Source organism: Oryctolagus cuniculus, chromosome 3 (genome assembly GCF_964237555.1).
Source record: "Oryctolagus cuniculus chromosome 3, mOryCun1.1, whole genome shotgun sequence".
Taxonomy (NCBI): Eukaryota; Metazoa; Chordata; class Mammalia; order Lagomorpha; family Leporidae; genus Oryctolagus; species Oryctolagus cuniculus.
The window spans coordinates 3405215-4528482 of record NC_091434.1 but is presented as its reverse complement, the minus strand read 5'-3'; the positions used below and the strand labels follow the sequence as shown (position 1 = coordinate 4528482).

The 1123268-nt window shown below is 57.7% G+C and overlaps 5 protein-coding genes and 7 long non-coding RNA genes across 31 annotated transcripts; 7 read left to right on the top strand and 5 right to left on the bottom strand.

The window, feature by feature from the left end:
• Positions 1 to 166993: 166993 nt before the first annotated feature.
• Positions 166994 to 694123, top strand: AGAP1 (ArfGAP with GTPase domain, ankyrin repeat and PH domain 1). Of its 17 annotated transcripts, none has more exons than XM_070071487.1 (20): positions 167143 to 167783; positions 340072 to 340130; positions 348165 to 348252; positions 348952 to 348963; positions 369752 to 369837; positions 373753 to 373894; positions 377140 to 377274; positions 428424 to 428551; positions 430606 to 430761; positions 439656 to 439748; positions 496698 to 496802; positions 517316 to 517484; positions 539088 to 539246; positions 568171 to 568332; positions 605682 to 605756; positions 623985 to 624139; positions 627139 to 627229; positions 633907 to 634129; positions 689542 to 689797; positions 692910 to 694123. In XM_070071487.1, the coding sequence occupies exons 1-20, from the start codon at positions 167621 to 167623 to the stop codon at positions 693111 to 693113; spliced, it is 2661 nt and encodes an 886-aa protein (XP_069927588.1). In that variant the 5' UTR covers positions 167143 to 167620; the 3' UTR covers positions 693114 to 694123. The 17 variants fall into 17 exon arrangements, with proteins under 17 accessions (XP_069927591.1, XP_069927588.1, XP_069927589.1 ...); XM_070071489.1 differs by lacking the exon at positions 167143 to 167783 and adding an exon at positions 280250 to 280361; XM_070071478.1 differs by lacking the exon at positions 167143 to 167783 and adding an exon at positions 314732 to 316154.
• Positions 302029 to 315424, bottom strand: LOC138849145 (uncharacterized). Its single transcript, XR_011387548.1, has 3 exons — positions 315287 to 315424; positions 303213 to 303627; positions 302029 to 302481 (listed from the first exon to the last, which is right to left on the bottom strand). It is a non-coding gene; the product is annotated as an uncharacterized lncRNA (long non-coding RNA).
• LOC138849144 (uncharacterized) lies at positions 569841 to 601020 on the top strand. The gene is made up of 2 exons (XR_011387547.1): positions 569841 to 599040; positions 599082 to 601020. It is a non-coding gene; the product is annotated as an uncharacterized lncRNA (long non-coding RNA).
• A 27623-nt stretch (positions 694124 to 721746) lies between the features above and the next one.
• Positions 721747 to 724948, bottom strand: GBX2 (gastrulation brain homeobox 2). The gene is made up of 2 exons (XM_002723237.5): positions 723855 to 724948; positions 721747 to 722979 (listed from the first exon to the last, which is right to left on the bottom strand). Exons 1-2 carry the CDS (start codon positions 724363 to 724365, stop codon positions 722456 to 722458), a joined length of 1035 nt encoding a protein of 344 aa, XP_002723283.1. The 5' UTR covers positions 724366 to 724948; the 3' UTR covers positions 721747 to 722455.
• Positions 723963 to 726560, top strand: LOC138848906 (uncharacterized). Its single transcript, XR_011387047.1, has 3 exons — positions 723963 to 724075; positions 725552 to 725703; positions 725835 to 726560. It is a non-coding gene; the product is annotated as an uncharacterized lncRNA (long non-coding RNA).
• Positions 726561 to 739620: 13060 nt separating this feature from the next.
• On the bottom strand, positions 739621 to 796828 carry ASB18 (ankyrin repeat and SOCS box containing 18). Of its 2 annotated transcripts, XM_070070004.1 has the most exons (6): positions 796517 to 796828; positions 781264 to 781386; positions 777567 to 777834; positions 758649 to 759153; positions 741693 to 741806; positions 739621 to 740335 (listed from the first exon to the last, which is right to left on the bottom strand). In XM_070070004.1, exons 1-6 carry the CDS (start codon positions 796719 to 796721, stop codon positions 740150 to 740152), a joined length of 1401 nt encoding a protein of 466 aa, XP_069926105.1. In that variant the 5' UTR covers positions 796722 to 796828; the 3' UTR covers positions 739621 to 740149. The 2 variants fall into 2 exon arrangements, with proteins under 2 accessions (XP_069926105.1, XP_069926103.1); XM_070070002.1 differs by lacking the exon at positions 781264 to 781386 and having other exon boundaries at positions 796517 to 796825.
• On the top strand, positions 754465 to 758717 carry LOC138848905 (uncharacterized). Its single transcript, XR_011387046.1, has 3 exons — positions 754465 to 754515; positions 755130 to 755499; positions 758104 to 758717. It is a non-coding gene; the product is annotated as an uncharacterized lncRNA (long non-coding RNA).
• Positions 796829 to 832576: 35748 nt separating the features above from the next.
• IQCA1 (IQ motif containing with AAA domain 1) lies at positions 832577 to 982789 on the bottom strand. Its single transcript, XM_070070001.1, has 19 exons — positions 982541 to 982789; positions 972139 to 972463; positions 971504 to 971623; positions 969153 to 969344; positions 968252 to 968323; positions 954097 to 954302; positions 932916 to 933000; positions 916843 to 916983; positions 904967 to 905042; positions 897264 to 897370; positions 896992 to 897090; positions 885442 to 885509; positions 881854 to 881936; positions 871528 to 871635; positions 867622 to 867821; positions 852874 to 852960; positions 846372 to 846549; positions 839079 to 839317; positions 832577 to 833182 (listed from the first exon to the last, which is right to left on the bottom strand). The coding sequence occupies exons 1-19, from the start codon at positions 982549 to 982551 to the stop codon at positions 833060 to 833062; spliced, it is 2520 nt and encodes an 839-aa protein (XP_069926102.1). The 5' UTR covers positions 982552 to 982789; the 3' UTR covers positions 832577 to 833059.
• Positions 939271 to 948905, bottom strand: LOC138848904 (uncharacterized). Its single transcript, XR_011387045.1, has 3 exons — positions 948025 to 948905; positions 942233 to 946951; positions 939271 to 941493 (listed from the first exon to the last, which is right to left on the bottom strand). It is a non-coding gene; the product is annotated as an uncharacterized lncRNA (long non-coding RNA).
• A 104-nt stretch (positions 982790 to 982893) lies between the features above and the next one.
• On the top strand, positions 982894 to 999356 carry LOC138848903 (uncharacterized). Of its 2 annotated transcripts, none has more exons than XR_011387044.1 (3): positions 982894 to 983055; positions 987110 to 987263; positions 996053 to 999356. It is a non-coding gene; the product is annotated as an uncharacterized lncRNA (long non-coding RNA). The 2 variants fall into 2 exon arrangements; XR_011387043.1 differs by lacking the exon at positions 996053 to 999356 and adding an exon at positions 987957 to 989773 and having other exon boundaries at positions 982895 to 983055.
• A 27462-nt stretch (positions 999357 to 1026818) lies between these two features.
• On the top strand, positions 1026819 to 1037971 carry ACKR3 (atypical chemokine receptor 3). Its single transcript, XM_002723240.5, has 2 exons — positions 1026819 to 1027705; positions 1035941 to 1037971. Exon 2 carries the CDS (start codon positions 1035967 to 1035969, stop codon positions 1037056 to 1037058), a length of 1092 nt encoding a protein of 363 aa, XP_002723286.1. The 5' UTR covers positions 1026819 to 1027705; positions 1035941 to 1035966; the 3' UTR covers positions 1037059 to 1037971.
• Positions 1037972 to 1055038: 17067 nt separating this feature from the next.
• LOC138849143 (uncharacterized) lies at positions 1055039 to 1061527 on the top strand. Of its 2 annotated transcripts, none has more exons than XR_011387546.1 (3): positions 1055039 to 1060256; positions 1060810 to 1060989; positions 1061302 to 1061527. It is a non-coding gene; the product is annotated as an uncharacterized lncRNA (long non-coding RNA). The 2 variants fall into 2 exon arrangements; XR_011387545.1 differs by lacking the exon at positions 1061302 to 1061527 and adding an exon at positions 1061083 to 1061252 and having other exon boundaries at positions 1055043 to 1060256.
• The last annotated feature ends 61741 nt before the right edge of the window (positions 1061528 to 1123268 follow it).

Sequence of the window (1123268 nt, the reverse complement as noted above, 5' to 3'; positions counted from 1 at the left end):
GGCAGGTGCCCCCCACCTCAGTGTGACACAGGGAGTCGGGCAGGCGCCCCCCACCTCAGTGTGAACAGGGAGTCAGGCAGGTGTCCCCACACCTCAGTGTGAACAGGGAGTCGGGCAGGTGCCCCCCACCTCAGTGTGAACAGAGGGAGTTGGGCAGGTGCCCCCCACCTCAGTGTGAACAGGGAGTCGGGCAGGTGCCCCCCACCTCAGTGTGAACAGGGAGTTGGGCAGGTGCCCCCCACCTCAGTGTGAACAGGGAGTCGGGCAGGTGCCCCCCACCTCAGTGTGAACAAGGAGTCGGGCAGGTGCCCCCCACCTCAGTGTGAACAGGGAGTCGGGCAGGTGTCCCCACACCTCAGTGTGAACAGGGAGTTGGGCAGGTGCCCCCCACCTCAGTGTGAACAGGGAGTTGGGCAGGTGCCCCCGCTACACCTCAGTGTGGCACAGGGAGTCGGGCAGGTGCCCCCCACCCCACACCATATCAGGACCAGGGCCATATGAGAAAGGAGAACTTCCCCTTGTTTTTTGAACCAGAGGCCCTGGATTCTTTCATCTGGAATCGAGTCCTGAGTGTTAGGTAGCTAGCCCTGGCCGTAAGCAGCAGAACGTTTGCATCACCGCCTCCCTCCAGTGCAGAGGCAGCCACGTGGGACAGATCTGGCCAACACAGCCTGCCCGCTCCTCGAGGGCTGTCTGATTCATTGCTAATTTCCAGTTTAGAACAAAGAGCAGGTACTCAGTAAAATTGGCTAGAAGTGACCGAGTCATGCCCATGATGTGCTTGTGTGCTTGTCAGCTGTGTTATTCAGATGTTGCCTGGTTTCTCTGATTGATCGTCTGGTCATGAGGATGAGGACTCCCGTGCTGTGGCAACCTCCCGTCAGGTAATCCCCGTAATTCTCATTATACTTTCCATATTAGGCAGCTATGTTCAGCACACAACAACTGATATGCAAAATGCTTTGATTGTATCTTTCGTGAACATCAAAACTCCCTTCTCATCCTTTAATGACTTTTGCTTTAAATTCTACTTCGATGTTAATATGGACCAATATTAGCACTAAGGTAGAATTTAAGGCAAAAATCCTCAAGTTGAAAGTAAAATATATCAAAGATTATATAAATATATATATGTATGTATATAAAATCTACCTTTGCCCATTCTTTATTTGCAACTTCTTTGTGCTTTTGATGGGTTCCTTATCAAGAGAGAGACAGAGACATAGAGAGATCTTCCATCTGCTGGTTCACTTTCCCCGAATGTCTACACCAGCTGGAGCTGGGCCAGGTTAGGCCAGGAGCTCAGAGCTCAACCTGGGTTCCCCAAGTGGGTGGCAGGGGCCCATGTACTTGCGCCATCCTCTGCCACCTCTCAGGGTACACCGTACGGCGAGCTGGGATTGGAACCAGGTCCAGGACTCAGACTCGGGCGTGCAGGACGTGGGTGCTGGGGCCCCAGTTGGCACCTGAGCTGCTGCACAAGCACCTCCCCCGTGCCTCCTTTTTGAGTTGAGAAATAACCTCTGTGCACATCTCTAAAATGTGATGCTGAACTGTGTACACATGATGTCTCTCAGGCTAACTGATACACCCATCACCTCAACAACTTATTCTTTTAGGGTGAGTTTACTAAGAATAGCAATTTTGGAATAGATAATGCATTATTATTTTTTAAAGATTTATTTGTTTTATCTTAAAGGCAGAGTTATATATAGAGAGAGATCTTATATCTGTTGGTTCACTCCTCAGATGGGCACATTGACCGGGGCTGAGCCCATCTGAAGCCAGGAGCCAAGAGCTTCTTCCAGGTCTCCCACACAGGTGCAGGGCACAAGCACTTGGCCATCATCTTCCACTGCTTTTCCAGGCCATAAGCAGAGAGCTGGATCAGAAGAGGAGCAGCCAGGGCTTGAACTGGCTCCCACTTGGGATGTCGGCACTACAGGCGATGGCTTTACCTGCTACACCACAGCACAGGCCCCTATAATGCATTAGTATTAACTGTGGCCAGTATGTAAACCAAGAGACCCTTAAGCCTTATTCCTCCCACCTCACTGGGACTTCGTACCCTTTGGCCGTCGTCTCTCCTCTCCCCACACCCCATTCTCCCCCACAATTCCTGCAACCATGGCTCTACTCTCTGCTTCTGTGAGTTCACTTTTTCCAGCTCCCCACAGAAGTGAGGTCATGCAGTATGTGTCTCTCTGGGCCTGGCTTATTTCACTTAGTGCTACAAGACAACTTTCTCTATTAAGACTATTTCCCTAAAAATTGCATTAAATATCATCCCTACATTATCAAAAATTACTTAGATATTTGCCAGTTAGATTCATTTCCTTGTGCGCACTGTTTCTTTTATGTTCCATCTCCCTTCTTGTGATATTTTTAGCCTGATTCAATCCTCATTCTGCTTACTGCTTCCTGCAATATTCCTTTCATAATGAGGACAACTGTGGCATATTGTCTGGGCCCTTAAATATTTGAAAATAGCTGGGCCTTCCATGTGGGCAATAATTAGATTGGGAATAAAACCCCAGGGCCGCTTCTGAACCCTACAGAAATCGCTGTCTTTCCATACTGGGTTGCAAGCGAGATGCTGCACAAGAATTAGAACGCTTTCATTTTAAGCAACCTCTTTTTCCCAACCGAGATCAAGTAGAATCACCTCTCTTTTTTAAGATTTATTTATTTATTTGAAAAGTCAGAGTTATACAGAGAGAGAAGGAGAGGCAGAGAGAGAGAGAGAGAGGTCTTCCATCTGCTGGTTCACTCCCCAACTGGCCACAACGGCCGGAGCTGCACCCATCCAAAGTCAGGAGCCAGGAGCCTCTTCTGGGTCCCCCATGCAGGTGTAGGGGCCCAAGGACTTGGGCCATCTTCTACTGTTTTCCCAGGCCATAGCAGAGAGCTGGATGGGAAGTGGAGCAGCCGGACTAGAACCTATATGGGATGCAGGCACTGCAGGCAGAGGCTTTACCTGCTCACCACAGCGCCGGCCGCTAGAATCCCCTCTTGTGGAAGTGCAGACGCATCACCAGGCACGTCCAGGGAGGCGGTTTCTTTGAGTATAACCCCTGGAGACTTCATGCCCGCAATGCCTCTCCTGTGTTGCTCCCCTATGGCCTTTTCTTGGACCATTTTTTGTCTTTTATCTTTCGTATTTTATATTTTAAGACAGACTCTCCTGTTACCCCTCTAATTCACTGATTTGGGTTTGAACAGAGGTCCTGTTGCCCTGGTCCTCTCCACTGGACTCCATCTGCTGGCAGCGAGTCATGTCCCCCGGAGAAGCGTGGAGAGGACCAGAGCGCTGGGACCACCAGCCACCGCTGTCTTCTGCGTCTTCGGGAGACCCTGCTGAGCCCTCCAGTCACCAATGCTTATCCTGTGGGTCAACACAACGAGGCAGGTGGCCGCAGGCTGCACACCTGGAACAGTGGAGGGTATGGTGAGTTGGAAGAGACGGGCCAGGAGAAAGCTTGACTTGCATTTAGTGAGTCTGAACACGCAGCTATGCAATCGTGAGACGGGTGCATGTCCATGGGCAGTTGAGTGATAGAGTCCCAGCTCACCTGGTTTGTACCTGAGCTCAGTTAAGAAAGTGTGGGGTGAATGTTCCCATCCAAGCTTTTCTGTGTGCCTTCCTCCTCTTGTTGGCCAACTACAACCATCCCAGTTGTTCCTCCAGCTCCCACTGCCTGGCACCACTAGCACTGCAGTGACAGTGATCTCCCCTTATCCACCATTTCAGAGTCCATGGTTTCAGTCACCCACAATCCACCATGCTTCAACCGCCCTAAAAGGAACACTGCAGAACTCAACAATTTGTAAGGCTTATCCATGTGCCATTCTGAGTGACATGCTGAGATCTCTCTGCCCTACTCTGTCTCTCCGAGACACGCACCTTCCCTTTGTCCCGTGCTTCTATGCCGTGTACACCCCACTTCCGTAAGTCATCTGCTGCTCTCTTGGTTATTGAATCAACTGTCGAGGATTGCATTGCCTGTGTTCAAGTAGCATTTACGTAGTGGCCTATAGTACCTCATGCCACCTGTGTCATCCACCTCACTGCACCCACCTGAGTGTGGCTGTGGAAAAGTGTGTTTGCTTGGTCTTGCTGCAGTAGCAGGTTGCCATGAACTTGGCAGCTTATGACATCAATGTCTTAGTAGCCCACAGTTCAGCTCTCAGTTCCCACGCGGCCCTCATTGGGTTACAATCCAAGAATTAGCAATGCTGCGGTTCTCTCTGGATGTGCTGGGGCGTTTCCCGGCTTATCCTGGCATTGGCAGAGTCCAGTTCCACGCTATAGTGAGACTGTGTTCTCCATGTCCGCGCTGGCTGTCAGCTGGGGGCTGCTGGAGCCATCAGTGCCCTCGAAAGTGCTTGTACTTAATTCCCCCCACCCCAGCCTCGGGCTTCGGGCCTTTCTCATGCTGCTGTCCCTCTGGCCTGTTTGCTTGCCACCTCTCCCACTCTTAAAGACTCGGGGGAGGGGCCGGCGCTGTGGTGTAGTGGGCTAAGCGTCTGCCTGCAGTGCCGGCATCCCATATGGGCGCAGGTTCAAGTCCCGGCTGCTCCACTTCTGATCCAGCTCTCTGCTATGGCCTGGGAAAGCAGTGGAAGATGGCCCAAGTCCTTGAGCCCCTGCACCCATATGGGAGACTCAGAAGAAGCCTCTGGCTCCTGGTGTTGGATCAGCACAGCTCCAGCCATTGTGGCCATTTAGGGAGTGAACCAGCAGACGGAAGACCTGTCTCTCTGCCTCTCCCTCTCTCTATCTGTAACTCTGCCACCCAAGTGAACAAATAAATCTTAAAAAAAAAAAAAAAGAAAAAAGATTCAGGTGATGCATTTGGGCCACAAGGATAAAGCAGGATAATTTCCCCACCTCAAGGTCTTCACCCTCGCTCACATATGCAAGGTGCCTTTGCCACATCAGGTGATCCAGCCACGCGCTGTGGCAGACGAGCGTGTGGCCATCTCTGGGGCCATTACTCTGCCTAACACACCCCAACCCAAATCCTTTGCAAACTTCACTCCGGGAGCTTCCTGTAGATCGAATGACACGAGCACTTGAAAACAATCGAGTGGGCACACATGGACGGGTGTGACCAACTCATTGGCGCCCTCCACTCAGCGTGCACTTCCACACATCCGTTCCTCCTGGAGTGAACCGGAGGAAGATTGGCACCACCAGGAAAGGAGATAGTTACTAGGCGGCCCCTGTGGCCGCGGTGGGTCTCTCTGGGCTGCCTCTCGGCTTCCCTAACGGCCGCCTCCCCGCCGTGAGCTTCTGGTTCTCACGGCGCCCGCTCCACTGACACTGCTCCACTGGGAGCCACTTGGGAATCCTGAGACCAGAGCTACCGGCCGTCACAATAGCCCATCAGCTCCAACATTTAATACGCACAACAATTATAAACAAAACAGCTGTTTGAGTGACTCTGTGTTTTTTTAATCTTTTAACTGGTCGTTTTGTCCACTGACAACCTAGACAGAGCCTGTGCAAATAAAAGATGCTAGGGGAATAATGGAAGTTTTGTGCTGGGAATGACTTCATGGGTACGGGTGATTGACATCTCCATGGCTCTTGGATAGGCAAGGATGTAATTAAGAAGCCACCGATGCGGGCTGACAAATCCCCCTCTCACTCTGGAAGCTGATGTGTGGAATTAATTGTGTTCTTGGCGTTCAACCCAGCTCCCGAATTAACCGTTTCCTTCCCTTCCGCACTCTGTCCACGTGGTGCCCTCCTGGTGAGTTTGCACATTATTGCCAGCAACACTAGTCTCAGGCCTCAAGGGATGAGCTATTCGGGGATCATTTGTGGCTACAGAAGTGCATGTCTGTGACTGACTTGTTGTGTGGCACAATGGAACCTGGGCATTGGTTTAAACAAACCAGAAGGTTCTGGAAGTAATGGTGGCAGCAGATTCCTGCTCCACGCTGTCTTCTCAGCCGGTGCTCCAAGGCTGCACTGTTCGGCTTTGGGTCCTTTTCCTTTCTCCCAAGCATTATGCCTCGTGTCTGAACACTGTGCATAAGGAGCAGGTGTTTGTCCTAGTAGTCAAGACCCTGCATTCCCACCTTGGAAGCCTGGGTTCAGTTCCCGGCTCCAGCTCCTCACTCCAGCTCCCTGCTAATGCAGACCCCAGGGGGCAGCAGTGGTGGCTCCAGTGATGGTGTTCCTGCCACCCACAGGGGAGACCGGATGAGTTCCTGGCTCCCGGCTGCAGCAGGGTCTAGCTCCCCCCTGCTGCGGGCATTTAGGGAGTGAACCAGAGAATGACGGCACTTGCTCAGTCATTTGCTTGCTCCATCTCCTTCTCAAATAAATTCAAAACTTAAATACTGTGGTTTACCACCTGGCTCTTATTTATCAACTCACTTGGGGCTTTCTGTTAGAATATGCTGCATGGGGCCAGCACTGTGGCGCAGCGGGTTAAAGCCCTGGCCTGAGGTGCCGGCATCCCATATGGGTGCCGGTTCCAGACCCAGCTGCTCCACTTCCTATCCAGTTCTCTGCTGTGGCCTGGGAAAGCAGCAGAAGATGGTCCAAGTCCTTGGGCCCCTGCACCCACGTGGGAGACCCGGAAGAAGCTCCTGGCTCCTGGCTTTGGATCGTCACAGCTCCAGCCATTGTGGCCATCTGGGAAATGAACCAGCGGATGGAAGACCTCTCTCTCTGTCTCTACCTCTCTCTATAACTCTGACTTTCAAATAAATAAAATAAATCATTAAAAAAAAAGAATGTGCCTCATTACATCATCACCACTCACTCCCCTGCACCCAAGGAAGTGGGGCACTACCTTCGGTCACCTCCACAAGTGTAACCCCAAAACCCTCTTCCATGCCCAACCCTAGCTCCTGGTTCTCTCACAATCTCTGCTCCCCAGGGACCCAAGGCAGTGAACGATCCTTGGATAGGATCCGTCAGCATCACAGAGGTCTCAGTGCTCCTCCCTAGTTCATCTGTCAATTCCAACAAAAACATCAAGAAGCCCTTTACGAAGCTAGGAAAGTTGACACTGAAATTTAAATGGAAAATTAAGTATATAAAAATAGCTAGGAAAACCAGAGAAAGTGGAGGAAAAAATGCGTGATGGTGTCTTACCCTGGGAATATCCCAGTTGGCCTCGCCAACGTAGTGGTTCTGTGGCTTCAAGAGACGGCCGGGTGGTGTAATGGAATCAAGTCTGGAAAAAGACCGAAGTGCATATGTGTGGACATTCGGTGGTGGATAAAGACAGGACTCAAAGCTCCAGAGCAAAGAGTTTTGCATGGTGCCAGGGCAACTAGGTAGCCGTGTGGGAAGAGACAGGGTGAGCGCCACCGCTCTCACCCCAACCAAAGAATAAACCCCGATGCAGCAGGGACCGGGTGTGAAACTGGACTCCTGGTGCCCACGACGCGTGGACGTGGCTGATTCCCCCTGCCCTCGGCACACACAGGGACAGGCCTCCTCACTGGGCCGCAGAAGCCGTAAAAGGACCCACAAATTCAGCTTCATAAACAAAACAACACCGCACACAGAAAAATCATGAGGTCGAAGGTAAATGACACTCAGGGGACAGTCACACGGAGACCCAGGGCGCAGGGAAGTAGCCCGGAATAAGCGGTTCCTTAGCACTGACGGGAAGATGACCAAAACCCTGAGAGAAAACTGGGCAGAAGACGTGAACAATGCAAAACAATGACCCAAAATATGAGAAGGTTTTCACTTCCACTTATATAAGAGAAATGCAAATTAAAACCGCATTGAGATTATGTCACAGGTGTAGGTACATGTCCTAACGCATCAATATATGTACATTAAATATGGGCAAGTTTGTGTATTAATCGTTCTCCAATAAAGTTTCCGTTCAAGGCAAAATTTACCCAAAATAAAAGATAAGATTCTTTAATTAGAGATAAATCGTGATCCCACATTAGAAGCTCAACAAGTTCAGTCTTACAATGCTGGAACTATAAAGATATTTAGACAAATATAAAGTGACAGATACATGATGCCAAGGACTCCGGGTTCTCTGTGGTTATATGTTTACTCTCCCTGGCTGATCTGCAGGTTTGAGATGGCGTCCGGGAACCCTCGCGATGATTTCTCTGCTAAGCACAGAGTTTCTTCAAAGCTATCTCACAGGGTAGAAAAGGGAGAATTCGGGTATTTTGGTGACAGCAATGTTCACACAGTGTGACCTAAGGTTGAGCTGGAAGGAGGGAGGTGACCAGTCTTGGAAGTGGTGTCCCCCAGCCCTAAATACACAACTGGAGTGACCACGTGGGGACAGGCACACTGGTCATCCCCAGGATTGCCCAGAGGGCTGAGGGGAAGGCCGGGTGGGACTCTCCCAGAGAAGTGCCCACGTCTAACGAAGCGCTTGCTGTGAGAATGAAAGGTGTGGACAAATGGGGGTGGACAGTCCTCAAATTTCTTCTTAAGAAACCTGCTCTGAGACGTCATTCTTGCCACATCAGGTGGACAAAAAGCCACAAGTGCGCGAACACAGCCCACCGTGGAAGCTGCAGGGACACAGGCCCCCTCCCAAGGCGCCGTGGGGCCTCCTGATGGGCACAGCCCACGTCGGGGAGGGGTTTGGCAGTGTTTGCCCTCTGAGCTGAGTGTGAGGACAGCCCTGCCGTGACACCCTCCTATTACAGCACAGACTCCGCCTGCTAAGGCTGTGGGGAATGAACCGCGGCAGAACTCGGAGGGGCGTACTGTGCAGCTGCACAAAACCACAGACAACTCCGTGGCGTGACAGGGAGATTTCCAGGAGAAAATTATTAAGGTAAAAACAGCAAAAGGCAAAGTGCTAAAGGGGACAAAAGAGGGAGGAGGCAATAAGAGGATACATGCCTATCCGCTCCTTTGTGCAGAAAGAACCCAGAGAAGACCAGCAGGAAGTCACGGGCTCCGCCCGCCTGCAGGGGGAGAAGGGAAGAACACCTCCCTGAGTGGAGCCCTATTCACGCTGCACACACCACAGCTCGGGAAGAATGAGAGCCAGTGCTGTGGCACAGCTGGTTAAGCCGTGGCCTGCAGTGCCAGCATCCCATATGGGCGCCAGTTCAAGTCCCAGCTGCTCCACTTCCGACCCAGCTCTCTGCTGTGGCCTGGGAAAGCAGCAGAGGATGGCCCAGGTGCTTGGGCCCCTGCACCCGCGTGGGAGACCTGGAAGAGGCTCCTGGCTCCTGATTTCAACACTGGCTCAGTCCTGGCTGTTACAGCCATTTGGAGAGAGAACCAGCAGACAGAAGATCTCTGTCTCTCCCTCTCTCTCTCTCTAACTCTCCCTTTCAAATAAATAAATAAATGTTAAAGAAAAAACAATGAGAACAATTGAACCAACAATGAAATACAAACAAAAACAGGCTTCACTGTTTGTGCTTCAAATGAGTAGCAGAACCTGTCGCTCCCCCTCTTCATGGAGGAACGACACTAAACCCTGCCTAGGCTTCATATCCGAGTCACGGCACCATTATGTCGCTCCGCCTCTTTGCGGAGGAACGACACAGGACCCTGCACTGTTCTTTTGTCTGCTCGGCCCTCCCCGGGTTTGCTGCTGGTTCTTCCCGGGTTGGCTACCGTCCCTTCCACCTCTGTGGAAGGGCGGTTCCCCCTGCCACTTTCCCCACTTCCGCGGGGGAGTGGCACACCGCCGGCCGGCTCTCTCGGGGGCTGCACAGGTGTTCCTCTTAGATAGATGTTCCCGGTGCATGTTGTCTCTCTCCTCCTTTATAGTCCTCTTCCACCAATCCCAACTCTGCTACCCACACGCCGAGTACGCTGCTCTCCTCCAATCAGGAGCAGGTCCTGCAGTTTATTGGTTGAACTGGAGGCAGCTGTGTAGAAGCTGTTTGCTCCTCTCCCAGCGCCATATTGTGGGAGAGCAGATGCATAGAATAAGTCTTAATTCCAGTAACAGTCTAGTCCGAGTTGCTCCCCACAGATCCCCCTTTCTTTTTATTTTTTGGCGTTGATACGCGCCTGTCTTCGGTGCCCCGTGGCACACACTCTGCTCTGCTTGCTAGAGTTGCCCACAGGTGCTTACAAGCCCTACCAATCAGGCAAACCAAGTCCGGGTCCTCTCTTCGCCATGTTGTGAGGAGGTTTTTAGGCGCTGATGCGTGCCTGTGTTCGGTGCCCTGCAGCGCATGCTCTGCTCTGCTAGAACTGCCTGCAGGTGCTTACAAGCCCTACCAACCAGGCAAACCGAATCCGAGCCTTCTCATTGCCGTATTGTGGGGAGACTTATTGGTGTTGATAACGTGCCTGTCTTCGGTGACCTGCAGCGCATAAGCTGCTAGCTGCCCGCAGGTGCTCACCACCTCCCTAATCAGGCAGACCGAATCCAAGCTCTCTCATTGCCATGTTGTGGGGAGGCCTTATTTTTCTCTATTTCTCTATCTCTGGGCATTCCTATTTCTCCTATTTTACTTCTATCTGCCAGCATTCCTATTTCTCTCATTTTACTTCTAAACTTCTGTTTCTCTTATCCCCGCGGCTTCCTGGCGCCCGCCCTGAGGCTGCTTCTCAGCGCCTCTCCCCGCGGCAGCTTCCCGGCTCTGCGCGGCTTCCCGGCTTTGCGCACTCCGCGGTCTCCGCGCCCTTCGCGCCCGCACCATGGCCTTCGCACTAGCCCCGAGTTCCCTATCTACTTGCGCCCCGCGCGCTCTCTGCACGCAGCGGCTTCCGCGAATCACACAGCCTAGCTCACGTTTCCGCCACCGGCTTTCAGTCTAAGTTCCCCAGGCTAACCTGGCGAATTCAACCTATAGCTTACGTCTCCGCTCCCGGTTTGGCTTCCCGTCTTTTGCTCCCCAGGCTAATCTGACGGATTCCAACCTGGCTTATGTCTCCGCCTCTGGTTTTAGATTTTCGCCTTTTGTTCCCTGGGCTGACTTGACGAATCCCAACATAGCTTATGTCTCCGCCTCAGCCTGCCCCCGCGGCTTCATTTTCCCTAACATATTTTTCTCTACCCGGTATGTTTCCCTAAGTTTTCTTCCAACAATATTCCCCTCTCATTTCTCCTGGCTTCTCCCCACAGTCCGCATCCGAGTCTATGTTTCCTCCAGCTTTCACTTTCGCTTTCAATCCTAACTTCTTCCGGCACTTTTTCCGCCCGGCTTTTCCCTAGGCTCTTTGCTAGTCTCTCTCTCCGGTATTTTCCCACTTTTTCCCGTTTCTTCCCTCCTAGGTTTCCTATCCAAGTCACGGCACCATTATGTCGCTCCCCCTCTTCATGGAGGAACGACACTAAACCCTGCCTAGGCTTCATATCCGAGTCACGGCACCATTATGTCGCTCCCCCTCTTCGCGGAGGAACGACACAGGACCCTGCGCTGTTCTTTCGTCTGCTCGGCCCTCCCCGGGTTTGCTGCTGGTTCTTCCCGGGTTGGCTACCGTCCCTTCCACCTCTGTGGAAGGGTGGTTCCCCCTGCCACTTTCCCCACTTCCGCGGGGGAGTGGCACACCGCCGGCCGGCTCTCTCGGGGGCTGCACAGGTGTTCCTCTTAGATAGATGTTCCCGGTGCATGTTGTCTCTCTCCTCCTTTATAGTCCTCTTCCGCCAATCCCAACTCTGCTACCCACACGCCGAGTACGCTGCTCTCCTCCAATCAGGAGCAGGTCCTGCAGTTTATTGGTTGAACTGGAGGCAGCTGTGTAGAAGCTGTTTGCTCCTCTCCCAGCGCCATATTGTGGGAGAGCAGATGCATAGAATAAGTCTTAATTCCAGTAACAGTCCAGTCCGAGTTGCTCCCCACAGAACCCACCAAAGGGGAGGAGACAGAACAAACCAAACAGCAGGAGACAGCATCTGGGCCACCCAGCCTGCGGAGAACAGCAAGCAGCTACCGACCTCTGGGAAGAACCTCTGTTCCCCTCAGTGGTGTGGGTTGGCACTTCTGACTGCTCTCTCGGGGCTGGCTTCCCCGTTCTCTAAGAAGTAAATTATAAACCCAAAGAGAGGAAAGTTACAGAGAACCCTGAAGTGATACATATGAGGGATCAAGTAACATTGGTTTTTTTAAAAAAATATTTATTTATTTATTTGAAAGGCAGAGTTACACAGTCAGAGAGAGAGAGAGTGAGAGAGAGATCTTCCATCCTCTGGTTCACTCCCCAAGTGGCTGTCATGGCCAGAGCAGGACCAAGCAGAATCCAGGAGCCTGGAGCTTCTGCAAGCCCAGGGGTTGTGGTGCAGAAGCAGCCGGCAGGCGAATCCCTGCCTTGGAAACAATGTTTCAGGATTCATTTGCATCAGCAACCTCGCCCCTGCTGAATCCTGCCATCATCACCCTCAGAGCTCAGGCTGTGAGCCCCTGCGCGCAGAGCATCCCCCGTCACTCGCCACGTCTCTCTGATGGCACACGTCGCTGTATACACGAGGCAGATGCAGCCGGTTCTGCAGTGGGCACAGCATGGCTGGCCTCCCGGTGCCTGGCAGCCCTTCTGAGAGCCTCGGAGGAATAATGACGCTCTCCCAGGCCCGGCTAAATCATTTTAATCGCATCAACCGTAAGTGCCCTGCTGCTAATCCATCTCTGGGCTTCCCGGTTCCTGGAGTCAGCCTGGTGGGGAATTCAATTAATGACCCACCCTGGTGGAATCATTGGCTCGGTCGTTACAGCTGGGAAAACAGATTTGCAGCGGAGAGAAATGGAAATCGCAGGCTTCCCCCGATCCTTTGTGTCTCATAAGCAGCAGTGCCGGCTCTTTCGGAAAGAACGGGGTGGGGGTGGGGGTTTGCTTTGGTTCATTTGTCAAATCAAAATTCCCACTTTCTCCTCTACTCGCTGGTGGCCATCTGCTTAGCTAAACGACTATTAGAGTCTAATTCCATGGTTAGCTTTTTGGAATGTTTATGTGTCTATTCAAAGAGCTTTCCTGCACCTGTCTTAGCAGACCCAGAACACCACCTCCAACGTGTGTGGCAACACAGCCCTCTTCCAGAACCGAGGAAGGCAAAGCATTCCTACAGTCAGATGCTTGCTTTAATTTAACAGGAGTGTAGTTTAGAGGTAGTGTCCAAATAGATTTTTTTTTATTTAATGATCTGAAGTCCTTTCTTTCAACATTTCTTTAAACAGTTTCATAAGTTTTATTTTTTTCCCCCCAAATATGCTGTATTTCTCTCTCTCTCTTTTTAGAGTGAATGTATGGCCTTCTTGGAAGAGTTCCTTACAACACTGGGGAGGTGAGTCCTGCTCAGAGCCCAGCATTTTCCTCTTGGATGCTGTGTTGCATTAAACATCTCTGTAATTCTTTGCAGCTCTGCTGGTTGTCTTGATCCCTGTGGCCACCTGGCTTCCCGTGGTGACGTGCTGGCCCCTGGACTCCACTGCCTCAGGGTCCCTATTACTCTCAGTGAGCCAAGTTCCAGACAGCACTTCTAGCACCTTGTCACAGCGTACGTCCAATGAGCTCTAAGCATCTCACGTGGAACAAAACAGAAAGGCACTAATTCTCACGACCCAAGGGGAGCAGGGGACTGATGGGCATGCCGGAGGGCAGCCAGGGAGCAGCGGCCCCCTGGGCTACTCTTGCCCCTCCCACCAGCAGCTCACCGCCTGGTGGCCGTGGTGAGCCCCAGGTGCTCAGACCTTCTCATGGGACTCTGTAATGAGTCTGCCATACAGCAGGGGGCTCTGAAGAGAAGCTGGCCCACTAGGAGTCCTCTACAGGGCGTAAGTGGGCAGTGCCTGGAACCTGCGCCGTGCTCAAGCATTGGCTGAAGGCTGCCTCTTCTCCAGCGCTGACCCGGGTCCTGACGGCACCAACTGCACTTCGACGGCAAGTTCTTGCTTGGAGGAAAATGACAGCAGCGCAACTCCAGGGTCGCTCTCCTGGGAAGGTGGCTAGTACAGCCCGAGTGTGGGCCGGTCTGTCTCTCTGCTTCCTGGCTCACCTTGTGTGCTCTGCCCTTGTCATCCACCGCTCCCATCAGAAGCCTTAGGAAGCTGCCCCGTCTTAGACTTGAACCTCCAAAACTCTGAGCTCAGTAACCTCTTCTCTGTCAAGCCGGTGGGTTGGTCACCCTGGGTATCTGTCTGCCCTTCCTGCCCTCCCCAGAGAAGACTTCAGCCGTCACTACTCTCGCTCTGCAAGCCACGATGGAAGCACCAGGCCATTCCCGTAAGCACGTGTGTTAGATAAACTCGCAGGTTTCTCCTCCCGCAGCACAGACACGGTGCTAATCAGGCTGGGGTACCTGACTGGAACATGCAGGCCGGGTTTCCCCTTTGCTTTTGTAGCCAGGAATCTTGACGCCAAACGCAGCACCCAGCTGTAGTAAAAGATTTCTCCACATCCTTTCCCCCCATGAAAGACAGTTCCTGACTTACGTCTCGGCGTTCTGCTTTGTTTTGAGAGCTTTAACGCCTAAGATGTAGTAACCCTAACGGAAGGACTGTGACTCCCATGTGGAATGAACACGGGGATTCACGGGGTAATATTCACACAGAACTAGGCTGGCGCCGCAGCTCACTAGGCTAATCCTCCGCCTTGCGGCGCCGGCACACCGGGTTCCAGTCCCGGTAGGGACGCCAGATTCTGTCCCGGTTGCTCCTCTTCCAGTCTAGCTCTCTGCTGTGGCCCGGGAGTGCAGTGGAGGATGGCCCAAGTGCTTGGGCCCTGCACCCTATGGGAGACCAGGAGAAGCACCTGGCTCCTGCCTTTGGATCAGCGCGGTGTGCCGGCCGTAGCATGCCAGCAACGGCGGCCATTGGAGGGTGGACCAACGGCAAAGGAAGACCTTTCTCTCTGTCTCTCTCTCTCACTGTCCACTCTGCCTGTCAAAAAAAAATATATAGTCACACAGAACTTTGAGAAGGTTGGTGGGCAGTGTTTTTTGAACACAAAGCCCCCTCCATTCTGCATGGTAGAGACCTGCTATTGACACATGAATGCCTACTTAGCAGAAACATGGTTCATGGCCGTCACATTTCCCTACAGCAAATTAAGTTTCCTTGGGACTCTTCCAGAGAGTTCTTCAAAGCACACGCTAATGAGGAGGGGGCTGGTTTCCGTCCTCACCCCGGCTTTGCCGTCACCACCACCACCCCATTCCCCACAGAGCCTTCCCCAAGCTGTCCTCTCCCTGGTCCTCAGTCTCTCCAGGCCTAACGAGCAAGCTGGAGAGCCAATTCCAGCCACTTTAAGGTCTCAGGTCCTGGGACGGCCTGATCCAAGAAAAAATGAGATAGACAACGGACGGCTTCAGAGTTTATGGAACAAGAAAAACCCACCCAGAATCTTTGCTAAAGAACCAGGGAGCCCCTAAGTCTGTCCCGGTTCCAAACGTCTGTAACTCCAAGCACAGGTGCCTCTGTGCAGGGGAGCAAACGTGCAGATGCCCGTGGCAGCCGGCCACTCTGGAGCCCAGCCTGCCCTTCTCATACCTCGCCTGGGCACAACCAGGTGAAGCGTCACGGTGAGAGAAAGCACGCGAGGCCAGTGGAGGCAAGGCTGGGGCACGGCCATATGTGGGCACACGCTGCACACTTCCCGAAGATCCCACCAAACCCACCACGTATGACGTTGTCACTCCCTTTCCCTGATGTGAGCATCAGTGTCCCCCGAAGATCACGCCCGACTCCATTACATCCACCTGCATCTCTCAGCAAAGATCTTGCGTTGACATCATCCCGGGTCAGCCATGGCAAGGGCACTGCTCAGAGACAGGTGTGAGCCCTGCCACTGGGCCCCCAGTGCCTACTCGAGCAGTGCCAGTCCACACCTGCAGGCCACACAGGGACACCTGGGGCCACAGAGCAAACCAGACGCCCATGAGCCCAAATGGAAACACTGGCGTCTGAGGGCTGTGTTCTCTCCATCAGTTGTCTCCTGAGACCCATTCCCCTAACCTCCTTCCTAGGCGAGATGGCCAGCCCTGGCCTGGCTGGCGGCACCTCCGATGTTCTCATCCCCTCCTCAATGATTCCAAGACTCCGGAGACCCTCTCCACAGTTAAACGGAGAGAGACAGAGTATGTGTGTGAGAGAGAGATCTTCCATCCACTGGTTCACTCCTCAAATATCTGCAATGGCTCGGGCTGGGCCAGGCTGAAGCCAAGAGCCAGGAGCCTCTTCCAGGTCTCCCACGTGGGTGCAGGGGCCCAAGCACTTCGGTCATCCTCCACTGCTTTCCCAGGCCATGAGCAGGAAGCTGGATCGGAAGTGGAGCAGCTGGGACCTGAACCGGCGCCCAGATGGGGTGCCGCATTGCAGGCGATGGCCTCACTTGCTATGCCACAGTGCCGGTGCCTTCACGATTCTTTCTGAAGCCATTCCTGAGTGCCTGCACTCTGCAGGCCCCACAGCATGCCCTGTGGGTAGGGTGCTGCCCAGCGGCCACCCTGAGAAGCACGCTGTAAAGGAGGGAGAGCTTTGACAGAAGCCAGAGGCTGAGGAGGGGGTGGCAGAGAGCAGCTCTCTCCATAAGCCCCCACCCCACCCCGACCAAAGGGCAAGGAAGTTGAGATCCGAAGGCGGGGAGAGAGGCAGCCTGGAAAGACAGCGTGAAGGAAGTGGCAGAGGCAGTGGTACGTCTGGGCGGCAGCGAGAGCTGAGCAAAGGAAGTGCCGTGGTCGGCGTCAGGCAGGGCTCTGTCCCGGCTGCGGGAAAGCTCCCGAGGGCAGCAGCTGGGAGGGCGCCCGAGCCTCTGGTCCCTCCGGCTGCTGGTTGCAGGAGAGGCCGCAGGAAGGCCAGTGCAGCCTGACACGAATCCTGGAGCTTCTCAGGACGCAACTGGAGCTGGCGTTGTGGCTTAGTGGGTTAAGCTGCCGTCTGCAATGCCGGCACCAGTTCAAGTCCTGGCTGCTCCTCTTCGGATCCAGCTCCCTGCTCATGGCCTGGGAAAGCAGTGGAGGACGGCCCAAGTGCTTGGGCCCCTGCCCCCACGTGGGAGCCAGGGCAGCACCCTCTCCCAGCCTCCTGTGCCCTCGCCCTCCTCTACAGCATCCGCACCTGTCTCCCAGCCCGCTCTGCACTCCGGGAGGAAGGAGACGACTTTAGGACGAGCAGAAGCAGGCTTCAGAGAAGTGAATTCACGGCTCCGGGTGTCCCCGTGCCCACGGCTGGCAACCTTGCACTGCTTCCGTGGCCAAGGTCCTGGTCCCCAGCCGTCACCCCCACAGGCGTGTTTCCTTCCCAAACCTCCGGCGCTGCCAGTCTCCCCCACATTCTCTGCCTCTCTCACTCGTCTCTCGCAGTCCATGCGTCTGACAGCGAAGTGGAGGGCTTTCAACGGGAGATTGTCATCGTTTTTAATCCTCTAATTCAAGTTTCATTTGTTAGCAGGGCTTCAGCAGTTGTCAGGCAGAATACCTACACAAGTGGCTCCGTGTTTTCCAAAGACGTGTTAGGCGTTTAAAATCAATTTTTAAATAGTTCAATTTGAGTGAGGTCCCCCAGGCTACCTTCCTCTGTGTGGCTCTTGGTGTCAACGGGATTATTGTCGTCTGCAGGAATTTTGCGAGACAAGTGCAGAAAACGCCTTTGTTTTCCTCCTGTGCAGCGTTTTGGTGCAGTCTGTAAGCACTGGGATATTGTCGCGCAGATGAAAAATGAACAGAGCCACTTTGCTCGTTCCTACTGCGGGAAGCGGCTAATAAGCTGGCGCTCTCTCCGCTCTGTGGTGGAAAAGCAACAGGAGAACTTGGCTGCACTGGCTGAGGTCCCTTTCCGCAGCCAGGAGCCGTGAAGCTTAAAAGATTTCCCATCCGGTGGGAGGACTCTTTGAACATTCAAAAGAAACACGTTGTACTCTGATCTGTCATTGTGACGCGATGGACTAATATTGTCTCATAGTGCAAATATATTTATGCACAAAAAATGTGATGTTCAAAGAAGAGCCATGCTCAGAAATTATGCAACGTTTCTAGTGGCTCTCCCACGGCAGTTTCTTAAATTACCCCGAATTTCCCTGTTTTTTTTTTTTTTATTTCCTCACACAATTTTCCTCCTCAATCTACATTTTCTTGGAGTTCTCATGAAACACTAATGTAGAAAAATAGTTACCTAATCTCAGTACAGTCGCTCAACTCAATGGGTAGAACATTCTAGAGTTAGAATTTCTTGTTGTCGTGGGCACAAAGGCCACCATCCCTTGCAAGTGTGCATTCCTCGTTAGCTACACCAGACTCTGATATGCAAAAATGAAGTTGGCTCCTAGTGAAGGAAGGGTGAAGAGAGACTGTAGGGTCACGCCAGCTCAGGGGGGCCTGGGGTCCTCCAGTGATGTGGGGTAACTCAGCCAGCCTGGGGCTCCCCACCCCCATCAGTATATGCTGAGGACCCCATAAGCTGCCGTTAGCCTCCTGCCGGGGCGTTTGCCCCCGGGGACCCCTGCATTCTCGCCTTTGCTGGTCGGTAACTGAGCCTGTTGGGTCCGCGGCTGCCTCTGCATTTACCTGATATTTGGGCTGAAGGTTTCTCTGCAGCAGCACACTGTGGCCTAACTCCATCATCGTGTACAGTCTGTGACCTAAACAGCCATAACCTACTCTTGTAACATGTAGACGAGTCTCACCCAATCACAGGCAGCCAAGTGTTCAAACTGTGTCCAATCAGACAGCCCGGAGCGCTAACCAATCAGGCTGCCCCTGTCCCTCACATCTCTCTGTCACTTCCTTTCCAACCGCTGCCCATGTGGTGGAGTAGATGGCTCTGAGCCACTTTGCAGCCCGATTCTGGCATCGCACACAGAGCCAATTAAGAGCCACAAAACCACATTTGCACTAATTTTGTCTTTTAACACTGACATCGTCCACACTGCCCTGGTCTGTGGCACTGCCAGGCTCTGGGTACAGTCTGGGGAAGGCACTGTGAGGTTCTGGCCTTCATGGAAGAAGCAGTGGGCCACACTGCTGCCCTGAGGCGCACGGGGCTGCTCCTGTCCGTGCCGTCACAGCTGCTGGCAGGATTCGCAGGCGCTGGGCTCTGCACCACAGGGTCCAGGGGACTGGGCGCTGGAGCCAGCCTGTGACCGCTTACGAGTGCCCATGAGTGCATCTTCGGAAATTCTGCAACCCGGTGGTTCAGCTTGAAGACGGCTGACACGGGAACAGGCACTCCATGCAAATCAACACGTGCTAACAAATCAGGCAGGAGTCCTTTTATTCTTTTGATGTACAAGTCATTGTGAAACACTCACCAGCACACTGCGGGGGGGGGGGGGGGGGGGGGGGTTGGCTCCCGGCTGAGTTCTCTGCTGAGTCACCGGCTGCTTTCTCAGGATCTAAAGGCAGCCCAGGAAGTCAGCTTTCCCAGGAGGCAGTGCGGCTGAGGCTGGAGCGCCATCGGAGCCGCGGGCCACTCAGCGCCTGGAAATGGGATGCTGCCTGCCGCTTTGCAGAGTCGAGTTGTGCAGCAGGGCCCGGGGCACCTGGAAAGCTGCACCGTGGTTTTCCTTCGTTTCCAGTATTGGTTTTCTTTCCAGCATTATTGGTGCTCCCTGGGGTTATCTTGCAAGGAAATTCCTGGGGCTGGAGTCCTTGCACACCCAGAGCCTGCATCCAAGGAAGAAGGACTAAGAGTGTCCTCTCGTTCACGGGTCAGTGCCTGGTCACTTGTGTATCCGGTCGGTCTCATGGTCTCATAAGGAACCAACCTGCTCTGAGACGCAGCGATGCATCTTCCGGCCAGTGACATCCGTTCTGCTTGGGAATCTGGAGCCGACCGCTGCTTGCATCAGTAACGTGCAGTCCTGTCTAGCGAGGCTTCATCCACGCCCAGAGCCCTTTCCTACTGTCGCTCCAGGTCTGGGAATGAAGCGGACAGTTTGTGCCCACTGGACCTTCTGTCAAGCTCTTTTACGGACAATTTCAAAACCACACAACAGTAGAGCAAATAGCATCACGAACTCTCCTTCTCGTCACCGGTCTCAGCAAACATTGACGTACAGCAAATCTATATCCTCAATTTCCGTCTTGACGGGCTGTTCAGAAGCAAATCCAACACCATATGATTTCCCCTGTAAATATTTTAATAAGGTCCCTGAAAAATAACAACGTGAGAACATCCATGAAATCGTATTACTGCTAACATCACACCTCACGGTGCAAGACTTTCTGAAAAATGTCCCCTTAGATTAGGAATAGAACAACGACGCTGTCCTTGCACCCCCTGCTCAACATCATCCTGGAGTCCCCGGCCCAGCAATTGGGCAAGGAAAAGAAACCAAGAGTTTTGAAAGATGACATGAAATTGTATTTATTTGTAGATGGAATAACCACACACATAGAAAAACCCTAAGAATTTATCCAGAAAAGAAAAATGAAGCAACTACTGGAATTATTAAATAATTCAACAAGGTTTCAAGATACAATATCAATATTAAAAGATTGATTTTATTTCTCTACATTAACAATGAGCAATCTCATTGTATGAAAAACAGTCATAAAAATAATATCAGGAATAAATTCAACAAAAGAAGTGTAAAAGCTGAACACTTAAAACTTTAAAATATCACTGGAAGAAGTTAAAGAAGACGGAGCACATGGAAAAGTATCCTATGTTCATGGATGGCAGAATTAACATTGTCTAAATGGCAGCACTTTCAACGTAATCTACAGAGTCAAGGCAACTCTCACCCAAACTCCACTTTCCTTCTTTGTAGAAACAGGAAAGCTAATCCTAACAGTCATCTGGAAATGTAAGAACCTGTAGTAGCTAAATTAACCTTCAAAATTAAGAGCAAAGTTGAAGGAGTTACCCTTCTATGTTCAAGTCCTACTACAAAGGGACAGCAATCAGCATGATGTGTGTTTCCGGTGTCAAGGGGCCTGTGTGACACTGGCCTCCTATATGGGCACTGGTCAGTGTCCTGGCTGCTCCACTTCTGATCCAGCTCCCAGCTATGGCCTGGGAAAGCAGCAGAAGATGCCTCAAGTGCTTGGGCCCCCGGGGACACCCAGAGAAGGCTCCTGGCTCCTGGCTTTGGCCTGGCCCAGCCCTGGCTGTTGCAGCCATCTAGGGATTGGCTCAGCAGATGGAAGATCTCTCTCCCTTCCCTCCTCTTTAACTCTGACTTTCAAACAAATAAATAAATCTTTTCTTAACAAAAAAAAAAAAAGGATTGACATAAAGGTCAATGGAACAGAACTGGGAATCCAGCAGTAACCCGCTGGTCCATTGGTTCTTGACAAGGATGTCCAGAGATTCAATGGGGGGAGCAGTTGTCTTTTCAACAAGTGGTGCTGGGACAACCTGAGATCCACAAAAGTAGGAAGTTAGGCCCCAATATCACACCACACGTGAAAAGTTAACCCAGTAAAGACCACAGAACTAAATGTAAGCCCTAAAATGACAAAATCCTTAGAAGAGGGACTTTCTCTCTCCTTCAGTCAGGTAAGAGCCTCTTAAGACATCAAAAACACAAGCAACCAAAAACACATAAGACAGACTTCTTTGAAACAAAAAAACTCTGCCTCCAAAGACACTACTAAGAAAGGAAAAAAGAGGGCTGGTGCTGTGGCATAGTGGGTAAAGCCGCCATCTGTCACACCAGCATCCCCCTGGGCAGTTCGAGTCCCAGCTGCTCCACTTCCCATCCAACTCTCTGCTATGGCCTGGGGAAGCAGTGGAAGATGGCCAAGTATTTGGGCCCCTGCACCCATGTGGGAGACCTAGAAGAAGCTCCTGGCCAAGCCCTGGCCATTATGGCCATTTGGAGAGTGAAGCAGAAGTTGGAATATTCTCTCTCCCCTTCTCTCTCTGTAACTCTGCCTTTCAAATAAAGTACATAAAGCTTTTAAAGAAATCTGATAAGGGCTTGATATTCAGAATATATAAGTGATTCTTTTAGCTCAAGAATATAAAAAAGAAATTATAAATGAGCAAAAAATTTGAATAGATAATTCTCCAAAAATGTTATTCAAATGGCCAATAAGCACATTGAAAAAAAGTTCAGTGTCATCAGCCATTAAGAAAATGCATACAAAAAGAAAAGAAGAAGAAAATATACAAAGAGGCCAGCATTGTGGCGCAGTGGGTAAAGCCACCACCTGTGACACCAGCATCCTACATGGGCCCTGGTTAGAGGCCCGGCTGCTCCACTTCCAATCCAGATCCCTACTAATGTGCCTGAGAAAGTAGTGGAAGATGGCACTTGGGCCCCTGCTTCCACCTGGGAGACCTGGAAGAAGCCTGTGGCTCCTGGCTTCAGTCTGGCCCAGCCCTGGCTGCTGTGGCCATTTGGAGAGTGACCCAGCAGAAAGATCTGTTTCTCCCTCTCTGTAACTCTGCCTTTCAAATAAATAAATCTTTAAAAACAAAAATAATCCAGGAGTGGCAGCCATTTAAAAAATAAAGAAAACATTTACCAAAAAATGAGATACTACTTTGCCCATGGACTGGCCATAACCAAAAAGACGGGTAACAGCAGCTATTTGTGAAGAGGTAGAGAATACGGAGCCCTTGTACGTTGTTGAAGTGGCGCAGCTGCCGTGGAAAACAGAGCACCACTCCCGGGTGTGCCTGAGAGCAGTGCAAACACAGGCCCACAGGAAGCCTGTACGACAGACATTCACAGAGCACAACCTGCAGTACCCAAGAAACGGAAACAACCCAAGTGGCATCGACTAATGAGACAGTGAACAGACCGCGGCACAGCCACCCAACGGAGTAGTGTTGGGCAATGAAAAGTGATGTGGGATGTGCACCACGACGTGGAGGGACCTGGAAAAGTTATGCAAGGGAAAGAGGCAAATCACAGAGCATCATGTCTTGTAGAATTCTATCTACATGGAACATTCCAGAAGAGACAGAACGTGTATTAGCAGCTGTCTAGCATTGAAGACTGGAGGGAAATGGAGGGTGACTGACAGTGGGGTCATAAGAATGCCCCAAAATTAGATGGTAAATATCGTGTGACTCTACTAAGACATGTCCAGCTGTGCACTCTACGCGGATGCACCGCATGGCATACAGACTTTATATCCAGAAAGCGGTTTTTAACATGGAAGGACCGGACTCTTCTTGGGAAGAGAGATTCAAAGCTCGAGAGGACTTGCTGCAAGGAGGGGGCTGCTCCAGGGGCAGAGGGCAGGCAGCCAGGAGGCGGGGACCTCCGTCCCACAGCCGGTGACAGTCAGCAGGCCCAGAAGCAGATTCCTCTGCAGAACCTTCTGGAGAACACGCCCAGGTGACACCCTGCCTCCAGCCGACAGCAGGCCCCGCCCACCCTCTCTCCTGCAGGGCTGAGCTGACGGTGCTGGTGCTGTCTTCAGCTGCCACGTTTGCAATAAATGGTTACATAGCAGCAACGGAAAATGAAAGTGATCTTTGGGCTTAAGGCGTGGGCTGTCTCTCTTTCTTCAACTTAAGTCTGCAAGCCTGTAGACAAAGGGCTTTTACAGGGATGAATCAGATCAACCAAAAAAAATGCAATTTCAAGGGATTTTCTATTACAATTACCACTTTGAAAAAGGGAAATAAAAATAATTTGAACAAATAAAACTTTAAAAAGATAGTAAGTTGTATAAGTCGGTGGTAAAGGGTAATAAAGTAGAATTTAAACATTTTACTGGCCAACATAAAAATAATAAATTCCAAGAGAATTTTTTTTCTTTTTTTTAAAGGTCTTCCTTCTGCTGGCTCACCCTCCAATGGCCGCTACGGCTGGCTGATCCGATGGCAGGAGCCAGGTGCTTCTCCTGGTCTCCCATGGGGTGCAGGGCCCAAGCACTTGGGCCATCCTCCACTGCACTCCCTGGCCACAGCAGAGAGCTGGCCTGGAAGAGGGGCAACCGGGACAGAATCCGGCGCCCCGACTGGGACTAGAACCCGGTGTGCCGGCGCCGCAGGTGGAGGATTAGCCTATTGAGCCACAGCGCCAGCCAAGAGAATGTTTTCAACTTAAAAGATACAAAGAGTGACATTAAAAAATGACAGGACAGAATATGAATGAAGTGACTAAGAGGAGGAACAGGAACTCTCAAACTTCTTAACCCAAAAATCATCAGCTGAGTGAATGAGCACCACGGGTTAGTGAAACAGGGAGGGCGGGCGGAGCTCCGAGACAGGCGAGGACCCCCAGCCAGCCCAGCCCCGGCCCCCAGGTGAGGGCAGGAGGCCGCTGCCCCTCCCCTGCCGGCCAGTCGCGGCCTGCTCTGCAGAAGCTAAGCCCTCAGCCGCACAGCGTCTGTCTCGGCCCCTGCCAGGTCCTCCAGGGCCCCGCGCCAGCCTCACCCACATTCCGCAGCAGGGAGCCGCGGTGCCCACAGAGCCGGGGCAGGCAGAGTGTCAGCCGCCAGCCCGAGGGGCCGTTCCCCTGCAGTGGACCCTGCCCTGCTGGCGGCCGTTGGGCCCGATCTTTCCTCCCCGCTGCCCTGCCCGGCCTCAAAATTCTCCCATGGGGCCCGGGTCTCCCTCAGAGACAGAAGTCCCCTGAATGACCGCTCCTAACTGTGACCCAGGGAAGACAGGGGTGGAGGAGGGGGCCTGGGGGCCTAACTCAGCTCTCATGGCTGGTGGAAGGACAAGGAAGTTTGGGGTCACTCTAGGGGATCCAAAATGACCAAGGCTCCCGTGACAACGAGCCCAGGTGCTCAGCCCACCCCATCCAAAGCACCACTCAGCGTCCGCTTGGCTCACTTGGTGCCCCCTACCACCAGGCCGGCAAAGACCCCTCCCCTCGCACTTGCGCAGTCCCCCTGGGGCTTCCTCTTGCAGTGTCAACGGAGGGGTGGCCCCTCCCGAGGAGGGGGAGGGGCCAGTGTACAGGTCTCCAAGGTCACCCTCTGAGTCTGGCAGCGGTGCCTGGCTCCTGGCCCAGAGTTCATTAACACAAGCACAGGCCTCTCACAAGGCAGGCATCGCCCAGCTTGGCAGGCGAGTCCCAGGGACGTGAATGTGGAACAAAAGAGCTGCTCTTCTCTTTAAAAAAAAATTATTTATTTATGTGAGAGACAGAGTTACAGAGAGAGAGGGAGAGACAAAGAGAAAGGTCCTCCATCAGTTGGTTCACTCCCCAAGTGGCTGCAACAGCCGATCCGATGCCAGGAGCCAGGAGCTTCTTCAGGGTCTCCCACGCGGGTGCAGGGGCCCAAGCTCTTGGGCATCTTCCATTGCTTTCCCAGGCCACAGCAGAGAGCTGGACTTGAAGAGGAGCAGCCGGGATATGAACTGGTGCCCCTGTGGGATGCCAGTACTGCAGGCAAAGGCTTAGCCCGTTACACCACAGCACCAGCCCCAAGCTGCCCTGCTCTTAGCATCAGCCTACCAACAGACACTAGAGAGGGAAACCCCAGGGCTCCCAGGGAAGTGAGACGTACCAAGTCCAGGCCTTAGAAAAGCGGGCACGATTCTCAAGGAAAGGGGAGAAACCGCCATGAGAAGAGCCGAGAGAAAGAACGTGCACGTGGCAGGTGCCTGCATGGAGAGAAATGAAGCCGCCCAGGCCAGCCTCAGGCTGCCAGCGCCCCCCCCCCCCCGAGTCACAGCATCTCTGCCTTCAGTTCTGTCTCCGTGGCTCTCCCCACAGCAGGAGCCTGGGGTCAAGGCCCCCCGTGGCAATGAAGGGACACACGGGCGTCCTTGTTGGGTGATGGCCTGCGGGGGCCTCCTGCAGCCGAGACACAGGACAAGATGAAAAGCAGCCCGGCGCTTTGATGGGGTCACCCTGACCTGCCGTCCGTGCAACCATAGTGACGGTATCCGTCAGAACGCTGGCAGGACACAGAGTCCAGCTCAGATGCTTGAAGAGCAAAACTGATGGAGTTCCTGTCTTCAGAGCCGCGGGCAGAGCAGACACACGCGTCGGAGAGCTGGGAGGCAGCCCGGACCCAGCAGGAGTGGGAGGAGCTGTGAGCACACACCTGGGAGGAGACTGTCCAGCTGTGGCCGTGGCTCAGCGAGAGCCCAGCAGGAGTGGAAGCCTGGAGGACGGGCTGTCCCATAGGAGATGCAGACATGCAGGCCTAAAACAAGGCAGCCCTGAGCAGGAAGGGGGGACACGCCAGACCTCTCCCCACTCATTGGCGACTGTGCCCCCACCCGATGTCAGTGCCAAACAGAGCCAGCTGGCGGGCCAGGTAAAGTGATGTGGATGGGAGGAGCAAGCCTCGTGGACTGCAGAGCGAGGGAGGGTGCAGACAGACAGCAGGAGGGCAGGCAGAGGACCTGCACACGGGGCAGCTCACGGACAGCCAGCAGGAGGGCAGGCAGAGGACCTGCACACGGGGCAGCTCACGGACAGATCACAGGACACGGACAGATCGCAGGAACCCGCACACGGAGCAGCTCACGCTTACTGAAGGCAGGACCCTGCCTGGACTGCAGTGCCTCTCCAACAAGCTCTCAGCCTCTGGGACCAGGGTGCACTGTGGGAGGGAGGCATCCTGTGGGCCTGAGATCAGTAGCAGCCCTGCCCTGCCCCCACCCTGCAGTCATGGCACTAAAACCATGTCTAGACACGGTCACTTGTCCCCTGGGAGGCAGAATCGTGCCCAGCTGAGACCAACTGCTGGAGATCAGCATGAGGCTAAAACCAGAGAAGGTCAAGGCTTCGGCCCAGACGCCCACAGCAAGCGGGAGACTCGGTTACGCCCCACCTTTTGGAGATCCCCGCCCAGGCAGGGTGATGGCAGGGAGGAAGCTGAAGAGCTCTTGTTTCTTGCAAGGTGGCTTTCAACACGTGCGGAGGCCCTCCCACCAGAAATGCAGGAGGAACAGCACAAAACAACATGGCCTCCCAAAGCCCAGGCGGCAGCAGCAGGGGCGTGGGCAGCGCCTGCACAGCCCCGGATTGCCCTGGGGCACAGATAGCAGCCCTGGGACAGGGGACAAGCTTCCGGGAGTGTGTGCAGGAGGTAAGATCCGAGCTGACATCCACGCAGGAAATCAGGGCTTTGCTGTAGGGCTGGGAATAAAACCGACAAGGGTCAGCAGATTCGAGCGCTCACCGAACAATCGGCCTCCAGCGGAGGAGCCCAGAGCAAAGCTTTGCTTGCCCGTGACTCGGGAGGGGCTGGGGCAGCAGCTTGCCGGGCTGTTAGAGCAAGGGGTAGGGCGCAGCAGCTCACGCCTGCGTGCGACAGGTGTTCCAGGACTCGCTGGCTGCGCGCAGCTTTCCTTGGCTGCCCTGGGGCCTGGCCTCCAAGTGCAATGCGGGCAGGACGGGCCTTCCAGGAACACTCTCTGAGAAGCAAGCCCAGGGGAGCAGACGGTTTCCCATCCTCTGCGCCTGCTCCCACGGCCGCTGTTGTCTGAATCCACGCTCTGGAATGCCCGAGCTGCCCCACCAAGGACCAGAAGCATGTGGCCTGAGAGAATCCGAGTGGAGGGACACGTCTCCCTCCCCAGAGGAAAACCTTTGGGGCCGGTGCTGTGGCATAGCAAGTAAAGCTGCCTGCACCATATGGGTGATAGTTCATGTCCGGGCTGCTCCACTTCCGATCCAGCTCTCTGCTGTGGCCTGGGAAAGCAGTAGAAGATGGCCCAAGTCCTTGGGTCCCTGCACCTGCATGGGAGACCCAGAAGAAGCTCCTGGCTTCTGGCTTTGGGTCGGCGCAGCTCTGGCCATTGTGGCCAACTGGGGAGTGAACCAGCAGATGGAAGAGCTTTCTCTCTCTCTCTGCCTCTCCCTCTCTCTGTAACTCTGACTTTTAAATAAAGAAATAAATCTTAAAAAAAAAAAACAAAACAGCACCCTTGCCGCCCACGGGTCTAGAATCAGGCTCTGAGAGTCAGGAGACTCCAAGCCACAGGGCTCACGATCAGAGAGATCAAATACAAACACAAAAATTGGCACGGGGCCAGGGACGAGCCGGCGGCACAGGTGGAATTAAACAGAGAACACGGATTTCAGTCATCCATGAGTGAGTTGAGGGCTAGGAGAGGCATGGTGACTGTATGATAACGTACTGAACACTCGATGTGCTGGGAGAGTCAGGACTGAATATTCTTTTTTCTTTTCTTTTCTTTTTTTTTTTTTTTTTTTTTTTTTTTGACAGGCAGAGTGGACAGTGAGAGAGAGACAGAGAGAAAGGTCTTCCTTTTGCTGTTGGTTCACCCTCCAATGGCCGCCGCGGCCGGCGCACGGCGCTGATCCGAAGCCAGGAGCCAGGTACTTCTCCTGGTCTCCAATGCAGGTGCAAGGCCCAAGCACTTGGACCATCCTCCACTGCACTCCCTGGCCACAGCAGAGAGCTGGCCTGGAAGAGGGGCAACTGGGACAGAATCCGGCGCCCCGACCGGGACTAGAACCCGGTGTGCCGGCGCCGCTAGGAGGATTAGCCTAGTGAGCGGCGGTGCCGGACTGAAATTGAATATTCTTAACACACACACACACACGCACACCCCTAAAAGGTGTCTGGGAGCCGTGTGTGCAGTCACTAAGTGGACGGTGGCAATCCCCTCACGGTGCGTACATCCTCCGAGTCATCGCACTGTGCCTCTCCATTTATACAAGTTTGTCAGCTGCACCTCTACCAAGCTGCAGGGGGAAAAATAAGAAAAAACTCGTGGATTTGACAGGGGGAAAAAAAAAAACACTGAAAATGAGTTTGGAATCCAAAATAAATACAGCAGTCTACCACGACGGAAGCTCGGGAGATGAGCGTTTCAATCTCCCACATCAAACCCAGAGCAATAAAACAGCCGAGGAGTCCAAGTCCCGGGGAAAGAGCAAGACTCTGACATACAGAGCACAGCTTTGAGGAAACCGACTGGATGGAATAATATTGTGACTGACAATCAACACTTGACAGAGGAGTTAAGAAGCAGAGTTGACCCAGCAGGAGTTTCATTTCGGAGCCAACAGTAGCAAGCGCAAGTTCAGTGGAAACAGAGTTTATCCTGAAATGTTATTACCCTGGGGGGAGGGGCCGCCACAACTGCTTGTCTGAAATCAACCTAGGCACCTCCGATGAGCTCCCCCTCCCACCCCGCCCCATGCGCAGTGAGAGCCTGGCCCTGGGGGACAAGGGATCAGATCATTGACACAACAGGCACCGGTTGTGTGCAGAGGCGTTTGACGGGCTGAAGAGGATTCCTCTGCAGGACTGGTTCCCCGCACTCCTGTCCCACTTCTGTCTGGAGCGAGCCACACCTCCGTAAGGGCCACACCGGGGTCCACTTGAATTCACAGGTCACGTGATGGATTCTGAGAAACGCCACCCACTCCTTCACTCCACTCATTTATCAGACACCATTACATCATGCATTCCTCTGGGCCCTTGGGATTAACCCGTGGGCGGAAACATCCGGGCTTAAGGAGCTCCCTTTTCTGATAAGCCTTCCAGAAAGGACAAACCCACCTTGCTCTGTGTGTTGTATAAGGTACAGCACGCCCCTCAGCCAGCTCTGTTTGCAGCGAGAGGGGCGAGCACCTGTCTTTGCCACACCTCTCCCCAGGACGAGCACACCTCTCTCTACTGCTTTCCTCCGTGGGCTTCCTAACCCGGAAGATGCAGACAACCCCCGGAGGCCACAGCCATCTTTCCAACCTCATTGATCAAACACCCAGAGACGCCGCCGGCTCTCCCAGGTGAAAAATGGAGAACACGGCTCTCTGGCCTGTTGGCCTGGCCAGGGGAACCTGCTGCTCCTGCTTCCCAGAGTAACCCATTGATCCACAGTCCCAGGCCCTGTCTGAAAAGTGACACATGGCCCAGCTGTGGCTCCACGGTTTTGCAAGCTTCAGCACCATGGGGAGTGGCCCAGGGGTGACAACAGCGGGGGAGGAGCGCCCCTCGTCGCCCCCTACCCCAGGAAAAGCCTGATTGTGGGCACGGGAGGGAGAAGAGGTGAGAATGAACCCCAGTGTGCAGCAACATCAGGGTGACAATGGACACCCTGGGCACTCACAGGCCCTGAGCTGAGAGGCAGGTGACTCCCCACAGCCTGGAAGGTCAAGGACGCAGCCCCCACTCTGCAGCCCCCAGGAGGAGGAAAGCAGCGCTGTGGGGAGACCTGCTCGCCTCCAGCACTGCGAATGACAACCTGTGATGTCGGAGTGAATTTGCTGTCACTTGCGACCACGCACGGGGTCCCCTGCACTCGCATCCACTCTGCAAATGTTTAGGTGCAGGACGTGTCTGTGACACACAAACCCCCGCTCTGCTCTTACTGACCTTCAACCTTTCAGGGGCACCATCACGAAGCAAGATGATCTCAGCTTATTCCTTGCCTTTAACCTTCTTCCTTATTTAACCTTATTCCTTACTCCTTTAAACCTCTCGGGCCCTGTTCCGGTGGGCAGTCAAGGATGGCTTCCCAGAGGAGGCATTGTTTGAGCTGACTGTGTTAGGAAGAGAAGCAGCCAGGCGTGGACTGACCCGAGGAACAGGGTTCCAGGCAGAGGAGAGAGCCGATGCGTGGCTGGGAGGGAATGGCTGGGAGATCTCAAGGGACAGCCAAGCCTCTGCAGCTGGGAGGCGAGGCAGGGGCGAGCCCTTGGGTTAGCAGAGCCGGGGCTCACGGGTTGTGGCCTGGACGTGGAGCAGACTGGTGCGAACTCAAACCCACGGACCAGTGGGGCATGGCGGCCACTGGGGGGAACCTGCTCCTATAGTGGGGTATTGAATTCGCGGCTCCCTCTAGGAATACAAAGGGTGTTCAGTACAAAGCGAGTGTAGATCCCAGCACAGGCTTCATGGATTCATCAGTGCCTGCAGGGCAGGGCCAAGTGGCAAAGGGGCCGCTCAGAATTGGTAGGACCAACAACCGTGAGATTGCTGCCCCTGGCTTTGCAGAGGCCTTCAGAGGCCTGGGGCTCTCAGCGCAGCTCGTGGCATCCCCAACAAGGCCAGGAGCTGTCCGCTGGTGCAGACAGTCCCAGCTGCCTTGGGGTTGCGTCACAATGAACTCAGTAAGTGGACCCTGCTACGTGGGGGCCGTGGCGAGCGGCGTCTGCATCTTTCTCCCTTCAGGTTTGAGACAGCGGAACAGAAACACCAAGTCCCTCCCCTAGGTCAGCCGGCTGGACATCCTGACGGCGGGAGCTCAACTCCGCGGCTCCTTCTCTTCCGTCTGTGCGGGGCAGTGGCTCACGGAAGACTCTGTCGTGCCATGGGACGATGTCCAAACCGTGTGCTTTTGTGAGAAAAGTGGGGGTAACAGCATGGGCTGCTCTGTAGAGCACGGGTTGAGTGGGAAAGCCACCCACATCTGCTCTGTCGAGCCAAACCTGCAGCGAGAGTCATGATTCGGGCCTTATTGGATTCGACTCCCCAGTCCCGTACCATCGCCCCAAACCCACGCCCCAGCAGGTGTGGTCGCTGTTGCCTGGACCACGGGACGCGCTGTGCGCTCCTCTGCCCTCTCCCCTTCCTCGTTCCAACGCTACCCCTCTCCACGGCTCCCTGAGGCCTTTCCCAGCTCTGCAGTCTCCTCTCGGCCCTCCCACAGCACCCACGGAGCATGCTGAGTCATGTCCCCTTGAAAGCCATGTCCGCAGGCAGCCTCGGGATAGGACGGTTGGAAATAGAGTCTCTGCACTGTCATTGGTTAAGATGAGGTCCTACTGGATCAGGGTGGGACCAAAGCCAGTGGCCGGCTTCCTTAGAAGTCGACAAGACTCACACACTCAGGGAGGAGGCCATGTAAGGATGGAGGCAGAGGCTGGAAGGATGCACAGGGTGGCCGGCAGCCCCGTGCAGCTGGAACAGCCATGGAGTGAATTCCCCTGAGAGCCCCTAGGAAGATACAAGCCTATCAGGGCCGCGATGGTGCACCCATGGCCTGTGACGCTAGGGGAGCGTACGCTTCTGCTATGTGAAGGGCCCCCGGGGTACTGCGCTTGGTTACCACCACCCAGAAAACACACAGCGCCAATGGCCTCGCCTGTCTACCAGCTGCCCTCTGAGCCTGACCAGAGAGGGCAGGGGACAGCAGCCGTGTGCATCTGTAAAAAGATGGGGAGAGATACTGCAGAGCGCAGCGTGTGCCAGGGCCCTCAGCCGTCAGTGGAGGCAGGTGGCAGGTCTGTCCTCTGCTCTGGGTTCTGCAGCTCGCCAGCCCTCAACGACGCCTGTGCTGGCCCTGGGCAATGAGAAGCAGGAAACGCAATCGAGAGAGGCATGAGTTACCAGAAGGGCTCCAGGGTCTCGCTCCAATGATGGCAGAACATGGGTCAAGGTCACAGAGCGGCTGCCCTGTCTCTCCTCTGCTGTGGCCTGGCGGGGAAGCTGTGACCCCAGGAAGCCCCTGAGGGCTCATCCCAGAAAGCTGTAGGTCATGGAGAGGTTTCTACAGCCTCGGAACAGGAGGTGAGAAAGCAGGAGGAATTCATTAGCAATTTCCCAAGTGTGTCCCACACACAAAAAATCGACCAGACCTAAAGCTCTTGCTTTTCTATTTCACCTGCACTTTCAGAACGTTCTGAGAGTCGTGGGTGCCAGCACCCGTGACTCAGGGGCCCGGTGGACGCCGGCATCCGTGTGACACGGACTGCAGCCCTCTGAGGAGCTGCCATCCCGGACGCAGGTGCTTCACACCCTAGGGCAGTGCCTCGCTCAGATTCCAGAGGGGCGGCGCTAGAAGAAGGTGCTTAGTGTGGGAGGTGAGAGAGGAGGAAGCCAGCGGCTCCCAGTGGGACCTCAGGTCCCTTCCGTCGTGAACCCTGCAATCTGCTGTGGTTTAACTGAACCACGGTGGCTTCCTCCCAGTGTGCGAGTTACATCTTTTTGTTTTGTTTTGTTTTGCTTTTGTTTTGTTTTGGTTTTTGTTTTGTTTTGTTTTGTTTTGTTTTTGTTTTTTTTTTGTTGTTTGTTTGTTTGTTTTGGTTTTTTGACAGGCAGAGTGGACAGTGAGAGAGAGAGACAGAGAGAAAGGTCTTCCTTTGCCGTTGGTTCACCCTCCAATGGCTGCCGCGGCTGGCACGCTGTGGCTGGCGTACCGCGCTGATCCGAAGCCAGGAGCCAGGTGCTTCTCCTGGTCTCCCATGGGGTGCAGGGCCCAAGCACTTGGGCCATCATCCACTGCACTCCTGGGCCACAGCAGAGCTGGCCTGGAAGAGGGGCAACCAGGCAGAATCCGGCGCCCCGACTGGGACTAGAACCCGGTGTGCCAGCACCGCAGGTGGAGGATTAGCCTAGTGAGCCGCGGCGCCGGCCCGCGAGTTGCATCTTGTCCAACCCACATCCTGCGAAGCTTCTAGGTCAGCACTCTTCTCTCTGCTTCCCCGGCAAAGGTGCACCGCAGATGCCATGAATCACACCTGCCAGGCGCTGTCACATGCGGAGATTAGGCACAAAGTCCCCGTTGCTAGGACGTCTGTGTGGACTGAAGATGGCCACAGACTCTTCTCCTACTGAAAAGGGCACCAGGGAGGGGATCTGTGTCCCTCCCTTGAGTCTAGGTGAACTCCAGGATGGCGTGGCCAGTAGACTGACCCGGAAGTGATGCTGTCTCATCTCCAGGGTTACCAGACTGCCGTCTCCACTTCCTTTCTCTTACAGTGCTTACTAGCGGATTCCAGACACCTGGGTGTTGGGAGCCCAGGCCACGCATAGTGGATGCTCTGGTTGACAGCCCTGGCTGAGCTGCCCACTGGAGGCATGGCCATGAAACTGTGCCACCTTGGACGTCCAGTGCAATAGACTGGGCTGTACAAACTGCCACTGCCTGGGAGATTCCAAATGAAAACCGCCCGGCTGAGCCCAGTCAACCTGCAGAACCACAGGAGACAGCAGCAAGGTTGTGTTGTTAGCCACCAAACATTAGGGTGGTTTCTTACTCAGTACCAAATAAGCAGAGCCCAGGCCAGCTCCCAAGCCCTCCATCCTGGAATCCCAGTACTCTAAGAAGTCTCAGGAGCCATCTCTCCATCTGATGAGCAGCCCTGAGCACTTACCATGGGCCAAGACTCAAGACTCAGCAGTAAGCAGAGACGACAAGGTGGGGAGAAAGCATCAGTAGCAACAGCTGTATTGAGAATTAAGATAGTAAGTCACATAACCTCACATTATACGTTTTGTCTGACATCGGTACTGATGTTTTCCAGCTATAAACTTCCAGTTTTCTTTCTCTCAATGTTTATCTGCTACAGGTGGAGTGTCCCTTGTCCAAAAACCTGGGACCAGAAGGCTTTCAAATTTTAGAGTTTTTTGGACTTGGACTTGGGGATATTTGCTGAGACTTCACTGGTTGAGCCTCCCTACCTGAAAATCTGAAATCTGAAAACTGCAAAAATCTGTAACTTGTAAAGAGTCAACATCATGATCAAAAAGTTTCAAATCCTGGGGGCCAGTGCTGTGGTGTAGTGGACTAAGCCTCCACCTGCGGCACCAGCATCTCATATGGGCATCAGTTTGTGTCCCGGATGCTCCACTTCTGATCCAGTTCTCTGCTACGGTCTTGGAAAGCAATGGAAGATGGCCTGAGTGCTTGGGCTCCTGCATCACGTGGGAGACCTGGAGGAAGCTCCTGGTCCTGACTTCCGAACGGCCCAGATCCAGCTGTTGCAACCATTTGGGGAGTGAACCAGTGGATAGAAGACCTCTCTCTCTCACTCTATGTAACTCTACCTCTCAAATAAATAAGTAAAATCTTTTTAAAAAGTTTAAAAGCCTGGAGCATTTCAGATTTTCAGATTACGGATGCTCAGTTCTGTGTGTGTTTTTCTGGCTCTTCACTTTTGACCCCTCTCAGTGTCATCTTGTGTTTTACTCTGGTCAAAAACACCTGCTTGGACTTCACACCTCTCCACAGGTGGTACCTTCACCCACTCGTGCCTGCCGTCATTGTGGCCGTGTCTTCTGTTTCAGGCTCTCTGTCAGTGTACTTCTTCAATTATTCTCCATAATTGCATCACCTCTGTGACTCGCCGAGCCTCCTTTCTCCTTGAACATCCCCAGCGTGTGGGAACCAAGCTCTGCTGTGTCTGTGGTGAACAGTCGACTGCCCTCCACTTCCACCCAGCGGTCTCCGTATTGCAGCCTCGTGTGTCACCCCCCTGACAGCGCGGTGAGGACGTCACACGTCCAGCGTGCCCGTCCTCTCCCGGGTGCGGTTTCAGCAGCCTTTGCTTCCTCTCCCATCATCCCTTTAAAGCGTGGTGCCCACGTCTGAAGGACAAGCCCAAGAGGAATCTGCTCTGCCCCAAGAAAAGTGGAACCATTTCCGCCCTCACCATGACCAAACCTCATGGTTGCAGCGGCTAAGCTTGCCCTGGGCCCTGGGGAGTCCGACACAGGTGACTCAGCGAAATCACTGTCAGCCAAGCCCCGAGGTCGTCTCCCTGCCGCATCCCCTTGCCCTGCGTCTCAGAGCTGCGCTGTCTCAGTGTGAATGCTACACAGTCCGGTTACCTGCCTCGGACTTCCTCTTGCTACGGTCGGTCCACCGTTCACGTGGTCAGGATATTTTTGGGTTTCTCCCAACATCGCATCACCCATAGAAATAGACACCTTCTCCATTCAGATTCTTCTCTCTGTGATCTCCAAGGCCCTCGTCCAATCGCTCTTTAAAGTCTTGAACTTATCCACAAGAAATGGAGCCGTATCTGGGGCAGTTTGTCTAGAGGGTCGAGACAGGGACGGGAAGGCATCCCCAAAGCACTTGCCTGTGGCTCTCTCTCTGAGCTCAGACTCCCAGCAGGTGTGATCTGTCTCGCGTGCAGCCAGCCAGAGGTCGCTAATGGGTGACAGAGAGTCTGGGAAGCCGGGACAACCTGAGAGAACCTTCTAGAAGGCAGCTTCGTGATTGGCTGGGAAAGACAAAGCTCCTTGTTTGCATTGCAGTGTGTTTGTGTGCACCTGCTGTCTACAGTGGGTCAACAGGGCCAGAAGGAAAAACAAAACCGGGGGCTTAGAGCAAAGGCTGTTGGAGTAAAGGTGGCTGGCATCCCAGAGCTCACCGTGGGAGGGGTGGGAGGGGCTGGATGGTGGCCCCTCGAGTTCATGTGCTAAAGCCCAAGCCCCAGGACCTTACAGTGTGACCACATTTACGCACTTTTTTTTTTTTTTTTAAGGCAGAGACACAGAGAGAGGGAAAGACAGAGAGAAAGTCTTCCATTCACTGGCTTACACTCCAAGTGGCTGCAAGGGCCGGAGCTGGGCCAATCCAAAGACTCAGAAGCCAGGAGCTTCTTCCAGGTCTCCCATGTGGGTGCAGGGGCCCAAGCACTTGGACCATCTTCCAGTGCTTTCTCAGGCGCATTAGCAGAGAACTGGATCAGAAGTGGAGCAGCCAGGAATGGAGTCGGGCCCCTATGGGACGCCGGCACTGCAGGCAGCAGCTCTACCTGCTACGCCACAGCGCCGGCTCTGACACGGGGTCTGAAATGAAATAGCTGAGGTTAAATGAACCCATTAGGGTGAACTCCAGGCCGTGGGCCAGACACCATCCTTGCTTCCAGTCTTCCAACTCCCACGCAAAACACGCATGTTCTGGGACTCCTCACTGGTAGTCCAGGGGCAGCTTAGTCTCAGGACCTTTGGGTGGCAAAACCCTTTAGCTGTCATCCTTCTTGGGCTCTCCCGCCTGTTTCCGTCTGCACCTTCAGCAGCTGGGGCTGAGGCCTGAGGACCCCTCCCTCCCTGGGCCCCCTCCCTGGTCCGGCACCGTCGGGCCCCTCGGGGACCTCCTGAGTCACTTGGGTGAGGTTCCCACTGCAGCATCTGTCCCCTCCCAGAGGAAGCCCTGGAACATGAAGGGTGTCGTGAAGAGGGCTCCGACCTCAGGAGGAGGGCTGCTCGCTCTCAGCGACACTGCTAACCACAGGCAGTACCTGAGCCCGTCAGAACAGCCTGTTTTTCCGCTTTGCTCTGCAGGCATCCACCTGCGCGGAGGCTCTGCACAGCAGCAGTGATGTAAAACTGTGAAACCTGCTGTACCCGTCTTCAGCTTTCCTTTGTGCTTCCTCCCGCTGGGTCTCTGGCATTTCCCTGCACAAAACCTCCCCTTCCTCCCGTCTGTAAACTTCAAGCATCATTGCCAAGCCTCGGCTCCAGTGGTTATCCCTGCAGTTAATTAACCATAAATTGATTGCCACCCTAATAGTTTTGGAAGCGACTCCAATGGCCATTAAATCTAGACTTCAGCGAGGCTCCTGGGAGGCTTGTACCTCCACGGGGTGGGGGGGGGAGGATTTGAGCCTGCTGTGAGCACGCGACAGCGGCCGGGCGATGAACCCTCCAGTGCTCCCTGCTTGAGGTTACCATGAAGTAATCTGCACTCTCACAACAGAGAAAGCATCACACAGAGAAGATTGCAAGGAGAAGCAATTTTCTCTTAAAGAACACAAGCCACAGTTTTGGGATTCCAGAGAAGCTAGGTCAACGTGGCCTCACCAGACTGCGATTCCTGGGTAGTCAGTTTTGGTCTTGGTTCTCCAGAGTATCCATGGTTCCAGAGGACACAGTCAGAGAATAGAGGGGCTCTGTTTGCTGTGGGGGACAGCATGAAAGACAACAATGTCACCCAGACCTTATCACAATGAGGCCATAAGGTGGGTAAGGCCAATAAATACGTGTTTTTTTTAAAGTCTTAAGATTGTCCTAACGCCCTTTATGACAAAGGTCAACGTGCTACAGATTTAAAAGTATTAAACACAGTCACGGGGCCTCCTTCTTCCACACAGAGACTCAGAGGATCTGCATAACTGGAGCTGCCCCATCTATGCACCAGCCCCAGCCTTGCAGCCAGAAATGACTGTCCCGGGATGAAAATCAAATTTGAGGGAAAAAAATCAAGATTATTTTTACAGGTTTATTTAAAGGAAAATCTCAGGGAACCACCAATCAAGCCCAATCACCCCCATTACCAAGCACCAAGAAGCATGGGAGTCTACACTGGGAAAGGCGCGGGCACATGGGGAGAGAACCCACAGTGACAGAAACACACAGAGAAGGGTGGAACAGGACTGAGAACTGAGAAAAACCCTCCAGCACCCCAGATCCACCCGCAAGGAAGTAATGCTGGATCACTGAACACAACCATGGCAACAGAGAACCCCAAATGCAGCTAAACCCCTGTCCTGAGTGACCAGCACCATGGCCACAGCACAGGGGAGAATGTTTGTCCACTTCTGGCATCATACCATGTGTCCCAGTCTCTGCTGCTCTGTGCATGATGTCCAGCATGAACACAAAAATCCCGGGACACAGAAGATGAAGCAACGTTCTTCCAGGAGACCAAGAAATCCCTAAAGCCACACTCAGAGATGGTGCAGACAGTGTTGCTATCGGGTAGGAATCTTCCAACATGCATGACTATTAAATCAAGGCTCTAGTGTATGAAAATTGGGGAAAATTAATAGAAAGATGAAAACTGTAAGGGCCAAAAGAAACACTTGAAATTCTAAAACTGAACTGAAGAAGGCCTTGGCCAGGGTCCTCAGTAGGCCTGATACACCTAAGGAGAGAATCAGTGGGTTGGAAGAAAGTACTCAAGTGAGGCACAAAGATGAAAAAAGTAAGAAAAAAAGAACGAGACATTGAAGGATCATGGGAAAATACCAACAGGCTTAGCATACAAACTGCAATCCTGGAAGAGTAAAGGAGAGATTAAAAAGCAGAAGAAACGTTTGAAGAAAAGATGGCTGACTCTCTTCTGAAAGCAATGGAAGGCCATGAACCAGAGCACCAGGAATCTCAGAGAACTCCCCACAGCCTTGCTCCCTGGGCCGTGCACTGCCTGGTCATGCAGTCTTGTTCCTTGGGCCCATGGACTGCCTGCTCATGTAGTCTCGCTCCCCGGGCCCGTGGACTGCCTGGTCACACAGCCTCGCTCCCCGGGCCATGGACTGCCTGCTCATGTAGTCTCGCTCCCCAGGCCATGGACTGCCTGGTCACACAGTCTCAGTCCCCAGGCCTGTGGACTGCCTGCTCATGTAGTCTCACTCCCAGGGCCCGTGGACTGCCTGGGCACACAGCCTCGCTCCCTGGGCCATGGACTGCCTGGGCACACAGCCTCGCTCCCCGGGCCATGGACTGCCTGGGCACAGCTGCACAAAGCACTCGCAGCTCTTCCTACTGCTCAGCGTGGGGGCTGTGACCAGACTTCACAGCCTGTGGCAGGAGGGGCCACAAGACCACTAGAAACACCTGATGGCCCCCAGCACAAGGGGAAATCCAAGTGTGAACGACCAGTTTCAACCCCCTACGGGCTGGGTCAGGAGCCTGGAAAAAGGTCTTAATTGCACAAGGTGCTCACTCACTCAGCGTGTGTTTGATATTGTTCCTGCGTCAGATTGGGTAAGTGGACATTTCAATAACACTGCCGTGTCATCTAAATCTGTCCAACTTATTAACACAAATTCACAAAGATACGGTGTCCTGATAGCATATATCCATTAAATGTTACAATCTGTTATAATTTCGTTTTTCCTTCTAATCCTGATCGTCGAGTTTTCTATCATTACGCTCAGCCTTGCTGCGAGCGGATCCGTGTACGAATCTCACTGAGAGATCCAACTGCAGTTTCTCTGTTTTTTATCTCCTAGTTTCTACCTTTACCCTTATTTATTATTTCCATCATTCCTTCTCTTTCATTTCTGTCTTACTTCTCTATTTTCTGTCTTGGTTATATATATTTATATATATATATATATATATATGTATGTGTGTGTGTGTGTGTATATATATATTTCTCTCTTGCTTGGATCTCTTCTTGAGGTGAACGGTGTCTAAGTTTTCTTGTTTGTTTTTCTTAAAATCTGCACATTTCCTTCTCTGCTGCCCTCCCCCACCCCCACCTCCCTCTGCTTGCCAGCCCATCCCCCGGCTTCTGCACCTCCGTGCCCTCTGTAGTCCAATGGGCGGGAGAATGAGCCTGCATGTGGGGCTCCCCGATTCCTCTCCATACGGCCGCCCCGCGTGGACGTGCAGTGCCTCTGCTCTCAGCGTCCCGGATTCCCCGTCTGCTCTCCCCCAGACTAGCAGAGAGGAGCGCGGCGGCGGCTCCCAGGGCTCCCAGGAACGATTTGCCTTTGTCTAGAATTCTACTGCTTTGGATTTCTTTGCAGCTCGTAGATGGTTTATTAAAATATTCTTACGTTCTCTTCTTTTCTAGTTCCTATGGTATAGGTGGTGGTCTGCGAAGATCGTCTGCATCCTGGTGTGGAGAGGAAACTCCTGGTCCACAAACACAGGTGGCCAATGGTCACGTCCGAGACCCTGTCCACGCCCACTGCTCGGGATGCGGTGGTGAGGAAGAGACACGCTCCAGACGCCAGCCCAGAGCATCAGTGAGAATCTGCAGGTTCCAGAGCCGACAGCAACGGCAGAGAGAGATGCTGCTGCCCGGGATGGATTTTGGTGATTCTATTGAACCTGATTTTTAGATTTTTTTTAAATTCTTATTTATTCATTTGAAAGACAAAGAAGGAGAGAGAGAGAGAGAGAGAGAGAGAGCCCACCCACTTGCTCACTTCTCAAATGTCTGCTGCAGCAAGGCTGGGCTGGAGCTGAAGCTATAGTCTCCCACGTGGGCGGCAGGAATCCAATTACTGAGCCACCCTTGCTGCCTTCCAGGTCTGCAATAGCAGGAAGCTGGAGTCGGAAGCCGGAAGCTGATGTGGAACACAGGCGCTCTAAATGTGGGATGCAGTTGTCACTATTAGGGCCCTGACCCCTGGCCAGACACCTGCCTCCAATGCCATGTGTGTTGTTTCTTTCCCGATGAACGAAGTTTTCACAACCCTTATCATGCCACCTCTGACGTGTGCAAAACTGAATGACTTCTTTTTAAAAATATTTATTTACTTATTTATTTATTCTTTGAAAGGCAGAATTACAGAGAGGCAGAGGCAGAAAGAGAGAGAGAGAGAGAGAGAGAGAGAGAGAGAGAGAGAGGTCTTCCATCCACTGGTTCACTCCCCAATGGCTGCAAAGGCCAGAGCTATGCCAATCCGAAGCCAGGAGCCTGGAGCTTCTTCCAGGTCTCCCACGCGGGTGCAGGGGCCCAAAGGCTTGGGCCATCTTCTGCTGCTTTCCCAGGCCACAGCAGAGAGCTGGATCGGAAGCGGAACAGCTGGGAGTTGAACAGGTACCCATATGGGATGCTGGCACTGCAGGCAGCGTCTTCACCCGCTATGCCACAGTGCCGACACCAAAACTGGATGACTTTATTTTCTCTGTACTCTGCTTGCTCTTAGAAACTACAATCAAAGTCATGCTTGCTGTTAGAAATAAGAATTAAATATTTTACATTTTATAAATATTTTTAAATATTAACAGTAAGCGCTATCTCTAGGCAATTCTGCCCCTCTAGCCTAACCTTCATTTGCTTTGCATCCCTTCGCTTGTTAAGAAAACAGCTCAGCAGACAACTGACGCTTCGCTCACCACCACGAAAGGCTCTGTAGGACCGTGGGGATGCCAGGGACTGCGTGAGCTAAGACCCACCAAGGCCGCCTGCAGGTGCCAGGAAGCCAGCTGCAGACTGAAGCCCGTGCACACGCCTCGATCCTGGAGCTTCCGTGGAATGTTCCATCGTGATCCGTTACCCAGGCCCTCCCCTCAGGGCAGCAGCACCCGTGCCGCCTTCCCGGCTCCCACGGAGGAGTCAGGAACAGAGAGTGGGTTTGGAGCCACAGAGCTCACCCAGGTCTGCATGCGCCCCAGGCAACACGTCCAGCAGCTGGGCCCCAAACACTGGGCATTCTGAGTTCTGGGGATGTGCGCACTCCCGTGGCCGCGTAGTAAAACAGAAGACGCCTGTGGGTCTGGGCTTCATGGAGCTTGCAGAGGCCCAGACCCCTGCTGTCCTGGCCTTGAGACCGTGGGGCCCATGAGGGAGGTGACTCCGTCCCGGGGACCCCACCCCCAGAGGAGGCCGATGACATCTTGGGGCAGGTTAGCCATCACGGGTCTGGATGGGTGACCGTGACCGCAGGTTGCTTAGAACGAGTTCAGCTCCCTCACCTTGCCTCTTGCAAGCTCTGCAGCCCATGGGGCCACTATGTGATGCCATCACCAAGCCGTGATGCCCCACAGGGCCCTCGCCGTGTGACTCTCCGGCCCCCGGAATCATGAAGCTAACAGCTTCTTTTCTTTATACATGGCCAAGATGCAGGCTATCTGTCACAGCGCACAACACGGCTAAGACATCTGGGGCCTGCCCCAGTGTCCACCTTGGAGCTTCTTTTTCCTGCCTTCCCATCACAGCCTCTCTCAGACCTCTAGTGCCAAGTTCAAGTCCGGATAACAATTTAAACTCCGGCCAACCTCCACCTTGGAGGAGAAAGCTCTGCTGAGAAAGTAGGGAGGTGCCAGCTCCCAGCGCAGGCAGAAACCCTGCACCAAGTTCAAGGCATTCGTAGAACTGGATGAGGAAGTGCACATGGAGTCCACGGTCCCCGCACTTGACATTAGTGAGGACTCAAAACCACGTCCAACCGTGTTCTTGCTGCGCCTCCTTAGGAAATGACCAGGCCTTCAATGGACCAGGAAAAAGACCTCTGAGGATGCCCACTTCCTTCTAGAACAAGTTCCCTCTCCCCCTGAGGTGCACGGACGGGGACGCAGCGCTCCCCTCGCCCCCCGTTCCACTTCTCTCAGTTTCTGACACCGTGGCCAGCTGAGGTCCAAGAGTATTAACTAAAACACAATCCACACTCTTTTTAACTGTGCGTCCTACTGAGACTCCATGCCTTGGAAACAAAGATTAAATATTTTATATTTTATATTAAATCATTATTTCCAAGTCACAGAAACCTGTGCCTTCCTGCTCTGTCCTGCCTGGCACTGAGCCCAGCACATCCACACTGCATACGCTGCCCACACGTCAGCAACTGGGCAGCTGTCACGGTGACCTAACGCTACACCACTGCATCCGTGTCACTCGCCCCGCATCCCAGCATCACAAGAGGAAGGCCGAGTACCGCACAGTAAGAAATCTTGAGAGAGAGAGACAGAGCGAGAGACAGAGCGAGAGCACAGTCACATCGTTTTGTTACACTGTCCGGTGAGGGCTGCTCTGCCCTGTGGCGACTGTAGTCACTCTCTTACCCGCCGTGTCCTGTCTACAAGACAGACCGTCTCACAGGTAGGCTTGCCGAGGAAAAGGCGTCGTGTGCTCAGAGCTGGGTGCTCTCTGCCATCTCGGGCACCCACTGGGGGCCTTGGAATAAAATCCCTGTGAACTAGGGAGGATCGAGGCGTCCCCCTGCCCACCGCGACTCAGCCTGGCCACGAGCTTGTCTTCATCGATTGAATGGCAGTGGACAGGATGCACACCGGCGCTTTAAAAAGGACTTCACCCTTTGTCCTCTGAAGGCCTCGGATCTCTGCCAGCAGTGCAGGGCCCGGTAGCTGCGGCCCACTCAGCTGGCAGGGAGGGGAGCGGGAAGAGAGCAGACCCAAGACCGGCGGAGCAAAGCCTGCCACGTCAAGGCTGAACTCCAGCCCGGCAGAGCGGATGCAGCCAACCACGTACGCAGGGGGAACGGTCGTCCTCTCGGGCGGCTGTGATCTGGGAGAGCCTGGTTCACAGCATAGCTGTGGCCATTGCTGTCTGAGATACGCAAAGCCTGCAGGTAAGGAAGCCTTTTGGGGTCAGTCATGTCTCCTGTCCTCATCCTGTGTCCACGCCTCTACTTCCCCTGGGCCTGGGACCCCCACCCCCAGAGTCCCTCTCTGCCAGGCCCTTAGGAATGTGACCCGAACGATCACAGTGGAGCCCCCAAACCTGCACATCCACAGACTCAGCCGACCTTGGAAGGAAGCATTCAGCAAATATTGTGTCCTCTCTGTCTCTCCCGCTATCTGTAATTCTGCCTTGCAAGTGAATAAAAAAATTTTTAAAAAGAGAGAGGGTGTGGCATTGTGGTGTAGCGTGTGACATCAGCAGTGTGTCTGGGCACCACTTCAAGTCCTGGCTGCTCCACTTCCGGTCCAGCTCCCTGCTAATGGCATGGGAAAGCAGCAGAGGATGGTCCAGGTACCTGGGCCCCTGAACCCACATGGGAGACCCGGATAAAGCTCCTGGCTCCCACCTGGCCAGGTAGTGAATCAGTGGATGGAAGATCTATGCCTCTCCCTCTCTCTCTGTAACTCTGCCTTCCAAATGAATAAAATAAAAATCTTAAAACAAATCGTGTCTTCTTTTTTAAAAAAGGGGGTATGTATTTATTAATTTATTTGAAAGGCAGAATTACAGAGAGGCAAAGGCAGAAAAAGAGAGAGAGAGAGAGAGAGGTCTTCCTTCTGCTGGCTCACTCTCCAGATGGCTGCAATGGCCAGAGCTGGGCCAGGCTAAAGCCAGGAGCCAGGAGCCAGGAGCTTCTTCCAGGTCTCCCATGTGGGTGCAGGGGCCCAGTGATTTGGGCCGTCTTCTCCTGCTTTCCCAGAGCATAGCAGAGAGCTGGACCGGAAGTGGAGCAGCCGGGAGTGAACCAGTGCCCATATGGGATGCCGACATTGCAGGAAGCAGCTTTACCAACTATGCCACAGCAATGCTGACCCACTTGGGAGCAGAGAGAAGGGACACATGGCGCAGCTATGAGGTCAGAGAAGGTGGGGGGGGTGTACACGCTGAGGCCTTGAGCCCGAGCAGGAACAGGGAGGGGAAGAGCAGAAGGGAGCTCCCCGTGCCGGAGCTGGGGCTGCGAGCAGGGCAGAGGCCGGCGGGGGAGCTCCCCTCGCCCGCACATCCTGCCCCACTGCTCCCCTGTCCCCCCTGGGAAGCCGGGCTGAACCACAGACAAACCGCAAGACTGATTCACCGTCGTCTCCCTGTTCCGCGGCGGCTGCTTGGAAACACCCACGCCGGGACCACTTCTGGAGACCCTGACTTTGCACTTCTGGAGGACGGAGGCTCTGAGTCTAAATACACTTGCATGGGTGCTCACGCTCACCCGCTCACCCGCGCCAGGAATCCCACCCGTCCTTGGCCGAGGGCACTCCTATGAGCCAGGGTGCTGGGAAGGGCCGGTCACCCAACCCACTGGGCCAGCCATCCCCAGGGGAAGAAGGAACCAGCAGGAGGGGCGGGGACGTGGGCTTCCCTCTGTGGGGACCACCCTGGAGGAAGCCTGGCTCTTTCCAGGGAAAGCTCCCACTAGGGCCGACCGGGAGGCTGTACCACGTGCCGAGATGCCCACCTGGGGGACACCTCCAGCCGGTGCCCCGTGGCCCTCCCACCCAGAGCCCCCAGAAGCCGAGTCTGCACAGGAAGCTCTTGGCTTTGGGCTCTGGAAATCTGATGTCATGCCACCTCTGGGCTTTCACACCCGATTTCCAGGGGACCATGGCCTGAAGCGTTTACTCAGACACACTCTGGAAACCAGAGCGTGGCCAAATTCATGATGCTGGCTCGGCTCGGCTCAGCTCGGCTCGGCTCCCACAGGGGCGATTTCTGCCTCGCCCCACCTCTTCCTCAGCCCACACACTCACGGAGCACACGCATGCATGTGTGCACACATACACACGCACACGCACATGCACACACACCTGCAGAGCCCTGAGGAAGAAGAGGAAGGCACAGCCCTGCCTGGCTCGTGCACCCTCAGCCCCGATCCGGGCTCCTTGGCCGTCTGCGAGGGGAGGGCTGGGGTTGGCGGGCTGGGGCCAGCCTGCACCGCTCCCTCTGGGGGAGAAAACCGCGGGGCTCTACAGCTGTACAGGACGCCCAAACCCTGGGGCATCTGGCTCCCGGGGGGGCAGGGAGGGCCTGGGAGGTGGTTGTGTATGGTGTAGTGTGTGTGCCTGTAGGAGGGAATGGGTCACGCGTAGTTGTGCGTGCCTGATACACATGACATGTGATGTATCCAGGTGTATGATGTGGGTAGTGTGGTGCTTTGTGCATGTGTGTGTGTTCACATGCACACACACATGTACATGATTGTGTGCTTGTGTGTGATTCTGTGTGGGCACATGGTTGTAAATGTGTGCTTCGCATTGTGGTGTGTGTGTGTGTGGTTGTATGAGTGTGCACGTGGTTGTGTATGTTTGTGTGCACTATGTCATGTGTGGCTGTGTGTGTATGTGGGTGTGTGCATGATTGTGTATATAAGTAATTCTGTGTTTGCACATGCTGTATATGTGTGCTGTGTACCATTGTGTGCATGACTGCATGTATGGATATATGTGATTGAGTATATAGTTGTGGATACGATTCTGTGTGGTTTTATGTGTAATTACATGTGAGGTTGTGTGTATAGTTGTGGGTATGGTTGTATGTGGTTGTGTGTATGATGCTATATGGCTGTATTCATGATTGTGTGTGCATGCTTGTGAGTATGATGGTTATGTTAATGCTGTATGTGTATGGTTGTGTGTATGGTTATATGTGGTTGTATGTCTATGTGATATGGTGTATGGTTATATCTATGATTGTATGGTTGTGGGTATGGTTGTGTGTGGTTGTGTGTGTGATGGTGTATGGTTATATTTATGATTGTGTTGTATGTATGGTTATGTGTGGTTGTGAGTTTGGCTTGTGTCTGGCTGTGCTGTGTGATGGTGTATAGTTGTATTTATGGTTGTGGGTATGATTGTGTGTAGTTGTGTGTGATTGTGTAAGGTTGTGTTTATGGTTGTGCATGTATAGATGTGAGTATGACTGTGTGTGATGGTGTATGGTAGTGTTTATGACTGTAAGTGTATGGATGGATAGATGGTTATATGTGGTTGTATGTGTGATAGTATATGGTTGCATTTATGGTTGTGTGTGTGATTGTGCATATGATTGTGTGTGTTGTGTGTGTGATGGTGTATGGCTTTGGGTAGGATTGTGTGTGGGTGTGGGGTGATGGTGTATGGTTGTATTTATGATGGTGTGTATGGTTGTGGGTAGGGTTGTGTGTTAGTGTGTGGGTGTGGTGGTGTACAGTTGTGGGTAGAGTTGTGTGTGGTTATGTGTGTGATGGTGTATATGGTTGTGGGTAGAGTTGTGTGTGTGTGTGGTGGTGTATGGTTGTATTTATGGTTGTGGGTAGGGTTGTGTGTGTGTATGGTTGTATTTATGGTTGTGGATAGGGTTGTGTGTGGGTGTGGTTGTATTTATGGTTGTGGATAGGGTTGTGTGTGGGTGTGTGTGTGGTGGTGTATGGTTGTATTTATGGTTGTGGGTAGGGTTGTGTGTCAGTGTGTGTGTGGTGGTGTATGGTTGTATTTATGGTTGTGGGTAGGGTTGTGTGTCAGTGTGTGTGTGGTGGTGTATGGTTGCATTTATGGTTGTGGGTAGGGTTGTGTGTCAGTGTTTGTGTGGTGGTGTATGGTTGTATTTATGGTTTTGGGTAGAGTTGTGTGTGAGTATGTGTGTGGTGGTGTATGGTTGTATTTATGGTTGTGGGTAGGGTTGTGTGTCAGTGTGTGTGTGGTGGTGTATGGTTGTATTTATGGTTGTGTTTGTGTGTGAAGAGATGGCATCCATAGTAGTGCCACAGAAATTCTGAGGGAATTTTTCTCCCCAAACCCTGTTTATGTTTTCTCATTCTGTCAAATTTTCTATCATTTTCCTAGCCTGGCCCTAACTCCAAGGTGAATTTCTTTTCTGGAAGTAGAAATTATCCAATCAATACATTCTGAGCAACATCAGCAGATGCAGTTTAAGGGCAGAATAAAGTTTAACGTCCGCCCCAATCCCTGTGTGCACATCAGATTGTCAAATGTTAGAACAACTGTGCTGGGCCGGGGGGGAGGGCGGCAGGCCGCGGGCATCGGGAGGGGGCCCTTCCTACACCCCTGCTGGCCAGACGGTGCCAACACTCTCGGTTTCCAGTGGGTGTCGCTCTGGGGACCCCACACTCTGACCCCTGGGCAAAGGGAAGTGAAAGGTGGACAAGGAGACCATGGTGGATGGGGCACAGCAGTGTGAGGGTGGCATGGCCGCCACCCCTCGCTACCTCTGTCACTCACAACAGCTCCACCGCACAGAGCGGGGGGGGGGGGAGGCAGGAGGACCCCCCCACAGAGAGAAAGGACAGAAAGCAGGGCTATGGGCAGGCGAGACTTCCCAGGGGGACAATGAGGGGGCTGATGATGGACGCCCCCAAACAGCCCAGCAGGTACTCCACACCCTCCACTCTGCTCCACACCCTGCACCCCTGATGCGCCTTGAGTTGCTGTTGTCTGCCCCAGGACCACGTCCACAGCAGCTGTTTCCTTCTGGACTCCAGTGGGGTCAGCCCATGGCATGCCCAGGCCAGGGGGGTGCGAGGGAAGAGGGCATGGTTGGATGCCGCCCTGCCGGTGGCCCCATCATCCACTGATGAAAGATCTCAGCTCATGCCCCAGCTCAGCGTCTCTGCTCAGGCTGCTGAGACCACACACGCTAGACAACAGGAACCTCTTCCTCCCATTTCACGTCCAGCTGCTCCACTGCTGATCCAGCTCCCTGCTAACGCACCTGAGGAGGCAGCAGAAGAGGGTCCAAGTGCTCGGGCCCCTGCACCCACGTGGGAGACCTGGATGGAGTTCCTGGCTCCTGGCTTCAGCCTGGCCCAGCCCCAGCCCCAGCCATTGCAGTCATTGGAGAGGGAGCCAGTGGATGGGCGATTCTCTCTCTCTCTCTCTCTCTCTCTCTCTCTCTGAAACTCTGCTTTTCAAATAAATAAATACATCTTTTAAAAGAAGAATTTGGGGGCACAAACATCCCACCACCACAGATGAGAGCACCCCAGCTGGCACTGGCCCCGAGTGGGGTGCGTGTCCCCGGGGCCCTCCCCACGTCAGTCTCACACTCGCGCCTGTGCCAGCACCCCCTCATCAAGCCCCCCGGAGCAACCCAACCCGAGTGCAGCACCCGCGTCTGGTCAGGCTCCCCATGATGCCTCGCCTTGCCCGAACACCTCTCTCCCAGTGCTCCCTCTCTCACACCTCCCATTTCGCCCGAGTCCAGAGAAACAGCCACGGCGCCAGCTCCTGCCACACAGCTGTGCCCACGGCCCCGCCTTCTGCAGGCGGCTGGCTGCACCCCAGCTCCCACGCCAGCTGCGCCTCCCCACCAGCCAGTGTCCCCGCGAGAGCCCACCTTGTGCCCCATCCTGGCTGCCCACCCCCTCCTCCTTCAGGACTTCCCTGCCTGGTTCCATCCAAAGCACACAGCCCAGCGTCCCCGGGCAGAGTGCTCCCAGGAACTCTGGCTGCGATGACCCTGGTTCCCAGCCAAGGACTTGGAACTTCCCCAGGACGATGTCTCAGCCCCCAGAGGCCGCGGGCTCCCCGAGGGGCTGGAGCGTGGGCGCTGCTGGTCTCTGCTGCGGCTTCCCAGCCCCTGCGCTTCTGCCTGTTCCCACGGGTAACCCCGACCCAAGAACAACATCTACACATCACCACCATGAGGACACCCCCTGGTCCCCCGGCTGGCCCTCCACGCTTCCATGTGTCCGACAAACTCTTGGTTTTCTGTTTCTTTTCTAGAAAACTTGCTCACATGTTCTTGGGGTCTTGCCACCCCTCAGACACCAGACTCTGACTCACAACCTAGCCCGGGGGCCCTAAAACGACCCCATTGTGCGCCTAAGGGGTCAGCTCGGGCACTGTCTCATCAGCGGAAGGCGGACAGTACCGCAAGGCCTGCTCGTAAGAGGAAATGAAACACCCATTAGAGTTGGAGATTGCTCATTCTGGCCGATGCATCTCCCCCCGCTAGACAGCCCCTGGGGTTTGATTTAGAGCCTGTGCCCTTCCTCCTACGAGGAACGGCGCCGCATTTGAGAATATCTAAAAATAAGATGAAAGAGCCAGTGCTTCCGGCTTTGTTCCCGTGGCCGCAGCCTGCGATGATTTATTGGAAGCGTATTGATAAAATCATGCTTGGCCTAGGAGAGCCATTTTCTCCTCTTGCACAGGAGAGACACACCTGGGAAGAGAAGATGACACTGGAGATGAAGAAAGGCGACCGAGAGGGTCCAGAGCTGGCCTCGGCTCCCGGCGGTTCGGAGCGTGAGCAGCGAGAGGCCGCCCTGCAGCTGGGGAGCCCGTGGGGGGCGGTCCGTCGCCCCAGCCTGCCAGGCTCTCTCAGGGATCAGGATGGGGAATGGGCCACCGTGCTCCCCCATGCAGCATCCTTGTCTATGCCCAGCCTGTGTCCCGTCTGCACTGCTCAACCCCAGGAACTCCACGTTCAAGGCTTGGGCAGGCTGGGCCCTCGGGAAGGGCCTGGGCACCCTGGGGAGCCGCGCAGTGAGGCTGAGAGCTGTGCAACCAGGAACGGGGATACGGGGTGGGGACACCCCAAGTTCAGGGGTCAGGCTGCCAGCTGGATGAGAGTCGGAGCGACGGTGACAGGCTGAGCTCCGAGGGCAGGAGGCCAAAGCTTCTGCAGGAGACTGCCGAGCCAACAGCACGAATCTCGCTTGGTTAGAAAGAGTCCGGAGCCAGGCTGCGGTCTGGGGAAACCCAATGGTGCCAACGTCCCATCCGGGAGCCAGCGTGCGGCCGGGTTCCGGGAGAAGAGACTGCCAGGGGTCGGAACCACCGCCACGGCCAGGGACAGAAAGGGAGGGAAAGAGCCCGTGCACCATCAGAAAGGACGGGGAGCACACAGGACCGGGGCTGCTGCCAAGCACCCAGCAGGGGCAGGACAGCCCCACCACGGAGCCCACGGCGCCAACGGTGCCACGTGGAGGAACCGTGGTCCCTGGGGCACACTCAGCCAGTGCCACGCTTGCCAGTGCACTCATTCGAGCAGTGAGCTGGAAGCCTGCTCTGCCTCCACGCACAGCAGTGTCGCTGGGACCGAGCTGGGGCTCAGCTGGCTGGGGAAGCAGAGGTGAGAGGGAGGGGGAAGACAGGGGCGGCCAACGGCGGGCAGGATTCCCCTGAACTAGCTGCAGGGCCGTGCTCGATCGTCACGGGGAATTTCTGCCTCGTCGGCTTCCGTGTGGAGCAGACACAACTGCCCCCAGAGCGCTGGGACCGGGTGGGCGGAGTTGAAAAGGAAACAGGAGCTGCGAGCCCCCCAGGGAAGCTCATCAAAGCATTCGTAAAAGCCACAGAGTGAGGGGTGCCCAGCTGCCTGGACGTTTTAATCAGATGTCAAGGTTGATTTTTTGAGTGTCATGACTTCTGTGACAGATGGAATTCTAAATTAAAACAGATACACCGAGGTGACGGTCACTCCAGGTGGTGGCAGCTCCCCGAGCCCAGTGCATCACTGACCAAGATGATCTCATAGTCCGAAATGTGTCCACGGTGAAGGCGGGGGTCCTGCTTGGAGAGAAGCTGTAATGAGGTCCCACAAGGAGTCCCCTTCACCTCCATCCACGTGTGAGTCACACGACGTGTCACAGCACACACGGGACAGGTGGACAGGCATGCGTGTGTCACAGCACACATGGGACAGGTGGACAGGCATGCATGTGTCATACTACACACGGTACAGGTGGACAGGCGTGTGTCACACCACACACAGTACAGGTGGACAGGTGTGTGTCACACCACACACGGTACAGGTGGACAGGTGTGTGTCACGGCACACACGGGATAGGTGGACAGGTGTGTGTCAGCACACACAGGACAGGTGGACAGGTGTGTGTCACAGCACACACGGGATAGGTGGACAGGCATGTGTCACACCACACACGGTACAGGTGGACAGACATGTGTGTGTCACAGCACACACGGGACAGGTGGACAGGTGTGTGTCACAGCACACATGGGACAGGTGGACAGGTGTGTGTCACAGCACACACAGGACAGGTGGACAGGCATGTGTGTGTCACAGCACACACGGGACAGGTGGACAGGTGTGTGTCACAGCACACACGGGACAGGTGGACAGGCATGTGTGTGTCACAGCACACACGGGACAGGTGGACAGGCATGTATGTGTCATACTACACATGGTACAGGTGGACAGGCATGCATGTGTTACACCACACACAGTACAGGTGGACAGACATGTGTCACAGCACACATGGTACAGGTGGACAGACGTGTGTCACAGCACACATGGTACAGGTGGACAGGCATGTGTGTGTCACAGCACAAATGGGACAGGTGGATAGGCGTGTGTCATACCACACATGGTACAAGTGGACAAGCATGTGTGTCACAACACACGTGGGACAGGTAGACAGGCATGTGTGTGTCACACCACACATAGTAAAGGTGGACAGGCGTGTGTCATACTATAGACAGTACAGGTAGACAGGTGTGTGTCACACCACACACAGTAAGGTGCACAGGTGTAACATACCAGGCACGGTTCTGAGTGGACACACATGTATCACGCCTTCAGATGCCCAGAGTGGAGGAGGCTGTGCTGGAGGGAGTCCCGTGGGGACAGCGCAGCTCCCTGAGCCCTGCACGTCGGCATTCAGGTGTGCGTCTCTGGTCCCTGCCTCCCAGACAGCGTCCCTGCCCCCTAAGCGGGCAGCTCTGCACAGGGCACCAGGAGCATGGGAAAGCTGAAGGTGCCTCCCTCGACGGCCGCGGGCAGCACAGGTGGACGCTCACAGATGAGAACTTTGCTGGTGAGAGTCTCAATTTCCAAACCCACAGACAAATGTATTTTAATTCTGCATTTTCCTGTGGCATTGCCTGCGGCTAAGAATGCATTGGTGAGGGAGGAGAAAAGGGAGACCACAGAGACCTGACTGTCCAGGTTCCTGGTCTGGAAGCATGAGATCCAGGGTCAGCAGCGCTGGGAGTCCCTGGGAGCCCCCCAGCCCAGCCCCACATCACGTGGCTTCCCCGCAAGGTGTCTCCCCCACACCTCTGTACCCACATCTCCCCTTCTCATAAGGACCCCCAACCAGGGGCCCACCCTCCTCAAGTGTGACCTCATCTTAATCTGACCACATCTTGCCAAGACTCTGCTTCCGAAGGTCGCACGCTCAGGTGCCGGGAGAGGTCTCCTGCAGATCCAGGACACAAGTGTTCATCGTAGGAGTAAAGCGAGTCTCTGCTTGCCTGTCCCAACCCTAAGGGAACCGTCATCCAGGTGGTTACCAAGCCAGAGCCCTGGGGGTCAACACACCCCTCCCGCCTCCCTGCGTTCACCTGCTTCTGTCTCTGTTCCTGAAGTGCCCACAGCCCATATGCAGCAGGGCACCCATCCAACAGGAGGCTCTCTGAGGGCATGCCAGCCATGGAGGGCAGCCACCTCCAAACTTCCCAGAGACACCTTGTGCCTTCCTGACTATTTGAGGAAGAGACTCGAGGCCCCCCCGGAGCCCTCAGACACAGCGGGGCAGATCTACCCCGACGCCCCTGCCCCCGGGAGATGGCTGACCCATTCTTCAACACAGGCCTGGCCACCCATCCAGCCTTGAAGCATCAAGGAGCTCAGGACTGGGACGCAAGCAGTAGAGGTGTGGTCACAAGGAAGGAGCCATCGGCCACGCCTGCCACAGCACAGGGGCCAGCAGAAGCAGCCCCAGCCAGTGCGTCTCACCATCCACCTCCCAGTAGAAGCCGTCACTTGGCCGGCGAGAAAGCAAGACAAAGGTTCGCATGGGGAGGAGCTCCCAGATGCGCGGGGAAGGCACTGACTGCTGGCCACTGCCCAGTGAGCAGAGCACGGGGGCACCCGCCTGTGTGGAGGAGAATTACTCATGTCTGGGAGGTACAAGAGCGTGGCGCTGGCGTCAGCTCAGTTCTAGCGAGCACCCTCTCCCCCAGCTGCCCCCCAGCTCCGTGAGCTGCAAAGGCCCCAGACAGCCACAGAGAGAGATGGGGCCAGGCTTGCTCCCCCTACGATAACCCTCCCCTGAGAGTCACAGAGGTCCCAGGAAGGCCACGCTCCAAGGCCACGCCCCCATCGCCTGGGACCTCCCCCAGGCAGCGCCCCTGGGCACCTCTCAGGAGAAAGGCAGAGGCCACAGCATCAAGAAAGCAATGGCGACCCACGCTTCCTGCAGAGTGGGAGACTTCCGATGGCTTCCTTGTGCCCAGGAGCCCCAGAGCAGAGCCTGGACAGCTCCTACAGATTTAGGACACTACCCAGGCCGGCGGCTTTAACGTCCCACGTTTCCATGTCCTCGGTCATCAAGGATTAAGATCCCGCCTGGAAAGCCGCCCCAGGATGTACCAGCTCACATGGGGGCAGTTGAGCTGGCTGGGCTGCGGTGTGCCCAGGCGCGGGGTCGACACTATCCCGAGCGTGTCTGTGAGCCTGTTCACACATCGATGAGTGGACTTTGAGTACAGTCGCTCTCCCACCCTAATGGGGGTGGGCTTCTGCTAATGCTCTGAAGGCCTGAGCAGACCCGAGGACTGGCCACCAGAGCAAGGACCACTCCCGCGGCACGAGCTCGCTGCAGGTCCTCTGCCCCGACAGCCCGCCCTGCAGATTTTGGAACCAGTTCCTTGAAACGCACCTCCTTCCATACAGACACCACCTGTGAGTTGTGTGTCCCTGGAGAACCCTGACAGATGCCCGCGGCTGGAGAGGATGCACAGGGGTCCCCTTGCCACTGAGGACGTCCGTGTCCCTCCACCAGGCTGGCGAGGGACGCAAGCTTCACCCCCACTGGCCGCTCTTTGAAAGCACCGGGTCGCCTGCCAGAAGTGTGAATTCTAAATAGGCAGCACTGGAGAGCAAGGCGAGCTGGCCCTGCCCCTCCCCACCCCTGCCAGCACCTCCCCGGGGACACAGAACAGGAAGTCTGTACTTCCTCCTCCCAACCTTGACTCCCGCTTCAGGTCTGCGCATCAGGAGAGACAGAAGGGCCACCTTGGTCATCTCAGCAGGGTCCGTCCATTCCCTGTCCTAAGTCAGGCCAACAGCAGCTTCCGCCCTGGGCCATGCGCTCGCTCCTCACTCGGGTCTCCCATAAATGCAAACACAAAAAACGAGAAACCCACAAGGAAGCAAAAGCTTTGAAGCTTCTGAATGCACAGCTTCCTCCCGTTCTTAGCACCTTGACCCTGCTCTGCTGCTCACTGGGGCCCTGGAGCAGGGAGGTGTGGTGGTGACACCCCCCAGTCAGGGCAGCAGCCCAGTCAGCTGACACAGGGGCAGCTGGGCAGCTCGGCTCTGCCGTCCCCTGGCACGAGTTCTGCAGACACATCCCCCAAACACCGCAAGTCCCTGTCCCGGGAAATACGCCCAACCCTTCTTCCCCCTGCCCCCTGGGAGGGAAGCTGTTCCAAGACCCTGTGCACAAACTGCTGGGGGCGGACACAGTCAACTGAGAGGAAGGATCCGACGCCCAGGTAGCCGTCGGGGGCAGGAGCCAAGAGCTGTGTTCTGGAGAGAGTGGCCCAGTTTGCACAGCAGCAGTGGACATGTGCACCTGTGCCGAGCGAGATGCGGATTGTGGAGGACACGGAGCGCCTGCCACGTGCGTCAGCAGCGAGCGAGATTCCTTCCCTGCCTCTCCCCGCTCCGCTAAGCGCTGCAAACAGCCTTCCCCCCCATTCTCCTCTTTTTAGCTCAGTGTCGGGGGTGCAGCATCGTGGCTTTGATGTTAGTCTGATTAGGCTCATTCTATTTAGTTCTGCAAGAGCATAGCAAAAACAAATGTGAATGGATAGTAAATGAGAAACTCGGGCTCCAACTTACACCCAGCAGGTCCTCGAGGGTGGCTGATGCCCCTCGCTCTCCAGCCTGCAGCAGGTGCCTGTCCACTGCTCTGACCTCTGAAGCCCTACAGGCCCCAAGTTTAAGGACAGCACCTCCCACGCACCGGCCTGCACTCAGCTTACCTAGGGTGACCACTTTGGGGGTTTTAAATATGCCAGCAGCTGTGTCAAGACACGGTTAAAAGAAGCAGGTGGGGCCAGTGCTGTGGCACCGCGAGTTAAAGCCTGGCCTGTGGCAACAATATCCCACGTGGGCGCTGGTTCAAGTCCCGGCTGCTCCACTTCTGATCCAGGTCCCTGCTGATGCACCTGGGAAAGCAGCAGAGGACGGCCCTGCACCCACATAGAGACTTGGAAGAAGCTCCTGGCTCTGGATCGGCTCAGCTCCGGCCATTGCGGCCATTTGGGGAATGAACCACAGGATCGAGGATTCTCTCTCTCTCTCCCTCTCCCTCCCTCGCTCCCTCTATCTGTCTCCACGTCTATCTGTGGCTCTGTCTTTCAAATAAATAAACTCTTAAAAAAAAGGTGACTTTTAATACCATTTTTTAGTTAACCCAGTATAGCCAAGATATTATTTCAACAGGTAATCACCATGAACTTTTTTTTTTAAGATTTATTTTATTTATTTGAAAGACAGAGTTACAGGGAGAGGTAGACAGTGAGAGTTCTTCCATCTGCTGGTTCACTCCCCAGTTGGCCGCAACAGCCGGAGCTGCGCCGATCCGAAGCCAGGAGCCAGGAGCTTCTTCACGGTCTCCTACGTGGGTGCAGGGGCCCAAGGACTTGGGCATCTTCCACTGCTTTCCCAGGCCACAGCAGAGAGCTGGATGGGAAGAGGAGAGGCCAGGACTAGAACGGGAGCCCATATGGGATGCTGGCCCTGCGGGCCAGAGCTTTAACCCGCTGCGCCACAGCGCCGGCCCCTCACTGTGAACATTTTAGTGCAGTGTCCCGCGCACATTCTTGGTGCTAGATTGCAACACTGAGCTGAGTCTCACCAGCCACACCTGAAGTGCTGAGCAGTCACAGTGACGGACAGCTGCCACACAGGATGGCGCAGGCCCAGGTGACGGGGCCCCCTGCCCCCGCACTGCAGTGCCCAGGCCGAGCGCAGGGGGGCGGGGCCTGAGAACCCGTGTTTCTAACAAGCCCCACGTGATGCTGACGCACCAGGAAGGTTCTGGGAGCTGCAGCTTTGGGCGAACATCAAAGGCAGCACCAGCAGAAAAGCCGTGCCGGGGTCCCGCCCTGAGGTTTTCAGCCGCCCCAAGAACACGAAACAGAACATTCCAGAAATAAGCAAGGGCAGCTTTTACCTGCTAACCACTCGGGCAGCGTGACGCGGTTCCGTGCCGCACCGCGGTGCTTGTGCTGGGCAGCCGCAGCGCACGCACTGCCCACGCAGTTGGGAGGTGCGTGGGGTGTGAAATTCCAGACGTGGCTCGCCCTGGAGCTTCTGGTCTGCTGCTGGGGGAGAGGATGGCCCAGACGCCTTCTCCCCTGCACGCAGCACCACCTCTGCCCCAGGAGTGTCTCTGAGGGGTGTAGGGCCGTCACGCAGCGGCTGAGGATGGGGGACCCACAGGTGAGGCTGGCAGGGACCCCGAGTTTCCCATCCTGCCCCAGCGGGAGGCCCCTCCCTGCCCTGCGGGTACAGGACCGTCATGAAAAGATACCGTTCTTCATAACCTGCCATGGAGACGGCCACGGGAAGGAAGAGGGGGAGATTCCCGACTTCTGGGGTGCGTAGTGAGTCTGTGAAAGCAAAGCAGGCTTGACTCACAGAGAGAGGGGGGAGGAGAGGGAGGGAGAGAGAGAGGGAGAGAGAGAGAGAGGGAGAGGGAGAGGGAGAGGGAGAGGGAGAGGGAGAGGGAGAGGGAGAGGGAGAGGGAAAGGGAAAGGGAGAGAGATGTTATTTGAAAGGTAGAGAGACACAGAAGGAGAGAGATCTTCCATCCCCAAATGGCCACAAGAGCTGGGGCTGGCCCAGGCTGAAGCCACCTCCCTCTCTAGCAGTAGAACAGGGTGGGGAGGGGGGCCTCAGCAAAGAGCCCAGGACCCCCCAGGCAGCAGCAGGCAGACATCTCTGCCCACTTGTAATACAAGAACCCTCAAGTCCATCTTCAAGGCAGGTGGGACAACAATTATCCCCCATGGACCATGCGCCCAGGCAAACAATAACTCATGGAAGGGGGTGGGGGCAGGTGCACCTGCTCCCCAGGTCCCGCTCCCTTGCTACCCAGCAGCCCTGCCTCATCCCTCCCAAGCAGGAAGCTGCCGGCAGCACCTCGCTCCTGCCCGCAGCCCTCAGCCCAAGCTGCAGAGAAAGGACAGCGGTGACCTGGGGATCGGGCAAGCTGGCCAGGCTGCCCAGACCAAGGACAGCCCTGCACGCTTCTGACCGCGTCTGCCTGGCCTGGGGCTGGCCATGCTGTGCCCCTCCCGACCAACACCGGGGAAGCCACTGCGTTGCTCCCTTCAGAGCACCTTGTAACAGAACAAGATGGGACAGTTCTCAGAAGCAGCACCCGTGCTGACCCTTTGGTCTAATTTGAAAGTGATTCTCGCTGGGAACCAGAAAGGACCGGGGCGGGGAGAGAGGGGGAGCTGGACACAGCACGGCAGGCTCACGGCCCCGGCTCCCTGCTGGCACCACTGCCGGCCACCCCACTCGGCGCTCCCACAGAGGAGCCTCCCCGATGCTTCATGACCCAGTCCTGCCACTCTGCTCCCAGAGTACGGAAGCTCCTTCCTGCGCCCCCAGCAGCAAGAGCCTCCTGACCACCCAGCGGCCCTGCTGCGCCCTGAGGCCTGTCAGCGAGTGGGGAGCTGCGGCGGCCTGAGGCACCCTTGGCACGCCCAGGGGTCTCTGCACTCCCTCCCCCAGTGGCTCGCCCCACGCAGGGAGGAGTCGCACAAATCAAACCATTAAGGGGCAAGAATGAGCTAATTAGCGGGCAAAGCGCTGGCAAGGGTTCCACGCCGTTGTTATTCTTAGCTGGGGGGTTCTGAACCGTGACGCAAGGCGTCCTGCAGTTAGGATGTGTCAGCTTTAATGAGGTGCCTCGTTCAAGTCCAACCGTGCCAATGGACACCTGTCGCAGGCCACACTGTCACAGGCAGGCACCACCATGGGCCACTTCCAGCCTGGTGACCTCCCACCCACCCTCCGCCCCGCCCCCCATTGCCCTCACAGCAGAGCTCCTGAAAAGAGCCGTCCACGCGTGTGCCTGCCCTCCTTCCCTGCCACTCACCCGTCACCATCTGCCACTGATGCCTTCTCCCCTTCGCTTCCAACTCCAGCCTGGCCCACGCCACCCAGGCCTCCGTGTTGCCAAATCTAACCGTGAACTGACTCCTGCCCCGCTCTCGCACGGCTTCCTTGCAGATAGATCGGTGGCGTCCCCTGGGCGTCTCAAACGGAGCCTGCCCCAAACAGAACCACCCTAGTCGCTCTCGCCGCCTCTGCACTGGAACAGCTCGTCCCTTGACCGGGTCAGGCCAACACCGGCGTGCCATCAGGCCAACACAGCGGCTTGCCTTCACGTCCCTCTGCTCTCTCACTCCTCCCATCCCCTCCACGACAGACCGCGTAGACGCTGCCTCCAAAATGTATCCAGAAGCTGTGGCTTCTCAGCCCTGCCACCACCAAGTGGTCCAAGACACCCTCACCCGTCCCCACCAGCAACACCTGCCTGGCCTCTCTCCTCCGCTCTGGCCTCTCTGCTGTCCATTTTCACCTGAAACTAAATCGCGACTCATTACGGCTCTGCCCAGAATCGACAGGTGTCCGTTTCCTCGCCTGAAGAAGGCTTGGTCTCTGTCAGCTCCCAGAATGCATGGGGCTAACGCTGCACACCGGAGGTCTGTGCCCCACACAGCCCCAGGGCTGCACACCCGAGGTCTTCCCCTCCCACACAGCCCCAGAACAGCACACCTGATGTCTACACCTCCCGCACAGCCCCAGTGCTGCACACCTGAGGTCTACACCCCGCACAGCCCCAGCGCTGCACACCTGAGGTCTACACCCCGCACAGCCTCAGCGCTGCACACCTGAGGTCTACACCCCGCACAGCCCCAGTGCTGCACACCTGAGGTCTACACCTACCACACAGCCCCAGCGCTGCACACCTGAGGTCTTCCCCTCCCACACAGCCCCAGAACAGCACACCTGATGTCTACACCTCCCGCACAGCCCCAGCGCTGCACACCTGAGGTCTACACCCTGGCACAGCCCCAGTGCTGCACACCTGAGGTCTACACCTCCCGCACAGCCCCAGTGCTGCACACCTGAGGTCTACACCTCCCGCACAGCCCCAGCGCTGCACACCTGAGGTCTACACCCTGGCACAGCCCCAGCGCTGCACACCTGAGGTCTACACCTCCCGCACAGATGTGCTTGGGCCCGAGGAAAGGAGCTGACTCAGAAAAACGTGACTTTCTGCCTGTGGGAGAAGACAACGGGAGACATAACCAGGACAAGGGAAGCCGTCTGTCCATTTCCACTCAGACGGTGCCGTTGCAATAGATGCCCCCCAACTTCGTCCTCGGGTGTAAGCTGTAGTTTTCTCAAAGAAAATGGGCAGCAAAGCACATCTGTGAGAATCTGCACAGAGAGAAAACAGCTTTGACTGGGGCAGGTCCTTGCTCATTTCACAAACGAGGAACAGGGCAGCAGCTCCAGCCCCACGGCGTAAACACGATCTCTCTCTCTCTCTCTCTCTCTCTCTCTCTCTCATGCACACACACACACACACACACACACACAATTAGTTAACTAAAATTGAAAGTTGAGACGTTTTTCCACATATCCCGGTAGAGCCCAGCCATATCCAAGCCTGCCTGCCCTGCCCACATCACCACGGCGGTCCCTCCTCCCCTCGGGCCTTGGGCAGCATCTACAGAGCCCCTGCCCTCCCAGGCAGTGTGCGCCGGCCCTGAAGAGGAGAGAGGTGGGGGCTCCACAGGCAGCACCCAGGCAGGTCCAGGATGAAGGCAGGGATGAGCCCGCGGGGGGGAGGGGGATGAAGACAGGGATGAGCCCGCCGGGGGGGGGATGAATACAGGGATGAGCCCGCCGGGGGGGGGATGAAGGCAGGGATGAGCCCGCGGGGGGGGGGGATGAAGGCAGGGATGAGCCCGCGGGGGGGGGGGGATGAAGGCAGGGATGAGCCCGCGGGGGGGGGGATGAAGGCAGGGATGAGCCCGCGGGGGGGGGGGATGAATACAGGGATGAGCCCGCGGGGGGGGGGATGAAGGCAGGGATGAGCCCGCGGGGGGGGGGGGATGAATACAGGGATGAGCCCGCGGGGGGGGGGATGAAGGCAGGGATGAGCCCGCGGGGGGGGGGGATGAATACAGGGATGAGCCCGCGGGGGGGGGGATGAAGGCAGGGATGAGCCCGCGGGGGGGGGGGATGAAGACAGGGATGAGCCCGCGGGGGGAGGGGATGAAGGCAGGGATGAGTCTGCGGGGGGGGGGGATGAAGGCAGGGATGAGTCTGCGGGGGGGGGGGATGAAGGCAGGGATGAGCCCGCGGGGGGGGGGGGATGAATACAGGGATGAGCCCGCGGGGGGAGGGGATGAAGGCAGGGATGAGTCTGCGGGGGGGGGGGGATGAAGGCAGGGATGAGCCCGCGGGGGGGGGGGGATGAATACAGGGATGAGCCCGCGGGGGGAGGGGATGAAGGCAGGGATGAGCCCGCGGGGGGAGGGGATGAAGGCAGGGATGAGCCCGCGGGGGGGGGGGGATGAATACAGGGATGAGCCCGCGGGGGGGGGGGATGAAGGCAGGGATGAGCCCGCGGGGGGAGGGGATGAAGGCAGGGATGAGTCTGCGGGGGGGGGGGATGAAGGCAGGGATGAGCCCGCGGGGGGAGGGGGATGAAGACAGGGATGAGCCCGCGGGGGGGGGGGGATGAATACAGGGATGAGCCCGCGGGGGGGGGGGGATGAATACAGGGATGAGCCCGCGGGGGGGGGGGATGAAGGCAGGGATGAGCCCGCGGGGGGAGGGGATGAAGACAGGGATGAGCCTGCCGGGGGGAGGGGGATGAAGACAGGGATGAGCCCGCGGGGGGGGGGGATGAAGGCAGGGATGAGCCCGCCGGGGGGGGGAGGGGGATGAAGGCAGGGATGAGCCCGCCGGGGGGGGGAGGGGGATGAAGGCAGGGATGAGTCTGCGGGGGGGGGGGGGATGAAGGCAGGGATGAGCCCGCGGGGGGGGGGATGAAGGCAGGGATAAGCCCGCGGGGGGGGGGGGGATGAAGGCAGGGATGAGTCTGCGGGGGGGGGGGGATGAAGGCAGGGATGAGCCCGCGGGGGGGGGGATGAAGGCAGGGATAAGCCCGCGGGGGGGGGGGGATGAAGACAGGGATGAGCCCGCGGGGGGAGGGGGATGAAGGCAGGGATGAGCCCGCGGGGGGGGGGATGAAGGCAGGGATGAGCCCGCGGGGGGAGGGGGATGAAGACAGGGATGAGCCCGCGGGGGGAGGGGGATGAAGACAGGGATGAGCCCGCGGGGGGGGGGGATGAAGACAGGGATGAGCCCGCGGGGGGAGGGGGATGAAGACAGGGATGAGCCCGCGGGGGGAGGGGGATGAAGACAGGGATGAGCCCGCGGGGGGGGGGGATGAAGACAGGGATGAGCCCGCGGGGGGAGGGGGATGAAGGCAGGGATGAGCCCGCGGGGGGAGGGGGATGAAGACAGGGATGAGCCCGCGGGGGGGGGGGGGATGAAGACAGGGATGAGCCCGCGGGGGGAGGGGATGAAGACAGGGATGAGCCCGCGGGGGGGGGGGGGATGAAGACAGGGATGAGCCCGCGGGGGGGGGGGATGAAGACAGGGATGAGCCCGCGGGGGGAGGGGATGAAGACAGGGATGAGCCCGCGGGGGGGGGGGGGATGAAGACAGGGATGAGCCCGCGGGGGGGGGGGATGAAGACAGGGATAAGCCCGCGGGGGGAGGGGATGAAGGCAGGGATGAGCCCGCGGGGGGGGGGGGATGAAGGCAGGGATGAGCCCGCGGGGGGAGGGGATGAAGGCAGGGATGAGCCCGCGGGGGGGGGGGATGAAGGCAGGGATGAGCCCGCGGGGGGGGGGGGATGAAGGCAGGGATGAGCCCGCGGGGGGGGGGGATGAAGGCAGGGATGAGCCCGCGGGGGGAGGGGATGAAGGCAGGGATGAGCCCGCGGGGGGGGGGGGATGAAGGCAGGGATGAGCCCGCGGGGGGAGGGGATGAAGGCAGGGATGAGCCCGCGGGGGGGGGGGATGAAGGCAGGGATGAGCCCGCGGGGGGGGGGGGATGAAGGCAGGGATGAGCCCGCGGGGGGAGGGGATGAAGGCAGGGATGAGCCCGCGGGGGGGGGGGATGAAGGCAGGGATGAGCCCGCGGGGGGGGGGATGAAGGCAGGGATGAGCCCGCGGGGGGGGGGATGAATACAGGGATGAGCCCGCGGGGGGGGGGGGATGAAGGCAGGGATGAGCCCGCGGGGGGGGGGGATGAAGGCAGGGATGAGCCCGCGGGGGGGGGGGATGAATACAGGGATGAGCCCGCGGGGGGGGGGGATGAAGGCAGGGATGAGCCCGCGGGGGGGGGGGATGAAGGCAGGGATGAGCCCGCGGGGGGGGGGGATGAAGGCAGGGATGAGCCCGCCAGGGGGGAGGGGGACAGGAGCAGGCAGACGTGATGGGGTGGGAGGAGGAGGGTGTCCCTGAGTTACAGGGGTGCAGGGAGATGACGAAGGAGACGGCGCTGGGCCTGGGCCTTGGATGTCCCTGCAGGAGCTGGGCTCCCGGGGAGAGGCCGCACTCGCAAAGACCAGGAGTGGAAAAGCATCTTGGGGATGAGCGTTGTCTTGCCGGGCCACTGGGTGATGCAAGGAGGCGAGCAAGAGAGGAGGGAGGAGGAGGGCTGGGAGGGGCGGGACTGAGCGAGGCGTGGTGCAGGATGCTGTAGAACTTGAACTCATCGATGCCAAGGCCCTCCTCTGGGAGGCTGCGCCTGAGCATCACGGAGCTCCTGTCCCGGGGAAGAGGCTCGTGTGGCATCGCCCTACACCTGGGCTCGCCCTGACCCCAGACCACGGGACTGCTCCCTTGGCAGGACCCAAGTGGCAGAAATCAGCCTCGCTCCTCCAAAGACGGTCAGTGCATCAGATGTCGAGAGTTCCCTCAAGTCAGGCTGTAATGACAGCCACGGACCCTCAGCGTCCCCAGCTGGTTCCCACCCACAGGGGAGTGTGGCCCTCCAGCCCCAGGCAGCCCTCACCTCTGCTGACTTCCCGGGATCGGGCGCTGCCAGGCCCTGGAGTGGGAACAGAGCCGCAGTGACCTCCACAATGGCGGACGGTCAGGTGCACCTGCGCTGACCTGAGACAGGGGCCAGAGTAACCAAGAGAGGTAACAGAACCATTCAAAGGAGTTGTCGCGATGGCGTAAGTACTGTCACTGTCCCTTCCGGGGAGCCCAAGGGCCGGAAGCGGTCGGCGGGTGTGCCTCAGGTCCTGGCGGTCCCCCGGAAGGCAGAGGCATCACTAGGTGCCACCAGACAGATGCTCTTCCGCCTGCTCGCCCCCTCTGGTGCCCACACTCTGGGCCCTGTCGCTTCCTCTCTTACGCACGCTTCTTCACCAGGACGGATGGGTCGGCCACAGCATCAAGCGGCCCCAGCGCAGACTTTGCCAGCGCCTGACCACTGCTCTTACACAGACCTGTCTCAGCCGCCCGTGCACCTGCCTGCATCCCCACGGCTGCTTCCTGGTGCCCTTGGCCAGCTCAGCCAGCTCAGCCAGCCCCTGCACGGCCCCAGGCTTCCCGGCAGCAACTCTTGAACCTGAACTCGTTCTCACCTGTGGAAGGAGCTTGAAGCACACGTTCCAGACCCAGCAGCGGTGTGAGTTGGGGCCTGGGGGTCCTTTCTCTGGAAAGCGCCCCGGCTGATTCTGACCTGGGTGGGGAGGCGGTTCCTGGGTGCTGCCCGGCCCGCGCGCTCTGCCCCGGAGGCTCTGTGCCCTCTGGCGTTTGCCACGGTGCTGCAGTTCCACCGCCATCCTCACTTCCTCGACACTCGCAGAAGAGGCGGGGGCGGGGGAGAACTTTCTGAGACTCAGTGAGACAGGATCCCTGCATGAAGACGGTCATCGGTGACACCAAGTCAGAGAAACAGGCCAAATCCTCGTGGCCGTGAGTGTAATCACCAACGTCCCGTTAGAGCCCGGCCGGGGGAGGCTGATCTGCCTGGGGGGCCAGGAGAGTGCCCAGAGCCGCTGAACCAGCAGGTGCAGGACCGCCTCTCACTTCCTCTCGAGGCCAGGGCCATGGGGGAGCTGTTTTTTCCCCAAGAAAATCAATTCGCTATTAATGTACATTTAAATTGGCTCTTATTTTTTTCCTATGCTGAACCTATTCTAATTTTCCAAAATTAAAAAATAATATTTCCTTCTGTAAAATTCAACACACCAGCCGGTGCCGTGGCTCAATAGGCTAATCCTCCACCTTGCAGCGCCGGCACACCGGGTTCTAGTCCTGGTCGGGGCGCCGGATTCTGTCCCGGTTGCCCCTCTTCCAGGCCAGCTCTCTTTGTGGCCCAGGAGTGCAGTGGAAGATGGCCCAAGTCCTTGGGCCCTGCACCCCATGGGAGACCAGGGGAAGCACCTGGCTCCTGGCTTCAGATCAGCGCGATGCGCCGGCCACAGCACACTGGCCACGGCGGCCATTGGCGGGTGAACCAGAGGCAAAGGTAAGACCTTTCTCTCTGTCTCTCTCTCTCACTGTCCACTCTGCCTGTCAAAAAAAAAAATTTTTTCAACACACCACTTCCATGTCAGAACACTAGTTTTAACATGTATTTCATTTTTAAAAGATTTTTATTTATTTATTTGAAAAGCAAAGTGACAGAGATGGGGAGATGCACAGAAAAAGAGAGCCTCTATCCACTGGTTCACTCCCCAAAGGGCCCCAACAGCCAGGGCTGGGCCAGGCTGAGGCCAGGAGCCAGGAGCTTCCTCTGGGTCTCCCACGTGGATGGCAGGGGCCCAAATACTGGGGCCGTCGTCTGCTGACTTCCAGGCACATTAGCAGGGAGCTGGCTCAGAAGCAGAGCAGCCAGGACCCAAACTGGCATTCCAGGATGGGATGCGGCTCCCCGACCAGCAGCTTAACCCCTGCACCACAACACCAGCCCCTGACCAGCAGCTTAACCCCTGCACCACAACGCCAGCCCCTGACCAGCAGCTTAACCCCTGCACCACAACGCCAGCCCCTGACCAGCAGCTTAACCCCTGCACCACAACGCCAGCCCCCGGCATTTACTTTTTTTTAAATCTCTGTCAATTGGAGACATGAAAATTTAAATATTACTTCAATTTCTATTCCCAAAATAAATAAAATGCAATTTTAGAAATATTTATTGACAATTTTTATTTCACCATTAGAAAAAGTTTCTAGTTGAGGTTTGTCTTCTTACTAACCTCAACATTTTTAAAATTTTATGAAGTTATTTACTATTGAATCTATGTGACATACACTTTTTTAAAAGATTTGTTTTATTTATTAGAAAGAGTTACAGAGATAGGGAGGGAAAGAGAGGGGCAGAGCGAGCTTCCGTCTGCTGGTTCACTCACCAATTGGCCACAACGGCCAGAGCTGCGCTGATCCAAAGCCAGGAGCCAAGAGTTTCCTCCGGGTCTCCCACATGGGAGCAGGGGCCCAAGGACTTGGCCATCCTCCACTGCTTTCTCAAGTCAGAGAGCTGGATGGGAAGTGGAGCAGTCAGGATTCAAACCAGCGCCCATGTGGGATGCCAACACTGCAGGCTGGGACTTTAACCTGCTGTGCCACAGCACCAGCCCTGTGACATGCACTTTTTAAATATTTTAAATGTGTTATTTAACTGCTGTTTTTGTATGCGGTATGTTTTAGTAGGCTAACCTTTTAGTGTGTGTGGTAAAACCTGCCAAATTCTGCTTTATGCTTTCCGCTTTGGTTGGCAGTACCTCATTGCTAAATTACATTCTTAAACTGCTTGTATTTAACAGTTTCTGCTATGCTGTCCTATATTTTATGTCCCATCAGTATATGTTATAATTAAATATTGATTGAATCCATTCTAAGGCAGCCATTTTAATGCATAAAATATTTTTATTTTTCATTTTATTTGGGAAGTAGAGAGACAGAGAAAGAGGGAGAGATTTCCACCTGCTGGTTCAGTCCCCAAATGCCTGCAGCAGCCGGGACTGGGCCAGGCTGAAGCCAGGAGCCAGCGTGACAGGAGCCCAAGTACACAGCCAGCACCCGCTGCCTCCCAGGTGCACATTAGCAGGAAGCTGGAATCGGGGCAGAGGCAGGACTTACCCCGAGCACTCCGATATGACGTGTGGACATCCCTAGTGGCGTCGCAAACACTGCACCAAACAACCACCTTGAACTTTTTGTCACAGGACATATTTTGTTGCTAGTTGCTCCATGGAACTACAGATATTGTTCTACAGATATTTAAAATTGCTTGCTATTTTCCTTAAGATGTATGTATTTGAAAGGTAGAGTTACAGAGAAAGGAGGGGAGGCAGAAGAAAGAGATCCTCCATCTGCTGGTTCACTGCCCAAATGGCCAGGACAGCCGGGTCCGAGCCAGGCCCAACCAAGGAGTCAGGAGCTCCATCTGGGCCTCCCCTGTGAGTGGCAGGGGTCCAAGCACGTGGGCCGTCTGCTGCTTTCCCAGGGGAGCACATTAGCAGGGAGCTGGATTGGAAGAGGAGCAGCCGGACAGGAACCAGCGCTCATATGTGATGTCGGCGTCGCCCATGGGCCCCGAACTGGCTCCTATCTTAAAGGTGGCCTTAAGTCAAATATCATTCCTAATAGCTGTAATTGTCATTAAGAACATATGCGGGCCGGCGCCACGGCTCACTAGGCTAATCCTCTGCGTGCCCTGGGGTACCCGCCTCCTTTGGGGTGCCCGCCTCCTTTGGGGTGCTCCTGCACACCCTTGTCTTCCACGGCGCTGCCCCTCCTCCACTCTCTTCCCTCCTCTCCAGCGTCTTTGGGCCTCTTCCTCACTGCCCACCCCTGGACATCGGCCTTGTGTGCCGGGTTCTCCTAGGGCCTCGGCTCGTGCGAAATGGTTTTTCTGGGAAACCCGGGAGAGCCCGGGCTCCCTCCTGGTGAGTCCACCCCTCTGTGGGCTCAGTTCCTCGGGACTCGGCAGGAGTGATCCAATGCCCGGCCACACATCCCCACTGGGCCTCTCAAACCACGGGTGCTTAAGGAAATCACCTCTAAGGTGAAAACCATCAGCTTCTGGGTTTTCCAGCCCATTCGCTCACAGGTTCTTCCCAGTGAACTTCATATTCCAGTAACGTAACTCCGGGGAGTGGGGGAGAGGCGTCCGTGAGCATTTGCACAGGGATTGCGTTAAATGCGTAAAGTAGCAGGCGACATATTCATCTGTAAGGGGCGCAGTTTTTCTTGCCAAGCACCCGTGCACTGTTCCGCTGTGCGGGCTGACTTCCGGCTTTTGTAGGAGCGCTTTATGGCTCTTCCCCGCAGGCTTGAGGCACGTGTTCAGTGGAAGCCGAGCTGTTTCTCTCTTACTTGCTGTCCTAGACTCAGTGTTCTCTCCCATTCTCTCTCCGTCTCGTTTTGTTGTCTGCACAAGAGAACTGGTGGTCCTCTTACTCTCCTAACTGGCTACTGCATCCACTTTGAGTTTTCCGGCTGCACCCCTAGAAGCTGTTTGCAATGGAGGTCGTTTGGCTTTGCCTTCAATTACTAATGTGCTTGATTGCTTTCCCCTGTTAAAACGGGTGGTTACTAACTCGGACAGCTATTAAGTGGTAGTTAGAGAGATGGGTGCGCTTGTCTTGCCGCCTATTTTAATGGGAAAGTGTGCAATCTTTTCTAATTAAGTAAAGCGCTGGCTTTGGGGCTGAGGTGTAGCTATAATAGCAGATGCCGTATGCATAATCATATTAAGAAAGTAGTCATCAAGCCTGTTTCTCTGTCTGCCGCATTCTTTGTTTTAGGTTTCGGGTTTTGCACCTTTGGAGATAATTCTGTGCTTTTCTTCTTTATCTCGCTGGTATGATGTGTGATAGTCATAGATTTTTTTCCCAATGTTGATTCAACTTTGCATTATTAGGTATCTGTTGTTATGTAACAAATCAGCCCAAAATGTACCGGTTTAAAATAGCAATTCTCACTTATTCACTCAGTTTCAGGAGTCTGGGAACAGTTGTTTGGGAACTGGATGTCAACAGCTGTTAGCATCACCCACAAAAGACATCCATGCACTGTTGGCCTCCTGATGGCAGAACAAAACACCATCTGCACAGGGGCCCGGTTACAAAACTGGACTCAGATCCGGGCAAGGCTGGACAGCTACCGAGCTATGGGACATGGAGGATAGAGACCTGGAGCAGATAGTGGGCGCCATTGTGCACAGCAGAGCCCAGGAGACACCGCGTGGCGGACAATTAACCCCCCAGCGTGTAAAGTAAAGGAGAGAGTTGTAGGAGAAAGCTCTAAATAAAAACAGACTTGAGACAAGTACTAAGTCCATCCCAGTGAACACATCCTATTTGGGTTCTGACCCAAAGAAACCCTGAGAAAAACAAGAGGCCTTTGACGCTGGCCAGTGACCGAGCGTCGGCCCCTAGGAAGGGATTTCTCGTAGTTATCTTCAGCTGTAGTAGCAGCGTTTTGAGGGTGTTTTTTTTTTTTAATTCTTGACCTTTTAGAGACACATTCTGTACTATTCATGGCTGGCAGATATGATGGATGTGGAGTCTGGGGTTTAATTTATGGTAACCCAAGAGTGGAGGTGTGTGGGGCGTGGACAAAGCAACACTGGCCAGGCCTGGTCACTGAGCAGTGCCCCCTACAGTGGGTACTTCGGCGTGTGTGTGTGTGTGTGTGTGTGTTTAAAGATTTGTTTCTTTATTTGAAAGGCAGAGTTACAGAGAGGCAGAGAGGTCTTCCATCCGCTGGTTCTCTCCCCAGATGGCTGCAATGGCCGGAGCTGGGCCCATCTGAAGCCAGGAGCACAGATTCCTTCCAGGTCTCCCACGCGGGTGCAGGGGCCCAAGCACTCGGGCCATCTTCTACTGCTTTCCCAGGCCACAGCAGAGCTGCATCGGAAGTAAAGCAGCCGGGACTCGAACTGGCGCCCATATGGGATGCTGGCACTACAGGTGGCAGCTTCACCCGCCACACCACAGCACCGGCCCCTTGGCTTGTGTTTGACATTTTGCCATCTACACAGCAATTTAAAGTTCTGAGCACGAGATTTCCTCCTCCTGGGAGGTTCTGCTCTTCCTGAAGTCTGCCTTCCATCCATGGCTCCTTTCCCACCCAGGTGCCTGAACCAGATGCTTGGAGAGCCCACCCCTCCCCACGGCACAGAGCCCACCCCTCCCCACTGCATGGAGCGCACCCCTCCCAATGCACAGAGCCCACCCCTCCCCACTGCATGGAGCGCACCCCTCCCAATGCACAGAGCCCACCCCTCCCAATGCATGGAGCCCACCCCTCCCTGCTGCACAGAGCCCACCCCTCCCCCATGCAAGAGCCCACCCCTCCTCCATGCAGAGCCCACCCCTCCCAATGCACAGAGCCCACCCCCTCCATGCACAGAGCCCACCCCTCCCAATGCACGGAGCCCAGCCCTCCCCACTGCACAGAGCCCACCCCTCCCCACTGCAGGGAGCCCACCCCTCTCAATGCACAGAGCCCACCCCTCCTCCATGCATAGAGCCCACCCCTCCCCAATGCATGGAGCCCACCCCTCCCCACTGCACAGAGCCCACCCCTCCCCCATGCAAGAGCCCACCCCTCCTCCATGCAGAGCCCACCCCTCCCAATGCACAGAGCCCACCCCCTCCATGCACAGAGCCCACCCCTCCCCACTGCACAGAGCCCACCCCTCCTCCATGCACAGAGCCCACCCCTCCCCACTGCACGGAGCCCACCCCTCCCCACTGCACAGAGCCCACCCCTCCTCCATGCACAGAGCCCACCCCTCCTCCATGCACAGAGCCCACCCCTCCCCACTGCACGGAGCCCACCCCTCCCCACTGCACAGAGCCCACCCCTCCTCCATGCACAGAGCCCACCCCTCCTCCATGCACAGAGCCCACCCCTCCCCAATGCACGGAGCCCACCCCTCCCAATGCACGGAGCCCATCCCTCCCCCAGGCACAGAGCCCACCCCTCCCCCAGGCACAGAGCCCACCCAATCCTGCAGCCTGGGGTCGGCATCGCCCAGGGTTCCTGACTGAGATGAAGGAGACACGGGCGCTGCACTGGGGTTTGCTGTCTTCACAGTGACATCTGAACTTTGCATCGCACAGAAAGCTCAGGTAACCCAGTCCCCACTGCCCACTCTGCCCACCCCGGCCAGTCCGAACCTGCTGTCTAGCACCATGGGTTTGCAGCCCGGGGTCTTTCGTAACTGGCTTCGTCCACTCAGAGTTCTCAGGGTCATCCCAGTCACGGCAGGTGTCGCCCTCTCTCCCGACTCTTTCAATATTCCCTCCCATGCTGCCCGGCACCACGCTCTCTCCCCCAGGCCCTCCCTCCCTGCATGGCCACTACAGGAGCCTCCCAGGCGGCTCCCTGCCTCCAGTCTCCACCCTCCTCCACCGACAGAGGTGACTCCACCCCTGCACCCTCCTCCCCCCATCAGTCAGCCAAGCTCCCGGCGAGCTCCACCCCCACGCCTGCTCCCATTACACCACTCTCCTGCACTGCTCTTCCTTATTTCCTGGGTCACACTCATTCTGCCAGCGCTGACATCACTCCTTGCAGCCTCGGACGCTGGGAACCACCTAAGCGCCCATCCGCAGGGGCAGGGCTGGAGTAATCACATTACAGCCTCGGGATGGAATGCGACGACCGTGCAGTTGTTCAAGGGCACGAAGCTGAGAGACGCAGCCATGAGGAGGCTCCCGGGGTGACCGCTGAGAAGGCAGCGTCCCTGCGCCCCCCCCCCCAGGCAGGGCTCCATGGGACAATGGTGGGGGACCCAGACATCCCACAAAACAACAGGCCAGGACGCCTTAAAGGACATCAGTGTCATGAAACACGCAGAGAGGAGGCCCACTGGCCCAGATGGGGAGTCTGGAGAGACACAGCAGCCAGCACCGTGGGCAGCCCTGGGCAGGGTCCCGGGTCAGAAAAGCAAGCTGCAGGAAGGACATTTTGGGGACGGCGGGCGGGCAGTGGGCGTGGACAGGGGTGTGGCAGGGATGTCAGCTTGCCTGGAGCCCACCTGCACCCTGCCTGTGTCAGAAGGCATCCCGCTCTGGAGGTACGCTGGAAATATTCTGTCCCGAAGACGACAACGTCCCCAGCCGACTCCCACGTGCTCCTGTGATAACAGCTGTCAGTGTGTGTGCGTGTGTGTGTGTGTGGAGACAGAGAGAGAACTCTCAAATACGGCAATGCTGACAATTGGTAAAAACGAGGTAAGTGCTATATAGAAAATGATGGCATCGTTATTTTTTGTAACAGTAAATCCTCCATGCTGACGTGGAGGGTGCCCCGCCCACAGCTCTGAGCTTCAGAACCCACCTGTGACTCAGCTCGGGGATGTGAGGGCGGCGCCCGAGCCACACGCTGTCGCGCGACTCCTGCCCGGCCAGGCCTGCAGCCGCCACTGTGCTGAGACGCGGTGTTCCCCCTCCTGAGCAGACCCGAGCCGGGAGAAAGCCCATGGTCGCCGAGCGGCAGGAACTGGTTAAGGCGAACGGAGGATTTCATTTGTGCTTCATGCAAATCTGTAGAGTATTAATTTTTGACAGAGAATAGTCTTTTATGATGAAATAATCTCTTTTCTTATATTTGAGAGGCAGAAAGAGAGTGTCCCATCCGCTGATTCGCTCTAAATTCGCCTAACAGCTAGGGCTGGGCTGGGCTGGGGCTGAAGCCAGGCGCCAGGAGCCCAATCTGCTTCTCCCACGTGGGTGACGGGGGCCTGACTACTGACGTCATCGCCGCTGTCTCCCAGGGCCTCCGTTAGCAGGAAGCTGGAGTCAGGGCCCAACCCCAGTTCCTGGGATGTGGGATGTGGCACCTTCGCGGGGGGCTAAAGGTTTGCCCCTGAAGTCGTCTTTTTAGAGTCGAATCTGGGCAGGCATGTGACACAGCAGGTTCAGCTACCAAATGGAAAGCCCACAGTCCACATCAGAGTAGCTGGCCCCAGTCCTGCTACTCCACACTTCCAATCTAGCTTCAAACCAAAGCACCTGGGAGGCAGCAGGCGCTTGGGCCCCTGCCATCCACGTGTGAGTCCTGGGAGGACTTCCTGGCTCCTGGCTTTGATCTGGCCCAGCCCTGGCTGTTGAAGCTATTTGGGGAGTGAACCAGCAGATAGAAGACCTCTCTCTCTCTCTCTAATTTCTGTCTCTTTCCTTCTTTCTACAATTCTGTCTTTTAAATAAAAACATCTTTAAAGAGAGAGAGAGAAAAAATACTTCTCAAAGTTATTGTCACGATTAATTTTACTTGGCAATATGACCTGGCCACGAGGGGCCCACACATTTGGTCCAACATGAGCCTGGGTGTGCCTGAGGCTAAGATTAACGCTGGCATCAGCAGGCTGAGTGCAGCAGATGGCCCTGTCCCATGTGGGTGGGCCTCAACCCATCAGCTGAACGCCTGAATAGAACAGGAGCCCGGCTCCCCTCAGGGGAGGGAGAGCCCCCCTGTCCGCCAGCCTTCGAGCTGGGACATGAATTTTTCTGTCCCTGCTGCAACCTCAAGTCTTCCCGAGCTGAGCGGATGAGAGCCACACTCTGGGCTCTCCGGCTTCCCGGGCCTCTGCATTCAGACCGGAGCCATGGCCGCTGCCTTCCCGGGTCTGCAGCTTATCAAGGGCAGGTCTGTAGCACATTAACCAATTCCCTAAAATAAAGCTCTGTGGGCCAGCGCCGTGGCTCACTAGGCTAATCCTCCGCCTTGCGGCACCAGCACACGGGGTTCTAGTCCCGGTCGGGGCACCAGATTCTGTCCCGGTTGTCCCTCTTCCAGGCCAGCTCTCTGCTGTGGCCCAGGAGTGCAGTGGAGGATGGCCCAAGTGCTTGGGCCCTGCACCTCATAGACCAGGATAAGCACCTGGCTCCTGCCATCGGATCAGCACAGCACGCCGGCCGCGGCAGCCATTGGAGGGTGAACCAACAGCAAAACGGAAGACCTTTCTCTCTGTCTCTCTCTCTCACTGTCCACTCTGCCTGTCAAATAAATAAATAAATAAATAAAGCTTTGTGAATACATACATGCATGTGAGTTCATTTTGGTGCCAAAAAAAAAACCCTTGAAGTCTATACATAGTCAAAAATATTCACAAAAGCAACTGCTTCTGTTCTGAACATATATAGAGATTTTTCGAGTCCTTGTTCCCTAAACATTGCAATAGAACAATATGTCCACAGCCCTGGCACTGTCTTAGGATTAGAAGCAGCCTAGAGATTATTTGAAGTGCTTGGGGAGTTGTGCAGAGGCTATGGGGAGATACTGCACCACTCTGTAGAAGCAACTTCAACACCCATGAACTTGGATACCCACAGGGCGCGGGGGTCCTGGAACCAGCACCTGCCAGGGCCGAGGGTGCTGCTTGTTTGAGGACCCCGGGGCACACAGGCAGCAACAGGACACACACCCGCCTTTCACAGAAGAGAGCCCTGGGGCCGATGAAATCCAGGGACCGGGACAAAGCTCGCGAGAAGTGCATCAGCGCAGGGACCCAGGCACAGAGCCCCCTGTCCGTGCTGCCCACCAGGCCGTGCTGCTCTCCTGGCTGCCAGGGCTGATGGCTGAGGCCAGGCGGCCCCTGAAAACAGCAGCCAACGGCCACAGCAGACCCGTGACAGGCAGAGAGCACCCCACTCCCGCAGACACCCTGCGCGCTTCAGGGCTGGGCAGCTCCTCACCCCTGGCAGGGCCCTCACGCTGGGGCTGGCGGCCTCGGGGGAGGGGTCAGCCACTTGCTCAGCCCCAGCTGTGCAGCTCTGGGCTTCTAGGAGCCTGTGCTGGGTGATCTCCTGGCTCGTGGAGTCTCCGGCCTCGCGTTCTCCTCTGTTGATTGCGTGTCTGGCGGCTGTCAATCCCTCACTGTAGCAGCTGGGCTATTTAATCGGAAAAGGGCCCAAAGTCTCGGTGAAAAGAGCTGGAGTTTCTTCTTTTAATTTTTATTTTAATTTAAAGATTTATTTATTTATTTGAGAAGCAGAGTTACAGAGAGAGGGAGAGAGAGAGAGAGGTCTTCTATCTGCTGGTTCACTCCCCAAATGGCCACAACAGCCAGAGCTGGGCCGATCCGAAGCCAGGAGCCAGGAGCTCCTTCCAGGTCTCCCACGTGGGTGCAGGGGCCCAAGCACTTGAGTCATCTTCTACTGCTTTCCCAGGCCACAGCAGAGAGCTGGATCGGAAGTGGAGCAGCCAGGACTTGAACCGGCGCCCATATGAGAAGCTGGTGCTTCTATGCCACAGCCCAGCCCTGGGGTTTCTTTCTTTTTTTTTTTTTAAGATTTACATATTTATTTGAAAGGGAGAGAGAGAGGTCATGTACGCACTGATTCACTTTGCAAGTGCTAGAAACAGCCAGGACCGGGCCAGGCAGAAGGAGCCAAGCACTCCATCCTGGTCTCCCACGCGAGGGGCAGGGGCCGAAGCACTCGGGTCATCTTCTGCTTTCTCAAGTGCTCTAGCAAGAAGCTGGACCGGAAGCCGAGCAGCCAGGGCTGGAACGGTTCTTCAGTATGGGACGCGGGCGTCATAACGTCACCTCTAGCTGCTGTGCCCTGGGCTGGGGTCTCCTTTAGCCACGGATCTGCTCCAGAGGAGTCACAACCACACCCCAGGGAAGACCGCGGTCCAGGGTCGCGGCGCTGAGGGTCTCGACCTGCGGTGTTGAGAGTCACTGAGCATCAGCTCTCGGGGTCCCCGGGCAGGGACGGTGCGCGAGTCTGTGCCCTGAATGCACGGGGACTGGTCGGGTGCCGCGGCTGGCGTTGGGCGCCCACCGGCCGTGCCGCGGGCTGGGCACTGCCGGGTGTGCGGCAAAGGAGGCGTAGATGGTCCCAGATCAGGACATGGGAAGAGTGACGGACGATCGGAGAGAGGAGCCACGGCTGGGAGGAGCTCCCCACCGTCTGCACCGGGACAGCGAGGCAGAGAGCAGCGGGCCGGGTCCAAGACCCCCGATCCGGAAAGGAGCCCCTGCTGTTGGGGCAGAACCTCGGTCAAGTTCCCCAGAAAGGAGAACGGGGACGTGGAACAGAGAAGCCGCATTGTTGACAAAAGGGAAGAGACACTGAGCGCGGGCCCACCGAGGCGGGCTGTGGCGAGCACACGGCCTCTTCACCTGTGAGGTGGGCTAATGACACCCACCCCCTCCTGGGTGGGAGTCAGGGTGAAAATCCAGTTTGTAAACAAGGATTCGATGGCACGCATTGATAGTGAGGGCTAATCGCCTGCCCCGCGGCAGTTTGGGGGCGATGCTTGTTGAAGGGTTGCCGACTTCCCTGGCAGCAAAGATGACCGTGCGTGGGATGTTAGCCGTACCCGGGGGACGTGAGACCCTCTGTTCCCGTCTCTGAGCACTCGTCAGGGGGGCAGCCGGCGTCCGCTGGGCTCAGCCTGTGCTCACCGGGTCCCTCCCTCCCTCCTGGGCTTTGCCTTAGCCACTGCTGGCTGTTTCAACCTCTTCCTCTGGGAGGTTAGAGAGGATGCCGGCGCCTGCCCAGCTGATGCCCGCACACAGAGGGTGTTTTGTGGACGCCCCACGCTGGACATGACCAGCGTGGCAAGCAGGGCCGCGCTCGCCCACCCCCTGCCGGCTCTCAGCCAGGGCCTGCTGCCTCCTCTGTGTCCCCACCCTGGTGCAGTCCCACGGTCAGGCACGCACAGTGAAGTCACCCTCTGGGAAGAAAGGGCCTCTGTCTGCCCAGGCGAGGCGGCTGGATTCCCGGATGCACGCGGCACAGCCCGGGTCCTCACAAAGCCCCAGCTGTACGGGGCTTGTCTTCTGGCCTGGCAAGGCCGTGCGCTCCCTCCTGCCCTCTCAGTGGCTCTGGGGCTGCATGGCCACACCATGACCCGGATGCCTACCACCAGGACGGGCGGGGGAGGCACCCCCCAGAGAGTAAAGCCCGGATCTGGACTCCTGACCCCTCCTCCCCTGTGGCTACGCAGGCCACATCCTGGCAGAGTGACCCCTCAGGCAGAGGGGCTCCTGGCGGCTGTCTGGACCCACAACAGCTGTCACCCGGGCCAGGATGGCACACACTTGCCTGCAGTGAGACCACAGCCGTTGTCCTGTCCTGGTTCCTGAGCTGAGCCCACAGAAGCTGTGAACACTAAGTTGAGGTGAAGGCCAGGGAGATAAATGGTCAGGGCAGCTGTGTTCTGCATGTGGCCCCCAAAGTCCATGCCTTGCAAGCATTTGATTGATTGAACAAGCTTCTGCAGGTTCACTCCCCAAATGTCTGCAATGGCAGGAGCCAGGTCAGGCCAAAGCCCAGAACTCAATCCGTGTCTCCCGTGTCAGTGACAGGAGCCCAAGAACCTGAGCTTTGGGACTAGCGCTGTGGTGTACGTAGTAGTAGTAGCCGGCATCCCATATGGGCGCCGGTTCTGGTCCCAGCAGCTCCACTTCCGATCCAGCTCTCTGCTATGGCCTGGGAAAGCAGTGCAAGATGGCCCTGGTCCTTGGGCCCCTGCACCCACGTGGGAGACCCAGAGGAGGCTCCTGGCTCCTGGCTTCGGATTGGCACAGTTCCAGCCTTTGTGGCCAATTGGGGAGTAAACCAGCAGATGGAAGACTTCTCTCTCTCTCTCTTTCTTCCTCTGCCTCTCGGTAACTCTGCCTTTCAAATAAATAAATAAATCTAGGAAGGAAGGAAGGAAGGAAGGAAGGAAGGAAGGAAGGAGGGAGGGAGGGAGGGAGGGAGGGAGGGAAGGAAGGAAGGAAGGAAGGAAGGAAGGAAGGAAGGAAGGAAGGAAGGAAGGAAGGAAACCTGAGCCTCCCGGGATGCACATTAGCAGGAAGCCGGCTCAGAAGCCAAGACTAAAACCCAGGGGCCCCAGTGTAGAGCTGCAGGCATCCCAAGTAGTGACTAAACGGCTCCATCAACACCCACACCTGTGTGCTGGGACCCTAACCCCCAGTGCACTAGTGCTGAGGTAAGAGACGGCTGGGTCACAAGGACTCTGCTCTCCTAAATGGATGAAGGCTGTTGTCTCAGGAATGAACTCGCCGTTGTGGGCGCCTGATGAGGGCCAGTCCGGCCCCGCTTGGCCCTCTCCTGTGTGCAAGCCTTCTCCCTTCCACCATGGGATGGCGCTGCACACGCCAGCCCCATGCACTTGGACTAGAAGCCTCCAGAACCGTGAGCCGAATAAACACCCAGCCTCAGGTGCTCTGTGACAGCAACCGAGGGTGGGCCAAGACAGCGGCCTGTGCCACGTCCACGAGCGGAGCCCGCGCAGGCACCGACCAGCTCTCAGGTCAGCGTGGAGCGGGCAGCGGTCCCCAGCAGTTCAAGACCATGAATGCGCAGACCAAGCCAGGCGAAACCAGCAGCAGTGAGCAAGGGAGGAACTGAACTCCGTCTTGAGCAGGTTCTCAGCGAGACGAGGACCAACGTTTCAGAACCACGAAGCGAGGCAGGTAAAGCACAGAATCCCTAAATCAACTTTCTTTAAAAAAAGAAGAAGAAGAAGAAGAAGAGGCCTCAAAGCTCTGGCCAGGAACCAGCGTTGCAGACAGAGCCCTACGTGGGCTCCTTGCGCTGGCTGATGTGAGCTTGGAGCCCAAGTAAGAAGGTGGAGTTAAGCTCACAGGTTGCTTTTCCTGTACAGCCAGGCTGGGGGGACCCCAAACCTCACAATACACCAACTACAAGCGTGCAAGCATGCCACTCAATTGTACGATCCAATGGCTTTCAGTAACAATTCCGGCATTCCCAAAGAAGCCACACACGCACTAACCGTCACTGCCCGTTACCCTCGCCCCACTAAACGCCCGTCGCGCACAATGGCTCGTCCGCTTTCCCATCCCATTTCCCATCAGTGCAGTCACACGCTATGTGGCCCTCTGCGATCGGCCTCTCTCTCTTAGCGTGGTAGCTTCTAGGGCCCTCTGTGTTGTGCGTTCGTCTAGACTTCATTCTGGATTGCCAAAAATATTCCATCCCACATTCTGTTCACCTGTTTGTTAGCAGACAGACATTTGGATTGCTGCTGTCCCTGGCTGATGTGTGAGTGAGGCTGCTAGGAACACGCGTGTGCACTGATTATTGTAGGGACACTAGGAACACATGTGTGTGCTCATGATTGTAGACATGCTAGGAACACGTGTGTGCGCTCATTATTGTAGACATGCTAGGAACACGTGTGTGCTCATTATTATAGACATGCTAGGAACACATGTGTGTGCTCATTATTGTAGACATGCTAGGAACACGTGTGTGCACTCATTATTGTAGACATGCTAGGAACATGTGTGTACGCTCATTATTGTAGGGACTCTAGGAACACATGTGTGTGCTCATGATTGTAGACATGCTAGGAACACGTGTGTGTGCTCATTATTGTAGACATGCTAGGAACACGCATGTGCACTCATTATTGTAGACATACTAGGAACACGTGTGTGCACTCATTATTGTAGACATACTAGGAACACGTGTGTGTGCTCATGATGGTAGACATGCTAGGAACATGCGCATGCGCTCATTATTGTAGACATGCTAGGAACACGTGTGTGTGCTCATTATTGTAGGGATGCTAGGAACACGCGTGTGCGCTCATTATTGTAGGGACACGTATTTTTATCTCTCTTGTACACCTGAGAGAGTAACGCTATGTTTAGTTTCCAGGAACGCCAGGCTGTCTCCACAGGGGCTGCCCATTTACAATCCCACCGTGACGCACAGGGTTCAGATGTCTCCACTTCCCCACCGTGTTTCTTACACCTGTCTTTTTTATTGCAGCCATCCTGGCGGACACGCACACGGGGGTATTGCTGATAGACTCTCCCTCGTGGCTACTGATGCTCAGAGCCTTTCCATGTGCTCGTCAGCCACTTGTGATCTTCGGAGAAATATCCGTTCAAATCCTTTCAGCATCTTTTAATTTGGTCAGGTGTTTTCTTTTTATCGTTAGTTTTAGAGTTGGGTGTACTTTTTGAAATGCACAAGGTAAGATCCAAAGTTTGATGCAACCTTGTCGCTTCTTGTTATGGTCTGGCTTTGCCTTATAGGGAGTGATGTTGAAATCCTGTGTAAGAAGACTGCCCCAGGGACCGGCGCTGTGGCGTAGCAGGTAAAGCCACCACCTGCAGCGCCGACATCCCGTATGGGCGCCAGTTCGAGTCCCGGCTGCTCCATTTCCAATCCAGCTCTCTGCTATGGCCTGGGAAAGCAGTAGAAGATGGCCTGAGTGCTTGAGCCCTGCACCAGCGTGAGAGACCCGGAAGCAGCTCCTGGCTTCGGATCAGCGCAGCTCCAGCTGTTGCAGCCAAGTGGGGGGTGAACCAGTGGAAAAACAGACCTCTCTCTCTCCTCTCTCTCTGCACCTCTCCTCTCTCTGTGTAACTCTGCCTTTCAAGTAAATAAATAAATCTTAAAAAAAAAAAAAAGCAGCAGCAGCCAGTCCCCTCCCGAGGTCACAGCACAAGCACACACACGGTCAATCTGAGAGTTCACCGCTGGGATGCAGGCCCACCTCGGTGTGTGCTGGGCGGCAGTGGTTGGCCAGGTTCCCAACAGGGCAATGCACTGTCTCCCCGTGATTCCTGGCTCACACACTCGGTTCCCACGTACACCTGCACCTGCCTTGGCGCTTGCCTTTTGTTTCTTTGGTTCCTTTTGTTCTTGCACCAATTCTACACTTTGTTAACCAATCAGGACTCTTAAAGGAAAAAAAAAAGAGATTTATTATATTTATTTGAAAGAGCGGGGAGAGAGAGAGAGAAATCCATCTGTTCTGGGCCAGGCTGAAGCCAGGAGCCGGGAACGCTCTCGGGGTCCCCCACGGGGGGGTCTGGGGCACACGCACCTGGGCCATCACCTCCTGCTCCCTGAGGTGCATTAGCGGGGAGCTGGTTCAGAAGTGGAGCAGCCAGGACTCAAACCAGTGCTTCCGTATTTGCCACCAGCACTGCAGGCAGCGGCTGAACCACTGCACAGCCCCGGCCTCCAGGGCTCTGTAGAAGGCCCATGGACGCCTCTCTGGGCCTGGAAGGCGCAGCCCCTGGCCCCTGGAAAGACGTCTTCTCTCCTCCTCGCTGTTTGCTCCCCTGGGGCCCTGCAGCGTCTCTGCTCGGCCAAGGAGAGACCGCGGGGTTCCTGTTCCTGAGCTCCTGGTAGAGCCCCTTTGACCGGGCTTGTGGTTTGAGTAAGCCGGATCTGCCCGCCCATTTCCTGTCGCTTTTAGGGCTTCCCAGAAAGCGTGACCTCAGTGAGCCGCGCCTGAGAGACAGCTCAGGGGCTTCGTCATCCCCAGCGCCATGCGGAGGCAGGGGCAGCGCCAAGAACGTGGAAGCTGCGTGGAGCAGACGCTGGACAGCCATCGGGCACCGCTTGTCGTTCTGGGGCTGAGGTGTGTGCGCCCTGGGTGGTGCTGAGTGGCCAGGCGGCCCCACACCCACGCCTGCGAAAGGCCTCGCTCCAGGACCCCTGCTCCATTCTGGAAACGTGTCCGCTTGTGGTGGCATTCAACGCGGTCCCTTCCCGGGAGGCCGTCACGGACCCGTGTCGCCTGCCCGAGCTGAAGGTGCAGTAACTGAGGCTCAGGGTGCGTGCATCTCCCCTGAGCGATGGGCGACCTTGGGGGGCCCCGGCAATCCTGGCCACACCGTGTGACTCCTAACCTGGGCCCGCCCAGTCACAGAAGCCCCCAGGTTGGGCCCCTTGTACACCTGGAATGTGCGTCTCCGAGTCCTGGGGGCAGAGCGTTCAGGTAAGGGCAGCGGGGTGGGCTCCCGCGTGGCTTCCTCTGGCTGCAGGCAGCTGCTGGGTCCTCTCGTCCCAGGCCCCTCCCTCCCAGCGCACACGGGGAGGGTGGCTCTGGTGCCTCTCACAGGAACTATGGGATCAGCTCGTCTTTTTTAAATCATTTTTTTTACTTACATAAAGGGAACAGATTTAATGTATTTCATGTATACAGTCTTTTTTTTTTTTTTTTTTTTTTGACAGGCAGAGTGGCTAATGAGAGAGAGAGATAGAGAGAAAGGTCTTCCTATTTGCCATTGGTTCACCCTCCAATGGCCGCCATGGCTGGCGCACTGTGGCCAGCGCACTGCGCTGATCCGATGGCAGGAGCCAGGAGCTTCTCCTGGTCTCCCATGGGGTGCAGGGCCCAAGGACTTGGGCCATCCTCCACTGCACTCCCGGGCCACAGCAGAGAGCTGGCCTGGAAGAGGGGCAACCGGGACTGAATCCGGTGCCCCGACTGGGACTAGAACCCAGTGTGCCGGCGCCGCTAGGTGGAGGATTCGCCTATCGAGCTGCGGCACCGGCCCTATACAGTCTTTTTTTTAAAAAAAATATTTATGTATTTGAAAGTCAGAGTTAAACAGAGAGAAGAGGCAGAGAGAGAGGTCCTCCATCTGCTGGTTCACTCTCCAAATGATCACAACGGCAGGAGCTACGCGAATCTTAAGCCAGGAGCCAGGAGCTTCTTCCAGGTCTTCCCACGTGGGTGCAGGGCCCAAGGACTTGGCCATCTTCCACTGCTTTCCCAGGCCATAGCAGAGAGCTGGATCAGAAGTGGAGCAGCCGGGACTCAAATCAGCGCCCCTACAGGCGGCGGCTTTACCAGTTACATCACAGTGCCACCCCATGTATACAGTCTTACAAACATGATGATATTGCCCACTCTACCCTCCCTCGCTCAAACCCTCCCTCTTTCTTCTTTTCTTGTTTTTATTTCAATTTTTTGCAATGACACACGTTCGATTTACCTTGAAGTCACAAGCTTCACCCTCCACTAAGTAAAGAGTTTAACAAGTAGTGACACAAGCCATTGTTCCTGAAGAGCTTAGACAAGGGCTGTAAGCAATCATCAAATGTCATCATGTTCGTTTCAGTCCTATGCATTGCATTTTTTGTGCTCTGTCTCTTAGTTACTGCAGAACAGAGAAAACACAGGGTATCTGTCTTTGGGGGCTGCTTTTTGTCCCTAAGCACAGTGGTGATGTCCAGTTGCATCCATTCTGTTGCAAAAGACAGCAGTGCCAGACCACGGTCCCTCCCTTTCATGGCTGAGTGGTAGTCCATCGTGTTTATAGACCACAATTTCTTTACCCAGTCATTGACTGATGGACAGGATCAGCTAATCTTAATTACCTAATGAAGACCACGTCTCTAAAAGCTGTCACACTGGGGACAAGAACTTCAATATGTGAACTTGGCCGTGGGGACAACACAGAAGTGCACAGCACTGTGGTGACAAACAGCACGGACTCACTGTCCCCCAGGCTCTGTCTCAGGTCTCAGCAGCACCAGGCTCCTCCTGGAAGCTCCGGGTGGAACCCACTTGTGTGCCTTTTCCAGCCCCTGGAGACGGCTGCCTTCCTCAGCTCCAGGCCCCTCCCGGCATTCCTGAAAACTCCCGCTTCATCACCACACTTCTTCCTATGCACTCAGCCCCCTGCCCCTCCATGGAGACCCTCATGACCGAAGTGGGCCACCACATAACCCCGGGCAGCCTCCTGGTGTCGAAATCCTTAATCCCTGGGCTGCGCTGTGTCACAGTGGGCTAAACCTCCTCCTGGAGCATCCCACATGGGCGCCGGTTCATGTCCCAGCTGCTCCTCTTCCCCAGCTCTCTGCTGTGGCCTGGGAAAGCAGTAGAAGATGGCCCACGTCCTTGGGTCCCTGCACCCACGTGGGAGACCCGGAGGAAGCTCCTGGCTCCTGGCTTCGGATCGGCGCAGCTCCAGCCATTATGGCCACCTCGAGAGTGAACCAGAGAATGGAAGAGCTCTCTCTGTCTCTCCCTCTCTCTGTCTGTAACTCTACCTCTCAAATGAAATAAAATCTTTTTTTTTTTTTAAGAATCCTGAATCCCATCTGCAGACTGTGTTCACAGGGGCCGGGATCGGTGTGGCCTCTGGGGCCACAGCGCATCCTCCCACAGGCTCCTCACCCCCGAAATGCACTTCTGTCTTCCGTCATATGGGGAAGTGGGATGAGAGGGCGCCGCGGCCCTCGCAGACTCCCCCGCTGTGGCTTGTGGTCAGCCACACTCCCAGGGGTCATTTCCGATTGGCTTCGTGTGACTGGCTTCGCATGCGTGTGCCACCTGCTGGCTGGGCTCCACTGGCTTGGAGCACAGATGAGGTTATGGCTCATCTGTGTCTAAAAAAGAAACAAAGTGTCTAAAAAAGAAACAAAGGTTGACTGATTATTTGAAAGGCACAGCCAACAGAGAGAGGGGGGAGAGAAAGAGAAAGATCTTCCATCCAGTGTTTCACTACCCAGATGGTTGCACCTGGGCTGAGCCAGGAGCCACCACTGGGGTCTCCCACTTGAGCGCCAGGATCCCAAGCACTTGGGCCATCTCCCGCTGCTTTCCCAGGCTCACTAGCAGGAAGCTGGATTGGAAGCAGAGCAGCCAGGATTCAAACTGGCACTCCCATAAGGGACACCAGTGTCGCACACAGTGGCTTCACCTGCGGCACCAGAACGCCAGCCCCTGAGCAGGTATAGTCTCGGACACTCGTGGGAACCTCCCAATCAAGACATTTGCTCATCTTGGCCCCCAGCCGGCCCTGCTGTCTTGGGTGAGCCCCTTGCTCTCCTAGGATTTTTCCTTTCCTCGCCTGAAAATGAGGCACAGCACTGACATCACGAGTTAAAGAATGGCTGCCACCGTCTATTGCAGCTCTAATAATCTGTGGTTTCAGATGTAGACGCAGAAATAGACATAGAGGCAGAGAGTGATGTAAAACATGTTCCACACGTGACCCAAGCCATATGCTAGTTTTCCGTAAACATACGAAATACCGTGAAGACACAGCTTTCCAGGCACGCTCTCCGATAAATATGTTTTCTGAGTTTCCTCCATACGCATGAGTCAAAGCTGACTTCCGCAGAGCGAAAGAACATCACGAAAGGGCCGTGTGTTCTAGCATTTGGTCGGTGGGATTGCTTTGAGGGCACAGGGTTGCAACATTCAAACCTCCTGGGGATTTTAGTCTTTACAGGCACAGCTGTCGTAAAACACGTGACAAAGCTACCGAGGCAAACGGCTCCCTAACGCTGCAGTCCCCTCTCCTGACAGTGACAAATCCCCAGGGGCCAGGGGACAGCCTGTCACGAAGATCCATGCGTGCACAGCTTTGCCGGTGCCGGGGGGGGGGGCAGTGTGAGGCTGAACAGCCTGGATTCCGGATGTGGCTGTCACTAGCACGGTGTCATTTCCATTTGTGACCGTCTAGCGCTACCTTTGGTCGGAAAGACACAGCCACGGGCACAAATAAAAATGCCAGGATGCACTGGAGAGTGCAATACGGCCAGCATTCCACGGCTTGACGACCGGCTCGGTTGTTAACCCGGTGGCCCTGCCCGAGTCGTCTTTGAACTTGAGCCGCCTGGACATCCCCTTCCTGGCGCTGCCCCTCCCCCGGCCTGGCACTGGCTGTTCCAGACCGGAAGGTGTGCTCCAGGTGACGCACCGAGTATGTGTCTAAGCAAACGGAGCCGTCTGCAGCTGCGCGTCCAGGTCCCCCTCAGAACAGGGGTGCAGACGGGCAGAGGGGCCCACAGATGGAGGGCGTGGATTCTAAACCATTGCAAAAGCAGCGTTGTGGCTGAGCAGTCGGCAGCAGCGTCCACAGTGACCATGCAGTCACAGAAATCGACAGGGTCAGAGACAAAAGCAACCGCAAAGGGGAAGAAAGGGCATTGTCCAGAGGCCGCTGCCCAAGGCTGCCTCTGCCAGGAGCAGGTCCCCAGACATTACCAGAGGCAAATAGCAGCACCCAATTAAAAGTGCTCACTCAAGCTTGGGTTGTTAGCTCAAAAATAAATCAGCGGGTGGAAATTTCTGCAAGAATTCACAGGTGGCAGGATGTCCCTTGAGAAGGGGCCGGGGAAGCAGGATCCCGGGGGAGGGAGATAGGGGTCTTGGGGGGGGAGTCTCTCTTCACCCTCTACCTCTCAGTTCTGTCCAGATTTCTGACATACGAATGTATCACATTTTCGGTTGAAAAACGCTCCTCCCGGGGCCGGCACTGTGGCACAGCGGGTTAACACCCTGGCCTTCAGTGCCAACATCCCATATGAGCAACGGTTCGAGACCTGGCTGCTCCACTTCCTGTCCAGCTCTCTGCTGTGGCCTGGGAAAGCAGTAGAAGATGGGCCAAGCACTTGGGCCCCTGCACCCGCGTGGGAGACCCGGAGGAAGCTCCTGGCTCCTGGCTTCAGATTGGCACAGCTCCAGCCATTGCGGCCATCTGGGAAGTGAATCAACGGATGGAAGATCTCTCTCTCTCTCTCTCTCTCTCTCTCTCTCTCTGTCTCTCCTCTCTCTGTGTGACTCTGACTTTCAAGTAAAATAAAATAAATCTTTAAAAAAGAAAAGACAAGAAAAACGCCCCTCTGAGACCTTCGGGGCCCCCAGGCTGTGCCAGCGCAGAACGGCTCTCTGTGGCACGTGTGCACACATGCGGCAGCCCTGGTGGAGGCGCTGATGAGTGAGCCCACCTAGGATTTTTGGAATGGAGTAAAATCGAAAGCCATAAAACGTCAACAGCCAGGCCCCTCCACAGGTGCCGACATCCCTACAGCAGAGCAGGGGGCAGCCAGTTAGCTGCTTCTCCTGCCCAACAGGACACGCGCGAGGGCGGCACGGCCCTGCCCGCTCTGCTGTGTGTAAGAACCCTCTGCGGGCAGAAGCCTGCAGCCCGGAACCCTCCCATCAGCACCCACTTCCCGGCAGAGTGTGGAAGAGAGCAGAGGCCGCCCGCTCTGGGAGCTGGGTTCTGGCCGTGAATTTAGCAGCATTTGCTACACTCCCTGGGAGGGCAGAATGCAAGGCTTCCAAAAGCCCAAACACTGACCAAAACCAGAAGCTGCAAACCCATCTGTGGGGGACGTGAAAATCAGCAACACTCAAAACACCGCAGCCTCCCGCTACTGACGAAACTGTTGTCCCAACCTAAGCGCGCGTTTCCTGCAAAACCACGTCCAGGCTGACTGCTTCCAGCTCTCTCACTGGCTGCCCTGTCCCTCAGCCAGATCGTCACATGACTTTGTCAGACCCTGCTGTCACCCAGAGCACCCCCCTCCGCCCCACCCCGACTCTCCACCTGTGCAGGCGTGAGCCAGGCCTGGGGGAAACCCACTCCCTTCAGGAGAATCTAAGTCAGAGACATCTGCAAACTCCTGGTCCATGAACCCTTTGGCTGGAGGACGGGCTGTGTGAGAACCTGGGACCCCTCCCACTTAAATGTGCCCTGTGCCCCTCTCTCTGCCCCTCACTAAAACTCCTCAAAGCCCCCACACCCATCATCCCCGCTCCTACCACCCCTGTGGTCACAGAATCACCACTGGGGACAGCCCTGAAGGTCATCACCACCCAGCAGAGTTTTCTTCCTCTGGGTCTGTAATTTTTATTTAAATTTAAATGAATTGAAAGCTAAAGGATGAAATTCCCAGAGAAACAGGCAAAAGGAAACAGAAAACTAGATCACTGGCCTATCTTTGTCACAGAATTTCAGACACAAGGCTGTGCTGTGCGCAGCAGTGGGTTAGCCGCCACCTGCAGCACTGGCATCCCACGTGGGCACAGGTTCAAGTCCCAGCTGCTCCACCTCCCGACTCACGCACCTGGGAAAGCAGTGGGAGATGGCCCAAGTGGTTGGGGCCCTGCACCCAAGTGGGAGACGTGGCTCCTGGCTTCGGCCTGGCCCAGCCCCAGCCGTTTAAGCCATTTGGAAAGTGAACCAGTGGACGGGAGACCTCTCTCTCTCTCTCTCTCTCTCTCTCTCTCTCTCTCTCTAACTCTTTCAAATAAATAAATAGACCTTTTTCAGAAAGAACTTCAGACACACAATGACCGGAGCGTCAGTGCCCAGCCAGCTGCTGAAGGCCCGCTGGTCTTGCCACCAGTCCAGTGGAAGGCCTGTCCAGCAGGAGCCCGTGTCCGCCTCGCCGCCACTTGTGCTTTGATTCTTCCTGTCTTCTTTGCTCCACACTCAGAACGTCTCAATTCCCTGAGACAGTTTTTCCTCCTCCCTCGAACAGACCCCTGCTTTTGTGAACTGTGGTCTGTTCTCACCTTTATGTCACCTAGGGGACTTGCAGAAGATGGTCTCGCTGGTAGCCATAAAAACTGCTAGCTTGGACAGAGGGAGGGTTTACGGTTTACGTAACTAAAGGACATGTTGCAGAACACAAGCGCGCATACGGAACCCGCCAGAGCCAGGGCCCACGTGGGCCTGTCTTTGCCACCCTCATCCCCCCTTAGTCGGGGGTGGCTTCCCCTGGGGGCTCGAGTAGGGTGACCAGCACCTGCCAAGCCTCCCGTCTCAGGGCAGAGAGGCGAGTCCTCGGGAGACATGCACAGCGGGCTGGCTCATGTCAGGTTCTCCGACCAGACCCAGGGACCTTGGCCCGGCTCCTGGCTCTGACCTCTCGAACCCCTGGGACTCCAGCGCAGCCACACCCTGGAAGGGGAGTGTTAGTGCCAGGAAAGAGCTGGACAGACAAGCAATGCATCTTCCCTGTGTAAGAGCACACTGTGTGTGACAATTAGAATAGCTGTGACCACAGCAGGGCACATCGGCTGCCTACAGGGGGCCAGATTCCCAGGGACACAGCAGTGCCTCCTGCCCACGCTGTGTGCAATCAGAATGGTGGGCTCCCCGGCCAGGGGCACATCCTAGTACTCAGAATGGATGACAGAGCACACGGCGTGGCATGTGGCGGAGGGAAGGAAGGCCGCTCCCCAACTGATCTGAAAACAAAGATTGTTCGGGGTCATCAGAGTGATCTGTGACTCTAACGTCATCACCAGGGTCACTAAATACGAGAGAGCAAGAAGCTCAGCGTCACAGGGATGTGACAGAAAAAGACACAACCGGATATTGCTGGCTTTGAACATGGAAGAAGACCACAGGCAGGGAGCACAGGAGGGAGAGGACCACGGGGAGAACAGGAGAGAGAGGACCACAGGGAGAACAGGAGAGAGAGGACCACGGGGAGAACAGGAGGGAGAGGACCATAGGGAACACAGGAGGAGAGGACCACAGAGAGAACAGGAGGTAGAGGACCACAGGGAACACAGGAGGAGAGGATCACAGAGAACATAGGAGGAGAGGACCATGGGGAGAACAGGAGGGAGAGGACCACAGGGAACACAGGAGGAGAGGACCACGGGGAACACAGGAGGAAAGGACATGGGGAGAACAGGAGGGAGAGGACCACGGGGAGAACAGGAGGAGAGGACCATGGGGAGAACAGGAGGGAGAGGACCACAGGGAGAACAGGAGGAGAGGACCACGGGGAGAACAGGATGCCAGTGCTGCAGGCAGCAGCTTTGCCCACTACGCCACAGCGCTGGCCCTATGAATGCCCTTTTATATTTCTTTATTTAAAAACTAGAAGTCAGGATTTTAGATGTTTTTATGCACAAAAGAAAAGTTAAATGCTTGACAGGGTAAACATATTTACCCTGATGGGACATTACACAGTGTATGCATGGAGAAACCACGTTGTGCCCCATGAATATAAATACAAAAACAAAATTCGATTTTGTCTATTAAAATACCTTCAATTCAAAATGTCTTTAAAAATGAAACTGTGCAGTACGTGCACTTCAAGCCACCGAGTTTACCATGATTTGTTGTAGTAGCGAGAGGAAGCCAACAGACGCCATTCCACAACGCACGCAAATCTCAATAGCTCATATTGTGCGTGATACACGTACGTCATTTTTTCCACTAAAAACATAGACAAATAAAGGGGAAGTGAATGCACTTGGGAGAATGCGACTTGGGGGAGCGTCCTCTAGCACACAAACAAGGGGCGGGGTGGCCGACCCGGCTGCGGTTCCAGTCCCTGGAGCTGGGGCCGGCCGAGGGCTGGCAGCTGCCGGCCCTGGTGTGACAGAGGCCTCTGAGCCTCCGCCAATGCGGCTCTGCGGCCCTCCCCCACCTCTGTGGGGACCCAGTTCTATTCTTAGCACACAAAGAGCCAACAGCTCGGGGAATATCTGGAGGCTGCACCCTCTGACCACCACGGAAACCATCAGCCAAGAAGGCTGAGAAATCTGGGGAGGGAGAGAGAGGGAGTGGGGTGGAGAGAGGGAGAGAGAGAGAGAGAGGGAGTGGGGTGGAGAGGGGGAGAGAGAGAGAGAGGGAGAGAGAGAGAGGGAGTGGGGTGGAGAGAGGGAGAGAGGGAGAGAGAGAGAGGGAGAGAGAGAGGGAGGGAGTGGGGTGGAGAGAGGGAGAGAGAGAGGGAGGGAGTGGGGTGGAGAGAGAGAGAGGGAGAGAGGGGGGGGTGGGGTGGAGAGAGAGAGGGAGAGGGAGAGGGAGTGGGGTGGAGAGAGAGGGGGGGGAGAGAGAGAGAGAGTGGGGTGGAGGGAGAGAGAGGGAGAGAGAGAGAGGGAGAGAGAGAGGGGGAGAGAGAGAGAGAGGGAGAGAGAGAGGGGGAGAGAGAGAGGCAGTGGGGTGGAGAGAGAGAGGGAGAGGGAGAGGGAGTGGGGTGGAGAGAGAGAGAGGGAGAGAGAGAGAGAGAGAGAGAGAGAGGGAGGTTCCTGTGGCCCGGGACTGTGGCCTAAGAGCCCTGAGACCATTCTCCTCCGTGTTTTCCGTTAAACCTGCTCAGCTCAGCAGGTCACAGCCAGCAGCCCAGGTGGAAATCTCCCAGTGTGGACTGGCACCCACTGGGTCTTCTTTGCTGATTTGGCCCTGACCTTGGGCACAGCCGCTGTGCTCTGGTGTCCGCGCATGGAGTTCAGGACGTGGCCGCTCCCCCGTCCCAGCCTGACTTTCCCTGGCGTAGACCCCCTGAGGCACTCCCTTCTCCAGTACCCTTGGTTGAGGCCCCATCGGGCAAGCCCTGCCCTCCCGCCCAGAGGGGCTTTGGAGCTGAGGCTTCGGCTCAGACACGGGTCACTAACTCAATTCCTGAACCCCCTGGAAGCAACGAGGGAAAATCTCCCAAACCTGAAACAACCCACGATGTTCTCCTTCTCCAACAATGACTGAAATCCTTCAAACGCCAAATGTTCATTTTCATGTTAACTCCCATGAGGCTGTTCCGATCCTCTCATGCAAAGACACAGACTAAAACACGTCTCCAGAACTCACAGCCACTCACGCTCTCTGGAATCCGGGGCTCCAAGGCAACACACGGCTTCACCATGTCAGAACCCACTCGCGGCAAGAAGGCACTGTGCTTCAGCGCAGGCCGGCAGCAACCCCCCTCGCTGTGTCGCTACGGCAGGCCCCCAGCGACCTGGCCTGTCTCTTTCACAGGGGGACGGGCACAGAGAGAAGACCACAATCTTTAGGTCAGATGGACTCCAGTTTGAGTCCCGGCCTGCAAGTAGCCACAGGGTGTTGATGTCGTCCTGCTCGTCAATAATTTTAAATATTAATAATCCTGTGGGTTCTGGCCATGTATTCAGAGAAGAATTAATGCTGGCTCAAAAAGACCAGACGGCACGGAAAGCTTTTAAGGATTTTATCAGGGAGAGAACTTAGCCTAGGATTAGCGCAGGAACGTGAGGGCTTTAATTAGGGGAGAAAGAGGTCGAGAAGCTAAGTTGGGTCCACACCAGGAGCCACGTGGGGCAAGCGTGCAGGCAGGAAAGCAGAGAGCCGGGTGGAGGCCACGGGCCATGGGCCACGGCCACGAAGGCACCAGCAACCAAGGAGGGCCCACTGTGCTCCAGGCCCTTTATTTACACCCAAAGGGGGAGTGGTTACGTAGTCTGATTGGCAGGTGGCCGTACAGGTGGGATCAGGTAGAGGCATGAGATCACACAGGGGCATGGTGAAGGCGTGGTCTCCAGCTCACTGATCTAACCAATTTTATCCTATCTGCCTGCCTATAGCAGTTTGGCTAGATAAATGACTACTTCTTAAAAAAAAAAGATTTATTTTATTTATTGAAAGAGTTACAGAGAGAGACGGAGAGATGGAAAGAAAGATCTTCCATCTGTCTGCTGGGGACTCCCCAAGATGGTCACAACAGCCAGCCCGGGGCCAGGCCAAAGCCAGGAGCCAGGAGATTCATCCAGGTCTTCCATATGGGTGCAGGGGCCCAAACACCTGGGCCATCCTCCCCTGTATTCCCAGATGCATTAGCAGGGAGCTGGATCAGAAGTGGAGCAGCCAGGACACGAACCAGCACCCATATGGGATGCATGGGTCACAGGCGGCGGCTTTACCACTACACCACAACACAGGTCCTACTTCTTAAAAAAAAAAAAAAAAGAAAAAATAGATTTATTTTTATTTGAAAGAGTGACAGTGAGAGAAGGAGAGAGAGAGAGAGAGAGAGAGAGAGAGAACCATCTATCCGTCCACTGGTTCACTCCCCAGATGGCTGCAACAGCCAAGGCCAAGAACCTGGAGCTGCACCTGGGTCCCCGCATGGGTGGCAGGGTCCAGGCACTTCCTCGGACCAACTTCCGCTGCTTTGCCAGCTGCACTAGCAGGGAGCTGGACTGGAAGCAGCTCTGCTGGGACAGTCTGCTTCTGAGCTCCCTGCTCTGTCTACGGGATGTGACTGTCACCGTCCAGCACAGATTGAGTGTGCACAGAGCTCCGGGTTTAGTTCCCCTCCCTTAGCCTCGGTCCTTTCGTTGGCTTTCCAGAGGGCAGAGCAGACCCCTGCCACTGCAATGCCAGCCCGAGGGAGGAGGCACCCTGTGCAATGGGGGAGCACAGCCTTCCTCCGCCATCGACCCCCGCACGCAGACGCCAGGAGAAGCTCCATCTCCCAGCAACCCCTGGCAACAGACGCACCTGAAATTTTACAAACCTTTCCAGAAATTGTTTTCAGAATGAATTTTTACTCCTTCCTAGCACTTTATCCTCAAGGAATAATTTCTCTTTATTGCTTTTCTTGATTGTAAAAGTAATTCCAACTTGCTTTAGAAAATTCAAGCAAGAAGCAGACATTTTTGCAGAAAATAAAAATTCCTGGCTGATACGTCTCTCCCCAGCCCACTCCCGGGAAAAAATCACCCAGCAAATACCGTTCAACAAGGCTGCGAGGGAGGGGGCTTCATTTAGTTTTGGTTTAGTTTTTTTTTAAGATTTATTTTATTTATTTGAAAGACAGAGTTACAGAGAGGTTGAGACAGAGAGAGGACTTCCATCCATTGGTTCACTCCCCAGATGGCCACAACAGCCGGAGCTGCTCCAATCCAAAGACAGGAGCTTCCTCCAGGTCTTCCACGCGGGTGCAGGGGCCCAAGGACTTGGGCCATCTTCTACTGCTTTCCCAGGCCACAGCAGCGAGCTGGGTTGGAAGAGGAGCAGCCAGGACTTGAACCGGGTCCATATGGGATGCTGGCACTACAGGCAGAGGATTAACCTACTGTGCCACAGCGCCGGCCCCACAAAACTTTTTTATAACACAGGTTTTTCATGAGTTTTTGAAGGTCCCTTATACACACAGATTTAAAATGTTTTGCACCAAAATCAGCAATTTTTTTTGACAGGCAGAGTGGACAGTGAGAGAGAGACAGAGAGAAAGGTCTTCCTTTTCCATTGGTTCACCTCCCAAATGGCTGCTGTGGCCGACGCGCTGTGGCCAGCATACCGCACTGATCCAAAGCCAGGAGCCAGGTGCTTCTCCTGGTCTCCCATGCAGGTGCAGGGCCCAAGCACTTGGGCCATCCTCCACTGCCCTCCTGGGCCACAGCAGAGAGCTGGACTGGAAGAGGAGAAACCGGGACAGAATCCGGCGCCCCAACCAGGACTAGAACCCAGGGTGCCAGTGCCGCAGGTGGAGGATTAGCCTAGCGAGCCGCAGCACTGGCCCCAAATCAGCATTTTTATATTCCATTTATCACGTACTTTTTGAAGTGCCTTTGTGTATTCTAAAATGTTCCCTTTCTATTTCTCTTTTATTATGCTTCTCTCTTATTTTTTATAAATTTCTTTCCACTTGAGCTAGTGAAGAAATGTGTAGAATACATTGAGGTCCAACCTCTGATTTAGCATCTTAATGTATAGATACTCAGTTCTTTGTGTCAAAAACAAACCAGTGCTAAAGGTTCTTTATCCTGTGTGGACGCTGAACCCCTGATTAAATGGCCACAGACATCACAAAGAAAGGGAAACAGCCGCGTTCTTACACCTGTTAACTCCCTCCACAGATGCTATTCAGGATCTGACTTTGCTGGGTCTTGAAGATTCCCAGATTAACAAGATGAGACCCATAGACCACGCTATCACAAAACACTGTCACTTATAGTAATTGCAAGGCTGTCAGGACACCCACGGGGAGCACAGACGCCCACCAATGCCAGCGCCGCCTTCTCCCCGGGAGATCTGCTTAGCAACCTCCCATGCGAAGGCGGAGGGGTTGGTTTGTGTTACTTGCCCAGGGCTGCTGCTTAACAAATTCCCCTCAACTGTGTGTCCTGAACCAGCAGCCGTTTGTTCTCTCGTAATTGAAGGATCAAAACCCAAAAACCCAGGGGTTAGCAGGGCCAGGCTCTCTCGCAGGCTTCCGGCCAGAGCCCTCCCTTGCCCCTTCTCATGTCCAGGTTGGTGGCCGTCCGTGGCTGTCCGTGGCCGTCCGTGGCCATCCGTGGCCTTCCCTGGCTGGCGGCTGCATCTCCGCAGTCTCTACCCCCATCTTGGCATGGCTTCCTCTCGGATTCGTCTGTCTCTGTGTACAAGTTTCGTCTTCCACGTCAGACAGCGATCGTGTAGGGTTTAGGGCCCACCCTAACGCGGACGAGGTCATAGCCTGGTTATACCTGCAAAGACCCTGCTCCTAAATAGGCCACAGTCGTAGGCTCCAGTGCGGGCACAGCTAACCTAGCACAGGACGCAACCGTCTAGAAGGGAAGCTGAATTTCATGGTCAAGTCACCTTGAAACCGATCTCCTTGGCTGGATCTTTACCCTGGGGCAGTTCCCACCCACACACCAACACTTCCAGAGGGAAGAGTAACCGCCGTCCACCTCAGTGATCCTCAGACAGAACCTACACGCTGGAAACAGGGTCCCGAAGAGAGGCGACCTCTCGACCTGAGCCATGGTCCTGTCCCAGCTGCTGGACGCTTTCTGGTTTGACTGCAGAAAAATCCCACGTCCCAAGAGCCCCTCAGGACCAGGCAAACTGGAGCCCACCAAGCCCACCTGAAGGCAGCACACGTCTGAGAAAATCGAGACCCTAAACAGCCACACCGAGAGAGCGGTGTGAGATCCCAGCCCTGCACATCAGTCCCTAGAGAGGGCTTCCACCCAGCCGAGGGCGGGGAAGGTGGCTGGGGGCCTTGGTGGGAGCACCAGCGTGTGTGACAGGTCTTCCGAAGGTTATGGAAGGTGTGCGTTAGGAAACGTGCATGGCTTCCAAAGTTGTGTCCCCAGACAAACTTACCTTCTAACTGCATTTTCTGAGAACTTTCTGAAGATTCCCCCCCCCCCCAATGAAAAAGCATGGGCGGGAGGAGTGGACCCCTGTAGCAGCATCGTGGACTGCGTGATCCTCCAGGAAACCGAAGCTCTTGGGGGCCTGCCCCTGAGCTGACCCCGCCCTGTCTCACAGGTGCAGGGTCGTCTTCGCTGCCTTCCCGAGAGCCACTGGTTTCCGTTTCTGTTTTGTTCTCTTGGATGTGAAAGGCGACTGAACTTTGGATCTGTCCCGAGTGTCAGCGCCCTGGGGAGAGGAAGCCCTGGGGTTGTGAACCAGCCTTAGCCAGGTGCCAGGGCCCAGTCCTGCGAAGGGACATGAACACAGCAGAGGGACGGGGGCGAGGGACACCACGGTTTTAGACACAGTCCGGCTGGAAAGAGTCCAGTCTGCACAAGATGTGAAAACAGTCCCGCTCTTATTAGAGCAGGTGGCGGAATTTGTGGCTCTCTGATACGGAAGCGGATTTAAATGGAGGTTTTATCTCATACCCCGGCTCTGGCACTCTCGTCTTGGGGCCAGGGACTCAGGTTTCTCAACTGGAAAATGAGGGAAATCATCCAAGCCCCCCAAACTCGTGGGGTCGGCATGGTGTTTGTGAAGTGCTTTGGATCTCGCAAGCACAATTCAAGTGCAGGGTGGCGTTTTGAGAGAGGAGCCCGGGAAGCTGTATTCAACTCTGCAGCACTGTCAGTTGCAAGCAGTCCTCCTAGCCCTGCACCAGGAGTAGGGCCTCGCTCACCAGGCTTCAGAGTAAAGAAAGACACACCTTTACACTTAGTGTGAAATCCTGAGAGCAGGGGCCGGCGCTGTGGTGTAATAGGCTAAGCCTCCGCCTGCAACCCTGGCATCCCACATGGGCGCTGGTTCGAGTCCCGGCTGTTCCACTTCCGATCCAGCTCTCTGCTATGGCCTGGGAAAGCAGCAGAAGATGGCTCAAGTCCTTGGGCCCCTGCACCCGTGTGGGAGACCCAGAGGAAGCCCCTGGCTCCTGGCTTCAGATCCGTGCAGCTCCGACCATTGCAGCCAACTGGGGAGTGAACCAGTGGATGGAAGACCTCTCTCTATCTCTCCCTCTCTCTGTGACTTTACCTCTCAAATAAATAAATACTTTTTTCAATGTGAGAGCAGAGTAGGTAAACATTGACCAAAGAGAGAAATATTTCCCACTTTTCACCCCTTAGCCACCCTAGATTCTGCTAGGACTTTCGGTAGCTGGACGTGGAGTGCAAGCTGCTTCCCCGAGGGCGGCTGGGGGCTGCTGCAGGGTCCTTCGCCCAGGTTCGAGGGGCTGTGGGGTTGCGATGGGAAGCCGCTCACACCCCCTCTGCCTCGTCTTGCACGTCACAATGGCGTGAGCCGTGCGGATGCGAGGATGTGAACGAGGAACCACCGCACTGGCTGAGGACAGAGCCCGGCGCAGCCAGCACCCTCTGCGGCCCCGGAATGCATGGACATGTCTGCGCTTGCTGAAAGAGTGTGGAGCCCGATGTGCGACCTAACGACCCGCACAGCTTCTCTCCCTGGCCAGGGGCCTCCTCTCGCAGCCTGCACGGACCCTCCAGTCCACGCTCCAGGAGGAAAATTCCAGAACCGCCACAGTCATGATCCTGAGCCCCTCTCCGGGTTGCAGCTGCGAATACCGACCAAGAGCAGTGACTGTCAGAGATGCCGCGTGCTGTCTCCCTCCCTCCCGCCCTCCCTCCCTTCCTTTCTTCCTCCCCTCCTTCCTCTCTTACTTTTATTTTTTTAAAGTTTTTATTTAATGAATGCAAATTGCATAGGTACAACTTCAGGAATTCAGTGGTTCTTCCCCCCCATACCCACCCTTCCACCCCGACTCCCGTCCCACCTCCTACTCCCTCTCCCATCCCATTCTTCATTAAGGTTCCTTTTTTAATTAGCTTTATATACAGAAGATCAGCTCTATACTAAGTAAAGATTTCAATAGTTTGCACACACACACACAACATATAAAGTACTGTTTGAGAACAAGTTTTACAGTTAATTCTCATAGTACAACTCATTAAGGACAGAGGTCCTGCATGGGGAGCAAGTGCACAGTGACTCGTGTTGTTGATTTAATAACTGACACTCTTACGTATGACATCAGTGATCACCCAAGGCTCTTGCCATGAGCTACCAAGGCTATGGAAGCCTTTTGTGACCACAGACTCCGTCAGTATTTGGACAAGGCCATAAGCAAAGTGGAAGATCTCTCTTCCCTTCAGAGAAAGGTACCTCCTTCTCTTATGGCCACTTCTTCCCACTATCTCCCTTACTTTCAAACCAATGGGCACTTCCTTTAAGTAAAATATTCAAAAAAAAAATTCCATTGGAGCTCCTCTCCCGTCTTTCCTTCCCAATCCGCCTTTCACATCTATGCCTACTTCACCCCAATGCTGTGCGGAGAGGTGCCGAGTGCTACGAAGAAGAAGGATGGCGTGTCGTCGAAATGCTTTGGTCTCTAGAACTTGAAGAAACTTCACGATTCTCCCAGGGACCCACAGCACCTGAAGGACCAAACATTTCTGCACCAAGGGCAGAGGAGAAGCCAAAGGGAAAGGTGCCGTGACGAGGAGACACCAAGACCTGGAGGCCGTCGGAGCTTCATGGGAGCTGGTGCCGGGCTTGGAGAGTCCTGATCCCCAGGGAGAAGCCATGTTTCCACACTTCCGTCCATGTGCGGTGGTCAGCTGGCAGTCGGATCTGGTCATGGGTTGAAGGTACGTGCCTGTCCGGGTAGTGCCATCATCAAAGAGTGACAGTGACACTGACAAGCAGAGCTGTTTTGGTTGGCACTGCTGGACAAGGACTTCCGGATCTCAAATGGCTGCATAGTCCCCCCTCCCCAGGAGCCAGGGAACAGTGAGAGCTAGGGCTCCACTTGCCCTTGCGGGGACCAAAGTCCTCCGGGAAGCTGCTCTCCAGGACTTGAAGGAAGGAGACAGAACAAAAGACCAGCTGGCTTCGGGGAAAAACCCAGGAGGCTCTAAGTCAGAAAAGCACCTTGTCACATGTCCCTTCCCCAAACGCACAGGAGGCAGCAGCCTGGCCCCCGCCAGCCCCCAGCCAGGACAGAGACATGGCAGGGCTTGGAGGATAACTCGCCCTTGTGGTGCGAGGTCAACACAGACAACAGGTGCGTGGGCGTGGAACTCCTTGAACTCTGAGTGGGAGAAATGGTTCTTCTGCAGTGGGAGAATGTGGCCCAGGGCCAGGAGTCAAGACAATCATTTCAGAATAAAAAGCCCCAGCGACACCTGCCAGAATCTGCCCTACTCACTTCTACAAATGTTGACCTTAAAAGGAGAAGAAAAAAAAACAAAACAAAACAGAAAAGAACCCAAAGACAAATGGGCCAGGGACTTGAATAGACATTGCCCAGAGAAGACACAAAAACAAACAAGCCCATGACAAGACAGGCTCACTCATCAGTAGGGAAACGCAGATCAAAACCTCAGTGACGTTACCTCTTATACCCATTAGGATGGCGGCCATCCAAAGAGAGAAAATAAACGTTGGCAAGAATATGGGGAAATTGGAACTCTTGTGCCTTTTGCTGGGAACATAAAACTGTGCAGCCACCAAGGAAAACCGCATGCAGCTTGCTCAAAAAACCAAATATAGGATTACCGTACAAACCAGAAATTCCACTTCCAGGTACATACTGCAAAGAACAGGAGGCAGGGCCTCCCAGAGGTGTTTGCCCTCGCACATTCAACGAGGCATCGACCGCAGCAGCAGGAGGATCAACCCGGAGACCGCCAATGGAGGAACAGATAAGCAGACCGCGACGCACGCACACGAGGGGTTATCACGCAGTCTGACAAAGGAAGGAGGCTCGAACCCCTGCTGCAGCCCGCGGGAGCCCTGAGGACGTCGCCGAGTGGAATAAGGCCGCAGGACACGGGTGCAGTGTGCTCCGCTCACGTGGGTGCCCGCAGCCGTCACAGAGACAATGAGCAGGCAGTGGCCGTCCAGGCCTGCAGGAAGCCGGAGGGAGGGTCACTGTTTGACGTTTACAGAGTCCCAGCCCTTGAACGCCAAGAGTCCTCAAGGTTGGCGGCACAACAGCGTGGACGCAAACACTACTGAACCGTGCTGCAAGTGGTCAGGATGGGTCAGTCTTACATCATGTGCATTTTACCACAATTGGACTGTTTTAAAATAATCGTTGGAACAAAGTCATAGGAAGTCCACACACAAAGATTTGCAAAGGTAGGAGACATGGACACGTATTGCAGGATTATTTGTAATTTACAAATTCTGAAAACAATATAGATGTGCAAATACATGACAGTATACACACAGGATGGAATACTACGCAGTCATCTTTCTTCTTAAATTTTTTCTTTCTTTATTTATTTGAAAGGCGGAGAGACAAAAAGATGGAGAGACAGATAGGGGAGACAGACAGGGAGAGAGACAGAGAAAGAGAGAGAGAGAAAGAGAGAGAGAGAACCTTCCACCCACTAGTTCACTTCCCAGCTGCCCACAACAATCAGGGCTGGGCCAGGCCAAAACCAGGAGTCTGAAATTCCATCCAGGCTCCCACATGGGTGGGAGGGACCCAGTTACTGAAGCCTCCATCTGCTGCCTCCCAGGGCGCACGTCAGCAGGAAGCTGGATCAGCAAAGGATCTGAGATTCAAACCAAACACTGCCGTGGGGGATGTAGGTGTCCCAGGCACCAAACTTAACCACTGCACCAAACTCCCTGCTTCCACGCAGTCATTTGTTAAAACATTTGTTTATTTATTTGAAAGGCAAAGTTACAGAGAGGCAGAGGCAGAGAGAGGAAGGGGAGGAGTATCTTCCGTCTGCTGATTCACTCCCCAAATGCTTGGAGCTGTGCTGATCTGAAGCCAGGAGCCAGGAGCTTCCTCCGGGTCTCCCGCGTGGGTGCAGGGGCCCAAGGACTGGGCCACCTTCTGCCTCCTTCTCGGGCACATTAACAGGGATCTGGATCGGAAGTGGAGCGGTTGGGACTTGAACAGGCGCCCGTATGGGATGTCGGCACGGTCCCCATGTGGTCATTTTAAAAATAGATCTTCACGGAAAGATGTTAAAGATCTGTCTTCAACGTTAAAAGCCAATTACAGCCGGCGCTGTGGCTCACTAGGCTAATCCTCCGCCTGTGGCGCCGGCACACCGGGTTCTAGTCCCGGTCGGGGCGCCGGATTCTGTCCCGGTTGCCCCTCTTCCAGGCCAGCTCTCTGCTGTGGCCTGGGAGTGCAGTGGAGGATGGCCCAAGTGCTTGGGCCCTGCACCCCATGGGAGACCAGGAGAAGTACCTGGCTCCTGGCTTCGGATCAGCACGGTGCGCTGGCCACAGTGTGCCATTGGAGGGTGAACCAACGGTCTCTCTCTCTCACTGTCCACTCTGCCCGTCATAAAAACAAAAGGCAGTTGCTGCAGAGCTCTTTAGAGCGTCCCAACCGTATTTTTAAGGGCTTGTGATTGAAGAGAAGCTCTCAAAGGCGGCCACCTGCGGGGAAGAACACTTTCTTTCTCTGCAGGTTTTACCGTCTGCATCTTTACCAGAGGCACGCCTTTCGCTGAGAATAGAAACACGGGTAGGAAACAGTTCTCCAGGCTCCAACAGTAACTCGCAGACAGTCTCAGCCTCCACCGAGAGTTGGCCAGCGTGCGTGCGATGCTCCGGGCTGGCGCCACGGCTCTCGTGCTGCCCGAGTGTTTGCTGTCACCGCTCCTGTCTCAGCCCTGCTTGAGTCGGGACAGACTCACGCTTCTGCAGTGACAAGCCCGCTACAACGCTTCATTTCCCTCAGCACGGACTGGGCAACCCTCCGGCTTCTCGCGTCGCAGAGGAAGGAGAGGGTGGGAGGGTCACGGTGCTCTTCAAGTCGGGCCTGGAGGTGGCTGCCCACTCCCCAGGGGCCGGCATCCACTCCCAACCCCACTTAGACGGAGACCATCTTCTCGGCCTCGCTAAGAAGCCGGAGGGCAGGGCGTGAGCGCCGACAGGCGTGCACCGCGCGACTGGCAGGCTGACGTGCGTCTCTCGGGTCGAGACGACGTCTCTGCCCGTCTTGCAGGTGAGGGTGCTCTGCGTGGCTCTTTCCTTGAGATCAAGAACTGGCAAGGGGCGAGCGCCCAGGGGAGCCCATTCCAAGCGTCCAGCCCGCCCTTCCCGGTCCCCTTGAACTACAGCCTCAGCTCCCCCTGATCCCAGTAGGGAAGAACGCTGTTGGCACCCCCAAGGGACGGCACTGGGGTTGCTGTCGCTGTCCCACGATACCCCTCCCCCTGCCCTCTGCACCCTTTAAGAAGCAACAGCTGACCTCAGCTTCCTCACTCACACTCAGGCCCCCTGCCCGGTCCTGAGCCCGTCTCTGAGTCTCTGCAGCTCAGGACCTAGGAGCCCGTGGACATCTGCCAGCCACGGCCTCTCCACCTCCTCCCTCCCAGCAGTCACCTTGGGCCAGGCTGATGGCCAGGCCGATGGCCAGGCCCCTTGACTCCCTAGCCCGGCAGTCCCCCACTTTCCAGCTCTGGGTCCCAAAGTCCTCCTCCCTCCCCCAGGCTCAGGCTGCAGAGTAGCAGGGGTTGTGGTCACTCACGGGTGTGAATGCATCTCCTAACCACCCAAGCCCAGGCACCCGTGAGCCAGCCCCAGAGCACTGTAGGAACAGCTAAATGGACGGCTCCTGCCCCTCCCTTCTGGAGAGCCCGACTCCCACTTCCCACCCCAGTCCACCTGGGCAGTGCCGGTCAACTCTGGACAGCGTCTGAGATGTGGACCCCACCCTCGTCCCCGGGACCCTGCACCCCGACAGCGTCTCCATGGAAGCTCCACTTCGCCCCTAGTTGACGACGGAACAGCCCAAGTGCAGCATGGGAATGTGTGCATTGCTAGGGACCAAGTGCCCTCCTGAAAGAAACAGAAGAGAATGAAATATGGGGCCGCCTGGCCAGAACGGAACCGACTATGTGCCGTTAACGAGCCGTGCGGAGCGCGCTGAGGGAAATCCCAGTGCGGTCGTGGCAAGGCGGTGTCGGAGTTGTTCAGGAGGAACCGTGGTGAGGACTGAACTGCTTTGTCTTCCGGGCAGCCCCTCCTCCTGCTGGGGTTACCCCTCCCCTCTGGGGCGTCCTGGGAACGTCCGGGTCCATGACAATGGCCTGGACGCCTGATGGACGTCGGGCCAAGGAGGGAGACTCTGAGCACCCTTGAGTGTCCTGAGGAGGCTGGGTCTCTTCTGAAACTGATCAGCCAGAGCCCATGTGTGTGTGTGTGCACGCGTGTGCACATGTGTGTAACCCGGAGGTGAGCCTGTCTCCGTGTGAGGCTGACCCTTGTCTTGGATGGCGGGCGGGAGCGGTTGGGGGCGCCATGTAGAACGCAGTGACCGCGACAAGGAAGAGGCTGGCGCAGGAACCGCGAGAGCAGAAGCCAAGGTCCCCAGCACTGGCCCCCCCTGGGTCCCCCGGAGCCCATGGTCTGGTTCCACTCCACCCTGAGGCTCAGCAGTCCCAGGCCGTGGGTTCACAGAGGCCCCTCTGCTTTCAAAATGAATTTCCCTTCCTGTGTAGGCAGCTCACGGGGTTTTCTGTGTTTACAACCGGAATTCCTAATTGAAGGAGTTAAGAAAGGCCAGGACGGATCAGCTGGCCATCAGGACTTCCCCTCCGCACTCCCGAGACGCTACAGCAAGCATCTGCCTGGCACGCAGGCAGCAAACATTCGTCTTCACTGTTCTGACCAGCTTTCTCGCGACTGGCGAATCGTGAACCTCACTTCACGTGGAGTACGCGCATCCACGTTGAGTGGCACCAAACCTCGCTATTTGAATTTTGGCACCTGAATTCCCAGCAGAACCTGCCCGTCTTTCTCAGATCTGGTTAGTAGAATCTCAAGTTTCCTGATTTCAAGCCCTGGGGTTTTTCCCTCTAAACTGCAAGGTGATTGTCCTAAGTGGGTGCACAAAGTCCCCACAGCTCGACACAGCACCCAACGGCCACAAGTCCACAGAAACAGGCTCACCACCCAACTGCGTGCGCGCCTGGTCACGTGTCCAGAATCTAACAGGAAGCAGGAAACGGGCCACAAAGAAAGGGGCACTGACTTCTGCCTCGGCTCCCCCGGGGAAGGTGTCTGGGTGGGCCCTCACATTGACCCCACCCCTCTGTCAGCCAGGCCTGTGCCAGCCACGGGGCACTCAGAACCAAGGGCTGCAGTGTGCCGGTCCTCCTGGGCCTTCAGAGTCAGCCGGAAGCCGGGCACGCGGCCCGGAACCTCAGTGCCTGTGGGCACAGACAAGAGATCAAGGCCGCCGGCCAGGCCGGTCCACGGACACCGTGGGGAGCAGTGGGAGCAGGGAGACTGGGCCCTGATGGTGGAGGAGGAGGGCTGCCAGGCGGAGTGGGAAGAGCGTGGGGTGAGGGCGGTGGACAGGGCTGAACAGAAGCCTGGCGTGGCAGGTGCCTGGGGCCTGAGACACTGCGGCCGACCAGTCAACTGCAGGAACAAGTCCCATAGGGCCAGGGAGAGCAATGCCTTTCTCTTGCCCTCTTTTGCTTTTTTCCTTTTTTTTCAGTTTACTATCAGATTTATTGAGACACAGTTCACGCACCACAAAGTCTCCCCATTTCCACGTGCAAACCAAAGCTCTCGGTGCATTCGCCATATTACACACTAATCACCTGTGTCTAATTTTAAATGATTCCAGCTCCCCAAAAAGGAAAGCCACTCTCACCTCCCATGCCCTGGGAGCCCCTCATCCACTCTCCGTCTCTAAAGGTGCCTCTATTTGGGACATCCCGTGCAAATGGGATTCTGCTATCCGCACTCCTCTGTCACAGGCTGCCTTCACTTAACGAGAGGTTTTCCTGTCGCTCTGTGTTGTAGCAGGCGCAGGGCTCCACTCCTACTGTCAGGTGACAAAGTGACCGTAGGACGACGCTGCATTTCCTCCCCTTTGTCGGTGGACTTAGGCTTTGCTTCCACCCGGGCTCTTCCGAGTGACAGCGCGGTGAGCACCCGGGTGCGAGCTTTTGTGTGGTGTCCGGTTTCTCTCTCTCAGGTGCACCCTGGGAGTGGACAAGGTGCATCCCACAACTCACACTTCGTGTCTTGAGAGCCGCCGCCGCCTCTCGTCCTAGGAGCACACACGCTTCACGTTCCCACCAGCTTCTCGCGAATCTCCCGGCACTTCCTGTCTCCTGTCAGCAGGTTTGCTACAGCCCTCCTGGGGGTGTGGCTGACGCTTCATCTGCATTTCCCTGGTGACCAATCACATTGGACCCCTCTTTGTGTGCTTTTTAAATATTTTATTAACAATAATTGTACGTTTTTGTGAGCTCTAGTGTAACATTTCAATCCCTGTATGCAAGGTGCATACAGATGAAGTCAGGACAATCAACGGTCTCCCCTCTCTGAGATGCCCTTACGATGGGAGTCTTGGAGATTTTGACTTTTATTTACTCATACAATACATGACAGGTTATTATGAACTGTGGTCACTGCGCTGTGCTGTGTAACACTCGGAACGCGTTCCTTTGCACTAACTCTGACCTGGTACCTGGGAACCCAACTCCCTCCTCCTTGCCCCAGACTTTAGTAATCCACTTACATACAGCCATCTGCTTTTTTACTTTTTTTAAAGATTTATTTATTTGAAAGTTAGAGTTAGAGAGAGAGAGAGATACCATGAGATCTTTCAGCTGGTGGCTTGTTCCCTATGGCTGCAACGGCTGGGGCTGGGCCGATCTGAAACCAGGAACCAGGAGCTTCTTCCAGGTCTCCCATGTGGGTGCAGAAGCCCAAGCACTTGGGCCATCTTCTGCATATTTGCCTAGGCCATAGCAGAGAGCTGGATCAGAAGTGGAGCAGCTGGGACTCAAACTGGTGCCCACATGGGATGCTGGCAGCACAGGTGGAGACTTAACCTGCTGTGCCACAATGCCAGCCCACTAAAGTCCCTGCTTAATGTCCAGTAAGTCCCTGACTTCTTGGCGTGAGGCTTGAGGGAGCTGAGGGACACCACTTTGGACTGGATGGAGAGAAGCTTCCTGCCCCAGAAATCACAGCAGGGGGCTCACGGGGCCAAGCTGCACACAGGCGGCGCTCTGCGAATCCATGGATGTATTCAGTTCACGTCATACGAAGGATATCTTTCCTCTGAAATTCACCATGTTTAAATGCATGTGTAGACGTCTAATGTGCTGGAAGCGTCTTTCATACAGCAACACCACTACTGGGTGTGTAACCAAAAGACACGAGCTCACTGCTCAGATAGACACCTGCTCCACCACAACGGCCCAAAGCCGGATCATCCAAGGCGTCCGTCATCAGAATGGATGAAGGCAGTGCGGTCTGTGCAGGCCAGGGAACGCTATTCAGACGTAAAAGAGGTTGAAATCCTGTCGTCTGCCACAAAACGGACGGAGCTACAGGACACCGTATAAAGAACAAACACTTCGGCCGGCGCTGCGGCTCACTAGGCTAATCCTCCACCTGCGGCGCCAGCACACCGGGTTCTAGCCTCAGTTGGAGCGCCGGATTCTGTCCCGGTTGCCCCTCTTCCAGGCCAGCTCTCTGCTGTGGCCCGGGAGTGCAGTGGAGGATGGCCCAGGTGCTTGGGCCCTGCACCCCAAGGGAGACCAGGAGGAAGCACCTGGCTCCTGGCTTTGGATCAGCGCAGCGCGCCAGCTGTAGCGGCCGACCGTTTTGGGGGTGAACCAACGGAAAAGGAAGACCTTTCTCTCTCTCTCACTGTCTAACTCTGCCTGTAAAAAAAACAAAAACAAAAACAAAAACAAAAACCTTCATGTTCTCACTTATATGTAGAGCTAAAAAAAAAAAAAAGAAAAAGGAAAAAGCACCATCCTCAATCTGAACACCGACCAAAGGCTCCAGGGGGTGGGAGGGATACAGGAAATTTGGATTTGAGAAAATGGGAGGGGGTAGCTGACGTAGTGGCACAGGGGTAAAACCACCATCTCAACGCCAGCATCCCATATGGCCGCTGGTTCGAGTCCTGGCTACTCAACTTCCGATCCAGCTCCCTGCCAATGGCCTGGGTAAAGCAGTGGAAGATAGCCCAAATGTCTGAGCCCCTGCACCCACGTGGGCGGCCTGGATGCAGCCCCTGGCTCCTGGCTTTGGTCTGGCCCAGCCGTGGCTGTCGGAGCCACCCGAGAAGTGAGTCAGAGGATGGAAGATTTCTCTCCCCGCCGCCTTTTTGTAACTCTGACTTTCAAATAAATCTTTTTTAAAGAAATCCTTTTTAAAAAACAGGGAAATCTGGGTGTGATTGTGACAATATATATCACTGTTACGAGATGTCAACAACAGGGGAGGCTGGTGTGAAATCCATGACAACTCCGTACTACGTCACAATCCTGGTTTTGTAAGTTAAAAACTACTCTGAAATTAAAAGCTAAAGACAAAGTCAACCTCCAATTTTTAATTTGTTAGTTGTGTGGCTTTGGGCAAGGTACACGATCCCCCTAAGACAGCTTCCACATCTGCAAATCGGGTGACACATACTGAGCTCCTAGCCTTGCTGTGAAAGTTGTATAGTGTGTTGGAAGAACCCGCCAGGTGCCGGCCCCCATAACTGTGGCTCCTCTCCTGTCTCCTACCTGACAGGGGACGGTTCTGCTTTGGGGCCCTGTCCTGCATGTCATGTCTGTGACTCACCTCCTAACAACAAGCAAACGCCCCGTTGGCCCAGGGAAGGAATGTCCATCACTCAGCTTAGCTGAGATCCAGCCCGATCCAATCAGCAAACACTCCTGCACCTGCCCAGCGGGGCAAGTTCAAGGAGGGGTCATTTGCCCCTTCTGCTAACCTCGGGCCTCCCCATCTCAGCGGCAGTGGCACAAGGACGGGGGACAGCTCATGGAGAGCGTGTGCTGTGAGCTCCGGGCTCAGACCTTCTGGGAAGGTCATGCAGGAGGTGGTTCCTGGGGCAGAAAGGGAAGGTGCCGGGGAGGGGGGGTGGCACTTCCCCCAGGGGGGGCCTGCTGTGTAGACACAGACGAGCCAGGGCTGGGAGAGTCCCGGGGAGCCTGTGGTTGAGCAACAACTACGTGGAACAGAGCGGGAGACCCAGCGGCAAGGCGAGGCCTCCAGGAATCCCTGCTGGCCCCACACCTGGCTTCCCTGGGTGCAACCTGAGGCCAGGGGTCTCCCGCGTGGCTGTGTGTGCGATTGCTCTGGGGACAGTCAGCTTCCAGGCAGAGAGGCGGACTGCCGTCTGACCCGCACCTCCCCTAGGTGTGCAGGGCTGGCCTGGGGTCAAGGCAGAGGCCCCACAAAGCGGGACCTGCTGCCAGTGCCTGCCAACACCCATGGCCAAACCCAGGGAGGCTCTGAGTCCCCAGGCTCCACCCACCTCTTCCCAGGCGCTGGCTGGGGCTTCCTGGTTTTGCTGCCCAGTGGTTTCCAAGGTGGCTCAGTAGGTGCACGGGAGACGTCAGCTGCTCACATGAAATCATGTGGAACGTGTACCGTCAGCCCTCTGTGCCTGTGTAGGCTGCGTCCAAAACTCAACCGACCGCAGGTCACAAATCATTTTGAAAACTTACGTCTTACTGAATCCAAGCAGCCTCTTTTTCCCCATCCTTATTCCCTGAACAGTAGAGCATGATCTGTTTGCACAGCACCCACGTCGTTTTAGGTGTCACAGAGATGCAGAGAGGGTGTGGCAGGTTACAGGCAAAGGCCACACCCCGCCTTCGTGCAGCCTGAGGTCTGCAGGGGGTCCCGGAGCCATCTCTGAGGACACTGCGGGATGGCTGGCACAAAATGCACGCTGCGCACTGAACATCTGGCTGCCCTGGGGCGCACCTGCTGCAGGTCTCGGGTCTCTGCACACAGGCAGGGTGATGGGGACGGATCAGGGCCACAGGAGATCACCAGGGCGGGGCCTTTGTGACGCCATTAGAATCCCTCTAAGAAGAGACGCCAAAGAGCGAGCACACTCTCTCCCTCTCCCTCTCCTCTCTCTCTCTCTCTTCCCCAACTTCTGTAACTCTTTAAAATACATAAATAAATATTTTTTAAAGTTTTTTTAAATGACGTAAGTGCCTGTTGTTAAGCCACCATCTATGGTATTCTGTTATTTACTCCTGGGCAAAATCCCAAACTAAAAAACTGTGCTTTCTGTTTATAGTTGATCAACTTTTATTTATTTTTTTAAAAAATGCATTTATTTATTTGAAAGTCGGAGTTACAGAGAGAGACGGAGAGACAGAGAGAGAGAGGAATCTTCCATCTGCTGACTGAGTCCCGAGATGGCCACACAGCCAGGGCCAGGAGCCAGGAGCCTGGGGCTCCCTCCAGGTCTCCCACGTGAGTGCAGGGGCCCAAGCACTTGGGCCACCTTCTGCTGCTTTCCCAGGCCGTTAGCAGGGAGCTGGGTCGGAAGTGGAGCAGCCGGAGCTTGAACGGGCACCCATATGAGATGCCAGTGTCGCAGGTGGCAGCTTTTCCTGCTACGTCACGACACTGGTCCTGGTTTATCAGCTTTTAAAGCGAAAGCTGATTTGAGTTACTTTCCAAGAAACACCTCTCCCACGTGTGACTGGCCTCTCGGAGACGGAGCCCTGAAGGAGCGCATTCCATCCGTGTTCCTGTCCTGGAGGACAGCGCTGGGCTCGCGCTCATGTCTATAAGAATCCTCCCACAGGGGCAGCCCTGGGACTCCGGCCTCCCGGCGAAGTTCCATTCCCAGTCTCAGCTGCTCCACTTCCTGCTCCAGCCTCCTGTTAACACACCCTGGGAGGCAGCAGTTGATGGCACGAGTACTCAAGTTCCTGCCACCCACCTGGGAGACCTGCGCGGAGCTCCTGGCTCCCAACTAGGCCTGGCCCAGCCCCCGCTACTGCTAGCATGTGGCAAGTAAACCAGCAGATGGACCATACATCCCTCACTCTCCCCGCTTTCTCTTTCTCTCTCTCTCAGCATTTGAAGGGGATAAAAGCAAATTTTAAAAAACAATATTTCAACACTTGATATTTTTCATTTAGCTATTTTTCAACTTCAGTCTAACTCCCATGCAATCTTAATTTTATAATTTGGGACATGCATTTTTCCAAATAACATAAAATTTCCAGCCCTTCTTGAAAATTGAAAAAAGTGTTTGCAGCTGAGGCTGTTGGTGTCCGGCAGGTCTGGAGGCCTGCTCAGCTCACTCCGCGTGGAGAAAACAGGGACAGAGAGCGATGGAACCAAGGGTCCTCCCGGAGCTGTGGAAGATGCCGCGTCCCCAGAGCCTGCATGCGTGACCCCAGTGTGCGTGGTTGTTTGCAACGTCTGTCGCTAGTCACCCCCACTGATAACAAGCCACGTTTTCAGACCACGGACCACTTACGTGTTACCTTCGCAAAGCATAGTTGCCTTTTGTAAAAGACTTATTCGTTTGGAAGGCAGACCGACAGAACGGGAAAGAGACAGAACAGGAGAGAGAGATCTGCCATCCACCAGTTCACTCCTCAAATGGCCATAACAGCCTGGCCTGGGCCTGGAACTCCATCCGGGTCTCCCACATGGATGGCCGGGTTCCAAGCACGCGGGTCATGTTCCGCTGCCTTCCCAGGCACATCCGCAGGGAGCTGAACTGGCACTCTGATAAAGCCAGCATCTCAGGCGGCAGCTTAACCCGATGTGCCACAGCGCCCGTCCCCAGGATGATGAGAGACGCGCTTGTATGTGACAAACCTCAGTGCAGAAGACAAGGGGATTGTCACCAGGTCCTCAATGGCCGTGTCACTGAAAAACTAGACAAACTGGAGAATCCCACACCCTGCAGCTTGAGAACTTCAGGGCGTCCAGGGCCCAGCTGGCCCTCTGTGTGAGCACCTGCCCGACTGCGCTGCCCCGGCTGGCCCTCTGTGTGAGCACCTGCCCGACTGCACTGCCCCGGCTGGCCCTTGTGTGCTCCCAGGCTGTGGCAGGACGGTCTCAGCAGCATCTGCCCGACTGAGCTGCCCGAGGGGCGGCCTCGGCCCTCCCCGTTCTTTCCCCTCAGCCGTGCAATGTGAGAACACACAGAAAACCCCAGACTCAAAGTGTCTGCAGTGAGAGGACCTCTGGGGTCTCCCGTCCAGTGCTTTGATGGACAAGGACGTGTGAAGACACTGCAGATGTGTGCCGCCCCTGTCACGGTCATTCGGCCAGCTGGGGCTGAGCCAGGGCCGTGTTCTGCCGGCCTGACTTCAGGCTTCTGTCTTCTCTCCCACCTGAGTGACTTCAAGTGCACCAGCCCTGCCCAACCCCCCACCACTGGGGTTCCTATACCCCAGCCCTTGTCATCTTCCATTGCCGCCAGCTCCGGCAGGGACCTCCTCTCCCTGAAGTTGCATTTAGCCAACAGCTGTGTTACTCACTTAATTAAATGGGCGGACGCAGCTGCCACCCTTGTCCTTTAATTCCCTCAGTGCATCCTGTTTCCATGGTGCCTAAACACGCCCGCCCGCCCCCTGCCCTGCCCACCACCCACAGGCCCCTCCCATGGCATACACGGCCTCCCTGGTGCTGTCTTCCCCACGTGGCGAGCGCCAGAACAGGAGGTGCAGCTACTACAGAAGCGCACCTGCCACCTCGGAAGAGCCAGAGCCCACCCAGATGCAGGATCCATGGAGACGCTCACACGTAGCCGTTGAAGGAGATTAAAAGCAGAAGGAACCGTCCATCGTCAGAAGTGAGAAGACTCCCTTGGCTCTCCAGCCCAACTCAGCAACTATGCAATTAGCCTCCACGGTGCCCAGGTCCCCGGCTGTGTTGGAAAAATAGAAGAGGAAGCGACGTCCTCTCTGGTTTCAAAAGAACATAAACGTTCGCACATGAATATCCGCGTATTTGAGACAGAGAATGCCCATCTCCAGCTCACTCCCCAAACGCCAGCTGCAGCCGGGAGCGGACTAGGAGTGAAGCCGGCAGCCAGGAACTCAATCCACGTCTCCCGCGTGTGTGGCAGGGACCCAACCACTTGAACCAGCACTGCTGCCTCCCAGGGTGGGCAGTGGCAGGCTGGAGCCACGAGCGGGAGCCAGAAATCCAACACAAGCGCTCCAACCAGGGACGCAGATGTCTCAACCCCTGGGCTGAACACCTGCTGCAGGCCGTGTCGGGCTGGACAGGAAGAAAGCCTGCATCCTCGCACAGCGTGTCGTCACCCTGCTGGGTGCCCACGGAAGTCAGGAGCATCCTCACAGGCAGGGCAGAGGCCCTCCCTGTCCACAGAGCCTCAAGGAGCGGACAAGCCCCTGACCCTCGCCGACGGCCCCATCCCCACCTTGTGCTAAAGAAGATGCGGCACGAACGTGTCCACAGCCAGCCCCAGCTAGGGACCCCCACCTGCTTGCTTGCCTGTTTCTCACTACTGATCATATGCGGGAGGTACGGGTGTTGCTGGGGACTGTCCTATGGGAGTCAGATTCAGGAAAGCTGGGGTGTCCTGGAACCCCATTTGTAGGAAGCCAAGATTCCCCAAAGCAGACCTGCAGAAGGACTAGCAGCTGGGGTGGATCGGCTGTGTGGTTCAGACAGTCCAGTTTGACAACCCCCAGGAGGAGAGGCAACGTCAGGGAACAGAGCTGCTGATGGGTAGGGGCCCAGGCGGGGCCTGGTGGCGTCAGCTGGGCCACAGGGCTCTCTCCAGCCAGCCAGCCTGACATCCCGTGTCCACATGGGCCTCTGGTGCCTTCTCCCATTCGGAGCCTATCCGTACGCTCCTGAGCTGATCTGCATGGCACAACTACCTTGACCCAAGGCCTCCCAAGGTCAACCTTGTGTTCTCTTCCCCATCCGTGCCTTCCCCCTCCTCCCTCCCTCTGACTCCTGGCGCCTCCCTCAGCCACCAGGACTCCACTTTTGCAGAGCTGCACTACCAGGGCCACCTCCTTGGCTGCCACGCCACCTGGTACAGGTCCCAGGCCCTACAGTGCAGGCCTCACTTCCCCGTTTTAAGCCAGTAGAACCAGCCAACAGTGGCCAGCTGGAGTGGGACGAGGGTCCAGCCAGGGGTACAGACTGCCATCACGGAACAGCCCAAGTGGCTGCGTCACTTGGGGGAGGGTGGGGGGTCCAGCTGTGCCAATGACGCCCATGGGTGGCCAGGGTCTAGGCCACAGCTGGCGCAGCAGTAATGCAAGGGTTGGACCCAGCCAGAAAAGGGCAGGTGGCAGCCAGCCCATGCCTGTCCTGAGAAGGAGGGAGGAAGAGTCCGGACATCCACGGGGGGACCCTGTGACAGGCAGGTGGCTTTCCTGGGACTGCGGGAGACACATCCTCCCTCTGTGCAGAGGGGGAGGAGGGGCCCCTGGAGCCCCTCCTGACCAGCGTTTCTCAAGCATTGCTTGTGACCAAGACCCACAACAAACAGCACATTTTACATAGTGGCCCATTGTGCACACACACACACACACACACAACACAAAACACTGCGTACAGAGTACAACGTGCTCTGAAATTTTTCTATTTCCTTTTTAAAATGCAGACAGCAAAATGGTCCCATGCCTCTATCAGGGATGGGGAACCTTTTTTTTGCTGACATTTATATATGTATGACATCGTTTGCAGGCCGTACAAAATTACCAACGTAAAAATCAGGCTGCTACAGAAGCATTAAATTTCGAGTCCCACCTGCAGCTGGCTTGGCAGGGCAGGAACAAACGACCTCACGGGCCCCATTCAGCCCGTGGTCAGCCTGCAGAATCGTAACAACCTCCCGTGTAGGTATGTGTCACACATCGGTGAACAGCTGCAGGGTGTTAGCACATCTGGCCCAGTGAAAGGGAAAGGGGTCGCTCACACTTAGCACGAGGAGCGCGTATTATCACTTATTGGAAAACGCGCAGGCTGGGAAGACCGCCCGAGGAGATACGGTGACACTCCAGAGAGAGGAGCCGGACAGCCCACAGCTCCCTAACTGGATAAGGGTGTGCTCGCGTCAGAGCAGGAAGAGACACAGTTGCGGGGGGGAGATGACTCCTGGCAAGCCCAGCACGAATGCGTGTCACAGGTGCTCGGCTGAGCCAAAGCAAGTGCGCGGAATCTGCCCTAGTTCTGTCCCTCTCCCGGAAATCCAGAGCAGCCAAACCCAGCCCGCGGCGACAGAACGCAGCTCCGCGGTGCCTGGAGGGAGGGGCTGTTGGTGGAGGCTGAGTACAAAGCACACCGCAGAGCCTTCTGGAATGACGGAAAGGCGCTAGATTTGGTTGGCACCACTGTTACATAAGTGGCGTACTTACCAAAGCTCACTGGGCTTACGTAAAAATGGGGCAGAGTTGTGGCACAGAGTTAAGTCAGCTGCCTCTTGTCACGGGCATCCCAGTTCAAGTTCAGGGTGCTCTGCTTCCCAGCCAGCTCCCTGCTAATGCATCTGAGAAAGCAGCAGAAAACTGCAGGGTCCTCGGGCCCCTGCCCCCCACGTGGAGACCCACATGAAGCTCCTGCCCGGGTTCAACCTGGCCCAGCCCTGGCTGCTGCCAGCACCTGGGGAGTGAACCAGCAGATGAAAGATCTCTCTCTCTCTCTCTCTCTCTCTCTCTCTCTATCTCTCTCTATCTCTCTATCTCTCCCCCTCTCTCTGTAACTCTGCCTTTCAAATGAATAAATAAACCTTTTTCAAATGGATACATTTCATTGTATGTAAATTAGACTTCTCTAAAGTTGATTTTTAAAAAATTAACTACAATTAATAACCATGCTCAATTGAAGACCTCACAGACAGTGTACTTGTAAGAAAAAAAGAGGGGCTGGTGCTGTGACATAGGGGGTTAAGCCGCTGTCGGCAGCTCTGGCATCCATATGGGTGCCTGTTCGGCGCAGTTCAGCTGCTCCTCTTCCGATCCAGCTCCCTGCTAATGCTCCTGGGAAAGCAGCAGAGGATGGCCCATGTGCTTGGGTCCCTGCACCCACTTGGGGGACTCAGGAGAGGCTCCTGGCTCCTGGCTTCAGATCAGCCCAGTTCCAGCTGTTGTGGCCATTTGGGGAGGGAACCAGCAGATGGACGATCTCACTCACTCTCTCTAATCTCTAATGTCTCTCCCTCTCTCTGTACTCCTGTCTTAGGAAGGGAGGGAGGGATGGAGGGAGGGAGGACCTGCCCCCAAACAAGACTCCCAGGAACCCTGGTCCGGGGCTGCACGGAGATTTCCAGCCCTCTGTGCTCCTGGACACGGGACGTGAACCCAGCGCGCGTCAGGAGCACACCAGTGTCATTCCAGAACTCTCATCTGGGCTGCTCATCAGCAAGTGCGTCGGTCACACGTGAAATGCAAGTCCCTGGACTTGTGCAGCTGAGCCCGCAGACACGAAACGTGGCCTGAGGCCCGCCCAGACCCCCCCCCCACTTGTCTGCTTCCACACACACCTTGAGAATTGGCAGGGTCCCCACACCAGGGACATAAAAATGTCGCCATATCGGTTCAGTCCCATGATGCAAAGCACCCGTGCTCGCCGCCTCTCCGTGACGCCGCAGAGCGGCCGACATTCGATAGCATCCATCTTCGTGCGTCTCCAGCCACTGCCCAGCTGCGATCCTCGGACACCCGTTTCCCAGGCTGTGGCCTGCCTTGCGCTGACTCTCCGTGTCCGGCTGTGTGGCTTCCAGTCGGCGCCTGCTCCCCCTTACCCCGCTGGCTGGGGTGCCCACACCCATCGGACGATCTCGAGACATGATAACCCCCGGGTCACAGTGAAGATGGCAGTGAATGGTCCTTTGACCAGAATCAGACTGACAGGGACGGAGCAGGGAGGGGAACACCCAGGCTCCTCCTGCCCCAGTCCCACCCCCGCCACATCCCTCTCCCCACGGGGGGGTGCACAGGTCAGAACGGAGGACCACAGACCTCAGATGTGAACCTCACACATCAGGCACGGAGCTGCACCTGCAGGCTAGAACCGCTTCCCCAGAAGCTTTAGCTGGATCAAACTCACACCCGGAATCTGAGCACGCCCAAGTCACGAGGCGCATCAGCTCAGGATTCTGGGGGGACACACAGAGTGGGGACTGGCTCTGTTAAGCTCCACCGGGACCCCAGACACAGGGTGCCTCCCCCACATTCCCTGGACTTCTTATCCACCCCAAACGATTCCTGAGCGAGCAGCCTGCCTGGGTTCCCACCGTAGGTGAGGCGGGGTGGGGCAGAGTGGGAGTGAAAGCGCACGGCTCGTGGTATCCCAGACGCAGGCGCAGAGTGGACAGAGGCGAAGAGCTCTGCGCAAAATCCGAGAGGGAGTCCACACAGGGCCCCTGACTCACGCGGCAGCCAGGTTCACTTTCACCCGCGTGCTCCCAAGGACAGGGAAACCTCACGAGGATGCAAACAAAGCCTGCCTATAAGGATTCGGGGAATTGCGTTGGGGAAATGGGCTCCAACTGTGGCTCCAAGTATGGGTGTGATTAAGCTCAATTTTTTGTCTTCATTTAATACATAAAATTGTACATACTTCTGGGGGAGACTGTGATATCTCAACACAAGTATACGACGTGAGATGATGAAATCGGGACAGTTAGCACAGCCCTCATCTCCAGCATTTATCACTTCTTTGCAATGGCAGCATTCAAATCCTTCCCTCCAGCTACTATGAGGTGGCTGATAAGAAATTAACAGTCACCCCACCATCCTGCAGACTAGAACTGCTTCCCCCACCTAGCTGTAGGTTTTACACTGTATGAGCTGAAGGCCTCTCCACGCCTACCCCTCCCCGCCTGCGCCAGTCAACCCTGTCCCTGCACTTCCGTGAGATCAGCTTACTTAGCTTCTACACGACACTGAGAACAGGCAGTATTTGCCTTTCTGGGTCAGACGTGTGTCGCTCAGCACAACGTTGCTGCAAATGGCAGGATTTCTGGATTTTATGGGTGGGCCATACTCCAGGGTTGGGGTTGGTGAAGGTGGTCATTAATGCAGCCATTATAGAAAACAGCATGAAAATGCCCCGGAACCCTAAGGCTGTAACCACCATATGCTCCACCAGCCTCACTGCTGCAAAGGGAGGAACATCACTCCCGTGTTTATCGCATCATTTTCTACGATAGCCAAGATGTGGAATCAACCTGAGTGTCCTCGAAGTGATGAACGCATAAAGAAAGAGTGGAACTAGCTCTCCGGAAAAGGAAGAAAAACCTAACTCTGGGCCGGCGGGCACCGCAGCTCACTAGGCTAATCCTCCGCCTTGCGGTGCTGGCACACAAGGTTCTAGTCCCGGTCGGGGCGCCAGATTCTGTCCCGGTTGCCCCTCTTCCAGGCCAGCTCTCTGCTGTGGCCAGGGAGTGCAGTGGAGGATGGCCCAAGTGCTTGGGCCCTGCACCCCACGGGAGACCAGGAGAAGCACCTGGCTCCTGCCATCGGATCAGCGTGGTGCGCCGGCCACACACACACACAACAACAACAAAAACAAAAACCTAACTCCGGAAGAAATTCTGATTTGGGCACAATTGACAGCTACGTGTTGTAAAACAATGGAAGCTGTCAGGGAGGGGAGAGCAGTTGATTGCTCAGGCGTTGCTCACTGACGCAAGGACCCCATCTGTCCCTGGTAAGAACAGAGATCCTGGGCAAACAGGAGAGGCTGCACTGGGCAAGCGTCCAGCTGGCCCTTGTTGGCCTGGCTACCTCACGGCCAAAGAGGAAGCAAGCTGGTGGGTGGTTGGCAGCAGACGGAAAGATGATGTGTGTGCAGGGAAAATGCTGTTCTAAGAGACCTAAAGGAAATGCAGCCAGAGGCCCCCAGGGTGGGCACGTGGCACCTGGCATTACAGGGCCATCACGGGAGAAAAGTGCTGTGGTCTCAGGCCTGCATCACCAACACCGGTGCTGCCTGGTCTCGCCGTGCTCTGTGATCCAGCGGGCTGGGGTAGAAGGAGACGCACGCGCGATTCTAGAATCTAGAAGCACCCATGTTCCAGGTTGAAAGGGGGTGTGGACCACAGCCCACGTCACCAGGAAGGGGCAGAAGATGGACGTTCAGAGCAGCTCCCGCTTCAAAAGCGACAGCAGGGGTGGGCGCTGGGCACTGTGGTTAAGACGCCGCCTGGAACACCCACACGCCCCATACCCAAGCGCCTGAGCTCCGGTCCTGGCTCTGCTTCCGATTCCAGCGCCCTGCTAGTGTGCGCCCTGGGAGGCAGCAGGGAGGGTCAAGTGCTTGGATCCCTGACACCCACGGGAGACCTACACGGAGTGCGCCTCCCAGCTTCAGCCCAGCCGGGCTCAGCGTTCGCATACGAGGAGAGCACTAGCAGGTGGAAGCTCGCTCTCCCCCCTTCCCTCTGCCTCTCTCCTCCTCCTCCTCCTCCTCTTCATCTCTCTTCCTTTCAAACACACACAAAGTAGAATCTATGGGAGGAAAAGGAATGAGACTTGAATAAATGTGACAAAGAAAATAATATGAGTTTCAAAAGTGCATTAATGCAGATAGGATGTCCTGAGTTGGAGATAATGTCCGATCCAGTCCTGTAAACCTGGAACAGAAAACCAAGAGTTATGAATGTGCATGGCTATTGTTACAGAATACCTGTGAAAGATTGGAAGTTGCTCGGTCATCCAAGGTTTAAGGTATCAATCAAATAAGCTATGGTACATCTATCTGATGAAATAAAACACAGCCAATAAACAATTACACTGCAGACATAAATTATTCATAATGTATGAAGTAAGCAAGCAGGCTATCAATAGGATGTATGATTGATTCATACATGGCAGAACATTCTGGAAGCAGTTACAGCAAACCCGTAAAAGTCATCTCTGGGATCCCAAGCGCTTTTCTTGCTTTTACTCCTGGCTTATCTGCACCTCCCATATTTTCACAATCAACATCGCTGACTTGTATAATGAAAGCAGGTTTCCCAAAAGTGCTGCTATTTGCTGAGACGCCGTGGGGTGGGTGCCAACTCTCAGGCATAGCTGTCTTAGCGGCTGCGAGCGTCCTCGTCCTAGCATGTCGCCTTCCAGACGTGTTGACTCCCGGGGAACAGAGCTCTGCACCGTGTGGCATCACTGACCTGCAGTGTTTCCCTGGCTGAAGGAAGTGCCTAAACATGGAGACCGCAGCCGGGAGGACGCGCTCACGCCACGCAGGGGTGTGAACAGAAGCAGGTGCTCCTTCCCCGGCATTTTTCAAGAACGCTGCGCGGAGAGTGGAGATGGGTACTTTTCCACTCTGTGCCCGGTGCGTCAGCCCTGTTTCTGGGTCCCTCGGCACCCACGTGCCCACGCCATCCTGTTGGAAGGGGCCCAAGGACACAGACCACAGTGGATAAGGGCACAAGAGCCAACCGGTGCCAAGGTCAACACGGCTGCTGCTCTGGCTTTGCAGGATGGGACTCGCGCCAAGGCGGCGTTCTCCGCGCCTCAGAGAACAGCCGAGAAACGCAACTTCCCTGGGAACCCACAGAGCCCTCCTGGGACTTACAGACCTGATGTCCCCAAGTCCAAACGCGTGCCCGACCCTCAACCGAACGCCCCATCTCAGCCCAGGACCTGGTCTCCGCTGTGACCTTGAAATGCGCCCTTGTGCACACGTGACCTTTACTGCAGTTTGAATGTTTACAGGAGAAATAAAAGAATTGTGCAACTGCCAAGAGAGAGTTTTTTCAGTTCAGTAGTATAATCCTGCCCTAAGTATTCCACCACCTTGGAACTAAGGACCCTCGGCCACCCCAAGGAGAGCTGTTCTGAGCTTGCGCTGAACCTGTTGGCTAAGTTAGGCGGAACGTGGAGCTGCAGGAAGAGAACCACCTGGGGAGGGAGAAGGCTGATTCTGGGCAGGAGAACGCTTTGGGTAGCCGCCCTGCGGTGGGGGGGCAGTGGGGCAGGTGCGGCCTCTCAGGAAAGGGGTATAACTCTGTCCCACTCTTCCCCACCCCACACCACATCCTCAGTCCTCCTCCACCCTCCATCTAAAGCAGAGCGTGGTATGAAATTCGCCAGATGTCTCCTTCGCCCAAGGGCAGAGCCTCTGAAAACTTCTCAGCTCCTTTGAATACCAAGTTCACTGTCAAGAAGGTAGCCGAGGCTGTGAGAAGAACTGACAGTGCTGATACAGGCTGAGCCCCGCGGGAGAGCTGGTGAGTGACGTGGGAGACACGTCGCCGAGGCAGGCGTCACGGCCAAGAAGGGAAGCTGTGGAGAGCCGGGTCCACAGCTGAGCCAAGCTCAGGGGCTCTGGCTGGGACAGAGGTCCCCAAGCTAGTGAGTAAGGAAGGGGGCTTCCGATGTCTCACGTGTCGGCCCAGGCACGAGGAAGCAGGAAATGACCCTCTCTGTAGGCCCTGGTCGGATAATCAGTGTTCCCAGGGTACAGGTTTTCAGCTCCAGGCATGAGTCCTTGGACTATGACCCAGGACACCTTGTGGGCCCTCCATCCCAGTCCCAGTGATGCAAGGAAGGCTTTAGGAATCTTCTAGGGGTATCCATGGGATTCTGTACTCCAGCCCTCCGGATCCCCAGTCTCCCTGTCGGCAAAGGCTGATCGGATGCACGCGGCGACCGGTTGGAAGTGAACATGCCTGGTTCCCAGGGACTGCATCACAGCAACCCTTTAAAAAAGATTTATTTTATTTATTTGAAAGGCAGACTTAGCCAGCGCCGTGGCTCAATAGGCTAATCCTTCGCCTTTCGGCGCCGGCACACAAGGTTCTAGTCCCGGTCGGGGCGCCGGATTCTGTCCCAGTTGCCCCCTTCCAGGCCAGCTCTCTGCTGTGGCCAGGGAGTACAGTGGAGGATGGCCCAAGTGCTTGGGCCTTGCACCCCATGGGAGACCAGGAGAAGCACCTGGCTCCTGTCTTCAGATCAGCGCGGTGCGCCGGCCGCAGCACGCCGGCCTCGGCGGCCATTGGAGGGTGAACCAACAGCAAAAGGAAGACCTTTCTCTCTGTCTCTCTCTCTCACTGTGCACTCTGCCTGTCAAAAAAAAAGGCAGAGTTACAGAGGGAAAGACAGACAGATCTTCCATCTGGTGGTTCACTCCCCAAATGGCCCCAACGGCCAGGACTGGGTCAGACTGAAGCCAGAGTTCCTTCCGGGTCTCCCACATGGGTGCAGGGACCCAAGCCCTTGGGCCATCGTCACTGCTTTCCCAGGCGCATTAGCAGGGAGCTGGATTGGTGGTGGAGCAGCTGGGACTCAGACATCCATAAGGGATGCTGGCTGCACAGGCAGTGGCTTAACCCGCCCCGCCACAGCGCCGGCCCCACAAGCAGCTCTTCACTGATGAGACCCTGCATTTTCCAGAAAACATACTGCAGGTTCTGCAGCCGCAGGTCCCTCCGCTCTGGGAATCAAGTGTTCCACTTTGTGCCTTCCTTCACCCTCAGGAACGGCCCTCGCTGGCACTGCTGCCGCCCAGGTTTGCTGGAACATTCCGCCTTGGCCAGGTGTTTCACCTCTCTGTAACGAAGTCACCTCACTCTGTCTGCCCGCTGAACACCAACCACATGCCCTGTGCTGAGCTGGAATCCGAACGTGCAGGGTGTGTAAGGCAGGCACTCCCGCTCTCAACACACTTGTGCAGCAGGTCAGTGCCCCACGGACCTGGAGACCTGGCCTCTGGTGGCCGAGTCCTGTGATGGACAGACTCTAAGACAGCCCCCATGAGCTCAGCCTGCCGGTGGAGGCCGCTGTATGAGTGTGGGCCAGACCTGTGGCTCACTTCCAAGCCACAGAACGTGACAAGGGTGACAGGTGTCACTCTGATTATGCGAAATTCTGTGAGACCCCACCTGAGCAGACTGGAGCTGGGGGGTCTCACTGAGTGTGGATGGAGTGGCCACCCCGAGAGAGGCCACGAGACCAGGACCTTTGGGCAGCCCCCGGGCTCTGCTGCTGGCCCCTGGGAGCCGAGCCCAGCCTCTAGCTGACGGCCGCCGTAAAGCCCGGGCTCTCAGCTCTACAACCTCAAGGAAGGATTCTTTTTTTAAGATTTTTATTTATTTAATTGACAGAGGAGGGGGGAGAGAGAGAGAGAGAGAGATCTTCCATCCTCTGGTTCACTCCTCAAATGGCCACGACACTCAGGTCTGGGGCAGGCCAAAGCCAAGAGCCAGGAGCTCCACTGGGGTCCCCCACGTGGCTGGCTCTGCTCTGGGATGCTGGCATTGCAAGCAGAGGCTGACCCTGTGGCCCTGACGCGCTACCCCCGGGAGGAGGATTGTGTGGGAAAGTGAATGAGCGGAGAGCAGGTTTGTCACCGCTGACTCCCGACTCAAGGGAGCCGCAGCAGGGGAAGAGGCTGGGCCCTGCGGCACTCCCCAGCCACAGAACCCGAGGCCGTAAATGGGGTCCTGTAGGCTGCTGCGTGTCTGCCATTCGTTATGCAGTGACGGACACCTGGTACACACCCCTGGCCAGCACGGGGCGCAGCACGCATCTGATGCAGTTACCACCCTCGTGCTGATCCTTCCGTTGGGAAATTGGGAACAGAAAAACCCTGACAAAAGGCTACCTTGGTCTACACACACAGACACATGCACACACACTCACATACATGCACACACAGGCACACACATGTGGACGCATGCACACACACCCCACACACATACCTGTGCACACCCCCACAGGCACACATACATGGATACAGGCACACACACTTGCATGTATACACAGACACGCACATGTGGACACATGCACACACATACCCGTGCACACCCCCCACAGGCACACATACATGGACTCAGGCACACACCCTTGCATGTACACACAGACACACACATGTGGACACATGCACACACACCCCACACACATACCCCTGCACACCCCCACAGGCACACATACATGGACACAGACACACACACATACACACATGCCCAGAGACACACGGGCACATGCGCACACACATGCATGTACACACACACCCACTACAAAGCGTTCTCCTTCCCAGCGGGAGGTTGGGGACAGCATCTAAGCTGTAGGTCCAGGGCGATGGCCTTTTCCCCAGACTCCCTGGAACCGGGACAGAGATGCACGGCCCCAGGTGGAGGAGACTGGCTCCTTGCTGCACAGGAGCCAGCGGACCTGCAGGTTTCACTTTCTCTCTCCTGGATCCTTGTGTTTCACCATTTGGCGTAGCTTACTGGAATCATTTGGATCCCTAGTCTTTCAACCCGCATATCCTTGAAAGGTCTAAGTCGTCAGCAGCGTCCACTCATCTACGTGAGCACAGGGTGGTGGAGAGCACTCTTAGAGGCTCTCAATGGAGTCGGCCACAAGTGCAGGGACAGAGCTGCCCTGGGCCCCGATCTCATGACTGGGGTGCGGCATTCATTTCAAGGCAGGCAACAGTGCCTGGTGTGGTCAGACCACATCCGGTCCACTGGGCCGGGGCTAGGGAACGCGTGTGAACGGAGACACTGAAGGACACAAGGAGTGTGTGTTGGGGAAGGCTGACCCCTGACAGGGGAAGGCTCAGGGGAAAGACAGAATTCGGATGAATGGAAAGACAGAATTCGGATGAATGGAAGCAGGTGCAGTGTGCCCCACCCGGCAGCTCCTGCTTCTTCCCTTTGCCTGAAATGCTCTTCCCCCAGCGGGGGAACCAGTCCCCCACGCACCTCTTCCCCAGGCCGGGAACCAGTCCCCCACGCACCTCTTCCCCAGGCCGGGAACCAGTCCCCCACGCACCTCTTCCCCAGGCGGGGGAACCAGTCCCCCACGCACCTCTTCCCCAGGCCGGGAACAAGTCCCCCACGCACCTCTTCCCCAGGCGGGGGAACCAGTCCCCCACGCACCTCTTCCCCAGGCCGGGAACAAGTCCCCCACGCACCTCTTCCCCAGGCCGGGAACAAGTCCCCCACGCACCTCTTCCCCAGGCGGGGGAACCAGTCCCCCACGCACCTCTTCCCCAGGCCGGGAACAAGTCCCCACGCACCTCTTCCCCAGGCGGGGGAACAAGTCCCCCACGCACCTCTTCCCCAGGCCGGGAACAAGTCCCCACGCACCTCTTCCCCAGGCGGGGGGACTAGTCCCCCACGCACCTCTGACCATTGGCACCCCTCAGCCGCGCTGACCAGCCCAGCCTCACACCCGCCTGACCCTACTCCAGCGCTCACCCCAGCCGGCCCTCCTCTGCCCCGTGGACTTCCTTGTCTCTTGTCCACTTCTGGAGTGCTGGTTCTGTGAGGCCGGCCAAGCCCTGAGTCAGAAAGCCAAAGGAAGCCTTGCGAGAGGCCCTTTCCCTCCCATCCATCCGTGAGAAACAACCGGAAAGCCTTCGTGTCTCCGGGAGCCTCTTCCGCCGCTCTGAGGAGCACCTGTTTGTCGCCTTCCCTCTGGCGCATGTTCCGGCACAGGCGCTGCCGCTCGGCATTGCAGAGCTGCCCGGAATACCCGAGTCTGCCACCCTGATGCTGGCGGGGGATGGAGGCGTGGCTGCGGGTTTCTGTCAGCGGCTTTAATCAAAACAGCACATGCAGGGGCCAGCGTTGTGGCGTAGAGGGTCAAACTGCTGCCCGCAATACCAGCATACCCTATGTGCTCTGGTTCGAGTCCCGGCTGCTCCACTTCCAATCCAGCTCCCTGCTAATGGCCTGGGAAAAGCAGGGAAAGATGATCCAAGAGCTTGGGTCCCTGTCAATCACATGGGAGACCTGGAAGAAGCTCCTGGCTCCTGGCTTCAGCCTGGCACGGGCCAGTTGCATCCATTTGAGGAGAGAACCGGTGGATGAAGACCGCTCCTTCCCCATCTCTGCCTCCCTCTATCACTCTGCAAATAATTTTTTAAAAAGATCCTTTTTTAAAAAGCAGCACATTCATGTTAGAGGAACATGTACATAAAGGGGTTTTAGGGAAGTGCAGACCAGGTGCTGCTAGGGGGTGAGGGGGGACACTGAGGGGAGGGGCCCAGGCAGTGGTCTCCTCTGACTGGCAGGAAAGGCAGCTGGATTCAGATCACAAGGAGTAGTTAGGCTAGCAAGGTCCGTGCTGTTACTTTTCTGTCTCCTTAGCGCACCAGACTTTGAACAACATGTGTAGGTGGCCGGTGTCTTCAGGGAGAAAAAGAAATCACTGTTCTTTTATTCAAATCTGGAGGCACAAACATCGCTCTCTATAAGAATAAAATAATGTTTGAAAAATAATATGTTCAGCTAAATTATGTACACCCATTAATTATGTACTCAGCTATGGGAAATTTGACCTAGTTATGGAAATCAAAAGGAATGCAGCGCTGTGATGTAGTGGGTAAACCACCGTCTGCACAGCTGGCATCCCATATGGGTGCCGGATCAAGACCCGCCTGCTCTGCCTACGACCAAGCTCTCTGTGGTGGCCTGAGAAAGCAGTGGAGGATGGCCCAAGTCCTTGGGCCCCTGCACCCGCGTGGGAGACCCAGAGGAAGCTCCTGGCTCCTGGCTTTGGATTGGCTCAACTCCAGCCATTGCGGCCATTTGGGGAGTGAACCAGCGGATGGGAGACCTCTCTCTCTCTCTCTCTCTCTCACCCTCTCTCTCTGTCTCTCCTTCTCTCTGTGTGTAACTCTGAGCTTCAAATAAATAAATCTTTTTAAAAATGTGATTATTACAACATGCTATGTATCCTTGATCCAAAATGCTTGCTACCAGAAGTGCTATGGATTTCGGATTTTTTTTTTTTCAGGTTTTGGGATGTTTGCATCTACGTTAACACAACATCTCGGGGAGGGGCCCAAGTGTAAACATGAAATTCATCTCTGTTTCATATACATGCTATACACGTAGCCTGGGGGCAACTGTATACACTGTTTTCAATAATCTTGTGCACAGACACCATCTCTTCCCATCCAAGTACTAACCAGGCCCAACCCTGCTTAGCTCCTGAGATCAGACGAGCCTGGGCGCGTTCAGGGAGGTGTGGCCGTAGACAAGACAGACACCATTTCCTAGTGTGGGATTTCCTGCTGTGGCATCATGTTCGCGCTCAAAAAGTTTTTGGATTGTGGAACATTCCAGATTTGGGATTTTCAGGAGAGGGGTGCTAAACCTGCCGTGCAGGCTTCTCTTACGCAGAGAGTTGTTGGTGTTGGCCTCTGGGCTCACTTGTGAAGATTAAAGCCCATTGTTGGGGCCAGTGTTGTGCTGTAAAGCCTGCAGTGCCAGCATCCCATATCGGCACCGGTTCGAGACCCAACTGCTCCACTTCCGCTCCAGCTCTCTGCTGTGGCCTGGGAAAGCAGCAGAAGATGGCCCAAGTCCTTGGGTCCCTGCACCCGCGTGGGAGACCTGGAAGAAGCTCCTGGTACCTGATTTCAGATTGGCGCAGCTCCAGCCATTGCAGCCATCTGGAGAGTGAACCAGCGGATGAAAGACCTCTCTCTCTCTCTCGCTCTCGATCTCACTCTTGCTCTGCCTCTGTCTCTTTGTAACTGCCTTTCAAATAAACAAATAACAGGGCCCGACGCCATGGCTCACTTGGTTAATCCTCTCCGCCTGTGGAGCCGGCATCCCATATGGACACCGGGTTCTAGTCCCGGTTGCTCCTCTTCCAGTCCAGCTCTCTGGACTATGGACAAGTGCTTGAGCCCCTGTACCTGCATGGGAGACCAGGAGGAAGCTCCTGGCTCCTGGCTTCGGATGGGCACAGCTCCGGCCGATGCAGCCATTTAGAGAGTGAACCAACAGAAGGAAGACCTCTCTCTGTCTCTCTCTCACTGTCTGTAACTCTACCTGTCAAATAAATGAATAAAAAAAATCTAAAAATAAATAAATAAATAAATAAAAATAAACAAATAACAAATGTTTAGAAAGAAAAGTTCATTGTCACATCAGTTGTGTTTTCAATGGCGTAGAAGAGACGTAAAGCACAAGCAGGCTTGTGAGTGGACCCTGGCCAGGGACAGAACGTGCAACTCTGAGCAAGCAGAGTGACACCACCCTGGGCTCGAGTCATGCACCCAGAGGGCAGCGGGCAGGGAGGAGGAGCCCCAGGACAGCCTCACGGGGACTGGACCCAGGACAGCCTCTCGGGGACTGGACCCAGGTCAGCCTCACGGGGACTGGACCCAGGACAGCCTCACGGGGACTGGAGGAAAGACAGCCTCACAGGGACTGGACCCAGGACAGCCTCACAGGGACTGGAGGAAAGACAGCCTCACGGGGACTGGACCCAGGACAGCCTCACAGGGACTGGAGGAAAGACAGCGAGATGTCACTCACTCTCCACCCGGACACCTGCTAATAAAGCAAACTTGCTGCTGCTGCCCTGCCCCGGCTGGACGGGAGGGCAGTGGGGGCAGCCCCACCAGCAGCCGACCCCCACCCACTGCCTGTGCTGGCTGGCTGGCATGCCTGGGTTTCCTGAGATTCTTGGTCCTGTCCAAGAGGGCTGCTCACCTGGAGAGGGGTCCCTGGCAGCGAGAGGCTGGGGATGTAGACCAGGGGCGGAATCTGAGTTGAACGAAGGCAGACAGGAGCCATGAGTGGCCTAAGCCAAACAACGCCCAAACCTCAATCCACGCCCAGCCCGCGATGGCACCAGCACCCCTTGCTCCGGCCCCCGCCAGATTCGAAAGCCCCAGAAGACAAGAGACACCCAGAAGAGGGGGCGAGGTGGGGGTGCTGGGGGTAGGCGGGGCAGACGAGGCTAAGTGTGAGATTGAAAGCCACAGCATCTTCCCAGGAGGCTGTCAGAGAGGGAGAAAGCCTGAATGGATACAGGGGAACAGAGGCTGAAAATCGGACCTGTTTACCCTTTGCAGGTACTCCCTTCCTGCGCAGCCGGAACTGGTGGCGGTGACCTGTCCCCCTCGCCCACGCCCAGAGCTATCACCACCACTCCTTCACTTCTCTGTGCAGACTTGCTCGGCTGCATTTTTACTGCTTTTTTAGCCATTTACCTTTTAGAGTGATCAAAAGTAAGAAAACAAGGAAGTTTGTCTTTCATTTTTGCCACTTCAACGCTCTCCCTGGGTACAGATCCGGTGTTCCGTCTGCTTTTCTAATCCCTATGCCCGAAGACTCGCCTTTGGCTTTTCTTCTGGTGCACAGCTCTGTCTAACACGCTCTCTCAGCCTTGCTTTCCTGCAAAAACAAAAACAAAAACACACTTTCCTGTCGCTTCCACTTTCCAAAGCTATTTTCCTGGGTGCAGAGCTCTGGGTTGACAGATCCGGGTTGGCTGCTTGATTTTTTTCTGTAAAGACGTCACTTTCATATTTGCACTTCCGTATTTCGGCAGTACAACGACGCCGAGTGCAGGTGTGGTTTTCTGGTTTACTTATCGTTTCTCCCGCCTGGTTTTCCCTGGGTTCTCGGGGGTTCACATCAGAGTCTGACGGTCGGGGGAACTTCTCAGCTGTCCACTCGTGAACTCTCTCTTCAGCCTCTTCTCCTCTCCGTGGTTTCCGGGATCCCAGTTGCGCACATGTGACGCTACGTGATGCTGTTCCGTGTTCCGCGGGGCGTCTCCCCTGTGTGACATTTTGTTCTCTGGATTTCAGTTGGTGCTACTTTTTGGTCGCCTGACTCCAGGCCCGCTCCATCTTTTTCTCAGCTATGTCAAGCTGGCTGACGTACATTTTTCATGCGCGCTACCACGGCTGTTCTCTCCCTAACATTCCCGTCCGATTCTCTCTTCCAGGTAGACCTCTGGCCACAGGGGCAGAGCGCTGGCCCCACGTGCCTGCCCCCAGCCAGAAGCGGTCCTCGGCTGGGCCTGGACAGGACAGGGTCTGCCTCTGCTCTGCCCACGGCGTCTGGCTCTGGATTCCTGTGTGAGAGGACCCCAGGGGTCGCTGCCCCACTGGGAGGCTTTCTCCCTTCTCTGTCCTGCGTGCAGTCAGTGAGATCTGTGGGGAGGAAACACAAACTCCCCTGGCGTCCGCGGCTCCCGGGGAGGGGACTGCGCTCCCAGAAACCCTCGCTCAGCCTCGGCGGTCACTGGGCCGCTTTGGCTGGGATTCAGTTGCTGTGTGCGGCCCCCCGTAGGCGGCCCCTTCTGCCTCCCATGCTCAGATTCGGCTCAGCGGAGCTCACGGTCCTCTCTCCTGAGAACCGTGGGTCTCGTCTTAGGTCGCAGCTGAGTCGCTTGCCTCCTGACCTCAGTGTTCTGGTGGCTTTCGGAGGAGCAGCAGTTGGGTAGGTTTTCTTCCGCATGGCACGAGAGCCCCACTCTTTCCTCTTTTCTAGAACCTAGCAGAACCCGGAAGTCCCCAGCCTTTTGTGAAAAGAATAATTTACCTTAAAGGGTTCAGTCCATCTGTTCCTGTGAGCACTCGCTGAGTTTGCTCTGTTCTGATTGGCTCTGGATGACCGCGGCTGCGTTTGGGGATGAGTGGTTTGTTTTGTGGAACGCCTTGCCAGATCCTGGACTGGGGGCGCGTTCCACACACAGAAGGCCCGGCTTTGCATACACGATGCACCTGCCATCCACACAGCCTGGCTCGCTTCCTCCTCGGGCACACACCTGTGGGTGGCAGAACTGCGATGCCCACACAGCTCCCCGAGGCCAAACCTTGGGACGCTTTTCCCTGTAATGCACAGTTCTTGTAGCAGTCCTGGGAGTCACACGAGCCAGACGCCATTTTCCTTTTGTGATTTGATTTAAGAGAGACTTGGACTTCAGGCAGGGGGGCCCTTGCTCATGGCACAGGACGGAGACTTCCCGTCGGATGCTGGCTCGGGAAGCTCCATCCCCAGCGAGGCACCGAGTGTCCTATGCTGAGCACCGCATTAGGCACAGAGGGACCCATGTGAGGCCCAGCTTTCAGTGTCAACCCTCAAGTTCAAGGCTCAAAGCAGCACTACCACACAGACACCATTACCTCCATTAAAGCCTGGTTGTTTTCATTTTTAATTCCTAAAGTAATACATACTCACGGTATTTTTTTAAACTAAACTCTATAGCCATGTATACAGTGAAACATAAGGCTCTCCTCTGTCACCCTAATTCTTTCTCTTTAAACTGTGCTTATTTATTGATTTTATTGGAAAGGCAGAGAGAGAGAGAGAGAGAGAGAGAGAGAGAGAGAGATCTCCCATCATCTGGTTCATTTCCCAAAGGTCCACGACAGTCAGTCCTGGGCCAGGCCAAAGGAGGGAGCCAGAAACTCACTCTGGGCCTTGCAGGTGGGTGGCAGGGACCCAGGTACTTGGGCCATCACCTGCTGCTCCCCAGAGTGCATGTTGGAATCACAAACAAAGTTGGGGAGATGCCTGAGATGCCAGAAGCCCATATGGGTGCTGGTTCAAGACCTGGCTGCTCCACTTCTGATCCAGCTCCCTGCTGTGGCCCAGGAAAGCAGCAGAGGATGGCCCAGGTCCTTGGGCCCCTGCCACTCACATGGGAGACCTGGAAGAAGCTCCCGGCTCCTGGCCTCGACCTGGCCTTGTCCTGCCATTGCAACCTTTTGGGGTTAAAGCAGCAGATGTTCCTCCCTCTAACTCTGCTTTTCAAATAAATACATAAATACATACATTTTTAAAAAAGGAACAAATCTGGGACTCAAACTCTCACACCCCAGGATGGGATGCAGGTGACACAAGTGCTGTCTTAACTGCCCGCCCCTCCTTCCAATAGGCAAGGGTCAGTGGTGTCCATCCTATATGGGCCTCTTGTGTATTCTTCCAGATAATGTCCATACGTGCAGAAGCAGGCCCAAACATGGAGCCATTTGTAACATTTAAGATGCTATTTTTTATTATTTATTTGACAGATAGAGTTACACAGTGAGAGAGAAAGAGACAGAGAGAATGGTCTTCCTTCCGTTGGTTCACCCCACAATGGCTGCTGCACCAATCCGAAGGCAGGAGCCAGGTGCTTCCTCCTGGTCTCCCATGCGTGTGCAGGGCCCAAGCACTAGGGCCATCCTCCACTGCCCTCCCGGGCCACAGCAGAGAGCTGGACTGGAAGAGGGGCAGCCGGGACTAGAACCCAGCACCCATATGGGATGCCGGCGCCGCAGGCGGAGGATTAACCAAGTGAGCCGCGGTGCCGGTCCCCTAAGATGCTATTTTGTAACTCATCTTTATCTTGAATATCTTTCCTTATTAGCAGATAAGCCTCGGTCTTACTCTCCCAAGCATCTGTCTAGTGTTCTATTGAGCCAGATGTCTAGTTGACAGCTATATGAATTATTTCCAGATGCTGCCACTCCATACATGCTGTACTACGTGAGCACCGTAACTTATGGACAAGATGCTAGTCCCTGTCTGTCTCAGTAATCCCATCTGTACAGTGGGAGGACACGCAGCTCCCCCACAGGTTGTCATGACAATGAGATAAGACTGCATTGTACTGTGGAACAGCACCTGTCACGGTGGATGCTCAGTGGTTGTCGATGTCACAGTCGTAAATGTTTGTGTTCTTTCGTGAGCAGCACAGTCCGCAAGCTGCATTCACCTGTCAAGGAACACAGACGCTGCGGTGGTGATCAACACACAGCGCCTTGCTAAGCAGTGCCCTGAAGAGAATCAACCTCACAAGTGCGAATCAAAACCCTGGTGCAACCCACTGCCCTCCGGCTTGACCCACGAAGGTTAAACAGCTGGAAGATGGCGGTACTGGCGAGGATTTGGAGGAAGTTCTTCTACCAAGCGTTGCTGTGTTTGAGACACTCCCTGGCTCATCCGGTCAGGCTCTTCTTGGCGTGTCTGCGCTGTTTGTTCTAAAAACAATTATGTGACGTCGAGCCTTCAATGAGCCAACAGCTGGGGAGCCGTGGGCGGTTCCCTCCGCTGAGAAAGCCGCTCCGAAGTGCTCTGAGCTCATTCCTGGACGCCGCTACCCCAGCAAGCAGCTCTCCCGTAATTTCTGCTCCTTTAAGGCGTGGCTTTACCGTCACAGCCACAGGAGAGGGCAGAGTACGTGGCGGAGGAAGGAGCCCCATGGTTCCAGGACTGGGCGTTGACCCCTGCCTCCACCTGCTCTATCAAGGGGTTGAGCAAGTCACTTTCCCTCGGTCCACCTTCTTACAATTAGCAGCTCCTCTCTCCACGGCTGGCGTTTTGCTACTGGCACAGGGAGGGCCATGAAATGGTTAACTGTCTCTGCACCGGGGGCACCATCTCTTTGCCCCCCCCCCCCGGGCCCCCGCCCTGACTTCATGCTGGCTCATCAGCCGGCTTCCAGTGCTCTGCTCTGTCTCCAAGGCCAGGGCATTTTTGATAGATCAGTGCCTAGGCCCTACCAAGGTTGACGACTTTGAATGTCACCTTTGCCTGTCTCACAGAGGCGTTGGGAATATTTGATGGATAATGCACCTGATGCAGGTTAACCGCCGGTAACACATTACGGTGACACCAGAGCTTCAGCAAAGACAACCCAAGCCAGGGCAGGAGCCTGCTCCGTCTGGCCCTCCGCAGTTCCAAAGCAGTCATTCTGGGTTGCTGTGTCTCGAAGACAAAACCCAAAGAAGCCAGAGTGTCAACAGGGCTCCCAGGACTAGGAAAGAGGGAACAGGCTCCCGGCCAAACGGCAGGAGGGGCCCGTTTGCAGATCGGGCGTTGAGTGTGGGACAGAACTGTCGTTTCAAGAAACGTCTGTCTTCACTCGAGGGGGACAAGTGGGGGCTGGGGGCGTGAGGCTATGACTTCCAGGCTTCGGGGCTGCTGGCTTTCGGGGTTCCCTCCTCCAGGACCCAGTGAGGGGCGAAGCTTCATGTTTTCACAGTCATATGTGCTTTTGAAAATTTGCCATAAGGCGGCTTCGTCTAGAACAGGAAGTCGACGCTTCTCTGGTGCTGTTGAACCTGCTCCTGCATTCCACTGATGCCCCCGCCAGCCTCCTGAGGCGCCGCGTTGCCCGAGTCCATTCTCTTCGGTCTCCTCCAGCCTCCGTGTTCCCAACCTTCCCTGCCTCTGCTGACCTTGACGCCTTCGGAGAAAACTCATCAATTACTCCCCAGGATGCACCGCGGTTCTGCTTTGAATAATGTTTTCTCTCTTTTGTTTTTATAAATATTTATTTTATTTATTTGAAACACAGAATTACAGAGAGGTAAAGACAGAGAAAGAGAGAGTCTTCCATCCACTGGCTCACTCCCCAGATGGCTGCAATGGCCAGCGCTGGGCCAGACTGAAGCTGGAAGCCAGGAGCTTCCTCCAGGTCTCCCATGCAGGTGCAGGGACACAAGGACTTGGGCCATCTTCCACTGCTTTCCCAGGGCAAAGCAGAGAGCTGGATCAGAAGAGGAGCAGCCAGGACATGAACCAGCGCCCACACGGGATGCCGGCGCTCAGGCTGGGGCATTAACCTGCTGTGCCACGGGGCCAGCCCCCAGTGTTTCGTCTGGATGGGAGCGAGAGAGCAGAGTGTAGGGCACCCTCTTGGTGCATCTCGAGGCGCCGTGGCCAGCACGTGTCCTGGACAGGCTGTCGCCTTGGCACGGTCAAGCTGGTGTCGGCTCTAATCACAAAGTTACTGTCTCTCTTGGCGGTTGGTTAGGCTCTTGGGGGAAACCTCGAAACTGCAAACCCTGCCTGTCCTCAAGCTTTCTAATGTTGGTTTAAAACGACTTCATTTTTAGTTAAACTACTTAGCTTCTCAGTTTTTAAGTTGAGTTTAGTAGTTTCTAAAACAATTAATTTAATTTAAGCGTTGGTTGCTCTTATCTGCAACCATTATCACTGGCGGGGGGGGGCGGGGAGTTGTTTATTGGTTATCCTCTATTTCCCTCTTTTTCTGTTTATTTACTAAACAGAATTCTATTTCTGTCATATTTATGTCCTTACCTATCTATTCAATCATTTATCTCTACAAGTATGAACCCATTTGGTTTCTTTTTTTTTCCAATTCCCAAAAATGAATGTGAGTGCCATGTATTTTGTTGTGCGAACGTCTCAGCTCTGCCTGGTCCGGGTTCCTGCAGGGCGGCTCCTGCGTTCTGTCTACAAGCTCTGGCTCGTCCTGAGGACCTCCTCACCCACCGCCTGACAGCACGAGGTGTTCTAGTATTGTCCTTGTCCTCTGGTATTGTCCTTGTCCCAGCACCACTCCCACTGCTCCCCTTTAATGGAGAGTGGTGCTCAGAGACCAGAACACGGGCTCCAGGTGTGTCCTTGTCACTGGGATGTCACTGCTTCTAGGCTCTCGGCACACAGAGCCAGAAGACAGATGTGCGCATACGGACCCATGCTCACGCGTCTGTCTCTCTGTGGTCTCTCACCTCCCTGACACTCACACGTCTGCCTCTCTGCCGTCTCTCACCTCCCTGACACTCACACGTCTGTCTCTCTGCCGTTCTCACCTCCCTGACGCCCACACATCTGTCTTTCACCTCTCTGACGCCCACATACCTGTCTCTCACCTCTCTGACGCCCACACGTCTGTCTCTCTGCTGTCACCTCTCTTTATTTATTTATTTATTTATTTTTGACAGGCAGAGTGGACAGTGAGAGAGACAGACAGAGAGAAAGGTCTTCCTTTGCCGTTGGTTCACCCTCCAGTGGCCGCCGCGGCCGGCGCACCAAGCTGATCCGATGGCAGGAGCCAGGTGCTTCTCCTGGTCTCCCATGGGGTGCAGGGCCCAAGCACTTGGGCCATCCTCCACTGCACTCCCTGGCCACAGCAGAGAGCTGGCCTGGAAGAGGGGCAACCGGGACAGAATCTGGTGCCCCGACTGGGACTAGAACCCTGTGTGCCGCCACCACAAGGCGGAGGATTAGCCTATTGAGCCGCGGCGCCGGCCTGCTGTCACCTCTCTGACGCCCACTCATCTGTCTCTCTGCCATCTCTCACCTCTCTGACGCCCACGCGTCTGCCTCTCACCTCTCTGACACCCATGTGTGTCTCTCTGCTGTCTCTCACCTCTCTGACGCCCACACACGTCCATATCTCTGTTACCTACCTACCACCTGTATAAAATCATGAGTTTATGATGACCCCTCTGGACCCAATCCACCTCACAGGGCTCGTTTCAGCTTCCCTAGGTTAGTACAGGAGGGGGCTCCCGGCGTCTTGGAAACGACAGCCAAGCCAAACCTCCAGAAACCCCCAGTCCAGGAGGGGGCACCTTGCTGCGCTCTTCCCTGGGGGCTCAGCAACAGGAGAAACGAATAAGCCGCCTTCGCCTTCTGTTTCCATCACAGAGCACAGGACCAGAAGTAAAACTTGAACGATGCCATTGCCATGGCCCCTGGTGCAACGCAGCTGCAGTATGGTGCTGGCCTCACACTGATCTGTTCCTGAAGTCACAGTTCCTGTGGGTAGGGGGCGTCTGCCAAGCCCCAGCAGCCGAATGCAGTGCGCGTGAAAGAGCTGCACAAGCCTGGGGTTCCCGCCACAGAAGGCACAAGCGGGACCCCAAGGCTGGGGGCTTGTGCGACGCCTGCCCCTTGTAAGCCCACACAGCACTCGTCCCTGATGACTCCATCGAGCGCTGAAACTCTGCAGGGCAGTCGGCATCTCCCTAGCAGCGAGGCCAAGAGCCCTTAGCAGCTCCGTGGTTTCCGTGAGATTTTATCTACACACTCCAGTCCCTTATCCTATTCCCTACTTTTCCAAAAGGACCTGGGGTCAGTGACCTGCCTGGGAGACGGGGGCGGCCAGGGTGCTCGCAGCTCTGCCCCCCCCCCCCGCTCCCCCCGCAGGGCGCAGGCAATCAGACGGCACCTCCCGGCACCGGGCCTTCCGGGCGGCTGCGCTTTCTCCTTGCCTGTGCCTGAGTGAATAGGTCGCGTTCTAAGCCTGACGTGGTCCAGGAGTCGTTGGGGTTTGCACAAGGTCTGCTGAGGCTTTGATGAGGACGCGGCTTGCAGATGTGGAACGGGGATGGTTTCCGGTGACTGCTGCAGCCCGCACGGGCAGACTGAAGACAGCACAAGCGAGATCCGATCCTGGTGGGTCACGGCAACTGTGTGTGGTTTTGTTTCTAAACAGGGGCAGCAGCAGACCCTGACCTTGACCGTGCAGGCTACGCTCACCTTAGCCAACGCTCCCAGGCTGTGATAACCTGGGCCACCTCTGGTGGGTGGTACCAGCCTCAGGGAAGCTGCACAGACCCTGGGTCTTAGCCAAGCGTCTGCCACAGGGACCAGGCAGGTGCAGGAGCCAAGCACGAGCTGTGTGGGCGGGCCTGGTGTGCTTGCTGCTGCGACTTGACCTTGAGCTGTGCCGTGCACACACACTGGAACACACACGCTGGGCCTCGCAGGTGGGATTAAGGCCAGGAGAGCTCCTCCCTGACCTGGTGGACAGAACGCTTTCTGTACTCGACCGTGCCAGTGTCCTGGCTGTGAACTTCTCTCCTCCACAGCTGAGAGGCTCTGTATGGCAGCTCCCGCTGGGAGCTCCAGAGGCCAGGTGTCTGCTATGTGCGCCCTCTGCAATGGAGGAACGCCCAGCTGTGCACAGAGCCCAGGTCCACCGCACAGCCCAGCAGGAAGGACTCGAAATCAGCCAGAGACAAACCAGGAGCTGTGGTGCTTGATGTGTGTGGTCTTTCGTTTCTTTGACTTCTAAATCTCGAGGGCAAAACCATCTTTACTCCATCTTTGGCTCCCTGTTCCCTTCTTTGAACTTTAACTTGCAAGGGGACTCAGTCTTCTGCCTTAATTTTGCTCCTGGGAATCTGTTAGTGAAGAGAGGCCCCAGATTTTGGGGCATCACTGGATCAGTGACATCAGACACACGGCCAGATAGAATCTGAGATGGGAAATGGGAGACGGAGTGAGTGTTGGGCGGTGGGGGAAAAGTGACCTTGAGTTGATTTAACCCCTGTCATGTCTGATGTCAGAGCTCTTTGGGGAGAGCATCTATGCTGCTCTCTAAGTTCAGAGACTCCTTAAAAGTCCCGTGGCTGGGGCCGGCGCTGTGGTGTATTGGGTAAAGCCACTGCCTGCGAAGCCGGCATCCCATGTGGGCACCAGTTCATGTGTCACTCCAGCTCCCTGTTAATGGCCTGGGGAAAGCAGTGGAAGATGACCCAAGTGTATGGGCCCCTGAACCCCCGTGGGAGACCTGGAAGAATCTCTTGGCTCCTGGCTTTGGCTTGGTCCAGCCCTGGCTTTGTAGCCATCTGGGGAGTGAGCCAGCAGATGGAAGATCTCTCTCTCTATATATATATATATATATATATGTTTCTGTCTCTCTCCTTCTCTCTGTAACTCTGATTTTCAAGCTGGGGATGATCTGTGGTGGGCAACTGGCTTGACAGAGAAATGGAACAACAAGTGCTTGTAAGTGTACGTCACATGCAGGAAATACATGTGTACACAGAGGAGGTGCAAAAAGCTTGTGGCAAATGCATATCAAACACACGGGTTTAAAATACCAAAATAAACTCCTCCTAGCTTAGCATACATCTCTGAACAGAATCTAGTTTGAGGCACCGAGAAGGACTGGTAGGGCATTGGTTAGAAAAGAGCACCTACCAGAAACCGTGGCTAACTTGGTTAATCCTCCGCCTGCGGCGCCGGTATCCCATGTGGGTGCCAGATTCTGTCCCGGCTGCTCCTCTTCCAGGCCAGCTCTCTGCTGTGGCCTGGGAAGGCAGTGGAGGATGGCCCAGGTGCTTGGGCCCTGCACCTGCGTGGGAGACCAGGAGGAAGCACCTGGCTCCTGGCTTCAGATCGGCGCAGCGCTGGCCGTAGCGGCCATTTGGGGGGTGAACCAACAGAAGGAAAACCTTTCTCTCTGTCTCTCTCTCTTACTGTCTAACTCTGCCTGTCAAAAATAATAATAATAAAAATTCTCAGGGAATGTGGACCCCATACAACACCCGCACCACACGTGCTGAGGCACACGCACTTGGGGGCTGGGACGCATCCGGGCATCCAGCAGGGGCCACGTGGTCAGGCGACTCTGGCTACAGATTATGTTACTGATACTCAAAGCTGAGACTAAAGGCCTCAGCCTGACTTTCAAATTCCAATATTGGCACAGAAGAAAATAATCCTTTGTGTTTCTCTGTGCAGAAAATGTCACTGTTCACAAGCAATGGGCAAATGTGCGTAGAGAACTGGCTGACACCTGCCCATTTCGGATGCCTGAGGCCCGAGTTTCTACTGCGCTTGTTTTCCATCGTGGACAATTGACCCACTGTGGCCCTGCCGTCCCTAAGTAGCCACGGGGCTGTGAAATTGCAGACGCTACTCCCTGAGGACTCACACTGGCTCCTCTTTAAATCCTTACCGATTAGACACCTCTTGTCTGGACAAGCATGATTTCTGATTGGTCCCGGGAGTAGACCCCAAGCCGTGCTGAGCAGAACGCGGCCGTTCCCCGGGCTGGTTCTGCCCAGCTGCGGCTGCAGCCAGGTGGGATTCCTGCTATCCGGCGCTGGCCGCTCACGGAAAGCTGGAAAGGAGGATGTGACCTGCTTCTGCCACAGTGCGGAGACACCTTCCCTCCAGCACCCAAATGGGGAGAAAGAGGGTTTTTAAAAGATTTACTTTTTTATTTGTTTATTTATTTGAAAGTCAGAGTTACAGAAAGAGAGGGGGAGAGAGAGAGATCCTCCATAAACTGGTTAACTCCCCAGATGGCCATAATGGTGGGGGATGGGTTGGCCAAAGCCAGGAACCAGGAGCTTCTTCCAGGTCTCCCATGGTGGTGGCAGGGGCCCGAGCACTTGGGCCATCCTCTGCTGCTTTCCCCAGGCCATTAGCAGGGAGCTGGATCGGAAGTGGAGCAGCCAGGACTGGAACCAGCGCCCATGTGGGATACTAGCATTGCAGGCAGTGGCTTTACCCATGGTGCCACAACACCAGCCCCAAAAGGATTTCAAATTGTATCTGTGCACTTGCAACTTCGTTGTAATCTCTCTTGCTCTTCCACTAATGGTTGGCCTAGGGTTTGTTCTAAACGAAACCAGGATGTGCTAAAAGGATGAGGCAGAGAAGGGAAAAGAAATCATGGACGATTGAAGAGCAGGCTCATTCTTTGAGCGGTAGGAGGCACCCCTGCTGTGTTTGTGATGGTTTTCTCTGCAGTCTAAGAATGTCCAGGGAGGTCCATTCCAGAGGACGATGGGAAATCAACAGCGCCAGGTTCTACAACAGAGCTTCAGGGCCCAGCCCCAGGGACCTGACCCTGCGCTGACCCAGGAGGCTCTGCTGTCTTCCTACTCAACCCCGCAAGTGGTGTGGCAAAGACCAGAGCGGCTCAGAGCCATCGGGAGGACTAGAGCAGTCCCACTGTGGGGGAGGAGGGTGCTCTGTCTTCCCACCTCAAACCCCAAATCTCCCAGGGAACCTTCCTTAGAGACCCTCAGTGGCTGCCTTCCACCTGTGCATGGTTTATTGAAACCTAGGCCTGTCCTGATGCGCCAGGATGGAGCTGTGGTGGAGGGCTTGGGAGAACTGGAGGCTGCTCCCCACGGGAGGGCTCTGAGGCTGGGGAGTGCCTGCGATGGCTAGGGAGAGGGCAGCTGCACATTGCACAGACCCCGTAAATGCTGGGTATGGTACAAATGCATGGGGTTTTAGGGGACCCAGTGTATACTGAACAGATAAGCCGACTGTAGAGCCCACCCAGGAGGCAGCTGTGGGAACATGGGGTCCTCAGATACAGGAGGCTATTGGGGGGCGGTGGGGATGCAACTCTGTGGCATAGCAGGTTAAGCTACCGCCTGCAGCTCTGGCATCCCATATGGATGCTGGTTCTAGTCCCACCTTCTCCACTTCTGATCCAGCTCCCTGCTAACGCACCTGGGAAAGCAGTGGAAGACGAGCCAAGCGCTTGGGCCCCTGCACCCACAAGGGAGACCCAGAAGAAGCTCCTGGCTCCTGGTCCTGGCTCCTAGCTCCTAGCTCCTAGCTCCTGGCTCCTAGCTCCTGGCTCCTGGTCCTGGCTCCTGGCTTCAGCCTGGCCCAGCCCTGGCTGTTGCAGCATTTGGGGAATGAAACAGCAGAGAGAAGACTTTCTCTCTCCCCCCCCCCCTTTCTCTCTAATTCTGCCTTTCAAATAAATAAACAAACAAATAAATCTTTAAAACAAAGAGGCCCTGGGTGGAGTCCAGCCATCAGTCTGCAGAGCCAAGGTCCTGCTAAGAGCCTGGAGCACCATGAGAGCTCACATTGGACACCTGCTGTGGCCAAGAGCTTGGAGAGCCACGAGAGAACGAGAAAGAGCACCTGCAGTAGAGATGGGGTTTGCTTCCTTCTACCGCTTCCTGCTGCCCCCGCCCTGACCCGGGAGGGCTCCGGCGGGAGAGGACAGGCAGCGAGCACGGGGCAGACGCAGCCTCACCGGCACCGGCTCCACTGCAGGGGCCAGGCAAACCCTGCCAGAGGTAGAGGAGGTGGCGGTGGCCTGGCCTGGGTCCTTTACCCCGAGACGGGGTCGGGGTCACCTACCTGAGGCTGACGCGGCCCAGAGGACTGGAAGGCGGGGCAGTGTCCAGAGGGGTCCTGAGGCCCAGGAGCAGGGCTGGAGGGGTAAGTGGAGACATCTCTGACAGCTGCCTTGCCGTTCACCCGTTCAGCGGACCCAAGAGGTCAAGCTTGGCGGGGGCAGGGGGCTCCGCTCCCTCGGCTGTTGAGAGACGGGAATTCCTCAACAGTGGTCTGTGTCAGGCCCGGGAGCTGCCCTGTTTGCCATCGCAGCTCCTGGGAAGGACCCTCGGCTTGCTTGTGAGGAGGAGCTGATGCTGTCCTTTTCTTTCTTTCTTTCTTTCTTTCTTTCTTTCTTTCTTTCTTTCTTTCTTTCTTTCTTTCTTTTTTTTCTTTTTCTTTTTTTTTTTAAGATTTATTTATTTGAAAGTCAGAGTTACAGAGAGAGAGAGGTCTTCCATCTGCTGGCTCACTCCCCAACTGGCTGCAATGGCTGGAGCTGCATCGATCCGAAGCCAGGAGCCAGGAGCTTCTTCCAGGTCTCCCATGTGGGTGCAGGGGCCCAAGGACTTGGGCCATCCTCCACTGCTTTCCCAGGCCACAGCAGAGAGCTGGATTGGAAGTGGAGCAGCCGGGTCTCGAAGCAGTGCCCATATGGGATGCCGGCACTCCAGGCCAGGGCGTTAATCCCCTATGCCACGGCGCCGGCCCCGATGTTGTCCTTTCATAAGAGTGAGGTGCAGGGTGCGTGAAGCCCAGGAACGAGCAGCGGAAGGGGTGCCCCAAAGTCTGGAGCTGCGTCTCCATGGGACCTTCAGAAAATTGTGTGTGTGTGTGTATATGTGGTGTGTATATGTGTAGTATGGAGGAGCATGGGGTGGGAATAGTATATGTAGTGTGTGTATGTGTGTGGGGTGGGGGGATATGTGTACTATGTGGTACATGTGTGTTGTGTGTGGTGTGTATATGTGTGGGGTGTATGTGTGCATGTGGTGTATATGTGGTATGTATGTGCTGTGTGTGTGCTATGTGGTGAGTGTGTTGTATGCGGTATGTGTGTTGTGTGAGGTGTGCACATGTGTGGGGTGTGTGTGTGCATGTGGTGTATATGTGGTGTGTGTGTGTATGTGTGTGTTATGTGTGGTGTGTTTTGTGTCTGTGGTTCTTAAAGCCAAACATTTCAACCCTTCTATTGTTTTTCCACGTTCTCTGCCATTGTTGTTAGTTTAGATTAAACATCAAGGTCAAAGGCAGAGAGAGAAGACCGGGAACAAGTCGCCGCCGTCTGTGCTCAGGTGAACGGGCGGCTGCTCTGTGAGTGAGCCCTGTAACCGTAACCGGAGGAGCTCGCTGCTCTTTGCAGGTAAAAGGTTCCCTTTAATCAGCGGAGCCGAGTGTCCAAAAATAGACTGCGACACATGGGAATGGCGCATATGCTAATGGTGACATTTCCAAGCCAGAGGAAGGACAGATCCAGTGGCCGATACTGGCACGGGTGGACGGGCACGCCGGGGAGGCAGGAGGTGACCCTAGCTACCATCTGACTCCTTGCAGCAGCGCAGCCATTCCTCACGTGCAGCCGCTTACCTCTAAGCAGAGTGAAGCCACGTTGACACGCCTGCCGCTCGAGAGCCAGGCGTGCCTGGGGCCCTCTTGCCCATCACAGGAGGCTCCGCGGGACGGAGCTGCTCTCCACGGTCCAGACGGCCAAATGCAAAAACTGACCTCAAGAAAGCACTGCTGGAAAAGCCATCACCAACTCCCAAATCCCAGAATGGAAAAGAGTGCAGACCCCAGGTACAGGCGTCGCGCTGCAGCAGGTTAATGCCCCCGGGGACGCCCACGCCCGCGTGCGAGAGCCTGGTCCCAGGGCTCAGGGCTCCTCCCCGAGCTCCCTGAGAGGTGAAGGCCCGGGACGTGGGTGCCTGCCACCCACAGGGTGGAGATCCTGGCCTGGACCTGGCTTAGCCCTGGCTGTCGTGGGCGTTTGAGGAGTGAATAAGCGGATAGAAGAGCTCTGTTTCTCACTTGCTCTCTCTCTCTTTCTCTCTCTCTCTCTCTCTCTCTCTCTCACTCTGGCTTTCAAAAAGAGGAAAAATTAATAAATAAATATTTTTAAAAACTCAAGAACTAGACAGCATAGAAAACTTGCTTAAATAAGTACAAATGTTAGGTATTCTCTGTAAGACAAATAATTTAATAAGGTTTCAAATAGCAAAAAAAAAAAAAAAATCAGAGGAAGATTTTACAACCTAAGACAGATAAACAGCTGATTAACTTAATAAAATAGTAAGAGACAAAAACGCAACAGAAAAAAAATGTGTGAAATGATAAACATTTCAGAGAACCAAATACATAGCCAACAGATATATCAAAAGATGTTCAAGTACAAATATGCAAATTAAATGATAGTACCATTACTGAACAATGGAAAAGGCCACTTTTCAAAGATTGATTTATTTACTCTAAAGTCAGAGCTACACAGAGAGAGAAGGAGAGGCAGAGAGAAAGAGAGAGAGGTCTTCCATCTGCTGGTTCACTCCCCACATGGCCACAACAGCTGGAGCTGTGCTGATCCGAAGCCAGGAGCCAGGAGCTTCTTCTGGGTCTCCCACACAGGTGCAGGGGCCCAAGGACTTGGGCCATCTCCCACTGCTTTCCTAGACCATAGCAGAGAGCTGGATCAGAAGTGGAGCAGCCAGGACCCAAACCGGAGCCCATATGTGATGCCGGCTCTGCAGGCGGTGGCCCTACCCGCTACGCCACAACCCCGGCCCCGAAAAGGCCGCTTTTCAACTATCTCTTGCAAAATCAAAAGTTTGCATTATTAGCTGGCATGTGGGAGATCTATGAGGTTGGTGCGCGCTGGGCAGAGGAGTAAATTGAAACAACTTGAGGCAGTTTGTCAGCAGAAATCAAAATTTAAAATGCATGTGACCTTTAGCCCAGTGTTTCTGTTGTCAAGAATTTACAAATATATATATATATATATATATATATTTACAAATATACTCACAAATGTGCACACAGTTGTATGGACACATGGTCACTTGTAACAATCGGTCACGGCCGGCGCCGTGGCTCAATAGGCTAATCCTCCACCTAGCGGTGCCGGCACACCGGGTTCTAGTCCCGGTCAGGGCACCAGATTCTGTCCCAGTTGCCCCTCTTCCAGGCCAGCTCTCTGCTGTGGCCCGGGAGTGCAGTGGAGGATGGCCCAAGTGCTTGGGCCCTGCACCCCATGGGAGACCAGGAGAAGCACCTGGCTCCTGCCATCGGATCAGCGCGGTGCGCTGGCCCAGCGTGCTGGCCGTGGCGGCCATTGGGGGGTGAACCAATGGTAAAGGAAGACCTTTCTCTCTGTCTCTCTCTCTCTCTCTCTCTCTCACTATCCACTCTGCCTGTCCAAAAAAAAAAAAAAAAAATCGGTCACAGCGAAACGAAGACAGAACAACACCTGAGCTGTCCATGCAAGTGTGTATCTAAGTGATTCGTGCTACAGTCAGTTACATGCCGTGCACCCACTGGGAAGGTGGGGGCATACTCTGAATGTTCATGGAAAATAAAACAAAAGATGAGTTTATTTTGGTAGAAAAATACTGAAATCTATGCATAGATTTTTTCATAAAAAGCATTTTTCATGAACTTTTTGAAGACACCTCATTGTATGTATTCCAAAAACATTTTGCACCAAAATAAACTTGTCTTTTTAAGATTTATTTATTGAAAGGCAGAGGTACAGAGAGGAGAGAGAGAGAGAGAGATTGTCCATCCGCTGGTTCACTTCCCAAATGACCCCAACTGTCGGGGTTGGGGTTGCGCCAGACCTAACCCAGGGGCCAGGAGCTTCTTCTGGGTCTCCCACATGGGTGCAGGGACTCTGGAAATTCTCCACTGTTTTCCCAGGTGCATTAGCAGAGAGCTGGATCAGAAGTGGAGCAGCTCGGACTTGAACTGGTGTCCACATGGGATGCCAACACTGCAGGTGGAGGCTCAACTTCTAGGCTATAGCGCTGGCCCCTAAACCTGTCTTTTAGTTCCATTTTCCATGAGCTTTTTGAGGTACCTTCATATGTGTGGATAAGTAACATCCCCAAGATACAGAAATAAAGAGCATCAGGCTGAAACAGTGCATCGCATGATCCTAATTTGGTCTCTTTTATTTTATTTTTTTATTATTTGACAGAGTTATAGACAGTGAGAGAGAGAGACAGAGAGAAAGGTCTTCCTTTGCCGTTGGTTCACACCCCTAATGGCCGCTACGTCCGGAGCTACACCGATCCGAAGCCAGGAGCCAGGTGCTTCTCCTGGTCTCCCATGTGGGTGCAGGGCCTAAACACTTGGGCCATCCTCCACTGCCCTCCCAGGCCACAGCAGAGAGCTGGACTGGAAGAGGGGCAACCGGGACCAGAACCCGGTGCCCATGTGGGATGCTGGTGCCTCAGGCGGAGGATTAACCAAGTGAGCCACGGCGCTGGCCCTTGTTTTATTTTTAAGACATACAGAGGGGCTGGCGCTGTGGCATAGCATTAAAGCTGCTATCCGCAGTGCCCACATCCCATATGGGCGCCGATTCGATTCCAGGCTGCTCCACTTCTGATCCAGCTCCCTGCCATGGCCTGGGAAAGCAGTAGAAGTTGGCCCAAGTCCTTGGGCCCCTGCACTCACGTGGGAGACCCAGAAGAAGCTCCTGGCTCCTGGCTTCGGATCAGCACAGCTCCTGCTGTTGTGGCCAATTGGGGAGTGAACCAGCAGATGGAAGACCGAACTCTCTTTTTCTCTCTCTCTTTCTCTCTCTCTATGCCTCTCCTTCTCTCTCTGTGTAACTCTGACTTTCAAGTAAATAAATAAATCTTTAAGAAAAAAGACATACAGAATAGTATGTATGTAAGTAAGACATACAGAAGACACACACTCTTCATGGATGCAAAAGTGCTCGACAGAAGGCTACTAATGATTACTCCCAGTGAGTAGCACAGGTGGTTGGGGCATAGCTTTGCTTTTCCCTTTAGATCTTTCTGTTTGTTTGCTTTACGATGTGCATTCATTTGTTTACATTATAGAGGAAGGTTTCAGACATGAAGAAGAGTGCAGTCTAGATGGAAAGTAGTTGCCACTTCCCACATAGATTCAGATCCCAAAGGCCGGTGTGCACCTGAGCAATTGGTTGAAGAGGCTGGCGCTGCGAGTCGGGGGCTGGGAGGTGGAACCTGTTCCTGTACTCACACAGCAGGGGTGCTGCTGCCAGTCACCCCGCAGCCGCAGCTACGCTCTTCTCCGTGTGCAGGGATCACCCCGCCTGCAGCCGCCACCTCCACAAGGCGGTTCAGCTCTGACTCAGAGGAAGATCTGCTTCCAGGGAATCTTGTCCTAGAGAGAAGTCACGTGACCCCCAGGGAGGAGCATGGCGGACCGTTCTAACTCCGTGGAAAATTGAGCTCGGTCTTGGCTGCAGGCTTCACGGAGGTTTTTCTGTTAACCAGAGGTGAGCTCAGGTGCTAGGTTAACGGAAGGCTGCGGAGGAGGCTGTGGGGCACTGCGTGGCAGCTCCCACGGTGGCAGAGCACCGTGCCTGGGACAGGTGGCCGTTCCCTCCTGTTAGAAAATAGGCCCCCGGGGCCGGCGCCGCGGCTCACTAGGCTAATCCTCCGCCTAGCGGCGCCGGCACACCAGGTTCTAGTCCCGGTCGGGGCGCCGGATTCTGTCCCGGCTGCCCCTCTTCCAGGCCAGCTCTCTGCTGTGGCCAGGGAGTGCAATGGAGGATGGCCCAGGTGCTTGGGCCCTGCACCCCATGGGAGACCAGGAAAAGCACCTGGCTCCTGGCTCCTGCCATCGGATCAGCGCGGTGCGCCGGCCGCAGCGCGCCGGCCGCGGCGGCCATTGGAGGGTGAACCAACGGCAAAGGAAGACCTTTCTCTCTGTCTCTCTCTCTCACTGTCCACTCTGCCTGTCAAAAAATAAAAAATAAAAAAATAAAAATAAATAAATAAAAAAGAAAAAAAAAAAAAAAGAAAATAGGCCCCCGGGACCACAGCATCTAAGGCCTCGCTGGGTCACAAATGGCCTGGAAGAGACGAGCAGCGAGGAACAAGCTGACAGTTCTGTGTGCAAGCAGGGGCGCCCCAGGGACATCCACCACCCTGAGTAGCTCGGGTCATTTTGACATTGTCATCTTCCTGCCTGCCTTGCTATGAGGATACAACGCTCACATTTCTCACGAAAATATTCACAAAAGGTGGCACCTTGTCTTTTTAGCTCTTGAAATCCATTTTCCACCTCTCTACGTACCCCTTCTACTGTGGCTTCACCGTTCCACTTGTCCCCAGCTGGATACATGGTTCCCTGTTGTTGGATAGCTGCACACTTTTGGACAAGTCTGATCTGATAACCAGAAAGTTACCCCTCCAATGTATACAGTTTTACCCCCAAAATGGGTAAATTTACCCCCACAGCCGGTATGGCTGCGCCGATCCGAAGCCAGGAGCCAGGTGCTTCCTCCTGGTCTCCCATGGGATGCAGGGCCCAAGCACTTGGGCCATCCTCCACTGCACTCCCGGGCCACAGCAGAGAACTGGCCTGGAAGAGGGGCAACCGGGACAGAATCTGGAGCCCCGACCAGGACTAGAACCTGGTGTGCCGCCGCCACAAGGCGGAGGATTAGCCTAGTGAGCCGCAGCGCTGGCCCGTCTGTGGATTCTTAAAAAGACTCAGGACTGGAATTCCAAGGCCCAGGGCATAAGCAGTTTTTGCAACAGGTGGGCAGGCACGTCTTGGCAGGTTGCTTTCCAGCCGGGGTATAACCGTGCTGGGAAGAATGGCGCCACAGGAGGCAGCCAGCAGGACAGGGAGGCAGGGGCTGTCTGAGTAGCTGGGGACGCTCTAACAGAGGACTGCAGAAGCTGAAGTCTCTCTCACAGCTCTGCAGGCTGGAAGCCGGAGTCGGGTGCCGGCATGGCCGGGCTCTGGTGGGGGCTGCTTCCCTGGCCTGCAGGCAGCTTCCTTCCTGTTCTGTGGGGGTGCTAAGAGTGGGCTCTCCTGTGAAGTCACCCATCTGATGGGCTTGGACCCCTCCCTTAGGTCTCATTTCACCTTACATTTCTGAAAGGAGATACCCCGTACAGACACAGCAGGAGTTAGGGCTTTGACGTGAATTGGACGGGGGCACGACTCAGTCACAGTGGGACCCTGTGGGCCCATCTGAGCCCAGCTCTATCTGAGCCCTGGATACAGCGGCAACCCAGCCCCTCTGCGGGAAAGTCAGTGTGAGGTGTGACGAGAGCCTGGGGGAAAGTCAACAAATTAGACGGTGGGTAGGGCTGGATGGCCACACCTGGACCGGGACACTGACCCCAGCCTGGCTTGTTTGGGGTCACCGACCCCTGCGTGTGGACACTGGGGATCCATACCAGGATCCCCCGGTCTGTTGGGATCGTAGGCTTGGCCTGATGCCCGCACCTGCTCTCTGAGATTCTGGTGCAATGAAGTCAGGTTGTTTGTGCTAGAGGGAGCCCGTAAGAGCTGGGCTGGCCCTGGTGTCGCTGCGTCTTGGACACAGGTGATGCAAGAGCTGAGGCTGAGTGCAGCGCTCCACCAGGGAGGTTCACGGTGCCTCACCTGTCTCAGACTGCCCCGAGGGAGGCCCCATCCCCTTCCAGCCCCACGCCCAGCGAGCAGCTCTTTGCTCCCAGGCCAGGGGGAGAAGCGTGCCTCTCGCACCCCTGCCTAGTCCTCTGGGGCACCGAACAGCCCTTTGGTTCAACACCTCGGCCACAGGGAGTCTTCTGGAGGCCGCAGGTGGCACCGCTGAGACCGGAGCCGGTGCCTGCGGCTGCTCAGTGGAGGCGGCAAGGCTGCCGGGTGCGGCTCTGAGTTCTCGTGCGTCCACGCCTGCTGCTCCCCCGTCCCAGCACTCCGTCCCAGTACGAAACCCACAACCAGATCCAATACACGTGAAAGCAAGCAGGTTCTCCTGATTGTCGGTGGAAAGAAGAGTGGCATACAGCCACAAAGAGCAGGTTCCTTAGGACGTGACTCCCAACCGGCGTCCATGTGGGATGCCAGTGCAGCAGGCGGCGACTTTACCCGCTGAGCCACAACACAGGCCCCTCTGCCTAAGCTTTAGGTCTGACTCCCCACTACTGGGCCTCTCGCCATTTGTCCTTCTCGTCCCATCAAGCCTGAAATCCACATTTTGTCATCCAAAGTTGTTTTTTTTTTTTTAAACAAAACGCTATTCTTCTGCAGACATTCATTCCCTTTCTTCAAAACAAGCAAACAAAACCCCCTGTCATTGGCCAGAATGTGACCGGCTAAGGCCCTGGACGCCTGTCCCTGGAGCTCCAGCTCATGACGGCCAAGGTCAAAGGGAAGTTTGGGCCCATGGAGAAGTAAACCCCAGAACGTGGACAAGGGAAAACGGGAACCTGGCTCAGACGCTTGGCTGCAAAGGCAGAAGCCAGCCTAAAGTGTGCGTTACTGAGCACCCACTGCGGTGCTAAGGAAGCATCAACTTGGGCCAGCACGGCAGCGTAGCAGGTGAAGCCGCCGGCGTCCTATATGGGTTCCAGTTGGTGTCCCAGCTGCTCTGCTTCCAAGTCCATTCCCTGCGAATGGCCTGGGAAAAGCAAAGGAAGATGGCCCCAGTGGTTGGGCCCCTGCACCTGATGGGAGACCCGGATGAAGCTCCTGGCTCCTGGCTTCAGCCCGGCCCAGCGCTGGCCATTGCAGCCATCTGGGGAGTGAACCAGCAAATGGAAGATGCTCTCTCTCTCTCTCTCTCTCTCTCTGTAACTCTTTCAAATAAATAAATATTTTTCAATAAAAGAAATAAAGATATTTTATTTTTTTGACAGGCAGAGTGGACAGTGAGAGAGACAGACAGAGAGAAAGGTCTTCCTTTGCCGTTGGTTCACCCTCCAATGGCCGCCACGGCCGGCACGCTGCAGCTGGCGCACCGTGCCTATCCGAAGGCAGGAGCCAGGTGCTTCTCCTGGTCTCCCATGGGGTTCAGGGCCCAAGCACCTGGGCCATCCTCCACTGCACTCCCTGGCCACAGCAGAGAGCTGGCCTGGAAGAGGGGCAACCGGGACAGAATCCGGCGCCCCGACCGGGACTAGAACCCGGTGTGCCGGCGCCGCTAGGCGGAGGGTTAGCCTAGTGAGCCGCGGCGCAGGCCAAAGATATTTTAAAAGAGAAAGTATTAACTCGTCCTCCACCCAGTCACATGGCTCTGAGCAGGAAGTGAGCCCTCCCATTCCTTCTACCGTGGTCTCTGAATCTCCAGCACAGTGTGTGCTCGGTCGACATCTGCTCACTGGTTGGTTCCCAGTGCTAACCCTAACCCAGCCTGTGAATCTATAGGTCTTGAAAAATAAAGCAAGACTGCAGAGGGGATATGTGCCCCAGGTGCACACTGAGTGAGGACAAGCAAGAGAGGACGCCCTGCCCTGCGACTGCGCGTGTGCGAATTAAAGCTACCTCTGTGACCAGAAGGCAAGTGTGGGATCCGTGCCTGCAAACATAACCACAGGCACGGGGTAGGGGCTCTGGCAGCTCCAGCTTAGATGAGGGACCGAGGCCAGAAGAGGAGCATCGTTCACCGCAAGCCACACAGCTCGCCGCGGCCGAGGCAGGCCAGGAACCAGGTGCGCCGGCTAGCGTGCAGCGTGCTCACAGCTCGTCCTGCTCCTTCCTCCATCGTGACCACTGGGCGACTTGAGACCAGCGCTCAGCCTCTGCTCCCTCAGCTGTGAGTAAGAGCCTGCCAGAGGAGCCGCTGCACGTGGGCTGGTTGTGTGGACGTCACATGCCCAGCACCGCCTGGGCGCAGCATGGAGCAGTGTGGCCGAGTCAGCCCCTGCTGTGGCCCTGGCTGGCGGTGAGGCAGAAGGCAGTGGCTGATTGTCCGGGGCCAGAAGCCAGAGGCCATGGGGTTCCCCTCCAGGTGTGGGGGAAAACCTGGCGAGAGCACCCATTGCTCCCGGTGAGGACAGGACACCCTCCACACCTGGTGCTGACTTAACCAGGCCGGCAGCGGAGGGCAGCGGCCCCCGCCCGTGTCCTTTTATGGGAGAGTCTCAGGACTGGTCTCATTTCTAAGAAGCTTATAGCAACTGCTTTGGTTTCCACACATACGGGGACTTCCTAAACAGGGTGAAGACCTAAACATTTCCGAGAAATTCATCAGCCAGGACTAGGACAGAAAAGCCTTTTCCACTGACCGCTGTGAGCTCCAAGACGCCATCACCCTGCCTGCTCAGCAGAGATGCCGGGGGCTGGCCCCTCACACAGGGCAGCCGAGCAGCCACTGTTAGACTCTGTGCATCAGAACCTGCGTTGGTACCAAGACAGCATGTGGGGCGGGCACTTGGCACAGAGGTTAAGCTGCCATCGGGATGGCTGCATCCACACCGGAGCGCCTGGTTTGAGTCCGTGCCCTGTTCACCATCCCAGCTTCCTGCTAGCGTGCACCTGGGAGGAGCAGGAGGTGGCTCAGTGGGCGTCTGCCGCTGACATGCAGGCCTGGACTGGGTAATGGGCTCCTGGCTTTGGCCTGGCCTCCCGCACTGTTGCAGGCATTTGAGCAGTAAGTCACTGAATGGGAGCTCTCTGTCTGTCTGTCCATCTTTCAAATCATAAAAAGGCTTGTGGCGATTCGTTAAAGTCTGCAAAGCACGGCCAACAGGTCCCTGGTCCAGCTGACACTTTGGGGGGCTGTGCCGGACGAGCCCCAGGCCCCTGCTCCCTGCTCCACAGTTGTGAGACCCCTCCTCTTTCCTGTGCCAGGAGACTGGGCCGCCGGGCGGCCTTGGGCACAGCAGCCTCGGGGCTCAAGGACACCAGAAGACGGCGGAAGGAGGGGCCAGCCTGGCCCTGAGGGGGAGGGAAAGGGAGGTCCAGGACGGGGGAGGTGTCAGGGCTCCCAGGGGGAGCTTCTCCACGCATCCCCTCTGCCTGTGTCATCCCTTGGCTCCATTCCCTCACGGAGCCGGGGCAGCACACGCGTCCCCAGTGCGGTTGGCTCCTCATATCTGGGGTCCAAAAGGCAAAACTTCAGTTTACTGCACTCCGGGTACTTCACTGGATCCAATGAACAAAGTGATGTGTGGGCCCCCAGGCCCCAGGCAGCTCCTCCCTCCCCCAGGCAGCTCCCTCCCCCTTCCCCAGGCAGCTCCCTCCCCCTTCCCCAGGCAGCTCCCTCCCTCTTCTTCAGGTAGCTCTTCCTCCTCCTTCCCCAGGTAGTCTCACTCCCCCTCCCCCAGGTACCCTCCCTCTCCATCCCCAGGCAGCTCCCTCCCTCCCCCAGGTAGCTCCCTCCCCCTTCCCCAGGTAGCCTCACTCCTCCTCCCCCAGGTACCCTCCCTCTCCATCCCCAGGCAGCTCCCTCCCTCCCCCAGGTAGCTCCCTCCCCCTTCCCCAGGTAGCCTCACTCCTCCTCCCCCAGGGGACTTCCTCCCTCACTCCAGGTGGCCTCACTTCCCTCCCCCGGGGAGCTCCCTCCCCCTGCCCCAGGTAGCCTCCTTCCCCCTCCCCCTGCCCCAGGTGGCCCCCTTCTCCCTCCCCCTGCCCCAGGTAGCCTCCTTCCCCCTCCCCCTGCCCCAGGTGGCCCCCTTCTCCCTCCCCCTGCCCCAGGTAGCCTCCTTCCCCCTCCCCCTACCCCAGGTGGCCCCCTTCTCCCTCCCCCTGCCCCAGGTAGCCCCCTCCCCCCTCCCCCTGCCCCAGGTGGTCCCCTTCTCCCTCCCCCTGCCCCAGGTAGCCCCCTTCCCCCTCCCCCTACCCCAGGTGGCTCCCTTCTCCCTCCCCCTGCCCCAGGTGGCCCCCTTCCCCCTCCCCCTGCCCCAGGTAGCCCCCTTCTCCCTCCCCCTGCCCCAGGTAGCCCCCTTCTCCCTCCCCCTGCCCCAGGTGGCCCCCTTCTCCCTCCCCTGCCCCAGGTAGCCCCCTTCTCCCTCCCCCTGCCCCAGGTGGCCCCCTTCTCCCTCCCCTGCCCCAGGTAGCCCCCTTCTCCCTCCCCCTGCCCCAGGTGGCCCCCTTCTCCCTCCCCCTGCCCCAGGTGGCCCCCTTCCCCCTCCCCCTGCCCCAGGTAGCCCCCTTCTCCCTCCCCCTGCCCCAGGTAGCCCCCTTCTCCCTCCCCCTGCCCCAGGTGGCCCCCTTTCCCTCCCCTGCCCCAGGTAGCCCCCTTCTCCCTCCCCCTGCCCCAGGTAGCCCCCTTCTCCCTCCCCCTGCCCCAGGTGGCTCCCTTCCCCCTCCCCCTGCCCAGGTAGCCCCCTTCCCCCTCCCCCTGCCCCAGGTAGCCTCCTTCCCCCTCCCCCTGCCCCAGGTAGCCCCCTTCTCCCTCCCCCTGCCCCAGGTAGCCTCCTTCCCCCTCCCCCTGCCCCAGGTGGCCTCCTTCCCCCTCCCCCTGCCCCAGGTAGCTCCTTCTCCCTCCCCCTGCCCCAGGTAGCCCCCTTCTCCCTCCCCCTGCCTCAGGTGGCCCCCTTCCCCCTCCCCCTGCCCCAGGCAGGGTCCAGCTGTCTCACACATCTGATACCTGTGGCTGGAGCGTTGCTTGCTCCTGTCCTGTTTGTGCTGACTGAGCCTGTGGTGGTCGCGTCCTTAGTGATCGTGCACAGACTTTTCTTGTCAGTATTCCCTAACTGCTGCAGCGTGACGGCTCTGTACATAGCAGTTGCACTGTATCAGGTATCACAATGAATCCAGAGATGACGGAAGTCCAGGAGGATGTGCCGTGTGGTGTGAGCGTCGCGCACTCTGGGTAGAGGTGACTGTCTAAGAAGCATGTGGACACCCAATCCTCCTAATTCTTAGCTCCCCCTCCAAAGGAACCTGAAGGGGGACCTTGCAGGTTAGTAGAAGTGGAGCTTTGTGTCAGGACTGGGTGGTTTGGCCCCATGTCTGGAGACTTTGCCCCCTGCCCGAGCAGTCCCTGGGAACAGGGACCCCATGGAACCAGCCTGACTGCCTTTGAGAAAAGAGAGGGACCATTTGCAAACGACCGGCTGCCATTTCTTCCTCAAAGGCACACTTGGGTTCCTGGAGTAGATGTAGAGTGACAGCCAGTGGCCAGCAGGATGACCAGTGTGGTGTGGAGCCCTGGGGCTCCTGCTAGTGGCTCCTCCGCGGTGCCCACTCACAGGGGGAGCAGAGGGACTGTGGCTGGTGGCATCGAGCCGGCTGCGTCAGACTCAGCCTGAATCACGGGCTCGTGCGAAGACGAGTGAGCCCGGCCAGGGGAGCAGGAGTGCACTGCAGGAAGCCCGCGGGGTACACGTGCCATCTGTGACGGCTCCCTCTGCACGTGGAGTGCACGCACAGTGGAGTATGATGTGGCCACAAAAAAGCATGAAATCCCATCATCGGCAGCAAAACGGATGAACTGGAGGACACCGTGTTAAGTGAGAGAAGCCAGACACAGAAAAACAAACGCTGCACGTTCTCTGATCTAAAGTTAGAATGGGAGGTACAAACACTAAGTATTCGTAAGAAATCTAGGAGCTGGTGCTGTGGTGTAGCCGGTAAGGCAGATGCTGGTTCGAGTCCTGGCTGCTCCACTTCCGATCCAGCTCTCTGCTATGGCCTGGGAAAGCAGTGGAAAATGGCCCAAGTCTTTGGGACCCTGCACCCGTGTGGGAGACCTGGAGGAAGTTCCTTGCTCCCGGCTTCGGATCGGCACAGCTCCGGCCGTTGCGACCATCCTGGGGAGTGAACCAGCGGATGGAAGACCTTTCTCTCCCTCTCTCTCTCTCTCTCTCTCTCTCTCTCTTCTCTGTCTCTGCCTCTCTGTAACTCTGCCTTTCAAATTAATAAATAAATACAAATTTTTTAAAAATCCAAACAATGTTTAAGGAGATAGAAAAAGTGCCTCTGTGGCCCCGCTGATGCCGTGTAGTCGCTGTGTTGCTAGAAGCGAGCTTGGCTGGAGGCACAGGGACTCACAGGCAGGGAACCCAGCTGTGGATTCTGAACATCACCTCCCGCCTTCAGCGAGTCACTGCCCCCCCCCTTGGGGGAGGGGATGTATGTGGGGACACAATCAGCTCCTGGCAAGGTCACAGAAGGTCACCTGAGATAACGCTGAGAGGTGTCCAGTGGCAGTTCCGTAAATATTTACGCTGAGTCTGTATTTGGAAACAAGAGAACACTACAGGAGCAGCCCTCCGTGCTGTCTCTGCTGGGCGCGTGCGCCGGCCAGGGGGGAGCGTCCAAAGGCACCGTCTACCCAGCGTGTCCAACCCTATCGTTCCATAGGAGCCCCATAAAGCAAAGCAAAGCTGAAGTCCAGAGATGGTCCCGAAAGCATCCGACAGAGAAAAGCCAAGTTGGCAAACGTTACAGAAGCTCCGTGGAGCTGCCTCCACACAGCCGTTCTGAAGCCGTTTCTCAGTTTGCAGGATCCGGCGGGCGATTATCCAATTTCTAAAGCGTCTGTAAACGACTCATTTGCCTCTGATTTCTCAGTGTCGGCTTTATTAGCCGGAGCGATGTGTGTGAGAGCAGCTTTTAATCAGTTCGCAGAGTGTGTGTCAGCAAATTAATCTCCCTTTTAGGAGAGAAGAACTCAGACGCCGAGAACGATCCGGGGCTTCGCACTTGATACACAGAAGGAGAGTGCAGAGCGGTGAGAGCGTGTGTCGCTCTAAATACCCGCCTCAGAGGCTGCTCGGCCCGGGGAGGACGTGCGAACGCCAGACCCGGGCCCCACAGCTGACACCAGCAGGCACCAGCGTTCTCTCTCGACAGCAGAAGGTGGCTTGCAGGCCGTGTTGAAAGGCTGAGTCTTTGCCCACCGCTTGCATTTGAATCCAGGGAGACTGTGGGGGGCGGGGAGCAGCTGTGCTCCATCAGACAAGGGGCACAGCCCCTCCCTTCCTCTTCCTGAGTCCTGGGGCCAGCCCCGCCCCCTGCTCCTGCCTATGCTACCCCACAAGCCTTTGGGGTCAGTGGCCCTCTGACTTCCACTGCTGTCAGATTCAGCTTTGGGTAGCTTCACAGGCTGGGCTCAGCTCTGCTCTGGCGTCAGCTTCCAAGGGGACAGTGCCCGGCTGGACGTGTCGTGTCACCTGTGTGGCCTGTTTCCTCCTCGGGGTGTGGAGGGGAAGGTGAGGTCCCTTTCAGAGTGCATGTTCCATGATGTTCTTTTTTTTTTTTTTTAAGATTTATTTTATTTATTTGAAAGACAGAGTTACAGAGAGAGGTAGAGACAGAGAGGTCTTCCATCCGCTGGTTCACTCCCCAGTTGGCCGCAACTGCTGGAGCTGTGCTGGTCCGAAGCCAGGAGCCAGGAGATTCTTCTGGGTCTCCCACGTGGGTGCAGGGGTCCAAGCATTTGGGCCATCTTCCACTGCTATCCCAAGCCATAGCAGAGAGCTGGATTGGAAGAGGAGCAGCCAGGACTAGAACCAGTGCCCATATGGGATGCCGGCACTTCAGGCCAGGGTGTTAACCTACTATGCCACAGCGCCAGCCCCTCTCCCTCTTTCTTTGTAACTCTGCCTTTTAAGTAAATCAATAAATCTTTTTTTGAAGACATGTCTGTGAAGACCCAAACCCTTTTCCTGGGCCAGGCACTGCCTTGGGGCTGAGTTCTGGAACCAGGTAGTCCATGAACTTGACTGGCAAAGCACTCAGACTTCTCATTTCACTCAGACTAATTGAAATGTTGCATCTCCTGGCCGGCGCCGCGGCTCACTAGGCTAATCCTCCGCCTTGCGGCGCCGGCACACCAGGTTCTAGTTCCGGTCAGGGCGCCGGAGTCTGTCCCGGTTGCCCCTCTTCCAGGCCAGCTCTCTGCTGTGGCCCAGGAGTGCAGTGGAGGATGGCCCAAGTGCTTGGGCCCTGCACCCCATGGGAGACCAGGAGAAGCACCTGGCTCCTGTCTTTAGATCAGCGCAGTGCGCCAGCCACGGCAGCCAATGGAGGGTGAACCAACAGCAAAGGAAGACCTTTTTCTCTGTCTCTCTCTCTCACTGTCCACTCTGCCTGTCAAAAAAAAAAAAAAAAAAGAAGAAGAAAAGAAAAGAAATGTTGCGTCTCCTTCAGGAAGGTGGAGGACAAATCCCAGGACTCGCAGCATCTGGGACTGCTACCACATTTGGATATCGCAAATATCTCACAACATTGTTCAAAATTACAGTAATGAGTAGACTATCTGTTACCTCTTGTTAATTAATCTGTTAATAAAGAAGCACATATATTCTTGTATTGCACCGTTAAGTATCTTGAAAATTGCATTTTAATGTAACTGGTTTCCTTCCTAATCCCATGTATTTCATTGACTAGATTCTAAAACATTAAATTAAATCCCTGCTTTAAATTAAAATGAGGAAGCCCATGGTGCTCGAATTTTCCACAGACAGGCTGGTTTCTGGTTAGTCTGTCACTAAGAATTTGTAGGTGTGGGTATATCCAAAGGACGCCCTGTGATGCATTTCGTTGAAATATGCAAAATGCGTGCCCATCTCTATTGCACGCTCAGCGTGCCATCGGCAGAACAAAGGCCCCCCAAAGATGTCCACGTGCTAACTCCTAGCACCTGTGAAAATTGACCATGGGACTACGCAGATCTGATTATACTAGGATCTCGAGATGGGGGATTTGCCCAGATTACCCCAGGGGCTCGGGGGCATTGCTGGTGAAAGAGGGAGGCTGGAGGCACAGAGAGAGATTGCAAGATGCTTGGAGCAGGCAGCAGGGCCTTGAGACCAGGAACACAGGTGGCCCCTAAAAGCTGTGCAGCTCCAGGGAGCCCTTTGTCCCCTCAAGCCCCCAGAGAGGAGCCCTGGCTCTCCGGCATCTTCATTGTATCTCTGTCAGGACTCCCTGCCTTGCAGATCTGTAAGAGAATAAAGATGTGTTCTTTAAGTCGCTAGGCTTGTGATGCTGTGTTACCCCGAGGGAGGCTGCTGCACTGTGGGGACTCCAGGACACGGCGGGAGGCAGGAGGGAGTTCTGCTCCACCCTTGTCCTCGGAGAAGCTGTGCACCCTCCCCGCTTCACCCATAGACAGGCTTCCTGGAGCCATGGTTACCCCTGGACAGTGCCGGCTCCTCCACCTGTGATGCCCCGATATCCTGTCCAGCCCATTCTACCCACTGGTAGGGATGATCTCCCAACCTGTGTGGGAGTCATCACCCGTACAGCTCAGCTCTGGGGAACGCTCCTTCAGGTAGGAAAAATGTGGCAGTTGACTGATTTTTCCTACCCTGCACCCTTATCCAAAGTGGAAAGCTGCGTATCATAGAGTGTCATGTTTGGGGTGAATTCCTCCCTGAAATTCAAGAGGGTAGACGCTGTGGAACAGGGGACACCTGCCCTCAGGAGTGAGGAGGGTAAGGGAAGGGGTAGGGAGCTGGGGCCCATGGGAAAAGACCAGATGTGGGATGAGCACAACCAATCAGAGACCAGGTGTGAGACAGCCATGACCAGAAATCAAGTATAACATGGCCATGACCAGAGACCAGGCATGAGATGGCCACAACCAGAGACCAGGCGTGAGACAGCCATGACCAGTGAGCAAGTGTGAGACGGCCATGACCAGAGACCAGGCATAACACAGCCATGACCAGTGAGCAGGTATGAGAATGCCATGACCAGAGACCAGGTGTGAGATGGCCATGACCAGAGACCAGGCATGAGACAGCCATGACCAGAGACCAGGCATAACACAGCCATGACCAGAGACCAGGCGTGAGACAACTGTGACCAGCCAGAGACCAGGCATAACATGACCATGACCTGTGAATTTTCAGTAAAAATGGTGTCCGGTGTTCAGTTTTCCTTTACCCCATCCCATGAGCTCTAATTCACACCTTCCCACCTTTTGTCGACCCTAAAGCCTTCTGAATGACCTCAGGACCTGCACCCCACTGTAGAGACATTTGGAAGATTAGAATTTGCATGTGGGGCGCCCATATTTCACACGAGTGCCTGCGTCTTCCCAGCTCCACTTTGATTCCAGCTTCCTGCTAATGCAGACCCCGGGAGGCAACGTGTAGGTGATGGCTCAAGTGGTTGGCTCCCTGCCACCCACGTGGAAGCCTGGATCGGGTTCCTGGCTTTGACCTGGCCAAGCCCCAGCTGTGACATTTGAGGAATGAGCCAGCAGCTGGGAGCTCTCTGTCTTTCCTGTCTCTTTCTCCAATTACCCTCTGCCTCTCAAATGGAACTTTTATTTTTTTAAAAGATTTATTTATTTATTTGAATGACAGAGTCACACAGAGATCGGAGAGGCACAGAGAGAGAAAGAGGTCTTCTGTCTGCTGGCTCACTCTCCAATCAGCTGCAACAGCTGGAGCCACACTGATCCGAAACCAGGAACCAGGAGCTTCTTCTGGGTCTCCCACATGGGTGCAGGGGCCAAGGACTTGGGCCATCTTCCACTCCTTTCCCAGGCCATAGCAGAGAGCTGGATAGGAAGCAGAGCAGCCGGGACTCAAACCAGCACCCATATGGGATGCCGGCACTGGAGGTGGCGGCTTTACCTGCTGTGCCACAGAGCCAGCCCCCTCAAATGGAACTTTTAAAAACTCAGACTTCAATCAGGAATTATTTGCATTTGTAGTGAGATTTCAATAATCTTAATAAAAGCCATATATAGTCTATTACATCAATTTTAGTGATATCCAATAAATGTGAGATTCCTTTATAAACTAACTTTAAGCCAAATAGTACAATTGCTCATTTAGCTTACATACCAGGAAGATGCTCTTTTTATTTAAAAAAAAAAAAAAAGATTTATTTATATATCTGAAAGTCAGACTTACAGAGAGAGAGAGGGAGAGACAGAGAGAGGTCTTTCACTCCCAGATGGCCGTAACAGCCAGGGCAGGGCTAGGCCGAAGTCAGGAGCCCTGAACTCCATCTGGGTCTCCCATGTGGGTGCAGGCGCCCAAGGACTTGGGCCACCTTCCACTGCTTTCCCAGGCCATCAGCAGGGAGCTGGATTGGAAGTGGAGCAGCCGGGTCTCGATTGGACACCCATATATGGGATGCTGGTGTTGCCGGCAGTGGCTTTACCCATTATAGCACAGTGCCGGCCTGGGGAAGAGGTCATTTTTATTTTTTTATTTTTAATTTATTTTATTTTTATTTCATTTTAAGATGTATTTATTATTTGAAAGTCAGAGTTACACAGAGAGAGAAGGAGAGACAGAGAGAGAGAGAGAGAGAGAGAGATAGGCCTTCCTCCATCTACTGTTTTACTACTCAGTTGGCTGCAACGGCTGGAGCTGTGCTGATCTGAAGCCAGGAGCCAGGAGCTTCTTCTGGGTCTCCCACACAGGTGCAGGGGCCCAAGGACGTGGGCCATCTTGTACTGCTTTCCTAGGCCATAGCAGAGAGTTGGATTGGAAATGGAGCAGCCGGGTCTCAAATGGGTGCCCATATGGGATGCTGGCACTGCAGGCGGCGGCTTTACCCGCTACACCACAACACCGGCCCCAAGATATTCTTTTTAATCCTACAAATAAGCCCTGACCTAAAAATGTCAATGCAAAGAAATGAAAGCAGAAAACCTTTTTTTTAATGATTTATTTATTTATTGAAAGGCAGAGCTACAGAGAAGCAGAGGCAGAGAGAGAGCGAGAGGTCTTCCATCTGCTGGTTCAATTCCCAGATGGCTGCAATGGCCGGAGCTGCGCTAATTCACAGCCAGGAGCCAGGAGCTTCTTTCAGGTCTCCCACATGGGTGCAGGGGCCCAAGCACTTGGGCCATCTTCTACTGCTTTCCCAGGCCATAGCAGAGAGCTGGATCGGAAGTGGAGCAGCCAGGATGCAAATGGTGCCCATATGGGATGCCAGTGCTGCAGGAGGCGGCTTTACCCACTGTGCCACAGCACCGGCCCCAGCAGGAAACCTTTACAACTGTGTTCATCTGTGTTTCTGTTTCCCATGACAGTGGAGCGTGTGCGTGGGGTCCTGTGCCGGGACTCGGACCCTGTTGGTGGCCCATCAGGTTACACGGAGCTTGTGAGTTCCCAGGGGGTGTGAACGGGTTGGAGGCTGGTTCTGGCCATCTAATGTCTCCTTTGACTTTTTCTCCAGTTAAGTGCAGACGTGGGTTTAAAGGCAGCTGTGATGGCACTGGATAAACTCAGACAGTAGAGGCTTAAGGGATAGTGGCGATGGATCTTACATGTGTCACAGGCACAACAGCGCCCTCCCCACCAAAGACGTGCACGTCCTCGCCCCTGGAACCCTGGGATATGGTACCTTACGTGGCAGGGGGAGGAAGGTTGCAGGTGCACTTGAGGACGCCATTCAGATGACCTTGAAGCAGTAGCTTGCTCTGGACTATCCGGGAGGCTCCACAGAAAGCATGCAGCCCTGCAAACAACTCGGGGTTAGCCTGCGGAGCCCTGAGCCAGACTTCCGACCTTCACAACCTGAGGATGTACCTTTGTGTTTAAGCCACTCACCTCATTGGGATCAATGGAAAACTAAGCCACTGAGGTGCTTGCAATGCCGGCACCCTGTATCAGGCATCACTTTGAGTTCATCCTGCCCTGCTTCTGACCAGCCCCCTGCTGCTGAGAAAACAGCAGGAGAGGACCCAGGCCCTGGGTGCCTGAGACCCACACAGGAGAGCAGGATGGAGTTTCCAGCTCCTGGCTTTGGCCTGGACCAATCCTGGCCATTGCAGCCATTTTGGGGAGTGAAGCAGTGGATGGAAGATCTCTCTCTCTCTCTCTTCCTTTTCTCTCTGTCACTCTGCCTTTTAAATAAATAGATAAAAATTTTATTTTAAAAAAGAAAACTAAAACACTGTGCATCCCTGCCCACAGGTAGAAAACAGGACCTGCCTCTCTGTCGCTTCCCATGAAGAAGTGCAGCAAAACACTTAGAGCCTGGGAAGGTTGACCCTAGCTCTTGAGGCAGGAATGACTGCTGACTGCATGCGTCAGGTGGTGGAATCTGTCCCTTGCAGGTAGAAAACCCCCCAGCTTTCCACCGCCTGACTAGCCTGTGGTTGACAAGGCACAGGCACACCTGTCTCGTCCGATACGCACCACCACCTTGGAAGACGTCACTGAACTCTGCAGTGGGCCAATCAACTGAGTGAGGAGTGTGATTGCAACCTACGGCTCGCTTGCGTGGCCCAAGATGGTGCGGCAGACGGGACTAGGAGCCTGCTCTGCACTGCCCCCCAGGGTCTGGAGAATCCACCCACACTTTGCCCTGCACCACTACGGAGCCCTCCTGCTGTGTGTAGGGTGCACTTCCCTTCCCCAGGCTCTGGGCTCAGTCTTGTGCCTGGCTTTGACCAAGGAGACATCAGTAAACATGTGGGTGACACGTGGAATGCACTAGCTCCCCCGGGCTGTTCTCTCACACGTCCGCCATCATTAAGAGATGGACAGGCCCGGTCTAGTCCAGCAGTGGGTGGAGGAGAACGTGAACTCCACGGACTGAATGTCTCAGCAGAGCCCAGCCTCCATCTGCTGCTTTCTGCTGATCCAGAACCGTGAGCCTAATAAAGGCTTGACGTCATGTGCTGCTGAGAGTCAGTGTCCGTTTTGTGGCATTTTTGTGGGCAAAGCTAACTGATGCAGGTGGCTTTGATAACTATCAATCCTTGAAGGCTCAAACTATGAAGGCGCAAACACACTTGGGGGGCTCTGGTCTTCCCTGTGTCCCAGGAGAGGAGACAAACAGGGGAGAGGGGTATTTTATCCTTGGCACTTCCTGAATTCTTCTGTCTCCTCTCCTGCCCCCCACGACCCTAACCCGCCTTTGCCAGGCATCCAAAGCCTTTGAGACCCTAGAGCCCACCTTCCCCACCCACTGCTGGGAGAATGGAGACCTGCGGATGGCGGCAAGGTCTGCCTGTTACAGTCCTTGCGATGTCAACTACACATCTCTGGGGCTCATGGTGAAGGGAGAGAGCGCACAGGAATCAGCTCCAGCCCAGGCAAATGTGTGACGCACACAGAAGTCCAGAGATACACGAGGCTTTCTGTGGGGAGCAACTCGGACTAGACTAAGTTACTGGAATTAAGACTTATTCTATGCATCTGCTCTCCCACAATATGGCGCTGGGAGAGGAGTAAAAACAACTTTTACACAGCTGCCTCCAGTTCAACCAGTAACCTGCAGGAGCTGATCCCGCTCCTGATTGGAGGAGAGCAGCGTACTCGGCGTGTGGGTAGCAGAGTTGGGATTGGTGGAAGAGGACTATAAAGGAGGAGAGAGACAACATGCACCAGGAACATCTATCTGAAGGAACACCTGAGCAGCCCCCGAGAGAGCCGGCCGGCGGTGTGCCGCTCCCCCGCGGAAGTGGGGAAAGTGGCAGGGGGAACCGCCCTTCCACGGAGGTGGAAGGGTCGGTAGCCAACCCGGGAAGAACCAGCAGCAAACCCGGGGAAGGCCAAGCAGACAAAAGAACAGCGCAGGGTCTTGTGTCGTTCCTCCACGAAGAGGGGGAGCGACAGCTTTCTCCAGTTTCTAAACCACCCCTTAGAGGGCTGCACTGGGGAGCGGTGGGTTACCCCACTGCTTGGACACCTGAATCCCATATCAGAGTGCCCGCTGCTCCAGTCCAGCTTCTTGCTAATGCACCTGGGAGGCAGTGGGTGATGAGCCTAGTACTTGGGTTCCAGCCTCCAACGTGGGTGACCAGGTCGTGATTCCTGGCTCCTGGCTGCAGCCTGGCCCAGCCCTTGCTGTTGCGGACATTTGGGGAGTGGACCAGCAGATGGAAGATCTCTCTCTTTCTCTGTGTCTCCCTGCTTCTCTCTCTCACTTTGCCTTTGTGATAAATAAATTCATCTTTAAAAATTAAATAAAAGGTTTCTTAGAGACACTGAGGTGGATTGGCTGTGGGCTGTGGGGGGGCAGTGCTGCAGCTTTGGGGGGTGGGGGCATTTTGTTGTTTGGCGTGGTGGCTGTGAAATTACTCCTGGGGAGGACAGGACACACACCGCTGTCCTTTAGGAGACCATACATAACTGTGGCTGGACACTAGCAGAATAGCCCTTAATTCACATCTTAAAAATTACTCACTGTAATTATTTGAAAGGAAGAGAAAGAGAGAGAGGGAGAGGGAAGAGGGGGAGGGAGGGAGGGAGGGAGGGAGAGAGAGAGAGAGAGAGAGAGAGAGGCATTCCCATCCTCTGTTCAGTCTTCAAAGGCCTGCAACAGCTGGGGCTGGGCAGGATAAAACTGTGAACCGGGAACTCAGTCCAGCTCTCCCACACGAGTGGCAGGAACCCTGCTGCCTCCCAGGGTGCACTTCTTCAGGAAGCTGGAGTCGGGAATGGAGTTGGAACTTGATTGAACCCAGCACGCCAGCGTGGGTATCCCAAGAGGCATCTAAGCTGCTGCATCAAATATCCACCCCATATCACACTTTTTTTTTTTTTTGACAGGCAGAGTGGACAGTGAGAGAGAGAGACAGAGAGAAAGGGCTTCCTTTTTCCGTTGGTTCACCCCTCAATGGCCGTTGCGGCCGGCGTACTGCACTGATCCAAAGCCAGGAGCCAGGTGCTTCTCCTGGTCTCCCATGGGGTGCAGAGCCCAAGCACTTGGGCCATCCTCCACTGCACTCCTGGGCCACAGCAGAGAGCTGGCCTGGAAGAGGAGCAACCGGGACAGAATCCGGCGCCTCAACCGGGACTAGAACCCGGTGTGCTGGTGCTGCAGGCGGAGGATTAGCCTAGTGAGCCACAGCGCCAGCCCCAGATCACACTTCTAATCAGTACCAGAACAGTTTGTGTAGCTCACACGTTGAAGGCCATGCACGTGAGCTCCATGGAGGGTTGCAGACTCATCCTAGGCAGGCAATCCTGGAACACAGCACCTGGTGTGGGTCAGCAATAAAGGGGCTCATAGAAACTTGCAGAATGTCCAGGCAAGTGGTGGGACGAATGGATGTATGGAGGAGTGGTGTGAGCACGCAGACGTTCAGCCTTCCACACCGCTAGTGACAGGACAGGTTCTCCACTTTGGGCATCAGCTTTCTCCAGCAGCAGGGCTTCCACACAACTTGCAGTGCCCTAAAGGATGGCCACAGAAAACGTGGCCAGAGTCTTGGCCAGGCTCACAGGACATGAATCTGCAGCCATCTCTTCGTGAGGACCACTGCATCCCCTGTGGCTGCAGAGGCTTCTGTTGGGCCCAGTAGCCCTTACTGAGTGTTTAATAATGCCAGGAAGGCGAGAGAGAAGCCCTCCCTGTAGGTGCCATCCTTCTCGTTCTTAATCACTGAGTGCTTGGTGCATTGCGATGCACCTGCAAAAGAGGTAGGTAGGGCCGCTGCCTTCCTGGCACTTACAAGGCAATGGGGGCAGCCGTTCTGGTGACGCTTATTGGGCACTTCCTGTGTACCAGGTGCTGTTACAGACAAAAATCCTGATCCTCATCGAGTTTTGCACGTTTTTGTGGGGAACACGGGCCATAACCAAGATAAGCACAGTGAGTTCATGGGGGGGGGGGCAGTGCTACGCAAAAACAAAGCAAGTGTTAGTTTCCTGCTAGTGCTATGACAAATTAGCACACGCTTGTGGCTGCGCCGTGGCTCACTAGGCTAATCCTCCGCCTGCGGCGCCGGCACACCGGGTTCTAGTCCCAGTGGGGGCGCTGGATTCTGTCCCGGTTGCCCCTCTTCCAGGCCAGCTCTCTGCTGTGGCCAGGGAGTGCAGTGGAGGATGGTCCAAGCGCTTGGGCCCTGCACCCCATGGGAGACCAGGAGAAGCACCTGGCTCCTGCCATCGGATCAGCGCAGTGCGCCAGCCACAGCGTGCCTGCCGCAGCAGCCATTGAGGGGTGAACCAATGGCAAAGGAAGACCTTTCTCTCTGTCTCTCTCTCTCTCACTGTCCACTCTGCTTGTCAAAAAAAAAAAAAAAAAAAAAGACACCAGCTCAGGGACTGCAGGTCGGGAGGTCAGAGTCCCAGGTGGGCTGATGGGCTGTGCTGCTTCAGGAGGTTCCAGGAGAGAATGCATTTCTGTGCCTTTTCCAGCTTCTGCAGGCTGCCTGCACGCCTTGGCTGATGCGCTCTCTCTCTCTCTCTCTCTCTCTCTCTCTCTCCCCCTCCCTCTCTCTCCCTGCACCCCTGCATCTGTCCTCACGCGTGCTTCTCTGACTCTGCCCAAGTTCCCACTGGGAACTCACGAGCTCTGTGTAACCTGATGGTTTACTCCGGTGGACCCGCCCAGATCACCTGGGACAATCTTTCCATCTTTACGTCCTTAACTCACTCCCATCTGCAGGGGCCAGCTGGTGGGGCCGGTTAAGCCACCTCCTGTGATGCTGGTGTCCCATGTGGGTGCTGGTTGGAGTCCTGGCCAGCCCAGCCCACTTCCAATCCAGCTCCCTGCTAATGAGCCTGGGAAAGCAGCAGAAGACGGCCCACGTACTTGGGACCCTGCACCCATGTGGGAGACCTGGATGGAGCTCCTGGCTCCTGGCTTTGGTCTGGCCATTTGGGGGAATTTACCAGGGGATGGAAGATTTCTCTCTCTCTTCCTCTGTGTGTGTGTGTGTGTGTGTACGCGCGTGTCCCTGAAACTCTGCCTTTCAAATCAATCGATCAATCTTGTCATGTGAGGAGACACGTTTAGTAGCTTCAGGGAGTAGGATGTGGGCATTTTCCACCACAGCAAGGAAGGAGACAGGATGAGGCCTCCCTTAGCTAAGGTGTCGGGGCCGGGGCTGGGGGGAGGACTCACTGAGAGGGTAGCGCAGGAGTGGACACATGGAGGAAGGGACCAAGCTGGCAGAGGTGCTGCGGGAACAGTCTTCCTGATGAGGGGACAGCAGTCACTAAACCTCAGGGGCAGCAGGGCTGGGTATCCAAGGAAGAGCCGGGAGGCCCGGCTGGTGCAGCCATGGGCTGAATCGCGTCCACCCAAACTCTACACTGACGTCCAGATCCCCAGTTTCTCAGAATGGGAATGCAGCTGGATGCAGGCCTTTAAAGAGGTGATTATGGTGGAACGAGGCCCCACACAGCTGGGGGCCTACATCTCTAAGAAGAGACTGAGATGCAGACACAGAGGAGAGACGGCACGGACAAGCCCAGCAGATGGGCGTCAGGAGGAGCCAACCCGTTCAGCGCCGCGACCCTGAACTTCCAGCCTCCAGAACCGTGAGCGGATGGTCGCCTGCTGGCCAAGTCACACGGCTGGGGGAGCAAGCCTGCGAGGGCCTGTCCACTGTGCGCACCTGGGAGCTGCCTAGTCTGGCCTGTCTCTCGTGGGCATGTGCAGGGCAGGCAGCCCGGGGCTCAGATGTGTCTCCTTGGGGAGCGGGGGGCAGGCAGCAGACTGGGGCTCTTGGTGCCCAGGCTGCATCTCCTAGGTTGCAGAGAGGTCAGGGTTTCACTGGGCCTCATGCTGGCCCGTGGGCCCTGGAGCTCCATGAACTGGCCAACAGCAAAGCAGACACTCCGGCTGCGGCTCCTCTATGCTCCGGACCCCGGGAGTCTCGCGGCTTCTGCCAGCACCCACAGCACCTGGGCAGGCTCACCTGCGAGGGGAAAAGCGGAGTGCTCCGCTCCCGATGGGCGCTCCTGGCTGATGCCCGTCAAGCTCTGGGAGCCGGGCCTCCTCCTCTGAGGAGTCACCAGGGGCCAGGTGAGGGACGTGCTAGCCCCCGGTGGGCAGCTGTGGGGCTCTGGACCCCCTGAAGATGGAGCCACACTATCTGGGAGAGAAGGGGCGAGATGGGGAAAGGACTCCAGGTTTTCAGCCTGAGCTGGAATGGGGTGGGAGGAGCTGGGAGAGGGGCAGCAGTGCTCAGCCTGAGCCAGGAGGGGCTGAAACCAGGATCCCCATTCAAGAGCGGAGGCAGATGTGGGCTTGTTAAGCCGGGGGCGGGGGAGGGGGGGGGTCTGGACTCAAGTTAAAAAGCGGAGGTTCATCGACCACAGTCATCAGGGAGCAGAGCAAACAAGCGAGAAGCAGCCTGCGGATGCGCCCCGGGAGCCCCCAGCTTTAGGGCTAGGGGAGCCAAAAGGAGCCGGAAAAGGCACCCAGAAACCAGAGAGCCCCGGGGAGAACGGGTGGAGGAGGAGGCGTGGCCGCGCAGCTTCGGTCCCGCGCTGGCGCTGAGCCCGCGGCGTTTCCCGGTGGTAGCCGCGAACTCTGCCCGGAGCCGGCGGCAAGACGGCTGCGCACGAAGGCCCGCGGGTGCCTGGGGTCGGGGCACCGCGAGGGCCTCCGTCAGGCCCCCTGGAAACCTGGGGGCGCCCCGCGGACCTAGCTGTGTGGCCAAAGGCCCCGAGCCCCGCGGGGCCGCGCGCTAGTGGGCCCCGGCCGCGAGTGGAGCCCTCGGCTGGCTGGGGCCGCCGCTGCAGTGCGGTCCGTGCGCGGGGTCCCAAGCTCGCCGTGCACAGCGCGTCCCCAAATTGTTTTCGATGGACAAGGACGCGCGAGCGGCCTCCGAGGGGGCTCCGCGGCGCCTCGCATCCCTGCCCAAACCCGCACGCACTCGCCCGCGGGAAGAAATCTCATTCCCGACAAGCGAGCAGCGCAGCCGCGTCCACAGTGTCCCCGCGGGGCAGGCAGGCAGCTGGGGAGCGGCGGGGGCTCCGCACCAGCTCCGGGGACCCTGGCGCGCCGCCTCCCCGCCAGCGCGGGGCTGACACGAGCGGGGCGCGCGCGGGTGCGCCCGCGGGAGAGCTCGGCGCCCCGCACCGCAGGCTCCGCGCGCGCCCCCTCTCCGCGGCCCGGCTCGGGCGCAGCCGCGGCGCGGACTACAAGTCCCAGGAAGCCCCGAGGCGGCGCGGGGCGGGGTCTGGCGCAATTCCCCGGGATCCGGCGCGCTGGGAAGCGCCGAGGAGGACGCAGCGGCGGCGGCGGCGGCGGCGGCAGCGGCCGGAGGGCGGCGAGCGCGCGGGCGGGGGCGGGGCGGACGTGGGCCGGGGCCCTGCGTGCCGGGGAGGGGGCCGGCCGGGCAGGCGGGCGGCTGGCGGCGCGCAGAGCGGTCTCCGCGGCTCGCACGGCGCCTGGCGCGCAGCGGACTCGGCGCTCTGGGGGCCCCCGGCGCGCCGGGGGGCGCAGCACACCGCGCGCGGACCCACGCCGCGGCCGGGCGCTCGGGGCGGCGCGGCCACTGCCCGGGGGCGGCCCTGGGCCCCGGCGCTCGCGGTGCGGCGCCCGCCCGGGCTTTCATGGCTGCTCGGCCGGGCAGCAGCGCCTAGGGCTGGAAGGCGCCCGAGCGAGCCTCCTCCCGGGCCGGCCGCGCCCGCCGCGGCGCGCTCCATGGGGCCGCGCTCTCCCCGGGCGGCCCGCTGACCCGGGGCGCCGGGGCCCGCTCATCGCCGGCCGCGCGTCCCGGCCATGAACTGAGCCCGCGGGCCGGCCCCGCGCCTGCTCCGCCTGCGCCTTTCTTCTCGCGCCTGCTCCGCCCGCCGCCGGCGGGCCCGGCTCCCCGGGGGCTGCGGCGGCCAGGGCTCGGCGGCCCGCGGGCCCCGGGGCGCGGGGCGGCGGCGGCGGCGGGGGGCGCGCGACTCCGGGCGCGGCGCCTGCACCATGAACTACCAGCAGCAGCTGGCCAACTCGGCTGCCATCCGGGCCGAGATCCAGCGCTTCGAGTCCGTGCACCCCAACATCTACTCCATCTACGAGCTGCTGGAACGCGTGGAGGAGCCGGTGCTGCAGAACCAGATCCGGGAGCACGTGATCGCCATCGAAGGTGAGGGCCGGGACGGCGCGGTGGGGAGCGCGCGGGGGCCGCTCGCCGGTGCCCCTGCCCCCCGGGCCGCGCGCCGGGCCGGGGCAGGCGGGTTGGTCAGCGTCCTCTTGATTATGGCCGGTGCAGTCTCTCGGGTGAGAAGGTGTCTGGGTGCCTGAGTGCGGCTGGAGGGGGTCGGCGCCGCCCCACCCGTGACGGGTGACCAGGCCGGGGCCCGAGCGCCTTGCTGGACGTTAGGACGCGTGCAGAGAAACGCTGCTGCTGGAGGTGAGTCCGGCCAGCGTGTTGGGGCGGAGCGGAGCTGTCCCCCGGGGCCTGACTGCCTGCCGGGGCAGGTGGGAGCTGTGGAACTTAGCTGGTGTGGAGAGGCAGCATCGTGTCCAGGGCCGGTCACACGCTGGCCTCCGCGGTGTGTTTTGTACCCAGAGTCCTGGGTCATGGGAGCAGCAGCCGGCCTGGAGGGCAGGGGATCCCCCGGCTGAGGGGTCTCGCTCTGCCATGCCTGTGTGAGGTGTCGTGGGTTGGTAGCTTTCCTCCGGGCCACGGCAGCACGTCCAGCAGCTGTGGCCCTGCAGGGGATGCTCAGCGGCCTTTCCTCTCTCTCTCTCTCTCTCTCTCTCTCTCTGCCTCGCCGGTGCCTCTCCTGAGCTTCACGTATTTTCCCTGCTTTGTCCCTTTGGTCCTACCAGGACCCACCTGGGGAGCAGGTGGCGCGTCGGAGGCCGGTGTGCAGTCCCCCAGTGGTGTGTGGGCCTCCGTGGCTGCTGGCCAGTGCTGAGAGCCAGCCGGCAGGGTGGCTGGCTGGTACGGCGGTCTGTCCCGCCTCTTCTGACAGCCGCCGAGGCTGATCCGGGGCCGGCAGGGGTGGGTGGTGAGGCTGGCTCTGGGCAAGGTGCCACTCCCCTCCTCGTGTGAGTGGGGGCACTGGCTCCCCCCGAAAGGCTTTGCTTTGGCACCTCGCTGCAGTCTGAACTACTCACCCGGAGTGTTTTGGTTTGGAACATGGCCAGAAGGTGGAGAAGGTGAATGTTGGTGTTTGGTAGCCCCGTGGGCTTGAACCGTGTCTCCGGCAGGCTGGCCGTGGCCGACTGTGTCCACGGGAGAGCGAGTGGTGGGGGACATCGCGGCAAGCTGACGACGGCCTGGCTCTCAGTGCTCCCCGCGGCCCCATACGCATCTGGCTGTCCCATTGGCAGCTGGAAGATGCTTCCGGATTCCTCAAGGAGCTGGGGCCTGTGTGCCTGGGGCAAGGCTTGGGGTGGGAGGCCAAGGCTCCTGATCCGCGTCCCAGGCTCGGTGGCTGTGTGAGCGGCGAGAGGTGCACTGGGTTGTTTGTGCCGGCTCTCACCAGCTCTCTGGCTGCACGCGCAGCAGTCTGATGAAACACCTTGAAGGCTGGTGCCAGGTACCAGGCACACCTGGCGAGAGCGCCTGGTTGCCGTGCAGACCTCTCGCGGAGTGATTCAGGCCGCCTCGTCATCGTCTCCTCGATCGGGGCCCGCAGCCCTCCCCGCAGAGCCGGTCGACTTTCTAGCAAGGGGATGTGGTTGCATTTCTCTTTCTTCCTTCTTTAAAAAAGAAATTGTGTGGTTCTTCAGTGATGGTTTTTTTTTTTTTTTTGATAGCTTGATTTGTGCGTTTACGGTATGAGATGTGAGGCCCTCAGTTGGGCTGGAATCCTTGTCGTTTTTGATGAGGCTCAGAATCGATGGGCAAATCCGTTTGGAGGTTTGAGGATGCTGTTACTCCTTGTTTTCCTGTTAGGAATGGGAATGTCTACTGTGTACGGCTGCAGTTACTGGAGAGGCTTAGGAAGCGCACAGGATTCTTCTGGTCTTTGCACCATTATCGACAGTGACACTTACCTTTCGAATGTGCAGGACCGGACCACAGATGAGCCTGGGCTCATGTCTCGTTACATAGCTGTAGCCATGTGGCGAGAAGGGGGCTGGCTTCTATTCTTCAGTTTGTGGTGGAGGCCGTAGGGGCTCGGAGAGGTCAGTGACCCTGAACGTCTGACTGAGGTCGCTCTGGGCCTGGGTTGAGCCACGGGGTCATTTGAACGGAGCCCAGGCCTCCGACCTCCCAGAGCAGTGCTGCTTCAGGCCCTCATGCCTCCGCCTTCTGACCAAGTTGAAGTCTGTTAAAATGAAGCCACCGCTGCCCGTGCCGGGTGTAAGATGTGGTTGTGACTTTGCCTACTCTGTTGACGTTTTGGAAACAGAGGGGGTTGCCCAGTCATGGCAAGCGGGCGTTTTTGGATGGGAAGAGAACCGAGCAGGAGGGATTTGTGCACCTGTGTGCTCGCCGACCCCGGGTCAGGAGCCGTCACCGAGCAGGTGCTCGGAACATCACCGAGGTGGGTGGAGGCCTGCAGGGCACATCAGCGAAACGTCCGTGTTTCTGGGCTTTGAAATATAACCGTTTCCGATGAGCTAAGTGTGAGTGCCTGGCAGCAAGTCCTTTAGGAGTCACTCTCCGTGGTAGAGCCCCTCTGGCCCCTGGCATCTGTGCGGACAGGTACAGAGCTGGGTCCCTCCCGCTGAGCGGCGAGTCCCGCTCAGTGTTTGTCTTGTTGGCCCAATATCCCAGCCTTGGGCCGTGCCACGGGTTGTTCCGGCTTGCTGTGTCTTTGGGGGATTCTGCTTTGGGGCGCGGCACAGCCTTGTCAGAGGGAAGGGTGTTGGGGCCAGTGCTCAACTCAGAGTGAGTCAGAGCGGGACCGGGTTGGGGGATCTCGGAAACAGTGCGCTGAACTGAACACATTTGCCCCAGGATTCCCCAGGGAGAACAAGCCGGCGATCCTGTTTGTCGGCCTGAAAGACGTGACGTCGGTTCCTCAGAAAAGGAGCCTGTGCTCGGGGAGGTGAATTTTCCCTCCGGATCTCTGGCTGCCTTGCTGGTCCTGGTCAGGTTTCTGGGGTGTCCCCGAGGGGCGCGGCGTGCTGTGAGATGCAGCCTGCATCGTCTCCACTGCTGCCCTGCCCAGAAATGAAGAACCTGGGGCTCGCCCTGCTTCCCGCCGGAGCGGCTTGGCTGGCTTTGCCCCCACTGGGGTCCCTTAAAAAAGTCTGTCTGGATGGAGTCGAGGTGAGTGGATCAGGCTGCCTTTCTTGTTCAGTAAAGCTTGCTCTTGTACCGCTGCAGCCCCTGGTAGCAAGTGCACACCGCAGTTCAGCATGAGGGTAGCCCGGCCAGCTCATGCAGGCAGGCAGGGACAGTCCTAGTTCCCGGGCAGCACCAGTGTGGCCTCTACCTGAGCAGGAGCCCTGAGCAGCCAGCCCAGGTGGCTGGCTGGAGGAAGCCCAGGCTGTGCCCTGGTCTGGCCCGACCCACGGTGGGGGCGCTGTGCCTTTTACTCCATGGGCACATTTGCACGGGGTGATCTGGGCTGTTGGAGATGTCAGCCCTGGCATGTGTAGGACCTGGGAGAACAGGGCTGGAAGCCCACTTAGCCCCGTGGTGCAGCTGCTCCGTGGAGTTTGTGCTGTTTAACCTGCAGATCTCCCCCAGTGTCCACTCAGTAAGGGAGATGGCAGCCCTGGGGCAGAAAGTATAGGCAGGCTGTCCTGTGGCAGTGAGCAGGGTCTGGAGCGCCTTGCGGATGGACGTGGAGCCCCGCCATTCACAGTGGCACAGTGGCGTGTGCAGACCTTCCCAGGCTGCTCAGGATGACGGGGCTTTGAGATGCCCTGAGTAACTGAGACTATCATGGTCCCGGAAAAGCTGCTTCCTGTGCCTAAACTTCTGTAGGTTTATTTTCATATAGAAATTTTGTGGGGCCGGCACTGTGGTGTAGTGGGTAAAGTCGCCACCTACAGTGCTGGCATCCTATATGGGCACCGGTTCGAGTCCCGGCTGCTCCACTTCCGATCCAGCTCTCTGCTATGGCCTGGGAAAGCAGTGGAAGATGGCCCAGGTCCTTGGGCCCCTGCACCCACGTGGGAGACCTTCTTGGAAGAAGCTCCAGGCTCCTGGCCTCAGATTGGCCCAGCTCCGGCCAATACTCCAATTAGGGAGTGAACCAGCAGATGGAAGACCTCTCTCTCTTTCTCTCTTTGTCTCTCTCTCTCTTCCTCTCCTTCTCTCTCTCTGTAACTCTGACTTTCAAATAAATAAATAAATCTTTAAAAAAAGAAATTTCTTTAGTCTGGTTGTTGCAAGTGTGTGAGTGTGGGGAAATAGGTCTCTCTTTCCTGCCGGGGATAAATGTCGTTTTCTGTCGCTGTCTGCTGTGTTGGTGCTGTTTCATGCTGTAATCAAGGGTCTCCTCCTTAAAAACAACATCGGCTGGCCCTGGGCCGCTCAGGGTGAATGCTCCTACCCTGCTGGCTCCCTCCGAGGGAGGCCCCCAAGCCGGTGTGCACTGCGTGTCCAGCTGCGTGCCTCTTGCTTGAGACAGGTGCACCTGCTCTCTGAGGTGCCCGGCCTGTGGCAGGGTCACCCACGCCAGGCCTTGACTGCATCCGCTGCTCCACTTGACTCACTTCCTTAGAGGGCAGGCGTCAGCTCTTGCTCATTTCGGATCCGTCTGAGGCCCAGCAGTTGTTTGCTGGCCGTTGGCCTTGCCCGGGCCCTCCTGCCCCTCACCGGGCATGTGAACAGTTTATCCTCAGGCAGACGGGAAGGTGTTTGGAAACTTGTCCCGTGTGCACACAGGTGAAGGGCTGGCACCTTTCGGATCTGGTGGGTTACCTGGAGGAGAACTAGTAACACGTGCTGCTTGGGCCGAGAGATTTCTCTAGGGGAAGGAAAAGATCTGTGTAAGTCTTGGTGACGTTTTCAAGTTTATCTGCAAAAGCCGTGTTGGATGCAAGTTAGTGTGAGATACGGAATCAATCTGAGAGGGACCAGTGAGTGACAGACAGGCTGTGACACTGAGAGCAGTGGTTCTCAAAGCCGAGTGCCAGCACAGAACATTGAGGGGTCCCCGCCAGCCCTCCCCGAGTAGCTGGTTGTGCAGGTCTGGAATGGGGCCCCGGGCGTGTGCATTTGTAGCAGGTGTTGGGGGACCCTGATGCTGTGGTCTGGGGACCACCCTTGGAGAAGGAAGCACACCTGTAGGGGAGGGCGTTCTCTGGCCTTGCTGAGACTTTTTTTTTTTTTTTTAAAGATTTATTTATTTATTTGCAAGAGAGAGAGAGTTATCTTCCCTGTGCTGGTTCACTCCCTGCAATGGCCAGGGCTGGGCCAGGCTGAAGCCAGGAGCCGGGAGCTTCCTCCAGGCCTCCCACGTGGGTGCAGGGCCCACTTTGGGCCATCTTCTGATGCCTTCCCAGGTGTAGCAGCAGGGAGCTGGGTCAGAGGTAGAGCAGCCAGGACACGAAACGGCGCCTGTATGGGATGCCGGCGTCGCAGATGGCAGTCTGGCCCCTGAGGCTCATTCGTGCGTACCGCGCCCACAGTCAGTGGACAGAAGGCCCTGTGGTTTTGGTGGGGTTGCTGTGAGGACACCCTGGGATCTGGCTGCTTCCTGGCACACAGTCTGCGTGTCTGGGAGTTCACGTTGTCTCCGTGCGACTGTGGAGGAGGAGCCCAGGGGCGCGGAGGGGCTGAGTTGCAGGGCAGTGGTGAACAGGGGGTGGACCTGGCCAGGATGGCCCAGCAGGAGGTGGAACCTGCTGCTGTCCCCGTCCTTCGAACCTCGGGCCGTGGTCCTGTGGATTTTCCTTGTGTCTGTTGGAGAGTGTTGGTTGTGTATTTAGCTGGGGGGTCCTCCGTCTTCACTCGCGGTGATCTGCCAGATGCATTGTGTTCTGAAGGGGTTTCTGTCAAAGAGGGGAGCTGTGTGTCCCTCGTGGCTTCAAAGAGCTATTGGAGGAGCCTGCAGGAAGTGACTCAGAAGGGACACAGGGCCAGCTGCAGGAGCCTTCAAAACAAAACCTGTAGCCCTGGGACGGCCACCTCTGCTTTTTTTTCTGTCCAAACCAGACTTTTTATTTTGTTATGCTGAAATCCCATCATTGCATCCTTTTTTACCTCCGTATACCCCGCAGGTGTTTATAGTGTCTCACTCTGGCTTGTTTTAACTACTCATTTGGCTTTGTCTCATGTTTCTAAACACTCGAGCAAGCCTCTGTCCCCCTCCCTGCCCCCTTCCCAATACTCCAGAACCTTCCCGTACCCTCGCTTAAGCGTGGAGTCTGGCAAAGCCGGATGAGGCTTAGTTATTTTTAAAATCCAGGGTTTGGGGTTCTGATCTGGTGCTTAGCTACATAATTCCTTCCCTTTGTTAAGTACCTTTCTCTGAGGAACAAAACGCACGGCACAGATGTTAATCTCTAATCTCTGCAGCATCTGTTGTTTTTGCTTGGGGGGGGGGGCTGTGAGTAAAAGGCTTTGTGTGCATGGCCTGTGCCCCCTCGCTCAGGGGGAATTCTGGTTCCTGCGTGGTAGTGTGGGAAGCCTGCACTTGGCCGTGCCTTTCCCAAGGTGCGGTGATGGCCCGTCCAGGGGCAGGGCTGCCGTTGTCCTTCGGGTCCCCTCCCTCCATGGAGGGGGTGCTGGAGTTCTCCACTCGCAGCTGACCGAGGCCGGGGAGGGGTGTGTGGGTATCTGGGTTGTGTCTGGGGACTGCAGGGCGGGGAGAGCAGATGCCACCGCAGGCAGGAGAGGCTCTGGGGTCCTGTGAATGCCCAGCCACATGGCCTGTTTGTGTGCATGGTTGGGACGTTTCCCACAAAGAGCGGACTAAATATAGGCTTGAGGGTGGGGACCAGGGCCCAGAGGGGGCCGTGGTGGCTCCAGTATTGTTTCTTCCACTGGCAATCGGTCCTCCCCCGGGCCGGAACAGGTGGCCACCCCCAAGCTCTCTGGGAACAGACTGGTGTTTTGTTTAACCAGGGGCTCATTTGCAAATTTCACACTTCTCCCGCTGTTTGGTGGGGATTGTCTTTTTTTGGGCTGCAATGTTGGAGTATTTGCACAGTGTTTCTACACAAGCAACTGTCTAAGCCCAAAACTGCTCCTGCCGCCTGGTTGTCATTAGCATCATGGTAGAAGTGCTTTTTCTTTCTTTCTTTTTTTTTAAAGGGTGGGAAACAGTTTTCCTGGACCAGAAGAATTGCAAATAATTACTGGCCCTGTTTGCAAACGACTCATGTTTGGTCTTAGAAATGTCAACATCCACCAGGCTCTGGCTGATAGAACCGTGTGGATTTCCAGCCTTGGGCTACCAGCTCCTGGTCTTAACATAACAATCCCTTTGGGAAGTGAGCTTGGGTTTTGGTGACTGGGTATGGACCATACCTGCCTGGAAGAGGCTGCAGACATTCTCCGTGAGTGCCTGTGCCAGTTCGCAAGACCGGTGGCAGTGAGTGGAAGAGTTTCTGCGTCTTACTCGGGGGCCTGGAAGCGCTCCGGGGGACTGGGCGTCATCCTCGCTGCTTGAGAGCTTTTGCGTTGACAAAGAAACTGCGGTGGAGCGAGCCGGGCGCCCTGCGCGTCCACACCGCTGCTGTGGACTTTCCAGGGAGGGCACTTCCGGGAGGCCTCCTGCCGCCAGCCCTGTGTTGTTTTCCAAGGCTGGCTGCCACTGTGAGCCGTGATCCTATCTGCTCCTGTTCTGTCCCTGCTCCTGTCACATGTCAGACGTTCCAGCTTGCGGGGTGGGGGTGGGGGTGGGGGAGGGTTGTGTTAATTTTGGTGACAACAGGCACGCAGGAGTCTGAGTGTCCATGCATTATTTGGAGTTTGGGTTTGGGGTTGAAACTGCTTTGAAGACCTTCATTTTTGGAAACTCTTTTCTGACATGTAACATCAAGAAAGAAAGGAGGTTTTTTTTTTTTTTTAATAATTATTTTATTTATTTGAAAGGCAGAGAGATCAATCTTCCATCTGCTGCTTTACTCCCCAAATGGTCTGATTGGCCGGGGCTGGGCCAGGTTGAAGCCAGGAGCTAGAAGATTCATCTGGGTCTCCCACGTGGGTGCTGGGACCCAAGGACTTGGACCAAATTCTGCTGCCTTCCCAGGCCATCAGCAGGGAGCTGCTGGGAAGTGGAGCAGCCGGGACTTGAACAGGTGGCCACGTGGGATGCCAGTGCTGCAGTAGCGATTTAACTCCCTGTGCTGCAGCGCAGGTCTCCAAGTTCTGCAGACTGACTGTGCACATCAGCAGCGTGGAGATCAGGACGGAGGGGTTAGGGTGGGTGTTGGATCTGGGACCCCCACATCCCACACTGGAGTCCTGGGTTCGAGTCCCAGCCCCAGCTTCCTGTGAATGGACACTCTGGAACCAGCAGTTCTTGGCAGTAGTTGGGCCCCTGCGCCCACGTGGGAGACCTGGGTTGCTCCTGGCTCCTGGCTTCAGCCTGGCCCAGCTCTGGCCCTGTGGGTGTTGGAGGAGTGGCGCAGCAGCTGGGAGATCTCTCTGTCTCTGTCTCTTTGCCTTTCAAGTAAATAAATGGATTTAGAGAAAGAAGAAACAAAACATGGGCGGCCCTGTGATTGCGTGTGGATGTCGCTGCTGTTTATCGGCTCTGCCGTGGACGGGTGTTTGTGTGGCTGCCTGGGTCCGGTGGTTGTAGCCGTGCTGGGCGCGTTCTGGTCTGAGCCCTTTGGCGTCTGCATGCCCCGTTGCTGTCAGGTTTGCGCTGCTGGCCTCTGAGGTCCCGCCCGTGTGTGGCTTTCTCTTGCTGGGTTGGACGTGACCTTGTGAAACCCGTCCAGCCCTCGGAGACCTCTCAGGGCCTCGGAGGGTGGTGCTTTCAGGGCTGGCTCCTGGGATTTTTATTCTTCCAGTTTGTTCGTAAACCAAGATGCGGATAGAGGGTTAATCCATTTGACGGCCAGTCCGTCCACTGCCCTGTGTGGGACGGGGCTGTGCACAGTCTTGGCTCCTTCTTAGTCGAATGACTGGGGCTCTGGGCACGGAGCTGCGTGCACAGTCCCCCTACAGGAAGTCCTTTTCCTCTTAAACAAGGACGGTCCTGTCGCCTGAGGCTGAGCCAGGGCCCCTCAGTCTCAGCTGGGCTGCACTCTGGCTGAGCCGGGCCACCCCAGATCCGCCTCACCGCTCTGCACTGGGTTCTGGGGCCCTCTGTGCTGTGGCCTGAACCCTTTTGGGGTCTGAATAGGTACAGATCAGCCCTCTTGATTTCTGTTGTTTGTAGCTGCAAGGCCCAAGACACAAAAGAAGAAAAGCAAAGCAAGTGTTGCCAGCTGTCTCTGCCTCTCCTGGGGTCATCGCCTTTGTTCCCGGGAGCGCCCATCCCCCTCGGAGGCCCGCGCCCAGCGGGGACAGGCCCGGGAAGGACGTGGCCCGCCGTGGACCTGCCATGGACCGCGGGCTGTGTGTGCGTGTGGGAACTTCCCCCGTGGCTTTGCAAAGACAAATATTTATCTTCAGGGATGGTGGAGGGAGGGCCGTGTTCATACACACTTTGTTTATGGTGGGAAGTGCTCACGTGAGAATCAATAGGCGAGATATTATCCAGCGTCTGCGGCAGGCAGAGATCAGGATGGGAAGCGGGGGGAACGGCACAGGGTGGGGGTGTCCGCCGGTACGGGGCGGTGGAGGGGTTGGGGTTCAGCGGGTGTTAGTGTGATAGGGTTGAGGGTGGCTTGGAGGCTGGGTAGGGTCAGGCCTGGGAGGGCTCTCAAGCCAGTGGGTGAGAGTAGTGGAGCGCCTGGAATGGACTGACTTTTTAATTTAATTTATTTGCAAGAGTAACAGAGAGAGAGAGGTCTTCCATCTACTGGTTCATTCCCCAGACGACCACAACGGCCAGAGCTGAGCCTATCAGAAGCCAGGAGCCAGGAGCTTCTTTCGGGTCTCCCATGCAGGTGTAGGGGCCCATACACTTGGGCCATCTTCCACTGCTTTCCCAGGCCATAGCAGAGAGCTGGATCGGAAGTGGAGCAGCCGGGTCTCAAACAGCGCCCGTATGGGATGCCGGCACTGCAGGCGGCAGCTTTATCTGCTATGCTGCAGTGCCAGCCCCCAGACTGACTGACTAAATTTTTTTTTTTTTTAGATTTCTTTATTTACTTGAGGTAGAGTTACAGACTACAGACAGACAGGGAGAGGCAGAGAGAGAGGTCTTCCATCTGCTGGTTCTCTCCCCAAATGGCTGCAATGGCTGGAGCTCGGCCAATCTGAAGCCAGGAGCCAGGAGCTTCTTCTGGGTCTCCCATGCAGATGCAGGGCCCAAGGACTTGGGCATCTTCTGCTGCTTTCCCAGGCCACAGCAGAGAGCTGGATCAGAAGTGGGGCAAACGGGACTAAAACCAGGGCCCTGGGATGCTGGCTGCAGGCGGACACTTAGCTCACTGTGCCACAGCGTCCGCCTCCCCCCACCTCCCTTTTTTTCTTTTTAGGCACAGACTTTCTTTGCCAGGGGAGAACTGGGGACAGGAGGCCGCAGTGATGGGGCCAGACCAGAGGGCAGGCTGGGAGCACCTGCACCTGGGCAGCGGGGACCGCGTGGGTGCTCGGCTGTGGCCGCGGGAACAGCGTCAGGTCAGTGCAGAGTAGGAAGGCAGAGATGGCCCCGGAGGTCACTGGGGGTTGGGCCGAGGCTGCTGTGAGTCTCAGGATGGAGGGCGGTGCGGAGGGGCTACGGCTTTACCCTGGGAACAAGGGACGGGGGCTGTGTTGTGCGGGAGATTCCGCCTTGATACGCCCTGAGATTGGAGGAAGGGAGGGCGTGGAAGTGGTTCTTTGGGAGGTGGGCCCTGGTCTGATGGGAGGGGCTTAGTCGTGTGGAGCAGGCCAAGAGGCAGGAGCGTCCTGGCCAGTGTTCAGGCTGCCGCCTCCGCTGCACCCGGGAGGGAGGCGTCAGTGTGTTGTGGGCGTGGCGAGGGTGGCTCCATCTCCAGGGGGTGAATCCGGTGATGGAGACTGTGCCACACACACCCTGGCCTTGATGGTCCTGAGGTCCTGCCTGTGTGGCCAGGCCGGCTCCCTGCCCAGTGTCCCCTTGCTGATCAGGGCATTCTCTGAGTATCTGTGTGTCTTTGTGGAACCAGGTCTTGGGACTGCAGGGTGCACGGGCCATTTGCTGTTTGAGTGGGCAGGTGCATGCCCGAGGGGCTGGCAGAGCCGAGGGGACAGTTGGGGGAGCCTTGTTTGTTTGTGCCCAGCACGCGGGACGCTGTGGCTCCGCAGTCCGGGGAGGCACCTCGCCACCTTGCTCAACAGGACTCTGAGATTCAGCTCTGCCCACTGTCTTCAGTCAATGTTTAAAAAAAAAAAAAAACATTTATTTATGTATTTGAAAGGCAGAGCTACAGAGGGTGAGGGACAGAGGAGGAGAGAGGAAGAGATCTTCCTCCCTCTGGCTCACTCTCCAGATGGCTGCAACGCAGAGCTGGGCTGGTCTGCAGCCAGGAGCCAGGAGCATCTTCCAGGTTCCCCACGCAGATGCAGGGGCCCAAGCACGTGGGTCATCTCCCGCTGCTTTCCCAGGCCATAAGCAGGGAGCTGGATTGGAAGTGGAGCAGCTGGGACTGGAACTGGCACCCATGTGGGATGCCGGCACCGCAGGCAGCAGACACCACAGTGCTGGCCTCTCCCCCAGGTTCCTCAGTCAGCGTTTACCTTTCTGAGTAAATGCTGGGAAATTAAAAATTATTATCTCTTTCTGCTGCTCATCTACTCTGCAAAGCTCCCTAAGCCCCAGGCTCTCTCCCCAAGCTCCTAGCTCCCTGGGAAGATCCCAGGGTGTGGCAGACTGGAGGGCAGGCGGCCCTGGCTTCTGTCAGCGCATCTTTGATGCCCCCGAGGCACCTGGGTGGGAGCTTGGCTTGGACCACCCCACTGTGCTGGCTCCTGACTGGCACAACAGAGTCCTTGTGTCTCCTGGGATGTGGGGCAGGCCATGGTGATGCCCGCGGGTGCTTCAGGTTGCATGATCCTACCTGGGTGGAGATCCGAGGAGGGGTCGTCGTATTCCTCCACGCACTGTGGCAGACCTGGGTGCATCGCTCTGGGGGGCTTGTGGGCAGGGCGCCTTCCAGCTGCCCAGGGAAGGCTGCAGGCCACTCGGGCTGTGGATCACAAGTGTTTTGCTGATGAACGAGGAAGGGGATCCTGTCTCCTCAGAGTTTGCTAGGAAGAAGTTCCGACCCACAGAGGAGTTGACAGAAAGCACAGAGTGGCCCTGGGTGTCCTGGAGTCAGCTTGTCCCGTGTGCCACGCCCTGCCCATCCGTTCTCTGTGGAGCGTGAGGTTTCCTTGGGCGGGTCTGATTTTGGCTTGGAGCGCCATAGGTGTGCAGCCACGGTGCAGGTCAGGGTGTGTGTGGGACTCCAGGTGCAGCGTGGGCACGGCAGGAACAAGGTGCTCGTTACTGTGGGTTCAGGGCCAGGGCATCTCCTTCTGCAGGGGGCGTGGGTTCAGCTCACTCTTGGCCAGGCAGCCTTGATGCGGCTCAGCCGTGAAGCCAGAGGCAAACGTCCAGCCGGCTGCTGGGGCTCTACCTGGGTGTATTTGAGGGGCAGCCCCTTGGCGGGGCCTTGGGTGGTTTTGGGGTCCCTGGACTTTGCTTTTAGGATTAAGCTGATGGGCTGCCAGGGAGCTCAGAAATCTTTTTGTCTCCCCATAACTGAGGAGCAGAGGGTGTCGGGGTGGGGGGGGGGGTCGCAGCCTGGGTAACTCTGTGTGCCCTGTAGGCATCCTTGGTTGTGTACTTGGCCTCTGGGCCAGTTTCAGCCTCCCAGGAGTCCTCGTGACTGCAGAGTGATGCCGCTGCCCCCTTCCATGCGGCAGGACCAGGCTGCCGTGGCCGGGCTGGGGTGAACAGCGGATGTAGTGGGCGAGCTGCTGATGGCATTGCCGTTGCACCTGTGGCTCTCCCCCAAGGAAAGTGATGTGGCAGTGACCTTAGCACTCAGCAGGGTAGCACTCGGCGGGGAAGGGAGCGGTTGTGTGCCTGTACTTTGTGTAGCATGTGGCCGATCGGGTGCCTGCGTGCTTAGTGTGGGCACACACCTGAAAGCCTTGCTGTAGCCCCTGTGTGTGGATGAGCTCAGCTGGGGGAAACGTCTCTGTGACAATCACCAGCTTCTCACCGGACCCCGGTCACCCACTTAACCAGAGATGTAGGAAACAGGCGTGAAACCTCCCGACTTAACCAGAGATGTAGGAAGCAGGCATGAAACCTCGGAGACCCAGTGAGGGTGTGTGTGACTGTGATGAGCACAGGGTGTACTGCAGAGATAACAGTGGGTGTGTGTTGTGTGTGTGTAACTGCTGAGGGTGTGTGTGTGTGACTGTGATGAGCACAGGGTGTACTGCAGAGATAACTGGGTGTGTGTTGTGTGTGTGTGACTGCTGAGGGTGTATGTGTGACTGTGATGAGCACAGGGTGTACTGCAGAGATAACAGTGGGTGTGTGTGACTGCTGAGGCTGTGTGTGTGACTGATGAGCACAGGGTGTACTGCAGAGATAACAGTGGGTGTGTGTTGGGTGTGTGTGTGACAGCTGAGGGTGTGTGTGTGTGACTGATGAGTACAGGGTGTACTGCAGAGATAACAGTAGGTGTATGTTGTGTGTGTGTGATGGCTGAGGGTGTGTGTGTGACTGTGATGAGCACAGGGTGTACTGCAGAGATAACAGTGGGTGTGTGTTTGTGTGTGTGTGACGGCTGAAGGTGTGTGTGTGTTGTATGTGTGATGGCTGAGGGTGTGTGTGTGTGACTGTGATGAGCACAGGGTGTACTGCAGAGATAACAGTGGGTGTGTGTTGTGTGTGTGTAACTGCTGAGGGTGTGTGTGTGACTGATGAGCACAGGGTGTACTGCAGAGATAACAGTGGGAGTGTGTTGTGTGTGTGTAACTGCTGAGGGTGTGTGTGTGACTGATGAGCACAGGGTGTACTGCAGAGATAACAGTGGGTGTGTGTTGTGTGTGTGTAACTGTTGAGGGTATGTGTGTGACTGTGATGAGCACAGGGTGTACTGCAGAGATAACAGTGGGTGTGAATGTGTGTGTGTGTGTTGTGTGTGTGTGTGTGACTGCTGAGGGTGTGTGTGTGTGTCTGTGATGAGCACAGGGCATGTCCTGCAGAGATAACAGTGGGTGTGTGTTGTATGTGTGTGATGGCTTGAGGGTGTGTGTGTGTGACTGTGATGAACACAGGGTGTATTGCAGAGATAACAGTGGGTGTGTGGTGTGTCTGTGTGGTGTGTGTGTGACTGTGATGAGCACAGGGCATGTCCTGCAGAGATAATTAGTATTTGGGTTGTGTATGTGTGTGGCCTGTGTAGGGCCCCTCTGAATCCACTCTCTGGTTCATGAATTTTAGGGGATCAGCCTTTAGAGTGGCTGAACCTCGTGCCTGTGTCATGCTAATTAAGTGTTGACTGCAAAATCTGTGTTCCAAATTCCGGTTCTCCTCACCCAGCTGGGCACCTGTGGCCGTGTCTGTGTTGTCCTCGTACCCTTGACCATCACACAGGCTCACAGGCCCCAGCCATCCCCTCTCCTGACCCCAGGATCTCTGTCTGGCCCAGAGCTGGCCACGGAGCCAGGAGCCTCTGCAGGTGTGCAGCTGGCAGTGTTGTCTTTGGGACGGCCCGCTGCTGTGTGCCACTGCGTGCCGCTGTAGGACCTCAGCCATCGCCAGTCGGGCCCACTTTCCGGCTGCACACCGTGTTGGCTCCTGCCCGGTCTCAGCTCCTGCAGCAGGTTTCCCTGTGGATGAGCTTCTGGGTTGGAATCTGCAGCCAGAAGTGGGGTTTTTAGCTTGCACTCTGTGATCACGTCGGCAGCGTCTGTCCTAGCAGGCTTTTAGTGGGCGGGGGAGGGGGGTTCTCTGTGAGCAGTGCTTTTCCCGGGTCACTTCCTCAGCTGCAGTCGGGGGTCCTGTTTATACAGCAGGTCCCCAAGTGCCCTTACGCCCGTCGCCACCCTCAGTTGTCACCTCCCAGTGTGCAGGAAGCTCCACTTCTGAACGCGTGTCCTGCCCTTGGCACACGGCTTCCTCCATTTTCACAGGTGGGTTAGAGAAGGATGCACCTGCCCGGCCCCGGGGTCATCGCGGTGTGGGGGGTCCTTGGGTGATTCCCACAGTGGACAACCACGATTCTCCCTGTGGCTTGGCGCTTCCCCTGTCTCAAAGGCCTCTGCTTCCCCAGGGAAGCGCCCAGACCTTCCCACCCCCATAGAAGCCTAGCGTGTTGGTAGTTACCGGAGAGCGAGGCTGTGTGTGTGTGTGTGCAGGAGAATTTCTCGAGTCCCTGCATGGTGCCCGGCGCGGCAGCCATGCACACGCTTGTTCCTGGGTGTGGGGAGAAGAGATGCCTGGAGCATCCTGGCTGGGTCTGTGCCTTGCAGGGTTGGAGGCCGGGCTCCCCACGCTGCCGCAGCCACGTGTGGACTCTTGCCGGAGTCTCTGCTGGTGTACAGAAGGGCGAAGGCCCCCATGAGAAGCTGAGTGCTTTGGCTTCTTCGGGAAGTTGCTTAGGAAGACCGTTTTCCATGTTCACGGTCACCTGGCTCCTGTTCAGTAACTCCTGTTGGAGCCGCATACTTGACTTTGAAGCTTGGGCTCGAATATATTGAGAGATGGAATTTCAGACAGAGAGAGGGAGAGGGAAAGATCTTCCACCTGCTGGTTCACTCCCCAGGTGGCCGCATCAGCTGGAGCTGGGCTGATCTGAAGCCAGGAGCCAGGAGCTTCTTCCAGGTCTCCCACGTGGGTTCAGGGGCCCAAGGACTTGGGCCATCTTCTACTGCTTTCCTAGGCCATGGCAGAGAGCTGGATCAGAAGAGAAGCAGCCAGGACTTGAACCGGTACCCATATGGAATTCAGTTGCCCCAAGCAGAGCCTGAACCTACTATGCTACAGTGCTGGCCCTGTAATAATTTTTTTAAAAAATGACTTAAATCATCTCAACTATGGTATCTTCTGGGGGCTTTCTGGTTTACAAAAAAACAAAAAACAAAAAAACCTGGGGCTGGCGCTGTGGCGTAGCAGGTAAAGCCGCTGTCTGCAGTGCCGGCATCCCATATGGGTGCCGGTTCGAGTCCTGGCTGCCCCTCTTCCAATCCAGCTCTCTGCTGTGGCCTGGGAAGGCAGTAGAAGATGGCCCAAGTCTTTGGGCCCCTGCACCTGCTTGGGAGACCCGGAAGAAGCTCCTACTCCTGGCTTCTGATCAGCCCAGCTTCGATCATAGCAATCATTTGGAGGGTGAACCAGCGGATGGAGGACTATCCCTCCCTCCCTCCCCTGCCTCTGGCTCTCTCTAACTCTGCCTTTCAAATAAATAAATAAATCCTTAAAAAACAAACAAACAAACAAACCAGGAGTGTTCAATCGGGCGACAGCTGCCACGTTCCTGGTTAGGGCTGTGGAGGCGAGAGGAGGCAGGGCTCCGGGGGCCCACTGAGGAGGGAGTGGTGGACAGAGCGTGCTGTGTGGAGCCCTCGGCCCCTGTGGCCCGGGTGTGGCCGTGTTGTCCTTGCTGTCTCCGTCCCCCTTGCAGTAGGGTCCCTGGTCTGACACCCTGAACTTGGGAGCTCCAGGGCCTGGCTCTCTCCTGGGGCTGCCGGTGCTGGCACTGGGATCTGGTTTGCAGTCACCAGAGGGCCTTCCGCACGGGAGCTGCCGTGCCCTGACTCGGCTCCGAGCCGAGCAGCTGCTCCCAGCCTGTCTTGTCCACAGAGGGGCTGTTAGCGAGTGCTCTGTACTGTGCACCTGGTGCTCTGTGCCGCTTGGCTGACCCTGCCAAGGAGGAGGGTGAGTGACAGCCAGAGGGCAGAGGGCGGGGAACGCGGGCCAGGGAGCCTGGGACCTGCGTGTGTGTGTGGGGGGGGGGGGGCACAGATCTGCTGCACCCCCAGGAGTAGTTCTGCTTGTAAATGACACCATGGCCTCCAGGCGTCTCTGACAGCTGCAGCAGCTCCAGATTCCAGAAATTTCTATCAAGGTCTTCCTGACACACCCTCTAAGCTTTGTCCCTTCTTCTCAGTTAATAAAACCCATGGTAGCACCTACTGTGTGTTGGGCGTTTGCTGTCTGGGAGCCTACGGGGGGAGGGGGAGGGGATGGGCCGTACCCGGGTCCTGCTGTCACCTTGGTTACAAGATGCAGTAGCAGAAGGCCCCATTTGGCAGGTCGGGGCCTCAGGCCTTGCCCACCTACAGTGCTGACGCATCAGTAAAGCAGCACTCAGCTTGGACTGACTCCGCCCAGGGGCTGCATCAGCAGCTCCTGCAGACCCGGGGTTGTGATTTGAAACCCAGGCCCACGTGGGCTTTTACTCACCAAGGCCATAAAGAAAATCGCAGCCGTGGGGTTTCCTTTCATGCTGCTGCTGGAGTCTGGTGGCCGTGGGGAGGCCGAGTGACGGTTTCGATGGCAGGAGGTGGCGGCACGAGGGCGAGCTGGCCGCCGGTGATTACAGGCTGCGTGGTGGGGGACGGGTTTCACCTGGGTGTAGACAGTCGGCAGTGCCTTTCCTCCGAGCCGGCTGCAGCCCAGCTCTTAGCGGAAAGCCACACAGGTGCAGGATGCTGGCAGGCAGTTAATTTTTTTCCAGCTATGAATGGAAGTTGGCTCTCCCTCCCCGAGCTATGAGCTGTAATTAGCACGGAGGGCAGAAGTTGGAACCTGGAGAACCAAGGCGATTTGCCTGAGGTCCCACAGCGGAGGTGGCAGAGCTGGGAGCCGGATCCAGTGTGTGGTTCACCCGAGGACTGCCGCTGCCGCGGGCAGTGGGGGCGGTGGCCCTCAGCGAGGGTGCAGGCCTCCCTGGGACTCCCCACCTGGAGCAGCCCCCACCTGGAAGGGTTCACGTGGAGTGAGTGATTACCGCAGGTCTCATCAGCATTGCTGGTGACCTTTAGAGCTGTACTTGGCGATTTTTTTTACAGCTTTTTTTTTTCTTTTAAGATTTATTTGAAAATGAGAATTACACACACACACACACACACACACACACACACAGAGGGATCTTCCACGTGCTGGTTCTCTTCCTAGACGGCTGCAATGGCTGGAGCTGGGCCAGGCCAAAGCCAGGATCTTCATCCAGGTCTCCTCTGTGGGTGGCAGGGGCCCAAGTAGCTGGGCCGTCTTCACTGCTTTCCCCACTGCATTAGCAGGGAGCAGGATTGGACGTGGAGCAGCTGGGACTTGAACCCGTGCCCCTATGGGATGCCGGTGTTACGGACTGCGGCTTGACCCGCTGTGCCGCGGTGCCGGCCCTCTCTACAGCTTTATAGAGGCTGGATTTGTATAAGGTAGATTGCAGCTGCTGAAGGCTCGGGGTTTGCTGTGTTCTGACAGGTCCGCGGTGTGGCGTGCATCCGTCCCCCGGTCCTCAGGCCAGTGCTTCCTCCTGCCCAGGCTGCTGGCCGGGATCTGCCTTCTGTCACTGGGTTGGTGTGCACTTTCCAGAATCAAGCAGAAATGAGAACATGCAGCGAAGCACTCCTTCCACGGCTGGCTCCACTCCGTCTGCGTCATGGTTTTGATGGATCCAACGCGGCGAGCGTCTCGGCTGCTTGCTCTTTTACTGCTGACTAATAGCCCATCGTGTGCCTTTACTCCACTTACCCCGTGGGTGGCTGTCCTGTTAATGGGCATCGACTGCGTTGTTCCCTGCTTTCGGCTTTTACACATAAGGCTGGTGGGTGTGAGTCTCGGAGCCGACACCTGCTTTCGTGTCTCCTGGTGAATTCCTGGGCGCAGAGTGGCCGGGCGATGTGGCGGGTGTGTATCTGGTCGCTCCAAATCTGCGCCAGCAGTGCGAGCCGTCCGCTGAGCAGACTCCTGGCGGTGTTTGTGGACTCGCTGTTGGGTCTCAGGAGCTGTGCTGGACGCTTGGGTGGGGACGTGAGGGCTCTAGGGGTGACACCACGGAGGGGAAGAGTGGAAGCTGCCTTAGAGGTCGCGAGACCCCGGAGAGAGGCGCCGTCACTGCAGGTGTCGGGGGGCGCTGGTGGTGCGTGCGGGGTCTGGAGCCGGTTTTGCTTTGGCACTGCTTTCCCAGGGTGGAGGCCAGGGACGCTGCTCAGGGCCCTACAGGACTCTCAGCCATGCCCTGCCCTTCTTCTTGCTCCGTGGGTGTGGCCCGGGCCCTGGGGAGGGGAGGGGGGGTGCTGCCTGAGGCTCCTGCTGTCAGTGGAGATGGAACTTTACCCCCCCCCCCCCAAGGCAAATTGCACCTGCTCTGTGTGACTAAGCAGCTGGCAGCTGAGCCCAGGCCCAGCTTAACAAACTTCTTTGATTATTAACCTCGCTTGGCTCGGGGCAGTCTTCACCTGCTCTCTGGCGGAGTTTCCTCCTGGAAGCTTTCTCCTGTAGATTTTCCTTTTCTTTCTTTCTTTCTTTCTTTCTTTCTTTCTTTCTTTCTTTCTTTCTTTCTTTCTTTCTTTCTTTCTTTCTTTCTCTCTCTCTCTTTCTTTCTTTCCTTCGTTCTTTCTTTCTTTCTCTCTCTCTCTCTCTCTCTCTTTCTCTCTTTCTTTCTTTCTCTTTGTCCCTCCCTCCCTCCCTCTTTCTTTTTTAGATTTATTTATTTATTTGAAAGTCAAGAATTACACAGAGAGAAGGAGAGGTGGCGGGGGGCGGGGGGTCTTCCATCCACTGGTTCACTCCCCAGATGGCCGCAACAGCCAGAGCAGCGCCGTTCTGAAGCCAGGAGCTTCTTCCAGGTCTGCCATGTGGGTGCAGGGGCCCAAGCACTTGGGCCGTCTTCTGCTGCTCTCCCAGGCCAGGCCAGAGAGTTGGATCCGAAGTGGAGCAGCCGGGACTCGAACCCGTGCCCATATGGGATGCGGGTGCTGCAGGTGGTGGCTTTACTTGCTACGCCACAGTGCCGGCCCACACCTGTAGATCTTGACCGCTCGCATTCAGCAGCGCCCCCTGCAGGTCTTTTCCTGGTGGAGTGAAAGCTGGGTGCTGTCCCCAGACGGTGGACTCTGGTTTGTAAAGCCCTTTGTAGCAGTGCTGGTGGTGGGGCCCAGCGTGTGTGTGTGTGTGGGTGGGGGGGACGGGTGGCGGTCAGCGTCCACCCCCACGTCTGTGGTCACTCTTGACCTTGTCCTGTATCACTAGGGAGCCAGCCGGTGGGCTGTCGTGTCCTCGGGAGTTCAGGTGTCTGTTGATTGGCTTCCAGGAGGAGACGACCAGAGCTGGGCAGAGCTGGCGTTGCACAGGCCAGGAAGACAGCAGTGCACCTCCTCCCCCGCCCCTGCCTTGCTCTCCCTGGCAGTTGCGGCCCCGCTGCTCCCAGCTGGAAGTCGGTCTTGGCCCGTGGGTCCTCGTGCGCCCCCACAGGCCGAGTGACTTGTCAGTGTAGGACCCTCCCTTGGGCCTCCTCCCAGGAGCTGGATAAGATCCGTGGGTGCACGCATCCCTTTAAGTGCCTGGGGCATTACAGAAACCGCGCTGTTCTGTTAATGCTGGCTTGGGGCTGCTGGGACCCCCTTGCCTATGGCTGTGGTGAGAGTCCCTCCGGTTCGGCACCCCTGGCTGTGGTCAGGGTTAGTCCTCAGTTCATTTCACGTCAGTTCTGGCCACTTTTCAAGCAATCTCGTTGGTAGCTTTAAAGTAAAAAAAAAATAAAAAATAAAATAAAATAAAATAAAAGGCAAAGAGAGTGAGCATGAGAGAGAGAGTGCTGGTTCATTCCCCAAGTGCCCACCCACCTGGGCCTTCGACAGACCCAAGGCAGGAGTCAGGAACTCACTCCAGGTCTCCCACGTGGGTGACAAGGACCCAGCTATTTGAACCATCACCTGCTGCCTCCCAGGGTGTGCGTTAGCAGGAAGCTGGAGTTGGAAGCAGAGCTGAGACTCGAACCCAAGACTCCAACATGGGGGGCAGGCTTCCAAGGCAGATTCTCAACTCCTGCGCCAGCTGCTGCCCAGTGTGCAGTTTCGTTGGACTTTCTGTGCGTTTCATTCCAATGTGCTTGGTCCCGAAGGATCCGGAAGGTTTGAGGTTGGGACTTTTGAGAAGAGGTCGTGCGGCGCTCTCTTCCCTCTTCACCACAGCAGGGCTGGTGCTGGTGCCATGTGCTGTGCTGCCGTGTCCCGGTATTACCGTGTGCTGCATTGCTGTGGGCTAGCGTTGCTGCTGGCTGGCGTGCCATGGGCTGCATTGCTGTGTGCTGGCGCTGCCGTGTCTTGTGTTGCCATGTGCTGATGATGCCGTGTGCTGGCATTGCCGTGTGGGTCCAGCCTGCCTCCCCTTGCTAACGTGTTCACCTGCGGGTGCCATCAGCCGTCTGTACCCCCAGGTTCTGCAGCCACAGTTGAAGGTATTTGGGAGAGAAGTCGCAGCCGTATTGGGCAGGCACAGCCTTTTCTCCCCTGTTCTCTGAGCAGTACGGGTACAGAGTGGCAGCATGACCATGCAGGGCTCGGTTGTTGTCACCCCGGGATGACCACGTGGACAGGAGGATGTGCAGGGCTACACCGTCCGGTGGCAGAGCTGATTGGTGCCCGTGGGGTCCTGTGTGCTTCCACTCCCCAGCATCTGCCTTTCAGTCAGGAGGCCCGGCGGGGGCCTGAGAACTCTGCTTTCTGGCAGGATCCTGGGAGATGCTGCGGCTGGTTTGGGTACCACCCTCTGGACCACGCGTCGTGGTGTGACGAGCCGTGAGTGAACTGAATCCTGGCGTGTGGACAATGCCTGTGGCCACGTTCCTGGTTGGTGTGCAGAGGGCCACCCTGCCCCGTGGCCAGCAGGGTCAGGAGACCTCGGCCCTGTGTGTGGCTGTGTGGGGCCTGGGAGCCTGTGTCTTCCTTCAGCCCATTCTTGGTTAGGACCCGAAGGGCCACACACAGACCCGGGACCCTGCTGGGCCCGGGTGTGGTAGGCCCCGCCCCTTGGTCTGTGCTGTGTGTGCCTCCTGCACAGGGGCTGGCTCATGCTCCTCCCACCTGGGTGGGCGTCACTGCTGCCCTCCCCTCCCGGAACACGCCTCCAGTGTGGCAGTTTGTGTCGGGCAGATCCCGGAGCACACAGCTGGCCACAAAGGGCTCACTGTGCCTTTCGGAATGGAGTTGGCCTTCTCGGCCTTACCCCAGGCCTTTGGGGAACGGGTTGGGGGTGGGGAGGACAGAGAAATGAGGGCAGAGTTGTCCGGCTCACACCCAGGGCCCTGTGTGCCCGGTCCAGCCCCGTCTCGCCTGCTGCATGGGGGCACCATCATTGCAGACCGCACGAGGCCCACCCCGCTTCTGCCTGCCCCAGCTGCCCTGGGCCTTGGGCTTTGGTCATCGGAATGCCGCCTCTCGGTGGACTGTTTTTGGACCCCACAGACTCCTTCACTTCATCACCCGGGTTAGGTGGCCGCTTCCCGCGCAGGTGGTGTCTGACGGCAGTGCCAGGGCTGGGCCTGCTGCCCGCAGTGCCCTGTGCTCCGGCTGTGGACTCACCTCTGTCTCCCCAGCCTGGGCTCAGTGCTCAGGGAAGCCGTGTGGCACCCACGGCTGGGTGTGTGGGAGTGCTCCCTGGAGCCTGCCTGTGTGTCCCTTGTGTGTGTGCATGTGTGTGTGTATGTATGTGTGTGTGGTAACAAGGCCCATGCTGAGTGTGTGGGAGTGCTCCCTGGAGCCTGCCTGTGTGTCCCTTGTGTATGTGTGTGTGTGTGTGTGTGTGTGTGGCAGCAAGGCCCATGCCGAGTGTGTGGGAGTGCTCCCTGGAGCCTGCCTGTGTGTCCCTTGTGTGTGTGTGTGTATCCCTTGTGTGTGTGTGTGTGTGTGGCAGCAAGGCCCATGCCGAGTGTGTGGGAGTGCTCCCTGGAGCCTGCCTGTGTGTCCCTTGTGTGTGTGTGTGTGTCCCTTGTGTGTGTGTGTGTGTGTGGCAGCAAGGCCCATGCGGAGTGTGTGGGAGTGCTCCCTGGAGCCTGCCTGTGTGTCCCTTGTGTGTGTGTGTGTGTCCCTTGTGTGTGTGTGTGTGTGTGGCAGCAAGGCCCATGCGGAGTGTGTGGGAGTGCTCCCTGGAGCCTGCCTGTGTGTCCCTTGTGTGTGTGTGTGTGTCCCTTGTGTGTGTGTGTGTGTGTGGCAGCAAGGCCCATGCTGAGTGTGTGGGAGTGCTCCCTGGAGCCTGCCTGTGTGTCCCTTGTGTGTGTGTGTGTGTCCCTTGTGTGTGTGTGTGTGTGTGGCAGCAAGGCCCATGCCGAGTGTGTGGGAGTGCTCCCTGGAGCCTGCCTGTGTGTCCCGTGTGTGTGTGTGTGTGTGTGCCTGTGTGTGCATGTGTGTGTGTGTGTCCCGTGTGTGTGTGTGTGTGTGTGGCAGCAAGGCCCATGCTGAGTGTGTGGGAGTGCTCCCTGGAGCCTGCCTGTGTGTCCCGTGTGTGTGTGTGTGTGTGCCTGTGTGTGCATGTGTGTGTGTGTGTCCCGTGTGTGTGTGTGTGTGTGTGTGTGTGGCAGCAAGGCCCATGCCGAGTGTGTGGTGCCAATGAGCAGGGTTCCTGAGGAAGAGGCCGTTGTAGCTGGTGACTGCAGCCCAGTGATGTAGGCTCCGTGGTGTTCCGTGGCTGCAGCCCAGTGATGCAGACTCCGTGGTGTTCCGTGGCTGCAGCCCAGTGATGCAGACTCCGTGGTGTTCCGTGGCTGCAGCCCAGTGATGCAGACTCCGTGGTGTTCCGTGGCTGCAGCCCAGTGATGCAGACTCCGTGGTGTTCCGTGGCTGCAGCCCAGTGATGCAGACTCCGTGGTGTTCCGTGGCTGCAGCCCAGTGATGCAGACTCCGTGGTGTTCCGTGGCTGCAGCCCAGTGATGCAGACTCCGTGGTGTTCCGTGGCTGCAGCCCAGTGATGCAGACTCCGTGGTGTTCCGTGGCTGCAGCCCAGTGATGCAGACTCCGTGGTGTTCCGTGGCTGCCACTCGGGAAGTCTTTCCGTTGGAAATTAACATGGCAGTTTAGAGCACTAAATACAAGTCCTTGGGTGGAGGTGGTCTTCGCCGTGAGCCGAGCAGGGCATCTTTGTCTGAGCCGTGTGGTAAACGGGCTCCTCGGGTGCTGGCCGAGCCAACTCAGGCCGATGTGGAATTCACTCGAGGCTGGGGGGCGGCGTCGAGCGTGAGAGGCATCAGGGTCAGCTGAGCCAGGGCACAGGTGCAAGTCCCTGGGCCTTCCTGGTCCCTGGACAGTGGCTGATCAGCTCAGATCCTGGCCACTTTGATTGACAGCTGTAGCAGGATGGCAGCCGAGAGAGGAGAGTGGAGAAGGTTCTTCAAAAGGCAGGGGTGTGAGTGGTCAGGAGGCAGGAGCAGGGCCCTCCAAGGGGGTGAAGGGGGAGTCACGCGCTGCCCGGCCAGCAGTGGGCGCTCCCAGGAGCAGTGGGTGTCTGCCCGGCCAGCAGTGGGCGTCTGCCCGGCCAGCAGTGGGCGCTCCCAGGAGCAGTGGGCGTCTGCCCGGCCAGCAGTGGGTGCTCCCAGGAGCAGTGGGCGTCTGCCCGGCCAGCAGTGGGCGCTCCCGCGAGCAGTGGGCGTCTGCCCGGCCAGCAGTGGGTGCTCCCGCGAGCAGTGGGCGTCTGCCCAGCCAGCAGGGGGCGCTCCTGGCAGCAGTGGGTGTCGTTTGGTGCATTGAGTCCCGTGTTGGCTCGTAGTCCTGTGTGAGGCGTCGCGTGCTTGCTTTGGATGCACACGTGCTGCAGTGTGCAGAGGAGGCCGTGTCATGTGCATGGGTGAGTGTTGGCCGTGTTGTGCATGGGTGAGTGTTGGCCGTGTTGTGCATGGGTGAGTGTTGCCCGTGTCGTGTGCATGGTGAGTGTCGGCCGTGTCGTGTGCATGGGTGAGTGTTGGCCGTGTCGTGTGTATGGGTGAGTGTTGGCCGTGTCGTGTGCATGGGTGAGTGTCGGCCGTGTCGTGTGCATGGGTGAGTGTCGGCCGTGTCGTGTGCATGGGTGAGAGTTGGCCGTGTTGTGCATGGGTGAGTGTTGCCCGTGTCGTGTGCACGGGTGAGTGTTGGCCGTGTCGTGCGCATGGGTGAGTGTTGGCCGTGTCGTGTGCATGGGTGAGAGTTGGCCGTGTTGTGCATGGATGAGTGTTGGCCGTGTCGTGCGCATGGTGAGTGTTGGCCGTGTCGTGTGCATGGGTGAGTGTTGGCCGTGTTGTGCATGGGTGAGTGTTGGCCGTGTCGTGCGCATGGGTGAGTGTCGGCCGTGTTGTGCATGGGTGAGTGTTGGCCGTGTCGTGCGCATGGGTGAGTGTCGGCCGTGTTGTGCATGGGTGAGTGTTGGCCGTGTCGTGCGCATGGGTGAGTGTTGGCCGTGTCGTGCGCATGGGTGAGTGTTGGCCGTGTCGTGTGCATGGGTTTGTGTTGCCCGTGTCGTGTGCATGGGTGAGTGTTGGCCGTGTCGTGTGCTGCATGGGTGAGTGTTGGCCGTGTCGTGTGCATGGGTGAGTGTTGGCCGTGTCGTGTGCTGCATGGGTGAGTGTTGCCCGTGTCGTGTGCATGGGTGAGTGTTGGCCGTGTCGTGTGCATGGGTGAGTGTTGCCCGCGGCTGCTCTCTGAGATGCGCGTGTTCACACCCCCTGTTGCTCTGTGCAAATGCAAAGGGTGGAGATCAGCCACGCAGAGAGCTGCAGGGAGGGGTTGCCGTCCAAGTCTTCACGGAAATGGGATGTTTTTTTAGAGCCGGGCTGGGTCAGCAACAGAGAGCGACTTAGGGGCCTGCTGGGGCAGGGTGTGTGTGGTCCCCCTGCTCTGTGCATCCTGGGATGGTGAGTGGGCACTGGCTGCCCCTGCTCAGCCGTGGGTTCTCACCCCTGAGCGCCACGTGGGCTTTGCTGCGTGGGTGCCCCTTGCCCGCGAGTCTTTGCTCTCCCAGACGTCACTGCCGTCGGCTGCTGTGCACCCCTCCCTCTGCACACAGCGCCCGCTCCGCGCTGTTTCCCTCTGCATGCCGAGGGGCATCTGATGTGGGCCTGTCTCGTGGCCACATTGGGCAGCTGCTTGTTGGGGGCGGGCACCTGTGAGTCGTGTTTTGGAGGAGTTTGAGGGTGAAGCCTGGAGCCTGGGAGAGTCCTGCTAAGGCTGGGCCTCTGCGTCCTCCTCCCCCGCTCCAGAGGAGGTGAGGGTGAGGGGGTCCCTGGGCCCTAGTCCCGGCCGGCCTCGCCTGTCCGTGTTGCCTGTTGTCTGTGCACCTGCAGGTGGGGAGCAGGTGTTTGTGAGTGGATGTGGGCTGACTCGGCTCTCATGGGGTGTCCCACGCTCCCCGAAGTCAGTGGTGTAGCTGCCCAGCCCGAGGGGCCGCAGCGTGGGGTGCTCCTCTGTCACCGAGTGGCCGCTGTGGGACCCGGACTTCTTCTTTTTTTTTTTTTTTTTTTGACAGGCAGAGTGGACAGTGAGAGAGAGAGACAGAGAGAAAGGTCTTCCTTTGCTGTTGGTTCACCCTCCAATGGCCGCCGCGGCTGGCGCACCGCGCTGATCCGATGGCAGGAGCCAGGAGCCAGGTGCTTTTCCTGGTCTCCCATGGGGTGCAGGGCCCAAGCACCTGGGCCGTCCTCCACTGCACTCCCGGGCCACAGCAGAGAGCTGGCCTGGAAGAGGGGCAGCGGTGCAAATGCTGGCACCGGACGGCCGCCGGTGGACACGCTCTTGGCCCTGCGGGGGGAGATCTGCCGACAGAGCTGGCTCGGGGGTGCTGTGGTGCTGGCAGGTCCTGGCGTCTGTTTAGCTTGTGCCACGGGCTGGGGCTGCAACAGCAGGAAGCAGGCTTCTCACCCCGGACGCTGCAGTGGACGGAGCTGGTGGCGGTGTGCTGGTTCCCTCTGAGACTGACTCCTCGGCTGGCAGACGCTGCCTTCTACCACTTCCTCGCCTGGCCCATCCCCATGGGTGCTTACCCGGCCTCTCTCTCCCTTCTGAAAAATGTTTCTTTATTTATTTGAAAGGCAGAGTTAGAGAGAGAGGTCTACCATCTGCTGGTTCATTCCCCAAATGGCTGCAGTGGCCAGGGCTGCACCAGGCCAAAGCCAGGAGCCAGGAGCTTCATTCAGGTCCCCCACGGGGGTGCAGGGACTTAAGCACTTGGGCCATCTTCCACTGCTTTCCCAGGAGCATTAGCAGGGAGCCGGGTTGGAAGTAGAGCAGCCGGGACTAGAACCTGCACCCATATGGGGTGCTGGTGCTGTAGGCAGTGGCTTAACCCACTGAGCCACCACGCCGGTCCCTCTCCCTTCTTCTGGGACGGCAGTCCTAAGGGTCAGGGCCCACCCTGATGACCAGATTGGTCCTTGATTACTCCCTTAAAGGCTCTTTCTCCAAATACTGGCTCTTTGGGGGGTGTTAGGGCTAACATGACATTTTGGGGGGACACTATTGAGTGCATGATAAGAGTGCCCCTCCCCCTGGCCTCCCCTCAGCACCCGTGACCTGTGGCCTTGGCAGGGTCACAGGTGTTTCATTGTTTGCTTTGAGAGGTGGCTGTGTGCAGTGCTGCCTGTGGGGCTGGGAGCTCTGTTGACCTCCAGCGAGGAAGGAGCCGGCGTGCAGGGACTCCTGACCCTGGACTGCACCCGTCATTTTCTGTCCTCTTATTTATGTTTTACAATGCTACATTTGAGTGTCCTCGTAATTATATATTTTAAAGATTTATTTATTTATTTGAAAGGCAAAGTTACAGAGAGGCGGAGGCAAGGGAGAGAGAGCGAGCGAGCAGTCTTCCGTCTGCTGGTTCACTCTCCAGATGGCCTCAATGGATGGAGCTGGGCCAGTCTAAAGCAGGAGCCAGGTGCTTCTTCCAGGTCTCCCACGTGGGTGCAGGGGCCCAAGGACCTGGGTCATCTTCTACTGCTTTCCCAGGCCACAGCAGAGAGCTGGATTGGAAGTGGAGCAGCCAGGATCTGAACTGGCGCCCATATGGGATGCCAGCACTGCAGGCGGCGGCTTTACCCGCTACGCCACAGCGCCAGCCCCTGTAATTCTGTTTTGATTGAGGTTGCAAAGACTGGAGGAAAAATAAAGAGGGTAATTACAGTGATATGAAAAAAAATTTAAAAGTGCATGTTTAGTGCAAGGCAAATTCCTGTTAAGGCTTCTCCCATTTGTTTCTCCTGTTGGGGTCTGTGGCCCCCACTGGCAGAGTATGAAATGGCGGCTTGGCCAGGTCATGGCGGTCACGTCAGGCGCGGCATGGGGACCCTACGCTGAGGGCTGGCCTGGAGATGCCGGCCTGGAAGAAGAAGGAGGTGACCTTCTGCCCCGTGCCGCCTCACGATGCCTGCCCAGGCTTCCCTGCATCTGTGGCGTTTAATTCAGGTAAACACAGTGCACCTGTTGTTGCTGGAGGGCGCCCACAGGGTCTTGAAAGCCAGCCTCGGGCAACCTGTGTCCCCACTGACCGTGACCTCTGCTCCTGTCCAGAGTGGAACAAGTGACAGAGTTGGTGGCATCAGTCCAGTCCCCCTCCCCCACACCCCCAGCCCAGGGCTTCGTAGACTCCCCTCTGCTCCTTCTCTGGCACCGGAGCCAGGGTGGCCCTTGGGCGGCCCGTGCAGGTCGCTCGTGTCAGCTGCGACCGCCTTGGCCAAGCTGGGCGTGGCCGTGTGCCGTGAGGACCTCGCATCAGCTGCTGTGTTCTGCTCTAGGGCCAAGAACGGGGAGAGCAGCCCCTGCAGCATTACAGAAGCAGCCTTCTCCTGCCCACAGCTCAAGAGAAGAGGCTAACAATTCGTTATCCCTTTGCAAAAACGCTTATTTATTTCAAAGGCAGAGGAGAGGGAGAGAGATCTTCCATCTGCTGCTGTGCCAGGGTGGGGCTGGGGCCACAGTGTGGAGCCTGGAACCCAGCCCAGGTCTCCCTTGTGTGTGGCCAGGGCCTAGGTGCTGCCTCCCCCGGTCAGCACTGGCAGGAAGCTGGAACCAGGAGCCGCTGGCCGCCTGGAAGCCGACACAGGCGCGCTGCTGGGGGTCGGTAGTGTCCTGACTGTGTCTGAGCTGCCGGGCCAGAGGCCCACCCTCAATCACTTTACTTCCTCCTGTTAATGCTCTTGCACTCCACAGATGGCACGGCAGTGGGAGCCGTCCGTCACCACAGGGCACCTCCAGGCGGGGGCGTTTTTAGGGCAGCCCCGTGGTGCTGACCAGCCCTCCTGCAAAGACTGCCCTGTCCTCAGGCCCTGTGACAACAGCAGACCAAGGCCGCTTGCCCCGTGGTGTCCGGAACAGCAGAATTGTCCGAGCAGCGCTTGGCAGGCGGGAGCTGCTGTTAATGACAGCAATTTGCAGGTTGTGTGGCAAGAATCATGTTAATTAGTTTATTAGCTGGTTTAATCCCCGCAGCAATTCAGAGGTGGAATTCTTACTTCATCGGCCTCGGAATTTGAGACTGGGAGTTTGATTGATGAGCAGGTCATTCCTCACCCTTCTAGAAGGAGGTTTCACGATAGCATAGAGATCCAGGATGTCACAGGTGTAGGGGTGTGTGTGTGTGTGTGTGTGTGTGCGCATGCAAGGGGCTTCACAAAGTTCATGGCAGAGTTGCATTATCTTTTGTTTTTGTTTTGAAAGATTTGTGTATTTGGAAAGTCAGAGGAGAGAAGTCTTCCATCCACTTGTTCCCTCCCCAGATGGCTGCAACGGCCAGCACTGGGCCAGCCCCAAGCCTGGAGCTTCTTCAGGCTTTCCCACATGGGTGCAGGGGCCCAAGCACTTGGACCATCCTCCACTCCTTTTCCCAGGCGCATTAGCAGGGAACTGGGTCAGAAGTGGAGCAGCCGGGACTTGAACTGGCGCCCTTGTGGGATGCCGGCACTGCAGGTGGCAGCTTTACCCACTGCGCCACAGCACCAGCCCCTTCCCCCAATATTATTTTGAAGTGACTCCCAGACACCCTGTTGCTTCATCCATAAACACTTCAGTCTCTGAAAGACAGGACCCCTGAAAGCACGCACGGCCAGCATCACCCCAAGAAAAAGGAGCAGCCCCCACTTTGTGTCCCGAGTCCAGTTGTCTGGTGACATCATCGTCGTTTTTCTTCGGCTTGTCCGGGTCGGGGTCCGGGGAATGTCTCCGGGGGACAGTTGGTCGGTTCCTCTCCGGAGCCTCTGAACGTGGGTTCTACTGTTGCCTCGCTCTCTCCCCGCGTCTCGTGCGGGTGGGTCGGCTGTGTTGTGGCATCTCCGAGGCCTGGCGTTCCTCTGACCGCGTCCCATTCCCGAGAGTCCCAAGAGCGGTGTTGAGCTGGGGCTTGCCCACGGTTCCGGGTTGTGTCTTTCTGGGTGGGCGGCTTCTGTGGTGCCCCATTCGTGGGCACGGTGTTGGCACCGTGACGGCTAGCGTCGGCAGTGAGCGTGCTACAGGTCGCACAGTGGGGGTTGTGTGTTGTGTGTTGTGTTTTGCTCCTGTTTGGTTACAGTGAGTAACTTCTGTAAAGAGTACCTTCTGGGTGTCGTAGGAACGTGGCCGTCCCTGCCTTTATCTGCTGACTTTGCTGGACTCCCCGCGCGCTGACCGGGCGGTTCCGGGTCCCCGTGAGCTCACGGGGTTGAGGGACCTGACGTTTCACTCGAAGTCGCTATCCTTACTCAGTGCAGGTCTTTCCAGGAATGTTCTGGAGTTCTCCGTGGCGTCGATAGCTTCCTGCTTTCTGGTGTTCCAGGAAACGTCCCAGGATGTCCCAGGCTCCTTTGTTCGGGACATCGGCCCTTTCTCTCCAGAGGTCGGGGTTGTCAAGGTCGCTGGCGGGGTCCCTCTCTTGCTTTGGCCTTGCCCACGACAGCCTCAGGAGGACACCCATACGTGGCAGCAAGAAAGAAGGGAGGATTTTTTTTTCTGCCCCCCTCATTTCTTTTTAGGGTGAACTTTTGGACTATAAACTCCAAGTATTAAGGATGACTGTAAAAATAGTCCTAGAGTTAGGTAACGTTATGTGGTATCAGTGTCAGATTGTGGAAGCAAATGATAAGAATCCTGGCTTTGGATCTTCAATTCCCAGAATCCAGTTTTGCTTTTCCCCACCCTGTTTTCCTCGGAGCTTTTGCGTGGCGGGGGGGAGGACTGGAAAACATTCGTGGGAAAGGGAATTAAAAGATAAGTTTATTTTGGTGCAAAAAAAAAAATGTTTTGAAGTTTGCACCCAGTTTTCTTCCTGTATCCGTTTCTCAGGACTTCCGAAGACCCCTTATGTGCGTGGATTTCAATTTTTTTTTTGGCACCAAAGAAAATTCACCTTTTAATTGCGTTTTCTATGAACTTTTGGGAGTCTGCTTCTACAACGAATCATTTTTTAAAAGCATAAATTGCTACACCTGTCTATTAAAAATGTAAATGGCCGTGTGTGTGGGCATCCGTGCACCTGATCTCCTTCCTGGATTTGCCGGTTGTTTCGTTTTCCTGTTGAAGTCCTGGGAATCCCTTATCTCTGCCTCAGGATAAGGCCCAGTGCTTCTTGAGTGGACACTGCGATGGATCCAGTTAGTTTAGTTTCTTATTTAAAATCCATGGTGTATAGTGCACATGTGTTGTTATTGTTCTTATTAAAGGTCTATTTATTTTGAAAGTTGGCATTGCAGAGAGAGAGAGGTAGATATCTTTCATCTATTGCTTCATTCCCCAAATGGCTGTAATAACTAGGGCTGGGCCAAAGCCGGGAGCTTCTTCCGGGTCTCCCACGTGAGTGGCAGGGGCCCATGGACTTGGGCCGTCTTCCACTGCTTTATCAGGTCTTTAGCAGGGAGCTGGATCAGAAGTGGAGCAGCTGGGACATGAATTGGCACCCATGGGGAGGTTGGCTTTGCAGGTCGTGGCTTTACCCGCTCTGCCACAGTGCTGGCCTCTCTTTTTTCTCCTTACTGGTCAGTGGATTTTGGGGACGGCTGAGTCAGACGGGCAGGGGCACGTGGTTGTGCCAGAGATTTCTGTATTCTGGTCACCACGGGGGCGTCGGCAGTGCCCGCCCGCTTGGGTATTGTCCAGCCCGAGAAGTTGCAGCGTGGTCTTGCCGTGTGCTGGATGTGTCAGGATAAGCAATGTTTTCAGCTTCGCGGAGAGGCTGGGCTCCTGGCACCCACGCCGTGTCCTTGAGAAGCTTCCAGAAGTGTGCATACCCTGTGTCTTCCGGGGTTGGTTCCAGCCCCTGCTCCCCGTGTATTCTGGGGTTAGTTCCAGGCCCTCCCCACCCCGCCTCCACCCCGTGCAGTCGCCCAAGTCCCGCCACTAACCGGTCTGGGATTTGCATATAACTGATGCGTGTTCTCGTGAACTTCAGCGTGGGTTGCTCAGCACGCCAGCGCAGCGTGAGAGGTCTGTGTGTGCAGCAGACGCCGTTCAGATAAGGTGTTTTGGATCCTCTGTTGGTTGCGTGCACAGTTGGGGGGCGTTCTGAGAGCTCCTTCGGCGTCTGCAGAGGGTGTAGCTTGTAGGCCTGCCCCCTCTTCCCGCTGGAGGTGAGCACCCCGGGTCAGACGGGGTTTGAAGAGGCCCCTGGCTGGGGCAGGATGGCGGTCACTCGTAAGCTGTGTCTCTGGGGTCCTGTGTTCTGGCGGCTGCCGGAGAAGCGTGTGTCTCCGTGATTTTGGTTGTGGTTGGCCACTGGCGGGGCGGATGAGGTGTGTGGGGTCGCATCTCACTGTGGGACGCCGGAACTCACGTGCCTGGTGTGCAGACGGCCGTGTCCTAGCTGTGTCCTCCCACCGAGGGGAGAGAGGGAGCCGGGGGCCTTCTTCCCCTCTGTAGGGCACACATCCCACCCTGGGGTCCCCACCCTCGTGGCCTCGCCTAATCTCCGGACTCCATCACATGGCAGTGTGTGGCTGGGGGGGGGGGCACAGACGTCCTGGTCGTGATGGGTGCGGGCTGGTGTCCCAGTCCGTGGCCTGTGGTTGGGTGGGCCCCGGGGCCTGTGGGAAGGCAGCACGCAGGGCTGGTCTCCGTGCCCTCGGGAGGGGGAGCAGTTTCCTGGTATTGGCTTTTCCAGGGCCTGACTCAAGGGCCAGACTTGGGGGACGGTGCCTCACCGGTCAGCGTGCTGGCCCGGGTCCCTTGGTTCCCTCCACTAGGGAGGACACAGCACGTGTGTGTCTCGTCACACCACAGGTGGCACTGGATGTCTGCAGGGTGGGCAGTGCCGTGGGTGTGGATGGGGAGGCAGACGTGGCCTTGGCTGCACTGCCCGCGGGCCGCCCTGTGCCCTGCGGGGCTGAGGATCACTCTGCTTCCCGCCGGTTCCCAGGCTGGGAAGGGTGAGTCCGCTGGGGGTGTCCCCTCCCAACACAGGGCGTCCGGCTGTGCTGAGCGTGGCAGGCTCTGAACCCAGCGACACCTGGAGGACTTTGGCTCTGACCGGAAGTGCTGCCCAGAACCGAGGAGAGGCCAGGGACGGCTCGGGCCTGGAGTGGCCCTGTCTCGCCTCAGCCAGGCCTTTGGCAGGAAGGGTGCAGGGTCACTGGGGAGCTGCAGTGCTGTGGGAATTCAGGCCTGTGCTGTGGCTGGCGCGGCGGCACCAGCCTGGTGCTGGGGGCAGGCCTGGTGCTGTGAGGCAGCCTGGCAGCTGCTCGCTGTGGCACACGGGGCCACCGGGCTCGAAAGTCCCGTTACGCCCTCTTCCCCCGGACCCCTCCCCAAGGGGAATTGGGCTGCACGCACCTTGCGAGCCCTCGTTGCTGTGTTGTCGCCGTGTGCATGCTTGCCTGCATCTCCCGTGCTCAGTCTGATGGCAGGCGAGGGTCACCCCCTTCCTCCTAGGGCCCTCACCTTGCTCAGGGCGACCCACACATAACCAACAGGGAGCAAGGGAGCAGGTGCTGTCCTGGGTTGATTCTCGGCTGTTGCTGGCCATCCAGTTATACATTCTAGAGAAGCTGAATCTGTTATGCAAAGTCTCAAGTGTCCATGGAAACATGGGATTTTCCACTTAGAAAAAGCTGTACAATGTTGTGTGTTCCTCCTTGGTCTGCAGAATGTGATTGTCACCGTCACTCGTCAAGGACAGATTGCTTCTCACAGTTAGCAGCTGAGACAGGCGTGAAATTTAGCAGAGCACACGGAGACTGGCTGCTTCCATGGACTCCCTCTTCTGGGGCGGTAACTGCTGCATGTTAGCTTGTGTTTGATGCCGGCTCCGCCTCCAGAAGCCGGGATGCTGATGTGAGAGACGCGAGGGCGGCTTAGCTGAGGGGCGAGGGCGGCTCTCTCAGTGGGTGCCACTCTGCCAAGTGACTCCAGGGGCTGCACGGGGACCAGCGTGTGCTTTGTCCTGTGACTACCGGGAGGAGCTGGGGGAGGGGCTCCGTGCACCCCGGAAATCCTGGCCGGTGTCCCCACGGGATGTCTGGGGTGTGGCTGTGGCCTTTGCTCCTAACTCATCCTGGTTTACTTGGATACTGGGAATTAGGGTTTCATTTTTGCAGCAGGAAAACCATTTGAAAGTGCAGAATATGCCCTTGCAATCCTGCTACTTACAACAAGAATCTTGTGCATATTAGAGTGACAAGGAATGACGAATGGGGAAGGAAAAAAAGTTGGAACCTTACAAGATGAGGGTGCATCAGTCTATGTCAAGGGAGGTGCAGACGAGGACTGGCGTGTGTCGCAGCCCGGGGCCGTTCTGAGGCTGGCAGTTTGGGGCACTTGCGGCCCCTTTAGGTTAAGAGCAGCTAGGATTTGCAGTAAACCTAACAGTTCCTCTCTCAGTCAGCTGTGTGTGTGGGTGAATTGTGTGGGCAGAATCCGCTGCGGGAGCAGAGTCGAGGCACAGGTGCGGCTGTGTCGCCTCCGGATGCGTCTCCCTCTGCACACGCCGGTCTTGCTTTTCTTCCGGAATGGAACAGACTTGGAGTTTTCCGTGAAACTCTGTCCAGCAGGAGAGAAGCGGGAGACGTGTTTGTGTTCTGTTTCTGACACCCATGATCAGGAGCAGGAGATGGGGAGGGGTCTTGGAAAGTCCCCCAGAGGTAGATGAGGGGGGATGTGTGACCGGAGAAGGGGGTGTGGCGGTCAGCAAGCCGGTGGCCGGGCAGCCTCGGTGTGGGCTCTGGCTGCCTGGACCTTTGACCTGACCTGAACCCGGGAGTGACTAGTGCGGGGGAGGGGCCTGGCCCCCGCCCTCGGCTGCTGTGGCCTCTGAGGGCCGGTGCGGCGGTGTTGAGCAGACTGTCCCTGGAGCACTTGAGTTCGTGTTCACTGAGGGCCACTCGAAGCAGAGGCAGGAGAACCGGAAGCCAGCAGTGTTTGCTTTCCTACCGTGCTGGCTCCTTCGCTCCTCTGCATTCACGTCTTAGAGGACCCTGTAGTGCAGGAGCCTCACGCTAGGGCCCTCACCCCCGGGGGTGTGTTCACTGGCTCCCCCACCCGACCCTGCTGGGTGTCCTCAGAGAGATTGGAGTTTCCTAGTGAGCCACTCTTTGCTGCATATTGTGTTTTAAAAGATTTATTTATGTATTTGAAAGAGACACGGAGGGAGAGACAAAGAGTGCTCCCATCTTCACTCCCCAGATGGCTGGTCCAGGCCAAAGTCAGGAGCCTGGGGCTTCAGCTGGGTCTCCCACATGGGTGCTGGGGTCCCAGCACTAGGGCCATCTCTGCTGCTTTCACCGGCACATCCATACAGAGCTGGTTGGGAAGTGGAGTGGCCGGGGCTCGAACTGGAGCTCCTAATGGGATGCTAGCATTGCCGGCGGCAACCCCACCTGCCTTGCCACAACGCTGGCCCCTTGCTGGGTATTTAGGCTTCCTGGTTTCCACTCCTCCAGACAGCCAGGCAGGGACGTCTTCCCGGCAGCCTCTGTGGTGGTGTCCTAGTGGGTCACGAACGGCCTGGCAGCGGTTTTCCCGAAAAGCAGAGACCCTTGTTCATCAGCTCCAGGAAGTCAGCCCAGGTGGTTACGTCTAAGGAGGGCGGAGCCCTCCCTCGGGTGCTTGGAGACTGTGCATTTTAGAGGGCGCTAGAGGACCACAGAGGGTGGCGTCTCCAGCTGCCAGGCTGGCAGAGGGCAGGTGGAGTGCCGCGGCCTTCCCAGCTGCCGTCGTTCTGGGCCCCAGTGAGCCCGGTTCAGCTGCCATCTGCACACTCAGCCTCCCCTCTTCTTCCAGCCATTTATAAGTGTTTGCTGTGGAGTTCATAAGGGCGCTGATTCCGGGGGCTGGCATTGTGGCATAGCTGTGACATCAGCGTCCCGTGTGGGTGCCGGTTCGAGGCCCAGCTGCCCCATTTCCAGTCCAGTTTCCTGCTAAATCGCCTGGGAAGGCACCGAAAGATGACCCACGTGGGAGACCTGGATGAAGCTAATCTTCAAACAAACAGAAAGAATATTGACTCTGGACTCAGTGAACTAGCAAGTGAGATGGAAGGTGGGGTACCACGTGTGGCACTGCACATGGACCGAGTGTGAGACGTGGGCGTCTTCATTTACTCTGTGATAGGTGGGCGGCTCAGCAAGTCATCTCCGGATAGGGACTGAGGAGCTGCACAGCATGTGAGTGTGTCACGTGTCTGTGGGATGGACTCAGAGGCTGCAGCCAGCACCCACATCACGAAATCCGAGACCTGGGAGGGGCCGGTGAGCGTCCGTGGCTGCTTTCACCACTGCCAGGTGGTCCCTCCCGTGGGATGCACACGTGGTTCCTCCCCGCTGAGTCCTCTTTCGTGCAGTTAAGGCCCTTGGCTGCCCCTGGAGTTCGGGCACGCGAGATGGAAGGGAAGCTGGGAGGGTGGAGTCTGCTTGGGCCTGCCCCTGTGGGTGGTGGGAGGAGGGCTGGAGCTGGGGTTGTGCACTGAGCCCCCCGGCTGGCTCCTGGGGCTGGCGTTTGCTGCGGTGATGGGAAGGTTAAGAGGCTCGCTGGTAGCTTTTCAGCATCGACCCTCGGTGTGGTGTTGGGGTCCGTGTAGAGTGGGGGAGGCAGGGATAAGCCCCCAGGCCCTGAGTTGAGAAGGCCCTGGGCAGCCTGCCCTCAGCCACTGCCCCGAGACTGAGTCCGAGACGCCCGCCCCAGGGGATGGTGTGGGCCCCTGAGTTGCTGCAGCTGACCTGAAAGGCAGGTCAGTGCCTGGGGGCGCGTTGGCCTGAGGGAGCAGCGGTGGGGCTCAGCGCTGGACGTCTCCGCGCTCTGCTGACCTGCGCCCCTGTGGCTGCGATGCCATGGCGCGGATCAGAGCTGCAGGTTCCTTAGTGATCCATTGAGGATTGTTTTTTTAGTTAATTAATTTATTTGAAAGGCAGAGAGTGAGAAGGGGTGGGGGGAGAGAAAAGAGAGAGAGAGAGAGAGGGAGAGAGATTGATTCTCCATCTGTTGGTTCACTCCCCAAATGACTGTAATGCTGGGGCTGGGCCGATCCGAAGCCAGGAGCCAGGAGCTTCCTCCGTGTCTCCCTCGCGGGTGCAGGGCCCCAAGGACCTGGGCCATCTTCTACTGCTTTTCCAGGCCGTAGCAGAGAGCTGGATGGAAAGTGGAGCAGCTGGGACTTGAACCGGTGCCCATACGGGATGTGAAGGCGTAACCTGCACCACAGCGCCAGCCTCTGTGGATCAGTTTTCCACTGCTCTGTAACAGCGTTCGCCACATTCAGCCTTGCCGGGACAGTCCCTCCGCAGTCACAGCCACAGAGCCCCTTTGCCACCGGGGAAGTGGGGGGAGCCCCGGGTTCTGGGTTGGGCCGTGTCTCCTGGGCACCCCAGTGCCGCCCACCACGGTCCCTTTGCCTGTGTTTCTCACAGGTGCCTCTGCCCTCCTGTGCCCCTGCTGTCGTGTGTGGTCCCTGCAGGGCACGGTGGACCAGGGGCCCTGACGGCCCCCACAGGTTTCCAGTGCAGTTGAGGAGGTGCAGTTCACAGGCGGATATCTCTGGGCGGCGACTTGGGGCCCTTGGCACAGCTGTGCTGATGCGAGGGGCCCCCAGCACGTAGGGGCAGGTTTGCGAGCGCAGCCTCTCTCGCGGGCCAGCGCCGTCCCCAGAGCTCTGTCGTTCGTCGACAGAAGCCCCTGTGTTCCTGGAGAGGCCAGGCTTCCTCTTGTCACTCTGGGGCCGCTGCCCACCTTGGCACCAGGCCTCACCCCACTGCCCACTGCTCTGAGAGCCCTGGCGCTCCTGTGCAGCTTCTCGGCCAGCTGGCCCTCCAGCCCCAGCCTGTGGGGAGCTGCCCTGCCCGGGCAGCCCTGTCCCCGCCTCCCCCACAGTCTTGGCAGGTGACGCAGCCCAGCGCTGGCCCTCTCGTGTGTCACCCGCCCTCACACGTCCTGGTTCGTGCTGCAGCCGCGTGGTGGGGGATGTGGCTCCCGGGTCCTCTGCTGGCTTCTCCTTGAAGCTGCAAGCGGAGTGACCACCCCGAGGAGTGACCACCCCGAGGAGTGACCGCCCCGAGGAGTGACCGCCCCGAGGAGTCCCCACCCCGAGGAGTCCCCGCCCCGAGGAGTGACCGCCCCGAGGAGTCCCCGCCCCGAGGAGTGACCACACTGAAGAGTCCCCACCCCAAGGAGTGACCGCGCCGAGGAGTGACCACCCCTGCTAGGCAGGAGGCCTGGTGGGGGTGTGTCGGCTTCAGGATTCTGAAAAGGAAGACAGGAGGGGAGGTAGCACTGACCGCAGGAAGCCGCATTCGCGAGGGCTGAACCCAGCACTGTGTTGCTGTGTGGTGTGTGCCTGTCTGCGGGGCAGGGGGCAGGGGCAGGAGGCTGTCTGTGGTGCCTGTCTGTGGGGCAGGAGGCAGGAGGCTGTCTGTGGTGCCTGTCTGCGGGGCAGGGCAGGGGCAGGAGGCTGTCTGTGGTGCCTGTCTGTGGAGTAGGGGCAGGAGGCTGTCTGTGGTGCCTGTCTGTGGAGTAGGGGCAGGGGCAGGAGGCTGTCTGTGGTGCCTGTCTGCGGGGCAGAGGCAGGGGCAGGGGCAGGAGGCTGTCTGTGGTGCCTGTCTGCGGGGCAGGGGCAGGGGCAGGGGGCAGGAGGCTGTCTGTGGTGCCTGTCTGCAGGGGCAGGAGGCTGTCTGTGGTGCCTGTCTGCAGGGGCAGGAGGCTGTCTGTGGTGCCTGTCTGCGGGGCAGGGGCAGGGGTAGGAGGCTGTCTGTGGTGCCTGTCTGCAGGGGCAGGGGCAGGGGTAGGAGGCTGTCTGTGGTGCCTGTCTGCAGGGGCAGGGGCAGGGGTAGGAGGCTGTCTGTGGTGCCTGTCTGCGGGGCAGGAGCAGGGGCAGGAGGCTGTCTGTGGTGCCTGTCTGCAGGGCAGAGGCAGGGGCAGGAGGCTGTCTGTGGTGCCTGTCTGCGGGGCAGGGGCAGGGGGCAGGGGGTGGTCCTGTCATTGTCCCACCCCGAGGCCGCTCTTCCTGGAGCGCTGTGTTTTCCACTGAAGGTCTGGGGACGTCCCATACACTACGGGCGTCCTGACTCCTCTAGGTTAGCCTTTGTTACCTGGTGCTTTTCTGCCTTGCCTCCCTAGGTGGACGGCCTCAGGGTTAACTACCAATGCTGGGCTCCCTCACACCCAGCTGATGGCACAAAAAAATTCGTGTTTGAGGGCAGAGAGACAAAAAAGAGAAAGAGAGCGATCGGTCCCAGCCTCTGCTGGTTCACTCCGCAAACACCCACAGTGGCTGGGCCGAGTTGAGCCGGGACGAGGGAACTGACGCCCCAGTCTCCCGCAAGGGTGGCAGGAACCCCACCACGTGAGCCATCCCCCCCGTATCCCGGGGTCTGTGGAATCCGGAGCTGGGACTGAGCCCAGGCGCATCCGTGTGGGGTGTGGCGTCCTGGGAGGCCAGACCCCACGCCCACATGCCGGTTTTCGAGTTTGGCAGACGCTGGTTTTGCTTTTCTTGGTTTGCTGCTGCTGGTGATGCTTCAGGCTGGCCCTGGTGTTGTTTGAAGGAAAGAAAGTAGAAGGCAGTGGGCTGTTATGGATCTGTAGGGGGCCGGCCTCCTCCCCTGGGGCCCCGTGCGTGGTGCTGGGTGCGGGCACTGAGCTGCCGTGGAATAGACCAGCGAGCCCGTGCGAGGTTAGCAGCGCCGAGGATGTGTAGTTACGGCCCCCACGGTGCACGTTTTTAGGAAGTTTTTTCCTCCATGTGAAATAGTCCATTAAACCCAGAAATAGTCATGTCCACTACACACCCACAGTCAGCCACTCTGATGAGAGAGGTTTTGACTTTCCCCTTTCAGAACTAATGGAGATCCAAATGTTTGTGGCAGGCAGGAAATCAAGCGGATTTGAACGGGAAGTTATGTAAGACGGCTTAATGACCGATTTCTCTGGATCACACAAGTGGAGAGCCGTCTCGGGGAGATGTGCACATGCATTCCTTGTTAGCTTACAGCATGATAATTGCCGTTGTCTGGAAGCATGGCCGATCACTGGGACCCGCGTGGCACTCTGCACCGTGGACCAGAACGCGAAGGCTCTGCTCGGAAGACGCATCGGCTGAGGTGAAATGCGTGGCGGGCTGCCCACATCATCAGCTGGGCGTTATTATATGTCTTAGTCCTTTTGTCTTCTGCGCTAACGACGAGGCATGCTTCGGAAATGACTCAGGCTAGGAATCAGCTCCGGATTTTCTCCTGGCCAAGGGGCCGTTCCTGCCCCCATCCCTGTGGGCCACTTCTCAGCCCTGCTCCTGGTGCTGGGCCTCCCTGCACCTGCCCCTCTGTGCTGGGGTTAGTGGAGAGGGCTGGTTGATCGGGGGCTGTGCGTCGGGCAGGTGCTAGCTGCTTCCATTCTGTTGACTGTAGCTCCCAGCCTTTGGAAACAAGCCAGTGTTTCACGCACCACGCTTCTCTGGGAGCAAGTAGGACCCTGGGGGGCAGCGGAGGGCGCCCCAACCAGTGTTTCTGTAGCTCTCGGTCCCTGGAGCCTGAGGTTCCTCTGCTGTCACCGTGGTGGTGCCGTGGGCTGTGGGACAGGCGTGTGGCTTCCCTCTTCCCCGTGAGCAGCAGCGTGTCGTGTTCAGGGTCCAGCTCTCGTGTGGATGCTTCAGTGGCCCCGGGTGGAGCGTTGAACACGTGCTCAGGGCTCCTTGCAGAATGCGTCAGATCCGTGCAAACGTGCGGATGTGGAGATGATGGGGATCAGAGCACCTGCCGCCACATTGCTGGCGCATAGTAGGTGCTTACCTGGAGGTGGCTGCTTGGATGTGAACAGGGTCAGAAAGACACGTTCACCATTTCACTTGTATCTGTTTTAAAGATTATTTATTGAAAGACAGAATGACTGGGTGGGATGGGGGACACAGATCTTCCATCTGCTGGGTCAGCCCCAGATGGCTCTAGTGGCTGGGACTGGGCCAGGGCAAAGCCAGGAGCTCCATCTGGGTCTCTCACGTGAGTGGCAGGGGTCCAAGCACCTGAGCCGTCTTCTGCTCTCCCAGGCGCGTGAACGGGGAGGTAGATCAGATGCGAAACTGCTGGGACTTGAACCAGCGCCCAGATGGGATGCCAGCATTGCAGGTAACAGCTTAACCTGCTGCGCCACAGCGCCACTGCGCCACTGCCATAGAACAGTGTTCACCACCAATCAGTTCACTGAACCTCAGGGATGCACTGTGCCTCAGTTTCCTCGTTCAGCAACACAGGTGTGATAGCAGCAGCAGTACTTCCTCCAGGCGGCGCTGGGGAGTGCAGACGCGGGAGTCCCCTGCCCGGGGGTGGGTGAGTGGGCACGGGAGGGCTGCAGGCCTCCCTCTCACTGGCAGCGCTTCTGTCTGAGGTCGTCCTGCCCTCCTCGGGCTTCCTCCGGTGTGTGACCGGGTGTGGCACTGGCATTTCCCCAGGAGAGTGGGTGACGGTGGCATGCACAGGCCGGCCCCTGGGGAGCTACCCAGGGTTGCCTTTGTCAGTTTTGAGGCAGGTGTGTCTGCCACCCCGGGGAACTGGTTTCCACTCAGCCAGGACCTTCCCAGGGACGTGCTGTAGCCGTGGAGGTCGGCCCCTGCTACCCGCAGGCCTGCACAGGCCACTTCCCGCCCTTGGCAGGAGAGAAGGCACTGGAGTGCCTCCGGGGTGTCCTGGCCACGGCCGCCTCCTTTCATCGGCACCGGAGCTTCAGGGAGAACTGAGTTTGGTGGGGGAGGTGGTGTGGGAGGAGCAGCTTCATTGGGGAGGGTGCGGAGGTCTCCGTGCGTGACCCTCGTTACGTTGGCGGCCCCGTGGAGGCCTTGATCTCACGGAGCCTTGCGGATGTCAGAGCGCACTCTGCACGGTGGTGGCGGGGGCGGCGTGGTGGTGAGAGGTTTCCTCAAAGACCAGGGGCTGCGCTGAGCCCGGCCCTTCCCGGCTCGCTCGGGCAGCCACTTTGATCTAGAGAAAAGCCTTCCTGCCGCCTTGAACAAAACTTGGGTTTTCACGCCTAATCGGCGAGGCGCGTGGCGTGCCCTGGGCTCAGAGAGCCTCTGCCCGGCCGTGGTGGCAGCCCACCCTGTGAGCCAGAAACTTCCGGCAGCGAGAGGTGCCCGAGTGTTTGGGGCCCGAGCCCCGGGCTCACCTGGCCTTGGAAGCTCTGCAGGGTTGGGCCACAGCAGCCACGGCCGAGGGATGTGGGCATTCCCAGTGGCGTCTTAACCTCTGTGCCACGAGCCCACCCTGCCTGCCCGGTGGGGCTGCAGTTCTAGGTGTGTTTCATTTCCCCTTCATTTCTCCGCTTCCATTAGCGGCAGCCCCAGTCATCTCTCAAGGACAGATCCGATGTTGAGTTTTCCACGGACACTGGCTCCTCTGACTCCCGTGAGAGGGGCTGGGGTCTGCCTTCCCTGTGGCTCTTTCTCCTGGCTTGGCAGCGCAGCCCCTCTTGTGTGCGTGTGTGCAGGTGCCGGTGTGCAGCCCCCACGCTGTGCCTGCCCTGAGACAGGAGTGCTTGCTGGAGTTTGCTCATGAGTGTTTTTAAAAGTCCGTGCTGGTTTGCACTGCTGGGCGCCTTCCTTTCTTAGCTCCCAGTTACTGTTTTCCTGTCTGTCCTGCTTCTGCTCTCTCTCGGCTCCGCCCTCTGGTTTGATAGCCTGGTAACCCTGATTCTCGGATCACGGGCAGGTTCCTTCCTCACTCCGCAGGCTGTCGCTGAGTGGCTCCCCTGTGCTGGCCTGGAGGAGACAGGGCTGCGAGCGATGGAGGTGTTGTGAGAGGGAGCTCGAGGGAGGTGGAGGCAGAGGGAGAGGGCTGCCGTCAGCTCCCAGAAGCTGTGTGTGCGCTGGGGAGTAGCGGAGCGTCGGACTCTGTTGCTTGCGTGATGGGGAGAGGATGGCCCTGTGGCGACCCCACCCTTGAACCTTGTGTCTTTGGCTTCCCGCTGCTGGCCATGTGGGAAAGGGAGAAATTTGGAGCAGGCATTCGGCCCAGCACTGAGGATGCCACTTGAGATGCTCACATCCCGTATCGGGGGGCTGGGTCAGGTCCCGGCTCCTCTGCTTCTAATCCAGCTTTCTGCTCATGTTCACCCTGGGAGCCCAAGAACAAGGGTCCCTCTCACCCTCACGGGAGACCCAGATTGACCTGGCCCAGCCCTGGCTGCTGTGGGCATTTGTACAGTGAACCAGCAGGTAGAGGATCGATCTCTGTCTCTCTGTGTCTCTGTCTCTCTCAAATGGAAAGTGCATTTTAAAAATTCAAGAAATATGCGTTACTTGCAACTTTCCGTGTGAAAATTATGAACCTGATATTTCTCTTACTGCTGAGGTTACTGCTGCAGAACCTGCAGGTGCAGCTGCTGAGCCCTGAATCTACGCAGTAATGATTTCGGCCACGGAGACGCTGCTGGCTGCTTGTCATGATGTCTCTGGGCTAAAGTAGCTGATCCGGGGACTTGCTGCTAGCAGCCACTTGCATTGTTTTGTTTTGTTTTCTTCCTTTCTCTTCATTTTTCTGCGTAGTGTTAAGTCAGACGGCCGCATGTTAGATTTTGTGCATCGCTCATCAGAAAATGCAACGTGATTTCCCTAACCGCAGACGCGAAGTCTCTTTCCAGTGTTCTGTGCCAGCCACACTAAGTAGCTGCTAACTCGTGTTCTCTGCGGCTGCTCTGTGCCCCGTTCAGTCGTAATGGGTGCATGTTCCAGATAACAGCTGCATCTCAACGTGGGCCCTGTTCACCAAGGATACATTCGGAGAGTCGCTGTGAAGTCTGATCCATAGTGTGGTGCCGTTGAGAAGAAAGGAGGGCTGCAGGCTGATGCGGCTCCTTTGTGTGTTCATGGTTGAACAGACTGGGTGACTTGCAGTGTAGACTGGGAGTTCGCAGGTTAGAAGCAAAATTAACTTTTGCCTGCGGTGTGACTTGTCTGTGGGGCTGTTGAAAGAAAAGTAGCATCTTATTTTTATGCGATTAGCATTCTCTGATCATGGAATCCATTGGCTTAAACTCAGACTGTCTGAAGATGTACGTGCCTCTCTTCCAGGCTGGGCAGACAAGGCCGCTGTCATTGGCTGTGTGTGTGTACACACGTGCATGCGTGCATGACCGTGTAGCAGGAGTACAGAGAGCTGCACCTTAGCCAGGGTCCCCCCACCTCGCTGCCCCCTGTTCAGGGGGGAGCACGTCCTCCCCGTGCAGGAGCCCATCCTCACTCACCCCGGGGGGGCTTCCTGTCCTCGCTCCTCGTCACGTGGAGTCGGCTCCTCGGTGGGTTTTCCTTGTGGAGGGCGTTTGTGCCGTGTGTTCAGTACTCCAGAGCAGGGCTTGGATCTCAGTGTGGCCGAGTCAGGTTACCAAGAGAGAAAAACACGAGGAGAGAGGTTGTTTCAACTTAACGATTACTTTATTATAGCACTTTAAAGGCATTTTTTAAAGTAAGTGGAAAAATGTTTTCTGAACCTGCTATTACTCTATTATAGTGTTTTAAAAGCAATTTCCCGCCCTGGCGAGAAGCAGGAAAAAAAACCCAGTCATGTCTCATTTACCACTTTTTAAAGTGAAAGTTTGGCGGTCCACCTGGTTCTCAGCCAGGCGCAGCTGCATTGCTCCACACAGACCTTCGAGGAGCCGGCACCTGCCCTTCCTCTACACCTGGGGTGAGCTGTGTGGCTGTGGCACCCTGGGCGGCCGCGGTTGGCCTCCCCCATCACATCCTGTGACCCTGCTCACCGGCCTCTGCCAGGAGGCTGTGTGCTGGGAACGCTTCCGCCCGTGGGTGGACCTCGGGGACGCCCAAGATCTTCACTGCCCAGGAGACGCCACTGTGGGCACAGCGGGGCGACAGCGCGGTGGATCCTTGGCTGTGCCTGGGGCTGCTCCCTAAGGCGTTTCCTTCTTCTCATGTAAACATTTATTTATTTGGAAGGCAGAGAAAGAGGAGAGGGAGAGAGGAGAGGGAGAGAGAGCGAGAAAGAACTCTTTCATCAACTGGTTCACTCTCCAGATGCAACAGCTGGGGTTCCAACAAAGGCTGGTAGACTCCATCCGTGTCTCCCGCGCAGGTGGCAGCAGCCCAGGCACTTGGGCCATCGTCGGCGGCTTTCTCGGGTGCGTTAGTGGGGAGCTGGATCGGGAGCGGAGCAACTGGGACTCAAACCGGAGTTTCAGGATGGGGTGCTGGCTTTGTAAGCGGTGGCTTAACCCGCTGGGTGCCACACTGCAGTCCCTCTAGGGCCTGTCCTGACTTGCACCCGTGCCACCACTGGAGGCCTGGGGATGGCTGTTAGGTCTTGGCCTTGCCCACGTCCTCCTGTGCGGGGCTCCTGGCCCGGTGAGTCTGTCCTCGTTTTAGGATGCTTGCTACCCCTTCTTGCTCAGTGCTGTTATCCATGTTCTGTCTGCTTTGGCAGATGTGTCTCTCCTCCCTGCTGCCCCGAGTATTTCCTCTAAGGTGGGAACTCAGGTGTGTGTTGGCAAAGTCTCCACAGTGTCCCCCAGAGGTCCCGAGCTGTGGGCAGGGCTGCCAGAAACACAGGCCACCCTCCGCTCTCCCTGTGGTTGTGTTGCCCTGAGGAGGGAGGCACACGAGAAAGATGCTTCCAGGGCCTTCTGTGCAGTGAGGACACTTCCTGTGTAGAGAGGACACTTCCTGTGTAGAGAGGACACTTCCTGTGTAGAGGACACTTCCTGTGTAGTGAGGACACTTCCTGTGTAGAGAGGACACTTCCTGTGTAGTGAGGACACTTCCTGTGTAGAGGACACTTCCTGTGCAGTGAGGACACTTCCTGTGTAGAGAGGACACTTCCTGTGTAGTGAGGACACTTCCTTTGTAGAGAGGACACTTCCTGTGCAGTGAGGACACTTCCTGTGTAGAGGACACTTCCTGTGTAGAGGACACTTCCTGTGCAGTGAGGACACTTCCTGTGTATAGAGGACACTTCCTGTGTAGAGGACACTTCCTGTGTAGTGAGGACACTTCCTTTGTAGAGAGGACACTTCCTGTATAGTGAGGACACTTCCTGTGTAGTGAGCACACTTCCTGTGTAGTGAGGACACTTCCTGTGTAGAGGACACTTCCTGTGTAGTGAGGACACTTCCTGTGTAGAGAGGACACTTCCTGTGTAGTGAGGACACTTCCTGTGTAGTGAGGACACTTCCTGTGTAGAGGACACTTCCTGTGTAGTGAGGACACTTCCTGTGTAGAGAGGACACTTCCTGTGTAGTGAGGACACTTCCTGTGTAGAGGACACTTCCTGTGTAGAGGACAATTCCTGTGTAGTGAGGACACTTCCTGTGCAGTGAGCACACTTCCTGTGTAGAGAGGACACTTCCTGTGTAGAGAGGACACTTCCTGTGTAGTGAGCACACTTCCTGTGTAGTGAGGACACTTCCTGTGTAGAGAGGACACTTCCTGTGTAGAGAGGACACTTCCTGTGTAGTGAGCACACTTCCTGTGTAGTGAGGACACTTCCTGTGTAGAGAGGACACTTCCTGTGTAGTGAGGACACTTCCTCTGCAGTGAGGACACTTCCTGTGTAGAGAGGACACTTCCTGTGTAGTGAGCACACTTCCTGTGTAGTGAGGACACTTCCTGTGTGGAGAGGACACTTCCTGTGTAGAGAGGACACTTCCTGTGTAGAGAGGACACTTCCTGTGTAGAGAGGACACTTCCTGTGTAGAGGACACTTCCTGTGTAGTGAGGACACTTCCTGTGTAGAGAGGACACTTCCTGTGTAGTGAGGACACTTCCTGTGCAGTGAGGACACTTCCTGTGTAGAGAGGACACTTCCTGTGTAGTGAGGACACTTCCTTTGTAGAGAGGACACTTCCTGTGCAGTGAGGACACTTCCTGTGTAGAGGACACTTCCTGTGTAGAGGACACTTCCTGTGCAGTGAGGACACTTCCTGTGTATAGAGGACACTTCCTGTGTAGAGGACACTTCCTGTGTAGTGAGGACACTTCCTGTGTATAGAGGACACTTCCTGTGTAGTGAGGACACTTCCTGTGTAGTGAGCACACTTCCTGTGTAGTGAGGACACTTCCTGTGTAGAGGACACTTCCTGTGTAGTGAGGACACTTCCTGTGTAGAGAGGACACTTCCTGTGTAGTGAGGACACTTCCTGTGTAGTGAGGACACTTCCTGTGTAGAGGACACTTCCTGTGTAGTGAGGACACTTCCTGTGTAGTGAGGACACTTCCTGTGTAGAGAGGACACTTCCTGTGTAGTGAGGACACTTCCTGTGTAGTGAGGACACTTCCTGTGTAGAGGACACTTCCTGTGTAGTGAGGACACTTCCTCTGCAGTGAGGACACTTCCTGTGTAGAGGACATTTCCTGTGTAGTGAGGACACTTCCTGTGCAGTGAGCACACTTCCTGTGTAGAGAGGACACTTCCTGTGTAGAGAGGACACTTCCTGTGTAGTGAGCACACTTCCTGTGTAGTGAGGACACTTCCTGTGTAGAGAGGACACTTCCTGTGTAGAGAGGACACTTCCTGTGTAGTGAGCACACTTCCTGTGTAGTGAGGACACTTCCTGTGTAGAGAGGACACTTCCTGTGTAGTGAGGACACTTCCTCTGCAGTGAGGACACTTCCTGTGTAGAGAGGACACTTCCTGTGTAGTGAGCACACTTCCTGTGTAGTGAGGACACTTCCTGTGTAGAGAGGACACTTCCTGTGTAGTGAGGACACTTCCTCTGCAGTGAGGACACTTCCTGTGTAGAGAGGACACTTCCTGTGTAGTGAGGACACTTCCTGTGTAGTGAGCACACTTCCTGTGTAGAGAGGACACTTCCTGTGTAGAGAGGACACTTCCTGTGTAGTGAGCACACTTCCTGTGTAGTGAGGACACTTCCTGTGTAGAGAGGACACTTCCTGTGTAGTGAGGACACTTCCTCTGCAGTGAGGACACTTCCTGTGTAGAGAGGACACTTCCTGTGTAGTGAGCACACTTCCTGTGTAGTGAGGACACTTCCTGTATAGAGAGGACACTTCCTGTGTAGTGAGGACACTTCCTCTGCAGTGAGGACACTTCCTGTGTAGAGAGGACACTTCCTGTGTAGTGAGGACACTTCCTGTGTAGAGGACACTTCCTGTGTAGAGAGGACACTTCCTGTGCAGTGAGGACACTTCCTGTGTATAGAGGACACTTCCTGTGTAGTGAGGACACTTCCTGTGTAGAGGACACTTCCTGTGTAGAGAGGACACTTCCTGTGGAGAGGACACTTCCTGTGTAGAGAGGACACTTCCTGTGTAGAGAGGACACTTCCTGTGTAGTGAGGACACTTCCTGTGTAGAGAGGACACTTCCTGTGTAGTGAGGACACTTCCTGTGTAGTGAGGACACTTCCTGTGTAGAGAGGACACTTCCTGTGTAGTGAGGACACTTCCTGTGTAGAGAGGACACTTCCTGTGTAGTGAGGACACTTCCTCTGCAGTGAGGACACTTCCTGTGTAGAGAGGACACTTCCTGTGTAGTGAGGACACTTCCTGTGTAGAGGACACTTCCTGTGTAGTGAGGACACTTCCTGTGCAGTGAGGACACTTCCTGTGTAGTGAGGACACTTCCTGTGTAGTGAGGACACTTCCTCTGCAGTGAGGACACTTCCTGTGTAGAGAGGACACTTCCTGTGTAGTGAGGACACTTCCTGTGTAGTGAGGACACTTCCTGTGTAGAGGACACTTCCTGTGTAGAGAGGACACTTCCTGTGTAGTGAGGACACTTCCTGTGCAGTGAGGACACTTCCTGTGCAGTGAGGACACTTCCTCTGCAGTGAGGACACTTCCTGTGTAGAGAGGACACTTCCTGTGTAGTGAGGACACTTCCTGTGTAGAGGACACTTCCTGTGTAGAGAGGACACTTCCTGTGTAGTGAGGACACTTCCTGTGCAGTGAGGACACTTCCTGTGTAGAGAGGACACTTCCTGTGTAGAGGACACTTCCTGTGTAGTGAGGACACTTCCTGTGTAGAGGACACTTCCTGTGTAGTGAGGACACTTCCTGTGTAGAGGACACTTCCTGTGTAGAGAGGACAATTCCTGTGTAGTGAGGACACTTCCTGTGTAGAGGACACTTCCTGTGTAGTGAGGACACATCCTGTGTAGAGAGGACACTTCCTGTGTAGAGAGGACACTTCCTTTGTAGAGAGGACACTTCCTTTGTAGTGAGGACACTTCCTTTGTAGTGAGGACACTTCCTGTGTAGAGAGGACACTTCCTGTGTAGTGAGGACACTTCCTGTGTAGTGAGGACACTTCCTGTGTACAGGACACTTCCTGTGTACAGGACACTTCCTGTGTAGTGAGGACACTTCCTGTGTAGAGAGGACACTTCCTGTGTAGAGGACACTTCCTGTGTGTATAGAGGACACTTCCTGTGTGTATAGAGGACACTTCCTGTGTAGTGAGCACACTTCCTGTGTAGAGAGGACACTTCCTGTGTAGAGAGGACACTTCCTTTGTAGAGAGGACACTTCCTTTGTAGTGAGGACACTTCCTGTGTAGTGAGGACACTTCCTGTGTAGAGGACACTTCCTGTGCAGAGGACACTTCCTGTGCAGAGGACACTTCCTGTGTAGAGAGGACACTTCCTGTGTAGTGAGGACACTTCCTGTGTAGAGGACACTTCCTGTGCAGAGGACACTTCCTGTGTAGAGGACACTTCCTGTGTAGAGAGGACACTTCCTGTGTAGAGAGGACACTTCCTGTGTAGTGAGGACACTTCCTGTGTAGTGAGGACACTTCCTGTGTAGAGGACACTTCCTGTGTACAGGACACTTCCTGTGTAGTGAGGACACTTCCTGTGTAGAGAGGACACTTCCTGTGTAGAGGACACTTCCTGTGTAGTGAGGACACTTCCTGTGTAGAGAGGACACTTCCTGTGTAGAGGACACTTCCTGTGTAGAGAGGACACTTCCTGTGTACAGGACACTTCCTGTGTAGAGAGGACACTTCCTGTGTAGAGGACACTTCCTGTGTAGAGAGGACACTTCCTGTGTAGAGAGGACTCTTCCTGTGTAGAGAGGACACTTCCTGTGTAGAGAGGACACTTCCTGTGTAGAGAGGACACTTCCTGTGTAGTGAGGACACTTCCTGTGTAGAGAGGACACTTCCTGTGTAGTGAGGACACTTCCTGTGTAGAGAGGACACTTCCTGTGTAGAGAGGAAACTTCCTGTGTAGTGAGGACACTTCCTGTGTAGTGAGGACACTTCCTGTGTAGAGGACACTTCCTGTGTACAGGACACTTCCTGTGTAGTGAGGACACTTCCTGTGTAGAGAGGACACTTCCTGTGTAGAGGACACTTCCTGTGTAGTGAGGACACTTCCTGTGTAGTGAGGACACTTCCTGTGTAGAGGACACTTCCTGTGTAGAGAGGACACTTCCTGTGTACAGGACACTTCCTGTGTAGAGAGGACACTTCCTGTGTAGAGGACACTTCCTGTGTGTATAGAGGACTCTTCCTGTGTAGAGAGGACACTTCCTGTGCAGTGAGGACACTTCCTTTGTAGTGAGGACACTTCCTGTGCAGTGAGGACACTTCCTGTGTAGAGAGGACAATTCCTGTGTAGAGAGGACACTTCCTGTGTAGAGGACACTTCCTGTGTAGAGGACAATTCCTGTGTAGTGAGGACACTTCCTGTGTAGAGAGGACACTTCCTGTGTAGAGGACACTTCCTGTGTAGAGAGGACAATTCCTGTGTAGAGAGGACACTTCCTGTGTAGAGAGGACACTTCCTGTGTAGAGGACACTTCCTGTGCAGTGAGGACACTTCCTTTGTAGTGAGGACACTTCCTGTGTAGTGAGGACACTTCCTGTGTAGAGGACACTTCCTGTGCAGAGGACACTTCCTGTGCAGAGGACACTTCCTGTGTAGAGAGGACACTTCCTGTGTAGTGAGGACACTTCCTGTGTAGAGGACACTTCCTGTGCAGAGGACACTTCCTGTGTAGAGGACACTTCCTGTGTAGAGAGGACACTTCCTGTGTAGAGAGGACACTTCCTGTGTAGTGAGGACACTTCCTGTGTAGTGAGGACACTTCCTGTGTAGAGGACACTTCCTGTGTACAGGACACTTCCTGTGTAGTGAGGACACTTCCTGTGTAGAGAGGACACTTCCTGTGTAGAGGACACTTCCTGTGTAGTGAGGACACTTCCTGTGTAGAGAGGACACTTCCTGTGTAGAGGACACTTCCTGTGTAGAGAGGACACTTCCTGTGTACAGGACACTTCCTGTGTAGAGAGGACACTTCCTGTGTAGAGGACACTTCCTGTGTAGAGAGGACACTTCCTGTGTAGAGAGGACTCTTCCTGTGTAGAGAGGACACTTCCTGTGTAGAGAGGACACTTCCTGTGTAGAGAGGACACTTCCTGTGTAGTGAGGACACTTCCTGTGTAGAGAGGACACTTCCTGTGTAGTGAGGACACTTCCTGTGTAGAGAGGACACTTCCTGTGTAGAGAGGAAACTTCCTGTGTAGTGAGGACACTTCCTGTGTAGTGAGGACACTTCCTGTGTAGAGGACACTTCCTGTGTACAGGACACTTCCTGTGTAGTGAGGACACTTCCTGTGTAGAGAGGACACTTCCTGTGTAGAGGACACTTCCTGTGTAGTGAGGACACTTCCTGTGTAGTGAGGACACTTCCTGTGTAGAGGACACTTCCTGTGTAGAGAGGACACTTCCTGTGTACAGGACACTTCCTGTGTAGAGAGGACACTTCCTGTGTAGAGGACACTTCCTGTGTGTATAGAGGACTCTTCCTGTGTAGAGAGGACACTTCCTGTGCAGTGAGGACACTTCCTTTGTAGTGAGGACACTTCCTGTGCAGTGAGGACACTTCCTGTGTAGAGAGGACAATTCCTGTGTAGAGAGGACACTTCCTGTGTAGAGGACACTTCCTGTGTAGAGGACAATTCCTGTGTAGTGAGGACACTTCCTGTGTAGAGAGGACACTTCCTGTGTAGAGGACACTTCCTGTGTAGAGAGGACAATTCCTGTGTAGAGAGGACACTTCCTGTGTAGAGAGGACACTTCCTGTGTAGAGGACACTTCCTGTGCAGTGAGGACACTTCCTGTGTAGTGAGGACACTTCCTGTGTAGAGAGGACACTTCCTGTGTAGAGGACACTTCCTGTGTAGTGAGGACACTTCCTGTGTAGTGAGGACACTTCCTGTGTAGAGGACACTTCCTGTGTAGAGAGGACACTTCCTGTGTACAGGACACTTCCTGTGTAGAGAGGACACTTCCTGTGTAGAGGACACTTCCTGTGCAGTGAGGACACTTCCTGTGTAGTGAGGACACTTCCTGTGTAGAGAGGACACTTCCTGTGTAGTGAGGACACTTCCTGTGTAGAGGACACTTCCTGTGTAGAGAGGACACTTCCTGTGTAGTGAGGACACTTCCTGTGCAGTGAGGACACTTCCTGTGTAGAGAGGACACTTCCTGTGTAGAGGACACTTCCTGTGTAGTGAGGACACTTCCTGTGTAGAGAGGACACTTCCTGTGTACAGGACACTTCCTGTGTAGAGAGGACACTTCCTGTGTAGAGGACACTTCCTGTGTGTATAGAGGACTCTTCCTGTGTAGAGAGGACACTTCCTGTGCAGTGAGGACACTTCCTTTGTAGTGAGGACACTTCCTGTGTAGAGGACACTTCCTGTGTAGTGAGGACACTTCCTGTGTAGTGAGGACACTTCCTGTGTAGAGGACACTTCCTGTGTAGAGAGGACACTTCCTGTGTAGAGAGGACACTTCCTGTGTAGAGGACACTTCCTGTGTAGTGAGGACACTTCCTGTGTAGTGAGGACACTTCCTGTGTAGAGGACACTTCCTGTGTAGAGAGGACACTTCCTGTGTACAGGACACTTCCTGTGTAGAGAGGACACTTCCTGTGTAGAGGACACTTCCTGTGTGTATAGAGGACTCTTCCTGTGTAGAGAGGACACTTCCTGTGCAGTGAGGACACTTCCTTTGTAGTGAGGACACTTCCTGTGTAGAGAGGACACTTCCTGTGTAGTGAGGACACTTCCTCTGCAGTGAGGACACTTCCTGTGTAGAGAGGACACTTCCTGTGTAGAGGACACTTCCTGTGTAGTGAGGACACTTCCTGTGTAGAGAGGACACTTCCTGTGTAGAGAGGACACTTCCTGTGTAGAGAGGACACTTCCTGTGTAGAGAGGACACTTCCTGTGCAGTGAGGACACTTCCTGTGTAGAGGACACTTCCTGTGTAGTGAGGACACTTCCTGTGTAGAGAGGACACTTCCTGTGTACAGGACACTTCCTGTGTAGTGAGGACACTTCCTGTGTAGAGAGGACACTTCCTGTGTAGAGAGGACACTTCCTGTGTAGAGAGGACACTTCCTGTGCAGTGAGGACACTTCCTGTGTAGAGGACAATTCCTGTGTAGAGAGGACACTTCCTGTGTAGAGGACACTTCCTGTGTAGAGAGGACACTTCCTGTGTAGAGGACACTTCCTGTGCAGTGAGGACACTTCCTGTGTAGAGAGGACACTTCCTGTGTAGAGGACACTTCCTGTGTAGAGAGGACACTTCCTGTGTAGAGAGGACACTTCCTGTGTAGAGGACACTTCCTGTGCAGTGAGGACACTTCCTGTGTAGAGAGGACACTTCCTGTGTAGTGAGGACGCTTCCTGTGTAGTGAGGACGCTTCCTGTGTAGAGGACACTTCCTGTGTAGAGAGGACACTTCCTGTGTAGTGAGCACACTTCCTGTGTAGTGAGGACACTTCCTGTGTAGTGAGGACACTTCCTGTGTAGAGAGGACACTTCCTGTGTAGAGGACGCTTCCTGTGTAGTGAGGACACTTCCTGTGTAGAGAGGACACTTCCTGTGCAGTGAGGACACTTCCTGTGTAGTGAGGACACTTCCTGTGTAGTGAGGACACTTCCTGTGTAGAGAGGACACTTCCTGTGTAGAGGACACTTCCTGTGTGTATAGAGGACACTTCCTGTGTAGAGAGGACACTTCCTGTGTAGTGAGGACACTTCCTGTGTAGTGAGGACACTTCCTGTGTAGAGAGGACACTTCCTGTGCATTCAGGGAAGGCATCTCGGGTGTCCTGGGACTGGCTGTGGGGGAAGGAGCTCCTGTGGCCCCGGGTTGGCAGGGGTGGGGGGTGGATGAGCTCCTGTGGCCGGGCTGGCGGGGGGGGAGGGGGGTAAAGGAGCTCATGGGGCCCGGGGCTGTCGGGGGGGTGGAGGAGGGGATTGTTAGTGCCGGGGCCCACCCTGGTGATAGGAGAAGCTGTGGTCTGAATGAAAATCCAGGGCGGCCGTGGAAGGTTCCACTGGGGTCTGGGGTCTGCACCTCGGACATAAGCCCTGCGTCAGTGGAAGCAGGGAAGCCCCAGCGCTGGCGTCTGGGGGTCCACTCGGGCCTCCCTGATCCCCGCCCAGACTGGAGAGCTGTGGCGCCCCGGGAGCCCCAGTGTGCCCTGCCTCCTGCCCTGGGGTCCCCAGGAGTGAGGTCCGAGCAGGGGGCCGATGACAGAAGGTGGGGACACTTCCATTCTCGCTGTCCACCTGCTCCGTCCGTTCTGTGTCCTCCTGTGGGGACAGGATGTGCGATGGAATCAAACAGAGAAACAGCCTGGCTACTGGGGAAAGTGCAGAAATTAAAGAATCAAAACGCTTTCCCAGGCTCTGGAGAGCTCTGCTCCCTGCCTGGGTCGGCGGATGGAGGGATTGTGGCGATGCTGACTTGGTGAGCGGATCCTTGCTGAGTTAAATGGTTTGAAGATGGCGTTGTGCAGGGAGGAGGGGGCCAGAGCAGTTCCTCTCTCATGCCGCTCACAGCCCGTGAAGCTGGGAGAGAGCAGTGAGGGCCGGCACGCAGGCTTCACGCTGGAGGCGTGAGTGCCCTGTGGCCTTCACGGTGCCCTGGATGAGACAGCGGCAGCTCCGCAGGGGCTTTGGCCACTGGTTTTGCCCAGCGTCCTGTGCGTGTGCTCCGTCGGCAGACGCGGACTCGGGGAGCGTCGACTCTTCTGCATAAAAGATGGTCTTGCTCACGGTGGAGAGGGAGGTGGAGACCATCTGTGGAACAGTCTAGATTTCTGCTCCTGCGTGGGCCTGTCTCCTGTGAAAGCAATCGCAGTGGCTCTAGGGAAGAGTGGCTGCTGCCCCAGAGACCTCCCCAGACAGGAGCGGACGTGGGTCTGTCCAGCCAGCGCCTGCAGCCCCCCCGGCCAGGGGAGGGGCCTCCTGGGAGGACCTCGAGGTGTCCCCCACCCTGGCACCTGCTGCCTCCCTGCCCCCACCCTGCCTCCACCGTGCTGAATCTTCCCCTCCGTGTTGTCTTGGTTTCTGCCACGCAGCGTGTGTGTCCCCGAAACACGTGTGGCCCGGTGTTGCCTGCGTTTGTAAGCGTCACATACGTGGAGCGTAGCTGTGTGTGGTTCTGCCGTGGATCGCGTGTTCCCCTGGCGGTGGCTGTCCTCTCCATGGACTCGGCGTGTGCTGGCCGTGTGGTCCTGTGCTACGTACTCTTTCTCATGCCGCCTTAGCGTCACGGGCGTGTGGCTCGGTCAGCGCTGGCGTTCTGCACAGATGAGGCCTCTGTTGCTGCCTGGAGTGGGGTTGGCGTCCTGAGTGGGGGCAGGGTGGCCGCTGTCCAGGCAGCACTGGGCGCGTACGTCGTGTCTGCCTTTCTTTCAGGCACCCGGGAACCGGGGGCTGGGTGTTTGAAGCTGCGAGCAGAGAGCCTGGCCCGGCCCAGGGATCACGCTGGTCTTGGCCTCTGCCTGCCCAGAGCCCGTCCCTGTGTGGCCGTGTGAGTGGAGCCCTCCCGTGAAAAGGGAGCAGCCGGTGGGACGCCTCCCCTGCAGGTTCAGGCAGCCGTCAAGCAGCTCCTCGGCTCCTGCCTCTGCCACCAGAAAGCAACTTCTGGTTTTCTCTCCGCTAATCCCCATTCACCGTTCAAAACCCCAGACAATACAGGAAATCCCAAACCCGCACATCTTCTTCTGCCTGATGCTAACAGATGGGTTTGATACTAGAACACTCATGTTTTTAAAAGTTCATAAAACTGGGTATATTTTACATTTAGAATCATTCCAGAAATGTACTGATCTGAAAAGTCTCAGGGTGATCTTAAAAAGAAAATCGTTTTTGTTGGAGTCCAGCTCTCTGCTGTGGCCAGGAGTGCAGTGGAGGGTGGCCCTGGTCCTTGGGCCCTGCACCCGCATGGGGGACCAGGAGGAAGCGCCTGGCTCCTGGCTTTGGATCAGCGCAACGCCGGCTGTAGCAGCCATTTGGGGGGTGAACCAACGGAAGGAAGACCTTTCTCTCTCTCTCTCTCTGTCTCTCACTGTCTAACTTTGCCTGTCCAAAAAAAATTTGTTTTTGTTTGAGACTTGAGTAAAACATGCGTAGTATTTACTTTGTGGCTCTGTGTGAGTGTAAGTGTGTGCATACATGTACGCATGTATATCTTCATGTGCTCTGGTCCATACCGCCAGTATCTGTAATGGTTGGGGCCGGGCAGGGGCTCCATCAGGATCTGCTTGTCTGTGTGGGTGGAGGTGGGGACCCAGGTACTCCTGGGAGGGATGCCGGATGCTGACTGCCAGGAGAAACGCCGGCCCTGGGGTGTGCGTGCACCCTTTCCTGAGGCGTCCTGAGCCCTGGCCTCCAGTGCCGCCCAGGGCCTTTCCCTGGCCCCAGCCCAGTGGCCCTCTGTGCACCGGGGTCAGATTGCAGCCGGGATTCTACCTTTCACTTTCTGGGATGCTCCAGGGAGTCTCTGCGGCTGGGGATGACTTCCTGTTTGCTGGGACCTGCTGGGCCACGTGGGCCACAGTCTTTCCTGGGCTTGGAGCATTGAGGAGCCCCTGGCCGTGGCTGCTGCAAGGGGGCCGCTGGGCTGCAGGACAGGAGCAGGAGCTCAGTGCCACCTGCAGATCCTGGTGGGGACTTGGCTGAGTGGGTGGGGACTTGGCTGAGGCACTGGTGGGAGAAGCCCCTGCTGGAAACGTGGCCGTTGTGGGGGGTGGAAGTCGCCTGCTTCGTTGCTGTGAGGTTCCAGACCGTGTGGGCTTGTCCACAGCGGTCTGCAGTGGGTCCCCGCCACCATCTATCTGGGGAGGAATTCCTGCCGTGGGCTCTCAGCCTGGACACCGAGGTTGTCAGGGCACTGGTGGGCAGTTGGGGCTCGGCGGGGACGCTCTGAAGGAAGGGTGGGACAGCTGTGGCCGCCTGGGCTGCTTTCCGGGCCTCCTCCTGGCTGGGGCTGCTCACAGCCTTGTAACGGGGGCCCTGAGCCTCTTCTGGGGTCTTCCTGTCTCCCAGAGCTCTGCCCTCTGGGCTGGCGGTGTTGGCAGGATTTGTCCAAGCAGCCCGGGAGCCCCACGGTGCCATGGCGAGTGGAGGCCGGGCCCACACTGTTCCTGGCAGGTGCACTTCGGGGTGTCTGTAGGGGGCAGCTGTCCTCTGGACGTGTAGGGTCTTGAGGGATCCCAGGGTGATGGGATGTGATGTCTGGCCAGTGCTGGCGGTAGTGAGAGGATTCCTGTGTGTGCCGTCCATGCCCGTGGCACCGTGGTGGCCTGCAGTGGGCTGGTCCTGAAGCATGCATGGGGGCACAGGTGACACGTTTCTCTGAGATGGCCTTTCATTTGTGGGTGGCCACCCCCCTCCTGAGCAATGACCATGACTCAGAAGTCTCTGTCTCTGGTTTTCAGGAGGTGGCTCCTCCCTGCCAGGGGCCGGGACTGGGGCTGGCAGAAGCGTGGCCACGTGCCACCCAGAACCACCACCTGGGATTGCCCAGGGCCGCCGAGTCCCCCAGGGTGGCCCCTCTCCCTCGAGTGCGTCCATGTCTGTCTGCTCTTGTGTGAATTTCAGAAGGCAAGGATCCCCCGTGGGGCTGCAGCCGCCCCTGGGCTGAGCACGTGACCCCTCCCCACAGGAGGCTGCAGGAGCCTGTGGTTTGCTGAGGTCATTTCTGCAGCACGGCTGGCCCGGAGGACCACGTGGGCCCCTCCTCTGCAGCCCAGGCGTGGCCAGTGTGTCCAGGGCTGGGAGGAGAAGGGTCGGCCTGCTGGGCGCCCTCCTGGGTTGGGGGTGCCCTGCGTGGTGCAGCAGACCCTGGCCGGGGCCCCGCCCGTGCACCGGCTGTCAGACTCGTTTCCAGCTTGGTGTTGGGTTGCAGAGCTGTTGCATGGAGGTGCCAGCGCCTCCCAGGGGGTCCTGTGTCCCTGGGTGGGAGGTTTCGCCGGTTCAGTCTCCAGCGTTGGCGTTAGAGCGCCGTTGTTTCTGGACACCGTGAACCACAGGGCTTCCTGCTTCTCACCTGGCTGCTGCTTCCTGTTCAGATCAGAGCCTGGAAGGGGAGGAGGAGTCCGTGCCGTCCAGAGCTGTTCCCGAGGGCAGGCCTGTGCGTGGTCGAGCTGTGGGTGACCGGCGGCGTCAGTGTTCTCTGTGCCATCTGTGAAAGCTCATCTCACAGCAGCCCTGCGACCTGGGCCTGGGCACTCTGCCCTCCCTCGCAGCTCACCAGGGCCAGCTCTGATGGGGCCCCAGGGCCCCAGGCACCTGTTCTCACCACAGTCCTGCAGGCCCGGAGCTGGAACCCGGCTGAGGCTCTTGGAGCTGCAGGGGCGGGGCGACGTGCAGTCAGACTTGGTCACTCTTTTCCAGGTATCTGCAGCCTCGTGGCCATCTCTGGGTGTCGTCCCTGCCGGGGGGGGGGGGTCTCTCCAGGGCCCTGTCGGTCGATCCCATGTCTGTCGGTCGGGACGTATTGGTGGGCAGAGGCCGTCTTTCCCCCCTCCGCAGTGCTGCCCTGTCCTGGGCCTGTCCGATGTTGTACCTGGTGGACGAGCGGCTGGTCTCAGCTCTTCTGTTCTGGCTGGCTGTGCCGGCAGCGCGGGACGCACTGTGGCATCTGCTGAGACACGGGCATCGGTTGGCTGGGTGCTTGTTGAGTGACTGACTGCCAGTCGTGAGACAGGTGGGGTCCTGGAAGACGGTGGGTGCTGTGAGCGGAGTGGGTCCCCCGCGTGACTTTTGATGCTGGTCATCGGGCCCTTCACGACTTCCTTCTCGGGTGGGTGGGGCGGTGTGAGTGATCCTAGGCTGCGGGATTGTTTGTGGCGTCTGAAGGACCGCGGGACGTCGGCAGGTACCCCGTGTATCTGTTAGCGTGTCACAGGGACAGCACAGAGCTGGCAGAGGCTCCTTGGGGCAGGGGGGACAAGAACCGGGTTGAGAGCCTTCCTTTGATACCAGGTGAGCCTCTTCCCGTGCACCCCGCGCGTGGGGTCCCCTCTGTCTGCACATCACGCCCACCCCTGCCCTCAGCCTGGGCCTGGACCGACGTTAGCATTCTGCAGCGAGCATGTGAGGCCCAGCCTGTGCCTGCCCTGCACACCGGCCTGCAGCTGTCCATGGGTTGGGGTCAGAGGGTAGGAATTCAGGGGTGTGGGGACAGCTGTCAGCAAAGTGGCCAGACCAGCCGAGCTGCTGCCTGCAACTCAGTGGGTCCTCTCCTGTCGTTGGCCGTCAATCCCCTGGGCCGAGAGTGGGGCTGTAGGACCCCATGCCCGGTGCCCAGCAGGCCCTGCGGCGCCACCCACCATGGGGCCCTGCCTGGGGGGGAGCCAGGGTTCCGGCTCCTTGGCAGCAGTGGTGTTGCTGGGGCTGTGAGTGTGGGGGTCCTTGGGAGTGAGGGTGGGGCTTCCCCTTTCACTGTGTGACCCAGTGGTGGTTGGGAGCCAGGAGCCCTTGTCCAAGACCCCTCGATGTACTAGCTCGTTTGCTTGCTTGCTTTTGATTTATTTGCTTATCTTCGGAAGTCAGAGTTACGGAAAGAGAGCGACACACAGAGATTTGTCAACTGTTGGTTCACTCCCACGATGGCCGCAAATGGCCAGTGCTGGGCTGGGCTGAAGCCAGGAGCTTCCTTCTGGTCTCCCACTTGGGCCATCTTCCACTGCTTTTCCCAGGCCATTAGCAGGGAGCTGGATGGGAAGTGGAGCAGCCGGGGCGAGGATTGGCGCCCACTGGGGATGCTGGCATCCCAGGCGGCAGCTTTACCCGCCACGCCACGCCACGCCACGCCACGCCACGCCACGCCACGCCGCCGGCCCCTCAGCGGGCTCTGTCGTGACCAGCAGGTCACTTCACCTCTGTGGCCCCCCTTCTCTCAGACAAGTCGGAAGGGTCTTGTCTGGACGCCAGGGATGTCGCCTGCCCAGGAGGCGGCTGGGCCCTGTGCACCTGCGCCCAGAACTGCACGCTGTTCTCAGTGAGTCTCAAAGCCTTTCAGAAGCGTTTCTGTGAGTCTTTGCCTCTTTATTTAATGTTTTATTTTCTCCCAATGTCAGTGGAATTCCAGGTGGTTTTACCATGTTCCTATGCATTCACTGCTTTTGAACAATTTTCCAGACTCCTGGGGGGGGGGTCCCCCGGGCTCTCTGAGCCCCCTGGCCCTGGTTATCTGAACACTGCACTGCTCGGAGCAGCCTAGCAAATCACCTTCCCCGGCGTCGTCCTCCAGCCGCCCTCGCTCAGTGAGCCCACGACGGGGCAGGTGTCGCAAGCCTCTCCGAGCCAGAAGTCACCCCTGTCTCCCGCAGGTGTGGTGTCACCTGTGCCAGAGGCAGGGTAGGGCACTGCCCTAGCACAGCTCTCCAGGCTGGGGAGGCCAGGTGAGGGCCCCTCCTCCTGCACCCCCTGGAGTAGGTATATGGTCTCCTGTTGGCACACCTGGGCTTGTGCAGGGAGCTTTGGAAACCCCAGTGTGATGTGTGTGTGTCCGTGGGGAGTGTCGGCCAACATTCACCTGCGCCGAGGCAGCCACAGGTGGGACCTGAGGTGGAGTAAATCTGTAGCAGATGAGTTTTCAAGCTGAGAGCCTGTGAATGATGTCGTAAATACTCAGATGGCTTTGGGAGAAGGAGTTCCCACCCCTGGTGCCCTGGTGTAAAGGGTCCAGGCAATGAACCCGCCCCCGCACCTGCTGGTCAGCGGACCTCTACTTCCTGTTAACAGATCGCCGTTGGTGCCATAGGCTGTGTGCATGGACGGCGACAGCGTTCGCGGCCCCCACCTGCTTCATTAGAGGATGGGGCAGACAGTGGCTGGAGTGGGCGGGGAGACTGGCCCTGCTCAGTGAGAGGTGTGGGATTTCTCGGATGACCACGGGGGTGAGGTGGGCCGCGGTGAGGGGGGAATGGCGAGGGCGTTGGCTACCTCAGGTGACCTGCAGCTGTGCTCAGTGGCCAACGCACTGGTGTTTGTCCTTACAAGGATGAGGATTTTAGGGAGGACGGTAGCAGTCTGGCAGTGTACCCGTGTCCAGGGCAGACCCCGGTCACACACATTCCTGCACATCTGCAGCCTGGGCCTGTGGCCAGCCTTGCAAGTGGATTATTACTACCGAGCCACCGCTGTGCTATGGGCAGCCCTGGTCAGAAGGTCGGGAAGGCGTGTCCCCCCAGCATGCCCGCGGTTCTAGGCCCCCTGCCTTATTCGCGGTGCTCTGTCGTCTTTGAAACCCACTGTGAACTTGTGAGCCTTTGCCAACGTGGCTCTCGGCAGCTGTGCAGTGTGCAAGGTCGGTCGGGAGTGCACACGCACGGTGCAGCTCTGTCCTCCCTACCTGTGGTGCTCACGGCAGTGGCGGCCTCCCCAGAGCTTGGTAGGAATGCCAGTTCCCAGGCCCCGGCCCCGACCTGCAGCGTCTGAGCTGAGGAAGCCGCGCGGGCTCACGCGGAGCCACAGGCAGGTGTGCTGGCCGTGGTGGTGCCCCAGGCTCAGCAGGCCCTCGGATCAGCACCGTCATCCACCCGACAGCCGGGCAGGCAGGTGATCCCGGCGCAGCGTGGAGTGTGGTGGTGAACGCTGAGGCTTCCCCCGGGCGGCCGTCGAGCTCCGATAAAATGGTTCCTTACAAGTGAGTCACTTCAGAGGGAAAAGCTCCCGGCTCTGCAGGACAGCCGATGCTCTGTTGTGGGACAGGAGAGTCGGCCGAGGTGTGGTCAACCCTCACGTCTCCTGGGCTCATCCCGAGGGTGAAGAGAGGACCTGGGCAGCGGCCAGGACCCTTTGTGAGATGAGCTAAGCCGCCGTTTTTCCGTGGCACCTGGCGTGCGCTTGCTCTCCCTCCCGGGAGGGCCTGGCCGGGCCTTGCTGAGTGTGCACCTGTAAGGGAGGCCGCGTGAGCCTCGGGTGTCTCTGGATGCGTTCTGGTTCCTGTAGAAAGAGCTCACCTGCACCCCTCCCCGGACCCGCAGGTGTGCAGCCGCAGTGAGCGGCGTCAGGTGATGCCGGGGGCTGCTGCTGTCCTGCGAGGGAGGGCACCCTCAGCGTTCTCCTGGGCTGTTTGCCCCTGGAAAAGGCACGGGAAGTTTGCAGTTTCCTGCAGGAGCCCCTGCCGTGGTTCTGGAAGGGATGGTTTTCCTCCGGCCTCTGCCGCCCACTGTCCTGGGACCGTGGAGGGTGGGAAGGGGCTGAGCTGGGTGTTGCCTGCCTGCCTGTTCCCTGCACCCCAGCTCTGCCCCCGTTCCTCTGGACAGGCCTCCCGAGATCCGCTCCCACAGTTGTGGGTGTTGCTGGACTTCACAGACAGGTACTGCCCAGGCCAGAGAGAAGGCGGGGCCAGACCTCCTGTCAGGGGACATCTTGCAGCCAGAAGTGGCCTAGGAAACGGGGTTTGGGCAGTGTCCCCGGCGTACTCTGCACTCAGGTGGATTTGTCAGAGCAGGCAGGATGACCCGGTCACGCGGTGCTGGGGGCTGTGCAGGCACCGTCGGCGAGCAGGGTCGGATCCCTCCTGCCCAGCCCTTCCTGTGTCACTGCCCTCACTCCCACCTGCTCACCACGACGCCACAGTGCTGCGGGTGGTGGCAGGTGCACCCCTGGCTGCTGGACTCAGTCCTGCGAATAGGAGAAGACCAGCAGCAGTCAGAAAGGGGGAGGGACCCAGCTGCCCTGCCCCTCCCCTGAGCGGGGACCTCATGGGCTCAGCTTAGGCCATGCGGAGAGGCAGGCCCACCCTGGTCCCTGCCACATGCACGTGTCTGATTGTGTGGGTGCCCCAGCCTGCGTCCGGGGCTCAGTTGCCATCGCCAGAGCCTCTGGTTTATTTTACCTTCCTGTCTGCGGAGCTGTTGGGGTGAGTTCAGAACTGACCGAAGGCCGTCAGCCTGGGGGCAGCGGGGAGGCACCATGCTGGTGTCCTTGGCGGAGTCCTCGGTCCTCGGTGTTTCCGTGCCTCCCGCTGCCGGGTTGGCTGACAGTTGGGGGGCAGTGGGATCTCTGTGGGGGACGGGGCCTGGCCCCTGGTGACATCGGTTGGCAGTTAGCATCTAGAGTCACAGCAGGACCAGGGCTTGGATTTGGAGGGAGCCTAGGGCAAGGCCTGCAGCAGGTGTGGGTGGGGCTGCAGAGGGAGGAGGGGTTCTGGACACCTGGGAGCCAGGTGACCGCAGGGGTGGGGCTCTGCAGAGCGGGAGAAGCAGAGTTTCCTCTTGACCATGGCATTGTCACTTCAGGGGTGAAAGGAGCTTAGGGATCTGAGGCCACTGCCTCGGCCACCTGCCCCCGCTGCTGGGCCGGTCAGGGTCAGCCTCCGGGCTCCCTGCTGGGTGGACAGAAGCTCTTCTGCGGAGAGTCCCCTGGGCAGGCGTCTGGGAGGCCTGTTTGTGACTGAGCGGAGTTGCTGCCGAGGACCTGCGGGGGGCTCCAGGGACAGTGACGGGCAGGAATAGAAGGCCCGTGGAAGGAGGGCCTTCTGGGAGAAGCGGGAAGGCGCCTGTCAGCTCATTAATTTGCCAGGTGGTTGGGAGCCCCGATCCGGAGCTCTCGTGTTAATTAGCAGGTGCAGCCCACCTCGCAGTGTTCAGGCTGACGCAGAGTGTGGCCAGCCTCGCTTTCCCCTCACCCTGTTTACTGGGGCTTCTTACGTGGGAGGTTTGCGAGGCCACAGTGCACGTGGCATTCACGTCAGAAGCCCAGAGCTGACGTCCGATTGTGGGGCTGGGCACCGTCCCCTGGGCCTCCCGGGAAGGACCGAGAGCTGCACGCCTGCGCACAAGCTGCGCTTCAGCCAGAGGCCCGTCCGCCCCTGCACCTGCCGCACCTGCTGCACCTGCTGCACCTGCCGCACCTGCTGCCTCTCCCGAGGCCCCCAGCAGGCTGCGGCTGTCCGATGGGAGTGCGAGCGGCCGTGCCCATGCCTGTGGTCAGAGGCTCCGAGGGTCTCCTACAGCCTCGGTGCCGATTGGAGCTCTGTTCTGGGCCTTTTCCGAACAACGTCTTCTCTCTGGCTGATGGAAACTGTGGATGGTCCTGGCGGGCGGTTCCCCCGTGGGAGCAGCAGAGGGAGCCACAGCGAGGTCTCGTGGGGTGGAGTGACCCTGGGTGCCCTTAGCATAGCTCCAGGAAGGTCTCCATTCTCTTCTCCAGATTCTCTCGAATCTGAACTGCTGAGAAAAGTCACTCTTAGAGGGGCCAGCAGCTTGCCTGCCCTGCAGTGCCACCTCTCCTGCTGTCCCCGTGTCCCCTCTGTGATGCAGCCTGCTGCCCAGCCCTCTCCCTGTACAGGCCAGCCTCTGCCTCTTGTGTCTAAAGGTGGTTCCCAGCCCTCTCTCGGCAGCCAGTGGCACGTGTGGTTCCAAAGCAGGTGGGTGGGCGATTCCCAGGGCACATGGATGCAGCCACAAGTTCGCATAAGGCCGGACCCCGGATGGAAGGCTCCCTGGCTGTGAGCTAGGGGTCTATGACCTGTGCCCACCCAGCTCCGTCCAAGTGTGTGCACAGGCGGAGATGGTTGTATCCTGTCTGGGCTGTGTATGAGCTGTTAAGTCCTTGTGTGTTTTTATCAGAGTTGCAGAGAGAGTGAGGGACAGAGAGAGCTTCCATCTGCTGGTTCACTCCCCAAATGGCCACAACGACCAGGGCTGGGCCAGGCCAAAGCCAGGGTTCCAGTTTTATCCAGGTCTCCCATGTGGGTGTGCCCCAAACTTGTGCCCAGACATCTTGTGCTGCTTTCCCAGGCGCATTAGCAGGGAGCTGGATCAGAAGTGGAGCAGCCTGGACTTGAACCAGTGCCCACGTGGGATGCCGGCATTGCAGGTGACGACTTAGCCCGTTGAGCCACGACACTGACTCCTCGCTGCATCTCTGACTTGGGCTGCTGTAATGGGCCTGTGGGGGTGTGAGCGCCCCTTAGAGCCTCTGTATTTACCCTGTGAGAATGCACCCTGGGAACTGTGTTGGCGAGGCCCCTGGCACAGCCTGGTGTGGTCTTCTGTGCCTGTTCTCGGGGGATGTGGACGCCGAGTGTGAGCGGAGGGCTGTGTTGGGGTGGATCTGGCCTTGATCGTTTTCTGATGCCGTGTGCCTCCTGGGCACGAGGGCCTGTGCACAGTGGGGATGGAGGCAGGAAGGGCGAGTCCGCTTCCTCTCTGCTGTCAGGGTGAGTGGAGCCCACGTGCTCCTGACCGCCGAGCCGAGGCCTGCGAGGCTGGGGGGCCGCGCTAGCTCCCTGTGGTTCACGGACCTCTTATAGCTGTTGCTCACTCCGCGCTGGTTTTACTCAGGATGGCAAGGCACCGCGTGTTGACCACAGTGGGCAGAGCAGCAGTGGAACTGTGGGAGCTAGGACCGGACCCTGAAGACAGTGACGAGGGCCGGGGTTGAGTTGGTTGAAGGCGTGGAGTCTGAATCCATCCCGAAGACCCTGGCCTTAGAACAAGAGACTGATGGGGTGCACCTTGTGTGCCCTGCTGCCTGGGACACCCTCATCCCTGGTTGGAGATGAGGGGTTGAGTCTGACACCTCTGCCTCTGGGAGCAGCAGGTGATGGGGGGCGACCAGATTGAGTTCTGGACCCTTGGCTTCAGCCTGCTGCAGGTATCTGGGGAGTGAACCAGCCGGTGGAAGACCTGTCCGCCGGTCATTCTGTCTCTGCCACTCTGCCTTTTATAGAAACAGAACCTACAGATAAGTCAGGTTGGCCTTTTTGCTGTGCGAGAACTTTGCTTAACCTGCACCCCTGTACCCCAGTGCTACTTCCCCTGCTGTCTGGATGGGGAAACTGAGGCACGAGCGTTCATGGGCTGTTCACGGTCCCCAGTGAAGTAGGATCCACTCGGGCAGGGCCCAGGGTCCGCTCAGACCGTCCGACCACGGGTCAGGTGCTTTGGGCTCCACCCACCGCCTGTGCACTTGCGGTGTCTCGGGGCTGAGCTGCAGGGACAGGAGTCAGGTGTTCTGTCTGTCAAGGGTTGACGGCTGCGTGACCTTTGGGGCACCTGCTGGTGCATCCTGGAGCCTGTCCTCATGGTTTTTGTGTGAGGTTTCATGGTCCTGGACAGGCAGGCCCATGTGTGCAGGCTGCCTGTGTGTATAGTGACATGCGTGGGAACAGACGTTCCTGCAAGGACCTGCCTGGGACCCTGCATTCCACATCAGGGAGCCTGGGTTACAGTCCATCCTTGTTCAGATCCCAGCTTCCTGCTAATGGCCCAAGTGCTTGGGTCCCTGCGGGAGACCCGGATTGAGCTTCCAGCTCCTGGCTTGGGCCTGGCCCAGCCCTGGATCTTTAGTTTTTTTTTTTTTTTTTTTTTTAAAGATTTATTTGAAAGACAGACTTACAGAGAGAGGTAGAGGCGGGGTGGGGGGGGGGGTCTCCATCTGCTGGTTCACTCCCCAGATGGCCGCAACAGCCAGAGCTGCGCCAGTCTGAAGCCAGGAGCCAGGAGTTCTTCTGGGTCTCCTGTGTAGGTGCAGGGGCCCAAGGACTTGGACCATCTTCTACTGCTTTCCCAGGCCACAGCAGAGAGCTGGATCGGAAGAGGAGCAGCCAGGACTTGAACTGGCGCCCATGTGGGCTGCCGGCACTGCAGGTGGCGGCTTTAACCCGTGGCCACAGCACTGGCCCCCAGCCCTGGATCTTGAGGGCACTTGGGCCATTGAAGATGGGAAGTTTCTCTTTGTCTCTCTGCCTTTTAAATAAATAAATAAAAAGTAATTGATGGGTTTGGACCAGCGGTGGAGTCGAGCGGCAGATGTCCTTGGAGCAGGGTCCCAGCCTCACCTCGCGTGTGACCTAGAGCTGGGCGTTCAGCTCGCTGGCCGCAGGTCAGTGGGTGGGAGGGGTGCGCCTGAGCTGCCCCACGACTGCCTGATGTCTAGGCAGGAGGCCTGGCTGTTCCCAGCCCACAGAAATCATGCAGTACACGCACGGTTTGTGGGGGTTGTCGAGTTCCCCGGAGGCCGTGGGGCCGCGTGTGGGCGGGGTGATGGCCTCTCTTTGCTGTTTCTCCGGGGAGGCGCTGAGCCGTGTGGCACCCAGGCCCTCAGGCTGCCGCGCTCCCGTCGTGTCTTGTTTCACCCACGTGGCCTTCCTTGCATGTTTGCATCGGACACTGGCCTGTTCTCCCCCATCAATGTGCTCCCAGCCCAGTCCTGCCGCCTGCTTGTGGTCACCCGTGAAAATGCGTCCGCTCTGCCCCGCCTGCAGATCGCCGTTCCTGTGTGCGCTGTGTGTGTGCCTCGTGGGCTGGTCTCTCTCTCCTGGTACCTCTCATGCATACGCGTGAATCTAAGAATAGAGTGTGACCCAGAAAACCATATGTTTTGAAATCTGACCTCTCAAGCCCTCGAGTGTACCCAGAGCCTTTCCAGGACGCTCTCCCGTCTCCATGCACTGCCTCTCCCTCTCCACTTTACCCAGCGACCCTCCAGTCTTCGCCTTCTGCAGAAATGCAGGGACCCCGGCCCACTCCCCCTGCCGAGCTCGCTCCAGGAGGCAGGCCTGGCTTCCCACGGGAGCCGCATTCCTCCCCGAGGACCGGGCCCCCTGCTTGGTTGGAAATCTGCAGCCGCTGGTGTGATTGCCAAGGCTGCGGCATTGCGCTCAGCTGTCGTGCGGAGCCGGGTCCCGCGGGCAGCATCCTGGCCGTGACGTTGTCACCACCGTAGACTCAAACGGGTCAGTTTTTAATACGGAAAAAAAAGTCTGGCACATCTCGTTGGAGGTATTTTTTTTCTTCTTTTAATTTGCCAGCTCCAACTTGACAAATGTATGACGGTGGCGTGGGGGGTGGGTGGCCAGGACCATTGGGGAGGGGCTGGGGACGCCGTCCCTGGTGCTCTGGGCCCTGCCGGGCTCTCTGTGCAAGCCTTGGGGCTGTGGGCTGAGTGCACCTTCAGAGGGCCGGGGGCCGTTGCTGTCTTGTGCAGGGGATTGGTTATGAAGATGTACTGGGTCTCCTCCCTGGGCCCGAGTCTGCGATGAGGGTCGGCTGCTCTCTGGGGAAACAGCCAGCACAGAGAATGGGCCTCTCATGACCCCTCATCCCCAGGAGCAACCATTGTTAGGCCACGTGATATGCTAGATCCTTCCAGAAATGTCTGTGCCCGGGGCCAGTGCCGTGGCTCACTTGGTTAATCCTCTGCCTGCGGCGCCGGCTTCCCATATGGGTGCCGGGTTCTACTTCCGGTTGCCCCTCTTCCAGGCCAGCTCTCTGCTGTGGCCCGGGAGTGCAGTGGAGGATGGCCCAAGTGCTTGGGCCCTGCACCCGCATGGGAGACCAGGAGAAGCACCTGGCTCCTGGCTTCAGATCGGCGTAGCTCCAGCCGTAGTGGCCATTTGGAGGGGTAAACCAACAGAAGGAAGACCTTTCTCTCTCTCTCTCTCACTGTCTTCTGTCAAATAAATAATATGTATATATATAAAGAAAAATAAAAATAAATAAATATATATAATAATATAAATAAATAAAAATATAAATAAATAAAAATATAAATAAATAACACACACACACACACACATATATATATATATATATATATATATATATATATATAAAAAGAAATGTCTGTGCCGGGAGATGCAGCGTGTGCTGTATTTTGCAAGGCCAGCCGTGTTGGAGTAAGTAGTGTTGGCACACAGTGGTGTCTAGTGTCAGGCGTTCTTGTCCCAACAACAAGAGCCCTGTGCCCTGAGAGGCATTCCCGTGTCCCTCCCCTCCCACCTCTCACGTCATTCCCCTCGTGGATTCGCTTCTTCTGGCTGTTGCGTGGGTGTGGAATCTTGTGGTCCTTTGTGACTGGTGCGCCAGGGCCTGTCCATCCTGTAGCTCCTGTCAGGGTCTCCCTCCTCCTCGAGACCCCGGAGTTGGCTCGCGTCCACCCGTGCCTCGCCTCTCGGCTGCCCGTTCACCTGTAGGCCCAGGCTGGCCTGCTGGGCTGCGTTCTGTCCAGCAGAGGACGAGGGTTCCGCCTCTGGCCCCTGAGCCCTCTTGGCTGCAGCATCTTTGCGCTGTGGTTTCTCCTGGTTTTGATTTGCATTCCCTGGCGGCTCTAAGGATCTTCCTGTGCCTGCGCCCATTTTTAAATCAGCTCACTTACCTTTGTGTTGTGTTGTAAACCGTCTTTATCTCTTATCAGATGTATGATTTGCAAATAGATGCTTTCATTCTGTGTTTTGTCTTTCCCTGTTCTTGGAAGTACTGAAGCTTTTGATCTCAATGAAATCCAGTTTACCTCCTTTTGTTTGTTTGTTTGTTTGCTTGGGCTTTTGGTCTCAGAGTTAAGGAATCCCAGCCTGATCCAAGGTCATGCAGATACAGGCTCACGGTGTCTCTTAAGAGTTTCATAGCTTTTCTCTGACACTTAGGTCTTTGATCTGCTCGGGCATGGTGTGAGACAGGGTAGTTCTTGGCTGTGTGAGCCTCCAGGTGCCCCTGTGCAGTGTGGTTCTTCCCTGCCTCCGTCATCAGTGTGCCCGGCTGTCTGTCTGTCCCACGTCAGTGTGCCCGGCTGTCTGTCCCACATTGGCATGCCCGGATGTCTGTCTTACTGAAGTGCGGCTACCGTTTGCTCTGCCAGAGCCCTGGTTAGTGCTGCCTGGCCCCAGGCCCCTCCCTGAGCCTGCATTGAGCAGTGTTGTGAATGTCAGGTTGAGCCCCCTTCCTCCCCTGCTCGTCCCCCAACGTGGGCAGAGTAACGGCCCCCAAAGATGTCCGCGCCCCGATCCTCCGGGCCTGTGGTTTTGTCACCGTTCATGGCAGAAGGGACCGCAGATGTGATGCAGGTGGAGAGCGTGGACGTGGCTGACCTCGTGGCCCACTGGAGCCGCTGGGGCGCTCACATGTGGACGCGGCAGGGAGGAGGAGACAGAGGAGGAGATGCGACAGTGGACGCGGTGTCGCTGGCTCTGATGGTGGAGAAGCGGCCACGTACCACGGCTCATGGGCGGCCCCTGAGAGCGTTTAGGGAAGACCAGGAAACCGATTTGTCCCTGGGACCTTCAGAGAGGAGCTCAGCCCCCTTGTGGCCTCCAGGGCGGAAGGCAGTGGCTCCCTGTGTCCAGCGGCAGGGGTGGGGTGGGGAGGAGGAGGTGTGTTCAGCTCCTGCACTGGGCCACGTGGTGCTCCCAGGAGAAGCCATCAAAAATAGCGACCGAGCCGGCGCCGTGGCTCAATAGGCTAATCCTCCACCTTGCGGCGCCGGCATACCGGGTTCTAGTCCCGGTCGGGGCGCCGGATTCTGTCCCGGTTGCCCCTCTTCCAGGCCAGCTCTCTGCTGTGGCCAGGGAGTGCAGTGGAGGATGGCCCAGGTGCTTGGGCCCTGCACCCCATGGGAGACCAGGAAAAGCACCTGGCTCCTGGCTCCTGCCATCGGATCAGCGCGGTGCGCCGGCTGCAGCGGCGGCCATTGGAGGGTGAACCAACGGCAAAGGAAGACCTTTCTCTCTCTGTCTCTCTCTCTCACTGTCCACTCTGCCTATCAAAAATTTAAAAAAAAAAAAAAATAGCGACCGGACTCGAGGCACAGACCAAAGCCATGCGAGTTTTTCCCCACGTGTGCCGCTGCCCGGGGGCTCGGGCCACCTGGGGAACTCCCGAAGGAAGGGGTGGGAGCGCGGGACCGCCGTCGCCCCACCTGGCGCTCGCGCTGTGGCTCTCACGCGGGGTGAACACGGCAGGCACTTCCTGCTCCGTGGGGCAGGAGGGAGGAGGCCTCCGCGAGCGGCTGGAGACCCGGCCGCTGCTTCCAGCGCTGTTTCCTTGGGCAAGGTGCCTGAAGCAGATGACCAGGGGCTGCCCGGGTGTGTGAGGGAGTAGCAGGAGGCCTGAGAAGCCCCTCTGCTGATCTGGGGGCTGTGCGGGGTCTCCTGGCCTGACGGAGTCTCGTGGCTCCCGGTTGACTCAGGGGTGTCATTAGGGATTCTCTGCCTCTGCTGCCCGGAGGGAGGAGGGAGGGGGAGGGGGAGGGGGAGGAGGGCTGGGCTCAGGGGGTGTGTGCCATCCTAGAAGGTCTCCCGCCCCACCCCAGGCAAAGGTTCCTGAGGCTCCTGGCTGTCTTCCTGCCTGGATTCAGCAGCTAACCCAGCATTCAGAAACAGGATCCGGGACTCCAGTCAGCGCCCATTAAATACCCTTTTTGGATTAGAACTGTAATTGACTTAGAGTTTAAGGTGGAAACTGAGGCCTTTGATATAACAGCCGTTGACAGATTTGAGGCTGAATGGCTTCTGTTTGCAGGGAAAAGCCGTGGGCTCCCGGTCAAGTTAGAACACGGCTTCCTCCGCACCCTGCTGAGGCGGAAATTGTCACATTTTACAAAGTCCCGGCTGCTGGTGTTGACTTAGGCTCCCAGCTTTTCCACGGGGGCTTCTCCCCAGAGCAGGCTGGCGTGTGCCTTGATGTCAGAAATGAGCAAAAGCAGAAATCTCAGCAAATGGTGAGAGTATGCTTGGGCTGAGTGAGTGGGGTGTGTGGTCCGTTAGGTCTTTTTTAAACTTAATTTAGTTGAGAGAATTATAGAGGGACAGGCAGAGAAAGTGCTCCATCCTTGGGTTCACTGCCTAAAAGGCCACAATGGCCAGGGCTGAGCAAAGCAGCAGCCAGGGGCCAGGAGCTTCTTCCAGGTCTCCCATGTGGGTGCAGGGGCCCAAGCACTTGGGCCGTCCTTGATGCTTTCCCAGGCCATTCACGGAGCCGCGTCAGACGTGGAGCAGCCGGGACTCGAATTGGCGCCCATACGGGATGCTGGTGCTGCTTCACCCGCCACGCCACAGGTTTCAAGGAAGAGACTGCGGAAGCGGCTCCTTCAGGGAAGCTGGTGTGGAGGGCATGGAGGGTGTGGGGGGCGTGGAGTGGAGGGTGTGGGCAGTGTGGAGGGCGTGGGGGGCGTGGAGTGGAGGGTGTGGGCAGTGTGGAGGGTGTGGGGGGCATGGAGGGCGTGGAGTGGAGGGCCTGGAGTGGGGGGTGTGGAGGCCGTGGAGTGGAGGGTGTGGAGTGGGGGGTGTGGAGGGTGTGGAGGGTGTGGAGTGGGGAGTGTGGAGGGGGGGTGTGGAGGGTGTGGAGTGGGGGGTGTGGAGGGGGGGTGTGGAGGGTGTGGAGTGGGGGGTGTGGAGGGTGTGGAGTGGAGGGCATGGAGTGGAGGGCATGGAGTGGAGGGTTTGGAGTGGAGGGCGTGGAGTGGAGGGTGTGGAGTGGAGGGCATGGAGTGGGGGGTGTAGAGGGCGTGGAGTGGAGGGTGTGGAGTGGAGGGCATGGAGTGGGGGGTGTGGAGGGCGTGGAGTGGAGGGTGTGGAGTGGGGGGTGTGGAGTGGAGGGTGTGGAGGGCGTGGAGTGGAGGGTGTGGAGGGTGTGGAGTGGGGGGTGTGGTGTGGAGGGTGTGGAGGGCGTGGTGTGGAGGGTGTGGAGGGCGTGGAGTGGAGGGTGTGGAGGCCATGGAGGGCCGCTCACTGGGGGGACGGGGATTCCTTCATTCCTGTTTCTCGTGCCACAGGAAGCAAGTGGTATGGTCGAATCACAGCACACTGCAATGTTGTCAGTGAATGCCGGGTGCCGCCGTGGGGCTGGGGGGCGGAAGGGACAGTGGGTGTGCCGCCGCCCTGCTCAGCTCCAGCCCTGGGAGGGACCCAGCCCTCTCTGTCCATCGGTCTCTCTCTCTGGGCTGTGGAGGAGGTGCGTGATTGGCTGGTGTGGGTTGCTTGTGCCCTGTGTGTGGCGATCCAGGGACAGCCCTTCCTCCTCTTCCAGCCCCTGCCGCCCTCTTAGGTCCACTCCCCATCCCTGCTGTCCCTGCCCTGGGCCTCCAGTTGCCACCCTGAGGCACTGTCTCGTCCTTGCCAAACCTGCCTGCCCCGTGCCTCCTGCGTGGGAGTCCTCGGGAGCCGGCCCGACTGCCCTGTTTTCAGCCCTGGCCGTGCTCTGTGCCTCTGTTCCCGGCTCTGTAGCATGGGGGCAGCGAGGAGTCTGCACACAGAACCTGGCCCGTGTCCCCTGCGTGGAGGTTTCTCTGTGCTGGCGTCTCCTGCCAGCTCTCAGAGCCTGGCCTGGGCCAAGCTGCCCAGCCCAGACCCACAGAAGGTCCCCAGCACCCCACTTCTGTCTGGCTCTGGCCCTTCCGTGACCTCCGCCCTCTGGAACCTCCCCCGGGCCCTTCCTTGTTCGTGGGTGGTTTAAGCTCCCCGTTGCTTGACAGCATGCCCGGAGGGCTGCAGCACCCCGAGAGCTTCCTGAACCCCACTAATCAGCCCGGTGCCTTCCGGGCAGGCAGAAACAGATGCTGTAGCTCCCTGCGAGGCGGAAATGAGGGCATTAGTTGGAATCAGGGTCTTCGTCAAACACTGCTCTATTTTTATAACTGGACAGGAAGTTGTAGTTTTCTAACATTCTCTGTAAATTACAGCAAAGCTCAGGGGACTTGGATTGTTAATAAAGTGATTGTCTTGTTTCGATTTCTGGGTAAATTCTAGGAGTCTGGGATACTCTCTCGATTGTAATCGACTGTGCTAAGGCCTGGGAAGGGCTCTAGAACGGAGAGAGCGATGGAGAAGGAAGGACAGAAGCCAGCTTTCAGGGAGCGTCTGGTATGTGTTAGGCTCAGTGCCAGCTGCCTAATTGGGTTATTTTATCTAATCCCTGCCGCAGCCCCTGGGAAGCAGGTAATGCCGTCCTCACAGATACGGGAGCTGGGGCTCCAGGTCCCGGGGCAGTGACTGGGAAATGGGGCGGGGGGATGGGGCCCTGCTGGCGCCTTCCTGGGAGAGCCCGGTTGCCGCCAGCCCACGGGTCTCTGCTTAGAGGGGCTGCTCTGCGAGGAGTCCGCGCGTCTTCCTCTTTGCCACGGCCTTGTCTCGTGCGCGTGGTTCTCCGGCCCACAGACCTTGTAGGATCTATTTATGATCATGACCCTGGCCCATATCCGTCAGCTCTTAAAGTGGGCCAGCCGCTAATGACGGAGATGTGACATCGTGGGATGCTTGCCTGGCCTGAGAAACTGGACTTCAGTGACCGCCACGAGCCTCGTTCACGAGCAGGAGCCTCCCCGGGGATGCTGTGACCATTACCGAGTGTTCTTCTCCACGGAAATTGATGTGGCCTGACAGACGCAGGCAGAGGAGACCTCAGGGCGTCCGGGAGGTAAATGTGGGGTGGGGTGGGGGTGGGTTAGTCCGGGGGCTAGGCTGTGGCCTCCAGCTTTTAAGACTGTGGCTGTGGCTGTGGCTCGTGGGCTTCCAGGAAGAGCTCCTCCTCAAGGCAGGGTTCTGCACCTTCATCCACTGAACACACTTGAGAGCTTGCCTGCCTTGAACCAGTACAGGGCCCGCAGTGACCCCAGGACACTCACGCCTTCCAGGTGTGACCATGGGTCCCCACCAGAGCCAGGGGTGACCGTGTGTCCCCACCAGGGCCAGGTGTGACTGTGCATCCTTACCCAGGGCCAGGGGTGACTGTGGACTCTACCCAGAGCCAGGGGTGACTGTGGGTCCCCACCAGGGCCAGGGGTGACTGTGGACTCCACCCAGAGCCAGGGGTGACTGTGGGTCCCACCAGGGCCAGGGGTGACTGTGGACTCCACCCAGAGCCAGGGGTGACTGTGGACTCCACCCAGAGCCAGGGGTGACTGTGGGTCCCACCAGGGCCAGGGGTGACTGTGGACTCCACCCAGAGCCAGGGGTGGCCGTGCGTTCCCACCAGGGCCAGGTGTGACTGTGGTTCCCTCCAGGGCCGAGTGTGACTGTGGTTCCCTCCAGGGCCGGGTGTGACCGCGGGTCCCCACCAGGGCCGGGTGTCACCGTGCGTCCCCATCAGGGCCGGGTGTGAGCCTGTGCTACCACCCAGATTTATTTTTACATTATTTTATAACGAAACATTTCAAAAGCCAGAGAGCAGGAACTTAACGCCTGTACACCAGCTGCCTCGATTGTACCAAGGACATGGAGCTGTGCTTGCTCCGTTGCTGCTAGTCCACCTCCCTCTTTGGCCTCTGGGTGCACTTCAGCCTCAGGTGTGGACGCCCAGGCCAGACTCTCACTGCGGCTCCCTTCTTCAGGGACCCGGGATCCACTGGACCCTCCTGGCCAGCCCAGGCCCCCTGGCCAGCCCAGGCCCTCTCCATGTCTGCGGAACCAGGATTTCCTCATACCTTAAGTCCCGACTGCCATATAAGTCCTCGGGTGTGAGGGCGGGGACGTGGGCATCTGGGGGGGTCTCCCTGTTACTGTGAGAAGGGACGTTAGGGGAGGCCCGTGGCCACACGTGGGCGGCCCTCCCTGGCCCAGCCTCTCTTCACGCGTGTTCTCCTTTAACCCTCAGAGCAGCTTTCCGGGGAGGCGTGGTTACTGAAGGTGGGGGAGCTGAGGCGTTCCTGGAGGACTTGACGGCAAACAAGGGCAGGGTGGAAATAGAGCTAGCGACGACGCGTCCCAGGCCTCCAGGCGCAGACTCCCGCATGCCCGCCCCTCCTGGAGAGTCTGTGGAACCCGGCCCAGCAGCAGGTGTGAGCCGTGAGCTGTGAGCCGTGCTGCGGGCTGCGTCCCACCGCAGCCAAGCCCTCCTGGGGTCCACAGGTCTAAGGAGCCACAGCTGAGTCACGGGCAGATTTTAGTTCTCAGGCTCTGCTGGGGCCGGAATCCTCAGTGCCAGTCAGTGGCTGCAGATATGTCGACAGTCTCTTCACTTCCTCAGTCCAGAAAAGCCCACACCCAAAGGTTTTTTTTTTTTTTTTTAAAGATTTATTTATTTATTTGAAAGGCAAAGTTACCGAGAGGCAGAGGCAGAGAGAGAGAGAGAGAGAGAGAGAGAGAGAGAGAGAGAGGGAGGTCTTCCATCTGCTGGTTCACTCCCCAGATGGTCGCAGTGACCATTGCTGGACCGGGCTAAAGCCAGGAGCCTCTTCCAGGTCTCCCAGGAAGGTTCAGGGTCCCCAACTCCTGGGCCGTCTTCACTGCTTTCCCAGGCCACCAGCAGGAAGCTGGGCTGGAAGTGGAGCAGCTGGGACACAAACTGGTGCCCGTGTGGGATGCCAGCATTGCAGGTGGTGGGTTTACCTGCTGTACCATGACACTGGCAGCGCCCCCCCCCCCCCCAATGTTTAATGTGGTCTTGTCCAACTTTTTATTTTAATGTCACTTGTCTTCCTGGAGTCTTCTCAAAACATTCTATTTGATTTTCATAGAAAATCTGTTACTGAAATTGTTTAACCGGTGTGTGTAATGTTTAACCAAATGGTGCGTTTATCGTTGTACTCATTAAGACTGTAATTGATGAGTGTGGTGTTTGATTAAGTGAGGCAGTCACCGTTAGGAGGAGCAGATACAGGAGGGTCTGGCAACAGCACTGCCGGCCTTGAGGACCGAGTTCTGTGTGGTCGGGGTGGAAGGCGGTGGGTGAGGCCGGTTTGTTTGGGAGGGAAGGAGAATGCCAGTTAACCCGGAGGACAGGCCCAGGGTGCCCGGGCAGGCGGCTCTCACCGTGCAGACCGTGCATTCTTTTGTATTTATTTATTTATATTTGAAAGGTGGAGAGAGAAGACCTATCCAGTGGTTCACTTGGAGCTGTGCCAGGCCAAAGTGAGGAGCCTGGGACTCAACCCAGGTCTCCCATGTGGTGGCAGACACCCAAGCCATCCCTGCTGCCGCCCAGGGCTTGCACTAGCAGAAAGCCGGGATGAGAAACCGAGCCGGGACTTCGATACGGGAGTGGGCGTCCCGAGCCCTGTCTTGACCTCCAGAGTTCACGCGGCTGAAGCCGGCTCAGGGCAGGATCTCCCAGCTGGCTGGCACTCTGTTCCGCTTTCCCCGAAGGCTGGCACTGCCCGCTGGCCAGGAGCCCTCTGGCTCCACCAGGCCCTGACCGTTGGCTTCTCATGAAAGCTGGGCCAGGGCACCTTGGGGATTTGGTTCATGGGGCCAGGCCTGGCTGTCAGAGGGCAGAGGCACGGACGCCATCTGTTGAGCAGGACTCTCCGTCCGAGGCCTTTGGGTCTCCCAGGCCTGACACCTGGAGTGCTCTGGGCTGGCAGGGCTCGCTCAGGGGCTTCATAAATACCCCAGGAACTCACCCTCAAGAGCGTCATTCCCAAGGCACCTGGGAAATTCACTCCCACTCCTGCCACCAGCATCAAGTCTTCTGAACAGAAGGTGTGGCGACACTCCTGCAAGTGCGTAAGTGGGTACAGTTGCTCTGTGTGCGTCAGGCGCTTGGCTAGGCAGGCAGGCTGTGCAGCAGGGTGTTCTTAGCGAAGGCGCGCTCTGTGGTACTGAAGCCCCTGACGGCGGGGGGAGCTCACCTTCACCTCTGTTCTCCGCAGCCTGTGGTCCCACTTCTAATGTTTGGAGATTCAGCCAGCGTCCTTTCACTTTCAGGCCCACTTTTTTTTTTTTTTTTTTTAAGATTTATTTATTTATTTGAAAGTCAGAGTTAAACAGAGAATGGAGAGGCAGAGAGAGAGGTCTTCCATCCGCTGGTCCACTCCCCAGATGGCTGCAATGGCCGGAGCTGCACTGATCCGAAGCCAGGAGCCAGGAGCTTCTTCCGGGTCTCCCATGCGGGTGCAGGGGCCCAAGGACTTGGGCCATCTTCCACTGCTTTCCCAGGCCATAGCAGAGAGCTGGATCGGAAGTGGAGCAGCCAGGATTTGAACCAGCACCCATATGAGATGCCTGCGCTTCAGTCCAGGGCGTTAACCCGCTTGAACCACAGCACCAGCCCCTCAGGTCCACTTTGATTCTGGGTGACAGAGCGAAAAGGGGACCTCAAAGAGTTCATAGAAAATGGAATTGGCTGGTGCCACGGCTCACTAGGCTAATCCTGTGCCCCGCGGCGCCGGCATACCGGGTTCTAGTCCCGGTCGGGGCGCCGGATTCTGTCCCGGTTGCCCCTCTTCCAGGCCAGCTCTCTGCTGTGGCCAGGGAGTGCAGTGGAGGATGGCCCAAGTGCTTGGGCCCTGCACCCCATGGGAGACCAGGAGAAGCACCTGGCTCCTGCCTTCGGATCAGCGCGGTGCGTTGGCCACAGCGCGTCTCCGCGGCGGCCATTGGAGGGTGAACCAACGGCAAAGGAAGACCTTTCTCTCTGTCTCTCTCTCTCACTGTCCATTCTGCCTGTCAAAAAATTAAAAAAAAAAAAAGATAATGGAATCAAAAGATAAACTTACTGGCTGGTGCTGTGGCACAGCGGATTAAGCTGCTGTCTGCAGCACCAGCATCCCACGTGGGAGCTGGTTCAAGTCCCAGCTGCTCCTCTTCCAATCCAGCTTCCTTCTAATGTGCCTGGGAAAGCAGCAGAAGATGGCCCAAGTCCTTGGGCCCCTGCACCCACGTGGGAGGCCCGGAAGAAGCTCCTGGCTTTTGGCTTCAGCCTGGCCAAGCCCTGGCCATTGTGGCCATTTTGGGGAGTGAACCAGTGGATACAAGATTTCTCTGTCTCTCCCTCTCTCTCTGTAACTCTGACTTTCAAATAAGTAAATAAATACATCTTTCAAAAAAAGATAAATTTATCTTGGTGCAAAATGGTTTTAAAATCCAGGCATACAGTCAAGAGTCTTCAAAAAGTTCATGGAAAATGTGTACTGTGGAAATCTATGGGTGGATTTCAGGTTTTATTTTTTTTTTATTTTTTATTTTTTTCCACCAGAATAAACTTATCTGTTCGTTCCATTTTCCCATGGAGCTTTGGAAGGGCCCCTGCTGCTGAGTGCCTCGTGCTTAGCCAGGAGGCCTCTTGGCTTTTTGGGGGGGGTGGGGGGAGGAGTGGTGTCAGAAGGACCAGCAGGAATATTTCCTGAGTTCTTTGTGTGGAATGAAAGCTGGGGAGGAGCTGGAGACAGGTAGCTTGGAGAAAGGTTGGGTAGCTGGGTTTGTTGTCCCTGGACGTCACCGGCTCCTGCACTGGTGTCACTGACTGTTTGTCAGTTGTTTGTATTTTAGTGAGCAGCAGCAGGACACTGTGCATCTGTGAGTGCTACTGCTTAGGTCTGAAGCTCAGGATTTAAAAGCACTTGGACTTGGTTGAACGAGATTGGGTGCCAGTGCAGGTGGGTGTTCGGACGTGGTGGGAACCATCAAGGGGATGTGTGAATGGTGTCCACCGGGGTCACCTGTTTCTAAGCTGCCGTGGAAAGTGTCCGCCCGCCTCGCGTTGCTTCCCTGGTCTGGGGAGCAGTGTTTGACGCTGGCTGCCTGAGCTCAGTGGCCTGGGAGGAAGGGCCGCCTCCTGGGGAGGGACCCTGGAGATTTGTGCCTTTAAGATGACAGCAGGGGCTCTGGCCGTTTCTTTTCTAATGCAGAGTCGCCCAGCATTGCTTGTGTTCTGGTGTCAGCTTTCTTCCTGTGAAGGGACCAAGCTGGTCTCCAGTGAGGCACCTGCTCCAGCAGATACAGCGTCTGCCTCTCTGGGTTCACAAGAGAGGACGATGTGGACAGGATACGGCTCCCGGGGGGACTCCAGCCCTGGGCGGGCACTGCCCAGCCTGGGAAAGCCGCTGTCGTGGGCCACGCGTGTGACCCTGGGCCCCCTTCCCCACTGGCACAGGTGGGGTCCCCCCCACCCCCCCACCGCCGACCCCATGCTGTGCGTTGTCTTCCCAGGGTGGTCAGCTGGGGCGGTGCAGGTGTGTGCATGCAGCATTTAGCAGGGGGCTCCGAGTGCCCCGTGACCCGTGCTGTGGTTCAAGAAGTGTGGCAAGCTCAGAACTTTCTGGGTATGGAGAGAGCCCGTGCTTGGAGGATGTATGCTTGCTGCTTGACTTGGATGCGTTCACTTCCTGTCTGGTTTTAAGACCTGTGGTGGTTGTACCATTGAGAGCACTGTTCCTCTGCGGTCATACTGGGCACCAAAGGCCCAGGGCCTTGGAGGCCGTCGTGGGCGGGCTCCAGGACAGCTTCTGACAGGTGGGAATCCAGAGGGCCCTTGTGAGGGGCTCTTGGCTCCAGCTCCCGGCCTTCCGGGCCCTCCCCAGGGACGGACCCTGCCTGGGTGTGAAGGGCGTGGAGGTGGAGCTGTCTGGACCATCCTGGGACAACTCTGATGGTCGCCTGGGCTCCTGGGTGCCCCGTGGGATGGGCCGGGCTGCACTGCAGTGCAGCCTCCCTCTGGGGAGCCCTGTTCCTTCCCTTCCCTGCCCACATCCGGAATGCCAGGCTCGGCCTCTGCATCAGCCCTGGGGGAAGGGTTGATGTCCTCCGGTCCCCTGGTGCCTCTGTCCCTGGCAGTCAGATGCAGGCCCCGTGGGCCATGTGCTGTGCAAAGGGTGGAAAGAGGCAGATTTGAATTCAGTTCTTTAGTGGCCATGTGCCTGTCCCTCTGGGCACCGAGTCTCTGGATTCCTGTGTGTGGAGGTCACTTGCAGTGGGTCCCAGGGAGGACCTGCCCTGGCTCAGTAGCCCCCTTGTGGCTGGTGGCCAGTGCACTGGACACACAGGCTTGGAATTAGGATTCACACCTAACCTCTGCCCAGGGCTGTGCCAGATGACCCACTGCCCCTCACCCGGCACCTGCTTGGTGTGAGCCCGGGGTGGGTTCGGAGGTCCTTTGGCTGCTTTCTGGGCTCGGTGGTGGCCGAGAGCCTGTGCTGGCCTGGCCGATGGGCGGGCAGGTCATCTGCTGCCCCCCTCCCTGGCCGTCTTCGCCTGGCCAGTCACTGGGAGCATTGTGACCTGGCACCCAGCACAGAGCGGCTGTCGTCACCCCCTCGGCCGCTCGCTAACGGAGCCAGAAAACAAAAAGTGCATTCAGCCCGGCCGGCCAGGGCCCCCGGCCCCTCCAGGAGCGAGAGTAGGTTTGCTATTCCTGAAATTTAATCCCTCTTTCAGTGCCACACAAAAGGCCCATGTCTGCGGCAGGGACCTGATAGATTGCCTTTGTGCCCGTGGGGAAAACAGCAGGGAGGCTGCCGGAGGCTCCTGGCACAGAGGGAGGAGGGAGCGGTGTTTGCTTGGAGGCCTGGTCTGCACCTGACGCCTCCCAGGCACCTGCTTGTCCTGGGCGCTGCAGCCGGACTGGCCCTCCCGAGAAGCAGGTGACTGTCGTCTGGATGGCGTGATGAGAGCCTCAGTCCAGGCGCTCACTCGCGTGCCGTTGCTTGGTACAAACGTCAAGGTCACAGCCGGCTGCGACTGTGTTTTTCCCTTAATTTTTATTCGTTTGAGAGGCAGAAAGACACATGCACACGCACACGCACACCCAGTGCTCCTGTCCACTGGCTTTTCCCCCAGATGCCTGCAACGCTGGGAGCTGGCCAGGCTGAAGCAGCAGCCGGAAGCTCAATCCCGGTCTCTCGTGTCGCTGGCACGACGACTCCGGTTACTTGAGCCAGCATCGCTACCTCCCAGCGTCTGTGTTAGCAGGAAGCTGAATCAGCAGCTGGAGCCAGAAACTGGCCTTGGGCGCTGTGATGAGGGCCGCGGCGTCTCAACCAGCGTCCTCCCTGTGAGGCCAAGCGTCAGCCCCAGCCAAGATTTTGGTGCGCCGGCGTGGGAGCCGGGGCTCATGGCCACATACCTGCCACTGCCAGAGGTGGAACGGGTCACACGGTGTCGGTCTTCTGGCTCCCGCATGGCAGACACGAGGAACGGGCCCCTGCTGTCCGTCCTGCGGTCCAGAACGGTACCACCTGCTCTCCTTCCTACCCCAGGGGTTAGGGAGCAGTCAGTGGGTTCGGTTAAGACCTCTGAAGGCTACGGTGAGCGCACAGTGGGAGTGTACATAATGTGAACTTCAAGATGGCGAGGGCGGCACGGTTTATGTTGTCTGCTGTGCCACAGCTGAGTCAGAGTCAGCTACTTGTCTGCTGTGCTGCCGGCCAGGAAGCCCCCGGGCTGCCGTTGGGCCACTCCCTGAAGAGGCCGGGTCAGCACCCGCAGGTGCAGCAGGCCCCGCCTTTGCCCGGAAGCTTCCTCAGTGTTTAGGGTGAGAATTACACCTGTGACCCGTCTTCTGCACCTGCCGATCGTCTTACAAGTAAGCATAGAAATACAGTTGACGCGCTGCCGTTTCTTTGCCTCTGATAGGCTGAGGCTTGTTGCCTGGAACCCTGTCCCCATCCGAGGAGCACTGGTGTGCGCGGCTCCCACAGGACGGGGAGCCCCGGGGAGCCCTGGGGCGCTCGGGCCACCAGCCTGAAGCCGCCCGCCATCCCCTGCAGGCCAGGCCCTCCCAGCGAGCTGGCCGCCCTGTGCTGGCTCTGCCCGGCTGCCAGCTACAGCCGTTTTCCTTGTGGCTTGGTGGGTCTTCGCTGGCCCTGCTGTCGTAGGTTGGGATCCCAGGGGGTGAGGTCACCGTTCTGTGGTTGATTTTTTTTTTTTTTTTTTTTGGACAGGCAGAGTGGACAGTGAGAGAGAGAGACAGAGAGAAAGGTCTTCCTTTTGCCATTGGTTCACTCTCCAATGGCCGCCGCGGCCTGCGCGCTGCGGCCGGCGCACTGCGCTGATCCGATGGCAGGAGCCAGGTGCTTCTCCTGGTCTCCCATGGGGTGCAGGGCCCAAGCACTTGGGCCATCCTCCACTGCACTCCCTGGCCACAGCAGAGAGCTGGCCTGGAAGAGGGGCAACCGGGACAGAATCCGGCGCCCCGACCGGGACTAGAACCCAGTGTGCCGGCGCCGCAAGGCAGAGGATTAGCCTAGTGAGCCGCGGCGCTGGCCTGTTGTTGATATTTAAAAAAAAAAAAAAAAAAAAAAAGCTTAGAGGAGAGGTCACGTGACGTGAGATGGGTGGTTTTCACACTCCACTGGTACTTGGTGCGTCCATTTCCTGAACCACAGGCTTGGCCTGACGGGCAGCGCCCTCCCCGCCACCCATCACTTCCCCAGCCCCCAGCCCTGGCAGCCAGCGCTTCCCGCTCTGTCCCCGAGGACTCGCCGCCTCGGGGCGTGCTGTGCATGGGGGCTTGTGATCCTAAGTGGCCGCCTGTGTCTGGTTCTGTCGCTTAGCGTGGTGTTGGAGATCCACGCACAGTGTGGCTGTGAAAGTGCGTCACTCCGTGTTACCGCTGGTCACCCACGGCACAGATCCTCCACAGTTTAGTGGTTGGTTGGTGGACATTTGGATTGTTTCAATATATTTTTTATTAGATTGCAATTTTTGAGAAAAAGCAGTTATTTGAAAGGCAGAGCACGAGAGAGCGAGCAGTCTCTCGTCTGCTGGTTCACTCCCCAGAGACCTGCGACAGCTGTGGCTGGGCCAGGTGAGCCAGGAGCCTGGTCCTGGACTCAGGCTGGTTCTCCCATGAAGGTGGCAGGGCCTCAGCTGCTTGCCTGAGCCTCCCAGGGTGTGTGTCCGCAGGAAGCTGGGGTTGTGGGCGGAGCTTAGGGGGTGTGGGCGTCCCAGGTGGCGTCTTAACGGACGCTGCAGACGCCTGCCCCATGCCCATGCTGTGACCCCTGGGCACTGAGCACAGGCACTCGCGGGCCCCAGGGCGCGGTGCTGTCCTGAGCGTGTTTTCCCTTTTAGTTTTGAGTGTGTCGGCGCTCAGCTGGGTCGCGTGGCAGCTCCGTGTCTGACTTTCGCTGTGCAGGCCGCACGGGGTGTGTCCTTAGCCGCCACAGCGGCTCCTCGCCCTGGCAGAGCCCTCTGAGCTCAGGTCACGGGGTTGGTCACGTGCCTGGTTCTGTGGTCAGGTTTCAGTTGGCAGCTTTGAGACGGAAGGGACGCAGATTTCAGAGTTCTCAGGAGAGTGGAATCCTTTGGGGAGGACCCACGGGTAGCGTCGGGAGGAGGGCTGAGCCGCTGGAGCACTGGGCCGAGGGGCTCCCGTCCCGGGCAGCAGGACCCGGCTGCGTCAGCCGCTCCACTTCCTGGCCTGGTGGTTGCCCCCTCTGGTCTGACCCTGTCACCAGCACCCAGTGACCATGGCAGCTCTGGCATGAGTGAGGCCGCGTGTTTGGTGGCCTGTGCTTCTGGGATGGGGAGGAGCCGTGTAAAGTGGATTTCCATTCTGCCTGAGTTGGGCGATCCCGTGGGTTGCAGCTGAAACGGTTCCCTTGTTAACTGGCCGTCACAGGCCCACCTGTGCGCTGTCCAGATGGCCTGCATTTGTCCTCGATCCATGCTGGTGAAAGGCCACACCCAAGACCCCAGCATGAAACCGAGCGGACTGAGGTCCAGTGGCCACTCCGGCTGGGATCCCAGCTGTCTGTCCCGAGGCTGGCCCACAGGTGCGGTGCCCCGGCCCTCTCTGTCTTGCCCGAGGTGGTTTCAGGCTGGTGTTCGTCTGACAGCTGTGCCGGGCAGGGTCTGACTCTGCTGTGTGGAAGGATGGACGTGGCATCAGCTGCCCCACACGCTTGGCTGAGCCCCTCTGCGCCTCTTTGTCGGTCTCGGTGGTCTGGTGTTCACCATCCAGTTTTCCGCCTGGCTCTGTCCAGATCGAGAGCCTGGTCACGGAGGAGAAAGCACAAGGCTTCTGTGCCGCCACTGAGTCAGGCCACCCCCGCCTCTGGACAAGCCGCTCGGTGTGACGGTCCCTGAAGAAATGGGGTTGTCCAGGCCTGTGCTCAGAACCAGGGGTCAGCGGAGCGAGTGAGCTGTGACCTCAGCCTGCGTTCAGGGATTCTCTGATCCTGGACGAGCAGCGTGGACACTGCTGCGGGGTGGATTGGTTCCCCCCGCAAAAGAAAGCCTGCAGCTTTTTTTTTTTTTTTAAGATTTATTAATTTATTTGAAAGTTAGAGCTATACACAGAGAAAAGGAGAGGCAGAGAGAGAGAGAGAGAGAGAGAGGGAGGGAGGGAGGGAGGTCTTCCATTCAATGGTTCACTCCCCAATTGGCTGCAACGGCTGGAGCTGAGCCAATCCAAAGCCAGGAGCCTGTAGCTTCTTCCTGGTCTCCCACGTGGGTGCAGGGGCCCAAGGACTTGGGCCATCTTCCGCTGCTTTCCCAGGCCATAGCAGAGAGCTGGATTGGAAGTGGAGTGGCCGGGACTCAAACCAGTGCCCATATGGGATGCCGGCCCTGCAGGTGGCAGCTTTCACCCACTACAGCACAGCGCCCGCCCCAAGGCTGCGGCTCTCGTGCCGGAACCCGTGGCTGTGACCGTCTGCAGACGAGGCCTTTGAGCTAGTTAAGACGAGGTTGTATGGGTTAGGGTGAGCCTACCCACAGACGGCTGGGCTTCTAAGAAGGGGGTGTGTGGACAGGGACACACAGGGAAGGGCCACGTGACCCTGGGGCACAGCTTGGAGCCAGGAGTGCCAGCCAGGAAGAGACGAGGCAGGGAGCTCCGGGCCCACGGACACCTGGAGCGTGCACTTCGGAGCTCCAGGGCGCGAGAGCCCAGACCCCATCTTCCAGCCCCCTGGGTCGTGGTGCTTTGTTAAGCCCTCAGAGCCCCCAGCGTCCCCGACAGCACCCCCACCCCGCTGCCCTTTGGTCTCTGCCTTTCTCTGTGGACACCCTGAGGCCCGTGTCACTCTGGTGGTTACCAGCCGCATTGTGCCCAAGCCGTGACCTCTTTTATTGGACTCCTTCTAGGCCACGCCCACCCCCAAGTCCAGGGCTTCTTCCCTGAGGGTCTTTTATAAATTTCATGGGGAATGGAATTGAAAAGTATATTTTGACGCAAAAAAAAAAAAATCCTAGGCACACACAGTTTTTTTATTGTGTGCGTTTTCTGGAAGACCACTCCCATGCATGGGTTGCTTATCTATTTTTGGCTTATTTCTTTTGTACCAAGATAAACTTACCTTTCAATGTTATTTTTCCATGTGTGCTCCCTCTGCGTTCATGAAGCCACCTTTCTGGTCGTGTGGCAGCATGGATTTCTTGTGCCTCTTTTTATTTTTAAATTTCTGAGTTTCTCTCTCTCTCCCTTGGTTTCCTAATTCTGCCATAACCAGTCACCACAGACCGAGCAGCTTAAAACCGTGCAAATTTATTATCTTAGCATTCTGGAGGTTGGAAGTTCAGGGTGGATCTCAGGGGCCAAGGGCAGAGCTGTTGCGGCTCCTGGAGGCTCTGGAGCAGGGTCCGTCCCTTGCCTGCTGTCCAGGAGTGGCCTGTGTCCCCTGGCTCACGGCTCTGTGTCACTCTGATCCTTCCTCAGTGATCCTGGCCCTCCCAACTCCCTCTTACAAGGAGGAACCCTTGTGACAACACTGAACCCACCTGTGTAATCCAGAATTATCCCAGCCTCCCATCTCCTGATCTGCAGCTTAGTCGCGTGTGCAGAACACCTTCACCACATGAAGTCACGTGTCCACAGGTTCCGGGAGTCGGACAGGGATGTCATTGAGGGGCTGTTGCGTCTACCGCAAGGTGCATGCATTCCTTGTGGCGTGGGAGTTTTTTTTACTTTTGTTTTTTAAGACTTATTTTATTTATTTGAAAGGCAGGGTTCCAGAGAGAGAGAGAGAGAGAGAGAGAGCGAGCGAGAGCGAGCTTCCATCTCCTGGTTCACTCCCCCAAATGGTCACGGCTAGATTGGGCTGAAGCCAGGAACCAGGAACTCCATCCAGGTCTCCCACGTTGGTGCAGGGGCCCAAGAACTTGGGCCATCTGCTGCTGCTTTCCCAGGTGCCTTAGCAGGGAGCTGGATTGGAAGTGGAGCAGCTGAGACTTGAACTGGTGCTCACAGGGGATGTTGGTGTCATAGGCGGCGGCCTAATACACTGCACCATGCCGGCTTCTCTTTTACTTCTGCATCCACTTAAAAAAAATTTATGTATTTATTTGAAAGACTGAGTTATGGAGAGAGGGGGAGAGACAGAGTGGTCTTCCATCTGCTGTTTTCACTTCCCGATGGCTGCATCAGCCAGGGCTGGGCCAGGCGGAAGTCAGGAGCCAAGAGCTTCTTCCAGGTCTGCCTCGTGGGTCGCAGGGGCCCAAGACTGGGCCGTCCTCTGGTGCTTTCTCGGGCCATTAGCGGGGAGCTGGATGGGAAGTGGGGAAGCCAGGACATGAACCAGCACCCATATGGGATGCTGGCATCACAGGTGGCGGCTTTACCTGCTGTGCCACAGCACCGCCCCCTCGACATTCATTCTGACTGTTAGATCCTCAGCTGGATTTAAGAGGGAAGTGATTTTCCATCCGGGGGTTGGAGGGAAAACAGAAGGATGGCACAGAAATTTGAGTCCAGCTTTACTTAAATCACCCCAGACACGTGGCGGTGGACAGCGACAGGTGCCTTGCAGGTGTCGCTACCAGCCGGGAACAGCCGCCGGTGCTGCCGCTGCTGAGCTGGCCCGTGCTTCTGTGCGGAAATGAAGCCGATCTCGTCACCTTGGTGAGGTCATGGAGACCTGCTGCAGACGGTTGCTGCATGGATTGGCGCACACCACCCTGTACGGCGGCAGCCGGTGGGATTGTAGCCGCTCCCGGGGCGCCTTGGAAGAGGGTCAGACCTCACACGGGCCTGGGGCCTGAGCGGAGGGCTGTTTGGAGTCTTGTTGGTCAGCTGGGCAAATGGGGTTGGGGAAGAGGTGGCTGAGGAAGTACCTCCTGGTAAATGCAGCCCGTTCAAGGGTTTTTGGCAGCTTTTGGCTAATGGTGAATCAAGCTACCAGCTGTGCACGCGTGTGTGTATACATGGACACACACACATACATACATGGAGTTGAGTGAGTCCCCAGATGCCTTCAGGGCACACAAGCTGGAAGAGAGGGAGAGAAGCCCCTGTCCTTACTCTGCATGCCTGTCCAGGAAGGGGCAGGAGGTGGCCGTGAACGGCTGGGTCAGCTGACAGGACCCCTCCGGTGTGGAATCGGACAGGGCGGGAGGCGGGATATTGGGGCTGGTGGAGAGGTCATGACCCATCAATCCCCCGAGTCTCGTGCAGGAGACTGGCGGATGAGAGAGTCCGTGTGAGGGCCAGGCCGTGAAGCTGGCTGTGGTCATCTGTGTGTCCCTGCCAAGTCTGTGACCGAGGAAGCCCAGCAGGCCCTTCTAGGTGGGGGCTTCTTGGTGATGACCCCCTGCTGCCTGCCCGCTGGCCGTGCAGCCCTTGGGGTCGGTGCTGTCGGCACGAGGCTGTGCAGGACTCCGGGTGCCGATGACGGCTTTGTCACTTGCATCAGAGCACTGGGAGTGTGGCCGACTCGCCCCATCACAGACCAGGTGACTCAGACTCCCGTCCCTGGCAGGGGACAGGGACAGGGAGGAGGGATGTGTCTGGTGGTCATGTGTCGGGTGCGGCCCTCCGTGGCACATGTGGCCTGTTAGTGGAGTGCGTGTGGCGCGTGCCAGACCACGGTGCAGAGTGACCAGGGTGCGGCTTCCAGAGCTGTGGAGGCCGAGACGCTGACCCTGCCCAGCTGCCCCTCGGGGTGGCGCTGCTCGTTCGGCCCTCGCTGGAGCGGCTGAGCTGGTGGGCTGAATCGGAGCAGTTTCTGACCCGTCTGTAGGGGATTGTGTCCTCCACGTCTAAACCTGATGCTGATAGAGTCGCTTAAAAGTGTTTTAGGAAACTTACTTGACAGACAGCGAGAGTGAGAGCGTACTGCCATCCGCTGGTCACTCCCCAAATGCCCGCAGTGACCGGGGCTCGCCAGGTTGGCCGGTCCAGGATCTGAGTCCAGGTCTCCCCTGTGGGTGGCAGGGACCAGGGACTTGAGCTGCCAGTGTGTTCTTCCAGGGTGCGCGTTAATAGGGAGCTGGAATCGGGAGCCAGAGCTGGGGGTCGCATCCACGCAGTCCACCTTGGGTCGTGGGCGTCCCCACTGTTGGCTGGACGCCCGGCCTGGAATCAGGGGTCAGCTGAGCAGACACCTGCCGTCTCCTGATTAGGCGCAGAGCATTCTGGGTGGGGGAGCAGGACAGGGTTCCCGACGGGCGACGAGGGTGGAGCTGATGGCCGCAGCGTGCAAGCCGTCGGTGAGGACAGCCTGCTCAGAGTTGTGCCTCTGCCGCGTCGCGTGGGAGCTGGCTTGGCATCGGGTGGCCCGGGGTCTCCGGGGTCTCGCCGTGTGCTTGGTGCTCTCTGCAGGACCACACACACGGCTTCCTTTATGGCACAGACACCCTGTTTGACTAAAGCGGGCGCTCAAGGCTTGGGTGGGGGTGTTTGTGGACTGAACGTGCCGAGGCCTCCGGCAGGTGGCTCAGCTCAGAGCCCCCAGGGCCGGCTGCTCCCCGGCCCCCACCTCCTGCCTCCACAGCTTCCTGGGGGCTGCGGGGAAGTCATTCCCTGGTAGGTGTTGGACGGCTCATTCGCATCAAAGGATTCGTCCCCCATTGTTCAGCGGAAGTTGTTATGGGGAAGGCAGTTCTCAGAATTCATTGTGGCGGACATCACAGAGCAGAGGGAGACCGGGCTCCCTTCTCGCTCGCCACTGTGAACCTGCACCCCCTGGCTTCCCCACTGCCCCACCCCTCCCCCACACCTCCCAGCCCTTGCTGCCGAGAGCCGGGGACACGCTCGGTCATGTCTGGCCTCTGATGCTTAACCTCTCTGCAGAGTAAAAGCTGGACCAAACATGGTCGGCTTGGGCCCAGCGGCAGCGGGCTCTTAGGAAGGGGCGCCGCATCCCCTGGGACTCTGATCCCTGTGGGGGCGATGGCCGAGTTTCCGTAGGTTCGTGGGGTGACACCAGCGGTGATTTTCTGGCTGGGGTGGGGAGGGACATGGTGTGAACGCTGTGACCCAGTGACACCGCTTGGCTCTACGTGCCTGGCTGTGCCTCCTGCTGGCCGTCCCCTAGACCCTGAGAGGCTCTGCCCCGTGGAGGAGGGGCCCCGGGGCCTTGTTTCCTTGCTGTTCTGGAATCTTACCTGGCCCCACACTCAGCAGCCCTTGGGGTTTCTGCTGTGTGTTTCCCTGATGCGACAGACTCGGGTTCACTGACCTGGGCTGGCTTCACTGACCTGGGCTGCGTCCCTGCGGGGGTTCCGCCTGCTCCTTCCCAGCCTCCCCTGTGGTTCTGGGACCTGGGGCCCCTGCAGGGCTGCCTGGGGCCAGGCCTCGTCCCTGGGTTCTCGGTCCTGCAGAACCGCGGTCCTTGTGGAGAACAGGAGCACGCGCCATGCCTGCAGGAATGTCTTCCCGTCATTCCAGGGGGCAGGTGAGGGGAGGAGGTGGCCGTCACTTTAACATCTCTACTGTGGCAGTAGGGGGAAGGCGGGCTCAGGCAGGGCAGCCCCGGGCCCCGTGCGGGCGTCTGGAGAGAGAGGTCAGGAAGTGTCTCTTCTCTTCTCTCCCGGCACCGTGGTCCCCGGTGTTTACTCAGCGGTGACTTTTTTAAAAATCTGAATCTTTTAAACTGGTGTTTGTGTTTTTCTTATAAACAGCAATCAGGCAGAGTCCCTCCCCCAGGGCAGCTCTCAGTGGCCTTTAGGGGACCTCTGTCTTTGTTCCGAGACTGGTGGGTTGACGGGGAGCGTGGTCTCCCTGAGGCTGGGTGTTGAAGCCAGTGACGCACACTCATGGGCCAGGAGGCCCAGGAGGCGCAAAACGCTGGTGCCGGACACGCCGGGGTGTCAGGGAGGCTGAGCCTGGCCCGGAAGCTACACATGGCTTATTTATGTACGTATTTGAGAGGTGGAGATACAGAGAGAGCGAGTGAGCGAGTGTGCTTCCATCTGCTGGTTCACTCTAAACAGCCACAGTGACCAGACCGAAGCCAGGAGCCAGGGCCGCCTTGGTCTCTCCCATGCGTGGTTGGGGCCTGTGCACCTGGGCCCTGTTCCACTGCCCTACTAGGCTCCTTAGCAAGGAGCTGGGTGAAGCAGAGCAGAGGGGACGCGCATCAGCACCCCTGTGGGATGCACCACGCCGGTGGCCCCGACAGCTGATTTTGCTACAGGGACTCTGTGGTTTGGGGACGAGCCCCTGCGTGGGGCAGTGTTGAGGCGCAGTGGCTTCTGAGAACATCGGGGTCTGGGAGACGCATTTTGTCTAAGGGCTCTGTTACCGATGGTCACGTGAGCAGGCCTTGGGACTGGCAGGCAGGGAGGCCTTGCGGGACGGTGAGCTTCGAGAGCATCAGGTGGCCCCGTCCTGCCGGAGGCCCTATTTACCGGCCGGGTCTGCGACGGCTGGGAGATGCTGGGCTGTGGATCCTGGCTCAGCCAGCCCCAGCCTGCCGTGGCAGGATGACTTGCGGCTCCCCAGCTGGCACCAGAACGGCTCCTGGTCTCTCCGGAACGTTCTGCCGTGCGGAGGGCTGGGGAGGACCGTGTGGGTGAAGCCGAGCTCTCTCGGTGCAGGGGCGGGTGGGGCCACAGGAAGCAGAAAGGGAGCCGGCCAGGCAGAGGTGCGGTTTTAGAAGCACCGGGTCAAGGCTTACTTTATAGTGGCAGTGATACTGCTAATTCCTTGTGATTAAGTCCCACGCTTTTCCCTGCCCGATTTGCGTGTTAAATGTTTCTGACGAGCTTTATTTTTAAAGACGCCTTTACGGTTTTTGCTTCGTTGGGACAGATGATGATGTCAGCTCCAGGTGTCACGTTAGAGTGTGTTTTCCTGTGTGTTTCGCTTTAGACTTACGTTCACACAGTGTGTGTTGTGGTTTCGAAATTCGGGTGGTTATGAGTACACGCGAGATGAACAGACGTTTGTATTTTGCCAAACCGTAGGCGCACATGCAGTAAACAGACATTCTTCGCAGGACCTAAGGGGGTGGAGCCGGGCCGGTCAGGTGGGAGTCTGGTTTATTCTGGGCGCTGCTTGCAGTGCACGCTGAAGGTCCTGCCTGGCGCGGGAGATGCTGCCCCCTGCTGGCGACTGGAAAGATTCTGACGCAGCCCTGTCTGCCCCTAGAACCAGGTGGGCGTCCTGGTTTGTTTCAGATTAATATTTTCGTTATGAAGCCTGAACAAGCAGACGCGAGTCGGAGGTCACGGTTCTTCCTCCGTATCTTTCCCCAAGCAGAGGAACAAGGGTCTGGTCGGGGGGGTGCGGCCGTTCCTCTGCTCAAGAGAGAATGTTTTCCTGTCTTGTTGTTTCTTCCCCTGCAGCCGATGTCTGGAGCCAGGCACCGTGATGGGCATTTTATGAGCACCAACAGATTTGCTGTTGTAAAAAAGAATTGGAAATAATGAGGGGACAGGGCCAGTGCTGCGGCCTGCGACCCTGGTGTCCCACATGGGCGCTGGTCTCACTCCCAGCTATTCCACTTCTGATCCGGCTCCCTGCTAATGCACCAGGGAAAGCAGTAGAAGACGGCCAAGTGCTTGGGCCCCTGCACCACGTGGGAGACCTGCAGAAGCTCCTGGCTCCTGGCTTCAGCCTGGCCCAGCCCTGACTGTTGTGGCCATTTGGGGAGTGAACCAGCAGGTGGAAGATTTTCCCCTCTCTTTCTGTCGCTCTGCCTTTCAAATAAATAAATGAATCTGAGAGAGAGAGAGAGAGAGAGAGAGAGAACACGAACTATGGGTTTCAAGACTTTCATGTGCCAGAATTCATCTTTTTTTTTTTTTTTTTTTTTTTTGACATGCAGAGTGGACAGTGAGAGAGAGAGACAGACAGAGAGAAAGGTCTTCCTTTGCCGTTGGTTCACCCTCCAATGGCCGCCGCGGTCGGCGCGCTGCGGCCGGCGCACCGCGCTGATCTGATGGCAGGAGCCAGGAGCCAGGAGCCAGGAGCCAGGTGCTTTTCCTGGTCTCCCATGGGGTGCAGGGCCCAAGCACCTGGGCCATCCTCCACTGCACTCCCTGGCCACAGCAGAGAGCTGGCCTGGAAGAGGGGCAACCGGGACAGAATCCGGCGCCCCGACCGGGACAAGAACCCGGTGTGCCGGCGCCGCAAGGCGGAGGATTAGCCTAGTGAGCCGCGGCGCCGGCCCAGAATTCATCTTTTAATTCCATTTTCCATAGCTTTCTGCAGTCTTGCCATGTGACATGTAGTTTTCCAAGCTGAAGGTTTTTTTTTTTTTTTTAAACATTTATTTATTTATTTTAGAGAGAGCGACACCCCACCAGCTGATTCCCTTCCCAGATGGCCACAAAAGGCTGCGGCTGAGCCAGGCAGAAACCAGGGGCCACGAGCTTCATCCGGGTCTCCCACATGGGTGCAGGGGCCCCAGCACTTAGGCCATCCTCCACTGCTATCCCAGGCCATAGCTTGGAACTGATGGGAAATGGAGCAGCTGGGACAGGCACCAGCGCCCATGTGGGATGTGGGCATCGAAGGTTGTGGCTTTCCCACTACACCAGGACCCTGGCCCTGGGCTGCGCTTGCTCAAATGATAGAATGCAGGTGTGAGAGCCAGATGTTTCTGAAAGAGAATGTAGCCTCATTCCGGCTGGAGGAGGCAGCTGGACTCGCCCTGGGCCCACAGACAGGACGAGAGGGCTGGCTCGGGGCTGTGGGTTCCGCGGGCGGGGGCCAGGGAAGACGGGCATGGAGCCTGAGCAGCCCAGGGTAGCTCAGGGACTTCCTGACTGTCACGGCTCGGGAACTCGCTTTGATTTCTGCAGAAACAGGGTCGGAAGGCACCGGGAGGTGGAGGGTGTGTTGGGGCGGCCAGTGCGGCGCTGCCCAGTGGAAACCCCCGCTCCACTGCAGGCAGCTCAGAGCGGAGCTCAGGGCGGCAAGGCTCTTGGGAGCAAGACTGCCGCGGGGCCAGAAATGGCAGCGTTACCTACCCCACAGCGTTACCTGTGCCTGCTCAGGCGTCTCCCCTAGCGTGCGAGTCTGGCGTGAAATCCTGCGGTGTATAACCGACCGACGCACCGCTGTGTCCCTTACGCTGCGTCAGGCAGTGCCGTGTCGATTTGTTGGTGCCAGTGCCGGCCACCGGCCATTGAAGCCTGGGTTTCCTGGGGCGGCATCTGCGGAAGTCGCCAGTAGGTGGAGGGAGTGAGCCGCGCAGCTGCCCTGACCTCCTCTGGTTGGCAGCCCTGCAGGTCCAGCGCCGAGGCTGGCTCCTTACCTAGTCCTTAGAGGAAGCCACGAAGCCAGCTGTCCACAGCACGTGGAGCGAGGGCTTTTCCTGAACATTCATACCTAAGAGACCGAGTTACAGTCAGCCGGGGGCAGGGAGCAACGGTGCTGCGAGGGCGGCTGACTCTAGGAGACAGTGTAACGTATTCTGTGTGTGTTTCACAAAGCCGCACTGCACACCACCGTGTGCACACCCACCCCACGTGTACACCACCCTGAGCACACCCACCCTGCGTGTACACCCCCGTGTGCACACCCACCCCACGTGTACACCACCGTGTGCACACCCACCCTGCGTGTACACCCCCACCCCACGTGTGCACCCACCCCATGTGTACACCCCCGTGCACACACCCACCCCACGTGTACACTCCTGCGGTCACACCCACCCCACGTGTACACCACCCTGAGCACACCCACCCCACATGTACACCCCCATGTGCACACCCACCCCACGTGTACACTCCCGTGATCACACCCACCCCACGTGTACACCACCCTGAGCCCCCCCACCCCACGTGCACACTCCTGTGGTCACACCCACCCCACATGTACACCCCCGTGTGCACACCCACCCACGTGTACACTCCTGTGGTCACACCCACCCCACGTGTACACCACCCTGAGCCCACCCACCCCATGTGCACACTCCTGTGGTCACACCCACCCTGCGTGTACACCCCCATGCGCACACCCACCCCACGTGAACACACCCACCCTACGTGTACATCCCTGTGGTCACACCCACCCCATGTGTACACCCCCGTGCGCACACCCACCCCATGTGTACACCACCCTGAGCACACCCACCCCACGTGCACACCCCCGTGCGCACACCCACCCCACGTGTACACCACCCTGAGCACACCCACCCCACGTGTACATCCCCGTGCGCACACCCACCCCACGTGAACACACCCACCCCACATGCACAACCCTGTGGTCACACCCACCCCACGTGCATACTCCTGTGAACACCCCCACCCCACGTGCACACCACCGTGAGCACACCAGAGCTGGGTCTGTGAACCGAGACTGGCGTGTCCCGTTGATTTTGGCTCCTGGCCTGCGATACCTGGCCTGTTTGCTCGGTGGCCTCCGGCAGGAAGTCTGTGAGCCCCTGCCTGGCCCCTCCCGTTCCCTGCTGCCTGCCCAGCTCAGCCGCATCAAATCCCCGCTGTTCCCCCAGGCTGTCAGCCTCCGGGCCTTTGTGCTGGCTGGGGTGCCCGTCCCACTTTGCATTCACCGTCCCCATCTTGCCAGCAGTGCCGGCATGGTCAAGGCAGCACCATGGCCTCCCCTCCCCCCGGCCCCTCGTGCCTTTCCCCCCAGTTTCCGTAGGGCTGCCGACAGCCCCTCGCCCGTGCGCTGCTGCAGTGCCGTCAGCTCCCCGAGGGCACCGCTGTGGCCTCCCGGTGCTCACGCGAGTTTGCCGAGTGACTCAGCGCAGAACAAACAGCTTTGCCGTTCAGGTGCTCGGGGAAGTCATAAACGCCCCGGCGTGTGGACGCTTACGAACCGTGCGTGCCCGTAATGTCTGTACATTGAGATTTAATGCTATAACTAGCACTCAAACGGTATTTTTCACTTTGTGTTTCTGTGTGGGTGCAAACTATTGAAATCTTTAGTGTATACTAAACTGATCTTCTGTATATAAGAGAAATGAAAATGGATCTCGATGTGAATGGAAGGGGAGAGAGCGGGGGTGGGAGGGAAGTTATGGGGGAGGGAGCCATTGTAATCTATAAGCTGTACTTTGGAAATTATAGTCATTAAATAAAAGTTACCTTCTCTTGTTTCCGAAAACCATGTGGAATCCCGTAAGGCGGGAACACTTTGCCTTTTTTTTTTTTTTTTTTTTTTTTTTTGAGAAGTGTCCTTCTACCGGCCCCCCTTCGCGCTGAGAGCCCCTCCGTATGTGTGAAGTATTTTCTTCTCTTACGTCTCGGGCTCTGTGTGTCGGTCGTGAAACGCGTCCTGCGAGTCTGTGTGCTGTGGCCCCAGGCGGCTCATCAGGTCTGTCTTAGCCTCCCGTGTCAGAAGGGGCCGTGGAGCCTGTGTCCCCCAGCACGTGTGTCCCCCAGCACGCGTGTCCGTCAGTGTCACGCAGAGACAGCCCTCCAGCTTCCTCTGAGGTCCGTGGGGTCAGCGCCGCCTCTGTGTGAGTTTTTCTGTTGCTTGCGGAAAGCCTGCTATTAATAGAGCCCTAATCTTAAGAATTTAGACGAAAAGCAAAAAACTTGCTCCGTAGCAGGTGGATCTTGTTAGACGCTCTGGGCCACTCAGCTATGTTGTTTGTTTGCCTTGTGGTTTTTTTTGTGGGATACATGGCGTCCCCGCCCCCGCCACTGGGGCGTTTCCGGAACTTGACTCAGGGACATCACTAGGTTCTGCTTTCAGCTCGCATGCATTGGTCGTCCCGCGCAGTTGGGTGCACAAGGAAGCCTCAGCGAGTGTGTGAAGAGGCAGAACTGGACAGTGTGTGTTGCAAACGCGAGAGAGCTCCTCGCCGTAGGCGTTGGCTGCAGACTCTGCTTAGCGCCCGGCACTACCCCCGGCCGGTTCTCGTGTGTCAGGACGCAGGTCCGTGTTTGCTCCAGCCCGTGACGATGCTGATGGTGATAAGCAGGGCTGCCGAGAGCTTCCCAGGTGCCAGGCGCGATGCCGTGCATCTCAGCCCCGCCGGCTTCACCAGTCCCGTTGTTGCTGTCCCTGTTGGCCGTCTGCGGAGTCGGGCTTGGGCGCTTGTGGCTTTCCCAGGGCTGCGCAGCTCCTGCCTGGTGCAGCTGCATTTTGCTGCCTGTGGTCTGCGCCAGGAGCCTGCTCTGAGCCTGATCCACTGTCCGCCCCGCCACTGGCTCGGCACTCGCCACCTCGCTGTTTGCATCGCTTGTCTGCTTGCCTGGCTGCCCAGTGACGTGGGTTCCAAACAGGCGGAAACGGTCAGTCTTCAGGGCTCGCCCCGGGAGAACGCCAGTCGTGCAGAGACATCAGCTCAGGCACAGAGCTGTCGGTGTTGTGGCGGCCTCCACCAGGACAGCGCTGCCCTTCCACGCACGGTTGTGGGCCTGTGCGTCGTCTCAGCCCGCGGCTGGTGACTGGCTGTGGAGACCCAGCTGCAGATCTGGGGAGCAGGGAGGACACCCGCAGCCCCTGTGTCGCCGGGGTAACCAGGCAGGCAGGGCGCCTGCCTCTCGCACCCCCATTTCCGTGGTTGTGTAGGTTCGGTTGTCGACGCCCCATCTGCAGACATGAAGATGTGTTGGCCTGGCGGGACCACGCGTTATTCTTTGCAGCTTTTGGGGATTTTTCTAGGCTTCAGTAAGTGCGTATTTTATCATGGAAACAATAAAACAGAAAGCACGTTTATCTACAGAGAATTCTTGGGAACGCTGTAAAGGTTCGCCGATCCCTGGGGTTGGCCACTGCACTTGTCCTTGATCCCACAGATGTTCCTGTCCAGTGAGAAGTGCGGCTTCTGCTCTGGCCGGGTGCCCACTGGCTCTTGGTCACTCAGACGTTCCTGTCCCGAGCTGCCAGCTGTCCCCTCCCTTCCTCTAACGCCCTGGTGAGTCTAAGGTGGCAGGCAGGGACAGCGCCTGCCAGGCATCTGGGAACTGTCAATGTCAGTTTTATTTTGTTTTATTCTTTTAAGGCTTATTTATTTGCAGGCCGGTGCTGTGGCATAGCGGGTAGAGCTTCCGCCTGCAGTGCCGGCATCCCATATGGGCACTGGTTTGTGTCCCGGCTGCTCCACTTCCAACCCAGCTCTCTGCTGTGGCCTAGGAAAGCACTGAAGGATGGCCCAAGTCCTCGGGCCCCTGCACCCTTGTAGGGGACCCTGAGGAAGCTCCAGGCTCCTGGCTTCGGATCGGCGCAGCTCCAGCCGTTGCGGCCAATTGGGGAGAGAAACAGCGGGTGGAAGACCTCTCTCTGTCTCTCTGTCTCTCTGTCTCTCTCTCTGCCTGTCCTTCTCTCTTTGTGTAACTCTTTCAAATAAAAAAAAATCATTTAAAAAAAGACTTATGTATTTATTTGAAGGAGTTGCAGAGGGAGAGAGGGAGAGGTAGAGATCAATCGATCAATCTCCAACCCCTCCTTCCCCCAGCAGATGGCCACAGTGGCCGGGGCTGAGCCACCAGGCAGGGTGCTCGTTAGCAGGAAGCCGGAGTCAGGAGAGAGCCAGGGTGGAACCCAGCCCCCCTGGGCGGGCAGTGAGCCTTGTACTCGCTGATAGGCCTGTGCCCCGTGTGTTGGGTTTGGAGGACAGCAGAGGTTGTTTGCCCAAGATGAGTGTAATTCTCTGCCCGCTGTGCCTGCTGGGCCTGGGGGCGGGGCAGTGACAGGGACCCAGCCACCAGGAATGGCTTCCGCCAGGCCGCCTGCTGGGATTCGCCCCAGTGTCACCGTCAGAATCAGTCTCTTCTCCAAACATGATCGGCCGCCAGGGTGAATCCTGCACTTCTGCAGATGTTTACTTACTTACTTACAGAGAGGAGAAGGCGAGGCAGAGAGAGAGAGAGAGAGAGAGAGAGAGGTGTCTTCCATCTGCCGGTTCACTCCCCAAATGGCTGCGTTGGCTGGAGCTGGGCTGATCTGAAGCCAGGAGCTTCCTTTGTGTGTCCCACATGGGTGCAGGGACCCAAGCACTTGGGCCGCCTTCTGCTGCTTCCCCAGGCAGGGCCCTGGATTGGAAGTGGAGCAGCAGGGACTTGAACCAGTGCCCGTAGGGATGCTGGTGCTGCAGACGGAGGCCACAGTGCTGGCCCCTGCAGCTGATTCTGAGCCCAGCCCTGCAAGGTAGAAGGGGCCAAAGGACTTCAAGGGCAGAGGCAGCAGTTCTCTCCCGTGCCCCACCTGTTTGTAGGCCGGCTTCACACGCGTGCTCTCACCTGGCCTCTGAGACCGGCAGGGAGAACAGGGCTGACTGCTCCCCTCCTTCCCGTGAGTGCAGCAGCAGGTGCAGATCCGTGAGGACTTGGGCAGGCTCCCGAGTGGCAGCGTTGGGGCCAGCTGGGTCTGTGCCTGCAGGTCCAGAGCCTTCCATCCTGGGCCTGGCGTGGGGCACCCCCCAGACCATGCTGCGGGCACTCCTGGCGGGAAACGGGGATGTTACAGAGGACCGGCGTGTGAGGAGCTGGGCAGTGTTAGTGTCCAGTGCCCCACTGTAGTTGGGAGGCAGTGTGGTGGGGCAGCCTGTGCCCAGGGCGTGCTGTACTGTCAGGTGGGGCTGTGTATGTCACCCTTGGCACTCCTCCCAGGAGTCATGAGACACACGGAGCCCAGGACGGAGGGATGGGTGTTCTGGTGTCGGGTGAATCCCTGGGAGCCTGGCCGTTTGCTTGCAGGGGGACGGGAGCCCACTTCAGGGGTCAGGCTGTGTTCTGGTGTCGGGTGAATTCCTGGGAGCCTGGCCGTTTGCTTGCAGGGGGACGGGAGCCCACTTGCAGGGGTCGGGCTGTGTTGTGGTGTCGGGTGAATCCCTGGGAGCCTGGCCGTTTGCTTGCAGGGGGACGGGAGCCCACTTGCAGGGGTCGGGCTGTGTTCTGGTGTCGGGTGAATTCCTGGGAGCCTGGCCGTTTGCTTGCAGGGGGACGGGAGCCCACTTGCAGGGGTCGGGCTGTGTATTTGTCAGCTTTCTGTTACTGCAGTGCAATGCCCAAGGCAACCCCAGCTTTACAGAGAAGAGAGGCTGGTGTAGCTCCCAGTTTGGGAAGTTCAAGTGCAAGTTTGGGCAGTGCTGTTGGCTTGGCCTCTGATGACTGACCATGGCAGAGGGTGGCAGTGCAGTGTGGACAGAGACGTGATCCCCTGGCAATCCAGGACATAGTGAGAGGCTGGGCCCTGACTCAGCAAGCGCATTCTGAGTGCCTCCCCCGCGGCCCCATAACTAAACACCGTGCTCCGAGTGAGCTCCCGCCCCCTCGGCACCGCGGACGGACGGAGGACTTTGGGGTTTAACGTCCTGCATGAGTTCAGGAGCCAGATGGCATCCAGACCACGGCAGACCCCCAGCCTTGCGAGGCCCCCTTCAGTGGCACCTCACCCAGGGCTATGTGCACCCCACTTTGGATGTAGGCTCCCCAGCAGCTTTCTGGGGTTGGGGGACGGGGTGAGGGGGAGTGGGCTGCTGTGCGGTGCAGGGTGTGCGTTCCCAGGCTGCGGCACGCTGTGATGGGAACATTCTTTGAGGTTTTATTAGTATTCTAGGATGTCTTAGGCATAGATAAGATCTAGATGTTGTGTTCCACCAAAACAAACACTGCTCCTCTGAAACTGTTGGACCAAGTATGCACCCTGGTCTGTTCACGCTGACTCGGGAACGCACTGCCCGTGGCCTCCTGGAGCTGACCCCAGGGCCTCGTGGGGGGCGCTGTTTTAGACGCGGATTGGCGTTTTAGGACTCTGGTCTCCTGCACACAGACCGTGAGGTGTGCGGCTCTGTGACTCCCCCAGATGTCCCCTTGCTGTGCCTTGGGCTTCCTCCTGTCTCTGGTGCACAGCTTTACCCCCGAGTCTCACAGGGAGACCGCCAGTGCCGAGCAGGCTGGCTTTACGGCTGTCTGTAAAATTCCACTGTGTCTCCTCCCCTCGCCCGTACTGCAGATCCTGAGCCCAGTCACCGGCTCCGTGGGCGTGGCAGGGGTTCTGCGTGCCAGGGGCCAGCAGCACTGTGTCTCCCAGAGGTGTAAGGAGGCTGTGGGGGGCTGAACCTGCCCAGAGGCGTTGCCTGGCTCTGCGACCCTTCCCCAGCCTGGACCCAGAGAACAGCGGAGCCGGGAGAGGACGAGGGCTCCTGGCTCCTGGCGCCTGGCTGCCGCTTGGCCTGCGACCAGAGGATTGTTGCTGTCGTCATTCTGTGTGTGTCTCACTGGGGGACAGGAGCAGTTTTCTGTGATGTGTGGCTGCTGGGGGCTTGAGTGTGGTCTGCAGGAGGCCTGGGGGAGACAGGTGTCACGAAGGCACTCTGACCTCTGCCCTTCCCTTCTCCTACACCCCAGCGCCTGACTGTGCATCATCCGTGGTGTAGCAGGGGTGAGAGCGGTGGTGGTGATGTCACAGCAGGGGTGAGAGCGGCTGAGCTCCCCGCACGAGCGCTGCCACTTTGCCGCACGCTTACTGCAGGGGGCTTGGCGGTTTTCTTTCTTTTTTGACTTATTTTAGATAGTTGTCTTTTTCAAAAAGAGACTTTTTAAATTTAATTAAAAGGCAGAGGGACGGAGAGACAGAATGCTTCGCTGGTTCCTTCCCCAAATGGCTGCCATGGTTGGGGCTGGGCCCGGCCGAAGCCAGGAGCCGGGAACAACGTCCAGGTTTCTCCCGTGTGCATGGCAGGGCCCAAGCGCTTGGGCCGTCTTTGCTGCTTTCCCAGGTGTGTGAGCGGGAAGCTGCCTCAGAAGTGCAGCAGCCAGGACTTGGAGAACCGGCCCTCGATACGGGATGCTGGCGTGGCCGGCCGTGGCCTCACCCGCTGCACCACAGCACCTGCCGCCGGTGGTCGTGGTCCTGGTGAGGCCGCTCCCAGAGCTCTCTTCCTGGGTCGTCAGTCACGGTTGTTGGCTGTGGGGGGCAGGAGAGCTCAGGAGGTTGCAGTGAGTGGAAGACCCAGGCAGGGTCAGCTTCATCCTCAGGGCAGCCTCGAGGTCGCCTAAGGAGTGACCCCCTGCAGTTGTGCACCTGGGGGCAGGGGTGCCGCCCGGGTTCCTGTGCCTGCCTGCCTGGCTCTGGGCTGGCCTGCAGCTCGGGGCTGTGCGTGTGCTCTGTGGACAGGGAGTCCAGAGGTGCTCAGGTGTCCCCTGTGGAAGGCAGCAGGTGGCGTGAACAGCTCCATGCGTGCCACGGAGTGACAGCAGGGGACAGCCTTGAGTGTCCGCTACAGTCGGGGTCTGCTGTCAGTGTTGCCTTTCTTTAAAGGGCATTCAACAGCTATAAATGCGATTCAATTTCATAGCAGAGGGAGAGAACCTTTCTCCTTTGTTCTGGTTTAAAATTTGTGTAAGATTTTCATTTTATTTGAAAGGCACAGAGAGAGAGATCCATCTTCCATCTGCTGGTGCACCTCCCAGATGTCTGTAGTGGTTACGGCTGGGCCAGGCCAAGGCCAGGAGCCTGGTCCTCAGTTTGGGTCTCCCACAAGGGGGCAGGGACCCAGGTACTTGAGCCATTACCTGCTGCCTCCCATGAACTGCATTAGCAGGGAGCTGGGTCAGAAGTGGAGCCGGCGCCCCCATGTGGGATGCCGCTGTCTCAAGCAGCCACCTGCCCTCTGTCCCAGCTTTGGATCCCTGGGGCACTGTTCTGTGACTTGGAGGGGGGTGGTGGTGGTGGTGGTGGTGCAGCAGCCCCCTCCTGTCTCAGGAGGCAGTCCTGAACCAGGCGTGTGGGCCTCCTGCCTGGAGAATTACTCCATCTGCTACAGTCTCTGGGAGAACAATCAGACTGGCTTTATTTCCCCATTGTAATTTTAATCTGAGCACGATTTCACAACTTTGTCTTCCAAATTGCTTATTTTTCTTGGGTTTCTCTCCTGGGAAGCCCCGTGTGCTTTCTTTGGTGTTGGGGGGTTCCTTGTGCTGGCAGGGACGCAGTAGGGACTCAAGGCCAGGGTTTGTGTCTTCTTGTCCCTGCAGGTGCCTGTTAATTGATGGCACCTCTGATCTGATAGGATGGAGCCTGGTTGAAGTGGGGCCCAGGTGCCCGCGGCTTGCATAGAATGCGTTTGCATAATGGGAGGGCCAGCAGTAACTCATGTCCATGGTAATGCGCTCTCTGGGGCAGGGTCCTGAGTGCCGACCCTTCCAGTGATCTGTGGCGTGGTCTCTGCCTTTGCACGTGTTCAAACTGCCACCCCATGGTGGGTGACTTGCACCCAGCTGCCCAGGCTCCTGGGCTATGTGTGAGTTTCCCTGTGACCCTTCAGAACCGACAAACGCTGGTCCACTGGTGTGTCCATGCCGCAGAGCTTGAGTGGACTGCCAGGGGCAGTAAGCCCCCCCCCCCCCCCCCCGTGAGCACGCTCTCCCAGCGTACACCACGCGGGTGTCAGGAGCCCGTGCACCAGCCCCTCGGCTTCCTCCACCCAGAAGCACCGCGCCTGCTTCAGTACGCACTGTGATCCAGGACCACACATTGTCCTCTTCTTAATCCCGAGCCAGATACCACGGCATCTCCCGTCTGCGTCCCCCCTTTCTCTCCCTGAAAGTGATGGGAGTCAGATGGAAACGGAAGGGGAAGATGTGCTTCGTGGCCCACGGTTTCAGGTGATCTGTGCAGGAGTAAAGCAAACTGGTAATTACTTTAAACTATTCCTTTGTGAGTGCACCTAATTGGTGCGGGGCTGGTGCTGCTGCCGCCCTCGGAGCAGGGGCTGTAATTAGCAGGGAGCGGTGCTGCGGCCTCCGCGGGCGGCCTCGTCCATCTGCCGCGCAGGCGGCTCGGCGGACGCCTGGCCTGCTGGAGCCCTTTGTCAGCCGGGCATGTTGTGGATGGGTCAGCGCGTTCGCCGTGATTTTTCTCACGCGTGTGTGTGCGTGTGTGTGTGTGTGTGTGTGTGCCGGCCACATAGTCACGGAGGCATCTCCCCCAACCTCCTGTTTCCTCTGCTGATGTCTGTTCGTTTATTCATTCTTCACACATTTATTGGCCATCTGCGAGCGCACTGGGCACCCTGCGGAGCAGCTGATGTGGGAGGCTGCCTGCGGGCTCTAGCCTCGGGGTACTTGGCTTTCAGAAGGGGGAGGCAGCAGTGGGCAGAGTCACCTGGGAGGGGTGCGCTCAGGAAGTGGCTGGTGCTGGCCTCAGGAAGGAGCAGGAGGGGCTGTTGGTGACCCAGGAGCCACTGCACCTCCTCCAGGTCTCAGTGGGGATAGAGACGTGTGTCACCCCGCAGGCAGCGGCGTGTGCCAAGGTCCTGTGCGGGGAGGCTTGTCTCTGGGGAGGTGGAAGGGGGCCGTGGCAGCTCAGGGGGAGAACGAGCGAGAGCGGAGGGGCCCGGCTCTCAGCCTCAGAGCCGTGGGCCGGCGTTGCAGGGTTTTCGGGGTGACAGAGCTCAGCGGTTCAGCGGCTCCAGTTGCGCCTGGAGTGTGCAGGGTCCCTGCAGGAATGTGCATCAGCTCCTGTCCCCTCCCAGGGCCGGGGGGCTCCGGAATGCACTGTGCCGGGGTCAGGAGCAGACGCCCTCGTGTTCATGGGCTCGGGGAAGAGGTGACACTGGGTGACTCACCCACCATCCACCGTGGGTCCCTCTGTGTGAGAGAGAACCAGACGCTGGGGGCCGAGGGCGGCTGGGGGTTTCCTCTTAGGGAGCTGCGTTTGCTTCCGGGGCTGCTAATTGTTTAACTCGCAGGTTTGTCCACTCGGAGCATGACTCTGTATCTGGTCCCTGTGGCCTCCGTCCCAGTCCGCTCATGCCTGTGCTGGGGGAGCTCAGATCCAGCGTGCTCCCCGAGGCTTTTCTGCTTTTGTTTCTTCCATCATCACTTCAAATAAAATGCCGGTGGCCACAGCCGCCCCGACTGTGAAGGGATACAGGTGCCCGGTCCGGCGGTCACGCCCTGCGGGGGACGTGCAGCCATGGCTTGTGCTTGCTCGTCACAGCAGACCCACACAGGTGCGCGTGACCCCTCCCCCTCCCAGGGATGTGCACAGGTTTCGGCGCAGCCGACCTCAGAGCCATCTCTCCGCCGTGTCCGCCCTGCGGCCCCCCTGCCTGGCATGGTCTCGCCGGGCCGCGCTGAGCAGTGGCCGGCCTTGCTAATGCAGGGTGATTTCAGATGACCGCCCGTTGGAATGGGCTCGTGCTGTACTCACACAGCCGAGATGTTTTCCCAGAGCCCTGCCCCGCGGGTGCTTCCAGCAGAGGATTTATTACATTCTGTCTAAATTTATCTGTGAACGTGGATCCAGGCGCGTGCTTGGCATTGTTCTTATCTCCGCGCCTTGGCAGCCTGTGTCTTCGTGTCCAGAGAAAGTATTTTAAGGTAACGGGGCCAGCTCTCGCCTGCCTCCCTGACCTCACAGGATAGCTATGCGTCCTGTCCCTTGGCGAGCTGACTTATTGTGAAACTAGGTCAAATGATTGTTTTTCTTTTTTTCTTTCCTTTTTTTCTGCCTATAGCCGTTCCAAAGATAGGATCCCTTCCTCAAAAATAAATCTTCTTAAATGTTTGTGTTTGCTCTGAAGGGACGCTGAGATGAAAATATAAACTGGTTTGTGTGGATCTTGTCTGAACGGCCAAACAGCCTCTGCACGGCACAGACACAGGAAACAGAATCGAAAGGCTAGGGAGAGTGTTTGCAGTGCAGGAGAAGTGAGCGTCTTTCCTATGTAAAGAGTTGTGAGGGAGCAATAAGAAAAACTCCCCAGCCAAAGGCAGAATTCATAAGGGAAGAAACGAAGGGCAATTCAGGCCACAGCTGTTCTGGCTTCATTGATGAAACGGCTGTTCCGGTGAGAACATGCGTGTTTAAGCCTGCTGAGGTCCATCGCTAACACCACAGACGCTGTGTGCACAGTGGCTGGGGAAGGGGAGGAGTGGGAAATGTTCGTGACCCCTGACCTAGCGATGCTGTTTCCACCTGCTCGCCCTTGACCGTAGCTTCATGAGACCCCTTAGATGAAACACGCAGGTGGGGGCCCACGCTGTGGCGGGGTGGACTAAAGCCTCCACCTGTGGTGCCAGCATCCCATATGGGCGCTGGTTCGAGTCCCAGCTGCTCCTCTTCTGATCCAGGTCTCCACTATGGCCTGGGAAAGCAGTAGAAGATGGCCCAAGTCCTTAGGCCCCTGCACCCGGGTGGGAAACCCGGAAGAAACTGCTGGCTTTGGATCGCCCAGCTCCACTTGTGGCTGTTTGGGGAGTGAACCAGAGGATGGAAGATCTTTCTCTCTGTCTGTCTCTCTCTCTGTAAGTCTACCTCTCAAATAAATAAATAAAAATTAAAAACAAAACCAAAAACACAGCACATGCTGGCTGGAGGGAGGCGTCCCGGGCTCCTCCTGCCAGTGCTGGCTGGGGTCTCCCCCTGTCCGGGAGCCTTCTTTCCGTGCCCAGCACAGAGCAGCCCCGGGGGTCAGTGTTTTTGCTCTGCATGGATTTCGGAAGATTAAAGAGTAGGAGTGAATCCTAGGTGTGTGCTTTTCAAAATCACTTGTAGCTTAGGAGAAGCCTGGGAGAGAAGTGAGTTGTGTTGTGTGGCTAAGTGCATGGATGGACGTATTGCATAACTGTTACCGTCCCTGGAGATGCTCGTAAAACGAACACATGAGCGCCCCCCCCCCCTTTTTTTAAGACTTAGAATAAATTGAGAATTGAATGTCATACCAGCTCTCCAGGGCTTGGGCGGGGCTCATAGTTTGAGAATCTGCAGGAACTGGGGAAACATTTGCTTTCATTTTTGGCTCAAGTGGTCTTCCCAGGGGAATGTAATTTTAAGGATTAATTGTAATGTTGGGGTAAAAGAATCTTAAAATACAGAACAGATACGCATGAATTAGATGAGCCACAGCCGTTAAAATAATTTTTAAAAACTAGGTTAAAATGTCCGGAGTATTGGATTTGTCCTGTCCGGAGCACGGAGTGTTACGCTTTCTACAACAGTTTTGAGAAAGGTTAGGGTAGTGGCTGAAATTGTTAACCCCAAGTCGGCATGGTGCTTGCTGCTTTTACTTTTCCGTACAGTCATGTGCTTTTGGGTAACAGCCTCTACTTGTGTGAGCTGCCTACCAGTTTGAGTAGAACTGTGTGCTTGCCTTCAGTGGGTATTTCTTTTCCTAAGCACTCAAGTCAGATTTTTTATTAAGTGGCTGCCGTGGTACTGGGGTGTGTAGATGGTCCCTTTCACACCTGAATGTTAAGGTGTTGATTCGGGAGCTGAGTCTGCCCCGTGGTGGTGAGGGTTGGGAGGGGCAGAGGGGGTAGATGGAATGAGCCGAATGACTGACATTGCACATGTCAGCCAGGAGTGTGTAACATGCCTAATCCTGAGAAGAATGCACGTCAGACAGGTTCAGGTCCGTGCAGTCACACGTCTCGGAGGCGTGTACAAATTGAGTCTTTGATGCACACAGGTTTTGCTCCTGCGATTTGTAATCCATCATGTCCATGAGTTCCTGTGATGTTTTTCTGACTGTGTTCTGGCTGGGATTCAGAGTTCCAAACACAGCCGTCCCCGGGTGCCCCATGCTCCAGTCCCTCACGTGCAGGGTGGATGCAGGGCGTGCACGTAGCCAGCGCACGTCCACCGCCTCCGGTACGCTTCCCGTTGTCTCTGGATTGCTTGTGCGTGATCAGGGGTGTGTGTGTGTGTGTGTGTGTGAGAATCCCCGCTCCACTGGCAGCATTCAGGGAACCATGACACAGACCGAAGTCTGTGGGTGTTCAGTACAGACACAGTGTTGCTTTCCAAATGTTTCCCGCTCACGATTGGTTGAATCCACAGATACAGAGCCCATGGAGACGGAATGCCCTCTCCCCACCCTGGGTCCTCACTGCTGGTTCCTGTGTGTCTCCCTGCACTGCAGGTGCGGAAGGATTAGAACAGGCTGCACACCTGCTCCGCTGAGTGCCCGGGAGCCGTGCGCCCTGGGGTCGCAGTCTGTTGTGTCCAGTTCCGCTGGCTGCTGCCCGCCTTTTCCCAGCCTTTGCTTCCTCACACACGTTTCACATGCAGAGTTCAGACACAGAGCACAGTTAAGGATATGCAAGTGTATTTTATCTTTGTTACCATTAGCTTACATGAGAGCGTAAATGCTAAGACTGTGTAAGTTACTGTAACTTTATAAGTTAGTATAACTGCGGCTTAGCAGATAAAGCTGCCATCTGCCGTGCCGGCTTCCCATGTGGCCTCTGGTTCGAGTCCTGACTGCTCCATTTCCGATCCAGCTCCCTGCTAATGGCCTGGGAAAACACTGGAAGAGGGCCCGAGTGCTTGGGCCCCTGTACCCACATGGGAGACCTGGAAGAAGCTCCAGGCTTCGGATCAGCACAGCTCTGGCCGTTATGGCCATCTGGGGAGTGAGCCTGCAGATGGAAGACCTCTCTCTCTCTCTCTTTCTCTCTCTCTCTCTCTCTTTCTCTGCTTCTGCCTCTCTGTAACTCTGCCTTTCAAATAAATAATCTTTAAAAAAAAAAAAAAAAAAATCAGTGACTCTCCCTGTGCCTGTGCTTCTTGGACTGGACCCCAGGAGCCGACTTGCTGCTGTTGGTGGACTAACCATGCCCTTGACCCCTTGGCCAATGTCAGCCTTGAAAGCCTGTAAGACTGGGGGCCTGGGCCAGGCCAGAGGCAGCGGCTCTCCGCGCGTGCACACAGGCCTTGGGGGTCATTTGTTCGGCTGTGCCAGCTGTCCCCAGCACTGCCCACTTCACCCCAGACTCCGCTCTGCAGCGAGGATTCAGGAAGCACAGCCGGCCGGGCAGCCCAGTAAGGAGCAGGTTGTGCGATTCCTCGTGTCTGCGAGAGGTCAGCACTGCTTCACGGCTTCGGACCAGGAAAGGCCTGATGTCTCAGTGGCCTGAGGCCGCTGCTTCCTGCACGGTGGAGGGAACCAGGCAGTCCGGAGCAATGGCACGGCTGGACTTGGGGGTGTTCTGGAGTTGGGTTGATGGCAGAGCTGAGAGGCCACCGGGACAGACCGTCTCCCCGCTGGTTGGTGCTGTCCGGCTGCTGCCGCTCTGGTGGTTTTAAACAAATGGCGGCGGCACCGCCTCCGAGCGGAGGGTCTGCAGGCTGACACCCCCCCCCCCCCCCCCCGTGGGGCCCCGCCCAGGGGCCTGTGGGCGTCGGCCTCCGGTCGAGATTCGCTGTAGGGACGGGAATGAGTCAATCTGGAAATGGCAGGTTAGTGGAGGTCACCTGCTCTGCTCGGGTGGCTCAGGTTGGCTGGTCTGTGGTTTGGGGACGACATGAGCCCAGCCCCTCCTGGGTTCCTGTCCCCGTGCTGCTGGGCCCCCACGGGGTGGTGCCCACAGGCCTTGGGTGACTGGTGGGGTGGGGGTGCCATGCTGGAGGCCCGTGACGAAACTGCAGGCCGCTTCTGGACTTGGGAAGCTTCACTCCTCCTCTCGTCCTAGACGCGTGCTCAGAACGGGCGACACATCTCTGCCCTCTGCCGCCGCAGTCATGGGTGTCCAACTCGAGTTCTCGGAGTCGCGTCGTGTTCTCCGTATTTATGGCTCACTTGGTGCTCTTAATGCAGCGAAGGTCGTAGTTAATAAGGTAGAGTGCCCAGAAGGGGTATTTTCTGTTTCCGTTTTACAGGCTTTCCCACGGATACCTTAGATCACACCGCGCGTGCCTGGAAGCTGCACTGGGGGATCTGGCACCGACGGCGGCCGGCCCAGCGTCAGTGCTGCAGCCCCCATCCCGCGGGGGGCTCGGCCGAAAGGAGACTTCTCCGCACGGAGCGAATGCTTTGCCTTGGCTGTTTTTGCAGCCTTGTTCTGCGCCGGCCACACTTGCTCTGCTCTCTCTGGTGTGTGTGTGTCTGTGGAGCTGGGGAAGAAAACCTGGCCGGTGGCTGCCCTCTGCTCTGGGGAAGGCGGCTGGAGCTCTTCCCCGTGTGTCTTTAGGCTCTGTGTGTGAGGGGTGTGGGCCTCAGCGACAGCAGGCTCCAGGAGCCCTTCTGCGGTTTGCAGGACAGCCGAGCAATCCTGTCTCGCCACCTGCCGCTCTCCTTCCGCTTTCCTCTCTAGAATATTCCAGGTAGAACTTCATTTCTGCTCGTGCAGGTTTGGGCTGTATAGTGTGTGCACACGTATGAACGAGGCGGGGGGTGTATTGTTTGTGTGTATGGATTGAGGGAGGAAGGAGGAGGTTCAGATCCTGCCGAGGTCATGGAGGGGGGCTCTCTGGTCTGCTGCGGGTGCTTCCCTGAGACTCTGAACTCGATGCCCTTTGTGTCCGCGACCGGAGGTCTCTACCTGCCACCAGGTGTGGATGCCTCAGGCTAAGGACAGGGCGCCGCAGGGCTCCAGCTCTGGGGCTGTGAGAGGCAGACAGCTGCGCACCCTGGGCGGTGGAAAGCCTGGGTGGCCGGGGCTGGGGCTGGGGCTGGGGCTGGCGGCTGGGAGAAAGGTGCGTTTCTTGTGAAGCCGGGCGCTGCTGTGGTCTGCCTGGGAAGACTGCTGTGCGGGTGCGGTCTTTCCACCTGCGTAGGTGGACAGGTTTTACTTTTTAGAAGCTTTAACCTGACAGGCAGCTGGGAGGTGACATCAGGGCTGGCATTTGGCCTGGTGGTCAGGACAGCAGGAGGTTCGTTTGCGGAGTCCCTGGGTCTGAGTCTGGGCTCCGGTTGCTTACGGCAGCTTCCTACTTACGGGCCCCTGGGAGGATGGCAGAGGTGGCTCCGGTAGTTGGCTCCGTGCCACCCGCGTGGGAGACCAGGACTGAGTCCTGGTTCCTGGCTTCAGCCTGGTCTGATTTCGGCTGTCGGAGGCATTTGGAGAGTGAACATACGGATGGGTCTCTGTGTCTGTCGCTGCCTCTCAAGTAAACAAAAACAAACAAAAAATCTAAAAAGCGACGGCAACCTAACTGGGGGCAGATGAGTTGGGGCCTGACACGGCGTGGGGTCGGCTGTGACATGGTCTGCTGGGCACGGCAGGGCTTCCTGAGGTGCCAACTGGGATAAAGGAGCTGAGGAGGCCGTGCGCCGTGCTGGTGGGAGCGTGCGTGCCCCAGGCCGTCAGGAGGGCGCTGTGACGGCGCGTGACCAGAGCGTGAAGACCGTTGTCGCATCCAGCCTGGAAATACGGCCCACGGAAGGGCGGTCGGAGAGTGGGATACAGAGGAGGATTTGTTGCTTTAGAATTGGGAGAAATACGTAAACCTCATGTCTGTGTCCATGGTGTGCGGTGGACTGAAATAGCCGAGTGAGGCTGGCACACTGACCCCTGCACGTTGGCTTGCTTGACTAATATGGGGGCCCAGCGAAGGCCCTCAGAGCAGTGCCTGGCTCACAGCTTCAGACGTGTGTGTGTGTGTGTGTGTGTGTGTATGTACTTAGAAATCTGGAAGAACATACGAATGTGATGGTAACATGGTACGTTTTAGCTGTGTTTGTTGTTGCTGTTTTGAAAGGGAGGTGCACCCCCCTCCCCACACACACACACACACACACACACACACAAAACTTCCACCTGCTGGTTCACTACTCCGATGTCCGCAGTGGCCAGGGCTGGGCCAGGCTGAACAGGGGTTAGGAGCTGCGTCCGGGTCCCACACAGGTGTCAGGGACTCCCCTGAGCCATGGCGAGCTGCCTGCCCGGGATCACGGTAGCAGGGAGCTGGTTGGAGGTGGGGGATATGGGATGTGAGTGTCTCAGGGGTTGGCCACCACAGCTAATTTTTCCTGTTAACAGCTATTTCCCTTTCCTTCGGTGAACACATACTGCTCATATAATAAAGTCATTTAGAAAGAGTGACTTGAATGAGGTGAAGCGCATCCTTTTGGGAGGGAAAGGTACTGTCTAGGTCACAGGGGCAGTGCAGAGCTGAGCACGGGAGGGCCCTGTGGAGGGTGCAGCCTCTGTGGCGGGGGCCCATGGTTCAGTAAAACTTTACTTACAACAGCGGGCCGTGGGCTGGATTCGGCCCTGGAGCTGTGGGTCTTGGCCTGGTCTAGGAGGTCCCGTTGTGGGCGTTACTACGTGAAATCCAGCAGAGCTTGGGCAAGCCAGGTGGCGCATGGGGTTTATCTCCATTGTTCACTTAAAGTTTCAAACCGAGCTGTCTTCAGTTGGGAAGCCACACCCTGGGCCGTTGTCACTGCTGGCGCCGCGGGTTCCGATTCAGCCTGTCTCCCGAGGGGGAGACGTTCTCTGGATTTTGCCCCTGGCCCCAGCCAGGGCGTCCTCAGTCTGGGTGAGCCCATGTCCCATCTCGGTGCCGAGTCTGCCCCTGCTGGGTCTTGCTGGTGATGGGGTGGGGGTGGGGCAGCATGCAGTGATGCTGTGTCCTGTGCACCCTAGGGCGCTCCCGTAACCTGCTGTGCCCCAGCGAGTCCCTGTCCCCACACCGAGGCTTCTGTCTCCTCGTTCGCGATGGCTCAGTGCTTGGACTCATGTTCTTCCTGGAGACTTTTCCCAGGGGTTTGTGTGTTGTGATTGAGCTCTGGCCAAAGGGAGATGCGGACAAGGTCAGAACTAAAAAAATGTGCCCTGGAATCTTCTTGACTGGGAGCAGGAAGAGGTTTGCCCTTCTAGGAGCACAAACTTAGGAGGGGAAGTGGTGTCCTAGGCGTATGGAAGGGAACGGACGGGCAGGGGGCTGGGTTCCAGCCCCGTCCTGTGCCCTGGTGACCTGCATGTGCGTCTGGTGGGAGCAGAGGGGCGTTCAAGGTAAGTCGGATGCTCATCGCCGACACCAGGGCTGTTCAGGGGTGGGTGGGACGGGAGCAGCCCCCAGGCCACACACATGAGGCCCCATACTGGGTGCCACTTAGCACCAACAGCCCCTTCCCAGACAAGGACTGGACGAGAGCCCAGCACTTGTTTGTGGTAGAGGTGCTGGTGCCTGTGACGACCAGGTGCCGGGACACTGGGTGGGGACCCAGGTCGCACCGGGACCCCGGGTGGGAGCTAGAGAAGAGGAGGTCCTTGCGACCATGTTTGGGAATGGGCTTGACAGAAGGGAAGCCTGGAAACCAGGCCCCATGCAGAAGAGGCGGCAGGTGGGAGTGCCCTGGGAACCCAGGAGCATGGTGCTGCCTTGTGGGGTGAGGGCGGGCCCCTCAGGTCTGGTATGAGGTGAGCAGGCCTGCGGGAGGGCCCGGAGGAAGGTGGGCACAGCACAGGCGTGCAGGTACCCAGCGTGGGGGCCACCTGAGGGTTCTTAAAAGGCTAGTTTAAACATCCAATCCTATTTTCAGTGGAGACCTGGCTCAGCTATCTGCGTCGTGGGCCCACCGTGAGGTGCCAGCGCATCCAGTGTGTAGTGAGCGGATCGGGGCACTCAGTGTGCCCGTCACCCAGAAGTTAGGGTTTCTGTGGGAACACCCGAAATCGTGAGAACTTGGATGAGGCGGAAACCACTGTCGGGAACGGGACGCGAGTGGGCTTCACGGAGGCAGGAAGCAGCCGTTCCTCGCATGCTTTATTGAAAGCGAAAGAGCGGGTATCAGCTGCCTCCTTCCTTCGTAGGAAAACCTCACTGCATTCGGTCTTTACTCCTGCAGGTTAAAAATGCACAAATAGGAGACCTCAAAATAGAGGACTGTGGAAAGATTTTTGTGCCAGATAAAACACACATTGAAAAAAAAATTTTTTTTTTTTTTTGGCTTGGAAACCCAGAGTCTTATCTCGCTTCACTGCTAGCGTTTTGGTGGAATTCTTCTCAACATTTTCCTGTGGCTGTTTTTCAAAGATGTTCAAGATAGGGTTTGCAGTGTTTATTTTTCCGCATCATGTTACAATGTAGCAAATCCACCACAGTGGGAACCTGTGTTTGATAAAGGCGCAGTGGCTGCTTCAAGGGAGCTGTGGCGAGTGATGCTTCCGTTTAACTCACGGAGGGACTGTGCTCATTCACCGGCATGGGTGCGGCATGCTGGTCCTCGGTGGAACGTGACCATGGGTTGCCGTGCCGCCATGGCAACACCGGCCTCGCTTCCCCATCCTGCGCCCTCATTATTTGCAGCGAGGCCTGCGTGCTGGCCCAGCCCCTTTGCAGGGAGGGTAGAATGCATGAGCCCGCGTGGCAGCAGCCACAGCCCATCAAAACAAAGAGCCGCCCCTGCGTCCTGGGAACACGCTCTCTGCCAACTGTGCCTTGTCAGGAAATATTTTGACAGGCCCCTCAGCCTTGTTCCTTCATATGCAAATGCAGCCGCAGTGCCCCAATGCCAGGACCACACGGCTGATGACATCAGGGCTCATTACCGCAAATCAACACGTCGGAAATGCGCCAAGAGCTCTCCTTCCAGTGTGCACTTAGCAAACCTGATGATCCCAGTGCTGGCAGGTCCGGCGCCCCTAAAGGGTGTCAGCCAGGACCCGGGGCTGTTGCCTCGAGAGAGTCCAGCAGAGCTCCGTGCAGGAAGGGAGGACTGGACGGCTGCCTCACTGGCTGCTCACCGAGGGTCGCTCTGCCACGGCCCCTCTTTGTGAGGGGCCCCCCAGAGCATCCCTCCTAGATCTGTCACCTCCTAGCACTCTTCCCCGCCCTACTTCTGCCCAGGAGGGGCCCCTGGGCTGGCTTGTGTGACCCTGGGCAGGCCACTTACACTCTTGGTGCCTTGGTGCCCTCAGCTGGCGGGGGCAGGAGACAGCAGCCGCTCCTTCACGCTTCTGCAATGGGAATCCAGTGTGGTGTGTGCGTGACCCCAGCAAGGCCTGTGGCAGGTGCACAGCTAATTAGGTGAGGGTGGTGGTTCCTTGTGGGCCCTCAGCCAGCTGCCCTTGCTGCCAGGTGTGGCCACTCCTGAGAGGGGGCCTGGAGCTGTCGTGTGACAGCTTCTGGGAGACCTCGTTGCGTCAGGGTCCCTTCGCCTCTTCCTCCCTGCGGGCGTATGTGACTGCTGGCTCCCTGCTCAGACCCATGTGAGGGCCGCATTGCGATGGGAGGGCCTGGGCTTCTGGAGGCTCCGGCCTCCTGGGATGGCCCACCTGGGGTTGTCACTCTCTCTGTCTCTGAGTGGCGGCACTGATGTTTGGGTTTTGGGGCCCCCGTGGCCAGACGATCCTGGTCAGCACACAGGGTGAGGCTGTGCTGCTGCGAGAACCAGAGAACGCCGCTGCCTGGCAGTAGTGTGTCTTACGCAGAAGGAATGAACTCACTTTCTGACTGCTGGGCAGCCTTCCCAGGGCTTGCCTGGCCAGCCACTCCCAGCGGCTGAGGACAGTTTCTGGATCAAGGGCGGCCAAGGCCATGTCCCAGGCACCCTGCAGTTCATCTGGGCAGCCTCCCTGGGGGGCTGGGGGCCTTCGCTCTGCCTGTGCTCTCCTGTCCTGTCCCCACGGCAGATCTGAAACACACCTGGGGTCCTCCTGGGACCCTCTACTGGGGCCAGGTGTGCCAGGGTTTGCTCTCTGAGCTGGTTGGGCGGGGGTGTGCGGCTGGTGGCTGCAGTCCGGGAACACGGCGGCCTCTGCCTTCCTGGGGGATGTGGCTGTGCCGTCTCTGCCGAGGTGGTCGTGTCAGCCTGCAGAACGGTGCCTGCTGATTTAATCCGGAGATGCGGTAGCCGGGCGGCAGCTTCAGTTTTCCTTTGGTGGCGCCGAGCGCCACGTTGGTGTGTGCTTCCTGGAATGTGCCGGTCACCGTGATTTTCCTGTGCAGATTCGCATGATTGTTTTGGAGGAAGATCCGGGAGCTTCGCTGTGGGATACCAGAGGCAGCCGCTGTGCCGTGCCGGGTCGGCCCAGACTCTGCAGGAGGAGGTGTCAGGTTCCCTGGGAGCCGCCTCGCCCCAGCCCCTCTGGGCGCATGTGGACGGCTTTTGAGTCCTGCTTTGCTGGACCCCATTCCCCCAGGCTGCGGTCGGCTGCCCTGACTTCAGCAGTCGGGTGGGTGTACCCGTATTGTGGCCTGGGAAGTGGTGGGTTCCTCGTAGTCGTCCCTGTCTGTCCCCTGAATTTCTTTTGTGCACCCCCTAGAGCTCGAGGTCGAGTTCACACCGTGCGTTGCCAGTGAAAGCTCTGCCCGAGAGCGCCGTGGGTAAACCAGTGCCGTGTGTCTCCAGCGCTCTGCCCGTCCTGGGAGCCGCACACTCCAGTACCAGCAGTGCCAGCGCCGCCATTCTGCTTCCCGTGTGGGGGGTGGGTCACTGTAACGGGGCCATGGGAGCCCCCCCCCCCAGGTTATCTCTGAGATGCAGCCCCCTCCCAGCCCACCTCCTCCTGGGAGGCTGCGCTTCCAAACTGCCAGAGAGCGGCTTTGTGTGTCCACGGTGGTTATGCAGTTAGGCCTGTCTAATCGGTCAGCCACCCTCCATTGCTGACCACCTGTGTCCCTTGGATACTGTGACTCGGCAGAGAAACGCCACACCGCCTGGCGCCCGCGGGCACGTCGGCGAGTTCTTCTCCAGCGTGGCATTTCAGGGGGAGCCTTTCACGTTTTTGTGGCCCCCCCCCCGCCACCCCCTCCCCCCCAAGATTTCTCTGTGTTCCTACTTTAGTCGTCCAGGTCAGGACTGAGAAAGCTGAGCCTTATTTTGGTGCAAATAAAATCATCTTTCAGAGTATGGAGAAAAATTTAGTGTTTGCAGGAGCTGAGTTTGCCTACCACGAAGGAACCTGCTTTGCTTTGTTCAGAACGCATCCGTTTGTGGTGTGAGTGCGTGGAAGCCGTAGGTGGTGGCCACTCTGTTGTCTGTGCGGGTTTCCCGTGACGCTCGCTCGGTTCCAGGCGTGGTTCCCTGTCTGAAGCATGAACGGGTGGGAGTCCTGTGTGCTCTTCGCCGCAGGAGGAGCAGGCCTAGGAGCACCTGTCGTCTAAGCAGAACCCACGCTGGGCGTGCAGACAGGCGTCCTGGCGTGAACGCTGAGCTCACGTGTGCCCTGCTGTGTGGCCAGGACTGGGTCCTCACCTGCCCCGGCCTCTGCTGCCCCGTCTGCAAGCAGGGCTGAGTACTCCTGACCGTGCTGGCGTGGGAGAGGGAGTGATGCACGCCCGTGGTCCGGCAGTGCAGACTGAGACCCTGGGCACGTGGGCCACCCGTGGGTTCAGCTCTGCTCTTGCGTGGGCCACCTGGGGAGACGGTTGCTCTGAAGGCTTCCATCAGCTGCAGGTGCGTGAGGTGGATTCTTCTGTGTTCCATGATCTGAGGGCTCCTTCCGTGTTCCGTGATCTGAGGGCTCCTTCCGTGTTCCGTGACCTGAGGGCCCCTTCCACGTTCCGTGACCTGAGGGCTCCTTCCAGGTTCCGTGACCTGAGGGCTCCTTCCAGGTTCCGTGACCTGAGGGCTCCTTCCAGGTTCCGTGACCTGAGGGCTCCTTCCGTGTTCCGTGACCTGAGGGCTCCTTCCAGGTTCCGTGACCTGAGGGCTCCTTCCGTGTTCCGTGATCTGAGGGCTCCTTCCGTGTTCCGTGACCTGAGGGCTCCTTCCGTGTTCTGTGACCTGAGGGCTCCTTCTGTGTTCCGTGACCTGAGGGCTCCTTCCACATTCCGTGACCTGAGGGCTCCTTCCACATTCTGTGACCTGAAAGCCTCCGTGAGGCAGAGGAGAGGGGGCGCTTTGGTTGTGTTTTGGAAAGGAGCTCTTCTAGGGGGGCGTCCAGCTCTCTGTCGCTGATGCTGAGAGGTCCGGAGCCCTGAGGGGCACGACTTGGGAGGGGGTGGCTTGGATGAAGCTTGGACGCTTCACCAGCAGGATCTGAGCAGGTCCCTGCTGGCCTCTCCTTGCTTTCAAACGTCTCTGCTTCACGGGCGGAGGATCCCAGAGAAGGCTGCCCTGACGTCGTCTTCAGCTCAGTTCTGTGTCTCCTCTCCAGCAGGTGCGCGGGGTCTTTCCTTCCTCTTATCATCTTGCCAGGGCTTTGTTGGGCCGAGACACTGGGGAGTTGGGCGTCCCATGGTGAGCTCCTGGACACGTGCTGTGGGTGACGGAGGACTCTTCCCAAGGGAGGTCAGAGGCCGTTGCCCATAAGAGGCCCCCAGCACCCACTCCTGGATGTCCGCCCCACCGACCCTCTACGACTGGTTTGGGCCAGACGCTCGCTTTCCCAGGACTGTGCTGCTGGGGGGTGAACCAGCCTGGCCAGATCTGTATGTTGCTGCTCGGGGGTTCAGCCGTGTCCCTCTCAAGTGCACTTGAAAGTCCTAACCTTGGCCGGCGCCGCGGCTCACTAGGCTAATCCTCCGCCTTGTGGCGCCAGCACACCAGGTTCTAGTCCCGGTCGGGGCACCGGATTCTGTCCCGGTTGCCCCTCTTCCAGTCCAGCTCTCTGCTGTGGCCCAGGAAGGCAGTGGAGGATGGCCCAAGTGCTTGGGCCCTGCACACACATGGGAGACCAGGGGAAGCACCTGGCTCCTGGCTTCAGATCAGCGCGGTGCACCAGCCGCGGTGGCCATTGGAGGGTGAACCAACGGCAAAAGGAAGACCTTTCTCTCTGTCTCTCTCTCTCACTGTCCACTCTGCCTGTCAAAAAAAAAAAAAAAAAAAAGTCCTACCCTTGAGTCCCTCAGAGCGTGATCTTGGAAAGGGGCTAGGTCTGCTGCACAGGTGATGGTTAAGGTGAGGGGACCTAGAGTAGGCTGGGCCCATCATCCAGCAGGGTTGGTATCCTTCTCGGGGGCAGGGGGCTGGGCACGGAGACACACACAGGGAGCAGGCCCCGGCAGTGCAGGCAGAGGTTGCTTCTGTAAGCCCCGGCATCCCGAGTATTGCCAGCAAATGCCCGGACGCTGGGAGCAGGCAAGGAACACTGCCCCCACGGCAGCCCTGCCGACACCTGCAGTGCAGAGTCCCAGCCTCTAGGATTCGGAGGGGATGTCTTCTGTGCTTCTGTTCTCTCTCTTTTTAAAAAGATTTATTTCATTTATTTGAAAGGCAGAGTTAGGAGGAGGAGGGGCAGAACAAGAAAGAGGTCTTCCGTCCACTGGTTCACTCCCCAAATGGCTGCAGTGGCTGGGGCTTGGCCAGGCCGGAGCCAAGAGCTTCTTCCGAGTCTCACACATGGGTGCAGGGGCTCAAGCACTTGGGCCATCTTCCACTGCTTTCCCAGGCCGTGGCAGAGAGCTGGATCAGAAGAGGAGCAGCTGGGACTCGAACTGGTGCCAATGTGGGATGCCGTCACTGCAGGCAGTTTAACCTACAATGCCACAGCACTGCCCCCTGTTTCTGTTCTTGAAGCCACTTAGCTCCCGGGGCTTGGCTCAGCAGCCTGGGGACTGAGGGGCGTCCGACTCCCTGTGGTGTGGCACACCGTGTATGGCGGTCACCCCGGATCTCATTGCGTTACCTGTAGGGTGGGGGTGAGCCCTGCCTTGTGTGCGCCCAGGGCCCCCCGAGAGCTCCCGGAGCAGCTGTTATCTCCAGGAGGGAAGTGGGGGTGGAAGGCTCCGGGCCCGAGTGCCGTCTGCCGCAGGCCGCCCCCTGTGTTAGAGGGGAAAGCGTGGCGTGTCAGGGTTCTGCAGAGAGGCAGGGCCAGCGGGATGCTGGTGGCGCCCCGAGAGGAGACACTTGATAGGAACTGGTGTGCGGGACTGCAAGGCCAGGAGTTCTCAGGGTCCACTCTCTGCTGACCCAAGAGCCAGGAAAGCCCTGGGCGGTCAGAGTTCAGAGGCCCGAGAACCAGGGCAGTGACGTGTAAGGGCAGAGAAGGCGGGCGTCCAGCCTCCTCACCTGTGTGTCCGCTCCGGCCTTGCTGGGCAGGTGCCTCCCGGGAGAGGCCGTGTCTTTGCCTGCTTTGCTGGCTGCAGCCTGGCTCTCACACAGGACGCTCAGACAGGTAGGAAAATGCTTGGCCGGCTGTCTGGGCCGCCCTTAGCCCAGGCCAGTGGACACCGGAAGTTAGCCGTCTCGGGAGGTGGAGGTGCTGGTTGGTTCTGTCACACACCAGCTCCAGGCCCCGGGCACAGTCTCCCTGTCCTCCTGGACTGCAGCACCCTTGGCTGTGAGACAGGAAGTTAGATCTGCTGGCCGCCGCACAGGGTCCAGTCTGGTGCCCTGCGCGGGGACAGTGTCCCATGAGCATCAGCGGGAAGAGGCGAGCTGGAGGGTGCGCCGAGAGACGGGCACGATGCAGAAGGGTGGCTCACTTCCTTCCCTGCAGAGAGGTCGAACATGGTCTCTGCTGTGTGGAAATACAAGAGAAAGCAAACAGCTACACTTACACCCAGAAAGAGGACAGGAGAGAGGGGCTTTCCCTGGACGGGCGGAGGCCAGGCTGGGGGTGGTGAGCGCCGGCCTGGGGAGGGGCCAGGAGAGCTCAGCGACTCTATTGGTCGTGGGTTCCTGTGCGAGATCCAGGGTGTGGCCTGGAAGGCCGTTGGGTGGATGGGTTCCTTTGAAGATTATCTAGAGAGGGGCAGTGGGCCGTGGGGGTGGATGATGACTGTTGGCCGTGGGAAGTTGGCCTGGGATAGGGGCCCGGGGAATCCCGTGTTTCCAGGGTGGGCAGAGGAAGAGGAGGCGCGAAGCGAGTTTGTTTCTCGGGGCAGAGCTGTTGCTCAGTGACTGTTGGCCGCGGAGCGGGAGGCTCAGGAGCAGATGTGGAAACACGGGGCTGAGGTCACGCCGGGTGGGGCTCGTCCCCGCCGTCCACTCAGCACGCCCTGCCTTGAGCCCTTGGCGGTGCAGGAGGTGCCTTCTGTGTGACGCAGAATCCTGGGGGCTGTCCCGCTCCCAGCGCCTGGCAGGGCCGGGCTGGCTGTATGGTTCCGCCCAGATCGGCTGTTCTGCACCCCCGCTTCTGCTGCTCGGGGCTGAGAGCAACAGAAAAACTTTCGGGGCAAGATTTATTTATCTGAATGATAGAGAGCGAGAGATCTTCCACCTGCTGATTCACTCCCCAAGTGGCCACAATGACCAGGGCCGGGCCAGGCCAAAGTCAGGGGCCCACAACTCCATGTGGGTCTCCCACTTGGGCCATCTTCCTCCGCTTTCCCAGACACATTAGCAGGGAGCTGGATCGGAAGCGGAGAGCTGGGACGCGTCCTGGCACTTCACTATGGGATGTGGTGTCCCGGGTGGCAGCTCCCCTGCAGTGCCCCAGCGCCGGCCCCACCCGCGTCTGTTTGTGGTTGTGATTGGTCTGTTGGTCTTTGCGGCCCACGGTGCCTCTGGAGCAGCTCCCGTTTCCCTGGCCAGGGGACTCCCCTGGTTTTGGTTCCTCTCTAGTAGGTGGTTATCAGCCTCCAGGGCAACCTCACTGTGTGTCTCTGTTTATGGGCACTTAACCTCTTCCCACCCATCACTCCCACTACCGGGCTCCTGTCTGGGGGATCCTGGGCCATTTCAGGGCTGGGGCATCCTCGGGGGCTCTCGCTGCTGTTTTTGACCGGATTCCCAGATAGTTGAGGACATCGTGTTATGCAAGCCTCAGATGCAGTTACACATCCTGCCCTCTGTGACTCTGACTGGCTCCTTGCCCTGGAGTCTGGCTGCTCTACCCTGCAGTTAAAAAGAAAAATGGTTGCTAATGGCCCTGGTGGCCCCGGGCCAGGAGGGAAGGTGCTGTTCCTTCCTTGGAGAGTTCAAGGGTCAGGGGAGTCTGTTCCAGCTCAGGGCAGGAGTGCCGTCCAGAGAAGGAATCACTGTGCTACCCCCCGAGACCCCAGTCCTGTCTCCCAAGTCAGGAGTGAGGAAGTCAGTACCGGCAAGCTCGGCCTAATTAGAGACCCGGAAGGGTTGCATTTCCTGGTTGTTTACTCACTGCTGGCGTCCCGAGCAGCCCAGTCTGTAATTAAGCCGTCTAATTGGGAATGGCTGCAGTGGAAACCGTGAATGGGGCAGGCCGGCCCCTTCTCTTCCCCGTGCCCTCCCTGTCATCCATGAAGAAGGGGTGTGGGGCAGATTCTAAAGCATGCTGGCAGGCAGACCCTTGAACTTCCCTCTGGCACAAAGGGAGCTGTGCCAGAAGTTCGGTGGGTTGGGAAGACGGGAGAGACGCCCAGAGCCCCTGGCCACGAGGCCCCCTTCCGGGCTGCCTGTGTTTTGCTGCCTGGAGCCCCTGGCCCTGGCCCGCCCCATTTGCAGCGCCCATCCTCATGCCCTTAGGCACCATAGTTCTTCCTCCTGGGAGTGCGGTTCGGGGTGTGTTGCAGGTATTTCCCATAAGTCGTCCACAGCACCTGTTCTGCCTTGCAGCCAGTGGCAGGAATGCGGCGGGGCACGCCCACCGGTCCCGGAGGGTCTGTGCCTGGGAGTGCCACACTGGAAACGGCTCTCGGATCTTGCAGAAACTGCGCGGGCAGACAGAACTATGCACAGGTGTGCAGGACCCCCGGGAACGGAACTCTAACCTTCCTTGGTGTGTCCTGGTTGAGCTTTCACACACGTGGGATTCGCAGAGTCAGGCCCCCCCGTTGGGTAGCATGCCTGCCCTGCATTCCTAGGCACTAATTCAAGCAGCATTTTGGTAAATGTCACAAAGTTGGAGACACGGAGTTGTTTGAGTCACCGCCTGTCTGAGCCTGTGGGCCCCTTTCTGCCCGCGAGGCCACTCCGAAACCTGCTCCTCCCATCTTTGTCCAAAGCCTTTATTTCTCTCCCTGAGTTTTCGGGTGACAGGGGCCCTTCAGCTGACGACGTGTGTGTTGTGTTTGTTCACAAGCACTTATCCCTGACGGTCCTTTACTGTCGGAAGCTGGGGTCATGGCGGCCTCTGCCTGTGGCGCCCGCATCCCGTATGGCTGTCCGGCTGCTCCGCTTCTGATCCACCTGCCTGCTGCTAATGGCCTGGGACGGCGGCAGAAGTTGGCCTGAGGGAGAGGGGTGCAGAAACAGAGGAGACAGGGTTCGAACTTGCAGCCAGACCTAATTTATTCAGAGAAAATGTATCCGCAGAGGTGAGCGACCAACCACCAGCGTGCGCACAGGTTGAACACGCGGCACAGGCTCCAGACCCCAGAGGCTGGGCTCTTTTGTATCTCCGGTGGGCTCGGGGTGGGGGCAGTAGGTGGAGGTGAACTCCTGAGTTCCTGCCATCGCATGGGAGACCAAGATGGAGTTCTGCCTCAGCCCTGGCTCTTAGGGCCGTTTCTGGGCTGAACCAGTGGATGAAAGGTCTCTCTCCCCCTCCCCCTCCCCCGCCTCACTCCCTGTTTCTCTCTTTCTCTTTCTATCTCCTTAAATTAATAAACATTCCTGCGGGGCCTGAATTGTGGCATAGCGGGTAAAGCCACCACCTACAATGCCAGCATCCCATATGGACACAGGTGTGAGTCCCGGCTGCTCCACTTCCGATGCAGCTCCCTCCTCATGGCCTGGGAAAGCAGCAGAAGGTGGCCCAAGTGCTTGGGCCCCTGCCACCCGCATGGGAGACCTACAAGGAGCTCCCGGCTCCTGGCTTTGATCTAACCCCAGCCTGGCCAGTGTGACCAGTTAGGGAGTAAGCCAGTGGATGGAATAGCTCTCTGTCTCTCCTCCTCTTTCTCTCTAACTCTGCTTTTTAAATAAATAAAATAAGCATTTTTGTAAAAACAGGATTCCCCCTAATGTAACTTTGCCAGTCTGATGGATTGTTAGCTTTCTAGCAGTATTTTCCTCTGTGCTTCTGAGAGATTCTCTGAGCCGTTACTTAGCCTCCCGGTGGCCATTCTGATAGTGATGTGGCGTCTCGGGCCGCGTTTTGTCTTCCTTCCTTTGGTGAGCACGCGCGGAGGTTGTCCAGTGCTGACTGTCCATGTCCAGTGCTGACTGTCCATGTCCACTGCTGACTGTCCATGTCCAGCGCTGACTGTCCACTCCTCTGGTAGCTCCTTAAGTCCTGCTTTTTCACTTAGCATCAAGCCGCATGGCAGACTGCTGGGTCCAGGCAGTGGGTACTCCTCCCCTGAGCCCGTCCACGGTGCGTCTCGCACCTGCTCCTCGTGGCCTGCCTAGCACTGGGGATTCACCTAGGACGTCTCGCTGGCTGGCTGAGCGCACGCTAGGGGCCTACACGTCCGCGTGCCCGTCTTCCATCGCTGACGGGGGCGGCGTTCAGTGAGTGGTGTTCACAGAGAAACGCAAGGCCCAGAGCATTCTGCACACACCATTCTGGGGCCCTCAAACCGTGACCCCCGGCACTGATGGGAAGGGATTTTTTTTTTTTCAAGATTTGTTTATTTATTTGAGAGGCAGAGTAGCAGAGTAAGAGATAGAGATAAAGGTCTTCCATCCTCTGGTTCACTCCCCCAGTGGCCACAATGGCTGGAGCTGAGCTTATCTGAAGCCAGGAGCCAGGAGCTTCTTCCAGGTCTCCCATATGAATGCAGGGGCCCAAGCATTTGGACCATCTTCTACTGCTTTCCCAGGCATATTAGCAGGGAACTGAATCAGAAGTGGAGCAGCCAGGACTTGAACCGGCACCCATATGGGATGCCAGCGCCAAGGGGAGGCTTAACAGCCTGGAGAGGGTTCTGTGGCTGAGGTGGGCCTGGCCTCCGGAGCCTGAGGCCCGTGCCTGTCTGGAGGCAGCACCCCTGGCAGGCGGCTGCATGAGCACTTGGGTCTTGGTTTTGCTGAGACCCCCAGTGCTGGTCATGCCTGGATGTATCCTTCCTACTTCCACCGCTCCTAACAGTTGCAAGGCGTTCCCTGGGGCCAGCTGTCCGAAGGCAGACCCACCCTCGAAGGCAGGCCAGCGTCAGCAGGTGCTGTGACCGCCACCTCCCAGAGTCCTTTTGTTTCCAGAACTTTCCCACTGTAGTTGGGGACTCTGTTTCTGGGACAAGTGCAGACACAAGTCTTGCTTTTAGGAAGGGGAGACCTACTCAGGAGACCTTTAGCGAGGTGGTTACCTCACTGTCTCGGAGCAAAATCACTTTGCTTTGTGAGGGTCAGACGAGGCCCAGGTTGCTGAGGGTGTCTCTTGGGCCGCGGGGGCTTGGAGCTGCTCATCTGTCCAGGACAGCTGTGATGGGCATGGCCACAGGGACCCCGTGGGCACGCGACCCAGGCTCCGTCTCCGCGGTGCAGGGCTTCCCCCAGGAGGACCTGCAGAGGCCCAGAGGCCCAGACCTCAGCAGCCTCGGGAACTGAGTGGCCGTGGCCCTGTGGGGTCTGGAGAACGCGGGGGACTTCAGACGTTCTCCTCACCCCTGCTCAGGGAGTGGTCGCCGTGGCTGCGAGGGGGCCCTGGAAGAGGTTGGAAAACATCTCCACTGGGGAGGTCCTCAGGACAGGGGCCCCAGAGGTACAGTCCTGTCCAGCTTCCATCTGAGCACGGCCCTGTTTCCCTTTCTTCGAATAGGAAACCTAACCTGAGCCACACATTGCTACAGTGTAGCTCAGAAATGCACGTTGTAGAGTCTGGGCTGTGGCACAGTACGCAAAGCCACAGCCTGCAGCGCCAGCATCCCATATGGGTGCCGGTTCTAGTCCTGGCTGCTCCATTTCCAGTCCAGCTCCCTTGTGATGTAGCTGGGGAGGCAGGGCCCCTGCACCTGCATGGGAGACCCAGAAGAAGCTCCTGGCTCCCTGCTTTAGCCTGGCCCAGCCCTGGTCGTTGATGGCCATCTGGGGAATGAATCATCGGATGGAAGATCTCTCTCTCCTTCTCTCTCTCTGTAACTGTCTTTCAAATAATAAATAAACACACTTTTTTTTTTTTTTTTTTTTTTTGTAGCAGACCACTTATCTCTGTCATCATGCTGACTCTTAGTAGGGTCCCTGGTATCCGGGCGGCACTCACACTCAGTTCTTCCGTGTGCTCTGATCTTCCTCTGAGAGAGAACTGATTATCTAATCAAAGGAAGCAGATGACAGAGCCGTGACCGGCGCTGCCTGTGTTCGGCGCTGTGTGGTGAGGAGGTCGGGGAGGAGCAGAGGATGGCTCCCCTCCCTGGCCGTGCGTGGCAGAGCAGCCTGGACACTGGAAGCGGGGAGAGTTCTGAGCCGCGGCCGTCAGCCTTGCAGGCCCAGCTGTGCCGGATGAGTGGAGCTGCTTCCGCTGCAGGTGGCTGAGGAGCGCCGAGGGACTCCTGGGAGGCACGAGCAGAGGCTGGGAGAAGGTCGGATTTCTTCACGATTACGTAACACGGAGGAAGACCGGGAAGCGGGAACGGAGCACGTGGCCAGCACCGTGTCCCTTCCGCTGCAGCCTCCCACGGCGCCCACGCGTGTGTTCCTGGGGGGCTTCTCCGAGAGTCTGTAGTGGATGCTCCTCCTCAGACCTGCTGGTGCTTAGCACATGCGCTCCCAAGGGGCTCGCGCCCTGAAGCGTCAGTCAGCGCGGTGCACCTGTTCGTCCAGGGGAGCTCACTGTTCTGTGCTGGGTCACACAGCTCCTCTGGGTCCCTGGGGTTGGAGGGCAGCCGCGGTCTCTCCCCTTGGAGGGGGCCCCTCAAACTGGGCCAGGTTGACTGCAGGGGCTGAGGCACTTGCGACTTCACCCCTGTGGCCTGTGGTTCCGCCCGGCGGTGTCACATCCCTCGGCGCACGGGCGTCTGTCTCCGAGGTGCCGACCCGTACTCGCACAGAAGTGTTCCTGAGTGAGCATTGCAGGGACGGCTTGTCCGGAAGACGTCTGAGTGTCACGAGGCCGTGCTGATAAGTGTGGGCCGCCTCCTCGTAGACCTGTGTCCTTCCACAAGGCCGGCAGAGCGGAAGTTGAAGACTGATGAGCTGTGTCTAAGGCAGGAGTCAGAGATTCAAACCACCATTTGAGAGTTGCTCAACAAGGCAGAGTTGGCTGGTGTGCGGGAGGCGAGGTGAGGGAAGCCAGAAGTCTCTGGGTGCTGCTGTGAGGCAGTGGATAAAGCCCTGTGTCTCGGTGACGTCACAAATAGGTGTCTGGTGCCCTTCTCAGTTCCTCAGAGATGGGGCTGGCGTTGTGGCACAGCAGGTAAAGCGGCAGCCGGCAATGTCGGCATCTGTGTGGGTGCCCGTGCGTGTTCAGCTACTCCACTTCGATCCAGCTCCCTGCTGTGGCCTGGGAAAGCAGTGGAGGACGGCCCAAGTGCCTGGGCCCCTGCACCCGCATGGGAGACCTGGGTGAAATTTCTGTCCCTGGCTTTGAGCTGGCCCAGCCCTGTCTGTGGCAGCCACTTGGGGAGTGAGCCAGCAGATGGAAGACCGCTCTCTGTCTCTCCCCCTCTCTCTGTAACTCTCGACTTTCAAGTAAACAAATAAATAATCTTTATAAAAAGAAAAAGTTTGAGATGCTTCTGTGTCGCGGGGGTGCTTCCTGTGGTGGCCCCAACCCTCTGAGGTCGCCGTGAAAAGGGAGGGCGCTCTGGGGTGGCGCACACGTGGGTTTAGTGAGCCAGGCCTGGAGGGGTGCACAGCACAGCCACCTGCTCTCTCGTGTCGCACGGCCACCGCTGCCTGCCGAGGGAAATGCCGTCTCCCTGAGAACCGGCGGGTAGAGGAACCGGGTGCGGGGATGGCTGGCCGGTTTCTGCTGCGGGTTCCTTTGTTTCATAGGCTGGCGTTGAGAGCTTTAATGATTTTTCAGGGAGGTTCTCCCTGAGAACTGGGGGGCAGGGTAAGGGGGGCAGCTCTGTGGCTGGGCTCTGCTGCGCCGAGTGCGTCACAGGATGTGCCCGCGTCTCACCCCCAGCTTCCCACCCTCTCCCTGACTTCTCCATCCTTCACGCCCCCGAATGGACACAAGAAACCTGCCCGGGGCAGTGCTGAGACTCGGCAGACAGCCCCCCGTCTCCCTGCAGACCTCGGGAGCCGCAGGTCCAGGCTGCCACACAAACCCAAGGCCGATCTGGGAGGCCAGGTGGCCCGGTGGCCGTGACAAGAGCGAGTCCATCCTCGTCCTCATGGGAGGTCAGTTTGCAGGTCGGGTTCTGGCAGCGGCACAGGGGACTGTGTGAGTGTTTGCTCATGTGCACACGCAGATGGAACGGACAGGCCCTCGGTCTCGCCTGCCACTGACCTGGGGGTGATCTGCACCGACGCCCGAGGATGCCCGAGTGTCTCCGGTCTGAAGAGCCCTTGCACTTGCTTCGTAGGGTTTGTAGCCAAAGAATCACCTGCAGCAGGCCAACAGACATCCTAGCATCAGCTTGTAGACGTTTAGGTCTGGAATGAACTTCCACAGTGTTTTATTGTCCAGAGTCATGGCTGAGCAGTGGGGGGGGGACCCAGGGGAGAGGTCCCCTCCTTGTCCTTGGCGTGGACACAGCCCCCCACGTCCCCGCAGTCTGGGTTAGCACAGATTGCTGGCACTCAGAAAAATCAAAACCTGGAGATAATTCACTTCCTGGCAAATGCAACCAGAAATGGAGTTCAGGAGGACCGGGTGACCCTGTCCATGTCGCTGACCTTGACCCTGACCCTGTCCATCCCCAGAAAGCCTCCCACGGGCCAGTCAGCCGTGGGCTGGTGTTGAAGAGCCTCGGGCTTTCACAGCTACTGTAGGGGAGAAAGGTGGCGGGGGGTTGGTCGTGTTGCACAGTGCACAGCAGCCTCTCTCTTCCTCTCTCCTGGGCAGCTTCCAGGACCCGCAGCGCCGTCACCTTGTCACCTTCTCTGCTCCCTCCCTTCCCCGGGCGGGAGTCTTCTCTTTCCTTTCGCCTCAGTATGTTCAGGGTCTCAGAACCTTGACCCTGCCTCTCATGCGCCCGCCCCAGCCCCAGTCTCTCATTGCCTCCCTCACCAGTGTCAGCAGGGCCTGTGAAGGGTCTGCAGGTGCTAACTCGGGTGTCCTGAGCCCAGTTCCCGGAGGCGGGGCTGAGAGTCCCCGTCCCTGTCTGGTCCTGCCGTAGGAGGAGGGTTTTCTGCTCACTCCCGCTGCACATCTGGCCTCAGAGGGAAAGGGCCTTTCTGTTCAGGGCGCCTCTCCTGGAACCATGACCTCCGTTCCCGGGGCGTGAGAGCCAGGGCACCCGCGCCTGCACTCCCTGCTCCTCCTGCGTGGAGGTTGGAGGCACAGAGCCGAGCCTACCTGAGGCTGTGACTTGGGCAGCTCCCAGGTGAGCTTGGTTGGCATTAAAGAAGGCTGTTGACACGTTTGAGAGTGACCTGGGTTGGACTTCACTGTGTCACTCTGGAGGGACCAGGCGGTGGCTCCTGGGGAGGGGGAACACTGCCGCCAAGCAGAGCCTCCAGGCCGCGTTCAGTTTCCTGAGCTGGGGCCGAGTCAGAGGAAAGTCTGGTTTCTCTTTCACAGGAGTGCCGGTGACGTTCGTTCTAGGTGCAGTCTTGCCTCCACTTCCGGGGGATTTGCATTTTCCCGTTAGTCCCTCACTCTTCTTGCACCTGGGTCCTCTCTGCAGCTTGCTGCTGTAGCAGTCCCTTGAATGGTGCAGGATTTTCCCACCTCTGGGAGACGGGGATGTGCGGGTGGGAGGGAAGAGGGTGTGAGATGTGTGTACGGCATCTGAAGGGTTGGAAAATGTATGCGCACTGGGCGCACGTGTGCAGCGATGCCTAAGGATCTCCTGGGGCCGTCAGCACAGATCCCTGGGGCCTCAGATTCTGCATCTCGGGCACCTCCCAGCCCTGCCGAGGCTTCTGGTCCAGGGACCACACCTTGAGAAGCGCTGTGGGTTCTGTATTCGTTAGGGTGCTCTGTAGGGCTCAGTGCACAGGAATCACTGATTTATTATTTAATCTGGGGTGTCGGTAGGTATCTGGGGTCGACAATGAAGTCAGTGGAAGTACTTCAGCTCCTCCATGCAAGCATGAGCTGGCTTCCCGAATTTGATTGTAGAATGCCATTTCCATCAGAGTACTGGCTCTTTAATGTGTAGGTTGGTTAATTGATAGGATTTCCAAGGCAATAGAAGTCAGGAAATCAAGTTGGATGACGATGCTGAGTGATCAGAAAATTGGAAGGTGAATTTTGGATGGAAAAGATTACAGTGAGAAGTAAGGGGACTGAAGAGATCACGAGGTGGCCCCTTGTTGTTTTGGGAGTTGAGTTTGTTCAGTCACTTGTGTATCTGTCCATCCGCACATCCACTTGTCCATCCAACCATCTACTCATCCATCTGTCCATCTGACCACCATGACCATCCGTCCATCCATCGATCCACACTCGACAATCCTTGTGTCCATCTACTCAGCCACCCACCCGCTGCTCCTCCCTCCCTCCCCCTCCTTCCCTCCGCCCACCCTGTATTACTTCTTAGTCGATTGAGCAAAACCTCTGCTTTGCGTTCCAAGCGCTGGGGGCACAGCGAGCCGCAGGACACAGTGTTGATTCTCTCTTGCTGGAGCTGCTGGGCCTTCCGGGTGCCTGTGGGTTCCTGAAGATGACCTTGACTTCCCTCCTGCTCCTTTGAGGAGCAAATAAGGGCACAGAAAGCACAATGTGAACTCTCTCAGAGTAGGAAAAAGTACAGTTTTTGCAAATCACAACTCTGAAAGCGCCTTGTTCTGAGTGAAAAGTCTAGAAAGACTTACACAGGTGTCTTGTGAAGGTGCCTGCGTGTGCTCTGTCAGAGCAGGCCTGGGAGGTGGGAGCCCAGCCTCTGTGATGTGCTGGAGTGACTCGCAGACAGCAGAGGAAAAGCTAGCTCTGGGGGCAGTGGCCATGGGCTGGGGAATCCGGTGACAGGATGGGGAGTGGCTCGGTGGGCGACACCAAATGAGATCTGGTACCACTGAGACAAGCAAGCCCCACACAGCTTCTCCAGCAGTGTGTTTTTTGTTTGTTTTTGTTTTGTTTGTTTGTTTGTTTGTTTTTGATTGGCTGGCCCTGCGCTGATCCAAAGCCAGGAGCCGGGTGCTTCTCCTGGTCTCCCATGGGGGTGCAGGGCCCAAGCACTTGGGCCATCCTCCACTGCACTCCCTGGCCACAGCAGAGAGCTGGCCTGGAAGAGGGGCAACCGAGACAGAATCCGGCGCCCCAACCGGGACTAGAACCCGGTGTGCCGGTGCCGCAGGTGGAGGATTAGCCTAGTGAGCCGCGGCGCCGGCCAAGAGCGGTGTTCCAGCCTTAGTTCCTGCCGTTCTCTGACCCGCACTGTGACAGTTCCCAGGGAAACACACTTGCAGCTGTTCCTGCTGCCTACAGAGCTCACACAAACATGACAAAAACAAGGAGACTCCCATAGCAAAAAGGCACAAAGCAAGCAAGTCGGCCGAGGCTAGAGACAGTGTGGGGACGGAGGCGGGGAGCTGTCCAGCGAGTGGCCACACGGCAGGGCTCGGGTGCGGAGGGCAGGGCGGGCCCGGGCACCCTGGGCCCCCAAAACCATGACGCTGGTGTCTGTGCAGCGCAGTGTGGAAATGTGAATCGGGGTTGCCGCGTCTGACCCGGGAGGTGTGCTCCTGGAGAGTTCAGAGCTTCCCACAGGAACGGAAGCACTCAGTCCTTTTCTTTCTTTTTTAAAGATTTATTTATTTGAGAAGCAGAGTTGCAGAGAGAGGGAGAGACAGAGAGAGGTCTTCCATCTGCTGGTTCACTTTCTAATTGGTTGCAACGGCTGGAGCTGTGCTGATCCAAAGCCAGGAGCTTCTTCTGGGTCTCCCACTTGGGTGTAGGGGCCCGAGCACTTGGTCTGTCCTCCACTGCTCTCCCAGGCGCATTACCCGGGGGCTGGAACAGAAATGGAGCAGCTGGGACTTGAACTGTCGCCCATGTGGGTGGGATGCTGGCACCACAGGCAAAGGCTTAGCCTTCCACGCCACAGCACCGGCCCCGGCCCCCCGAGTCCAGTTAATACCCCGTCTGCTTCAGAAAGCTTGAAAAGACATGGACGTGGCCTTGGGCGACACCCAGTGTCTTTTATATGAAATTCTTAGGGTTTGGGTATCCTTTTTATTTTTGGAACTGTTAATTACTTAATGGTTATTTTTTTTCTTTTTAGATTTACTTATATATTTGAAAGGCAGAGTTACAGACAGGCAGAGAGAGACAGAGAGGTCTTCGGTTCCTGGTTCACTCCCCAGATGGAGTTCAGGCTCCTGCTTCAGACTGGGTCAGCTCCAGCCATGGGTCCATTTGGAAAGTGGATGAAAGACATTTCTCTTTATGTTGCTTTGCCTTTCAAATAAATAAATCTTGTTTTTTGTTTGTTATTTTTTTTTAAAAGAATCCCTGTAATTAGAGTTTTTTGTCCCTATAATGAAATTCCCCGGGCGACTAAGTTCATTGGAGAAGAGGTTTACGTAGTGTTTTGCAGGATCAGTGCAGCCCCTGGCGAGGCTCCCCCCACCCCACCCCCGGCCCGCTGTGCCGCCTCCTTCGGGGTCAGCAGTGGTGGGAGTTCCTGGAGGGAGATGAGCACGTGGCTACTTGCCTTTGCCAGGAAGAGAGAGAGAGTGGAGCGGGCCAGGCCTGCTCCTCTTCTAACAGCTCTCAGGAAGCATGGCGGCGGGGGGGGGGGGGGGGTCGCGGGAGAGCTGCCTTGGAGAGCAGCACCCTTAGTGCCCAAGGAGCTCCCTCCAGGACCCACCCCGCCCTGAGGACTGAGCCTTTGGGCCCTGTTTCCAGGCCGGGGCGGGGCGGGGCGGGGGGAGGGAGGGTCCTTCAGCAGCTACCCGCTGGTGCAGTGCTGGTCTGGGCCTGCTTCCCCTCCCCTAGGAGGTCCTGCCCGGTGCAGGGAGCAGGTGCGTGGCTGCTTCAGGAACAGCAGTGCAGGCTCAGTGGACCTCACCTGCTCGTCCCCAATCTGCTTGTTACTCTCGGATGGATTAATCAGCGGAGGGGAGACTTCCCGGGATGCATTTAGAAATGGCCGCCCCGAGCCGACCGGAGGGAGGTGTGGAGATGTGCTTTAAAATTTCATTTGTATTTTGCTCAGAGTGAAAACAGAATTGTTGAGAAGCCAGCTGACATCCGCGTTTAAAAGTCACCCTTAGCCTTTCAGGTCGAAAGCAGTGCACGCTAACCTCGGCAAATCCAGGGGCAGAGCCGGGGGTTCCCCGGAAGGCGCTCGTGTCCTCTGGGTTCCCCAGCTCGTTTCAGTCTGGGTGGTGATAAGGGGATGGAGGCGGTGCAGGGAATTTGTCCAGAACTGCGCACTGAGGGTAACCGCGGGTGTGTGCCTCCCCCCGGCCTCTGTGTGGCATGGGGAGTCCTTGACGGGTGCCCCGATTGATTGTTCTGTGACCAATAATGTCCTCATCGCCATGGTATTTCCTGGACAGCTGGGTTGCTAACATGGGGAACTATAAGAGCAAGACGAAGGGAACAGATTTTTGAGTTGAATATTTTAGTGCGCAGCAGATTGAAAAGGGGACGTGCCCCGCTGGTGGACTGGCGGAGAAGAACCGGAGGAGCAGCATCCGTGTGCCGGCTCAGACCGACAGCGAAAGCAGCGGTTCAGGTTGAAGGTCGACCCAAGTGTCCCTGCGTGGGGTCGCTGGAGTTGAAATTGAAAGTGACATGAACCACGTACTAGGAGTTATTAGTAGCCCCTTGTCCCCCGGCCACTGCTGCGGCTCACGTGCGCCTCCTCGTGCCCACAGGGGTGGCCGGGGAATCTTCCCTTTCTCTCCCTAAATGATAGCTTGACGATGATTTCATCGGAAGGGTCTACCATCTTGGATGGCTGCCTCGTTTTCATGTAGGCAGACGGTCTCAAACTAGCATACGAATATCCGAACCGTCCCATCAGCAGATCTGCATTGTTCCTGCGGTTGTGTCGGCACTGACGTTAATCAGCTACAAGGAGTAAGCAGCGCGTTTCGCGTTTCCGGTCCCTTTGCTGCCGTTGTCACTGCGATTTGCATTCATACGGGAAACCCAGCAAACCTGGACAGAAGCTGGCTTTCTGATTGAATCGCGTCGTTTCAAACAAAGCTCTTCCACGGAGAAAGAATATTAATTACTCTAGCCACGTTCTTTTCTTCCGAGTTGTGTGTTAACAGAAACATTTGTGCTTTTCGGTACAAGGTCAGGCTAGATTTAAAAGCAGACATACGCTTTGAAAATTGAATCATGCTGGATTCGAGAACATGGAATTAATTAAGTGTACAGAAGCTGGGAGACAGAAGAGTCGTTGCCTCCGTGTTTGTTCTTGAAGGTGCTTTGTTCCCCTGGCAGATCACCGCTCGGCGCCTGGCGTCTGCGCTCTTCCTGGTGTGCGTTAATAAATGCAGTAGTGGGAAGTGTAATGGAGGTGAGGCTGGAAGGTGATGTGTCCTGAATTAGCTTCCAGGTGATTCTAGGATTGCCGGTGCCCAGGGGCGTCTGTCAGAGTTGCAGAACCACACCTGGGTGACTCGGTGGCCCACTCCTTAACTGCATTGTGTGTCCCTGGTCTCCTTTCCTGTATTTCACCAGCATACCCTTCCCGTCCCTCACGTCCAGAGTGAGCTCCGAGGGGGCTCTCAGAGCAGCCCGAGTGCTTTTATCTGATCAATTAGGAGCAATTAAAAACGCCTCTCTGGCGTGGCTGCCGGTGAGCAGCTTTCTGGCGCGGAGCAGAGCGCCGGAGGGAGCAGGTGCTTTGTGGGCCTCTGCCGGTGGCCGCGGGGCTGAGTCCTTGCGTATGTGCGTCTCTAATACGTTTCCAGGAGAGTGCTTTGCTCCTGCTCAGATTTATCCTGCGGACGTTTCCATGGTCTTTGGTTTATTTGTTGGTTTTATTTGAGGCGCTGTCCTGGGTGCTGTGGGGGACTCTTTACTGAAACAGGATCCTGGGTTTTGATCTGGGGACTCACAGAAAAGGGGGTGGTCCTGTGCGGGGCTGGGTGCGGCAGTCACTGGAGGTGGGGGGTTCCAGCGAGTAACTTGCGGGGCTGCAGACTCCAGCAGGAAACCCAGCAGTGCCGCGTCCAGGCTGCGCCCCTGCATCCCCGCAAGGACGTGCGATTGTCCAGCGGCCGGCCACGGGGGTCGCTGCTGGTGATGGCCGCGGATGAGGACGAGCGGTGGAGAACCAGGCTCTCCTGTACCCCGGGGCTCCGTGCCGTGCTGGAGACCGCGCTCAGGGCAGGCATCCTGTGCTCGCTTCTAGGGTTGCCTTGCAGACAAACAGAACAAGAAACCATTGCATTTAACAAAGCCTGTGACCCCCATGGACCTGAAGCGAATGGGGCAGGGCTTTGGCACATGGGCCCTAGAGGAAGTGGGGAGCAGTCCCACCACCGGGGGTACACTAGGGGTCTTTCGCGGAGTTGCTGTCTGCAGACACGCAGGAGGTGACACAGCATCCAAGCTGCACACACGTGGCTTCGCGCACCCTTGGGAGGTGGGAGGCAGAGCCCAGAACAGCTGACCCCAGCCCTGTCGTAGACAGCGGATTTCCCAGCTTCCCTACGGAGTACGGTGCCTGGGGGGCCCTGGTCCGCTCGGCTGGAGAGGAGGCTGGGAGATCCCCTCCCCCTCCGACCGCGAACACCTGCTCTGGTCTTTGGCGGCTGCTTAGCCCGGGCTAAGCCGGCCTCGCAGTTGCCGTGTCTTTGGGTGTTTGCTGAGGAGGGGGATTTTATGAATCCTGGGCTCTCATTGTTGTTATTTTTCGGTGAGTGCTGTGGCCCCAGGATCGTTGTCACGGTGTGACTAAATGTGGACGTAAGGACCCTAGGGCAGTGGGGGGCACAGCCCCAGCCGGTGACCTTGGAGGAGCAGGAGGAGGTCAGCACACAGATACGTGCAGGGGGCGTGGCCACGAGGGGCGCAGGGCGAGGGAGCCTCTGCAGAAGCCAGCCTGCCGCCGTGGTGGCCTGGCCTCGCACCGCTGAGAACGCAGACCTGTGTGTGGCGCTTGTGCCGGCAGCCGTAGCCGGCTCAGCCACAGTCGAGGTCATTAACGTGGAGGTGCTCAAGACCACCAGAGCCTTGGTGGGCCCCGCGTGCGTGCTCCCTCTCGTCTGTGTGCCTTTTCCGCTAGACCGCGCGGTGTCTCCACGAGGGCGGGATCCTGCGTCAGAGCTGTCCTTGCAGCAGGCCCGGGGGGGGGGGGTGGCGTGTGTCCTTGCTGTGGCCGGGCTGGGTGTCTGCTGAGAAGCGCGGAAGGTTCTGGATGCCCGTCGCCTTGTTGATCTAATTGTTTCCGGATGCTTCTGCTGCCTTCCAGGGTGGAGGCCAGGAGCCTGGGAGGAGGTGTGGTGGAGACGTGGGTGAGAGGGTGCGGGGGCACACACAGGAGGAGGCCAGTCTGTCGGAGCTGTGGGAGAACAAGGGGCAGGATGCGTCTCCCGGGAGCAACCACGGGGCCGGTCCCCTGTCCTGAGACCCCCCGAAACGTGAGCCTCCCAGCACCCACCTCTGCAGTACCAGTGAGGCGCCTTCTGTTCTTGACATTGTCCCAGTAACCCAGTGCTGTGCGCGGGCTCCCCCCTGGTTTTACTCCCCTCCGCCTCTTTGTTTTTTATTCCAAAGATTTATTTTTATTTATTTGAAAGAGTTAAAGAGAAGCAGAGTCAGAGAGAGAGAGAGAGAGAGAGGCCTTCCATCCGCTGGTTCACTCCCTTTCAAATGGCAGCAAAGGCTGGAGCTTGGCCGATCTGAAGCCAGGAGCCAGGAGCTTTTTCTGGGTCTCCCACGTGGGTGCAGGGGCCCAAGCACTTGGGCCATCCTCCACTGCTTTCCCAGGCCACAGCAGAGAGGATCGGATGTGGAGCATCCAGGATTCGAACCAGTGCCCATATGGGATGCCGGCACTGAAGGCTTTACCAGCTACACCACAGTGCCAGCCCCCGCCCCCGCCCCCGCCCCCGCCCCTTTGACCTTCCTCCCTTCCCCTCCCCTCCTCTCCCCTCCCCCCTTCTCTTCTCCTCCTCCCCCTCTTCCTTTCTTCCTCTTTTCCTCCCCTCTTCCTCTTTCCCTGCGCTCACTCCCAGCTAGCCAGATAATCCAGAGATCACACTCTGCCTTCCTCATCCTCAGATCCCACACCCCCAAATTCAGCCGACAGTGGATCAAAAAACATTCGCAAAAAAAGCACCCAGGCTTTGTCCTTGCTGCTGCAGCCTAACCGTACAGTGTCACCGGTGTTGCCACGGCTCTGAGATGGTGTCACCGGTGTTTCCACAGCTCTGAGAGCATGTCGGTTGTCCTAAGTCATGTAGAAGTGGCTGAGTGCACAGGGGGCGTGCAGAGGCCACAGGCGAAGGCCCCATCATTTTATGTGCAGGGTTTTGGGGTGGGGGCGGCTGTCCTGGGACAACTGTGCTCTTCTGCCTTGTCCTCCCCACCCCCCCCCCCCCGCCTCCGGTTGTGCAGCCACAGAGTGGGCTCCTCCTCCCTGGGGAAGGCCATGGGGGCACTGTGTCACCCTCCCCCCACCCCAGGGCAGAACCCAGGCTTCCCCCTGCCTCTGGGGTGGGGGCAGTCCAGCTCCACCCTACACTGTGAGATCTGGGGTGCCTGCGTTTCTGTATGTGTAGCATCTGTCTAATAATAGCATCTGGCCCACCGGGTCCTTGGAGCAGCCGACAGGCGCGGCGTCAGCACCCGTGCAGCGTCTCACGTGGCGCCTGCTTCACGAGGTGGCCTCCTTCAGCCCTGGCCTTGGTCGCCTTAGGAAGGGAGCTGAGCTCCTGTGAGAGGCGCCTGGGCTGCACAGCGCACAGGGACAGGGTCCTGGGATGGGGGCGGGGGCTGAAATGCCAGGACGGGGCCTCCTGTCCCCTTGCCGGTGGCTCAGGGTTCGAGCGTCTCTTAGGGGGAGCCCCATGTTTGCACGCACAGATGTTTGGCTCTAAGGCCGCGGCTTGGTGTTGACCCTGGAGTCTTCATTCCGGTTAGAACGCTGGAATCCTGTTTGCCAAGGGCTGGGGGCTGGAAGCGCAGGTGTTTCCGTCTCTGGCAAGTCCTGGCCAGGCAGGCCTTTGTGGCTCGTGAGCGGGCAGTGCCCACGGTTTACCTGCTTGGGCTGGTGTCAGATGACAGACTCGGAGTACCAGAATTGCAGAGGGGGGACTGTTGGGAGCCTGCTTGGTGGGTGAAGTGTGCTCCGTTCCCGTTACACAGGGAGGCTGTACCAAGTATTGCACTAGAGCAGTCCGTCAGAGGAAGGGTCCCTGACTGTCACCTGGCGTCCCCTTTGTCATACCCCAAGTTTCCCGTGACAGCTGCTGGCGTCCCGGGCGCGGTGGTGGGTGATGTGCACAGAGCGCTCCTTGTGGGTGCTCTGCAGACTGGCGCCCAGCATGGGTGCCCCCGGCAGCTCGCAGAGGCTTCCTAGAGCAGGGCCTTGGAGAACGCTTGTCCGTTGCCCTGGGAACTTCCGCCGTGGCAGGTGCCCAGGGCTGTCAGCTCCTTCCTCGGCCCTGGGCGTGGGTCCAGCATCACGCTTCTCCCAGACCTGCTCTGCCTGCTCCTTGAAGCCCCTGCCTCCAGGGTTTGTGTGTGTTTATTTCCCAACCACGGCCCAGCCCTCTGCAGGTGATGTCATGTCATGGTCAGATCACAGCCAAGCAGCCGGACACCTCCGACCTCAGGAATCCCGAGGGCTCTCGGGTGAATCAGCCGCCACCCCCTTTTTTGCGATGGGTCTGGAGGAGTGGGCAGGGGAGGAGAGACCCCCGCCCCGGGGGGTCCCTCCATCACAGGCTCTGGACCCCCTGCCCTGCCGGGGCCAGCTTTGCCCTGCAGCCTCACTCTGGGTAGCCGCCCCCACCCCACCCCCGGGCACATGGTAAGCGTGTGTACATGTTTTCCAGTGCGGGAGGAGGGGCAGGCCAGGCTTCCTCAGAGGGCGGCCACCCAAGATCAGCTGCAGCTGAGGATTTTTGTGGTCGGAGGAAGCAATGAGTCACCCTCTTCTCTGTGCCGTTCCCTGACCTCCGGAGACTGCTCGGATAAACTTGCGGGTGTGTATGGGGGGAGGGGCATCGTGGGGCAGCAGCATTCGCAGACATCCTCCTCGGGGTTTGGTGCAAGTCAGCTGACCTTGTGGTCTGGGCACCGACAGAGGCACACACCTGGGGCCTTCCACAGTCGGTCCTGAATCAACTACCTGGGCGACGTCCACCACCAAGCAGATTTAGGGAACAGGACACTGGCGAAGGCTGGGGTCGGTGCTAAAGCTGCCGTCTGCCAGGGGAGGTGGCTGAGCCGTGGGAGGTGTCAGGGCGGGGTGGGAGGTGCTGAGGAGGTGCGCCCAGGGGTGAGGCTGGAGGGGCAGGGCCAAGGCCAGCGGGGAAACGTTGGGCCAGGAGCTCCCGTGCCCAGGCCCCAGTGATGTGCAGGCTGCAGCTGCATCCCGCTGGTCCCAGCAGGAGACAGTGGTGAAGATGGGTTTGGCGTGGGACGGTTGCTGCACTTGAATGAGGCATCTGGGGGTGTGGCATGCAGCACACGGCTGTTTTAAGCACCAAGCAAATGCTTCCCATATGGCACCCCGTTTGATCACCACGGCCAGGCTGTTACTACCGTCTCCTTGTTGCCGGTGTGGAAACCGGACGCAGAGATTCAAGGTCACCTTCCTGAGGTCACACGGGGTCTGCTTCATTCTGACCCGGGAGCCCAGCCTCTTAGCTGCCCTGTGGCTGGGGGTGCCAGGGGCCTTGAATGCCGCTTTGGGGGAGGCCCAGAGGGGCCTCTGGCTGCAGGGGTGAGGGTGGTTTCCTGACAGTGGGCTGAGCCGGGGCGTGGTGCAGCCTGGCCAGTGGCTGGGGAGTGCAGGCCGGGAGAGGACAGGGAGCCGGCCCTTCCAGAAGCTCCTGCCACAGTGGGAGGAGATGGGGAGGAAGGGCACGCAGGCGAGGCAGGTTCTGTGTCGGGGTTTTATGGAGTGGGGGCGTCATGGGGCATTTTCACGCACTGACCCCGGGACAGGATGTGATTGTGACGGACATCACAGCTGTGAGCAGGAGGGTCCGTGAGCTCTGGTATCTTCCACTGGGGGTGGGGGGCCCAGTGACAGCTTCAGGGAAGACATCGTGGGGTGGTTGGGACGGGAAAGGGGTGGCCAGGGCTGCAGCGAGGGCCTGGGGCACCAGAAGCAGCCCCTGTTGCCTGAGTGCCCGCAGTGGACATGGTGACATGCCCCTGGAGGTGAGGGACATCTGAGGGTGGGGCCGGGTTGCTGGTCCAGGGGCTGGACCACCAGCCTTTGCCTTGTTGAGGAGCAGGGGCAGGCGCTGCCTTTGCTGGACGGGGGAGGAGGCACGGGAGGTGCATCTGAGGAACAGCGGAATCGAGCCTCCTGAGGGCTGCTGGGGCATTCTGGACACAGGACGACGGCTGTCTGAGGCCGAGACTGTAGGGCGGCGTCAGTCCTGGCGCGGAGTGTAGCCATGGGTGAGGCACCTGGGGCCCGTCTGTGGTGAGGAGCGGCAGCGAGGGAGTGTCAGACGATGGCACCTGAATCCCAGCTGTGCGTGTCCGCCCGTTGCAGAGCCCAGTGGTCACGTCTTAGGCCATGATGGGGATTTCTAGTTGAGGGGGTCTTTTCGGCTGCAGTGCCCAGAGCTGGGGGAATTAGGGGTTGTGAACTTGCTTTCGACGTAACCGACCAGGTTGCCGTGGTCAACAGCAGTGCCAGGCGTGGTTGGAGTGTGGTCCTGTACTGTGCCAGCACCCTTTAGTTTCTCATTCCCCGACTTGGTCTGCCTTCCCTCCTGGGCGATTCTGGAACCGGTGATGGTTCTGAAGAGGCAGAGAGCGCGCAGACCCCAACTCCGCGAAGCAGCCCAGCTGCTGCGGGCGTCATCCGGCTTCAGGCTGAGCGGGTGTCCCTCGGCCCAGCCCTGCCCCTGCACACTGGCTGCCATGACCTGTGCGTGGCAAGCTGATGCCGAGATAATCCTATCCAACCCTTCCGTGTTACCGGGTCGGACGTGGTCCTGGGAACCCTGTCCTCTTTTTCCCGAGAGCTCCTGTGCAGACTGTAGTAGCCCAGGAGGGAGGGTGTGTCTGTCCCCTGAGCCTGGGGTATGCAAGCAGGTGTCCCACTGGCTGGTGGAGGCAGGGGTGTGGTCACAGGGCTCCCTCTGCCGAGCCCCCCGGGAGGGCAGTAGGCTTTGACCAGGTGTCTAAGACATTTTCTTTTCAATATTTAGAGAAGAAAATATCAAATCTTCTAATCCCCTGGGCACGGATAAGATTTTCAGATACATGTGCATCCGAATCCCAGCTGGGATGCAGACTTAAGTAATGACCATGTCAGAATATCATGGCTGCTGTAATGGGCTGATAAAGGTTCCCGGGGCACTGTTCGTGACTTTGATTTTTCACGAAAGTCCTGCGTTTTTAAATCTTTGGGATCAGTAGAAGCTGAAGAAAGCTTACAGCACCTCCGGATGTCCTTGGGTCTGTTGAAGCTCTTCTCTCACAGCTGGTGGTGTTTGTTTCTCCTCCAGGAGATAATTAGGGGACCTGACCGACCGGGGCTCTCTTCCCGCAGTTCCAGAGGAGCATGTGTGGGGTTGTGCTGGTGCAGCAGGGGCGACTCCCTGCCGTGGGTCCCACAGAGGGAGATGTTGCTGGACAGGCCTGGTCCCCTGTGCTCTCAGGGAACAAGATCAGAGAATTCATAGGCAGTGTCTTATTTTATCTTCCACACACAAACTCCAGAGCGACCTTGCAGCTGGCTGAGGGACAGATGGAACGTTGTGTGTCACCGTGGTGAATCCTTGGAGTTCCTGGGATGAGAGCTGGGTGGCGGAGGGGCATCCATGGGGACACGCCGGCCGTGGCCTGCGTCTGGCACCTAGCGTGTGACCGTGAATGGGAGCCACGGTGATGATGGAACCAGGAGTGGTTTGTGTCTGTGTCTGAGACGTGCCAGTTCACGGGTCTGATAGCGTACGTCAGCTTTGCCTGAAACTTGGCGGGAGACACCACCGAGTCGTCTCCAGCATTTTCCCTTGTTGAGGCGTGAGAATCCGCTCACAGCCGATCCTTATTGGCATCGTTAAAGCCAAGACTTGCTTCTCACCGGCCAGCTTGGGTGGCCAGGGCTTTGCTTCTGCTTCAGTGTCCTCGGCTGGTGGAAGACGGAAGACCGGGTCTGAGTCTGCCCTGTCCCCGTGCCTGGGGCGGACCAAGCTCTCCCATTCACAGTGAAGCCGCGGGTGCAGGCAGGAGCGGGGGGAGGGACGACCCGTGGTGGTGCCGCCTGGCTGGGGCCCCCTGGCGAGCCGGTAACTCAGCCGAGGGCCTGCTTGGAGTCCTGGGCTTTGTACACCTGGTCCACGATGGCCGCCAGTGGCCCTGCCACTGGACTTGTGAGCAGCAGCCTCCCCCAAGGTCAGCTGGGATATTTCCTCCTGGAAACCAGGCAGTGTTGCTTTAGATGGAGGCTTTTTTTTTTTTTTTTTTTAATTAGACAGGCAGAGTTAGAGAGATAGACAGAGAGAAAGGTCTTCCTTCCGTTGGTTCACACCCCAAATGGGGGCTATGGCTGGTGCTGCGCTGATCCAAAGCCAGGAGCCAGGTGCTTCCTCCTGGTCTCCCATGGGGTGCAGGGCCCAAGCACTTGGGCCATCCTCCACTGCCCTCCCAGGCCACAGCAGAGAGCTGGCCTGGAAGAGGAGCAACCGGGACAGAAACCGGCGCCCATATGGGATGCCGGCACCGCACGGGACAGTTTTACCTGATAAGCCACAGCGCCGGCTCCCTAGGATCATTTTTGAGGTTGTGGCTGGCAGGTGGTGCGGGCCCCGACTATGTGCAGAACTTCCCAGAACAGAGAATTGATGAGGCACCCTGCTCTAGACTAAGGTGAAACACCACCTCCCTTTCTGAAGGCTCCTCCGAGAGTTTTAGCCAGAAATGAGCGCTTTCTGCCTTCTCTGACCTGCCTCTGCCTTACCACACGTCACCCCCTCTCCTGGGTGTTGGTCGCTTTGACACTTGCCGGTCCCTGAGTGCTGTCCCTGCACAGACTGATCTGGGTGTGGCTGATGCTGCACACCTGCCCGGAACACTGAAGCCCCCCAGCCACGAGGGTTGACGTTCCGGCCCCACCTGGCAGGTGCAGCTGTCTGCAGGTGAGGTGCCCCCTGCTGGTGTCCCTGAGTGTGTCTCAGAGGATTCCTTGGGAAGCCCACTGTTGGCAGGTTACTGAGCTGGACTCAGGCACCCCAGGGCAGGGTGGGCTGGGAGGTGGGTCACCACTCCCGTTCCTCCAGGGCCTTCCGCTGACCACACCACCTAGGTCCACAAACGCCTCTGAAAGGAAGTGGACTCGCTCGCTCGCACTCTCTTTTTTAAAGATTCATTTCTTCATTTTGAAAGGCAGAATTACAGAGAGGCAGAAGCAGAGGCAGGGTTGGGGGAGAGGTCTGCCATCCGCTGCTTCACTTTCCAGATGGCCGCAACAGCCAGAGCTGGGCTGATCCAAAGCCAGGAGCCAGGAGCTTCCTCTGGGTCTCCCACGCGGGTGCAGGGGCCCAAGGACTTGGGCCATCTTCCACTGCTTTCCCAGACCATAGCAGAGAGCTGGATCGGAAGTGTAGAAGCCGGGACTCAAACCGGCGCCCGTGTGGGATGCCAGCACTGCAGGTGGCGGCTTTATCTGCTATTCTGCAGTGCCGGCCCCAGAACTCTTCCTCTTAAGGTGGGGCCACGTTCAGTTCTGACGAGTAGCTGCCCCCCGACCTGTCCTCACGGGTCTGTGGCCACACATGGGGTTGTCCATGGAAAAGACGCTGTGGAGCCTGTAGGGAAAGTGGGGAGCAGATGCCGCCAGCTCCCCCCGCCCGGTGCCAGGTGGTGGCTCTTGTCTTTGTCCCTTGCCCTGGGACAGACCTCCTGTGGGCTGCTTCCTGCTGGGTCAGAGCCTCCCTCCCTAGGGGCGGGGCAGTCGAGGGTCAGGTTCAAGGGGAAGAACGGGGCTGCTCACGCATTCCCCTGGAATGTCCAAAGCAGGGGAGGAGGCATGGCGTCTGCCCCTGGAAGCGGAGCCTCACGATGCTTCGCATTTGGGAGTCCACGCCAAGCAAGGCAGCGAAACGTGCGGCTCTGCTGCTCCCACGCAGCTTTGAGGCAGGTGGCTGCCAGGAAGGGGCTTCGAATGACCCCTCGGGGTTTTTTTTTTCTTGGCTGCCAGGGTGGGTGTGCAGAGGCCAGGGCAGCATTGCCAGCCTCCTGCGGTCTGCTAAGACGTGTGAGCGTGGTTCTTGGCTGTCAGGCTGTGCCGTGTGGGAAGCCAGTGGCGTAGCAGATGGCGCTGCTGCCGACCATAGCCAGAGGTTTCCTTCAAGAGGCTCTGGGCGCTGGTGCTGTTGGCGAGAGTGACCTCCTGGGGAAGGCTGATCTGCAGGTGGCTAGGGCTGCCCTGGGAGGGGCGGGCGGGGCTGGTGGGCCCTCGGCCCTGCCGGCCTGCGTCTTAGGCAGCAGGAGTCCTCTCCTCCCCGGACTTGGGCACTGCCTGGCTGCTGGGGGTTTGGATACAGACACCGATTCCGCTCTTTTTTTTTTTTTTTAAGCCAAAATGGTGATAGATTCTATGGTGTGGGAATACTCAAGAAACGATGGTCGCCGTGGGATTTGTTTAAAAAGCCTCAGCCGATGGAAGTGCCGTGGCCACGTGGACACGGAGCAGCGTCAGGGTTCTGCTGTTTGGGAGCAGGGCAGGTCTGGCTTTGTGGAGGGGATTTAGGTCGGGAGTGACAGGAGCTTGCCAGTCTCCTTGACATCGGGCGAGCCCACATCCGGGGCGCCGGGGAGCCGCGCTGGCAGGCGGCCATGCTCTGAGATGGTCAGGCCCGATGTGGGGTCATTATGATGGGTGTGCAAAGTCAGGCTTCCTCCTGGGGCAGGGCAGCCGGAACAGTGACCACAGGCTGGCCGGCCGGGCTGAGAGATTCCCTGGAAGACTCCCTGTCATCTGTGGATCAAATGGATTCTTCTACTCCAGCAGCCTGCATCCAGGCAGGGCGCGGTGTAAAACGTGGGCTGGATTCTAGACAAAGGTGGGGTGGCCGGGAGACCGGGAGGGTGCCGTGCGGAGCTCTGCAGGGCCGCCCCTCCCCGCTGCCTCCACGCTGCCTGTGTCTCAGACGCACGGCTGTGGACCAGGCGCCCCCGTCCTGAAGTGCAGCGCAGTGTTAAAGCTGCGTGGCTTCTTGCACACAGTGGGATGGTGGGTTCCGGTGCCACCTCTGCCTCCTGCAGAGCTGTCTGGCCACACTGCTGAGTGTCCGCTTCTCACCTTGCGTGTCCAGACGACCTTTGAGCGCTGTGCAGCTGCGGCTGTGACATGTTCGACTCCTGCCAGGTCCTCGTGGTACTCTTGGGTGAGACGGAACGCCGGGCACCGCGGCCCTCTTTGGGGTGGCTTGCCCCCTTTCAGTCGTTACGGTAACAGCACCCAGCCTTGGAGGACTGGCACCCCGCCTTGTCGCTGTGCAGCCTGAGTGTATATTGAACGAATAAACGAACCGGTGGGAGAATGAAGAAATGAGTGAGCGCCGGCTCGGGGCGCCGTGTCCAGGTGGCGTGGCCCACTGACGGGTGTCACTTCAGGAGGGCTCACCCGTCTGCTCGCTGTAACATCCAGAAAGCAGGGTGCTTCCCACGGCAAGAGACACAGCATCGGAAGGCAGGTGTGGGCCTGGACAGTGTGAACTGCATGCCCCAGGGAGGGGCCACCCTCTGAGACTGAGCATCCCCTGACAGGGTGGCCCCTAGAAATGTTCCCAGGGCCTGTGCTGTGGCGTAGCAGGGCACGCCTCTGCCTGCAGTGCCAGCATCCCGTATGGGCACAGGTTCGAGTCCTGGCCACTCCACTTCTGATCCAGCTCCCTGCTGACGGCCTGGGAAAGTAGCACAGGATGGCCCAAGTGCTTGGGCCCCTGCACCCACGTGGGACACCCTGAGGAAGCTCCTGGCTTCGGATCCCCTCAGCTCTGGCCACTGCTGCCACTTGGGGAGTGAACCAGCAGGTAGAAGATCTCTCTTTCTCTGCCCCTGCCTCTCTCTAATTCTGCCTTTCAAATAAATAAATAAATCTTAAGAAAGTAAATAAATAAATAAATAATAAGTAAAAAAAATAAAAATAAATAAATCGCCCCATCTCAATTAAAAAAAAAAAAAAACAAGCAAACCACCCAGCAGTCTTTCTGGTTTATTTCATTGTCTGAACATGTAATTTCACCTGGGTAATGTTCCAGATTTGCTAGACTCTGACTTCTTTCAGCAGAGAGCCTACCTGCTTATCTTTCTGTTGCTTTCAGCGTCAGGAACAGAGTGGAGCCCCCGAGTGGTTGCTAACACAGTAGAGTGGGGTCACCGGCACCTGGTTTTTGCCTGCACATCACTAGCCCGTGCCGAGGCACTGCTTCGGCAGTCCCGGGCCTGGAGAAGCATCTGGTTTGATTGGCAGACTTTGTATTTGTCATGCTTCTCGTCTGAAACGCACATGCATGTCAGGACAGCATGGGGAACGCCGTGTTGACCAGGCACGTGTGACAGGCGTCCTCCCTGCATCCGATGTTCCCTGGGCCCAGTGTCTCGTGGGCGGATCTGATGGACGAGAAGCTCAACTTTTTAAGTAATCAAGGCTGGGCTGGGGCTGGGGCTGGGGCTGGGGCTGGGGCTGGGCCGGGGGCTGGGGCTGGGGCTGGGGGGCACAGCACGCTCAGCCTCTGCTTGTGAAGCCAGCGTCCCATGACGGAGTGTCAGTTCCCGTCCCGCCTGCTCCACTTCCACCCAGCTCTCTGCTATGGCCTGGGACAGCAACAGAAGATGGCCCAACTGCTTGGGCCCCTGCCACCCGCGTGGAAGACCTGGATGGAGTTCCCGGCTCCTGGTTGTTGCGGCAAATGGAGGATCTGTCTCTGTCTGAGACGGATGATATAGATCGATGCCCAGCGCAGAGTGTTACAAACCACACAGCCCTCCCTGCGGTGGTCAGAGTTCAGCAGCTCTTGTCTGCCTCCCCACTTTACAGGTGGACATCCTAGGTGGCCCCACCTGGCCTGGACAGGCAGGCCCTTCCTCCTGCCCCTCCCCACACACTGGGTCTCCTCCTCCTCCCTGGTTCTTGTCTTCCCGGGAGCCGGTACGAAAGAGAACCTTTGTGCTCCAACAAGTCCTAGCGTGGTCTGGTCTGCAGAGCTGCGTGCTGAGAGCGCCGCCCTGAGCCCACAGCAGGAGAGCGGCCCCTCCTTTGTCCTGTGCCCAGCCCTGGGTCGCGCGTCCCCTTAGGACAGGGCCAGCGCCGGCGCCGCGAAGCTCCGGTCCGCGCACTCGCGATCCAGCCCGGCGCTTGGGCACGCCGCGCTCGCCGCCGCCGCCGCCGCGCTCCCGAGCTCTGCCGGCTGCGCTGGGCGCGCGCGGCCCGCGGCCCCGCACGTCGGCCCCCGCCCCGCCCCGGCGCGCATTTCCATTTTAAACCGCCGCCCGCCCGCCCCTCGACCGCGGCCGGCGCAGCTGCCCGCGCGGCCCGGGCCCCGGGAGTGGCGGAGGCTGCCGAGTCGCCGAACGGAGCAGAAAAGGCCCGGAGATGCCCCGGAGATGCGAGCGGGCCCCGCGCCATAGACAATGAAGCCGCGGGCGCCGCCGCCCGCCCCAGGCCCTGCGCGTCTCGGCCGCACCTGCCGGCGAGGCCGTAGCCGCGCCTGACCGCCCGCCCGCCCGCCCGCCCGCCACCGCGCCCCGCCGGCCCATGGCTCAGCGCCCCGGGCCCGGACCCCCGCACTCGGGTCGCGCTGCGCACGGGCCGGCGGGCGCCAGGGGCGCCGTACCCGCAGCCTGAGCGCGGCCGCCTCTGCGCGGGGGGGCGTGGGCCCCGCTCCTGGCCCTCCCGCCGGCCCCCAGCACCTCTCCCGGGGACCCTCCTACCGACCGCCCATCGCTGCCCGCGAGCGCTCTGGCTGCCGCAGGGCCCCGGCGGGCGGCGCGACGGCCGCGGCCGGGGCACCATGTACCTGCTGGACAGCAGCGGCGAGCCCGCGTCGCCGCCCGCGGACGCGATGCCTCGCGGGACGCCCCCCAGGAAGACGGTCTACCGCATCTCCGTGACCATGGTCAGGAAGGAGCAGCTGGCCGCGTCCGGCCCCGACCCGCGCCCTGCTCGGCGGCCCCGGCCCCCGCGCTCCCCGGACGCGCCTGGGCGGCTCGTGGAGGAGGCCGAGGAGGCGGCGGGCGCTGAGGACTCCGAGGACCGCGAGCCGCGCGCCTGGGACTTGCGCACTTTCCGGACCCGCAGCACCGGGCAGCTGGAGCTGGGGCGGCTCCGGCCGTGCGCTCGCGGCCCGGACCCGGTGGACCTGGCCGGCGGCGGCCCTCCGGCTGCGGAGGAGGGTCCCAGCAGCCCCGACCTGGAGGGGGCCCGGGCCGCGCCCCTGCGGCGGAGCCTCAGTTTCAGGCACTGGAGCGGCCCGGAGGAGAGCCCGCCCCTGGGCGTCGGGAGGCGCCACGGCAGCTCCGGGAGCCTGACCTGGGATGCGGGCGACGGGGCCGCCGCGCAGCCGGCGTCGGAGAAGCGCAACACCCTGGACGTGGGCGAGGTGCTCAACAAGGGCGACGCGCGCTCGGACGCGGAGCGCTGGGAGTGCAGCAAGAGCAAGAACCGCACGCTGGACAACAGCGACCTGCAGCGGCTGGAGCGCGCGCGGGCCGCCGCCGCCGGCCCCGGCGCGGCCTCGGAGCGCCGGCTGCTGCGCTTCTTCAGCGGCATCTTCGCGCGCAGGGACGGCGCCGCGCGCCAGCGGGGTTATTTCAGCAGCCTGCGGCGGGCCCCCGCCGACGTGCACTCGTCCAGCGCCGAGAGCATCGGCGGGTCCCCGCGCAGAGGTGGGCAGCTGGGCCCTGGGCGCGCGAGGCGGGGGGGAGTGGCGGGAACGGACCTGGTCCCGCTCCGGCGCGGAGCAGCCGTGGGCCCTGCCTTGCCGGGTCAGGAGCCCCACGTAGACTGACACACTGCGGTTTTTCCCTAGCAGTCTTGCAGCATTCTGGAAGTTAATGAGTGCCGCCGCGGCTGTGTGTGTGTGTGTGTGTGTGGTCTTTGGGGGTCTGACCTGGACAGGGATCCCCTTGTCCAGCTCAGCCTTCTCCCTAAGCAGGCAGGGAGCTGGCTACCTGCAGCACGTCTGGTACCTGTGGCCTCCAGGGAGCCGTGCTTGGCTTGCGCAGCCTGGGGCGCAGGTGCAGCTGCCTGGCAGGAGAAATCAGCATTGGTCTTGGTTTATCCTGTGCCCCCCACCCCCACCCCCAGCCTGCAGTCTGGGCTCCCTGTCAGTGCTACCATCTGTGAGTGTTGTGCCGTGGGCTCAGCTGATTGGGCGGTTCTCACCTGCTGAGAGTTCCCGGCAGGGGTAGGGCAGGAGTGGAGGGTGGGGGTCCTTCTTGCTGCCAGCAGGTGTCTTGATGGGGAGAGGGCTTCGCCCTCCCCATCCTCCTGGGCAGGGTCCTGTTTCCCAGTAGGGCGCTCTGGCAAGCATCTCAGGTCTCTGATGGGACTTCTGGGGAGTGCCTCTTGCAGGAGTCAGTTAATTGCTAGCATTTGGGGGCCAGAAGCCTCCAGAGACTGCAAAACACAGATCCCGTCTGTGGTACTCGGAAGGGGTGTGGCTGGATGGTTGCACCCTGCTCACGTGGGCTGGGCATATGCCTTGACATCCCCTTATCATTAATCATATCCCTCATCCTAATGACCGGAGCCCACTGCTGGCAGAGAAAAGGTAGCTGGCAGGCTGCAGCGTGGCTTTTTTAAAAAATTATTCACGCTTGTATCCACTGGGCCACTCCCCAAATACCCACAACCCCTGGGCCTGGGCCAGACAAGCCAGGCCAAAGCCTGGAACTCAGGCCAGGTTTCCCACGTGAGTGGCAGGGGCCCAGCAACCTCAGCCTTCACCTCCGCCTCCCGGGGACTGGCAGGAAGCTGAAGTCGGGAGCCAGAGCGGGGCATGGAACCCAGGCACTCTGAGATAGGATGCGGGAATCCTGCCTGGACCTCAGCCCGTGGGCTGGGTGCCCACCGGTGGAGCGTGGCCTTTGCAGTAGTAGCTGTCAGCTTGGTGCCTCCTGGAGAAGTGGCTGTCGCAGGTTAGCTGCCCGCCCTAGGGAGTCGGCACAGAGGGGTCCCCGCGGTCGCTCGGGTACCCTGTAGGCAGAAGGGCCCTGTTCCCTTAGCTTCTGGTGACCCTCAGGGGCAAGAGGATGCCGGAGGTGTGGCAGGTGCGGTCTCCACGGGGGGAGTGTGGCCTGCCATCCCTGCCTGATTTGAACCTGCCTGGGGGCACTTCCTGTCTGACAGCAGCTGCTAGCCCACCCCTGCCTGGTCCTCTTACATATTAGGAAAGGGTGGGGGTTCTGGTTGGTGCTCCCCTGCCACGCACGGCCTTGGTTGGGTTCCGAAGTCTCACCTCTGAAAGGCTCGGCCCTCCCTCTAATAGCAGGCCTGCCGCTTTGTTCTTGTGGACTTCAGAACACATGGTAATTAGCTGCCTGGGTTCCAGACAGTCTCCCTCGGGGCGGGGTGGGGGTGGGGGTGCACAGACACGGCTTAGAACCGCACGGTGCCTATTGATACAAGCCAAAAGCCTTTGAGGTCTGAGTATTTCCCCTCTGTCAAATGGGCTGGTAGATTGAGAACAGTCGAGGTGTGAAGCCTGTTGGGATGTTTCCCTGTAGGGCAGCGGTAGTAATAATTACAGTAAGCCTGCGATGGTGATGGCTTGTCCCTGGTGGCCTGGTGGCCGGTCCTTCTGGGGTGGAATTACTTTGGCCTGAGATGTAATGACACTGCTAGGGTTGTGGGTTGCATCGAAAACCCGATTTTAATGAACTCGTTAAACACACAGGTGAGAACTCGGGGCCGTGCTTTGTTCTGAAGATCTAAGTGCCTGGTTTTTTCCCTCTTTTTAAAGTTGTACTTTTCATCTGGATGATTTTTTTTTTTTTTGCGTTTGGCTAAAAGGTGTGAATTACCATTGTTTGCGAGACTTGGGCAAGGCCAGTATCTGCTCCGGATAAACGGACCAAGCCCCCTCAGCTTTCAGGGCCTCTTGTGTTTTATTAGCCTTCTTGATTTTTATTAGAGTTCCCAGCTTTTATGTATTTCCCACGACATAAATTACTCAGAGGTTTGGGGCTCTTTAAGTGGGGTTCGCATTTAGGTGATGTCTCCACTTTAGGGTGACACTGAGGACAGCGGGGCCCAAGCTGCACCTCCCTGTGAATGTCCGTGAGCAGTGGGTTTCTGGAAGGCAGGGTGGAGGGTGTTAGCGAAGGCACCTGGAGGTCAGCCTGAGCCAGTGTTTGCCGGCGAGGTCCGCGACACCCAGGCTCAGCAGGTACCAGCGCAGGTCCGGTTTTGCCAGACGTTTATGCGTGGAAGATCCATGCTCAGGCCTCCCTGGGCTGCACAGGTGGAGACCGCAGCCCCCTCACCTGGCCCACATCACGGGCACATCGCTGGCTTTCTTTACATCCTGAAACTGGGGAGCTGGGAGGGGACACCGGGCAGGGCCGGGGTGTGGGGTTCCTCTGTGAGAACCTCCCTCTCTCTCCAGCGGCAGCTGGCAACATTTTGTGTTGGCTGGAGGACCAAGTACCTGCAAAGCCTCAAGTAGGTGCTGAACATGCTCCTGGTTCCCTAGGAAGTGCTTAGCTGGGGGCGGGGCCGGTCTTGTCTGGAAGTCCACCGCTCCCACATAGGTGGGACCACATGTGTGGTCAGGCCATGTCCTTCGGGCATTTGGGATGCCAGGATGACAGGGCTCCTCTGCGTTCGCTCTTGCCCTGTTTGTCTTCCTGGTGTGGGCCAGTCGGTGGGGTGGGGTGGGGGTGGGGGGGGCGGATGCAGGGCCTGCGCACGGCTCTCGGCGGGGCAGAAAGACCCCTCAGGGCCAGGGCGGTGTTTCCTGGCACACAGGCACACAGCACGAGGGCAGAGGCTGTTGACACAAGGATAACTTAATACAAGCGAAGATCAGATTACCAGTGATTGATGACATGTAGGCTGTCCCGTCCAGGTGCTGGCGCCCCGCGTGCCCGTGGACGCGGGAGAGGCCGGCCTGCTCTCCCTCCCCGGAGCCAGCCCCCAGCCCCCAGCCCGCAGCCCCTCACGCGAGTCCTCAGGGTGCTCTCTTGCTGTCTGGGAGGATTGATTACAGCAATAAAGTGATTCATTGATAGCTCTGACCGAGGTGAGCTTTTCAAATGAGTAATTTGCAGCCGCTTTGTGCCAGCGCACGTTATGAGTGGCTTTGTGCCTTAATTTTGGATTTCCTCGATGCGTAGCGCTCGGTTAGCGGAGGGTGAGAGACGCAACCAATAAAAAAAGCAAGCTCTCGGCCCAGAAAGCAGGCAGCAGCAAGGAAGCGGAATCCACTGACTTAAACGGCTTCACACATTCTTATTTTTAGACTTGGCTGGCTGAGCGCGGCGGGCCCTGAGTGTGTCGGGAAGCTGCGGAACTCAGAACTCACTGGAGGCATCTTGAACAGATTCCCCGCCCAGCCTTGCGTTGCTAACATTGAATATTCCTGGACAGGGTGCCCTTGTTTCTTTACCACGAAAGCCGCACTCCCGGGGACCAGGCAGCCGCACTGGGGGTGCGTGGAGGAGCTGCCTGGAGGGCCAGCCAGGAACTGTCTTCAACAGCCGCCGGACGCTGGCCTGGGTCTCGCTGTGGAGCCTGGGTCTGAGAACAGGACGCCCGTTAGCGTCTCCCTCTGTGACCGCCCGGGCTGGGAGGTCTTGTGCTTTGGAAAGATCATGGAGAGATGGACTTAAGAGAGACGTTTATCCTGGCACAGGAAAGAAACGGGAGCAAAGTCCGTGTGCGGGTTGTTCGGGCGGATGTGTCCCCTGCACACCTGGGGAGCGCCCGTCTTGTCCCGAAGGTACGGGCGGCCCGGCCTGCTGCTGTCCGCAGAGACTTGCGCAGGTCGCGAGTGTCTTGTGTTTGGAAACCGGAACCCCAGCCCGGTAGCTCTGGCAGTGCCGTTTCTTTCTAAGTCCTCACTCACTGAGTCTCATCTGCACTTGCCGGCAGCAGAGCGCTCCAGCCAGGCCAGGCAGGGTTTCTGTCGTCCCAGGTCGTCAGCCTGCTGGGGGAGATGGAGTGGCTCCAGGAGCCCCGCGAGCTGGGGGTTCACACCTCTGCTGTCCGCCTGTGACCGCGCAGGCGTCTCCGTGGAGCGCTCGTCCGTGTGCAGTCCTGTGACCTCTGATAGCGAGCTGGTCCAGGCAGGAAGTGTGTGTTTTCCCCTTCTGTTCTGTAGAGCTGAGGCCGCTGGGTGTGGCACACGGGCTCCTGGTACATGCGGGAGGAATCCTGGGAGAATTGGGGAACTGGAAGAGGAAGCAAGGGAAGGGCGCTGTGAGCTGGGTGCTGCGGGGTGGGTAGGAGTTCACCGATGGCGCAGGTTAGTTGGGATCGCTGTGGTGAATGCCAGAGAGTTCACTGCTTTTCCGCAGACCCGTGTGGCCAGCGCCAGCACCGAGCACAGACGAGGCTGTACTCGTTCCGACAGTGGGCGTTGTTTCTGCTGGGATCCCCTCGAGGCAGGTAGCTGTTTTCCCCTGTGAGCTGAGACAGTTGTGCGAGCCAGGAGAAAGGGGAGCCGTCTCGGGATGGAGCCGAGCGCACACAGCTGCGGCGCTGTCTCCCGGTGATTAAGAGCAGAATTGGTATTGGGGTCAACAGATTAGCAAAAAGAGGGGAGATTACTGTCTCCTCATTATTTTGAAGGAAGGGCCATCTGCCCCCTGGTCTTCCTGTGCGGCTTTGTTCCCGTCTTCCCTCGTTTGTGGGTGGCGGCCTCGGGCTTCTGCCTCTCTGGACGTGGCCTCACGGTGCCTGCGCCCCCCGCCTCCTGCGAGCTGTGGGCACGCGCGTGGAGAGCCCGCACGCACGCGGGGGCTGGAGGTGGTTCGGGGGGGTCTCGGGTCTTTGTTTTCCCCCAGCCTCTCCTGATTTCTGTCTTTGCGGTTGGGTTCCGGTGCTGGCATCCCTGGCCCATCTCCAGCCTCAGGAGATGGGGAGACCGCAGGACCCCTCGTGCGGCGCCAGGGCGCGCCAGGCAGGGGCTGGGAAGGGATCCTCTGGGCTTCTCCCTGCCGGACAAATGAGGATGGTTTGACAAGGCCTGCACTGGCAGGCAGGAGGCAGGGAAACCGACACTGTAGTTTGTTGGTGGCAGTCACGGCGCTGAGTCTGAGGGCGCCTTTGCCGGTTCGTTGGCTCGGCCGGCAGGTCGGCTCCCTGCATCCCGCGTGCTGCCCGCGGGGACCAGTGGGACGCAGGTTCGGCGGAGTGTACGCTCCTTTGTTGGGGACCCTCGTCAAAGCGAGTGTTGTGTTCCCTTTTGTCCTCGTGCCTGTGGTTGCAAAGGCCCCTTTGAGCCAGTCTGCTGACCGTCAGACCGAGTCACCCGTAGACAATGCCTCCAGCCTCCTGCCCTCTCCTTCCACGCGAGCCCAGTGACTCAGACTCCACGTCTGTGGCTGGGGGTGGAGGAGGGGTTGCTTTGCTGCTTTTGTGTCCCAGTTAGCTCTTCAAAGAAAAGATTTTGCTTTGACGCTTTCCTTGCGACTTAAGTCCTGCTTCCTTAGAGGTGGGCCCAGCCGCCCGGGGGCCAGCGGCCCTGCCGCGGACGGTGCTGGGGCTTGGGTGGCCGCCTCCTGGCTGCGGGAGCCCGATCCCTCCTGGGCTTATGAGCAGATTGCCTGTTTTGCTTTTCCTGGTCCATCTCTTGTCTCATGGAAGAGCCTGGAGGCCGAGTTGGTTGATTCCTGGGAGACGGGGATTAGGGAGTCTGCCCTCCCGGGGTTGGAGAGGCAGCAGGAAGAGGGCGCGGTCCTCACACTGATGAGCGAAGCCGGCGGGAAAGGAGTTCTGACTGAGGAAGCTGTCCCACTTTTGGGGGGTCCCACTTTGGGGCACGCGGCCTCTGAGGCCGGGGAGTGCTGGGGGAGGGCACGGTGTGCTTCGTCTGGGACCGAGTTGTGAGAAGCGAGGCTCTGACGGCCCCATCTGTCTCGGTTTGCGAGGTCTGGAGTCCTCGGGGATCTTGGATTTTGACGATTTTTGTACCTGGCTTTCTCGGGAAGAAGAAGTGTTGGGTTGATGGCCCTAGTTCCGGCACCTGCTCCTTCCCTCCGCCTCCTGCCCCCAGGTGGCTCTTCCTGCTGGGCTCTTCCTGGAGGCTCCCCCAGCCTCCAGGGGGTGCTGAAGCCCTTGGAGCTTTTGGTGTCCTGGTGGTGGGTGAGGGCTGGACCTGTGCCTGCTCCTCTTCCTCCCTCGCGTGCCTCGTTGCTGGTTTCAGGTGTGTGAGTTACCCAGCGATGGGGGCGAGAGAGGAAGAATGTCCTGTCAATTTCTGTGGAGGAAGGCCGGTGTCTGGGCTCGGTGCTGTGAGTCTTGTCCAGCTGCAGCACCCCAGGGGTCCGGTGACCGTCCTGAGCCCTGTCACGTCTTTGTTCAATGGCTGCTGCACCACTCACCTGGGCTGCTGGCTGAGACGGCAAGCTGGGCACCGCGCAGCCCAGCGTCTGGTCCCTGCCGGCTTTTGTTTGCCTGGACAGCGGGTACCTGCCGGGACTCTGAGAAGCAGCTTTGCCGAGGTGTGTTCCTACGCCCCGAAGCTGCACGGGCAGGGGTTTGGATTCCACTGCTTCCTCCTGGACTTCCCCCGACCCCAGTCGCACTGCTGAAGTCCCTGACAGTTCTGACAGTTCCTCCTCTTGTCCCCCCCGCCCCCTTCTCTGTGTGGCATTGCTCTGCCGTGTATGCATCCGGGTTCCTCCCGCGCCCAGCCAGGCCGGTGTCGATGTCAGAGAGCTGGGCTGCCTGCTGCACCCTCACTGCTCCCTGCTGGCATTCGGTCCCGGAGGGAGGGCGGCCGGGAGAGGGAAGCCCTGGTCGGATTTCATGCAGTGGGTGATGGACACTCCTTGCTGGGCATGACCCGGCAGTCTCCAGAGAGCGCCAAGCGCCAGTGCAACACATCTGCGGCTAGCTCAGCCACGCTGCCCGAGGTGAGGGTCCTCTTTGGACCTTGGGGTTTCCTGCCGCGCTGGGGCAGGCAGCGGCCTCGGGCTGGGGCTGTCGGCTGCGGCCCACAGCTCTGCAGCTGAGCCACGGAGGGTGAGGATGTGAGCGGTTGTCCGTCCTCAGTGCCAGTCAGGAGCCCCGGCGAGGGACGTCACCGCAAGGGACCAGATACCGGGCGTCCTGGTGGTGGTGGGGTGTGCTACTGCAGATGAGGGGTCATTGGACGCAGAGGAGATGGGCAGGATAGGTGTTGGCCCTGGAAAGGGACTCAGGAAGAAACCGTGTGCCCGTGGGCTTTGGACAGTGTTGGACCTGAGTCCAGAGTGGGGTGCTGGGCAGGCTCTGGGCAGGACTGAGGGCCAAGGGCCCAGGGCCGCCTCTGCGAGCTGTGTTCTGTGTAGGACTGAGGGCCCAGGGCCACCTCTGCGGGCTGTGTTCTGGGCAGGACTGAGGGCCCAGGGCCCAGGGCCACCTCTGCGGGCTGTGTTCTGGGCAGGAATGAGGGCCCAGGGCCCAGGGCCGCCTCTGCGAGCTGTGTTCTGGGCAGGACTGAGGGCCCAGGGCCGCCTCTGCGAGCTGTATCCGGAAGGGCCCTCCAGCCTGTCTGTTGGTACGTGACTTGGGTATTTGCTGTGTGACCCACCCTTGCACCCCCAGCCTCTGTTCCCTCGCTCGCCGTGAGCCCACGGGAGGGGATCCCAGCAGCCTCTGGAAAGCCGTGTGGGCGGCATTGTGGGCGGGGGCTGGCGTCTCCCCACCCCTTCACCTTTGGGGAGGAGCAAGCACCACCTTGTGGCGGATGCCGCCGTGCACGGTGGGCCCCGGTGGGTGTTTGGGGCTGGGCTCACTGGCCAACAGCTCTGGGCAGCGCCTGGTCTTCAGGCCTCCCGGGCACAGTGTGTGGCCTTTGGGAGGGGCGTGGCTCCCAGAGCTCAGCTCAGAACCCACCCCCACCCCGCCCCTGGGCACCCCCTGTCTGTACAGGCATCCCCCTCCATCCATGTAGGCGGCGGGCGCTGGGGCTGAGCCCGGGGAGGTGACCTGTCCTGTATGCGGCCAGCTGTGGCTCTCTCGTAACCCTGGCTGCGCCTTCCAGGTAGAGGGCGCTACTGCAAGCCTGGTGCTTGTGGCCCGCGCTCGTTTTTACTGCACACCCGTTGTGTACCTTTGCTCCCTTCTCTGCACACAGCAGGTGCCTGGTCACCTGCAGAGCCACCTAGGACAGAGCTTGTGTTTCCAAGGACTTTGTTAAAATTTGAAGACGTTGCCAGCCCGTTCTTCAATGGCCTCCAGCTCCCCAGGCAACAAGAGCGTGCAGTCCGCTAAGAGCCCGAGGGTGTAACATACTCACAAACTTCTCACGTCTGCCATTGGCACTGACCCGGGCTTCTGCATTAGCACGCCCTTACACGTCGGGTGCTCATTCCCTGGTAAGAGTCGGTCGCCATCAAGCTGGGCGAGAATTGTGGCACTGCTGAAATGTATCGCGTGTGCTTGGAGCCGTGTCCTGCCGAAGGGCTGCATTGGTTTGCGTGTTCCACGCTCGATGCTGGTGCAGCTGTTCTCTGTTGCAGCTCCTTCCCGCGAGCTGTTGCGCTCTGTTCCCGTTCTGGAGGCCTTGTAGCGCCTGTTGGCTGAGGACAAGGTCCCCCTGGGAGGTGTGTGGCCTCGAGCAGGTTGTTTCCCGTTGTGTGCCTCAGTTTCCCTACCTGGCTGTTAATAGCACCTGGCCTCCGTGGGCAGGTGGTGCGGGGACTCTGTGTGTTGAGGGGGTGGGGGTATGCACGAGACTTAGGGTGGGAACCAGCTGCTCTGTGCGCCCCCGGCCACCCCGGTTTCCCGATTCCACTTGTGAGTCCTCCCATCGCCCAGCAAGAGGCGGTGCCTGGCCCGGGAGGACACTGCTGCCCTGGCCAGCTTGGAAAGCCAGCGTCTGTGTGCAGGGGAAACCAGGCTCTCCTAGACAGGAAAATAGCTTTTTTTAAGCAGAATGGGTAAAAGAATGATCCCTTGGAAAAAAAGTAACTATTTTGGTGACCTTTTTTCCCCCAAGAAATGTCATAAAACTTTCTGATTATAAACTCTGCTTAGAATTTTTTGCAGTACTTTGTCCAATGTACGTTTCTGAGATGTGTCGCTAACTTGGGGTGCGGGTGTGGAAGCCGCTCAGCGAGAGGCATTTGCCGGAGGCTCCGGGCCGCCTGGCTGTGCGGGGAGCACATGGCGTTCCCTTAAGGCCGCCGCGAGCCCACGTCCAGCCTGGCCTGGGGCAGAGGAGTCCTGGGGTTTGCCCTCTGTGGAGTGAGCAGACTCATCACCCAGGACGGCCTCCCTCGTGCGTTAGTCACGGGAGCTGTGCTCCTCCACGGCGTCCGGGTGCGAGGCTGGCCGCTGTCCCCGGCCGCCCAGGCGCGGTCCCTCCTGCAGCCCCGTCTGCTGTGTCCATCTGTCCGGCTCTGAGCCGCGTCCTCCTGTGAGACTTTGCTGAGTCTGTTCGCACGTTTGTTTCTCCCGAGGCCCAGGTGGGGAGCTGTTGGAGGGAGAGTCGCACACAGCCTCTGTGTTGTAGCCCAGGCTCTGTTCCCTTTGGTTTCTGTGTCGGGGAGACGGAGGACTGGTCCTTGTCATTCATTCCTTCATGCCGGGGGAGGAGGGGTGGGGTGCCTGTGACTGTGACATCGCCACCTGTCAGGTCTGTGCCGGCCGTTCAGATCCTGTTCTGATCTGTTGGGGGCGACTGTTTGAGGATTATTTTATTTATTTATTTTTTTAAGATTTGTTTTACTTAGTTGAAAGGCAGAGTTAGAAGGAGAGATAGAGGGAGATCTTCTATGTGGTAGTTTGCTCCCCAGATGGCCTCAATGGCCAGGATCGGGCAAGGTTGAAGCCAAGAGCGTCATCCTGGTCTCCCACATGGGTATGGGGACCTGACACGTGGACTGTCCTCAGGGCTTTCCCAGGCTCGTTAGCAGGGAGCTGGACCAGCACAGCGGCGGGGGCTCGAGCAGGAGCCCGAGTGGGAGGCCTGCACTTAACCTGCTGCTCCACAGTGCTGGCCCCAGTCCTCTTTTAAAAAAGATGTGTGTATTTGTAAACGAAGTTACAGAGCTGGACACATACACAGAGCTGTCTTTCATCCACTGGTTCACTCCCCAAAAGGCCACAATGGCCGGATCTGGGCCAGGCCAGGAACCTGGAACTCCGTCCAGGTCTCCCGTGTGGGTGCAGGGGCCCGAGCACCTGGGCCATCTTCCGCTGCTGTCCTAGGTACATTAGCAGGGAGCGGGATCAGACATGGAGCAGCCGGGACTCGAACCGGTACCCAGGTGGCAGCTTACCCCCCTGCGCCGCAGCCCCGGCTCCAGGTGTGACCGCTGTGACCATAATGAAGGTCTGCTCTGGGGTCCCCGTGGCCCAGGTGTGGCTGGCTTTTCAAGTGGTCAGGACCTCCAGAGACCTCTGGGGTGTGAGCACTGGGGCTGGCCGGTCCTCCCTGTGGTGGCGGGACCGGGCCTGTCTGGCCTTGGAATGTTGGCCCTGCTCCCCCGGGACCCCTCCCTTGTGGCGGCTCCTGGATGCCCGCAGTGCGCGCGCGCTGTTTCTTGGGGGAGCACTCGTGCTCCTGCTTGTCTCTGCGCCCGCTCCAGCTTCCTCCTGCGTCCCAGCGGCCCCCGGAGGGGTTGCAGCGTTCTCTAACTTCCAGGGAGGGGACACTCCGGCAACGGGGCGCTGGAGGCTTTAGTGTTTGATCCTGAAACAGCGACCTGTGGTGGCGCCGTGCCCGAGGTGCACAGGCGGTGGTGGGTGCCGCGGAAGGTGGCCGTGGAGGCATTACTCGGGAGACGGGAGTTGGCCCGGGGTCTGGGGCAGCGTCACTCATTCTGTATTGCAAGTTCTTTGCTTCCCAGAGTTCACGTTCTAACGCCACCTGTCTTACATCCTGGGGATTAAAGCTGCACACCTGCTCAGGGGCCGGACTCAGACGCCACCCCTGACGGATTCCAGTTCCACCTCCACGTTCTGGTGGGGAAGGAGGAGCCCAGGGCGACCCTCTCCTGACTCGCTTTCTGCTCTTCCCTGGTCCCTCCCAAACCTGGAGAGGAGCACAGTTTCACTAGGCCCGTCTGAGGCCCCAGCCCAGAGAGCGTTACTCCCGGTGGAAGCGCCTCAGGGATTCTCTGGGGTGACTGTCCTGGTGCTTGGGAGTCACGGCAGCAGGGATGGAGAGGGGGCTCCGTGTCCACGTGGCCCTGGCGCGAGCTTGCCACCCTCCTATGCTCCAGCACGGTCCCAGGCAGACGTTTGCCAGTGGGCTGGTCGTGTTTCTGCAGGGCTACAGGACCTAACATTTGGGATGGCAAAGAGAGAGGCTTGGCCAAGCAGGCTGTGTGGGTAAGTGGCCGGGTGTTCAGAAGCCAGAGCGGGAGGCAGGCAGCCAGGAGGCTGGGGTCTTGTCCCGTCCAGGTCCTGGTCTGGCCCTCTGCGCCCTGCCCCGTTCGTTGTCGTAATTTCTGATGCATCTCAAATGCGGAGGCCGCCCCGGGGTCCCTGCCCCCGCAGCAGCCCCAAGCCCGAGCTGTGGGGAATCCACCATGCTGCCGCTCCGTTGAGGTTTTGGCCGCTGTCCTGGGGCTGCAGTGCCGGGGAACTGTCCGGCCGCAGAGTCTCAGCCGTAGGCAGGGGCTGCTTCCGTGGGAGCAGAGGGGCGGGGAGCGGGCCAGCGTTTTGCATCCCCTTCCTCGGAGTTTCTGCGCTATGCTGAGCACTTGGCATTTACAGCATTAAAAACAAATGCTTCTCCTGTTTGTTTTCCCTGGGTGGATTTTTTTTCTGATGTTAATGTATCTAATTGTTGGATATGCTTCATGTAAATGATGTTACAGGACGTGCAGGGGTGCCTGGAAGCCTGGCGCCCCGAGTCTCTGTCCTCATGGGGCTTTGCGTGGTACAGGACATGCGACGGATGTGTCCCGAGGGTCCCTGCTGTGTCTTCCTTGAGCTGGGAGGGCTGTTCTGACCTGTGCTTGGGCCAACCAGGGGCTTCACTCTTCCTTCTCAGAGGACTTCAGTCTACACTTCTCAAGCAGCCACACCGCCAGGGATGACAAGAAGGGGCCTGGACCAGCCCCCCTCCGCCTTGATTCTTTCAGAGGGGGAAGCAGCCAGGTGGGAAGCCGCCTCGGGCTGGGCCAGCGTGGGCTGCTGGGGCGGGCGAGGTTGCTGTGGTGCAGGTGGAGGTGGACGGAGGTGGTGCGGGCAGGTGGAGGTGGACAGAGGTGGACAGAGGCAGGCATGGTGCAGGCGGATATGGGCAGGTGGAGGTGGACAGAGGTGGACAGAGGTAGGCATGGTGCAGGCGGATATGGGCAGGTGGAGGTGGACGGAGGTGGTGTGGGCAGGTGTGGGCAGGTGCAGAGGGTACCTGATCCAGGACCCTGTCAGCCCGCAGCCTGGCTCTTCTGTTAAAATCTGGTGTGGAGAGCCCGAATCGAAACACTGAGATACAGCTTTTGGTCCAGAGTACACGTGACAAGCCAGAGGGACAGCGCGCTTCGTTCCTGGCTTCCCGCTGGGGAAGAACCTGCGCTCCAGCAGCCACGGGGGGCACAGATTATTCAGTGCGGGGCGGCTGCTAGCCGGGTGGGGTCCGTCCAGGGGCTGTGACAGCCAGGCGCCCTGGACACATGCTGTGTTTGGCCGAGCCCCCGGCAGGTGGTCAGACCTGCCGGCTTCTGGCAGGCTCCTGTCTGGCTGGGGTGGGCGCCCCGGTCTTGAGTTTGCGGGGTGCTCTCAGCGTCTGTGTGTGAAGTCACTGTGTCTCTGTTTTGTGACTTATTTTTTTTCTCTCCAGTCTGGTCGTAGTATTGGTTTGGAGAAGTGGAAATCAATGGTTTTATTTTCGGAGTTCTAAATGCAGCCGTGTAGACACGTGGGGGCCGGCCCGCGGGCTTGGCGCGGGCTCCAGGCTGCTATTTTAGATGCACCAGAGCCTTCCTGGAAGTCGCTCAACCACAGGATTCTCTGCCGTGCAGGCTGGGAGGTGGGGTCCCAGACAGCTCCCATGGGAGCGCCAGACGCACCGAGGGGGAGGGGCTCCTCAGGGAGCCTCCGGGGCTCACGTGCATGCCTCGTCCCCTCTCTCCGGTAGGAGAGGGCCTTCCGCACCACCAGCGAGCGTGACCCCTGTCACCTCCGTGCCACCGCCAAAACCACCGGTGACTTCCACTGCCATTGAGGTGGCACACAAGCCGCATGCCCCGGCCTGGGCCCGGCGCCAGACCACACTTCCTCCTGCTCCTCCCTTGCCCTCCTCTGGTGCCCCCCTGGCCACTCCCGTCCTCCTCGGCCCCTTGACGCTGGCCCCTCTGCCTGCCTCTTCCAGGGCTGGCCGTGTCCTCAGCAAGCTCTTCAGTGCCCACGTGCCCCTGTGTCCTCGCCGTCCCAGGTGGTGATGCCTCTCTGCGGGTGCTGGACGGCTGTGGTGGCCGGTGCCGAGTGGGCTCTCGGTGCCTTTCATCCCCGCACCTAGGGTGAGCGGCCCCAGGGCCCACGGCCCCCGCCCTGCCCTGGTTCCAGTTCCTCTGTCCACTGCCAGCTTCGTGGTCTGCTGTCTTGGGCAGCATTCAGGCGCAGTAGGGAACGAGGTAATTCTCGCTGCTCTGTCCTGTGAACACCTTCCGACTGCTGGGCTCCCGCTGTCAAGCCGCCCCTGTTACCTAGCAACACTCACTGCCCCACAGATTGAATGGGACTGCATTTACGGTTCTGCAGGGGAAGGAGAACGGGCGGGCCCACTGTGTGCAGCACGGGACTGACGCGTTGCACCCTGTGGTCAGTGCCTTCCCTGGTCTCCCCGCTGCCCACTGCGGCCTGGGAAGATGTCCCCTGTGTCTCAGCGTCCTCCCACGCCCCCTGGCACGGCTCCACCCCAGCCTGGCCCCGCCGAGCGAGCGGCTGACGCTCCTGCGTCTCCCTGAGCAGATTTGTTTTCCCTTGCAGCTGCTGGCTCACAGCTTTCCCTCGCATCCTTGTTTCCACATTTTCACGTTCAAAAATTCTGCGGTTTTGCTTTAGGTGATAAAATGTTTAAAAGCATCCGTCAAGCGTGCTTCAAAGTCGAAGCCTTGTAAAATTCAGGGTTCTGGCTGCGCGGTGCCAGACGGCCACGTCCCGCGGCTTCCTGGAAGGCACAGGAAGGCCCTGGTGGGAGGAGGCTGCGTCCCCTGTAAAGGGGGCCTGGGGTGTCCTGAGTCCTCTCCCCACGGCCTTGTCGCTCTAGCACACTGCCCATTCCTTGTCGTTGAGCACACCTGTCGGGGTTTGAAAATTCCGGAGATTGTCCCGACTGTAGAGAGCTTGGGGGACGCAGGTTGAAGGTTTACTCTGTGTGAAGGCATCTTAGCGGGCAGCTCTCTGGGGCACAGAGACCCTAGACAGCAGGGGGAGGCCCGTGCCCACCACTGCTCTCTGGGCCTGTGGTCAGTGGCCGAGACGGAGCCCTGGCTCCCTCGGGAGGGCCGGGGACACTGGGAAGAGGAGAGCTCCGGGTAGGCGGCAGACCCCAGATGTCCCAACCTGGAGGGCTGCCCACCCGGCCCCTTCTGTTTTCCTCATCCGGGGGTGGTGGTGGTGGCCAGGGGTGACTGCCCCAGTGGGAGCAAGGGCAAGCCGGGTGACACCCCGGGGCTGCAGGGAGGCGCCCTGTGGACTCGGGCAGTGCCTTCCGTCCAGGGTTGCCCTGGTGCTGATAAATTCACATGAAGGCTTTGGGTGGCGGTGGTCAGGCGGTCGCTGGGTTTCACAGGGTCCTACTTTTTCTAATGCCGTAGCTCCCCACCCTAATACGTGTGAGAGTGCTGGAAAAGTAGGGTTATTTTTGTTTGGAAAAAAAATCCGAATCCACGCATGGTTTTTGCATAATACAGGCATTTGTGAAGGTCCCCTGTCTGTGTTGATTTCAGACAAGGCCCCGGGAAGGCCGCCTGTGCAGCATCTCGCCGTGGCGCTGTCTGCAGGCTCTCGGAGCCACTGGGGTGTGGAGAGTGCGCCGGGAGGTGGGAGCCCCAGGCGTGCAGTGGCAGAGGGAGATGTCCCTGTTGGCACTTGGGAGGAGCTGTACGCTTGGAAGCCTGTGTGTTGTCTCTTAGTCAACGGTGGGGGCCGTGGGGACCGCGCCTGTCCCAGGAGGACACTTGCACAACCTGTTACCACCTGGGCTCAGGATGGACGTCACATGGAATTAGGGTGCAGATTTCAGGGCATAGGTCATCATTCCTGAGCAGGCACCTCGTCTTGTTCCTGCAAAACGTGCGGGACAGAACCCCACCGAGGGGCGCGGGGGAGTCCAGTGCAGGCTGCTCTGGTGGGCTCTGGTCTCACAGTTTGGGGGTGCGAGGGTAGGAGAACTCTCAGATCTTCACACCTCCTTCTCCTTTGCTTGTCCTCCCTCGTGCATCCTTGAAACCGTTCTGCACACAGTGTTGAGGACGAGCGAAGGGGGTTTTGAAGGACTTGGGGAGAAAGCAGTAGCTGAGAAGGGAAAAGCCCGCAGGTGGCCCGGAGCCCTCCTGGCCTGGCAGCGTTCGGCCTTGGGATCTCCCGAGGGGAGAAGAGAGGATCCTGCCGAGCGCGGCCAGGGTGGAGGGGGATCCTGAGCCCCCCAGGAGGAAGGGAGGAGCCAGGGGGTGCAGGCCTTGGCGTGGTGGCATCTTGGTGGCCTGCCCTTTGTCATCCTCCCTGCCCTGACAGCCCTGGGCCTGAGGGAAGGGGGGAGAGCAGGGAGTGTGGGGGTGCAGGTCTCTGAGGCCACTGAGGAGCAAACTAAACTATGGGGTGCACAGCTACCCCGCTGACCCCGAGGTTATGTTGTGGTTGTTCATGTTGCAGCTTCAAGCATCTTCAACTAAGTTAAACGCCGCCTTCCCCCGCCAGCGAGCGCCCGTGGAGTCGCGTGCCTGGACGCCGTCCGCGCGTGGTGCGCTGGCCGCGGTGCCCTGGCCGTCTTCTTCCCTTTCCTTCTTAGCACAGCATCCAGGCAGCCCTGGGCCCAGCGTCTGCTCCGGCTCTCCTGGCCCCTGAGCAAACCTGCTTGCTTTATCCCATTGTCGTTCTCTTTCCTATTTGGGGACTTCACGAAGGCTTTCAACTAAAAATAAGTGCCCCTTCACTTTTGTGTTGCAAAAAAAGTATAGTCTTTAAATATTCTCGTGAAATTGAAGGTTTTTTGGAAAAGGGGCCCTGGTCCCTGAGGTAGTGTGTTGCACCTGTCATTTCGTATTTGTTTCTTAACCCTTGGGTATAACTTCGCGAGTTTGGTCTGGAACCAGCGTTTGTGGTCACAGGGGTAGCCATGAACTGGTCCACCAAGGACTGTGATGTGGTTCTGACCGCTGCCCCACACTGTGCTAGGAAGAGAGGGCCCCACAGCCCTGTGGGGACTGAGCCCAGGGGCCATCGGTTAAATGTGGTCAGCGTGAGGTTTGTGCTCCCTTGTCCAGAGGAGAGGTGCCGGTGAGCCATCGGCTGAAGGCTCTGAGGTCCCCCGACACCGCGCCAGGATTTGGAGCCCCGATGAGCAGCAGAGCTGGGCTTCTCTGGGCCTTTGGTAGCCAGGTCCTTAGAGGCAGGGACTCTGGGACTGGGCAGGGGGCTTTGCCAGTCTAGGTCAAGTCCTTGGAAAATCTCTGCCTTCATCATAGCTTCCTTGCCCTGTTCTTCGGTCTCTCCTGTTTTTGCATAGGTGGAGTTGCTGAAGTGGGCTCCTGGCGGCATTCTGGATTCACAGAATTGTCTAGAATCTGGTGCGTGTTACTGATCACTGCGCATGCATGACTGCTCCCCCCGCCCCGCTGTAGGTGGGATCCTTTGAAGTACCGTTACTCGAGCACTCCTGACCCACCGTGCAGCTGTTTGACGCCACCTGACGTGGCACAGATTGGCCCAGGGTGACAGCCACCTGCGGCAGTACCTCTCTGTGGGTTTTTCCCCTCTTTGGAGTCAGAGGCCACAGTGAGTGAGTTCAGGGGACAGGAGCCCGCGTTCCCCAGGTGCTGTGGTGCCCAGGAGATGCTGCCTCAGAAGCCGCGGTCTCAGGCCTTCCACTGCGGAGGGGTGGCCCCTCTGTGGGAGAGACACCTCCATGGTGTGACGAAGACGTGGTGTTAGAGGGACCAGGGACATCACCCGAGGTCACAGTCAACCCCGGGACGCAGGCTCTCAGGCCTTCCACTGCGAGAGGTGGCCCCTCTGTGGGAGAGACACCTCCGTGGTGTGACGAAGACGTGGCGTTAGAGGGACCAGGGACATCACCCGAGGTCACAGTCAACCCCGGGACGCAGGCTCTCAGGCCTTCCACTGCGAGAGGTGGCCCCTCTGTGGGAGAGACACCTCCATGGTGTGATGAAGACGTGGCATTAGAGGGACCAGGGACATCACCCGAGGTCACAGTCAACCCCGGGACGCAGGCTCTCAGGCCTTCCACTGCGAGAGGTGGCCCCTCTGTGGGAGAGACACCTCCGTGGTGTGACGAAGACGTGGCGTTAGAGGGACCAGGGACATCACCCGAGGTCACAGTCAACCCCGGGACGCAGGCTCTCAGGCCTTCCACTGCGAGAGGTGGCCCCTCTGTGGGAGAGACACCTCCATGGTGTGATGAAGACGTGGCATTAGAGGGACCAGGGACATCACCCGAGGTCACAGTCAACCCCGGGACGCAGGCTCTCAGGCCTTCCACTGTGGAGGGGTGGCCCCTCTGTGGGAGACACCTCCATGGTGTGACGAAGACGTGGCGCTAGAGGGACCGGGGACATCACCCGAGGTCACAGTCAACCCCGGGACGCAGGCTCTCAGGCCTTCCACTGCGAGAGGTGGCCCCTCTGTGGGAGAGACACCTCCGTGGTGTGATGAAGACGTGGCATTAGAGGGACCAGGGACATCACCCGAGGTCACAGTCAACCCCGGGACGCAGGCTCTCAGGCCTTCCACTGCGAGAGGTGGCCCCTCTGTGGGAGAGACACCTCCGTGGTGTGACGAAGACGTGGCGTTAGAGGGACCAGGGACATCACCCGAGGTCACAGTCAACCCCGGGACGCAGGCTCTCAGGCCTTCCACTGCGAGAGGTGGCCCCTCTGTGGGAGAGACACCTCCATGGTGTGATGAAGACGTGGCATTAGAGGGACCAGGGACATCACCCGAGGTCACAGTCAACCCCGGGACGCAGGCTCTCAGGCCTTCCACTGCGAGAGGTGGCCCCTCTGTGGGAGAGACACCTCCGTGGTGTGACGAAGACGTGGCGTTAGAGGGACCAGGGACATCACCCGAGGTCACAGTCAACCCCGGGACGCAGGCTCTCAGGCCTTCCACTGCGAGAGGTGGCCCCTCTGTGGGAGAGACACCTCCATGGTGTGATGAAGACGTGGCATTAGAGGGACCAGGGACATCACCCGAGGTCACAGTCAACCCCGGGACGCAGGCTCTCAGGCCTTCCACTGTGGAGGGGTGGCCCCTCTGTGGGAGACACCTCCATGGTGTGACGAAGACGTGGCGCTAGAGGGACCGGGGACATCACCCGAGGTCACAGTCAACCCCGGCACCCAGGCTCTCAGGCCTGACGCTGATACCCTCTGCCTCCTCCTGGCCGCCCACGGACACCCGGATGCAGGGCCAGGGCTGGGCCTTTGGCCTCAGGAAGTGAGTGCAGCACCATCTGCGCCTGACAACCAACGCTGCCTTCTCCCTGCTCACGGCCCCTGAGCAGCTGCCGCTGGCAGAATTTCACACTTGGAGTGTCTGCTTAGCAAGTTGTTGCAAACAGCAGAGCTGTAGAGTCCTGGTGTGGGCTGGAGGGAGGGGTGTGGGTAAGGTAGAGTCCTGGTGTGGGCTGGAGGGAGGGTGCGGGTAAGGTGCAGATTCCAGCGTCCAGGCCCCACGGCTGCCCTGCGTGACCAGCGCCCCGTGAGCAGGGACCTGGGGATCCGCACTGGGGGTGGTGACCTGTCCCTGCCCAGCTGCACCGTCTGGTGTGAGCGCGGGGACCTGGCCCCCAGGACCGGCGTGGGGTTGGTGGGCCGCACAGGGAAGTCCTGTTCCTCCCTGTCCTTGTTCAGTGCTCACAGAAGCTACCAGGGCCGTGGGCCGTGGGCCGTGGGCCGTGGGCCGTGGGCTGTGGGCCGTGGGCTGTGGGCCGTGGGCCGTGGGCAGCTGTGTTTAGGTGCTGACTGAAATCACAGACCAGATGCATTGTGATGCAAAAATGGCACCGCCTGCCTGCCTGCACCGCAGAGTCGGGACCGCACTGTGTCGGGACCTGGGCTTGTGCTCGCTGTGGCTCCTGCGCTCCTAAAAAGCCTTTGCTGGGAGGCCCCGTGCGGGCAGGAGGAGCGGAGGGAGGAGTGGGCGCCGGAGCTGGCAGTCGGGACGCCCGCCTCGCACAGCGGAGTCCCGGGTTCCAGTCCTGCCTCTGCTCCAGAGTCGGCCTCCTGCTGCTGCACACCCTGGGAAGCAGTGTTGATGGCTCCAGGAATTGGATCCCGGCCACCCCCATGGGGGACCCAGCTGGGGTCATGGGTTCCCAGCGTCAACCTGGGCCAGCCCTAGCGGATGGGCGCGCGCTCTCTGCCTCTTAAATAAATAAATAACTGGAAGTTTAAAAGGAAATCACCTCTCCTTTTATTGTTATTTCAGCCCCTGCAATAAATTGCCCGTATTATGTGTGTAGATTGGGATTTATTATCCCAGTGGGTCCCTGTCTACCTGATATTCGTGTTCGGCCCGGAGTGGGCGAGGAGGGGGTTGGCTCTCAGTTCTGATGTTTTCCTGAACGTGGCGCTGGGACTGCTAGCTCCAGGCCCCCAGGAAGACGGGGCGTCACGAAAGGCGATTTCGCTGTAGGTCCCCACCCCGGCGTGCTCGGAGCCTCAAGGTCAGCGTGCTCCTTAGCTGTGTTCTTGCAGCCTGGAGGATGTGAAGGACCGGAAGTAATTGTTCACCGACTTTGCGAGAACCCTATCGGTTCCAAGACTGGAGTTCTTGGCCTTTGAGAGCTGGTCAGTGCGGGGAGTGGGAATCAGGGCCGTAAGGGCAGAGTGACCCCGGTGTGGGGGGACGCGAACGCGGGCTTTCTGTGCGATGTAGCAACTGCCATGCGTCCCCGCGCTGGCCTGGTTCCCCTGCGTGCCTAGAGCTTAGGAATCAGGCGATCTGCACTCTGGGCAGGCAGCAGGCGGCAATTAAACCTCAGGGAGGGAGGGCGTGTCCCGCCCAGCCTGCCACCCAGGGCGCTTTGGTCCACGGAGTGATTTTTGAGAAGTGAGCCTTTCTCGCGTTCAAATCCGAGCACGTCTTTGGTGCAGGGCTTAATGACGGCCTTGACTCTGCTGGGAAGATTTGTGGTTGTTGAAGGCAGAGCTGGGTTGTCTGGCGGGATCTCGGGCAGCTGCCGGTAGAATCCGCAGTCCCGTGTATGCAAGCAAAGAGCAAAGGGGATTTGTACTCAGGGTGAACGTCGACAAAGTCCAGGCAGGGACGCAGAACCGCTTCCCAAGGAGTAAAAATGAACCGCTGGCGAGTTTCCGTCCCCTGCAGCTCTCTGCTCCCAGTTGCGCCTCGGTCCCCTCTCTCATCTGTCAGTGGCAGTGCACACTGGACTCGGGGCTGGAGGTGGCCCCGGGAGGGGAGGTGCCGCAAGCCCTGGCTGCCTGCCCTGCTCTGGGGTCTGCTTTGCCTGGAGCGGGGGGTGGGGCTGGGCTCTGAGCAGAGCCCGAGTCTTGGCAGCTGTGTCTCTAAAGGCAGGGGACGAAGATGCTGTCCTGAGACTCTTCCGAGATTCCGGGAGGGTTCAGTCCTCTCTCCTGCAAGTGTGCTGGGGCCCGGCTGCTGAGGCCTGCCGCTGGTGCTCCTGGGAGGCCGTCTTCTCCTCCACGCTCGGCCCGTTGGCCAGGCCCAGGTTCGGGCAGTCCCTGCCCCTCTGTCAGAGGGCCGCTCAGGGGTGCCTGTGGCCTCCACACAGGTTTCTTCGGCTGTACAAGAAGCAGGGTGGGGTCCAGCAGTAAACAGGGTCGGGGGGCCATCTTGCCTCGGTCTGTGCCTGGTGGTGGTTCAGAACGTGTGGCCTCACTGAGGACCTTCTGGGAAGCCGGCGCCGCAGGTGCACACTAGTTAGCAGGTGCCCAGGGTCACCAGCTCGCACCCGAGCCACGGCCCCTGTCCTCTCCCTCCCTAGTGGACACTCGTTCTGCGTCCGTCCTGGAGCTGGGGTTGGGGCAGTGCTGCCCCTGGCTGTGTATCCGTGTGCCTATTACCCAGGCACCCCCTCAGTCAAGAGGGGAAGGAACGGGGCACCTGTTAGGAGCACACCCGTGTTCCCAGATCCAGCCCCAAGCCCCAGAGGCCAGGTCACCGCAGGGTGAGGTCAAGGTGCAGCACCTCTTGCTGTGTGTTTAAAACAACTGTTAACTAATGAGAGGTCCTCGTGAAAAGCAAACAAGAGAAAACAGCAAAACAAGGACGAGCCCGCGGCAGGTGACCACAACCCCGCTTTCCCTGCTGTCGCTCAGAGCTGGGGGGGCCCTCGGCTGCCTGGCTTAGGGTTCCCTGCACGGCCGCCTTCCTGTGTGCTGGGATGATAAGGGCAGAGTGCACTCTGTGCTTCCGGTCCAGTCCACAGGGGGCTCCGTGCGTTGCCCTTCGACCTCAGGTGTTTTGGCCGCCACAAGCGCACAGCCAGGCCTGAGTGTTTCTGGTACCTGGACGTCGCCGCACTGTTCAGTCACTGGTTTTCAGTCCCAGACGATACCCCCCACCCCCTGCTGTGTCCTCACGTCCCTGTCCCTGTGAGCTCCGTCTTCACCGCCACCCATAGAGCCACCTGCTCTCTGCCCGCTGTCTGATTTCTCTGCCGTCCTGATTTCTCTTCCGGAGGAGCAGAGACCTTGGTGTGTTACTGTTGCTTCATGAAGTTCTCAGATTTCAACCTCCTGATTTAAATTTGAATGGTGAAATGCAGCTGGAGCCCTGCCCTGTTAGTGGTAGGGGCAGCACTCCGTTCCTCAGCAATGGCGACCATGAAAACTTTTTAAATCAATGTTTCTTTTTCTAATGGGAGATACGAATTTATTCTTGCCAGTTAAGTCAGGCATTTATTTTATTAACTAATTGCCACAGGCACAAACTTACGCTGTTGGAGTGAGAAATTGTTTGCAAGTCAAAAAAAGCCACAGTGTTTATAGGGTTGTGATCCTTGCCTAATGTGCCCCTGCTTAATTTACAGTGAATATTTAGTGTTTGTTGTGATAAAACGAGGCAGTTTGAGCTTAGCCATCCAGTGGTGCTTTATGGAATATTTTTAATTCTCACTTTAGCCCCCCCCCCCTTTATTTAGTATGGAGGTTCCTTTAAAAACTGTATTATTTAGTCTTTTACGTGGTGGATGGTGTTCATTTAAAAGGGATGGAAAGGTGGTGGTGAAAAGGAAGTCGGTGGTTTTGCGTGTCCCGGAGCCACCCAGCTTTCCCTCACCGTTCGTCGGCAGCTGTGAGGGGTTCATCCAGCCTGGGCCGTGCACACCTGTTAGAGTCCCACGCCTCTCTGGTGCACCTGCAGCCTTCACCTAACGTGGCTAGGGGGTGCTGGGCACAGCCCCACCTCAGTGCATTGGTGCCCCGTGGTTTTTCTGTTCTGCTTAGCGTTCTGTTGTATGGGGCGTCTTCCTGAACCATTGGGATCTCCCCGCACACCCTGTACGGCCGTTGATGACCGAAAGAAAGTGGTTTGCAAGTTCTTAGTTGGAGGGCTGGGCCGTTGGGTTGTGAAGTGATGGTTTTTCTTGGCCTCTCAGCATCTGTGAATCCCCTAACTTCTCGTGGAAGAGAACATCGGGCGAGCCAGTTCCAGCTCCTGGGGAGGGTGTTGGGGTGTGTGAGTGAGGAGGGGGACCCCGCTGCTGGGTTGTGGAGGAGCAGCCTCCCTCTCCGGCTGCCCCGGTCTGTGTGACACAGTCGCTGCCTTGGCTGCTGCTCGGGGCAGGGAAAGTGAGCTCGCGAGCGGAGCCTGCTCTGTTGCTCAACTGCATTGGGGTGCTCGGGGAGGCTGTCTGAGGGTGCTGCCCAGGGCGGGCACGAGCCCTGCTGAGAAGAGCGCCCCGGGGCCCAGGCCCCCTCGTCTTTCTGACGTGGCCTAACCTGTCCTGGCTCCACCCTACATGTTTATTAATATCTCTGAGGATCAAGGCTTCCTCCCGAAGCCCGAGGTGTCGCTAGCCTGCGGCTGCGTGGGCTCCCACAGTCCCGTCCTCTTCCCCACTGTTTCGGTGCTGTTTGAGGGGCGTCCTGGAGGACCTCCCGTGGGACAGCCGGCTGTGCGGCTCTGGGCAGCCCGGGCCCCTCCTGGGACGTCTCCACGCTTGCCATCAACACCGGCCGGCGGGGGTGTCCTAAGGTAGGTTCCAGGCGGCGGGCGGCCTGTGGCTTGTGCAGGAGAAAGTTGGAAAGTCCCAGAGCGTGCTGTAGACCACAGACTCGCAGTCTGTGACGCGGGCTGGCCTCGGGGGCAGGTTCTGAGCTCTCCCTGCGGAGGGAGGGACGCAGAGTGACCGTTGGCGCGTCCTCACTGGCCTTCCCGGCTGCAGGGAAAGGTGTTGGGGGCATCTGACCGGGTGCGGCCGTGGTCGTGGCCGTGGCGACTCACCTCACCCCTGCTCTCTTTTCACAGATGCCTTCGTGAACAGCCAGGAGTGGACGCTAAGCCGATCGGTGCCGGAGCTGAAAGTGGTGAGTGTGACCCCTTCTGGCCTTGGTGGCTTTCGTCCCCTTCCCAAGGGGCCCAGAGCTGGAGCAGGACCGCGGTAACTGTGGGTGGCCCTGGGCAGGGCCAGACGTGGTCTCGTGTACCTGTGATGGCCGCAGCAGCCACCCAGCCAGAGTGGGGCGGGGCCTGTCCTCCCCTGCCCTGTTCCGTGCAGCCGCCTTTGCTGTAAGCAGTGTCGCTGCTGACACACTTACACAATGCTGGCATAAAGTTAAGACTTTGGCTCTTCATTATAAACTTTACCCATTCATTGAGATTCTGTAGAGCTTCAAATTGGCCCCTGTGCTAAGTGGCCTGCTGCAGCGACCCCTAGGAGTCCGCCAACGCCCCGTCCCCATCACAACTGGGAGAAGAGACAAATCCGACTTCTCCATGCTGGCCCCTGCTGCTGCCTTGCTCCCGTGTGCGTGAGTGTAGACTGCTCCTTCCCAGGGTGCTTACAGGATGGGAAAGGGGGCCGTTGGGCTTCCCAGGTCTGAGAGGAGAACGGCTAGGAACTAGGAACTTTGGGTCATTGAAGAGAGAGCCTGTGTGACTGTTGTACCAGGAAGAACACCTGGTACTCAGCCTAAGTACCTAAGGATCCTGTGTGGGAGGTGCCTGACCTGGGGGGCTGTACTGCCTGGGCCCTCTTGTCCCCTGCTGCTGTGAGCCGTGGTCACCTGTGTCCCTCCCTTCCCCTGTCCCTGCTGCTGTGAGCCGTGGTCACCTGCATCCCTCCCTTCCCCTGTCCCTGCTGCTGTGAGCTGTGGTCACCTGTGTCCCCTCCTTCCCCTGTCCCTGCTGCTGTGAGCCGTGGTCACCTGCGTCCCTCTCTTCCCCTGTCCCTGCTGTGAGTCGTGGTCACCTGTGTCCCTCCCTTCCCCTGTCCCTGCTATGAGCTGTGGTCCCCTGTGTCCCCTCCCTTCCCCTGTCCCTGCTGCTGTGAGCCGTGGTCCGCTGTGTCCCCTCCTTCCCCTGTCCCTGCTGCTGTGAGCTGTGGTTCCCTGTGTCCCTCCCTTCCCCTGTCCCTCTGTGAGCTGCGGTCCCCTATGTCCCCTCCTTCCCTGTCCCTGCTATGAGCTGTGGTCACCTGTGTCCCTCCATTCCCCTGTCCCTGCTGCTGTGAGCCATGGTCACCTGTGTCCCTCCCTTCCCCTGTCCCTGCTGCTGTGAGCCGTGGTCCGCTGTGTCCCCTCCTTCCCCTGTCCCTGCTGCTGTGAGCTGCTGTGGTTCCCTGTGTCCCTCCCTTCCCCTGTCCCTCTGTGAGCTGCGGTCCCCTATGTCCCCTCCTTCCCTGTCCCTGCTATGAGCTGTGGTCACCTGTGTCCCTCCATTCCCCTGTCCCTGCTGCTGTGAGCCATGGTCACCTGTGTCCCTCCCTTCCCCTGTCCCTGCTGCTGTGAGCCGTGGTCACCTGTGTCCCTCCCTTCCCCTGTCCCTGCTGCTGTGAGCCGTGGTCCGCTGTGTCCCCTCCTTCCCCTGTCCCTGCTATGAGCTGTGGTCCCCTGTGTCCCCTCCCTTCCCCTGTCCCTGCTGCTGTGAGCTGTGGTCAGCTGGGTCCCTCCCTTCCCCGTCCCTATTGCTGTGAGCCGTGGTCCGCTGTGTCCCCTCCTTCCCCTGTCCCTGTTGTGAGCTATGGTCCCCTGTGTCCCCCCTTCCTGTCTCTGCTGCTGTGAGCTGTGGTCAGCTGTGTCCCCTCCTTCCCCTGTCCCTGCTGTGAGCCGTGGTCCCCTATGTCCCCTCCTTTCCCTGTCCCTGCTGTGAGCTGTGGTCCCCTGTGTCCCCTCCTTCCTCTGTCTCTGCTGCTGTGAGCCGTGGTCAGCTGTGTCCCCTCCTTCCCCTATCCCTGCTGTGAGCTGTGGTCAGCTGTGTCCCCTCCTTCCCCTGTCCCTATTGCTGTGAGCTGTGGTCACCTGTGTCCCCTCCTTCCTCTGTCTCTGCTGCTGTGGGCTGTGGTCACCTGTGTCCCTCCCTTCCCCTGTCCCTATTGCTGTGAGCTGTGGTCACCTGTGTCCCTCCCTTCCCCTGTCCCTATTGCTGTGAGCTGTGGTCAGCTGTGTCCCCTCCTTCCCCTGTCCCTATTGCTGTGAGCTGTGGTCACCTGTGTCCCCTCCTTCCTCTGTCTCTGCTGCTGTGGGCTGTGGTCACCTGTGTCCCTCCCTTCCCCTGTCCCTATTGCTGTGAGCTGTGGTCACCTGTGTCCCTCCCTTCCCCTGTCCCTATTGCTGTGAGCTGTGGTCAGCTGTGTCCCCTCCTTCCCCTGTCCCTATTGCTGTGAGCTGTGGTCACCTGTGTCCCCTCCTTCCTCTGTCTCTGCTGCTGTGGGCTGTGGTCACCTGTGTCCCTCCCTTCCCCTGTCCCTATTGCTGTGAGCTGTGGTCACCTGTGTCCCCTCCTTCCTTTGTCTCTGCTGCTGTGAGCCGTGGTCACCTGTGTCCCCCTTTCCCTGTGCCCTGTCCATCTCCCCACAGCATTGACCTTTCTGTGCAGCACCTGCTAGCGGGCTTCCTCCCTGGTGGGAGACAGAGCGTCCCCTTACCCTGGTGCCTTGGTGGGAGACAGAGCACCCTCTTACCCCAGTGCCCTGTTGGGAAGCCCAGGTTCCACAGGCCGGGCAGCTATGTGCATTCTGTGGCCAGCATGCCGGGCGCAGGAGAGAGCTGTGGAGTGCACGGTGCAGACTGGGCAGGGCTGTTACCAGCATGCTTCAAGGAGACTTGCCAGGTTCAGGTACACCTGCTGAGGCAGCCCAGGTGCCACGAGGTGCTGCCGTGAGCCTGAGGCCTCGGGCACAGTGCTTCCTGACAGCACCCACTTTGACCAAGCGTGCCTCAGTGCTTCACCACCGTGGGAGTGAGGAACCGGGGCCCACAGATGTGCAGAACTGGCGGTGGAGCCGCCGTCAGCCCGTGGACAGCTGGGCTTGACCTGAGGTCCACACTTCCACCCCACACAGTGGAGACCCGGCTCTCGGTGCTGCCCTGCGTGGCAGCCGCCGGCCCTGCCTGGCCGTGCAGTGCTGGGCTTGGTTTCGGCTGTTAAGTTCTGTTCGGTTGACACAGTTGCTGGGGCCGAGGTCGCCCTGCGTGTGGCCGCCACGTGTGAAGCCTGCCTGGGCGGCTCCGGGTGTTGCAGGTTCCCGGCCTGACGCTGAGGGTGCTTCCGCTGTGGCTTGTGTTCTTCGGGTGTTAGAGAACTGCTGTTTCTAGGATGAGTGTCGGAGGAGCAGGCCTGCTCGCTCTCCCCTGCCGGATCTGAGGGCTTGTGTGCGTTCACCGGCAGGGCTGGGTCTGGCTCACGGTCAGGCACTTGTTCTGCCGTTCTTCGGGGGTGGGGTCTTCGCCCTGCCCTGTGTGTGGATGGGTAGGACCCCACGGGACGTGAGCTGTGCAGCCGCCCAGGCCCCTCTCCCGTGGCATCCGCAGGCAGCTCGTGCTCTTGGCCACCCTCCACGGAGCTCGGGGTCTGCATAGAGCAGAAAGTGCCCCTTTGTGCTGGAAGGCGGCCTCCCAGTGCCCATAGGGCCGCGATTGTTTCCCACCCCGAGACAGGTGGCCCTTGAGGTCAGCGTCCTCGGCCCCCTGCCCCTGCTTCCCGTGGAGTGATGTCACAGCACAGCTCCAATGGACTCTTTATGGGGCATTTTGCAGGCCACCTTCTGGGAGCCTCGAGAGAAAGAGACTCAGTGTCTGTTCCTTGATGCCAGTGGTGGTGCCATGCCTTGGGCTTCTGAAGTGGTGTTGTCGCGCCATCAGTGACCCGTTGCTTTGGGTACCGCTGGGGGTCCAGAGGCTGGCCCTGCAGGTGTGCACGGGTGGTGGCAGCTCACGCCTGCGCCTGGCTGGACGAGCAAATGCCCCTGCAGAGGGTCTCGTCGCCCCCTGTTGGTGTGATGGCTTCTGGCTCCCAACTGGGATTTTCACAGATGAGGTCAGTTTTCTTCTCCGCAAGGCCCACATGGAGCAGGTACGCAGTGAAGTGTGGGGTGCTGGGAAAGCAGGCTAGAAGGACCGCACGCCCTTCGTCCTCTCCTGATGCAGAAGTGCCCAGCTCAGGGCCCGAGAGTCCACGGCCCCGCACAGACAGCACGCGGTGGCAGTGCCGGCCATGGCCAGTAGCGTGTGGGGGTCCCTGGCCATCAGCATGCCTCGCTCTCCCCCATGCTGGGTGGATCCCTCCTCTGCCTGGCTCTCCCCACGCTGGGTGGATGCCTGCTCCTCCTGGCTCTCCGCCACGCTAGGTGGATCCCTGCTCCGCCTCACTCTCCCCACACTGAATGGATCCCTCCTCCTCCTGGCTCTCCGCCATGCTGTGTGGATCCCTCCTTGGCCTGGCTCTCACCCATGCTTGGTGGATCCCTCCTCCATCTCGCTCTCCCCATGCTGAGTGGATCCCCGCTCTGCTTCATTCTCCTCCGCCTGGCTCTCCCCAGTGCTGGGTGGATCCCTCCTCCGCTCGCTCTCCCCACGCTGGGTGGATCCCTCCTCCCAGCTTCCTGAGTCTTTCCCTGCTTCTGTCCTCCCCTGCCGTCGGCTGTTAGTTTCCACCCGAGCTTCCAACAAAAATGACACCTGTCGTGGTGCAGGACTGGGGAACCCGTCTCCTGCCCAGGACCATTTGGCCATTTCTGCAGTCATTGGCTGACCATAGAAAATTCTCAACCTGAAAATAGGCCCGCCCTGGCTGTATTGAGTTCTGAGTCCAGTCAGGCCAAATGATTCTGTGGGCCTTATACAGCCCAAGGGTCGGATGGCACCCACCCCTGGTCGACTGCTGATGCCGAATAAAGCACCCTCCCAGCCCCCCCAGCCCTTGCACCCTCCCAGCCGACCCCCCCAGCCCTTGCACCCTCCCAGCCCCCCCCCAGCCCTTGCACCCTCCCAGCCCCCCCAGCCCTCCTTGCACCCTCTTCCCCCCCCCGCCCCGCCTTCCTTGCGGGAGCGCAGTCCCACCTTCATCACTCAGGAAGGGAGACAGGCGCAGGTGCAGGCTGGACACGGTTTGATCTCACAGCGTTTTTGTCCCAGGAAGGAGAAACTCAAATCTTAATTAAAAATTTAATTCCACGGCATATTTTTCTGGATTCTTCTCAGCGTGAAGCTGGCAAACAGTAGGTACCCTGGAGCAAGAGAATAATTAACAGGTATCGTCCTCAGACTAAAGGGCCCGAGGCGAGAAGCCGATGTCATCGTCTAAGATGGTGGGGAAGCAGCTTTATTTAGGGTCTGGCTCTGGCTGCAGTGGTGGAGCCTCCCGCGTCTCCTCCTCGGCCTGAGTCTGTCATTCTCCAGGCAGAGCACCGAGTGTCTGCCTCGGGCTGGGTGCTGTGTCGGGGTGCGGCGTCCCCGCCCTGGAGGAGTCGGGAGCACTGGAGAGAGGCTGGCGCCCTGCAGGTGGACAAGGGCGCCCAGTAGAGCGTCCTGCTGAGCAGGGCTGGCAGGGCCTGACGGGCCGCCGATGGAGGCCTTAGGAAGGGGTGGGTCGTCCTTAGGGCCGCCGTAGGGAAGACTGGCAGCGGGCGGATGGATGGCAGATGCTCGGTGGAGCCCACGGAGGCCGGGACGGCCCTGGTGAGGGCCACTCTGCTGCTTGGAAGACGAGTGTCTCCAGAGCCTCCGTCCCCGCCCTCCTCCACAGGGCGCTGACGGCGTGGGAGGCGTCCTCAGACCTGATGGCCTGCAGGGGCCCCACCTCCTGATGCCAGCACCTCGGGGGGACACACACTCAGACCACCCGGAAGGCTTCTGAGAGGCGTGGGCGGGGGCCAGGACGGGCCGTGGATTTCCGAAAGGTCGCCTGGCTGAGGAGTGGAGGCTCCGGGCCACCGGGAAGGGGAACCTGTGGACAGAGAACTTATTTACCACATCCTGTGCCAAACCTGCCTCTCCTTGTTTGTGCTTCCAGTGACTGGCGCCAGCCAGGCTTCCCCTCCCCTCTACTTCTCATCTTTACTCCCACCCCCCCATCCACCCCATCCCACCCCACTCCCATCCACCCCACCCCATCCACCCCACCCCACTCCACCCTACTCCCATCCACCCCATCCCACCCCATCCACCCCACCCCACCCACCCCACTCCCATCCACCCCACCCCACCCCATCCATCCCACCCCACCCCACCCCATCCATCCCATCCCACCCCACCCCACCCCATCCACCCCACCCACCCCACCCACCCCACCCCACCCACTGATCCATGCATCCGTTCACCTATCCTTCCGTCCCCCATCCATCCATTGCTCCATCCACTCACACAGTCACCCATCCAATCCATGTTCATCAGGACCTCATGGGCCACTGTCAGGACTGTGTAAGTGCAGGAATCATAGTTGGCGCCCTCGGCAGTATATGAAGACACAGATTTTGACTTTCAGGGACCACAGTGTAGTGCAGTGACAGCCAGAGCGTCTCCCGTCCCAGGTTCCAGTGCAAGGCCTCCTGAGCGTGCAGGGGAAGGGTGGGGAAACCTCCCAAGGAGAAAGCAAAACCGACCCGGCGACGGGGCCCCAGGTGAGCGGAGGAGTGCCAGGTCCCAGACCTCCCTCCCGGCCTGTTTCCCCGTAGCAGGACTGCGTGTGGCAGTTCAGAGGGAGACAGATTGTTCCAAAGCCATGGGCACTTTGGCCTGCAGCGGCCTCCCCAGGCCGTGAACCGAGGGGGTGGCGTTTTCCTCGTGGATTTCAGAGGTGATCCCCGTCGTCCGTGCGGGCGACGACTCCCGAGATCCTCGGGGGGAAAGGACTCTGCCATGACGTGGTGGCGTCTGCTCAGGGGGCTTCCGGCACTTCCCAGCCGGGGATGGGGCGGCTCGGGGCGGCCAGCGGCCAGGCAGGGATGTGGTGGTGGAGGACGATGAGCAGCCGGGGGGAGAGCAAGGTGAGGTGTGGCCGCGTTGAGGTTCGAGTGCCGGGTAGATGGCGCACAGGGCCTGTAGCTCCCGCGGGAGAGGCTGTCGCGCGTGGCTTGGTGACGGGGGCCGTGCTGGACCAGAGTGGGTGCGTTAGTGCTGGGATCAGCTGCAGGGCTGGGGCAGGGGCCCTGCACAGCACGCGTGGGACACAGGCCAGAGGGTTTAGGAAAGAAAGTCGTGAGTGACCTCGTGGGTCGCTCCTTGGAGTCTTGCAGTTGGGTGGAGGTGGGAGGGACGTCAGGAAGTGGGAGGAAGACGGGGCAGGCCTGGCTCTGGTGGGAGGGGCAGCGGGGGCTGGGGTGCCCCGGGTCTGTGGTTGGGTCCCTGGTTGATGTTTGCAGAAATAACTGATTTGACTGCTCTCCACCTGCCGCGTCCGTTCCTGGTTCTGTTCTCCTGCAGGTGGAGGAGGAGGAGGAAGAGGAGGAAGGCTTTGATGAGCAGCTCCCCCAGAAGGCAGTGGGGGTTGAGGTTCCCCGGGCCCACCTGAGCCCAGGTGCCCGTGGTGTTACCCCGGCAGCTCCTTGTGTAGCCTCTGTGCGCTCAGCCTTGTCTGCCTGGCTGCTGTTAGTCCTGGGCCCTCCTGTCTCCTGCCCCTCGGGGTTGATTTCCACTCAGCACAAGCCTGCAGGCCCCCCTGCTGCCACCCCCACAGCCCAGCCCTGCCTTGCTGTCCTCATGCTGGGGGCTCTGCTCCCCCCACCCCTGCCCTCCTCTCTCCTCTAGCCCACCCTCAGGACCTACCCCACGTCATCGGGGTGGGGGGGCTGTGCATCCCACCCCACCGTGTCACCCAGAGCCCTCCTCAGTCTGCGGAGGGCGTGAGGGCCTTGTGGGCAGCTGATGCGGCGTACACATCCCCCACGTAAACCACACGCGTGTTAGCCACCGAGTGCCAGACCAGGCCCAGGGTTTGTCCCGGCAGCACGACGTGTGGACAGCTGACGCGGGCCTCGGGCCCCTGGGCTCCAGGCGAGTTTCCTGACTCGGAGCCGTCCAGCTGCCCGTGTTGGTCAGGGCTCTGTTCAGGGCACCATGTATTTCAAGGTCTGAGAGAGCGCGTGGCTCACTGGTCCCTAACGCTTGTCCTTTTCTTTGTTTCAGGGAATTGTGGGTAACTTGGCCAGCGGCAAGTCCGCCCTGGTGCACCGGTACCTGACGGGCACGTATGTGCAGGAGGAGTCCCCCGAAGGTATGCTGTGTGGCAGGCAGTTGGGTGCCAGCCTCAGAGAGCGTAGGGGCAAATGTGTCCTTAGCGTGTTCTAAATCGGTGCCCTGGTGGGTCACGTATGACGACAGCCATGAAGCTCACCGAGCAGTAAGGCCCGGGGGATACTGGTTTCTCTGGAAGATCGCTAGCGAGCCTGTGGCATTCGGAGCAGCAGCGTAGAACCAAGACGTTCTGCTGCATTTACGTCTCCCCTGATGATCCTGTCCTCTCAAACTGGCAGTCCCAGATTACTGCTTTAAGTAGTGGGTGGACATTTCTCCGATGCGGGAATCGAGTTTACTCGTGGTTCGTACGCAGGGTTCCTCAGCCGTAGGTCAGGGTAAGGCTTCCCGACAGCACCGCCATTGTTTGAGTACGTGTCCCCCCTCCCCCCCTTATGCTGTATTCTAAACATGTAATAATCATTTTGCATGCAAATAAGATGTTTATTTTTGCCATTAGGCATTTGCCTCTTTAGTTAACACATCCACATTTTATTTTTTGCTCTAAGTAAAATTTACGCAAAGGACAGGCGGCCACGCTGTGGCTCCCGCGTGCCCTAACCGAGGGGTAGCTCTGGGGAAGGATGTTTTGCTCTCCGTGTAACTCTTGTAAATGCGACTCTGAGACGCTGAATCTCTGGTTCCTTCCTTCTCTCACTGGCTGTTCCCTTCTTTGCAGACTTGGACGCAGGTAACTATGCCTCCCCTCACGGCAGCGCGTGTCTTGTTCCCAGAGAGAGCAGGGGCGCCCCCTGTGCTGTAGCGTCCCCTCCCTCCTCGTTACGTGTGCCATCCTGTTTCCTTTTCATTGACCCTTCTTTATTTAATTAATTAATTTGCTTTTCGGTTCAGTTCGACATTTCACCCTGTTTTGTCCCTTAGATGTCTCCGTAGCAGTAGTCAGTCCTGAGCAGCCTGCCACATCCCCTGTAACACCCGATCTGTTCTCACCTCTCGTCCTGGAAACCGTGGGGCCGGTCCAGCTCCGCAGGGGGCTCGGGCACGGCTGGGCAGAACGGGGCCGGGGTGGGTGGTCGTGTCCGCAGCCCGCCTGCTTTTCCCGTTTATTCCCTTTGAAGTGACCACTTGGGAAGTGATGATTTAGGGAGCTGAGAGGCGGGGGCGGGGCCTGTGGGGGGGGTGCGGGCAGAGGCAGGGCCGTCTGAGGTCGGAGCCTGGGGTGAGGTTGTGGGGTGTGGCCCTGGGCCTTGCCGTTGGTTCGTGGTTCTGTCCGGGGGTGTGTGTCAGCCTCTGGTGCTGAGACGGTCCCTGGAGCGTGTGGAGCTGCGTCCTGGAGCTCCCCCTCACGTGGAGGCGCCTGCTCTTGTGCAGGTTGAGGGCAGCCGGTGCCGGTGAGGGTGTGCGGCTGCCTCGGCTGCAGCAGTGTGGGGGCCGCCTTTGCCGGGTCCCGGCCTTCACCCCTGCACTCTCGGGGGCCCCTGGCTTTGTAGCTGCTCTGTCTTCCCCAGCTCTCACAGCGCGTGGCCGGTGCGGGAGCCCAGGCCCCGTGTCGCGCTCTGGTCACTGCGTGGCTTCCGCCCTGTTTCCTTTCACTGTCCGCAGTTTGTTTCCGTCGCATTTGCACCTGGCTGTGATTTTTTTTTTTGCAAGCTATAATGGGCCCATGGATTAAAAATGCATTTAGTATATTGTGAAAGGCAGAGAGGGAGACACTCAGAGGCCTCCCATGTATTGATTCACTCCCCAAATGCCCACGGCAGTTACGGCTGGGCCAGGCTGAAGCCAGGAGCCCAAGGACTCCAGCCAGGTCTCCCACAAGGGCGGCAGGAACCCAAGTACTTGAGCCATCACCTGCTGTCTTCCAGGGCGCACCCCAGCAGGAGGCTGGAATCGGCCTCAGAGCCAGAACTAACCCAGGCACTCCGAACGCAAGGTCCACGTTAACCAGCGGGCCAGACGCCACCCCGAGGGGCCTGGACCTTGACGACCACAGCAGCGTTTCCCGAGACTGTCCCTGCGTCAGAACTAGACACTGTGCCGTGGGGTGACCTCAGGTGTGACCACCAGCAGCCTAGCTGCGTTGGTTTATCAAGTAATGCGTTATGTTCCGTTGAAACAGCGTGGCGCTCTGAGTGGTTTATGAACACCTGGTCCTACAGGGCAGGAGCGCACGTGAGTGTGTGGAAGAACCTCCTCCCCTTGGCTCTGCAGAGCAGCTGTGGCTACTCGGCCCCCCGGGCCTCTTCTCCCTCCCTCGCTCTGGGAGCTCGCCTCCCCCCCCCCCCCCCCAGCAAGTGGGGTATCCGCAGGGCAAGGGAGGCGTAGAGCAGTGCCACGTCCAGGCTCACCCCAGTGGGGATGTGTTAGGGCCCTACAGGAGCCAGGAGAACTGTGCAAACAGTGCGCGCTGCCTTGTGCCGGGAGCCCCTCCGCCCTGGTGAACTGGTGTGCCCTGTGCTCACAGTCTGGAGCTGAGGAGGCAGCCTCTGTCCGTCTCTGAAGTGTTTACCTGCTTGTTTATTTGAGAGGTACACACACGCGCACGCACACACACTCACACACACACCCAGTTCACTCTCCAGATGCCTGCAGTAGTCGGGCTGGACCTCAGTCCCGGTCTCCCACACGGGGGCGGGGACCCAAGCACTCGCATTCCTGCGTCAGCAGGAAGCTGAAATCCGAGCGGAGCCAGGACTGGACCCCAGGCAGGCACGCGGGCTCCACAGCTGGCATCCTGACCGCCCCTGCCCCCTGTCACAAGACCGGGCGCTGAGTGCTGCTTCCCGTCCCGTGACCTCTGACCCCGGGAATTGGCAGGAGGAAGAGCTGCCGGGTTGATGGGGAGAGAATGAGCGAGCAGAGCCGTGGTTCCCTCACACTGGGGTCTTCTCACCCTGAAACTCCCACGTGCAGAACGTCCTGGAGTCGGGATGCGGTTTTCCGTGTCGCCACCCAGGTGTGGCAGGATCCCTTGGCGCGGCTGCAGGGTCCGCCTGTCCACAAGGGTGTGCCCCGCTCTTCTGTCTGCACACCGCGTTCTGCTTCCACCAGTGCCTGCATGGGCTTCGTCTCCGTACCCATCCTGACCCATGGATGGGTGTCTAGGTTGCGGGGGAGGGACTTCCTGTTCCCAGACGGGTCCCTGTTGCTGAAGCACTTCGGGTACAGAGGCACCCCCAGGCGCCAGCCTGTGTGTCCAGCCGCGGCCGGAGGGTGATGGCTACTGTCTTCCTCGTGTGATGCGTCGTGGCTGACGCTTTTTCCCTGTGGAGGTGGGAGCTGGCTCGCAGGATTTTAGATCATCTTACAGGTTGAGTTCAGGCAAGGGGGTGATGTGAATCGACATTTTTCAAGGACTGAATTAGCGGTGCGAAAGTGGGTAACGCAGTAGGGAGCCTGTGAGTCTGTGGAAGCAGTTGTGGAGTGGAGTGCAGATGGCCTCTTTATTGTGTGCGTGCACACGCGTGTACACACCTGGGCACATACATGTGCCTTAGACTCCAATTGCGGCTCTAACACGGTACGACACTGAGAAGCTTAAAACGGAAGTTTTTCTCTCGGTCTGGAGGCCGGAAGTCCTCGCTCCAGGGCCGGCAGGGTTGGTTCCTTCGCAGGAGTCCGGGGGCGGGTCTGCCTGGGGTTGTCAGCAGCCCTGGGCTCGTCGACCCGCCACTGCGGCCTTTGCTGCTGCCATCATGGGCGTTTTCCTGTGTCCCTGTGCCCCTCTTCTTATAGGGACGTCCGTCCCTGGATTAGGGGCCGCCCTGTTCCAACACGACCTCATCTGAACACAATCCCGTGCACAGAGACCCTGCCTCTAAAATCTCCTCGCGGGTACCCAGGGCTGGGGCTTGGGCACGTCCTCTGGGGCGCACCTGCAGGATTTGGACGGGAGCTGCATGCAGAGCCGTGCAGCTGGGCCCCGTCACTGCGGCCATCGCCGTTCCCCCATGATGTATAGCGGCCCTGCCGGACACCGCAAGACCTCACGAGGACCCGACCAGCTTGCGTGGATCTGCACGGCTCCGAGGAAGGTTCGCAGCTGAGAGAGCAGTTGGCGGTCACTCCTGTGCCGCCGGGCCCGTTAACGGCTGCTGGTTAGAGTTGTGTGTGGCTCTTGGGGCGTGGATTTCGTTTCGCTCCTCGGTGCTTCCACGCCTCATACCCGCCGTGTGTGCTGCCTCACGTGAAGTGCTCGGAGGTCAGCTCTCCCGTCCCCGAGGAGGGAACCAGGTTGGGCAGGCGTCCCATGGGAGGGTGGACAGCGTGGTGTCCTCCGGAGATGGCACAAGTTCAGGGCTGAGTCCCTGCCCCGAGACCTTGTTCCGGGGGACACCTCTCCCTGTCTTAGTCCTGGCCCCCGGCACTGGGGGTCGCGAGCCCCACGGAGCTGGGCAGAGCGGCTCCTGTGGAGGGAGCCAGGAGATTGGAGTGGGCGGTAGATTAAACAAGATTTTAAGGCTGGGAAAGAGAAACCAAAGAATGCTTCTGAGACCCTGCTTCCTAGCATCGTATGATTAAACTGCTCTAAACTAATTTTCACTGAATTCTGAGCTGTTAAATACACCGGGAGCACAGGGTGGGGTTGGGCTGGCAGTTAGCTCTCGTTCATCCCAGACCTGGACTAAACCCACGTCCAGATGCAGAAGAGTTAGAGGGGGCAGGGCTGCGGCCACCGCGGCGGGGCACTGGAAGCAGCTGACCCTGCCGTTTCTGGGTCGTCACGAGCTCACTTCCTCGGGGGCCTGTTCCTTCACTGGTGGCGTCTTTGGTTTCTCCTTGGCTCTTAAACCAACCCAGATTTGGGGGCAGAAAGCTCCGGGGGCATGGCAGCCCCGAGTCTGTCCCAGCTGACAGCCAGCGGGTTCCTGGCTGGGGACAAGCTCCTGGGAGGCTAGGCCTGCCCCTCTTCTCCCCTCCAGGAGGGTGACGCGTGAGCCTGTCTCCCTGCTGGCTGGATCTGGTCTGTGCAGTGACCAGACAGGTGCCGGGGAACCTGGAGCTCTCCCCCGGCATTGGAGAACATCGGTGCTAGGAGTTTGGCCCAGAGAAGACGCAGGCAACTGGCAAGAGCAGGCCTTGGGTGGTAGATGGACCTCCCTCCATGGGGGTTGTCCCGTGTCCAGAGAGGAGGGACTGAGGGAGCCTCAGTCAGGCTAGCAGGAAGAGCTTAGATGCTTGGAGTAACAGCCTGCTGGATACGGACAGGTCTCGTGCAGGGGACGATGCGTAAGGCGAGAGGGACCCCTTGGCGCAGCTCGAGACAGGCATGTGTCTGCTTTGTATGTCAGTTACAGGGAATTCTGAAATGTGGTTCCGTTCCGTGCTGGGGCAGCAGCAAAGTGCTCCAGGCACGTGTCAGCTCTCCTGGGCCTCCCAGAGAAGCTAGGGCCGTCCTTGGGTTCAGCTGTGTATGTCCACGTTTGATAAAGGCTTGGAGGTTCCACAGCAGGGGAACTGACCACTTCCTGGACTGTGCTGGTTGGGTCTTGAACGACTGGGTAACATGCTCTTTAAAGATTGTGAGCGGAGGGGCGGGTAAGTCACCACCTGTGACACTGGCCTCCCATGTGGGTACCAGTTTGTGTTCCGGCTGCTCCACTTCCTATCCAGCTCTCTGCTAATGTGCCTGAGAAAGCAGTAGAAGATGGCCCAAGTGCCTGGGCCCCTGCACCCACGTGGGAGACCTGGAAGAAGCTCCCAGTTCCTGGCTTTGGCCTGGTCCAGCACTGGCCATTGTGGCCATTTGGGTAGTGAATCAGTGGATGGAAAATATCTATGTCTGTCCTTCTCTGTAACTCTGCCTTTCAAATAAGTAAGTAAGATCTTAAAAAAAAAATAATAATAAAAAATAAAAGGCTGGGGGAGCCCTGGCTCTGTGGAAGGGCTGCGTGGTTTCAGGAACGGTCTGGGGCGGGGACGAGAGGGAAGCCAGCCGAGAGGTCCCGGAACCCAGGGATGCACAGCTAGGTGCTCCCTCACTCCACTGCGACCGAGCCTTCCTCCTGCCTGGACCTGAGGGTGCAAAGCTGGGGCTCCCAGCCCATCTCAGCGACCTACTGGTCAGTGGGTGACCCACCCCCGTGAATTCCCCGCGTCTGCCTCACAGCCGCAGGACCCCGCAAAGTGAACAGGAGCAGCGCCGCGAGGCAGCGCTCGGTGGCCCCCACCCACCGGCTTCCCGTCTGCTCTGTTCCCGGTCAGCCCCAGCGTCCAGCCCCTCTCACAGTGTGGCTGCAGGCCCTGGTGATGGTCCCTGATGGTCTCCAGCGTGGGTTCCAGGGCCCCGATGGCAGAATCGTCCAGGGTAAAGCTCTGAGCTGGAGAGACTGGCACCTCGTATGCTCTGGAAACTGGAGAAAACACTGGACATGAGGGCTGACCCTCCCTGCTAGGTTTTCCTGGAGTCACCAGGGTCTTGATCCTCTCATTCCAGCATCTCTGAGGTCAGCCCGTGCTCTGCCGAGGTGGGGGCCCTGGGGTTCTCCAGTGCGATTTTGAGTCCGGCTGTTTGTCCCTAGCTGCGGCTGGAGAGTCCTGCTGGTCACTTGTTCCGGCCCGAGCACCTGCAAGCTGCGGGATGCCTGCAAGCCGCCGTCCCTGTCACCCCGCCAGCCTCACAGGACCCTGCCTGGAGCTGCTTCCGAACAGATGCGCTGGTCTCAGATATTTGGTTAATGAATGTTTACTTTGTTTCTTAGAAACAACCCGCGCGGTAAACACGCAGCCCGGTTTCTGGGACACAGAAATGTGTTTAAGCTGTCAGCTCCAAAAGCCCTTTCCAAGTCCAATAAACTCTGCAGAAGTTTTGTCAGCTTCCACTGCTGCACAGATGTGAGGCCTTGTCTCTGCAGCTCTTCTTGGGTCCTGTTTAGTGTTCCAGTGGTGAGGGCCAGGGGAGCAGGCTCTGCAGAACTCCAGTAAAATTTGTGCTGGTTTGAAAGGTGGCCACTTAGATTTTTCAGCGTAAATTTTATGTTATTTATAGCCAGGTGATGATATGATAAGCATGGGGTAATTCTTTTTTAACAAGGATTTTTTTTTCTTTTTTTGGTGACCCTTGAGAGTATGATCCTGCTGGTAGGTGGGTTTTCTAGCTAAATCAGTAGTCGGTTCAGCCGCTTTCACTGATGACTTCCGGTGCCAACCCGATCTCTTAACCATGCAGACATCTTTCTCCTTTCTCATGGTCTTTACGAAACGGTTCAGGGACTCCACCCTGTAACGCGTGAGCCGCTTGAGGGTCCGGGGAGGCTGTCCTAAGACAGGTGGAGGGGGCCGCATGGTTCCTGGAGCTTCACAGGGGTCGCGACCAAGACGCAGGTTCTGTTTCACTCGGGGCAAGAACAAGAAGCCGTGAACTGCGTGAAGAGGCCGCCGCGGTTTTGGCTGTGGCAGAATTGGCAGAACAAAATGTGTTTCTGACTTGGTCGTTTGGAACTCAGAACACATCGTCCCATATTTTTATCATTAATGCAACAAGAAATCCAGGGCTTACTGCGCTGGGCACTGGGCCTGCGGCTGGGCTGCATTCCAGAGAGAAGTTTCTGGACAAAGCTCTGATTCCAGGTGGCGATGTACACCTGTCTCCACGAGGGCCTGTGACTTCTCGGAAGAGGGCAGTGCCGGGCAGGAGTCTCAGCTCCTGGGCGACACAGTCGTCCCCTCCGACTCACAGGGCCCAGGAGTAGGACAGCGCACGCTGTGGACAGAACTGGTGCTTTCCCAAGAAGCTCATGGCACCGCAAACTCTTCTCAGTAGGCAGGAGGAGACTGGGGGCCCGTCAGTGTCACCCCGAGGTGTTGGCGCTGGGGGTGCGCCACCCTCTCGTCCCAGAGGAACAGTCACTGGACCCATCAGAACCAAGCCTTCGGGGCCTGCCTGCGCCTTCTTGGTGCTGGCCAGCTCCTGTTGCGGGCCGTTGACTGGCAGCCGACCGGCCTGCCGCTTGCCTGGGCAGCTGCCCGCTCTGAGCTGGAGGGTTTGTTCAGCTAGGCCACGCTGCCTTGGTTGCGAGGAGCGAGCAGTTGACCAATTTCCACTGCCTTAAACACAAAGGAGGGCTTTATTCATCTGTGTACCTGGAGCGGCCCGTGGGATGGGTTCAGCTTTAGGAAGACCCTCATGCCTCGCCCCCGTGAGGTCACCAGGGACCTCTGCCTGCCGTCTCTGGCCTGTGTTAGGCTTGGTGCTCAGCGGGGCCTCCCCACTTGGAGGCAGACCGTTCGCACCTTGGTGCCTTGGTGGCCCTGGGTTCCAGGAAGAGAGGAAGCCTTGGGTGTGCTTTGTTCTCAGTGACTCCGGCAGAAGACTCAGGGGTGGTTCTGATTGGCTCTGATTGCATCACATGCTTTTCTCCAAGCCAGTCAAGATTGTCCAGGGTCTAAGGGAATGTTCTGATTGGCCAGTCCCTTGGAGTGGGGCAGTGATGTCAGCCTAGTTGAGCTATTGGCTTGAGCAGGGAGCACTGGTGTTCATAGAATGAGATTAGGGAGATGGTAGGCCCCGGAAAAAGGGTGGGAGACAGATCAGGCCCTGTGTGCGACGGTCATTGCCTTTCAGGGTCTAGCCAGGGAGAGACTGTGTTGTGCTGCACGTCTTCTCCCTAATTCATGGCCGTGTTCTCAGTTTCCACTGTGGGACTCGGGTGCTGTAGAGGTGCCCGGGGCACGGATTGAACTCCACCAAAGCTGTCTCCGGCAAAGGGCGCTCCGTGACTTCACCATCTCGGGCTGCGGCCTCTGACTCTTTCAAGTGGTTTCCTTCTTGGTCGTTGTCTTTTAAGGTTATTTATTTAAGAGGCAGAGTTACAGAGAGAGGGGGAGAGAAAGATCTTCCGTCTGCTCGTTTGCTTCCCAAATGGCTGGAACGGTTGGAGCTGGGCCAGCCTGAAGCCAGGAGCTTCCCCCAGGTCTCCCACATGGGTGCAGGGCCCGTGCACTTGGACCATCTTCTGCTGCTTTCCCAGGCCAATAGCAGTGGGGCAACTGAGGCTTGAAACTGATGCCTACATGGAATGCTGGCGCCACAGGCAGAGGCTTGTCCTCCACCGTAGCGCTGGCCCTCCCTTCAAGGGGACACTTAGTTTTGTGGCTGTTACACAGCCTTTGAATCTCACAGGTCAGCACACTGGGTTATTTGTCTGCATCGCCCAGGACAGGGGAGAGACTTTTGTTCAGTGGGCACTGGTCCAGCCCTTGGGGTTGAGAGATTTCTGTGGAAGGCCCTGCAGAAAGAAGAGAGGGTGGTCTGAGGCCAGCCTCAGGTGTATCAGAAGAGGAATGAAGTGTCGGCTTCCGGGATGGGCGGTGCCAGGCAGGATTCTGAGGCGGGATCTAGCTAGCAGCAGGCACTGCTGACGCCTGCCCTGGGGCTCCAGATGGCGTCTCTGTTCTGGGGCCCTGAGGGCAGCGTGCGTGGCCAGCATTTGTTTCTGAGCCCATTTGTTACTGTTTTTGCTTTTTGTTTGTTTGAGTTTTTTTTTTTTTTTTTTTTAACTTAAAGTTTATGCTACCACAAACAAAATAAGAAGAAAAACCCCCTCTACCTCTGGTCTTTGAGAACGAACAGTGCAGGGGCCGTGTGGGTGGTGTGCCTGGAGGGCCCGTGGTGACAGGGACCGACCGCCGGGCGCCTGGGTTTCTGCTGGTGAAGAAGGGAGGTTCGGAGCGACCGGAAGAGCCGTCAGCCCCAGATGTGGTGCACCTGCAGCATCTGGAGGTGGAGCAGCTGGCTGGAGCGAGGTCCCGCGCACCACCAGGGAGAGGGAGGAGAGGGCCCCGGCCCGGGTAGAGGGCTTAGGAAGGGGGTCAGGGATCTCCCCCACCCTTGCCCGGCAGGCTCCTGACAGGTGGTTAGCAGGTGCACTGGCTTTGGAGAGGAACTTAAGGGGACCAAGTAGAGGATTCCCCAGCCATCTCCGGACCCTGCAACGGATGCGCACCATGGTGGAGAAGAGCTGCCCAAGCGGTTTGCCACAGAACCCTCTGTGCCTGGCTCTTGTGCCCTTCGGGAGTTTACTAGAGCTGAGAAAACCTGGCCTGGGGCGCGTTCGGGCCCTCCAAGGCCGTGTGCCGGCACCACATGAGCGCGGACCTCATCTGGGAAGCCCTGGCGAGCCCGCTGGTGCAGGAGGTGCCCTCGAAGGAGCTGCTGCCTTGCAGAGTGGGCTCAGCCCAGTGCCCACACCCCTCACCCTGAGAGGAAGGTCCGGGGGTGATGTCCCTGCCAGCTCCGGATGGGGGAGTGGCTCGGGTTCGTGGTGCTCAGCAGCTCCGGGTGCTGGTTGCTCTCTGTCCTTTCACAGAGGGAGTTCACCGAGTCCTGCTCTCTGATACAGAAGCAGCTGGCAAAGCTCTCGCGTCGGCCCATGTAGCCGCTGCCACTCTTTTTAGTCTCTCTATCTCTTTCTTTATTCTCTCTCCCTCTTTTTGTTTTAAAGATTTATTTATCCCCAAATAACCACAGTGCCCAGAGCCAGGCCAGTCTGGAGCCAGGAGCTTCTTCTGGGTCTCCCACTTGGGTGCAGGGACCCAAGCACTTGGGCCATCTTCTACTGCTTTCCCAGGCCACAGCAGAGAGCTGGATCGGAAGTGGAGCAGCCAGGACTGGACCCAGTGCCCATAGGGGATGCCGGCACTGCAGGCGGCGGCTTTACCTGCTAGCCACAGCGCTGGTCACCCCACAAGTCAGCTTTTCATATGTTCTTTGCACGGGGAAGCAGCAGCTGGAACTGCACGCTCCAGGGGCTGGGAGCCTGTTCGCCTTTTGTTGGCAGCTGAGTCCCTTGCCAGAGGTGGCTAATGGCACTGCGCACACTCCCGCACCCGCCCTGCCTCTGTCCTCTCCGTGGGTTCTAGGGTCGTGCCCGAGGACACGCGTCCCGGGCCGTGGTGCTGTCAGCCTCTCAAGGCAGCCTTGTGTGTGACCACATGAGGTGGGGAGTTAGGCTCTCACCCCTGAATCTGCCCTGCTGTTTGGTTTACCTTTTTATGATGTTGGTAAAGCTAAAAATAAATGTACACTGTATTAAAAATAAGGCACCTAGCCTTAAGCGCATTTTCTAAATGTGCCTGGGTAAATCTATTTGGTTTACCAAGCTGGCTGTTACAGAGAGCTCGGGTGCTCAGATGGTCTTGTATGGCCCCAGCAGTGGGTGCTGGGGGCCTTCGTACCAACGCTTCACTTACTTACTTATTTTTAAAGATTTTGTTGTTGTTTATTTGAAAAGCAGAGTTACAGAGGAAGAGAGAGATCTTCATCCACTTGTTCACTCCCCAAGTGGCCACAACAGCCAGTGCTGGACAAATCTGGGTCTCCATCCCCGTGTCCTGCTTGGGGGCAGGGGCCCAAGCACTTGCTGCTCTCCCAGGCGCATTAGCAGGGAGCTGGATCGCACGTGGAGCAGCCGGGACTTGAACCTGTGCCCATATGGGAAGCCAGCATCGCAGCACTATTTTTGTCTTTATTTGGTCGAGTTGCTTCTGGGGGAGGCCCTCGTTTTGTGCCTGTTTCCTTCTTCAGCGTGGTGGTTGCCTGCTGCCCCTCGCCAGCCTGGCTGTCCTGGCCTTGAGTGCGGCCACGTCTGTGCCTGCCACAGTGCCCGGCCGTGAGCTGCAGCAGCACGGCCTCTGTCTTCTGTCGCTTCCCAGCCCCAGCTGAGGCCTGGCACTGGCTGTTTGTTCCCTGGTGTTTTGGATGCCTGTGGTGCTGTCAGCCCAGCGTAGGCTGGAAACACGGGGGACCAGCCAGGGCTCCTGAGGGGGCAGCTGAAGCCGGCGCTCACGGTGGCGTGCTCGTGGGAGCCAGGCCGTGGTGCTGGCTGAGTGCGAAGCAGGCACAGTCCCCATTGCTGCCTCCTTACTGCCGTACCTGGCAGCTCGGGTCTGAGGTTGGGCGCGTGCCACAGGCTTGGATGAATCCTGGAAACTTGCGGGACCTTCTCGGTGGAGCTCTTGTCCCAGACCCGTTATCTCAAAAGCAGAAGGACCCCAGGTCTTCCAGAAAGCGTGGGTGGAGGGTGACGTTTCGGGAGAGGGCCTGGGTTTCCCACGGGAATGTCACCGTCTGCAGCATCTCCCATCGTCTGCAGGATTGTCGCCGGCTTGGTTCTTCTTCCTGAGTTTCCCTTTTGGAACTCTCCTCCCCTTGTGTGAGCTCCCCCTGGGGAGAGACCACGTCATCATTGCGGCCCCACGATCCCTCGCTGATTAGTGCGTCAGCTTCAGAAGCTAAGGGCCAGCTGCCGTGCATCGGCCGCACCCGCCTCGCCATTGCCCGGTAAGGCGGATGTGGTTGGTACCTGAGCCGCCCCCTGACGGAACGAGGCACCAGAGGCTGCAGGAGTTGTTCATGGTTGCCCAGGCCAGAGTTGTCGGCTGAACTTGACCCGTGGAAGCGGCTCCGAGGTAGTCCCCCACTCTGCTGCCCCAAGGGGTCACCACACACATTAGGGACCCGTGAACTGGCGGGGGCTCACCTTGTGGACTGTAGGACACGAGCCCCCAAAACGGTGGCTGAGTTACTGGGAGAGGTGGGAGCCCTGTGCAGGGAGAGCGCGTGAGCTCCTGACAAGTCCCGGGCCTCCCGCCAGCCCTGGGTTTGCAGGAAGGGCTGAGTGCCTAGGCCTGTGCAGCCTGAGTGGCTGCGGTGTCTCCAACGTGCTGGAGGCTGGGGAGGCAGGCCCTGCGCCACGGCTGGGCCGCCAGCCCATGGAGGGGAGCCATCGCTCCCGTGCAGGCTTCTTCCCGTGGTACTGCCTGGGTTCAGCTCAAAGAGGAGCCCTAGCAGTGTGAGCAGTGTGCCACTGGGAAAAGCAGCCCAGGCCTCGTGCGTTGCTGGCACCATGGGGCGTGTTGCACTCTGCGTATCTGAGATTCTCTGGTTGCTGCTAGTGACCGCTGTGCTGGGATAATGATGCTGTCGTGCAGCCATCTAGGTGGTGATGTCAGGGATGCCGGCGCTGGCCCTCGCCCCTGCAGACCAACCCGGCCCTCCTGGCCAAAGCATTTGCTTTTATTTTAGTTTCCAAGAGGCCTGATCTGCAGGAGAGAGAGCTTTTACTGGTTTGGCCTGTTAAGCTGCCCGTGTGCGTTTTCCTCAAAGCCCTTGGAAGTTACGACGTCAGGAAGTTGAATTGAACTGTTGGGCAAGAACCCATTTCCACAGCACTGGTTTTCCAGCAGTATCCTGTTTTTCAGAAACATTTTAAGTAGCTTGGCAGAACCTACCGGCATTTCATGAGTGACACCGTACAGGTTTCTCTGATCTGTTTCTGACATCAGGGACTCCGAGCTTTGGTTTTGTGTCTGCTCTTCGTCCCATCTCTGTTCTGTTCCTTTCTCATCCAGGGTGCCTGAGCCGTTCCAGTACCCATCCCCCTCTTCCCTTAAACCTGTCATCCCCTTGAACGTCAGGACAGCCTTCAACGAAACAGATCAGAAAGTGAAGTAATGGGAACAGCGCGGCTTCTGAAACCCAAGTTGAAGCCGCTGTTCTCAGCCTGCACAGCTGTGCAGCCTCTGGGGTCACGGTGAGCCTCGGATGCTCTCTGACGCCGCACCCCCCCCCCCCAGGAGTCAGCGACCTGGCTGTCCTTCCTGCCCTCCCGACTCTGGGCACCAGAACAGCTGGCCTGTCCCTCGCAGGGAGGAGCGGGGGGATGCCTCCTATCACGCAGGACAGTGGGAAGTGGCAGCTTTCCCAGCACTCCAGGGCCAGCAGCGGCAGGTGGGCTGTGCTCACCCGGCGTGTCCCAGGTTCCCCATTGAGGGCACCGCACAGCAGACTTGTAGGCGTGGCTTGGGTTTAACTGCGATTCATTTTGATTCAGTTTCAGAAACGGTTGCTGGGGCTGGCACTGTGGCATAGTGGGTAAAGCCTCCACCTGCAGCGCTGGCATCCCATATAGGCGCCAGTTCTAGTCCCGGCTGCTCCACTTCCTATCTAGCTCTCTGCTACGGCCTGGGGAAGCAGTAGAAGATGGCCCAAGTCCTTGGGGCCCTGTACCCATGTGGGAGACCCAGAAGAAGCTGCTGGCTTTGGATTGGCGCAGCTCTGGCTGTTTTGGTCAGTTGGGGAGAGGACCATATCTCTCTCTTTCTGCCTCCTTCTTTGTGTAACTCTGACTTTCGAATAAATAAATAAATAAATAAATAAATAAATAAATCTTTCAAAAAAAAGAAAAAGAAAGAATGAGACGGTTGCTGGGGCCAGCCGTGTGTCATATTAGGTTAAGCCTCCTCTTGTGGCACTGGCATCCATATGGGCACTGGTTGAGTCCCTCTGATCGAGCTCCCTGCTGATGGCCTGGGAAAGCAGTGGGAGATGGCCCAAATGCTTGGACCCCTGCACCTGCATGGGAGACCCGGACGAAGCTCCTGGCTTCTAGGTTTGGATCAGCCCAGCTCTGGCCATTGTGGCCGTTTGGGGAGTGAACCACCCGATGGAAGCACTCTCTGTGCCACTCCTACTCTGTGTAACTCTGCCTCTCAACTAAATAAATAAATCTTAGAAACAAAAAAGAGAGAGAGAAGGAAATGGCTGCCTGTATCTAAACTTACCGAAAGCGGTCGTTTCCAGACTCCCTGACACCGTGCTGGAAAGCACCTAGGAGCACCCTGGGCAACGCAGTGGCCCCACAGCCACCAGAGGGTGCTTCCCTACCCTGGAGGCCCTGTGTGTTTTCAGAATGAGGTATCTTGGGGATGGGACCTCAGTGTGAACCCCATTTTTGAAGATTTTCTTTATTTGAGAGGCAGAGTTAAAAGACGAGAGAGAGAGAGAGGGAGGGAGAGAGAGAGAGGTCTTCCATCAGCTGGTTCACTCCCCAATTGGCCACAACAGCCAGAGCTGTGCCGATCGGAAGCCAGGAGCCAGGAGCTTCTCCCACGCAGGTGCAGGGGCCCATGGACTTGAGCCATCTTTCACTGCTATCCCAGGCCATAGCAGAGAGCTGTATCGGAAGAGGAGCAGCCAGGACTCGAACCGGCGTCCATATGGGATGCTGGCGGTGCAGGCCCAGGCTTTAACCTGCTGCACCACAGACTGTGACCGGTCCCATCTTGTGGGCACTCAGCGAGTTCCAGGGTTCAGGGTATTTTAGGTCAGGGATGCTCAGCCTCCGTCGTGTCCTGTGTCCATCTTTCCTCGGAGGGAATGATCTCCAGAGTTGGCCTGCGTTGTTAGGGCCAGAGCTCTGCTCTCGCTAGGACTTTACCAGGGTCGCTGTGCCTGTCCTTGGCGGGGGTGTCACCCCCTGGGGTCACTCCCTGACTCCTGGGGGATGCAGCCCCGCACCGCCCCGTCTTGGCCTCCAGAGCCCGCGCCAGCTGTGTCCTTGCTTCGTGCCTCACCCCTCGGTCAGGCAGAGCACAGAAGGCCGCGGCGGCTCCCCTTTCTGCCTCCACGGGGGGTGAAGCGGTCATGGGTGCCGTGGGCCCGGGGTGGGCCTGCAGCTGGGAGCCAGGCTGGTGCCCGCTGCGCTCAAATCCTCTCCCTCCTGCCTTCACTCCGCCGTCACCAGGCGCGGAGCAGAGGAAGCTGAACGGCAGGGGGATCGGAGCATGGGCTTGGGCGCCTTCTCCGTCTCCGTCTCCCTCCTGCGTGTGAGAGATGAGGGTGTTCCCCGTCCTGTCTCCTCATTAACCCCCGGAGCGGGTCACCCGCGGAAGTCTGCCGTGGTCACCGTGCGTGAGAGGCTTCCTCGTGGCAGTGCGCCGGACGGTGCTTGCTTTTCATTTCCCCGCAAGTCTCGGGCAGGGGAGCTGGCTGAGGACATGACAGCTGGTTCGGTTCAGTTTGGTAAACTAGGGTTACCGGTGACATCCCGCCCGGCGTGCAAACGTGGCCTGTGGTCCAGAATGCCTTGTAAAACCTCCAGACTCTGATGCCAGCAAGTTACTGCCTCCAGTGTTTCTGTCCAAGTTAAAAAGGCCAACTTAGGCCGGCGCCGCAGCTCACTAGGCTAATCCTCCGCCTTGCGGCACCAGCACACCGGGTTCTAGTCCCGGTCAGGGTGCCGGATTCTGTCCCGGTTGCCCCCCTTCCAGGCCAGCTCTCTGCTGTGGCCCAGGAGTGCAGTGGAGGATGGCCCAAGTGCTTGGGCCCTGCACCCCGCGGGAGACCAGGATAAGTACCTGGCTCCTGCCATCGGATCAGCGTGGTGCACCAGCCGCAGTGCGCCGGCCGTGGTGGCCATTGGAGGGTGAACCAACAGCAAAGGAAGCCCTTTCTCTCTGTCTCTCTCTCTCTCACTGTCCACTCTGCCTGTCAAAAAAAAAAAAAAAAAAAAAAAAAACAAAAGAGGCCAAGTTAATTTCTTAAAAATTTCTGGCCCATGTGCAGTTACTATTACTGTTTTTATAACCGGGATCGGGCGAAACGGAGGCCTGGGGTCCTCTTTAGTGTCTCCGTCCTTTCCACTCGGCTGGGTGATTCAGGAAGCGGGAGCCACCCCCGCTGCTCTTCCTCATTTGTCAGGGTGCGCCGGCCGGGGCGGCCATTGGAGGGTGAACCAACGGCAAAAGGAAGACCTTTCTCTCTCTCTCTCTCTCTCTCTCTCTCTCTCTCTCTTTCTTCTCTCTTCTCTCTTCTATCTTCTCTCTTCTCTCTTCTCTCTCTCTCATTGTCCACTCTGCCCGTCAAACAAAACAAAACAAAAAAAACACCTCAGGCAGAACTTTAACCCTTTCCTTACAGAGGTCAGCAGGAACACACGGACATCTGGCCAAGCATCTTTCCAATGCCTAAACACAGTGATGCGCTTTGGGGACTGAAGCCAGGGGCACTCCGGCAGAGCTGTGAGCGGAGTGAGGAGAAGGCAGATTCCCCCACGCTTTCCGCGCCGGCCCCCGGGGTGCCGGGATGTCCCGTGGGGGTGCAGGGGCCCCTCTGCGGGTCTGTAGGGACCCATCACAGCGGACGCTCTCCTGGAAGAGGGGAGGAGAGGGACTCAGCATCTGCGACTGTGTCTTCCTCCTGCTGGGTTCCAGCTCCGGGCCTGGGCCCGTATCCCAGCTCTTCCTCCGGAGCAGATCCGGATGCTGACGTTGCCGCCTGCTGCGTCGCGGGACGCGGTGAGGCACCGTAGGGATGACACGGGCAGGAGAGTGCTGTCGCTCAAGTGCGCCGGGGCTCGCTGTGGCTTGGGGAATGGTTCATGGTACGTTAACAGCTTTGAGTCCAATTAGCGAGAAAGACAGAAACAGAAATGTCGGACATCTGTCGCAGTGTTGGCTCCCCACTGAGCTCTTGTTTCGGACGAGGAGAATTCAGCCTGCTTTTCCCCCTCTACGGAGGACTGACAGCATGCCCGAGAACAGGTTCACCTCTCTCGGCGCGGCCTGTGCCGTGTCCCTGCCGGGCCTGGGCTTCCGTCATGGGAGGTCCATGGCTGTGGTCCCTGCTCCAGCGTCCTTACCGCCAGGCTGGGAATCAGCAGTGGCTGGGTTAGACTAGAGGCTGACGTGCCCGTTAAGACCCCTGGGATCCACCCGTGGCCTCAGCCTGACGCCAGCTTCCTGCCTGCTGATGCGCACGCTGGGAGGCAGTGGTGAGGCTAAGTGTTTGGGGCCCTGCCACCCACCTGGGGGCCTTGACCGTTACCAGCATTTGTGGGGAGTGAACCGTGGATGGGAGTGTGCACACTCTCTCTCCCTGCCTCTCTCTCTCTCTCTCTCTCTCTCTCTATCTATGCTGTCTCTGGCTCTCAAGTAAATAAATAACTCTGAGGAGTACAGCTGCATCCCTCTCTCCCCGGGAGCTGGTCATTTGCAGTGGACACACACAGGTCCAGCTCTCACGCACGTCTCTGCAGGGAGCTTGAGGGAGGAGGTGATGCGGCCGCGTTGCGAGTGCCCTCTCAGGGGAAGGCTAAGCCGCCGGCGCAGTTTTCCGGGAACCGTGACGACTTGCCGCGGGAGTGAGCCGGAAGCTTCCGGCTGTGGCCCAAGGCCGATCGCAGATAGGAAGAGCTGTGCCTGCCGTGTGGGAGTCGTGCCCAGGAGGCGAGACGTTCAGTTCTGCTGCGGGTGAAACTTCCAGAAAATCAAGCGCGGAAGTGTGGGCCCTGGCTCCCAGCCTCCTGCCCTGTGTGCAGGGAGGGGCTCTGTGCGCGGCTGTTACCTCCCCCGGCCTCACCAGACCTGGGCAGGAATCCCATTTGAGGGAGGGGGTTTCCACGGCTGCAGAGAGTCCTGGTGCCACCTCAGAGTCTCCGTGGGCAGATGCGGTCGGCTGGACGTTCCAGCCCCCACCCTGGGGCCCGGCGGCGGCGGTGGGGGTGCCCTGGGCTCCTGGGATGGCTGATCCAGCCTGCTGCACTCAGGTGTGCCGACGGCGTCGGATTCAGAGGCCAGCCTTGGGGATACCGACCTGTTCTTAAAATTATCCCAGCCGGCGCCGTGGCTCACTAGGCTAATCCTCCGCCTGTGGCGCTGGCACACCGGGTTCTAGTCCCGGTCGGGGCGCTGGATTCTGTCCCGGTTGCCCCTCTTCCAGGCCAACTCTCTGCTGTGGCCAGGGAGTGCAGTGGAGGATGGCCCAAGTGCTTGGGCCCTGCACCCCATGGGAGACCAGGAGAAGCACCTGGCTCCTGCCTTCGGATCGGTGTGGTGTGCCGGCCGCGGTGGCCATTGGAGGTTGAACTAACAGCAAAGGAAGACCTTTCTCTCTGTCTCTGTCTCTGTCTCTGTCTCTCTCTCTCACTGTCCACTCTTCCTGTAAAAAAAAAAATAAATAAATAAATAAAACTATCCCAATGTAAATAAAAACAAAAACAAAAAACAACTATTTGAGAGGGAGCGAGAAGAAGCGATCAGGAGGGTGGGAGCAGGCCCTCCCGTCCACTGGTTCACTTCCCGCGTGGGACCATCCGGCGCCGGCGCCAGGAACTCAGTCCAGAGCTCCCACAGGGTGGCAGGAACCCAGCTGAGCACTAGAGCACTCACCACTGCCTCCCGGGGCTGCTTCGGGGGACGCCGGCGGCAGCCGTGAAGCTGGGTTGCTAGGGGATGCAGGGATGCAGGAGCCTTATTGGGTGTCTCGCCCGCTGGACCCAGCTGCATGGCCTCTACGGTGTGCGGCAACAGCCGCGTCAGAGGAGGCGGGGCCCAGCTGCCTGGCCTCTACAGTGTGCGGCAACAGCCGCCGTCAGAGGAGGCGGGGCCGGTTGCTGGTGCAAGCCACGGGCGAGGCCGTGGAGGGATGTGCAGCAAAACAATTAGGAACAGATGAGATCGGATGTGGGCTTCGGCGCTGTCCTCTCTGGGGCCTTTGGAAGAGCAGAACTGTGTTGACCAGGATAAGACACACGCGAGAGACTGGCCGTGGCAGAGGTGATGGTGAACACGGCATGAAGTCAGTGTTGTTGTTTGGAGCGCACGTGTGGACGGCCAGGGCTTTCCACGTGCCTCCTGCAGGGGCCTCGGAAGCTCAAACCTCACCTCCTGCCCCGGTGTGTGTGGGGGGAGGGGGTGCTTGCCTCAGTTTCTCCTAACCGTGGGCCAGAGGCTGCCGCTGAAGGCCCGCTGGCAGAGTGCTACTGGCCAGCCCCGCCCCGGAGGGACCCGGGACCCCAGCTCATGTCTTGGAAGCGTGGGAGCTGCCTTGAACTCGCTCAGAGAGCTCCGGACACAGGTGTTCTCGTGCGATTGGAGGGTTTTAGAAGCCAGCGTGAAAGCCAGCCTCCATAGGCTTGATGTGAAGCGGTCGGTGCCCCGTGGCTGTCTCCCTGGCTCTGCCCCCCCCCCCCGCCCCCCCCGGCTCCCGCAGGGGCTCCCAGCGCCTTCCCCGCAAGCCCCAGGAAGCACACCGGTGGGAATTCGCTGGGAAGAGAGTCGACAGATTGCCTTTTCCTAGGTTTTTTTTGTTTTTCTTAAGAGGGTTGAAATCAGTTAATCTCCCCAAGAAATAGCTAGCTCCCAGCATCCTTTGTTTAAAAAGTCATTAAAAGAAAAAGGAAGTGCTGTTGGTTAGCACCAGGCCCTCTGCACGTGTTTCTGTGGAGAGCAGAGCTGTTAGACACTCGCTGCGTCTTCCGAAAAGGCAGGCGTTGTGCGTAACATCCGGCCCACCCCGTGCTGCCCCCCGAGGCGGGCACTGTGCCCGGTCCTTTGTGCTCACTTGGCACTCCTTGCCCGCTGGGAAGCTGTCAAACCCGTCTGATGGCCGGCGACGCGGAGGCGCAGAGGTGAGCAGCTGGCAGAGGACGGCCCAGGGTTCAGGCCCGTGCTGGTCTCTGCGCAGCTGACCTCAGTGGTCCCCAGCCAGTGTCCCGCGAGCCCTCCCACCTTCGGGGGCCCCACCTGGCCGATTCCCAGGGGCTCTGCCCTCTCCTCCCTGTGACTAGGGGAGGGGAGCAGCCAACTTTGTTTGAAAGCTGGAAGGTTGTTCTTCGTTTTTGTCACTGAACACACTGAAGAAGTGTGGCTTCCGGCCCATCAGTGTAGGCGTCAGTGTGAGTGCACACGTGTGTTCCTGTGCGTGTGCAGCTCGCACGGGAAATCCGTTCCCCCAGTGGCCTTCTCTGGTTGCTGTCACTTCTTGGGGTACGGTGGGGCGAGGTGGTCCCGAGGGACCAGACTCAGGCAGGGATGGGGGGTCCCGGTCACAGGGGCAGGAGCGGGTGTGACCCTGGGTAGCCAAGGGCAGATGTACCGCCCCGGGGCTGCTGGCGGTGCTCCCGTGGTGTTCCCAGTGTGTTGTGATTTGGAGTTCAGGTGGGGTTTCTGGACGCCACCTGCACAGAGGAGCCGAAAGGCAGAGCCAGGGTCTGGCGCGTTCCCGTCTGAAAAGCGAAAATCGTGAATCCTGCGAGGTAGCAACTAGAACAGACGCAGGGCCCAGGCTCCCGAGCGGCCGACTTTGTCTTTGGGGCTGGCGCAGGACCCAGCCTGGGGTCCCGTTCGGGTGCTGTGGACGTGAGGGGCCAGCCTGTGGGGGTTCCTGTGTCTGCACCCCGTGCCCGTGGTCGGTCCCTGGTGGTTTCCCGCCGCTAACCCGGCGTGCTGCCGCGCTGCTGTGTGTCGGCCTGTGCGTGTGCGTGCCGGCGCCCCTCGTAGTTGCTGTCTAACACGTGTGTAGTAGTCCAGCCCCCCCCCCCCTTACTCGTGAACTGTGATTCTGGAAACACCATCGTCATGCTGTTCTGTGTTTTCCTGCCAGAACTGGGTTTCCCTTGAGGAGAACACAGGTCCTCAGCCCTGTTGTCTGTCGCAACGCCACAGCCCAGGCAGCTGTCGGGCACGGCAGGTTTGCCTCCCGTGCCTGCGAAGCCACAAAGAGAATGACAGCCGCTGTGTCCTGTGCTTCCTGCAGGACAGTGCCCCGCCCAGAAACCCACAGGGCTGCTGAGCCATTCAGATCTGGTTCCTTAAAGCCTCTGCTAGAGAGAGACGCAGGCAGTCACGTCCAGGGCTGTGGCTGGGGGCATGTGTTCCCACAAGGGAAGCCCACGTCTCTGCCCTGCCCCGTGCCCAGTGTCCCCTCTGTAACGAGCTGTTTTGTGTGTGTGTGGCAGGTGGCAGGTTCAAGAAAGAGATTGTGGTGGACGGCCAGAGCTATCTGCTGCTGATTCGTGATGAAGGGGGCCCCCCGGAGGCGCAGGTGAGTACTGCACGTGCTGCCTCTGCCTGTTAGGGTCCTGTTGGAACCAGCAGATCCGGGTTTTGTCGTGCGCGCTCCGAGGAGGGGACACAGAAACCCTGGAACACGGGCTGTGGGCCCGAGTCTTTCACCTTCTGGTTTTGAATAGGGAGGAAAGGCACCATCTGCCCTTATTTGTCAACTCCGTTAAAATAGCATCTGGGACTTGCTGCTGTTTTTTTGTTGTTGTTGGCTTTGTTTTTGCTTTTTGCTCCTTTCCCATCCAGCAGCCTGACGTGTGGAAAGCTGCTGTTTGGACGTGGAGTCTCCTGTTCCATCCGTCAGAGCCGGCTACTGTCGATGCGGAGGTAGCCAGGCACCAGGCGGAGCCGGCCAGCCCATCCATGAGGAGGTAGTCAGGCACCAGGCGGAGCCGGCCAGCCCATTGATGAGGAGGTAGCCAGGCACCAGGCGGAGCCGGCCAGCCCATCCATGAGAAGGTAGTCAGGCACCAGGCGGAGCCGGCCAGCCCATTGATGAGGAGGTAGCCAGGCACCAGGCGGAGCCGGCCAGCCCATCCATGAGAAGGTAGCCAGGCACCAGGCGGACCCGGCCAGCCCATTGATGAGGAGGTAGTCAGGCACCAGGCGGAGCCGGCCAGCCCATCGATGCAGACTCAGTGCTGCACATTGCCGTGGGGTCACTTCTGGGACTTCCCCTGTTGTGAAAGTGATGCCTAGGACCAGAGGGTGACCCCAATGAAAGGTGTTGAATGTGGGGCCAGCACCGTGGTGCAGCGGGTTCAGCTACTGCCTGTGACGCCGGCATCCTGTGTGGGTGCCGGTTCCAGTCCCAGCTGCTCCACTTCCTACCTAGCTCCCTAACATGCCGGGAAAGCAGTGGAAGACGGGCCAGCCCAGGCCATTACAGCCATTTACAAAGAGAGAAAAGGTATTGGATGTTGGGTGGTTGAAGGCGTGGTGCGCACACGTGGGACTGCCACGCGGCTACTTAGGATGCGTTAGGGGTTTCCCGTGGCCCGCTGATCTGAAACACCACTGGTTGTAAGACGCACCAGGACGTGAGAGGAAAACACCACCGGTCAGACTGTGACGCCATCGGTAACGAGGTGTGTTCTGACGTCGGGGGGCTCAGGTGTGAAAAGTCCCCTCTCGACACTGACTTGAGTCGTGGTAGGGAAAGGTCCTGTAGTTGACACAGCAGAAGCGAGGAGTGCTGGTGGCTCAGTGAGCTGAGCGTCAGTGAGGCAGGGTGAGTGTGGCGCAGGCCGAGTGTGGCACGGGGTGAGTGTGTGCAGGGCGAGTGTGCACAGGGTGAGTGTGCGCAGGCCGAGTGTGCATAGGCCGAGTGTGTGCAGGGCGAGTATGCACAGGGTGAGTGTGGTGCAGGCCGAGTGTGCGCAGATGAGTGTGGCACAGGGCAAATGTGGCGCCCAGCTGCTGCTGTCCTAGGCCCACAGTGGAGGTGGAGCTGAGCTCCTGTCTCAGTCGGGCTCAGCCCCGTGTGTTCTGCCACAGCGAGGGCTCTTCCGCCCAGGTTCCCATGCGGCCAGCGGGCAGCAGGACACTGCAGGAGGCAAGGTGTGGGAGTCCCCGGGTCCCCTGTCCCAGCGTTCCCAGCCCATAAGCACTGTGGAGTGAGCAGGCACGGGCTTCCTGCTCACCCTGGCAAAGAGCAGTCATTGGCAGTGTAGACGGACCCCAGGGACGGGTCGAAGCCTGCAGGAGCCGTCTTAGTGGCTCCCAAAGAGCTGTGCTCCCTCCCACGCAGAGACGGCGGGGCCTGTGGCTCACCCTGATTGACACAGGAGCTGCAGTGAGGGCCCGGGTCAGAGTTGCATTGTGATGAGAATGGCCTCTAAGACTGAGTAACTACCCGGCCTGGGAAGCAAGGCCCAGGGAGGAGGTCGTCTTCCCCTCCTTGAGGTGGCTGTGGGGCAGGAGAGGTTTGACTGCTGGCCGTGGGGTCAGGGCCGCCCGTGTTACTGCACAGATCCCTACTAGAAAGTCCACCATGGGCAGACGAAACCCAGCACTGCCTCCCGGGGGCCGTGTCCTCTGAGAGGAGCTCTTCCCTAAAACCCGTGGAAAATTCTGCATGGCCTAACTGCTTGGACTGTGCCCCGGCTTCCGCTAGCGTGATCCGTCCCTTCCCTGCAGCCGCTGTAATTCATTAATGAAGCCATCACTTTATGACCAGCAGCTGTTTGTTATTTGTGTCTCTGATGCTGATGTCACAGCTGCACGGGGTGACGCCGTTGTCTCCTGTCATCCCCGGGCCCGCCCCAGGGGAGGTCATTCCTGGTGTTAGGATGAGGAGCTGGTGCCCTGAGAGCTTCGGCCACAGCTTGCTGAAGGGGTTAAGGCCAGGTGCACCTGCTGTCCCGCCCCCGTGGAGCTCCCGATGCCTCTGCCCTGAGAGAGCATTTGCTGAGCTGCGGGTCGGCCCCTGTTCTAGCAAACGCCTCTCCACGGAGGACCTAACCCCGGTGGAAGTCAGCGTTCCTGGTACGGCAGATATCCTGACAGCCTGGAAAATCAGGGCTGGATGAGACTGCAGGTCTCCCTGTGGCCACCGGGGGCCGCTCAGGGCAGCTGGCAGGTGGTGGGCACCCCGATAGAGCTAGAGCAGCGGTCTTACCCAGCGCCCCAGCACACCAGGTGCCCAGGCAGTCGGCGCACCCTGGGGAGGATGGAGGCGGGTGTGTGTTTGCTGCACGTGGTTCTGCCCACTCCCAGCCTCCGTTCCCACGGCTGAGGTCTGGCCCTGGGAAGAAGCCCTCTTCCCGTGTCCGCTTCTCCAGAGAAACAAGAAACACCATGGAAGGCGGAGGAATCGAAGAGGAAGCGCTGCTGTAGCCGGGCCCTTGCACCTGTGTCTTCCCAGGCTCACCCCGAGGCTTTGTTTCCCAGTGCTCGCCCTCGCTTAGTCTCAGGAGCGTCACCAGGACGCGTGGTGTTCCGCGGTGTGGTTCTGTGTGCGTCTCACTTTGCAGCCTAACCCACCGTGAGGGGGTTGCTCAGCACGCAAGACCACCTGAGAACAGCGTCTTTTCTAGAAAGAGGGCAGGGTTTGGGAGCTGGTTTTCCATTTTCACGTGGACAGAGAAGGGTGTCCGGTGTCAGACAGACTGGAACATGGGTCTTCCGTGTCGGGCAGGGAGTGGGCGGGGAGCCTGGGAGCTGCGTGGGCCTTGGCACCCCCGCGCCAGCCTCGCCGGGTGGTGGTAGCAACGAGGGAGGACACGGGCCCCCACAGAGGACTCGGCGGAGGTCAGGCAGAGCGCGGTGAGCGGGCAGGGTGGAGCCATTGTCGCGGCATCCTCCCGTTTTCGTGAATTTCCCTAAAAATAAACCACAGTTTCCTCTGAGGGCGTCTGCGAGGGCCCAGCGGCAGCTTAGCCTTTACCACACGAAGGGCTGCCCGCACAGGGGAGCGGCCAGCAGCTGGGTGGGCGCGTTTCCGAAGCAGGTTGTGGTGCCCCGAAAAGCACCCCCACCCCCAGCCTGGGGGACCAAGAGACTGAGAGTGACACATACTCACTCTCACACACACTCCCTGGTTTACCTTAGTGGCCGCCAGTAGCCTTGAGAGGCTCTGGGGGAGGCAGGGTCACTTCCTGTCCTCAAGGCAGGGGCTGGCTGGGTGGGGCGGAGGACAGGGGCATCAAGGCCAGAGATGACTGAGTGGTCTGCGTTCTGAGTGGCCCGGGTGGGGACAGGGCAGGGAACATGGAGGCTCGGAGTGCTCGGAGGACTCTGGGATGCAACAGTAGCCCACCCCAAGGGAGGCAGAGGGTCAGGTGTCAGAGCCACGGGGTCCCCAGGCCCCGCCATCCCAGCTGGCGCCAGGATTCCATGCTCCCCCCCTCCCCCAAGCCTCTCCCTCAACTCCCGCCTCTTCTCTCTCTTGCAGTTTGCCATGTGGGTGGACGCGGTCATATTTGTCTTCAGCTTGGAGGACGAGATCAGTTTCCAGACGGTTTACCACTACTACAGCCGGATGGCCAACTATCGCAGCACGGGCGAGGTCCCTCTGGTGCTGGTGGGCACCCAGGGTGAGTGACGACCGGCCCACGCTGAACATGCACTGGGCCCCAGGGGCTGGTGGGCACCCTGGGTGAGTGACGACCGGCCTGAGCTATGAGCGTGCACCTGGCCCTGGGGCCACTAGTGCTGGTGGACACCCAGTGTGACATCGTTTCAGAGTGTGCGCGTGTACCAGGCCCTAGGAGCTGCATCTGGGTACGAAGGAATTCGGAAATGGTTTAAAGAAGGAATAATTCCCTACGGAAGGCTTACTTTTTACAGTGAGGATTTGTGACACAGAAATGAACTGTCCTTTCCTGATCCGATTCTGTGGAGAAGCCACTCGGACTACAACATCGAAACCTCACACACACAGCCCAGGTGCTCTGAGAAAGGTCTCTTTTCTCTCGGGTTCGGTGCTGTCATCTGTTAATGTTCTCTTCTGTGAACCAGCTATGAAGAATCTAAAAACTTAAGCCTCTTCCATGCTCACTTCTGACGTAGAAGTTTGTTTTATTCTGTCCTTATCAGTGTCTTATTTTCAACACAGCGGAACTTCAGGAGTCTAGAACCACACTGGGTGCATTTCCTGCTTTATCCAGGTCCCTTAGAACGGTCTCCTGCCTAAGTGACCATCACGTGGCCGCGTCAGACACAGGGTCCTTGTTCTTGACGTCACGTAGAATGTTTTAAGAACCTGATGAAGGTCATCATGAAAAGTCTCATCCGACATCCACCTTATAAAATGATCATGGCAAGAGAAACTGTTAGCTTTTTATTTTTTGAGGGGGGGCTCATTTCTTTACGATTAGTGCGTGTGGTTTGCCCTCCTGTGTCCCATGTGAGAAGTCGGCCATGTAGAGCAAACAGGAAAGTTCACCACATGCATCGCACTAAGGTGGAGTGTAGTGAGACAGCCTGGCTAGGACTCAGCAGAGCCCCCTCTCAGGTCTGCATGAGAAACAGTGTGGAACGCAGCAGCAGCTTCTCGGAGGTCTTGGGTTTTCCTGGGGAGACACCCTCCGCGTGTGTGTTTTAGCACACGTGTGTGTGCTGACCCATGGTCACGCTCACGGCTAACATCTGCTCAAAGGCTGTAGAGGTTCTTTGTGCCTTGGGCGCCCCCTGGTGGCCTCTGGGAGACAAGGACGCAGGGCTCAGAATCAGAAGTTACCAGTCCTTGGTATGCTTAAGCAGACTTGGTGTGTTTAATGGAGCGTCTTGAACATTCTTTTAATGCCATAAAGTGGGGACTTTCCTCAGGCAGGTTCTGCCTGAAGGTGCCTTGAGCTTGCAGAGATCACTCCCAAGTAGGCGCCTCTTCCTGTGTGCAGAAGAATCGATCGGGGTATTTGCTGAGCAGAACCCACAGGGGGCCTTGGAGCCGCTCGGGTCCCAGTTTGTGTGTTGGACTCATGGCCTTTGTTGCTACGGAGTCACCGTGGCCGACAGGTTCCCCGTCTGGCCCGAAAAGATCAGATTGGGTCCGTTTGTTTTCTCCACCCAGCCCAGCGTTTCTGTCCTGGGTCTGAGCGAGACCCCGGGTGCTGGGGCTGCACGCGCCTGGGCGGGCAGGCTGGGCTGTGGCTGGGTGACCCTGACCTCTGCCTCTCGGGGCTCCCGTGTGAACTCCCTCAGGGGACCTCACGGGATTCTTGGGTGGCCCTGTGGTCTGTTGTCTGCCGTTTCGGGGTGTAGCCCTTTGCACTGAGCTCCTGCGCTCACGACAGAGGCAGCCAGCTGGCTGGCCCCGTGCATGGCGAGCGGTGTGGCCCTCTGAGTCTCCCGCCCATGCCTCGTGCCAGGGCTGCCCCTGTGGCTGCGGATCGAGTGTGCCGGTGGGAGCCTGGCCACTCACCAGGCAGCGGGAAAGGAACCTTCCAGCTCAGGCAGCCTCAGCCAGACCTGAAGGATGAGGAGTGGGGGCTCCATGTCCAGTCTGTGGGGAAAGCAGGACCTGTCAGGACTGTGGGGTGCGGTGGACAGGTGAGCTCCTGTGAGGTCAAGTGCTGGGCGCGGACTCCTTCAGCTGGCGACATGGACACAGAGTGGGCTTTCCACCCACCGTGGGGGGCCCAGGTCAGGGTGCTGTTGAAGCCAAAGGGGTGCTCTCTGGCCTGGTCCCCACTTTGCGCAGACGCAGACACACTTCCCCCACTGCCTTCTGAAGCCTTTTGGTCGCTCAGATGCGCTGGCCTGTAAGACAGGTGGCAGCGCAGGAGTTCTGTGTCTGTGCCCCTCTCCCAGGCCTTGCCCTCCTGGGGTGCACCAGAGACCCCTGAGTCCCGGCCAGCGAGGAACTGCCTCTTCGGGCCTCCTGCTTAGGGGCGAAAGAGAAGACAGGGAAAAGGAAAGAAACAGTGAGAATACCCGTCCTGACGATGGCCGGTTTTTATGCTGTAAGAAGGGGAGTGCCCCTGCCGATCCCTCAGAGTCGGGGACGCAGCTGCTGCCGCAGGGCGCTGTCTCTGCGCGCATGCGCAGGCGGGCTGCCGGCCCTCCGCAGGGAACTGGACGGGGCAGGGGCCGGTACGGCCTGACTTCTGTTCCGGGAGCGCAGTGGCTGGAGCTGGCGCCTCTGGCCCTGGAATGCCTCCATCTCCCCGAGATGGCGCTGGGCGGGCGGCCGGGGCAGAGGGGGAGGCGGGGGCAGGCCCGCCCATCCAAGTGCCCTGCGGCCCCCAGCGGCTCCGCTGCAGCCTTGGGTGGCCCTCGAGGCCCTCCAGGGAGTCCTCAGCACAGGGCCTGTGGGGCAGAGCCTGTGGGACCACCAGGTGTCGGCCCCCCGGCCCTGCTCCTCTCCCCACCCTGCCCCTGCCCCCCAGGCTGCCCCTGGGCCCCGCTCCTGTGGTCACGGCTTCCTGGTCGCCCCTCTGCCTCCCTCCTCCCCTGCACACGGAGCCCACGGTCACCCACCGCGCCTCCCTCACCCCCCCGCGCCCCCTCACCCGCCTTGCCCCACCTCACCCCCGGCCGCCCCACCCCCTCACCCCCCCCCGGCGCCCCGTCACCCCCCCCGCGCCCCCTCACCGCCCCGGCGCCCCCTCACACTCCCCCGCGCTCCCTCATCCTCCCCCCGGCGCCCCCTCACACCCCCCCCCGGCGCCCCCTCACACCCCCCCCGGCGCCCCCTCACACCCCCCCTGGCGCCCCCTCACACCCCCGGCACCCCTCCACCCCCCCCCCCGGCGCCCCCTCACACCCCCCCCCCCGGCGCCCCCTCACACCCCCCCCCCGGCGCCCCCTCACCCCCGCCCCCCGTGCTGTCTTGCAGACGCCATCAGCTCCAGCAACCCGCGGGTGATCGACGACGCGCGTGCGCGGAAGCTGTCCAACGACCTGAAGCGCTGCACGTACTACGAGACGTGCGCCACGTACGGGCTCAACGTGGAGAGGGTCTTTCAGGACGGTAAATAGGGGCGGGGGGCGCCTGGGACGGGCGGGAACCCCGGAGCCGCCGGCCGCCTGTCCCGCTTGTGCCCGGAGAGGGCCCTTCCCCAGGGGCCCGCCGGTGCAGGGCTGGGGGCGTCGCACCCCGAGGCTGGGGCCAGGGGGCGGGGTGGGGGTCACACCCCGAGGCTGGGGCGCACTGGTGCAGGGCTGGGGGTCACACCCCGAGGCTGGGGCCCGCTGGTGCAGGGCTGGGGGCGTCACACCCCGAGGCTGGGGCCGGTGGGTGGGCTAGGAGCGTCACACCCTGAGGCTGGGGCCGGGGGGCGGGCTGGGGGCGTCACACCCAGAGGCTGGGGCCGGTGGAAGAGGCGGGGTGAGGGTCACACCCCTGGGGCGTCGCACCCGAGGCTGGGGCAGGCGGGGGGGGGGGGGGGCGTCACACCCCTGGCACCTGCTGGTGGCGGCTGCCAGCCGGAGGGCACACGGCCCCGCGGTGGGGGTCGGGGGAGGACGGCCGCGCTGTCCAGGGGCCTGGGGGAAGTCAGAGCTGGACGCCTGGGAGCGGGACTCTGACCAGAGGGCCCGGAGCGCACCTCCGGACGCTGCCTCCCCTCTGGCGGACACGCAGGGGTCTTAGGTCCGCTCCGTGGTGCGGGCCCTGGTGCCCCGGGGGCCGTGGGGCAGGCCTGGCCACCCAGCCTGGGGATGGGGCCCTGAGCCTCCTGCCACTCTCACACCCCTTCACCCCTGTGGTGCGTTGTGGTTTTTATACCCTGGATTCGCCTCGCGGCCTCGCAGGTCCTCGCCTGGTTTTCCCCCACCACTTAGTCCCTGTGCCCCGCGTCACCTCTCCCCTTTGCCACAGCGCTGGCCTGGGATGCAGCCCCGAGTCCCGTGGCTCCCCGGTCCCTTCTGTCCGTCTTCATCCTGGGCCTGCTGGCACAGCCCTCTGGGGAGGTGGACCGATCGGCGGGTGGAACCAGGGTTGTTGACAGGGTAGTGAAACTGTGCACACGCGGCAGCCGTCATCGGGGTGGGGCAGGGCTACCACTGGCCGTGCTGAACGCACCCCGCCGTGCAAGTGCCGTAGATGGCCCCAAACTGGGGCCTGTCGCTCAGTCTGGCCAGCTGGTGGTCTTGGCACGTAGAACTTTCTGGAAGCCGCACCACACCCATGTGTTGCTGGGCTGCATTGATTTCCTGCCTGTTCCGGAGATTAAGGCGCTGACCTTAGCGCCGCAGGTGAGTGTGTCCTCCGTGGCTGTCGGGTTTACCGTGGCTCTCCACAGCGGAAGGAACTTAGAAATTACCTAGTACCCGAGGACAGCAAAGTCGCAGCGCTCTGCGGCCCAGCGCCCTGATCCGCCTGATGATACACCAGCAGTGGCTGGAAAGACAGCTGGAAGGCCGCGGTGAGCTGCCCGCCCACCGGCCTGGTGTCTGGGAGGTGCCCACCGGCCTGGTGTGCGGGGAGCTGCCCGCCCGCCTGGTGTCCGGGAGGTGTCCACCGGCCTGGTGTGCGGGGAGCTGCCCGCCCGCCTGGTGTCCGGGAGGTGTCCACCGGCCTGGTGTGCGGGGAGCTGCCCGCCCACCTGGTGTCTGGGAGGTGCCCACCGGCCTGGTGTGCGGGGAGCTGCCCGCCCACCTGGTGTCTGGGAGGTGCCCACCGGCCTGGTGTGCGGTGAGCTGTCCGCCGGCCTGGTGTCTGGGAGGTGCCCACCGGCCTGGTGTCCGGTGAGGGCCTCTGGCTGCCGAGTTCCGACACGGTGGAGAGCAGAGAGGGAGGAGGCGGACTCCCTCCTGTTGCTCGCTGTGTGGGCACTGGGCCTGCTGTGAGGGCCCCACCCTCCAGGACCCGATCACCTCAGAGGTCGGGATTTCACCAGCTAGGACGTCCTGGGTGTGGGGCAGGTGGGCACCCTGTGTTGGGAGCATTTCTTTGATGCCGGCCGGTTGGGGTGGTGGCGGGAAGACGGGCGTCCCGCTCCAGGGTGGTGATCTTAGAACACTTGTGGCAGTGCTGTGTGCCCCCCGCGCCCACGCACTGTGCACGCTCACTCCACGTTTTCACAGGCCTGGGGGATTTCCACTTCATGATTCTCTCATTTAAGAAACAGTAGATGACTACGGAATATTTGGATTTTACAGAATCTGACAAGGATGAATGTCCACTTTGTTATGGTTATGTGACTGTTCTGAAGTTTTTTTACTCTTTAAAATATTTTTATTTATAGATAAAGTTCTTGAAGTTATCCTGCTTACGCAGTAATTATACAGTATGTACTTTTTTTTAAAGAAAAGATTTATTTATTTATTTGAAAGGCAGAGTTACAGAGAGGCAGAGAGGGAGGGAGGGAAGGAGGGAGGGAGGGAGAGAGGTCTTCCATCCGCTGGTTCACTCGCCAGATGGCCGCAGTGGCCAGAGCTGCACTGATTCGAAGCCAGGAGCCAGGAGCTTCTTCCGGGTCTCCCACGCGGGTGCAGGGGCCCAAGGACTTGGGCTGTCCTCTGCTGTTTTCCCAGGCCATAGCAGAGAGCTCAATGAGAAGTGGAGCAGCCAAGATTTGGACCAGTGCCCATATGGGATGCCGGCACCACAGGCTACGCCACAGCGCTGGCCGCATACTTTCTTATTGTTTACTTAGGTCACAAGCACTTTCACTGTTAACCTTTGCTGGCCAAACAGAGCCGGCCCTCAGTGCTTGGCCGTCCTCAGCAGGGGCACCACAGCTGAACCCCCAGGGAAGGAAGACACGGAAGGTCCACAGACCAAGCACTCGAGGCTCAGGAGTGAAGGAATAGCTCGGGACCCAGGAACCTCCAGACTCCCCTCGTTGCACCAGGCGAGGGGAAGGCGGGTGGGAGGCGCAGCCCGCCAGCAGGATCACCACCCGCCAGCCCCTTTTACTTTGATGCTCTTGACTTTGGGCTCTGGGCTCACTCTTCCTTGCATACTCTTTATGCCTTCGCATTGCAGGGAGAGACATTTAGCAAGAGCCTGTAGCTCCTGCCTGGTGTGTCCATTGTGTGTAGAAGGGAGCGGACGAGCGTGGTGCTCCAGGTCTACTCTGCCCGCCCTTGGGGAGTGCAGGGTCCACACCGACTGCCTGCCCGGCTTTGTCTTTCCAGAGACCAGGGCACCCCGTTCTTCACAGCTCTGACTTCTCAGTGTGCCGACGCAGAGGGTGAACTCAGATCAGTAAGGTCAGGGGAGGAACGGCGTCTGTGGGCTTTTCCTCCCCTAGTTCTCCCGTGGCTCCCAGCAAGTGGCTTCGGGTGACTTGGCAGGGAGATTGTGTTAGCACAGCCCGTGGTGTCCTGCAGGAGGCCGGCTTGTCCACTCACTCACCCATCTGGTTGGGAGGCAGAGGCAGAAGGGAGGCACGGGGAGGGTCCCATCCTGTATGAAGTTGGGGTCCGTCAGTGGGAGGAACTCTGAGCCATCACAGGGAGAGGTAAGCCGTGTCTTAACCCTAGATGGAGAAGTGTGCCCCGCCAGCTTTCTCTCCGTACCCCCTTCCTGGAGTGTGGGGCCGTCCTTGCTCTTGCTTGCTGGCAAGCTTGTGGGGCTTGGGGTGCAGGGTGGTCTTGCCTCCTCGGGTGGGGTGGGGTGGGGGGTGTCCTTAAGTGAGGTGGAGCTTTAGAGAATTAATGTCTCTCTCTGCCTCCCTGATCCGGGCAGCTGAATCTGACTTGGCTACCTGTCCATTGTCTGGACCCCCACCAGAGCTCTGGGTGTGCGGGGACTGAGGTGGGCTGGATGCATGGCTGCAGGCTGCAGGCCCATCCCTGACAGCCGTCCGTGGCCCTGGCTCTGTGGCCTGGGCTAGGCTGGATGCGTGGCTGCAGGTCCATGCACCATGGCCGTGCAGCGCCCTTCTCCCTGCACTCACCGTGGCCCGCGTCTCCGTCCGTCAGGTCTGTGCAGTTCCGTCTGCTGCTCGCGGTGTGTGGCCGATTTCCTGGGTGCCGGCTTTGGCATTTTTAACACGGAAGTGGTGGTTTCTGCGTTCAGCATTCGCGTTCCCGGTCCTTTCCTCTTTGGGCTCTGAAGAGGGAGGTGGAGGGTTACTGAAAAGCGGAACCCGTTCTCTGCAGACGCTGCTGCTCCGCGCCGGTGATTCCGTCTCTGAGGGAGGCCTCTGCCACGTTCTGGAAGGAAGCAGCCTTCCAGGCGCCGGAGCTCTTGCTGGGCAGGCGCCTGCGCGGGAGTCAGCGCTTAGTGGGGTGAAAAGCGTGGAGCTGGTGGTGCTGGGCTCCAACCTCGATGGTCAGCGATGGCCTGAAACACTTAGAACTGGGCCAGACACGGGTTCTCTCCACTGGAAGGCCAAGCAGTGCTGGCGGTGGGAAAGGCCACCTGCAGGAGGCCTGCAGCGTCAGGCACCGTCTTGGCTGGGGAGAGGGGGCTCCGCCCTATGGTCCCCCCCGCGTGGCGCTTTCAGGTGGTTCGTTCCCTGCACTTGGATGTTGGTGACTGTGGATTTTCGTGTCTTTCTAAAGACGTTTGATTGTCCCCTTGGATCAGGGGCAGGTGCGGGACAGTGTGGTGGACACGTGGGGAGTGCTGACTTGTGTGTGAATGGAGGATCAGTGTCTCCTCCAACCCTAGGCTGAGAAGCCGTCAGTCCTGTGTATTTTGGTATTGTGCAGGAGAAAGCCAGGGGCCCTACGTTTTATTAGGCACATTTTATCATTTTTAAGAAAGATTGATTTATTTGAAAGGTAGAGTGACAAGGTGAGACAGAGAGCTTCGTCTACTGGTTCATTCCCCGCATGCCCACAACAGCTAGGGCCGGACCAGGCCAGCCTGGAGCCAGGAACTCCATCTCTGCATTAGCAGGAAGCTGAATCGGAAGTGGAGCAGCCGTGACTTGAATCAGTCACTCCCATATGGGGTGTGGACGAGCCAGTCTGTGCTTTCCCACTGGGCCATGACGCCCATTCCCCTGGTGGTTTTTTTTTTTTTTTTTTTTTTTTTTTTTACAGGTAGAGTTATAGACAGAGAGAGAGAGAGAGAGAGAAAGGTCTTCCTTCCGTTGGTTCACTCCCCCAGTGGCCACCACGGCCGGCGCTGCACCTGTCCGAAGCCAGAAGCCAGGTGCTTCTTCTAGGTTTCCCATGTGGGTGCAGGGCCCAAGCACCTGGGCCATCCTCCACTGCCTTCCCAGGCCACAGCAGAGAGCTGGACTGGAAGAGGAGCAACCGGGAATAGAACTGGCGCCCATATGGGATACTGGTGCCACAGGCAGAGGATTAACCAAGTGAGCCACGGCGCTGGCCCCCCATCCCCTGATTTTTTTTTTTTTTTTTTTTTTTTTGACAGGCAGAGTGGACAGTGAGAGAGACAGAGAGAAAGGTCTTCCTTTTCCATTGGTTCATCCCCCAATGGCCACTGTGGCTGGTGCGCTGCGGCCGGCGCACCGTGCTGATCCGAAGCCAGGAGCCAGGTGCTTCCCCTGGTTTTCCATGCGGGTGCAGGGCCCAAGCACTTGGGCCATCCTCCACTGCACTCCCTGGCCACAGCAGAGAGCTGGACAGGAAGAGGAACGACCGGGATAGAATCTGGCACCCCAACCGGGACTAGAACCCAGTGTGCCAGCGCCGCAGGCGGAGGATTAGCCTAGTGAGCTGCGGCGCTGGCCTCCCCTGATTTTTAAGTTGTGGTGACTGAATTGGATGTAGAATTTTTGTTTTTTTTTTGTTTTTTTTTTGTTTTTTTTTTTTTAATTAGAACAAACAGTCCCATTTTCCTGTCCACTCCCCAGATGCCCATGGTTTACAGTCCCTGTGGCTTGAAGATGAGTGGTTGCCCACACGTGAACAAGGCGTGGACCGTGTGGGAAGAGTTGCTGCCGTCTCCCTGTATCTGAGCGGCTCTGTGCTCTGCTCTCCTGCTGTATTGTGGTGAAGGGAGCCCGGGTGCCCGCTGTGTGGGTGTGGAATCAGCACCTTTCCGTGTGGGTCCTGGCGGCCTTTCGTCGGCCGAGTTCCCTTTGAAAGCATCGTATTCTGTAGATCACGCTAAGGGGCGTTGGCCTCACAAGCATCACTTTTTAAAAAAAATATCTATTTTGTGTATTTGAAAGTCAGAGTTAGAGAGAGGGAGACACAGAATCTTCCATTTGAGGTTCACTCCCCATATGGCCGCAGTGGCCAGGGCTGGGCCAGGCCGGAGCCAGGAGCCCCAGCAGGGTCTCCCATGTTGGGGCAGGGGCCCAAACACTTGGACCATCTTCTGCTGCTTTTCACAGGCCCTCAGCAAGGAGCTGGATTGGGAGTGAAGGAGCCGGGACAGAAACCGGCACCCGTATGGGATGCCAGTGTTGCAGGCAGAGGTTTACCTGCTGTATCACGACACCAGCCCCACTTCTTGCCGTCTTAAACGTGGACTCTTTTTCTTTTCTTTCTTTTTTTTTTTTTTTTTTTTTTTTTAGAAGGAAAGGCACTTTATTTTGGGTGGGAATTTCAAATTACATCAGGTTTCACATGGATCGGTATATTACTTGATCATAAAAGCCCATTGTATTCCAATAACAGAAGCACTAACATCATCTTTTTTTTCCAATTTGGTCCTGCTTAACTGTAAGGAAGAAAATATAGAGAATTACCAAAAATTGATGCTAAATGTAAAGAAAAAACCATGATAATTATTCGGAATTCATAGTTCACGCACATAGTTCAATTACACATAAGATCAGTATGAGTACATTTAATTGTTTTATTTGAAAGGCAGAGAGGTGGAGAGACAGAGATCTCCCACACGCTGGTTCACTCTCCAGATGTGTGACAGCTGCCAGGACTGGGCCAGGCCGGAACCCAGAACCACGAACTCGGTCCAGGTCTCCACCGCGTAGTTACTCGCGTGAGCTGCCCGCTGCGGCCTCGGGTGGTGTGCGTCGCAGGAAGCGGGACTGGGAGCAGGTCCGGGACTCAGACCCGGGCGCTGGCGGGGTGCGGGTGCCCCGAGTCCGCCTTACCCGCTGTGCTGAGCCCCATCCCCGGGCACGTTGCGCGGCTGCGTTTGTTTGTTTGTTGGGGGAACTTGATCCTGTTAAATTTTGTTCATGTATTTCATATAGAGATTGAAGGACGTGGTGATTTTCCTACCCCCCCTCCCCTCCCACCCTTCTTCCTCCTCCCTCTCTGATTCCCACTCTTAATTTTTACTAAGATCTATTTCCAGTTTACTTTATACTCGAAAGATGAACACTGCAGTAAGTAAAGAGCAAACAGTATGAAGGAAACAGTGTTCCTCGGCAGGAGAGACCAGGCTGCAAACAGTCGTCGGATCTGAGTGCCAGTATCACTCCTGTACATGGTGTCTCAGGGACTCTGTTAGTTACCACAGCTAGAGAAAACATACGGGGTTTGCCCTTTTGGGACTGGCTTGGTTTACTGTGTGTAATGGTTTTCAGTTGCATCCATTTTGTTGCAAACGATGCGATTCCATTTTTTTTTTTTACCAGTGAGTAGTACTCCATAGTGTGTCTATACCATAATTTCTTTATCCGTCATCAGCTGATGGAAATCTAGATTGATCCCATATCTTAGCTATGAGCTACAATGAACATGGGGGTACAGGTAACTCTTTCCTGTGCTGAGTAGGGAAACCCACACGTGAAAATCTGCTCTGATGGTAGCTGTTGGACCAGGCCACACTGCGTGTTCAGAAAAGTAAGCTGCATGCCATCTTCTGCCTGCCTGCCAGGCTCCAAGCCCAGGTCAGTGGTCTCACACAGGAGACCTTCCAACCTAGAGGTTCCAGGTCCATGAGGGGGGAGAGTGGACAGCAGCCCGAGCAGGCGTCTCTGTGCCCGTTGCCAGCCCTGCTGCAGCCGTGGCACCCATCAGGGCCCCCTCTGATCGCATGCGTGTGCACAGCTTTAGGCCTCAAATCCCACACGTGTGCACCCTCCTGGCACACAGCATTTATCTGGCAGAGCGGTCCCTGTTCTAGGAGATTCTGTGTCCTTCAGTGCCCTCCCCTCGGCTCGTCACCTCCGCCCAGTGCACCTGGGCAGCCGTGGTCTGAGCCAAGTGTCTGAGCTGGTGGAAGCCCTGTCACTCCCCCCCACTGTGTGGTACGGTCCGGGAGCCTCGGTTTGGTTTCATCCACCCTCTGCATCATCCCGCGGGTTGCATTCCCGGTGCCCAGAGCGCATCCCTGCAGCTGCGTGGTCCTGACCACAGGAGGCCCAGCGCCAGGGCTGCTGTGCTGGTCAGAGCGCCTGTGCCACCGGTTACAGCGCGAGAGTGTCGAGGTGTTGTCCTGAGGCTGCCTCGCTGTGTGCGTCCGTGTGTTGTGTGTGCTGTTGCAGGGCACCTCAGCTGGCCTCTGCTTGCTTCCTGCACCCAGCTGCATTTGTCTCGTGGGGTGCTTCCTGCACCCAGCTGCATTTGTCTCGTGGGGTGCTTCCTGCACCCAGCTGCATTTGTCTCGTGGGGTGCTTCCTGCACCCAGCTGCATTTGTCTCGTGGGGTGGCAGATTTCATCATTCCCTTCTGTTCTGCTGTTTCTCTCCTTCCCTTATTTTGTTAGAAACTAGATTGGAGCTGACATATACACATGTACCTGTGTGTGTGGCAAAGGAATACTTTGGAAAATGAGATTTTTCACATTTCAAAGCAAGCCATAAATGTGAGTTTATTGAACAGGTGAACTAATGGGTTATGAAGTGTTTGTTAATTTTTGAAGACTAAATAGCGTTTCCATGAAAATGAGTAGTATTTAGCAGATTGGGGCTTACCACATGGCAGAGTGATCTTGGGAGTCCCGGTTTAAAGCTGGGAAACACGTTGTCTGAGACGCTGGCTTCCCAGCGCGACGTGACCCAGCCCAGGGTCGGGGAGCCAGCGTCCCTAGTGCGCAGGCTTCTACAGCAGGAAATGCTGTGGAGCGGAGGATCTGCAGGCTGCCCCAGGAGAGCCACGCCTGCGGTTGGAAAGGTCGCTTTGTGGCGTGGGCACTGGACGGGCTTAGCTCAGCCTGTTGGTCAGGCATACGCGCGAAGGAGGGTTTGAGGTTTGTGTGGGCCTTGCCTTTTTTTTTTTTTTTTAAGATTTTTATTTGAGAGGTAGGATTACAGGCAGACAGAGAGAAAGGTATGCCATCGGCTAGATCACTCCCCAGATGCCCACAATGGCCAGAATTGAGCCGATCTGAAGCTAGGAGCCAGGAGCTTCTTCCGGGTCGTCCATGTGGATGCAGGGGCCCAAGCACTTGGGTCATCCTCCACTGCTTTTCCAGGCCACAGCAGAGAGCTGGATCAGAAGAGGAGCAGCCAGGACTTGAACTGGTGCCCATATGGGACGTTGGTGCCATAGGTGGACGCTTAGGACACTGCACCGCAGCACTGGCCCTGTGTGGGCCTTTTAAGATTTTACTTACTTATCTGAGAGGCAGAGAGACCAAGAGAGATCCCCATGTGCTGGTTCACTCCCCCAATGCCCACAACAGCTGGGGCTGGGCCAGGTTAAAGTGAGGAGTCCACAACTGAATCCAGGTTTCCCACATGGGTGGCAGGGACCCGAGCTTGAGCTGTCACTGCTGCTTCCCAGGGTGCAGAAATCTGGGATCAATAGTGGAGCCAGGACTCTCTGCCCCAGGCACACTGATACGGGATCCAGGCACCCCAGGCGGTGTCATAGCTGCCACGTCGGACGCCTCCTCCCTGCTGTGGGCCGTCCCCTCTGTGCTGTAGCCGTGGATGTCCGGATGGGGAAGTGTGTGATGTGTTGTAGTGATGATGTTCGAGACTCGACGTCGCCAGACACCCTTTTTTGTACACATGGTCAGACTCAGCTCATTTCTTAAGCAGGGTGGTGCTGTCAGGCAGAGGGGTTCACACACACACACACACACACACACACGCAGTCTGAAATGAAGAATTAATTCCAAAACCGAGGTACAAGCTTCTTTGTGATAACTCACGTACAAGGCAACAGCAGAAATGGAAATGTTTTGGGTGCGTGTTTTCAGATGACAGATCCAGCAGTCATGAGCAGGCGTCGGCACGCGAGCTGAGCTTGCTCGGAGAAGCGGGCAGCGTTGCGACGATGCCATCGGGAAGCTGGTCCGGGACTGTGTTGGGGTGATTGTCCTTGAACGAGCCGAGAGTTTCTGAACATGATCGCTTCCGCCGACAGACACGGATGCAGCTTGATGCCTGTTGGCCGTTGCCTTCCCAAGAGTTGATGTCTGGTCCATTGAAGCGTTCAGCAGACCCAGAGGCCAGGCTGTGCCCCAGGGCTTTCCCCTTAATGTCACCGTTGACCCTGTTTAAAATCCCCCATCCCAGAGGAAAACCTGTGGCGGGCAGGAAAATCTTGACGTCGTGGTTCCCGTTTGGCAGACCAGAGCTGCGGCCCGAGTCGTGCGGAGTCTGCGATGAGGCTTGTGAATTCTTCCCTCGTTTCTCATACAGATTTTAGAAGGAACTCTGACGGAACTGATCATCCCAAAAATAACAGGAAGAAGTCATCTTTTTTTAAGAAAAGTATTTAATTTATTTGAAAGAACTACAGAGAGAGAGAGAGAGAAGCAGAGAGAGAGGCCTTCCATCCGATGGTCCACTCCCCAGATGGCCGCAACGGCCGGAGCTGCGCCAATCCAAAGCCAGGAGCCGGGAGCTTCCTCTGGGTCTCCCATGAGAGTGCAGGGGCCCAAGGACTTGGGCCATCTTCTGCTGTTTTCCCAGGCCACAGCAGAGAGCTGGATCGGAAGAGGAGCAGCTGGGACTAGAACCAGCACCCATATAGGATGCTGACGCTTCAGGCCAGAGCATTAACCCACTGTGCCACAGCCCCGGGGCCAGGGAGAAGTCATCTCTAAGTCTTCAGTGGGATGGACGTTTGCTGCAGTAAGTACGACGCTGCCTAGGGTGCCTGCGTCTCACACACAGCACCGGGCCCCAGTCCCAGCTCTGCCTCCCATGTCTCCTTCCTGTGGGAGCAGACCCTGGAAGACAGCAGGGGAGGGCTCGAGCAGTCGAGACCTGGATTGAGTTCCTGGCTTCTGACATCCACCCAGCCCGGCTCTGGCCATTGCAGGCACTTGGGGAGTGAACCAGCAGATGGGAGATTGGTCTCTCCCTCTTAAAAAACCAACTTCATGAAGGTTGATGTTCCTGTAACAGCCAGAGACGGTTAGCTTTTATTTTGCCGTGTTGGGGAAATTTTAGGGTGTAAACAGCAGCTTGGATCTTCTCCAGAGTCTGGAATTTCTCGCGCTGCACTTGTTGGAAACGTGCGGTGTGTCCAGAAATCAGAATAATGTGCACGGCAAAAGCCGAGTTAACTCTCACGCCGCCAAAGCCAGCTCATTAAACACACTCTTGGTAAATGTTCTGTTTTGATTTCCATGTGAAGACTCATCTCCAGCGTGTAGAATTAATTTTATCAATGACATAGAAAATGGTTATTTTAATACTTTTCTGCGCTGCGGCATCAGGGCTGTGTTTTGCCCCAGGATTCCTCTGTAATGGCTTTAGCCAGCTTGAATTAGCGTGATGTATCATTAATGCATACAAATGGCTTTTATTTTTGTTCATGATCTGCTCATAATGCCACGGCATTCTGCTCTCTCTAATGTTTTTAAGATGATTAAGTGCTGATGTACTTTTTGACCTATTTAGGCCTCCTCAGAGGTCTCCGATCAGAAGAGTAACCTCGGAGAGGCGGAGGTAGCTGCGCCCCCCAGCTGACGCTTCCTGGTGATCTGAGAGGCCTCCAGGTTACAGCATTGTTTTCCCTTCATAGAACACGCGCAGAGCCGTGCCTCGAGAATCTGTCATTCACTGAGCCTACTGCTAGGTTAGCGGCAGGTGCAGGTCACGGAATTGAAGCAGCGCCATCCTCAGAGCCGCGCTGTCGGTGCTGAGGTCCTGTGACTCCGAGGAGCTGCTGCACCCATGGGCCCCATCTCTCTCACATCGCAGGCGCCTGTGCACCCCGGTCTCTCACCCGGCACTCACCGTGTACCCCCGCCTCTCACCTGGCACTCACCGTGTACCCTGTGTCTCTCACCTGGCACTCACCATGTCCCCTGTGTCCCTCACCCGGCACTCACCGTGTCCCCTGTGTCTCTCACCCGGCACTCACCGTGTGCCCTGTGTCTCACCCGGCACCCACCGTGTCCCCTGTGTCCCTCACCCGGCACTCACCGTGTACCCTGTCTCTCACCCGGCACTCACCGTGTACCCTGTGTCCCTCACCCGGCACTCACCGTGTCCCCTGTGTCCCTCACCCGGCACTTACCGTGTACCCTGTCTCTCACCCGGCACCCACCGTGTACCCTGTGTCTCTCACCCGACACTCACTGTGTACCCCGGTCTCTCACCCGACACTCACTGTGTACCCCGGTCTCTCACCCGGCACTCACTGTATACCCCGGTCTCTCACCCGGCACTCACCGTGTACCCTGTGTCTCACCCAGCACTCACCGTGTCCCCTGTGTCTCTCACCTGGCACTCACTGTGTACCCTGTGTCTCACCCGGCACTCACCGTGTACCCTGTGTCTCTCACCCGACACTCACTGTGTACCCCCGTCTCTCACCCGGCACTCACTGTATACCCCGGTCTCTCACCCGGCACTCACCGTGTACCCTGTGTCTCTCACCCGACACTCACTGTGTACCCCGGTCTCTCACCCGGCACTCACTGTGTACCCTGTGTCTCACCCGACACTCACTGTGTACCCCGGTCTCTCACCCGGCACTCACTGTGTACCCCCGCCTCTGACCTGGCACTCACTGTGTTCCCCGGTCTCTCCCGGCACTCACTGTGTACCCCGGTCTCTCACCTGACACTCACCGTGTACCCTGTGTCTCACCCGGCACTCACCGTGTACCCTGTGTCTCTCACCCGACACTCACTGTGTACCCTGGTCTCTCACCTAGCACTCACTGTGTACCCCGGTCTCTCACCCGGCACTCACCGTGTACCCTGTGTCTCTCACCCGACACTCACTGTGTACCCTGGTCTCTCACCTAGCACTCACTGTGTACCCCCGCCTCTCACCTGGCACTCACTGTGTACCCTGTCTCACCCGGCACTCACTGTGTACCCCCGCCTCTCACCTGGCACTCACCGTGTACCCTGTGTCTCTCACCTAGCACTCACCGTGTACCCCGGTCTCTCACCTGGCACTCACCGTGTACCCTGTGTCTCACCCGGCACTCACTGTGTACCCCCGCCTCTCACCTGGCACTCACCGTGTACCCTGTGTCTCACCCGGCACTCACCGTGTCCCCTGTGTCTCTCACCTGGCACTCACCGTGTACCCTGTGTCTCACCCGGCACTCACCGTGTACCCTGTGTCTCTCACCTGGCACTCACCGTGTACCCTGTGTCTCACCCGGCACTCACCGTGTACCCTGTGTCTCTCACCTGGCACTCACCGTGTACCCCGGTCTCTCACCTAGCACTCACTGTGTACCCCCGCCTCTCACCCGGCACTCACCGTGTACCCTGTGTCTCTCACCTGGCACTCACCGTGTACCCCGGTCTCTCACCTGGCACTCACCATGTACCCCGGTCTCTCACCTGGCACTCACTGTGTACCCCCGCCTCTCACCTGCACTCACGGGATGAGCCGGCCAGGCCTAGCACCAGGAGGCACCGTCTTGGAGCAGACCGGGGCTTTGGCGTCTGGCTTGGTTTCTGCTCGGTACCACGTGCAGACTCCGAGTTGTGCCGAGGAGAGCACTGCCCTGACAGCGCCATCACTCGCCCAGGTGCGGGCAGAGGAACCTGGGAGAGAGGACTGCAGGTTTGTTTATCCAGGAGGAACTATGTTGTGGAAACTGACGAGTAGGTCAGATTTTGGAGGAAGTTTGCAAAAAGAGGGGGTTGACCTTTAAAGGAGGGAGAACATGGGGGGACACCCATTAAAGTGCCATCCGGCAGCGGTGGCCTGGGGGTGTGTGTGTGCGAGAAAAATGGATTTCCCAGTATTGTGATGTTTCCCGACCTACTCCTTCCTGTCCGTGTTTACTGGTATCGGCCTTGCGTCCCACTGAGTGGACAGAACAGCGCCGGGGCCCAGCTGCGTGTCGGACACTGGGGATTGCCCGGTTTACTTCTCTTTCAGGATCAGGCTTCAGCGCGGCCCTCTTCGCCGGAGGCTCGCTTGCTGCCCTCGGTCGGTTCCTTGGGCTGCACCTGCAGGATCGAGGCCGCAGGCGGTGGCTCGCAAAGCCAAGGGCGTCCAGTGGGTGGTGTGCAGCAGCTTTTCCGGGGTTCAGGTCTCAATCCAGGTCTCTGCCAGCCTCTCCGAGGTCCAGATCTGATCTGGGTCTCTGCCAGCAGCCTCGCCGGGGTTCAGGTCTGACCCAGGTCTCTTCTGGCTGCCTCTCCAGGGCTCAGGTCTGATCCGGGTCTGTGCCGGCAGCCTCTCCGGGGCTCAGGTCTGATCCTGGTTTGTGCCGGCAGCCTTGCTGGGGTTCAGGTCTCTGACCTGGGTCTCCTCCAGCAGCCTCTCCGGGGTTCAGGTCCCACCCGGGTCTCTTCTGGCAGCCTTGCCGGGGTTCAGGTCCTATCCAGTCTCTGCCAGCAGCCTTCTTTCTGCCACACCAGACCACGCTGGGAACTTCGTTGTAAAAGCCTTGAGTCTACAGATGTTCTCAGTAGGTGTTCCCTTCAGATGGCAGTGAGTTCCCCCACTGCCGGCATCCGTTTTGCTCTGAGGCAGTGCCCGTGTGCGGCTTCGGCTCCCCGAGGGCCAACGGCACGGAGCTCTGGTCCCGGGGTCTGGCTGAGGCCAGGAGCTCAGATGTCAGAAGTGACGTGCGTTGAATTCTTCCCATTGGCTGGAAGGCGGCTCTGTGTCCCCTTAGAGACGAATACCTGGCGCAGAACCATCTGAGGGGAGCATCGTGTTTGTCCCCTGGAGGGCTTAAGAAGCCCCCACCTCCATCTTCCTCACCACGCACAAATCCAAGCCCCAGAGGAGGGCCCCGGGTGTGCGCCCGCTGCTCCGTGTCGTCCTGAACAGGGCCCAGGATGTCACCCAGGCCGGGGTTTAGCCCTGTGGGTGAAGGTGAAAACCTAGCCTGCTATTCTGCGCTGGGAACGCCAGCCTCTGCGAAGTCTGTAGGTGACAAGTCGTGGCTGAACCCCTAGTTTCTGCAGCGTCCTGCGTGCGTGGCTCGTGTGGGCCCTCCCCACCAGTGGCATGTGCGTGTCTGGGAGCTCTGTGGTGGCTGCGTTGTGTGTTGACTTCTCCGTCGCAGTCGTGCCCCTCCCGTGCCCCCATGCTGGGGGAACCCGGACCTGCCCCTGCAGCCCCCAGGAGAAGCCCTTGTCTGCAATGTCTGCGACGGAAGTGTTTGGGACTGCAGTTTTTGTCAGATTTTGGGGTCTGTGCGCATAGCTAATGAGCAGTCTTGAGGATAGGCCCCACATCCAACGTGAATTCCTGTGTGTCTCCTCGTTCCCGCGGCCTGCAGCTGCTTCCTGTGGTGTATCTGGTAGCTGCACCAGCCAGGCTCGAGGTCACTGAACCGGCGAGAACAGGGCCCGTCTGCGTGCTGCCCAGAGGCTCTGGCTTTCCTGGACTACCACACCAGCGCGTGGCTGTGACAGCTGCGACCTCCCGCTGGTGCAGAGAAGGGTGTGGCCTGGCCCTTCCACTCGGGGCGTTGTGTGGGGACTCAGAACGCTTCAGGCTTTGCTTTCTGGGTTAGGGATGCTCAGGCCGTGACAAGGTTAGGGATGCACAGGCCGTGACAAGGTTAGGGATGCACAGGCCAAGACAAGGTTAGGGATGCTCGGGCCGCGACAAGGTTAGGGGTGCTCGGGCCGAGACAAGGTTAGGGATGCTCGGGCCGCGACAAGGTTAGGGGTGCTCGGGCCAAGACAAGGTTAGGGATGCTCGGGCCGTGACAAGGTTAGGGATGCACAGGCCGCGACAAGGGTAGGGGTGCTCGGGCCGCGACAAGGTTAGGGGTGCTCGGGCCGAGACAAGGTTAGGGATGCTCGGGCCGCGACAAGGTTAGGGATGCTCGGGCCGTGACAAGGTCAGGGATGCTCAGGCTGAGACAAGGTTAGGGATGCTCAGGCTGAGACAAGGTTAGGGGTGCTCGGGCCGCGACAAGGTTAGGGATGCTCGGGCCCTGACAAGGTCAGGGGTGCTCGGGCCGAGACAAGGTTAGGGATGCACAGGCCGCGACAAGGTTAGGGATGCTTGGGCCCTGACAAGGTTAGGGATGCTTGGGCCGAGACAAGGTTAGGGATGCTCGGGCCCTGACAAGGTTAGGGATTCTCGGGCCGAGACAAGGTTAGGGATGCTCGGGCCGAGACAAGGTTAGGGATGCTCAGGCCCTGACAAGGTCAGGGATTCTCGGGCCGAGACAAGGTTAGGGATGCACAGGCCGCGACAAGGTTAGGGATGCTCGGGCCCTGACAAGGTCAGGGGTGCTCGGGCCGAGACAAGGTTAGGGATGCTCGGGCCGCGACAAGGTTAGGGATGCTCAGGCCCTGACAAGGTTAGGGATGCACAGGCCGAGACAAGCAACCGTCCCCTCTAGAAGAAAACAACCCCAGCAGAGCGCACTCCGGGGTGGCCGGCTTCCTGTCGTGTTGTCCTCGTGCTGGGCCCCCGGCTGCACCCCTGGCCCTGCACCGGGGCTCCGCAGCTTTCACCGCCGTGTCCGCTCCCCTGGAGGGGCTGGGAAGTGTCCGCGGCCAGCTGTGCTCCACGTGCAGCCGAGATGCAAGGTGAACTTTAGTTCCAGCACACTCCTTGTGTTTCATGTTGCAGCTGGACTGTAAGAACTCACTTCAGTGCAGACAGCTGGCTGGTAGGAAATGCTCCCATCCCTGCTCCAGATGTCATTCTTCAGTGAAAAGCCCAGGCCGAGCCTGCACGGATGGCAGGCTTTCGGGGATGGAAGGCCCCGAGGCCCCGTGTAACAGGAGCAGCGGGCAGGTGGGCAGGTGGGCAGGCGGGTTCTCTGCCCGCGGTGTGTTTACCACCCACGCAGGCCCTGGAAGTTGGATCTGCATCTTGGGGCTGCACACTACCATGGCTGTTTTATAAATCTTGTCCTGAAAGCCGCCAATTACATTTTATATATATTTAAAAGATTTATTTATTTACTTGAAAGCCAGTTACCAAGGCAGTGGGGCGGGGAGAGGGGTAGACAGAGAGAGGTCCTGCCTTCGCTGGTTCACTCCCCCAGTGGCCACAACAGCCAGGGCTGGGCCAGGCTGAAGCCAGGAGCCAGGAGCTTCATCTGGGTCTCCCATGTGGGTGGCAGGGGCCCAAGCACGTGGGCCGTCTTCTGCTGCTTTCCCAGGTGCATTAGCGGGGAGCTGGGTAGGGAGCAGAGCAGCCAGGACTTGAACTGGCAGGACTGTCCTTTCAACCCAGGAACACCAGGACAGCCCCTGGGCCGTCCTCCCGACTGGTTACATTTTAAAAGCTGGTAGTGAACTAAAACTTAGCTCCTTGGAGTTAACAGTTATTTCTGATAAAATGTAAACCATTTCTTTTTACAGGCAGAGTTAGACAGTGAGAGAGACAGGGAGAAAGGTCTTCCTTTCATTGGTTCACCCCCAAATGGCCGCTACGGCCGGCGTGCTGTGCTGATCTGAAGCCAGGAGCCAGGTGCTTCCTCCTGGTCTCCCATGGGGTGCAGGGCCCAAGCACTTGGGCCATCCTCCACTGCCTTCCCGGGCCACAGCAGAGAGCTGGCCCGGAAGAGGAGCAGCCAGGACAGAATCCGGCACCCCAGCCGGGACTAGAACCTGGGGTACTGGCGCCGCAGGTGGAGGATTAGCCAAGTGAGCCGCGGTGCCAGCCGAAATGTAAACCATTTTTAACGCAGAAGGTTCTTGGGTTAAATGCAATGCCGACATCGATATATAGATTGTTTCTGAGAAGTTCCCTCATGAGCGCTCCTGCACACAGGTGGACGCGGGCTCTGTGGCCAGATCAGGTACAGGCAGCAATGCTCAGGAAATTCAGCAAGCTGCCGCTAGGGGGCACTCAAAGCACGCATGAGGATTGTTCCTATTTGCCTTTTTTTTTTTTGCTGTCCCCATGGAGAATACAGACATAATGAAACTAACACCCTGGTTTAAGAGACCATTTAGACGGGCAGTAATAAGATACAGTCCATGAAGTGTGAGAAGTACTGGATCAGCACCAAGAGAATGCAGCAGTAACAAAGCTTCGTTCGCCAGGATGAGGAGGGAAACAGAATTCCAAACGGGAACTCTCGCGTTCTGTGGGCGGAGGAGTCCAGATCCCGTCTTCATTTGTACCCCCGCATTGTAACTTTGCATAAGACTCAGCAAATTTGGCAAAGGCTGTTTCCTGAAGGAGTGTGAGGAACGGGCCTCTCACTCGGTCCACTGTTCCCATGCTGGACCCCATCAGGAGGGCTGCCGGCTGGAGCAGCCGCCCAGGCATCTGGCTCTTACGTCTGCATCCTTGAATCCTGGGCGCCAGGGATCAGCCAGGCAGGGCGGGAGGCTGTGCAGGTGGGTGAGCTTGGGGGCCCCGTCCTGCCTGGACCCTGCCCTGCGTGTTCACTGGGGCTGTGCACTTCCCTCTGCAGTGTGGAGAGAGAGAGACAGGTGACAGAGTCAGGCAGCTGCTCCCGAGGGAGCACTGTTTTGGGGGGACGTGGCTGGTCCTTCTCTCAGGCCCAGCACCGTCAGCAGGCGTGGTGGCCTTGCAGAGAATTCAGCAGTGGGTAGAGAGAGGCATGGCGGGGGATCAGATCCAACCTGGGTAGAGTCCTCCGGTGTCCTGAAGTCCCCCCCCGCCTTTGTTTTTCCCTGTAAGACAGAGGGGTTCTCCCTGCCACTGTCCTTTTTATTTATTGTTTTACCTTTCCCACGTATGCTCATTAGAATTGCAGAAACTCTAGCGTCTCAGATCAGAAACTGCTTGTAAAATGAGACTGATGACACTCTGGTGCCTCGAAGGGGGAACACAAGCGAGTGTCCTTCAGAGCCAGGTTGGCTTGGTTTGGTTGGAGTACTTCGGAATCAAGTGTCCGGAAGTTAGAAAGAAGCGAATGTGTTTTAGAGTCCCGAAGCTTTCGGTCCTTGGGTTCGGGAAAACGTGGCAGATTCCATGGGAGGGAAGTTGGGCCGGAGCTGGTGGTTTCCCCCCCCAGGAGAGCGCCTCTGTGGTGGTCAGCTGGTGCCCGAAAAGAGTGCTGTGCTGCCCCCAAAAGTCGCGCCTGCAAGGGGGCCCAGGCTCGAGTTCAGTGGGTCCTGGCCATGTTCACCTGCACGCGGGGCCTGAGCTGAGTCCGCAGAAGGTGAGGCTGGGCTGAACACACGCCCCAGGAACCTGGACGGGGGGCAGCGTCGTGCAGAGCCCGCGGGTCCCAGCTGGGGGAGGGGTCCCCCCCCGGGCCATCCCCTTTCAGACGGAGCAGACAGAGCGGCTGGCTCCAACTCCCTTTTCTGTTGGAGTTCTGTGATCTGTTTCTCATGGAGGAAGAAAAGCCTGGTGCAGGGGAGAGTTTGACGAGCATCGCCCGTATCCGTGTGCCCTGCTGGGGACCTCAGCACCTGTCCTGGGGACGCGGGGGAATGTGAGCAGCAGTCGGGCAGAAGCTGGGAGTGCTAGGTCCTCACCTGCACGTCCTGCTTTCCTGGTTCCTTCTCTGGGCTCCAGTGTACCGTTGTGTCACCGTTGTGTCATCGCAGGCCCAGGACCCAGGCACCGGTGACGGTGTGCCCGTGCCTAGCACAGCCCTGTCAGGAACGGTGCTCTGGGCTTTTGGGGTGGGTGGGGTGGGTGGAGCAGCCCTGTCGCCTGCATGCATGGAGCTGGGACGGTTCTTTGAACCCAGGAGAAGCAGAGCAGCCCCTGGGCTGCATGCATGGCCCGCCCACCTCTCTGGCCCTCACCACAGCTTCACACCGTCCCCCACCAGAAAGCTGCTTGCACTGAGCACTTGGGGACGTCAGAGCTGGGCAAGAGGGCAGAGCCCACGCCTGGGCCTCCTGCCCTTCCCTCCCAGGTGGGTATTAAAGAAGTGCAGCCAGCTCGGGGCTCCAGGTCTTGCTGTGCTGTGAGGTGAGAACAGGCCGGAGGAAGCCCATTGTGCAGATGTGTAATCACCTCTGAATGCCATGGTCACCGCATGCGGCCGTGCGCGCCTGGGAGGCCCATCAGGAGTGAAGACTGCGCCAGGTGCCGCCTCTCGCCAGCTCAGCCAGTCACCGGAAGGCACAGGCAGGAGCTTGGGGTGGCGCGTTTTGCCTGTAGCCCTGTCACTCTGGAGTGAGTGGCATGGAGGCAGCTTGGTTTGTACTTGAATGTGTTCCACACTGGAGACAGCCGCGATTACCCTTGACAGCTAAAATATCATCCCTTCCTTTCCAAGATTAAAAAAAAAAAAAAAAAAGAAGGGTTTATCTGAAAGGCAGAGTGGCACAGAGAGAGGTGTGGAGACAGCCAGAGAGCTCTTGCACGTGCCGGATGACCCCCCAAATGGCCACAGAAGCCAGGGCACTGCCAGGCCGGATCTCGGGGCCCGGAGCTCCAGCCAGGTCTCCCGTGTGGGTGCAGAGACCCAAGCCCTGGGGCCGTCCTCCACCGCTTCCCCAGGTGCCTCAGCAGGGAGCTGGATCAGAAGTGGAGCAGCCGGAAGCAGCAGCTGCCCGCCTCCGACGCGGGTGTCGATGCCACGACACCGGCCCTTTCTTAGGTGCTTGTTTCTCAAAGCTGTGGTTCATGTGTGTGCTTTTCAAAGGCAGTTACGCGTCTCATACGTTATTTACATGCATTTAAACATACTTGTGTGTTTCTCTGATTAACCTGTTTATAGAAGTAAGACGCCAAAATCACATATGTTCTTACTTGCTAGTAATAGCTAACATTTTCTTTTTAAATTTATTTGACAGGTAGAGTTATAGACAGTGTGAGAGAGAGAGAAAGGTCTTCCTTCCGTTGGTTCACCCCCCAAATGGCTGCTATGGCAGGAGCTACACCGATCTGAAGCCAGGAGCCAGGTGCTTCTTCCTGGTCTCCCACACGGGTGCAGGGGCCCAAGCATCTAGGCCATCCTCCACTGCTTTCCCAGGCCATAGCAGAGAGCTGAACTGGAAGAGGAGCAACCCCGACTAGAATCCGGTGCCCATATGGGTGCCGGTGCCATAGGCAGAGGATTAACCAAGTGAGCCATGGCGCCGGCCCCAGTAGTTAACATTGTATTTCAGATGTCCATCAGGCAGTTTTCGGTACTCTAAGAGTAAAATTGTGATTCCATCCTATATTCATTTTAATGACTTATTTTCAAAGCCTGAGAATATTTTCTGTTTCTGAGGTTTCTCTGAAACCTACATTCTTATGATTCGGTGACTTCCTTTCTCAGCTGACATCTGCCAGCCAAGCCCAGAGACAGCAGGCTGCGCTTTCTTGGAAAAAAAAAAAAGATTAATTTTTATTTGTTGGAAATGCAGCATGACAGTGAGGGAGAGACAGGGAGAGAGATCTTGGTGTCTACTGATTTACTCCCTAAGTTGCTGTAATGGCCAGGGCTGGGCCAGGCCCAAGTCAGGGGCCAGGAGCTCCATCCCGGTCTCCCACGTGGGTGGCAAGGACCCAAGCACTCGGGCCGTCACCTGCTGCCTTCCCAGGAGCATTGGCAGGTGGTTGCAACGGAAGCAGAGCAGCCAGGGTTCAGCCAGCGCTCCGATACGGAATGCAGATGTCGCAGGGTGTACTGACGCCCCTGTCCCTGAACCCCAGCGCAGCTGCTCCCTCTCCTGCATGCGTTTCTCCTTGCTCAGCCCCATGATGGAGTTTCCTGAGACCCAGGGATCTCAAACAGAACCCACATGCTTTTCATCTGTGCAAGAGCTGTATTTACGAGCAAGAAACTGCTTCTGCCGCGTAGCCGTGAGAGATGGTGCCAGCCCCTTGGCCTGCACTGCAGGCCTCCACGTGTTTGCTCCGTGTTGTGTGTGTCCGTCGGCAGCCCTCCCCGGGGTTCTGAACTTCAGTCTGTGGCCCCCAGTAGCAATCGGAGTATTTAAGGTCAGGCCCTCCTGGTGCTGCCCGGTGAGGATGGGCACCGGCAGCCTCCCAGCCCAGTGTCTGCCTCCAGCCACTACTTTCCAATGCTGCAGAACCAACGCTGGAGTCCAGGGAGTCCAGGACGGTGTCCCGTCGGCCGTTAGACCATGCTTGGCCATAAGTCGGGGCGAGGCCATTTTCCCAGTCTGGCCTTGTACGTTCCACTTTACCACCAGCCCTTCCACTTGGTCTCACAGTAATTGCTGTGGAAGTCAAACAGGCTCAAGTGTTTTCAGAAACAAACAAAAACTCAAGTGAATTTTTGTTTTATTTGACCGAGTTATAGACAGTAAGAGAGAGACAGAGAGAAAGGTCTTCCTTCTGTTGGTTCACTCCCCTAATGGCCATTGCGTCCGGTTCACTGCACTGATCCAAAGGCAGGAGTCAGGTACTTATCCTGGTCTCCCATGGGGTGCAGGGCCCAAGCACTTGGGCCATCCTCCACTGCACTCCCGGGCCACAGCAGAGAGCTGGCCTGGAAGAGGAGCAACCGGGACAGAATCTGGTGCCCCAACCGGGACTAGAACCCGGTGCCCATATGGGATGGTGGCACCACAGGTGGCGGATTAGCCAAGTGAGCCCCTCAAGTGGAATTCTTTAACGACTGGATTTGCAGAAGAGTTGAAGTGGACGGAAGGTCCCCAGGCCCAGACGTTCCTTCTAACGCTGCCGACGACAGCCTATGCCGGGAAGCCCCACTTTTCTCTCCGTGAGCTTTCTCACTGCGTAGACAGCTGCTCCCCGACGGGCTCCGGAGTCGAGTAGCCATCGAGTCCCCGTCTGATGGCACTCATTAGCACTGCCGCAACGTGGCCCGGGGCTGGACCAGAGAGGCCTCGGGCTGGATGCCTCAGCAGCTCCCTTGTCAGTTCACCCGGCTGAGCGGTGGAGAGCCGGCCCTCTGTTACCTCCTCCTGTTAATGTCTGTAATAGCAGAGGACCATCTACCACCTGCTCCTATTCCAGGAGCCGTGGGAGGCCCAGGGAGGCAGCCGGGACACAGCAAGGGCAGAGAGTTTGTGATCCCAAGCCTCACCTGGTCAGTGCAGGTGCGCCTGGGATTGGCCTGGAGATGGGGCCAGGTGCCTCCCAGAGCGGGGAGCTGGTGCCCTCTGCCCTTGGGGAGGTCATGGAGCCCTTCTGGGCCTTTCCAGCAAAGCTGCCGAGATGAGCATCCAGGTCCATCGGGACGTAGGACACAGCAGGAAGTTCCTTGTAGCTGAGCTTTTCCTTCTGTGTTTCGCAAGCAGCTTAGCTCACTGTAAATTCTGATCCCTCTAAATGATGCCACTGCCTCACCCATTAAAATGCTGGTGTGGGGCTGGTGTAGTGATGTAACGGGTAAAGCCGCCACCTGCCATTCCTGCATCCCATTGGTGCCTGTCACATCCTGGCTGCTCCACTTCTGATCAGCTCCCTGCTATGGACTGGGAAATTGACAGAGGATGGCCCAAGTGCTTGGGCCCCTGCTACTCGTGGGAGACCTGGAAGAAGCTCCTGGCTTCAGCCTGGCCCACTCTGGCCTCCGCAGCCATCCGGGGAGTGAACCAGGGGATGGAGGATCGCTGTCTCCCTCTCTATCCCTCTGTAACTCCTTCAAAATAATAATAATAAAAAAACTTCTAAAAAAATGTATTGGCACACCCCCCCCATTCTCTAAAATGTTTGGTTTAGAGAGAGGGAAGAGGGGGAGATGTTGCTGGAGCTGTTGGGAGGAGTGAGGGGTTCGCCCCCCCAGCCCTGGTCCTGGCCCTGGCCCTGGCCCTGCCCCTGGCCCTGCTCCTGCCCCGAGTGAGCTTCCTGGAGCCGCCTGGGCTTGTTCTCCTGGGACACGCACTTCACTTTCTGATGCATGGCCTGCTCCTTGTTTTCCTTCTTGCAGCTAAAAGATACCAAGTGTCTCCTGAAGACCTCACAGACAGTCACGCACGAGGTGGCTTTTTCCCCTCCCAGAGAGGGCTGTTCCCGTCCGAGCCGTCTGTGCCGCTTGTCTTGTCTTCTCCAATCAGAATCTTCCGCAGAAACCAACTGGGCAGGCAGACAGCAGTTGTCGGTTCCTTATGTCAGACTGCTGCGTGCCAAAGCTGGATTCAGTCAGCTCATTCACACTGACGGGCTGGGGACTGTCCAGATCCAAGGACGTTGCAGGGTCTCCAGTCCGCCGGCCACCTGTGGGGCTGGAGGAAGAGGCAGGGCCTGGGTGGGAGGAGCCAGAGCCCACAGGTCCACCACCGCGGGTGGGAGGCAGCTGGTGATGCGCCGTGAAGCCGCGTGAATCCTGGTGGTTAAGATGCCTGTGCCCCACCCGTATCCCAGTGCCCAGGTTCAAGTCCAGGCTCCAGCTCCTGACTCCAGCTTCCTGCTAATGGACGTGCTATGGGGCAGTGGTGATGGCTTCTGGCTCCTGATTTTAGCCTGGCCCAGTCAACTCTGGTGGACAAATTTGGGGAGTGAACTAGTGAATGGGAGCTTGCTCGCTTGCTCTCTCATAAATAAATAAAGGATTTTTTTTTTTTTTTTGACAAGCAGAGTTAGACAGAGGGAAAGGCCTTTCTTCCATTGGTTTACCCCGCAAATGGCCACGATGGCCAGCGTGCTGCGCCAATCTGAAGCCAGGAGCCAGGTGCTTCTCCTGGTCTCCCATGGGGTGCAGGGCCCAAGCACTTGGGCCATCCTCCACTGCACTCCCGGGCCACAGCAGAGAGCTGGACTGGAAGAGGAGCAACCAGGACAGAATTTGGGTCCCCGACCAGGACTAGAACCCGGAGTGTTGGTGCCACAGGCGGAGGATTAGGCTAATGAGCCACAGCGCTGGCCTGATTTTATTTTTTTGTAAAAAGAAACTGTATCTGTCGCAGGCTGCACTGCACACTGGTCAGCCCCGGGCCCTTGCAGGGTAGGCCAGCCTCCGTGAGAGATTTGTGCTGACTCGGGCTGTGTCGGGTGCCGCCATGACTGACGCTTTTCAGGCTGGCAAAGGTAGGATTTCGTAGGGGTAGACCGAGAGCTGTGCCCCCAAGTTGTGGGTGTGACGGCCTCCCTTCCGTTGAAACAAGCTGAGCAGTGACACCGTCGCGGCCTCATCGCCGAGCAGGGAGTGTTGCCGTGGAAACTGTCTAGAACTGGCCTCTACCATCTGCAGCCCCGGCCTTCTGTGGGCCAGCAGGTGGGTGCTCGGCTGCGCCACCCTGTGCCATGCCGACTGTGGTGCTAACTGTGATGCATTGGCTTTGGTTATACTCCAGAGTTAGTGGTGATAGGCCTCTGGAGCCCGGTGGGTGAAAGAACCTTTATTTTGCCTAAAATCCTGGGTACGTGGAATTAGTGCGCGCGTGAGAGTCGGTACCGTGCTGGAGAGAGAGGAAATACCGGAAAGCCCTTTCTAGGAGTTTGTGGCAGCTTTCCCCGGAGGCCGTGGGTCGGGTGTTGGCGGTGAGAAGGTGACGTGACGATTGTGCACAGTTCCTGTTAGCGTTTGGGGTCCCCGTGCCTGCGTTTGCCTGTGTGCAGCCACCACTCTCACTGAAGGCTTCCTGTAACGCTTTCCCGATTTCATGCCGAGTGTAGACACGGGACATCATACAGCCGGGTGTAGACATGGGACATCATTCAGCTGGGTGTAGACTCGGGACATCATACAGCCAGGTATAGACACACGACATCATTCAGCCTGGGAGACTGTGTTGTGTTTTGTTCTGAATGCCTGGAACCCTCCTGCTAAGACCCAACAGGGCTGGAAGTGGAGCCGTTTCGAGGTTTGGGTCACAGCATCTGGCGTGTGGTGGGGTCTCTACCCGTGGTTTGATGATGAAGAGGATAGGGAGGAGGGGGCTGGAGGCCGTCAGATGGTGAGGGGAGGAGAAAGTGTGCCGGCGTCCTGTGCCCGAGGTCCTGCCCTGCCCGTCGGCCCCTCTCCCGCTCCCCGCTGGCTGCTCGCAAGTCTGGGCCGGGTGTTTCTCACACGGGTGGCGTGGCTCTCAGTCTCCCGCTCGGGCTTCCCGCCTGCCTGTGACTTGCTCAGATTGGTCCCTGGTGCTCAGAAGCTTCGTCCCTCCTAGCTTGTTCTTGGCTGTGAAGTGACCCCTCTCGTCCAAGGCTTCCTCAGCTGAGGGCGGATGGAGTGCAGATTCATGACCTCTGAACTCGGCATTTGCCACCCTGACGGGAGTCCGGGACTCACTGGCAGCTGTGGAGGGAGAGCGGGAGCTGAGAGCCCCCACGTGGGCGCCGTGCCGGCCGGGAGCTGAGAGCCCCTTCCCTCGAGGGCGCCCGCCTCCCTCCTGGCCCTGCCTCTTTTCTTCCTGGACCTGGAGCTCTGGTCACACGTCACCTCCGCGCTTGCCCTCGGTGTGGGAGGCACACTCTGCTGAGTGACGTCCCGTGCGTCCACCTGGTGCTGGCATCAGCTCAGAGCCCCCTTTGCAGGCCGTCCCCCCCTCCAAGCCCTTTCTCAGCCTAGGCCTCTCCCTGCCCTCTGCTGACCCGGAAGCCGCTTCTGAGCAGGAGGTAGGGCCGTGCACGGGTACAGACCTGCGGGGGCCCAGCTCCGCCCACCGTGCCGGTGGAGGGGGTGCAGAACGGCAGTCGCCTGGCTCTGCCACCTCTGCTGCGAGTCCAGGGCGGCGGCCTTGCTGCTCCATGCTCCTCCCTCTCTCCCAGACTCCTGCTCCCCTGGACGTCCCAGCCCCAGCACCTGGCAGGGGGTCTCTCCTCCCCTGCCCCGTTACTCCTTGCCTCTCAGCCTGACTGCCGTGCCACTCCAGGACCTGAGCTGGAGTGGGTGTTGGCAGTGCACCTGCCGAGGCCCGTGTGACGCCGGTGCGGGGACCACGCCTGCACTCCAGAGACAGTGACCCCTGCATTAGTGCCGCATCATCATCCCCGTCTTTGTCCCCGCCAGGCCCGGGGCAGGTGGCGGTCTCTGCATGAGGCTGGCACGTCCTCTGTGCTGCGTGCTGATCAGCTGGCCGACCTAGTCCTCCATAGGGAAACTGAGTCACAGGAGAGCAGGTCACTTGCCCAAGACGCCACAGGTCATAAATTGGCAGAGCCTGAGCTGGGAAAGGAGACACTCTGGCTGCGGCCTCCACGCCCATCCCAAGGGTGACTGGAAATAACTGGCAGAAGTCCAGATACGGGGCAGCACCTTGGCAACCTGAGAGGGGGGAGAGGGGGGGGGGAGGGGAGAAGGAGGGAGGGGGAGAGAGGGGGGAGAGAGTGAGGGAGGCAGGGGGGAGAGAGAGGGAGGGAGGGGGAAGAGAGTGAGGGAGGCAGGGGGGAGAGAGAGGGAGGGGAGGGAGAAGGGAGGGGGAGGGAGAGGGGGAGGAGAGGGGAAGAGGGAGGGAGAGGGGGAGAGGGGAGGAGGAGGGAGAGGGGGAGAGAGAGAACCTGGAGGGCTTGCACAGCAGAGTCCCCGCAGGTACTTTGGTAGATTTTGTTTGAATGACATTTTCGCTGAGATGTAATTCACGTGCCACCAGACTTAACTGTTTACTTTTGTTCTTTTTATTTTTTTTTAATTATTTATTGGAGCCAGTGCTGTGACATGGCGGGTTAATCCTCTGCCTGCAGTGCTGACATCCCATATGGTCGCTGGTTTAAGTCCCTGCTGCTCTACTTCCGATCCAGCTCTCTGCTGTGGCCTGGGAAAGCAGTGGAGGATGGCCCAAGTCCTTGGGCCCTGCACCTGCGTGGGAGACCAGGAAGAGCACCTGGCTCCTGGCTTCGGATTGGCACAGCTCTGGCCATTGCAGCCAATTGGGCAGTGAACCAGCAGATGGAAGACCTCTCTCTCTCTACCTCTCCTCTCTCTCTCTGTGTAACTCTGACTTTGAAATAAATAAATCTGTAAAAAAAATTATTGATTGATTTGAAAGGTGGAGAGACAGGGAGGCAGAGACCGAGATCTTCCATCCACGGGTTCACTCCCCACATGACGACGGCCAGGGCTGGGCCAAGCCAAAGCCAGGAGCCGGGAACTCCCTCCGGGTTGCCCACATGGGTGGCAGGGGCCCAAACACTTGGGCCATCTTGCGCTGCCTTCCCAGCCGCATTGTAGTAGGGAGCTGGGTGGGAAGTGGAGCCGCCAGGACATCTGGGATGTTGGCACTCCCGGCCCCTGTTTCCTTTGTTTGTCAACGCCTTGGCCTTGTTCTTTGCCTCTGCCTCTCGGGGTCGTTCTCTGAAAGCCATTTGTGCTTTGCGTCCTTTCCCGTTCCCACTGTATGCAGTAGGCATTTCTCCTGACAGCCTGTTCCCTGGAGCCTGGGGAGCACCCACAGCTGCCCTGGAACACAAATGCTCTGGGCCCAAGCCCGGGCTGCTCCCAAGAAGAGCCGCGCAGGTCCAGCAAGGCCGCTAGGTGGCAGCGCCGCCCCGGCCAGAGCCGCCTGGGTCCAGCCCTGGAGTCCGGCCGCGGCTGCCTTCAGGTGGGCTGATGAGTAATCTGTATGCTTTGTGGACAGGAGGTGGCAGCAAGTTAACGTGCCACATCCGCTTTAATTGGAAAGATACAATTCATTAAATCAGGCGTAAAGCGGAGGTGATAGAAGCTGGAAGCCGACAGCTGCAGCCTGGTCTGCCGGGCGCTGCCTGCTCGCGGGGCCTCGAAAGCCACGCTGTCAACTCGGTGCTCGGAGAAAAGGCGTTAGCAGCCCGGTCTCCTCGGAGGGAGCTCCATAAAGCAGTTCCTGGGAAGCGCGGGGTGATAAACGGCACCAGGGCGTTCGTCTAAGAGATGATTAGGAATAGCAGGTAACATCCCCAGAGGGGGCCGCCCCCCCCCCACCGGCTTCTGCCATCCCTTGATACGGTTGTGTCCAATTTTATTCCAAGAAGAAAACAGTTTGTTTGCCTTTTTTTTTTTTTAAGAAAGCTCTTAGAAATATGTTGAGGAATTTCAGGGTTTTTTTTATTTTTTTTTTTAAAGTAATAGCTACAGGTAACTGCAGAAGATATTATTGGCAGATGCAGCAAAAAATTTATTTCTGCAGAAAATTGGATTTTGCACATAAAACTTAGTAGCACTAATAAAGACAGGTCATTACCAGTTTTAAGTCAAATAAGGCAGCTCAAAGAGATCGCTGTCGGTGGGATTCTGGTGGGGGGTGGTTTTCTCCAGCCGCATAAATCAGCCTCCGTGCAGCAGGCGCTCCTCGGGGTGCTCCCGTCTTCCCTGCCCCTTCTGACGCGGCTGGAGTTGCTGGGCTGAGTAATTTACAGTCCTGCGCAAGGTGTGTTTATATTTAAGCTGTGGCTAATGAGAAAGAGGAGAAATTTACAGCTTCCAGTGATTGATAGGATTACTGTCCGGGCATTAATTGAAATTTGAGAGATCACAGCCGTGGGCTTAAGTTAGGTGGGAAAAAAAGGCCTCGGAGCCGGAAGTTTTAGGGCAGCGTCTTCCCATAGGCAGCCAGGTCCTCCCACTGACTGTGGCCTTGGGGCAGGAGCAGTCCCCCCGCCCGGGGCGCCGGGGATTGTGCGGAGATAATTGAGGAGTTTGCGTTGTAACTTCCCCGTGGTGGGTGGTTTATAAGTGTGGGGAAAAAATTAAATACTGTGGGGTTTCTAAATGGTTTTAAAATTTTACACATGTAGTAATAAAACTCGCTCCACGGCTGCTCTCTACTAAATATTCTCTGGACTATTATTTAAGACGTTAGAAGGGGAAACGCAAACTAGTAACGGCGCAGGCAAGCCCGAGACCCCAGCCATCGCCTGCGTGTCCCTGCCGACGGCGTCCGACCCAGCTCCCTCTAAACTCCCACGCCTTTCCCCACCTGTCTTTTTTTTCCTTTTTTTTGTATATGCACCATTCTTGGTGAAGCCCAGGCTTGTGAAAATGTCTGAATTTTCCCATTAAGTGCTTAAAAAGTAATAAAACTAAAGTCATTAGACTTCACTCATCAGCGCTCCATCAGGAGGAATATTCTTTGGTGCAATAAATCTGGCCCAGGGTGCGACGTTCATATCCCTTGGATTCATTCCCTGGAAATGGCCGTGGGAAGGTAAATTGCTTAAGTAGGGCAGTTTCAATTTTTAATACAATCTTATTGTAACCGTTAGCAAATGATTAAAGTGCAAAGGGGCCTTCCATGTTTGGTGAGATTTATCATAGACGCTGTCTGATGCCCTCGCTGTGGCGACTTACAGCGCTTAGACGGCGGAGCGCTGGTGACGGCCGCAGAGGCACCGGGCAGAGCTGCACCTTTGCTGAGCCCTCGGCCGGCGTCCCGGCTGCAGATGCTTTTCACCGGGCACCTGCCCGTCCTGTGTGTGTGTCTCGGGCACCTCAGAGCTTTATGAAGCTATGTAAGAGGGGCCCTCAGGAAGTCCATGGAAAATGGAATTAAAGCTAAAGCTTAGGGGCCCATGTTGCGGCACAGCTGGTTGAACCACTGACTGGGGCACCGGCATCCCGTATGAACACCGGATCAAGTCCCAGCTGCTCTGCTTCCAACCCAGCTCCCTGCTGAGGTGCCTGGGACACTAACAGGAAGTTACCTGAGCGCTGGGCCCCAGCCACCTGTGTGGAAGACCGTCCTGGTTGCAGCCTGGCCCAGCCCTGGCCGTTACGACCCTTTGGGGATAGAACTGGCAGATGAAAGATGGCGCTCTCTTTCTCTCTCTCATTCTTTCTCTCTCTCGTTCTCTCTCTCTCTCTCTCTCTCTGTTGCTGTCTTTCAGATAAATAAGTATTTAAAAGCTAAGCATACTTTGGTGTGCAGAACTTGGAAATCCATGCATCGTGTTTCCCATGGACTTCTTGAACACCTGTGTGTGCGTGGGCTTAAAAATTGCACCAAAACAAACTCAGTTCTGCTCTTTGAAGCTCCCTCCTCTTGTCCAGCGCCGCCTGCTTTGACCCAGTGGACGCTGAAAGGGGGTGGCCTGAGCGGTACCCGAGTGGCCCGCTCTCCTTGCTCTGTTGGGAGGCTAGCGGGCTTCCCCCGGCTGTCCCTCCCGCAGGACAGGCCCAGACCAGGCCTTCCCACCCCACCTGATGTGTGTGCAAGGAGCCCCCTCACTGCTTCAGCTTCTCCGATTGTGGCCGTGCCAGCCAGGGCCCCTGTTCCCTTCTAGTCCTGGAGACACGGGGCTGTAGGCCGACGGCAGGCTCGGCTGGGCGCCGTAAGAGCGGGCTGCAGCCCAGGAGGGCCCCGGTGGGGCTGGGCGGGCCCGTGCACAGAGCGAGAGAGCATCGCCTTCTGCCTCTTGTGCCCTTGACCCAAAGCCGTGGTTGAGTGGATGTTCTGTGGTCACCTGATCGCACAGCGGAACATCAGAAGTTTGTCCTCCTCTCCACGACTAGGGCCTGTGGAAAGCCTCATCCCCTGCACCACCACCCCCCCCCCCAGCCTCTGCTGACCCCGTTGGCTCTGAGCTCCCACGAGGTCGCCTTTCTCAGTCCCTGTTACGAGTCAGGTCCTGTGTGGTCCACTGTCTGTGTCTGGCTTCTTTGGTGCAAGGGTGACCTCCGAACCTGTCCGTACAGCGGATGTGGAGACCTCATCTTTGCTGTGTCTGCATAGTCTTCCATCGTGCGTTCCTGAGGTTGAGCTTTAAAATCCTTGAAGGAGAACAGTAGCTACGGCGCAGTGTTTGCAAGAGATCTTTAAAACATTTATGCTAATGCACATTATGGAAAAACTGCGTGTGGTTTCAAAAATATGCCTCCAAGCCTTTTTTAAAAATATATATATATATTTATTTATTTGGAAGGCAGAGTTGAGAGAGAGAGACACCCCTTCCATCCTCTGATTCACTCCCCAAATGGCCCCAACAGCTGGAGCAGGGCTGGCCTGAAGCCAGGAGCCAGGAGCGGGCCATCTCCTGCTGCTTTCCCAGGCGCACCAGCGGGGACTGGCACCGGCGCCCATATGGGCTGCCACTGTCGCAGGAGCAGCTTTACCTGCTACACCACGACGCCGGCCCCCCAAATTGGTCCCGAAGTTTTAATTCCTTTTCTTCTGTGTACTTTTTGAAGCTGCCGCATATGTTCTTGCCAAGATTATTTTCCCATCCAAGGAGAGATCTGTTGTAGAAAGCAAAAGCAATGTGTTCATCATCTTCTCTCGTTGGCACGGTTTTTCGGAGGAAGGAAGCCAGTGCCGGGTTTTCTAGAACTCCTTTGCCGTGCCGCACCTGCCCGGCGAGGTTTGCCTCGGCCTCGTGCTTCCGGTCCACAGGCACAGCCCGAGTGTCTGCAGGAAGTGGGGGCTTCCTCTTAGGTCCCGAGCCAGGAGCTCATGATTGGTTCTTGACTGATGTGACTTTGAGCTCTTGTCCACGCACATTGGGCTTTCTTCCCCGGAAATGAACTCCCCGGAGCTTCTCCGGGAAGCTTGTGCAGTGCAGATGCTGTTGGAAGGGCCCCTGTGAGGGTAGCAGTGTCCCCTGCCGGAACCTGATGCAAGTCACGGTCTGCTAGTGCTTCCCTCCCTCCCTGCCTCCCTGCCTCCCTCCCTCTCTCCCTCCCTCCCTCCCTGCCTCCCTCCTTCCTACCCTCCCTCTCTCCCTCCTTCCCTCCCTCCCTCCCTCCTTCCCTCCTTCCCTCCCTCCCTGCTTCCCTCCTTCCTTCCTACCCTCCCTCTCTCCCTCCCTCCCTCCCTCCTTCCCTCCCTCCTTCCTTTCCTCCCTCTCTCCCTCCTCCTTCCCTCCCTCCCTCCCTCCCTCCCTCTCTCCCTCCTACCCTCCCTCCCTCTCTCCCTCCCCCCTTCCTTCCCTCCCTCCCCCCTTCCTTCCCTCCCTCCTTCCTTCCCTCTCTCCCTCCCTCCCTCTCTCCCTCCTTCCCTCCCTCCCTCCCTCCCTGTCACCCTGTGGTGGTGTTAGAGGAACAACACTGCAGGCTGCATGTTCAGTGTGCGACATTCGGGTGACCCTGATGATGTTCTGCAGTCGGGTGTCGCCTGTCTCTCGGAGTGTTCCTGAGAGGTGGGTGTGTGGCACAGCGGGGAAGCTGCAGCTGGAGGCGCTGCATCCCCCATCAGCACACTTGGGTTCAAGTCCTGGCCCCACCCCTGCCGGTGTGCACGCTGGGAAGCAGTTGGTCGTGGCGCGAGTGCTACCCACAGGGGGAGACCTGGATTGAATTCCGTCTCCTGGCTCTGGGGGGCCTCACCCTGGCGCTGTTAGAGCCATTTGGAGAGTGAACCAGTACATGGAAAGTCTTTGTCTCTTTCCCTCTTTCTCTGTGCCTTTCAGATAAATAAAACAGATTTGAGAAGGGTCTTTATGATAATAGCCGTGCAGCCCCAGCAATGAGATGGTGCCCACGAGAGAGCCGTCTTCGCTGTAAGAGCAGTAGATCATGTGATTTATTTACTTTAGATTTTAATGTCTCAAACTATTAAGATGCAGATGAAATCTTGCGACCTGGGGCATGTGTGTGCATATCTGTGTGCGTGCGTGTGGGTGTGCACACGTGTGCGTCACGGTGTGAGGATCTAGTCTGAGTGCAGAGAAGGTTTTCAAGCTGTTCATCATGGATTTTTTAAACAACATTAATGTCTGCAAGGACAATAGTCCGTAGCTTTTTGTTAGTTAGGGCCATTTTTTAAAAATTTACATATTTATTTATTTATTTGAAAGAGATGGAGAGAGAGAGGTCTTCCATCCACAGGTTCACTCCCCAGATGGCTACAATGGCCAGGGCTGGGCCAGGCCAAAGCCAGGAGCCAGGAGCTTCCTCCGTTTCCCCACAGGGACTGGAACACTTGGGCCATCTGCTGCTTTCCCCAGGCTGTTAGCAGGGAGCTGGCTTGGAAGTGGAGCAGCGGGGACACGCCGGTGCCATGACGCTGGCCCCAGTGAGGGCTATTTTTTTTTTTTAAGGTTTATTTATTCATTTGAAAGGCAGAGTTACAGAGAAGCAGAGAAGGAGAGAGAGAGAAAGGTCTTGCATCTGTTGGTTCACTCCCCAGAGAGCCACGATGACTGGAACTGCGCCAATCTGAAGCCAGGAGCTTCTTCCGGGTCTCCCACGTGGGTGCAGAGGCCCAAGGACCTGGGCCATCTTTCACTGCTTTCCCAGGCCATATCAGAGAGCTGGATCAGAAGTGGAGCAGCTGAGACTTGAACCGGCACCCATATGGGATGCCAGTGCTGCAGGCGACGGTTTTACCCGCTACCCCACAGCGCCAGCCCCTCAGCTGTTTTCTTCGGTAGATTCAGACAGGACGTTTGGGTGAAGAAGAAAGGGTCTCAGGCCCCTGCTCGGAAACACTGCTCTAATCTGTCATCCGCAGCTAGCACTTGGCTACTGCAGGGCAAACACGTCTAGAAGTAGGCGTGGGGTGTCAAGTACCTGAGCACCATCTTCCCTTCCTTGTCTTTGGAGGACCGGAGAGGTTACAGTAATTAGGCCGTCACCGGCCTGTGGTGGTGAGCACTGCCTGCCCAGGAGTCCCCTTGGGGAGCAGGTGAGGGACGGCTGAGTTGGCCGAGAGGAGGAGGAGCCCTGTGCTCGCGACCTGTGTCGCCAGCCAGTGCGGGTGGTCACCACGGTGTCTGCAGAGCGTCGTGCCGTACTGGAGGAGACCCACGCACCGGACAGTTCCCTCCACCCGAGGCTCCTCCACGGGCAAAGAACTCCTGCAGAGTTGCTGGGACGCGGGCCGGGGATCGGCTGGGTGGGTGTCCACGGGTTGTGTCTCCGCAGCGCTGATGGAGCGGTGCATCGAGGCTTCTGAGCCCGCAGTATGTACGTTGAATCTCCAAAGAGAGGACGCTAAGCAGCTAATGAGCTGCAGTTAATCATGCGTGCTGCCGCGTGAGGGGCTGCCACGTGCTTGAAGTGCCCCAGAGAGTGACACGGATAGATGGGCGGCGTAGAGGCAGCGTCCTGTTGGAATCCGAGCCCTGGGTGAAGTGGCAGCAGGCGCGCCCGGTCTGCGGGTGTGCTTGTTGTTAAGAAGGGACATCGCCGGATTGTAGAGGAAAGTCGCAGGAGCGGCGTTGGGAACTCCGCTGTGTGCCGACTCGGGGTGGGGCGAGGTGAAGCTCACTGAACACGCAGAAGCGCGTCGCGTTGTTTTAGAAAATGAAACTCTGCGGAGTTCACAGGCGACCAGAAGTCCTTGGGGGTTTCCAGGTATCCACAGGAACGGCAGAGGTGGGGACCCTGGGACCTGCCGCCGCAGACCGCGGTCAGAATCGTGTTCTCTGCTGATCTCTAATTAACACTTGAGCCTTATTAGTCACAAACGGGAGATCCTGATCGGAGACGACCTCAGGTATTCTAAATGTAAATAAAATTAGATTCAGACCCCTTTTAATTACCTGTGCTGCTCTGAGTAATTACAATGGCAATTGATAAACTTAATTTTGTATTAGAAGTGGGGGGAGGTTTTCCTCCGGTCCACAGTTAACACTTCAGTAACCGTGGTCATTGCAAAAGAATTATCAGGAATTCTGTGATGATCATGTACAGTTGTACATCACTTCTCCCTTTGATTTGGGCCCTTGAATTCAACATGCAGTGCATCCCTTAAGTGGCCGATGCTGCTATAATATGGGAAGAGGTGGAGCGTCCCCCAGAGGAGCTGGCTTACAGGGAAGGCAGAGTCCAGGGGCCGGTGCAGTTAGCTAATAATAACGGACGGGGGGCGGGGGTGGGGGGGCTCCCCGCGGCTTCCTGCGCGGAGCCCCGCTGAAGGCCAGGTGGAAATCTGTTTTGTCATCTCATCCTTTTTCCTAATCGCATCACAATACGTTGGGTAATTCAGCCTGTGTGTCACTGTCGCTGCTTCCGAGGCCTGCGCGAGGGGCCACTGCTGCCGGCGCGTTGTCAGCGGAGCCAGGGGGACGGGAATAATTTCCGCACTTTGGGGGAGAGAATGTCTTTTTTATGGAGATTGTTGTAAAAGATAATTATCTCTGGAACTAGGAAAACAGCTTCCGTCGCGATAGCCAAGTCCATTTTTCTTGAGAGAGCGGCGATACCTGAAGCAGGATGCGCTCGGGGCAGACGGGGCGAGGCAGGAAGCTCCCAGGCTGCCCCTCTCCCTGGTGGCACCTGCTCCTTAAACCAGGAAGCCAGTGAGACCTCATCCGTGTGCCTGCGCCCATATTCATCAAACTCTATTTATATTTTAGAAAGAAAACCGATTGTTGGGCTCAACTGTGTCTACCTCAGGGTTCCTGGCTTCAAAGTCTACTTGCGGCCTTTCCAGCCTGTGCGTCCTCCTGTCTAGGGCATTTGCTGTGCCCTGTTCCTCATTTGTCCTCTCCTCGTCCATTTTTCTTGGAAATGTTGTGTGTTTCTTTAGCTTAGATATTCAGGCATCGCCAGTTGTGATCTGCCGTTTCTGCCTCCCCCATATCTTAGGTGTGTTCCCTTGTTCCGTTAGCACCGCATTTGCCTGCATCCATCTTAGGTCTGTCTGTCATTTCCCTGGTCCGCCGTGCTGGTGTATTTTTGAGCCTTTTAGCAAACAGTGGATGGCAAATACCAGTCCCGTGGCCCTCGCCGGCATGGGGAGAGTGAGGAGCTGTGCGGCGCAGACGCAGGCAGTGCCGGCCCAGCCGTCCCCTTCAGGGGTGTCAGATGCATGTCTGCGCCGCAGCCATCAACTCTCCCTGCCAGACAGCTTGATGAGTTGAGGAGAAGTGACAGGTTCATTTTTCCCCTCTTTGTTTAAGCCATTTATCTTTGAGATCCTTGCCTGCCATCTAAATTGTATTGCCAATTTATTGGGATATTCACTTGCCTCATCTCGGTAGGCACTGATTTGCATCCAATTTGAGAATAAGTGAGAGAGAAAGTTAATCATCCCCTGGCCTTCTGGACAGATTGGCACTGGGTTTAATTGCAGCGTTTGGGTGTTCCTTGCTTTCCGCTCAGAGTTTACTGCGTTCGGCTGCGTGCTAACCTGTGTCAAAGTGTGGGCAGACGATTGTCCTAGTCCATAAAGCTTTTGTACTCTTTGGAAGAACCTTTAACGTATTATTTTTGCGTATCATTCTGCACTTCAGGTTAACCTAAGCTATGTTAGCTGCTTTTGAACTCTGCCTGCTGATTTTAATGATTATTTATGCCATGAAGCAGAGTAGTTAATCATGAATGCTAGCTGGACATTGAGAGAAGTGACACTCAGCCTTCTGATCTCACCGTGTCCTGGTAGCCTCACTGTACCCCTATACGTCAGACTCAGGAGGGGAGCACTTGAAGGAGAAGCTCCTCCGTGCCTAAGATCCAGCCCACAGTGGGAGCGCGCGTCCCCGTGGAGTCCCTGCCCACAGCTAGAGTGTGCGTCCCATGGGGTACCTGTCCACAGCTAGAGCACGCATCCCCGTGGGGTCCCTGCCATGGCTAGAGTGCGCGTCCCCGTGGGGTCCCTGCCCACCGCTAGAGTGTGCTTCCCCGTGGGGTCCCAGCCTACAGCGGGAGCATGCCTCTCTGTGGGGTTCCTGCCCACAGCCAGAGTGTGTGTCCCCATGGGGTCCCAGCCCACAGTGGGAGCACGTGTCTCCGTGGGGTCCCTGCCCACAGCTAGAGTGCGCGTCCCATGGGGTCCCAGCCTGTAGCAGGAGCATGTGTCCCTGTGGGGTCCCAGCCCACAGCCAGAGTGTGTGTCCCCATGGGGTCCCAGCCCACAGTGGGAGCACGTGTCTCCATGGGGTCTCAGACCACAGTGGGCGCGCGAGTCCCCGTGGGGTCCCTGCCCACAGCTAGAGTGCGCGTCCCATGAGGTCCCAGCCTGCAGCGGGATCATGCCTCTCTGTGGGGTCCCTGCCCACAGCCAGTGTGTGTGTCCCCATGGGGTCTCAGCCCACAGCAGGAGCCTGCCTCTCCATGGGGTCCCTGCCCACAGCAGGAGCCTGTGTCCCCGTGGGCTTGCAGCCCACAGTTGGAGCCTGCCTCTCCGTGGAGTCCAGCCCACAGTGGGAGCGCGTGTCTCCGTGGGGTCCCAGCCCACAGTGGGAGCCTGCCTCTCCGTGGAGTCCCAGCCCACAGTGGGAGCCTGTGTCCCATGGGGGCCCAGCTGCAGTGGGAGCGCAGGTCTCCGTGAATGCTGGGCCTTGGTCCTTCTGGGCATCAACACCAAGCTTCCCTCCTTGTTCTACTTGTGTTCTCTTTCTCACCTTTTCCTGCAAAATGCTGGTTTTGTCTCTATCAAATATCTTTTCGGGGCGCTGTCGCCACCTCTGCTCCCAGCCGCCAGGGTCTTGGCACCTGTCAGTGGCTCCCATTACTCGGTACGTGTTTTGGTGATGCTTGGGCTGTGGCCCCCAGAACTTTGGGAGTCCTCAGACTCCTGTCTCCTGGTTTACCTGGGACTCCCAAGGACGGTCCTAGCCCTGTGCTGCTGCTGCTGCAGCCACACACACTGTTTTCTCACGTCACCGAAACGGCTCTTCACCATGCACGTTATTGTCTGCTTCATGGGCACAGCGCCGAGACCCACGTGTCTCATCCATCCACGTGGGTGTTTCCTGCTTGGAGCGCTCGCTCTGTCTGCAGTATTCCTAAATTCTCAGTATTTTGCTACTGCAGATTCTTGTTTCATGATTTCTGATTGAAATATGCACCTTGCTTTATGGCGCTTTCCGTACACCCACTCCGTGGGTGGGGAAGGAGGTGTGGACTCTATGATGAGGGGAAGAGGACTGAGACGTGGGGTTTCTGGTCCGGGAATGAAGACTACCGCTTCTCGAAACCTTAGTAAAACATCGTGGAGGGCGGGCTTTGTGGTGCAGTGGGTTCAGTTGCCGCTTGCAGTTCTCCCAGTGTCCCACATCACGGTGCTAGTGCGAGTCCCTGCCGCTCTGCTTCTGGTCCGGCTCCCTTCATGTGCCTGGGAAGGCAGCAGAAAGTAGCCCAGATGCTTGGGCCCCACCACCCTTCCAGGAACCTGGGCGGAGCTCCTGGCTCCTGGCTTCAGCCTGGCCCAGCCCTGGCCACTGTGGCTATTTGGAAGTGAATCAGTGGATGGCAGGTCGCTCTGTTACTCTGCCTTTCAAATGGATGAATGAATGAATAAAACGCTTAAAAAGTGACAGGGACTGGGTAGCTCAGTGGGTTAAGCTGCTGCTTGCAATGCCAGCATCCCATATTGGAGTATAGGTCAAGTCCTGGCTGCTCCACTGCTGACCCAGGCCCCGGCTAATGCACCTGGGAAGACGGCAGAGGACAGCCCGAGTACTTGGGCTCCTGCACCCATGTGGAGAGCAAGATGGAGTTTCTGGCTCCTGGCTATGGTCTGGCCCAGACATGGCTGTTACAGCCATTTAAGGAGTGAGCCAGCACATAGATCTCTCTCTCTCTCTTTCCCTGTTACTCTTTCACATAAATCTTTAAAATAATTTAGAAAATAAAATGAAATAAGTTGTGGAGCTTCAGGTAAAATGTTCCTCATCCGGGGTATGTGGGCAGGGAGGGGGTGAGGTGCACTCTGGTCAAGGCTGACATTCTCTCCGTGGCTACGCACTGGTGTGGTGGACGAATCAGGGAGGGAGGCAGGCATGCTGGGAAGCCTCTCTGGCTACGCTGCAGAGAAAGCGGCCGCCTCCGCACAGTAAACCCAGAAAAGACAGCAGCTTGCTTGGTCCCCTGGGGTCTTGTGTAACTCTGTTCTGGTCACTGACCAACTGCATGCTGGGACCTAGAACAAGATTTTAGAGCATGACCAGGTGCATTCTGGGAACCAGAGCAGTACTCAGAGCATTTTGGCACCACGAACATGAACAAGTTCATTCTTGGACCAGGAGCAGGCCCAAGGGCATTCTGGGACCAGGAGCAGGACCAAGAGCATTCTGGGGCCAAGAGCAGGCCCAAGGGCATCCTGGGACCAAGAGCAGGCCCAAGGGCATTCTGGGACCAGGAGCAGGCCCAGGGGCATTCTGGGACCAGGAGCAGGCCCAGGGGCATTCTGGGACCAGGGGCATCCTGGGACCAGGAGCAGGCCCAAGGGCATTCTGGGACCAGGAGCAGGCCCAAGGGCATTCTGGGACTAAGAGCAGGCCCAAGGGCATTCTGGGACCAAGAGCAGGCCCAGGAGCATTCTGGGACCAGGAGCATTCTGGGACAAGGGATCTCCTGTGTCATCGGCCTCCATGCCGCGGCCTCCAAGGAATCAACCTGACCTAACCTGTGCCTGGGTCAGGACCCCAGCAGGATGGGAGTTTCGGAGGACACCTCGTGCCTACCACTAGGCCCAGTAAATGCCCAGAAAAGCAGAGCCCCGCTCTGAGACCTGCTGGACAGCAAGCAGAATCACCTGGTTTCAGGTGTGGGCCGTCCTGCAGGTTGAGGGCGACCCTAAGAGTGGTGGAGCCCACGGAGTTGGAAGAGTTTCAGCTGGGAGTGAGCTGAGAGGAAGCCAGCTGGGGGCTGCACAGGGACAGCTTGGTGAGGGTCTCAGACGAGGGTGGAGGTGGAATTTCAAGATGGGAGAAGGTGTGGAGGTGAGCGTGAGGCTGGGGCCAGGGGAGGCGAGGGGAGTTGTTGAAGGACCCATCAGCATCTTCAGGGCACATCGGGATGTCTGGGACTGAGCATCGGACGGTGGGCATCCTTTTGCCACATGGGCAGACTGGAGGGGCTTCAGACAGTGGCCCTTGGAGCACCCTCCCTCTTAGACCCCCCAGAATTCTGGGCAGAAGTTTTGATTCCAGGAGAACCAAGCCCACAGAAGCCCCGTGTTCAGATGAGCAGGCAGTGGTGCGCGGGGGTGCAGAAAGCTGTTAGCAGCACATGTTTGCAGACCTCTGGGTATGGACCTGAGGTCCTGGCTCCTTTGGGGCCTGAGACCCAAGCAGGCGGTCGGTGTCACGGTTTCTGCTGCCTGGTAGCCCAGGGTCTGGGCAGCTGTGGGAGTCAGGCTTCCTGACCTGCAGCACCCTGGCTCTGGAGTCAAAGGTTGAGGAGCTGTGAACAGGTGCAGAGGAGGGTGGGACGTGCACTTCCTGCAGCGGGATCGGGCGTCCCCTTGCCACAAGTAGTAACTTTACACCAGGATTGGATATACATATAAAAATGTCGGGTATACATATTTGTTTCAGGATGAGTGGTTTTAAAAAATATGTTTTATGCTCTTTTACCTTTTCTCTGAAAGGCAAAGGGAAGTCCAGCCACCCTGGACATGGTGGAAATTTCCCCTCGTCCTGAAATTCCTAAATTAATGTCAGCCGCCTTGACTTTGCTCCGTCCTGAAGGTAACTGTTTATTACAGTCGGCATTTAAATCCCCCGATTAATAGGAGCAATTAAACAATAGCTTCATTTCCAGCAAATTAACAACCCTAATAGGTAATTGCGACATAAATGAAGATAAATTTGTTTTAATACAACGAGATAAAAAGAACACAGACAAGAACTGAATCTCAGATGAAGAATTCAGACTTCATTACTCGAGGAAAAACTTTAAACATTAAAGGAGGTCTGGCTTCCGCACTGTCCTGTGGTGGATTAGTGGGTTGTGTAGAGGAAAAGCACAGAGGAGACACTGTCACCCTGCGTCCTGCGATAGGATTGCTCCCCAGCCAGGCCTTTCCCCGGCCTGCCACAGCGCTGGCCCCAAGCCTTTGTCCTAATGACTTGCTTGGGGCGCAGGGGCCCGGGGAGCTGACTCTTGTCCCAAGCCTCTCGTTGGATTTCCACCGACAGGGAACCGTAGAGCAGGCGTGTGGCAGAGGTGTCCTTCCGCACATCCGTCCGTCAGTTTCGTGACATGTTGAGTTGCGGGATGCCCTGCCTTCCGTAGTGTTTGCTAATAGTTGGAAAATGACTCGGATGGTTTCTGGTTGGTGCTGTTGAAGTGTGGGTGGGATCAGGCCAGACCTGTTTGCAGAACATGGAGGCAGTGTCCGTGAGAAGGGTGGTTTGGACCAGGAGGAGGCGAGGCTCAGGGAGAAGAGCCAAGCGTAGGGGTGAGTGAGCCTGTTCCAGAGAGTGGCCCGTGCAGCTTCACTTCTGGGGTCACAGTGCCCATGGGGAAGGCTAATGTGCGACTGGTGGGGTGTAGCTGGAACTCTTCTCACGACCTCGTGTCACCTTATGAGGACTCCTTTGGGTAGGTTTGATTCATCATGTGATAGAATCCGCCGGGAGTTCTACAACCTGCCATGAGATTAATCAGACACTACTAAGGTTAGGGTAGCAGCAGTTTTAGATATGGGGGGTCTCAGACTCCCCGGGAGCCCGGCTCCGTAGTGCAGACCCTGACAGCTCCGCCACAGCCTCTTCCCCAGCTCGCGCGTGGCCAGGTGGAAGTGCTTGGTGTCTTCCAGACCACACTAGGCGTCTTTGCGAAGCTTGGGTCCTCTCATCTGTCTTTGGACAGCTTTGATGGCCCCCTGCAGCCTTAACGAATATCTACGTTTTTCACATTTAATCTGGTATTTTGCATACCTGGTCTTTTTTTTTTTTTTCTTTGTAAAGATTTATTTATTTACTTGAAAGAGTTATACAGAGAGTGGAGAGGCAGAGAGAGAGAGAGAGGTCTTCCATCCACTGGTTCACTCCTCAGAATACTGCAACAGCAAGAGCTGTGCTGATCTGAAGCAGGAGCCAGGACCGTCTTCCGGGTCTCCCACACAGTTGCAGGGGCCCAAGGACCTGGGCCATCTTCTGCTTCCCCAGGCCATAAGAGAGAGCTGGATTGGAAGTGGAGCAGCCAGGACCCAAACCGGTGCCCACATGGAATGCCAGCATTGCAGGCAGCGGCTCTACCCGCTACGCCACAGCGCAGCCTCCCAGGTCCTTAAAAGGATGTCTCCAGGTATCCCTTTTAACTGCTTCTCCCTCCGCCATCTCTAACCCGCCTACCCCTTCTCCCTTGCCGATTGGTTGTTCTTACCCCCCAGCCCTTTGCTGATCTGTCCGTCATTCGTTGCCTCTGCTGAGGTCTGCCTTTTGGCCCCAAATAAGTCATGGCATTTAGCATTTCCTGAATAGCTCAGAGGTCTATGAAACTGTTCCCCTGTCTTGGAGAAGCATAAGCCTGCTGCATTTTCCAGTTAACAGCATGGCTTTGCAGGGTCTCCACGGGTGTAGGTGTTCAGGTGTCAGCTGTGCTGTGGGTCCCGGGGTTCCTGGTTGTGATTAAGCTGCTTGTTGCAGTCACGCAACCCAGCAGACCTCCCAGGGTGCCTGTGCCTTCTCCACCAGCACCTACACCCCTCTCTCCGTCTCTCTCTCTCTCCCCTCCTCTCCCCCTCTCCCCCCTTCCCCCTCCCCCTCTGTCCCTATCTCTTCCTCTCCCCCTCTCTCCTCCTCTCTCCCTCTCTTTTCCTGTCTCCCTGTCTCTTCCTGTCTCCCCCCTCTCTCCCTCCTCTCCCTCCTCTCCCTCCTCTCCCCCTCTCTTCCTCTCTCTTCCTGTTTCCCCCTCTCTCCCCTCCCCCCTCTCCCCCCTCTCCCCTCCCCCCTCCACCTCTATCCCCCTCTCTCCCCTCTCCCTCTCTCCCTCTCTCCCTCTCTTCCTCTCTTCCTCTCTCTTCCTGTCTACCCCTCTTTCCCTCTCTTCCCCTCTCTCCCTCTGTCCTCTCTCTCCCCCTCTCCCCTCTCCCCCTTCTCCCCCCTCTCCCCCCTCTACCTCCTCTACCCCCCTCCCCCTCTACCCCCTCTCTCCCTCTACCCCCTCTCTCCCTCTGTCCTCTCTCTCCCTCTCTCTCCTCTCCCCCCTCTCCCCCTCCCTCTCTCTCCCCTCTCCCCTTCTCTCCCCCCTTCCCCCTCTCTCTCCTCCTCTTTCCCCCTCTCTCCCCCGCTCTCCACTTTTACTTAGTTAGCAGGGTAGCTTCCCCTGTGCTCACAACATAGAGAGCGTGTAAGGCACTGGGGAGATGGGTGTGGGTGGCCGATGGTGCCCTGGACACTGTTGACTCTGAGCTGTGCGTGGTGAGGAGGCCCACTTCAGACTCCTTTCCATGCCTGAGTTCCACATTCAGAAAGATCATCGGTAATTGGTAATTAATTTTCCTTAATTAATAAGCTAATTTAATGACCAGTCCACTGTGATTTAAACCCGAGTTGAGACATTCGGGGCTCTTTTATTTGTTGCTGGGAGATTTACAGTCCGTGGTGGTCTCCATTATGTGTGGGCATTCTGCAGGTGAGCCCCACGATGGTTCTGGCAGGGAGGCTTCCGGTGCCAGGTGACAGCGCCCAAGGTAAAGGCAGAAGAGGCCGTGGCTCAGCTGATGTTGCTAAGTGTGACTGCTAGGCACGGGTTCAGTCTGATTAAATCTTTTCCTGGAGACTTTTCCTCACGTGGCTTCCTTAGAATTTTCTCCCCGGCCCTGCACACTTGTTGGCCTCAGCCACTGCCGCCTCTTCCCAGCGACAGAGGAGCCAGCTGCCTCAGATCGGCCGTGGCTTCTACCAGGTCACCGCTTGGCACTGGTGACGGTGGCCCCGGGATGTCTGCCAAATTTGGACACGGCATCGTGTCATCCTTAGCTTGCTGCCCCTCCCCAGTGCCACCCAGACGCCGGCAAGCGTGGGGCACACGGGCTTCCCTCGGGGTCTGCTTACTCAGGGAGACACCGTGGCGCCCACAGCTGTGCTGAGGCTGGGAGCTAGCAGGAGGCAGGGAAGCCGCCCTCGGCACATGGGAGGGAGCCCGGTTTTCACCAGGAAATCGGCTTTAAGGGCTGCGTGGCCGCCGTGCTGGGATCTGCCAGGCAGCTCCCTGCGAGGTGTTTGGGTAGCTGGCCTCGGAGCATGGCGGTGGCGGTGAAGACGAGCCCCCGGTAGTGAGTCCTGTGTTAACATCCCCTCCGCCCATGCCTGGGAAGGTGATGTGGGGGTGTTGTAGGAAATAGGGGAGATGCCGCTGGTTTGAGGGGAGCATGGGGCCGGTGCGGGGCTGGCGACTGACGCACAGTCCCGAGTGCAGGCGGGATGCAAAGCGGAGCTGTCTGTGGCGGTGCCGGAGCTGTCAGCAACAAGGGGACCTGGAGGTCAGGCTGAGGGGGGATGCCCCCACCTTTCAGGAACCAGCAGGCGAGGAGCCCAGGGAGGGCACGGGCAGCAGTGCCCAGTGCTGCCCAGAGGTCACGTAAGGTACGGCCTGACCTCCAGGCCACCACCAGTGACCCCTGTGACGCTGCAAGGGGGCAGGGACCGTGCACAGGCGAGGTCAGATCCCAAAGGGCGCCGGTGGGCTGTGTCGCCAGCACAGCCCCTCCCGTCACGTTCCACGTACAGCCCCGGAGCTGAGGAGGAAGTGGGGGCTCAGTGTGAGCGCCCACGGTAACCGTCCAGCTGGGGACGCTGGCGAGCAGACGGAGGTGCCACTGCCCACCGTGTCTTTCCCATCCGTAAAGCAGCGGGACCGTGGGGCGGAGACAGCCGGGGCGGCCCGGGGCAGCGCAGCAGAGCATCTGAACGGGGGCGGGGCAGGAGGCTGCTGTGGGGGCACTGGGGTGGGGTGGGGGTGGCGAGGCCCCCACACTCTTCCTCGTGTGACCGGTGTTGCTCTTGTCCTTGCTTAGTGCGAGTGATTTGGAAACAGCGTGGTCTAGACACGAGTCATCATGTCATCCTTGAGTGACGTCCTAGCTGAGGGCTCTCTCAGAGTCTTGCTGTAATCACTTATTTAACAAGGAGCCGTTCATCTTCTGTCCAGTAGGACGGGCAAGAATTCTAGAGGACAGACGTAGCGCCTATTATCATGCTTTTGCTCAAGTTCTTTTTTTTTTTTTTTTTTTTGACAGAGTTAGAGACAGAGAGAAAGGTCTTCCATTGGTTCACCCCTCAAATGGCCACTATGGCCGGTGCGCTGCGCCGATCCGAAGCCAGGAGCCAGGTGCTTCTCCTGGTCTCCCATGGGGTGCAGGGCCCAAGCACCTGGGCCATCCTCCACTGCACTCCCGGCCACAGCAGAGAGCTGGCCTGGAATAGGGGCAACCGGCACTAGAACCTGGCGCCCATACGGGATGCCGGCACTGCAGGTGGAGGATTAACCAAGTGAGCCACGGCGCCGGCCCTTTGCTCAAGCTCTTACGTGTTTTGTAATTGAGGAACGGAAAAACAAGTGTGGACGTGGATGTAAAAATGAGGATGTCCCCCCAGCACCAGTCCACCCCCCTGCCTGGAAGATGGCACGCTCCCACTTCCGGCCCTTCCCATGGCTTGCTGTGACCGGACTTGATACGCTGGAGTTCCCTAGATAGGAGCAAAAGGGGTAATTAAAGGGTATCATTGATCTTCCAGGGTACTTCAGAAGGTTTTGGGAAAGTAGAATTAAAAGGTAAGCTTGGCTGGTATTGTGGGACAGCAGGTAGGCTGCCGCCTGTGAAGCCAGCAACCTCTTCCGATCCGCCTTCCTGCTGGTGCACCTGGGAGAGCAGCTGAAGACAGCTCAGTGCTTGGGCCCTGCCGTTCATGTGGGAGGCCTGGAAGAAGCTCCTGGCTCCTGGCTTTGGCCTGGTCCAGCCCTGGCTGTTGCAGCCATCTGGAGAGTGAACCAGAGGATGGACGATCTCTCAGTCTCTCTCTTGGCTGCTCTCTCTCTCTTTCTCTAGCTCTTTAAAAAAAAAAAAAAAAAAAAAAAAGATTATTTATTTGAAAGGCAGAGTTACAGAGAGGCAGAGAGGCAAAAAGAGAGAGAGAGAGAGAGGCCTTCCATCTGCTAGTTCACTCCCTAAATGGCTGCAAAAGCCAGAGCTGGGCTGAGCCAAAGCCAGGAGCCAGGAGCTTTTTCTGGGTCTCCCACGTGGGTGCAGGGGCCCAAGGACTTGGGCCATCTTCCACTGCTTTCCCAGGCCATAGCAGAGAGCTGGATTGGAAGTGGAGCAGCCGGGTCTCAAACCGGTGCCCATATGGGATGCCAGCACCGCAGACAGTGGCTTTACCTGCTACGGCACAGCACCGGCCCTTCCTCTATCTCTTATCTCTCTCTAATGCTCTCTGCGATTCAGTTAAATAAATCTCTAAAAAACCACATGTTTATTTTGGTGCAAAATTGTTTTGAAAGCTGTGTTACTCATTTTACGTGAAATTTTGGAAGACACTTTGTATTCATGGGTCCTGAAACTTTTTGACACCAAAATATTGCTTCTCTGTAATTCCATTTCCCGCGAGCTCTTGGAAGTTCCCTCATCTTGTGCAAGTAACCGTTTTAAGCTATAGGAGTGACTTTGGAAGCGGTGCCAAGTGTCACTGCCGAAGGATCAGGAGCTGATTCCACTGGCAGTGCCTGGGGGAAGTTGTCACTGGTGCCTCCGGTGACTCCATTTGAGGTGTGGGCACAGCTCGCATAGCGATCGAGGAAGTACGTCACCGTGTTTGAGAAAATACCGCACCCCTTAGCGATTCCCAGGTCTTTCAGGTAGGTTCAGGCAGTTGTGTTCCCGACACCCACACGCGCACATTCATATTAGGCGTGTATTTATATGTATGTTCATATCCGTGTTTATGTGTTTATGTCAACAAACTTTATTTTGTTGACAATGACTCAGAGGTTTTGAAAATTGCCGAGCCAGCGTCATCTGGGGTCGTGTGCGTAATTTAAACCTGGCAACACGGAGGCAGAGTGGTGAAGACACAGTTGGGGAGTGCCGGGGTTTGAGCCCTGCTCCGATTCTAGTTCCAGCTTCCTGGTAGTGCCCACCCCCAGAGGCAGCACGTGATGACTCCAGTCGTTGGGTCGCAGCCACCTGCTGGGGAGACTCAGGTTGAGCCCGGGTGGTTGTAGGCATTCGGGGAGTGCAGCAGTGGATGGCAGCCCTCTGCTCGTCTCCCGCTTTCTCTGTATCTTGCCTTTCAGATAAGTAGGTAATTCTAAAAATGGAAAGATAAGCTTACTCTGACATACAAATATTCTAAATATTAGGGATTAAGGATTCGGGGTCGTGTTTACAGAGTTCCGTCTGCTGTGCTGACGGATGTCGTCTAGTGAGGCGAGCAGATGCCACGTGCTCCGGGCTGTAAAGCAAGTGGCCGGGACCAGCACCAGCAGCGGTGCACACGCGTGGCTGTTGGTGAGCAGGGACCCAGCAGTGCACACGCGTGGCTGTTGGAGAGCAGGGGCCTGAGGTAGCAGCCGGGACCAGCCCCAGCAGCAGTGCACACACGTGGCTGTTGGTGAGCAGGGACCCCAGCACCAGCAGCAGTGCACACACGTGGCTGTTGGTGAGCAGGGACCCCAGCACCAGCAGCAGTGCACACACGTGGCTGTTGGTGAGCAGGGACCCCAGCACCAGCAGCAGTGCACACGCGTGGCTGTTGGTGGGCAGGGACCTGAGGTAGCAGCCGGGACCAGCCCCAGCAGCAGTGCCCACGCGTGGCTGTTGGAGAGCAGGCCGGAGGGTGGATCCCGCCTCTCGCGACGGCCTGGCATCCCCACCCCTTCCTGCTCAGACACCTCTTCTCCCTGTTGAGTCAGATACTTTATTCTCCACTAAACAAGGTTTCCCCTGTGTTTGTGGATCGTCCTGCAGTTCTGAAGCAGCGACTATATTTATGGGACAAAATATTTGTCGGTTGTTTCCTTGTGTTTCTGTTTGGGAGTAAGAAGGACAAAAGTAACAGGAAGTTGGCGCAGGACAGACAGAACAAGAAGCAAAGTAGCAAAAGACGGTGTTTTCCGTGTTGCTGTGTGTTGTGGATTCATTTTTGTGTAATTTCTTTATTATAATTATTTTTTTTTTACTTATTTGACAGGTAGAGTTAGAGAGAAAGAAAGGTCTTCCTTCCGTTGGTTCACCCCCCAAATGGCTACTACGGCTGGTGTGCTGCACCGATCCGAAGCCAGGAGCCAGGTATTTATCCTGGTCTCCCATGGGGTGCAGGGCCCAAGCACTTGGGCCATCCTCCACTGCACTCCCGGGCCACAGCAGAGAGCTGGCCTGGAAGAGGGGCAACTGGGACTAGAACCTGGCGCCCATACGGGATGCCGACGCCACAGGCGGAGGATTAGCCAAGTGAGCCACGGTGTCGGCCCCTGTGTAATTTCTTTTAAAGACTTACTTCTTTGAACGTAAAAGTTAGAGAGAGAGGGAAAGACAGAGAGGTCTTCCATCCGCTGGTTCACTTCCCAAGTGGCTGCAATGGCCACGGCTGACTCAGGCCAAAGCCTGGAGCCAGGAGCCGAGCACTGGGCCACCTTTGCCTGCTTTTCCTAGGCCGTTAGCTGGGAGCTGGATCGGAAGTGGAGCAGCCAGGACTCGGCCGGCACCCGTGTGGGATGCCAGTGTCACACGTGGTGGCCTAACCCACTACACAACAGTGCCCGTATTTCTGTGTGATGAATGTGGCCGTGCCCCGCACCTGCTGGCTGTGACGGTAGGCGTGTTCTCGTTCCTCCTAAGCTCAGAGAGCGTAGGCAGGTCACATGCAGGAGGAACCTCACAGAATGAGGATCGGTACCACGCCTGCCTGCTCTTAGAAAGTTTCTCAGCATTGCCAGGGAGTGTGCCCAGTGCCCACAGCATGGCCCGCGGTCCCGATTCGTTCTGATGCTCCTGCATTTCCTGAGAGGTTAAAGGTCAGAGTCTGTGTGGCCCTCCAGCCGCTGGTCACTCCCAGCCTGCCTGTGAAGCCGCCGTGCCGCGGAGCTGATGCTCAAAAACCCCTTCCTGCTACTTCACACGTGCGTACATAAATGGGCACTCCCCAGGGCAGGCCTATTTTTAGGTGGATTCACTTCTGGTCTTTGGAATTTCAGCGCATGGGAAAGACTGGTGTGTCACAGCTGTTGGAATCTGAACTTAGATTTTTCCCTTTGAGTCCACATCGTGGTTTTTAAAATATCCTAATGTATGTCTTCAAAGGCCCCAGGTCGATAGGCCAGTGGTTTTGAGATGACAGAGTGCTGTGATATTCCCGGGTAATTTCAACATGATTAGCTGATGAAGGTTATGATCAATACACTAGGGGAAGATGAATTAATTGATCCCGTCCTTGCGGGATGCTGAGAGGCCTGTTGGGGTGGGATGCGGCTAATGAAGCTGCTGCCACATCCCCGGGAGCCATTTTTTATGCACTGCGTCCTCACTTCATCACATCCGCACCACCGTTCATTTACATGAAAGCCACCAGCTGTGGACAAAGCAGTTCCTTATTAAAATTGCGTGTGTGTGGAGAAGGAATTATCTGGGAGTCCAGTGTGCGTCCCTTGTGTGTCCCACGCCATTGCCAGGGCGTGGTGGGGTGCTCCCTGGCTCGGGCCACGGGAGCAGCCGTGGGCAAAGATGTGGATGGAGTGTGGCTGAGCTTCCTGGGAGCCGGTCCCCAGACACACGTCCCTTTGTTTGAAGGGATGTTCTCCTGCTGCGACACCTGTTGGTGGAGAAAGAGCGTTCTCGTCGCGACTTCCTTTCCAATTAAATTCAGTACACTTTATCAGCGAAGCCATTTGCCAAGAGAAGTTATGGCTGGTTGAATTTGAATTTGTATTGATTAAGATAAACTTCTATTGCGTGTCCTAATGTATTTAATGGTTAGTAATAGAAAAAGGTCTTTGATGCAATACGTGCCCTTGAATATAATTCTGTAATGTGTAGCTTTATGCAGTTCACAGTAATTCTTTAGGTCACACAAAAAAGATTTTTGGCTTTCAGAGGGATTTAGTGAAATTACCTTGTCTTGGGATTATTCTTGCTCTAAAAGCTGGGGGGGGGAAATCACTTTTAGATGAGAATAACTTAAAGAGACAAGTCTGTGTTTTTGTTTCATGTTCAAGTCCTCCGTGATCATCTGAGTAGGGCTGCTGACGCCTTCTGTGGGGTCGGAGGGCTGGCTCCTCCCGTCTCCTGCTTTACCAAGGGTGGCTTCTGGTCTAACGGTGCCTGCTGCCTGAGAGGGCTGCCGGGGCTGTGGCCAACACCTGTGCGTTTCAGGCAGCGGGCAGGTGCAACGAGGGGGTAAAGGGGCAAAGGGCGGCCCTCGCTCCGGGGATACGTCCGCATACCGCCTTGTGGTCCTTCTGCGCGCACCCCATGGGCCGGAGCTTTCGTGCGTGGCCACGCATGGGAGCGAGGGTGGGAGGATGCCCTGAGCAGTCTGGCAGCTGTGTCTCCCCCACTACCCCCCGCTGCCCCCGGCAACCAGGAAAGTATTACTGGGGAGGGAGGACCGCAAGGGCTTCGGCGCTCACCAGCATCACCCCTGCGGCAACTGTGCCTGCAGACCGGCTTCACGTTTTTTTCTTTTGTTCTGTGTCCGCTAGTCGCCCAGAAGATTGTAGCCACGAGGAAGAAGCAGCAGCTGTCCATAGGCCCCTGCAAGTCTCTCCCCAACTCCCCCAGCCACTCCTCTGTGTGCTCCGCCCAGGTGTCGGCCGTGCACACAAGCCAGGTATGTCGGGCAGCCCCGGGGCGGCGGGTTCAAAGGGGGCTCCCACAAGTCGCTGGAAAATGGAATTAAAACCGAAAGTTTATTGTGCCGCAGAATTTGTTTGAAATCTACGGATGTTAGAGGAGTTTTCAAAAAGTCCCTTAAAGATGTGTGTTACCACAAAACTCCGCCCAGGCTTCAAAAACTTCAAGATAACTCACCTCCTAATCCCATTTGTCCGCCAGGGTCTCCAAGTGCCCTCACAGCTTTCACGGCCCGCAGTGCTGCTGCTGGGTTGAGTTTTGTTTTTTTTTTTTTTAATTTCAACTTTATAAGTAGCAGCGTGTTGCTGATTGCTTTAACATTCCCTTCAGAAACTGCTGTGGCCGTGTGGTTTTTATGGGACGCGTTCTTTGATGTTCTTGCCTGTGTTAGGAGGCATGCTGGCACGGGGGCCGGGCAGGGTGATTTAAAGCACCCAGCTCTAGGCCGGCGCCGCGGCTCACTAGGCTAATCCTCCGCCTAGCGGCGCCGGCACACCGGGTTCTAGTCCCGGTCGGGGCGCCGGATTCTGTCCCGGTTGCCCCTCTTCCAGGCCAGCTCTCTGCTGTGGCCAGGGAGTGCAGTGGAGGATGGCCCAGGTGCTTGGGCCCTGCACCCCATGGGAGACCAGGAGAAGCACCTGGCTCCTGGCTCCTGCCATCGGATCAGCGCGGTGCGCCGGCCGCAGCGCGCCGGCCGCGGCGGCCATTGGAGGGTGAACCAACGGCAAAGGAAGACCTTTCTCTCTGTCTCTCTCTCTCACTGTCCACTCTGCCTGTCAAAAAATAAAAAAAAAAAAAAAAAAAAAAAAAAAAAAAAAAATAAAGCACCCAGCTCTGGGCCTGGTCTGGTCCGCTTGTGGGCTGAACAGTTGCGAGTAAATCTCAATGGCCGATTCCACTCTCCGCTCAGATCTGGTGCTGCTGGCGTTCGACTGTAATGAGCATCTCCCTTAGGCCCCGTAGAAACTGCTGTCTTCCCGTAACAGTGTCTTGCTAAATTATTTACTTGGAAGCAAACGCGGTAATTGTCACCCGGAAGAGCCTAACCCGAGGCCCACGCAGGAGGCTGTCGGCCTGGCGTTGCCTGGGCTTGTGTTTTGGGTCAGTGTCTGTTGGCACTGGTTTTACTAACAGGTGCAGCTGCAAGGTTTTCGGCATCAGACTTTGGTTTGGGCTTGGGCAGTCAGTAAGTTACTGGGTCAAGTGTTGGGCCACCAAAAGGCACAGTCCCAGATGTCACCGTCTTCACCGTCGCTGGCGTTCGTTTTCTGTCATTCTTGACAAAATACACGAATGCACTGAGATTTTCCAGGGTCAGTCGTGCCCTCCTGAGTGAGCCAGTCCTCTGTCTGCCTCTCGTCTCGAGCAGTGAGGGAACCCTAGAACTTGTTCAGCCCAACCAACCCCTCATTTTTCTGGGGAAAAGGAAAATTAAGGCGTCGTAACTCGGAAAGCATCGGACAGATGCTGCTTTTTCTTTTTCTTTTTCTTTCTTTCTTTTTTCTTTTTTTTTTTTTTTTTTTGACAGAGTTAGACAGTGAGAGAGAGAGACAGAGAAAGGTCTTCCTTTTTTTCCATTGGTTCACCCCCCAAGTGGCCGCTAATGTCCAGCGTGTTGCGGCTGGCCTGCTGCGCTGATCTGAAGCCAGGAGCTAGGTGCTTCTCCTGGTCTCCCATGGGGTGCAGGGCCCAAGCACCTGGGCCATCCTCCACAGCACTCCCGGGCCACAGCAGAGAGCTGGACTGGAAGAGGGGCAACCGGGACAGAATCCGGCACCCCAACCGGGACTAGAACCCGGTGTGCCGGCACGGCAGGCGGAGGATTAGCCAAGTGAGCCACGGCGCCGGCCCAGAGGCTTATTTTTTGATATGATTGGTACATTCTAGAATGAGACAGTGTGTGTGTGAGCCTGGTAGGACCAGAGTCAGAGAACCGTCTCCTGGGCCTCTGCAGTGAGGTTTGCCAGCTCGGGCGGCCGACTCAGTTCTAGCGTGCAGCGTTCCTAAAACCCCGGTCTTTCGTCGTTCCAGACCAGTAACGGCGGTGGGAGTTTAAGCGACTACTCCTCCTCAGTTCCGTCGACGCCAAGCACCAGCCAGAAGGAGCTTCGGATCGACGTCCCCCCCACGGCCAACACGCCCACGCCCGTCCGGAAGCAGTCCAAGCGCCGCTCCAACCTGTTCACCGTGAGTGTCCACCTGGGCAGGTGACGCTTGAGCGTGGTCCCCGGGAGTTCTCTCGCGGTGAGCTCGGCTGCCAGACCGTTCAGCAGTAGCCGTAGAACCCGGAGCACATTCCCGAAAGCGATGGTTTGGATGCTCAGTGGGGTGGGCGGTCCTTGGCGTGGGAACGGCAGAGCGAGGCTTTGGGTGAAGGTCTTTCCCGCCCTGTGACTTGCGTGGCCTCTCGCTAAAAACGTGTCGCATTAGGTGTGAGAGGATGACAGCTGTGCCCCAAATCCCGCTGTGTGTGTGTGTGTGTGTGTGTGTGTGTATCCGAGCTGATGAGCTGGCTAAGGCAGTGCAATCCCCAGTCCACCTTGCCCTGCTCAGGGCCGGAGTGGGGGCAGGGCTTGGAGGTGGGCAGGGCTCTTGACACCAGGAGGCTTTTGAGGTTCTGCATCAGTCATCTGTGGAGCCTCTCAAACCTGGGGGTCAGACGTCTGGTCAGAATCTGTGGTGGGCCCGGGCGTGTGCCGTTATTCCGAGTCCCTGTGGCGACTAAGATGTGCCGAGGAGGCAGAAGTGCCGTGGCCCTGTCCGTGCCCATGGGTGCGGCAGGAGTCGCCGATCAACCCTGCGAGGCTGCGCAGTGGGGCCCTGAGTGCCAGGCAGAGCTGCGGTGCTGCCTTGCGCTGGTTCTGTGCGGTACACGCACCTGCTTGTGAGCGCCGGTTCTCAGCCCCGGGCGGCTTGACTTCCCGCCGACGTGGGGCAGTTTGTGGCGGCGTCTCGGGTGTCACCAGCGGGGCCATGGGATTTGAAGCGCTGAAGCTCTAGCCTTGGGGAGCACCCACGGGTGCTGCTGCCCGTCTCGCAGTGCCCAGGTCAGCCCCAGCACAGAGCGCGGCCCAGCCCCTTGGCTGTCAGTGGGGCCCTGTTTTCAACCTTCTGACTTCTTCTTGGGGTTGATTCCTGCTGACTTAGACGTAAAGAGGTTGAACATGTCCTGCCCTGAGCTAAAGGAGGGCACCAGAGCTCTGGCCGGGGGTGGGGCGGGCTTGTCTGTTACCTGACCCGCTGCCCTTCCCTGATGAGGGTACCTGCCACCACGTGCCTGCAGGTGGAATCCCTCCCTTTGCCCCCACACAGGTGGCAGTCTCCCACGGGACAGTCATTCCCGCCAGGGTCTATGGCCAACAGCCCCCGCCCTTCCCACCCTCCCCTCTCCTTTGCTGACTGCCCTGAGCCACTGCTGGCAGGTGAGAACAGACCAGGCTCGGACCCTGGCCTCCTCTGCTGGTGGCTGTTCGATCTCAGGCGAGTTGCTTGACCTCTCTGAGCCAAGAACAGTGGAACTGCTGCAGGGGTCTGTTGGGAGACTTCCTGACAGGGGCGGAGGAGCCCTTGTGGCCCCATTTTTTCTCGCTGCTGCTGCTGCAGCCCCGAGTTTTCCGTCGATGGAAGGCGGAATTGGCTTAGGGCCTGTGACTGGGGGTGGTGTTCATGTCTGTGGAACACAGGTGCACATCTGATAGGCTTCCTACACACACAGCAATGGGAACCTCAGCGGCTCTGCATGGAGGCTGCGACACCTGTGTCCCTTTTCTGCTCGCACGTCTGGGACAGGCCATGACAGGCCGTGCAGTCCGCGTTCCTGGCGGGGGGGGAGGGCTCAGGAGCCACTGCCTGCACGGGAAGATGGGGAAGCCTCCTGTGATTGTCCCAACCCCGGGGGGGGGGGGGGGGGGAGGGGAGCACGGCCGGGCCGTCCCCACCTCCAGGGACCACACCTGTGTGCTCTGTTCTAAGGAAAGGAAGGGCAACGAGGAAGCACCTTTAAAACTCGTCTGTGCATAAGCAGACGGCGGCACGCCCTCCTGCCGCCTATCCCGGGCAGCTCTGCAGTCAGAGTGTGCCAGGAGGCGGCAGCCCGGGCCCCCGGGGAGAGCACTGTGTGCCGAGCAGGAGGCATCCAAACCCTCCCGAGCCAGTGCCGTGCGAGGTCTGGTGTGCCTGTGGCTCTGGGGACGGCGCTTGTTGCCGGAGTCGACCACGTTCAGGAGGGCGTGGCTGAGAGAGGAGGAGGGAGGGCTGTGCGCTGGGGGAGTCGACCACGTTCAGGAGGGCGTGACTTAGAGAGGAGGGGGAGGGAGGGCTGTGCGCTGGGGGAGTCGACCACGTTCAGGAGGGCGTGGCTGAGAGAGGAGGAGGGAGGGCTGTGCACTGGGGGAGTCGACCACGTTCAGGAGGGCGTGGCTTAGAGAGGAGGGGGAGGGCTGTGCGCTGGGGGAGTCGACCACGTTCAGGAGGGCGTGGCTTAGAGAGGAGGGGGAGGGAGGGCTGTGCGCTGGGGGAGTCGACCACGTTCAGGAGGGCGTGGCTTAGAGAGGAGGGGGAGGGCTGTGCGCTGGGGGAGTCGACCACGTTCAGGAGAGCGTGGCTTAGAGAGGAGGGGGAGGGCTGTGCGCTGGGGGAGTCGACCACGTTCAGGAGAGCGTGGCTTAGAGAGGAGGGGGAGGGAGGGCTGTGCGCTGGGGGAGTCGACCACGTTCAGGAGAGCGTGGCTTAGAGAGGAGGGGGAGGGCTGAGCTCTGGGGGAGTCGACCACGTTCAGGAGGGCGTGGCTTAGAGAGGAGGGGGAGGGCTGTGCGCTGGGGGAGTCGACCACGTTCAGGAGGGCGTGGCTTAGAGAGGAGGGGGAGGGAGGGCTGTGCGCTGGGGGAGTCGACCACGTTCAGGAGAGCGTGGCTTAGAGAGGAGGGGGAGGGCTGTGCGCTGGGGGAGTCGACCACGTTCAGGAGGGCGTGGCTTAGGAGGAGGGAGGGAGGGCTGTGCGCTGAGGGCAGACGAGAGAACCGAGAGGGTCTGCGGCCAGCAGGGTCCAGCCACGCAGACAAGTGTGCGCACACGCATGCACCCGTTGATGTTCACAGACATGCAGAGGCACTCACACGCTACTCATGTTCACACCCACCTTTGCATGTGCATGCACACTGTTCATGTTCACACACACCTGTCACGTGCACACACACTGCTCACATTCACACACACCTGTGCACGTGCACGCACACTGCTCACGTTCACACACACCTGTGCATGTGCACGCACACCGTTCATGTTCACAGACATGCAGAGGCACGCACACGCTACTCATATTCACACCCGCCTGTCACGTGCACACACACTGCTCACGTTCACACACACCTGTGCACGTACACGCACACCGTTCATGTTCACAGACATGCAGAGGCACTCACACGCTACTCATGTTCACACCCACCTTTGCATGTGCATGCACACTGTTCACGTTCACACCCACCTGTCACGTGCACAAACACTGCTCACGTTCACACACACCTGTGCATGTGCACGCACACGCTATGTTCACAGACATGCAGAGGCACGCACACGCTACTCATGTTCACACCCACCTGTCACATGCATGCACACTGCTCACGTTCACACACACCTATACACGTGCACACACACTGCTCATGTTCACACACACCTGTGCACGCGCATGCACACCATTCATGTTCACAGACATGCAGAGGCATGCACATGCTACTCATGTTCACACCCACCTGTCACGTGCACTCATGTGTCACACACTCACCTGTCACTCACTCACGTGCAGTTATAGCCTGCTCATGTTCACACACACCTATGCATGGGCATGCACACACTACTCACATTCACACACACCTGTGCACAAACACTGCTCACGTTCACAGACATGCATGGGCACGCACACACTACTCACGTTCACACACACCTGTGCACGTACATGCACACTGTTCATGTTCACACACACACCTATGCATGGGCACGCACACACTACTCACGTTCACACACACCTGTGCATGCACACTGCTCACGTTCACACCCACCTGTGCACCTGCACGCACACTGCTCATGTTCACAGACACGCCCGCACAGGCACACACACTCCTGCAGAGGCACACACATGCTGCTCACATTCACACGTGCCTGTGCATGTACACCTGTCTACACAGGCACACACGGCTGCTCACATTCACACGTACCTGCACAGGTACATATGCACCTTCACACACATGTACAGGCATCCAAGGTAAGGCCAGGAATCTGAGGCTGTCTAGGCCAGCGAAGCAGGTGTAGGAGCTGATAAAACTCACTGTAGGGACGGGCATCGCTGCTTGGATGCCCACACCCCTCTAGCAGAGTGCCCGGTTCAAGTCCTGCCACTCTGATTCCGATCCAGCTTCCTGCTAGTGCACCCTGGAAGGCAGTGGTGATGGCTCAAGGGCTTGGGTCCCTAAAAGCCTCAGAGGGAGCTCCAGGCTTCTGGCTTCAGTCTGCCCAGCCCTGCGGGGTGCAGGCATTCGGGGGAGTGAAACAGCAGACGGGGGCTCCTCTTCCCTCTCTGCCTTTCAAGTAAAGTGAGAATAAATAAATTAAAAGATTGTAAAGCCTCATCGTTGTAGTGACTGAAAATCACCCTTGAGTGTATCATAATCAATATATCTCGTAATAGCTGTCTGTGAGTCTGCGCCTTATCGGTGTGTGCGTCCTTTGTCGTCATGGTCGAGAGGAGCCGTTTTGGGGCCAGAGAGAAGCGGACGTGACAGAGGGCTTGTGCGGTGGCCTTTGCACAGGGGGCCGCTGCAGTCCCAGGGCGGGTTTGACGTTGAACAAGATAATGGGGAAGTGAAGGTGCCGCTGGAGGTGTGGTTTCTCATGGGAAATCCTGGAAATAGTAGCTCCACTAGAGGTCAGTGTCATCCAAGGAACGGAAAGAAGGCAAATTAATTTTGAAATGATAGCAATTAAGAAATTAAATTCGTATTGTTACAGTTTGTTCCTCTTCTTAAATACGTAACCTCTCAGAGACTCTCCATCCCTGGTAATTGTGGGTAATTATTGACTGAAGTTGTCAAAATGTGTATTTATACAGAGGCGAAGGAGCGAGCCTGGGGACGGGGCTGTACCCGCCACCTGGGGGGCACCGTCCACCTGCGAGCCAGACCGGTGGCACACAGCCGTGCTGCACAGCCACCAGCAGGCCTGCAGTGTCCCTCTGAACCTTCGCTCCCAGACACTGCCAGCTGCGTACGCACACGTGTGTGAATAAGTCACCTGCACGTTTTACAGAACGGCACAGGCGCGCCACCTCTCACGGCAGCGGAGCGCGGCTTACCTTGGCTGCGTGGAATCTGCCTCACTAAAGAAGGCTCAGTCGTCTCCCGTCTCGCCGGTTCCTTTCAAACATTGTTTTGTGGAAACAGACGTTAAAAGACAATGTCCACTCAGCCCCGGTTCATAGCGTGAGTTCTTGGAGCAGCTGATTTAGCTCAGTAACCGGAACTCACTTGGGATTAGGATGCTTTCCTGGAGGACATTTTCAGACATGCAGAAAAGGAATGCTCGCTCACCGCGCAGCCCATCAGGGCCGGCAGGTTCTGTGGCCACTGCGCTGTCACAAAGTGAGCAAATTGTTGGCAAACGCCACAGCCCTCGCAGGACAGCCCCCACGGGCTCCCGCGTCTTGTCGCCTGGGCCCATCACACACCTGCATTTGCGTATGTTGTCTGTTCACGTGTCCTTCCACTCCACGCCGCGTTGCCCCGCTGTTTTCAAGCTTTGTAGCGATGGCAGCACCTACACGAGGTGTTTTAAAGCATTGCTGTAAAATGCCGACATCATCGAACGGCCAGGTAGGCCTGGTACCCCGAGGTGGACGTGGCCCGGTCCTCACAGCTCCCGGTGCCCAAAGGGGGACGCGGCCCGGTCCTCACAGCTCCCAGTTCCCAAAGGTGGATGCGGCCCGGTCCTCACAGCTCCCAGTGCCCAGAGGGGCATGGGGCCTGGTCCTCACAGCTCCCAGTACTCAGAGGGGGACGCGGCCCGGTCCTCACAGCTCCCGGTGCCCAGAGGGGCATGCGGCCCGGTCTTCACAGCTCCCGGTTCCCAGAGGTGGACGCGGCCTGGTCCTCACAGCTCCCAGTACTCAGAGGGGGACGCGGCCCGGTCCTCACAGCTCCCGGTGCTGTGAGGCGGCAGCAGAGTGTGGTCTGGACGGAGCTGCTGGTGTGGAGCGTGGAGGCCGGGCCCCGGGTGTGGCGTGTTCCTGCAGCCTTCCGGGAGCTGGTGGGAAGGGGAGGTGGGTTTCCGATTGCGGCCAGGCCCCCGTGCGCAGGTGGTTGAGAGCTGTCCCTGGCTGGCTGCTCATCAGGCGAGGCCGAGTTGGACCTGTCTGCAGAGATGAGGTCATCGTGCGTTTGTCTCCTTCCTCGTCAGTGTCAGTGGGAGCGAAGCGGCCCCTGCTGTGGCTTTCGGTCCCAGACCTTCTGTGAAAGGTGTGGTCATCTCCTGCGCTGTCCCTAGCAGCAGGCGGCCCGCCTGGAGGCAGCTGCTGGCCGCCCTTGATGCACGCAGTGGCCGCTGAGGGCGCCTGTGTCTGACGACTTCTCAGAGCCATTTCCGCAGACAGGGAGATGCACCGTTAGCAGTGCCGTCGCCAAGGTTGGCAGGAGAAGACCTTCCTGCGGGTTGTGCGTCGCAGTGTTGTATGCCCGGCGCGTTTGCTTTAGCGGAATTGCTGCATTCCGATTTCACTGGTCCGGCCTGCTGTTGGAGACCGGGTAATGGGAGGCTGGCGTGCCGCAGGCTGCGGGCGTGGCGGGTTGCCCTGCTTCTGCCCCGAGAGTCCAGTCTGCGACTCCTGCTCTGCCCGAGGGTCGGAGCTGCCGGGAGTTCTTGGTGCCGTTCTTGCGATGCGGTCTGACCTCGGATGCCGTCCTGTTGTCTCGGATGCCGTCTCGTTGTCTCGGATGCCGTCCGGTTGTCTCGGATGCCGTCTCGTTGTCTCGGATGCCGAGCCGTCTTGAGCTCAGTCCCATGTGGCCCCTGCTCCGAGGTGTTCGCAGCAGTGCGATGGGCCGTCTGCTCCTGTCCTGCTGGAAGCTGGGACCCTGCTCTGAGAGGGACAGATGTGCTGCCTTGAGGAAGATGTTAATTTTTTTTAAGAATGTTTGTTTTGTTAATTATTCTGGTTAATAGAGAATAATGAAGATGGATTTCCAAGTTTGGAATGTTAGTATTCATAAAATTCCCAAACTGCCGTTCATATCTTTGTCAACTTAAACTGTTTTTAAAATATCCTCACAGTGAGCTTTGAAATTTATTTTGCAACTGGAAGCCGCCCACGCCAGCTTTCCCTTGAACTGAAATGTGGGGGAGGAGAACCCAAGGCCCGCCGCGGGTGGCTGTTGGTCTGCGTTGCTAATGTGAGAACTGCCTGATTAAAGAGGAGCGAGCCCCCAGCGAATTCCCAGACGAATCCCCGAATCACCTGTGCTTCCCCCGGCCCAGAGGGACGAGCCTGCCTTCTGGTTGAGCTTCTCCTGCACCTGTTGGTTTGCTGTTGGCTTCACTTCTAGTGCCGGCTTTCTAGACTCTGCACTTGTGTAGAGAAGCAGCACACGGTGCCTGGCACCATGCAGGTGTTCAGGAAACATCGGCTCCTGCAGCCAGGGGCGTTTCTAGGGGGCACTGTGCCCCCTTCGGAGCCCCAGGAGTGCAGCTCCTCCCTGGGAGCTTTCTTCCTCCTGCTGCTGCCGCTGCTGCGTCTCGGCCACCCCCTCCCCGGCCCCAGAATCCTACACAAGCACCAGCAGGCCTTGTTTCCATTAGGTCCTGTGACGCTGCCCCTTCTGATAGTTAACATGCACGCACACACACGCACACCCACATGCACGCATGCACACATGCACACACACACACGCACGCACACACACACGCACGCACGCGGCTGCTCCGTCTCATGTCCCCGCGAAGCTGGCTCCCATTAGCTTTCCACGGCAGCAGTGGACAGTACCAGGTCTGTCCGTTTCATACATCATCTCAGATTTGAAAAGCACATGAAAATGTTTCTCCATTTTCAATATTGCGTGAGTAATGTTCCCATTGAAAAGTAATGGAGTGAAGTTGTCACTTGTCAGCACAGTTATTAAGGAGGACGAGTCTCAGATCTTTCTCTCATAATAAAATAAATCTGTCAGAAAATCACTGTGCTCACGTCCTCATGCCATCAGGAGACGGAGGCTCCGGCGGCGGAGCCCCTTCAGTTTCCCCAGTCCAGGTGCGCCTCGGCTCGGGCCGCCCTGGGCGAGACGGCGCCACCCTGCCTGCTGACCGCCGGCTCCTGGCTCATTGGTGTGACTTCGGCAGTGCAGCCGGGATAATTGGTTCAGGAGCGTGGCAAGCAAAGCCGCTCATTATTCCCCCAACACTGACCTTTGTCAGAGGGCTGTTTCCAGTGTTTCTCCCTCTATTATTTTTTTGTGGTGCTGCACACTGGTTTAACTTTGAATTGGCTGCATCCTAAGTATCCCGAAGCAATAGAAGCAGGCATGAGCTGCACCGCGGCACTAATCAGGGGTGTACCGTTCAGCTGCACAGCTGACTAGCTGATGGGATTTTTAAAATTGTTGCGACATTAATTAAATACGTACACTTAGGTAGTGGGTCTCCCACAAAGGCAGCCAGAGCCCTCCGCTCTTGGGCTGCATTTGCCGCAGCCTTGGAATGGGCTTTCCTGTCGGGCGTTACTTTCCTATACGGTCCACTGGTTTCTAGTAATTGAATTTTCAACTTTTTCAAGAAAAGAATTAAAAGATACTTTGGCAGTGGAAAAGTTGGGGGGGAGAGTTTTGAACATTCTCCTTGAAGTGATGAGTCAGTGGAGGTAAGTCCTTTCCCAGTCTGCTTGTAGCAGGTGTGTGACTGTGTGTGTGTGCACGCGCACGCAGGCAGGCATGAGGATGTGTGTGCCTGCACACACGCGTGTCCTCAGACATGGTTTCTAAATATGCGCGGGGCCCCCATCTGTGAGCCGCAGCCCTCACCCAGATGCGAACTTTCTCTTTGCTTTGCAGTCTCGGAAAGGGAGCGACCCAGACAAAGAGAAGAAGGGGCTGGAGAGCCGTGCGGACAGCATCGGGAGCGGGCGAGCCATCCCAATTAAACAGGTACGCCGCGCCCTCCTCCCGGCCCCAGGCTGGAGACACACCTCGGTCCGCCCGCGTCGACGCTGGCTCGGCCGCCGGGGTTTGTTTGATGTGCCGTGTTGATGAATGTAGAAGTCACTCACTTGACATCAATTAGGAGAGGTTCCTGTGTGTATTCAAATGGGATCATTAGAATAAGAAGAGGGAAATGTGACAACAGATCTAATGAAGTGCAGTGTGCCCGCCTGCATATGGAGTGCGTTTCCAGGCTGAACTGACTTCAAAGGCCGCCTTTGTAGCGCGTCTTTGATTGGGCCGCTGGCCGCCAGGCGACAGGGGTAAATCAGATCGCCGTACAAGAGCCCCTTGTGATCACAGGAACAGCCCGACGTGGCCCTAATTTGCTCTCGCAGACGGACATCTGAACACTGTTTCGGGCTGGCCTGTGACAACGAGGCAATTAGCTGTGATAATCACGGCCGGTGTGTCAGCTGTGTGCTCTTGTTTGTAATTTGCTAATGAAGGAATTGTAACTTTGATTAGGTTCAGTTTCATTTAGACCTTATTATATAAAGGAACATTTACAGCTGTAATGCAGGGGCCTTAATTAAACTTCCTCATTACACAACACGACTTGAATTCAAGCATTTGTTTTGGCCTGTGCGGCTAGCCTGGAATAGGTTTTCATTAGCCGGGAACCGGATACTAAATTACTTCACGTCTCAAGCAAAAGGCCCTGCAGTGCGCTTGTGACGTCTTTGGCTGTTATCCTCTCCAAACGGAGGAGAAAGGAGTTGGGCCGCGCGCGGTGGCTGCTGGGAGCTGGGACCGGCGGCTGGTGCAGCGGTGCATCCTGCTAGAGGGCGAAAAATACCTGTGGGTGGCGTCGGAGCCGGCGCACGCTCCGTCCCCCGGCTCTGTCCCCCTGGCTCGTCTCACCCGGCACACCCCTCTCCTGCGGGGGCCTCCACCGCTTTTACTGGTCTTTCAGGAACCAGGGTCGGCCCCGGGTCCCAGTCTTTCGGCGGGAGAGGCTGGAGCACCTCTGTGATGTAGGGGTCCCTGCCTGCAACATGTGGGGGTGCAGCTGCAGGGAGAGGCCTGGTGATCTGAGTGGGAAGGTGAGGGAGGGGAATGCGTCGCATGGGGTCTCGGAGCCACAGGGTCCCCGAGAAGCCCAGGGCTGCTGAGAAAACCCCACCTCCCCCGCAGCTGACCGAGGCTGCGGGAGCTGCTTTCCGGTCCCTGCCCACAGCCCTGCGGGGGCCTTTGTGGGCAGAGGCAGGAGAGGCCCCAGGACTATACATCAGATACTGGGTCAGAGACGCGGCGACCAGTGTGTTTCTTGGCACGGGGCACCATGAAGAGAGTCTCTCCCCGCCACATATGCGGGGTCTTCAAAATGTTATAGAAAAATAGAGTTAAAAGATAAGTTTATTTTGGCTCCACAAAAAAAGGAAACCCATGCTTTTTTTTTATTAGCTTTTATAAGGTCCTTTGTGTGCGTGCATTTCAAAAGTTTCTGCAGTCAAATAAGCTAATCTTTGAATTCGATTTTCCAGAAAGTTTTTGAAGCCAGCTCTAAGACAGCAGAACGGCCTTCCCCGGTGCCTGTGGGTGGCGTTCCTCTTTACCCGAGAGAAAGCCGCGCGCGGGGCTGGCTGGCACGTGCGCGTTTGCTGGAAACCCAGCCCTCTGCAGTTGTAGCGCAGAGTGTTCATGCCACCGATGTTAGCTAGAATCGTGAAAATCTCGGAAGTGATTGTTTTCCCGCTGGAAAACCTGGTGCTGGGACATTGGCTGCTGACGGATACGAATGCTTAACTAGAGTTGTTTGTCCACGTCCACTCCTGGTTGGGTGGCGGCGCTTACGAGTGGACCCGGACGCTCCTGCACACGAGCCGGGCGGCCGTGGTGTGACTGGGGCCTTCATTCAGCCTGCGCCCTGCTCGCCTGCGGAGGGCTGGATTTTCAATATGTGTGTAGGTTTCGGGATTGAGCACCCAGTGGAAAGTGGGTATGAGCCAGGTCTTGCGCGCCTTCTTCCATCGTGAGTGCTTGGGGTAATCCTGTTGAAATCTAAATCCTGGTCTGAATTCACAGTGACTCCTGGCAGAGGGAGCCGCTCTCCCTCTGAGTGCCCCACCCCCGTGCACACAGGGCAGCTCCTTCCCGGGGTCCACCCCTGGCCCAGCGAAGCGTCCCCCGGGCCCTGCTCTCCTGGGCCGTGGCGTCCCCGTCTGTAGCTGGGTTCCAGGGGGGTGTCTGGCTGCCCGCAGACACTGAGAGGTGGCGGTTCCACTGAGAAGCCCTCAGCTCCTGCAGAAGCGGACGTGTGAATGAGTCGTGTCTGGGACACCCTGGCCACAGCCTTTGTGTGCGTCCCACAGATGGATGTAGGCCTGGAGGCGCCGGATCGATTTCCTCCGTGCCTCTGTGCGCCTGTGTTTCTAAAGGAACGTAGATGGTTCCCGATAGCCTGGATTCCTGACCCTCCCGCGTGACAGCTGTGACATGGAAGTGACACGAGAGGACTCTGGTGGGGGTCGTGGCATGTTCTAGAAACTCCACAGCCTTGTTTCCCGAACACAGGAGCGGTTCAGTGAGTGTTTGTGTTCAGGTGCTTTTCGGACTGCATCCCATTGAATCCTCAGCGTTACTACAGTGGAGGCAGACGGGCCACCCTCTTTGAAATGAGGGTGAACCTGCTACACCAGGAGGCTGATTCAGACCAAGCGCCTGTGTGCGGCCTCAGCGTCCATCGCACTGCCTGTTGACAGCAAGTCTTCCAGAAGCGCAGGAAGCAGCTGCCCTGTGTTTTAAGTAAGGTGTGGGAGCGGTGACCTCAGACAACCATGTCTCAGGCCCACGTGGGAGCAGCTTCTGAGGCTGTGCCTGTCCCAGCTTGTTTCTGCCCTCCGTTCTCACACAGCAGGGGTCATCCCTGTCCCCCTGACCCTCTGGGCCACATGCGTGGTCCTGCCCTCCCAAGTGGCAGATGCCTTGTGTTAACCTCACCCGTTAAAGACCTGCCTGGCCTGCGTGATTAGAGACCCCAGAACCTGCGGCCGGGCCCTGGCAGAGGAGCCACGGCAGGAACTCCAGGCAGCCTGGTCCTGTGTTTCCGACCGGCTCCTGCTTTGGTCACTGCACACAGACCTTTTGACCCCCGTCCCCCAGGAATCTTCTAAGGGGTGGCTGAGGCCTAGGGCAGGACAGCCTGGCTCGGGTTTCTGCCGGGTGTAGGAGCCCCAGTGGAGGGTTTCAGCAGCGTCTCACGTGTCCTGTGCAGCTCGCTCGCCGTGAGAGCCAATGACTTCAGCCCTTTCTCTCTCCGCCCAATTAAACCTCTCTCCTGGAATGTGACCCCTCTCCTGGGCGTGACCCCACCTCTGTGGACCTGGGCTCACCTCACCTTTTCCTGTCTGCTCTGGGGTCTCCGAGGGGATTGGTCAGAGAGTTCTGTCTCCTTGCTGGTAGGATGAGGTCTATTCAAACACAAGTGTGGAAGCAAAGCGGGGGAAATAACAGCCAGCGGCCCGGCTCCGCGGCGAGTGGGCCTGTCCCGTATGAATTTTTCATTGCTGCGGAGTTGTGCGTGCATAACCGCTTGATTGCAGTGGGAGTCAGGGAGCTCCTGTGGTGTCATTTGCATAAATCTTGTTAAGTCAATGGCAGTTAATGAAGTACAAATGAGCCCCGAGAAGGTGACATGCAAATCGGGGGTGGCAGATGGGAGGTCTGTTTGGGGATGGCAGCTGTGTGCTCTCCTTTCTTTCTTCCTCTTTAGCATTTTTTAATCTCTATATTTGAGTTCAGATGCGCAGCCTTGAGCCCCGACCTCCTGTCCCTCTGTGTTGCTAGCCAGAGCCAGGCCATGTCCTCCACTCCTGACACTCAGGTTGGAAAGCAGAGACCACAGGACCTCCCCTCGGCCTTACTGGACTCTAGAATCCATTTGTGTTGTGGCAAATCTTGATCGGTTTGTGGTGTCATAGTTACACAACTGAAAAGATACACACACACACACATATGTATATATACATATATATGTTTTTAAATTTGGCAGGGACAAACACAAACAGAACCTCTTCATTAAATCTTTGGAGGCAGTAGGTGGTCTTGGGAGGTTTCAAAGATAAAGTGGTACTTGTGCCGTGATACCTTCCGTTTGGGAGTGTCTTCACTCTGCAGACCAGCTGTGGTTAGCGGTGCTCCCCATCAGGGGCTCCGTGTCAGACCACAAGGGGACCGGCTCTCCTGGGGTTAGGAAGGTGGGACACAGGGTGGGAATCGGGGTGCAGTGCAGCCCCTCGGGAGGGGCGCTTGGCCTCTGTGAGCTTTGACTGCCCTGCCCGTGACGCCGGCCATGTCCATGAGGATTTGCCCAGGGTTACTCACATCAGGCTCGTGGAGGGTCGTGGACAGAACCTGCACCCACTCATTAGCACTTTGGAAGTTTTGAATTTGTGTCTTTCATCGTGTCGTTGATATTTTTGCGAGAAACAAGTCTGGTTGCGTTGAAGAAAAGTAGGCGAAGAGAAGCAGGAGAAGTCACTCCAAAGCAGCTCACGGAGGGCGGGCGTGTGGTGCAGTGGTTAAAGCGCCGCTTGGGAAGTGTGTGGCTTTGAGTTCCGGCTCCACTTCCAGTCCCAGCTTCCTGCCTAGGCGCAGCCTGGGGGCAGCTCTGATGGCTGAAGTCCCGGCTCCACTTCCAGTCCCAGCTTCCTGCTAAGGCACAGCCTGGGGGCAGCTCTGATGGCTGAAGTACTAGAGTCCCTGCCATCCTTGCGGGAGGTCTGGATTTGAGTTCCTGGCCCCAGGCTTCAGGCCCGGCCTGGTCTCAGCTGTTGCCAGCGTTAGGGCGTTAAGCCGGTGGGTGGGAGGACTCTGTCCCTCTGTGCATGTGTGTGTCTGCCTTTCAAATAAATAAATTGTTATAAGTCCATGGGAAATGTATATTACATGAATTTCATTTTTGCAGCAAAATGAACTTATCTTTTATTTCCATTTTTTCCCCCGTTTTCTTAAAGTCTTGTGTTTTAAAAAGGATTTTATTTATCTGAAAGGCAGACAGGGAGACTTCAAACGCTGGTTCACTCTTCGGGTGGCTGCACCAGCCGGGGCTAATCAGGGCCGGAGCCAGGAGCTGCATCTGGGTCTCCCACGTGGGTGCAGTCCAGCCTCTGCTGCCTTCTCAGGCTCACCAGCAGGGACCTGGATCAGAAAGCGGAGAAGCTGGGACCTGAACCGGCACCTGCATGGGATACTGGTATTGCGGGCAGTGGTTTAACCAGTTATACTACGGTGCCAGGGCTTAAAGTCTTGATTTGGACCTTGAACCCAGATGTGGCTGCATCCAGAGTCGAGGGTCAGCTGGCAGATGCAGCCCCTGAAGCCTCCACGTAGTCTTTGCAAGCATCTGGGGGAAGAGGCGGCCAGGCTGGGGCATTCCGCCGCCCCCACTGTGAGGCCGTAACCCATTTGCCAGCCACCTGTGGTTTTGACAGTTGAGTAGAAAGAAGCGATTGTCAAGTAGGTGAAGGAGCCTGGGGAGCGGGCCCTCACCCAGGCCACCGACCTGTGCCGAGTGGTACCAGGGGGCCATGTGAGCGGCCATGGCGTGTGGCGCGGGCAGAAGAAACAGCCTGAGGGCGCTCACCCTAGTGGCCTGGGCGTCAGACTCCGTGCACAGTGAGCCGGCCAGCCGCTGTCACAGAGAGCAAACTGGAAATTGGAAGAGAGAAGGACGGCGGCCAGCAGCCTTGTTTCCGGAACCGTGGGAGGGGGGAGTTCTGCCGAGGTGCCGTGATGATGGCTCCTGCTGCTCAGCCTGGCCACGGGGAGCCAAGGGGAGCAGGCAGCCCACGGGCACCCACATGGCAAGGCGGTGCTGCCCGGCATCAGGGACCTGGTGCCCTGAGTGCTCGCTGGCCTCACTTGGGTGAACAGCACCCAGGACTATTGCCTGGGGCCAGGAATGCAGCAGACGCAGCCCAGCCACGATGCAGAACTGAATGGGTTGGGAGTGTGTCACGTGGTTCTGCTCCCTACTGCCCCCCAGATGTCAGAGTGACACTGGAAAAACAGCCCAAAATACCTGGTTGCCCATGTGTGACTTCACAGTTGCTCGTCTTTGAATAAACGGTACCTCCCTCCCTCTGTCAGCGTGGGTGGGGGCAGTGAGGTCTCACGCGAACGCCTGGGGCGTGTAACGAGGCTGTTTAGCAGTTTGTGGGGGATCTGTGGCGCAGGCTGCGGTAACGTGGGGGGTGACGTGAGATGGTGACGTGCCAAGGCACTGCGCACCCTGCCAGCCGCAGCGCCAGCGTCCTGAGGTTTCCAAGACTGAAAGTTGTTTTAAGACTCGGTGTATCCTGTGTGTACCCATAATCCAGAAGCTAGAATTGTATCTGAGGGATTTGTTTGAGACCATTCTTGTTTTTTTGCCTCTAGAAGTTCAACAGTGATGGTGAAATCTGGCTCCCCGGGAGCTCAGGAATGTGCACTCATGTGCTTCCCCACGACTGCCCAGGGCCTGGTCTCTCGGCTCCCCCGGGGAGGAGGATGCCCCTGGACGGTGTCCCGAGCTGATCTTTCTCACCATAGGTTCGTGTCACCTCTTCTCCCCCCGTCCTCGTCACGTCCTGGTGATGGGTGGCGGTAATTTGTCGCATGGTGGTGGTCACCCAGGCTTACTGACCACTTACTCCACCGAGCGCCAGAACCCGCGGGGGAGTTTAATGCCACCCCTCTACCTGGGCAACACAGCAGTCTGCATTTCGCCGATGGGAACAGCAAGGCTCAGGAAGACATTGTCCCCCGGCCAGCAGTGTCACACAGTTTGCTCGGCCTGCCATGATACAATCCGCAGACAGGGCAGCTTAAACTGCAGACTAACTTCCCACAGTCCTGGGGGCTAGAGATTCAAGATCAAGGCACCCGTAGAGTTGGCGTCCGGGGGGCCTCACTCCCCGGCGCCTCCTCGCTGTGTCCTTATGTGGCTCTTCATCGGCTGTGCACCCCTGCCATCTCTGCCTCTTCTTGTAAGGACGCCTGGCCTGTTGGGTCAGGGCCTTGACCCTGACGACCTCTAACCACTGGGTGCCTCCTGAAGGACCCCCTCTCCAAGTCCAGTCGCACCACGGGGAGGGCTGGGAATGCGACTCACCTGTGATAGGTGCATGTGGGCAGCCGGTGCTAGCAGGTGTAGGCAGGGAGCACAGGTGTGGCCCCAAGGCCATCTCTAATTTTCTTTTAAAGATTTATTTATTTCAGTGTCAGAGTTACACACAGAGAGAAGGAGAGGCAAAGAGAGAGAGAGAGAGAGAGAGAGAGAGAGAGAGAGGTCTTCCATCCGCTGGTTCACTTTCTAATTGGTTGCAATGGCTGGAGCTGTGCTGACCTGAAGCCAGGAGCCAGGAGCTTTTCCAGGTCTCCCAGGCAGGTGTAGGGGCCCAAGGACTTCAGCCATCTTCTACTGCTTTCCCAGGCCATAGCTGAGAGCTGGATCAGAAGTGGAGCAGCCGGGACTCGAACCGGCACCCATATGGGATGCCAGCCCTGCAGGCAGCGGCTTTACCCACTGTGCCACAGTGCTGGCCCCTGTAATGGTTTTTTCTTGGGCCTTCCTAGTGTTAGAAGTGAGGCCAGCTGATGCCTGTCCAACCCAGTTGGAATCGAATGACCCTATTTTAAGAGACTCTGCATAATGGAAAGGAAAGAAGACTCCAGGTGTTCTGACCAGAGGGGCTTCAGTTGGCCACTCCTAAGCTGCAGTGTGCTACAGTCACGCACTGTAGTGAGGGTTTATCCATGAGTGGACTGCACGTCCCGTGGTGCTCCCAGATCACGTGGCCCGGGAGGTCGTAGCCGTCTTAGTTTTGTCTGCCTGCTCCATGACATTTGCACAGCAGTGACATCGCCTGGCGACACGTCGCAGAGTGGATCCCCGTCGTTGGGGACACGTGACTGTCCCTGTTGGAAATGGAACGAATCTGCCCGTGCGGCGAGGAGCTCCCACTCCTCACGAGGAGTTTAACTGTAACTGTGATGTCCTTTCCGTCCTGTTTAATGGACGCCTCCTAAAGTTGGTTTTGAAAAAAAAAAAAAAACAAAAAAACGGAAGCTCTTCTCCGTGCAGAGATGGTGCCTTCGGGTGTGCGGCAGCTGTGCGGTCTGCAGCAGGGCCGTGCGGGAAGGGTGCGTGTTCCGCAGATGCGCACGGTTCCAGGTTCATCTCAGACGCAGCTTCCGTCTGGCCTCCCCAGCACAGGTTACTGCGGTGAAGGCCCTAGCACTGTGGTTTCCTTCATTTCTCCCACGTCTAAGAGCCGACGCCCACATAAATGCACGACCTCTCACCGAGGGAAAGGTAGGCCCCGCCCAGTGTGCGGCTGTCGCCCTGAATGTGACAACCCTAGCGGGTGTTGGGCGGCTCGTCAGCCCTCGCCGTGGATCGCGCACAGTCGCGGTCGCCCTGCATGGATGCCTGTGAGAGTCGTCTCACTGGAGCCTGCTTTTACTCCTGCGTTATTCACAGCCCGGATGGAGCTCAGTTCTCACCCATGAGCAGAGTGTCACATGAAAACGTGCCGAGGATCACTAGTGTCAGGGAACTGCCGACCAAAACCACAGCGGGGCTCCACCTCACCCCTGTCAGAATGGCTCACATACAGAAATCAACAAACAACAGATGCCAGCGAGGATGTGGGGAAAAAGGGACACTAACCCACTGTTGGTGGGAATGCAGACTGGTAAAGCCACTATGGAAGTCAGTCTGGAGATTCCTCAGAAACCTGAATACAACCCTACCATTCAACCCAGCCATCCCACTCCTCAGAATTTACCCAAGGAAAATTAAATTGACAAATAAAAGAGCTATCTGCACCTCCATGTTTATTGCAGCTCAATTCACAATAGCTAAGACATGGAATCAAGCTAAATGCCCATCCACCAAAGACTGGATAAAGAAATTATGGGATAGGTATTCTCTGGAATACTACACAGCAGTAAAAAAAATAATGAAATCTGGTAATTTGCAACAAAATGGAGGAATCTGGAAAATATCATGCTGAGTGAAATAAGCCGGTCCCAAAGGGACAAATATCATAAGTTCTCCCTGATCTGTGACAACTGAGCACCTAAAAGGACACCTGTAGAAGTGAAACTGACGCTATGAGAAGCAATGACTTGATCAGCCCTTGCCCTGGCTGTCAAGGAACAGCTTACTACTTTATTCTTTGTAGTATTTTCTTTTTCTACTTAATACCATCGGTTGAACTCTTTACTTAACACAGAATTATTCTTCGGTGTTTGAATCCAATTGAAAATTGATCCCTGTGAAAAATAAATGAGAGGGGGGAGATGTACAGTTTGGCGTGCGTTCTCATGAGCAGAATCATTTTTGAATGACCAGTGACCAGGAGACTAGATAGCAAGTTCCCTTTACCAAAAGCTGGCAACCCTAAGACAGTCTGTAGAGATCTGGAGATAGATACCAGTTGTATTTGTCCGCTGCTGAGAAGGGAAATGTCCAAAATACAATTAACCTCCCAGGGCCGTCTGAACCTGTTCTTCCCGGTGGAGTCAGGCCTGCACCTGCCATCCTTCACTCCCCACACCTCCCTCTGCTGGAGGTCACCCACACCCGCCCGATCGTGGTGAGAGCGCTGGCAGTGTGCACTGGCACCCGCCCGATCGTGGTGAGAGCGCTGGCGGTGTGCGCCGGCACCCGCCCGATCGTGGTGAGAGCGCTGGTGGTGTGCACCGGGCACTCACTGTGCGACAGCTGAGATGCTTTCGTGTAGCCGGGGGACCTGCCTTGATTTCCCAGCAACCCGCGACACACCGCACTGCCCTCTCCCAGACGGGGCTCGCGCCTCTCTCGTCCCTGTTGTGCAGACACGCGTGGCCTTCATGTGTCTCTTGCCACAGGCTTCACGTGGGACCCGTCGGCATGTGTGGAGCAGGGAGGGTGGTCGGAGGTGTGGTGGTGGGATGTTGGAATGTTACTGGTTGATGGTGTGACATTTATTTCCCTCCTTCAAGCAAACTTTAGTCTTCAAAGAATGTTATTTTGGAGAAATTGCATTCTACGTTAAGTTACATTTTAAAAACTTTTAAATTCCTTGTTCTTTCACTTTAACTCCGTTTCATGTACAGACCATACCCAGGTACCACATTTAGGTTACCCGAATGTGGCAACTTTTTTTTTTTTTTTAATCTTCAAAGAATAGAGCCTTTGCCAATGACCCACCCCCATTTCAGGAAATCGGTTTCTTCCAAAACTTGTCTGCTTTTCAATATTCCTGTGGAAGGGAGTTCATCTTCGTGTCTTCATTGGAAAGATTGTATTGATAAGGGATTTTAAGGGCCGAACTCACAAATTCTGGAAGCACTGGACTGTGTTTGCGGCTGCCTGTTACTCTGTCTATACCAGCCACGGTTTTCATGATGGTAACTGGTGTTGAGACCAAAACGACCATTATTACTGACGGTACTCTGCAGAAGAGCCCTTCATAGCGGAATTAACACGCGTAAAAGTTAGGTAGATACACACACATAGACCAGCCAGGTACCAGCAGTATCGGCAGAGAGATGGGATGGCTTGGAAATGGAGAAACACAGGAGCGTTTGTCTGTCCCTTGCGCGCCTCTGCTGTATAGAAATAGTAAACTAGGACGATGAGGAGTCATTTGATACGAGGGTTTGTCATGAACAAGAATGGCCGTACCCTACGCTAAGGAAAACTCAGACGCTGGGTTTCAGAACCGCCACGCTGCTGCACTGAAGGTAGTGCAGTCCGCGGAGCCGTAATTCATACAGGACCCAAAACCGTGAGCCCCTCTGTCCCGGGAGTCTCCGTGCTGGAGGTGTGTCCCGGGGACCCGAGTCCGCCAGGAGAAGGTGCAGAAGCAGTTCACGCAGCGCTGTGTACAATAATGACAGCAGTAACGTACGAGTAATTCCGAGAGCACCAGATGTCCGTGTGGTGGGGGCCAGGCAGCGGCTGGGATCTGGGCAGGACGGGGCGAGCGGCCACCAAGCGGGCAGTTGCCGGGCTCTTCGGAGAAGCATGAAGTCTTTGTGAAGTGGGTGTGAAGGCAGAAAGTACAGCTGTGTGCTTGGAAAAATTAGAACACCAAGATCCATGTGTGCCGGGCTTAGAACTGCGGGAGTGGAACACGAGCCGGTGACCGAGGGTGGGGCTGGAGGAGAGGGAACTGGAGAATTTTTAATTTTTCTTGAGAACTGATTTTTAGACTTACAGAGAGGTTGCCAAAAATGGCCCAGCGAGCTCTGTGTCCCTCACCCAGCTTCCTCTCTCGGGAATACTTCTGCATAACCGTGGTTCAGCCCTCAGGACCAGTAAATGAGACCTGGTGCGTGCGTAGCCACTAACCTGCAGGCCCTGTGGGGACGTCTCCCCAGTCCTCTGATCCGGCCCGGGATCCCTCCTCTCGGCGTCGTCACCTCCACCCCGGGCCCCGTCCTCGGCGCGTCTCACCTTCCTGAGCTCGACACCACGTAGGAACGTGGGCCAGTTACTCTGTGGAAGGCCTTTTCGTGAGGATTGCCTGATGTTAGGAAGTGTGTTTCTGGCAGAAATACCTGCGTCGGGAAGGCAATGGCGGGCCCTTCCCAGCACCCCCAGCTGCAGGCACAGCACAGCCATCTGTCTTACTGCTGGCTGTAGCCGTGATCACCAGGGTCAACGGAGGCTTGCTGGACTTCACCACTGGAAACTGTTCCTGGAGCCGGCCTTGGGCCTGGGAGTTACGATGCCTGTTTTCCCGGATGAGACTGCCTGGGTTTCATGCCTGGCTCTGCTCCGGATTCCAGCTTCCTGCCCGTGTAGACCCTGGGAGGCAGAGTGATAGCACAGATGACTGGATTCTTGCCACCCGTGTGGGAGACCTGGATTGAGTTTCTGTCTCCCAGTTTTAGCTTGCACCTGGCTGTTGTCTGTTGTGTGCAGATGAGGCAGAACCAGGAGATGGAAGCTGTCTCCCTGCCTCTCAAATTAAAAAAAATAAATTTTAAAGGGAGTTATTGTTTTTCTCTTTAATGAAAACAATGATTAAGATCTTGGGCAAGATACTTTGAGGCTGTGCTGATACTCTGTTAATTACTTTAAAAATCGTTTTCAATAATAAGTTTTTTAAAAAAGATTTTTTTCTTCTGATATGTGTATATAATTTTAAGTAAAAGACCCAGGGCACCCTGTGTGTGCATTTTTTTAAAGATTTATTTTATTTATTATTTTAAAGAGTTGCAGAGTGAAGTAGAGCCAGAGAGAGAGAGAGAGAGAGGGAGAGGGAGAGGGAGAGGGAGAGGTCTTCCATCTGCTGGTTCACTCCCCAAATGACCGCAATGACCAAAGCTGACCTGATCCAAAGCCAGGAGCCAGGAGCTTCTTCCGGGTCTCCCACAAGGGTGCAGGAGCCCGAAGACTTGGGCCATCTTCTTCTGCTTTCCCAGGCCATAGCAGAGAGCTGGATGGGAAGTGGAGCAGCTGGGACTTGAACCGGCGCCCATGTGGGGTGCCAGCCCTGCAGGCTGCAGCTTTAACCCACTGCGCCACAGCGCCGGCCCCAGCGTGAGTTTTAATAGAGCAGCCGCTTTCCGGCTCTGTGCCGGGTGAACCTGAAGCCTGACTACCCTGAAAGGCCCCTCCTGATGGAATCGTTGTTAAACGTGGACTAATATTCTACAGTATTGATCGGGTAGTAAAAGCCCTTTAGCCTCGTGGAATACACACGTGGGGAGTATTTCACAGCCTGCTTGTTCCAGTGTCATTTTTCCTGTTTTCTTTGCTGCTGCGTTGATTTGCTGTCAGGGAACATTGAACTGACTGCTTGTTTGGCTCCTGTGTGCGGGAGGGAACAGGAGAGTGAGGACACTGCCCCTCTAGGAGGAGCTGGGGCCACTGAGCCAGGGAGAGGCCCTGGACGGCAAGCAGGTGCAGATGCCCGGCCCATCCCGGGGACAGGCCAACAGCTGTCTGTGCCTGGTTTGAATGCTGCTGGGTAGGGAAGGAGAAACGGCTTCTTAAAGATACGGCCACCAATTGCGTACCACTCTCTGTCTCATGAAATTTTTCGTATGAAAATTGAAAAGTCTGCTACCTGGATTTACGTATTTTTCTTAAGTAATTCTTCTCAGAAAATAAAGAATATATCAGTAAATTAGAGCTTTTCAAAAAGTTCATGGAAAATAGAATTAAAAGATAAATTTACTTTGGTGCAAAGAAAAAATTGAAATCCATGCATGTGAGTCTCTAAGAAGTTCATGGAAAATGCATGTTATGATACGATGATGTGTAGATCTCAAAGTTTTTTGTTTATTTTCATTTCATTTGAAAGTCAGAGAGAGATCTTCCGAGCTGCTGGTTCACACCCCAAATGCCTGGCTGGGACAGGCTGAAGCCAGGAGACTAGAACTGGAATCTGTAACTCCCACGTGGGTGGCAGGAACCCAGGCCACCGCCTGCTGCCTCTCAGGGTGTGATTAGCAGGAAGCTGGATCAAAGCAGAGGAGCTGGACTCTAACTGAGGACTCTGGTGTGGGATGCTGGTGACCCAACTGCGTCCCTACCTGCCCCAAAATAAACTTAGTCTCTTTATTGAAGATTTATTTACCTGTTATTATTATTTGAAAGGCAGAGTTACAGAGAGGGAGAGAAGTCTTCCATCTGTTGGTTCACTCCCCAAATGGCTGCAACAGCTGGAGCTGTGCTGATCCAACGCCAGAAGCCAGGAGCTTCTTCCAGGCCTCCCACACAGGTGCAGGGGCCCAAGGACTTGGACATCTTCCACTGCTTTCCCAGGCCATATCAGAGGGCTGGATCAGAAGTGCAGCAGCCAGGGTTCAACCTGGTGCCCATCTGGGATGCTGGTACCGCAGGTGACGGCTTTGCCTGCTATGTCACAGCACCGGCCCCAGTAAACTTACTCTTTACTCCATCTTCCACAAATGTGGAAATGTGGTATGTATATGTAGGTTTATATGCACATATATTTCTGTAATATAGTAATACCCACAATACATATATTTCTATAATATAATGATGACAGATTCTGTGGATGAACCATTTTTGTGTGTGTGTGCAAACATCCCATTTTTGCCCAGATGTCTCAGTTCTTTCCTCTTACATCCCCACCAGAAACGCGGTGTCCTCTTGTTAAAGCTGGGGGAGGGGCCGGCGCTGTGGCTCACTAGGCTAATCCTCCGCCTTGCGGCGCCGGCACACCAGGTTCTAGTCCCGGTTGGGGCGCCGGATTCTGTCCCGGTTGCCCCTCTTCCAGGCCAGCTCTCTGCTGTGGCCAGGGAGTGCAGTGGAGGATGGCCCAGGTGCTTGGGCCCTGCACCCCATGGGAGACCAGGAAAAGTACCTGGCTCCTGGCTCCTGCCATCGGATCAGCGCGGTGCGCCGGCCGCAGCGGCCATTGGAGGGTGAACCAATAGCAAAGGAAGACCTTTCTCTCTCTCTCTCTCACTGTCCACTCTGCCTGTCAAAAAAAAAAAAAAAAAAAAAAAAAAAGCTGGGGGAGGTTTCACTTCCTAGAGGGGGAAGCCAAGTCCCAGGAGGATGCGATGGTTTGAGCCCGGTCCCTCCTTCAGGGACTTGCCGCACTTGCCTGTCCGTCACGGACGCCCACATCTCCAGTATTTTCTCCTTCCTCAGGCACTGTTTAAAAGTAACAAACAGCGTGTGTTCACTGTTTCACCGGTGTGTCTGCCAGTCCTGTGAGAGGCCAGGTTTTCCTACGCTGAGCCCTTCTGTGCTCCCTCCTCGTAGGTCTCACTGTTCATGAAAGAAGTAATAGGCGTTTTCCCACACTGGGCTGCCTGGGTTTGAGTCCCCGCTCGGCTCCTGACTCTCGCTGCCTGGTGCTGTGCACCCTGGGAGGCAGTAAGTGGCTTCCTCCAGCTGTGGGGGAGACCCGGATTGGGTTCCCAGTCCCAGCTGGCCCTTGCCCAGTCCTGGTGATGGTAGGCAGTTTGGGAGTGAACCTGTAGATGGGAGCTTCCTCCTGGCTTTCCTGCCTCCCAGATTATAAAGCACCTGCTCACCAAGGTGAGCACAGCCCTCTGGTGTGTACTGCTCTCCCCGGCGGGCCCTGCGGGCAAGGCGGCATCGTTGCTTTCATTTTCAAGATGGGAGAGCTGAGCTCACCTGGCGTGACCTCAGAAAGCCAGGTCTGCACCTTCCGCAAACACGCCATCTTCCTGTCAAACAGCCGCTTCCGTCCGCGGGCGTCCCACGTCGCTTACTCAGTTGTGTTAAAAGCCCAGGCAGGCCGGGGCCGCCTCGGGGGGACTTTCTGAAGCGCCAGTGCTCAGGGCCTTCAGCGGGTGGCATCCTGGTTCCGTGGCGGAGCCAGGCCTGCAGGCTCTCCTTCCCCTTCGTGCAGAAATGCGCTAAGTGTGTGCGCCAGCAGTTGTGTGTAATTGGAGTATCTGGAATTCACTGTGGTTTTAATTAGTTGATTACTAGTTCTTTAAAATGTACTGTACTCACGGTGGGTCTTGCAAATTGGTAACTGGTAGCTACCAGTATAATTAAATATTTCAGAACACTTGGCTGCAGCAGCACTGAACTGTGAAGAAATAATGTTGTATAGCCAATCAAAAAGAGATACTTGTAAACTCATTTACAGCGTCAGGGTGTGTTAGGACCATCACAGAGATGCTTAGTGCAGGAGAAATTAAAGATACAATTTTGTGCTAAGAGGCAGTGTAGAAATTAGTTCTTGAATTACTTGTTAATTGATTTGCTAATTCCCTCGGGTCTGCATGCTCTTTTTCTGCTCTCTTTGTTGTTGCATTCAGTTAACAGTGACTATTCCCAGAGCAATAAAAATATTTTTCACACTTAGGTTAGAGACGCCCTTACCTCACGCTGCCCACGCTCGTGTTTGCAGCACCGAGGAAGGCCTGCTGTAAGCGCCTCTGTGCGCTCCCCAGGCACGGCGTTGTCTGAGTCGCCCTGGCTCGGTGACCAGCGCCTCCCTGGTGGTGCATCGTTTCAGCAAAGGAAAGCACGGCTCTGGGGCCTGTGTCCTTGGGGCGCCTCCCTGGTAGCCGTGGTGGTGGCGGCAGTGGTCGATGATGGACACTCGCCTTCCCATCAGCCATGTAGCAGATCCAGAAGGCTTGATTGATGGAAGTCTTGTCTTATTGTTTGCAATTCAGCAAGAATAACCACTCAAAAGACCATTTGTAGAAAAGTGCAAATTGCTACTGGAAATGATATTGGAAGAAAATGAGACCTGTTTCCCATTGTGGAAATTGAGCCTGGATGAACACAGGCTGGGCTGGGGCGGCTGCCGAGGCCTGGCTCCCTGCGTCCTGGGCTGGGGTGGCCGCTGGGGCCTGGCTCCCTGCGTCCTGGGCAGGGGGCAGCCGCTGGGGCCTGGCTCCCTGAGTCCTGGGCAGGGGCAGCCGCTGGGGCCTGGCTCCCTGCATCCTGGGTAGGGGCAGCCGCTGGGGCCTGGCTCCCTGTGTCCTGGGCCGGGCTGGCCACTGGGACCTGACTCCCTGTGTCCTGGGCAGGAGCAGCCATTGGGGCCTGGCTCCCTGTGTCCTGGGCAGGGGCAGCCGCTGGGGCCTGGCTCCCTGGTGTCCTGGGCAGGGGCAGCCGCTGGGGCCTGGATCCCTGTGTCCTGGGCAGGGGCAGCCGCTGGGGCCTGGCTCCCTGTGTCCTGGGCAGGGCCGGATCGGTCGCTGGGGCCTGGCTCCCTGTGTCCTGGACGGCCCCTCCTTGTCCCCTTCCTACCTGGTGATAGGGCTGGAGGGAGGGGGAAGGGGTCGGCTGCTAATGGAGGCAGAGACTGATTTCCACGTGATCCGTAAGGAAGGAACCAGCGACCCTCGGACAGCTGCCCCCACGGTGGTCTTGGCCTCATTGTTGGGAAGACATTTTCAGTACTCTGTTGGCTGTGCCCACAGCCTGAAAAGCAGCAGAAAAGAATGTTTGAAAAATGTCGCTACATTAATTTGAAGCCAGCCTTTTTATTTTTTTTTTCCATTGCCCTCCACACAGTCTCTTCTGTGTATATCATTATGATTTTTGCTTAATTGGGGCAATTAATGTGCTTTATTTCAATGTCTTCTTTTAAAAATATATGCTCATATTTTATTTGCAGTTAGAAAGAGCAGAAAATGTTTGTGTTGAGCAGTGTCTCTATTAAGAAGGATAAGATTACGACTAGAACTAACTCAGCATAAATTTGGCCTGTAATATGAAGGTATTTTTAAAAAATCACAGAAAATCGAATTAAAACTATGAGTTTATTTTGGTGTAATTTTAAAAATCATGTGTGGAAAATACACAGTGTGGGAAAACTATGCGTGGATTTCAAAACTGTACCAAAGCCGACTCCTCCCTTGAACTCTACTTTTCCACTGGCTTCTTGAAGTTCCCTCTTGAATAAATTTGCAGCCTGGTCAGTATATGCAATAAGAAGTAATGTTGGATCCGAAGTCTAAAAGCCGCCCCAATTCTAGCAGGGTGCAGGGAGGGAGGGGGCTCAGCTAGGCTCCCACGCGCACAGGCCCTGTCCCTAGGAGCCACCAGGCTGGCTGACACCTCCAGCGGGAGGAGGGAGGCAGCCCTTGCTCTCCAGTGTCGCAGCTGACTGCAGATGGGCGCCTCCCAGCTGCCCCCAGGCAGGGTTGCAGGCCTGCTCCTCGGGTCTAGCCTCTGCCCACCCCAGGATGCTGCACGGGCAGATAGAAGGAGGCCTCTGCTGCCCGCATCTTTTTAAATGCTTACAGCCAGCTTCTGGTTCCATCCCACCGTTGCCATGGCAGCACACATCTCCACACTGTTGAGCCAAGCCAGCCCAGAGCAATGGCTTCATGCCCCTTCCTTGCCCGTGCCCTGAATAGGTTTATCCAGCAGCCTTAAGCTTGCAGGGTGTGTGGATGTTGGTTCCCCTGTTGGAAAATCCCACACCAGTGCAGCCCCGGCTGGCTCTGCGTCTCTCCCCACATTGCAGACGAGAGGAGACGTCTCCCCTTCAGGATTACGACCCAGCTGTAAGCTTTTTATTTTAAAAAATATACTGGTGTTGTAGCGCAGCAGGTTAAGCTGCTGCCTGTGACACTGACATCCCATATGAATGCCAGTTGAAGTCTCAGCTCCTCCACTTCCAATCCAGCTCCCTGCTAATGCGCCTGGGAAGGCAGAAGATGGATCAAGTGCTTGGGCCCCTGCACCTGCGTAGAAGACCAGGATCTAGCTCCTGGCTCCTAGCTTTGGCTTGGCCCAGAGAAGGCAGGTGTGGACAATTGCAGGGTAAACCAGCTGATAGAAGATCTCTGTCCCTACCTCTGGGGCCAGTGCTGTGTGTAGTGGGTTAAGCCTCCACCTGCAGTGCTGGCATTCCGTATGACCACCAGTTCTAGTCCTGGCTGCTCCAGCTCTCTGCTAATGGCCTGGGAAAGCAGTAGAAGATGGCCCAAGTGCTTGGGCCCCTGCACCCACATGGGAGATCCGGAGGAAGCTCCTGGCTCCTGGTTTCAGATAGATCCAGCTTCAGCTGTTGCTGCCATCTGGGGAGTGAACCAGCGGATAGAAGACCTCTCTCTGAGTCTCTCCCTCTCTCTGTCTGTAACTCTGCCTCCCAAATAAATAAACAATATATATATAATTTTATATAATTACATATATATATATATAATTGTGTGTGTGTGTGTGTGTGTGTACACATGCTTGGAAAATGGGGTTGGACGTTGAGTTGGGAAGCCAGGCAGAGTATTCCGGCCCCGCGCCTGCGCCTCCCGCTCCGTTCACATGTCCGTGTTTGGTCCTCCTGTTGGTCTCAGCTGAAGCGCCCATGGTTTTCTCCAGCTGGCCGCTGACATCGGTTCTCGGCCAGCACGCCCCTGACTGGGTTCTGGGCTCTGACGTGAGGGTCAGCGCAGAGTGCTCACGTCCTCCTGCCTGGACAGGGCTCAGAGCCGGGTGGGAAGCCCCGGTGAAGCTCCAAGGTGACGGGCATTTCTGCTCGGTGCTCCTGGTGGTATTTCCTTCCTGTAATGACTCTCTCTACTAATACTTGTACTAATAATTTTTAACGATTCGCATGGAGTAAGTGACATTTTGATACTTTAATGAGCCTTATCAATGACTTTTAAAAGTTCTTCTGTGCGCCAGGATACTTTGCTGTGACCCCACCACCATGCCACCAAGGTAGGGGAATGGCTGTGACTCTGCCCCCATCTCCGAGCAGGAAGTCGTGGGCGTCAGTCACCCCAAGGACAACCCCCATCGCCAGATCCTGCCAGAGGCCTCGGGTCCCACTTTGAGCAGGATTTCCCTGAAAATGGTTTAAAATGGTTTGCCTGTCCTGGAGGGCTGCTGGAGATGAGGAAGACAAGCCTGATAGCGGGAAGGGTGTTTTCCAGCGGTGGCCGGATCGGCGCTGCCAGGGCCCGGGAGAGGCCGTGGGGTGTGCGGGGAGGTCACCTGGTGGCCAGAAGTGCTGAGCCCAAGAGCAGGCAGGCCCAGCAGGGGTCTTGTGGGCAGCAAGGGGGACCCTTGGGGACCGAGGCTGGCCCGGGCCACCGTGGGTCATGTCAAAGGGACAGGTGGATGGAACTGTGATCGCTCTCCCAGAGTGTGGGTTTCCTGGGGACGGACGTTTTCCGGTTTGTTCTCAGGTTTCTGGACCGTAGGGGGCATGAGTGAGGCCATCTTTCTTGGACGCTGGACTTGGTGGGAGAGGAAGCGTTCTGAGAGCAGCGCGTGGCGGCTCATGTCTGCTGCGACTGTGCGTGCCAGCCCACCGGAATGTAAGCGCCACGCGGTCCAGGTGGTGTCTGGTTTTCTGGATCATCTGGGCCTCTAGCATGTCCCAGGCCCCTGGAGCAGCTCTCCGTGAATGTTTATTGAGTGAAAAATCTCGATTCTCACAACTGCCTTAAGCTGCAGCTCAGCACCACGTGGACTTGCCCAGAGCCAGGTTTGTTCTGGAAGCACCGCCTACAATACCGAGTGCTGGGTGTGGGGCTCGGGGAGGAGCTGCCCATCAAGTCAGTGCTGACCCTGTGGGGGTGGAGCCAGAGGCTGGGCCAGGGAGGGTTCAGCACAAGCATACTTTGAGAACCTGTTGTCTGTCCTAAGAGGGGAAGGTCAGGGAGAGGATTCCGGAAGTTTCCACCCCCCTCGCATTTCTCAAAGCAGATGCCAGGACTGTGGGGTCCCCGTGTTACTGTGACATGCTGGTCCTAGATTACCTAGATTACCTCTGCTGCTCTGACGGAAGACAGCACACAGCTCTCTGATGCCCAGTGCGGGATTCAGGCACCGCTGTCTTCAGCTGAGGCTCCGGGACCCCCATAGCCAGGGCGCCTGTCTCTTTGCTGTGTTCTCTACGTCTGGGCTCTGGCAGGGTAGGGAGGCTGGCACCAGGGCTCTCTCTGCCACCCAAGGCTCCTTGGCCTCCGGCTACCAGGCTTGGCGCAGAGGCTGGGCCGCTCTTGACTGTCAGCGTCCATGGGAGCTGCAGAGGCCCTCCCTCTGTCGACGCCGTGCCTCACGGCAGGTGGAAGAGGAGGGTGCAGGGCTTCGCCGTGCGCTCCTTGCCCCGCATACATGGCCTCCGCTATCATCGGCATCCCCCGGTGGTGCCGGGCTGCAGCCTGTGAGCCAGCCTTGGCCCAGCGCCCACTGTGGATGTCAGGGCTCGCTCTCGGTGCTGAACGTTTGGTGGGTTTGGCCAAGTGTATGGTGACCGGTACCCCCTGCCCTGAAGGTGCTCTATGCCCTGCCTGTTCATCCCTCCCTCCCTGCACCCCAGCTCCTGGAAGCCAGGGCTGCTTTCACTGTCCCGGAGCTCTGCCTTTCCCAGAATGTCGCAGAGTTGAGGTCACTCGGCGTGTAACCTTGTTAGACTGGCTGCTTTTACTTGCTGACCTGCGTTGAAGGTTCCCCACGTCTTCATGGGCTGGCAGCTCATCTGTCTGTTTTTTAGCACGAATACGCCATCATGTGGACGTGCGGCAGGTTTGTTTCCTTTGTTCGTCTGCTGAAGGACGTGTTGGTGCTTCAGGTTTGGGCCATTACAGTTACTCTGTGTGCTTGCCAGACGGCACTGCGAGAATGCAGGGAGTGCCCAGCTGTCTTCCAGGGGCTGCGCACTCTGTATTCCCAGCAGACTGAGTGACAGTTCCTGTGGCTCCACCTCCCTGCCAGCAGTCGGTGGTGTCCGTGTTAGATTTGGGCCATCCCGATGGGCGGGTGGTGGCAGTTTCTTGTTTGTGTCTCCCTGATGGCACACAATGCTGACCGTCTCTCCCGTGTATCTGTGTGCCGGCTTCGGTGAGAGTTGGGTTCAGATCTCTCCTTTTTTTTTTTTTAAGATTTTTTATTATTATTATTTATTTGGCAGAGTTATAGACAGTGAGAGAGAGAGACAGAGAGAAAGGTTTTCCTTCCATTGGTTCACTCTCCAAATGGCCGCAATGGCCGGCGCTGCACCAATCCAAAGACAGGAGCCAGGAGCTTCTTCCTGATCTCCCATGTGGGTGCAGGGGCCCAAGGACTTGGGCCATCCTCCACTGCCTTCCCGGGCCACAGCAGAGAGCTGGACTGGAAGAGGAGCAACCGGGACTAGAACCCGGAGCCAATACGGGATGCCGACACCACAGGCGGAGGATTAACCAAGTGTGCAACTGCGCCGGCCCCAGATCTCTCCTGTCTGAATTGGGTTGTTCATTTTCTTATGGTTGACCTCATGGCTCCCGCTTGGTGTTGAACACTGGTGGGCTTTGGATAATACTCCTTCATCAGAGTGTGTTCGCGAGTGTGTTCGCCCAGCCTAGCCTGCCTTGTCATGTCCCGCTATTGATCAGCCTTCTTTATACTGATGATAATTTCTCTCTTCAGCATTCTCCACCCTACTGATTGATGTGCCATTTCATTCTAATCTTGGATTTGTTTGATTTTGTCTGTAATATTTCATTAGCATTTTCTTTACAGTTCAGTAGAATTAATTTCTGCATTCTTTAAAAATCCAAGTGAATACATTCTGGAAATCATTAACCCATTTGATGAAATAATTACCCAGGTACATGCACAGCTCTTCAAAGGCACTTTTGTGTCTTGTGTTACATTTAGAATGGGTGCCACATTGTTAAGGTACGCGTTGTAGAGATTCTAAACTTCACTATTAAGGCTTAATTAATCAGCCTTCAGGAACGTGTGGAGTTCTTAGGAATAATGGTTCTGATGTCTGATGTCGGTGCCGTCGTTGGTAATTAACAGCCCAGCTCCTGTGTCTGGTTATTGGCTGCAGCGACCAGGTGCACACCAAGCCCTGCTGAGCCTTCGGTGTGGCCGGGAAGGCAGGTGAGCCGCCAGCACCCAGCACCCAGCACCCAGCACCCAGCACCAGATCAGTGCTGTGAGGGGTGGGGGGAGGCTGGCTCTCCCCTGTGTCCAGGCTATGAGAGGAGCTGCCCACCCCAGGCAGTGAGCTCCTTGTGCCAGTGCTGATCAGGCAGGTCCAGGAGCTTGATGGACTGAGCCCCGGGGCCCCAGCTTCATCACAGGCAGGTGAGGTGCTGAGCGGCCGGGGCACAAGGCAGCCCGAGAGCAGGGTGTCTAGAGGGAGGGTGCAGGGGTTCCCTGTGAGAGCCCCTCGGCCTCCAGCCAGGGGGAGGGGGAGGAGGAAGAGGAGGGTGGGGAGGACCAACAGTGCCCTCCCCAGCGTGAGTGGGAGGGAAGGAAGGGGCTGGAGGCTGAGTGGAACTACCTTCTAAACTCAGGCGAAGAAATACCCACCCATCATTGCACAGTTAGGAGACCTACGTGGACAAAAGGTCCCCCATGTTGGAGCCCCCCCACTCCTGAGGGCCCCCTTGCTCCTACCTCCTGTGCCCATATCGGCTCTCCCCAGCCATCCTGTGCCACTCGGAGCGTTTCCTGATGTCTCCCTGCTCTGGGTTCCGTGAGGGAAGAAACCTGGACCCCTTGATGTAGTTAAAGGTGCCAAAGTTCCATGAGCGAATGAGGGATGGGCAGTGGCGCGTCTGTATTTCTGTGCATCTGTGAAATGGGGTCACGCCGTGCCAGGTGGGTGCATACGTGTGTGCACGTGTGCAATTGCTACGGGAGGCCCCGTGCAGCCACGCTCAGTGCACCACACCGGCTCCCGTCCCACCCTTCCTGTGTACCTCACGGCCCTCGCTGGTGAGCTGACCTGACACTTTGTGTGAGTTCTTTCAGGCAGGGCAGTGACCTGCAGGACTCCGGGTCCCTGGCACGCAGCGCTGCCCTGGGCACCCTGAGACGGCCTCGCGCCTCCCCTGCGGTAACGCGGCATCCGTGTGGTGTCCTTGTCCGCGTGTGTGGCCGGTTACGGTACAGCAGGACGACTGCCTCCCCGTGAGGCTGCAGAGGCCCAGGCTGTCCCCACGATTATTAACGCATCGCACAGACATTTTGGGGACTCCGCCATATTTTGTATGGTTGCCAACAAAACGCTGACAGTTGTATTGTGGTTAATAAATCCATTTAGATTTATAAGCATTGTTTACAGAACCTGTTCGCCTGCCGAAACTCCAGCAGCATCTGTTCCTTCTTACTAATTAACTGCTAATTACGAATGAGCTTTGTGTGTTTGTCAGTATAACTGGCTCATGCATTTTGTAAGGAACATTAACAAATTGATTTACATAGCGACAAAGCAATCACAAGAGTCAACGGAACAGCGAGAGTCTGAAACCCCGTAGCCGGGTCTGGAGGAGGCATCCAGGTTCGGATGCCGGGAAAACCGCTGGATCCCCGTCCCCGTCATTCTGCAGGGAAGGTGCAGCCGTGAGAGGCCGTGTTGAGTCGCCGCAGGCGGTGGCTGAGACGGCCGGCGAGGGGGACCCGCGGGGTCCGTGAGGGCATTGGCCGCTGACGGCCACCAGAGACGTGGTCCCAGGGAAACACGCTTTCTCTTGGGGGAATACCTCCATCTTTTTTTTTGGGGGGGGGGGGAATGATAGAAGTTGGTGCTGTGGTGTAGCCGGTAAGGCTGCCGCCTGTGGCTCTAGCATCCCACAAGGGTATAGGTTTGGGTCCCAGCTGCTCCGCTTCCCATCCAGCTCCCTGCTAATGACCTGGGAGAGCAGTGGAAGATGCTCCAAGTGCTTGGGCCCCGCACTTGTGTGGGGGACCCGGATGAAGCTCCAGGCTCCTGGCTTCAGAAAGGCTCAGCTTCGGCTGTCGGTGGCCATTTGGGGAGTGAACCAGCGGATGGAAGACCTCTCTCTCTGTCTCTCCTTCTCTCTCTCTGTGACTCTGCCTTTCAAGTAAATAAATAAATAAATAGCAATCATGACACTCCTGGTTGCGATTGCTTCAGAAACGCATTGCCTACATACCGGATCCCTGGCTAGGCAGCCGGCCACAGGTGCTTGCCCAGAAATGTGGAGCCCCAGAGGACTTCCCGCTCGTTTGTCCCCACGGACTTTGAGATTTCCAGCTCTGTCGATCGGCATCTCGTCTTTAAGGGCAGGCATTCAGAATGGACCCATCTACAAGGTGATTCCAGAAACGGGGGCCTGTGCATCCTCCCTGCTCTAGACTTTGCGGGGGGGGGGGGGGGACGCTGAGGGCAGCCCCTGCCTAGCTGCTGAGACACGGGCCTGTTTGCACCCTAACAGTCCCCGAGAAGCACGTCCCGAGGGGTGGTTTGTAGAGCTGCCTCCGTGCTTAGAGCTGAGGGAGAGAGAAATGGGGTAACCAAGGCCAGGAAGGGGCGGCACGAGGGGGGGAGCAGTGAGCTGCCCTTCTCTTCGTGGTGGAGTTTGCTCTGTGTGGAGTTGAGAGTGCTGCTGCAACGCTGGCCATCGTTACAGGCCGGCGTGTGGCAGGTGGCTCAGGCTCTAAGATCGGCTCAGGTTAAATAGGTCAGCGGCAGTTGGTGCCGCTGCGTGTTACGTACACTGTAAAGAGTCAAATATGCAGTGTCAGCGTGAACTTGGACGCCGATGTGCCAGGACCCAGCTGTTTAGATGCCAGGGAGGCTGTCGGGTGCACAGACCTGAGCTTTGAGGTGAGGTGGTGCTGCCTTCCCAGACCCCGGCCCGCTACCGTGCGCCTGTGCAATAGGGCAAGACTCTTCTCTGGGGTTGCGGGACGTCGCTGAGCAGAGCAGGCTGCGTGCAGCCGCAGTTCCGAGAAGAGCAGTCACCACCGTCCTCGTCTCCGTGTTGTCCGAAGTGACTCTGCGAACGCCAAGTGCTCACCTTACTGGGTTGTGGCACTTATGTTGAGAGGACGGTCTCCTTTCTCGTCAGATCAACACAAAAAACTTACGCGGCCCTAAAAGCGGTGCAGGGAGTGCAGGCATAACCAGAGCGCCGGGAGGGAACGGCACAGTTATTTGACGAAACCGTCGCGTTTGGCTAACACGTTTGATTGGCAGCTGGCTGTCTGATGCGTGTCATCGCGTGATGCTGTGGATGACGAACAGGCTGGCGCTGCAGAACGTTTGCCTTCCCAAGTAATTTCGTCCAGAGGAAGAGGAAGAGCGTTTGCCGCCGCAGCTCACGTAGCCGGGAAGGATGAAGGCTGCGCTGCTTGGAGCATTCGTTCTTCGGTGGAATTTTTCCCAGGAGTGGGTGTCCAGAAGATGTAGTGGATTCAGACCAGCTTGCTCCAGATTCCACGGGATGATGACATCAGCTGCGAGTCACTCCAGCCAGCCTCCGCCGGCCGCGCAGGAGCCAGCCACTGCCGCCAGTTACCAGGAGGAAGCCGGCGGGGACGCGGTGCGGGCCGCGCTCCAGAAACTGCCGGCCTCGCTGCCCAGGCAGTCTGCTTCTGTCCCTGCGGCCCACGCCAGGCTGCGTGAGCACCTGACCGGTGCCTGCCACCCCGACGGCAGCACCTGCTCCACTTCTGCACGTCGTGGCCTCCGTCCACAGCTTTCCAGCGTTCTCCCTAGGTCAGGTTTACCACACAGAAAGCCTTTCTCTTGGGACCTCATTGATTAAAGACTCTAAGAGAAGACAATAAAAGCAACATAGATTAGAACCGAGCACATTTGCTGGAATAATGGCCATTCCGTTTCCAAGACTTCCTGGTTGTGTTTTGCCACTCAGGAATTTAGGTTCGAAGTATAAAGCCTCTCTTTAAGCTAGCTCAGACAAACCTGGGATTTGTGTGGTGGACAAACTGTTCATGTCTCGCTTTTTTTTTTTTTTTAAAGATTTACTTACTTATTTGAAAGGTGGAGAGACAGACATAAACATCTTCTGTTCACTGGTTCACTTTCCAAATGTCTGCGACGGTCAGGACTGGGCCAGGCTGACACCAGGAGCCAGGAGCTTCCTCCAGATCTCCCACTGGGGTACAGGGAGCCAGAGACTTGGGCCATCTTGTGCTGCTTTCCCAGGCACATCAGCAGGGAGCTGGATTGGAAGTGGAACAGCCAGGACTCGAACTGACACCCATATGGGATGCTTGCACTGCAGGCCAACCACAGCTTAAACCACTGTGCCACAGCGCTGGCCCCTGATGTCTCGCTCTTTAGCAAATGAACCACGTGGGTATTAAACGTGACAGAGGCCCGGATGTCAGAGATGTGCCCTGGCCTTTCTCTCTCCAGGACCCCCGCCTACACTTACTATGGAAAAGTTTGGAAACAAAGCATCTGAGGACACAGGCCCCGAGGGGTGCCACGATGACTGCTTGTGTACACGGGTGATGGCGTGCACTCTGCCTGCCCGGTGTGGGATTGGGCACCTGCTCTCTGGGTCTTTCTCGGCCAAAAGTGTTCAGCAAACACACCTGGAGAGCTAAAAGCAGCAAAACACGAAGGTGGAGGAGCAGACCCAGGCTGGGCGAGCGGCCTCCTGGGGAGGGGCAGCCGTGCAGAGCGACTGCCCAGGTCCTGCAGAGAAGCGGGCAGCTGGGCGGGGCCGGCCGTGGCCTCCCTGTGGGAGGCGCCGGCGAGGGAGGAGCACCTGCCTCTTCACACGTGAAATGCTTCCTTATTTGCAGGTTATTATCACTGAAAGACGTTTTTGTAGCTTGATTTCCACTCAGAAATAGATGTCACCGACACAGGATGAGAGAAACTTAGAAAGAATTATGAAGTTCTTTTAAAATGAGAAAGTCAATGAAGGGAGGCAGCATAACCAGAAAAGGGGAAAATTAAAATCTGAAATAATTTATGAGCAAAATAATTTCGCAGCTAAGGGTATATTAGCTGTGTACTCAGAGCATTTGAGAGCAGCGTTTGTAATCAGGTCGTGGCGCGATGCTGGCGACCCTGTCTCCCCGCGGCATGCACCCCCCCCCCGGCTCCCTCTTGAACTTAGGGCAGCAGCGGGCAGGTGCACAGAGATGACGCACCTGTTGGCAGCCAGACTTGACTGGCAGCAAGCCGCTGTCCAGGGGCACCCGTTCTGATTGATGTGATCTCTGCAGTGACCGTTTAAGAAGAGACACGTCCCAGAGGCGTGGCGTGGTGACACTGACGAAGGGACGGAGAAGGTGTCCGGGTCTCTGTCCAGGAGGAGATGGAAACGTCCACAGTCTCCCCGGAAACGTCCACAGTCTCCCCCAGCCCCGTTCTCGGCCTCCTCCTCTCTCTCCCTCCCCCCTTTAGAAGTCTGCAGCTGGATGGGCCAATCCACAGTCTCTTGGGCGGGAGTCAGACAGGAGGTCCTTCAGAGTTCCCCTTGGTGGCAGAATGGAGGCTGGGTCCGAGGGCTGGAGCCCAGTTAGGAGGCAGTGTTTACCTGCCAGGCTCAGTAGGTGGGTATGGGCAGGAAGCTGAGAGGCGGGACCAGAGAGGCAAGAGGGAAACTTGAACCTGCTGTCCCTGGAGGCAGAACAAAAACAAAGAAGTCGCCTTTTATTTACTTTTGTTTTGTTTGAAAGGCAGAGAGAGCGTGTGCTTCCATCTGCTGGTTCACTCCCCAAATGCCCATGATAGCTGGGACTGGGCCAGAGCCAAAGCCAGGAGCCCAGAACGTCTCCCACGTTGGTGGCAGGGACCCACGTACTTGATCATCGTTGGCTGCCTCCCAGGGAACTGGATTGGAAGTTGAACGCAGAGACCCCCACCTGGGATATGGGTTTCCCAAGTGCAGTGTTAGCCACTGCGACAAAGGCCCATCCCTGGACATGCATTTATTTTTAAATTAGCCGCTTAGCATTTACCAGTCTGTGATTAGCATTAGTATTTATGCTGCATTAGGCCCTGTAATTTGGCTTTTTGTGCAGAATTGCAAGTTTCGTTTTGGCCAAGGGCCCTGCCTTCCAGACACCAGAAGAGTCCGTGATTTCAGGCACACCTCCCTCCCTGTACATGCGTGCCCCTCGTTCCCGCCTGCTCTCGCACACTTCCATAGCCCCGGAAAGTCTTCACCACGCAGCCGTTAAAGAGGTGAGGAGTCTGGAGCTGCAGCCCCAGCCTCCTTGCCTGGCCACGCCCACTCCGTGGAGGTGCCCTCTGCCTGCTGGCCTCATGCGCCGCCTCCCCCCGCTTCTCCCTGAGGAATCTCATGTCCTCACCTCTCAGCCCTCCCTTTCCTGGAAGGCCTCTGTGTGGGGGTCCAGGACCCCTGTGCGCAGGCCAGTCTTTCCCCCTGAGCCCAGCGGCTGGGGATCTGGGCTGCCTGTGGCCACCCCTGGGAATCCCTGCTCTGCTCCTGTGACCACACTGGCCTGTGAGTCCTTTCTGGGACGCCTTCTGTGGGGGACGCCCCTGGTGGTGTGGGTTTGGTAGGGCCAGGCTGCTTTCCAGCCTGACCAGGGGTGTGTGTGTCGTGAGCGTCCCCCGGGCCTTCGCCCTTGAGACAGCCGTTCCCCCACCGCCCCTCCCGAGTGGGAGCCTCCCTTCCCTGGGTTGGCCCCAGATGGCCACCCAGCCTCGGCCTCGGCCCCTCCAGCTCTCCTCTCCACAGCTGCGGTGGGGAGGGGGCCCTTTCCTGCTGAAGACCCTTCTGTGACCGTCCAGTGCCTGTGCCTCAGTCCTGGCTCACACACGCCCCCTTCTCCACCCCCGCCAGCTCCACACCAGCCTGGACGGAGGCTGTAATTTTACCACCACCACCTCCTCCCCCAGTTCGTCTTGTGTTCTGAAGAATGAATAAAGCCGTTTAATTTTAACGTAGGAGTTCCAAACACAGATAGCTCTAGGGGCCCAGCAGGGCCTTTAGAGGGGGGTGGAGGGTAGGCTGCGTCCTCCCGCCATGGCCCTCCGCCCACGGCCTCCACACTCAGGAAAGTCAGTGGGCTGCAGGTAGAATCTTAATCTCTTCATTTTCTATAGTTACTAGTTATTTGAAAGAAAATAAACTGCCAGTTGGCTCTCCAATGCCTACAGCAGCTTGGGCCAGACCAGCTGAAACCAGGAGCCCACAAGTCAATCCCGGTCTTCCCCGTGAGTGGCGGGGACCTAAGCACTGCCTGTGCCATCACCTGCTGCCTCCCAGGGTGTGCATTAACAGGAAGCCAGACATGCGAGCAGAGCCGGGAACCGAACCCGAGTACTCCAGTACGGGGGGTGGCGTCCCGAGCAGTGTCTTATCCGTGGCACCAACCACCAACCCCGTTGTTGGCAACTGATTCCAGAAACTGCCAAGAACTGACGGGCTGATGAGAACGCCCCTGCAGGCTGGAAATGACCACCTCAACCCCTCCCCCTGTTCCAGCTCTGTCCCGGCCACTCAGCCTCTGTGTCCCCAGGCATCTGTGTGTCCTCACCTGGTGCCTTTACACACAGGACTTCAGTGCTGCCTCCCCGCGGAAGCCCTCCTGGCTTCCCTCTCCCGGTCCTAGGGAGGTGCCTCTTTCCTGCGCCCCACGCCATCACCCCTGAAGCGGCCCCCTTGGCAAATGAGCATTGTAGCCCTCGCCACCCCACGTGATGGTTGATTGCCTTCACCTTTCCACCTGCCCCGCTAGGCGGTGACTCGTGTGTGAGTGGCAGCAGTGCGTCCCCAGGTCCGGCACTCAGTGGGGCTGGGCTGTGTCACAGGACTGAATCACAGCTTCCCAGCCAGGAGCCCTGCTCACCCAGGCAGGAAATCAGGGAGTGTCGGGAGACTTGGAGCAGCAGCTCCACTGTCCCGGGACCTCAGAAACCAGCAGCCCACTTGAGTCAGGAGGCTGCTGCTTCAATAATGCAGCTCGCACCACGTTGGTGATGTGCTCCGGGGGCACCCAGAGCTCAGCACCCACGGCTGCTCCTGGGTGCAGTGTTCACAACAACAGAAAACCACGCTGTGCCCTCCTGCACATCGGGGCACGGGGCCGGATGCGAGGGCAGCTGGGTAGCCCTCCAGCCCAACCCGTCAGCCGCGGGCCCTTATTTCTTGTTGCTCCTTTCCTGACGCTCCCAGATCTGCTTGTGGCTGCATCTTCCCCCGACATCAGGAGCCCAGCACAGTCTCTGACTGAGTAAAAGTGACTAGTGAGTGGGCGGTGTAGACAGTGTAGATGCGCTGGGTAAAAGTGACTAGTGAGTGGGCGGTGTAGACAGTGTAGATGCACTGGGTAAAAGTGACTAGTGAGTAGGCGGTGTAGACAGTGTAGATGCGCTGGGTAAAAGTGACTAGTGGGTGGGCAGTGTAGACAGTGTAGATGCGCTGGGTAAAAGTGACCAGTGGGTGGGTGGTGTAGACAGTAGATGCGCTGGGTAAAAGTGACCAGTGGATGAGCGGTGTAGACAGTGTAGATGTGCTGGGTAAAAGTGACTAGTGGGTGGGCGGTATAGACAGTGTAGATGCGCTGGGCAAAGCTGACTAGTGGATGGGCAGTGTAGACACATTGGACAAAAGTGACTGACAGACAGGTAGTGTCCACAGTGTAGACTGAACGGAAGTCACTGGTGGACAGACACATTGGACAAAGGGGAAACGTGTATCCTGGGTGAGCCTCAGAGGAATGGCCTGAGATTTGACCACTCAGAACGGCACGCAGCTCAAAACCTACGAAGTGTTTGTTTATGGGAATTTGCACTTCGTGGTTTTGGACCGGATTGAGACCGTGGAAGTGAAGCCATGGCTAACGTGGGATTCTGAGCAGCTCTCTCTCCGTAAGCTGGTGGACTTGAAAGAGGCGTCCTGGGCTGTCAGAAATTCGGACCAGAGCCTCAGGAGGTGCAGAAGACGTGGCGGTGAGCCCTCCGGAGACTCCCTGGGCAGCCGGCTGGGATGCGAGGGTTTGGACGCGCATCTTCTCAGCAGAGGTTCCACAGCTCCGGCAGGGGTGTGTGGCACCCCCTCCCCTGCCCGCCCACGGAGGTTAAGCACAATTGCTTGCCACGTCCCAGGTGGGTTCTGTCCGGTCGACCAGCACTCCAGGACGCAGCAGCTGTCACACGGGGGTTGAAGGAGCAGCTCGTGAGACTCTGGCCACGAGGTGGGTGCCTGTGAGCGTGGTGGTGGAGAGAACACGGAGGAGGAAAAGCCAGTTTGGCTCAGGAAAGCGCTCCTCGCTTTGGAGAGTTAGCCGGAACTGCGGACACTCCGCTGTCTGTTTTCTCTCTGCAGTGGGGTCTTTCTGGCTCCCACACTATTCCGGAACACAGAACGCCGTTACCATTCACCCTGACTCCTACTTTCCGTTTTTGTCCAAAAAGAAAAATGATTCGCAATGAAAATGATGTTGTTGCACCCTGTACATACTCTGTATTAAATTCATAAGTAATGCGAACCACTTCATACATTATTTAGCGTGAAGTTCATTTTGTATAGAAAATTGCGTCTGTGAAAAGATATGACAGGGTTAAAATGAGTCAAGTTTATTGTAGAACTGTTCTCGCCGTGGTAATTTAATCTGTGTCATTTTATCAAACAAGAAAAATTCTCAATATTTTGAGTGCTCATCGCTCAGCACAGCTGGTGCTTGTACGGGGACCGCCACCTCCGTCCCCCTGGCATCCCGGGCGTGTTTGCCGTGGCAGTGGCTCCCCTGTGTCCACCTGCCCTGTTGGACAGGGGCTTCCTGAGCTGGGTTCCCCGGAGCGCCCGGGATGCCCTCCCCACCGAGATGCTCCAGTGCTGGCCTTTGGGCTGCAGGGTGGCCCTCTCGCTGTAGCGTCCCTTCCCGCTCCAGGACCGTGGGCCTTATTCTTCACAACCTGGTCAATACAGGAGGGAAATGGCCGGCCAGGCCCGTGTGGGACTGCTTCCAGGTGCCCTTGACCGATGGAGTCTGCGTGTCTCGCCTCCTGTCCCCGCGGATCGTCCCGAGGTCTGTGTCCACGAGCCCTGACTCCCGTCAGCAGTGCCTGAGCCGGCCTTGGCCTTGCTGTCGCCGAGCTGTGCGTGTCTGCTCACCCACCCGAGTTGTCCGCCAGCACCGAGCCCCTTCAGGGAGTGATCCGGCCATCACGTCCCCACCCCAGCCCCACCCAGCACCTGGGACGGCCGCTGTGCGTGGAAAATTAGTAATAAATGAAGTCCCACTCAGGCAAGTGGCTCCTTTCCAATTCTGGGAGCTATCAGATTGCCTGTGCCATGTCGGAAAATGGTTAGGAAAGAGAGGGAAATCATGATTGCCCTGACAGCGACTTGCATGTAACAAAAAGCGGAAGTAGTTCACAGCGAAACTAACAACCTGTCGGTGGTGATGTGCCCCGTGGGGTCATTGCTCTCAGGACTGACGCCGATGGTCTTGTGGCATGCACCTGTCGGGCACCGTCTTCAGCGTGTGCGTGTGTATTGTGTGTATCTTGCAAGTCCTGCTCTGGCATTTGGAAGAAGGAAACCCCCCCCCCCCAGCATGCAAGCAGCCTCTTCCCATCCTCGGAACAGGAGGAGTGCGTGAGATGCGAGAGCCCCCCACCCCACGCTGTGTGCTGTCCTTCGTGTCCTCCCTCGTCCCCCAGCCATGAGTGTCTGAGGCTTCTCGCACTTGGGCTCTGGGTGCTTTTCTGATACTGGGGAAGGTTTTAGGGGCTGTATCCACAGGGGGCTGCGTGCCCCTTGCCCCTCCTCCTTTCCCGGTGCGTGGGGTCTCTGTTAGCCGTGCGCTGGCTTCCTCCGCCATCCGCGTGCGTTACAGGTATGCCGGTCGTGCTGTTCCTCAAAGCTCTGAGTAAAAATGACTTTGTTCCACGGTGCTGTGTTAAATTGGCTGCTTAATTCTGGTGTTATTTACCCTGTAATTCATTAGTTTCACCCCACCATTGGCAGCTGACAGCCTGTAATTTCACGCCTTGCAATAAAAGATGTCTCATAATCTGCTTCATTTAGCAGCAAGAGAATTTAATGAAATTAACTGCAGTCCTAATTATGCCAGTGAATACTAAAGACTGCTATCAAGTTTTCTCGGAAAAGGACGAGGTCCACCTCGTGAAGGATTCAGAGTATAATTTCCTGGGAAAAGTTGCAAATGTCTTCCTTCTATTGGCCAACAAGGGCCAATTATGACTACACATACGACTATAATTAACTGTTTTTTTTTTTTTCCTGGATGCCTCTCCAAGTATTCATTGTTTCACATCGATTTAAACACGACTCTTCTGAGTGGTGGTGATGATATGAACAAGCGGATACCACGTCTGCAGTCGGTGGCAACGGGTGGCATGGGTTTGTGTAACTGTGGTTTGGGATGAGGCTTCCCTCAAGTGACCCTGGGATGTTCCTGCACTCACAGCTCAGCGTGTGTGCCGTGACTTCTCGCTGCTCTGCAGCCCTGTGGTGCTAGCTGGAACCGTCAGGTGCGGGGCTCCCCTCTGTCGGCCCAAGCCCACCTTCTCTGGGACAGATCGAGTCCCTGAGTTTCACCTGCTGTTCTCCCCAGTAGGGGAGAAGCTGGACAGGGTGCTGGCACCTGATGCACCCGTCTTCAGCTCCCGGAAGTGTCACACAGGCCCTTTCGTGCCTTGAGATGCTTCTCTCCCTCCCTCTGGGTTCACCCCTTGCCTGCCCCTGCCTTGGTCCCCTGTGGTTCCTGTCAGGGGAGGGAAACCGAGGTGAGAAGTACTGCTGCCTCCTCAGAAGGACCTGGCTCAGTTCCTGCCCAGGCAGCTCACACACACACACACAAACACACACACACATACACACACCCCTCTCACATATGCACCTGCTCTCTCACACACACACACACCTGCTCACATATGCACCTGCTCACACACACACACACCTGCTCATATATGCACCTGCTCACTCACACACACACACACACACACATGCTCACATATGCACCTGCTCACACACACACCTGCTCATATATGCACCTGCTCACTCACACACACACACACACCTGCTCATAAATGCACCTGCTCACTCACACACACACACACACACACATGCTCACATATGCACCTGCTCACTCACACACACACACACCTGCTCACATATACACGTGTTCATTCACACACTTGCCGTCTCTGGCTCGCTCACTCTCATACACAAGCACGCGTGTGCCTGCTCACATATACACGTGTTCACTCACATACTTGCTGTCTCTGGCTCGCTCTCTCTGTCACACACACACACACACACACACATAGATACCTCTGTCTCCTCTCCTGCTCTCCCTCCCTCCCTCCCTCCTTCCTTCTCTCTTTCCCTCCCTCTGGGACCCTGAGCCTGACCTGCTGCCATTCACAGCACCTGTTCACACACAAACCACAGGTTAACAGCCATGCAGGAAAACACAGGTTGTAGCACGTGAGCCATAGGCGTGGAGATTCTGGAAGGAAGAAGCAGGTATCCCAGAAAGGCCTGCAGAAAAACCCTCCAAACCCATCAGTGAGAGATGGCCTCCCTCGTACTTAAATGCAGTAGAAATCTCGGTGGCCACAAGAGACTGGCCACCACGTCTTCCCGATCATGTTCTACAAACTCCGCAGGAGGTGCCCACCCCAGCGCCGGTGTCTGACCTGGCTTCCTTGGGCCCCCAGCACCCGTGTGTCCAGGCTGCAGACGGAGCACCAGCTGATGGCTCTGCCTGTGTTGGCAAAAGCTCCGGTGTAGAGGCCTTGTTCGGAACATGGGGGTCTGGCGTTTCTGGTTGGTGGCCACGGGTGGGTGGAGCGATGTGACGGAGCGCGTGGGGCGATGTGGACTCGCTGCCGTGGATCTCAGGAACCACGCACTGCACCTGGAAGTCTGCCTCACGGCCATCCCATAGGATCCATGGTCTCGGGTCCAAGTCCGCCTGGGAGCCATGGCCTGCTGCGGGCAGGGGATTAGCAAAACAAGGGTCATTGCCAGTGTCCTCCCACTGTCCCTCCCGGTCGGGCTCACAGCCAGGCTGTTCCAGGGTTGGCATCCGCCAGAGCTGACTGGGAGGGGTGCTGGGCGGGAGGGAGCCAGCAGGCCAGGTTCCTGGGCACCATTCATGGTCCTCCGAGCTGCTTAGCCCTGGGTGTGCCAGCCAGTGTCACTAGACCTTCTGTGATCGAAGCCCGGCTCAGGGTGCCTGGAGCCAGTGGTCCCCAGAGCCACAGGCTGAGTGATCTGTGCTGTGGGCAGGGTAGCGACCCCTGCTGCCCTCAGAGCCAGGAGAGCGAAGCTGCTCCCTGTGGCTGCAGGTTTAGAGACCCTGGAGAGAGGAGACCTTGGGCAAGGCCAGGTCCTGGGAATAGTAAGAGGAGCCTGATCCCACTTGCAGGCCCCTGAGGGCTCATCATCACCCGCCCCCCACCCCCATCCTTGAACTTCACTGCCCTACCAGTGCTGCAGGTGCCACAGCATGGAGGTAGGGGTGGCCCTGGGGTCACAGGTCCCTGGAGGCAGGCTGTCTGGTGCATCCTTGTAGTTGCTTTCCACCAGTGTCCCTCAGTCCTCCCTGTCCGAGCCAGGGCCACCGTACCCAGAGCTGGGCACTCTGGGCTCATCAGCCCCAGCACCCAGAACGAGGCCGGGAGACAACCCCCACCCCACCCCCCACACACACACAGGAAAGGCTACAGCGAGGGTCCCACACTCTGAAAGAAGGGGCGGGCCGGCACGTCCTGAGCGCTGGCCACGAAGATAATGGGGCGGATGTTAAATGTGGGGGTCCCGGCAGCCCCTGGTGGGGAAGGAATCAAAGCCTGGTGTTTTGATGCACAGCTAGCGCCTCTGCGCCGCCGGCCGCCAAGGTAATACTGGCGAGGAGCAGCAAGGAAACCTGAAGTGTTTCTCTCCCAGACCCTCCCAGCTTATTAAAAGAACTTATAGACATGAAAATACATTAAAGTGGGCAAAGCGGAGAGAAGGTGAAAGAGATTAACAACCTCCCTGGAGCAGAGCCTACTGATGAAGCGGGCGCCGCGACGCAGGGACCAGGCGCCCCCACCAGGGTATGGGGAGGAGGGGCATCCACGTGGGAAAATAGCAGGTGCCCGCGTGCCCACCGCTCCCCTGTTCCCGCCTGGGAAGAGGAAAGCAGGGCCTTGCGGCTGATGACCTGCCGTCAGCACCAGCTAAGGCGATTCACGGGAGATGCACCACGCGGGCCCGCTTGCAGCCGTGGGTGGGGCGTGTCCCAGTGCTGGCCAGACTGGCTGTGCAGGGCCAGGGCACGGTGAGGCCCAGCGTGCGGGGCCAGGGAGCACCCCGAAACAGGCTGTCCCTGTCAAGCTCTGGGTGCCTTTAGGGGTATTCTTAGAGGAGGGGCGTTGGTGGGTAGCAGTGGAAGGCAGCCTCCTGCTGCTGCTGCCGCTGCTGTGTGTGTGTGTGTGTGTGTGTGTGTGTGTGCGCGTGCGTGCATGCATGTGCACGTGTGTGTGTGTGTGTGTGTGTGTGGGAGAGAGAGAAAGTTAGCCGTCAGTCAAGTTTTATCTCTTAATGAATAGAGACTGCTGAAGTAAGGGTTAGGTAATTGAGTTTATAATTAATTAGCCATAACCCTCATCAGATAAAGCAGTTGTGGGGAATTTTTTTTTTTATCTCCTTCCTCTCCCCAGGGCCTGCCCTTCTTTGTCCTTGCACTGACAGCCAGCACTTATCTCGGGCCACCGGAGCCCATGCCGTCAGCCCTCCCCCTGGCCAGGGCCGAGGGCTGGTCAGCGGGGCCCGCATTGTGCCGGGCAGCCAGCAATCAGCCCAGCTGTCCAGGCCATGATGAATTAGCGGTGGGAGTGAACGGCGCGCGGGGAGAGCTTGCGGGCTGCCGAGTCTGTCCCGACTGATGGACCTTTGACACCTTCCAACAAAGAGGTTAAGGCAGGGAGCGCCCAGGAGTGGGGAGCGCCTGTGCAGAACCGGGCGGCGTACAAAAGGGGCCTGGATTTCTATAGCGGGCAGTTCACTCGACAAAGGAGGCATCAGTGGGGTTTATGCTGTCTTTGAGGAACCTTTTTCTTAAAGAAAAAAAAATCCCATTGATTGGCATTCAGCATGTTTGGGGTGCAAGCAGTGGTCAGCTGCAAGGCCCTCGAAGCTAAGCGTGAGGACGCCTGTGCGCACTCACCTGCTTCCCCCACTGCTCTGGGTGAAGGTGTACCACCGACCCGACCCGGGCGGGGAAGTGTGTCATTTCCCCGGGAGCAAGGTGGAGACCTCCCTGCCTCCTAGGGTATGGAATAGAAAGGTGCTGGACTTGCCAGCTTCCTGGGGATTTTCCTCGGCAGGCAGGCAGAGAGAAGCCCCTCAGGGGCCCGGGGAGGCGGCCCCTGGGAGGGTACACGTCTTTCTTCCCGCCTCCCGAGGTGGCCATGGGTGTTCCAGGTGGATGGAACGGCCGTCCGGGCCGTCACTTGTCAGCAAGACTGGGTACCGCGATTCCAGACGCTGCGGTTGTTAACATGGGGCTTCAGAAGCCAGAAAGTTGTGTCAGACTGAACAAGGACTCTGAAAGCCAGTGAAATTCAATCAGACGGATTTACTCTTCAGCCTCATTCAGGGCGTGAAGGGTGCTGAAATACATGGAACAAACCAGTTCACTTTTGCCAGTTGCTGGGTTGTGATGGGGGAAGGGTGATTGTCAGTTTGTTTTGGTTTGGGTTGGAAGTCAGCGTTGACCGTGCCCACTTTGGGTAGTGTGGTGGCGAGCGCCGCCGCCGAGTTAAATAGGCTCTCTTCGTCCGCTCCTGGTCTGGAAGTAGTGGCTGGGCAGGTGAGCCGCACCCAGTGGCTGTGAGTCTGCAGGCAAGCGGAGATGGCAGATGCGCCCTTCCTGGGCTTCGCTGGCATGGAAGGGAGGGAACCGGATGCATCCGCTCCTGGAGCCACTGAGGCCGGGCTGGGTTCCTGCAGCCTCCGGGAAGGTGGGACTGCCACGTGCAGGCAGGTGCACCGCCTCCTCGACCTTCCCTTCCGGGGTGCAGGGGTCACCTCCAAGACCAACTTGAACACCAGTGGTCAGCTCGTACTTGGTCACATGATCACCATCTCAGGACACTTCAGGCATGCTGTATCTGTCACTTCTGCGTGTGTCCCTTGAGTAGCCGACGTGGAAAGCCAGGTCTGGTCCATGCCGCAGGGATCGAGGATCACCCTAGAAGATGGAGTTAGTAGTGTGACAGGCATTTGACAATCAGTCCTTAGCAGATTTATTCCAATTATGTGCCATCTAAAATTCTGAATTCTTTTTGCTTTGTGCATTGATACAATTTACTGAGTCAATTACAGAGTTATCTTCTTTATAACCAGGTGCTAAATTTATTTTACTTTGGGTGTATTTTAAAGTCGTGGAAGCGGAGTCCTGCTACATTGAAAATCTGTAATTCTTGGTTGGACCGTGAGAAGACTGTTGGCCTTGCCTTTGCATTCGTGGCTCTGGACTCTGGGGACTTTTGTGCTGTGAATGCGAGTCCACTGGGGTCTCATCCCCATAACTCACAGGGAGTCCGAGTGCCTCCGCTGACGTCACGGGGAGCAGGTGTGTTTGCATTAGAGCCCGGGCATTGGGCAGTGTGTGATGTGACGCCTGTGTAGGGAGGAGACCCCCTGCCCCTCTCCTGCCTTAGAAGAAATGTCTGGGGGCCCTTTCTGGATGCGTAGGAGCTGCCTTGTCTCAAAGACGAGGGACGTGTTTAAATTTTCCTCTTCCTTGAGCTGCTCTGGGGCTGTGGCTCCTCTTTCTGACTCAGTGGTTCACACAGAATGGTTCGGAAGCCAAGGGGCGGCCCCAAAGAGCAGATCAGGCATCTCTTAATGTGGCTACAGCCACTGTTGGACGAACGCATGAGGCCCCTGTTCCCAGGGATGGATCAGGCCCATTGCCTTGACGGAGTCTACGCGTACCCTAGGGGTCCCAGGCAAGATGGCAAAGGGTTGACTTCCAGTGCAAAATCAGAGACGTGTGGCTGTGGTCACAGGCGTCAGAGGCAGGGCAGTGTCCCCTTTCCAGAGTTAGTCACAGTTCCGTTTGGAAACTGCAGTTGGTGCTGCTTGTATGGCGCACACCCCACAGGCTTCCTGCCGTTGTTGGGCCCGTGCTGACGGTCACTGTGAACTCAGATGCCTGAGAACACGTGTGGTTCCTATAGCGTGGTCTGGGCCGTTGCCGTCGGCACGAGAGCAGTGCCTGAGAGTGCGAGACTGGAGGGAGGACAGCCAGACTCCGTACCACAGTGAATGGCCCAGCTTTGCTTTGCTGGGAGCCAGATATGCCGTGCGGAGTATCCCGTGTCCTGGGAACTCAGCAGACCCTGACCTGGCCGACAGCGTCCTGGGAGACCTCAGGTGAGAGGGGGTGTGTCTCCAGGATGCTGCCCTTGGAGCCGCTGGCTGTGAGGTGTCCACCTTTCCTGTCCCTGACCCTCAAACAACGTGCGTCCCTAAGGAGCATCCGGGCTCGTAGCTGCCCCTTGTGAAACAGAAGCTGCACGCAGACACGGACACATCTTTCCCACAGCGGCATCCTCTGTCTCCACGTGCACACTGCGGGGAGGTGACAGAGACCTGCGCCTCCTGGGCCAGCTTTTGGATGGCAGCAGACAAGGGAGGAGTGGAAGGAGATCCTGGGCAGCATTCTCCACGCAGCCCCGGGACTGACTCCGAGAGTGTCGCGCAGTGGTCGTTTGGGCAATGATTGGGTGTCTGGAGAACAGTTTGCCCGTTCTGAGCCCTCGGAGATGCCCGAGTCGATGAGACATGCCTTTCGCTGTGTGCCGTGTTTTTTCTGGACTATTTGGATGCATTGGGTGCTGCCTGGGCGACCTCGGGGTGTTCTCATTGTTCTGGCTTAGACTGGATACTTTCCAAGACGCCACAACTGTCCAGCATTTAATTCAGTATTGCCACTTTGGGAAAATGTGTGTCTTAATTGCTGAAACCTCACATTCTGTGCAAATTCAAATTGAGAACATAATCCAGGCTCTACAGCAATCTAGCAAATTCCATCATCAACAGAAAGAGAAGTTAAGTTGGGCATATAAAATTGTTGCTCATTAAATTTTCCTTTAGTTGTTAAGCAAATTACTGCTCATTGTTACGATGTGGGATCCAGGCTTTTGGTAGCATTAGTTAAGAAGATGTAAAGATTTTGCTGTAGAACACGGACATGAACATGACATTCTTAGAGAAACTGGTTGATCAAACTTTTAATTCCAAGTTCTGAAGGGCTTTTTACTGAATGCAAGCATTTTCCTTATAAAAGGCAAGATTCTCATTTTTTATTTCTTTTTTTAAATATTTTTCATTTTTAGAACAAGACATTGAGCTTTCTTGTTGGCAAATTGATAGGCAGAGCATAGACACACACACACAACTCACATGCGCACCCATTCTGTATGTGTGCATATCCCTGCTTGAATTTGTTTAAGACATAGCAGTTTATTGGGAAATTATTTTGCTACTGTATAAAATTCAGGAGACAACCCTGTTAAGGACGGCTTGTGGCTGTTACCCAGAGATGAGGAAAGGCTGGGAATCTGAATCAGCTCCCTGGGCTTCTGCTTTGTGTGTGGCTTGTCTGTGATGATCACTCCCCCTTTGTCAGTTACAATGTATCCATCTACCAGGGCGGTGGGTTCCCTCCATGCCTATGAAATTGATGAGCTGATGAGCAGGGAGAGACTTACTCATATTTTAATGCCAGCCGTAACAGTGGTTCTCACACCCAGACAACAGGGGCATCAAAGTTGGTGGTAGCAAGGAGTATTTGCCGCTGTAATTGACAAATAATACCCCTCATAAATACTGCCAGTCTCTTCAATTAGTTTTCATCTAAAATTCGGTCTACAAAATGATGGCCTGTCAACTGACAATGAATGGCAAAAATTAATAAATTGTCTTCTAAATAGAATGGACACTTAAGAAAAATTGGGCAGCCAATTTAGCACAGCGTGAAGCGAGGGAACCTTTTGTACTGGTGCCGGGCACTAATGTTGTCTCGATCTTTATTAATGGTGCTCCACGGCTGCTGACAGTTTTGTTGCTACTGGCAACTTTCTTCATTAAAATTAAAGCCAGCATCAGATTCCATTAGCCGTTCGCTGGGCACCTTGCATTTTTTTTTTTAATACATATTGTTTCTTATGTTAACTCCCTCTCCTCCCACAAGAAGTTTTAAAAGAAGTTGAGCGGGAAGAATTCTCTGCCAAGGGGCATGCTCCGTTGCCGGGGGCAGCATGGCCGGACGCGGGCTGCGGCTGCGGCCCGCACGCCTCTCCCGTGCCCTCCCCTTCCAGCGTGTTGGGGTCAGGCTTCAGAGGGGAGCAGGGGATTGGCGCCAGGCTTCTCAGTTTGTTCTCCCTGAGAACTTCCGCCGTGTGTGCGCCTGGGCCCGCTGCACGGCACCACGGTAGCAGCTGCACGCATCCTCCAGCCAGGCCTCGGCGTTAACCTGTATCTGCAGAACAGATTGCCACCTTTGAAGGGAAAAAGCAAGCTTTGCCGAGTAAGCCGAGAGCTGTTTGCAAAGCTGCTGCCTGCCCCTGGCAGCACCACGAGCGTTTCAAAGACAGGCATCGCGGCCACAGAACGCTCGGGCCTCAGCCTGCGCCGGGGGCCGGCCGCCAGCGAGGGCTGTGTGGCTGCCGAGGGTGCCGGCCGGGGGAGCCAACACTCCGCTCCCTGCCCAGCTCTGCCTGCTTCTGGGAGCCCTCGGCAATGCCATCTCGAGGCCAAGCCTTCATCACAGAGCGGGAGAAATCCTGACACGCATTAGAACGTGAACAGCTGGACGTCAGGCCCAGCGAAGGGCTTTACCCCAGCAAGTGCACAGGCGGGCAGCTCCCATGTGGCTTATCTCAGAGCGTCCTGGCGCTCCCGGCAAAAAGAAAAGCTCCGTGTGGATCCAAGCTCTGGCTCTCTTCTAATGCCTCAGGGGGCGGCTGACGATTCCGCATGTGAGAATTGCCTCATCCTCACCGTGCAGGTCTCTTGTCACCACAGCCCCCTTGCGCCTTCTGAGTGGCAAATCGCAGATCAGTAATGTTGCTAGCAGCATCCAGGTGGCATCACATAAAACGGAATCCAACAAGTGGAATATCCTCCTCATCTGTCTTATTCTCGGTTTTGGAATTTTTTTGGATCCTGAAACAAGTGCCTGAGATCGCAAAGAGTTTTCTTTAAGATTTGCTTATTTTTATTTGAAAGAGTTGCAGAGAGAAAGAGAGGGGAAGAGACAAAGAGAGATCATCCATCCACTGGTTCACTCCCCAGATGGCTTCAACAGCCAGGGCTGGGCCAAACCAAAGCCAGGAGCCTGGAGCTCCACCTGGGTCTCCCACATGGGGGCCCAAGCATCTGGGCCATCTTCTGCTGCTTTCCCAGGCACTTTAGCAGGGAGCTGGAGCAGAAGTGGAGCAAGCCAGACCCCAGCCGGTGCCACTGTGGCATGCCTCTATTGCAGGCTGCGGCTAACCCGCTGCGCCACAGTGCCAGCCCCGATTACAGCTGTACATTGCTTTGCTTTGGAGAGCTGAGGCGGTGGCTAAGGCTCTGTTTTCAGGCATTTTAGAAGTGAAGTGAGTCAGTTAAATAATCACAGGAATCCTCTGCTACCGTCTTTTTGAGTGATCTTAAGTAATTAAATGAAGAAAAATGCGCCAAATGATGCATCAATTAGTTGTGTATACACAAGAAGTGTTTACTAAAGACTGCACTGTTTGCTAAAATGTAGATGTGCCATTATCTCGCCTTGCTGACAAGCCCATAAAACGGACAGCCCCGAACTCTCCCAAGGCGCGTGCGGCCGTTGAACCTCCGTGGGCCCTTCTCCCACTGCGCGGCCCCCACCCCCTGCAGTATCTGAACCAGGCGAAGAGACAGTTGTTACTTGATGGCTGAAGCCGCTAATATGCCGCAGTAAATGAGGCGTGAAATGCAATACTTTGTATATAGTATACATGGTGCCATTCCTACGTGGAAACAGCAAGGCCGTTTGTAACTTGCTGACACGATATTTGAGGGTGTTTTCATCATTAAATTGTCCTGATTAACAATCAGCTTCTCCAGAGAGAGCCCATTCGAGTAATTTTTTAAATGTGATGAATCAGGATTTGTGAAGCTCCGCCTTCACCTCCCGTCACCCACGGCCGTTGGCATCTGAGACCTTTGGAGGGAAATAAAGACAGCCTCTTTTCCTGGTCACTTCCAGGTGCGCGCCTTGGCCCACGCCTGGTGTCTCCGTCCACATTTGCTCACGTCAGTGAAATACCCTGTCGTCAGTGGCAGCGACGTTCATCTCTCTGACAGCCAGCAGGGTGGACCAGAGCAGGCTTCCGTAGAGGAAGCCAGCTGGAAGTGGAGCCCATCTGACTGCCCACGTGAACAGTCGCCTCCGTTACCCACTTGCACTGAGTTCCATAGCCCACCAGGGACCCGAAGGGCGCTCGTGCCGAAGGCTCCCCCGTCCCAGTCCCAGGTCGGCTCTGACAGAGGGGCTGACGAGCTGACTGCTCGTTGGGGTCCCTGGTGAGTGGCTAGGACCTCAGTTCCTCCTGCTTGTCCAGGGCGTGATTCTGGGGATGACCCTAAAGCACTGTGTCCCTCTGATCGGTTTCCCTAGCCTCGCACTGCCCTCCTCAGCCCCTCCACCCCCTGCCACGAAGACATCAGAATCTGTAGAAAGGGTCTCGCTGCCGGGTCGATGCAGCACGATTTTAAAAAGCACCATTCAGAGGCAGGAGAGCTGTGGAGGACCCTGCCCCACGGCCCCGGAGCATCCGGACACCTCTGCCGCAGGTCCTTTTCCATGACGGACTGAGAGTAGGAGTCCCTCCTTCACCCCGGGCCACTGGACCCTCAGCCTGGCGGGAGGCCCGGGGAGGAGAGGAATGCAGTGGAGTGCGAGACCCCCGTGGGACCCCGCTGTCCTGGAGCAGGCAGGGACTAGATCTGCTTTGTTTTCCGCAAGCCCAGCCTCAGTGTGTTTCTCGCTTTGATCAGTTCATGGAAGCCTTCAGGTCTCTAAGAAACTCAAACAGGGGCAGGAGCCATGGCCATGACAATCGTGACATCACGACTTTGTATTGCACAGGAAGTTTCTAGAGACCGAGGGGCAAGGCGCTGTCAGGGCCAGCTGCAGGGGCTGGCTCCTTCTCTGCCCGTCCTAGCACACGGCCTGGGGTGCCGTGTTGAAAAGGCTTCTGGGAGCCGAGCGCCCCGTGTACCTGTTGTCCATCCCTGGTTTAGGTCTGAGTCTAAAATGGACACATGGCTGTTGGTCTGCACAGACCTCATCTCTTGATCAGGAGGAAAGCGAGTACTCCCTTTCCTGTGATTTCTCTAGTAGAACCTCTAGCCCATGATTTGAATTGCCACAGTGTATCTGTGTCTTTTTTTAAAAAAAAAAAAATTATGTATTTGAGAGGCAGAGTGCTAGAAAGAGGAAAAGAGAGACAGAGACCTTCCATCTGCTGGTTCACCTCCCAGATGCTCAGAACACAAAGGACTGGGCCAGGCTGAAGTCCAGAGCCAGAAGCTGTTTCCAGATCTCCGTGTGGGTGGTTGGCAGGGACCGAGTACCTGAGCCACCGTCTGCTGCCTCCCGGGCTTGTTAGCAGGAAGCGGGATTGGAAGTGGAGCAGCAGGGACTCAAACTGGCACTGCAGTGTGTGATGTGCGTGTCCAGTGGCAGCTTATCCTGCTGCACCACGACCCCCGCCCTGTGTCTTAGCTTCTGCGACAGGTAGGAATCCTGAGGGGCAGGCCCTGGTGACGCCCTCGTGAAGGCAGTGACGTCGTCCGTCCACTGCACCCACACTCGGAGCTGACTGGTCTTGGTTCCTCTGTGTGCCGTGTCTAACCACCTCTCCCGTAGAGGGCAAGGCCTAGCTTGTGGTTGCCGCCCGGGTCCGGGAGCCTGTTCCACTTCAGCTGATACTACCTGGCGCAGTGACGTCACTGCCATAGGACTTTGACCATACACGGGACGGCCGCACTCGTCCAGTCATCCATTGGTCAAATGCCTCCTGAACCTTTGCTGTTGGCCAGGTTTTGGGGGAGTTGGGGGAGGGTCCTATCTTCCTGAAGGTAGTGACCTAGAACTCAGGGAACCGGGAGCACAGGAGCCCGTGTGGGCCTGGGACAGCTCTGTCTGTGGAAACCTGAGGCCGGCGTTGTGGCAGAGCGGGCAAAGCTGATGCCTGCGATGTGGGCGACCTGTAAGGGCACCGGTTCAAGTCCCTGCTGCTGCACTTCCAATCCAGCTCCCTGCTAATAAGCCTGGGAAAAGCAGCGGAAGACGGCCAAGTCCTTAGGCCCCTGCCACCCACATGGGAGACCTGGATGAAGCTCCAGGCTCCTGGCTTTGGCCTGACCCAGCCCCAGCCCTGCAGCATCTACAGAGCGAACCAGCGGATGGAACATTCTCTCTCTCTCTCTGTCTCTTCTCTCCCTGTAACTGTGACTTTCACATAGAAACTAAATCTTAAAAACAACAACAAAAGAAACGTGATACAGACCACATGAGGGATTTCTGTCAAATGTGCGGGCCACATTACGAAAAGAAGGAAGTGAAATTAATTTTTAAGACTGTGTTCTATCTAACTGCATATATGTAGTATGTATTCACCATTTCAGCATGCATTCAATCTAAAAAGCTATGGTTTTTCTTAACTAAGCTTTTGAAATCCGGTGTGTGGTGTACATCTATGGCACGTCTCAGGACTGGTCACACAGCAACGCCATGGTTGTCACAAGTGGCTCGTCATGGCCCTCCTGTCCAGGGCAGGTCCAGGGACAGCCTCTTCTACAGGGAACCCAAGATAGAAGATACGGAGGGCCCTAGGGTGTGACTGCTGGGATTTGCCACAGCTACCAGGTGCCACCTGCACTGCTGGCGGAATCCCTGGTCCTGGACAGGGTAAGGGGCTCCCTGTGGTACCCCAGGCCTGAATGTCTATAGCCCAGGGTAAGGTCTGGGAAGAAGACTGGGACTTGGGCCCAAGCTCGGGGCAGGGGCAGAGAGTAGAGTGGAGGAGAAATCGCCCAGAAAGGGACAGAGGAGGTCAAGGGGAGCAATGGTAGAGTGAAGCCCAGAGCGTTCTCCAGTGCTAGAGCGTAAGGGTGTGTTCTGGCACACCTGGGCTGCCGGAGTGTGAGCAGAACACCTGGGGGACAGAGTGTTCAGACTGTCCTAGGACACCTTTACAGGCGTGTTTGGGGAGAAAACACCGCTCCTAGCAGACGTCTGAGGGCTCCGCACACAGGGGACAGGTGGCTTACCCAGTGAGTCAGCTCTGACTCTGCACAAGTGTGCACCCCCCCCCCCCCCCCCCCGTGACTCAGCCAGCCCTCCCTGCAGCCTCTGTGAGACCTGTGCTGAGGCTTCTGGCTTGAATAAAGACACAGGGACAGGCTTGTGTTGTTGCCACACTCGCAGACCACCAAGTAAGCCCTGAACCATTTGCATTTTCACCAAGGGCCACCATCCCACGAAGGACCACTCTGGCCAGCATGGGTGCCAGGATCTGCCTCCCAGGCAAGCCGTTGCATTCACTTTAATCTCCTTTAGCTACAGGAGAAATTGCTGTGAGAGCCTCAGGCTTTGTTTGTGGTTCTGTCCCCAGGGGCGGTCTGGGTGGGAGGAGAGGTCAGCCTGCAGGAAGGTGATGAACGGTTCAGCTGGCCCCAGCCAGTGTGCAGAGTCTTGTCCCTGGTGCTGAACATCTTGTGACGGGAGAGACAGGGGGACCAGGAAGAAAAATGAGGCGACCATGAGATAATCTTAACTGGAACTATCTAGACGGGATCTGCCAGGCCTGATGGGGAAAAATGTTTGTTTTATGTGAGTTTTATTTTCCTCTGGATAGGGGAGGTGTGCTGAAGGCCTCTGCTTGGTGCTGCCTGCACACTGTGTGGTAGTTCCGTCACTCCCTCTGCCCGTTTTTTAATTCTTTTGGTTAGCGCTTGGCTGTCAGCCAGACGTCACAGAGCCGTCCAGACCTACCTGACGTGGCCGTCTCTCCGGCCTCCCCCACTGCCAACGAGGTTGTAAAATGTGGGGTTCACGGGGAGTGGGTGCACAACAAACTTTGTTTCTCTTCCCTGTCATTGTTATCAGTCTTGTGACTCGGCTGACACTGCATTAAATTGGATTCGTGTCCATCATTATTAAAATGTGAAGTGTGCCGGTCACAAGGCATACATTTCGGGGCAGTTAGCTGAATAATTCTTTTCTTTATCATCCCAAATTACTGCTGAGCTCTGGAGAGGGGAGCAGTTTAGCCAATTATTGCCATTTGAGCTGGATTTGTGGGTGATTAGCTCCTGGCCGAATCCAGTGCCGGCCGGCACTTTGAAGCCGGGGCTGTGTGATTTTCTCAGCGGTGAGGTAGGAATAGACGCGGCTAATGACAGCAAGGTCGCGCGGGTGAGCTGACCTGTGTGTGGTGCAGGTTTGGGTTTCGCAAATAGGGCGTCCACAATAACAAGTGTGTCACTAACCCCGCCGTGCATAATCGCGGCTTTATAGGATTGTTGGAGATGCTGACAGCTCAATTAAAGTGTAACCCTGCAACCTGGCAGAATGACAGAAATATTACGAACCGGTGGCGGAGGGGTCACCGGGGAGCTGGCTAAAGAGCCCGAATCCTCTCCTCCGCCTTCGCCCCTCCCCCGAGGCAAGCTGGTGGAGAAGCCTCGGGTTGTGAGATGGTGGGTGTGGGGCGGCAGACAGCCCCGTGTTCACAAAGAGCTCAGCGAGGGGTCCCTGCTGCGTCCACGGAGCCACCTCAGCCCGGACAGGAAGACTGAACGGCAGAGGCCAGACTGCCCAGGCGTCTCCTTGCGCCGGAACTTCCGTCGGGTTGTGTTTCCTGTGGGAGGATGCTCCAGGGAAGCCGGTCCTTGGCGTTTCTCCGTGCCCGCGGCGAATGATTGCTGTTACTGACTCGCTTCTTCCACTGAAGAGCGTTTTCTCCGCCGTGAATGATGAGCCGTCTTGATCCACGACGGATCTTTTTTGTTTTAAACCCTAATTCTGTAACGTGCACGTCACGCATCCAGATGTCGCCGGTGCCACCGTAATCGGTCACCCTCCCTCGTCTGCTTGAGCCTGCAGGTTTGCTGGGAGTAGTATACTTTGCTGGGACTTTGTTTGAGGGTGTCCCCTGTGCCGGCCGCGGATGCGGGACACTGGGGGCCAGATCTGGCTCAGCCAGCCCCAGCCCCGCAGACTCCCTCGGGGGGAGAGACCTTTGCTGTGTGTGTTGGGGGCAGGCACAGGGCTCGGTGCCCGAGAGGCCCTCGGGGAAGGGAAAGGAGGCTGAGGACAAGTGTGACGTGGGGCCCTGCAGGGCACAGCTGGGAGAGTCAGCGGATCTCCTGCACTGGAGCAGCCCCAGCCCGTCCGCAGGGCTGCGTGTCACCTCTTGGGCTACTCTAACCACGCACCGCAGACCAGGGAGTTCCAACAACAGACGTGTATTTTATCGCAGCGCAACGTGCGTAGGCTGGTTCCCTCCGAGGCCTCCATCCTCGGATCTCTTCCCTGTGTGTCTGTGTCCTGATGTCCTCTTAGGAGGCCAGTGCTGCTGGACTGAGGCCCACCCTGGCTGCCTCGGTCTACAGTGGTTGGCTTGGGGTGGGCACTTACGCAGGTCCAGATGCCACCTAGGCCACTTGAGTGCCACGTCAGAGTGCCTGGACTCCATGCCCAGCTGCGGGTCCTGACTCCCGCTCCCTGCTAATCAGACCCTGGAAGGCAGCAGCTTCTGCCACTTACATGCGAGAAATGAATTGAGTTCCTGGCCCCCAGCTTCAGCTCCTGGGGGGAAATTGAGGGCACTTGGGGAGTGAACCAGTAGATGGGCCGGCTCGCTCGCTCACTCCCTCTGTCTCTCTCTAATAAGTAACAGAAGTTTTTGAAATAATAATTAACTCGATGAAGGCCCCACCTCCAAACGCTGATATCTGAGTGGGGTGGGGCTCAGTCGGCCCAGTCCAGCAGTCGTGAGGGGAGGGGGTGTCACCAGGGAGGCTGGAAGTAGGGGGAGGACTCGGTCGCCGATGGCTTCTGTGTGGTTCACACCCTGTTAAAGGGCTCGGGGATCTCTTTCTGCAGAGCCTGGGGAGAATTGGGGGCCTCCTGGTTCACCTGGACTCCCTGCCGCCGCCAGTGCTGTGTCCGGTAACAACCTCCTCTGCAAAAAGAGGCTGAAGGCGAGGTTGGCCCACAGGGGACAGTGTGCGTCCGGGGTCCTGGAGGGTCCCCAGCGCCAGCAGCCTGTGTTGCAGCGGCTGGCGGAGCAAGGGCCTCTTGAGACAGGAGTGAGTTCGGTGCTTGGGACCGTAGCCTGACACGGGTCCCTTGTGGAGCCGATGGGCACTGCTGTGAGCAAGGCCGCTCTCACCGACCCCCACGGCAACACTGGCTGCTGCGGGTCCAGCGTGTGTGCTTGTGACCTGCAAGGGACAGCTGTGTGCCACGAGGCAGGAAGGCAGGAGAGACCCTGCCGAGGACACTGTGGAGCAGGACGCCAGCCTCGCTTTCCAGTGTCTGTGGATGAAATCCCACCCAGAGGCATTTTCTGGGTCTCTGGAAGCTAATCTGATGTGAATCGGCCGCGACTCTAATGCAGACTACAGGGAAAATCTTAATTAGGGTAAACGTATTAAAGGCATGCAGGTCGGCTGACTGGGGTCCAGCCTCTTGGCTCCATATTTCAGCATTTTTCTGAGCCATTTGAGAAATTTGCAGAAACCTTTAACTTCTGTAAGGAGAATGTGTCCCAAAGGGTTGTGAACACTGGTCACGGAGCACAGGATGAGCGGCTGACCCGGGGAAGCACCAAGTACTCACACATCACCTTCAACGGTTTTTCTTCTATTTGTGAGGCAGAGACGCGGGCAGTGGGTTCCCACTGACCTGCTCATGCCCCAGGTCCTGCAGCAGGTGGGGCTGGGCCCTGGGTGGATCCAGGAGCTGGGAACTCAGCCCAGGTCTCCCACAAGGGTGGCAGGAGCCATCACCACTGCCCCCAAGGGTGTGCTTCTGGAAGGAGCAGGCCTTGGGCATGAGGATTTGAGCCAGGCACTCGGATGGGGTGTGGAGTCTTACTCTCCAGGTCGGGTGCCCCTTCCTCCAACGTCGCTTTTTTTCTTGGTGGGGGAATAGCAACATTGGCACTTCTGAACTTACGTGGGTGGCTTTTCTTTTTAGAATTTTTTACAAGGTTTTTTAATTTATTTTGGGAGGATGGAGAGAGAGAGACTTGGGCCATTCTCTGCTGCTTTCCCAGGTCATTAGAAGTGGAGCAGCCGGGCACCCATGTAATATGCCAGTGTTGCAGGCGGCAGCCTTACCCACTACACCCCGCCCCAGCCCCAGCCCTGGCCCCGGCCCCAGCCCCAGCCCCAGCCACAGCCACAGCCACAGCCCAGCCCCAGCCACCCAGCCCCAGCCCCGGCCCCAGCCCAGCCCCAGCCCAGCCCCAGCCCAGCCCAGCCAGGGTGTTTTTAAGCCCTGGCAAGGCAGTTGTTTTTTCAACTTGGCAATGAGGAGACTGCTCTCGCCCCCTCGGGGGCAGGCCGACTGCATTCACACCACTGCTAAGGCACACGGGCCCTCTCCTCCACTCTCAGTCGGAGGTACACGCGGCCTCCAGGGGCTGCTGAGGCACCTGGGAAATGCTGCCTTGAGAGAGCCTGTGGGGGACCTGAACGCTACGCGGAGCCGCCCTTGTCACGGCTGCTGCTGCACCGGCCCTGTGGTGCCTCTGTGTCACCGCGGTCCCTGTGTAGGCAGAGGCCAGCCCGTTCAGCCCCTCAGACTCCAGAGAAAGACTGATTTGCCGGGTAAGACCCCCAGTCTCTAACGCAGTCAATAAATCTTTGTTGGTAAATAATTGCTATTGAGCAGAGTTTTAATATAAATTTATGAGTGGTGTTTTATCACAGCTCGGGGCTGTGGCGAGCCCTGAGTGATGGATTCCAGACAGCACTCACATCCGTTACATTAACTTTGTAAGTTATTTAAAGCTTGTGCACTTAACATTGCTTTTGGCTTTCAGTGACCTCCTGGGACCAGAGACCACACATGGCGAATAAAGAGACGGCAGCCACGAGACACGGTGGCAGCCACGAGACACCCGGCTCCCTGCTCCTCTGTAACGAGGGTTCTTCCAGCAAGAAGTGAACGGCTCTGCTGGGAATCCTGGTGTTTGGGTTGTAGATCATCAAAATCCCAGCCTCTCTGAAGCGTCAGTAAATTTAGTAGGTGGTGGCAGCGAGGTCGCATTTGCCACGTGAGGTGTCACAAAGCCCTTGACTGCTCACTCTGCAAACTGGTGCGAGGCATGAGGGCTGTGCTGTGGGTGCGGTGGGCAGCATGACTCACAGGGAGGCCGTGCAGACTTGGAGCCACGAGCTCAAACCCGTGTCCCCCGTTCTGCCGCCAGCTGCCCCGTGGATTATCCATCTTTGGGCAGAGAACCCGAAACGTGGTGGCTTACAACAGTACCAGGTTCCCATCTGTCTGTCGTGACTCTGTTGTGACTCTGTGGGCAGGACATCTGGCCAGGTCTCTGAGGATAGCTTGTCACTGCCCAGCAGGTGCTTTGGAAGACCCGAGTGTCCAGAGCTCCTCTCCCGTACGTGTCTGGTACCCGGCGGAAGTAGCTCAGACAGCCGCGGGTGGTGGCACTCGTGTGTCTGAGACCCCGGTGATCTCAGACCCTCCCCAGGAGCACAGTCAGACTTCCTCCAAGGCAGCTCGGGGTTCCCAGGGGTGTGAAGGCAGGATCTGCCGGGCAGCCCTGCGAGGGACTGGTAACCCTGGGCAGCCGTCATGCAGAAGTACTTTCGTAGCAGATTTGGCAACTTGTGGGACCTCCTTGGACTCTGCGATTCTGTGGTTCTCACTTGGGACATAAATTCTTTAAAAATCAGTGTTCCTAATTAATGTAAGCAAATGAAGAAGAAAACACGTGTTTATTCCCTCACCGCCCCGTTTATAGTTCAGCTGAACCTCTGATCTCAGAGCCACGGCTACACAGGCTGGGAAAGCCCGAGCCACCGGCCTCAGCCCCCCGAGCCCCTGCAGCCACTGCTGTCCCCAGTGGCCAAACCAGTGAACCCTGCAGGGCCACCCAGTTCCGGACCTGAACGTCCCAGACCGTGAGGCTTCGTGGACCTGTTCTCTTTGGAAAGTTGGTGCCCTCGGGTATTTTGCTGTAGTAATGAAAAAGCTAAGTAATGCAGTGACCTTGACGCAGTTCTCTCTGCAAACCGAGTGGAACCCTGTCTGAGAATCCCTGGTACTCACCCCAGTGGGGTGGGGGTGGCTGGTACGTTCCCTGTGTGGGGTGAACAGCCGCTTTGTGTGCCCAGCCCACATCCGAGTGCCTGCTTCGATGCACAGCTCCGATCCCGACGCCAGCTCCCTCCTTCCGCAGACTTCGGAGGCAGCTGTGATGGCTCAAATGACGGGATTCCTGCCACCCCTGTGGGAGACCTGGAGCGAGTGCCCCACACAGGGGCTGTGGCTGGCATTTGGAGAATGAGGCGGCAGAAGATCTCTCTCTCTCTCTCTCTCTCTCTCTCTCTCTAAAATATATAGTTTAAAGAAAGAAAAAGCCAGTGAGAAGTGGCTCTTCCGAGGGAGAGGCAGGACTTCCCAGCAGAGGCTGTGCTGTGTGTGGGGATTCCTGTGGTGTGGTGGCCGTGGTCCCAGCATAGCCCCTGTGGGTCGGCCTTGCAGCCCGAGTGGGCTTGCTCCCCTGAGCCTCCTGCGAGCGCGTGGTCACCTGTCTCCTCCAAGAAACCACGGCTGGAGCCACCAGTGTGCTTCTGTGTTCCAGGCAGTGATTTCTGGGGTGGCTTCTAAAGACCAGAACGTGAAAGTGACAACAGCAGTTCAGGTGGGAGATGATACTGCTCTCCTGGACCAAATCGCGGTCCAAGCGTGCGGGCGGCACTGCCGGCTCCGGTTTCAGTTCGCCCGTGACTCACACGGGTGACCCAGACCCTCTCTCTGCGCTCACGGTAGGACGTTGCCTTGTGTGTGGCATGCGGAGCGGCAGTCTGCCGGGTTGTCAGAGAGAAGCTGTTTACACCCTGCGTGTCCCCGTGTGCGTCCCTGGTCAGCACCGCTGCCGATCTGTGCAGTCGTGAGCGCCAGCGCGGGGGCTGTTCTCAAAATGCTTTTCGTGAAATGAAAACGTGAAGGGTCTTTTTGAGAAGTCGGGAGAAACGCCCGGCTCCCAGTGCTGCTCCGTCTCGAGCCCGTGCTCGGATCGCCTGGAGGTGTCGATCCCTCTCCTCTGGGTTGGGCCTGACGTGCGTTTCCTGTGACTTCTCAGGGACAGCCCTAGCGGCCCCTGCCAGGAACGAGCGCGCTTGCCGCGGGCCTGGGTCTTGCAGCTGAGATCTCTTCTTGCCAGAGCCGCGGAGAAATCCTTCTCAACCTGGATCACCACCCCTGCACCCTCTCCCAGTCTCCTCTCCACGTCTCCCGGGGCAGGGCCAGCCAGGAAGTGGGCGTGCAGGAGGGAAGAGAGCCGTGTTAGCAAGCCTGGCCGGTGTGCCTCCTGGCCCCCAGCTCCTAGCCACCTCCCTGTGTGGCCAGGCACTGCTGCTGCCGTCACCGTCACCATCGCCGTCACCATCGCCATCACCGTCCTGTCCAGACTCATTGGCACAGTGGAGCTGCCCCTACTAGCCCCTGTGACACTTGGCCAGAGTGTATGCTGTCTGATTTGCAAGACCCTTCTGCAACAGCCCTCGGACACGTGTGGTTTGACGTGTGTTATATGTAAACATGTATGACCTGTGGGCAGTATTTAAATATAAGGCGCTATCATGGTATTTGAATTCAGTTTTTCTCCTGTGGGATAATCCATAAGTCTGACAGCCCGAGGAGCCCTTCCCGCAGGGTCACAGGGCCGCCCGGCTCATGGCGCTATGTGGCTCCATCGTGTTCTGGCTGAGGGACTCCACCCCCTGAGTCACTCGGCCCTGCCCGGTTCCCAGCAGCCCGGGTCACCCCTTTCCTGGACTCTCTCGGTCGGGGTGAGAGTGGCTTCCAGAAATGCCCCTCGTGTTCTCCTGTTCCCCTGGCACTCGGGGCCTTCCTAGGCTGCCCCGGGACGTAGCACACAGGAAGTTGTTCTCCTGGGGCCATGCACAGTACAGCACAAGGAGTGAATCTGTTTGGTGTTTTTCTTTAGCATCTCAGAGTGGCGCTCATCTTTCCTCCCACTCCCAGTCTGTCGTAGCTGAGTGGAGGTTTGGAAGGGAGAGACATGGGCTCACCAGGCCCTCCTGGAATAGAACCCCCCTCCATCCCCGCTCCTTGACTGCACCTGCATTTCTGGGGAGCTGGGCACATCCTCTGTGCTGCGTGGGTGTGCAGCCTGGGCCCCCAGCCCTCGCTGGGCTGTGCATGCCCACTGCCCTGTGTGGCGGGGTCTCGGGCTGCAGAGGTGCAGCCTCCCCCGGAGTTGCTGGCCCCAGACTGAAGGTGTTGGGCCCGGCGATGCTGACGCGTTCGGAGGGCCCCTTGAGGCATGGACCACCAGCAGGAACCACAGTAGCATGGCGGGAAGGAGGCGGGCCCTGCCATATGCCGTCGGCTGCCAAGTTCCTCTGCACCTGTGGCCCTGGGCCTTCTCTGTCTTGAGGGAGCCCTGCCTGCTGGGACTTTGCTGCCCCTGGCATACTGCTTATGAGGAGCGCGGTCGAAAGTGGACATGGCCGTGCCCGTGTGGCGGGGGTGGTCCGTGCTGAGACCACCTAAAGAAACCCACAGCAGTCTCTGGGGTGTCAGATTATACACCTGGTGGGGTTGAGGCTGGGGAGTGGGGACGGGGCTCTGCAGGCCCCCCAGCTCGCGCAGCATTTGACGAGCACGTCAGCTCAGCCCCAGAGTTCACTGAAGATCGTCTGCATTGGGATTCTTCCCTTACCAGGACCCCGAGTTTTCCTAGCATCAAAATGCATCAGCCTAATTGAGTTCCTCGGGAAGCTATGAAGTCATCTCTCCCCATGCCTCCTAATTGGGCTGTTTCCCTTTCTTCTCTCCTTGCGGCCTTGGTCGGCAGAAGGATCCTTACGAGGCTAGGATTTGCTCATAAAAGTAGCCTCCTGCCGGCCAGAGTTGTCTGAGTCCATCTGCACGGAGCCCCGGGGGTGTTGTCTGAGCCCCTGGCATTGGTCAGCGCGGGGAGGGACAAAGCCTTCTGAAGCTCAGAGCGGCTCCTGCACCAGGAGCACCGCGGGTGATCCCTGGGCCCTGGTATTGTTGGAATTCCATCTGAAATGGATGATGCAGAAGTGTGAGGCCACAGGAGGACTCGTGTGAGGTTTTGTTATGCTAAGTATAAAAACTGTAGGAATCCCAGGGCGGGGGTGGGGAGGGGGTGGTAATGATTTGAAGCGATTGCTTGTGGATTATTGCATCAGCAGTCGTGGCTGTCTCTCTCCCGCTGACTTTCTTACCAAGCAGGGAAGCTGCCGTTGCTTGCGTCTGCAGCATCGTAACGCTGTTCACTGGGTTGGTCTCTGTGCCAGGGTTGGTTTCCTGTGGCTTAGATTCCAAACACCAAGGCATGATGCGCTTTGCCACGCGTTTTCTTTAAATAGTAAGGGCTTGCGGAGAAACTGACCTTCCAAAGGTTGGCAGTTGCCGGGGGGCCGTTGCCAACCTTCATTACGTCTCCCAGTCACCATGTGTCATGGCGGTCAGAGTCCCAAGCCGGCTCAAGATCACCTCTGTGTTGGTGACACTCGGTTATGATTTGAGAAAATTAAAAAGGCGCATTATTACAGTATTGGTAGTTGAATTTGAACTTCGTCACATCACACAAAAGCGCCTACCAAATTTTTTTCTCCCACCATGGCACCCAAGGGAGAGCAAAATTAGGAGGCTGACGGAAGTGTGTCAGAATTCCCGGTCCCAGTGAATCGGTGGTAGCCGTGTGCTTTCTTGGTCTGACCACTAGGTCAGCTTACAAACGGACCATTGCCGTAGTAAGAAGGGTCTCCCGTTCTCCTTGCATTACGTTACGTTGATGGGGTTAGGAGGGGACAGGAAAGCAGGGAGACAGAGAATCATGATGGAACAGCTGGGTCCAGGAGTCCTGAGCAAGAAGCCCCTCCCTGGGACCGAGGGCTGGAGGTCCAGGCGTTGGGCTGGCCAGCGCCCTGTGGGCCCTCGGTCTCCCTAGCCCAGCAGAGCCTGCGACCAGGTGGGAGCGTCGCTGGGACCCGGCAGTTAAAATGAGAGGGAACACGCCTGGGCTCCACGTGGCTTCCACTCCCACCGCGTTCTCACGAAGCCCAAATGTGAGCTCATTAAGAACGGATTAGAGAGGATTACACACAGTTCATTAACACGGTTAACTGAAGTTGGCACACGGAATTTCAGTTTTAACAAATTAAAAATCTGAAATGAAGGAACCTGCGGGGTCCTACCTTACAGCCACGGGGCGAGAGCACGGTTACTGCGCCGTTTTCAGAAAGGGAGTGTGGGTCTCCCTCGTGGCAGCCCGGCCTTGTGGGAGGACAGGTGTGCGTGGCTGTCCGACAGAAAGTGTGTGAATACGTGCGTTGTATGTCACGGGGGGTGGGGGAACCCACACTCCCTTTGAAGATGGCAGAGCCGCGAGGGGGTCGGGACCCTGCCCGCGCACTCGGGACCTGACGCTCGGCTCCTTCTCCCTGCAGGGCATGCTCCTGAAGCGGAGTGGGAAGTCTCTGAACAAGGAGTGGAAGAAGAAGTACGTGACGCTGTGTGACAACGGCGTGCTGACCTACCACCCGAGCCTGCATGTGAGTACGGCCCCAGGCGCTCGCCTCGGCGGCACACGCAGGGAGCCCTGGCGCCACGCCAGCCTCCCGTCTGCAGTTCGCTTAGCTCCGGGGCTCCTGCTCCGTGAGGAGAGATGGTACCGACCCCCACCCTCCATTAAAATGAGTATCATTCCCCTTCCTGCGCTCCCTAACAGTCACTCTGCGGTTCTTTCATTCTACAGAGGAAGTACTAGAAAAGACACAGCCCAGGTAAACGTTTAAAGGAGCGTAGACAGAAGACAGGAGGAGCAAGTAGTGAAAGGAGCAGATGGCGCAGTGGGCTGAGCTGCCGCTTGGGCTGCCTGCGTCCTTATTGGAGGGCCTGGGTCGAGGCCTGCCTGCTCCCTGCTTTCCGTCCAGCTTCCTGCTCGTGCCCCCAGGAGGCAGCAGGTGATGACCTGCGTGCTCGAGTTCCTGCCACCCACTTGGGAGACCTTCTGGCTCCTGGTCCCAGCCTGTCCTGTCATCCACCCGTCAGCTGGTGTGGGCACCTGGGGAGGAACCAGTGGATGGAAGGCCTCTCTGTCTTTCCCTCTGTTTTGCTCCATCTTTCAAATTAATAAAGAAATCTTAGAGAGAGAAGGAACGCGTGCATCTGTCTGAAAATCTAGAGTGAAGCAGGCTGGCGCCGCGGCTCACTAGGCTAATCCTCCGCCTTGCCGCGCCGGCACACCGGGTTCTAGTCCCGGTCGGGGCGCCGGATTCTGTCCCGGTTGCCCCTCTTCCAGGCCAGCTCTCTGCTGTGGCCCGGGAGTGCAGTGGAGGATGGCCCAAGTGCTTGGGCCCTGCACCCCATGGGAGACCAGGAGAAGCACCTGGCTCCTGCCATCGGATCAGCGTGGTGTGCCGGCCGTAGCGTGCCAGCCGCGGTGGCCATTGGAGGGTGAACCAACGACAAAGGAAGACCTTTCTCTCTGTCTCTCTCTCTCACTGTCCACTCTGCCTGTCAAAAAAAAAAAAAAAAAAATCTAGAGGGAAGCAAACGATTGCATCTGAGCCCAGATGCAGCTCTGAGCAGCGGGGAGCAGAGGGGGAGGAGGAGGAGTGGCGTGCAGCTCCGGACTCCATTTCTGCCGTCAGCGCGGGCACCTGCCAGTTCTCGGGTGGTCAAATGCTGTACTCGCGAGTGCTCCAGCGAGCCCACCCCTACCTGTTTTTAGGGGGAGAAGTCCTTTCCATTATTAGCAATAACAAGTGGTTCCCTTGCTGTTCCATCTGCTTCTGGTGTAACGTACCCTCTCCCCTTTGTCCGACAGCAGTGGCCGCACCGCCAGTTACCGTGGCCAGAAGGAAGCCAGTCACCGTGTGGGTGTCTCTGACGGGTCTCTGGTTCTCAGCGGGATGCCGCCCGTGCTTTGCTTTGGGGGTATATGCAGGTGATCCCGACGTAACAGTGGCTCAGCCTCGCCATGGTGCGAAAGCAAACTTGCACAGCTGTTCTGTCCTTCCCTCTCAGCTGGGTATCTCATAGGTCCAGGAGATGTCGGGCGCCTAGACTTGTGTTACGTTACCTTGCCCAGTTCTAGGCCAGGGGGCGTGTTCCGAGCACGCGTAAGGTAGGTTAGGCTAAGCGGCGGTGTTTGGTTTTCAGTAGGTGAAGGTGCATGCAACGCGTTTTGAACCTCGGATGAGTTTGTCAGGAAACAGCCCCATCACGTGTCAGGCGCGTGCTTTGTGGATGCACGTAAGAGACAGCTACCACCTCTCCGTTTCCCTGTGACGTGTGCAGGGACCACAGGTGTACTCCGTCATATACAGATAGTCTCCATCGCAGTACCCAGCGCCCGCCCGGGACACCGGGACACCGGGGCAACACCGGTTCTGGCTCCGGAGCTGCCGGGCCCCCGGGGCAGGCGCCCTGTAGGTGGCACACTTTCTCATGATGCCCCGGAGGAGGGCGCAGGCCTGTTGACCCAGCGGCTCTCTGTAACTCAGAGAGCAGAGTCAGAGTGGCCTTCTTGGCCGTGCCCGGCGGCCAGTACAGAGTGAGATCAGATCGAGGGCACGTTCCAGGTCACCAGCTACACACCTGCCCCGCCCAGGCTCAGTGAGCAACGTTGGCTTCTCGCCGAGGGGGGAGCCGGGCCCTGCTCTGTCCAGCAGGTTCCTCCAGGAGGGTCCGTCCCTGCTTCCGTGTCACTCCAGCCCTTGGCTGCTCACTGTCAGAGCCCCAGACACGTCCTCTCACAGACGTGGGCGTGCCGTGGCCTCCCGTTTGCCTGTCCTGTCAATTCTCTTTATCCTCCTTGGGTGCGTGACTGGTCCAGGAGCGCAGAGGGGGACACCTTGGGGCCTCTCAGGAGATGATGTCATTTCCAAGTGCAGACCAGTTAAAGCCAGTCTCCTGGGAGCTCCCTGGCTGATGCCAGGAAGGGACTGAGTCGCCAGAGCAGGGGAGGTGGCCTGGCCTTGCCCGTCGCTGCCGTGCCATCCCTGTGGGATCTCCAAGCCAAGCTCCTGCAGCAGGTGGCAGGTGTCTCACAGGGGCCTGGAGCGCATCGCTTCTTTGTGAGCTGCGGGGGGACTGCACATCCCTGATGGCCGAGTCAGTGCCTAAGAGACACAGGTGTGCCCAGGGGGCCCCGTCAGCAGAATCTAGGCAGCCCCACCCCCCATCGCCCCATGGGAGACTTGGGAGCTCAGGAAGGTGTTGCTAGTTCAAGTCCCAGCATCCTGCCCCTTGGAGAAAGGCCCAGGTGTTTCAGTCCGGAAAGTTCCCAAAGCTGCTAGATCCAGGTGGTGTCAGTTAGACACGGGTCCACCCATGGCACCCGCTGTCCGCTTAGCTCCAAGCTGCACGTTGGCAGGAGGCCCACTGAGGCGACAGCTCGGGCGATGGTGGCATTTGTGGTTCGGTATTGGGGAGCTCGGGGATTCAGAGCCGTCATGCTCGGCCACAGCCCTGTCACTGGCCACACGGTCGGGGTGCTCCCGTCTGACCCTGAGGACCCCGCCGTGTGGGATGCGGGCCTGTGTCCAGCCCTCTAGACTGACATGAAGTCATTACAGGTGGTCAGTGGCCCAGAATAGCTCCCTCCTCCCTGCCACAGGGAAACGTGCTCCGTGCTGCGTCCAACACTCTTTCCTGGGGGACGGAGCCCCCGGGAGCCCCGGAGCAGGGCTGTGCCCTGAGCACAGGGTGTAAGCCTCAAGCCCATTGCTTTCCATCGAGCTGCAGGAAGGGACCAGGCTAAACAATTTGTGGAAATCCAGCAAGAGTGGGGCGACCACACCAGCCTGTCCCACTTCACAGTGTCGTCCACTGCCGTTTAACAAGTGTAGGTAATTAACTTACAAAGGGAAAACAAATAAACGAAACTAGCAAGCTGCTTAAGGAACGGGATTCATTCCAACAGGCAGTCCAGCTTTCCCACGCTGTCCACAGGAGATGGGCTCCAAGACCCCCTGGTGGCAGCATCGTGGGTGCCAAGTCCCAGTGTAAATGACACTGTGTTTGCATAGCATCTAGGCACAGCCCCCTTACAGCAGCTGACACAGAGAAAACGCTGGGCGAGCTGGTCGACCGCACAGTGGCGGGAGGAGTGAGAGGTGGGGCACTGTGCATGGCCAGCACAGACGCAGGAGTTTTTGGAGTGTTTTCAGCCCTCTGTTGGTTGGGTCTGCAGATCCGGGAGCCGACTGGTTCTACTGTGGGGTCAGGGTGGGGCGAGGAGAGCACCCGGCTGCTCCTGACACGTAGGATTCAGATTGGAGGCTAGGAGATGCCGGGCAGCAGCCCTGGCAGCACCGTTGTGTGTGCGTGCACTGCTGTGTGGCTGTCTCTGTGCCAGCACACACATTTGTCCCCTGCCCATGTGGGTGCTGCTCCCGGTCTCTGGTGGGCTGAACCCTGAATCCTCAGGCCACCCTGCACTTGGCTCTCAGGCCAACTTGGGGGGATGGAGAGGGAAGACTGGAGCGAGAACAAGCGGCGGAATCCAGCTGATAGGCAAAGAGGGTCCCTCGCGTGACGCCGCTTCACGGAGTTCCTAGCAAATGGAATTGAAAGGTGTGTTTACTTCAGCACAGGAAGCCTTTGGAACCGTGCTTAGTTTTGTTCATAATCCGCATTGTCCGTGAACTTGGTGGAGACCCCGCCTATGCGTGCGTTTCAGAATGTCTTTGCATCAGAAGGAGTGTAACCTTTTGATTGCGGCTGTGCACAAACAGCGTTTTGAAGCTCCCTCGTGGCGCTGCTGCCCTTTGCCCCGCCACCCCCACCGTCGGTTTAGAGGGCTCAGGAGTACTTGTTCTTGAGGATCAAAACCCAGGACGTGGAGCCCCTGCCCAAGGCCAACACTGCCCGGGCTGGGCGACCCATCCTGGAGGCCTCGTCTCCTCTGGGAGGGCAGGGGCACTCCTCCTGGGGGCTGCTCCAGACGGCACCTGCTTTGGTGAGCCAAGTTCAATTCCCCGGTGGGCTGAGAGTTCAGTTCGCTGTGGGACGGAGCTGCCACCTCAGCCACCTCCCAGTGGCGTGCTCAGCGCCCGTGGCTGCCAGCGAGGCCCCTGCTCGAGCATGCGCTTGGAGAGGGTCCCTAGCAGCAGTGGCTCTGGCTTTGCCGACCCCCGGCAGGCAGTGTGGAGGCCAGGGACAGACGGGCTGTGTTGTGGGTGAGGGTGTGAGGATGTCTCCACTGGATGCCCTTACAGGTGTCTCCCGGAAGGGTTCATTTGGGTGCCTCAGGCAGCATTGCCCAGGGGTCTGTGGAACAGATCATCCTTGGGACATGAGCCCCAGGTTTCCATCCCAGACGGGTGCTTTCCATGCTCTGTGTGCTAGAATAGAAACCCGGCCCTTCGATGAAGCCAGCAGCGCTGTGTGGCCCCAGCTGCACCGCGGACTCCTTGAAACCCTGACCGGAGCTTGGACATGCAGCACTGCTGCCCCTCTACCACTGACCTGAGGCTCGGTGGCTCTCATGTGCTTAGGACGGGACGGTGCATTGTCCCCATGGCCGCCCGCAGGTTTCCTCAAGGCAGGGGCTTTGAGCAGGGGCCCTGGGGTGGGCCTTGGCCCCAGGGTGTCATTTGGCACTCGCTCTTGTTTCAGTCTGCCTGCTTCTGTGGCGTCCTCCTCTAGATGTGTCCTTGTGCATTTTCACCTGAGCCCAGCCCCTGTTCCTACCAAGATGGTTTAGGAGACCTTGGTCCTGGGCCGCCTCTCCTCTGTCCCGACCAGGCTGCACCTGTACCTACCCTCCCCCGGGAAGGAAAGCCCTCTCACCCCAGGCCTGCTTCCCGCCGTCGACACCTTAGCAGTGTTCCTCTGTCAGTGTGGCGCGGAGCTCCCTGTGAGAGCCCACGTCCCAGGGAGTGATGGCTTCTCAGGAAGCCAGGGGCATGCTGGGAACGCTGCTGAGCCAGTCCGGTGAGACAAGTTCCCTGGAATTCCCTCTGAGCAGTGCCGCCCACCTCCGGTACCAAGAAATCTTAGTTCCACCCTGCACCCAGTGCCACAAGCCCCAGCCTGCTTCAGGGTGGCCCCAAAGGCTAAGGACGCCGTAGCAGGGGGTGCTGTCCCAGATGACGCCGCCCCCTGCCTCCTCGCTTCTTTGTAGTTACAGAGGAGCAGGTGTGGGCACAGGAGGAAAACGTGGTGGTCAGTGTCAACCACCCAGGGGCTCTCAAACTGGGTGTCCAGCCCAGCCACGGGGTCGGTGCTGGGGCAGGACGGCAGGGACAGTGGCCAGCGTGGACACATTGTTTCCACAACAGTGTGTCCAGCAGCTGGTTCCCCGTGGCACCTGTGTGCACAGCCTGCAGGCCCTGGACAGATGCCTACTGCCTGAGTCGGGCCCCTTCAGGTCCATGCGGTGCACCTGAGAACCTGTGGGCGGCATCTCTCCTGGAAGCGTGGAGAATGTGTACGCTGGGTGAGGAGTCTGGTGCTGCTATCTCCCGGCCACTTCAGACGCAAGCGCGTGTGACTGAAGCTGCAGCCCAGGACTGAAATTTATCCCAGCGCTGAAGCCGCTGGGTGCGATCAGCCCAGCCCAGCCTGGTTCGGGTCATCCATCTTTCTTTCTCTGGGGCCTATGAAGAATCAAAACAGTGCATACAGCCCAGCTCAGAGTGCAGAACACTGCGCGGCTGCCGACGCTCCGGGGAGGTGTCCTGCTGCCCTGCTTTGCCCCAGGCCCGAGGGCATCTCAGGATTTGCCTTGCTAAGACCACAGGAGCCCAGGCCATGTGGGACAGGCGGGTCCCCTTGTCCCAGGACCGAGCAGCACGGCTGGTCTTGATCTCCACTCAACGTTTTGCAAAGCGTCAGCAAGGAGCAAGCAGGGCGACGTCCGCGGCTGCTCCTCCGTAGTCCACGGGTTTGCCACCCTGAATGATGGTCCGACTCCGAGACCCTTTGCAAAGCCGCAGCGGCCTGGCTTGCCTGGGAGAGATAATGAATGGGTACTGCGTGGGTTCAGGACACGTGGCTAGAGCAGAGTTGGGGTGGACGGGGGCGGCCTGTCCTTGGGTCCGTGGCTGCCTGCTGGAGACACAGACACAAGCCTTAGGGAACACCTTGATAGAAAAATGGAGGGGATAATGAGAAAGAGCCCGGACCTCGGGGCTTCGCAGCTCCGCGTGGCCACCTATCCATCTTGCGTGTCGACAGAGCAGCCGTCGAGGGCAGGGCAGAACTGGCCGTGATGAGGATGTGTGCGCTGGGACTCCTAAGTGGACCTGTAAGGAGGCGCTCAGAGGCCACACGGGCGGGCCAAGGACACTCTGGGCCCCTGTCCAGGAAGCTGGCCCTGCCCTCTGGCATCGTCCTGAGGCCTTGGGCGGCTGTGAGCAGCCCTCCCCTGTGGCCACCCCCGCTGTCCTGTGGGAGTTGCTCAGGCTTTGAAAGCTCTCACTCCTACGTTTGTTCCCGTCCTGCCTGTCGCCGGAGCCCGAGACAGCTGTGGCTGCGTCCGCTTCTCCCTGATGTGCAGCCCCGGAGCCTGCTCTGCAGAGGACCTTGGCTCCCTGGAAGCAGGCCCACTGTGGACAGGGCCGCCTCTGCCGCCCCACGCGGAGCCCGTGAGTGTGTGTGGTCAGCGCCGTCCCACTGATGCTGCCTGGCCTCCAAATGCAGAGTTTGGCGTCTCAGGTCTCCGAGTCAGCAACTCCATCTCCTGCTGTTGTGATTCCCACCAAGGGTCTTCCCTTCCCTAAAGAAGTCGTTCCCAAAGAAGACTCCAAAGTCGTGAGCAGCACGGTCCCTCCCGTGACGAGCGCGTGGGCGCCCTCCCGAGTGCCCACCGTCCTCCCGTGGCCAGGACGCTGTGCTGCAGGGCACGGCCAGGATCCGCGCTTACTCCCTCTCCCAGCTCCGCAGGTCCACCCGAGGGCCTCCAGTTACCCTCAGAGAAGCTCTCCACATGAAGTCAGCACGGCCACTGTCAAGGTGACCAGACAGACACGTTCAAATCCCAAATCCACAGACGTGAAGGCATTTGAAGGATGGAACTGGCAGAAACCCTGGGACGACGAGTGCCCGCCTTGCTGAGCACAGTCGGAGGTGTCATGTGTCTGTGTGTGTGTGTGCGCGTGTGTATGTGTGTGCGTGTGCACATGTGTGTGTGCACATGTGTGTGTGCGTGTGACATGTTGCTGCAGTCAGCGTGATTCCCCTTTATGACCGACAGTTCTTATCTCGCTGCCCCTCTAGGAAGCCACAGTGCTGGAAGCTCCCTTCCAGCCGAGCCCCTGGCGTGTTCAGCCACTGTCCTTTGGGCAGCTGTGCCTCTGTGGCCTTCGGTCCCCAGCTCGCCCACCCGTGTGAGCACAGAGCCTGCTCAGGGGCTGGCAAGTGCGCGGCACGCACGTGTGCCCAGCACTTAGGTCTCTTCGGCTTCAGCGAGGCCACACTGGGGCCCTGGGCCACAGGACCCCGTTAGGGTCTTTGCTTCTAGACTGCTCGGGCTCCAGGCCTCACTACTGACAACCCCAGCCTCTGCTTTTAAAAAGTCCCAATGTAGTTGGAACCCACAATGCCCAGGGTGACTGCCCTGCCTGTAGATCAGCGTGGTGGGGGTGGGGAGCGAACACGCACACGCAGCATTGCGGAAGAGCCTTGGCAACCAGAGCCTCTGCTGCAGTCCAGAACACCCTGTTCAGGGTGGATTCGGGGGTCACGCAGACACGGGAGCTCTGGCGTCTGAGTTCTGCTCTGAGCTGTGTCAGGCAGGCGGGAGTGGGTTCATGTGTGATAGGCCGCAGGTGGTCTTCCTGGGAGTGGTCAAAGAGGCAGCATCATTGCAGGCAGGCAGAGAGAACCGCAGGTGTGCCGGCTGCCGCTGGGCCTCGAGATGACACCCATCCCCCCTGTACCGCCCCGCAGTAACATGGCTTTGTCCTGGTCGGACACAAGCTTGCGTCCTCACATCTGCAGGTGTTGCCTGCTTCCCCCCGGGACACCATAGCTAGGTGTCCCCGTGAGTCACTTCCCAGCCAGGGGTGTGAGCCCCACCTTGAGAACCTGCCCTTGTCTGAGAAAGGGTTTGAGACAGGTTCTGAGAGATGGCGACGAGAAAATACACGTGAATACGACCCAGGGCCCTGCAGTCGCACACACTTGGGAGCTGCAGCCATGGCTTCCTTGTGGGTGATGAGAGGAAGCTGGGGTCACTCTCTGTGGCTCCCAGCCCTTCATCCCTGCCTTCCCTCCTCGGTGGACGAGGTGTGACGTCAGCTCCTCCCAGGTCCATTCCTCTGGCAGGCAGGTTGGGGCAGCCCTGGGCTGGGAGTCCACGGGCTGTCTCAGACCCTCCTCGCTGGCCTCCCAACCAGCGATGTGGGTCCCAGGGCCACAGGGGCCATAGTGTGGCTCTCATGTGGCCCCTCACGTGGTCATCCACGCCAAATCAGTGGTGCAAAGAGAGCAGTCCTTATGTGTGGAAGCCCTTCTGGCCTTGGAATTCTCGTCCTGGTTCTATTTATTCTGGAAACATCTCCGTGACCGCGGGGTTGCCACTCCCCCTAGGATGAAGCCCTGGCCCTCCTGGGGGTGTTCTTTCCTGCCCGCCTCCTTGCCAGACCATCTCCTGAGTGTCGCCCAGTCCGGGCTTCAATGTCCCCGCCTCCTGGGGTGGCCCCCATGAGGTGTACTCTGGGATCATGTTTTAACTGTTTTTTTTTTTAATTTTCTTAAAGTTCAAAAATATATTTTTTAATTTGAGAGGCAGAGAGTGACAAGTGGACAGATCTCCCTCCCACTGGTTCATTGCCCCAGATGCCTGCAGTGTGCAGGGCTGGGTCACACAGGAACCAGGAGTCAGGAGCTCAATCCAGGATCTCCTGTATAGGTCCAGGAACTCAGCTACTGGGGCCTTCACCACTGCCTCCCAGGGCCTGCATTGGGAGGAAGCTACAGTTAGGAGCTGGGGCCGGGAATGGAACCAGATCCTCTGCTATGGCCACAGGCGTGTTAGCACGCACACGCACGCACACACGCATGCACACTTTTTAAACAAGCAGTTCCATAGTGCTGAGTGCATTCCTATGGTCGCGTAGCTCATCCCCCAAATTCTCTGGCCTTTCAGAACTGAGACTGTTCCCATGAAACGCTGACTTCCCACCCCTGCCCCTCAGCTCCGTTCCACTTTATCTCTGGGTTTGTTTCCTCCAGGGACCTCGTATGAGGCTACTTTAAGAGGTTTGGTGGAGGGGGCGGGTGCTGTGGGTGGCAGGTTCAGCCCCTGCATGCTCTGCTGGCATCCCGTGTGGGCTCCAGTTCAAGACCCGGCTGCTTCACTTCCAAACCAGCTCCCTGTAAATGCGCCTTGGGAAGCAGTGGATGGTGGCCTAAGTCCTTGGTCCCCTGCACTCACGTGGAGACCTGGAAGAAGCTCCGAGCTCCGGCCAGCCCCAGCCCAGCACCAGCCATTGGGGCCACTTGGGGAGTGAACCAGTGGATGCAGAATCTCTTGCTCTCTAATCCTCTCTCTCTAACTCTTCCTTTCAATGAATAAAAAAATCTTAAAAGGGTGTGTGGAAACTAGAACTGAGGGCTCAGTGTATCTTAGCATAAAATATTAGAAATCTGTACCTAAGAGGAACTTGCAGAAAGATAGGGGATGGTGCGTCATAGGGAAAAACCTACATAGCTTCCTACGTTTTCTCGCACCAAAATGAACGCATCTTTTAAGTACATCTCCCGTGAGCTGCATGAAAGCACCCTCACCTCGTGGAATCCTGCACGCTTGTCTTTTTTGCCACTGGCCTGTGGGGCTTGGCCTGATGTCCTGAGTTCGTCCAGGCTGTGGCCCGGGTCAGAGCTGCTCGCTTTCCCAGTTCCCTTCCCTCTTCTGTCTGCACCGCAATTTTTTTATCCTCTTGTCCACAGAGGACGCTTGGTCTGCTCCCGCCTCTTGGCTGTGGTCATGCTGCCGTGACCACGGATGTACAAACACCTCTTCAGAGCCTGTGGGTTTAGCTAACATGGGCGACCTCTTGGGGACAGCTGGATCTCAAAGCCATCCGCCCAGCCTCCCCAGGCCAGACTGAGACGACCCTTGGGACGTTTGCTGGGCCCCGTCCTCAGGATAGTGAGTTGCAGGGCATCAGTAACTCAAATGTTGGTCCAAGCCTCGGTGGCCCAAAGGCGGCCGCCCAGCAGCCGTGCGGGCACGGGTGTGCCCCCTGCATCTGCAGAGTACCCTTGCAGGGTGAGAAGCACCCCCGGCCTGTGCTTTAGGTGCCCCGGGAGTTATCCTTGTCACCCAGTCATTCATCCAGCCTACTGTAGAGAATATCATAAATCGTAACTCCCAGACGTCAACACTGCGGAACCCCTGGCGGCGGTCCTGCCTCGGTGGTCGAAGCATCCGCAGCTCCACCTGGGCAAAGCGGCCGCTGGGGAGCTCACCCCGGGCACACTGACACGGGTTAGATCCCTGCGTGTCGTTCGGCGCCTCCACGGTTTGGGAAGTGTTTAGGATCTAAACAGCAAGTGTCCGGAATTCATCTGCACTGGGTCTCAGCTTGGCTTGGTATTGATGTCATCACAGTGTCTATAGCTCAGCAGGGCAGTCTTCATCTCCCTGTCAAAATTCAACCAAGTGGGCTGCACCCTCCCCACCCGTTTCCTACACTGGAAAATTCTGCCTCCTGGTCTTTTTTTATTTTTAATAAAATGAAAATATAGAGCATATGTGTGTACAAGGGCACTTCAAAAAGTCTGTGGAAAATGGAATTAAATTAGTTTATTTTTGATTAAAAAAAAAAAGGCTTTTGAAATCCATGCATGTGGGGGAGCGGTCTTCAGGGAGTTTATGGAAGATGCATAATGTCAAAAAACCAGGAATTTCAAAATTTTGTGCATCAGGATAAGCCTATCTCTTAATGCCCTTTTCCATGGAGCTTCCGAAGCCCCTTGGTGTGTGCGTTTCTGGAAAGATCCAGATTTGGCGGCGCAGCCCGTGGGCCTGAGTGTTGAAGCTTCGCGGAGCCCCTGAAACACCGACCTATCCGTGCACGGCGCGAGGTCTCGGATAGCACCAGCCATCCTTTGTGCCCAATTTGCCTCATTTTGTTTTCCATTTGAGGCCTTTTAGTGTTACAAATCGTGGCCAGAGATTCTGGAGCGAGAGGTAAATAAATCACGGCGCTCCCTCCCCCCCCCCCCCCCCCCCGTGACGCTGACTCATGGCGGAGGACTCTGTGGGAGAGGGTGGCCGTGGGGGGTAGCGGGGAAATGTTCTTTCGCCTCTGCTAAGGAATTGAATTTCATTATTGTATTTTATAAATATTTTCTTCTCTGGCTCATAACCTGATTGCCGGCTTGTTGCCAGGGTCTCGCGAGGCAGGGCGAGGCGGAGCCGCAGACTCCTGCCTCTTCTCAGGTGTGCCCGTGGCCCCAAATGGAAACCAATCAAGGTGCGATTTATGTTCATTAAGGGCTTGTCAAAACTGAAAAATTTTCTAATCAACAGCAGCCTCGCCGCGGCCCCCTCGATGGCTGGGGGGGCCGCCCCGGCTGCAGCCGCCGCTTGCCCGTTCAACTCTAGGCGAAAACTCCGCTGATGATTACATTAGGCTAAGCTGCGAAGTAAATGAACCATGTCTTATTTAGGTGCCACTAGCTTCAGCGTAGCCCTGCCCCGCAGGGCACTTGATAGCATTTTATGGCTTTAAAATTAGTGTGGCTTCCCGTTTGCTGCAGGGTGCTGCCTGCTATGCCTTTGAACTCCATAAGCAAAGGGAAGGGGGCCTTTTGTTTTCCCCCCTTAGTTTTTTTTTTTTTTCCCTCCCCCTTGCATTTTAGCAATTTTGTTTTGCATCTTTTCCAGACGGCGTTTTGCAATAAAAACGTCTGACTTATATATCCGTGCCTCCCCCACCAAAAAAGGAAAGAATTAAAAGGAGAAAAAAAAAAAAAAAACGTAGGCGACGTCACGCATTTTCAGAGGACAATTTTTCCCCCGTGCTACAACGTGACAAATAGCTTTGCGGTTCACGCCTAATGACTTGTCGTGTCAGAACCGGCACCTCCAGTGGCGGCCGTAGCTTCAGCTCAGGAAGCAGCCACATGGAGTCCGGGCAGCGGCGACGTGCTTCGGTCTCTTTGCTGGACAGGGAGTCGCAGACACTCACGTCTGCTGAGAGCTTCAGCACTGGTTAGGCACTTCATGTGTTATCTCGGTCAATGCTTGCATCAACCCCACGAGGCAGGGACCTGGAGTGATGGCGGAACTCGCCCACCCAAGACGGAAGTAGAGACTGGATCCCTGGCCCTCCGGCCGGTGGCCTTTGTCTCGGAACTAGTAAACTGGCTGATACCCAGTGCCGCCGAGTGTGGCGGAGGGAACGGCTCCCACACAAACAAGGCGTGGAAAGCTAGAGACACGTCTGTGTGTGGGAGGCTTCTCCACGGTCCGACCCCGAAGTTTAGAAATGAGAAAAGCGCTTAAAAGCTGTGACAGACAACCGCTGCCGTGAGAGTCTCTCCCTGCTGCTCGAGGGCAGGCGTCCTGGGAGAGCAGGTGCACGTGCCGTGCCATCTGAAAAGCGTGGTGCCTGTCCAGCAAACGCGTCCCCGGAAATCTGGTTTAATGGGACCCAGACAGATCTCACGTCACTATGGGGCACTCTTCTCTGGAATCCAGGAGGCCCAAGCCCTGCCTGCTGGTTCCCTTGTTGCAGGCCAGGTGTGAGTGAGTGTTGTCACGACTACGAGGACAGCCACGGCGTGGTGCCAGCTCCACCACGTGGGCTGCTGTGGTGGCTTTTCACTAGGGCCAGCCTGTGGAAGTGGCCTGCAGTGACTGAAGGGGACGAGACCGCCGGCCACTTCCTGTGCTGGGCGTCCACTCACATTCTGCAGGCTCGGCTTGAGCAGGCGCGGCTTACAGCAGGCAAAATTCAGTTTAACCTGAGTTGGGGAAAATCTTGCAGTGGAAAGCTCAGCATAGTAGGTCAATCAAGACAGAGACACTCAAGAAGCGAAAGGTAGATCCATAATCCAATTTGCAGTTCTCGCTGTTTTGATTTATATATATATATATATATATATATCACATATATATATCACATATATATATCACAGATACTGGATGCCAGCCACTGCTGCCCACGGGACGGGAGCGCTGCTGTGTGGGGTGGGAACCTCGCTGGGACGCCACCCTGCTCCTTTGCCATGCGTCACATAATTCCCGGGGCCCAGGACAGCCTCCTTCCAGGCCCGGCCTCAGGGGGTCTTCACGGGGGCAGCTCGCAAAGTGACGCGGGAATTCGTTGGCTGTCTTGGGAAGCAGAACTGCCCCCTAAGGAGACTTTTTGCCCTTGCTCTCTGCACCCACCTTGCTGTGGTGACTGGGGTCCTTTAGAGAGAAGGAGACGTGCCCAGCTCTGAGGCTGTGGTCCGGAACGATGCCACCAGATGTCTCACGGCTTCTCCGTGTCTCCGCGGTGTTTGCAGGGGCGCAGCTTCCTCTGCGCCTGCGCCTGTGGCTGTAGTTGTTGACTGTTCATGAGTGTCGGACTTGACCCTTGCCTGACGTCTGACTGGACTGTGCTACGTGTGTGTGTAGATTCGTGTCCTCTAAAAGTAGCATTAACCGGAGTTGGAGAAATAGCCGTCCAGCCAACAATGGCTTCTTTTACATACTTTCTTTGGGAGGATTGGGGAAATCTCAGAATTGCTTTCTGGACCTGCACACTGAGGACCAGTGGAGAAAGGGGATAATGGGTTGGTCTTTGCATCAGAAAGGAAGACAGCAAACCAGGGTAGCATTTACTTACGGTGTCCGCAGAGTGCTCTCCCGCCAGTTACGTGCACGGAATTGCACAAGGAACCAGTCGATGAGCTAGGTTAGCCATTCTCAAACCTTTGGGGTTCAGGGCCCCCCAGAAGCTTGGATCAGTTTCAACTATTGATACTTAGCAGCTTAGAAATTCAAACGGAGAAAAAATGTTTAAATATTTATGTACTTCATTTAACATAGTAAACCACCCATTATGTTTTAATGTAAATAATATTCTTAGGAAAAGTATGGTTTAGGAACAGAAGGAAATCGTGATGAGATCAGCATCGTTTCACATTATCACAGGTCTCTGTTAGTGCCCGGGTTAATGTAAGAGCCGGATTCTCACACCTGCTTCCGTCTGTTACGATAGGTTGTTTTGGTTGAATTATGACAAGAAGATCTCGACATCCAAAAACAGAGTGGAAGAGGGAGGAAAGTTCTAACAGTCACGTTAGGTGATTGGATGTTCCTCTTCTGTTCTACACTGGAGCTCGACGTTTGATCGCGTCTTAAATCTCAGTGACAGAGTGGAATGTTAACCGTGTCACGTGTTGTCTTCTCTGCCGCGTTGCACCCACCTGGCTGACTTTGAGCGCTCTGTCGTGCGTGTTTTATCCGTGCATGGCCACCCACATGTGCCCATCCATGTGACATGTCGTGCGTGTTTTATCCGTGCATGCATGCCCGCCCACATGCGTCCATCCACGTGACATCATCCGTCACGCCAAGAATGCTGGCTTTGCCCTGAAGTATGCCGACTTCCAGGTGGGACACTTCCCATCATATGGTGTCCTGAAGCTACATTTGTTGATGTCACCAGCAGTCTTGTCAGATGAGCTGCTGGGGACTGGGGGTGTGCCCAGCTCCTGGGAGACGTGGGAGGTCTTAAGTTTCCCACTCTCGCTAGGAAGCTCGGAGTTTACCACTGGGCAGCGGTGCTGTCAGGTGGTTTTCTTAAAGTGTTCATTTTGTTTATTTCAAGGAGATGCCTGGCATAGCCGTGCCTGGGCGGCCATGGTGTACACCCCAGTCTCCTTTCAAGCAGAGCGGGCCTTCACGGAAGTGGCTAGTTGAGCTTGCAACTCAGAGTACCCAGACATCCCGCAGCCGGTCCCCAGGCCGGATGCACACTTGCCAGTCAGCACTCGCACACTTGAGACTTGAGCCTTAGGGGTTGAGGTTGCTATAAATAAATAAGTTAGCAGCTTGTCTTTTTTTTTTTTTTTTTTTTTGGTTTATGAAGAGCATTTGTCTGTTTCTGCTTAGAGGTTGTGCTGGCTCATATGGCGAGCGCCAGCAGCACGGTTTGGAGCCATGACCTTGACTCACACTGAGGTGCCGGCATTTTCGCCCACCATGGCTTTTGCGCCATCAGAACAAACCCCATCACGGCGATTAAAAGACAGATAAGGTGTTAGAACTGCTTTGTCCCGACAAGGAGCACGCTTTGAAGATGGCGGAACTAGATTACGGAAAGAGGAGATGGTCTGGCCAGCTCGGGAGAACCGTAGCAGATTTCAGTGTGCACGAAGAGTCATCTCACTCAAAGTATTAGTTGTTGTTTAGTATGAAATATTAGGTTTGTGGGCACGAATGTCCTGTCAGAGGCCAGAACTCACTGGGGAAAAACCCAATCGGAGCAAAGAATTGTGTTGTTTCTGCCATCCTTTAATCGTGGAGGTCAAGGCCCGTGAGACTTGGAAAGGTGAACGTAGAACAGGAGACCGCTGGCCACGGCCTGGGACGGGCGGCCGGGGGAGTGCCAGTGCCTGGGCCTTTATCCTTTCCTTGTGATCTGACTCTGAGGTGCCAGTCACAGTTTCTGCATAACTCTTTAGCTGCAAGATCTTGTTAACCGCTTTTGGTATCCCTGTGAACGCATCAGCAAGCCGCCTTCCACCAAAACAGCCAAAGGTAGCCTCCGGATGCGGGCGGGGGGATCGATACAGTGCGAGTGTTTTTAGGGACTGTTGATGGATGGCCGCATTTGGAGCTGGGCTCCGAGTGCCAGATGCCCCTGAGCTGACTGAGATGAACTCAACATTTGCTGAGTGCCCGTAAAGGCCGTCGTGCACGTGGAGGCCCCGGATGGCGGGGGTGGCTTTGTGGTTGGGGGGAGGGGGCATTCCTGAGCGCAGCCTGATGCCGTCGGCCGATGGGGACTCGGTACCACCGTCCTCGCTGCCCGGCTGCTCACCTCCCGGTCCTGGGAACACAGTAGCTGTGAAATTGTAGGACATCGCTGTAGAACAGCGAATCAATTAATTCCCCGTATCAGGAGCGATCTGCAGCGAGGCGCTAATGGCTCGGCCCAGTCCTCCTCCTAAGGCAGCCCCACAGAAGGGGGAGCCAGTTAAGCTGTGCTTCTGTCAGCAAGCTGCAAGCGCTGGGTCTCTGACACGGCGCTCAATTGCTAGCAGGTTTCTCTCATTGCACCTCATTTGCATCTGGGACATCAATTAGCATGTTTGTTGAGGCTAATTGAATGAAACTCAATCATAGCTCTTAATTGCTTGACTATGTGAAAAGAAATCACATTAATGCAGCTAATTAAGTGTACGGCAATAGATGCAACATAATTAGGAGCGAAATGTAAAAAACAAGGAATGGCAAAGGTGCGGGAGCAGGGTTGCAGGGGGACAGCGCGGCTCGGTTACGGAGCTGCCGGGGCGCTCGGCGGCGGGTCCCTTTGCTCCTGCGCCTGCCTGGAAAAAATAATCCACATGACGAGCATGGACAGCTTGAGAAGAAAAATGCAAATAGGTTTGCAATTACTACTTTTTCAAGCTGTTGAGGGGCAGGCACTGGGCACCTCCAGGGGGCTTGGCTCTTGAGTAGGCCCCAGGGACTTGTTAAGTGCTGTTTAAAAGCGCTTGGCTTTGAATTACCCTCATGCCTTGGTAAAGGGTTTTTTCCTCTTTTATCTGTGATCAGCATTTTCTAGGACTAACACGGAGAAGGGGTAGTATCTGGAACATTTGCATATCAAAATCCGGCTTGCTGTCTTCCTTTTAAGGCTCGGCACAGCCCACTTCTAAGGAGAGGATTGTGTTCAGTGGTCAGAGCTCTAAGTTCGCAGCCAGCCAGAGACGCGCAGGAAAAGTTCTTCCGAAACCCGCAGACCCGGCGCCGGTCTCCTCCCTTGGTGGACGCCGCAAGCCGCAGACCCGTGCAGCTCTCCCTTCCGCCTGTTTGTGAAGCCCCAGGGCCGGCCAGAGGACTGTCCCGAGAAGGAAATGCGTTTTGTAGGGTCCTAGGAATTCTTAGTGGCTCAAATCCGGCAAGTGCCCATTTGTATTCTATTTTCTCTGAAGTTTCGGCGCCCAACAGGCAAGAAGACAGAGCCCCCGGCCCATGCTGAGCTGAGATAAATGGGTTCCCTCCGCGTTCACTCCCAAAGAGCAGGCGCGTGGTGCATTCCTGTCATAATTCTAGATAGAATATCCTGGTTATTGTATGTTAAAACGCGCCTATTGCAAGAGCCCATGCTGAGCCTGCTCACTATCTGATTAGCCTCATTTTAGAGCCCATAAGCAATAAATGCTCAATTACACTCCTGTTATTGTATTTTAATTTGTTGAGAATTGGCATTAAAGAAGAAAGTTATAGCAAGTTGATATTTTTAAAGGAGTAACTGTGCAAGAAGAAATTCGTTATTTGCGAGCGTTCACTTTGCTTCTGGAACTTGGGTGCGCCCTCCCGGCGGGTGCTGACGGCAGGTGGCGGTGGGTTAGAGGCGCGTGGGGACAGGCTGGCTGTCTGTGACCCGCCCCCGCCCAGGATCGTGTCCGTCTCTAACGTGCATTCCTTTCACCATGCCCAACCCTGAGCTTTGCCGGGAGAGGGCCCGTCCCCCAGTCCCCCAGTCTTTCCATCTGCTTTCATAATAAACGCCTTCTCTCCATCTTTGGTCCACGCCTTCCAGAACCACCGCTTTGTATCTTAGCTGCTGATACTCTGGGGTGGCCGCCATCTTTAAAATCGAGCCTCCCATCACGGGTAGGTGGAGTCAGATCTGCTGTCCCCGGCCGGGATGCAGCCTTCCCCTTCCTCAAATCTGCAGTGACTCTCCTCTCAAGTGGCCATGGCTGACCACAGCCAGCCTGCACTGTGGACGTGAGGGCGTCCCTCCCTGAGACACCTAGGGTACGAAAGGGCCAGGGGGCCAACCCGGGGAGGCTGGGCACCTGCACTGCGGGCCTCCTGGGTGACAGCAGGTGCATTCGTGCCGGCTGAAGGATACCTGGCCTTGCCCCTCCCCCCTGCCATGTAGCTCTCTAGCCTTTCTCCACATGTCTTCCACCATTGCTCTTCCTCCTGGCTCTGACCTTGACTTTCTGAGCTTTCGTTCCCTACCAGGAAGTGGTCGCCTGAGGTCTACCTTCAGAAAGTCACTAGAGACCCTGACACATCTTTTGCCGCTAGCGGGGTGGCACTGGGAAGCCCCTGGGGCCCTGTGGATCCCATCTGCACGTCCCTGCCCCCTGCCATGCTGAGTCCCTCTGCAGAGACTTCCTGCACCCTCTGTCTGATTTGGCTCCCAGGTGGCCGCCCTGTTGGTTCCAGGGGCTGTGGTGTGAGGCCTGTGACACCCCAGGTTCGTGCTGACCGCCAGAGAGCGGCCCCTTCCATCAGGGGGATCTGGCCCCACGCTGGAGTCTGATGGGGGCTCCTGGCGCGTCATCATTCGCCCTGCCATCAGACATCCTGCCTGCAGATAAGGCAGAGGCTCCTTGTCAGTGCCCGTCCCTGCAGTCCTTCTCTTGGCCCCCTGGCTACTCTGTGTGTCCCCTGCTGGCCCACTTGGGCCAGCTGACCTCCTACAGACGGGAGCATCAGCCCCTCTCATTGATGCTAACTGCCCGTGGGCAGTTCCGGGCAAACTGCTCGCTTTTCCAGCCGGCCTGGGGCCCTTGCAGTTGGTCCTTCCAAAAGGACATTGACCTAAACTCAGCAGCTTAAAACAAATGTGAATTTACTGATCTTAGAATCTAAAGGGAAGAAACCAAGATTCTGTCAAAGAAAGATTTATTCCCACTTCCTTTTTAGTCTTAAAACACTCAAAATATATCATCCGAGGGCAATTTAGAGTATGTCAAGTGCAACACTAACTAAGATGTGTCCAGAGGGCTTAAAATACGGATTCCACAGACAAGGAGGCGCAGGCCCAAAACAACAGCAACGTGTAACGAGTCGGTAACTCGTGACTGGTCAGCAGCGCCCTCCGCCGGGCTCGGGGTTGCCTTTCACCCCTCCTGCCCCCATCATCTGCCAGGTAGCCATGTCCTGCGGGGAGCTGTCGGGACCCACACTGTCCTCCCTGTGGCTCCTGCATGACTGTGCTCTTGACCTCTGAGGCTGCAGGAGGTGCTTCTTCTGAGTACCGGGAACCACTTAGAGAAAGCATAACGCTTACGGGAATGCGCCTTCTTTGTAACATCCAGACTATACGTCCATGTGCACCATAGATTTTCTTTTTAGAAGATTTATTTACTTACTTAAAAGGCAGAGTTTGAGAGACAGAGAGAGAGGTCTTCCATCCACTGGTTCATTCCCCAAATGGCCGCAATGGCTGGAGCTGGGCTGATCCGAAGCCAGGAGCTTCTTCCGGGTCTCTCACATGGGCACAGGGGCCCAAAGACTTGGGCCATCCTCTGCTGCTTTCCCAGGCCATAGCAGAGAGCTGGATCGGAAATAGAGCAGCTGGGTCTCAAACCAGTGCCCAAATGGGATGCCGGCACTGCAGGCGGTGGCTTTCCCCGCTGTGCCACAGTGCCAGCCCCACACCATGTTTTCAGTACCATCCTTTGCTGACCTCAGACAACTTCCTGGGCCCTGATAGAAGAGCCAGCCTCCGCTGGCCGAATGCCCAGATGGCAGCGTCGGCCGTGCGTGCACGTCTCACGGCAGCCCCTGCTGAGACAGGTCGGGAGGAGGCGGTCACCTGTTCTGGGGGCTGCCACCTAGGATCTGCCGGCTCAGCCCGGGTTCCCAGTGTGCCATCTCGGAAGCCAGTTCAGAGAGCACGGTGTTCTGTGCGTGCTTTGCACAATATCCCCCACCCAGGAGCGTCTCCCATGGCTCCTCTGTTTGCAGCCCCTGAGTCAGCCCAAGACGCAGAAGCAGAACCCCAGTCTAAATGCAGCAGTGATGGCGCCAGGGCCTCGTGGGGCAGGGGCGTGGGTGGCCCCTCCTGGTGGCCCGGGCTGTCCAGGGTCCCCTGTCTGATCTCTCTTGGGTGTTTGGCATTTTGAACAGGATTACATGCAGAATGTCCATGGCAAGGAGATCGACCTTCTGAGAACCACTGTGAAAGTCCCCGGCAAGAGGCCGCCCCGTGCCACGTCAGCCTGCGCGCCCATCTCCAGCCCCAAAACCAACGGCCTGTCCAAGGACATGAGCAGTTTACACATCTCACCCAATTCAGGTAAGCTCACGGCACACTCGCTGGAGGAGCCCAGCACCGGGGCGGCAGGAGACGGCAGTGGCTCCAGCGCAACGCCGAGCCCTTTAGGTCTGGTGGAGATGGTGGAGATGGTAGCGGTCGCCTCTCACGCAGAGGTGTAGAGACCTCACCCCTCGGCCCCCTCCCGGCCCGTGGGTGCCCGCACGCACACGGTGGCGTTCGGATTCTCAGCTCCAAAGTGAGCTTTTGCTGGGCTCTGTGGTTGACGTTGGATTCTGCCTGTAAACTTGGAGTAACTGAGACTCTTCGAGAAAATACAAATTCGTGGTTAAAATATCACAGATTAGCTAATGTCTGGTTTCCTTGTGAGTGGAAGTGGAAAAACCATTCAGAGCAGGGTTAAAGGAAGCCGCCTGGCCTGGCTGAAGATGCAGCTGTCTGTGCTTTAACCGCCGTCTGCCGCTCTTCAGTGCAAATTTGGGTTGCTTGACTGTCGTTTAAAAGGTTTTTTTTTTTTTTTTAATTATTTAATTCAAGATTAGAAAACGTTAGCATTTTCTCAACATCCCACGTGTCTGGAGACTTCTCTCCTTGTACATTGTGAGCCGTTCGCGGTCGTTGTTCGGGTTTGTTTAAGGCTCCTTGCACGACTTGTGCTGTGGCCTGTGCCTTCCCGGGATTGCTCATCAGAGAACAGCGCTTCAGATCCACCTCGTCCTCCAGCCGCCCTGAGACCCTGCAACACGGGGTCCCTTCAACAACTGCTCTGGCTTTCCCCGCACAAACACCCTTCCTGCTCACTCAGCCACATCCTGTCGTCACAAAACAGGCTCCTGGCCCCCTCGCTGCTTCCCACGGGTGCTCCCGAGGAGGGCAGATGCTGGCTTCACAGTTCTTGGCATAGATGGCGCTGGTTGGCAAAAGCAGGACGATAGTAATGAATCCGAGTCTGGGGTCCAGCAGCCTGGGCCCCACATGGGTGGCAGGTGGTGCGAGGCAGGCCGGGCCCACCTGGCCTGTCTTCCCAGCAGAGGTGTGACACCAGGTAGGATGACACAGGGGAGAGAGCAGGGACACGGACCAAGTGCCACACGCGAGCTGTTGTGACCCAGCCAGGAGAGGGATCGGCTTTCGGCTAACGCGGGCGTCAGTTCCTGCCGAAATGAGGAGGTGGGCTTGCCTGCCCTCCTGTGACCCGCTGGCTGGCCTTGCTTCCACACACCTGTGGACTTCCTTCCCAGGGACGGGCAGCACCCCGCATGGGAAGAGACGAGAAACTGTCTGCAATCCGTGGAGAGCCAGGTCTTCACTGCTGTTTTACATGACATTATTCACTCACTTACCAAAAACAAGGCATTACACACCTGTCTGTGCCACAGGTGTGTGCACTGTGGCCCCCAGGGTTCCTGCACCAGCCTCACCCCTTCTCACCCATCGCATCACATCCATCCGCTCACTAAAGCCAACATTGGTTGAGCCTTTTAAAAAATTTATTTCTTCATTGACAAATAAAAATCGTGTGCATTTGTCACGTCCAACATGATTCTTTGAACTATGCATGGGAGTGGGATGCCTGAGTCAAGCCACCTGCTGTGGTTCTGCTGTGTTCCCACTGCTGTCCTAAGTCCCAGGACGGGGCTAAATTATAGGACCCAGACCCCAGAATCACAGCCTCCTGTGGGGAGAGAAATGGATGTGTTTAACGGCCACACACACACACACACACACACAGTAGCCACAGAAATGGGTGGGGGCAGTGCTCACGTGGCCGGCCGTAGGTTCAGGCTGCAAGGTATGGGGGTGTGGTATGAGCAGGGGTGAGGAGGCAGGGATGCAGCATGAGGAGACGTGAGGAGGCAGGGGTGTGGTCTCAGCAGTGGTGAGGAGACGGGTGTAACGTGAGCGGAGGTCTGACATGGGCAGGGGTGTGGAGGCAGGAGTCTGGCGTGGGCTGGGGTGAGGAGGCAGAGGTATGATGTGAGCAGGGGTCTGACATAGGAAGAGGTGAGGAGGCAGGGGTGTGTTCTCAGCAGACGTGGAGGCAGGGGTGTGTTCTCAGCAGAGGTGTGGAGGCAGGGGTGTGGTGTGGCATGAACATGGGTATATAGGCAGTGGTGGTGTGGGCAGGGGTGTGGCGTGTATGACATTGGCAGGGGCGTGAACCAGGCCGGCGTACCTTCGGGAGGCAGCCGTTTCGTTAAAATACTGGGGAGTTTTCGTTTTCGCTCACCGCCGCTACACCGCGCATTAGTTCCTGCAGTGTGATACCCGCCTTCTGGCTCGAGAGTAGAGTGTTGCGGATCTGAGTCCTGTGGTCTGAATCACTCCTTGACTGCCGAGTGTCCCGTGTGTGAAGTCGCTGTTCGTGAAGTACTTTCTCATTCCAGCGTGGCAGATTAACCTGAGAGAAATCGCTGCTGTTCTGCGTGATGGGCTTTCCGCCAGAAGTAGGCATCGGTTATTGCAGAGCTGTTTACCCAGACTTCTCCTAAGCTGCTTCTCCCTATTTTTCCTGCTCAGCTCGTGCGGATTCTGCGTGCGGATTCCAGGCTAACGCATGCGCTCCGCTCGGTGTAAGCAGTGTTCTGTGCCTTCCCGTGGGCCTGTGACACGCGTGTAAATCTGCGTGTGGAATGCTTGCTGAATGTCCAGTAAGTATGCCGACTCGGTCATCGTGTGTGGCCGTTTGCAAGGTTCTTGAGACATCCTCGTGTTTCCAAGTCAACCTCTCAGGAGGTCCTGTGTGAAACAGCCTTTCAGTGCGCAGGACGGTGCCCGTCTCATGGCACGCACAGGTTGGCGCGGAAGCGTGGTTTTCACCGTCTGTGCTAGGGTGACGAGCAGAAGAAATCCGCGTGCTTTGTGTGTGCGCTGCCGTGAGCAGTGAGGCTGAGCGCCCGCCTGCCGGCCCCACGGGCTTCTCCCACCCAGACTGTAAAGACAGACACAGCTTTGCCTGTTTTCACCAGGTGCTGGTCAGTGTGGATTTAGGATTTGGACAGTTTATTGTGTGTGGGAACAGATGCCTCCTCAGTCTGTGATTTGCTCTTCTTTTTTTATTGTGTGTTCTTATTTACAAATAGAGATTCCCTCCTTTTTATACATAATCAAATCCTCAGTCTCTTATTTCCATGGTTTCTACTCTAAGCCATCTGATATAATTTTGAAGGCAAATCACAATCCATGAATATAGTATACTTCCTTTTTTTTTTAAGATTTATGTATTTATTTGAAAGGCAAAGTTATAGAGAAAGAGAAGGAGAGAGAGAGATCCTCCATCCGCTGGTTCACTCCCCAAATGACCACAGTAGCCAGGGCTGGGCTAGGCTGAAGCCAGGAGCCAGGAGCCTCCTCTGGATCCCTGACGCGGGTGCAGGGGCCTAAGCTCTTGCACCTTCCTCTGCTGCTTTCCCAGGCCACCTGCAGGGAGCTGGACCAGAAGCACAGCAGTGGAGACCCCACCCAGCACCCACGGGGGAGGCCGGCACCGCAGGCCACGTTACCCCGCAGTGCCACAGCGCTGGCCCCGAATGTGTATTCCTTATAGTTTTATCAGTTTCTTTTACTTTTTGGCTTTGATTGTTACATATGTAAATGTGTATGTATAATCCTTAGTCCACCTTCATCTGAGTCTGCTCTGCATGACAAGAAATCTAATTAAATTTTTCTTCAAAGAAATGACTAGTTCCCTCTTTCTTTGCTCAGTCTTCTTTCTCTGTTAGTTCTGTACAGCTCCTTTTTTGTACAACTCTATCATTTAGTCACACTGGTTCTGGGCCCGTGGTCCTGGTTCAAGGCTTCCCAGATCTGCACTGGGCACCCTGCGGACACCCTCGCTGTCTGAGATGGAAGACTCAGTTTGCATCCAGTCCTGCAACTCTGGGTGCTCTGTGTCTCTGCTTCTCTTCTGCTCTCTGATTTTCCTTGGCTAATGCTGCTTATGTTTTCCAAATGAACTTCAAAATACCTTAAACCAGCCCCCCCCCCCCCCGCACATAATTCTACTGTGGCCTTAATTGGCACAATACTACTAAGCAATCTGTTACTAGTGGAGGAACTGACCTCTTTCCTATCACAGAGCCTGATCGCTGGCCAGTGTGTGCCAGGTCGTGTTTTACCACTCAGTGGCGCTTAGCGTTTTTCTGCATTTAGATCCTGGATGTGTTTTCTCCACCTGTTCTGTCGGCTGATAATTTTCGGTGCCTTGTGATGCTGATCTTACCTGGGTGGGTGGTGAGTCCAACTGGTGCGGAATCCGAAATCCCCAGGGTTTGCATTGTGTATACCCAGCCCTCTTACTGAACCCTTGGAAGTTTCTCTTGCCTTCTGTAGTGCACAGTCACAATGCACACCATGTGTCAACTATATAATGCCTACCTGTGTGTCAGTGTCCACTTTTAATATCTACCAACCAGTTTCACAGTTAGATGCCTTATTGCTTTGCCTCTCATGTCCTTCAGTTTCCATGTCTATGGAGTGTGCTGTGTGGCCAGCCATGACGAATGCTTTGGAGACTGGGTGTGGGGAGTGGTAGAAGACCTAGCTACCTGGGAGGAGGAGTCAGAAGATGAACACACACTCAAGATCGCTGCTGTGGGGACACAGGGAAATCGGGGAGAAAATCCCTGGTGGGCGGGTCTGTTTGGCTGCTGCTGGTACTGGGGATAGTTTGCCAGCACTGAAATACCGGCTGCATCTCACACGTGGAAGTGGTGGGGATCGTGGTGATCCCAACGCCAGCCTTGACCAGGGACTTGGGAAACAGGAGGAAAGACAAAGCAGCTACTTTACCTGCCCCTGTACCGCGTGCAGGACTGGGCTGTGGCATGGCAGGCATTGGTCTCCCTGCCGCCAGCTCTCCCGCCTCCCCACCCCAGCATGCACAGCTGAGAGAGAGAGTGGGCACTGTGCTGGGAGCGCAGGAAGCAGACGGGAACCGGAGCCCACACAGTCCTGGAGACAAAGGGAGAGGCGAGGCAGCATGACCACCCGTGCAGAGTGCTCCAGCCGGCCCACAGCCCCACCCCCACCCACCCCACCCCGCCGCTGTCAGACAGAATGGAAAGTCCCCGTCAGCCGTGCCACACACCTGCTCAGAGCCAGCCTTCTGCTGAGGCCACGGGAGAGCCCCGGCACCTGCCTCAGCAGCCCTCACGCCGCCAGACATGGGGGCGCGTGGACGACCAAGGTGAGCACAAAGACAGCTGATCCTGCAGGAAGGGAGCTGCGGTCTGGGGAGCGAGAATTTAAAAGGAAATGACGATCCCCTGGCATCAGAAACCCTAGGAGGCTAGTTGTGGGATCCATAAAATGAAGCAGAGAGAGATGATCAGATGGAGAGTTCTTGGGAATTAAAGGGAAAAGTTTGCACAAATTAAAAGAATGTAATGGGCAGGTTCAGGACTGTGAAGACGTGGATAAAGACAGTGCTGACAGTAGAGATAAAACAGAAGAAACTGCAGGAGGTGAACACGGACATGGGAGCATCAAGCTTGAATGCAGGGGTGGGGCGGTGCTGTGGCGCAGCGGGTAAAGCCACCGCCTGTGACACCAGCATCCCAAATGGGCACCAGTTCAAGTCCCAGTTCCTCCACTTCCTATCCAGCTCCTGCTAATGGCCTAGGAAAGCAGCAGAGGATGGCCCAAGTGTTTGGGCCCCTGCACCCATGTGGGAGACCTGGAAGAAGCTCCTGGCTCCTGGCATCAGCCTGGCCCCGCCCTGGCTCCTGCAGCCTTTTGGGGAGTGAACCAGCGGATGGAAGACCTCTCGATATCTCTGTCTCCCCCTCCTTCCCTCCCTCCCTCCTTCCCTTTTTCTTTGTATAACTCTTTCAAATAAATAAATAAATCTTTAAAAAAATAATGAAGTGAGATGTAAAGATGAAAGAAGGGCCTAGAACATCCGAAATGGAGCAGGATCACCTGCACCAGAAGAGAAATGTGGCAGACTGCAGCCGTGCTGAGCAAGGACAGTGCACTGTGTGAAGACACATGTCAGTGTTCCCTTCTGAGGACAAGTCGTTCTGAGCCTGGACGCCTGTGTAAGACCTGGGCGTCCCCGGTCAGGCAGAAGGGGGCGTCTGTGGACAGCTTCTAGGCATGTAGGCCGTTTCCCTCTGAGAGAGGTTTTGAGAAAGTTACTCGAGGGTCTGCTCCAGAAGGAGAACCATGGAAGACTGCACGAAGGCATTCATGTGTTCAGGGCTGAGGAAGTCCCCCTTTCCCGCAAAGTCTTCTCCTCCCGCAGGATCACACTCAGGCTCGGGATGCCCGTGCAGTACCTGCCTCCTGGCTTAAGTTGTGCGATGAACGGGGATGCACCAGGAGCCACAGTTTAGAGAATTCTTCTAGGGGAGGGAGGGGTAAAGCGTTCACAAGCATTTTCTGATGTGAGTTTTTGACCGGACAGGCTTGGTCACGCTGTATGCACCTAGGACAGAGGTCGAGTTGCATTAACTGTCGACAGTTTTTGGGACACTTAAGGAGAGAGCCAGGAAGCATAACCGCCCAGAGTCTGGGCTTGGGAATCTGCCCCACTTCTCCCATCTCGGGACGTGGTGCAGGTGTTTCGCCAAACCCCAGTCTCCTTGTCTTTAAAGTGGGAAGGTGATGACTCCCTCTGTTCTTGAAAAGATAATACGCCGTGTGCCGTTCAGAAGCGTGGCCCGGGAAGACTTTTTTCAGCATGTTATCATTAGTTCATCAAATAGGAGGGAAGAGGGGAGAAAAAGTACCTGTTTGTGTTAAATTTTCTAGTGCCGTGAAGTGTTTAGATAGCTTCTGCGTAGTCCTGGTGGGCGTGTGGGTGAGACTGAGTAAGCCCTTGGTCCTCAACAGACAGCACTCTGGCGGCGGAGAGGGGCAGGTGGGAGGAACGCGGGGATCTCTGGAGCTCCATCCTCTCGCTGCCCCCAGCTCTGGGTCTAACATTCCTGTTCTGTTCCAGGGTGACAGATACCCTCTTGCCTCTAAAGCGTGCCTTTGTGGGGTCCTCCTCCCGGGCAGGTTAGCGCCCCGCCCCGCCCCTCCCTCTCCCCCTCCTCGGGCTCCCAGCGGCTGGGAAATAGGAAAGCCGCCAGGGGGGTCGGCGCTGACTTCCCCCCGGGTGGGGGTGGGGTGGGGGTGGGCTGGCAAATGTTGCCTGCGTATTGAACTGCGGTTGACATCTACAGTCTCAACCATGCTGTTTTCTCCACACTTCAGCAATCAGGACATCCAGCAAACCCATAAAAAACCAAACTAATAGCATGAATATTCAGTGACCTAGAATACTAATTATTGTCATGAATATTAATGCGATCGGACTTGCTTTTTCCTCTCCTCTTCCTCTCCCGTCCTCTTTCTCGCTCTCTCCCTCTCTCTCTTTTTCCACTCAGCCGGCTCTAAAGATGGGTCATAATGAGAGCATTTAAGAGGGAGCGCTCTCCGCCGTGACAGGGGCCCGGGTAATAAGGAGAGCTTGATTAACGCGGGGCACTTGGGGGAGAGACGAGAGGCTTCACGTGGCCTGTCGGGGGAGGCAATGAGGCACCGGCGGCTCTGTTGCTGCTCCCGGAGATTAATGAGGCCTAAGAGTGCATTAGGAACAGTGACAAAGGTTTGATCTAATGGGCTCAGTCATTTTTCCTTTGAGTGACAGACGCACAGAAGTAATTGGCTGTGCAGAATGGCAGCTCATTGGCGGTACTTAAGGATACATTATCCCCGTTGTGTGGCCCGCCGAGGCTGTTTATCAAAACTGCTCGCACTGCAGACGCCGAGTGGCTAAGCTGCTGTTACAGTGGTAATAGCTATTAAAAAAAAAAAAGAAAAAACAGCCCGGCATCAGATGAGATGAGATGCGCTGTTGTCTCATGGAAACAAAGTTTTTCTTTGTTTAGTTTCCAGTGGTCTAGGAAGCATTTTAATAACTCCGGAGCCCGCCCTGTGGGGTCTGCAGCCTGTGGCGACATCACAGCCCCCCCGCGGTACCCCGTCCACACATCCCATGGCCTCCGTGCACGGCATCCAGTACTCTGAGGCAGACATGGGGTGGGTCTGCCCAGGGCCCGCGTGCCGCCGTGGTGGGTGCCTGGCCGAGGGGAGCCCCTCCGGCTGCGCGTTACTTCTCAGAGAGAGCCCAGCCACCGAATCGGGTGGGCATCTGGCCGTTCTTCATTTTTAGAGCAGGACTGATGCTTTCCCAGTGTTCTCTTTGACCCAAATTTCAGGAAGTGAACTAAACCTGAAACGCAAAGACACTAAAAAGTCACGAGGAACAGGGTCCTATCAGAAAGTTCGTGGAAAACGAGTTGTTACGGAAAAGCAAGCGTGGATCTCAGAAAGTGGTTTTCACCAAAATAAACTCAGCATTGAATTCCTTCTCCTGGAGACTTTCCCACCCAATTCTTCGCAATTTTCCCGGCTTCTCTAAGGAATGTTAGTTGCTCCTGGTTTCTCCCGCTGCGGTTTCTGCAGATTTGCATCACTCAGTCGTATGTGCTCCAAAGCTCAGACAGTTAGTTCTCTCTCTCTCTCTCTATCTCTTATCCTCTTTGGGTCTCGTGGCCCAGGAAGCTACTTTTTCCTTAAGCAAAATGCTACTGAGTGTTTGCCTTCGGGGAAGCACGAGCGTCGCCGGGTTTCTTTGCGGTCACGTTTGCCCTGTGATCGGTCGCTGGGGTTCGGCTCAGAAATAAATGAGATCTCAGTTCCGGTTTAAGGAAGCCTCTGCCATCATTTCAGCTTTAAACGGCCTGCTCTTTCCTTTAAGAACCGACAAAAGCAACTTGGTTCTTGATTTCGGTTAAAGACATGAGAGGGATGGCAGAGACACTGGGCCGTGTGTCTCCATGGCAACAGATGTGCCTAGAAGTAAATAAAAGTTGTGTTAGAAACTTACATTATTTCCCCCTCTCAGACACCCATGCGTGGTGAATAGGGCTTCTGTTCAAATGATGCTCTGAGCCAGGGGCGTGGCCAGCAGGGGAGGAGCTGCGGGAACGGGGGCGGGGCAGGAGGGGGGAGGCTGGGAAGGGTCCCAGCAGCCTTGCAGAAGGGAGCTGGTGGGCAGCCCACGGCCTCTGGTGGAACCTAAGCCTTGGGAAGGAGCTCTCTGCCTTTAGGTCCAGGCATGCGCCCTTCAGCCCTCTCTCCCCGCATCTCCAGGCCCCCAGCGGTGCCTGCCCTGGCCCTGTAAACACCGGGCCTTCCTGAATGTGCGCCCTTCAGCCCTCTCTCCCCGCATCTCCAGGGCCCCAGCGGTGCCTGCCCTGGCCCTGTAAACACCGGGCCTTCCTGGATGAGCCGCTGCACAGCCCTCTCTCCCCGCATCTCCAGGGCCCCAGCGGTGCCTGCCCTGGCCCTGTAAACACCGGGCCTTCCTGGATGAGCCGCTGCACAGCCCTCTCTCCCCGCATCTCCAGGGCCCCAGCGGTGCCTGCCCTGGCCCTGTAAACACCGGGCCTTCCTGGATGAGCCGCTGCACAGCCCTCTCTCCCCGCATCTCCAGGGCCCCAGCGGTGCCTGCTCTGGGCCTGTAAACACCGGGCCTTCCTGGATGAGCCCCTGCATTCCTCGGGTCAGGTTTAATTTTGGGGCCCAACAGGCGGTTCACAACAGGTGATCATACAATAGAGCAGTTGTAACGACTTCCTGTGGAAACACCGCTTACCTGGATCTGAGGAACTGCTTGTTTCTGGAACGCCCCCCCCCCCAATATCTTCGGACGACGATTGACCCCAGAAAACCGAAGAAGCTGCGGAAAGGAAGCCGCGCTGTGGGCGCTGTCAGCAGGGTGCCCCGGACGCCTGTGCGCTGGGGAGCCACCCCTCGTACACACAGCAGTGTCCCCCGGGGAGACGGTAAAGCCCACAGCATCCTGACTGCCACACGGCAGCCTCACCCACGTCGTCAGCAGGCTGAGCGTGGGCGTCCCCCCGCGCCCCTTGACCCTGCGCTGCTGGAGTGAAAGGATTGTGTGAGAACTCGAAGGGCAGCAAAGAAGGAAGCGCCTCCGGGAGGCGGGGAGCCCGCGACTCCCCCACAGCAGAGCGGTCGGGTCAGCCTGAGTTTTGTGCAGAGAAGGCCCACGGCACGTACCGCGTGGAAGAGAACGTGCTGTTCACGTGGAACCGCTGCGCGGGAAATGAAGAGCCTGAACACCGCACTCAGTTACTGCGAGTGCGGCCGGGGAGACCACGGACGAGGGCCTGGCGCCGCGCGCTCTGTGTCGTGAGACACACCGCCTGAGTGCTGTCTGCGAGTGCGGCCGGGGAGACCACGGACGAGGGCCTGGCGCCGCGCGCTCTGTGTCCTGCAAGACGCACCTCCTGAGTGCTCCCTGCGAGTGCGGCCGGGGAGACCACGGACGAGGGCCTGGCGCCGCGCGCTCTGTGTCCTGCGAGACGCACCGCCTGAGTGCTCCCTGCGAGTGCGGCCGGGGAGACCACGGACGAGGGCCTGGCGCCGCGCGCTCTGCGTCCTGCGAGACGCACCTCCTGAGTGCTCCCTGCGAGTGCGGCCGGGGAGACCACGGACGAGGGCCTGGCGCCGCGCGCTCTGTGTCCTGCGAGACGCACCTCCTGAGTGCTGTCTGCGAGTGCGGCCGGGGAGACCACGGACCGGACGAGGGCCTGGCGCCGCGCGCTCTGTGTCCTGCGAGACGCACCTCCTGAGTGCTCCCTGCGAGTGTGGCCGGGGAGACCACGGACGAGGGCCTGGCGCCGCGCGCTCTGTGTCCTGCGAGACGCACCTCCTGAGTGCTCCCTGCGAGTGCGGCCGGGGAGACCACGGACGAGGGCCTGGCGCCGCGCGCTCTGTGTCCTGCGAGACGCACCTCCTGAGTGCTCCCTGCGAGTGCGGCCGGGGAGACCACGGACGAGGGCCTGGCGCCGCGCGCTCTGTGTCCTGCGAGACGCACCTCCTGAGTGCTCCCTGCGAGTGCGGCCGGGGAGACCACGGACGAGGGCCTGGCGCCGCGCGCTCTGTGTCCTGCGAGACGCACCTCCTGAGTGCTCCCTGCGAGTGCGGCCGGGGAGACCACGGACGAGGGCCTGGCGCCGCGCGCTCTGTGTCCTGCGAGACGCACCTCCTGAGTGCTCCCTGCGAGTGCGGCCGGGGAGACCACGGACGAGGGCCTGGCGCCGCGCGCTCTGTGTCCTGCGAGGCGCACCACCTGAGTGCTGTCTGCGAGTGCAGCCAGGGAGACCGAGTGCGGCCAGGGAGACCACGGACGAGGGCCTGGCGCCGCGCGCTCTGTGTCGTGAGACACACCGCCTGAGTGCTGTCTGCGAGTGCGGCCGGGGAGACCACGGACCGGACGAGGGCCTGGCGCCGCGCGCTCTGTGTCTTGCGAGACGCACCGCCTGAGTGCTCTCGGGGTTTCGCTGCTGGAACAGACAGCCTCCTCGCGCTTACCACCATGTCGCCTAGGCCTTGTCCACGCAGCTCGCCCCAAGAAGTGGGTCGTGGCCAGGGAGGCACAGCAGTGGCCGCCCTGCCAGCACCCGCAGGACCTGTGGAGCGAGAGGAAAAGGCAGGCGTCACGTCCGCAGCCTTGGGTGGGAGCCGCGTCCCGGGGAAAAGTGGACTTTGTCTTGAGAGCGCGTATTTAAGCCCACCGTCTGACGGACTGAAGGTTCGGTCACATCACACCCGCCCCCTGGGTAGAGCAGTGACTGTGGTAGGACGTAAGCCCACCGTCTGACGGACTGAAGGTTCAGTCACATCACACCCACCCCCCGGGTAGAGCAGTGACCACGGTAGGACGTAAGCCCACCGTCTGACGGACTGAAGGTTCAGTAACACCACACCCATCCCCCGGGTAGAGCAGTGACCACGGTAGGACGTAAGCCCACCGTCTGACGGACTGAAGGTTCGGTCACACCATACCCGCCCCCGGGTAGCGCAGTGACCACGGTAGGACGTAAGCCCACCGTCTGACGGACTGAAGGTTCGGTCACACCACACCCGCCCCCGGGTAGAGCAGTGACCACGGTGGGATGCACACAGTGCCTGCCTGTCGCACCGGGCCTGTCGTCGGGGAATGTCCGTCGTCCACCACCGGCACCGTGTCCCAAGCGCGTGGTTTCTTTTCTGTCTCTCCTTTTGTAAACTGTGGCTCTGATGATACTGGCACTGCTCGGGCCTTTGGAGTTTTGGAAGCCGGGGAGGGGAGGGGGTGTCTCTGACCTGGCCTCCGTGCAGGGCACCACACTGGTTGGCAGCAGGTGTTGAGCAAATGTGAAGTGATGCCGGCCCCAACGCCACAGAAACTCAAGACGGTGACAGGCACTTTGCAGGCGGAGAGGCTCCACTGCGAGAGAGGCGTAAGGAGAACACTCGGACTTTTTAGATTGTAAAGGCAAACAGAATCAGGAATATCACATTTTAAGCTTTTGCTAAAAAACTGTGGAGAGGAAACCCACTGCTGCTGAGATTAACAGCAGCTGAGATGTGCAGAGGCTGTGCCGCTCCCAGAGTGCTTTACATAATTTGATCATCATGTTAACCACATGAGGCACTTTATCATCATCATTATCAACATTTCCTTATTATTATTATTATTATTATTATTATTATTATATCCCTTTTACAAATTATGGGCTGGATTGTTTCAAAGCTACTCAGGTTCCACTTCTTTGAGCCACTACTTGTGAAGAAAACACATTAGCCCCATATATCAGGAGCCTGGAAGGCGTGAGAGCCGTCTCAGTAATGACCCTCCTGAGAACTTGTCCTAGGGACACCTGAAAGCAGAAGATGTCCATCGCAGTGTTGTTTACAGTGAGGAATCGCGGAGAACCGGAACTGTCCGGAAGCAGGGGCCCAGCAGCATAAATTGTCCACAGAAAATCAGTAAGATGTTAACACGGCTAAAATTACTCTGATTGTGTGGCAACACAAGAAAACGCTACGAAGCCACATTGAAGAAGGAAAACATAAAATAACATCTTTTCTGTTACAACTTAGAAAAATATATGCGTATGTGCAATAGAAACGTGGTTTGTTGAGATGGGATCTCAGTGGACTTGGTTTCAAGAAATCTGTAGAACAAAATAGGCTCTTATTTTTTCCTGAGCAGCATAAATGGAATAGAGGAAAAATCAGAATCAGATGAGCTGTTTTCACATTTTATGAAATAACCATAAACCATCCAATTCCAGGATTTTTTTAGAAAGATTTACTTATTTTATTTATTTGAAAGGCAGAGCGACAGAGATTAGTTCCTGGTTCACTCCCCAGGTGGCCACAACAGCTGGGGCAGGGCCAGGCCAACGCCTGGAGTCAGAAGCTCCATCTTGGTATTGCCCATGGTGATAGGGTCCCAGGCTCGTGGGCCATCTCCCTCTTCCTTCCCTGGCCCTTATCAGGGAACTGGACTGGAAGCAGAGCAGCCGGGACTCGAACCAACGCCCCACTGGGGGATGCCAGCATCCCAGGCGGTGACTTAACCTGCTGCACGCCCACCCCTGATTCCAGGATTTTGCTTCTAGAGCCTTGCCAGGAAGCTGTGCTCAGTAGTAACTACACTTGTCATTGCAGCTGGGTCTGAACTGTGTATCTTGTTTCTTTCTCATAATGTGAAAAACGAAGTAATTCCTTTAAAAAAAAAAAAAAAAAAGAAGTGTAGTAAGCTGAGCGCCGTGAGATTGATTTCTCAGGAGCGGGTGTGGGGATTTGCACCCCCACCCCCCAAAACAGGGCCCTGGCTGCTGCGTCTTTAAGAAAGGATCCTCGGTGTGTGTCCTTGAAAACATCCACGGCCTGAAATTCCGGTTGCCAGGGGGAGGGCAGATTTCCAATGCAAATACTGGAGCGAACGGCCTGCTCCCAGGCACTTTAATCATGTGCACCTCACTTTTTATGGTGGTGCTGTGCATTCCATTCTTTTTGGGTTCGTAATTAGAGGACGAACAGATGGCGAAGGCCTGGTGTCTTGGAAGAGATGTGACCACTCGAACGGCCCCCAGCACGCAGCTGTGAGTCCAGGGAGCCCGGCTGTCCCACCCGTGCCCGGGGCAGCCGGGGGCTGGTGGCAAGGCGAGATTTTTGCACCACAGCACCGTGGTGCGAGTGGGCCTGGACCTGAAGATGCAGTCCTGAGATGTTCCTAAGGGGGAGGCCCCCAGAGCGGGAGGAGTAGTTCCTGTGAGTCAGGCTCTCCTTTGCCCCTGGTTTGTTACACAGTTGCAAAATGCGAGTGTCTGTGGTTGGGTGCTCAGAGTCCCCCTCCCAGAGGTGTGGAGCAGTCCAGGGTCCTCCCTCTCTCTGGTCATCGCCTCCCTCGCTCCACGTCTCCTGCAGTCCTGCTCTCTTACTTAACTCATCCTGGACCGGGTGCCGTTTTCCTAGCTAAGGCCTCTGATGGAAGTAAGTCGTCTTGGTACCAACAGACCCACACTGGCAGGTGCCGAGAACAAGAATTCTGTGTTTTAAAGGACTGATTGTTGACGAATCTTTATTTGAACGCTATGAAAAGCCATCATTTCAGAGAGCAATTTTTAAAAACCAGAGCCGTCTATTTTTAATGTAATAATCCTGTAGCTTAAAAGCGGGGATTCTGCCTTTGATGTCACTTGCTGGATGCGAGCGTTCTTGTTCAATAGAAAGCCATCATCTATTCACGGTCATCTGAGATCAGTTCAGGCAACATACTGACACTCATTCAGACAGAAACCCGTTTTCATTTTGAAATGCAAATTGCGTAAAGCAAAATAGCACATGGCGGAGGTAAGTACCTTTTTCAGATCAACTCGCACACTTCAGGGAGGGAAGTGGGGCTGCGATGACTCTCTGCAAGGGATCCGGTGCTTTCGACAAACGGCAGCGAGGGCTCCGCAAGGTGACCCAGTGGGCGCGTGCACGTGCACGTCGAGGAGTTAACAGGCAGCACAGATTGGCATGGTGGTGCCCCCCGCCCCGCGTCCATCCGGACGCCCGCTGATCCGGGCCGGGGTCTCCCAGGAAGCGCTCCCTGAGTTCAGGAAGGGCCAGGTACTCAAACCCTGACATTAGTTCTGCTATTGGAGGGAAGACCCCAAGGCAGGCGCCCGGTGCGTCCTTGTGTGGCCGCCCCACTGAGCGGGGAAGGCCACTCTCCACACTTCCACCGGTCACTCTGTTTCTTTGCCCAGCCCAATTCTGTCTTTGACGCTTCCTAAGCCGGATGTCAACCCATTCAAAGGACATCATGTTGTCAGCTCTTCGGAGGAAATTTTCATCGAGGGGGCAAACAAGGGGACTTTGAAAAGTTCCATGGAAAATGGAGTTAAAAAATATAAGTTTATTTTGGTGCCAGAAAAGCCAGAGACGCATCTCTCCATAGGAAGGGTCAAAGTGTATGGGAATGTGTTGCACGGATTTCAAACGTGCAAACCAAAATAAACTCATTTTTCAAAATTTCATTTTGCACAAATGTTTTGAAGGCCTCTGGTGCACGTGCCGATGGCAGAGTCCTGAGTCCTAGTGAGGTCACAGGTGACCAGCACTGCCATCGAGAGGCAGCAGGAGCCAGACCCCCGGGGCCCTGCCGCTGCCCCCTCTCCCCAAGCGGGAGTGGCCAGCATCTGATTTCCCATTCTCGAGTGAGTCTCCCCGCTGTTCCTGCCTGCGGAACGGGCGCCTGACAGCTGGGTCCCTTGCACTTAACTTCCTTTGCGCCACCTTCTGTGTGGCATGGACGTCCCGCGGTGCACCGGGGGTCATCTCCAGGACGAGGCCGTTGGTTGTAGTGCTGTGCGTTCATGCACACCTGTGATTTCAGCCTGGCGGGACGTGAGATGAGAAGAGGAGCCTGGAGGGAGAAGAGTGCGTTGGGGTTTGAAATGTTCTATGAAAGCTTTCCGTCTGATGAGTTCCTGAGCGGCTGAGGTTGTCCTGGGACAGCGTAAGGTGGTGTCTGTCCCCTCTCCCCTCCCTTCTGGAACAAGCTGGGTCTGAAGCCAGAGTTGAAACGGATCCGCGGCGTCGTGGGTCTTTCCCATGCCTTCCCCAAGGTGCTCTGCCTGCCCGTCCTGCTTCCTTTCGGCTCTTGTGTTGCTCTGCCTTGCATTTGGGCCACCCGTGCGCCTGTCGGCTGTCTCCCTGGGCTGCACTGCAGGTTCCCTAAGGACAGAACAGCTGGGGCTCCATGCAGTGATCCAAGGAGCTGGCAGGCACGGGGCAGGGCCTGGTTGTGCCACTTTTGAGCGAGCAAGCCAGCCTGCCCCACTGGCTTGTGTGGCAAGACTCCTGGGTCGGGATGGGACCTGATGACTGTGGCTGCCAGGACATTAGCACTGTCCGTCGTGTGCCGTTAGAGTGGGGTCCCCAGCACACACCTCGGCTTACGTTACAGGAGGAGAGCCCTGGGCTGCAGGACCCCAGCCTTTCACAACGGGGTGCAAGCAAGCATGGGCGACCTTGGGCACTAGCTTTGACAGGCCCACCCCTTCACTGTCCCTGCCACCCAAGTCTGTTCACTGTGTACGTGTCCCTGCAGAGACAAGGCAGGATAGGGGGTGTCCTTGCCCATGCGCACTGGACACATGGAAACCGCTGCCCGTCAGGCCTGCCCGCCCGCAGTGGGCACAGGGATGTGCCAGTAGGCCGCAGAGAGGGAGGGAGCGGGAAAGGCACAAGATGGGAAGTACCTGCCCTCCCAAGGCCACGGGCGGTGCTCATCCCTGAGGGAGGCAGGTGTCCCCTTGGCGCCTGTGAACAGGGACTCCTTTGTACGGATTGATTGATTTATGTGAAAGGCAGAGCAACAGAGGAAATAACAAGCACGAGACTTCGCATCTGCTGGTTCACTCTCCAGACGACCCCAGAAGCCAGGAGCCTGGACCTCCATGCAGGCTTCTCACCTGGGTGGCAGGGATCCAAGCACTTGGACCGTCTCCCACTGCTTTCCCAGGCGCATTAGCAGGGAGCTGGATCAGAAGTGGTGGAGCTAGGCCGGCGCCGCGGCTCACTAGGCTAATCCTCCGCCTTGCGGCGCCGGCACACCGGGTTCTAGTCATAGTCGGGGTGACGGATTCTGTCCCGGTTGCCCCTCTTCCAGGCCAGCTCTCTGCTGTGGCCCGGGAGGGCAGTGGAGGATGGCCCAAGTGCTTGGGCCCTGCACCCCATGGGGGACCAGGATAAGTACCTGGCTCCTGCCATCAGATCAGCACGGTGCGCCGGCTGCAACGCGCCGGCCGTGGCGGCCATTGGAGGGTGAACCAACGGCAAAGGAAGACCTTTCTCTGTTTCTCTCTCTCACTATCCACTCTGCCTGTCAAAAAAAAAATAATAATAATAAAAGAAATGGTGGAGCTGAGCCTTGAACCGGGCTCTGATGCGGGATGCCAGTGTTGCAAGTGCTCGCTTACCCCCGGGCCACAATGCTGCGTGCCATGAGCCATCTCGTTCTTCGGATGGCTGGGTGGCAAGAGGTCAGGTGTGGTCTTGCAGCCACCAGCTTTAGGCCTAAGAACTTGATACAGCAGCACCAGCGCTAGGTGTCCTCGTGGACTGTTGAGGCTGTAGGTGTCGGCTCCCCAGCTCTTGGGCCTGAAGGACGGGCAAGGAGGGCTCTGCCCGCCCAGGCAGGCTGCTTGGAGCAGCGCGAGGCCCCTCAGGCTGGCCGAGCCGGTGTTTGGCTCCGTGGTTGGGTCCGTGGTTAGGCACGCTCACACCTCCCGTGGTCTGGATGTCGAGCTCCTCGTGTCTCGGAAAGTCGGATAAAGTCGCCCACTTGTTTCATGAGTGCGAACTTCAGATCGTGAGCCCTAATTAACAGCTCATCCACATGGAATGAATTACCGTTCAGTGAAAGATGCCGCCCTCTCAGTGCTTTGCGAGAGAGCGCCAAGTGATTTCAGACGCAGCATCAAGGTGTTTTCAAGTGTTGAGACCTCCCGAGGGGCACCACAGAGCAGACACCGCTGGATGCCTGCTCACAAAAACTGCAAGCAAGGTCGCGGTCCAAGGCCGCTCGGTGACACTCGGGCGGCAGCAGAAGCAGGACTGCACGTGAGTTTTGGTTGATGTGTGTGGGTAAAGCAGCGGAAACTGGCGCTGTGCGCGCTTCCTGAAGGCGTTCACTCAACATCTGGCGGCCGCTGCTGCCTCTGGCTGATAGACTCAGAGTAGAAAGTGTGGCCTCTGGCCGGGTCCACTCTCACTTGGGCCGAGACGCCTCACGGGCCCGCGAAGCCACAGTGGCCGCCCCACGGGGCCCTGATTGTGGACCGCAGGTCTGCCTCCGAGTTAAAATGTGTGTCTTGTTGCCTTCACAAATGAAGGCAAACACCTGTTTTGGGATCCAGGCATTGCAAATTTGGGGCAGAAGGAATATTTCTTGCCCTTCACAATTTTTTTTCTTAGTTTTTGGTCCTTACAGAAAGTAGTTAGCAGATGAAAAACAGAGTGGTAGGAGTATACAAGGAGCCTTCAGAAAGGTCATGGAAAGGTCACGGAAAATACGGTGGTTTTGTTCTTTATTTGAGAGGCAGAAGATAGAACTCGCCCAGATTCCCACAGTGACGGAGGCTGGGCAGGGCCAAAGCCAGGAGCCGGGAACTCAGGCCAGGTCTTCCACGTGGGCGGCAGGGACTCAAGTATTAGAGCCCTCACCTGCTGCCTGCCAGAGCGCCCATCAGCAGGAAGCTGGAGTCGGGAGCGGAACCAGGACTCGAACCCAGCCCTCCTGGCCCCAGAGCCTGCCTGCGTTATCTCTTACCTGCATTTTCCATGGACATTTTGAAGTATCCTCGGATATTAAAAAAGCGATATACTCACAAGAAAGTCAGAACTGTTTTTGTTTCTGCAATGGGGAATCCTCTTGTGGATATTTTGAGAAAGGTCTGTACCTGGGCCACCAGTATCCCAGTGCACTGGGCTTGAAGTTTTACTTGACAAACAGCTAGAAACCGGAAGACCGTTGGGCCAGCAGCGCCGTCCCGCCACCTGCCCATAGCGTGTCCCCTTGTGGGCATCTCCCCAGTCCATTTGCAGCAACGCCACCTTTGGTCTCCGCCTGGACGTCCTGTGTGCGTGCCGTCTGGACCGCAGGCCGATGGGGGTCTTTCCGGCATGTGGACGCTTACTGCTGGAGTTGTGCTATGAAAGGCTGTGACAGAGGCACTGAGATAACCTAAGGAAGTAGTTCCAGGAGGCCTCTAGACTGGTTGTCCTCGGAGCACCACTCTGGAGAGAATGCGCACGGGAGGTGGCACTGCGAGTGAGGGGTCGGACGGACGGGCACAGGGCAGGGCATCTCAGTTTTGCAGGTGTTTGGACCCTGTGGGCCTTGGCATCTGAGCACAGGACAGTCCCCCCGCAGGCAGGACGGGCCCGGGTGCCTGGTGTGGGGGTGTGTGGGGGTGGGCTCCCCGCGGTGACTTGTCTCGCCCTGCCCACATGGAGTTCTCACTGTCCCCCCTTTCCTTTTTCCATAAACTCATCAGCCGTGGCCCGAGCCTCTGTCAGCCAGGAAGTCTTGGGCCAGGACGGGGTCAGGCCAGGAAGCCCAGGAGCTGCCTGGGGAGGCGCCTCTCCCTGAATTCAGCTCTGAAAGGGGGTTGTGTGGGCCCCAGTGGGGAGAAGCCCAGGGCACATCGCAGACCCCGGGACTGGCAGGAGCGGTGCTAGGACCACCTGCGGGCCCAGGGCACATCGCAGACCCCCGGACTGGCAGGAGCGGTGCTAGGACCACCTGCAGGCCCAGAGGGCTGAGGAGCCAGAGTGAGGCCAGAGCAAGCCCCCAGCAGAGAGGTGCAGCCAGCCCCAGGTGACGCCCACGGAGGGCCCAGGAGTAAGCGCGTGAGCTCCCTCTCCCACCGCCTTCCTACCCCTGCTCTGCTCGCCATTGGTTGAGCCCAGGAGAAGCCAGAAGGTGCTGGACACAGGTGCCTGCCCAGAGGGGAGTGGGCAGAAAAGGGATGCACAGGAACCCAGCGGACACAGGCTGCAGGCGGAGCCCCAGCTACAGGGCAGCGGGGGGGGGGGCCCCACTCCCCAGGGGACACCGCAGCCATGGGTCCGAGTACCCTGGTGCCAGAGTTCAGCACCGGAGTGGCCCCGGGGGTGGCGTGGGGGGAATCCCAGGAGGAGCTCGTGTGTTCCCCTCGCTGACCCCGAGGAGGGACTGTCATTTGGGGCTCAGGGTGGTTCCCTGCCTTCCCAAGGTCTGGGGCACACCCAGGTCCTAAAGCTGAGCTCCCAGATATGAGGTGGGGGGGTCCTAGAGGAGAAGACAGAGGGTGCAGCCCTGGGACTCCGGCCGCAGCCCGGGGCCCTCCCGCCAGGCGCCTCTGACAGCCGTGGGCGGCTGCTCAGGCGCTTTGGTTCCGGTTACGTCTCGCGTGCCGGTTTTTCCGCACAAATTGCCTGGGGATCTTACAGGCACGTGCTGGGTGGGCCTGGGACTCTGCATTTCTGCCTCACTCCCTGGCAGTGCTGCGGCTGTGGGTCCGAGGGAGGTCCCTGGCCAGTTTTCTTCCCTTCCTTGGGTGTGTTCCTGGCTCTTGTCTGCGGGCAGGCAGGCTGCTTAGGACCGGACTCCTCCTGGCATCCGAAGCGTCCCAGTTAAAGGAGCGCGTCCGTGTTCAGAGCACACGCCCCTCACCTGCTGCATCTGGTCCTCGCTGGGTGCTCGCCCGCTGCCCCTCTCTGACTGAATTTGCGCCTGCCTTGTGCCGCACGGGATCGCGCCACGCTCGCCCTGGTTCCTCCCCCAGCCGCGGCCTTGGTCAGCCGAGTGCTTTCCCAGCCCCCACGCATCACAGTCTTTCTGTATTTCGAAGTTTCTGGTTTTTTAAAAGCTCCTTAGGAAATTTGGTCATCGGGCAGGCTTGGCAACCACTGATGTAGGCTGTGTGTTTAAGATCTTGTACCATTAGAGCCTCGTGTGAGAAACAGCTGAGAGCGTAGTTGGTCTGGAACGGCAACTGTCAGAGGAAAGTTTAAAACAACCCTGAACCTCTGGGGATCCGCCCCCGGAGCCAGCAGACTCGGTCCACGGCAGCGAGGTGGGCCTGGCGGAGCCGCCGAGAAAGGCACTTCGTTATGTTTTTGAGTCTGCAATTGGCGTGGCCAGGTAATAATTCACCGTGATGTTGAGCAACTGACTCAAATCATTAAGTACACAACGGAATCGTTTTTCATCGCCGCGAGAAAGCTGCTCAGGTTGTTCCTCTGCTGGGTCCGTTCAAGGTTAAAGGCAGACTTACCTGGTGCGCGGCCTGCGTTTCTGTGTTGATGTGTGTAGATCGTAAAGTGTGGCTGCACCGTGAGGTGTCACCCGCCGGCCCCACACCATCGACTTCCCAGGTGGCAAGCGTTTTCGGTTGCCCCGGACGTGTGGGCTCCCCAGCGCCCACCAGAGGGGCCTGCCTGATGCTAGCTGACCCGTCATTTTGTCTTCACCTCCGCGCGACCCACAGGTTGCAGCTGGCCACGCGTCTCTGCAGGATCGCCTGCGCACAGTCGGAAGGGCCAGCTTCCTTGCCGTTGCTTTGCCGTGCGCCAGCCGCTGTGCCCTCCCAGGTCCTGGCCCTGGGCCGCGTAGGCAGGTGCTCAGGGACGTTGCGGGCCGGCGTGCAGCTCTCAGGACTGCGTGGAGCCGGCTTCTGCAGCCTGCAGTCCGCCGTGGTGTTCACCCAACTTGTTTATTCCTAGGGAATGTCTCTAGTGCGCCGGGGTCTCAGCTGGCGAGCGGCATCAGCCTGGTCTCCTTCAACAGCCGGCCCGACGGCATGCACCAGCGCTCCTACTCCGTCTCCAGTGCCGACCAGTGGAGCGAGGCTACGGTCATTGCCAACTCGGCCATCAGCAGTGGTAAGAGGGGCACAGCCCCACGGACCGCGGCCATTCCAGGGCCCTCTTGCGAGCTGGCGGCAGGATGTGCTGTCCGAGCTGTCCACGCCCCACGTGAGTGCGGCGCCCAGGCCGGTCCCCGCGGCAGGGCACGTGCACGTCGCGCCCATCCCTTGCGGAGCGTGCTGTCCTTGCCAGGCCGTCCCACCGTGTCACCTCATCTGTTCCTCTTGGGTGCAAGGAGTACATGTTCACACCACCACCAGCCCCAGCCCCATTTGACAGATTTGGAAACTGAGGCCACAGACAGGGCAAGTGGCTTTACCCAGGGCCAGTTGAAAGGAAAGGGAGGTGGCAGAGCTGAGAAAAAAAGTCAGGTTTGAAGCCCTGCACAGCGTGGCCTCCCCTACTCTGTTCTCAGCCTTTAGGGTCGGCTCACCTCGTTGGGAGGCTGGATGGGATTGGATTGTAGGGCGGGGGTCCCTCTGTAATCCCCAGTCCTCGACTCCCTTGAGGAACGCCCCCTTCTCGGGGGCCAGCTGTGCCCCCAGAACCTCTCCTGGCTCCGTGTGGGAGGCTGCAGTGTGCTTTGCCTGTGGCACGGTAGCCACGTTCGCCCACTCTTGCACGTAATCTGTGAGACAGGGTTTCAGAGTGATTTTAGCGTAATTTGTTCTAATTAAAAGATCCCACGTCAGGCCTTCCCCGAAGACCCCACAGCAGCTGCAGCAGGGACGTGAGCTTGGGGAAACCCCCTCCCTATTTCTGATTACACGGCACCCCCGGCACGCGGGTCCACGTGGACCCTGTCTGCATGGGCATGGCGGGGAGGGGTGGGGTCAGAGGGTGCCTTGGCCCTGGAGCGTGGACACACGCAGCCTTGCTGTACCCAGGCCCAGCCACGCCCACTTCCCGCCCCAGCTCCCTCCTTCATTTGGGCTCTGCAAGGACCTCAGGGCCTTCTGCCTCTCCTCGGGCACCTGCAGGAGGAGGTTCAGGGCGTGAGCACAGCCTCTCCCCCTGCTCCACGAGCCCCTGGGCGCCCCCACGCTGGCATAGTCGTCAGGCGCCGCACAGGGGACCCCTGGGCACCCCCCACGCTGGCATAGTCGTCAGGCGCCGCACAGGGGACCCCTGGGTGCCCCCACGCTGGCACAGTCGTCAGGTACCACACAGGGGACCCCTGGGCACCCCCCACGCTGGCATAGTCGTCAGGTACCGCACAGGAGACCCCTGGGCGCCCCCACGCTGGCACAGTCGTCAGGTACCACACAGGGGACCCCTGGGCACCCCCCACGCTGGCATAGTCGTCAGGTACCGCACAGGAGACCCCTGGGAGCCCCCACGCTGGCATAGTCGTCAGGTACCACACAGGGGACCCCTGGGCGCCCCCACACTGGCATAGTCGTCAGGCGCCGCACAGGAGACCCCTGGGCACCTCCACGCTGGCATAGTCGTCAGGTACCACACAGGGGACCCCTGGGCACCCCCCACGCTGGCATAGTCGTCAGGCACCACACAGGGGACCCCTGGGCGCCCCCACACTGGCATAGTCGTCAGGCGCCACACAGGGGACCCCTGGGCACCCCCCACGCTGGCATAGTCGTCAGGCACCACACAGGGGACCCCTGGGCACCCCCCACGCTGGCATAGTCATCAGGCACCACACAGGGGACCCCTGGGCACCCCACGCTGGCATAGTCGTCAGGCACCACACAGGGGACCCCTGGGCGCCCCCACGCTGGCATAGTCGTCAGGCACCACACAGGGGACCCCTGGGCGCCCCCACACTGGCATAGTCGTCAGGCGCCACACAGGGGACCCCTGGGCGCCCCCATGCTGGCATAGTCGTCAGGTCTTGCACAGGGGACCCCTGGGCGCCCCCACGCTGGCATAGTCATCAGGCACCACACAGGGGACCCCTGGGTGCCCCCACGCTGGCATAGTCGTCAGGCGCCGCACAGGGGACACGCGTCTTACATCACCGAGTGTCTGCATCTCCACCCTGGTGGCTCTCGTTAGGTGGAGCAGGTAGCTCACGTACTTGATTCCGTCATTCAAGGCCCCGTCTGTCCGCGATGCCTTCTGTTCTGCCGCCTCCCCATGGGGGCGACCTCCCATAGCCGCCACGCTGCAGCGGTGTGGGGCTGCAAGCAGGCCCCCCAGGGCCTGTTGTGTAGACGCAGCCAGGGCCCTGCCTTGCCGAGCAGCTCCTCCTCGGGTGACATCAGGGCTCTGAGCAGAGGGACAGCGTTTGGCTGCTGCTCCTTGTCTGCTGCAGGAGTGGCATCTGGGGATTAAAGAGCAAGTGCCTGAGAGAGGCCATCACTTAGATCTCAGCCTCCCCTCAGGATGTGTGTGTGAGGGTGTGTTTCAGTTGCACACACACACACACAATCAGATATAGTTAGGTATCTGAGAAGCAGAGATGAGAGAAAGAAGCCAGTGGAGATCCCCCATTCCTCGGTTCACCCTCCGAATGCCGGCACCACCCGTGCCTCGGGGGCCTTGGCCCAGAGCTGGGAACTCGGGCCGGGCTCCCACGGCAGTGGAGGGAACCCGGTACTTGCGCCATCACTGCTGCGACCCTGGGTCTACATCCGCAGGAAGCTGGGAGCAGGAGCCAGGAATCCACGCACGCACTCCTGTGTGGGCTGCAGGCGTCCTAGCGCATCCTCGCCGCTAGAGGCCAGATGCCTGCCCGCGTAGGAAAGGCGTTGCAGGAGCACAGAAATCGAGATGCATTCTGTACGTGGCTTCCTTTTTACACGGTTCTCTCTCTCTCTCTCTCTCTCTCTCTCTCTGATAAAAGATTTTCTACATGACTTTCCCTCCCCCTAACAGCTCTCTCTGCTTGGTTACACGCGTGTGCGGTAGACACTTCCATGCACCCAGATCATGAGACTTCGTTCTTTGCAGCCCCTCGGTCTGGTTGGGAGTCTCCACCCATGCGTGGGCCTGGACGTGCCTATGTGCACAGGACCCAGGTCACCAGCGCATGAATGCTGTTTCCAGTTGGCAAAGCAATTTCTTAGACGTTAACGCACTTGGGTGTCTGCTAAGGACCGGTCTGCTCCCTGATCACAAGGCTTGAGCTTTGACACAGGAGACGAGAAACACGGGGGTGTGTGCGCCTGGGTGTCGGCTGCTGCGGCACGGGGCCGGGCGGCGCTGGGAACCCCGGGGCTGGGCTGTGCAGGTCGTTGGAGGACTGATAAAGAGTTAATCAGGGAAATCTTCCCAAGGAGAACCAAACTTGAGCAGTGCTCGAAGAACGAGATGGAGTGTGTGTGTGTGTGTGTGTGTGTGAGCGCGCGCGCGAAACAGCAGGAGGAAGTTATTATAAGCATTGGGGCAATTTGGACAAAGGCTGGGAGAGGAGGAGAAGGGAAGGCAGAGCAGCCGAGGAGCCACCGCGAAGCGAAAGGTCTTGGTCGGGTGCAGCACAATGAGGAGCCACGAGGGAAGAGAGGAGCCCGGAGAGGCCCCGGCCGCCGGCTAATGAGCTGCCGGTTCTGAGGCTGGGAGCTCACGTTGAAAGGCAGCGATTCGGGAAGGCGGCAGGACGGTGCGGGACGATTCCCACACTTGGCGGGATCTTCCTTGATGCCTTGCTTTCTGGATCCGAGAGCTGATCTTTGCGGAGGGCGCCGTGTGCGTGCCCCGCTTTGACACTCCGGGAGCTGCTACTGGCGCCGTTGTCAGATGGGGAGGCTGCGTCCCAAGTCAGCGTCCTCACAAGGGCCAGGATCCAAACCCAGAGTCTGATTCCGGGTCCCAGCCTTGCGTCACTGCCTCTGGGACCCGCAGCCGCAGCAGCCGTGTGGGGCGGCTGCTTGGAAATGCAAGCTCTCGGGCCCCACTCTGGACTTAGCGAATCCGGAACTCAGGCACCAGCAGCCTGGGCGCGAACAAGCCGTCCCCGGGAGGCTGTTGCTTGCTGAAGCCTGAGGACCCACGGCCCTGCTTCCCCGTGGCGGCCGACTGCCTCTGGGAACCCGTAACGTGCAGCACCCCAGGCTCCACCCACACCTGCCGGACACGCCCCCTGCCTGCGTGGGTGATCCGTGGAGTGGCCAGGCCCCGGCGATTTTTAGTGAACACCAGGGTATGTACGGAGTCTCACGGGTGGCTTCAAGAATGGATTTCGTGACCCTGCCTTTGGCCTCGGCATTCCCTGGACTGAGGACTGCCTGTCACCCTGCTTCTTTTTATGTTGCAGTTGATATAAGCCCCGCCCCTTTGGAAGGTCCTGTTTTCTCTGCCCCCCAGTCTCTGGTTTGGGCTTTGGACCCAGGAGAGCTTAATTTGGGCCAGAGGCAGGGCATGGGGGGAACTCTGCAGCCTTTGAGCCCAGAGACCCCTGCGCCGGCAAACAGGCCTGCCCCCTTGGAGAACGTGACACCAACAGCAACACTGGGATTTAATCTTTGTCTGCCCCCGCCCCGTCTCACCCACCCCTACGGGAGACTCTGGCTGCAGAGAACTTGGCCCAAGTCTTCCCCTCTTGGCACCCCAGGTTTCTGCTCCTGAGCTGCAGGGGGCAGAATACAAAACAGCAGCTGCGGGTTCAATGCTGGGCAGAAGCAAAGAATCGGACCCGCGAAATGGATCTCTCCACCCCCGCCAGCCTCCGCTTCGTGGCTGTGACCGTGGTGAGGTTTTACATCAAGGACCCGAGGTTTAAAATTAAATGTCTAATATAATTTGGCATTGCTAACATGAGACCCCGCGTTTGCCCTTAGAGGAAATGCAGACAGCTCCGTCCAGGCTTTGAAATTGCCGTCTGCCGGCTCGCGAGCCGCTCGGAGGACTGGATCCCCCCCGGACCAACGACCACATGCTGCTCCGTGTAATTTTTTAAACGCAGGGACATATTCATCTTGAGCGTCTGCACTGAGAAAGGCTGTTCCAGTAGTACATGAAAAATTAATTTTTTTTACATCTTTTCTCACCCTCCTAAGTGTTTGACAGAAGTAATTTTTGCAGCTAGAGAGAATAAAAACTGGCGGCTGTAAATCCCCATCCTGGAGCCTCTTGTGTGGATTCTTTATGGAGCCGGAATTGATCTCCGTGTCAGATCCTGTTGTGGCTTAAACTGTTTGTCACCGTAACGGCAGCCCTGAGCCCGTGAGCCCCGACCTGTAATCCTGGGAGAAAGCAATCGGTGTCTGCAGTCAATGGAGGGGCAGCTTTGCCGTATTGACAGATTCAGAACAATTATCTCTGCAACAACTATTGGCCGAGGGTTTTCTCGAATCTTATCGGAAGCCTATAAATTCCTTTGATTATTAATCATTTTCTCTGCAGGTAATCTTTCCTCGAGGAGTTAGCCATGAGTTAGCGGTAGCCTGGGCTGCAGGGACCCCGTGTGCGAGTGGGGGAAGAGGCGCTGGCGGGCGGGGCGGGGCCGACTGGGTTGTCATGTCTCACCCCTGGGAAAGATGCATCTGCGCTGCGAGCCAAGGCCGTCGCCGGGGACCCTGCGCGTTTGCCCGCCTCGCCTGAGCAACTGGGCGAGCCTGGCCGTCCCCTCGCGCCCCCGCCCCGCTGTCTGCCCCCGTCCCAGCCTTGGCTCAGGGCCCTGGCTGCCTCTGGAGCAGCACACACAGGCCCGCCCCCTGGCTGTCAGGGTGTTATGATGGCTCCACCCCTTCCCCCGATTGCTTCGGTCCCGCAGTTTGTCTTCTGCCACGCGGCCTGGCCGCGGTGGTTAATGCTGCGTTTCTTCCCGCGACCCTGGAGTGTCGCCCGGGCTCAGCCTCCCCGGGCAGGTGGGCCTCACATCTGTGTGTGCGCGCCTGTGCTCTCGCGGTGTCTGTGGTTTTTGTCCCTGTTCCCTTCTAACCATTGAATCACACGTGTCTTCCTACGGGGTCCGTGGCTACCAGGCAGCCAGCGCTGAATTGGAAGTGCTGGAGTTTTTGTCTAACCTTGACATTCTCGTTGCCACCGCAGAGATTCTTTGCAAGGCTGCTTTGGTGGCGGTGGTTAGAGATGTAAGTTGCAGGTTTGGTCCGTGCTGCGCCTCCTTGCTTTTCTTCCCAGGGACATCAGGCCAGAACTTGAGTGTCCTCCTTCACTCTGCGGACGTTATACCGACAATTTCTGCACGTGACCAGCAGGTGGTGATAGTGGGCCCCCACCAGTCTGACCCCCCCGGGGGCTGAAGGGAGGTTTTAGTTCCCCGGGAGAAGGAGAAGGCAGGGTCCACTGCCTCTGCTGCCCCGGGCTTCAGTTCAGTGCCCGTTCCCGGACAATGGTTCTCCCCACCGCTAACTGAGGTTCCCAGGGGCCGCGAGACTGCCACCACGCTCCGGACAATCGGCAGAAGCTTCGAGCCGGCTCGTTCTGATTCTAGAGCTGTCTGTCTCCCGCCACCCCTGCCCCTTGCTGTTTCTTCAAAGGAACGAGGGACGCTCAGCATCAAACATCGTGTCATAAAGATTATTTGTCTTTTTACGGCGCTTGCTTTTTTAGGGGAGCACACTAGATAATACAGACTCAGGGACCCCGAGTTGCCTTTACCAATTCTTCCCCGCCGGGGCCCCAGGCTCTCATCTCTCAAAGCTGGCCACTCCCCGCCCCAGCCGCCGGGGGTCTCTCTGCTCCCCAGGCTGGCCGGCCTAATTAAAAGGACGACCCCGGCTCCCTTCTCTGCTCGGAGCCTGCTTCCCTCTCTCTGCATGTGGCCGAGAGAAAGCAGAAGCTTCCCGGGGTAGCCGGCCACAGGGGGGGAAAGGTGCGGTTTTTTTTTTCCTCGGGATCAGAACGCTGTAACTTTGTACTTTGTCTCCTTGGCTGCTTGCAGGCAGCTATTTCCAGCAGTGGCTGCTGACCCGGGCCAGGCAGAGGATGGGCAGAGGCGGCTCTTGTGATCAGAGCGGGAAGCAGTGGGTTTCCTGCCTGCGGCCACTGATCCTCCCTTCGCCGCCAGGCAAAAATCTAGAGACGGTTTGAAACCCGTGGTAGCAAAGGGTGCTGCTGCCGAGACTCGCAGCCCCACTGGGCCCCAGCGTGCTCGTCCCAAGCAGTGGTTCTCAACCAGGGGCAACTTTGTCATCTCCTGCCCCAGCCTCCCCCCCCCCCAACCCCTGGCCATTTGGCTGTCAGCCTGGAGAGGGAGGGGCCGTGCCAGGGCCCAGCAGGCTGCCAAGTGCCCCCTACAGCATGGCCCGAGCATCAGCAGTGACCTAGACGTGCAGACCCTGGTCCTGGGCCCCCTCCCCAGGCAGAAGAGCGGCCTCATTGGAGAGAGTCACCGCGGTCAGTCCAGGCACTGGCTGGTGGTCCACAGCGCGCTCGCAGCAGGCTCCCCCACCACCACCGAGGCACAGGACGTGGAGCGTGGCCAGTTCATCAGTGTCCCTCGGTGGCATTCACTGGACACTCGCCACTTGCCGGGCTCAGGGGCAGGGGATAGTAGGACTGCCCAGCCCCCGTTTCAGACGAGGAAGCGGCGGCCGAGGGCGACCTCGCCAGTACCGCTCCACGTGTCTGGCTGCCCTGTGTGCGAGGCCGTGGTGTGAGGATGTCAGAGAGCACTGGGGCCTGAGGTCTGATTCCTAAGGCCTAGGACAGGACCCAGCACTGGAATGTGCCCCGTGGATTTAAACACCCTTGGAGAGGGCCGTGGTCGTGAGCGTGAAGGCTGCTCACGAGCTGAGAGGTCTGCCCCCCGCTGGGAAAATCCTCACAGCGGGGACCCAGAGCTAGAGGTTGGAGGAAGGATAGTTTGGACAGAGTAGCGTAAGGGAACACGGTGTGAAGTGTGTTGCAAAGTGACCGTTGGCTGCTGCCTTCTCTGCCGTCTACTGCCTTCCATGGCTTCAGGGAGAAGTAGGGTAAGCGGCTCGCTTGTCCTCACGTCCGGAGCTGCCGAGCCTGGCCCACTGCACCTGTCCAGGGACAGCGCTCCCTGCCCTTGCGATCCATCCCTCCCCCTCCCCCGATGCCGCGCTCTGGACCACCCCCTCAGCACGGCTGCCTGCTCGGACATCTCCCGCCTTGGCTGCGGGCCTCTGCAGCTTCCGACCCCTCCGCAGGCTTTCCCGATGCTCATCGCCACTTGCTCTGCGGCCTGTTCCTGGCGCCCCCATCCCAGCCCCCCAGGGGCATGGCTCTGCACCCCGCCACCGGCACACCCCGTGGTACCTGCTGCTTCCCTTGGCTGTCTCTTCTCAGCAGAGGGAGCCACACGGCCCGCCCCGCTTGCTTGAAGCCACTCCTCTCTGGGGTCTCCTGGCTGTCCCCTGCCAGGCCTCTGTCCCCTGGTCCTTAGGGCAGGCCCGACAGGTGGCAGTCTGGCTGATCTGCTCAGAGCAGCGCTCCAGATGGTATCCTGGGCGTCTCTGCTGCCATCTCACTCCTGGCTGTAAACACGGTCGCCCGCAGCTGCCGCTCACAGAGTCAGCCCCCGGGATGGGCTCGCTGCTCGGGACTCCCAAGAAGAGGAGCCAGGCGTGCGTCCACCCTGCTCCGCCTGCCCGGTCCTGCGTCCTGGAGACCACTGCCGCGTCTCCTCCCGCTGTTCTTGCTTCCCCAGCATCTCCTCCCAGCTGCCAAACCCATCTGGAAAACCAGCCTGCGCTGGCGCTCGGGACTTCCCACCACGCACAGACATCTTCCCGATGCTGTTTCCAGCCGACAGGGCCCCAGCTGGCCCGGCCCCACTTCTCTATCCACCTCCGGCCTCTCTGCCGAGCCCTGGCCCGAGTCGCCGCATCAGTCAGGGCTCTGCGCCCTCCCTGCACCCCTCCCCCGGGCTCCCTTCTCAGCTCCCTGTGTGCACACCGTGCCCTGCTGCGCCGCCCTGTGGGGCTGCCATCCTGGCACTCCTCACCTGTTCTTGGATCTTCTCCTACAAGAGTGCAACCGCGGCCGGACCAGAGCTTCAAGGCCTGGTTCTTCTCCCGTGTTCTTTAGGCGCCAGAGCTGCGGCTCAGTGCCTGCTGAGGTGGTGTTGAGCACCCACGCGTAGGCACTAGAGTGTCCCCAAATAAGAACGGGCCATGTGGTGACGCGGGGGAGACTGTTGTTCCAAGGCCTCTTCCGGTTTCCTGTGAGTTCTTAGATTTTTAGCATGGAGCGTCTTAGCGTCAACACTGTGTGTCTGGCTTTGAAAACTGTTCCTTAACAGAGCGCGTGCCCCTTGTGCAGAGCCAGCACGGTGACCACAGCATGGACCACACCAGCAGGAAGCCAGCAGGAAGCAGTGGCCATCCTAGGCCAGGAGTAGTCAGAGTAAAACCGAGTTTCCCAGCTCAGACCACCGCAGCCCCCGAGTAAGTCGTGAGCAAACCCAGTGCGGGGTTAAGCAGGGATCGGCTCCACAGCAGAGACTGAGACCCCCACGCCCCACGTCCCCCAGTGTTTGTTGACCACTGATCGCGTGCTGCCCACTGGCCTGGGAGGGGCAGGGATCCCAGTGAATTCCCAGGGCCTCACGGGCCAGGAGGAGACGAGACAGCCAGTCAGTAAGTGAGCAAGTTGAGATGCAGCGTGTCAAGTGGGGAGAGCGTGGGTTTCGGGCAGCCGAGGCTTTGCAGGCATGTTGTCGCCCGTGCGTCCACACGTGGGTCGCGGGGACACACAGCAAGCACTTCATCATGAGCTGCCACCAGGCAGGTGGAGAAGACGGACACATCGAGCAGAGTAGGCCGAGGGGAAGGCTGCGTGCAGTGGCTGAGCCGTACGTGGGGTCCGCAGAGCTTCATGGTTGGGCAGCAGGGCCAAGTGGGGCGCACGTGCAGGGGAGAGGGTTGGATCCTGCTACGCTGCATTGAGCCTAGGGCAACAGAGGGGTCTGGGAGGGCTGATGTACAGCCAGCCAGCAGAGGGCGCTGGGAGGGGGCGAAGTGGCCAGTGCGGGCACCTGACCCCACACCCCAGAGCTTCGGGGCCCCACAGAGCCTCCCTTGAGTGCCTCGTTCCCCTCCTCGGCCGTTCGGCCCCGGTGTTTAGGCACTTCCTGATGTCAGTGCAACAGTCTGGTGTTAATTTAGAAGTTCAACGCAGGCTCGAGCTCACGACGTTGTATAGGATTTTATCATTGTGGAGTTCCTCCGTGTTCAGCTGCAGAACTCCCTTTCTGGGGTGCTGATTTTTTTTAAGACAGAACGCGTGCTCGGCTACACCCACGTCAGATTTCGGGTGGGCGTGCAGTGGGAAGGGGCTGGTCAGTGTGTGTGAGGCTTCTCTAACTGGAAGGGACACTGCCAGTGAGGATCTGTGTTTGCAACCGCAGAACCTTGGATCTCCTGGAGTTTGTCAACACTGCAGGCCTGTTTGTCATGGTTCATGCCACTTTGCGGCCAGGAAAGTAGTCCTGTGCGGTTCCTCAACCTGGTAGTCCTGTAGCTTAAGAAACTTTGATCGGGGGCAGCAGTATAGCGTAGCAGGTAAAACAGCATCCCATATGGGCGCCGATTCAAGTCCTGGCTGCTCCACTTCCCATCCAGCTCCCTGCTAATGGCCCGGGAAGGGTAGCGGAAAATGGCCCAAGTGCTTAGGCCCCTGTCATCCAAGTGGGAGATGTGGAAGAAGTTCCTGGCTTCGGCCTGGCCTCGTTCCCTGGCTGTTGCAGCCATCTGGGGAGTGAACCAGTGGATAAAAGATTGATCTCTCTCTCTCTGACTTTCAAATAAATAAATAGATCTTTGTTAAAATACGAAAGAAACTTTGATCATACTCTCTCCCTGCAGACTTTGCCAACTGTTAGATGGACCAGATCTTTTTCAGTCCACCCTTGCTTCCCGATATAGAATCTGAGGATACACACAAAGCTGGAGAGTTAAGAACTTTTACAGAGCGAAAGCGTATCAAGAACAAAAGCCAGTGTGCAAGTGAGCGCTGGGGACGAGCTGTGTGATCTGAGGTGGTTAGGGGACAGACGGACAGACGGACATGACGGTTAACAGCTGTCCGTGATGGGCCGGGGTCATCCTGTGTGCTGCCGCCATCCCTGTTTGTAGGGAACTTGGGGTTTGCATTGGTGAACTTCTCTCAGCGAACGTATTTTACTGTACGTCTTTGCTTTATTATCTGACAGATTTAACAGAAAGTGATATTAATATTAATTACACAATGATACTAAAAATTTTATATCACGCAGAAGCAGATGGTTATTCTAAATGGCTTAAAATTTTACTCTTTTATGTGAAGAAGCATTTTAAACATATTTAGTTATAAATGCGGTTTTAATTGCTACATTATTTCTGCTGTGGGATCTTAAAACTCTTAGTACACTTGCAGGGCAGTGTGTCTGTACATCTCAGAATCTCTAAGATCGCGCGCTTACGTACTGGAAAGCGACGGCGATCACGCTTAAGTCCAGGACGGGAGGGGCTCAGGGTCACGGCTAAGTCCGTCCCTCGGCTCACCCCTGGTCATCCCTCACCCTCACCCCTGGTCCTCGTTCAGGAGCCCTGCTCCGCCCTGGGCCCCGCTCTGTCCCAGGAGCACCCGCGGCCATTACTTCCCGGGCGGGCACTGTGCCTGTGGTCTGTGGCGGAGAGAAACGTGCGGCCTCCACGGCATGTCCCGCAGAGAACAGGAACACGGAACTACTGTGTGTCCTCCCCAGCTCGGTGTCCGCGTCCCAGCCCTGCAGACCCGGCTCCTAAGCTGCGCTCCCCTTCCTCCGGTTCACGTCAAGCACTGCGTTCGTGTGGAAGGAGGGAAACGGCGTCTTTGTCCCCAAACAGCCCCTCCCGCCTCACGCATCCGGCTGTCGCTCTCCTTTACCCTGAGAAGGTCCAGGGCGCTGTGCCCACAAGCACCGCGTGGTGTCCACTGTCAGGCTGCCTTCCCTGGGGGCTGCGGGAATCCCAGGCTGGGGGCACATCAGGCCCCCATCACTCAGAGGACAGCGCGGGGGCGCAGTGAGCCCTGGGTGGGGGGTGAGGCCGTGGTGCCGTCATGCCAGCCACATGTTCTGGAACACCTGTCACAGCTGCTGCCACCTGAAGCAGCCCACGTGTGGCTCCTTGCCGGGCCAACACCAGGCTTTCTGCAAGCTGTAGGGGATGCTGGCAGCCTGGCAAACCCCAGTGCTGGCCACCACATCCTGCCCATGCAAATGCTTGGGCCAGGAACTTTTTTTTTTTAATCATTTATTATGTTATCTTCCCTAGAATTGTGTTAGTTGTGACTGTTCCTCGCCACCGCCGGAGAATTAGGCAGGCTGCCCGCAGCTTGCCTTGACCGAGGAGGGCAAGTGCACCACCCGCCACTCAGCCTTCCCCAAACCCGGGGACAGTCAGGCGTGGTGTGAAGCCCAGTGGGAGCAGGGTTTCACTGTATTGTAAAAGGGAGGTGTATATATAGCTGAGGTACAGAGCAGATGAGCGATGCGGGCAAGGGGTGGGGTGTTGTGATGCAAAAGGCTCTTAGCCACTCCTACTGTACCACCTTGATGATCCTTAGGCAGACGCGCCCTGGGGCTGGGGTGTTTGCCACCAGGGATTTGAAACTTAAAGTCAGGTTTTCAAATTCGAGGCAGGCTCAGGAAGTTTCCTCTAGGCCTCTCCCCATTCAGCTTCCCCCACAGTCAGTGATGCTTAATTTCTCATTGTGAAGACGTTTCTGTTCTTAGAGGCCTAGCTCGTGCACGTACCGGTGCAGAAGTCCTGGCAGCAAACCAGACGGCGTCGGTGCCGGGTACAGGCCTTACGCCTGCCGTCGGAAGGCCGCCGGCTCGCTCTCAGCAAGGGGAGGAAGCACCGCTTCATTCGGCCATTTTTTTAAATACCATTTTTTGATTTCCCCCTAATAACAAAACATTATATTTTATAGAAATGAAAAGTGCAGGTACGCTTTAAGCTTTTTAAAAAACTTAGTCCTACCCCAAACTGGTTTTTAGAGATTGATTGATTGATTGATTGATTGATTTGAGAGGCAGAGACCGCTGGCTCACAGCAGTCAGGACGCCTGGGTCCCTGTACCCAGGTGGGGGTCGTGGTGAGGTCGTGGTAAAGCAGACCATGTTCTGGGCAGGGGTGCCGTGTCCCCAGCGGGTCGAATCTCGACTTGGGGGTTGATTAGGTTGGGTGGCGTGAGTGCATTTCGTTTGACCATCCACACGGAGTCGGTGGGGGTGGTGCTGTGGGCCCCCTTCTCCCTTGGTCAGGGGAGCTAGGGCTGAGCAAACAGGCTTGTGTTTGCCATGTGCCAGAGGCGCCACGGCCATTGTGGGTGGGTCTGTGGTGTCACATGGGAGTTCTGCCGGAAACATGGATCAAGGTTGAGTCTGTCAGGAGGGCACCCACAGCCCTTCCCGGCCACGTCCCTGTGTGCTCTCATCGTGCCGCGCTCCACCTACCACCTGCACTGGCCCCTGCCTGCATCCTGTTGTCCTCCCCCAGCTGAGCACCTCTGAGGAAGGCCCCTGGGGAGCCACTCGGCACGTGCCTAGTGTGGCCGAGTTTTACGCCCATCTTGCTTGTTAAGCTGTGAGCCCTGCGCTCTTATCACTCGCTCTTCCTTTTTCCGTGTTCTGCTGGGTCTCGCAAATTAGCAGTAGAATCCCAGTTGCCCCTTCTGCAGAGACAGCCTGATGTCCCCCACCCCCGATTCTGTGGGGACCCTGAGCTGGGAGACCCCCAGGTGGGCAGCAGCAGGAACAGCCAGCCCTGGCCTGGGCCATGTGGAGACTTCAGCGAGCCGCACGTGTGCCCGAGGGAGCTGCAGGTGGTAGGAGGCCCACAGAACTGGAGGAGAGGAAAAGCGAGGTCTTGCCTTGGGGCGGGGGCTGAGCGGGTCCCCTCCTCCGGGCTGGGGGCTGCAACCAGTCCCCCAAGCGATGGAAGGCAGCTGTGGGGAAGAGGAACCAGGGCCCGCTCAGGCCTGGCTCCAGCGAGCCCCCTGCCCTGCTGCGCCCTTGGCCCTTCCGTCCGGGCTCTGCTCCAGGGAAAGCAGCAGAATGTGAGTTCCTGTGCTTGGAGTGTGGTCTTAGCTTTCATTTGACTTTAAAGCCGCCCCCCCCCCCCCAGCAGCTGCAGTATCTGAGCTAGGTTGACAAAATCTTCAGCGTAGTAAAAAGGAAAACGCTGTATGCACTCAGCAGCTCCAACGTGGGACGTCCAAACAACTCAATTTCCTTTTTAATTAATAAAGAGCTTTTTTGCCCAAACTCAGGACAGTGCCAGGAGTAAGTACGGTAAACTTCGGCGGCACAGATGGAGTCGGCTCTGAGACCAGTGCTGAATTATTCATCGCCCTTCGCCAGAAGTAACTTTAGCCCTGGATTTTAAACATCGTCATTACTTCCAGAGCTTGTTCACACGCCAAGTGATTTCTCATTTTTGCGGGAAAGACAAAATAAGGAAGACACATTTGGCCAATATCCCTGAATTATTTTTAAAGGCTGTACCTTAAATGGAGCGCTGGGGAAATGAGATGCTCTTTGATCTCTGCTTCTGAATGGAGATATCACTCATGGCGTCTCCTTCCTGCAGAGGCCCTGGTGGGGCAGCTCCCCCAGCACGGCGCCTGTCAACTTCCCGGGCGAGTGGGAGCCATCCGTCCTGGGGCAGACTTTGCCCAAGCGCGCTTGCTGACCGCGACGTGGTCGGCCTGGGCTTCGGTACCACAGCGCACCAAGGAATGGGGCAGGTTTTCAAAGGGGCTTCTCCTTGCCCGGAGTTTGAGCAGTCGCCGTTGTGAGCATCCCTTTGCATCTTGGTCTTCTTGTCATTTTGGAAAGTGGTTTCAGGGTGGGATTGAGGTTGCAGGGAGTACTTGTGAATCAGTAGGCCAGGAGGCAGCACAAGTGGGACGGACTGCCTCTTGCGTGGAAGCTCGCCTGCGTGCCCTTCAACAGTCTCTGGAGGCCCCATCCTCGGCACCCACGATGCTTGCACCAGTTACAAAACAGGCCATTTCCTGTCTCTGACGCCGTGGGATTCCAGGGCTTCAGATGCGTCCCCATCACTCCAGCTTCCCAACTCTTCCCGCCCTGGGCAGTGTCTGTACCTGCAGGGTTTAGAGCTGGACAAATGCAGGCCTCTGCCATCCCCTTTGCAAGAAGTCGTCGTAGCTGCGAGTTTCGATGAAAGCAAGGGGCCCATCCTCATCGCCCCCTTGGCCGTCTGGCTCGGGGAGCCCTCTGTCCTGTCTGCCACACTTTGGTGATCATGTCAGATACACTTGTTTAGTCATGTAGTCAAAATGGACGGCTGCTAGCCTCGGTTTCTTGTTCATACCCCACCAGTGGACCCCAGGATCCAGCACACAGGGGCTCTGAGTGGTTCCCCTTCTTTATCCAAAGAAAGGGGCTGTCACAGCACTCAGCTGCACCGATCAGAGACCAGAGTTGGCTGATGCGCAGAGGAAGTTAGAGACCCTCCAATCAGAGACCAGAGTGGGCTGATGGACAGAGGAAGTTAAAGACCCTCCAGTCAGAGACCAGAGTGGGCTGGAAGTTAGAGACCCTCCAATCAGAGACCAGAGTGGGCTGATGGGCAGAGGAAGTTAGAGACCCTCCAGTCGGAGACCAGAGTGGGCTGATGGGCAGAGGAAGTTAGAGACCCTCCAGCCTCGGGACCGCGTAGAAAGTGCATTGCAGTGAGTGGTCTTTAGCAACAAGTTAGCAAAATTCTAGAACATCCAGAGACAGAAGTATTCTCTTTTACAGTGGCTGTTGTAGAAGCCATCTCTTGTTTGTTTGGTTTTTTTTTTTAAGATTTATTTATTTATTTGAAAAACATAGTTAGAGAGAAAGATCTTCCTCTTACTGGTTTACTACACTAAGAGCTGGGCCAGACTAAAGCCAAGAGGTTGGAATTCCATTCTGGTCCCCCGTGTAGGTGGCAGGTGCCCAAGGACTTGGGCCACCTTCCACTGGTTTCCCAAGTACATTTGCAGGGAGCTGGCTCAGAAGTGGAGCAGCCGGGACTTGAACTGATGCTCTTGGGGCTGCCAGTGTGGCCGGTGGTGGCTTAACCTGCTGTGTCACAATGCTGCCAGCCCCTCACGCTTCTTTTGCTTTCAATTTCATGAGACATCTTCTCACTGACATTTGGGGGCTGTTTTCCTGATGTTCATCAAAAGTGTTTATGTGGTCAGAAGGCTATGCAGGTATGAAACAAGTACCCAAGGCAGCTGCTGGCGCAGATTTAGGCAGATGCCTGGGAGCGCTGTGTCCACACGTCAGCCTGTAGCGCTGTAGGGCGGGGTTGGATTTGTCCATCAGATTTTCACGGTGTGCACGTTGTTGTCTAAACACGTGTTTTGCTCTGCCGGGGGTTGCCGCCTGAAACAGTGCCTCCTGCTGCGTAGCCTCTGCGTTTGGAGCCGCGCACCAGGTCACCGCGTGGTGTCACAGGCTCTGCCCGTGTGTGTTGTCAAGGTCGTGATTGTGCGAACGCCCAGCTCCGCCTTCCTGGTGTCCTGCGTGGCTGCCACCTGCCCTCCAGTCCCTTCTGGGGGCTTCTGCCCGGGCTTCCAGGGGTGCATGACCCATGGGGACTGCAGGGCCTCCGTGTGACCTGGGGGCTTGGGGAGCGAAGCAGTCCCACTCAGGCACCTGCATCCCCTTGGGTGCAGTGGCAGTGAGAGCCCAGCCGTGGTGGAAGGACGGGGGCCTCTCTCTGCAGAGGTTTGGGTCTGAGGCACGCAGCACTGTGGCGCAGCCACGGGCCTCGCTGGCTGTGGCCACCACCATCAGCAACAGCTCGGGACCACAGGGGTCCATTTTCACACTCCTGTCCCACGGTAAGGGGGGAATCTGCAGCCACCGCAGCAGAGTTTGCAAACAAGCATCAGGTTTCGTCCCAGGAAAACACCCTGATGTTTTCCACAGTTGGCTGCAGACAAAAACAGAAGGTCATGTGTGATGCCCCATGGAAAAGAAGGTTTAATGATGTTTTCCACCCAGCATCAGAAGACTCAACTCCAAGTCAGACGTTTCCTTTATATCATGATGGTCTTGTTTGGGCACATTCCTTTTTTGACAAACTTTTTTTTTTTAAGGTTTCTAATTTATTTGAAAGGCAGTGTTACAGAAAAAGAGAGAGGTCTTCCATCCGCTGGCTTACTCCCTAAATGGCTGCCACAGCCAGGGCTGGGCCAGGCTGAAGCCAGGAGCCAGGAGCTTCTTCTGGGTCTCCCACTTGAGTGCAGGGGCCCAAGCACATGGGCCACCTTCCACTACTTTCCCAGGCAAGTTAGCGAGGAGCTAGATGGGAAGTGGAGCAGCTGGGACTTGAACTGGTGCCAACATGGAACGGCGGCACTGCAGGCAGCGGCTTTCCCTGCTGTGACCCCTCTGACAGACTCTCGCTACTGAGCACTTAGGCTGTGCTGGGCGATGACCATACACGAGACGTACATAAAAAATAAGTCAGAGGGCCCCTGCGATGCGCGGAGCCAGACCACAGCACACAAAAGGCGCAGAGGGGTGCCGTGTCTGGAAGGAGGCTCGGGCGGGGCTGAGAAGGGTTCCACACGCAGGCTCAGGGCCCTGGCTGTCGCCACTCTGTGCAGTGCCCAGCGTCAGCTGTGGCGCATCTGATCTTCTGTGACAGTGGCCAGACGTTCCCCCTTGAACGTCTCTCGTCTTTTGGCCTCTGTGGGGTGTGTGTGTGTGTGTCACAGTTCTGTATGGAAAGTGTGTGGTTCCTTAACCATGGTGCGTGGATATTGTTTGCAGAATCTGGCTCACCCCCGGGCAGGTGACCACAGTATGCAATGACCCCCTGACCCCGCCTAGACTCCTTGCTACTGTGCTTGCCTGTACTGCGCACAGTGGTCTTGGTCAGCCCTCGAGAGGGCGTCCCCCTCACTGTGACAAGGGCTCAGTGTGACAAGTGCTGTCCACTGCTGGCATCACAGTGAGTCGTCCACCCAGCCACTTCCCTGGCCATCTGTGTTGTACCACTCTGAGCATACAGTGTGGAGCGTGCAGTGTCCTCTCGGATGGGCGCGGAGGGTGCAGCTGCCATCAGCCCAGGTGGGGAAGAGAGCAGTGTTCTTGGAGCCACGTTCCCTGTCTCACCCGTGCAGGAGTTGAGGTTAAGTGAGAGGTGGAGCCCAGGGCCACACGGCTGGGGCCAGGCCGGGAATGTGAACTCTGTGCTCAGTGGCCTGGCCCCAGCCACGGGGCTCTGTGTGTGCAGAGCCCTTGTCCTGCCTGGTTTTCTGCTTCCTCCCTGTGCCTCTGCTGTGTGCTCCTGGAGCTTCTTCATCAGGAGAAGGTGGGGGAGACGCTGGCATGCAGAATGGCGGGCGGTTTGTGGGTCCCCAGGCCATGGTGGGCCCAGGCTCTGGCATGCCACTGGGGCGGGGGGAGCCCAGGCCGTCCCTGTGCAGTGCAGCCACACGTTTCCATGTGCCCTATATGCCCTCTTTCTTTCTGTCTGTCTTTCTTTCTCTCTCTCTCTCTTTCTTTCTTTCATGATTATTTATTTATTTAAGAGGCAGAGAAGAAAGAGAGGGGTCTTCCATCTGCTGGTTCACTCCCCAGATGGCCGCAATGGCCGGAGCTGTGCCAGTCTGAAGCAGGAGCCAGGAGCTTCTTCCAGGTCTCCCACGTGGGTGCAGGGGCTCAAGGACTTGGGTCATCTTCTACTGCTTTCCCAGGCCACAGCAGAGAGCTGATCAGATCAGAAGTGGAGAAGCCGGGACTCAAACCGGTGCCCGTAAGGGATGCCAGCACCGCAGGCGGTGGCCTTACCCGCTGTGCCACAGCGCTGGCCCCAATGCCCGTTTTCTTGAGCCTGCATCGTGAACACTGCCCTACAGAAGTCGTTCCCACTATTGCAGACACACAGAGGTGTTGATTTTCCTGGTCAAGAATTTGAAAAACATCCTAGCGAAAGGGAGACAGTTAAGCAAACCAGGCCGTGGGCTGCTCTTTATGATTTAAAAAGAAGAGGAAGAAGAAGCTTTTGAGCATGTTTGCCCTGGGATTTGGGGCGATGCTCAGGACCGAACTCTCACTTTGGAGGCCTCTGAGTGCCAGACACCTCCCTCTCACGCCAGGCCGGCTGCAGCCCAGACGCGGCACATTCAGGACCCTGGACAGAGGCCTTTGGGCCGGCTCCCTGCACCCCACAGGGGTGGGACGTTTCCCAGAGGTGAGCAGTGTGCGTTCTCATTAACCTGCTGGGTTCACTGCTGGCTGAGGCGCTGGGCGCTCAGCCCCTCGCCGGCTGCCCAGCCCGCGCGGCCCTCCCTGGGAATGGGGTCCCCGGGTGATTTAGCAGCTGTAAGCACCAAACTTGAGAAATGGTTGTGGCTGATTATGTGAGAAGAGATGAGGCTGGAGAGCAACGGGAATCTCTTGAAATGATTTCATTTCCACCTCGCGGGCTGCGCCGCACGCCAGCGCGCTGCTCAGAGCACACCGGATTAATTTAAACTTGGTGCAGCTTGCATTCAGCTGGAAATCAACTAGAGAACAATTTGATTTCTGACTCTCAAGGATCAGGCCCTGCCTTGCATTCCCAAGCGCGTCCCTTCTCCTCGGCGCGTCCCGCCCCGGCCTCCTCCGGCCACCGCCCCACGTGGCCATGTTCCTCCTGGCCGCCACGAGGCTCAGGGAGAACCGGTGGGCACGGAAACACTGAAGGCCCTGAGGTCGACAGCAAGGGGGACAGAGACATCCGTGGGCACAGAGAAACCACAACCACGATGGCTTGGTGGAAACAGGGCTGCTTCCCCGGGGGCCTGGCCTCGGCTCCACCAGAGAGGCTGAGAGCTTCCCAGTGTGGGGCTCCCGGAGCAGCCGGGCTGCAGGGCCACCACTGGTCTGCCACACAGAGCCTGGTCCTGGCAGGCGGCTGGAGACCGGGCCCCCAGTCAGCGCCCCTACCCCAACTCAGCCTCATGGACTTTAGCTGCTGTTTTCTTTTTTAAATCATTATTAATTAAAAAAAATTTTTTTAACTATTTGAAAAGCAGAATGATACCAGATGGAGAGATCTTCCATGTACTGGTTCACTCCCCAGATGCCTATAAAACCAGGGCAGGGCCAGGCAGAAAACCAAACCAAGTCTCCCACCCGGTGCAGGGACCCAAGTACATGGGCCGTCACCTGCTACCTCCAGGATAGGGAGTAGCAGGGAGCTGGCACTGAAGCAGAGCCAGGACTCAAACCCAGGCCCTGTGATACGGGATCCAAGCCTCCCACGCAGCACGGAGCCCTGGCTTCCGGTTCTGAGTGCACCTGGTGCCCCCTCCCAGCACCCAGCTCTGAACAGACAAGAATGTCCTGGCAAGCATTTTTTTTCCTAATCTTCCTCAACTAATTACTTTGTAGCATTTAACAGGATGCCCTCTCTTTTTGTTTTTTTTTTTTTTGAAAGCAGCTTTAGTAAGATAAAATTCACACAACATACACCTTGCCCACATAAAATATGTAATTCAGTAGTTTTTAGCATCCATCACCAGTGAATTTTAGAACATTTTCATTGCCTGAAAAGAGAAGCCCCATAATTCATGGTCAGAATTTGCACCTTTTTTTTTTTTTTTTTGAGGCTTTCTAAACATATTGCAATAACACAGAGCTTCATCTCACCTCACGATCAAAGTTCCCAAATTCCAGCTCCCTTCGGCTCAATGTACGGAGCTCTCTGATTAAAAATGGCCGAGGGGGGACTCTCTTGGCCCCTTATTTTCTGCGGCCGGGGCTCTCCTATTGTATCCCTTTCCTCCCCGTGTCTAACTCCGTCCAGCACTGTGTTGTCTTTTCCTTTCCCCCTGCACCTGTCATCTTCCCCGGCCCCCCGTGGTGTCCCCGCTGCCCCTGTGACATTGTGTACCTCTGTGCGTGCGGCAAAGAGAAGCGGACAATAATGCCCGTCTCTGAAACGTCTTCAGAGATGAGGATTCAAGTAAACCTCCTCCCGCTGAACGCAGCCGTCAAAAGGACTGTGCGAAGGGGCGAGGTTTTGAACTTCACTTCACACTCACCTTTCAACAGAGACCCGGGATGTTATGATTTCCTTGGGTGGCAGAGGTGGCCTGTTCTTTATTTACCAGCCTACACATCTCCCCAAGCCTCAGAAAGAACAGAGCCTCATTAAAGACCCAAATGAGCTTTATTTTGTTGGCCTTGGATCAAAGGAAGCGTGCCTTCGCGTCCAGTTCCTGCCATGACTTCCTCTGGGTCTTCTAGAAGCTCTTGGACTTCAGCTGATTTTTCCCCCCCGGCACCAACAAATGGGCCTGTCTTTGATAATTTTGAATTGCTTTAATACAAAAAAAAATTTCTTTTTTTAGTCACGCATTGTAGCTAACACGGCCAGAGAGGTCCGTTAAGGGGTGTGCGTGAGCAAAGGAGACTTAGTCCTTTTGTCTTTGTTTTCTTGCTTTCGTGCCGACGCACGATGCTTCTTAGGAACACGAGTTGCAGGGCATGTCCTGTCTCGAATACACACAGAAGATTCACAGCCAGCCAGCCCGTGGGGGGCCTTGAGTGGCTTCCCCACAGGGGGAGCTCCTAATAGCAAGCCCTCAATGTCACCCTCCAAACCCGGCCCCTGAGGACAAGGGTCTGGGGTGTCCCTTTAGTGCAGGGACCACCACTCCCTGAGACACCGACCCCAGGGTTAGGGAGGGGCCTGGCCTTGCTGGGATGGGACGTGCTCGCTGGGAGGCGTCGGGGGCAGTAGGCAGCAGGAGCTGCAGCAGCAGTGACGTCTGTGGAGTTCAAGGGCTCCTGCCCAAGCAAGGACCCCCCGGGACGGCAAGGACACGGGGGCCACAAGCCCAAGTGTGTGTCTCAGAATCAGCCCAGATATCAAAAACCCATCACACACCTGCCGCCCACGCTCCCCCCAGCCCGGCTCCCCACGACAGTTCATCAGAAGCGGCCCGGCTAATGATCATCTGGGCAGATCATCGGACGAGAGTTAATTGTGAGGTTCGATGTGGCATCTTGTCAGCAGAGATAAGTTGTCACGTTTTCCACTTGAGCTGAAACTAAATGATTGTAAAATAAGTTATGAGTGTCCTTGGGCCCGTCTGCCGGAATGATGGCTACGAATGCGTTCCTGGCCATCCGTCTCAGGCAGGCTGCTTGATATTTATGCGGACGGAATGTTATTTTATTCCCCCTGTAGTCATGCCTGTCAGCTCGCGGAGTGAAAAGTGGAGCAGCCCCTGTGACTCGCACGTCATGTACCGCCGCTCGGAGGGAGCGGCTGCAGATTGTGGTCGTTAGCACCCACATTATGTATTTTGGGGGGCGGGGGAGTGTGGAACATTGACGCCCGATTGGGAAGAACTAATGGCTGACGCCAAACACTCGGGCCGGCGGCCAGCCAGCCCCCTCCCGGCTCGGCACCACACGCCCGGGACCCCGGTCCCTCCGCCGGAGCTGGTCTGGGTGTTCAGTAATGAGGCGTTGGCTTTTTCAGTCTGACATGCGTATTTCATCTTTGCCTCTCCCCTCCCGTGTCTAAGAGTCAGGAGTCATCTTCTGTCCCCGTGCCCATAATTGATACAAAATAGAACAGATTCTGCGGACGCAGTCCGGGGGCAGGCTGCGTTCTGGGGTGGACAGCGTCTCAGGCGGGGCTCTCAGGGGCCTCCTGAGTTTGAGGGATTTGTTGTCAGGCTAGAGAAGTGGCAGGGAACGGAAAGGCACGGCACGGGTGCCGGGTGCAGCCTGATTGCTCGTATTTTAAACCAGGCACGTGTTAACTCCTGTGCGAGAGGTAGTAGCCAGGGGCATCAGTCCAGCAGCCCTGGGCTCAGTGACCAGTTAACCAGAATCCAGCAGCTCTCTCCTAAGGCCACCCAGACTACTCCTGTCCGTGGCCACAGCCTCCCTTGACCCAGATCCTGGCGTGCCTTGGCCACGGTTGCCTTCCTGGACCATGGCCACTGCTCCCTGGTATGTGCAGTTTTTGCTCCTGGTGACACAGCCCTGCCCCGTGCCCACATCCGCTCCCTGTGCCCCCCTCCCCGGAAGAAATGCTTCCTCACTGGCAGCTCCCCCACGGGGCTGTGCACTCCTGGCCTGAGCCTGCCCCCAGCCGACCCCAGCCTGGACACTGGCTTTCTCTAATACTGTGTCCTCACCCCCCGAGCCCACTGTAGGTGTCCAGCCTGTGTGTGGTCACAGGGCCGCTCCTGTCCCCGCTCCGGCATGACAGCGGGAATTCAGCTGACGGGCATGGGCCATGTTGTGTTGGAGCTCTCACTGGGACAGAGGCAGGATAGGGAGTGATGGAGCCCAGCCTCACCTGCAGCGTGAGCTGCAGCCCCTTCCTGCCCCAACCTGTGCCCTCTAAACTGGGCTGAGAACGGGGCCCCCAGGCCCACCGGGAGCAGGGCCTCCTCAGCCACATGGGCCGCAGAGCCGAGGCTGGGCGGTGGAGCCCCTGGGTCCCACGGTGCTGTGTGCACGGTTTCTCAGACCCTGCACCTCCTCTTCTGGGAGCCACATGAGGCCCAGCTGCTGGTCCAGCTTCCTCCTCTGTCTTTGCGATTCCGCTTGTTTTCTCAGCACAAGACGGCGCCGTGCCAGCCTCCACCGCTGCCTCCACGCAGGGCCCAGGATGAGCTCACATTTGTCTGTTCTCTGCCTGCCAAGCCCTGCTCCTGCACCGCCTTCTGGCACGGTGGCGCTGTCATCCCTTTTGGACCCGAAGGCCCAGCCAGGAGATGCAGAGGCCCGGGAAGCTGTGGGTTGGCCTGGTGGACGAGCCCATGGTCCCTCTCCCTCTCCCTCCATCTTCGGCTCCGTGCAGTCAGCACACTTGCCGTGGTAGGACTCCTCTCTTCTCTCTCTGAGCCAGTGGCAGGGTCCAGGAGAGCTTGTCTTGTATTAACGGAAGGGGAAGAGATGAGAAAGGTGTTCTCTGCAGTCCCTGGAAATCCGTCTCCAGTGATGGGGCGGGGCAGGAAGACAGGCTGGCCTGTTGAGCGTACCTGGCAAGTGTGGGGTGATGGGTGGGAGGTTGTGGTCAGGGTCTGTGGACTTCCCTCGTGGTCTCAGCTGTTCACCCCTGAATGGGTTGCAGACAGCTGGAAACTTATGGGATGGTGGTCTGACCCCGAGTGTGCTTGTGTGCTGGTGGTCAGTTTTAAAACTAGGTCACAGGGGCCGGCACCGTGGCACAGTAGGTTAATCCTCCGCCTGCGGCACCAGCATCCCATATGGGCACCGGTTCTCGCCCTGGCTGCTCCTCTTCCAATCCAGCTCTCTAATGTGGCCTGGGAGGGCGGTCAAGGATGGCCCAAGTGCTTGGGCCCCTGCACCCACGTGGGAGACCAGGAAAAAGCTCCTGGCTCCTGGCTTCAGATCGGCGCAACTCCAGTGGTTGCGGCCATTTGGGGAATGAACCAATGGAAGGAAGACTTTTCTGTCTCTCCCTCTCGCTGTCTGTAACTCTACCTTTCAAATAAGTAAATAAAATCTTGTAAAAAAATTTAAAAATAAAGCTAGGTCACAGAATTGATGGGATGTCTCTGCTGCATACCCCACAGCGGCTCCCCCGACCCATGTGAGCCCTCAGACACTGGTCAGCCCTCCAGCACCAATGCGTGACGGCCATGACCCCAGCCGCCCTTCTGGGTCCTGGGGAAGAACATGGCCCAGGCCCCACATGCCTGGAGTTCCAGTCACCAGAGAGACAGGCACATGGGGGACACAGGGGCTGGGATGGTGGTCACATGGGGGACACAGGGAGGGGCTGGGACGATAGCCGCATGGGGGACACAGGGAGGGGCTGGGATGGTGGTCACATGGGGGACACAGGGAGGGGCTGGGATGATGGCCGCATGGGGGACACAGGGAGGGCCTGGGACGATGGCCACATGGGGGACACAGGGAGGGGCTCGACGATGGCCGCATGGGGGACACAGGGAGGGGCTGGGATGGTGGTCACATGGGGGACACAGGGGCTGGGATGGTGGTCACATGGGGGACACAGGGAGGGGCTGGGACGATAGCCGCATGGGGGACACAGGGAGGGGCTGGGATGGTGGTCACATGGGGGACACAGGGAGGGGCTGGGATGATGGCCGCATGGGGGACACAGGGAGGGCCTGGGACGATGGCCACATGGGGGACACAGGGAGGGGCTCGACGATGGCCGCATGGGGGACACAGGGAGGGGCTCGACGATGGCCGCATGGGGGACACAGGGAGGGGCTGGGACGATGGCCGCATGGGGGACACAGGGAGGGGCTGGGACGATGGCCGCATGGGGGACACAGGGAGGGGCTGGGACGATGGCCGCATGGGGGACACAGGGAGGGGCTGGGACGATGGCCGCATGGGGGACACAGGGAGGGCCTGGGATGATGGCCGCATGGGGGACACAGGGAGGGGCTCGACGATGGCCGCATGGGGGACACAGGGAGGGGCTGGGACGATGGCCGCATGGGGGACACAGGGAGGGGCTGGGACGATGGCCGCATGGGGGACACAGGGAGGGGCTGGGACGATGGCCGCATGGGGGACACAGGGAGGGGCTGGGACGATGGCCGCATGGGGGACACAGGGAGGGCCTGGGAAGATGGCTGCATGGGGGACACAGGGAGGGGCTGGGATGATGGCCGCATGGGGGACACAGGGAGGGGCTGGGATGATGGCCACATGGGGGACACAGGGAGGGCCTGGGACGATGGCCACATGGGGGACACAGGGAGGGGCTCGACAATGGTCGCATGGGGGACACAGGGAGGGGCTGGGACGATGGCCGCATGGGGGACACAGGGAGGGCCTAGGACGATGGCCGCATGGGGGACACAGGGAGGGGCTGGGATGGTGGTCACATGGGGGACACAGGGAGTGGGACAATGGCTACATGGGGGCAGGCCTCTCCTGGGCTCCCTCCTTTGGCTTCTAGGACCTAAAACCTTTGGCTTCTGTTCTGCTGGCCTAGAGAGACCCACTCACAGCTCCCCATCCGGGACAGCTACTGAGGCTGCGGGGGCCCTGAAACCCCCCAGCCTAGGGAGGCACAGATGGAGGCCCCAGCAAGGTCATGTGAGCAGCCCGTGCACTGTGGCAAGCCAGACTGGAGGGAGCATGGACAGCAGTGGGGAGCCGAGCAGAAGTCAGAATGGAAGTGGGACAGGGACGTGGTCAGCGCATCAAGGCACAGTGCTGTTATAGGCAGGAGGTAATCTGGCATGTGTGGTGCAGGCTGGAGACGGCGTGAAGTGCTGATCCAAGGTCACTGCATACCAAGAGTTCCCCGCGGGTGGGATCCCAGAGCCGGTGGGCACTGGGTGCAGGTCGGGGGGGCTGCCCTCTTTTGAACAAGAGGGTTTTCTTGAGTTTTGGTTTTCAGTGAAGTGAAGAGTGAGGTCATCGTTGGGGTGCTTGGGGAGTAAGGAGAGGCTGTTGGGAAGGGGTCCCCAGGTTGCTGGAGAAGTGGTCAGACCGGAAGGCAGGCCGGGTCCCTGGGAGTGCCCCTCTCAAACCCCAAGGCTGCGGCTCAGCGCTGTGCAGGCCTCCAGCCCCAGCATGGTCCCGGGTGCAGCTGGCACAGCACTGGACAGAGTTGGGGCTTCCCCGTGAGGGAAGGTGGGGGGAGAAGGGAGCAGATGGGACTCAAGGCGGGGCGGGGGTGTGAGTCTCCAGTGGCACAGGATGCACGGCTGCTGCACCTGTGAGGAGAGAAGGGGGCCGTGCACAGATGCTGGACGGTGCGGACGGAGGGGAGCGTCCGTCCTCCTGGGAGTGGGGGACAGGGCTTCCTGCTCTTGGCACCTGAGGGGGACTCTGAGTGAGGCTGGCTGAGCGGCAGGATGCGGGTGAGGTCCCTGTAGGGGTTAAGGCTGCTGCTGGAGTTGTCAGGAGACAGCGGGGCTGAGCTGGGGTCAGCGGGCAGTGGGCTGCAGAGGCCATGCACGGAAGCTTCTGGAAGCTGGTGCTGGCGGGGACAAGCTGGGTCTGCATGGGTGATCAGGGCAAGGAGGATGCCAAGCTACACAGTGTGTTCGGTTGGGAGGTCCCTAGCACTGGTGCTTGGGAAGTGCGTCCCCAAGGGAGAGCCAGGTCTCAGCTAGCACAAGGTGACATGGGCTCAGCAAGAGCAGGCCACCATTGCCAGGGAGTTTGTGCCGACCGACCGTAAGTCCAGCAGCTGAGGGTGAGAGGGGCGATGTGAAGTTGAGATTCTGCAGGGTGTCTCACTGTTTGAGTGCTAGGCCAGTCAGGTCTTCATTGTGAGGCCACAGCATGCATTGTCAAACTCAGTGTCTCCAGCTTCTACCCTGGAAACCTGCAGTGGCTACACTCTGCCCAGTGCTGACTGCCCTACCAGGGCTGCCTATCTCAGAACCTGTAGATGTTGACTGTCCCTGCTGGGCCACCTGTCTTAGAACCTGTAGACACTGGCCGTCTCTGCTGGGGCCACCTGTCTCAGATCCTGTAGATGTTGGCTGTCCCTGCTGGGCCACCTGTCTCAGAACCTGTAGATGCTGGCTGTCCCTGCTGGGGCTGCCTGTCTCGGAACCTATAGATGCTGGCTGTCCCTGTTTTGTCCACCTGTCTCGGAACCTGTAGATGCTGGCTGTCCCTGCTGGGCTGCCTGTCTCGGAACCTGTAGATGCTGGCCGTCTCTGCTGGGCCGCCTGTCTCGGAACCTGTAGATGCTGGCTGTCTCTGCTGGGGCCGCCTGTCTCAGAACCTGTAGATGCTGGCTGTCCCTGCTGGATCCACCTGTCTCAGATCCTGTAGATCCTGACTGTCCCTGCTGGGCTGCCTGTCTCAGATCCTGTAGATCCTGACTGTCCCTGCTGGGGTTACCTGTCTCAGAACCTGTAGATGCTGGCTGTCCCTGCTGGGGTTACCTGTCTCAGAATCTATAAATGCTGGCTGTCCCTGCTGGGCCGCCTGTCTCAGAACCTGTAGATGCTGGCTGTCCCTGCTGGGGCTGCCTGTCTTGGGCTGATGTCTGGATGCCCTCACCGTGTAGCCAGCACTACACGGCTCCCTGGAGGGAAGACGGGCCCCTGCAGGCTGTGGTGAGAGGACAGAAGCCCCAGCTGAGGGGTCAGCAGGAGTTCAGTGATGAGAGATGCCAGTTTGGGAGACAGCCTTGTAGGCCTGGAGTGGCAGGACAGACACACGGGTGGGAGTGGACGTGTCCTGTTGAGCTGAGAACATGCCCGAGAGACAGAAAGAACGAAACAGCAGAGAGCGGAGGTACCTGCACATGGGGGAAGGGGCTTTGGAAAGCAGCCTGAACCGGGGGTTCCCGCCCCATGCAGGCAGGCGCTGTTCCACACTGAAACTTGTACACCTCCTCCGCCCCCACAGCTACACTGCAAGCAGGAGCGTGCTCGGGGTGTTTCCTGCATCTGGGGAGACTGGCCAGATGTGTGGCCTGGAGAGCGGGGGCCAGGCAGAAGGGGAAGAGTGTTGGTGTCAGGGCGGGCACGGGGGGTGGCAGCAGAGAGAGCTGCACTTGAGTGGAGCGGTGAGAGTGAGCCAGGTCCCCTTGCAGCCTGCTTCAAGGGAGGAGAGGTGTGGGGCGGGCAGCTTGGTCAGCACAGGACCAGGAAGAGCCAAAGCTGGGCCCTCCCTGTGTCGTGTGCCCCGGAAACTCCCCTCCAGACACAGGAGAAGAAAGCGGGCACGGTGAGGTTGCAGGGATCGGGAGGTAAGGACAGGGACGTATCGAAGCCGCCCTCTGGGTGGAAACCCCGACAGGAGACGTGGGTCACGGTCTTCACCTTGCCCTGGAGCCAGACTCCAGCCCTGTGGCTTTGTGAGCGATGTAACTCTGTGCCTCAGTTTCCCTTTCTGTGACGTGGGAGTGGTAATGATAGCACCTCCACCCTCCTTGGAGCCCGTGACCGCCTCCTCCACCTCGTGCCTGAAACGCCGCCCTCCCGCTAGGACCTGCCCCAGCCACCCTGGAGCCTTCCCAGGCGGGGCCCCGCGTGATGGGGGAGCGTGCGGCGTGCGTGTCTCCGCGGCCCCCTTTCTGAGCGCTTACCTGTGCGTTCTTTTGCCTTTCCGGTCCGGTGGCAGACACGGGGCTGGGAGACTCCGTGTGCTCCAGCCCAAGTATCTCCAGCACCGCCAGCCCCAAGCTCGACCCGCCCCCCTCCCCCCACGCCAACAGAAAGAAGCACCGGAGGAAGAAAAGCACCGGCAACTTCAAGGCCGACGGCCTGTCCGGCACTGCGGAAGGTAAGGTCCCCGGGGGCTCCCAGAGCAGGAGTCTGCGTCTGAAAACCCATTCCTGCCCTGCAGGGCTGCGGGCCGCGCCCCCTCAGGCCCAGCAGCCACCGGGCCGTGCGCGTCTGCAGCAGGGCCACCACCGGCCCCTCGTGCTGCCCCACAGCGTGGCTGGTCGGCCACAGTGCCGGTCCCCCCGTCGTCAGCCGGGCGAGTGCCGTAGTCTCGCCCCACCTGGGCAGCCTGGGGCCCCCAGCTGAGGCAGGCCATGCTGTGTCACCCTGATAAGGACCGTCCGCTCCTGATTTAGGGATCTCCTCTGCCCTGAATGCCACCGAGACAGCCGCCCCGGTGTGGCTTTCCGCGGCACGTCGCGGGCCGTGCTGCCACGCGTGGCCCTCGTTCCCCTTGGCCCGGCTGAGTTTCTGTGCTCGGGTACGGCTGCCGGGATCTCCCTGAGTGGCTCCCTCCAGCGGGTTTGTGTTTCATAGTCCACAGATGATAGTGCAGAGAGACACACGCACACACCCCCCGCACCATTGTCGTAAACGCACTGCGGAAGTCCCTGGAAGGAATGGTGCACTGCAGAGCGTGGCTGTGGTCGCACGCGTCACTGTGGAGTCGCCGGGGGTGGCACAGCCTGACTTCAGCAAGGGGCCCATGGAGCTGCCTTTTTCCCCGCCCACCATCTTCCCTCTCCGTTTCCACCACGGCCTTCCTGAACATTCTAACTGAGTGTTCAGGATTGCGAGTTGCAAAACGGGGGCCAGGGTGGGCAAAAGTGGCGTCTCCCCTCCCGACGGCCCGGGTTAGCGAGCGGGGCAGGGCCGAGCGTGGGGCGGGCTGCGGTGTTCCCCACCATTCTGTGAGCCGTGAGCCAGCAGGTGCACTGCTCACTGGGAGCAGACTGAGCTGGGGCCTCAGAGCTCGCCGGCTGCCCGGAACGGCCCACGGACCCTCTCCTCTCCACACTCCTCCCCAGCTTGTCTCCGGCCAGCTCCCTGCTAACAGGTCAGGCTGATAAAACCAGTGTTCTCGTGTTGGATGCACGAGACGATCGCGTCGTAGCAGCAGTGGTGAAGAGTGACATCTGTCCTGCTGGGAAAGGCTTTGGCCACAGAGTGTTGATGGGGCCCTTCAGGGGGACATCTGGCCAGAAGCACCTGCTGTGTGGGGCCACACCCCACCCTGACTGGTGCAGTCAATGTGGCCTCCGTGCCTGCAGGCTGCTCACCCCGGGGCTGGGGGTCAAGGCCGCGTCGCGTGTCTGGGTTCACCATGTCATAGTCGGTGTCCTGTCTTCTCAGCTGACGTTTGTGACTCTTGCTTTGTGCAAAGGCAAGCACAACCAGGTGCAGCCTGCACAGCCTGCCTGTAGCCCCTCCCCACGTTTCAGTCACCCCGCCCGCCTGTGGGCTGCTCCGGGGCCTCGCAGTGCCCCGGGAGCGGGTTCAGACCAGCGTCCCCTTCACATTGGACATCTGAGGCAGCTTCCTGCAGTGGCGGGGCTGTGTAGGCAGAGGAGCTGTGCCAGCACATCGGGGCCCCTGCGAGGTCTCCCCGTGGGCGCAGCAGTCACACAGAGACGAGGGGACCAGGGACACGTGTTCAGGTTCAGGGCTGCGCACTGGCTGTCACCCTCATTTAAGGAGTCACAAAGTGACTGTGTGAAAGCCACACAGACCGTGAGCGCTCCCTGTCTGATGACATCGAATCAGCTGGCGCGGATGTGCCATAGAAAGGTGGGCGTGTGCCCGGCCGTGCCCATGCCCGACACCCGAGGCTGCCGACTTTAGGCGCTGAAGCCTGCCACCACGCCAGCAGACGCGGGGCTCCCCGCCCACCTGGCAGGCGCCTCCCAGGCGTAGACCTGCCCTGACCTTCTGTGCGGCCTGCGTAGGGTCCAGAGTTTCCCACGCAGGCACCGCAGCTCTTTCTGTGACGTCGTGCAGGCTGCAATGTTTCCATCCCGGAAGACTGGACGAGAAGTGAGTGTCCCATCAGCAGTTTGGCCACCAGAATCCCAGGAAAAAGTGAGGGCTCACCGTCTGACTCGCTGAGGGATTTTCCCTCTGCTTGCCCTTTCAGACTCAGTTAGGAGATTTTTTTTAATTCTGTGGGTTGAGAATGTCAGAGGTAGGCACGTGGCCGCTCGGTTAGCCAGGATGGAAAGAGCCCCCTAGGAAGCTGGGTGCGCTGATCCTGCCACACAGAATTCCACTCTTACATCCTCTACTCATACTCCTGTTTAACCGACCACTGGGAGCCTTAAAATATTGGAGGCATTCTTGATTCTTACTTGGATTTGACTTGGGCAGAGGCACCAGATATTCTTAATAAAACACCTGTGTCGGAGCCAGCACCGTGGCTTACTTGGTTAATCCTCTGCCTGTGGCACCGGCATCCCATATGGGCGCTGGGTTCTAGTTCCAGCTGCTCCTCTTCCAGTCCGGCTCTCTGCTGTGGCCCGGGAGTGCAGTGGAGGATGGCCCAAGTGCTTGGGCCCTGCACCTGCATGGGAGACCAGCAGAAGCTCCTGGCTCCTGGCTTCGGATCGGTGTGGTTCCAGCCGTGGTAGCCATTTGCGGGTGAACCAACGGAAGGAAGACCTTTCTCTCTGTCTGTCTCTCTCACTGTCTAACTCTGTCAAAAAAAAAATAGGTAATTCTTTAAAAAAAAAAAAAATGAAACACCTGTGTTGTTCACATCTGGGTGCAGACCAACAAACAGAAATTCAGATGCGACTGTGAAGAATGGTGGTGGGAGCCAGGAGCGTCGCAGGAGAACAGCTGTGACAGCGGACAGGCCCAAGCATGTCATGTGATCTGCTGGTGGACGGACCCCGGGGGCAGGGCGGCTTGCGGCTCTCGGCGGTCTTCGGCAAGGTCATTTCCGCAGGACTGATGGGCGGAAGCTTCAAGGAAGTGGATCTTGGTTCTGGTGTTACACAGAGAACTCTGAAAACACTGCCTGCTGTGAGAGGCGGGGGTCCTTGACCCTGCAATGGGGAGCAGCGTGGTTGGGCTGTTACAGAGGGGGTGGGCTCTGGCAGTGTGGCACCGCCGTGGCCCTGGGGTTCCTGGCCTGACCAGGTGTAGGCTGTGTGCCAGGGAGAGCTCCTGGGCTCTGAGGATTTCCAGGCCTGTGAAAACATGGCATCTCTCGGCACTGGCGCTGCATGGTGGCATTTGCTGGCTGTCAGCGTCCTCTCCAGTCCTGTAGCAAAGCTGGCACGGCTGATAAGAAGCCACCGGCCCTGCAGGCCCGTTCTGTGGCCCCGAGTCTGGTGGTCCTCGTTAGCCAGAGAACATTCATGCAAGTTTGCATCCAGTGCTAATTTCCCCGTTCCCCCAGTGAAAGGGCTGACGTAGAGAGAGGTTAAGTGGCGTTCTTGTCCGGGGTCAGGTTGCTGGTAGGTGACAGAACTGTCTCTTCATTCTCTGCCTCCAGCCCTTTCCACCAGCAGAACGCAAGTCTTTGAGGTGTGTGGAGCGGCTTTTGAATCTAGGAGTGGGGCCGGCTGAATAGCTTCCTTGATATTTCTCAGATTCCATGTGAGGACACTGGCTTTTAAATGGTTCCCAATATCTAGAAGTTGTGTAGCAAAGATCTTCCTTTAAAAACGCATGGCCAGCGTGGCTGTGCCCGGTGTTACCATACAGCAGGTGTGGTGAGATCCCGCACCCCCCAACCCCTCCCTGGGACCCGCGGGGATTGTCCCGAAGGTCTCGGAGGGATTTATTTCATCCTTCTGCCCTGGCTCCCGGGGCTCGGCTGAGCCGTCGCTCAGTACTGGAGGACGGTCTTGTAGAGGGTGGCTGTGTCGTAGCAGAGAATGCGTTGTCCCTCACAGCTGCGTTGGCCGGACAGTCAGAGGCGAGGCCCTGGACGTCGAGCGATTTCATCCACTCCAGAGCTGCAGAGGTCACCTGGGACTTAGTTTCCCTTCAGTGCTTCAGAGGGGAACCTGGAATCTGGGCTCACTGGAGTCTTTCCCGACACACAGAGGGCCCCCCAGGGGCAGTGCCACTGCGAGGTTAAGCCCAGGTCCACAGGCTCTGCCCAAGAGGATTAGAGCCGTGGCGTGGGGGTCAGAAGCTACACCCAGGGTGTCAGGCAGGTGTGTCCCAAACACAGACTTAGCTGCAGCAGTTAGGGAATGTGAAACCCTCATGCAGCTCTGTTCTGTCTGCCGAAGACGTAGTGCAAAGCACGTATGTCATTTAATAAGACTCTGCAGATGCAGAGAGCACCAATCTTTCATTAAACGCTGCCTGGTTATGGCTCAGAACCCCAGTATTGGTGACGGAATTGGCCACAAAATGCGGTGGTGGTTTCCCATGGCCTGTGGACCACAGGTGTCACTCATCCTAGCCAGCTGCCGCCTACCTCGGGAGGATTCGTTGTTGATTAGTTGGTGTTCTGGAAGGCAGTCTGGAGAGGGAATAAAGACTGGTACGTGGCACTCTACCAGAAAGGTCGGGTCGCTGGGTGGAAGCCCCCGGTTAGTCTGTGAGCCTGTAGCTGTGCCAGCTTCCAGCAGTCTGGACAGTCTTTGGGCCATGTGGGGACTCTGCACATTACGACTGGGAGAACAGTGAGCTTCTTCACTGTGTCCGACTCTAAGCTGTCGGCGTCTTGGTACCACGTTGTCATCTTCTGTTACCCCCGGGGCACAGTCAGCACGGCGCGGTGGCGTACACGGGTCTGGCGAGGAGTCAGGGCCCAGGAACTGTCACGGTCAGGGCAGCTTTCTCATCTGTGTTACTGGGAGTTTGCTGTAGGGGAGGGTGTAGGAAGACTCCCGAGAGCTGATTGGACAAGTGTTACTGTCACTTGTCGCTCCTGGATTTCCTTCTCAGAGCGTTCCACCGATGCGCCCAGTGCCAGTTCTTTGTTTAAATCTGGCAGCTACCTGGGAAAGGAAGGGGAATGAGAACTCCCCGTAGTCAGCTCGGTGAAAACTTCGCAACCAACACTCATTCTGATACTGCAGGGACTTCTTAATTAACTCCCTTATTACGGAGCAGTTGGCTGGTGCATCTGAATAGCTGAGCCCTTAATTATGGTGCAAGTAAACACACACACACACACACACAGGAATGAAAACCTCTGCTCGGGAAACAGGCCCAAAATGCAGTCGTTTGGACTCGGTTAGGGGACCCGTGGGTCTCGCGGCCCCTGCGCCGTGGGCCGTGGGAGACGCACGCGTCCTGGCGGAGTTGCCTACTGCCCACAAACAGACCCGCTTTCCGAAGAGAGTTCCCAGGCTGTACCTCCAGCTGCCACTGAGTAGATCTGGGCTTACAGTAGACATTGAGAGCGTAGATTGGGCACAGCTGACTCAAAAGCCGCCCTGCCGGGTACAGTCCGGCCGCCACAAACACACGCAAGCTGTCAGCGCTCTCTGATCCTTTGTAGGAGTCCCGCAGGTTGGAAATAAACAAAGATGAGTCGGTCACAGTGGGGGCGGCCAGAGCAGAGGATTTCCCATCATGTGCAACCGGCGGACGAGATAAGGATTTGGGGCACTTTTTTTTTTTTGAAAAGTCCACGCAAGCAGAAAGGGTTAGCGTTCGTATCTCTGAGAGTACGTGGAGCCCGGGACTCGCGGCCGCGTGGCCCTCAGGATGCACACAGCCCGCGGGGTGAGCAGATCGGGGGGAGGAGGGGGGACAAGCTGGTGCAGGGAGCCCCGTGCGCGCGCGCTGCCCAGGGCCCCTCTCGGGAGGCTCCACAGAGGGGCGAGGTGTTCACATCCCGGTACATAAAGAAGGAACTTCTCCAAGAAAGGGGGCTCCGGGCCTGAAAGTGAATGTAAGGTAAGTTTTCCTCTGAGGCATCCTGAGCTCCCGGGATGTCCAAGGAGACGCCCGGTACCAGGGGACAAAGCCTTCGGGCTCCCGGGTCTCTGCTCACGGCACAGCACGCTTGGCTCTGACAGCCGCAGCCGCTCCCAGTGCCCCTGCCTCAAGTGTGTGTGTGTGGCGGAGCTCGGCGCCGTCTCTTGCCTGGCCCTGGAGGGGCTGGGTCAGCGCGACAGAGGACCGGGGAGCAGCCCTGGGGCTGGAGTCCAGCTGGCCTGGAAAGCCTGGTCGGCAGACTTTCAGAAGGGCTTCACTTCCGCCCTGCAGTCCCCGTCTTGAAGGGTTCCAGGTGTCTGTGCCCTCAGCAGTGAAACGGTGACCCTCTTAGACCAGTGTCCCTGAGCTGGGTCTGGAACCAGAACTGCCTGGCTTTTGTCTTCCTCGCTATTCTAACTCCTCGTCTGCTTTTTCTAAAAATTCACTTTCATGTCAGTGGAAAGGCAGAGAGACAGGGCTCTTCCATCTGCTGGTTCACTCCCCAAACGCCCACTACAGCCAGGGCTGGGCCAGGCCAAGGACGGGAGCCTGGGTCTCCATCCAGGTCTCCCACGTGGGTGTCAGGGTCATCACCTGCTGCCTTCCAGGAGGCACGTGATCAGGAAGCTGGATCGGAGCAGAGCATCTTGGACGGGAATCAGGCACTCTGATGGAGGACAGGGCGTTCCGAGCGGCAACTTAACCATGGCGCCAAATGCCTGCCCCTCTCACCTACTATTTACTTATTTATTTTTAGATTTATTTATTTGAAAGGCAGAGTTACGGAGAAAGAGACAGAGAGGGCTTCTGTTCGCTGGTTCACTCCCCAGATGGTCGCAATGACCAGGGCTGGGCCAGGCCAAAGCCAGGAGGCTGGAACTTCCTCTGGGTCTCCCACGTGGGTGGCAAGGGCTCAAGTACTTGGTCATGTTCTGCTTTCACAGATGTATTAGCAGGGAGCTGGATCGGAAATGGAGCAGCTGGGACTTGAACCGGCGCCCATATGGGATGCCGGCACCGCCAGCAGTGGCCCCAACCTGCTGTGCCACAAGGCACCTGCTTTTCAGACTGTAGCCTGCACATGTGTTCTGTCACAGACTCCGTGGATGCACACTGCAAGCTCGCTGTGTGACGTTGGGGCCACATGCAGCCCCCCATGTTTGCACCGGCTTCCTGCTGTAGTCAGGGGTTCTGGTCGAGGGCACCTCCCTTCCTCCCGACACCCAGAGTAGTGAAACTCGGCCATGTCCACGGCACGGAGGCTTCGCTCCTCTGCCTGACGCTGTGAGACCAAAGGCCGCGTTGACAGCTCAGAACCTGGCCTGTGTAAAAGCAGCCGCCCCGGAGAATGAGGCCACCTGGCTGCCCTTCTGTTTGAGCTCTGGAGACGTCTCTTCTACCACACCTGGCGGCTGGGAGGACCAAGTCCAGGGCAGCCCGCGCCTTCGTCCTGAGGCCTCTCCTGGGGTATAGTCGGCCCCTCCCTCGCTATTCCCCAGCGTGTGTGGGGGTGGGAAAGGGGACAAACCCAAGCTCCCCCCGTTCTTCATCACCTCCCATAGGCGCCCGATCCAAACACCATCACGTGGGGCCTAGGGCCTCAGCGTATGATGGGGAGGGGGAAGAAGGTCCCTAAAACCAGGAGCTCTTCTGTTCCCGTCTAGGGGCAGGGTTAGTGTCCGGGCCCCTACACTCAGTGCCGTTTAAGGCAGGCAATTGCTGGGCTCGGTCTTGCAGGTCAGAAACCGCGTGTGGATCTCGCCTGTTGGGTGCCTCGGCTCCCAGAGTGTCAGCCGCTGTTGCAGCGATCCACCCACCACCCTGGCTCACCGTGTCCTGCAGGCATTGAGGTGGGGCTGGTGTTTCTGTCTCCCCGAACGGGGAAGCTGGTTGAAGGGAGCTGAGGGATTTGCCCAAGGCCAGCAGCGGGAGGGTGCATTGGAGACCCGTCTCTGGACCCGGAAGTCTGCGTTTTGCTCTGCTCCAACTGCAGACAGCTCCAGGGTGTGGAGTGTGGAGCAGAGCCTCCTGCAGGCCGGTGGCTGTCGGCCCCACAGCCCCCAGAGGCGCCTCCCCCTCAGCAGCGCCCTGCAGGGGGCTGTGCCCACCACGCCCCACCGTCTTCCTCAAGAACTGGGAACAGCGGTTCCTAGCCATCTTTTCTCGGGAGCCACTGTTCAGGATCGTCAGATGGCTTCCTTGCCAGCAAACTTGCCGTCTTGTGTGCGTGTGAGCACACACTGTGATTCCTCCAAACAAAACACCCAGACGTTTAGAACACACGGAGCTGGAGGAGACCAGGCTGCCCCGAGGGGGCGGCCCTCTGCACGTGGTTTTGGACGCTGAGGTGCCTTGAGCCTGCTTTCCGCGTTCAGACTAAGGATGGCCAAATGTCTCCTTTATCTTTGGGATGAGAAGGGTGAGCGTTTTTAAGGTCTGTTTGCAGTTGGTGGGAGGAGACAGTGACGGAGCCCCCCCCCCCCCGGCCCCGCCTCCTGTCATTCCTCTGCATTACTGAATTGCGGATTTGAGCATTCCTCAGATTCTGCCTCCCCGACCGCTCCATCCCATCCCATCGGCTTCCCTGGCTGAGTCTCATTTAGTGAGATGTGTTATTAGTGCCCGGGAGAAGGCGTGGTTTGGATAGGCTGTGTGTTTGTTTAGTGATCCTCCCTAGTCCCCTCCTGCGTCTCACGTCCGCCCCTTTCTCATCCCGGATGCGTAACAGACCCTTGGTGCTAAGCCCAGGGTGTACCGCCAGTGACAGAAGCAGGTGCAGTGCGGACTTCAGCCAAGCTCACACGCACGACTCATCCTGGGCTTCCTTTGTACATGGGACATGGAGAAAATTGGCCATTTGTCTGTGGGGTAATGGGCTTTGCCGCAATATGAAAATCCATCCAGTGGTTACCTTCAATGACATTGTATCAGAGTTCATGAAAAGCCCCCACTGCACGCCGTTTAATTCTATTTAATTTTTTAAGGGGGCAAAAAAAAAAAAGCAAAGGGAAAAATGTGTGTTAGTTTCTCTTGAGCTGATTTCTCTCTGCTGCTTCTTAAAAGTGCCTTTCTAGTGGCCACACAGCGATGTGATCGTTATCCGCCGCCTCGCCGCCCCGCCGCCCCTGCGTGCAGTAAAACACAGGGAAAAGAGCGCGCGCGCACGAGGCCAGGGGGGCCTGTGAAGTATGACTCCCCAGCCCGAGACTCATTGCCTGCGATTCGTAGCGCTTGACAGTAATGATCTTATTACAGTACTGTGGACCTTGAAGAGATTTCATGAGGAGAGTAGAAGGACGAACCTCCGTGTAATCAAGTGGCGCTGCATATTCCACGCGTTTTTGATCTCACGCTGATTGGGCACAGTTTTAGCCCATCTTCTAGTCAATTATGCATGGCCCCTGTGCTCCTCGGATAGGCAGCAACATTGATGGCTGGTGCCTGGGCCCTGGCAGGCTGCCAGGGGTTTGAAGTGCCTTGCACACCGTCCTCGCGGGGTAAGTGCCTTTTAGTTGGAATTGATTATCTTTCTTTGGGCTTTGCTTAATAGCCAAACCGCATTTGGAGAGGGCTTCAGGTGAAAAAATGGACACATTAGCCATTTAGAGCATCCGAACTCCTAGTCGATTTTTAGGCTTCCCTCGTCCCCATCTAATTTCTGCTTAATGATACGATGTTTGATAATATTTAAGACCCCTCGCCTGCACCGGCCGCTGCGCACACACGTCGGGCGCCGAGGACTGGCTCAGTTCCGGGGCCGCCGCGTGCAGGTTCCTGATTAATCCGCAGGAGGCTGTGGGCTTTGAAGGGATCTGTCCGTTAGTGTCTGACTCGGCGGAAAAGCATTAATTATCTAACGAGATTTCCATTGCAGGAAAACAGGAGATGAATTCTTCGTGCAGCCGACCGGCGAGCCCTCAACAGCAGCGGGGCCGAGGGCAGCGTTGCTGGGTTTGGGGGCACACAGCTGTGCCCTGCACCCCAAAGGGTCAGATCAGCGCTGTCTTTGGGACGTTTCAGCCCCCGGGGTCATCGGAAGGGGTGCATTTTGTGTTGGTTTTTTTCCCACCACAACGCTCTTGATACTGCCCACCACGAAGGTTACGCAATTCAGCAAGTGATTGTTTCAGCAAAACCTGCTGTAAACCAGGCTCGTGCCCCTCGTGCTGCGCCTCTCAGACTCGGCCTACAGGTCGTCGCAGGTTCACTAAATAGGAAATTTCACAAGTTCTTTCTCCATGTGTGTGTGTTCGCATGCGCCTGTCTGCAAGGGTGAGGAATGGCTGCCCCCAGAGTAGATGTGGGAGGGTTCTGGACATCGGTCTTTTTTTTTTTTTTTTTTTTCCTTTTTGACAGGCAGAGTGGACAGTGAGAGAGAGAGACAGAGAGAAAGGTCTTCCTTTGCCGTTGGTTCACCCCCCCTCCCCCAGTGGCCGCCACAGCCTGCGCGTTGCGGCCGGCGCGCTGCGCTGATCCGAAGCCAGGAGCCAGGTGCTTCCTCCTGGTCTCCCATGCAGGTGCAGGGCCCAAGCACCTGGGCCATCCTCCACTGCACTCCCGGGCCACAGCAGAGAGCTGGACTGGAAGAGGAGCCACCAGGACAGAATCCGGTGCCCCGACCGGGACTCGAACCCGGGGTGCCAGCGCCACAGGTGGAGGATTAGCCTAGAGAGCCGCGACGCCGGCCCAGATGTGGGTCTTAGTTCACCACGAGCAAGGGTCTGAGCCTGGCAGTGAGGAGTGAGACGCCCAGCCCATATCCAGCGGCGTCTCACCAGCTCGTGTGAGGCTCCCTAATCAAACAGGTAGCTTTGTCCCAGTCCTTCACTTTCATTTGGGTCAGTCAAGTTTTCTGCAGGTGGGAATCATTTTTCCCTTCAGCCATGTCTGTGCAGGAGCTCTGATCCATGTCGTAGGCGTGGCTACCGCGCAGCCCCAGAAGTCGCCAGAATCGCTGACTTGATGTGCCAAACAAGTGTGCCTGTGTGGGCACGCACACACACAGAGGCAAGGGTGAGTGTGGCCACCTCCTGACCCTTAGCCGTGTGTCAGAGACCGTGACTGCACGCCTCTCGTGTGTCTGCCCGTAATTCTCAACAGGTGCCATCACCCGCGGATTCGCAGCTGGGGAAGTCCAGAGTGGTGAAGTCTGGACTCCCTTGCTCAAGGCCACAGCACGGAAGCTGGCAGGCCCAGCCTCCAAGGCCAGCCGTGGGCCCGATGCTCACAGCCGCCATTGAGCTCCCCCCCACCCCGCCCCGTCTGCCTTCCCCCTGGTCTCCCCTTCACGCCACATCTCGCCTGATCTAGGACTTTTTCTGCGGATTACATTCACGTAACAAAAAAAAGGGTTTGACGACAGGCTATGAAGAGGGTAGTGTTGGGATCGGTACGTGGGTCTTGGAGCCACGGAGCTCTCGCTGCGTACCCACGACTGCGCTCTGACCTGACAGTGCTTGGAAAGTGATCAGATCCTTCATTGGCAAGCGACCCGAGTTTGAAAGGCTGGCATTGTAGGAAGCTGCGCCCGTTACGCGGATCTGTTTTCAGCCTGGAAGTCCTACGCTGAGCAGGAATCCAACCCCCATCAGAGCGTGAACTTGAGGAGACGGCGTCACCGCGGAGCGCAGGGTAGCTCTTGGGATTAACCTATAGTTGCCCTGAGCAGGCCAGTTAGTTAATTAAACAGCTGAGTTTTTGTGATGTTCCCCCTCCCCCACCCCGGGAGCCTCAGCGGGAGGTGAGCAGGACCCTCTGGCTGCAGGAGTCCTGCTGGGGCTCTCAGGCTGTCAGGGCCCTGCGGTGCTCCAGTTTGGGGCAGGTTTTCTTGAGCAGGGGCCGCCTACATGATTGTTAGCTCAGGGCGGGGCAGGGGTGGAGCTGACGACCTCCCAGGCTCAGGGAAGGGACCCAGCACCCCCAGTCCACTCGTGGGAGGGAGGAAACAGCCACCCCTGTTGTGGCCTTTCTAGACCAGGCCACCTCACCATCAGTGGTGCCAGGCTGTCCGTGGTGGCGGCCGGCTCCTTTGCTTCTGGACACCGGAGGTTAGTGTGTGCCTTCCTGTGTCTGGTCGCCCGCTGACGCGCCTGCCGGCCCTGGAGGGCTAGGTTCTAATCCCTTCCCTTGACGATTGCATTGGCAGCCAACACCCAGTTCCTGCTTCCAGTTTCTCCCCACCCCAGCCCACCCCACCGCCGGGACCAACAAGTGCATGGTGTGACCGGGAGGGAACATGGCAGAAGCCCTGACTCTGTGTGGAGGTGCCCAAGGCTGCAGGGCCACTTGCTGAGAGGGGGAACTCGGGGTCTCCCTGGACACTGCGGGGATGGGCAGGGGTGGGGGTGGGCTCCCAAGAGCAGCCTGGGCCTTTCCTATACTCCAGCATTGGCGTCCAGCTCCACCCCACCCCACCCAGCCTCTCATTCTACTCCTCCTCGGCCCTTGGTTGTCCCTGTCTCCTCGTGTTTTCTCTCTCCCTCCTTTCCCACCTGTATTTTAACCTGCCATTTTTCCTCCCTTACTGTCTCGTTCTCTTCCCTTCTCCTCTCCCCTCAACCTTTGAGCTTTTTTTTTTTTTTTAATTATGACAAAATGCTCAGGGCGGCTTTCGGTGTGCAGCTGAGTGGCACTGACTCCACTCCACCCCCACGGCCGCCACAGCACAGACGGAAGCGGAGCCCACGCCGCCCGCCGCCCGGCGCCCGCCGCCTGTCCCGTGAGCCTGCCTCCCCCAGCCTTGTCTGGTCAGGAGCGCGACACTCCTTGCCCCTCGGGTGCGGCTTGGCTCCCTTGGCGCTGTAAGCTCTGGCGGAGCACTGCCTGCTCGCGCCCATCCTTCTGAGCGCCGAGCGGCACTCGGTGCTGCGTGGCCGCCCCGTGGTCAGTCCATTCGACCATCAATGGACACGTGAACGCTTCCCACCGTCCGGCTATCGTGAGCAGTGCTGTGTGGGCCTCTGGCATACCAGGGTCTGACTGAGTCTTGTGGTAGGGCCACTCACACTCACACGTATCTCAGCTGGGTGGGGGTGTAGCCTCACATGTACCCGGCACTCACACGTACCCGGGCAAGGTGGGGGTGTAGCCTCACATGTACCCGGCACTCACATGTACCCGGGCGGGGTGGGAGTGTAGCCTCACACGTACCCGGGCAAGGTAGGGGTGTAGCCTCACATGTACCCGGCACTCACACTCACACGCACCCGGGCAGGGTGGGGGTGTAGCCTCACACATACCCAGTACGCACACTCACACGTACCCGGGGGGGGGGGGTGTAGCCTCCAGTGTCCTCCTCAGTGGTACGGCCCCTCACGCCTTCCCAGTGGGGAATGCCTCTCCGTCTCCCTGTGCCTGTGCCCCAACCCTCTTGTGCAGGTACTCAGCCTCCCCGCCAAGATGGAGTCAACCTTTTAGGCTCCTTAACAGCCGCAATAACTTAAATTTTTTAAAAATATATATAAGCATCACCTCTTTCTTGAAAAAATAAAACTAGGGTAACAAACACTCCCTACCATGAGACGTGGGTTGGGCCTGGTTCCCCGTGCCTGCTCCACCTCGCTCCAGCATGGGGCGGGGCTTCGAGGCCGCAGGGCCAACGCACCCTGGAGACGGCGCTCTGCTCCCCGAGCAGCCCGCCCTTGCCCGTCCAGTGTGGGCGTCCACCATGGCAGCCGTCTGGGAGGTCAGCTCCCCATCACCTCTGCACCATTCACATTTTCCCTGTAACTTTCTGCTAATACATGGCCGAGCGCGTAAATGGGATCGTAAAGACACGAAACGATTTCTTTTCTCTCCTGCCGACTCTGCTCCGGCCGAGAGGAGCTCTCCGATTTCACCCCAGAAGCCGTGGCCCGGTGTTCATCCCCCTTCTTCCTGCCCATCTCGCCATGGTCAGTGCGTATTTCCCAGGTCAGTGTCTCTGTCGTGACCTTGATCTTCGTGGGACTCAGGTGCCTCTCTGATGGATGGTTCTCCCTGACCCCAGGTGCCCCAAGGCGTGGTGACCCCCCACGCGGCTTTGCCTTCGGCTTGCTGCAGTAGTTGTAGCCCGGGGTTTCTGGGAGCACAGGTCCTGGCTGCGGACTCGGTGCTGTCATGTCTCCCTGGTTCCACGCAGCACAGTCTTCTAGGTGCCCGGTTGGCCAGGGCTGCCGTCCAGGAGGATACGTCTCCTGTGTCCTGCAGAGGGCCCCCTGGGACCTCGTTTGCGCGAAGCCCGGGCCCGGAGACTGGGACAAGACCTGATGGGCACGACTTGTTGCCTCCGCTGTCCTCTCTTCTTCCATGGACTTTAAGATGTTTTTTTATTTGAAAGAGTTACAGAGAGAGGAGAGACAGAGAGATAGAGACAGATCTTCTATCCACTTATTCACTTCCCAAATGGCTGCAATGGCGGGGACTGGGCCAGGCTGAAGCCAGGAGCCAGAAGCTTCTTCAGGTCTCCCACGCGGGTGCAGGACCCAAGCTGCTTTCCCAGGCCGTAGCAGAGAGCTGGATCAGAGTAACGCATCTGGGACTCAAACCGGCACCCATATGGGACGCCAGTGCCACAGGCGGCGGCTTCACCCGCTGCACCGCAGCACCAGCCCCTAAGTACTTTCCTTTCATGCTGTCCCCAAGTATTGGTGCTCAGGCGCCCCGTCAGGAAGGCAGGAATGTGCCCTGTGTGGCTTCACCGCAGTCCCCCAGTCTGTCCGGGGACTGTGGGCTGAACGAAATCCCAGCCCCCGAAACCACACCCCAGCTAGTGCCGGGGTGGAAGAGACAGGCCAACGGTGACCTCAGGAGGGACAGACTCGCTCCAGGGAGCAGGCCCCAGGCAGGCAGGGCCCGGGAAGAGCAACGTGGCCACAGCACTGGCCTTGGAAGCAAGGCCATCGGCAGATGTGAGGGGTGTGTGAGCAGGACCAGGTGTCTGCCGGTGGGAGGAAGGGCAGCGAGTGGACACCAGGAGGGTGGGACAGTGCTGGAGGAGCACCAGCGGGAGGAGGGCTGGAGACGCTGGCAACCAGACCGGCCCCACGGGAGCAGTGTGGACGCTGGGAGGTCCTGTGGCCTGGAGCAGGTCGGGGAGCAGGAGCGGGGCGGGGCAGAGCGAGCCGGCGGCTCCCAGGGCATGTTTTCAAACAGTGCTGCAAAACTGAGACTTGGCCTCTTCCGCCTGTGGGGGCCCCCATGCTGGGCATTTGAAAGGTAGCCAGGCCGAGAACCAGGGTTGGCGTGAAGTCAGCCAGGGCTGTGAGACGGAGCGGTGACACACGGGGTCCGGTGCAGCCTAATGTGCACCCCACCCCAGCACCTGCTGCCCCCCGCAGCCGCCCCCACAAATGCCGGGCACATACAAGCTCAGATACCGCTTTCCATGGTGTTGACCAGTGTGTCACATCTTTGAGTAGCGGCTGTTGTGTTCACCAGCCAGCCTTCCCAAGGAGCACTCGTCCCCCTCTGTGACAAGAGCCGCTGTGTCCAGCCTCACAGAGCACGTGTGGCAGCCTCTGGAGCAGAGAACACCCCCACCCCCCATAAGCCTCCCACAGCCTGCACGGGGCAGGAATCAGGGTGGCGCCAATGGGAAGGCTAGTGTCTGGCCCGTGGTGTCTGGGCCTCACCTGGCAGACTCAGGAGCTGGGAGTTGGTGGCATGCTGAGTCTTGGTCCTCAGCAGGTCTGGCTGTCCGTGTGGCCTCTTGGGCAGGCAGGGCCTCAGGGCTGTCAGCAGGACACCTGCATGGGACCTCTCTGTGTGGCCCAAACCTTCCTCCCAAACACGTGGGCTGGGCCTCTGGGGAGAGACAGTGGTAAGCGCTGTTTCTCTCTGTGACCTAGTGTGAGAGGGCACCCAGCGCCACTCCACCACGTCTGCCTGTGGCCAGCACAATCCCAGAGTCCCCTAGGGGAGCAGAAACAGCTGTGATAACAGCTGGCAGGGCTGTGGAAGAGCGTGGGGACCAGGGCTGGCACTGTGGCGTAACGGGTAAAGCTGCCGCCTGCAGTGCCGACATCCCATACGGAGGCCCGTTTGAACCCCATCTGCTCCACTTCCAATCCAGCTCCCTGCTGATGGCCTGGGAAAGCAGTGGAAGATGGCCCAAGTCCTTGGGCCCCTGCCATGCGCGTGGAAGACCCAGATGAAGTTCCTGGCTCCTGGCGTCAGCCTGGCCCAGCCCTGGGTAGTGCAGGCATTTAGGGAGTGAACCAGCAGAAGAAGGTCTTTCTCGGCCTCTGTCTCTCCCGTTCTGTAATTCTGCCTTTAAACAAAAGAATCAATCTTTCCTTTGGAAAAGGGGGGGGGGGGGATGCTGCTTTGGCACGTATCTCTTTAGTGGTTTAAAATACAGAAGGGGAGACACACATGGCTTTGGTTTTTCTGCGTAGGAGAATTTTCTGGGTTGGTGGGGGCGTTGGAGTTTTCTGACAATTGGAAAACCATGTGAGCGTTCGGAGCTGAATTCTCTCCTGTCCAGTGCTCTGAAAATGAAGGCAATCACATACGGTTATCTTCTTCATGGGTAATTAAGGCATTTCATTCTGCAATTCCTTATTCTAATGAAGAAGAAGAAATTTCTCTTTTGCTGGAATATTTCTTATAAGGGTTTTATTTCTCCTCATTGCTCCAACTTTGGGAAAATGTTCTTTTGCCTCTGATTGTCTCCAGTGATGTCTTCTTGAATTGAGTCAGGAGGGAAAAAAGTAAAGGTTTTCCACAGATTGAAACTTTTTAAAAATATTTGTTTGAAAGGGTGGGGCGAGGGGGAGGGAAGAGACACAGAGAGAGGTCTTCCATCTGCTGGTTCACTCCCCAAGTGGCTGCAACAGCCGGAGCTGGGTGGTCTGAAGCCAGGAGCTCCCTCCGAGTCTCCCAGGTGGGTGCAGGGGCCCAGGCACCGGGGCCGTCCTCCGCTGCCCTCCCAGCAGGGAGCTGGGCTGGAAGTGAAGCAGCCAGGACGCAAGCCGGTGTCCACATGCAGTTCCCGGGGTCACAGGCATGCTTTACCCACTGTGCCACAATGCCGGCCTCTCCCCAGACTGAAACTTTATAAAATGCCAGACTCTGTCCACGACAGAGACGCAGCCAGCCCCGGAGATGTCCAGACTTCTGTAGCATCTCTCAGGTGCCTGTGAGGCTCTGCTCACGTGGTATGGGCACCTGGCACATGGACGTGGCCAGTCCAGACTGACAGGCATCTGTGCGTGGACCGGGCTGTGATGGCAGCAGTGGTGTCGCCTGGCAGCCCCCGGGTGTTAAGAGCTGCTGGGGTTGGAAGTGCAGCTCCAGTCTTTCTGGAAGGTGCATTCACGGGACCGGGCCGGTGCTCAGCAGCTGGGCCCTCCGTGGCACAGGGCAGGCCACTGATGCCTCTCGGGACTCCGTTTGTACACACAGAAAGTGAAGTTTGGAGACTGTTGCACAGTCTGCCTCCCCCTGGGAGTTCTGGATAAGCAGTGCCAAGTCCAAGGCTCTGAGGCGCCCTCCGTTCACAGGACAAAAACAGGGACTCCCTGACCGTAACCCCGAGGGTGTCTTTCCTTCACCCCCACTTTGCTTCTGGCCCTGTGCGCACTGCCCTGTGCCTGGGAGAGCTGCCGTGTCCCGGAGCGGGCCTGGGCGCAGTGCTTGCTGTCGTTGCGCCCAACAGCATCCGCAGGGCTGGGCCGCCCCTCACCTCCACCTTGGGAAGAAGCCGGCGCACAGGGACGGCTCCACAATAAATCCCAGGCCCTTCCGAGGGGCCCTTAAGGCCTGGGTGCTTGTCAGCCCTGCAAAATGCCAGCGGCCCTGACAGCTGCCCCGTGGGACTGTTGTGGTCCCGGCAGCTGCCCCCCACCCCACCCCGGACTTGAGTGTGTGTCGCCCACCGTCGCACAGCGCGCCTTCCACATGTGTCCTAAACCCGGAAGCATGTGATTTCACATTCTCGTTCAGTACCTTGTGACCCAAGGGGTCTCCGTGCGTTGCTGTGTGAAGTCCGTGGCCCTGCGCCCATGCTCCGCGGCGTCCCTGAAAGCTGGCCACCCAGGGGCGCGCAGCCTCGTGCCGTCTCCCGGCTGATGAAGATGCTGTGGTCCGTAGGCTCCTCTTCACCCGCCGAACCTCCGTGCACGCGCTCACGTACCTCCCGGCTTTGCCTGGTTATAAGGGGCCGCGTGGTCATCTCCGCAGGCTGCGGCGTGGCTCACTGTCGCTGTTGTCCCACAGCGAATACTTGGTGGCAGGCTGTGTGTTTGCCACGTGCCAGGCACTGTCGCATCTTACTGTGGGACACAGGGACCTGGCACTGGCGGAGAGCCCAGAACACCAAGTTGCTTTGGTTTCCACGATCCATGAGCTGACCAGGGAAGGCACCTGACAAGTTTATTGATTTCTTTTTTTTTTTTTTTTTAACCAAAACTAGAATGAGAGGTGGCACACGATACCATAGAAGTAAATGTGTTATTTGGAATTTTTCTTGGGAATCAGTCTGTGGTTTGCCTTCATGACTCTCCAGCCTCCCATAGTCAACATAAGAGAAAGGCAGCTTTCCTGTTACTATATGTACACACAATATTTTTATATTATTTTCACATATTAGAATATGTTAGATGTATAACATACATAAATATATGTATAACTATTCATAATTTATAAAATAAGGGAAAAGCCACTTCCACCTGCTGGTGCCTGGCAGCCCTGCCCTGTGGGGGACAAGCAACCATCACAGGTCACTGTGGTGCCGCGGGTGTATCAGCGCCCATGGATGAGCTGTGCAGAGCCAGGAAGAACTCCTGCAGGCTTTGAACTGTCGGCACCTCTGTGTCCCGGGACCGTGCTCTCGATGTCACTGGCATCTCTTCTCTCCCTCACCCATCGCCAAAAGCATCCATTGTGCAAACTGATGCAGAGATGAGCGCTGATGGAGTGCCGGTCTTCGGCCCTCGCCATGGCGCACGGTGTCATTAGCGGCTGCTGCTGATGCGGCTGTGTGTGCGGCCGCCGCGGCTGCAGCAGGCTCAGAGGTGTGTGGAGATGAGCTGGGGCTCTGGGACCGTTTGTCACACAGATAGCAGTGCCGGTAAACTGAGACGCAATCCATCATTTTTCTCAAGATTGAAGCCTTTTATCAGTTGTGTCAGTTTCATTATTCAATAAGCGATTAGTAGCAGCTATTGTCATTTAGTCATCCGTAGTTAACGGCGTGCAGCTCCGGCCGGCAGAGCGGCCACTCGGCGTGCACCCCTGGTACAGAGCCCACCCGCGCCCACCCCTGTGGCAGTGGTCAGGCTGGGCCTGCCACCCACTGCCACATAGTCAGTCCTCTGCTAACATCATCTCGTCCGGCTGTGGGGCACAAGTTCCTTTCTTTTTTCAAAGGTTTATTTGTTTATTTGGAAGACAGAGTTACAGAGTGTGGTGCCGGGGGAGGGAGACGCAGAGAGCAATCGCTTTACCTTCCATCTGCTGGTTCACTCCCCAAACGGCTGCCATATCCTGGGTTGGGCCAGGCTGCAGCCAGGAGTCCGGAACTCCGTCCCATGGGGGTGGCAAGTTCCCAAGCACTCGGGCCATCTCCTGCTGCCTTCCCAGGCACGTTAGCAGGGAGCTGAATCGGAAGTGGAGCAGCCAGGAATTGAACTGGTGCTCCTGTGGGATGCAGGCGGCAGCTTCACCCGCTGTGCCGCAGCACCGGCCCCATTGGTGCAGTGCCTGTCCACTACAGTTGAGCCCTCTGCTCACCCCGCAGCCAGTGTCCCTGGGCAAGGAAAAGAGGCCTCGGCGGTCCTGCAGGGTTCAGTCCTCTGGAGGTGCTGGGGCCTTGAGCCCAGGGGCCTGTCTGTGCAGACACAGGAAGGTGTCGCAGGGTCCTGGCCATCAAAAGGCCGTTGCGTATTTTTGAAAAAGGAAACGCTGGTCAGTCTTTCCCCATTTTTACTTAGTTCCCTCAATTTGAGTTTGTCAGAAACAAATAATTCTACCACTAATTTAGAAGAGAAGAAAACTCACTGATTTATGTGTCCCTGAGAGCTTACTGGGTTACTGTAGCAAAGCTCTGACTTGGCCAGTAGTGGAGCGGGCTGGTTGTGTGTGTGTGTGTGTGCATGTGTGTGTACCTATATGTATAGTGGTCCCCCACTTCCCCAAGGTTTCACTTCTTAGTTTTAGTTGCCTGTGTTCAGATGTACTCTGCAAACAGCAAGTGGAAAATTCCAGAAATAAGCAATTTATGAATTTTAAATTGTGTGCTGTTCTGAGCAGCGTGGTGACTCTCACACCGACCCCCTGCATCACAGGGGTGGCTGTTGCTCACTGAGGCCTCTCTGGGTTGTCACCCTGGTCACCTCGATCTCGGTGCTTGTGTGCAAGTGACCCTTACTGTGCCTTAATCACCACCTTCAAGCAGGAGCGGTGGTGGTGGCAGGTTTACTGCAGAATTTTATGGTAATCGTTCTGTCTTAGTATTTGCTGTTGCTCTCTTACTGTGCCTCATTGATGAATTAGAGTGTATCAGGTGTACACAGAGCTTGGTAATACCCAAAATTTCAGGCCTCCACTGGGGGTCTTAGAACATCTCCCCGTGCATAAGGCTGATTACTGTACATCCCACTTCCTTTGGTGAAGACCTTTTAAAATCCCATAATTTTAGAAAGCATTCTGGATTATATTTCTCATACGAGAAACACACGTCGGGGTGAATGTGTGGCCTGGCAGGTGAGGCCCCTGTGCCTGAGCTCAGCCCTGGCCCCGCCTCCCGAGTGAGCTCAGCCCTGGCCCCGCCTCCCGAGTGAGCTCAGCCCTGGCCCCGCCTCCCGAGTGAGCTCAGCCCTGGCCCCGCCTCCCGAGTGAGCTCAGCCCTGGTCCCGCCTCCCGAGTGAGCTCAGCCCTGGTCCCGCCTCCCGAGTGAGCTCAGCCCTGGCCCCGCCTCCTGAGAGAGCTCAGCCCTGGCCCCGCCTCCCGAGTGAGCTCAGCCCTGGCTCCAGCTCCCGAGTGAGCTCAGCCCTGGCTCCAGCTCCCTGCTGATGCAGACCCTGGGAGGCAGCAGAGATGACTCAAGCGTCTGGCTCCTGCCACTCTGTGGGAGACCTGCACTGGGCTCCTCGCTGCTGCCTGGCTGTTGCGGGCGTTTGGGGCATGAACCAGTGGATGGGAGTTCTTGGTGTGTCTGTTTCTGTCTGCCTCACAAATAAATAAAGACATAAGTCAGTACATAAACACACACACGCGCGCACACTGAAGGTTACTCCTGTGTATTTTTTCAGCTTGGCAGTACATTTTCGGGGGGGCTGTTACCACGCCTGTCCCTTGTGTCCTGCACCATGCGTGCCGAGCGCGTGGGAGCTGTGCACAGTGTATGGAAACCGCGTGGTCTCCTGCTGACTCCCATCTGAGGGCCCCCAGGTCCCTCCAGCTCTGCAGTGCAGCCGGGCTGCAGGATGATGGATACAAACCTGCCTGCTTGCCGAGGGGAAGATGCAGGTCCGTCCAGATGGAAGGTCCTGATCTGCGGGTTTGCAGGGGCTCAGTCCCTTCTGTAGGGGTTGCTTTTAAGGGAACTCAGGTACGCTGGCATGGGGCCGCTGGTTTCGGTCAGGGACTGAGGTCAGCCCTGTACCTGATGAGCCAGCTCCGTGGATGTGATTAGCTCATCAGCACCTGCTATGTGCTCTAAGAGTAGACCCCAGTCATTAATTTCTAATTTCGAGGATTAACAAGGTAGATCATGTTAATAAAGTGGGGGCTACTGTGAGGTCCACCCCTCTTAGTTTTGCCAAGCAAAGAGTGTTTAAGGAGTGTCTAAAACAGGAACTCCATCCGCCACCACTGTCTTTTCATAAAAGAAACCCGCACAAAGAGCAGAGGAGAGAAAAGAAAGGCTGGCGAAGTGCAGCGAGCAGACGCGTCCGTGCCTGGGTGTGCGGGAACAGCGCCCCTACAGGTCTGCGTCGTGCCTGGGTGTGCGGGAACAGCGCCCCTACAGGTCTGCGTCGTGTCTGGGTGTGCGGGAACAGCGCCCCTCCGGGTCTGCGTCCCTGTCTGGGTGTGTGGGAACAGCGCCCCTACAGGTCTGCGTCGTGTCTGGGTGTGCGGGAACAGCGCCCCTACAGGTCTGCGTCCGTGCCTGGGTGTGCGGGAACAGCGCCCCTCCGGGTCTGCGTCCGTGTCTGGGTGTGCGGGAACAGCGCCCGTCCGGGTCTGCGTCCGTGTCTGGGTGTGTGAGAAGCTCTGCTCTGTGAGCTCCTCCTGGAGAAGCCGAGGGGGGCACTGAAGGTGACCTGAGACTTGAGCAGGTGTTTCCTAGACTCCAGGGACAGGAGTGGGAGGCAGGTGTGTAGGAGGGGAGCCAGCAGGACCTGGGGTCCCTCTGTCTGAGCGCCCACCCCACCCTCACACCAGGGAGCTCATCTCTAACATGGAGATACACCATGCTTCCCTAGCGGGGGTCGGAGGAGGGCTGTGACAGTCGGACGAGGTAAAGCTGAGGTCAGTTCTCAGCCTGGGGCCTGACTCGGCAGAAGTTAGGGAGGTGGGAGATGGAGATGGTGAGGGGTGAGGATGGTGTTGGCACCAGGTGATGGTGGTGAAGGTGATGATGATGGGCAGAGGTGGTGGTGGTGATAATGGTGCTAGGAGTTAGTTGGTGAGGGGATGATGGTGATGGGAGTTTATGATGGTGATGGTGATGATGGGAGACGTGGTGGTGATAACACTGCTGGGAGTTTATGAAGGTGATGATGGTGGTGATGACAACGGTGCTAGGAGTTGATGAGAGGGGTAATGGTGATGATGATGGTGATCAGAGTTTGTGATGGTGATGGAGAGGTGGTGGTGGTGGTGGTAACGGGTGCTAGGAGTTGATGAGAGGGGTAATGGTGATGATGATGGTGATCAGAGTTTGTGATGGTGATGGAGAGGTGGTGGTGGTGGTGGTAACGGGTGCTAGGAGTTGATGAAGGGGATGATGGTGATAAGAGTTTATGATGGTGAAGGGCCAGCGCCATGGCACAGTGAGTTAATCCTCTGCCTGCCTGTGGCGCCAGCATCCCATATGGGCACCAGTTCTAGTCCCAGCTGCTCCGCTTCTAGTCCAGCTCTCTGCTGTGGCCTGGGAAAGCAGTAGAAGATGGCCCAAGTCCTTGGACCCCTGCACCCATGTGGGAGACCAGGAAAAAGCACTTGGCTCCTGGCTTCGGATCGGCACAGCTCCGGCCATTGTGGCCATTTGGGGAGTGAACCAGAGGATGGAAGACCTTTCTCTCTGTCTCTCTCACTGTCTGTAACTCTAATTCTCAAATAAAATAAATAAAATTTTTAAAAAAGAGTTTATGATGGTGATGGAGAGGTGGTGATGGTGGTGGTGGTGATAATGGTGCTAAGAGTTGATGACGGGGATGGTGATGGTGATGGTGGGGAGAGGCGGAGGTCATGGTGATGGTACCGGTGGTGACTGGTGGTGACGGCAGTGACAGTGGCAATGGATGGTGCTCCTGATAGAGGGTGGTGTGGTGACGGCGCTGATCTTTCTGGTAGCTGGTGCCGCAGGGGATTCTGAGGTGGGGGGTGGGGCGTGGCGGCAGGGGGCAGTGCAACCCCACACCACTGTAATCCCCTGAGTGTTACAGTCACGTCTGAGCTGTGTCAAGTAGGAGAGTGCTGTTCATTTATTCAGATTTGTATGTAATGATTTTGAAACCATTTTGGGGTAGTGCATACCCAATGTAAACCTCGTACACCCGGAGTGGTCTTTTAGACGACTGGACCTGCTTCTGATTGCTGTCAGAAATAACACATCAGCCGACATCCTCCGGAAGTTTGTTCATTGTCGTGAAGTTTGTGGGGCCTGTCAGGAGGATGTACAACCCTCCAGGCCAGTTTTTGTCTCTGGATCATTGGAGAGCTACATATTCTGTTCCTATTTTTACCTTTCCAGTTACAAAACCAATACAGCCTACTCGTGACAGCTCAAACAACAAAGAGTTGTAGGAGCAAACAGTCCCGGTGCCTCCCTCCCCCGTTCCAAGCCGTCCGCTCTGCACACAGATGGCCTGCTGTAGTCCCCTGAGCTTCCTCGGGGAGCCCTGGAGGCCTGCTCTGTCTTGAGCAGCACAGGCGAAGTCCAGGCTCTCGGCGCTTACGCCCCCGGGGGAGATCTAGCGTGAGCACAAAAACCAGAGATGGGTGCAGAGAGTGAGGGCCCCAGGAACCCGAACCAGGCGGTGTGGTGGCGCGGAAGGGGGTGCACAGAGGGCCACGAGAGAGGTCACGTCTGTGTTGCAGCCTGAATGACAAGCAGGAGCCCAGCTGTGCAGGTCTGGGGGAGGGGGCTCTTCCAGCTCTGATGGCAACTTTCTGGCCTGCAGGAGTTGGGGCCAAGTGAGGGAGGGGGACTTACGGGGGTTTGCTTTCAAGCTGGAGTCCACTTTGACTTGTAGCATGTCAGGGCCTCTGAGGTCAGCCTTGGGATGAGCAGGAGGAGGAGGGTCCGTGTGAGGAAGGACAGCAGCTGTGTGTGATTTGGGTCGAACTGTGGCTCCTCCACCACCCCAGGTACTCTGAAGTCCGAACCCCTGGTACTGCAAGTCGGGGTCTTACTTGGAAGTGGGGTCCTGGCAGATAGAAGGCCTCCTTCTGTGGTGGGGGTGCCCCACGATGCTGCAGTGAACAATCTGGCTTATGTGTCCTCAGCCCCCATCAGAGAGGACGACATCTGTGCAGCAAGGCTTTGCCTGGTCCAGAGGCACAGTCGCATGTGTCAGTCATGCTTCCATGGCTGCCCCTGGACTGGGAGTGAGGTCTCCATGAGAAACCTCCAGTCCAGGGCCCCTGCACGGAGGGGAGATGCCAAGTTTCTCTCTGGCCACTTGCCAGGGAGAGTCAGCGCCCGCCGCACAAGCAGTGGCCATTCGCTCACACATCACACGTGGACAAGGTGTGTGCCGTGGGCTGTTGCTGGGTTCTGAGACCACCAGGCCCAGCCTGAGAACAGCAGGTGGGTGGCCCTGACCTGGGACACCCGCTACAGCCACTGAGCTGCGCCCGAGTTCAAAGTCATGAACAGCAGGCAAATCTGCGTGACCTCCTCCTCTCCCCACAACCCTGTGCCACCCTTACCTGGTCCTCATGCATGTGCACACGTGTGTGGGTGGGAGAGAAGGACTGGACGCGTTCGGAAGGGACGTGAAAAGAATACACTCATGTGTGGTGTCATGCCCTCTCCCAGGCATCGCTGGCTGTCGTCAGGGAGTTTCTAGGTGAGAAGTCTGTGTACTTCTCCTCGTCAGCAGGCCTTGCCTTGGCCCCTGTGCTTGCTCTCGACCTCCTCCGTGAAAACAAGGCTCCTGAACACTGCCATGGCCGTGGCCAGTGCTAGAGGCAGCCCCAAAAGCTCACGTTCATGAAACTGTTGAACTTGACCAAGAGTTACAGAAACCTGACTCACACCATCCTTTAATTCTGTTTGTGTCCTTTCTTGCCTGGAATTCAGTATTTCCTCAAACTAAGTGCGTTGTGAGAAGTGCCCGTGCTCCCCAGGAACCAGAGCTGCAGGTGCACACGGAGGAGGGGCTGGCGTGGCTGGGCTGGGGGCAGGGCCCGAGGCACCTGCTGTACCTCCAAGTGTTACTTCTCCTCACCGAAGGCAAGGAGCCTGGGGGTGCCCAGGACGGACAAAAGCCTGAATCAGAAAATGACTCACGTAGCAGCCGCGGTGCCTTGTGGTTTCCCAGGTGCTCGCTTTATTCTAGCAAAGCCCAGATCCTGCGCTGTCAAGGCGGGGTGCAGGCCGTGTGCTGGCTGGTTGAGTCCTCGAGGCAGCAGGGACAGAGGCTGGGTGACACGGTGCCTTGAGTCACCCCAGCCACCCGGCGGCCCTGTCAGGGCAGCCGCATCGGATCCTGAGCACCGGCTCCTCCCGCCCAGCACTCGCCTTTGCGTTTTCAGTTTTTTCTTGCTTGTTCTTTTTCTCACCTGGCACCTGGCCCCGCAGGGAGCAGGGCTTTGCAGCCACCCACTGCACAGATCAGGTTCCGTCATTAGCCGGGCTGAAATCCAACACGATGACACCCAGCTCCCGGGGGGTGGGGCCCGCTGCCGCCCTGCTCCTGGCTTCTTGGTGATGTGTGTGTCTGGCATTCTCTGCAAAGCAAAGTTGTTGTTTTTGTTTTTGTTTTTAAATCGGAAAGCCCCCAGTAATGCAGATGTGGTGCAGATACGTGCGTCAGCACTGTCAGAGCACGGACTCAGGGCTTGTGTGGAACCTGGCCGCTTAGCGTTGCTGCTGCTAGCAGCTCCCGGGGGTGTGTGCAGAGCAGACGGCCTTCCGGGAAGCTGCTCACTAGGTACCTGGTCTCTTACGCCCGCGTGGAGCACTCCTGTGTTGGGCCGCGTTTTCTGGACGTCTAATGACCACAGACCGCGTGCACTTGCTGCCTAAGTCTATCGCGGGTCCTCTGTGAGTAAGGGAAGCTGCTCATTTTGCCCCCTGACTGTGCCCCGTGGAGTCCAGGGGCCTTTCCAAGCTCAGACCTTCCCGGCCAGGCTCAACTGCACAGGTGCCGTGTCAGCAAGTTCACAAGGCCAGCGCCACGTTTGTTGTCAAACCTTGTCACTGTCCTTGTACAGATGATGCTGTGGCGCTGACTGGCGGCTGGCCTGTCCACTCAGCAGAAGCAAAATCTGCATCCCCAGTGGGCCAAAGCTCATTCCCGATCACTAAAGCTCATTCCCGGTCACTAAGAACCGGTGCCGAGAGAGAGCTGGAACACTGCTCAGACCTGGAGCTGGTGGCCCAAGGACCAGACATGATTACAAGCACTTGCAGGTGAAATCCGGGAGACAGCACAGCGTGCAGAAGGCCCAGCGCTGGTCAACGATGGGTCCCAAAGACGGTTGATTAGCAAGCGCCTGTCGGCACGCGCCTAAGTCAAGAGCGCTTCTGCCAGTCCCCAGGGCCAGGTGAGGTAGGCGTTCCAGCTGTGCCCCAGGTAGCACATGGGACCTGCTCTGTGTCCACAGCCCTTCAGTTACTGTGACAGGATAGCCGTTCCCTCTGTGTGTATCCCAGGCCGGGAGTACTCCTGGCGTCCCGTTCTGTGGCAGCCACGTAAATGAGTGGGTTGGGGGCGGTGTGCTGTGTTTTCCCAGGATGCTCACTGTAGTAGATCTTATTTTCTGGGGAAGCTTTAGAAGGATCGAGAAGAATGTACAGATAACACACCCCCCCCACACACACACACACCAAGCACCCGGTTTCCCCCGTTGTTGATGTCTGTTGTTACGGTGCTACCCCCTTAGAAAGCGTGAACCACCATCCGCACCTCGTGGTGAAGGCCCCTGCTTTCCTCCCCTGGCCTCAGCTTTCAGCTGCCGCCCTCGCTGTGGTCCAGGATCCGCCTGGCTGAGCATTTCCTGAGCGCTGGCAGTCTGCAAGGTGCTGGTCGGGGTACTGGTTTACAGGTGTGCTGGTCGGGGTACTGGTTTGAAGGGTGCTGGTCGGGGTACTGGTTTGCAGGGTGCTGGTGAGGGTACTGGTTTGCAGGGGTGCTGGTCGGGGTACTGGTTTGAAGGGTGCTGGTCGGGGTACTGGTTTGAAGGGTGCTGGTCGGGGTACTGGTTTGCAGGCATGCTGGTCGGGGTACTGGTTTGCAGGGTGCTGGTCAGGGTTCTAGTCAGCTGTGTTGTTGGATTCCCTCTCTTGGAGTCTTTCTGCTGTTCTCAGGATCGGGCTTGAGCTCCGAGTTTGGGGCAGGGGCGCCATTCCCATCACGTCGAGCCTGCTGCCCGGGGTGCCGACACCAGGACTCCCCGCGGAGAAGTGACTCTGCCCTGTCCACTCCGCACAGGGCTCTTTGGAATGAAGTCACCGCGCACGGCCCACGCCTTTCCACACTGGCCCTGGAGTTCTGCCCAGGGGACCTGTCTCTTCCGCCTGGTTGTGGGTTCAGCCTGTCACTCATCCACGTCCGTGTGGATGTCAGTGGGCTGGACCGGCACTGCACTCCGGAGATCTGCCCCTGTTGCCCCAGCTCAGCCGTCTCGGGTGCCCCTCGGAGCCTCCTTCAGCCTGCCCGTCCTCCCTCTCTCCCTGATGCTCCGGGCTCCCTTGCATTTTTCCTGCCCCAGTCCTGGGTTCATCTTTCCTGCCCCAGTCCTGGGTTCAGCCGTTTCTTCCAGGGAGCCCTGATCCTCTCGCTTGGCAAATGGTCTGCAGGGGGGTGCGCATTACCACTGGCTGTCATCGCTCCTTGGCTGTGCCAGCAGACAACAAAGAAACGTATGTGTGTGTCCTGGCCTTGCTGTACACACGTATCTGTAAATATTTTGATACATAACCATCTGTGTCTACCACACGATATCCGACTGTAGCAGATTTGCTAGCTCTGATATTCCACCTCCACGGTGCAGCCTTTGAAAGGGACAGTTTGGGACACGGTTGCAACATAGTTTGCTCCATCACGCATTCCTCTTGGCGTAAACCGGTATGAGATGCACTTTGTTCCTGCCATCACGTGAAGGCATTGTTCCAGCATGTTCTTGCGTAAAGCTGAACCACGGTGTTGTGTCTGATTCTGAAGGAGGACACGAAACAAACGAGACGTGACTTGGCGTCAGCGCTGCGGCGCTTTGCAGGGCTCCCGGGGTAACCGCGGCCTCCCTCTGTTAATCGTTGCCAGTCACCCAGGACAGGCTGAGAAGTTGTGAAGTTACAGTTGCAGCAATTTTATAGCAAGAAATCTGTTAGTGTTTAAAGGGATGTGTTCCCCAGTGGCGAGCAGAGTGAGGCGCTGGGAATCCTTCTGCCTCCCCCCTCGGATCTCTACACCTGGTTAACTCTCGGTTAAGGACCCCGATCTCCTGGTTAACTAAGTCTCTCGGATGAGGACCCCGTTGGGAGTCTCCGGGGGAGGCCCTGAGTGGCAGAGGCACAGAGGCCTGCCTTCTCGGGTCCCCCTGGCCGCCTCTGAGGGGAGCGGGACCAGCTGGGTGACCCCAAGCGGGTGGCTCCGCCGCCGCCCACTGTTGAGGCTGGTGGTCCAGTGATCACAGCCCCTCAATTACGGCCCCGTGCGAGCCCCAGCAGCAGTCATGAGATAATTACGGCTTTGATGAGTCGCTCCAGCCAGTCGCCGCCTTTGAAACAGGATAGCACAATTTGGAGTTTTATTAAGAAACAATTTTTTTTTCTGGAACTGTTGGAAGATAGTTTGTATTTGGGGGAAAAAAGAGAAATCCGAGAAAGGGCTGCAGTGTGCCTGTGGAGGAGGCCGAGGAGAACAAGGACAGAGACTGCTTCCCATTACCTCACCCTCCTGTCTCGGGAGGGTGCAGGTGGCCCCAGCGGGCCGGCCCCTGCCCAACGACGCCCACCTCCCAGAGCCGGGAGCCAGTGCTGGACAAGATTGGCAAGAGATGGGGGTGGGGGGCAGAAAGAGAGAGCGAGAGAAGGGGTACAGGATTGGCGGCCACTCCTGCCCACTGCCCCGGCCAGCTGTGTGACCACCAGAGCTGCGTTCCCTCCACACCCTCGTCCATCCGTCCGTCCTGCTTGGAAAGACCGATCTGAACCTCACTCATCTCTTTGTGGAGAATTTGGTTTGCTCTGCGTGTGCGTTTTCGGTTTTGAATGACAAGCGTTGGGTCTCGTGATACGAAACGGTCAGAACGCACAGTGTGCTGGACCCCGGCGGGCCAGGTGCTCTTGGTGATGCCGAGGACCCAGCCAGACCCTTGTCACACACCCTGAAGGAGCAGTGCCAGGGGCCCGGGCACCCCAGGGTGAGTGTCCCGGGGCGCCATGTGCAGCCTCCCCGTGAGAAGGTGGAGACACGTATCCCCCACTCACTGCTTCTGAGAACCTGCCAGACCGGAAACCCACAGCGCAAACACGCTGGCAAGTGCTCTACTTCCTCTCACGACGCATTTTCACTCCTGTGAAAAGTGAACACTCAGGGTGTTGCACAGAAGTGACCCCATTAACCTCGGGTACTCCGAGCCCTGGATCTGCAGCCCAGCCTGCTTCGGCCCCACGGAGCGCCGGCTCTTCCCCTAATCTGGACGGCCGCGTCCATGCACATCCCAGAGTCTTTGCTTGGTTGTCTCTGCCGTTTTCCAGGTTTAATGGCATTTCCTGTGTGCATCTGCGTGGGCCTGACTCTCACAGAAGCCTTGGCCATGTTCAGATCTTAAGAGCTGTAACCAAGCCGCCAGTGCAGAAATTGCACTCACTATAAAGAAAGCCATTAGGAGTTACCAGGAATCAAGTTAAAAATTTCTAACGAAGGGCTGATTACACATCTCATGCGTTTTACTTAGTGTTTTCTGTGTTCTGACTTCAAATAATGGAGAGACGAGGAGTCTTCCAGAAACTGGTGGTGACAAAACCCAGCGGCTGCCTTGACTCGGGTCCGCGTATTTGCTTGGCCTCAGCTTCTGCTGACTGCCAAGGCCCCTTCCCAGACGTGCCCACCTCTCCTCTCCTCCAGCTGTGTCCAGGACACAGCCACACCTCAGCCCCTTCGCAGCTGCTGGAGAAAATTCATGTCAAGTCAGAACCTTCCAGGCTGTTTCTTGGGGCCAGGGTGGGGGACCTTATAGAAGAACCACATTTCCTCTGACTTGTTGAGCAAATGAATATCAAGTGTCCAGCACAAAAGAAATCCCAGTCTCTGCCCTCACGGACAAAAGCTCATGGGATTCTGGGCATGGAAGCGACACTGAACTGCAGCAGAATCCGTTCACACCCGCAGAGCTTCCGAGGTCGGGAGGTGATTTTTATGGATGGAGTCCTGGTGCCAGGATCAGCCTGAAGCACCCATAGGAGTCAGGTGCTCCCCCTGCACATGTGGTATCAGTCCCACAGGAGTCAGGTGCCCCCCTGCACACGTGGCATCAGTCCCACAGGAGTCAGGTGCTCCCCTGCACGTGTGGCATCAGTCCCACAGGAGTCAGGTGCTCCCCCTGCACACGTGGCATCAGTCCCACAGGTGCTCCCCCTGCACACGTGGCATCAGTCCCACAGGTGTTCCCCCTGCACGCGTGGCATCAGTCCCACAGGAGTCAGGTGCTCCCCTGCACACGTGGCATCAGTCCCACAGGAGTCAGGTGCTCCCCTGCACGTGTGGCATCAGTCCAACAGGTGCTCCCCCTGCACACGTGGCATCAGTCCCACAGGTGCTCCCCCTGCACACGTGGCATCGGCCCCCTCAGGGCCGTGCTCCCTGCCACGGTCGTCACTCTGTTGTCCTCAGAGGTGCGAGTCTACATTCCCGTGTCTCCAGAAGCCGGTGGCACACCTCTGCACCCAGCCCTTCCTCGGTGCAGGTGGAAGGACCCTATTAGTCCTCATAATTGATTCTGAGCGCTGCAGCGTGCCTCATTTAGCCAGCCCCATTCCCTGCACGCCCGGGATGTAATTCATGCACACTTGAACATCCAACATGGCTGACGAGGCTTGGACGTAACCTCACGGCGGCATCATTTTTTAATCAGCTATCTGAGGAATATTTATCTAATCAACAAAGAACGCTGTCAGGAGGAGAGCAGAGGTGGCATTAATAAGGCTGTGGCTTCGCCGTACAGTGATGGAGGGAGAGTTGGGATGAACCCTGCTCGTGTGAGCGTGGTGGCAGACCCGGGCAGATTTTTGTTCGATTGTACAGAGCTCGTCAAAGGATGCCCTGGTTGGACGCTGCTGTCCGGGATCACTTTCCCGGCAGTCTCTGTAGTCAAATTTAAATTTTTTTAGTTGTCTAGAGAACCAAATGAGCCGAAATATCCCTTCAATTTTTTTATTTGCTTTTATTTTATTGGAAAGGCAGATACCCAAGGCAGTCGGAGCTGGGCCAGGCCAGAATGGGCAAGCAGGGCCCAAGTACTTAAGCCAGCACCCTGCGGAAGCAGAGGCGAGACTCCCACCAGTCACTCCAGTGTGGGAGCAGCCAACCCAAGTGAGGGCTTACGCCCGCTGCACCACAGCATCCGTCCCCTGAAATCTTCCTTTGAAATAAAAGTTAAGGTTGGAGGGGCTGGCGCTGTGCCACAGTGGGTTAAAGCCCCAGCCATATGGATGCCAGTTCAAGTCCTGGCTGCTCCTCTTCCCATCCAGCTCTCTGCTGTGGCCTGGGAGAGCAGTAGAAGATGGGCCAAGTGCTTGGGCCCCTGCACCCGTGTGGGAGGCCCGGAAGAAGCTCCTGGCTCCTGGCTTCAGATCAGCTCAGCTTTGGTCATTACAGTCATTTGGGGAAGTGAACCAGTAGAATGGAAGATATCTCTCTCTCTCTCTCTCTCTCTCTGGCTCAACCTCTCACTGTAACTCTTTCAAATAAATAAGAATATCTTGAAAAAGAAAAAAAAATAAGGTTGGCGTGTCTCGCACCATGGCTTTTCCAGTGGCTGCTGCTGGAAGGTGGGGAGGCCTCGGAGAGTGACTGTGGCTTATGCCCTCCGTGGGACTATTTCTCAGCTCTGTGGGAAGGAACAACAAAACATGAAGGATGTAATAATAAATTATTTACTGTGAGAAAAGAATGAGTGGGGTTAGTGTCATGGCATAGCCAGCGAAGGCGCTGCCTGCGATGCCTGCATCCCATCTGGGTGCCGGTTCGAATCCCGGCTGCTCCACTTCCAATCCAGCTCTCCGCTAATGCACCTGAGAAGGCAGCGGAAGATGGCCCAAGTCCTTGGGCCCCTGCACCTGCGTGGGAGACCTGGCAGAAGCACCTGGCTCCTGGCTTCAGCCTGGCCCAGCCCCAGCTCTTGCAGCCATCTGGGGAGAGAACTAGCAGACGGAAGTTGTTTTTCCCTCTCTCTCTCTCTCCCTCCCTCCTTTTCTCCCTCCCTCTGTGATTCTGCCTTTCAAATAAATAAATAAATCTTCTAAAAATAAAAAGAACCAAATAACAGCAGAAGTGCTTCTGAGGGCATGAACCCACCGCATAGCTGAGGCTCCCACAGATGCGGGGCTGTGCCGTCGCTGGCCGTCCTCACCTCTGAGTGATTCCAGCTACTCTGACCCAGCAGAAAGCTGTAGTCCATACATGTTCCCTTTCCGTCTCTCTCTGCGAGGTGCACGACTGTGAGTGGTCACAGGAGCCGAGTGTATTATGCCACACCTCATTCGGTCATCTGGATACCAGACCCGTGGTTTATAATTCTCGGACTCCCTAAAGCAATGATCTGTGAGTTAGAGTCGGGACCAGCCTTCAGATGCGTGGCTCGGGGTGTGCAGCAGCTCAGAGGCGCGTCAGCAGGTGGCCCACCCGCTGCTGCAGATGAGGCCAGGGCAGGATTTTGGCGTTGCAGTGGAGTTAACTGTTTGGTTGGGACACCCACACCCCACATCAGGGTGCCTGGGTCCAAGTCCCTAGGTTAGCACCCCAGCTCTTCTCCTGACTCCAGGTTCCTCCTGATGAACACCCAGGAGTCAGCGGGCAGTGACGGCGCAAGCACTTGGGTCCCTGCCACCCACGTAGGAGACATTGATTGAGTTCTGGGCTGCTGGCTTCAGCCGGGCCCAGCCTCAGCGGTCGCACTCATCTGGGGAGTGGAGCAGCTGTTAGAAGTTCCCTCTGTGTGTGCGTCGCTCTCTGTGCCTCTGCCTCTTGCATGGAGGAAAGGAAGAGAAGAGACAGCTGGGGGGGACGTCCACACACTTGTCCACGTTAGCATGTTGGTACCAGGTGGCGCCACACGGGCCTCTTTGTAAGTCAGGGATTGTACTGGAACGAACCTAAGCAGGAAGGCTCCTCGTTCACTTCAAGGGAAGTCTGCACCGGCACGGTCCCCTTACACGGCGTTCAGGCTTGTGTCGGGGGAGTGCGGGCATCTCCGCGCACTGTCTGACCCGAGCTGTTGAGAGCTGTAGTGCTTAGCATCCCGCACAGCGGCCAGAGTGGTGCAGGGCTTCCCCTCTCTGTCTGTGCTTCCCCTGCACCGCCTCTCGCTGTCAGGCCCACGTGGCAGCCTTGTGTTCGATCCAAGCTCCCCACTCAGGCTTTGGGGCCATTATGGGGACAGCGCTGTCCCGCTAACAGCTTCCTTTCCCCAGGCTCGCTGACTTGTCTGCCAGTCCAGAGCGGAGCTCGGAAGGTTCTACTTAACTTGCAGAACAAAGGGAGAAGAGAGCAGTGGCCATCCGCACCCAGGCTGACAGGTAGTCGGCACCTTGTGGGGCTCAGCATCTGATCGTGCGCACCGTGCAGGCGGTGCAGACGCCGTGCCACGCACGCAGCCCTGTGCAGTGCGGGCAAGCCTGCAGCGGGACAGCTGAGCTCAAGTCGCTGACGGGGGCTCGTACCCCCTGCCCTGTGGTCTGATCTCAGGTGATATTCCCATGTCAGAGTAATATAGTTCTGGGGAAAACGGCGTCCACGAGAAAAATCAAACTATCATCCTTGTTGTCAAAAGGAAGAAAATCTTTGCCTGAAAGTAGACTCGTCCGGTGTTTTTAGCTGAAATAAAGGGTGCCCACAAAATGTAGTCTGGTTGGCTTGTCTCCGCGAGGCCCTAGCGACCTCCCGAGGCCTGCAGGCAGGGGGCGCCGCCCGTGCAGGGTCTGGCAGGTGTCACACAGCGAGCTCCAGTTCCATCTGACACTGTCCCCGTTCCCCTGGCAGGGGATCAGGCAGCTGCATCAAACACAGCCCGAGATGTTATCGATGATAACGTGATTGTATTTTCTCGTCCAGAGGCTTCTAAACAAGGGGACTTGAGCAATCAATGCCCCAGGAGACAAATGCACGTATCAGGACCTTGGCTTCAGCCAGGAAAGAGCCATTTGTTCAGACGTGGGGAAAGGCATGACATTCCACACATTAACATTGATTATTTCATCAATAGGTTAATAGAAAACCAGGCCGCAAGTTCACTTCCTGCTTATCCATCCCCACGGTAATGGGGCCCAGAGAGTGCACAGTGCAGGGGAAAGAGGCTGCCTGCACTTGAGCCTGCCTCCTTCCCAGGGGCGCGGATTTGGATGTAAATGCTCTGGGAGGAGGTGAGTGCAGCTCCAGGCGGTGCAGCCCCTTCCTGGCTCCTTCGTCCTGAAACAGGTGGACAGGGCCGCAGACGCTGGGTCTCCTCTGCGGACAAAGGAAGTGCGTTCTCCTGACTCGGCATGGTCCAGTCTGCGGAACCTGCCGATGGTCGTTCTGCGTCTCTTTGGGTTTTTTTTTTTAAAGATGTGTTTATTTATTTGAAAGTCAGAGTTGCAGAGAGAGGGAAAAACAGAGAGACGGAGATCTTCCATCCACTGGTTCATTCCACGGATGGCCGCAACAGCCAGGACTGCGCCAGGCCAAAACCAAGAGCCAGGAGCCGGGAGCTCCTGTGGGGTCTCTCACGGGAGCGGCAGGGGCCCAAGTGCTGGGACCATCTTCCGCGTGGTCAGAAGTGAAGTAGTGGGGACTTGAACCTGCGCTCATACAGACTGCGGGCATCCAGCGGTGCAGCAACACCTTCAGCATGTCTCTTTCTTTCTTTGAAAGGCAGTCACACAGAGAAAGAAAGGCAGAGCGAGAGAGGGAGAGGTCTTCCGTCTACTGGTTCACTCCCCAAATGTCTGCAGTGGCCTGAGCTGGGCCGATCCGAAGCCAGGAGCTTCATCTGGGTCTCCCACATGGGTGCAGAGGCCCAGGCACTTGGGCCATCCTCTACTGCCTTCCCAGGCCCCTTAGCAGGGAGCTGGATTGGAAGTGGGGCAGCTGGGACTCGAACCAGTGCCCATATGGGATGCCGGCACCGCAGTCAGTTTCTCAACCCGATATGCCACAGTGCCGGCCCCATGATCAGCATCTCTAAAGCCATGCTGATCCTCCTTCCAGGTGTGGCCTTACCTGGGACAGGTGCTCAGGCCAGCCCTCATGGGAAACCCCAGAGAGACCCATGGACTATAGAAGGGCTCGGCTGCCAGGCCTGCGGGTGACGTTTCTTACTAAATTGTTGATTTTCAGACCACGGAGTAGTTCACAGGTGTTCAGTTAGGAGTCTTCCTCTGTTGAAATCAAGAGACAACTAAACCGCAGCTGGTCTCTCCCTCCGCCCTTCATGGCGAATGCAAAATTTGCATCCATATCGGAAAGTTCACAGCAGACTTTATCGCGACACAAAAAAAGGTTGGAACCCACCCGTAATTTCTCCACGCCGGGCACCCTCTGGCGTTTCGAAGACTCCCTGGGGAGGCTGTGCTTCAGAACCACATTCACCTCCTTAAAAGTCCAGGATTCCATCGGAGCACTACGAGCCCAGAACAGATTTGCTCAGTAGCGACACCCCGCACAGGGGCCGCGTGGTGACGCGGGGTCACTGGCCACCGAGGCCTGGTACCCACACAGCCTACAACCCACGTGCAGAAGGCGCTGCCCGGGGCTGAGTCTTCCGCTGTCACGCCGCAGGCAGGCCCGAGCAGCTGACCCGTCCTACGGTCCTGCGTCATTCGCACCTTGGGGTCAGCATCGGGGTTGCTGCTCGGCCGCCAGGGCGGCCTGGCCCAGGTGAGGCCTCACCTGTGCTGAACACACGGTGACCCAAGCGGAGCCGTGGGTGCTCTGACGCTCTCTCACCTGCTGTGTGGTGGCAGCACGTGTGACGGTGACATTGCCGGGCCGGGCGTGTGTGTGTGCCTGCGTGGCAGGCCCACCGTCCGGCCCCTGCGTCGGAGGCTCTGTCCAGCTGTGTCTGCGTGAAGACTGCTCCGCAGGAGCCACTGGGTCTAACTCTCCCGTTGTTACACGATGTCCCCTGGGAGGCCAGGAGGTCAGCCTCCTCCATGCGGGGTCGTGGGCAGCCCTGAGCTGACTGCCGGGAGGGTGAGGAGGTGTCCGTGAGGCAGTCTGGAGGCCGGGGGTCCCGTTTACCCACTTGGTCACGACACACAGGGGTCGCCTGTGCCCATGTCCGGTTGGTTCTGCGATCACCCTGACCCCAGCCCCGCTCTGTGGATGGCCGGCTGTCTGTGCTTTTTGGCTGAGGGCTTAATCCCCACTCGGAGCCTGCACCGTCCCTCAACGATACCAGGGCCTGCTGCCGTGAGGGACTGTCCAGACCAAAATCTGCCTGGATAAAACCGCCCCGTTCTGTGAAAGCTCAGGGCCTCAAGCACCTGCCCTCTGGTAACCCCCCGGGGTCTCGTGGGATTCGGCCTACTCCCAGAGCTCTGCCAGTCAGAGGCCTTGCGGCTGCTGGGGTCCAGCTCCTTGCAAAGGTGCCGTCAGCCGCCGAGGAGAGGGGCCAGTTGGTTGCCGTTTGGAGTGGCCACGGGCTTGCAGAGGTGGCGCATGGACCGCTTTGCCTGGGCACGTCTTTGTTTTCGCACAAACCCAGTGGCGCTGACGCCCGCCTGCCCGCCCGCCCTTGCTGAGTTCTCGTGCTAAAGGCCAGGGGAGTGGAGGTCCCTGGCCCGCGGTGCCCCTGGCTTCCCCGGGAACTGACGTCACCTGCTGCTGAGTCACCTGCTGCTTTGACATCTCTTTTCTCCCCTTTTCATTGGTTTTTTCTTTTCCTTTTTGTTCTCTCTCTTTCTCCCCCTCTCCCCTCTCTGCTCTCGGGATGCAGCCAAACGCAGAGCATGGAAACTAAACCGTGTTGGTAGCCTGCGAAATATATACAGCAGCAGCGCCAACACCGAAGGTAACGCCTCCTCCGCCCCCCCTCCCCGTGCCGACGCGGAAGCGCCACGGCCCCGCGGTGCATGTGCCCGGCTCGTGTGTGCACACTCAGTCCCGCCGTGCCTCCATCTCGCTCTGTGTGTGTGTTTTATTTTCCCATTCATGTCCCTCTCAGCTCACTTAAATTTTGACCTTTCCCTCCAGTCGCAGAGTTGTGATGTTTAAATTACTTTGGAAACCTATTTTCTCCTCTTTTTTTTTTCTCCTTTTCGTTTATACATGTGGGCACCCAATGTAATATTTCCCAAGTTATTACAGTTTTTAAAAGTGTTGGTATGAGGGGTAATGATCTGTAGCCAAATACAATGGTGTGCCGTGACATTTAAGTAACAGTCTTAATTTGTTTTGTGGAAGCACTCTCCATAATGCTCGCCGCGGCTCCACCGCGAGGCCGCCGGCCCGGGCCATTTGCATGGGCTGCTGTAGCTTGTAGATTCAGTGTATTGTTGTGTTTCTAAAGGTCGTGTGGTGCCAAAGTTCACAAATTGACTCGCCTTGCTGTTTTCACAGAAGACAGCCGTCATTGCTTTTGTATAATAGCAGATTGGATCCCCCCCCCACCTTCATTTGAACAACACAATTATAAATTGCCTTTTTTTTTATGATTACAAATGTCAGGGGTCAGAATTATTTTGATGCCAGGCGAGGGAAAACCACCCCTCCTCGGCCCCAGCCCGCGGAAGGGAGGCCGGCGTGTAATACATGCGATGCAAAACAGGTCACAATCCAGCGATCTCGGGATAATAGGGGGAGATTTTTTTCACTTAAATGCAAGGCAAATGGGTCAAGTAATGGCAAGCTTGTGCCCTAACACTAATTGACTTATTTGGGGATGATTATAACTGTAATATTTTTCTTAATGTCACTGTTTTCTGGGCTGTTGATTTTAGCGATTGCCAAGCAGTGGCATTAAATCTGTGGTAAATTTCAAATTGCACGCCATTTCTGTAAATAAGCCCCTCTCTCCCCATCCCGGTCATTAACCTTTGCTGATTTATATCACCGTCCTCTCTCCTTCCCTCCCGCAATTGCTCCCGTCTCACCGCTGAGAGCCTTGCTCCCCGCCAGAAAAAGAATGAACCCGCGAAACAAAAACCTCACCTTCCCAACAGCCTGCTAAAGAGCCATTTTTTAATCATAATTTCCTCTTCGCTCCTCAAGGGGAAATTGTTGTCTGTTAAGGTACCACGGAGCCTGGCGCGTTTGGTGTCTGCTCCAGGAGCAGAATGGAGGGTGGGGACAGGAGTGGGGTCTGAGGGACATTGAGTGGAGTCTGAGGGACAGGAGTGGGGTCCTAGGGACAGGAGTGGAGTCTGAGGGACATTGAGTGGAGTCCAAGGGACATTGAGTGGGGTCCGAGGGACATTGAGTGGGGTCCGAGGAACAGGAGTGGGGTCCTAGGGACATTGAGTGGGGTCCGAGGGACATTGAGTGGAGTCCGAGGGACAGGAGTGGGGTCCGAGGGACAGGAGTGGGGTCCGAGGGACATTGAGTGGGGTCCAAGGGACATTGAGTGGGGTCCGAGGGACAGGAGTGGGGTCCGAGGGACAGGAGTGGGAGTCCGAGGGACAGGAGTGGGGTCCGAGGGACAGGAGTGGGGTCCGAGGGACAGTCCCGTCAGCGTCAGTGCCTGCGCGTTGCAGAGGGCAGCCGTGCACCCCAGTGCTGTCGGGGTCCTGTCTGACGTCTGCAGGACGTGTGTCATTTCTCTTCCCGGTGCCACTATGGAAGACGCTTTCCTTTTGTTTAGATGTGGGTTTGTCACAGCAGATGTGTTGACCGACAACGTGTGTTGTCAAATGTGGTTGTGTACAGACTCAGGGGCTGGGGGGACCAGGGAGGGGCTCGCGTTTGGCGTCTCCCTCTCGAGGGCCCGCGAGTCCCCCGCAGCGTCGTGCCGGCCTGCCTGCCTTGCCAAAGACTCAGGATTCCAGGCGGCAGAGGTACAGGCTCCTCTGCCCTGGCCGCCAGGTAGTAACGCACGCACGGCGCTCTCGGGCTCCCGTCCGAAGTCTACAGATGCTGAAGAGCAGTGCAGATCTGGGGTCCCTGGGTCGGTGGTGGAAGCTGCGAAGGCGGTCCTGGAGTGAATGATGGCGGCACACCAGACCCCTCCCCCGCCCCGCCCCCCATCCTCCCATCCTCCCATCGTCCGGGACCTGCTCATTCACAGTGAGATTCCATTCGGTGCTGAATGAGATATGTGAATTTCCGATTAAGCAGCACGACCATTCTTCACTTACTTGGGGTTTCCTCTAAGATTAATATCTGAACGCACGCAATCTCATCTCATACGGCCTTTAATAGTGGATCGGAGAAGTCATTTAATGACGTGAACTAAACCGTCAAAAGGCCTTTCTGATTTCCAGCCGCTGAGCTGAATGATGCTGCCGCAGCCTCCCTGTTTGTGGAACGGCCCTGTGCGGGAACTTGGTTCCTGGATTCGCAACCTGAGGCCTTCCAGGGCTCAGGGGACTGAATTGGACAAGCTGTGCCCGCAGCCAAAGGGAGCAAGTGTTCCCCTGAGTCACGTGCTCGGAGGTACTCAAAACAGCACCAAACGGAACCGGCACCAGCATTCCCTGGGCAGAGTCACAGCCTGGGTCTCAGGAGGGCGGGGGCTCCTACCCTGGAGGAACCTGGGTGCAGCTCTCCTGGGAGCCAGGTCGTGAGAGCCAGGCAGGGCCAAGATCTGTGAGCCGTGGATCTCTCTCTGCCCGCTCCCTGCCCCTTGGCTGCTTCCCCACGTCCAGTCTTCAAAGCACCCCTGCCCGGTAGGTTACACACAGGGAGTGGGGCTTCTGTAAGCCGAGTGTGTCTGCAGTGTGAACTCGAATGCATTAACAGCGACATCTGTGGGGCCGGCGCCGTGGCACAGTGGGTTAAAGCCCCGGGGGCGCCCGTTTGAGTCCCGGCCACTCCACTTCCGATCCAGCTCCCTGCTGATGCACCTGGGAAGGCAGCAGAGTTTGGCGCAAGTCCTTGGGCCCCTGCACCCACGTGGGAGATGTGGAGGAAGCTCCCAGCTCCTGACTTTGGATCGGCTCAGCTCTGACTGTTGCAGCCATCTGGGGACTGAACCAGTGGATGGAAAATTCTCTCTCTCTCTCTCTCTACCACTCTCTACCACTCTGTAACTCTATCTTTCAAATAAATAAAGTAAATCTTAAAGAGCAAGATCTGTGCCCAGGCCCCTGTTTGCTCATGAGTCCACGTGGGAGACATGGGCAGGTGGCTGTCAGGCATGGACTAAACCAGGTGAAACACACCTACAACCCGAGACAACGAGCAAAAACTCTGCTCTCGTCGTCACTGGCCTGTCCGTCTGCCTCATTATGTCTGAAACCCAGAGAGAACCTGGCTTGGTATGTAGGATGTTGCAGTAATTTTTGAAGCCTTGTCGCCTGTCAGTGAACTCTTTAAGACTGGCAAAATTAAATGTCTTCCAACAAGAATGCGACTTGTGCGGTTGGATCTTGGAAACCTGTGAGGTGGGTTAGCGGTAGGCTTAGGCTTCACCAGCTAGCAGCTGCCTCCCAACTCCAGGGGCAGAAAGAGCCAAAAGTGTGCCGACTCGGGCTAGCCGTGGGAGTGTTCAACTCCCCGGTAACTTGGTTTCTGAGGAGGACCCACAGCACCGGTGGTAGTGGCAGAGTGGACACTGCAGAGAGGAAAACAGGGCAGGAGGTCTCGGGGCGTGGCCAGCAGCTTCTCCCCGGGCAGAACCACACAGCGCCTGGAGCGTGGCTGCATGCAGAAGCAGGTGCAGCTGTCGGCCGCTGCGCGTGCGTCCCCAGATGCACTGTTCCAAGGGAGTCTGAGCGCTCTCTCTTTGGACATCAGAAAGGTGTTTCCAGTACCTGTGGGAAAGGAGGGAGGTGTTGGGGAACAGAGGGCCATTTCTGGGGGTGCTAGGCACATGCACATTGTGTGGGCCGCACTGCCTGCTCCCAGACAGGAAATGGAAACTCAGAGCAGGCCACTGGCACCGCAGGTGATGCGTGCACCGAGTGTTGGCCACGGTCAGTACTGGCCTGAGGTCCCAATTGGACCTCATCATCCGGCTGTGTTTATGAAGGTCCCGAGACAGGACTATGAGACCCCTGCTTTGGTCCGTGGATGGAGCTGGGTCTCTCAGACACCATCGGTCCCAGCAGGCCCTGGCTGGGGAGCAGCAGGTCTGGAGAACGTGAGGCCGCAGGCATAGCTACGGGCCCCGGACCCAGGCCAGAGCTCTGCACTGTCTCCTGCACGGAGCAGCCCAGACCCGTGCTATTCCTGGGGCAGCTGGGAACAGGCCCAGTCGCTGGAGCCTGCGCCGGCCAGCATCATGCTTGGCCGGTCCTGGGCCTTCCAGTCGTTCTGAGGCAAGTGGAGCAAATATCAGGCACACGTTCCAGGGCACGCCTCCGAAGACGGAGCTTGCCGAGGGCGCGGGGACAGACAGCACGCCTTCTCCGCAGCTCTCACCCCTGCCCGGGTGCCCCCTTCCCTGTGCAGGTCAGAGGAGGAAGGAACGACATGCACCTGCCGCCCTCGGGGAGCTGTGCCAAAGATCCGGTCACAGGTTGGGGGAAGCCAAGTTCCACTTTGGGGGGACGAAGCAGTGTCTGACTTGGAGCTCAGGAAGGCGGCAGCGTCTGCAGAAGCTACAGCCGATGGCGGCACCTGGCGTCCCATCAGGAACCTGCCCAGCAGCCTTTAAGGAGGGAGGGCTGTGTGCCTCCACATTTCTGTCTTCAGAGATTTATTTTATTGAAAGAGAGACAGAAAGAGAGGTCTTCCATCCACTGGTTCACTCTCCAAATGGCCACAATGGCCAGGGCTGGGCCAGGCCTAAGCCAGGAGCCAGGAGCTTCTTCCAGGTCTCCCACATGGGTGACAGGGGCTCGAGCACTTGGGCCATCTTCCGCTGCTTTCGCAGGCCATTAGCAGGGAGCTGGATCGGAAGTGGAGCAGCCGGGACTCTAGCTGGCACCGGTATGGGATGTCAGCATCGCGGGCAGCAGCTTTACCTGCTGTGCCACAGCGCCAGCCCAAGCCTCCACGTTTTATAAAAGAAGAACCCAAGCCTGATGAATGGCCGTCATTGGCCCTGGGGACTCACGTCAGTGCGGAGACAGTGCCGGCATTCCCGGTCAGTGCCGCGTGGAGCTGTGCACGGTAAACGGCAGGCAGCTGCTTGGGGCTGAAGGAGGAGGTGGCAGATGCCTGTCTGGGGCCGGGGACTGGACCAGACCCCTCTGCAAGAGAGCTGTCATCCCAGCAGAGGAAGGCTGCCCTGCCTTACATGTGTGCAGGGCTGGGCCTGCCCAGCGCGGTGAGGCGCCCATAGCCGGCACCCCTGGGAGGTGACTGTGTCGGCGTGTCTTTCCTGAGGGACTCCGTGCAGTGTCAGAAGCAAGTCCCCACCACGTGCCCTAGCAGTCTCCCAGGACCCGCACAGCTGTCAGGCCCCATAGAGGAGGGCCCCACCATCGGAGCTGCCTCCTGGAACCTGTGTCTCAGCCCTGACTGTTCTAGGTCCAGACAAGTGATTTCAGAAGCCTTGGGTCAGATTTGATGGGGAGTTTTGCAGACCCTGGGTGGTGTCGGGTGGGCTCTCGCATCACCGCCTCGACCGGAACCTTGAGTGAGAAGGTTGGCGTGCCCTCTGCACCTGTTTCCTCCCTGGTGCCCCTGCATGGCTGTGGAGAGAGCCGGCGAGGGAACACACCTGAGACACACAGGCCCACAGGCCCCGCTTGCCCCTGCTGGACTTGCCCAGTGTCAGGAGTACCGACACTCAGGTACCCACAGTTTCTCCCCATCATACAGAGAACAGCACATGCTGGGCCTTTTTTCAGAACGAGAGCACTGATTGGACCAGAAAGTGTAAGAGGGGATTCCAGATTCCAGCGCTTTCCCCCAGACTTGAAACCTGCCAGTCCCAGGTCCGTCTACCTCCAGAGAATTCCTGGTTGTAGGAATTTAGGTCAACACCAGACGTTGGAGCCTGCCGCGCCTGGCTGTGTGGGCCTGGGTGAGTCCTGGGTCTGTCCTTGCCTCTTGCTTTTCTTTCTCCAACACGGAGACAGGAAAACCCATCCTAAAGGTCAATGGATGAAGACAGGAAGTGAACCCTGGGACACCCCCCCACACCTAGGTACCTGGTGCGTGCTGATCTGATTGCTGATAAATCACAACACAGATGGATTTGCTGGGGTAACAACTCGAACCCCATGGACCCGCCTGGCCGTCGTGCTCAGCGAGTCAGCACAGGGCTGGGTCGCGGTGCAGCGAGGGCCTCGCGGAGTGAGTGGCTAATGGGAAATACTTGGCTGCTGCTTAGCAACCTGACAGGTTTCTCTTTCCAAGCCGATAGCCTGGGCCTGGAGCTCGCACGGGGTCCCTGCGACGTGAGCGAATGCGGGAGGCGTGGACGCGTTCCCTGGTTTGTGTTTCTGGAGCTTCGCCGTAGACTCTTTGCTGATTTGGGGAGGTGCTGGCCCTGCCCTGGCTCTGGCGGCCACAGCCTCTGTGCGTCTCTGTACCTGGCCCTGTATAAGGCGTCTGGGAAATGAAACCTTCCCTGTGTTTCCTGAGGACCCTCCTGCCCCGAGCGTCCCTCTGGGAACCGACTCTTCCCAGGGTTGGTGCTCTGTCCTGAACTGAGCCGCTGAACACCAGCTCTGTTGGGCTCTACGGCTAAACCAAGATATTTACCAAATTCTGAGTTTCCTTGTGTTTCTGCGGACTGCTCTTTCTACTACTAATGGTTTCTCCATTAGTGTGTTTGGGGAGGGGTTGTAGGCCTTCCTCCTGCCCCGCCCCGGGACTTGGTTCTTCCCAACTCTGGACCGCATCCTGCAGGCTTGTTTTCCTTCCACACTGATCGACCCCCCTCCCCCAGTTGGAGGAACATTGAGATCAGAGTCGACTGTATCGTTACAGTGTGTTTGGGCTGACCTGTTATCCTGTGTGGATTAACACAAGATTCACCCTTGAGTAGAATTCTAAACCACTCAGCTCTTACGTGCTGGCTAAGACCAAGCACTGAAGTATCGATGAAACGGGTGCCTTGGGGAAGATGAGCAGAGAGCCTGGGACGGCATGTGGTGTCGCCCCCCATAACCTCAGACGGAGCCGGTGGTAGGGCCGGCGAGACCACCCAGCAGCTGACACCCCCTTCTCAGCTTGCGGTCCTGATCCAGTCTCGCCCAGCCCTTCAGAACTCAGGGAGGGGCAGATGGGCTGGGCCCCGTGATGCTTGCCACACCCACCCTTGGTGACAGCGCTGTCTGGTGTCCTAGTTGGGGACCAGGAGCTGGGTTCGCTTCCCTGCATCCCTGCAGAGCCCTGTCTCTCCTCCCCTCCCCCAGCCCCGTTGGGGTCTCCTGATGAAAACAGCTTCCAAATGTGAGACTCCCCCCCCCCCCCCAACATTCGGCTGCTTTTAGCCCTTTTAACCCTTTGTCTGCTAGGATTCTACCAAAAGTAATTGATGACTGATTGGCCCATTAACCTTTAAGGGAGGAAAAAAGTTTGACAGTCCGGCCTTGCGTAATGAGGAGGGATTCCTTGCGAAATCGTCTGATGGCCAAGTTGCTGGCCCCCGAGGAGGCAAAATGAGTCCCACGGGGCCTCGTCTGCATGGAAACTGGACGCAATTAGTGTAATATCCGGTGTTATTAATGTCATTTGGGATAATTGGGCAGGTTGATTTCGACAGGTTCATGGCGCTAAAATACTATTATAGTGAACCTTTCCACAGCTAACCGTTAAACACGGAAACCCGTTTAAATCCCCGTGAGCCCAATCACCAAACTTTATTAAACGGCTCAGCCCTGGGACGCGGCACGGTGGGACAACAGTGTCCCTCGCTTCAGCCTTAGAGGCGTGGCCACGTCTTCATCTCTCAGGGTCGGGGTGGGGGGTCTCACACCCAGCGCGTACCTCTGTCTGCACCTGCTGTCAGAAGGAACGGGTCTGAACCGTGCGCTTGTCACGGCAGGGGGTCCGTGTCGGTGGTGTGACACTGCTCACGGGGTGACACAGGCACCGCGCGTCCTCGCCGCCCCAGCGCTCGTCCTGACGGAGATGAGCATCGCTCAGGCCTGGCCTCCTGACGGACGACCTCACACTGCCCGCCATGGCTTCGTCATTTGTCACTCGTTGCCGGTAACTGAAACATCACCGCAGTGTCACTCCGGGAGCTGGAGCCTGGGTGGGTCTGAGGAAGGCCGCGGCGTTGGCGGGAACTCAGAGGAGCGCATACTTGCTGGGTCCACCCGGAGGAAGGGGAAAATAATTGGGTGCAAAAGTCTGTCCCCCGTCTCCTGGCGAGTGTAAGTGTCACTGCAGCGCTACCCAGCTTTCAGCGGGGGTAAAACAGCGAGGTTTCCTGGGTGTGGGCCCCAGAAGCTGAGCAAGGCAGCACCCAGGGGCGCCTCCAGGATGGGCTTGTCGCCACTGGCTCAGGCAGTGGACAGAAACCCGGTTGAGAGGGGGCTGGGGGACAAGGAGGGATGAGTTACCTTGGGTACGCACCCGTGGGACCGGCAGGTAGAGCCGGCTCTGCTCGCTAATGAGCAGCTCACTTGCCTGTCCCCAGGGAGGGCCCTGACGGCACACAGTTCCCTCCCCAAGACGGGGCTAAAGCAGAGGTCCTGACAGACCCCGGGCAGGAGGAGACCAGGCTGTGTGGTCCCGACTCAGGTGGGAAAACCTGGAGGAGGACTCTTGGGTTGTGCGCCCCCTACCAGAACTGATGGAGGCCGGCAAGAGCCGGTGCACCCTGGCCCAGCGCCAATGGACCAGCCCACTCACAGGCTGACCAGTCAGAGGCCTGGAGTCTGATGCCCCCTCCCCAGAAAGAGAGCAGTAGAAAAGCCCCTGTTGCCCCTCCCTCCTCCCCATCTGCACCGAAACACCCAGAACCCACCTCCTTCCTCCCCAACTCCTGCAGGCAGCCAAGCTCCTGCATCACAGTTCAGCCCTCGGCCCCATCAGGGTAGCCCTCCTGGGAAAGGCGGCGTCAGGGACAGCAGCGCCACTGCCTCTCCACTGGGAGCGATGGCCAGGACCGAAGGGGTCGTCTTCTCTTGCCTCTCCCAGACCAGCCCCAGTGTTTTCAATTAAGACAGGCAAAGACCCCCAGAGAACAGTGGGTCCGTGTTTCGCTGTGTAGAGCCGCTGCTCAGGCCGAAAGACCTGGCCTTTCTCTGCATCACGCAGACCACACGCGATGGCCTCGTGATTACAACGCCGCCTGTTGCCCTTGGCGTGTCGCAGCGCTGTGGGTGCCGTGGACTGATTCCCATCCGCGTCTGGTTCTTCGTCATGGCTGTGATTTTGTGCCTTTCCAAATGGATGCACAGTCGTCACTCGAGACTCAGGGGCGGGGAACATCTGGCCCCTGGGCTTGCAAGGCCCACGGGATCATTTTGGTGTGGCCCTGCCGAGGCAGCCACCAGCGGGACTCGGCCCTCGATACGTCTCCAGCAGGCAGATCAGTAAGTTGACAGTTCTGTATGGCCCGCAAATGACATTACAAATATGCAAGCCAGCCCTTGACAGAGAAAGGGTTCCCCACCCTGCGCTAAGAGAAAGTGGTCTTGGCGCTCGCAGTTTACGCCATCAGGATTTGACGCCTTCCAGGGTCGTTCCGGCCTTTGCAGCCTGTACGTTGCTTCCGAAGCTGCTGACCTCCGCCTGGGTCGCGGGGCGTCCAGCCTCTGTCTGCTCTTTCTCCTCCCGGGCCTTACTGGTGTCTCGTCGTACAGCTTTGGCCATCCTGCCTGAAGTGCGTGGGACCAGAGGGGTTTCGGATTTCGGAATATTCTCGTAAACTCTACTGGTTGAGCATCCCTGTGAAATCTGAAATCCAAAACCTCTTGAGCACTGTGGGAGGTTTTAGAGCATCCTGGATGGGCCAGTGGAGCCGGGGTCTCGGCTCCTGAACCCTGCCCAGGCCACTCTCGGAGTCTGTCATCCATTGCCTGAGGACTGCAGGTGCCGAGGGATCCCCGCTGTTGTTATTTTTAGGGAGTCAGTTAGGAATTCATGGACTTTGGAGCCCTCCCTCCCTCCCAGATGGAGGAAAACAAGTATCATTTCAAAATTTTGCCACCAAAAGCAGCTTATCTGTCTTCGTAGGAAGCCCCAGATAACCTGTGCATAAGTCAGTGGAAACGGGAACAGCAGAGGAGGGGTTGGCGTAATCACTGACTTGCTGCTTGAACACCTGCAATCCCAAGAGCCTGGTTCAAGTCCCGGCTGCTCTGCCTCCGACCCAGCTTCCTGCCAGTGCTCACCCTGGTGGGCCGTAGACGTGGCTTCTTGGGAGACCTGATGGTGTTGTGGGCTCCTGGCTTCAGCTTGGCCCAACCCCAGCTCTTGCAGGCACTTGGGGGATGAAGCAGTAGATAGATTTCACTCTATATATATATATATATATATATATCTGCCTTTCAGATAACATGAAAATAAGTAAAGAAATATGACTTTAACAGAAATAATTATAGCAGTTAGTAAACAGACAAGGTGTAAGGTGAATGTAGAAATTTAATTGCATGCTTTATCCTGACTATTAAGGGTACTTCATAAGGTCCTGGAAAATGGAATAAAAGCTGGCTTTATTTTGGTGCAAAAAAAAATGTTGAAACCCATGCGCAGTTCTTTCGTAACACATGTTTCTATGAATTTTTCGAAGCCCCAATATGTGCATGGATTTCAGTCTTTTCTACACCAAAATAAACTCACCTTTTAATTGCATCTTCCGGGAACCTCTGACGCACCCTGGTGTCGCCCGTGAGGAGCGGTTTCACGGGATTTTCTTCCGCTCCGGTCCTTAGATCTTTCGTGCCTTTGCTTTGTGTCCCTGCGCCGGCCGGCATGGTTGAGTGAGAGCCGTTACAATGAGCGTCCTTGTCCCCAGCGTCCTGTCGCCGGGTGCTCAGAGGACCGCCTCTGCTCACTCTGCCCTGGCGTGGGGATCGCTTCACTGCGCCCAGAGTCGGGGCGTTCCCTGCAGAAGGTGGGCCAGGAAGGTGGAGTCGCCCTTCTTTCCCTCTCTCCTCTGCGGGTTGGGGAACTGCACACTCTGCTGCTTGTCTGGTTTCCCACACAGACCTGCTGCGCCAGAGTGTGGGGTCAGTTCTCACCTCGCAAGGCCCCTGTGTGCGCACCCCTCCCCCCGCCCCCGCTCTCTAGCACCTGTGCCTGCGCACTGAGTCGTCAGGGGGCCGTCTCCACCCCCGTGTGCGCACCCCCCCCCCCGCCCCGCTCTGTAGCACCTGTGCCTGCGCACTGCGTCGTCAGGGGGCCGTCTGCACTCCCGTGTGTGCACCCCCGCCCCACTCTCCAGCACCTCTGCCTGCCGCACTACGTCGTCAGTAGTGTTTGGCGTCAGTCTTAAGGAGACCCTCCGCGTATCTGTCACTTCATTTCTCGCCCCCACCTTCCTTCCAGAATCTTCCCGAGGTGCGCCTCAGTAACCGCCGTAGCAAACCTCAACTGGTACTGTGCTTTTCTGGGTTTTTTTTTGTTTTGTCCTACTCTTTTTCTCGAAAGGAGTTTTCCTGGGTCTCAGTTCTTGACTGACATTATTTTCTCTTGAGGCTATTTTTCCCCCTTGCCTTGTGGATTTGAACATCATTCATTCATGCATTCATTCAAGGAGCAGAGAGACACCAACACAAAGAGAAGTTCCATCGCCTGCTTCACTCCCCAGATGCCCTTAGCAGCCACGGCTGGGCCAGGCGGAAGTCAGGAGCCCAGAACGCCATCCAGGTCCCCACGCGGGTGGAGGACCCCAGTTACTTGAGCTGTTGCTGCTGCCTCCCAGGGTCCACACACGTGAGAAGCCGGAGTCAGGAGGCAAAGCGAGGGCTCAGGCACTCACTCCAGTGTGGGACACAGGCATCTTACCCAGCATCTGTAGGCTCAGCGCCTGCCCCTGGCTGGTGCCCTGAAGAAGTCTGTCAGCTGACGCTGTGACACAGGGGGTTAAGCTACTGCCTGCAATGCTGGCATCCCATATGGGTGCTGGTTCGAGTCCCAGCTGCTCCACTTCCAATTTAGCTTCCTGCTAATGCAAATGGAAAAGAATTGGAAGAGGTTCCAAGTCCGTGGGCCCTCTGCCACCCATGGGAGAGACCCAGAAGAAGCTCCTGGCTCCTGGCTTCAGCCAGACCCAGCCCCAGCCATTGTGGCCATTTAGGGAGTGAACCAGCAGATGGAATATCTCTCTCTCCCTCTCTCCCTCTCTTCCTCTCTCCCTCCCTGTAACTCTGCCTTTCAAATAAATAAATAATTTTCTTTAATAAAGAAGTCATCGTCACTGTTGTCATCTCTTGGGGCACAACAGGTTAAGCTGCCACTCGGCAATCCCCCCGTCCCATGTCAGACTGCCAGTTCAAGTCTCCTTGAGCTGTTTTCTGGTGTCTCTGGTTTCCTCTGGGTCTCACTCTCTGTCCTCTTTGTGTCTGTGTCTGGTTTGGAAATCATGCATGTTTGATCGTTGTCCGTGGGAAGATCTAGGAGCCAACGGCACTGCAGACCCGGACAGCACCACCCACCCCTTTCCTTGGAGGACTGCTGGGCACACAGCTCTTAGAGTTGTCTTTCCCTTCTGATCCTGACTTAGCTGTCGGGTTCCCAAAGGTGTTTGGCCTAGAGGAGCCCCCACGCTCGCAGGTGTTTCGTACATGCAGTTCGCAGGTTGATCTTGGGAACAGTAGGGGCACACTTGCGGACTGCGCCGTTTTGTGGGCTGCCGTATTGCATGACAACTGGGCTGGAAGGGAGAGCTAAGCCCCAGAGGCAGAGGAGGAGTGCTGGAGGGGCTGATAGCGGACGTGTGCCCCGCAGGAGGCTCTGGGAAGGGTTGGGGCTGGGCCAGAGAGGGAAATCCAGGGTTAAGTGTGGATCCGGGGGCTGTTGCCAAGCAGAGCCGTGACCCATTAGGTGGCAGTGGGGAAGCAGCAGGCTGGATCCCAGCAGGTTTGAGAAGGCAAAAGCAGGAATAGGGTTGACCCGTGAACAGAAACAGAGAGGCCACAGAGGAGCACGTGAAAGTGAAAGGAAACCTCTTCCGTGCATATGAAATGTGGTGTGCAGATGGAACACTTGGCAATGTCCGTAGACAGTTAAAAATGCATGAATTGTTGGATTTTGAGACTGGAGATAAAGACTGAAGAATTGTCCACTTCTGTTGTCTAAACCTTGGAGGAGGGAGTGAGTCCCTAGAAAGGGTGAGGGAGTGGGCAGGTGCAGGAACTAGGAGCGAGTCTTCACTCAAGGCCACGTGAAGCGGAGCCACGGAGGAGAAGGAGGAGCCCTGACTGGCAGGGAGATGGCAGGCACGCCCCATGCACCCCGCCGTGCCCTCAGGCAGACATTGCTAATTGATGGCAGCATCCGTCTTTCAGAGCCCGGAGCCAGCCTTGGGACCCTCACCGTGGGATTTCCTGAGGCTGCTCCGAGCTGCCTGGGCGGATGAAGGAGTTGAGGACTGTCTTGCTCGCTCTCATAGCTCTCAGAGTGGAAGGGGCCCTGCCGACCATCCTGGAGATGCTGAGTTCCCTCCCACCAGGGATTGAAACCCCAGAGGAGCCGAGCCCAGCAGTGCCAGCAGCAGATGATTGAAGGGCTAGGATTGCCTGCCTCTCAGGTCTCCACCGCTTTTCCTGTCCTTGGGTTGACTCCCCAGGGCCCCCGGCACAGGTGTCACCCTCTCCTCCATCAGACAGAACTCAGGAGGCCCCAGGAGTGCCGCTTGGCATTGCACTCCCCTGGGGCTGCTTGGTGACCTCCACCAAGAGTAGGGAAGCACCGCAGAAGGGACCTTGCAGGAAGAGGAGGGCGGCGCACTCGCAGCTGCGCTGTCACCGACAGCCTCGTGCGCTGCGTTGGTTCACTTTGGGCCTGCCGTTCACTGCAGCCACTCAGCCTTTTCGTATTTGCAGCTGGTAAAGCAAACGTTCCCCCAGACCTGACTTCCCAGTCATATGTGACCTGTTTCTGTCACTGGGTTTGTCCATCCTGCTCTGAAGTCCTCCCTCTGGAGCAGCCAGGGACCGAGCGCTGCATCCGTGTCCAGCAGGAGCCAGCAACCGAGCTCTGCGTCCGTGTCCAGCAGGAGCAGCCCTTTGTCTGTAGTTGTCATGAACGCAGCGTGTTGTGTTGGGAATAGCACTCAAGCAAGATGCTTATTTAAAAAAAAAAATTATTTGTTTATTTGAAAGTGAGAGTTACAGCAAGAGAAGAAGAGACAGAGAGATCTTCCATCTGCTGACTCACTCCCCAGATGGCTGCAATAGCTGGGGCTGGGCTAGGCCCAAGCCAGGAGCCAGGAGCTTCTTCCAGGTCTCCCACATGAGCAGCAGGGGCTCAGGCACTTGGGCCATCTTCCACTGCTTTCCCAGCCCATTGGTGGGGAGCTGGATTGGAAATGGAGCAGCCAGGACTTGAGCCGGCGCCCATATGGGATGCCAGGGTTGCAGGTGGCAGCTTCACGCACTGTGCCATAATGCCAGCCCCCGTGTAAGATGTGTAGGCGCTGTTGTCTTCATGATCAATGGCGTCTGAGAGGTGGGAGGTCTTCAGATCCCTGGCGCTTGGCCTCAGAGAGGATTGATCGCTTGAGTTCAAGTTCTACAGCTCTCTCTCTCTGCCTCCTGGCTTTCCACGGGCTCCCTCCTCCCTCCCCACCGTGGCAAGCGTCCACCAGGCTCTGGGGCCACCCACTCCTCAGCCGTCACCTGCAGACTGCAAGCTGAAATAAGCTTTTCTTCCCCAAGAAGCTCCCCGCAGGTGTGGGTGAGTAGGGCTTGTGCATGACTCTGGAGAAGGTGGAACAGGAGAGCAGGCTGGTTTGTGCAGAAATTTAACTGGAAAGCTGACGGTTGTGAATTTTAGAAGACCCAGCAGATCCTGGTCGGAGGGAACTGTTCTGTGTGTATTCGAAGTGCACAGATTTAAAAGATGGGGGAGCTCGCTCAGGGAATCTCCCAGCGACTGAGCGCCGGTCCCGTCCAGGAATCCCCTAGACTCCCCCGTGGTCTCCTTGTGAATGGCACGCTTCTTTCCCGCCTGACCACCAGGTCACTGGGACAGCTGTTGCACTGCCTTGCAAGAATCCTCAGTGGAAGGGGTTGTGATTCCTGGAATTAAGACTTGAAAGCCCAGGGATCAAGGAGCCAGACCTTAAAAATCTGCAGGTGCAGTGGCCCGGCCCCTGATTGCCAGGTGTAATTGCAAGTCAGTCATGGGGAAACCTATTTAAAAGTCACGGGGATTGTGTTTTTCGATGAAAGGGCCCAACAAGCCCCGAGTGTCCAGGTCTTCCTGTGGGCACCCCTGGCCTCCCTCCCCCGTCTCCTGTCCCAGGCAGGCAGAGCGCGCTGCCTGTGCACACACACAGGGATTGTCTGTTCTCTGCGCTGAGGAGCTCTGTACACGGGAGGGAGACTCCTTGACGAATCTCTGGCTTTCTGGACTCTGGTTTGCAGCCCTTCAGCAGTCAGCAACTAACCGGGTTCAGAGAGGGGAGCGTTCTCGCTGCATTCGCCAGCTCTCCGTCACTGTAATGAAATACCCAAGGCAGACCCACTTTCTAGAGCAAAGGGGTCTGTCTTGGCTCCTGGTCCAAGTCTGGGGCCTCAGCTGGCAAAGGTCTCCTTGCTGGCCGAGTCCCATAGGGGTGCAGGGCGTGAGGCAGGGAACGTGTGTGTCTCTGTCTTTGCCTCTCTCTCTCTCTCTCTTCTCCTGTAGAGCCACAGGGTTTAAATCGTGGAGTCTGCATCAGCACAGATGCCCTTGGAGGGCTCATGGGCCAGAGCCGGGGGCTGCAGGGCCTAGCCCTGGCCCTCAGCACAGCCGCTGGTCACAGTCAGGGAGTCACAGGCCCCAGGGAGGCTGCTAGAGGCCACAGGCCCTCTGGGCAGGTGCCCCGAGGCGGAGTGCTCTCAGGAGAAGCCCTGGGCTTGCGGTGCCTTCCTGCCCGCCCCACCCTAGGTGCTGCTCGGAGCAAGCCCCGCAGGTTGAGGGGTGATTCAGCCTGAAGCAGCTGATTGTGCGCCCACGGGAGCCAGCCCGTTGTTGCAAGACGTGGAAAGACTTCACAGGAAGCGGCACTGCCTGGCCGCTGCGGGGACCAGTGGTGCTCATTTACGGGAGCAGCGAGCATACCGTTCCCGGGTGCTGTCCCTTGGCGTCAGCAGGAAGGGGTCTCGGCCACCAGAGGGGGGCTGCGTGCCTCCTGAGACTGAGGGGAGGAGGAAAGCGTGGCTGGAGGCAGGCGGCCCGAGTGGCCAGCTCTCTCCTGCTTCGGGCAGCTGGTGAGGCAGGGCCTTGGGGAGCCGGCCCAGGCCCAGGCTCACCCAGAGCTGCAGCAGAGGAGCTCAGAGCGTGAGGGTCAGAGGATCGCACGTGAGGTGTGAGCCCGCCGAACCCAGCGTGTGGATGGCTGAGACAGCAAACGGGTGAAATGCTGGGCAGGCAGGTAGACCATCACCATTATCGTTAAAGATTGATTGATTGATTGATGTGACAGGCACAGTGACAGAGACAGGGAGGGAGAGAGAGATCTTCCACCTGCTGGTCACCGCCTAAATGCCCAGGGCCAGACGGAAGCCAAGAGCCAGGATCTCGATGCAGGTCTCCCACGTGGGTGGCAGGGACCCAAGCACTTGGGCCATCTTCGCTGCCTCCCCAGGCCGTCAGCAGGGAGCTGAGTCTGAATAAGGCAGCCAGGACTCAAGCCCACACTTGGGTCTGGGCTGCCCGCACCCCAGTGGCGGCCTATCCCAGGGGGCCACAGCACTAAACCCAGCTGCCTTTGTTAGGACTGCTCACCAGGTGATTGCAAGTCCGCGGGCCCCCGGGCCAGCGTGGAGAAGCCGCCCATCACACAAGATCTTCGTCTAAAGCCCCAGCGTGGGGGTGCTGTGTGTACCTAGTTCTGCTCTGTGTGAGCGGGAGCATCCCTCCCCCTGGCTGAGGCTAGGAATAAGGGCCAAGGCTGGCATGTTCGTGGAGCCCTCGTGGACACGGCCCTGCGTCTGTTGGCATTGCCACAAGGGGACTTCAAGAAGTGCTTGGGAAAAAAACACAGAATTAAAAGATGTTTGTTTGCATGCACAAAAATACATTTATTTTTGGAATGCACATATAGTTTCTTCACAACATGCATTTATTTCCATGACCTTGCGGAAGCCCCGGCACGCACTTGCTCGCTGGGCAGAGAAGGTGCTGGCCGAGTGCAGGGACTTAGGCTGAGTCACGTGTCCCGTGGTGTGGACGCTACCGCGTCCCTCACTTCCCGATCCAGACAGCCGCCCCGCCACAGCGTGCAAGGCACGGACGGCCCTTCCAGGGCCCCCGCGGTCCACGCGTGCATCACCCTGAACACGTGGCAGTGAAATCTTTTCCCGCTTGCTCTTAGAAGAACAGAACATCACACATTCCCTGGACATGGCGCGTGTGCGGCTGCGCGCACAGATGCGCATGCAGAACACAAGCTGCAGCCCCAGACCAGCAGTGCTAACTTGACTGTCACCCCCACAGACCTGAGGCCAGCAGCAAGTGACAGCACCATTTCCCTGAGTCTCTCTCTCTCTCTCTCTCTCTCTCTCAATATACCTATTTATTTATTTGAAAGGTAGAGTTACAGAGAGAGAGAGGGAGACACAGAGACAGAGAGAGCTTCCACCCACTGGCTCATTCCCCAAATGGGCGCAATGATCGGGGCTGGTGCAACCCAAAGGCAGAAGCCAGGAAGGAGCTCTGTCCAGGTCTTCTACGTGGGTGACAAAGGCCCAGCTACTTGGGCCATTTCCCAGGTGAATAAGCAGGGAGCCGGGTCAGAGGCAGAGCCGCCAAGACTCGAACTGGCACTCCCATATGGGGTCCGGTGCCTCGGTGGCCTTTAACCCGCTTCTCCACAATGCCAGCCCCTTCCCTGAGTCTCTTGATCTGTGCCCAGCACAGAGACACCAGCATCACATCTGGCTGCCATGTCCCCGTGTCCCTGCCACGGCCAGCTGCAGCCACAGAGCACGGAGTGTGCACAGGTGTGTGGATTCAGATGGCCGCGGCCCCGCTGTCCTGGGCTGCGTGTGCTGAAAAGCACTGCGGTGACGGGGGACGTGCAGGGGGGTGGCTGCCTCACGCGAGCTGAACTCTGGTCCCCCACCCTGTGTTTCAGAGCAAGAGGAGAACTTCGAGTTCATCATCGTGTCGCTCACGGGGCAGACGTGGCACTTTGAGGCCACCACGTACGAAGAGCGGGACGCGTGGGTCCAAGCCATCGAGAGCCAGATCCTAGCCAGCCTCCAGTCCTGCGAGAGCAGCAGGAATAAGGTAAGGCCCCAGTGGGACGCAGGGCCAGGCCCCTGGAGGGCAGAGTGTCGGCAGAGTCTGTGGAAGGCTGAAGACCCTCTGTGGCCAAGCACCAGTCTCCAGGCCCGGCCGGTCTGTGTGGCACGGTGGCCGAACTGCATCCTTACCCTCCCAGTGAGTTGCAGAGGGACGGAACTGGCCTTGTGTCACAGGGGATGGACTCGTGGGGCTCCTGCATGCACCTGTATTTCGGTTTCGGGTGGAATGTACCCAGATAAAGAGATGCAGACCGGAAGAGCGACGTTCCGCCCCCACGCATGCCCCAGATGCAAATCCACCTCAAGCTGGGAGCTGCCTCTTGTTGGAGATGGGAAGGAAGAGAAAGATGGATTTCTGTTTTCTGAGCTGCTGGTAAAGGCCAGTGTGTGTTTGCTTCAATAATTACAGACAACCCTTCTGCAGTTGTTTAGCCACGGGGGAAAAAAAAAAAAAAAAGATTTTAAACTGCATTTGCTAGGCTGCTGCCCAGCAGTATCCTTTATTCAAAATTCATTTTTCCCATCAAGGGTTCCTTGAGTTTCTTGATTCTAATGATGGGATTTTTTAAAGCCCTTTGCTGGGACATTTTTGACTCTAAGAGAGCATTTCGATTTTTCAGACTATGATCAGCTGGAAACAGAGAGAAAGGACCTTGCCTGCCAGCCTGCAGCCGCGTTTGTAACCATTTAAAGAAATGCCTGCCCATGATTTATGTTCAGCTTTGTCATTAAGAAGGGAGTCTGTCTCTCAGAAAGACAGAGTGTCTTATTTTATTACCCTTTTTAACCAGGGTAAACCAGACCACACTCATTATTATTATAATGTAATTTGCTTCCCTTTTTTAAGGATGTTTTATACCCAAGGTAGAGAGAGCCAGCCACTGCCTTCGTTCTGAGCGCTGGAGCTCACTGGGTCACGTCCACGTGCAGCCAGACGTGGCTCCTGAGATGCTGCCCTCCAGGGAGCCCTGGGTCCCCTTGTCCTTGGGCCTCAAGGCCGTGTGCCGTCCCCAAACCTGCAGATTTCCTTTCGGAACAGGAGGCCGGAGCCAGTGTCACTGGGCACACAAAGGCGACCCTCAGTTCTACAGGGAAAAGGGTGTCCTCTCTCCTGGTGGATCTGGGTCTGTGACAATCACGGCCTCCTGTCTCCCACATTGGCCAGCCCGTCCCAGCAGTTCCCCTGTGAGAGTGGGTGGCGTACACCTGGGGCAGGTGCAAATTCCGGCCTTCCACTGTGCTCCCGGTGTGTTCTCCAGGAGGGCGCCCTGGGAGAAGGCAGACTCTTAGCCCTGCCTACTGTGCGCACCTGCTGACAGGCGTGAGAGTCTAAAGGCTCAGTTGAGAGTGATCTGTGCAGTGTCTCAGCTGCCGGAGGTAGTTTGGAGTGGACGTGGACACATGAACCGACCAGTCAGCTGGCCAGCAAACCACAGAAATTACCCTGGTGCACTGGGGCAGAGACCAGCATGTCCCTCTGTGTGCACACGTATGCTCTCTGGATACCTGTATACAAAGTTAAACATGTTTTGAATAGGTGGACAAAAATCCAAACGGATTAAAATCTCAGGAATGCCATGATGCTAATTAGGAAACCGTAATTAATAAGTTATAATCCATTATTATATAATTAAGTAATAAATTGTTGCACATCAGATAACTTGACATAAGATAGTTCAGCTTACAAAGAACTCTTACACAGAAATGAAGCTTATTATAACTGTCCTCTGATATCTGTTTTCACTTAGACCTTAATATTAGATGTCTATTTAATAAACAAAAGCCTGAAAACGATTCACACCCTTTTACGTAGCACGTCTGCGTCCAGGAGCTCATCCTTGGTAAATGACCATGAATACGTGTGTGGGTTTAGCACTGAGCACACTCTATAGCCCTGTCTGTGAAACAGAAACGTCTGTCAGAGAACCTGGTAGAGGAGTCGTCCGTGGGTGGGGTACTCTGCCCCCATTTAAAACACTGACATCCGAGAGGTCCCAACGCCGTGTCACATCAGCCTGTGGGAAGTGCCTGTGTGCCCACAGGAGAGAGGGCTGAGTGTCACTCACGCTGCACCATGATGGTCAGTCGATGGTCAGTCCATAGGTCATACGTCCCTAGGTTCACTTCACTCTCCGTGTTTCTAAAGCGGCTGCAATAAGTGTGCATGTCTTCTTTTTTTCTTTTTTTAAGATTTATTTGTTTATTTGAAAGTCGGAGTTACAGAGAGAGAGAAAGAGGTCTTCCATCTACTGGTTCACTCCCCAGTTGGCCTCAAGGGCCAGAGCTGAGCCAGTCCAAAGCCAGGAGCCAGGAGCTTCTTCTGGGTCTCCCGTGTGGGTGCAGGGGCCCAAGGACCTGGGCCATCTTCTGCTGCTTTCCTAGACCATAGCAGAGAGCTGGGTGGGAAATGGAGCAGCCAGGTCTCGAACCAGCACCCATATGGGATGCCGGCGCTGCTGACAGCGACTTTACCCGCTACGCCACCATGCCGGCCCCAGCGTAGTTTCTTGAATCTCTTCTAAAGAGGGTGTAATTTAAGAGTGACAGCCCCCAGCTCTCCTCCCCCTCCCCCGGCCCCTGCTCTGGCGCTGACTTTGTTGCTGAACCAGCCGAGGTCTGTTCAGATGTGAAATGGCGCTCCTGGCGCGGCGCGTCACCAGATCGCTTCCTCCCTGCTCTTCAGTCCTCGTCCCGGGCAGGGGTGTGGCGGTGACAGCGCCGTGACCAGAGCCCTCAGGTGCCTGCTGGTCTCCCGTGCACCCACAGAGGACCCAGAGCTCCCCTCTGTGCCCGCTTCTGCCCGAGTCCCCTCAGCCGACAAGCCCGGGCGTGCACAGCGGGTCCTCGCTCAGTGAGGCTGCTTGCTGAAGACCTCAGTCGGAAAACGCCGTCACCCCGCGTGCGCGCGCCGCACCGTAGCCCTCTCTGTCTGTTGATCCGGCCTCATCTCTTGCGTCTGTCTCTCTCTCTCCCTGTACCCAGTCCCGACTCACCAGCCAGAGTGAAGCCATGGCCCTGCAGTCGATCCGGAACATCCGCGGGAACTCCCACTGTGTGGACTGCGACACCCAGAGTAAGTGCGGCCTGGGGACCGGCCGCCGGTTGGGCCACGGCGACGGGGGCAGACACAGCTTCGTGGCTCTGAAGGACTGAACCGTTTTGGATTTTTGTCTGCCACAGCGCTCATCCCACCGAGGCCTCGCTGACGGCGCTGGTGCCCTGAGTCCCACGGGGGCAGCAGCCGTCCCAGGGGGGCACCCCGCGCACCCCGCACACCCCGCGCCCCGTGCCTTATGTGGGCGTGACCTTTTGCTTAATCAACTTCCGGTTGTTTGTTTGCCTTTTCCATAAAATAGGGTGTAATTGATTCATTCCTGCCCAGTGACTTCTGGGTTTTGTTTTGTTTTGTTTTTTAATTTCAAAACCGTGCGTGTGGGTTTTGCCTTCAACTGACATCTTTCTCCTTTCTGTTAGTCTTCAGTTTGTGACACAGTGTAAAGCATTTGGGCTGACAGAATTAATTCATAGTGACTGCTCCCTGCCTTGGAGTAACACGGCTTTGTCTCCTGCTTTCTGTTGCGATAATATCTTCTTGAGAAAATTTCTTACTCATATCCTCGAGGGTAGGGACTTCTCTGCATCTCTAACTCCAAGCCTGGAAAAGTTTGCCTTCAGTAGATCACTCCCCATCGGTTCTTCTTTGGTTTTATTTATTCTCATTGTACTTGCAAGGCAGGGAGAGAGAGACGGACAGCGATCAGCCATTTGCTGGGTCACTCCCCAGATACGTGCAACAGCTGGGACTGGGCCACTCCAAAGCCAAGAAGCCTGGAACTCGCTCCAGGGCGCCCAGGCGGTGGCAGAGCCCCCAGGGACTCGAGCCATTCTGTTGCCTCCCAGAATGTGCATTAATGGGAAGTGGGAATGGGAAGCTGAGAGGGGACTTGAACCCGGGCTCTGACACAGATGCAGGCATTGCAGGCAGTATCCTAGCTGCTGAGCTGAGCTGACCACCCACCCCCAGTCACGTGTTGTTAAGGCAGTGTTTGGAAGAGAAGGAAATCCAGTTCCAACAAGAGGCAAGGCACAGGTACCAGCCTGGGTGCTGCCTACGAGTCAGATGCGTGCCACGTGGTCGGTCACGGCCATCCTAGGGCCTGAAGCCCGGTGGCCGAGACACAAGCCCAGCGCCCGCACATCTGGGCACAGCGCAGGGGTGGGGGACCACGCCAAGCAGACTTCCTGTGGGAGCTGTAGCACTGGTGGCTCAGCCAGCCCTGGGGAAGGAGACTCGTGGACGCCTGGGGGACACGAGCAGGTGTTGGGCTGACTGAGGCTCCTCCGGTCCCCGCTCAGAGGCAGAGGGAGACTGTTAGCGGTCCCCGGCAGGGGAGACGTCGGTGCTGTCCTGGAAGTGCCGATTGGGCTGTTCCATTTCTGACAGATTGGAAGAGAGAGTGAGAAGGAGCTGGCCCGGTGGGTGTGAGGCCTCTCTCCAAGTGGGAAATGAGGCACCAGCCAGGGCTGTTCCAGATGGGAGGGAGGGGAGGGGCTGTCTCTGAGACAGAGCCAGGAAGGCTGTCCTCCGGGTGGGGCAGTGTTTATCCTTAAGTGTCCTCAGGTACCTTTTTTTTTTTTTTTTTAAGATTTATTTCTTTATTTGAAATGCAAAATGAGAGAGAGAGATTGATCCATCTTCCATCTGCTAGTACACTCCCCACATGGCCACAACGGCCAGGGCTGAGCTGGGCTGAGCCAGGAGCCAGGAGCTTCCTCCAGGTCTCCCACACGGGTGCAGGGCCCAAGGACTTGGGCCATCTTCTACTGCTTTCCCGGGCCTCAGCAGGGAGCTGGATGGGAAGCAGAGCAGCCGGGACCCACGCAAGCCGTGCTTAAGATGCTGTACCGCAGCGGCGGCCCCTAAAGACACGTCTTTAAAGGGCCTTCTTTTGTTTGACTTTTCAAATTTAGCTTTCAGAAATGCATGCTGAAATGCAGCTGGAGGGCGCGGCAGCCGTGTAAAGTGTGTTTTCCTCCAAAACGCGCTCAAGGAAGGCCCTTCCTAAAAGCAAACTCTGAGACACGGTAGCGCACGCACCAGGGGATCAGCCACAGCCCTTCGCCGTTCTGCAGACGGCTGCGGGAGGCCCGTGGCTCCCGGGGGCCATGGCGTGCGCAGGGGAGGCCCGTGGCTCCCGGGGGCCATGGCGTGCGCAGGGGAGGCCCGTGGCTCCCGGGGGCCATGGCGTGCGCAGGGGAGGCCCGTGGCTCCCGGGGGCCATGGCGTGCGCAGGGGAGGCCCGTGGCTCCCGGGGGCCATGGCGTGCGCAGGGGAGGCCCGTGGCTCCCGGGGGCCATGGCGTGCGCAGGGGAGGCCTCGGGTCTGCAAGTGCTGAGCAGGGAGAGGAGGGCGGGACCACCTGAGCAGTCTCACCGGCAAGGGGATTGAGGGGAGGCAGCATCTGACGGCCCGGGAGAAAGGGGACAGGCAGGCATCCATCTGTGAGGGGCATGGTCTCCCAAGGCCTCCTGGGTTGTCTTCCTGAAGTCCTGTGACTCTGGGAGCGGGTGCCGCGGCCCCCCCCCCCCCCCCCCGTGGACAGGGGTGCAGATGCAGCAGCGCCAAGCCTCCAGGCGAGACTCAGACGTGATCTCTGACAGCTGCCGCGTGGCTCGCACGCCAGAGGCCCTGGGGAGCCGCAGGGTCTGAGGCCAAGGACACCTGCACAACCATTTGGGTTTTTTTTTTTTTTTTCTATTTGAGGGACAGATCTTCTAGACACTGGTTCACTCCCCAAATGCCCACAAGGGCTGAGGCCAAGGCAAGGCCCAAGCCAGGAGGCAGGAACTCCATGTGGGTCTCCCACAATGGTGGCAGGGATCCAAGAACTTGAACCCTCACCTCTTGCCTCCCAAGGTCTGCATCGGCAGGAAACTGGAATCAGGAATGGAGCCTGGACTCAAACCCAGGCACGCAGATACGTGGTCCCAGGTGGTGTCTCCCACACTGCTAAGTGCCCACTCCGCCCGCAGGGATGTTTTAAGTTCAAATGCCCAGTTTTGATGAAACTGCTGGAACAAGCATGGTCCCCACGCTGACGGAGAAGTGGAAACCCCTCTCCAGGGCAGCTGGCAGTGTATACAGAGGCCTTTTAAAGAGCGGCCCCAGCTGTATACTCTGGGAGCTAAACCAACAGGGATGAGTCGGGCAGGCCCAGGGACCTCGCCTGAACGGTGTTCAAAGCGCTGCTGGTTATGGGCTGAAAACCCAGAAGCGTCCCCAATGCAGAATCTGAGGACAGTGAAGGGTGATGTCTGGGGCTGGTGCAGGAGCCGCTCAGACTCTGGGTGAGAGCCCCGCCCCTCAGCAGCCGTCGCCGCCCACCAACACCGTCCATGGTTACCCCCACGTTGCCCCTTCACGGCGAGGCTCGGGGATGTTCTTGCGGCCTGGGGTTCAGATCTGCGGACACAGCCGCCCCACATGGTGCTCGCCAGGAGCCGCCTGCCTGCACAGCTGGCTGGTGCCGCCTCGCTGAAGTGCAGCCTTGGCACATGGAGGCTTCTGGGAGCCTGGTCACACAGGCGCCCGTTGCCCAGGGGCCCACCCAGCGTGTGGCAGACCCCGCTGCCTGCAGAGGTCTTTGTTTCGAGTGCCTGCGGCCACCCCTCAGCCAGCATCATGCCAAGGAAAGTCCACCCTTGGGGCCCGTGAGGACGCACGGGAGATGGGCAGTGGTGTAGGGAGCAAAGGGAGCCTGCAGGGAGAGGGAAGCAATGGGACGTTCACCACTGAACTTGGGGAAGCAGGAAGAGCCAGGCGCCCCTGGGGGTGCACTTGCTAGTGCTTCTCGTGCAACGCACGGGGCCTGCCCATACCCCAGCTCACACCACAGAGCCTCACCCTCTTTGAGGTCAGGTTCCCAGATTGGCACGTGGGGTCAGCTGATTTCACCGTAATGGCTGCTGCAGTCCCCCGGTCAGACTGAGGCCCTCGGTGGCTTCCCAGCCAGCCCTGGCCTGGCCTGGCCACCCTCGCTCCCACCAGCCCCTCCGGCGTGTCCTCTGCGTGAGGCCAGTCTTCACCCGCCTGAGAAGTACACATCGAGGTGGGCCAAGGAGATGGAGGAGGTGGCACGCACTAAAGACGCTGTCCCTGCTCCTGACCCCACGACAGGCACCAGGGTCTCTGCGGGCCAAGCCCCAGCTCCTGCACCTGAGGCAGCGGTGGCAGAAGAAGTCTTTCCTAGGACGAGAGATTGCAGCTGAGGCCCTAGGATAAGTAGCAGGTGCACCAGGCAGGGGGCGGGGCCGGAACGTGCAGGTGCTCAGGTGAGACGGGTGAGACAGGGACGCTGCATTCTCATCCTGGTGGGAGGGATTAGACTTGATCCAAACGGCGAGCGGCACCCCTGGAGGGGATCTAAATGTTGACACAACGCGATCAGTTCTGCCATGGTTGACAGGACGCTGGTCCCAGCGGACACAGGTCTCCAGGGAGGTAGAAGCTGAGGCCACAGACAGAAGCCTCTGGCCCCTGGCTTGCGATGGTGGTGAGGATGAGGGAGGGAGCGGTGTGTTCAGGAGAAAGGACTGGGGCTGGTGTTAGAGCACAGTGGGTGAAGCTGCCAGCATCCCATGTGGATGCCAGTTCATATCCCAGCCGCTCCACTTCAGATCCAGCTCCCTGCTACTGTGCCTGGGAAAGTAGCAGAGGATGGCCCAGGTGCTTGGTCCCCTGCACCCACATGGGAGACCCAGATGTAGCTCCTGGCTTCCGCCTGGCCCAGCCCTGGCCATTGTGACCATTTGGGGAGTGAACCAGCAAACTGACAGTCTTTCTCTCTGTCTCTTGACTCTGTCCCTCTCCCTGTCTCCCTCCCTCTCCCTGTCTCCCTCCAAACTCTGCCTTTCAAGTAGATAAATCATTAAAGAAAAAAAAACTAAATAAATAAAAAGGAAAGGATGGGATCTGAGAGTGAGTGAGAACTTGGTGATCAGCTGCGGGGGTGAGGGAGGAGCCAAACCTGATTGTGAGGATCCTGGGTTGAGGGACTGGGGGTGCTGGCACCAGGCAGTGAGGGAGGTAGCTTGCAGAGGTGGTAGGCGAGTATCTGCAGGGTGTCCAGATGGAAGCGCCCCTCAGGAATGAGGAAGAGGCGGAGCTGAAGATGGGTGTCAGCACTTGGATTGTCACTGAGGCCAGGGCATGAACGGAATCGGAAGAGGAGACGCCTGCAGGCTAGGGGCAATCCAGGCAATCAAGACGGAGCAGCTAGGGAAGCAAGAGAAAAGTCGAGGGTGGAGCCAAGACGGGGTCAGAGGTCAACGCTGGGAGGAGAAAGGCAGGCGGTGTGCTGCCAGCAAGAGGGAAAGCAGAGAGGGCTCCTGCGGGTTCGGCCCGTGGAGGCAGCCTCGGCTGCCCTGTCGCAGCGGGCAGGGCGGTGCAGGCTGGGGCGCTGAGCAGCAGGTGCTGCCGGAGTTGCTCTGTGGAGGGAAATGTAGACACGGGGTGAGGGCTGCAGGGGAGCAGAGTGGAGAGGCAGGATGCTCACCGCCCCCCCACGCCTCCTCCCCAAACACCCCGAGGCCGGGCAGGCCCTCCCGCTCGCCGTCCCCTCCTGTTCTGACTGTCCCCTTCAGCATGGAGCGTGTCCATGCTGTGATGATGGTGGGGGTGGGGGGTGATGCTGTAGGGGCTTAGGGGACCCTCTCGGAGGCCACAGCCCCTGCGGGATGTACCAGGGTACTCTGCAGAGTTCATGGAAAACTGGGCTTCAAATATAAATTTATTTGTCTGCAAAAAGTTTTGAAATCTATAGATTTTTTTTTTCATCATACACCTTTTCCATGAACTTTAAATAGATGGCCGGCTGGTTTCTGAGCAGTTAGCCCGAGGCCATCCCTGGTCATTTGCCATTCACAGAAGGAAGGGCAACTCCTCGGTGGTTAACTGGGACGCCTGGTTTCTCCTCCATTCAGTGTACCGGGGGTCAGTGTGGAGTGTGCCTGGGTGAGTTCAGGCCTCCTCTGCTCCGGCATGCTGAGAGCCACTGACAGCAACGGCAGCCCGCCTGGGCCTCCTGAGTGATGCCGTTGCGGGCTGAACTGGCTCACCGTCCTTGGTACAGAATCACAGCCCAGAGAGGTGCATCCCTCCCGCAGCCCTGGTCCACGGAGCGAGGTGGTGTCAGAACCACGGGACCGAAGGGTGAGACCCCGGAGTGTGACCCGCGCGGAAGACCACTGAGCGCCGCGTGTGCCCCTCCCCCGCCCAGACATTCCCAGGCTGGCGCATCATGCGCTAAGGAAGGTTCCTGGGGACGCTGGTGGCGCAGCCCCGGCTGTGAGGGCATCTGCTCGTGCCCTCTGCACCCCCCTCGTTCCGTCATCCCCAGCTGCCCCCCATGGATGCCAGGCCACCTGCAGGTTCTTCTCTGTGCTGCGAAAGTCGTGCAGAGTTCGCCTTTCTCTCCAGATCAGTCGCGTTGCCTGTTGGGTGGGAAATGCCAAGGCTTTGACTGAAGCGAAAGTTTTCAGTAGCTGAGCACACACAGAGCTGTCTGAGATCCTGACAGCAGCTGGACTGGGCCAGGGAGCAGGCTGCCTGCTGCAGGCACGTGGCTGGTGGGGGCGGGGCTGCTGGGGGTGACGTCTCGCTGGCTGGCTGGTCGTTTTGTTGTAAGACTCTGGGGCGCGGGAAGCAGCGATGATGTTCTCACCGCCTGTGGCCCCCTGCCTCTTCCCTAGATCCCAACTGGGCCAGTTTGAACTTGGGAGCCCTCATGTGCATCGAGTGCTCGGGGATCCACCGGAATCTCGGCACCCACCTTTCTCGAGTCCGCTCCCTGGACCTGGACGACTGGCCGGTGGAGCTGATCAAGGTGATGTCGGCCATCGGCAACGAGCTGGCCAACAGCGTCTGGGAGGAGAGCTGCCAGGGGCGGGCAAAACCCTCGCTGGACTCCACCAGGTAGGAGCGTGGCGGGGGTCGGGGTGGCTGCCGCTGCGTTTGCCGGCAATGACCCCCACTGGAAATGACCTCAGCGAGGGCCACAGCTGGAATGCCACGGCAGCCAGCGTGGAAGTGTTGGCGTGGCTAACTCCAGCTCCATAATTCTTTACGTGTGTTTTCAGGTCTTGGGGGACTTCTCTCCCCCTCTCAGAAGTATGAGTATTTGACTTGAATCCGTACATTTCTTACGTGCATAACTGTGCTGTGAACGCTCATTAGGAGTCTGGGTTCTTTAATTTCATTATTGTATCATTGATAAGCACCTGCTCTGTTGGCCCCGCCCCCCCACACTAGTGGTTTTGTGGTGACAGAATATATCTTCTAAAACACGCATCCAGCACGTTTAATCAGCCGAGTCCGGCATGGCGTGTGGTGTCCCCTTGTTGCGTGCGCACGACTTGGAGCCTGCGTATTTTCTCGTGTTTCACTGATGGCTGTTACAAGCTGCTCCTGTGTACACATGCGTGTTTCATGCTCTCATGAAGTGAGAGGACGGTGTGCCCGCCGGGTGTGCCCGCCGGGTGTGCCAGGCCGACCCTGGGCTGGCTCGAGCGGGTGGCTTACGGGCTTGCTCAGAAGTTCCGCACACGTGTCGTCTCCCACTTCGGAGGTCGGGGTTCCAGGCTGGCCGTCCGCGTTGGCCTCGCAGCTGTGCCTCCCGACCTTGGCGCTGGGGCAACTTCTCTGGTGATCCTGCCTGAGCCCACGCGTGATCAGCTTCTGCGATGGAGTGAGAGTAGCGTGAGGCGCCTGGGAGCCCCGACTCCGTTAACCCAGGGGAGAACTTGGGGTGCCACCCTTGGCGCGTGGCAGAGAACGGAGCCCGTGTGTTAGCCCTGCTCTGAGTTAGCTGTCTGGGGAGGGGGTGAGGAGGCAAGAAAGGTGTTCAGGTGACTTTGATCAGATTGCGTCGGTTTGGTACCCAGGCTCTCTCCCTGTGCAACACCACCACGTGAGTGCGGGTGACTGAAGAGGGGGCACACTCTGAGAAACCACCCTGGTCTATTCGCCACGAACCAGCCAGGCCATCCCCACGAGGATTCCTGAAAGATTAAGTCATGTTCCAAGGTCTACATTTTAATAGGTGCACTGTCTCTGTGCAATGTGTGAAATCTGTTGTCTGTATTAGTAGGTTAAAAAGTAACAAAATAGAGTGGCATAGGAGGATACGCTCTGGCCTGAAAATGAATATATTTTGGGAAAGGCTGTTTAATGTAGAAATACAGGAAGCACTGAAACAAGTAGGAGAAAATTAACTTTGCACATCTCACTGTGCGTAAAGTGGCCCTTACGCTGCTTCAATGTGTTAGGGAAGTTTGTCTTGCCACCCGTTAAAGTTAGACACCGTTTACAATGCCAGGAAGCACGGCTCTGTGCTGCTTGTTGAGCTAACACCACCTTATGTCGACCGCATCTTGGTGCAGAGACCTGAGCTGGTGATTCCCGTTGCACTCAAGCTCTCCCATAACCTGTTCTTGTGTGGAGCGGTTCCAGGAGCCACGCCCAGCTCGGGGCCACGCCCACCTCGGGGCCACGCCCACCTCGGGGCCACGCCCAGCTCGGACCACCTTCCTCACACAGGGAGGGGCTGCAGCCACGCCCACCTCGGAGGCCTCCTTCCTCACAGGGCGGGGCTGCGGCCACGCCCCCCTCCCGTTGGTCACTTGGCTCTGGTGAGAGCCCAGCAGTGTTGCGATTCCTGCGAAGGTAACTGTGGATGTCTACATTCTGCTTCCTTCCGACAACACGTGTGTGAGGTTGGCCGTGTCTGTGCCTGTAGTGTGCTCCCTTAGTATCCACAGAGCCCTTGTTAGAGCAGAAAGGATAACGACGTGCGGGTGCCTGCGGTGATGGGCGACTGGTCTGAGGGCCGGCTCAGATCCCCAGCTGGGAACGGGGCTGAGCTGGGTGCTGACCCGAGGCGGGGTGTCCAGGGCTGTGGAGTGGCCTGGGGTGGGAATGCGGGGGCAGTGAGCGGTTGGACTGGGCCCTCCGGGGCTGAGGGGTGGGGATGGCTGCCTGGGAGGGCCCCTGACGGCTGAGGGGTGAGGATGGCCAGAGGCCAGGTGCGTGCCGTGCCTGGTGCCACACTCGCGAAGCTGGCGGCTCGGCCTGATTGGACAGTCGCACCTCACAGGCCCTCTGCGCTGTCCAACGGAACACAGAATGTCAGCGTGACGGGAAAGTGGGCATCGGTCAGGACTCCCCTCCTCAGGGTGGCCCAAGGTCATACCAGACAGGCCCACTTCAGTAAGCAGATCTGTGTGCAGGGACGAGCCAGGGGCAGCGCTTCAGTCTGTGCTTTGCAAAGGACCCTGATGTGTTCCCGAGGCGCTCTGGTCCGTTCCGTCCAGCTCAGAAGATCCGTCCTGACGGTGAGATAGCATCAGACGTGTGCTGCCCCCACCTCACATGCACCTGCTCAGACACACACGCACACGGGTGCACACACTAGTACAACGCGGATTCAGGACCACGGGAGCAACACAGGAGGTCGCTCTCCAAGGACACTACCCGTTCCCTGGGGACAGCCGCACGCTGGGGTCCCCAGAGCAGTGGGCGGCCTGGGAGCGCTGGCGCCTTTGAGCTGCAGGCCGGCTTTCCGCCTGCTGTCCGCGCACCTCTGATTAGGGCCACGCGGACGGCTGGTAATTGGTTCCAGGGGTTCTCAGCCGCCCCGAGAACTGCCCGTCAGACTGGAGCGGCATTGTGATCAATCGAAGCTGACGGCGGCTGAAGCGGTATTGACTTCCCACTCCTAAACAGGGGAATCATTAGTCAAGAAAAGCATCTTTTAATTACTCTCAGGAAGAGCAAAAAAAATCTTTTTGGATGGATCCTGCAACAATTGACATTTTTTTCCCCAGTACATTCAATATTAAATTTATTGTCACGCGAGGGAGAGGGCGCCCTTGGTCCCCCTCTGTAATGGGGGTTTAATTTGGAGAAGGAATCACGTTAGAGGAGCGATCGATGCCATGACAATTAACTACATCTCGGGTGGAATCGCGGTCCCCGCTCTAATTGCTATCGATACCGTTTCAGCACACACTTAAAACACTGGCTGCAGGCGGGGCTCGGCGGTGGCGTTGGGCGGGCAGAATGCACCAGACTTGGGGGTCTCGGGAGGGAGCCACTTGCCATGTGTGGGGCCAGGACCTGCCAGCCCTGTGCTCGTGGGCCTGAGTGAGCGGGCTCTGGGCCCCAGCATCAGGACCTGTGGTGTCACCGTAGGCAAAGGCGTTAGGACAGTCAGGTGGATGAGGCAGCTGCTTGCTCGGCACCTGTCCCACCAGGGGCCCGGGCTTCCTTGTGTGTTCAGACCTGAACTCGGGGCTGCATCCTGGCGTGCTCAGTGCCCCCGGCAGGGTGTCGGGGCTGCTCTGCGCTGCTGGGGCCATCTTGTTCCTCCTTGTTGCTATGCGCGGTTGACTTAGAAACTCCTTGGCTGGACTGCAGGGAAAATAATTTCCTGCGAGGATGGAGCAGAGTCCCCTGGCGCCTCATTCCCCTCGCCTCCCAGCTCCGCATCCGGGAGGTGGGCAGGACCGAGCGCTATTTGCCCGTTTACCTGGCGGTTTGGGAGCCTGCTGGTTTCAGCGAGGGAACCGGGAGGGGAAATGTGTTTGCAGTTCTGGGCAGGCGCTCTTGAGAGCAGCTCTCCGCACCACGAAATCGCCCGTTACCTCTCTGGTGCACTTGGGAGGGGGCACCGCGCTGGCTGGTTTCCATCTGCACCCCCCCCCCTTTTCTGGCTTCCTTTTTTTTCCCCTCTCTTCTCCCCCCCCCCCCAACCATTATTTGTAAGTTCACTTTCCTGCCTCAACTCCCTTCTTGTCTTTAACCTACGAAAAGATGTCGCCTTGGCTAGGAGGACGTGGGGGTGGACATCAGAAATCCGCGTGGGAGAGACTGGCCGGGCACTTCCAGATGGAGCGAGTCTGCCCCGAGATGTGAGTTCCGCTTCCTTTTGATCCATCTTATTTATGCACATGGAGGTATTGATACGGGAGAAATGTATCCAAACTGAAAATAATTGGATCCCTACAGCTGACTCTGGGATATTAAAAGCAGCGCCACTTGGCCGCGTCTTTGTCTTGTTAGGTTTGATCATGAGATCACAATACAGTAATCTCGGGCTCAAATTTCGGGCATAAAGATGCCGTGTTCCAAATGTGGCCTCAGGGAACGCGCCGGCCCACGCAGCCCTGGGACTGTCTCATCTTATTATTTTTCAACAGTTCTTGGCCTGCTGAGGTCAGTGTTTTGTCTCTTTTTGAGTGTTCCTCTATGCTTGACACCTTTTCCTATTTTCTTTCTTTAAAAAAAAAAAATGGGGAGGGGTGGGGAAGGACTTCGCTGTGATGACCGGAGTCCATCTGCAGTTGGGTGGCATCTGCTCCCCACATGTCACTTCCCTCATTAACAAGCAATTGAATTAATTAAATGCTACTCAGAACACGCATAACAAGCTACCGGCAGTGTCCAAATTAGCAGTGATAATCAAGGCTGATTTCCTTTATTATCCCGCTAAGTGGTATGCACACTCTGGTCTCCCTGTCTGCCCTCATCTATTTACATACCCCCAGCGCCTGCCTCTGGAAGCCGAGGTTTTCTTACCTAGTTAATTTGCCACGATCACCGAGCATGGCGGATTGATGCCCTGCCCCCGCTGCCCCCGCCGCGCTCGGCCCCCTCCCCGCCTGCCCTCCCCACCCCCCTACCCCCCCTGGCCCCAGCCCCAGCCTTTGTATCTCAAGCTCCCTGATAAATTAAAGGCCACCCCTGTGGTCTCTCAAGTGAGTAATAGAGGCAGAAATTTCATTTTGCAACTGGCTGATTTAATGATCCAAAGGGTAATTAATGGCCTGATTATCTTAATGTTAAATATGTCCGGCAGCAATTACGGTGACCTCGCGCTTGTCAAGGTCCGGGCTGTGCTCTCCTTTCAATTAAGTTCTCTGGGGCTTAATGGTATGAATAAACTCCTCTGATTCTATCATCCCGGACGCAGAGGGCTCAGGGAGCCGGGGGCTGGCTGCGAGCTTTAATCAGCCTGCCTTCCACTGCCGCCACCGCGACCCAGAGGGAGCTGTTACAGCAAGGACAGGTTAACTTTTTCCTCCCCTCCCCCGCCACCCGCGCGTGGGGCAGGCGCGCACCCTTCTGGGTGGCTCCCTTTCGTTTATTTACTTGCCTGTGTTGGTAGCGGGAGAATCCTGCGTGCGGAGGGAGCTGTGCTGGTGAGGCCAGTCTCTTCCGATATAAATTATCTTGTGAACGCTGTGGTTTTCTGTGTGACGGGCTTAATTAATTGGCAGGAGCCCCCGAAAATGACAGTGCCACACTAATTGCAACTCACAGTGAATTTCTGTCACCGTGGCGTGCCTCTCGGCGGCCGTGCCCCAGCCCCGGCTGCAGAGCCAGTCCACCCTCCCGGTGCCCCCCGTCCAGGCGGGCACTGTGTCCCATGGAGCCGGCCGCCTGCCCGCAGGAGTGACATTGCCGCCAGGAAACTTTGTAGGTCTTCGGCTCTGCCAACCCAGCCACCGCCCGGGGACCTCGGCTCCTGCTTGAGGTGCTTGAGCAACTTCTCCCAGCGAGCTGGGGTAGAATCAGACCCAAAGAGCCATCTGTGACTTGCTTTGTGACTGGGTAGTCCTGATTAGCACAGCGCATGCCAGCACTCTGAGCCCAGATCAGAACCGTTCTCCGATAAATATTAAGCCGGTTAGGAAGACGTGCCGAAGGGAAGTACATTAACACTGCCCTAAGAACAATACCTGGCCGGCGCCACGGCTCACTAGGCTAATCCTCCGCCTTGCGGCGCCAGCACACCGGGTTCTAGCCCCGGTCGGGGCGCCGGATTCTGTCCCAGTTGCCCCTCTTCCAGGCCAGCTCTCTGCTGTGGCCAGGGAGTGCAGTGGAGGATGGCCCAAGTGCTTGGGCCCTGCATCCCATGGGAGACCAGGAGAAGCTCCTGGCTTCGGATCAGCTCAGTGCGCTGGGCGCAGCGCACTGGCCGCAGCGGCCATTGGAGGGTGAACCAACAGCAAAAGGAAGACCTTTCTCTCTGTCTCTCTCTCTCACTGTTGACTCTGCCTGTCAAAAATAAAAAAAAATAAAATAAAAATAAACTAGGTGTATAAAAAAAAAAAAAAAAAAAAAAAAAAAAAACAAGACCTGGAGAGAACAGTGGCAGCAGGCGCTGCCATGCATCCAGCATCCAGCCGGGGAGCTCGGTGGAGGTCTGTGCGTCCCGTGAAGCTGCTGGCTACACACACACTGTGGCAGGAAGGCTGTCGGTCAGGCTGAGGATGACCGACTCCAGTTTTCAAGGACAGCGGAACCTTTGCGTTTCCCTTTGAACCGGGTGGACAGAAGGGCGCCGCCATTCGTTCTAACCGCCTGCTGTGCGTACACCCGGGTACTGATTTAGTCCTGCAGGAGTGCGGAGCACTCTGGAGGCCAGCCTTGCCTCCGGAGAGCTGCCTTTGGGTGAAAATCCGTGTCGTTTGCTCCCTAAAACGCGCTCACAGAGATGCAGAGGAGCGTCTGCTCCCCTGGGTGTTTAGCATCCCCGGTGGAGGAGGCGCCGCAAGCAGCAGCCGTCTTCTCTCGATGCCTGGACCACGCAGAGCCTGCGTCCAGCTGGGAGAGCACCTGCAGGAAGCCGGCGGGACCTCTGTGCCTGCAGCCCCTCCCTGAAACGCCTGCCTCTGCCCGGCTGTGCACAGCAGTGGAGCAGTCCCACGCACTGCTGCTTCCGGTGACGCTGACCCTGCAGCAGGGACCCCGTCTCCTGAGGAACCGCTCCTCTTCACCTTCACAACAGAGGGGCAGGAGGAGCCCGGGCAGCGTGCCAGGACGGGGCCCGGGTTTGATGTCCAGGTGAGCGAGGCACATGTGGAGGCTGCAGAAGCTCTGGTGTCCACCAAACAGTAAGTCGACATCTGCAGCCTTGACTGTGAGCTCGTGTCTCGGCCCCGGGTCCTAGATGTCCTCTCTCGCCTCTCGAGGCCCAAGTCATCTGTTTTCACCCCTCCTGCCAGTGCCCAGCCTGGCCTGGGGCACGCAGCATGGCGTCCCAGCAGGTGGTACAGCCAGAGAGCATCTGCGTTCGTAGACCCAGCACAGGAAAGAGGGTGACACGTGACGCTCAAGTGACCTTTTCCCCAGGAATGCAAGGTTGGCTCAACACACAAAAGCCATCCAGTGCATCGTATCCCATGAATAGAGGAAAGAAAAACCCACCTGATCGCATTTAGAGATGCAGACAGTACAGAAATCCAGCCACCATGCACAGTGCAAAGACTTCACAAACTACAAGTGAAAGGACAGTGCCTAAGCCTGATGAATGACATCTAGCAAAAAAAAAAAAAAAAAAAACACAGCTAATGTCATACTTTATAGTAAAATATTGCATGTTGCATGCTTTCCCTCTGACATCAGTAATGAGACAAGAATGCTACCACTTCTATTTAACATTTTACTGGCAGGTTAAGCCAGAGAATTAGGCAAAGAAAGAAAAAAAAAAAAAAACAAAGGCAGTCCAGAATAGAAAAATCGTGAAGCGATCTCTGTTTGCAGTGACGTAATTTTATATGTAGAAAATCTTAAGGAAACCACAAGAAACAGCTAGAGCTAAAAATAAATTAGAAATTCATGTGTACTTTTTCATAGTATGGTTCTTCCATGAACTTTCGGAAGATCGTTGGTATGCCTGGATTTCAAAATTACTTTACACCAAAACAAATTTATCTTTTCGTTCCTTTTCCCACGAAGTTTTTGATAAATCCTTGTTCTCAGGAGTAAATTTAAACTCTACACTGAAAACTGCGAAGCATCGTTGAAGGAACTTTTAAAAGGCCCAAGTGAGTGAGGAGACATCGTATTGCCGGTGGAGCATTCAGGGCTGTCAAGATGGCTAATACTCCCCTAACTGAGTGTGGATCCAACACGGTCCCTTCAGAATTGCGGCGCCCGTTTTGGGTTTGTTTGTTTCTGTTTCTACAGAAATGGACGAGGTGTACTAAAATTCACATGGAAATGTGAGATACCACCGAACAGACGAAACAGTTTTAAAAAGAGTAAACTTTGGCCGGTGCCGTAGCTCACTAGGCTAATCCTCTGCCCTGCGGCACCGGCACACTGGGTTCTAGTCCCGGTCGGGGCGCCGGATTCTGTCCCGGTTGCCCCTCTTCCAGGCCAGCTCTCTGCTGTGGCCAGGGAGTGCAGTGGAGGATGGCCCAAGTGCTTGGGCCCTGCACCCCATGGGAGACCAGGAGAAGCACCTGGCTCCTGCCATCGGATCAGCGCGGTGCGGCGGCCATTGGAGGGTGAACCAACGGCAAAGGAAGACCTTTCTCTCTGTCTCTCTCTCTCACTGTCCACTCTGCCTGTCAAAAAATAAAAATAATTAAAAAAAGAGTAAACTTCCTGGTTTCAAAGCTTAACTACCAGACAGTAAACCCAAGGACAGTCACCTAAATGACCTTGGGATAAGAATACAAGAAGTCTTCAAAGAGCTCATGGAAAACGAGCATTGTGAAAACCCATGCGTGGGCTTCACGTTTTCTTGCAGCGACACAGCTTATGCTTTGCTTCTGCCCTTCCGTGAACTTTCTGAAGGACCTTCTTGCAGTGACACATGGATTAATGGGACGGAATCGAGAGCTCAGAAATACGCCCGACTCATCAACGGGTTCCCAGTTAGGGTGCCGAGACAGTTCATAGAGAGAGGAGGCGGACGCAGTGTCCTGGGACAAGTGGGTATCCAGGGCCAGCTGAAAGAATGAAGCCACACACACACCTACACACACACACACACCTCCCCACACACACACACGCCCCCACACACACACGCCCACACACACACGCCCACACACACACCTCCCACACACACACACACCTACACACACACACCCCTACACACACACACACCTCCCCCCCACATACACACACACGCCCACACACACCCACACACACACGCGCCCGTGCCGTACACAGATATTACCTCCAAATGAACCGAAGACCCCGCTGTGGGAACTCTCGGAAGAAAGCCTAAGGAGGAGTCTGTGTGACTTGGGCTTCACAACGGTGTCTTAGCTCCGATACCTAAAGCACGAGCCACCAAGGTGAAAGTAGATAAATTTGACTTCAAATTTAAAATCTTAGTGACTCAAAGGACAGATTTAAGAACGAAATAGGGCCCCAGTAGGGGCCGGCACTGTGGCTCACTTGGTTAATCCTCCGCCTGCAGCGCCAGCATCCCATTTGGGCACTGGGTTCTAGTCCCAGTTGTTCCTCTTCCAGTCCAGCTCTCTGCTGTGGCCTGGGAGTGCAGTGAAGGATGGCCCAAGTGCTTGGGCCCTGCACCCGCGTGGGAGACCAGGAGGAAGCACCTGGCTCCTGGCTTCGGATCGGCGCAGCGCACCAGCCATAGCGGCCATTTGGGGGGTGAACCAACAGAAGGAAGACCTTTCTCTCTGTCTCTCTCTCTGTCTCACTGTTTATAACTCTACCTATCATATAATTTAAAAAATTGTTTTAAAAAAGAAAGACAATAGACAGAATGCACAAAAATGTGTGAGGATTACTTATTTGTTAAGGACTCGACAGTGACCGCTTAGTGGGGACAGTGAAATGAAAGTGATTGGAATCTGCGTCATGGTAATGACTGCAAAGACCAGCAAATGCACTAAAAGCCAGTGAATCGCATACTTTTAAAATGTGAATTTCCTGATATGAGTCACACCTATACATGTGATTCCTGTGAGCAGGAATTCTGAAGGAGAGCAGATGAGGCAGAGAAGTCCCCCCACCAACAGCAGGCGGCCTGGGCAGAGGCAAAGTGCACCTGCCGTGTTGGCTGGTCAGGAGCTGACCACCTGGGACAGCGCACTGCCCCTCAGCATGGGCAGGCCATGCACAGAGAGGGGCAAGCCCGGGAAACACAGGAGCAGGGAGCGGGTGGCGCCCGTGTCCAGGTGAGCCAGCCAGCGGGTCTGCAGCACTGATCATCACCCCCCCCACCCCGGATGGGGAAGGCCTCCAGGGACCCTCTGGGAAGCCAGGCTGTGCCTCATGGAGTCCAAAGAGCAGCTGCTGTTGTCCTCGTGAACCCCCCAGGACAGTGGCCAGAGCCACTGCCTGCAAGCACAGGTCTGCCCCAGGTCTGTCTGCTGCAGAGCCCTCCCCAGGAAGCCACGGCAGAGGGGCAGCCATGGCCTAGTGGGGGTGCTGGGGTGAACTTGGGACTCTTCACCTAAGTGAACGTGGGGCACGGGAAAAAGACTGCTCCATGCTGACGCTGAATTTTCTTTCCTGGGCCATTGGGCAGATCGCAAGGCCTCTAAGTGGCAAACGGAACCAAGGGCAGGGAATTCCAGTCCGCAAACTCTGCAAGTGTGTCCTTCACGCTCATGAAGGCAGATGTAGCAACGGCGGTGCCCGTGACCTTGGCGCTGGCCGTGTGTGTAGGCACCACCCCACACAGCACAGGCCCAGCTGGGTTGATCCAGTCCTGGCTTGAGAAGGCAGACCATCTGCAGCCCACGGGACCAAGCAAGCCAGCCTCAGCTGCAGAGCCCTGACTGCTTTGAGAAACTGCTTGAGGCCCCCCGAGAGCGGGAACAGCAGGGTGGCGCCGTGACAGCTCTGAGCAGCTAGGTGTCCTCCTCCCAGGGTGCACATCCGCCGTCTCTGGGGTCCACTGGCATAAGAAGCATCTCTGATGGGCTCGATCTGGCACAAATGACCAGAGGACACAGACGAAATCATGACGACTCACGGAGGTTTCTTCCCAAGAACCTCCGGGGCTGCCGTGACGTTCCCACAGGTCCGTCCTTGCCCTCTGGCCGAAGTAAGGAGCTGTCAGTTCAGAATCAGAGAAGACGACACCCAGGCGGGGAGATCGGTTTGCTCACAGTGGAGCCCAGAGCCTGCACCAGGCTGAGGTTAGCTGGGCCTGCCGCCCACTGCTAGCCGTGTCACGTCTCTAGGGCATTCCAGCCAGGGGTGCCAGCAGCCAAGAGGGTTCTACACAGTGCAGTTTGGCTTTGTCCAGAACGCCAGTAGCACCCGTGCTGAGGGCCGTGGGAAGCCAGCAAGCCCACAGCAGTGCACAGTGACCCGTGGTCGGCCGGCTCCGGTGCACGGTTGGCCTTCCTGGAAGCCGAAGAGAAGGGATGAGCTGGGAATGGTGAATATGTTTTATTCCACATTCCCCAGCTACGCTTCCTCAACGTACCCCGTGAAAACGGGAGTAATCACATCCCAGGGTCCGCCACAAAGCTCGTGGCCAAATGGAGTCCAGAAGGTGTTTATTTTGGTGCAAAAGTATTCCCGAGATCCTTGCACTTGAGTTTGTCTCCGAAGCATTCGTGGGAGATGCATGCTCTAAGAAGAGTACGCGCAGTTACGTTCTGTCACATCCCGGAGGATCCGTAGTAGACGCTCCACAGATATTTGAGAAGTTAAGTTCCTTTTTAATTTTTTTTCCTTTTTCCAGAACTAAAGTTAGGGGTCAGGATACACAGTTGACAGAAAGCAGGCGGAAGCAGATGGGCAGCCAAAAGGTCCCTGGGATATCGGCACAGCCGGAAAGTAAGCAAACGGACTGGAGGCGCACGCTTCCCCCGCCGGTAAAAGCCAGAGCGCCGTTACGAGGTCCTGAGACAGTCCAGGGTCTGTGAGGCACGGGGGAGCCTGCGGGATTCATGGTCCAACGGGGGACTGTGTCCCAGGGGGCCGAGCGAGCCCCGCACGCTAGAATCACCCGAGACTGGCGAGGATGTCACGATGGCAGAAACGCAGGCGAAGTGCTCACGTGGCGTAGTTCTTGGTAAAAAGCAGGCTGCACCAGGAAAATACAAGCGGGACGTCGTGTGACGTTCTGTCCAGGCAGCCGTGTAATTGTGCGGCAGAAATCAGTGTCCACGCTTTCAGTCGTGGTCCCTGCCCTCACGATCACGTCTACGGCGCGTTCTGCTTCGTCTTACCGTTTCACGATCATTCCTCCTCTTGGCAGTGTCTGTGTGCGATTTTTCTGATGCCCCAGAATCAGCTCTCTCTTCCAAGGCGGGGGGGTGGGGGTGGGGGGATAAAAAAGCAGTGTCTGTGCCGGGCAGTGAAACGAGCCGGGGCTTTTCTCACGGAGCGCTGGTTGAGACCGCGGTCGCACGTGTGTCCTCCGAGGCTGTGAGCTGTCAGGCGGAGCCAGAGGAGGTCTGGGTGTCGCGAGAGGCCACGGAGGGGAGGGGTTGCCGTCCTGCTTGTGGTTAGGAGACCTGGGAGAGGGCGGACACCGTGGGCGGGATGTGCGTGGACAGGGAGAACCGGGGTGCTGGTGAAGTCATGGCTGTCGTGCCGGTGGGAGAATGAATGCTGCAGAGAGGCCCTGGCGGCCACCGCTCCTGCCCTGGCACCAGGCTTACACCCGGCAGGGCCCTCGTCCGTGTCGGCGGGCTGGGGACGAGCTCATCCTCGGTGGCGGCGGCGGCGGCAGCTGTCCACTGCGCACAGCGCGGGGCAGGCTGGGTGTCCAAGATCCGGGTGGCTGCTTCCTTCCCAGTGAAGGCCTCTTCCTGGCCTCTCTGTGGCCTCGCGTGGCTGAGAGAGGGCTCCGGGGTCTCCCTTTCTCCTAAGGACACCAGCCCAGTTGGATCTGCCATCCCCCCACCCCGCCCTATGACCTCATTTGACCTTTATCCCTCCTTCTTTATTCCTGCCTCCAGGTGCAGCCACGCTGCCGTTTGGATTTGGAGTGGGGGGGGGGCTTAAGTAACGAGTTCACAGCACCCCTCCACCTTGACCTCTTTCACACCTCATCCCAAAGAGCGAGCAAAAACCTGGGCCTCGAGGTTATAAGCACTGCGTGGTGCCCAGGCCTGAGGCTGGGGTGCACTTGCTGGGGTCCCCAGCCAGCACCAGGGCGCTGACTCTGTCCCACCCACAGTCAGAGCAGCAGGGTCCCAGAGCCTGCGGGGCACAGCTAGACCACCTGGCACTTTGCATGGACCCTGTCGTCCCAGTCTCACGGGACCCCTCTGGAGAAGTGGTTACTGTTCCCGTGTCATAGCTGAGTGCACGGAGGTCATGGGCAGACAGGCGGTGCCACCAAGTTTGTCCCCAGGAGATCTGAGCTGCGCTGTGAGCATCGCTGCTTTGCTGCTGAGCTACTGAGGGGTCAGCGACGGGCGGACCACTGTGTGTGACACTGGATGACGGGGAGGCACTACGGAGGCTGTGGAGGTGGCCGGACCCAGGACAGCCACCGACCGGTCTCCAGGCCTGACCCCAGCCTCCTCCACACCCATCCGCAGCCTGGTGGCTTCTAGTAGTCCTGTCCTCCCTCCCCCCACATCCCTTACTGCAGGTCTGGCTTCTGCAGTTTTCATTGTCTGCAGTCAATCATGGCCCAAAAATATGACATGGAAAATCCCAGAAACCAACAGTTCCTACGTTGTAGACTACGCACTGTTCTGAGGAGCCTGGCAAACCCGCGTGCTACTACGCCCTGCGCTGCACAGGGAAGGGATCATGGCTCTGTCCAGTGTGTCCACGCCGCATTAGTCGCCAAGTGGCCGTCTGGTTGTCAGATCAGCTGCCACAGTGCCATGGTGCTCCGTGTTATGTGCCAGCAAGAGTCGGGGTGTAATTCAGACTTCGCAGCACGAAGCCGAAGGGTGCTTCCCTCAAGGGAGAAGGTGGGAAAAATGAGGCTACTTCATCAAGTTCATGGGAAATGGAATGAAAAGACGTTTATTTGGGCACAAAACATTTTTCCATTCATGAATACGAGGAGCGCTTCAAAAATGTCTGTACACAATGTGGACTATGAGACAGCTGTGTGCGCGTGTGTGTTTTTTTTTTTAATCTATAAATTCCATGAACATCGTGGTGTCCTCCAGTAGACTGTTTTGAGAGCCCACATTCCGTAGTGTGACAGCCACTTGTTACCTTTACTGTGCCTGGTCCATAAATTAACCTCGACCAAAGGTGTGTGGGACGGGAAAGATGTGAACCTGTGCTGTCTGGCCGTGCTCTCCGGCGTCCGCTGGGGCCTGGGACAGACCCCTCGCGCGGCACTTATGGAGGATGGCGCCGTTGTCTTTCAGGTGCACAGTGGCAGTCACGCCACCAGGGCACCGTGGGGAACCGATGGCCACAGACACGTTAGCGGAAGTCTCTGGTTCTGAGCTCACCACTCACACAGGGCGCTCTGCCAGCCTCTGGCGGGCTCCTGCTGATCACACCCTCCAAGGACGGCCTTAGGAGGCTCAGGCTGAGCGTGGTGCCGGGGCCTTCACGCCCGTGCTGCACGGTCCTCGGCTGGAGAGCTGACTTCACCCCGACCTGCTGTTCCCTGAGCTCCGTGCGTGATTCTCTTCCCGACAGAGCTGTCCTGATGAGGCCGGTCTCCTGGCAGGCGGGTCTAGTGCCTGGCCAGGTGAGGAGGTGAGCAGAGGGCAAGGGCGGCCTGGGCCCCAGATGCTGCCGGAACTGTCATTGCAATGACACCATTTTGTCACCAGGTCAGCTTGCGAGATTGGGAAAGGTGTTTCCTGAAGGCCGGCGCCGCGGCTCACTAGGCTAATCCTCCGCCTAGCGGCGCCGGCACACCGGGTTCTAGTCCCAGTTGGGGTGCTGGATTCTGTCCCGGTTGCCCCTCTTCCAGGCCAGCTCTCTGCTGTGGCCCGGGAGTGCAGTGGAGGATGGCCCAAGTGCTTGGGCCCTGCACCCCATGGGAGACCAGGAGAAGCACCTGGCTCCTGGCTTCGGATCAGGCTGTAGTGGCCATTTTGGGGGTGAACCAATGGAAAAGGAAGACCTTTCTCTCTGTCTCTCCCTCTCACTGTCCACTCTGCCTGTCCAAAAGAAAAAAGGTGTTTCCCGGAGCACGACCTCTTCCCACTCAGTTTGAGAACTCAGGAGCGGACAGAACTGGTAGCTCTGGAAGTCGGCAAAGCAGTCAGGAGCCCGCCCTCTGCTTAGATGACCCTGCCCAGCCTCGGTCTTGTCACCTGTGAAATGGGAACAGTGCCACCCACTTCCCACAGTGCCAGTGAGATGCTGACTTGTCTTTGGTCTTAGAGCAGCCCGGAGACACCAGGCTGTCTGGCCAGACGGTCCAGGGATTCTCTGCAGGGGGCAGCTCTGGCCATGTCTGTAGACACCTTGGTTGTCACCCGGCAGGGAGATAGGCTTCTGGGGTCCTGTGGGCAGAGGCCAGCGCTGCTGCTGGACATCCAGGCAGCCCCGCGACGTCAGCGGGGCCGAGGTGGAAAGTCAGGCGGGCCTTGAACGACTTTCTGCAAAAAGCGGGCGGTTCGCCTATCCTCGGCATCCCCGGGTGCATCTTCCCGGGAGGATGCAGGTGAGCAGCCGCCCACCACGCCCGCCTTGGGGCACTGGAGCTGTGACGGGGCCGCCAGGGCCTCAGCGTCCCTTCCCCGCCTGCCCACCCGCCGAGTCTCTGCCCTGGGGCCCGGGCTCTCCCAGGGTGGAGGTGACTTTCTGCTTCATCCCCCCGCCCTGAGTGGGCTCCTCGGAATGCTTGAAGCTTACAGTCTGTGGGTGGGGTCTTGGGGGTGGCGGGCCCCTCCCTTCTTGCCACCCCGCAGGGTCGGAGGGGGCCACACAGGGGCCATGCGCAGGCTCCGGGCATTTGCTGCCCTCCTTCCAGAGCCCTGTTGGAGTTGCAGCTGCTGTGACATGGAGCCCGAGGTGCCTGTGTTCTCTGGCGCCCGAGAGGCAGCCCGCCCTGCACCAGCAGCTGGCCCTGCCAGAGACACAGGGCCCAGGCACAACGGGCACCTTCTGCTCAGGTGCTGGCGGGGCCTCCGCCCGCCCTCACTCCCAAGGCCATGGGGAGTGGCTCCTGGGGTGCAGTCATATCAGGGCACAGGCCCTAGCTGCTCTGTTGGCTTGAGGGGCCTCTGCTCTGGGCTCACTTGCCCCATCTGTAAGTCCCGAACCCCCAGCATCCTTTTAGACCCCGTGTTCTTTCCACCTGAGACCAGCCCAGCGGACTATCCCAGGAAGGAGCTTCCAGGGAAACCAGCTGCCTGTGGATCCCCAGTCTCCCAGGTGACCCGAGATCCCGACCTGGCGAGCAGTGGAGGCAGCAGGCGAAGCAAGGCCCCCAGGTCCTGCCACCATTCCCAACCCTTCTGTCCCACGATTTTCAACCCACTAGAAGCAGGGATAGGCCGGCGCCGCAGCTCACTTGGCTAATCCTCCACCTGCGGTGCCTGCACCCTGGGTTCTAGTCCCGGTTGGGGTGCCAGTTCTGTCCCGGTTGCTCCTCTTCCAGGCCAGCTCTCTGCTGTGGCCCGGGAGTGCAGTGGAGGATGGCCCAAGTGCTTGGGCCCTGCACCCCATGGGAGACCAGGAGGAAGCACCTGGTTCCTGGCTTTGGATCGGTGCAGCGCTCCAGCCGTAGCAGCCATTTGGGGCGTGAACCAATGGAAGGAAGAAGGAAGACCTTTCTCTCTGTCTCTTTCTCTCTCACTGTCTAACTCTGCCTGGCAAAAAAAAAAAAAAAAAAGCAGCAGCAGGGGTAAGGTTCGGTGCAAAGCAACCTGACTTCATCACAGGCTCGGAAAAGCCGCCGGGTCGCGGCACAGCACCACAAACCCGCGTTCCCAGCGCTCCCGCTTGCAGTTCAGAAATGAGCCATCCAGGGCAAGCTGAACCACTCAGGCCCTGGGAGCACGGCCCTGGCTTTGAGTTAGCCGTGGCAGTGGCGGGCTCTGCGGTCCTCGGCCCCCCGTTGTTGCCATGGCACCGGGTGCGTTCTTCCCGAAGCACACTCACCCCAGCTGGTTTTCATCTGGCTGGGAAGCAGCCATCAAAGCAGGCGGCCGCAGACCTGTGCTGACACGGCGCGTGCACGGCGGAACGTGGGCGGCCGGGGCCTCTCGAAAGGGAGGCTGCTACCAGCAGAGGCTGGAGGGCGAGGCTCGTGCGCCAGCTCAGTATCGGCTTCTGGGCCCGTGTTGTGTCTTAGGGGTGCCGGTTCTAGTCCTGGGCTGCTCACTTCCTGGCTAGCTCCCTGCCTCCCAGCCTGGGCAACCAGTGGAAGGTGGCCCAAGAGCTTGGGACCCCGCACGCATGTGGGAGACCCAGATGGAGTTCCTGGCTCCTGCTTTGGCCTGGCCTAGCCCTAGCTGTTTCAGCCATTTGGGGAGCAAACCAGCAGTTGAAAGACCTCTGTCTCTCCCTCTCTCTTATGTAATTTATCTTTCAAATAAGTAACTCTTCTTTAAAAATTAAAGGAAAAAAAAAAAAGAGGGACGCTGGCGGGGCGTGGGAGCACAGGGTACAGGGTCCGAACTTTGTGCGTATTTACAGCAAATCCCATTTCCAAGGCCACAGAGTGGGGGGTGAGTCCTGCTGGAACCGCTCCCCTCCCCACCCTGTTAAAAATGGGCTCTTTAAGTGGCGCCTCCTGGTGTTGTTTCCAAGCCCTGCACTGCAGCTTACCACCTGTTAAATGAGTGCCGGAGTGCAGCTGGCTCTGTGGCATAGCTGGTTAAGCCGCCACCTGCGACACTGGCAAACCACACAGGCACCAGTGTAGGTCCCCAGTGCTCCACTTTCAACCTGGTACTCTGCTAATGCACCTGGGAAAGCAGCAGATGACCCAAGTGCTTGGGCCCTGTCACCCACATGGACCACTAGGATGGAGCTCCAGGCTCCTGGCCTCAGCCTGGCCCAGCCTGGCTGTTGCAGTCATTTGGGGAGTGAACAGCTGGTAGAAGATCATTCTCTCTCTCTCTCTCTCTCTCTCTCTCTCTCTCTCCCCCCCCCCTCCCCTTTTCTCTCACTAACTTTCAAACAAATGCATCTTTTTGAGAAAATGAAAGCCGTGGGCCGGCTCCCAGCACTTGCTTTCTCGTGGCCTTCCGAAGCTGTAGATCCCTCATCTGCCAGGAAGCGCTTGTGCCGGTGGAGATGGTGTCCACGTCCCTGTGGCTGTCCAGGAACTCCTCTGCTGTGACCCCAGAGAAGCTCCCTGGTGGCCAGAGTGCCGCCGTGGCCTTGCGGATGTCAGAGCCACTGCCCGTGGGCCTGTGGGACGCAGTGCCTGGGCGTGGCGTGGCCAGGCGTCCTGAACAGCCCTCCTCATGCTGGGTTGGGGGGGGGGGGGGACTGGCCTTGCAAATCCGTTTTCAGAAACGTGGGCCCTGGGTGACACGTAGGCTGAAGCTGATGGGCGAAGGCCGTTGCCGGAAACGTGACGCTTGGTGCAGAAGCCCAGATAGAGCGGCGTCCCGTTGAGGCTGATGAAGTAAATCACAGACCCTTAACAATCACGGAGTTACCGGGTCAGGAGCTGTTCTTTTCTTTTAGGGTTTTTAAGATGTATATTGAGGTGTGATTTGCATACTGCGTGGAACACATCTGGAGTGTGCAATCAGTCCCCGCAGTTTTGATGACTCCGTCACCCGTCGGTGATACTCGGCACCCGGGGAGCCCCCTTCCTCGTCATCCCCCTGTCCACAAGCAGCCCAGAGCTGACATCTACTAGGACAGCTTGGCTTTGCCTCCTGTAGAAATCCACACACATGGCGTCGTGTTGTTCGCACGATTTTGTGTCTGGATTCTAAGGATACAGTCTCGCCAACCGGGTGTGGAGGTTTTGTTTGTTCTGTTTTGTTTTGAGAGACACAGAGAAAGCGAGCCTTCGCGTCTACCAGTTCACCTCCCAAGTGCCCACAACAGCCGGGACTGGGAGCTGGAGCTCAATCCAGGTCTCCCATGCGGGTGGCAGGGACACGGCCGCCTCCCGGGGTCTTCCTTAGCAAGAGCTGGACTCAGGAGCCGGAGCTGGGCGTCCAACCCAGGCAGTGCGGTGTGGGACGCAGGCATCCTCGCCAGCATCAGACCCTCTCCCCTGCCAGTGAGACCTGGTGCTGGCGCTGGGGTCCAGGGCTCTCCCTGAGGTCAGACAGGAAGGGCCACGCCTAACCTCCAGTGACTGGCTGTGTGACCTGGGCCGGACACTTGGCCTCTCTGTGCTTGGTCCCCTAGTCCACAAGGTCGGGGATAGGACGGTACCCTCTGTAACCCCATGCTGAATCCTCTCCTCTTCCAAGGAGAGGATTAAATTCTCAGTGAACGTCATCTGTTAGCTTTCAAAGGGAAAGCAAAACTCACCAGGCTTTTAAAGGGGAAATTTTCCCGAGAATCAGACACTTTGGGCAACTTTAGGAATATCCTTAAAGAATTATTATTGAAAAAACACGATGCCGTGCGTACCTCGTGTCTTCCATGGCATGCTCGGTCGCGTGCTTGGCGCATTTGCTCGGCGTCTACGGCAACATTTAGTAGGAGGGGCGGGGCTTTGGGACAGACGGTGCCATTGTTTCTGTGTGACACACGCAGTCCTGCACAGGAGCTCAGGTGACCAAGCCCGAGAGCAGCCCAGCCCTGAGGAAGAGCTCGGCCCCCTCCTCCCCGATCCTGGGGAAGGGACTCCCGCCCACCCCTCCAGCCAACACAAGCTGTGCTGGTCAGAGGGGGCTGAGACCAGAGAACAGCCAGCATCTCCCTGTGTGATGAGGAGTGGCTGTCCCTGGGGCGCTTCCCACCGCGTCCCACACCCGGGGCCCGTGCCGGGTCAGCTGGCAAAGAGAAGGACACATAGAACAAGGGGCGCTTACTGGAATCGCGGGATGAGCTGCAAATCCGTGTGAGATGTGTGGTGGGTGGGAAAGGTAGTCTGTTTCCTAAAATGATGACCCTTAGGGTTGGCCACAGCCTCAGGGAAATGTACCTGTAGCCCCACCTCCTGCCCTGGCGCTGCTGGTGAGGCAAAAACCGGTGTGGGCCGTGTGCACCTGCAGCCCTCAAGATCGCAAGCCCCGGGGCCCACGCTGCTTCCTTCAGCTTCCTGCTCCTGGTGTGAGCAGGAAGAGCAGCTGGGGGAGCTGGCCAGCTTCACCCCTGTTGATAACAGTCACTATCTGAAACGAAGCAAAAATCCAAAATAGGGGGTGAGATAAAGTGTGTGCGCTTGTACACCGTAATGCAGACGCCTATATAGGATGCACATCTTAGCACACATCAACACACTCACGTCTGCATCTTAAGTGTATATCTTGTATCAGGTAATCATATATGTGCATCACTTATACAATCGTGATACTCCCACAGAGAGTGTATGCTCTGACGTCTGTGGCCATTAAACACTGCCCAGCTGGAAGTGGTGTAAGAGAGAGACGGCCACAGACTGTTGGCTCAGAGTACTTCCTGAATTAGAATTTATCCCCAAATTGTTAACTAGGACTGCCTCTAGGGAGGGGATGAGGCTCTGACTACTTTTTACTTACCGTATTTGAAAAGCAGAGAGACGGAGACAGAGATCTTCCACCCATTGGTTCACTCCCCCAAAGGCCCCCAACGTACAGGGTTGAGCCAGGCCAAAGCCAGGAACCCTGAACCCAGTCAAGGCCTCCCCCGTGGGTGTGGGTGGCAGAGTCCTGAGCACTTGAACCATCACCTGCTGCGCACCAGAGTGTGCGTTCGCAGGAAGCTGGGGTCAGGAGTGGAGCCAGGACTCACCCGGGTGCTCTGATAAGGGGTGCGGGCGTCCCTCCTGGCGTCTCAACCACTACACCAAGTGCCCGCCTGTGCCCAGCTGCTGCCGAAGAGCTGTGAGGCCTTGCACCTGCCCTCCTCGGGCCCCCGTGTCATTTACTGGGACCTGGGGGTTCTCCTTTGTGTAGTGGGAGAGGGCAGGTTGGCGTCTTCCCTGCCCTGGGACTGTGGAGAAGGAGGGCAAACTCTGAGGGTCTCTCGGCAGGCCAGGCACAGCTGCAAAGCCGTGGGCTCCTCACAAGGTGGAGCAGGACCGGGGCTCCCTGTGCCAGCCAGCAGCCCCGCTCCCAGGCTCAGGCATAGAGACACGAGCGTGTACGTGCACACAGGGACAGGGCCAAAAAGCAGAGAGAAACCAGCACATCCATGGATTGATGAATGGGTGAACAAAATGAAATAATACTATCTAGCGGTATAAAGGAGCAAGGGCCTGTTAGACGCTACAACATAAGTCAGCCTTCGGCGTGAAGCTAAGTGGTAACAGCAATCCCCAAAGACGTCAGGCTGTCCGGTTCCACTTACATAAAGTGTCCAGAGTAGGCGGACCCACGAAGGCAGAAGTGGACTGCGATTGCCATCGTTCCCATGTGGTGTTTCCCCCCAAAGCTGTGGGTGCCTGAAGTGTGGTCCCCGGCATGGTGGTGTTGAGAGGGGGTGGGGCCCCGTGGGAGGCGACCCAGTCGCTGGTGGGAGAGAAGTCTGCCGTCGCAGGAGAGGGCTGTTACAAAGCGAGGCCACTGGAGCCGCACCCACGTGATGCCGTCGCCATGTCGCGGTGGAGCCCTGGGGAGCCCTTCCCAGGATGGCGCTGATGGGGCTTGCCCCCAGATCTGCGAGCTCGGTGAACCGCTTTCTAAAGTGCCAGCCCCGGGCCTTTCATTACGGCCACAATGACATGGCTCACGGCTGTGGGATTTCTTCGGGGGATGATGAAAACGTCCGCAAATTGGTGATTGTGATCTGGGAAGCAGACCCAAGTTTTTGAGTTGTGCATGTGGAGCGAATCGCATTGTCCACGGATTACATCTCCCCGAAGTGCTTAGGAAAAAGAGAAAACAGGCACAGGCTCACATCTTAAGCAATGAGAAGAAGCAAAGCTGGCGTCGTCCTGAGGTTTCCGGTGACAGGAGCCGTGAAGAGCCACGGCTCTGCCACCGCAGGGAGGGTGGGAAACACCTGTCCCTGTCGGGCCTGGGAGCAGTCTGCCTCATGTCTGCCATCGGCGTCCCTACCCCTGCAGAACGCTTTCTAGAAAAGGAAAGCACCACTCGAGCCAGACGTGTGGGACCGGCGCCGCGTCCCAAAGATTCAGTCCGAGGCCGAGGAGGGGCTGCGATCCAGCTGGGACCCTCGCGCAGGTCAGATCCGGCTTGCACAGGGGCAGCTTCCAGCTGAGCGTTCTGTGGCCCTGCTGGCTCCAGCAGGGTCCTCGATGGGTCCCGGCATCGAGGGGGCTGGGTGGCAAGGCCTGGCCACCTGGACCTTTGCATTTCTGCATTCTGGAACTTCCTGAACAGTGAGCCCCAGAACCTCACCGGGCCGTGCTCTCTGCAGACATGGTCACCAGGTCGGCCACCACTGATCATCTGCCATGAGGGGAGGGGCAGGAAGTGCTACCTGACCTGCAGCTGATGGACACCCAAGAGCTGAGGGAAACCGTTGGGTGGTTGGGTGTTCTTGGGAGAGCCGAGTTGAAGGCAGGAGCTTTCTTTTTTTTTTTTTTTTTTTTTTTTTACTTATTTGAGAGACAGAAAGGTATTCCTTCCCTTGGTTCACCCCCCAAATGGCCGCTACGGCTGGCGCTGCGCCGATCTGAAGCCAGGAGCCAGGCACTTTCTCCTGGTCTCCCATGCGGGTGCAGGGCTCAAGCACTTGGGCCATCTTCCACTGCCCTCCTGGGTCACAGCAGAGAGCTGGACTGGAAGAGGAGCAACCGGGACTAGAACCCGGCGCCCATATGGGATTCCTGTGCCACAGGCGGAGGATTAGCCAAGTGAGCCACGGTGCCGGCCCAAAGGCAGGAGCTTTAATTACAGAAGGAACGAGAGAAAGAAGCGAGGATGGCCCTTGGAGGGGGATGTCGCCAGGGCTGCCTCTCCCACCCAGGCTGCGGGAGACCTTGGTAGACAGCCCTGCTGCAGCCCTGCCCCGAGCCCCCCTGCCCCCTGCTCCCCCTCCCCTGCGGCACTGCTACGTCAGTCCCAGGTCAAGAGCACTGCTCGGCATGCCAGGCTACTCCCTGGAGTGCTGACTCCCACCCCTGGCCAGTTCTGGCCCGGGAGGCACTTGGTGAGGTGGCCTTGTGAGCTGTGACAACCTGGTAGGGGAGGTGTCACCGCTCTCTGGTGGATGGGGGCCAGGTCAGCCTGAGATGTACAGGGAACCGCACCCCCCCCCCCCCGAATTATCTGATCCCGAGTGCCAGGCTGAGAAGTCCTCCCTAGGGTCACGGTCTCATCAGGACCTGGAGGTGTCTTCAGCACCCAGGTGGCTGCTTCCCTGCCCCAGGGCATCGGCCCGAGGAGGCCCGAGGAGGAAGAGAGCTGCCTCATGGAGCAGGTTCCCCCGGCAGGCTGAGGCTGCTGGTCCAGGGCCCCCACTGTGAGATTGGCCACATGGCCGCACGGTTGGGGTGTTGGCTCCTCGCTGGAGTCACCTAGGAGCTCGAAAACCGACAGGGGCCTGGCCCAGCCCAAGACTGCGGTTTGGCAGAGGCGAGGGCCAGGCCTGGGGGCTCAGGAGGTCCCTGTGTGAAGCCAATGTGGAGGCGAGGGGAGGAGCTGTGCCTCAGGCAGGCGGAGTTGAGGTTGGAGATGAGGCCATGAGCCAAGGCCAGGAGCAAGCTGCACAGGTGAGCCCCCAGCCCCACCAAACAAGGCAGGCTGCTCGCTAGGGAAATCATCTAGCCTTAGGAGCTCCCCGGGCAGGTGTCAAAGACGAGGAAGGGCAAACGGAGCTTCAAGGGGGCTGGGGCTTCCATGCTGTCCCCCCAGGCCCTGCCAGGCCCCCCACCCACAGACCCAGCCCAGCCAGAGCTGAGCAGTAAACCAAGCCCTCCTGCAGGGTTGGGAAGAGCCGGGGTGCACGCCACCACTGGCTTGCATTGCTGGTCGCAGTGCAGCGCCTCTACGGAGTGGCTAGGTTTGGCTTGGCCGGGTTCTGTGATTTTTTTTTTTTTTTGACAGGCAGAGTGGACAGTGAGAGAGAGAGAAAGATAGAGAGAAAGGTCTTCCTTTGCCGTTGGTTCACCCTCCAATGGCCACCGCGGCCAGCGCGCTGCGGCCTGTGCACCGCGCTGATCTGATGGCAGGAGCCAGGTACTTCACCTGGTCTCCCATGGGGTGCAGGGCCCAAGTACTTGGGCCATCCTCCACTGCACTCCCTGGCCACAGCAGAGAGCTGGCCTGGAAGAGGGGCAACCGGGACAGAATCCGGCGCCCCGACCGGGACTAGAACCCGGTGTGCTGGTGCTGCAGGCGGAGGATTAGCCTAGTGAGCCACGGCGCCGGCCCCGAGTTCTGTGATTTTTCAGGATGTCAGCGACCCTTCGCACCCTGGAGAGGGCAGTGTCCACCTCCCAGGGCTGTGCTGAGCTGTGGGAGTGGGCGTAGCCGCTTCTGTGATACCTGGGGCACTGGGTGGTGTGCGTCCGCACTGCGTCCCTGTTCTGTTCCTGTTCTAGTGAAGTGCTTTGACACCTTGCTTGCCTTTACAGGGCCTGCGGTCCTGCCTCACTCCCCAGTCCTGGGCTCGAACCCTGGACCCTGCCCACCTGTCTCCAGCTGAGGCTTGCCAGGCCCCTCACCTGTGTGGCCCCAGCGCCCCCTGGGCAAGCAGAGCCTTCCGGCCTTGGTCTGCCTCCCTCACGCCACCAGCCACCTGCGGCGCCCAGCTTCTAGGCAGCCTGGTCCCCAAACACAGCCCCGTAAGTCAGCCCTGGTACCTGCAGGCACCGTGAGGCCCATTGCTGACTCCTACAGGCATCAAGGCCAGTGAGCACGGCGGCCCTTGGGGGAGATGGGATGTGGAAAAGGTTGTCAGTGCCCCCAGAAACAGGGCGCCCAGGGTCCTGACTTCCAGACGGCCCTTTGGAGAAGCCTCTCTCCCTGTTAGAGGCCAGCGGCAGTCTTTGCCAGGGGGTTGTCCAAACATCCTGGAGAGCATGCCCTTCCCAGTCCATACACTGCATCCCGGGTGGCCGTGCAGGGAGCCCACCGGAAGCCCTGGATCCCCCGCCCGCTCGGGCCTCGGTCAGCCCAGGCCCTCTCCTCGACAGGGCGGCTGGGGAGTTCCCCTCCAGCTGGGAATATCTGTGGCTCCCTCTGCTGTCCCTGCCCCTGCACATGCATGTGCACACCTGTGCACATACGTGCACGAACACATACATACCCATGCACACGCACACACACACACAGTCACACACGCAGCTGCAGACATCCGTGGGACCCGTACATTGTCCTCCGATTCTGTTTTTCTGTGAATTTTGGAAGTCCCTTTGTCTGTAATCAACTGTAAATGGCGTAGACGTTTCTCTGATGTGAGTCAGCCTGAGTGTAGACTAAAGACACTGCGTAGAGAAGAGCCCCCCCCCCGCCCCAGTTCTCCGTGTAATCACCCTCCCGGTCTCCAGAATGGGACAGCATCGCCGGGCTGACAGCAGCTGCGGTGTTACTGCACATTACGCACTCCGGGAAATTAATGATGAGTTTCTATCCGGCACGGCACAGGCTGTTGTTAATTCTCGTTAAGTTTAAGCTCAGCAATTTCAAGTTCATTTAAAGCAGCCAAAGAACCCATTTGCTGTTGCTCAGTAGCGGTCTGAAGCCCGACACCTGAGTGCAGCAGGTACTTCCCCGGAGTAGATGTGTGCGGGCCAGGAGGCGCTCCAGGCATGAGTGACCTGCGGCCCACGCTGCCTTCGGGGTGGGGCGGGGTGGGGCACGCAGATCCGGTTCCTCCTTCCACTTGCCTGGCAGCCTGCAGGATACCCATGAAGGCTGAGTTCTCAGGAGAGGAGGCGAGACGCCGTACGCCGTGGGCCCTCGCAGCAGGCGTGGGGTGTTCAAAAGTTCAAGGAAAATGCCCGTTAAAGAAACCTGTGTACAGTCTGCACACTCCCGTGTCCATGAACTTCCTGAAGTTCCCTCGCGTGACCCTGTTGACGTGATGTGTTCAGGAAAGGGAAGTGCGCGTAAAAGAGCAGACAAGCGGGTGCATGGGCGTGGGGGCAGGAATGTTGGGGGCCAGAGTGTCCCCAAAGCAGACTCTGGAGATGGCCATGTAGCCCTGTGACTCACAAGAAATTGTTGAATTTTATCCTCAAACAAGTGAATCATACCCAGGTCATACCTCAGCAGAGCTCTTGGGGGTGGAGGAGAGACCTACTTCTGCCTACATCCATCCCGTGGAGCCCCCAGTTTGTTAAGAAAACTGAAGGGAGCAGGTGCCATGGCACAGTGAGCTGGGCCGCCACTTGGGACACTCACATCTCCTGTGGATGCTGATTCAGGTGCCAGACCCTCCGCCTCTGAGCCAGGGAGGCAGCAAGAGATGGCTCAAGTCCTCGGGCCACTGCCGTCCACCTGGGTACCCAGATGGAGTTCCCTGATTTGTCCTGGCCCAGCACTGGCTGTTAGCACATTTGGGGAGTGAACCAGCGGATGGATGGAAGATCTCTGTCTCTCTGTCACTCTGTCTTAGAGGTATATGAAAGTAAGCCCATACTTTTTTAACAAGAAGAGACAAAAAAGGCCACATAAGCAGGCTGAAGCCACAGGGACGCTGCCGCCCTCATTTAGACATCCTACCAATGAGCTCAGCTCCAGAATCTGACCAAGTTCTTTGCCTCAGTTTCCAAAACCTTCCAGGTACATAGGGGACCTGCTGGTGCCCCTCCCTGGGCCCCTGGTGGGGGGGGGGGGCGGTCAGCACTGTCTCCCCTGCTCTTGCCCAGCCTCACAGAGCTCCCCACCCCGAGGCACCTGTGGGAGTCACCAGTGTCACCAAGACACCGCTGTGAACCTGCGTCCCAGCGAGTGGCTCAGCACCTGCGGTAACTTGCGGGAGACATCTGGGGTCCCATCAGAGCAGACGTGCGCGGAAAAATTGGGCAGTGGTTGTGGGCAGAGGGCCTGGGTCCACGGGGCAGCTCTGCTCTCACCAGGCCCCTGCCTGCCTGGCCGTGGGCCCCCTGTAGGATCCTCACCAAAATCTAGCAGGAACATAAAAGATGGGCACCTAGCCAAGAGAAGATGGTGGACTTGGAGAGCATCTGTCTCCCGGCTCCAGAACGTGGGCCGTCGACACCGACCATCGGTGTGCTCCCCAGGGTGCCCCCACAAAGCCAAGCTTTCCACAACAGTCCTGTGCCTTGTTTTAAATGTTATTTCCATTTTAGTTGAATTACAGAGTTCAGAGATCTCCCATCTGCTGGTTCGCTCCCCACGTCCCCACAACAGCCAAGGCTGGGCAAGGCTGAAGCCAGGAACCCAGAATCCGATCCAGGTTTCCCACATGGGTAGCAGGGACCCAAGTCCTGAACCATTACGGGCTACTCGCAGGGTGCACACTGACAGGAAGCTGGAATCAGAGGCAGAGCCAGGGCTTGAACCCGGGCACTCTGATAGGGGATGCGGGAATCCCAAGCAGCTCCCTCCCAGGGAGTGAGACGCTGAAGGGTGAGGCCTCTGAACTCAGGGACCCCAAATCCTCTCCGTGGCCAGGGAGCACCTGTCCGGGCTGTTTGCTCCGCACCTTCTTGGAACAAAGGCAAGGAGAGCATTTTGCGGGCAGACCTGGCAGAGGGGAGAGCCCGCAGAGGGAGCAGGGCGGGGCTGCCTCTCCCACCAGCCTGCAGCCAGGGGACATCACCAGGGCCAGCCGCCAGCCAGGTCTCCGCGTGCTTCACCTGCCCCAGCCCTGAGTGTCCCGTCCCGCTCTGCCTGACGATGAGGGCCTGAGGTCCCCACTGGCACCATAACAAATGATCACAGAGTGTTTAAAGCACACAGACCTACTCTCTCGTAGTCCTGGAGGTCAGCAGCCCACAGGGGGCCAACAACACAGCCGGGTCCCTTCCACAGGCTCGGGGAGGGGGCGGGGGCACTCCCTTACAGGCTGCCACTGACCTCGGCTCCGGCCCTGTGCTGCTCTGGCCCCTGCCTTGGTCATCACGTCATGTCTGCCCTAACTCTCCTGCCCCTCTTAGGAACCCTGTGACTGCGTGGGACCCACTTGGGAAACCCAAGCCCCTCCCCGCCTCAGGACCCCTCATCACACCTGCACTTCCACAGCCCTGGGAGTAGGACGTGGGTGCCTTTGGGAGCCATCACCCTGCCCCATCCGTGCATCGGCCCCCAGGACAGTCAGAGCCCTGCGTGCCTGGCCCTTCCCATCCAGATGTGTGGTGGTGTCTAGGTACAGCAGGAGCCATCCATAGGAAGGAGATCTGGGTACAGTCAGGAAGAGGAGGAGGGTCCTGGGCCCAGCCTGCGGTGAGGCTCCGTGGAGGTGGGCCTGGAATGCGGGTGTGTGCGTGAGCCGCATCCCATTCCAGTGGAGGACGTCCCCCACGTCGCAGGTGGACAGCCCGAGTGTGCTCCCCCCCATGAGGGCTTGCTTCTCCGTGTACCCAGAAGGGGGCAAGTTGTGACTGACCCATTGCACACAGAACCACACCTCCTGCTCCTAAGCCCCCAAGCCATGGCTCCCCAAACGCTGTGCGAGAGAGACGCCGGGCTTTGCCTCGAAGCGCCTTGCTGGCAGGAAACGTGTGGACGGCGAGCAAAGTCGCGTTTCCGTACGCGGGGCTTTTTTGGTAGGGCAATTACCCGCGTGAAATCCTTTCTCTTCTTCTTTTAAGTAGAATCCTATTGCTAATGAAACCATATTTTGAACATGAAATTGTCACAAAGAAGGAAAAAAATATCATTATCCAGAAAAGCAGCAATAGCGCGCGCATTGGATGGTCTAAATAGAACATTCCTCTTCCCGGGGAGATGAAAGCAGTCCCCTCCTATTAGCCTATGAAATTATTTTAGAATTGGGTTTTAATCCTTGGAACGAGAAAGGGGATGGAACCCCCAACATAGGTTCCCATGCATGGGAAGTCAAATCTGAAACGTGGAGACAGGATACATAAGATAGCACGCCTCGCCACTAATCCAAAAGAAATGGGAAAAAGGCTGTTTTAATGTTGGAACGCGGCGGCATGAAAGGTAAGGCTTCCTCCTGCAGCGTTATCTGGTGCCCTTTTCCCCGGATCCCATTTGCTGGATGTCCATCTCTGTAAGTTTTCCCTCTAGAACAAACCTATCATTTTTCACCCCAGGATATTTACAGCTTCAATCAGTGCCAAATTCAATTGGCTTCTGATCTCATCGCTGGAAGTTATAGATGCAGATATTATTTGCACTGCGGTTAATTATGGAGCAATCAAACTTTGGCTTTTCCACTGTAATATCCTCTGCCAGCTAATTTAATTAATCACCCCCAGCTCAGCTCTTCCAGCTGCGACCAGCAGGGTCATTAATTAGGCATGTGGCGGGAGCTCACCGACCAGGTCCTGCTCCGCGGCTGCTGCCCACTTGGTGTCTCGGGGAGGGAGAGCCCTTCCCGCACGTCCGTCCCCTGCAGAAGGGAACGTGATTCCCCCGAGGCCTGCCAAGGGCAAACTGCTGGCCTGCAGCGGCCCCGGTAGCCCACCTGGATAAAGGGGAGAGCCGCCGCCTGCCCGGCCGAGGGGCGACTGTCGGTGCCCCGGTGCGGGTTTCCGGGTCGGACCGTGGGTCCCCGAAGATGCGGATGCCGGGGTGGAGAGTCGGGCGTGTTGCAGGGAAGCGCTGTTTTCCTCACGGGCTCATTACGCCGCCGCGACTCTGGAGGCTGGCATGTCCTCCGCGGAGAGATGAAAGCGGAGTGTTCATCTTGCCACGAGGAGGTGGCTGTTTTTGATGGGAACCCATCAAACCCGGCGCCTCGGTGCTGCTCGGGACTCCCCCGTGGCGTTATTTTGAGGCGAGCCCATTGATTTTCAAGCGGTTCCCAGCCTAACTTTCCTGTTTGCAGAATGCCCACTGCTAAGACACGGTCCCTGACATTTCACAGAAGCGTGTGTGTGTGTGTGTGTGTGTGCGCGCGCGCGCGCGCCACGTATTTGGAAGACCTTCTCCTAATGAATCCCAAAGAGTCCCTTTTCGTATCAAAATCGGGGGTCCCGTTTCTCCCAGGAAGATTTTTCTTTTTCAATACTTTAAGGAAACTCGACGCTCAGTCTGTTTCCTACAAAAGGATAAATTGATGAACAGGTGTTTTTAAGAGCTGCAATAAATCATCCAAGAACAAGGAATGCCTCTTCCGAGATCCTATCCAGTGCCCTGCCCTCAATTAAGGGAATCAAAGAGATAAATGTGGACGCGCACACACAGGCACACAAAGCTCCTGGGTGGGACGGCGCGGAGCGCCCAGCGCGGTCATTAAGGGGGTAATAAGGACGCTTTGTGTGCGAGGCGGAGGAAAGCGTGCAGGGGTCGCCTGTGTGTGTGCAGCCGGCAGGAAGCGCCCGCCATAAAACCCCGACGGCCTGTAAACCCCCGCATGCCCCCCGCCCCGGAATGCAGGCAGCCGAGGCCTGTGCGGGGTCTCCGCGGCCCCATTAGGCTCACGACCTGGTGGCAAATGAAGATCTAAGTGCGGCGAGCGCGCAAGGATCATTCCGGGAGGAGTAAGTGGAGGTGTTGCGCTGTTTCTCCTCCCCTGCGCTCCTGTTCTGCGCCAGGGAACGGGGGAGGCTGCAGGACGCCACCATGCAGAGGGCTTCTGCCCTTCCCACTCCCTAAAGAGGACGCCAAAAGCAGCACGGGTTTTCAGCCTTCTTCCAGCGAGGCTCGGTTGGGATTTAAGTAACAAACCTGACGTTGTATTCGTGACTCAGGTATCAGTTGTAAGAATTTTCCATGTACCTGATCCTGTTACTCCCCGAACCAGCCTGAGTAAGAGGGGGTGGGAGCCAGGGTGGGCCGCTTCAGAACACTCAGCTCGCAGCTCCGGGTCCAGGGGCTGTCTGGGGGACACTCTGCCCGCGACTCGGGTGTCTTGGGGGGCTGTCTGGTGGGGGACACTCGGCCTGCAGCTCAGGGGTCTGGGGGGCTGTCTGGGGGACACTCTGCCTGCAACTCGGGGGTCCAGGGGCTGTCTGGTGAGGGACACTCAGCCTGCAGCTCAGGGGTCTGGGGGGCTGTCTGGTGGGGGACACTCGGCCTGCAGCTCTGGGGTCTGGGGGGGCTGTCTGGTGGGGGACACTCGGCCTGCAGCTCTGGGGTCTGGGGGGCTGTCTGGTGGGGGACACTCAGCCTGCAGCTCAGGGGTCTGGGGGGGCTGTCTGGTGGGGGACACTCGGCCTGCAGCTCAGGGGTCTGGGGGGGCTGTCTGGTGGGGGACACTCGGCCTGCAGCTCTGGGGTCTGGGGGGGCTGTCTGGTGGGGGACACTCAGCCTGCAGCTCGGGGTCTGGGGGGGCTGTCTGGTGGGGGACACTCTGCCTGCAGCTCTGGGGTCCAGGGGCCGTCTGGTGGGGGACACTCAGGGGCCCAGGGGCTGTCTGGGAGACATTCAGCCCACAGCTCGGGGGCCCAGGGGCCGTCCGGGTGGTGCTCAGTGGGAGAGGCGCCTCTCCCAGGCCTTGGCTCTTGCTGCGATGGCTTCCACTTCACCTCAAGTGCTGACCTCACTCCTCAGGCCTCAGTTTCCCCACACAGAGCGCAGCAGACACCACCCCAGGGGTCTCCTGTGCTGGGGGCGGGAACACTGCAGGCAGGTTCATGGTCATTTTCTGTCTCCAGACACCTGCAGGAGCAGGTGTTTTGCCTGGCATTGAAGACGCTGACTGGGACCCCCACATCCCACTTCAGGCTGCCCGGGCTCCGTCCAGCCTCGGCTCTGACTCCAGTGGCTGAGTGGATCGAGGTCCCAGCTTAGGCCCCTGCCCAGCCCTAACCTCTGCAGGCTTTTGGGGAGTCACCAGTGGGTGGGAGCAGTTTCACTCTTTTTCTCCTTCTCAAACACATTTTTTAATTTAAAAAAATTTCTTAACAAACTCAGACCCCAAGAGAGCTGGGGGCAGAAGGAAGGTAGGCCCCGGGTGTGACCAGGGCCCCTGTGGCGGGCCCCAGGACACCCTGCATGCAGCTCTCCAGGGCTCCCAGGAGGCTCTCTGGGCTCCTGGCAGGGACAATGGCCGTCCATCAGGGGTAACACGTCTGCGCACAGGGCCTGTGATGGCAAAACCACTGATGAGCACCGTTCCCCTCTGCTGCTAACACAGCCGTGGAGCAGCAGTGGGGCACCCCATTTACTGCGTGCTTAAAGCAGCCCTAATCTCCACCCCCCCTTTTTTCCCCCTCCTCCTGCTTAGAAACAGGCTCTGACAGTCGAATGTTGGAAATAATTGGACTCTAAATTCTAATTCATCTGTAAAGTATTCGGTGATTAAATTAGCCTAATAGATATTATTTCTTACATGACTGCATAATTTTCCCCTGATTGGATCCCAGTGGCACTAACTCAGCGCCCCGGATTTACTGTTGACTTGGAATCCTCAGAAGGCGAGGCATAACTCTCTCCCTCCTCAGCCTGCTTTCCCAGGTTAAAAGTTAAACTGATTTATGCTCACAGGATATCGCCTTCCTCCGCCAGTGCTGTTGCACAGTGTATATTATTCTTTAAGAAGAGCAGTAGAAGAAAAAATATTATTTCATGTAATTTTGAATCCTCTCTCTCCATTCAGAAACCGAACGGTACACCAGCCTTTCAAGGCCATTGGTTAGCAGGTGGATTCTAACTGGAGGTTTTTTTTTTTTTTTTTTAAAGACTTGATTTTATCAGAGCAAAACTGTAATCGTCGCTTACAGCAGATCACTTAAGTGTTGCAAATACGATAAATTAGTAACAACAACAACAACAACAAAGGAGTGTTGTTGGGATTCAAATTTTGACCTGGGCTTTTTGAGTCAGTATTCGTAAAGCCAGTTAAATTCAGGATTGGGAATGGACCAGAACAAGAACCTGAAGAGTGGGAAAGACTGGGACCCCCGGGTCGAGGAGCAGGAGGTGCCGCTGACACCGATGCCCCCCTCCACTTTTCTTTCCCCCTTTCTTTACATTAATTTCTTCAGGTATGTGCCTGTCCCCTCCCCCTGCCCTGCCTGCCTCCCTCCCTCCAGAAATCTGCAAATAAAACTCAGGGCTGCCCCCCTCCCCCGGCTCAGTAGCTGGAAACAGCTGGTGCGTTTTGTGTAGCCACGGAACAGTGGGGGAAAAGTTGTGGCCAACACTGGGGAGACCCAGGACAGAGGAGGTGGGTAAACTCAGGAAACTGTTTTCATGAGTAAATGAAGGAGACAAAGGCCGCCCGGTGGGGACAGAGGGACACACACTCCCTCTGAATAGCTCCCTAAAAACAGAGCTGAAAAGGAGGAAGGCCCATTTGCTTCTGGGAATCCAATAAATTGTTTCAGGAAGTGAAAGTCTGTGCAGGCTAATGGAGCTGTGATTGACAGCGCTTCTCATTATGGAGCCCATCAGGGGACAGGGCATTCCAGTGCTGTTTAGGGGGCGAGGTGGGAATGAGAGGAAGCCAGGGCCCAGGGTGGGGGTGGGGGACAGCCGGCCGTGTTCACTGAAAGAGAATCAGTCTCACGGCTCAGGGGCGTTTGCCTCTTGTATCCGGGCCGTCCCCTGATTGGGAGTCCACCACTCCGTCCTCCCACACGAGCCCCGTGGGCCCTGCCCAAGTAGCAGGTGCAGCACAGGCCCGCGGTGCACCCTCCCCCAGGAACCGCAGGTGCGGCCTGTTCCGTGTCCTGAACAGGGACCCCCTGGTAGCGTGGTAACGTGGCCGCCCAGCCTCTGAAAACTTCCTTCTGTTTCCACGTGGCGCCGTGGACCATCTGGTGAGGCCGTGTACGGTGGCAGGACCTGTGAGGGACAACCAAGAATGCTGTCTGCTTTCTCTGTCCATGAAGGACCAAATGAGGAGATTGGCTTCCCGGGAACTGGGATCACTTAATCATCGTTGCTGGGTCTAGAATGTGCTGCAGTGGGGAGTGGGCAGCCGGAGATCCGAGGGGAGGGGACGCTGTGGCTCACGTGCCTGAGCGGGTGTGGAGGCTCTGAGGGTGGCCTGTGCTGGCCCTGTCCTGGGAGGAGGTCGGGTTAAACACCAGCAGCCAGGGTGGGTGTTGGTCCCGCAGGGGAAGACGCTGGCCAGGAACCCATGAGACAGCCTAGGTCTGTTACCCAGCCCTGGCTCCCGACTCCAGCTTCCCGCTAGCGCAACCCTAGGGTGGGGGTGGCTCAAGGAACTGGGTTCCCTCCACCTGCCTGGTGGAGTTCCTGGCTCCCAGCTTTGACCCCAGGCATCTGGAGAGTGAACCAGTCTGTCTGTCTACCTATCCAATACAATGAGCACCCAGCGAAGCCAGGGGCAGAGAAGGGAGTGTGGCACCCTCACTGTCCCAGGCCCCAGCCAGGTTATCCACTCTGCTGATAGGCAGGTCTGGCAAGACCCCCTCTGGGGCAGAAAGACCCTTATTCTCCTTGGTCGTTTCCAGAGAGGTGAGGACCCAGGTGGGCTCCAGGACCCCCAGCTATGCCTCTTCCCAGTCCCCAGCCTTCCTTGTCAGGCGACACTGGACAGTGGGATCCCCACTCAGCCTTACTGAGCAAGGCCAGAGGCCTGGTCTCGGGCAGTGCTTGGACGTGTCCGGCCTGCCTGGGTGACAGCCGGCCCACGGATTCCGGAGCGTCTGGAGTCGGGGCCCCGGGTTGCCTCTGAACCTCCCTCGTGGCCACTGAGGCTGTGCGAGCCAGGCCAGGTCCCTGCTGCCGGGTCGGTGGCTGGCGGGGTGCCGGTGGGGCTGAGGCGGCTGTGAACTGACATGTGTCTGATGACTGCTGGTGTGTGATGTGGTCATCGGCTGCAGGACGCAGTGGGAATTCTTTATCTTCAGCCTTTCCAAACGAAATCCCAGGTTGTCTGCGCCGTAAAAGCCGAGCGAACACAGATTCTCTCTGGTTCATTCCCGCGAATGGCCGCTTGTACCACACGTGTAGCTCTTTTCTCGTTGTCTCCAATTTCCTTATCCGTTGGCCTGTTTGCACCTGTTTCGCAGAACCTGGAGCTCCAGCGAGTGCTCGACTGATAATTTGTTGGAAGAACGGATGCCTACCGGGGCGGTCGGTGGAGACGTAGTCACTGTGGAAGACACACAGGGCTGGGATTAGAGAGCTCACTCCAGCCAGGAGAAGGGGACAGGAAAGACCTCGCTTGCGTGTTTGAAGGCACAGAAGGCGGAAGGGCCAACGCAGGCCATCGTGTGGGGATGGACAGAGGAGGGGGAGGTCCCATACCGGGTAGCAAGTGTCCACCAGGCTGTGTTCCCTGGGCTGCAGCGTCCACGGCCTCCACCTTGTACACTCCTGCAAGGAGGACTTTTCAAGGAGCAGGCACGTGTGTGTGTGTGTGTGTCTCCGAAAGGAAAAATGAAGTGAAAGTCGGTCCAGTCAATGGCTTCGGTGCAAACAGCAAGCGTCCACACTTACCCGGGCAGCTCTGCAGGTCCCCACGCTGGTCCAAGAAGAGTCTGCCCCTGTGGGTGTCCCCGTCTCCTAGGTGCCAGCCCTGCTCTGGGAGCTTGGCCTTCCATGACCTTGTGATGGGGGCAGAGCGCCTGCTGGGCTCAGCTCCCAGCAGAAGCTGGGTGGTGTGGGAGGCTCCCTGATGGCCTGCGCCTGTGGGTGACACCCAAAGTCTGGACGGAACCTTGGTCCGTACGGATTCCATGCTCACCCCCAAGTCCCGTTTACCTCTGGAGAACAAAGAGGGCTTGGCACAGGAGAAGAGGGAGGAGAGGAGGTTTAGCCAAGAGGGCCTTCTCCGCACATTTCAGATTCCTGTACAGTCAGCATTAATGTGCTGCTTTTCCAGCGTACGCGGAGGGGGAGGGGGTTGAGCAGAGCGAGTGCGGCGGCAGACCACGTCTGTGGCTGATCGCCTGCCCGCCCTGCCTGCCTGCTGAACGGCTGACCAGGCCTAATGGGCATATAACGCCCTATAAATTTATTAGCGAGCCTCACTTGGCATTGGCAGAGCTTCCACTGTTAACCACCAAGAAATTACCAATTTCCAGGGGTTAGTCACTCAAGTCACACTCTAACTAGGCTTTTGAAAAAAAGAAATGCAAGCTGCTCCCGTTATAAATCAGGCTTACGCCTGGCCAGCCGCTCTGCCGCTGCGGATGAGGCACTGGATGGAGAGTTAGGGGTGGGGGAGTCCCATCAGACAGGAGGCCCACCCGCCCCCTCCCAGCCCCAGCAGGGCTGGGGGACGCGCAGCTCTGTGGCCGGCCACGCACAGGAATTCCTCGTCCTTGCTGATACAGTCCACACGCGGGCACGCCACGCCGAGAGGACACAGCCACCCTCTCTCGTTTCAAGAACATAATAGAAATATTCATGGGCAGGCATAATTATTCCAATTATTCCTCTCTGGTTTTTGAGACGCACACTCAAGCCACAAATTAGAAAATAATATTCACATGTTTCATCTAATTGGTAACAGATTAGAGGCATTTTATCTTTTTAAATAACTTCCAAATGTGCCCCAAAGAGACTGCCAAGGGAGGGGAAGAGAGGCGTGGAAAAGCAGACCGCGCTTTGCCAAGCGCGAGGGGGCACGGGCGGAGCAGGTGTGCGAGGCCCCTCTGCCCCGGGCTGCAGACGTTCAGGTTTCTCTGGTGTTTTTCTTGCTTTTTTTTTTTTTATCCGACAGCAGAGGTGGCGCTTCACGGTTTTACCGCCTAGCCTGTAAGCAGAATCCTGCCTAGGAAACACGTTTATGAACACGAGCTTTTTCCCCTGTATACGGCCTCCTCAGCCACGTGTGTTACACACACACACACACACGCACGCACACTTGCACACCTGTACTCACTCCTACATCACGTCTGCTTCATCCCTGCCTCTCTGTGTCCTGGAGCTTTGGAAGGGACGGAGACAGAGGTTGTCTGCGTGCACTGCGTTTCGCGTTCCCCCGTCAGCCCCTTTTCATAACGGATCAAACACTCTTGGCAAAAATTGGTGGCTTCTGTTCCAGAAAACAGTTAGTCTTCTCTTTAAAAAAATATTATTTTTTCATTCATTTAGAAGCGTGGCAGAGAGAGAGAGAGAGATAGATATCTTCCATGTACTGGTCCACTCCCCGAATGACCATAACAGCCAGTTCTGAGCTAGGCTGAGGTCAGGAGCCATGAGCTCCCTCCGGGTCTCCCACGTGGGTGGAGCGCTCAAGCACTCGAGCCATCATCTGCCTTCCAGGTGCGTCAGCAGGAAGCCGAGACTCGCACCGGATGCCAGCATCACGGGTGGCGGCTTAACCCACTGTGCCGCAACGCCAGCCCCTTGCAGCTCTTATAAAGCTAAATATACAACTCCCACGTAGACCCAGGGACTGCACTCTTGGGTATTTATCCTAGAGAAGTACAAACAAGTTGACACTGAAACCTGTGTGCGCACATCGTAGCAGCTTTATTGGTAGTAGTCAAAGGGTGTGAGAAGCACGCAGATGTCCTTCGTGGGTGAATAGTTCAAGCCACTGCTGCAATCCCCACCACAGCAAACCGCCAGGCGACGGAGAGGAGTGGTGACGCACGTAGCAGCAGGGCCGAATCTGCAGCTTCTACCCCCGAAAGGAGTACGCGCCGTGCAAGTCCAGTTGTTCAACATTCTTTTTTATTACTATCATTAGTATTATTCGAAAGGCAGGGTTAGAGAGGGAGAGACAGAGAGGTCTTCCATCTGCTGGTTCACTGCCCAAATAGCCACAAGGGCCAGCTGGCCAGACCAGAGCAGGAGCTTCCTCCAGGTCTCCCACGTGGGTGCAGGGGCCCAAGCGCTTGGGCCATCTGCTGCTGCTTTCCCAGGACACAGCAGAGAGCTGGATTGGAAGTGGAGCAGCCAGGACTCGAACCAGTGCCCACATAGGATGCGGCCCTGCAGGTGGTAGTGCTAAACCCCCTCAGCAACAGTGCCGGACCTTGTACATTATTCTTGAAGGAGCAAAAGTAGAGAGAGAAACGACAGGTTAGAAGTTGTCAGGGGCTGGGGGGGGGGGGGTGGCAGGAAGGCGGTGAGTGATCTTTTAAAAAGGACAGCAAGGGGACCGCTGCGTTGGGAGTGTTCGGGGTCTTGACTGTGGTGTAGACACAGGAACTCACAGGTGTTGAAGTAGCACAGAATCAAATCCATGGGCACACAAGTGACCACAGGTAGACCCGGGGCCTCTGGGCGGGGTCGGTGGGCTGTGTCAACGTCCTGGTTGTGATGCTGCACTGTCGTTTCTCTGCTGGGCAAGACAAGGTGAGGGGCACCTGCGGTCTCCTGTAGACTCTCCAGGGACAGCTGTGAACCTGCAGTGGGTCTACAGAAAGTTTGAGAATAATAGCAAATCAAAGCAAAAGGTGGCTCAGTAAAAAGAACCAGGTCGCTTTGGGGAAATGTCTCCTTCCACTCCGGCCAGAGCGCGTACAGGATGGCCCTGGGGCATCTCTGTGCCAGGAGGAAGCAGGGAACTGTCGGGGACTGTGGCACCATGCCAGGTGCAAAGAAGAACAGCTCCGAGGGGCTCCCGCTGCCACACCAGGGACACTGTCGGCACCAGAAAGCAGGACGCTGGCCGTGGTCATTGTGACGTGTGTGTGCTCAAATGCTGGCCACGGTTAACATGACACAGGCCGTGTTCAAATGCCCATGTGTCCAGAGATGCTTGAGAAAGGTGAGGGGGAGAAGCTGTTGTGTTGGAAAACGCCAGCTGATAAACAGAGAATGGAGGAATTGCAGTCTCCATCTTGTCACCAAGACGGTGAGCACTGGTTCACTCAGCACTCCTCAGCTGATGCCGCAGGTTCTGGGAGTACAGAGCAAGGCATTCACAGTCTCAAGGTCACCAGCCCTCGGGTCCCTTGGCACTTATAAAGAGCACGAGGTGGGGCTGGCGCTGTGGCATGATAGGTTAAGCTGCAGCCTACAGTGCCAGCATCCCATGTGGGCACCACTTCAAGTCCTGGCTGCTCCACTTCCGATCCAGCTCCCTGCCTGGGAGAGCAGTGGAGGATCGCCCACGACCTTGGGCCCCTGCACCCGTGTGGGAGACCTGGAGGAAGCTCCTAGCTCCTGGCTTCAGCCTGGCCCAGCCCTGGCCGTTGTGGCCATTTGAGGAGTGAACCAGCAGATGGAGATCTCTTCTCTATTTCTCTCTCTCTCTAACCCTGCCTTTCAAATAAATCTTTTTAAAAAGAACACAAGGTACCTGGACGGAGATCAGGTCTGGTGGCCCCTGCTGTAAGCTTGTGCACCTGCTGTGAAGTGGGGCAGATGACCCAGTGGGCAGGCCCTGGGGGCACACGTGGGAGGCCCGAGTGGAGTGAGACAGTCGGGGCACGTTGCACAGTACCTGTGGGAACAGCCCAGGCTCTGCAGAGTGTCCCTGCAGTGCAGGACCAAAAGGAGGGCGTGGTCTGGACAGGACTGTGGGATGAAAGGACAGAAGACAGTGGCCACGTGCAGCGTCTCCTCCCTGGCTGAACCCTAGAGTGGAATCATTGGAGGGCCCGCCCTTCTACTTCCTGTCTCCGTGAACCTGAGGGCTGCAGGTGCCTCCCTCGTCTGAGTGGAATCATACAGGGTTTGTCCTTTGCTGTCTGTTTGAGGGGACAAGAGGACACTCAGACTCTGGATTTTTAAAAAATTGTTTATAGGAGCTAGTGTTGTGGTAGAAAGGGTAAAGCCACCACCTGCAATGCTGGTGTCCCGTTTGGGCACCAGTTCATGTCCTGGCTGCTCCACTTCCGGTCCAGCTGCCTGCTGGGAGGCCTGGAGGAGACACCTGGCCCCTGGCTCCTGACTTCAGCGTGCCCCCACACTGGCCACGGCAGCTATCTGGGGAGTGAGGGAAGCAGATAGAAGATCTCACTCTGTCTCTTCTCTCTGTGACTCTGACTTTCAAATAAATAAGTTTTTTTAAAAAAGGTTTATAGATATGTAGATCATAAAATCTGCCATCCCGGCCATTCTGAGGCACAGTATGCTGGCATTAGGTACACTTACCTGATTAGGCGCAGCCATCAGCATCCAGCTCTCATCCCAAACTGCTAAACACCGACTTCCCACTCTGCGTCCCGTCTCCAGGGCTGACTGCCACGGCGGCCTCATCTGAGCGCACTCGTTGGAAACTGTCCTCCTCCACCCGGCTTATCACTCAGCACGCGCCCTCCAGCTTCTCCCAAGTGCGGACCTGAACTCCCTCCCTCTCCGATGAGGGCGAATGACATTCCGTTGTCTGCGCGCGCCTCCTTTCGCTTACCCGGCACCTGGGTTGCTTCCGTGCCTTTCCTGTGGAGAATGGTGCCGCCGGAAGCGTGATGGCAGGGAGCAACCCCCAGACCCGGCCCACCCGCCCCACGCTCAGAGAGCCGATGGCTGACGCCAGGGTGTTGGAGAAAGGGGAGCGTTCATTGCAGAGCACAGAGCAAGAGGCTGGCGGCTCTCTCCCTGGGTTCCCAGGCTCTGCGGGAGGCGAGGGGGAGAAGGCCCTTACAGACCGAAGCTGGGGCCGAGAGGTGCGTGCGCAGCTCATGTCCGGCTTCCTGGGGGTGGTGCCGGTGGCCTTGCTTTGGTTGGTCAGTGATATGGTGTTACGCTGGCCCAGTGGGCTGCCCTCATTCTGGGGCTACGTCCACGGTGGTTGCTTTTTGCTCAGGGCCTGGGGTTCCTGGAAAAGAGCCCCCTGGAGACAAGCACGAACCTCAAGGAGTTACCCAGTGGAGAAAGGAATGACCCCGTGGGTCCGGTGATCGGCACCCTGTACGGAGACCCCGTGAGTCCGGTGATCGGCACCTGTATGGAGACCTGTGGGTCCGGTGATCGGCACCCTGTATGGAGACCCCGTGGGTCCGGTGATCGGCACCTGTACGGAGACCCCGTGGGACCGGTGATCGGCACCCTGTTCGGAGACCCGTGGGTCCGGTGATCGGCACCCTGTATGGAGACCCCGTGGGTCCGGTGATCGGCACCCTGTATGGAGACCCGTGGGTCCGGTGATCGGCACTCTGTATGGAGACCCGTGGGTCCGGTGATCGGCACCCTGTATGGAGACCCGTGGGTCCGGTGATCGGCACCCTGTATGGAGACCCGTGGGTCCGGTGATCGGCACCCTGTATGGAGACCCGTGGGTCCGGTGATCGGCACCCTGTATGGAGACCCGTGGGTCCGGTGATCGGCACCCTGTATGGAGACCCGTGGGTCCGGTGATCAGCACCTGTATGGAGACCCGTGGGTCCGGTGATCGGCACCCTGTATGGAGACCTGTGGGTCCGGTGATCGGCACCCTGTATGGAGACCCGTGGGTCTGGTGATCAGCACCTGTATGGAGACCCGTGGGTCCGGTGATCGGCACCCTGTATGGAGACCCATGGGTCCGGTGATCGGCACCCTGTATGGAGACCCGTGGGTCCGGTGATCGGCACCCTGTATGGAGACCCGTGGGTCCGGTGATCGGCACCCTGTATGGAGACCCGTGGGTCCGGTGATCGGCACCCTGTATGGAGACCCATGGGTCCGGTGATCAGCACCTGTATGGAGACCCGTGGGTCCGGTGATCAGCACCTGTATGGAGACCCGTGGGTCCGGTGATCGGCACCCTGTATGGAGACCCATGGGTCCGGTGATCAGCACCTGTATGGAGACCCGTGGGTCCGGTGATCGGCACCCTGTATGGAGACCTGTGGGTCCGGTGATCGGCACCCTGTATGGAGGTCAGCCGCACCTCTCTCGGCTCAGTGACGGATTTGTTATCCAAAAGGAAGAGCAGAGGCTGGCAGCCTGGAGCCTGATGGTGTCTGGGGTCTGCGCTCGAGGCACCGTACTGGGCTCAGTTCCAGTGGGTGCACACATACCTGTTGAGTCCCTGCCTTCTGCATTTCGGGGTCCGTACTTGGTCACGTGGTAATTCCATGTTTAATTATCTGAAGAAGGACCCTCACTGTTTTCCTGTATTCTGGGTTTTTGACACCTTTAGAATAGTGAATGTTGGGGGCCAGCACTGTGACATGGTGTGTAAAGTTGCCGCCTGCAGTGCCGGTATCCCATATGGGTGCCAGTTCGAGTCCTGGCTGCTCCACTTCCGATCCAGCTCTCTGCTGTGGCCTGGGAAAGCAGTGGAGGATGCCCAGGTCCTTGGTACCCTGCACCCGCGTGGGAGACCTGGAGGAAGCTACAGGCTCCTGGCTTCGGATCAGCCCAGCTCCAGCTGTTGAAGTCACCTGGGGAGTGAACCAGTGGATGGAAGACTCTCTCTCTCTCTCTCTCTCTCTGTCTCTGCTTTTCAAATAAATAAATAAATCTTTATTTAAAAATAAAATAAATTTAGCAAGTGTTGACCGTGTGGATGAAATACTTTTTTTAGGCAACTTTTTTTGAAGATTTATTTGTTTATTTTAAAAGGGTTAGAGAGAGAGAGATTGATAGATCACTCTTCCACCCACTGGTTCACTCTCCAGATGGCCACAACGGCAGGCACTGAGGCAGGCTGAACCCAGGAGCCAAGAGCTTCATCCAGGTCTCCCACGTGGGTGGCAGGGGACCAAGCCATCCTCTGCTGGTTTCCCAGGCCATTAGCAGGGAGCTGGATCGGAAGTGGAGCAGCTGGGACGTGAATGGCCCTGGTGTTTAAGGGCAGAGAGGAAAGCTCACGGGCTTAGCAACAAAGACCCCACCACCACACGCGCCCCAGCAGCCGGCAGTTGGCCAGTTTGGCGTGGGCCCCCTCTGCAGGAATGGGGTCAGGTGGTGGGGCTTCCTAGCCAAGCCAAGTTTGAAGATATTTTTGGAAGACAGACTTATGGTGGCTGGCTATTAGTTTTGCCACATTAAGGATATGGAATGCATCACTTACCGGCACCGTCACTTCATCCAAGGACGTTCTAACAGACAGAGGGAGGGAGGACCTAACCTTCTGACGAACTGCCCGGAAACTCGCCAATGCAACTTTACGCAGACCTCACTACGACTTGTGTCGCTGTTTCTCGGGGGACTGGCAGTTGCTTTGCCGGCAGCTGATGCCTGAGAGCCACTGGGCTCTCCAGGGCCGGCCACAGAGTTTATGGGGTCCTTGTTCAGTGATCAGCAGGCATTTCAAGATGGCAGCCGCAGAGCCTAAGGCAAGCGTGGGCGTTCCCGAGCGCAGGGCCCCGTGTAGCCGCAGAGGCCGTGCGCACAGCCAGCCTCGGGCAGTAGAGCCTGGGGTCCCGTCCCCCTCCCCGGAAAGCTCAGCGGACGGGGTTCTGGTGAGGCCCGTGGCATCCGGCAGCTGTGGGAGATCAGACGTGTGGCCGACGTCTGCTGCCTCCTGAGCCATGGCTTAGGGGCTGACGTCAGGGAAAGAATTTTGCTCTGGCTTCGCAAACAGCCTTGCTGCCCTCACAGTAGAGAGTGAGGCTCTGTAGCCATGCTGATTCGTTCTCCACGACTCAGCCCAGCTGGGACAAAACACCTAGCGGATGTGTGCGTTTGTGTATAGTGTTCCTAGCATCTAAGATGAGCTCAGGGGGCCAGCGCTGTGGCGTAGCAGGTAAAGCCACCACCTGCGGTGCCGACACCCCATATGGGTGCCGGTTCAAGTCCCAGCTGCTCCATTTCCAATCCAGCTCCCTGCTACTGGGCCTGGGAAAGCAGTGGAGGATGGCCCAAGTGCTCGAGCCCTTGTACCCTCGTGGGAGACCTGAAAGAAGCTCCTGGCTCGTGGCTTCAGATTGGGCCGGCTATGGCCATTTAGGGAGTGAACCAGCGAATGAAAGATTCTCTCTCTCCCTCCCTCTCTAACTCTGCCTTTCAAATAAATAATAAATAAATCTATAAAGGAAACAGAGGAGCTGGGCAAGACCAGCTGTTCATCGTGTGCTGGGGGCACGCGCTCTTCAGTCAGCCTGCCCCTGGCCGTGATGGAAGCCGCTCGGCCCTACTGGGCTCTCCCTGCTGCCGAGGTCAGCAGCCGGGTCCACGGAGCCCCAGGAGCGTTTGTCAGCACATGTCTGTGACATTTCAAAAATCGTTACAATCTGCCTACCCCCCACAATGCCATTCCTCTTTTAAAATAATTATTTGAGAGGCTCGGGACTGGGGGCCTGGGGGTCTTCCATCCGTTGGTTCACTCCCGAAATGCCCACAACAGCCCGGCTGCGCCAGGCTGAAGCCAGGAGCGGGTCTCCCACTTGGGTGGCAGGGACCCAGCCGCTTGAGCCATCACCTGCTGATTCCTGGAGGTTAGAATCGGAAGCCGAGGAGAGACCGGAACCCAGGCGCTGCAGTGTGAGATGTGGGCGTCCCGGCCGCTGGCTTCCCCGCTGCACCAAATGCTCTCCCGAGACTTCGCCCCCCGCAAATCTCTTGGGGTTATTTGTTTGACCTCTGGGACCTTTCTAATCCCCTCCGACTCCCAGATCAAAAGAAAAACTACACTGAAGACAACACGTTGTTCAGAATCCACAGTCGGATGTCTTCTGTCTTAAGACATCCGGGGACCGCCGTTCGGGACGCCGCTTGGCAGGTTTCCAGATGGGTTGCGGCTTTGCCCCTGCGCCCCCTCCCCTCACTGAACCACCACGTAGCTGGCAGGTTGTGCGGGGCTGTTCCTGGCTCGTCTGCGTAGACCGAGGCCATGGACGGTCCTCTCCCTGGTGTTTACAGGGCACTGGTACGTGAACAGCGAGAGCTTGCATCCGTTTTACAGGGTCCCGCGGGAGGAGAAGGGCCATTTCTCTTCCCTCCTCTGTTTATGATGCGATGTGTTCCACAGCCGATCCCACCAGCCACTGTTATGGTGAACTTGATTCGCGGTGATGGGGGCTCCGCCACCAGGGCGGCGGGGAGGTCGCCGAGGTGCGGCCACATTTCATGCCACGTTTCATGCCACATTAGCGCTTGTAGGACTGCCTCACCTCACTGGCCCGCGCTCTCTTTTGGCACAGGCCTGTTGGAATTTATGTTTTTGAAACTGCATGTGTTTCTAATGGGGGGAAACATATCTGAATGTGGCAGGTGTCACCTAGCTGTGTGGCTGTGCACACACACACACCCCCCTAGTGTCACCCAGCTGTGTGTGCGCACACACACACACACACCCCTAGTGTCACCCATCTGTGTGACTGTGCACACACACCTAGAGTCACCCAGCTGGGTGACTGCACACACACGCACCTAGTGTCACCCATCTGTGTGACTGTGCACACACACGCACCTAGAGTCACCCAGCTGTGTGACTGTGCACACACACGCACCTAGTGTCACCCAGCTGTGTGACTGCACACACACCCCTAGTGTCACCCAGCTGTGAGACTGTGCACACACACACAGAGGCCAGTGTCTGAGCTGTTCACCCTCATGGAGCCACCCCACACCTATTCTTCCTCTGCGTCCTGGAAACAGGCCGTTTCTGAAGCCAGTTGGCTGGGAGGTCTGGGCTGGGAATTTGCTGAGCCGTTAGGATGCCCATGTCCCACACTGGGGAGCCTGGACTCTACCTGTCTCCAGCCTGCAGCTGCTGCACAACCTGGGAGGCAGCAGGCAGTGGCTTAAGTAGCTGGGTCCCTGCCGTCCGTGTGGCAGATCTGGATGGAGCTCCCAGCTCTCTGCTTTGCCCTCCGTCCAGGCCCAGCTGTCCTGAATGTTTGAGGAGCAAACCAGCAGGTGGGAGCACTCTCCCAATATCTCTCCCTCTCTGTCCCCCTCTCCCTCCTCCCCCGCCCCCTCCCTTCCTCTCTTACTCTCCCCTTCGAATATATATATTTTAGTTTGCAAGAGGAAAACTCAGTTTAAAAAGAAAGTGGCACTGAGGTCGCGGAGACCAGGGCGGCTGGGACAGGGACAGGGGTGTGGCATCACCCCTCCCCCCGTTGATCCCACTGGAGTTCAGTAAACCCCAGCCCGGTGGCTTAGTGTCGGAGAGACTGGCTCCCTGGGAGTGGCTGCGAAGAGGCGGCTGAGTTCCTTCCCTCCGTCCAGGTCAGGGGCAACGTGGCCGTCCCCAAGGAAGCAGACTCAGGGTGACTGTCCCAGCCCGTGGGCCAGCAGCAGTGTGTCTGCCACAGGCCATGGGAAAGCCGCTGGGGGTGTGCAGAGTGGCCAGTGGGTCCGAGTGGTGAGACGCGGCGTCCCACTCACATGCTTTTAAATGAAGGACAGCTTCAGTTTTACCATCATGGCCAGGTACGGGCGGAAGACAGATGGATCGGGGAGGAGGAGGGAGGAAGACTTTAATCAGCTCCCGAAGGCCCCAGCTCCTGGTGGCTTCCCAGATGTGCACCCAAGAGGTTTGGCAGGGACAGGCTCTGGGGACTGTTGTGCTGTGATTCCAGGCGAATTCTCCCCTTCTGGGGTGAACTTCCCGTGAATGGAATGGGAGAGAGTGCCTGGGGGCCCCTGGGAGGGCCAGTGGGCGGGGCCCCTGGAGCGCCCAGGCTGGGCGACAGTTCCCAGTGCTGGTGGCTGGAGGGGTCAGCAGGGCTTACGGCCTGGGCCCAGGATGGAGGACGCCAGCTGTCTCTGCCCTGGCCGTGAGTGTGCTGGACCCCATACAGGTGGGCTGCAAGCCAGGAGAGGCGGCTGCCTCACTCCAGGCCAGCGTGGGCCGCCGACCCCACCCCACGTCTCCTTTATGCTGGCCTCGGTGACACCAAGGGAGCCCCCACAGGGACCAGGCTGCGTCTGCCTTGTTCCTGGGGGTCGTCAGGGAGTTTCCTACTCAGCCCACTCAGTCTCAGCAGGCAGTTTGGGGGCAGGTCTCCAAGGGCCCCAGCTCAGCCACAACCTCAGACTAAGCTAAGAGGGAGAGTGGCCCTCTTCCTACGTGGATCTTCTGGGACATCGCCGCTGGGCCACTTGTGGGGGCACAGCAGGTGGTGTGCGAGTCCCTCCCTGGGCCAGGAGCACCTGGGCACACCACCCTCGCTCTCCCCGGGCAGCACCTGCCCGCACGCTGCCCGCTGGCCTCACCTGCGCACGGCACGTGTAACTCGGAGCAGTAATAAGCCCAATACGGCTGGCTTTACTTAATTAATACGGCTCCTGTTCTGCTCCCCCGTGCTCATAAAACACCCTGCAGGTTGGCAAAAACACTCATAATATTGATCCGCGGTCGAGCGGGATATTTATTTTGTCTTTGCCCCGCGAGCATAAATCCTTGTCTGCTGCCTCCTGCTCTCTGCATGCGGATTTACAGTGGCCAGTTTCTTAAAAGCTTTCAGTAATTAAGGAATAAATATCCATCGCTCTTTGTCGGGCCTCTGTCCCGTGTCCCGACCCCTAGCAACGCGGCCCGGGGAGAAGGCATGCGTGCAGGAGGGCCCGCGGCTCGCAGCGGCCCGCAGCGGCCGGGGCCTGCCCCTGCCGAGAGAGGAAGCCCCTCTGCCTGCCCTGCACATTGTTCCAGCCCCGTCTTCCGTGCCTCCCCTCCCCGCTCCTGTTTTGCTGGAGGCAGGAAGCACTTTGGAAATTCCTTACTGCTAGCCCTTTCTTCTCCCGGCTTCCTCTGGCCTTCCTCCCCTGCCCTGTCTCCTTTCTCCTCCCCACCCCGAGGCTGTCCTACCCACCCACCCACCCACCCACCCGGAACCCCGCGGGCGCGGCTGCGGAGCCTCCCGCGAAGCGAGTGTGGAAGGGTCCTCTCCCACCCCAGAGCGGGAAGAAGACATTTCCAGAGGAGCGAAGTGACAGGTGGCAGCACAAAAACAAGCCCCCTGTGGCCTGTTCGCGTCCGGGGAGGAGGGTGCTGATGCAATGAGACTTGACAGGGAGTGGACTTTCTGGAAAAGCTGTCGCCGCCGTGTGTCGCACAGAAGTGTCCAGAAAGCCGCTGTGTGGAGATCGGAAGGGCGAGGGGCGGGCCGCCGGGGACCAGCCCCTCGCAGCACCCCGGAGCGCCCCCGGCCCCATGAGGACGAAGTCGCCGCTGACCGGCCGCACACACGGCCGCCACCAGACAGTGTCGAAAGCCGGTCAGAAGCTTCTCGGGTATTTGTTAAAAACTTCCTTTTCCGGGAATCCGGCCCATTAACCTTCTTAGCCGCGGGCAGCGTGCTGAGCCCTCCGAGCCAGACCCGGCAGGAAGCTGAGGCGGCTCTGCAGCTCCCGGACTTGTGGGGACAGAAAGCCGCACTGCCGGGGACCTTCCCTGGGGCGGGGTCCAGGCCCGGTGCGACCATTCCCTGCCCTCCAGGTCACCCAGGGTTAGAGATGACTGCACAGATGGAGGAGGTGCCCAAGCAGTGGTCATCGCCACACAGTGACCAAGGCTCCCCCTGGGACCTGCTGCCGGGACACCCTCCGACTGCTGCATGTCTGTCTCATTCCAGAATCCATGTTGTGGGCGTGTCCTGTGTCTGTAGGTGGGCATGTCCTATATAGGTGTGTATGTCCTGTGTCTGTAGGTGGGTGTGTCCTGTGTAGATGGGTGTATCCTGTGTCTGTAGGTGGGTGTGTCCTGTGTCTATAGGTGGGCATGTCCTGTGTCTGTAGGTGGGTGTGTCCTGTGTAGGTGGGCATGTCCTGTGTCGGTGGGTGTGTCCTGTGCCTGTAGGTGGGCATGTCCTGTGTGTGTGTGTGTGTGTCCTCTGTATTTGGGCGTGTCCTGTGTGGGCATGTCCTGTGTCTGTAGGTGGGTGTGTCCTGTGTAGGTGGGCATGTCCTGTGTGGGTGGGTGTGTCCTGTGTAGGTGGGCGTGTCCTGTGCGGGTGGGTGTGTCCTGTGTAGGTGGGCATGTCCTGTGCCTGCAGGAACTGTGTCCTGTGTCTGTAGGTGGGTGTGTCCTGTGTGGGTGGGTGTGTCCTGTGTGGGTGGGTGTGTCCTGTCTGTAGGTGGGTGTGTCCTGTGTAGGTGGGTGTGTCCTGTGTAGGTGGGTGTGTCCTGTGTGGTGGGCGTGTCCTGTGCCTGCAGGAGGCTGTGTCCTGTGTCTGTAGGTGGGCATGTCCTGTGCCTATAGGTGGGCATGTCCTGTGTGGGTGGGTGTGTCCTGTGTAGGTGGGCGTGTCCTGTGTGGGTGGGTGTGTCCTGTGTAGGTGGGCGTGTCCTGTGCCTGCAGGAACTGTGTCCTGTGTCTGTAGGTGGGCATGTCCTGTGTGGGTGGGTGTGTCCTGTGTGGGTGGGCGTGTCCTGTGCCTGCAGGAGGCTGTGTCCTGTGTCTGTAGGTGGGCATGTCCTGTGCCTATAGGTGGGCATGTCCTGTGTAGGTGGGTGTGTCCTGTGTGGGTGGGTGTGTCCTGTGTGGGCGGGCGTGTCCTGTGTAGGTGGGCGTGTCCTGTGTGGGTGGGTGTGTCCTGTGTAGGTGGGCGTGTCCTGTGTAGGTGGGCGTGTCCTTGTGGGTGGGTGTGTCCTATCTCTGTAGGTGGGTGTGTCCTGTGTCTGTAGGTGGGTGTGTCCTGTGTCTGTAGGTGGGCGTGTCCTGTGTGGTGGGCGTGTCCTGTGCCTGCAGGAGGCTGTGTCCTGTGTCTGTAGGTGGGCATGTCCTGTGCCTATAGGTGGGCGTGTCCTGTGTAGGTGGGTGTGTCCTGTGTGGGTGGGTGTGTCCTGTGTGGGTGGGCGTGTCCTGTGCCTGTAGGTGGGTGTGTCCTGAGTGGTGGGCGTGTCCTGTGCCTGCAGGGGGCTGTGTCCTGCAGTGCTCAGTGGTCTGGATCTGCAGTGCTGGGCGTGTTCCAGGTCTGCCATGGGCTCCGTGTTCTGGTGGCACAGCTCCAGAGTCTCTGATCCCTCGCACCTCCCCCTTTACCAGTCACGCCGGCTCGGCTCTGAGATGGCCAAAGGCAGAGGTGCGCAGAATCGTGCTGTGGACTGTGGGGTCCCACACATACCCAGGTGTAGCTGTGAGAACGGGCGTGAGGCAGCAGGGCCGGGGAAGAGCCTGGCAGACCCACAGGCTGGCCGCTCACCGTCCCAGCTGGCCCCTGGCTGACTGCTCACCTCTGTGCGCCTCTCCTGCTCCACAGTGGGCGCCCGACCTCACCAGGTGCATCAGAACAGGACTCCCGTGCGCGAGTGTCAGCCCACTGAGCACTGGCTGTGAACTCGCAGACAGCGTTCCTGGTCTGCACAGCAGAGTCCGGCTGTTTCAGTCGGACTTGAGCGCTCCTGCTGTCATGGAACACCTAGCCTGGGTAGTTTATATTCAGTAGAAATCCATAGCTCACAGGTCTGGAGGGGGCCAGGCCACGGTCCAAGCACCAGTGGATTCTGGGTCTGGGGGTGGGGGCGCTCTCTGGTTCCCAGCCGGTGCCTCGCCGTGCACCGTCACACACTGAAAGAAGGGACGGTCACACTTCTACTTTTTTTTAATGTTCATTTATTTTTGTCTACTTGAAAGGCAGTGCCAGGGGCAGAGAGAGAGAGAGAGAGAGCGAGCGAGCGAGAGCTCTCCCATCTGCTGACTCACCCCCCAAATGCCCACAACAGCCAGGGCTGAACCAGGCGGGAGCCGGGAGCCCAGACTCCATCTGGGCATCCCACCTGGAGGCGTGAGCCCACATGCTGAAGCCATCACCTGCCGCCTCCCAGGAGCCTTAGCAGGAAGCTGGATCAGAAGCGGAGTAGCCAGGACTCGATCCCGGGGATCCCGGGAATCCCATAGAGGACTCAGGAGTCACCTCCCAAAGGCTCCCGGCCCCCCTCATAATACCATCCTCTTAGGGGGTTAACATTTCAACAGAGGAATCCCGGGGGGACCCACCCTCAGACCACCACAGTCATAACACGGCAAGCCAGGGCTGGTGTTTGGCCCACCACTTGGATGCCTGCGCCCCGTCAGAATGCCAAGGTTCGGGCGCCAGCTCAGCTCCTGACTCCAACTCACAAGCTGGGAAGCACAGTGCTGGCCCGAGTGCTTGGTCCCTGCCACCCTCGTGGGAGACGGATTAAGTGGCCTGGGCCATCCCAGGCTGTTACAGGCATTTGAGAAGTGAACCAGTGGATGCAAGAGGTCTTTCTGTCTCTGCCTGCCTTGCATATATTAAAAAAAAAAAAAGTTTCACTTTCCTGATTACTCTCATTCTTAAAAAAAAATTAGAAATGATAAAACTGCAGATTGTATTGAGAACAGGGACAGCATCCCCACTGCAATGTGTCTGCCCGCTGGGACAAGCAACGCTGGCTTCGGATTGGGCAGCATGGACTGCTGGGGACACAGGTCCCTGCGCAGCCACCTGCTGCTGGCAGTGGCCCCCGTCGCGTGGTCATCCCCCGTGCTGTCCGTCGCCAACCTTGCCCCGGTGTATTCTCGGAGCTCTGGAGTGAGTGCCCCCACCTAGGGTCTTCCAGCACTGCGTGAGGGGTCGTCTCCCCAGGGTCCTCCCCAAAGATGAAGAAAGCTCCCCCTGCCCACAGCTCTGACCCCACAGGTTTTCTTTTGCAAACAGAAACACTTAGTTCCATCCCTGGGCCACCTCTCCCAGCCTCTTCTTGCCTCTGCCATAGCTCCATTCGCTGCCCGGTCATCTCTGTGTCACAGGCCCTGGACGTTGTGGAGGTCACACCGGGCAGGGTGGGGACAGGGTCATTGCTGTCCATGCTCAGGTAGGCACCGGCCAGAGTATCCCCCTGTTCCCCCAGACCCTGACCCACACCCGTGCAGGCCAAAGGGGCCTCCACGTGGTCCAGTCCCAGAGAAGAGAGGGTGGCTCCCAGGCAGCCGCATCCCATCCCCAGGCGCAGCCAGACCGGGAGCCTTGCTGGCATGGCCAGCCTCCATGGTGCAGAATTTCCCGGGACTTCCTTCCCGGTCCCGCTGCTCAGTCTCAGAGAAAGAAAAGCCGTCCCTGGCAGCTGCAGGCTCCCCCTCCTCTTCCCCTCTTTGGAGACGTGGAGTAGAAGCGAGTCAGCTCTCTGAAGTCTTTGCATTTCGCCAGGATTTTGTGAATGACAGCCACAACCATGCCGCCGTGTGTGCACGTGGGTCCTCGTCTGATAGACAGCTCACCCGATAAAGCACGTTGATAGCAAGCCAGCATCCCTTGAAGAGCCTGGCACGGTTGGGAGCAGCCCCTCAGTGTCGCCGCAGGAGGGGCTCCCATATTTACAGCTCGCGCTGGGTCACTGGGTCATCTGCCGATTCCATCTGCGGGCACCGAGTCTGCGGGCTTCGGGTGGGACCTGTCCCAGGGCCTCGTCTTTGGGGTGGGAACCTGGAGCCGTAGCCATGCCAGCACCCCTCAACATCAGGTGCAGCCAAGTGTCCCCGGGCCTGGTGGACCCCAAAAGACAGAGGGGGCCTGGCCCACCTGCCCCCAATCCCAAGTGTTGGTTTTTGTTAGTGATAAATTTTATTTTATTTGAAAGAGTTACATAAAGAGGGAGATACAGAGAAAGATCTTCCATCTGCTGGTTCACTCCCCAAATGGCCTCAACAGCCGGGGCTGGGCCAGGCCAAAGCCAGGAGCCTAGAGTTCCATCCGGGTCTCCCATGTGGGCACAGGGACCCAGGAACTTCATCCGCCCTCTGCTGCTTTCCCAGGTGCACTATAGCAGGGAGCTGGATGGGAAGTGGAGCAGCCGGGACTCTAACCCGCACCCTTATGGGATGCCAGCATTGCAGACAGAGGCCTAACCTACTGTGCCACAGCGCCAGCCCCCTGACCCCTCGTCTTGTAGTCAGTCATTCCCTCACTGGCCGGGTCGCTGGGCCGGGGGGCCCACACACAAGCTGGTCCCCAGGGAGGCAGAAGGCCACCTACAAAAGAGGTTTTGTTTTAAGCAAGAAAATGTTTACCACGCGCCTCCGGAGGCGCCTTCCCTGGTCACTTTGGGGGACCGGTCAGTGCCTCCTCCGCCTGGTTGCTGCTCTCGTCCTCCCTCACTTGTGCACTTGATCTATTTAAAGGTATCTCAGCACAAGGACCAAATGAGCAGCAGCCCCTCCCCCCTGCCGACGGCTGGCCGCACCAATAACTCATTTCTTAGCTCATTAGCTAACAGAGGCCGCGAGCGGTGGCCCTCCGGGGGATCGGAGCGAGGCGAGGTGATCTACGGCCGCTCGGCTGCTCTTGAACTGGCCTTCCTGGGGGAGGGCGAAAGGCTCGGCCGAGACAGGCCAGGGACCCCAGAAGGGAAGCCGGGACGTGGCGGTGACTGTTGGCCCGCTTGCACCTTGGCCGCCTGGCTCCACAGGGCGGTGGTTTAGACAGACGCGTCCTTGTGGGAAGGAAGCCGCCGTCAGGACCCCGTCCCTCGTGTGGTGTAGGATGGAGGACGTTCGGCACGGAGGAGAGTGCTCCTTGCCATTCGTGCGGGGCTGCTGGCAGGGCTGGTTCCCGGGGAGGCCTCTCTCCGCTCACGCAGCCTTCCCGGGTGCACCTGCCCTGTGGACCCTCATGACCTGGTTTACCCCGTGTCACCTCCTGACGATCCCGTGTCCAGCCAGAGTGTGACGTCAGAGGTTGGGACTTGGATACACAGAGCTGGGGTTAGGGAGGGTGCACAGTTCGGGCCATGCCTGCAGCCGGCTCAAGGCTGTGGGCAGCAGCCGACCGGCCAGGGCCCAGCAACCCGACAGGTGCTTGGTAATTCAGAGCAGACCAGCGCCTCAGGACCCCTGCACCCTCGGGTGCCTGGTCCCAGGGCCCCACCTCACCACCCTGGGCACACTGAGTCCCATGAAGAAGCCCTGGCACCCCATCCCAGCTGCCCCTGCCGCACACGCCGCCCTCGCTGGTGAGCCCTTGCTGCTCACACCGGACTGTGAGAGACGTGGTCTCTGCAGGCCTCGGCCTCCAGCCCCTGCTAGCCGAGCGTTCGATGCTCGTTCAATGGCCCAAGTGCTTGGGCCCCTGCACCCAGGTGGGAGACCGGGAAGAAGCTCCAGGCTCCTGGCTTCAGCCGCCTCCACCCTGGCCACTGTGGCTATTTAGGAGGTGAACCAGCTGATGGAAACTCGCTCGCTCACTCTCTCTCTCTCTTCCCTTCTGTGTGTAACTCTTTCAAATAAATAAAGAAAAAGAAAACTGCGGCATAGCACTGAAGCCCAGAGTCCCTGTGCTGAGTCCCTTGGCGTATCCCTGGGTGATTGCAGTGACTGGTAACATCAGAAGCTGTGATGTTTGATGCCTTACAAAGCAGGAGACGGAGCAAATGGAGCCGCTTGGCCACGGGCCCCTCGCACTCAGTTCACATTTCGCTTCCTTGTCTTGCGCGATTCCTGGAACGCACCCACAGATGCCAAACTGTATATTGAATATGGTTCTAAGAGAACATCGACACCACTAGGGATCGCCGGTCTTTGTCCTCAAACCCTGTTTCCCCGGGCGCTGTCGGCGCTTCTGCCCCAGCGGGGACGTGCGTGAGGGCGCCTCGCGCCATCTGGGGGTGCCCGCGGGCTCTCGGCCGCCACAAGTGTTTGTCCTGGAAACCTCCTGATGAAAGGAATCAGGGGTCACGCTGGGGTCGCCCGCATGTACCAGGAAGTGAAGCAAAACTAATCCAGATTTACCCCTGGAAGCATCTGTTTGCCTAAGTATTTAAGAACAGATTAGGGCTAACCCGACACTAGATCACCGTGCGCAGTGTAAACACGGGCCAGGGTGTCAACAAAGCCTTTCTCCTGTCCTGGGAAGCAGGCTGTCATGGGTAATGAGTTTTCTTTGCAGGCTGCGGCAGGAGCCCCGAGCCCCGAGCCCCGAGCAGCCGCCCTGTGTGGCTGGAACTTTGTGCCCGGTTACTGGCCTGGTGGGGACCCTGGGCTCAGGAGAGGGCGACCGTGAATCCACGCGCGACGTGGCCAACCCGAGACCCTCCTCATCCTCATCCAAAGTGCACCGCCCGGCTGCACGCGTGCCGTTCCGAGAGCCACCTGTCGGCTCGCACGTGGCGGCGTCAGAATCTCCTGTTTGATTGTCTGTGTCCCCTTTTTGTCCTCTCGGGCGGCGCTGCGCGGTCTGGAGGGTTTCCGGGCCTTGGAGCTCTCGTCCGTCATTTCTGAGAAAACAAAACCCAGGTCTGCCCCAAGTTGCCTCGGATCTCGGGATCAGCCTGCCGGGTCCTGGCCTTGTGGCGTGACGGACGCACCGCTGGGGTCGCTTGCTTTGTCCCTGTCCCTGGAGCTTCTCCCGCTTCCTGTCCCCTCCTCTCTTCTCTCGGCATCCTTACAGGTGTGTCAGACACCTGAGACCGCAGGATCCCTCTGGAGCCCTCAGAGTGGGGGAGGGGGAGGGGCGACAACACGGCACCAGAGGGGAGGTGGCGGAACGTGGCGGGGGGAGGGGACCGGAGCCGCCATTGTCCACCTCCGGCCCCTCCCCGGCGGCACCCTGTCCTCTGAGCCCCTGGCTGGCCTTTGGCCTCTGCCATGTAAGGAGCTGGTGACATCGTCCACCTGCACCTGAGCCTGCCCCAGGCCCCGAGGACACTGCTGCGGAGCCCACCTCAAGCCCCCTCGTACAGCTCCCGCCGGAGCCGGAGACCCGCCCTGCAGGGCAGTGTTCTCAGCTGGAGGCGTTGGGAGACCCTGGGGAGTTGCACGTCCCTCAACCCCACAGGCGCGATCTGAGTTAACAGCAGGTACCCCCCCCCAGGTGGGGGCAGCACACCACTGCCTGCCCTTCCCCTCTGTGGCTCCCAGCTGCACCGGCCGATGCCCCGCCCCCGTGCCCGACTGTGACCGCACCTGTCTGGTGGCTCTTGCAGGGAGGAAAAGGAACGGTGGATCCGGGCCAAGTATGAGCAGAAGCTGTTCCTGGCCCCGCTGCCCTGCTCCGAGCTGTCCCTGGGCCAGCATCTGCTGCGGGCCACCGCCGACGAGGACCTGCGGACGGTCATCCTGCTGCTGGCGCACGGCTCCCGGGACGAGGTGAACGAGACCTGCGGGGAGGGAGACGGCCGCACGGCGCTGCACCTGGCCTGCCGCAAGGGGAGCGTGGTCCTGGCGCAGCTCCTGATCTGGGTAGGTCCGGCCCGCGCCCGGCAGGGCCACCGAGGGTGGGGGGTGGCTCCTAACAGGGAGTGGGGCTCGGAGGCCGCTGCCTCGTGGGCTCACCTGTGTGAGGGCTGAGAACCAGGGCCCCGAGCCCCGGGCTGCTGAAGGGAGAAGTGAAGCCACCAGGCTGGCCTGTCCTGACACAGGAACAGTGCCCACGCTGTACGGCGGTCGCAACTTGGTGAAAGTCCACCTTGTCGCCGGGTACGGTCAGCGTGGCTGACTTCTTCATCCGGGAACCAGCCAAATGGGTGCAGCTTCCCCATCGCCAAACCTTTGGTGTCTTCACTCACTCGTCACAACAGAACCAGCCCCCAAACCTGGAGATGTGGTGTTGGTGGAGTTTGTCCGAGGGACCCCCACCCACCCAGGGCGAATTCCCACCCAGACAGGGACCGTCCACACAGGAGCACCTGTCGGGAAGCTGGAGTGGGTGGAGGGGGAGGTGTGTGCTCAGCACCAGCGGGCACCGTGCCCGGAGTGGGCGCCCCGATGAAGACTGGCGCCAGGTACCCAGCCCAGCTGTCCCTCACTAGGGAGACACGGGAGTCTTTTTATTATTTTTTAAGGTTTATTTTATTTATTTGACAGGCAGAGTTAGAAAGGGAGAGAGAGCGAGCGAGAGAATCTTCCATCTGCTGGTTCACTTTCCAAAATGGCTGCGACAGCCAAGCCTGGGCCAGGTCAAAGCCAGGAGCCTGGAACTGCATCTGGGTCTCCCACCTGGGTGTCGGGTCCAAGTTCTCCGGGCCGTCTTCTGCTGCCTTCCCAGGCGCTTTAGCAGGGGGTTGGATCAGAAGTGGCCACGCGGGACCCAGCGTGACGGGCGGCGGCTTCACCCGCTGTGCCACGATGCTGGCCCTAGACAGCTGATTTACTGCCAAACCCGTAACACTTGTGCCTGCTTTGCTGCGGCTGCCGTGCCCAAACACCAGGGACCAGGGCTTCCTCGGCAGAGGGTCAGGAAGGTTCCGTCCCGAGTCCTGGTGGCTGGGAACGCCCGTGCCAGGTGCCAGCAGCACTGGGTTCTCCTGAGGCCCCTGTCCTGGGCTTGCAGGGGCACCTTCTCACTGCCTCTCCTGGCCTTCCCTCCAGACACCCGTCACCCTGGCCTGGGACCCTCCCCCACAGACACACCTGACCCCACCCCACAGATGCACCTGACCCCACCCCACAGACACAGCTCACTCCCCACAAACCCACCTGACCCCGCCCCCACACACACCCCCACAGACACACCTCCCCCCACTCCCACAAACACCTGACCCCACCTCCACAAACCCACCTGACCCCACCCCCACAGACCCACCTGACCCCACCCCCACAGACGCACCTCCCCCCACCCCCACAAAAACACCCCACCCCACACCCACAGACATACCTGACCCCACCCCCACAAACCCACCTGACCCCACCCCCACAGATGCACCTCACCCCACCCCCACAAAAACACCCCACCCCACCCCCACATACACACCTGGCCCCACCCCCACAGACGCACCTGACCCCACCCCCCACAGACCCACCTGACCCCACCCCCACAGACCCACCTGACCCCACCCCCACAGACACACCTGACCCCACCCCCACAGATGCACCTCACCTCACCCCCACAGACATACCTGACTCCACCCCCACAGACGCACCTGACCCCACCCCACAAACACAGCTCACTCCCCACAAACACACCTGACCCCCCTCCACAAACACAGCTCACTCCACCACACAGACGCACCTCCCCCCACCCCCACAGACATGCCTGACCCCACCCCCACAAATCACCTGGCCCCACCCCCACACACACCTGACCCCACCCCCACAAAAACACCTTACCCCACCCCCACAGACACACCTGACCCCACCCCCAGACACACCTGACCCCACCCCCACAGACACACCTCCCCCCACCCCCACAGACGCACCTCACCCCGCCCCCACAGACACACCTCACCCCACCCCCACAGACACACCTCCCCCCACCCCCACAAACACACCTGACCCCACCCCCCAGACGCACCTCCCCCCACCCCCACAAACCCACCTGACCCCACCCCCACAGACGCACCTCCCCCCACCCCCACAAACACACCTGACCCCACCCCCACAGACGCACCTCCCCCACCCCCACAAACCCACCTGACCCCACCCCCCAGATGCACCTCCCCCCACCCCCACAGACGCACCTGACCCCACCCCCCAGACGCACCTCCCCCCACCCCCACAAACACTGCCTCTCGTCACCTCGCCAGCAGCCAGAGACCCTGGGTACCCCTGGGCAGCCTCGGAGCAGAGTGCGCAGCAGCCCAGGCCAGGAGCTGAATCGTGTCCGCGGGCGGCCCGCTCTGTGGCGACTGGGTGTCCCGCTTTGAGGGATCTTCTTGTATAAGATCACCAGTGCAGTGTTGGCAGGCACGAGATGCACACTTTATCTGTTACACGTTTGTGGACCAAACCCGTCTCCGGGGCCGGCACTGGGGCGCAGCGGGGTAAACCACGCCTGCAATGCCCGCATCCCACATATGGGTGCAGGTTCAAGTCCGGGCTGCTCCACTTCCCACCCAGCTCCCTGCTAATGCACCTGGGAAAGCAGCGGAGGGTGGCCCAGGTCCTTGGGCCCCTGCACCCACGTGGGAGACCTGGAAGAAGCTGCTGGCTTCAGCCTGGCCCAGCCCTGACTGTCATGGCCATTTGGGGAGTGAAGAGCAGGTGGAAGATCGTCTATCCGTGTCTCTCCCTCTCCGTGACTCTGCCTTTCAAATAAAGAAAATAAATCCTTAAAAGAAGACAGCCCTGTTGCTGAGGAGTGGGGTAGCGGGGTCTCATTAGGCGCAGGCTCCCTCTGCGGCTCTCCCGTGTTGCCCGGGTCTCTGCCACAAGGAGAACTGGTGCCACAGGAGCGATTTTGCCTTGAATGGCGGGGAAGCCACCCGCCCGCCACCTGCTCCTCCTTGCCTACAGGGCGAGGCTGGACGCAGCCCTGCTCCCCGCCCAGGGGTCCCGGCCAGCGGCCGCCCCAGGCCCGCCCCTCCTCCGGTCAGCTCCCCAGTTGCTTGGCTAACGTGGCCGTGTTGCCCCGCAGTACGGCGTGGACGTGATGGCCCGAGACGCGCACGGGAACACGGCGCTGGCCTACGCCCGGCAGGCCCCCAGCCAGGAGTGCGTGGACGTCCTGCTGCAGTACGGCTGCCCGGACGAGCGCTTCGTGCTCATGGCCACGCCCAACCTGTCCAGGAAGAGCAACCACCGCAGCAACAGTGGCGGGAGGGCGCCCGCCGTCATCTGAGCGGCGGCCTGAGTCCCGCCCGGCCCCGCCCTCCTCCCCGCTCCCGCAGTCTGCAGCCCGGACCCCTGCAGGGGCCCAGAGGGGACAGGAGGCTGCAGGAGCCGCTCCCTTCGTGGTCGACTCCCGCGAGCAGGCCGGAGCCACCGCCGGGCGTCCGGCGCCAGGGACGGGGGACGCAGGGGCGGGCAGGCGAGGAGCGAGAAGGGGCAGCTCCCCCTTCAATGGCAGTTAAGCACATCCGTACCTTTCACCTCGACCGCGCCAACACTTGGTTGGATCTCATCTCTTCTCCGAGCAGCTTGACGGCATAAATCAGTAGCAAGCACAGAGTTTGTCAGGTCTGAAGCCCCTATGATGGTATGTGTCAAATCAGTTGTAGCTAATCTGTCCAGGGAGAATACTGGCTTCATTACACTCGTAGAGTTGAGTTCTTCCAGCATTGCCGCTGTGTAATAGAACATGATTAGTCATCGCGGAGAAGAAAGCATATTAGCCGAGGCGGTAGCGGCGCGGCACGCTCCGGTGAGTGCCTCGATGTGATTGCAATACTCTTAGAAGCATCATATTATCCCAGACATGTGCTTCCCAGCCCTTGGAGCCCTCCTTTCTAAATCCACTGTCATAATTTAGTATCTGTTTAATTTTTCAGTCCAAAGAGAGGAAATCAGTCGCTGAGTGTATTTGACTACAGTCTCCTTGGTGCACAAGCAAAAATGGAAAGAAAAAAAAAAGATAAATAAATAAATAAATAAGCAAGCAACTCGGAAACCCACAAGGAAGTCCCGAATGCAGCTGCGAACAGCGGCTCCGGCGCATCTAGTAAACTCAGTAAATATAGAAAAGGCTATTTTTTTCCCCAAAAAGTAAGAGATATTTTCTGTCCTTTTACCAAGGTGGACGTGGTGGGCGTCGGTCCCCACGGGGCCGCGCTGCCCGAGCCCCACAGGTTTCTGTATTCTGTCTTTAGATGAGATGTGTCCAAATCGGTCTGAATAAAAACAGTTCATGAATATGCACCTCTGCTAATTTATAAACTGCAACTCGCTGAGCTGAGAGGGTCACAGATCATTGTTCACGGGGATGTTCCCAGCAGCCCACGCTGCCATTAACGCGGCCCCCGGCTTTTAAAAGCAGCCTATCTAAATACCGCTGTGGTGGTCCAGTTTGCTTATTAAAATCGAGGAGAGGGGGAAAAAAATCAAAGACATCGCAGTGTGGAAGCAGGGGGGCAGGAGAGGTTTGTGACTGACACCCAAGGCCGCTTTGCCAACTGAGCAGGGCAGGCCGGGGCGGCCGTGAGTGACAGATGAGGGTGCGTGCAGAGGCGGGGTGGCCCGGCCCTCGCCCGAGTTCTCGGCCGATTGACCATCCCCGTGGCGTCAGGCAGCCTCCGCACGGCCGTGCGATGGCACACATCCAGGAAAGCAAGGGGGCAGCTCTGCCTTAGACCCCCCCCCAGCTCGGGGGTGCGTGAGGGGCTTACATGCGGGGGACAAGGACGTGATGCGGCGCAGGACAGCGGGCCTCAGCCACCCAGCAGCCTCGGCGCTGGGTTAAGTTCCTTGCGCTCATTTGGGAAACCTTATTTTCTGAGAGTTTTTTTTTCTCTTCTTTCACCACTGACAAATAAATAAATGGGAGGAGGGCTACAAAATAAAGCCCGGCAGACAACCCGCACTCGAGGGAGGAGGCCTTTCGTGGACGTTTCTGTGGCACACGCCCCGCGCCTGGGAGCCTGCGCCCGCCTCTCCGCCCCGCGCTGCGCCTGCGTGGTTAATTTCCCCGTGAACAGAGAGAAGACGGGCATTGCCCACGCCCAGGCCAGCTCTGACCCGCCTGCCCCGGCCCCGGCCCCGGCCCCGGCCTGAGCACAGAGAGCCGGGAAGTGGAATCCCTAAGTTATTTCGGTGGCCAGTAGCGGAATGCAGTGTCATAGTGGGCCTTCTTCCCCTGAGAGCAGACGAGGCCCTGGGAGGCTTGTCGTGGGCTGTACATGAGTGTGTACATATTGTATGTGTTTATAAGAGAATATTTTCCCTGAGGACTCCTGGTTTCCTGCGGCCCCGCCCCACCTGGTTGGCCTGCTGCAGGAGGCAGCCCCGCCCCGGGCACCCGACTGGGCAGCACAGAGAAAGGCGGTAGTGGGCGTCCAGGGCTCTCTGCTGCTCCGCGTGCGTCTCAGCATCAAACCGGAAACCGTGCTTTGCGGGCACTGCCCTCACTCCGCTCTCGGGCTCAGGAACACCGTGGCCGGGGAGGGGCCGGGACAGACAGCCAGCGCGGGGACGGGGCTGCAGTGGTGGGCTCACGGCCACGGTGAGGAAGACAGGAGAGGCCACCGCCCCCGCAGAATCCACAGCTCTGCTGAGCTGAGTCGCCTTGATGAGAAACACCTGCCGAGGAAGGCGGCCTGGATGCGCCCCCCCACACACACGCACCCACACGCACACGCACACATGGGCGTCCAGGCAGCACCACCGTGGCGCCTGCTGGTTCCTGGGCTGGATCCCTGCAAGGCCGAGAACACCCTGCAGGGGAAGGATACTGTCCCCGTGGTCCCGCACCCCGTCCTGGCCTCTGCCCCCTCCCCCTGCGCCGTGCCCGTCAGTCCAGGAGATGAGCATCTCAAGGGTGAGGTGATGACCAGGCCGCGAGTCTTTGGTCCCCAACGCAGGGGCGGAGTCACATCTCCCAGCCAGGTGAGGGCCGCCGGGCGCTCGCTGATCAGGGCGTAGCAAACACCGAAGGGAGAAGGCCCTCACTCAGCACTCCTGACGCTAATCCCCAAGCCCGCGTGTCCGGTGCCGGCCTCTCCTGGCAGGGCCGGGCACGGAGGGCCGCTCCTTCTGCCACGTTGCCTGGGAGGAGGAGCGGTGGGTCCATCCCCCGCCACCCAGGGTGGACACTGGTGTCCTGGTGCTCTGACACCGGCCCACGTGGGGGCGTTCCTGTGTGGGTGTGAGGGTGACCATCAGGGAGAGGGGTGACCCGAGGTCACCTGTAGGGTGCAGCCTGGGGCAGAAATCCAGCCTCTCAGACGTTTTGTCTTCGTCTGTGGATCTTGCAGGCTGCTGTGACATTCGGTGCTGGCCGCATGCCTGCATGGGGACCTGTGCCCCGCGAGCAGAAGCATTTACAAAGAGCAGAAATGGTGGTAGGCCGGCAGCCAGAGCACACACCTGGCTGCCTGCCCCAGCTGACAGGGCGCCCTCACGCCAGCAGCCCGGGGAGGCGGCGAGGAGGGTCATGTGAGCCAGCCCCTCCCGGGTGAGCCTGGGAGCAGTGACCGGGGAGCCCTCCACGTCTTCTGAGTTCGAGTTTGCTGTCCCAGGGGCACAGAAGGGGCTGCGTTTTGCCCTCTCTGTGCCATTTTTTGCTGGTCTGGCTCCAGGCCCGAGACAGCCAGCCTCCCTCTGGGCGCCTCCATCGGCACGGCGTTTGTTGGCTCGGCCTGGGACGCACGCGTGCCTTGGTCCTTTTCTCCCAGCCCTTCCTTTGCCTCCTTCCTTTGAAGATGGGCGCCTGCCGGAGGGCCCCCAGGGCCAGCCAGGTGTGGCCCTTTGCCGTCGCCGTCCCCACACCGAGCTTGGGCGAGTGGACAGCGGGCACCTGCCTTCCCTGTCAAGCCCCCCCACCCCAACGCCCACCCTGTCTGGTGTGTGAACTTGCTGAACTGCCTTTCCCCAGCCTGAGCACGAGGTGAGAATGAGGACTGCGTTCCTGGGGGGCAGGGGCAGGGGGGCAGGAGCCCCTGGGGACAGCGCAGAGCCTCCCAGGCTTCTCCGCGTTTGTCCGGCCGCTCTCGGTGGCCTGCAAGGTGGCAGGGACTTTTCCTAGAGCTCTCGTGGCCTGCGTTTATGGCTTTGGAGCGAACGGGTAGGAACGCGGCAGCAGGGGCTGCAGAGGAAGTGGGTGGAGACGGCGTCTTTCTCCCCGTGGCTGTGCAGGGGCTTTGGGATCCTGACTGCTTCCCCCCCACCCGGAAAGGCCCCTTCCTGGATCCTCAGGGGCTTCCTGCAGGACGCCCTGTGGTCCTGAGTCTTTCCAGGCTGGGCCGGGTGGGTGTGCACAGGTGCAGTGCCTGGGCCTGGCACGGGACCCCATCCTCCGGCCCTGCTGAGCTGTTCCCGGCTGTGCGTCTCGATGGGGACTTTCTCATCCGAGCAGCCGACTCAGGGTGTCCTTCACCACGAGGGAGGAGGAGAGCGACCCCCCCACACACACACACACATCGCCCACACTGCCAGGAAGTAGGCCAGCGGGCCTGAGAGAGGCGGAGCCCCCGTCCACAACCTCGTCTCCCTGGAACAACCTAGACATCCCTTTCCAAACAGATCTTGTCCCTCTTAGAGAAGCAGCACAAGTCTCAAACAGGCCAGAAGTTTCTAGAACGCCGCTGGATTCCCTGCGTGGCGCCCCTGCCTGCTGCTGCCTGAGTGCGGGCTCGCGTCCTGTGTCAGGGTTCAGAGGGCTTTATGTCGGGTGCAGGTTCCAGAGAGGGTGCTCTAACCCTGCCAGGTCTTTAAGATGCCCAAGTCTTAGAAGTGCGTCGTGAACCCGCGCCCCGAGGCGGCCACACGGCACGGGTAGGCAGTCGCGGAAGCCTTTCCCGACCCTCTCCCCCACCAAGGTGGCCCCAAGGCCTGGGGGTGGGCAGGAGCGGCCGGCAGAGGCCCACATGGTTCCATGGCACCCGGGCCAGCCACACCAGGACTCCCAGCATGTGCAGCCACGCGGCCTGCCCAGGACCGGACACCTTCCTGGGTGAGAGGGGTCAGCTCAGCGCCGGAGCTAAAGCCACAGACCAGAGCTTGCCTGTCCAGGTCCACTGAGGGCTGCTGTGGAATTCCGTGTGGGGGAAGGGCATGGTCTTTGCCTTGAGATGCAAGTGAAATACAGGGACCAGACAGGGACATCAGGGATCCTCCTGATGGGGCAAACCCCACAAGATACCAGCTCCTGGGAGGAGCTGCCCCCACCTCCGAGTGCACTTTGCCCCCTCCCCAGAGAGCTAATTTTATGGCTGGCTCGAGAATTCTTGGAAAGAAGGCATGGCACCCCACCCCCGCTGGGGACCCCCGTGGCCAGGGGCTAATGGGGCATCGGGAGCCTGTGGGGTCTGATGAAAGACATGCCAGGGAGAGATCTTGACCTGGGCGAGGATGCTGGCCCCCGCCCCCGGAGAGGCACAGCAAGGATGTCCTGCCCGGCTCCTCACAGTGTGCGGACAGAGACGGGACTGGGGGTGCCGGGGGGGGGGCCAGAACCGGTCCAGGGGCTGGGCTGTCGCTGCTCCCAGGGGCCCAGCAGGGGGCCCAGCAGGCTTCTCACCAGGACTCGGGTGGGGCTCGGCCCTTCCATGGTGGATTCACAAACCTTGCACTTAGAAACTGCTTCAGGGCACCAGGAGAAGGGAGAGGCCTGTAGCTTCCTGTTAGAAAGACTTGCGCCTACAGCACTGCTTTGCACGCGCCCACTGGGTGTGGGTGTGGGTGGGTGTGTGTGTGTGGGTGTGTGTGTGGGTGGGTGTGGGTGTGTGTGTGTGTGTGGGTGTGGGGGGGTGTGTGTGGGTGTGTGTGTGGGTGGGTGTGGGGGGGTGTGTGTGTGGGTGTGGGGGGGTGTGGGTGTGGGTGTGGTGGGTGTGTGGGTGGGTGTTTCTGGGGGTGTGGGGGGGGTGTGGGGGTGTGGGTGTGGGGGGGTGGGTGTGTGTGTGTGTGGGTGTGTGTGTGGGTGGGTGTGGGGGTGTGTGTGTGTGGGGGGGGGGGGTGTGTGTGGGTGTGGTGGGGGTGTGGGTGTGGATGGGTGTGGGTGGGTGTGTGGGTGTGGGTGTGTGGGTGTGGGTGTGTGTGGGTGTGTGTGTGGGTGGGTGTGGGTGTGTGTGTGTGTGGGTGTGGGGGGGTGTGTGTGTGGGTGTGGTGGGGGTGTGGGTGGGTGTTTCTGGGGTGTGGGGGGGGTGTGGGGGTGTGGGTGTGGGGGGGTGGGTGTGTGTGGGGGTGTGTGGGTGTGTATGTGGGTGTGTGTGTGTGGGTGGGTGTGGGGGGTGTGGGTGTGTGGGTGGGTGTTTCTGGGGGTGTGGTGTGTTGGGGTGTGGATGTGTGTGTGTGGGTGTGTATGTGGGTATGTGGGTGTGTGTGTGTGGGTGGGTGTGGGTGTGGGGGTGTGTGTGGGTGTGGGTGTATGTGGGTGTGTGGGTGGGTGTGGGTGTGTGTGGGGGTGTGTGTGGGTGTGTGTGGGTGTGTGGGTGGGTGTGTGGGTGTCTAAAACAGATCACATTCCGAAGCTGAGTGCCAGGCAGGGGTGGGAGGTGGCCCCTCCCTCCCAGGGGGCTGGGCAGGAGAGAGGGCGGGGCTGGCATTGGCCACACCCACCCCGGGCCCCTGCCCACTCTCCTGCCCACTGGGTCCCCCTGTTGCCAAAGGGAGCCAGGCGGCGTGTCTGGGTGCGAGCGGGCCCTCGGCGCGTCTCCCTCTGTGCGTAGCCGTGTAGAGAAGGCGGAAGAGCGCCGTGGGCTCAATCCCGAGATGCTTGGGTTTTGTTTGGGGTTTTTTTTTTTTTGGATATTTTTCGGTTGTTTTTATATTACCTCATTCAGCAGCTTTGTTCCGCAATGGCTCAGCCGTGCTTTATTTATGCTGTCTGTACTGTAATTAAAACCACTGACACATTTCGCCTTGCTTGTTCTCCCGGTTCCCGCCCGGATTCCACACGCCAGTCTGTATGTTCCTGCCTGGGGATTGTTTTGTGTCGGCTGTACAGAATTCTAAGGGAAAAAAGGAAAATGTGTAAAGTCACAGAGGCGGCTTGGAGTGGAGAGGCCTCTTTCTAATAAAGACATGGAAATATGTCCACACCGCTTCCGGGGACTGTGTGTGTGTGTGTGTGTGTGGTGTCGGTCATTTGTCACAACTAATTGGGTTTCTGCTCCCAGGCAAAGTAAATCAGAGAGAAAGGGGCCGGCTGCCTGAGGGAGGGATTAGCCTGGGCCCGGGCGCGAGGCCTGGGGAGTCGGCTGACCGAGGGGACAGGGGCATCTGTCCATCCCCATGTCCACCCTGACAGGGACACAAACTCCCAGGGGCCGCGGCATTGGCAGGACCCGCCTACTGGAAACTGCTGTTACCATGAACACTGGCGTGATTTTCCCGTGCACACACGTGTCCTTCACCCCCAAATCAGAAAAACACAGAGAAGGGACAACTCGGCCAACATGCGCACGCCGGCACACCGGCGACACTGTGGCCAGCCGATGCCCTTCCCTGCAGGTCACGTGTGCGGGCTCTGGGGTCACGTGTTCTGTTGAAATCTCCCCAAGTCACAGGGAGCCCACAGCAGCAGAGGTGCCCGCGGAGGGCGTGGCCACGCCCGGCAGCACTCACTGGCATTTGTCCTTGGTCACAGCCCAGGGGCCGAGCTGACTGTCTTCCACCAGGCAGTCCAGGGTCAGAGAAAGGAGCTTCCAGGAGGAACCGGTCCACTGCCACACGATGGTCACCTGTGTGTGTGGTCACACGTTTCCAAAACGGCAGCTCCCCTACACGGAGGGATGTTTCCTCCGGAGAGAAGCAGCTGTGGTTGGTTCCTGGGTGCTCGCTAACTCCAGGCTGTTCCCGCTCTCACACACAGACACACACACACAGGCGCGCGCACACGTGCACACACACACACACACACCGTCAGCTTTCCCTCCAGCTGCAGGGGAACAAGGCTGGCCTAGTGAGAAGTGAGAGTGAGCAGGTATCGGAGGCCAGCCCACAGTCTCGGCCTGTCCACCCTCTGGGTTTCCCGGGCATCCACGCGTGCCTGGGGCAACTCGGAGCACTCCCTCCCTGAGGTGCAGGAGGGGCCAGGCGGCCCCTGGCCTTTGGATGCCCAGCAGCTCACCCCACCCCAAGCGTGCCCAGCTTCTCTGGGCCGTACAGCGGGGGCTGAGTCAGCTTCCACGCCAAGGCACTTGGTCTTCTGCTCTGGGGAATGCTCAGGCCGGCCGCCCAAGGCTGACAGTGCTTGGATCCCACAGCCAAGACTGCACCTGCTCACACTCAGTGCCTCCTCCCTGCCCTCTGACCTGAGCTCCAGGCCGTCACAGGGTGGGGCTGCAGCGGGGGGTTCAGGGCCCCAGGATGTGGCCCTGGGAATAAGGTGAGCATGTCAAATTGGCCCACAGTGTTCATGAGTATGGTATTCCTAACAGCAGCGTTCTGGAAACAAACGGAAGGTCCCACAGGATAGCACAGCTGCACAGGGGAAGCTCGGGCCTTGGAACTGTTTTCCCAGGAGGAAACGGTACAGTGTGAGAAGACGGATCTCCGAACTTCCTATCCAGAGACAGAAAACGGCAACCACGCTTCCTACGTGGGGATTCTGGCCGGCCTGCTTGCCTCCTTTAGAGTTTGCCGTCCACATTTCTCTCCATGAGCGTGGATGTCAAGGTGGGCGTCCATGAGCGTGGATGTCAAGGTGGGCGTTTAGCCTGGGTTAAGGCACCCACGTCCCTCACTGGAGTCTGGCCCAGCTCTGGCCTCCATCTTCCCGCCAGTGTGCGCTCTGGGAGCCTCGAGTAGTTGGGCTTCTGCCGTCCACCTGGGAGCCCAGATGGAGTTCACAGCTCCCGGCATTGGCCCAGCCCTCTGTCGGCCTCGCAGGCTTTTGAGAGTGAACCAGCAGACAGCAGGCTCACTCGCTCGCTCACCCTCTCGCCTCTCAAACGTTTTCTAAAAGTTATGTTGAGGGGCTGACGCTGTGGCACTGCTGGTAAAGCTACCACCTGCGGTGCCGGCATCCCATATGGGTGCCGATTCAAGTCCCGGCTGCTCCACTTCTGATCCAGCTCTCTGCTGTGGCCTGGGAAAGCAGTAGAAGATGGCCCAAGTCCTTGGTCCCCTGTACCCACGTGGGAGACCTGGAAGAAGCGCCTGGCTCCTGGCTTCAGATCAGTCCAGCTCCAGCCGTTGTGGCCAATTGTGGAGTGAACCAGCAGATGGAAGACCTCTCTCTCTCTCTCTCTCTCTCTCTCTCTCTCTTTCTCTCTCTCTCTCTCTCTGCCTCTGTAACTGCCTTTCACATAAATAAATACATCTTGGAAAAAAAGTGCTGTTGAAGCTTCATGGTATGCCCCTGACTTGGAAGAAAGTGGTTGGGTTCGTAGTAGTCACTGATACTGAAATTGGAGAAACAGTAATCGATTAATAAACAACATTGATACTGAAACAAATTGAGTAAAAACTAGGGGGCGTTCGGATGAGGACGAACGGAAGCCCTAGAATCTGAAGGGAACCAAGTGCAGCCCCTGTACCCACACCTGCAGCTGGGAACCCCTCCCCCCGGGCCCTCCTCTCCCGCCCAGGGCCTGTGGCCGGCTCCTCTGGGCCCCCGCCCCGGGCCCACACTTGTCCCCAACGGCCTCCTCTCCACTGTCAGCGTCCCGCCCAGGGTCTGGTCCTGCCACTTCCTGCCTGGAACCTTCCCAGCTCCCAGGGGTCTAACTGCACACCCTGCTCCTACCCCGTCCCCCGCTCGGCTCTGTCCTCGTGTGCCTCACTACCCTGCCCCACCGTCCTGGCCGCTGTCCCACTCAGGACTTCTGTCACCCGTCCGCCCCACCCCCCCACCTGTTCCTTCTCTCCGGGCTCTCAGGTGAGCGACCCTGCCTCAAGACGCCTCCCCGGCTCCAGCAGGGTTCTCTGCTCGTGCACCTGACACCTCTTGACTTTCATGGCGCTCCCCTGACAACCGGCCCCTCCCCCACACCTCCCTCGAGCTCCGAGGCCGGGATGCGCCCTGGGGAAGAGGTGGGTGAGCAAGGGGACAGCCCCCGGGGCCAGGGGCCAGGGGCCAGTTACAGCAGCAGTTCTTTGGCGGGATTCTGCTTTTCAGGAACGCAAGCCTCCTTGTAACTCAGGCTGGGGAGGGGGGTGAGGAGCGGGCCTGGACAGGATCCCCTCCCCCACCGTGGCGCCCATGGCGACAGGACTGTGCGCGTGGGGAAGAGCAACCCGCAGCCCCGCAGTCTCCGGCACGTTCGGAGCAGCGGCCACGCCACGATTTATCACCACCGAGGTCCGGGAAGGCGCCTAATTGGCCCATAAATGTGGCCCAATAACTGCACCTGACACCCAGAGCCGCTGCAGGCAATTAGCACTTATTTATTTGCATATGGTATTGACCAATCTTCGCTGCACTCAGTCGCAAGATCTGTTTATTTTTAAAGCTGGGAGGGGGCTCATTGACTGCAGTACGAGGGGAGGTACCACGCACACGCACACGCACACGCACACACGCACACGCAGGCATACACACAGGCACACGTGCACACACACACAGCAGCAGGGGTGAGGGGCACCCCGGGTGTGGGTTCCTCACTGTGTCTCACCAAATTCTCACTGGACACAGCCCAGCCAGGTGACTGTGCCAGTGCTGTGGCAGCGCCGGGGGGTGGCTGCCTCCCTACTGGCTGAGGCCACGGTGAGAGGAGAGAGAACCCCGGCACAGCGCCCACTGCTGTGGACTTTGCAGATGGACAGGGGTGTGGCCTTGCCAAACCACACTCGGCAAAATGACCCCAGAGACGAGGCAACCAAGAGCACAGGCAGTGCTAAAATGTTCTTCCCTCCCTGTGTGAGCGAATGCCACGCTGTCCGTGAATCAGGCATTGGGCTACTGAAGGCGTGGACTGTGTCCCCTCACAGTTCTGGCCAACTCAGTCCTCTGCCAATGGCTGCTGCCCAGAGAACTCCGTGCACAGCACTCAGTATCACAGCAAAGTGGGCGGTGCAAGTCAGCATCACCAAACGCACGGGTAAAATCTCCCCAAATTTTTGATTGGTAAGTGATCTACTTTTTCTAAAAGATTGATTTACTTATTTGAAAGGCAGAATTACAGAGAGCGGGAGAGACAGAAAGGAAAATCTTCCATCCGCTGGTTCACTCCCCAAATGGCCACAACAGCCGGGGCTGCCCAGGCTGAAGCCAAGAGTCGGGGGCTCTATCCTGGTCTCCCGCGTGGGCGGCAGGAGCCCAAGCACCTGGGCCACCTTTCGAAGCTTTCCCAGCTGCGTGAGCAGGGAGCCGGGTCGGAAGTGGAGCAGCCAGGACTCGAACCTGGCCCATTTGGGATGCCAGCACCACAGGCGGGGACTTAACCCATGGCACCACAACGCCAACACGATGAGAATTGTCTTAGAAACATGGAAAGTTGTTTATAAAGCAGAATGTGCCAAAGGCGCGTTTCCCCCCACAGGTGCAGAGCAAGTCCTTTGAGGCAGGAGAGAAACCGGGGGCAGCGCGGCGAGGATCGGCCAGCAGACACTCACCGGCTGTTCTTCCGAGCTGGGTCTTCCATTCAGCTGTCCTTTCGCTTACTTGAGTTTTTCGACCACCCGGATGCTACAACTTCTATAGCTACACTTGAAATACACCGGAGAGGGAGCGAGAGCTCACATCCGCTGGGTCACTCCCCAGATGCCCACAACAGCCGGGGCTGGGCCGGTGCTGGAGCCAGGAGCCAGGAGCCCAATTCAGGTCTCTCCAGTGGGGGAGGGGCAGGGACCCAGGGACTTGAGCCGGCACCTCTGCCTCCCAGGGGCTGCGTTAGCAGGAGGCTGCAATCCGGAGAGGAGCCGGATATGGACCCTCATGCGGACGCTCCCACGAGGGCGCACGTGTCTTAGCCAGCAGCTTGACTGCTTGGCTGAACAGGGGTAACCATTCTTAAAAGTAGGGGAAACTGACACCGACACTTACCAACCGCCCCAACAGCCCCCAAGATAGGAGATGTGTCCTCACAGCCTTTTAAATATATATATATGTGTGTGTGTATACATACGCACACACAGACACACACACACATACACACATATACACACTCACACACACAAGCCTTCTGAGCGGTCCCCGTCCTCTGCGGAACCTTCCCTTGGCCAGAACCCGCCCACAGGGCCTGTTTAGTCTCTGCTCTGCGGTGGGATGGAGCGAAAGGAGGCTGGAGCAGGTCCTGGGGCCACCAGGAAATGGGGCTTTTCTGCCTGGGGTTGTCTTAAGGGACATCCCCCAGAGAATGTCATCTTCAGTTATGTGTTACTCCCTCTCACTAAACCTCACTTTACCCTCTTGTGGGGCTGGGCCAAGAGCTGGGGAACCACCCTACACCTTCCCCCCACTCCCCCTCCCCCTCTCCACCCTCTCTCTCTCCCTCCCCCTCCATCCTCTCCCTCCCCCACTCCTTCCCCTCCCCCCTCCATCCTCTCTCCCCACTCCCTCCCCTCCCCCTCCATTCTCTCCCTCCCCTCCCCCTCTCCATCATCCTCTGCCCCCTGCCCTCCCCCTCCCCCACCCCCTACTACCAGCCTGCTCTGCCATCCCCAAAGATCCACCCCACGCTGTCCAGGTCTCCCCTCTTCAGTTCCAAGTCCCGGATGACTGCAGCAGCCCCAACATCTTCTGCGTCCCCTTTGTTGGATGTCCACTGCAGTGGGGCCAGCCGTCCCACCGAGCTGGCTCCTCGTGGCGCCTGTTGACCTCGTCTGGCTCGACTTGCAGTCCCAGCTCTACAAGCTCCCCCCCTCACTGACCCAGGCCAGCGAGCTGCAGGTCTCTGCACCGCCCTCACCCGGTCCAGCTCCTCTGCTCTGAGCTCACCACGGAGGCACCTCCATCCCTCCCCCCTCCTCAGCCTAGCTGGCCACTGAAGTCAGCGTGGCCCCTGGCGGTCACTGTGGAGGGCTCCCGGCATCGCCTCCAGCAGCAGGAGCCCTGGGGGCGCAGGACCCACACCTGTCTCCCCGACCCTCTCTCCCAGCTGCAGAGGCAGCACCTTGCATCTAGAAAGTTCTCAGTAAAAATATTGAAAGGCTACACTCTGACCTCCCCCCCTTGCTTAGGAGAGTCGCTGGCTCTGATTAGGCTGGTCAATCTCAGCGCTCACCACAGAGGGGCCGGATGAGAGGCAATGCTGTTGGCCATCCCGTCTGGGCTCCAGAGCGGCCGGTGGGCGGGGCTCCTGCTTCTGCTGTCTGCTTTCTCGGCTGGCACCGCCCTGGTGCGCTGGGGAGCGGGCAGCAGGGCCTCTCTGCCTGCTGGGCTGCCCGTCTGCCCAGCTCCTCGTGGTGCCCCAGGGAGCCACCACGAGCCCCCCAAATGTTCCTCCCAAATTCACTGGCAATGCGCCCGCCCCTTTGCTTCTATTTTGTTCTGTGCCGTATGTAGATCACTCACTCATTGCCAACTGTAGCTGCTCACTGGAATCCCCAGGGAAAGCGAACGCTGGTCCCATCCCATCACTGGTGTCTCCCACGGATCCCACCACGCAGCCAGGGACACAAAACCATGAAACAGCAGGGCTGAGTCCAACTCAGCCGAAGTGAGAGGCAAGTTCACTCCTTCTCCATCAAACTGCAGAGCCCTGCTCTCTGGGGCCAAGGCAGTGGGGGCCCAGGCTCCTTCCAGGCCAGCTCTCACCATCGCTGGGGTGTGACCCTCGTCCCCACGGCCCCAGGTGCACCTGCACACAGGCCACTGAGGAGACGAAGTGGACACAATCCTGTACTGGCCAGCGCCCCGCAGGTAGCCACACCCAACTGCAGAGGGTGCCTCCCCCCAGCAAGAGCGTTCCGTGACCAAAGGACAGGTCTCGGGACAGCTCGAAGTCTTGGGCGCTGAGGTCCCTGCCCCCAGAGTCGGGCAGGCAGCACACTGGGCACCTCAAGGCTCTGGGGGCGCCACGTCCAGCCCCTGGCACCGGGAGGTCACCAGTCCCTCCTTCACTCAACAAAGCAAGACAGAAGCAAAACCCAGCCCTAACTTTTTTTTTTGAGAGAGAGAGAGAGAAAGAGAGAGCATGTCCATCTATTGGTTCCCCCCTTCAAATGCTCACAACCCCAGGCTGAAGCCAGGAGCCAGAAACTCAATCCAGGTCGCCCACGTGAGTGGCTGGAGCTACAACTACTTGACCCACCACGGCTGCCTCCTGGGGTCTGCATAGACAGGATGAAACCGGCACTCACACGGGCGGCTGGACCTTGGCCACGGTGGGGCGGGTGTTTGCCGCAGCCATACAGGTGCCACCTGGGATACCCGAATCCCGTATCAGAGCACCCAGGGTCAAGTTCCAGCTCCCGATCCCAGCTTCCTGCTAGTGGGCACCCAGGGTGACAGTGGGTGATGGCTCGAGTGGACGGGTCCCTGCCCCCCACGGGGGAGACCTGGAGGGAGTTCCTGGCTCAGGCCTGGCCCAGCTCCAGCTGTTGCAGGCATTTATTTAAATTTTTTAAAAAGACTTTTTGTATTTATTTGAGAGGTAGAGTTATAGAGAGAGAGAGGGAGAGACAGAGAGAAAGGTCTTCCATGTGCTGGTTCACTCCCCAGATGGCGGCAACAACCAAAGCTGGGCCGATCCAAAGCCAGGAGATTTTCCCGGGTCTCCCACGTGGGTGCAGGGGCCCAAGCACCTGGGCCATCTTCTGCTTTCCCAGGCCATCAGGAGGCAGCTGGATGGGAAATGGAGCAGCCGGAACCCGAACCGGCGCCCATATGGGATGTCAGGGCCACAGGCGGAGGCCTAGCCTACTACTCCACAGGGCCGGTTCCATGATGCAGGCATTTTAAGGCTCTCTCTCTCTCTCTGTGCCTTTCAACTCTCTTTCCCTCCCTCTCCCCCCCCCTCCCCCCCCCCCGAAATGAATAGTTTTTGGATAACTCAGGGGCTTTCCCGCCTGAGAGTAGAAGAAACAAGAAACTGTTTTACTCTCTGCACCTTCATCCCCAAAAGACGTTGTGGCCGCAAGCCTATGGCAATGCAGGACCCCGTGGAGCCTCCGTCTGCCCCTCAGCACGGAGGGGCTGAGCCAGCAGGCCCAGTTCAACCCAGGGCCTCGCATGTCGCGCCGCCTCTGGTGCCGGCGCTGTCCCGGGCCCACCAAGGGAGCACAGCTCCCCAGGGACCAGCGGCAGAGCTGGATCTGGCCCCACGCCTAGCGCGAACAGTGGCCAGGGCCCTGGTGGCTAGGGTGCTTGTCCAGGGCTCTTCTGGGCCCCAGAGTGAGAGCAAGGCCCCTGTGAGCCCTGGGGGTCCCAGGGGAGACGCAAGGGGATGCCCACACCCCATGTCCCAGCTTCCTTCTCCCTCCACCCCTCACTGCCTCGCAAATAAAAAACAAAATCTGGTTTGAAATAAATAAAGCATTAAGAAAGAATAATTTAAAATGGAAAACAAGGAAACCATACCAGATATTGAAATAACTGACGGGCCGGCACGTGGCGCAGTGGGCTAAGCCTCTGCCAGCAGTGCCGGCGTCCCGTATGGGCACTGGTTCTAGTCCCAGCTGTTCCTCTTCTGGTCCAGCTCTCTGCTATGGCCTGGGAAAGCAGTAGAAGATGGCCCAAGTTCTGGGTCCCTGCACCCCCCATGGGGGACCTGGAAGAAGCTCCTGGCTCCTGGCTTCAGATCAGCACAGCTCCAGCTGTTGGGGCCAATTGGGGAGTGAACCAGCAGATGGAAGACCTGTGTGTGTGTGTGTGTGTGTGTGTGTATCCCTCTGTCTGTCTGTCTCCCTCTCTCTCTCTACCTTTCAAATAAATAAATAAATACATCTTCAAAAAATAAAAAATCAGCCCACCCCCACGTCGGCGTACCTGGGTTCCATACCCGGCTCAGCTCCGGGGCCAGCTTCCTGCTAGTGCACACCCCGAGCACCACGTCCCTGCCGCCCTCCTGGGACACGCGGAGGGAGCACTGGGATCCTGGCTGCAGCCCGGCCCGGCCCAGCCGCTCTGGGCATTTGGGGGTGGAAGTCTGATTTCTGTCTCTCTTTTCCCCCACTTCTAAAATAAATTTAAAAATTTAAAAATAATAAATCAGCCAGCGCTGCAGCTCACTAGGCTAATCCTCCGCCTTGCGGCGCCGGCACACTGGGTTCTAGTCCAGGTCGGGGCGCCAGATTCTGTCCCAGTTGCCCCTCTTCCAGGCCAGCTCTCTGCTGTGGCCAGGGAGTGCAGTGAAGGATGGCCCAAGTGCTTGGGCCCTGCACCCCATGGGAGACCAGGATAAGTACCTGGCTCCTGCCATCGGATCAGCGCGGTGTGCTGGCCGCGGCGGCCATTGGAGGGTGAACCAACAGCAAAAGGAAGACCTTTCTCTCTGTCTCTCTCTCTCACTGTACACTCTGCCTGTCAAAAAATAAATAAAAATAATAATAATAATAATAATAAATCAGGGCCGGCGCCATGGCTCACTAGGCTAATCCTCTGCCTGCGGTGCCGGCATCCCATATGGGTGCTAGTTTTGTCCTGGTTGCCCCTCTTCCAGTCCAGCTCTCTGCTGTGGCCCGGGAGTGCAGTGGAGGATGGCCCAAGTGCTTGGGCCCTGCACCCCATGGGAGACCAGGAGAAGCACCTGGCTCCTGCCTTCAGATCGGCACAGCCAGCCATTTGGGGGGTAAATCAACGGAAGGAAGACCTTTCTCTCTGTCTCTCTCTCTCTCACGGTCTATCTCTATCTGTCAAAAAATAAATAAATCAAAGATGGAATCATATTCTTTTCCACTCAACAAATTTTCCGAGATGTGGGGTGTTCCGGAAGCTGGGTCATTTGCATTATTCCAGAATGTGCCACCACTTACTCAGTCCTCTTCTCTCAGTTTGAATGTCTGGTTCTTGCCTTCATTGACCAGGCTACCAGGAATATTCTCATTCACTCCAGCATGCAGGACTTTGTCCAGGTCTGTGGTCTTCCAACTTTCCCTTCGTGTGTTTTCTAAAAGGATGTGGGCAGCGGTGTGTCCTCTGGCAGGTGTTAAAGCTGAACTCTCAACCTGGGGACCTGGTGGTGTGGCCCAGCAGGTCAAGCCACTGCTTGTGACGCCAGCGTCTCGTCTCTCTCCTATCAGAGCCCCGGTTCAAGTCCCGCTACTCCACTTCCCATGCAGCTCTGCTAATGACCCGAGAGGGCAGCAGACGGTGGCTCCTGCACCCACATGGGCCACCGGGCTGGAGCGCCAGGCTCCTGGTGTCCGTCTGGCCCAGCCCTGGCCATTGTGTCCATTTGGGGAGTGAACCGGCAGTTGGAAGATTTCTCTCACTGTCTGTCTCTCTTTGTCTCTCTCACTCTTTCAAAATAAATAAATCTTTTGAATAAGAGAAATCTCAATTTTTTTATTGTAAGGTGAGAAGTTGAAAAGGTTGTGGTTCTTTTACTTGTTAGACTGCAGATTTGGTGACGTATTAAGCCTTTTGTTGTGATGTAAATTTGAAATATGTTCTCTCAAAAACTAAAAAAAGAGAGGGGGAAGGGGAGGGGGAGGAAACAGCATTACATTCTTAGCACTGTATCTACAGGGGCCTGCTCTGTGGTGCAGCCGGTTGGGCCTCCACTGTGATGCCGGCATCCCATACGGGCGCTGGTTCGAATTCTGGCTGCTCCACTTCCCTTCCAGCTCCCTGCTGTGGCCTGGGAAAGCAGCAGAAGATGGACCAAGTGCCTGGGTCCCTGCACCCACGTGGGAGACCCGGAAGAAGCTCCTGGCTCCTGGCTTTGACCTGGCCCAGCTCTGGGAATTATATCTACGAACTACACTGAATCTGTTAAAAACTAATTAAAAAGGTAAGACTTTTTTAAAAAAAAGAACATTTAAAACAACCACAACAAAGAAAAGGAAGTAAGTCTGGTGCATCGTAAATATTAACACTTGACGCTGAAATAGTTCGATCATCTTTTCAGGCAAAGCAACTCTGCTTCATTGTATTCCGAACTCAGGAATCCCATCGGCTGTGTGAAGCAGGGATAGGCCTGGCCTGATGGCGGCCTATTTGCCTGACTCCAGGTTACCTCCCGCAGTGCTCGGAGCTACCCCTTTCAGAAAACGAGCCCCTGGCGGCCTGGGAAAGCCACGGAGGGGGCCGATCAGACACTGGCTTAGCAGCACACACGGCGCTCGTTCCATGCTCCCTGTTGGTTTTCTTCCAGTCGTGTACTGGGGCGGGCATTGAGTCACAGTAGGTTATGCTTGGGATACGGGCATCCAGTGCCCAGGGCCCCTCTGAGTCCTGGCTGCTCCCCTTCCCGCCCAGCTCCCTGCTGTGGCCTGGGGAGCAGTGGATGAGGGGTCAAGTGCTTGGGCCCCTGCACCCGTGTGGGAGACCCGAATGGAGTTCCTGGCTCCTGGCCACAGCCTGGCCCAGCGTAGCTGTTGTGTCTCCCTCTCTCCCTCTCTCTCCCTCTCTCTCTCTCTCTCCCTCTCTCTCCCTCTCCCTCTCTCTCCCTCTCTCTCCCTCTCTCTCTCCCTCTCCCTCTCTCTCTCCCTCTCTCCCTCTCTCTCCCTCTCTCTCCCTCTCTCTCTCTCTCCCTCTCTCTCTCCCTCTCCCTTTCTCTCTCCCTCTCTCCCTCTCTCTCTCCCTCTCCCTCTCTCTCTCCCTCTCTCCCTCTCTCTCCCTCTCTCCCTCCCTCTCTCCCTCTCTTTCTCCCTCTCTCCCTCCCTCTCTCCCTCTCTTTCTCCCTCTCTCTCTCTCTCTCCCTCTCTCTCTCTCTCTATCCCTCCCACTCTCCCTTTCTGTGTTGCTCTGCCTTTCAAATAAATCTTTTTTTAAAAAGTCCTTCTCCCTAGAAAGTGTAGTTTATATAGAAAAGTAAACGTGTTCCCCCAGCAAAATGGTCTTCGTTATTCTCAGCTACGGGGTTTTACCTTGGGCCTTTGCCCTCGGCTGGCTAGTGTGAGGGCGATTCGGGAGTGTGGTTTCTTCCTGTTTTCCCATGGAGCGCTCGTCCACTGAGCCCTGCCACGAGTCTCCTCTCCGTGTGTGCATGGGGCACGTGCCCGGGCTCCCCCTCTGCTCAGCTGCCCACACTGCAGTCCCTCAGGCTCCGCCCCTTTCAGAGACACCCCGCCCCCCGCATTGTCCCTGACTCTCCCTAACTCTTCAGAGCTCCTGGTCTGAGCCTAGGAGAGGAGCACCCCAGTCTCGCAGTGGGACTGCGGGTGACTGACACGCGGGCTCTTCCCAGCCGTAGGCAGGGGCCTCTCCATCGGCCTCGTCCGTGACCCGGCTTCTTTTCTGTTTTTGTTGTTTTAAACGTACCTTCCACGAAGAGGCTCTCTCTCCCCGCCCTCGCCACCCCTTGCCCCTTGTATTTATTTTTCTTGTCGTACTGCTTTGGTTAGGCCCGGTAATTACCGTGCTGAATAAAAGCAGTAAAACTGGTTTTCCTCTTTCTGTTTTTTAACAAAGATTTTAATCATTTAAAAAAGAATGAAAGAGGGGGGAGGTAGGGAGAGAAAAAGAGAGGAGAGAGAGAGAGAGAGAGAGAGAGATTTCATACACTGGTTCACTCCCCAAGTGGCTGCAAAGCCAGGAGCCGGAAGCTCCATCCGGAGCCACCACCCACTGCTTTCCCAGGTGCAGCAGGAGGGAGGAGCAGCCTGGACTCCAACAGGAACCCCGATGCGGGATGCAGGATGCGGGATGCGGGATGCGGGATGCCGGTGATGCGGTGATGCGGGTGGCCTAACCTCACTGCGCCACAATGCCCCCCCCCCCACGCTGAGGCTTACTGCTACCGCGTAAGAGAGCTTCTGCCCCGCCCCCCAGCATAGATCTCGGTCTCTCTTGGCCGTGCCGCCTGGCTCAGCCTGGTTGCTGCAGCAGGGCCTCCTCTGACCACGGTCATGGCCGGGGGCGGGGGAGCTGCACATTTCTGGTGCTTCACCTTGGTTTTAACTTACGGCTCCTTGAGTCTGAGCAATTTTACATGATTTTTAGCAAATAAAAAAAATACACACCTCTGCTTTAATGCTCCCCATGCCTTTCTATGTTGTTTGAAATAAAATCCAAAATTCTTCCCAGTGCCGCCCAGCCTCGCGTGGTCAGGGGCCAGCCGCCTCTGTCAGCCCACGGCCCCACGTCACCTGCCCCTGGCCAGCTACCTGTCCGTCACGCCGACTCAGTGCCCTGCCTGGGCCTGGGCGGCTCTTCTCCGAGGTCCTGTGTGCTCGCTCCCTTCTCTCTGCCAGGCGGGTGCCCAACAGCCACCTCCCACCCACAGCAGCCCCCGGCCCTGCCGCCCCGCTCTGCCTTGCTCCTTCCCCGGGACTTGTCTCCGAGCCAGCGAGCCAGTGGCACTTGTTGACACGCCGCGTGTCGTGTCGGTGTGCTCACCCCACGGTGTGCAGCTCCATCCCCAAGATGGCGAGTCGCCAGTGCCCCAGGCTGTCTGCAGCGCCAAGGGACAGGGGCTGTTGCCACCTCTTGGGACACCCACACCCCATATCAGAGAGCTGGATTCGAGTCTCGCCTTCGCTTCTGATCCAGCTTCCTACTAGCACGTCCCCGTGGGGGCAGCAGTGACGGCTCTGGTCCTTGGGAGGCCCAGATGGAGTTCTGGGTTCCCGGCTTTAGCATGGCTCAGCCCGGTTATTGGGAGCCATTTAGGGAGTGAACCGGTAGATGGAAGATCCCCCACCCCCACCCCGGCTCTCGCTCTCTCTCTTGTTGCTGCACTTTTCATATAAATAAACAAAAAAGCTTTAAACATTCGCTTGCCTTTCACATGCTTGGACTGCCCATCCTTTCCCTCTCCTGGGCTTCTTCCCGTCTACTCCAGCTCTCCACGTGGACGCGCGGTGACGCCATCAGCACCCTGCTCCATGTGCGCAGTTCATAGCGCCCCCCCCACCGGCGGATAATCGCCCGCTAATCCTCTTGTGCGGGTGCTGGAGGCTCCCTTTGATTCGCTGCGCTCTTTAATCCATCCGTAACCGATCCGAGCAGGGTGGGAGGTGAGCCTCTGTCCTGCCTGTCCCCCAATTAGCCGCTTTTCCCCAGTCCGCGGGATGCACAATCCCTCCTCTTCCCGCGCCTCTGGAGCTTTCTCAGGCACAGGCTGATGTTCGGACGGTCTAGGGTCTCCTGTGAGCGGTCTAGGGTCTCCTGTGAGCGAGGTGATCTGTCCATCACGTGAGGAAGGTCATCTTACAAGCACAGCCCTGCTGCCCGCCTGCGTGGGGCTCAACGCGAGGTCTGCCCGGGTCCAGCTGTGTGGCCTGCACCAGTGCTAATTCTTCTGTGCCTTGGCCAACCACCGGTGGCCATAATTCAACAGCCCCAAGCCTCTGTGTCCCCGCAAGTTCCTACGTATCCACGCGGCACCCACCTCCGGGGTCGTGGGGGGGTCCCCTTACTTAGTTCCTCGTGAGTGCCAGCGGCTTGCAGGATGCCGCGTCCACCTGCTAGTGCCTTCCGGTGAGCTTCAGAACCATCTGGTCAGGTTTCAGAGCTAAGCCGGCTGGGCCTGTGCTGGGGACTGAGCTGGGGGGTGGGGGTCGAGGAATGCAGGAGGGGTAGCCCCTCACAGCCCCCTCTCCCCCCAGGGCTCCAGGGCCTTCCATGGTTTCCACAGCACTGGGCAGGGACAGCAGGGCATAGCCCAGCCTGCCAGGGTCTGACCCAGGGCTGTGTGGGGTTAGGGGTTCATCTCCCCCCATCAGCCTGTCCAGACCCAGAGGGCCAGGCCTAGGAAAAACCACGCCAGTGCGCCAGTTTCCAGGGTGCATCGTCTCAGTCCTCCGGCGAAGCCGCCCAAGTGCCAGGATGCTGGCAGCACCGGCTGCACCTGCTGAATCCCTCGGAAGCTGTGGCTTCAGACCTCACCAAGGACGTGGCCAAATGACTCCCAATTAGCCCCGCGCCCCTCAGTCCCCACGGCTGTCAGGTGGCTGCGGCTGGGTGGCGTGGGGTGGAAGGAGTGTTATTATCTGCTAATTATTATTATGATCTACCCCCGCTGTCACTCCTGCATCCTGGAGAACATTCCAAAGCCCAGGTGGAGACAGGGCCGGCTCAGCCACCTCTAGGGCTCCAGAGCTCGGGGCTGCCAGGATGGACCACCAGGAAGGCCTTCGGGCCCCCTCGGCACTGGAGGGGCTGAGACCTTCAGCCAAATAACAACGTCCTCTCCTTGGCCAGCCCTGAGGAAGTGCCCTGCACCCCTCGTGCGGTGGCCAGAGAGCAGCTGCGTGGCCGCCACCCTCTTGGGAACCCCGGCACCACTGCGGCGCCCCGGCTCGTGCTGGCTGCCGAGCGGCCCTTGGCCAGGGTGGGAGGCACACGGGAACGCCTGCCTTTGCAGACATGGCCTTGCAGAGGGAGGCCGGAGGAGTCAGCGGACTTAGCCATCGCTTGGCGAGAAAAGTCTGTAAATCCCCGATTAACAATTTCTCAGTTAAAGATGGGCAGCCATCCTTCTGGACAACGTATGGCTTTCAAAATGCTGAAATGGGAACATCACTGGGGAAAGACTTGCCACCACGGTCACGGAAGACGGAAATTCCCTTCCAAGTTACTGATGAACACATTTAAAATGACCCCTAGCCAAGGTCAGACGTGGCCGTCACGTGCCCAAAAGGGCCGCCTTGGTAACCCAAGTGCTCCAAATGATCGCTTTAAGGTCAGCATCCAGACCGGGTGGCACAGGGCCCCGTGTTCCCGGAAAAGCAGTTGAGTCGTCTGGCTGCTGTGCACACAGCTCAGAGATGTTTCCCCCAGGGAGGGCGACGACGCGGGGCTTAAATTCTTGTCTTCGTTTCTACAAGGCCTGGGTCCCCGCCAGCCGTCTGAACGGTCCCACCCGGCACCTCCTCCGCAGGCAGAGACAGGAGCCTGCGCAGAGGAGGCCCTGTGCCAATGGCAGGGACGGCCAGGCCAGCCGGCAAGACTTCTCTGGGCTGCTCAGGACTTGCACGACGAGGCCGCCCCAGCCAGGCATGGTGCTAAGGGCTTGCACAGTACAGAGCTCACTTCCTCCACAGCACCCCTGCCCCAAGGACCCCAACTCTAGGTCAGGATCTCGAAGCAGGTGCCATTTCGTTTAAGGAGGGCTGGGCTGAGGTGGTCTGCAGGGTCGAGGAGATGAGCAGGAGCATCCAACAGGGGCTCTGTCACCGGTCCACAGGGCCGTCCCTGCCCACCCCCTCCTCCCCGAACCTCAGGTCTCTGGGAAGGAACTGAAAGCTGTTTGCCAGCTGGATGCGGGGAGGTGGGGGTGCTGATTCGGACCACCTCCATGAGGAGAGCATTGAATGATGTGGCCAGACCTGGGCTGAGCAGGTGGCCGGGCTCCCTCTGCAGAACCGGAAGTCCACACACGGCAAACCCCAAGACCAAAGACCTGCACGGGAACTGCCGCTGAGCCCTGGCTTCTGTTCAGCCGTGGGACCCAAGACAGAAGGCAGTGGCCAGCGTGGACAGGCACTGGCTGTGTGCCCAGCTCTGCGGAGCATCAGCCCAATGGGTGCTGATGGGGAAACTGAGGCTCAGGCAGGCACTCATGGGGTCTGCGTTATCACACGCCCCGTCTCCAGCCTCTCCCGGAACCACCACGTCTTGGGGAGCCACCGTTCAGAGGCTGGTGGGGTCTGAGTGAGCTTAGCTAAGCGGGAGGACGCCGAGTGATGGGCGCCCTCGCCGCATTTGAGGGGAAGATGAGGGCTGTGCCAGGAAGAGAAGGAACAGACCATGCGAAACAAGGAGCAAGCATCTCAGTGTGCTCCTGCCCACCCCACCTGTGTCAGCCACCCAGGGTCTCGGGCTCTGGCTCCTGGCCCCTGACCCTGGGGTAGGACTAGGTGCCCGGGCCTTGGCCTAAGAGCCAAGGCCTGTGCAACCCCTGGGAGCCAGGCTGTGGAGGGGTCCAGGCCTGTCCAGCCACCAGGCGGACCCTGCCCAAAGCCCCGCCCCTTCTCACAGCCACAGGTGCAGCAGGGAAGCCTCAGGCTTGGCTCCCCTGCTGCTGTGAGACCCCCGTGGGCTGAAGTGCTGGGTACAGGGCCGCCCTTTTCCGCGTCTAGGGGCCATGATCACCCAGTTGCGGGGTGCACAGGTGCGTGGGAAGCTGTGGGCTGAACCAGCCTGCTGGGTTCCGACGACCCGGACGGCACCCACATCTGCTGGCGGGCAGCGGGATGGGGCTGCCCCTCCCCCTTCCCTTCCCGAGCCGGGCTTTTGTTATTCAGAGTTCCCTTCCTGGGGTCAAGCGGCCACTTGGAGACCCCCATGGCGCTCAGCTCAGCGCCGGTCCCTCTCTGGGCCAGGTGCCTCCGCGGAAGTGGGGTCGGGGGCAGGCAGAGAGGGGACAAGGAGGGGCCCGCAGCCCCGGGGGCCTGCCTGCCTGCCGGCGGGCGGGCTTAATAGGATCAGGTCGGTGTAATCCCATCTCAGCCATTGTCACTCGGGCGGCCGGGCTCTTTAAGAGGACGCGCGGCCACACCAGAGCGAGCGGCACCACAAAGGCCGCGGGGGCTCCAGTGGCGGGAAGGGCAGAAGTGAAGGCCTTGGGGGTGGGCGCTCGGCGCAACCCCGCGTCCCGGGCCTGCCCCGGGCGCCCTCGGGCCTGGGCGCGCCCTCGCGGCGGGGCCCTCGGTTTGGGGCTCAAGCCCGGAGCGAGGTCCCGCGCCCCTGACGGCCTCCACCTCTGTCCCGCTTGGCCCGCGGGGCGCACGACGGCTCGGGCAGCGCCTGTGGCTCCTGGCGGTGGCGCGGCTGGGTCGTGCGCGGGTTCCAGGCAGGGGATGGAGGGACCCGGAGCACCCCAGAGGCCATTCCCATCCAGGGAGAGCTCAAAGACCCCCCCCCCCACCACCGCGGGGAGAGGGACGACCTGTCACCCGAGACCGGAAAGGGAGGGGTCCGCGCCGTGGAAGGTGGACCGCGTGCGGGGCCGGGCCCGTGCGCAATGGGGACTGAATGGGGGCAGCTCGCAGGGGCGGGACCCGGGAAGAGAAGGACTTCCGTCGGCGATGGGGTCGCCCTGCCAGGAGGTCCAGAGAGCGGACTGGAGAGCAGGGCCCGCTCGGTTACGCTGGGCGCCTCCAGACCGCATTTCGGGCTCCCCCCACGGGGTGGGACCCCTGGCTCTCCAGGGACGCGGAGAAACCCCGCAAAGCGGGGGTGGCGGGAGAGGGGAACCCACGGCCACACGCGTTGGGACGCGCACAAGGACTGCACGCTCGCTCCCACCGCTGCTCGCCGGGCCTTGGGTCCGAGCTGGAGTACGCTGGCGGCGTCCACGCTGCGGGCCTGCCCCCACCGCCCCCAGCCCCGCCTGCTCGCGTGCGGGGCCCGCCGTGTCCGCTGAGCCTCTCAGGCCCGGCGCCGACGGGGCCGCTCCGCTGCGCTGCCCTAGACCCGGGCCCAGGTCCTGGTTGAGAAGGCGCTGCTGGACCAGTCCCCGAACCCGGGAGGGCAGCAGCCGGTTCAGGTCTGCCACTTCTCAGCGGTGCAAATAGACAATCAATTTTTATGATGTAATTCATAATTTATGCAGGTTGTCTTCATACATATGGTGTTGCTTTTGTGTGCCGGGGTTTCGGGTGCTTTATTACTCCGACGGTGCGATTTGCATTCATGTTCGCTTACCAGGATCATATTTCTCCTGTTTATACCATAAGGGCCCAAAATGAAGATTGATGCTGCTTCCTTTAGTCCAGGCCATCCCTATAGACCCTGGGCTGCGGCTACCCCCCCATACCAGAGCTCCGCTACCCCCGAACCTGTGCCCCAGCTTGGGGGGGTGGAGGTGGGAGCAGGCCACCTGCTCTGGCTGTGCCCTCGAGCAGGTCTCCAGGGACAGGAATAGGCAGTGGTGCACCGGATGGTGGAAGCCCCAGGCAGGCAGGCAGGAGGACAGGGCGGCCATGGAGGCCAATGCTGCTGCCAGCACTGCCCATTGGGCCACCCCGCCCAGTGGTGACAGCCCAGCAACAAAACTGGGATGGTCACCCTCCTGGAAGTGGCGAAGCCAGCATCTCTCTCCTGCTTTCTGGGCAGCCAGGGCTGAGCCCTGCTGGGGACAGGTCCGGGCTGGAGGAACAGCCTTGGGAGAGGCTCTGTGAAGGGTTCACCAGACGGGGCTGAAATGATTAAGCCAATTAAGCCCAAGCAAACAGAGAGGAGCCAGTGGGGCGCTGACCCCCTGAGAGGGGCATTCTGCCATGCGGACACTTGTGCCAGGATCCGAGGGCTGGAGGCCCAGTGGGCAGGCACCCACGCAGTCAGGATGGCTCTGTGGGGGCAAATGCAGGCCCCGTAGGGTCTGGAAGGGCCTCACCTTCCACCCGTGCAGCTGAAGGGAACCCTGTAAACAAGCACCCGCCCAGGGATGGTGGAGCGGACGCTGGCGGCAGGGCCGGCACCGCCCCGGAGTCCCACGGAGGCTAGGGTTGGGGAAGGCCCCAGCACAGGCGGCCCAGGCCACTCTGGGGGTCCTCTCGCCCCCCGTCAGGAGCTGGAAGAGGAGGCTGCTCCGACCGGGGACCAACTCAGACTCCCTGCCCGGAGACAGCGGAGTCATGGCTTCGGGTTTTCCAAGTTCCCTCCGTCTCCAAAGGGGTTGGGGGCACCCGGCTCCCGGGGGGGGGGAGCCACGGCAGGGGGGGTCGCGGGGTCTGGCGACTGCCCCGAGCCCCCGACCTTGTTCCTCCGCCTGGGCAGCCGAGGCAGGGCTCTGGCAGCCCCCAAGCGTCCCGGTGGCACCGCCAGGGGCACAGGTCCATGGTGCTCTTGAGCCGTAATTATTTGATCTGCAGATGTAAGTGGGATTTATTGTTACAACAAATATAGTGATGTCAAAACCCAGCCTTGGATTAAAGCCGGCAGCCAGAGGGGAAGTGTATTAATTTCCAGCAGCATCTCGGGCCACAGCCTATTAGAACAAGCTATTCCTCAGGACCCCCCCATCAGAATTAATCATTGGGAGTTAATTTGAAGCTCAGACAAGTTGCTGTTAATTTAGTGCAGGGAGGACGGGATGGGATAAAAAGCTGAGGTGCTGGCCGAGCCTCGTGGGTCTCATTAATCAGCCAGCTGAGACGGCCTGGCTTGATTACAATTTGCAAAAAAATTCATTAGGGCCCGGGCGATTGACAATTTTTCTCTCTGCCTGTGATGTGACTCATTAGGCAGCCAAATGAAAGCGGTGATGATGGCCATGATGACAGCGGCCATCAAACGCCGCTTGTTTATCTTCCTCCCCTGCCTGTCTCCCGGGCCTCGGCCTTCGCCACGGGGCGCCCGGGCGCCCAGGGACTGCGAGGGCCGGCGGGGCCGCAGTGTCTGCGGGGCTCTGGGCGCTCCCTGGGGGCGAGGGCCAGGCGGCTGGGGAGGGCCGGGGAGCCCGGGCCTGGGGCTGCCCGCGCAAGCCGCCTCTCCTTCCCCGGGGAGCTCGGCTTTCCCTCGGGTGTGCCCCCCATCCTTGCCGGGGGCTCCGGAGAAGGCGGAGGAATGCTGCTCCTGTTGTGGCGGAGGGGCGTTCGGGACCCCCGATGCGCAGGGTCCCTCCCCGAGACGCGGAGCGCGTAGGGAGGCCGCAGCTCCCCTGGCCCCACCGCCGGACTCTGGGCCACCAACCACAGGTCCGCCCGAGGGCACAGCGGCCCCGTGTGAGTGTTGAGGGCGGGCGATCGGCGTCCCCCGCGGCCCTCGAATGCCGCGGCCACCGCGTGTGGCCAGTGGGGACGTGCCCCGGGCAGGCGGCGTGTGCCCATCCTGGCGCGCTCCGGGGGTCGGTATCCAAGGGGCTCGCGGCCCAGCGCGACCTGCGTGCAGCCACTTCCCCCACCCCTCCCGGCCGCGGACGTCCCCAGAGCAGCCGCCGCCTCCGGTTTGTTGCGCTCAAAACCCAGCCTGGCCGTTTCCCGCCCCTGGCCACGGTCACTCCCGGCCTTCGCGCTGCCCCTGAAGTTCGGGCCGCGGCCTCGGGACCCAGGTCCGCCGGCCGCGAGGAGGGGACAAGTTATGTCACTGCTAGCCCTGGCCCACGGCCATCGTTTCCCCTTCTGGGGCCGAGCCCTGCGCGTAAGGGCCACGCGCGGGGCCTTCGTCGCGGCCCCCCACCTCCCCTGCCTCCATTCGGGAGGCTGAGCAGGCGAAGCCCCCGGCTCCTCGCGAGGCTGGCTTTGGTGGGTGCAAGCGATCCGGCCCCGCGCTCACCCGCTCCACGCCCCGGGGACACCCGGGGCCTGGCCGCTCGCATCTGGGAAAGCAGCGGGCGGGGCCAGGGGTCCCGGAGGCGTGGGCTTGGGGCCCCAGCACGTCCCTCCCGCGCCCCGTTGGCCGCCTCACTAGGGCAGGGAGGAGCCCGGCGCGCAGGGCCCTGGGCCGCGACACCCAGTCGCCCGCACGCCTCTCGCCTTGCGTCTTTGTGGCGCTGACCACCCCGGCGCCCTTGGGGTGGGGCGGTGGTCGAGGCCCGCCCCCTCCGCCCCCGCCCGCGCTCACCGCCCACCGCCCACCTCCATCGCCGGGAAAGCCCAGCTCTGCTGGCCGGGTTTCTGCGGCGGTGCTGCCGGAAGACGAGGCCGGGACCCTGATGGATGCAGCCCGTGCCCTGCGGGAGAAGCCACGCCGCGGCTTTTCGGGTCTGGGCTGTGGGCGCAGAGGTGCGCTTCCTGCCTGGCTGCGGTCGATCTAGGGCCCCAGGAGTTTGTGCGGAGCTCCCCGGGTGCCCGCACTGGCCACCGCTCCTCCGGCCGGCCGAGGCCGGGCAGCCTTCTGGCCTTGGATGGGGGCGCCGGAGGGGGGCGGGTTGCATCTCTGAGAATTCAGTTTTCTTAAATTCCTAACCCCACCGGGACTCTTGCCCATCCAACTTAACCCCAGGCGAGGTGCTTTTCAGCCCAAGACCAGCCAGCCTGGGGTCACCCTGGCAGTGCCCCCCCCCCCACTGGACACACTCCGGAGGCCCAGGGGTTGGTCTGATTGTTTTGTTTTTGTTTTTTGTTTTTGTTTTTTGCTTTCCTCTCTCCTTTTTATTATTCACAAGATCGAGATTGCTTAAATGTCATAACTTAAAGGAAAATAAGCTACATTGAAATAAATTAAACACAGGAGACGGCTGGAGATGGGAAAGGAAGCCAGGCCAAAGCAAAGCAAACTTGCAGGCTGCCACAGCGTCTGCTTCCGTCAACTAAAACTCCAGAACAGAAACAAAAATAAGTGTGACCCGGTGTTCGTTGCGTTCGTGTTTACCTTTGGAAAAGCGGCTGCCAAGGCTGCCGACTCGCGGGCTGTTTGCTTTCTCCGGGAGCGAGAGCGGAGCCCATTCCTGGTCATTTGGTCCCGTGTGACTTTCCAAAATACTGCAGCCGAGATCCGGTCTCTCTAGAGAGCTATGTACAAAGTAGGCTCCTACAATAAATACTGAATGCATCTGCAGGCGTGGCTGGCTTCAGCCCCCCAAAAGCGGTCTGTTTCGTGGGTATATTCTCAATGGGCTGGGCTGTGACACCCAGTGTTGTTTCAAACGCAGCGGAGTCCACCAAGGAGCTGCGGGCGCTGGGCCTCTCCGCGGCTGGCGGCGGGGAGGGCGCTCAGGGCCGGGCCTGCTCCAGCTGCTGGTGCTGGCTCCGAATGGCGAACCTGCTGACGTGGACGGGGATGGGCACGACGATCTTGGGGTTCCGCGAGGGCTCCCCGGTCTTGGAGTTGGCATTGCCCGCCTTCACGCGTTTCCACTTGGCGCGGCGGTTCTGGAACCAGATCTTCACCTGCACCTCGCTGAGTTTGAGGGCGTGGGCGATCTGTGAGCGCTCCGTCAGCGACAGGTACTTCTTGCAGTGAAACTCCTTCTCCAGCTCCAGCAGCTGCTCGCTGGTGAAGGCAGTCCGCCGCCGCCGGTTCTTGCCGGTGGACGTGGTGCCGCCCGCCGCGCCGCCGCTCGCCGGGGGCTCCTCCAGCGCGTGGCCCGCGTCCTCCTCCTTGTGGGCCGCCTGGCCGGTCAGATTGTCATCCGAGCTGTAGTCCACATCGCTCTCCAGTGAGAAGCTCTCCTCCTTGCCCTTCGGGTCGTCTTCCACCTTTGGCTCGTCTTTCCCTTGTCCTCGGACAGCCCCGACTGAAAGCAAAACCAAACGGCGTTTTATGACCGCCCGCACTCCGGCCTTCCTCTCCCTTGCGCGCCTCCGGCTGCGGGTCGCCAGTCCTGGACGTTATCCCGCGGGGATTCCTCGGCCTTGGGTGGGGGTGGGGGTGGGCAGGAGAGCCTGAGAAAGCCCACAGGAGCGCAGGGGACCGCACAGGCCGCGGGGCCATCGCTCAAGGGCCCGCCATGCCATCCGCGCACCCTGCCTGCGCTGGCCACCGAGGGAGCAGCGGGAGGCGGGAGGCCCAAGGGCACGCGTCCCCTTTGTCCCCCGGCGGCGGCGGGCTGGGGACAGAGGGGAAGTTCCTGACCCAGCCGGCGGCTCTTCCCCGGGCCCACGAAGGAAAAATTCCCCGAAGGTGAATTCCATCGCAGCCACGGCGGGGACGCGGGGACGTGCAGGTGCCAGACCGCGAGACAGGTGGTGCTGGCCGGAGAGGTGTTCCCGCAGCCTTGGGGGAAGTTCCCACCGGGCACCCCCGGCACACACGCCCAGGGAAGGGTTCAGCGAGGCCGGGCGCTCCTGGGCACCCGCACCACTGTGAAGAGCAGCTGCCCAGACTCCCCTGAAGGCTGCGTCCGGTGGAGTCGGGCGGCGGGTTCCTCCGCACGCGCCCCTGCAGACATGTGGCGCCCCGCGCAGCCGCTGGCTGGGGGCGCCGAACGCCCCTCAAGAGACCCCCCCTTTCGGTGTGTTTCTACATGCCCGCCGGAGGCCGTGCGGCGCAGCGCGACCCAGCGGGCTCCTCCCGCTCCTCCGGCAGGGGGGCGCGGCCTCGCCCCCCGGACCCCCGCGGGAACCTCGCGCCCGCCCGCCCCCGCCCCGGCTGCGCGCGCCGCCGACTCACCGAGCGACGCCTGCACCGCCTCGGCGGCGGAGAAGGCGAGCAGCGACCCCTCCTTGGACAGGAAGCCTTTGCCGTCCTCGGCGTCGGCTTGCAGCGCCTCCGCTTTGTCGAAGTTGCCGCCGCCCGGCAGCGGCTGCGGCGCGAACTTGCGGGCGGCCGCCGCCTCCTGGTGCTGCGGGGCCGCGGAGAAGCCGCCGGGCAGCGTGGCCATGAGCGTGGAGGTGAGCGCCATGCCCTGCGCCAGGCTGGAGCAGAAGCCGGTGGGCAGGCTGGGGATCTGGTGGTGGGGGTGCGCGGGCGGCAGCGCGGCCTGGGGCAGCGCGGGCGGCGGCGGCGGCGGCGGCAGCACCACCGGCCGGTAAGGCATGAACATGGGGTAGCCGGTGTAGACGAAATGGCCGGGGCTGGGCTGCGGCGGGCTGCCGATCAGCGAGTCTATGCTGAAGGCCGTGCTACTCCCCAGCGGGCGCTGCATCATCATCAGAGACGGCGACGGGAACGCTGCGCTCATAGACGCGCTCGGGAGAGGCCGGCGAGAGGTGCCAAGTGCCCGCGCCGCGCCGCCGCCGCCGGGAAGCCCGCCGGACGCCGGGAGCGCCGGGCCGGGGCCGAGCGGGGCCCGCAGAGCAGACGCGGCCGCGCCCTCAGTCCTGGGCCCGCGGCATGCCCGGAGGGCGCGGGCGGTGCGCCGGGAGAGGCCGTGCGCCCCGGGGTGGAGAGGGCGCGCGGGCCTCGCGCGCTCGCCGGAACCGCCGCCGGCTGCTGGCTCGTCCAAGCCCGCGCGCGTCGCGTCCGCGACCCTCGGCCCCGACTCGCTGCCGGCCGTGCGTCCGTCCCGCCGTCCACCGCCGCCCGCGGGCCGCTGGGGAGCGCGCGAAGCCGGCGCACTCGTCTCGGGCGGGCGCCGCCAGCGCCTTTAAATCGCGCTCCTCTTTCTCATTCACGTTTTGCCTCCTGCCCCGCCGGGCTCGCTGCACGTGGGGCCGTGCGCCGCCGCTGATTGGCTGCGCCGGGAGGAGGCGGGACTCCGCCCGGAGGCTCCGCCCCCTCCACCCGGCCCGCCGCGAGCGGGATGCGGGCGCCACCGTCGGAGAGCGGGGTCTCGGGCTCCCGGGCCGCGCCGAGCAAACTTGGCGGGGGCCGCTGGTACCTCCAAGGCTGCAGCCCTGGGGCCCTGCAGCCTCGCCTAGCCTCCTCGAAAGTCGCCGCGGGCGGCCCGGGGGCCGTGGCCACCTCATGCCTGAGGCCAGCCCTGGCGCTGGGCGCTGCCGCTGCGCTGGGGGTCCCGGCGCGGGGTGGGGAAGGTCCTGGAGTTGGGGGCAGGGCCGTGACCCGCCAGGTCCGCCCCCAGCCCCTTGCCGGCCCGGATCCGGCAGATCCTGTTGGCGGCGGGGAGCCTGGCGGGCGCTCCGGGCGGGGAGCGGTGGCCGCTGGCTCCCGCGTCCCGAGCTGGGCCCTCGCGTGAGCGGTCCCTCCTCTCATTTTTCACATTCTTAATCATCGCACCTATTTGCACACTTTGCCAGCGCGCACCGAAATAACAGCCACGACAATTATGATAATAAAGCGAGTCCTTTATCCGCTCCCTTCCCGGGCAGGAAGGGGGAGTCGCTGCGCCTCCAGCCTGTATAACGTGAGATTATCCTGATGAAAGCTTTATGATGTTTGCTCAAATAAAAGCTGCGTTTTGTAAATAGGCGCTAATTAAGCACGTTGGGCGCGGAGGGAGCGCTCGCCCTGGCGCCGCCGCCGCCCGGGCTCCAGCGCCGGGACGCGAGGGCGCGCGGCTTCCTTGGCCGGCTGCGGGACGGACGCCTCCTTCGGGATACCTCCCCCGCGCTCGACCCCGGTAAAGACGCCAGCCTAGGGGAGAAGGGGTGTGGGGGAGGGGGAGGGGGAGGGAAGCCCTGCTCCCGCCCTCCACCCCCCCCCACCACGGTAAAACAAAAACTTCCAGCCCTTGCGTCCCTTTGGAAACAGAGCCGTTTCGTGGCAAGGACAGACCGTGCCAAGCGCGCCGGCGCGCGCGGGGCTTCCAAGAGCTGCCAGGGCCTCCGCCTCCAGGTCCCGGGTCTCCGTGTCCTTGCCGAACCGCGTCACGGCGAAGACGAGAGGGGGCATTGCTCCGTGGGCCGTGGAAAGTCATCTCGGGCCAAGGAGCCAGCGGCGGGGGAGCTGGGCCATGCCGGGCGTACGGATCACCTACAAGCACGTTTAATTGGGAGATAAAGACAAATCGATGTTTATGAATTTATCGATCTGATTCTTCGAAGCTCTGTCTCCTGCTTTCTCTATCTCTCCCTGTAACCCCGAGACCCCCCCCTCCACGGGGGGGGGGACGTCTTAATCGCCGGTCGCCTCCTCCGCCTGGGGTCTGCCCAGAGACCCCCTACCCCTCCAGCGGGCCCTGGTGGGGAGGGGCGTGGGGCTCCGAGCGAGCTCGCCGGCCTCGCCGCCAGCCGCCCTCCTCCTCCTCGCCGTCGCCCCCTCCCCACCCCACCGTCCCCGGGACAAAGACGTGTGGAGCGCGTTTCCCCACTCCCGGCCGCAGTAATAGATGGCTCGGCAGCAGGCGGCTTGAAAGGAATTCATTAGGACGCGGCCTGCGCTGCCTGCACCGGCTTCACGCCCAGACCCCGGGGTGGCTCAGGTGGTGCGGGGGGCCCTGAATCTCCGCCGGCATCCCCGCGGCGGGAGGCGTCCGCGGGGCCTCGGAGCTCCAAGCCCTCGTTCTCCGCTCACACAAGAAGGGGAAAAGAGAAAGAAAGAGAGAAAAAATATAGTATATATATGTGTGTGTGTATACCGAAGCCCAGGGCAAAAAAGGCTGGGTTCCTGGCGCAAGCAACACTCGCTCTGCTTATGGGATGCGCGCATAAGCAGTCTCCGGGCCTTTCCCTGTGTTTCCAATGCTGGGAGACAGCGCTCGGCCCTCCTCCCTGGGGGTCCCGGCTCCCCTGCCTGCCTCCCCCCCCCCCCCCCCCCCGCCCTGCTGGTTCACCGGCAGAATCCCGGTTCAGGGATTCACTGGATGCCTTTGGTGGTAACTCCAGGTTTCAAGTTCAGCAGCAGGAAGGTGTGGGTCCCGGAATTGCTGCCACACTTGAGATAATTTGAAGACGCGTAAATTGCGGCGGACAAGTATTGACTGCGGGGGTTATGGCGCTCATCTTTTATTAGTGAGCTCAGATAATTCTCATCAGTGCGAATCTTATTTACTAGTGTGCTTTTTCCTCCTCCCCTCCCCGAATGCAATGCTGTCATATTTTCTCACCCAACGCCTAAGTGCTTAGGAAACCACTGCCCGCGTCCTCAAAGGATCCTCAGGTTTCCGCGTGGGTCTCCAGACCCGCAAGGCGTGGGCGCCGCCGAGAACCAGAGTCTACGGTTTTTCCTCGGCCCTCCAAGGAGACTGATGGGTAGCGAGCGACAGGTGCACCGCTCAGGCATTCCTGAATTCACACCTGCTCTGCGGCCAGCTGACTCCGGATGCAGGGTCCTGCGCGGGAAAACCCACGGGCCGGATCCCCGCAAGTTCCCTTTCAGAGCCCCGCCCCTCTCCAGCCGCGGAAGGGGAAGGGCGCACGGAATGAGACCCGGCCCCCGGTTCCAGCCAACTCTCCTTTCCCGGGAAGCGTCCCTTCAGGAGGGCGACAGTCAGCCCCTAGGCGCTGGACTCCGGGGGTGACCAGTAAGTGACCGGATGGCGCCAAGCCACTGGAATCGTGGCTTAGACGTTCAGCCACAGGGACGGCGATTCCGCGGGCCCCACGCATCGGCGTTCATGTGCGGGTGTGTGGAGGCCGAGCGTGCACAACAGAACGCACACGAGTGAGTGAATATTCACACAGCGAACTCGCGTGGGCCTGCTGAGCCGGGACCTCGCGAGCAGGCGCAGAGGACCGTGCGCACTTGGATGTGGCCCGCCAGGGTGGAGGCGGCTGGTGGTCGTGGCGAGGGGGCGGCCTGGGTGCCCCAATCTCGGTGGACGCGGGGAAACCGCTGGCTTCGCGGGCCGGGGCGCAGGCGGCTGGTTGGTTTCTCCGGCAACCGGGTTGTTTTATTTATAGGGATTTGGAGGGCCTGACCACTGGGTCACTGTGGCGGCTCTCGCCCCTGGCAGGAGTTGGGAGATAACTCGGGCTGGGTTTATTTATGGACGGGCAATTGGGATTCACACCCAGCTAACCCGGAGCAGTCCCTCCCTGGCCCAAGACGCACTCACAAAGGGGTGCTTGTGTAAAATTCCCCATCAGACACACCAATTTGCAAGTAGCAGAAAGCATTGAAGCCTCATCTTTTTAAACTGTTTTATTCAGTTTTTTTTTTTTTTTTTTTTTTTAAATCTGAAAGCTCAAAATAGACTCCATGTGGCTCTAAGTGAAGCCAGCCCTTGGCCGGCTTTGAAATAGCTCCTGCAATTATGTAAAAGAGCCATTCACCAACAGGACGGAATTAAAAGGGATCTCGGCCGCTTCCCTTTCATTCCCAGCCTCTCATGTTTGGCCTGTCAAAGCACCTCCAACACGATGTCTTTCTCCAGGACAAAAGGCAGAACAAAAAAAGTCCCCAAACTTGTAAATTGAACGTCAAGGGAACTTTAAACAATTTAAAGCCCATAAATAATGATAAAGGGGCCGGGCGAAAAAGGCAAACCCATTCAATTAATAGAGTTTCCCAAGCAAAGATCAAGTGGTGGATAAAATAAAAGTCCTTGGTCTCATTATTCTGCTCCTTGGCCATGCAGAAAGCGGCACAGGGGGTTATTCTAAAGCGCCCGAAGACGCCGCACTTGGCAGGGCTGCCGGCACAGCCACATTCTTATGGAGAAAGTTTGCTTTTTTGTCCCCACCCTCCAAGTGGTAGAAACAAAACCTCAAACTCGAAACGTGAAGGGGAGGGGCCTTTTCCTTTTTCTTTTTCTTTTGCATTTCCTCCGGGGAGTTGGAACGTGTTTGCCGCCGGCCTGAGGCCAGGAAACGCGACCCCTCACACCTGCGTCGCCTTCCCCACGCCAGCTCGGAGGCGCCCTGGAGCCATAGCCGCGTGGCCCTCGAGACAGACCCTCGTGGGACACGGGGACAGCGCGTGGCGTGGGCTCCTGCGCACCCCGGGAGCCGCCGAGATGGCGGGCGCGGACGGCGCGCCCCAAGAGCGCGCTCGGAGCCGGGGCTCTCCCCACGCGCTGGGCGCCGGGCCGGGCTCTCCCGTGGGGCACAGATGGGCGTCCTAGCTCCTTTTCGGAGCAGCCTCTACGGTCGGACTGGGAGTTCATGACCACCGCGGGTAACATATTGTCCAGCGCCTTCCCCCTGGAAGCCGCGCGCCCGCGCTCACCGCGCGTCTCCCCGACAGTGCCCAGCCGAGCAAGGGGGCCCGTCAGCGGGGTCCGGGGCGCAGGACCGCCCACCCTGCACGCCCAGTGGGAGCACTCTACAGAGGCTGGGCTAGGAGTCCCGCCTCAAGGCGATCAGGGCGGAGGCTCGGACTGGAGCGACGAAGGACACCGAAGGCACCGGCCGGGGGTGGCGCGGGGTCCGCGCGACTGACGTCCACTTCCTTCACGCACGGGGGTCCCGCAGGCCGTGTAGTCCGGAAACCCCAGGCCCCGGGGCACTGCGGAGGGAGGCTCAGGCCGCAGGGAGAGCGCCTCTCGCCTGGCTCAGTTTGCTCCCTCGGATTCCCGCGGCCTCACCTTTCGGGGACTTCAAATGCACCCCACCACCCGGCGCCCGGCTTTCATCCCCCACCCCGCACAGCAGGCATTGTTTGCGGGACTTAACAGAGATGCTAATCCCGGGGCCACGCCAACAAGGCCTGCGAGGCCCGCAGAGGGCACGGAGTGGTGAGGGAGATGCACATGCCTGGGCTAGGGGCCTTGGGGACCCCCGCACGGGCAGCCCCCTTGGGGAACACGGGTCTGCCCCTGCGCGGGCGCATCCTCCTGCCCACCTTTCCTGGAAGGCTGCCGGCACCTAGTGATGGGGGCTGTGGATACAGCCAATGCCCTATGCTTGCAGCAGGTGGGGGACGCGCCAGGCCAACGGCCGGCCTCCAGGGCGCAGCTGTGCGCCCGAGGAATTCCCAACCCTCCTCGCGAGATCCCTGGTATTGGGGGAGAGGCTGGCCAGGGACCCAGGCGCGGCTGCTCGGGTGGCTGGAGCCTCTGGGGACCCTGGACGCCACCCCCTCCAACCAGTTCCCCAGCTGCCCCAACCCCGCCCTCTGCCCCCACCTCCTACTGGGGAGTTTCAGTGGTGCCGACCTGCTGGACCTGGAGCGCATCGTTTAACCCCTTGGAAACCTCGCTGGAAGAAACAAGTCAGCAGCCACCCCCATGCAGCCCGCCACCCCGCTTTCTGCTTACTGGTCCCTCTCCTCATGAGCTAAAGTAACCCAGGTAGGAGTTCACAAGACAGGGGCAGGACACCGGGTGTGAGTAGGGGAGAGGTGGTGGCTGAATGACCGGATTGGGAGAGCACCAGCTGGGACTCCCAGGGAAAACAGCATAGAGAAATTCACTCAGGAGCAGTCTCTGGGAAATCAAGGGTGGGTCTACCCGGTCCAGCTTCCAGGCTGTCCCGATGGGCAGCTCTGTCCGCTGCTGGGTGTGTGCGTCCATTCTCTTCATCAGCAATAACAGAAGCCAAGCCCCACTCCTCCAAGTAAACAGGACAGGGCCCTTTCAAAAAAGAAGAGCCAGCTTCGGGGAGCAGAAAGGGAGGGGGCTTCTCTGGACCCCAGCGGGCAGAGCCCACCCTGGCCTTGTTGAACCAAAGGCAAGCAGGAGGGCAGTGGGCAGATCTGGCCATGGAAGTCAGCTCCACCTGCCCCGGGATTGCAGGGTGGGCCGGAGGTCACAGCCTCACAGGGGGCTGAGCCCACCCCCCCCCCCCGCGGAGGGGCTTGAGGGGTGCAGCACAGGCCAGGACCTCCTCCCTCTCCCTCCCACAGGCGAGTCCTCATCCCCGCCTGCTGCCCTGCCGCCGGGCAGGGTGGAGAGGAGCATGCAAGGCTGGGCCGCCTTGGTGCCAACCTGGAAGTGCTCTGTGGTGGCCGCAGAAGTGACAGGGATGCTGACCTCCTGGGCCTTGCAAGCAGAAGGTGTCTCCTGTGTTTGTCCTCTGAACACATAGAGGACTCAGCTGGCATGGCACTGCCGTGGTGGCTGCCCTGTGGGTGTGCCCCGGGGGCCCCCCAGACTTAGGAAAAGAAGGAGCCAGAATCAGGGGTTGGTCAGACAACAAGCCCAGAGCCCCCAGTGCCTTCAGCTAGTGCCCCGTGTGCTGGAGCGGCAGCAGAGCCCACAGGACCTGGGGAGGCGGAGAGACGGGCAAGGACCTGGGGCCTCAGAACCCTTTTGGGCTCTGCCGGAAGCCCACACTTTCTGCGTGGAGCAGGTGTTCCACGGGGGTGCACCGTGCACCTGTGTGGAGAGTGGCTTTTTTTGTCTTCTCTTCACGGTGAACACAGAACTAAAGAAAAGGTCTTCATCATTTGCTGTCCAGTATTGGTTCTGCACACTGAATCTGAAACCCCTCCCCCCGGGAGGAAGTCCTTTACAAGGACCCGGTGCCACTCCAGGTCCTACAGTGTGCAAGCGATTGCTAATGCAGGGCGCAGAGCCACTGATCCCCCAGAAGGCCGGGGGCTGAGGCTGGCTCTGGGGCTCCTGTGGGTGTCACATGGCTGCCCCATGGATGGCAGTGACATCGGTAGCAAGGCAGCGGTGAGGCTGGAGGAAAACTGATGCCTTCTGGGAAATGAGCCCAGAGCAGCAGCAGTGGCTTGTCCTCACCTGGGCAAACCCCCTGCGCTGGGCCCTGATGTGCAGGGGCACAGCGGAAGTTGGCCAGGTGGCTCAGAAAGAGAGGGCAACTGGCAATCATGTGCCTGAACAGGATTCACTCCCTGAATCAAGGGACTTTCCCCTCCCCTAGGGGCCCCACCAGGGCCTCCCCCTCCCCTTGTTTTTGGAAGCTGAGTTTCAAAAATCTGCTTGCTCCTGGCATGTCCCTAAGTCTGTCTATCTCGTGGTTACCATGGTGCCCCCTACCCTGCCTCTGTCTTCAGTTGCTTGCAAAGCCACTTAAACCACAAGCAGAGAAAGAACACCCCAGAGACCATATGAGAGGAGACATTTCTCAAAGTTCAGCTTCGTCCTAACGGGAAAAAAACACCACCAACCAAAACCCACCCCACTTCAGTTCATCCACTATTTTGTACCTTATTCTCTATACAGCAATGAGAAGAGTAATGGGTTGCACAAAATTGTGCACCGCGTATCTTTATTTTAACCATCCACCAAAGGGTAGCTCTGATCTGTACCCAGAATTCAAAAGTGTATTGCAGACTGTCGCGAGTGGATGCAAGGCTGTGCCACGGGTGAACCCTGGAGCCAGAGAAGCACGGCCGGGTGTGCAGAGCGCCCCCTGTGGGCCACATTGGAGATGGCATCGGTCTTGGGGCCGGGTTGGGTTCGGCGGTTCCCGAGCTCCGGGGGTCGCGGGCCTTCCCAGGATCCGAGGGGCTGAGGCGCCTCTCTCGGTCGAGCCTCCAAGCGCACGGCGTCTCGTCGTTCTAAACTTTCTAGGCCGCTAGAGACGCCTCTGTCACAAGGGCGGGGAGAGCCAGGCACCACGACTGCACCCGGATCCGACTCACCCCGAGGGGTCCCGGCGGGGGACAGCCCGGAGGCCTTCTCGCTCTCGGCCGAGCGCATGCGGCCTCTGCTTATCTGCCCGCGTCACGGGCGGGGGTCCCAGAGCTCCCACCAGCGGCCCGAGTCCCTAAGACCGGGATGATGAGCGCAGCGCGCCCGACTAGAGAGAGGGTGCGTGCCTGGCCCGCAGCCGGCGCCCGGGAGCGCGCTCTGTGGGCGCGGGCGAACGTGGTCGCCAGCAGGTGCGCTCCGCGCGAGAGCACCGGGCGGCTCTGAGCTCCGCTCGTCCCCGTTGGAAAGCAGATGCCCTGCCATGTCAGCCACCCACGACGCCTCCGCGGGGAGGGAGCGGCCCCCGGGCGCCGCCGCCGGGCAGGCTCAGGGTCGCCGCGCGGCACGAAGCGAGAGCGAGGCGCACAGGCGGCCCCGGCTCGGGAGCGGCCCCCGCGGCGTGCGCGCCTCGCCGGGGACGGCCCGGAACGGGCGCGGGGCGCTGGCTTCCCGGGAGGCGGAGGACCTGAGTTCGGTTCTAGCCTCTTGGCAAACCGCCCGTCTGGCCTCGGGCCGCCCCCGCATTGGGTCGGACCTCCGGGGGTTTCAACGCCTCGGAAGGCGGCGGTGCGCGAGGCCAGGGGCGGGTCCTGAGCGCCGGCCGGGGCGCCAGAGCTGACCCGACGCCTTCCTTCCCCGTGCTCGGCTGTCGCCTCCCGGAGCCTGGCCGCAGCGCGCCCCCGTGGGCCGGGCCGCCCCGTCGAGGTCCTCCAAGAGGGGGGGGTCCCCGCCGGCGCACCCCTGGAATTCGCGTCTCTGAGCAGCCGGGGCTTGGTTTCCACGCGCGCTTTACCGCGCCCCTCTCCTCGGCCATTTTTTTCTTTTTGAAAGGGAGCAAACACCCCAGTTTTAACGCGGCCCAAAAATCTCGTTTGCTTGACTCAAAATGTTTCCACCAGCAGCTACGCGTCAGCCCAGAGCTCATTTCTCAGGGTGGCTTCGCCTCCGTTTTGCACCGGAAGCCCGCCAGGGGCGTGCGGGGGCGCCTCCTCCAGGCAGGGCGCTTGGGTTTGGCGGGAGGCGGCCTCCGGGGCAGCGCCTTTGGGCGGGTCCCCGGGGAGGCGCGCGCGGCCGTTACTGGGTGTCCGGAGCCGGACGGACGTGCGCACGGCGAGGGGACCGGGGTGGGGGGGCCTCTGCCGAGCCGTCTTCTGGCGTTAAATTCCGAATAAAAGTCTGGAATATTCCCGGGTCAGAGGGGCAGCGTCTCATTAAAGCCACCACGGTCCTGAGACGGCGATGCAGACATTAAAGCGCAGTATTTTTCAATTAGAGCTGACGAATTCAATCAAAATTCCATAGATTAGGATGAAATGAGGCATGGGTCATTTACAGGGGAGTTTAATTGCCGAGCCATTAGACAAATAGTATATTTGCCATCCCCGCGCGATCCATCATTCTCGACACCAACGCCGGGCCGCGTCGCCCCGTCCCGCGCCCGCGCGTCCCCGCATCTTCTGATTGTATCTGATTTCATTTAGGGCCCCGGGGGATTATAAATGTTCGCGCAATCAAGTTCATTAAGGACTCGGGTGCGCGTTTCTGATTGGGATCGCTCCGCCGCCGCCCCCGCCCCAAACGCCCCCCGGAGCTTCGCGCTGCCGGGCCTTTGTCTCCCCGCGGCCCCGACGGACCCCGGAGAACCCAGCCCGGCGGGGCGGTCGGGGTGGGGGCGGGGGGCTCCTTAGCCTCACAGCGATCGCCGTGGGGGGCCAGCTCCGCGTTCGCCGCCCCCTCCCGACCCCCGCGTCCGCGCATCTCGAGTGGGTGGGCGCCAGCTCCGCGTTCGCCGCCCCCGGCCCGGCCCCGCGGGGAGGGGGCGCGGCACGCGGGACCCCTCCCAGGACGCGGGTGGGCGCGGTGCCCAGCGCCAGCAGACCCAGGAAACAAAGGGGGCGGCGGTCGTGGGGGGCGCGCGTGGGGAAGGGCTGAGACAGCCTTGCAGCCGTTGAAGATAATAGCTTAATATTAACTGCTCCTCATAAAAATACACTTTCGCAGAGACACAGTTCCAAGAAAACCCTCATTTTATCCCCGTCCCGGCGCTCGCCGCTGCTAGCTGCCTCAGTAATTTAATTGGAATGGAACGTGAGCAATGTGTCATTTTTGAAGAATTTCTGCATCACTTCCTGGAAATTTGATTGTGTTAACTAGGGGCCTACTGCGTTCTGTTTGGAACCCATAATCGCATTTTTATGTGTCTGTATTACGAGTTCATGTGACCTCCTGTCTTTAGCAGATAAAAAAAAATGTTCTCTTCGCATCCCGCCGGCATCAGAGGCCGGCTCCCGCCCGGCGCGCGCAGGCAGCCCTGGCTCCCAGCGCCTGCCGGCCTCCGGGTCCGTCCGAGCAGGGGAGCCGAGCGGGGACGCGGGGTGCCCCCGCCCCGAGCCGTCACCGACCAGGGCCGGCCTGCGCCCAGCGTCCTCGGTGGCGCGCCCCGCGCGCGGACGGCGCTGGCCGGAGACGCGCTCCTGGGGTCGCAGGGGCGAAGCCGCGCGTGCTGGCGTCTCGGAGGCGCGGTTGTGCGGGACGCCGGGGGCGCGGGCACCGCCGCGGCGAATGCGTGCGTCGGTGGAGGAAGGCGCTCGGCTTGCGGCTGTGGCGTCGCCCGACACTCTGCTGGGAATTGCCTTGATTGGCGCGCACACCGCCTCTACTACGCGCACCTGCCGTGTGCCGAGGAAGGAGGCGACTCCATAATCGATATTTTAATTACCGAATCTCTCATTACGGCTGCACAGTTCTACACTTCCCCTACCCCTGGAGGGTGCGGAAGGCAGCCTGTCTCACCGGTCTCCTCTCCTAATTCTGGGGAGCAGGTGGCTGGGCGAGGCCGGGACCGCTTGCTTATGGCGCCACCTGGAGGTGACAACGCGTTTCAAATTCTCCCCAGTTGTTCTGCAGGGCCCCAGACTTATTTCAGCAGTGGACTGAGATTAATCTTTTAACAGAGAAAGATGTTAACGACTTCGAGACGAATTCTGGATTTTAAATCTCAGAAATCGGCTGCAGTATTGGGCGCGGCCGAGGTTTGGGGCTTCCCCTTGTTACACATTCCCAGCTAGCTCTGCACAGAAAATTAGACCACGGAATAAATGCATCCTTGAAGTGATGGAGTAAGAGGTTCCTGGCTCATCACGGGGTCCTGCGGCGCCCTTAAGAGCGGAAAGGCACCCGACCTGCCGATGGCGCCCCGCCGAGGCTCAGCCCGGAGGGAGGGGCCGGTCGCACAGCAGACTGTTTATTCTGCAGACCTGTATTTCACACCGCTTCTGTACAAGGTCAAGTGTGCTTTGCAAGGGTTCAACAGCCTGTCCCATCAGCGCTGTGTCTAAAGGGCTGTTTCCGAGATTGGAAATTTGACAGTCACAGCGGTGCTGGGATTGGCCCGTGCGCCTCACAGGGTCGGTGGCTTTGCTGTTCAGAGCGCGCTACGTTGGTGATTACCAAGTCACTTTAAATAAAACCGACACAAACACGGGAAGGGAGACAGGCCCACGGCTCCGTGCAGAATTTTAAACCTAGCACGTCACACGGTGCCTGATTGCTCAAGGACTGTGGATCGCATCTGGGAGTCGGGAGGGGGATTTCTCAGCCTGTGTGGGGGATGCTTGGTGCCGAGAGAGGCCAGCCCCACCCCCAGCACCGGGCTTGGTGCAGTTTTAATTCTCGGTGGTCAAATAATGAGTAATAATCAAAGATAACAGGTGGGAATAGAGGGAATATTTCCCTGCTGTCTTTTGTGAAAATAGGTAATGGCACTATTTGCTCTTTATATTTTAATATTTATTTATTTGAAAGTCAGAGTTGGCCGGCGCCGCGGCTCACTAGGCTAATCCTCCGCCTTGCGGCGCCGGCACCCCGGGTTCTAGTCCCGGTCCGGGCGCCGGATTCTGTCCCGGTTGCCCCTCTTCCAAGCCAGCTCTCTGCTGTGGCCCGGGAGTGCAGTGGAGGATGGCCCAAGTGCTTGGGCCCTGCACCCCATGGGAGACCAGGAGAAGTACCTGGCTCCTGCCATCGGATCAGTGCGGTGCGCTGGCCGCAGTGCGCCAACTGCGGCAGCCATTGGAGGGTGAACCAACGGCAAAGGAAGACCTTTCTCTCTCTCTCTCTCTCTCACTCTCTCTCACTGTCCACTCTGCCTGTCAAAAAAAAAAAAAAAAAAAAAAAAAAAGAAAGTCAGAGTTACACAAAGAGAGGAGAGGCAGAGAGATCTTCCATCTGCCGGTTCACTCCCGTTGGCTGCAACAGCCAGAGCTATGCTGATCTGAAGCCAGGAGCTTCTTCCAGGTCCCCCGTGGAGGGTACAGGGACCCAGAACTTGGGCCATCTTCTACTGCTTTCTCCGAGGCCATAGCAGAGAGCTGCATTGGAAATGGAGAAGCCGGGACTCAAACCGGCACCCATATGGGATGCCGGCACTACAGGCGGCGGCTTTACCCGCTACGCCACAGCACAGGCCCCAGCTATTTGCTCTTGTTATATTATGAGTGCATGATTTAAAACTGAATTTGGAATTAAAGAAGATAAGTTAAGGGACTGGCACTGTGGTGCAGCAGGTTAAGCTGCCGCCTGCTGTGCCAGCATCGCATATGGGCATTGGTTCCAGTCCCAGCTGCTCCACTTCTGATCCAGCTCCCTGCTCATGAGCCTGGGAAAGCAGTGGAAGACGGCCCAGGTGCCTGGGAGACCCAGATGAAGCTCCTGGCTTCTTGATTCGGCCTGCCCTGCCCTGCCCTGCCCTGTCCTGGCTGTTGTGGTCATTTGGAGCATGAACCAGTGGATGGAAGATATTTCTCTCTCTCTCTCTCTCTTTTTTTTTTTTTTTTTTTACAGGCAGAGTGGACAGTGAGAGAGAGAGAGACAGAGAGAAAGGTCTTCCTTTTGCCGTTGGTTCACCTTCCAATGGCCGCCGCGGCCAGCGCGCTGCGGTCGGTGCACCGCGCTGATCCGATGGCAGGAGCCAGGTACTTATTCTGGTCTCCCATGGGGTGCAGGGCCCAAGCACTTGGGCCATCCTCCACTGCCCTTCCTGGCCACAGCAGAGAGCTGGCCTGGAAGAGGGGCAACCGGAACAGAATCCGGCTCCCCGACCGGGACTAGAACCCGGGGTGCCGGCGCCGCAAGGCGGAGGATTAGCCTAGTGAGCCGCGGCGCCGGCCAAGAAGATATTTCTCTTTCTTCTCTCTCTCTCTCTCTCTCTCTCCCCCCCACACACACACACCATGTAACTCTGCCTTTCAAATAAGCAAATAAATCTTGAAAAAAAAAAAAAAACCTGCTTACCATGCCCCCCACCAAAAAAAACAAGGTAAGTTGAGCTCATATAATACTCTCAACGAGAAAAATAATGACCACCAGTGTGGGCTGTGTTTAAGAAGGAAAACGTTGTTAGATTCTTTAATAATAATAATAAAAAGCTACCAGGGTGTGTTTAGTTCACTGTAAAGAAGTGAGGATAATTCTAGTGTCATCTTTGTGGATGCCTCTCTCAACTAATTCCCTCCCTCCCTACGCCCTCCCTCCCGCCACTCTCCGTTCCCTTAGCCTCCGACTCTCTCTCTATTTCCCCTCCCTCTCCCTCCCTCCCTGTTTCCTCCCTTCCTTCGTTCTTGTCCGTGTGGAATCACGCGGTGCTCGCATTTCACATGTCTCACATGGAGCAGAGAGCACGGCTGCACACAGTCATCGACGCAGCACTTTTCACATGGTTTTAACAAAGCAGGTTGTGAGCAGTGAACAGTTCTGCAGAATTGAGAGTGAATTCCGCCTCGTGGCATGTGAACGCAGCCGGAAAACTGCACGAGCCATCTGGGCCCTCAGCCAGCCGCCGAAGACCCAGACCGCATGGTGCCACGTGCACGAGGTGTTCAGAGGAGTCCAAGCCATGGGCACGGCTCCTGGGGGTGACGGAGGAGTCAGCAGGGAGCCTGGCCACCGTCCCTGTGGCTCTGACCCCGTTTCCGGCCGGGCAGCGTGCTGCAGCCCCTCCCAGGCCAAAGCCGGCCCTCAGAGTCCCACCACGGCCTCCGCTGCTCACCTGCTGTGACTCAGTGAAGCTCCGAGTCTGGCTCTGGCTCCGCCCCCACCCTCCCAGCCCAAGCGGGGGTCCCCTGCCCCCTGGGGGGAGCCGAGGCCCTCTGGCCCTGCCCCCCACCCTCCCAGCCCAAGTGTGGGCGCCCTGCCCCCTGGGGGAGCCCAGGCCCTCTGGCCCTGCCCCCCACCCTCCCAGCCCAAGTGTGGGCGCCCTGCCCCCTGGGGGAGCCCAGGCCCTCTGGCTCCACCCCCCACCCTCCCAGCCCAAGTGTGGGCACCCTGCCCTCTGGGGGGTTGCGTCACCGAATCTGCCTTTGTCGATGTTTTCTTCTGGATATGGTGGGGGCTGGGAACAGGCTGCCTGGATGCAGCGTGTTCTTGGAGCCCCTGAGAGGTCAACTGTCCACGCGCAGTTGCTGCCACAGGGGAGGATGTGATGTGTAGCCCGGCTGCAGCCAGAGAGCCCAGGAGCCACCGCACGCTCATCAGAGGACCCACAGAGGCTGCGAGCTTAAGGCCTGCAGGTGGGGCACAGCGACTGCCCTTGGAAAGCCCGGGCGTTGGCCCCCTCCCCCGGGCAGGGGCCACCCGCGAGCCCCAGCATCAGTCAGGAGCATGGGGGGAGGGACGCAGCGCAGGGGGAGCCCCTCCCCCCTGCCAGGTGTCCCCCGGGCGAGCTCTGGATGCGTCCTGTCTCAGCGTGCAGGCCCCTGAGGTCCTGGCCAGCCCGGAGCCTCCCCAGGGCCGCGGGAAGCCTTTCCAGGGAGGAAAGGGGGCAGACAGAGCTTGGAAGAGCGCGGGCCAGGGAACTGCACCCAGGTCCCGGGGGTGGAGTCGAAAGAGAGGCTCGTTTTGGTGCCAGAGGTCCCGGAGGGCCAGCATAGCCCCCCATGGGCCGCTGTCTCCGAGAGCTCTCTGAAGAGTCCGCGTGTACCTCCCAGTCCTTTCTTTGAGGGACACTTTCCCCACGGTTTCATGGGATTGTCACCGGCAATTCTGGGAGGCGGAGAGCGCTTTTGTTTTTGTTTTTTGAAGATTTTATTTATTTGAAAGGCAGAGTGACGTGGGGAGAGGAAAGGGAGAGGGGGAGGGAGAGGGGAGGAGAGGAGAGAGGAGAGATCTACCCCACGGCTCATTCCCCAAATGGTTGAAACGGCTGCGGCTGGGCCAGGCTGAGGCCAGGAGCCATTCTGGGTCTCCCACGTGGGTGTCAGGCGCCCAAGCACTCGGGCCACCTTCTGCTGCTCTCCCAGGTGCCTTAGCAGGGGGCTGGAATGGAAGTGGAGCAGCCGGGACTGGAACTGGCGCAGACACAGGGGCGTTGCAGGCGGCGGCTAACCACAAGGCCCGACTCCGGACAAGGCTTGTAGAAAAGCAATCCCATTTCGAGGGCCTGCAGTTCAGCGAGGTCCGAGCTTTCCTGGCCCCGTGGCAGAGCGAGGTGGCAACGGCTCACCCCTCCCTCCTCTTCCGGGTCCTCCGCACGAGGCCTCCTCGGAGGGGTGGCCATGAGGACAGGAGCCGGGTTCCCGTGCTGGGGTCTTCAGTGCAGGACGCCCTCTGGTTCCAGAAGCAAGTAACTCTGCAGGGCCGCGGGCAAGGGCAGCTGCGGGATGACGTAGCAGCACTTCCTGCCGCACAACCTGCGGATGGCACAGCGGCACAGGTGCTGCAGGCAGCGCGGGGCGTGGCCCAGGGCAAAGAAGGACTGGTAGAAGGCCTTGTGCGTCTAGAAGGCAAGGGGTGCAGCGTCAGGGGCGGCCACGGCACCACTGGTGGGCTCCTCCCAGCCACAGCCCCGAGGGAGCAAGCATCGCCTCCCAGGGTGCCGCCCCCAGCATGTAGGGCCCGGCCCTCCACCCGCAGGGGATGGATGACTCCGGCAGCCTCCTCCCACTCTGCCCTGCCCTGCCCTGCCCTGCCCCTGTGCACAGTAGCCCTGCAGCCTTGGGACAGCTCTCAACCTCACCGGTCCAGACGAGCCCTTCCCTGGGGCCAGTGCTGGGTTCAGGGCCCCAGGCCCGGGCCAGCAGCCCGCCCATGGGGGCTGCTCTGAGGTCTATCGATGGATGCAGACTCTGAATTGTACCTCTGATGCCTGTGGCTGCATCAGTCCAATCCTGAACCATTAGAAGACTGGACTGACCCACAGGGCCACACGGGCCCTTCAAAGTGCAGCCAGAACCTCGCCACAAGCCTTGGCCCACAGCGTGCGCCCCAGCTACAGTGTCCTGGCTGCCCACAGGACATTGGCTTCAAGGCCCCGCCCTGTGACAGGGCACTGGACTGGTCAGGATGGCTCAACTCCTGTATATAAAGGGCACAGCATTTGTACAGAACCTTGCACATCTCCCTGCACACTTCAGCTCATCTGTAGGGGCCGATGCTGTGGCGCAGTGGGTTAAAGGCTCTGCCTGCAGTGCTGCCATCCCATGTGGGCGCCGGTTCGAGTCCTGGCTGCTCCACTTCTGATCCAGCTCTCTGCTGTGGCCTGGGAAAGCAGTGGAAGGTGACCCAAATGCTTGGGCCCCTGCACCCACATGGGAGACCCAGAAGAAGCTCCTGGCTCCTGGCTTCGGATCGGCACAGCTCCAGCTGTTGCGGCCATCTGGGGAGTGAACCAGCAGACAGAAAACCTCTCTCTCTGTCTCTACCTCTCTCTATAACTCTTTCAAATAAATAAAATAAATCTTTAAAATCAATAAATCATCCGTAGATGGCTTAGGATACCTGCTGGAGCGTAAATGCTATGTAAATAGCTTTATACCACGTTGCTTAGGGAATAACAAGAAAAAACATCTGTGCTTGTTCACTACAGGTGCAGTGTTTTCCCCAATATTTCTGCCCCGAGGCTGCCGAGTCCCCGGAAGCAGCAACGCGGACGCCGAGGGCCGAAGGCTCGGCAGCTTCTCCTGGCTGTGCGAGCGCCGAGCTCCAGAGGAGAGGCAGAAACACACCCGCCCCCCGCCTGTTCTCCTCCCCGCACGTCGTCCAGTTCTCCTCCCCGCCCCCCGCCTGTTCTCCCCCCCCGCACGTCAGTGCAAAACGCCACACAGAGTGAGCAGAGGAGGAAGGCGGCCCCTCACCTGCAGCGCGTCCTCCGGGATCACCTCCTTCCAGGACTCAGACACGCGGAGCTGCGAGTAGGAGTTGGAAAGCAGCTCGATGACGGCGGGGGCCGGCGCGCAGATCCTCAGCACCTGCGGTCCGGGTGGGGACAGGCGGGCGCGTGGGTTCCAGGTCCCTGGGTGACCTCACCACGTCCACGTCACACGGGGGTGGCCGCAGGGGTCGGGAGGGCTCCGTGCAGAGCAGCAGGGGCAGTGGCTCTGCAGGGAGCTGGCCGGGGGGCATCGGCTGGGGCAAGCGTTTAGCCTGGGGGCTGAGATGCCGGATGCATCTCTTAGCAGAGGCCCTGCGCCCCGCTGACCCGCACCCTGGGCGGCAGCAGTGAGGATGCAGGGAGCTCGGTCCCACGTGGGACGTGGGAGACCTGGGCTGACTTCCTGGCTTCGGCCCCCGCTGCTGGCGGGCGTTAGGGGAGTGAACCAGTGGGTGGAAGATGTCCCTGTCTGTTTGGCTCTTTGGCTGCCTTTCAAATAAAATTTTTTAAAAATCCTAAAACTTAAGAAGAATTGTTTAAAAGGCAAACTTTTTATGCTGCAGAAATTTGAACATACGTCAGTGTAGACCAAATAGTACAATAAATCCCAGGTCTCTTTCCCCAACCTTTGGCCAGTCCTGGCCATCCGGTCCCCCAGTAGTATTTGGAAGCAAATTGCGTGTGTGCCCTCTCTCTTCTGTGAGTAAAGGGTTACCGTGTGACCCCCGGGAAACCAACAGCCGTCTCCTGCCATCATCTGCGGTGCAGCCGGGGCGCAGGCTCACCGTGTTCTCTTCAGTGCTGTCACATTAACAGAACACCTCCTGTGTCTGCGGAAGAACCCAGAGACGGCCGACACAGTAGGATCGGCAGATGGGATGTGTGTTTAAATTGCTCTCTTTTGTTTCATGGGATTTGTCTGTTGTAGAAATTGGGTTGCTTTGTCCCGCGGGCTCCTCACGGTGGCGGTCCTGCCGGCTGCGTCCCGGTGGGCCGCCCTGCTCTGCCTGTTTCTGTCCATTTGTGGTTGGCGTTAGAAGTCGGACCAGACGCAGACGGCAGGGAGGGGCTCTCTGTTGGCCAGGACTGTTCCTCACCGAAGACGCTGGTTACGGTGCTCCTGCCCCAGCCCCACCCCCCACGCCAGGGAGCCTGGATCTGATCCCCGGCTCCAGCTCCCTGCTAGTGCACACCCTGGGGGGCAGCAGGTGACGGCCCAGGTACCTGAGTCCCTGCACCCACCTGGGAGACCTGGATTGAGTTCCTGGCTCTGGGCTTCAGCCTGGCTGATGTGGGCATCTGGGACGTGGACCAGCAGATGGGAGTCTGTCGGTCTGTCTGTCTGTCTGTCTGACTCCCAAATAAACATGTAACAGAGACAGTTCTTCCTGTTTCTTGGCTAGGAAGGCTGAGATGACACAGCTTTGCTAGGACCAGGCACCGTGTCTCTGCAGCTGAGGATCACAGCCAATGGCCAATCCCAGCCTGCATCGTACTCTCTGAACACAGGGTCAAACAGAAGGAAGCATACACACACACACGTATGAACATACACACACATGCACACATATGTGTATATTCATGCATATGACATGCATATACACACATGCATGCATACATACATACACATATGTGTGTATATATAAAGTTTATTTGAAAGAGAGAGTGAGTGAGAGCTAGAGCAAGAACAAGACGGAGACGGAGTTTCCACTGCCTCGACGTCCCCAACCAGCAGAGGTAGGAGAGGCGGACGCCAGGAGCCAGGATCTCCATCCGAGTTGCCCACATGAGTGGTGAGAATGCAAGTATTTGGCCATCATCTGCTACCTCCCACGCCATTGGCAGGAAGCTGGATCGGAGGCACAGACAGAGTAGCCGGGTCTTGGACTAGGTGGTCCAGTGTGGGATGTGGGTGTCCACGTGGAGGCTGACCCCACCACCCCACAACACCTGCCCCCCAAGGGAGCACTTGCATCACTCAGCGTGACTGCTGCAGTTATCTCTCACTCACCCCTACGGTTTCAGACCTAAAACCCCTTTAAAACAGACAGACACGGCGCCCGTGCTGTGGTGCTGAGGGTAAAGCCACTGCCTGGGACACCAGCATCCCACACAGGCGCTGGTTCAAGTCCCGGCTGCTCTGCTTCTGATCCAGCTCTCTGCTAATGGCCTAGGGAAGCAGTGGAAGATGCCCAAGTGCTTGGGCCCCTGCACCTGCGTGGGAGACCTGGAGGAAGCTCCTGGCTCCTGGCCTTGACCTGGCCCAGCCCTGGCTGTTGCAGCCATCTGGGGAGTGAACCAGCGGATGGAAGACCTCTGTCTATCCCTCTCTCTCCGTAACTCTGACTTTCAAATAATAAGTAAGTAATTCTTAAATGAACTAACTACAGGAGAATTTCACAATATCAAACAAGAAAGATAAAATTTTCTAAGGTAATTTTCTAAGTTAATTTTCTTTCTTTAGAGATGATCATGGCTAACATTTTGTTAATTTTGTTTCGCTGACGTTTTATGCATTTAAACAAAAAAATTAGTGCTTCTACAGATGGTCCTCAACTTGACTACAGTTCAACTTAGGATTTTTGGACCATGATAGGGCAAAAGCAGCATACATTTGATGGACACCAAACTTGGAACAGGGCATTTGGGTCTCCGTGGGCCAGTGCCGTGTGCGGCCTCTCTCTATGGCGGCACTGGGCAGCTCCGTTGGGTCCACGCTCAGAGGACAAGCCAGAGGTCACGGCTGGGCTGCTGAGCTGTGCTGCCCGGGGGCAGGGTGGCGTGCGTGCATTTCCCACTTATGACCCATTTATTGCGGGGTTAGCAGGACGGTACCCACTGCACGTCGAGGAGCATCGTAGGACAAAAACGGGAGACTGCCCTGCATATTATTCTGAAACTTCATCATTTTCCTACTCAAAATAAATTCTCAAAATTCAAAACTTATAAACAAGCATTTCAAGCTTATTGTAATGGCCATTTACTATTCCATGAATGTCTCCATAATGTGTTCAATGAATTAACTTGTAAATTGCCTTAATTTTTTTTAAAAAAGATGTATTTATTTATTTGAAAGGCAGAGTGACAGAGAGAGGAGAGGAAGAGAGAGAGAGAGAGATAGATAGAGAGAGAGAGATCTCTGTGGCTCACTTCTCAAATGCCTGCAATACCTGGGGCTGGGCCAGGACAAAGTTAGGATCCAGAAATTCCATCTGGGTCTCCCTCACCGGTGGCAGGAGCCCAGGACTTTGCCCTCACTGGCTGCCTCCCAGGTGCATGGCAGGAAGCTGGACTGGAGCCAGGCACTTCCCAGGGGACACAGATGTGCCAAGTGGTGGCTTAGCCCACTGTGCCACACACCATGCTCAGCCTTCTTCGATTTGATGGCGATGAATGTTTTAGAACATAAATCTATTCCTTTTTGCACCCAACTATTCTACTTTCATTGCTTACATTGAATTCCTGGGAGCAGAGTTGCAAGGTCCATTTTAAAGCTTTGAAAACCAACGGCCGACGTCCTTGGTGCCTTTGAAGGCCTGTGTGTGACAGGCCTCTGCCCTCTGCCCAAGGCGTCTCATCGGTTATTTGGGTTCGAGAGGCGCAGCAGGGAACATTCACTTTTCCTTCTGATGGACTAGTTGTCTCTCTTCTTTGGTGACTTGATAATTCTCTTTTCCTCACCTTCCTATTGGTATATTCATTTTTTAACTGATTTGTAAGTTCATTTACTAAGGTTATTTTTCAGGCAGACAAGCATTTTTGCAAGTGATGATTTTTTCTTACTAAATATTAATATTTTTTGTTTATTTTTCTTGTCTTATTATATTGGCTAGAGTTTTTAAGTTCAATGTTAAATAACAATGATGGTAGGCATAATCATCTTATTCCTGGATTCCTGGTTTTAATAGAATTATCTTTTTTTTTTTTTAAAGATTTATCCATTTATTTGAAAGGCAGAATTACAGAGACACAGAGGCAAAGAGAGAGAGAGAGAGAGAGAGAGAGAGACAGAGGTCTTCCATCCGCTGGTTCACTCCCCAGATGGCCACCATGGCTGGAGCTGAGCTGATCTGAAGCCAGGAGCCAGGAGCTTCTTCTGGGTCTCCCACGTGGGTGCAGGGGCCCAAGGACTTGGGCCACCTTCCATTGCTTTCCCAGGCCACAGCAGAGAGCTGGATCAGAAGTGGAGCAGCCGGGACTCGAACCGGCGCCCATATGGGATGCTGGTGCTTCAGGCAGAGGATTAACCTCCTGCGCCACAGCGCTGGTCCCATTGCCTACTTTTGAATAACTGAATTTGGCTTGTAGCTTTATTTTTAGGGCTATTTTGGCCAGGTTTTGATATCAATTTATGTTAAATAACTTAGTGAAGCTACCCAAGAAATGTGTGTCGTTTCGGTCTGGAAGGTTGAAGAAGGCTTGGCAGAGCCTGTGTCTCACATTGCCTATGCCTGGCCGGAAACACTTGGCTAATTTCAATTTCCCCCACAGATATTAGCATATTTGACTTTGATTTTGTTAATCTATGTTTTCCTGGAAAACGACCTCCCGTTTAGAGGCGCTCAGTGTGGGTGCAGCAGGGAGGAGGTGGCATGGGTGACGGAGGATTATTCCGGAAGTGCTGTTGACTCGGGGCTCCAGGGGCAGGTGCGGGAGCTGGGGAATGACAGGAAAGGCACGGTGTCCTGGATCTGGGGGCAGAGTTCTCAGCACCCGGCGGTGTGGGGCTGGCTCTCCAGAGGCGCCGGTCTCTGGTGCGGGATCCCAGCGAGCCTGGCGCAGAAGTGCCATGACACCCACTGGCTACACCCGGCTGGGAGACCCCGGGGCTGCCTTGGGGTTGTCGTGCACAGCAAGTCCGCAAGGCGGGCGCTCCACTCCGGGAATAAGCACCCTTTTCTCACTGAAGTTCACTGCAATTGTATTTCCAGTGTTCCTGTTTTTCCTGGTTCAGTCTTGCTGTAGACTTCTCTATTTTAATTTCTCTTTCAAGGAATCAGTTATCGTATTTTGTCAACTGGTTCTCTTACAAAATACTCTACCCTGTTAATTTCTGTTGTATTGTTCATTCCCGCAGGGGTGTGTTGTTTCCCTTTCCGGCTGCTGAAGTGGTGTGAATTTGCCTCTGAACCTGGCTGTGGTGGTGTCCGTAGGTTGTGAGGCACAGCGCTCTGGCTGCCTGCGAGTCTGAAACCACAGGTGTGGCGGTGATCTGGGAGTGCGGGACACCATGTGCAGAGGGGTACCTTAGAAACATCACAGCTTGGGGCTGGCGCTGTGGCGAAGTGGTTAATCCTCCGCCTGCAGTGCCGGCATCCCATATGGGCGCTGGTGCGAGACCCGGCTGCTCTACTTCCAATCCAGCTCCCTGCTATGGCCTGGGAAAGCAGTAGAAGATGGCCCAAGTCCTTGGGCCCCTGCACCCACGTGGGAGACCCAGAAGAAGCTCCTGGCTCCTGGCTTCAGATCGGCGCAGCTGCAGCTGTTGTGGCCAACTAGGGAGTGAACCAGCGGATGGAAGACCTCCCCCCCCCCCCCTTCTCTCCTTCTCTCTCTGTGTAACTCTGACTCTCAAATAAATAAATAAATCTTTTAAAAAAAGGAGCAGTTATTACTTTAACATCGCACAGACTCTGGTTGGACACGAGGAGCGGTCCTATTTTGCTGGATTCCAGTTCCATTTGTATTTGTCGCGTTCATGACTTGGAGCTCCCACGCTCTTCTTCCCCAGCTGGGCCGTGAGAGATGAACTAGAAAACTGCCTGGCCTTACTATCCGCCGTTTCTCCACATCAGCGGATCTTTTTCGGCACCTGGAGGTGAAGAGCCTCATCTCTTCCCTGCTGACGGCTTCGCCAACACCAGGCGAGTCCTTCCCTCCTCACTTCCCGATTCTTCCATGTGGCATATTGATAAAAGATACATTTTCTACTTTGGTTTCTCCAGCGTTACTTCTGCATATCCCTTAATTTTAATCTTTATTTCAGGGGCCAGCGCTGTGGTGTAGTGTGTTAATGTAGTGTGTTAAACCTCCACCTGCAGCGCCAGCATCCCATATGGGTGCCGGTTTGAGTCCCGGCTGCTCCACTTCCAATCCAGCTCCCTGCTGATGGCCTGGAAAAGCAGTGGAAGATGGCCCCAGTGCTTGGGCCCCTGACACCTGTGTGGGAGACCTGCATGAAGCTCTTGGCTTTGGCCTGGCCCAGCTCTGGCCTTTGGGGAGTGAACCAGCAGATGGAAGATCTCTCGATCTCTCTCTCTCTCTCTCTCTCTCTGTATGCCCCTTGCTCTGTAACTCTGGTTTTCAAAAAAAAAATACTTTTTTATTTTTAATAAAGAAATGGCAGCAAAGGCAAATTGTTGGCAGGTGGTGAGTGGGCTGTGAGAAGATTTCTGGAGGAAGTGCCAGCCCCACCGAGACCCGGCTGTGGTGCCGCAGGCTGCAGCCAGACAGGGAGCGGGGTGGTGCAGGCGGGGCAGGCTCACCGTGCTGTGTCTGGGAGGCGAGAAGGAGCAGACAGCGCTGGCTGGGGCACGGGGTTTGACCAGGGCAGTGGTGGCACGTGACGGGGAAGGAGGGAGTCCGGGGCAGGGTCAGCCAGGAGCCGCAGACACGGGGGAGCCCCGAGGGTTGGGAGTGGACGAGGGACAGGGCTCCGTTTCCATCTTGGCAATCTTACCACGGGCAAGAGGTTAGAGAGCCTGGCCAAGGTTCCCACCATCCAGAGGGGCGATGGTGGCGGCAGTCAGGATGGAAGGAGAGGGAAGATTCTGGGGCACAGTGGCCGTGACTCCTCCGGCTGAGCTCTCGCTGAGCGCCGTCCCCTTGGTGGCTGGACTGTCTCCACACCAGCTGCCCTCGGCCCCACTGCTCCCTTGCCACGAGCACTGTGAGCTGGCCACAGCCCACGGTCCACGCTCCGCCTCTCTGGCTGTTTCAGCCATGTCCAGCCAGTCACAAGGTCACCCTCTCCCTTCTTCCCTGGCTGCACTGGCCGCTCCTCCCCAGTTCCTCGGCTGCTGTCTCCTCTGCCCGCTGGAACGCCCTGCTGCCCCACTCCCTGGTGAGTTCGCCAGGAGTCCGCACGCCGCTGGCTGTGCAGGGTCTGCCCCGGCTCGCTCAGTCTCTCTGACTCCAGGATTGACACGTAGCGCTGTCGTCTGCTCTTGGCCACAGCACAGCACAAGCCCAACTCCTGTGCCCCCCACCCTGAGCTCGCCGCCTGTTGGTCTCGGACGACAGTCCTGACTTCTCTGTCCCTGGCATCCTGCATCCAACCTGAAACCCTGGGGGCTCCACGTTCAAGACCCATCCCGATCCGGTCACCTCCCCGTGCACGCCAGCGTCGTTCTGCGTAGGATCTTAGCCACAGCCTCCCAACTCGCCTCTCTGCTCTTGTCCCCTCCTAAAGGATTTTCTTGACACAGCGGCCAGGAGGATCCTCACAAAACACTTGTCAGGGGTGTCAAACCTCTGCTCAGACCTCCAGTGGCCGAAGTCACCACGGGGACCCTCAGGAGCCCGGCCAGCCTCTGCTCCCTCCCCCTGCCCGCTCCTCCACTGAGCTGGGGGCTCTTTCCACGGGCAGCCACGGGGTGGGGCTGGGGGCTGTTGTTCTGCACGCACGCCAGGCCCCCTGCAGCCCCCTGCTGCACAGCTCACCCCACGCCCAGCTGATGCAAGCCTTTTGGTCGAAAGTCACCCACCCTGTCTACCCTCCGTAAGCCTGCAACAGTCCCTCCCGCTCCTGCTCTCAGGGCCCTTTCACTCCAACGGTCCATTGCGCGTGCCTGCGGTCTACGGCACCCGTCTTCCTCGTTCGAATGTGAGGCAGAGGGACTTCTTCACGTTGCTCTGCTCACCCAGTTCTCCTAAGCGGCTACGTAACTAATGGGTGCTCCCTGAAGACTGTTGAACAAACCACTGGGTAGAAGTTTATTTTCAAAAAGTGCACTAGGAGGGCATGTTTTTGAGACCCTGATATCTAAAAGTGCCTTCTTTTGCTATCAGGATGAAACCTATTTTGGTTGAGTCTACAATTATTCAGACTTTCCCTTTAAAAATCTGCAGATGGGGCTTGTGCTGTGGCTAGTAGGTTAAGCCTCTGCCTGTGGCGCTGGCTTGAGTCCCGGCTGCTCCTCTTCCGATCCAGCTCTCTGCTATGACCTGGGAAAGCAGTAGAAGATGGCCCGAGCATTGGGCCCCTGCACCTGTGTGGGAGACTGGGAAGAAGCTCCTGGCTCCTGGCTTCAGCCTGGCCCAGCTCTGGCTGTTGCGGCCATTTGGGGAGTGAGTGAGCGGATGGAAGACCTCTCTCTCTCTCTCTCTCTCTCTCTCTCTCTCTATCTGTAACTCTGCCTCTCAAATACATAAACAAACCTTTAAACAATAAAAATCTGCAGGTGATATTTCATCGTCTTGCGCTCTGTTGCGGCAGGGAAATACGGGTCCAGACTGACTGTTATTCCTTGAGGAACAGCCTGCTTCCTCCTGGAAGACGTTGCGGATTGTTCCAGGTCTGTGTGGGAGATTCCTGCTGGAGTGCGTTCAGGTGTGTGTCCCCACCACTGACTGCAGAGAACAGTATCCAGCTTCTGAGTGAAGCGCAGGCTTGCCAGGCAGCGAAGTCGTCTTCTGCTACGTCTGTGTGATTATTTCTGAGCTGCCTGCTCCAACTTGCTCGTGACTTATCCAGAGGTCGGCTCTGCTTTCTGCCTTCGTATTGCTATTTTATTTTATGATTTTTTTGTGTGTCCTTAACAGAAATTTTTATTGCATTTATTTGAAAGGCAGGGAGAGAGAGAGAGAGAGAGAGAGAGAGAGATTATTCCACTGTTTCCCTCCCAAACGCCCACAAGGCCAGGATGAAGCCAGGACCTGGGAACTCAACTCCACGTCTGTGGCAGGAACCCGAGAACTTCACCCACCACCTGCTGCCCCCCAGGCTGTGCGTTAGGAGGAGGCTGGAGTTGGGACAGAGCCGGAACTCAAACCCAGGTTCCCAGCATCTTAACCACTGCCCCAGATGCCAGGGCCCAGGAAGAACCTGGACCTCAGTCCTCTTAGCAGCACTGAGGTTGCCTTCCCAACAATGCACAGAGGTTGTTTGACAGTCATGGCCACTCCCCCTCCCCCCACCCCCAGGAAGCCAAGTCATGGCCACTCCCCCTCCCCCCACCCCCAGGAAGCCAAGTCATGGCCACTCCCCCTCTCCCCACCCCCAGTAAACCAAGTCATGGCCACTCCCCGTCCCCCCACCCCCAGTAAGCCAAGTCATGGCCACTCCCCCTCCCCCCACCCCCAGTAAGCCAAGTCATGGCCACTCCCCCTCCCCCCACCCCCAGTAAGCTAATCCAGGAGGTTTCCTTGGGGCTGGACATGAACAAGGCAGCTGGACAGTCCAGCGGTCGGGGGAAGGCAGAGAGCCATTCTGAGGAGGGAGCTGACTCCCAAGCAGACCCCGGCTGGCCCCTCGATGACATCATCAGGGCGCTGACAGCCCCTCCTCAGGTGCATACGTCTGTCCATCTTGCCCTGTGACAAAACAAGATGCGTTTCCCCATTCAAACCTCTCTGAGCTGGGTTTTCTGCTACTTGTGTCCAAAACCGTCTGTATCGGCCAGAGTCCAATCGGACAAGAGAGAACATTCTAGATCTTTCAACCTGAGAGAATTTCACACCTGGCACCGAAGACACCAGCAATAGCGCCACCGAGAGGCCAACAAGGGCAAAGTGAGGCAGCCCAGAAACCAGAACCCAGACAGCTGCTGTTACCTTATGCCTGGTGGGTCCTCGGAGTGCACGGTGCAGGCCTGCCCACGGGCGGCTGGATCCCAGTCTGGAGCTGCCCGGTGTGGCTGGTGCCTTGTGGGGAGGAGCTGCCTGGCGGCTGCAGGAGGTGCTTGGGTGGAGGAGAAACACTGTGGCTCCCTTCCCTCCTCACTCGTTTCCCGCGGCGTCTCCTGTGGAGCCAGGAGACTGTGTTCAGCTTGAAGGCGTCCAGCGGAGAACTCAGGACAGCAGGGAGGGGCGGGCGGCCACGCAGGCAGCCAGCCCAGCACCGGGAGCTGCGCCATTGACGTGGCTGGCTTTGAGTGAGTGAGTCCTGTCTCTGAGTTGTAACGTAAGGATTTAACCTGGGATTGGACCCTTGTCGTCCAGGGCCAGTTCTCTCCTCCGTCCTCCTGGTCACGTCCTCCGGCTGGCTTTGCGGCCTCCTGTTCTGTCTTCTTCCTGGGATTTTCTTCTGGGCCCTGGGATGGGAGACGCGGATTTCCTCTCTCCTTTCTGGATTCCTTTTTTGTCCGTTTCTTCCGCGAATCTGGTGACTTTTCTCTTTGCCGGACTTTGGTTAAGGTGCGATCCAGTCATGGTCGGCGGGGAGGGGTGGGCTGGGTGCAGGCGGAGTCGGGGTGGCCTGAGCGGCGGCCGAGGCAGAGCCCCCGCGGCAGGCACTTCACTCCAGCTCCCCAAATACGCTGCATCTCCCCAAGCTTCCCCACTCCCAGCTACTCCGCTGGGTGACGCCTGCTGGGGGGTGACGCCTGCTGGGGGTGACGCCTGCTGGGGGGTGACGCCTGCTCGGGGGGGGTGACGCCTGCTTGGGGGTGACGCCTGCTGGGGGGTGACGCCTGCCTGGGGGTGACGCCTGCTCGGGGTGACGCCTGCTCGGGGGGGGTGACGCCTGCTCGGGGTGACGCCTGCTGGGGGTGACGCCTGCTGGGGGGTGACGCCTGCTGGGGGTGACGCCTGCTCGGGGGGGGTGACGCCTGCTCGGGGGGTGACGCCTGCTCGGGGGGGGTGACGCCTGCTCGGGGGGTGACACCTGCTCGGGGGGTGATGCCTGCTGGGGGTGACGCCTGCTGGGGGTGACGCCTGCTCGGGGGGGGGTGACGCCTGCCTGGGGGTGATGCCTGCTGGGGGGGTGACGCCTGCTGGGGGGTGACGCCTGCTGGGGGGTGACACCTGCTTGGGGGGGGTGACGCCTGCTCGGGGGGGGGTGACGCCTGCTGGGGGTGACGCCTGCTCGGGGTGACGCCTGCTCGGGGGGGGGTGACGCCTGCTGGGGGTGACGCCTGCTCGGGGTGACGCCTGCTCGGGGGGGGGTGACGCCTGCCTGGGGGGTGACGCCTCCTCGGGGGGGGTGACGCCTGCCTGGGGGTGACGCCTGCTCGGGGGTGACACCTGTTTGGGGGTGACGCCTGCTCGGGGGGGTGACGCCTGCTCGGGGTGACGCCTGCTGGGGGGTGACGCCTGCTGGGGGGTGACGCCTGTTTGGGGGTGACGCCTGCTGGGGGGTGACGCCTGCCCAGAGCTTGCCTTGAGGGCGCTGAGCATTTCTGCCCTCCCCCTCCTCCCCACTCCCTTCCTCTTGCCTCTGAGTTCAGAGATGTTTTTATTTTAAAGATTCATTTATTTGAAAGTCAGAGGTACAGAGAGAGAGAGGGAGAGAGACAGAGAGAGGTCTTCCATCCGCCGGTTCACTCCCTAGATGACTGCCATAGCCAGGGCTGGACCAGGCTGAAGCCAGGAGCCAGGAGCTCCACAGGTGTCAGGGGCCCAAGTACTTGGTCCGTCCTCTGCTGCTTTCCCAGGATATCAGCAGGGAGCTGGATGGGAAGTGGAGCAGCCGGGACTTGAACCTGGGCACCAGTGTCGGTGTCGCAGGCAGCGGCTTTACCTGCTGGCCACAACGCCAGCCCCCAGAGACATTTTTAAGAAGACAGAGGTGGCTGCTCTTTGAACCTGGTCATCACACCGACACTGGAAGAATTATGACCTCGGCTCTCCTCCCTCCCCCGATTTGTTTTCTTCTTAACCCAGGGCTGTCCGCACAGGCCTTAGAGAAGGGAGCGATAGAGCATGGCACAGATTTGCTGTAGAGGGAGCGCCGGGCAGGCCCGGCCACACAGGCCGCCCGCACCAGCCAGGCCCGGCGCCCACCACACGTTCTTGCTCAGCTGCCACTTCCCGCCACCAACATGCCATTTCTGCAAGCCGGCCTGGCCCCGGTTCCACCTTCCCCTCTTCGTCCTCGGGAGGAAACCAGGCCATGCAGCGTGGTCCACACCGGACACGACGCCCCCTCCACGGTGCTATCCCTGTTGCCTGGGTATCCCCAGCCACCCCTGACGGGCCCTGCCACTTCCCTGCAGGATGCTAAATGGCTCCCAGGCCCGGTGCACCCACCCCCAGGACGAGCTGCCCTCCCTGCCTCCCCGCCCCCGCCCGCGGGGCACAGACTGTAACAAAGTCTTATTGCCTGTCTCGGGAAATCATTTCCTGTCTGTCCCCGGTTCCACCTCTCTGGGGCTCCCCGGCACCGGGCCGCACGTGTGCCAGGCAGCTGGCTGGCTTCATTATTTTTACGCCAACACGGTTTAAACATCGCCGCCGCCTCCTCGTGTCTGCCGAGGGGCGCCTGCCACATTACCCTGACATGCTGATGTCATTAGTGTCGGCGCACACTCGCTCCGGCTAATGAGGCGGCAGAAAGAAAATTAAGGGGTGACACACAGAGGCGCATTGCTTTGTATGTAGATGGAGAGATACAGCAAAAGAAGGAGGACGGGCGCGCTCTTGATGGCGCCTGGCCTCGCGCCCCACGCCCTCCGGGGACACGGGGACGCACAGCTCCGTGAAGCCTGCTCCGCCCAGGGCTCTCTCACTGAGGCCTCCGTGCACTGGGGCGCATTTGTGAGGTCGCTTAACCTAATTCTGGAATTCGGTAAAAAGAACACGCAGAACTCGAGGTTCTTATTTCCAGAATTGCAGGTGCCCACCAGGCGAGGCAAGACCCAGGCTGTGTAGGTACTTCCAGAATCTGCCACTTTATTTATTTATTTGAGAGGCAGAGTTACAGGCAGAGAGGGAGACACACACACACACACACACACACAGAGAAAGAGAGAGAGAGAGAGAGAGGTCTTCCATCCACCGGTTCACTCTCCAGATGGCCGCAATGGCCGGAGCTGTGCCAATCTGAAGCCAGGAGCCAGGAGCTTCTTCCTGGTCTCCCATGCAGGTGCAGGGGCCCAAGGACTTGGGCCATCCTCCACTGCCTTCCCAGGACATAGCAGAGAGCTGGATAGGAAGAGGAGCATCCGGGACTCGAACCAGCACCCATATGGGATGCTCGTGCCGCAGGCGGAGGCCTAGCCCAGAACGCCTCAAGAATCTGTCACTCTCGTCATCAGCCTCCGCCCCGCCCTGTGCAAGCTCTCCGCGTCTCTCACTGACGGCCGGTGCTTGTCCATCTGCACCTGCCCAGGGCATTGCCTTCACTCCAAACGCCACTGTGCCTGGGTCGCCTCTGCTGCACACGATGTCACGAGTCTCACTGTTCTCAGGCCAAGGCCCAGCCCCGAGCAGGGCCCACACCTGCACAGTCTCAGGTCTCCCTCGTCTCCTTCCTCTCCAGCTCCCGGGTCACCTCGCTGCGGGCGCACAGAGCGGCTTCTGCCCCGCCCCAGGACGGGGGCTCGAGCTCTGCTTCCGTTTGGGATGTTTGTCCCCTCTTCCTAGGTGAGTCCTCTGCCTTCAGATCTGGGCTTGCCGACCCCGTTTTGCCTGGGGGGTGCTCAGGCCTGATCAGCGCTTGTCAGGTGAGATGGGCCTTGGATTGGCAGCACTTGTCACCATGGCAACATCACACAGGATGACGGAACCTCGTCATAAGGCCAGTGCCCAGCACAGAGGGTCCCACGAGACAGCTGTTGAATGAATAAACCCAGCATGGCCTGGGCCATGGCTGATCCAGGGGAAGTGTGGTGCTGACGTCCGGTCCACGGGTAACAGAAGCGTCTTTGGGAACACAGTAGGGTGGGGGCAGGGAGCTGGAGCTCGCTGGCCACGTGTGTTGGATGCAAACGAGCAGTGCTCGTGGGAGGGCTCAGGTGGCACTGAGGGACGGGTCAGCGGCTCCCATGCAGGAGGGCAGTGGTTTGAGTCTGGGACGCGAGGGCCAGCCCTGGCACCGCCTGTTTCTGCCCCTGTCCCAGCCTGGAGAGCCGCTGGACTGCATGCCTTTTCCAGGCTCTTTGGGGCTCCAGCAGTCTCTTCGGTGGTCGAACCAGAAGTGACTTCAAGTTCGGCGCATCTTCCCGTGTTCCTCTGCACGCTGGCCCCAGGCCCGCCTGCCACCTTTCAGAGTGCAGGCCTGGCTGCAGCCGGCCCCTGCTCTCGCGTCCCTGTCTCTGCCTTGGGTGCTGGCCAGCAGCCAGCAGGGCAGGACAGCCTGGCCTGGTGGACGTGCTGGCTCCCCAGGCTGTGGCACCAACGCTGATTGTCAGGGCCGAGTACCACATGGGGCTCCCATGGCTGCTGGGGGCATCCACGTGCCACGCCACTGGTACCTTTGTCCCAGCCTGGGAATTTTGTGATTTATATGTCACAAGCTCACCCGGAAACCTCTGTGTGATTCGTAGCTCCACAGGTGTCTCTCTGCAGCCATCTGGAAGGTGGTTGCCGCCCACATCAGGTGGGCTCGGTGACTTTCCTGGCGGCTCTGTGCTGGGCATCCTTGTGGGCTGACTGAGGGTCTGCTGCGGGCTCCGCTGGGCTGCTGAGCCCAGGTGGGTCTCCCCTTCCCTGGGGGACCTCGCAGGGGCCCGGGTGGAGGGAGACTCCGATTCCGGATTTGCAGGGTTTGCTCTGGTCGTCCTAGGACCAACTAGAACGTCACAGGCACTTGTGTCGGCTTAAAGGATTCTCAGCGTGGTGGACGCGGCCTGGTGGCTGCACCTGCTCCTGGCCAGGTACTGAGGTGCCCCCTAGAGGTGCAGGGATCTCAGGGCCGAGAGGTCAGCGCCTTCTGCCCAGAGTTCAAGGCAGGCCTGGTGCCCAGAGTTGTGGCCATTGCTTTCACTGGCTCTGCACCTGCTAACGGAAGGCTGAGAGGCCGGCGCGTGCTGTGTCCAGGGGAGGCAATGGTGAGCAATGCTTTCTGGGGGAGAGCCTCAAGGTGCTGCTTGTCTCAAGGCCACTGCAATTCTTCCCACAACAGCACGGGATTGCTGGAGAGCCACTGTCACTCCCAGGAAAGCACTTTCCATGGTTTCTTGCCCTGCTCGACACACTGCCCACCGCTAAGCTGAACAGGGGATGAGCCACCCTGCCAGCTGCACCCTATTTCTGTGGGGCTGACACAGGATGGGGGGCTTCAGGAGAGGGCCCCGGAGGACCACAGAGGAAGCACTGTGCCTTGTCCTGTGACGCCAGGCCGAGGGAGGGTGACACCTGCAGCCCCGATGACACGGCAGGTGTTGGGGGTCTTGTCCCCAACATCCCTCACACGGAAATGATTTCAAGGCAAACAAAGCCTACTTCTGATCACTCTCGAACTATATCGACTCCTCGTCTTCTTCAAAAGAAATGGCCCCAAGTATTTCCCACTGATGACCTATCAGGTAAAGCCCGATTCTCTCTCTCTCTCCCTCAAGATGTATATATTTATTTGAAAGGCAGAGTTACAGAGAGAGACAGAGAGAGAGAGAGAGAGAGAGAGATCTGCTGGTTCACTCTCCAAATGGCCGCAATGGCCAGGGCTAGGCCAGGCTGAAGCCAGGAGCCAGGAGCGTCTTCTGGGTCTCCCATGTGGGTGGCAGGGGCCTGAGCACTTGGCTGTCTTCTGCTGCCATCCCACGCACCTTGGCAGGGAGCTGCATTGGAAGCAGAGCGGCTGGGACCCGATGCTGGTGTTGGCATTGCAGGTGGCGGCTTTACCCGCTGTGCCATGTGCTTGCCCCGAGGGAGCGTCTTCATTCTTTATGGAGTCCCACAGGACGAGGGAATTAGTGCAGACTCGGCAGGCAGAGCCGGAAGGGCACTGGGCGGTCCTGGTCTCCGCGTCACAGGTGGATGAGCTAAGCCCGCTGACGGTGGGAAAGGGAAACCCTCAGTGGGGAGTGTAGAAGGTGGGTGTCACAGGTGATCCAACACCTGCACTGCCGTCTCCGGAGTCCGCCGTGCTGAGACCACAGTGATCTGAGACGGGGCGTGGTCGTCGTGTTTGGCAGGGAGGGGGCTCTGGGCAGCTGTCTCGGCGGGCTTCCGACCCCCTCCTCGCCTTTCGTGGACACAATGTCTTACTCCGGACACATCTCTAATGCCAAGTGCAGGTGACAGCGAGGTGTGGCGCTCACCACTTCACTCCCTGGGAGGCTGTCCTTGGACAACAGCTTCTCAGCTCCCTGTTCCAAACTTACCTGCCCAACTCTGTGTCTTGCACGTGGCTGGAGAGTCGCAAGCGATGGGGCCAAGCTTTGCTTAGACCCAGAGTTTCAGCGAAGTCTTTCTGGGAAGCACAAGCCGGTGTTCCCATCGCTAGTGGGGGAGCTGTTGGTTCCCGTTCAGCCTTTGAGGAGCATCTTTATTCTACACGATTATCTCTGCAGGTAGAAGTGACGGGTGTGCACACGGACGGGCTGCTCAGAACCAGGTCTGCACACCGGGACCCCGCGCGCGCTCTCACCTGGCTGAAACCCGGGTAGAAGGAGACCCCCGCTTGCCTGGCGCATTTCACAGCGGCGCGCTGAGGGCTGCGGAGAGCAATCTGTCGACGCGCACGGGGCTGTCATTAATAAGGTGGATGCTCAGATTGGGTAATTTCATTTTAGATCAACTGCCAGATGCGACAAGAGACTGATTTCTCTCGCTCTGAAAATTACACCAAGAGATATGCTGCCAAGACTCTGAGCCGCGCCAGGCGTCCTGTCTGGGAGTCCTAGCTCGCTGGCGCGCACCCCGACCTAATCCCTCGTGCCTCTGGCCAGGGAGCCTCGGAGCCCTTGATCTTCAGAGCGGGGAGGGAAGGGGACTACGGCCCAGAACCGACCTGGGATCCTGTTAGAAACACAGGTTCTTTCACCCCAGAGTCTGCATTTGAACCAGTCCCACTACAGCGCCAGGGCGCATGCCAGCCTGGCGCGGCGCGCCTTACCTTGGGGAAGGCGTCGGGCCACACGGTCGGCGAGCCATGGTTGAGTAGCGCCTGCACCGTGCGCTGCGCCGCGGCCTGGGGCGCGCAGGCGGCCGTCTGCAGCGCGCGCGCCAGCGGCGAGGCCCCGCCGTAGTCGAGCGCGCCCGCGTCGGCGCCGTGCTGCAGCAGGAGGCTCGCCAGGTCGGGGCGCGCGTGGCCGCAGGCCTTGTGCAGCGGGCTGCGCTCGTCCTCGTCGCGCGCGTCCGCCGCCGCGCCGTGCCCCAGCAGCAGCGCGCACAGGCGCAGGCCGCGTGCCTGCTCGTCGGGCCGCCACGCCGCGCCGCAAGCCGCGCTCAGCGCCGTCTCGCCGCGGCCGTTCCTCGCGTCCACGCGCGCCCCGTGGCCCAGGTAGAGGCGCGCGTGCTCGTCCAGGCCTCGCTGCGCCGCCACGTGCAGCGGCGTGTCCCGGGCCGCGCCACCCGCGCGCTGCACCGAGGCTCCGTGCTCCAGCAGCGCCCGCGCGCACCTGCGGGGAGGCCAGGGCGGGTCACCGGGGCGGCGTCCACACTCTGCCGCTCCCCCCCCCCCCCCGCCCCTCCAGGGTCCGGGTTTACGAGGGTGAGCTGGTGCCGCAGAATACAAAGGGTGGCCCCGAGACAGAGGGGGAGAGTTGGGGTCCCCCGTGCCACGACCGGTCTCGGGGGACGGAAGGAGCAGTGATGGCGAGCACTGAGGGTCCCAGCCCACATGGGTCACGAATGGAACTGCGTAGTGCGCTTGGGGAGGTGACCAGCGAGGTTCTGGTGACTGCCCCGTGTGGTGCTTCCACGGAGCTGATGGCCAGTCCAGACCTCGGGGGCCTGGAAAGGCGCTAATCTGGCCCCCGAGGAGCAGGCCCTGGCGGGGATGTGAGGCCAGCCTGGACTGGAGGGCAGCGACTCCTTGCACAGCAGGGTCCCCAGACAGGTGCTGGCAGCATGCGGTGGGACCTTGCCCAACCGCCCGCCTCCTTTCCTTCCTGCTAGACTCCCCTTCAACCAATGTGGGGTCCCCAGGTGGTCCCCAGGTGATCCCCAGGGGCTTCTTGACCCCCACGGAAGACTGCTCGCTCCTCCACATGCGGGTGTCCCATGCAGCATCCAGGTTGACCAGCTGTCCGAGTGCCCTCTGCCCCAGGCACCCAGACCTCTGCCTCCCTCGGGAGCACCCCCGCCCTCCGCCCAGCTCTGATGGTGGTGGCTGCTGGCTGGCAGTCCCACAAGGCCTTGATGGGACCCTCAGTCTGTGCCCCTTAAAGTGGGGGCAGGGGACAGAGACACAGACCCTCCCCCATTCTGAAGACTCTTGTCACACACTCTGGAAAACACCTGCTGTTGTCACCTCCCGGACACTGCCCTCCGCAGGGTGGCTCCAGCCTTGGGGTCTGCGGCTCCAGCACACGGACTTCAGAGCCCAGCCCCGGCCCCTCAGGCACACGCCTGTGAGTGCCGCCTGTCCTCTGTGCTCCTCCCCTGGGACGCCGCCCTCCACCCTGGCTCAGCTCTGACTGGTTTCCCTCCCTGTCCCCACAGCACTGCGCTCACTCTCTCGCCCTCTGCTCCCTTGAACCCAGGGCGAGATGGCCACTGCCTGCTCCCAGTGGCTGGACCTCCCAGCCTGGCATGCTGGGCCCTGCTGCAGGCTGGCCTCGCTCCCAGCTGGGCGTGGACGATGGAGGCCAGCTTCTCACCCCCTGCTCTTCTGTGGCTCCGAATGCTGACCGCCGTCCTCCGGCTCTCCCTCTTCCTCGTGCACAGTAATGGCTGTCCAGGAATCCTGGCCTCGAACACAACTCAGTTTCAGCAGCTGCCGGCCTGTGCCGCTGCTCGGCTGCCCTGCCCGCTCTGCGCTAAGAACGCCATCCTGGCCCCTGCCCCATCGGTCTCCCCCACCCCCGGCGCCCAGGAGGGGCCTTGCTCTGTGGTCACATGTTCTCCCCACCCCCGGCCACTTGTCACTCAGCCCTGTGGGAGCCGTCTCTTAATAAGCACTCGAACGACGTCCTTCCTCCACTGCCACTGTCACGGTCTTTTGTGGAGACCAACTCGCTGCTTGCAGGAATGTTCCCAAGTCTGCTCGTTTGTCCCTGGCCCGACCCAGCAGGCTGCGCAGCCCAGAGCAAACCTCTCCCGTGATGCTGCGTGGTCCAGCAGCTCTCGGCATCTTGCTCTCGGCCATCACAGGCTGATAATCTCCCCTCATCTCTTGTTTTGTTTTATTTATTTTTAAATATTTATTTATTTGAAAGGCAGAGTTACAGAGAGGCAGAGAGAGAGAGAGAAAGAGAGAGAGAGAGAGAGGTCTTCTATCCACTGGTTCACTCCCCAAATGGCTGCAACGGCTGGAGCTGTGCCCATCTGAAGCCAGGAGCCAGGAGCTGCTTCCTGGTCTCCCACGTGGGTGCAGGGGTCCAAGCAGTTAGGCCATCATCTGCTGCTTTTCCAGGCCATAGCAGAGGGCTGGATCGGAAGTGGAGCAGCCAGGACTCAAATGAATGCCCCTATGGGATGCCCCGCTGGGCTCTACCCTCTGAGCCTCCATCCTGCTTGGTTCTCACCGCATGCCCCCTGCTGCGTGCCCCCCTCCCCCGCCCCATGTCTGCATGTGGGCTCCTTCTGCCCGCGTGACGGCCCCACACTCCTGCCCTCCTGTCTCGTGGCCGCCTTCCCAGCACCACCTGGCGGAGGGCGGAGCTCTGTACTGCCACCAGCCTCCAGCGTTTGCCACTTTGCATTTCAAGCCTGGGCTGGCACCTTGACTCCTGTTTCAGATCTGGGCTCCTTGCCAGGAGAAACGGGGCTTTGTTGCTGTCCAATCTGGTGCCTGGGGCAGTGCCCGGCCCGCTGCTGGGATCCCCTCGCAGCGTGTTGAACGCGAGCTTTTCCTTGCTCTACGTCTCTCAGCGTTTCCCCCCACGCCACTGTCGGGGTCCTGTTATTTGCTTACCCGGGGCTCGGCACCGGATCATCCACTGCCAGCCGTGGGCTCTCGGCATCTTACATTCCCCTTTTGTGCTTCTAATGGGCTAAGCCTTGGCGGTTTCTTAGAGTGGGCAGTGGCTGAAGCTACAGAACCGCAGGAATGGGAAGGAAACGCACACCTGCCGGCGGGGGCAGGCGTGTGTTGGCACACACAGGCCGCGGTTACAAGGTCAGGAGTGGCGGCCTGGCCAATGTCTCGGAAGGACCTCTGCAGTGGGTATGTGAGGGTGCATAACGGGTACAGGCCTGTCTTTCAAAGGTACCAATACAGGGGCTGGCGCTGTGCACAGTAGTTAAAGTTGCCGTCTGTGGCACCGGCATCCCACATGGGCGCCAGTTTGTGTCCCCACTGCCTCTCTTCTGATCCAGCTCCCTGCTAATGGCCTGGGAAAGCAGTGGAGGATGACCCAAGTGCTTGGGCCCCTGCACCCATGTGGGAGACCTGGAGGAAGCTCCTGGCTCCCGGCTTCAGCCTGGCCCAGCCCTGGCCCTTGCAGCCACCTGAGGAGTGAATCAGTGGGTGGAAGATATCGCTCTTTCTTTCAAATAAATAAATCTTATTTTTTAAAATAAAAACACCAATACATATGCAGGATCTTCACAAAATTCCTGGAAAATGAGTATCATGAAAAAGAAAAACAAAACTATGCCTGGATTTCAAAATGTTTTTTCCCCAAAATCAACCGATCTCTGAATTTCATTTTGCACCGACTTGTGCGTCCCCTGGCGTCCGGGCGGCCGAGGGAAGGGCAGTGAGTTTGTCCCAGGGTCAGAGTGCCGTGATTTCCTTTTCATCGGCCTGCATTTCCAAATTTTCCAACATACTTTGGAGGAACAGTTTGACAAGAGAACAACAGAAGTGAATAACCACAACGCCATGCCCCACCCCCCACGGCAGCAGCCGCCCGCGGATTCCAAGAACATTAGCGTGGGGCAGGCGTCCAGCCTGGAGGTGGAGCGGCCTGGGTCCCCGCCCGGACCACCAGGGCTGGCTCCTGGCTCCGCTGCTGACTCCAGCTTCCTGCGGTGCGGACCCTGAGCGGTCGTGTTGACGCCAGGAGCTGGGCTCCTGCTGCCCTCTTGGACCTGGACAGAGTCTCCGGCCCCTGCTCTGGTCTGGGTTTGCAGGCACCTCCCTGGGGAGTGAACCAGCGGGTGGGATCTCCCCCTCTCTCTCCGTGTGTTTTTTTTTTTTTTTTTTTTTTTTTTTTGGGAAAAAAAGGAAAGAACGTTAGCTCAGCTTTTCCACTGCTCTGTTCAGGGGTAAGTGGCAGTCTCAGGCTGTGTGGGGGCCGAGACCGAGGGGAGCGAGGAGAGCAGAGCCCAGGGGCTGTGGGGTATTCAGAGGAAAGCAGAGTGAATGGTAGCCTTGGGGACCCCCCAGGCCTGCCCCCAGGGCCTGGCCCATCCCTTGAGCAGTGTCCACCATATCATTGTCGTGTGTGTGTGTGTGTGTGTGTGTGTTTGTGTGTGTATGTGTCCCATCCCCCGCAGGAGAAAGGGCCCAGTGGGGATAGCATCACCCCCCTCCCTGGAGGGCCCAGCTGGGTCCACGCCTCTTCTCAGATGTGGGGCTTTGTGAGCGAGTTTCCTGCTCGTCTGATGGACAGGTGGGCAGGAGTTGGGGGGACAGCGCTGTTGGGAACCAGGGAGGCAGGAGCCAGGGGGCCAGGGTCGGTGGGGACAGCGCTGTCGGGAACCAGGGGTAACGCCTTGCCATCAGCATGTCAGAGCCACTTTGTCTCTGTCTTCTGGGACTGCGAGGACACCCTGCTGTCTCCACAGCCTCTGATGAGAAGCAGCTTGGACAAACACACTTGGCCCCTGATCTGTCCTCCGGGTCTTCAGTGATGAGCGCAGCGACAGCTGTTGCGGGGCCCAGGCTGACAACGCAGAGCCGAAGCCCACCGGAGGCTGTGGGGTCAGTGTCACTCCAGTTCCTTTCTGAAGGGGAGCCCGCCGCCGCACCTGCTCCCACCCGCCCGCCGGCATCTAACCAAGGCTACCCTTTTCCTGGTCGCCCCCTGGGGCAGAAGGTGCGATGCCTCTGCCTGGCGGCCCCGCTGGCTGCTCACCGCATCCTGCTTCCTTCACCACCTTTGACGCACCTGTCTGCCCAGCCACTCACGCTGCCCGTCACCATTTATGCAAATTCCTCCAGGTGGCGCCTTGCTGCCTCCTGCTGACTGACTGGGATGTCTTTTGGATTCCTTAGGAATTGGTCTTTTGTGTTTTTTGTTTTTTTCTTCAAACAAATGTTATCTTCAGACCTCACAACAGCTCTGCCTTGGAGGTGGAATCCACGGCTGGCACGAGGGCAGGCAGCAGGAAGTGGCAAAGCAGAGGCCCAGACTTCCGGCTTCCGAGTTCTCACGCACGCCCGTCACCCGCTCTGCTACCTCTCGCCACCGCCCCTGCACCACCTGGACCACGGTTGTCCCATACAACAGAGCTGGAGAGTCCCCAGGGTTTTTCTGTGCCGTTCCCACGTGCAGATGCACGGGTGCCGTACAGCACCACACCGCACAGGATGGTAGCCTGGGTGCACTAGGTGGCATCCCACAGCCCAGGGGGGCAGGAGGGTATACCGTCTGGGTTTGGAAAGTGCCATCTACGACTCTCCCCAGGATGCATTTCCCAGGAGGGATCCCTGCACGGGCTGTGATTCGCTAAGCAGTTCCGTGAGCCAGGCTCTAGGCATTTTCCATAGGTTATCAAGAGACTTTTCTTTCATTCACCCATGCATTCGGCAAGTACAGAGCACGCGCCCATGTGTTTCTTCTCTTGGCCACAGGAACTCCTGGACGGGATGCTGGAGGCTGGACCCCTGCGGTGGGGCAGGCACAGGATAGATTTCATTCTCCCTGGCTTTGGGTGCAGATTCGGGTGTTGAGGTTTGAGTAGTGGTCTGCAGGGTGGGGACCCGGGAGATGAGGATGGGGCCTCAAAGGCAGCACACCTGGCTTGGGAAGGGGGCACCAGCTTCTCGGGATGATGGAAGGTTCCATGAGCAGCAAGAAAAGACACTGAGCGAGCAATGGAATGGTCACAAAGAACGACCGGAAATGCGGCTGTGAGATCCAGACCCACCCACTTCTGCAGGGGAGAGACAGACGCGGGAGGCGCTTAGCTACCAATGGGCAGGAAGCTACCAGTGGCCCTGTCTGTGCGGGGCCCCTTGCCGCAAGTGGCTGAGTCTGCGGGGACCCCGTGTGCCCTTTACTGTCCCCCTCGCCTGCTGCCTGATCCCTTCTGATAGACGGGGCGGGGGGGGGGGCGCGATCACTCAGCAGGATGCTCGGCGCAGGCGACGTCTCGCCGAATCATCGTTCCTGCTCCTTTCCTCCTGGGAGCTGTCAGGGAGGCGGACGGGCTGGAGACACGTCCCTGGGCAAGGGCAGCTGGAGCCGCAGGGCTGGATGTAGGGTGTGGGTGGGAGCGGCTGTCAGGGTGCCGGGCACGGGTCAGCCTGCCGGAGGGGCAGGGAAACAGGCAGGGACGTGGGAGGAAAACGCAGCCGAGTCTTCTGCCGAAGCCATGCAGGATAGCTCCCTCTGTGTGATGGCTCCGCGGCTGGCTGCAGGGGGACAGCACCTGGCGCAGGTGAACAATGGCTGGCTGCAGAGGGATAGCACCTGGCACAGGTAGACAATGGCTGGCTGCAGGGGACAGCGGCTGGCGCAGGTGGACAATGGCTGGCTGCAAGGGGACAGCACTTGGCGTAGGTGGACAAAGGCTGGCTGCAGGGGACAGCGGCTGGCTGCAGGGGACAGCGGCTGGCTGCAGGGGGACGTGACGGCCATGGCCTGAGACGCTGATGGCAGAGCAGTCCCATTTTGCTTCTCTGCACCATCTGGGCACCTGCCCGCTGCCTGCTTCCCGTGCTCTGTTGTCTTCCTTCTCCCTTCTCCTGGGATGCTGGCCACGGGACTGCCAGGCACACACGTTTGCAATCAGAATGGACAAATCCCAGGCGAGGGATGGCTGGGAGCCATGGCCGTTGGCCATGTCTGGCATCGTGGTTCCCTGGGAGCACCGGCTGCTGTTTGATGCTTTTCTGAGTGTCGGATGGCTGGGGTGAATAATGATATGGTGGGAAAATTCTCTCCAGATGGAGAAGTCGGCGTCACCGCGCTCCCCACAAGCAGCAGCCGCCCTTCCGGAAGCTTCACTGATGCCCCTTCCTCAACACGAGACGGGAGCCTTTCTTTCCTCCCCTGGCCCCGAGACTGGATGAGGAAGGAGACCCGGAGGCCTGAGGGTGGGGGTGGAGAAGGGAGGGAAGACCCTTTGCCTCCTTCTAGAACTGGGTGAGAGAGAAGTCGGATTCAAATGTGTGTATCTGCAGAGTAAGGTACAATGCGTACGCAGAGTAACACAGCGGCAAAAGCGTACAACTGAATGAGGCTCAGCAAAGGGACAGACCCGGTGACCAAGACCCCGACCACGGTGTGGGACAGGCCCACCTCCACAAGAGAGTCTCTGCTGTTCACTACACTCAGCACCACCCCACTCTGATTTCTCTCGCTATTATTTAAACTTTGTTCTAGAATTTTCTACCTTCCTTTGCTCAGCACAATGTTTTTGATACTTGTATGCATGCGCAGAGTAAGTCTTTGGTCTGTCAATCTTCAATGGGCAGGCTACACCACCACATTTAATCTACTCTGCTATTGACCTTGACGGGCATTGGGATATTTCCATTTTTTTTAAGATTTATTTGAAAGTCAGAGTTACATAGAGAGAGGAGAAGCAGAGAGTCTTCTGTCCGCTGGTTCACTCCCTAATTGGCCACAATGGCCGGAGTTGAGCCAATTTGAAGCCAGGAGCCAGGAGCTTCTTCTGGGTCTCCCACGTGGGTGCAGAGGCCCAAGGGCTTGGCCCATCTTCAACTGCTTTCCCAGGCCACAGCAGAGAGCTGGATCGGAAGTGGAGCAGCCGGGACTTGAACCGGTGCCCATATGGGATGCTGGTGCTTTAGGCCAGGGCGTTAATCCGCTGTGCCACAGCGCTGGCCCCAAGGGATATTTCCATTTGATTATGAATAAAGCTGCTAGGTACCTTTTTGTACACAGGTGAATGCCTAGAACTGGACTTGACCTTCCCAGGAGACGCTAAGCCGTCTCCCGAGATCACGTCACTTTACGCACTCAGCTCCGACGCGCGCGTTCCTGTTGCTCCATTCTTGCCAGCGTTTGCTGTTGTCGGGCTTCTTCCCTTTCCGTTTTCTTGTTCCATTCTGATGAGTGTGCAGTGGCGACTATTTCAGATTTCCTTTTTGAGAGGGAGGGAGAGAGTGTGCTCCGTCAGCTGGTTCACACCTCGAATGCCTGCTCTGGCCAGGGCTGCATCACGGTCAAAGCCAGGAACCAAGAGCTCCATCCAGGTTTCCCACGTGGGTGGAGGAACGCGGTCGGCTGAGCCAGGGTCTGCATCAGTAGAATCTGGAGCCAGGAGCAGGGGCTGGGAATCAAACCAGGCACCCTGTGCGTCTTAGCCGGAGGCTGACTGCCGACTGCTTTCACTGTGGCTTTAAGAAATTTTTTTTTAATTTATTTATTTGACAGATAGAGTTAGACAGTGAGAAAGAGAAAGGTCTTCCTTCTGTTGGTTCACCCCCCAAATGGCTGCCATGGCCGGCACACTGCACTGATCCGAAGCCAGGAGCCAGGTGCTTCCTCCTGGTCTCCCATGCGGGTACAGGAGCCCAACACTTGGGCCATCCTCCACTGCCCTCCTGGGCCACAGCAGAGAGCTGGCCTGGAAGAGGAGCAGCTGGGACTAGAACCCGGTGCCCATATGGGATGCCAGCGCCGCAGGTGGAGGATTAACCAAGTGAGCCGCGGCGCCGGCCCCTCGCTGTGGTTTTAATCCACACTCCCCTGTGACTAATGATGTTGAGCATGTTTTCAATTGTTTATTAACTGTCTTCTGTGAAGTATTTGACCAAGACTCGTGGCCAAAGGGCAAAGTTTTGAATTGGCCTGGACTGTGTTTTAGGCAATAAAATGGGACTTAGCAAGTGACCAGAATGTAGAGGCGTCTGTCCGGGATGCCACCAGGGGACAGGGAAGGGTCTAAGCCTGAGATAGAACGTGCTCGCAAGGTAGTGGTGAGAGAGGATGTAGCTAGTTCCTGGTTATGGATGGCTTTCCAAAATTAAATAAATTAGAATTAGGCCGGGCAGGAAGAGGTGACCTTATGCATTGCCCACGTAATGCTTGGCTCTGGGCCCTGTCTCTGCCTTGCTGGCCAAGCTTCGTCCACCCTGGACCTCAGTTTTCGGATCCGTGGCCTGGCGATGGCCGTGTCTCGGGGGCCTACCAGGACCCCAGCCCGTGCTCACGGCACACGGCACGAGCCGTGCGACCGATACTGAGTCACTCGCTGGGAGCTGCCCCCTCTGCCTCCTTGCTATTTGACGATCCCTAAGTCCCGGTGAGCTCCTGTGGCACCAGACCCCGTCTTCCTCCTCTCTGCTTGAGTCTGCCACTCATCTGGGACGTGGATGGAGTGGACTGTTTTCTGGGAGATGCAGCAAAGGCCCGAGAGCCTGGTGCCCCCACAGGTGACCTCTCACGTGGATGCTGCGGGCTGGGGAAGGGAATCTGGGCAGTTGTCCCTGCTCGGATCCCATCCGAGAGCCCTCGGAAATCAGTCCGCCATGTCCGTGGGTTCCACACTCATGGATTCAACCAATCGTAGAATGAAAACTTAAAAAAAAACAAAACACTCATGCATCTCTGCTAGACATGCAGGCTTTTTTCTTGTCATTATTCCCTAGCCTAGACGGACTCACAACTGTTTCTGTGGCATTGGCATTGCAGTCGGCATTAGATGATTGAAAGTGCATGGAGCTGGTGCCGCGGCTCACTAGGCTAATCCTCTGCCTTGCGGCGCCGGCACCCTGGGTTTTAGTCCTGGTCGGGGCGCCGGATTCTGTCGTGGTTGCCCCTCTTCCAGGCCAGCTCTCGGCTGTGGCCCGGGAGTGCAGTGGAGGATGGTCCAAGTGCTTGGGCCCTGCACCCCATGGGCGACCAGGAGAAGCACCTGGCTCTTCCCATCGGATCAGCGCGGTGCACCGGCCGTGGCGGCCATTGGAGGGTGAACCAACAGAAAGGAAGACCTTTCTCTCTGTCTCTCTCTCTCTCACTGTCCACTCTGCCTGTCAAAAAAAAAAAAAAAAAGTGCATGGGACACAGGCATGGGTGCCAAGCAAACGTCACACCATCTCCCACAGGGACTGAACACCCACAGACTCTGGGACCCACGGGGGGCCCTGGAACCCACCCTCCTGCAGACTGCCCGCTACTGCTTTCTGCCCAGACTCAGCCTGCTGGGCCCGGGCGAGAAAGCCTCATGGTTTTCTCCGACGATTTGCTCCTTCACATAGAATAAGTAGCTGCTTCCTCAGGTCCGGCTCCAGCTTCTGAGTTATTATTATTATTATTATTTGGTTGACTTGACACAACAGATACAAAAAAGTAAGCGTGCACACTCTGTATTAATGTGTGCCATAAAGGTAGCAAGTGTCTTTAATTTCGGCAGCTCTGGTGTGTTCCTTCTTCATTTCAATGACGTCAGCACAGAAGGCCCAGGGAGAGGAGTCCGGTAATAAATAGGGCGTGGCTGGCGCGCAGGCTGTGACCGCCACAGACCAGCCCTACTGGCACGTGGCTTTTTGGGAAAACCACTTCAAAAAGCTCCCAGATTAAAGTTCCGATAGGGATACTTTCTGTGTGCCGGGTTCTGAATTCTGCAGCGTGTCGGCGCGGGAGGAAGCAGGGGAACTCAGGGACTCCAGGGTTTGAAAGTCCTGCGTCCACGGAGCGTTGCTGGGCCCTGGGCGTGCAGACCATCGTCAAGAGCGGGAGAAAGAAATGGCACCGTGCAAAGGTCAATGACCCCCTCTCCACAATGGGCACAGAAATTAAGGATGGCCCCGAACCTCCCACGTAGACGCAGCTTGCAGGGAAGGTAGCCCCTTCTTGTCACACTGGCAGTTTATGCAGCCAGCCCGCCTTGGGGTCTGACTCCCGGGGTCTCTTTGGAGCTGCGAAGCCCTGGCCACACCACCAGTGCTTTCTGGCGTCCGTTCACTTGGTCTCCTTCAGGGGAGCTGGCTGTGTGATTGCGGAGGTGTTCAGGGGCTCTTTCCCGTTACAATCACCGGTACGGAAGGTCTTACCCAGGTCTGCTTGAACCTCTGCTGGATCCATCGCTTCTCTGAAACGTTCCCCAATAACCAAGATGAATCCAGATGGCAAATTAAATAGGAAAAAGACAGACTCGCAGCCAGAGCCACGCAGAGAAGATAATGAGACAAAAAAGAAGAAAGAGGAGGAACGGAAGAAGACAGAGGAAAGAGATTTTTCCCTTTTAAATGCCCCCTCTAACACAAAGGCATTTGAAAAGTCCTTCCCAGGCTAGGTCCTGGAGCCAAATGATTCTGGAAAGACCCAGTGAGACCAGGAGATTAGCTGCCGTTGCAGAGTGCGAGCTGAGTGGCTCTAACGACCTGCACACGGCCTCCGGGCCTCGTGACGGCCAAATGTGAGCTCCTTGGCTCACCTAAGGGCTCTTATCAGGAGTCCCAGGACCCTGTGCCACTCTCATCTCTGCATAAAGACAACATCATCTCTCCAGTAAAAATAAAAACTGAACTGACTTGGTATCCCAAAGTTATTTTAGATTTCCAGAAGTGTTGCGAAGGTAGTATGGCGGATTCGCTCTTCACTTACCTTCCCCTAATAGAACTCGACATCATGTTATTACGGCACCTTTGTTAAAATGAAGAAATTAACATGGGCTCAACACAGTGAACCCAACTGCAGACTTTTGCATTTGGATTTCGTGACTTTTCCCACTGATGTCCGTGTTCTATTCCAGGATACAATCCAGGAGATTATGTTGCACTTAGGAAACTTAATTTTGAATAAAAGAACTCAAGGCCTGCTTTTCTGGGGGCTGGGGAGCAGTGTTTGTGCTTGGACATGGAGGATGAGCACAGGAGCTCTCCGACTGGGGACGTGGAGCCGGAAGTCCTGGGAGGCCCACACAGCTGTGGCTCGTAGGGCTGAGGACCAGAGGGGAGAGAGCTTCCCGGACTTTGCAGAAGGCCCCTTGAGGACTGATGAGTATGTGGATGGAGGAGCCACCTAGCACCCCAGGACGGGCCAGTGCTCATGTATGCGTGGGCCCAGGAGTCCTATCTGTTCTCAGCAAGCAAAGCACGAAACCCCAGGGAATAACCAGTGTCCTCTTAGTGGAGAAAACAAACCGACCTTGCACAGTTTCTGCTCTAATTCCACCTAACGAAGCTCACAAGACCCAAAGGGTGAAACCGCTTTGCAGCAACTTTACATCCCAGAGCAGAGATCAAGAACACTGATAAGAACACAAAAATATTCAGCACCCAATGAAACAAAGAGAAAAAAGTCATCCAGAACTGGCCCAGAAATGACACAGATGACGGAATCAGTACACAGGGCCACTAAAATCGTTATTGAAACTGTACATGTGCGAGAGGCTAGAGTGAAGGCTGAGCCTATTAAGATATGCAAGACGTGAACGACTTTTTTTTTTTTTTGACCGGCAGAGTGGACAGTGAGAGAGAGAGAGACAGAGAGAAAGGTCTTCCTTTGCCGTTGGTTCACCCTCCAATGGCTGCCGTGGCCAGCGTGCTGCAGCTGGTGCACCGCACCGATCCGAAGGCAGGAGACAGATGCTTCTCCTGGTCTCCCATGGGGTGCAGGGCCCAAGCACCTGGGCCATCCTCCACTGCACTCCCTCACCACAGCAGAGAGCTGGCCTGGAAGAGGAGCAACCGGGACAGAATCTGGCACCCCGACCAGGACTAGAACCCGGGGTGCCAGTGCCAAGAAAGCTCTGTTAACACCAGACTAGATTTTAGGTCGCAGAGCATGACTAGACATAAGCATATTATTTCATAATAGCAGAGTCACAAAACAGCTGTGTATAGATTTAAAAGCAGCAAAGTCATACAGAGGAAGGTTTCTAACTACAATGGGATCAAACTAGAAATCAGTAATAGAAAGATACCCAGAAAGTCTCTGAAAATTGGAGACTGAAGCACAGGTGTCTGTTCACCCATGATTCAACTTAAAATGCAAAGGGAAATTAAACTGGTTGAAAGCACAACACACCAAAGTTTGAGAGACTGAGCTGACATGACGTGCAGCGGGGCAGGTATAACATCAGAAAGTCTACTGAGAAAATGGGAAAATCCTCAAATTAATTAGTAACGTTGGCTTCCACATTCAGAAACTAGAAAAAGAACATTAATGAAACCCAATAAAAGCAAAGAAAGGAGATTAATAGATATCACAGTGGAAATTAATGAAATAAAAAAACAGAAAAGCAGTAGAGAAACTCAACGAAACCAAAAGAAAGACAGATGGGGGGACAAATTCCAATCTCATAGTGAGAGAGCTGATATCGCTGCAGATCCTACAGTCACCACAAACTAGATGATGAATTTCCTAAAAGATACAAGCTACTAAACTCACTCAAAAAGAAGGAAACAGACCAAGTATGAGTAGCCCCATGTGAAATAAGGAAATAGATTTCCAGGTTATAAATCTTCTCACAAAGAAAGCTCATAGGTTCAGTGACAAATTCTACAGGAAATTTAAGGAATGAATGATAACAATTTTACACGGGGCCTTCCAGAAAACAGGTGAGGAAGGAATTCGTCCCAAACCACTTTTGTGGCCAGCATTACTCTGATAGTGAAACCAGCAAAGATGTTACAAGAAAGTAAGACTGCAGATCCGTATCTTTCATGAACACAGATGCAGATATTCAACACTGTTTCAGGATAAACCCAACAACATATGCAAAGGATATTCCCTCGTGTGCAAGTGTGGCTTCACCCAGGAATGCAAGGTTGGTTTGATATTTGGAAGTCGACCAACGCAAATCATGTATCAACAGATTAAAGATATAGACCACATGATTGTCTCCATAGACGTAGGAAAAGTAAGAAAAATCAGTATCTATTCATACTACAAACTGTCAGTACACAAGGAAGAGAATCTCTTCATTTCTGAAAAAAATATCCACAAATCAGTTAATAGTGGAAGATGTCATGCTTCCCTATAAGATCAGGAACAAAGAAAACTTCTGCTCATGCTACTTCTTATTTTATTTTACTTTATTTTTTATTTTGAGGAGGGAGAGAGAGAGAGAGAGAGAGAGAGCGAGCAAGTGAGTACTTCCATTGTTGGTTCATTTCCCCAGTGCCTGCAACAACCAGGACTGCTTAGGGCTGAAGCCCATCCCTGGGAGCTGATCCAAGGCTCCCACAGGGTGGCAGGAGCCCAAGCCATGAGCCGTCACTGCTGCCTCCAGGGTCTGCACCAGCAGGAAGCTGGAGTTGGGTCCCGAACCCAGGCGCTGCGATGCGAAACCCTGTCGCTCAGCTGGGTGGCTGCTCTAGTGTTTCCGCTCATCACTGCACTGCAGGCTCCAGGCAGTGCAACAGGCAAGAGGAAGCAGTAAAAGGCATCCAGGTGGCAAAAGAAGTAAAACTGCGTTTATTTTCAGATGATGTGTTTGCCCACATAGCTATCCTATGGAATTTACAAAAAAGCTATTAGAACAATTAATGAGTTAGCAAGATTCCAGGATACAAGATTGATATACAAAATAAATGATTATCAATTTTATAGTAGCAACACACAATCAGAAGTTGAAATTTAAAAAACTACCATCAGAGGCCGGCGCTGTGGTATGGTGGGCGGGGCTGCCACCTGCAGTGCCGGTATCTCACGTGGGCGCCGGTTTGAGTCCTGGCTGCTTCACTTCCGATCCAGCTCTCTGCTGTGGCCTGGGAAAGCAGTGGAGGATGGCCCAAGTCCTTGGGCCCCTGCACCCACATGGGAGACCCGGAAGAAGCACCTGGCTCCTGGCTTCGGATCAGTGCAGTTCTGACCGTTGCGGCCAACTGGGGAGTGAACCAGTGGTTGGAAGACCTCTCTCTCTCTCTCTCTCTCTCTCTCTGTGTGTGTGCGTGTGTAACTCTGCCTTTCAAATAAATAAATAAAGCTTTTAAAAACCTACCATTTGCAACAGCAACAACAATGTGAAGTACTTAGGAGGAAATCCTACACAGTGCACGCACGTTCTGTGTAATGAAAACCAACGCCCAGCTGGGGGAGCTCAGGGAAGGCCCGAGTGACCGGAGGCCGCTTCGTGCTCACGGGTTGCGAGCCTCTGCATTGCTACGATATCGGTGCTGCCCGTGATCTGGAGCACGCCGACGCAGAATGCAGCAGCCTGGCCAAGACGGGTGCCTCGCCTCAGTGGCAACAGCACCACAGCGGACGCACGCTGGCGATCCCCGGGCCTGCAGTTCTGACACACTAGCCGACAGCAGGCCGTGCAAAACTTTTCTTTAATAAAACTTGCCAGAGTTTGTTTAAAAAACTTCATATGGAAATGCAAACGAGCTAGAATAGCCCAAATAACTGACAGAGAAGAGCAAGGCCTGAGAATTCACAGGACCTGGCTTGAAGACTTAGTATGACATCACAGTATACAAGACAGTGCGGCGTCCAAATAGACCAGCGGATCAGAGCAATGCAGGGGTCCAGGGTGCCCACGCAGGCCGGCGAAAGCTGGAGCCACCGCTGGACCCGAATCTTGGCAGCACCGCTCTTACTCTCTACGGGGAACTGCTCCAAGGCCACTGCCGCTCCTTCCCAGTGTGCCCCGCGAGGCTGCCAAGAGACAGTTTCTTGTCCACTGCCGGGTTCTGGTGGCTTCCGGGCTCCCCCCTTCAGAACAGAGCTGAAACGCTCGGCTGACGCTGATCTGGCCCGCGAGGGGCCTCCGGCAGCTCCCGCTGCTGTTGCAGCCCCTTCTTCTTCTTTTTAAAGATTTTATTTATTTATTTCAGAGGTAGAGTTGCAGAGAGAGAGAGAGAGAGAGAGAGAGAGAGGTCTTCCCTCCATTGGTTCACTCCCCAAATGGCCGCAATGGCTGGAGCTGTGCCGATCAGAAGCCAGGAGCCAGGAGCTTCTTCCAGGGCTCCTATGTAGGTGCCCAAGCACTTGGGCCATCCTCCACTGTCCTCCTGGGCCACAGCAGAGAGCTGGACTGGCAGAGGAGCAACCAGGACTAGAACCAGCACCCACAGGGAATGCCGGTACCGCAGTGGAGGATTAACCTAGTGTGTTATGGTGCTGGCCTCAGCCCCTTCGGTTTTCATCTCATCCTGCCTGGCGTGGGAGGCCAGGACCATCAGGAGCTGGTGGCTCGGGCTCGTCCTCCAAGTGGGTCCCTGTGTCTTTTGCAGGCTAACCAGTTAGATGTTTCCCTGCCTTGCGTGTTCTGGACAAGAGTCTGGAAATAAGCCTACGTGTATTTTACTGATGGGTTTCTTGAAAAACCATCTTTTGGACAAAGTTGCAAAGGCAGTCTACTGGAGGAAGCAAAAGCATTCCACAAAACCATGCTTAGAGATCAACATTCAAATGAGAAAGTGCTTCAATCCATGCCCACACCACACCCAGAAATTAACTCATTGTGGGTCATAAACTCAAATATAAAATTATAGAATTGAAGATAACAAAAGAAAATCTTTGCAATCTTGGGTTGGGTTAGGCAAAGATTTCTTTAGATGCTATAATCCAAAACAAGTCCTAAGAGAAAAAAAAATTCGATATATTGGATTCCATCCAAAGTAAGAACTTTTTGGCCTGGCATTGGGACTCTGGTTGGCTTTGGTCTCCAGCTGCAGCTCCTGATCCTGGAGGACCTGGGTTTGATTCCAGGCTCCGGCTCCTGACTCCAACTTCCAGTCAGTGCAGACCCTGGGGGCTGAGTTCCTGCTACTTAGCTTGGGCAACCGGGATTGGTCCCCAACTCTCTGCACAGCCCTGGCCCAGCCCTGGTCACTGAGGGCATTTGCGGAATAGGCCAGTGGCTGAGAACTCTCTTTTTCTCTCTCTAATAAATTCACTAATTCAACAAAATAAAAAAAAATTTAAAGAATTCTGTTCTTCAAAGGATACTGCTAAGAGAAGAAGATATAAGGCAGAGCCTGGGAGATAATACTTAGAAATCACATATCTGACAAGGGACTCATATCTAGAACATATAAAGAAAGCTCACAAATGTATAAGAAAACAATTGACCCAATTTTTAAAATGAGAGAAAGATCTGAACAGACATTTCACCAAAGACAAAGTGGGTGGCAAAGAAGCACACCGACAGAGGACCAGCGTCTCATCACGGGAAAGCAGGTCCAGACTCTGCACACCTGTGAGGTGGCCTGTGATTAAGGACCGAGCATACTAACACACCAAGTCCTGGTGCAGGCGTGAGGCAGCGAGAGGGTTCCACGTCCACGCTGGGATGTAAGACGGGCAGGTGCACAGCAGGTGCATCCCCAGTGGAGGCGCCAGTCAGAGTCCCAGCTGCTCAGTGTCTGACCCACTCCCTGCTGATGCCCCTGGGAAGGCAGTGGAGAAGGCCCCCACCACCCACGTGGGAAACCAGGACAGAGTTCCTGGCTCCTGGCCTGACCCAGACCTGCCTGGCTGTTGCAGCCATCTGGGGAGGGAACCAGAGAATGGAAGTTGTCTGTTTTTCCTTCTCTTCCTTTCTCCCTCTACCCTCCCTCTCTCTTCTTCTTCTCATTCTAAAGATGTATTTATTTATTTGAAAATGCTACAGGGAGAGAGAGGGAGAGACTAAGAGAGGGGCCATCCGCAGGTTCACTCCCCAGATGGCTGGGAATCGGCTGGGCCAGGCAGAGACCAGAGGCGGGAACTTCATCCCACGGGCTCTCCTACCTGGGTGGCAGGGGCCCCACTGCCGGGCTGTCCTCTGCTTGATCAGATCGCGCAGCTCAGCCCTTGGAATCCCAGGTGTTCATCTAACAGAAGCCAAAGTGATGCCCCTGCAGAGCTGGAACCCCGGTCCCCTGCACGGCCGTGTCTGTAACATCCCCAGGTGGGAAGCGGCCTGGTGGCTCTCAGAGCGCGAATGGGTGCATACGGGACCACCCACACCGTGGGTCACGACTCAGCTTCCAAGAGGAGTGGGTCACGGACGACGGCACAGGAAGCCGGACCGAGCGAGCACCTGCCACCCACCGGAACCCCCCCCCCCCCAAAAAAAAAGTCTGGGGAGGCAGGGACGCACGGGGAGAGCGCGAGGCCAGGGGCGGAGGCCATGGCGGGTGGGAGGCGCCTGCGGGAAGACCCGCAGCTTCTGTGGCTCTCTGGCGGGGTCGGCGTCCGGTCACGCCGTGCCTGGTTAAAGCCAGGCGCACCTGACTTACGTCGGTTACACCCGGGAAAAGCCGCTCTGGGAAGAATGCGGTCACGGCGAGGCTGCGGTTCGCGGGAGCCCCGCACTCCGCCTGTGGCCTTCTGGCTTCGTCACCGCGGACGTAGAGGCCAGCGACGGCGAATCCGGCTCGGGTCCGTGCGCGGAATCTGCTACCCCGGTCCCGCATCGCCCCCAATGCGCGCGCGCGCGTGCTCCCCGGCACCTCCCCCCACCCGCCCGAGGAGCCGACCGTGGACGTCCCACTGTGACAATTACTCTGCATAAAGTTGTCATTAAAACCCTGATTCTCCAGCCCCCGATCCAACAGTGGCCTTCCAGAGTCCTCGGGCGCGCGTCCTCGGGCGCGCGTCCTCGGGCCTCCACCGCGCTCATTACCGCCGCGTGGCGCCGCCCACTCTCTATCAGGGGCTGATGGCCCTCAGGGCCGGGCTGGGTCCGGGGAGCCGCAGGCAGGGGCCAGGGGCTGGGGAGTGGCGGCCGGGGGCAGGCCTGAGGCCTAGAGTCTGCGATCGCTGATGTGGGCTCTGAGGCTCCGCCAAGTGTCCAGGCGGGGCTGGCGGCGGGAAGCGCCCGGGTTCGGGGCGGGAGTACTCACCCCAGCGAGGCTGCAGTGCGGCACAGGTGCAAGGGCGCCAGGCCCTCGGCGCTGCGCAGGTCCGGGTGTGCGCCGTGTTGCAGCAGCAGCCGGGCGCAGGCCGTGTGCGCCCCCAGGCAGGCCTCGTGCAGCGCGCCGCGGCCGCCGGGGGAGGCGTCGGGGTGGGCGCCGCGGCTGAGCAGGTGCCGCACGGAGGCCGTGTGGCCGTGGGCCGCGGCGATGCACAGGGGCGTGGTGAGCTCGCGCTTGTACTCGAGGGTCCAAAGGCCTGGGGGGAGAGGAAGGTCCGGTGTGAGGTGAGCTGGGGGCTGGGGGAGCTGACCACGGTGCCTGTTGGGCCTCAAGGGGGTGAAATTCTGTTCCAGAAATAGGCAGCAGGTGGGCACAGGGAGGTGACACAAGGGGCAGAGACCCGAGAGACATAGCAGGGGGCAAGAAAGACAAAGCCGAGTCAGGGTCCTGGAGGTGTCCAGAGCGGAGACGCAAGAGGGTTTTGCAGAATACGGGGGTGACTGGGGGATCCGGCAGAGCCCAGGAGTGGAAAGCAGACCATGCAGGGCGGACAGCGGGAGAACCCAAGTGCAGAACTCAATTTTCCAGGCTGGGAGGGCGGGCGGCTGCGGGGAGGGGAGACGGCTGCGACATCTCCCAGAATCCAGCCCTGGTGGGGGTGAGCCCCTGACCTCCCCCGTATCATTAAGGAGCAACAGCAGACGAAACAAACTGGCCCACATGCCCAAGACGGCTGCGGAGGAGGGCGCGGCGCGGCCGCCTGGAAGGAGCTGAGCTCTGGCAGCTCTTTGATGCGGCGTCCGCATTCAGTGCAGCTCTGGTTTGTTTCTTTGCGCTTTTTAGGGTGTGTGTGTGTGCGCGTGTGTAGGGTCGCTCTTTCTTGAGGGCTGAATGAGGCAGGTGCTATACATTTTACTTCTCTGAAAACTTTGGTGCTTTCAAAAAGCCCGGGGCAGGTTATTAGCGGCCAGGAGCGCTGGTGGAAGCGAGGCAGCCGTCCCCGGAGGACCCACTTCAAGGGACAGGATTTCACACGGCAGGAAGGCCTTCTGGTAACGACGGCAGAATCGATCGCTGGCTGTAATGAGCGGCACAGGACACCTTTTCACAGGCCACCTCCTTCCCCGGACCCATGCTGAGCGCTTCTGAAAGACCACTCATTAATTACCTCCCGGCATGTGGTGCCGAGTGCCCCCTGGCCCGCGTCCCAAAGGCCCAGCCTGCAGCTTGCTGCCCTCTCCGTGGGGGGCGTGGCGGTCTCTGGACCCTGGTGTGGACTGGGGGTGGCCCCAGGCTCTGGGGCCGGGGGCCTGCGGGGACCTGGGCTGCCCTCCCCAGCAAAGACCACGTCCCATGTGGAGGCGAAGGGTGGCTGTGGTCCCTATGACGATGCCTCTGTACCTGCAAGGGCCAACTCTGGGCTCCCTCCTTCTGTGTGCTCCCTGGGCTGTCAAGTGTACATTATGGCCTCCTCTAGGGGACGCCAAGTCCCCAGCCCAATCCCAGCTGCCCCCACCCTGGGTTCCTGAGTCTCTCCAAGGGTAGGCATTGGTTCAGCCACAGCACAGGGCCAGCACGCTTCTCCAGGTCCTGGAAGATGCTGGTGGGCGGCCCCCAGGCCTTCCTGAGAACTGGGCTTCTGCGACAGCTGTCTCCATCAGAGAGCCTGAATCTGCAGCCCAAACCCCCACCTGCTGGTCCCATTCAGCCACCAGGAAGAGCATGGATCAAGGTCTCTCTCCACGTGGTCCGTCCCCCTAAGCACCACTGCCAACATTCTCCTGGGACCCTGAGCTGGGTGGGCCAGCCTGCCACCTTGGAGGTGACCCAGGGCTGGCTGCACTCAGAGCAGCTCCTCCCCCAACACCTCCTCGCCAGGGGAGCTGGTGTTGACCTCCAGGGAGCCAGAGGGGTTGAGCACCTGGGTCCCTGCTCTCTGGTAGTCTGCACCTTGCTGCTACTGGCCCCATGGCGGAAGCCACGAAGCTGAGCCAAGGGCAAGGAACCAGGGCAGCCCTGAGCATTGCCTCCCCTCCCCCAGTCTGTGCCAGCCCAGCCTGGCACCAACTCTCTGGGCTTGTGTTTCCTCAGCAACAGCCCATGTCCCTTCTCTGTTGCTTGCTGTCGCTTCCTGTCCCTTCTCTGTTGCGGGCTGTCGCTTCCTGTCCTCTGGGTGGGCTGCAGAGGGGCAGCCGAGCTGATGGGGAGAAAGGTGTGGGAGGAAGGAAGGGCTAGACAGGGACTCAGCGTGTGAGAGGGCTCTGCCTTCGTAGCGACATGAAATGCGACATCTGAGCGTGTGCGTGTGGGTGTGTCCGGGACAGCCAGCTCTGCGTTGAGCAGAGGCGTCCTTGGGCTGGGACAGATGAAAGACAGGAGGCCAGAGGGACTCGGAGGGAGGTGGACGACCCGGCTAGGAGCCGCTGCTGCTGCTGCGTGGGCTGCTGGAACCGCTCAGCCCTTGGACAGCGTGTGCGGCGTCATCAGAACTGTGCCGTGTCGCCAGAAGCCCACCCTCCCGCATTCTTCGCCTGCCAGAACTCACGAGTCAGGGACACGGGACACTGGCCACTGGCCCACTGACCACAGCCTCTCAAATCCTTCTGCCGTGGCAGAGCTGTGTGGATTCCAGCACCCAAGCCGGCCTGGAGCCGTGTCAGATAGGGTACCCAGGGCAGACTGCCAGCCAAGAAGCCCCGCGGGCAGCCGTGTGGTCGGCAGGTGCCTGCTCGCCCCAGGTGGGGTGGGGGCTGTCTCTCCATTTGGGATCCTTGCTTGCTGCCTACTGCATGCAGGTAGCCAGTGGACCCTGAGACAGATGACCTCAGGATCCGGCTTTCCGCCCCTTTCCTCCCTCTGTCCCAGGCTCCCCAGGGAGGACCTGCCGCTGGCCCTGTGGTCGTCCTCCTGTGCGTGCCGGCTGGGCACCAGCTGCTGTGGCTGTCACCGAGTCACAGACGGGCCTTGTACAGAGCTGTGTGCCAGGGGCCTTCCCAGGGTGCAGCCAGAGGAGGGACTTCCCCCTTCCAGGTCCTGCCCTGCTGGTTGCCAAGACAAGAGTCGTCCAGCTCCTTCCTCAAGACGAGAACCGCGCCTGGCGTCAGCAGACCGGCATTTCTCACCCCTGCTTTGCCTTTCCCATTGGACGTCTCCCACGCCAGCAGCCAGGTGTAGACCCCACGGCTGTGCAGGCTCAGTTCCGCTAATTGACAGACCCCTCTCCTGGGGCTTGCTCAGCCCCGTGCTTTTTTTGGTTTTGTTTTGTTTTTCATTTTTTTGACAGGCAGAGTGGACAGTGAAAGAGAGAGACAGGGAGTAAGGTCTTCTTTTGCCGTTGGTTCACCCTCCAATGGCCGCTGTGGCCGGCGCGCTGCGGCCGGTGCACCGTGCTGATCTGAAGGCAGGAGCCAGGTGCTTCTCCTGGTCTCCCATGGGGTGCAGGGCCCAAGCACCTGGGCCATCCTCCACTGCACTCCCTGGCCACAGCAGAGAGCTGGCCTGGAAGGGGGGCAACCGGGACAGAATCCGGCGCCCCGACCGGGACTAGAACCAGGTGTGCCGGTGCCGCAGGTGGAGGATTAGCCTAGTGAGCCATAGCGCCGGCCCTAGCCCCGTGCTTTATGTGTGCTGTCTGCACACTGGCTGGGGTCAGCACCTCTGTAAAAATCAAGACAGGCACGGGTACCTGAGACTCCGAACGTGGCAGGGGATGCCACCTGCCACTCCATCTCGTCCGTGTGGATCTCAAACACCACGTCGGCGTCCTGGAAGTACTCGTCCATGAGGGCCCGGACGTGGTGCAGGTCTCCTGCGACCAGCGCGGCGTGGAACTCGAGCCCCGGGGACCCTGCTGTCGGCTCCCTGTCCATCTTCCCAAAGATTCGAAGTCTTCCTCTGGCTGGCTCTGGCCGTCTATCCATTTTGCAAGACGGCCGATTTCAGAAAAGCTTTTCAGGAAGGGAAAGGTGGAGGTGGGGCGTGTGAGCTATTTCCATTGTCATTACTCAATTGTCCCCCCGTTGGGACTCGATGTCGGTGTATTTATAGCTCCCGTGGACGCCGATGTGATGGTGGTTACTTGATATGGGCAGGGTCACGTGACCGGGGAGAGGCCACGCCTGTGATTGTACGGACGAGGTCAGGGACAGAGGCTGGCTCTCTGCCTGTCCAGGGCCGAGGCCCCCACGCACACTCGGTTGGGAGGGCTCCCGTCTTCATCCGGTGCATGACTGCCCAGCGCAAGTAGCACCGACTCCCATTGCCCGTGCAGACTGCATGAGCAACCTGTGAATGTGACGTCAGCGACCAAAACACCCAGCGAGTGAGTCAGTCCCCTCAGCGTGGAAAAGTGGGTGCTCTGTGGAGGGTTTGGAAGGGCAGCTGAAGCTCCGAGGGGAAGGAACACGCATCCGCGAAGCGCCAGGGGTGCACCGGACACCTTCAGTGGATTTGCGCCCTTACTGCGGTGACAACCGCGGGAGAGAAGCAGCCTGGCCGAGGCTGTGTGGTTCATCGGAGGTCTCAGACTCTGCCTTCCACCCCCAGCCCTGCTGCCCAGTTTCTGGGGTTTCTGCTTGCGTCAGTTCCCTTCTACGCAGGTGCAGATATGGACAACTCTTGCTCGCCACCGGAAGTCGGAACGGCTGACGAGGTTGTGCTAAGGCTGCTGTGCCGCGACGCCTCCTCGTCTCTCTGAGCTCCCCGGAAGGCCGAGTGGGCATTTGTGTCGGCTCCCGAGGCTGGACGACCTGGCCTCTTCCGCAGGGCTTTGCAGAGCCAAGGGAGCCCAGGAAAGAAGTCTTCCATCTTCCTTACACGGCATGGAAAACACACACCGTCGTCGGTTAGTACAGAGGTGCCTTGACTCCAGTTGGAAACTGAGCTACAGGCGTCAGTGTGCCTCACAGACTGGCCAAGGCCTGGAGGTTCCTCCCAAAAGGTGTCTCAGGCCACCTTGTGGAGCAGAGGTGCAGGGGTGAGGCCGGCTGGCTGGGGGGTGATGCCCTCTCACAGGCAGACAAGGGGCACTGGCCAGGCCTTGGAAGCAGGAGGGCGGGGGGACAGCTCTGGCGGGGGGAGCGGGTGGCTGTGCTGTGACACCTGGCCGAGACTCAAGGGCACACTGGGCTTAGCCCCCGGAGGCCTGGGAGAGCTGCAGGCAGGGAGCGGCCGCTCCCGAAGCCTTCACTGCCCGCCGTCTTACGGCCGGGCATCCCCCCACGGGGCTGCCCCTGGTGCCGTTGGCAGGCGAGGAAACCAGGACTTGCTCAGGGTTCCTGATTGGAGACAGCCAACCACACGCACCTCACTGGGAGGCCAGGGTTTCCTACCTTGTCCTCTGCACTGTCCCCTGTGCATCGCACCTCAGCGTGCGGCTCGGGGGTCCTGTGCTTGCCCTGCCCGAGCGGTTGCCTCTGCCTAGAATTCTGTCTTCCCCTCCTCTACTGGCTGGCCTGGTCCTCCCTCAGCACTCCGCTTAGCATACTGGGAGCCTGGGGTCCTGGCCATGCCCTGGACCACCCAGGCCCCGCCCGGCTTCCTGGGGCAGGCAGGGGTGGCTTCCTCACCACGTGGGGTTCTCCCTGCCTTGCCCTGTGAGTCCCGCCCAGAAGGTCCTTCCCGCGCATGTGTGGAGGAGTGAGTGCAAGGCTCTCTTAGCCGTTGCTTCTCCTAGCCTTGGCCCTCTGCTACTTTCCCTCTTAGGGAAGAACGCTGCCGTGGCCTGGATTCTCGGCCGGCTCAGGTGCACCTCGGACGCTCAGGGGAGGGCTCTGCCTTCTCGGCTCCACGAGGGCTCTTTAAGATGCTGCTTCTTTTTTTTAAAGATGTCATTTCTCATTTATTTTACAGGCAGAGAGGGAGAGAGGGAGAGAGGGAGATAGGGAGAGAGGGAGAGAGGGAGATCTCCCATCTACTGGCTCACTTCCCAATCCCCAGTCAGAAGCAGCAGGAAGCTGGGCGTTCACTCTGGGTCTCCCCCGTGAGTGGCAGGTGCCTGATCACGTGAGCCATCACCACTCCTCTGGTCAGCAGGAAGCTGGAGTCAGGAGCCAGAGCTGGACACGGAGCCCGAGTGCCCCCATAGGGATGTGGGTGTTTTAGCTGCTAGGCCAGACGAGTTCCTCTCCCCCGTCCGCTGAGCCCATGCCGGCGGTGGGGACAGCACAGGTTGTTTCAAGGGTCCGTCACGTGTCCCGGACGCTGCTGGGTGCCACGGACGGTGCGTGGGTGAAGAGGGTGCTACTGGGAACTCACGGCCGTCTCGGGGAGAAGAGGCCTTTGCAGGCACAGCCGCACCCTGGAGACTGTGCCTCCCCCTGCACACAGGAGGACGTTCCGGGCCGCAGTCGCCCGCTGGTCCCCTGCACCCTGGAACACCGCCCGGCGGCTCTGCCCACCCAGTCCTCCGGAGCTCCTTTCTCGAAGCGCCGCTCTTCTGCCGGCTTCTTTTTCTCAGGCCGGTTGTTTGGGGTTCTAGGGGCCTTGACCGAGCGGGACGGTGATCCCACGAGCCCGTGGTGCTCCTCCCGAGGGAGGAGTTCTGGTACCTGAGTAATTTGTCACCGGTTATCTTCCAAAGGGGTGGGGCCCCGGAGGTCTGTCCAGGGATGAGAGCCGTTCAGACGGTCTCCTCCTCTAAATTTAGCTGCCGAGTATTTGTCAGCAGCTCCCTAAATATCTGAGCTTGGTTTCCGTGGACAGAGGAGGAGTGCCGAGACAGACCTGGTTCTTCGTAGAGCTTTAAAAATAGCTCACGGTGGCCAGGCTTGGTTGCCTAAGTGGGGCCTGAACTTTGCTTCATGAGTGTGGCCAAGAGCTGGGGCATTTTTTTTTTAAGGACAAGAATAGCCACATTGTTGACCAGTGCCGCAAAGAAACAAACCAATCTGAAATACAATGCACTTATTCACCACTCATTTAATAAATACTTTGGGGACTTTTACTATGTTTTCAGTATGTCGTGAGGCGTTGGGGATTCAGACACACACACACACACACACACACACACACACACACCCTGGCCTGCCAGGATCATGCTGGGAAAAAAACGACACTTAGAGGGCCCCGACAGACGGAAGTAGCTCTGACCTTCCTGCCAGCCCGCCGGGCTCGGCAGCCCTGGCAACAGCGCCCCTGCCCGACCCCGTGCCCTTGCTGCCTCCTCCTTGCTGCTGCCCCACAGCTCTGCCCCTCGTGCCTGCTTCAATCTCATCTCCTGCTGTCTTCCGGGCAGGGAGCCGGGTAGGAAGTGGAGCTGCTAGGACTTGAACTGGTGCTTGGATACGGATGCCGGCGTCGCAGGCAGCGGCTTCACCTGCTGCTCCACGCACCAGCCCCCTTTTGCTTTTAGGCTCAGAGGTTGTTCGCGCTATGGATGTGTTGGTGTTCACACCCGAATTTGGGAGGCACAAATGGAGTTGTTTGAAGCTATCTTGGGACACGGGAGCAGGTCTGCCCTGGAGGAGTGGCTCCTTCCGGGGGGTGCCGCTCCCCGCTCGGGCACTCCCGGCAGCTTCTGTGTTTGCCTGGGGTGTTTCCCGTGACCTCTGTAGATGAGGTGTTTCCTTGGACTGTATGTGAGGGTGTCCAACATGGAACTGAAAGGACGGGTCTATTTTGGTGTAAACTTCTTTCATAACGTGCAAAGTACCTATTATGAAAAGACTAGGTGTGGGTTAAAATTTGCACCAAAATAAACTAATACTTTTAATTTAATTTGTCCATGAATATTTTTAAAGATTTATTTATTTATTTATTTGAAAGTCAGAGTTACACAGAGAGAGAGAGGGAGAGAGGTCTTCCATTCACTGGTTCACTCCTCAACTGGCCGCAACAGCCAGAGCTGCATTGATCCAAAGCCAGGAGCCAGGAGCTTCCTCTAAGTCTCCCATGCGGGTGCAGGGCCCAAGCACTTGGGCCATCCTCCACTGCCCTCCCGGGCCACAGCAGAGAGCTGGATCAGAAGTGGAGCAGCCAGGACTCGAACCAGCGCCCATATGGGATGCTGCCATTGCAGGCAGTGGCTTTACCCCCTACGCCACAGTGCAGCCTCCCTCTGTGAACGTTTTCAAGTATTCCCATATGTGCTGTCCTACACCTCGGCACACAATTGGCTCCTTCATTAAAAGCTGAATTTTAAAAAAATTTGCTATTGAACTTTTTGAAAAAGATTTATTTGTGCATTTGAAAGGCGCAGTGACAGACACACACAGAGCCCTTCCGTCCGCTGGTTCCCTCCCCAGACAGTCACGGCAGCCAGGGCTGGGCTAGGCCAAGGCTCCACGTGGGTGTCTCCCGTGGGAGCCAGGAACTGCAGCACTCGAGCCCGCAGCATGCGCCACCTCCCGGGTGCACTAGCAGGCAGCTGGATGGGGAGTGGGGCAGCCGGGGCCCGAGCTGGCGCCTCCTGACGGAGCGTGGGAGTCCCAGGTGCTCCCCCCGATCAGCTCGGGTGGCTTTGCTGGCTGGCTGGCTGGTTTTCCAGCAAGCCCTCTGACAGCACCACCCGGCAGGCTTGGCCGCCGCACGGACAGCCGCGTCTCCTTCATCTCACTGCCTCCTTCTCTGGTACGGCCATTACAATCCTCCCTTGCGCCCTGAAGCCTGGTTCCCCGCGTCCACAGGCCTGCTCGGTGTCAGCTTCTAGTCCCTGGGAGCTGGAGGAAATGCCTCTACACAACCGGCGTGTCTTTCTGGAGAGTGAGGGGTTCTGACGGGCACACTGTCCCCCAGATCGGCGCGTTTAATATCTCTAGTTCCTGAAACTATCCTATGGCACCTATCGCGGGGGGACTTCTCCTCGTGGACACTGGCACGCTTCCTTAACTGTGCCACGGCAGTGTCGGCCTGGGTGGGCAGGTCTGCGCTCCCTAGCCGCACGGTCTGTAAGCGACCACGTACTAAACTAAACGCAGCTGGCTGCGAGGCCAGCCTTCCCTGGCTCCGGTCCCCGAGTGCCTTTTCCTTTGGAGAGGTTTTTACAAGCAAGAGCCGGTGCAGGTGTGTCGGGTTCTGCTTTCCCGGCTTCTTAGGGCGCAAGCAATCCACCCTGTGGAGTAGACGCACAGACATTAGCCTGGAAAACACTAACCTCCTATCTGAATAACAATGTTAGCACATCACACCTCATTTAACAAAACATTAAAACATTGTACTTCCTCAGATCAAGTGCGTCTATTAATAATGACCCAAATTGTCTGCGCTAACTTCTCCGAGATGCAGAAATCTCATTCCCATCTCGTGGAGGAGCGGAGCACGGCGGGGTGGGGGTGGGGACACCCACCTCTGTCGCGGAGCCCAGAGCAGCACGGAACCGCAGTCGCCTCTCGGAAGTGACCGGGTTTCATCCGAGGTCCAGTGCTGTTTTCCTGGGTGGCCCAGGAGGGCTTTTGTGGAAGCTCAGATTTAAAGGTGACCTTGGACGCTGCGTCTCGGCCGTGGCCGAGCCTGGACCCCGGCGGCCAGGTCCCCGGCGGGTCCGACTGTGAGCACACAGCCCGGGGAGGCCATTTGTAGACTGGGGACATTGCTGGAACACGTGTCACCCAAGTGCTCCCTGATAAAAGTGACAAACTTGAACTGTCGTGGGGATTTAATTACATGATAAAATTGCAGCTCCTGCCTCTTGAGACAAATTGCACGTTCAGACTGATTGTTTTTTATGAATCTCACACAGCGCGCCCCAGCCTTCCCTCGCGAAGCTGGCTGGGTCTGATTGTTATGCCTCATCTTCCCTCACACCCCTCGCAGGAATGAGGAGCTGACGGACCCCGCGGTGTCTCCCAGCAGCCTCTGGGTCGCTCTGGGGCTCCGCATGGAAAGAGAGACAAGTTTCCTTTGATGGATTTAAAGTTCATTGTGCCCCCCACCCATTGGCAAACGATTGGAACTTTCAACATCCAACAGAAACATATGAAAAAATCATTATAGGAAATAAAAATGAATATGAAAAATGCCCCATTTTACTAATTTTAAAATGCAAGTTGAATTTTCTTCTCCATCAAATTGTGGAAGATTTTTTTAAAAATCGAGGTTTGGAAGAGGTTGGTGGTGCCGATGCTCTCACCGTCTGTGCGGGGGGCTCAGTTCCTGTTCAGAGGGAGGTGCCCAGGATGTGCCAAGTGCATCTTCCAGGTCCTAGGAGCGGAGGGAGGTGGAGAGCAGGGATCCTGGCCACCCCAAGGGGGAGGTCGAGGCAGCAGCCGCTAGCCACAGGTGGAAGGAAACCATCCCCCGTGCAGAGGTGCGGGCAGAGGATGAGGGTGCAGCAGGCAAGGTCTCTGGGTGGGGGTGGGCGGGTGGCAAGGACAAGGAGGGTTCCCTGCTCCGGGCGTGTCTGCTTCCTCCTCTTGCCTCAGTGCCGTGGCGCGGGCAGACAAGGCTCTTACAGGGCGGATGCTCAGGGAGCCAGCCTGCGGCGATTTCATGGTGCAGGGGGCTGGGCAGGGGGGTCTGATGGGAAATAAACTCCCTGCAGACGGCAGGCCCCACGTCCAGAGCCGGGGCGAGGGGCAGAGCCTAGAGCCTAGGCTGGGCGCAGGGCTGGGCTGACCCCACCTCTGGGGGAGGACTTGTCACCCCTGCCGTCAGCTCCTTGGCCTCAGCCGCAGAGAGCTGCCCACCCTTCCAGATCTGGTGACCGGTCCAGGTGTGGGTGCAGAGGTCCCGCCCTTTAGACCTGATGTGGGAAAGCCGTGAAGGGCACGTCAACTCCAAGGCCACCGTGGGACTAGCCATGGCACGGCCAGGCGGTGTCACAGAGTGCCAGCTCCTCTGCCCATCTGGCTTGCTAGGTGTTGATTCCAGGACACGCCCTGCTGGGCAAACTCACCACCAACTCTGCGAAGCCTTGGGAGTGGTTTCTCGAATCTCATTCTGCTGTGACCTTCTTCGTCTCTTGTTTGAACTCTGAATGAGAACTTCTCTTTATCCTGCGGCCGCTGGGCACTTTGTCTTCAATCCCTTCTCTCTGTCCTGCAGACCGGATACGGTCTCTGGGCCGCTTTCCACTCTGCTGGTTCTTGTTTTCCATCACTGGGGACCTGCTGCTGAGCTGGCTGGCGGTAGAACGAGGCCAGCGTCCGTCAAGGACAGCGGGCTCGCCCACTCCCTCTCGGCTCCATCAGTAGGCAAGGGGCAGACAGCGGGGGTCTCCTCCCTCGGGTCTCTCCTGCTCGGTCCTTCCCAGACGTGGGTGAGTTTTGTGACCCTTTCTGAATCACAAGATGCCGCTCCTCTGTGGAATGGCTGCTCACTGTCTTTCCACGGCAGCACGGAGCGCCGGGTCTGGAGTTCCTGGCCTCAGCGACACCGCCCACTTCTCTGCCTGGGGTTTCCTCCCCCCTCTGACCCGAATACCCCAGGGTCCGATGGCTGCCCTGCCCTGCCCGCTCTCCATTCACTGTTCTGCTCTGCGCACCGGGGTCCCCTTCCTTCCCATCACAGCCTCTCACACACACCTTCATCATTCCAGGCCCCACCCCAGGAGACCCCCACGGTTTGGTCCATAAAGACGATTTTCTCTCTACCGAGTGATATGGCAAATAACAGAAACCCAGACCAACCCCATGCAGGTGCTGGGGTTGGTGTTGGAGAGAGTGAGGTCGGCATTTCCGACTTCCGCCGCCGAGCACTCCGGGGCGGTCGCCAGCCTGGACGTGGGGAGGGAGGGCAGCCTCCCGCTATCGTCCTCACTCCTTTTTGTTCTCCCGGATCTCGGCAGTGTGCTTGGGAGTGACGCTAATAGGAGTGTGTCATCAGCATACATTATGTCTTTATTAGCCTGTTTCTCAATTTTGATTCTGGAAATAGTCTGATTTGGTCTAATTGCAATTGCGCCGCGTTCCACCGGCAGGGGCGGCTCAGCCTGGGGGGAGCTCCGGCAGGACCCTGTAGGGTTTTCTTCCTGCCCCTCTGCCTCTGACGCTGGACCATTAGCTCTGAGGCACGCATCTCATCTCATCCACAGTGCGACTCAACCTGATTGTGGGGAGAAGAGAAGCCCGGGCCGTGTGCCTTGTAGGAAGCAAAGACACATTTTAATTCTGGGTGCTGAGAGAGATTTCTCTGTATCTCAAGCAAGAGCTGCTGCTGCAGCCATTTTATTCCTAAATAATTTAACTATATTCAAAGATAATCTGATGTTATTGTAGGAAAGTGTATTTCTAATAAATTCCACTTGATCTGGGTGCATCAATTCAGGCAGCGCATAATTGAGTCTGTTAGCAAGGACTTTAGCAAGAATTTTGCAATCAGCGTTAATTAAGAAGATGGGACAATAATTTGTGCATAATTCCGGATCTTTTCCTGGCTTGTGAATCAAAGTAATAAGAGCGATGCTCGGGCTGGTGGTGGGATAGTGTCATTAGGTGCTGATTTATAAGTACTTAGAAAGGTTTAATTTCATTTTGCTTCGAGCAGGGTCTCCCTGCCCCCACGCTCGCTAGCAGGGAGAGCGGCCGCCATGGAGAGCGCTCGTCTCCTCCCCTCCCTGCCACGGTGACCTCCGCCTCTCCTGTCTGCGTGCGTTCTCCAGACCGGCCCCCCCCCCCCCCGATTTGTCTGCATTGTTTTTTTCTGATTTCTTTGAAACTGGGGTCTCTGGACTAGTGATGCTGTGTGTGTGTACACATGCATGCATGTGCATTGTGTCAAGTCAAATGTTGCCCACAACACCAGTGGGGAGCTGTTTTCGTAGCTCTCCCTAGGAGACGGCCCTGGCAGAGCCGGCGGCATGAGCTCCTGACCGGGAGTCTGGAGCCACGCCTGGTCGACCCTCTGCTTCTACCTGACCGCTGATCACCGAGCAAACCCGTGTCGCTGTCCGCAGAACCAGATGTCTGTCCGTAGAGCCAGATGACTGTCCGTAGAGCCAGATGTCTGTCCGTAGAAGCAGATGTCTGTCCGTAGAAGCAGATGTCTGTCCGTAGAGCCAGATGTCTGTCCGTAGAAGCAGATGTCTGTCCGTAGAAGCAGATGTCTGTCCGTAGAGCCAGATGTCTGTCCGTAGAAGCAGATGACTGTCCGTAGATCCAGATGACTGTCCGTAAAGCCAGATGTCTCTCCGTAGAAGCAGATGTCTGTCCGTAGAGTCAGATGTCTGTCCGTAGAGCCAGATGACTGTCCATAGAGCCAGATGACTGTCCGTAAAGCCAGATGTCTCTCCGTAGAAGCAGATGTCTGTCCGTAGAGTCAGATGTCTGTCCGTAGAGCCAGATGTCTGTCCGTAGAGCCAGATGACTGTCCATAGAGCCAGATGTCTGTCCGTAGAGCCAGCCACAGGTGCCTGCAGGGTGGGGAGGTGCTGGGCTCCTGTGGCCTCTCGGCTGTGAAGCCTCAGCAGTGGGACTCAACCTCCCCGAGCCTGGCCTTCCCACGTGCCGTGGCCCAGCCGTGGAGTAGCCCTCGGGCGATCATGGGGGAGAGCGGCTCTCGGCTGTGCTGTGGCTTCCTCCCCTCCTGCTCTCTGCAAGGCTGCACCCAGGGCTCACAGCTGTGGCTCGAGAGCCTGTTCTCCTCCCTGAGGCCTCAGCCCACCGCTCGCGAGCTCAGAATCCAGTTTCCCGCCAGTCTACACCTTCGACATCCACTCGTGGTCTACACCTTCGACGTCCACTCGCCTCAGCCCAGCTATTGGAGGCCTTCACGGAAGACAGGGTTGGGGGAGGTCGACACTGGCCCTGTCGGGAGGCCCCACTCCTGTGAGGGTCACGGAGGGGGGGCTGCCACCCGCCTCCTTCACACACCCGAGTCTCGGCCTTGGAACTCCAGTGGTCCCATCTGCAAAGGCCCCACAGGTGGCTCAGAGGCATCCCGATTTCAGGACGAGGAAACGAAGGTTTGAGAGGAGACCGCCAGCTTCAGGCCACCCAGTAGTGGCAGAGCCCAGGTGGGAGGCCGCTGGCCTTTTCTGTTAGACTTCTCTCCTTCCTGCTACCCCGCCCGTCTCAGAGGCCACTGTCCAGGTATCGGAAGATGAGCCTTCTGTGGTGGGAGCCGGGCTCAGTTAACTTCTGTGGTGGGAGCCGGGCTCAGTTAACTTCTGTGGTGGGAGCCGGGCTCAGTTAACTTGTATCTGGTGTTTGATTCCTCCTGGAGGAGACCCCTCTCCAGGTAGAGGGATGACTGACATAGGGGAGCAGTGAACTGAACCCATGTGCCACAGCATGTGTGGTGTGGCCTGGGAAGCAATGGACACAGCCCACATGCCACAGCATGCCTGGTGTGACCTGGAAAGCAGTGGACACAGCTCACATGCCATGGCATGCCTGGTGTGCCTGGGGAGTGGTGGACACAACCCACGTGCCACAGCGTGGTCTGGGGAGCAGTGGACACAGCCCACATACCACAGTGTGCCTGCTGTGACATGGGAAGCAGTTGACACAGCCCACGTGCCACGGTGTGGACTGGGTAGCAGTGGACATAGCCCCCGTGCCACAGCGTGGTCTGGGGAGCAGTGGACACAGCCCACATACCACAGTGTGCCTGCTGTGACATGGGAAGCAGTTGGCACAGCCCACATGCCACGGCGTGGCCTGGGCAGCAGTGGACACAGCCCACGTGCCACGGTGTATCCAGCACCAAGACGTGTGTGGGAAGTCTGACATCCGCCAGGGGACCCCATTTGCCGCGCTGCACAGGCCATCGTGTGCCTCCCCTCTGCTTCCCCACCTCTCCGTGCTGTGGGATCTCTTAATAAAAACCCAATTAGTCTTTCTTTAACTTTCCTTCAGATGCTTAAATACCATTACCCCAAACACAACATCATGCCTCTATTTTTCTATTTCAATCAGGAATTCAAGTAGCATCTTGACTTGTATATAATATATCAGCCGCAAAATCACAGGATGCTGGCATCCTTAATAATAGCAATTAGTAATCAGTTGTTTCTTAAGTAGTTTGATTGCGCCAGTTACCCAATTGTACCATGGATGCATTTGGGGGGCACAATGGATCCCAGCACCCCTCTCCCAGCCACTCTCCCCCCACCTCCGTGTTCTCAGTGGCGTGTACACCAATTAGTATTGAAGGAGGCAAGGACAAACAATGCCATTGTCGCGAATATGAAGCAGGAGAGGCCTGGCTTGAGCAGGAGGTAGAATTTAAATCTCTCTCTGCAGACGAGCGCATCCCAGAAGCACCCATAGTGTACCCACCCAGCAGAGGGGCACTGCCAACCCGTGCCAAGCCGCGCACCCAGAGTTCCGGCTTCTCCTTGGGGCCACGGCCCTCGCCGGGCACAAGCAGGTGCTGGTCAGGGTTCTTGCCCTGAGCAGGTTCTACATGAGTTTGAAATAACCAGTGGGGACGTGAAGGCCAGCCCAGGAAGGCCACTGCTGGGCCCTGGGTGTGGCTGGGGTCACGTGCTGGGAGATGGGGGGCCCTGCATGAGGTCATTGAGGGTGCTGCTCTCGGCTCCAGGGACAGCAAGTTGCTATAAAGAGAGCACAGCTGGCCTCTACCCCCTCGGGCTTCCTGGCTCTCCCTCCCTCGTGCACTCCCACCATGATGCGTCCCTCGTGGCACAGCCGACAGGCCCTCACCAGGGCCACCCGACCTTGGGGTGTCTCTCTCCTGGTGCACCTCTGCTCATCAGTGTCCAGCGTTAGGTGTTCGCTAGAGCAGCAGTAAGGGGCTGAGACCGCCATGCGTGCCGGTGGCCACAGAGCCTTCTCCAGCCAGCAGGACCTCTGGCCCAGGGAGGAGAGGCGGCTTCGCTGAGGTCACATGGCCCACTGGTGGCAGGGCCGAGCTTGGCTCCATCTCCCGCTGAGTGGCCCCTGCTTCTCTGTGGTGCGAGTCCCGGGGAGGGAGCTGTGTGTTGTCCCTTGCAGAGGCTGGGTCATGGGCATCGTCATGGGCACAGTCCTCTATCCGCTGTCCTGGCTGGGGACACGGCCCTCCACTCCTCGCCAGAGCCCCCCAGACCCCTTGCGGACCCCACAGCCGGGCTTACCCCCTTCCTGTCTCCCACCCAGGAAATGCCTTCCAGCCCCTCCTACCTGGGTCTCATAGCTCCCCCTCCTCCAGACCCCAAACATCAGTTTCACCGCAGGGTTCCCACCTCCCTGGGGACAAGGTCACTGGGAACAGGCTGTATACGTTCATGTAGTGACGGCCGGGGTCCCCGAGCAGACCCCAGCCCCTCAAACCCCGCCACTGGGTGGGGAAAGGTACAGTAGACTGCCCGGGGAAGGCATGGCAGAAACTGCCCGGACACAAGCAGTTTTGCTTTCAAGCAACGTGAGAACAGCCGGGGCGTTTCAGGGCCACTTGAACTCCAAGATCCCAAACACACAGCTCCTTAGGGGCCTGGGACAGGTTTGCGCAAGGGGAGGGAAGTCGGCTGCTCCAACCCCAATCTCAGCGGAGAGCGGACGGAAGAGAGGTTGGGAGGCCAGGAGAGCCAGCTGCCGGTGGCAGTGGCCGCGGCCGTGGCGGCAGGTGAAGGGGCCAGCGAGGGGACCAGAGCTGCCGGTTAGGACCTGAGCTGCCCCTCAAGGTGGGGAGGCTTCCCAGGGAGCAATCACCCTGCCTTCCCTTCTCCTTCCAGCACCTTCTGCTTGTGGGACCCTCGAGGGTGGGGGCGGATTGGTGCCACTTGTAAGGCTCAGCCCCGTGGGACAGGCACGGGGCATGTGCCCAGCTGGGCTGGACAATGCCGATCAAACTGCCCTTTGTGATTCTAAACTCCGCCCCTCCCACCCCCCAGAGCAACCTCCTGGAGAGATAGGGTGCTGCCATCCTGGATGGCAGCTCCTGCACTTTGAGCTGTGATTTTAGGAAAGCAAGACCAAGAAGAAAGAGGGGATGGGGCTGGCATTGTGGCGTGCTGGGTTAGCACGCTGCCTGCAACACCGGCATCCCATTTCGGAGCGCCCGCTCCCTGCTAATGCGTCTGGGAAAGCAGCGAAAATACTTGGCCCCTGCACCCACCCGGGAGACCTGGAAGAAGCTCCTGGCTCCTTGCTTCAGCCTGGCTCAGTCCTAGACGCTGTGGCCATTTGGTGAGTGAACCAGAGTTTGGAGATCTCTCTCTCTCTCTTTGTTTCTCTCTCTGTCACTCTGCCTTTCAAATACATATGCTGAATCTTTTTAAGAGAAACAGCAGCAGGGACATTTCTCCTCAAAGCAGTTTTGCTGAAGTCCCCACTGGGGCTGGGCTGCAGGGGCAGAGCCGCCCCCCGCCCCCCAAGCTCCTGTCTTGGTCTGCCCTGTTCATCACCTGGAAAGTTCCACGCCCACACACTGATGTCCCATTCGTGTCTCAGATCTGTGCTCCCCCGCACGTGTGTGTACATGCATACATGTACATGTGTTATACACGCGAGCATGCCCGTGTGTGCCTGTGTGTGTATGCATCGCAGGTGTGGGGAGGGCGTCCCCCTGGTGGGTGCCGGGGAGCCCTCTGTCGCTCGGGCACCCAGGCTGACGTTGTGGGGTGCACATCCGACCAGCTTGAAGCAGCACACGGTGATGCAAAGCAAACCACACGTCTGGAAAACGTCTGGTGAGGATGTTATGAGAAGACATCTTGCGCAACGACAAACAAGACTCGAAGAGTAGGGCAGACTGCCTGCCGACCCAGATGGAGGCGCCCCAGGCGAAGAGGCCAATGGAGAGAAGCCAAACCCCGCGGGCAGCCCCTGGCCCTGACCAGGAAAGAAGGGGTGGTGAGGAATCCCCAGTGTGAACGCGAGCGCCTGCTGCTGGTGGGGTCTGGTACTGCACAGTCCCTCGCAGTGGGGATGGGCTGCTGTGGGAAACCCACTTGGCAATGAACCTCAGACAGCTTTGTCTCCTTGTTCCAGTAGTGCTGCTCCCAGGGGTTTTCCCGAAGGATGGAATCGCCCGTGAGGCAGAGCCATGGCGAATGCCGAGAGAGACGTTCGCTGCGGTGCTGCCGACAGCGACAAGCACGCGCACAGGCAGCTCCGGAAGTCATGGGGGGGGGGGGGCGAGATCCTTTCCAGACTTTTTTTCAGAGGTCAAGAGAGCAGAATGCCAATTATGGCTCTGATGTGACTCTAATGGGAGAAATTTTCCCACGCCAAAGGACAAGCCTGGAGACCCACAGACGCTGTGATGGTGGTACAAGGATTACTTTTTGTCTTTAAAACCGTTTTGTGTTGTGCTACACCTGCTGCTTACGTAGTGCACACACGCACACACATGTGCACACGCACACACAGGCGCACACGCACACAGTACATGGGAAAGTTGTCAGACTCAAAGTGGAATTGACGTGTCAAGCACTAACAAAATAAACAAGTAAAGAAAGCCAGCAGGTGCCGAGGGAGGTGGCCTGACACCAGAACTGGCACCGGAGGCTCTGCGCGGAAAATGCTCCAGCAAGGCCCATGGCCAGCCACCTGCTGTCCAACCTGCAGTCGGCGCCAGCCTTGTTCCCGACCCCTGGGGCACGGATTAGTGTTCAACTCCATTTTATCTTTAACTTTCTCCCTGCCGCAACCTCCTGCGATACCCACCCAGGTCACCACGCGGGGGTATTCCCATTGCAACGTGCTTTCCCAAGGGAGTCCATTCTTGGCAGACTCTCTCCAGTGCTGATTAGGTGGCATAGATGATAGACTGATAGATGATTGACAGATAGATGATGGATTATATATAAATGATAGATGGCAGATATAGATCATGATAGATAGGTGATAGATGTTAGATAGTAGATGCTATAGAAAGATGATAGCTATTTGATAGATCATTAAAGATAGATGATAGCTATGATAGGTGATGATGATAGATGATATGGGCAGATAGAAGACAGATGATGGATGATTGACAGGTGACAGATGATGGACAGGTAGAATCAGCTATCTGAGTGCACCCCATCTGCCTTTCCTACCCTTCCACCGCCGTCTGCGGCAATGCCCCTCCCCCCACGTGGCTTCCTCCCGGAAGCCAGCGCCCGCCCCGAGTACCTAGCAGCGCGCCGGGGGGCAGCTGAGCGTCGGGTTCCTTCATCCAGTCGTCGTTGGCCAGCTCCAGCACGGCGTCCACGGGCTCCACCTCCGCGCAGATCAGCTCCCGGACTCGCTGCTCATCCTGGGCCTCCAGCGCCGCCTTTAATCTCTGCACCAAGTCGCAGCCGAGCGGGAAGTCAGGGAGGGACTCAGAGCCGGACATGGTGGCTGTGTCTGCCCGGGAGCAGCCTGTCTGCTCCCCCACACCAGGTCCAAGGTTAGCAGCTGTCCCCAGGGCGCTGTGTGCATGGCCATAAATAGCAGAAAGACAGTGATAGGTCACGGGGCGGGCCTGCCCTCCTACGAACCGGACGCGCCCAGACCTCAGCGGGACGGAGCTGGGCAGCCGGTCTCAGCAGACAGAAGCATGGCATAGCTGAGGCCTCCGCACCCCCAGCAGGCGGCCTTGGGCTCAGAGCACACAGGTCCCTGAGCCGTGCAGGGCAGAGTCCCTGGGGACGGCGTCTGTGTCGTCCTGGGGCTGGGCTGGGCTCTTTTTTTTTTTTTTTTAAGATTTATTTATTAAGTCAGAGTAACTCAGAAAGAGAAGGAGAGGCAGAGAGAGAGAGAGAGAGAGAGAGAGAGAGAGGTCTTCCCTCCACTGGTGGTTCACTCCCCAGTTGGCCGCAACGGTTGGAGCTGAGCTAATCCAAAGCCAGGAGTTGGGAGCCAGGCGCCTCCTCTGGGTCGCCCACATGGGTGCAGGGGCCCAAGTACTTGGGTCATCCTCCACTGCTTTCCCAGGCCACAGCAGAGAGCTGGATCGGAAGTGGAGCAGCTGGGACCTGAACCGGCACCCATAGGGATGCCAACATGGCAGGTGGCGGCTTAACCTGTGACGCTACAGCGCTGGCCCCCGGGATGGGCTTTCACAGTGATGTCTGTCTCCAGGGTTCCCGCACCGTGGTTCCAGAAGTTTCCGTGCGTGTGCTGCAGAGTTTCACAGGCCTCCTGCTCTGCACCCTGGTCGGGCCCCTTGTCCCCCTCCTCCCCCCTCCCCTCTCCCCGCCTCACCGGCCCCCGCCCCCCATGTCTCTGAGAGCTGCTGTCTGCAGGACGCCGACCTTGGGAGAAGCTGGGGAAAGGGCGGGGGGGGGGGCGTGTCCGGTCAGCTGCAGGCGAGGCTGGAACAGAGAGGGAGGAATCCTGCCGGCCCGTTCTGTGGATCCTGGACTTAACGAGTGTCCACAGCCAGGCGAGCCCGCTCCGTGCGACCCATCTCTCTGTTTCCCTGGAGGACTGACCTGTGCGCCCTGTTCCCCCGCGCTCCTGGCTATGGCTTTGCAGGCTCCGCCCCACCCACGCTGGAGGTGCCGGACGCTGCCCCTCCTGCCCCTCCAGCCCAACAGAGCCCCAGCCCCTGGGAAGGAGTCACCTGACTCAGGTCGGAACATCAGCCCTGGGCTCCTTTGCTGGCTACTTGACATCCCAGCCTCCCTTGCTACTGGGTTCTGGCCAGTGAGAGCAGGTGTGGTCTGGGAGGTCGTTTACTTTCCTAATCAAAGAGGACAGAAAGGGCTAGTACCTCCTTTTCCCTTCTTCCTTCCTTGGACATGGACATGATGTCTGGAGCTGTGGCAGCTGTGTCAGCCACGAGGCAGCAGACATGACACACAGGATCAGTAACTAAGAGTGGGAACAGAAGGAGGCGAGGGGCCGGGAGAGGGCGTTCCTGAACCTCAGCGGCAGCTCAGGGCTGCCAGGCGCCAGACTCTCGCTCTCATTCCTTTAGGGGGTTCTCAGAAGCTGGTAGCTGAAGGCACTCGTGGTTGATGCAGGCCGTGTGCTCACTCTGTCCTGAGTCGAGGAGGGGTCCTGGCTCTGTCCGAAGAGCAGCAGCAGGGGCGTCTCAGGCCGTGATGAGGAGCAGGCGTTAAGCCCCTCACGCCTCCCTGCTTTTGACAACGTCGCCTCTCTGCTACGAAACTTCAGACAGAAAGGGCGGCGATGGGCTCTCGCTCGCTCGTCCTAATTGCCGAGTTATCTGCTGGGTGTGTAATCAGTGGCACATGCACTATGCTAATTATGCCGGCTAATTTTGTTACAATGTAATTCTTCATCAACCCTGCGATGTATAAATTAGGAACTGAAATGTAACTAACACAAATTATATTTAAGGCAACATGAATTTCTGTATTTTGGCACAGAACCGTCTCTTCTCTGTTTCTTTACCTCTCTTTGCGATTAGCTGGGGTGGCCCCAGCCTGCCCCCCGTCTCCACCCGGCGCCTCCCTGAAGGAGGCGGGAACCCGGGACAGACAACACCTGCTCTCAGGACTCCGATGGAGGACTTTGGCCTTGCGTTTAAGCCATTGCACGAAGGCAGGCAGAGCCGGGCTGTCTCTGACTTGGAGAAAGGTCGCTTCTGGGGCTGGCCTCGTGGTGCGGTGGCTCAGCGGCCGCCCACCCGGGACGCCGGCAGCCGGTATCCGAGCGCCGGGCAGAACCCGCGGGGAGCCCCCAGCCTGCTAAGTCCTGGTGCTGCACTTCCCATCCAGCTCCCTGCTGCTTTGCCTGGGAAAGCAGCGGAGCCGGCCTGGGTTCCTGCGGCAGCTCCAGCCGTGGCGGTCATTTGGGGCCTGAAGCAGTGGTGGAAGACCTTCCTCCTCCTCCCCCTCCTCTTCCTCTTCCTCCTCTTCCTCCTCCTCCCCCTCCTCCTCCTCTTCCTCCTCCTCCTCCTCCTCTTCCTCTTCTTTCTTCTTCTCTTTCTCCTCCTCCCCCCTCCTCTCTCTTTCCTCAAAGAAATAAAACAACCTTTTTAACAGCTTGCTTCATCATCCCATGTCACTCTGAGGTCCTCCTTGGAGGGTGCGGTCACTCCCGTGTTTCCGGTGGTGCCCTGGACGCGACTCACATCAGCTGTGTGTCCAGATGTGTCTGGACAAGGTCTAAAGACACAGAGGACCCACGTCTCAGCTGGAACTTTCTCTCTCACACGAGTCTGCATCCCGCGAGGCCAGGCTGGTGCAGGGGCTTGGAGGCCTGCCTGGAGGCAGTGCCAGCCCTGGGACTTTGCCCTGGCAAGACTTGCAGTTTTGAACATTTTTGCAGCAAAATAAAAATGCTGATGAGTAAGTGGCTGCGGCTCGGGTCTCATTTCTCAGGGCGCAGCAACCTGAGTCAGCGGCCGGGGGAGGGCGGGTCCCGGGGCACTGGGGCCCCCGTGAGCTCAGGTGCGGGACCTGGGCAGACGGCCGCCAGGTGGTTCACTTCCCCAGTAGATGCAGTGGCCAGGGCAGGGCCAGGCTGAAGCCAGGAGCCAGGAGCTTCTTCCAAGTCCCCCACGTGGGTGTGGGGATCCAAGCACGTGGGCCGTCTTCCACTGCTTTCCCAGGTGCATTAGCAGGGAGCTGGATCTGAAGTGGAGCAGCCAGTACCAGACCCAGTGCCCATGTGGGATGCCAGGCAGTGAGTCACCTGCTGTGCCACAGCTCCAACCCCAGACTCACTTCTGAGCCTGTAATGTCTCTGCCGTCCCACAGGCCTGGAGAGCTGCCCTGGTCCGCTCTCTCGGGTCAGCGCCACGCCCAGGCCGCTGCTGCTGTCCCTGCTCAGGGCTGTGTGGGCTCCCGTCTGGTCCTCACCGGTCCCTCTTCTCTCTCTGGTTTTTGTTCAGGTGGGCTGCAGTGGGAAGAAAGGAAGAAATATAGGAGTCTGGGTATTAAAAAAACCCTGCTGGAAAGAGAGCTCCCAAAACCGGATGGCGAGAGGGAGGCAGTGCAGCAGGAAACGGGCGGGAGGCTCGTGGGGGGAGAGCTCACTGAGGGGGCCGGGCAGAACCCGCGGGGAGCCCCCAGCCTGCTAAGCAGCGGCAGCCGCATCACCCACCGTCGTACGAGAACGCGCAGCCACAGTCTTCTCAAACACGCACCAGAGAAACGCACTTCTGTTTCGTGGTCACAAGTAGCCAGGGTGCAAACATAGCAGCGCCCTTAGGACAGGCAGAAACCTTCGTCCATCTGGCATATTAAAGCAAAAAGGGGAGAATAGCGCTGTGGTGTAGTAGGTTAAGGCCCCAGCCTGCACTGCCGGCATCCCATGTGGGCACCGGTTCAAGTCCTGGCTGCTCCACTTCCCATCCAACTCTCTGTTATGGCCTGGGGAAGCAGTGGCAGATGGCCCGAGCCCTTGGGCCCCTGCACCCATGTGGGAGGCCCAGAGGAAGCTCCTGGCTCCTGGCTTCAGATTGGCCCGGGTCTGGACGTTGTGAGCATTCGGGGAGTGAACCAGCAGAGGGAAGACCTCTCTCTCTCTCGGGCTCTGCTTCGCTCTGTAACGCTGTCTGTCAAATAAATAAAGTGATTCTTTTTTTTTTAAAGAATTCTTTTTTTTTTTTTTTAAAAAAGGGTTTTTATCAGTAACTCATAGGTAATAGGAAAAACCCAACCAATGGTCAGATTTTTAATTTCAGAGAAAGGACAGGTAAAATGCTACATCAGAAGTTGTGAGAGGCAGCCAAGGTTGTCTTCAGAAGAAAATTCACAGCCTTAACTGTGTTCAGTTTGAAGCAAGAAGGATGGGAAATGAAAGAACCGAGCGTCCACCTCAGTGACAGAAAAGAACAGCGAATACGAGCCTGGGAGAGCAAGGATGTGCAAGCCTGGGAGAGCGAGGTCCTGCAAGCCTGGGAGAGCGAGGTCGTGCAGCGAACGCGCTTGGGGGACTGAGATGGACTGGAAAGCGGTCTGCGTGATTGAGAAGTCAGCATCGCTTTGACAAGCAAATGGGAGCAAAATCTAAGGCGATAAAAACCATTGGAGGGTGAACCAACGGCAAAGGAAGACCTTTCTCTCTGTCTCTCTCTCTCACTGTCCACTCTGCCTGTCAAAAAAATAAAAAAAAAAAATAAAATAAAAAAAATAAAAAAAAACCAGAATAACAAAAAACAGGGAAAAGAGGCTGTAACTAGACAAAGAGTAGCATTTTAAGTCTTTAAGAAAACAGCAACAGTAACACACAGACGACTGCTCGTGGCAGGCGGAACCCCACGTGGCTTCCCACAACCCAGGGCTCCATTTCATCTCCCCGGACGAGGGGTGCAGAGAAGGAAGCACCAGGGTCACCCGACAGATGCCAGTTACTGGCAAAAGGTAATGTCCACTTCTTCTTCTTCTTTGTTTTTTTAAGATTTATCTATTTATTTGAAAGGCAGAGCTATAGAGGGAGAGAGGAGAGAGGAGAGAGGAGAGAGAGAGAGAGAGAGAGTCTTCCATCTGCTGGTTCACTCCCCAGGTCCACAAGGGCTGGAGCTGCGCTGATCTGAAGCCAGGAGCCAGGAGCTTCTTCTGGGTCTCCCATGCAGGTGCAGGGGCCCAAGGACTTGGGCCATCTTCACTGCTTTCCCAGGCCACAGCAGAGAGATGGATCAGAAGAGGGGCAGCTGGGACTTGAACTGGCACCCATATGGGATGCCGGCACGGCAGACCAGGGCTTTAACCTGCTGCGCCACAGCGCCGGCCCCTATCTCCACTTCTTCTTACAATCTCTAGTAGGCCGGAATAAAAGCATGCTTTTTTATATAATAGAGATTATCTTTCTAAAAGTAACAACCCACATCACGATGGACGCCAAAGCCAAGATATTTTTACCACCATCAAGAACAAAGCAGCAAGCTCGTGGTCACCACTTCCTCCCCGGGTCAGGCTGGCGTCGGCCGACAGGTGCCAGACATGCGATCAGGCGGTCAGCTCCGCTTAGCACCGCCTTAGATCTGAAGCTAGAGGCATTTACTGCCCATCCCTGTGGGAGGCACCGCCGGCACAGCCGCTGCTGGCCATGAGCCACCCGCCCTGGCCACAGCCAGCTGGGACTGGCCTTCCCTGGAGGCAGGGAGTGGGGATCTGCCTCTCCAGAGAAAATGCAGAGGGCTGAGCCAGGCCCGCAGGTGCTGTCAGGGAGCCCCAAGGCGGGGTCTGTGAGAGTGGGGGGTCAGAGTGCCACAGAGGCACAAGGCCAAGGGCCTGGGCAGAGGTTTATGTCCCTTGAGACATTTCAGCTACTGTGGTGAGGTTGGTGAGGCGGGAGAAGGAACAGGAACAGTGCAGTTTAAAGAAAAGCCAGAAGTGATCGAACATGGGCTGTGGATGATTCAGCAGCTTAGAAAATCGACCTAAAACTATTGATTAGAACGGACAAAAGCATTCGGTAAAGGGTGGGTGTGTCGCTGGCCAGTTGGGATGCCTGCATCCCACACCAGAGAGCCTGGTTTGATGCCCGGCCCCGGCTCCTGTGACTGGGTTCCTGTCGCCCGGTGCGAGACCTGGATTCTATTCCTGGTTCCTGGATTTGGCCACCCTGAACTGCTGCAGGCATCTGGGGGGTGAACCAGCAGCTACAATATTTTCTCTCTCTCTCTCTCTCTCTGTCTCTCAATAAATTTCAGTAAACTAACCTATCACCCTCTGAAGATGGCAAAGCGAACTAGCCTTTCCATAAAGCATCCAAGTTAGACAATCGGGCAAGCTATGGAACAAAAAAAACAAAATAGATTCAGGCCAGCGTTCAGGAAATTCAGCCAAGGAAGAACGAGGGGACAAAACGCGTGTGGGGCCACGACGCCTCTGCAGGCGGCAGGAGCGGCAGGCTCTCCGCAGGGCCGGGGAGAAGACAGCAGGCGACCTGGAACGCGATGCGGGAGGCGCTCAGCGAACGAGGTCGGCGTGACCGGAAAGGCAGACGCTGACTCCGCCGCTCCGTGAACCAAAGACGTCCCCGAGGAACTCGGAAGTTAAACAGTGAGACGAGTCCTCTGATCCCTGAGACCCAGACACGCACGGGGGTCATCCTGGGGGTGAGGAAGGCTCCTGCAATGTTCCAACAGAGGCACAATCCAGCAGCAGGTCGCTGTTAAACTTCCCCTGCCAAACGCCCTGAAAGCAAACGGAGGAACGCCTGGGACACGGGGTCGCACCTGCCTGGGTCAGGGTCACGGCTTCTTCACGCCAGGCAGGCACAGCTCCCAGTCTCCAAGGCAAAAAACCAAGGCATTTGCAGCCGGGTCAGAGAACAAAGACGTTAAAGTGTCGGCAGCTGCTGTAACGTCGCAGCTCACCAATATCAAGTAAAAGCAAATTAAAGGAAGAAACTAAGTTGGCAAAGCTTGTGAAATGTGGGTTTTGACACACAATCTAGACACCACTCGGGACACTCGTACCCCTTATTGGAGTGCTGGGTTCAAGTCCTGCCTCCCCTTCTGATCCAGCTTCCTGCTGCGGCGCACCTTGGAGGAAGCAGGTGATGGCTCAAGTGCTTGGGTCCCTGCCACCCACGTGGGAGCCCTGGAGGGAGTTCAGGGCTCCTGGGTTTGGCCTGGCCCAGCCCTGGCTCTTGATGCATTTGGGGAGTGAACTAGCAGATGGAGGAGCTGTCTCTGTGTCTGTCTTTGTCTGCTTTTCACGTACAGTGAAAACTAAGAAGAAGTGATAACACGTGTGTGTGCTCTAGACGTGTACAGACGTCCCGGTAGGTGTCGGATTTCTTGCCAGAAGAATGTCGAGCAGGATTTACCTTGGGGGTAAAGGATTCAAGATTACACTTTGAGAAGGGTGGGAAGCAGACTCCAGACACCCACAGCGATTACCTCTCCATGAATAGTTTACTTTTTGTCTGCATTTTCTCCAAGAAAGCGGTGTTACTTTTGCGATTATGCTGTCTTTTATCTTTGTAAAAGAAGACATTTGTGAGAGAGGTTTAGGAAAGCTTGATGGATGAAGAAAGACAGGGCTCCCCAGCAGGTGCAAAGCAACAGTGACTGGGGCGTGGTTTGGTTGAGGGAATGGACAGGCGACGGGCAGGGGGGATGGCCCCACACCGTCCTCAGCAAAGGTCCACTCTTGAAACTGCCATTCAGAGGGTGGCAGCCACTTCTGGGAGCGGCCACTGGTCGGAGGCCGGCATCGGAATCAGCGCAGACATCCGGGTCCGAGAGGGAGCTGTTTAGTGAGCCTGGGACATGGACTTGGGGAAGCAGCTGACAGCTTGGCAACTTACTCATGGCCAAGTGACTGTTGTGTGTGACCACGATTTGTAAAAGAGACTGTTTATTTAGGGGGAAGACTTGAAGGGCATGATTTATCCTATTGACTTCCCTGCACTATATATACATATTATATATATACACACAGTATTATATATATACGCCCCCCACACCCCCACACCCACTTTTTGTATACATACTTTTCGGTCATCTATTTCCTTTGTTGGAGAACACACCACAGGCATAGTTTATGCACCGTTTGTATGCAGTTTATATGCAAATGGGGAGAGGACGTCTTTCAGGCCAGTAAGACTCGAATCTAAATGACCAAATGAGGGGCAGGTGCTTAGCCTAGTGGCTAAGACACGGGTAAGGACAGCCACGCCCCACAGCAGGTACGTAAGCTCCAGCCCCTCCTCTGGCTCCCGACTCCAGCTTCCTGCTAATGCTGCCCCTGGAAGGCGGCAGTGAGGGCCCAAAGCACTGGGTCCCGGCCACGCAGGTGGGAGGCCTGGGCTGAGTTCCTGGCTTCAGCCTGGTGCAGCCCAGCCTTTTGTGGGCCTATGGGGGAGTGAACCGGCATGTAAGAGCTCGCTCTGTCTCTGCGTTTCTCTGCCTCTCAAATAAATAAAAACAAACAATTGAATGTATCAGTCTATCCAAGAAAAAGGGCATTCAGAAGGGGTTCATCAATAAAAGACGGGAGAGGCACACACCGGGGGGTGTCCTACGCCCAGCCCATGGAGAAGACCTCGGGCCTCTGGGTCGCGGAGAGAGACCCACAGGCAAAGCCGTCTACTTTGTGAGCGGGACGCCTGCGGCCCCCCCAGCCAGGGCCGCTGGACATCCGCGCCGCTGCGCAGGCTCTCTGCTGCCGACCCGGTGTGGTGGCCACTGCCAGGGGCGTCCACTTCCCTCTGGTTGCGGGTGGATTAAAGCGAGGCCGGTGAGCCGTGCTCCTCTGGACAAAGATGAGCTGTGATGGAAGAAGCCGTGCCGGTGACAGGGAGGGGTCGGCGGTGCCGTGGGGGGAGGGGCTGCAGGAGCACCTGGAAGAGAGCAGTTCTGGACGGGACGCACAGCGTGGCTGCGCTGGGCGCGGTCAGACGGCCAGTCCGGGGCTGGCAAGAGCGAGGAGGACCAGCCACAGACGGCGGCCTCTGGAGGGGGCCTGCAGGAGCAGGAGGCGGTGCGTGACCGGGGTCAGCAGGCGGGTCCCCAGGTCAGGCAGGCCGCCTGTGGGCAGCCCCGGGGAGGGGGCTGCGCTCTCGGAAGGTTAGCCTGGCCCCATTACAGGCAGGAGGGCAGGGGAGGCGCGCCCTCCATGCGGCAGGCTGCTAAGAAGGCTAATGAGTGGCAAAACAATGAGATTCAACAATCCATGTGATCACGCATTCACACTTCTAATTTTAAATCCAGCACTCTAATTAAGCATAAATTACTTTGCCATTCAAATGTATTCTGGCTTGAAGCTGCCGCTCTGTTGGTGGCGAGCGGGAGGAGGGTAAAGGGGAAGGAGCCAGGGCTGTGGGTGGAGCTGTGGTCCCAAGACCCCAGGCCCCTCGCTGCCCGACGGTGCCACCGGCCGTCCCTCGCGCTGCCTCCCCCGGAGGTTGCTGTGTGCAGACCGCACATGATTAGTTCTGACTGCGGCTCCCCTGCCCGCCCCACGTGCCTAGCCGGGTCCAGAGTCGGAGAGGAGCCCAGTTCTCACCGAGAAGAACCTCCAGGCCCGGAGCGCAGGGAGACGGGGCGAACGGGGAGAAGTCGTGGAGGAGCTCCTAGGAGACCTGGGGCACTGGGGGGTCTCAGGGTGGGCCGCAGGAGGCAAGACGTGGCGAGGGGGACCCTTAGGAGCTACTGCGACAGCCCGGGCGGAGTCGGTGGCTGAGACCAGGGCAGGGGCAGTGACGGCGTGGAAGGCTTGGGTCCAGGGTCACACTGGAGGCTGGAGGAGCCCGGCCGTCCTGCTGAACCAGGGCAGTCCAGGGAGACGCCCAGGTGGGTAGCAGCGGAGGGAGTGCGGGGTGGCCGTGGGGGGGATCCGGGCTCAGAGGCTAAACCCAGGGTGACTCTGGACTTCCTGAGTTGCCCGTTCGCCGAGTGCAAAATGAGCATTATGAAAGCACTACAGGTGGGTTTCCAGACCCTCTGTGCCAGTGTGAACTTGCCTCTGCATTCCAGGTCCCTAAACCTTTGGGAGGGGCTCTCCACGTCCGGGGCGGGGTCTGGGGCGAGCTGCCAGCAGGAAATGTGGGTGAGGGAGGGGCATGGGAGTCGTCAGCACCCAGATGAGGCCTTCAGGGGTCGCTGTCACCCAGGTTGTGGAGGGGGACAGAGAACCAGGGAGGGGCCCGAGCACTGGCGACAGAAGAGGAGGGGTGATGTTGGGAGAAAACTGGGGCAGCCACCTTGGGGAGCCCTGAGAGAGAAGGGAGCCGGGGCTCAGCAGGCTGGGGTCCCGGGGGCGCGGCCCTTGCAGTCCATGAAGGCCACCGTCGCACCGCGGGGACGAGGTGCACATGGCAGCCTCGGTTAGCTCCAGCGTCCACAGAGGCTTTGCACCGAGCCCGAGACGCCGAGCCGGTGACCCCCCACGGAAGGGGTTTCCGGGCTGCAGACTTCACAATGGTGACTTTTTGAGATGTAGTGGACGCACGACATTTTCAGTCTTGGTAAACGCGTCCATCAAGTCCCCGTCACCACGGAAGGACAAGGATGTTTTCCGTGTCCCGACTCCTGGGGAAATGAAGCTGGGGCTCTGCAGGTTTTCCGTGGAACGTGTTTGCAGCGTGCTTGGCAGAGGGCGGCAGACCGTGGAGCTCGGCCGGCAGCGCCGACAAAACCCTGACCTCAGACACGCAGAAACAGGGGACTTGTTCTGTCTTCTGAATCCTGTGGATAAACCGGCCTCCCACGCGGGCGTCTGCCCCAGGAACCTTTCTGATCGTAAACACTAAGAGGCAGATAATTTTTATGCGAAGTCAAGTTTATTCCCTTTGCACTAAGTGCTTTTTCTTTTTTTTTAAGATTTACTTATTTATTTGAAAGGCAGAGTTACTGAGAGAGAGACAGAGAGAGAGAGAGCGAGCAAGAACGGTCTTCCATCTGTGGGTTCACTCCCCAGATGGCTGCAACAGCTGGAGCTGTGCGGATCCGAAGCCAGGAGCCAGGAGCTTCTTCCAGGTCTCTCACATGGGTGCAGGGGCCCAAGCACTTGGACCACCTTCCTCTGCTCTCCCAGGTGTATCAGGAGGGAGCTGGTTGGGAAGTGGAGCAGCCGGGACACGAAGCCCACCTGGGATGGAAGCACTCCAGGTGGTGGCCTAACCCGTGCACCACAGCACCAGCCCCTGTGCTAAGTTCACTTCTGCACCAGCACTCAAGGCCAAGGGGGTGGAGACTGTGAGTTGCTGGGGCCCTTGGCTCTGTTTTTGATGGACCTCAGCTCTCTCCTTAGGAGACAGGCGATGAAAATCATTGTCCAGGACAAAGGAGAGAATTCATACCCAGGCCTCCTGACCCGGCAGGCCACTCGAGGGAAGCTGGGAGCCCGAGATCCACTCACAGCTCCTCCACACACTCCCACAGAGGGGAGAGGAGCTATTCTGGTGGAAGCGGTATCCTGGCTCCAGTGGTCACCTCCCTGGTCCTCCAGGGGCCAGGATGGGGTGAGCCCGGGGCCTATGCACAGGCTGACCAGCAGGGGGCAGCAGCACCCAGTTGTTGGCCCCGCAGACCAGTGAGCAGGTGGCTCACCGCAGGCTGGGAAATCCTGGGCTGTCTTGAGGCTGGTGCAGGTGGTGACGTCAGAAAGCCGTGGGCCCCGCAGGAGGACGGGGTCAGCCCCCAGGGGGTGGGGTGGGGGTGGGGCACAGCATCTGGAAACTGAATCCCATCCACTTGCATGTGGGCAGACCTCTTGCGCCTGCCACGTGCCTAGGTTGTCTTGTGCATGAATGGCGGGAACATAACACCCCTGTGGGCACTGGTGCTGGCCCTGTGCCGTGCTGACCCCAGCAAGGACCCCATAACTGCTCCTGTAGCAGGGTGTGGACGGTGCTCGGTGAGGCCTGCACAGGGCACCCTGTGGGCCCCGCTATAGTCGGCCAGGACCCGGGGCCGTGCATGTGGCCTCATGAGGACAGGCGTCCCTGTGCCTGTGTCCACTTAGCCAATGGCTGCAGGTGCCTGGCGATGCCCAGGAGTGCCCTGCAGGGCCACAGCTCAGAGGCCCCTGGACATTTACCTGTGGCGATGACCTCACTGCCGCCCAGACGCCATCATGACTGAAGCCCAGAAGCCAGGGCTGCTTGTGGGGCGGGGCTGGAGCCTGGACCTGCCCCTTCCTGCCCACGTGGGTGGTCTCAGTTCCCCAGCACGGACAGCGATGGATCACATGGTCCCTGGGCTCCATCCCAGCTCCGAAGCCTTTGGTCGGCGTGCCCTCCCTCCGCAGGGCCTGACTTTCCCTTCAGGCTCACTGCAGAACCTATTTTGCTGCAGCTCTGGGGGCGGCCGGGGTCCTCCGCGGCCCCTGGCACAGCCGCTGCTTCCCCGGGGATGGGCGGCGGCGCCGACTTGGTCAGCTTTGCTGTTTCCTGGAGGTCTGGGGAACCCACAGGGCTGGGGAGTCTCCGGGAAAGCTGGTGTCTGAGAGGACAGAGTCGATGGCTTTATAAGCTGTGGCAGGTGCACCTGACAAAGTGGCCACGTTAGCTGTATTTAACGGGGTCGCGTGGTGGCTGTGGTGCAGCCGTCACCACCATCTTGGCAGTCCCATCTTGTAGAGCCAGCGGGACGCTGCCTCCACGCCCCGCTCCCCGAGCAAACATGATATTTGTGTTTGTAAACATGACATTGGATCCACTTGTTGAAGAGAAAGTTTGTGCTTTCCTCAAAACCACTTTGACGACGGTGATTTTTTTGGTTAAATTTCACCCGAATTCCACACCACTTTATCTGGATATGGATGGAGGAAAGCAGAAATATCTGGTGTATTGTGAGTATCCCAATCCGAGATCTTGATACAGCCTCTGTGTTTGTTTGCCCTGGCAGCGGCCGTCGCCTTTCTGCCCCGTGCAGCTGACTTGCCCAGGGTTTGTCCTGCGGTCCCTGGCGGATCCCGCCTCGGTGTCGTGGCCTGGGTCGGGGCCCCTCCTTTGAAGGCCACCGGATGCTCCGCTGCAGGTACGCGGATGTACACGGCAGAGCCTGCTTATCCGTCTGCCCATCTCCCGACACCGCGGCTGCTTCCGCCTTGGCCTGGGGGGTCCTGCCGCGGGGAGGGAGGGTGGCATCGGAGGGGGAGAGCGCTTCTGAGCTCTGCATCCTCCTGTCCCCCCGCCCCGCCCACAGCGGCTGCTGAGGTTGCTCTCCCCGGGCCGGGACGCCACTCCAGTCTGTTTCTCTTCTCCAAGAGCCGAGTGTCTTCCAGAATGCCACAGTGGAGAGCAGAGAAAAAAAATGTCTGTGGCCCGGGAAAGTGTAAGCCAGGAGTGTTCCTTAATGTCCATTTCTTCACAGATGGAATCATCTTTTTTTTTTTTTTTTTTTTTTTTTTTTTTTTTTTTTTACAGGCAGAGTGAACAGTGAGAGAGAGAGACAGAGAGAAAGGTCTTCCTTTGCCGTTGGTTCACCCTCCAATGGCCGCCGCAGCTGGCGCACTGAGCTGATCCGAAGCCAGGAGCCAGGTGCTTCTCCTGGTCTCCCATGGGGTGCAGGGCCCAAGCACTTGGGCCATCCTCCACTGCACTCCCGGGCCACAGCAGAGAGCTGGCCTGGAAGAGGGGCAACCGGGACAGAATCCAGCGCCCCGACCGGGACTAGAACCTAGTGTGCCGGCGCTGCAAGGTGGAGGATTAGCCTATTGAGCTGCGGCGCCGGCCCCCAGATGGAATCTTAACAGAAGCACAGGGCTTCTGGACCAGGCCGGCAGCCTAATGGAGCCGCCTCGACACAGCAGCCACTGTTCTGAACACACCTCTCCTCCTTCCAATAGTTCCGGCATTAACCTGCTGGAGAGCCGGGTGTGGAAACCACCCGTGGCCGTTGGAGAGCCTGGCAGGAGTGGGAGGCTTCGGCTTAAGTCTGTGGATGCCCCCGTTGACAATAATTGCTCATTAAATTCCGCCGCTTTAGGCTGGTCGGCCCGCACAGCTTCCCACGCTTGCTGCGCCGTGCCTCCTCTTCCTCTGAGGGTAGCATTGGGTTTTTGAGTTAATTAAATGAGGATAAAAGGAGAGAAGTGGGCAAAGGCCCCGAGCAGACGTGTCACTGCAGGCAGCTGGCGAACACACGTGTGCAACATCATCAGCCATGCAAAGCGCAAGTTGAGATGACGGTGAGCTTGGGAACTCCAGTGCCGGGAGGCTGTGGGCAAGCAGAGTCCCCACCTCTGCTGGGGGGCCCGGGAGGGGCAGCGTGACACTTACAAAGCCAAACCTGTGATTTCCACCGTCCAGAACCTTCCATCCTGGACTTTCGCCCCAGAGCAGGGGAAACTGCGTTCGCACCGGACCTGTGTGTGGATGTCCACGGCAGCTCTACTGGTAGTAACCCAAGCCAAAAACAGCTCCAGTGCCCCGCACAGGGCGAACGGCTGGACAGCCACACTGTGGCCACGCCAGGGCACGGCTCAGCGGTCATGGAGAACTGTCTCTGCACGCGGTAACCTGGGTGGATCTCAAGAGCAAGAGGCCTGGGGAGGGAGTCCGTCCCCCAGGGTAAGAAGCCTTTTAGGTAACGTTCCTGAAATAAGGGAATTATGGAGCTGGCGGGTGGATGCCCCGGGGCGGCGTGGAGGAGGCAGGTGCGCAGGTGAGGCCGCCGGGCACCCCGCTGGTGCAGATGTGGAGCGTGCCTGGGCGGTGGAAACGGAAGCCTCCTCCAGACCACAGAATGCAGTACAGTCGGCTACGTATCTGCTGGCTCCACGTTTGCAGATTCAACTGAGGGTGAAAGTGTGCCCAGAACTTCCAGAAAGTTCTAGCAAACAGAGCTTGAATTTGCATTGCCCCAGCATGATGGGGCACCCACGGGGAAGAAGCGACGTGTGGGCTCACCCGCCAGTGGCCTCTGCCTATGACAGATCCGAGGTCTCCACCTCCTGTCTCCCTCTACTCAGGCCTGCCATCGTTGTGCCGGTACTGGATATGGGCAGACTTTCTCCTCTTCATTCTTCCCCAGACAATGCACACGGCACCACGTGCACAGCCGTGTACACAGGGTCCTAGGTGTCCTGGGTGACGGAGCCAGGACGCCCAGCACACGGGAGGGCGTGTGCGGATTGCATGCACACGCTATGCCATTGTGCATGACGGACTGTGCAGCCATGGATGTTGGTAGCCACTGGAGGTCTCCATGGAAACCGAGGGATGACTGCACGCACACACACACACACACACACATGGATACAGTGATTGTGGGTCTGCAGCAGCTGGGGGCACTGCACCTCTGTCAGCATTCTTGTGAGGTGCACCGTGGTTCCCAGAGCTGTTTCCACTGGATCTCCTCCCTCATATCCTTTATGGCAAGTGTGTGTGAACCTATAATCGTCTAAAGTAGAAAAGGGGGGGGGGAGACGTCCGAATCCTCTTGCCCCACCTGAGACCCTCGCCTGCCCATCCTGTTCTCAAGGGGCCATAACACCCGAAGGAACGGGACACGCGTGTCTGGGTCAGCATGTGACTCCTGGGCCGGTGACCCAGGACGGGTAAGCCATCCACGAGCAAAGTCCTTCTCTGACTCCCGCGCTGCTGGGGGAGGGGCTTCTTGGGGGTGCAGCTGCTCACCCCACTGTGCCAACTGGGATATTTCAGAAAGAAGAATAAGGCAAGCAGGGGGCTACCCGAATGGCTAACCTCCTCCACTGCCCCCCCCAGACCACAGTGACAACCCCTAGAGTGGGCGAGCTTGGGGCCGCCTGGAGCTCCCCCGCCTTGCTGGTCACAAGCGAGCTGGAACATGCACTAGGGAAAACTGAATGCCTGCTACACAGAAAACGCGGTGTGGTGTGTTCACACAAGGGGAAGGAACAGCTACCATCGCGTACAAGAAATGGCTCCACCTGCACAAACGACTCAGGATGGAGGAGCCAGATACACAAGTCCACAGTGTGACGATTTTTACATGAAGTTCAAGTCTAAGCAGAAACAAGTGATGGATTAGAATTCACATTGGGAGCCAGCACTGTGGTCTAGCCGGTAAAGCTGCCGCCTGCAGTGCCGGCATCCCATATGGGCACTGGTTTGAGTCCCGGCTGCTCCACTTCCTGTCCAGCTCTGCTATGGCCTGGGAAAGTGGTAGAAGATGAGCCAAGTCCTTGGGCCCCTGCACCCACGTGGGAGACTGAGAAGAAGCTCCTGGCTCCTGGCTTCAGATTGGCACAGCTCTGGCTGTTGCGGCCAACTGAGGAGTGAACCCGCAGATGGAAGACTCTCTCTCTCTCTCTCTCTCTCTCTCTCGTTAACTCTGCCTTTCAAATAAATAAATAAATTAAAGAAGAAAGAATTCACATTGGCATTCGACAGCTGAGTTGGTGCCACTGCAGGGGCCCATGGCCCTCTGGGTGCTGCTTCTGGCCCTGGGCTGTCGGAGTTGTGAGAACTCACTGGGCTGCGTGCTTACTATGCGTGTGCTTCTCTTTGATATTTTTCCTGCTAATTCCAAACCTAGAGACAGCACGAGGGCTCCGTGGCACTCTCATTTATGGACAACTTGATGAGACGCCGTTCAGGCACTGGACAAGCCACTCGTTTATAAAGTGTACGGCTCGATGCTGTTCCAGCGCCCACCTCTACGGGCTTGTGCGGCCATTGCCGAAGCTTAGCTTTAGGACATTTTCTACCAGCCTAGAGGAGAGCCCACGGTTCGCGGGCCCTCGGCCCTAATCGTTGGCTGCCGCAGCTCCTCTCTGGGCCTGAATGTGCCTCTCCTAGACGTTTCACGTGAATGGAGCCACACAGTACACGGCCTTCTGTGTGCGCCTCCTCTCACCCAGCGTCCTGTTTGCGAGGCCCATGTACGCTGGGACTTGAGTCATCCGATGGTTGAAGAATCTCCACCGTGTGGCTCGGTCACCTTTTGTGGAAGGACCTTTGTGTGGGTTTGTCCATCTTTTGTTATGATAGAAGCCCCGAGAGAAACTCCCAGCAGAGGAAGGCGGTGTAGCGTTTGGAGGTTCCCAGTCCAGGATGGGGAGGCCCCACAGGCTGGTGTCCGGCAGGTGGAAGCTGGCAGTGGTGGGGCTGTGTGGGAGGGGGCAGGTGCTGAGCCAGGAAGTGGAGCCAGAGGGGCGGGGCCAAGCTCAGCCACATGGCCAGTCCTCTGCTGAGACCACCTTCTCCAGGACCCCCACGAGGTCCACCTTCTAAACTCCCTAACTCATCGGCTCTCCATCTGTAATCCATCAACCTCTCACAAGACTGCGGACCAAACCTTCCATACAGGGACCTTAGGCGGACACCCAAACTAATATCTAAAGCATAATTGTACTGTTTCGACTCTAACAGTATACTACGGGGGCCAGTGCTGTGGTGTAGTGGGCTAAGTCTCTCTGTGGCACCAGCATCCCATTCATGTCCCAGCTGCTCCACTTCCGATCCAGCTGTCTGCTGTGGCCTGGGAAAGCAGTAGAAGATGGCCCAGGTGCTTGGGCCCCTGCACCCATGTGGGAGACCTGGAAGAAGCTCCTAGCTCCTGGCTTCGGATTGGCCCAGCTCTTGCTGTTGCAGCTGTTTGGGGAGTGAAGGTGGAAGACCTCTTTCTCTCTCTCTCTCTGTCTCTCCCTCTCTCTCTCTGTAACTCTGCCTCTCAAAAATAAATAAATATTAAAAATAGTATAGTCAATATGTAATACGTGATAAATCTGCTATGGCGTCACGTGCGCAGGGTTTTGTGTGGACGTGTTTTCGTTCCTCTTGGATGTGCCTGGGGAGGAACCGCTGGGTCCCGCAGCGGCCGTCTGTTCAACACCGAGGAGCTGCCGGCGGCTCCAAAGCGGCTGTCTGTTGTCAGTCCTGCCAGAGCCGCAGGAGGGTTCCACGTCCATGTCCACACCCACGTCCACGCCAGCACTCATGAGTGTGTGTTTCCCTGACAGCCATCCTGGTGGGCGTGGCGTGGCCTCTCACTGCGGGTTTGATCTGAATTTCCATGTGTCTTTAAATGTGTTTATTGGTCACCGATGTTTCTGCTTTGGAGAAAGGGCTGCTTAAATCCACCGCCCATTTAAACATGGGGTCGACTTTTCATTACTGAATTTCGAGTGTTCTTTATTCTTTTAAGTATTTTGAATATGTCATTATCAGATGTATGACTTACAAATACTTTCTTTTGTCCTGTGAGCTGTCTTTTCACTATATATTTTTTTAAATGATACTCTCAGCGAGCGCTCAGCCTAGCAGTGAAGATGCCCGAGTCCATATTGGGGCGCCTGGGTCTGACGCCCCACTCTGACTCCTGACTTCAGCTTCCTGCTAAAGCAGACCCTGAAAGGAGGTGACGATAGCCCAAGGGTTGAGGTGGATTTGTTCTGGGGGCAAGAGGCGTGGAGTCACCACACAGACCCCAGGAGTTGGGTGAAAGCAGGCCAGAGCCGAGCAGCTGGCAGACTCGTTTATTTCCATTGGTATAGCAGCTTATGTAGCCAAGGCAGCCAATCTGGTCAAGGGGCGGTTTGAGCCCTAACCAATCACAGCCTGTTGTCAGGCAGGCTCTGTTGTCAGGTGGGTTTCAAAGCCATTCCTGAGTAACTGACGCTGGCTTGCCAGGGCCATCTTGGCATGGCCTTCTCATTCCGCCACACCCAAGCGGTTGGTCCCTGCCACCCATGGTGGGAGACCTGCATTAAGGTCCTGGATCCTGGCTTTGGCCCTGGCCCATCTCTACTGTCACAGGTATTTGGGAGGTGAGCAGTGGATGGGACCTCTCAGTCTTTCTGTCTCCCTGCTTCTCAAATAAATAAATAAAATAATAAAAAATTCTAAGTATGCTTACATCTACCTTGAAAGAACAGAAAAGCGCCAAAATATAAAATGTTACTTCACCAAGTTTGACCTTTTGGTTTTTAGCGTCCTCCCCGAGGCTTCCCCAGGCGCAGGTGGATCCGACTTGGGAGAACTGATTTCCAGGCCTGTCTGCCGCCACGCTCGGGTCTATCCTGCATTTGATGAAAGACCACATGGCCTCTTGCCTTCTTGTCTCCGTGCCTCTCTTTTATTTGTAATTTTCTTGTGCAGCCGAGAGGGGTGGGAGAATCTCTCAGTCTCTGATGCTGGCTTGGGTGGCTTCTGGGGAACCATGCGTCATGGCACAGCCAGGAAGGAGCCTGGCCATGTGCTCTGTCGGCTCCCACCACATCCGGCTGGCCTCGTCCGTGGAGATGAGTGAGGGAGCATCCACCTGCGGGACTGGACACTGCCGGCTCCGCCCCCATCCGTGACCCACGCACGGTGCGCGCTCTCACCACAGATACTCCCAGCGCAACCACAGGTCGGTGCCGATGGAAGCAGAGCTATGCTGCAGGTGTCTGTGGTTCTTAAGTTCTGTTTTCCTCTGCTGGGTTTGGGTCTCACGTTCACGAAAATGGAGGAGCACAGACCAGGCAGGGGTGGGAAGGAGAAGAGGTTTATTTAGGGGGGACAAAGGAAACAAAAATGAAGAAGGAAAGAAAAACCCTCAACGCACCAAGAGAGACCCCTGGAGAAAGCAAAAAATGAGAGAGAAAGCTGCCGGCAGCCTGGAGAGGGGCTGGAGGCTGACCGTCCTGGGCGCTGCGGCTGGAAGAGGCGGCATTCCCGTGCTCGGGGCGGGAAAGGCGTGGTTTTCACTGCTGGCTTGGGCGACAGGTGCCGATCACGACTCAACAGAAGGCACACGAAATCACCCCAAAGACGCCCAGCATTCTCGTTACCCAGCCAGGCACGGCAGCACGGATGACGAGAGGCAGCCGTGGCACCGAGGCCCCTGGCAGACCTGGGTGCTTGAGCTTTGGCGTCTCCAGGGGCTGGGGAGGGGCTGGGTCCCGTCTCCCTCTCTGTCCCAGCTGTGACATAGGAAGTAACAGGAGGGGCAGGCCCCCACGGCTCAGCCAGGGCACCTGGACTCGGCCCACAGCGACGGAGGCCGTGGTAGCGAGAGAGCTGTTGTAACTGAAGCCCAGGTGGGCTTGGAAGGGCGGCGCCATCTCTTGTCTGGAGCCACGCGGTCAGTTGCCACGCAGGCCAGTGCCTCTGCCCAATTCTGCAAACGGAATCCGTGCCCTGCGCTCCTTGGGTTACCCTGCCTGGGTTCTGCCTGCACAGAGGGACCGTCACGGGGAGGCCCACGGCAGATCTCTGAAAACCGCATCCCAGCCCCGGCACATCCCTGCGACCACTGGGCGGTGCTGGGTAGACGTGTGGACAAAGAACACACAGGTGCACGTGCACACACCTACTGTACACAAGCACACACACACACATACACACATGCAAGTGCACACACGTATGCTGCACCCACACACCCATTCACACCCACACCTCCCTAACATTAAACCTAACACACAAATAAAGACTTACACATATCACATATTCATGCTAGAGAATCAGAGAACACTTATGAAGCCATCAGCAACCCGACAAAGCCGTAACTACCAGGTGGTCTATTCCCAGGAGGCTCTGTTCAGAGACGGCATTGTAGTCGGCACGCTTGGTGACGCCCGTTCTCAGAGCAGCGAGCAGTGTGGGGGTGACGGCCGCTCCCTGGAAGGCAGTCGAGCTGACTGTTCGTCAACAGCTCCGCACTCCCCTCCTCCGCCTCCCCGGGTCCTGCACCAGTGGCACAGGTGGAGACAGGACGGGCTTTCACAAAGTCCATGGAATTCAAAGGTGTTTATTTTGGAGCCGAATGTTTTGCAATCTGTGCTTCGTGTTTCTTGTAATACACATTGCTCATACATTCTCTGCAGATCCCTCGTGCATTCCAGATATATTAACTAGATTTCAAAGAAAACTGTATAAAGATAATAAAGTAAAACAGAGGACTTTTCTAAGCCTTGGAGAGGGAGGCCCTTCAAGAACTCCTGGGGAACACGAGCAGGCTCAACAAGGTGAGCACTGACAGCGTTTGTGCGGGAACAGCCGTGTGTGGGGTCGGGGAAACGTCTCTGTATGGCACACAGAGCCAGAAAGGACAGGCTGCTGTGGAGGGGCACCGTGACCCAGCACGCACAGGAAGAAGCAGCCAGCGGACAGTGACAATCACAGCACGTCCCCGCACCCAGGAGAGCTGCTCGGCCGCAGTGGGGCTGGACAAGAGGCCCGCGACCGGCTCTGGCCAGGGCGCGTGGGGACATGTGCTCGAGTGTCACACGTGCCACAGAGATTCGAGCAATTACTCAGTAATCATCTCATCTTAGAAATGTTTAAGGGGTCAGCACCGCGGCTCACTAGGCTAATCCTCCGCCTTGCGGCGCCAGCACACCGGGTTCTAGTCCCGGTCAGGGGACCGGATTCTGTCCCGGTTGCCTCTCTTCCAGGCCAGCTCTCTGCTGTGGCCCAGGAGTGCAGTGGAGGATGGCCCAAGTGCTTGGGCCCTGCACCCCACGGGAGACCAGGAGAAGCACCTGGCTCCTGCCATCAGATCACTGAGGTGTGCTGGCCGTAGTGGCCGTTGGAGGGTGAACCAATGGTAAAAAGAAGACCTTTCTCTCTGTCTCTCTCTCTCACTGTCCACTCTGCCTGTCAAAAAAATGTTTAAGGAATTGGAAGTGCTAGCTTAATATGATTTCATATTTACTCCACAAACACGTGCAATTAGAATAAAAATAAAACAAATTAAGTTTAATGCCTTTTTTTAAAAAAAGATTGATTTTTTTTAAAGTCAGAGTTACAGCGAGGGAGGGAGAGAGAGAGAGAAGGGGAGAGAGAGAGAGAGAGAGAAAGAGAGAGGGAGAGAAAGAGATCTTCTACCCACTGGTTTACTCCCCAATGACTACAACGACCTGGGCTGGCCCAGGCTGAAGCCAGGAGCCAAGAGCTTCATCAGGTCTCCCACATGGGTGCAGGGCTCCAAGCACTCAGGCCGTCTTCCACTGCGTTCCCCGGTACATTAGTAGGGAGCTGCATCAGAAGTGGAGCAGCTGGGACCCGAATCCCCGCCCATATGGGATTCCGATGCTGCAGACAGTGGCTTAACGCACTGTGCCACAGCACCAGCCCCAAGTTCAATGCCTTTTCGATAATGAAATCCACTGAAGAGGTGGTGATAAACAGGTTGATCCAAAGATTAAACAGCCCTGCTGTAAGGACCAGAGATTCCCAGTATTGCACTTTATATTTATTTTTTTAAAGTTAGTTTTAAAATATTTATTTACTTCAGAATGAGGGGGGAGAGAGAGAAAGAGAGAGAGGGAGAGAGAAATCTTCCATCCACTGATTCTCCCCAAATGCCTACAATGACGGGCTGGGCCAGTCGGAAGCCAGGAGCCAGGAACTCGATCTGGGTCTCCCCCGTAGGTGGCTGGGGCCCAAGGACTTGAGCCACCACTGCTGTCCCCAGGGTGTCCGTTCATAAGCAGCTGGGGGTCCCAGCGGTTAGCAAACAGCGCTGCTGCAGCTCCTGTCGGACAGTCAGAGCCGCACCGGGACAACGTGGCTCGCGCACACGGGCCGTGGCCTCCCACCGCACTGCTGTCCCTGGCCAGAGTGCAGGCAGCTCCCATCTGCGCGTGTCTCAGAGCCCGCGGGGGCCCGGGCCCTGCACGGAGGGGACTGAAGCAGCTGCTTGTGAGCTGAGTGCTTCTTCCCGTGCTGGCCGGCCCTCCTCCCGCCCTGGCCCACGCCCAGTGCTCCCCCAACCTGAGGAAGTCCCGTCCTAACCCTTGTTTCTTCTCAGGGGTGGCCTGGTCTCTGAGCAGGTGCAGGAGGGGCCACAAAGGAGACCCGGGGGAGGTGGCCAGGTGGCGCCCTTCCATCCACAGGCTGAATGCTGACTATTTAAAAATATTTGTCCAACGGATACTTTCTGAAGATGGCAAATAGCTTCTTTGCTACCAACACATGAAAAATGGCGTCCATACAGCCCGCTGCCGGCCACCGGCCAAAGAGCAGTGCTTGCGAGTCTCCACTGGAGGGCACTGTCTCCCCAGGGCTGGGTTGGTGTCCTCTTCAGTGGGACCCCGGGGCAGGTGCCCGGCCGCCCACCTCTTCTCCAAGCTCTCCAGGGCTCCGCAGGGAACCAGGGACGTGGCCATCCTGACCAAGGACAGAGGCCTAGAGCCAAGCGACCGGCCGTCTGCTCACTGTGTGCAGAGAGCGTGTTGGGCCACGGCCTCAGCCACTGCTGGAGGCGGTTGGTGGCTAGCTCTCTCTCGGGCTGCCCGTGCACAGGCGCCTGCCCCCAGCTGGCTCAGCTGTTGGTGGGAGAGGCAAGCGACATGGCCCTCCAGCCCGGGAAGCCACGGTGGAGACCCTCTGCTGCCGCATTGCGGTCCCAGCCCCGTTGACCTTGGAAAATTCTACTGCTGCTCCTTTGCCTGGGGCCAGGAGGGAAGGCAGGACTTGGATTCCCCGAGGCCAACGGCAGCCGGAATCCAGGTCCTGGGCCAGTCTCTGTCAGGGCAAGCCGAGCCCGGTGGGCCTGAGGTTCCTCCCAGCCCGGACGTGGCTCCCTCGCGCTCCAGGGACAAACACGAAGCCGTGATGATCCCATTTGCCGCCTGCTCATTACTGCCAGCATTATTTCATCCCGGCCGCGTAATCACCTTTCTTCTCTGATTGAGTGAGTTTGTATTATGCAAGATTCAAAGTCCCTTGGCGTCCTGAGGGAAGAAAGGGACTCTGCATAGGGCAGAAATAATTTGCAAGACCAACTTGGGGTGCAGCGTTCTCCGCTGAACCCCGGTGGGCCCACAGCTTTCACAGGGCCAGGCAGGCAGCGCGGCTGCAGGGCTGCGTAACAAAAGGGCCTGGCTGGGGGCATTATAATTTGCTCCGAGCACTTGCAAAGCGCTCGTGTTTGTAATGATGCGCGGGGACATCTGATGTCACGGGATGCAGGCATTGTGCTTCCTATCAATACTCGCACAAAAGCGTGGCCACGCTGTTTGTGCTGTCCGGTTGGGGAGAATGTCATTAAATGTACCTTAGAGAAGCCTTTGAAGGCTGGGGCTGGCTGTCTCACAGAGAGGTAGCAGCCCCTTCCGCAGCTGTACCCGTTGTCGAAGTCCAGTAAACGGGGCAAGTGGCTGAGGCACGAACAATCAGCTTCCGTCCCGACTCGGCTCGGTCTTTCCGGAGCCAGGCTGGTTGTCCCCGCTCCGGAGGCTTCAGCCCCAGGCCAGTCACAGCCACGGGGGCGGCGTCCTGTGCTCCCGAAGCCAGGAGTCCCCTGGCCCCCAGCCCGGCCCCCAGGCTGCGCCCTGGGGAGTGTCAGCTTCCGCCCGAGCCCAGACCTGCCTCGTGCCACTCTCCACCCAGGAAACCTTGGCACTTGGCTGCCCGCAGAAAGCGTCACACCGCCCTGGGTGGACAGCACTGGGAGGGACCGACGCAGCTCCGTGTACAGGCTAGGAAGCAAGTGTCCGGGTGACGGGCGGCCCCGTAAAAGCACTGTGAGGGTAGATGTGGGCCGGGGGCCCTCAGTCCCCCAGCTGCTTCCTGCCGGGTGGGAAGCCCCAGAGGGGGTCTCTGCTCTGCACTTCACGTCCGGGGTGAGCCTTGTCCTGCCTCGGACCTGAAGTGGCCCGGCCCTGCTTGCAACCTGCCACTCTCCCGGGTCCCAGGGGCTGAAGGCTGGTTGGACGGACAGAGTGCTTATGGTGAGGTCCTGGGCTCAGAGGCAGCAGTGAGCACACAGGCACAGGCGGGCTGGGCTGCGGAGCTGGGAGCCCAGCGGGGTGGTGGTGGGGGGTTCCCGGGTTTGGTCTTGGAGACAAGCTGATGCCTGGATGCCCACGCCCAGGGTGTGAGAGCAGCGGTTGTTCCGGGGTGGGGGGAGGCAGATGGGGTTCCCTGGGGGCTCTCCTGTGTAGCTCCACTGGCCTCCTCTTTCGCCCCTCTCCTGCCTGGGCAATTGGTAGCCAGGTAGTGCATCCGTGTGTCTTATTGTACTTTTTTATCATCAGCTCATTCCTTCACAATCCCTATCTCCATGGTTCAATAGGACCTCCATTTAAAAAAACAAACCTTAAATTTCCAGCTGTGCCCCCTAAAGAGACAAAGAGACAAGATCTTTGTGCAAAAATTAAAATTATAATTTGACAGCCGTGTGCAGATGCTGCTGCGCCTTCTCTCGGACAGCCGCTGAGTGCGTGGGACTGTGACAGCCGTTTGTCACTCAGCTAGACCTCCCCCGTTCTGGAGTATGGTCTTATTTCTCGGTTGACAACAGTGCATCATAGTTTTAATGCACATGTATTTTGTGCTCATTGCAAACGTGGTCAGTACTAGCTGGGAGGAGGCCGGCAAAGCTCAGGACGCATAAAGCAGACAAGCACCCCCACAACTGCGTTATCCAGAGAGGCCTGCGAGTTTTGACGTCTGCCCTTCTAATTCTGCATGCACAGCGCGTAGTGCATCCTAAAATGTATCGTGTGGATCGTATCCCGAAGCTGTTTCTTTCAACTGGGAAATTACCAAGAAGTAGTTAAACAAGAAAGTTAAGAGCAGATATTAATAAAATAAAAAATCACAATAGAGATGGCTAACAAATCCAAAAGCTGGCCTTTTGAAATTCTCTTTCTTAAAAAGATAAAGCCCTGATGATACTGATCAAGAAAAATGAAAAAAAAATGCACAATTAACTAACATCAAAAAGTTAAAATACGACACCATTTCAGGTCTTCAGATACTAAAGGTAGTAAGAGGATATTGCAAACAGTTTTATGCTAATAAATTTGAAAATCTCAATGAAATAGGCACACTCCTCAAAACACACAACTTACCAAAGCTGACACTGGAAGAAATAGAAAATCTGAATAGCCTTATAATGCATTAAAAATTTAACTTTTCTTCTAAAAAGAAAATTACAGATGAACTCACCTTTGAATGCCATCAAACCTTTACAGAAGATATAGTGCTGATTTTACACAAATCCTTGCATAGAACAGAAAAAGAAAATTTTGCTACTGATTTTATGAGGTGTCAATAGGAAACCTAGCCAAAAAAAAAAAAAAGCTATAGATGAAGACACTGAAGAGCCCAGACACGGATATCCTAAGCAAAATTAACAAAATTAAACAAAAATAAACAAAATTAAATGCAGGGCTTGTTTAACTGAAAAGTCACCGGAGCCGGCACTGCGGCTCACTAGGCTAATCCTCCGCCTGCGGTGCCAGCACACCGGTTCTAGTCCCGGTCAGGGCACCAGATTCTGTCCCGGTTGCCCCTCTTCCAGGCCAGCTCTCTGCTGTGGCCCGGGAGTGCAGTGGAGGATGGCCCAAGTGCTTGGGCCCTGCACCCCATGGGAGACCAGGAGAAGCACCTGGCTCCTGCCATCAGATCAGCGCGGTGCGCCAGCCGCAGTGTGCCGGCCGCGGAGGCCATTGGAGGGTGAACCAACGGCAAAGGAAGACCTTTCTCTCTGTCTCTCTCTCTCTCACTGTCCACTCTGCCTGTCCAAAAAAAAAAAAAGTAAACGGGTCACTGCGAACCCATCAGAAAACCTGGGATAAACAACGATGACAACACCAAACGCTGAAGAAGCTGTGAGGAAGGCGGATCACTACGCACTGCTGTCCGGCCGTGCACAGGCACAGGCAACCTGGGAACAGGCTGGCCGCCATGACGGCTTCCTGCAAAGCCAACCACGCACAGACCCTTGGGCACCTGTCCCAGTTTTTCAAGGGAAACCTCTGTGCTCAAAAACCTATCCCTGCGTGCTTATAGCAGCTTTATAATAGCCAGGAATGGAAATCGGCCAGACGGCCTTCGACAGGTGGACGTTGAGACCAGCCGTGGGGCCTCCACATCACGTGAGCAGAAAGAACCTGAACTACCGATTTACGGAAACCTGGAGCTGTTCCCGTGGATTTATGTCGGGTGAAGAAGGCCCTCCCAGGGTATCACGCTGTGTCACTCCATTTACAAAACACTCTTGATATGACGAACTTGAGGACTGGGGACAGGGTAGTGGTTGTCAGACGGACGGGTCTCAGGAGGTGGCAGCCTGAGGGACCCTGGTGGTCCTGGACTCTTCCTGTATCATGGCTGAAGTGGTGGATACGAAAACCCACACAGGTGATAACACTGCACAACACTTGGTGCACACACAGAGATGAGAACAGAATGAAGTTGGTGTATTTTATCAATGTGCTATGCTGTGGTTGCACAGATGCTACCGTTGAGGGAGGACAGGCCAATGGTGCAAGGGCTTGCCCTGCGTCTGTTTGTACTACTGTGTGGATCAATACTGCTCTCAATGGCAATTCAATTAAAATCACTCAATTAAAGAAACACAGTAACAAAAAGGAGAAACCAGGTAATCACTTCAATAGATGCAGAAAAAATATCTGGTACACATGCACGTGTGTGGTAACAATTCTTGGCGCAGGGCACCTGACAGTGTGTGTTTTACTTGGATACAATGTATTTTCAGGAAATCTGCATCCAGCTTTGTACTCAGGTCACATGCTGAGTGCCCTCCCTGGTGAGCGCTGGAAGAAGCAGGCTGGGACTGCCTGCATGGCTGCTACACGCCATGGTAACCCAAGGGTCCAGCCAGGGCCGTGAAGCCAGAAAGAGACACAAAAACTGGGGCATGCAAATAGATGAGCAAAGTTGTCATTTTTTAAAGATTTATTTATTTGAAAGTCAGAGTTACACAGAGAGAGGAGAGGGAGAGAGAGAGAGAGAGAGAGAGTGAGAGAGGTCTTCCATCTGCTGGTTCACTCCCCAAATGGCCACAGCAGCAGGAGCTGCACCCATCCAAAGCCAGGAACCAGGAGCTTCTTCTGAGTCTCCACGTGGGTGCAGGGACCCAAGGACTTGGGCATCTTCCACTGCTTTCCCAGGCCACAGCAGAGAGCTGGATCAGAAGTGGAGCAGCTGGGTCTCGAACCGGCGCCCATATGGGATGCCGGCGCTTCAGGCAAGGGCGTTAATCTGTGGCACCACAGTGCTGGCCCCAGAAAGTTGTCATTTTTTAATGACAATATAACGGTGGATGTAAGAATCTATACATAAATAAAATTAGGTAGTAAGTTTAGCATGCTGGATATCAAAGTCAATATAAAAGGTCAATATATTTAGATATACCAGCATCAAATAAGCATAAGACAGCTTCAAAAAATAAATACATAATATTTTCTAAAAATGCTGGCCTCCTTTTATGTATTTTTAAAAGAATATTTATTTATTTTTATTTATTTGAAAGGCAGAGTTAGAGAGAGAGGAGGAGAGACAGAGAGAGAGGTCTTCCATCTGCTGGTTCACTCCCTACGTGGCCGCATGGGCTGGGGCTGGGCCAGGCTGAAGCCAGGAGCTGGGGGCTCCCTCTGGGTGTCACACGCGGGTGCAGGGGCCCAAAGACTTGGGCATCTTCCATTGCTCTCCCAGGCCACAGCAGAGAGCTGGATGGGAAGTGGAGCATCTGGGACTCGAACCAGTGTCCATCTGAGATGCTGGCTCTGCAGGTGGAGGCTTAACTCACTACTCCACAACGCCGGCCCCAAGATAACAGAGCTTAAAAGGCAACACTGCCCACCACCCGGAGGTGGACCTCAGGAAAGGTGTGCGAGGGCTCCAGAGAGAGCGCACTGCAGGGACTGCCGCGGACGCCGCGAGACGCCGCTTGCACGACTGGAAACCCGTGTGGCGCAGGGTGAGGCCCAGCACTATGTCGCCACTTCCGGGTGGACAAGGACGCTCCAGTGCTGGGAGGACACTGGCGGAAAAACAAGGCGGGGTGGCTCCCTCTACCCACACGGAGTCGCGTGCAGCTGGCCAAGACCACGTGGAACCGGCAGAGGCACAGACAGACGCGGAGCTCGGGGGAGAGGACTCGCTAACCCGTCGGCTGCACTCGTGTGTACCGCGTGTTGTCTTTTTTTATTTTTTTTTATTTGAGAGGTGGAGTTATAGACAGAGAGAGAGAGAGAGAGAGAGGTCTTCCTTCCGTTGGTTCACCCCCAAAATGGCCGCTACGGCCAGCGCTGCACTGATCTAAGCCAGGAGCCAGGTGCTTCCTCCCGGTCTCCCACGCGGGTGCAGGGGCCCAAGCACTTGGGCCATCCTCCACTGCTTTCCCAGGCCACAGCAGAGAGCTGGACTGGCAGAGGAGCAGCCGGGACTAGAACCCAGCACCCCAAGGAGGACTAGAATCCGGCACCCATATGGGATGCCAGCGCCACAGGTCGAGAATTAACCAAGTGAGCCCTGGCGCCCGCCCCGCGTGTTGTCTTCTTATTGCTGGTTTGCTGGGCCCTGGCTGCCCCCGACACGGGGGCCACCACCAAGAGGCCGGAACAGGACAGTGTTTTCCGTAACTGGTGCATGTTCATGTGAATACGTAATGAAACTCAGGGGCTGGCGTCGTGGTGTAGCAGAAAAAGCCGCCGCCTGTGTCACTGGCATCCCACACGGGCGCCTGTTTGTATCCTGGCTGCTCCACTTCCAATCCAGCTCCCTGCCAATGGCCTGGGAAAGCAGTGGAAGACGGCCCAAGTGTTAAGGCCCCTGCACCCATGTGGGAGATCTGGATGCAGTTCCTGGCTCCTGGGGGAGTGAATTGGCAGATAGAAGATTCTCTCTCTCTGTCTTTGTCTCTCTGTCTCTTCCCCTCTCTCTTTAACTCTGACTTCTAAAATATATACATACATACATTTTTTTTAAAGAAATGGAACTCAGGGGCCAGCAATTAAGCTGCTGCCTGAGCCGCCGCTGGCATCACACACGCAGTGATGCTGCTCTGTTTTCTGTGCCGCTCCCAGCTGTCGCGCCTGGGAAAGCAATGGGAGACAGCACCAGCAGCCGGGCTCTGCAGCCCGTGTGGGAGACCCGGATGGAGCTCCTGGCCCCTGGCTTTGGCCTGGACCAGCCCCAGCTGTGTCAGCCGTTTGGGGAGTGAACCAGCAGATGGAAGATTTCTTTTTCTCTCTCTGCCTCTCCCTCTCTGTCACTCTGCCTTTAGAATAAATAAAATAAATGAAACTCAATCCAAAACCAAAAATCACCTCAGGTGCGCTGACAGACATGAATGTGGCAAATAAAGAAAACACAACTTCTAAAGATATTAGCAACAAGAGCTGCAATATCTTGCGTCACGCAGAGTTCTTAGAGTGCACAAAGAATGATAATCACAAAGGAAAACTGAGAAGCTAAGTTATATTAGCCTTAAGAAATAACGTACTGGGATCAGTGCTGTGGTGCAGTGGGTAAAGCTGCCACCTGCGGCGCTGGCATCCCAAGTGCGTGCCGGTTCGAGTCCTGGCTGCTCCACTTTCAACCCAGCTCCCTGCTAACGCACCTGGAAAAGCAGCAGCAGATGGCCCAAGTCCTTGGGCCCCTGCACCCATCTGAGACCCGGAAGAAGTGCCTGGCTCCCGGCTTCAGATCAGCCCAGCTCCAGCTGTTGTGGGTATCTGGGGAGTGAGCCTGCAGATGGAAGACCTCTCTCTCCGCCTCTTCTCTCTGTCTGTGACTCTGCCTCTCAAATAATTTTTTTAAAAAGAAATACCATGTAAATACGATTAAATCAAACTCTCTTGAAGCAGTGCATTTGAGTTCCATGATCCAAGAACCACAGAGAATTTTCCATGTGTCTGTGGTGGAGGCTGGACATGCAGCCCACCTGTGTCTCCTCCCTCGCAGCCGAGAGTGGCCCTGGGCCACGGCACGGGCGAGGACAGGTGGACATCATCCGTGCCCCGCTGCAGGCCTGGGCTGCACACGCTCTCCTGGTCTTCCGTGCATCCTCCTCCCTCGTCTGTGGATTTTGATGTCCAAGATGAACTTGGAAAACGGCAGAGCCTGGGGCCTGGGTGAAGCCACGGAGCAGGAGGAGGCCCCCTTAGCTGGGTCAAGGGGCTTCCCTTGTGCTCAGCCCCCGAGTTTGCTGAGACAGTAGCTGGAGCCGCAGCTGCCTTTTCTTGTGTGTTATCCGTCCAGTGGTTAACACCTGCTCCAGGCTCTGGGGACACAAAGGCAGCGGCAGGGGGCAGCGCTGTGCTCTGCGGTGGGGCTCACGTTCAGGTGCAGCTTGGTGGCAGGGGACGGAGAGCAGGTGGCCACGCCCCAGGTCGGGAGGCGGTAAAGGCTCAGACAACCTAACGCAGGCTGGCGGGACTGCAGTGGAGACAGCTTAGACCGCGCAAGCAGCCAACAGCAGGGAGCAGAAGCAGTGCCTCTCCTGGGGGCCGGAGCGGCCTCCAGATGGCTCGTGGGCAGCCGGCAAAGATCAGGGCAAGCGTGGTCCCTGCTCTCGGAGACAAAGGCAGTGTGGCCAGAGAACACTCCGGCTCAAACACTGCGACGCTGGGGCTTAGTCCAAGCCGGGGCGTTCAGGCTCCTGGCGTGGTGGGCACCCGAGCTCTGCCCTCTTGCTGTCCACGTTTCTCAGAAGCGCTTCGCCGTGCACCTGTCAGGATAGAGACCTCAGCACTCTCCTGCCCTTGCTTGTCTGTGCTGGGTGTTCCGTGGCCTGCAGTGGACTGCACGTGGCACTTGGGGTACCTGCTCAAGGGTGTGTCTGAAGCCCTGCTGTCTGGGGGAGGGGTGGCCTGGTCACGCCCCGGGGACCAGCACAGGTTAAGGGTTTACTGACCCCTGTGCTGGGGATGCTTCAGTCCTCAGGACAATGGGAACTCAGAGCCAGAAGGACACATATGAAGCTCACCCCAGGTCGTTCACGGTGAGAAAGCGAACATGGCTCCCTGGGGTCCCCCAGGACGGCTGCAGCCCACCGGGTGTTCAGCCGCAAGCCTGCTGCCCTGAGTTGAGTTCATGGTCTCGAGATCTCTCAGGGCAGAGGCACCCTGGCTTGGAAGTTCCATAAAGCAGGCTGCATGGCGGCACGGTGGCTCTCCTGTGGTGCCCTCCTGCGCTGCAGCCGTGGCCTGTCCTGCCCGTCTCTGCTGGAGGTGCAGCTGCGAGCCACTGCGCCTGCCTCGGCTTCTCCCGCTGCAGCCCACAGGAACAGGAAGTGGGATCTGGCACGCGGCTCTCGGTGTTCAGGCCCCTCCCACAGCACCTGCCTGGGCATTTCCTGGACTTGCAGCCAGGCTCCCCGCAGTGGGAGGCCTGGGGCTCAGGGATGCACGGGCCACAGGCACCCACCGTGGGCTCAGTGGGACTGTGGGTGTGTGCATGCGTTTCTGTGTGTATGCGAGTGAACACGTACATGGGGGTGAGGGTGTGTTTGCATGTGCACACATGTACGTGCACACACGTGTCAATGTGTACACGTATATGCACACTGGGTGAACATGCGCATGTGTAACTACACACATGGTAATGTGTGCATGTGAGTGAACATGTACACGTGGGATGTATATGTGTTTGTAGGTGTAGGATGTGTGTACGCAGTGTGTATCTGCGTTTTCGGCCTATGTGTGTGCTATGTGGCTTGGGACAGGCGGGCGCTGTCTCCCTCTGCCCGCCCGTGGGCTGTTAGTGCTGCGTTTGCACTTCACGAAGGCAGAGACTTCCTCAAAGCTCCAGCTCTGCTGGCCAGGGCCGACCTCGGGCGCTCAGAAATAAGTGGCCAGCAGGTGGCCAGCTCGAGGCACTCACCTGGTGCCTGGCGTGGCGCTAAGCACACTGGAAGCCATCCACACCTCCCAGAAGCCCCGTGAGGCAGAGGCCAAGGGTGTGCCCACTCGTGTGCTGCGTGTGCAGAGCCAACAGGGTGAGGGCTGGGCTGGGCTGGGCTGCAGTGTGGGTCACTCATAGCCCTTGCTCTGCGTTAGAGCTGATGGCAGACCGCTTCTGGGTGCTTAATCCCTTGGCCAGAGGCAAGACAGAGGTACTGCGTGCGCCGTGCTGAGGGACTGGGCTAAACACCTTGGGCAATGAGGCTGTTCTCTGATGACAAGGCCAGCGGGAGGTGGAGGGGCCATTCCCTCCCCCCCGGCTCTGGGGGTCCCACTGACCTCTCCCAGGCCCACTCGCTGACAGCTCTGAGGCAGCAAGCGCCTGCTGACGGCAGAGGGATTCATTTATTTCTCTGAAAGACACAGCGGATCTTCCCTCTGTTGGTTCACTGGCAAATGGCCACGACAGCCAGAGCGTGGCCAGGCCGAAGTCAGGAGCGAAGAACTGCACCCGGTCTCCCCCATGGGTGCAGGGGACACCCTGTGACAGCTGGGCCGTGTCCTGCTGCCTCCCTCAGTGCATTCTCAGAAGTCGGGCTGGATGCGGAGAAGCCAGGAGTCGGCCAGCACACCCATACGGGATTCTGGCGTTGTCGCTGGAGTTGGCGGTTCTAATTGCTGGGGGTCGTGTCTTGTGACCATGAAGAATTAGGGGCATGGACAAGGAAGAGTGGGCAAAGCAAAGGAAATTTACTGAAAAAAAAAATAGAAGAAAGAAGAGAGGAGAGAAGGAGGAGGGAGAGGGAGGAGGGAGAGGGAGGAGGGAGGCACCTGTCCCCACGAAACAGCAATCCTTGGCCCCAGGGGTGCACGGCCAGCGGGATGCTAGTGCGAGGTTGAGCAGCTGGTGGTGGGGGGGTGGCCTTGACTCGGTCACTTCCTCCGTGGCCGCAGTGGCCTCGGCGAGGCTGGGGCTCTGGTGGACTTCTGTGACGACGCCTGGCGGGCAGTCACATGCAGGATTCCTCCCGTCCCAGCCCCCAGCTTCACCTGTTAGGGCAGGCGCAGGCGGCTCCAGCCTCATTTTGACACCGCTCCTTCCCCGAGTCTCGCTGCAAGGCTTGGCGGACAAGCTCTCCAGCCTCGCTGGCTGCCCCTGTGAGTTCCGATGGATCGCGAAGGCCACCCTGCGACCCTGGGGGTGGAGATTCTGGGAGGTCTGAGGCACAGACACTGGGCCAGAGTCCTTTTCATTTTGCAATCGTGTTGTCCAGGGAGCTGCCGGTTTTGTTTCCAACCCGGAATCTTTTGTTACTTTCTCTGCTTTGGTTAGATCCTCCCATGCCTCCCTCCCAGCAAAATCTTAGAGCTTTCATCACTAGCCCGCCTCAGTGGCTTGGCTTCCGTGGGTTCCACAGTTAGTGGCTACGAATAGCATCACTCTCGTGAAATGGCCCAGTGTCTCCACCACAACCACTGCCTTGAAGGAAGGGCAGCTGCGTGTGGGGGACGATCCCACACCTGCTGTTTGGGAGCAGGGGTGTTTGCCGAGGCCCTGCACTCTCAGAAGTGGTCTTCGGGGAGACCCTGGGGAGCAGGGCCATACTTACCGTTAAGTGCCGGCTCTGAGCACTACACCCGAGAGCTTCGATTCCACTTCAATCAGATTCCGTTGCATGCACTGCTCCCTTAATGAGGGTTAATGATGTTAATTACTGTCCCCTTCACTTAAGAACAAGCCCAAGAGCGGCTAGTCGCCACAGAACGGCCCAGGAACAGCTGGGGCCCGGCCGAGCCCTGAAGAACCTGCAGTCCCCTCTCTAATCCATCCAGCCACCTCTTCACCCAGGACACAGAGGCCTGCTCCGTCTCCTGTCTCCACGATGGCCACACACGGGAGGCGCAGGTGTGGCGGCAGCCCTGGCACTGCTGGGGGACCTGGGGCTTTCATCCCCTGGGCTGCTGTCGGGCTCCCGAGGTTGGGGACTGCTGCTCTGTGGACCAGAGCAGGAGAGACGGGCACGCGGTGCAGGACCAAGCAGGGCCTCCCTTGCATGGCTGGGGGGGCACGTGCCTCTAGGGAGCGTGGCTGGGGGGGGGGCGCCTCTAGGGAGCACAGTCTGGAAACGGCCACCTGGAGGAAAAATGCACAGGTGGCGTGGCCCACTGATTCTCTTCTAGAACTTTCTCTTGCAAGTCTTTCTTGGACACGCCTGAGACAAGTATCTGCAGGCATTGACTACAGCATGCATGGAACAGCAAAAGGATAGAAACGGCTTAAACAGGTTCCCCAGAGTGGGACGGCTCGATAACTTGTTACACCCCCAAGGGGGTGCTGGTAGGGGATGAACTACACGGCTGATCTGTATACGTTGGTAAGACACAGTATCTGAGATACAGTATCAGCGAAGAGCAAAGAAGTCAAACCGTGACCACGCGTGTGAAAGCGGGGCGCACCTGTGCGTGAACGGATGTCCACGTCTACACCCCTGGTCCCTAGACGCCTCACACAAAGACCAGGAGGCTGTGCTGCAGGCACCAGCGTGTACCAGCCTGGGCTGCGTGCAGGACACAAACGGGGCCCATCGGTGTGCACCTGGGAGCAGAGGCAGAGCCCCGCAGGGGGAGGCGGAGCTGTGGTGCTGGGATCTGAAGAGGAGGGGCTGGCGGATGCTGGCCCAGGTTTCAAAGGCTCCAGGTTCCTGGCCCCAGAGTGTAGATGCAGAGTCAGGAAGGGTAGGGAGTTGGCGTCTGGGAGAACGCAGCGGCCACGGGAATCCCGTGTCCACGCGTGTGTGCCGGGAGAGAGCAGCGGGCACGCTGCAGGGTATTTAGGCTGTTTGCTACCTGCTTTTAATACTCACGTTGCTCTAACGCTTTGCTGCCCAGTAGACGCGCCTCATCGGCCCCACGTGGCTATTTAAATTTAAATTCCGTGAGGCACAACTGGAAACTCACTCAGCGGCACCTCCCACCGTGTGAGGTCTACCAGGTTCAGCAGTGGGATTCATCTGCCTTCTACCAAGTCACTGCTCGTGTCCTCACAGAATTAAAAATTCTCTCTCGACCTTTACTTTTCTATTCCTTATGTCTTTCTGGTCTTGCTTTTTCTTTCTCCACATTTGCCCTTGGTCTTTCTGTCTCGGTTTTCGTCACTGCCAACGTGTGACGCTTCTAACGAGCTCTGCCCTGGCGCCGCCGCTCCAGTCCCAGCTCCAACTATTAGCGACTATTAGTGGTGCGACCTCACCTTCGAAATCAGGAGGCAGAAACAGGGCCCTGCTAAGACCTGGTCGTCAAATTACAGAGTCACTTCAAAGCAATGGCTTTATTCTGCTACATGAATGACGTTTCTAGAATAAAGGGTTAATTTGTTAAAATACGAAGGTGCAAGGGGATACACAGCGCCCGTGCACGCGTGAAGACGGGTGCACGGGTGCCGTCCGCGTGGTTTCCCGGCGGCCACACTGGAAGGCTCCCGACTACCACGCTGGAAATCGGACAGCAGAGCGGGGAAGGTGCAGCGACCAGGTCGGCAGGGCGTGGAGCTCAGGCAGGGGAATTCGCTCCTATGAGAACTGTCTGTTCATGGAGGGACCACTGCTGTTGTCACAGAAGACAGTGTCCTGCAGACCTAACGCGGGGGCCAGCCTACTCCAGGCAGAGCCGAGCACCGTGGCTGGAGAGCGCGGGCCCCTGTGGTCACTGCGCAGTCCCGGGGTGGAATCTTCTCCGGGGACGGCTGGGGCCCTCTCCGTTTCTGAGAGAGACTCGAGGGCTGCTTCTCAGACAGGCGCTACTTCTTTTTCTGCTTTTTCTCCTTTTTCTCCTTTTCTTTTTCCTTTTCCGTTTCCTTTTCTGTGCCTCCCATTAATGCCAGGGCTCGCCTCTTGCCTAGAGGGGTCCTTGCATACCAGTCCTGAAACAGAAGAGAGGAGGGGGGAAGGTGAGAGGGACTTGAACTCACCGCAGCTTCCGTAAGAACGAGAAAAGCCCGCTAGGATGGAGGGGCGAGCAGCCCTCACGCTTGGCCATCTCAGGCGTGTTGAACGCCGTCTGTGCCGACCTCAGGACGAGCACGTCGGCAAGGCTGAGTGGTTGTGAAGGGAGGGTCCTCACAGATGACGTCCTAACAACAGGAACTACCGCAGGAGACGGCCGGCACCACACCTTCACCACAGCCACCGCCACCACACGCAGGGACGTCTGCCCACACCTGTGCCACCCTGGACCGGCGCCACACTTGTTCCTGATCCTGGGGGCCAAGGGTGATCATCTCGGGTCGCTGACGTCGCCTTCCCCAGTTTTGCCTTTAAAAGTCTCCCCCTCGGCTCAGCCTCGCAGAACACACACCCCGTTTGCTCAGTGGCAGCAGGAGCAGCCCCCACTGCGTCATGTAGGAACCACAGGGTCATTCAGATCTCTGAGGGAGACCGGGTGGAACACAGCCACAACGCCAACAGAGGACTCATGACGGGAACTGGCTCGGTGATGCATTCCCCCTCAATGTTTGCCTTGTATTTAAAAGCTGAGACACACTTTGGTTTAAAAGCCTTACAGCTGTGGTGTTCCACTGAATGATTCCACTACAGATCATGTATCAGTTCTCCCACTCACGGGCACACAGGTCGTCTTCAGGGTTTGGTTGTTATGAACAAGGCTGCAGCTCCTGAGTTTACACGTGCACTTGTGGACGTGCGAGAGAACCTCTTAGTGTACAAATGAGGGTGTTTTCAAAAGTGTGGAAAACGGGACTAACAGATACATTTTGGTGAAAAACTGTTTTGAATCCCTGCAGTTTCACATTTTCCATGAACTTTCTGAAGTGCCCTCATGTGTCTTAAATACCTGTTTTTCCTTTTGTCTCCTGGATGCTACTTTAGCTGGCTATAAAATCCCAGGCAGATGGTCATTCCCCCCACACACTGTGGGCATAATCTCAGAGAGGTCCGATTTGCTGCTTATCAGTTCTTTATAAGTAATCCAGTGGTTTTTACATCTGGATTTTTATCTTAATTTTAGGTCCCCAATAATGTAGTTAGGCATGGACTTATTTTTACGTTATGCTGAGTATTCGGGGTTTGTTTTTAATCTGAGAACTCGTGTCTTCGGTTCAGAAGTTTGGGCAAGTATTTTTTCAGGTAATTCTCTCAGACTTCTTGTTATTTGTTTCTTTCAGAACTTCCATTAGTTGCATGTCAGTGTCTTTCAACCCGTCCACAGGTTTCTTAACCTCACTTTCATGGATTTTACCTTTTTGTTTTCTGGGCTACCTTCTGGGAGGACTCTTGAGGCTCATCCTCCAGTTCACTAATTTGCTCTCTGACCATGTCTAGCCTAGAGTTTATGTCCCTTTTATTTTTTGCATTTAATGGCAATTACTATATTTTTATTTCCAAGCTTTATTTTGTGGGTTTTTTCATAATTATCTCTCCTTATTCGATTTCTGTCTTTTGAAACTTTGTGTACTTCTTAAATGGAAGTCATTTTTCATTTTTTAAAGATTCATTTATTTATTTGACAGACAAAATTACAGAGAGAGATGGAGAGAGAGAGAATGAGAATTTTCACTCTCTGGATGAACCCAACAGCCAGGAACTCCATCCAGGTCTCCCATGTGGGTGGCAGGGACCCACATGGGCATCTTCCACTCTTCCTAGCTGCATTAGCAGGATGCTGGATGGGAAGTGGAGGAGCTGGGACTTGCACCAGCCCTCTGATAGGGGACGCCTGTGTCGAAAGTGGCAGCTCAACCGTTGCACCACAAAGCCAGCTCCTCACTCCTTTCCTTAAACGTTTTGTCAGGTTGCACCTGGCACGCAACTTTCTGAACTGTTTGGAATCCTGGTTTCCAGATTTATTTTGAGTGGGAACTCCTGGTCTCCGTGCCGCTTGTCATCTCTCTCTCCTGAGCAGCTCTGCACTTGCTTCTGTGAGGTTCTCTGACCCCGCACAGAGCCAGGCCGTGCGGGGATGCTTTGCCGTCAGTGCCCCGTGGTTTTACCGTGGATGTCAGAGGCCCAGGCAGCAGGAGCGGTCGTCTTCTCTTCCCTGATGTCTTTCCTTCTATGCTGCATTCGCGACAGTTTTTTGTGCTCCCTTCCTAGTTCTTTTATTATTCAGTTGTGTCTGATTCACAGAGAACCCATTCACCAAGATTTACTTTACTTACAAGGCACAGATAGAGAGGGATTTTTCGTCCGTGGGTTCACTTCCCAAACAGCCAGTCACAATGCGCAGGGTTGGGCGAGGCTGAAGCCAGGAGCCTGGAACTTCATCTGCGTCTCCCACGTGGACGGAAGGGGCTCAGGCACTTGGGCCATCCTCCACTGCCTTCCCAGGCCCGTTCGCAGGGGGCTGAGCAGCCAGGACTCCAATCGGTGCTCACATGGGATGCTGGCGTCACAGGTGGTGGCTTCGCCCGCTGTGCCACAACGCTGGCTCCCATTCATTGCATTTTGACTTCAATGACTACACTACAAGAAGTTGTATTTGGTTCCTCTCTGGGTCTGCCTGCCTTCCCACCATAACACTTTGGTGCCCAATAACCGAAAGTCCTTTCAGTTATGAGGTCCCTCCCTGAAAGTCCTTGGTGGCGCTAGTTCTGCTGTGTGTGCCTTCTGCCTCTCCACACGGAAGACGGCTTCCCCGCGGCCCAAGCTCTGTTCCAAGGCCCATCTCGAGCAAGGGTAACACTTCCCACGGGAGTCCCTTGTTCACCGGCGTGGATAAATTTCCATGTAGGTAGTTGTTATATTTGCTTTTGATGACTTCAGGGGCTCTAAAGAGACCACGCCATTTTTTGGAAATGTATGAATACTGCAGATCCCGGCACCGTGGAGGCCCGTGTGCAAGGCTTGGATTCGGAGCTCTGGAATGCCTCTGCTCCCCATCTGGGGTCCTGACAACACTGTGAGCCCCTCGAGGCTTCCCCAGGGCAGCCTGGGGGTGCCCTGGCTTCGGGCAGCCGGACGTTGGGCTCCTAAGCCAGGCCTGCTCGTCCTGATGTTCGGATCTTACGCTCCCTGTGTCACCCACGCATTCACTCCCGTCTCTCAGACTTCTCTGTGTTTCTGGAATTTGGGGATTTCTTCTTCCTTCTTTTATCCTTGGCTCTGTTTTGAATGTAAAGTGAGACGACCAAGTACTTAAGGTGATGAACTCTTAACTTGCCGGGACGCAGTAGGGAACGTGGTTAAGACACCCGGCCACAGTAAATGTGGCTTCAGTTCTGCGGCTCCGTGGCTGCTGAGCCGCGGCGCTGGACTTCGCCTCCTGGTTGTCTCTCTGAACTATTGTTGAGGCAACTCCTGCAGACTCAGCGGCTCAGGCTGACGCGTGTGCCTTCCCCACGGCTCCCTGGGCTCGAAGCTCTGAATGTGCCCCACTGGCAAAACCAGCGTATGGAGGCTGTGGGGTAAATCCACTCCGTCGCCATCGCAGCTTCCAGAGGTCACCTGTCCCTCTGGCCTGCGGGCCCTCCTCCGGGTGCAGCCTGGCAATGCCGGGCCACCTGGGGCACCAAGTCCCTCTCCAGTTGCTCTCTCTTCTATTCCCTCTTCCACTTATTCAGGGCTACGTTGGACTGGCCGGGGTCATGCAGGATAATTAATACGCGAATCTCACGTTCTGCTGATCCGCACCCCCACACTCCCTGTGCTGTGTGAACTGAACACACTCACAGCTGCTGCGCGTTAGGATGTGGACTTCTTTGAGGGGCGATTATTCTGAACTCAGCGCCCTCATTTGCAAAACAGGGGGGCTGTGATGTCTGCATGAGTGAGTGTAGCGCCCACCAGCTGGGGGCAGTCAGTGTCAGCGCACCCATAGGATCACAGCTCCTGTGAGCATTATCGCTCCCTTCTTACTCCACCACGCCCACGGAGCAGGCTGTGATGTGTCTGGGGACTCTGCCTGCTCTCACCCTGACACGGTGTCGGAAGCACCGTGGGGACCAGTTTCTCAGGGCAAACACGAGAGGCCTGACTCAGAGGCCCCGCAGCAGTGGTGCCCCCTCGCACCTGTCCAGCCACTCCACTTGTGTTGCACTGTTGAGTGCAACAGACTCACTCAGCACCTCCGTGGGGCCAGCACTGCGTGTGGGGGCAGCTCCCTTACAGGACACGTAAGGTGGTGGGCACTACACGGATGGCTGTCTCTGCAGGCACAGTCTCACTCCAGCTCACACAGTGAGCTTCCGCAACAGCACGGCCAGAGCTCAGACACTTTTAACAAGAAACTTCTCGAAGTCCCTTGAGGAAGTCAAAAACCCAGCCAGGAGCACACACAGCTTTTTTTTTCTTTTAACAGGCAGAGTGGACAGCGAGAGAGAGAGAGAGACAGAGAGAAAGGTCTTCCTTTGCCATTGGTTCACCCTCCAATGGCCACTGAGGCCGGCACATGGCGCTGATCCGGAGTCAGGAGCCAGGTGCTTCTCCTGGTCTCCCATGGGGTGCAGGGCCCAAGCACTTGGGCCATCCTCCACTGCCCTCCCGGGCCACAGCAGAGAGCTGGACTGGAAGAGGGGCAACTGGGACAGAATCTGATGCCCCCACGGGGACTAGAACCCGGTGTGCTGGCGCCACAGGCGGAGGATTAGCCTATTGAGCCACGGCGCTGGCCACACACAGCTTTTAATACCCTCAGCTGGGGCCATCGCCATGGCGCACTAGGTTAATCCTCTGCCTGTGGCACCGGCATCCCATATGGGCACCGGGTTCTCGTCCCTGTTGCTCCTCTTCCAGCCCAGTTCTCTGCTGTGGCCCGGGAGGGCAGTGGAGGATAGCCCAGGTCCTTGGGCCCCTGTACCCACATGGGAGACCAGGAGAAAGTGCCTGGCTCCTGATCGGTGCAGCTCACCGGACATAGCGGCCATTTGGGGACTGAACCAACAGAAGGAAGACCTCTCTCTCTCTCTCTCTCTCTCTCTCACTGTCTAACTCTGTCAAATAAAAAAAATACCCTTGGCCTAGCTCTTCAAAATAAGGGGGAGAATTAGCCATTTAGGAGGAGAAAAAGTGCTTGGGAATCTCAGCAGAGAACAGAGTACACTGGAAGAGGAAAAATAGTCATTAACACAAACAGGATTTAAACACCACACAAGAATATGAATTCAAATGTTTGGCAAAATCTCAGCTGGGATTGGCAGGAGCCATGCACATATGGCGTAGGGCCAAATGTGACCTGGTGACCGCTTGCCTGTGTCTACAAACCAAGCTTTGCAGGCCGCTGGCTGTGCCCAGGCGCTGGCACCTCGCGTGCGGGTGACTCTGTGCGAGGACACGGGGTAGACACTCGGGACGGACGCTGCTCGGCTCTCAGTGCCTGAACTCCCCGCCGTCAGATCTTTATGTACGAAGCTCGGAGTGTCAGAGAATATTTGCAAATGGGATAACTAATTTTAGGGAAATCTTAGTGTTGTTTCCTTTTGCGTACCCTGTGAATGCGGGACAGAAGCAGCATCCGCATGAAATGTATTATTTTAGGGAATAGTTTTCTCCATGTAAAACCCTGAGCTTTAACACACAATATGGAGTGAAAACCTGAATAAGGCTGGTGTGTGCATGTGTGCACGCGTGTGCGTGCGGGAATTCGATGGTTTTGAGGCTCACTTCTGCAGTTTGACTGCTAATGTCTCAGGGCTTGGGCCATGATCTGCCTGAAATCTGGAAGACGCTTTACTGCTAAGGCTCAAAGGATCTGTGATGCCAGTAATTTCACTGTATGTGACAGCTCGAATCCAGGAAATCAGGGGAAGGGGGAGTAACGCGACAGGCGTCTGGGTGCAGGTTCGACCACCAGCACGCCCCCTTTACCTTAAAGCTCTCCTCTTCCTCTTTGTACACGGGGTTCATGCTGGTTATCGCCGCGATGAACTCGCCCGCGGTGAGCGGCCGGCGGCCCTGCTGCCGGATCCTCTGCTCCGAGAGCACGCTTTGAACCACCTCCACCACGTGTCCCTGGGTGAAGCCGTCGGTGACCTTGGCCAGGCAGCTGATGTTCAAGGCATTGGTGAGGACCCCTCCAAGGCGCTGAATCACTTGCTTCCACAGAACTGTTGTATCCAAGGCGGTAGAAAAGACACGGAGAACAAGGGTTACCACCAAGGAGGCATCAGGCTGCCTGTCGCGGCCAAGTCGCATCTCGCTGAGAGAGGGACCCGCGAGGAGGGCACGCCCATTTATTTGTGGTTCTCATGGGCACAGAGTCAAATAACTGACACCTCACCTTTGGGGAACCTTCATCCACAAGACCCACCCATCAACCACCCGAGCTCTACAGATCCAGAGTCCCTGGCAAGTTGACCCGGAAATCCAGACGCGGTCAGACGGCTTTCACGTGGTTCCTGTCCAGTAGCGTCTCTACTTGCTAGAATGCGATTATTTCGCGAAGAGGCTGAACAGGTAAGTGTTCTTTACTTCCAGTCACAAAGATAATTTCTTCTTATATCACTGTTAGACTCGGCCGGCTCCATTCTCTTGGGTCTAAGACCCTGAAGTATACATGGTATTGAATAGCGCAATTTGGGGTTGGCGTTGCGGCAGAGTGGGTAGCGCTGCCACCTCTGACACCAGCATCCCACGCAGGCGCCAGCTCAAGACTCGGCTGCTCCACTTCTAACCCAGCTCCCTGCTAACGCGCCTGGAAAAGCAGAGGAGGATGGCCCAAGTCCCTGGGCCCCTGCACCCACGTGGGAGGCCTGCCAGAAGCTCCTGGCTCCTGGCTCCTGGCTTCAGCCTGGCCCGGCCCTGGCTGTTGCGGCCATTTGGAAAGTGAACCAGTGAATGGAGGATCGATCCGTTTCTCTCTCTCTCTCTCCAACTCTGCGTTTTGAATAAATGAATAGACCTTTTTTTTTATTTGACAGAGTTAGGCAGTGAGAGAGAGAGACAGAGAAAGGTCTTCCTTCCCTTGGTTCACCCCCCAAAATGGCCACTATGGTTGGAGCTGTGCCGATCCGAAGCCAGGAGCCAGGTACTTATCCTGGTCTCCCATGGGGTGCAGGGTCCAAGGACTTGGCCATCCTCCACTGCCCTCCCAGGCCACAGCAGAGAGCTGGACTGGAAGAGGAGCAACTGGGACTAGTACCCGGCGCCCATATGGGATGCTGGTGCCGTAGGTGGAGGATTAACCAAGTGAGGCATGGCGCCGGCCCCATGAATAGATCTTAAAAAAAGAATGAAGAGAGTAAGAGAGCAATTGGGCTCTGATTCTCCCCTCACCCTCCACCCCTAGCAACTGTGCACATGCACCCACTGGTTGAGACCATGGCAGGTGCAGGGCTGTTCTCCGGCTTGGGAGACCCAGGGGACCGAGAGATTTCAGCCAGAACAGGGGATGTTGTGAAAGGGAACTGGGAAACGGGTGCTCGGTGCCTGACTTCCGAGAGAGAACGCGCTTCCCTTGCACATTTACAGCGGCGTTTGGCTTGCAGAACCGCATCCGTCACGTGCGGGGAGCTTCGAGGGGAGCAACCAGACTTTCTGCCACGGATGGAGCTGTGCCCGGGGCAGGGGGAAGGCGAGGGGTCTCGGCACCAGGGGTTGCTCTCAGCCCTGGGACGGGCTCGCCCAGTCTTTCTCAAAAAAAAAACGACCATGATCTGAGCATTGCCAGGTCTCACAAAGGGCTGGTTCTGCCTCTGTTCGGTGACTCCGTCATCCAGACACATGCAGCCAAGGACGGCTGAAGTGAAGTGAATAGGGCCACTCACTGCAAAGGGGTAAAATGGCTAACGTCGCCGTGCACCGCATCAGCGGGTCTCGCGTTGCCGTCCTGAGGAGCGGGGTGGCCGGCAGGTGTCGATCTTACCAAGGCGCCTGCCCGTTTCTCTGAGCTGGGGAAGGGGGGGCATCAAGGGCGTGTGGACCTGCGGTGACACCAGTGGGGCCCCGGAGACCCCAAAGTGGCCCAGAGTTTCATTAACCCTGGACCTACTCCGGTGCTTCCGCGGGGAGTTCACCTGAGCTCGCACCCAAATGTGTCTTAGCCATACCCCGGGAGTGGAGCGCCAGACTTCTCGGTGCCGCCGTGAGGAAGGGCCGGCGACGCCCACACAGCACTGCGCGGGGCCCCAGCAGGCGCCGGCTGCTCCGTCCTCCCCAGCTGTGTCGCTGTATTTGCCATTGCATCCACACCTAAGCTTCCTAACTGCCATTAAAACAGCTGCGACACGAGATCAGGCTAAGCGAATGGGGGCATTTCAGAACACGCGTGTGTGGAGGCAGCTCAGAGCGGGAGAGGCTGAACCGAAGCCCAACTGCCGCAGAGTCAGAAATCAGAACGCGCAAGCCCTGGTGAGACCCTCGAAGACCGCCGCCGCCGGTGCAGCTGCAGCCCTGGGCCTCGGCACGCCTCCTGCCCACCCCCGTGACACCCACGCCAAGGGCCACCGGTCTGAGGGGACCCTGGAAGTGGAGAAGACGACCTGCTGTGTGGCTGTCACAGGAGAGGGCCCAGCGGTCCCCAGGCGGGGGCTCAGCGCGGCTTCAGTGTTGGCGAGCACAGGCAGCTCACCCACCTGGGCCGCGGCGTGGAGCCGGCCTGGGCCAGCAGTGGGGCCGTGTGGTCCCACTGACGTCCCACTCTGCTGCCCTGCGAGGCTACAACAGTCAGGGCCTCGGGAGCTCCCGGCCTGAGCAGTCGCCCTGCGCCCAGGATTCGCCAGAGGCAGCCCGAATGCGCTCGCCCTGGCAGAGCGGACGTGGGACTGTGCCACCGCCCCCTCAGGGTGTGCAATGGCGTCACCCCCGCTCACAGGGCTCCCCGTCTGCTGAGCGGTAGCAACCCTGGAGGAGAGCCGTGCGGGGCAGCCCAACTTCCCACACGCGTCGCCGGCATCCCCTCACCATCCAGGTTTGACTTCCTTCTCCTGCTTGGTGAGCCTGATTGACAGGCTTGATTGACGGGCCTGATTGACAGCCTTTCAAAGAACCGCTTCTCCGGCTGCCACCAAGCCACCGCCTCATGGTTCCTGACACTCCCGCAGACGGAGGCAGAGGGCGTCTCCATGCGATCGGGGGACCAGCAAGCCGCCGGTGCTGGCTCAAAACCACGGCCACCCTGGGACCCGCACGGGTGGATGAGCACTGCGGCCGGCCTGCAGGGTGCCCGCGGCAGGGAGGGACCCTGGGCCGCGCGCTCTCGGTCATGCTCCCCTCTTGGATGTGAAAGGGTCCACACTCCTGCGGCCTCCTCCGTGCTCTCCTTCCCTCTGCGGCTTCCTGTGCTCTCTGCCAAGGAACAGGCCTGGTCGTCGGCTCCCGCTGGACTGCACCCAGGCTGGGAGCTTGCGAGGTCGCGGTGTGTTAATGTTCAGTTTTCACAAAGCGTGAGAGGATAAGGATGTGGTGCGGATCCTGCCCCTCTGAGGTCTAGCATTCCGGAAAGCTCTGCAGACGGAGGCCGCGTGCGTGTGGGTGTGAGCAGAGCCCGGGGCCGGGCGGGGCCGGGAGGAATGGGGCTCTTAGCAGAGTGGACTACATGGCGGAGAGGCAGGGAAGGGAGGCGTGAGGAATGTGGCGAGGAGGCACCCGGATTCCTGGGGATGGACAAGGCGTCCATCGACCCGGGGGTGGGCTTCCTCTGCAGGGGAGCTCGACGTGGGGCGCGAGGCAGTGGATGCTGGACTCTGTTTGGTGAATCTGAGGGACGCCGCCTCCTTGACCCTCTGACACCCACAGCCAGCGCCTCGTCACTGTCACTTTCCCGTGAGGCTTGGAGCAATGTGACACATGGGACCAGGAAGGCCCCCGCAGCCGTGGCGCTCTGCTGCGGGCAGATGGCTGGCTGGCCAACGGCCCAAGTGATGGACTTGCAGCCCGAGCTCGATGGGCCAGAAGGGGCCCCTGGGGTCACCGTAAAGACAAGAACCCTTTCCTTTCGGACAGATGCCCCGGCCACTGCGGCTGTGAGAAGTCTGGGGTCCCCAGAGGAAGCCCTCCCCGGGCAGTGCGTGCGATGTCAGCAAGAGCGGCAGCCTGGACCAATCACCCACGGAGAACGACAGATGCGAGTGGCGCCTGGCGTAGTGGTTGGGCCCTGGTCCCATGGGGGCACGTAGGGAGTCAGCACCTGCCTGGGGCAGCGTGCCCCCTCCTTGGGCCCCAGGCGAGGCGGAGGGGAATGCGCACTGTGACCGGAGCCCTTGGGGTGCCTGACACCCGACCACAAGGACAAGGGGCCGTGGTGTGTGTCAGTAGAAACCATTCAGTCCAAAGTCGAGAGTAACACCTTAGCCGTTCCCTACCTTCTCTCACTAAGAGGCTTGAAAACGCACACAATGAAAAGGGAAGAAATCATGAGAGAGCAGCTGGGAAAGCTCTGGGAAAGTCGGGAGCACGAGTCCTGGACGTGGACGGCGGCGGGCTGCAGCCAAGGCTGCCCCCTGTCTCCATGCTGTCTCCTCTCCTGGCTGGACGGCCCTGCTCCCCGGAAGCTGGCTGGGGCCGTGCGACTCACTCTGGTCAAGCGATACGGGTTAGGGGACGTGGTCCCTAACGTCTCCAGTGTGTTCTCTACGCTGTCTTCCCCTTTCCTTTGGCTGCTGGCTCCATGCAGAGGGTGCAGGGGAAGCTGCTGAGGCCGAGAAAGGAGGGGAAGCCACCGGAAGCACGGAGAATTTACTGGAGCCCAAGGCTTCCTGTGCTTGGTGTATAACCCCGCGGATGAAGCCAGGATCACAGTTTACGGAGGCAGAAGTAAGCACACGCTGCAAACACAGTGGCCAATCAGCCGGCAGTTCATGCTACATGCAGATTAGAGAGTACATGTGACACACTCAGTGGCCAATCAGCTGGCAGTTCTTGCTATATGCAGATTAGAGAGCACCCTGCAATGACCAATTGGCTGACAGTTTATACTGCATAGCAGAGTTTTTTGTTTAGTTTAGTTTTTTTTTTTTTCAAATATACTGACCAGGAACTAAGAGCAACCAGGGAGGGCCACACCCCTCTTTGTTTGGTGGTGCTAATGTGACTGGAGAAGCAGTCAAGGAAACGGATTCTGGCCCAGTCGTCTGTTACCACCATCTGTGCTAACCACCACTACCCCACGGCTGCTACCGCTGTCACATCTACCACTGTGCACGCCACTGTCCCCTTGACCACCAAGCCACCTCCCCAGCATCACACACTGCCTCCATTGCCACCACGTGTTCCCTCTTTGTGTGCGCAAAACTGCACGGAGAGGTGAGGTCATGTGTGGGCTGCCTGGTGCACATGTGATCTCAGTCCCCAACTGATGGCCAGCGTCAACTCCAGTCGCCTCAGCCGGTTTCCTTGAAGTCCAGCCCTGTCCCATCTTCAGATAAGCAGAGCCCCGGCTGACATCTGCACCTAACATCATGACATACCCAAAGAGAAGGCCCCAGCGGAGCCCTCCAACCCTCCAAAACATGAGAGGGAATAATGTGTTGTCTTAAGCTACTGGGGAGGGTTTTATTTATTATTTATTTGAGAAGTGGAGGTGGGGAGAGAGCGAGAGAGAGCGAGAGTGAGAGCGAAAGAGAGAGCTCTCCCAGCCAATGGATCCCTCTCCTAATGCTTGCAATGGCAAAGAGACTGAGCTCAAGCTGAGAACTCAATCCAGCTCGCCCAAGTGGAGGCAGGAACCTGATTACTTGAGCGATCATTGCAACGTCCCACGGTCTGCAATGCAGGGTGCTGGGATCAGCATGGTGCTAAACCCAAGTGACGTGGGGTACGTGGGCAGGAGGTTAGTTTCGGTGAGCTAGAACTCCTGTCTCCTGGCCCAATGATGCTGTCTCTGTAACTGTTGGTCCACTATGCCCACCTTCCTAGGATGCACACGTCCCATCTGGGACCAGGGTGCGTGCTCAGACCCCACCCCATTTGCATATCCAACTGGGGCACCACCTCCTTCCTTATAAAAAGAGGTGGGAGAGGCAGGGGCTCTTTTTCCACCACCGACCCTGCTTGGAGGTACTGTGCCCATGTCTGCTCTGCCCACGGCGGAATGTTCTTGGAATACCCTTGTGCCACGGAGCTCTGACGGACCTCCCAAGTGGGGGCACCGTTTTCGGTTCTCCTTTTCTCTCTAGTCTACAGGCAGCTCTGTGGCCCGCTCATTGGGGTATCTCAGTGTGGGGCAGCCCACCCCTGCATGTGAATGTACATTTAGTTCCTCACTGCCAAATAAACTCTTCCTGTTTCACACAACACCAGTCTCTGGTTAGTATTTCTATCTCTGTAGGAGCGGGAACCTGGATTTAAAAGAATGACATGTTGATTGCCCATGTCACAGGTTGTCACAGGCTGTGAGACCCTTAACTGGCCTCTTCCCTGCTGGGCTAACCGCCCACCCCAGGGAGGTTTCTGTACAGCCATGGGTAACGGGAACCACCCCGGCACCGGCACCGGCACCACTTACCACCCGCCATCGGCTCCTCCTCCACCGCCAGCACCCAGGCTCCCCGGGGATGTGGTGCCAGGATTCCGCTTACTACCTCGTGATGGCCACGACAGTTCCCTGCAGCCAGTTCCTCTCCCACTTCACGGATGTGAAGCTGGGGGCCCCCAAGCGGCAGAGCCGGGTCTCTCGGGCTTGAGGTCCAAAATCCCACGGCTTTTCCCACTTTCACTTCGCTGCCTCTGGGGGGCGGGGTGGGGTGGGGTACCTTTTGTCCTGTCTTTGATTAAAAACATGTCTCAAAAGAAGTGGCTTTTGAAACTGCCAATTCAAGAAGAAAGCGTGGGGGCAGTAACCTATTGCATTTAAAAGGCAACATGGGCCTAGACTTTGCGAGTGACAACAAGTCCAGTACAAAGAAACGGGGCTCGAGGAGACAGTCACTGTCACCTGGGGGACGAGATGAGTGACCCCTAACCCACTTGCGGAAAGAGAAGCCAGCACCAGCAAGGCCCCAAATAAGTGTCCCCATCCCACTTGCTTTTGTCTTGGGTAACACGGACCTGCTAACGGAACAGACACTCGGGGCCCGGCTCGCTCCACTCTCAGTCCAGGTCCACAGGCCTCCTAGGCGCCCGGTGCCCCCCGTGTGAGGAAGACCACCCTCTGGCCTCACGACCCTTAAGCGAATGACGCACGGCCCAGCCCAGGGCCGCACGGGAAGGGCGCGGGGTACTTGCCGTATCTGGAGGCGTAGTCCGGCCTGGGAACCAGAATGATTTTCTGGTAAACTTTGCAGAATGACTGAAGTTCAGCATCAAAAGGACGCTGTGTTGTCCCCACGATCAGGATCCGGTCGTCTGGTTTCAGGAGCTTCAGGATTTTTGGAAGCTGCTTTTTCAGGCGTTTGGGTTCACTCTGGGTGAGAGAGGGGAAGAAAATAAGACCCCATCAGAACTAAAAACTAAAGAAAAGGTTCTCCAGAACGGGGCGCACTGTGCCACGCGATGGTTAAAGGGGTGGCCAAGCGCTGAGGTTCGTTTCCTAAAGTTTATCCCAGGACACGTCCCGGGACGCCGGGAGCTGGTGATCGGGATTGTCTGCGTTTCCTTTCCCCAGTCCCTGCCGTTCACATCTGGAAGGCGGGCAGGAAGGAAGCACCTGCCTGAACCTTCGGAGCACCTTGGCGCTCAGAATGGGAAACCGAGCGGAAGGAATCTCGCTCAAGTGCACGGTTGGTTCCCGGCGCTCACACTGATAGGAAACTTGGATCCAAAATATATAAAGACCTGTTACAAGTCTGCAATGAAAAGACACATCACCCGGCTTTAAAAATGAGCCAAGGAACTCAACACCCATTTTTCCAAAGAACAAATCCAAATGACAGTTCAGCCCATGGAAAGATGTCAGGCACCGTTAGCCCCAAGCCCGGGGCGAGTTCAGGTGGCCAAGACTGGGCTTGGGACTTCCCTGAAGTGCCTGTCTCCACCGCCCCCCGCGTTCTTCCACACCTCCTCTCTGCGTCTCTAAGCCAAGCGAGTTCCCTGACAGCCAAGACCTGACTCCCGGGCCGGAAGCCACCCTGACCCGCTCCTCCCTCTTGGGGCAGACACTGCACGCTGCCACAGAGGATGTCCCACAGCCCTCTGTGACTCGGTGGTTTTCAGACACGAGACCCCGCCTCCAGCAGTCAGCAAGGAAAATCTCTAGTCCACCTCCCGAACAAGTCAGGGGAAAACCGGAGCGCCGGTCTTTATATATTTTGGATCCAAGTTTCCTATCAGTGTGAGGTTGGCGAATGCTTTCTCCCCTTCTTTCCACTCTCTGTGGTGCCTTTGCACCAAAATGTTTTAGATTTTGCTGACGTGCAATTTGATTTTTCTTTTGTCGCTCGTGCTTCTGGTGTGGAAACCACCGTCTAATCCCAGGCCACGGAAACGCACACCAATGCCTCTCAAGAAAGGTTGCAGCTCTAGCCTTCAGGCCTCTGATTTTCATTTATGGTGTGAGGTAGGGGTCCAACTTCACTCCGTTGGCCCACAGCCCACTAGCTGAAGACTACTTTCCGCACTGGACTGTCCTTTGTCGAATGTGGGTGCTTGTTCCTGGGTAACTCAGTTCTGTGCCACTGCTCTGTTGTTTCTCATTATGCTAGCACCACATGGTCTTGATGGGTGCAGCTTTGTGGCGTATTCAGAAGTGAAACTGGGAAATTTGAGCATTTTGATTTTGTATGATTTTTGAAGAATGTTTTGACTGAGTCCCTTGAATTTCTGTGTGAATTTTACTTACGAATTTCTGCAAATCAACTGGCTGAGATTTTGAGTGGAATTGCATCCAATCTGTAGATCAACTTGGGAGTCACTGCCGCCGTAACATCGCCTCACACAACGTCTTTCACTTTGTTTCCATCTTCACGTTTTTTCAACAACATTCTTGTAGTTTTCAAAGAAGCTCTGCACTTCTTTGGTGTCAAAGAATCTCATGAGAACCATTTCTGTGGAGTGGTGAGGGCGGCAAGCTGATGGTGGTGGGCTGAGTGACCGGGGACTTTGGGAACTGTCTGCTGAGAAGTTTGATGGAGAACAAAGCAAGGGGCGAAGGCCACTGGGCCACACAGGGTGTCCATGTCAGCCGCCCAAAGGCCAGTGGAAGAACGACTCAGCTGGGGGTCCTGGTGTGCATGGGGATGGGTCCCGGGGTGGGGGTGGGATACACCTGTGTGGTCTGAGCCCATCCTCAGCTGCCCGGTTGCCATGGCGATGGCAGCGTGGTCCCTGCCCGTTCTGAGGCTGCTTGTGCATCCTGAAATGGCAGGGACATCTGAAACTAACGAGCCCCTGCGGCTAACAAGTGCTGACCCCGGGCCGCGTCCAGACGGAAGCAGGTGCTGACGGTGAGGCGCGGCACCTTCGGCAGGCGGCAGAAGGAAGAGGCGTGTTCATTCCCTCCTGCACTTGGGCCTCTCCTGGTGCAGTTCGGAGCTGTCCAGTCCCTGCGAGACCCCTGCACTCAGCCGGCACGCCAGCAGCCAGCCCCCATCACCTGGCAACCTGCCTCACGCCCCACCCCATGCTGCCGGGCCTGCCAACCCTCACAGCTGTGCACCTGTGGGCAGTTTCAAATTAGCGGCTAGCATCCACACGGCCATCTCAATTTGCTTTTCTGCAGGTAGCGCCACGAAACCACCACGGCCGCCAGCCCCAACAAAGCGAGCGGCCCCCTCGTGGAGGCTGGCGGTGATGTCAGCAAGGCGCTCGTCTTACGGAGTCGCGAAGGGTGATGGCGCAGAAAGCACAGGAACGGGCGGCCCTGCCGCGTCCTTCTGTGCCTGCACCCGTGCACACTCACCCAGCACACCCCAGCCTCGCGCAGGGCGAGGGGACCCGTGTGCTCCTCCTCCCAGGAGGCAGGGAGGGGGCACCGCGCAGGCACCTGCCGGGTGTGGGTGCGTTTGTAAAAGCAGCAGGGGGTTGGTCACTCAGGGTTTGGACCTTCCAGAAATCCCTGCGTGTGAGAGCATTGTGAGGGCTGTTGCGGATGATACGAGGGGCCCGGAGAAGGGAGAACCCGGAGCAGTGCACCTGTGCTCCCGACACGAGCCAAGGCTGCTTTCAGGGTGAGGGTTAGAGCTCACATGGGGGTCAAGGAGGGCCCGGGCCTGGGGCCACAGGTGCACACGAGGGGGCCAGCCTTGTGGGCATGAGGGGAAGAGCCAGTGGCGTGCACTCTGGGTCTTCCTGCCTGTGAGTGGCAGAAGCGGGCAAGGGAGCTGGACCGTGCACTCGGCCGTGTGCTCCCAACCCGCACAAGGGAGCTGGACCATGCATTCGGCCGTGCGCTCCCAACCCGCACAAGGGGGCTGGACTGTGCACTTGGCTGTGTGCTCCCAACCCGCACAAGGGGGCTGGACTGTGCACTTGGCCGTGTGCTCCCATCCCGCACTCTCTAAGCAGAGGGCGCCCTCTCAGAGGCCCTGTCCTCCTCTGTCCCAGAGGCGGGGTCGCCTCCTGCTCAGGCTGGAGTCAGTGTCTGTCGCGCCTGGAAGGAGAAAGTGTCAGTCACCATCCCCACGGCCTCCTCCGGCATCCTGTGACGCAGGCTCCATGCTGCCTGACTGTGTGGGCTCTGGGCATTTCGCCACGGGAGAGGCCTCGGCCCACAGGCGGAGGTCCTGGATTTAGAAGCTGGATGTTGGGGCTGGTGTTGTGGTGCAGTGGGTTAAGCCGCTGCCGGCATCCCACACAGGCACTGGTTCGAGTCCCTGCTGCTCCACATCTGATCCAGCTCCCTGCTAATGGCCTGGGAAAGGAGTGGAAGACAACCTGAGTTCTTGGGCGCTGGCATTCACTCAGGAGACCTGGATGAAGCTTCTAGCTCTTGGCTTTGGCCTGGCCTGGCCCTGGCCGTTGTAGCCATCTGAGCAGTGAACCAGTGGATAGAAGATTTCTCTCTCTCTCTGCTTCTGGCTCTCTGTAACTCTGACTTTCAAAATAAATCTTAAAACAAGAAGCTGAGTGTTCAGGGGGTGTTCCCGGATCCCACACAGCCAGCAGGCAGTGCCCAGGGCAAGGTCGGGCCCCGCTCTCTGCAGTGTGGCCGTGGCGGGCAGGACACCTGCGTCCTGGCCTCTTTGCAGGCGAACACTCTTCTTGCACCCTCGCCCCTTGGGGATCAGGTGGGCCTCTCACACAGAGGCCCGGGCAGGTGAGCAGGACACTGGGTGAGGGATCCAAGGAGGTGGCGGTAACGATGCCTCCCGGCTTCCGCCTGCCTGCTGCCCTTGGCTCCTGCTCATCACCTCAGAATGGAGACCCCCAGTGTGGCTGCCCAGGGCCCTGGGGCTGAGGAAGTCCACAGAGACACAGGATCTCAGAGGGCAGCGCTGGCCCAGGCCCAGCCCCAGGGTCCCGGGGGTCCCAGGGGTGTGGCAGCGCTGGATGGAGATCTGTCTTCCCATGGGCAGCATTCCCTCCCTCTCTCTCCTCCTGCTGGGGCGCTGGGGCCGGGCCAGGCTGGGGGTGGACCACAGCCTCCAGCGGCTCTGTGCCCAGTGTGGCTCAGACCCCCGGCTGGCCTGTGGGTCTCCCGCGTGGACTCGCATTCATAGGCTGGTCTTCAACACGCTCCTGTGACATAACAGAGGCCTCCAGTGCACAGGTGAGCAGGAAGCGTCCGGCTGTCCACAACGCAGCCTGGGCCACCGAAGGCCTTCGTTGCTGACTGGGGCAAACGTGGAGACCGGGATCGGGGCAGCGATGATGGCGGCGTCAGGGCCGTGGGGCCGTATGCACTGCCTCAGCTCCCTCTTGGGGCGGCCTCTTGCTTTGCCGCGAGTCCCCGTGCAGTGGCCCCTGGCTGCTGCTCCATTTCCTGCTGGCTTGCTCAGCTCTGCTTGCCTCTCACTTCTCTCGGACTCTCCAGGCCCTCAGGTGTGCATGTGTGACAAACTGAAGGTGGCAGGACGCTGGCACTGTCACCCAGTGGGTTAAGCAGCTGCCTGCAACACCTGTATCCCATTTGCCAGCTGGTTCCAGTCCCGGCTGCTCCACCTCCCATCCAGCTCCCTGCTAATGCACCTGGGAAAGCACTGGAAGATGGTCCAAGTGCTTGGGCCTCTGTCAGCTGCATGGCAGACCCGGCTCTGGCCTGACCCAGCCCCCACTGCTGTGGCCATTTGAGGGGTGAACCAGCAGATGGACAATCTCTCTCTCTCTCCCTCTCTCTCTCTCTCTCTCTCTCTCCATAACTGCATTTCAAATGAACTAATCTCAAAAACAAAGTGGGGCTGGCGCTGTGGTTTAGCAGGTAAGGCCACAGCCTGCAGTGCTGGCATCCCATATGGGCGTAAGTTCTAGTCCTGGTTGCTCCTCTTCCTATCCAGCTCTCTGCTGTGGCCTGGGAAAGCAGTAGAAGATGGCCCAAGTCCTTGGGCCCCTGCGCCCACGTGGGAGACCACGAAGAAGCTCCAGGCTCCTGGCTTTGGATCAGTTCAGCTCTGGCTGTTGCAGCCATCTGGGGAGTGAACCAGCAGATGGACGACCTCCCAGTCTCTCTCTGCCTCTGCCTCTCAGTAACTCTGCCTTTCAAATAAATAAATAAATCTTAAAAAAAAAAAAAAAACACAAAAGGTAAGGTTGTGGAGGCTCAAAGCAGTTAACTCATGCTTCAGGACACACAGCCAGGGCACGCCTGCAGCCCACATCACCCGAGTTGCAGGCCTGGGCATTGCCGCTGCCCGGCTGACGTCTGGAGGAGAGCGAGTCGCCCCCGTCCGTCCCTGCACCACACTGGTGATGACTTCAGGGCGTGGCGCTGTGCGGTCCTCTTGGCTCGGGAGCCTGTTCGGGGCACCGCCGGCCGTGGAGTTGGAGTTGGCACACGCTGTGTCTGTGGGGTTTCCTCCTCAGTGTGGCAAGCCGGCCAGCAGAGGGAGCGGACTGGCTGACTCCGGGTGATAACGAACGCGCCCTCTGACAGCTGGGAGCTGACGGCCCTCGGCTCACTTGGGGACAGGAGATGGCACTTTCCTCTGTTATCCCAGTCGCCTCTGCCTGCTCAGAGTGAGGTCCACACACGCACATCAGCGGGGATCACTCCCTCACAGGGTCAATCAGGGGTTCCCAGCCAGACGCTGCTGGCCCTGGTGCAAGACAAAGTGGATAACCATCCTGTGTGTCTGCACTTTTTTTTTTTTTAACTTGTGGGAAATTTGCTGGTGATTTGCGGGGGGAAGTCCTGGGGAGGGGGGCCATTGAGAGCGGATAAAAGGAGGAAGGAAGCAATTGGAGCCGGGCTCCCCGGAGGCCCGAACGCGGTGCACTTAGCGGTTCTGTTGACGGCCTTTGTTCATAAATTTCAGGCTCTTTGCTATTTATTATGATGAACAATAGGAAATCCTAATAATAACTCCTGTGTGTGCCATTTGCTGTCACTGAGCCGAGTTCTCTAAGTTGTTTCTTTCCTGTGAATCATATGTTTGGGCTGAAAACCCTCCTTCTCCCAGCTTTCCCACTTTCTTTGATTTTCTTTTAAATTATGTCTCCTAAGAGCAGACCACTGGGTCCCTGCAAATGCAGACGAGCGCTGGGGGCAGACAGAGACCAGCGCAGCAGGTGCGAAAGCCCAGTGCCTTCCTCCTCCCCGGGCAAGGCAAGGCCCGCTCCAGAAGTGGTCCCCCGGGAAGGGGTCCCCTTGGGGCAAGGAAACGAGCATTGTGAGAAGTGGGCACAAGCCCCTCACCTGCTTCTCCGTATTGGGCACTTTTTTGTAGAAGGTTTTCTCGGTGTCTTGGATCCACACCACGGAGGGCTGGAGCTGCCGAGCCACCTGCAGGGGAGAAAGAAGTGGCCGCCTGCAGCTGCGAGTCCCGCTCGGCTGTGCACAGCACTTGGCCAGTGCTGCCGTCCTCCGGCCCTGGCAATGGTGCACCCCTGCACCTGCGGCTCCGGACCTGCCCTGCTGCGTGGGACACAGGGCCTCGGCCTCCCCTCCACCCTGCAGGCCTGTCCTGACCGGCGGGACGTGTGTTCTGCCTCCGCTCAATTTGGCTGCTGTCTGCTGAAAATGCGTGGGGCCCGGGCCACAGGTTTTCCTCAGCCTGCCCGTGGCTGTCGGGTGCATCGGGGACAGCTCCCCACGGGGAGGGCCCTTCCCACCCGAGGCCCCCAGGCTGCGCTTTGTGGCTGAGGCTCCCCCTAGGCGGCGGCTCTGAAGCCCCTCCTGCAGGGCTCCGTGGCAGAGCTGGGCCGGGACTTGCTGCGGCTCGCGAGTCATTGTCACACACCCAACAATCCCTTCAAAGCGCTGCCACCGCAGCTAAGTTCAGGCATTTCTGCAGCCGTCTGTGCTTTGTGTGAACTGGGACGGATGAAAGCTGTGTCAGCCTCATCGGGCCGCGTAATGTCCTCTCCTATTTTTGTATGTCTGACAACATCGCGGTGGCAGAGGCTCAACGTGCGACAAAGACGGGCACCCACCCCGGGACGGGCACAGCTCTGGGGCCGCTGTGCCACATCTCGGCTGTTGGGGGCCAAGTGGCTGGCCGCCTAGACGGCACCTTCATGGACAGCAGTGGACACCGATGAACTTGACCCTCCAACACCTGGGCTGGCTGTGTGCACGGCTCCCACAGGCAGGAGCCCGGGGGAGACAGCACCAGCCACGCTCTGCTGGGCCTGTGTCACTGTATAGACTCAGAGCCAGAGTTTAAGGATGAGGAAGCCCCCCTGGGAATCCCAGTCCCCGAGGCCGTGTGGCCTGACAACAAGAGGGAGCCCTGGACTCTGGTGAGTGAGCAGGCATGTGCCAGGCGGTGGTGACACGCGTCACACACAGCATCTCATGGGGTCAGAGCCACCATGTGCCCAGTCCTGTGATAATTCCTGTGTCCTCATGTTGTCACCAGCCCTGCTTACAGATGGGGAAACTGAGGCTGGAAGACGTAGTGACAGCAGTGCTGCCAAGTGGCAGAAGCAGGACTCAAAGACAGGGTGATGCTGGGCAGCAGGGCACACACGTGGTCCCCCCATCCACGTGGCCCCCCCCACCCATGTGGTCCCCCCCACTCGTGCTTCACAGACAAGACACAGGGGGAGCAAGTGGCCGGGTTACAGCCCAAATCCTGATCTTCTGAACCCTAAGGCCTTGTTCTCTTCCTTCCTGGTGTCCCCTAGGTCACACTGGGCACCGCCCACCTGCCTGGTCCCCCTGCGTTTGGCCTGGCCTCTGAGTTTTTTCTCCTGGTACCAGAGTCTGGGTAGATACTGCCTCCTCCCTGGATTCAGATCATTAGAGAAAAAGACGAAGCTCAGAGAGGTGCGGCGGAAATAGATGCACCTGCGCCTGCCAGGCACGCAGTGGGTCCTGCCCTCCTCGTGGCAACCGCGCCTTCTCTCTGTGCTGCCCGGTGCCACGGCCCTCTGACCGGGCTGCCACTTCACAGGGGTCCTGGCTGGGACTGATGCTGCCCGGTGGTGGATTCAAATCTCCAGTCACCCAGGTGAGAGGGGAACCCCAAGCCAGGTGAGTGGTCCCTTCTCCATGGAGGAGGGACCGATGCCACCAGACAGAGGGGCTCCCGCCCGCCCGCTCTCTTGCGCCCCTCTGATTTTTTGTTGAATACAAGCAGCTCTCTGTGTGGCAAGCAACGTGGTGCTGGTTTTCCCGCGTCCCCGAGCAAGGTCACGTGTGACGCACGGACTGAGGTCGCCGTCCGGCAGAAAGATGGGCACGACAGGGACGCCGGGGGAAGTGTGGGAGGGGCTGTGGGGAGGGCTCCGTGCTGTGCCCTGGGCCCATCGGCCTGCTGCCGGGGCACTGAAGACACCGACAGGCACGGGGTGTGAGTCCTGCCAGAAACCACGGCCAACGGCATCCCCGCCTAAGGGAGCTGGTGCCGGGCGGTGCCGGCAACACCGCACGCTTGCACTGCGCAGAAAGGAGACCGCGGCAGGCAGGGCAGCCTCTTTCACTCCTGACAGCTCGGCGGTTCTCACGGACTCGCCAGGGAGCTCTGAAAGGCGGCGCTGCCCCGGCCCTGAGGTTCCCACGTAACTGGGGTGCTGTGCAGACACCAGGGGTTTCCAGAGCTCCCCGGGGAAGCTGAGGCACAGCCAAGGTTGACACTGCTGCCCCAAGGTCAGACACCCCCGCCCCAAGGTCAGACACAGCCACCCCAAGGTCAGACACCCCCCCTGCCCCAAGGTTGACACTGCCACCCCAAGGTCAGACACCCCCGCCCCAAGGTCAGACACAGCCACCCCAAGGTCAGACACCCCCCCTGCCCCAAGGTTGACACTGCCACCCCAAGGTCAGACACCCCCACCCCAAGGTCAGACACCCCCCACCCCAAGGTCAGACACCCCTGCCCCAAGGTCAGACACCCCGCCCCAAGGTCAGACACCACCACCCCAAGGTCGGACACGGCTGCCCCACCGCGTGGCTCTCCACGGCGTCCTCCCTTAGCTACGCACAGCCGAGTCTTGACAGTGACCTCATTCCTGCTTCTCTGCGCACCCCCACCGCAGCCTGGGGGCTCCAGGCGGCTTCTGGTGCTGACGATGCCCAGCACCACATCTTCTGCAGTGCCACAGCCTCACGGCGTGGTGCCTGCCTTCTAGAAGCTTCTGAATCCCACACAGGCCTCTCCCCTGCATCCTGCACTCCTGCCCCCTGCCAGCTCCAGTGTGACCCGTCTCACCCCCCACAGACGCGGGTGTCCCCCGTGCCTCAGCCCCACGCTGATGCCTGCGCACTGGGCCTCCTGGGCTCCTCCCACCGCGTGGCTCCTCCCCCGTCTCAGCCCTGTGGCGTGAGCTCCACCGTCTGTGGCTCCGACCAGCCACCGCTCCCTGAAAGCTCTTTTACATCAAAGCCTTCCTCTTCCCAGCCCCAAGAGCAAACATGAAAATGAGAAGCTGCTTGAAACAGGCTTCCAGTTTCTTACGGAAAAGGCCGTTTATAGTAACAGAGGCAAAACCTTCCTCTTTCCAGTCTCTCGTAGGTTCAACCGCCCCGTGGAAGAACCACGTCCTCGTGAACAGCTGCTTCTTGTCTCAGTGCGAACGGTGTCCCCGCCGCAGAGCAGACCGTCCCTGCCCTGAGTCCACTCGGCCAGCAAGGGACTTTCCGCGGCTCCCATCCGGGCGCTGCGAGCCTCTCCAGCAGCTCCTCCCGATGGGAGCCGCGGGCGGGAGTGCCCACCGCCGCGCGCTTGCTCTGTCGGCTTCTATCAAAGCTGCACAGACTGCCTTGAAACGCAGGAGTCCTCCGAACTTGGCGTCACCTGGAGACCAAAAGTCTTACTTCTGGCGCCTCGCTGAGAGCTACTTTGAAACTCGGCCACACCGCTCCACTGGCTGTGCGCGTGAAGTTCCTTTAACTCCATGCTCCTTTGGACCCAGTGGGGGGATGCCACACTTCCCGCGTTTTCCAACCCACACACCTGTGAAGCACTCTTTTCCCGGGATGCTCACCTGCTCTGGGGCTCACGGGCACTGGGGAGGCGGGGGGACTCTGGGGTGACGTGGTTTGGAATTCTTATCAGAAAGACACAAAGGGCCATCTGATGGGGATGACAATAAATCCGATGGCCGCCAGCAAAGTGCATTAACACCCACGACGCCCCTGTGTCCTCACTGGCCACATGCCCAACGGGGTGCCCAGCACCTCCACGGCGTCCCCCCCTTTCCTGGATGAGTCACTGAGGCACAGGAGTGCTGGAGCCAGGGCTGAGCCTGGGGCTGCCCGCCTGCCCGCACCTGCTGTGTGGCTGCAGGAGACCAGATGCCTCTTCCCACGCATCCCACCCTTGTCCGCGTCCTCCTCTCTCTGTCATCTGTCACCTCTGCAGGGAGAACGCAGAGACACTGTCGTGTCCTCCAGGGCCCAGGGTGGCAGGTGCTGGGGTCACAGAGATCGACGGAGCAGGCCCCAACCTCGGGAGCCCTCTCTGACGGCGGAGGGCAGAGGTGGGAGTGGCCCAAGGGCACCGACATCGGCAGAGGCAGGAGGCGGGGTGAGGGATGCAAACTGCAGACAGGGTCACAACCTCGGGGGGCTCCCGAGGCCGCACAGCCTGGGGGCAGGGAGGAGCCGCCACACGTGGAATGGGGGCTCTTGGGGTCTTCTGGAAGGGGTCACAGAAGGCCTTACCCATGCTGGGGAGAGCTGGGGGACTTAGCATTGCAGACAAACCCAATGGAGAGTGAGAGCATGAAGCACCGGCAGGGGTGGCCGGGGTGGGCGCTGCGGGCAGCGGGCTTGGTGAGTGGAGGCTGAAGGCAGGGGTGGCCGGGGTGGGCGCTGTGGGCAGCGGGCTTGGTGAGTGGAGGTTGGAGGCAGGGGTGGCCGGGGTGGGCGCTGCGGGCAGTGGGCTTGGTGAGCGGCGAGGTTGGAGGCAGGGGGCAGTGGGCAGGCTTCTGAGGCAGGGGAGGAGGGGGAGACTTGGCAAGGGCCGATGCAGTGGGTGAGGGGGGCCTGGTGCTGGCTGCCTGGAGGCTGGGAGGAGAGTGGACCCACACGGGACCAGACCTGGAGGCTGGGAGGAGAGTGGACCCACACGGGACCAGGGCATGGAACGACGAGGCTGGTCTGGCCCACGGGGAGCTCAGGGCAGCCGGGCAGGCAGAGGACAGCAGGTCCAGGGAGTGGCCAGAGGGACAGCGGAAGCCAGCAGAATGGGTAGAAGGGATCCTAGGGGAGCGGAGGCGGGATGAGGGTTGCAGAGACGAAGCGGGGACTCCACAGGGAAGACACTGGAGGAGGTCGCAGCTCCAGGCTGTGGGGAACAGGGGCCATGGAAGGGCGAGCTGGCCTCAGAGCCAGGAGACAGAGGGGGCAGGGCAGGAGCGGCTGGGGCTGGCCGGAGGGCTTGGTCATGAGACAGTCATGGTGGCCTTGGCACGAGGTGAGGGGACAGGAGCTGGGGGACAGGCAGCTAAGGTGTGGACAGGTCAGAGACAGGGCAGACAGGACAGTGCCCACAGAAAGGTGGGCCGGCAGCAAGCCTGGGGGAGGGCACTGTGGGCGAGGCGGGTGTGTTCCGGGCAGGAGGGCTGCGCAGAGGAAGAGGAAGGGGCGGGGAGGGTGACCCTGGGGCAAGAAGGGCTCCGCTTCCTTGTAGCACACATGTCTGGGGGAGCCGACAGGGAGGCTGCTACCGCAGGTCCCCGAGCAGGCGAGACAGGAGCTGTGCACCTGCAGGGGCTTCTCCAGAGGCCACGGCAAAGGTCCTGCTCATCACTGGGAGTCTCAGAACGGACAGGCTGCCACAGACAGCTCCTTCCTCCCTCGACGCAGCCAGAATCCATGGGTGAACACTCCCTGTTCCCCCACAGGCCCTCTGGACCGCCGCGTGTGTGCTAAGGGGCCGGCTGCTCCCGCCCCGTGGTTCCTGCACGGTCCTTTCTCCACCCCGACTTTAACACTTGCTTTTGAACGTCTGCACAGTTTCCCTCTGTCTTCTTAACCAGACACCTCGGGGCCCATCGTCCTCTGTGGGCTGAGGACCTGTACACGCCTCCCGTCTTCACGCGTGCAGGTGCGCTGACCTGCAGGCTGTCTGTGCACACGCTGCAGCGACACACGTGCCACACGCCTCTCCTCTGCAAGTGTCAGCAATAAAAAATCTCTGCCAATTTGCTAATGACAAATGGTATCCTTTGCTCTTATGAGAAGGCTTCGCTTAAATTACCCACAGATAGTTTGAGGTCATGGACAATTAAATGTAATTAATTCATAATTGAACTTTTCGGAAGTTATATGCGATAGTTTACCGCGATGGCCAGCAGAGGGCTCTTCAGTCCTACCGAATATCTCTATGGGGTTAGTTTCCGTGTCACTCATGGCATAAAGATGAATTTTCACCAGTGAGCGCATTTTACATCCTGGGAGACTCTAGCAAACAAAGATTTCTCCACCCCGGAGGGTTCTGCGGATTTTCACCTTTCCTATTCTCCAAAAGGAATACCGCCAAACGGTCCCCATCAGAATTAGAGTCGTGGGGTGGGTGTTGCGGTGCAGTGGGTTCAGCACTGCTGGGAACGCTGCCTCTCATATCAGAGTGCCCACCTGAGACCCAGCTGCTCTGCTCCCGGTCCGGCTTCCTGCTAATGCACACCCTGGAAGGAGGCAGGTGATGGCTCAAGTGCTTGGGAGGCGTGGGTGGAGTTCTGGGCTCCTGGCTTCAACCTGGACCAGCGCTGGGAAATTGTGAGCATTTGGGGAATGAACTAGTGGGTGGAAAATTTCTTTTCTTTTTTTTCTCTGCTTTCAAGTAGATGAAAATACATGAATGAATACTACCGACAGGAGACGTCAAATCTCCGGGGAGGGCCTGGGGGGCAGTTCCTGCTGCGAGGGGCCCATCTTGCTTGCCGTAGACAACCACAGGAGAAAACCAATGTCACTCTTGCCCGGTCTCTGTTTACCAAGCACACCGTGAGGCCTCGGGCAGGGGGAGCTCAGGCTGGTGGGAGCCGCGTGCCTGCCTGTGTGCTGTGGCCCCGACTGGGGGCTGGGTGTCCCCAGGCAGTCAGCAGCTGCCAGCAAGGGGCCGGCCGCCTAGCAGGGGATTAGTGGAGTGCAGGTTACAGGGTGGGGGCTCACTTTCCCATACGCTAGTCCCTGGGTTCTTTTTTTTTTTTTTTTTTTTTTTTTGACAGTGAGAGAGAGACAGAGAGAAATGTCTTCCTTTGCCGTTGGTTTACCCTCCAATGGCCGCCGCGGCCAGCGCGCTGCGGCCGGCGCACCGCGCTGATCCGATGGCAGGAGCCAGGTACTTATCCTGGTCTCCCATGGGGTGCAGGGCCCAAGCACCTGGGCCATCCTCCACTGCACTCCCTGGCCACAGCAGAGAGCTGGCCTGGAAGAGGAGCAACCAGGACAGAATCTGGAGCCCCTACCGGGACTAGAACCCGGTGTGCCGGAGCTGCTAGGTGGAGGATTAGCCTAGTGAGCCGCGGGGCCGGCCTAGTCCCTGGGTTCTTTTTAAACACTTAGTAAGTGCAGACATTTTGGTCTGCGTTCCCACAGTTTTAAAATTATGTTGCAAATGTCCATCTCCTGAAGCCCTCAGAGGGAGCGAGCTGGGTGCAAACCCTGAATGGTAACTGAGAGAGCAGGGGCAGGCTGGGCTGACCCTGGGTGGGGCGGTGGGGCACTCCCACGGGACGCAGCCCAGATCCATCCGCCCGTTCCAACAGCTTGACCCCAGCACTCTGTGGTCCGCACAACGTCAGTTTGCAGTCACTCTGATACAGGCGAAGGGAGCTTTTCTAGTATCCCGAGAGAGTCTCCCAGCAGAACGGGAACACAGAAGTCCCCGGAGTGAGAACAGGCCCAGGAGTCACCGCGGGGCTACCAGGCCACTTGGCAGGTGGGAGGGGACAGCCTTGTGGGAGCCCCACCTCAGGTAGGGGGTGCGGTGCGGGACCCTGGGACGGTCTTGCTTCAGCCCCACCTCACGTAGGGGGGTGCGGGACGCCGGGACAGCCTTGTGTCGGCCCCACTTTGGGAGTGGGGTGCGGGATGCTGGGCGGCCCTACGTGAGCCCCACCTCGGGCAGGGGGGTGCGGTGCGGGACTCTGGGATGGCCTTGCATCAGCCCCACTTCGGGAGGGGGGTGCGGTGCGGGACGCCGGGACGGCCTTGCATCAGCCCCACTTTGGGAGGGGGGTGCGGTGCGGGACCCTGAGGCTGAAGACCCTGGAGGCTCTGCACGCAGGCTGGGGTCAGACCGCAGCACTGCCACCCCTGAACGTGGCTTCCGTGCTCTGTGCCTCAGCTTTGCAGGCAGTGAAATGGGGGTACTGATGAAGGCCTTTGTGAGGATCCCCGAATTACCACAGTGACTCAGCGCACAGCAGAAGCCTTTCAAACACTATGCTACAACGCACGTGTGTCCGTTCCTCGACGGTGCCAAGTGTCAGCAGGACTTTGTGCTGAGAATGAACGCACGCAGGGCGGCCTGGCTGCAAAGTCTGGGGAACCTCAGTGTGCGTGCATGGGGAGGCACCCGAGAATCTCAGGGAAAACTGCAAAACGGAAGAGCCGAGCACCCAGAGTGGCCACTGCCACGTTCGAGGAGCTTGGTAAACAGGGTTTCATCAACCCCTACCTCACACCCCTCACTCTCACCTCACACGCTTTATAAAAATCAACTGCACACAGCTCAAGGATCTAAAGTCAGATCTTTAACTACACGAGGAAGACGCTCCAATTTACCGGAAAAGGTGAAGTAACATCCTGACGGGAGGGACTCCATTTTGGAGAACCTGAGACTCCATTCTGGGAAAGTAGCCCCCGCCCCGTGAGACTCTGGTCTGACACTATGATCTAAAATTCTCAGACAATAGCAGTCCACTACATCACACTTGACAGAGCATAGCAACCCCCTAGCACGATCGCTCAAGCTTGGAAGTGGATAGGCTGCACCTGGGTTAATGATAAAAGTGTAATTTGTCTATGTCCTACATATGATTTAAGCCAATAGCTGGATTAATGTCAAGATTATCATTGAAACTGCTAAGATTGGAACTGGTATTGCCCAGATTATAATTGTTATTAGTTTCACATAGGTTTTAGGTCAGCTTGACCCCAGTAGCCATGCATTCCCCCCGATCCTAGCAACCATGTATTCCCCTTCCAATTTTGCGGTTTTTGCCTTTATAAACCCTGTTGCTTTGGGCTTCAGGGTCGAGAGTTCTTTAGGGCATGAGCCCACTCTCCATCGCCGGCAATAAAGGACCATCAGATTCTATCAGTGTGTGGTGCTCCTTTGTTTGCACTCGCTCAGGTACAACAAAGGCAGTGACTTTTTGGCTACCTTCCCGAAAGCATAGACAACAAAACCAAAACTAAACAAATGGGCTAGCATCAAACCAAGAAGCTTCTGCACAGCACAGGGAACAACCAAGAGTGAGGAGGCAACCGACAGAACAGGAGAAAATATTTGCAAACTATGCATATGACAAGAGACTAAAGTCCAGAACATATACAGAGCTTGAGAAATTCAACAGCAGTAAAACAAGCAATCCAGTTAAGAAATCTGAATAGCAAGTTTTCAGAAGTACAAGGTGGCAGCACTGTGGCACAGCAGGTTAAGCTGCTGGTGGTGACACCCGTGGCATCCACACTAGAGCGCTGGCTTCTGTCCCAGCTGCTCCAGTTCTGATCCAGCTCCCTGCAACTGTGCCTGGGAAAGCAGTGGAAGATGGTCCAAGTCCTTGGACACCTGCCACTCACATGGGAGACCCAGATGAAGTTCCTGGTTCCTGGCATTGGCCTAGCCCAGGCCCAAGCATTATGGCAAGTTGGGATATCTCTCTGTGACTGTGCCTTTCAAGTAAACAAAATAAATACATATTTTAAAACATACAAGAAGAAATACAAACAAATACACAAAAATTGCTCAGTACATCACCAGCCATCAGGGAAATGCAAATACAAAGCATGGTAAGGTATCATGTCATTTCAGTTAGAATGGCTATCACCCAAAAGCCAAAATTATGAAGTGCTGGTGAGGAAGTGGAGAAAATGGAACCACGACACACTGTTGGTGAGAAAGCCAATTAGCACAGTGCTTGTGGAAAACAGGGCCATTCCTCAAAGAAAAACGGACCTGCCATATGACCCAGCTATCCCACTTCTGGGATGTAGAAAATGCCATCAGCTTATCAAAGAGATACCTGCACTCCCACCAATACTGCAGCCCAACTCAGAACAGCAAAGATATGGAATCCATGTAGATGTCCATTAGTGCATGAGTGGATGAAGAAAACGGGACACACACACACACACACACACACAGGAACAGCACTCAGCCATAAAAAGAACAGAATCCTGACACCTGCAACAAAATGCACGGAACTGGAGATCACCATGCAAAATGCAATAAACCAGACACAGAAAGGCAAACTCCACGCTTTCTCTCGTATGCGAAGTTAATATATTTGGCATAAAACATGTGGGTGCCATACTATTTGGTATATAGATATTTATAAATGTAGTCTTCTCTGAATTATACCCCTTGTGTAAAAATATACCCTTCTGGCTGGCTCCACGGCTAACTAGGCTAATCCTCTGCCTGAGGCGCTGGCACTCCAGGTTCTAGTCCTGGTTGGGGCGTCAGTTCTGTCCCGGCTGCTCCTCTTCCAATCCAGCACTCTGCTGTGGCCCGAGAAGGCAGTGGAGGATGACCCAAACCTGCACCCACATGGGAGACCAGGAGGAAGCACCTGGCTCCTGGCTTTGGATCGGCGCAGTGCTGGCCATAGCGGCCATTTGGGGAGTGAACCAATGGAAGGAAGACCTTTCTCTCTGTCTCTCTCTCTCTCACTGTCTAACTCTGCCTGTCAAAAAAAAAAAAATATATATATATGTAAACCCTTCTTCCTCACTGTATGATCTTTGTCATGAGTCTCACATTACATGACATAATATATCCATCTCTGCTTTCAAGAAAAATGGTATGCATGTGTAAGATGTTTACATATTAAATGTCTACAAAAATATTACACATTGCTAAATCTTTGTCTTTCTTGAACTCTGCTTTATACTTTTCAATATTACTAGAAATGTGTTAAAACAAAAATCAGAAATACAAAAAAAATCCCCAAACAAAAAATAACTGAGCACAGGCCTCAGCTACTGTTGGGTTGGAGGGGCTTGGAAGACAGAGTTTCCATGGAACCCTGCAGCAGAAGATATGTCCTGAGACCAACAGATTTTTTTTTTTTTGACAGGCAGAGTGGACAGTGAGAGAGAGAGACAGAGAGAAAGGTCTTCCTTTTTGCCATTGGTTCACCCTCCAATGGCCGCCGTGGCCGGCATGCTGCGGCCGGCGCACCGCGCTGATCCGATGGCAGGAGCCAGGAGCCAGGAGCCAGGTGCTTTTCCTGGTCTCCCCTGGGGTGCAGGGCCCAAGCACCTGGGCCATCCTCCACTGCACTCCCTGGCCACGGCAGAGAGCTGGCCTGGAAGAGGGGCAACCGGGACAGAATCCGGCGCCCCAACCGGGACTGGAACCCCGTGTGCCGGCGCCGCAAGGCGGAGGATTAGCCTAGTGAGCCGCGGCGCCGGCCGACCAACAGATTTTCTTTGGACAAAATCCAAACAGACCCACATTAACCACACAGAAAACAAAATGCTGAGCATTCAAGCTGAACAACCAGCAATCTGCCTGCCTCAGGGCCTCTTCATTGTATCACCCACATGTTCACATACAATAAAAACTGATCAAACTAACAAAACAGGAAGGCGTGGCACCAGGGAAGGACAAAGGTGTCCTCGTGCCCGTGATGACCCAGTGCTGGAATGAACAGGTAAGGACTGTAGGCACCTACTAAGGTCAAGGACATAGAGAAGATGCTCATTGTGAGTGAACAGGTGGAAAACTGTAGCAGAGAAATGAGAACCAGTAATATTCACCAGTAAACGTAAGTTCTAGCACTGAAGAGCAAGATGCCAGAAATAAAGGAAAATGCCACAAGACGGGTTTGCTGGTAGACTGGAGACCACAGAAGAGTAAGAAAACCTGAGTCCGGATTAATCAAAACGACCCAACACGAAATCAGAGCAGGACCTCACTGACTTGGCCAACAGCAAGAAGTCAAATACACATGTAATTGGAGCCTCAGAAGGAGAGGAAAGAGAATGGGCTAGAAAAATGAAGAAATAATGGCCAGAATCTCCCAAATTTGGTTAGGAACACATGCAGATTCAATGAGCACAGTAAGACACAACAGATTAAATAGAAAAAATATTAACCAAACAAGGAAACCGTTCTGCATTACAGTCAACCAACGACAACCAAAACCCAGAAAATCTCACAACCCTCGGAGGACCCCGGTGTTCGGTAACTTCTCATCAGGAACAATGGCAGCCACAAGATGATGGAAGCAGAAAGCAATCAACTTGTGCTTCTACGTCCAGTAAAAAATCCTTCAAAAATGGACGTGATGAAGACGTTCTAGGACAAATGAAACAGAAACCAGGAAAACATGTGCCGGCAGACCTGCACCAACACGAACGCCCCAGGAAGTTCAGACGGAAGTACACGACACCAGGTGGAGACCTGGACTAACAGAAAGTGATGAACATTAAAAACAGTGAACTTGTGGGTGCACAGAAAACATTACACTGTTACAAAAGCATTCTGCTGAGGCACTGGTAGCATTCATATGTGAGATGTATGACACTAAACACACAGAAGATGGGGACAATAAATGAACTATATTGTTGCAAGGGTTTCACATTTTATGCAAAAGGGTACAACACCAACACTGCACGGTTGATAAACTAAGAGTTTACTGGGGCTGGTGCTGTGGCATGGCCTGCAGCACCAGCATCCCACGTGGGCACTCGTTCAAAACCCGGCTGCTCCTCTTCCAATCCAGCTCTCTGCTGTGGCCTGGGAAAGCAGCAGAAGATGGACCAAGTCCTTGGGTCCCTGCACCTGCATGGGAGACCTGGCAGAAGCTCCTGGCTCCTGGCTTTGGATCGGCGAAGCTCTGGCCATTGCAGCGATTTGGGGAGTGGATCAGCGAATGAAAGAGCTCTCGCGCTCTCTCTCTCTCTCCCTCCACCACTCTGTAGCTCTTTCAAATAAATAAATAAATCTTTAAAAAGAGTTCATCTTGGTTTATAAATTAAGACTGTCTAGTGTCATCAACAGAGCAACTACTAAAAAGTAAAAAAAAAAAAAAAAAAGTGTGGCTGAAAGGACAGCCAAGGAAGGTAAATGAAATAAAGTAACACATGAACTGACCCAGAGGAAGTCAGGAAAAGAGAAACAGAATAGAAAAGAATGGAGGAAAACTAAGAATGCACACCAAAATGGTAGCCCTAAGTCACCTATGAATAATTGTGAAGTTCCCACTACATGGCATATATTCTCAGACTGAATAAGGAAGCAAAACCCAACCATGGGCTGTTCCCAAGAACTGCTCTTTTTTTTTTTTTTTTTTGACAGGCAGAGTTAGAGAGAGAGACAGCAAGAAAGATCTTCCTTCCATTGGTTCACCCCCCAAATGGCTGCTACAGCCAGCGCGCTGCGCTGATTTGAAGCCAGGAGCCAGGTGCTTCTCCTGGTCTCCTATGGGGTGCAGGGCCCAAGCACTTGGGCCATCCTCCACTGCACTCCTGGGCCACAGCAGAGAGCTGGACTGGAAGAGGAGCAACCGGGACAGAATCCGGCGCCCCAATCGGGACTAGAACCCGGTGTGCCGGCGCCGCAGGCGGAAGATTAGCTAAGTGAGCCGTGGTGCCGGCCAAGAACTGCTCTTAAACTACCAAGACACGGATGCACTGAACACAAGATGTAAAAATGCACCCATGCAGGAAGCAGACGCAAGCACGCGTGGCTTTAACATGAGGCCAGATCAGCTTTGAGACCTGGTGTGCTAACAAAACCAGCATTTCATCCCTGATAAAGCAATCAGCAAGACATTACCCTGAACGAAGGGGCCGCTCATAATAGCACTCCGACACAGATGAGGCCAGAGCTGACGGAAGAAGAGAAACCGAGAGATCCACCCAGAGGGAGGCCTTAACACCCTCTTTTGGTAACTGACAGAGCAATTAAATAACAAAAACAGTAAGAAAATGAGAAGGCGAGCACGGCTGAGGGAAGCCGTCTGCAGCAGGTGCGTCTGACACAGACTTCCATCCCGCGTCTACCAAGAGCCCGAACAAACCACAAATCCAACAGTTCCATGACAGCTGTAATAGACGTTCTGAAAAAAGCAGTTAGACCAGGACGCAAGGCAGGAGAAAGGGCGGCCACACAGCTGTGCACTCCATGGGTTCCTCTCCTCGCTTACAGCCCGTTAGAAAGCGCCTGTGGGCGCTGTCCAGCCCCAAGCGCGGGAAGGCGTCTGCACGTGTGTCGGTTCTGATGCTGACCTCCAGTACCCGGGGGGAAGAGAGCAACCCTGACGTCCTCACACAAACCCTAAACTGGTCTGTATCCAAGCTCTTTAGAACTCACTCATTTTGGTGACGACAAAAGGGGCACGTGGGGCAGTTCCGTGGCTAGGTCGGAGCACGTGCCGGGAGGCGGGTTTGATTGTCTGGAACTCCCCGTCTCTGGCCCTGTGATCCCCTTGTCTATTCACACTTTACTGTGGTCAGCGTGGCCTCCTGCGTGGCCCATGGAGCCCACGTAAGGAGCTGACGCACAGGGGGCCACGTGAGAGAGCAATGCCCCAAACGCAAACGCCGGAGGACGCCAGCTCTTAGAGTGAGCAGTGGGTTACCCTTTGCAGCGATGCACGCGTGGGCTCCGGCCACAGAGGCGGCTCTGGGTGGCACGAGGGCTGCTCAGGCCAGGGACAGAGCCGTCTCTTACAGCTACAGGCGGGGCCGGGTGCAATCATGAAGCAATTCACGCGGGATGTGATGGGAAGTTTGAGGGACTCGTGCTCGCGGCCTAGGGCCGTCTTGTGTGGCCGTGGCCGTGGCCGGGTCACGGAGGGCGGGGCGCTGTACCTTGATGACGACGTGCAGCATCATGTGCAGGCCGTTCTTGCCGGGGTACTTCCCGGCGATGTTGGACGGTGACAGGTTGAAGAGGTTGGCTCCCGTTTCCGTGCAGATGGCGTGCACCAGCATTTTCTTGCCTACCCCGGACGGCCCGGCCAGCAGCAGCGACTTGACCAGGGGAGCTTTCTCATGCACGGAGGCGGAGCCTGAAACACGCAGAGGCACAGGCGCTGAGACCCTGCCCCTCTCGGGCGAGGCCACGGCAAGACCCTCAGCGCACCCCGCGACCCCGGCTTCCTTCCACGACCGTGATCCACGTGCCCTGGGCATCGCGCACCAGGGGCCCGCCGGCCGTCCCAGCTGGCTCCGTGACACCTTAATTTGTACGCCAGGGCGTGTGCTGGAGCCACAGGGTCTCTGGTCCCCAACACCCTCTTCTCTCCCACTCTCCCCAGCGTTTCCGCGGCACTCGTAATTCTAAGGAGCATTCCTGCGATCGCTTGCCTCGGGCTTTGTGGGTTTTTGAGGGGGTTTCTCTGCTTGTCGGCAGCAGCAGTAAATCCTCGCACAGCCTGGGAAAGGAAGTGAGACGCGGCGTGCTCACTCCTGCAGCCTCCTTCCTAGCCCTTCTCGCGAGGGGAAGGGGAAGAGCAACCTCGCGAGGGGAAGGGGAAGGAAGGCCAAGGTCCAGGCAGCTGGGGCCTGGACATGTTGCCCCCGCCCTGGCTGCTGGCCAGTCAGGAGCGGCCGGGTGAACCAGCACTGGGTGAGAAAGCAACTGGAGCTCCCAGGTCACAGGGACCTTGTGCCTGGGTGTTGCGGGCTGCAGTGCAGGCAGGCGGAGCCCAGACTGGCCCGAGGCCCCTCTAAGGGCACAGCACCAAGCCCTGGACCCACCCACCGCCAGGCGAGCTCGCTTCTGGGGAACGTCTAGGCTTTTCTGATCAGCTGAGATCATGTCGAGTTCATCACCACTCGTAATGGACGAGACAGAGGAAATTCACGGGACGAGAATATGACTTTTAGGGCCACCTCCCATTTTCCGATCAACCTGGAAAACAATTTGGAGCAATTCCTTTTTCCCTAAAGGTTCGTGGAGTTTCTCTCCCGAGTGCGTGTGCTGGCTGATGTTCATTGAAGCGCGATTTTGATGGAAAGTGGAGTTGTTTTTCCCGCAGTTACAGGTGTCTCTGACACAGAGCCTCTGTTCCCGCTGTGCTCGGGGAGCTCCCGCGCCGCGTGAATCCTGGGCTGCTGAGTTCTGCCCGGCCCCGCGGCGAGAGCCCAGAGCACCAGGGCCACCGTGTCTCTCTGCAGCTGGCCTCTCGTCAGGCTGCCTAAGGAGAATCAGATCTCAACTTTGTTTCTTGACTTTCCCGCTTGGTTCCAAGCAGCTCATCCTTTCTGCGGGCCGCTTACAGGCTCTGGTTTCGGGGTTTCGCCACCGTCCCGGGCTCTGCTCCTCGCTGCGATCTGGAGACCACATCAGGCTTGGGAATGCAGTGCCCCAGGGACGGCAGGCTTGGCTCCAGCACCACACCCTGCACCTCTGAGCGTCGCCTGGTCCTGGCGCTCCGCCTGGGTGAAGCCCACAGCCAGGTCTTCGAATGACACCACGGGCTTCATGGAAGGGGAAGGAGATGAGCAGGTTTCCCGCGGGGTCACGGAGGGGGAGGGTCCCAGACGCTGCTTTCCACGGAGGAGAGGAGGTGCCGCCTGCCCACTGTCCACTCGGCGCGGGGGCATCAGAGGCTGCTCTGCGCGTGGCCCTGGCTCGGGGCCTCGGTGGGTGGTGAGAAGGGAGGTGGAGTCAACGTGGAAAACACTCAGGAGTTGCTGCCAAGAGGGGAGCTGAGGCCTGCGTTGATCTGACCTGAGTGGGAGGCAAATGGTGCCACGACCCAGGAGAGCCTCAGAGCGCTCAGAGAAGAACTGACTCCAGCGAGGGGGTGGGGCCGTCGGGCTGCACTGTGGGGGCAGCTTGTAGTGGAGGGGGTGTGAGGGGGACCCGAGCACGGGCCATGGCGGGGATCCGGCTGGGGTGGAGGAGGGGCAGGCAACTGACTGGCAGTGGCGGGTGATGGACCGCAAGCAGGGTGCAGCTGCTGGGGTTCCTGAAATGTCGGGGGCCGGGACCCAGCCTTGCCAAGGGCCCTGGCTGACCTGGGCTGCGAGGAGGCCCTGGGGCTAGGGCCACAACCTCGGGAGGGGCGGGAACCCCAGGAGAGGGCTGGCCGCCAGGGCCGCTCAGCTGGGAAGAGCGTGGTCCGGGGAGGCCTCTGAGCTGGGGCCTGGCTGACCTCAGGCAGGCAGAGGTGGCGGGAGGGACACAGGACACAGCTGCCTGCACCCTCGGCTCTGCCTGCTCCTCGTTGGAGCTCCCCAGAGACCTGCGGCATTTCCAGCTTTTGTTCAGAGCCCTTCCCAGCCGCGGGAGGACGCAGGGTAACCAGCAGGCCGGCGTTGGACGTCCCCGGCCCAGCTCTGTCTCTTGCTGGCCCTGGGCCTTGGAGATGCTTAGCGCTGTGGTCTGCAGACGGTGTGTCCCCTTCCGAGCTCGCGCTGACGTTTCTTGGTCTGGATGGTGGCGCTGGAGGTGGGGCTCTGAGGGGCGGCTGGACTTTACCAGGGACTGGGCTGCTTCCTGCGGGCGCAGGCTGTCCTAAGTCAAGCCCGCCGCTGGGTTTTGCGTGTCTTGCACGCGCCTTGCTTCTCTGTTTTCCGCCATTTGATGCGGCAGCACCGGGCAGCTGCCTCTGGAACTGTGGCCAGAGTGGACGTCTGTTCTTCCTGACTCGGCAGCGCCCAGCGTTCTACTAGAGCCACTGAAAAGGGACGGAGACGCCTGCTGATCCGCACAAGCGGGGGCAATGTCGGGCTGGACGCGGCCGGGACCCCGAGGAGGCCGTTTCTGTTGAGGAAGTGCCCCCCCACTCCGCTCCCTGACCTCTGGGGGACGGTGACGCCGGCCAGCCACTTTCCGGGCTCTCTTGTCTACCAAGGGGGCCCAGCACCCTCGGCCTTCGTCCTGGGTGCCCCGGATGGGGCTGCTGCTCCCTGGCCAGGGTGGGACGTGGCCTGTGGAGCTGTCCGCAGTGTCCACACGCTGGCCACCACCAAGCTGACCTGAACAGCTGCAGCCAACAAACACCTGCCTTCGGAACAGGATCCCGCGTCAGCCTGGCCAGGTTCGGTGCAGCACGTGCAGGGCTGTCTGTGCTCCTGCGCCCACTTGCCCTGCGGACGTGGTCCGGTCACCGGGCGCAGAAGCCCCACCAGGAGACAAACGCCCCGGCCAGAGCAGGGGCCTGAGGACTGGGCTGCGGTTGTGGACGGAAGGTTCCTCGGTGACGGCGGGAGGGCCCGGCGGGGCTGCCTGAGCACCGGGCCAGCACCCACCGCCCCGCGTCTGCGCCGCGAGGGGCCCAGTGGGAGAGCCCGCAGGGTGCTTCTGCTCCCTGCCTCCCGGCTCTGCGATGGGCTCCGGGGCTCATCTGTGTATGCAGCCCCCAGGGCCCCACCAGCAGTTTATCTTCTTGCCCCCAGCACAATGCGTGCATCCTGCGCGGGGCTCTGCTCCGATGCCCGTGTCTAATCCCATTCACGGCTCAGAGGTCCCAGCAAGGACTAAGTTCCCACTCTCGCCAGACCTGGCGGTGAGGGTAAATGGGGACCCAGGAAGCCTGGGCACCACACAAGCCATGTGCAAGCCACAGCACACGGAGACGGGGAGGGGGACGGCACCTGCTGGTGCCGCTCGGGGGGCCCAGGGACGCACTGCTGGGATGAACCCGGGCTCACTCAGGGGCTCAAGACACGGAGCTGCAGCGACCACCAGGAGCCCAGGGTCAGAGCCAGCGAGCGGCGCCCCCTGCTGGCAGAAGAGGCCCACTGGGGCCTGGGGGGTCTCACCTAAGGGCAGGATCCCGTACAGCGTGATGAGCTGTCTCACGTCCATGGGGGACGGCATGGGTTCTATGGACACGTGGCGGAGGGTGGTCCCCAGGTAGCTGTACTCGCCTGGGGAGAAAAGACGGGAGACATGAGTGGGTGACAGCTGGTGCCTGAGGACGATACAGGACACAACCCACCTTCCAGGCAGAATCAGACACGCAGTGTCACACAGAGAACACGTCAAGAGTGTCACACACAGAGAACACATTAGGAGTCACACAGAGAACACGTCAGGAGTGTAACAGAGAGAACACATCAGGAGTCACACAGAGAACACATCAAGAGTGTCACACAGAGAACACGTCAGGAGTCACACAGAGAACACGTCAGGAGTGTCACACTGAGAACACGTCAGGAGTGTCACACTGAGAACACGTCAGGAGTGTCACACAGAGAACACATCAGGAGTCACACAGAGAACACGTCAGGAGTGTCACACAGAGAACACGTCAGGAGTCACACACAGAGAACATGTCAGGAGTGTCACACAGAGAACACATCAGGAGTGTCACACTGAGAACACGTCAGGAGTGTCACACTGAGAACACGTCAGGAGTCACACAGAGAACACGTCAGGAGTGTCACACTGAGAACACGTCAGGAGTCACACAGAGAACACGTCAGGAGTCACACAGAGAACACGTCAGGAGTGTCACACAGAGAACACATCAGGAGTCACACAGAGAGAACACGTCAGGAGTCACACAGAGAACACGTCAGGAGTGTCACACTGAGAACACGTCAGGAGTCACACAGAGAACACGTCAGGAGTGTCACACAGAGAACACGTCAGGAGTCACACAGAGAACACGTCAGGAGTCACACAGAGAACACGTCAGGAGTGTCACACAGAGAACACATCAGGAGTCACACAGAGAGAACACGTCAGGAGTCACACAGAGAACACGTCAGGAGTGTCACACTGAGAACACGTCAGGAGTCACACAGAGAACACGTCAGGAGTGTCACAGAGAACACGTCAGGAGTCACACACAGAGAACACGTCAGGAGTCACACAGAGAACACGTCGCAGAGAGAGAGTTGAAGGGAAGGCACGCAAGGCGGGAAGCCCGGTGCACCGGCCGGCGTAGACCGGGAGTTACGCTGGCTGGATGCCGGCCTCCGGGGCGTTTCCGTCCTGGCTGTGGGCGAGGAGAGAGCCCCACCCTGAGGGCTCACCAGGAAGGCACCCAGGGCTGAGCTTTAACCACGTGCGATTACCCAGGGCACCGAAAGGTCGTGGAAAAGGGAATTAAAGGGGGTTTTAATTTGGTGCACAATTTTTTGAAATCCACACACACATTTTTCACAATATGCCTTTTTCATGACGTCTTCAAAGATTTGGGTGCATGAATTTTCAAGGTATTTTTACACTGAAATAATTTTTTTTTTTGACAGGCAGAGTGGACAGTGAGAGAGAGAGAGATGAGAGAAAGGTCTTCCTTTTTGCCATTGATTCACCCTCCAACGGCTGCCACGGCCGGCACCCTGCGGCCGGCGCACCACACTGATCCGAAGGCAGGAGCCAGGTGCTTCTCCTGGTCTCCCATGCGGGTGCAGGGCCCAAGCACTTGGGCCATCCTCCACTGCACTCCTGGGCCACAGCAGAGAGCTGGCCTAGAAGAGGGTCAACCAGGACAGAATCCGGCACCCCGACCAGGACTAGAACCTGGGGTGCCGGCGCTGCAAGGCAGAGGATTAGCTTAGTGAGCCGCAGCGCCAGCCCACTGAAATAATTTTTTTAAAAGACTTATTTGTTTATTTGGAAGGCAGAGCTGGAGAGAGGAACAGAAAGATCTCCCACCCACCCACTCACTCTCCAAGTGGCTGCACCAGACCGGGCTGGGCCAGGGGGAAGCCAGGAGCTTCATCTGGGTCTCCCATGTGGGTGGCAGGCCCCAGGCGCTCGGGCCGCCATCTGCTTCCTTTCCAAGCGCATACACAGGGAGCTGGGTTGAAGAGGGGCAGCTGGGACTGGCACTGGTGCTCATACGGGATGCCAGCAGCACAGGCAGCTGCTGAACTCGCTGTGCCACGACGCCGGCCCCCAAACCAAACTTTCAGTTCCATTTCCTCGAACGTGCGGGAGTGCTCTCCTATACTCATTTACCGTTTGCACAGACTTTAAAAATAAACGACGTAAGGGCGCTGTGGAATTTGCACTGGAGAGGTATAAATCTGAATCGGAGAGGCGGCCATTTGAAAGGAAGGGTATGAGTCTAATTTAGGATAAATAGAAGCTTCTCCTCTGGAAGGTGAGGTCCATTTAGTTTTTATCATTTTTAAAGGATCACCCAAGGAATCATGCAGAAATAAATCTTTACGGGTTTAATTAGAAGATATGAAAGGTCTTAATTGTAACTCGCCATAAATCGCAAGTGTTATTTTCTAACTAACTTGGATAAGGTCACCAGGAAAATTAGTTTGGCTGTCTCCATTCGTCAGGAGCAGGGGTCTGCTGTGCCCGTGTGCGTCTCCCTTGATTTGTGTCTGAATCTGGAATAAAAGCGGTTGATGAACCACAGTGTCCTGGATTTTGCTCCTTGGTGCTTCCTTTTTACAACAGGTTCTGGCCGTGTGGCGCCTTCCGTGCCCCGTACGTCCTGACGACTGCGGCTCGCGCATGGATGTGTGTACAAAGCACTGAAGACATCAAAGCCCGTTAGGCTACGCAAATTAAGGTTCCAACGCACAGGATGCGCGCAGGGCTGCCGGGGAGGGCAGCCTCTCCCGGTGACAGCAGAAAGTCCCCGGCAAGGACAATGGCGTCGGCGTCGGCTGGGGGAATGAGCTCTAATGAAAGCGTCCATTACGGCTCCAGTTACCCGCGCTGCTTAATGAGCAGGTAATAAATACAGGAGTGGTTAATTTAGCCTCCACTAGACAGAGAGACTGCCGCCGCCATTAATTCCAGCGCTTATTGCTAGTAAACGTGACACCAGCGGTGGCATGAAAGTGACCCCAATTTCCCTGCCTATGTAAACCCATATTAACATCCTGATGCACCATATTTTCTGGATCCTAACTGATTTCCTTTAAACAAATGATGTGAAGTTGAACTGGTGGGTGTCGGTCCCAATCAAGTGATGTGCACGGCCAGCCCGGGGTGTTTGCCAGCTCTGAGGCCGGCTCTGCCAGCGGATTACTGCCCAGCACAAAGGCCACGCCCCTTCCTGCCCTCCACCTCCTGTTCAGAGCTCAGAAGGTCGGGATTCCCGCAGAGACCCTGCACAGAGCGGCCAGGAGGGAGGGGAGCAGCACACAGCAGGTGGAGAGGTGTCCTAGACAGAGGCAGGGCAGGGCCAGGGCAGCAGGACTAGGCAGGGCAGCAGAGGACCTGTGCCCAGTGTTGGGCTGTGTCCCTGGCGCTTCTATGCCGAAGCGTGCATTCCCGGGGGCTCAGGATGCGACCTTACTTGGAAATAGGGTCGCTGTGGATGCCCGCGTTTGGGCTGAGACCCTCAGGGTGGGCCCCGAACCCAGTGGGAGTGGTGTCCCCATGAACAGGGAGAGCACCCTGGGCAGGCGGAGGTGGAGATGGGGCCCTGTGTCTGCACCCCAGCCAATGCCAGGGGCCAGCAGCCACCTGCCCTCCCGGCTCGACCGATGCCTCAGCTCTGCACTTCAGGCCTCCAGGACCTGAGACGGTCAATTTCTGTCACCCAAGCCGTCCAGCAGGGGCGCACGTTACAGTCGCCCTGACACATGGACACGGAATGAGTGACGTACCGGAAGAGAAGAAGAAAGTCAGTGCGCAGTCAGGAAGGAACGAGAAACAAAATGAAATTCGAGAAACAGAAAGGAATTGGCCTTTCCTTTTTTTTTTTTTTTTTTAAATTTTTGACAGGCAGAGTGGACAGTGAGAGAGAGGGAGACAGAGAGAAAGGTCTTCCTTTTGCCATTGGTTCACCCTCCAATGGCCGCCGCGGCCAGCGCACCACGCTGATCCGAAGCCAGGAGCCAGGTACTTTTCCTGGTCTCCCATGGGGTGCAGGGCCCAAGCACCTGGGCCATCCTCCACTGCACTCCCTGGCCACAGCAGAGAGCTGGCCTGGAAGAGGGGCAACCGGGACAGAATCCGGCGCCCCGACCTGAGCCGCGGCGCCGTCCGGAATTGGCCTTTCCATTTCCACACTGGCTTCTTAGAGAAGCTACTCCAGGCGGGCGGGGACAGGACACAGACTGTTCTCACTGGTGGCAGGGCCTCCGAGGGCACGGCCAGGACACAGTCATCCCCTCCCCGCCACCCACCCCGCCCCACGACGGCCAGCACGGCCAGGGGCTTTATCCCCTTAGGGCAGGGCGACGACGCGAGGCCAGCGAGCCGAGATCCAGGCTGACTGACGGCTGCTAGTCTTCTGGAGCTGCCGAAAGACACAGCTCTGCTTGGTGCGGGAGGCCCGGCTTCCCGCAGGGGCTGGAATCGACCTCGGCACCCGGCAGAGACCCCCGCGGCTCCACCTCTTGTTGCGGGAGCCCTGCCAAGATGGTGCACGTGTCCTGAGCCTCGAGCAGCGCTCACAGGCTTGGGTGCTAATCACAGCTTCTGGGGTTGGATGCTGAGTCTGCCAGCCACCAGGACAGGTGACCAATGCCAAGGGCAACGTGAGAAACACCAGGCCAGCACGGGTGTCAGTACCGGCAGGCAGGCAGAAATGACTGTAGCTTCAGGGTGGTTCATTCCAGACTCAGACACGGGTCCAGGGAAGCCAGCGATGGGTAACCAAACACCTGCCCAGACACCAGAGCTCTCTTCCAGCTGGCTGGGCCCTCCTCCCCCACTGTGAGGACTACAGCACAGCCTTTTCCATGGCCCCAACCCACTGAGATGACCAGGCTGGACGAAGGAAGCAAGAGAGGCTGCGGTTAAAGAGTCGACCTGGACCTGCCACCCGAGGTCGCCGAGGCTTCGCCGGAGAACTCGAGTCTTGGCAGACGCTGTGCGCTCTGTTGCGATGTCTGGGTGAGCGCTGCTCTATTTGAGTGATTCAGAAGGACACTGCAGGTCTGCACCAAGTGTGACCTCATGAGCTCACCGCAGGGCCCGCAGCAGCCTCAGTGAGAACGGGGAGAGTGACGCTGTGGCCTGCCAGGCGGGAAGCAGCAGGCACTGTGGGCAGGGTCGGGGGCACCCCCACATAGGACCCCCTTCACGTGGGGTCCCTGGGCAATGCTGAGCCGGTCTGCGGTCCCTGGGAGAGAGACAGCAGGCAGCCTGGGAGCTGGCGAGTGCGCTGTGGTTTGGAACTGCAGGCTGAGTATTTTCAAAAAAATACCCTTGAGGGAGGGCATTTGGTGCAGCGGCGAAGACCCCATGACCACCTCAGAGTGCTGGGCTTCAGTTCCCAGGCCGGCACCTGATCTGGCTTCCTGCTAATGCAGTCCCGGGGGGCAGCAGTGCTGGGCCACGTGACGGGCTCCGCCGTCCACGCGGGAGCGCTGGGCTGAGTTCCTGGTTCCCGAGTCTGTATGAGGGTGCTGGGAGGAGTTCACGGAAAAATGGAATTAAAAGATGAATGACTGGGGCCGGCACTGTGGCGCCGTGGGAGAGCCACGGCCTGTGACATCAGCATCCCACGTGGGCATCAGCTCCAGTCTCAGCTGTTGTACTTCTGCTTCCTGCTAATGAGCCTGGGAATGCAGCAGGGTGGTCCAAATACTTGGGCCCCTGCACCCACGTGGGAGACTGGATGGGGTTCCTGTCTCCTGGCTTCAGCTTGGCCCAGCCCTGGGCCATTGCTGCCATTTGGGGAGATTTCAGCAGATGGAAGATTCATTCATTCACTCTCATTCTCTCTCTCTCTACTTTTCTCTCTGCCTTTCAAATAAATCAATCACTATTTTTTAAAAGGTTAAGTTATTTTGCTGCAAAAGTTTTTGAAATCCACGTATTAGTTTTTTCATAGCCCATTTTCCTGAAGTTTTCAGATTCCCCCTCATGCTGCAGCCACAGCACAGGGCCCCACATGGCTCGTGCTCCCTCCCTTGCAGGCCCTGGTTAGGCACAGTTTGTATTTTTATTTTTTGCTTTGTTTTTAGGATTTACTTGTTTATTTGAAAGGCAGAATGGTTGGAGAGAGAAGAAGACAGAGAGAGAGATAGAGAGAGGGAGAGAGAGGGCAAATCTTCCATCCACTGGTTCATTCTCCAAATGGCTACAACAGCTGGGACTAGACCACGTGGACACCAGGAGCCAGGAACCCTATTCAGGAATCCCCACATGAGTGGCAGGGGCTCAGCCACCTGGGCCCTCTTCCGTTGCCTTCCCAGGCACGTCAGCAGGGAGCTGGATCAGAAGCTGAGCAGCTGGACTTGAGCCCATGCCCTGATACGGGATCCTGGTGTTGCAAGTGGCGGCCTAACCTGCTGTGCCACACACTGGCCCCAGAGGCTCGGTTCATAGTGGAGTAGACACTGAATGTTCTCCGTCCACTCTCCGTCAAGGCTCCCCACCATTCTGGTGGCCTGTAGCTCATTCCTAGAACATTCTTCAGGAATGCTCTTGGGGAAGGCATTCTAAGTCTATAAGTTTGTGTCCTGAATACTTAAATTTGGCTGGGCACAAAATCCTTGGATCTTTTTTACTTCATTTTCTTGAGCATCTAAAATGATTGCTCCATTTACTTTTTTTTTAAAGATTTATTTATTTGAAAGGCAGAGTTTGGCCGGCGCCGTGGCTCACTTGGATAATCCTCCACCTGCGGTGCTGATACTCTGGATTCTGTCCCGGCTGCTCCTCTTCCAGTCCGGCTCTCTGCTGTGGCCTGGGAGTGCAGTGGAGGATGGTCCAAGTGCTTGGGCCCTGCACCCCATGGGAGACCAGGAGGAAGCACCTGGCTCCTGGCTTTGGATCAGCTCAGCACTGGCTGTAGCGGCCATTTGGGGGGTGAACCAATGGAAGGAAGACCTTTCTCTCTGTCTCACTATCTAACTCTGCCCGTCCCAAAAAAAAAAAAAAAAAGGCAGAGTTACAGAGAGGCAGAGAGAGAGAGAGAGGGAGAGAGAGAGAGGTCTTCCATTCACTAGTTCACTCCCTCAAATGGCTGCAATGGCTGGAGCTGACCCAATATGAAGCCAGAAGCTTCTTCCAGGTCTCACTTGCAGATTCAGGGTCCCGAGCACGTGGACCATCCTCCACTGCTTTCCCAGGCCACAGCAGAGCTGGATGGAAAGTGGAGCAGCCGGGACTCGAGCTGGTGCGCACATGGGATGCCGGCACAGCACGTGGCAGCTTTACCTGCTGTGTCACAGCGCTGGCCCCTCCATTTACTTCTGCCATAAAGCATTCCTGTTGAAAAGCCTGAGAATATTCTAGTTTCCTTCCCTGTGCAAGCCGTGTGCTCTGTTTCACAGTGATGCCCCAAAGTACTTTTATTAGCAGAACACCCTGGTGCTGTCAGCCTGAGCTGCATCCCTGGGTACACAGTGAGCCTCCCATGAGGCGCTGTCAGTGTCTCTGTAAAGACAGTGTGCATGAACTGCAATTATCAGCATTCATTCTGTTCCTCTGCTTGGCTTTCTTCTTCTGAACGAGAAGTGCGTTATCCGTGTGTTGGATCTTCTTTGTCTTACAGCCATCGTAATTCATTTTTTCTCAAGTATTCTCCCTTTATCTATAATACTTAGTTCTGTTACCTCACTTCCGAATTCTCACAGATTCCAGTTTGTTCCTGCTGTTCTGAGGTGTCTTCTGTGCATATTAATGTATATTAGTCTGTTTGGAAGTAGGAAGTTCCGGTACAGATTTGCTTATGGGACTGTCTCCTCGGATGCTGATTTTCCCTTAGTCTTTTTTTCCCCAAATTAATGTTATGTGGGCTTTGACCTTGAATTTTCCACTGCTGAAATTTATGTAGCTGATTTCCCCACAATGTTTAGGGGCGGCCATGGTCAGGACAGCTGACACTTTCGTATACACTACCGCCATGGCGACTTTTTCAGGAATTCTGGCTCTGCTTCCTATCCTCGGTTGTTTCTGGGCCTTTTTCCTGTTTTGTGTTATTTTCCCCCATCCTGCTGACCTTTGAGTCCAGGTTTCTTCTTGCCACGGGGCCCTGCTGGGGAAGGAACCACGCACTCACTCCCAAGAGTCTGACAGCTGCAGCTCCTCCACGCTCCCCCATTCCTCCCCAGGGAACTCACGTGCTGAAAGTGGGCACAGCCCCTCCTGTCCGGGTCAGCTCTGTCCCACCATGGCCATGGCCCTTTCCAGTGAGTGCAGGCTGTGCTGGGGTCTCGTGTTCTGAGGCCCCTCAGTGCCAACTCTTTATTAACTTCTTCCCCGTTCTGGGCTTCTCCAAAAATCTGTTAGTTCCCAGGTTGCAGCTGAACTTTTGGCCTATGAACTTGTGTTTTTGCTACCTAGTTGCTCTGTTTATTTTTTATGTGGGGACTTCAGAACGCCCATTGCTGCTGTTGAAGCTAAAGATCTGATTGGGAAAAATGAGTCAAATACGGACAAGGTTAAAGCATGCCAGCCCTTGGGGAAAATTTGAATTTTTTTTTTTAAGAAATGGTTCATTTTCTCAGGGGCTGATGCTACCCACTATGACCTTGGGTACCACAGAGGTTAGAAACTGGAAGATCACTAGAAAAGTCCAGAATGGTTAAATTCATAAGGAGTTGAGAGATCAGTCCACAAATATTTACTGGGAATGCACCACGTCCCAGCACCGTAAAAGCACCAGGAGCTGTACGAAGCAGTAGGATCTTTAGCTACAAGACTGGAGCCACACATAAGAGCCCGTTCTGTCAGAAGCTGTCATTTTTCATTATTACCATAACTAACAGAACACAATCAAGGGAATACAGGAGGAAACTGTCCAGGACTTGAACAAGAAACACATGAAGTAAGCAGGAACTCAATACACTCGCCAATTCATGTTCTGGTCAGATTGTTACACTCGCTGGAAATGAGTCTCCGAGAAGGAAACAAGGCTGCCCTTCACAGGAGTCAAATAAACACTTGGTCAAAGGAAAATGCTGGCCTTCTCGCTCTCTTGGGCCGAAACAGGGCCCACACAGACGGAGTAAGGATGGGGTGCATTACAGCACAGTTAACCAGAGAGTGGCCACCAGTCGACACCGATGCTGCAACATTTTGACAAGATTCCGTATTTCCACACAGGGAACAGAGCCTGCTGGAGGAAGAAGGACCCATCACAGTGATCACTGACGCAGGCAAAAGCCACCGTAGAGGCTGAGACACCAGTGCAGACAGCATCCCCACAGCCTCAGAGGACGGCCCCCAGACCACTCATTAAGTACAAAGGAAAAGACGAGACTTTGAGGTGGAGAAATCCGGCAAACAGCACCTCCTGCTTGTGATCAGCCCTAGCACTGCCCGTGGGGGACTGGGGAGCACCACGGACCCCCAGCTGGAAGCCCGGCCATCTGTGGTTTCCTGCTGAATATGTAGAACCCGAATCAACTCACAAGGAGACCATCAACAAAGTCAGTCATGAGGCAGCCTCGAACACATCTCAGAGTCTTCAAAGATGTCAGTGTCCTGGAGGATCAGAGCAGTCCAGGGCAGTGTTCCAGAATGAAGGCAATTCAAGAAGACTGAAGGCAGCTGACAGCCCCCTGGAAGACTCCGGACTGGACTGTGGGTTGAGGACAAACACGATCGGACTACGGGGAAACTGTTAGCCACACGTCACTGGGGGCTCAGCATCTGGACTGACGCTAAGTTTCCTGAGTGTGACGATCCTTTGTGCTTATGTAAGAGAGACGGTCCCTGCTTACCAGACATACACTCTTCATGAAAGCAAAGAGAGTAACTCCACTAGGGTGCAAGAATTTCAAACTTCCAGTATGTCCTGGGCTCATCGTATTGTTTTATAAAAATCAAGATAAAAACATCAGTTGAGGAATTGGTACCCTCTCCCCTCCCCTCTTCCCTTTCTCTCTGCTGGAGGCCTCGTTTGGAAAGAATGTGTCCTGGAAGGATGTGTGTTCAGCCATGAGCACATGAACGATTCATCTTCTGAGGTCTGAGTACATCAGAATGAGCTGAGGAACCTGTTAGCAGGTTAAAAAGAATCTGCTGCTACCATGTTAGGGCAGAGGAGCTGGGCCAATTTGATCAAGAGAACCTGTTAGTCTACAGTGTTCTCTTAGGTTATTCAAATCGGTTCAGTCTGGCAAATATGTAGCAGAAGCCACCGTGGGCTAGGTTCTGGTTTGGCTAAAAACACAAACGAAGTATATTCCCAAGCTCTGGGGTCTCACAAGCCCAGGGGAGTCACGTGACCCAGGTAGCATCGTGCGGGTGTCCCTTACCAATGTAATCAGAGAGGTTGACTTTCCGAGCTGGGATCAGCAGCCCTTCTTCCACCAGCTCCTTGTACAGGGACTCGATGGTCCTGGGGAGAGAGCAGTGCGTCTGCGTCATGAACACACAAGACATCAAAACCACAGATGCCAAGAACTTGAACCACACCTACTGCAAAGCATGTTTGTGCATGTGCAAATCGATGGACTCTGGGGCTACGTTAGGTTTCTAAAAACAACACCTTCACTAATCCACATGTATACTGGAAGTCTCCCAGCAAGAGAAGTTTTATCTCTGAGTGTCTGAGACCAGCTATAGCTCCTGCAAACCGCCCTCCCATCACTCCTCATGATGGCGCAAACATAAATCAGAAGTTACCCAACAATAGTGATGCAACGAGCCCAGAACTGCATATGCAGTTAGCGTCTGCAAGCTATGGCAGGTCATTAATTCTTTGTGATACATGTTTCCTTTTAACCCGATACTATAACTGTTTAAAAGAAATACCTGCAGAGAACAAAGCTTATACCGGAGGCCATTTTTACACGGAACATAGAATGGCTAAAGCTGTGAGTGTGATGATTTTTTAGGAGGGCGCTATATTTTTCTGCAGTGTCTACAGATGTCTGAACCACTTCTCTAAGAAGGCGTGGGCATGGCGCCAGCACACTGGTCATTTATATTAACTGAGAAGAAACGGATGTGGTATCCCACTGAACGAGGCTCCCGCAGTTCTCACTGGGGTTTGCTCAGGGAACTCGGCGCGGTGCTGGCGAAACACCACTCAGTAGGGTCCCTTATGATGTTAGGTCTTTCCCTTCCTTTATTCTTCTGTTTTATCCTAGTCTTTCCTTAGGCTGATAATTGTAAACATAAGTGTTTTTAAATAGACCCACTGTTCTGTGATCCGAGTTAGTGCGATTAGAAGACCCGAGAGTATCAGACTCAAGCCAAATACTAGTAGGATAAATTTTAATCTAATGATCGCCATCTTTGGTTGATTGGAACCGTGTTCCATCAAATATATGTACAAGACTACGCCTCCTGCTGAAAATTAAGAATGGTTTAATTGCAATGGAATTTAGGAGAACAGAATCTGACCTATCAAGGAAGTATCAACTACTTCATCTGACACTTATTTAACATAAACATAACACATAGGTGAAAACACCAACACAAAACTGAAGAAAGTCTACATTCATCAAAACAGAATATATGAAGACACTCCTGCCGGCTCCGCGGCTCACTAGGCTAATCCTCCACCTTGCAGCGCCAGCACACCGGGTTCTAGTCCTGGTCGGGGCACCGGATTCTGTCCCGGTTACCCCTCTTCCAGGCCAGCTCTCTGCTGTGGCCCGGGAGTGCAGTGGAGGATGGCCCAAGTGCTTGGGCCCTGCACCCCATGGGAGACCAGGAGAAGCACCTGGTTCCTGCCTTCGGATCAGTGCGGTGCACTGGCCGCGGCAGCCATTGGAGGGTGAACCAACAGCAAAGGAAGACCTTTCTCTCTGTCTCTCTTTCTCACTGTCCACTCTGCCTGTCAAAAAAATTAAAAAACAAAACAAAACAAACAAACAAACAAACAAAAAACAGACACTCCTGGGGCCAGTGCTGTGGTGTAGTAGGTTAAGCCTCTGTGTGAGGGGCAGGCATCCCACATGGGTGCCGGCTGCTCCACTTCAGATCCAGCTCCCTGCTATGGCCTGGGAAAGCACTGGAAGACGGCCCCAGTGTTTGGGCCCCTGCACCTGAGTGGGAGACCTGGAAGAAGCTCCTGGCTCCCGGTTGCAGATCGGCCCAGCTCCAGCCACTGCTGCCATCTGGGGAGTGAACTAGTGGATGGAAGACCTCTCTCTTCTCTAACTCTGCAGTCCCAATCAGAAAACCGTATTTGGATTTTTCCAGTGAGATCGACTTTTGCTATGGGATAACACATTTTCAACTTTAAAACTACCTAATCCATACTGAAAACGCTGGTTTTAATGGTGATGTCAGTTTGATGAGGGAAACAGGAGTGGTCTTACAGTATCGTGGCGGAATGAACCCGAGCCTAGTGACACAGGGATATTTACCAGTTCCTGAAAGGGCTGGCGCCACGGCTCACTAGGCTAATCCTCTGCCTTGCAGCGCCGGCACACCGGGTTCTAGTCCCAGTCGGGGCGCCGGATTCTGTCCCGGTTGCCCCTCTTCCAGGCCAGCTCTCTGCTGTGGCCCGGGAGTGCAGTGGAGGATGGCCCAAGTGCTTGGGCCCTGCACCCTCATGGGAGACCAGGAGAAGCACCTGGCTCCTGCCATCGGATCAGCGCGGTGCGCCGGCCGCGGCAGCCATTGGAGGGTGAACCAACGGCAAAGGAAGACCTTTCTCTCTGTCTCTCTCTCACTGTCCACTCTGCCTGATAAAAAAAAAAAAAAAAAAAAAAAAAAGGTTCCTGAAAGGGAGCAGGCACTTGGCCTAGGGATTAAAACGCCCAGGTTCCACACTGGAGGGCCGGGTCCCTCCCGGGTCCCTCCCGCCTCTCGCTCCTGCCTGTGCAGACCCGGACACGGCCGTGGTGGCATCAGCACTCGGGTCGCTGCCACCCACGTGGAAGACCCCGATGGAGCTCCTGGCTCCCGACTCTGGCCTGGCCCAGCCCTAGCTATCGTCAATACTGGGGGAGTGGGTCGGGGGATGGGGGCTCCTCCTGCCTCTGCGTCTCCAACAAGCGACCCCTGCGGCGTGGCGCGTGCGCGGGCCAGGCCTCCTCGAGGGCTGGGCCTGGCTGGACGCACCACAGCGGTGCAGGTGCCCAGAGGCACACGGGTCTCCCCAGGCACCGGGGCACCCCAATCTCAAAACGCGGCCCAGGCCCGCCGCGCAGGCAGCCAGCCAGCACCCGGACAACCGAGCCCCACCTCGGGGAACTGCGCGGGCCGCTCTCCGCAGCCTCCCGCACCCCCGCACGGCTCTTCCACGGGCCGAAGGCCGGGCGCCCCGCACACGCTGTGTCTCCTCCAGGGAGGAGCAACACGTGACCCGAACAAGTGACCCGGGGGGCGGGGAAGCACGTGACCAAGCGCGGTGAAGCACGTGGCCCAGTGAGGGCTCCCGAGACCCCACCCGCGCGGACCGGTTCCCCCGGCCCAGGGGAGGAAACGCAGGTGCTCCAACGGCCTCTTCAGGATTTAGCAAACTCCTCGACAATCCCGGAAACCCACGCGCTGTTTTCTATGTGGGAGCCATTACGGACAGTTCACACCGAGGCCCGCGGAGCGGCGGGTGCGGTGCCGTGCCCGGGGGTGGGGGGGGAGGCGCGGGTGCGGGGCGGGCTGTGCCGGGGGGGGGGGAGGGAGGCGCGGGTGCGGGGCGGGGCTGTGCCCGGGGGGGGGGGGGGAGGAGGCGCGGGTGCGGGGCCATGCCGTGCCCGGGGGAGGCGCGGGTGCGGGTGCGGGGCTGTGCCCCTGGGGAGGAGCGGGTGCGGGGCTGGGCCGTGCCCCTGGGGAGGCGCGGGTGCGGGGCGGGCCTGGCCTCCCAGACCCCGGGTGTGCGGGGCTGCAGACGGGGCTCAGGCCGCGCTGGGGCCGCGCTGGGGTCTCCCCGCCACCGCACCACGCACCTGTCGGCCGTCAGGTCTTTCTCCTTCTTCTCCCGCTTCCCCCGCCTGCCTCTCTTCTCTTTCTTTTTCTGAAAGTGGAAAAGACCAGGAGTTTAGTAAAACCACGCAGCCAGGGGGCCCTCGCCGGGAGCTACGCGGGCTGCGCTGCGGGGTGGCCCGGGCCGTGGGGGCCGCGCTGGGAGCAGGTGAGGCTGCAGGCCAGGGCCCGACCTGGGCAGGCCCCCATCCGGGCTCTGCTTCTGGGCTGCCCCCCAAGGGTGCTAGGCCTGGGCCAGGGGCTAGGCGGGCTGCACTGCGGGGTGGCCCAGGCCGTGGGGGCAACACTGGGCGCACAGGTGAGGCTGCAGGCCAGGGCCCCACCTGGCCCCCATCCGGGCTCTGCTCCTGGGCTGCCCCCTAGGGTGCCAGGCTCAAGCCGCGCTGGCTGAACGTCTGCGGCCCCCAGTTCCTGCGGGAAAGCCTGGCCCCAGGTGCCGGTGTGTAGGCAGGGCCGTCACTCTCGAGGCCCTAATGAGACAGGTCGCAGGGAGCAGGCTCAGCCCGCTTTGCCCCCCTGGCGGATCCCGCACCTGCCGGAGCTTTGACTGCCTGTGCTTCTGAGGTCTTTTCCAAGAAGTCTTGCCGAGTTTCCCCAGTGTTCTCTAATGATTTGATGGTATCAGGTCATAGGTTTAGGTCTCTGATCCATGTCGAGTGGATTTTTCTGTAAGGTGTCAGGTAGGGGTCTAGTTTCATACTTCCGCATGTGGAGATCCAGTTTCCCCAGCACCACTTGTTAAAGACTGTCCTTGCTCTGTGGATTTTGTTGTAATTCTAAGAAGTCTTTGCCTAGTTTTAGATCCTAAGTCTGCATTTTTCTTCTAAAAGTTTTATGGTTTTACCTTACATTAGGATCTCAATTTGAACTAGGTTTTGTATAAAATGTGACACTGGGGTCAAGGTTCATATTTTTTGATTAATAGATGCCCAGTTGTCCCAGTACCATGTATTCAAAGGGTATCTTTTCTACCTCGAATTGCTTTTGCACTTTTGTCTAAAAGTCTCCTTGGTATATTTGTGTGGGCCTGTTTCTGTGGCTCTCTGTGCAACTATCTACCAGTTGCACATAGTCTGTATCATGACAAGCCTTGACTTTGCATAAGTTGATCCATCTCATTTTATTCCTCTTTTTCCAAATTCCATTAGTTTTTCTAGTTCCATTGCCTTTACATAAATTTTAGAATAATCTTTTCAATGTGCACACATTATATTACTGGGAGTTTGATAAGAACTGCATTAAACCTTTGTATAAATGTGGAATTGTCATTTTTACTATGTTGACTCTTTCAATCCATGAACATGGTATGCCTTTCTATTCAGCACTTCTCTGATTTCTTCCATAGGTGTCATGCAGTGTTAGCATACGAGACCTGCATATGTCTTGCTAGATTCATAACTCAATATTTCATTTTCTTGAGTGATTTAAAATTATATTGTATTTTAATTTTGGTGTCCCTGTGTTCATTGCTGGCATACAGATATATAATGGATCTTTGCATGTTTATCTTATATGCTGGGATCTTGCTGCACTTATTATTTCTAGGCATTTATTTGTAGATTCCTTAGGATTTTCTATAAAGACAATATTCCATCTGCACGTAAATCTTTTTCATTTAATGGTAGAGTTTTGGATTTATAGAAATGCTGCAAAAATAGTACAGAGATGTCCCATATATTTTTCACATAGTTTTTCCTAGTATCATCTTACCTTACTATGAGCCAACACATATATTTTTTTAAAGATTTATTTATTTATTTGAAAATCAGAGTTACACAGAGAGAGGAGAGGCAGAGAGAGAGAGAGAGAGAGAGAGAGAGACAGAGAGGTCTTCCATCCGCTGGTTCACTCCTCAATCAGCTGGAGCTGTGATGATCCAAAGCCAGGAACCAGGAGCTTCCTCCAGGTCTCCCACGTGGGTGCAGGGGCTCAAGGACTTGGGCCATCTTCTACTGCTTTCCCAGGCCATAGCAGAGAGCTGGATCAGAAATGGAGCAGCTGGGACTAGAACCTGTGCCCATATGGGATGCTGGCGCTTCAGGCCAGGGTGTTAACCTGCTGTGCCACAGCGCAGGCCCCTACCAACACATATGTTTAATAAAAGTTCAGCTTACTAGGTTTCCACTAATTCTTCCCAATGTCCTTTTGTGCACTGCCCCCACCCAGGGACCCCACATGAGGTTTAGTTGTCCTGCTCCTCAGTCTCCTCAGGTCTGTGGCTGCTTTTATACTTTTCTTATTTGGGGGGGCCTTGGCAGTTGTGAGGAGTGCTGATTGTGTATCTAGTAGAGTCACTAAATTATGTTTTTCTAATGTGTCTTGCATGATTCGTCTTGGATTATGGTTGTTTGGGGAGGGTGAGCAGAGGGTGAACCGCCACTTTCATAATGTGACATTGAGGGTGCTTGTTGCCCATTAAATCATCACAGAAGAGGTCAACCCAGTCACTAGGGTGAGGTAGCACTTGTCAGGCTTCTCTAGAGATGGTCTCATCTCTTCCACATCCAGCCTTTGGGAGCAAGTCACTAAGCAGTTTGCACTTGGGGGAGTTAAGCTGCACCTCGTTGGCAGGAAGACTGTGCACTCACTACTTGGAATTCTTCTGCATGAGCCATCTGTCTTATTCCCTTGTTCACTCAGGTACTCATCAGAATGCTCACAGCTCTTCATTTTATACTTTGGATTATAACTCAGTATCTCATCGTCTGCCTTCTTGCTCCGGGTGTTCCAGTCTTGCTCTGTGGGAAGTCTTTGGGCCTTGGTGTGCATTCAGGGTGCTCTCACTGTTCAAAGATGCTCTGGGCTCTGGGGCACCTGCTAGCCCTAGAGTCAGCCCTGCTTCCTTTTACTGCGGGATGGGACTGGAAGCCAAGGTCTAGGGGTTGGACATGCTCATTCCACTGGGCTGTCATTGCTCCAAGGCCCTATCAGTAGACCAAGATTAAAAAAAAAAATAGAATTTTTTTTAATATATTAATTCTGTGCAAAAAAATTGCCAAGTTCAATGATTAATTCTAATAGCTTGTTAAGTTCTTTTGGATTGTTTACATAGATAATCATTTCATCTCTGATAAGGGACAGTTTTCTATTTTCCTTTTAATCAGTACATTTTTGTTTGTTTTTCTTGACTCATTGCACTCATCAAGCATTCCACTGCAATGCTGAATAGATATGATAAGAATGAATATCCTTGTTTTAGTCTTCAGACCAGGGAGAGTGTTTAATGTTTTACTGTTTAGCGTGGCGTGGCCTGCAGGGTCAGATTGAGACGATTCGCTTTATCGCTAGTTTGCTGAGAGTTCCCCTTCCTGGAAAGTGCTGGATTTTACTAAATGCTCATTCTTTGTGTCTAGATGACCATATGGTTCTTCTATTTTGTTAATGTGGTTAATTATGCTGATTGATTTCCCACTTTGCATTCCTAGAATAATTTTCATTTTTATGATTTTTTTAAAAAAACACTCAATGCTATCATTAAAAACTTGCTTAAGATTTTTGTGTGTAAATTCAAAGGAGATTCCAAATTATCATTTTCATATTTATAATGTCCTTGTCATTTTATCTTATCAGGGTTATATCAGTCTTATAAGTTTGGAAGTGCCCACTCTCTTTTCTATTTTCTGAGTTTGTATAAGACTATGATCTTTTTTTCCTGTGAATGTTTTGAAGAATTCATCGATGAAGCTACTGAGGTCTACATTATTTTGGGGGAAGGTTTTAAATTATGGATTAATTTCTTTAATAAACATAGTCTAATTTAGATTTTATAAATATCTTAGTTTTGTTTAATTGTAGTTTCAAGAAATTTGATTTTATGTACATTTCAAATTTATTGACAGGGGTCATTTGCAATAATGTCTATAGGATATATAGTAATGTCCTATTTTCCAATCTTGATATGTTATTTTGGTCATTTTTGTTTCTTAGTCATACAATGCTAGATGCTACTACGTCTTATTAGTAGTTTTAAATAATTTACTTTAGTTTTGTTAATGTTTTGTGCTGCATCTAAGTTTTCTAATTCAAAGATACCCACTCTGTTTTTAAAAAAAAACTATAATTGTTTCATCCTTTGTATTTAATTTGCTGCTCACTTCTTAGCTTCTTCAGTGAAAAGCTTATTTATTTTCAATCTTTGCTCTCTTCTAATACATGAAGATTAGCGTGTACTTTCTCTCCATTCATGATTTCTACTTTGAAGTTATTTAGAAGTTTGTTGCTCAATTTTCAAGCATTTTTAGATGCTTTTCTTGTAATCTGTTTTGCAATCTTAACTGAATTCCACAGTTGTCCAAGACCAGTCGTGGCATGATCTCACCACCTGAAGTTGCTGGAACTTGTTTTATGCTCCAAAATAGGATCTGTTTTGGTGAATGGGTACAAACACTGGAGATACTGCACATTCTCTAGGGTTTTGTTTTTAAGTTATCTTTATGAGTCATTTAGATCAAATTGTTTATTATACATATCTTTTGTGTTGTACTCATTTTGTTTGTTCTATCAGTTACTGAGAGAGACTGGTTAACATCTCTAACAATGATTTTTAAAAATATTTATTAATTTATTTGAAAGGCAGAGTTACAGAGAGGCAGAGAGAGAGAGAGAGAGAGAGAGAGAGAGAGGTTTTCCATTTGTACGTTCACTCCCCAGATGGCCGCAATAGCCAGAGCTGTGCCGATACAAAGCCAGGAGCCAGGAGCTTCTTCCGGGTCTCTCATGCGGGTGCAGGGGCTCAAGGACTTGGGCCATCTTCCACTGCTTTCCCAGGTCATGGCAGAGAGCTGGATTGGAAGTGGAGCAGCCGGGTCTTGAACCGGCACCCATATGGGATGTCGACACTGCAGGTTGTGGTTTTACCTGCTGTGTCACAGCACCGGCCCCTCACAATGATTTTGAATTTGCCTATCTTTTTCATTAATTTTGCTAGCATTTGCTTTGTAAATTTGGAAGCTATATTATTAGATGTAAACAAATTTAGGAGTATTACTTCTTTAATTGAAAATTTTATGAAATACTAAATAAAATGTAAAGCCTACGTTTTCAGGCATCTGTTGAGGTATGGCGATGATCTTTTGCTTAATGTATTCATGGTGCATATTTTGACCATATTGTTTAACATTCAGCCTATCTAGTCTCTGTGTTTAAAGTGCATTGCTTATACACAGCATAAATTTTGCTTTTTATGTAGTCTGACAGTCATTATCTTTTCATTAGAACAGTCTGCTTATATTTGATATATTTGTGGATTTGGTTGGGTTTAATTCTACCATTTTTAATTTATTTGCTTTTTTATCTTAGTTTTCATTTCCTGTATTCTTTCCAATTATTATTTTTATTTTTCGGCATTTTCTCACTATTACTTTTTATGATACATTTGATATCATTCAAAAACTACATTCAAGGTTAATACTGACAAATAAGAACTGATGTCATTCTGTTGGTTGCTTACAGCACGTATCGTTAACAAATCCGAAGCTACTTCAGTAGTTCAGTACAGTGCCTTGAACCACAAAACAGCCTTCCAGGAACACTTACGCCTGCCCCCTTCTGCTGCTGTTTTTAGGTATGTGCTTTTCCCTTCACTGAGCGTGAAATCTTCCAGGCCCATTACTTTGACGAGGCATGGTAGGACGTCCGTGTCTTTCTGTGCATATACTGCATTTTCTCTGTCCAGTCACCCACGGAGGGGCAGGTAGGTTGCTCCCATGTCTTGGCTCTTGTGAATACAAGAGTGCAGCTCTCTCTGGGACCACAGTTTCACTTCCTTCGGCTTTACAGCCGGGAGTAGAGTTGCTGCACCATCTGGTAGTTCTAGTTTTGAATTTGGGGGGAAGTTCCAACGGTTTTCCCACAGCTGCACCAATTCACACTCTCACCAACAATGTGAAAAGGTTCCCGTCTCCTCCACGTCCTTACTAAAGCTTGTTGATAATCACCATCCCAGCGGATATGAGACGACACACCCATGACTTTGATCTGCATTTCTCGGGTGCCTCGCGATGCTGAACTTTTTTCCCATATGCCCATTTGCTGCTGGTACGTCTCTGAGAAAGGTCCACTCAAGTTCTCTGCCTGTGTTTTACTTATGTATTGAGTTGTGGTTGCTTATGCATTTTGTATGTTAACTCCTTATGACTTGCAAGTATTCTTTCCCATTCTGTAGGCTGTCTTTTAATTTTTGGATTGTCTGCTTTGCTGTGCACAAGACTTCTGGTTTGATTCAACTCCACTTTTCTATTTTTTTGCTTTTGTTGCTTATACTTTTGATGTCATATCCAAGAAATCATTATCAAGGCCAATGTCAAGAAGTTTTTCTGTTTTTCCCTAGAGTTTTATTTATTTATTAAATAGTTATTTATTTGAAAGGCAGAGTTACAGAGAGAAGGAGGGAGAAATCGAGAGATTTTCCATCTGCGGGTTCATTCCCCAAATGGCCACAATGGTCAGGGCAAGGCCAGGCCAAAGCCAGGAGCCAGGAGCTTCTTCGGGTCTCCCAGGTGGGTGCCGGGGCCCAAGCCCTTGGGCCATTCTCCGCTGCTTTCCCAGGTGCATTAGCAGGGAGCTGGATCAGACGTGGAGCAGCTGCGACTCCAACTGGCGGCTGTATGAGATGCTGGCATCACAGTGCATCACAGAGCTGGCCCCTCCTAGGAGTTTTAGAGTTTCAGGTTTTACACTTAAATCTTTTGAGTTGATTTTTGTGAATGGTACATAGTATGGATTCAAGTCCATGCTTTTATATGTAAATAGCAGGTATTCTCCAAACGACTGATTGAAGAGACGATCATCTCCCCATTATGTGATCTTGCTACCAAAGAGAAAATCTGATGACTGGAGTCTACTGTGGTCCACTGCTGTCCTCTGTTCTGTCCCGTTTGTCTGTCTGTTATTATGCACGTATCACACTCATTTGATTATGCTGTAATATATTTTTAAATTAGGAAGTGTGATGGCTTCCTTGTTCTTTTTGCTAAAAATTGCTTTGGCTATTTTGGGTCTTCTATGGTTTCTTAAAAATGCTAGGTTATTTTCCCCTATTTTCTATTTCCTATTAACCTATTTAGGTTATTTTTTCCTATCCCTGTGTCATTGGGATATTGCTAGGGATTGTGCTGAATCAGCAGTTCACTTGGGTTAGTATGAATATTCCAGCAATATTCACTCTTCCAATCCATGAACACAAGGTGACTTTCCACTTCTGTTTGTTTTAATTTCTTCATTAATGTTTTATAGATTTTAGCAGACTATGTTATATTTTCTTGGTTCAGTCTGTTTCTATTTTTTTTAATATTTAATTTTATTTATTTGAAAGAGAGAGACAGAGAGACTGAATGACTCCATATACTAGTTCACTCCCCAATGGCCACAAGAGTCTGGGCTGGGCAGGCCAAAGCCAGGAGCCTGGAGCCTCCTCTGGGTCTCTCACGTGGGTGCAGGGGCCCGAGCACGTGGGCCATCTTCCACAGCTTTCCTTGGTGCATAAGCAGGGAGGTGGGTGGGGAGTGGAACAGCTGGGACTCGAACCAATGCCCCTGTGGGATGCCAGAGCTGCAGGTGGTGGCCTTTCCTGCTACGCACAGCACTGGGCCCAAGTTTGTTTCTAAATATTTTGTTCTTGGTGCTACTGTGAGACTATGTTCTTATTTCCCTCTTGTATAATTCATTGTTAATATATCTAGGAATCCAACTAATTCTGATATGTAGATCCTTAAATCTGTGTATTAGATCTAAAAGTTTTAATGCGTGTGCTTTTTAGGATTTTCTCCGTACATGATCTTGTCATCTGCAAGTGGAGATCCGCTGACTTCTTCCTTGTTGAGCCGAGTGACTTTCCCTTTTCCTCCCTGGTTGCTGTAGCGGGACTCCCAGTACTGTCTGGAATGGAAGTGGACAGCGCTGGCCTTTTGTCTGGTTCCCGTCTTTCAGTTTCTCACCATCCAGCGTGCCGTGGCTGTGGGTGTTTCATTCGTGGCCCCCAGTGCGCTGAGCTGTCCCTAGAGGTCCTCGCCGTACGTAACTGGAGAGGCTTCATGCAGACGTACAAAGGTGGCCTTGTCATCATCTGCTGAGGTGATCCTGTGACTTCATCCTTCATCCTGCTAATGGGGTGTGCACCACTGACTGCCCTGCATGTGCGGAAGCACTTGTGTCCAGGGAGAATCCCGGTTGGCCATGGGGATGACCCTTTTCTGTGCCGCTGAATTTGGCTTGCTGACATTTTCCTGGGGATTTTTGCATCCATGCTCGTCAGGGATACTGACTTGGGTTCTCCTTTGTGGTGGTTGTCATTGTCTGGGATTGGTTTTAGGGCCATGCTGACCTCTTAAGAAGGGTTTGGAAATGTTCCCTCTTCTTCCATTTTTGGAAACGTTTAACACAGAGAGATGCTAATTCTCCTTTTATTGGAGAAGCCATCTGGTCCTGGGCATGTCTTTGTTGGAGAGTTTTTAATTACTGATTCAGTCTCCTCATTTACAATTGATTTGTTCTGGTTTTCTGTTCTTGACTCAGTCTTGGTAGGTTGTATGTTTCTTTCTTTTTTTTTTTGTTTATTTGTCTTTTTTCTTAAAGATTTTATTTATTTGAGAGGTAGAGTTACAGAGAGAGAGAGAGAGAGAGAGAGAGAGAGAGAGAGGTCTTCCATCTGCTGGTTCACTCCCCAGATGGCCGCAACAGCTGAGCTGAATCGATCCAAAGCCAGGAGCCAGGAGCTTCTTCCAGGTCTCCCACGTGGGTGCAGGGGCCCAAGGACTTGGGCATCTTCCACTGCTCTCCCAGGCCACAGAAGAGAGCTGGATCGGAAGGGGCACAGCCAGGTCATCAACTAGTGTCCACGTGGGACTCCGGTACTGCAGGTGGAGGTTTAGCCCACTGTGCCACCGTGTGGGCCCGCCAGTTGTGTGTTTCTAAGAATTTATCCATTTCATTTTTTTGAAAATAATTGTTCATAATAGTCTCTTACAGTTCTTTTTATTTCCATGTCATTAGTTGTAATGTCTCCTCTTTTTTTTTTTTGTACTTATTTGGGCATTTTCTCATTTAGCATAAAGTTTGTTAATTTTAAAAATGTATTTTTTTGCATATTTGGAAGGAAACAGTGTGAAGGGGAGGGAGGGGGGAAGGAAGAGGGACAGGGAGAAAAGGGGACATGGGGGAGGAGGGAGAGATCACACTCTGTCTGCTGGTCCAGCCCCAGTGCCCACAACAGCTGGGAGCTGTCTGTCTCCCACGTGACTGGCAGGGACACAGGTCCCTACCCCACCATAGCAGCTTCAGTGTGGGATGCAGACTTCCCAGCAAGGCCTTAAGTGCCACACCACATGCCTGCCTGCGTGCCAATTTTATCTTTTCAAAAAACTCTTAGCTTTCATTTATTTCTGCTCCAGCGTTTATGATTCCTTTCCCCGTGCCAGCTTTGGGTTCAGTTTAGTTTGTTCTTTTTCTGGTTCCTTGAGGTGTGATGTCAGGTCATTGGGATCTTTTTTAAACGCAGGCATCTCTTTCTATAAACCCCTCAGTACCGCCTTCCACTGTATCCTAGAAGCTTGGTATGCTGTGCTTTCATTGTTGTCTTGAGACATTTTCTGATTTTTTAATTTTTTTTACTCAATGGCTGTTCAAATTTTTGCTGTTTAATTTCCACCTATTTGGGCATTTCCCAATGTCTCTGATTTCTGGTTTGATTTCACCGTGATTCAAGAAGCTGTTACATGGCATGTTTTCCATCTTCTTGAATTTTTTTTTATTTTATTTTTTGACAGGCAGAGTGGACAGTGAGAGAGAGAGAGAGACAGAGAGAAAGGTCTTCCTTTGCCGTTGGTTCACCCTCCAATGGCCGCTGTGGCCGGCGCACTGCGCTGATCCGAAGCCAGGAGCCAGGTGCTTTTCCTGGTCTCCCATGGGGTGCAGGGCCCAAGCACCTGGGCCATCCTCCACTGCACTCCCGGGCCACAGCAGAGAGCTGGCCTGGAAGAGGGGCAACCGGGACAGAATCCGGCGCCCCGACCAGGACTAGAACCTGGTGTGCCGGCGCCGCAAGGCGGAGGATTAGCCTAGTAAGCTGCGGTGCCGGCATCTTCTTGAATTTTTAAAACTTGTGTCGTGACCCAGCACGTCCTACATCCCAGAGAATGGCCCATGTGTGCTTAAGAGGAATGTGCAACCTGGCTCCTGCCTTCGGATCAGCGCGGTGTGCCGGCCACAGCGGCCATTGGAGGGTGAACCAATGGAAGGAAGACCTTTCTCTCTGTCTCTCTCTCTCACTGTCCACTCTGCCTGTCAAAAAAAAAAAAAAAAAAAAAAAAGAAAAAAAAAGAATGCGCGAGCTTGTGCTGTTGGACAGAATGTCCTGGATATGACCGCTAGCTCGTCTGGCCCAAAGTGGGGTCAGGTCTGCTGTGGGGAGAATGCCATGTTCAAAAGTGGCCTGTGGAAGTCTTCCTGTTGCTGCACTGCTGTCTCTTCTCTTCAGATGTTGGCCTTCCCGGCTTTGCCTTCTCGGGGCTTGAGCGGAAGGTGCGTATTGGTGACTGACTGATTTCTTCCCCCACGACCCCGTGGGCCTGGCTCACCTCCCCCAGTGCCGCCGTTGTGAGCGCTGGAGGGAGGAGAGGCTCTGAGAGGAGACGAGGGCGAGGTGGGGCTCCTCCTCCTCCTCCCTTCCCCTCGTCCCCCTCGGGGGCTGCACCCTCTCACGCGGGGTCCACACATGGCTGCCGAGCTGCTGCTTCTGTGTGGACACGGGGACGGACACTTCTACTCTGCCACCTCGCCAGTCCCAGGTTTGTGCAGACGTGGCTCTGCTCCTCTGTGCCGGCACCGGGGGAAGAGCTGGCCAGGCCCCCACTTGGTCCCGTCCGCAGCTGCAGAGGAGGGGACGCAGAGCAGGACAGGAGCCAGTGGACAGCATTCGGCGGCGTTAGCCAGCATTTTCCAGAGACGGCGGCCTCGTGGAACTCATCTTCACAGGGCTTCCGTGCGGGCCTTTCCAACACAGATCTGATTGTGCCGCTCCCTGCTGAAGCTGTGGGTGGCACCCCAGCCCCCAGCCCCCAGCCCCCAGGAATAAAGGCAGCACTCGCCAGCCCCGCCTTCCTGCTGCTTTCTCCTCCCCTGGATGGACTTCTCCTCCCCACCCCCACGGTCCTCGCTCAAGCACACTGGGCCTCCCAGCACTGGGGGCTGGCCTGGGTGTCCCCTCTGTGGATGCAGCTGCAGGGAGCCCCGGGCGGGCCCCTGGGCGTGTTGTGCTTGGCTGCTCGCTCAGTTCCCAGCCTCCCCTGGGGCAGGGTGGCTGCAGCTGTGAGTGCTGGGAGGAGGGGGTGTGGTTCACCCATCACATGGGGGCTGAGGGCCAGTTCAGTTTACCAAAGCAAGGGCTGTTTGTTTCACTGCACGGGGCCTTGGCGACACCTGGGTCTAGCCAGGCACCCTCCTGGACGGGCCAGGGCCAGGGCCTGGGCAGGGGCTCCTGCCGCCCGCCTCACTCCCCGCACCCTCATCCTATCACTCACCTTTTCCGCTTTCTTCTTCCCCGCCGTGACTGGCAGTTCCTTCTCTCTGTTCACAGCGAGCTGCAGGTTCTTTAGTTCCTGTCTCATCAACTCATCCACCTGGGTGAGTACAGAACACGCCGTTTAAGCCCCTCTGTGCGCCTCATGGTGTATTTTTTTTCCCCAAAATGTACAAATCACTTAAGTTCTGGGGCAAGTCACTCATAGGGGACTGAGAAGACACACGAGCCGCGGTGCGGGATGTCACCACTGTACCCCGAACGTGGCTGCACCTGCACTCGGATCTCCGACTCCAGCTCCTTCCGTTTCTCCTCTTTGAGCAGTTCTGGGTCGTAGTCCTGAGGGAAGTTGCAAGACTCGTCTCTGTTCATCCACATGTCTGTACTCCACAAGGGATAAGGAAAAGATGGAGACACTTCAACACGCCGGCTAAAGAAAGCAGCGGTTGCATACAGAGCCAAGACTAACCTAGCCACGTGCACAGAGTACAAGTGTGAGTGAAACAGGCGAGAAAATGATAGGTCTCCCATCCAGATGTGAAGGGCTTGCTCCCAGGGAACCAGGCGGAGACAAGGTAGGGACAAACAGGAGCTGTGCCGCAGCTGATCATACAATGCAGGTCAATATTTCCACCATACGTTTTCCCGACACTTGAATTATTCAAACGGCTCACTACAACAGGAGCGGTTGTGTTACCCAGTGCAATCACTAGTAATTCTACCCTCGTTCCAGACAACGTGAAACACCAAGTACCCATGATTTTCTCCTAATTCAATAGCTTTATTTGTGAATTGCTTTTTGGATGTTTCTGAAGTCCCACCCATTTGAAATTTTCCTTTTCCTGGTATTTAGGAAGACCTAGAGAACTGTGACCCTAGAGAAAGTGAGGATAATTCTGCATGAGATACATTGACATGGAGGTCATCTCTCAGAAAGGAATTCTCGGAGGTGCGGGGTCACTGGGCCCTGGAGGCGGGGCCTGGGGGGCGTCTCCCCAGGGAAGGCCTGCCAGTTTGTGAAACAAGACCTCTTCCTGAGCCTGGGCTCAGCACCGGGGGAAACTCGCTGGGGCCTACCGTCCAGCAGCTGCGCCCGGCCTGGCTGAATCCCTGGGAACTGAGCTTAGGGCTGCAGTGCCCTTCAACTGGGGGCAGCAGTGGGGAGGGCCGCGGGAGCACTAGGACTCATCTCTGGGGGACAGGGGCTACAACTGGGAGGAAGGGAGGGTCGCAGAGGGCTCTCCACCTTGCCCCCCCCCCCAGAGCTCGGGTCCCGAGGCTGAGCCTCCACTGGCCCTGACGCAGCTCCTGGAAGGGGGAAGGGCGGCCCCGCATCTCCACGTTAGACACAAACCCACATCTGGTTGCTCCAGAGAACCCGAGTTCTCAGATACGGGTGGAGAGACGAGAAAGCCCCTGGAGACTGGTGTCGGCACACAAGGGGAGGTCAGCATCCAGAGAAGTCACGGAGGACCAGGGATCGGCAGAGGGGAGGGATGACCGAGAACGGACAAGGAGTCCAGGCAGGGCCAGATCCCTGGAGAGACGGTGACGCACGGCGAGGAGACGCGCGTGGCAGCACTGCCGAGGGGGCAGGAAGGGCATCCCGGGGCTGGGGCCCCGGCGCCCGCCTGGCAGCACCGCCGGCAGGTCCATGCTTGGCGTCGGGTGGAACCCTTGTCCCTCCTCTCACCAGCTGTGACCTTAGGTGACCGTAGCCCTGCTGAGCCTGTTTCTTCCTCTGAGGCATGGAAATCTTACTCCCTCCTAGCCCTGGGGCGAGGCTGAAGTGGAATAAGCCTCCTGAAGTCCCCAAGTTAGTTCTCAACTGTGGCCTCTCACAAAGGCCTTCTCTTGCTCTGAGACCGCGCCCTGCAGGACAGCTGCCCACGAGAAGCGTTTGTGCCCAAGAGCAGACACCTGTCAGACAGAGGAGGAGGTGGGCTCCGAGGGCCAGAGCCTGTGCTGTCTGTAGTGGCCTGAGCCAGGGCCCTGCAGGATGGACAGCTGTCAGCGGAGGGGAGGTGGAGACACAGCTCCTTTCCAAAAAGAGCAGGTCTGCAAGCATAACTCACCCTGCACAGGTGAGGGAGGCCACCTGCTTCCTGGACAGATGTTGGCACAGCTGGCTCAGCAGGTGGCGGCCAGAGCGGAGCTGCCTGGGCCCAGAGGGCTGAAGGGCAGGGCTGTGAGAGCCGCGGCTCAGCCTGGCCTCGTCACCAGGCGTGCAGGGCAGGTGTGTGGGGGATGCAGGGCTGCAGGGGCAGGCTTTGGAGACAGCGAGGTGGAAAGGATCTGAATTTCCTCCAGAATGGTTAAACATGGATAAGCAATGAGATAGAAATAAATCACACTTTTTCACTGACCAGACAGGGCAACCACAGGGGAGATGGCCTGGGGAGTGGAGGTCGGAGAGGGTGTAGGTATTGCCCATTGGAAGTGCACAGGAGGGCCCTTACCCTCCAGAACTGAGGTAGGAGCAAAAGGGAGAGGGACCCGTCGAGGTGGGCAGGCAGGAGACAGCTGGAGACCCCGGGCTGATCTCTCTTTTTAAGTAATTGTTCCTGGGTGTGGGGGGGGAGGTGACACCAGAAAGGGCACAGATGCACTGTCCAGCTCATGGCACTGATGCAAGGACAATTTTATGTCATTAATATTGGGAGATTTATTCTTCGTCTTGAATCCCTACAGAGAGTAGACTTGTGGTTAGCTTGGGTGTGGATACCAAGGTCTCAGCTAGTTTATGGCCTCCTCGTTTGAAGGTGGTTGCTCTTTTTTCAGTACATTTTCTGAAATGTAAATAAGCTTAGACTGTGGGAAACTTTAAATTGTAAGAATAACAATTGCTTTTGTTTTTTGGGTTTAAAATTGTAAGCTCTCAGTTTTCATCATGATGAAAACCTTCAGCCAATTGGATAGAGAAGGAACGTTCTTCAATACCATCAAGGCAATTTCTGGCAAACCCATAGCCAGCATCTTACTGAACTGGGAAGAGTTGGAAACATTTCCACCAAGATCTGGAACCAGACAAGGATGCCTACTCTCACCACTGCTATTCAATATAGTCCTGAAAGTTTGAGCCAGAGCCATTAGGCAGGAAAAAGAAATCAAAGGGACACAAATTGGAAAGGAGGAAGTCAAATTATCCATCTTCAGATGACATGATTCCACATATGTGGGGACCAAAGACTGCACTGAGAGACTGTTGGGACTCATGAAAGAGTTTGGTAAAGTGGCAGGATGTAAAATTAACACACAAAAACCCAAAGGCTTGTACACACAGACAGTGTCATGGCTGAGAAAGAACTTCTAAGATCAATCCAATTCATAATAGCTACAGAAAAAATTAAATATCTTGGAATATATTTAACCAAGGAGGCGAAAGAGCTCTAAAATGAAAATCATAAAACATTAAAGAAAGAAATGGAAGAAACAAAAAATGGAAACAGCTTCCATGTTCATGGATTGGAAGAATTAATATCATCAAAATGTCCATACTACCGGAAGCAGTTTACAGATTCAATGCAATCCCAATCAAAATACAAGGACATTCTTCTCATATCTAGGAAAAATGATGCTAAAATTCATATGGAAACACAAGAGACCCTGAATAGCTAAAGCAATCTTATACAACAAAAACAAAGCTGGAGGCATCACAATACCAGATTTCAGGACATACTACAGGGAAGTTATAATCAAAACAGCATGGTACTGTCACAAAGAGAGACATGTAGACCACTAGAACAGAGACTCCAGAGATAGATCCATGCATCTACAATCAAGTAATCTCTGACGAAGGAGCTAAAATCAAGCCCTGGAGAAAGGGCAGTCTCTTCAACAAACGGTGCTGGGGAAACTGGATCTCCACACGCAGAAGTAAGAAACAAGACCCTGCCTTACACCTGAGACAAAAACCAGCTCAGAATGGATCAAGGATCTAACCTAGGACTTGATTCCATTAAACTACTAGAGGAGAACGTTGGGAAAACTCTGCAAGACACTGGCATAGCCAAAGACTTCTCAGAAAAGACCCAGGAGCACAGGCAATCGAAGCCACAACTGACAAATGGGATCCATTAAGCTTAGAAGCTTCTGCACTATAACGTAAACATTCAGCAAAGACGAAGCAACTGACAAAGTGGGAGACGTAGCTGCAAACTACACGACTGATAGAGGATGGATATCTATAACCTACAGAGAACTCAGGAAGCTCAACAGTAACAAAACAATCTGGTTAAGAAATGGGCAAAAGGACTTGAACAGGCATTTTTCAAAAGGGGAAATTCAAATGGCCAATAGATACACACACTCAAAAATGCTCAGGGTCACTAGCCATCAGGAAAATGTAAATTAAAGCCCACAACGAAGGTGCACCTCACCCTGGTTACAAAGGCTCTCATACAGAAATCAACAAACAATAAATGCTGGTGAGGATGTGGGGAAAGAGACTCCCCAATTTACTGTTGGCAGAAATGTAAACTGGTGCAGCCACTGTGGAAGACAATATAGAGATACTTCCCAAGTCTGAAAATCAATGTGTCATATATGACCTAGAAATACCACTCCTGGGAAGTTGCCCGAGGGAAGTGAAGTCAGCATATAAGAGAGTTATCTCTACCCCCACGTTCACTGCAACAGAATTCACAATAGCTAAGGTGTGGGGTCAACCCAGATGTCCATCAGCTGGTGACTGAATAAGGAAATTATGGTATAGACACACCATGGAATACTACTCAGCTGTGAAAAATAATGAAATCTCTTTTGCAACAAAATGGATGCAACTGGAAACCATTATACTTAATGAAATAAGTCAAAGACAAAGACCATTGTTTTCCCTGACCTGTGGTAACTAAGAGAGCACCAAAATGTAATGCATAGGAGGGAAAGTAACATTTTGAGATTCGAATGATTATTTATAGCCTTTCTCTAATATTGAGGAAGTTTTTTTCTTACTGTTTGTTGAATTCTTTACTTGGCATGGGGTTAATTTTATGAGTATCAAGTAAACTGAAAACAGATTATTGTGAAAATTAAGAGAGGGGATAAGAGAGGAGGGAGGAGGAAGGGTAAGAGTGTGGATGGGAGGGGGGAGGGTGGGGAGTATCACTATGTACCCAAATCTGTGTGTATCAAATACAGGAATTTGTATGCCTTAAATAAAATTTAAAAAACAGTAAAAAAGAAATTACAAGCTCTCCCTCTTGACAACAGTAGGAAAGGTTTCAGTGTGTCCTGTACGCTGGGGTCAAACAGGTTTCCCGTGGCAGGATCACAATGCGAAACCTGCCTGTTGTGTCTAGGAGGTCTCTAAAGCAAAATAGCTTTGCTGTTCACAGGACGCAGCCTTTTTTTTTTTTTCAATAGACAGGTTCGGGAAGATGGCGGGATAACACAGACAGTAATAAAAGGGATGCGGAACACTGAACAGGAAGGCGACAGTGGCGCGGGGGTTGCTGGCAGGCCAGTTGGCGTCGGCCACCTGCATTCTCGGCACCACACAGCAGCTGCTGCCCACTCCCCCCGGATCACTCGGCCGGCCGGGCTCTCCACCAGCACTCTGCTTTTCTCACGACACTGCTGCACAGGGCACTGCCCAGTCCCTGCAAGAATCTCATGGACATTCAGAAAACGCAGGGAGCTATTCAGGGTCCTCAAAGACAACCACTGCCCCACTTTCTCCTCCAGCACAGAATGGGCTTTTATCTGAGAATGCGAAAGGGGGCCAGGGCAGCTTCACACATCGGGGGAGGGTGACACAGGAGGGGAGGGTTTAATCTCAGAGATTAAAATGCTGATGTTTTACTTGAAAAGGGAAACTTTGGTTTCTAAGAAAATAGTTCTAAGACACAACATTTAATGGAAGTCACCAAAGACCTGGCAGAGAGCACACCCAAAGCCACAGCACCCAACTCAACCGGGAGAAGAGGCTACAGGCTTCCTTCCCGGGAAGGGCACTGCCTGGCTCTGAGCCCCAGTGCACCCAGCTGTCACACGGACGGTGTGCAGTCCATGGACACAGCTGTACACGGACGGTGTGCAGTCCATGGACACAGCTGTCACACAGTGTGCAGTCCATGGACACAGCTGTCACATGGATGGTGTGCTGTCCATGGACATAGCTGTCACACGGACGGTGTGCAGTCCACGAACACAGCTGTACACAGACGGTGTGCAGTCCATGGACACAGCTGTCACACGGTGTGCAGTCCATGGACACAGCTGTCACACAGATGGTGTGCAGTCCATGGACACAGCTGTACACGGATGGTTTGCAGTCCATGGACACAGCTGTCACACAGACGGTGTGCAGTCCATGGACACAGCTGTACACGGATGGTTTGCAGTCCAGTGGACATAGCTGTCACATGGACGGTGTGTAGTCCATGGACACAGCTGTCACACAGTGTGCAGTCCATGGACACAGCTCTCACACGGATGGTGTGCAGTCCATGGACACAGCTGTACACAGATGGTGTGCAGTCCAGTGGACATAGCTGTTACATGGACGGTGTGCAGTCCATGGACACAGCTGTCACACGGTGTGCAGTCCATGGACACAGCTGTCACATGGACAGTGTGCAGTCCATGGACACAGCTGTCACACGGATGGTGTGCAGTCCATGGACACAGCTGTCACACGGACAGTGGCAAAGTCCAGCAGAGCACAGCTGTCACACGGACGGCACAGGCGGTCTGAAGAGCTTTCCTGCATGGGTTACCAGGCTGCGAGCCCTGGCTTCTCATGGCAATGTCTGACTTTCCCCTAGCTAAGTTTTGCTTTTATTAGGATGTAATACATGCACATTCTTTTAAACAAGGAATATTAAAAGGATAATAGAAAATGCCTCACCCTGCCTGCCTTCCTGCCCAACGGCATTTATCCCTGGGCTCACCCATCCTAGTAACGCCCCCCAGTGGGCACATTCATGCAGGAATCTTCTAGGCTAGCATAGCCCCGGCCCTGGAGACGCTCAATGCGCAGAGTGTGCGGGTGAGCGCACAGTGGGGGTGGCTGCTCCGTGCCCCGTGTGGTGAGGAGTTGGCCACCTTTCCAACCTGGGTGACATCAGTCTTCTCAGAACCTGCTGAGACGGAGACCACGGGTCTCTCTCCCTGTTCCGAGGATTCCATGCGACTGGCAGGGGAAGACCGAGCCCCACATGTTGGAATGTTAGTTCCCCGCTGCGGCCTCCTCCCTCCCCAGTGACAGCAGGGGCAGAGCCCCCGTGTCATGGCTTGGTGAGTTGCGGCGCCCTCCCACTGCGGGGTGGAGAACTGTGGGTGCCCAGGCCTTCTTATCCCCTGTACGCAGCACATCGGACCTCAGGTGAGACTCCACGTACTGGGGCGAGAACCTTGAGTCTAAGAACCGGCAGAGTCCAGGACCCTACCCGTGCCGTCCAGAGAAGAGCGGAGCGGGGAGGAGGCACGTGAAGGCTGCCATTTGGAATGACTCCCCGCCACATCCTGACTGGCGTGTTCAGGAATTCCAACAACAGCACTGCCGGCCAGGGTCGCGCTCGGGTCACTGTGTCAGGATTCGTCCTGAGTGTGCAGGAGAAGCGAACGGGATACAGCCCTGGTGTAAGGGAACCATCTGAAAGACCAGTCCAGACACTTGCTGAGTGCAGCTATGCTAGTTACGCTGAATTATGTCAGAACTCAGACACACGTCTAATAGGATTAAGAAACGTCGCTGTACAGTGTCTCGACTGTCTTCATTTAAACGACCTGGGAAGCAGCTTTCTTCCCCAGCACCACGTGGCAGGACGACCAGCTGAAGTCGTGGGCTCCAAAGGCGCAAAAACAGAATAGAAGGGAAGCTTTGATGACTCCAGGGTGCCGTGACGCCACCAAACGCAGGACAGAATGTCGTGGCCGTGAGCTGCGGCCGGCAGCCTCTGGTGACCGCGCCCGGAGCTGGACAGAGGGACCCCTTGGTTATCAGAGTCACCATCGAATCCTCCCAGACTGACCTCTGTATGAGTTATTTTCTTCCTCCAAGGTATGAAGGAAAACGCTGGGGGACATTTTCCACCCCTCCTCTTCCTCCTGTTCAAAGCAGAGTAACACGTTTGTTAATACAGGCCCGTCCAGGTGTCAAGGCCAGACAGCCGCGGATGGGGGCGCTGCACCTGCCGTGACTGCGACGTAGGTCAGGAAGGCGTGACCTTGTCCTCCTGGCCGGTGCCCTGCCGGCCCATCTGAGCAGGGCACGCTGCACCCGCCAGCCAGGGCGGGGCGGCCCCCGCGGCCCCCGGCTCTCCCTTCTCGGCGGCCGCCCCGCCTGGGGCTGCTCTGCTAATGCTCTGCCTGCTCCTGCCCTGCCTGCTCCTGCCCTGCCCGCTCCTGCCCTGCCTGCTCCTGCCCTGCCTGCTCCTGCCCTGCCTGCCCCTGCCCTGCCTGCTCCCTGCCCGCTCCTGCCCTGCCTGCCCCTGCCCTGCCTGCTCCTGCCCTGCCTGCTCCTGCCCTGCCTGCTCCCTGCCTGCTCCCTGCCCTGCCCGCTCCTGCCCTGCCTGCTCCCTGCCCGCTCCTGCCCTGCCCTGCCCGCTCCTGCCCTGCCTGCTCCTGCTCTCCCTCCTCCTGCCCTGCCTGCTCCTGCCCTGCCTGCCCCTGCCCTGCCTGCTCCTGCCCTGCCTGCTCCTGCCCTGCCCGCTCCTGCCCTGCCTGCTCCCTGCTCTGCCTGCTCCTGCCCTGCCCGCTCCTGCCCTGCCTGCTCCCTGCTCTGCCTGCCTCCTTGCCGGGTTCCCTGCCTGCTCCTGCCTGGTGCCCTTCCCCACATTCCTGTATCTGGGCGTTGGCTCTGTGTCCCGTCCTCTGCCACGTCACCCTCCAGGACTTGGCTTCTACAGGACCAGGTGGCTCCCTCTTCTGGCTCACCTGTCCCCTCCCTGGCCTGGAAGCCACCCTGAGCCGAGCCAGGAGCTGCAGCCCCTGCTTCCTTCCTGGAGCCGGGCCTTGGGGTCCCTGTCCCCTGCAGGGACAGCCCTGCCGTGTCTTCTCTGGCTCGCTGCCCATTCGGCGGCTCTGACATGGGAGACAGCAGCAACATCTACCACCCGCCCAGGACACGCCTCTTCTCTGAGCCCCGGCAAGACAAGGCCTCAGGCCCGAAGCCTCCAGGTCCACCTGCTCCTGACCCCAGGATCCAGGCCTTGCCGATCCCTGTCTGACCTCTCCGTGCGTCAGGTTTCCAGTGACCGGCTTCCTGGCTGTTACCACCCCAGGCAGAAGGAGCGCTGCTGGCCTGTGCTGTGCCCACGTGAGGTTTCCAGAGCGCTCTCAGGACCTTCCACGAGCTAGGGCGGGAGTGGACAGTCTGCCGGCCACAGCCCACTCCTCTCCACGCGCTGCTCCCAGAGCCGCAGCCCTGGGCGCCTGACGTGCCCTTCCTTTCCCAGACTCATGCCCTGGTGGCCGAGTCGTGTCTGCCTCAGGTCCCCACGATTACTCCCCCTGCCCCGAGGCTGAGCAAGCTGCGAGCCGGCTTCTTTTGTCTCTGCAGCTTTCCTAGGGCCTCTCCCTCCCCCTGGCCCAGTCCTGCCGCTCTGGCCGAGGACACGAGGCCGAGGGACGGGACCATGGGAGGACTGTGCAGCTCCTGGAGATCAGGGCACCGCCGCAGGAGCCTGGTGCGAAGGCACCGGCCCAGGGACAAGGCTCCGGCTGGAACGGGGCTCAGGGAGCCCCGGGGGAGGCACAGGTGCCCTCTGAGCACGGCTGCCTCCCCTGTCTTCATTGGTGGAAACACCACTTGTGCCCTCCTCTGTGAAGCCATTCTGGGTTATCCCAGGTCAAACAGACCTCGCCCCTGCTCCGAGGCTGTGTGTGTACTTCCCGGCCCCTGCTTCTCACACTCATCGTTGGCTTTCTGCGTGCGTGCGACTGCTCGCTGGGGCTGGAGGACCCCTCGCGCAGGGCTCTGGCTGCTGCTTCTACTCTGCCCAGCGCTGCACAGTGCCCTGCACGGGTCAGGCGTGGACGGCACGCGAGGGGGAATGACATTTACAGAGAGGCCCCAAGAGGGCAGGATAGGAAGGCGCTTGCCGCTCTAGCCCAGGGGAAGATAGTTCTAAAAAACGAGGAGAGTGCAGTCTCAGGGAGGAGTGGGGGGAAACGGCAGAGGGAACTCCACGCAGATTAGAGGGACCCTGTGGACCTACGCGGAGGGCGTGGACGCCCACAACTCAGGACCCGGCAGACAGGGGCTCGGCACCAGCTCTGGAGTGAGGTGAGACCAGGCAGCTGCAGCCCACGCTGCAGGAAGAGCCTGGCTTAAGTCCGGCCTGGAGCCCTGCGGGGACACTGTACCTGCCAACCTAGAGGGACAAAAGGGGGAACGTTTCTCTCTCCCCACCACCTGGCACCGGTGTCCCGTAACCAGCCGAGAGCAGGCAGGCGCCATTTTGGACATACATAACAGCTGCACCAGCTGGTGTCCGTGCGCCCAGCAACCAGCTGAGAGGAGACGCCCGAGTCTGGCTGGGAGAACCGACAGGCGGCTGCGTCTCGTGACTGTGGCAGGCCTGTGTGCCAGGACTGTGAGAACACTGTGGCTGCATGGGAGGGTGCAGGGCGTGGCTGGAACGTTGGGCAGTCACTGTGGGCAGCTCCACACGCTCCAGGCTCCCTGATTCCCTGGTGAGGGTCATTGCTGTGGGGTCTCTGCTCCCACTGAGGACGGCATGGATCCTGTGTGTGGTTCTTGTGGCAGGTGGATGAATACTGCACCCACTGGGGCTGGCACCCAGGCACTGGTCTCCTTCGAGGAGGGGAGTGAGTGTGAGACTAAGTCAACAGAGCTGAACAAACCTCTCTGATTAAAAAAGAAAAATAAAGCTTTACCACGCCCAGTTTAAGAGTCACTTTGGACTTTCCCCTCACCCTGGACACGGAACAGAGTTCCCTGGCCACACCCAGGACACGCCTCAGGGTCGCTGCTGAAAGGGAAGACACTGTCCTAACGCACAGAGGCACAGTCCAAAGATAAAAGCCGCCACAGGGGAAAAATAACCAACAAATATCTCCACAAATGCCTGAAGCAAGCGCAGCAGTTCAAGACAAGAGTAAGGAAGACACCACGACGCCCCCAAAGGAACAGAACACTTCAGCGGTGGATCGTGAAAACAGACTAAAGAAATGCCAGAAACAGATCAGAAACTGATGGCAGGATTACTCAGGAGCAAACCCACAAACTAAAGAAATCCGTATCTGACAGGAAAGAAAATTTTCCCAAGAAATTGAGATTTTAAAGAGAAATCACAACAAAATATTGGAAATGAAGAATTCAATAGAACAAATAAAAATGTGGTAGAAAACCTTAACAACAGAACTGGTGAGGCAGAAGAAAGAATCTGACTTAGAAGACGAATCTCTGGAAATTTTGCAGTCAGAAATTAAAACAGTGTTGGAGATACCATCAAATACCCCAACATATGGGTCTTAGTTCCTGAGGGTGTAGAAAGCCAGAACGGATTAGAAGGCCTTTTTAGTGAAATAATTAGAGAAACTTCCCTAATTTGGAGAAAGAAAGGAACATCCGAGTACAGGAAACACACAGAACTCCTAACAGACCAGAAAAGATCTTCACCACAACACAGTGTAGTCAAACTCTCCACAGTAAAACATAAACAGATTCTAAAATATACAGGAGAGAAACGTCAGATTACTGTCAGAGGATCTCCAGTTAGACTCACAGCAGACTTCTCATCAGAAACCCACAGGCTGGGGCCGACGCTGTGGCACCGCAGGTTAACACCCTGACCTGAAGTGCCAGCATCCCATGTGGGTGCCAGTTCAAGTCCCGGCTGCTCCTTTTCTGATCCAGCTCTCTGCTGTGGCCTGGGAAAGCAGTAGAAGTGGCCCAAGTCCTTGGGCCCCTGCACCCACGTGGGAGACCCAGAAGAAGCTCCTGGCTCCTGGCTACGAATTGGCGCAGTTCCAGCCATTGTGGCCAACTGGGGAGTGAACCAGCGGATGGAAGACTTCTCTCTCTCCCTCTCTCTCCCTCTCTCTCTCTCTCTCTCTCCCTGTCTCTCTCTCTCTCTGCCTCTCCTCTCTCTATGTAACTCTGATTTTCAAATAAATAAATAAATAAATCTTAAAAAAAAAAAAGAAACCCACAGGCTAACAGAGAACGGCGAGATATATTCCAAGTCTTAAGAGAAAAAAAACTGTCAACCCAGAATACTGTACCCTTCAAAGCTCTCATTTATGAATGAAGGTGAAATAAAGACCTTCCATAACAGAAACTGAAAGAATTTGTCACCATTCGTCCAGCCTTACAAAAGATGCTTAAGGATGTGCTACACAGAAACATGGTCATAACTATCAAAGAGGGTGAAGGCAGAAAATCTCCCAGTAAAAGTACAAAGGAAATCCAAAGTGAACAAAAGGGATATTTATGGGAAAATGGCAGGACCAAGTCACTACTTTTCAACAGTCAGCTTGAATGTAAATGGCCTCAACTCTCCAGTTAAAAGACACAGACCGGCTGAATGGAATCAAAAACAAAACCCATCTATTTGCTGCCTACAAGAAACACATCTCACCAACAAAAATGCAGGCTGACTGAAAGTGAAAGGTTGGAAAAAGATATTCCATGCCAACAGAAACCAAAAAAGAGCTGACACAGTCATCCTGATATCAGACAAAATAGACTTTAACACAGAAACTGTTAAGAGAGACAAAGAAGGGCACTATGCAATGATTAAGGGATCAATTCAACAGGAAGCTGTAACTATTATAAACGTAATTACAGGGCACCGGGCTATTTAAAAGAATGTGAGGAGATCTAAACGGAGACATAGACTCCCACACAACAGTGATGGGGACCTCAATACCTCACTTTCAGCAATGGACAGATTAGCCAGCAGAAAATCAGCAAGAAAACAACATTTAATTGACACCCCAGACCAAATGGACCCAACAGATTCTACAGAACTTTTCACCCCACAGTTGCAGAATACACCTGCTTCTCACCAGTGCATGGAACCTCCTCTAGGACTGACCACAGGAGGCCATAAAGCAAGTCTCAGCAAATTCAAAAAAATTGGAATGACCCCATGCAACTTCTCGACCACATGGAATGAAGCCTTTGTTCTATGCCCAGCCTGTAAGGGGGTCAGGGTTGTGCCGGGCCCCTCAGCTCGGTGCTGAAGGAAACCCTTCCACCACTGTCCCTGCCATCCCCAGCAAGCTTTGTCCTGAGCAGCTGGCCACACACAGTGACCAGTCGCCGTGGCGCTCTCTAGACAGGCAAGCACAGGTGCACAGCAGGCCACAGCCAGCTGGGAACACAGACCCAGCCACCTAAAGAGGCCTGCAGAGAGGGGCATGACGGGAGCTGGCCCTGGGCACCTCAGTCCTGACTACTCCCTGCCCCTCCCAGGACAGCCAGGCTTGGGCCAGAACCTTCTAAGCTCCCTGCCTGAGCTTATCTCTGCTGACCTAAGCAAGCCTGTTCCCACACCCAACCATTCCAAGGAGACCCATTAAGCAACCTGGGCCTAGCCAGGCTCTGGGCTTGCTTGCAAATATGACAGAGGGTCTGCTCTACGCAGGCAGTGGCCTGGGATACACAGACAGGGGCGCTGGCTGCCAGTGGCTCTTCCAAGAGACCCCTCTGGACTCTCCTGCTGGCCAGGGCAGAGCCATCATCATCAACTGCACAAGACACCATGATCACAATGCCATAAAAATGTTAAAAGGCAAAGGAAAACCATCAGCCACGTCACCCCCACTTTATCCAAAGCACTCTGGCTTTCTCTCCCTTGTCTGTGTGCATGGGGGTGTCTGTGAGACGTGCATTTCCTCTCCCTTGTCTGTGTGCATGTCCAAGGCACTCTGGCTTTCTCTTCCCTGTCTGTGTGCACTGGGTGTCTGAGACCACAGCATAACCAGAGACGCGAACGCTTCCCCGTAGCACAGGCAAGACACCGCACTCAGCTGAATGAACATTGCTGTAGCTGGTTAGCGCAGCTTCGTCTTCTTCATTTCCTGATTTCTGCTGGCTCCTCACTGGATGACCCTGTCCCGGGCCTGAGCTCTCCGCACTGCAGGACTTGGCCAGCTGCAGGCTCAGCCGGGCGGCTGCCGCATCGCCCAGGGCTGGACCAGCCAGTCGTCCTCAGGAGCGCTGCACCTTGGCCCTGACTCAGAACCTGTCACAGGCTGCCCCGGCGAACGGCTTGCAGGGAGTGCTCCCAGAAAAAATCGTATGTACTTATGAAGGACTTCAAGATGTTTGTGGGACCAAAACGTCTGTAGGGGCGAGTACTTGGCCCAGCGGGTGAGAAGCTGCTCAGGGTGCTTGTACCCTGTGTTGGAGTCCCTGGGTTTGAGCTCCAGCTCCGCTTCTGATTCCAGCGTCCTGCCCACGAGCACCACGGGAGACGGCAGGTGCCCAGGTCCCTGCCACCAGCATGGGAGACGTGGATGAGCCCCTGGATCTTGGCTTTGGCCTTGTCCACTCCTGGGTTTTTCAGATATTTGGAGAGTGAGCCCACAGATGGGAGCTCTCTGTCTTTCAAATAAAATACACATTTTTAAAACAGTCTGTTGAAAATGGAATTAAAAGATAACTTTCTTTGGTGTAAATACGTTTTGAAATCCACACATACTAGTGTGTTCAAAAAGCTCATGGAAAATATCATGAAACAACCATGCATGGATTCAAAAATTCTTGCCCCAAAACAAGACCTTTCAGTTTCCCAGGCATGGGCTTCCTGATATATGAACATAGCTATACGTAAACACACATATATACACACATACCTATCTCCTGTCGGCTCTGTGGCCCTGGAGAGCCGCCACGCACAGGGACTGATCTTCCCCTTTGTATCCACCACTCATTGCCTGACTGCCACATGCGCCCAGGCACACGGGGCCCCGTCTGCCCCGTCGCTTGGTTCTGACGGAGGCACATCACTGTCCTCTTTCCACAGGGCCACCTGCTGGCCTCGGGGCCAGGGAGCTCAGGCAACCCAGTGGAGGCTGGTTCTGGTGGTGTCAACCGTGGGGCACGGTAGCCGTGAGGAGGGAGACCTGCCGGGGACCGCGCCGTGGGTCTCTGCCAGGCCCGGCTGAGCGGTGCCAAGCTGCTATGATACTCTCCCTTCCTCACTCTCTCTCCCGGCTTTGCCTCCAGCCGTCTGGGTAAGCCCCCCCCCAGCCCCCTTCCTGGCCTCTCGGACCCCTCTGCTTCCCCTGCCCTGCTCTGCGGCGGAGAAAGCTCCTCCCCCTCCAAGCCGCGTCCTCCCTGCCTGCCTGGCTCCCGACCTCCCTCCAGCCCTGACACCCCTACGCTCTGCCCCACTGACAGGGAGTCTGGACGTGGGGTCCCTCGTCCCAGGAAGGACCTCTGGTTCTCTCCGCGGCTGAGCCGCTCCCTGCTCCGTGTCTCCTCTGTGCTTCGGTTCCACAGAGGCCGTGGGTTTCCACGCGGGTGTCTCCACTCCTGACAACGCCCTTTGGGAAGGCACAGCACCCACTTTCCCATCCTCGTGGAGTGGTGGGAAGTCTGCTCTGAGATGCTCTGAATAAACGCTGATACTAACAAAGGTGGCTTTCTCAGGGGTTCAGATCAGAGCACCAGCTTGGACCCAAGGATCCGAGAGGAGGTGACGCGCTGTGGTCGGATAAGGCCTGTGGCGCTGCCGATGCAGACGGACAAGGGCTTCTGGTTTTCTAACTTTATTTACCAGAGAGGCAGTGAGAGGGGAGTGAGGGAGCAAGGGGTGGGGGGGAGAGAGAGCGAGAGAGAGGGAATTGCCATCCACTGGGCTGGGCCAACGCTAGGAGCTGGGAACTTACCCCAGGCCTCCCGAGTGTGGCAGGGACACACTTACTTGGGCCATCACCTGCTGCCTCTCTGGAGCCTGCACTCAGAACCCGGATCTGGGCACGGAGCTCAGGCACCTGATGGGCCCACGTCTGGGCTAAACGCCGCCCAGACGAGAGCCTGTGAAGTGAATCATGCTGCACGCAGGGCCCAGGGGCTGCCCAGAGCTCAGTCATCTCATGGCTGGAGTGAATTTAGGGCAGACTTGTTAGTATTTAAGTGATTATGTGTTAGGGATGGGTCAAAATCGTTCTAAATAATTCCAAATGAGCTCTCATATGGTTTGAAACATAACAAAGAGGAAACAGTTGTAAGGATGGACTGCACCCTTTCTGTTGCTTTTGCTTTTTCCTTCCTTCCTTCCTTCCTTCCTTCCTTCCTTCCTTCCTTCCTTCCTTCCTTCCTTCTTTCTTCTTTCTTTCCCTTCCTTTCTCTCCCTTTCTTTCTTTCTCTCTTTCTCTCTTTCTTTCTTTCTTTCTTTCTTTTAGCCAATGTGAGGTTCACACAACAGGCCGAGGAGGTGAGGTCACTCTGGCACTGGGAGTATGGCAGGCACTACTACGGTTTGCGGAAAGTGCCCGAGGCACCAACATTCTCCTCTCTGGCAGCATTCTTTCTTTATTTTATTAAGATTTACTTATTTATTTGAAAGGCAGAGTTACAGAGAAAGAGAGGGAGAGACAGAGAGAGATCTTCCATCCACTCCCCAAATGGCCCCAATGGCCAAGGCTGGGTCAGACCAAAACTAAGAGCCAGGAGCTTCTTCCAGGTCTCCCACGTGGGTGCAGGGGCCCGAGCTCTGGGGCCATCTTCCGTTGTATTCCCAAGCACACTATCAGGGAGCTGGATGGGAAGTGGAGCAGCTGGGACTTGAACTGGCGCCTGTGTGGGATGCTGGTGCTGCAGGCAGCAGCTGTCCCCATTACCACACAATGCCAGTCCCTGAAGCACTCTTGACAGAGGTGCTCCTTATGGGCAGCCAGCAATGGTGGGTTTAAAAACAAGGTGTCCGAAGATTTTCCCTACTGTTTCATCCCGAGAGTGATTGATACAGCCCAGCCTGTCCCATGAGTGCTTGGCCAACACCTCCTTTCAGTCCACAGCTTGTCTCTTCCCCCTCCTCACTGGGCTGTTCATACGGCAAACTTTTTTTTTTTTTTTAATTTGATGAGGTCCACTTTTTTTTTTTTTTTTTTTTTTTTTTTTTTTTTTACAGAGTGGACAGTGAGAGAGAGAAAGACAGAGAGAAAGGTCTTCCTTTTGCTGTTGGTTCACACCTCCTCCGGCGTGCTGTGGCCGGCGCATCACCGTGATCCGAAGCCAGGAGCCAGGTACTTCTCCTGGTCTCCCATGGGGTGCAGGGCCCAAGCACTTGGGCCATCCTCCACTGCACTCCCGGGCCACAGCAGAGAGCTGGCCTGGAAGAGGGGCAACCGGGACAGAATTCAGCGCCCCGACGGGGACTAGAACCCGGTGTGCCGGCGCCGCAGGTGGAGGATTAGCCTACTGAGCCGTGGCGCCAGCCAGAGGTCCACTTCTTTTTATGGGACCTGCTTTTGGTGTTGAGCCTAAGAACTGTTCACCTAATCCCAAGGTTTCGTATTTTTTTGTTCAAGTTCATGTTCATTTTGAGTAAATACTTGTGACGTTTAAGGAGAGACTCGTTCTCTTCGCTCATGGATAAAAAACTACTTTTCAGAAGTTCACCTTTGATTGTGCTGAGTGTAAAAGGCTTCACCAACAAGAAAATGTTAATGTGCAAGAGTAAAACTCCCTCATGTGTATTTAAGGGAAAATAAGCTTAGAATAATATTGAAATTACTCCGATCCTCCTCATGCGTGGGTGCTTCAAAACTATCCTGCAAAGTGCGAGCAGGACTATAAAAGCTCGCTGTACAGAGCGAGGGTGAGCTTTCTGCTTTCTGGGACAAGGTAGGACTTTTGGGGGCGCAGGCAGACAGGACAGTCTCACGGGCTGCTTTCCTGGACACGGGCAGGGCCTGGGAAGGCTGGGCCTGCTGCTCACGGGGGAAGGAGGGAGAGGCTGAGCCTCAGGCAGCTGAGTTGTTAGCTGGCCCCGGAGGAGGCCCAGGGGCTGGGAGAACCGAGTTGCCGGTTGTGGTGGAATGAGAAGGCCATGCCAAGATGGCCACTGGCAAGCCAGCATCAGTTACTCAGGAACGGCTTCAAAGCCCACCTGGCAACAGAGCCTGCCTGGCAACAGAGCCTGCCTGGTAACAGGCTGGGATTGGTTAGGGCATAGACTGCCCCTTGACCGGATTGGCTGCCTTGGCTATATAAGCTGCTGTACCAACTGAAATAAACGAGTCTGCGGGCTGCTCGCCTCTGGCCTGCTTTCACCCGACTCTCGGGGTCTGTGGTGACTCCGCGCCTCTTGCCCCCACCACATTCCTCCTCTCACAACAAATCCACCTCAACACCAGGTGGCAGGCAGGAGACTGGGCTTGGTTCCATCGCAGGACTGTCCCTGGGGTGGCTTCCCCAGGAGGCACGTGACTCAGGGAGACACTGTTCACACTGGATTAACTCCTGGGTGGGGGGACTTGACTGTGAGCTGTGGCACTGACACCCTGGGTCACTGAGGGTGAATGCCTCGGTCCTGCAGGAGACATGGGGTGGGGGCTCAGGTGGACAGCTACACAGGGGTTTGGGGCTGAGGCCTGGGAGCTCTCCCCTTTGGTTCACATAGCGAGTGACAAGGCACACGGTTAGAGAAAGGGGTGGGGGAAGACGAGAGATCTGTGGCTTGTCCCAGGGTAGGGGACGAGTTGTCCCCAGCTGTGCAGCCGCCACCATGCCAGGGGCCGTTGTCCACAAGGAGTTTGCGTCTGCGTCATGTCCCCGTGAGATGCAGGTGGCCGTTAGGCGTTGCCACTGCACATTCTCCTTCTTTGCTTACAAAGTCTGAGTCCTCAGCCTGGTCCTGTCCTGAGTGGTCGCAGAGGCCCGCTGTGACGGGGCGCTGGGGTTCAGGCTGCCATTCCCTGAGAAAGTCACGGGATCCACATTCTGCGTCCTGCTGAGTGGGCAGCGCGGCCTTGCTCCCTGTGCCACAGCTGGGTCGGCCTCCAGCAGCCACTCTGGGTCCTATCCTTAGGGACCACTCCCGAGGGCCGACTGGGATGAGGCGCAGAGGGCCACAACCTGGGGGGACCCACCCTCGAGGGGTGACACACGCCGGGGTCAGAGCAGGACGGGGATCTTCAGAGGGTGGTCAGCTGTGCAGGACGTCTGACCGTCGTGCCTGGGACGATGCCACTGCTAAACCCGGGCCCTGGTGCCCAGGGAAGGAGTTCACACAGGGAGCTCACTGCAGCCCGGGACGCACCTCTCACATGCGTACAGATGAAGGCCCTGCAGGTACCAGCCCAGGGTAGGAGCCCCTGACTCACCACGGACGCCACCAGGGGAGGCCCGGCCCATGTGACACCGGGTGGGCTCTGGTGTCCTCGGGTAGGAAGCAGCAAACACTGCTCACATGGACCCGAGATGGCAATGCTTTAGTTACCTTCACTTTCCTGTGTTACTTGTCTGTCAAGTATTTCTCTCCCTCTCTCTACACTTGTGGGAAAACACGTGGGACAGTTTATCTTGAAGAATGAAAACTCAAACTTTTCACAGGTAGGGATCTTCCAAAATTCATGAAAAAGCAACATTAAAAGATAAGCTTGTTTTGGTGTAAGGTTTTTGCTATCCGCGCATAGTTTTTCACAATACTCATTTTCCGTGAACTCTCGGAAGCCCCTCTGTGTGTGCACAGACACAGGGTCTCCGAGCCGCTGGGCTGCTCCTTATCCTCGTAGATATTAAGTCCTAGAAATGATGGCAACTTGCTCATCGATTATATAAACACAAAACTGTGGTTAGACAGGAGGAACAGCTGCCTGTGACGTCAGTGTCAGGAGATCTGAGGGTATCCCATCAAATCAAGCCAGAAAAGTCGCTAATAATCAAATACAATTTCTAAAATCCCATATGCAAACTCTTTACCTTTATTTTGTCCTTTGCTGCCTTCTTTTCCATCTCCTTTTTTGGTTTCTTGGGTTTCTTTTCCTTTTCTTTTTCCTTTTCTTTTTTCTTCTTTTTGTTTTTTTCTTCTTCTTCTTGGCTTGCAATGATATCATCAATAACCTGGGGAAAAAAAAAAAACAAAACAGTGGTAGCATTTGAGCCGACCCCTTTCAAGAGGAGGGCTGATCTTCCCATCTGGGAGGACGATTTTACCGGTCAGCAGCCCTCTGCTGCCCTGCTCTGCACCCCGGAGGCCGACCCTACAGGGGCACCACACGGTCTGCCGGATGTCAGAGGGCCGACATTTCTGAGGGCTCTGGAGCTTCCCTGGCTCTCAGGGGTCCCACGGAGGTCAGCAGAGGCCACAGCCTCCTGAGCATGCCAGCCCTGCCCACAACCCTCCGAAGTCCAGCTCAGGACACCTTCTGTGTCCTGCCTGCGCCCAGCCGGCAACAGGTGCTCCCGAGATAACTCCCTTTGTATGAATGACGGAGGGAGGGATTGGCGAAGGACCTGGTTGACTTTTCTCCAAGGAAGACTTCCAAATGGCCAACAGCCGGCTGAACAGAGCCCTGGCATCACAGGACCGTGCAAGGTCCTGTGCACTGGTCTCACAGTCGGCCTCACTCACTCGTAATGTGTATTTCCTACAGCCCCACAGACCACTCATTCTAAAATTTACAGCCTATGTTAAAGTGCCTTGTTCACACAGGATTAATGCTACTGGAGAATCGGCAGAGCCCTGGCATCACAGGACCGTGCAAGGTCCTGTGCCTGGTCTCACAGTCGGCCTCACTCACTCGTAATGTGTATTTCCTACAGCCCCACAGACCACTCATTCTAAAATTTACAGCCTATGTTAAAGTGCCTTGTTCACACAGGATTAATGCTACTGGAGAATCGGCAGATTTGTAACAACAACAAAACCCGCATACACCACATTCCAGTACAGCAGGGGTTTACTGAGGACATGCTCACTGCCACAGAGCTGTGAATTCTGGGAGACACCACGGGGGAGCTGCTGGACCCCCTCCTGGTGGGCCCTGGGCTCTGCTCTTCCCTGGTCACGTGACGGAAAAAGCTCCCATTTCTTCCGCTGCAGAACGAGGCTGGGGCTTCCACCCAGAGCTCTGATGCTACGCCAGGCCCTGCTCCGAGAGCCTCAGAAACACCACCTCACTTGCTGTCAAACACACAGTCTCTCTCTTCACACACACGCGCGCGCACACACACACACGCGTGCTCTATTACAGATGACGGAACTGGAACACGAAGTTCAGGAACTTGGCCGAGTACACACCGCCACGCAGCGGAGCTGGGTTCTGCTAACTGGGATGAATTTCTCAATGGTGAAAGAAAGAGGCAAGGTGCAGAAGAACGCGCGTGGATGTAGTCGACGGCACGAAACGCACACGGGGAAACTAAACGCGCACGCTCCGCGTGTCAGGGTCGCGCACGCCCCGCGAGTCAGGGTCGCACACGCTCCGCGTGTCAGGGTCGCACACGCTCCGCGGTGTCAGGGTCACGCACGCTCCGCGTGTCAGGGTCGCGCACAGGGAGTCCGCACAGGAAACGCATCCCGCGGCGTGATGTCCTCCCGGCTCACCCGTGTGGTCACCAATGACGGTGTCCCTCCTAAACGGCAGGACGGACTCCCACTGTGCACAGGAGCTGTCTTCATCCACTCGCTCTGGCACGCGCCCAGGTCGTCTGCGTGTCTGCCTGTCTCACATCACTCCTGCGGTGCGAGTCACGCGCCAGGGGCCACATTTCCAGTGCTCATTTCCGTTCCTCTGGAAAGCCCCCTGTAGTGTCGCTGGTCACGCAGCGGCTCCGTTTTCAGTGTGCAGAGGAGCCCATGCCCTCGCCCATCGTGGCTGCATCCCTGCCAAGTGAGCTCCCGCCGCTCCGCGTCCTGGCCCACGCCTGCGTAACTTTTTGATACACGTCCATTTCTTCTACAGTATGAAATACACATAAATAAAAAACGCAAACAGCCAAACAGGCGTGAGGCGGCACCTCGCTGTGCCTGGACCTTGCACGGTCCTGTGATGCCAGGGCTCTGTTCAGCCGGCTGTTGGCCATTTGGAAGTCTTCCTTGGAGAAAAGTCAACCAGGTCCTTCGCCAATCCCTCCCTCCGTCGGTTACGTGTCTTGAGCTCCGCGCATATTCTGACACAGGACGCTTACCAGGCTGTGGCTTGCAGACGGGGTCTCTCCAGCCTGCGGATTCCTTTGCTATGTAGCAGTTTTAGCTGGAGTCGATCCTTCTGCCTCCTTACCCCTGTGTTGCCCGGGCTTTCAGGCCCATAGTTAGAAAGTCTTTGCCCGGACCACGTCGTGAGCGCATCTCTGTTTTCTTCTAGAGTTCACCTGTCAGGTCTTACGTTCACGTATTCAATGCACTCTGGGTTGACTGCTGTGTGTGGTGTGAGACAAGGGCCTGACCGACGCTCTGCCTGAGGGCATGCAGTGTCCCCAGCACCACCTGTCAGAGACTGACCTGTCACTGCGTATCTCCAGCATCGCTGCTGACCGCCAGTGGACTGCAGCGCGTGGGGTATTTCTGGACTCTCCACTTGGTTCTGCTGGTCTGCTTTTACGACAGCATCATACTGTTTGATTGTGGTAGCTTCGTGATGTACTGCAAAGTCAGCCGGTGCGATGTCTAGCACTTTCCTCTTTTTGCCAAGACTGCTTTGGCTGTTTGAAGTCTTTTGTGGTTTCCCATAAATTTCAGGTTTCTTTCTATCTCTGTGAACAATGTCCTTAGAATTTTGACAGGGATCGCATTGAATCTGCAAATCACCTGGGTACTATGAACATTTTAACAATATTATTTCTTCCAACCTAAGATCATGAACTATCTTTCCACTTCCTGTGACTTTTTCAAATTAATTTATCAATGTTTTATAGTTTATATTGTAGAGATCATCCTTGCTTAGGGTTGTTTCTAAGTTCTCTTTTTAAAAGCTACTTATTTATTTATTTGGTGGGGGGGGGGAAGGAAAGAGAGAGAGAGAGAGAATCCTCCACCTGCTGGTTCACTCCGCCAGGTGCTCACAACAGCCAGGGCTGGGCCAGGCTGAAGCCCAGAGCCAGGAACTTCCCCTGGCCTCCCACGTGGCGGCAGGACCCTACGTACTTGGGCCCTGTCTGCTGTCTCTCAGGCTGACCAGCAGGAGCTGGAATGGAAATGGGGGTGGGACTCGGTCCCAGGCGCTCCGAGATGGGATGTGGGTGTCCCGAGTGGCAGCTTAGCTCACTCCGCTACAACTCCTGCCCCAAATTTTATGGTTCATATTGTAAATGAGATTGTTTTTCATTTCTTTTTTTGGATGTAGAATTAATTTCTTTTTCGGTATACAGAATCTCTACCTATTTCTGTATGCTGCTTTTCCCAGCTGCTTCTTTTACTGAGTTCCAGTCTCCTACTTCTGTGCTCTGCAAAGATCCTGATGGGGATTTTGATCCTTTTAATACTGCCAGGCGTGTTCTGTGGCCCAACACGCGGCTCATCCTGGAGAAGTTCTGTGTGTACTTGCCAAGTGGGTATTTTGTTGCATCAAACACCCTGCCGACGGCTGCTGGGTCCCTTGGGTCTGAAGCAGAGTTCGAATCCAACGTTTCCTCACTGATCTTGTTTGGGTGACCTGGACGTTGGTGAACCGGTGCTGTTATAATCTCGCTCTCCCTTCAGAGGCAGCCACACACGCTCCGTATATTTAGGTGTCCTGATGCTGGGGCCTGCTTGCTTGCCACTGCTACGTCCTCCTGACGCGCTGGCCCTCCCATCATTCCATAGGGATGGATGCCAAGTCGCAGGTGACAATGCATCACGCCGAGCTGCCCTTCCTGTAGTTTCTGACTTGGAGCCTATTTTGTCTGAAGCAACTGCAGCCGCTTCTGCTCCTTTTGGTTCCCATTTACATGAGCCATCTGCCCCATCCGTTCACTCTCAGTCCACGCGTGTCCTTGCAGGTAAAGGAAACTTCTTGCAGGCAGCACATACACTGTTTTTTTAAAAGATTTATTTTTTATTTATTTGAAAGACAGAGTTACAGAGAGAGGTAGAGACAGACAGAGAGAGGTCCACAATGGCTGGAGCTGCACTGATCCAAAGCCAGGAGCTTCTTCCGGGTCTCTCTTTCCCCAGGGTGCAGGGGCCCAAGGACTTGGGCATCTTCTACTGCTTTCCCAGGCCGCAGCAGAGAACTGGATGGGAAGAGGAGCAGCCGGGACCAGAACTTACACCCACATGGGATGCTGGCACCACAGGCAGAGGATTAACCTACTGCACCACAGTGCCGGCCCCACATTTGCTTATTTTTTCTTTTGCTTGATCAGGCCAGTGCTCAAAACTCTCTATTGCATTTTTTCCTTCTACTCTTGTATTCTTCAGTTCCAAGGTTTCTGCTAGGTTCATGTTTGTTTCTAGGTTCACCTTTTCAGTTTGTTCTTGTGTTGTTTTCCTGAATTAATTTACTTGTGTTCTGTGATGTTCTTCTGGCCACTGGTGATGGCCTCCTTGCTGGCAGAGCGCAAGGCACCACACAGCATCACAAGGCAAGAGACGGTGAGCAAGGCCACGATTGTGGCAAAGCAGGTAAAGCTGCCGACTGCAATTCGGGCATCCCACGTGGGCGCTGGTTCTACTCCTGGCTGCTCCACTTCTGATTCAGCTCCCTGCTAATGGCCTGGGAAAAGCAGCAGAAGATGGCCCCAGTGTTTGGGCCCTGCACCCACATGGGAGACCTGGAGGAAGCTTCTGGCTCCCAGCTTTGGCCTGACCTAGACCTGGCCGTTGCAGCTACCTGCAGAGTGAACCAGCAGATGGAAGCTCGCTCTCTCCCCCTCTCTCTGTAACTCCTAAAAATAAATAAATATATCTTTAAAGAAATAAAAATAAAAGGATAGCATTCCTGTCTGTCTGGTCTCTCCCCCTTTTTGCAAAACCACCAGGATTCCTCCATAATGCCTCATCTAAACCTGACTTCCTCCCCAAACATTTGCAGTTTTAATATCTCACAATGATTAAATGTCAATACACAAAGCCCTGGGGTGACATGCAAATCTCCCCAAACCACAGATGGTGCCGGATTTTCTGATTCTTCATGATCCTTGCAGACTTGGTGAAGGAGCCTACAAACTTGATGAAGTCATCTCTTCTGCACCTTAGGGTGGCTTCTAAGGAAAGCTATTCACCTGAAGGGGTAGGGGGATAGCGACCTGCTGGGGGGCACTGTGAGAATTCGAGTCTCGGACTCAGGGAGCTGGTGTCTGTGATGTTGGCACCTATGTGATTCTTGGGGTCAAAAGCTGGGGGGGTGGTCTTCGTGGCTATGAGGGCTGCTGGAGTCCCCAGCTGTGTCTCTGGGTCCAGCAGCCAGGGGGTGGAGTCAGCAGGGGTGAGGGGCAGGCCAGGGTGTGCACACTCTCTTCGGGGCAGGACTGCAGGCACACGAGTGCTATCAGAGGCCGGGTATGGGCTTGAGCATGGTGGTAGAGGTAGCGGGCTGGGACCGACCCAGTGCACCACGTGGAGGGGCGACAGAAGCGTGTACATTCCTGACTGCAGGGCCAAGCTGCAGGCCAGTTAGAAGGGTCAGGCTATTTGTGCATGTGGGTGGTTGTGGGCCAAACCAGCAGTGCATGTGCGGTGCTCCTGCAGGGGCAGCTCTGGGTGCAAGCATGGCAGAGGGCAGGGCCAGGCTGGCAGGGTCCAACAGCCTGGCTGCAGGGCTCAGCCCTGGGTGCTCGCAGGGCTGGGGCAGGGTTCTGCGCTGGGCAGGCAGGTGCAGTCGCTGGTCTGGGTCCTCGGGCCAGAGTGGCCCACGGAGGCAGCAGCTGGGGTGGCTCTGGCAGCATGGGTGGTGGTTTAGACACCTGAAGGGTGGGTCCCTGGGATGGGGAGACCCCAAGAGGGGCTCAGCCACATGACACGGGTGGCTCCAGAGAGGGGTGACGGAGGCAGAAGGTGCAGGAAGACTGTGACTGTGGAAGAAACGCAGGGCCCTCGTGGTTAGCGCGGCCGGCGTTTCTGAATCCAGGCTGGCGCTCAGTGCTGCGGTGAACTAATGTGGGCAAACGCACTTCTGCAGGTGGCGTGCGTGCATCAGCAGACATACGCTGGAGTGCTGGCCCAAGCGTGCACGCGTGTGACACGGTCCAGTTCCCTTGCATGCTGGTGCCAACGTACAGTCCCTCCAGCAATGCAGGAGGGAGTTGTCTCCGCACGTGTGCCATGGCTGAAACTGGTATGCTCTGCAGTTGTTGTTGTTCAAGAAGCCAACAGTGAATTTGTTTTGCCATTGTCTTCAACCACAGCAAAACCTTCCAAAGCTAGAAATGCGCTGTGCCACCCGTTCGGTCAGACACCACTTTTTTTTTTTTTTTAGCCTGCTGCCTGTTTTTTACAACTATACCCTTCCTGAGGCATATATCCACATCACAATTCACCCACTCCTTTTTGTAGCCACGTTGCAACCATCCCAATAGATCAGTGTCATCGTCCCAACCAGGGCCCCTCCCGCTCGTCAACTTTAACCCTTTCCTTTCTCCTCAGGCAACCGATAATCCACTGCCTGCAGAGATTTGCTTCTTGTGGACATTCAACAGAAGCGGAACGATGCACGGCCTACTGAGTCTGGCTTCTTCTACTTGGCACAGTCTTCTTTAGGTTTGTCTATGCTGTAGCATGTGTCGGTTGTTCAGCTTTTACTCCCAAAGAGTATTCCATTGCACAAATACACTGTATTTCAATGATCCATTCACCAGCATATGGATCTTGGACTGTTTTATATTTTTGGCTGAGTAATGCTACTATGACTATTCATGTACAATGTATTTTTAAATATTTTATTTATTTGAAAGGCAGAATTACAGTGAGAGGGAGAGAGAATCTTCCATCTGCTGGTTCACTTCCCAGATGCGAGAACTCCTAGAACTCCACCCAGGTCTCCCACGTGGGTCAGCGACCCAAGCACTTGGGCATCTTCTGTTTTTTTCCCAGGTGCTTAGCAAGAGCGGGACTGAAGTGGAGCAGCCAGGACTTGAACCAGCACCCACATGGGACACCAGCATCGTAGGCAGCAGTTCAACCTGCTGTGCCACAATGCTGGCTGGCCCCACATGCAATATTTTTGTATGGACATATATTTTCATTTCTCCTGGACAGAGTTCTAAGAGTGGAACTGAGTGGTGAATTTATGATTAACTTTTTTTGACAGGCAGAGTTAGAAAGAGAGAGAGGGAGAGAGAGAGAGACAGAGAGAAAGGGCTTCCTTCCATTGGTTCACCCCCTAAATGGCTGCTACAGCCAGTGCTGCACTGATCTGAAGGCAGGAGCCAGGTGCTTCTCCTGGTCTCCCATGGGGTGCGGGCCCAAGCACCTGGGCCATCCTCCACTGCACTCCCGGGCCACAGAAGAGAGCTGGCCTGGAAGAGGAGCAACCGGGACAGAATCCGGCGCCCCGACCGGGACTAGAACCCAGTGTGCTGGCGCCGCAGGCGGAGGATGAGCCTAGTGAGCCGTGGTGCCGGCCATGATTAACTTTTAAGAAACTGACAAACTGTCTTTCAAAGAGGCTCCACCATTCTACACTGCCCATGTGAGGCTCATTTTTCTCTAAGACCTCAACATTTGTAACTATTTGTCTTTTTGACCACGGACATCCCCGTGGGTGGGAAATGCACGAACTCTTCCACTGCGGTGTTCATTTTCACTCCTTTAGTGGTAAGTGGTGTGGATCCTCTTCTCACGGTCTTCTTAGCTCATCATCTTCCTTTGTGGGTGTCTTTCAGGGCTTCTGCCCATTTTTTGATTGGATTGCCTTCCTTCTTCCCCAAAATATTTATTTATTTCAATTTTATTTGAGAGAGAGAGAGAGAGAGAGACGGAGACATAACTCCCATCTGCTGGCTCACTCTCCAAGCAACAGCCAAGGCCTGGCCAGGAGGAAGCTGGGAGCCTGGACTTCCACCTGCTGTGCCATGTGTGCAGGAGCTGGGGCTCCAGTGCTCCGGACATCACGTGCGCCTCCCAGGGTGTGCATTGGCAGGAAGCTGGATTGCAAGTGGAGCAGCCAGACCTGGAATCAGCCCTCCCGTACGGGACACAGGCATCCCCTGCACCACGCACTCACCCGTCTGTCTTCTGGAGATGTACTCTGTACAGTAGGTAAGAACTCTGTAGCAGGCACACATTTTGCAAATATCTTATTCCAGTCTGTTGCCTGCCTTCCTGATTTCTTAACGATGCCTTTTGCAGTGGAAAGTTTTGAATTTTGGTGAGGTTCAATTCAGCAATTTAGTCTGTCCAGGTAGTTTGCAGTCCTTTTTTTAAAAAAAGATGATTTATTTATTTATTTATTTGAGAGGTACAGTTACAGACAGTGAGAAAGAGACAGAGAGAAAGGTCTTCCAGGGGCCCAAGGACTTGGGCCATCTTCCACTGCTTTCCCAGGCCACAGCAGAGAGCTGCATGGGACACGGGAAGAACAGCTGGGACTAGAACCGGCGCCCATAGGGGATGCTGGCTCTGCAGGCGGAGGATTAACCCACTGCGCCACAGCCCTGGCCCCTGCGTTCCTTGTATGTGCGGGGCTGGTCCTTTCCCGTGTTGAACATCTTTTACGATGTTCCACATCCACCATGACTTTTACGAGATCTGTTCACATCCCTCTGCTATGTTTTATATTGGATTATTGACCTTCTTACAGAAAAATGCCTTCTCGTCTGGTACCGAGTGTAACCTCCCTTCCCGGGTGCCGTCCGGTACCGAGTGTAACCACCCTTCCCGGGTGCCGTCCGGTACCGAGTGTAACCACCCTTCCCGGGTGCCGTCCGGTACCGAGTGTAACCTCCCTTCCCGGGTGCCGTCCGGTACCGAGTGTAACCACCCTTCCCGGGTGCCGTCCGGTACCGAGTGTAACCTCCCTTCCCGGGTGCCGTCCGGTACCGAGTGTAACCTCCCTTCCCGGGTGCCGTCCGGTACCGAGTGTAACCTCCCTTCCCGGGTGCCGTCCGGTACCGAGTGTAACCACCCTTCCCGGGTGCCGTCCGGTACCGAGTGTAACCTCCCTTCCCGGGTGCCGTCCGGTACCGAGTGTAACCTCCCTTCCCGGGTGTCGTCTGGTACCGAGTGTAACCTCCCTTCCCGGGTGTAGGATGTAGGAAGGACTCTGTGTAGCTGAATTGGTCAATTTTCCCTTCTCTGACTCCTGGGTTTGCATCGTATTTAGGAGGCTGCTCCCCCCGGAGGTGATGGCGTATTTCCTTCACGTTTTTGTTTTACGTCTCTGGTCTGCTTGGAGTCGTCTGGGCTACCGCGTGAGGAGACGGACACGCACTGTCTCCTTTGCCAGGGGCTTGGGGGTTGCTCTCACACATTTACTTTCCTTTTTCTCACATGTCAGGAAGCCACCTTAATTACAGGGTGCACGTCTATATGTGTCTGGGTGTTCTTCCCAGCCTGCTCTTCGTGTCCACTGCGGTCTTTCCAGTCCTCTGTCTGACCGGCAGGGCTCTTAATAACACGTCTGAACACCTGGCAGGATTCCGTCCTCCTCCTCACATTCCATTTTCAGAATTTTAATGGCCACTCTCAGTTACTTGTTTTCCACCCAAAGTTTAGGGTGGTCACTCCCACACCCCAAGTGCCCCAGCGTAATCCTACTGGTATTTGTATCTGGATTCTATTTTAGTTGTAGATGATGTCTGAACGAGTTATTTATGATGCTGAGTATTCCCACCTAAGAACACGGCTACTTTTCCATTTCTCTGTATCTGATGCATCTCACAGTCTGTCCACGGCATGGCCATTTATTACGCGCGGTTCTGTCACTGCTGTTGTACACAGACTGCTGTCTAACTGCTGTTCCCATATACAAAGCTACAGCTTTCCGCAGGCTAACTTCCTAGCTCCCCATCTTACTTCTGTTACTTGAAGTGGATTCCCATTGAAGTCGCTTTGCTTTTCTCTGTGTAGGAACCATTTGCCCGCAGTGATCCCTTACCCTTCCACCCCACTCCCCACTCCCCGTGCGTCCCCCTAAGCCCTCAGCAGTTCCTGGCAGACACTGCCAAGCAGCAGCGCTGCAAGTGGCCCTTGTGTTTTCGCTGCCATTTGTTGAAATGTTTTCAGCAAATTTAATTAAATATGACACTGGGTTATGAATGAAGATAGAAATATTTTGTTATGTTAAAAAAGTACTCACATATTCCAATTTTGTTGAGTGTTACCATTTTTTAAATTATTTATTCATTTGAAAGTCAGAGTTACACAGAGAAGAGAGGCAGAGAGAGAGAGAGAGAGAGAGAGAGAGACAGAGAGAGGTCTTCCATCTGCTGGTTCACTCCCCAATTGGCTGCAACAGCTGGAGCTGAGCTGGTCCAAAGCCAGGAGCCAGGAGCTTCTTCTGGGTCTCCCACGTGGGTGCAGGGGCCCCAGGGCTCGGGCCATCTTCTATTGCTTTCCCAGGCCACAGCAGAGAGCTGGATCGGAAGTGGAGCAGCCGGAACTCAAACCAGCGCCCATATGGGATGCCGGCACTGCAGGCAGCAGCTTTACCCACTACACCACAGCGCTAGCCCCAAGTGTTACCATTTGTAAAGAATTATTTATTGGGTCAATGCTGTGGTGTGGCAGGTAAAGCTGCCACCTGCGGCACTGGCATCCCATCTAGGCACTGGTTCAAATCCTGGCTGCTCCTCTTCCAATTCAGCTCTCTGCTATGGCCTGGGAAGGCAGTGGAAGATGGCCCAAGTGCTTGGGCTCCTGCACTCACGTGGGAGACCCAGAAGAAGCTCCTGGCTCCTGGCTTCAGATCAGCACAGCTCCAGCCATGGTGGCCATCTTGGGAGTGAACCAGCGGACGGATGACCTTTCTTTCTGTCTCTCCCTGTCTGTAACTCTACCTCTCAAATAAATAAATAAATCTTTAAACAACAAGATCTATTTATTTATTTGAAAGTCAGAGTTACAGAGAGAGACAGAGATCTTCAGTCCACTGGTTCACTCCCTAGATGGCTGCAACAGGAGCCGGGGGCCAGGAGCTTCATCCAGGTCTCCCACGTGGCAGGGGACTGAACACCCGGGCCATCCTCTGCTGCTTTCCCAGGTGCATGAGCAGGGAGCTGGATGGGAAGTGGAGCAGCCGGGACTTGAACCGGCAACCATGTGGGTGCAGGCGTTACAGACGGCTTTACCAGTGATGCCTCAGCACTGGCCCTCTGAGTGTTACCTTTCAGTATCAGGAACGGCCACTGAGGTAGTAAGTTGTCCTTTCATCACCCTTTGGGCTCTCTGTGGAAGACGTCTCTTTAGACATCCCGGACTTGAGTTGCTCTTGCACTCGGGAATAACCACCACTCAGTTCCGTGTTTTACTGATTTAACGTGCGGCTGGCTTTAGCGTGAGAATATGTTAGTTTGCATTATGCATTGATACCCCAAAGCAAAACAGAGCCGTGGTTTTATCTGCACTCACTCGGGCTTAGCATCAGTGCTACGCTTATGTCACAGAACATCCTCGCGTCATCTTTGTGTTTTACAAATATAGATTTCACCATGTAGGTACGTTGTCACGGTGATCACGCCTGGTTCAGCCTGTCTTCATGCGGCTTCCACAATGGGTACAACCACAACCACAACCACAACCACAACCCGTGACCACTGCCACGGCTTTGGCAGGTGTCAGTGTGCCGGCTCTGTTTAAGTACGGAACTGTGCCATCTCATCTGATTACCCCCTCTGACCAGGGGGCAGGTGTTGCCGGTATCTCCATTTACAGAGGAGAAGCCCACGACAGAGGAGGAATCGCAGACTTCTGTGTGGTGCCGCGTGATATTTAATCAACATGCCACCTGACTTGTCAGTCGCCTGAGGGTGGATGTTTGGACTGGCAGGGACACCTACGTCCCCATCAGGTGCCCGAGTGTGGTAACCTGCTCTGGCTCCGGCTCCAGCTTCCTGTTACTGTGCACCCTGGGAGGCAGAGGAGAGGGTTTGGGCAGCTGGCTCTGTGCCAGCCACATGGGACACCCGGATCGAGTCCCTGGCTACTGGCTTCAGCCCACGGCCAGTACACGGGAGCTCTGTCTGTCTCAACAACACAACCACTCTCCTCTGTGTCCCCTGATTTAGTTGAAGGAGGTAACACCATTGCTCTGAGTTCTCTTTGGTTTTGGGTTTGACTGGCGGTGAACTCCACTTCTGAATGCCGCTCGCTGGCCACTCAGACCTTCCACTCACACCTGATCCTGTGCTGGCCACTGGCCGCTCAGGACTCTACCTGTGCCCGGCACGTCAGCTGGGGGACAAGAACTAAATGCCAGGCAGGGCTTGATGAGCTGCCCAACAGCAGGGTCCGTACGTAGTTTCCGTGGAGCTCCGGGGAGCAGGCTGGGGCGCTCTGGGGAAGAGGGAAGGCTGGGAGTGACGGGATGGGAGGGGCGTGGCACTTCCTGTTGAAGGGGAGCCCCATGTGCACGGCCTGCGGGGTCACACGGGTGAAGGGACACAGGAGGCTGACGGGGGGGGGGGGGCGTGCTGCTGTCCCCCACCAGCTCCCTGCTGGAGGCTGCTCTGGGTTTTCTTCTTTGTCCACACTACAAACAAGGCAGACACAAACAGCTTTCGAAATCCTCCATGGAAGACATCCGCAAATCACGCCGCGTGGGCCGGAGCAGGCCTGCCGTTGGGGTCCGGGATGACGACTGAGGGGCCCGCAGCCCGCCATCCGTTCACAGGGGGCTTCTGGTGGCTTTCAGAGCTGAGCCGTGTGGCAGACGACCTGAGTTCCACAACCTAAAATATTGACTCTTCAGCCCTTTAGGGCAAACACTCACTGATTTCTCTTCTATGGCGACTTGTCTTATTATTTTTTAGTATAAATTCTTCAAATAGTGCGTACGAGTAAAAGGGCATACACATTAAAATTCCTGGTATGTCCTTGATCCACGCTCACTTTTTAAAGATTTGTCTATTTGAAAGGCAGGGAGAGAGAGAGAAGGGGGGGGTGGAGAGGGAGGGAGCGAGAGAGAGGGGAGAGGGAGAGAGAGAGAGAGAGAGACAGAGAGAGAGCAAATGAATGAGAATGAATCTTCCATCCGCCGTTTCACTGCAATGCTGGGGCTGGGCCAGGCGGAAGGCAGGAGCTTGGAACTACAGCCATCAGGTCTCTCACGTGGGCCAGGTCCCCAGCACGTGGGCCGTCTTCTGCCGCTTTCCCTGGCTCATTAGCAGGGAGCTGGGTCAGACCTGGAGCAGGTGGGACTCGAACCGCCGCTCGTATGGGATGCTGGCCTTGCTGACTGAGCCCCGATGCCAGCCTGGATCCACGCTCCTCTGAAAACGTCGTGCTGGGGCTGTGCTGTGCTGCAGCAGGTAAAGCCGCGGCCTGGGACGCCGCATCCCCTGCGGGCTCCGGCTCACGCTGCTCTGCTCCACTGCCAGTCCAGCTGCACCCACGGGGGAGACCCGGATGGAGCTCCTGTCTGCTGGCTTCAGCCTGGCTCAGCCCTGGCTGTTGTGGTCATTTGGGGAGTGAAGCAGTGGAGGGATGATCTCCCTGTGTGTGTGTGTGCATGTGTGTGTGATCTCCCTCTCTCTGTAACTCTTTCAAATAAATAAATAAATCCTTGAAAAATATCTATGCATATAAATTTCATGCTAACACATGTATCCAGCAACAATGGATGGGAATGACTTTTCCCACACGCACCCCAACTCACTATCATGATTTCAAACTTTCACCAACCACACAGGTGAGGAGATGGAGGAAGATCATCCTGCATTTAAATTTCTCTGCCAGTGTGTTCCAAACATCTATTTTATTACATTTCGGTTCTTCTTTGCCTTCTTTTTCATGGTGCTGGTTCAGAATTTCCTACTGTTTTCTATGACCTCTACAGATGAAAGATTCTCTGCGTCACAGTTGCAAATATTTTCCTTAGTTTATAATACGACTTTAACATCACTTGTGCAATCTGCCGTTTGAATTTTGTGTTGTTCAATACATCAGCCTACTCTTGATTTTCGAAGGCTGGGTGACGAAGTGAGTTAATTTACATAAAGCACTTTGCATACTATCTGGCACAGAATATTTGTCCCATAAATGCTCTTTTTGTTGTCCCTGCGGTCTGCTCTTCTTCCAGTACTGCTGTGTTTAATTTGCTTTGTATCTTTCAATCTCAACTCAAGTCACCAGGACAGGCCCCTGCATTCTTCCTGTTTTGGGACTTTCTGGACATCTCCTGAGCCCACTTCTCTATGAACCTCAGAGTGAGCTTTTCACTCAAACTGCTGATTCGGATTGGAATTGGATTCACAGCACAGAGTAGTGGAAAAGTAATGTGCTTTTGCACTCGGAGTTTTTAGTGATTTCAAGTAATTCCTCAATCTACTTGTTCAAATCTTTCATTTTCTTCAGTAAATTTTTATCAATATAATTCTGTACAATTCTGTAAAATTTATCAATATAGGGGCCGGCACTGTTGGGCAGCAGGTAAAGCTACCACCTGTGGTGCCGGCATCCCATATGGGCGCCAGTAAGAGACCCGGCTGCTCCACTTCCGATCCGGCTCCCTGCTGTGGCCTGGGACAGCAGTAGATGATGGCCCAAGTCCTTGGGCCCCTGCACCCACGTGGGAGACCTGGAGGAAGCTCCTGACTCCTGGCTTTGGATCGGTGCAGCTCCGGGCCATTGTGGCCATCTGGGGAGTGAACCAGCGGATGGAAGCCTCTCTCTCTCTCTCTCTCTCTCTCTCTGCCTCTCCTTCTCTCTCTGTGTGACTTTCAAGTAAAATAAATAAATCTTTAAAAATATTTATCAATATAATTTCTTATTAAACTCATTGAGTTTTCTGTAAATAGAATCATGTAATTGTAAAAAATAATATCCTCATTTATTAAATATTTACAGCTCCTTTTTATCTTATTACATTTGTTAAACTTCCGAGGAAACATTAACTCGCAGTTCTGATAGGAACCTCTAACAAGTTTTCCCTTTTAGTAGGAATGCCTCTGACACATCAAGGTCACGCATAAACTGTGTGTGCCCTTGGCTTTCATGGTACACGTGAGCTGGAGAAGAGTTTCCTCCTTGGAGATAACAAAGATATTTTGAAAGCAGCTTTCAGTGTCGACCGCATCAGCCGCGGAGTGGAGTCCTGCAGACGTGAATCCTGCAGGTGCACAGGGAGTAGGCCGGGAAGAGGGCAGGAGGGCTCTGGAGGGAGGTGAGGGCGGGCCAGGCCCCCAGGCAGCACAGCGGCAGGTGCCAAGGCCTGGGGAGCGTGGATGAGTGGACGCTGACAGTGGTGGGGACAGGGGCTGCACTGGGAGGGGCCGGGAGACCAGCACAGAAAGGGCTCCGGAAATCCAGCTCTGAGCATTTACCGAGAAAATGAGCCTCCCGCGTCAGCACCCCTCTCCAAGGTGACCCAGGACCAAGGGTGGACACACCTGAAACCCAGGGCAGAAAATGGGCCTTACGCGTCTTCATAAGGTTCCTGGGAGTGACCAGAGCTGTGGCGCTGCGGGTAAAGGCGCTGCCTGAGAAGCCGGCCTCCCACATGGGTGCCTGTTCAAATTCCAAATGCTCCACTTCCGATCCAGCTCCCTGCTTGGCCCTCCCAAGTGCCTGGGCCCTGGCACCGACATGGGAGACCTGGAAGAAGCTCCTGGCTCCTGGGCCCGCACCTGTCCAGCTCCAGCTGCTGTGGACATTTGGGTAGTGAATCAGTGGAGAGGAGATCTCTCCCTGTGTGTGTGTGTGTGTGTGTGTCCGTAAACTGTGCCTTTCAAATAAATCTTTAAAAACAAAAACAAAAAGTTCATGGAAAATGAGTTATGGAAAACCATACATGGATTTCAAACTTTTTTGCACCAAAAGAAAGGCCGTTTAATTCTGTTTTTCTGGACTTTTTGAAGCCTCCTGGTGCCTGCTGACGAGCACCTGACAGAACCTCACGGGGACGTCCGTGGGAAGGTCACCAAGAGCCCACACGGCGGCCGCAGCACCCTGGCGGCTCATTGCTCAGGAACCGTACCTGCTGTGGGGTCTTGTTGGAGAAGATGACGGCAGAGCCTCCCTCTTCTTCGGTGGGGTAGTCGGGAAACGTGCCGGTCAGGTTCCTGCGGAGAGTAGAGGCAGCGTGAGGCCCAGCCACCGGCACTCAGGGATCTGCGCACGGCCGGGCAGCGGGCAGGTGGTCACGCGCCGGGCCCCTGTAGCAGGAGCAGCGCACAGGAACTGCGGGTACTGAGGGCATGGCCCTTCCCCCAGGGACCCGCTACAACGGGACAAACGTTTCTCTTTGCAACAGATCGTATTTTTTTCCCCTTAAATGCTGAGAAGCTCAATGCCTGTGAGTTGAGGATGAAGACAGAAGCACAAATCATTGCTTCCTGTTTAACCTTCGGGGTAAACACAGGATTCCGAAACTCAACAGGAGGACGGAGTTGCGCACATCACAAGGTCAGGACAGCGTGCGAGCCGCACACTCACGTCCGGATTCCCCGTGAGCCTGGGCCCCGTATTTATGCGTCACAAACAGCTTTCTCCTGTGGCCCTGCGAGCTCTGCACTTTCTAAAGCAGACGCGGGACCTACTGCTGACAACTCCCGCTGGAACAGGGTCATTGACTATCTCCAAAGGAAACTCGCGTTGCCACAGGAGTTGGGTTTACTCTACACAGAGAAGGACCCCGTTACTGGCAAGCTGGTTCCACTAGTTCACAAACGTGTGCGATCTAAGGGATCGAGAGCGTAACGTTGAAAATGACTTTGCATCCACGGTTCTCCAGGAACCCTTCACACCCAGTCATTTCTGAGGGCCCCAGAAAGCTTTCGTTACGCGAGTTACACTCCTTGAGATTCACTGGATTACACGGTAAAGCCCAGGACTTCAAAATACAGACATTCAATCCATGGAAATGCAAACCCATTATATGCTAACCTGCAAAACACACATTTTTATCAATATCAAATATATTTTCTGAAAAAAAAATTACTGAGTTGCGCTTCAGTTTTGCATCTTTCCAGGTCCCTTTACTGCCTTCCTTCACGGAGTGAGGAGCACGCTTGTGTCTGCTTCTGGATTCCAAACTGTCTGTCTCGAGGCAGACGAAGGCAACCTGGCCTCGCGCGGCTGTGCCGTGGACCAGGGAGGGAGCCTCCGAGCCTCTCCCAGCCTCATGCGGCTGTGCCGTGGGCAGGGGAGGGAGCCTCCGAGCCTCTCCCGGCCTCACGCGGCTGTGCCGTGGGCAGGGGAGGGAGACTCTGAGCCTCTCCCGGCCTCACACAGCTGTGCGTGGGCCGGGGAGGGAGCCTCCGAGCCTCTCCTAGCTTGGATGCTCTGCTCTGATTCCACTCACACCAGGTCCAGGGCGGTGCCCTAGTGCCTGGGACGTGGTCTGCGTGAGGTCCCACACCTTCCCAGCCTCGGAGCACGCCGGCAGGATGGTGGTGGAGCCGGTCAGTGGAAGGCCATGAGGTCGAGAGGGCACTCACTACCCACCTGTCCATTCGCCCATCCGGCCTTTCATGTGAGCCAGGGCTGGGAACCTTTCTTCCGCGAAGGCTGGTGGGATAGTGGCCACACACAACCATCACCTCCGAAGTGCACCTGCTGTGCTTGCACTGAACTTCAAGCCCTGCCCGCGCCTCCCTTGGCAGCGCCGGACCCAGTGGTTTCGGGGACTCATAGGGCCTGCAGGCTGGACGTTCCCCACGCCTGAATCAACAAAAGTCTGTGTAGTCCCAAGTAGATTCTGCACGCAGTGGTGACAGGGATCGGAGAAGCCAAGGGGCAGGTGTGGCGCCTCACCGTCCACAATCACGGGGCTGATGCCCCCGCGTTCTCCAACACACTGCCTGTCCACGAGCCTCACACCTCCACCCTGCACACTGCTGACCACCTTCTGCCCAGCCCGACCAGGATAAAATCTACCAAAGTCTCTGCACCGAGAATCCCAGTGCTGTCTCTTCACACCCACCCACCTCATTCCTGCAACAGCCCCTGCCCGAGCAACCCCGAAAACAACTCCATTTCCTCATCCTGAAGCCTGCGCGGGAAGTTGTTAGAACCAGAGTGGAATCATTTTCCTCAAGCCAACGAATGACGAAGGCTGGAGGATCTCACGCATGCGCCTGATGACAGAGGAGCGGCAAGGCCTCTGCAGGACCCCGCCTCGCACCAAGTCCCCCCAACAGCAGAGAGGGAGCTCCTGTGAGGGCGCCGCCTGGCAGTGGACTGCCAGCACCTGCCGCTGGCCCTGAAACTAAGGCTACGCTGTGTGGACTGCCACCACCTACCGCCGGCCCTGAACCAAGGCTATGCTACGTGGACTGCCAGCACCGGCCGCTGGCCCTGAACCAAGGCTACGCTACGTGGACTGCCAGCACCTGCCGCTGGCCCTGAACCAAGGCTACGCTACGTGGACTGCCAGCACCGGCCACTGGCCCTGAACCAAGGCTACGCTACGTGGACTGCCAGCACTGGCTTTTGCTATTATGCAATGCGACAAAAGTCTTTTTTTTTAATTATTATTTATTTGAAAGTCTGAGGAACAGAGAGAGAGGAAGACACAGAGACAGAGAGAGATCTTGCCTCTGCTGGTTCACTGCCCACATGGTTCCAATGGCCAGAGCTGAGCCAGGCTGAAGCCAGGAGCCAGAAGATTCTTCTGGGTCTCCCACGTGGGTGCAGGGGCCCAACCGCTTGGACCACCATCCACTGCTTTCCCAGACCATAAGCAGAGAGCTGGACTGGAAGTGGGCAGCGGGGACTTGAACCGGTGCCCACAGTGGATTCTGGCCTCACAGGCGGCAGCTTTACCTGCTACACCACAACGCTGGACCCATGACAAGAGTTTTCAAGGACATAAACCAAACCAACCTGTGTGTATGTGTGTATAATTATATACACATATTCAAGACAAAAAGGATTTTCGTCAATTGTTGTATCATGATTTAATACCACATTTTCACAGTGCCTCTGTAAACAACAGCATCAACCACTCTTATTTTTAAGAGCAATGAAATATTTGGTTATCCTTGGTCACGTTTGTTTATGTAATCAGTCATAACCTGAAACCGAATTAATCTTATCCTGAAAGAATGAAAACCCCGTTGTAGGGTGCACATTGAAGCCGTGTCCTGGGGTGGGCGTTGTGGCTGGGTGGGCAGTGGGTGAAGCCGCGCTCAGGACGCCCGCGTTCCACACTGCAGCGTCGCTCTGAATCCTGGCTTCTGCACCTCGGATGCAGCTTCCGGCTAACGTGCGCCCTGGGAGGCGGCAGGGGACGGCTGCAAGTGCTGGGAGCCCTGCCCCCCACACCGGAGACTGCAGGGAATTCCGGGCGTCTGGCTTGGGCCTGGCGCAGCCCAGGCTGTTGTGGGCATTTGGGGAGTGAACCAGCAGAGTGGAAGACAGTCTCTCTCTCTCTCTCTCTCTCCTTCTCTCTCTCTCTGCTGCTCTTTCAAATAGATGAAAACAAATGTTAAAAAAAAAAAATTAAACCCGGAAAGAGAATACCCAAGACCATTTAAATAAGCTAAAACATGTTTTAAAGTTTTTATCTAGAAAAGGACAGTGCACAGACAGCTCACACTCACACACTCGTGTGCAACGTGTGCACTACCTCCTCATGCTTCCCTTGCTCCACTGTCTCCTTGGGGGGTGGGGGTGGAGGTAGTGACCACACCCCCAGGGTGCCCTGGGCTCACACTGATTGGGACTTTGTCCCGAGCCCCTCCCTGGGCCTTGGTCCCAGAAGAGACAGGTCTTGAGTCTGTAGTTCTGAGATGCCCCCGCCTGCTCCCTACACCTTCAGCTGAGTACTGTGGCACCAGCGGTGGGGGGACCAACAGCTCACCGCCCCTCGGATCCCGCTACGAGCCTCTTACTGTGGGCCAGCCACACGGCCACCATGTTCTGCTCCTGGCTCTGTGCTCCACAGCACAGCGGGGGCCCCGGGGAGAGACCCTCACAACACAAGATGAGTGAAAGGGAAACATTATTTTAGCTCCCACCGTGTTTCCGGGGCAAAGGGATCTGACAGCCTTGGCTGCAGGTGTCAGCCACCTGGGACGTCCCCAGGAGTAACCGCGGACCCCAAGTGACAGGCTGTCAGGAACAGGCACCGTTGATTAGCAGAGGAAACCAAGCTCTCTGCTGTGTGTGGAACCTGATCCCCCGTAGGGCGTGCACTCCTGCCTCCCTGTGTCTGCGGTCCCAGATCCGGAACCTGCAGGCCCGGAACCTGGGAAACCCGCGGCGGTGTGGGCGGCCATGCTGTCACCCCCGGCGACCACACACACCGGAGCTCACCACATCCGCCTGAAGCCCCGCCTGGGCAGGGGCCGGGTGCTGCCACCTGCAGAGAGGACTGGGCCCTCAGACACACCTCCTCCCTGTGTGGCCTGGCTCCAGCCTTGGCCTCCAGCCTTGTCACAGCCACAGTCCCCAGGGTCTCCCTCTCCTCCGCGCTCCCCCCTCCAAGGCGTGTCACAAACACAGGTTTTCCTGGAGCTGCCTGCTCGGCTCTGCGCCCCTCCCAGCACGGGCCCCACGGAGGGGGCTCACTTGGCCTTTGGGGTCCTAGCCCCAGCGCCTCGGGAGGTGGTCTTGTTGGACAGAGGGGCCTTGCAGACGCCAATCACTCCAATGAGGGTCCTGATGCAAGGACCAGATGGATACGGGGGCAAGAGGATACGAGGAGACCTGGGGAGGGGGCACCATCGACGCTGCTCGGGACAGCCCCCAGAAGACCAATACCCAAGCTTAGCAACACCCCGAGGTTGCTGCCGGAGGGGCTGTCTCCCTCCCTGTTCCAAGTTCTCTCCCCCAGCTCCCGTGGAAGCCCCTCCAGGTCTCCTCCAGCCCGTGTGACCCAGCTTCCCCGTCTCACTCTGGAAGGACATGAAAGTGACCCAGGGCAGGGGTGCCCTCTCCATCTCCTTCCTGGTGGCTCCCCCCGCACCACCCCAGCTCTCTGCTCTGCCGGGTGCTTCTTGCCTCCCCACCTGAACACGGGGGCCCAGAGCTGGGTCTCTGGACTGTCCTCCACCCTCCCTGCCCCGTGCTGTGTCACAAACACCCTGGAGGCGGCACAGCCTGAGGCCCCTGCCTCTCCTCTCCCTGAGCTGCACACCCACGGTCCCCTGGGAAACGCAGCGACAGCCCCTCCAACCTCAGAGTCTCAGATTCAGCTCTGGTTCTCCCCACCCCACGCTCCAAGTCCCAAACCTCCTGCTGCTCTCGCATCCTTCCCATTTCAGAAAACGGAACCTCCTCTTCCAAGGACCCAGCCCTGGAGTCGATCCTGGCCCCCCTTCCTCCATACCCAGGCTCAGCCCACCGCGGCACATCCCGCTGGCTCCGCCCCCGAGCATGCCTGGGTGTGACCAGGCCACCCATGTCACCATGATGCACTACACCGAAGCCGCCCTGTGCCACTCCTTGCTCAACGTTCCTTGATTCCCCCACTCAGGACACCAACACCCACCAAGTCAGGTCCCAGCATACCCAGGACAGGGCTGGCTGGTGTGCAATGAATGATACATCCTTCCTGCTTCCCTGTGTGCGTCCCATCAGTGTGCTCCTGACCCAGGGGCACCTCCTCCACGCTGCACTGTCTGGGCCCGGCCCCAGCTCTAGACTGGGCTGCTCCCCATGAATGCTGGGGTTCAGATGTTGAGACGGCTTTGAACCCCAGCCACGCCACCACCCCTGGTCGGAGCCCAACCTCCAGCTCCCCTGGTCCCCTCTGACCGCCATGCTTCCGCCTGTCTGTGTCTCTGGCTGTCAGTCTCTGCCTCTGGTCCCACAGATACAGCACCTGAGCTGGGCCTGCCTTGGCTTCAGAGGACAGCCCCGCCCTCAGCCCCCAGCCCCACCTGCAGCCCCCAGCCCTGCCTGCAGCCCCCAGCCCCGCCTGCAGCCCCCAGCCTTGCTCGCAGCCCCCAGCCCAGCCTGCAGCCCCCAGCCCTGCCTGCAGCCCCAGAACTGCCCGCAGCCCCCAGCCCTGCCCGCAGCCCCCAGCCCTGCCTGCAGCCCCAGAACTGCCCGCAGCCCCCAGCCCAGCCTGCAGCCCCCAGCCCTGCCCGCAGCCCCAGCCCCGCCCGCAGCCCCAGCCCCGCCCGCAGCCCCAGCCCCGCTCGCAGCCCCCAGCCCTGCCTGCAGCCCCCAGCCCCACCCTCAGCCCCCAGCCCTGCCCAGTAGCCCCTAGCCCTGCCCTCAGCCCTCAGCCCTGCCCTCAGGCCCCAGCCTTGCCTGCAGTCCCCAGCCCTGCCTGCAGCCCCCAGCCCTGCCTGCAGTCCCCAGCCCAGCCTGCAGCCCCCAGCCCCGCCCTCAGCCCCCAGCCCTGCCCTCAGCCCGCAGCCCCGCCCTCAGCCCTCAGCTCTGGGGTCTCAGGAGGTGGCGTCACCGAGTTCCTGGGAAAGCGGAGTTACAGGTGAGTTCCATCGTTTATTTCCTCTGGTGCACCACGCCCAGTGAGAGCTTGCCGGCTCGCCTCACAGACCTGCTCTGCCCTTCTGAGCAAGCCCCACACTCTCCCACAGTGGCTGTACCATAATTTACATCCCACCGACACCGTGTGGCGCGAGAGCTCCCCTCCTCCCCTCCTCTGGATCCTGGCCAGGCCTTTTTTTTTTTTTTTTTTTTTTTTTGATAATAGCTATTCTAACTGGAGGCCATAAATACGTACAATTAAAATAATAACAGAGCAATTAAAAAGAGAGTAAGCTTATTTTGCTGCAAAACAATTTTTGAAACCCATGCAGAGTCTTCTTCCGCAATATGCCTTTTCCACGAACCTCCGGAAGGCACCTGGTATCGCGCACAAACACCCAGAGGTTGCCTGGGATCTGGGGGAATTCCTGTGCCTGGCACGTCCCCACAGGGCTCGGCAGTGAGGAGGCTCTCTGCACAGCCAGGCCCAGCCTGTCTACACCTGCCCCACCGCCTCGAAATTCAGGTCCGGTTACCTCGGAGGCTTCTTTGCCGATAAAGCAGCTGGGAGGGATTCGCACGCACACACGGGATGTTAACCAGTCCCAGCAGTGCTGTAGGGTGAGTGCCTGAAAAAGCCCCGTCTCCCCCAAGACGAAGGCAGTGCATGAGGGGAGGGAGTGGAAGTGGAGGGGCCGAGGGGCACAGAGGAGAAGCCCCCGGCCCCCGCGTCGGCAGGCGCCCGCGTCGGCAGGTGCCCACATTGGCAGGTGCCCGCGTCGGCAGGTGCCCACATTGGCAGGTGCCCAAGACGGCCGTCGAAACGCCACCTGGGGTTGTTGCAGCGACTTCTTTTCTTCTGTGTTTTCATACATTTCAGTATTGTTTTCCTCGCTACAGCAAACAGGAACTGGGTTTGTAATCAAATAAAATACAGTAAAATAATTTTTAACAAAAATAAATTACATATTTTACGGTTGGTTTCCTTCTGTGTCGTACGAGTTTGACTGTGACACAGAGCGTGTCATTTTTACGGCACCATTAGTTCCATCTTCTTTCAAACTCTTCTTACTCTACACTTAGAACTCGGGGACCCGTTTCTGGGGGAGTCGGAGTCCCGAATGTAGCTCCTGTGGCCGGCGGCTTCCTGTGTGAGCCACCTCGAGTCTGGAGCTCCACGCTTCTCATCCTGATCGCGCCTGGAACTTCATCTATCAGATTCCGAGTTCCATCTATTTCCGCCAGCTCCTGGGCTATCCACGCTGTCTCACTGATCTATGCGTATGTCTCCTTGTTAGTATAATGCATTTACCTTATTTTTCTTTATGATATACTTGAAAATAAAGTGCCATTTGTCCTTCCTTACTGTTCTTAGTCTCTTATTTTAACCCTAATGACTTTAATAATTACGTTTGCAAGTTCAATAAATAATCCTGTTGGGATTTTAATTGAAATCGCGTCAGCCCCATAAATTACCCACAGCAGATCCGTCATCTTCCTACCGAGCAGGAGCGGGTGCACTTCCCCATCTACTCAAGTGCCCGTCCCGCCCTTCACTGTTCACGACTCCTGCAGGTCTCCTGCGGCTCCCACGGTTCCCTCCCACAGCGGGCTCATCACGGCTTTTCCAGACAGCGCCCTTTCCACTCTATTTACAAACACTTAGTCCTCTTATTTCCTGGCCGTGTGGTCCTCTGTCACCCGGCGCTCACCGTCAGTCATTTCCGGGGAAGGCGCCGGGCACGTCTCCCGATCGCGCGGCGGCACTTCCCGCTTCCCTCGGGATGATGGTTCCTCACTCAGAACTTATCAACAGCGTCTCTGACGCACGAGCGCTGTGTGCAGCCCTGGGAAAAGCAGCGACCAGAAGACGCGAACAGCCCTGTCTTCACGGGGCTTACGTTTTACGCGCCTAGGCTTCGCGACATCCTACTTCCCTTTCTGGTTTTAAACAGCAGGTGGTGGTGGGGGGCTTCATTGTATCAAATGCCTCTTCTGCACGAGCTGACGCGACCACCCGGCTTCCACTGGCGCACGCGATGCCGCCCTGCCCGGCCCTTTCACTGGTATGCTCTTGGGGACCGACGGTCACTACGTACCCTCTTGGGGACTGACGGTCACGTCTAATCCTGAGCCACCAAGAAACCTCCAAGCGCTTCCTGAAACAGCCACTGAGAAAAAAATGGGAGTGTGCCAAGCTAGAAACAACACGCAGAGAACAAACGACGTACAGAAACGCGGCTTTATCCTGTGGGTGAGGATCTGGTGACTGGGACGCGGGTGCCCCTTGCCGGGAACGGGGGAGCTGTCCAGGGCGCTCTGTGGGCAGAAAACCCCGGGCCAGGGGCAGCAGGAGGCATCTCCCAGGTGCTGGAATCCAGGAGGCGGCCCTGCGGGAGGTGCAGCCACCTGCAGGAGGCTGACCTACAGACTCCTGTGTCTGCTGCCCGCCAGGAGGTGAGGAACAGAGCCCCGGCGCTGACAGCCCACAGGGAATGCGATGCTGCCACCAACCATGGCGGCTCAGGAGCAGATGAGACCTTGGCCTCAGCCGACACCTCGTGCAGCCCAGCAGAGCCCTGACTCTGACCTCAGACGCTGGGGGAGGACACGTGTGTGCCACCGTGCGGGGGTAGGTGGCGAGGAGGCTGTGGCGGGAAGCGGAGTTGAGAGAGCAGGGATGGGCGGGAGGTCCCTGAGTGGCGGCTCCGGGGCAGGGGCAGGAGGAGGGAGGGTTGAGGAGAGGGTGCGCGGGGCTGATTGTGAAGTCAAGAGGATGGGTGCTGGCTGGGGGAGGGAGAGGAGTCAAGGGTGAAGCTGGACTAGAGCCCGAGATGCCCGCAAGGAGGGGCACCACCTCCAGGGCTGGCAGGGGCTGCGGCGGAGCAGGTGGGGGAGGACCCAACTCACTTTGGCACGGCGGAGCCTGAGCTGTCTGCCACGTGTCTCAGCGGTGAGCAGAGCGGGCACCTGGAGCCACACAGACAGAGTTCAAGAGACAGTGCCGGGGTGGAGCCTGGTGCTCGGGAGTCACCGGCACCCAGAACTGAACGGCACATGCCTGGGTGATGCGACCGCGGGAGGCCAGAGGGGGCAGCCCGCAGCGGACCTGGGAGCTTCTGCCGTGCGCAGATGACCCTTTGTTTACGAGGGGCACGGCCCCGTCAGCCCATCCCAAGTTTAAAATATCCCAAGTGGGAAATGCCTGACCTGGCGCAGCTCCTGCACCTGACTCGGGGCACAGGCGGCTCCCCTGGGGCACGCCTGCAGGATGAGGCTGCTGCTGCCATAGAAACTGGACTCCGCTCCCAGTCCAGTGGCCTCCTAGCTGCACAGGCACGCCCTGAGCGCCGAGGCGGGCACCGTCTCAAAGTCCACTGCTGGCTCTATGGGGAGCCAGTAGCCCGAGTAAACCAGATGACCTCTGATCGTGTGAAATCTCATTTTACTTTTAGAGAGCTTGGCTCAGTGTATTTGTTTGAATAATTTGCCAAAAAAAATCCCTCTTTAATAACACATTCACTTAGAGAAACTCACAGGCTCAGCACGTGGCATCCCCGCCTCACTCAACACCCCCCTCTTCCCCCAGCCGTGCTGTTACGTCGCTGGAATTTTTCAGACGAGGAAACTGAGCCTTAGCAGCCCTGCCGGGGCGGAGCACGGCCCCCAGTGCCTGAGCCCGGCCACACGGGGCTCCTGGGCCGTGCCGAGCTGCCCGGCAGGGGCGGCGGCCTGTCAGAGCAGGCGCCAACAATGCACCCTCCCCACGCGACGCCCACGCAGCCGCAGGGGAGCTGCACCACGCAAGCAGCCTCTTGCTGGGAACGCAGAGCTGTTATGCCGGCAATCACCGCACCGCACTCCCGGGGACCCGGCGCTGCCCCTCTGCGGTGCAGCACTTAGTACCCGGTGCAGGCTGAGCTTCCCTAATCCAGGAGACCCAGACCTGGACTGTCCCAGAGCTGTGGGTGCTGACGAGACACAAGAGGAAGCTTTCCCAGCGTGCAGCTTCGACGCGTGGATCATTACAGACACCGTGTAAGTCACCTTCAGGGTACGTGGCTAATGTATGTGTGAAGCACAGATGGATCTGGGGTTTAGACTTGGATCTCGCCTCCAAGGTATATGGGCGTGCAAATACTTCAAAATGTGGGAAAAAATCCCCAGTCTTAAATTACTACTTACTGGCCCCAAGCATTTCAGACTAGGGAGCCTCGGCCGACAGTGCTGGCCAGCGGTCAGTTCCCAAAGCTCCATTCAGCTCTCTGAACTCTGTGATTTGCACGTGACCGGTGCCCGGGCGGGGGAGGGGCAGTGCTACCTTCTTAAAAATTGTACTCAAGGGTTAACGCTGCTTTTTAAATAAAAGCCCCTCAGCTGCCTCTCTCCTATTTTATTTGGGGAGGCTGGGGGAGTAGGGGGCCCACGCCTGAGTACTTCCGGCTAGCAACCTCGAGGTACAGTAGGTTGGTAAAGCCTACTGAAAATTCAAGCATATGGCCAGAAACCCTCGCACAAACGCAAACGTGACCAGCGCTGGAGCCTGCAGCGATTCAGAGAGCAGAACGAGGGGAATGATCCATCTCCCTCCGGGGGCCGACGTGAGCGTCCACGGGCCTCACCATTCCAGACTCACGGGGCAGATTTATCTGTGTTTCATCAAGTACGAAAAATATATGGACGGAAGGGTTTCCGGCCGATCCCACCCCCCGCCCCGTCATCCAGCCACCTCCATTAATGTCAGCAGACTCATAAATCGGTCCCGCGCTGGACGGAGAGCGGCTCGTGCGCTGCACGGAAGCCTCCGGACGTGTCACTCGCTGCCTATAAATTCGCTTGCACGAAGTCAAGGCAACAGACTGCACATGGACTACATTAGCACGACCCTCCCTGGAAAACGGAGGGGGCCACCTCCCCCCAAAGGACAGGCGGAGACCCTCGTGTGCCAAGCAGGAGGGGCCACCTCCCCCCAAAGGACAGGCGGAGACCCTCGTGTGCCGAGCCAGGAGGGGGCCACCTCCCCCAAAAGGACAGGCGGAGACCCTCGTGTGCCGAGCCAGGCGCTTTCACCGACGGGGCTGTGCGGGAGTGAGACGTGGTTCGCCGGTATCACCCGAGGCCCAGGCTCCCTTCCCGACTGGGAAGCAGACCTTGAATTCTATGTCTGAATCCGATGGGAGCCTCTACTCAAACCGCCTTCTAAATTTTATTAGGAAGAACAATATATTACGTGTGACGCGACTGCCTGGTGGTGAGCAGGTTTTTATTTTCAGTTTTCTGTATTTATACAGGAGAATGGATGCCCAGGCAAGGGCAGAGTCTCTGGGCAGGAAGGGAGATCCCCCCGAAGTCAGCTGTTTCTCCAGCCCCGTTCAGACCCCAGCCGTCACTCGCCCTTCCTCCTGTATAGGAGCGAGTCATTCGCTCTTCTAGTTCACGAATCCAAAAAGCCCAAGAAAATGCAGGAGGTCTTTAAAAAGTTTGTGGAAAACAGAAACTGTGAAAGACCTATGCGTGCACTTCACTGTTTTTTTGTTTTGTTTTGGTTTTTTTTTGCATCAAAATTAACTTAGCTTTTATACCCTCGAGTCCCAGCGCAACGCTGGGAAACGCTCCGTCCTCGACGCCTTCACCCGCTTCCTTCACGACGCTGTGGAAGCTAGGCAGCACGAGGGAGAACTGCGGCAGGCAGCCTTGGGCTGGGGGCTCATTCACAGACACCCTGGCCTCATCCGACCAAGTGGCAACGCTTATTCCTCGAATTCACTGCTCTCACGGGCGATCCCTCACGACACGGAACTTGAGGGCTCCTGGGCAAGCCTGGAGTCCCTGTCCAGTGTGGACCTGTCTCACCCACGCACCCAGCTGGTCTGGGGTCCCCCACACTGCAGGATGACCCGGCTGTACTGGGTAGGGGTGGCCTCTCTGCAGGGCGCTCCCCGCAGATGGCAGCACCCGGAGCTGGCTCATCTCCCACACTCTGGAGGACCACACAGGGCCCCACAGAGGCCGTGCCTGTCCCAGGGCTCACCTCCCGCACTCTGGAGGACCACACGGGGCCCCACAGAGGCTGTGCCAGGTCCCAGGGCTCTCACCTCCCGCACTCTGGAGGACCACACGGGGCCCCACAGAGGCCGTGCCTGTCCCAGGGCTCACCTCCTGCACTCTGGGGGGCCACAAGGGGCCCCGCAGAGGCCGTGCCTGTCCCAGGGCTCACCTCCCGCACTCTGGAGGACCACACGGGGCCCCACAGAGGCCGTGCCTGTCCCAGGGCTCACCTCCCGCACTCTGGAGGACCACACGGGGCCCCCCGCAGAGGCCGTGCCTGTCCCAGGGCTCACCTCCCGCACTCTGGGGGACCACACGGGGCCCGCAGAGGCCGTGCCTGTCCCAGGGCTCTCACCTCCCGCACTCTGGGGGACCACACGGGGCCCTGCAGAGGCCGTGCCTGTCCCAGGGCTCACCTCCCGCACTCTGGAGGACCACACGGGGCCCCGCAGAGGCTGTGCCGGGTCCCAGGGCTCTCACCTCCCGCACTCTGGGGGGCCACACGGGGCCCTGCAGAGGCCGTGCCTGTCCCAGGGCTCACCTCCCGCACTCTGGAGGACCACACGGGGCCCCACAGAGGCCGTGCCTGTCCCAGGGCTCACCTCCCGCACTCTGGGGGGCCACATGGGGCCCCACAGAGGCCGTGCCTGTCCCAGGGCTCACCTCCCACACTCTGGAGGACCACACGGGGCCCCGCAGAGGCCGTGCCTGTCCCAGGGCTCACCTCCCGCACTCTGGAGGACCACACGGGGCCCCACAGAGGCCGTGCCTGTCCCAGGGCTCACCTCCCACACTCTGGAGGACCACACGGGGCCCCGCAGAGGCCGTGCCTGTCCCAGGGCTCTCACCTGCAGCAGCCCGTGACCCCCATCAGGGAAGTCACTCTCGGTATCTGCTGAAGAGCCCCAGGGTCTGTCTGCCATCAGGACTTGGCGCCCACACAGCCCTGAGCGCCTGGAGCTGCTGGGTGTTCTGAATTTGATTTACTGTGACGCCTGACATCAAAACACCCGATTTCATGGGGCCGTGCACCTGTCCCTGCGGCCTTGGCAGATCCTGCTCGCCTTCTCCCACAGCCCCCACTCAGCCCCACGCATTTCTTTCCACTGAAGCAAGAGGAGAGAAACGGGTAATGCACACACTCGTGCAGTCTCCCGGCGGCCCAGAGCCGCCTTTGAGGATTCCTGGAACATGTAATTACACGAGGAATTCAGAATAACGAGCCCCAGCTCACCTCCCCGACTGCCCGGCCCTCTCTCTCCCTGTGTCTCTCGGAAACTTTTTCATTCTGAAAGTAATTCATGCTCGCCGTGGAAAACTCGGGCTACACAGCACAGAACAAACGCGGGCACGCGCCCTCCACTCTGAAGATGGCCACTGTGAACATTCTGGGCGCTGTTTTCTGATGTCCTTCAAAGTCCTCGCGGAGAACAATGGGAGCCGTCCCTCGAGAACCAATTCTGGTTTCACACGATGCCGCTGTTTCAGAAGTCTTCACTCGCCCGTGTCAGCTCTCGGGCGCCAGGAACTATGCCGGATTTTCAGCCAACTTACCCAACTTCTCTGAGTCCGCTTTCTCATCTATAAAATAATTGGGGCAAACCACAAGCTGGCGTCCCCAAATCCCAGGATTCTTCTAGCTCTCGCCCTCTCGTCTCCCCTCCTCTCTCCTTTTCTCCCTGCGTCTCTCTTTTCCTCCAGGAGCACACAACCAGCCCCAGCTCTGCATGACACAGAGGGAAAGCCGAGGGCCCCAGGTGGACTCGGGTATCTGCCGTCTCTTCCGTAAAGCGACCCTGAGCCCTCACGGAGCACAGGGCCCCAGGCAGGGACACACTCAGTGCTGGGGGAATCAGGACACAGCGTATGAATTCCAGCCCTGCCGCTCACGAGCCAGGATCCCCAAGACAGCCACTGAGCGCGTCTGAGCTGTGGGTTCCCAGAGCACCTGGGGCTGCACCTGCTGTGGCACGTGGGCTAGCAGGGCAGGTAAGCGGGACACAGGTGCACCTGAGGGACAAGAGCCACAGGGACAGCGTGACCAGGCTGAGGCAGGAGAGCGGCCGGTGAGGGCAGAGGGACCTGGCGCCCCAGGCAATACACCGTCACACACGTGCTCACTGCCCCGGCGCCAGGGGCCGGCACAGCTGTCTTCCCAGGGGTCCAGGTCCTAGTAAGGAGTAGCCCTAGAATGGCACAGCCGAGCCCCAGGACTGTCCATGGGAAGGGTGAATGTGGCTGCATTAAAATTATACCTTAATTTTTAAAATTTAAAAAAAAAACAACCTGCCGCTGACACCCATTCCTCAAGCTCTGGCAGAACAGAAACCGCGTGGAAAACACATTGCGGAGGTGACCGTGACTGAACCAAGGGCCTGGGCGTGATGTCAATCACGGGTCCTTATGAGAGGGGCAGGGGGGCCCGGACACACGGGTGGGGGGAGGGCGGGTGAGGCGACCCCAGAGGAGGCGGAGTGACGCGGATGGGAGCCTAGGCAGGCTGGCGGCCACCAGCAGCAGGAAGAGGCGGGACAGAGTCTCCCCTAGACACCCCGACTTCACATCTCTGACTCCCAGCACGTGGGTTCCCAAGGTTTCAGGCCACCGAGTTCTGTGGTCACGTGCCACGGCGGTGATGGCTAACTCATACAAACCTCGAGTTCACGTAGCTGCTTCTTCGCGGAAGCCCGGGGACTCCGGGTGCAGACCGAGTGACTGGTGTGACCACTGCTCTTCCTAACAGACACCTGATGGAGCCAATCACCAAACGCTTCCGAGCAGGGGGCGGGACAGGGAGGGGCCCTGCACCCAGGAGCGCTCCGGTGGGTGGGAGGAGGAGGAGGGGCCGGGGTGAGTGGCGCACTCTGGGGCCGGCTTGATGAATGGCTGAAGGACCCCTCCACCAGCCAGTTTCCCAGACTGAAGCTTGATAGAACGGCCGGCCCGAGCAGTCCTCGCTGTGCAAAGCGGAACCAACGCGGTCGGTGCACTGTCCTTCTGGAAGACTCCAGCCCCCAGCGAGCGGGCGTGAAGCCGAGGAGCACACGCGGCAGAGGGGCCCGGCTGCCCCGGGCAGGAGCGCGGGCTGCGGCGCGGCTGGGCAGCAGTCCCAGCGTCCCCAAGAAGGCCCCGTGTTGAGGTCTTGGGCTCCAGCCTTAAGGGTTGCAGCGAGGAGACCTGGTCCGAGGGTGGGGAGTAGGAGGTGGCTCAGTCTCGAGGTCCCTGGGGGTGCGCCCTGGCAGGGGCTCTGGAGGGGGGGTTTAGGCCGAGTCTGCTTCCTGACTCCCCGGGGATCCCCTGCACAGCCGTCCACCGTCCAGACGGACGGGGTCACGTGACCGCCGACGGCAACCCTCCCAACCGTAAGCGGAGACGACCCTCCCTTCCCCAGTGGCTCCTCTCCTGTCGGGCGGCAGCAGGACGGGGAGGGCGCGTGCCCCCCAGCCCTGGGGCCCCGTCTGTCTAAGGTGGCTGCGGGGCAGCCTGCGGGACGGGACCTCGCCTGAGCGCTCAGCGCGCGGTGGGCAGCGCGCGCCCACCAACCTGCACCCGGTGCACGAACTGCGCAGACGCAGAAGGCCAGTAGCAGCAACACACAGGAGTGGGAGACGCGCTCCCTCCGAACAGGACACGTCCGCGGAGACGGGCAGACCCAGAGAGCGTGGGACGCCCGCGTGTCTCGTGCGTGGGCTCACTGAGCCCCAGAACCGGCCGGGAGGCGGGGCCGCGGCCTCTGCCGCCTCTGCCTCCCACAGAAGCCACGCCCTTCGGAGACCAGCCAGGGCTCGGGAGGGCCGAGCCGTCCCCCAGCTGGTTCCGCTCCTCCCCGTCTCCCCAGCTGCCCGCGGACCAGTCAGAGGACGCCGATACGGCGCTCAGCCCCAGCCCCAGCAGGGCGTCACCTTGCAAGATGGTACTGCCCATGCGCGGCTGCAGGATCGTACTGCGCATGCGCATCACCTTGCAGGATCGTACCACTCATGCGTGGCTGCAGGCTCGTACTGCGCATGCGCGGTTGCAGGCTCGTACTGCCCATGCGCATCCTCTTGCAGGCTCGTACTGCCCATTTCTCACGTGGTCTCCTCTGCTCTGTGTTCGCGAGTTAGTGTCGATGCGAGATAACCACGCCCACAGAGGCTAAACGTTTATGAAAACACTTTTGCAGAAATAAGAGGGAAAGTGAGTGCTACAAACCTGTTACATTACATTTTCTGAATGAAGTTAAGTAAAATGTCAGAAAGTTCTAGTATCTTTCATACATTTAGATACATTGTAGAGCTCACACACACACCCACACATGCTCACACACACCTACACACGCACACACATGTTCACACATGCACACACATGCACACATACCTACACATGCACACACATGCACACACACACCCACACATGCTCACACATGCTCACACACCCACACATGCTCACACATATATCCCACACATGCACACACACCTACACATGCACACACACCTGCACATGCACACATACACATGTACACACATGCACACACACGTGCTCACACACACCCACACACATGCACGCACAACCTACACATGCATACACCCACACATGCTCACACACCTACACATGCACACACACGCTCACACATGCACACACATGCTCACACACGCACACACATGCACACACATATACACACATACATACCCCACATGCACACACATGCACACACATGCTCACACACCTACACATGCACGCACATGTAAACACATGCACACCCACACGTGCACACACATGCACACACATGCACACACATGTACACACATATATACCCCACACATGCACACACACCTACACATGCACACACACATACACATGCACACACATGCACACACAATGCTCACATATACCTACACATGCACACACATGCACACACACCCACACACATGCTCATACACACCTACACATGCACACACACATGTACACACATATATACCCCCCACATGCACACACACCTACACATGCACACAGACATGCTCACACACATGCACACACATGCTCACACACACACACATGCACAAACGTGCCACAAGGGGAACGACCTAAACGACAGGGCAGTTCACAGAGGAAGAAAAAAGAGAATTCTTCAGCGTCTCTGCGAACATAGTAAATGCAAATTAAGAGGTGACTGACCTAGCGGTCTTATCGAGTTGGCAAATACGTAAAAGATCAGAATCAACCTTAACGACTGCCCGGGCAGTCTCGCGCTAACCAGTCACTGAAGTCGTGCTTTGGAACGCATTTAAAGGACGCGGGAAAGCCCAACGTTGAAGTTCTAAAAGTTGGGAAAAGGATTCTTAAGACTGTAGTTAGAGATCGGCGTGAGGGACGGGGGCGGAAGGAAGCTGAGCCAACGCTGGCCCTGTCGTCGTCGGGGCGGCGCTGACCGACGGGCCTCACCGTCTTCCTCAAACTCCCTTCAGTGAGCCCGTGCTACGTTTAACACCAGAGGAAGTACTTCATTTAAAAACCGACTTGAAGACCAAACAATCGGGTTGGCACTGCAGCGCACGTGTTGATCGGCTGTCTCAGTGCCGGCATCCAGTAGGGGCGCAGCGTCAAGTCCCGGCTACTCCAGCTCCCGCTAATGAGGCTTGGAAAAGCAGCAGAGGACGGCCCAAGTGATTGGCCCAGACGCCTGGGCCCGTGCACCATGTGGAAGGCCCGGATGGAATTCCAGGCTCCTGGATGTGGCCTGGCCCAGCCCCAGCTGTCGCAGCCATTTGGGGAGTGAACAAGCAGATGGAAGATGCTGTGTCTTGGGGCCAGCATTGTGGCGGAGTCGGCTAAGCCTCTGCCTGTGGCACCAGCACCCCATGTGGGCGCTGGTTCGTGCACCAGCTCTTCCGATCCAGCTCTCTGCTTATGGTCTGGGAGAGCCGTGGATGATGGCCCAAGAAGAAGTTCCTGGCTCCTGGCTTCGGATCAGCCCACCTCTGGCCGTGTGGCCATCTGAGGAGTGAACCAGAGGATGGAAGACCTCTCTCTCTCTGTCTCTCTCTCTGTCTTTCTCTCTGTCTGTCTGTCTGTCTCTCCCTCTAACTCTACCTCTCAAATAAACAACAACAACCACCCAAACAATCCACCGTGGGAGTGACAGGGATTGGCTGAGTAAGTGCAGGTACTCTGAGCGGTGGCGCATCTGTGAACTGTGACTTCTAATAACTCATCGGGCTGTCCTGCGTGTCGTGTTGGAATTCATCCTGGGGACTGATCGCGTTTCATGTTTCAAAAGACAATATTTGCTTTACAGCTGCTTTTGGTTTAAAAACAGCAAAGAGAAGGACTTTATCAAAGTCAACCCGAGAAATGTAATCCAATTGTGGAAATAAATGTGCTTTGACCTTACGTTACTTCCAAAGAGGATTTTTCTCTCCCTGTGAAGCCTACGCAGCGGACCCGAGAGGCCAGCCCCAGCAGGCCGCAGACCGGCGGGTCAGGAACGCGGGACGGGGTGGTCTCCGGGGACTGGCCTGGCCTGCTGGTCTTCAAAGCAGCCCACAGACCGGGGGACGACCACGGGCACCCGCAGGGCGCTCCCAGGGCCTCCCCCCAGCCTCACACGCCCGGGGGGCTTCCAGGAGCCTCAGGATGCTGGAACGCTAACCCACGTCTCTAGAATCAGGGGCTTCTGCATTCCAAATCCACCCGGATCGATGCCCTGCCTTTCTGGTTTTTCCTCTCACATATTTTTAAACTGGGGTTTTAACCGAAAGCAATGCTTAATAAGAAAAGACCTCCAAGAGCACAAACATAAGAGAAGTGATCCCACCACTCGGGTCCCGAGAGGCCGCCCCGCCAGCAGCTCCTAGCGGCTCCTTCCCGGTAATTTTCCACGCACGCACCAACACGTACTTAATAAGTTAAACGTGTGTGCGAACACAGACCTGCTCCTTATCGCCGGCCTCGCTCTCCATGGTTTCAATTACCTGCGGTCGCCCATGGTTGGAAAACATCGAGTGAAAAATTCCAGAAATAAATAATTCATAAGTTTTAACTTACGCACCATTCTGAGCGGGGTGGTGAAACAGGGCGTCGCCCCGCTGCGTCCCGCCTGGGAGGAGTCGCACCCCTCTGTCAGACACGTCCCGGCCGTGCAGTCTCCCCGCCCGCCAATCACGCCGTCGCCTCTCAGCTGTCAGAGTGACTGCTGGGGCAGCACAGGGCTGGCCACTCTCGCTCTACTCAGCGGAGCCCCCATGCACACAGCAGCGGTGCTGGCAATGTCGCGACACGGTATTTATCCTCTCTCTGTCCTCCTTTATTATTAGGCATTTTTTCTGTGCCTGATTCTAAGTTGAACTTTGTCACAGGCATTGTATACAGAGCTCAGGACAAGCCACGGCTTCAGATACTCACCAGTGGTCTTGGAAGAGACCCCCTCCCCCCATGGATAAGGGAGACTGTTGTGTTCACAGTACGTATACATGCATGTTTTAACTCAATGTGGGGTTGCATTTCTACGCAGTGATTTGCACTTGGTTTTGCCCCTAACAATTAGCTGGATTTTCAAGTGTTCATATAAAACCATCTCACGTACAGACGACACAGTGTCGAGTGCCTGCTCCACAACACAGAAAGGAGGGGAGCTCCTGGTAGTTCCTGGTGACGCACCTTCGTGAACTCGGGGCACGCGACTCCCAGTAACCGTGACAATGCAGGGTTTAGTTACACCCCCAAGTGACTCACAACCACTTATATTTGCCTTGAAAGGCAGACAGGCACAGAGAGAGAAATCTGCCATCTGCTGGCTCAGTGCCCAAAGCCAGGAGACAGCGACCCCATCCAGGTCTGTGTGGGCGGCAGGGAACCAGGAAGTCGAGCTGCCCCCTGCCATGCGGCCCCAGGGCATGCCGACTTGGCACGAAGCCTGTGGCAGAAGCCAAGCCAGGACTCGACCCAAGCGCCCGATAGGATGTGTGCTTCCCGAGGGCCCCCCAACGGCTGCAGCGGGACTCCCACCCCTGTCACGGCGCATTCACTAGAAGGTGCCCTCCCTGCTAACTCTCCCCGAGTGCAGGTGCACAAACTCCTCCCGACAGCCACAGGACATAGCGGGCTACGCCGGGAACGTCACCGCTCAGCTGCTGGCACCGCCCGGCGCTCACTCGGGAACTGGCTGTGGTTTCCCTGGGGGAGGGCACAGCACAGGGAGCCCTTTATCCCGCGGCAGAGGCAGCAGCAGCCGCACCCAGCGGTCCAGGCCCTCGCCGTCTAGTGAGAACCCCACCAAAGGCCAGCACTCCTGCCCTCGGGCCACAGGGATAGAGCAGCGACTCAGAGAGCGAAGGACCGGCCAGGGCGGCGCGGGGACTTCCCGCGGCAGGACCCCACTTGTACCACCAGCTCACTTTGAAAAGGGAAGCCTGGGGTCTCAGGTGCCTTCCTTCAGGAACCCACTCTGCTCCTGGCCCAGCTTCCTGCCGACGTGCACCTGGGGAGGCGGCAGCGGGGGCTCAACTAGCTGGGTCCCTGCCACCCACGTGGGTCCTGGCCCCTGGCTTCACCCTGGCTCAGCCCCAGCTGTTGTGGGCATTTGGGGAGTGAGCCAGTGGTTGGAAGAGCGCGCTCTCGCTCTCTCTTTGCCCTTAAGTAATAAAGAATCAATAAATAAATCTTAACGAAAAGCAAAGCCAAGAAGCCTCAGGACTGAACCAGCAGCTCTGTGCCAACACAGCCCGGGGCTCTGCCGCGGCGCTCACCTGCACTCGATGAACCAGTGCCGGATCTGGTCCTGCAGGCTCTCCTTCATGTCGGGGCCTTCGATGGCCTTCAGGTCGTTCTTGATGGTGACCATGGCCTCCCTGTATTCCTCCTCATGCTGCCTCTGCACCTCGCTGCGCAGCCGGTTCACCTTCTCGGCCTGGGCTACTGTGGCGCTGACTTCATGGAAGAGGGGAGGGGGGCTCTGGAACGAGAAGCCAAAGGGTTGCCGTCAGGTCACAGAGCTGGCAAAACATAACAGACGCTCCAAAAGCCTGAGAGAAGCTTCCAGAACGCTGGGTCCACTCTGGCAGGACACCGAGGGCCCCTTCGTCACCATGGGGGGAGGCGGGGCTCCTGTCCCACCAGTTCCCAGGCTGGGGGCTGGCGCCGCAGACTACAGAGAGCTAAGCTCTGCCAAATCCAGACACATAAGAACAAAGTACTTGACGGAAGAGCTGAGGACAAGCACTGGCCTGCTCTGGACTGGAGGAGAGAACCGTGAAGTCAACTCAGGAGACCCCCCTCCCCTGCACCCCTGTAGCCCTCAGAAGGAGGGGCTCCCAGCGCTGGCTCCGGGCACCCGGCACTGCGTCAGACCCTCGCCATCCACCAGCCGGCAAGGCAACAAGCGTTCGGCCCGGAAGCGCTCTCTCGACGCCCAGTACGGGCGCCAGGTCTTGCTAACAGACGCACAACGCGGCGTGGGAATTTACAGACCATGGACACCAGCAAAGGCTGCAAGTCAGCGCCTGGTTTTACTGCTTCATTTAAGAAATGGCAGATAAAACGTGAGTAAATGCAGATTAACGTAAGAGTAGACCATGTCTGTATCAGTTATGCTGTGAACTGCAAAAAAAAAAAAAAAAATCCAAGAAATATCCCCAGCTGAGCAAAGACGGGCCAGCTTGGAGAACAGCGGTAACTGGCATCCGCACGCACCGCGTCACTCCCTCCCATCTGCTTGCTGACGCCGGTGAGAACCTACGTCCCAGCGGAACTCGCTTGCCAAGCGCGCACAGGCCAACGCCACACCCCCACCCTCAGAGCGGCCCTGTGGGCGTCACCACGAAGAACGGTGGTGTTCCATTATTTGCAAATTGTGTGCACATGTCCTCAGACCAAGAAAACTGCGACACACTTAGGTGCGAATATGCCTGCACGCAGGATAGACACGCACGCACGCACCTTACCCAGGGAGCCCCGCTGGCCGATTCCCAGCACACCCTGGGCAAACCCAGCTCCGCTGACGGAGCCTCCCCGCCCGCCGCACACTGGCTGCCGCCTTCCGCCCACTGCTGCCCGTCTTCCTTCCCAGGGGCAAGGAGTGGGGAACGCGTGGGTTAGGGGTAAAGGGACACAGCTGGGCAGGGGCAGGACGCACAGACCTCCCGACCCCAACAGAGAGCCGCGCTCCCATCCTTCCCTGTGCCATGGAGTCTAAGATCTCGTCTCAGAATTGTGTCTTTAATTGCATAAGACACCCAGGTTTGCAAAGCAATCGGGTGATGCTTGAGCTGGGCCTTCACAAGTGGGCAGGCAGCTCTGGCTCACGTTTGCCAAGAGCTCTGCAGGGAGTGTTTGACGGGCTCCTTGGCAGCTCCACCTCCTGCGGGCCAGACGCCGGCCTCGCAGCGCGCCACAGCCCCGCACATCCCCTCACCACGCCACCTTGTTTCATTCATGTCTGGCTTTCAAGGTAGAAGCGCGATGTGACCGTCCCATTGAACAGATGAGAAAACGGAGGCGCAGGGCTTGGTGCCTCCGCCAGCCAGGCCCGAGCACAGGGGGCTCCGGGGCCCTTTGTGCGCCATGGGGGTCTCCCGTCGCCCCGCGCCAAGCTGTTAATATCCGCGCACTGTGCGTGGGTCCCGACACAGACCTTCCAGGTTCATGAGCCGCGTTTCCTCCTCGGGCTGCCGCATCTCCCTCTGTAGCAACTTCGGTCACATGGAACTCAAATTTGTTAACTCACCGCGCAAACAGCAACTCATTTAAAAATAAATTACGAATATTAAAGGCAGAGAACAGAGCACGATAATATACCATATATATTGAAACACATCAGCTGGAGAATAATGCATCTTAATGAAGGCTTCCCACGTGAATACACCATTATATTTACAAGCTTTCCAGAGTTAATGACCCAGAACGGGATAACGAAACCTACATTTATAGCAAGGTCCTCTGTCAGCAAAAATATACATATTAATAATTGATGCGGCTGCACACAGAGGAGAGACCGCGGTGCTGCCCGAGTTCGTGGGGAAATGGGACACCACGGCCCATTAACTTCCAATGCTTAGCTAATGTTTGATGGGTTTTGTCTTTAAAGATCCGCGTTCAAATTAGTGAGAGAAAATGGACATCGTCCCAGTGAAAACCTGTCCCATTTATCAGTTGCAAATAAACTTGCAAACAAGTGATTTAGTGCTGGCGACCGGCGGAGGGTCTCCGCGCCTGGCGGGGCTGGGGGCTGCTCCTGGCCTTGGCTCTGCTGTCACGGGAGGTGCGGGCGGTGCAGGCGGGAGGGCAGACACGGCGCCCTGCAGTCTCCCAGGAGGCCCGCATGCCAGGCTGCGCTCCTCAGAGGCTGCGGAGGCGCCACAGCCGCCTCCCTGCACGCCTGGCGCCTGCCGTGCACCCCACGGGCCTCCTCCGTCCGTCCATTTCAGGATCCTTCTGTCGTCGACCAGAGTCGGCCATTTTGCATCCTTCTCTTTCCGGGGAGAGCTCCCATTTATGGATCTGTGTTCCTGCACACAGGGTCCCTCCTCCTAAGGAGGAGCCCGGCTGGAGGGGTGGGCAAACATGGCGGCCTGGGACCTCGGCCCTCTGCTCAGAGGTAGGCTACAGCCTTATCTTAGATGCCATCATGTAGTGGGGACAAAACCATTACAGTGAAAAACCAGGGCTGGAGTGGAGCCTAGCCCGGCTAAGACCCCGGTTAAGGTGCCCACGTCCGACCCTGCAGAGCCTGGATCTGATCCCGGCTCTGACTCCCAACTCCGGCTTCCTGCGGTGCACACTGGCCGGCAGCCAGGGACGGCTCGGGTGGCTGGGTTTCTGCCCCCTCCATGGGAGACCCACACTGAGTTTCCAGCCTCACCCCGGCCATCGCAAACATCCCGGGAGCAAGCCAGCACTAGGGGGCTCGCTCTCTTCCCTCTGCTTCCAAATAAATAAATAATTTCTAAAAAGAGTAAAAAAAAATCTCCCTTGTTAAGCCTAATTTAACACCTTCACTCTAAAAAAGGTGCTCGTGAGAAGTGGCTGGGACAGGGTCTGGTGAGGCCTGGGACTGAGGAGTGCTGGGGGCTTCGTCCTGCTTGCCGCAGGCTCGAGATGCGGGTGCTGTTCTGAGGGGTCCGTTTATTCCTCCAGGGGGCTCTCTGCAGTGGGGGGGGGCACCCACCACTGTTTTCATTTTCCAGAAGAGGAAGCTGGGGCACACAGGGCCGAGGCGCGGGCACAGGGCGCATCGCCAGGGAGCGGCAGACGGGGGTTTGGGCCAGAAACTGTTCTCCCTCTCTGTGCGCTGCGGTCTGCGCTGACCGGTCTCCTCTGGCTCAAAGCAGGTGGTCTGAAAATGATTTCTAGGGAACCATATGGGACCACAGGATGCATATTGGTAACTTAAAGATTGTGTTTACTCGTTTACTGAAGGTGTGGAGGAGAGAAAGTTAAATCTCCGGTTTGCCTGTTCCCTCTCCTAATGCCCGCAGCAGCCAAGGCGGCTGATGTCACCGGCTGCCACCTCCATCCGCGTCTCCCGAGTGAGTGGCGGGGACCATGCCTGAGCCTGCTGTCTCCCAGGGTGTGCAACCCCAGGAGCCCGGACAGGGAAGAGGAACAGGGACTGGAACCCCGGCACTGATGGGGATACGGGCGGCCCGACCCGAAGTCTTAACCTCTAAGCCAAACACCAGCCCCCTTTCATAAAAAATATTCATCTGAGAGGCAGAGGGACAGAGAGAGAGAGAGAGAGAGAGAGAGAGAATCGCAGGTTTAACAGTAACTGCTGTACTGCCTGAGCGATGTGATGCCTTCTCCCTGATGACGCTTCTCAATGACCTTTCACCTCTGCTAATTTAAATATTACAATGGCAATTCAACAAGGTGCTTTTGGGTTATGAATGACATGAGCACCTAGACCCCTGATAATAAGCATTTGCCAAAACGCAGCTGACACTTAGCTGGTGTGTGCTGTGTGCGATGTACCACGCGTGATTTTAAAAGCAGCTGACACTTAGCTGCTGTGTGCTGTGTGCGATGTACCACGCGTGATTGTAAATGCTCTACAGATGTCAGTTTCCTGAAAACTGAACACTCCCAGGAGCCGGCTGCTGTGCCGTCTCCACTGCACACACACGGAACCCGCGACACAGAGGTGGAGGGGCCGGACCAAGTTCACGGGGCTGGGACAGCAGACCTGGAGCGTGTCCTGGCGCTGGCCGGCTGAGGAGTTCTGGCCACCAGCACTGTCTGTGCTTAGGGCGGATGTCAGGCCCTGGAGGGCACACGAAGGACTCCTGGGAGCCGGAGCAAAGAGAAAGGGCAAGGAAGAGAACGCTTTTTGTCCTTTACAGACCTGGAACATGAATAAAGTAGAATAATGGGAATAGCCGGAATGAAGACATATTAATAACAGAAATCGAAGGTTCCCAAGGGACCAGACCGTAAAATCCCATTTAATGGAAAAGAATTCTTTTTACATTGAAGCCTCCTGGGTAGACTTTTCAAATCACAAAGATCGGGCCAGTGTTGGGGTGCAGCAGGTCAAGCCTCTTCCCGCGACCCCAGCAACCCCTGGTATAGTCCCGGCTGCGCCACTTCTGACCCGGCTCCCTGTTAATGCGCCTGGGAAGGCAGCAAAGGATGGGCCAAGTGCTTGGTTCCTGCACCCACGTGGGAGACCCTGAGGGAGCTCTTGGCTCTGGGCCTTGGCCTGGCCTAGCTCCGGCTGTTGCAGGCATTTGGGGAGTGACCAGTGCGTCGAAGATCTCTTTCTCTCTGTCACTTCACCTTTCAAATAAATAAAATGAATCTTAAAAAAAAAAAAAGAAAAATTGTTTGCAACTAATCACCTGTGATAAAAATAACAAACGACCAGATAGAAATATGAAAAAAAAAGTTAAAAAAAAAGCAATCACAGAGATTCTTCAGAGAGTCCTCCCCGAATTCTGACCGCGGTGCCCCGTCGCGGGACAGCTCGCGTGCTCGGCCGTCCCTCAAGGGCTGCTCCTGCCCGTGGACCTCAGCGCAGCCGCCGTGTGGGGCCGCACCTGTGCCTCGGGCATCCCCGGGATCTCTGGGCAGCTGGGTGAGGAGGCCGCAGCCCGGCTGCTTGTGACGCTCTGCCTTCTAACAGCCTGCTTCCGGGTCAGGGCCTGGACGTGGTGTACGGTAACAAAGGCTGAGACACCTGCGATTTGAAATCCACGCACGGGGATTATGCAGCCTCTGTTTCATTACACCACAATGTTCCTGCACTTTCTGGGAGTTCTCCAGGGTGGGAAGTCATTCGGTCACTGGGAGCACGGCTCATAATTTTCTGGGATCATGAACGCCACCCAGTATTTCCTGCGGGTGCGGCTAGGCCCTGGAGCCACCCCTCGTCCCTCAGGAAGTCGTCCCAGCAGCTCCGTGCACCAGGCCCTGCTGTCCTGCACCGGCAGAGGGAAACGCGTGGCTGCCAGCCCTGCCATGGGCGCAGACGGAGCTGAGCCGCGCCCCAGGCCTGGCTGCCTCTCCAGTACTGGCTCCCCTCCGGCCAGCCCCATCCACACGCTCACTTCCAGGCGCTGCCTCTCCCCAGGAGGGAGACCAAGCTCCGAGAATCACAGCAAACCCGGTTTCTGGAAACAATCACAGCGACTACGAACAGCACGCTGGACCACGTGGGAGCACGCGGGACCACACAGGAACACACGGACCACGCGGGACCACACCGGACCACACAGGACCACACAGGAACACACAGGACCACACCGGACCACACAGGAACACGCAGGACCACACAGGAACACACAAGACCACGCTGGACCACACAGGACCACGCCGGACCACGCAGGACCACACAGGAACACGCAGGACCACACAGGAACACGCAGGACCACGCCGGACCATGCAGGACCATGCGGGACCACACAGGAACACACAGGACCACACCGGACCACACAGGAACATGCAGGACCACACAGGAACACACAAGACCAAGCAGGACCACGCCGGACCATGCAGGACCATGCGGGACCACACAGGAACACACAGGACCACACTGGACCACACAGGAATACACAAGACCACGCAGGACCACACAGGACCACACAAGACCACGCTAGACCACACAGGACCACAGAGGACCACGCAGGACCATGCCGGACCACGCAGGAACACGCAGGACCATGCCGGACCACACAGGACCACGCAGGACCACGCCGGACCACACAGGACCACACGGGACCACACAGGACCACGCAGGACCACGCCGGACCACACAGGACCACGCAGGACCATGCCGGACCACACAGGACCACGCCAGACCACACAGGACCACGCAGGACCATGCTGGACCACGCAGGACCACGCTAGGGGGTACGTCACAACAGGCCTTGATTTGCATGCTCTCGTGGCAGTGCCACAGTCCCCCTAGGGCCCAGGCTCTGAAGGCAACAGAGGCGCAGCGGGACAAGCACTGAGCTCTCCCAAGGGACCCTGGGAAAGGAGCCCGGTGCACGGGGCGCCCACGCTCCCATTTAGTGCTGTTGTTAATGGGACGGAAATACAATGTATCGCCCTGCTCCCCAAACAGCATGGCACACAGCTTGTTCCATGTTGGAATCTGAAAGCGCGCAGGGCAGGACGATGCGGTGCTAGGCACAGGTCTCCTGCTTGGTGTTCCTCATTACAGTGCGAAGGCTGATAGCTTCGGGGGCACATAGAAAGCGTGATGGTCATGTCGGGAGCACAGAGTGAAATGCATCACATTCATTAAGTTCCCTCTACTGGATCCACTCCATTGGCTGTGCCAATTAAAGTAACTGCTCGTGAATTCCCAGACAGCTATCCATTTTCCTGTGTAGATTTTAGAATATAAATATTTAAAGCGACAGTATCCACAATAGTCCCTTACAGGACCACCGTAAGAGACCGTGTGGCCAGGGCGGAGGCGTGAGGAGGGTCCTTGCTCTAGTTCTGCTTTGGGGACGCCACAGTCACTCCTGGAAGCACGCCAAGCTTCTCATCAAGATACAGATCAGATAAATAAATGGTTTATACATCGGCACGGTGAGCAAAATGAAATAATGGAAAAATGAAACTTTAAAATGAGTCGGCAATATCTCAATCAGTGATACAGTGGAAAATCTATTCAACTGAAAACACTGCTTGGATTTGGGGTAATGGATTTTTTATGGTTATCAGCCAGTGAACAGAAGATAACATTCTTTAAAAAATTGAACCCATATATTGCTCAGTGGTGTAAGATTTCAACAGAACGTGGAATTACCAAGAAAAAAACACACTTGGGAAAAAAGCAAACTGCGGAAAGTCCCACTGAGTACAAAACCGACGAGTGGCTGTGTGCGGCTGAGAGACCCACGCAGACCCCCTTCATGGGGCGAGCCCACAGAAACTACTGGGAAAATAAACAAAGGCACGGGTTGTGTCTTCGTGCGGTATTGACGTTAGCTGTTCAGGCTTCAGGAAGAGCTTCCGGAAGGTGGCACGGAGCAGCTGTCCAGGACAAGCGGGCTGAATCAAGTCCGATGGAAATGTAATTAAATGGGAGTTGTTACATCAACATGGCTGCTACTGCAAGACCTCACGTAAACTCAGTTTACCCTGGACTGAAACTTTTGAAGGGTAATTTAATTTTTGCCGTAGAAAACTGCTACATAAATTGGCACCAAGCTCTGTCAACTTTACAGTAAACAGAGTGGGCGTTTAGCCTAGTGGTTAAGACACACTCGGGACGCCCGTATCCCACAGGCGAGTGGCACTGTTGGAGTCTCAGCTCCGTTCCTGACTCCAGTTTCCTGCCGGTACACGGCCTGGGCGGCAGCAGTGACAGTCCTAGGACGTGGGTTCCTGTCCATCACGCAGAGACCCAGACTGAGATCCTGGCTCCTACCTGGACCTGGCCCAGCCCTGTCCATTGCGGGCGTTTGTGGACTGAATCTGCAGATGGGAGCTCTCTGTCTCTCCGCCCATCTGCCTCCCTCTGCTTCTCAAATAAATGGACAAAAACTCAGTCAATAAAACATAAAAATTGAAAAAGACAACCATTCTAGTCAAACTTGGATATTTTCTTTTCAATGTTCATGGACGTCTATGTTTGTGTATGTTCTAAATCATGAATTTTCATGTATGAGCATTTTATGTCCTTAAAAATCATCACTGTGCACACAGGTCTCTGATGGCTTCCTTAGGACAGAACTAGGAATCAGGATGAAGGACCTAAATATTTTCAGGCTCCTGCTCTGTCTTAGCCTCTTGCTAACTCACTTTCAGAAATGCTGAATCCATTTAACCCATCGCATATGAGACCAAGAGCTCACGACACCCTCACAAGAACAATTTTCTTCTCTTCTTGTAAAGATTTATAGAGGGAGGCCGGTGCCCCGGCTCACTAGGCTAATCCTCCGCGTTGCGGCGCCAGCACACCGGGTTCTAGTCCCGGTCGGGGCGCCGGATTCTGTCCCGGTTGCCCCTCTTCCAGGCCAGCTCTCTGCTGTGGCCAGGGAGTGCAGTGGAGGATGGCCCAAGTGCTTGGGCCCTGCACCCCATGGGAGACCAGGAGAAGCACCTGGCTCCTGGCTTCAGATCAGTGTGGTGCGCCGGCCGTAGCGGCCATTGGAGGGTGAACCAACGGCAAAGGAAGACCTTTCTCTCCGTCTCTCTCTCTCACTGTCCACTCTGCCTGTCAAAAAAAAAAAAAAATTATAGAGGGAGACAGAGAGAATGATATTCTGTCTACTGGTTCACTCCCCAATGGCCACTATGGCTGGGGCTGGGCCAGGCCAAGGCCACGGAGTCTGGACCTGAGTCTCCCGTTGGGGTGGCAAAGGCCCAAGTCCTCGGGCCATCTTCTGCTGCTTTTCCGGGTCCCTTAGCTGGGAGCCAGACGGGAAGTGGAGACGCTGGGACTTGACCTGGTGCTCTGAAACGGGACGTCATCACTGCAAGCAGTGGCTTCACGCACTGTGCCCCAACACCGTCCCCAACCGCTACCGTTTCTTTGTCAACAGGCAGACCCAACTTCCCCTGTTCACAGTTCTACAATGCAGGCTTCCCAGTTCAACATCTGGAATCAGGAATGGACGTGTCTGCTCTGTCTTAGTCGGTAGCACTTCTTTTCCTTAATGACCCCTGAAAATAATGAGGCGTCTAAAGTCGGCGGAACACAGCAGTGTTCCGGTTAATGGCGAATCTGTACTTTCGACACCAGTCAACAGCCATGGTTTATAAAGAATCATCGGGGCCGGCGCCACGGCTTACTAGGCTAATCCTCCGCGTTGCGGCGCCAGCACACCGGGTTCTAGTCCCGGTCGGGGCGCCGGATTCTGTCCCGGTTGCCCCTCTTCCAGGCCAGCTCTCTGCTGTGGCCAGGGAGTGCAGTGGAGGATGGCCCAGGTGCTTGGGCCCTGCACCCCATGGGAGACCAGGAGAAGCACCTGGCTCCTGGCTTCAGATCATCGCGGTGCGCCGGCCGCGGCGGCCATTGGAGGGTGAACCAACGGCAAAGGAAGACCTTTCTCTCTGTGTCTCTCTCTCTCTCACTGTCCACTCTGCCTGTCAAAAAGAAAGAGAGAAAGAGAGAACCATCGGAAAGCACAGGTTTCTCCGTCCCAGTGCATTTTTTCGGAGTCGGGTGGAAAGCACGGCCTGCTCGCCACCCTGCGCTGCTCAGCGGTGCTGTGTTCACGCGGCTGCACGACAGACCTCGGGCTGCTCCTCGTCACCATCTGAAACTCCGCACGCGTCAACCCCACCCCACACCCCCACCGGAACCGCCATCCACTTCCTGTCCCCACACTGTCGCCCGAGTGGAAGCGTGGATTCTCTGTGCACCTGTCGCTGGCTTGTCTCACTCAGCCCAGCGTCCTCAAGGGTGATCTGAGTTCCAGCGTTTGTCAGAATTTTCTTTCTGTGGCCGAGTAATATTCCACCCCAGTGAACTTCTACACCGATCACAGCGGTCCTGATTCCGACAGCGCACCTACACCACTAGAAAATACAGGTGGGCTGGGTCCCAGGGTGTCAATTTAAAAACCTGAGTGTTAACTTAATTTTTGAAACTCAAAGACCAAAGGGAAATCAAGAATGCGGGTAGGCTGGCGCCGCGGCTCACTAGGCTAATCCTCCGCCTGCGGTGCCAGCACCCCGGGTTCTAGTCCTAGTTGGGGCACTGGTTCTGTCTCAGTTGCTTCTCTTCCAGTCCAGTTCTCTGCTGTGGCCCAGGAGTGCAGTGGAGGATGGGCCAAGTGCTTGGGCCCTGCACCCACGTGGGAGACCAGGAGGAAGCACCTGGCTCCTGGCTTTGGATTGGCGCAGTGCCGGCTGTAGTGGCCATTTGGGGAGTGAACCAATGGAACGAAGACCTTTCTCTCTGTCTCTCTCTCTCTGTCTAACTCTGCCTGTCAAAAAAAAAAAAAAGTGATAAAATCAAGACATCTCTTATATTCTCTGAGCTATTCTGGTCTGCCTCCTCCTGTCTGGGAAGGCGGTAAAGCCTGGACACTTGATAAACACGGATGTGGGGATGCTAAGTCCTTCCCACCAGGAAACCAGGCACTTCCATGTCTCCGGAACAGGGACCTGAGTTCCTTCCTCTAGCAGGGTAATTCTGTGCTGACCACAAGGGTAAAGCACCACGGCCACACGCACAGGTGCAGCCATCCGGGATGGGAGGGGGCGGGGCCCTGAGACTGTCATTTACAAAGTGCCAGTCTAAATCGGGAAAATTACATGGCAACGCCCTGAAAAAGGGACTAAATTCTACTTTTTCTATATTTCACATCACTGGCAGGATCTCCCAATTTATTTTAAATCCTCAAATCCCAGAGGACCTAACTGCCTTGAAGAGCCACGTCTGCGACCCACCTCAGAGCAGAGGGGTTCGGCTGATCAACCTCACTGGTGGGGCCCCGGACTCACTTCTCTAAGAGCGAGACGCGGGAATGCAGCATTGGAAAATGGCGCCTCACAGGGAAAGAAGGCGGGTGTCGGGGTGCAGTGGGTGAAGCCGCTGCCTGGGGGCCTGCATCCCCTATCAGAGTCCTGGGTGCTCTGCTCCCCACCCACCCAGCTCCCTGCTAACGTGCCTGCAGAGCAGCAGGTGACGGCTCGAGGACTCGAACCCCGCCACCCTGCGGGAGAACCGGATGGAGTTCTTGGCTCCTGGCTTCAGCCTGGCCCAGTTCTGACTGCAGTGGGCATGTGGGGAATGAACCGGCAGATGGAAGATCTCTCTCCCTCTCTGTCACTCTGCCTTTCAAGTAAATAAATCTTAATATATATATATATATATATATATATATAAACACACACACATATATAAACCATATCCCCCATTGGTTAAAAACTATAAATTATATTTGTTTTTTTCATTTCTTATTTTCTGAGCATGTCTAGGAAAAATCTTTAAGTCCCAATTCTTGTCTTCCTGAGCTGCACATTTGATAAGCACAGAGAACTGGGAAAACACATTGCAAACTATTATTGAAATACGTCTCAATTGAAACAGTCACACACTGCTGGAGTCAAAATCCGTCCTTCCCCCGATGTAATTTCGAATGTGCATTTGATCTGTAATTTTTAAAGATATCAAATGCACGTCTGCCGCCGGCAGAGCTAAGAGCCAGCACAGAGAACACAGAATCCTGGCTGAGTTCTGCAGGTGCAGGCAGACCCCAGGGCAGCCCCGCGCCAGGCCCCGGCTGCTCCGATGCCATCCGCTGTTCCTGGTGCCCCGGCTTACAACCACAAATCCACTCCGACGGGACTGTCCATCTGCCACAAACCTGCCGCCATTCTTTCTCGCAGTTCTCAGTGAAGAAATCCCAGGGCGTGGCCTGACTGGGCGGGAAGGGCAGAGCCGTGTGTGCCCAGGGGTCACCGGCAGTCCTCCAGGCGGAACCCGGGGCGGCTCCCTGCCCCAGCGGCCACCGTTACGAGTGCTTCTCTTCCTTTCTTGAGAACGGGAGTTTAAAAGGGGCCCCGTCGCTTTACCGGGACTGTGCTGCCATCTGAGACTCCCTCCTGCCCCCTCCGCGTCACACCTGCACCCTGGCTCGAGGGTCTCCTTTGTCCCCTCCCTTTATCCTCACAGACCTCCTAAAAACTCTCTTGCATGTCCAGTTCCATCTCGGCACCTGCTTCTCACGGCGTCCAAACCAACACCGGGATGCAAACCTCTTCTGTGTTGGTGCTGGCGACGGTGAGTGGGCTCCTTGCTGCCCCAGGGGATTCTGGGTGCCTGCACCTGCCCAGGCCAACTTCTCTGATCTGTGCCTGGGGCTGCTCACCGGCCTCTCCCACAGCAGCTGGACTTGCTCATTCCTGGGGCTAGTTCGTGTTTTCACGTGTTCTTGATGAGCCAGCCAGGGCTCTGCATACTGTTAGCATTTCCAAAGACCTGGTGTGTGGGGGCGTGGCTGGGTCTCTGAAGGCCAGCAGGTGCGCAAACAAGGGCCCTCCACAGGCAGTGGGCTTTGTAAAGAGTCAGCTTAGGGGGCTCCAGGGGGCACTTGAGGGGGTATCATGGGAAGAAGAACCAAGACAGTCTGAACCAGGGCAGGGGGCGGAACCCCAGGCGGTGGGCGGGTCCAGGGAGAGGCAGCAGCTTTCAGAGGGAGGGGGCCGTGGGAGCTAGGGGTCTCTGTTCGGGAGGGGCTCAGGCTGGAGACAAGACCATCCTCCTGGGAGACTGGCACCTGGTGATGTGGGCGAGGCAGGAGGTCCTGCGGTCAGAGGCTCCGGGGTGTCGCCAAGGCCCCCACTCCTGCTCCTCACACCCCCACGGCCCCCCCCCTCCCAGTGATGGTGGCCCCTCAACTGGCTCCTGAGCCTTGCCACAGGGCGGAAGTGAAGGGACAGGCCAGGCCCCTTCCTCCCGTGATGGCACGGGACTCCCTGGCATTGAAGAAGAGGCGGCTGTAGGCCAAGGGGCTGGTTCTGCCTCCTGCTGCCGTCAGCCCGTGGGGAACGGAGGCTCTGGCCTGCCAGCCGCGAGGAGCTGCCCCGGGAGAACCTCAGCACGAGGAAGCAGGTCATTCCCCGGCCGGGCTTCGGCGAGACCTCGCCGGGGACCACACTTTGACGGCAGCCTCGGGAGCTGCGAGCGGTGCCCGACTCCTGACACAGGAGCTGACCCCCAAGTGGGTGCTGTTTCAGCCACAGCTGGGGGGACGCTGGTACATGGCGTCAGAGGATGAACACGGCCCCCACATCTCTGATTTCACCACCAGCACGAAGATTTCCGCGGAAACCCCGAGCATCACTGCACAGCCGGCTCAGGGCCACAAACACCAGCAAGGCGAGGGCTCTGTGGGCGGTGGACAGCAGCCACACAGCCTGACGGACCACGCGGGAGCTGCCACGGCGGCATGCACACAACCCCACCGCTTCAGGTCTCCCCAGCCCGGGACTCTGGACAAGGAGGGCGACCCCATTCTCAAAGGTCATTTTTTCTGGTTTCCTTTCTTTCTCAAAAGGACCGAAGACTTACAGAATCCACCATCTTTAAGAAAACCAAACTTGGGGCCAGCACTGTGGCATAGCGGGTAAAGCCCCACCTGCAACGCCAGCATCCCATATGAGCACTGGCTCGAGTCCCGGCTGCTCCACACCCAATCCACCTCTCTCTAATGCATCTGGGGAAGCAGCGGAAGATGGGCCCAGTGCCTGGGCCCTGCACCCATGAGGGAGCCCCGGATGAAGCTCCTGGCTCTGGCTTCAGCCAGGCTCAGCCCTGCCATTGTGGCTACTTGGGGAGTGAACCAGCAGATGGAAGACACATCTCTCTCTCTTTCTCTCTCTCTCTCTCTCCCTCCTCCCTCTCTCTCCCTCTCCCTCTCTCTCTCTCTCTCGCTAACTCTGACTTTCAAATGAACACACAGATCTTCAGAAGGAGAAAGCAAGCACACTCACCATGCCCAGGAAGACCATCTCCTCCTCTCTGTCTCGCTTGGTTTTCCTGCACTGACAGAAGCCTCGCCACACCTGGGGGCACAGACAGCACTCGTTAAACACACCAGACAGGAAGCGCCGTCGCAGGCTTTCCCCCTGTGGGTCGCAAACGCCCTGGGGACGCTCAGTGCAGGCTGCGCCCGTGTGCGGGGAGCGAGGACTCTGCGGGGACCCCAGGCGGAAGCGGCCAGGAGAGACCACCTCACAGGGATGACCCGGGGCTCTGCAGTGGGGAGGGCCTACGCGGGTTTCCTCGAAACTTCCGGATGGCAGACGCGGGAGGCTGGATCGCAGCGTGGGCCTCCGTGGTTTCGGCAGAAAAATGGCCAAAGTCACATGGGGGAAACACAGCAACTGCCAAGGGCGCACGGAGCTTCGTGCCCCAAAGGGCAATTGCAGCCCACAGAGACCTGGTGGAAACCAGCATCTCACTGCTCCCCGCCAGCCCCCCGCTCCCCCCACCCCACTCCAGCTGTGTCCACTGCCTGGGTACCCTCGCCTCGTCTCACTAGAAGGGAGGGCTGTGTTCCTGTTGGCCGTGCTGGGGTGCACCTGCTTCTTCCGGCCACTGGCTATTAACCCTGTACCCCACTCTCCTCAGGTGGTCGTACACCTGGGTGTGAATGTAATTTTACATCTTCGTTAAGGATTTATGTTCCCCTGCATTTTAGCAACATTTCCAATAAGTACCCACAGTCTCGAACGACAGCTGAATAAGCTGCCCCATGTTTCATGTCTAGGACACCAACTCTGAAACAGGACCGAGTGTGGTTCCCGGCCAGCCCTGGGGTGGACCTGGCCGCTGCCCTCAGAGGTGGGATTTGGGGTTGGCCTCCTGCCCCGCCCCCACGCCACGCCACACCTTCTGAATGCACAGGGCAGCGGCGCCCACGTCCACGGCCTTCTCGCTGAGCAGCTTGGCCTGCCTCGCCCGGCATTCCTGCAGGTAGATCTCCTTCATGAACAGCGCTCGGAGGCGGCCCTGCCGCGCCCGCTCGGCCATCTGGATGAACTTGGCGGCCTCCTCCACGGGGATGATCTTTGCGACGTATCTCTGCAAAAGCCCGAAGCCAACCCTCAAGCACGCTGACAACAGCAGCGGGCCCACCACGCCCCGCTCAGGGTCCCCCCGCTGAGAAAGGGGAGGAGGCGCCCAAGGCCACGCCCAGCTGTGGGCCCAAATCCTGGGACGCATGGCTCTCCACCCTCCAGGCACAGCACCACCAACCGAGCTCCGCAGCATTTCGTGGCGGCAGCTGATGAATCAAGAAAGTCCACGAAAACAGACTGGATAAAAGTTGTAACTGCCGCGGCCGGCGCCGTGGCACAGCGGGTTAACGCCCTGGCCTGAAGTGCCAGCATCCCATGTGGGCGCCGGTTCTGGACCCGGCTGCTCCACTTCCGATCCAGCTCTCTGCTGTGGCCTGGGAAAGCAGTGGAGGATGGCCCGGGTCCTTGGGCCCTGCACCCGCGTGGGAGACCAGGAAGACGCTCCTGGTTTCTGGCTTTGGATCAGCCCAGCTCCAGCTGTTGCAGCCAATTGGGGAGTGAACCAGCGGATGGGAGACCTTTCTCTCTCTCTCTCTCTCTCTCTCTCTCTGCTTCTCCTCTCTTTGAGCAACTCTCTCAAGTAAAAAATAAATAAATCTTTAAAAAAAAGGTTGTAATTGCTGTTGATAGCTTATTAATAAGCAGAAACAGAACCTAAAAACTCAACTCCAACCAAGTGTTTAAAATTCTAAATACGCATGAAACAAAATGCTGAGTTTAAACCCAGTATGTTTTTGGAGCATTTATTTTATACATGCTTCCTGCTGTCTACGAGTCTGCACTGTGGAACACCCAGGCTGTCAAACCTGAAAACACAGCAGGGCTCATGCCACCCAGTGTGGTCTTCGGAGTCTCAGCTGGGGCGTGGCCGACCAGGGGCGGGGAGGGGCTGTGCAAGGGCCCGGGGTGCCCGGAGCAGGCTCAGGGCGAGGCCCCGCCCCTGCCTCTGCAGGGAGGGGGCAGCCGAGTGTGTGGCCAGGCTCTGGGGCAGTTCATGCATGGACACAGGCAGCAGGGCAGCTCGCTTGCACCAGAAAACGCCAGACACCCCCCAGCAGCCGTGGCACTGACTTCCAGGCCTCGTACTGTCAAGGGGGAAGGGGCGCAGGAAGGGGAGGTCAGGTGGAGCTAGCTGGCGGGGTCAGGACGCCGCACGCGTGAACCGTCTGCACAGGTGGGCATGGCGGGGGGGGGAGAGCAAGCTCTCCCTCCAGCACCGGGCACGCCGAGGCACCATGAGAGCCGGGGCCGAGCTGGCTACACAGCTGTGCCTGCCCGTGCCCTGTGGCAGGCAGACGGCACGCTTTTCCCCAGCCATCCCTGGCACAGTCAGTGTCCTCCCTAACACCATGACCAGGCTGGCTGTACCCGCCGGGGTCTGAAGATCACACGTGCCATCCATCCCACTGCCTGGGCACCCCGCTCTGCACCTGCTGTCTCCACCGGTGCCCCTTCGCTCCGGGTGCCCGCTGTGACGGCCAAGTCTGCACTCCTGCTTGGGCCGTGAGGACAGCCAGGGAGCGGGATGCTCAGACCGTGGGCAGTGAGGGGTCCCTGAGCTGCAGGCGGAGCCGGCAGAGGCTGGCTGGCAGTGCCACGTGGAAAGGACACCCTCCCACGAGGCTGCACGGGGAAGAGCTGCACGGACCGGGAGCCGGGAAGGAGAGTCAGGGCCGACACGAAGAAAGGGCAGCCACACGGGTTCCGGGGCCCGGAGGCAGGGGCCACAGAGAGAACCAGCTGGGGGCAGGGTCCTTCAGGAGGTGTCCTCCTTGGCCCCACAGTCCTCCAGGGTCACTCAGCTTCCAGCGACGTCAATCGCCGTTTTTAGAAAGGGCACTCATTTTCAAGTTGCTGAGCTGAGCCGGCACCTGAGGGCTGTGTAAGAGCGGCCTGAGCTGCTCACTTGAGTTGAGTGAGGTGGGGAAGAAAAGTCGGACTGAACTGAGAGTGAACTCAGTCTAAGAGTCAGCAATCCACGTGGCGCCAGGGACACTGGCGAACGGTACGCGACTTCCCGTGGACGGGCTAGGAAGGCCCGAGCCGGGAAGGGCGCCTCGCTCCTCACACCGAGAGTGACCCAGCGTGTCTCGCCCGGCGAGCAGCAGCCGGAAAGAGGTTCTAGCGACTAGGAAATAACGTTTGCCAACAGGAGATACAAACCACATCCGCGGTGTCCAGGCCGCAGCTGGCTAATATCTGAGCGAGGATTTTCTCTCTTCCTTTTATCACCTCCAACTTCTCCTTCAGAAAGTACTTTGGGATGGGAATATCTAGTTGTTGCTGGAGAAGACGAAGAACAAGCAGGACTCAAACCACTTAAAACACACACGGACTGCACGGCAGGCACTGGCCCTCCTCCCGCCGTCACTGAGGGGACGCGAGGCTCACACCGGGGGAGACACGGGCACAGCCAAGGCAGCGTCATGCCCCTGTCCCTGGTTCTAATCATGATGGCAGTTTCTATCAGCGAGGCCTCACCATCCCATGATTATTCCCCGCGCACACACAGGGTAGGGGTGCTGCTATGGGAGCCCGGGGTGGGGTGCTGTGGGATGTTTGTGACAGGGTCCAGGTGCCCTGTCCTGTCAGTCCTGGGAGATGCCACAGTGTCAGGAAGACCCCAGGGCCATGTCCAGGCCTGCGCGCCCCACGCCGAGGGACCCCAAGCCTTGACCGTGGCAGTGTGATGTCCTTGAGGGATGGCTGAGGCCTCGGGCCACCCAGCAGCCAGCGAGCCCGTCCAGAAAGTCTGCCTGCACACCGGAACTCGGCGCAAACCCCGGCCGCGTACGTACGGGCGCTAACTTCAGGTCCTGCAAGATGTCGTCAAAATAGTGGAACTCGGTGAGCTCCAGCTCCACCATCTCGCTCTTCAGCTCCAGGACGCGGCCCATCACGCCGTCCAGCATCCTGCGGATCAGAATGCGCTTCTGCGGGTGGACGACCTGGTCGTAGACGTTCTCCAGGTTCCCGAAGATCTGCACGTACTTGATGTAGAAGGTGGCGAGCATCTGGAAGACGAGCACCGGACTGCTCTGCGGCTCCGCCGTCTTCTGAGACTCTTTGTGAAGCAAGGCACGGAGGGCGTCCTGGGTCTGGTGCCACATCTTATTATACATCCTGAGGGAAGACGGGGGACGGCGGAGAAACAGCGAATCAAAGTGCCTCTGGAAAGTGCACACACAGGGCATCTGGCACGCGAAAATACAACGCGGGTGGAGGGGGAGCCGAGAACACGCACGTGGCTCGATTTATGGCCTGTTTTGATGCACACGTGGTTTGGGGTATGACCGCTGCTAGTGCCAGCAGACAAACAGCTTAGACAGCCTCTGCTCTAGGAGTTTTAGTTGCTCCTGAATACACCTGTGACGCCAGCGCTGAGCATACCCACTTACACGATGAAGTTGTTGGATCTGCAGTAATTAACCGATTGGCCCGTGCGTGCCGTTGGTGGAGTGCTAGTTGGAACAACGCAAAGCTGAACTTGAGCGCGCCCTGTGATGGATCAGTTAGACCCCAGAGGAGCTCTTGTAACTACGCACCGAGACTGAACACAGCAGCATTTTTTTACAACAGTCAAACCCTGGACATGACTCACGCATCCATTAAGGAGAGAACGGATAAATACATGCTAGTGTATTTGCCGATGGATATTACACAGCCATGAAAAACGAGTGGATGAACTCAGCCAAAGGCAAAACTTCCAGCCCCAGAATCACCACCCAGCACGGCCTGCGTCCCTCCAGTGGGCTGATGGCCTGCGTCCCTCCAGTGGGCTGAGTCAGCAGACACGGAGCCAGGGATCCAGAGAGGAGTGTGGCAGAGGAGCAGTGCCTGACTCTGGGGGAGACACAGCCACACGCCCAGCGGACGCCCCAGTCTGTGGGCAGCACGAGACCCTGCACCCGAGGATTCCACGTCCTACCCTAGTCACACACAGCTGTGACGACGGCCAACGTAAGACATAGAACTCAGGTGCAGTAAGATGAACAGCCCACCAACCACACAACTCCAACAGTGTACTGGCATCAAGCTTACGTGAATGCTCTCTCTCTCTCACACACACACACACACACACACACACACATCTTATCATACGGCACTCTCCCTTCCTTTCCTGTGGCTGACAGCCAGACCCGACCACAGCAGGGAACCATGGATGGCAGGGACGGCTCCCGTGCTCCCCAGGGCGGGGCAGCAAAGCCACAGGTGCCCCCACCGCCGGCTCTGGGTGGGGGGCCCTGAAACCATCCCTGCTGGTTTCCCCAGACGCTGCCCGCACCTCTGTCTTGGGGCTTTCATTACTGGGAGCTGCTTTCCTGCCGGGACCCTTACGGAGATAAGCACTGACACCCCCCCCCCCCATGCGGGGAATTTCGACAGAGTGTCTGGGAAGGGGCTTCCACGGGGTGGGTGTGCAGGGCCAGCGCCGCCGATTTCCTTGGGATGAGGGAGACCTGGAATGCTGGCGTCTCTGTACCATCGTCCCCTCAGCTAAGGGACAAGACGACCCCTTCCCTGGCTGCACAGGGAGGGGGCCGAGCTGGCCAATAACTGTCCCCTCCTCCTGGCCACCAGCCTGGCTCTCGCTCCCAGCGTCCCCGGGCCCAGCTGGCCTGGCTGTGCCACCCTCTGCGGGGCTGGGAGCACCTTGGCTCCTTGCTCCCTGGGGTGCAAGACGTCGGCAGTCTCAACCCCGAACACTGGGGGACAATGACTCCTCCATTTGTCGTCCCCCGGCAGGACCGTGCCCCCCTCCCCTCGTCCCAGGCCCGTCTCTGCCCTGGTTCTACCTCCACTCGTCCCCATCTGCTCTCCCTCTCGTCTTCTCTTTTAAATTTTTTTAATGAATTAAGTCAATTTTCATTTTGTTTGAAAAGCAGACCGACAGAGAGAGATCTTTCATCCGGTTCAGTCCCCGAAAGCCTGCGACAGCCTGGGCCGGGCCAGGCTGACTCTGTGTGGGTCTCCCAGGTGCACGTGCGCCACCACCTGCACACCAGCAGGGAGCTGGGGCTCCAGGCAGCCCTGTGACGGGGAGGCGGGCATCCAGGTCCTGACTGAGCACGGAAGTCCACGCTCTCCCGTCTGTTCTCCGCATCTCTCGTCAGACGCTCAAATATCCTCTCTGCCTTGCAAGTCAGAGCCTCCTAAGTTCTTTCCTGCGGCCTAAGACAAAGATTCGCACTCAACCCTCACCCTAAACCTCCCCTGCTCGGGCCACCACCTGCTGCCACTCCCCAGCCTCCCCCAGCCCCGCCCACCCTGGGGCACAAATCCCCAGCCTCCCCCAGCCCCGCCCACCCTGGGGCACAAATCCCCAGCCTCCCCCAGCCCCGCCCACCCTGGGGGACAAATCCCCAGCCTCCCCCAGCCCCGCCCACCCTGGGGGACAAATCCCCAGCCTCCCCAGCCCTGCCCACCCTGGGGGACAAACAGTCACAGCTGATCGGTCACTGGAGCAATGGCCAGGCGCGTCCTCAGGGGAACAACCCTTGCCGAAGCCGGAGCTGACGGTCACTTGAATTTACACATCGTCTGTCACTGTTCTAAGGCTTCACCTACAGTCACTCCCGCGATCCCACCACTCCCCTCCTCGTGGGTACGCGACCGCCCCGTCTGCTGGCGAGGCGACAGGCAAGGAGAAGCCACTGCCAGCAATCCTGCTCTTCACGAGCAGGATTCCCACTCAGCGGTCAGGCGCCAGAATTCGCACTCTGAACCGGTCAATTCGGCCGCCTCCTGGTCTCAGTCTGACCTCTTCCTGCCCACCAAGAAGAAAGACGGCGGGAAGGAGGAGCCACAGGGTCCAGATAAGAGGGACGATGCCGCAAGGCGCGCTCCCTGCCCTCAGCACCCCACGGAGCGAGCTGCTGTCTCGGGCACCCCGTTCTGACCCTGGCACCGGGCTTTCCAAAACTTAGCAAAACCGAGAAGGTGTGCTCGCGGAGGAGCACTTGCGCGTGACCCTATTTGTAAAAGAGAACGCTACTGGCTCAGAGCCCCGCCGCCACGGAGCCCCGGGCATCACAGCCCTAGCCCAACTCCTGACTGGCCACCAGTGTCTCTGACCAGGGCCAACAGTCACCACATCCCGCAAAAGAACACACACAAGGAAAGCAACGCCTGGCGCCTGTTCAGAGCCCCCAGTGCCCGGCAGCCCTGGGCCGGCTCTGCCTCAAGGACAGGCAAACGGGGAGGGCCGTGGGGGCGCGAGAGCAGCTCGCGGGGGCCAGGCGGGCTCTGCAGGGCAGCAAGGAGCGCACTCCGTCCCTGCCTGCAGGACGCGGGGCTGTGGAGGGGCGGCTGGAGCTGGGCACGGCGCTGGTGTGCCAGAGCCCTCACTACTGGAATCTGAGAAGGGACGGTCACCCGGACCGCAGAGGGGGCAGGAGCGCCACCCACCGACGGGCACAGGTGCTCCCAGGGTCCTGGGGACGGAACACGGCTGGGGCTGGGCCTGGCAGGGTCACACCGAAGGGGGAAAGCACTCGCAGATCTGGCGTAGAACTGAGTGGAAATTCCACTTGGCGAGCAGAACACGGCGTCGATCAAAGGGAGCCGGGAGGGCTCACCAGGACGCCTGCGGTTCCCCACGAAGCCCTGCGTGAGACCTGCGCCGACAGAACAGAAAACGGGAGCCCATCTGCACGGATGCCAAGGGGGCGCTCAATGCACTTTTACAGAAAGGGTTATTCTTTATCTGTTTATTTTCTCACTCATTTATTTGAAAGGCAGACTGACATGATTTTTTTTTAATTTATCATTTATTTCTCTGAAAGGCACAGTTACAGGGAGAGAGAGATCTTCCATCCGCTGGTTCACTCCAAATGGTCACAATGGCCAGAGCTGGGCCAGGTAGAAGCCAGGAGCCAGGAGCTTCTTCTAGGTCTCCCACATGGGTGCAGGGGCCCAAGCACTTGGACCATCCTCTGCTGCTTTGCCAGGCACATAAGCAGGGAGCTGGATTGGAAGTGGAGCAGCTGGGAGTCCAACTGGAGCCCATATGAGACGCCAGTATTACAGGTGGAGGCTTAACCATCTACGCCACAGTGCCAGCCCCAAAAGTGATCTTCTATCCACTGGTTACTCCCCAAATGCCAGCAACAGCCAGGGTTGTAGCCTGGAACTCCATCTGGGTCTCCCATGTGGGTGGCGATGGACCAAACACTTGGGTCATCATCTGCTGCCTTCCCAGGTGCATTGGCAGGGAGCTGGACAGGAAGAGGAGCAACCAAGACTCAACCTGGCACTCAGATAACAGATGGGGCATACTAAGTGCTGACTTAACCTGCTCAACCGTGATGCCCACCACTGGCTACGGCACACACGGCGGGGACAGACTTGTGCAAAACACCAAACACCCAGGAGCAAATGCTCCAACCTCTTCAATGCAGAAATGCGAGGAACACGCCCTCCAGGGAGAAGAAGAACCAGGGAACTGTGCAGGGGACCAATGCAAAACACGCCAACACCACTGCGTGCATGACGCGAAATCCCAGGAAATCCGAACCAACACGTCCGTCAGCACACAAAGCTGCAGCACTCAGCCCAAAGCCCACAAAAGCTACATGCAGACACCTCATGCGTAACACCAATTAACGGGGTGGGAGTCGGCGGCAGCTGAAGAAAATTCTAGAATGTGGCTGGCACTGTGGCTCAATAGGCTAATCCTCCACCTAGCGGCGCCGGCACTCCGGGTTCTAGTCCCGGTTGGGGCGCCGGATTCTGTCCCGGTTGCCCCTCCTCCAGGCCAGCTCTCTGCTGTGGCCCGGGAGTGCAGTGGAGGATGGCCCAAGTGCTTGGGCCCTGCACCTCATGGGAGACCAGGAGTAGCACCTGGCTCCTGGCTTCGGATCAGCGCAGTGCACCGGCCGTGGTGGCCATTGGAGGGTGAACCAACGGCAAAAAGGAGGACCTTTCTCTCTGTCTCTCTCTCTCACTGTCCACTCTGCCTGTCAAAAAAAAAAAAAATTCTAGAATGCAGAAAGTGAGAAAAGCAGGAGGCAGAATGTGCTTCTGCCCCAAATGACAGGAGCCCGAGCCCCTGCGAGTGACCTGCAGAATGGACGTCACCAAGAATCCGGCACAAACAGACGAGACGACAGCAGATCTACATGTGATGTTTACATGTGGGAGAACAGGTAGGTAGAAAGATGAAGGGTGCCCTAGGGGCCTGCCCAACATTTATCTCCGCCCACCCTCCCGGGAAGTCTGCACGTGGGATGACAGGACCCCACCGGGAAGACCCAAACCCACCAAGAGCAGGGAGCCTCCAGCTTCCGCCGGGACCTGGCGGGATGGGTGCACCTGGCGCCCGAGGTCGATTCCGCCCCGGGCAGAGCCGTGCTGCCCCAGGTCAGGCAGGGTTTCAAAGTAGCAGGGAGCCCCGGCGGCAGGGCAGGGCTGACCCTGACCTGGAATTTCTCAGCAGACAGCCCCGGGGCCGGCACTGGCCAGGTGCTGCCCTTGGAGCTGCAGCCTCTTCCTTCCCCACCTCTGGGTTTCCAGGGACTGCAGACTGGGGAGGGCAGGCGGGGGTGCTGTCCGCAGCTGGGGAGCGCCTGGGCACTGCGTCTTCCCCTGCTTCCTGGGGGCTTGGAGCCCCTCTCTCCTAGGCGTGGTCTCTGGCTTCCTGCCTTCCAGCCGCCCTGCTGTGACCACAGCCACCACCCACCAGCGCATCTCTTGCTGGACTGTCAGGGACCTGACCACCGCCACTGGGCCACACCAGCCCCCGGAGCCCCCTCTCTCTGAGGGCCAGTCTGGGTGTGAGCCCCGCCTCTGGCCACCCCCCAGCCTCAGCTCCCCCCACCACAGCAGGTGTCTGTGAGAACAACGTGGGACAGGCACGCGGCGAGACGTCTCAGTTTCGGGGCTGCTGTACCTAGTGCACCTGGCGCCATGCCCCAACTTCCAGGCGCACGGCCCTGGTTTTCCGCGTGTTTGCTGAGCTGCGCGCCCATCAGCGCTAATTCCAGACCGCTTCCATCACCCCCAGAGAGACCCGGTGCGGTGGCTCCCCAGCCCCAGCCCTCCCTGCCCTTGGCAATTTCTGTGTCTACTTTCAAGGGTGGGGGGCCTTCTGCTGCCAAGGGTCACTTGGAGTCATCACAGCACTCGCAGGTCACACAAAATTACCGACTTACAAATCTGCGTGCTGTGGATGTATTAAATTTCAAGTCTTGCCTGAGGTTGCCTTGGCAGGGCCAGGCCAAATGACTTCACAGGCCGTAAAGGGCCGCGGGCCCCAAATGTTCTCCATCTCCTGACACGCACAGACACTGCCCAGCTGTTTATCTGGCTACGTCAAGTTCAGCCCACCACGGACTGAAACCACGCCCGAAAATGCCTTCAGTCATCTAAGCCACCCGACGCCGCAGCTCAGCCAACAGTGCACGCCACAGCCTGGCCGCGGGGCTCACCGCGCTGCCCGGCGGCCCGGACACTTCGCTGCTTGCTGCTTGCCCGGGGCAAGACCAAGATCAAGATCCAGTTTCTGTGGAACGCGCGTGTCTTCTTCCCCAGCAAACAGTCGGAAACCTCTAAGTCAGACCATGGCAAACGGGGCGCTGCCTGGGAACGGGCTGGTGCGACAGGTGGCCCTTGGTGGCCGCCTCCTCTTGCCACGAGTCCAAAGCCCACAGGTCGCACCAGGAATCACAGCTCCAGTTCTCCAATGCACGGATACTCCATCCGCTCCTCGGGTGATGGACATTTGGGTCCCTCGCCTGTGTAGGCACTGCTGTACGGTTTGGGTGTGGATGTGGGTTCTTATGTCCGTGGGTATTGGAAGGTGGGCGTCAAAGGCACAGGTGTGGTGAGTTGACCACAGACGCCGCCTCCTGCGGCAGCTCAGCCTGCACGCCCCTGACCTCCCATGCTACCAGGCCGCCCGGCGCTGGGTGGGAGATGACAGCGCCCACACACCCCCAGGGAGTCTAGGGGCCAAAAGCGCTCCTAACACTTTCAGCAGCCCGGCGACAGAAGGCGTGTTTGGTCCCCGAGGCTGCCCGGTGCTTTGTAGGAGTGCGTGATCACTTTCAGACCTGAGCCACAGATGTTCCGGGGGCTGTGGGTAGAGGGGACTGGACCCGACAGCTGAGGAAGGCCAGGCTTCTACAGACGGCTAGTTCTCCCCATGGAGGGCAGCCCGGGGACCCAGCGCTAACTCTCCCCATGGAGGGCGGCCCGGGGACCCAGCGCTAACTCTCCCCATGGAGGGCAGCCCAGGGACCCAGCGCTAACTCTCCCCATGGAGGGCAGCCCGGGGACCCAGCGCTAACTCTCCCCATGGAGGGCAGCCCGGGGACCCAGCGCTAACTCTCCCCATGGAGGGTGGGCCCGGGGACCCAGCGCTAACTCTCCCCATGGAGGGCAGCCCGGGGACCCAGCGCTAACTCTCCCCATGGAGGGCAGCCCGGGGACCCAGCGCTAACTCTCCCCATGGAGGGTGGGCCCGGGGACCCAGCGCTAACTCTCCCCATGGAGGGTGGGCCCGGGGACCCAGCGCTAACTCTCCCCATGGAGGGCAGCCCGGGGACCCAGCGCTAACTCTCCCCAGGGAGGTTAGGCCCGGGGACCCAGCGCTAACTCTCCCCATGGAGGGTGGGCCCGGGGACCCAGCGCTAACTCCCCCCATGGAGGGAGGCCCGGGGACCCAGTGCTAACTCTCCCCACAGAGGGCAGCCTGGGGAGAACTGGACGGTCAGGGGTACTGCATGCTTCCTGCGGGGACCTGAGCACTGCCGGGGGGGGAGTGCCCCCCAAGCTGTCCCATTCACCACAAAGCCTTCTGCTTCTGCAGCGCCCTCCGGGCTCTCACCCCCTTCCAGAACACCCCCTACCCTCCGCCTGCCGCTCCCAGCCCTCCCGACCCTGGTGTGGCGCTAAGCGGCCTCCTTGCCCTTCATGTGAATCCCAGGCCCCCTGGTCCATCCAGTCCCACGGCATGAGACGCTCACACCACTTCCCCGAGCTCCCAGCAGCCACTGGGACCCGCGCAGCCTCTGCCCTCCCACCTGTCCCTGGGCTGACTGCTGACCCCCGCCAAGCCCCAGGTGCTCACGTCAAGGACTCCTCCCAGGTCCCCCCCTCCTCCTGGTCCTCTCCTCCTCCTCCTGCAGGTCCCCTCCTCCTCCTCTTCCAGGTCCCCTCCTCCTCCTCCAGGTCCCCTCCTCCTCCTCCAGATCTCCCCCCTGGTCCCCGCTCCGGTCACCCCCCTCCCCCCTGGTCCCCCCCTCCTCCTCCCTGGTCCCCCCTCCTCCACCCCCTCCCTGGTCCCCCCCTCCTCCCAGGTCCCTCCTCCTCCTCCTCCAGGTCCCCTCCTCCTCCTCCAGGTCCCCTCCTCCTCCTCCCAGGTCCCCTCTTCCTCCTCCTCCTCCTCCTCCTCCTCCTCCAGGTCCCCTCCTCCTCCTCCCAGGTCCCTTCTTCCTCCTCCTCCTCCTCCTCCTCCTCCTCCAGGTCCCCTCCTCCTCCTCTCCTCCAGGTCCCCCCCCCTCCTCCTCCAGGTCCCCTCCTCCTCCTCCAGGTCCCCTCCTCCTCCTCCTCCTCCAGGTCCCCTCCTCCTCCTCCTCCTCTCCTCCACGTCCCCTCCTCCTCCTCCCAGGTCCCCCCCCCCCTCCTCCTCCAGGTCCCCTCCTCCTCCTCCAGGTCCCCTCCTCCTCCTCCTCCTCCTGGTCCCCTCCTCCTCCTCCTCCTCCAGGTCCCCTCCTCCCCCCTGGTCCCCTCCTCTGTGTCCTCTGCCTCACACCGGCAGTTTCCTTCTGCAAACAAACACGCTATTGTGTCCTGCCTTGGGAAGGAGTCTGTCGAGACCCTCGGCCTCTGCCACCCCCTGCAGCCAAGCCCCTGGAGAGGGCTCCCCGCAGTCCGCCAACGGATCTTCCCGCGCCGTGGTCCGCTGACCAGCTCCCGCAGGCCAGTGGCGGCTCCTGGCCCTGTCCCGCACGTCCCCGCAGCTACGTCCTCCCTCTCCGAGAACGCCACTTCCTTCTCCGCACGCCCAGGGCACCAGCGCCCGATTCAGCGTCTTCCTCCCCAGGTGTCTCCTCTCCCCCCACCTCTCACTGGGGGTCACGTCCCTTGCCCCACCTGTCCTCACTCCGTGTCACAAACACGTGTCCAACAGCCGTCCTGTTTGCGTGTCCGTTTGGTCCTCTTTCCTGGACTCACAGACCCGGACGCTCAATGGCCTTCTTGCCCCCCCCCCCACACCTGCCCCTCCGCAGATCACAAACCCAACTTCCAGTCTCCCCACCCCCAGCCCTTGACCGCTGTGGCCGGGGTTACTGGGGCCGGCTCCGCGCCGCGCAGGGCCAGCCCCAAAGCCCGCCTGACACACCAGCATCCCCGTCGTGTGGGTGCTGCCAGTCCCGGCTCCCTGCCTCCGCGTGGGGGGGGCACACAGGGGGTACCTGGGCCCCTGCCACCCGCGGGGGCGCCAGGAGGGAGGTCCGGGCTCCTGGCTCCAGCCCGGCCCAGACCAGGCTGCTGTGGCCATCTGGGAAGCGAACCAGCGGATGGAAGAGGGAGGATGGGATCCATCTCTCCATCGCTCGCTGCCTTTAAATAAACAACTCAAGGGACCCAGGGCCCCCGATGGCGCCGTCTAGACGAGGTGCGGGCCTCCCTCTTTGCGCCTTAACCTTCCCGTCCGTAAAATGGAAATACTGAGATGCCCCTGTCCAGGAGACAGAGAAGGAGCCCCCACTCGCCGGCCCCTCCCCAGGACCCGCAGCCCCGGTCCCCGCGTGTGCGCGATCGGGCGCTCAGGCGGGGAGGCACAGGGCACCCCAGTGCGGGGCGCAGGGGTCTTCGCGGGCCCAGCCCCGCACGGCAGCGCTGCGGGGGCCGCAGGCTTGCGGTGTTCCCGGCTCCCCAGGCCAGCACCTGCGTCAGCTCCCTCCGGCCCAGACCCTCGTCGGAGGCCGCTGCCTCTTCCGGGACCGGACTCTAGGACCACCCCCCCCCCCCCCGTAGGGGTGAGGCGCCCCCCGCCGCACAGGGGTGGGCATGGCGCGGCCGGCGTGCGGGGCAGCCATATCCTAGGCCTCAGATCCCAGCTCGCACCGAGGCGGGTCTCAGGCCTCCAGGAGCACGGAGGAGGCCGTGGTGGGGGAGAAAGCAGGACGCAGGTGGCCGGTGTCCGGCTCGGGCACGCCCTCCCGCGGCCGCGGCCCGGGGCCTGCCACTTACGCGTTCGACATGGCTGGCTACTTCCCCTCTTCCCCTCGCCCGCTGGGAAGCTCCTGCTGGGGTCTGCGGGGGCCGCCGGGTGCGGGGCTGGGGCAGCGGCACGAACGCACAGAGACGGGGGCCGGGGTCTGGGGGCTGGGCAGGGAAAGGCGCGCGCAGGCACACAGCGCTGGCTACGCTCCTTCCCGCCGCGTCCGAATCTTGCTGTGGCCTCCAGAGCCGGCCCGAGGTGGCCTTAGCAACCGAGACGCCACGCGTGCGCAGTGCTGCTCCGCTGGGGCCTCGCGGACGCTCCCCGCCCCCACCCCGCCCCCCCCCGGCGCGCTTTGCGCCTGCGCCGCCGCCTCCGGTTTCCTTGGCAACCGCGCGGGACGCCGCGGAGAGGGGCGCGCGCGGCCCCGCTTCCCTGCTGGCCCCGCGGGGCGCGCGCCGTCCGCTCTGCCGCCGTGGGCCTCAGTCTTCCCGGCTGGGGAGTGGGCGTGACGGGCCCCTGTCCGTGCAGGACCTGCGCAGAGGTCCGAGCTCTCGGGGCGCGGCGGGAAGCTTCTAGAAGTCTCAGAGGAGAGGGCGGCGTCCAGCCCCCGCGGGGGTCTGCGGAAGCCTCTGGATGCGCGGAGCCCGGCTGCGTGGGGACACGCACGCCGCCCCACCCCAGGGTTCCATGCACGTGGGGGAGGACGGGGCGCCCGTGCGGGCGAGGCGCTGACCACGCGCCGGGCCAGCGGGAGAAGCGGGTTCTTTCCGCGCGTGGGGTGGAGCTGACCCTCATCAGGACTCGGGGCAGACACAGCGGGCGTTTGGGACCGCGACTGCGCGTGGGAATGGCACCCCACGGCCCAGGAAACCGAGTGAGAGTCGCACAGAGTCTGCAACCGGAGACAAGTTAGGGAAGTCGAGGCACTGAGCAGGCTGAATCCGGCTGGCGCTGGAGCAGCAGCGCCCGCAGAGGGAGAGCGGAGAATTTTAGGCGCTGAAGGGCGAGGCGGTGTCGCTGAGAAAGACATCTTCATTTCCGAAATGAGAGAATTAAACCTGCAGATCAAAGCACGCTGCGTTCCAGACACCAGGAGACTTCCTGAGACCCCGGATGCGCTGCTGAACTCAGAGAGGCCGCGGGCACCTGGCTGGCTTCTGCCGCCACGTGGACAGGAGCGGAGTTCTCAGAGTTCTGGGGGACGCGTGTGACCCCGAGTCTCTCTCCTCCCTCGGGTTCAGAGTTCCACGTGGGAACGCCCGCAGGAATGCATCGTGCTTGTCAGAAGGGCGTGGTGGCAGACAGGCCCTGGAAGGCCCCGCGTGCGTCCATCCGTGGGTGAGCCAGACCCTTGACCTCGGCAAGAGAGTGCGGCCGGGTCAGGGCTGGTGCTCCCTGGGCCCAAGGCTCAGCCGCGACCGCCTGCCTGGTTTATGGAGCTGTCCAGTGAAGGATTTTGGACGAACCCTTCACGGTCATAAAATGTCTGGAGCAGCTCGAGGCCTGACATTTTGAGATAGAAAAAGGATCTCCTTTTGTCACTGCCGTTACTTTTAACTTACTTTTTTTTTTTTTTTACTTTTTTAACTTGTTTTGTACTGGTCCATGGACCACACTTTTTGGGAAAAAAAAAATTCTAAACATTTATTTGAAAGGCTGAGCGTCAGAGAGAGAGCGAGCAGGAATCTTCCCTCTACTGCTTCACTCCCCGAGTAGCTGCCCCAGGCAGAGCGTGGCCAGGCTGAAGCCGGGAACCAGGTATCCATCCTGCCCTCCCCATGGGTGGCAGGGGCACAGGCTCCAGGGCCGTCAGCCAGGCACACTGGCAGGAAGCTGGATTGGAAGCGGAGTAGCTGGGCTGGGACCTGACTCCGATGTGGGAAGGCGGTGTCGTGGGCAGTGGTCTAACCTGTGATGCCACAGCGCTGGCCCCTCGAAGCTGTTGTACAGCAACGTGGGTCTTCCTGGGCTGAGAGGCAGAGAGGTGGGCTGGGAGCCCAGTCAGGACCCTGCCAGCACGGAGGAGGCAGGATCTGTAGTTGTGTAGGCGACAGTCCACCTGTCCCACCGCCTGTGAGCTCTGCCTGAAAATACATCACTTGACGATGAAACCCAGAGACTCACGATACAAGTCGTGCTGCGCAGATTAGCCCAACACCCCACATGAGGAGACGGGAACAGATCTCCCCAGTAAGCAGGGTAGGGGGATGTTGAGGTGGATTTGTTCTGAGAGGAGGAGTGTGGTGGGGGCAAGAGGTGCGGAGTCACCACACAGACCCCGGGAGCCGGGTGAAAGCAGGCCTGAGACGAGCAGCCTGCAGACTCATTTATTTCAGTTGGTACAGCAGCTTATATAGCCAAGGCAGCCAATCCGGTCAAGGGGCGGTCTATGCCCTAACCAATCACAGCCTGTTGCCAGGCAGTTTCTGTTGCCAGAGGCCATCTTGGCATGGCCTTCTCATTCCACCACAGGGGAACAGCCCAGCTGCTCTCTGATTGCGTCTCTGGAGCTTCGGCTGTTCTTCCACTTCCTGATATCGTATTTATGCCAGGGGTCCTGCAGTCCATTCGTTCATTCTGTCTTCTCGTTAGCTTTGTGCTGGGGTTTGAACGTGGTTGGTTCGTGCCCCCGGAAGTTTCTGTTGATGGCCATCATGGTGGTGTAGGGAGGTGGTGTAGGGAGGTGGGGCCTGTGGCGGTGGGTTAGGTCTTAAAGGGAGATCTGTGCTGCCCAGTGCCTCCACACAACACCGTGAACACAACAGATGCCACTAAACTGTACACTTGCGGGGGCTGAAATGGCAAAGGAGATATTGTACCTGACGTCATCAGGACCCGGATTCCTTTGAAGAGGAGACAGAATGGGGAAGAAGGTGTAAGAGATGGAGAACTTGTCATCTGTGGGAGGTGTGGTGCGGCTCAGGTGACTGAGATGTCTGTGTCGGACACCTGGCGGGGAGGGCGTGACGGTGACCGAGCTGAAGGCAGAGCGTGGTGAGTGGGCGCCGAAGGCGGAGGATCTGGGGCAGGAGCTGGAGCCACACGTACCGAACCGGGACAGCTGGGTCTGGGCCGCCTGTGGAAGCTTGGAGAAGACAGGAGAGTAGCTGGAAGGGTTTCTAGGGTTGTGGGAAGGGAGGCGGGAACTTAGCAGTAGCGGAAAGAAGGAGTTGGAAGTGTGTTCCCTAGCCAGATGTGCCCGGGGTCTACACCTTGGCCTGGAAGTGCTCCTTGTCTGTGTAGAGGGAACCAGTAGCGGTGAGCAGTGGGCCGTGGCGCTGGTTCTGGAGGTTCTCTCCGCACAGGTCTGCTTCCGGAGGCCGGCATGTCCGCTCAGGGACCAGAGCACAGCGGGAGCTGGACAGCATCCCGTGTGCCGTCCCTGCCCGTACGCCTGCACGCAGCTCCCGAGGGTGTGCCTGCACCTGCTTGGTCTGCGGGTGTCGCTGGACGCTGCGCGGCCTCCTCGGATCCTTCAGTTCCTCCGCTGGGAACTCAGTAACAGGTTTCAGCGCGTTCAGACGGATGCCAAGCTGCAGGCTCACGCGAGCATCAAAACCGGGCGTTGAATTTCAGCGAGGAAAGTGACGGCAGGTGGAGCAATCCGTTTCAGGTCTTCCATTGTCTACAGTGTGACTCGAATCCGCGCCAGGGAAATTTCCGGACCCGAGTCTCTCTCTGTATCGTGAGAAAATGTCCCCTGTGTCACTGCAAGCACTGTAAGGTGGTGCTTTGTGTGGGTTTTAAACCCCCACGTTTGGGGCCTTTGTGTGGCACAGCTGGTAGAGCTGCCACCTGCAGTGCGGGCATCCCATATGGGCTCCAGTTCCTGCCCCGGCTGCTCCGCCTCCGATCCAGCTCCCTGCTGATGGCCTGGAAAAGCAGCGAAGCTGGCCCAAGTGCTTGAGGCCCTGCCCCCCGTATGCGAGACCTGGATGAAGCTCCTGGCTCTTGGCTGCTGCCCGGTTCAGCCCTGGCCATTGCGGCCACTTGGGAAGTGACTCAGCAGATGGAAGACCCCTCTGTCCATGTCTCCCCTTCTCTCTCTTAACACTTTCAAGTTAATACATCTTTTAAAAAAATCGCCGTGTTCTGGAAACCTGCATGGCATGGCCTTGGGTTCCGATTCTCGTGGTCTTGTTCACCGGCGCCTTTCAGCTGCTTCTGCCTGCGGCACTGCCGGCCGCTCTCCTCCTCCCCCCACCGAGGAAGGCCCGCATCTTTCCCAAATGAGTTTGCTCAGCTTTGTAACGAGGCTGCCACTTAAGCCGTCCGCGAGCGCGCGTGCTGGGGTCTGGGGACAGGGACTACTGTGACTTGATGGGCACTTCAAGGCGAGTTGCCGGTGGACTTTGATTCAGTCCTGCCTGCTCCTCAGGTAGGCCTGCGGAAAGGGAGTGCAGTCAGCCGATGAAAGCCGGGAGGGGCAGAGTTCACGAGCGATTGAAAGGCGCCCTCCTCTGCACTCGGGTGGAAGACGCGTCTTCTGTGCTGCTCAGTCCCACGCCGTTCTGCACGAGAGGGGCGGTTTGACATGTCAGGTATGAAACGGCTGTAATGGGCCGCTTTTGATGTCGGATATTATGTCCCTACAGAAGGAGATTGAAGTGCTGAGCCGGCTACATTTGCCTAACTTAGGTGTAACCAGAACCGGACAGAGGACGGGTTTTGTTGATTCATAATCGTTCCAGGACCCCTGACCTAACCCTCCAAGATCATCTGGAGTCTGAGCAGGCTGCACGGACCACGGTGAGTCCAGTTACGGGCGGTTCTGTTGCCTCCGAGGGTGGTGATGAGAAGGGCAGAATGAATAATGCGGGCGTGTTGAACGTCCTTGGCACAAGTTGGAGCCAACCTGGTTGCAAAGCAGGTGAGCCCTTAGGCTCCCACGGGGATCTTGGGGTGAGCTGGAGGGCCGCAGCTCAGTTAACAGCAGTCCTAGTCTGGGGGCTCACAGAGACCTTGGGACATAACCCAGGAGTCGGAGATCTCACACAGAGGTTCGGGTGTGGGTGATGAATCAGCCCCCACGCCGGCACGCACGGGCACTCCCAGCAGCCGCAGTCCGAGCTGTGGGTCCCGGCCCCTCCCCCCGCTGACAACAGCATCCCAAAGCATAGTTTGTCCTGGAAAGTGTCTACTGTGATAGATTTTTGCTGGGAATATGTGAGTAAATTAACGTAAAAGGGATATGAGCAATCCGAACGTTACAGGCTGGATGGAATTCCAGAGGGCGTAGAAACACTAGAGCCGCTTACGTCAGGTATCACTTCCCCTGGAAACGCGTCTCAGTGTGTGCGTGTGTGTGTGTGTGTGTGTGTGTGTTCTTATTCGCTGCCTCTGTTATCTATAAATAAAACCACCCAGTGTGAGAAAAAAATACAGAGGAACTGGCCAGAGGCAGGATGTTGTTCTTTATTATTATCCTGTTTTTTTCACAAGCACTGGGGCAGCTTTCGTAACCCCGATGCGGAGGAGGTCACTGCTCATTGTTTTAACACCTGCTGTCTTCTAAAGGCAGCGTGGTTTCCACCGGCCACTGAGAACTTCAGCCTGAGCCTGCCTCAGAAATGCTGCTGTCCTGTGTTTTGATCATGCTTCGGAGTAAATAACACGTGTGTCTGCCCGGTGTCTGTTTTGTTCTGTTCCGCTCGCCTTTCATAGGCCACCTCTTGCTGTTTTGTTTTCCCAGTGCTTGCAGGGAAACAACCCAGGGAGGATAACAGCTGCATTGTTCAGCAGACAAAAGTGACACAGGTGGGCCTGCGGGAGGTTATTGAGGGCCATGAGCTGCGTGAGCAAGGTGCGATGGGAGCCCCTCCCCGGGCGCTGCCAGGCGGCACGGAGGTTAGGAAACCTTCTGGCACGCGCACTCCTCCATCTGTCTCCCAGGCGTCTGCCTCCTCGTCTCGTGCTGTTCTCTTTATACCTGGGAGTGTGACGCTTCCTGAGACAAGGCCTCGCCCGTCCTGACACTCGGAGTGACGCCAAACCTCATCTGTCTGTACCCATGGCCTGTTCAGAAAACTCAGCGCTGCCTGTTGCCATCACGGCGTGGTTGAATGCCAAGGCCATCTGGGGCCTGCACCTGTCTAATGTGTTCTGGGTGGGGTTGTTCACCTATATTTTCCATGTGAGGAAAGTTGTTGCAGACTTTTTAGTTGTCCTAATGCATGGAATATAGAGAAAAGTGATAATAGCAACTATAACTTTTTTGAAAGATTTATTTATTTGAGAGGCAGAGTTACAGAGAGAGATGGAGGCACAGAGAGAGAGGTCTTCCATCCCCTAGTTCACTCCTCAAATGACCAAAGTGGCTGGGGCTGGGCCAATCCAAAGCCAGGAGCCAGGAGCTTCTTCCAAGTCCCCCCTCTGGGTGCAGGGGCCCAAGGACTTGGGCCATCTTCCAGTGCTTTCCCAGACCATCAGCAGAGAGCTGGAGCGGAAGTGCAGCAGCCGGGACTTGAGCCGGCGCTCATATGGGATGCCAGCGCCGCAGGCTGAGGCCTGACCACAGTGCCGGTCCCAACAACTGTAACTTTTAAATACACGAACAGTGACGATGAAGAAATGTCCTCTCAGCGGCTCACCCGCTTCCTAGGCTCCTCAGCTGTGTGGGAGAAGAGACTGAGGCCGGCGCCGCGGCTCACTAGGCTGATCCTCCGCCTGTGGCACTAGCACACCGGGTTCTAGTCCCGGTCGGGGCGCCGGATTCTGTCCCGGTTGCCCCTCTTCCAGGCCAGCTCTCTGCTGTGGCCAGGGAGTGCAGTGGAGGATGGCCCAAGTGCTTGGGCCCTGCACCCCATGGGAGACCAGGAGAAGCACCTGGCTCCTGCCTTCGGATCAACGCGGTGTGCCGGCTGCGGCGGCCATTGGAGGGTGAACCAACGGCAAAGGAAGACCTTTCTCTCTGTCTCTCTCTCTCACTGTCCACTCTGCCCATCATAAAAAAAAAAAAAGAAAAGAAAAAAAAGAGACTGAGGGCTCCTGCACTGTCCCGAAGGCCGTGAGTCTTGAAGTGGGTGACTGTCGCAGTTACCAGAGCCTCGTTGGCTGTGCAAAGTAAGTTGGGAAGTGTCCTTTGTCTTGTGTTTTCTAAAATCCCATGTACAATGAGCTCTCCCTTAAATGTTTGTAGATGGGCTCGAAGTTTTCTTTGTGTGAAGCATTTCATTTAAGCAAATTCAGTGGCTTTTCTACGACTTCTTAGTCTGTTTTGGTTGTTGCTTGTTTCATCGGGTGATTTGACCATTTCATGCAAGCTGTGGAATTTATTATAGTAAATTCTTTACAATGCTCAGCATTATATATATATTTTTTAATTTTTTAACAGGCAGAGTGGACAGTGAGAGAGAGAGACAGAGAGAAAGGTCTTCCTTTTGCCGTTGGTTCACCCCCCGCCCCCAGTGGCCGCTGCGGCCAGCACACTCTGGCCGGCGCACTGCGCTGATCTGAAGCCAGGAGCCAGGTGCTTCTCCTGGTCTCCCATGTGGGTGCAGGGCCCAAATACTTGGGCCATCCTCCACTGCACTCCCTGGCCACAGCAGAGAGCTGGCCTGGAAGAGGGGCAACCAGGACAGAATCCAGTGCCCAACTGGGACTAGAACCCGGTGTGCCAGCGCTGCAGGCATAGAATTAGCCTAGTGAGCTGTGGCGCCGGCCTCAACATTATATTTTTAACATCTATAGGGTCTGTGCTGGTACCTCCTTGCTCGTTCCTGATGTCTCTGATTTGTGCTTTCTAATTTTTTGGCTTGACTAATGAGTTTATCATTTGTATTAGTATTTTCAAAGAGACAACCTGTGGTTTGATTCATTTTCTTTCTTGTTTGTCTTCTGTATTGGTTGTCTGTTGCTGCATAAAACCGAAAACCCAGTGGCTTAGAACAACACGGGTTATTATCTCCAAGCTTCTGTGTGCAGGAACCCAGGCACAGCTTAGTGGGCTGCCTCTCCTAGATGGACCCCAGCAGCTGCAGTTGAGGGGTCAGCTGGTGCCCTGGTGTCATCTAAACGCTTGGCAGGGGGACGCTCTGCTTCCGGGCTCACTCACGTGGCTGTTGGCAGGATGAAACGCCTCCTGAGCCACTGGGCTGAGCCGTCGTGTGTGCGCCGGCTTTGCTAGGTGGTCTTCCCACGTGGACCTTTCCACGGTGGCTTGTGGCTCACGGTGTGGTGACTGCCCACAGCAGGGTAGCTGGACTGCATTAGGGTCTCCAGGCCAGGGCTGGGGCACAGTGAACAGAAGAGTCTGTCTTCACCCTGGACTTGGGCCTGGCATCCCCTCACCTCTGCTTTCTCTTCTCTCAGACCCTGCACAACCTCTTGTCTGAAAAATGCCTGGACAACAGGAGGTTGGTAACTTTGAGCACTCAACAGGGTTATTATGGGGGAGGGATAGTCTTAAACCCAGGATTTCAGGAGAGAGCCCTACAGGACTCGTTTTCATAAGCCGTCCCCTTGGGCTTTTGGACTCCGTGGCGTTGGGAGATGGATTCCTCTCCAATGATCTGTCTTTCCGCTTCGTGCTTCATGAGTATTTTCTGTTCTGCCCGTGCCTTAGCTGCCTCGAGACCTCGTGGCACACGGTTAGCAAGAAGCGGCAGCGCCCCATCTGCAGCGCTGATGGCGTTCACGGGACGGTAGCCGATAGAATCTAAAGATCATTCCGCAGGAGCAGCGGATCGTGAGGTGCCATGCTGTGAGGTCAGAGGGCAGATGAATAGTGTGTGCTCACAATTATGGTTCCGCTTAACTCTTTGCTGTTTGATCACTGCTCCGTCCAGTTCTCCATTCCAGACCTGGATGTCACCACCTCCTCTTTCCTGTGCAGACAGATTTATTGCAATGTCCAAAGTCCTAACCTCTGGCGCTGGCAGAGAGCTTCCTCCTGGACAGGGAGCCGCCATCCACATTCCTCTCGGACGGCATCAGGATGGACAAAAAAAGAAGTGACGGCACCCCAAGGCCTGGAGACAGGACAAGCAGGACAGGGGTGTGGCAAGCCGGGGGTGGGGCCTGACCCAGCGCGTGTGCTCCTTGTGTCTCCCCGACCTGTCCCCACTGGTGGTCAGCCGCCCGACATCCTCCAGCTCTGAGGACGGGTCTGGCCACAGCCACGTTCCAGCAACAGGCTCTGCCCTGTCCCCACACGCTGGCCATGTGACCCTCTGAGATAGTCACTGGTCCAATCAAACCTTCACATTCACATGTTGAAAAATGTAGGGATTTCTGGTTAAAAAAAAAAAAAAGCAAACAGGTGTGTTCTTCGGGGAGCCAGAGTCAGGCTGAGATCACCTTTGTTTCTGCTGCCTTCAAGGCCCCCGGTGAAATGGACGAGCGGCTGACCTAGGGTCACCGAGCGCCACCTTTCCCGTGTCTGTGATTGGGAGGCTCTGTTACTACTGACAATGTCGGGCACACAGAATTCAGGCAAATGGAGACAATAAGTGGTCAGGAGTGAAGGAAAAGCAACAGAAAATGGGGAAATTGAGCAAAGCCAAGGAAGATGCCGCTGCTGGTGTCTGTGGCCGGCTAACTGATGCCGCAACCCAGTGACCTGCACAGCACTCGTCTGGTGTCTGGTGGCCCCGAGTCCCATCCCAAGTCTTGCCAGGCCAGACCTAGGTGCCCACTGGGCTCTTCTCTCCCTTGCAAACTTGTGCCACTTGTTGACAGCACTCAGTTCCCTGTGGCTGCTGGGCCTTAGAAGCTATTCTTGGGTCCTCACTGTCTGCGTGGGCCTCACTCAACAAGCAGCTCACACAGGCCAAGCCACGGGGGACCCTCCCTCTGGTTAGCCTTGGCGGAGTCTTGTCTAGGGAATGACTATCGGGTGAGGCCCGTGCACCCTAGGGGTGGGGGTTGTAGGTGTGTGCTACGGGCTGACAGCCTTGGTGGCTGTCTTGGAATTCTATAAAATCAGGTAGGTAAAACGATACAGATTTTGTGATAAAGAAAATAATATTTGGGGCCGGTGTTGTGGTGTAGTGGGTAAAGCCGCTGCTTGCAATGCCAGCATCTCTTGTGGGCACCAGTTCATGTCCCAGCTGCTCCACTGCTGATCCAGCTCTCTGCTTGTGGCCTGGGAAAGCAGCAGAAGATGGCCCAAGTGCTTGGACCCCTGCACCCACGTGGGAGACCTGGATAAAACTCCCAGCTCCTGGCTTCAGCCGGGCCCAGCCATCTCAGGACTGAACCAAGAGATGGAAGATTTCATGTTCTCATGTTCTCTCTCTCTCTCTGTCTTTCTCTGTCTCCCTGGAACTCTGACTTTCAAATAAGTGAGTGAAACCTATTTTATAAAAGAAAATAACAGCATTCTTGGGAGGTAGATTGGTGGCCACCCTCTGTGCAGTGGTGATGATGGAGGAAACCCGGCTCCTCCAGGCTCCGGCTGTGACTAGATCATCATGGGAGGGGATCATGTGTGGCTGGATCACCGTGGAGGGGAACATGTGTGACTGGATCACCGTGGAGGGGATCGTGTGTGACTGGATCACCGTGGAGGGGATCCTGTGTGACTGGATCACCGTGGAGGGGATCATTTGTGACTGGATCACTGTGGAGGGAATCATGTGTGGTTGGATCACTGTGGGAGGGGAACATGTGTGACTGGATCACTGTGGAGGGGAACATGTGTGACTGGATCACCGTGGAGGGGATCGTGTGTGACTGGATCACCGTGGAGGGGATCATGTGTGACTGGATCATCGTGGGAGGGGATCATGTGTGGCTGGATCACTGTGGAGGGGATCATGTGTGACTGGATTAGGCAAGTGACTGGGTCATGTATGTGAAAGGTCTCTGCAAAGCGACTGCTGCTTTGCATGTGGGACACGTGGACATGCATGTGTATGTGTGGGTACAAGTGCATACATGTGCATGCACACATGTGTGTGTGTGGACACACAAAGCATGCAGCAAAATATCCCATGCCAGATGCTTCCCTCTGCACGCCTCCCTCTTTACCATCCAAGTCCCATCGGACCTTCCTGCTCTAGGTCTTCACACACCCCTGGTCTGCTCTAGGTCCTTACACAACTGTCTAGTCTGCTCTAGGTCCTTGCACACCCCCTGGTCTGCTCTAGGTCCTTGCACACCCACCTGGTCTGCTCTAGGTCCTCACACACCCCCTGGTCTGCTCTAGGTCCTTACACAACCGTCTAGTCTGCTCTAGGTCCTTGCACACCCACCTGGTCTCCTCTAGGTCCTCACACACCCACCTGGTCTGCTCTAGGTCCTCACACACCCCCTGGTCTGCTCTAGGTCCTCACACACCCACCTGGTCTGCTCTAGGTCCTCACACACCCCCTGGTCTGCTCTAGGTCCTCACACACCCACCTGGTCTGCTCTAGGTCCTCACACACCCCTGGTCTGCTCTAGGTCCTCACACACCCACCTGGTCTGCTCTAGGTCCTCACACACCCCTGGTCTGCTCTAGGTCCTTACACAACTGTCTAGTCTGCTCTAGGTCCTTGCACACCCCCTGGTCTGCTCTAGGTCCTCGCACACCCACCTGGTCTGCTGTGTGTCCTTACACACCCACCTGGTCTGCTCTAGGTCCTCACACACCCCTGGTCTGCTCTAGGTCCTCACACACCCACCTGGTTGCTTTAGGTCCTCACACACACCCCTGGTCTGCTGTGTGTCCTCACACACCCCCCTGGTCTGCTGTTCCCTCTGTACTCAGATCCATTCCTGACCAGCCTAGCACCTCTCCAGCTGGTGTTTTGCATCTTAATCATCCTTGCATTCACTTCAAGGCTGTGAATAAAGAACAAGAGCCCCATGCACATCGAATGTGTGTATTAAGGGGCGGATGCTGTCGTCATGTAGCAGGAAGGGGCTGCTGCTGTCCCAGGGGGTCCTGAGGGCCGGTTCTGCCGATGCCTTCGCCAGGCACGGCAGAGCCGCTGCAGTAGGGCCGGAGCAGGTGCTGGAGGTGAGGCTGCTCGCAGGCCACTACATTTACACAGATGAATGGCAGTGCGTGCGGCTCTCAGCATGACACAGACCACCGTCGTGCGCCTCTTCTTCCTCATTGTAAACACAGAAGGCCCTGAGCACACATGCACCATTACAGCTCACGGTGGCTGTCGGGTGACCTGCGCCAGCCCAGCTTGCTGGCTGCACGGGTGGAGGCAAGCCCGGCTGTTGGCAGGCGCGAGCAGCGTGACAAAGCCGAGAGGCCGTCAGCGTGCCCCCGGCTGCTTAGGGAGCTGGCGGGACGGCTCCCTGCTCCTGGCATCGGACATGATGAGCAGCAGAGCAGCGTAAATCGTCAGGGGCAGAGTTATAGTGGCACACCGACCCGGCGTGAACTTGTAGCGAGTTAGGAGGCGTTATGGGTGACTTCTCCCATTCTGCAGGCGCTGGGAGGGACGCCTTGCGCTCCAGTGTAAACACGCAGACGTGCGCTCAATCACGGCTGTCAGCCACGTCCCAGCTGACGCTGGAAACTCCCCGTGCTCAGGCGCTGTGAGGCTGTGCTCAGCACTGGACGTGCCCCGTGGCTGAGTCCTCGCGATCCGGGCTGTTCATCATGCCAGGGCTGTTCCTTATCTTTGTGGTGAAAGATGGACCCAAACATGCAGCCGGCTGTGTTTTCCTTCCCACCGCCGCAGGCTTCCCCCTGGGGCTGGCGTCTGTTTCCGTTTCTTCTCTAGGACGAGTTACTGGCGAGGGTCAGGACTGGGCCTGTCTGATCCTGCAGCCGAGAGCAGTTCTGGTCACGCCTCTCTCCCACCTCTCGCTCCTTGTGCCCTTCAGAGACGGGACGGACCCCTCCTTTGCTGGGGACCCCTCCTCCCGGCCCTGACTGTGGCCAGCTGCCCTCAGCTAAGCTCCTGGGCACTTGGTTTTTTAGGTTGTAAATGGCAGGACTAAAATCAAGCAGCTTAGCCCAAAGAAATATTTCCTGGGATACAAACTCAAGCAGCCCAGGAGTCGCTCTGCCTGCCTGCGAGGCGGGACCTGGAGTTGGGCCATCGTCTCACCTCACCCAGAACCTTCTCTGTGACGCAGGGGCATGACCTAGCTGGGACATTTTTCTGGCTCATCTTGAGTCAGCCATGTGTTTGCCAAAATCAGGCGATTCAATTTCAAAGTCATGCTTTCATTTGCATGACTCCACGTGTGTGTGCTTCTATGTGTTGGTGACAGTAGTCACAGCAATGGTGATATTGCTATGCATGCGTTGATCTTGCACACATGTGATCGGCCGTCTGAGTACTGGGCTAGCTCTTCTGTTTCCCTGTGCTTTAGGAAGCGTGTTAATGGTTCATGTTATCTATTATATTATGTATCTCTGAATTATCCTGGAACTGCTCTCCTGTTCACACATGCAAGTGTCCCTCACAGGTGTCAGGGTGACACCTGCATGGCAGCAACCCACAGTCAGAAGCACAACACAACCTGGGTGTGCGTCCTGGGGTCCTGGGTGTGGGTTCACCCCGAATCCGAGATGTGGGCCAGCTGCACTTGTTTGCACTGCCGCCCCGGCACGTGCTCACTCACGATGGCCTGTCTCGTTCCAGTGCACAAGGAGGAAGCGATCCATTCTGCTGAATTATTAGAGGTACCCAGTTTGAGCAAAGGAGATCAAGATTCAAAGCCTTCGCCAAAATAGCGTTTGTCCATGCAACCAGGAAAGTAGGACTGACAGCCATGCTTTGATAAAGAAAAGCACTCTGTTCACTAAAATGAAAAGTATATCTTTAATGTTCTCAAATAAGCTTGGTTTGGGCAGCAGAGGATGGAGAGGTCAGGGTTCCATTGGCTTCTAGTCCTGAAGTCTGGGGGAGCATCAGTCCCTCTCTTTCCATCCCTTCATCTGTGGGGGGGGGGCTCCATCACCCAGCCCCCCCTGCTGGACCCTGTTCTGCTCTTGGCTGCTGGCCCTCTTCAATGTTCTCTCTGGAAAGAGAGGGGAGGGGACAAGGAGAGAGCAGAGAAAATTGAAAACAAGGGGGGAGACGGCAGCCCTCAGTCCCGCTCTATCCGGGGCTGCCCCAGGGGCCGGCATCTAAGGCCCTGGCCGTGGAGCAGGCCTCGGCCGTGTGCCTGCCCGGCTGGGCTGGCAAGGACCACAACCTCCTCCTGCGATTTTGTCTTCTTCAGACCAACTCGCACGTGCATGCCCTTCCCGCCCTCTAAATGTGGATCTGTAGCAGAGCCTGGCCCCTGCCCAGCTGGGGTTTCAGTCCCTGCGCTGCCAGCAGCAGTGGGCGGGGCTGTATCTGCTTCTCCGCTCCACGCCACCCCGGAATCCTCACCAGAAAGCAGCCGCGGCCGTATTCTCCTTACGTAGCACTCAGGGCGGCTGTGGGGACAAACTGATGTGGAATGGCTGCAGGGAGCTTTGTCCTTCCTGAAGCACTTCTTGTGTACATCGCGCTTCGTCTGTGTACCAGTAAGGCCGGCTGTATCATTGGAACTGCACGGCTGTGAGAGTGACGGCCAGCGACTTTCTCAGGGTCACACAGCAGGTGTGGCACAGCCAGACCTACCCCATAGCCTAGAACCTCCGCGGACTCGAAGCAGAGAGTGGGCGAACTTTGAAGAGCAAGTTACTGCTTGAGCTTTGGTCAGAGAAGAAATCCACACAAACTAACTTTCCCCAAAAGAGAGGTCACGAAGAAGACTCAAGGGCAGATCTGGAATCCAAGGCCGCTGGACCTTAGAGGGCCAGGACCCAGAGGCACTGCCGGGTCAGCTGCCTCGCTCCCCATGGGGCTGCTGAGCCCCGAGTCCTGCCTCCCAGCCTGGGCTGCTGCATCCGCCTTGCTCAGCGCTGGGCTTCTCTGCCCCTGGTTCTCCTTGGTAGAAAGCATAGGCTTGATAAGTTACAATGTATGTTCCAAATAAGTTACAATGTATGTTCCAATATAGTTCACTGAGGGAGAGCACCATGTGTCAAGTTTAAAATGTCATTAATCATTTTTGAACAAGGTGATATTGTTTTTTATGGAGTGTTTCGTATCAAATTTCACAGACATACTGCTATGCCATCACTCAAAAGTAATAAATAAATAAATAAATAAGTTCACCCATCTCTCTAGCAAAATCTCAGGATAGGATTTCTATTGTATAGAATGATCGCTGATTCTCCCATTGGATATTAAATCCATAAAGAAAGAAATGGGTAGCTTATGGTTTTCCCTCGAGAAGAGGGACTATAATTAGTCAACAAAAAGTAGGCTATGAAACAATCCGGGTGTGGTGTAGGAAGTTCCCAGATAGGCACCAGGGCTGCGGGTGGAACAGACCCTGGGACCAGGAAGCCTGCCTCCAAAATGTCTCCATTGTACGAGTTCAAACACTTGTGGGAAGTGGGATTCCAAGATAAGGTTATTTTGGTGCGGAAACACTGATTTTCATGCCGTTTTCTCATACACATTCGCTGGGAACGCTGAATCCTCTCGGATGTGTCAGAACACCCGCAGCCGTTCAGAACCACTGCCTCTGGCTTTGCTCCGGCCTCAGGAGGACCCCAAGAGCCAGGCGTGAATGGCCCTGAGCTCCGGACCCCAGCAGCCCAGCACTCACAAGTCACCACGGGGGACGTGGCCACGTGAGGAAGCCACAGAGAAAGCAGCCACGTTGCAGCAACAGGCACACAGACTGAGCTGCTGCGTGGGACCGGGAGCCAACATTCGCTCGGGAACAGCTGCCATTAGCAAACGAGATGGAGAAACGTTCACTCCCGGGAGTAATCAGGGTGCACGGCCCCCACTCTCACTCCATGGGCACTGGTTTAGAGGACTGTGACTCCCACCTGCCCTGGGAACTTCTCCTGAGGGACAGAAAACACATTTTCTGACTGGAAATCAGCAGTGGCCCCAGCCCCAGGGCAGCCTCTGTGCGGTGAACTCTGAAGCCGAGTGGCACACGAATCTTCATATCAGAATTGCAAGTGAGACCAGAAGCTCTGAGCGGCACAGGTGCGGAGCTGTGGGAGCGTCCACCCCGCGTGCTCCCCGTTCGGGTACAGTGGGTTTGCCTCCCTTTGTTCTGAATGTGCTGGGGGTCTGGGCTGGAGCTGGGTGGTGCTCAGAGAAGAGACACAGCTGTCGGAAAATCTAGGGAGTGGGGAGAGGTGCAAGGGGCCTGAGGTTGGCGCTCGTCCACCCGCATTATCCAACAACACGCTTGCTTTTTTTTACAGGCAGAGTGGACAGTGAGAGAGAGACAGAGAGAAAGGTCTTCCTTTGCCGTTGGTTCACCCTCCAGTGGCTGCTGTGGATGTTGGGCTGTGGCCAGCACACCACGCTGATCCGATGGCAGGAGCCAGGTGCTTCTCCTGGTCTCCCATGGGGTGCAGGGCCCAAGCACTTGGGCCATCCTCCACTGCACTCCCTGGCCACAGCAGAGAGCTGGCCTGGAAGAAGGGCAACCGGGACAGAATCCAGCGCCCCAACCGGGACTAGAACCTGGTGTGCAGGTGCCGCAGGTGGAGGATTTGTCTAGTGAGCCACTGTGCCGGCCATACTTTTTTTTTAAAGATTTTTTTTTGAAAGAGAGAGTTACGGGGGGTGGGGGTGGGGGCATCTTCCATCCACTAGTTCACTCTCCAGATGGCCACAACAACAGGTGCTGGGCCAGGCTGAACCTATGAGCCAGGAGCTTCTTCTGGGCCTCCCACATGGGTACAGAGGCCCAAGGACTTGGCCCGTCCTCCGCTGCTTTTCCAAGCTATTAGCAGGGAGCTGGATCGGAAGTGGAGAAGCCGGGACTCAAACTGTCGCCCATTTGGGATGCTGGCGCTGGAGGCGGTGGCTTTACCCGCTATGCCACAGTGCCAGACCCTACGTTTTTGAAAATAATCAAAGCAAGACAAAAGGCCTCCTTGCACTATTTCATGCACTCCTCTCTCACCTGCTGGGGCCGTGGCATTGCAACAGCTCTGGCTGCATAGGTGAGGGTTAACCACAAGCCAGGGCCAGGGCCACTGCTCCCTGAGGTCACGGTCACCTGTCAGGGCTCTCAGAGCCCATGGGCTTCCCGTCGTGCTGCCACGCTGCCCCTGCTCCCTGCTGTGATGTCCAGACCTCCCCCTTCCCTCCATGCGCTGTGTCCTGATGTTGGCCCAGACAGGGGTTGCCTCCCTGTGCTCTTCCGAACTAACTATGAGAGGAAGGGAACTGTCAAGGCCAAGCCTTCCGTGACCACTCGGAAACCAGGCCCCCGAGTGTCTGCCGACGGTCCTGTCTGTCACGGACCCCACTCAACACCTTCACTGGCCCGCGCCCGCCCAGGGCACTCGTGTCCGTGGCAGCTGACGTGTGCAGCTCTGCCTGTGGGTGTGCTCCGTGAGGACAGAGCACGCGAGCAGGCAGCCCCCCCCCCCCAAGAGGGCTGCCCACCGGAGAAGCCCGTCTCCGGTGTACTCTCCAGGGTGATCCACCAGCTCTCCTTGCACCACCGGCACCTGGGGGCCACCTGAGCCAGGCAGCCCGAGTCTGGCTCCTTTCTCTCTGCCATGGAAGTCGTCGGCCCGGAGTCTGCCTTCGTCAGTGTTCTCTGTCTCTGATTGGGTTCCCAAAGGCAAGGAACTGCGTCCATATTGCCTGTCTGGGAGGCGATCCAGACAGCTAAGGGTGAGGCAGGAAGCGGAATCCGGGAAAGCTGTGTTTCCTGGCAGCTTCTGACCTGGCGACCAGGCTGGCTCCTCTGGAGCATGCTGGGAAAGCAGAGTGACCTGCCCGCGGGGCAGGGACGCTGGCTTGCACACACCTGAGCTGCCCCATTAAAAGGCGTGCGGGGAGAATGGAATGAAGCCCAGGAATTGGTGACGAGCCTGGCCATCGGCCCGGTTAGTCACTGCCGATCGAGTTGATAGGGAGTTTGTCTAATACTCGGAGCGATTCTCACTGACACAGGTGGCCGGCCTGTCTCTGCCTGCGACCTGGACGTCTGAGTAGACATTGAGGGCTGCTTTGCTCTGTGCACAGAGGCAGAGTCACCAAAAGCCAGCAGGGACTGGAAACTGCCTCCTGATGAGAAGTTCTTCCACTCCCCCAAACCTTTCCTAACTTGTCCTACAACAGTTGCCACCTACAACCAGGTTAGCTATGCGTTTTGACCTGTGTAGCATCTGCTTCCTTGTCCAAGGTAAGTTCAATGCTGGCGTTGGCCTGTGTTAGTTAATGATTACCTGGACTCGTGTCTAGGAGGTATCCAGTTAGTACCTAGGAAGTGAATGCAAGGTTACGTGTGTGATGGACGGATGGCTGGCTGGAGGGACAGACGGATGGACGGAGGAGTGAGCATCCCTCTGCTGATGGTCCAGCTCAGGGTTTGGATTTGGTAAAGCAGGTGAAGCCCTCTGTCGTTTGGGGGCGTTGACGCCACTCGCCCCATCTCGGCCCATTGTCACCCGCCGAGGTCTTGCTCATCCTCGCTTGCCGGAGAACTTGCCCGCCTGACACCTCACACACCCGTCTGTCGTCAGACAACCCACGCGCCCGGCCACAGAAACGCCCCGTTTCCACTGGGAGCCACCAGCTGCTTCTGCGCACAGCCCCGGAGCACCAGAGGGTGGTGGGCACGGTCTCCCCCGCCCCAGGAGGGTGGCTCACCGGGCCCCACAGGGACAGTGGCTTCCCCGTGCCATGGTCTCCCGAGGCCCGGAAGTCGTGCCCTGAGTGGGGACCCCACACAGAAACACCAGGTTCTGACCCCCTCCCTGTGTGGTGGGTCCCTGGCTCTCAGGGGCGTCTCCCTGTGTTCAGTTTCTCAGCCTTTTGCTTTCGTGGTCGTGGGACGAAGTGACTTGATGGCAGTGGCTAAGGTTACCCCCACCATCGTGATATCAGAGGGGAAGCTCCTCTTAGGTAGCACATTGGTCAGACACAAAAAAATCGTGTAAAACCGACCCGGTCTATAAAAGCCGCACCAGCCAAGCAGGCCTTAGCGTTCATACTCAGACAAGGACATCTGCGCCCAACCTGCCTCCCCACCTAAGCCAGTCCTCCTCCTCGAAGGTTCCAGTGGGCTGCCACAAGCGGGTCGGTCACCTCTCATCCGGATCTGTCCTCCGTCCCCCCGGCTCCCGCCTGTCCGCTCTGTGACGTGCATAGACAGACGTCCTGGTGGCAGTCGCTGGCCCCGCGCTGCTTTCAGATGCTTAGGGTCCTACGTCTCAGGCCCTCGTGCTCCCCGTGGGTGCGGTTTTGTCCGGCTCAGTTCAGCCATTGTGCAAGACCCAAGCTCAGGTCCCACTCAGGGGCCGGCGTGGGCTGCCCTGGTGGCTCCAGCATGGAGCACGGAGCCCTGCAGATAGGACTTCCTCGGGACACGACGGCGCGTCGGGGAGGAGGCCGAGAGGCCTGTTCTTGAAGCTGTCTTGTTTTTACGCCTCTCGGGACTCGAGGGGTCACAGTAAGCAGCAGGCAGCGAGTGTAAGGGTTTGATGAGGATGAGCCTTTCCCAAAACGCTTCTTCTTTTCTTTTTAAAGATTTATTTTATTGGTTGAAAGACAGAGTTACAGAGAGAGGTAGAGACAGAGAGAGAGGTCTTCCATCCGCTGGTTCACTCCCCAGATGGCCGCAATGGCCAGAGCTGCGCCGATCTGAAGCCAGGAGCCAGGAGCTTCTTCCAGGTCTCCCACGTGGGTGCAGGGGCCCAAGCGCTTGGGCCATCCTCTACTGCCCTCCGAGGCCACAGCAGAGAGCTGGCTCGGAAGAGCAGCCCCTGGGACTAGAACCGACGCCCATATGGGATGCCGGTGCTTCAGGCCAGGGCTCTAACCTGCTGTGCCACAGCACCGGCCCTGCAAAGCCCTTGTTCTTAGTCTTACCAAGGTGCTCTCACTCTGCAAGCATCAGGATTGGCCCGTGCAGTGTGCAGTGCGGTGTGGAGCTACGGTTAGCCTTTGGGTCTTCTCATCTCAGAGAGAGCGCGACAGCACGGACAGCCCCGGGACAGCTGGGACCCTAACCAAAGAGAGAACTTGTGCAGGAGAAGCTTGGGTGCCTGGTTTCATCCCCGCGGCCTCCTTCCCTAGGGACCCACTGAACTTGCTGGGACCCAGCGAGGGATTTCAGGCCGTTGTCACTCGGGGAATCTCGCCCCAGGTGGAGGCATTGTCTGTCTCTGGTTATTCTGAATTCCCCAAGACTCCAAGCACTTCTGGCTCCAAAGAGGAATCTTCCAGCAACTCTGGGTGCCTGTCCAAGACCTGGGGGGGGGGTCTATTCACCATCTTCTTTCCCCTTGTTGAGATGGACAGGAAGAGCTCACAAGCCTCAGTAGGGAATTGGGGTGGGGTCTCACATGGAGGGGATTTGGAGCTACGCCAGGGGTCCCATGATGCTTCACTGCACAAAGCCAGGCAGTGTGTCAAGCAAAATGGCACAGATGGGTTTGCCATTGGCCAGGGCCACCCAAATGTCTTTCACCTGACTCTAGGCCTGGCCAGGGGTTAGGATGTCCCTGCCAGGGTCAGGTATGCGAGGGAGGGGCCTAGCAGAAGCTGGTGCAGGCCACTGGCTTCTCTGACATCTCTCATTGGGCAAAAGACTGAGGCCCTGGGAAGGGGCCTTGGGGCCAGCGCTTCTGTCCCCACAGCAGAGCCCAGGTCTTGGTGTGGGGTTTTTAGGGGAGTTAGAGGGCTGACAGCTCCAGCTCAGTCTTGAGACCTGGATACCGGATCCTGGTCCCTCTGGGGGGCAACCCGAGGCCCGGGTCTCAGCAGCTTGCAGGGACGTGGCTTTGTGCTTAGTGGCCAGAAGGCTCCTGTGCCCGGCAGTGGAGGGCAGGGCGAGACCAGGGGACTGACAAGGCCCCCCACAGAGCACAGCTGGGAATTTGGGCTCCTCTCAGGGACCAGGAGGGCACCCCGGGAAGGGTGGAGCTGGGAGGCAGGGCTGTGCATGGGCTTCCTCCAGCCTGACCGCCCCTGTGGGCTGAGGGGTCCCACCCACTGCCACGCTCTGTGGAGCTGTGAGGGCTCCACCTCTCAGGACGGTCTGCCCGGGGACACAGGGGGCGCAGGGCCCCTGCCCTCTGATCCAGGGCTGCCGCACTTGGGCTGCTGTGTAGACGGGTACCTCCTGCAGGAAGCTGGCTTTGGCCATGATGGTGTAGACGGGGAATGAGAGACTGCGAGGTGGGGCCCAAGGAGAGGCCTCCCGCCAGGTCTGGTCTGAGCTCCAGTTCCGCTCTGTGGTGTGTTCTGGGTGCCTCCTGAGCTGTTCATGAACTTGGTCGTGGCTCGTGGGTGACCTCTCTCTTTCTCTGGGGGAGGGACTATTGGTGACTTCAGTTCCTGGATGTCTGCCCGGTTACTGGTGGTGGTGGAATGTACCAGGTCTGGGAGTCAGGGAAAGCAACCCAGCCCATGTAAGACTTGTCTCTCTCTGACACAATGGGAATCACAACCTTTACTTTGCCTCTGTCTTGGGTGTTTCCAGGTAATGATGAATTATCATTAATGCATTTCCAGTGGCAATGTTCTATAATTTGTAAACCCCCACTCAAGTGTGAAATATAACTAACGGCAAAAACCAACATCAATGTATTTGGCAGTTGGACTGATGGCCTCATGAGCATTCTAGAGTGCCTACTGTATACTGGACACTTGTATACACACAGTATCAGTGGGTGCTTACTGCAACCTCTGAGAAGCTCACCGAGATCACCCCCACTCACAAACGAGGACACAGAAACCCAGAGACCGGAGGCCTCACCACGGGTCTTGTGGTAAGCGAGACAGCACGGGCTCTGCTCTGCCTCCATGGGGTCCCAAATCTCTCACCACGGCTTGGGTCAAACCTGGGGAGCCGGGGTGTTCTAGGAATGGGATTGCTAGCCGCTGTGTGCCGACAGAGGAGGCAGAGGCCAACCCCACGGGCGGCCTGGCTTGGCTATCAGTGAGAGGCCGGTGGGGAGAGCCCTAAGGAAGCCGGGAGCACCGGGGATGTTGGCATCGCTAAGCGCAAGGATCATTAACCCCGACTCCACAAACAGACTTGGGACAGCGTCTGAACCCCTTAAAATAACCCATCAGGTCACGAGTATACGCCCATGTGTCTGCCCTTTTGTGGGAAGGAGGTCCATGACTTTTATCGCAGTCTTAACAATCCATGGCCGTGAGGTTTTAATTCCTCCAGTTTCTCCTGCAGCTGGGCTGCCCCCAGGTCGGCGCAGCAGGTGCGGACCCCCACTCGTCTCTCGACCCTTCAGAATGGCTTCAGTGCCACGGGTCTTGCTTTTATCAAACGGCCTGCTCTCAATTTTCTGTTTTTCTCTATTTCCTGCTATTATTTATGAACCAAGGTTAGCAATTTTCTTCAGAGAACTGGGGGGAGGGAAAACGCATACTAATTTTATGATCCAAGTGCTTCCTTCTGTCTCCTTAATGATTTTCCGCACTTTCCTCAAAAGGTGTGATTCCCTCCTCACACCCAGCTGTCTGCACTCACTCACATCGATGTGCTAGGAAAATAAAAAATAAGCTGTTCAGAAAGTGTTGATGCTGTAAGTATTCTAGAAAGGATAGTGCTTTTAAAAATAATTCCCCAAGAGCTCTTTTTTTTTTTTTTTTTTTTTTTTTTTTGACAGGCAGAGTGGACAGTGAGAGAGAGAGACAGAGAGAAAGGTCTTCCTTTGCCGTTGGTTCACCCTCCAATGGCCGCTGTGGCCGGCGCACCGCGCTGATCCGAAGGCAGGAGCCAGGTGCTATCCTGGTCTCCCATGGGGTGCAGGGCCCAAGCACTTGGGCCATCCTCCACTGCACTCCCGGGCCACAGCAGAAAGCTGGCCTGGAAGAGGGGCAACCGGGACAGAATCCAGCGCCCTGACTGGGACTAGAACCCGGTGTGCTGGCGCCACAGGCAGAGGATTAGCCTAGTGAGCCGCTGCACCGGCCCCAACAGCTCTTAACGGGTCTGATTGGAAGCTTCCCGACCTCCCTTGTTTATCTGGTGCACAAAGCAGTGGAAATCACCGGCTCCCTTCGTCGTGCGGAGCGGTGGAAACCAGGCACGTTGTGTGTGGTGTTTGACGTCCTGCAAACCGGTTCCAGATCCCGCACACCGTAATCCCCGCCGTGATTGCTGCGATGGAGCGTGTCCTGCGGAGTGTCAGGAGCTTACGGGTGTCTCCTGGAAGGAAGAGCACATCAGACACAAATGGCCGAAGCAGCAGCCACACGGCGCTGACGTAGTTTCACAAGGAAAACTCTCTGGAACCTCGCCAGAGCCGGGCTGTGTCTGTGGCCCCAGGGGGAGCCAGGTGCCCTCCCTGGGTGCAGGCCACCACCTGACCTTCCAGGGACAACGGGCTTCTGTCTCCCCAGCTCCTCCAGAGGGGCCCAGGGAGCAATCCAGGGCCAGGCTGACCGAGCCAGAGCGGGCCCCTCCCTCTGGGAAGAGGCTGGGGTAAGACCAGGCCCGCTGGGGCGCTTGACTGACGGATGCCCCGCCCCTCACAAAGCCAGCAGGAAATCGTCACGGAACAAATAGACCTGGCTTCATTTGCGTTTCAGATGAACAGTGGATAATTTCCCAGTGTAATTGTGACCCAGGCGTGTATGTGCGTGTATATCCCGGATATCGCATGAGGCAATGCAGACGCTTTATTCTATTTGCAAAATGACTGTGTGGTTTCTAGGAAATGGGAGCTGTGGCTTGTCTGAAGTGATTTGTCTGAAATGGAGTTTCCTGTATTTTTACCGCTCAGCCTGGCAACGCTGGTGCAGCCCAGAGGGCGCCTGCACAGGCTGTGTGTGTTGTGTTGGGCGGTTTGGTTCTGGCAGGTTCTGGCACCTCACGTAGATGGAGCCATGCAGATGCTGTCTGTTGTGCTGGTGGGTGTCCTTTGTCATACTGAGTGGCATTCTATGGTGCGATCACACCACAGTTTAGCCGTTCACCTCTTGATGGCCTCAGTTGTCCCAGGTCTCATCTATTAAGAATAGAGCGTCTTTGAGTTTTGATGTACAAATGAGGGTTTTTGCAGGGGGGAGAGAGGAAGAGAGAGGAAGGCAAATGTTTTCATTTTTCTGGGTCAATCACCTAAGAGTAGAGTCACTGGATCCTGTGGTCAGCGTATATTTGACTTTATAAAAGTCTGCCCACCCATTTTCCAGAATGGATGCACTATTTTGCATGGTCCCCAGCGCCATGTGAGGGTTCCCGTTCTCCTTTCTTGCCAGCACTTGGCATTGTCTATGCTGTTTTCTCATGGTTTGGAGAGTTTTACGTAGTTCTTTGTTATGGTTCTAATTTGCATGCCTCAGATAATCCAGCCGGGATCTTTTCACGTACTTAATGTCCACTTGTGCATTTGAGATTGTGTGTTCAAATCATCGGCTTTTGCCCATTTTTCCTTAGGCGATTTTCCTTGTTGAGCTGTCCGAGTTCTCCCTGCACCCGGGACACCAATCCCTTCCAGACGTCTTCTCCCAGCCTGTGACTTGCCGCTTACTTGCAGGGTGTCTTCTGAAAAGACATCACCTTTACTTTTGAGTAAGTTCAATTTACTGCTTTCATGAATGGAGCTTTTCATGCTCTAAGAAATCACTTTCCTATCAAAGTGTACGGCTCGGTGTTTCACACTTACGTCTGTGATACATTGTGAGTGGATTTTCCCTGCGATGACATGTGAGTGTCCAGATGCATTCTTGTCCCCGTGTCACTGCCCAAATGGCTGCGATTCTATTGACTTAGGCGCCTACCCTTTCCCCAAGTTACCAGGCACCTCTGTTCCCAGGGTCATGTCACCAGGTGTCTTTGTTATAAATTAAATGATTGTGTGTGTGTGTGTGTGTGTGTGCGCGCCTGTCTCTTGTATGCATTCTGGTCCTTTGAGTTAGATGTCTGTCTACACAGCTCTGCCCTCGCTTGAGGATTGCAGCTTCACAGTAGGTAATTAAACCACGTGCGCCCAAGTGCCTGTCCCAGATGGCTGCTTCCTGGCAGACTCCCAGCTGGGACCCCCGGGCAAGCGTTACTGGGCGTCCTTCATCCCACATCCCACGCCTCCTCGTCGTGGTGCCCGTGTTTCCAGGGTCCTGCATCTTTTCCTGAGCCCACAGCATTCACAGTGGCTCTCCAAATGGTGTCACCACAGGACACGTGTTTGTTTTTTCTCTTTCTCTCTGCAATAATTTCTTCCTATCTTTGCAGGGTGTACAATGAGAGCTGTTGAAGGTTCTCACAAGTAAAGTTGACTTTGCATTTTCAACTCTTAGGTTTTGGTCTTTCTCTACTTTCGCTGCCACCACAGAGCGAGGCCAGCACGATTGTTCATTCTGACAGAGTTCAGCCTTTTTGTCCTCCTCCCACAAGACACGTGGTAAAGGCGACGCCCCCGTGTGACACTCCCGTCGCCCTGCGAGCTCTCTAAAGAAGTCCCTGTACCGTCCCGAGGGCCCTACTCTTTTCCTCCTGCTCAGAAATGTGCGTTGATGTCAGAATGATTGGCACCTGATGGCCCGGAAGCCTCCACTTAGCTTTCCGTGGCCACCCCTCCTGTACCTGCTCCTCGTTCTGAGTGACAGGTCGCCTGTGTCCCGCACCACTGTGCATCGGCGGCTCTGTGTGTTGTGTGACCCAGAACAGCGCCAGGTAGCACAGGGGTTTCGTGCTTGTTGGACAGACGCCCGAGTAAGCAGTGGGATAACCCCTGGTACCTCCTGGTGATGGGAATTTAGGGTCCAGGAAGTGCTACCCTGGAGTCAGCTCACGGTGGCCACGAGGGGCTTGCCCTGGTCTCCTCCCAGGTCCAGGTCCAGCAGGGCCACGTTGGAAGCTCCAATCAGCCCCAGTGGTGTCAAGTTAGGGCTCCCCCACCCCGCTCTGCAGGAGCAGTTGCTCAGCTCACGCTGGGTGCAGCCTTCCTGCTGGTGAGAAGACAGGTGCCTGCAAGATGGGCTCGCGCTGCGCCGGGCGGTCAGTCAAGGCCCACACCCCAGTGCCGTTGAGTCTGTGACGTCATGGGGGGCGTGAGGAGGGACTCTCACCCAGGAACAATCTGCAGGCAGCCTCGGGAGACAGCAGCTCATTAGTGGCCCAGGTGCCGACTCTGCGTCCCCAGGCATGCCTGCCTGCCTCGGCGCTGCTCACCCCAGCAACGGCAGGGCACCGGGACCGCTCACTCCAGCAACGCAGGGCACCGGGACCGCTCACTCCAGCAACGCAGGGCACTGGGACCGCTCACTCCGACAACGGCAGGGCACCGGGACTGCTCACCCCGACAACGGCAGGGCACCAGGACTGCTCATTCCAGCAACGCAGGGCACCAGGACCGCTCACTCCAACAACGCAGGGCACCGGGACCACTCACCCCGACAACGGCAGGGCACCGGGACCGCTCACCCCGACATCGGCAGGGCACCGGGACCGCTCACCCCGACAACGGCAGGGCACCGGGACCGCTCACCCCGACAACGGCAGGGCACCGGGACCGCTCACTCCGACAACGGCAGGGCACCGGGACCGCTCACCCCGACATCGGCAGGGCACCGGGACCACTTGGTCCCAGAATTTCTACGCCTCTTTGTGCAGAGGCAGCTGCCTGCACGCAGACGTAGCTGGACAATTTCTCAGTTAGCTCAGTCATTATCCTGTGGTGTTCGGACACTCTCTGGGGTCTTTTACACCATCAGACCAAATTGGCAGCGAGAAACTTGTAAGTCTGTTTACACATGTTTTGGGTTAGGGAAGAGTGGTGTGGATTGTGTTCCAAACAGCATTGTGGTATTTTCAAGAGAAGTTGCATTTCGGTTTGAATTAAGTTTACGTACAATCAAAGCGTATGTGACATTTCTCATCAACAGCGTAAACCTAAAAGGAAAGCTGGACGGGTCTGGAACACGGAACTTTCCCCTACATTTTGACATTCTGTAGACACCCAGAACATTCCATCACACTTAGCACAGCACGCCATTGTCTCTGCGCCCTGTGTGGCTGCAGGCCCTGTGACACACATCAGGGGGACGGGGAGAGTGAGGCTGCCCTCCAGAGCACAGGTGTATCATGGGAGACCGAGCCACAAGCAATTATAGCGTAGAGTCGTGAGCTTGGCTGAGCCTACAAAGGAACCAGGGACACCTTCTGGGCCAGGTGCTGCCTGGAGTGCGCAATGCTGAGCGGGAGTCGTCCCAGAGAGGGAGGTGTGTCAGGCAGGGGGAGGAGCAGGTGCGGAGGCCTGGCCCTGGGGTCCCCGGGGCTCGGGGGTGCACGTGCAGAGGCAGGGTTCATCAGGAAGGGTGGGCTTCATGACTTGTGGACCCCAGGGAGTCTGTGGAGCAGGGTGTCCCTGATGAGCCACTTGGTTCGGCTTTGGCTGATGCCCACGTTCCAGCGTGAAGTTGGAGGGCACCATGCAGGGCGGTGGGGACAAACAGCAGCTTTGTCACTCTGCACGCCCCCCATCGAGGCCAGAGGACGGGGCTTGGGGATGGAGGAGCTTGTGGAGAGAGTTACAGCACGTTGTGAGCCCCGGCCTCACCCCTAGAGAGTTACAGCACGTTGTGAGCCCCGGCCTCACCCCTAGAGAGTTATGGCATGTTGTGAGCCCCGGCCTCACCCCTAGCCAGGGGAGTGAACGTCACCGTGCCCGGTAGCACAGCCTGGCAAGAAGCCGTCCCTTCCTGTAGAACAGCACGTTTGGACGAAGTCCCCACCCTGGAAGCTTTAACCACCAGCTTGGGTGGGCAGTTTTGTTTGCTGAAAGTGACCAGGAGAGCAATGGGACAGGACCTGGCATCCATGCAGGGACAGGAGGAGGGTCAGCCTCCCAGTGTGAGTTGGAGGGGTGGCGGCACCCCAGGTGTGGCTGCTGTTGTGGTCTTGCTGGCCCATGCAGAGGTCACAGATGTGTGTGACTTCCCCCGGGGAGGGTTTGTGTCTTTATTCAAAGAGGGTCCAAGGTGCAGAGAGCTTTGGCCCATGGCTCCAGGCCGGGAGCCCATTCTGTCTGTCAGAGACCTCACAGGCCCAGCGTGTGACTCCTCGGTTTCCTTTGGTAGCAGGTGGCCTGCTGGGGGCGTGGCTTCTGTGCCCGGGGGCGGGGAAGCTGAGGACCCTGGTGAGGGCTTGCAGTTTGGAGTGTGAAGCTGAGGACAGATTTGAGAGCTCTTTAGGAAGTGGAGCGAGAGGAACATAGGAGGAAGAAGAGGAGGAAGGGGGGGGGGAAGGAGGAGGAGGAAGAGGAGGAGGAGGACGAGGGGGAGAAGGAAGAGGAGGAGGGAGAGGGGGGCAAGGAGGAGGAAGAAGAGGAGGAAGGGGGAGAAGGAGGAGGAAGAAGAGGAGGAAGGGGGGGAAGGAGGAGGAGGAAGAGGAGGAGGAGGACGAGGGGGAGGAGGAAAAGGAGGAGGGGGGTAAGAAGGAGGAGGAAGAGGAGGAGAGGGAGGAGGGGGAGGAACAAGAGTGGGAGGAGGAAGAAGAGGAGGGGGAGGTGGGGAAGGACGGGGGGAGGTTTAGGGGAGGATGGGTGGCTCCGCCCAGGAATTTGAGCGCACTGAGGAAGGAGTAAATACAGGTTTGATGCCTGGGGGAGGGGTCTGGGCCGGATCTGGGACACAGTCAGACATGCAGCACAGATATCTATTTGAGGAAACTTTGGAAGTGTGAGAGAAACACATAAGATGATAAATTATGGCATCTGTTCTTGTTAATTGGAGACACTCAGACATATTTACAGGGGACTCGGGCCATTTGTGCTTGCCCCAGAGGAGAGAAGTCTGGCTCACTATGGGCACCCAGGGCCCCGGGACCCTGGCCGGTGGGCCCTGCTCTCTACACCCTGTGGGAGGTCGGGCTTCACCACCGTGGGCTCTACGAGATGCCTGTGTCCTCCTCTCTGACCATCCGTGGTCTTCAGAAGCCCGGGCGTGGTTGAGATGAGCCCCCTGCCTTCCAGCGGCTCTGTCACTGCATGGTGCCGTCCACAGCGCTGACGCGCCTGCTCTCTGGGGAGCCCAGCCCATTCGTGGGTCACTCTGCCGGAGCATTCAACCCCCGCGCTTCTGCTTGGCTCACGGACTCAGAGTCACATCAGGACCGAACGCCTGGCATTTCTCCATCACTCGTGCACACGTCATTGTGTCCCTGGCCCTTCTCCCCTGAGCCATGTGGAAGAGGGAAGACGGCTGCTCACTGCAGTGCGCACTCCAAGGTCACGGAGCCAGCGTGCCTGAGGCATGTGGAGAGGATGACGTTCAGGATGGCGGGGAGAGTGCACAAGACAGTAGGGCCCCAGGGAGGAATGAGTGTTACAATGGGTCAGATCAGCACCCCGAGTCTCTCCCCTAAGTGCACCCAGACATGGAGGTCAGGGGACCCAGCAGGGGCTGCTGCTCCACTTCCGCTCCCCACAGGCAGCTCCGGGCTTCAGCGGCCAGAAGGGGACGGGGCACTTCCGCCCGCACCTGGGTCTCCGCACACCGTGGCATTGCTGCCCTCGACAACCTGGTAGTAAAGCACCCAGACCTCACGCCCAGACCTCACGGGCTCCCTTCCCTCTGGGGAGGCAGACGGGAACCCTGGGGTCTACTTCCTGGGTGTGGCAGGGGCAGGGCACAGGAGTTCCTCGTGTTTTCCAAGCCGAATGCTTTCGTTACTGGAAGGAGAAGTCGTGTTTATTCACTGGAGTGCATGCGAGGCTTGGTCTACTGCTGGTGGATTTCACAGGCCTACAACACGCAGCCTGGGCAGAGCTGAAACGTCTCGCGTTCGTGGTGCGTGAGACAGGAAGTGCACTCAGGGACCAGCTGCTCCCCGGGCTGCCCCCGCGGGGCCGAGCTCGGAGCCCCGTGAGCACGGCTTCCCCTTCAGGGGCTCCTCGCGTGTGTTACTGTGGACACACAGGACAGACTCCTGGATCAGGGACTCTGGACGATGGCAGCGCTCTACCAGTCCGCCGGATTCATTCCGACCATTCGGGTCTCACGAGAAACTGGACGATTGGCTATGTTTTGCGATCGGTGCTCTGGAGACTGGTTGGCACACAGCTGTAGGCAGAGCGTGAATGCTGTGACCCCGAGGGGCATCGGCCTCCTTCGCGGCTCCCTCCAGCCGGCCGGCTCCTAGGGCTGGCCCGCCGAGCCGCGTGGCTTCCCTGGTCACAGACGGCTCCTCGCCGTCCCTCAGTCGGTCTTGCTCTGGGCAAGGGCAGGAGGGGCCGCCCTGTCCTGCTCTTCCGTCACGGGGATACTGTGCCATGACACATTCCACAGAACGTGGTGCCAGCTCTCTCAAAGGTGAAGTGGAAAAACCAGATGTAAGGGTGCGAGATGTCCTCTGAGACTTCCACGGAAAATCAAGACAAGCAGCTGAGCCATGGCCGTGGAGACGGTGCTCGGCTGCCTGCCTGGCCCCCACCGCCCACCGCAGGTTCCCTCCCCACTCCCAGGAAGAGGGAGAGCGGCCGTGAGCCCGGGCAGCTCCAGAGGCGGAGCTGGCAGAGCCCCCAGACCTGAGCTGGGAGATGGGTGACCGGTCCAGGGGCAGGAAGGACGAGGAGGCTGTGTGTCCTGCAGCCGCTGCCCGGGGCCCTTTCCAGCCGCTCAGCCCGTGGGGCCAGCTTCCCATGATGCCTCAGCTCCCTCCAGGGAGGGAAGGGGTCCTGCCTCACACAGTGACGCAGCTCCCACCCCCAGGCCCTGGCAGGGGTCCGGCTGCGTTGTAGGGTGGAGGCCCTGGCTCTGGGGCCAGGGGTCAGAGGCCGGTGACAGATGACGATGGGTGGCACCCAGACCTCAGCGGCAGAGTTTGAGTAAATGTGGAAGGCACGTTCAAACGGGAAGCAGGACGTGCGCCTTGCTCAGAGCCTCTCACAGAGACGCTGTTGGACAGTGTTCTCCTTTCACTCTCCACACGTTCCAAACCGTGTAGCACAAACGCACAAGCTCCGCTCCTGACGCGCAGGTCCTCGGTGGCGCGTGGTCCCCGGGCAGGAAGCTACGTCTCCAGCTCCCTGCAGAAGCCTGATGCATTCCTCGTCCAGGAGGCGGCTCGTGGCTGTGCCTGGACCACAGCGTGATCCTCCCCACCCCCACCCTGGGGTCCCTCCTGTCCCCTCCAGAAGTGATCCTTCTAAGAAGCTGCTTGGAGGAAGGTGTCACTGCTGGAAAACCCGCGTTCCGGTGGTGCACGGGCACGACGCTATGCCAAGGCTCCTGGGTTGCAGCGGGAGGCTGTGGCTGCTGCTCTCGGGTGACGCTGCTCCACCGGCTTCCAGCGCCCAGCGAAGCTGCGGTCACACCGTGGTCTGCTCGCCAGGCTTCCACGTGCCCTGCTTGTTCTCGCTGGCTGCTTTTGCAATCTTCCCTCAGGGCCGGCGCTGGGGCGTGGTAGGTTAAGCTGCCACTCATGGTGCCTGCACTCCGCATTGGCCAGGCCCTTGTGGGAGACCCACATGTAGCTCCTGGCTCCTGGCTCTGGCCTGGATCAGTCAGGATGGCCATGTGGGGAGTGAACCAGCAGAGGGAAGATCTCTCTCCGCCTCTGCCTCTCCTTCTGTCTTTGTCACTCTGCCCTTTGAATAAATAAATCAACTTAAAAAACAAAACCTTCTCTGTGTCTCACAGGCGTGGGGCTTTTTGCCATTTGGGTATTTAGGATGTCACTCATGGGCCATGCAAAGTTAATGTAAAAATTAGCCCGCGGAGGGTTTACTGTATTCCCAGTCCTGCCTGCGGTTGCCTGGGTCGGGTGGCCCGACACTGTGCACCCCTGCAACGTGTCTGGGCGTCGAACCCCTTCCCTGCGAGCTGCCCACAATGTGTTGTGCTGCCTGGTTCTGAGGACTTGAGACTTCATCGATTCTGGAACATTCTGAGCCATTTCCCTGTCTACGGTGCCGTGGACTTTCAATCGACTATGGGTTAGATCGTCCCACGGGCCCGCCCTCTCTCCGCTTCTCGTCCCGTTTTCCTACATCCTGATTTTACGGTCGGCGCTCAGCAGCCCTGAGGGTGGTGTCCTTGTGGGTTTGATGCTGCTTTGTTGGCTCTGCTTAAGCGCTTGCGGGACCTCGTGTCTCCCGGAGTTCCATCAGGACTTGCTGTCGGTGGTGTTCAGGAAGCCCTCGGAGGCCCGGGCGCTGAGCGCTGCCTTGCAGGGAGCATCTGTGTTTGCTTCAAGCTGCTCCTGCAGGAAGGGCTAATTTACATTCTCCACACATTGTTTTTGTGGACCACAAAGGCGCTGGGAAATCAGGCCCCCAGCCCACAGCAGGTCTGGTGTCTTATCCTCAGTGCTCAGGGAATAGCATTTCTGCCTTCGACCAGAGCCAGGGAGAAGACGCTAGCAATCTCCCATCTTCCCGCTGAGTCCTGCAGAGGGTGTGGCCGTGCGTGGTGGTCTGAGCTGGATGGGGGAAGCCAGCCAGGAAGAGCACAGCTGGGGAGGCCTCGGCGGGCCGCAGGGCAGGAGCGGCAGCTCCACGTGGGAGGGGAACACCTCAGGGCCGTGACCACGGAGCATCGTCTGAGCAGAGCAGCAGATGTTGACTTTTGCTGACAAACAGCCAACAAAAACGCACACGAGCGCAGGTCAGTATTTACGTGCTGGTGATTTATACCCGCGGGGTGGGAGTCCTGCCAGCTAGCTTATTAAAAGCCCATTCCCATGAATCCGCGGAGGCCACGTCACGGGCGTGGGCCACAGCGCCGAGCGGCAGCCGGCACGCATCCTGGGTGGTGTTCTTGAAGCTTCGCGTGAGCGAGCACCTTGGGTCAAGCACGAGAACAGGTGCCCAAGTCAAGAACCTTAACTACTTGGTTCAGCTTCAGCTGAGGCTGCCTCGACATCCACGAACCCGGCACAGACGTTGTTTAAAACGAGGTGCTTTCTTCCCTCTCCCCAGAGCACGGGCTGTGATGTTTTCTAGCTGGGGGCTTCTGGCCCGGTCTCTCCCCGCCTGATGGAGGCGTGGCTGTGCCTGCTTCCCCTGAACCCCAAGTGCCATGCAACTCCCCTCTCTGCAGCTTCGCCCCTGCCAGCTGCAGGCTCCACCCATCTGCCTGACACTTGGGGCCTGGGGTGGGGGAGGGGGCAGCTTCCCCCTGTAGCCGGTCCAAGGCCGCTTCACAGCCTCTCATTGGTCTCTGCAAGCCTGGCCGTACCCCCTGCGTACAGAGCTGCTCAGTTGCACCTCCCGGGTGCTCGGTGCTGCCGGCACAGGTCCCTCTGTGTCCTGCCTTCTGTCCCCGGACCTGCCTCCTTGGGGCCCTGCACGTGGCTCTACTCCATGCAGCGTCTGACCAACGGTGGGCTAGGGTCACTGACAGCTGCGTGACTCAGCTGAGCTCTGGTGGAGTCATGGTGCACGCCCACGGGAGCACCCTCCTCCCCTGGCTGCCTGTGCCTACGCGAACAGGAGTAGGCCACGGCCGGTGCCTGTGATCTGTGCTTGGAGCACGGGCCACCCAGCCCCGCTGCAGCTGGCAGGGCACGGTGGCCGCTGCTGGCCCTGCGGAGCTGTGGCAGGTACGACCTTCCTGGTGGCTGGCATCCACCCCGAGCACATCCTCAGTGTGGACATCCTCTGTCCTGGGTTGGGAAAAATCAATTGGCTGTGAATCGTGTCTCCACTTGCTTACTGGGATACTGCGAAGAACCTGCAGAAGGGTGGATCAGAAGCTAATCTGGGGGCCGGCGCCGTGGCTCACTAGGCTAATCTTCCGCCTTGCGGCTCCGGCACACCGGGTTCTAGTCCTGCTCGGGGCGCCGGATTCTGTCCCGGTTGCCCCTCTTCCAGGCCAGCTCTCTGCTGTGGCCCGGGAGTGCAGTGGAGGATGGCCCAAGTGCTTGAGCCCTGCACCCCATGGGAGACCAGGAGAAGCACCTGGCTCCTGCCTTCGGATCAGCGCGGTGTGCCGGCTGCGGCGGCCATTGGAGGGTGAACCAACGGCAAAGGAAGACCTTTCTCTCTGTCTCTCTCTCTCACTGTCCACTCTGCCTGTCAAAAAATAATAAAAAAAAAGCTAATCTGGGGCGCTGGGTGCAGCAGCTCAGTCTTGGGGGTGCTGACACGGCACCTCGGGGAGCCTCGCGGAGTCCTGGCTCCACTCCTGAGTCCCGCTGCCTGTCATTGGGCACGATGGGAGGCAGCAGGAGACGAGAGCTGGGGTCCCTGCCCCCCACGTGGGAGAGCCCAACTCAGCTCCCAGCTTCTGGCTTTGACCTGGCACAGCCCCTGTCATTGAAGGCAACCAGAGAGATCTCTGCCTCTCTCTGCCTTTCCAAATTAAAAAAAAGTAATAAATAAGATTACTTGGGCAGAAAAACTGGAAATCTGTGCAAAGTTTCTCCATGATGCGCATTTTCCCAGAAAATTTTTTTGAAGACTCCTTGTACTTCCAGAGTGGGAGAATCGTGTTTGCAAATCAACGGTTTCTCTAAGTGACTAAGTGCCTGGCTTCCCGTGTCCTTGAAGTCACTGTTGGGGGGTGGGGGTGACTACGCTGGCAAGCTCCGCCTTCCCACCAGATGCACTGTTGCTTGTTTGTTCTGATTGCTGTATTGTTTATTTACAGGCAGAGAGAGAGAGAGAGAGAGAGAGAGTCTTCCCTCCACTGACTCACCACCCAAATGCCCACAGCAGGCTCGTCTGGGCCAGGCGGTCGTCAGGAACCGGGGTCTCCGGTCCGGTCTCCCACGTGGGTGGCAGGAAGCCCACAACTCGCGCCGTCATCTGCTGCCTCCCAGGTGCGCTAGCAGGAAGCGGGGTCGGATGCGGAGGAGCTGGGCTCTAAATAGGCTCGGCTACGGGAAGCAGGGGTCCCAAGTGGTGGCTCACCCTGCCACACCGCAGCGCCCGCCCAGCCTGGCCTTTGTGACAGGCGCTTCTTGGACAGTGCAGGCGTCACCCTGTCTTCTTTGGGCAAGTGACCAGCAGATGAGGGTCTCCAGCTGAACCACATGGCCTCCTGCCTCCCACCCAGTCCCTCTCTGTTGTCAAGGTCACGAGAGGGGCTGCTCTCCCTGGACGGCCTGGCAGGGAAGGCGGTGGGCAAGGGTCCGTGACGTCCTCCTTGGCGCCTGTGCCCAGGTTGGGGGGTGGGGAGGCACCTGGGAAGATGGAGCTTCGCTTTGCCAGGTCCTGGCAGGAGATACCGGGGGTGGGGCAGGCGTCCTGCTGCCCACGTGTCTGCCGGGCCACGGTGCCGTCCGCCCAGCTGGGATAAAGACCAGGTCCCAGGTTCCAGAGGCGCAGGTCCGACAGCTGGGTGAGGATCTTCACGTCCCTGGGCTGTGGGATGCAAGCTTGCTGGGCGTTGGCCTTGCCGTGGGAGCAGAGCTGTGCTCAGCATTTGGGGCCGCCCCCCGGGCCCAGGTCAGCTGGAGACAGCTTCGCCCTGGGAGGCAGGGCTGCAGGTCAGAGGCTCGGCTGCTTGTGCGGCTGCACCCCTGGCTCCGTCAGCCTCTCCCTGGGTCTCCTGCCTGACACGCAGACTCGGACGTTTCCTGGAGCAGAATGCTGGCGAGCGCGTAAGACGCAGGCGGGCAGGTGGGCCTGACTCTGGTTGTGAAAGGGCAGGGAGCTTCCTGCTGGGCTGCCCTGGCCCAGGACACGACAGTGTGTCCTGCTCCTGTGTGGGAGCAGAAGCTGGGAGACAGAGCAGGTCCATCATCTACCTAGAGTTCTTCGCATTGGCTTCTTTTTTAAAAGATATTTATTAGCTTGGAAGTCTGAGTTATGGAGAGCGGGGAGGAGATCTTTCATCTGCTGGTTCACTCCCCAGACGGTCGCAATCGGGGGGGGGGGGGGGTTCGGTCAGGCCAAAGCAGGAGCCAGGAGCTTCTCCCAGGTCCCCATGTGGGTGCAGGGGCCCAGGCACTTGGTCCATCTGCTGCTTTCCCAGGCCATAGCAGGGAGCTGGACTGGAAGCATGGAGTCGCTGGGTCTTTGACCAGGCGTCCCACGTGGTGGCGTGGCCAGCTGCACCATGAAGCACTCCCCCCTCCCATGGTTGTTATGAGGGGCCACTGGCACCTGCCCCTCCTTGGGCCTTGGGGTGGGTCGCCCAGGGTGTGTCTCGGGACACTTGCAGCAGGCCGTGGTTTTCTGGGCTTGGGTGAGCCCACTTGTCTGCCCACTCTGATCTCCAGCTGCCTGCTTGGGCTCTGCTCACCGTGCTCCGGCTGCATACACAGGGACCCAGGCTTTAGGGAACTGACGGAGAAGTCCCTGCCACAGCTCCTCACCCTGGTGACAGGCTTGGGAGCGCTCATTCCTGAAACACCACGGGAGGGCGGAGGCCAGAGGGAGGGGCTCTGTGCAGGGAGGGGCGGGGGTCCGGGGTGGCGCCAGGCTCGGGCAAGGACAAGCGTTGGTTGGGAAGCACTACGTGTGGTCAGCAGCGCTCCAAGCACCTCAAAGCAGCATCGGCCTCCGAAGTCAGAGCTGTCCTCGGCCGTGTGGCCCTGGTCCGTCACTTCCTGTGGCGGTGCCCCTGGGGAACGTGTCCTGCACGCTGTGCAGCCATCCCAAGTGTGGGGCTTCCCTCGCACCTGCTGCCTGCCCCATCCTTGGGTGGGTGCAGGATAGAGGTGGCCGAGGACACGGGGCTGGGGGAGCGCTGGTGGCCCCAGCCGCGTCCTGGCTGCGCACTGGGTCCCCAGAGGGCCTTCGAGAAAAGCCCCAAGGTGCCTCTGTCCCTGCCCCTTCCCTCCCCCAGTGCTGGGAGAACAAAGGACAGACTGAGGGCTCCTAATCCATCGTCTGTCTCGCACACATGACAGTAACACCAGGCAAGACAACGGCCCGGCCAGGTCTCCCTGAAATGTTCCCGTGATATGGGAGAAGGAGATGAGTGGGGCGGGAGGTCTTCAGCCACGAGCCCCCGCCCTGTGAGAGTCTCTCCGGCCTGTCCGTCACAGCACCCGGCTCCCGGGGACCTGTGAGTATGAATGTTCAGCTGCCTGTGGGATTTTATGTAGTGAGCACGCTGGGTTCTCCCAAGACTAGATGAGGGGCCGGTGCTCCCTCTCTCCCTCCCTCTCCCCTCCCTCTGCTCCTCCCCCATCCTCCCCTGCACTCCTTAGCTGTACCCAGGTGTTCCTGTGTCTGCTTTCTCACCTCTCAGACAAACTTTACCACTTTGCGCACTGCGTCTGAGCCTGCCCTTAGGATGCTTCTCTAAGCAGAAGACAAGGAGCCAGCAAGGGGCCCCGCCCAGCACCGGGCAAGGTGAGGGCGGCGGAGGTGGGGATGGCTCATGGGAGGAGACAGGACTGGCAGAGCTAGAGCAGTCCTGGTCCCGGCTGGGCTGGGGCTGAGGTCCAGTACCATGGGGAGAGCTCTGGGGAAGTCACCCCAAACCACAGCCATCCAGCACCTAGGGGCGGCCACTGCCAGCTGCCACTCGCTGCAGGAACCGGCACAGGAGGAGCTGTGAGCAGGACAGGCGCTGACCCCGTGGGAAGCCAGCCCCGCCTCCCACCCTGTCTCTGTCTCTCCTGATCAGCTCAGCATCACGCTTGGGCAGCCCCAGCGCTCAGCCCCAGGACAGGCACGGAGGGTGCAAATGGTAGGCGGGAGGTGGTAAGTGGCTCAGCGCCTCCGTGGGGTTCCATGGGGGCAGGTTTGCAAAGTCCACTTGCTATACGCCACCTCCACACGTAGGGCATTCAACTCCCAGACCCTCACAGCCCACCACGTGGTCCCCTCGCTTGTGCTGCAGCACCCACAGGACCGGCAGCTTCCTGCTGTGGGTGTGGGAAGGCTCCTCCCACACCCAGCCAGCGCCCACCGCCAGCTCTGTGGTTGATTACCTGGTCTGCACCTGACTGCTCTCCAGCCCTGCCATCAGCTCTGTCTCTTGTGAACGAGACCCAGGCGCAGGTGTGAGTGCCCTGCTATACCCCTGCCCCCAGGGGCAGGTGTGAGTACCCCACTATACCCTGGCCCCCAGGGGCAGGTGTGAGTGCCCCACTATACTCTGGTCCCCAGGGGCAGGTGGGAGTGCCCTGCTATAACCTGGCCCCCAGGCACAGGTATGAGTACCCCACTATACCCCAGCCCCCAGGCACAGGTGTGAGTGCCCCACTATACCCCAGCCTCCAGGGGCAGGTGTGAGTACCCCACTATACTCTGGTCCCCAGGGGCAGGTGTGAGTGCCCCGCTATACCCTGGCTCCCAGGCACAGGTGTGAGTACCCCACTATACCCTGGCCCCCAGGGGCAGGTATGAGTGCCCCACTATACCCTGGCCCCCAGGCGCAGGTGTGAGTACCCTGCTATACCCTGGCCTCCAGGCACAGGTGTGAGTACCCCACTATACCCTGGCCCCCAGGGGCAGGTGTGAGTGCCCTGCTATAACCTGGCCCCCAGGGGCAGGTATGAGTGCCCCACTATACCCCAGCCTCCAGGCACAGGTGTGAGCACCCCACTATACCCTGGCCCTCAGGGGCAGGTGTGAGTGCCCCACTGTACCCCAGCCCCCAGGGGCAGGTATGAGTGCCTCACTATACCCCAGCCTCCAGGGGCAGGTGTGAGTGCCCTGCTATAACCTGGCCCCCAGGCACAGGTGTGAGTACCCCACTATACCCTGGCCTTCAGGAGCAGGTGTGAGTGCCCCACTGTACCCCAGCCCCCAGGGGCAGGTGTGAGTGCCCCACTATACCCCAGGCTCCAGGGGCAGGTGTGAGTGCCCCACTATACTCTGGTCCCCAGGGGCAGGTGTGAGTGCCCACTATACCCTGGCCCCCAGGGGCAGGGGTGAGCGCCTCACTATACCCTGGCCCCCAGGGGTGAGCACCCCACTATACCCTGGTGCCAGGTGCCTCATTATACCCTGGCCTCCAGGGGCAGGTGTGAGTACCCCACTATACCCTGACCCCCAGGGGCAGGTGTGAGTGCCCCACTATACCCTGACCCCCAGGGGCAGGTGTGAGTGCCCCACTATATCCTGGCTCCCAGGGGCAGGTGTGAGTGCCCCACTGTACCCCAGCCCCCAGGCACAGGTGTGAGTACCCCACTATACGCTGGCCCCCAGGCACAGGTGTGAGTGTCCCACTGTACCCCAGCCCCCAGGGGCAGGTATGAGTGCCTCACTATACCCCAGCCTCCAGGGGCAGGTGTGAATGCCCCACTATACCCTGGCCCCCAGGGGCAGGAGTGAGTGCCCACTATACCCTGGCCCCCGGGGTGAGCACCCCACTATACCCTGGTGCCAGGTGCCCCATTATACCCTGGCCCCCAGGGGCAGGGGTGAGTTCCCTGCCACACCCCTCCCCCTTTCATGGTGGGGCGTCCCCCTCGGAAAGCTGCCCCGCCCATGCCCCGCCGTGCCCTGCCCCTGCCCATGGAGGCCGAACTGCATCACCCTCTGCCACCTCAGCCCTCACTGCCCCTGACATCAGCCGACTGTTCTAAGAGGTACTTCTGCTGGATGCTCTGACCTAGCGGCTTCAATCTGCCCTGGGAAGGCCAAGTCTTTCCCAGTGGGCGACGGAGCCCAGGTGACAGGAGCCGTGGGAGCTGCCTGCAGCCCTGGTGCCAGCTGGGGGGAGGCATCCGAGGCAAGAGGGGAGCAGAGAGGAGAGACAGGGAGCAGGCATCCTGACGCCCTCGGAGCCCCCTTTCCTGTCACCCTGGCCCCAGCTCTGCCCCATTCTCAGACTTGGTGTGGTTGTCTGAGCCCCATTTTTGCTTAAACTGGTTCAAGCTGAATTTCACAAATAATATCAACGTGGACGGCTTTCTTACCTTAAAACCAAAAGGAGAACGAGTGCAGGTGCACCGGCCCACGTCGACATACCAGCCATTTGTGTGTCTTCGGAAAATGTCAATTCAAGGGCTCGGCCCATTTTTAAGTTTGAGCTAAGTTGCAGAAGATTCCTGTATATAGGAGACCAACCTCTTATCAGATATGGTTTGCAAATATTTTCTCTGATTCCATTGGTTGCTTTTTTTTATTTTTAAGATTTCTTTATTTGTTTGAAAGGCAGAGTTACAGAGAGAAAGAGAGAGATAGGAGAGAGAGAGAGAGAGAGCGAGAGAGAGAGAAGAGAGAGAGAGAGAGATTTCTGTATGTTGTATCACTCCCCAAATGGCTGCAATGGCCAGGGCAGAGCCAGGCTGAAGGCAGGAGCCAGGAGCTTCATCTGAGTCTCCCACATCCCCCGCCTCATCCTCAGGTGCATTAGCAGGGAGCAGGATCAGAATTGGAGCAGATAGGACTCGAATCGGCACCCACGTAGGATGCTGGTGTTACAGGCGGCAGCTCCACCCACTGCACCACACCGCTGGCCCCATAGGCTGGGCCATCACTCTGAGGGTTTTTCTTTGCTCTGTTGATGGCTGTGAGCCCACTTACTGACTCTGTGCTTGTCGCCTGTGCTGCTGGTGTCATACCTATCATCGCAGGACCCGAATCACGGAACTTTCTCTCTCTGGTATCTTGAAGGAGCCTTACAGTCTCAGATCTGGGTCCTGAAGACAAGCATTGAGTGACGTCACATCCGGAACGGCCCCCCTCCCGCAGTCCCAGGGGACCAACAGCCACGGGAGACAGGGGCCTGGGAGCCTGGCAAGACGGTTCTGCTGTGGAGCCCTGACTACAGCACGGTGCCGGTCAGCAGGTGCACGCACACCTGCACGTTGGTCATGGTTCACTGTGAACGCTGACTGTTCTGACTGCACTAAGACATGAGAAAAACGCCTACCAAAGGTCACAGAAACACGCAGCGATGCTGAGTCCCGATCCCCGCGCAGGATCTGCCCCCGTTGGTTTAGGTCTTTGATTTCTCTCAGGGCTGTTTTGTGGTTCTCAGTGTCAGGTCGCGTACGTCTTTTGTTAAACTGATGCCTGCGTGTTCCGATGCTACTGCAAAGGAACTTAAAAAAAAACTTTTTTTCCCCAGAAACCTTTTATTTAAGGTATACAAACGTCATGCATGTCCTAAGCACAACTTTAGGAACATGGTGACTCTCCCCACCACACCCGCCTTCCCACCCTTCTTCCTCCTCCCTCTCCTATTCCCATTCTTACTTTTCCTAAGATCTATTTTCAATTAACTTTATACACAGAAGATTAACTCTATACTAAGTAAAGAGTTCCACAAATGTATGAAAAATGAAAAAAAAAAAAAAACCCTGTTCCTCAACAGTCGAGAGCCATGAAGGAATTTTTAAATTTTATTTTCTAACTGGTGCTGATGGAAACACTACGGCTGCTGTTCATTGATTTACTGTTCCGCATCTTTCCAAATTCACTTAGGACTTCTTCAAGCTGTTGTGTGACCAGCAGGGTTTTCTGCATCAATAGCCCTGTCATCTGCTAGGAAAAGCAGCTTCACATCTCTCTTTTTTAAAGAAGATTTTATTTATTAATTTGAGAGACAGAGTTACAAAGAGAGGGAGACAGAAAGAGAGAGAGAGAGAAGTCTTCCATCCACTGGCTCATTCCCCACATGGCCGCAATGGCCGGACCTGGGCCCATCCGAAGCCAGGAGCCAGGAGCTTCCTCCAGGTCTCCCACGTGGGTGCAGGGGCCCAAGCACTTGGGCATCTTCCACTGCTTTCCCAGGCCACAGCAGAGAGCTGGATGGGAAGTGGAGCAGCAGGGACTCGAACTGATGCCCACTCGGGATGCTGGTGCTGCTCTTAGAGGCTTAGCCTACGGTGCCAGCCCCTTACATCTTCCCATCTCCATGTCCTTTATTTGTCTTGCTCTCCTCTGTGGTGCTGGCTGAGACCCCAAAGCAAAGCTGAAAGGAAGTGGAAAAGGGACATCCCTGCTTCGTCCTCGACGTCAGAAGTCAGGTGTTAACTTGTCACCACCGAGGACGAGGCTGGCTCTCAGCACTCAGACGCGGCCTACGCCAAACTCACAGACACCATGGATGGAGTCCAGGAAACAAGCCCATCGGTTTTCAACACACTGAGAGTTCTCATGCGTTGATTTCGAATTTCTGGGAGCATTTCCTTAAACTCAGCTCTTTCTGAATTCGGTGCTTGGGGTCTGCGTTTAGAGAATCCAGCTTCAGACACCCCCACCCGTGTTTTTCGGTGGCTTTTCCGTTTCCTTTTAAGAGCATTTGCTACCAGGCCGGGCAAGCGTGGGCTTGCGTGGGCCTCCACAGCGCTGCTCACTCCCTGCCCACCCCCTCGGGGCCGTGGTCCCCTCGGTTACAAAAGGGAGTCAGAAATACGCCTCGCGCGGCTGCTGGGAAGACGAAGTGAAAGACTGCGAAGCCCATACTTGCCGGACAGGTGGGAGAGCAGTGGACACTCCACGTGGCTCAGTAAGTGATGCCTGGCTAAGCTGCGCCCAGCTCGGACCGTCTGCTATAGCCCTTCCAGAAGACAGTGCGTGGTGTCCCTCCCCGGCGTCTGGCTGCGGACGGCGGTGGGAAGAGAATGAGGTGTTCTGGAACCTGAGAGGGACTTTGCACTCCGTCCTGACCTGCACCTGGGAGTACAGAAGGTTCTGTTATAACTGCTAGAGATAGGAACCTAATACACAAAGAGTCAAGCCGTCTGCTGGCTGTGTAGACTGATACCACGGAGTTCCCAGGCAGGTATGTCTGGCAGAGCCCAGCCAGGGCAGCCACTCCCTTTGAGAATGGGGCCTGTCGCTTTGTTTTTGAGATTTATTTATTCATTCGAAATGCAGAGAGGAGAGAGGGAGAGGGAGAGAGGGAGAGGGAGAGAGGGAGAGAGGGAGAGAGGGGGAGAGAGAGAGAGAGAGAGAGATCTTCCAACTGCTGGTTCACTCCCCAAACGCCTGCAACAGCTGGATCTGGGCCAGGCCAAAGCCAGGGGCTCCCTGTAGGTGGTGGGGGCCCAAGCACCTGAGCCGTCTGAGGTGCATTAGCGGGGAGCTGGGTGGGAAGAGGAGCAGCCAGGACCCCGCTATGGGGTGCAGGCATTGCGAGTGGCGGCTTCGCCCAGGGCTCCAACACCTGCACTCATAAGCACCTGCCTTTGCCTGAGGGCCCTTCCGGCACAGAAGGGGCTCCACACTACTATTCGGGGAATGTCCAGTCCCAGCCCAAACGACAGCTCCGGAGCCAGTCTGCAGTCACCGGCACTGGAGCTGTGCTGGGGTGGGGCTGGGGCTCTGCCCCCAGGGACGCAGCTCTTCTAAGCACTGTGGATTTCAGTCTTCTAAGCCTGCTAGCGCCACAGCTGCAGGCAGATCCTGCGGGGAGGGCACAGCCTGCTCATTCTGGCGTGAAATCCCAGGTGCAGATTACAGAGAATGAAGGGAAGGGGAGTGTCTGAAAGCCCCTCCCAACCCTTCTGGGCAGAGAACTGGGGGCTGGCAGAATGCCCCGGGGACTCGGAGTGCCGGGCGTGCTGGGGGCTCAGGGCACAGGCTTGCCTCCGCAGCGGGAGGCACCACTTTCCCCCAACAGGCCCCTAAAAGCAGGGGCATCCCGCAGAAAACTCGGAGGCTGCAGGCCCAGGGACAATGCACTCGTACTTTCTTACTGCTCCCTTGCCCCTAGGACAGGGGAAGGCCCGGGGGAACCCCGGCGCGGTGCGGCTCCACGGGCGAGCCCCGGACTGGCTCCGGCCAGCGCTTGCCGGCCCAGGCCCTCGGGAGGACCCCTGCAGCCCCGCCCCCGGCCGAGCGCGTCGGGCTGCAGGAGGGTTGTGGCCGCGGGGCGGAATCCTCCCGGCGCCGCGGTTGGATGCGGGCTGCCGCCTTGCGGCCGGTGCGCGCTCAGGCCCTGGGGGTTGGGTGCAATCCGGGCTGGGAGCCGAGCACTGGGTGGGGGCTGGGGGGCAGGTCCGTTCCGGGCTCTGGGGATCCCGCCGGGGGGCGTGGGCGCTCCCTCCTGCCCGCTCTGGGGCAACCCCCGCACCCGGGCTCAGAACGCGCGGGTGCCCAGGCGGCTTTCCTGGGCGCCAGAGTTTGGTCCAGGCGCCTCGGGGCCGGCGCCGCGTTGGAATTTCGCCCCAGGCTGCGGGCTGCGGGTTGCAGGGTCTGAGGGCGCCCTCCCCGGGGACAGGGACCCATCGGCTACACCCAGCTCAGACGCGCGGCAGCAGGAGACGGGAACGGGGCAGAAAGTCGGCGGGGGTGGGGGTCACTCGCTCCCTGGCGCGGGGAAAGGCGACCGCGCAGCCCCTCTGTCCCGGCCACGGCCCCCCGCGCGGCGCCCCCCCCCCCCCCGCCCCAGGGCCCCGGGAGCAGGTGCGCTCCTCCCTGCCCCGGCGGCGGCTCCGCCCTGGGCTGCCCTCGGTCACGAGAAAAATGCGAAGCTTTTGTCTAAACAAAATATTTCCTTTGTAAGTGCTCTCCCCACACCCAGGCCCTCCAGCCGCGGGAGACTTTGGCCTCGCGACCCCAGCCCCGGCATTTGGCAGCCTGCTGCTGCTGTCCATGCAAAAGGGAGAGCCGCAGGGCGCCTGGCTGCGGGGACCGCGTGCGTGGAGCGAGGCCGTGCGTCCCAAGTGCAGCTCCGTGTACGCGCCCCCTGCCCCGGCCCGCACGCAGCGCCGATAAGGATGTAGATCTCACTAAGGCTAATGCCAACAACCGCAGACGGGCTCGCTCCCGCGCGGGGAGGGCGCTATCGGGACGCGCCGAGCGGCCCCCCGGGGCGTGTCTGGCACCGGGCAGGCTCCCGGGGCATCGCCCTGCAGAGCTCTGGCCCTGACGTCCTTTACAAATGCAAGTGGTGGAAGGACGTGGACGTTGGCGGCTGCGTGCTCCACTCTGGGGTCAGGGTGCGGCGCCCTGGCCGAGCGAGCGAGCTCCGCTTTGGAGGCATTGGAGCCAAACCCGGCTTGTCCGTCAGCAGCGAGGTTCAGAAGTTCCCAGCCATCGCCGTCTCGGGCCGGCCAGGGGACTCCCGCGGTGCTAATGGGATTGCTAAAGATACACCTGAGGCCAGATCAATGGCTGATGGTTTTGCAAAGCACCAGGGTTTCTTTGCAGTATTTTTTTTTTTTTTTCTGCCATCTTTCCCCCCCTGGGGTCTGGACCTTGTGGCTTCATTAGGCTTTGCAAATGAGGGGAGGCTGGGGTTTCCCGAGAGCTTGCTTGTTCAGGAAACAGCAGGCTGGGGGAGGCTTACGGGAGAGGGAAGGGGGTGTGGAGGGGAGGGAGAGCGAGCGAGCGAGCGAGCCCTAGACCAGAGTTAGCAAGCTGCCACCTAGAGGCGCCCTTCCGCAGCGTATAAAACGCGAGTCCGCCGCAGAGAGCTCACAGTTGCAGGAAACCGCTCTGCGCAGAGGGAGCCAGCACACGGCGGAGCCCAGCCAGCCCGGAGGTGAGGAGGCCAGGCTCCCCGGGGCAGGAGGGGAGGCGGGCAGGGCTCCCGCTGCTGGGCCCGCCCAGAGGATTTCTCTGGCGCGGGTGGGCCGAGTGCCTGAGGGTCCACACGGCTGGCGCCTGGAAGCCCAGGCTGGCTGCTCATCGCATGCCTGCATGGCAAACTCTGCCGATGCGGGGTGGGGGTGCGCCCTGCAGCGCAGGAGCCAAGGGCTGTTCCTTCCGTCACTTGGGGACGGAAATTTGCGCGTGTGAGCGTGTGTTGGATCTAGGAGTGCGGAGTTTATGTGAGGCTGTGATAGTCACTCACCAGGGAGCACGGGAGCTTTGCAAAAATGCCCACCGTCCCCTCTGCCTGCCCCGAGCTGGCAAGGGGTTAGCTTGGCAACGCTGCTTCCCGGCTTCCTTGCGGGCCTGTCAGCTGGGAAGCAGACAGAACCGGGGGTAAATGCCCGCTTCTGAAAGGGCAGTGTGTTTTATCAGGAGCCACCCTGCCTTGCTGGGGAGGGTGCCGGGGGTCCCCCTGGAGATTACCAGCTCCGGTAAGCCCGGAAGCTGTAAATGTGAAGTTAAATACAGCCCCGTCTTCTTGCCTCTTGATTGCATCCTCGCTAATCTAATTTGAGTATTTATTGTTGTCTCAGAAAGTGTTAAGCCGAGCCAGCTTCAGCTGGAAGAATAAGAAGGGGGGGGGGCGCACAGCAAAGTCGGGTATTTTATAATTCAAATACGCTCTCTCCAGGTGGAGCACGTGTTTCCGTGGATTTGAGGGGCGACTGCGAGTGAGGACTTTGGAGTGAGATCAGGGATGGGTTGTTAGCCAAGGCTTGTAACTTCCAGGACAATGAGACGTTGTAAAAGTCAGACTGGCTGTCTCTCTCCCTAGCTCTCCTCTCTTCTTTCTTTCTCTCTCTCTCCTTTCTTTTCCTTTCCTTTCTATTCATTTGCTTAGAACAGGATCGATTCGTGTCTGCAGAGAGGGAGCGAGCCCCCTTGAATGGCTCGGGTCCTTTGAACGTATTTGGGGCAGTGAGGTCCCCTGAAACCTCAGCCTGCAGAGTCTCCGTGTGACAACTTTTTTCTTTTCTTTCAAAACACAGATGCTGCCTTTGTGTCCCTGTATTTATTCCAGGGAAATGTGGAGATCAAATGGGCGTGCTGGAAAGGAGAGTGGGGGCTGCGAGGGCTCTGCAGATTTTAAATGGATAAACTGCTTGTCTTTTCTTTCATCAGACTGTGAGCCCTCTGCAGATGCAAAGCCTCGCTCGGAGCAGAGCTGCACATGGGGCTCGCTTGGAAATGATTTGTGCTGTTTTCCCCGGTTTGTGCCGTAAACACTTGAATGTGCACACAGCAGCTGAGTGCAATGCCACAGCCTCCGGCCTCGGGGAGGCTGGGCCGGGCTGCACAGGACGGGGTGGAAACGCAAAGGAAAAGTGGAGGAATGGCTGCCCTTGGCTGTCCATCAGGTTTTTTTTTTTTTTTTTAAGGGCATGCGTTGTAGTCATAACTTTAAAAAGTTCCAAGGCTTGTGCTCAACAGGGAGCTGACTGGGGAGGTGCGTGAGTCGCCCTTGGAGAGGCCAGGAGGCCTGATGACTTCTAATCAGGCCCGGGAGAGGCCAAGGGCAGGCTTTCTGGGCGGAAAAAAAAATAAAATAACAAAAACCCTTACTTAATCAGGAACAGTGGCTTTTTGTGTGGTGGGTTCGGGCGGAGGGCCGCTGTTTTCCAGTGGGCGTGGGGGGAAGGTTGGTTGCAGTTACTTCAACATGGGGCTGCGGGGCGGCCACTTTGTAAACCGTGAGAGTGACCAGGAGTAAGAAACAGATCCCAGAGATTTCCCAACTTGAGATCGCTCTCCGCGATTCTGCAGGACGGGATGGAATCAGGGGCCGGAGGCGTGTGTGCTTAAAACTAGACAAGCGGGAAGCTGCATTTTGCCATTAGGACCAGGAAACGTGTACAAATGCCTTCTAATTGGGTTGCGTGCGTTCAGCCGTAATTTAGAAAGAATTCAGTCTGTGTGTGTCAGCTACTTTTAAGTCCAGAAAAGCCAAGGAGCAGGCAGCTCCAGGAGCCGTATTTTCTGTTACAATGAAAACCAGCAGGGTGCAACAAGACAGGTCGGGAAGGAGGTGGGGTCCCGTCCCTGATGTTGAATTTTTGGTGCTTTTCTGCCAGGAGACTTTGGTCTCCAAGCAGCCACTCACTTAGAGTAGAAGAAAATCCCTTGTTGCCTTGTGGCTGTGGTGGCTGTGGACTTGCCTCTGTCTATGGGGACTGCTTTCCAGAGCCGCAAGTGGGTCTGCACACAGTCAGTGCTGGGTTCCAGGTGGACAAGGGGCTAAGGAGTGGCCTTGAGCTGCTGCTGGCCCAGGGACGGACACAGGGGCCCCCGGTGGGCAGTGCGGGGTCTCTGCGTGTTGAGGGCTGTGTGGCCGCACTGTCAGCATCTTCTGCTGTTCCCATGGTGACCGACAGCTCTGCAGGTGTCCGGCCTGGCTTTCCCAGGAGCAGCCTGGCTGTGCAGTGTCCTGGGCATCCCCCTGCGCCAAGCGGGGAGCCCTGGGTGGAGGATTCTCCCAGCCTGCTGCCTGTCCGGGTCCTAGGCTGCGTGGGAGTCGGGTCTGAGTGCCCCGGGCCAGCCCTGACCCCACCCTGGCCAGGTGGGGCCCCTGGATCTGCTCCTGCCGCCACAGCCTTGCTCTTCCCGGCTCGGCGGACCCAGTGGGGTTTCTGGGTGTGGGACTTGTTTTTCTTCCCCACACACTTGCCAGTGGATAAGGCTGCCGCCCTCAAGTGTCAGCCCGAAGCGGCTCTAGGGCTTCTGGGACTGGGTGGGCCCCGCCTGCATCAGAGCATGACCCCCCCCCCCCCCCGCCATGATTTTTTTGAGTTCTCAAATAACTCAGAGAAGTTCCTTCCTTAGGGAAAGCAAGACCGCTTAGGCCACTGAAGACCGTGTCACCCATGAGGCCTGGTTCTTGCTTGGGGGGCACCAGGGGACAGAGCTGCCATTCTGCTCCCATCCCGGCGAGGGCCACAGAGAGCCGCCTGGGCCGGAGCCTCCCTTGGCTTCTCCCTCCGCCTGCTGGGTTGGTTGATTTCCGCATGGATTTAATTCAGGATGGATTCAAAACAAAAATAAAAACAAGTCTAATGGTGCTGCTGAGGTCGCGCGGATCTGCTGACTCTGACGGCACGCTCTCGAAGACCTGACGCCAGCCAAAGGGAAGAGCCAGGGCTTGAGTTGTTGTAGGGTGACTCACAGGGGATGACATCCCTGGAGAAGTCGGAAGGGGGCCGAGGACTCTGTTCCCAGCCACAGGCAGCCAGTAACTCCCGCCTTCTCCTGCGCTGGCCTCTGTCTGCAGGTGCACAGAATGGCGAGTGTCAGAAGAAGGGGCTGCCCAGGGCTGACCCTGAACTTGCCCTCCATCTGCCATTGTGGGGTGCAGGCCTCAGACTACCAGGAAGGAGGTGGCCAGTAGACAGAGGTCCTGCAGGGCCCAAGGAGGGCAGAGGGCCCCTCACCGGGGGCCTGGTGTCTTATCTTATCTGCACTGCTGTTGGGGGGAGCCTGCCCGCCCCACACCCAGCCACCAGAGCCCAAGTACTTTCTGTATCACTGTCCATTCTTTAAGGCCTGTTCTGCCCCAAAGCCATGGCTCTGCGTGGACGCACCCAGGCCTGACCTCCCTGCCCGAGCTGCTGAGCTCATTCCTGGTTTTCATCTCCCCTTTGCCCGGGCCAGCTGGGGGCTCTGTTTTCAGACTCCCGCACCCTCCCTTGGTCACCTCCTTCTCCTTGAAGGCCCAGTGGACACCCCCACCCCTGTCGCAGGGCAGCCCCAGTGCCCTTGCACCTCCCTGGCCTCTGCAGTGGGGTGGGAGGTTCTTGGGGGGAACGAGTGGTGAGAGGAGTCAGGCCTGCCTCCCTCCTGGGCCTCCTGGCTCAGCCGGGGTCACAGAAAATCTGCAACTGTTAGTAGTGCAGCCTCAGTGGAGCCTGACTGATGGCTGTGGGTCACTGGACACCTGCTCTGTGCCAGGTGCCTGCACCGTCGGTGGCTGTGCAGGGATGGTGGGGGGGGGGTGCCAGCCATGGGCAGGAGGGAGGTGGGGGGGTAGGTAGGGTGCACAGCAGGATTCAGGGCCGCGGGCTGGGGAGGAGGCAGGAGAGGCAGACGGGCCCAGGGCACAGCTGGGAGGAGCGCCCCGCGTCGCGGAGGCAGCTTTTGTGTGTGTTGAAGGTGGTTTTGGAGAACACCAGCCAGGGGCCTGGACACAGGGCAGTGTCTGGGAGGGAGCCAGCAGGGGGAAGACACGTTACTGCAGGCCTAGTCCCCCAGCCCCGAGTCGAAACCGGGAGTCGGCTCATCCTGGCCTCGCCCCAGCTTGCTGGGGGGCTGTGTGTGTGGGGGGGCTCCAGCAACTGTTTGGATGCAGCTCGGCTGTCATCCAGGAACCTTGGCGAGAGGCATGGTCCTCCACTGGACGCGGCGGTGGCCCACAGTGTTGGGGCCGCGAGGGGTGCACGTGTCCCCTGGGTGGCTGTGGGTGGGAGCTGCCTGTCTCGGTGCAGGTGTGCGGCCAGGTTGCTGGAAACGCTGTCGCCGTGGCCAGGGCTGAGCGAGACGAGGTGGCGTTGGGGAGCAGGGCTGGAAGCTGACGTTTACTGCTTTTGGCTCTCGGCCGGGCCTCTGGGGTCTAGAGAAAGAGAACTTGAACCCCGCCTGCGCCGCGGCTCATTCCTCTCGCTATTAACTTGCGCCTCGTTGTCCAGGTCCAGGTTCCAAGCACACAGAAGTTCGCGGAGCAAAACCACAGCTCCCCCTCTGCGGCCCCCCGGGGCTCTGTGCTGCCTGCACAGCTCGCCCTTCGCCTCGCTGTCCACGCACACCCACACACGCATGCGCGTGCATGTGTGTGCGCGCGTGTGCGTGCGCCCGGGGCCCTGCCCTTCCCAGCGTTGCGTGTTCTGCGTGTCGGCCGCCCGCTCTCACCCCAGCTGCATCCGATTTCACGCAGTGGCTGCTCACGTGTTTTTTGGAGCCGGGCCTCTCCTGACGAATGTTTGTGTTGTCTCGCTCGGGTTTTGCTCGGGAACAAATCCTGCTTCAGCCGACATCTGTGTGCACACTGGGGGACGTGGCTGTTTGCAGAAGAGAAACGCGTGAACTTGCGAAGTCGCAGCACTGGGACGGGCTTTGATCCCAAGCCCCCTTTGCTGGAATCCTGACAACCCCGGGGTCTGAGTGGGCCCGGGCCCACAGAGTCAGGCAGTGGGCAGGTGTGACTGACACTCAGAGGTAGCGCCTACGCTTTGGCCTCAGGCCCATGGGGGCGGGACTGCTGATTGATTCCAGCCCAGCGGGACTGGGGCAGGGGGGACAGGGAAGACTCCCGCGGGACCCCAGGTTGTATGGTGCCCCTCGTGCAGGGGCTATGTGGTGTTGTCTGTACACAGAGTGTGGGGGCGGCCGTGCGGGGTGCCGCCAGCTCCTGTCTCTATGTTTCTCTTCCTTCCTTCGGCCACTGGAGCCTGCTACGGTGCAAACTGACAGCCCCCATCAGGACCTGGGAGAAGGGGGCTGGTCATCGAGTGGGATTCTAGCTTCTTCTCCTGCCCACTCCAGGGGTCCATGGTGCTCAGTGATGGATGACTGGCGGTCATCAGTGCCTCCCCTCTCCCCTTCAGCCCCTGGGCAGTGACAGCCGTGGCCCTGCGGGCAGTGTCCCACTGGGCCACCCCCTGAGTGGGGAGGGGAGCCCCGTATACTGGGGAGGGGTATCCAGCTCAGGAGCACAGTTCTTCTGACATCGGGTGTTCTTTGCCCGAAGGGCAGAGCGGAAGCTGTCTGCTGGCTCCCCCACCCCACCCCATGCTGTCAGCTCGGAGAGCCCCCAGGGCTGGCTGCCCACGGGGTGTCCGTGGGAGAAGTGGAGGGACACAGTGTGTTCTCGTTGTGGGGTCCTGCTTGGGGCTGTCCCTGCTGTGCACCGGCCAGGGCCTGGCCAGGCCCAGAACATAGCTGAGCCCTAGAGGTCAAGGGAGGCCCAGGCCAGAGCAGAGCCGTGGAGGGCTCAGGATCCTGGCTCAGGCTGGCAGAACTGAGTGTTGGTCCTTTCGTTCTGGCCCCAGCATCCATGGCTGCCTCTGCTCAGGCCAGTGGGTCTGGGCGAGGGGGCCAGGCAGGTGTGCTGAGCTGCCCTCCCCCTAGGGCCAGTCCTGCCCGGCCAGGATGTGGGGCTGCGGCCTGTCTCCATCCGAGTTCCCCTCTTCCAGGGACTGGGGTCTGGGGTGATGACGGGGCGAAACGCTCCATCGCAGAGCCACACTGTACGTGTGTTCATTTGAAGGCAACTGGGCTGAGGACCAGGGTCCCCACGCTGGAGCCTCTGCGCTTTCTCCCTGAGTCAGCAATGCAGAGCGAGGTCAGCCCCAGGGCGCTCAGTGGCCAGGGCACAGTCTGGGGCTGGCCGCCGGCCCGAGGCTCCGCTGGCAGGTCAGGGGGCCTCAGCACAGGAAGAGCCCAGAGCTCCTCATGTGAGTGAACCCCCTGACCTGGCTCTCGCTCATCTCTCCGGCCGCCCTCCTGTGCTTGCGTGTCATGTTGGGGGTCACAGGGCAGGGTGTCCTCCTGGTGGGGTGGCCCGCGTGGCCAGCAGCTCCCTCTGCAGAGAGCCGTCACCGTGGGGAGGGGAGGGGAGGGGAGGGGAGGGGAGGGGAGGGGAGGTGGCCATCATGGATGGCGGCAGCGGTCACCAAGGCCCAGGGGGGTCCCCGGGAGGGGAACCAGGGCCATGTGCAGCCCACAGAGCGTGTAGGGGGTCTCTGCTCGCTGGGACTCCAGAGCGGATCCTCTGCTGGGGGTTGGAGGCTGTGGAGCCGACCTGGGAGGCAGCCAAACTGCTCACCGCTCAGGGATCTGTTCCTGTGGTCCCGAGGGATGGACCCATCAGACTCCTGGCCTTGGGTGCGCTTGGGGGTGCCCTCCCCGGGGGTGTTTCTTACTCACCAGTCTCCAACATGGTAAAGAAGTAAGAGAAATCGGATTCCCCGGCTGGAGAAGCCCCAGGTTCGTTCTTCCTGGAGCTGAGGTTTTGTTGAGCACCTGCTGTATGCAGGCCTCTGTGCCAGGCCTTCGTCCTAGGGATGCTCTGAGCTGGGTGTCGCTGCCCAGTGTCGGGCTGCAGGGGAGCCCTGGCCTGGGAATCAGGCTCCTCACCACCTCAGTGTAGCCATGGGGCACTGACCCACTGGCCGTTGCCCTCAGCCCCCAGGGAGTCCTTGCATGGGACCTGGGGTTCCCTCCCGGTGGGCTTGGCTGTGGACTCGTGCTTTGTGTTTGACCATCACCCAGTGGCAGCCTGGGGCCTGCAGGAACTGTGGGGAGCTCAGGTGACGATGGGCAAGAGAAGACAGCCCCTGGCAGCCGTCTGTCCTTGCTGGTGCCTTGGTGGGGAGGTCACTTCCAGACAAAGCGGTGTCTCGTGCCCGCATCTCCCGGGGTGTGAAGCGGTGACAGCTCACAGCACTGGGGTCAGCAGGAATTCCTCAGCCCTGCAGCAAGGCAACAGGTGCAGCCCTGGTGCTCTGGGCCTTGGCCCCTGCTGTTTTTGAAGCAGTTGAACGCATACAGGGACTCCCTGGGAAGCCAGGAGGTGGCCCAGGGCTCCGGGCAGGGTTGGTTGCCCTCTGTTGAAAATCAAAGCCGGGGGCCTGAAGGTTTGGGGCGCAGGTTGGGTGAGCGAGTTTCTCCTGCCACGTCTAAGGTTTACAAGTGAAGGGTGCAGGAAGGTGGAAAGCGCTGAGTCACATTTTAAGTGCAGACTCAGAAGAGGATGTGCAGTGTGTTCCGGGAGACCCCAAAGGCAGAGCAGGGTTCGGAGGGAGTCAGGGTGCCGTTCTTGGAGGACACAGATCACAGGGCCCCCGACCCCACCGGGGGCGCACATGGACCCTGTGTCTGCGGTTTCTTCGGCCCCTGTGCCTTGCGGATCCTGCACCCTGGGCACAGCCAGCCTGGTGCCTGCAGCACACAGCCGGGAGAAGATACAGAGAATAAACACTGTTTCTCTTGAGCCGCTGGGCTGTCTGATGCAGGGTTCTGTTAGGGTTTTCTTTTCTGCGTTCTATGCAAGATGAAACAGGGCTAAAGCGTCATAGCGCCCGCGAACGCGCCTGGACTGGAAACTCCTGCTCCATGTTCTCTGTTTGCCCCACAGGCCGTGGGACCACTCGCCTGGGAGCCATGGATCTGCATCTCTTCGACTACGCGGAACCCGGCAACTTCTCCGACGTCGTGTGGCCCTGCAACAGCAGCGGCGACTGCATCGCGGTGGACACGGTGCAGTGCCCCGGCCTGGCCAACAAGAGCGTCCTGCTGTACACGCTCGCCTTGGTCTACATCTTCATCTTCGTCATCGGCATGATCGCCAACTCCGTGGTGGTCTGGGTGAACGTCCAGGCCAAGACCACGGGCTACGACACGCACTGCTACATCCTGAACCTGGCCATCGCGGACCTGTGGGTGGTCATCACCATCCCCGTCTGGGTGGTCAGCCTGGTGCAGCACAATCAGTGGCCCATGGGCGAGCTCACCTGCAAGGTCACCCACCTCATCTTCTCCATCAACCTCTTCGGCAGCATCTTCTTCCTCACCTGCATGAGCGTGGACCGCTACCTGTCCGTCACCCGCTTCGCCGGCACCTCGAGCTGCCGGAAGCAGAGGGTGCGCCGTGGCGTCTGCGTCCTCGTGTGGCTGCTGGCCTTCTGCGTGTCCCTGCCCGACACCTACTACCTGAAGACCGTCACGTCCGCCTCCAACAACGAGACCTACTGCCGGTCCTTCTACCCCGAGCACAGCATCAAGGAGTGGCTCATCGGCATGGAGCTGGTCTCCGTCGTCCTGGGCTTCGCCGTCCCCTTCTCCGTCATCGCCGTCTTCTACTTCCTGCTCGCCAGAGCCATCGCGGCGTCGGGCGACCAGGAGAAGCAGAGCAGCCGCAAGATCATCTTCTCCTACGTGGTGGTCTTCCTGGTGTGCTGGCTGCCCTACCACGTGGTCGTGCTGCTGGACATCTTCTCCATCCTGCACTACCTGCCCTTCACGTGCCAGCTGGAGAACGCGCTCTTCACGGCGCTGCACGTGACGCAGTGCCTGTCCCTGGTGCACTGCTGCGTCAACCCCGTGCTCTACAGCTTCATCAACCGCAACTACAGGTACGAGCTCATGAAGGCCTTCATCTTCAAGTACTCGGCCAAGACGGGGCTCACCAAGCTCATCGACGCCTCCAGGGTGTCCGAGGCAGAGTACTCGGCGCTGGAGCAGAGCGCCAAGTGACCGCCGGGCCCCGCCCGGGGCTCGGGGACTCGGATGCATGCGGCCCACGGGGCGGCGGCGGGCTGCTGTGGGTTTCTCGACGGAAGCGGAGTGGCTTTGCTCTCGATGCTTGAGTGACAGGAGGAGGGAACAGGTGTCCCCAGGCATCCGTCCCCTCTCGCTCGGGCCCACGGGCTGTCGCCTGGCTGTGCCTTCGGACAGCGTCACAGCTGGTGCACCAGAGCCACGCTCAAGCCAGCGTCAGGACTGGCCGGCCCCGGCACCTGTACAGAAGTGCTGTGTTCCTGGAATTCTTTTTTTTTTGGTATGGTGATTTGTATTTAAGTTGTAAGACTTTATTTTCTCACTATTGGTGTACCTTATAAATGTATTTGAAAGTTAAATATATTTTAAATATTGTATGGGAGATACAGTGCTGACATATTCAGAGTGTGGTAGTTTAAGGACTGGTTTGACTTCAGTTTTGACTAAGGATGACATTAATTGTTAGCTGACCTGGAACTTTATATATATATATATATAAGTACATATATATATATAAATATATGCCAGTCCTGGCTGAAATGTTTTATTGACCATAGTTTTATATCCGTGTGTGTGTGTGCGTGTGTGTGTGCGTGTGCATGTGCATGCATGTGTGCGTGTGTGTGTGCATGCGTGTGCATGCGTGTGTGCGTGTGCATGCGTGTGTGTGCGTGTGCATGCGTGTGTGTGCGTGTGCTGTTTTGCGCCGGCACAGGACATGGAGCAAGAGCGGCTCTGAAAGCAGCAGTGTGTGACGCGAACGTGTTGTCACGTTACATTTTCAACAAAGCAGAACTGTCCCGGGCTGCAGGTCTGTGCACGGAGGAACGGAGAGTTCTCTCGATTTGTAAGTTATTTTTTTTTTTAAATAAAGATTTTTGTTTCCTAACGTTGTGCCTGCCCGTGCTTCAGTCTGGCAAGCGTGTTTGGCACTTGGGTGGCTGTGACTGGGAAGACGATGGCACAGCCACACCCAGGCGTGCGTGCGGCACACACGGCGTGGCCGGGCACACCGGGGAACCACCCTGGAGCCAAACCCAAGGGGCCGGCTTGGGTGAAAAGGTAGGAGGGGCAAGGGTGGGGTGCTTTTATTTTAGGTTTTCCGACAAGGATGCGTTTAGGGCAGAGGGGATGGCGGAGGAGGTGCCAGGCCGCAGGCCGCCGGTGCTCCTGTGTGCCCCTTCCCTGCCGAGGGTCCGTGGCTTGGGGCCGCCTCTCCCTTTCTGTCGCCTGCCTTCAGGAGCAATGCTTTTTATTCAGAACACACCATGTCCTTATCCTCTTGAGGCATCCGCAGCAGGTGACTCCCTGGCCCGCACATTACCAAAGAAAACCAAGCAAGGGCACGCTCAGAACGGCTGGTCCTGCCCTCGCCCACTGGGCACGGAGCAGCAGCAGAGTGGCTGAGGCTGCGACAGGCAGGAGTTCTGGCAAGGCCGGCTCCCAGCGCTGCCCTGCCCAACTCCACCGGGGGTGAGACCACACTGCGCACACAGGGCCGCTTGCCACACAGGGGTCCCCAGACAGAAGCCTCCATCTCGCCCGTGTGCATGGGGGCCGCGACCCTCTAGGAAAACACCCCAGCGTGAGGACTCGCCCACACACTGACCCGGGCAGCACGTGCGTCCCCGGGGACCCGTCCGTGGACTTGGCTGCAGGAGAGCCCCCGTTTCCTGCAAAGGGCTTCAAGGCCAAGCTCTCCGCAGCAGGGGCCCTGACTCTGCACACGTGGTTCCCCAGGTGTCTGTGCACCTGGCCTTGCTCCAAGCAGTGTCGATAAGGGGGTGTCAGCCCAGCGGTAGGCAGAGACCGAGTGGAAGGAAGGCTTGGAGGAGAAGGCACCGGGAAGCAGGGGCCCCTGACGACCCAGCGAGTGTGCCTGGGTGATAAGAGCGGGTCCCACGTCTGCTGTGAGCTCCTGGTGGGTCCGAGTTCAGACAGACGCTCCCCCTGCAGGCTGTGGGTTCCAGGTGGGGGTGTGGGGCGTGCGTCACATACAGGCTCGGCTGTGGGGCTGAGGAAGCTGAGTTCCAGTTTGGAGTCCCTGCCTTCCCCTAGAATTTCAAGGGGGCTGCACCGTGCCATGGGGGAGGCCGGGGTCCTCGATGGCCAGCCGTCCACGCTGACGTCTGAGCTGTCACTGCCGGCCCAGTGCTCGTGCGGGTCTCCTGTGTCACCCTTGTTCGGGCAGCTCCCTGCTGTGCAAGACCACGGGGCAGGGGTGGGGTGGGGCTGCCCCAGCTGCTGCCTCCCTGTGGAGGTGTGGAGCGGGCCGGGGGGAGGTGAGGGCTGAGCTGCACACACCTCTGCCCCCAGCCTGCCCCTTGTGCTCCGGGGGACTTTCCGTCTCCCACGGGCCCGGGGCAAGTGCCTCTGGGGGCCCAGCCCCTCAGGAATGTCCAGGTTCATGGTCTCTAGGGTGCAGCTCATCCGGGGGAAGCCCCGTGACTAAGCTTTCTCTGTTCCTTCTAGAAATCCCCTTCTGGGGATGCCTGGGGCTTGCATCTTGCGATTCACGCCTAGTTACCTGCTCATCAGAGCCCCTGGAGCCCCGTGGGACAATCAGGCCTTAGGTGTCAGGGCCCAGAGTGGCCAGGGAGGGCGGAGCCATCAGCCAGCCCTGAAAACAGTTTTGTCCCTCCCTGTGCATACGGCGGCCTGGAGGAGATGCGGGGGAGGGCCTAAGGGGTGGGGGAAGCCCCTGGGCCCTCCTCAGCTCCAGGGACCAGGGGACCTGAGGTTCTCCCACTCGAGGGTCATTCTCTGGTGTCTTTTCCACGACAGATCTTCAGAAACCACAGCCCCTGGCAGCTGGAGCCCTGGGCTGGGCAGGTCCTCACAGCTGGGAGCAAAGCAGGTGACGCTGCTTCCTGCGTGCCCCTGCCTCACCCCAGAGGTGCGAGCTTTCCCTCTCTGTCCCCTCCCCTCACCCAGGGGGCTGTGTCAGCCAAAGCCAATGGCAGCCGTCGCCCGTGAGTCACGTTGAAATGCCTGCCGTCTGGCTCGGGCGTAGCAGCTGACTTCAATGCCACTGAGACGCCAGACATGGGCGCCTCGGGCACAGAGGGATGCGGCCCACTCGCTGCCGGTGGCCTTTCGTCCCCCTAGGAGCGTCGCTGCCGCAGGCTGAGAACCGCGCACACGTGGGTTCGGGTCTGTGAGGCGGCCAGGCCCCCTAAGCACGGCCGTCTCTGAGGGAGGCAGCAGCCAGGGGTGTGGGCTCTCTTCCTTGGAAACATGGAAGGCTGGGATTGAACTCCGGGATTCTGGCTTCTGCCTGCCCAGCCGTGGCTACGGCAGGTATCTGGGGCGTGAACCGGCAGATGCAAGATCTCTGTTAGTGAGCATTCCTACCTTTTCACCGAGTTGTCCACCAAGACCCTCGTTCACACTGCTGAGCGTTCTGCCCTTCATGGTCGGCGGGCGCGGGGGGTCCGAGTGCATCATGAGCTTCACCCCGTGCTACGAACACTTCCACTGGTTGTGGGGCCCTGGGAGAGCTCCCCTCTTTCAGGTGCACATGTGCGTGTCGCCTGTGTGGATCCCCCATCTTGACACCAAGGACGTTTGATGTGGAGTGACGCTAGTTTGAACAAGGTATGATAGGAAACTAAATTGCAGGTGCACGCTGGGCTGGGCAGTGGTTGGTCTGCCTTTTGGGTGGTGGGGGCAGGACTGACCTCTACAGATTCTTGTCTGGTTCTCGCGCAATCATGCACACGTGCACACGTATGCACACACAACATGCACACACGCGCACATGCCTGGACTTGCTGCCATCGGTGTAACTAACACACAAACCCAGGTCAGTTCCTGCGCTCGTGTCTGGCGTGGTCCTAGCGGGAGCCTGGGTCACAGAGCTGAGGTCCACCTCTGGCAGTCCCGGCCTCTGCCACAGTGGGGCTGGCCGGTGAGCAGCCCGAGGAGCCGTCACCTTTTGCTGTCCTGGGGAACGGGGCGGGGGTTTAGCTTTGCCAAACCTCGATGTCCTCAATGATAGAGCCCACTGATGACAGCGCTGACGCATAAGATCAGCAGATTATTGTCTCCAAAAAGCACAGTCGCAGTGCCCGGGGCACACGGAGCACACGCAGAGGACAGCAGCTGTCCAGGTACGTGCGCTCTGAGCACAGCCTGTTTTCAGAAGAATTCACGTTTCCAAGACCGGGGCGGGGCTGCGGGCAGTGGCTCAAAAGGCACGGCACGCCCACCACAGACAGTGGATTCTTCCCCGGGGGGTTTGGGGCAGTGCGTGTTTGTGTCTCTGTGTGTGTGTGCACGTGTATGTATATGTGCATATGCACATGCATGTGCACACGTGTGTGCATATATGTGCTTGCGTATGTGCGTTTGTGCACACACACATGCACCTGCTGGCATCTAGTGGGCTGAGCCACAGGCGCTCTGAACCTCCTATGGTGCACAGGATGGCTCCACACCAGAAAAGTACCAGGCCCCCAAAGCCAACAGAGCTGAGATGGGAGACCCCGGCTTGGGCTAAAACCAATCATTCTGACACAAAGCGGGGGCTGGTGCTGTGGTGTAGTGCGCTAAGCCTCAGCCTGTGATGCTGGCATCCCATATAGGTGCTGGTTCAAGTCCTGGCTGCTCCTCTTCCTATCCAGCTCTCTGCTGTGGCCTGGGAAAGCAGTGGAAGATGACCCAAGTCCTTGGGCCCCTGCACCTGTGTGGGAGACCTGGAGGAAGCTCCTGGCTCCTGGATTCAGATTGGCCGAGCTCTGGCTGTTGTGGCCATCTGGGGAGTGAACAGCAGGAAGACCTCTCTCTCTGCCTCTCCCTCTCTCTGTAACTCTGCCTCTCAAATAAATAAATAAATACAATCTTTAAAAAAAGACACATCTTCTGGGTGCTGTTCGTTGCCTCTGAGTAGCGCCTTTGACCACCCCTGGGGAAGGACGGGACAGGTCTGTTAGCACCTGAGGTGGGGGTGGGAGGCGGGCTGCTGGTGGAGCGCAGTGAGCAGGGCTGTGCTGGCCGCGGTGAACGGTGTTGGTGGTGTTTCTCCCGCGAGTCCCGCGTCCTTACCCTAAAGTCACTCTGGGCCTTTGTGCAGTTATTGAAGACATCAGAAGAGGGATGCACATGTGGACAGACGCAGCCGGATGAACGCCTGGAGGAGCGAGTGACGGGCGCTGGGGTCTGCGTGAGCCCACACCAGTGTCTGTACAGCTCCCGTCCCTCCTTGGGCCCTCAGTGCTCCCTGGACGAGCTGTCTGGGGACGTCCGCGTGACCGTGGACTTCACAGGTCCGTCTGAGGGCTCCGGTGGGTCCCTGTCCACCTGTCTGCCGCCGCGGGGTGCAGGCACGTGACCTCTGTCTCCCCTCCCCAACCCCTGCTTCTGAAACTCTGACATGCACAGCCGGGCCGCGTGCAGGGCGCGCTGTCTGTGAGGAGTGAGGAGTGGAGCTCGGCTTTGCACTTTTTCTTATTTTTCGCAAGCTTCTTTCTCGCCGGCTTTTCATATGCTTATCCACCCAAGTCGCCCCGTGTGGGATTCGGAACACCTGCCAATCATGCCCTTTCTCCCGCCCGCGGCTGGCAGGGATGAAAGCGGGGCCTGCGCCGGCCATTGGTGGCGATATAACGTTTGGAAGCAGCAGCATGGAAAAATCTGAATTTCCATAGTGATTTCCGGAACTAAAGTGATTAGAATCATTTCCTAGGTAGGTCGGAATCGTCCCTGACAATTCTCAGAAGAAGAAAAGACCCAAAGCAGGGCAGCGTGGCCGCGGCATTACATCTGCTTGGGTGCCTCCGAATGTGTGTTGGCACGGCAACACGTCACCCGGCGCGGGGCCACCGAGCCCGCTCACCGCCCCGGCGACGCTGGATTTGCGTCCTTTCAGCTCTCACTCCCTAGGCCGGGCCGCGATTTGCTGGAGGGGCGCATCAAAGCTTGCCAGGCCGGCGCCTTTCTCAGGGTCGCGGTGCGGGAAGGCGGGTCAGAACCCGGTGTCCATCAGCCGGCCCCCGGCCGCGCCGCCTGAGGTCTGTTCCGAGCTTGTGCCTGCTGACTTGGTCACCCAGCCCCACACTCGCTCCTTCCACCGCGGGCTGGGCAAGCTCCGTGGGGCGCCCGCGGTGTGCCAGGCGCCTGGCCCATCTGTAAGCTCTCAGGACTTGGCAGTTCCTCCTAAACATCTCCCTGGCTGGAAGGGTTAATGATCCTCGGGCTGAGACACAGAGAAATGGCTCTGGACAGCACGAGAGAAGGATCCTGCGAAGCCTCAGAGCCCAGGAGTGGCCTTGGCCTTGCAGGAGCTGGGGCAGCCCTCCTAGTCCAGGCCCCTGGAGACAGGCCCAGGGGACAAAGTGTGGACACAGGCCACACGGCTGCCCTGATGTTCACCTTCTCACGTTCAGAGCCGTGGCTCTCGCCGGGGGTGATTTGGCCCCGAACACGTGGCTCTGTCCGGAGTCAGTCTCGGTTGCCACAACCAGGGGTTGCTACTGGCGCCCCGTGAGCGGAGGCCGGGGTGCTTCTAGACTGGACCAGACATCCCCTTGGGCTGGGCTGGGCAGTGACGAGCTCTGCCCCAGCTGCCAGTGCTGCCGCATGAGGTTCACCACCCCAATTCTGAGGCAGGCGTGTCTGCGTTTTGTACCCCCAACCCGCACACCGGTGCTGGGGGTGCTCTCCCAGGCATGGTCTGCGGCCTGATGCATGCGGACCCCAGAGGCAGGCCCAGGCTCTGCGCCCTCCACCTGCTGGGCAGGTGTTGAGCTGTCATCTGTCGCCACGCCAGTCTTGCTCCTGTGTCCTGACGCTTTCCCCAGCCTGCCTGCATCGAGGGGGTGGCTTCTGCCACCCGCACTGCACGGGACCCAGTCACCAGCTGCTGGCACCCAGGGCACGGCGGCCGGCCTCTCTGCTGAGGTCAGCGTCTCCCGCAGGGCCTCTCGTGCCAGTGGCTGACCAGAGCTCTGCTCCTGCCCCTTTGCCTTGGCTTCCCTGGGGGCTGGGTGACCACCCCTCCCTGAGTCCCGCCAGCTTTGGGGGCGGCTGTCCTCTCCTGGCTCCGCCGCCTGCAGCGGCTTCTGAGGCTCGCCCAGGTCCCCACGCCGCCCTCTCTCTCGGGTGGCGAGTGAGGACTCTGCCCTGAACACCCCTGCCTCACTCAGAGGGCTTCCAGCCGTCACTCCCTCTGACTGGCACTTGGTGTTTGCTGTACACTCTGTGCTCGTCCTGGGCACTTCATCTCTGCTGCGGCCAGCCCCGGTGGAGTGCTGTGCTCGGATCATCTCCCGGTCAGCACTGGGGGTCTCTACGCGGCTTGGTGGCGCTCCAAGTGTCCACGGCACCCGCCCGCGGTGGTGGGAGCCCTCCTAGGGCTCATCCAACATGCGCACCGCAGCGGGAAACGCCCCGGCGGCCTGGTGGGGGCCATTGACTCAGGGATGCGGAATGTGTAGGCAGCCCCAGTGGCCAGTGAGTAATTAGGTGTGGTTGCTGGTGGCCGGCCTCAGGGCTGTCTGGATACGTTCATCATTCCGGGACTGCTCGGGCCCAGCTCCCTGCGAGCGCCCTGCACATTTATCTTCCTGGCCAGAATCCGTGTGGGGATAAACAAATCATGAGCAGGACCTCCTTCCTGGCCTGAGCTGAAAGCCCGGGCTCATCACTCTCGGCTTTCAGACTCCGAGCCTCCGGGGTCAGTGCTCAGCTTATGGGGCAGAAAACAGATGCAGCTAAGATGAGCGCTGTCCCGTGGAAACTGTCCCGTGAGGGCACTGGGACCCTTGTTGGGATGAAGAATTTCAGCCCAGTTAAACGCTTAGTGGCACTTGTAGTCAGCAGATGCTGCATTGCATTGTGGGAAACTCCCATACCATCCTGGATACTTAGCAGCACTTGTAGTCAAACGAGTTTGGCAGATGCTGCATTGCATTGTGGGAAACTCCCATTATGTCCTGGGTACTTCCCGGCCCCTGAGAAGTCACGGAGCCAAGCAGCTCTCCTGGTCTCCTGGTTAGAATGTGGGCTCAGCTGCCCAAGAGCCCAAGAGGCGAGTTTTTCCTCCGAGTCTGAGCTTTCCAGAGGCAGACAGAACAGAAGGGTCAGTGGCAGGGCAAACCCCTCGGAGACCCGCCCTGTGGGTGCGCCTCTTGGAAAACCCCGTCCCAGGAGAGACCTTGATGGCACAATCGTGTCTTTCACGGGGTGGAACAGCCGGCTGGAGGGGAAAGTCATCTCACAGGAGCGGCTCACGCGGCACTGGGCGCGCAAAGCCAAGCGGCGGCTCCGCAGTGTCTTACCTGTGCTGCGGAGTGGCAGCCCTTCCTTGGGGGAGGAGGGAGTGTTTGTTTATCCCTGCCTCAGGCAGCATCCAGGCGGACACTTTGAGTGCATTTCCAACCCAACCCAAGAAACGTACTCAACATAGCGTGGGACCAGCAAGTCAGAGGGGCCATCTGTGGTGTGTGTGGACCCTTTCCAGCCCACCCCAGGAGGGGCCTGGGGTCGTGGATGGGGATGGATGCACCAGGGGCGTCTGTGCATGGGAGGCCCCTGCAGGCGGCTCCATCAAGGTGCCCTGAGCAGAGGGAACCCCGGGCGGAGCAGCTGGGCCGTGTCCGGTCTCCCAGGGTGAAGCCATCGCGGAACCCAGGGAGGCTCACATGGGGGTGTTGCTCCCCCTGCATCTCGTCATGACGAGGGCCGCGGTTGCCAGCGTCCGAGAGAAGTTTCTCGATTCCGTAACCAGTGCCCTGTTCTGGTGGACCTGGCCATGAAGCCCCAGAGACAAGGAGGCTGGGCTCCTCCCAACTGATGGGTATCCAGGGTGGCTGAACTTGGCTGCACCAAGGAATCTGCTGTCGAAGGGAGTAAGCCACGTTCGAGAGGCCGCGCTCCGTGCCCAGGGCCAGTGGCAGGGCTGTGACCGGGCAGCAGCACCTGGCGCAGTGCACGGAGGACTTCCTGGTACGGGAGCCCCAGGGTGCACCGACAGTGCTTTGCCTGTGTGCATTATTTTCCCTACCCAGGTGCCTCGGGGCTTTACGAGGGAGGCAGCCAGGACGGGGATTCAGGATCTGGGGTTCAGGACCAGGGGTTCGGGCCAGGGTGGGTTTCCTCCTCCCTCCACTCTGACTTGGGGAAAGTTATTTACGTCCCAGAGCTTTGGCGGCTGCGTTTGAGAAATGGGGATCCCCGCGGTATCTTCCGCGTGGGCTAAATCAGGGACGGTGCTGAAGCAGACAGCGCAATCCCGGCTGAGCAGACACATTCCAGACAGGGCACGCCTTAGCAGCAACACTCGTGTCCCTCTGGGCTTCCGTAGCGCTTGAACACCTCCCCAACCCGCCAGCCAGACAGTGAGCTGACTATCCCCACCCCACGTGGGCCTGGCTCTGTGTCAGCTCCTCGCCGCGTACTTGTTGAACAAACAAGTGCACAAACGTCAGAGCTCCCCCCGTAAGCCCCAAGCTCCCCCCCCCCCCGTGTTCTCTGGCCTTTACAGGAGCAGGAACGCAATGGATTGAAACAGGTTTAATCAGGAATCATCACAGAGCCGAGCCGGGCGTCTCCCATCACCCATCTAGCCAGGAGGTGGCCTTGGAGCATCGTCCCACATCAGCGGACTCCCGCTCTGAGTCCCGGAGGCTGCGATGCTGAAGAGGATGTGGCTATATGGTTTTTCTTAATTTCTGTCTCTATAGGGTTTTCCTTAAAGGTAGTATTATCAGGGCCGGTGCCGCGGCTCACTAGGCTGATCCTCCACCTAGGGCGCCGGCACACCGGGTTCTAGTCCCGGTCAGGGCGCCGGATTCTGTCCCGGTTGCCCCTCTTCCAGGCCAGCTCTCTGCTGTGGCCAGGGAGTGCAGTGGAGGATGGCCCAAGTGCTTGGGCCCTGCACCCCATGGGAGACCAGGAGAAGCACCTGGCTCCTGGCTTCAGATCAACGCGGTGCACCGGCCGCGGCGGCCATTGGAGGGTGAACCAACGGCAAAGGAAGCCCTTTCTCTCTGTCTCTCTCTCTCACTGTCCACTCTGCCTGTCAAAAAAAAAAAAAAAAAAAAATCAAGGTAGTATCAGGCCCACAGAGCAGAAAAAGAAACAAGCAGCTGCCGCGTCGGTACTCACACGTAGGTGCTCCGGGCAGTTCTGGCTCCAGCCAGCAGAGTTTTGGCAGCTCCAGCAATGCCACGAGAGCGGCCCCTGGGAACAGCTGACTGACAGCTCTGAATCGGAACCGCAGAGCAGGTGGATCAGGAGCCACTTCCCCAGGCTGCGTCCAGAGGAGGAGATCACTCTGCGCAGCCTCCACGTCAGGAACCCCCAGTTTTGGAGGCAGCCAGTTCGGCTGACCAGAGTGAGGCGTGGCCCTGGCAGAGACCCAGATCCGGTTTGCAAAAGAATTTGCCGGTTTCTTTTCTCTTCTCTAAGCGTTGGGTTTGGGTGTGAGTCCTCGAGTCACGGCTTTCAAGAGCCGACACACCTGCTGAGATATGGATTTGTTTTACTGAGTTCTCCCGAGCCAGAAGTCAGCCAGAGGGCAAGGGAGGTTGGCTGCCAGGAGCTTGCTGAAATAGAAAGTGGAGCCTTGGGGGTCCAGGCTAAATGAGCGAGAGCGGAAAGGCAGGCTTAGAGCTGAGCAGAATGTACCGGCGCCTCCGCCTCGAGTGGCTTTCGCCTCCTTCCTCCATCACCGCTACACCTGACCCGAGACCATCAGCCCAACATGGTGAGGCTGAGCGTCCGTCATTCTTCCGGACAGTCTGTGAAAGCAGAATGGATCGCCCGATGCACGGCCAGCTTTTCCTTGTAAGCTGGATCCTGGCTGGACGGGGAGCAGTCTCGTAAGGTGGAAAACCCAAACAATGGGGCCGGGGTTGGCGCTGAATCCTGAACCAGACGCAGCTTTCAGGGGCGGTCAGACAGGGCTGTACGGCTTTGTGAAGACCCTTCACAGAGCAGACCAAGCTTACCGTACTTTAAAATTTGTTTGTGAATTTATTTGAAAGATGCACACACATGCACGCATCCATACACTCGGGGATGCAGCTCCTCTGCGCTGGGTCACCCCGCGAACATCCACAATGGCTGGGCCTTGGGAGGGGCTGGAGCTGGGAGCCTCCCGCAAGCCATCACCGCTGCCTCCCAGGGAGTGCCTGAGCAGGAAACTGGAGGCAGGGGCTGCAGCCTGGAGTTGAACCCAGGCACTCCGATGCGGGATGTGCGCATCTGAACCACTGTATCCCACACCCACTCCACCTGCTGGGTTTCTGCTTTTCTAAAACGCAATCATTTCTGTAATGCGCTCTCTCCTTGGTCCAGGGCCTACATTTGGTACTTGATGTAGAAAACGCACGCCGATTTTAATACCAGCTAACAGCGTCTTCTCTGTATGTTTCTCTGGGGTCAGAGACTCAATCGATCACGTTCTAAGGGGCAGGTACCTTCAGCAGCTCTGACTCCAGGGTCTAGCCCGGTGCCTGGTGACGCGGGGCCTACGCGAGGCTCCTTAGCGGCATAGGCGAGTGAGCGGGAGCAGAAACGGCTGCTCTCTCTGCCCCCACCCCCCCAGCTGGGGAACAGCAGACAGAGTGGACCCACTGGGCTCTAATTCAGCTCTAAGGAAGTGGCCGAGGCTGACGGGAGAAAACCACCAGGTCGGTTCTGGCACTGGGCTCTGCGTGACCTCTGCTCCCCTCCTCTGCATATCCCCAGCACCGGGGTGGACAGACAGATGGGTTCTTCCCCGATCCCACCAGTTCCGGTCTGTGTGTCCGGGGTCTCAGGACCCCAGCCCCAGACTCCCCACAACCGGTGGGACACAACCCGGTGCTGAGAGCAAGGCTGCGGCCCCAGCCAGCTGCCTTCCCCTGCCTGCCAGCGGCGGCTGCTGTCTCTGTCCAGCACATCTGGGGCGGGGATGGTGGCAGGGCCCGGGCTCGGGCGGCCGGATTAAAGTTCTCACTCTGGACAAGGACCGGCCTCTCTGAGCCTCTGTCCTTTAGAATGTGGACTTGGTCCTGGTGTGTGTTCAAGGTGCTGTGCAAATTTGTGCCCCCGCCACGCAGCGTGGTGAGTGCCTTCCCGTCGTCCCCGGCTCCCCGGCTGCCCTGGCCGGCTCCTCCTTCCAGCTCTGCCCCGGGGTTGGCCAGGCCGGGGAAGGACAGTGCAGAGGGCGTGGAGAAAGCTTTGACCACAGGCCCCGCGATGGAAGCAAAGCCGGCCGATTTCCCCATGACTGGACGCCGACCCCTGGGCCGCAGGCTTCCAGTCAGCCAAGGCAGGGCGCTCCCCGCAGGGCCATTCTTCCCACGTGGGTCTGCCGGAGCTCCCGGTGCTCACGGTTCCCGGGGACATTCAGGGCCCTCGGCGACTCGCTTCCAAAACCTCACCCTGCAGTCGTACACGTGCTATTTCAGGAATTCACATATTGCTAAGAACTGGTAACTGTGGAAAAAAGACAAAACGCACTCGTGACTCCACCTACAGTGACTCGCGCACGTAGCCCTCCGTCTTCGCCAGGCTCTGAGTGACCTGGGGTCAGGCCTCACTCCCTGAGGTCCATTAGCTCAGCTTCGCTGGAACAGCCAAGGGATGGTGGGGTTCCAGTCGGCTTTATCAGCCCCCGGGGGCTGCCTGGAGGAGGGGAGTTCCTGCAGGACCAGGATCAGAACGGACTCCACATGCTCTGCACACGGCGTTCTGGGCTGACCGTCCCCGAGCAGCGAGCCGTCCCTGGCCGCCTGGGTGCTTTGCTGCTGGCTCAGCAAATACTTGGAGCTTGGAGCTTGTCCTGGGCCGGCCACGCTCCATCGGCTCCTCTCCCTCCCTGGCTCTGGGCAGCGGGCGGTGGGAGCTGCGGGCACTGTGCTGCTCAGCGGGGTGCTGCCGCGTTGGGTGCCTGCAGTGCGTCTTCGACTTGGGGTATTTTCTGCTTGCAACGGATCCGTCAGGATGCAGCCCTGTGGCAAGTCGGGGGGCGTGTGTGCTTTTCACCCAGAGGGAGCAGGGGAAGGCAGAGGAACCAACGAGCAGGAAGCCACGTCTCCATCATCGTGGCTCGGGCCCGCCACACAGTGGAGTGGACGCGTGAGCCCTGTGCCCCCCCCCCCCCCAGCACCAGCTGATCCACGTGTGCACGTTCAGGGAACGCCGGCAAATTTGGCCGAGACCTACCACATCAATCCTCGGGGCAGGCTGGGTTTTGAAAGCAACTCTCTGTGGGTTCCTTTAGTGAAAACCAAACACCATCAATCGTGCCAAGACACACAAGCGACAGCCCCGGGGAAGCCAGTCTCTGCTCTAATTACCTGCTGCGCACGGTGGCTGGCGGTGGGGGCCGGGCGTGGCCAGATATGCACACAGTCCAGGTCATCACTGCTAACCCCACGGTCACAGCGCCCCACGCCCCGGGCTCAGGCCACGGCGTGACATCACTCAGCACGAACAACAGTGGAAGTTTCCACACCAACCTCGGCCTGGCTCCTCCCACAGCCCCTGCCACCCCAGGACAAGGTGATCTGCACTCGACATAGGATGTCAAAGGCTTTTCCCCCCACCGGGGATGAAGCTCAGAGCCAAAGTGACATCTGCTTGTCTAGCTCTGAGCCCACAAAGGATGTTAACTATGTAACAAATCCTCACCGGCCTGGTGCAGACGTTGTAACAGATTTGTAGCTGCAGGAACCAAATGCCGGCTCCGATGTCTTTACTAAGAGCGACCTCGAGTGACCTCATGTTTGGCCGGAGAGAGCTACTGCCTCTTGGTCACCTGCGGGCCCTTCCGAGAATGTCACCGGGGAATGCTCATTTCGCCAAGACCCGCAGAGGAAAGCCCAACTTTGGAAACTTTGAAGGAAAAAGGTTGGTTTTCAAAATGCCCCAAGGACATCGTCATGACTGTGTTGGAATGGAAACTCCCACTTCTGAAATGACAGCTCTCTCCGCCTGACCTTCTCGTCAGTTAGGTTTGAGTGCATGGGGCAAATTTGCACGCAGAGCACAAAGGGGTTAGACACGAAAACCCCACGGCCAGCATGGTCACCTCCACCTCGGCCTCGGCGGGCCCAGCTCCCGCGCCCGCCAGAGAGCACAGGGGGCCAGAGCAAAGGGTTAACCTGCATTTCCTTGTCAGTCCAGGAAGACCATGGTGCAAGGTAGGTTTCATTAATCCCGTCAGTTTCATCGCTGGGACACACAGGGCAGGCCGGCTCCCTGGCAGCGGGCGATGTCCGAGGATCAGGGGTCCGCGGCCCGGGGGGAGCAGAGCAACCGCACCTGCGCGTGAGCCCCGGCTCGCAGGCCCGGGCAGGGTTCCGGCGAGCACCAGCGTGCAGGTCTCCCCGTCGCTAGCGAGTGAGCACGTCCCAACCTCTGCTTTCCCTCTCTGATCATGATTCTTCCGTGGGATTGACTACAGGACAATTTCTCTTCTCGCCATCTGAACGGACACGCATGGTGGAGATTTCACAGCACTCGGAGGCGGGGCTGCCCTGACGTGTTTGTGTTATGTTCAGGGTCCGAGGTGTCTGAGGACCACGTGACACAACCCAGAGATGGGGATCTGGCTGGGCCCTGCAGCCTGGGCCCGGGGACCATGTCCCGGCTGCCTGCTGCGTGTCTTGGACGTGGGGAGCGTGACCTGGGGCAGTGGCCTGAGCATGGAGGACCACCAAGTTTCCAAGCGTGCATTTGTCGTGCAGAAAACCTGTGAGATTCTGTGGGTGAGCGAGCATGACCGAATCGTTTTCTCCAGGCACGCAGCTCCTCCCGGGGCTCCTTTGCGGGACAGCTGTGGCGCCACAAGCCCTGGGAGAGCGCGAATGGTGGTTTATGGAGTCTCACGAGCCAGCGGGCACCTTATCCCCGGAGAGATTTCTCTATAGCACGGGGGGCACTCAGCGATCTGATACAATGCCGGGAGCACCAGGCCTGCCGCTCTCCAGGATATCTGGGCAGCTTCAGGCAGCGTCGGTGGGCTGCTTGCTCACCGTAGAAGCACTGGATCCCCCGAGGGCGCGGGGACCCCTGTCCCGAGAGAGAAGCCCCATGTGCTAGGAGATGATCCGCCCGTGCCAGGTGCAGCCATCCCGGACAAACGCCCAGGGCCTCCCACCAGCTCCCGGGCGAGTGGCCCCTTTTCCTCTTGAGTTGTTCCGTTCAGTGACTGGAGATCAAACGCTTCTGGATGGTTCTCTTGCCCCAACGAGTCTCGTGTTTACTGCTTCTGACCTTGGTGGTCCTGGCTACCTGGTCTTGTCCCTGGCTCAACCTGGCCATGCTTTCCCTCACCAACATGGTAGCCAAGGACCGCTGTGGCTATTCAAACTTAAATCAAGGTTTTAAAGATGTATTTACTTATTTGAAAATCAGAGCTATGGAGAGGGGTATAGGAGGGGGAGAAGGAGAGGGAGAGGGAGGGGGGAGGGGAGGGGGAGGGGAGAGGAGAGGGAGGGGGAGAGGGAGAGAGAGATCTTGCATCTGCTGGTTCACTCCCCAGATGACTGCAACACCTGGGCCTGAGCCAGTCCAAAACCAGGAGCCAGGAGCTTCCTCCAAGTCTCCCACGTGGGTGCAGGGGCCCAAGCACTTGGGCCATCATTTGCTGCTTTCCCAGGCCACAGCAGGGAGCTGGATTGAAGTGGAGCAGCCGGGACTCCAACTGGTGTCCGTATGGGATGCTGGCACCACAGGCAGCGGTTTAACCCACTGCAACACAGCACCAGGCCCCTATCTTTCTTTTTAAAAAGATTCATTTATTTGAAAGGCAGAGAGAGCGAGAGAGAGAGAGAGAGAGATTGTCCGTCAGCTGGTTCATTCCCCAGATGATTGCGACAGTCACGTCTGGACCAGGTTGAAGCCAGGAGCAGCATCCAGGGCTCCATCCTGATCTCCCTCGTGGACGGCAGGGACCCAAGCATGTGGGCCACCATCCACTTCCTTCCCAGGCCCATTACCAGGGAGCTGGACAGGAAGTGGAGCAGCCAGGACTCAAACTGCTCTCCAATATGGGATGTCAGGGTCGTAAGCGGTGGCTTAAGCTGCTGTGCCACACTGCCGGCCCCTTCAATTTTCTCTTTAAAGGGCTCGTCTGCAAATACAGGTACATTCTGGGCTGCTAGGGCTTGGGGCTTCAGCATGTGAATTTGGGATGGGGGACAAAATTGAGCCACAGCAGCAGGTCTTCTAAGGGGCCACCCCGGAGGCGTGGCCCCTGCTCTGTGCATCTAGTCCAGCCCTCTCGTCTGAGACCTAGCTCCGGTTCCTGCCTCCGCTGTGGCAGCATTGTGGGGTTTTCTCAGGTGCCCCAGCAAATCCCCTGCCCCCTGCCTGTCCCCCTGTCCTGTGGCCATAATGGTGCCTCTGTCAGTCTCCAGCAGCCCGTGCAGGATTCTGGGAATCCGGAGGTTCTCCCTTCCCTTGTGGGTCTGGCCGTCCCGGGGCTCGATGCCCTCCGGCCTCTGCCTCTGCCGCTCTGCCTTGCTCAGGAGCTGGCTACGGGGACTACGGTGCTGGCCTGGGGGCTGGCCCCTTCTGCTCCGAGCCTCACCCTCCCCCGCCATGCCACCGGAGTGACCTCCCCAAACTGCAGATCTGAGCATTCCACGCCCACTGAAATCCTCAGGACGTCCCTTCGTGGGCAGGAACGAGCTCCAAGCCTTCATCCCCGTCTCTTCTGCCCCAGTGCCTGCTCACCCTGCTCCTCCCCGTGGGCGTCCGCTGTGCTCTTGAGCCTGTCCCCGGGGATCTGCAGCAGGCGCTGTGGCCCTCTCATGGGGTCAGCCCTCAGCAGGTGTGAGCAGGACCCACGAGCTTTGCCTCCACACCAGGGGCCTCCGTCCTCACCCTGAACGTCCTGGCCCTCAGCCCCATTGGTGGATGCTGGGTGGCGTCCCCGCTGCCTCCAGCCCCTGGAGGGGAGCTGCTCCTTTTGGGCCCCCTCTAGGGGTGGGCTAGGAGAGCAGGAGTGGACAGGTCTGGGCCACCCTTTCTGGGCCCGGCTGTGTAGGCCGGGCCTCCAGGGCCCCGGCTCTGTCTCTGTGCCCATGTCCTTTCTGCGATGGCCTCAGAGCATTGCCAGGCTTCCGGGCTGTGTCCTGACCAGCTCAGCCCTGTGTCCCTTCCCTGTCCAAATCCTAGCACACTGGTGAGTCCACTGTGGAGGCACCAGGGCACAAGGGACGGGTGGCATGTCAGGTGCATGGTGTCAGGAGCCCGGGGGAATCTTCTAGATGCAGCTCTGCTGTGTCTCAACTGTGGGCCTGTCTGGCCTGCTGGCTTGGCCCTGTTGACCTCCCCGGCGGGGCCGGGGTAACGGCGAGGAGAGGCCGGGTGTGGTGACCTGGAATGTGCATGACCCCTGAAGGATTGCCACATCTCCTGCATCACTTGTGAAAGCGAAGTTTGATGACAGCCATGTGGAAATTGGGTGAAATTACCAGGAAAACAGATTTGTTGCTGCAATAACATGTTTTTTCAAAGAAACCTCGTCTCTAGGGGTGGGGCCCGGTTGCTGACATTTGAATACCTTCACATTTCCAGGGAACACAGCCCTTTTTCCCCTATGTGACTAGGAGCTTAATAACGTTAGCATCTAACGAATTCCAGATGACAGACGTGGAATGCAGGGGCGGGACTGTTCCTACGTCCTCGGCTCGCTTGTCTTACCTGATACCTGTCCTGACGTTTTTGAAAGCTTACAGGAGCCAGCCTAGGACTGAACTTCTCCCGGACAGGTGTCCCTGACCACCCCCGCAACGCTCGGCAGGAGCTCCGGGCCTCCGGGAGCCCAGCACCCCGCCAGGGCTAAACCACCTTCGTGGGTTTGTTTTGTTCTTTTACATTTTGCTTTCTGGAGTCATCTCAAAGGATGCATTATCTCTGTTTCTCATCAAGTCCTGTGAGCAGGATCTCAGGTCTGCGCTGCGTGAGTCTGCCATGGTATCACATGGTTTTCTTTTCTTTTTCTTTTCTTTTCTTTTCTTTTTCTTTTTTTTTTTTTTTGACAGGCAGAGTGGACAGTGAGAGAGAGAGAGACAGAGAGAAAGGTCTTCCTTTGCCGTTGGTTCACCCTCCAGTGGCCGCCGCGGCCGGCGCACCGCGCTGATCTGATGGGAGGAGCCAGGTGCTTCTCCTGGTCTCCCATGGGGTGCAGGGCCCAAGCACCTGGGCCATCCTCCACTGCACTCCCAGGCCACAGCAGAGAGCTGGCCTGGAAGAGGGGCAACCGGGACAGAACCCGGCACCCCAACCGGGACTAGAACCCGGTGTGCCGGCGCCGCAGGCAGAGGATTAGCCTAGTGAGCCGCGGCGCCGGCTCGCATGGTTTTCTATATATTGTGCACAACAGGACAGCTCGAGTATGGCCGGGCCCAGCGTAAGGTGGTCTGATGGGTACACAGGTGGGGACGTGAGCAGCGCGAGCTCGCGGGGGTGGGGGCCGTGAGCCTGGACAGAGGGCCCTGGGGGAGGCTCTCCCTCTGGGTTCCCACAGAGTTTGGGGGTGCCGTGGAGAGCAGCCTCAGTTTCCACATCTGTAATCAGGGTGGGCTGTGCTGGAGCAGGGCTGTGGCCCTGCAGTGCGTTTTGGATGCAGAACCTTTTCTCGAAGAGGATCAGATGCCCCAGACTGAGGACTGGGCGTCTCTGGTGAGGGGTGTCAGGGGAACGAGGGCTCCGGTTTCCCAGGCAACCCCAGGGCACGGCTGCAGCCAGTGAGTCGAGTCATCCGCACCACTGCTGGGCTGTCCGATGCTCGCTCAGCAGCAGCCCCGCCTTCTGACTGTGTTTCAGCCTGAAAACCACCCAGACTCCCTGTTGATATTTTTAAAGGTTTTGAAATACAGAGTTCCAGAGAGAAGGAGAGACAGACAGACTTTTCCATCCTCTGGTTCACTCCCCAGATGGCTGCAGCAGCCAGGGCTGGACCAGGCCAAAGCCAGGAGCCAGGAGCTCCCTCCATGGGGGCGGGGCCCATGCACTTGGGCCATCTTCTGATGCTGTCCCAGGCCATAGCAGGGAGCTGGGTTGGAAGTGGAGCAGCCGGGACTCGAATCAGAGCCCACATGGGATGCTGGCATGGCGGGTGGCAGCTTAGCCCACTACCCCACGGCGCCGGCCAGACGCGGGAAAAGCAAAAGCTATTGCGTCCAGGTCACTCACGGAGGGGATGATGCGGGCAGCAAGTGTTCTGCATTTTCCAAACTCATTTGCAGCCGTGTCTCTGACCGCGAGCTCCTCCCCGGTGCCTCGCGGCCGCTCGTCCAGGAAGCCGCGTCCAGGTCTCGTTGGCCACGAGGGAGTCCTTGCTGTTTATCACCTGCGGCAACACCAACAAGATTTTCCAGCCCAATGACAGAATCTGACGTTATCCACCACTTCTCCAGCGGAAGCAAAGCTGTGAGACGATCAGGAGGTTCAAAGGTGGTGGGGGCTGGGGCAGTGCATAGCAGGAAGAGCTATGGGCGCTCCACATGGGTGCTGTTTCATGTCCCGGCTGCTCCACTTCCAATCCAGCTCCCTGCTGATGTGCCTGGGAAAGCAGCAAGGATGACCCGACAGCCACCCACACGGGAGACCCAGCCGAAGCTCCTGGCTCCGGCCTGATCCAGCCCTGGCCATTGCGGCCATCGGGGGAGTGACTCCGGGGATAGGAGATTGTTCTCCCTCCTCCTCTCTCTGTTAACCCTTTCAGATAAATAAATCCTAAAAAAAAGTGAGGGGCCGGCGCTGTGGCATAGAGGGTGAAGCCACCACCTGCAGTGCCGGCAGCCCATATGGGCACTGGTTCAAGACCCGGCTGCTCCACTTCCGATCCAGCTCTCTGCTATGGCCTGGGAAAGCAGTAGAAGATGGCCCAATCCTTGGGACCTGCACCCACGTGGGAGACCTGGAAGGAGCTCCTGGCTCCTGGCTTTGGATTGGCACAGTTCCGACTGTTGCGATCAATTGGGGAGTGAACCTGCAGAAGGAAGAATCTCTCTCTCTCTCTCTCTGCCTCTCTGTAACTCCGCCTTTCAAAGGTGGAGGGGGCTGAAGTCAGACCGCCCCTCTGACGCAGGACCCAGCTCAGGGACGGCCCATTCCCGCTGCTCTGTGCTCCTGCTGCGTCCTGACACTTCACGGCTGTTTGCTCTGGTTTTGAAATGATCAAGCCTCGGATTAAATGTGTAACCCACGTCAGTCACGTTGCAGCAGAAGGGAAGGGATAAAGCTCAGTGCAGGGCGAAATCAAAGCTGCGCTCCATTTGTTGGTGGAGGACTGGATTTTCAAAACAAAACGAGGCTTTTAAATGACAGCCCCTTAGCGAGGGATGGCTGGGAGGGAGGCGGGCCTTGGGGTGGCCCGGAAAGCCGGGATAGGGGAGGAGACGCAGACACTGACTGATGGGGGGCTCCTTTCTGCACCCAGGCCATCAGGGCCCCCCGCATGCCAGACCTCACTCAGGGGCTCCTCCCCTGTGGCTCTCACCCTGTCTCGTGGCCACCGCCACCGCTGAGTCAGTGTCCTGTTCTGTGTCAGGCCAGCAAGGCTGGGGATGACGCCGCGGCCCGGGCGCGTGCGGCTCTCGGCTCCAGCCCTGGTCTTCCTCACAGCACAGCGCGACGTGGCTTTTGATGTGATCTGGGCCAGACTGGGAAGACGTGAGTTGTGACAGGCTGACGAAAGGGAAGACTTACGTCTTGCTTGTTGGTGGGCAGGCGCCCTCCTAACGCTCTCTGAACTGACACACGCAACACCGTGAGGACTGCACAGCAAGCCCACCCCGGGACAGCACCCACGCACCCACGTGGCTTCATTTGGAGAAGCGGGGAGGTGTGGGATCCAGGGCTGTTTAGGGACATGGGGGTCCGCTGTGTACCCCATCTACACCCACGGCCAGACTCAACGTTCTTGCAAGTAAAACAAACCGATGACCACCCACGGTCTTGAAGGGAGAGATTTAGAAGGAAGAGGCCAAGGTCGGAGTCCCTTCAGGTCCCCAGCAGCTGCAGTGGTAGCCCCTGGAAAGTGAAGCTCCCTGGTGTGTCAGGCGTGGACAGAGAGCGGCAGAGACACCTGCAGCCAGAGCGCCCCCCGGAGGGGAGCAGAGGCAAAAGCAGCCAATGCAATGTGCACCACCCAGAACAGACAGGCTCGGGTCCTGGAGCCGGCACGGGGGCTTTTCAATTACGAGATCCTTGCGTGTGTGTGTGCGTGTGTGCGTGTGTGTGTGTATGTGTGTGTGTGTGTCTGTGTGTATGTGTGGCCTGGCTGATTGGTGGCTGGCACCACCCTGGGGTGTGTGTGTGTGTGTGAGTGTGAGTGTATGTGTGTGTGGCGGGTGGGGGAGGCCCACAGCATTTGATTAAACACTGTCATGTTGACAGCGGGTCTCCGGCACACAGGAATAGCGCCCGTGATGTTCAGCCATACCTAGGAGCCTTTCCTAAGCCCCCCTCGCTAACGCTCGGTCGCGTGATGTAAGCTCAGTGGAATTACAGCTCCACAGCTCGGAATTACGTAACCGATTCCATTCAGCCTGAGCAACATCATCACTCAGTCCGAACCTCCTGGCTGTGCCTTGGTGGTGGACGACTCGAGTGAGCTAACCAGGCCCAAGTTTATTCTGCCGACAGTCGCAGCTGCCTGCAAGGGAGGCAGGGAGGCCGCACGGGGAAGCCGGACGTTCAGCGCAGCCCGAGTCAGAGGTGCTCTGAGGTTCTTCCTGCACCGGCTCAGTGTGGGATTGGAGCCTGCGGTGTAGACGGAGGACAGAGCAGGAGCACAGGTCCGTGGCTTCGCCGACGTCTCGGGTGGCCACAGCACTCGCTCATCTGCCGCGGTGCTGCCTTCCATGGAATCCAGCAGGTTCAGCTCCAAGTCCTCTGAGCAGTGCTCACAGAAGCCGCTGTGCAGGAAGTCCTCCCCTCTCCTCACAGGAAGTCCTCCCCCTCCTCACAGGAAGTCCTGTCTCCTCACAGGAAGTGCTCCCCTCTCCTCACAGGAAGTCCTCGCCTCTCCTCACAGGAAGTCCTCGCCTCTCCTCACAGGAAGTGCTCCCCTCTCCTCACAGGAAGTCCTCTGTTTCTCCTCACAGGAAGTCCTCTGTCTCCTCACAGGAAGTCCTCTCCTCTCCTCACAGGAAGTCCTCCCCTCTCCTCACAGGAAGTCCTCTGTTTCTCCTCACAGGAAGTCCTCTGTTTCTCCTCACAGGAAGTCCTCCCCCTCCTCACAGGAAGTCCTCTGTCTCTTCACAGGAAGTCCTCTGTCTCCTCACAGGAAGTCCTCCCCACTCCTTACAGGAAGTCCTCCCTTCTCCTCACAGGAAGTGCTCTCCTCCCCTCACAGGAAGTCCTCCCCTCTCCTCACAGGAAGTCCTCTGTCTCCTCACAGGAAGTCCTCTCCTCACAGGAAGTCCTCCGTCTCCTCACAGGAAGTCCTCTGTCTCCTCACAGGAAGTCCTCTCCTCACAGGAAGTCCTCCGTCTCCTCACAGGAAGTCCTCTGTCTCCTCACAGGAAGTCCTCCCCTCTCCTCACAGGAAGTCCTCCGTCTCCTCACAGAAAGTCCTCTCCTCTCCTCACAGGAAGTCCTCCCCTCTCCTCACAGGAAGTCCTCTGTTTCCTCACAGGAAGTCCTCTGAGCAGTGCTCTCAGAAGCCGCTGTGCAGCAGTGGTGGGGGCGGATCCCATGGACCATCTTGGCAGCACTCAGGAACCCGGAGCTGGGTAGTCTCTGAGAGTCGGCTGTGGGTTGTGCCTGCTGGGCACCCTTGCACCTGCTATGGGAAGGGTGTGAGGCGGGAGCTCGTTGCTACGCAACTGTCTGACCGTGACAGCCACATGCTGCGTCCCTCCGCACTGGACCGCGCGCTCCTCAAGTGCAGGAAGCCGACTTCCCCAACGTGGGATCGGCCAGGACCACTCACGGGTGGGCTGGCGTGCCCAGGAAGTGCCCGGGGCGTGGATGGATGGGACAGGCTGGCCCAGGTGTTTTGGAGGGCAGGAGGCTCACTGCACAGTCCTGCCTGGCTGCTCTCTCTCCTGAAATTCAGGGCTCTGTTGACCCTGGAGAAGGTTCACCGGGGACAACGGTGGCTTCAGCTGTGGACAGCCCCGTGCCGACGCTGGAGAACTGTCACCTTCCACTTCCCAGGAGCACAGGTTGGAAAGCGCTGGGAGTGCTGCCTGCTTGCTCTCCGGTTCCCCCTCAGGGTAGGTGGAGAGTCAGTGCCGGTCCCACATGGTGACCTGCACAGGGCTTGGGGGCAGGGGCTGAAACCTGGGAGTCGACCTTGACTTCCGTCTCCACCTATCCAGCTGCATCTAGAAGGCGCTGGCCTTCTTTCTCGCTCCCTGACTCCAGCCCCAGGCTCTGTAGGCAGGGGCCTCCCGGTCCACAGCTGCTCCACACCCTGCGGGCCACCAGACAACTGTCCTCACGCCTAAGCTTTCTGCAATGAAGCCCCGGCCCCCAGGCTCCCCGCCCCTCCCCCACCCCGAGTGTGCAGGGCAGGAAGTGGGAGTGTCCTGGTGTGAAGGGGCTGCTTTTCTCTGTGGGAGCACCCCCCCCCCCCCGGGCCGTGGACCCCAGGCTGCTTGTCAGGCCCTGAGCCCTGTCCAGCCTTGTCTGGCTCGGAGCGGTCCTGGCCAGCCTGGCCCACCGTGTCCCTGTGCAGCTCCGGTGGTGTCTCGCCCTCTGCCATTTTTCTTGTCGGGAGGCAGGAGGAAGGCGCGCAGTCAAGGACTCCCCTCCGTCTTGTTCCAGCTGGCTCAGTTAGCTCATCTGAACCAACAACACCGAGACCCGAAGGCAGCCACTCCCGCCCAGGGCCTCAGTGCCGGCCGAGGAATCCGGAGGCTCCAGGCTCCAAGGTCCCTGCGAGGAGCTTCCTACTGGGCGTTACCTCCCGAGGGACCCACACACCTGCACTGCGGGCAGGTGCAGGTGAGCCTACAGGCGGTGGCCGGGCACGCTGGGTGGGGTGCAGACGGGAAGCCGTGTGCTTCTCAGCCTTGTGCTGGGTATGCACCTGTCCAGGTTCCAACCCAGCTCCCTGCTGTGGCCTGGGAAAAGCAGTGGAAGACGGCCCAAGTCCCTGGGCCCCGCCACCCACATGGGAGACCCGGATGAAGCTCCTGGCTCCTGGCTGTGGCAGCCACTTGGGGAGTGAACCAGCAGATGGAAGACCTCTCTCCCTGTCTCTCTGTAACTCCTTCAAATAAATAATTTTTTTTTAAAAAAAGTAAAATCTTCCAGATTCTCCAGGTCGACCGTGCTGATCTGGGCCCTCAGACGAGCAGACAGGTGGCACAGGCACCACCCAGCTCCGCCGGTCCTCTGTCCTGGCACTCGCCCTTCATCAGGGGCCAAGAGCTGGGTCACCGTCACGTCCCCTCTGTCTCAGCGCCAGGGAGCCCGGGGCTGAGTTCTGTGCTGACTAAAGTCGTTCATCTCAGCTTCCCTTTTCTGCTGAAGTAGTTGTTCTTTGTTCTCGCTCCAGTGGTTTTGGGATTTATTGCACCTTTCTTAGCGTCAATTGCCCCAGACCTTCTCTGGAAATAGGCCACCTTCTCCCCAGTCCGCTGCGGGGGCTGCCTGTCACGGGGGAGCCGATCGTGCAGGGACGGATGACGCAGAGCCCGGGCCGCAGCGCAGAGGCTGACCCGGACCCGCCCTCACACCCACGAGCCTCCGTCTGATCAGCCGGGAATGGGGGTGACCGAGCTGTCTGTCCTGTCCAGGGCGTGATGGACATAGGAGCCGAGGCCCTGGCGCACGGCAGTGCAGTGAATGGGAGGGGCCTTGGGTTTGTTCCGAGCAGGGCTGGTCTCCTGGGTGTGTGACCGAGGCCGTCACGGGGCCCCCCACTCGGCGTTAGGATGCTGCGGTTGCCATCTTGAAATCCTTAGCAGTGTCGTTTGGGGCTTGTGTTTGGGAGGGGAGGTCTGATGGGGCTGGGGAGGCTGGGCTGGGTGCCTGGGGTGGCTGCTGCCTGCCCACAGCACCGCTGTCCCCAACCCCCGCTCGGCACCTGGCGGAGGGCGGGTGGGGAGGGAACCCGCTGAGCTCCAGGCCAGGGCTCTGTCCTGTGCAGTCACCCTGTCCCTGTGCCTGTGCGCTAGGGAGGGCGGCAGAAAGAGTGAATCAGGCACCGTAGTTGTGGTGCAGTGGGTAAACAGCCGGCTGCGACGCCAGCATCCCATGCTGCCCTCTGGTCCCTCCTGCTAACACATCTGGGAAGGCAGAAGATGGCCCATGTGTCTGGGCCCCTGCCATCCGCTTGGGAGAGCCGGATGGAGTCCCAGGCTCCTGGTTTTGGCCTGGCCCAGCCCTGGCCATTGTGGCCATCTGGGGAGTGAACCAGCAGATGGAAGATCTCCCTCTCCTTCTCTCTTCCTCCCCACCCCTCTCTGTCACTCTGCCTTTCAAATGAATGAATGAATGAATGAATCTTTAATAGATAAAAGCCCAGCAGGGATGCACACCATGACAGGTGGAGAGAAGGGTCAGGGAAGGAGGAGCACTTGAACAAGAGCCGCTGTGGATTCCTCTCGCACCACCTCTGCGGGCTGCACGGCTGACACGGGGTCTCAGGGGGATCCAGGGGCGCCTGTCCTGGAGAGGAGCCTGTGTGTGCCGGGCTGCCTGGTTCACCTCCTGGTGAAACCGGGGCTGCAGTCCTTAGTGCCACCAACCGGGCGGCCAAACCACACAGCGCGCTCTGCCACCTGGGAGAGGCTGAGGGCAGCTCCTGCTGAAACCCCAGGGACCGTCCTTCCAGCCTCGGCCTAGCTCCCGGGGGTCACTGTCAATCACGGCATTCCCTGACTGGACCAGCACTGCATCCTGTCTCTCCTCACAGGAAGTGCTCCCCTCTCCTCACAGGAAGTGCTCTCCTCCCCTCACAGGAAGTCCTCCCCTCTCCTCACAGGAAATCCTCTCCCTTCCTCACAGGAAGTCCTCTCCTCTCCTCACAGGAAGTGCTCCCCTCTCCTCACAGGAAGTCCTCTGTCTCTCCTCACAGGAAGTGCTCCCTTCTCCTCACAGGAAGTCCTCTCCCCTCATCACAGGAAGTCCTCTGTTTCTCCTCACAGGAAGTGCTCCCCCTCATCACAGGAAGTCCTCTCCCTTCCTCACAGGAAGTCCTCTCCCCTCATCACAGGAAGTTCTCTCCCTTCCTCACAGGAAGTCCTCTCCCCTCATCACAGGAAGTGCTCCCCTCTCCTCACAGGAAGTCCTCCCCCTCATCACAGGAAGTCCTCTCCCTTCCTCACAGGAAGTCCTCTCCCCTCATCACAGGAAGTTCTCTCCCTTCCTCACAGGAAGTCCTCTCCCCTCCTCACAGGAAGTGCTCCCCTCTCCTCACAGGAAGTCCTCTCCCTTCCCCACAGGAAGTGCTCTCCCTTCCTCACAGGAAGTCCTCTGTCTCTCCTCACAGGAAGTCCTCTCCCCTCATCACAGGAAGTCCTCTCCCCTCATCACAGGAAGTGCTCCCCTCGCCTCACAGGAAGTCCTCTCCCTTCCTCACAGGAAGTCCTCTCCCCTCCTCACAGGAAGTGCTCCCCTCTCCTCACAGGAAGTCCTCTCCCTTCCCCACAGGAAGTGCTCTCCCTTCCTCACAGGAAGTCCTCTGTCTCTCCTCACAGGAAGTCCTCTCCCCTCATCACAGGAAGTCCTCTCCCCTCATCACAGGAAGTGCTCCCCTCTCCTCACAGGAAGTCCTCTCCCCTCCTCACAGGAAGTCCTCTCCCCTCCTCACAGGAAGCTCTCCTCTGTGTGTTTCTTGCGCCCCTCTCAGCAGGACACTGGTGGGACTGTGTGTAGGGCCCACCCTACTCCCGGGTGCCATCAGTTGAACTTGATTTCCTCTCCAGACATCTGAGCCTGCTGTTCTCCGCTGCCGGTTCTGAGGGGGTTTGGGGGACGCCCTGCACCCGTTACAGGTGGACTCTGCGGGAGTTACCTTGGGAGTCTGGGTCTGAGGGGAGCGGATGGGTACCATGTCCAGGCGCCGTCGCAGGGCCAGGGGCGTGAAGGCGCTGGCTGAACTGTGCTCGCGGCTGCTCCTGCTTGCGTGTGGGTGGAGCCTAGAAAGACGCAGGGTGGTTTCCGACTGACCGTGGCTCGGCACGGGCGATGGTGTGGTCTCAGCGAAGCCACGGCCGTGGTGGGCGGAACCGAGCCAGACACCCACACTGGCCTCATCTTGCTTGGCTCTCGCTCACCGAGTACTGGCTGGGTGCTTGCTCCCTTCCCGGCATGGCGCTGGGTGCTGGGAGGCAACACGAGTCAGACAAGGGCAGACGTGTTCCCAAGGCAAGGGAGCACGCTCCGCCCTGCAGACCGCGGCGTCTTCAGGTGTGGGCGTGGCCGGAAGTGACGGCTGGTCTGGGGCGGGGCTAACGGCTGTGCAGAGCCCCTTCCAGGGAGGCCCTGCGTGGGCGAGGAGCGGGGCGCCTCATGGGCACCGCGTGTGGCGCTGGGTGTGGGCGGACAGCAGGAGGTGAATCGGGAAGCCGTGTGGGGCGGCCAACGAGCGAGCGATTTCAGAGGACGCGGGTTAACGCGCTTCAGCACGAGCTTGCAGCCGAGCGGGAAGACGTTGGTTGGGAGGTTGGCCTGGCTCCAGCGCCTGACTCCAGCTTCCTGCTGGAATGGGCCTTGGGAGGCAGCCATGATGATCCAAGGAGCTGGGTTCCTGGCACCCATGAGACCTGGATTGAGTTCCCGCCTCCCAGCTTCAGCCCAGCCGAGCCATGGGGGCATCTGAGGGCTGACACAGCGCATGAAGCTCCCTCTACTGTCTGGTTATGTGGATGTGTCTCGAATAAATAAATAAATAATAATAAAGAGAGCTCAAGGAAGCACCATCAATAATATAAAACATTCGGAGGGGCCGCCACTGTGGCATAACGGGTAAAGCTGCCGCCTGCAGTGCCGGCATCCCATATGGGCGCCGAGAGTCCCGGCTGCTCCACTTCCGATCCAGCTCTCTGCTGTGGCCTGGGAAAGCAGTGGAAGATGGCCCAGGTCCTTGGGCCCCTGAACCCACGTGGGAGACCCGGAAGAAACTCCTGGCTAGGGATCGGCACAGCTCCGGCCATTGCGGCCATTTGAGGAGTGAACCAGCGAATGGAAGACCTCTCTCTGTCTCTGTCTCTCTCTCTCTGCCTCTGCATTTCAAATAAAAAAAAAAAACTTAAAAAAATTTGGAAATAACCGAAATACCCATCATGAAGAGAACGACTGGGAAACCAAAATGTCCACCATCATTCACAGAAATGCACGAAGCAGGTTTACCAACGCAGATGAAACCCAGCCTGTGTGGTTGACTGGAAAGCTGTGCACCCGTGCGACCAAGTAAACAAAGCGCCGGAAGTTCTCCCCGTTTTGAACGCACTTGTGTATCTGTAGTTGCTGCATGTGTGTCTGTGCGGGAAGGTTCTAGAAAGATAACTCACACAGGGTTGCCGGGGGTTCCTCCTGGGTTACACGCACCATGACTTGGTGACTGTGGAGCTTTGCTGCCGTCTCTTCACCCCTTAATCAGCAGTGAGAGCGGGAGTGAAGGACCCTGCTTCCCTGGGGCAGCCTGGGGGGTTGGGAAAGGCTCACAGGGGCCCCGACTGCACAGTGACGGTTCTCCTCCAGTCCGCCCGGACTTATCTTCCCAGTTGCAAGGTTGCTTTCCTCTAATCAGGAACATGCCTCTAATTGCCGAGGTCTGTTTTGTGCTGGAAGGATTAGTGTGTGCTCTGGGAGGCGGCTGCAGCCCCAGCCCCAACCAGGAAGAGCTGGCGGATCCCTGCCGGGCCAGCCTCCTGATTAGCATGCCCTTTGTCTGCAGGCATCTCAGCGGAATCCCCTGGGAGGGTTTTGCCTGGTACCCTAATGCCAGTGGAATGTGCACAGGGAGGGACTGCAGATGGAGGAGGGCGAGGGGCGCCTTAACCACTTCTTGGCTGGCAAGAAGCTGGTGCGGCCTTGAGAGGGGGTGGCGATGAGGGCGGGTGCAAGCCTTGGCTAGCACGGCCTGGGGATCTGCGTCCAGCTGTCCAGGAAGAGCAGGCCCGGGGAGCTGCAGGGACCCGCATGGAGATCTCTGCTGAGGTTTCCACTTGGGCGTAAACACAGAAGAGGGGTCGGTGCTGTGGCTCAGCAGGTTCAGCTGCCACGCGCTCTACCAGCACCTGGTTTCGGAATGCCGGTTTGAGTCCTGGTACCTGCTCTGACCCAGCTCCCTGCTGTTGTGCCTAGGAAAGAAGCAGAGACTGGACCAAGTGCTTAGGCCCCTCCAACCCACGTGGGAGACCAGGATGGAGGCCCTGGCTCCTGGTTCTGGTCTGGTGCAGCCCTGGCCACTGTGGCCATCTAGGGGAGTGAACCAGCAGATGGGGGATCTTTCTTTCTGTCTCTCCCAGCCCCTTGCTCCGGCTTCCGCGGGCCTGCTTCCCCTCTGCTCCACCTGCACACCGCTTTCTCCTGTGCTCACCTCTGTCTGCACCCTGGCAGTCCAGGGCCCTCCAAGTAATCCAGGATCATTTTCCCCCGTGAGATCTGTAACTTGATCACACCTGCAAAATCCCTGTGCCTGGGAAGGAAAGAGTCCCAGGACCATGCGGTGACCGGCAGGCTCGGGCGAAGGCCTGGCTGGTGTGCAGAGCGACCAGGGTTTGGGCTGACTCTGGCCCTGTGGTATCCTCAGTGCCTAGGGCTGAGCCGGCATCTAGTGGGTGCCCAGTGTTCACATGCTGAGTGAACGAATGAGCGAGTGAACCGGTGGGTGAGGATGCTCCTATTTGCCACGGCAAGACTATGTTGGGTGCTGGCTCTGTGGCCTAGTGGGCTAAGCCTCTGCTTGTGGTGCCAGCATCCAATGTGGGCGCTGGTTTGAGTCCCGGCTCCTCCTCTTCTGGTTCAGCTCTCTGCTGTGGCCTGGGAAAGCAGTAGAAGATGGCCCAAGTGCTTGGGCCCCTGCACCCGCGTGGTGGGAGACCTGGAAGAAGCTCCTGGCTCTTGGTTTCAGATCAGCCCAGCTCCAGCTGTTGAGGCTATTTGAGGAGTGAACCAGCAGATGGAAGACCTCTCTCTCCCTGCTTCTGCCACTCTGTAACTCTATGTCTTTCAAATAAATAACTACATGTTTAAAATGGGGGTTATGTCAGGAGGGCGTGGCCAGCTTCTTCCCAACACAGAATTCTTTTTTTAATTAATTAATTAATTAATTTGAAAGTCAGAGTTACACAGAGAGGAGAGGCAGAGAGAGAGAGAGAGAGAGAGAGACAGAGAGACAGAGAGACAGAGGGAGAGAGGGAGCTCTCTTCCAAACCGCACAAAGGGACCTTCTAAACCCCCCGAATGGCTGAAACAGCACAAATGATTGCAACTCCACCCAGGCCTCCCCAAGGCCTGGCGCCATCTTTTGCTGCTTTCCAGTTCTTTAGCACGGAGCTGGATCAGAAATGGAGCAGTTGGAACTTGCGAACCGGTGTTTATGTGGGATGCTGACATCGCAGATGTTGGCTTAACCTGTTGTGCCATAATGCTGGCCCTAAGAGGTTGTATATCATTTTTTAAAGATTTATTTATTTATTTGAAAGGCAGAGTTACAGAGAGAGAAAGATAGATAGAGAGAGAGAGAGAGAGAGAGAGAGAGAGAGAGATGTCTTCCATCGTTGGTTCATGCCCCAAATGGCTGCAACGACCAGGCTGAGCCAGGCTGAGCCAGGAGCCAGGAGCTTATTCCACTCACGTGGGTGCAGGGACCCAAGCACTCGGGCCATCCTCCACTGGTTTTTCCAGGCGCATTAGCAGGGAGCTGGATTGGAAGTGGAGCAGCCCGACTTGAACTGGCGCCCACAGGGGATGCCGACGCTACAGGTCGTTGCTTTAACCTGCTGTGCCACAGTGTCGGCCCCGGAGGGTGGATGTTGAAGTCTGGCACTTTGGTACAGGAAAGCCCCATGAGTGACACATGGTGGACGGCAAAGGGTTACTTTAAAGGAGACGTAGGAGCGCGCCCCAGGGGAGTCAGCGGGTGTCGGCATTGCAGGAATCAGGACAAGCACGCGGCTGCCCAGGCATACCTGGACACAACAGCCGATCCCATCAGGGCTAAGGAAGATGCCAGCTCCCCTGGGCTGTGCTGTGCTGGACCACACTGGGAGCAGGCCCGGGGTTGTTAGAGTGACTCTAAAAGGCCAGGTGTATTCAAGCCAGGAGGACTGGCGGGGGGAGGGAGTGCGTTTTTGAAGGGGCCACTTGGATGTGGAGTAGAGCCATCCTGCGTGCCCCCAGCTCAGGGGCCTGGGGCGACGCCCAGGCGGTGGCCCAGTGTGAAGACGTCCAGAGTCGTCTGCCCTGATGTGAATCAGGTGATGAAGTCCCAGGCACTGGACGCATCCAAAGAGGAGGTGGAGCGGGGTTTTGCGTGTGGAGTTTCCACTCGGGTTGTCCCTCCCCCAGGCCTGCTGAGGGACTGAGGTGGGAAGCCTTCCCCGTAGGTGCACGTGCACACGCAGAGACTCCTGGGAGGGCCAGGAGGGTCCCAGCGCCTGAGCACGCCCCCGCCTCTCCACCTTCTCAGGAACACAGATGTGGCCGGCAGGGGCTGTCGGTCAGCTCTGTGCCGCTGGGAGACGCGTTCCGGAGGAGGAAGGAGAGGGTGGGGGCCTGGCAGCTGGCTGTGGAAGCTTTGCAGGGAGCGAGGTGTGCAGGGGCAGGAGGAGGGGACCCTGGGAACCCCGTTTCTGAAGTCTGCTGGAAGTACAATGGGGGTCGTGTCTTCCAGCCGCCTCTACTCTTCTTTCCCAAAGTGCTCCTGCGTGGTTTTGTTCTCAGAAAGGTTCCTGTTTTCACTTGGTTCTGGCCTGTTGTGGCGGCCGCCGTATCAGCTACTGCACCAGGGCGTGGAGAGGAAGTGGGTGGGTTTACAGACACTGGGGTCAGGGCTGCGAAGAGGCACCCCGGGGGCCCAGAGCTCCCCCGACACCGCCTGAGCCCCCAGGACAGAGTGAGGAAGCCACACACCCCTGACCACAGGGAGTGCCCGTCTGTGGGCAGGCAGCCCCGGGAAGGGGGACCGTAACAGAAGGGGTGGGGAGAAGCATGGCGGGAACGTGGGGAGGGGTGCAGGCCACAGAGAAGCTGTCTGAGCTCCTCCCTGCCAAGCCCAGCGGGCACTGGCTTACAGGGGGACCAAGACTCGACCCCAGTGCTGATGGGGCCACGGTGGGGGGCTCGAGGGACTGTGGGAGGCAACTGTGTTCACAGGTGTGGTCATCAGACAGGCACCCCTCGGCGTGACAGGTGCCCCTGAGCTGTGCCACACTGGACAATGGTTGCTGAACGGGGGGTGTTGGCACAAGGAGCTGCAGGAGCAGAGCGAGGGACAGTGACCTGTGGGGCAGGGCCACGAGGAGGAGGGCCACCTTGTCTACCAGGCCGGAAATGCGGGCATCGGGGCAGCCGGGGCACCTGCGTCCACTCTCTGCACCCCGTCCACTCTGCACCCCGTCCACTCTGCACCCGTCCACTCTGCACCCGTCCACTCTCTGCACCCGTCCACTCTGCACCTGTCCACTCTGCACCCGTCCACTCTCTGCACCCGTCCACTCTGCACCCGTCCACTCTGCACCCCATCCACTCTGCACCCGTCCACTCTCTGCACCCCACCCACTCTCTGCACCCCGTCCACTCTGCACCCGTCCACTCTGCACCCCGCCCACTCTCTGCACCCCACCCACTCTCTGCACCCCGTCCACTCTGCACCCCGTCCACTCTGCACCCCATCCACTTTAAACCCCGTCCACTCTCTGTACCCCATCCACTCTCTGCACCCCATCCACTCTCTGCACCCCATCACTCTGCACCCCGTCCACTCTGCACCCGTCCACTCTGCACCCGTCCACTCTGCACCTGTCCACTCTGCACCCCGTCCACTCTGCACCTGTCCACTCTGCACCCGTCCACTCTGCACCCCGTCACTCTGCACCCCGTCACTCTGCACCCTGTCCACTCTACACCCGTCCACTCTGCACCCGTCCACTCTACACCCGTCCACTCTACACCCCGTCCACTCTGCACCCCGTCCACTCTGCACCTGTCCACTCTGCACCCGTCCACTCTGCACCCGTCCACTCTGCAGCCAGACGAGGCCGATTCCTTTGCGCTCGGCCTGACTCTGGGTTCCGTCCAAGGCTGGCCGATCCTCTGTGAATGGCAGAAGCCGTTTGCAAGTGGGGCTGGCTTTCCTCTAATGATTTCCAGTTCTTTCATCCAATCCATCGGCCGTTCTAGGGCGAGGGGCTCGGGAAGTCCAAGGGGGGGCTGGCAACGATGCAAAACTCGGAGGAAAAAGTGGGCAGAGGCGATCGGGACGAAGGCACCCCAGGACCGAGACGGTGGGGAGGAGGCCAGGTGCGGGCTGCAGCGGGGGCTGCGGGGCGGGGGGGGGCTGGGGGAGGGGAGGGCGAGCTCTCGGTGCCTGCGGCTCAGCTGCACCCCCTCCCCAGCTGCACCCCTCACTTCTGTATTCCACTCCATGGCTTCAGACACTGCTGGAATCAAAGACTTCTCTCAGGTCCCAAGCCAACCAAGTGGCCGCTGTTGGGAAACCAAGCTGCTACCTCGCAGCCCCTCGGCTGCATCCGGTGTCCACTACGGAGGGAGCCTGGGTGCGCAAACAAAGGCCCGGCCAGGGGGCCCGCGCGGCTCCTCTTTCCCAGGCCCCTGCTAATGTGCGTGGCCTGGGTGCTCACCATTGTGCCATTCGTGCCTTTAGACGGGGCCATTTGTCACCGTCGCCGGCTCCCAGCCCGCTCCCCGCATGTGAGCGCCAAGTTCTCAGGGTCTCCTGCAGCGGAGTTGGGCCTTGAGGCAGAGGGCCGGGCCCCTTGGTGTCAGTGGGGAGTGTCCCGCTCCCCAAGGTGGGGCCCATGCCCCGGTGGGCTCGGGCCCTGCCAGCCCTGGTCCGGCCTGGCCAGGCTCTCCAACGGTCAGCGATGGAGGCCTCCAGGAAGCAGGGCTGATGCTGGGACCGGGCCAGTTTGAGCAGAACACTATGACGGCTCTGAAGGAAGCGCCAGAGGACCCCGTTTTCCCCTGGGACCCGCAGACGCTGGCGCTCCACAGGTGGGCTGAGGGGTGACAGGGCTGGGGTGTGCTGGGCACTGGCAGGGGCCCCCCAGCTCCGTCTCAACCAGAGAGGTGCCCTTGCCCAGTTCCCCATGTTGTAGACTGGCCTGACGTGGGGAGGGGCAGGAGAGAACGCCTGAGAGCGTCGGGGCAGCAGGTGCACTGCGTGAGATGCCCGCTGTCTTGGCGCTGCTGCTTGCTTCTCCCTCCGTCTGGCCTCTGTGGCCAGCTCCTGCCGGGTGTTTGCTCCTGGCCTGTCCTCCTGCCATTTGTAAGCTTCTGGGGCTGGTGTCATGGCATGACAGATTAGGCTCCCATCTGTGATGCCAGCCTCCTGTGTGGGCACCGGGTCAAGTCCCGACAGCTCCCTTCTCATCCAGGTCTCTGCTAATGGCCTGGGAAAGCAGCAGAAGGTGGTCCTAGTGCTTGGACCCCTGCCACCCACATGGGAGACCCGGATGAAGCTCCAGGCTCCTGGCTTTGGTCTGGCCCAGCCCTGGCCATTGTGAGTGTCTGGGGAGTGAACCAGCAGACAGAAGATCTCTCTCTCTCTCTCTCTCTCTCTCTCTCTTCTATCTCTGTCACTCTGCCTTTCTAATAAATCTTTAAAAAAGTAGTTGTAAGCTTCTAAGGGGAGCGTCTCTCTCCTCTGCTCCCAGCGAGACCCCCACACCTACAGCTGTGCCCGGCTCATGCCAGCCCTCGAGCAGCATTTGTGAATTGGACGTGGGATGTGCGGGAGTCGGGGTATCTCAGCAGAGCTCGCTCGCTTGCAAAGTGGGTGCAGCCATGGGGCCGGCTCTCAGCAGCCGCCAGGCTGCCCAGGCGCCCCAGGAACGAGTCCTCAGTGGCCTGGATGTGACTTTCTCCCTAGGGCCCTTCGATGACCCAGAGGAGTCATTTACTAGTCGAGTGTCGCAGGGGGACGTCCGGGGATGCCAGGAAGCACCTTCTCCCCGTGCCTGTGTTTGCCAGGAGAGGGCCAGCCCCCTGAGGGCCTGAGCTGCAGGACGCTGCTGGGATCCGGTGTGGCTGCCGCCCGGGGAGGTCCCGTCTTGCAGATGAGCTGAAATTCACCCTGTCCTAAACAAGGTCCAGGGTGTCCGTGCAGGCGCCAGGCCACTCGGGGTGAGCTTCACCCATTGGTTTTTCTCCTGTTTCCCATCTGTGGGCCAGAAGCCTTTGCCACATGTGCTTGCCCCATCCCACTCTGGCTTCTCATGCTCTGGGACCCCCGGGGATCGCAGTGGGGAGGAGGTCCTGGGCCGTGGGGCCTTCCGTGGCCTAACCTGTAATCCTGCAGTCAGACGCTAAACGCTGCCTTAGGATGCACGGTCAGCTCCTCCCCAGAAAGTCGGGCCCTGCGGCTCCGTGGGACGCTGCGCTGGCCTAAGGGGGTCTGGGGCTCAAGGTGGCCGAGGGGGTCTGTGTGTGCCGAGCACCCCTGGGAGGCGCCCCTGGGCCCAGAAGACTGTCCAGGGGTAAACAATGCCATTGCGGAGTCCAGGAGACAAAGCCTCCCCCTGGGCGGGGGTGGAGAGAGGCTTAGAGCGTGGCCCTGCTCTGTGGGGTTGAGGTCAGGCCCAGCTGCCTTGCGCACCAGCCCACGGTGCCAGGGTCTGGGGAGGGATGTTTTCGGCCACCTTGGCTCTGTCCTTCTGCGGTGGCTTTCACTCCCTTCTCTGCAGCAGCCTTGCCAGGGGCGGGGCCCGCCATGCACCTGCAGCTGGTCCTCCCATCCCCGCGGGACCCGTGCACCTGCAGCTGGTTCTCCCGTCCCCGCGGGACCTGCCGTGCACCTGCAGCTGGTCCTCCCATCCCCGCGGGACCCGTGCACCTGCAGCTGGTCCTCCGGTCTCCCTGGGACCCGTGCACCTGCAGCTGGTCCTCCCATCCCCGCGGGACCCGTGCACCTGCAGCTGGTCCTCCCATCCCCGCGGGACAGGCGGGGGCTGGGCAGTGCTGCAACCGTGCTTAGCACTGGTTCTGGGCTTGCAGGACAGTGATGTTCGTAGGCCCAAGCCAGGAGCGGCGGCAGTGACAGGCGCACGCTGAGTTTAGAAGAAGGCGTGGTGTTCGGAGAGGACCGCAGAAGACAAGTGCGAAGGACACGCTTGCTGACCTCCTGCTGATGTCCCTCTGATGCGGCTGAGGCTCATTATGGGATGTGGGCCTCCAAGGAGACAAGCAAAGCTCCCCCAGGAAGCGGTTTGGGAATGTAGGGCAGTGGTGTGGCCTTGGGGAACTCCGATTTCTCCACCATCCGGTGGGCAGCAGGGGGGCATGGGGTCACAGGACAGACTGTCTCAGGACGGGGGCCCAGCCCTGTAGGGAGGGGAATTCTGCCATGGGGCCAGGGTGGAGGTAGGAGGAGCCTGAGAGGGCCCTGGCTTAGCACAGGGGATCCTGTGTCTCCTGTGCTGTGCACCCCGGATGGGGGTCAGCTCCCCGATGTGCAGCCCATAGTCCTGGATCCAGCTGAGGGGCCCCGGGGTGAGGAGGCTGAAGCAGGGGATCATTGGAGGGGCAGGGCCCAAGCACAGCTGGTCCTAGCTCCTTTGGAGAGAAAGCCTCCGTCCACATGGTGAACTTGACCTTCATGGGGCGTGGTGGAGCCTCCGTCCACATATTGAACCTGACCCTCGGGGGCATGGTGGGGCCTCCGTCCACATGCTGAACTTGACCCTCGGGGGCGTGGTGGAGCCTCCGTCCACATGTTGAGCTTGACCTTTGTGGGGAATGGTGGATCAGCTGGGCAGAGTTTAGGCCCAAGAGGTGAAAGGCAAGTGGAACTGGACACTCCAGGCGGAAGTTGGACCACTGGAGCCAGGAGTCACAAAGGGGCTGAGGACAGTGACGACTGAGACCTGGTTGTTACGGGGACCCCGAGGCTGGGGCGTCAGGGCCGTGGCTAACGGGGGGCAGATGTGGGGTGTCCAGCACATTTCCAAGCCTGACCTGTGTGGCCTCCCTGCCCCCTCGTCACCTGTGAGGTGGGCTTCCTGATTTTATTACAGGAGAGGGAACGGAGGGCCAAGGCGGCGGGGGCGGGGGCAGGGGCAGGGCTGCGCCCTGTCTCAACCTCTAGGGAGGGTCCTTCCCGGCATCCTCCAGCCTCTGGTGGCCCAGGTGGAAGCAGGGAGTGAGCAGAGGCCTGAGTCCAGCTCGGCTCTGGGGTCGCCCTGCGCGTGGAGCGGCCGCAAGAGCCCCTAGGACAAGGGTCCCGCTACTCACCCGTGCTGGTGAACCCTGGCCGCTGCCCTGAACCACCTCGGGGCCCCCCACCCACCCTTGGGGCTTCTGGGGCTGCCTGACGAGGGTGCCCCTCCTAGTGAGCCGGTGAGGGGAGCCAGCCCTGTCCTGGGAGCTTTCCTCCTCTCCCTCGTCAGCCTCGCCTGCAGCCTGGGCCCCCGGGGAGGAGTCCTGGCCTCAGGAGACAGGTGTGCTGTCCCCAGCCCTGTTCAGGGTAGCCTGGGACGCCCGGGTGCAGGGCGTCTTGGTTCCAGGGACAGACTGTCCACGCCAGAAGGCCTGGCAGAGGAGGCAGACGAGTGACCACGGTGACCCTGGCTGCACAGGACAGCCCGTCTGGGTCAGCTCAGTCCTGGGGACCAGGCCCTCTTCCCGGGGGCCCTGCCTCTCGCCTTGCTCTCCCCCGGGCACCGCAGGATGGCTGCTGCTGATACGGGTGCCGTGTCCTGATCGCATGGAGCCCCGCGCCCAATTCAGAAGCACTGTCCCTTCCCTGGGCCCCTCCTCACCCCTGTCAGGCTTCCAGGCCCAGCCCAGGGCCTGGTTAGGGGCTCCTTCCCTGAAGGGTGGAGGCAGGGCAGGAGCACAGAGCCGGCCTCAGGGCTGGGCCAAGCACCCTCTTCCTTCTACATGAGGGGACAATGCACGCACAGGCACGGAGGTGGTTAGCGTCTCCCAGACATGCGAAAGGCTTAGGTGGCAATCGATACGGTGATACGATCAACATGGTCATCAAGTTCTCTTGAACCAAAATAAATCTGGCTTCAACCAGCCTCTGGACTTGAATGATAGGTTTGGCCTAAATTTGCCTGCGTTCTTAGTGAATTGTACCCTAGTGTGGTGTGTAAACAGATTGTAACCAATCAACAGGGTGCAGCCTGTCACAGTCTTCAAGCTTCAGCCAATCACAGGCCGCCAGCTGATCAGCCCACACCCATATAAGGCAAATGCCGGCTGCTGCCAATCAGCAGTGACCACCCCCGGGGGGGGGGGCTTCTTCTCTCTAGCTGTAAATAGAACCTGCACAGGTGGTGGGCTGGCCCGCTGGAATGCTGCCCCGTTGTAGAACATTTTTTCTTGCTTAAGTAAACTTTGTAAAATTGAACAAATGCCAGTCCGTAGCAGTTCTCTCCTCCCCTGGGCCCATTCCCCCCTCAGTGTTTCTGACCTGGAGTCTGGACACAGCTGATGGACCCAGCCGGGGGGGGGGGGGGCGGCTCTGCTCACTCCCCCACCCCCTGCACTCTGGCTTCTCTTCGGGGCGGGGGGGTGTCTTCTGTGGAGACGGGTCAGCAGGCTCACTGCCCCACCCCGGGCTCGCCCCACTCGGGGCTCGGTCTCTGGAGACCAGGCAGCTGCTGGGTGGGGCTGGGGGCCGGGCACTCTTGGCGCCTGCTGGTTCCCAGCAGGTCGCACTTCTCTGAGCTTGGCTTGGACTTGACAAGAACTGAGTGTGGTCATTTCCCGGGACGTCCGTAGGAACTTGACCATGAATTAGTGGCTTTGCACAGCAGAGATCTTTCCTCTGAGCTCAGGGGGTCCAGGGTCTGAAATCCAGGACCCTTTTCCTTTGGGGCTCAGGGAAGAACCAGCTCGGGCTCTTCCAGCACCCTTGGCTTGTGGCCGCAGCACAGCTCGACTCCCTGCCCCCTGGCCTGGCTTCCTGTCTCTATTCTCCTAAGGACGCTTGCCCGTGGATATAGGGCCAGCCCAGTCAGCCCAGGATGGACCAACGGAAGAGCCATAACTTGACAGCATCTACAAAAGCCGCTTTCCAGTGAGGTCGCAGCCTCAGGTTCGGGATGGGGACCTGTCCCTTGGGGGCTACCATTCAACCACAGCGCTCAGCCTGAAACCGAAGGCTGGGTGCTTTTGACTTCAAGCCAAGCAGTGCCAGGGTTAGCGAGGGTCCTCCAGTGTCCAGGACCCCAGGCCCACCTGGCTGCAGGGCTGTGTGTTATCTGACCACCAGAGCCTGACACAGGGGTCTTCAGACTGTCACTGGACAACAGTAGTAATTGTGTCTTAAGGTTCTGTGCCCGACCTCTTGGAGACCAGCAGACAGGCAGTGCGGTGTCTCTAATCGGCCTTGACCTTGCGTCAAACCTCCTGAGGTTTGACCCCAAGCCCCTGTCCCCACCTGAAGCCTCCGTGACCCTCAGTCTGCACTCAGGGCCCACGGTACTCAGGGCCAGGGCTCCGCTCTGCTGTCTCTCACTGCGGCGGTCGGAGAGGGGCCCGCCGCCCTCAGCAGCCCTCGTGGCGATGCACGTGTCCCTGACGTGCTGGCTCTCTGGAGGGGACATCACCAGATGTGTCATTTCGTCATTTTGGCTGCATGCCACGCCCATCTCCAGCTTGCGTCGCGACCCCGGCCCAGGGCAGCACAAAGCCAGGACAGGGCTCCTTCCCTTTCAGGGCGACTCACTGCGTGATTCCGCTTTTATTCCCGGGCATGGCTGTGCCAGGCCAGGGCCCCTTCTCGGCCCCTCACCGCGGCGACCCATTGTTTCGAGGGTTTCTTTTTTTCCTTTTATGTGTTTTGTGTTCTTTGACACACTTTTGTCTTTACACAATTACGCTTTACTTTTCTCTTTGGTGAGTACTATAAATACCTATAAAAGGCTTAAAACATATTTTTTGACTGAGAGAAGCTTCAAAGCCCGGGTGGGGCTCAGGGTGGACTCGCTGCCACTTTTTCTCCTTTCTAATTTAGTTTTGTCTGTGGCCACAGCACACACACGTAAACACATTGAACTTGCGGTCCCTCACCATGGACCAGAGTTTTAAAAATTCGCCTTCCATTTTCTACCAGCTGAGAAAGGAATGTTTGCTTTACAACGTCTTTGTATAATCTTTTTGAAACTCAGGATACGTGGGAAAGATAGAAATTTCACTTTTTTTTTAATGGGCTGTTTTTGTTTGACTCACGGGTGAGATAAAGCACGAGGCCTCTTTGTGCTGTGGGAGAGGACAGCCGTGAAGTTGGTTTTGGATCGGATTTAAACAGCACCCACCGTCCGCTTAATCAGATCTTTAAAAATTAGAGGATAATGAGCATCTGCTCGGTGGCAGATGCCGCCCCGGCTCTTGCCACGCATCATCTAATTTAATCCTCGCGGCCGAAAGAGGCACGGGGCGTGCAGGGGCTCTGCCGCAGGTCCACGTTCTCAAAGTCCCTCAGCAGACCGTGTCTGTCTGCGCCGAGCTTCGTCCATCCCGAAAGTGCTGGGCCCCGGCACGGCCAGGTGCACAGAGCACGGGAGTCACCGTGTGCACAGGGCGTGCAGGGCAGTGGGGGAGGGAGCAGGAAGCAAGGGCCACGCCCCCCATGTCTCCCCCCCCCCCCCCCCCCCCCGACTCACTCATGCAGGCAGATGATCCCTGCTCGGGGCAAAACCCAGTGCTGTGACAGAGCAGGGTGTGGCTTCTCCAGGTGGGCAGGGGAGATAAATCTGTGAAGAGCCTGGGCTGGGAGGGGGCACAGCAGGCAGGGCGTGGGGGAAGGGCAGGCCCCGAAGCAGCAGGCGTGAGGGCTGAGAGCCTAGTAGAGCCGAGACGGCGGCAGACCAGTCCAGCAGGGCCTCTCAGGCCAGGGTGCAGACTGCACTGCGTCCCAAGCCAAGGCTGGGGAGAGGCACTGCGGAGATTTGGGTGGGGAAGGGGCCATCTCACTGGTAAATGGGCCATGGTGCCTGGAGGTGGGGCGGGGGCGGGGAGGCAGCTGGGTGCCCGCAGTGACAGGGGGGAGGGGCCAGCCACCTTCTTCGTGTCCACAACACACAAGAGCAGCCTCATCACCGTCGCTAACCCTGACGGCGCAGAGATCCGCTCTGGGCCGCAGCCCAGGGACGCAGCCTTGCTGGGAAAGGCCTTCTTGTCTTCTCTGTCCCACGGTCAGGGATTTTAGGGCACGCGGAACGATGCTTTCCAGAATGGTCCATCTGTGTTTGTCCCTTGTGGTTCTCATGGTGGGACTGGGGGTGCAGGTTTTGTGGAGGGGTCCCCAGAGGAGAAGGGCACACCCAGTGGGTCTCTGATGGGTGGGAGACGGGGCACCCCAAATCTGTGCTCAGTACCAAGTGCAGTGCCGGCTCAGGGGATCCGGAACAGCATGAGACAGGCCTCCCTCGGGAGTGCCCAGCCAGGGGTGGATGAAGGCACCTGTGGCCATGACAACCAAGGGCCAGTGCAGGGTGGATCCTGAGGGGCAGCTCGTGTTCAGAGATGACGCCTACACAGGGTTCCAAAGGATGCCTGCAGTTGGCCAAGAGGCAGAGGATGAGCGGCTGAATGGGCCCGACATGGCCCTGGGTAGGCCAGGAGCTGCCTGGGCTTGTCTTCCTGGCATGCAGTGTAGACAAGATGGGGAGCTGCTTTTGGAGAGGCCTTGAGGGTACTTGTCTCCCCTGCATAGGCTCAGAGGCTGTTCCAAGTGTAAGGTGGCCACGCAGCCACGAGGCTGCCACACGGACCGGCAGATAGAGAAGAGGGTTGAGAGGGGAATGGAGGTGGGTGAGGGGCTCGAGTGGAAGTCCCCACACGGAGACAGAGGACATCCTGAGGGGGGTGTTGGCAATGAGGAGGAAAGAAGTGGATGGAGACTTCGGGCTCGTGCAGAGACGGGGGCCAAGCCTGCGACCCGAGGGAGGTGACACCTCTCTCCTTCAGGCTGGGTGGTGGCGGGGACAGCTGGGCGAGCAGGTGTCCCGGCGAGTGGTAGCAGGAGGGCTTGGGGGGTCACTGCTGTGTACAGGGGTTAGGAGGGGTCTGGAAAGACAGTCCTGGGCATAGGACTTGGTGACAACAGCAGGATACCAGCAAGCGATGATGGAAGCCTTCGGGAGATCCACAAATATACAACCACATCACAATGTTCGGGTGCTGTGGATCAATTTCGTCCCCATGTGTGGAATTCGGGAAGGTTCACTGAGCAGCCTCAGAGGCCGTCCATCTCCAAGTCAATGCCGCCCTCAGGCCTGGAGCTACACTTGCTGGCCGCTCCTGGGTCCGGCAGAAAGTCCTCGGGTGACGGTGACCGCACTGGGGGAAACCCAGCAGCTCCCTTAGTGGGGAACCCTTCCTCCCGGCAGGGGAGTGGGGTGAGCTCGAGTCCGGAGCAGCAGAGGAGCAGGGAGTCTTGTGGGTCCCCTGTGCCAGCACCAGGATCGGAGGGGTGGCTTCCAAGCACGCCGGGCTTCTCTGTCATTTTCTTCCTCGATCTGAAGTGCAGGTGAAGGGTTGTAAACCTGGCAGGTTAATTAACTGTCTGCATTTCCTCCCCCCCCCCGCCCCTCTCCCCCAGGGACGTGACACGGCACTGTGATGTATGTCTCGGGACTGTCACATTCCTATGGTAATTCCTTCCGTGCTGGGCCAGTGCTCTCTGCATTTCTGCGGTTTCCCGGAGCTTGGTTTCCCGCATCTTCTCTGAGCATCCGGCTCAGCTCACCAGAGACAGGGAAGCGATAACCCCCGGAGCGTGTGACAGCTGACAGATTCCGCGGGAGCTGCAGGTGATTTGCATTAAATGAGGATTTATGAGCCATCCTCACACATTAAGGCCACCTCGTAAGTCCAAGGTGAGTCCCATGCCCGTGAGTCTTCGTTAATTGGCTCGGGGGAAGGGTCCTTAGTCAATCTAAGAAATTCACGAGAGTGTGCCTGTTAATTTCCTGGTTGTGGCACTGGTGTCCATTCCACGGAGCCCAGGGATGTGGGCCTCTGCCTGCGTTGCGTGGGCCATGCTGTGGTCAGGTAGCCTGAGTTCTGTGGACACACAGAGACTCCCCAAGTGCCCTGGCTCTATCAGGGTCAAAACCAAGGCCGTTGGTGGCCACCAAATATTGCTGGGGAGGGAGACCGTGTCAATGAAATCTTCCTTTCTCTCTGTCTCTCACACACTCACACTTCCGCAACGCGGCCCTGTGCACGGCCCTTGCCGACTGTACACCCTTATCAATAAATGAGCTTTGCTTCCCGTGTCTCCAACTACAAACCAGGGATAATCTGGTACCAGCCCCACGCCAAGCAGGTTGAATAGCCAACCCCTGGTAACTGGCTGACCTTATTTGGAAATAGGGTCTTAGACGATGTCATTAGCTAAGGATTGAGAGACGGGATCATCCCAGATCAGGGTTAGCCCTAAATCCAGCAATGGGTGCCCCCACTGGAAGAGGAGACACAGAGAGACAGCCTGGGCTGGCCAGGCAGGGACACAGCGCACGGCAAGGGAGGCCAAGGCTCTGGAGACACTGGACACTGGACTCCGCCCTCCGGAGCCGCGGGGCTGTCACTGTGTTTAAGTCCTCCTGGTGTCTGGCCATCTGTTACACAGCCCCGGGAAGCTAGCACGCGCTCTCCCCTCACACACGCAGACCAAGCACGACACACCTAATTCAGTGCCTGGCACGTGCTCAGGACCGGGGCCCGCTGGGCCACTCTGCGGCATCCTTCCCCCCCCCCCCCACCCCGCTCCGGGAGAGAGGCCTGAGAAGCCGGGCTGGGGCTCCCTTCTGGCATCTTCCCCGGTCCACACAGGCAGCAGACCCGCCCAGCCAGGAAGGAGAACGTTCCCAATTCCTCGTTATTTTGCCATTGTGTTGTAAAAAATGTTGAGGGGTGGTAAGCCATGCCAACTCCTGTAGGGTGAACTGGGACGTGCATAAGTTCACAGCGTAACTCATTCCACTGCCAGACGAGCAGTCGGCTCACAGCAACGAGCCGGGCTGGCAAAGGGGCCAGCGTCAGTGTGGGTCGGGGTTCTGAGTGGGCCGGGGTGGGGGCTGGGCCACAGTGACCTCTCCTCGGCCTCTAATGACTGCATGGCCAGCAGGTTCTCACCCTGGCTGGACAATGTGGAGTTTCTAGAACGGTGGGCTTCTGAGTGCGCATTCTGAGTCAGAATCTTCCGGAAAGTGCCTTTCTAGGGGTCTTCAGTGGCTATTTGGGTGGCCCAGGGGAGCGTGACTGAGGCCGGGCCACACAGATCCTTCAGGGCTGCTGATCAGGGGCCCCCTGGACAGGCGCACCCCGTCTCTGCTCTCGGGGATCCCACTTAAGCTTGCGGGCACCCAGGGTTAAGCGGGCCTCTCGGCAGCTTGGAGCCCTGTTCCACCTCAGCCCGCAGCCAGGCCCTCAGCACAGGCCTGACGCGGGGGGAGGATGCGAGGCCGGGCAGGCGCCATGCCGCAGCCCCACGGCGCGCAGCCCCTGGGTCAGCCCCAGCAGAGCCTGCCCTCAGGCCTCCAGAAGGCGCTGCTGTGGGGAGGTTGTCAGAGGAAGCTGCCAGGCCCAGGACGACCCCTGGGTACCCGGCGTCTCTGCAGCTGGGGGCCACTCGGCACCATGGCCGTGGTGGAACCAGAAGTGCAAGCGTGACCCGGAAGCTCATGGTCTCCGTGCGCCCTGCACAGGGCACGTGAGGGCAGCTGGGGTCGCCACTGTCCCCTCTTCCCTAGGCTCCGTCTTTCTCTGGGACAGCGCCTGGCACTCAGGGCACGTCCGGCCTACATGAAGGCCTTGCCTGTGGCATCTAAGCGCCGCCTTCCCGCCCGTACCCGCTCTGACCACCCCGTCCTTGGAAGACCCCTCCTGGGTGCCCCAGCCCCTTGTCCAGGTCACTCTGATGCACCTGCCCCCTCCACCCACCCCGCCAGCAGAGTGGAAGAGCCCAAGTGCTCGGGTCATCTGCTGCTGCCTTCCCAGGCCCTTGGCTGAGAGCTGGGTCGGAAGTGGAGCCGCTGGGACGCGAATCGGTGCCCACGTGGGACGCAGCACTGCAGGCAGAGGCTTAGCCTAGGACCCCACAGCGCCGCTTCCTCTTCTCTCTTTTTAAAATATGTATTTATTTATTTGAAAGGCAGAGCTATGGAGAGAGGAAGAGAGAGCGAGAGCTTCCATCTGCTGGTTCATTCCCCAAATCTGGCACTGGCCAGCAGCCTGGACCTATCCAGCTCCCCCACAGGGCTGCACTTGGGCCGTCTTCTGTTGCCTTCCCAGGCGCCCTAGCAGGGAGCTGGATGGGACTTGGACGGGCGCTCGGGTGGAATGGGGCCATTGCAGCTGATGGCTTTGCCTGCTGTACCAGTGCCAGCCCCGGTTAGCTTCCGATTGCAGCATTGTGGACACCAGCTTTTGGCCAAGGATAGTCAAAATAATGAACACTTTTTAAGTCGTCACTTCTACATTATGTAACCCCTGCTGCTGTCGCACACAGCGCTGAAGCGGCTGGGCGCCTGTCTGGTGAAACCACAGCACCGGGGATGACTGTGGTGTTGAGCACTGCACGGCACACAGGCAGCTCCGTAATAGAGACGCTGGCTAATGAGCTAAATGGCGGCGTCATCGCGAGGGTCGGATTTCAGGGCTGATTACGGGCGCACAGGACCCATGTTTTCCCTACAAGCATCTGATGGAAAATCCCATCTGTTCGGTCGAGGCCAAGCACCAGATTTGAAACACACGGATGTCCTTAAGAAGGGGATGTTTGCTTATTAAATATTGGAAAATATCCCCAGCCTCTAGGGAGAGGCCATGGAAAAAGACCAATTTCGTGAAAAATGAAGCCCAATGAGTGGAATCCCCACGTTCGGCTGCACTAATCTCCAAGCAGCAGATTCTTTCCATTCGCTGCTAACGGTGCCCCCAGCGGATGCATCAGCATCCGCTGTGCCTGCGGACGGACCAGCGTCTGGATTCGCGAGGGCCCTGCACTCGTGCGCAGTCTTGGGACGGCACGGATGCTCCTGCTGCCTGCAGGCGGAGGAGCCGCCGCCCCGTGGGTGTGTCCTGGGAAGATGTAGAAGACGCTGAAGACAGTCAGCTCCAACTTGGCCTTCGGAGTGGTTTCTTGCTGGCGGCCTCGATGCATTTCTGCAGGAAGAGTTCACCTTGGAGCCTTTCTTAAGGACCTCGTGCAGCAGGCGACGAATCTGCAGGTGCTGCTGGAAGCAGCCGGCCCAGCTGCAGGCCGTGGGAGGAATCCCCTGTGGGGCGACGTGGCCGTGTCCAGAGGACTGGGGTCCTGCAGAGTCGTGCAGGAGAGGAGCGGGTGGGACTGCAGCCCTCTGGCCCCAGTGGGAATCAAGGCTGGCAGTGGGGAGGTTGGATGTGAGCTCCTGGTTGTGAGCTGGCCAGTAGGATAAGGTCCAGCCCCGGGCACAGGGAAGAGGACCCACCCAAACCGGCCTCGGACCTAGGACTCGGCAGGGCGGCCTGTGCTGGGGACTCAGCTTCCGGAACTGAGCCTCAGCCGGCCTGAGCTCTGCAGAAGCTCGGCTCGGGCCAGGGGCCGGGGACTGAGTCGGTCAGTCGTCCTGGCGATGCGGGGGCTGGCAGGAGGGCTGGCAGAAGAGTTGGAGGCTGTAGTTGGCAGGGAGGGGGTGTCCAGGAAGGCACCCAGCTCTCCTTGTAGTTGTAAGAAGCCATCTCCTGGCCGGCGCCGCGACTCACTAGGCTAATCCTCTGCCCGCGGCGCCGGCACACCGGGTTCTAGTCCTGGTCGGGGCGCCGGATTCTGTCCCGGTTGCCCCTCTTCCAGGCCAGCTCTCTGCTGTGGCCCGGGAGTGCAGTGGAGGATGGCCCAAGTGCTTGGGCCCTGCACCCCATGGGAGACCAGGAGAAGCACCTGGCTCCTGGCTCCTGCCATCGGATCAGCGCGGTGCGCCGGCCGCAGCGCGCCGACCGCGGCAGCCATTGGAGGGTGAACCAACAGTAAAGGAAGACCTTTCTCTCTGTCTCTCTCTCTCACTGTCCACTCTGCCTGTCAAAAAAAAAAAAAGAAGAAGAAGAAGCCGTCTCCTGCTGGACTCCCACCTGCAGCCTCTTCTCTGTCATTCTGGCTTTCAAACAACTGTTTAAGAACTAGAAGTTGCAAAACTGACTCTGTGAGCCACAGCGGCCCAGGCTGTGGCTGATCTGCCGAGGCCGGCCCCACCCTGGGAGCGCCTCCACGCCCTTCCTTCATGACTTCAGGAACAGCTTCCGAGCCTGCGGACGCCAGCCCCTGACACGTCCTGGCTGGGCAGGCTGTGTGCGATTCATTCCAGACCTGACTGCTTCCCCACCCACGCTGTCCGCCTGCCCCTCTCCTGACCCGTGCCTCAACCCGCCACGCTTCTTCCCCCTCAAGTGCTTTCCCTGTGGGAGCCTCGCATGACGAGTGGCCTGAGCCGCACAGGTGCGTTAGATAATGACATGAGGGTTGGTGTGTAACCCGGTTGGCTGGGTTGGAGATGCTCAGATTCCGCTGCAAACATGATTTCTGGGTGTGCCTGTGCGGGCATTTCTGCAAGAGACGGGCGTGAGCATCGAAGGCTGCGTCTAGGAGCTGCACCCTCACCAGTGCGCGTGGGCAGCATCCAATCTGCTAGGGGTGCAGGGGCCGCGAGAAGGCAGAGGAGAGGTGCACTTGCTCTCTGGTAGCCTGGACGTCCATCTCCTGCCGCAGGCCACCAGAGCCCCCGTTCTCAGCCCTTCAGCTTTGCTCTGTGAGTTGCTCCCTCGGTTTCCCTGGTTCCCAGGTCCCTGGACCCGGGCTGAGCTGCAGCGCTGGCTTCCCCGGTTCTGACAGTGGGCTTCGGGGGCTCTGAATCCCATGAGCCACTTCCCATAAGAAATGCCCTCTCGTGCCTCATCTACTGCTGGTGTTTCTCTGTGGACCCCTGACTGATTCATGAGATGACCTTTAGGAATTTAATACGATTTGATTTCTGGGACATGTTGCAAGTGGATACAGCCAGGTGCAAATGACTGCCAGAAAAGTGGCATAAGAATATACAGTTATGCTTGCATATTTTTGCAAAAAAAAAAAAAAACACAAAGAAAAGGCAAACTAGAATTTAATCAAAGTGGTTAGTAACAGAGAGTGGGTAAGAATGGATAGAAGGCAGACAGGAAAGAGAGTTGTTTGAGTATAATTTTGTATACAGTTTGGACTGTTCTACTACTTGCATTTTAATATTCAAAATTAAAATTCAATACCAAATGGCAAGAAAAAACTGAGACCCTAGGCTTGAATAAAAACACGCACAAAGGAGGTTGGCTACACGTCAAATGGGTGTATTGGCGTGACTGTTGTGATTCTGTTGTTTTCAAATGCCGTGTAGCTATTACAGGAGAGACCAGACGCGGAAGTGCATTGGCATTGTGGGGTCCGGAGTCTCGCTCCCGGGGCCCCTGTGTCCTGGTCACCCAAAGTGCTTTGAGTCACTTTAAAGCGCAGAAACAAAACAAATCCCAGCCCCCAGCACACGCCTGGCTCCCGGGCCCCTGAGTCACAGGTCTGGCGGGACCCGAGCACAGCTTCTTAAGACGCCTGCAGATGGCCCTGACGCACACGTCTGGCAGAGGACCCCCGGCCAAGAACGACATCCCGCGGGGCTCCTGCCAGAGGAGGGGCCCTTAAGCGGCTTCCAAAACAGCTCTGAGGTTCAGAAAAACAACCCGAGGAGCCGACTCAGCGCTCGGGCCCCGTGCACTCTTCCTGAGCGAGGCTGAGTCATGGCGTCCTCCTCCAGCTGGGAGAGGCCGGCTCCAGCTGACCGGGGTGCGGGGCGGCCGGCCGGCCCTGTGCTTTCCGGAGGGGCGTGTGAACCTGCTGCTGGCCCCGAGTGAAGGGGCACCTGCCCTGGAGGCTGGGTGGGCGGGGTCTCCTGGAAGTCCCTGGGCAGATGGGGGAGGGCTGCCGGCTGTCCCCGTCTCCCTGCCAGCGCTGAGTCACCAGGTCCTGGTTTCCATCCCCAGGCCTTGGGCTGGCTTGAGTCACGTCCTTTCCAAGAAGCGGCCCAAGCGTGACTAGCACTGTGCCTTCCTGCGCACGAAACACAAAATGAGTGTGTTCAAAGCATGGGAATGAACAGACGTGGAGTGCGCCACAGGCTGGCTCACCTAAGGATTCCCCGGATTCGGCACCAGACTCCTCGTGTTCACATCGTTTTCTTTTTTTTTTTTTCTAAGATTTATTTTATCTTTTTGAAAGGCAGAGTTAAACACACACACATGCAGAGAGAGAGAGAGAGAATGCATGTTCACGGCACACACTCACACACACGCACACGCATTCCCACAGGCATGCGTGCACACACCTGTGCACACACACACCCTGAGGAGGGAGCTGTGAGCAGGGGCTGGGCTCCTGGGGGACAGCAGAGGCCAGCTGGACATCGCAGCAGGAACCTGAGGCCCATCTCCTCCTAAGGCTCGCGGCACTTGTCACTGTCCTGGCCCAGCAGTGTCCGCCCTCCCCTTCCACAAGGGTGCACCTGCCAAGGGCACATCGGCCTCACTGCTGCTCTCAGCTCTGCACCCCCAGGCCCACGCTGCGGGAGGGGATGTCAGCGGGCCTTCCCGGTCACTCCCACCTGTGGCCTGGCCCTTCCTGCCAGCCCCAGGGCCCCTCTGATTGCCCCAGGGAGCCTGGTCCTTGAGAGTCACTGTGCTCTCAGGCTGGGTCCCAGCTGCCCGGCCGCGGGGCGCTTTGTCCCCGGCCTCCCACTGGGCTAAGACTTTCCTGTGCCTCCTGGGAACGGGTGGTCTCGGGCCCTGACTTCTGAGGGGGCTCCTTCTCTACCACTGGGGTTTTAGAGGTGACTTGTGCCATTTTGGCTTTAATTAAGAAAGTGTTGATGGCATTTTTCTTATACTTTTAAAAATAATTTTTACTTATTTGAGAAGCAGAGAGACAAGGGGGTGGGATAGCACTCCTGTTCTGTGGTTTGTTCTCCAAATGCCCGCAATCTCTGGGGGTCAGGAGGGTGTGGGAGGGGTGGCCAGGGTTGAAGTCCAGGCCTGGGAACTCCGTCAGGGTCTCCTACATGGGTGGTAGGAGCCCAGTGACTTGATTGTCACCACTGCCTCCCAGAGTGCACTCTGCCAGCGAGCTGGAGTGAGGAGCCAGCTCCTGCCGCTAGGACATGGGGTCTCAAGTGCTGGCCTTTTAAAAATGCCTGTTCCCGTCACATACATGTGTGTGTGTGAGTGTGTGTGTCTGTGAGTGTGTGTGTGTCTCTGTGTGTGAGTGTGTGTGGGTGTGTGTCTGTGTGAGTGTGAGTGTCTGTGAGTGTATGTGTCTGTGTGAGTGTGTGTCTGTGTGTGTGAGTGTGTGTGTCTGTGTCTGTGTGTGTGAGTGTGTGTGTGTGAGTGTGTGTGTCTGTGTGTGTCTGTGTGTGTGAGTGTGTGTGTCTGTGTGTGTATGTGTCTGTGTGAGTGTGTGTGTCTGTGTGTGTCTGTGTATGTCTGTGTGAGTGTGTGTCTGTGTGTGTGAGTGTGTGTGTCTGTGTGTGTATGTGTCTGTGTGAGTGTGTGTGTCTGTGTGTGTCTGTGTATGTCTGTGTGAGTGTGTGTCTGTGTGTGTGAGTGTGTGTGAGTGTGTTGTCTGTGTGTGTGTCTGTGTGTGTCTCTGTGTGTGTGTCTGTGTGAGTGTGTGTCTGTGTGAGTGTGTGTCTATGAGTGTGTGTGTCTGTGTAAGTGTGTGTGTCTATGAGTGTGTGTGTGTCTGTGTGTGTCTGTGAGTGTGTGAGTGTGTGTCTGTGTGAGTGTGTGTCTGTGAGTGTGTGTGTCTGTGTGTGTGAGTGTGTGTCTGTGTGAGTGTGTGTCTGTGTGTGTGAGTGTGTGTCTGTGTGAGTGTGTGTCTGTGTGTGTAAGTGTGTCTATGTCTGTGTGAGTGTGTGTGCGTGCACGCCGTCTTCTACAACAGCTATTTTAGGGAGTAGGCTGATGCCAGTTTTTCCTTTCTCCTATAAAGGCTTTCAGCACAGTGTAGTAATATATTAACATTCCTCCGAGGGTAACAATTCTAAATTTATGCCTTATAAGTTGTCACAGTGCCTGCGTGTAGAATACAGCTTCTAGAGACGCCTTGATCATGCACTTGTCACTGTTTTATCTTTTACCCCATAAAAACGGACATTCCCTGAAATGATATTTTCTTTTGATTTGGCTTTCGATAAGCCAGCGCTGTATAAACAAATGTTTCCATAAAGAGCTAAGAAATGCAAGACTTCACACGGGGCAGGAGAGCTGTGACTGCCTCCTTTCTCTGCACTCCGCCTCTTCCCGAGACCCGTCCTGGAGAGAGGCCGCCGGGGGGTTGCTTCTGCTGTGGGACGTCTTGGTCTCACCAGGATAAACCAGCATCAGCCTCACCACGCCCTGCTGTCTGTTCTTTTTTTTTTTCATTCTTTTTTTTTAAAAGATTTGTTTATTTATAAGTCAGAGTTACACAGAGAGGGAAGGAGAGGCAGAGCGAGAGCAAGCGAGAGAGAGAGAGAGGGTCTTCCATCTGCTGGTTCACTCCCCAGTTGGCCTCAATGGCTGGAGTTGCGCCGATCCAAAGCCAGGAGCCAGGAGCTTCTTCCGGGTCTCCCACACGGGTGCAGGGGTCCAAGGACTTGGGCCATCTTCTACTGCTTTCCCAGGCCACAGCAGAGAGCTGGATCGGAAGTGGAGTAGCCAGGACTAGAACCGGCGCTCATATGGGATGCCGGCGCTGCAGGCGGTGGATTTTACCCGCTACACCATAGTGCTGGCTCCTGTCTGTTCTTTTCATTCCAACCGGAACTGTGCCTCCCCGTGTTGTGCGGACTTTAAACACCTTCCCTCTGTCTCCTTGCCATCCCTCGTGCTGGGGTGCTCCAGGCACAGGCCTGGGACACTGGCCGGACACAGACAGACAGCAGCTCGTCACCCGCTCCACGTTGGCTTCAGATGTAGAGTTCAAACCAAGTATAATTAGAAGCAACCTGGTACCAAAAACGGGAGAAGCCAGTGTTGGCAGCGCTAGACGGGGCTCACGTGTTCTGCACTCCAGGGCTGTGAGCCGTCCAGGAGTCGCTACAGGGAACCAAAATAGTGCCTCTTCGCATCATGGGTAGCTTCAGTCTCAGAATAAAGCCTTCCCAGTCGTGATGTCATTGAGTTGCTAATTAAAGCAGTTGTAGCCTCCTCTTGCAGTGCACTACAGAAGTTATTACGGGAACACCAACGCTGATGGAATGTCCCGGACTGCTCGGGGCTGAAGCCGGGGTCCCGAGCCCCTCCGTCAAAACTGGCCTTTGCAGCAAACGGACGTCCGCTCTCGGCGACCTCCCCTGCAAGTAGCTGCTGGGGACGGGCTGCCGGACACTCCAGAACGCAGACACTCGGGTCCTCCTCCCACTCTGATTCAGCCCACCCTGTGCCCCGTGCGTGTTGCTAACATCCATGCTCTACGGCTTGTTTGTTCAGTTCCTCACTGTGGCTTTTAGGAAACAGCTGAACTTGGTGTTGGCGGGGAGTAATGATTTCACATCCCGTCCCTCTGCTCCTGTAAGAGGCTCTCTTGCGCTCTGAGCAGACCCCATCGCTTTGGACGTCTGCAGGGACACCAGGGCCCCCCGGGAACCAGGCCCGGTGCTCTGAAGCAGAAAACAACGGAGACCTCGGAGCAGACAGGGTGGTGGGGAAAGATCTGCTAGTGGTTCTGCCGTGAGCGGTGCTGGTGAGTCCTACCCAGGGGCCTCCCCTGCTGCCAGCAAGCCCTCCCCACTCCCCAGCAGCCCTCCAACCCCGCCCCCTCCAGCATCCCACGTGAGACAGCTATCATTCTCCCTGCAGAGGGCCGAGCTGCCTCGCCAGTGGACCCCGGCTGACACGTAAGATCGTGTGAGGTTTTATCATAAAATTCTTGACATGTTCGCTATGTATTCCTGATGGGAGATCGGGTGAATGAAAGAACCCCTTGCCCATAACTCTTCTGCAGCAGCTGTTCTCAAAATATTGTTTTACCCAGAGGATGCCCCCTTTTTGTAGTCGCAGCAGCTTCTGAGGGGCCAGGCTGCCCGGCTTGATTTTAATGCTGCAAACAGAATTCACTCAGTGCGGTTCCCTGCTCAGTGTTTGTATTTCTTGACTGGCTTTTCCCAGCAGTGGTCCGGCAGCGATGCTTTAGAATCATGTAGAAGCCAGCAGACTGTGGGAGCAGTTCCACGCCTTCTCCATTAGGGACCCTTAGGGTGGAGCTAGGGTGCAACTGGCTACACAAAGATCCCGGAGCCGAACAAAGCCTGAGACCCACGGAATGAGGAACTGCGGTGTCTCTGTAAAGAGCCAGCTAGAGGATCGTTAGGTCTTGTGGGTCATAGGTCTCTAACTAGTCAGCCCCCCCACCTTTTTTTTTTTTTGACCGGCAGAGTTAGACAGAGAGAGAGAGACAGAGAGAAAGGTCTTCCTTCCGTTGGTTCACTCCCCAAATGGGCGCTACAGCCAGTGCACTGCGCCGATCTGAAGCCAGGAGCCAGGTGCTTCTCCTGGTCTCCCATGCGGGTGCAGGGCCCAAGCACTTGGGCCATCCTCCACTGCACTCCCTGGCCACAGCAGAGAGCTGACCTGGAAGAGGAGCAACCGGGACAGAATCCAGCTCCTTGACTGGGACTAGAACCCGGTGTGCCGGTGCCGCAGGTGGAGGATTAGCCAAGTGAGCCGCGGCACTGGCCCTGCTGTGGGTAATGCAGGAGGGGTGGATGGCTGTGCCCGTGTTCCAATAAAACTTTATTTGCATAAATAGGTGGTAGGTTTGAGCTGGCCCACAGGCTGTAGTTTGCCAACCCCTGCAACACAGAGTGAGTTGGGAGAGTGGAGACCACACCCATCTCGTGACGCAGAATCCAGCAGAGCCCATGTCACAAGAGGATGACTCGGGGAGCGCTAAGTGTATGAACGAATGGTGGCTTCCACTGACATTTAGGCTGAAACCTAAAATAGCGTGTGGTTTTATTACCAAATTCTTGAGAGGTTTTATGGGCACTCATAATGGGAGCTCAGATGAGTGAAATGACCCTTGGTTAGTCACAAAATACTGCTTTACCCAGAGGGTGTCACCTTCAAATAATTGAAGTGACTTTAAGAGATCCGGGCTGTCAAAGGTTGTTTTTGATTTGACAGAGTGAAGATCACCACTTTGGTGTGGTGGTGAGCACAGAGTCGTAGCCTTGACTGCGGCCAGGCTGCCGGGTGGTCCCACCTGCAACCCCAGATGCCCGCCAGCAGCCCTTTGCGGTCACCCTGAGCTGCCCCCACCCATCAGCACAGGCCGCAGCTTTGCGGGTCTGGCTTCTTTTGCTTGGCACCGTGCACCTGGGAGCCAGGCGGACGCACCGCAGGTCCTTTGCCCTTCGCCAGTTGGGAAGCCTGCACGTCGCCCAGTTTTTGATGACCAAGGCAGGGGTAAGTACTCGGGACAGGTGTTTTGGTGAACACGCTTTCATTTCTCTTGGGCGATGTCTAGGAGTGGATTGCTGGGTTGTGTGATGAGAGAATGCTTAGTATATTAGAGATGATAAAACTGCTTTTCAGAGTGTTGTCCATTTTTTTTACTTTTGTGGATTGTACATTTCTTTTCGGTCCAAAGAAACCTTTGCCTAATGAAAGGGTTGTTTCTAATGTTTTCTGTAAAAGTTGTATAGTTTTACACGTACAGTCGGGTCTGCGACCACCCTGAGTTAAACTTTATTTATGATGTAAATGGAGGTGCATGGAGGTGCGGGTCTCTTTCTCGCATGGGGGTGCCTTGTTGTCCAGCACCGTTGCTGAAGGGACAGTGCCGTCTTCATCGAGCTGCCTCTGCATGTGTGTTGAGGCCCAGGTGAGCAGATCTGTGTGTCTCCGAGGTCTCTGTCCTCTTCCAGTGCTCTGTGCTCCGGGGCTGGGCTGCCTCGGAATACGGCTTGATCAGTCAGTGTGGGTCCTCCAACTTTATTCTTCCAGGTTCTTCCAGGCATCCTGGTTCTCTTGCTTTTCCTCCTCGGCTTTAGAATCTACAACAATCTCTTAAGAGCTTTTTGATGGGAATTCTGTTGAATCTGTAGAACAAAATGGGAAGAATTGAAAGAACAGACACCCTAACGATATTGTCTTCCAATCCTTGGACACAGATCATCTCTCCAATTATTTAGGTTCTATTTGATTTCTTTAAACAACATTTCATAGCTTTCTGCATACAAGTGCTTCACATATTTTGTTAGATTTGTTAGAAGCTTATGTTAGGGGGGTGGTGTTATTGTGACTGTTTTCTTGTCTTCAAGTCCCGCTATTCACACAGGAACTAGATCGGTCCTTTCTTTCTTTCTTTTTTTTTTTTTTTTTTTTTTTTTTTGACAGGCAGAGTGGACAGTGAGAGAGAGAGAGACAGAGAGAAAGGTCTTACTTTGCCGTTGGTTCACCCTCCAATGGCCGGCGCGGCTGGCACACCGCGCTGATCCGAAGGCAGGAGCCAGGTGCTTCTCCTGGTCTCCCATGGGGTGCAGGGCCCTAGCACTTGGGCCATCCTCCACTGTACTCCCGGGCCACAGCAGAGAGCTGGCCTGGAAGAGGGGCAACCGGGACAGAATCTGGTGCCCCGACCGGGACTAGAACCCGGTGTGCTGGCGCCGCAGGCAGAGGATTAGCCTACTGATCTGGTCTTGTGTCCTGCATTCTTTCTTGTGCAATTTGTATTTATTTTTTCAAATAAAATTGTTGAGAGAGAGAGAGAAAGTGAGTGCTTTCATTCACTGGTTCACTCCTTCAACGCCCACAACAGGCCACAGCCAGAACCTCCATGCCGGTCTCCCAAGTGGGTGGCGCGGACCTCAGCACTGGACCGTGGCCTGCTGCCTCTCGGGAGTGTTAGCAGGAAGCTGGATGGGAAGAGGCGGGACTTGACCCAGGCACTCCGACACGGGGTGCGGGGGCCAGCGGTAGCTTAGCCGGTTCTCGCCCAGCACTAACCCTGTGTTCTCCTGATATTTTTCTTGGATTACTCTGCGAGTGAGGACTCCTGGTGTGACGTGGTCTCGGAGTGATGAGAGAGCATCTTTACCTGGTTCTAGGCTTGGGGGACGAAGGCGTTTAGCCTCTGACCATGATGCCAGGTGTTAGCAAGAGGTCTGCTTACTGGATTTTGTCAAATGCTCTTGCTGTGTGTGTTGCCTGGATCTCATGGTTTTCCCACCCAGCCTGTTGATGCTGTGAAGTTCATTATTATTTACGAATGTTGACCCAGCCCTGCGTTCCTGAATGGGCTTCCTTGGTCTGGATGCATTTGCCCTTTTTAGAAAAATGCTAGTGGATTTGATGTAATGCATTCCTAAGGATTTCTGGTTACAGCAGGGATCGTATGTAGTTGTGGTCTGTTGTGATATTTTTGGGAGGTGTTGACATCAGAGTAATGAGGGCCTCATGAAAGAACGGGGACGGGGGCGTGTCCTGTCTCCTGTTTACCAGCAGACTTTGCGGAGGATACGCATCGTTTCTTTCTGAAATTTTTGCAAATTCCACAATGAAATCATCTGGTTCTGGGACTTTCCTCTCTGGGGGGTTATTATTCAGTTTAGTGGACGCAAGGTTACTGAGGTTTACTCCAGGTTCCTTCCTGGAGTGTAGTCGTTTCTGATTTTCAAGGCGTTGGGATATTTGATGCAAGTTTATCAGCACAGAGCTTACCGCAGTATTTTCTTACGATCTTTTCATGTCAGTAGGAATTATCCCTTTCGTCGTGATGCTGACGGTTTGTCTTTCTTTTTCTTGCTTAAAGATTCAGCAATATTTCCAGCTTTTGATTCCATGATTTTCTCTTATTTTCTGTTCCAATTTTTGTTCTCTGTCTGATTACTTTAGGTATAGCTGTCTTCTCTTCCTTTCGTTTCCTAAAAGGAAGGTTTAGATTTTGATTTTAAATGTATTTTTAACAAATGCAGTTAATGCTATAAAATTTTCATAGCTCTTGTTGCATCCCATAATTTAATAGGTTTTATTTTCATTTTCATTTAGTTCAAAATATTTTTATTCATTTTTTTTTTGACAGGCAGAGTGGACAGTGAGAGAGAGAGACAGAGAGAAAGGTCTTCCTTATGCCGTTGGTTCACCCTCCAATGGCCGCCGCGGCCAGTGCGCTGCGGCCGGCGCACCGTGCTGATCCGAGGGCAGGAGCCAGGTGCTTTTCCTGGTCTTCCATGGGGTGCAGGGCCCAAGCACCTGGGCCATCCTCCACTGCACTCCCTGGCCATAGCAAAGAGCTGGCCTGGAAGAGGGGCAACCGGGACAGAATCTGGTGCCCCGACCGGGACTAGAACCCGGTGTGCCGGCGCCGCTAGGCGGAGGATTAGCCTAGTGATCCACGGCGCCGGCCTTAGTTCAAAATATTTTTAATCCTCCACTGAGACTTTTACTCAGGTGTTATGAGGAGTGAATTGTGTAAGTTACAAAGACGCGAGAATTTTCAAACTCTGTCACTGGTTTCAAGTTCAGTTTGGTGATGGCCTGAGAATGTCCTCTGCATGATATCTACTGTAAAACGTTAGTTAGTCTGCGCCCCTGAATGAGTTCATCCGTGTGCAGGGGAAGGTGGAGCGTACTCGCTGTCCCTGCAGACCCCTAGGCACGTTCATGGTCAAGGTGTTCAGATCACCTGTGTCCTCACTGGTTTTCTGTCGGCTTCGTCGTAAGGCACTAGGTTCGCCTGCACTAACTTTCTGTCTTGGATGGGAGTAGTCTCAGCATCTTGTGATCAGTCACTTCTAGAACTCTCCATCGTTCAACTGTCATTTTTTTGGCGTCCCCATATTTCATTTATTGGCGTAACTTCATGTCTGTCGGCATGGATTTGTTCTTTGGATGATTCCCATTTCTTTGCAAATGTCATTTGGTTTTATCACTGGGGAAAAATGAGATCCCAGAACTTCGTAGCTGACAGCAGGAACCGAACAATGGGTGCACGGTGACCCGTTGCCGGTGGCTGGGAGAGAAGTGACGAGACTGGTGGAGGATCCCGACGCACAGTCATCTGCGCCACGCCTGGGCTCTGGAGAGGCGGCGGCGGCTTCGTGTTCCAGGTCGCTCAGTTAGCTGCATCGCCTGGGGACTGGGTCATTTAGCTGAGTCGTGCTTGTCTCTCCTCTATGGCTCATCCGCCTCTGCCTTTCCTCCCTGCTCCCGTCACCCCCACAATCCACCACTGCTGTCACTGGAATGTTCTTGAAGCTTCCGGTGAGAGTTCCGTCATCTGTATCCTGGGGTGCAGTGCACAGTGGGTGTGCCCTCCCCCCGGGCCCTGTAATTCCAGAGACAGCGTCCACTCCTCGGATGGATGCAGTAGCTGGAGCTGGGCCAGGCGAAGCCAGGAGTCCAGAGCTTCCTGCAGGTCTCCCCTGCAGGTGCAGGGGCCCAACCACTTGAGTCAACTTCCAGTGCTTTCCCAGGCCCCTTAGCAAGAAGCTGGACCGGAAGTGGAGCAGCTGGGAGTAGAACTGGCACCTGTATGGGATGCGGCTTTGCAGTGGGTGGTTTAACCTGCTAGGCTCAGCACCGCCCCCCAGAGAGATGGGTTCTTAAAAAGGTGGGTCTCTCCGAGGTGACTGCTTTCTGGGGTCAGGCTGTGTGGACAACGCTGGTGTGGACAGGTCTCTGCTCCCAGTGGAGGAGGGTCAGGCGGGGCACTCCTTGGTGGGGAGGCCTCCGAGGCAGGGCCTCGCCCTTGTTCAGGAATTGGAAGAAGGGCAGACTCCTCTACCCGGGAGTTGCCCCCTGGGACCCTGAGAACCCTCGGATGTCTGGAGAGGGATCGAGAGGATGGAGCAAGGCCCTCTTGATCCCGTGCAGCTTGGATCAAGGCAGCTCTGGGTGTCGGGGCCCCCAGGAGCACCCTACCCCCGGGGAGGGTTGGGTGTCGGTGCCCTCAGGAGCATCCCACCCCCGGGGAGGGTTGGGTCGAGGTGGCCGGAGCCGGGGTTGTAGGCAGCATCAGGAGTACGAGAGCCCCGGTCTGTGCTGAGTGCAGCCTCCATATTGACTGGGCGGACCCAGCGAAGGCTTTTTGCTTCTGAGCCTGAGCCACGAGGGTCATCTGTCCACCCTGGCCCTGGGCCACCTCCACAGCCTGCTGCTCCTGTTCCTGGAGTCCAGCCGTGCTGCCGGGGCTGTGCCGAATGCCCCCGCAGGCCCCGGCATGACGGAAGGGCACCGTGGACAGCCTCACCGCCCTCGTCACTTGTCTCCGCATGCGCTCTCTCTCCTCTCACTCCTGAACGGAGCTCTGCTCCAAGGGCATGGGGGGCTGTCTTCCCTGACTGCAGGGGGCATGGGGAGACCGTCTTCCCTGACTGCAGGGGGCACAGGGGGGCCGTCTTCCCTGACTGCAGGGGACATGGGGGGGGGCTGTCTTCCCTGTCTTCTGTGACTGCAGGGGGCACTGGGGCCGCCTTCCCTGACTGCGGGGGGCACTGGGGCCACCTTCCCTGACAGCAGGGGGCATGGGGGGGCCGTCTTCCCTGACTGCAGGGGACACGGAGGGGGGCCGTCCTCCCTGACTGCAGGGGGCACTGGGGCCGCCTTCCCTGACTGCAGGAGTCCTGCAGCCTCGGGGGACCGCGGCTGTGGCCCGCAGTGTCCAGCGCTGGGCGTGGGTCTGCTCTCACCGCAGGCCCTGGACAGGTCCTCCCAGGTCAGGTGGTGGTGGAACATTCTTTCCTTTCCTTGAGGCAGGTCGGGGCCGTGGGCTCCTCCTCCGGCCATGGCGAGGCGCTCCCAGGCTGGGGCTCTCACGTTCAGCTCCAGCAGTGAATTGTTCTTCCCCAGGACTGCCCAAGATGGTGCCCCCTCCCCAGCTGCACCCACCCGGACTGCAGGGCCCCCTGGATTTGACTCCACGTGGTCGGTCTGTCCCGCCCCGTCCTGACGCCCGTCTTCCTGGGTCTCCCCGCCTCCCATCCTCCTGCTGTCCCCTCTGGGGCTCACTCTCACTGGGGGGAGCCCTCTAACATCCTCTCTGAGGTTGGAGAGTTTCAGGCACACGCCGCCCGCTGCCCTTTGCTCCTGGGGCTTCCATCAAGCAGGGCGTTCCAGGAGTGCTTGGGGATTTCAGATCTTATCCAAACGGCAGAGGACGCCAGGTGGGATTGAGGCAGGTGCTTCTGGGAGTGGAGGTGGGTGGGGTGCGGGTGGTAGGAGGCCGACCAGGCAGAGACGCTGGTGAGAGGCGGCGGGTGAGGGTAGAAGCAGAACGGACACCAGGGGATCCTGGAGGTGGCGTGACCGTGGACGACCATCCAGGGTCACGAGGAGGTGGCTGCCGGTCAGCAAGGACGGGCGGAATGCAGGACCAGGAGGAAGTCCGGGAGGAAACTCCTGAGACCCCACTTCACACCCACGCGCTCAAGTTCTATCATCTGTGGAATCTCAGGGAGAGCACGGGAAGCTGGGTTTCTCAGGGGCAGCAGGGACCCCGGCCGCGCTGTGCTCCTGGTCCGCTTGTCCTGGTCAGCGGCGGAGCTCCCCTGAGGAACAGGCTGTCTTCTTCCCGCTCGTGAGAGCCGTTGCGGGTGCTGGCAGCTCTCGGCGTCCACTGTGCTGTCCCACGCTCCCTACGCTGCACGAGGAGAGGAAGGGCCCCCTGACTCGGCCTCTCGCTCGTAGCCTCTGCTGCCCCTGCCCGATTTCCTGTGGCTGCACCTCATCTCACCGTGGTGCGGTGGGAAGTGGCTCTTCGGTGGTAGCGGCTTCTTTGATGCCCTGCCGGTTCCCGCTGTGGGAGGTCTCGTGCATCCCTTGCCGGGTGGAAGTCCTCAGCGGGAAGGAGGTGCGAGGAGCAGGGTGCCAGGCACACAGGGCCTCCGCCGCCAGGGCTGCCTGGCCAAGGGCAGCGCAATCGTCCCCTGCGACGGACACCTCTGGGTTTCCAGCAAGGGAGTTACGGGGCCCGAGCCTCCCCCAGCCACGGCCCCATGGCACTGGCCCAGCAGTGAGAGTGGATAAGCATCTGTTTCTACAAGAGTCCGTCTTCAGTTTCACTTAGAGAGCTTTTCTAACCTAATTATGTGTGTCAACTCCACGCCGTAATCACCGCGCTTAGGTTAACCTTCGTAAACAGCCGCGTTCCGATGGCTTTATGGGCTGTCGTAAGGAGCCCCTGGATTGCACCAGACGTGACTGATGGCTGCGAGACGGAACGGGCTCGGCAGCCCGCTGACCTGCAGCCTGCACATTAACGGTGGTGGAGTCTTGGCTCTCGCCTTGCCTTTGCACACCACGCTATGGATAACAGCGGACGCGTCTAGCAAATTACGGAGCGACCTGAACCCGGTCCAAGTCGCAAGCGCTCGGTGACTCCGCTTGAGCGGGAGTGCACCAATTAGCTCTGAAGTCATTCTCATCTCCTGCTGCCCACCCCCACCGCCAGACCCCTGAGCCCCGGGTTAAGTGAACGGATTAAAAATTAACCCAGCTCGGTCGGCTGGCCAGCAAGATAAAAATCACGCACGCCGTCTCCTTGGAAATGTCCTGGAATGGGCATTTTTTTTTCCTTTGCCTCCTCCTCTCTTTCCAGCTGTTTCTCATCTGGCGTAAGCGTGAGGATGCAAGAGGAGCGAGCGGGCCTTCAAGCTGATTCGGACGCTTGCGTTTGTATTGATGTGTTGGAGCGAGGCTTCCTGGGTTGTTAGATCCGAGATCGCGTCCAAGGCGTCCCGGGTGGCTGCTGGGCTGCCTCCCTCTCCCTGATGGCTGCTGCTGGCTGCCGTCTGCTCCGCTTTCCTCCTCGCCCTGGGGAATTCCAGCAGAACGTGGTCCCAATTCCATCACAGTGGCCACTTCAGAAAAAGCACTAAGGAGGCAGTGACACAAATGCTTCAAGTCAAGCCACAGCACGACTTGATTCTTGTTCTTCTTGTCACCAAAGTCAGATCTAAGATTATGCAGTTATTTCACGGAGGTAAGTGAAGTCGGGTCGGCTGCGTTTAGAAGCATTGTCAGTATGCAACCATTGTAAAAAATCAAGAGGTAAAATCAAGGGGTAATCAAGGGTAAAAACAACCCTGATGAATAATAAAGATTAGGCTCAGTTTATGAGGCCAGCCGTCCTCTGGTCGGGAAAGGCTGAAGAATAAATCACCCTTGTTTCTAGGAGATAGCGATCTGGTGGTGTTTGATGCCGGGGACAGCACGTGCTGTGTCGGGCTCACGGCTGACAGCGTGGACGTTTCCTGCACTATTTTGCAGTCACTCTTTGTTTTGTTAAATAAAAAAAAAAAATAAAAAAGCAAGCTCAAATGTACTCAGACTCCCCCCTTGCCTTCCACAGAGCCAGATTGTCTGGTTCTCTTGCCAAAAATGGTTTTAACCCCTCGGCATTTATGAGACACAAGTAAATAAGGTATGACAGAAGCGGCCCGTGTTGCCTCGGGGAGCGAGCCCCGGGCACGCTGGCGTGCTGGAGACGGCTGGCGCTCGCTCGCTCGCTCCCGGGCTGGTGGTCAGGTTCCCGGGTGTCAGGAGAGCAAAGCTGACTTCCGCTGGCAGCACGGCCTTGGCCGCAATGGGGGCATTTATACCAGGGGAATTGGCAGGTGCTAAGTCCAGGCTGCCCCGCCCAACCACCCCGAGGTCATTAAGTGGGGTGCAGCTCACCCTGCCTTTGCTGGTGTAGACACCACTTCCCCATCACCACCGAGTTGGAGAGGGAAGTGCGGCTTTACCGGGGAAATGCTTTGGAAAACACGGTGGGGCGACACCCTGCTGGACTTCCTCACCCACGCGTGGGCTCTGTCGCACTCTGGGAGAGAAGCTTCCGTGCGTGCTCCGGGTCTCTTTCCCGCTGTCAGGATTATCAGGCGAGTGGAACCAAGATGGAGACTGGAGCTCCTGGGACCACAGGTGACCCTGGGTGGGTCTGGTTCACAGCGGGTGCCATCGACGCCCTCCCGACGGGGCTGGCTCTTGGCGAAGGCAGGGAAAAACGTCTGTGGGATGGAAATAGCCCAGGCGCTTCTTTCAAAGCTCTCTCTTTAGTCCCGGCCACTGATTTTAGCCACAAACAGGGAAATCCGGCTGGGAGGGAAGGGAGTCGTCGCCGTGGGGTCTCTCCAACGCTGGGCTCCAAAAACGAAACTCTCAACACACTGGACGTGGCCGGCCTGGGCTCTGCTCCCTGTGCCACTCCGAGCCGGCCGCCAGCCAGAATCTGAGGTTGTGAGCCCTCAGATCGGGCTTTTTCCTGAAGCCTTAAAGCCGCCAAGATTCCGGCCACACCGCAGCCAGCAGTGAGTTTGCAGAAAGCGAGCTTTGTTCTAGTCGGCCAGCGTCCGCGTGATGGATCCTGTTCATGTCACTGACTGTTGGCTCTTACTTCTCCCCTCTCCTCTCAGCTGCAGCCGTAGGAGACCGTGGCTTGCAGGTGGAGAGAACATTCTGTGAAGCTCCGTTGCTAGGGATGTCCTGGCCAGGAAGGAAGCTCCTCCAGGAGCCTGTCTCAGCCCCCACCCCACCCCCACCCCCCGGCCTGGCTCACCCACTGCTCCCCAGCCCCGCACGTCTCAAAGGAACGAGGGTTTCTGCTCAGGACGGCTTCTGCTACTTACTGAGGAGTCACAGATACTGAGTTCTTTCAACTTTTTAAAATATGTATTTATTTGAAAGTCAAAATTACAGAGAGAAAGGGCGTGGTCTTCCCTCCATCTGCTGGTTCACTCCCCAGGTGGCCATAAGGTCTGGGGCTGGGCCAGGTCAAATCCAGGAGCCAGGAGCTCCATCCAGGTCTCCCATGTGGGTGGCAGGGCCCAAGCACTTGGATCATCTTCTGCTGCTTTCCCAGGCTCATTAGCAGGGAGCTGGACGGGAAGTGGAGTAGCCGGGACTTGAACCAGTGCCCAGTGGGCTGCCTGTAGGGATACAATGCCAGCCCCCTTTTTCCAATTTTTAAAAATTTATTTAAAAGGGAGAGAGAGAGATGATGGACGTATTAATGAACTTGATTTCATCATTCCACAGTGGGTGCATCTCTGGACACAGCACTTTGTATCCCATGAAATGCGTAGAGTCATGGCTGGCTGATTAAAATAATCTCAATAGGAGCCGGCTCTGTGGTGTAGCGTGTAAAGCCGCCGCCTGAAGCACCAGCATCCCATATGGGCGCTGGTTGAGTTCCGGCTGCTCCTCTTCCGATCCAGCTCTCTGCTGTGGCCTGGGAAAGCAGTGAAAGATGGTCCAAGTGCTTGGGCCCCTGCACCCACGTGGGAGACCTGGAAGAAGCTCCTGCCTGCTGGCTTTGGCTGGTTCAGCTCTGGCTGTTGCGATCATTTGGGGAGTGAACCAGCGGATGGAAGACTTCTCTCTCTCTTTCTCTCTGCCTCTGCCTCTCTGTAACTCTGCCTTTCAAATAAAAAAAAAAAATAATCTCAGTAATGACACACACAAGCTCTCAGCTGAGTTTTTGCATGGATTACAAGTTATACTGACAGCATTTTGGACATGACGCATTTAATAAAATCTATTCTGAAAATTAAAATAAAAGAGATTTCCTTTGTGTACTTTGCTTACCTCTCTCTCCAGCCTCCCGCTTAACCCTATTCTTGTGCGATGGAATTTTGGCCCAGGTGGGGGGGAGACACAGGGGCAGTGAGGGGCAGCATTCTGGGAGCAGACTGGGGACCCTATAAGCCCTCTCCTTCGAGCCCGAGGCCGTGGGACCAGTCACGGTAGCCACACCCCAGGGACCGGCAGGTGGAGGTCCGGGCGGCGTGTGAGGGCTGAGGGTGTATGGACGGCTCCCAAGAACTGCATCGCCCTGCAGCAAACACGCGGAACATGCCGTGCTGGGCTGAGCGTCTCCCGGGGCTCCTTGACTGGCTGCCCAGACACAGTGACTGGCTGAGGCACATGGCTGACATCCTAGCAAGCCCGCGTGGAAACTGGGGGACAACCTCGCGCCACAATCCCTTCGCTGCCCGTCGGGGTGGGCAGGGGCCTCAGAGGCCGGGGGCCCGGGGCCGTCTACAGAGAGGCACCCACTGCCGAACGCCAAGGGCACAGCCCAGCGCTCTTTCCCGAGGGGTGGGGCTGTGGAATTTTGGCAGGGCGGGGTTGTTGCTGTAATAATAATGTTTTACACGGATAGCGTTTCTTTCATCCAGATGGATTCTTGAGCACCCTACAAGCTTTATTAAGCAATTATAACAAGTTATAACAATTTAAACTGTCTACTGTTAAGCGTAGTTTCTGGATGAATCATGGCGTATTCTGGCCACACACAGTACAGGATCCCGCACCGATCAGGGACCATGTGGCCCCGGGAGTGAGAGCTGTGTGTGCAAGTGGCCTGGCCGTGTCTGGCTTGGGAAAGGCGCCCAGGCCAGCACCTCCCGTGGACGGTGCCCCCTGGAGTGGGGAGGCGGCTGCGCAGGCGCTCCACACGCCCTGGTCACGCTCTGTGCGACGCTGGCTGGGGAGCCACGTGCGATTCCGATGGGAGGGCGGGGAACAGCACAGGGCAGGCAGGAGTCTGTGCAGCAGAAGCAACAGGGGTCTGAGCGCAAAACGTGCTTCCGAGAGCCCTCAGGTGGGAGCCCTTCCGCCTCTGGCCCCTGAGGACTGCCCGGGGGGGGCTGCACCTGCAGGGCTTCCGGGGGGCTGGCTGCTGGCTGCACTCACCTGGGGACTTACTGTCGCTGAGGGCCAGAGAGGTTGGGTGTGTGGTCCGAGGTCACACAGCCGATAATGCACTGAGCTGGAGTCAGGTTGGGGGGTCTCTGCACCGCCAGCTGCCGTGGCCACCAGGACTGATTTCAGAAGGAAGGACCCCCACCCCCACCCCTTGAGGGGCAGTAGGCAGGCCTCCTCAGACAGCTTATTAAGGAGCAGACACTGCCTTGCTCTTACCCAAAGTGAGAAGGTGGCCGTGGTCAGGAGCGATGGGTAGGGCGCGGCAGGTGCGTCCCCGAGATCAAAGTGGCGGGAGAAAACCAAGAGCAGTGGAGGAGTGAGCTGCTCTCGCGCGGCCTCAGCGGAAATCCAGCCGCAAGCCCGACGTGGCCACAGCTGTGGGACCGGCCGCACACGAGGCCATATCTCTGCCCCCTCCTCTGCTCTGGTGTGCGCCATCCTCATCCTCACCCTGTGCCTTTCCGCTGTTGTCGTCATGGAGTGTCAGAGATGTGTAATCTGCTCAACGCCCCTCTGTGGAACCCTGTGCTCACCCCCCCTGCCCCCCCAGCAGCCACGGGAGGGTGGAGGACCACCGGGCCCCAGAGGCTGCACAAGCTCCCCACTTACCTCCACCTGAAGGACCTGGCACGGGGCCAGGCGCCCATGGGCCATCCTGGGGGCCTCACAGTTGCATCCGTTGGCTCTCAGGGGTGAGCCCAGCTGCTGGGGTCATGTCACACAGGTCCCACGTGCCCTGTGATCCTGTCTGTTGGGGGCTCCTTCATTTAAGCATTTAAGCCTTTCTTAGGAAATCAAGGGTGCACCGTCTCCCCTTCGTGGGAGGAAGGAGGAGTTTTTTTTTTTTTTTTTTTTTTTTTTAACAGGCAGAGTGGACAGTGAGAAAGAGAGACAGAGAGAAAGGTCTTCCTTTTGCCATTGGTTCACCCTCCAATGGCCCGGCGCACCACGCTGATTCGAAGGCAGGAGCCAGGAGCCAGGTGCTTCTCCTGGTCTCCCATGGGGTGCAGGGCCCAAGCACTTGGGCCATCCTCCACTGCACTCCTGGGCCACAGCAGAGAGCTGGCCTGGAAGAGGGGCAACCAGAACAGAATCTGGCGCCTTGACCAGGACTAGAACCCGGTGTGCCGGTGCCGCAAGGTGGAGGATTAGCCTAGTGAGCCGCGGCGCCAGCGGGAGGAAGGAGTTGAAGTTGGGGGTGAGCCACTGGCTGAAGCAGGTGCACACTCCAGGACGCAGAAGAGTGGGGTTTCTGAAACACAGGCCAGCCACACTTATGTGCATGGTGGTCTTGGCACAACCCAGGCTCTGTCTCCCCGGGGGACGCTGCCTGTGCCCTCTGGCTGGGGGGCTGGGGATGTGGCATCCCCGCTCCAGCCGCAAGGAGGGGAGGGTGGGGAGAAGCACCAGGCCAGAGGGCAGCTCCAGGCTGCAATGTGGGAAGGTGTGGGGTCTGTCTGCAGGGTCCCCTGGCTCCTACTTCCGGTGTGTGGGAGCATGGTGAGGCCGCATGGCCAGGCTTAGAGCTGTAGCAGAAGTGCAATGTCTCTGCAGGGGGCTTCCCTGTAGGGGAAGGACCCCCTTCCTGGGCCCTGTTTTCCTGGGCCCAGGAAGGAGAAGGAGGCTGCTCCATCCACCTGGTTCTCAGAGCTGCCGACTGCCCTTGCGTGGACATGTGCGTGAGCGAGGAACGGCCCTCTGCTGTCCGGCTCCGAGATGTGACCTTGCCATCCCAGGCCTGGGCAAGTCGCCCATTCTGTGTCTAGGACCCCAGGTGCTCCCAAGGTCGCACGTTCTGAGACCGGCCTGGAGGCCAGTGGTCAGCAGGCTCCAGGACAGCCTGAGTCTGGCGCCTCTGCCCCAGCCGCTCCCCCTTACATAGCCCTTCCCATTGGTTCTCCAAGTGTGGCCCCCAGGGCTGTCACAGCCACCGCGCCTGGCTGGACGGAGGGCAGCAGGGGCTCACGACGGAGAGAAACCAACGCGGCCAGGACTCCCGGATCAGCTCTGCCCCCTGTGGCCGTGCATGGGGGCTGCCTCCTACCTCTCTGGCTGGGGGGGTGCGGGGGTGGCAACTTCCAATCTCAGAGTCCCTGTTCCCCAGACACTGAAGGGGGACAGTGGCTGTCCGTGGCCCCAGGCCCAGCTGGACTCTGCCATGCATCTTGCTGAGTTACAGACCAGGCTGTGTCTGCGTGGCCCTTGGCATTCCTTGCCGTACGCAGCTCTCTCGGGGGATCGACCTAAGACTCCTGGAAGATGCCTGAAGCCACGCGTAACGCCGGACCCTAATGGATGACTGTCTTTTCCTGTGTTCACACGCGCACACCAGTGCTAAAGTTCTTTGAGTCAGACGGCATTAGAGATGGACAACAGCCATCGCCAAGTAGAATAATTAAGACGATATTCTACAATGAAAAGCATTGGAAACGTAGGAACTGTTTACTTCTGGAATTCCCCGTCTACTGTTTTTGGATTGATTGACAGCAGATGACTGGAGCCGGAGAGGGGAACTGTAGGTGAGGGCGCCCCGTGTTCCCAGCACTCCCACTGGGAGAGGACTAGAACTTTCCCCTGCACACGGTGATAATCGGAGAATTTTCTTCTTAACATGGTTTCCTCAAACAGGGTAGCAGCCTCCCTCCCAAAACAAAGCCAGACTCCCCACTCCCCTCTTGCAAGGCAGCATCCGCCACCCTCAGCCGGCAGGGCTCCCGGGGCCTGTGCGAGCCCACTCAGGCCACCCAGGTCCTTGTGAGCTGGCCGGATCCTGGCCACACCCACAGAGCCCAGGACCCCTGCAGAGTCACCACCCTTGGCTATGTGTCCACAGGTCCAGCCACTTTCCAGGCCGACACAGGGTGCCCTTGACCGTCTAATGCTTTAGAACTCTCCTGTTGGACCCGTTAGCAGCACTGGGCATTGCATGGGTTACATGGTCTCTCCCAGATGCACGTGTTGAAGACTTAGCCCCAGGGCGCAACCTTGTTTGGAGAGAGGGTCAAGTCCAGTGAGGCCCTCGGGGTGGGCCCTAAGACCAGCAACTGATGTCCTGATAAAAACGAGACATTTGGAGACAGCCATGCTGTGCAAGAGGTTCTCGAATCGTCCATGGAAAATGCACACTATGAAAAATCTACGCCTGCACCAAAGTGAACTTCCCTTAACTCCGGTTTTCCACAAGCTTTGTAAAGTGCGCTCGCAGGAGGAAGACAAGGAGAAGTGGCTCCAGGAATGGACGCCACCTGCATGCCAGCGAGAGAGGCCTGGGCCAGACCTCCCCCACACCCGGCAGGACCAGAGCTGCCGTCCCCGTGAGCATCGGCCGTTGCAGCCCCCGCTCTGTGGACTTGGGGCCAGCAGCAGACTCCGGTCTCAAGGACCCACGAGAACACACAGGACTCAGCCCTGCTCCCGGAGCCCCTCCGGCCTTGTCCGCGTCCTGTGGCTGTTAGGGAAGCCACGGCGGGGTGAGTTAGAACGAAAGGAGGTGGCCTTGTCCGTGGTTGTGGAGCTGGGAGCCCTAAGAGCACAGCGCGGTATCCGCTCTGCTTCTGGTGCGGGCCCGGTGCCCCGCTGTGATGTCACAGGCAGGTGACGGAGGAGTCAGAACACGAGACTGCACTCGCTTGACAAGTAACCCAGAAGCGCAGGCCCCTGCCGACAACCCCATCCCCCCTTGAAGGCCCCTCCCAGCAGGGCCACCGTGGCAGTCACACTCAGATAGGAGTTTTGGAGTTGATCAAACTGCTGGGATCATCGCCTCTCCTAACCCCCCGTGGAGTTGGGAGCCCCCAGCCCCTTGTGCCTGCACCTGCCTCTCCGAGTGCCTCGGCCAGGCCGCGTCATGTGCCCGTCCACTCTCCTTGCGTTTAGTTCTTTTTGTACTAACGCGGTGCCCCGCTGGCTTGAGTCTGGACTGTATGAGTGTGTGGGAGCCGGTCTCGGGGCACACGGTTGTTGGTTCCAGCTCAGCCCTCACAGGCATGGATGGGCAGGAGGCTGGCGGTGTCGGCACATCCTCTGACTGAAGTGGAGGGTGGAGGCCTGGCAGGGCCGCTGATGGTGACAGGTGGGCGAGGAAGGCACAGCCAGAGCAAGCATGAGGCTGGACGGGCTCGGCAGCAGAGCCGTACCATCCACGTGGACGTCACAGGTCGTCAGCGTGTGCGCACGTGTACTGGAGGGTGTATGTGTGCACGTGTCATGTCATGGCTGTGGCTGTGTGTGTGCACGTGTACTGGAGGGTGTGTGAGTGTGCGCACATGTCATGTCATGGCTGTGGCTGTGTGTGTGCATGTGTACTGGAGGGTGTGTGAGTGTGCGCACATGTCATGTCATGGCTGTGGCTGTGTGTGTGTGCATGTGTACTGGAGGGTGTGTGAGTGTGCGCACATGTCATGTCATGGCTGTGGCTGTGTGTGTGCACGTGTACTGGGGTGTGTGTGTGTGCACATGTCATGTCACAGGGTGTGGCTGTGTGTGGTTGCATGCAGATGTATTGGAGGAGCTGCGTGTACACATGTCAGGGTTGTGTGCACCTGTACTGGAGGGTGTATGTGGCAGGTGTACTGGAGGGTGTGTGTGTCAGGTGTACTGGAGGGTGTGTGTGTGCAGGTGTACTGGAGGGTGTGTGTGTGTGAGGTGTACTGGAGGGTGTGTGTGTCAGGTGTACTGGAGTGTGTGTGTGTGCAGGTGTACTGGAGGGTGTGTGTGTGTGCAGGTGAACTGGAGGGTTGTGTGGCAGGTGTACTGGAGGGTGTGTGTGTGTGCACGTGTACTGGAGGGTGTGTGCGTGAGGTGTACTGGAGGGTGTGTGTGTGCAGGTGTACTGGTGTGTGTGTGCACGTGTAATGGAGGGTGTGTGTGCATGTGTACTGGAGGGTGTGTGTGTGTGAGGTGTACTGGAGGTGTGTGTGCACGTGTACTGAGGGTGTGTGTGCACGTGTACTGGAGGGTGTGTGTGCACGTGTACTAGAGGGTTGTGTGTGTGTGTGCACGCATGTCAGAGGGTGTGACTGTGTGGCTGTCAGCTGCAATCCCTGCTCCATCCCACCGACTTCACTGCGATCCTCAGAGGTTCAGGCCGTGGTGAGACAGCGAGGCAGCAGCTGAACCTCCCAGGCAGGGCTGTGGAACGGGGGCGTCTGTGCCATGTGCACCATGTCTGTGCCAGGAGCAGGCCAAGCCAGCGCGGCAGATGAGGTGGATGTGGGAGGCCCCCAGCGGCCTGGGCAAAGCGGGAGCAGAGGGGGCCCCAGGATCGGTTTTGTCCGCAGTTTCGGTTCGTGTGGGCTGTTGTGCTGGGATACTGCATGGGGAAGGAATCCTGACTGATGATGGAGCCCTAAGTCCTGGGTCACACCCGGGCCTACGCCCTGGGCCACACGGGGCCCACGCCCTGGGTCACACGGGGCCCACACCCTGGGCCACACGGGGCCCACGTCCTGGGTCACACGGGGCCCACGCCCTGGGTCACACGGGGCCCACGCACCGAGCGGCAGAGCAGAGCTGCCAGCCTCACGCAGTGCACGCAGCAGACCCCGGGGCCGTGATGGAAGAACTCAGGAGGACCGGCCCGGGGGCTGGTGTCGGCCGGCATCAGGTCTCTGCCTCTCTTGGGCCTGGCGCTGAGTGCGTGGGGCATTGTGTCGTGAGTCACAAGCCCCCCAGGCCAGGCTGCTGCTTGGGCTGCCGTTGAGAGAATCGGGACACCTGAGGCAGACCAGCTCCATATGGGGCTCGTCCTGGCGTTCCGCGGTCACCTCCTCCCCTCTCTCTGCAGGGGGAGGGGCGGTGGCCCTGGGAGCCAAGGCCGTCCTCAGACCCTAGGACCCAGGACTGCAGTTCAGTGCCTGACTGCGGGAACTTGCGGTTTCCTCCTCCCGCGGAGTTTCCAGAGGCCGCGGGCAGCCTGGCCGGCTCAGACCCCGGGCTGTGGCTGTGGCCGCTGTGCAGGGGGCGGTGAGCTTGGAGGAAGGCGAGCAGGTGCAAAGCAGGCTGGGGGGTGCCCGGCTTCTCACGCCCTCGTCGTCCTGCCTTGACCAGCACTCGCCCCCTACCCGAGACGACAGAATCCAGACAGTCCCCTCGTTTGCGGGAGGCACGTGTTGCAGACACAGCCCCGTGTTTCTGCTTTGTCAAGGCCTCAGCCCATCTCTGCCCCTGCAGAGTCTCCGAGGCCACCCTCGGGCGGTCCTGTGTCCGTCTTCGGGAATTCAATCTCGCGATACCAGCAGCTGGAACCGCAGCCCTAAGGATCTCTCTGGGCGAGAGTCCCAGACGCCCGCTGAACTGAAGCTCCGACATGCAGAGCCTGGGGTTTGCTGCTGAGCACACCCAGCGGCCCTGTGCCTGCGCGAACTCATTTCCTTTTTCCTGGAAGCAGGTGATGGGGAGAAACTCAGACACCCAGGCCGGTGGAAGAGTGGGATCCGCGAACACCTACTCCTGGGTCTGAGCGAGGGCCTGGGCAGTCTGGGGCTGTCTTCCTCCAGGAATGTGTCCCTGCTTTTAATACAGCTGGGGAACGCGGCTATTTGGGGAAGCTTGTCCGCTGGGTCTGGGTCCTAGCTGCAGATAAGGAAACAGGCACACAGCGGGACACCACACGGCTCCCCGCGCAGTGCTGCCAGGCCCCAGGACCCGAGAGCAGGTCTGGGGACTTCTCCCTGGGCTCCCGGATTTCCCTGGCTGACTTGCTGGCACAGGCTGGGCACCCTGCTGCTTAGGGACAGGATGGCCTTGTCTGTCTTCCTAAACGCCCGCCCGGATCATAAGGCAGGCTCTGAGCGCTTGATCTACATTTCTACACTCGGGGAAAATCACCATTTCTTTGTAGGCTGAGGGGCTTTACAAGCACCTTGAATTTGATCAACCAGAGGAACTATTCCTGTGGCCCAAGGCAGCGCATCCGGGCCGCAGGGTTTGCTGGAACCTGGGAAGGGGAACCTTGACTCCGTCTTCCTCAGTCGCTGCAGAGCTGAACCTGTGGTCTTTGGACCAGCTCACCCTCAGGAATCGCAAATGGCTCCCGGCCCTCGGTCTTTCTTTCGTATTTCTGCTCGCCTCTGTGGTGCAGCAGCTTCGAGAACAGAATAAATAAGTGGGAGATACGGATAGTCAGCTCAACAGGCGGCTCGGCATAATGGAGCCTTTCACGCCGTGCAGGGCGCTCGCCCTCCCTGCACCGCGATGCCGCGTTTTGGCAGAGAAGCCAAGTTTGGATTACGTTACAGCCAAGCGGGCTGCCTTTGCTCATTCAATTTATTCTTGGCAAACTTCAGGGAGTATTTATAATAAAGTCCCGTTTCGCGCATTCGAGTGCCCCAGTGGCGTTCTAATAACACTGGGTATTTATTTAATGTCTAACTCTGAGAGTTCAAAGCGCTTGGTAGACATTCCTTGACTGATCTCGATACCCCTGTGAGATTTTACAGATTGCAGAAGTCCACAGAAGGCCCGGAAACTTGCTCAAGCTCACCCAGGAAGGCCACGGACCCCACCCCCACTCACACCCCACCCCTGACGCGGAGCCTTCGATGGTGACGCATTCCCAGCCTCTTATCTCAGCGTGGCTGAATCGGGAGTGTTTGTTTACTTCTCCATGGAGATATTTAATTAAGGAAAGTGGCAATCTCACAAACACCTCTGTTTGTGTATGACAGCATTAATTGGGCCAAGTATCTTTTAAATACTTTGATTCTTTGGCAATGGCGTTTTGGTCATCAGAGAATGGACGGTTCGGGCGCGTGTCCCCTGTGGACACGGCAGTGAGAGGACTGTGGCCTTGGCTCCCAGGGCTCTGCAGAGACCGTCCGAGTGGGCCCTCCCGTCCCTCTGTGACGTCCTCCGGCGCTCAGAGCCATCGACCTGATGAGTCTGTTACTCTCAGTTGCTGGCCGTGAGACACGGTCACTTAGCATTTGGGGACACTGTCTGTGATGGCCACTTTATGCCTGTGTTAGCTTTTATCTCGTGCCTGAGACGGAGGAATCGGGTGGATCTGGCCCCGGTGGTGGGAGAAGGAGCCGGGGCTTGGAATCCCAGGTTCCACGGCAGGCCTGGGTCCTGGTCCGGAGGTTTGCCTGTAGCGATGGTTTTGCCAGCTGCCTCTCCCGGGCAAGTGTGGAAAAGCCAATTCTAGGTCTTTGATAAGGGCAGCGGGGGCGCCGGTCCCAGAGCCCGGGGTGGGTTTGGGGAAGCCATCTGTCTCCACCACCGGCTGGCATAGGAGTTGTTTGGGCTGAGCCGGCACTGAAGCTGGGCCTGCCATCTCCCACGTCCTCTCTCTCCAGCACCAGGGAAATGCACGCTGGCGCTTAGGGCAGCTGGGGCCTATGTGAGGTGCGGGACGGAGGTGTCTGCAACTCTGGAGCTGGCCTGAGTCTGCTCACCAGAGCCGCGAGGAGCTGTGGGCTGGGGGGAGTCACGCGGATCTCAGCTCCTGTGTGCTGCCGCTCCATCACCTGTGAAGCGGGAATGATGCTCACAGCATCGCCTCAAGGAGAGCACATGGCCTGAAGCGTGACCCTGCGTGAGATCCTTCTTGGCGCCTACCCGGATTCTCTAACTCACTGGCTCTTATGTTATTATTTCCATGACCGTGAGATCCTGGCAGACACGAAAAGTTGGGAGTGGAAAAGCGAAGCTGTCACAGAATTCAGATGGGAGCCAAAAAAGTGACAGTCAACAGGCAGCGGTGCCCAGCGTACTGATGACTTAGTCTCAGCGCAAGCACCCAACCCAGGCGGGGAGCCGTTCCCGGGACGGCAGGCTCCACCTGCTCCGGCCTGGGAGGCGACGCCCACGCCCGCCGGCACCAGCAGAGCGCTCTGCGCTGACATTAACCAAGAGAGACTTCCCAGGAAGACCTCGCAGTGGGAGATAATTCTTTGGCTTTTAAGAGTTCACTGAATTAAAAAAAAAAAAGTAAGGAGAGTAAGGATTTGAATACTATGACTAATTAGGGAAGAATCCAGCATCTTCCAGCTTTCCCATGGGACACTTACGAAAATGGACTTTATATTGCACTGTTTGGAAAAGCTCAATAAATTCCTGTGCGCACAAGCAGTGCCATCCCATTCTTTCACCACAATGCAGTAAAAGCAGAGCTAAATAATGAAGACATAAACAGGAAGCTACAGCCACTGGAACGTTAAATCAGAGCAAGACAAAACAAAACATTCCTAAATAACTACAGGGTCAAAGATGCAATCAAAACCACAATTATAAACTATTTAAATGTATCTATGCAGAGGCCCGTCCCGGTGACAGCTGAGGCACATCACTGCATCTATTACAGCAGGAGGAAGCGGAGACTCTGAACGTCCAGCCACGCGTGGTTGGGGAAGCGTCCGGGTTCACCCTCGCCTGCAGCGCTGTGTGGCCCTAACACAGTGTCTCGGAAGAGGGTGGTCTAAGGACAAAGTCGGATATGGAATCACCACCCTGTTTACACCAGGGTTGTGTTTTACCTGCGGGTGGTTGGGTAATACGTGCATTTTTCTTTTGCTTATAGCTATTTTCCACTTTGTCTGGATGGGCATTAATTGCACATCAAAATAAACAAAGATATCTAGAAACGAGTGGGAGGTCTGGGCGGGGCTGTGACGCGCAGCCGCCGAGGAACGCGCCAGGGACGGATTCGGACACCCGAGGGTGTGGCGCTCACGGGGGCTTCACCTGCGTGCAGCGCTCAGGGAATCTGTGTTCAACACAGGCTCACGGAGACGTATTTCTATCAGAACCCGCCTGCCGCTCTCTGGGCGTCTGAGTAACCGTGACCCACCTCCTAACCGGTGGTGGTCTCGGGATCCTGAAACAAGTCGGGAAACTTAATTTCGTTTCCAGGAATGCAGTGGCGTGTGTAAACAGGATGAGTTCCTCTAAACCACGCCTCTGACTCACCGCTGCGGGGCAGAACCACCGGTGACGCCCCCAAACACGCCTGGGTTCAGAATCCGCTTGGCAGGGGTTCTGGAGTGTGAGTCAACACGGAGAGCAAACACCATCCCGATAACCGTGTTGTGACAGTCCTCCTACCGGGCTGCAGCACACGGGGTGGGAGGGGGACTACAGTGAATCCACTACCGGGAGGAGCACCTGCTCCCAGGAATGCTGGGCGGGGCTGACCCCTACCCACAGGGCTCCTACTTGGTCCCTGCTGTGCATTTGGGTGAGAAGTGATGTGGACGTGGACCTGCGGAAGCCACGAGTTCACAGAAAGATGGACACGGGGCAGAGAGGGGAGTGGAGAGGGTCGGTGAAGAGAGACGCAGGGGTGGAGGAGAGAGAGTGGGCGAGGGGTGTGGGCAGGGGCTGCCGAGCCCCCTCCCGAAGCCCCTCTGAGGCAGCCCTATTCCCTCCCAATAAATCCTGCACGGAGACTAGTTGGGATTCTGTTACAGGCGACCACGCCAATTTAACCTCCAGGACAAATACATCGTGCCTGAAATGTGAGGAGCTCGGTTTCCACGTTTGGATGCAGAAAGCAACGTGAAACGGCTTCAGACACGCGCACCAGGACACGTTAACCACGCTTCTTCCTCAGAACGGACAGGCATGCAAGCCGCAGAGGCGGGCTGGGAAGCATTCCTACAACACACAGGGCAGTAATCGGAGATGGCGATGCGTTTCTGCCATGTCAGATCCAGTGAAGAGTTAACAAAATGTGGCCGTGAATCAGCAAGGTTAACCAGCAACAAAAGTGTGGAACGGACGGGAACCACAAGGCACCCGTGGCACAGCTCAGACTGCGAAGTGGTGGGTGGGTCCTGGGAGGGAGAAGTGGGTGGCCGGGCTGGGCTGAAGGACAGCAAGCGATCTGGGCTGCTCACAGGGGGACCCCCACGCCCACACGTCCACACACACACACACAAACACACACAGCATAAAAACTACCCAGATATCAGAATGCTTTCACACCAAGGTACACTTTTGTTTAAAAATTTTAGAGTCCAGCACTGTGGCGTGGGGAATGGAGCCGCCGCCTGTGACGCCTGCATCCCATGTGGGCGCTGGTTCCTGTCCCACTGCCTTGCTTCCCATCCAGCTCCATGCTATGGCCTGGGAGAGCAGTGGACGATGGCCCAAGGCCTTGGACCCCTGCCATCCACTAGGAAACCCAGAGGAAGCTCCTGGCTCCTGGCTTCAGCCTGGCCCAGTTCTGGCTGCTGCAGCCATTTGGGGAGTGAACCAGCGGATGGAAGACCTCTGTCTCTATCTCTACCTCTCTCTGTAACTCTGCTATTAAGTAAATAAACAATTTTAACAATAGAAATAGTTTTAAAATTTATTTGAGGGGCAGAAATGTGTGCGTGTGTGTGAGAGAGAGAGAGAGAGAAAAGAGAGAGAGAGGGAGAGAGAGGGAGAGAGAGAAAGAGAGGGGAGAAAGTGCTCTCGTCTGTGGGTTCAGTCCCCAAATGCCCACGGTGGCCAGGGGCCGAAGCTGGGAGCTGGCTGAGTCTCCCACGCAGGCGCAGGGATTCAGTGACGTGACTCATGGCTTCTGCCTTCTGGGGTTGGCACTCGCCAGGAGCTGGAATCAGGAACCAGTGCCGTGAATTGAAGCCAGGAGTTCGACTGTGGAGTGCAGATCTCCCAGTCAGGGGCTTGGCTGCCAGGCCACTCCTAGAGCTTTTGATTCCACTTCCATGAGTTTTTTAGAAAAAGTTTTATTTTTTGTTTGGAAGTCAGAGTAGCAAAAAGACAGAAAAGCAGAGAGGGATTGAGAAAGATCTTCCGTTCCCTGGCTCACTCCCTAGATGCCATCAGCAGCTGGGGCTGGGCCGGGTGGAAGTCAGGAGCCAGGAACTCATCCGGGTCCAGGTCGGCCACGTGGGTGGCAGGCATCCAGGCACGTGGCCGTCAGCGGCTGCCCCCTCCCCGGTGCGTTAGCAAGGAGCTGCGTCAGAAACAGAGGCCGGGCTGGATCAGGGGCTCCGATCCTCGATGCGGGCCCTGTACCTGCTGCAGTACAGTGTCCACCCTTTCCATAGACTTTCAGAAGAATTCCCATATGTACTACGCCAGTTAAACTTGAATTTCAGGAGAAACATTGACTCCAGTATTAGGGTAAATGTATCCCGAATGCCTCATGAAATGCACTAGATTTTATGTTGTTGTTGCTAATCAGAAATACAAGTTTAACTGGCTGTCCTCTACGTCAAGTGACAACCCTACCACTCTCCAGAGAACCCTACCACTCTCCAGAGAACCCTACCACTCTCCAGACAACCCTACCACTCTCCAGACAACCCTACCACTCTCCAGACAACCCTACCGCTCTCCAGACAACCCTACCACTCTCTAGACAACCCTACTACTCTCTAGGCAACCCTACCACTCTACAGACAACCCTACCACTCTCCAGACAGTCCTACCACTCTCCAGACAACCCTACCGCTCTCTAGACAACCCTACCGCTCTCTAGACAACCCTACTACTCTCTAGGCAACCCTACCACTCTCTAGACAACCCTACCACTCTACAGACAACCCTACCACTCTCCAGACAGTCCTACCACTCTCCAGACAACCCTACCGCTCTCTAGACAACCCTACCGCTCTCTAGACAACCCTACCGCTCTCCAGACAGCCCTACCGCTCTCCAGACAACCCTACCACTCTCCAGACAACCCTACCACTCTCCAGACAGCCCTACCACTCTCCAGACAACCCTACCACTCTCCAGACAACCCTACCGCTCTCCAGACAACCCTACCACTCTCTAGACAACCCTACTACTCTCTAGGCAACCCTACCACTCTACAGACAACCCTACCACTCTCCAGACAGTCCTACCACTCTCCAGACAACCCTACCACTCTCTAGACAACCCTACCACTCTACAGACAACCCTACCACTCTCCAGACAGTCCTACCACTCTCCAGACAACCCTACCGCTCTCTAGACAACCCTACCGCTCTCCAGACAACCCTACCGCTCTCCAGACAGCCCTACCGCTCTCCAGACAACCCTACCACTCTCCAGACAACCCTACCACTCTCCAGACAGCCCTACCACTCTCCAGACAACCCTACCACTCTCTAGACAGCCCTACCACTCTCTAGACAACCCTACCACTCTCCAGACAGCCCTACCGCTCTCCAGACAACCCTACCACTCTCTAGACACCCTACCACTCTCTAGACAGCCCTACCACTCTCCAGACAACCCTACCACTCTCTAGACAGCCCTACCACTCTCCAGACAACCCTACCACTCTCTAGACAGCCCTACCACTCTCCAGACAGCCCTACCACTCTCTAGACACCCTACCACTCTCCAGACAGCCCTACCACTCTCCAGACAACCCTACCACTCTCTAGACAGCCCTACCACTCTCTAGACAACCCTACCGCTCTCCAGACAACCCTACCACTCTCTAGACAACCCTACCACTCTACAGACAACCCTACCACTCTCTAGACAGCCCTACCACTCTCCAGACAACCCTACCACTCTCCAGACAACCCTACTACTCTCTAGGCAACCCTACCACTCTCCAGACAACCCTACCACTCTCTAGACAACCCTACCACTCTCCAGACAACCCTACCACTCTCCAGAGGGGCCTAATTCATTTCCCAAAGTAACCTTCATGGTGCTGCACCTCCTCTCCCCTCACTCCCTCTCCTTCTCCCTCTCTCTCTTCTCCTCCCCCTCCCTCTCCCCCTCTCCCTCTCTCTCCCCCCTCCCTCTCACTTTAGAGATTCCTCCCCCTCCAGTCTTTCCGTGAATCGAGTGTCCTTGGCCGTGGGCTTGATACCAAGAGCGCCGTGGAGCTGTTCCGCGTAGTGCTACCTGGCCGTGCGTGTGGCGCAGCAGGCGGAGGGTGAGACACCGGCCATCCGGCTTCTGCGTGGAGCCAAGCCGTGGGGCCGTGGGCAGAGCTTGTGATTACTCTCCCACCCCCAAACCCAGCAACACAGAGTCCCCACCAGGAAGCCTGAACACAGGATGGGAGCCGTTTGCAGTCTCTTTGCTGGTGCCATCTGTGGTTTGGGGACCAGGCTCCTTCCGAGAGCCTCAGGGACACTGGAAGACCTGGTCCATTTTTTCCCACTGGGAACTTGGATCCCCAAGCTCACTACGTCTTGGGAAAGCTCCGTGGTGTCAGCAAAGCTCGTCAGACTCCTTTAGGCAGAGACCTTGCTCGGCCTCCGGCTCCTTACTCCCTGGACTGCGCCCTGAGCTGAGGGCACTGAGAACTCCCGCGGGGGCTGGGGTCCCCAGGGCTAGGGGACAGGCCTGTACCTGGAGCTGTGCCCCCTGTGGATGGACGGAAGGCAGCAGGGACGCGGGGGGCCTCAAGCAGACAGGGACAGTGAGGGGGGCCCTGGCAGAGCAGTCGGGGCCATCTGCACCTACCTGCAGGGAGGGGTGCCCAACACCCACTCCGGCCCCATGCTCGCCGCAAACCTCAGGCCAGCCGCAGCCAGCGGCCGATGCAACCCCTCACCCTTCTCCTTGCCTTCTGAGGTCGCCCTTCGGTCCAAGCAAAACAAGGACAAACTCGGTCATAAAAATAAAATGCACACTCTACTTCCCCTTCCTGCCACACGCAGGCCGCAGCTGCCTCCCGGCTGGGGCTAGTGGAGGGAACGCCAGAGGCAGACGCGATGGCGCCATCTAGTTAGTGGAGGTGTAAGCCCGATGTCCCCTCCCCAGGCACCTGGTCTGTCCCGGATCCCAGGTGTCGGGCCAGAGGGCGCAGGGCACAGACTGGATTAATGTCAGCGTGGAGGCTGGAGCGCACCACCAGGCTCCTGGGCTAGTGTCACTTCCAGAGGTTGTGAAACTGAGCGTCAGAGGGCGGAGGCAATGGCAGAGCCTGATGGCAGCTCCCTCTGTCTCCGCCCTGGATCTGACGCCCAGGTAGGTTGTGGGGTGGGGATTTAGCTTAGTGGTTAAGGCACCTGTGTCCCACATCCGAGTGCCGGGTCCAACAGCCAGCCCCAGCTCCCGACTCAGCTCCCTGCCCGTTCAGACCCTGGGAGGCAGTGGCGATGGCCCAGGGAGTTGGCTCCCGGTGCCCAGGTTGGACACGTGGCTTGAGTTTCCGACTCTAGCCCAGCCCCAGCTGTTGTGGGCCTTCGGGGAGAGAACCAGCGACAGGCGATCTCTCTGTGTCTGCCTCTCTCTGCATCTCAGCTGAACTGAGACAGGGCAGGTGGTGGCTTCACGGGGTCTCAGTCTTGGGGGCCTCCAGATTTCTACCTGGAAGTGCACTGGAGCCACCTGTGGGGGGCGTGGAGAGCAGGCATCTCGGAACCGCCGTGCTCACTATGGGATGCCAGTGAGCGAGCGACCCTATGCAGTTTTGTGCGGGTTGAGGCCGAGAAACTGGAGGTCTTCACCCAGTGCTTCAACCCCTCAGCTCGGTGGGCACAAAGCAGGGGGCCCCAGGGGACCCCCACTCCCGAAGTCCCCCTGGTGCCCTGCCGCCTCTCCCAGCTCCAGGGTTTCTGTGCCGTCCTGTGTGAGCTGCGGGTGAGGCCGGGCTGGGCTGGCGGAAGGTTCTGGCCCAGCCCAGCTGGCCTTGTGGTGGAGCCCAGGCCGCAGGGACCCTGAGCCCCTGAGGCTGGCGCAGCCTCTGCTGCGGTACTGCTTTGTCAGCAAGTAGCTGGGAAGTGTGGAAAGGGCGAGACAGCCCAGGGAGAGGCCCTGTGGATACGATCTGTCGCTGTGTGCTTCGGATTTACTGGGAATGACGGGGAATAACAGGGTGTGGATCTTTTCTGGAAGGAGATTTTAGCCTTGTGAAACTTGAGGAAGAAAAAGCAAGGAGAGGGGGCCGGTGCCGTGGCTCACTTGGTTAATCCTCCGCCTGCGGCGCCAGCATCCCAAATAGGCACCGGGTTCTAGTCCTGGTTGCTCCTCTTCCAGTCCAGCTCTCTGCTGTGGCCTGGAAGTGCAGTGGAGGATGGCCCAGGTGCTTGGGCCCTGCACCCCGTGGGAGACCAGGAGAAGCACCTGGCTCCTGGCTTCGGATCAGCATAGCTCCGGCCTTAGAGATCATTTGGAGGGTGAACCAACGGAAGGAAGACCTTTCTCTCTCTCTCTCTCTCTCTCTCTCTCACTGTCTAACTCTGCCTGTCAAATAAGAAGAAAAAAAAAGGCAAGGAGAGAGACACCGGGATCTGCTCGCCCGTTTCTGGTAAGCGATGCTTCCAGAACAGAACAGAGCCTCTGCCGGCTCTGGATTGCAGGCGGGTGCCGGTCATAGCCCAACTGCGCGCTCCTCTCGGCTGCCCGGTGCACCTGCTCACACACAGCCCAGTCAGCCGGGAGGCAGTGGGGCTGATCACCCCCGCCTCGCAGAGCGCCAGTGTCACCCGCCCGAGGTCAGGTTTGCTGGTGAACAGCAAGGGTGGGATTCAGCTTCCAGAGTGTCTGTTGGCTACAGTCAGAGGCAGAGATGAGCCAACGTCCTGTGGATTCTGCGCCCCAGGCTCTGCTTTCTAACTCCTCCTCCGTAACCGTGACTCCGGCCCCCCTCGGGGCCCTGTGTCCCCTCTTGCAAGGCTTCCTCCCTGCTCCCTGCTGTCACTCCCTGTGTGTCCTGAGCGCCGCTTCCCACGCTTGCCGAGGGCTTGGGGGTCTGTGGGAGCGGCAGCGTCGGCTCCTTCTTCCCTTGCACAGGGTGATGCCCAGCCTCTGGGCGTCTTTCCTTCTGCTGTGAGGTGGCGAGGACAGCGGCCTGCTTTGGGGTGCGGGAAGACGGAGAGAGAAGATTCTGCAGACATCTAGCATGGTAGCTGGTGTGCAGGTTTCCGGTATTAACAGACGCTCACATTCGAGCACACGGACGACATTCGGCTTCCTAGCATTTGCCTGCAGGCCTTTCTCCTCTGCTGAGATTAAAAGTCTGTCCCAGACAACTGTCAAGCACCAGCAGGCGTGTGCGACCAGAGAGACCCTGGCATCGCTCCACGGAGAAGGCGAGCGCCGTGGTGAAAGTCAGAGGGCTGGCATGGCATGGCCACGGTGCTGTTCCGGTACATTCCATCCGTGCAGGAAGCTGCCGTCCAGCCTTGTGGTGGACGGTCCACTGTTCTTCCTGTGAGTAGCCCCTCTCTGCCTGTGTGCAATGAAGGTGCTGGACACCTGCCCGAAATGGCTGCAGGAGACCTAGTTCCAGAAGCTTCTAGGGGTAGAAGAAGGTCGTTCCACCACCAAATAGGGACTTTTCCCAATGGCCAATCCCCATCTCTTCCTTGAATGAATCCTCCTTAAGTCAAGCTTTGCTTGGAAGACATGCAATGTCGGCTTTGCTTTCCCTTCTGTTGGGGTGGGGGGTGGCTGCGGATTTTCCACAAGGTCAAGTCTCTTCTGCAGTGTTCTGGGAGATGCGCCTTCACCCCCGTGGTCTTCCCGCTTCTCTGGGAATGAACAGCGTCCTTGTTTTTAACACTTCAAGTAGTCCCGATGTCCCGGGCACATTCTGCCCTCTGCACCATGGGTCCTGCATCTTCCTTCGACCGACTCTGGACTGGCCTGAACGCAACCGTGGTGCCAAACCCGTGCTGGCTTTCCCCCTGTGCCGTCTTCCCTAAACAATGCAGCCCAGTGACGCCCTGCACGGTGTTTCTGTCCCGTCCCGTGTTACAGGTCACCTAGAGAATCTGAAGCAGGATGGCTCTGGTTTCCTGCAACACCGCACAGGCCTGTGCGAAGAGTACAGGCCAAGTGGGCAGCAGGGAGAGGCCGACCCACACCAGACCACCCGTGTCCCACCTCGTCTGTGCATGTGCGCATGTGTTGGTATGTGCGTGCTCACGTGCATGCGTGTGTGGGTACACAGGCACACGTGTGTGCGTCACTTTTAACCTCAGGAGCCAAGTTTGGAACCCCAGTGCTGAGCCAGGGGCTGTGGCGCCGTCGGGAACTGGTAGTCAGAGGGCGGTGACCAGAGCTGGACATCAGGGCACAGGGCAGCACAGCGCGGGGGCCTGGTCAGGGCCAAGGCCAAATCCGACAAACAGGTTTCAGATGTGGATGTCTGGGCTGAAGGCAGTGAACACAGAAGACTGACATGGAAGATTCCAGAACAGAACGCAGGGAGTCAAGGGCCCGGGGTTCTCCGGCGAGGGCAGCAGGTTTCTGCAGGGACTGCTTCCCACCAAGCCTCCTGTCTCCAGTTTGCCCAGGTGCCGGGCGCCCCTTCGGGAGGCCCTCAGGGGCTCGGGAGACAGGCAGGGTGGGGGTGGTCCCTGGAGAAGGGACTGCCTCCCTGTGCCCAGAGCCAGGGTGCCGAGGAGCCTCCTCTTGGTGGAGAGGGGGCGTCCCTGGGAGTGGGGCTGGGGCAAAGGGGCGCCCTGTTCCCAAGAGGAGAGGCCCGCAGAGGGCTGGTTTGGGGTCTGGCTTTTGAGCTGGTTGGAATCCAGTGACAGCACATGCAGAGAGAAGCCAGGCACCCCGGTGGGGACACGCACTCAGCACCGGGCAGGCGGTTGGCCCGTCCGCAGACCACGGACGCCCGCACGCAGCTTCTCCTCTCTCTAGCCCTGGGAGCTGGGGGACAGCCGGAGTCGCCCGCTTCCAGAAATGACTGTGGCCTTGGGAGCTCCCCCAGGTCATGGCACAGAGCAAGCAGCTGAGGGCCTGCCTGGGCTGCTGCCCACCGGCCATTGCTTCCACTCTCCCTCCCTCCCCCAACCCCCTCCTCCCTGCTCCCTCTCTTCTGTCTTTATTTTTTTTTTTTTAAGAATTGTTTATTTATTTGAAAGGCATAATTACAGAGAGGGAGAGGGAGAGACAGACAGAAAGGTCTTCCATCCACTGGTTCACTACTCAAATGGTGCTAATGGAGCTGGGCTGATCCAAGGCCGGGAGCTTCTTCCAGGTCTCCCACGTGGGTGCAGGGGCCCAAGTGCTTGGGCCACCTTCTGCTGCTTTCCCAGCCCATTAGCAGGGAGCTGGATGGGAAGAGGAGCAGCCAGGATTTGAATCAGTGCCCATAGGGGATGCTGGTGCCACAGGCTGTGTCTTTACCCCCCTACACCACAACACCGGCCCCTCCTTTCCTGTCCCCAAAATACAGTGCCTGGAATATGGTAGTGTTTAAAATATTCCATGTTGTCTATGCAGTCGGTGTTCTGTGCCCATGGGTTCTGCGTCTGGGATTCCAAAGACCCTCAGCTCAAAGTGCTTGGGAAAAGGCGCGGCTCATCCCGAGTGACGGGTCATTCCCGCATTGCTCCCTAAACCGGACAGCTTCTCACACGCGCTCAGCTGCACCGTGCGTTGGGAGTGATCCGGGGCCGGGAATGCGGCAGGAGGCTGTGCGTGGCCCCTGTGTAAACCCCACGGCCGGGGCTTACGGAAGGCGCCCCGGGGGCTCCTGCATCCCCCTCCCCCACGGATTCCCCAGGAGCACCTGCAGCCCTGCATTCCCGCCTTTGCGGACCACACACCAATGCCCACTCATGGGGCATCGCAGGGACACACCCAAAGGTAGAAGAAGATCAGAGCCACCCGCCAGCCCAGCGCCCACGGCAGCCGGTGCTGGGGTCTCGCTGTGGCTTCTGTGAGGCTCTGCAGCGGGGGCGGGGCGGGGGCGGGGCTGGGCAGGGGACTTTATGCTGAGCTGAGTTGCACACCCCCTGTGTTGTCACCTGGACTCTCCCACCTGTCGGGGCCAACAGAGTGCATGAGGGACCCGGGATGCCATCTGAGCGTCCTGGCTCGGGTGGGAAGCCCTGAAAGAGACATCTTCCTGGAGCCCCACTCTGTCAGATTGCCTTGGGTGTCTGGAGGTTTTCACAGGTGAGGACGACGGCTTTGATCTGGAACGAAGAAGGCGGCAGAATCACAGGGAAGACCCTCGGGGACCCCACACGGTGCTGGGGCTGCTCCAGGCACGGTGCCCCGGGCAGCATGAGTGGATGAGGCATTCACAGGAACCCAGCCCGTCGGAGGTGTCCACTCGTCCAGAGCTGCGCCCGACGGCCTCGTCTGCATTCCGCACTGCACACGGGCAGAGGGGGCCCGCCAGCCACCACCCCATCGGGGAGGCCGGAAGTCTCTGCTGATGTCGGATTTGAGCCCAGGCCCACGCAGCCCCTGTGCACGGGGAGAAAGCACGGCGCCTGCCCTCTGGGGAGCCGCCCCTCCACCACTGAACCCACCGCGTTTGCATGCCTCGCACGGCACTGGCCAGTCGTCTCGCCCTGCAGCCGAGGAAAACGTGACCTGGAAAGACGCATGTGGGGTGGGGCAGGACAAGTGCCCCGTGGAGCCACTCCCCACCTTCATAGACAAGCAAGCAGAAGCGGGGCCCTGGAGTGACCTCCCCAGTGCCGAAGGGTGGGGGTCGGCAGCCTAGGATTCACAGAGTCCTGGGAAGGCATCCATTCGCCCACCAGTCACTGAGCTCCTTGGGGAGC

Excerpts from the sequence above, each read along its gene's own strand:
- AGAP1 (XM_070071478.1), top strand. The coding sequence starts at position 315,281 with ATGTACCTGCTGGACAGCAGCGGCGAGCCCGCGTCGCCGCCCGCGGAC. Across the intron at positions 430,762-439,655 it reads GCCGCTCCAACCTGTTCACC|TCTCGGAAAGGGAGCGACCC; the intron begins GTGAGTGTCCAC and ends TTTGCTTTGCAG. Across the intron at positions 568,333-605,681 it reads CCTGTCCGGCACTGCGGAAG|CCAAACGCAGAGCATGGAAA; the intron begins GTAAGGTCCCCG and ends CTCGGGATGCAG.
- ASB18 (XM_070070004.1), bottom strand. The coding sequence starts at position 796,721 with ATGTCCGGCTCTGAGTCCCTCCCTGACTTCCCGCTCGGCTGCGACTTG. Across the intron at positions 781,387-796,516 it reads GCCCCCCGGCGCGCTGCTAG|GAGACCTGCACCACGTCCGG; the intron begins GTACTCGGGGCG and ends CGCTGGTCGCAG. Across the intron at positions 741,807-758,648 it reads GGCCCGACGCCTTCCCCAAG|GTGCTGAGGATCTGCGCGCC; the intron begins GTAAGGCGCGCC and ends CCCGGACCGCAG.
- GBX2 (XM_002723237.5), bottom strand. The coding sequence starts at position 724,365 with ATGAGCGCAGCGTTCCCGTCGCCGTCTCTGATGATGATGCAGCGCCCG. Across the intron at positions 722,980-723,854 it reads GGCGGTGCAGGCGTCGCTCG|TCGGGGCTGTCCGAGGACAA; the intron begins GTGAGTCGGCGG and ends TTTTGCTTTCAG.
- IQCA1 (XM_070070001.1), bottom strand. Across the intron at positions 971,624-972,138 it reads AGGACCTGAAGTTAGCGCCC|CAACAACTAGATATTCCCAT; the intron begins GTACGTACGCGG and ends CGTCTTCTCCAG. Across the intron at positions 954,303-968,251 it reads AGATGGTCTTCCTGGGCATG|AGCCCCCCTCCCCTCTTCCA; the intron begins GTGAGTGTGCTT and ends TTCTCGTTCCAG.
- ACKR3 (XM_002723240.5), top strand. The coding sequence starts at position 1,035,967 with ATGGATCTGCATCTCTTCGACTACGCGGAACCCGGCAACTTCTCCGAC.